This window comes from Chiloscyllium punctatum, chromosome 15, assembly GCF_047496795.1.
Source record: "Chiloscyllium punctatum isolate Juve2018m chromosome 15, sChiPun1.3, whole genome shotgun sequence".
NCBI classification, from domain to species: domain Eukaryota; kingdom Metazoa; phylum Chordata; class Chondrichthyes; order Orectolobiformes; family Hemiscylliidae; genus Chiloscyllium; species Chiloscyllium punctatum.
The window spans coordinates 45946659-47004267 of record NC_092753.1 but is presented as its reverse complement, the minus strand read 5'-3'; the positions used below and the strand labels follow the sequence as shown (position 1 = coordinate 47004267).

The 1057609-nt window shown below is 40.0% G+C and overlaps 1 protein-coding gene across 4 annotated transcripts; it reads right to left on the bottom strand.

Annotated features, from left to right (window-relative positions):
* Positions 1-96513: 96513 nt before the first annotated feature.
* LOC140486218 (limbic system-associated membrane protein-like) lies at positions 96514-981115 on the bottom strand. Of its 4 annotated transcripts, XM_072585049.1 has the most exons (9): positions 980769-981115; positions 591483-591715; positions 455164-455289; positions 241345-241479; positions 230509-230629; positions 228946-229097; positions 195528-195563; positions 160260-160295; positions 96514-107675 (listed from the first exon to the last, which is right to left on the bottom strand). In XM_072585049.1, exons 1-9 carry the CDS (start codon positions 980921-980923, stop codon positions 107575-107577), a joined length of 1095 nt encoding a protein of 364 aa, XP_072441150.1. In that variant the 5' UTR covers positions 980924-981115; the 3' UTR covers positions 96514-107574. The 4 variants fall into 4 exon arrangements, with proteins under 4 accessions (XP_072441150.1, XP_072441151.1, XP_072441152.1 ...); XM_072585050.1 differs by lacking the exon at positions 160260-160295; XM_072585051.1 differs by lacking the exon at positions 195528-195563.
* Between the last annotated feature and the right edge of the window lie 76494 nt (positions 981116-1057609).

Sequence of the window (1057609 nt, the reverse complement as noted above, 5' to 3'; positions counted from 1 at the left end):
TCTTTTTTAAGCACCTCATAACTCTATAGTTCTGGAGGGCCTCTCTGGTTTTCAATGCCCTGTACCTCAGAGATGCTTCCTTCTTCTTCTTTATCAAACTCTCAATATCCCTTGACATTCAGGGTTCCCTGGACTTGCTACCTTGGTCTTCACTCTTAGAAGGACAGGCTGGTCCTGAACTCTCACTATTTAAAGACTTTTTAAGGACTCCTACTCTTCAAATATAGATTTGCCTGCAAGTAGCTACACCGAGTCTATGTTTGCTAGATTCTGTTCAATGGTATTGAAATTTGCTTTCCCCCAAATTAGACATTTGACTTCTGCAATGTCCTTGTTCCTTTCAGTAATGGTTTTGAAACTTATAGTGTTACGGTCACTACCCTCAAAATATTCACTGACTGACGCTTCAACTATTTGACTGGCTTCATTCTCTTGGATCAAGTCTAGCACTTCCCCATCTCTACCCAAATGGCCACATTTGAAGAACCTTATAAGACTTTCTCCCTTATGAACTGCAGTGACTGTCTCCTTAATCAATAGTGAAATGCCCCAACTCTCTTATATCCTTCCCATCATGCTAGAAAGTTCTATACCCTAGAATGTTCAGCTGCCAGTATGGTCCTGCCTTCACCCATGTTTCATAAGAACAGAACAACAGGAAAATTAGGAGCAGGAATAGGCCATCTGGTTCCTCCAGCCTGCTACACCATTCAGTAAGATTACAGCGAATCTTTTCATGGACTCAGCACCACCTTCCCTAAACATAACCCTAAATTCCTTTACTGTTCAAAAATCTACTTTTCTTAAAAAAACATACAATGAGGTAGCCTCAACTGCTTCACAGGGCAGGGAATTCCACAGATTCACAACTCTTTGGGTGAAGAAGTTCCTCCTCAACTCAGTCTGAAATCTGCTCCCCTTTATTTTTGAGGCTACGCCCCCTAGTTTTAGTTTCACTCGCCAGTAGAAACAACTTCCCTGCTCCTACCTTGTTAATTCCCTTCATAATTTTATGTTTCAATAAGATCATCCCCCCTACTTCTAAGTTCCACTGAGTCTCGTCCCGGACTACTCAGTCTCTTCTCGTACGCCAACCTTCTCAGGTCTGGAATCAACCTAGTGAACCTCCTCAGCACCCTGTCCTTTATCAACAAAGGTGACCAAAGATGTACATAATACCCCAGGTATTGTCTCACCAGCACCCTGTCTAGCTGCAGCATAACCTCCCTTTAATCTTCAAATCCTCTAGTAATGAAGGACAATATTCCATTTGCCTTCTTGATTATCTGCTCCACATGAGAACCAACTTGTAATTCATGCACAAGGACACTCAGGTCCCTCTGCACAGTGGTATGCTGCAAATTTTCACAATTTAAATGACATTTCATTTTGCTGTTATTACTATCAAAATAGATTACCTCAAATTAACTAACATTGAACTCCATCTGCCAAACCATTTTTCATTCAACCTATATGTATCCCTCTTCACACTTTCGGTGTCCTCTGCACACTTTGCTCTACTAAACATCTTAGTGTCATCTGCAAACTTTGACACACAACACTTGGTCCCAAACTCTAAATCATCCTTGTAAATTGTAAAGAATTGTGGTCCCAACACTGATCTTTGAGGCACACCACTAGCCACTGATTGCCAAATACCAAAACACCCATTTATCCCTACTCTTTGCTTTCTGTTAGTTGATCAGTCTTGTATCTAGGCTAATACATTACCTATAATGGCATGCATCTTTATCTTATGCAGCATGGCACCTTGGGGACTACCTTCTAGAAATCTAGATATACCACATCCACCAGCTCCCCATTGTCCACTACCCTCGTAATGTCCTCAAACAATCCCAGTAAATTATTTAAATATGACCTACCCTTCACGAATCCTTGCTGCATCTTCCTGAATGGGACAACTACCCAGTTGTCTCATTATTTCTGCCTTGATGATAGATTAAAGCATTTTCTCCACATCAGAAGTTAAGCTAACAGACCAATAGTTATCCAACATTTGTCTATCTCCTTTCTTCAACTATCTCAGTGGTTACAACAATATCATAATCCCACATACTGATCAATGCTCTAAGCTCATCCACCACAATATGGATATGGTTTCTGACAATCTCTTTGTGCAATGCTGCCCGGAGTTATTTTCTCCTTGCAGGATCACCAGCTAGGTCAGGGAGGAGTTGCCAAATAAAGTTATCAATAGCAGGACAAGCAAAGGAAGATTGTAAATCTCACTGGCTACTCAAGTAGAATAAAGCTGCAGCAGAAAGGTGGTGCCAGCCATCATGGTTGGGCATATCAGTGCAATCTGATCGCCAATTCAACCAGATCATGCAGACAATGGCTATGCCCCAAGTCCCCATGTTAAATAAAGTCATGCAAAGGCTTTTACCAGAACCACAATGATAACTAGGTAGAAACTGATCAACTGGACACCAAATTTACTACTTCTAGTAGAGATAATTTAATACGTTCTAGCATCTTCTGGAGTTACAAATCCACAGGTTTAACTGTCAACTAAACCAAAAATTTGAAGTCAGTTTCTCCAACGCATTGTTGCAAATTTTGGCTAGGTAAGAAATAAACTGTACTTAATGTTAGTCTGTGACTGGTTCAGTTCTTATTTCAATTCGAGTGGTCAGATGTTTAAATGCAAAGCTCAAAGCCTGAGAAACACATTTTAGATTGCAGAAAAAAAAGCTGTTCCAATTGAACCATTTATTTGAAAATTCAAAAGGACAAGCCAACTTGTTCCATATTCAGAAAAAAAATTGGTCTGAATTCCAAGAAATTATATTGATTAATTAGGTTTCCATTCTGGTAAGTCATTCCAGGAAAAGTACGTGATGATTTAATAGGGGGCAGAAAGGATTAGCTTTATTCTTGGAATAGAATTTTGGATTTTTTGTTCACTTGAGCAGTGTATATCAAAGAATGCCTCATATAAATATAGAAATACTATGTTATTTATGGTTGCTTATTAAATGAGAAAGAGACTTTGTGAAACTCCATGCTGCACGAGAAGTTTGATGCGATGCTCAATCAATTTTGAGTTGGGGATTATATCTTGTAAAAGCAAAGATAATTTTGTAGCTAAATGTAATGGCCAGATAGTTTTTTTGCTGCCTGTTTCTTAACAGGGCAAGCTTAGGATACAAATTCTGAATAAGATGGAGAAGCTGAGAACTCCCTAAATGTAAATAATACAGGCTAGAAAAGTTAAAATAATGTTCAGTATCATTGATTCATTATGGCACAAAAAGAGCCCGGTTGACCTGAATATCAGCAGCTGTTTGTAGAGCAATCTCCTGTTATATCCCTGTTGCTCTTCAAATGCTGTAGCTCTCATTTTGTTAGATATCTCAGAAGGAATGATCCTTTATACCCACATTTCTACTCTCAGGAACCACACTATCTATGGCTAAGATATCAGAACAAAACACTCCTTTCATTCATCATGACTGAGCTGAAGGAAATTATTTTTTTTTGTTGCAATATTGACTACAGTAATTTAAAGGATAGCACCACTTTCTAGTAGGAAGTTAATAGAATCAAGAGCCTCAGTAACTGGAAGATGGCTGGATTTTTTCAGTGAATCCATGCCCCTCTGTCTCCTACTCATGCTTCCTGGGCTCAAGAGTATTCGAGGTTGTCTGTATGGATGTACAAATAATGCATTTACCTCAAGGTCTATCGGAAAATGCAGAAAAAGACTTACTCACCTCACAAAAGTTGTCAAGGTAACTCCAGACTGTGTTACCAACACAATTCTCAGGGAATATATAATACCGTCTCTCAGACAGGTTCACTCAATACTTTTCTATCATCAGGAATGTACTTTTGGCTCTAATCTCCAGCATCTGCACTCTTGACTCACTTTTGCCTACTTTTCTATCATCACTGGGGTTGAAGGAAATCTCATTCCTCCTGTTGACACCTCTCTAAACACAAACTACTGTACCTTAATGGTATAATAGACAGACAAATAGGAGAACAATGTTTGAACACGATCCAAAGTGAACTAAAAACCCAACTTAATAAAGGTTGGTAAAATCTCTACAATGTGAAAGGAGGGCCATTGCCCTTCCAAAGAGCAGTTCACCCAGACCGACCCCATATCCCATAATCCTGCAATTCCCATGGCTAATCCACCTATCTCTGGACAGTATGGATAATTTACCGTGGCTAATACACCTAATCTACACATCTTTGGACTGTTGGAGGAAACAGGAGCAACCAGAGGAAACACACAGAGATGTAGGGAAAACGTGCAAACTCCACACAGACATTCACCCAAAGGTGAAATAGAACCTGGGTCCCCGGCTCTGTGAGGCAGCAGTACTAACCACTGAGCCGCTGTGCTGTCTGCTCGTGATGTGTATTTCTCTGATTCTGAAGAGCAACACTTTTTCTTGAGATGAATTGGCGATATGCGGTCTGAGCAAGCTCTTCTTTCATATTATAGGGAAGTCTTGGAGGAAGAGGCTGGCCATTACAATGACTATATGGATTCTTTCAGGAAAACAGTTGTAGTATTTTTTACAGTAGTTCTGAGCTGGTATTTAACCTGCCAAATACCAACACAGAGAAATGAGTTGGATGGTTAGAAGTGTTGACACCACAGGAGATACGCGAACCTCAAAGCAAATACCTGCTCTTTGGCTAGTTTAAGATGAACAAATTATGAATTAAGTGTCTACAGAACAAAGGTAATGCATGATTAGCCTTACCTGAGAAGCAGTCTGGTCCAACTGTTTGCTGGATGCTTTTTATTACACACCAACCTTTCAATTCTAGTTGCTGGTGTGACATGCAAAGCAGGTCTGGACTTCCTTATAGTCACCTGAATATATCTTAGAGTGTTTGGATGTCACTGAAATCCATGCTCCATAAAAGATCTGTTAACCTGTTTTCAATGATATAAATGCATCAGTCATTACTTGTCTGATTTTGTCAGAGCCCTCTGCTGTTCTGTTTGAATTTGTATGAGGTAGATTGCTGCCACAGTTTGCTTTTAATGAAGTGGATCCCTATTGACATATTTGTTCAGTGAAACTACTACCAGTGATACATCTCCACTGTTTAATTCTAATCTGTTTAATTCCTGTCAGCTAAAGTTATTGTATACTTAATTCGACAAAGAATTTTTGAAATGTTTGTTTAAAGTTGGAGAAAAGTTTTAATCCTGTATCTACAATTTCTATAGTTTAGAGTTAAACGTATTAAATTAAATGTACCAAAACATTTCAAGCTTTTTGCTTATTTAAAATATCAAATGACGACTTGAACATTTATGAAAGAATTTATCATATCTTATTCAAATAATACTAATATCTCATGAACATTGCTGAGCTTCATTACTTTAAGAGATTATGAATTAGATAATATTTTTATCTTATAATGCAATGCAAAAAAATGACAATTTAGTAACACAGGACTAAGTCTTTTGTTTTTTTAGTTGAATATTATTCTTGCTGAGTTTCATGGAGGGTTTCTCACACTAAGGCCAAACAGAATATCTCACTGTATATTATCAACCACTCCCTCTCAACGTAAAATGTATGCAGTTAATGATACCCTGTAACTGGAGAATGCCAATTATGTTCCTGCATGGGCTGCAGCACTGAGCTCATCATCAGGAAACTAAATGAACTTGTACAGATGACACTGGTCACTGTTCCAACTGAGAGAATACACACTGGTGACCCATCACTTGCGAGAAAGAGCCAGTCACATAGATGTTGAAAGCAGCTGTTCAGTTGAAATGCAAACCAGATTCTGTTTTCCTTTTTCCAAGGACAGCAAGGAAGGAGACAAGGAAACAAGGGATACATTTGCTGGGGCTTTGACAGAGACCTTTGTATTCTTTTTAGCCACAGGCAAGTTTGCAGAAGACTAGAGAATAGCCAATGTCATTCCTTTGTTTAAGAGGGATAATAGGTGCAATCTAGGAAACTATAGGCCAGTATAGGGATCGATCTGGACTTATATTGGAGAAGATTCCTCGGGACAGGATTTACTTGCATTGGAAAAGAATGGACTTATTAGGGCCAGTCAGCATGGCTTTATGCAGGGAGATCGTATCTCACAAATTCTATTGAGTTTTTTGTGCAAGTGACAAAGATGACTGAGGAGGGTACGATAATGACTGCTGTCTACATGGATTTTATTAAAACATTTGACAAGTTCTCCAATGGTAGGCTGCTCCAGAAAATTAAATCATATGGGATCTGCGGTTAGTTGGTAAGTTGGATACAAAATTGGTTTAGTCATAGAAGACAGAAGGTAGCTGTGGAGGGGTGTTTTTTCTGACTGGATATCTACAACCAGTGGTGTTCCAAGCCCCTGGGCTGGATGTCAAGTGTGACCATGACTGATAGAACCAGGGCCTTTTGACTGACCACACTCCCTACTTCACTGGACTAGGGGGTAGACCCCGTCCACTTATGACATGGCCACTTGTTGAATAAATGTACAGTGTGTTTACCATACAGTAGTGAGCGTATACTTTTAGTGTGCTATGTAGAATGATATTCCACTTTCCTCAACCATCAGGGACAGATCTTTACTGATAAATAGGCTATCTTTGTGTATGCACAGAAGAGCACATCAATGCCACAGTACTGATAGTCTTTAAGATTTAGCTGAAGCACCAGTGCAGTAAAACGCAATGGCACAACATAAGGCAAGATAACAAGATAAGGCAAGGCATGGATATGTACAGGTTGATACAATGTAACTAAGTGCTAAAACAAAGTGAGCAGCCCTGAGAAGCAGTCTGGTCCAACTGTTTGCTGGATGCTTTTTATTACACACCAACCTTTCAATTCTAGTTGCTGGTGTGACATGCAAAGCAGGTCTGGACTTCCTGAGTGTCCTGCAAATGGATCAGAGAGAGATGCCATGAGGATACTGAGAAGCTGGCAATTATAGGAAGCTAATGTCCATGGAGTAGGGGGTGCATGTGGCTGGTGTCCATTGCCTGTGACCTGAGAAGCTGTTCTCTCATAAGCAACAGGGAAGTCTTTGTAGTCAACAGTGAGCTGACATTGCCAGGTAAACTCCACGTCTAAACTCCATGTCAAGAATTCTCAGCATTAAGTTTTCTTTTGGCAGGGGAGGTATGCATTTAATAAAGTTATTAAAAGCAATAGTCCCTCTTGTAGGTAATTTGCCATTGCCTAGAGAACATCCTGCCCCAATGACCAGAGCGAAATTAAAGGTTGCGGCAATTTGCACCCAACATTGAAATAGGCCTTGCTGTATGTCTCATGCAATTTTTGTCTCATTTATTCTCACATTGCTCAGACCTCAATAAAATCCACAGCTAAAATGTGCAGTGGACTGGCAGGTATTTCCCCAGACACATTGTGCATGCTTACAAAGAATTTGGAGGAATCCACCTCAAGGATGAGTGACCCGATATTGGCTGTGTAATGATCCATGGAAAGACTAACCAATAACACAACGTATCAAATATAGCAATCAAATAGGTTAATGCAGGTACTTGGAGAAAGTGAGGACTGCAGATGCTGGAGATCAGAGTAGAAAAATATGATGCTGGAAAAGCACAGCAGGTCAGACAGCATCTGAAGAGCAGGAGAATCGATGCTTCAGGCATAAGCGCTTCATTAGAAATTTGAATGTTGGTGGTGTGGTGGGAGTGGTGGTGGTGGTGGGGAGGGGGGGGGGGGGGGGGAAAGCAGGAGATGAGAAAACTGGTAAAATCGACATTGATGCCATGTGGTTGGAGGGTCCAAAGGCGGAAGGTGAGGTGTTCTCTCGATTCTGGAAAGGTTCCATCAGATTGTAAAGGAGTGAACATCAGTCTCATATTCCAGAAGAGAGGAAGACAGAAAACAGAAAACTACCGTCAATATTTACAGATGCAACATAGAAAATGTCCTATCTAGATGCATCACAGTGTAGTGTGTCAACTGCTATTCCCAAAACTGCAAGAAACTACAGCGAGTCATGAACACAGCCCAGTACATCATAGAAACCAGCCTTCCATCCATTGATTCCATCTACACTACCCACTGCCTCAGGAAAATAACCAACAAAATCAAAAACCCCTCCCATTCTGGTTATACATTTTCCCACCCTCTTCCCTTGGGCAGACAATATAAAAGTTTGAATACATGTACAAACAGATCCAAGAATAGCTTCTTCCTCTGCTGTTACCAGACTTTTGAATGGACTTCTCAAATGTTAACGTTGATCTTTTTCTCTGCCCCTTCTCTGCAGGTGTAACACTGTATTCTGCACTCTGTTCTGCTACCCTAATGCACATTGTATACAGAGGAACTTCGATTATCTGACATTCAGTTAACTGAACTTCAGATCATCCAAAGAAGATCGCAAGATCCCGATGCGTGGCTAACTATATTATCCAGCATCGATAATCCAGCATTCAATTAACCAAACAAAATACTCCCTGCTTGTGTCCTTCGGATAATCGAGGTTCCTCTGTAGTGTGATCTGCCTGTAAAAACAACACCTTTCACTGTATCTCGGTCCATGTGACAACAATGAATCAAACTCAAAGTCAAATAGTTTGATGTCTATTGGGGAAAGGTATTGGAATCAATCATTCAATGGTCATAACTGGGCACTTAGAGAAACTTAAGGCCATGAGGAACTGTCAACCCAGTTATATGATAGGGCTGTAATGTTTAACTAACTTATCAGACTTCTTTGAAGGTATAATATGTATTGTGGATAAAGGGGACCGTGTAGATGCATTTTACTTGGATAAAGGTGCCACAGCAAAAGTTATTGTGGAAAATAGAAGTTCACAATATGGGGACAATACATTAGCATGAATAGATTAATTTGCAGTCTAGCAGAAAACAGAGTGTATGTGTAAATAGGACCTTCTTTGGTCAGCAAGATGTAACATGTGGAACTGTATAGGGATCTGTGCTGGGCTTTCAACTTTTCAAAATTTACATTAAGTGCCGTTTTGAGGAGAGCAAAGGCACAGTAGATAAATTCATAGATGATACCAAGATAAGTAGGAAAGAATATTGTGAAGGAGGAGTTTGCACACAAATATACACAGTTCAACCTGGTGTTGTGTGATTTTTAACCAAGTGAGAAAAGGCAAGAATCTGGCATATGAATTATAAAATATGAACATATGAAGCTGTTTACTTTGGCAGGAAAAATGAAAAAGCAGGCGTTACTTCATTAGAGAATGACTGCAGAATTCTGATGTCAAGAGGGATCTAGATGTTCTAGAGCATGAATCACAAGTGTTAGTATCTAGTTATAGCACTTAATAAAGAAGATTAATTAGAATCACGTTAATTATACTTTATTGCAAGAGGTATCAAATACAAAAGTAAAGAAGCTATGTTTCAGCAGTACAAGGCATGGTGAGACCACATGTCAAATACAGCATGAAAGTTTGGTCTCTGCTGTCATGACTCAGTAGACAGTACACTGGAAGTCAAGCCCCACTGTTACCAAAGTCATCACAAAGATGAAAACTTGGCTAAATCACTGAATTGTTCAATTTTACCTCTGTCTCTAATTAAAGATTAAGTACACCAAGTGTTTACCAGGATGTTGCCGGGACTGGAGGGTTTGAGTTTTAGGGAGAGTCTGAATAAGCCGGGACTTTTTTCCCTGAAGCATTGGAGAATGAGGGGTGACCTTATAAAAGATTTATATAATCATGAGGGGCATGGATATGGTGAATAGACCAGGTTGTTTTCCTAGGATGGTGGAGTCCAAAACGAGAGGGCATAGTTTTAAGGTGAGAACGGAAAATTTTAAAAGGATCTGGGTTGAACCGAAGGGTCTGTTTCCATGCTGTTCATTTCTATGACTCTATGACTCTATGATTTGAGGGGTAATGTTTTCAAGCAGAAGGTGGTGCATGTCTGGAATGAGCTGCCAGACTGAGTGATAGAGGCAGGCTCCATTACAACATTTAAAACAAATCTTTATGGGTACATGAATAGGAAGGGTTGAGAGGAATATGGGCCAAATGCTGGCAAATGGGACTAGGTCAGACTGGGATGTCTGGTCTGGATGAGTTGGAATGAAGAGTCTGATATTGTGCTGAATGACTATGACTCTAACTTAATTATTGGCTGCAATTAAACTGTTTTTAACCAATGTCGATAAAAAAAATTAATTACTAACTTCTAACTCCATAACTTTAACTCTAATTTTAAAAAAATGGGGAGGAGTTTGATACACGAATCCAGACAACAGGAATCAATAAATTAAAGTCGCAGATAGTCAAGTCATATATTAAACAGACCCTTGGCGCAACTTGTCCAGGAGCCCTAAACTAAAGTCATTCCATTTTCCTGTGTTTTCTTAAACCTTTCCTATTGATGTCCAAATGTCCTTTAAATGTTGTAATTTTACCCATTTCTACCACTCCCTCTACCTCTTCCATACACGCACTACCCTCTGTGTGAAATGTTGCTCCCCGGGTCCCTTTTAAACTTTTCCCCTGTCATGCTAAAACTATGTCCTCTAGTTTTGGTTTTCTTTTGTTTCCATTTGAATCTTTGCTGATGAGCCAAGATTGTTTGCACACCAATGCTATCTTTCACTCACTTAGGGAAAATCTGCCTCTTTTAGTGTCTCTGGAGATGTTTTTGTTTCATCCTTTTTCCTTTCAATAAGCAGTTTGTACAGAACACAGATTACATGGAGTAGTAAGTAAGAACAGCTGCTAGGAGACTTTCTGTTGCTCTTCTACACGGGAGGGAAATATCGAGATTTAGGTATTAATTTCAGACAATTCAATAAATTCTATTGTAATCCATAGGATGTAAACTGAATTATTTTTTCACAAGTATATATAGCCAATTGCACTTGTCTCTCGATTACAACATATCTTATCTACATTTCTATCCATGCCCTGGATGCATTACATTCTATTGTCTGTTATCTGTAGTTTTGGATTTGAAACAGTACTGCCCTTTGTTCAGTTGAGGATCTATGTGTTGGTGATCCTGATCATAATAAGGTAGAATTTCTAATGAAATGAGCATTTGCTTTAGTTATTTTTTCTGAGGATTTCCTTGCCTTTTTTGTTGCAATACCATGCTCCATTCTGTCTGAGAAACTATCGCTTTTTTTTCATTTATCTGTGCAAGATTTAATACAAGTTTACTGATCTTGTTAACCAGCCCCATGAATGCTTGCAGTGATGGGAGTTATTTATTTATCCTAATCCAACAGTTTAATGGCAGATCGTAAGACAGACACATTTTATGTTTAACATTAATCCCCCTTCCTGTAATATTTACACAATTGCTTTTATCCTTCTATCAAGCTCAGTTGTTGTATAATCATAAAGTGGAACATCATCCATAAGACAGAGAACCCCTTTTATTCTGTTAGGAAGTTTGTAATTATTCCTTGGAGGATTTCAGGTGTAGCAATAAAGCTAAACGATAAACAATGAAAGCATCTTCTTCCAAATGGTGTGACGAGTGTCATTGATAGTTTAAATTATTCATCTGATGGCTGGAAACTGCTATTAGACTCATGTTTGGTGAAAATATTTTGTTTTTTTTTGTTAACTTTGCCAACCTTTTTCCACTAATACCATGAGATAGAATTCTGTCTCTATTGCTTTAGTTAGTTTTGTAAGATCCACCCAAATTCTTAATGAGCCACCTGGGACTGGCACCAATATCAGAACATCAATTCATTGGCTTGGTCATTGGTGAAAACACTTTTGGCTTTAGAATTGCGTCAATTTAATTTTCACTTTTTAATCCAGCCTGAAAGTACACGTGGAACTTTTCTACCTACAAATAGGCAAATTGGTTTTAAATGTTCTCAGTCTTATGTAGTGACTTGCCTTTAGATTCTTCAGCCTGCTGAACAACCTCAAAAATTCAACTCTGAATCCACTCTATTTTTTCCTGCTGTTCACTTTGTTGGTCTTCAAAATAAATCTGCATTCTGTACAAAGTTTTCTGCTCAGTAAAGAACATCCTGATTTGAAATAAGATATGAAATGTCAATGGTGTTTTGTCATTATATTGCAACCAGAGAGTCAACTGGCCTTTTACTTTTTGTTAGGTTCCTCCTGGTCCCTGGAGTTAAATAGTGAATGGCTGGAGTGCCTCTTGATTTTGCCATTTTACGCTATTTGAGGACAGGTATACCTGACCTAGTGACAAGTTTAACATTTGGTTTGTACCTATTTATTTTTATGCTAGTACATCAATACTTCTGATTCTTTTATTTTCTTCCAGGAATAATCTTTCAATTCTTTCTGGCTCTTCAATCTGTTGGACATCGCTTTTTGCTATTGGATTTTTCTTATATTTCGGGGCAAATATTTTTACTATGGTAAACTATTGTAAATACCCTGTGTTCCCCAGGAATGGCATTCTTCACTTTTGCTTGAACAATCTTTGTGTCAAAGCAGTTTCTTCCTTCCAAGATGAAAACATTATGAAATGGATCACTTCTCAATGCCTTCATCACCATGTCTTTAGTGCACTTTCACTGTTGTGCCTGACATGTTGCACTGTCTTGAACATTTTTTTCCATAAAAGCTCTCTACCACATCAAATAAAAACTTATGTTTCCTTACTTCAAATCGTTTTGCTGATTCAATCACTCTTGCTAATTCAAATCTTCCCTGGAGTGTAAGAAGTCCAGTAAGGTTTCTTTTAAACTCACTGTACTATCCAATTCCCAATAAGTTATTTTCTAAGGTCGTGTTTTCAGTTATCTGCTAAATGATATATGTAATTGATAAATGAATCATTGCTCTTTCCAGGCTTTTGCTTTCCTTGGTCAAATTTTGCTCATTCCATGATTAGATTTCACTGAAGACTGAAGTATATAACAGAAGTTCAGTTAACACTATCATAAGGTGATTTTTCTTCATTCACCCCTGCCTTGCTAAATCATCATCCACAATGCTGGCACTTGAATAGAGAAGAATACTGACCACCTACACAGTTTAATTGGCTGCAAATCCCATGGTACACCTGTATCCAGTAAATTGACACCTCAAGTTCTGCCAGTCAGTAACTTTCTGTGGGCTTTTCACCAGCTTGAAAGATTCTGGTTGCTGTCAAGACTAATTCATGGCTTTGAGGAGAAAGTGAGGACTGCAGATGCTGGAGATCAGAGCCGAAAATGTGTTGCTGGAAAAGCGCAGCAGGTCAGGCAGCATCCAAGGAAGAAGGGGTCGGGCCCGAAACGTCGATTCTCCTGCTCCTTGGATGCTGCCTGACCTGCTGCGCTTTTCCAGCAACACATTTTCAGCTCTAATTCATGGCTTTGCCTCATTGGAACTTCTTGTACTGATTCGTTTCCATAGTTGCTGTGGTTTCAGCTATATTTTAGTCACTGACTGTTCCTTTGATGCCTTTGTCACTGCCCTGTCCTGTTTGTGGATATATTGCTTACTATCACCAACTGTTATTCTGATGGTGAGTCTTGGAAGAGGTTACATCATTTGCAAGAAGTCTCTGAAGTTTAAGACATCTTTTTAAGGTGTCTTTTTAATCAACATTGTACAAATTAATTCCACTCAGACTTAATATGAAAATTAGTCATAGTAATAGTCATACAGATATACAGCATGGAAACATACAAGACGGTCCAACCTGTTCATGCTGACCAGATATCCCAACCCAATCTAGCTCCACCTGCCAGCGCCTTGCCTATATCCCCCCTAAACTCTTCCTATTCATATACCCATCCAAATGCCTCTTATATGTTGCAATTGTACTAGCCCCCACCACTTCCTCTGGCAGCTCCATCCATACACGTACCACCCACTGTGTGAAAAGGTTGTACAGTAGCTCTCTCACCTTAAACCTATGCCCTTGAGTTCTGGATGCCCCGAACCCAGGGAAAAGACTTTGTATATTTATCCTATCCATTCCCCTCATAATTTTGTACATCTCTGTAAGGTCGCTCCTCAGCGGTGGGGCTCCAGGGAAAACAGCCCCAGCCTGTTCAGCCTCTCCCTGTAGCTCAAATCCTCCAACCCTGGCAATATCCTTGTAAATCTTTTCTGAACCCTTTCAGGTTTCACAACATCTTTCCGATAAGAAGAAGACCAGAATTGCACGCAATATTCCAACAGTGACTTAACCAATATCCTGTACAGCCAGAACATGACCTCCCAACTCCTGTACTCAATACTCTGACCAATAAAGGAAAGCATACCAAACGCCGCCTTCGCTATCCTACCTACCTGTGACTCCACTTTCAAGGAGCTATGAACCTGCACTCCAAGGTCTCTTTGTTCAGGCACACTCTCAAGGACCTTACCATTAAGTGTATAAGTCCTGCTAAGATTTGCTTTCCCCAAATGCAGCACTTCGCATTTATCTGAATTAAACTCCATCTGCCACTCCTCAGCCCATTGGCCTATCTGGTCCAGATCCTGTTGTAATCTGAGGTAACCTTCTTCGCTGTCCACTACACCTCCAATTTTGGTGTCATCTGCAAACTTACTAACTGTACCTCTTATGCTCTCATCCATCCAAATCATTTATGTAAATAACAAAAAGTAGAGGACCCAGCACCGACCATTGTGGCACTCCACTGGTCGCAGGCCTCCAGTCTGAAAATCAACCCTCCACCACCACCCTGTGTCTTCTACCTTTGAGCCAGTCCTATATCCAAATGGCTAGTTCTCCCTGTATTCCATGAGATCTAACCTTGCTAATCTATCTCCCATGGGGAACATTGTCGAATAGAACATAGAACATAGAACAATACAGCACAGAACAGGCACTTCGGCCCACGATGTTGTGCCGAACTTTTAACCTAGATTAAGCACCCATCCATGTACCTATCCAAATGCCGCTTAAAGGTCGCCAATGATTCTGACTCTACCACTCCCACGGGCAGCGCATTCCATGCCCCCACCACTCTCTGGGTAAAGAACCCACCTCTGACATCTCCCCTATACCTTCCACCCTTCACCTTAAATTTATGTCCCCTTGTAACACTCTGTTGTACCCGGGGAAAAAGTTTCTGACTGTCTACTCTATCTATTCCTCTGATCATCTTATAAACCTCTATCAAGTCACCCCTCATCCTTCGCCGTTCTAACGAGAAAAGGCCGAGAACTCTCAACCTATCCTCGTACGACCTACTCTCCATTCCAGGCAACATCCTGGTAAATCTTCTCTGCACCCTCTCCAAAGCTTCCACATCTTTCCTAAAGTGAGGCGACCAGAACTGCACACAGTACTCTAACTGTGGCCTAACCAAAGTCCTGTACAGCTGCAACATCACCGGTTGGTGATGTGACATGGCTGTGACAAAGTAAGTCCTGCCTTCCACCTTTCTCAAAATATCTTTGACATTGTCATCCTCCAACACCACTTCACTGTCAATAAGCTGGGTAGTACTAGTCTCATGTGGTTCCATTATTTTCTAATAAATCATATTCAGTGAATCACTTACAATGATATTTCTTTCTGCTCTGAGTTGATATCTCTCATGTACCTCCAAGATCTATGCTTTGACTCCCCGTATTTTTCAGTTACATGCTTTGTTTCATGTAGACTCTATTGTTCCAATGCATTCCTGGTTTGCCATATTCAACCTTCCCTAAAACTGAGGTCATCCAAAACCCTGCTGCCTACATCTTGACTCTCAGTAAGTCTCAGTCCTCTATTACTGTGCTTCCTGTTCTGCTTTGGCTCAGAGTCAAGGCAATTCAGGGATATTCAATGAAGGGCTTTTGCCCAAAACGTCGATTTTACTGCTCCTCGGATGTTGCCTGAACTGCTGGGCTCTTCCACCACCACTAATCCAGAATCTGGTTTCCAGCATCTGCAGTCATTGTTTTTACCTAGATATTCAACTTATGTCTGTTTTCAATTGCTTCCTGGAAGGCTGTGGGGTGACCTTATAGAGGTTTACAAAATTATGGGGTAGGATAAATAAAGTCTTTTCCCTGGGGTGGAGGAGTCCAGAACTAGAGGGCAGAAATTTAGGGTGAGAGGGGAAAGATGGGAAAGATATAAAAGAGACCTAAGGGGCAACCTTTTCACACAGTGGGTGGTACGTGTATGTAATGAGCTGCCAGAGGAAGTGGTGGAGGCTGGTACAATTGCAACATTTAAAAGGCATTTGAATGGGTATATGAATAGGAAGGGTTTGGAGGGATATGGGCCGTAGGCTGGCAGGTGGGACTAGATTGGGTTGGGATATCTGGTCGCCATGGACAGGTTGGACCGAAGTGTATGTTTCCATGCTGTGCATCTCTATGACTCTATGACTCTATGACAATTTCCTTCCCAACAGGATATCAATGAACCAGGTATTTACAATAAACAATAATTATTATTTTGTCATCATTTAGCTAGTTTTGTATTCCATATTTTTATTGAACTCAATCTGCCATAGTGGATCTGGTTCTGGATTAGTGTTTCAGTGACATGACTACTATGCTACCATGTGGCATGGGACGGCACGGTGACCCAGTGGTTAGGACTGCTGCCTCACGGTGCCAGAGACCTAGGCTTGATTTCAGCCTTAGGCAACTGTCTGTTTGGAGTTTGTACATTCTCCCTGTGTCTGTATGTGTTTCCTCTGGGTGCTCTAGTCCAAAGATGTGCAGGTTATATGGATTAACTATACTAAATTGTCCAGGTACTGCAGGTTAGTTGGATTGACCATGGGAAATGTAGGGTTACAAGGATAGGATAGGGGATTGGAGCTGGGTCTGGGTCTGGGCGGGGTGCCTTTCGAAGGGTCAGTGTGGACTCAATTGCCAAGTGGTCTGTTTCTGCACTATGTCTGACATAAATGTTACCAAACAATTTGGTTAAGACAGTTGCCAGGGAGATATATAGAATCTGCATCCAATAGTCCCCATAAATAGAATACAATCCAATTTCAAGGATCTGCAACATTTCATTAAAAGTCCCACAAGGTGTTCCAATCCAGATAATGCAGCTGAAAAAATATTCTATAGATTTTTAAAAATGTCATATAATTTGTTGTAATTGATGGAATGTAGTGTGATTTTATCTATTTAAATACTTGTGCCAGAATAACATCTATACAAAAATGGATCTGTTTCTGCTTATTTTAAGATGCTGCAAAATAAGTTTTACAAAAATCTTTTCCGCCTCCACTCCTGAAGGCACCTTGGTGCTAACCTACTTTTACGCATCCACTCTTGCTCATGCTAATTTGTCCTTAAACTGTCTGGACAGCTGAACTGAAGACTTTGGAGGGTTCCAATGAGATTAAGTAAAATTATTATTCAGGAAATGTTAGATAATGAAATAGTCAACTCTCAATCTGAAACTATAGTTACCTCACACACCCTCAACTGTACCTTCCAGACACACCTTACACCCTACAGACCCCCCCTCCTACACCCCTTTGCCACTTCCCACCGCCCATTCAACTCTCCCCAGGACCCATCGTATTTGCTTCGGACTCCAATCAAATCTCCTCCAAACTGCCTAAAATGTTTATTTTCTGGGTTTCCAAAGATAAATCAGTTTTTGATTATCATCGAACAAAAACATGTGAATGGCCTTCAATGTTTACCCCCACCTCCTCTAAGTCACTAGAATCTTTCCATTTACATCCCAGGGGGTCCCTAGTCTATGACACATATTGAATTAGCTCACCATTCAAAACAAATTATCTGGCCTTGTATTTTTTAAACCATTCACAAATGTAACCAACCCCATATGCCATTATTTAATAATCTAATCAATATATAAACCTGACACCATTTATCACAATAGGAAAGTGAAATTGATCTACCATGATTTTTTCAAAGACAGAGTAGGCTTTGGGAAACATTTAGCTTACTCTTTCTCTTATTTCTTATGATCTTATGGCATTTTAAAATCTTTATTAAAGATAATCTTTAACAAAGATGCTCTTAACATTTAAACAAATTTATGTTGCAATATCAATGCTTGCTTCAAATTCAGAAGTCACCCACACTAGGTTATAGTCTGATTTTTAAATAAAACTGTTGGGACAATAACCTGGTTTTGTGTGACTTCTGACTTTGCCTACCCCAGTCCAACACCAGTATCTCCACAGCAATGTTTGCTTCAGTATTATTCTGTGACATCAGAGATGTGAGGCTCCAGAAGATTGTAATTTCCTTGATCTTACTGGCACTGCAAGGGCTTATACTATAAAAAATTAAATTAATCACCATTATGTTTTACTTGGCTGCTGAACATATAGGTCAGCACTTAAAGCAGATGTAGAATAATGCCCTTTATAATCCTTAGTGCCATTAATTTTTCCCAAAGTATCCCAAAAACTGCCAAAGTATCATTTCTGTACATTTCAATAAAGATAAATGTGAATAACACAGACAGTTAAACGCATTAGTCTCTTGCATATTAGTTTGAATCTGAAGCAATGTAAGTATAAATACAGATTCCAGTTAATTCCTCAGCATAGTATTGAAGAAACTCTGGGTAGAATCTTGTTGAATGTGCCAATGGTGAAACCAAAAGGGTGCAGGGATTTCTCTCAGGACAAGATGTCTAGTCACAGTGCAATCAAACACCTGCTAGCCAATGGGCGGCACGGTGGCACAGTGGTTAGCACTGCTGCCTCACAGTTCAGTTCCCGCCTCAGGCGAGTCTCTGTGTGGAGTTTGCACATTCTCCCCGTGTCTGCGTGGGTTTCCTCCGGGTGCTCCGTTTTCCTCCCACAATCCAAAAAAAAATGTACAGGTTAGGTGAATTGGCCATGCTAAATTGCCCGTAGTGTTAGGTGAAGGGGTAAATGTAGGAGTATGGGTTTGGGTGGTATACGCTTCGGTGGGTCGGTGTGGACTTGTTGGGCTGAAGGGCCTGTTTCCACACTGTAAGTGATCTAATTTAAAACTGGCAATGCATAATTAAAAGCCCAGCCAATCCTGTGGTAGGAATAGGCAAGAGATCAATAACCCTTCACTAACTGATGTGATCTGACTCCAGGCACCATATGTAGAGTCATAGAATCACACAGTATAAATGCAGGTCCTTTGACCCATCATGCCTATGCCAATTAACAAATACCAAATTATATTAATCCCATTTACCGCACTTGTCCACAGCTTACGAAGTTCTGACATTTTAAGTACTAATCCAGATGCTTCCCTCCACTACCCCCATGTTTTCCCCAGATCTCTAAACCACTTACTGCTCATGTTAAACTTATGTCCTCTGGTCTTAGAAATGTCTGCCATGGGGAAAGCTTTCTCACAATCTACCACATCTATGTCTCTCATAATTTTGTATACGTCAATCAGACCCCCCCCCCCCCCCCCATAACCTCCTCTCTTCCAGCAAAATCAAACCCAACTATCCAGCTTGTCCTCATAAATGAGACTTTTCATCCCAAAAAATATCCTGGTGAATGTCTTCTACACCCTCTCCAGTGTAATCATGTCCTTCTAATAGTGGGGGTGACAAGAACTGTATACAGTGTTCCATCTGTAGCCTAACCAATGCTTTATAAAGTTGTATAAGACTTCTTCATTTCTATATCCTATGTCCTGGCTAATGAAGACAAGCATCCCATGTGCCTTTTTCATTTCCCTGTTTACTTGCACTGACACCTTGAGGGATCAACGAACTTGTACACCAATGTCCCTGTGATACTCAGTACTCCTAGGGATCTAGCATTCTAGGGATCTACCATTCACTGTAAATTATTCCTTTATTACGCTTTCCAAAATGCATCAGCTCAGACTTATCAGGATTAAATTCCGTCTGGCATGGTTCTACCCAATTTATCAGATGATCAATTCAGACTTTAGCCTAAGACCACCCTCCTCATTATTAATGACACCACCATATTTCATGTCAAACTTATTAATTATACCTTCTACATAACAATCAGCAAGGGTCCCAGCACTGATCCGTGTGATACTCTGTGAGACACAGACTTCCTCTCACAGAAAAGAAACCTTCCCTCATTCCCATTTACCTACTGTTTGCAAGCCAATTTTGGATCCAATTTACCAACTGGCCTTGGATCCCATAGGCTCTTACCTTTTGAAACAACTTTCCATGTAAGCCCTTGACAAAGGCCAGATTGAAGTCAATATAAACCACATTAACTGCATAATCTTCATCAACATATTTAGTCACATTTCCAAATAACTTCACTTAATTTGTCATACAGGAGCTCCCTCCAACAAATCTGTGCTGATGATCCCTGATCCATTCCTGCATTTCCAAATGTTGATGAATGCAGTCATAGAGCCATAGAGATGTACAGCATGGAAACAGACCCTTCAGTCCAACACGTCCATGCTGACCAGATATCCTACATTAATCTAGTCTCGTTTGCCAGCATTTGAACCATATCCCTTTAAATTCTTCCTATTCATGTACCAATCTAGATGTATTTTAAATGTTGTAATCGTACTAGACTCCATCACTCCTCTGGCAGCACATTCTGTACACACTGTGTGAAAAGATTGCCCCTTTTAAACTTTTCCCCCTCACCTTAATCTTATGCCCTATAGTTTTGAACTTCCCTACCCTGAAGAAAAGACCTTTGCTATACACCCTAATCATACCTCATGATTTTATAAACACTATAAATTCTATAAAGTCACCCCTCAGGCTCCAATGCTCCAGGGAAAAATAGCCCCAGCCTATGAAGCCTCTCCCTATAGCTCAAACCCTCCAGCCCTGTCAACATCCTTGTCAATCTTTTCTGAACTCTTTCAAGTTTCACAACATCCTTCTTACAGCAGGGAAACCAGAATTGCGCAAATTATTCCAAAAGTTGCCTAACTAATGTGTACAGCCGCAACATGACCTCCGAACCCCTATACTCAATGCACTGACCAATGAAGACAAGTGTACCAATTGCCTTCTTCACTATCCTGTCTACCTGCAACTTCACTTTCAAGGAATTATGAACGTGTACTCCAAGATCTCTTGCTCAGAACACTCCTTAGGACCTTACTATTAAGTTTGTAAGTCCTGCCCGGATTTACCTTTCCAAAATGAAGCACTTCACATTTACTTAAATTAAACTCCATCTGCCACTCCTTGGCCCATTTGCCCATCTGATCAAAGTCCTGTTGAAGTAAATTTCTTTGCTGTCCATGACATCACCAATTTTGGTGTCATCTGCAAACTCACTAACCATAACTCCAATATTGAGCCCAATAGAATTTCTTCAAAACATTTCTCTAACGTTGACTTCTGACTGACTGGTCTGTAATTACCTGTCATGTCCCTGCTGCCAACTCAAACAATGGCAAAAGTCAGTTGACATGTACATATTCCTTGATTTTTACCAGCAACAAAGTGGACATTTTGATCATGCAATTATTGCTACAGACTGCTGACCTGATCCCTACAACCCAGTCAATGTTGTGACTACCACCTGCTGTGATTGAGTAACATTTTGGTGCAGAGAACGAGTGTGGCCACTGTTTAGTATGACTCACTGCAGGTTCCCCAGCGGACTATAGTGGAACAGTGCAAGATTCTGTTTCCTCCCCCTCCTGTCTGACCACAGCAGCCAGGATCGAGATTACAGTGGAGCCAAGCAATTGTGGGGTTCATATGTAAATTATAATTTAATCATTCATGAGACATGGGCATCACAGGCTGTGGCAGTATTAATTGCCCATCCTTATTGTCCTTGAGAAGGTGATATTGAGCTGCTTTCTTGAACTGCTGCAGTCCATTTGTAGGTACATTCCACAATGCTTTTAGGGACGGAATTTCAGGAAACTCATTCCAATGTTGCAAAAGGTTAATGCTTCTTATGCCTTGCAAGATGAGTGTCACTGTGTAGCAGTGATGGTACCAAATGATGGAAATGAATTTGTGGAGAAGAATGTAGGCTCCATACGTCACATGAAACATATAGGTGACACGGTGGCACAGTGGTTAGCACTGCTGCCTCACAGCGCCAGAGACCCGGGTTCAATTCCCACCTGAGGCGACTGACTGTGTGGAGTTTACACGTTCTCCCCGTGTCTGCGTGGGTTTCTTCCGGGTGCTCCGGTTTCCTCCCACAGTCCAAAGATGTGCAGGTCAGGTGAATTGCCCATGCTAAATTGCCCGTAGGGTTAGGTAAGGGGTAGATGTAGGGGTATGGGTGGGTTGCGCTTCGGCGGGGCAGTGTGGACTTGTTGGGCCGAAGGGCCTGTTTCCACACTGTAAGTAATCTAATCTAAATCTATATGAAAGCCAGTCATGTTGTAAAAGTTGTACTAGTTGCAGGACAGTGTATGTGTGAGGGAACATGACAGTAGCTGCTTTGACTTGCATGCTCTTAAAGGGTCTGTTGAGACAATACTCAATCTGATTACAGCACAAAACATCAGACCACATTCACAGACTGTTTCCCTGCCATTCAAATCTTGGGCTCTGCAGAGGAGGAAAGCAGATGCTCAGTTACAGACAATACAGCCAAAGTGCCGGCTTCTCAGAGTGAGGATGTCTCCAACCTGGTCTATAGAACTGGGCATATAGATTTGCAAGGGGTTTGTGCATGACCTCAAGCTAGTTCTTTGTGTTCTCTACACAGGCCTTCAGAGACAAGAGGCATGTTTCTCTCAGTCTGCATTAAATCAGTACTTGACCTCAGAGGATGGTGACATGGAACACTCAGAGGTTGTGTGATCATGTGATCAATGATCTCCAGGATTATTACAAAATATTGATATTTTTTCATGAGCATGGATAAAAAGTTGCAATGTGGAAAATGTACCAAGTTTAGAACTAGCCAGACTCTGCAATTTGCAAACTGCAGAGCTAGAACAGATAGTATTCATGTAGCCAGACCTTGGACAATCTACTTCCCATTGAAACCAGACAGGCCTGGAATTGCCCAGCTCACAGCCACATTGTTTCAGAATGAACTGTTGTTTATACCTCCAGTGAATCTGCTGTGTCAGAAGAATGTTATGCAGATTTGGTGGCACCCTGTTCAGTATGAGGCCAGAGGTAGACAAGCAGGAGTCTGGAAGAACACAGCAAGCCAGGCAGCATCAGGAGATGGAGAAGCCAATATTTCCGCTGTAACCCTTCTTCAGGACTGGGGCTGGATCTATGGGAAGCTGCAGATAAAGGGAGTGGTGGGGCAGGGTGGTGAGTTGGGAATAGGTGAAGTCAAGTAGAGAGTACAACCTGGTTGGTCGATGGAAGGAATGAATCTAGTTGGTAGCTGGAAGGAAGGGTTGGTCAGAGGAATGGAAGAGGGGGGAGGGGCTGGAAAGGGAGTCAGAGGATGGGAAGGGAAGTTATTTGAAATTGAAGAACTCCATGTTGAGTCCTCTGGGCTGTAGACCAGATGAGGTATTGTTTCTCCAATTTGGGGTGTGGTTCGTTGTGGCAATGGAGGAGGCCAAGGATGATCATGTCAGAAAGAGAATGGGAAGGGCAATTAAAATGGGCGGTGATTGGGAGGACCAGTCGGCCTCCTATGGGCCCAGCTGAGATGCTCGATGAACTGGTTGAGGTGAGGCGGGTGGTGTGCCAGCAGGTTGGCATCTTTTCTGGTTCAGGGGTAGGTAACTGGGATTTTGGGGGTTTGGTGGGGAGAGTGGTGCAAACCAAGGACTGTCTAAGGGAACAGTCCTTGCGGAAGGCAGAGAGGGGTGGGGAGGGGAAGATGTTCTTGGTGGTGGAGACTAGTTGGAGTTGGTGGAAGTGTTTAAGGATATGCTTTGGATGCGGAGACTGGTGGGGGGTAGGTGAGGACAAGGGGACTCTGTCTTTATTGGGTTTTGGAGTTTTTAAAGCAGTAAAGCAGGGAATTGGGGAGGTGCAGTGGAGGGCTGTCTGGGGCGACAGAGGAGAGGAAAGCACATGTTCAAATTAGGTGGATATCTGGGATGCTTGGGAGTGGAATGTCTTCTCATGCGAACAGATGCCGTGGAGGCGGAGGAATTGAGAGAATGGGATGGAGTTCTTTCAGGATTCTTCATGGAAGGAGGGGTAGTCCAGGTAGTTTTGAGAGTCTGTGTGTTTATATAAATCTCCATCTGGAGACTGTTACTGGAAATGGAAATGGAGAGGTCAGGAAAAGGGAGAGAGGTGTCCGAGATGGACCAAGTGAATTTGAGGACAGGGTGGAGTTGTGTGTGAAGTTGATGAACTGCTCCAATTCAGCCTGGGTGCAGGATGCTGCATCCATGTAGTCATTGATGTAATGGCAGAAGAGTTGGCGCACAGTGCCTGTGTAGGTGCTGAAGACAGGCTATTCGATATAGCAGAGAAAGAGGCAGGAATAGCGGAGGCCCTTCCGAGTGCCCATGGCCACCCCCTGAATTTGGAGGAAATAGGAGGAGTTAAAGGAAAAGTTTTTAAGGGTGAGGACCACATCGACAAGGCAGCAGACGGTATTGGTGGAGGGGGACTGGATGGATCTGTTGGAGAGGAAGAAGCGAGGGGCCTGGAGGCCATCCTTGTGGGGTATGGACATGTATAAGGACTGCACGTCCATAGTGAAGATAAAGTGCTGGGGGCTGGGGAACTGGAAGTTAATGTAAAGGTGGAGGGCATGGTTAGTGTCCCGGATGTAGATGGGAAGTACCTGAACCAAGGGGGAGAGGATGGAGTTGAGGTAGGGCCAAATGGGTGTGGCGAGGCAGGAGACAATGGATCAGCCAGGGTAGTTGGGCTTGTGGATCGTGGGGAGTAGGTAGAACTGGGCAGTGCAGGTCTGGGGGACTATGAGGTTGGAAGTAGTGGAGGGGAGATCACCAGAGACAATGAGGGCAGTGCAGGTGATTTTGGTCTGATGAGTCACAGTGGGGTCATGGTCAAGGGAGATGTAGGACACGGTGTCGGAGAGTTGGTGTTTGGACTCTGAAACATAGAGGTCAGTTCTCTAGAATACCACCTTTGTCAGCGGGTTTGATGGTGCACCAGGGGTGCACCCCCACTGCAGCCAGCCAGCACACCAGCTCTCTCATCTCACCCATCCACCCTCACAATGCATCCTACCCCTCCACCACTCCCTCATCACCTCATTCCTCCACACCCCTTCCCACACCCACATCCCACTCCCCAGTCCAGCCCCTCCCAGAGAGCTCTCAATGTGGTCTCCTCTCCATTGGGGAGACAGAATGCCAACTCACAGTGTTTCAGGGGACATCTCCAGGACACACGCATCAAACAACCCCACCACCCTGCGGCTGACCACTTCAACTCCCCCTCCCTTACACTCCTCCAAGGTCATGTGAATCCTGGATCTTCTCCACTGCCAAATCCAAGCCACCCAATGACTCATCTTCTGCCTTGGGACCCTTCAACCACATGGCATCAATATCGATTTCACCAGTTTCCTCATCTTCCCTCCTCCCCCACCTCATCCCAGATCCAACCATCCAACTCAGCATCACCCTCTTGATCTGTCCTTCCTGTTCATCTTCCTTCCCACTATCTGTTCCACCCTCCCCTCCGACCTATCACTATTATCCCCCCACCTGTCCATCTATTGCCTTCCCAGACACCTTCCCCCATTCCCATCTTCCTATTTATCTCTCAGCCCCATTCCCCCACACCACATTCCTCATAAAGGGCTTATGCCCGAAATGTCAACTTTCCTGCTCCTCGGATGCTGCCTGACCTGCTGTGCTTTTTCAGCACCACACTCTTGATTCTAATCTTCAGCATCTGCAGTCCTCACTTTCTCCTGGAGTAAGGAAGTCACTATCGCACACTGACAGGAGGAAGGAATGCTAACAATCCACCTCAGGAACATCACCTCAAGAACTTGAGTTGTTGCCCCAAGTCTCTCATCTGCCAGTAGCCAGTGCTGCCTGCCATCACCACTAAGTACTTTGGACCTGCATGTCCCTCCCTGTGGGTTTGGTGATAGATCAAGACATTGACTTTCAGTGCATAACACCTTAACCATTATCTGTGCCACCAATTTCCCCATAAATGGGGCAAAAGCAGCTCTGGCTTACTCACCCCGCATACAGATCATGCTGGTTTTCCATTTCAGAGACTAACCAACTTTCACCTCTTCCAGATGTTTGGGTAAGTCATAGATTGAGGCTATTAAATGACCATTATTTATTCATTTAAGGGCCTTAATAGCATGTCTAAATGTCATTGATGGGCCTTCTTGCCCACCACTTGTGAGGAGGTGAGAAAAGGGGAGTTTCATTCCAGTATCACCTGTTAATTCCCCTCATCCCTTTCTCAAGGGAGGGAATGGTGATGCCTGAAATTCTGTTCAATACACAGAAGAGAATTCATGTGCAAATGTAGATTTTAAGAAAAATGAGAACACATACATTGAAAAAGAACACAGTTCCATCTTTCAGAGCTAACATTTGACTCCTGAAATCCTTGCAAAATAGCAAAGTTTGATATAGCTGGATAATGTAACTTAATGTACTCACTCAGATTAGATAGTGGAGGGAGAAATTGTGATGATGTATTGCAGGCAATGAGGGCCTCGCTTCATTTCACTTTGCACATCATGCTTCATTAATGGGAGTGTCATTAATGACTGTTTTACATTGTGTCATTTCCACTCAGAATTTTGAAACCATCCTGCTGTATTGGTCTCTGGAGTAAATTAAGAAGAAACTTGTCTTGTACAGCATAAGCTGGCCTAGGTAATACACGCCTTCTCTGGCCACTTGGTGCACTGCCAACAGACATTTATCCTGATGCCATGAACTGAAAATATTTAGCGTACTAAATGATGTTTGCCAGTCCTCATAATGTGATATCGAACAGGGGAATGCCATTTAATGAATTTTCACTGAAATTCAGTAACATATATTCTATGCTTTGTGGAAATCCATTGGTTTCACAAAATCAGTTTTAAGTTTTTTTTAACTGTGCAACATATTTTTCAAATTAGGCAACACATAAACCACACCTTCATTGTTCAGGATTGATCAATAGATTATTTTTAAAAACCACAATTGATCTTCCAGGAAGCAAAAATTAATTTCCTTTTCAGTCTGACATTTCTGGAATAGGTTCAAGTCTAAAAGTCTGGCCTTGTGACTTCTGACTACAATGTCACCTTGCGTTTTAGTCAGCTCTGCACCACAATCCAATCAAAGTCCTGCTGGATCATTCATCACAGTTTCATTATTGGCCCTTGATAAATCCTACTTACTATTTTTGCTGCTTACACATTTATTTGTGTTGTTGAAGTTCAATCATTTCCACTTACCTTAGACCAATATCATTGATCTTCATCAGCTGTAGTAAAATGTCACTGTCAGGTCAATTGTAATCACTATTTTTTGCTTTGTTGCATTCCTGGCAATTTGGAGTTAATCCTTGACTGAAAGGCAGAGGTTACTAATTTGTCTTGGGTTTTATGCAATTTGTTTCAATTTTGAAGTATGCTTTTAAATCTACAGAACTTTTTCTATTCAATGCTTGAGAAAATGATTATTGTTAAGATCAATGTTTGTGTTTATATTAAAATTAAAATCAACTAAAACCAAATAATTAATGCATTGTTTGCTGCCATTTAAAACTCTTTTGTCTTGTCATTCCTATATGATGTTAGTTTCTTTTCCATACATAGATGCAAACAGCTGGAAGTCTTGTCAATCAGGAGAAGAGTGATTATTAGAAATTTTAAAAAATCATTGAGATAATGGTTAGCAAGATTAGATCTCATGGAATACAGGGAGAAGTAGCCATTTGGATACAGAACTGGCTCAAAGGTAGAAGACAGAGGGTGGTGGTGGAGGGTTGCTTTTCAGACTGGTGGCCACAAGAATCGGTGCTGGGTCCACTGCTTTTTGTCATTTATGTATGTGATTTGGAGGTGTGGTTAGAAAGTTTGCAGATGACACTAAAATTGGAGGTGTAGTGGACAACGAAGAAGATTACCTCAGATTACAACGGGATCTTGACCAGATGGGCCAATCGGCTGAGGCAGATGGAATTTAATTAAGATAAATACGAGGTGCTGCATTTTGGAAAAGCAAATCAGAGTAGGACTTATACACTTAATGGTAAGATCCTGGGAACTGTTGCTGAACAAAGAGCCCTTGGAGTTGCAGGTTCATAGTTCCTATCAATTAGGTAGATAGGATAGTGAAGAAGGTGTTTGGTGTAACTTTCCTTACTGCAGATCCTGGGTTTTCTCCATCACCAAACCCTTACCACCCGATGCCTGGAAGAAGAATTCTTATCTTCCACCTTGGGACACTGCAACTACATGGGATCAATATGGATTTCACCAATTTCCTCATTTCCCCTTCCCCACCTTATCCTAGTTCCAAGCCCCAACTTGCCACTGCCCCTTGAATGATCCTATCTGTCCGTCTTCCCCACCTATTCCCTCCACCCTCCCCTCTGACCTATCACTTCCATCCGCACCGTTATCTGCCTATCATATTCCCAGCTACCTTCCCCCCAGCCCATCCCAATCCCATTTATCTCTCAGCCCCCCAATCCACAAGTCTCATTTCTGATGAAGGGCTAATGCCCTAAATGTCCATTCTCCTGCTCCTCAGATGCTGCGTGACCTGCTGTGCTTTTGCAGCACCACACACTCTCGACTCTTTATTTGTCAGAGCATTGAGTACAGGAATTGGGAGGTCATGTTGCAGCTGTGCAGGACATTGGTTAGGCAACTTTTGGAATATTGTTTGCAATTCTGGTCTCCGTCCTAATGGAAGGATATTGTGAAACTTGAAAGGGTTCAGAAAAGATTTACAAGGATGTTGCCAGGGTTGGAGGATTTAAGCTGTAGGGACCGGCACAGTGGCTGTGTGGTTAGCACTGCTGTCTCACAGTGCCAGGAACCCGGATTTGATTCCAGCCGTGGGCAACTGTTCGTGTGTGGAGTTTGCACATTATCCCCATGTTTGCGTGGGTGTCCTCCGGGTGCTCCGGTTTCCTCCCACAATCCAATGATGTGCAGATCAGGTGAATTGGCTATGCTAAATTGCCTAGGCAAAAGTGAGGACTGCAGATGCTGGAGATCAGAGTCAAGATTAGAGTGGTGCTGGAAAAGCACAGCAGGTAAGGCAGCATTCAAGGAGCAGGGAAATTGATGTTCCGGGCAAAAGCCCTTCATCAGGAATGAGGCTGGGAGCCATCAGGGGTGGGCTGGGGGGAAGGTAGCTGAGAGTGCAATAGGTCGATGGAGCTGGGGGTAAAGGTGATAAGTTGGAGAGGAAGGTGGAGCGGATAGGTGGGAAGGAAGATGGACAGATAGAACAAGTCATTAGGACAGTGCTAAGCCGGAAGGTTGGAACTGGGGCATGAGAAAACTGGTGAAGTCCACATTGATGCCCAGGGGTTGAAGAGTCCCAAAGCAGAAGATGAGGCATTCTTCCTCCAGGCGTCGGGTGGTGAGAGAATGGTGATGGACGAGGCCCAAGACCTGCATGTCCTCAGCAGAGTGGGAGGGTGTGTTGAAATATTCGGCCATGGGGCGATGGGGTTGGTTGGTGCAGGTGTCCCGGAGATGTTCTCTGAAGCATTCTGCGAGTGGGCATCCTGTCTCCCCAGTGTAGAGGAGACCGCATCGGGAGCAATGGATACAATAAATGCCATGTGTGGAAGTGCAGGTGAAACTTTGATGGATGTGGAAGGCTCCTTTGGGTCCTTGGAAGGAGGTGAAAGGGGAGGTGTGGGCGCAGGTTTTGCAATTCCTGCAGTTGCAGGGAAAGGTGCCGGGAGGGCTCAATGGGTTGTTGGGGCGCGTAGACCTGACCAGGTAGTCGCAGATAGAACGGACTTTACTGAATGCAGATAGGGGTGGGGAGGGAAATATATCTCTGTTGGTGGTGTCCGTTTGTAGGTAGCAAACATGCGATGTATATGGAGATTGGTTGGTGGAAGGTGAGGGGTTCTGTCCTTGTTGCGGTTGGAGGGGTGGGGTTTGAGGGCGGAGGTGCGAGACGTGGATGAGATGCGCTGGAGGGCATCTTCAATTACATGGGAAGGGAAATTTCGGTCTTCATAGAAGGAGGCCATCTGGTGTGTTCTGTGGTGGAACTGATCCTCCTGGGAGTAGATGCGGTGGAGGCAGAGGAATTGGGAATAAAGGATAGCATTTTTGCAGGAGGCAGGGTGGGAGGAGGTGTAATCGAGGTAGCTGTGGGAGTTGGTGGGTTTGTAGAAAATGTCAGTGTTGAGTCGGTCACCATTAATGGAGATGGAGAGGTCCAGGAAGGGGAGAGAGGTGTCAGAGACATTCCAGATGAATTTAAGTTCGGGGTGGAATGTGTTAATGAAGTTGATGAACTGTTTAATCTCCTTGTGAGATCATGAGGTGGCAACAATGCAGTCATCAAGGTGGTGAATGGTTCCGGTATAACTCCGGAAGATGGACTATTCCATGTAGCCGACAAAAAGTCAGGCATAGTTGAGGCCCATGTGGGTGCCCATGTCTACCCCTTTTGTCTGGAGGGTGGGAGGATTCGTAGGAGAAATTATTGAGGGTGAGGACTAGTTTAGCCAAAAGAATAAGAGTGTCAGTGGAAGGGTACTGCTGGGGACATCAGGAAAGGAAGGAACGGACGGCTTGGATGCCCTGGTCATGGTGGATGGAGGTGTAAAGGGACTGGATGTCCATGGTGAAGATGAGGCGTTAGTGCCAGGGTACTGGAAGTCTTGGAGGAGGTAGAGGGTGTGGGTGGTGTCCTGAACGTATGTGGGGAATTCCTGGGCTGGGGGGGATAGACACTATCAAGGTAGGTGGAGATGAATTCGGTGGGCAGGAGCAGCAGAGACGATGTGTCTGCCGGGGTAATCAGGCTTGTGGATCTTAGGTAGGAGGTAGAATTTGGTGATGTGGGGTTCCTGAACTATGAGATTGGAAGCTGAGAGTGGGAGATCCCCTCAGGTAATGAGGTTCCGTACGGTCTAGGAGATGATGATTTGATGATGGGATATGAGGTCGTGGTCAAGGGGGCGGTAGGAGGAAGTGTCTTCAAGTTGGCGCCTGGCTTCAGCAGTGTAGAGGTCAGTGCGCCAAACTACTACTGCACCCCCACTTATCATGGTGAGATTGGGGTTGGAGCAGAGGGAGTGGAGGGCTGTGTGTTGTAAGGGTGAGAGGTTGGAGTGGGTGATGAGGGTGGATAGGTTGAGGCGGTCAATGTTATGGCAGCAGTTGGAAATAAAGAGGTTAAGGGCAAGTAATAGATTGATACAGGGTGTCCAGGTGGATGTGGCGTGTTGGAGGCTGGCGAAGGGGTCCTCAGAAGATGGGCAGGAGTCTTGATTGAAAAAGTAAGCTCGGAGACGAAGGCAGCGGAAGAAGTGTTCTACATCACGACGCATATTGAATTCATTGATGCGTGAACCGAGGGGGATGAAGGTAAGGCCTTTGGTGAGGAGTGATTGTTTGTCTTCAGTGAGGAGAGAAATGAGGGGATAATGAAAACTCAGCAGGGCTGGGAGTTAGGACCTGGTATAGGGCTGGTGCTGGGAGTGGGGGCAGCGACTGTAACGAGTGGGCGTGGTTGTGAGGGGAATGGGGGTGATGTCATTTGTGGAAGTGGTGGTCAACCTAGGATTTTGGGGGTGGGGGGGGTGGGAGTGGTGACAGTGGAATCCATGGAGGGAGTGTCAGTGGTGTGCAGGTGAGTGGCATAAGTGGGGGTAGAAGTAATCGCAATGACGGCATCTGTGGAAGCGGATGTGATGAAATGCGTAGGTGATGCCGTAGAATATAGCCGACAAAGAAACAGGCATAGTTTAACAAAGAGATATGCTAAATTACCCCATGGTGTTCAGGGATGTAGGTTAAGTGCATTAGTCAGGGTAAATGTAGAGTAATAGAGTAGAGGAATGGGTTTGGGTGGGTTATTCTTCAGAGGGTTGTTGTGGACTTGTTGGGCTGAAGGGCCTGTATCCACACTGTAAGGATTGTATAAAGAAAATTCTTCTATAAAGAGAGGCTGAATGGGCTGAGTCTGTTTTCCCTGGAGTGTCAGAACCTTATAGAGGTTGATAAAATCATGAGGGGTATGCATAGGATAAATAGACAAGGTCTTTTCCTTGGGATGGGGGATTCCAGAACTCGAGGGCATAAGTTTAGGGTGAGAAGGGAAAGATTTAAAAGGTATCTAAGGGGCAACTTTTTCACACAGAAGGTGGTGCAGGTATGGAATGAGCTGCCAGAGAAAGTGGTGGAAACTGGTACAATTACAGCATTTAAAAGGCATTTGGATGGGTTCATGAATAGGAAGGGTTTAGAGGGCTGTGGGCTAAATGCTGGCAAATGGGACTAGATTAGGTTAGGATATCTGGTCGGCATGGACGAGTTGGACTGAAAAGTCTGTTCCCGTGCTGTACATCTCTATGATAAGGACTCAGCCTCGCAAAAATCACCAGACAGTAAGGAAAACCAAATACTCACCCAACAAATCCAAATACATCCTACCGCAGTACTGGGCTCAAAGCAGACTGAAGGCCTCCACTGTCCGAATCTTCATCGAGGCACCAACTACATCAAGTGGGAATAGTCAGTTGTACTTCAAATTTGCAAATTTGCCCCAGACTCCCAACATCCCAAAGTTTCCGAGCTATCTAGCAGGGAGGGGAAGGTGGGTGGTTACAGTGAAGGGTAGAAAGCCTGATTAAAGTGTCTGTGATTAAAATTGTTGTTTAGCTCCTGATAGTGTTTAAAGTGTGATCAGTTCAACAGTGTATTTTATTACTGCCATCTGCATAGCTGATTGTGTTAATTTCACTGTTTATTATATATGCTTTTATTTCTTGCATTATACATGCCTTTTGTATTTGATAAATACAGAGATTCTTTTGCCCTGAAATACCTGTCCACTGCCTTCTTCATTTCATATTCCCTAAATAAGTCCAATATCAGAAACAGGGAGCTGTTGGTGGTTCGAACCAGCTCAAAATCAGCAAATTACTGACCACAAAGCAGAACCCTACAGCATACTGCCCCAAAGTGTGTGGAGAAGTTGGATTTTATTTTTAAAAATAACTATATCCCAAGCAGGAGCATGAACATCCAAAACAGGAAAAGATAGTTTAACTTTTGGATAGAGACATTTTCCAATAAGTTCCACAAACTATCTACTGATGTCTGCTTAAAGCTAAATATAAACTTTGGAGAAATAGTGTCAATAGCTCTTTATGCTGTGTTCCTGTAACTTTCCCCAAATGTCAACTAGGGGTCAGGAAACTCCTGGAAATATTCAACAGGATTGTCCAAAGGCTGAAGGGTCTCAATCTAAAATACTGAATATAATTTATTTTCAGATCCTATTCACTTGCTATAACTTCCCAGCACTTTTCTTTTAATTTTATGTTTTCCACACTGTCAGCCATGGCTCAGTGGACGTACTCTCACTTCTGAGCCAAAAATGTATATTTAAGTTCCTTTTCTCAGACTTGGAGCAGGATTTGTAGCTCCTACTGTTGCCAGGATCAAAGGTCGATGGGAGGTGAAAAGAGCCCCATCATTTCATGGTTTCTGGATTCCATATCACCTCCAGGTTATTTTTAGGAAAACAGGATTGTGGGCCAGTAGAGCTACCTTCCTGTTCAGAGCAGGAGCTAATTTATGTGCATCAGACCCAGGGGCCCAGGTCTCCAGACAGGTTGAGAAAGCCCCTCTGTCTGCCTAAGTGCAAGAACAGCCATAGGCTCCCCGTGAAGTTGTCCACTCCACAGTGGTAGCCCAGCAAATAAATTTATTTTCTAATTGCAGGCTTAAAAGAAACCACAGGAAGTGTTTTTTAATTCACTCAGGGGATGTGAGCATCACTGACCGGCTAGCATTTTACTGCATGACCTTTCAGAACAGAGATGAAGAGAAACCTCTTCAGCCAGAGAGTAGTGAATCTATGGAATTCACTGCCACAGAAGGCTTTGGAGGCCAGGTCATTGAGTATATTTAAGACAGAGATAGATAGGTTTTTGATTGTTAAGCAGATGAAAAGTTACAGAGAGAACGCAGTAGAATGGGGTTGAGAAACATATCAGCCATGATTGAATAGTGGAGCAGCTTTGATGGGCCGAATGGCTTACTTTCTGCTCCTATGTGTTATGGTCTTATGGTCTTATTCCTTTGAAAAGGAATTCCAGGATTTTGAGAAGATGGTGGTGAGCTGCCTTTTTGAACTGCTGTAAGTTGGCCCACAGTGGCAGATGAAATATAACGTGGAAAAGTGTGAGGTCATGCGCTTTGATAGGAAGAATAGAGGCATAGACTATTTTCTAAATGGGGAGAAAATTCAGAAATCTGAAGTGCAAAGGAACTTAGGAGCCATAGTCCAGGGTTCTCTGAAGGTTACCTTGCAGGTTGAGTCGATAGTTAGGAAAGCAAATACAGTGTTGCCATTTATTTTGAAAGGACTAGAAAATAAAAGCAGGGATGTACATTTGAGGCTTTATAAGGCTGTGGTGAGATCACATTTAAAATATTGTGTGCAGTTTTGGGTCCCATATCTCTAGAAGGATGTACTAGCCCTGGAGCAGATCCAGAGGAGATTCACGAGAATGACCTCAGGAATGAAAGGCTTAACATATGAGGAATGTTTGAGGACTCTGGGTCTATACTCGATGGAGCTTAGAAGGATGAGGAGGGATCTGATTGAAATTTACAGCATACTGAAAGACCTGGATAGAGTAGATGTTGAGAAGATGTTCCCATTGGTAGGAGAGACTAGGACCCAAGGACAAGTTTAGAGTGAAGGAAAGACCTTTCAGAACAGAGATGAGGAGAAACCTCTTCAGTCAGAGAGTAGTGAATCTATGGAATTCACTGCCACAGAAGGCTTTGGAGGCCAGGTCATTGAGTATATTTAAGACAGAGATAGAGAGGTTCTTGATTATTAAGCAGATGAAAAGTTACAGAGAGAACGCAGTAGAATGAGGTTGAGAAACATATCAGTCATGATTGAATAGTGGAGCAGCTTTGATGGGCCGAATGGCTTACTTTCTGCTCCTATGTGTTATGGTCTTATGGTCTTATTCCTTTGAAAAGGAATTCCAGGATTTTGATCCAGCAACAGTGAAGGAGCGGTAATATATTTCCAAGTCAGAAGTGTGAGTGGCTTGGAGGTGTCTTGCAAGTCATGATGTTCTCGTGTCTCTGCTGCTCTTGTCCTTCTAGATGGAAGCGGTTGTGGGTTTGGAAGGTGTTGTCTAAGAAGCTTGTTGAACTTCTCCAGTGCATTTTGTTGATAGCACACACTGAATATTGGTGGTGGAAGGGAGTCGATGTTTGTGAATTTGGTGCCAATCAAGTGGGCTGCTTTGTTCTGTCTGGTGTCAAGCTTCTTGAGTGTTGTTGGAACTGCACTCATCCAGGCAATTGGGGAGTATCACGTGTATCACAATCCTGACTTGTACCTTGTAGATATGGACAGACTTCAGGGAGTCAGGAGGTGAGTTGCTCGCCGCAGTATTCCTAGACTCTGACCTCCTCTTTATTGCCACTGCGTTTAGTGTGACTCCATTTCTCTTGATTTGGAGATGCTGGTGTTGGACTGGGGTATACAAAGTTAAAAATCACACAACACCAGGTTATAGTCCAACAGGTTTATTTGGAAGCACTCCGAAAGCTAGTACTTCCAAATAAACCTGTTGGACTATAACCTGGTGTTGTGTGATTTTTAACTCCATTTCTTTTCTTTGTGTTGCATTATAGTCTGCTGCTCCATCAAAACTTCAGGTTTTAGATCCCACCTGCCTATCATATTTGAATGACAGGCCTGTCCTCTGGCCAATAATTGACTGCCCTGGATTGTGGAGTTAATCAATCCCTGCCTTGCATCCTGAGAGGGAGGAGCTACCTTGACAGAAGATAATTGAAGCTAATAGATCAGTACAGTCATGAAAGGGTACTGCATTGTCAGCGATGTCATCTTTCAGTGTAATGTTAAACTGAAATCTCATTTGCCCAATAAGATAAAAGATTCAGTAGTAGTTTTGAAGAGCAGCAGGGATTCTCCTGGTGTCTCCTTGTCAATGTTTGTCCTTCAGACAATATTGATTCCATGGCCATGTATCCAGTATATGTTTGTTGGATTTTCCTGTGCATGAATGGGCTGCTGTTTACCATTACCTAACAACAGTAACTGCACTTAAAAGTAACTCATTAGTTGCAATGCACAGCAGGGCATTCTGTGGTTATGAAAGATATTTTATTGGTGAAAATGCTTTCCTTTCCTGATTTTATTTTCATATTTCAAAAGGGAGGAATGTCATTACAAAAGGAGAGAGTATTTCCTCCCACTGAGTTACAATTCCACATTCACTGTTACTCCCATCATTGATACTCATTTCAGAACATGGGCCCACAGACATGACCATGTTGCGAGAAATATATTATGAAGTGGTTTATCCAGCAGTGGTGAGCTCTCCACACTTGTAGGGCATTCCTCATGGACAGGGAGTTGAACTGATCACTCCATCATCCCCTCATAGTATAAATAAAGATGAGAGAGCGAGCTAGTGGTGCTAGTAATGCCAAAAGTGTAGCAATAAGGTATTCTGCAGGGTTACAAAGTCTAAATTAATATAAAATACACACAGAATGAGATTGGTCTACTCCAGATAGACAAGATGAACTAGCACTGAACAGATAGTGCTAGTCCATCTTGTACCAAAATATCCTGGTCCTCATAATTACCAAATTTGTAGCTGATAGCTACAATTGGAGGTATCCTCACGCATCCAAATTTTCATGGCATCAGCTTTTATATTCTATTGGAAAATATTGCCAAGATGTTTAATTTGAAACCAAGTAAACATAACTGCAAGACAAGAAAATGAGTCTCCAAAAAGTGCTTGAGTTATCACTTATGATCTTCAGTGAAAAAAGAAAATGTACACAATTCAGAATTGGCTGATGATTCATTATGAACCCAAGGCATGTGATGGTCAGAGACCAATTTTACCCACTTAGATTATATCATGGGAAAAAAATGTGAATTCATGGAGCTGAATTTTTGTTCATCTGAAACTCAGAAGTGGATGAGGCCCAGCCATATTCATGCTGCACAGTGTGCTGCCTTTCTGTACAGGGCCTACCTCCCTCTGGTATGGGAAAAAGTGAATTCTGCCCACTTTCCTGAATGTGGCAGGTAAACAATCAAGCTGCTTGAGAATTTAATGAAGAGTACTTCGCTGACCACAAATCTGAGGTAAAAGTTACCTCACAAGTCAGCAGACTGCCAGTGGCAGGCAAGCAAACATCAGAGCTGGGAGGGTGGAGGTGTCACTACTGCAAATACCCATTACTGTAGTGAGAAAAGGAGCTTTTCCCTTGATGACTAAAGTCCCAAAACATCCTAGCCCTCGTAATTACCAAATTTGTGGCTTATAGCTACAATCAGATGTGTCCTCACTTATCCACATCCGTTTCAGCAGCTTCCGCCTTTGACAGTGGAGCCAGCAAGTTGTTAGTGCTTTCACTTGGGCCTCTGAGCTTGCCACCCTTAATTGGGCAAGGCCACTTTCTTGACCACTCCTTCGAGATTTCCCATATTTCACAATATACATGATCCCCACAATTACTTGTAATTTTGGCTAGGCCAGTAAAGACATTAAATGTTTTCTATATGAGTCTGATGCCAACCGGTCATTGCACTAGGGTTCAGTTACTATTGTCCTGGGCTATGTGTGTTAAAATTAATGAGTGATGTTGAGCAGTTGCTTTAAAACTATGTTTTCAAGACACAGGTTGTACTGAGTTACTGAATAAAATGTTTTATGGTTGAACTAATGAGAGTAAATAACAATTCAGACAGATAGCATGCCACCTGGCAGATTGTTTGATTTGTCCTATAATTACATTAATGTTTCTGTAGATTAAAACAGGTATTATTGGTCTTTATGTGTGACCTATTTTAGATAGCCTGATGAATGTATTTCTTATTTAAGCACAGGAGTCTCCTTCATGAAAATGAGCAGGGTTCTGTTTTTTTCCCTTTAATATTCTGGCAATTTTAGACTATCCCCTGAAAGCGTTATGACTGATAAAGTAAACTAAAAATTGCATTATTGATGAAATCTTATTTACTTTGTGAATAAATTCCCATCAGCACAAGCTATGATTGTCCAGTGCTACTAATGATTAAATACACAGTAGGCCTCTAGCAAGTATCCTGCTGTCAAAACATAGGCCACAGCTCAAGAGAGAAATACCTCAATATTGCATGGTGTATTAGCTGTCACTGCAGGACCAGAAAAGACTCCTATTGAGATCCCAGCCAAATTCCTGGCCTTCAGCAAATCTAGAGTCAGAGAGCATGAAAACAGATCCTTCAGTCCAACTCATACATGCCAACCAGATAATCTAGTCCCAATTGTTAGCATTTGGCCCATATCCCTTTAAACCCTTCCTATTCATATACCCATCCAGGTACCTTTTAAATATTGTAATTGTACCAGCCTCCACCACTTCCTCTGGCAGTTCATTTCATACACACACCATGAAAAAGTTGCCCCTTAGATCCCTTTTAAATCACTCCCTTCTCACCCTAAAACCAGCTAGTTTTGAACTAGCCCACCAAGGGAAAAGACCTTAACCATTTACCCTTACCATGCCCCTCATGATTGTATAAGCCTCAATAAGGTAACTCATCACCGTCTAGGGAAAACAGCCCCATCCTATTTAGCCTTTCCCTCTAGCTCAAACCCTCCAATCTTGGCAACATCCTTGTAAATCTTTTTTGAACCTTTCAACTTTCACAACATCCTTCCCATAGCAGGGAGACCAGAATTGCACACAGTATTCCAATAGTGGCCTAACCAATGTTCTGTACAGCCTCAACATGACCTCCCAACTCCTATACTCAATGCCCTGACCAATAAAGGAAAGCATACTAAATGCCTTCTTCACTAATCTGTCTACCTATGACTCCACTTTCAAGGAACTATGAACCTGCACTCCAAGGTCTCTTTGCTCAGCAACACTCCCCAGGAGCTTACCATTAAATGTATAAGTCCTGCCTTGATTTGTCTTTCCAAAATGCAGTACCTCACATTTATCTAAATTAAACTCTACCTGCCACTCCTTGCCCCATTGGTCCATCTGATCAAGATCCCTTTATACTCTGAGGAGAAAGTGAGGACTGCAGATGATGGAGATCAGAGCTAAAAAGGTGTTGCTGGAAAAGCGCAGCAGGTCAGGCAGCATCCAATGAGCAGGAGAATCGACGTTTCGGGCATGAGCCTTCCTGAAGAAGGGCTCATGCCCGAAACGTCGATTCTCCTGCTCCTTGGATGCTGCCTGACCTACTGCGCTTTTCCAGCAACACATTTTCAGCCCTTTATATTCTGAGGTAACCTTCTTCATTGTCCACTGATTTTTGTGTCATCTGCAAACTTGCTAACCATACCTAATATGTTGAGATCCAAATCATTTATATAAATAATGATAAGCAGTGGACCCTTTGAGTGCTTCATCCAACTTAGAAAGGGAACACTTCATTCCAAGGCCTGCTCCTTCTATTGAAAGATTGCATATCCATTGCCATTTGCTTCACAGGCTTACCACCATCTGCCATATGGTGACCCCCAGAAGTGTCAGTAACAACATGATAGGAGATAAATTAGTTAATGGCCTCAGCCATGTCCCATGGTCTCCAGTATATGACGGGTGGTGATGGGACAGAAGAGACAATGAGGTGATAAGTAACAAAACAGCAATAGATCTCACCACCTGAGTTCATTCCAATATTTCCACCTCAATATTGTTTTTATTTAAGCATCAGTTCCCCCAGTATACTGCAAAGCACTTAAATGACCCAAGTAATGCTGCAGTTTTCTCTAATTGCATTGTGGTGTGGTCTTATTTTTTCTTTCTTTATCCATTTCATAGTAATTGTTTACTGATTTCTAAAATACTGCCAATACTCAGACTTTTTTTGGCAACATCATTCAATTCATCCTTTGATCTAACACAATGTTTATCTTTTCATACTTGCCGCAGTTGGATCACTTTTTTCTGTTACGTTGTTGGCCCTTAGAGGAATGTGAATTTGAGGTAAATCAGGTATTAATGTTTAAAATGCGAGCAATTTGCTGAATGCTGTCATAGTTCTAATCTAGTTTCACAATCTTATACAGACATCCTGCTCCTCACAGTTTCTTTGTTTAGACTTATACTCTGGTCACTTTTTGCTAAAGCCTCCTGTACAGCACTGTGGACATATCTACTCAAGTGTGAGGTGATGTACTTAGGCAGAACAAACAAGGCAAGGGAAGACATGATGAATAGTAGAACCCAGGGAAGCCTCAAGAATCAGAGGGACTTTGATGTGCATATCCACCAATCCCTTAAGATAGTGGGGTAGGTGAATAAATTGGTTAAGATAACATATGGAATACTTGCCTTTATTAGCCAAGGCATAAAGTTTAAAAACAGGATCCTGCAGCTGTATAAGCCGTTGGTTAGGCCACAGCTAAAGTATTATGTGCAGTTGTAGGAGAGATATGATGTGCAGGCGGGATTTATTAAGACGTGCTTGGGTTAGAGAGTTTTAGTCGTGAAAAGAGACAGAATAGACTATAGTTGGTTTGGAGCAGAGGAGACTGAGGGGTCATGACTGAGGTACATAACATTATGACAGGGTCAACAGGAAAAAAATCTTTCCTTTGGTGGAGGGATCAAATGACCAGGGGCATTTTCTCAAGGGCAATTAGGGATGGAAAACAAGCGCTGGCCTAGCTCACAGTGCACACAACTTGTGAATTATTTTTAAAGATTTTCACCTAATGACATTAATTGATTTATATCATACCTCCAGCCTAATTTTCTGTCCTTATAAATCTAAGCACACAACATTGTTAGAATTGTTAGAATTAATAGCTTTCAGAAAAGTGACCTTATTTTTGGTGCAGCATATAAGGAGGCTTAGGCTACTTTAACACATGACAAGAAGACCAACAAGAGATTAAGCAACTGCTTTTATAGTGCCTTTGGTATAGCTAAATTAAACATCCCAAAACACTCTGCACAATAATTATAAAACAAAGTATTGCCTTGATAAAGATTCACAGTTGAGCAAAACTCTTAAATTTCTAATTTTAAATTTCAAGTCTCTGTTACAGCATATTCTGTTTGTATTAAACTTAGTTTCTTCAGGCATATCTGGGTTAATGTCTGTAAATGTAATTCAGCATAGTATACAGGTCAGCCATGATTACATTGAAAGCTACAAAATGCTCAAGAAATTAAATAAATAACTTGTGTTCCTAAGTCGTTGCTGCTTCTATTTTCTTCTAAATGATCAGAGCAATTTTCTAAACATATTTTGGCCTAATTTACAAGTGCACTTCTGAAAGTGCTTCCAAAGGTTTGAAATACAATCTTTTTATTTCTACTCCACCAATAAATGTTAAATTTATAGCTAAAATTTACAGCTTAATTATAGCTTTACGTCCTTCACTACAATTTATGAGAAGTAGATTGAATTTTACATCACAATTTGGTATGTAATAGAAAAGATGTGAATTACTTTCACGTTACATAATGTAAGCAATATTCCTAGAAAGTGTATTGTCTATTTATTTCTGTCTTTCTAGACATGATGGTGCCCTTGCCCTTAAACCCACAAGTCGTATTATGGAAGGAACATATGCTGCCATCAAAATTAGCTCAAGCTGAATAAACGCCAAGGATGACCAACTGGCAGCACTGTTGCATTCATACTTTAACTATATGGCAATTTGCCTTGCTTAGACAGGCTAAAAGAAATGTCCAACAAAAGTTAATATGGATTGGTTCCACAAGCAATTAACATGCCCAATCCTGTCATGTTTAGTCTAGTCTGCCGAATTCTATAAGACTGTAAAAATAGGACAGAATGAATGAATAGCATCACAGATATTTGCAACAAGTTTCACGAGTTGCTAGGTTACACAATCACAATACAGCGATTACTTGGAACAGCAATGACACATTTCCAACATATGTACGTCAAAATTTCAATTTAATCTCTGCTTTCTCTGTGCACTTGAATTAATTTAGAAATAGAATTTTACTCAATGGGATACTGCAAATAAAAATCAATGAATAGACAAATGATCAAAGCATAACTCTGACAGTGCCAATCAAGGGAATGGTGTGCTGAAGCATTAGTGTGTGCTTCAGTGGACAAGAAATGGTAACAAATTATCAGGAGGACATTTTCTTCACTGCTCCAATGAACATTATTAGCTCTGTAACAGCTTGTGATCACTGATTTATTGCTGGCCCTCACTGGCCAGCTCAGGCTGCAGCAATGCACTTTGCTGTTTATTTGTTTTTTGTCGCAGGATCCTTTCATCAGAAGGTGGAGTAAAGAGATCAAGTCATTTCACAATTTTATGACCACAATGATCATAACTTGCATTGAAAGCATATTCTAATTTTTAAAAATTAAATATATATATTCACTGTGATCTATATTTATTTAAACGTTAGCTTACTTGCATTAGCAATTAGTATTTATGTTTAATCTCACTTTGGATTGCTACCTCAACCTAGTGGAGAGGTTAACCTTCTCTAATAATCTCCTAAGTAATGTTATCAGCAGCTCCTACCTCCTGTTAGATCCACCAGTGCAGCAAAGGTTGAAGGGGAGAGATGTGTGTGCAAAAGTGCAGTCAAAAACATCCTCAGCAGCATAACATGTGAAAGAGCGCTGAACCCATATTGCCAGCTGCATACTTGGAAGAAGGTTGCAGTACCTTAGTGTTTCCGGTCATCGTGATTTGCCATTTCAGCCAAATCTGACCAACAACCTATTAAAATCATGAGGTCAATGGCATCGCCCTGATACCAAAAGACAAACCTGGAAAATAAAAACAAATGATGAGTGGAGAATGCCCAAGAAATGTAATAGTATCTTTATCGTCATTACAGATACAGGCTTTTAGAAGCCAGCTAGGCCATCTAAAACCAAGGTGAAATGACCGATTCCACTTCACTCACAGGATGGTGTTTCTGTTTTTATGAAGGGCAATTCCCATTAGTCAACCCTGGAAAGAACATTCTTAACAATTCTGCAATGCTGAATCCACAGAGGAAGCTAAAACTCTCCAGAATGTCCTCCAATATCTTGTCGTTGAAGCACATGGATGGACCATCAGCAATGGGAAAACTAACAAAACAAAGACATCAAAGAGGTATAGTGGACAGCAAAGGGGGTTACCTCAGATTACAACAGGATCTGGACCAGATGGGCCAATAGGCTGAGTAGTGGCAGATGGAGTTTAGTTCAGATAAATGCGAGGTGCTGCATTTTGGGAAAGTAAAGCTTAGCAGGACTTATACACTTTAATTGTAAGGTCTTCGAGAGTGTTGCTGAACAAAGAGACCTTGGAGTGCAAGTTCATAGCTCCTTGAAAGTGGAGTCGCAGGTAGATAGGATAGTGAAGAAAGCGTTTTGTATGCTTTCCTTTATTGGTCAGAGTATTGAGTACAGGAGTTGGGAGGTCATGTTGCAGCTGTACAGGACATTGGTTAGGCAACTGTTGGAATATTGAGTGCAATTCTGGTCACCTTCCTATCAGAAAGATGTTGTGAAGCTTGAAAGGGTTCAGAAAAGATGTACAAGGGTGTTGCCAGGGTTGGAGGATCTGAGCTACAGGGAGAGGCTGAACAGGCTGAGACTGTTTTCCCTGGAGCGTCGGAGGCTGAGGGGTGACCTTATAGAGGTTTACAAAATTATGAGGGGCATGGTTAGGATAAATAGACAAAGTCTTTTCCCTGGGGTGGAAGAATTCAGAACTAGAGGGCATAGGTTTAGGGTGAGAGGAGAAAGATATAAAAGAGACCTAATGGGCAACATTTTCACGCAGAGGGTGGTACGTGTATGGAATGAGCTGGCAGAGGATGTGGTGGAGGCTGATATAATTGCAACATTTAAGAGGCATTTGGATGGGTATATGAATAGGAAGGGTTTGGAGGGATATGGGCCGGATGATGGCAGGTGGGACTAGATTGGGTTGGGATATCTGGTTGGCATGGATGGATTGGACCGAAGGGTCTGTTTCCATGCTGTACATCTTTATGACTCTATGACTCTATGACCATTACTGACAAGAAGATTCACCATGATCAGCTGCACCAGCTTAGTGAACTACAAAAAACAATGTTTGACAACAAAGACCTCCTCAAGTCAACAGCAATCCTAGTGCTCAGATCATTTGTCATCACCACGTTCCTGTACTGCAGTGAGATCTCAAGTGTCTAGCAATGACAGATGATAGCTCAAAAGAAATTCCAACAGGAATATTCTGCCAGTACATTCTTACAATGGAAGATTAAATGCTAATGTCCTTCATAAAAATGGTCTGCATGTATTCATGGAAAGCCCCTGCAAAATCAGCAACAGTCTACTGGACATTGTCCACATTACTGCCCACCCAATCGTTTCTTTCAATTCTCAAATGATCAGCACTCCAGAGGAAGACTAAGAAAACATTAAAAGATAGTCTCAATGTCTGCTTAAAGTGTAGCAGCATTGATAATAATGACTTGGAAGAGCTTTTAACCAAGTCATTCAAAATGGCAATTATTTGCCATCAAGCTGCATTATGTTTTGAGTCCAAAAACTCTGATTAGTTTTTGTCTTTGTTTGGGGGACAACCATTGCTGATGAGATGAGTTTTCTTGCATTTGCTGTTAATATTCATGTTCAATCTTATCTGATATTTTCAGAAGTGGGTGAGGGAGAAAGTACAGTGGTATTACTCACAAAACGAAACATGGCACTCGAAAGGACATTTTTCTAGACATGTTGTGGTGATTCATTCTTTTCAAATGCAGCACATATTCTCACAAGTTGAAGAAAAAAGCCTTGAAAGTTATGAGAGATATCTGCACATCCTATTAGCAGATTTTAAGTTTTCATCTATAGAGGGGACAAACTCATAAAATAAAAGGATTATTTATCTCTTTGTCTTCTGATGAATTTACAGTTTATGTCATAATCCCTCTCTATCTCTTATCCCTGTATGTTCATAGAATCATATATTGCAACCATAGAATGGTTACAACAGAGAGGAAGGCCATTTAGTTCCTCATATCTCTTTGCAAGAGCAATGCTTAGTCCATTTTCCTTTCCCTATAAACCAGCACTTTTATTTACTCACTTCAGGTGTTTATTGAATTCCCTTTTGAAAGGCCCAAGTGAAACATAGGTTGAATAACAGTGAGCATAGTGTCGCAAAGATTACTTTACTTGTAACGAGTAGCCAAGGGTAAAAATACTTAAATGGAGGTAGGTCAATTTCAGTGGGATGTGATTGGATCCATCAGAGGTAAACTGGAATCAAACATTGTGAAGCAAAACTGAAAAGGAATAAGGAATAAGAGAAGATTGTTCAGGCACAAATATGTCCCTGCAAGGGGATAGGAAGGGCAACCAAATTCAGTGCTCCCTTAGTGATGACTAAGAAAGATGTCAACATGAAGCAGAAAAAAGGTGGTGGGAGCAAGGGGATGCAAAATAACAGATCCCTTGTTGATGATACAAGTTTAAATCAAGCTGAACGTACAAAGTTCAGAGAATATGTGAGAAAAGAGAATAAGTGAGGCAAAAAGAGAATGAGAAGAGACTGACAGCCAAAATACAAGGGAATCCAGAAGTTTTCTTTTGAAATACAAACTGTAAAAAGGCAGAAAGAGAAGAGATTAGACTGATTAGGAATGCAAAATGGGTATTTATGCATGTGGTAGAGGGCACGGCTGTAGTATTAAATGAATACTTTGCTTTATTTTTCTCATGGAATCTATGGTTGGTACTTGGAGACCACAGAACTTCAAACATAACAACTTTGATTATAAAAAGGCTGAAAGGGTAAATTGGCCAATTCTAGGCCAGTCACTTTAACCTCAGCAATGGAGAAAAGTTTAGGAATGATAACTTAGGAAAAAAATTAACATTCATGCAAAAAAATATCGGTTGTTCTGATTCTTCTGTATCTTCTGATTGGGATGATGGAATGATGGGGACTGATTAGCCTTCAAATGACTCTATTACTGTCTGTGTTCATTTAGCATAAGGCTTTTAAGTACAAACTTTCTAATATACACAGATAGAATTCTACATAAGTTTAGAGAATCTTCCCCATGATATCTCTCTCCAGGCTTTCTATCTCTTTACTTACGTGATCTTATATCAACACAGCATCAGGATCTGTTAGACTCTTGCTCTTAACTCATGACTCCACATTAATTAATTACCAAATTTAGAAACCAATACCGCACACAATTAGATATGGCCACAGATTTGTTAATGGAAAAACATAAACAAATTACGATAAACAGGTATATAACTGGTGGTTCAGTGATTAGCATTTCTGCCTCACAGTGCCAGGGAACCAGGTTTGATTCCACTCTTGGGTAACTATTTAGATTACTTACAATGTGGAAACAGGCCCTTCGGCCCAACAAGTCTACACCGACCCGCCGAAGCGCAATCCACTCAGACCCATTCCCCTACATCTACCCCTTCCCCCAACACTCTGGGCAATTTAGCATGGCCAATTCACCTTACTTGCACATTTTTGGATTGTGGGAGTAAACCAGAGCACCCGGAGGAAACCCACGCAGACACGGGGAGAATGTGCAAACTCCACACAGACAGTCACCTGAGGCAGGAATTGAACCCAGGTCTCTGGTGCTGTGAGGCAGCAGTGCTAACCACTGTGCCACCGTGCTGCCCACTGTGCCACTGTGCTACCATGTGGAGTTTGCCAGTGTTCTGGTTTCTTCCCACAGTTCAAAGATGTCCAAAGAAGGGGGTGGGGGGTGGGGGGGGCGGCGTGGTAACAGTGACCCGTGTTTGATTTTAGCCTCGGGCAACTGTCAGTGTGGAGTTTGCACATTCTCCTTGTGTCTACATGGGTTTCCCCCGGGGACTCGGGTTTCCTCCCACAGTCTAAAGATATGCAGGTTAAGTGAATTGCCCATGCTAAAATGCCCATAGTGTTCAGGGATGTATAGGTTAGGTGAATTAGTCAGGGGCAAATATAGGGTAATAGGGAATTCAGTCTGGTTGGGTTACTCTTCAGAGGGTCAGTGTGGGCTTGTTGGGCTGAAGGGCCTGTTTCCACAATGTAGGGATTCTATTCTGTTCTATGTGCAGTTTAAGTGGATTGGCCATAAGAAATTGCTCCATAATTATCACTGCCCAGAGCACTACCATTCATTTTATAAGTCCTGCCCTGATTTGCCTTTCCAAAATGCAATCCCACATTTATCTAATTAAACTTTATCTCCAACCCCTTGGCTCATGAGCCTATCTGATCAATATCCCATTGTACTTTGAGATAATTTTCTTCACTGTCCACTACATCATTTATTTTGGTGTTATCTCAAACTTACTAGCAATATCTCTGATTTTAACATCCAAATAATTTATAGAAATGACAAGAAGCAGTAGACCCAGCATCAATCCTTATGGCATGCTGTTGGTCACAGGCCTCCAGGTGAAAAAGCAACCCTCCATTACCACCATCTGTCTCCTCCCTTCAAGCCAATTTTGTATCCAAATGGCTAGCTCCCCTGGATACCATGTCATCTAACCTTACTAACCAGGCTATCATTGATATTAGGCTCACTGGTCTATAGTTTCCTTGCTTTTCCTTATAGCCTTTCTTAAATAACGGCACCACAATAGCTGAGCTCCAGTCTTTCAGCACCTCACCTGAGGCTGTCAATGATACAAATATCTTAGCAAGGGCCCAACAATCTCTTCCCCAGCTTCCCATAAAGTTTGGGAGATATGTGACATGGTCCCTGGGAATTATTTAGTTTTATGTATTTTTAAGACCGCCAGCACCTCCACTCTGTAATGTGAACTCTTTTCAAGATATCACTATGCATTTCCCAAAGTTCCTGAGCTTCCATGTTCTTCTCCACTGTAAATACTTTTGCTAAATATTTCTTTAGTATATCACTTCTCACCTGTGGTTCAACACATAGATGGCTATGTTAATCTTTAAGGGGACCTATTCTCTCCCAAGTTAGTCTTTTGCCCTTAATGTACTCTTTAGATTCTCCTTAATTCTATTTGTCAAAGCTATCTCATGTTCCTTTTTTGCCCTCCTGATTTCCCTCTTGAGTACATTCCTACTGTCCTTGTACTCCTCTAGGGATTGGATTGATCCCAGCTGTCTATACCTGAAAAATGCCTCTTTTTTTTTGTGTGACCAGAACCTCAATTTCTCTCATCATCCAGCACTGCCTCATCCTTCACTTACAAGAACATATTGTATCTGAACTCTCATTCTCTCATTTTTAAAGGCCTCCCACTTCCCAAGTGTCCCTTTACCTGTGAATAACCTCCTCCAATCAGCTTTTGGAAGTGCCTGTCTAATACCATCAAAATTAGCGTTTAGCAATTCAGAACTTTAAATTTTTGATCAGTTCTATCCCTTTCCATCACTATTTTAAAATTAATAGAATTATGATCACTTGCCCCTAAGTTCTCACCCATTGAGACCTCAATCACTTGCCCTGCCTTATTTCCTAATAGAAGGTCAAATGTTACTCATTCTCTAGGTACATCCACATATTGAATAATAAAGTTTTCTGTATACACTTAACAAATTCCTCCCCATCCAAGCCCTTAACATTATGATAGTTCCAGTCAATGTTTGGAAAGTTAAAATCACTTACCATTCCAACCCTACTATTCTTAGATATCTGAGACACATTTGCTTCTTAATTTCCTAATGACTATAGGAGGGCCTAGAATACAATCCCAACAAGATGATCATCCCTTTCTTATTTCTTAGTTTCTCCCATATAGGGGGACAGTCTCCCAGGCATTTCCTCCCTAAGTACAGCCATAATGTCATCCCTAACCAAAATTCCAACCTCCCCACCCCCCCCCCCCCCACCCTCCCCCCCACCCCCTTTGTCTCTCTTTCTATACTTCCTCTAGCATCTATATCCTGGAACATTAAGCTGCTAGTCCTGAGCCTCTTTAAGGGGCCCTATTCAATCTCTGTAATAATTATGATATCTCAGTCCCATGTTCCCAACCAAGCCATAAGTCAGGCCAAGCTTACTTATCAGACCGCTTGTATTGAAGTAAATGCAGTTAAATTTATCAGTTTTACCTCATTCTCTTTCTTGCTCTTGTCTGCCTTGACTATTTGACTTGCTCCCCTTATCTGCTGTACCAGCCTCTACCTTTTCTCTTTTCTCACTGTTCCCCACCACCTTAATAGTTTAAATCATCCTGAGTAGCTCTGGCATATCTCCTCACAAGGATATTGATCCTTTTCCAATTCATGTGCAACCATCTTCCTTATACAGATCATTTCTACTTCCAAAGAGATTCCACTGATCCAAAAATGTGAATCTTTGTCCTAGGCACCAGCAGCACCTCAGCCACGCATTCATCTGCCGTTTCCTCCTAGCCCTACTGTCACTAGCACACAGCACCGGTCGTAAACCAGGTGTTATAACCCTTGATGACCTACTTTTTAGCCTCCTGCCTTGAGGTTCTATTCTGCACTGAAGAGAAGACTGCCTCTATCTTTTCTGGAAGTTTGTGGCCTGTAATGGGTTCACTTACTGCAAGGTGATTGCTGTCTGAATCGAGAAGTTTGGTCAAACTCTTCATCATACATAATACCGTTCTCTGTAAGTTCGTCTCCCAATGGTACTAATTATTTCATCTTTCATCACAGTTTCTAGATCATGATTGCCATCATAAAATAATGTCATCATCTGACTATCACATTCATTCACATTATACTACACTGTACATTGCTATGAGGCACATATCATGGTTGTAGCAGAGAACATACCTCAGTAACAGCTTCCCTTTGAAGGTGTCATAATTACTGCTTCCTAAATACCTGCTGTAATGCTGGCTTCTTTTACCTCTCCCTTATGATAGCTGCTCTCTTCTACTGGATCTTCTATGTTGCTCTCCTCTCCTTTCAGCTTTAAAGGGCAAGACCACCCTTACAAGACCACCCATGGCTACAGTCACATTATTTTTGTGGCAGCTAACAACAGACAAAGTGAAATTATGATGAGTCAAATCACAAGGAATCTGCCTAAAATTTGAGTTAAATGTAACATTACGTTAGTCCTAAAGGCACCCATGTAATTTAATTTGCTACAAAGATGTTCTATGTCAAACACAATCTCAAAGGAAAAAAAACAAAAACCTGTGAATACATATAAAGTATAACAAATTTTCAACTTGTTCAGACTTTACAGTGGCTTTACCTTGAACAGTAAAAGACATTGAAAATTAATGGGTGATAGCTTTGTTCAATAATCTTTTTCTGCTTAGTTTTCTATCTTCAGATGAGTGTAATATAGTCCACCATGTCATCAATGCAATCAAATTTCTTTCTCATGTTTTCGTGCTGCAGTGTGACATGCCAGAGCATCTCTACTATCTTTCAGTGAGGTAACTAGACAAATGATCAGCTGGGAATCCATCATAAGCTTTTGGATCATTGGCTTCTTCTATTTCTTTGGTTAAAGAGTGCACTGTATCTATGAATACCTCATTTTTACATTCCTCTGGGCAGCAACTGGTGCTATTCACTTCAGAGTAAGTTACCACGATTGCATCTGGTGAAATTCCTTTGCTAGTCTCCAATAGGTGAGTGAAAATAGCTTCATCATAGGGTGGTTGACCACACCTTGTCCTTTTCACCTTGCAGTGGTAGAGGCAGTTGGTGACTGTGGCTTCCACGACCATCTTCCACATCCTCTTCATCATGAACTTGGCCTTGAGTATAGTCGGCTCGGAGTTCTATCGGGAGCAACGGATACAATAAATGATATTGGTGGATGTGCAGGTAAAACCTTGATGGATCCTTGAGTATAGTTGGACTGTTCTCCTGCTTTTTGTTGATGCCTCAATGATATAAGGGATCAGTTTCTATCAGTCATTGGTTTCAGGTTCCTAATCACTCGCCAATTCATTGGTCAGAGCCAGGTCATGGTCTTGGGAGTAAGAACAACAGTGTGATGCTCTCAAGACTAGCGATATCAGGCAGCAGTCTGAAATGAAGATAATCTTCCTTTTCTTTAATTAAGATGTTTTTTTCCACTTCTCCAATCCATACCTGATAAATGATAGATGTCATTCAGATGTTTTTGTCTCATACTGTGTGGGTAACATCTTGGCATTCTCAAAGCCACATGTTTCTTGGGGTCTCCTATCAGGAGAAGCAATGCAATGCAATAATATTAATGCAGACCATACATAGACTTTCCACCATTACATAGTTCATCCTTAAGATCAAAAAACTTTGGAAAAATAGTTTCATCCATGTAAAAAATATCTCTTGATGCATATTCCTGCAGGATAGGAGCAAAACAATTTTCCAGTCAATCATGTATCATTCTCTCTATAACTGCTACATCTTCAGCACTTACCGTGTGGAAGATGATGTTGTGCCTCTTCTTGAATTAGTCTGGCTGTGAGTGAACTTCATGTGGCTCAGCCCTTCTGCCAGGGTTATTCCCCTCTCCTGCAAAGATGGGAACATTCTCTCCTTGAGCTGCCTTGAGCCACGTTATCAGAGTCTCTTCGATGTCAGCACAGGTAGCTGTTTCAAGTTGTTGGCTCAGTACTTCAGACAAGTTGACAAACCCAACGGTGGCATCTCATACTCCACAACAATGTTGCTTTTCATTTTGTGTCACAGTTTTCTACTTGTAGTATCAATTTCTTTTTTCTTCAATCAGCAGCATTTTTAACTTCTTCGCTGATTTAGTTTGGACATCCTTTCATACGAAGATTCCTATATCAAATGATAACTTGCACACAGCTGCATGATTTCCCACTCTAACGTGGCCTAACTCCAACTCGATTGATTGGTGTGCCTATGACAAGCTTGCTCTGGATTACTGGTGCTGGAAGAGCACAGCAGTTCAGGCAGCATCCAAGTAGCTTCGAAATCGACGTTTCGGGCAAAAGCCCTAGTTCAGCTCACCAGTCCAGAACTCCAGCTTATTATTGATGTTCTTCGATTGGATTTGCTATTCCGATCAAGGGAATGACTTACAACTTTGTCACAAATACATTTTTGCATTTTCCAAACTTGATTCATTGTGATTTCACCATGAATATCAACAAAGCCTTGCACTGAACACACAAGCTGCATTTTCAAACTGGAAGTTGGGTGAATGGAGAGGGGGGGGTGGTGGCGAGCAGAGTTGCAGTTGGTCATCATGGTGGCTCAGTGATTAGCTCTGCTGTATCACAACACCAGGGAACCAGATTTGATTCCAGCCTTGGGTGATTGTGTGGAGTTTGCACATTCTGCCAGCTTCTGCATGAGTTTTCGCTGTGTGCATCGGTTTCCCACCAGAGTTCAAAGATGTGCAGGTTAGGTGTATTGGCCATGCTAAATTGCCCATAGTGTCCAGGGATTTGCAGGGTAAGGTGGATTAGCCATGGGAAATGTAGGGTCACAGGGATAGGGTAGGGTGGAATGCTCTTCAGATGGTGAATGTGAATTCGAAGGGCTAAATGACCTTCTTCCAAACAATACGGAATCTGTGATTCTGAAAATCACAATAATAGCTCTGGTGAATGTTTCCTATTGATTGGCACAACAAGTTGCTATGAGTCCTCAACAAATGGTGAGTCAGTTGTCAACCATTTGGAATCCACAAGAAGCTGAAAATTCTAATTTAAATAAACCATTTGCAATCTGAAGATCTTTTCCTGTGCACATTTAATAACACCAGAGAGGTCCATTCCAATACAATGTTTTCTGGATTTCCAGCTCTTTCGTCTCACCTGCCAAACAAAATATTTAGATGTCATTTCGGGAACAAAAATAGAAGATTGCACAATCTAGTTTCTTGAGCCTGTGCTCTTTTCAACCATGTAGCATGTACTGATAATCTGTCAGCAAGTTGTTTGTATACTTTAATAAGAAGTGCACCACTGACATCTACTGACAATATTCTGCCATAATTCTTAAGCAAATGCAGATGTTGTAATGTAACAGCCACAAATGCACAGAACATGTAATTTATAAGGCTTGACAGCTAAATACAATTTTAGTTTTTTTACCACCTTGTATAATTTGCACATCTCTATAATATTTTTAGTGAATTAACTACAGCACTTTCTAATTTAATCCAATGCATTGAAATGCCATGAAAGACAAGTGTCCAATATATACTGAAGTATTTTTAACCAAATATGTGCATAACGTCTGGTTAAGATTTTGAGAGATATTTAGACCAATGTAACTCTGATCTTTTTATATTACATCACTAATAAGATTTGAAAATGGGGACAAGGATCTGTGTGCCCACTTTTGAAGGAACGTGTGCAGGACAATAGGATGGAAAATTAGATTGTGCAAGTGCACCTAACACCATTAGCAGCATACAGTAAAGGACAGTGTTAGTCTGAATTAGTGTACAAAATGGATTTGAAGCTGCTACCGCCATTTTGAAATTGTACATTCCAGGCCTGTTTCAACCTCATTCAGAAGGACACACATTTACTCTGGGCTTTGAGGATCTGGTTTTAGACAGCATAATCTCAGCATAACAAGTTTGCGCTGCTTGTTGTTTGCTATATAAAACATAGAGCTAACAAACATTGCTTCTGAATAAAGGTGGCTTGGTAGGGCTTCCTTTGGGATTTAATCCTGACTGGGATAATGAAGAGATGTCACACAGCGCACGATAAGTTGCACAGTGATGGGGAGAAAGGTACACAGCATGAGTTCTCATCTGAAGAAAACCATTTGCATCTTATCCTATCTTGACAAAGGTACAGAAGGAGGATGAGCTTGAAGTTCTTCATGGATTGGAGTCGTCCCCACTGCACAGAGAACTATTTGTTGACAAGCATTCATAACATGGCTCATGACTGTAGTGTGGAATCCAGACACATATGCACGCCAGGCCTACAACAGGATCCAGACTGTCTTATGGAATATTATAGAGCTCACCATTGATACTTCTGCCAGCAGGACTACATTGGAGGAATTCTGCAGTACTCAATTGAATTGGGGTTAGGATTTGTAGTTGTGTGTTGCATGCAGTGGCAAAATAGTTGTTAACATCACCAGTAGGCTGGAGATGAAGGAGAATGAAATGGAGGAAGAAGCGGAAGTGAAGGAAGAGAAAGAAATGACAAAACTAGCCATCTTCTGCCAAGATTCAACGTGATCAAATGATTTATGAGCTATATGAGAAATCTCAACCACACCTTCCATTCATCGATTGCCCCACAATATTTAGCTTTCCTCTATCATTGACCACTACCTTACTGTCTTTCCAGCAACACAAACGGAAAAACTACAAAAAAAGTCTATCCTCATCTTATCTAGTTACTTGTTAAACAATGCATTAAAATTAAATCAATAATCCATGAGTAATTCCTAAGTGCCTACTTTCGATGTGTCATTGCCTCTCCTAGTACTTGTGTGTGATGCTAACCTTATGCTTTCAGTATGGTCAGTGAATGGCAGCTGACTTTCAATTAAGCAGACCGGGTTTGGAGGTCCAGTTCAAACAGTTCTTGGCTTTGCCTAATCAGATTCAGACAACATAATCTCAGCATAGGTAGGAGTGGTCTGGGCTCATTTACTGACCGCCAGACAACAGTGAGGGCACTGACAGTGACAGGCATAGGAACAGGATAGTTGCTTAGTGGAGCCACAGACACCCTAACAATCCTTCTGATCTGTTGGACAACAGCTAATGGACTACTGTGATGTGTTAGAAGCCACTTTGAGGAGTAGTATCCAGAACAATGAAGGCAGTAGTTTGAACTTGGAAAGCAACAATTAACTACTGTAGCCATACATTTAATGAATGCTGTTCAGTTTTGTTATTAATGCTGCAAATGAAAGTGGAGACATCAGCCATCAAATATCGCACAGAGGTGATCAATGGCTCCATGTTGGAATAGAGGCTCTCTCATCTCAATGTAAGATGGTGCTGGAATCCTCTATGCTCCTTGACATTGAGTACTAGCTTTCTGGATGGCTTTCTGTTGCATCATCAATTTGTTTGGTCGATGTCCCTCAGGTTTCCTCAGAATGTGACCTTTCCTCTTCTATCTTCTCTGTATCAGAGTTAGTGTGTGAGCTTACCTTGTGAAAAACTCTTACTTTCATTTTTCTACAGCCCACTGACATATTCCAATTAGCCTATAATGCACCCTGAATGATCTTTATTCCCGTGAAAAATACTATCCAACTTTGAAGTTTCCAAAGTTTTCAGACGATGCTCCTTCTTGTTCATGTCTTGAATCAGTGACATTACTCTGGATTCCATGGAGTTACATGCAGTATTAGAACATAGAACATAGAACATTACAACGCAGTACAGGCCCTTTGGCCCTCGATGTTGCACCGATAATCTGATGCTCATGTAACCTACACCGTTCCATTATTATCCATATGTATGTCCAATGCCCTTAACTTTGGAAAGTCTACTACTGTTACAGGCAGGCCGTTCCACGCCCCTACTACTTTCTGATGAAGAAACTACCCCTAATATCTGGCCTAAAACTATCACCCCTCAATTTAAAGCTATGTCCCCTCGTGTTAGCCTTCACCATCTGAGGAAAGAGGCTCTCACTGTCTACCCTTTCTAACCCTCTGATTGTGATTAGATTAGATTAGATTACTTACAGTGTGAAAACAGGCCCTTCAGCCCAACCAGTCCACACCGACCCGCTGAAGTGTAACCCACCCAGACCCATTCTCCTACATTTACCCCTTCACTTAACACTACGGGCAATTTAGCATGGCCAATTCACCTAACTTGCACATTTTTGGACTGTGGGAGGAAACCGGAGCACCCGGAGGAAACCCATGCAGACACGGGGAGAATGTGCAAACTCCACACAGTCACCTGAGGCGGGAATTGAACCCGGGACTCTGGCGCTGTGAGGCAGCATTGCTAACCACTGTGCCACCGTGCCGAGATCTTATACATCTCGATTAAGTCACTTCTCAACCTCCTTCTCTCCAACAAAAACACCCTCAGTTACCTCAGCCTTTCCTCAGAAGACCTTCCTTCCATACCAGGCACCATCCTAGTAAATCTTCTCTGAACCCTTTCCAAAGCTTCCACATCCTTCCTATAATGCAGTGACCAGAAACTGCATGCAATACCTTAAGTGCGGCCTTATCAGTGTCTTGTACAGCTGAAGCATGACCTCACGGCTCCAAAACCCAAACCCCCTACCAATAAATGCCAAAAAACGATATGCTTTCTTAACAACCATATCAACCTGGCTGGCAACTTTCATGGTTTTATGCACCAGGACACCAAGATTTCTCTGTTCATCTACACTGCCTAATATTTTACCATTAGTCCAGTACTCTGCATTCCCGTTACTTCCTCTGAAGTGAACTACCTCAAACTTTTCAGCATTAAACTCCATTTGCCACTTTTCAGCCCAGCTCTGCATCTTAACTATGTCCCATTGTAACCCACAACATCCTTTGGCACTATGCACAACTCTACCTACCTTAGTGTCATCCGCAAATTTACTAACCCATTTACTATGCCAACCTCCAGATCATTTATAAAAATGACAAACAATAGCGGTCCCAAAACAGATCCTTATGGCACATGACTGGTAACTGAGCTCCAGGATGAACATTTCCTATCAACCACCACCCTCTGTCTTCTTTCAGCGAGCCTATTTCTGATCCAAACCACTAAGTCACCTTCGATTTTGAAACTCCATATTTTGTGCAATAGCCTCCCATGTGAAACCTTATCAAACGCCTTACTACAGTCCATATACACCACATCAACTGTTTTACCTTAATCCATCTGTTTTGTATTCTTCTCTAAGAACCGAATAAGGTTAGTGAGGCATAACCTACCCCTCGCAAAACTGTGTTGACTATCCCTAATCAAATCATTCCTTTCCAGTTGATTATAAATCCTATCTCTTATGACCTTTTCCAACTCCTTACCCACAACTGAAGTAGAGCTCACTGGCCTTTAATTATCAGGGTTGTCCCGATTCCCCTTCTTAAACAAGGGAACAACATGAACTATTCTCCAGTCTTCGGGCACTACTCCTGTCGACGATAATAATTTAAAAATCTAACACCTGGCCGGGTTCATTCACCAGTACCAAATCCAATATGGCATCTCTTCTTGTTGGCCTGTCTACATATTGTGTCAGAAAACTCTCTTTCACACATGGAACAAGAACTGACCCAACTATATAATTGAACTATAATAAATGTTGAATAAATTTCCTACAGTGATGTTGTAGATGGAATACCAAATTTGCAGTCTTCTTTCCTGTTGACTGTATAAATATGCCAGCCTAACTAAGCCCAATGGATTCCTTCTTTCTGGGGTTCTGCCATAAGTCAAAGAAACCCAAGAAAATCTTTCTACTCACTTTGCCTTTTGTCAAGAATACTGTTTCTGAAATAATTGTTCTTTTGCAACTAATTAGACTCCTTCTGCCACCACAAAAATGTTGAGGTCAAAACATATGGGTGGCACGGTGGCACAGTGGTTAGCACTGCTGCCTCACAGCGCCAGAGATCCGGGTTCATTTCCCGCCTCAGGCGAGTAACTGTGTGGAGTTTGCAGGTCCTCCCCGTGTTTGCGTGGGTTTCCTCCGGGTGCTCCGGTTTCCTCCTACAGTCCAAAGATGTGCAGGTCAGGTGAATTGGCCATGCTAAATTGCCCATAGTGTTAGGTAAGGGGTAAATGTAGGGGTATGGGTGGGTTGCGCTTCGGAGGGTCGGTGTGGACTTGTTGGGCCGAAGGGCCTGTTTCCATACTGTAAGTAATCTAATCTAATATGAGCAGGTTCAAAAGTGAGAAGTGTAATTGTAAATTACATACAAATTTTCATCTCTTTGCATCTTTGTGTTGCACTATTACTTGTACACTAAGGAATTTCTCCACCTGGATCTGTCGTTTCATCTCTGTAAGCTGTACCATCTGCTTCATGGTATTTGATCTAAAAGGATAGTGTTCACGTATTAAGGTTGGCATTAGTGAGATGTCTATTGACATAAACCAGCTCTGTCAAACTTGAACTAGTTAAATCATCAGTTTTCCCTCAGAAATGCTCTGTGTATTTTTCCTGATAGTTTTTGAGTGAGTAACCTTTTGGCTTTCTGTTGTTTTGAAAATGCATTCTACTTCCATATACCTCCCACTCTTAGCAGATTCTTACCAACTTTTGTTAGATTGCCAATTTAGGATTTTAAATTGTCTCTTTGCTGCCATAAACCTGTCTTTGAAATTTTATTTATCCTGTGACCTTTCCCTGCTCAGCTGTTACAGTACTGACTGGCTGAATGGGTAGTTCTTCAAGTCATAATGTCTTTAAACCTGTAAATATTTAGTACTAATGTTGGGTCTCTTGGAATTCTCACTATTCTTACTTTGCTGTATGGTACATCCAAACCAAAGGTCAAAACTCCCTGCTGATCATCAGGGGGCTGAGGTAAATCCGGACCAATAGCAGGGGAGCATCAGGTCACATGGCGGGAATCGCAGGGCTGGTGACAGCGTGCTGTCAGGTCCTGGGCAGGGGCTTGTGTCCCTGGGGGAATTTGGAGCATCAAGTCCCAGTGAGGGCGAAGGGATTTAAAACATTTTGGAGTTAGGCAGGCAGAGGGGAGAGGAGCTGGTGATCTGGCATATATGGCATTCTTTGGCAAATGGGGCTGTTGGGTTCAATTGCAGAACAATGCCAGCTCCTGGGGTGGGGAGCAAAATGGGGCTGTCAGGTTAAGTAGTAAGGCAGTGTTAAGTCCAACATTAGTATAGACTCTGATGTCAAGTGCAGATCGAAATGTGGAGGGTGAGAGAGAAAAGGTAACTAGGTCATAATCTGTTTGGTCACTGTCAGTAAAGGGAGTTCCAATGCTGACCTAAGATTTGGGACAACATCTAGATGTTGAGTAAGAAAACTTTAAATGATATACCTCCAGATGTTACCCTGAATTTAACTGGAAAAAACATAAGTTACTTAATTTATGATTTCAAGATGATTCCATTTAAGATATAAATTATATCTTGCATGCATATTAACAATTTATTGATATTTTCCTACATTAGATTAAATTCATAGAAAAAACTCAATAACTTGGAAGCAGAGAGGTATAAAAAGAATCAAAATTTCAAGCCCTCCTTACATGCACTGCTTATATAATTAGCAGTTTTGAAAAGTACATTTCTATAAACATTTTCCATGCTTGTAAAGAGGTGCGTGGGTGTTTCAAATGCCAACTATCTTTTCAAGCGCTATATTGTCGTATAAACTTATTCATTGACTGATTTCTCTATTATTCAAAATGAATAACAGCATTACTTTCATTGCTCATATTTCTTAGTTCAAGGTTGCACACCTGATACATAGGAGGTAGTTTGGTATTATCTTCTGGATGGATTAGAAATAATGAATGGGGGAATTCAAGGATGCTACATAAACTACAGGAATAATTATGTACATGGATGGTAAAACAAAACTGAGAACCAACTGTGCAGAAATATTATTCAAATGCATGCTTGATCTGTCATTTGACATGAATGCGTCAGACATCCCGGGACTAAAAAGTGAAGTATTACCTGGTTCATGTATTTATTTTTCTTTTGTGATCCATTTAAGAAGATATGTAATTTTTATGTAATTTGGCAAAAATAACACATGAATAACAAATTAAATGACAGTGTGTCATGTCATCACATGATTAGCAAGCTTCCAATAAATAGTTCTAAGTTTGAAACTGGACAGGAATGGTTGCTGTGTCATTTAGATTTCTTGCTAATACTTTTTTCTATTTGAAACAGAGAGACAACTCCCATATTCACAAAAATTGGAATTAATAGATTGCAATGCTATAAAGCAGTAATACAGGGAAAGTGTCAAAACTATCGTTAAAGAAATTATGACACTTGTTCAAAGTAACCAGGCAGAGTTAGCATGGTTTTGTGAAAGGAAAATATCCTTTGACCAATGTATTGATGTTATTTGAGGAGATTACAGCTGCTCTGTAGAAAGGAGAAACTGACGGGTGTATTCTATTTCAATCTACAGAAGTTACTTGACAAAGTGCCACAGCAAAGAAAATAAAAGCTCTTGGTTTAGGGGCATGTTTGCATGTGTTGAAAATTGATTAGCTCACAGGAGGCAGAAGGCTGAATGGTCATTTTAAAGTTGACATGATGTAACAAATGGTATGCCATCGGGATCGGTGCTGGGACTCAACTCTTTACAATTTATATAAGTTACTTAGATGTAGGGTTCAAGAGTATAGTTGCCAAACTTGCTGAAGTTATGGAGGTAGATAGAAAAGTAAGTTCTGAAAAGGAGACAAGGAGCTTACAAAATGATGTCATATCTCTGGACATCGGAGTTCATCCAACATAAATAAACAAACAGCGAAATTCATAGCTTTGAAAAACCTGTGTGAGGGAGCAGCTAAGTCACAAGATCAAAGTGTAACCTTACTGTTTCTTTTTTTTTGTAAATCAACAATCATGAGTGGAATGGAATCGTTTTTGATGATATGCTTTTACTGAGAACTGTCTCTTGAATAAACTTTTAAAATATAAAAGCTAAGGTACTAAGTTAGCCTGGAGCAGTGTTTTTAGAGCAGTAAGACTGCTATTTTCTGTAGATTGTTGATGGCCTTTAGTAGAGTAATATGCTGTTCCTGTTGGATGTGGGAGATTAGAGAAAGTTTCTATGTTACTGATGATTATGCCTGCAGTAAGTGTGCTTGGTTGTGAATCCTATTGGACTGCATGGATCAGTTGGAGCAACAGTTAGAGGCAATGAGGAATTTGCAGGAGTGAGAGAATGTGATGGGTGGCAGTTTTTGGAAGGGAGATAAATCTCAGGTACAGTCAGGTACATGGGTTACAATCAGGAAAGGGAGGCAGGTAGGGCAAGACTCTCCTGTGGCTATCCCTATTCCAAACAAGTATGCTGTTGTGGAAAATGTAGGAGGTGACGGATTCTCAGGGCTTTTCTCTCTACCTTTGTAACTTCAGCAAATTTGGTAACCATACGCACTGACAGCCGGGTTTCTGATACTGAGACTGGCTCGAATGTAATGAAAAGTATGTCAGGTTCCAAGCGATCGATTGTGATTGGGACTGTCTAGTCAGAGGCACAGACTGACATTTCTGCAGCCCACACTAGGAAATCAGAATGGTGTATTGCCTCCCTGGTGCAAGGATTAAGGATATCTTCGAAAGAGTGCAGAATGGATGTAGGTTTGCTCGCTGATTTGGAAGGGTAATTTCCAACCGTTTGTCACCCTACTAGATAAGGTCTTCAGTGGGATTCTGGGTGAAGCACTACTGATAATTCTTGCTTTCTATTTATATGTTTGAGTTTCTTTGGATTGGTGATGTTATTTTCTTTGGTGATGTCATTTCCTGTTCTTTTTCTCAGGGGGTGGTAGATGGCGTCTAACTTGATGTGTTTGTTGATAGAGTTTCGGTTTGAATGCCATGTTTCCAGGAATTCTTGTGCGTGTCTCTGTTTGGCTTGTCCTAGGATGGATGTGCTGTTCCAGTCAAAGTGGTGTCCTTCCTTATCTGTATGTAAGGATACTAGTGAGAGAGGGTCATGTCGTTTTGTGGCTAATTGGTGTTCATGTATCCTGATGGTTAGTTTTCTTCCTGTTTGTCCAATTTGGTGTTTGTTACAGTTCTTGCATGGTATTTTGTAAGTGACATTACTTTTGCTTGTTGTCTGTATAGCATCTTTCAAGTTTATTAGCTGCTGTTTTAATGTGTTGGTTGGAAACATCTCGGAAATGACTGCCTGACTACTCAGACACCTTGATATCATGTTAGCCCACAAACCCACCAAAACACTAAAGCAGCAGTTAATGAACTTGAAAGACCCTATACAAGCAAAACTAATGTCATTTACAAAATACAGTGCAAGAACTGTAACAAACACTACATTGGACAAACTGGCAGAAAACTAGCCACCAGAATACGTGAACATCAGCTAGCCACAAAACGACATGACCCTCTCTCACTAGTATCCTTACATACAGATAAGGAAGGACACCAATCCAATTGCAACAACACATCCATCCTAGAGACACTCATGAGAATTCCTAGAAGCATGGCATTTCAACTGGAACTCTATCAACAAGCACATTGAGTTAGACCCCATCTACCACCCCCTGAGAAAAAGAACCAGAAGTGACGTCACCACAGAAAATGACATCACCACAGGAAATGACATCACTGACCCAAAGAAACCCAAACATATAAATAGAAAGCAGGAATTATCAGCAGTGTTTCATCCGGATGCCCACTGAAGATGTTACCTCGTAGGGTGACAAAATGTCTAGAAATGAGCCTTCCAGCTCAGCAAGCAAACCTACATCCAGAACCTCAACCCGAGCTACAAATTGTCTCAAAACTCGCTAAGAGTGCAGAATTTTCTCAAAGGTGAGTGGGACCAGCAGGAGGCCATTTTATACATTGGAATTAATGACGTAGGAAGACAAAAGGGTGTGGTTCTGAGGAGAGAATACAGAAAGTTAGGCAAGAATTTAAAAAGATCCTTGAGGGTAGTATAATATCTGGATTACTCCCGCTGCCAAGAGTTAGTGACAGTAAGAATAGAAGGATACAGCAGATGAATGAGTGGCTGAGAAGCTGGTGAAGAGGAGATGGATTCACATTTGTGAATTATTGGAATCGATTCTGGAGTAGAAGTGACCTATATAAGAAGAATAGATTGCATCTGAATTGGAAGAGGATTAAGACACCGGCGGGGAAATTTGCTTGAGCTGCTCAGGAGGGTTTTAATTAATAAGGGCAGGGGAGATTGTAGAGAGATAGTGAGGAAAGAGAACAGTCTGAGACTGGTACAGTTGGGAAAAGGAGCAAGTCAAACAGTCAGGGCAGGTAGATTGTGGTGCTGGAAAAGTTCAGGAATGAGTTGAATAAGGGGGCATAGCCAGCTCTCTAGCTGTGCAGTTTAATTCAGTTCAGGAGTGAGTTGAGTAAGGGTCAGAGGGGAAATTGGAAGCCTTCTCTCTGTCCTGCTGAATTCAAACTGTAAGTTGCCTGTTGCCAGTTTTTACTGTTGGCGCTAGGGGATGTGTGTATTGGGACTGTTGCAAGTACTTTTGGAACAATGTCATTACATCTGGTTTGGAAAGGCTAAGTTATCCAGTATTTTGTTTTATGTTCTTTGTTTTTTATTCCGTAATTTTGTAAATAAATCTTGTCTGTTTAAAACTTGGCAGTCGACCCAGCTCATTCACATGGGGAAAATACACAATATACTTTGCTAAGCAAATAGCAAAGTTACAGTCTGGGCTACCTGGTGAAAAGTGTTCTGAGGGGTCTGGCCTAGTCCATAACAGACTGGGGGCTCTTTGTGGGATTTAAACAATGAGTGGTAGGTGTTACTGGTTTTTATTTCGGGTGTTGATTTGGTTAGTTTAAACAGTGCTCAGACAGCAATGGCTCTTTCAGTCACCAATGATGTTCTGGAGGTGGAAGAAGTGGCCTTAGGGGTTTTACAAAAGGTAAATAAGACCAAGCTGCAGAAATTAGCAGAGAAGCTGGAGTTGAAGTTGCCTCCTAATGTGAGGAAAGATGCGATGATTTCAGCAGTAGCGCAGTATTTAAATTTGCTGAAAACACCATTAGGATCTTCAGAGATGGCAAGAATTCAATTGCAAATGAAGCAGCTTGAATTAGAACAGAAATGAAACAGTTTGAGTTACAATTAAAATCGGAATAGTGTCAAAATAACGAAGGTCTCCAGCAGAAGAGAAAGAAAGAGAGAGAGAGAGAGAGAGAGAGTTTGAACTTCAGAAATTGACACTTAAAAAGAAAGTCAGCATAAAAGGTTGGAGCTGAAAGCTGAAGGTAGGCTTAGTGAGGAAGAGAGTGAGGATGAGCAAGCCCCTGGTACTCAAAACCTGGTGAGAAACTGTTTAAGTATGTTCACGCATTGCCTAAATTTGATGAGAAGAATGTGGAAGCCTTTTTCATCTCATTTCAAAAAGTGGCTAAACAAATCCAGTGGCCAGTGACCATGTGGATTTTGTTGATCCAAATCAAACTTGTGGGTAGAGCTAGTGAGGTATTCGCATCAGCATCAAAGGAGGTATCTGAGGTGTACGAGGAGGTGGAAAACATTTTTGAAGTGCATCTGAGCTTGTACTAGAAGCTGATAGACAACATTTCAGGAATCTAAAACGAGACCCTGGTCAATCCTATATTGAGTTTGAATGGATCAAACAGAGTAATTTTGATAAGTGGGCAAGACCTTTAAAAATAGAGCAAACTTACCATGAGAGACAATTATTTTGGAGGAATTCAAAAATTCACTGCCTGACGTAGTGCGAACTCATGTGGTTGAGCAGAGAGTTAAAACATCAAGGTTAGCAGCTAAAGTGGTGATAATTATGAGTTGGTTCATAAGGCTTCCAGTATTAATTTCAGTCCATGAGGAATAGAAACTGGGACAAAGAGAAATCCTCACGTGGAAAGGGAAAGGTAGATTGCAGTGAAGATCAAAAGGAGAACTTCCCACAGGGTAAAAAGGAAACTCTTGAAGGGGACAAAGAAGGTATAAAGCTTCAGTGTTTCATTGCAATAAAGTAAGCCACATGAAATCAGTGTTTGTGGGCTAGGAAAAGCACAGGAAAGCCAAATATGGGAAAGCAGGATAAGCCTGAAAGTTTTGTTGGAGCTGTAACAGAAAGCACAGTGGAAGCTAGAAAGCTGTATCAGAGTGCACAAGCTGATCAGAGTTTGGTTAAGGAGGAAGTGCTGGAAAAAATACACCTAAGGCCAGGAGCAGCAAGTAAAGAGGCTACAATACTAAGAGACACACGATCCTCTCAGTCTGTGATGCTGAAGGATGATGAGTTATATACTCCTGAAGGACTATTGCCAGAAAAGCTACGAGTAAAGTGAATTCATGCTGCGACAAAACACTCAATTATGTGGTGAGGATAAAGTGTCCAGAAAAGAGTGGAGAATTTTATGGTAGGAGTAGTGGACAAACTCCCAGCTCCAGGAATACAATTTGTCCTTGTGAATGATATAGCTGATTCACTGGTAGGCATGCTGCCTACTGTAGTTGAAAAGCCAGTAGAGAGTCAAGCAACTGAAGCAATGCAGGATTCTTATCTGGGAATCTTCCCTGATTGTGTAGTTATGAGGTCACAGAGTCACCAGTTGAAAGAGGAGGGATGAAAGGGTACAGATAAGGAAGCTGAAGTGGCATTAGCAGAGACTGTATTCGATCAGTTTTTTTTGAAATAAAACAGAAACAAATAAATAATCATGCAAGTATCTTTACCTCTGCAAAACTCATTGAGTTGCAACAGGAAGATGAAAATTTAAAACAGTTGTATCAAAAGGCGTATACAGAGAAGGACTCTGAATATATCTGTGTGTGTTATTACCTGAAAAATGATACCTTAATGAGGAAATGGAGACCATCACATATTCAGACAGATGGGAAATGGGCAGAGATTCATCAAATTGTATTGCCAATAGGGTATAGAAAGGATGTGTTGTGAGTGATGCATAACTCACATTTAGGAGTGAGGAAAACACTGGCAAAAATACAAAGACATTTTTACTGGCCTGGACTGCACATGGATGTATTTAAATTTTGCCACACATGTCATACATGTCAGGTAATTAGAAAACCACAGGTGGGAATAAAACCTGCATGTTTAATTGCAATTCCAGCATTTGAGGAACCTTTTACCAGAGTCTTAACTGATTGTGCAGGTCCCCTGCCTCAAACAAAGAGTGGTAATTAGTATTTCTTAACAATAATGGATGAATCAATGTGATTTTCAGAGGCCGTCCCTTTTCACAATAGCATTGCTAAAAGGATTGTAGAGGAATTACTCAATGTTTTTACTAGATACAGTCTACCAATAGAGATACAGTCAGATCAAGAGTCAAACTTCACATCCAAACTATTCAAGGAAGTTGCGGACAGCTTAGGCATAAAACAATTCTAATCTACTGCAAACCTTCCAGAAATATAGGGAATGCAAGAAAGATGGCATCAGACATTAACGACCATGTAGAAAGCTTATAGTCGGGATTATCCAGATGGTTGGGATAAGAGAATTATGCTACTGCTTTTTGCGATCAGAGATGTACCAAATGAGTCAACTAAATTCAGTCCATTTGAATTAGATTTTGTGCATGAAGTGAAAGGACAATTAAAATTGATTTAGAAGAAATTGCTAAGTCAGAATTCAGAAACCACACATATGGATTACGTGTCAAGTTTTAGAGAATGGAACTGGGGAGTTGGCTTGACAACATTTAAAAATATCACAGCATACAATGAAAGAGGAGTTGAATAAGAAATCAAAAATTCACAGATTTGCTATTGGGGCTAAGGTATTAGTGTTACTTCCAGTAATAAGTGAACTTTTAAAAACAAGATTTAGTGGACCTTATCAAATTTAAAGGAAATTAATTGAGATCAACTACTTGATAAGGAATGCAGACAGGAAGAAATCTCAGCACAGAAGTAAGAACCAAATTAAGAGGATTCTGAATTGGACATTCCTCCAAGTAAATTGTACTCTTGTGGAAATTGTCAAAAATTGGGATAGATTATTGAATTACCTTACTGAAAAAAAAACAAAATGACTTGAAAGATTTATTAATATCACGTGGGGAGATATGCAGAAATAAACCGGAAAGTACTATTTATGCAAGGTGTAGATATAGGAGATGCTACTCCGATTAAGCAACATCCTTAAAGACATAACCTTGTAAAGTTAGCACAAGTTCAAAACGAGATAGAACACATACTCCAAGATGGCATAATCAAAGTGAGTTACACCCATGGTAAAATGCCAAAGCCAGATGGTACCCAATGGTTATGTGTGGACTATTGCAAAGTCAATGCAGTTACAAAAACTGATGTATATCCAATTCCACAGTTGGAAGATTTTGTTGAAAAAGTGGGACAAGCAATTATTTTTCTAAGCTGGACTTGCTCAGAAGTTACTGGTAGGTACCTCTGTCAGAAAGAGCAAAGGCAATTTTGGCTTTCATAATGCCAAATGGACTGTGTCCTTTTAAAATCATGCCATTTGGTATGAAAAATGGTTCGGCCACATTTCAGAGATTAAACTGACAACTGTGTTGTATACATTGATGACCTGGTGATTTTTCGGCACTCATGGAAGGAACATTTACAGCATTTATCGGACTTGTTCAATTAATTTTGGAAGGCAGGCTTGGTGATAAACCTAGCTAAAAGTGAATTTGCCAAAGCCCAAGTCACCGTCCTGGGCCATGGTATTGGACATGGACAGGTGGCCCCACTGGATGTGAAAGCAAACATAATTGGGCAGTTTCCCAAACCATCGACAAAAAGAGCAGTACTATGGCTCCTGGGATTGAATGGATTTTACTGAAAGATTATACCAAATTTTAGCAGTATGGCTGCTCCACTCACGGAATTGCTGAAGAAAGACAAGAAATTTCAGTGTTCTTCGGATGCTGCCTGACCAGCTGTGCTTTTACAGCACCACACTCTTCAACTTCATTAAATGTTAGTCAGGCACCCTGATTCCTGATGAAGGGCTTTTGCACGACACATCGATTTTCCTGCTCCTCGGATGCTTCCTGACCTGCTGTGCTTTTCCAGCACCATTCTAATCTTGACTCTGATCTCCAGCATCTCCAGTCCTCACTTTCTTCCAAGAAGCTTCAGTGGACAGTCGACTGTCAGAAGGCATTTGACAGTCTGAAAGCTGTGTTAACCACTGCCCTGGTATTAGCCACACCAGATTGCACAAAGCCTTCCAAGGTGGCTATCAATGCCCGTGATGTGGATGCCAGTGTGGTGCTCCAACAGGAGCAAGACGAAGGGATCGAAAGACCTATCGGGTATTTCTCTAGGAAATTGAATGTTCATTAGCAAAAATATTCAACAGTAGAAAAAGAGATTTGAAGCTTAGCTTGGTGTTGGCATACTGGTAATGTAAACATTTCATTAACTTATCTGAGACAATTATATACACGGATCATAAGTTATTCAAGTTTGTGGAGAAATTTAAGGACAAAAATGCCAGATTTTATTTCAATTGGGCTTGTTGTTACAGCCGTTCAATTTGAAAATTGTGTCGGTAGCAGGTCGCAAAAATGTGATCACTGATGCACTGTCAAGATTCCAATGAGAAACAGACGCGATTGGTGGTGGCAGAACCACAGACTGAATATGAATGTAGTTGTGCATGTCTGCTTGTTGAAAGATAGTGAATGTATATGTGTGTTTAAAGCACGAACCAATTTTTTTTATTTTTTGTGGGTGGTTTGAAAAAGCCATCTTCAGATAAAGGGACAGCTGGAAAATGGGAAGCCTTCAGAAATGAGATAACGAGAGTCCAGAGACAATATATTCCCATCAGGGTGAAAGAAAGGGCTGGTAGGTATAGGGAATGCTGAATGACTAAAGAAATTGAGAGTTTGGTTAAGGAAAAGAAGGAAGCATATGTCAGATGTAGACAGGATAGATCGAGTGAATCCTTAGAGTATAAAGGCAGTAGGAGTATACTTAAGAGGGAAATCAGGAGGGCAAAAAGGGGACATGAGATAGCTTTGGCAAAAAGAATCCAAATGGTTTTTACAAATACATTAAGGACAAAAGGGTAACTCGGGAGCAAATAGGACCCTTCAAAACTTGGCAAGGTGGCCTTTGTGTGGAGCCGCAGAAATGATATGAGCCAAATGCTAGCAAATGGAACTTGATTAATTTTGGATATCTGGTCAACATGGATGAGTTGGACCAAAGAGTCTGTTTCTGCATTGTATCTGTCTATGACTCTAAATGAATGGGCAATGATACAGCAAATGGAGTATACTGTGAGAAAATGTGAAGTTGTCTATTTTGGTCAGAAAAATAACAAAGAAGCATGTTATGTAAATGGTGGGAGATGACCTAGCTCTGAGACACAGAGGGATCTGATATGAATCACAAAAGGTTAGTATGCAAATACTACGCATAATTAAGAAAGCATGCATTACTGCTCATATACCTTTCCCATCAGTGGCATGAGTTAAACTTTAAAGGAAAACATATATTGTCTGAAGTGCATAAAAGGTGGTTTCTCAAAACAGTCTGCATGCTCAGAATTTGTTTATAGTGATCTTTTAATTTTTTGTGAAAAATAGTCATAGAGTCATACTGCACAGAAACAGAACCTTCAGTCCAAATCGTCAACACTGACCAGGTTTCCCAAGCCACACTAGTCCCATTTGCCTATGATTGGTGCATATCCCTCTAAACCTTTCCTATTCAAGAAAAGTCACTTTATTCCAAAAATATTGCTGTAATTGTTCAACTATAAATAATAAAACTAAGACACAAAATACATGTACAACGATGAAAAGTAGGTAAAGGTAACATATACATTGAGCTATAAAAGATTAGGCCTTCAGATTGTTGTAGGTTTGCTGTTTCATGAAGTTTTTACTTCCACAGCAAAGTGGTTGAAACCTAAAGTTAAATTCAGCAGCTTTGTTGGATTCTGTCAGAGTTTGACTTAAAGGTGAACTCAATAGGTACCATAGCTTTGCGGATTGAATGATGCTCCTTTTACTTTACTGGTTCTGACAGAATAAATCTAGATTCTTTTTAGCAGAACAAGGATGATTTTTAGGTATGCATTGGAAAGGATTGGGGGTACACAGCAGGTCTGGCAGCATTTTTGGAGAGAAAACAGAATTAATGTCTGAAGTCCAGTGACTTTTATTTTCTCTTCACACATGCTGCCGAGCCCACTACATTTCTCTAATACTCTGATTTTTTTTCAGATTTCCAACATCCGCACTTCTTTGTATTTATGATTTTAAGATACCTTGCTCTATGACCCCTGGTGGCAGAAGGAAACCACAGATCTCACATACTGTTCACATGATTTGGAGGAGCTGGTGTTGGACTGGGGTGGACAAAGTTAAAAATCACACAACAGCGGGTTATAGTCTAACAGGTTATTTGGAAGCACCAGCTTTCCAAGCACTGCTCCTCTATCAGGTAACTGTGGAGCAGCTTCTTTTAGGAAGTTTGTTGTCTGACTTAAAAGAAGTTCTTGGGTTTACATATTAATGAACCGAAACCTGCAACCCACTTTAAAAGATGAAAGAATTAACAATAATCTAGGTTTATTCAATATATCATTTCAGTTGCATGACACTGCAATCTTTTGCTATAAATTCTGTGTCTCGTGGTCCTGTTCCACAGCTACCTGATGAAGGAGTAGCACTCTGAAAGCTGGTGCTTCCAAATAACTTGTTCAAGTATAACCCAGTGCTGTGTTTTTATTTTAATTTAATACTGTTCACAGATGGTTCTGCTGAGAGCTGTAATCTGCAACTGTCTTCCTGAGGTTCTCCTGAATAACCTGCACAAAGTGGTTGTTCCTAGTCAAACTTTATACAGTTCAAAACTGAAATTGGCAGCTGTGCTAATTTTCAAATAAGGGCAGTTAGATAACAATCTTTGAAGAGATTGTCCTGCTAACAGCAGTTAAGGTGTGAATTCTCACCCATTAGGATGATTCAATTGTATTGTCAATGGCTCAATGAATTCCAGAGGGGATCGTCCTTGGGCTAATCATATACAGGCTCATCTATCCGGCTGATAGAAGCTGAATACACAAAAAAAGTTATGATATTTGGAAGCCATTCTTTTTAAGTTTCTTGTGTCCATTTAAAGGATGTTTAGCTTTTTACGAAATCTATCATTACATATCATTAGCCCACATAACATATACAAAATATTAGGTTTTTGTGAGGCAGATGACTTGAAGTTTATTTCATCACTAACTATTTACTGGGCTGCATCTTCACAGACTTAACATATAGTCTGTGCATTCTGCCAACTAATGTTACTGTACAAAACATTCACAAAATGACTGAATAAAATGACTGCTTTACAAAGATATGTGACTGAAAGTGAGTTGGATACCTTTATACTGGAACATCATATGTTGGAATGTCATGTTAATATTGCAGGCCTGTTCGATCTGTAAGATATAACGTGGTATCTCCTTTTTTCTCTTTAAAGAGTGGGAACTCTTCTGATAATAAGTACAAGGATGAATAAATATAATTATCACTAAACATTTATATAATGCCTTGGGGTACATAAGACATTGCCAGATCTGAATTTATTCAGCAAACATGACTTAGTGTAGCTTCACTCTGAGTGTCATATCAGTCATTGCAGCTGGATGTGTATCATCTGTCGCAGATGTATGGTTTGTTGTCTGACATCCTAGTCTTCTGACTTTTCCACTGACAAGTGGTTAATGATGTGCAGTTCAATTTGACTCAGGCATTCCTGATGCCTTCCTAATTCCCAGTCTATCATAAATATGGCTGGTAAGACTCAGCCCTGCCCTTGATGAGAATCTTATTTCTTTTACCTCACATGATTTGATTCCTTATCTACTGATGGGGCCATACATCATGAAATGTTTTGTAAATTTATCGATAATCCAGAGTTATTCTCAATATTATAGAACTGCACAATGATACTGAATTGAAAGCTGTTGCTTGACCTATTGTGTTGTACTAGTCCTTCAACAGAACTGCTCAATTATTCCCATTCCCTAATTCTTTCTTCATAACTTTGAAAAAATTCCACTTCAATTATCTATCTTTGTTTGGGTTGTTTTCACATCTCCTTCTATCAACCTTTCAGGCAGTGCATTTCAGGTCAGAAGATAATATTGTGTAATTTCCCTTACGTCACTTCTGTTTCTTTTGACATTTTGTCTTTCTCTGTGTTCTCTTGCTACTGACACTTCTGCCATGGCAAACAGTTTCATTTTATTTTCTATATTAAAACTTGTCAGAGTTTTGAACATTTCCATCAAATCAGCCCTTAACCTTCTTTTCTCTCAGACGTTCCATTGTAATTTCTTCAGTCATATCAAATAACCGATGTATTTCAGACCTGGCATTTTTGAGTAAACTTATCTGCACCCTCTCCATTCTTCCAAATGTGGTTACATTTATTTTATATAGAATCCCTGCAGTGTGCAACAGGCCATTCAGCCCATCAAGTCACACCATCCCAACCCAGACTTACCCTGTCTCTATGACCCTGCATTTCCCATGACTAATCCACTTAGCCTGCAAATCCCTGGATACTATGGGCAATTTAGCTTGGTCAATCCACCTAACCTGCACACCTTTGGACTGTGACAGGAAACCAGAGTATCCGAAGGAAACCTACGCAGACACAGTGAGAACATACAAACTCCACACAGACAGTCACTTAATGGCGGAATTAAACCTGGGTCCCTGGTTTTGTGAGACAGCAGTGTTAACCACTGAGGCACAATGCTACCTTTAACAGATTGTCCAGTTCATCCTGCTACTCATAAGCCTGGTTTAAGACAACAAGGAGTAGGCCATTCAGCAACTGATAAGGGGCTCCAGCCGGAAACATCGATCTTCCTGCTCCTCAGATGCTGCTTGGCCTGCTGTGCTTTTCCAGCAACACACTCAACTCTGATCACCAGCATCTGCAGACCTCACTGTCTCTATTCAGCAACTTAAGCCTGCTCTGTCATTTAATAAGATTATGGCTGATCTGTGGCCTTAAATCTACTTTCCTGCCTTTCTCTGACCATCCTTGACACTGTTATCAATCAAATATCTGTCTAACTCAACTTTCATTTTATGCAATGACCCATAGGTACTGCTCACTGGGAAAAACCAATAACCCTCTGAGAAGGAATCATATCTCCATTAGAAATGGGAGGCTCTTCATGTTTAAATTGTTCCGTCTGGTTTAAGGTTTCTGCATTACAGGAAAATCGCACAGCATTTATCCTGTCAAGATCCCTCAGCATCTCAGATGTTTTGAAGATCACTTCTATTTCTTTTAAGCTTCAAAGAGCATGGGGCCAACCTGCTCAGCTCTAGCCATAAAACAGACCCCTCATCCCAATGTGCATCCTCCTGTAGGTGTAGTCTTACCTGTGGTATGATTGGAATAAAAATATGAACAATGATGATGGGCATGCTGATGTAACTGACATTACAGTCTCAATACCATGTGACTGGTAAGGAAGAAGATGCCTCCTACAAATAAGTGAATGTACTGGGAGAATGAAGGTTGAGGAGTAGGTCCTGGCAAGCCAGAAGAATCATCTCAGTGAACCCATTGGATTGGGACTACTGAACTGCTTTCACAGTCTTTCCCTCCAACTACAGCACTCATGTTTATTTTTTGGTCAGTCTGTCTCTGTGCACAGGGAAAGTTTTAAGGAGATTAGACTTTTAACTAGTGTTTTATGTCGATAGTTCATATTGTTTATATCAGAAGCAGGGATCAGTTTGTTTGTGATAAATAGTGATTTTTGTTAAACTCATAAACCAACCCTTGCTTTCTGTCAACTTGGGTGTAAGATACAGTTGGGGAATTATGCATATTTTACTAAAGTTTTTAACTTTCGCAATTATGCCAGTTATAGTGGGACTTAAGTTCCAATATGTTATCCCAGTAAGGCATAACAGGCACATTACTGAATGCCTTTTGCAAATTCAAATACACTGAATCCACTGTTAGGTTGTCACCTTTTAGATTTCTCATAAATTATTTCCTTTTTATGCACATATGTTGACTCTACCTGATGCTATTATAATTTTCCACGTATCCTATCACCACCTCCTCTTAAAAGGTTTTAACATTTTACCAATGACAAATGTTAGGCTAATCAACCTACGGTTTTCTTCTTTCTGCCAACCTTCTTTCTTGAATAAAGTTGTTATATTTGTGATTTTCCATTGCACTGGAATCGTTCCAAAATTTAGTGGATTTTAGAAAATCATGACCACTGAAATCATTGTTTTGAAAAGCCTAGCATGCAGGCCATCCATTGCAGGGCCTTCTCAGCCTTCAGAAGAATGAGAGGATTCCCATTGAAACCTATACATTTTTACAGGATTAGAAGGAGTAGATGTAGGTAGGATGTTTCTGATGACTGGGGAGTCCAGAACTGGGGAGGGTCACAGTCTAAGAATAGAGATCGGATCATTTAGGACTGAGATGAGGAGACATTGTTGAAAGACAAATTATGATCCTCTAGAATTTGCTACCACAGAAAGCAGCCAAGCCAAAACATTGTATGATTTCAAAAGGCACTTGAGGATAAAGGAATCAAAGGATATGGTGAGAAAACAGGAACACCGACTGGAGTTTGATGATGAACTATGATCAAAATGATTGCTGATGCAAGTTCAAAGGGCCAAATGGACATCTCCTACTCACATTTGCTATGCTTCTATGACAGGAAGCTCTGAGAGGGTGGAGGAGTGGTTCTGTTAATTAAAGATGATATGAGCACAAAAGACATACATGACTTCAGGAAAACAGGATGCAGAAGCATCTCTGAGTAGAGATAAGGAATGATAAAGGCAAGATATCATTTGTGGAAGTTGAGTGCAGACTCCCGCAAAATAACTGCATGGTACGACAGGGTAAAAAAGATAAACTATTGGGAGATTGTCCAGTGGGTAAAGCAATTATCATGGGGAATTTTAACCAAATATCCATGTGAAAAATCAGATGGGAAAATATTATGGAGAGTAGGAGCTAACTGAATGTTTCTGGGACAATTTCTTACACCAGTGTGTTATAATACAAAATGGAATGCAGGCTATGTTAAACGTGGCTATGGACAAATGAGATAGAATTAATTACTGACCTCATTCTGCAAGCTCTCCTGGGTATTAAAACCATAAAAGGGCTGAAGTTTGCATACATTTTGAGGAAAAGAAGTATGAGACCAAGCGTACAGTTTTACAGTTAAACAGGGGCAATAATGAGGGCATGAAAACAGAGGTAGTGACAGTGAGCTGGCAATTTAGATTAAAGGGTAGGTCAATAGAGATTCAGTGACAAATGTTTAAGGTGATGTTGAATTGAATTGAATTTATTGTCACAAATACCGAGGCACAGTGAAAAGCTTTGTCTTGTGAGCAGTACAGGCGGATCACGGAATTAAATAGCATAGATAAGTAAATAATAGGTAAACAGTGGCAAAACAAAAACACAAGTGAATGCGAAGAGTTTGTGAGTCCATTCAGTATTTTAACAACAGTAGGGTAGAAACTGTTACGAAACCGGCTGATGCATGTGTTCAGGCTTTTGTACCTTCTCCCCGATGGTGGAGGTTGTAGAAAAGCATTGCCAGGGTGGGATGGATCTTTGAGAATGCGGGCGGCCTTTCCTTGACAGCGGGCCTGGTAGATGGATTCTATAGATGAGAGTTTGGCCTTTGTGATTGTCTGGACCGACTTCACCACTCTCTGTAACCATCTCCGATCTTGAATGGTACAGTTGCCATACCAGGTAGTGATACATCCCAACAGAATCCTCTCAATGGTGCACCTATAACAGTTGGCAAGGGTATTCGCCATCACGCCAAATTTCGTCAGTTGCCTGAGGAAGAAGAGACATTGCTGGGCCTTTGTAACCAGTGTGACCACATGAAAATTCGAAGAAAATTTGTTGCTGATGACCACTCCCAGAAGCTTGACACTCTCCACAGATTCTACCTCTATGCTGTTAAGTGTAGGGGGGCATGAGTAACATCCTGCCGAAAGTCAATGATGAGTTCCTTGGTTTTGTTGGCATTGAGAGCTAGGTTTTCTTCAGTGCACCATGTCTTCTACCTCCTGTCTGTAGTCAGTTTCATCGCCATCTGAGATTCAACTGACTGTGGTGGTGTCATCAGCGAACTTGTAAATAGCATTAGTCAGGTATTTGACGAAGTAATCATGGGTATACAGTGAGTACAGTAGGGTGCTGAGTATGTACCCCTGGGGCACTCCAGTGTTGAGTGTAAGTGAGGATGAAGTATTGTCCCCATTCCTGTGGGTCAGGAAACTGCAGAGAATGGGGGTCTGATTTTCCAGAAAATGCAGAGTAGATACATTTCAATGAATAAGAAAAGTTCTAAAGGGATGCACCAACAATCTATGGTTAACTAAAAAAAGTCAAAAATAGTGTCAAATTTAAATAATTCCACAACAACAAATGACAAGTTCCTGAGTCCTGATAGTCTTCTACTAGATTATTAAAACAAGTAGGAGACAGTGAAATCTGCAGATGCTGGAGATCAGAATTGAAAGTGTGTTGCTGGAAAAGCACAGCGGGTCAGGCAGCATCCGAGGAGCAGGAAAATCAACGTTTTGGGTTGCAGCCCTTCATCAAAAAACAAGTAGCCAATGAAACAGTTGATGCATTGATATTAATTTTAAAAAGTACATTAATTCAGAAAAGGTTTGTTAAGATTGGAAAATAGTTAATGTAACTCCTTTACTCAAAAAGGGAGAAAAGCAGGAAACTATAGACCGGCTGGCCTATCATCTGTCAGGGAAAGTGTTAGAAAGGCAAAGCCAACATGACCTTATCAAAGGAAAGGACGAGGGTGAAGAGCCCGAGGTGGTGGTACACGTCGGCACAAATGATGTCGGGAAGAAGAGGAGGAACATACTACAGCGAGACTTCGCAGAACTAGGAAGAAGGCTAAAAAGCAGGACATCCAAGGTGGTTATCTCCAGTTTGCTTCCAGTTCCTCGGGCTAGTGTGGCCAGAAACCGGGAGATAATGGACTTGAACGTGTGGTTGGGGAACTGGTGCAGGAAGCAAGGTTTCAAGTTCTTGGATCACTGGGGTATATTTTATGGTAACCATAAATTCTACAAGAGAGATGGCTTGCACCTTAATAGAACAGGGATCGGCATTCTGGCAGGCAGATTTTCTGCTGCAACACCGCTACATTTAAACTAAGTAGCGGGGGGGAGGGGACAAGCTGGATGTTTAAAAAGGAAATTGAAGGGGTAGTTAGAACAAGAGAAGTCAAGAAAGACAACTGTATCAAGGAGGCAGAAAACTGGAAAAGGCATCATGCTGTAAAGTTGAGTGAAATAAGGGTTGAGGGGAAGGGTGAGAGCAGTAACAAATTAAAAATTCTATATATGAATGCACGAAGCATTAGACACAAGGTGGATGAGCTTGAGGCTCTTTTGGAAATTGGCAGATACGATATTGTGGGGATAACTGAGACGTGGCTTCATGGGGACAGGGCCTGGGAAATGAATATTCAAGGCTACATGTGTTATCGTAAGGATAGACTGACGGGCAGAGGGGGTGGGGTGGCCTTGTTGGTAAGGGAGGATATTCAGTCCCTTGCGCGGGCGGACCTAGAGTCAGGGAATGTAGAGTCAGTGTGGATAGAGCTTCGAAACACTAAGGGTAAAAAGACCCTCATGGGAGTCATCTACAGGCCCCCAAACAGTAGTCTGGATGTTGGAGGTAAGTTGAATCAGGAGCTGAAATTGGCTTGTCGCAAAGATGTTACTACAGTTGTTATGGGGGATTTTAACATGCAGGTAGACTGGGTGAATCAGGATGGTATCGGGCCTCAAGAAAGAGACTTTGTGGAGTGCCTCAGAGATGGATTTTTAGAGCAGTTGGTGCTGGAGCCGACCAGGGATAAGGCGATTCTGGATCTGGTATTGTGTAACGAACCAGAATTGGTCAGTGACCTCGAAGTGAAGGAGCCATTGGGAAGTAGTGACCATAATACAATAAGCTTCAATCTGCAATTTGAGAGGGAGTGGGTACAATCTGAAGTGACAATATTTCAGTTGAATAAAGGGAAATATGGAGCTATGAGGGAGCAACTGGCCAAAGTTCAATGGTTTAATACCTTAACAGGGAAGACCGTGGAGGAACAATGGCGGATATTTCTGTGTATAATGCAGAAGATGCAGGATCAGTTCATTCCTAAAAGGAAGAAAGATCCCAGGAGGAGACATGGGCGGCCGTGGCTGACAAGGGAAGTAAAGAAACATATAAGGTTAAAAGAGAAAAAGTATAACTTAGCAAAGATAAGCGGGAAAACGGAGGACTGGGAAGCTTTTAAAGAACAACAGAGGATTAGTAAGAAGGAAATACGCAGAGAAAAAATGAGGTACGAAGGTAAACTGGCCAAGAATATAAAGGAGGATAGTAAAAGCTTTTTTAGGTATGTCCAAGGCAAAAAATGGTTAGGACAAAAATTGGGCCCTTGAAGACAGAAGCAGGGGAATATATTACTGGGAACGAAGAAATGGCAGAGGAATTAAATGGGTACTTCAGATCTGTGTTCACTGGGGAAGACACAAGCAATCTCCCTGAGGTAACAGTGGCTGAAGGACCTGAACTTAAGGGAATTTCTATTTGCCAGGATTTGGTGTTGGAGAGACTGTTAGGTCTGAAGGTTGATAAGTCTCCGGGACCTGATGGCCTGCATCCCAGGGTACTGAAGGAGGTGGCTCGGGAAATCGTGGATGCGCTGGTGATTATTTTCCAGAGTTCAATAGAATCGGGGTCGGTTCCTGAGGATTGGAGGGCGGCTAATGTTGTGCCACTTTTTAAGGGTGGGCGGGAGAAAGCAGGAAATTATAGACCAGTTAGTCTGACCTCAGTGGTGGGAAAGATGCTGGAGTCTATTATAAAGGATGAAATTACGGCACATCTGGATAATAGTAACAGGATAGGACAGAGTTAGCATGGATTTATGAAGGGGAAATCATGCTTGACTAATCTTCTTGAATTTTTTGAGGATGTAACTCGGAAGATGGACAAGGGAGATCCAGTGGATGTACTGTACCTGGACTTTCAGAAAGCTTTTGATAAAGTCCCACACAAGAGGTTAGTGAGTAAAATTAGGGCGCACGGGATTGGGGGCAAAGTACTAGATTGGATAGAGAATTGGTTGGCTAATAGGAAACAAAGGGTAGTGATTAATGGCTCCATTTCGAAATGGCAGGCAGTGACCAGTAGGGTACCGCAGGGATCCGTGCTGGGACCGCAGCTTTTTACAATATATGTAAATGATATAGAAGATGGTATCATCAATAACATTAGCAAATTTGCTGATGACACAAAGCTAGGTGGTAGGGTGAAATGTGATGAGGATGTTAGGGGATTACAGGGTGACCTGGACAAGTTAGGTGAGTGGGCAGATGCATGGCAGATGCAGTTTAATGTGGATAAATGTCTGGTTATCCACTTTGGTGGCAAGAACAGGAAGGCAGATTACTACCTCAATGGTATCAAATTAGGTAAAGGGGCTGTTCAGAGAGATCTGGGTGTTCTTGTCCACCAGTCAATGAAGGCAAGCATGCAGGTACAGCAGGTCGTGAAGAAGGCTAATAGCATGCTGGCCTTCATAACAAGAGGGATTGAGTATAGAAGCAAAGAGGTGCTTCTGCAGCTGTACAGGGCCCTGGTGAGACCACACCTGGAGTACTGTGTACAGTTCTGGTCTCCAAATTTGAGGAAAGACATTCTGGCTATTGAGGGAGTGCAGCGTAGGTTCACGAGGTCAATTCCTGGAATGGCAGGATTACCTTACACGGAAAGACTGAAGCGACTGGGCTTGTATACCCTTGAGTTTAGAAGACTGAGAGGGGATCTGATTGAAACGTATAGGCTTATGAAAGGACTGGACACTCTGGCAGGAGGGAACATATTTCCGTTGATGGGGGAGTGCCGAACCAGAGGACACAACTTAAAAATACGGGGTAGACCATTTAGGACAGAGATGAGGAGAAACTACTTCACCCAGAGAGTGGTGGCTGTGTGGAATGCTCTGCCCCAGAGGGCAGTGGAGGCCCAGTCTCTGGATTCTTTTAAGAAAGAATTGGATAGAGCTCTTAAAGATAGTGGAGTCAAGGGGTATGGAGATAAGGCTGGAACAGGATACTGATTAGGAATGATCAGCCATGATCATATTGAATGGCGGTGCAGGCTCGAAGGGCAGAATGGCCTACTCCTGCATCTATTGTCTATTGAAAATCACATTAAACTAATTTATTCGATTTCTTTGAAGAAGTAACTTGTGCTAAGGAGAAAAGGGAACTGGAGCATGTATTTTGTTTAGATTTCCAGAAGGCATCTGAGAAGGTGCCCCACCAAAGTAGTGCAGAAAAAGCTCATGGGGATAAGATATTGGCATTGACAGAAAATTTGGTTCACCATTCATGAAGTAAATAATAGAAATAAGTGGGTCTTTATCAGGCTAGTGGAATATCATAAGTTGTGTGCCACAGAGTTAGTTTTAGAACCTCAACTCTTTATAATTTACAGCAATGATTCAGATGAAAGGATCAAAGGTACAGCATCTAAATTTGCTGTTGACACAGAGATAGGTAGGAAGGTAAATAGGACATAACCTGTCTATATGACTTTGTGACTTAAGTGACAGAAAATTGAAGAAACAACTCCTTAGCCTGCCAAAAAGGTTGACACCAGAGTTAAATCCCTCGGGTTATAATGGTGTTTATAAAAAGCAACATTCTTACACACATTATGCTTCCAGTTGAAGTAAATAATATGTAAGTAAGATTCCAGATTGAAACCTGATTGGAAAAATATTCACCTGAAAAGAATGGCCACATTCAAGAGAATGCAAGTATAGTTTTAAACAATTAATAAAATTTTCATTACATAGGATGGTTCATTTTTTTTCTTATGTTAAACAAAAAAAGCTAGCATGATTTGTTTTAGTTTCAAATACAAAGGAAAAACTCAAGCCTATTCCTTTTATCCCAGCAATACCCTTACAAACTAAAACTCAAAGACTACCTCCATACCGTGGCCTGTAGTTCAAGGTGGCACAGTTGCAACTGGCTTGCCTTCCTACAAATTTCTGTACATTCATTAGATATTTTTTATTCAGCTGGTATATCTCTCTGAGAAACTTACTTGTGAATGATGCAGGGCTTTTCAAGGGGCAATTGTGCAATCAGGCACTTTCGCAGTACAGTGTCTCGTGTTCCAAGAGTCAAACACAGTTTCTGTTTGTTTCTTTTTTATTTTTACTGTTGCTGAATAAAAATGAATGTTTTTAATCTTTTTGAAGGCTTTCTAGTATGTGTTGGTCCCACACTGAACAATGATAAGATTTTGGACTAGACTGGTCTGTGGTGAAAGAGGAATACTCCCTTACACATGGTTCGAAGACAGGATGAGGCTAAGAACAGGTAAGTTGTGTAGCTGTAACTCTGTAAACTGTGAATGTGTGCCTGCATTTGCAATAAAGTGTCAGCAGTTTAAGCTCCCACTAGATGCACAGTGTAGGGCATCTCCTGGCTGCCAGTTCTTAAATTGATGATTTAAAGGTGGTATTAGCACCAGTAATCCCAGGCGGTCCCAGAAGTAGCAACTACTTCTGTCTGTGGCAAGAAGGAAGTTACAATGAATGGGGTGACACAGAAACCATAACTAAGGAGGTGGGTTCTGTGAGAAATCTTGCTCAGGGCGCACAGAAAGTAACCCAGCATGAAATCTGAAAAAGATGCCCTGCAGATTTCTGGTAAAATTCAGCCTTCTATTTTTAATGGAAACAGCTCTAGTTTTTCATCTCTTTTCTTTCACATCCTTTCAACCATATCCATGCGATGGTGCCCATCTGAACATGAATTGTCTCCCTTTGGAAGGTCTCAAATTGCTCAATAACTTGTTTTGCCTGCCAATATTTTTTTACAATTCATCTTTTCAATTCACTGAAGTTAGTCAACTTGAAAACTTGAAAACATGTGTTTTCACATTTTACTTTCGCCCTCTTTTCTAAATCTAATGATATTGAAGTCATCATTTGTTTTCTAGATGTGAAAACCACTTTGTTGATGTTCCTTCTCTTTTCCATGTTTCTGTTCAGGTATGCAATTCAGTTAAGTTATCACTGTTGTGTAAGAAAGTTGGCTCAGAGGGTTAATTTGGAAGTCTTGAAATAGTTCGACCTCCTGATATCTAAATATCAGACTGGTAAATTCTTCAATTTGTTGTTAGCCACTTCTATAGCATACAGTGATGTAACATAGATCTAGTTACTTAATTTAGGAGATAATATCTCTTAACTAGTGGTCAGACAGTTAAGGAGTCTTCAGCTAAATAACCCAGTATTTTAGTATTACAGTATATAGCTAAGGGAGGAGTGTCTGTTCCCTAACTCTAACCCTATTGCAGATCAGGCAATCGCTTAAGCGAGTTGTCACATCAGGGTTGTATCCTGGGGATCGGGGAGGTATCATTGATATTTTAAGAAGGATATTGTTACTAAGTTCATGCCCCTCCTCCTGAACACTCAGTAGTATTAAGTAGTGAAGGATTAACCACTAATAAGCCCAATATACTAGCATTTGAAGAAGTTCAAATGGCAAAAAAATCTAGTCAAAGAATATCCCAGAAGCAGTATATGTCTGGTGGAAGTGTCCTTTAGAACGGTCAAAGTGATTTCAGTGGATTTAGTTTCTACAGTATATTTCAATTTTGAGTGCAATCTTGCACGAAGGCAAATGCTGCCATCCAGTCACTCACTGTTGATTTCTGTCATCAGCTAATGTTTGATCATTCATTATTCTTTTTCTTTGGTCTTATTAATGCAGAATATTATTAGGCAGTTAAGTTTTAAAGTTTCTCCTTTAATCTAAGATGAAATAAAGGTCTGGATTTTCAAATGGTCAGATATTTCTTTCTGAAGTCTAGATCAGAGTTGTGCATGGAGCCCCTGTGGAGTCCTAATCAAAACAGAATTGCTTGGGAAATTGAAGATTCCACTGAGCAATTCCCCATGTCTGGAATCTTTCAAAATAATCCATTTCAGTCAGAGAATTCGAAGGTTTCAAATACAGTTAAGTAAATAGTTATTCAAGAAAAGTTAAGGTATTATTGTTGTGGTTCTGTTCGCCGAGCTGGGAATTTGTCTTGCAAACGTTTCGTCCCCTGTCTAGGTGACATCCTCAGTGCTTGGGACCCTCCTGTGAAGCGCTTCTGTGATGTTTCCTCCGGCATTTATAGTGGCCTGTCTCTGCCGCTTCCAGTTGTCAGTTCCAGCTGTCCGCTGTAGTGGCCGGTATATTGGGTCCAGGTCGATGTGTTTGTTGATAGAGTCTGTGGATGAGTGCCATGCCTCTAGGAATTCCCTGGCTGTTCTCTGTTTGGCTTGCCGTATAATGGTAGTGTTGTCCCAGTCGAATTCATGTTGCCTGTCATCTGCGTGTGTGGCTACCAAGGATAGTTGGTCGTGTCATTTCGTGGCTAGTTGGTGTTCATGGATACGGATTGTTAGCTGCCTTCCTGTTTGTCCTATGTAGTGTTTTGTGCAGTCCTTGCATGGGATTTTGTACACGACATTGGTTTTGCTTATGTTGGGTATCGGGTCCTTTGTTCTGGTGAGTTGTTGTCTGAGAGTGGCTGTTGGTTTGTGTGCTGTTATGAGTCCTAGTGGTCGCAGTAGTCTGGCTGTCAGTTCGGAAATGCGCCTGATGTATGGTAGTGTGGCTAGTCCTTTGGGTTGCGGCATGTCCTCGTTCCATTGTCGACAACGGAAATCTTCTCCCAAACTTTGAGGTAAGGTATTAAATAAGTAGTCTAACTCCTGAATAATTATTCAACTGGCCACCCTATTTTAGATCACATCTCCACAATTGCACTAACACAGATTCAAAGTTTGGTAGAAGATTTGTAGCTCGGGTGCTCGTTGTTGTGGTTCTGTTCGCCGAGCTGGGAATTTGTCTTGCAAACGTTTCGTCCCCTGTCTAGGTGACATCCTCAGTGCTTGGAAGAGGAGGAAGGAAGACAAGGAAGAAACTATGGTCTCATTCGATGTAATGGCACTGTTCACCTCCATCGACAAAACACTAGCCAAAGAAACAATAGCCAACTTGCTGGACAGACATAACAGACAACAGGACGTTGAACCTATCAACAAAGACGGCATACTTAAACTACTGGACTTGTGCCTCACAACACACTTCACATTCAATAACCAAATATACGAACAAATCAACGGAACACCCATGGGCTCACCGATCTCTGGAATCATAGCAGAAGCAGTAATGCAAAGGTTAGAACAAACAGTCTTACCACAACTTCAACCCAAACTCTGGGTCAGATACGTGGATGACACCTTTGTAATAATTAAAAACACAGAAATAGAGAACACACACGAGATCATCAACGCCACACTCACAGGAATCCGATTCACCAGAGAGGAAGAAAAGGACAACCAACTCCCATTCCTAGACGTGATGGTACAGAGAACACCGAATGGAGAATTCACTACAAAGGTTTACAGGAAAGCCACACACACAGACCAAGTCCTAAACTATGAAAACAACCACCCCAACACACACAAACGAAGTTGCATCAGGACACTATTCAAAAGGGCCACAACACACTGCAGCACACCAGAACTACAAAAAGAGGAAGAGGAACACCTATACAAAGTATTCGCCAAAAACGGATACCCTCGCAATTTCATCAACAGATGCCTAAGGGAGAGACAACGGAACGAGGACATGCCGCAACCCAAAGGACTAGCCACACTACCATACATCAGGAGCATTTCTGAACTGACAGCCAGACTACTGCGACCACTAGGACTCATAACAGCACACAAACCAACAGCCACGCTCAGACAACAACTCACCAGAACAAAGGACCCGATACCCAACATGAGCAAAACCAATGTAGTGTAAAAAATTCCATGCAAGGACTGCAGAAAACACTACATCGGACAAACAGGAAGACAGTTAATGATCCGTATCCATGAACACCAACTAGCCACGAAATGACACGACCAGCTATCCTTAGTAGCCACACACACAGACGACAAGCAACATGAATTCGACTGGGACAACACTACCATTATAGGGCAAGCCAAACAGAGAACAGCCAGGGAATTCCTAGAGGCATGGCACTCATCCACAGACTCTATCAACAAACACATCGACCTGGACCCAATATACCGGCCACAACAGTGGACAGCTCGAACTGACAACTGGAAGCGACAGAGACAGGCCACTATAAATGCCGGAAGAAACAGCACCGAAGCGCTTCACAGGAGGGTCCCAAGCACTGAGGATATCACCTAGACAGGGGACGAAACGTTTGCAAGACAAATTCCCAGCTCGGCAAACAGAACCACAACAACTAACACAGATTCCTTACACCTTTCAGACCTGGGCCAATGCCTTCCTCTACCCCGATATCTGTTCTGATGTGACTACCCACCTTAACCCAGCTGCCTGTCTTGATTTCCCCCACTCTGGAATGGATATAGCCTTTCCCTGAGAACTGACACTCCTGCTTGCTGCTCACACTCATAGCCCTGGACCAGCCACCCAAAACATGATTTCCCTATTTCTCCAATTCCTCCATGATTCACCCCGGTGACCCAACATTTCTCCCAGCTCTGGATCCAACACCTGCCCTAATATCCTTTTGAATGAGGGGTGGCACAGTGGCTCAGTGGTTTGCAGTCCTGCCTCAGCACCAGGGACCCAGGTTTGATTCTGACCTTGGGTGACTCTGTGGAGTTTGCACCTTCTTCCCGAGTCTGTGTGTGTTTCTGTCGGGTGCTCTGGCTTCCTCCCACTGTCCAAAGATGAGCAGGATAGGTGGATTGGCCATGCTCCTGCCCCACTGAACTCATCTCTACCTACCTTGACACTATCCTATCCCCCCTAGTCCAGGAACTCCCCACATACGTTCGAGACACCACCCACGCCCTCCACCTCCTCCAAGACTTCCGTTTCCCCGGCCCCCAACGCCTCATCTTCACCATGGATATCCAATCCCTCTACACCTCCATTCGCCATGACCAGGGCCTCCAAGCCCTCCGTTTTTTCCTCTCCAGACGTCCCCAGCAGTACCCCTCCACCGACACACTCATTCGTTTGGCCGAACTGGTCCTCACCCTTAACAATTTCTCCTTTGAATCCTCCCACTTCCTCCAGACCAAAGGGGTAGCCATAGGCACACGTATGGGCCCCAGCTATGCCTGTCTCTTTGTTGGCTATGTAGAACAGTTGATCTTCCGTAATTACACCGGCACTACTCCCCACCTCTTCCTCCGCTACATTGATGACTGCATTGGCGCCACCTCATGCTCCCGCGAGGAGGTTGAGCAATTAATCAACTTCACCAACACATTCCACCCTGACCTTAAATTTACCTGGACTATCTCTGACACCTCGCTCCCCTTCCTGAACCTCTCCATCTCCATTAGTGATGACTGACTTGACACCGACATTTTTTACAAACCCACTGACTCCCATAGCTACCTGGATTACACCTCTTCCCACCCGATCTCTTGCAAAAATGCCATCCCATATTCCCAATTTCTCCGCCTCCTCCGTATCTGCTCCCAGGAGGACCAGTTCCACCATAGGACACACCAGATGGCCTCCTTCTTTAGAGACCGCAATTTCCCTTCCCACGTGGTTAAAGATGCCCTCCAATGCATCTCGTCCACATCCCGCACCTCCGCCCTCAGACCCCACCCGTCCAACCGTAACAAGGACAGAACGCCCCTGGTGCTCACCTTCCACCCTACAAACCTTCGCATCAACCAAATCATCCACCGACATTTCCGCCACCTCCAAAAAGACCCCACCACCAGGGATATATTTCCCTCCCCACCCCTTTCCGCCTTCCGCAAAGACCGTTCCCTCCATGACTACCTGGTCGGGTTCACACCCCCCTACGACCCACCCTCTCATTCTGGCACTTTCCCCTGCCACCGCAGGAACTGTAAAACCTGTGCCCACACCTCCTCCCTCACCTCTATCCAAGGCCCTAAAGGAGCCTTCCACATCCATCAAAGTTTCACCTGCACATCCACCAATATCATTTATTGTATCCGTTGCTCCCGATGTGGTCTCCTCTACATTGGGGAGACTGGGCGCCTCCTAGCAGAGCGCTTTAGGGAACATCTCCGAGACACCCGCACCAATCAACCAAACCGCCCCGTGGCCCAACATTTCAACTCCCCCTCCCACTCTGCCAAGGACATGGAGGTCCTGGGCCTCCTTCACCGCCGCTCCCTCACCACCAGACGCCTGGAGGAAGAACGCCTCATCTTCCGCCTCGGAACACTTCAACCCCAGGGCATCAATGTGGACTTCAACAGCTTCCTCATTTCCCCTTCCCCCACCTCATCCTAGTTTCAAACTTCCAGCTCAGTCACAGTCTCCTTGACTTGTCCGACCTGCCTATCTTCTTTTCCACCTATCCACTCCACCCTCTCCTCCTTGACCTATCACCTTTATCTCCTCCCCCACTCACCCATTGTACTCTATGCTACTCTCTCCCCACCCCCACCTTCCTCTAGCTTATCTCTCCATGCTTTAGGCTCACTGCCTTTATTCCTGATGAAGGGCTTTTGCCCGAAACGTCGATTTCGCTGCTCGTTGAATGCTGCCTGAACTGCTGTGCTCTTCCAGCACCACTAATCCAGTATTTGGTTTTCAGCATCTGCAGTCATTGTTTTTACCATGTTAAATTGTCAATGGTGTCCAGGAATGTGCAGGTGAGGTGAGTTAGCCATTGGGAATGCACTCTTACAGGAACGGGTCTGGGTGGGATGCTTCTGGAGGGTCGCTGTGAACTCGATTGGCCAAATGGCCTGCTTCCACACTCTAGGAATCGTATGAATCTGAGGCTTTCCCCACATTTTCCTCCCACTAGACCAAACACTTTCCAAACTGCTATTCCCTTCTTCCAAAATTGTACTTGATCACCCTGATTCCAAGACCCATCAACACCGCTCCAGCCCCTGTACACACCCACCTTGTTCTCCCGGGAGCTAATACCCCACCCCATTGGAAACTGATACCCTATCCCATCGGTGCCCAAACAACCCAATCCTCTTCCCTTCCACTGGATATACCCCCTCCTTTCACTGCCTGCTCTAGACTCAAAATTTCCCACCAACACTCGACCAAAAGACTGACACATCTGACTCCTTGTCACCTTACCTATGGCACCCTTACCCACTTGGCACTATGCTTTCTACACTGCCAGCACACTCTCCATCTGACACTTTAACCTCACACATATCTTATTTACTTACCATTTGACCATGAATTTTCAACTTGGATGTCTATAATGCTTGATCTTAAATTTTAGAATATGGCCACTGACTGCTGTGAAAAAGGGAGCATGACTAGCCTTTACTAACTATTACACAGAGTGAAGAACCTGCCGAAATGAGTCCACGTGTCTGAAGGAGCCCTGATTGAAATCTTCTGTCAGAATCATGCAATTTTCTAATTAAAAAATAAATATTTTTAAAATGAAACAGCCACTCTTGTAAATTCAGATCCAGAATGTCCTGAATGGAGAATGGTGATCATAATAGAACTCTTCCCTGGAGACGGAACTATGTGATTTGGTTATCACGGGTAAAGAAACCCAAACAAAACCTGACAGAAAATCAAGTGCCTGTTTTCATTACAGTAAGACAATCCTCTATCCAAAATTGTTGGAAAACCAGCTGTTTTTCGGAATTCGGAATTTTTCGAATTTCAGAATAAGTGACAGTTTGATGGTGAAATTTTTTTAAATCTTTCCGGAGGAGCAGACTCACTCAGTAAAACAGGCTGTGAGAAAAAAATCCAGGCCTGCTGGTCCTAGGCCATTCCCCCCCTACGTTGCATCTGAGTGACACGCATCGAGTTGGTGTCGAGTTAAGTTAAATATTTGCATGTCAAACAACCTTTTTAATGAAAAAAACTTCCCAAAAAACCTTCAGATTTCAGAGCTTTTCGGATTTTGGAACTTCAGATAAAGAATCGTCTACCTGTATCTGTCACAAAAAGAGGGACAGCTGCATTTTTGAACATGGTGACACAGAAAGAACTAAATGAATTACTGCTTAAGGAGCAGCAGCAGCTACTGCGATGCTGAGCAGATTAATATTTTTTATGTTAAAAATGCTTGTGAAATTTGATTTTCTGTTTTAGTAGAAGGGGATAGAACTGAAGGGACTTGTAGAGGGACATGAGTTTGGCTGTAGAAATGCTATACAGAAGAACCTCGATTATCTGAACGAGATGGGCGGGCACTATTTCATTCAGATAATTGATTAGTCAGTTAATTGATTCAATGCCTCTCCTCTGGGGTTCAGAGTTTTCTTATGTTTCCTTTTTCCTCACTCTGTCTGCCTTGCTCCTCTCTCTGTATCAGTGTTTGTTTCTGAGCAGACACACACTGATGTGTAAGGGACCTGTAGCACTGCTGAAACCTTCCGCAACCTTCCTGCCACTGCTCTCTCCCCCTCCCCCCACCCCCAGTTCATTGGGATTGACACAGGGAGCACTCACTAAGTCCACTCCCCGTTCAGGAAACTAGGCAGCAGGTACACCACAAGCGAGCCCTCTGCGCCCCCCTCCCCCCTTCCCCGGCCGCTCCCTACCTGCCCCCAACCCTGTCCAACCCTACCCGCAGCCTCACTGCCACCCAACACCCCGTGCACCCCTATCAGCTTCCCCCCCACCCCCCCCGGTCCCCCATCTGCCATCCCACCATTTCCTCCGGGGCAGCCAGATTGGATACCAACAGCAGGACTGCTGCTGCCTTTTGGGGGGGGAGGGGAGGGAGGGGGGGATTTCAGTTTCAAAATAGCGCACACACACACACACACACACAATTGCAACTGAAGATATTACTTGTAACGTAGATAATGGAGAACAGGAGGATGGGATGTATTTGGATTTTCATTAGGCTTGAAGCAGGAGGTTGAGAAACACACTTCGAGCAGCAGGGACTGGGAGAAAGGTCCTGTTGTGGGGGTTGGGAATTGGTTACCAGACAGAAAACAGAATTGGAATAAATGGGTCATTCTGAAGTTGGCAGCTTGTGTCCAGTGAGGTTCCACAAGGATCAGTGTTTGTATCACTGGTGTTCACAATCTAAACCAATGATGTGGATGTGGGGACCAAATGTAATGGGCAACATCGTATCGGGGTCTGAGCAGTGTGTGTTATGGTGAGCTGTGTGACAGAATTGGGTGACATGTGCAGTGAGACCCATCTCGACATCAGGAGTAACTCACACCACCTTTTCACAAGCAGCATGGCAAGTTTCTCACTAGGCAGCGGGGAGTTACCAACTGATGCTCAGTATTGATGGTTAAACACCAGGCTCATTACCCAGACCACCTCATTAACAGTCAGACTGCCATCTCACCAAACTCACCAACAATCCCGATGGCAGGGAAACTTGATTGGGGAACCAGAGTGAGCACAGTGTGAGTATGAGGTATTCGAGAGAAGATGGTGGGAATTATGCTGGCAGACTGGAGAAGGTCATTGTTTTCTTCCTATAGCACTGGGCATTCCACCAAATAGTTCAGACTGCTTTACACCAGTGACAACCTTAGAGCAGGATGGCATGGGGTGTCAGTGCCAGCCCCTGTGGGGGAGGGGTGTGGGGAGTGGAGTCAGCACTGGGCCGTGTGGGGGAGGGGGACAAGGAGTGGAGTCAGCACTATGCCCTGTGGGGGAGGGGCACATGGAGTGGAGTCAGCACTGGGCCCTTTGGGGGAGGGGGACAAGGAGTGGAGTCAGCACTGGGTCCTTTGGGGGAGGGGGACAAGGAGTGGAGTCAGCACTGGACCCTGTTGAGGAGGAGGAGGATGTTGTGGGGAGTCTGCACTGGACCCTGTGGGGGAGAGGCACGGGGAGTGGAGCCAACACTGGGCCCTGTGGGGGAGGGGCACAGGGAGTGGAGCCAACACTGGGCCCTGTGGGGAAGGGGCACTGGGATTGGAGCCAACACTGGGCCCTGTGGGGAAGGGGCACTGGGAGTGGAGCCAACACTGGGCCCTGTGCCTTTATCCCAGTGGCCAACATTTGTACTCACTGCTCCGTGCCCCTCCCCCACGGGGCCCAGTGCTGACTCCACTCCCAGTGTCCGTCCCCCACACAGTTCAGAGTGGCACAGTGGCTCAGTGGTTAGCACTGCTGCCTCACAGCGCCAGGGCCCCGGGTTCAATTCCAGCCTCGGGCAACTCTCTGTGTGGAGTTTGCACATTTGCCCCGTGTCTGTGTGGGTCCCCTCCAGGTGGTCTGGTTTCCTCCACAGTCCAAAGATATGCAGGCTTGGGGAATTGGCCATGCTAAAGTGTTCAGGGATGTGTTGGTTAGGTGCATTAGTGAGGAGTAAATGGAAACCAGTAGGGTAGGGGAATGGTCTGGCTGGGTTACTCTTCAGAGGGTCAGTGTGGACTTGTTGGGCAAAATGGCCTGTTTCCACACTGTCGAGTTTCTATGATTTGAGGATTTGGAGGTCTACCCACTGGAGGAAAATGAGCAGGGTTGTTGTCAGAGGTGATTCAGTAATAAGGGGAACAGATAGATGGTCCTGGGGCTGTAAACCAGACTCCAGGACGGTATGTTGCCTCCCAGTTGCTCGGGTGAAGGATGTCTCAGTGTGGCTACAAGACATTCTGAAGTGAGAGGCTGAACGGCCAGTGGCTGTGGTAGACATTGCTGCCAATGACATGGGTAAGGCAAGGGATGATGTCCTAAAAACGGAATACAGGGATTTAGGAAGCAAGTTATAAAGTAGAACCTCAAAAACAGTGATCTCAGGATTACTGCCGATGCTCTGTGCATATCAAAGTAGAAATAGCATGTTATATCAGACTGGAAAGATGGTACACGGGAGAGAGTTTCAGTTTGCTGCAGCATTGGGACCTTTTCTGGGGGAGGTGTCATAATGTGTAGTACCTGGACAGGACTGGAATGAGGAGATATATTGGTGAGTGCAGTCAGGAAGGTTTATACTAATACGCCAAGGGAGATGGATGACACTGAAATACGTAGTAAATCAGAAAAGAGAATGGGAGGTCACAGAATGATGCTGGACACAGATTACAAGGGCTAGAATTGAGCAGGGCCACAGCGAACAGAACTATGGAAGCCTTAAGGCCTTGTGCCTTAATGTGTAATCATTCTCAATAAAACAGATAAATTTATCACACAAATAGATCAGAGTGGATATGATATAGCGGGTATTACAGAAATGTGGCTGCAGGGTGACCAGGAATAGGACCTGAATTACCACAAGTTTTCAGATTTTATAAAGGACGGACACAAAGAAAAGGGACAGTAACACGGCTGATTAAAAGGGAAATTGTGATTGTGAAGAAAGATATTAGAATAGGCATGCAACAGTGCAAATAGAGGTCATTCAGCCCATCAAGTCTGGACCAACCTCGTGAAAAGCATCCCACCCTATCCCAGTCAGCTCACATTTGCCACGGCTAACCCACCTAGCCTGCCCATCCCTGGGCACTGTAAGGCAATGTTTTTAGCATGGCCAATCCACCTAACCTGCACATCCTTGGACTGTGGGAGGAAAGCATAGCGTCTGGCATAAACCCACACAGACACTGGGAGAACATCCAAACTCCACACAGACAGTCACCCAAAGGCTCGAATTGAAACCGGGTCCCTGACACTTTGAGGCAGCAGTGCTCCCCACTGTGTCACCGTGCTGCCCGAGAATAGCTCTTGTGAAGTAGAATCTGCATGGGTTTAGAAACACCAGGGGGCAGGGAATGATAGTGGGAGTTGGAATATCAACCCCCAAACTGTGGTAGTAATATTGGGCAAGGCATTAAAAAGGAAATTAGAGACACAACTAATACAGGTAATGCTGTAATTATGGGCTATTTCAATCTGCATATAGATTGGACAAATCAAATAATTAGTAACAGCAGAGAGGAGGAATTCTTGGTGGTGTACGGGTTAGTTTTATGAATCAATACTTTGAGGCACCAACTAGAGAAAAGGCCATCCTTGACTGGGTTTGTGTAATCAGGAAGGAATAATTGAAATTTAGTGATTCTGGGTAATCCAAGATGGAGAACAGGAAAAATATCTGGCTGTAACAGCTGCTCCTTTTTTGAGGTGTTTTAAGTATTAGAGGTGATTTCCTCGAATTCCAGGAGCAACAATTACTGTTTTAAATGCTGTTGCATTGTTTTGGAACTTGGCCGGGAAAAAAAGTCAAAACAACAGCACTTTAAAAAGGGAGAAAAACAGAGAAAGGAAGCACATGGTGAGGTCAGTGCAGGAGAGAGAGAGAGAGAAAGAGAGAGAGAAAGAGAGAGAGAAAGAGAGAGAGAGAAAGAGAGAGAGAGAAAGAGAGAGAGAAAGAGAGAGAGAGAGAAAGAGAGAGAGAGAGAAGAGAGAGAGAGAAAGAGAGAGAGAAAGAGAGAAAGAAAGAAAGAGAGAAAGAAAGAAAGAAAGAGAGAAAGAAAGAGAGAAAGAAAGAGAGAAAGAAAGAGAGAAAGAAAGAAAGAAAGAGAGAAAGAAAGAGAGAAAGAAAGAAAGAGAGAGAGAAAGAAAGAAAGAAAGAAAGAGAGAAAGAAAGAAAGAAAGAGAGAAAGAAAGAAAGAGAGAGAGAAAGAAAGAGAGAGAGAAAGAAAGAAAGAGAGAAAGAAAGAGAGAAAGAGAGAAAGAGAGAAAGAAAGAAAGTTAACTGACAGAGTTAGCAGTTACTGCCTTTGCTGATGAATTTATGTATCGTGGACAACAGAATGCGTCTGGGAAAATTAAAAAAAACAGTGAAATTCACAACTGATCTTGGAGAAACCTGTTGGGAGAGGTGACAGCACAAGGGATGTTTTAAGAGTGACCTTAAAAGAAGTCTGCAGTAATGAATAGAGTGGATTCTTTCTTGATTATATGTTTTATTGAGCTATGTCTCTTGATGAAACTTAACATATAAGCCATAAGTATGAATTTACTGCAACATTTTGGCCAGTTCCACCTTTGCCCTGTACAGAACAATGTTGGAGAGATTATCTGGGGAAGAGTGTACACCCTTGTGTAGAATTCCAGGGAAAATGTGGGGATAGAGATAGAGAGAGAGAGAGAGAGAGAGTTGGGGGGAGGGTGGTGGGTGGTGGTGGTGGTGGCGGCCGGTCAGTCATTTGGAGATGGTGCCTGGGCCCCACATCAATGTCCAGGATGGTTCTCGGCAGCATTTCGGTGAGTCAAGTTCACTTTTAATTGTAAACAAAAGACACAATCTATGTTAGAAAAGCCTCTTTGATATAATGTTTCTACTGGGACCGTGAGATCTTCTTCAGATAATCCAAAATTTGGATAATTGGTATTTGGATAATTGAAGTTCCTCTGTGCTGGAAAACTTGATCTAAGAGAAATGATTTTCAAAGGGGATTCAAATAATTAAAGTAATAAAACTGGGAAAAGTGAGTCAACTAGAAGATGGAAGCACTTTGGGATTTAAACATTTGTTGCTACCCACCTGGCAATAAGAAATTGCACAGCAAAAGATATTGAAAAAGAATCTAAATTTAGTTAGTTATCTAATACAGATTTACCTTTTCTTTAATTGATACATAAATTGCCTTAAATGAAAACTTGATCGATAACAAAAACAGAAATTGCTGGAAACACTCAGCAAGTCTGGCAGCATATGTGGAGAGAAATCAAAGTTAACATTTTGGGTCCAGTGACTCTTCCTCAGAAGTGATGGTAGTGATGAAAAGGAGTAATTGATAGATGGAGATGGAGCAAAAAAGAAAGAAGAACGGTTGGGTAGACAAAGGACTGGATAACGATCAGTCTAGAAAAATAAATAGCTATTAATGAGGACAATTAGTGGCTAATAAGGGGTGGTGTGTTATAGCAGATCATGGTTCTGGGGAAACTATAAGCATTAACACAGTTAGGCAATAGAGAAAAGAAAAGGGAAAAAAGAAGCAAAAAGAAAAATAAAGAAGAGTATGGACCATATATATATTGACTATGTATACACTCCCTTTTTGATACATTTTTTAAAAAGTAGCAGACCATGTGATAACAAAGCCTGGCGTGTGAAGGTTGGAGAAAGGTGCCTCAAGCCCTAAATTGTGGAATGCGATCCAGAAAGCTGTAGAATCCCCAAGCGGAAAATGAGATTCTGTTCTTCCAGCTCGCAGTGAGCTTCACTGGAGCAATGCAGCAAGCCTGGGACAGAGATGTTGCCAGTAAACAAGGTGGTGTGTTAAAGTGACAGGCAACTGGAAGCTTTTTTGCAGACAAAGCGTAGGTGTTCTCCATTGTGGTCACCTAATCTATTTTTCATTTCCAAACTTAGAGGAGACCACGTTGTAAGTGTTGAATGCAGCAGATGAGATTGAGAGAAGTGCAGGTAAAGGAGGGTGTGTTTTGTCCCTTGGATAATGGGGCAGGAGGAAATAAACTGGCAGGTTTTACATCTTCTGCAGTTGTAGGGAAAATTGTCAAGGGACTGTGGAAGGGTTGTGGGAGTGAAAGTGGAGTGTAACAAGGTGGAATGGAGGGAACGGTCCTTGAGAAAAGCTGACAGGGAGGGGAACTTTGATTTGCTGGTGGCATCCCACTGGCGTCAGAATGATCCTCTGAATGTGGATGCTGGTGGGATGGTAGAACACATATTTGCATTCTGCCTGCAAAAAAAGACCCTGAGTTTCCAGTTGCCTGCTACTTCAATACACCACCCTGTTCCCTGGCCAACACCAGGCTTGCTGCAGGGGTCCAGTGAAGTTCAGCCCAAGCTGGAAGAATAGCACCTCATTTTCCACTTGGGGACCCCACAGTTGAACTCCATATTGAGTTCAACAATTTTATGGATTGAGGCACCTTCTCCCATGTCTTGACCCCAAAGCCCCACACACCAGGCCTTGTTATCTCATGGTCTGCTGTAACACACCACCTATTATTAGCAACTAATTGTCCCCATTAGTAGCTATTCATTCTCCTGGGCTGATTATTATCCACTTCTTTGTGTGTCCAACTGTTTTTCTCTCACTTTGGGCTCTATTGTCCACTCCCCACACCCTCCTCCCACCCTAGCTTTTGCATAAAGAAAAACTTTTTCCTAGCTACCATCTGTTCTGATGAAGGGTTACTGGACCCATGTTGCTAACTTTTATTTTTCTTCACAGATGCTGCTAGCTATTTCTGTTTTTGTTTATGATTCCAGCATCTGCAAATATTTCACTCTTTTAGATATAAACAAATCTATATTGGTTTTTGTTTGTTTGGTGTAAGAAGATTTAAAACATTAAATTCTGCCTTTAGTAATTTCCACTGTTAACTGTGAAATTGTCTTTTGTTAAAATTTATCAGTCTTAATGGGGATTGCAATAATAAATATATCCCCTTTCTGTAAGTGGGGAAAAAATTCCTTTTAATATTAGGGCAGATTTATAAATCAACTAAAATACCTCTGTATTGTTGGCTATGGGTACTAGGATGCAGGAAGTTAGTATTTTAAATACATTTCTGTCTTGCAATTTTATATTTTTCACGCACAATGCTCATAAATGTGAAATATTGGTAAAGCTAATACATTGGAATGTGATTCATAAAAATATAAAACTGATATGGAAGTTACTTTTTGGAACCAAGTTACTATAATGCATATATCCAATTAATGCACTTTATTCTGATTATAATTGAATAAAATATGTCCCAATAAGTTTAGTTGAAAGACAGACATTTTCTGAGAATCAATTTCATATTTCACAAACCATTTATTTACAATTATATTTTGTATAACAAAACTGTTATATTTTGTATTTGCTTGTGCACAGACTATATGGCTTGAAGTGACTGACAATAGCTGCATGCAGGAATTTGCATGGTCTCGCTGTGCAATGCCAATCTGCAAAGCTCCAACAACTGTCTGACCATCAGAATGCCCATGCCAATGTGAAGTTTATTTAGTCACAACAAGTTGGTCATAGGAATAAAATGTGAGACAGCATCTTCACTTAAAACAGGTTTTATTCATGTTAGCAAATCCAAAGCAACACAAACTAGTGAAAAGCAGTAAAAATAGAAAAGGTCACTCACTGGAATATGTTTATAATCACACACAAAATATACATAGGATTCATCAACACAATTTTACAAGTGGTGCAGCAGTACAGAGTGGGTCACAGCAACATAGAGCTAGGAGTAAGCTTGGCAGGAATTGGGTAAAACACCAATAAGTTTGTTTTTCTCATTGTTTAGAATGAAAATTAAGCACATCATGAATCTGAACATGTCGCCAGAATTTACTTTAGCGTGTGTGTGTGTGTGTGTTCGTTCTTGCTGCTGCTGGAACTTGTTGGCCAACTTGTCAAAGGGTAAAGACAATCAATTAGGGATGGCACAACCCAATACATTTCAATTAATTTCATCCACAATAACTACTGATACATTGCTTCATCTGGCTACAATGGGAACAAGCAAAGCTTTCAGTTTCCAGATTAACCTCATCTACTTGATTGTCCTTTAAAATATTGGGGCAGTTAGAGAACATTCAACAACTTTCAGACTGACAAAAAATTGCCAATTTCATTCACATTCCCTTCAATTGTATATTATTTGAACATGAAAATTTTACCAGAATTTATTACAGTTTCAAATAATGAACAGTATATTAGGCGTGTCCCTAACAGTTTAGGGATCACAGTGTATTTACAATGTAAACGATTGTGTTTACAATATATTTCATGCTTTGACTTTAAGTCTAAAATTTGTATGTAAGTCTAAGGCTTGAATATAGCATTTAAGAACTTCAGCTAAGAGCCTTAATTATTTCAACACATTTCCTGCTTGCCTTCCCATTTTCTGCCCTTTTTAAATATGAGGTGATTCAAAATGCTACTGTTTAAATCTTAATTCTCACTAAGTCCTGTTCACCTATGACCTATCTGCTTGCTGATCTAAATTAGATCCCAGTTAAGCATACTTCAATTTAAAATTTCCCTTCACTGTTTATAAATTCCATGTCACTAACTCTGGGAACCTGTTTCAGTCCTACAACCTTGCAAACGTTCAATTCAGACACATTAAGCATTTTTGATTTCAATTGCCTCCACTTTATGCTATTTCATCAAGTGCCAAGCCCCTAAATAGTGAATTCTATTCCTGAATCTCACTGCCTTCCACCTTGTCTTTTTTTCCTTTAAATCATTCCTTTAAACCTCTGTCTTTGACCAAGCTTTTGGTCATTTGCCCAACTATCTCTATAAGTCATGCAATGTTGAGTTTCTTTTTGATAATCACCTTGTGACATGTTACTCTGTTACAGATGCTTTATAAATGCAAGTTGTTAAATGGAATTTTCAAAATTAGATTGATGTAATTAATGGTGAAAGATGTTGAATATTTATTTGATAACCACTATGTTTTAGAAGTGTCGAATATATTGCAAGTTGAAGCTGCACAGAAGATGGTAAATGTTGGGCTCACACTAAAACTTTGAACAACATTTTGTCCCCTGCACCCTCTTAATTTGAAAGCACTTTGCTTCATAGAAGTCCTCAACAGAAGGAAAATTATAGCGATTCAGACATTTTCCTAAAGAGGAGATCCTCTGCTTCAATGATACAGGGTCAATTGATTGTTGGTTGTTTGTGACTGACACACATCTGCTATTCATCTTTAAAACAGCATCTATTATCTTTGTGGTAAACTAATTATAGTGAATGCATAGAAATGCTTCCCTAAAAACAATGTCTCCAACAAATGCCACATAGTTTAGTTTTGCTTCAACTTTTAGGAGTAAAAGAAATTCATTTTTGCTTATAATTTTAATAAAATTTGGGGGAAATTGTGCATTAATCAACAAAAGACCAGAAAAAAAATGTTTAGAAATCATTGTGCAAATTACTTTTAAAAAAGGCTTGATTTGTGGAGCTATTCTCACTGCCACTGTGGACTGCATTGCAGGGCTGGCTTTGCATGTTGGGAACTAAATCCTACCTTAGTTTGCATCAGGAAATATATATTGCATGCTATAGGTTTACTAGCAATTCTGTTGTAAATGTGCTGTGATGGCATATATTTGCCTTGTTTCTTGCTGTCAGATTGAAGGCATGTAATTTTCAGCAAAATTGAATTGGCTACTAGGCCTTTTGTTCAATGGCTTTTGAATATTTAGGATTATTCCGAGGAGTTGAAGAGAAATTATATAAATAAATTAATTATTAACTTTATAAATATCCTCAGAATTTCTAGTTTAAGGAAACTAAAAATTGTTCCAAGGTATGGATTTACATTCTTTAATCCATTGAAATTGGTTCTCTTTTTAATTGGTATATTCAAAGTAAGCTCTTTACAAGTGTTTTTCTAAACTCAGAGATTTAGGTTGGAATTTGAATGAAGTCGTTTGGGATACATTTACAAATTGGATCCAGCTTTTTTGTTTTCTACATTTCATCAATTTACTTAATTTTGCTTAACATGAATTACAACATCAATGCACCCACAAAGTAACTGATACACTTGCTACTCTTCAGGTTTTCAAAAAAAATCAAATGACAAGAAATACATAATGTTGAAATGCAAGGTACAAAATTGGCAAATGTAGGATGGTTTCCACAAGAATTACTTTCAATAATGTTCAATGTCAGCTCTCCTTCTGCAGTTACCCTCTACCAATGTTTTAATTTGGAGATACATAACACTCAATATATTTTCACAGTGTTGATACTAGTCTTACAGTTCTGTCAAAAGTTAGTGAAGCAGATCTAATGAACGTGAAATTTAAAGTGATATGCATTACGGCATGTATTATTTATTCAAATGTTCATATTTTACAGACATTTCAACAGAATAGAGGTGGCATGGGGTTTACTTGTTGCATTTAATCTAATGGAAAGTTTCAAAGTTTCTTTTGTTTTACATTATGATGGGAAACAATCAAGTATTCTTTAAAATGGTTTGGCTTAACAGACAAGATATGTTTGCTATGAAGCCTATTACAAATGTTTCTTGGCAGTATCAGCACTGCTGTAACCATTTCTATCAAACTGTTATTTGATAAATTCAAAATAACAAAGTAAAAGTTTGTAGAAAATTTCTTTGACTTGTTTAAGGGGAAAACCACTGATAAATCTTAACACATATGTGCCAATAATATAACTTTGCACTTACATTTGTCACTTGCATCTTGGTAATAAATACAATGTAAATTAACTCTAAACTTTAAACTTTCCTTACAGAAACCAATGAGAGGTGATAGTGTATTTGAAATTGTATATCCCTTTCCCTCAAGCACACTTCATACATTAAAATTATATTAAATAAGTATTGGGCATTACAGTTAGGGTATGATAACATCTATCCAATTACAAATTCTTGGTCTCAAATGGACACTTATTTTTATAATCACAAAACCTGGCCATTGCTGTGCAAGCATCATAAAGGATACAGTAAATGTTGAAGGTAGAAAATCCCTGACTCCGATATATGTCAGAAGGAAATAAAGACAATGTGAAACAAAATAGGACGCCTTTCATTCTGAACTCAAAGCCTCCTCATAGTGAATTATTTTTGAAGTGTTGTGAATAATATTACATAAAATATTTGATTGCAGCAATGAAAACAATTTTCTATGAAGCTTTCGTTTTAGTAATTCAGGTTGAAGGATATGTGAAAGTGTCACAGTATGAAACATTATCATTTAAAATGGATGCAATACATTCAAATGTGTTTCACCATAATTATGCCATTCCTAATATCATGGATTAATTTCAATATAAAGAAAATAACTATTATAATTATTTAAATGTTAGCACAGTTGAATACAAGGCAGTTAAATATTTCTTTACATACCTGACTTTTTTGTTATATAGAATTCAACTGTTTAACACTGCAATGATCTATTTGATTTAAATAAATACTTTTGGAGAAATCTTGATATCTAAAATAATTTCCATATATTGCAATGTCTGAACTTTAAGTTTTTTTTTCAAAGCAGCAGCACGTTAATCCATGCATTACAAAATGTGTATTAATCTATTATTTGGTTACTTATAGAATGAAAAATAATATGGCAGTAGTATGAAGGCAATACATTTTACATAGTATGCTCAACTATTGAAACCTATAGAATCTTCCTTCAGGTGCCAAACAGTATGAATAGCAACGCTAACTGCTTACAATACTTTTATGCACAACACCTGTTTGCATTCCTGCAATAATGTAAGAGACATCAGTTCTAGTGCTGTAATTGATATTAATTGTGGCCCATGAGTCTAATATGCCAGTTTGTTTCCAAGTATATTTATTTTCTTTCAATGTAATTGGCTGACAATAATAAAGAATAAGTTATTTTCCACTTGCATCTGATAACAAGTGCTAAAGATTTTAGGTATACCATGTTCCAGTCAGTAAGTTACGCTTTCAAATTACTTTAACATCAACTTTGGATATCAGATCCACAGCTGCACTATGCACCCCAGTTAGGTCTTAATGCTTTAAACACATGTGATCTACAAATCAGGGAGGTAAACTCTGAAACACTCCTCAATGAGGGAGATAAAGACTTAAAAGGACATATCTAACAAAATGGGATAAATGGGGTAAAGAAAATCAAAATAAATCAACAAGAGAAAAGAGTAAGAATGTAAAAGAAAATGCTTTGATGTCTTTCTGGCATAGTAGAATAGTTTTAAAGTTTTTAACATGGAGAAAGGTTACACCTGCTACTTGTGAAGAGCCAATCTGATGATTGGTACAATAGTGAGTGCAAATGTCTTCAAATAGTAAGCAGTGCAAAGGTAGAAAATTATCAGCAAATTAATAGATTGTAGAATCTATCATTATGCAAAGATCCACATCACATGATTAACTCTCAATGTAGAAAGCAATTGTAATTTTCAGCATTCATTGCTTCAGATCTGTAGGCTTTGCTCTTATCTATTTGGACAGAGTGAGAAAATAGCTTTAGATTTTTCCCTTCCTAATAGAATTCTAAGTTGGATGTCCAGATTTGAAGTACTCATTGCAGAGGCAAATATCTTGATTGAGCTTTCTTATGCATAGACAGAAATAGTGTGTAGCTGTGTCTGCAAAATCATGCACTGTCAGTTCACAAAATATTTGGTAACTGTGAAAAGGAAAAAAAAATTATAACCAAAATTATGAGGGCACACTCAGCAAACCTTTCTCATAGATTCACATTGTAACATTGTTATCTGGTAAAGCATTGATTCTTCAAACTGTACTGATCACATACACATTGTTCATAAGGTATGACTGAATTTGTTTTTAAACAAAAGTGTTTGCAGATCTAATATAAACAGATCGTACTGCTTAAGCTATCAGTATTTCATAGTCAATGAGAGTTCACCTTCCTCTTCGTCTCTTGTTTATTATAAGTGCTGCTCACATAATTGATTTTGAAGTGGACTGAGTTACCGCAATCTCATCTTGAACCTATGTGGTCACTGACATGATGGTGGAAAGAGGATTGCTGTCTAGTGATTGCTGAGGATGCCCAACATTTATACTGGATTATTCAACAACTTTCTTGGGCATTTTTAATACTGTCATCAGATGCAAGAGAATTTTTCACTGTTAGCATTTATATTATGAGTAACTTCATACGAAGTAAACACACAAATTTAAGATGGCGTTGTCCTGATGGCAGAAAATAATTCCTGTGTTTAAATCTTTCATTGGTGAGAAAAAAGTTCCTTTTCCTTTTACTCCAAAATAAATTTCACAAATCATGCCCCATTTTGTATGTAAGTAGTTACAGCCCTATATTTTACATTTGCTTCAATTAACATATAGTGCAAAAATCTATTTTTGTCATATGAATATGTCACATAAATCAAACCAATATACAAGAATTTGACTGGCACCAAAATTCAATGAAATTTATTTGAGTTAAAAATTGTTCAGCATTTATCATCCTCAAACTTTTCAAGCAGCCGGAGAGTTGTGACAGCTGTGATAGTTGTTAAACTGAAGTAGTGACGTGGGTAATTGCTTAAAACTTTTGAGAAACTACCCATCCCTGCCAGCCTTACTTAATTCCTCAACATTAGCAGTATTCAATCAGCTATGGCATGCTTCAAACAACTTTCTGCATTTTACAGGCCTGCTTATCCTTGTTGCACAGAAATATTTACAATACAATCCTTCAATCACAATATTTTACAGAGACTCCACAGTTTAAGCAGAGAATCATGAGATTGCTGATCACCAGAAACATTGCCACAACTCCGTTGTTGAAAAAAAACATGATTTCAAGTTTTCAAATTTGATGAACCAAGTAATTTTTTTAAACTTCTTAATTCAATAACTTTTGTTATAGTCTTGTCCAGAGTCAGGGAGAAAAATTGGAAAACTAGATAATTAACAACCATGGGTGGGAGTGAAAATGAAATAGTTTCTGATTGCAATGTTCATAAACAATCAGACAAGGTTCATTAGTGACCCACAACACTGTCTGGTGGGTACTCATCGTTCATTGGAAAAGTCTTTCCCAATTGTAATTGATATAATAGATAAAACGAAGGAATTTAGTCCCTTGAAGATACTGGTGAGAGACTATTGCCATTAGCTTAAAGAAATGAAAGTAAAACCCTGAATCTTTGGGTTTAGCACATTGTTAAACTTTGAATCAAGCCTGCAATTGTGAACATTTTAGATCCAAACTGCAATGATTATAAGATCATTCCTGAGGTACTGCTACCAATTACATTCCATGTATTTCTTTTTCATTTTAACAAACTGTCAGCAGGATAAATTGATAAATGGGTGCTGGTATTTATTAAACATTTTTAAAATCTACTTTACTATGAACATGATAACCTTTTTTAGTATTATTAATCAGTTATTGGTTAGGACTATTTGGGCTTTATTTGCTAATACATCCTAAAACACATAATGATAGGGTCCTCGGGAGTGTTGGGGAACAGAGATAGTGGGGTGCAGCTTCATAGTTCCTTGAAAGTGGAGACACAGGTAGACAGGGTAGCAAAGAAGGCATTTGGTATGCTTGCCTTTAATTCTCAGTGAATGTAGGAATTGGAATATCATGTTGCAGCTGTACAAGACATTGGTCAGGCCACTTTTGGAATATTGTATTCAATTCTGTTCTCCCTGCTATAGAATGGATACTGTTAAACTTGAGAGGGTGCAGAAAAGATTTAGAAGAATGTTGCTGGGAATGGAGGGTTTGAGCTATAGGGCGAGACAGAATAGGCTGGGGTTACATTCCCTGGAGCATTGGAGGCTGAGGGGTGACCTTATAGAGGTTTATAAAATCATGAGGGGCATGGATAGGGTAAATAGACAAGGTTTTTTTCCAGGGAAGTTGAGTCCAAATCTGGAGGACAGAGGTTTAAATGAGTGGAGTGAGATACAAAATGGACTTAAGGGGCAACATTTTCACATATAACGTGGTGCATGTATGGAAGTATTGGAGGCTGGTACAATGACAGCATTTAAGAGGCATCTGGACAGGGATGTGAATGAAAAGTGTTTAAAAGGATATGGGCCAAATGGTGGCAAATGTGACTAGATTAATTTAGGGTATCTGGCTGGCATGGATGAGTTGGACCAAAGGGTCTGTTTCCATGCTGTACAACTCTGACTCTGTGATGTTACTTTATATAATATTTTAGGTAAGAGTGTCAAACTATTTTGTAGATGAAAGGCCATTATTGGCCTACAAATGGCCAAGCATTAAATCATGTACCATTTTACCATTTCTGGACAAAGAATTATTGTGGGTGAAATTGTGTCAATACCAGGAGAATGAAATGTTCCTTGTTTACAATATGATCAAAGAAAGTCAAACTACTGGTATTGCTCAATTTCACTGCCATTTTCTTCAGGAATAGAAAGTTTATCCTGTTTTCAATTATACCATTGTGATTTGGTGCAGTGGTGGAAATAGGTACCTAACTGGTGGTGTTATTAAATCTGAAGTTGTGGTAACAGTGGAAATCAAGTGGCAATTTCAGACAGTTGTGTAACTGACTCCCCACTATAGAGTCACCATAAGTACTTGCCCAAGGGCTCCCATAGTTTCAGGTTGTTTTCCTTCAGATATCATTTGTCAGTGGACCTTACATTTAGGAATAAGACATTTCATTTTGGAATGGATGGGAGAAACATTTGGCAGGTTCTGAGTCACTTTTCAAACAATGTCAGTCTGGCAATGAGAAAAGCTATAGCTCTGCAGCCTGCTTCTAATAGGAGCAAGAGGGCATGGATTCAAAGTGATCCGCAAAAGAAGCAAGGGTGAAGTGAGGAAAAATGTTTTCCACTCAGCGAGTAGTTAGGGCATGGGATGCACTGCCTGGAATTGTATGAAGATAGGTTCAATTGAGGCATTTATGAGATGATCAGTTGGTTAAAAATAACATGAAAGGGTATGGGGAGAAAGCAGGAGACTGGCACCTTGGTAATGATGGCCATTTAAAGCAAATACAGGCAGGATGGGCCAAATGGTCTCCTTCTGTACTGTAACCCTTTGATACTTCTGGGGTAATAAAGTCCTCCCGATTGCAAGAAAATGCCCACAGCAAGTGGTATCCGAGAAGCAGAATGAGGAAAAAGAAAAGCAACGTTAAAACAAAATAAAGCGACAGTCAAATTGCTTCTGTGGAGTTTCTGTGCTGATTCAATCTTAAATGAAAACTGTACAAAAGTCATTTTGCAAACTTGTCACATAATCAAGAAACTTGCAAAATATTAGATTTAGCTGACTACCACAGCATTAAAAGCAGGAAACACGTTGGAATTAAATCAAACTGTAGAACTCAAATTAAAGCCACACACCATTTTAATTTTTTTAAAGCTTTTTTTTTGTACAGTTATACCATATAAGTTATTTGCATCCAGTTTTGGGCAATCAATAAAGAAAAAAATGTTTCAAAATGCTTTTTCCATTTTCCATTGTGACATAAATCTGCTTCACAATAACAAATTGAACTGTGTGAGAAATGTAAATCTGTTGCTTGTTGTAGGTGGTGACTCCTATTTGGAGTGCTCCTTCTTAAATAGATTTATTATGGTGCTACAGCAGTAGGTTATTGATCCAAACTTTGTTAATACAGATTGTATGTGATCACCATGGTACATAATATTCATATTATTTCAAGAAAGTTAATCTATTCTTTTCCAAACCACCTTATTATTCCAGTAAAAACTGCTTCTGTTGAACACAGTAAATAATTGCTTTTGCACTTGCAATGTATACCATAATTTCGTTCAGCTTTTACTTCAGAAACATCCATCTATAGAATTGCAATGTTGAATATCAATAAGATAAATGCAAAAAAATAGTAACAGTGCACCACAGCATGTTATAGGACCATTGTTAACTGAAAAATCAGTTAGAGCTTGATAAAGTGGACCAAAGTCCTACTCCTGTTCCCAGGCTCTCTCTTCTGTATGTACACAGCACTTAACTGTCACAAGGATTTTTAGCATAGTCTAAAGCTAGCAACAAATGTAAATCCATTTATGGGCACTGGCCTCATATATACACCAACAGAAATGAGGAATACATTTTAGTGCCTGAAATGCAAACTTACTTTACAATTCTTATAAGATGAACAACTATCATGACCCCGAGAACTGGTGCCGCTTAGCTTTATTCTGAGAACTTGTTTTAAGTGTGTGAAGTTGAAGCGACATGACTCACTTGTGCCAGAGGCTGCAGTGGTTATTAGAAAGTCTGGAGTGTTAGTTATGATGTATAGCATCTCAGATATTATATTTTAAATTAGTATAGCAGACCAATAGCTTAATGAGCAGTGGTTTATGACCAATGACCTATCACTCCCTCATTGCACAAAGTTCAGGCCCAATGCTCATATAATACCCATTCAAATCTGATTTAATGCTTCTGCATTCTCTCATGAAAACTATCGTTTTCAGAGAGGATCCTCATGTTAGAACCCTATATATTTGAAGGACTTGACCAGTTCATCAGTAAGAACAGATTCTTAAAAATAAAGATTTTACAGGGGAAATCTTTAACTGTCAAATAATGGAAGATTTTTAATAAGTAAACAAGAAATGCCCATTGTCAGTACAACATATAATAAGAGAGCATTGTGGAACAAAACATTTAAAAATGACCCAGGCCATGCACTTTGTAATCTCCTGGAGTGACCATTATCAAAAATCACTGCAGTCTAATATATCTTGCATTTTGCTGTCAATCATCTCTTTAATTTAACTAGAACAGTATAACAGGCCAGATCAGCTAATTCCTTTAGAGATCCTTGGCGGGCAGAAAAAGACCAATTGGATGATGTACCTGCGATAAATGGAAATCAGAAGATTTTAAAAAGTTTTATTTTTTCCCCAATATTTTAGCCTCTTTATGAATTTAGACAGAGTATCATTAAGTTAGAGAGTAATGTTCAGATACATTTGTGATCTGATCAGGATATATTAGTATTTGTTACAGAATAGATATATTGATAATGGCATTTTCAGTGTGACTAATAAGATAAAAGAAAGTATTTTGAAGCTTTACAATTTTTTTTCTGAACTAGTTTATTGAAGAAGACAGTATCATCCAATTCACATTGATTTTGAGCAAATTGATTAAATTCATCAAGAATTTACCCTTTGATCCAGGCTGTTGTGCATCGATGCCTGTGCCTAAATATTGTGGGTGATTTATAATCAATACATTTAACACTGAGTTCCCATGTCATTCGTCACCCTCAATATTACTTCAGTGAATTATAATTTCTATATGGTGAATGGATCACTTGGCACTAACAAATACAGGGTTCTGCTTTGTGTTGATTAAATGTCATCATTCAGACCCAAAACAAAGGGTTAGACCTGCGAGAATGTAAACATTAGCAAATATGACAGGAGAAAGAATTTCTTTTTACACAATATTTGAAATTCATGAGCAAATGTTGATCATTTTGTACCTAATACACCCTCGACCTTTTGTTTCTATTCTAAAAGCTTTTCTAGCAATATTTTTTCTGTGCAGTAGAACGCACTGTGTTGAAATACAAATAGTCTCCTCTTTTCTTGCGGTCAGTTTTCATAATATTAACACTTGTAAATTAGACAGACTAGAGTTGCTGCTAGCAGCCACAGTGATATGGTGACGCCTGCTAATCCAGTGCCTGAGTCTCGCATGGAACCTGGCCCTAAACAAGTAAGAAAGAGAAACATTATTAATACTTTTAATCAAAAATTAAAGTTGAATATAAAAAGCTTTGGCTGTCACTTTCACAATTTTTGCTTTTTTTAATAAGTGGTTCAGGTTATTTTCTTAGAGCATTTGAATAAACTTAATTGAACAAAACCCATCTTCAATGATCTGAGCTGCAAGATTATCTCCCTTTTGCTTCTGCAATGCATCTGTGCAGCATGTGCCTTACTGCAAATTTCCCATTTAATGAAACATGCCTACAGAGCAAAGCAAAATTAATGTATGATCATGCACCAATTGCTTGAGTTAACCGTGTCAACTTCACAAAGTTTGCATTTTTTGAGGAGGTTCTGGTTACTGAAGATAAGGATTTTCACTTGCTTTATAAAATATATCAAGCAAGTACCATTTGAGTTGGAAATATAAAAAAAACACAAACCTGAATATAATATAGAATAATTCATGAACAGTACCCACACTGATTACATTGTCAAATGATCATTAGATAAATTCTGTTTTGCAAATAATTGACAAAGAAAATTTTAACGGTTAAATTACTGAAACAATATTTAAAATTACTTGATATAAAATGCCTACAAAATATAAAGCTAGAAAATGTATCATTTCAATAGTCCACATTCAATGCAAGGTTTGTTATTGAGACAAACAGATGATCTTAAACCATGTGATGTAAAATTATCTTGCTTGAAATAAATAATGATATCAATTTCTCTGCACCATTAACATGAGCACTAACATTTTTTGGGGAAACATTTTCCTCTGAGCTGTGGAAGGTTGGTTTCATGAATGCCTCACGAAGTAACAATGTGCCCAGTTTACTTTGCATATTACATATAACTATACGTCACATGTGAATTCAATGCAGCATTTTCAATGTGCTTTCTATAAAACAGGGAATGGAGTACGGATGGATTCAGATTATAGATTAAATGATTAGGCTATAATTTGAGGAGTGAATAAAAATTCTTCAATAGAACCACAGATTGCTTTCTACCCTTTTAACAATTGGAACAGCTTCTTGTAGACAGCACAAAGAGGAGTCATGATTAATTCAAGTAATGTCAATTTGAGTGTTATCACATCATATCAATTGAACTGCAGAGATTCTGTATTTTGTTTAATGCACTTTCAGTGAAAGTAGCATGAAACAGTTGAATTCAAAACCTGAGTCGAAAGAACGTAAAATCAATATAAGAGTGAAGTCAGAAAACTTTGTTTTGTTACAATTGGAGAACTCACAATGAGATGATTTGGAACTGCTTTTTCCTCAGCTGTTCAATGTACAAGTAAATTAATATAAATCAATTATATCAATTCTTGAGGGCTTTTCAGCATAAAAATGGGACATTTCAAAATTTCTTTATGAACTTAAACTATAATAGAGCTGCATTCCATGCAAAACATTCAGCATTTAAATTCACCAATACCAGATTTGGAGATGTTGTACAATAGAAAGTATGCACTGATTCTAAAGCTGTGAGATTAATTCAGTATTCAAGAAACTAACACCAAAATATTTCAACATTACATTGAGAAGACTCTACCTATTCCACTTCAGAAAACAGAAAATATTGAAGCTAAACATGGCTAATCATAAACTTCAAAAGCTGACCTGGCTTGGTCTGATATGTCCTTTATGCCACACAGATGTAAATCATTCTGGACATGAGCAAGAAAGACTGCAAGAATGAAAAGTTTCACTTTGTCTTAGGTGAATGAAAAATGAGCTTCTCCTATCCAGCTCTCAATCTGTTGCCACTTTAAGACTCTATGTTTTTATTTGTAAGCACGGAATCTCAATGTCTGCTCACTCAAACCTCCTGATAATGTCAAGGAGTGTCATCAGAGTCCTCAATTGATATAAGAAGCTATCTTTTTTATAATGTCCTGAAATATGTTTGGAATTGTCGACATCAGTGCCAAATGTAGGATCATAGGAACAGGAGTAGGCTATTCAGTTCCTTGAGCCTGCTTCACCATTCAATAAGATCATGATTAGATTAGATTAGATTCCCTACAGTGTGTAAACAGGCCCTTCGGTCAAACAAGTCCACACCGACCCTCTGAAGAGTAACCCACCCACTCCTATTTCCCTCTGACTATTGCATCTAACACTATGGACAATTTAGCATGGTCAATTCACCTGAATTGCACATCTTTGGACTGTGGGAAGAAACTAGAGCACCCGGAGGAAACCCACGCAGACACGGGGAGAATGTAAAAACTCCACACAGACAGTTGCCCAGGGCTGGAGTCGAACCTGGGACCTTGGTGCTGTGAGGCAGCAGTGCTAAATACTGAGTCACCATGCCGCCCCATCATGGCTGATCTGTGGCCTTACACCATATGTCTGGCTTGGGCTCATATCCCTTAATATCCTTGCTTAATAAAAATTTCTCTATTTCAGATTTAGATTTTAATAACTGAATTAGCATCGAATGGCGTTCACAAAACCTCCCTTACTCTTTGCTTGTAGGCGCGCTTTTTAACATCTCTCCTGAATGGCCTGGCCCTAAATCTTATTAAGCCCCCGATTCTAAATCTTTAACCAGTGTAAATAGTTTATCTTTATCTATACTGTCTTTTCCCATTAATACCCTGAAGATCTGGATTAGATCACCCCTTAACCATTAAATTTTAGAGAACAAAGGTCTAATTTGTCTGTTATCTTCTAATACCTAAGTCCAGATATCATTCTTGTAAGCCTGTATTGAACTTGCTCCAGACATCCTTCCTAAGTGTGGTGCCCGGATCTGCTCAGAATACTCTAAGTTTGGTCTAAATAGGGTTTTGTAAAACTGTAGCACAACTTCTGCATCTGTGTAGTCCAGCCCTTTAGATATGAAGGCCAATATTCTATTAGCTCTCTTGACTATTTTCTGTAGCTGTTTGTGGTATTTTAAAGCGCTATGCACCTAAACCCCCATATCTCATTTGATATCCACTGAATTTAAATTTGTGCCTTCTAAACAATATCCCAATCTATTTTTTTTCAGTCTGAAATGGATAACTTCACACTTACATACATTAAAATCGATGTACCACAGCTTAACCCATTCACCTAATCTCGTTAGTATCCTGTTGCAATTATATGTGATCGTCAACACTGTTCACAATACTGCCCAATTTTGTGACATCAGCATTTGACTTTTTATGCCATTATCCAAGTCACATGAATATTGCGAATAACTGAAGCCCCAACACATGTCCCTGTGAGACACCACTAATCACGTCTTGCCAATTTGAGTACTTGCCAATTATTTCAAATTTCTGTTTCCTGCCACTCAACCAATTTCTTATCCATGTCAGTAATTTGCTCTCAATTCTGTGGGCTTCCACCTCAGCTAACAATCTCTTGTGTGGGACTTTATCAAAAGCTTTCTGAAAGTCCATATAAACATCATCCCCTGAGTTACCGCTGTCCACCACCTTTGTCATCTCTTCCAAAACTCATGAGATTCATTAGACATGACTTACCCTTCATGAATCCATGCTGACTCTCCTTGATTAACTGAAAATTTGAGGTGATCAGTTACCTTACCTTTGATTATTAATTCCAACAATTTTTCCACCACAGATGTTAGGCTAATTGGTCTGTATTTTCCTGGTGTCCCTTTTGTTACCCTTCTTAAAGAATAAAGTGACCAATCTAAAGGTACAACGCCTGAATCTATGGAACTCTGAAGGATTGTGCTTACAGCACCAGTCATGTGCTCTCCTATCTCCTTTAACACATTCAATACTATCCCTGTATAACAATCGATCATGTCACTTATCATTGTGCTCTGAAATGAATTTTCATGACGTTGACAAAAAATACTGAAACAAACTTTGCAGAATACAAGACATTAAAAACCAAAGCTTATGGAACACAGACAAACTCCAATTTGACAGACATTTTGCAAATCTGCACATATAATAACCACATTCAAATGCTGCAAGAAAATATTATTTACACTCATTAAATTTGATCAGAATGCTAAGGATAGAAGGTGGAAACACATTGCACTTACTCATCTGGCAATAAACTTAATGTATTTGACTGAATTTTGCCAAAAATTGGTTAAGAGTCAATTCTAGGGAGTTTATTTTCAGGTTTCACTTCATGAAGCCTAATCAGTTATCTACTGCAATTCTCCATTAGCGACTTTATTATCTATGCATCATGCCTCTATAACATCCACTCGGCAATGGCAAAGTACATTCTACTACTGGGTCTCTGTAGAATTCTCTGCATGGGTCCATGTTTAAAGCCAAGTTGTGTACCAGGTCAAGTATTGCCAGCAGGATCTGTCCTTCACAATGTACAGAGTGGGAAGGGAATGAAAAAAAAACTTCTGAGGTCAAACGGGTAGCACTTTATTGCAAATAAAAGTTCACATTTATAAATGTATTGCTATTTTACATCATCACCTGACTACAGGAATCAGAGTACATAGGCTACAAGTCTTTAGTGCCATATTATCTTCGAAGACCACTTAAAAGGAGAGATTCTTTTTACCTAACACCCAGGATAAAACCTTGTCATGGTATAGTATGGGAACATTAACCATTGCAAAGCCTTCAAATGGTTGAAAATGTTGACTTGCATTCAACAAGAGAAAATTTGAAGAAAAACTACCAAAAAAAGCTATATTAGCTTTTGGGAATATCAGGCACTATTCACCTTTTGAACAATAACATCTTTCTCGTCAACAAAAAAATCACTGCACTCAGCTCCCATCTTTTGGAACCAGGCATCAATTTGTTCCTGTCTGACTTGTGATGCCTGATGCTGCACTATTACATATTGCTGTAAGTGATGTTCTTCCATCACATTCCCTTTTTATTTGCTCCAGTTTTGCAGATTCGCGCATGTCGAATTCTGTGACATGTTCTGGTTTTGACTATGCAGAAGACCCCTTCAGACTTACCAAATGTCAAAACCTCATCTTCAACAGGCCTACTGTCTGTTCTAAAATGACCTTGGCTGAAGAATGGGCTGCACTGGATCTACACTCAAGATCAGTCAGGGGTTTGCATAATGGAGACATCAGCTGTGGTTGCAGAGGATAGCCCTCATCTTCCAGTGTCAACTCTTGTGAGGCATCTGGATCTTGACACAAAACAAAATCATGAGTATTCTCAAAGGTTTAGGCATCATGGCAACTCCAGAAATCTTCCAGATGTAGAGATCCAATTGGCTAGGGAGATTGAGGAGTTGGAGGAAAGTAGCTTCAATAAGAAGATTGTACAGGAGAAATTAACGGGGCTGAAATTCAATAAATTCCCAGTGCCTGTGGTGTCTCAGAGTAGGAAAGGAAGTGGCTATAGAAAAAGTTGATGCAGTGGTAAATCTTCCAAAATTGTATAGTTTCTGTATATGATTCCTGCAACTTGGAAGATAGCAAATGTCATCTTCCCATTATTTCAAAAGGAAGTAAGCGAAAATGTGGAATTACAGATGTGTTAGCCTGACAGCAGCAGTAAGGAAATGCTCAAATCTATCATTGAGGAAGGAATATTTAAATGCTTTGTTGATCGTGATCCGATTGGCATAGTTAGGATGTATTTATGAATGGGAAATCATGTTTGATGGGTTGGAGGTTTTGAAGGTATCATGAAAAAAATTGGTAAAGAGAACCAATGGAGATAGTACACTTGGATTTTCAGAAGAGTAGTTTGAAAAATTGAAGCATGTGAGACAGCAGGTAACATACTGACATGGATAAAGGATTGGCGAACACAAAACAGAGAATAGGTCATTCTTATGTTGGCAAGCAGTAAACAGTGAGTACCACTAGGATCAGTACTTAAACCCCAGCTGTTCATAATATGCATCAATTATCTGCTGGTAGGATCAAAAATAATACTTCCAAATTTGTAGATGATACAAAACTACTGGAGGAAAATATAAAGCAGGTTCAGGAGAATTTTGTTAAACTGTCCAATAACAGACAATCCAACTGCCACACCATGACATTCAATGGTGTTACCATTACTGCATTCCGCACTATCAACATCTTGGGAGTTACCATTGATAAGAAACTCAGCTGGACCTTCCATGTAAATACAATGGCTACAATAGCAAGTCAGAGGCTAGGAATACAGAAATGAGTAACTCACTTCCTGACTCCCCAAAGTACAAATCAAGAGTGTGATTTGTACTTCTCACTCGCCAAAATGGGTACAGCTCCAATAACACTCAAGAAGCTTGACACCAACGAGGACAAAGCAGCTTGCTTGATTGACATCACATCCACAACCATCCACTCTCTCCACCTCCAATGCTCAGTAACAGTAGTGTGCATGATATCAAGATAGAGTCATAGAGATATAAAGCACGGAAACAGATCCTTTGGTCCAACATGTCCATGCCAACCAGATATCTTGAATTAATTTAGTCCCATTTGCCAGCTTTTGGCCCATATCCCTCTAAACCTTTTCTATTCATATACCCATCCAGATGCCTTTTAAATGTAGTAATTGTAACAGCCTCCACCACTTCCTCTGGTAGCTCATTCTATACATGCACCACACTTTACGTAAAAAACATTGCCCCTTAGGTCCTTTTTTAATCTTTAATTCTCATCCTAAACCTATGCCCTTGAGTTCTGAATTCCCCAACCCAGGAAAAAGATCTTATCGATTTACCCTATCCAGTCCCCCTCATGTTTTTGTAAGGTCACCCCCTCAACCTTCGGGACTCCATGGAAAATAGCCCCAGGACAAAGCAGCTTGCTTGATTGGCATCACATTCATAAGCATCCACTCTCTCTAGCTCCTATGCTCAGTAGCAGTAGTGTGCATGATATCAAGATAGAGTTATAGAGTCAGACAGATGCAAGCATGGAATATCTTGATACCATGTACTCTACTGCAACTGAGTATCAGAGGTGGATGTGATGCCGATCAAGCAAGCTGCAACACGTTGGCTCATGGTTAGCACTACTGCCTCACAGCGCCAGGGACACGTGTTCGATTCCAGCCTCAGGCAACTGTCTGTGTGGAGTTTGCACATTCTCACCGTGACCGTGTGGGTTTCCTCTGGGTGTTCTGGTTTGCTCTCGCAATCCAAAGATGTGCAGGTTAGGTGGATTGGCTATGCTAAATTGCCCCATAGTGTTCAGGGAAGTGTAGGTTAGATTCATTAGTGATGGGTAAATGTTGAATAATGGGGTTGGGGAATGGGTCTGGGTGGGTTACTATTCAGAGGGTCAGTGTGGATTTGTTGAGCCTAATAGACTGTTTCCACACTGTAAGGATTCTATGATGATTCAGCCTCTCCCTATAGCTCAAATTCCCCAACCATGGCAACCGTTCTGATCCCTTTCAAATTTCACAACATCTTTCCTATAGGAGGGAGACTAGAATTGCACACAATATTCCAAAAGTGGCCAAACCCAGTGTCCTATTCAGCCACAACATGACATCCCAACCAACTCCTGAACTCAATGCTCTGACCAATAAAAGAGCATACTAAATGTTTTCTTCTCTATCCGATCTACCTGATACTCCACTTTCAAGGAGCTATGAACATGCACTCCAGGATCTCTTTGTTCAGCAACATTCCCTAGGACCTTACCATTAAGTGTATAAGTCCTGCTAAGATTTGCTGTCCCAAAATGCAGCACCTCGCATTTTTCTAAATTAAACTCCATTTGCCACTCCTCAGCCCATTGGCTCATCTGGTCAAGATCTCTGAAGTAACTTTCTTCTCTGTCCACTACACCTCCAATTTTGGTGTCATCATATACTAACTATACCTCTTATGTTCACAGTCAAATCGTTTAAATAAATGACTAAAAGTAGTGGACCCAACACCAGACCCAGCACCAATCCTTGATGCACACTGCTGGTCACAGGTCTCCAGTCTGAAAAATAACCCTCTACCACCACCCTCTGTCTTCTACCTTCAAGCCAGTTCTGTATCCAAATGGCTAGACCATGTGGTCTAACCTTGCTAACCAGTTTACCATGTGGAACCAGCCAAACGCCTTACTGAAGTCCATATACATCATATGCACTGCTCTGCCCTCATCAACCCTCTTTGTTAATTCTTCAAAAAATTCAATCAAATTTGTGAGACATGATTTCCCATGCACAAAGCCATGTTGACTATCCCTAACCAGTCCTTGCCTATCCAAAATACACGTAAATTGTGTTCCTCAGGACTCTCTCCAACAACTTTCCCACCATCAATGTCAGGTTTACTGGTCTACAGTTCCCTGGCTTGTCCTTACCACCTTTCTTAAACAGCGGCACCACTTTAGCCAACCTCCAGTCTTCCAGCGCCTCACTTGTGACTATCAATGATATAAATATCTCAGCAAGAGGCCCAGCAATCACTTCCCTAACTTCCCACAGAGTTCTGGGTACACCTGATCAGGTTCTGGGGATTTATCCATTTTTATGCATTTTAAAACATCCAGCACCTCCTCTTGTGTAATATGGACATTTTTCAAGATGTCACCATCTATTTCCCCAAATTCTGTATCTTCTATATCCTTCTCCACACTGATGCAAGATACTCATTTAGTATCTCCCCCATCTTCTGCGGTTCCACACATAGGCTGCTTTGCTCAACTTTGAGGGGTCCTATTCTCTCCATAGTTAACCTTTTGTCATTAATGCATTTATAAATCCCTTCGTATTCTCTTTAATGCTATTTGCCAAGCTATAGAAAATCACCAAAGATCCTGAGATAGTATCTTACAAACTCATGGCTACTTCTACTTAGAAGGCCAAAGACTACAGATACCTAGGAATACAACCACCTGCACATTTCCCTCTAAATCCCTCATCATCCTGACTTGGAAATTTATTACATTCCTTCACAGTCATTGGGTCAAAATCTTGGATTCCCTGCCTAGTGGCACACCAACTACCTACAGGACTTGGCCTGTAGAGGTTCAGAAACGCAGCTCACTATCATCTTCTCAAGGCCAACTATGGATTGGCACTAAATGTTGGCCCAGCAATTGACACCCATGTCCCATGAGGAAATAAGAACAAACAGCCCCATGCTGGAAGTGCTTGGATAAAACCCTGAAGAGGTTACTTGAAGCTTAGTATATTAAGGTCAGGTACATAAAAACTCCAGAATAGGCTGTAAAATATAATAGATGGAGAGTAGAAGTCACAGTTAAATTAAGCCCATTGAAATGCTAAAAGAAGAGACATTTCCTGGTGTGTTTTGTACAAAGGATGCTATTGGGTATTATACAACAGTGTTTTTGGAATCTGCAAAGGAGTGTCTTTGTACTTATACAATATATTGTATCCCAAAATTATTATGTTTGTGTTAGAAGAAAGTAGTCTGGTTTGCTCTATTGGCTTAATTTTGTTGGTTTAGTAAGCTATTGTTTTGTATGAAAACCAAATCTGCAACACTGTGTGCCTGTATTTCAGTGAGAGACCACATCATTACAAACAAAACCAAAAAGAAGTATGATCTACCAAATTGACTTATTCAGTCATAACATCAGCTTAAATTATAATAACTGGGGTCTGTTGATGGGATTTTTGAATACACTAGATTTAAGAGAGGCTGATGTCTTTCTTGCTGAAATAACAGCTAAGGAGTGGTCCTGGGCATTAGGCACCTGTTTTGTGATGAAATTCGCTGCATGGGAATTTGAAAATAGTTTTTAATGCAGCTGACTATTTTCTGCAAATGCAAGATACAACAGCGGACTGTTTAAAATTAATGATTAGACTTAAACTAAGACCTTTAGCAGATTAATTTAATTTGAAATAACCTGGTAACATTCAAATGCTACAAATGACTAAACAACACTGAGAATTTGAAGAAAGGAAGCCTGAATTGGGAGTAGTTTAGATAGAGTTAAAAATGGAAAAACCGGATGGGGAGGTGAAATGAAGAGATCTGAAGTCAAAGAAAAATAACATAAAAATTGGAGGGTAATGGAACGGGAGGAAAAATGAAAAGCAAAATGAAATGGCATTAAAAAGGCTTGAAGTCCAAAGAGTTAGGGAATTAGAAGACATCAACTATCAAAGGAAGGTTTAGAATAAACAAAGAAGAAACATGGTAACTCAGATGATGATTTAGATTCCAATGATGGATTTAATTTAACTTTAACAACTTCATTTAAAGAATCTATACTTGGTATGTAAATTTAATGAAAATGGATTTCAAAGTTTTATGCCTCATTTGAGAAGGTAGCTGGGTGGATGAAGTGGCCAAAACAGGTTTGGATGTTAATGCTCAATGTGTGTTTAACATGTACATCTATAACCGTATATGTCAGCTTGTCAGAAGAACAATTTACAATGTATGAAACTGTCAATGAGGAAATGCTCAATAATAGTTAACTTGAGCCTGAAGTTTATCAATTGAAATTTAAGAGCATGAGGAATAAACCTAAAGAGACATTTCAAGAATTTGCAAGAGAGAAACAAATGCTCTGAGATCAGTTGTTTAGACTGCTGAAGCTAAAGAAAAAAAAAGAACATATGGGAAAGTATAATCATGGGAGAATTCAGAAATTGCATTACAACTCATTTAAATACTTGTTGGAGAAGTGTTAAGTTTTAAAGATCAGAAAGGTAGCAGTTATGACAGTTGAGTTGGTATCTTGTACAGACAAGCAACAAGTAAAATCCACAAGGAAATTTGGGGAATAGGAATTCTGTGGGTGGAAGAGGTACTATGTTTAGAGAACAGAGAGAAGGATGTCAAAGTAATGAAAGAGAAAGGCTGAAACCAAAAACTGATGGAAAGAAATGAACATCCTTTCACTGCAATAAGGTTAGACACATTGAAAGCTAAATGCCAGAAGTTAAATGGAAGACCAATTGCAGTAGAAGGATAATTAAGCATTCGTCAGAGGAGTAGGCATAAAAACTGTAGCACTTGAAACAAAGTGAACATGTTTCCTTATAATGATCTAAGAAGGCAGAGATGGCTCAGGACAACCATGAAAATTCGTACACAAATGTACAAGTTGATTCTGCAATTAAAAATAGGGTGTGCAGTGGGGCAGTAGCAATACAACAGATCCACAAGCTTGTCTAATGATCTTGTTCAAATCCCAGTATGGCAGCTGGTGTAATTTAAATTCAATTAATGTATTTGGCATCTAAAGCTAGTCCCCATAATAGCATCATAAAACTATCACTGATGATTGTAAAAAGTTATCTGGTTCACTAATATCCCCAAGGGACAGAAATCTGATGCCCTTCACTGGTCTCAACTACATCCCACATCAGGAGCAGGGCAGTGTAGTTGACTCTTAACTTCCCTCTGAAATGAAAAAAAAAAGTGTTCATTTCAAGTCCAAGGCTGGATGGATGCCAAAACATACAGACACCTCCATCTTGCCCGAGCACCAGTCCAATTGGTGCCAATATCAAAATATTCACGGATGTCACAAACATTAGTAGACTGGTAAATAATAAGAAGGATAGCCATAACTGACAGGAGGGTATCAACAGACTGGTCAGCTCGGCAAAGTAGTGGCCAATGGAAACCAACAGAGAAAATTAAGAGATATTGTACTTGGGAGTGCTTACAAGGCAAGGGGTTAGACTGTAAATGGAAGGAAAATACCTAAGGTCAGAGGGATACTGATGCTCAAATCAACAGATCCTTGATAATAGGGGGGCAGACAGATAAGATGGTTAAGAAGACATTTATGATGCTTGCCTTTATCAGCTAAGGCAAAAAAACAGAAGAGGAAGGGGGTTATGCTGGAACTGTATAAAACGCTTGTTAGGACAGAACAGTCAGAACAGTACTGCATGCACTTCTGGTCACAAAATATGGGAAGGAAGTGATTGCACTGAGGAGGGTACAGGTGAGATTTACCACGATGCTGCCTGGACTGGAGGGCCTGGGCTAAAGAAAAATTGACAGGTTGGGGTTGATTTTCTTGGAATACAAAAGATTGAAAGAGGACTGAAAGAGATGTAAAAGATTCTGAGGGGTATAGATAGGGCAGATAGAAAGTAATTTTTTTACTACTTGTAGAGGATCAGAAAAAAGGGCACATGGATAAAAGTGAGGACTGCAGATGCTGGAAATCAGAGTCTAGATTAGAGTGGTGCTGGAAAGGCACAGCAGGTCAGGCAGCATCCGAGGAGCAGGAAAAGTGACGTTTCGGGCAAAAGCCTTTCAACAGGACTGAAGGCAGGGAGCCTCCAGGGTGGAGAGATAAATGGGAGGGGGTAGGGATGGGGAGAAGGGAGCAAAGAGTACAATAAGTGGATGGGGATGGGGATGCAAGTGATAGGTCAGAGAGGAGGATGGGGGAAGGTAGCAAAGAATACAATGGGTGGATGGGGGTGGGGTAAAGGTGATAGGTCAGAGAGGAGGGTGGAGCGGATAGGTGGGAAGGAAAATTGGCAGATAGGACAGGTCATGACGACAGTGCTGAGCTGGAAGGTTGGAACTGGGATAAAGTGGGGGGAGGGGAAAGGAGGAAACTGGTGAAGTCCACATTGATGCCTTCTCCCCACCCCTACCCCTCCCTCCCATTTATCTCTTCACCCTGGAAGGTCCCTGCCTTCAGTCCTGATGAAGGGAGGATGGTGGTGGAGGATTGTTTTTCAGACTAGAGGCCTGTGACCAGTGGAGTGCCACAAGGATCGGTGCTGGGTCCTCTACTTTTTGTCATTTACATAAATGATTTGGATATGAGCATAAAAGGCACAGTTAGTAAGTTTGCAGATGACACCACAATTGGAGGTGTAGTGGACAGCGAAGAAGATTACCTCAGATTACAACAGGATGTTGACCAAATGGGCCAATGTGCTGAGAAGTGGCAGATAGAGTTTAATTCAGATAAATGCGAGATGCTGCATTTTGAGAAAACAAATCTTAGCAGGACTTTTCCACTTAATTGTAAGGTCCTCGGGAGTGTTGCTGAACAAAGAGATCTTGGAATGCAGGTTCATAGCTCCTTGAAAGTGGAGATAGGATAGTAAAGAAGGTGTTTGGTATGCTTTCTTTATTGGTCAGAATATTGAGTGCAGGAGTTGGGAGGTTATGTTGTGGCTGTACAGGAATTGGTTAGGCCACTGTTGGAATATTGCGTGCAATTCTGGTCTCTTTGCTATTGGAAAGATATTATGAAAGTTGAAAGTTTCAGCAAAGATTTACAAGGATGTTACCAGGGTTAGAGGATTTGAGCTATAGGGAGAGGCTGAACAGGCTAGGGCTGTTTTCCTGGAGCGTCGGAGGTTGAGAGATGACCTAATAGAGGTTTACAAAATCATGAGGGGCATGACTCCCCTGCGGTTGAGGAGTCCAGAACTAGAGGACATAGGTCTATTTTATATCTTTCCCCTCTCACCCTAAACCTAAGAGGCAACTTTTTCACACAGAGGGTGGTACGTGTATGGAATGAGCTGCCAGAGGAAGTGGTAGAGGCTGGTACAATTGCAACATTTAAAAGGCATTTGGTTGGGTATATGAATAGGAAGGATTTGGAGGGATATGGGCCGGGTGCTGGCAGGTGGGACTACATTGGGTTCGGATATCTGGTCGGCATGGACGGGTTGGATTGAAGGGTCTGCTTCCATGCTGTACACCTCTATGACTCTATGTAAAGTAAGAGTGAGAAGACTAGGAGGAGAGTTAAGGAAAATTTCTGTCACTCTGCCTCGAAGTAAATGTGATCACTCTATCTCAGCAATAAGGATTTAAGTAAAATAATGCCTCCAATTTTGATATATGAAAGATGCACAATCACAGTTTGGTTCATTTAAAAATAACCTATGGGATTCACTTAGTGGTTGTAATGGAATTATATTTCTGTATCATTATTTTCAATGAGATTCTTTGAAAAGAAATCATTAACTTTCATCTTCTTACATGAGAGAAATAACTTAAAATTAAATGTCACTAACTAATACATTTATTTTCTTCTTCTAAAATGGATGCCTTAAGACATCCATTATATGTCAGAGTTTTCAAGGACAAAACTCCAGTAATGAATGGTGTAAAGTTCTAGCAAGAGCTTAGATATACCCCAGGGAAATGCTACTAACTGATGCTTTGTTAAAAAAATGCCAAAGTTGCAGCAAAACTAGGAAATTGAGACACAATTATCATGCAGCAAATACATGGAGAGCCAAGTTCAACATTGAGAAGTATTTTTAAAAATTACCCATTAGTTTAGTGTGGTGAAAGAGATGGAGCCAATCTCAATCTCATATATTTCATTGTGATTGAACATCTGATCTACCACCATGAGTGAAAATGAAGAAAATAGATTAGAAATCTTAGAAAAGCTGTATAAATGACTCGACTAATGTTGTGATGGGAATTTGGGAGAGCCCTTATGAAAACTCCACCACTTATGCTTTGCGACTTTGGGCTACCTGACCTCACCAACAGTTTGAAGTACTAACTGTGAACCAGGAAACAACTGCAGCAAAATCCTGATGGAATGAAGTGGATTGCCTATATGAAAAGATATAAACAAAAAAGTTTACAGCTCCTAGATCATCAATTGTGAAGGAGAACCTCCAAAAAGAGACAGTTTGCAGTCTGATAACTGACATATTGATAAATACTTTAATTGGTCTAGTTGGTGACCTGTATTAAGATGAGCAGAAAGGCCTCACTATCAGTTAACTTCCTCCTCTCTACGTTCTGAAACAGTTGTCATGGAAAAATCCAGGTGATGAGAAAAAACTGACAGTTTGGCATACTGGCCGGTGGCAAGAAATTGCTGGCATTTACCTTACCAGAATCACCTCCTCAGTCCAATGAAAATTCAGTCTTTTGAGTCGGGTTGATTTCTTAAAATAAAATCAATTTGCAGTAGCCAGTGACAAGCAATTCTACCAATAACATCACATGGTTTCTCAGAGACAAAGTCTGTCATGTTCGATATTCTATGAGGGTTGATAATGATTTTATGTGACCATAATTGCAATGCAAAATGAAGACAGAGTGTGCTAAGTAATACAGCAATTCCTGGAGGGCATGTTCAGAAAGCACCTAGGGTTAATCAAATTATGGGAGCACAGGGTCAAGTCAATATTCCTGTCTCCAGTCACTGTTAGTTCAGCTTAGCATTTTATGATTTGTATACCCAAGTGGACTGCAGTACACTGCTTGTAATTACCATGAAATCAAAGTTGGCCTATTGCTCAAGTCAGTGAATCAGTTAGACCAAATCCAGCTAATCGAGACATTGATTAATCCATATACTGCTAGTGCCAGAATTCAGTTCACAAAAATATTTACATGAATGTTATAGTTACAATATGATTCAATATGGATTTTCATTTCCTGAGTGCTCTTCATCCTGAGACATCACTTCTATAAAAACACTTCCACAAGAACAAGGGGTGAAGACTGCAGCTGAATAAAAAGAAAGTCTTACACAATTATACTGTAAAATCTGGTGTCTCAGACAGAAAGTACTCCCCACCAACTAACAGAGCACATGAATGAAAGTTAGCTGGCTGAACAGACATGATAGGGATTACATAGGAAATTTCTTTGATCACCGCAAGGTAAGCTTACCATTGTGATTCTGTTACAGCTATAATAATGAAGGTAAGTATTTTATAACGCTTACATTCATCCCACTCCAAGATTTTCAGTTCTAATGAGGATATTCAGATCAGCTACCTTCATATAAAAAGTGAGCACATCATGGCACTACTCCCATTCAACACTGAGGTGAAGGGAGGGAAGATATCCTGCCCTTCTGTGTGTGCATACTAAAGTGCTTAATGACCTGTTACACTGATTTAATGCATGAGGTGTAACAGTGAAGTAAGTATATGTCTTCAAATAAATGTGTCAATAGCTGCTAAATTAATTGAAAAGTGAAGATTTCTAACCTGTAATAATGTTTTTTTTTCAATTTGGAGGGATTGTGGGCAGAGAGGTATTGTTGGAGAATTGTCCAATATACAAATTGAGGCCATAAACAGATCTTGTGAAATTGATGAATACTGGTTTATTTCTCATGATATTGTGGGGAGGAGGAATTGACTGCACTGATACAAAAGGGACACTTTGCACAGTTAGGTCAAGGATTCTCCTCACTTAGCTTCAGATACAGACAGTTCTTGGAGGGTTACAGTAGTGAAATGTTAATTACAAGACAATGCAGCTTTGATTACAGTTAATAGAAAACAATCGCTTGTCCAGCAGTATCCATCAGTTAATAATTGTAATAGGATGTTTAGCTAATTTGCAGAAACGGGTGCTGATGGCTTGCATCCTGGCTTCAATAGCTCCTTAGGGTGGCGTTCATCTTGTCAAGTATCTTGGTGCCACCTTGTCTGCATGGGCTTTGTGGGGATTGAGTACCTGGGGAGACAGGGAATGCCCTCAGGGTTTCAGGAGCAATGATAGCATTGTGAGGTAGAAAAACCAGTTGGCAGATCATCTTGGTAGTGTATTCCTTCAGAAATGAAAATGTGTTGCTGGAAAAGCGCAGCAGGTCAGGCAGCATCCAAGGAGCAGGAGAATCAACGTTTCGGGCTTGAGCCCTTCTTCAGGAATGAGGAAAGTGTGTCCAGCAGGCTAAGATAAAAGGTAGGGAGGAGGGACTTGGGGGAGGAGCGTTGGAAATACGATAGGTGGAAGGAGGTTAAGGTGAGGCTGATAGGCCGGAGTGGGGGTGGGGGCGGAGAGGTCAGGAAGAAGATTGCAGGTTAGGAAGGTGGTGCTGAGTTTGAGGGTTGGGACTGAGACAAGGTGGGGGAGGGGAAATGAGGAAACTGGAGAAGTCTGAGTTCATCCCTTGTGGTTGGAGGGTTCCTAGGCGGAAGATGAGGCGCTCTTCCTCCAGCCGTCGTGTTGCTATGGTCTGGTGATGGAGGAGTCCAAGTACCTGCATGTCCTTGGTGGAGTGGGAGGGGGAGTTGAAGTGTTGAGCCACGGGGTGGTTGGGTTGGTTGGTCCGGGTGTTCCAGAGGTGTTCTCTGAATCGTTCCACAAGTAGGCGGCCTGTCTCCCCAATATAGGGGAGGCAACATCGGGTGCAGCAGATGCAGTAAATGATGTGTGTGGAGGTGCAGGTGAATTTGTGGCAGATATGGAAGGATCCCTTTGGGCCTTGGAGGGAAGTGAGGGGGGAGGTGTGGGCGCAAGTTTTGCATTTCTTGCGGTTGCAGGGGAAGGTACCAGGAGTGGAGGTTGGGCTGGTAGGGGGTGTGGACCTGATGAGGGAGTCACGGAGAGAGTGGTCTTTTCGGAACGCTGATAGGGGAGGGGAGGGAAATATATCCTTGGTGGTGGGGTCCTTTTGGAGGTGGCAGAAATGGCAACGGATGATACGATGTATATGGAGGTTGGTGCGGTGGTAGGTGAGGATCAGTGGGGTTCTGTCCTGGTGGCGATTGCAGGGGTGGGGCTCACGGGCGGAGGAGTGGGAAGTGGAGGATATGCGGTGGAGAGCATCGTCAACCACGTCTGGGGGGAAATTGCGGTCTTTGAAGAAAGAGGCCATCTGGGCTGTTTGGTATTGGAACTGGTCCTCCTGGGAGCAGATGCGGCGGAGACGAAGGAATTGGGAATATGTGATAGCGTTTTTACAGGGGGCAGGGTAGGAGGAGGTGTAGTCTAGGTAGCTGTGGGAGTTGGTCAGTTTATAGTAAATGTCCGTGTTGATTTGGTTGGTATGGGTCCATGAAGGGGAGGGAGGAGTCTGAGACGGTCCAGATAAATTTGAGGTTGGGTGGAAGGTGGTAGTAGGTGTATTCGTTCAGTTGGGGAAACTGTATCGGTAATGTCTCAATTCACTGTTAGTTCCTGAGCTGAGTGCAGTCAAGTTGAGGACCTGGTGACGTTATGGGTAGGCTCTGTTTAGCCAAAAGCTGACATGTTTTCTGTGAACAAGTAGTCAGCAGCCAGAGTAGTTTGCTTTTCTCCCACAAGTATCATTGTGTGAGAGACCATGAAAGCAGCAAACAAAAAAGGTGGAACGAAATGGTAACCAGCCGATTCTGCATTTAACTGGATTGCTTTCTCGGCAACTGAGAAAATACTTTGGCATTAGAACGCCTGAGATTTCAATACACAAAGGTAAATCCAGTGAAGCCTTCACTGAGCTTTTCTGTACAACTGAAAGGCATTTGCTCAAGGCACTTATTCTGAGGGTGTGCTTTCACTTCTTCAGCAGTGATTTCCTAATTTTGAAGGTTATTTTACCTACTTTGATGTATTTTGCCTTTGAGCTTCACGGCCATTAGTCTTCTCAGTAACCCATGCAACTCTAATAAGGAGGATGATGAGCCACAACAGCAATAGCAGCAAAAAGATCCCAAAACCACAGGAGAACTTGGGTCCATTTAGGAGATAGAGGTTGTGGGTTTGGAAGGTGCTGCTGAAGGAGATGAACAAAGAGCTGTACCTCACAGAAGATGATTTGCCTTAGATAGGGTTTACAAGCAGAGGATCACTTTCTGCACATGACCGAGCAATAAAACCTTAGGAGGTTCAGAGCTCCACTGCGGACCATGCTGACATCTTTCACACATGTATAACACATCCTTCAAGTAGATCAGAAAAATATTTTTTCTGAATGATAGTCAAGATCATTACAGCATGAAAAGTTTTCACCTTTCACCTTTTAAAAAAAAGGGAAGTCTTGCCACATCGTGAATACAGTGAATAGTTTTTGTCCCATTATCAAAAAAAAGACTTTGAAGGCTGTCCAGAGAGGCATCACTAGATTGATCCTAAGATTGAGTAGGTTAGGGTGTACTCATTAGAGTTTAGAGGAGTAAGAAATAACCTTATTCTAAAATATAAGATTCTTAAGGTTGTTTCCCTTGTGGGGAATAATCTCAGAGTAAAGGGTGCCTTTGGTAATGTTCCTTTTATTCTCGTTTCCCATTGTTTTGGAAATGGATTTTCCCTTAATGTGTTCGATTTTGCACGGAACACTACCATGTTGTGAATGTTTAGCCTCTGCCACAAACCCTGTGACTCTTACACTAAAATAATGCCTCATCCTCGTTCTCTCCTGGAATACCTGAGGATATCTCTGGTCTGCCTGTAATTTTACCATGGAATTATATCTTAACCAGATCTCTGGACCTGGCCTCTCATTTTATTTTGTCACACTTTTTGATTTATTCTTGATTTGTTTTATGGCTTAGAGCTTAGAATCCCTACAGTGTGGAAGCAGGCCCTTTGGCCCAAGAAGTCCACACCAGCACTTCAAAGAGTAACCTACCCAGACCCATTCCCCTACCCTATTATCCTTTATTTACCCCAACGAATGCACCTAACTTATGCATCCCTGGGCAATTTGGTTTGGCCAATTAACCTAATCTGCACATCTTTGGATTGTGGGAGGAAACCGGAGCACCTAGAAAAAAACCACGCAGACATGGGGAGAATATACAAACTCCACATAGAAAGTCACCCAAGGCTGGAATCAAACCAGAGTCCCTGGCTGTGGGGCAGCAGTGCTAACCACTGCGCCACCAGGCCAACCCCTTTTTTGCACCGCACTTTTTGACTCAAAGTCATAGAGTCATGCTGCTGGCCTAACTCTGACTCTGACCCTTTCCAATACAATCTCAGCCCTACCTGATTCAACTAACTCTTCCTAAGTTACCGCAAAGCTCACAGGTTTTACTGCCTTCATGAGCCTTGTGAAACTTTCTCAGTTACAAGTGTCTACATCACTTCCTGTTAGTTTAATATCAGTGATCTCTTCGAAGCTTCGCAGACAAGGGCATAACCATTCAGGATATAGCCGTGACATCTATGAGAAGTGTTGTCACTGATGAACAGGACAGCTAAAACTGAAGCCACACGAGCACAAGATGAATCACCAAACAAGATGCTGGAGATGTGATTCAAGTTCTGAACATGATGGGGGTGGGGGTTTATCCTTCAGTGTGCAAGGATGTATAAAATGAAAACGGGTTGCTGTTCCTTGTAGACAACATAACTCTGCAAATGAGACTGAAGCCATAGAATGGGCCTGCTGAGGGTGGCTCAAAATCATCCAAAACAGGCAGGGGAAGGGCAAGAGGAAAGAGAAATAGGAATGAAAAGAGGAGCAGGGAAAAGAGAAGGGGCCTGATGTGGTCAGAGTCCTAAAACCACTCAGCTAGGTGCTAAAATGCCCAGAACAGAATTACATATAGCTAATCCCAAGCTGCACAATAAAGTTCAACACCCTACCAGGCCAGTGTGAAATTGAGTGACTGTCACATCTGAAGCTCCATGAGAGTCACCAATTTTTCCTTGAGGTTGACCTCAAGGAAAAAGACCTGAGATATATGGTAGTTGTGTTAGAGATGTAGCCTTCCAATATCTCTCTCTAATCACATGCAGTATGTTTGAAAAATATGACAGAATCTCACTCATATTCTGGCACTGATCTCCAAGGCCCAGCTGAGGTTTCAGCGGTCGATTGATCTCTCCGCCACCAATCTCATCTCACACCTACTTGTGATGTCCAGTTCACCATGTGACAACCCAAATAACTGCCTTGGAGGCCCTGCCTAGAGCTTATGTAGGGTGTGATGATTCATGTGATTGTGCTTCTTCAGAGGGAGTGATCTCCTCCGATGACTCTTCAGCCACCAGGTCCTGCATGATGCCTGAATGATCTGAGATCAAAAAGACATGTATTAGAATTGTGAAAGTGGAAATGTATAAAGTCATCATTGTGCAAATGATCATATTTCAGTGACTGCTGACATCAAGTCAACTTGAGTGATTGTTGTACACCATCATGCAATGTGCTATTTGATTTTGTCAATAAGTTTCTGGGAGATCTCCCATCTCTCTATCACCAATGGCCATGTGTTTGAATATTCCATTCATTTCCAGAATGCTGTCTTCTGCAGCTCACTGGTTGTCTGTGACAGGAAGGCTAGCCCGATTCTCGGCTTCTCCCTGATGTTCCACACTCTAATCCTGCAATGAGAGAGATTCAGCTATGAGTTTGAGAAAGGAAATGCGTTAAGAGGATAGAAAGACAAGATTTGTACTGGGGACTGAGTGAGAGCCAATGGTGACTGACTGCTTGGAGATATGAGGAGATGTCTCATGTAAGAGGTTAAGCGAAGTAGCTATTTCATTGGTCTGAGGAATGCTGTGCAGGAGACTGATAGCAAAGACAGAGAGATGGGTTGGTACTCGAACATGTCAAATCTCTGATAATCTTTGCTTTTATTTAGGCACTTGACTTCTAGTCATACTGTATCTATTTACATTGTTCAACTTTGCTAATTTTTGTAATCTCAACCTCTTCCTATCTTTCCTGCTTGATTTCAGAAGCTTACTTTGTCCTCCCATCTTCTAGGAATCATGTTTCTCTTTTTACCTGTTTACATGCAGCTGTGTTGCCTGCAAAGAACTAGGAAGTAATTAACTGGGAACTAATTGTATCTGAAAGTGTTCCAGGTGACCAAATTCATGGATGCAATGGTCTTTCAGATTACATGCTACAATACATCAGTCTAAAGCATCTGCTAAGTAGACAGATGAGATGAAAAATTAGAATGAGGGCAACAAGTTCTAATACTTCCAAGTCTAAAGTGTCAAAAGTGGAAATAACACCACCAAAACTGACTGAAAAAGATATGTCTCACCCACTAGCCTTAGAGGTAAGAGCAGCAAAGATGAACTGCTGTAGACTGTCTCTCTGCAAGTGATCAGGATAGCCTTATAAGATGCAACAAACACAGCCTATAATATGTTGTATTGGTCAATCAATATGACATCCCACTAGAAGATGGTGTTCAGCTTACCAGATCAAAAATGTTTAACAACGCAGGAAGAATATTTTCACATGTATTAAGACTACATTAGGATGGAGAAGTGTGAATTCAGAGAAGGATCATTCTCCTTCTCCTCCTCATTCTCTACACTTCTCCAGCCATTTAATGGCCTCACATTCCCCTTATGCCAACCATTGCTCCTGCATCCATACCCAAGAGCTCTCACAAACATTGCACCACTCTATGCTCATCCACCTACCCGTGAGGCCCCTCAAAATTCTTGTGCCACCCTATTTCCAACCTACATGTCTCACCCACTGACATTTGCACTTCAGTCTCTATTTCAACCAACTTATTAACCAGCTTTAGCATTAATCAGAAGGAATCATGGCACCACCAGCGTATTGTTTATGTCATTACCAAAAAAAATTTTGTTTTAAATAAAATAAATATCAAATGCATTAAAATAGTAAAAAATAGTTGTTTATGAAAACTAACAATTCAGTTAAATATTCATTCACTAATGGAAGCAAATATGTCACCAAAATTATTAAGCCTTTTATTCATACACATGTCACTGAAATCTTTAAAACATTATGTCAATAAACAATTCCATTCAGTAAGCAGGTGGAGCTGTCCATTAATAGACACTCCATTATCAAAATTATAATTTGGAAAATTAGCCATACAGCACAAATCTTTTATTATTTTAAATAACCAGGCTCTTTCAAATTCCAGACACCTTTTTGTTTAAGTGTACAGTTTTTGGACAGTTTCTTGACAACTTTGTAAGTTTCTATGCATTCATGCACATTTGAGGTATGTTTACATCTCCCAGCGGGTACCTTTCCTCAACAAAAAGCATCATGGGACCAAATTCAAAAGGATCCTTACCTCACCAAAAAGGAGAATTCTAAAACATTCCTCCAGTACTTATCTCTCACACAATTCCATTTTGCACACATTAAACCCAATTCCCTCTGCATTGATGCTCATACACCTCTGCCAATTTAATGTAAACTTCTATCCACCACTTATTCCATTCACCTTTAAGCTACCTTGCCACCTCATCAGGTATTATGGATGGGTGCAGTTCCAAAACACTCGAGAAACTTGAAACCATCCAGGATAAAGTACCCGCTTGATTGGCAACCAATCTAACGCCGTCAACATTCAGTTACTCCATCAATGCACAATAGCAGCAGTCTACAAAAACTCACCAAGATTTTTTACACAGCACCTTCCAACTTCATTACCCCTTAAAAGAACAAAAGCAGCACTTACGTGGGAACAACATTGTCTCTACATTCCATTCCAAGCCACACACCACCATAACTTGGAATTTCACTGGTGCTGTGTCAAAATCCTGAAAATCTTTTCCTAACAGCACTGTGATGTCCCTATAGCCTAACAATTCCTGCATTTCAAAAGGCAGCACATCACCAGCTTCTCAAGGGCAACTATGGATGGGCACAAATGACTACCAGTCCCAGTGATTTTGCCAGTACTGCTGTGTTGTCAGCATGCAACTGACCAAAAGCATATTTTTGGAGAAGCCTTGCCTTGTAACAATTTAAGACCCACTTTCACTTGACTGGATTAGTCTGTCCATACATGACTGGGCCCCCCGGGAGTTACAATTAGCATATATATCAGCCCCGTACTACATTTATTTTGATATGTTTTGCATATGCCCCTTCCTAAAAATAAATGGGCATACTTTATGCCTCTATGCCCATCTTTCAGAAAAAGGGGCATTAACAGTCAAGCTTATCACCAAGCTCTCCCTCCGAACATATTCTCCAGATCAACTAGAAAACTGTTGAGGGAAAATCTAAGATAGAATGTGTCAGTTAGTAGCCAACAGGTTATGAATCTACCACTAGCTTGTGGTATTCTTTTGCATCACTCTAAGCACAAAACATATTTTTGAGGGAGGCAAAATTTAAGCAGCATCAATTCAGAGCCAAGTGCGCTTTTTAGGTCCTTTATACTAGCAAATAGATCATCAGCCAATTTCAGGACAAATTCAGCTTCTGCATTATAATTAGTGGGATTTAATTTTTTTTTGTAACAGGAGATATTTTCAGAATGCATTACACTTAAATATTTTAGTGCTTTGAAAATTATATTTGCATTTCCTCTCTTCTTATAAAGAAGCTAGTTATTCTATAACTGGGAACCAGGGAAAAAAATTAAATGCAGCTAAAACATATAGAGTCTCAATCTATTATCAGGCTTCCTTTCCATTGGTAATGGAAATGGAGAGCTCTTTTAACAGTTTTGATATACAGCCTGAGCAAACTAACAAAGGAAAAAGATTCTCATCACTTTGGGTTTATTGAAATTCCAATCACTAAAATCTTTCCCTTACAATCCAGACACCACTTCCCTCTGGGATCATTAATCGTTACAATCAAATCAATAAAACACAAAACCAGTCACCATTCTGATCATTTGCTCAAGGGATTGAACTAATCATGTATTCTGTAATAGAGGCCCTTGATAGCTTGCCATTTAGTTAGCAAATCAGGAAATGTTTTCACATTGCAACATCTTTCAGTAGCAGAAAACAGCACCGAGGAGGCAGAAACTAAGCTCAATATAAACTAACACATCTACGTATATCATTTACATTCAATTCACCTTTTTAAAATAAACACTTGTAAATAAAGTTTCATTACAGATGGGCTTTTTTTTTGAAAATCAGAGCTTTAAATGATTAGTATGTTTTCTATGTGTATTTTAATAAACACACACTATTGTGCCAACTAATCCATGGTGGACATTCTCTATTCATGTAAAACGTCTTTTGTAAAGAATTGCTGAAGTGCCACTATAGCCCAGCTGGTTCTACTTTCAGACAAACAAAGATAAAATGTTGGTAGGATTGGAAGATACAGTGACTGATCGAAAATCTGTCAAAATCCAAAATGGCAGCCCTGCTAGTCAATCAGGCCAACCCTGATCAAAATTTTGCAAGACCAAAATATTCAGAATTCTTAAACTAATAATACTAAAATATCACTGTGATTAAATGCAAAGTAATAAAACCGCACTGAACTTGTAGAAAAAGCTAGCAAACAACAAACAAGCACAGAGTAAAAACAAGGACTGCAGATGCTGGAAACTAGATTCTAGATTAGTGTGGTGCTGGAAAAGCACAGTAGGTCAGGCAACATCCGAAGAGCAGGAAAATCGACATTTCGGGCAAAAGCCCTTCATCAGGAATACAGGCAGAGTGCCTGCAGGGTGGAGAGATAAATGAGAGGAGGATGAGGGTGGGGAGAAGGTAGCAAAGAGTACAATAGATGAATCAATGCTGCAATTTATTTCAAAACATACAAAATGGACTCCACTCCTATCATGTGATAATGTTCTATGGACAAAGCTTCAAAATAAAATCCAACTCAGGTTCCTGAACTGCTTCCCTGAGTGAAGAACAGCAAATACTGCCTCCTCTCTGCCACACTGATATATGGTCTATATGTTTCTGAGTGAGTAATGGAATGGGTTGTGTTTCTACCTCCAGAGCTGAGAGTCCTGAACCCTGGACTGAAACTTCAAGCTGAATTGAGCTGCAAGGTATGGGCAGTTAAGGGCCTTGACACATTTGGTTGGGAGATGAGTGATGGCATGGGAGGAACTTTATCAATGTGACAATCTCTTGAATGGAAACATAAGTTAAGATTATTTATGCCATGTCAATATTTTAAAAGTTATTGTAGCTTCATCAGCTCATATTTGGCAACATTTTAATTAAAGCACAATTAAATCTTCTTTCAACGTTTTTGACTTTGATCCCAAACATACACAATAAAGCAGGGAATTCATGTTGTCAGAACACAATGTGGATATCAGGCATGTCACTTGATAATATGCTGACATTTATGAATATTCAGTCAATTAATTCTCCATCTTAGAAGAAAGATTGGTATTTGTGTACATTGGTGTACATATATTTATAAATATTCTCTTTTTCACCAACTTGCTTTCACCCTTTACTTTGTCCTTTGTTCTCTTTCTTTTCCCTCTGCTTTTCCTTTCTGCTCTGTCAGTTTCTCTTGTTTCTGATTTCCCTGTTGCCTCTAATAGTTTTTCTACTTGGCTTCTGTACCTTTCCTTACCCTTCTTGATGAGCTGACTATTCTCATCTCACTGTAAGACTGATATTCTAAGGCAACCTTCAATTCCCTTTCCTTTTTCTAAACTCAAACATCTTCTCTTTGCTCTTTCTCCTCTTCATCACTGTGCTTCCTCCCTGGCCTTGAGCCCTTCTATACATGTTCCCAACCCATAGATTAGATTACTTACAGCGTGGAAACAGGCCCTTCGGCCCAACAAGTCCACACTGACCCACCACCAACCAGACCCATTCCCATACACCTAACACTATGGGCAATTTAGCATGGCCAATTCAGCTAACCTGCGCATTTTTGGACTGTGGGAGGAAACCGGAGCACCCGGAGGAAACCCACGCAGACACGGGGAGAATGTGCAAACTCCACACAGTCAGTCGCCTGAGGCGGGAATTGAACCCAGGTCTCTGGCGCTGTGAGGCAGCAGTGCTAACCACTGTGCTACCATGCCACCCCAACCTGACTTATAACCTGACTTTATTTTCCTCCTTTACCCAACTGCTAACTTTGGGTACTTTCTTCCTTTCCTTAACCTCCTATCTAGCTTCAACATTTCTTTAACCTTTTTCTTCCTTCAACCTTGAATACTTCTCAATTGAACCCTACTATAACTTCTGAAAAGGTCTCCTCTGTGCTATAATGGCTCTATGATGTGAACCTCATTTACTTGACTGTTCTTGGATATGAATCTCCAACAACTCTGACCAATCCCTTGCTAAAGTATCTGGATGACCTTGTTTTAAGTGAAATCTGTCCCCTGAGATTTGTTTTTTCCCACAAGTTTCGACATAGCAGTAGTTGCTGCAAGTAAAGGAAGAAGGCTTGGTTCAAGATAGATTGGCATAGCTTTTCTTTGGGAGCTGCCATATCTCGTGAGGAGGGAGTAGATGTCAGGGTAATTACCATTGGAACTATATTGTAATCTTCCATTAATTCAGTGTAACTTGTAACCAGAGAACAGTTACCTCTCCCTTATATTGATTAGAAGATTAGAATCATTACAGTATGGAAACAGGCCCTTCAGCCCAACATGTCCACACCGACCCTCCAAAGAGTAACCCACCCTACACTTATCCCTCACACTATGGGCAATTTAGCATGGCCAATTCACCTGGCCTGCACATCTTTGGTCCGTGGGAGGAAACCGGAGCACCTCGATGAAACCCACGCAGACATAGGGAGAATGTGCAAACTCCACACAAACAGTTGCCCAAGGCAGGAATTGAACCCAGGTCCCTGCCCTTGAAAAAGTAGTGCAGTCCAAGAAGTGTAGGTATACCCACAGTGTGTTATATCTCAGTCAAAATGTTACTATACCTTGAAGTGACATTCTCATGATACCACTGTGGTGTCATTGCTTGTACCATGTTGGCAGAAGGGTCTATTATTCCATCTTAACTTGGATCACTTGAATCATGTCATCATATCAGAAGCATGCTCCTCTGATGTAAACAAATAGCCTACTGTTGACATAGGCAGTCATGTGCTTCAGGAATGTAATATTTGTACACTGTTGCAAGTTGTAACAAATTTCTGCTTGATTCTTCAATACCATGATATCAATGCCTAGTTTCTTATATTACAGGTCATAACATAAACATTGCTGCATCATGCTGGTGGAGGTGATCTCACATCATAGCAGCAGCAATGGCTATCTGTAAAGTTTGGTGGCACATATTTGAAAACCAACCACATAACGGCATTGAACAAGTGAATTCAGATAAAGGGAGAGTTTCTCATTCTTAAGCAGTATCAGTTCTTGTGAGTACAGATAGCTATACAGATCTGTACACAGAAACATTGGCCACCAAGAAACATAGCTAACTTCAGTTTTTTAAAAGTCACTTGTCAGATATGGACATAGCACGCTGGCCAGCGATTATTGTCCATTCCTAGATACTCTTAAGAAGCTAGTAGTGAACTGCTTTCTTGAATCACTGCAGTCGGCGTGCTGTAATAGACCCACAATGTCATTCGGGAAAGAATTCTTGCAGAAAATATACATTGCTGTCGGTGGTGGAGGGAATCGATCTTTGTGGAGCCAATCAACTAGGCTGCTTTGTCCTGCAAGGTGGCAAGGTTTGTGAGTGTTCTTGGAGCTGCACTCATCCAGGCAAGTGGGGAGTATTCTATCACACTGCTGACTTGTACCTTGTGGATGGAGAATTGACTTTGGAGAGTCAGGAGGCGAGTTACTCACTGCAGTATTCATAGCATCTGAGCTGCTCTTGCAGCGAATCTATTTATATGGAGAGTTCAGTTGAGTTTCTGGTCAATGGCGATCCCTGGATAGTGGGGGATTCAGTGATGGTAATACCATTAAATGTCAAGGAGGGTGGTAATTAGATTGTCTCTTATTGGAAATTGCCTGGCATCTGCGTGATTTGACTGTTACTTGCCACTTTTCAGCACAAATCTTGTTGCAATTGAACATGAACTGCTTCATGAGTTGTAAATGATGCTGAACATTGTGCAATCATCAGTGAACATCCCCACATCTGACCTTATAATGGAGGAAAGGTCATTGATGAAGCAGCTGAAGATGGTTAGGCCTAAAACACTACCCTGAGGAACTCCTGCAGAGATTTCCTGGAGCTGAGATGACTGACTTCCAAAAATGACAAATATCTTCCTATGTGCCAGATATGACTCCAACCAGTAAAGAGTTTGCCCCTATTCCCATTGATTCCACCTTTATTTGGACATCTTGATGCCACACTCGGTCAAATGTAGCCTTGATGTCAAGAGCTGTCATTTTCTCCTCTGGAATTCAGTTATTTTGACCATATTTGAACCATGGCCAATGAGGTCAAGAGTTGAGCAGTCTTTGTGGAACCCAAAATGGGAATCTGTAGTGGGTTGTTACTAAGCAGATGCCACTTGATAACAGTTTTGATGACATCTTCCATCGCTTTACTGATAATTGACATTCGACTGACGGAGCAATAATTGGCTGGGTTGGATTTGTCCTATGTTTTGTGTTCACATCACAGCAGGGCAATTTTCCAATGCTACTGTTGTAGCTGCACTGGAAGAGCTTGTCAAGCCGCTGTCTTCTCGGGGTGCAGTAAATTTTTGATTAGAATGTAAGCTTTTCCAAGAAAAAAATTATCGGCCTGAAGTAATTTTTTAGCTTGAATATAAGCCAGTGCAGTGCAGATGGAAAACTCAAAGCCAAAGTAAAAGAAAGTTAGAAGGCTAGAACATTCTGTTCTTGACAGTTGATGCATAAGAATAGTTTCTCATAATAGCAACTGCAATGTCTTTATTATGACGGAAGGAGCAGTTTGAAACTTCAACTGACATACAGTTAGAGACACATGATTTAAGGCGATACCGTGCAGCATTTTAAATTTGGAATAGTAGAAACCTTACTGTGGATTGGCCAGCCAATAACATTCTTACTGAATTACAACTGTTCAAATAACTTTTACAGTTTGATCTATACACATTAAGTGATAGATGCTCCCAAGAAAAGGTCTCTAAAAATCTTGCTTGTCATTAGCAAGGAGGAGCTTTGTACAATTTGTTATGAAGTTGAAAGTGTGTGCTGTACCCTTAAGAGAGAGTGAATGCTGTTTTACACTACGAGCTTACAAGCACCTGCTATATGACTAACTAGCAGTCTCAGAGCATACTGTAAAATTGAAAATATGTAACATTTGACTGTGAAATAGATATTTGAGTTGGTTGCTGTTTTGACAACAATTCAAATTTAACCAATCAGTTTAAAGTATGCCCCAGGGTACTAAAACCCAATCGAGTTTGAATTTATTGTTTTGCCAACCTCAAACCATTGAGATGATCCAATGCTGGGGCAATAAAAAAGCAGGCATTTTGAAAGTCAGACACAGGAACTGACATTGAGAGTGTAACTGCCATTGAGAGAGTAACTGTCATTCAAAAACACTCTCCATCAATGGTACCTTTTTCAAAATGAAACATATTTGTAGTAAAAGACAGAAGACAATCCAGAGAGATCTTCAGCTGAAAGGAGAAAAACACCAAAGATGATAGCCACTGTGTGGTTTTGAAATTAAATTGATCTAATTTAGTAAGTGCTTTTATTAGAACAGTATATTATTATACAGCTGGAGGCAGGTAATAAGCATTTAAGAGAAAAGAGGTTTAAGAGTTTGAATGTTGTTGTTTAATGTTCTCTTTTAGAGTTAAAGAATAAATTGATATCACTTTTTTGCTAAATAGTGGAATTTGGGAGTTCACAGTCACTCATATGGAGTTTGCACGTTCTCCCTGTGTCTGCGTGGGTTTCCTCCGGGTGCTCCGGTTTCCTCCCACAGTCCAAAAATGTGCGGGTTAGGTGAATTGGCCACGCTAAATTGCCCATATTGTTAGATGAAGGGGTAAATGTTTGGGAATAGGTCTGAGTGGGTTGCTCTTTGGAGAGTCGGTGTGGACTTGTTGGGCCGAAGAGCCTGTTTCCACACTGTAAGTAAGTAATCTAATCTAAAAGTAATCTAATCATATAATTTAACAGATTATGAGGAAAGGTGAGCTTTTCTAGAGGTTTAATTTAATTATCAGGTGGGTTCACCGTTTGGGGGCTTGGGTCCATGACTTGGACAGAGATAGACAGATACAGTCTGAGATTTGGATAGATTTGAACAGATTTGGGGTACAAATGATCCCAGCAGATTTAAACACTTGTTGATTGGTGTCCTAGATCTTTAAGTAAAATGTAGGTGAGTCAATTTGTTTACTTTTGGTTACTTGTGGTTGGTTAAATTAAAAGTGAGAGAAATGGCTCTTATGATTGCTAAAGAGGTCCTGGGGTTTGAAAATGATTCCCAAATTTGCCAAGCAAGTTTAGAAAGACAGAGAAAGGCCACACATTTAGAATTAACAAATATGTTAGATTTGGGTTTAACCAGGGACAAAAGGAAAGCTGAAATTCTAAGAGAGTTAGTCAAGCACTTAGGTGTATCAGAAAAACAGACAAGTGCAGTAGATTTAGAAATACTTAAATTGTAATTGAGGCAAATGGAGTCAGAAGATAAAGAAAAGGAAAGAAGAGCTGTGTGAGAGGAAAAAGAAAGAGAGAGAAGGTTCTTAGCTGAGCGAAGAGAGAGAAAAAGAGAGAAACATGAAAGAGAAAGGGAGAGAGTATTTGAACTTCAGAAATGTGAACTAATCAGGAAAGTCACATTAACAGGTTGAAGATGAAGACAGAAGGTAGTGATATGTCCAAATATATTAAAACATTGCCACATTTTGATGAGAAAGATGTTGAAGCCTTCTTTATTTCATATGAGAAATTGGCTAGGCAAATGGAGTGGTCAGAGAACTTGTTGCTAATGTTAGTTCAGACTTAGCTACAGGTAGAAGTAGTGAGTTATTTGCAGTGCTGTCAGATGAGGGGTCAAGAGATTATGCAGATGTCAAACTGGCTTTTTGAATTGATACCAGAAAGATATAGACAGCAGTTCAAAAACACAAAGAAGGAACCAGGTCAGACTTATGTTGAGTTCAAAAGAATTAAACATAGTAATTTTAATCGATAGATGCAGACCTTAAAAATAGATAAAACCTATGAGGTTCTAAGAGAGATTATTCTGCTGGAGGAGTTTAAAAACTACCTTCCAGATATGGTAAGAACTCATGTGGATGAACAGGAAGTTCAAAAAGTGTGAAGAGCAGCCAAGATGATAGATGAATGTACATTGGTATATAATACGAAGTTTAGCTTCTGTCAAAAATTTCATCCTGTGAGGTATAGAAACTAGGAGAAGGGGGGATCCTACACTACAAAACAAAGGGTAGAGTACACTGGTAATTGTTTACCGCAGGTGAAAAAAGAAGCCCAAGAGGGTGGAAAGGAGGTGAAAGGCCTCAGGTATGACCACTTTGCTCAGGTGAGACACGTAAAGTCACAGTGCTGGTCTTTGAAGAAAGACACTGCAGGAAAAGATGTGGTAAAAGAGGCTAAGCCAGTGGCATTAGTGAAAGTAGTAAAGGAAACCCCAAGAAAAGTCGAGGAGCTGCAGGAGAGTGCACAGCCGAGGCAGGGGCTGGGTATGGAGTTAATGCCTAATGTCTATGAAGACTTCACCTCTGTGGGTAAAGTTTACTCAGAAAGAACAGGCGGAGAAGGGAAAGAAGTTATAATTTTGAGAAATGCAGGATATAAACAGTCTCTAGAAAGAGATGAATGTTTTTGCACTCTTTCTGACCTGTTACCTGAGAGAGTGGTAATTTGTGGGATAGATGGTCAGAAATGTAGCGTTCCCCAAGGTAAGATCAAGTTGGGAGTGTCATCTCAAGACTGGGGAAATAACAGTGGGAGTGATTGACAGAGTGTCAGTTCCAGGACTACAGTTTGTTCTTGGGAATGATTTAGCAGGACCCAAGATGGGAGCGACACCTCTTGATGTGTCGAAAGAAAGATCAGAGAATTGAGGAGTTAAATGAAAAATACCCTGCAATTTTTCCAGACAGTGTAGTAACAAGATCCCACTGTTATAAATCATAGCACAAAGCAAAAACTAAAGAGAATGACAAAGGAGTTGAGGTTCAGTTAGCAGATACCCTATTTGATGAAAAACCTGAACAGGCAGAGGGTCAGGTAGAAGTGTTTAGTCCTGAAAGGCTAATGGACTTACAATAGAAAGACAAGATAATAAAAGATATCAGAAAAGGAGTCTGATTGTATTCCTGAGGGTTATTATTTTAAAGATAGAGTCCTAAAACAAAAATGTAGACCACGGAAGTGAGTGCAGAGGAGAAATGGGCTGAAGTGCATCAGATTGTGTTGCTGGTAGCACATGGATTACCAGTAAGAGGTCACCTAGATGTAAGGAAGATTCAAGCTAAGGTCCAAAAGCCTGGACTGCACAAGGATATGGTTAATTTTTGCCATATTTGCTAAACATGCCAAATGGTAGGCAAGCCACAGGCAGGAATAAAACCAGCATCTTTGTTGCTAATTCCCACATTCGAAGAACCTTTCACGCAGGTTATGATTGATTGCTTTGGTCCCCTTCCTAAAACTGAAAGAGGGAACCAGTATTTGCTAACCATAATGGATGTGTCTACCAGATTTCTGGAGTCAATTCCATTATGGAGTATTAAGGCAAAAAGTGTGGTAGAGGAATTAGTAGCTTTCTTCTCACAGAATGAGCTATGCAGAGACATTCAATCAGACCAAGGGATTGATTTTACTTCTTGGCTGTTTAACTCAGTCATAAATACTTAGGCATTCAGCACTTTAAATCAAATGTGGACCATCTTGAATCCCAAGGAGCTTTCGAAAGACGGCATCAGACACTGAAGACCATGTTAAGAGCACACTGTCAGGATTATCTGAATGATTGGGATAAAGGTATCCCATTCGTATTGTTTGCCATTAGAGATGCCCCAAATGAATCTCCTTAGTTTGCTCCCTTTGAGTTAATATTGAGTTAATATTTGAGTTAATATGAAGTGAGAGGGCCTTTGAAATTTATCAAAGAGAAATTAACAGGACTGAAGTTGGACATCTCACACTTGGATTATGTGTCTGAGGTGAGGCAGAGATTAAATTGAGTAGGTGAGTAAGCTAAACAGCAGCTGAAGAGGTCACAGCATACAATAAAACTGATGGCAGCTAAAAACTCCAAAACTTGGATGTTTTCCCATGGGGATGACGTATTATTACTTCTATCAGAGGTAGGAGATGTATTCAAAGCCAGGTTTAGTGGTTCCTATCAAATTGAAAAAAAGTTAAATCAGATAAACTATCCGGTAAAGATACCGTATAGAAAAAGAACTGTATCGGGTATGTCATGTGAATATGTTTTATAATAGAGAAAGGGAACTGGAGAAACAGGTATTAGTTACTGCCCCGCAGAGTGATGAATCAAATGCAGATGTCATGGAGTTTGATGTGCCTCACAATATGTTCAACAATGAGGAAGTCCTTGAGCAGTGGATAGGTTAGTGAACTATCTGTCTCAGGAGCAAATAACCCAGTTGAAAGGCTTGTTGCAGCAGTATGAGGACATATGCAGGAATAAGATGGGGAGGACTAATACTATTGTGAATGAGGTGGAAGTAGGGAATGCTGTTCCAATAAAACAACACCCCTACAGACTTAATCCTTTCAAAGCCACACAGATCCAGAAGGAAGTTAATGCAATACCTAATGAAAATATCATTGAACTATGTCAGAGTGAGTGGAGTTTGCCTATCATGTTAGCTCCCACACCTGATAGGACTTCACAAATTTATGTGAACTATTGGAAGGTCAGTGCCATAACCAAATCAGACTCATATTCAATACCAAGCTGGAAGACTGAATAACAAAACTTGGACAAGCCAGTTAACATCACAAAGTTGGACTTACTGCATGGTTATTGTCAGGTACCTTTATCAGAGAGTGTGAAAGAAGTTTCTGCATTGGTAACCCCAAATGGGCTAAATAAATTCAAAGTGATGCCTTTTGGAATGAAGAATGCATCAGCCACATTCCAAAGACTTATAAATAGAATTGTGGCTGTGTTAATAAACTGTGCAGTCTATCTGGATGGTGTAATGATCACATGATACTGTTGGCAGAGCTCTTTGAACAATTACAAGCAGCAAAACTAGTAATAAACTTAAAGAAAACAGAATTCACGAAGGCAGAGGTGAATTTCTTGCGACATTAAATTAGTCATGGAGGGTTGATGTGAAGGAACGCAAAGATGAAGGCCATCGAGGAATTTCCACAGCTATCCTCAAAAAAAGAGGTATTTCGATTTTTGGGACTAAGCGGATTCTACCAGAAGTCTGTTCCAAACTTCAGCAGCATGGTGGCACCACAAACAGATTTACTGAAGAAGAACACAAAATTTTGGTGGACAGAACAATGCCAGGAGGAATTTGAAAATTTAAAAACAGTGTTAACCACAGCACCATTTAGTTACATCAATTTTTTTTTTAAACCCTTCAAACTTTCAATAAATGCTAACGATTTTGGAGTTGGAGTTGTACTGCTGCAGAAAAATGACGATGGAATTGAATTGCCAATGGGCAACTTTTCAAAAAACTCAACACCCACCAGAGAAAATACTATATGATTGAAAAGGAATTATTGAGATTGGTACTAGCCTCACAACATTTTAATGCTTATGTGACGAACAGTGTGCCAGACATAGTTGTGTACATGGATCACGTCATAACAAATTGACAAATCCTTCTTTCTGTAGACAATCAGAAAGATCCAGCAATGGCCTGAAAGGTTCTTGAAGGTCAGCTCAATACAAGAATTAACTTCAGAACTAATAGAGTTCAGCTCATTTCATACAGACATCAACCTGTCTATCCATTAGGCAAAGGTGAGGACTGCAGAGGCTGGAAACCAGAGTTTAGGTCAGAGTGGTGCTGGAAAAGTACAACAGGTCAGGCAGCATCCAAGGAGCATGAAAAACGACTTCATCAGGAATAGAGGCAGGGAGCCTCCAGAATGGAGAAATAAATAGGGGTGGGGGAGAGCTGGGGAGAAGGTAGCAAAGAGTACAATAGGTGAATGGGGGTGGGGATGGAGGTGATAGGTCAGAGAGGAGGGTGGAGTGGATAGGTGGGAAGGGAGATTGACAGGTAGGACAGGTCATGGGGATGGTGCTGAACTGGAAGGTTGGAACTGAGGTAATGTGGGGGGAGGGGAAATGAGGAAACTGGTAAAATCCACACTGATGCCCTGGGGTTGAAGTGTTCCGAGGCAGAAGATGAAGCGTTCTTCCTTCAGGCATTGGGTAGTGAGGAAGTGGCGGTGGAGGAGGCCCAGGATCAGCATGTTCTCGGCAGAGTGGGAGGGGGAATTGAAATGTTGGGCCACAGGGCAGTGGGATTGATTGGTGTATGTCCCAGAGATGTTCCCTGAAGCTCTCTGTGAGGAGGCGTCCAGTCTCCCCAGTGTAAGGGACCTTCTCCCAGCCCCGACCCCCCCCCCACCCCCAACCATTTACCTCTCCACCCTGGAGGCTTCCTGCCTCTATTCCTGATGAAGGGCTTTTGCCTTAAACGTTGATTTTCCTGCTCCTCAGATGCTGCCTGAGCTGCTGTGCTTTTCCAGCACCACTCTGATCTAAACCCTGTCTATCCATTGCCCAATTTGACAAAAGATGACTGTGACTTTTCTATAGAGGAAATGTAACAGAAACTCATTGAGTCAAATAATGTCTTAGCACCAATTAAAGCCTTTTGTTCAGAGCTTCTGAGCAAGAGAAAAGATTTTATATCATCGATACATTAAGGATGTAAGTATAAAACTACCAGTTCAATAATAATGACATGATTTAGAGTCAGCAAATCGAATGAAACCATCAAAATTTTTATCATGCAGTTTGTTATAATTATTCAAAAGCTATCCAAATTTATTGATATATGTAAAACATTTGGCTCAGAGGAACATTGGACTTGCAAAGGGAAGAAATCTAATTCCAAAGGCCAAGCCAGATCTCAGAATATATATAGGTGCCATGAAAGATGACACATCTCAATACTGGCAACAAGGAAAGTATTAAAAAGGTGCACAATTGCAAACAAATCAATGAGGTGCAGACATATTTCAGAAGGTGAATATGTTTGAACCAATGACATAGGAAGGGAAAAGGTGAGACTCTGAAGGGTGATTACAGAGAGTTAGGCAGGAATTAAAAAGGAGGTCCTCGAGAGTAATAATATCTGGAATACTCCCGGTGCTACGAGCTAGTGAGGGCAGGAATAGGAGGATAGAGCAGATGAATGCATGGCTGAGGAGCTGGTGTATGGGAGAAGGATTCACACTTTTCGATCATTGGAATCTCTTTTGGGGTAGAAGTTGACCTGGACAAGAAGGACAGATTGCACCTAAATTGGAAGGGGACTAATCTACTGGCAGGAAGATTTGCTAGAGCTGCTCGGGAGGATTTAAACTAGTAAGGTGAGGGGGGTGGTGGGGTTGGGACCCAGGGAGATAGTGAGGAAAGAGATCAATCTGAGACTGGTACAATTGAGAACTGAAGAGAGTCAAACAGTCAGGACAGGCAGGGACAAGGTAGGACTAATAAATTAAATTGCATTTATTTCAATGCAAGTGGCCGAACGGGAAAGGCAGATGAACTCAGGGCATGGTTAGGAACATGGGACTGGGATATCATAGCAATTACAGAAACATGGCTCAAGGATGGGCAGGTCTGGCAGCTTAATGTTCCAGGATACAACTGCTACGAGAAGGAAAGAAAGGGAGGCAAGAGAGGACGGGGAGTGGCATTTTTGATAAGGGATAGGATTACAGCTGTGCTGAGGGAGGATATTCCTGGAAATACATCCAGGGAAGTTATTTGGGTGGAACTGAGAAATAAGAAAGGGATGATCACCTTATTGGGATTGTATTATAGACCCCCTAATAGTCAGAGGGAAATTGAGAAACAAACTTGTAAGGAGATCTCAGATATCTGTAAGAATTATAGGGTGGTTACGTTAGGGATATTAAATTTCCAAACATAGACTGGACTGCCACAGTGTTAAGGGTTTAGATGGAGAGGAATTTGCTAAGTGTGTACAAGAAAATTTTCTGATTCAGTATACAGATGTGCCTTCTAGATAAGGTGCAAAACTTGACCTACTCTTGGGAAATAAGGTAGGGCAGATGACTGAGTTGTCAGTGGGGGAGCATTTTGGGGCCAGCGACCATAATTCCATTAGATTTAAAATAGTAATGGAAAAGGATAGACCAGTTCTAAAAGTTGAAGTTCTAAATTAGAGAAAGGCAATTTTGACTGTATTAGGCAAGAACTTTCAAAAGCTGATTGTGGGTAGATATTCACAGGTAAAGGGACAGCTGGAAAATGGGAAGCCTTCAGGAATGAGATAATGAGAATCCAGAGAAAGTATATTCCTGTTAGGGTAGAAGGAAAGGCTGGTAGGTATAGGGAATGCTGGATGACTACAGGAATCGAGGGTTTGGTGAAGCAAAAGAAGGAAGCATATGTCAGGTATAGACAGGATAGATCGGGTGAATCCTTAGAAGAGTATAAAGGAAGTAGGAGTATACTTAAGAGGGAAATCAGGAGGGCAAAAAGGGGACATGAGATAGCTTTGGCAAATAGAATTAAGGAGAATCCAAAGAGTTTTTACAAATACATTAAGGGCAAAAGGGCAACTAGGGAGAGAATAGGGCTCCTCAAAGATCAGCAAGGCAGCCTTTGTGTGGAGCCCCAGAAAATGGGGGAGATACTAAACGAGTATTATGCAACAGTATTTACTGTGGCAAAGGATATGGAAGATATAGACTGTCGGGAAATAAATGGTGACATCTTGCAAAATGTCCAGATTACAGAGGCGGAAGTGCTGGATGTTTTGAAATGCATAAAGGTGGATAAATCCCCAGCACCTGATCAGGTATACCCTAGAACTCTGTGGGAAGCTAGAGAAGTGATTGCTGGGCCCCTTGCTGAGATATTTGTATCATCGATAGTCACAGGTGAGGTGCCGGAAGACTGGGGGTTTGGCTAATGTGGTGCCACTGTTTAAGAAGGGTGGTAAGGACAAGCCAGGGAACTATAGACCAGTGAGCCTGATGTCAGTGGTGGGCAAGTTGTTGGAGGGAATCCTGAAGGAAAGGATGTACATGTATTTGGAAAGGCAAGGACTGATTCGGGATACTGGATTAGTGGTGCTGGAAGAGCACAGCAGTTCAGGCAGCATCCAACGAGCATAGTCAACATGGCTCTCTGTGTGGGAAATCATGTCTCACAAACTTGATTAAGTTTTTTGAAGGAGTAACAAAGAGGACTGATGAGGGCAGAGTGGTAGATGTGATCTATATGGACTTCAGTAAGGCATTCGACAAAGTTCCCCATGGGAGACTGGTTAGCAAGGTTAGATCTCATAGAATATATGGAGAACTAGCCATTTGGATACAGAACTGGCTCAAAGGAAGAAGACAGAGGGTGGTGGTGGAGGGTTGCTTTTCAAACTGGAGCCCTGTGACCAGTGGAGTGCCACAAGGATTGGTGCTGGGTCCTCTACTTTTTGTCATTTACATAAATGATTTGGATGCAAGCATAAGAGCATAACAGTTCGTAAGTTTGCAGATGTCACCAAAATTGGAGGTGTAGTGGACAGCGAAGAAGGTTACCTCAGATTACAACAAGATCTTGACCAAATGGGCCAATGGGCTGAGAAGTGGCAGATGGAATTTAATTCAGATAAATGCAAGGTGCTGCATTTTGGGAAAGCAAATCTTAGCAGGACTTATACACTTAATGGTAAGGTCCTAGGGAGTGTTGCTGAACAAAGAGACCTTGGAGTGCAGGTTCATAGCTCCTTGAAAACGGAGTCGCAGGTGGATAGAATAGTGAAGAAGGTGTTTGGCATGCTTTCCTTTATTGGTCAGAGTATTGAGTATAGGAGTTGGGAGGTCATGTTGCGGCTGTGCAGGACATTGGTTAGGCCACTGTTGGCATATTGCATGCAATTCTGGTCTCCTTCCTGTCGGAAAGATGTTGTGAAACTTGAAAGGGTTCAGAAAAGATTTACAAGGCTATTGCCAGGGTTGGAGGATCTGAGCTACAGGGAGAGGCTGAACAGGCTGGGGCTGTTTTCCCTGGAGCATCGGAAGTTGAGGGATGACATTATAGAGGTTTACAAAATTATGAGGGGCAAGGATAGGATAAATAGACAAAGTCTTTTCCCTGGTGTGGGGGAGTCCAGAACTAGAGGGCATAGGTTTAGGGTGAGAGGCAAAAGATATAAAAGAGACCTAAGGGGCAACTTTTTCACGCAGAGGGTGGTACGTGTATGGAATGAGCTGCCAGAGGAAGTGGTGGAGGCTGGTACTGTTGCAACATTTAAAAGGCATTTGGATGGGTATATGAATAGGAAGGGTTTGGAGGGATACAGGTCGGATGCTGACAGGTGGGACTAGATTGGGTTGGGATATCTGGTCAGCATGGACGGGTTGGACTGAAGGATCTTTTTCCATGTTGTACATCTCTATGACTCTATTAAACTTGCAGACCATTTCCATTATGGAAGATCATCTGGAGGTTTTATAACTATTAATGTTGTATCGTGCCAATATAGTAGCACTTATACGTTCTGAAGGACAAGTACCTCAGCAAATCGCACACCTTGGTACACCTTATAAGATACTGCCTCCCACACAATAACAGAATACCAATTCCATCTGTTGTTGGAATCACATAAACTCACCTTTGATGGCTGGAATCTTCCACTTGCTGACTCTCAGTATGTACAGATCTCGGTATGGCCATAATTGATGAGATTCAAACTGCACCCACAGTGGTGGAACATACCACACATGATGTAACCAAATCAGTAAACAAGTTCTGAGGTTAACACTTTGAAGTGAGATTTAAAATTTAAACCAGGGACTAAGATGATTACATCTGACACATTGAGCAAATTACTTACCTCGCCGATAATGCTGAGATACAGGAATTGATAAGAGACTGTTAGGTGGTTTTGTGAGTGGAGTTATACTAAGTTATTCTGGTCTGCTGAAAGCTAAGATTGCAGTAAATCACTAATTGCTTTCTCTACCATATAAAGATAAAACATTCATGCTTAGTCATGTGCACAGATAATCGCAAATAAAGTTAAAAATCATACAATACCACGTTATAATCCAACAGGTTTATTTGGAAGCACTAGCATTCAGAGCACTGCTCCTTTATCAGGTGATTGTGGAGAATAAGATTGTAAGACACAGAATTTATAGCAAACGTTTACAGTGTGATGTAACTGAAATTATATATTGAAAAAGACCCAGATTGTTTATTTAGTCTCTCATCTTTTAGAATGACCATGTAGGTTTCAGCTCTTTCATATGTAAATCGTAAAACTTTTTATTAAAAGTTATATTCTCAAGTGCACTTTAACAATTGGTGTCATGTCGGCCCAGAAGGTGTTAACTCCCTGTGAGGCTGTCTGTGCCACAATGGTCAGACTGGTTCTAATCTAAAAAAACGGATTCTGTACACCTCAACATGTCATCCCAACTCCTGTACTCAGAAGTCTGAGCAATGAAGGCAAGCATATGAAATGCCTTCTTAACCATGTTGTCTACATGCCTATTGAACTGTAACTTGACATTCTAAGCTACAAAGTTGAAGTCGTTCTCAAGGTTGATTTGGTAAACTGTTGAAGGTGAGCAACTACAGAGTTACAAAAGACCCTATTGTGGGGATGGCCTGACAGCCCCAAAGTAGTACATCAGAACATTGGTTCCTTTTGGAAAACACGTGTTATTAGAACAAATCATTTTCAAGGTTAAAACAAGTCCTCATACTAAAAACATTATGCTAGGATATCACATCCTTGTTATACCAGGGAATGTAAACCATCTAGACAGCTAAAACATAAATTTATGTCATGCTCAGGGATAATTCAAGGTATTCAATGACTTGTAAATGCATGTGAGGCATGTCTAATGTATCAACCACAGCAACACAGGCTCCCTGTTCCAGCAGCAGACCTTTTCACAGGGAAGATTGCATCCGATTTGATTAATTATGACCACATGTATCTAAGTATAGTGAAAAGTCTTGTTTTGCATGTAGCACAGGCAGATCATACCATACAAAGTGCATAAGGGTAACAGAAGAGAACTAGGAATATAATGTTAAGGCTGCAGAGAAGTTGTACAAAGAGTGAGGTCAACATTAAATTTGAAATTTTATAGGTCCACCAGAAGTCCAATAACAGCAGGGAAGAAGCTGTTTTGAACCTTTTGGTATGTGTGTTTAAGCTTTTGTATCATCTGCCTGAGTGAAGAGGTTGGAAGAGATTGTAACCGGGGTGGGAGGGGTCTTTGATGATGTTGGCTGCCTCTCCAACACAGTGAGAAGTATAGATGGAGTCAATGGATGGAAGATTGGCTTGCATGATGGACTGAGCTATATTATCCTTATAACAAATCTAAACTTGTCATTATTCAATAACTTACCAACACAATGACCATGACCGTCATTGAAATGATTAGCACTATTTTCAATTCATTCAGTGTCCCGGCTCAGATAATGTCTGAGAATGGACAGCAGTGAACTGGTAAACCATTTCAAGACATGTATTTTAATTGGAGAGTTACCCATACCACATTGTCATTCCACTCTGGTTTTAAGCTGTCTTGTGAAGTGTATGCTATGTTTTATCAGGTCAATGATCATTAAGTTCGCAGCAACAAAACTGCAAAATCAGCACTCACCATGGGGCTAAATTGCAAAGAATTGGAAGCCCACTCAAACCAATCATGCATAAATGCATTCAGGAAGAACTTCAATAGGGTTAACGCTAACTTTAACTCTGACTCTAACTCTAACTCTGATGATTGTGAGATGAAGTTAAGTGACAACAACTAACAGCAGGACAGCCAAGTTGTCAAATAAGTGAAACAGAAAACAGGACACACCTTTCCAGACAGGTACACAATCACCAGATGAGTTGTCAGATCGCCAAAACATTACAATAAAGTTCGAAAAGTTAGGTTTTTAAAACTCTGCTTTATCTGTTTGCATTATTATCAAATTGTTTATGTACAACTGTATTCATCAGCTTGATGTAAGTTTAGTCTTTGAAAAAGGTGTACGTCATGCTTGGTTTCAAGGTTAGCATGCCTTTAATAGATATATTTAAAGTAAAATCACTTATGATGATACATGAACTGAATATACAAAAGTCTCATACTCCAACTTACCTCAAATCACTTAAATCACTTTGAAGCTCAATATTTTACTGTTAGCATATTCCTTTGTTGTAAACTAATACCTTAATACAAGCTTAGACACTAGAGCTTGGGGAAGCTAATGGTTGAGCAAAATAGTTAATAGCATTCTGTTGAATTCTTCAATACCATAATGTCCGTACCTACTTTATTATGTTGCAGGATAAAACATTAGCATTGCTACATCAGGTAAAACAGGCTGTTGGAGGTAAATGTATGTCACTGGCTGCCACAGGGGTTAGATATCAAGCTGTTTCATTACTTCAATGCAATCTAATGTTTGTACACCTTCCATTTTCTTTAATGTACAGTTGAGCCGCTTTTGGGTTGGTAAAGGCTGCTAATGAAATCACCAAACTTCTGAATCATTTCTAAGGCTTTTGTGCAATTTTCCATTCCTTCTACCTCTGTGGTTCTGCGTGCTAATTCAAGTCTGCACCCAATATGATGTTAATCAGCTCATGTTCAGAACTGGGTGCAAATAATGCATTTTTATTTATGTTTGTCAAACACTCATTGCTAGGTCTAAACTATTTTTAAAAATCAGGCAGGTTAGTGTCCCGACATTTGTGAATGTAAGAGTGATCCCGCCAATATAATTTTTTAGCCAACATTATCATTGATTGTCATTTCTATTCGTGATCTTTTTTGAGCCTATGTTCCTTTGATATTGCTTTCTGAAGACAGGGTATACAAAGAGAAGATGACCACCATTTTAGATGAAATGAAAATTACCCAGACGGTATGATTGAACAAACCTGAAAGCACACTAAACTCCACAAATGATTTATCAAGCTCACTTGAGGCACATAACTCAATAAGATTAATGCCCTAGAATACAGGAAAATAATGGAACTGCTTAATGCTAAAGGTCATTTCATACAGAGACAGAATGGGTTACAGTTCAGTAATGGTTCTTATTTATCACAGGTGCTTAATCTGTTTAATAAATGCAACATAGTCTGTTTGAGTTTTACTGCAAGAGGATTTAGAGTCATAGAGATGTACAGCACAGAAACTGACCCCTCAGTCCAAATTGTCCATGCTGACCCGATATCCTAACCTAATCTAGTCCCATTTGCTAGCACTTGGCCCATATCCCTCCAAACCCTTCCTATTCATACACCCATCCAGATGCCTTTTAAATGTTGTCATTGTACCAGCCTCCACCACTTCCTCTAGCAGCTGATTCAATACACACAACACCCTCTGTATGAAAAGGTTGCCCAGTAGGTCCCTTTTAAATTTTTCCCCTCTCACCCTAAACCTATGCCCTCTAGTTCTGGACTCCCCCACCCCAGGGAAAGGACTTCATGCCCCTTGTGATTTTATAAACCTCTATAAGGTCACCCCTCAGCCTCAGACACTCCAGGGAAATCAGCCCCAGCCTATTCAGCCTCTCCCTACAGCTCATCTCCTCCAAACCTGGCAACATCCTTGTAAATCTTTTCTGAATCCTTTCAAGTTTCACAACATCTTTCCGATAGGAAGGAGACCAGAATTGCATGCAATATTCCAAAAGTGGCCTAACCAATGTCCTGTACAGCTGCAACATGACCTCCCAACTCCTATATTCAATGCTCTGACCAATAAAAGAAAGCATACCAAATGCCTTCTTCACTATCCTATCTACCTGTGACTCCATTTTCAAGGAACTATGAACCTTGGGGGGATTGGGGAGGCGGGGGGATTGGGGAGGCGGGGGGGTGGGGGGTGGCGGGGGCAGTTGCTATGATTTCTTAAGGTACCAATGGTATAGACAGGAAAAAGTTAAGGACTGATTATGCATAGTCAGCACGACTGTGCCAAGCAAATCATGATTCGCACACAGGATTGAGTCTTTTGAGGACATAACCAAAAATATTGATGAGGATAGAGTGGTAGACATTGTCTGCATGGACTTTAATTAAGCCTTTGACAAGGTTTCATACAGTAGACTAATTAATGAAGTGAGATCACATGGGATTTAGGGTGAGCTTGTCAATTGGATACAAAATTAGCTTGAGGGTAGGAGAAAGAGGATGGTGGTGGAGGGTTGTTTTTTGGACTGGAGGCCTGCGACCAGTGCTGTTTTGCAAGGATCGATACTGGGTCCAATTTTGTTTGTCACTTACATAAATTATTTGGATGAGCATTTAGGAGGCATGGTTAGTAAGTTTGTGGATGACACCAAAATTGGTGTGTAGTAGAGAGGGAAGAAGGCTATCTAAGACTCCAAATGGATCTTGATCAATTGGGTCAATGGTCTGGGGATGGCAGATGGAATTTAATTTGGATAAATGCAAGGTGTTGCATTTTGGTAAAATAAACAAGAGCAGGACTTATACAGCTGATGGTAGGGCTCTGGGAAGTGTTGTCGAAACAGAGAGACGTAAGGGTTCAGGTACACAGTTCTTTGAAATTTGTGTCACAGGTCGACAGGATGGTTAAGAAGGCATTTGCCATGCCTGCCTTCATTGCTCATAACACTGAGGTGAGGAGTTGGGTCATCGTGTTTATGGTTTTATAGGACATTGGTGAGGTCACTTCTGGAGTACTGTGCGCAGTTCTGGTTGCTTTGCAAGAGGAATGATTGTATTAAATTGGTAAGGGTTCAGAAAAGATATACAAGGACGTTGCCAGGACTGGAGGGGTTTGAGTTACAAGGGTAGGCCAGAGAGGCTTGGACGTTTTCACTGGAGCATAGGGGATTGAGGAGTGACATTATCGAGATTTATAAAATCAGGAGCAGCACAGATAAGGTGATGAGCAAAGATTGTTTCCCGAGGGTGGAGGAGTTCAAAACTAGGGGGCATAAGGAGGAGAAAGATTTAAAATAGACATGAGAAGCAACTTTTTCACACAGAGGGTGGTTCATATGTGGAATTAGCTACCAGAGGAATTGGTAGATAGGGGTACAATTACAACATTTAATAGACATTTGGCCAAGTACATGAATAGGAAGGGTTCAGTGGGATATGGGCCCAGCAAGGGGGACTAGTTTAGTTTTGGGAAACGCCCAGGTCAGCATGGAATGAGTTGGGCCTGTTTCTATACTGTATGACTCTATTAAGAAAGGAAAGAGAACATGTGTGATTACCTAAGCCATGTTTAAATTGCTGTTAGACAAATTAAAGAGATGAATGCATGGCTCAAAGACCTGTGTGGGAGAAATGGTTTCCAGTTAATGTGGCACTGGCACTTCCACTGGGGAAAGTCAAAATTGTACCACTTGAACTGTACTGATGCCATTACTCTTGCCAACGATATAGGGAATTAGACAGTACTTTCAACTTAAGAGTAGGAGAAAGGAATCAATTTTCAGAAGATGTGATAAATCAAAATGCAGAATCAAGACCAAAAGCACAGTCTAAATGCAGGAAATAATAAACAAATTGCTACAGTAAGGGATAGGGAGTACAAACTGCTTTTTCTTGGGCAACTTGGGATGGGCAATAAATGTTGGACCAACCAATGATGCCCACGTCCCTCAATGAGTTAATAAACAATAGAGCAAACTAACAGATAAGACTAGAAGTTATCGGAAGAATAAAAATATAAAACAAAAGTCATTTGTGAATGAATGTACACAGCATTTGGAATAGAAAGTTCTGAAGAAATGTTATACTGGACTCAAAACATTAACTGTGTTTCTTTCTCCACATATGCTGCCAAACTGGCTGAGCTTCTCAGCAGTTTCTCTGCCATAGATTTCCAGTTTCTGCTGTATTTTGTTTTTATTCAAGAAATATGGCCAGGGTTTTCTAGTTATCAATGATACAAGTAACGTTTCAGCAACAATAATAAATCAGGAGATAGATGAGAAGTAGGAACGCAGGAAAGCCCCAGTTACCAGAGAAGTGGTACTGAGTGAATAAGATGCTGAGTGCAGGCAGGTGCCCAGGTTATGATAGACACCAAATTAGGGTCCAGAGACAAGTGGTCAGTAAGATAGTTGATGTGTTGGTTTTAATTTTGCAAAACCTCCTCAGTTTGGAGAAGGTGCGATCAAACCGGAAGCTACAGGCCAGTTAGATTAACATCTGTCACAGTGAAATTATTAGGTGTATTATTGAAAATGTTTAAACAGGGACTGAGATAAGTTCAAGGTAATCAAACAATATCCTTTATTGCCACGTGTACTCAAGCACAGAATTACAGGGGTACAGTGAAAGATTTTACAATGTCGCTTCTTATGGCGCCATCTTAGGTACAAGTACCCAGGTGCAAATGTGTGATACAAAACAGGAATAGAAAAGAAAATTAGTTGCATTACTTTACAGTGATTCAGAATAGAAGTTAGAAATATGATATAGTCAAAAGTTTGGATATATATTACAGTCAGATAAACAAATTACAAATAAACATTAGCAGTAGCTGAGTGCAAGGGCTTCCACACGTAGTCTGACTACTTGTGCTAGAGCTGAAAATGTGTTGCTGGAAAAGCACAGCAGGTCAGGCAGCATCCAAGATGCTGCCTGACCTGCTGCGCTTTTCCAGCAACACATTTTCAGCTCTGATCTCCAGCATCTGCAGTCCTCACTTTCTCCTCCACTTGTGCTAGACCCCAGTCGAACACTGTCTTCGTTACATTTCAATCCTACATTCTGCTCCGCACCAGCTTTCAGCTGCTCCAAGGTACGTTTTCACTGGGACACGATTCCCCTCCCCGTCCCGGGACTCGATTCCCCTCCCCCTCCTCCACCCTGGGACACGATTCCCCTCCCCGTCCTCCGCCCTGGGACACGATTCCCCTCCCCGTCCTCCGCCCTGGGACTCGATTCCCCTCCCCGTCCTCCGCCCTGGGACTCGATTCACCTCCCCGTCCTCCGCCCTGGGACTCGATTCCCCTCCCCGTCCTCCGCCCTGGGACACGATTCCCCTCCCCGTCCTCCGCCCTGGGACACGATTCCCCTCCCCGTCCCGGGACTCGATTCCCCTCCCCCTCCTCTGCCCTGGGACTCGATTCCCCTCCCCCTCCTCCGCCCTGGGACTCGATTCCCCTCCCCCTCCTCCGCCCTGGGACTCGATTCCCCTCCCCGTCCTCCGCCCTGGGACTCGATTCCCCTCCCCGTCCTCCGCCCTGGGACTCGATTCCCCTCCCCGTCCTCCGCCCTGGGACACGATTCCCCTCCCCGTCCCGGGACTCGATTCCCCTCCCCCTCCTCCGCCCTGGGACTCGATTCCCCTCCCCGTCCTCCGCCCTGGGACTCGATTCCCCTCCCTGTCCTCCGCCCTGGGACTCGATTCCCCTCCCCGTCCTCCGCCCTGGGACTCGATTCCCCTCCCCGTCCTCCGCCCTGGGACACGATTCCCCTCCACCTCCTCCGCCCTGGGACTCGATTCCCCTCCCCGTCCTCCGCCCTGGGACTCGATTCCCCTCCCCGTCCTCCGCCCTGGGACTCGATTCCCCTCCCCGTCCTCCGTCCTGGGACTCGATTCCCCTCCCCGTCCTCCGTCCTGGGACTCGATTCCCCTCCCCGTCCTCCGCCCTGGGACTCGATTCCCCTCCCCCTCCTCCGCCCTGGGACACGATTCCCCTCCCCCTCCTCCGCCCTGGGACTCGATTCCCCTCCCCGTCCTCCACCCTGGGACATGATTCCCCTCCTTGTACATACCATGGGACTCGATTCCCCTCTCCTTCCTCCACCCTGGGACACGATTCCCCTCCCCGTCCTGGGACTCGATTCCCCTCCCCATCATCCACCCTGGGACATGATTCCCCTCCTTGTACATACCATGGGACTCGATTCCCCTCTCCTTCCTCCACCCTGGGACACGATTCCCCTCCCCGTCCTGGGACTCGATTCCCCTCCCCATCATCCACCCTGGGACATGATTCCCCTCCTTGTACATACCATGGGACTCGATTCCCCTCCCCGTCCTCAGCTCCCCCATTTTAGTTCAAGTCAAAATTGAAGAAGAAACTACAGAAAAGGAGGAAAAATGAGAAGGGTAAAAAAGAGAAAGAACGGACTTAGCAGAGGAGTGTCGACTGTAGTGTTTTACTCTGCCACCATCTTGCTTATCACCACAGGGGATTCTTTAAGGATGTAATATGTGTGTTTGATGAAGGTCTACTCTAATTTGATTTCTGTTTGACATTTGATAAAATGCCCAGACAAATGTCATTGAGAAAAGTAAAGCTCAGGTGTTGGGTGTCGGGTTGAACATTTTGCTCTGGACAGAATTTGAGCTGGCTGACAGGAAGTAGTGGCTGCTAAATGTGCTGGGAACACAAAGACAGCTGGGAAATTGAGAGGAATAAGGATACTACAGAGAGAAATAGATTAGGTATTTGGGCAAAGATCTGACAAATGGAGTACAGGTCGTTCTGCGATAAGGTACGTTTCGTTAACACGAATTCACTGTCATGGAATTGACAAATTGGGGACACTGTTTCTAAAGTGCAATGTTGGCCCCATTTGTTTAAATGGTGCTGCTATTACATGATTTTCTTATAACAGGGGATTACATGAGAGTGGAGCTACCACATTATAGTAGAACTAACTGTGTAATGTAGGAAATGTGACATTGTCCATTTTGACAGGAAGAATAAAAATAAAGGTGTTCTATCGAAATGGCATGAAATTATAAAGCTCGGAGTTGCAGAGGGATTTGAATGAGCTAATACATGAGTTGCTAAAAGCTAGTTTCTAGGTCCAACAAGTAATGAGGAAATCTAATACTATAACATCGCATATCACAAGAGGAATCAAACACAAAGGTAGGGAGGGTCTTTTTCACTTAAACAGAAGACTGGTGGGACCACATCTGGAGTTCTGTAGACAGTATTGGTCATATTATTTAAGGATATAAACGCATTGGAAGCAGTTCAGAGAAAGTTTACTGGATTAATATCTGGAATTATTGATAAATAATTATAATTTATTATCTTCATAGAGATGGTCTTGTGTAGAAAGATTGGAAATATAAAATCCTGAGCATTCTTGACAAGATCTTTCTTGTTGCAGAAGAATCAGCGTTTAACAATCAGAGATGGGGCTTTTCTTTTCTCTCAGAGGGTGGACATTCTTTCAAACTGTCTTCCTGAAATATTGGAAGTAGAATCTTTGAATATTTTAAGGTTGAAGTAGACAGACTTTTTTTTAAATCAAGGGAGTGAACGGTTATAGCTAGGTAAAAACAAGGACTGCAGATGCTGGAAACCAGAGTCTAGATTAGAGTGGTGCTGGAAAAGCACAGCAGGTCAGGCAGCATACGAGGAGCAGGAAAATTGACATTTTGGGCAAAAGTTAGGAATAGAGGCAGGGTGCCTGCAGATTGGAGAGATAAATGGTTATTAAATGCAGCCAAGAATGGGGCAGCACGATGGCTCAGTGGTGAGCATTGCTGCCTCAGAGCTCCAGGGACCCGGGTTTGATTCCCACCTCAGGCAGCTGTCTGTGTGGAGTTTGCACATTTGTTTCGGGTGCTCCGGTTTCCTCCCCCAGTCCAAAGATGTACAGGTCAGGTGAATTGGCCATGCTAAATTGCTTATAGTGTTAGGTGCATTTGTCAGGGGTAAATATAGGGTAGGGGAATGGGTCTGGGTGGGTTACTCTTCGGAGGGTCGAAGGGCCCGTTTCCATACTGTAGGGAATCTAATCTAAATGTCAAGATTTTAAGTAACAATCAGATCAGCCATGACGGTTTTGAATACCAAAGGAGACATGAGAGCATGAATGGTCAACTCCTGCTTCTTGATTGTTATCAAATGAGGTTTGTGTTAATCACCTCCACTAGCTCCTTTTTCTGAAGTGCCTTGTATTATCCAGCATTCCCAGACAGGTGAAAGGTTCTCATGTCTCTGCTTACCTTACACAGTAGTTACCTGTTATAAATACCCAAAAGGAGAATAATTTAATTCAATGTGTTTATTTGTCTTTGCTGCATTTGAATTAGATTAGCAGCTCGCTTCAAAGTTATTGGCAACAGGATCCTATCACTCCCCAGTGAAGTGCATTATCACATTGCCTGGTATGAAACCAAAAGAAAACAAAATATGATACATGAATATCAACTTACCACATGCCAAAACCATGACGATTTCATATTATTTTGAACTGCACCATATTATCTCAATTCTAGCTCCGGTTTAATTGGTCAATAATTGCAGAAGTTAGATTCCAAGAATGCACGAATGCAGGAGATCTATTTGGTGTTGCAGAAGCCAAATTGTATTTCCACCTGGCATTCTCCAACATTGCAATATAAATGAGACAACAACACTGCTCATTTTGAGGGCTGCTCCTTGCTCTCACTGAGCTGAAAAAAAATGCAAATCTCTGCCAACTTGGTCATAAGAGAGTTTCAACCTTTAGTGCATCCACACAAGCCAAAAGCTTCCAGCCAGCAGTTAAATTACAGAATTCAGAAATAAAAGGTACAATTCACACCTTCTAAACAAATGTACACAGATGAAACTGCTGGTGACTTGGAAACCCATGCAGCCTAGGTGATTGAATTGTGGAAGATCTATTTTGCAAATGGAATAAGGAGCTTCCTACTGTTTGAAGGGCTAGGAAAATCCAAAAAGTATTTTGAGTCTATATGCTTTGAGGTGTTCATTTTTGTCTGGTAATGCACTGGTTAACATACTGTAAGGTCATTTGTATTAAACATCGGTTCAATGGCTACATTCAAATGCCACAGTAATGTATTTTCCTTTAATGAAAACAGATATTATAGAATAAGTCACTTGCTATTTTTGAAAAGAAAACCATATGCTCCAAAAATTCAAGCAGATGCCTTTTCTCTCAATCAAAATTCTGTTTTATATTTTTCACATGAACAATCACATCATTCACGTGATTGGACTTTAAAAGCAAATTAAATACAGAACCTTGCAGTACAATGATAAATTAAATAACATGGACAGCATAGAAGCCCCAAATCCAATTAACAGGCCTAGTGGTCTGGCCTTTAGCCAATCTGCTGCTTTTTCTTATTGTAACATGAAGACGACACTGGTCTGCACATCCCCCTTTGTTTTCAGGATGCATAAACAATGAAAAAAATTGCAATATAGAACCCAATTTCAATAGGACCAACAATAAAACTTATGAAATGAAATCAAAATACCATTCAATGTGTTGATAAGACATTGTTTCTGGCTGTATCGATTAGTCACAATATTCCTGAAACATAATGAATGCACCAAATGCTCCTTCTCCACAGCCACCTACATCATGTAAATCCAGTGGAAGTGAAGCATTGATTTCTCTCACTCTCTGATGTGCTGGATTTGTAACTGGCATCTTGTCATGGCCTGGAGGCAGACCACAATTAAGGGGGCAATCGATTTGCACATCCCTTCCCTTACAGTGAGCTTAAACTCTCAATTTGGTCTGTTGAATATTTCAATCAGCCTTTCTGAAGCTTTATTTCATTGCAAAGAACATTTTAAGATGATTTACAAACACTTGAAAAAACAAATTTTTCTTGCTGCTGGCTCAATGATGCATGCGATTTAGTAACAATCAATGAAATGAAGTGCAGCCACAAAGGCTGTAATATCCACAGGAATCAGACACTGACCACCTTGTGTACAGAAGAATTTTAAATTATTCAGTTCAGAAGAAAATCTCAATGCTGGTAGATTCAATCCAACTGGAGTCAGCACAAGATGCCTAAGAGGACCAGTGCACTTTCACTGCTGCTCTCCACATGTCAGTGAACAGCATTCCCAACTTAACAAATGCATTTATGCTTCAAAGGCACAAGCCCTTTGATGCAGCTCAGTTGCTAATCTTTCCAACCAGTTTCACCAAATTTGAAACACTGCAGTTTCCATGGACACAGCACTACTTCCTGGGATTTTCAATCGATTTCTTTTTTCACTCCAGTCTGAAGTGAAGTGATTCAAACATTTCAGTGGGACATCCTGAAAGCAGCATTTTCCATTTCAAGTAGCGAGTTCATCCACACGGCTTATCATTTACATAAATAACATGACACCATGCAATCTGGACAGCCAGTACTCATTAAAATAGCATGAAGGACACTTGATTCTAAATATTCCCAAAAGGATATCTTGTTTTGCAGAGAAAAGTGCCCAGATACTGACCTCTTTTTTTTGAATGCACAGTGGTTTCTATTTGCTCTAAAGGAAGAAACATAAAGATTACATTTATATGGAAAAATTGTTTTCAGAATTAATACAAAGCTTGCGTTCAATGCTAAGTGATAGGGAAATACTGCCACCTGCTGGGAAAGAGGGATACTACCCAACAAAACAAAATTAAAATTGCAGTCAGTACAAATCTGTCTTTAGTCCCCTTGTCCAAAAAAATATAATATAAACAAGTCTAAAATCATGGAACCAACTTACAATTCCTGGTATATTCACTGATATACATATCTGCAAATGGAAAATCACAAAATAAAAATAACTTGACTTCAAGTATGATTACAAAAATAAACCAGCATACAGGAAAAGAAAATGTGGTGCTGACTTGCTCCATTATGACACTGACTTTTCTTGATCTATTAAAATGACTTTTTTCAACTCTTTCTACTTGTTCTCAATGGGTTTCCTCGATTGTTCATTTATTTCACTATTTTGCTTTTGTTCATTCTGGCTTTGAAGTACCGTTTCCATCACATGGTTCTCAATACAAGTTTTTTTCTGACATTCTTGGTCTTATTCCCACCTCCATTACACTTCCTCATCAACCTGAGAATATTATTTCCCACTTTCATTATTAATACCACTCTTGTTAATTATTGTGTTCTTTGCTTAACTCTTTTATATAACCAACCTCTCTCATTTACTTTTTATACTGTCATTTCTCTATATTCTTCAGTTATGTTAACCAGTATCTTTGAAATTTCTTATGCTTTGTCTTTCTTTGAACAGACAACCAAGCCTTGGAATTTCCTGTCTTATCTTCTTTATCTTTCACCTCTGTCTCTCTGAAATGGTCAATATATAAACTGTTATTATGACAGGAATATCACTTCCTAAAAGGAAGCATTCAGTAAATTGAATGAGATGATATAAAGCAGAGCAATGGAAAAGTCAGAAAGCCATAAAAATGAGGAAATGTTGGAGAAGGGAAAAAAATGTTATCACATTTAGTGACTGGAGAGAGAAGTCCTTGCACAGTTTTACCAGTGGATGCTGGCGATCCATTTAACAGCTCGTTCTGCAAGTGCAGCAAAATAATTAAAATAGAATAAGGGATCTGATTTACAAATACTGGAATAGGTAATGATACGGTGAATCCAAGGAAATGAATGTCCTTAACAAAGCCAGTCATTGGCTATATTCCAAATGCAGCTCAGGATTTACTGGTGAAAAACTCCTGTGGTGTACAGCACTGTACAAAGTTTAGAGATAAGCGGTAAGCAGTGAGAAGCAACAGCATGTGAAAAGAATGCAATAGCTGACTAGGTCGGATTATTAGTGTATATTAGGTCAGTGAAGTGACATTATCAACAATACCATTTATCAAAGCATGGAAAACAAAATACTCATTATTCCAACTTGCAATCGCTTAAGAGTATTTCACAGTGAGATTTGGAGGTCACATCAGTTCAGAGAAGAAGGAGAACTTCAACGATCATCTATTAGAGACCTATGTATCTCCCAGTGGTCAGATTCATAGTTAACTTGGAAGACAACAAGAAGCAGGTCCCTTGCCCAATTTCAGCAGAGACCTAGTAAGTCTTACAGAAGCCATTCGTCACAGTGGCAAAAGAAACAAAATTAAAACAAAACTTCAATTGTTCTAAATTCAACAGAAGTATATTGGCTAGTGATTAAACTCAGTTGAGCACTAAGGCAAAGTGTCATGTAATAGCAAGATAATCTTTTGACCTGTTGAGCTCCTAATCTGAGAGCCGCCCAGTTTGGAAATGCTTAGTGAAAATGGAACTGCTGTTTCAAGACAAGAGGAGTTTGGGAAATTGTCAAGGCAACCATCATGATTGTGCTTTCTTGCTTCTGGCAATCTATGAAAGTCTGGCTACAGGTCAGCAATTCAGCCTGTGTGCAGAGAGCACAAGACAAAAGAATGGAAAATAAAAACAAAAATGTGATGAAGGGAAGTAATGTACTAAAAGATAATCAATATGAAGAAGGCAATTCAGATTGTCTGACAGTGGGAAGCTAGTACAATGATGAAAAGTTTTAATCAATATTGCTTTTTAACACATCAAACCACAGTACTTGCTCACGTTTTGTTTTACTTAGATGGTTTCATAATGTGACACGCAAAGTCATAGTGTCATAGGGATTATAGCACAGAAACAGACCCTTTGGTCAAATTTGTCCATGCCTGATATCCTAAATTAATTCAGTCACATTTGCCACGCGTGGCCCATAGCTCTCTAAACTCTTCCTATTTATATACCCACCCAGGTGCCTTTTAAATCTTGTAATTGTCCAAGCCACCACCATTTCCCCTGGCAGTTCTTTCCGTACACGCATCACTCTCTGTGTGAAAAAGTTGTCCCCCAGGTCCCTTTTAAAATTTTCCCCATTCACCCTAAACCTATGCCTTTGGTTCTAGACTCCTCCACCCAGGGAAAAGACCTTGTCTATTTTCCCTATCAATGCCCCTCATGATTTTATAAACCTCTATAAGGTCACCCCTCATAGCTGGCAGCAGGATTTATGAGTCAAGAGGTGAATTACTCACCTCAGAATTACCAGTCTATGATTTAGCTACAGATTTAAATGGTTGATCCAGGTCAATCGCTGAGTAATGATGACACTCAGGATGTTGATTGTTCAGGAATCAGCAATGGAAATGTCATTGCATGGCAACGAGAGATGGTAAGATTTTCTTTGATTTGTTGCCTGGTAATTGTGTGACATGAAGGGTACTTGTGACTTATCAGCCGAAGGTTGGGTGTTATCCAGGTCTTGCTGCACGTGGACATGGACTGCTTCAGTATCTAAGGAGTTGCAAATGATACAGAACATTGCACAGTGAATATCCCCATTTTTAGCCACGTAACAGAAGCTATAATGAGGAAGAAGCTGAAAATAGCTGGGGCTTGAAATTTAATCTGAATAACCCTGTAATGTTGTCTTTGGATTAAGATGAGTTAAGGTTGTGATAAGTCACTTTTTGCTGGAAATGACTCTGACCAGTGGAGAATTTACCCCAATTTCTGTTGAGTCTAGTTTGGTTTGGGCTCTTTGATGGCTTACTTGGTGAAAAGCTGCCTAGACCTCAAGGGCAGTCACTCCTGGTCTTTGTCTTATAATGTCTGAATAAGCAGTGATTCCATTTCAGATGTAAAATAATCAACCGTTTGAATGAATTTGTGGCTCTACTTACTTGATTGGTCACACCGTAAGTTGACACATTCAAATTGTAAATGCCAAATTTCAATTATTGACCAAATTTAATAGTTGCAAAATGTTAGTATTTTAACCCACATCCCAATTTAATATCCATATCAGGAAGGCTCCAAAGTTAAACAATACTAAAATTTTGTGGAACACTTCTAGAAGTGAACCTGCACGTGTGAATATAGTTTTAACAACAAATACACCGTACTATTCTACAATGACAAGTGGGGCATGTCATTGTATTCGAGGTCACCATGTACTCGCAAACTCTTTGAAATGAGCTGAAATAACTCGGGATGTTTCCAGCATTGTCATGCTCTTTGTATGACCTTGTATAATGTTTTGTTTTCATAGTATAGCCTATAGATGCATGCTGCCAACTCTCCATATGCTCTAAATAGGAACATATTGCTCAGAAATAACAAGTCAGAACATAGCTTTCCTGCTTCAAGCAAGAAAAATGTGCTAAAACGAATCCTTTAAATGAAGTGAAGGCATAAAATAACTATCCAATCTGCATCTACTTTTCATAGCAATAAATTAGGAAAAGATCATCACTTACATTTTTATTCCATAATAACAGGATTAAAAACTATATGGTAGGATGTCAATGTGAGCTATTTTTACATATTTTGCTTTCTCTTTCAAGGAGCATACAGATCCCGAACTTTGGCTTTAACTGCACAATTACAGTTGGATAATAATCAGCAACACTCACCCAGATGTCAGAAATTCACTGCCTGTGGGTCTGCTTTATACCATTCAGAGTGGGACTGACTGCATAATTTGCAATTAATGTCATTGCAACATTTGTCATTGCACACTGTTAGTCATTTGAGACAAAGATTTCAGAGTTCAGCTAAAATGTTTGTAAGCATGAGTGGAATGTAATGCCTCATAGTGTTACATTTGATAGCAAAGGGTGTTTAATCTGGCAGAAGGGACATTGCCACCTTCCCACCTATTCCTGAGAAGGCTTTTGTGTAGCCTTCCCCCTGATGCTAACTGAGGACCTTTAATGGGCAATTAACCCATGGGTGATGCAGGCTTTCCACGGTTCTCCAAAGAGGATTTATCAACCCTCTTTTCCTGGCAAGCTGGGCAGTGAAGGACATTTCATGAGACAGAGCTGGGTTCGGACCCTGCTACCATACCACCCCTACCCTGATTAAGTCCATGAAGTCAAGGCTTATCAATGGCTTTCCCAACCTGGAACCAATTGAGGCTCTTAAGTGGGGCATTATTGTCTCCCTCTGTTGCACTTACTATTAGATCATGACAGACAGGCCATTACAGCACCAGAAGGATGAGAGAGCAGGTTTTATGTGATTTTTGTACTGGTTTGTATTACCATCTGAAATTCCTGTTGCTGAGATGATTTTAGTTCATGCTATTTGACTCTGTATCTTCCTACAGAGTTCTGTCCTGGCAGTGATTGAGGTCTGTGGATTACCTAGTCATTCAAATAGTTTTACATGATGGGCACACAATTTTCAGCCTGCTCCAGAAATGATTTATGCTTTGGTTTCCTATAAATTCCTGTGAGCTGTAGGTTCTGCTATCCACTCTCTGTTGTACTGTATTGGGATCAATTGCCCTTGTTTTTTTTACTTCAATCTGACAACTTGTCTTTCTCCTAGCAGTTTTTGTTTTGTATCATAGAGCTGGGTTTTTTTTAAAATGTATTTTCCCATTTGGATACAAAGTTCACTGAGGGACAAGATCATGGAGGTAAACCATTATTTTTCAGATTGGAGGATGTTAAACATTGATATTCCCCAGGATGTGGTACTGGGACAATTGAAGTTCCTTTTATATTGTCATTACATCACAATGCCCTTCTCTATTCTATTCCTTTATTTAAAGAAAAACAGGAAATCAATTTCAATCTCTCTGAAAATAATGCTAAATTTCACATGGCTTCAGAAAGTTGTGCCTTATCTTGTTTCTAAATTGTTGTGTTACAATTGCTTAATTTTGAGTATATGTCGATCCAAAATGCTCAGCTTGTAACCAGTGATGACATCTGGGAAGCATTTCCTCTGTCAACTCAATGTTCTTTACTGACAGTCGTAGCAAGTTAATACCTTTATCTGCTTCAGCGGTTTAGCTATTCCTCAGGTATAGGTAAGTATTCTAGTAAAAAGACAGTGTCTGTTATTTCCAATTTTCAGATGCATATTAATTGATAATGTTTACTAAGCTTTCTGCTTATGAGAGGTCGAAAATCTCTGCTTAATGCACAGCAAAAGTAAACACCGTGTATCTCATAATCAATATCAATTTTTTTCTCATATTTATGAAGAACGACATTCTAGAATTAAATCTTTATGTAAAACACTTTTTTTTTACTGGTGCTTCAAAAGTGATCTGAGTCAAGAGATGTGGCAGCCAGATTTATTTTTTAGTGGGTCATCAAGAGAAGCAGTCACATCTGATTCTTGCAGTGGAAGGATGCAAATAATCGTATTGCTGTACATCAGTGGAGATTGTTCCAATGAGATCATACAAAAGCTTTATCCATATAAAGATGACTATTTAAAACTCTGATGTGGAGCATATTAACATGTCTATATAAAGGTGTGGACATGATTAAAAACAAAAACATATTTTAAAAGTGGATTTTCTATTCTTTCATAGGACATGGATGTTGGATACTATGGTCCAAGTACAGTAAGATTAAAAAATGAGAAGTGGCTGTAACAAGTGGGTGATAAAAAATAAGTGCAATTTCTGTCACCTGATTAATCACTGCCATGCCAAAAGATGACCATGTGTCGAAGACAATGAGAAAATCTTCACTCATGTGAATCTCAATGTATGCAAACATGATCTGTCTTGCACAATGTGAAGGCAATTTTATTATTTAATTTAGAACATTTGTACAACAAGCTAAAATATACTCTGCCACAATAAAGATTAGCTCTGAATTTCCAACTATTTTAGGAAGGCTTCCGTGAATATTCCTCATAAGCTGAAGAATTACATAACCATCTGTGTCCCCTGAAAAATGGGAAAGCAGTCAAGCAATCGCTAAGAGTGGCAAGACAATTTTTTGCGTGACAAATATAAGCAGTTCCCCTTTACTGGCTCAGGAACAAAGTCATTCATGGTCCACAACAGTTTGTAATGAACATTAAAATTCAGTGGTTTTGTGTGATTCCCCTTTTATCAGAACCATCTCAAAATCAATCCACTGGGACTCTGGCCAGCCAACTCATCGATGTGTTTTTTTGCCAAATTGCTTTGAAACTAAGTTAATTTTCTTGCCAGCAACTATGTAACTAGAATCTTAGAATTCAGAATTTGTGATTTCTAAGTATCCCTTTTCTTCAAAGGCATTGTGGTGACAGTCTGGCTTTAAGAGGTGTATTTTGTCCTGGTTTTTTTTGAAGAGAGGTTTTGAATCATTAGTGGAAAGCTGTCTCTTTCAAGCCAATAATGTAAACAGCTTGTGAGGCCTTCGTTTTGTTTTAAAAAGTTGGAACAATAGAAGGAGCCTGCATGGGTGGAGTCAGGCAAACACAGAACCAGGGTTTTAGTTTAGCTTTCAGCAGTTGTCAGGGTTTTGAAGCTAGTTGGGGAAGCAGCTACATCTCTCCATGTTATAGCCAAACGTTTGGGTTGTCTCTCTGCTGCCAGGATCGAATGTGAGACTATTTGTTTTACTGACTTTACTTTTGCCAAGGGTCTATTTATAGGATGTTATGACATTGGAACAGTTGCTATTTAGTTGTTAAATAATCTATTACTCTGCTAAGTTTTCCAACAGATTTAAAGTTATGCCAATTATTCTTTCTTTTCTTTGCATTTTAACTGTAGGGTAGAATAGAGTGTTTTGCTTAAAGCCAAGTAATATAACCAATTGAAGTGTACCTGGACACAGTGTTTTACAATTGCCTTTAAATAAGATAAAAGTTAGGGTCTAGTTATTTCCTTGAAACATTCAGTTGGAGTTTAGTCTGGTTCATAAAACATCCTGATCACAGCATCTTGAAATGTCAGTTTTGACAGAACTTCCTTCTATGGTTAGCACTACTGCCTCACAATGCCAGGGACCAAGGTTCAATTCCAGCCTCTGGTAACTGTCTGAGTGGAGTTTGCATGTTCTCCCTGTGTCTGCATGACTTACCTCTGGATGTTCTGGTTTCCTCTCACAGTCCAAAGATGTGCAGGTTAGGTGAATTGGCTACGCTAAATTGTTCATAGTGTCTCGGGATGTGTAGCTTCGTCATGGGAAATGCAAGGTTACAGCGATGTGGTATGGGGTGTCTCTGGGTGGGATGCTTTTAAGAGGGTCAGTGTGGATTTGATGGGCAGAATGACCTGCTCCCACACTACAGGGATTCTATGATCTAAGTCCAAAAGCTTTTCCTCTAACATTGATCCTAGACTGTAGCACCATCATAAAGATTAACAGATTAAGACTCCTTACAAATAGACAGTACATTTTAATTCTGTTCACAAAATAAAGGAAAAATCAAAGTGTGTCATTAACATACATGCAGGGGACCTTGCCAGATTAGATCAATCTTTGAAATCAAGCCTATGATTTTTTAAGGAAAGATAGTGTCGGGAAACACCAGATTTGGGAAAATAAATAACTTTATAACTTTGGGGCAGCACAGTGGCGCAATAATTACCACTGCTGCCTCACATGTGCCAGGGACCTGTGTTGGATTCCACCCTCAGTGACTGTCTGTGCAGAGTTTGCACATTCTCCCCATGTCTGCATTGATTTCTGCTGGGTACTCTGGTTTACTTCCACAGTCCAAATATGTACAAGTTGGGTGGATTGCACATGCAAAATTACCCATGGTGTTCAGTGATGTGTAGGTTAGGCACATTAACCATGGGAAATGCAGGGTTACAAGGATGGGATGGGTCTGGATGGGATGCTTTTCAGAGGGTCAGTTTGGACTTGTTGGGCTGAATGGCCTATTTCCTCACTGAATGGATTCTATCTATTAATGTGATTTTTAAAAACGGGCTCTGTTCTTTTCAAGCTACACTTTAAGAAATAATTAAAACCACTGAGTTGTGAAAAATATTAATCCATCTAACGCAAACAGAAAAAGAAACGTTTCAAAGAAACTTTTGGGACCAATATTTTTGCCCAAAATCAGACTCAACACTGTCAGATAGCTAATTATTTTAAGGATTTTTTTGTTGAAAGGAACATACCAAACAGTAATTATCAGGTGTAATCTTTAGTACAGAAGGAGTGATGAAAGACAAAGAAAAAAGACAAAAATAACTGATGAAGAAATAACTAATCAATGACAGCTAACAGTGTGGCACAGGAAGATTACCACAGCAAAAATATTAATTTTAGGATGAAATTTACCAGTCTTAATGAGTTTCCTTAAAGGAAGCTGGTGTTGTCTATTTTTACTGATGTTAGATTAGGTATGTTAAATGTATTGATACAGTTGTTTGTAGAAGGCGAAGTCAGAAGTTATATTTTAGAATTAGATCTGAAAATAAACAGTATATTGATCTGTGTCAGTAAACATAAAATGTAAGTTAATAATTCAGAAACAAAAGTCTTTGTCAGAACTTGCTCTTTGCAAGCTTTAGAGTCTGCTGCATATTTTCAAGCATCTTCTGCTTCACTTTGCATGTTTAGGACTTGTATCTCTAGTGCCTAGTGTTCTCAGATTTACTAAGATTGCCAACCAACAATGTCACCTTGTCACAACATACTGTCTATCGTATTATTGGAAATTTGGAATTGCTGTAAACATTTCAATTTCCTATTTTAATTGGTGCAAGAAATCATCATCTTTAGCATCAACAAGTTAAACATCATTGGCTCTTCTCTGTGATGAGATCCTATATTGCCACTCATAACTGTGCCACAGAGTCTTTGAAGCAAACAGCTTATTTCCTGCTTCAACAGCTGAACAACTGTGCAATAGTAAATTGAGCACATTTGGAACAATAATTTTACTGGAGATGCAGTTATTTATTCTATCTATTGTATTTCCAATTCCTTAATGCAAACTCACATATCTCATGGGATTGGTCAATTCTAAGTCCGTTTGACTTATTTAAATACTCCAACTGACTTTAAATACTCATGACAGGAGGCCCAATAGATGAATCTACTTTAGGGATTCAGTAATCACTACTCACAGCACAGCAACAGCTCCAACACCAATACTATGAACTGGTTGCTGGTCACATACTGAGTTGCACCTTTGTTCATTGATCATTTACACTTTCTTTTAAAGTGGCACATATATATCTGCTTTTTTTAAGTTAAAGATTATATTGCATAAATTGAGTTAATAATATCTGCACATTAATGTGGTTGCAAAAACAATTTCTATAAAAGAGAGATTGTTTTAAGAGTCTGTCTAATGTATAAGAGGTTTACTAATACTCCAGTATTTGTGATGGTATTCTGCCCTGGAAATTTTAACTTATCACTTTGTTGTTCTTACTCCTGGGTGCCTTGGCATTATTTTTGTCATGGAGATGTTGACTGAAATTTTGGAAGACTGTTATGAAAATATATTTTGAGTTTATCCTGGGACATGTCTGGATATAATTGGAATGCTGGTTGTTTATATGATTGTACATTTTTTTAGCTGCCTTCTTCTTCTCCTTAAAATCCTTTTATTCAATATTGTGACCTCATAGGATCCAGACTCATGGCACACTTCAGATAATTCTGGGGATAAACAGATTCCCTGAGTAGAATGCATCATCTTTTGTCCTTTATCTACTTTAGGCTGTACAACATCTGCAGGTTGGTAGTATTCCATTTTTATTCTCCCTTGTTTTTTGAAAAGCTTCTTATGTATGTCTGAGAATTTGGGCAGGTGATGGCTTGACAAAGTTGTCAAACCTGTCTCCTGAATATAATTTCTGCTGCTCGTAATAAGTGCAATTCTAAAAATGGTTCCATAAATTGTAACATGGCAATACAAAGATGTTGTTCTGTTTGACCTCACTTCATGTCTATTGTGTTAACTGTGTGAACTCTCCACTCAGTAAGGCCGTTCTTTCTGGGATAGAGTGGAGAGGCTGTTATATGTGCCTCATTTGGCACACATTTCTAAAATGCTACCCTGGATATAATTGTCCAACAAAATCTCTTCAAATATATCAAACAAGTTGAATGCCACACTCACTGGACCCTTGAGAAATGCACTCAAATTTTCTATTAATTGTTCGATGATTGAAATTGAACAATTGACTAGAAAGTGGTTCCCTTGGGACTCTTGAGAGAGTGTACTGTTTCCTGGGGTTGATGTGGTTGATGGCTCTGACATGCCTCTTACATCGTCACTACCTTCTTGATCCTGTTGCCTACCTTGTTAGGCATCTTGAGAATTACAGAATCCCTATAGTGTGGAATCAGACCATTCAGTCCATCAAGTCCACACCAACTCTCCGAAAAGCATCCTACACAGAACCACCTTTACCCTATCCCTGAAACCCTGCCTTGCCCATTGTTAATCCACCTAACTTATATATCCCTGGACACTATGGACAATTTAATGTGGCCAATTCACCTCACCTGGACATCTTTGCACTGTGGGAGGAAAGCCACGAGCCACAGGAAGAATGTGCAAACTTCACATAGACAGTTGCCTAAGGCAACAGTGCTAACTACCATGCCATCCCTTGTTTACTCTTTGCCCATATGCCCTTGCATTACTGACAATATATTCTGGCAAAAGACAACAGTTTTAATTATCTACTTTCCTTTGAATGTTTTGTCTCCTGAAATACTTCTGTGTGACCAAACCATCTCCGTATGTCTGGTACTTGTACTATATCTGTCCAGTCTTCTAATAACTTTCCATAATGGATTCAGTTGTGAATCATATAGTAATTCCTCCTGAAGTAGGGCTGCATTTTTATTGAGCACTGCTGAACAGGTCAACATTGAGTACTGTTTTGCTGTGTGGTCAAGGTGTAGAAGATAAATTAGGGCTTGTCTCGTCTATTACAGTAATGCTGCTTGAGTCTTTCAGAAGAACTCTTTATTGACAACTGAAGAAATACACACATTGAACCTTCACATGTGGTTAAAATATTTGCCACTTTTCAGATCTCTCCAAATAGTCATGTGACACTGATCTAATTATTATATGCTCATGCTTGTTTCTGAAGTTACTGTGCATCTCCTCCCAAGTCTTTATCATGATTGTATTTACATATACATTTACATATTTCCCTCCCAAATCACAGACTTCTCTTGGTTAGTCTCTTTGTTGCCTTGAGCAATCATCCTGAGCTACTTTTGAGGTTGAGGACATTCTGTGCTCTCCATCTGTTGGTGTGAATTATTTTCTCCCGGACAGTTATAGTGTTTGTTGTAGACTTTTCTTCTTTGTTACCCTATTAGCAAACCTAAATTTCTAATGGCTTTCTATTTAACTAACTATGGTTTCTTCCTGTGACACTATGGCTTGCCTCAACCACAGATCACCTCACTGGTGAGACATTTTCAATGGCGGTGCTTCTTTTTGTTGGTCTGTAATCTACACTCTCCTTGAGCTTCAGCATTGGTAATTCAAGAGCTCAAAGTGTATGGATGAAGTTCAAAGCCTGGTTGTCCTTGTGTTCTTCTTTCTGCTGTTTGACCCGCTCATGGTCATTCTCTGGAAAAACAGCTGCATTCTTAATCTCTTACCCATCAGTAACTCAGGCAGTGATAAACCATGTTGTAGTGGTAAGGACCGATGACTCAGATTGAAACTGAGGTCTTTACTTTTCCTTAATAAAGCTTTGTTTGTTTGTATCCCCTTTTTCTCAGACTTCCTATATACTCAAAGATAGCAAGGTGAATTGTAACCTCGAAATAAAGTCATATTCATTTTCAAATATCTGGAATTGCTCATTTGAAAATTGTGGCTCATTTTCTGGCACTACAGTGTCCAGGACCAAATGTGTGGAATAAGTTCTCTTGAAGAGTTGATAATTGCTTTTGTTGTGATATCATGCAAATAATTCCCTTCAATCCATCTTGAATAATAATCAATAAGTGCAAAAATTTTACTTGAACTCAAAGAATTTATTTCTCAGGTACTGATGAAAGAGCTGTTAATGGCTCCTGTTATGCTTGGTTATTCACAACATAAGGAATGTGATTGGAACCATTCCTTCTGTAGAGTGAATGATACTTCAGCAACAGATTAATTGTTATGCCCTTGTTTGACACTTTGAAATGTACTTGTTGAACTCTGAAGAATATCAAGCCAAAGGGTTTGTGTGTATAATTAATATCTCATTGAAAACTACTAAGTCCTCAATGACGGAGAGGTCATCATTGTTCAATATTTTAGCATCATATCATATTGTCAGGTGTGTAGTCTGGTCATTTCTTGATTTGAAGACATTCTTCATCATGGTTTTGGGCTTACCTCATCTCTTGCAATTTCATTGTGGTAATTGATAAGTGCTACGATTTGAATGCTTCAACCAATTCAGTGAAGTTGAAGTTGTCTTGTTTATTTGCATTCGATGGTATGTTTGAGAGAGCATCCACTGAGGTTTGGTATCTTCCCTGTACATAATTAGCAACAGAATCATGCTTCATGAATTCCAATATGAACTATTATATTCTGGATGACACCTTGGCAATATTTTTCAAGTTCAGGTAGGGACAAATGGTATTAAACATAATATAATAAAACATAAAATAATCCTATGTTTTCATAAACTCATGTGCCTGCCAATGTTTATTTCTCTATCATAGTGTGGCACAATTCTATCTCACTTAGATTTCTACACTTGAAATGACATTGTCCCCAGTCCTATTCCAGCATTTACTGTGACTTTTGCCAGTAAATAAGAATAGCATGTGGGTTATAATTTGTTCATATTTTTGAAGAGATTATGAATTGTTTAATCTTTTTAGTAATGTTTTACTGATCCAAGTTCCAGCAAAATTGTTGATCCTGTCTCAAAAGCTATCTCAACCGCTTCTGCCAAATTCAGTAGAATGTTTCCATTTGACCCACATACCAAAGAATTTCTGAAGTTCTGAGATGTTCCAAGGTGATAGAAACATACTCATAAATTTCATTTTCTCGTGGTTCAACTGAAAATCCTGTGCTTGCACGATGAGGCCAATAAATGTAATTGTGTCTTTGGCAAACTCAGTTTTTTAAATTAAGTGTTAGACCTATGGTTTCTCAGACTCTTTATCATGTTTCTCTTTCAGAATCTAGTTGTAATATGTTGTCCAAGTGCATAATACAACATTGAATATTTTTAGTGTATTGGACATCACTCTCTCAAAGGTTTCTGGAGATGATGTGACTAAAACAATAGTTTCTAGAGGGTGCTATAATTGTGGTCAGAAGTCTGGATTCTTCAGCTAGTGGTAATTTCCAACATTCCAACTGTTTGGTAAGTAGATACTCTTGTCTCATTTTTGTTAGCTTTTGTCTACTGAGGCCTTTGGATGGACCAGGTGTTCCAATGCTTTGCTTAACTGAGTTTATCAAACACAGATCTTTGTATGACCGTTCAGCCTTGAATACATAACCTTTCATGAACATCATCCTGTTCACTTTTGACCAGTGAGATAACCCCCTGTTGAGGCAGCTTTTCTATATTAACTTTAACTTTGTCAAAGAATGATTAAATACATTTCTTCTTAACGAATAAACACATTGGTTTAGTCTCATACTTTAGTATCATCCTTGGTAGTTCAGTATTCCCAATTGTGAAAAAACTTTTGGGAATTCCATTTGAAATTCATTTGTGTTCTCAGCAGCCACCTCATCAACCTAACATGCTGCCTGGACCGGAAGGCATGTCTTATGAAGAAAGTTTGAGAGAGCTAAGACTTTTCTCATTGGAGCGAAGAAGGATGAGAAGTGACTTGATAGAGGTGTACAAGATGATGAGGCACAGACAGAGTGAATTGTCAGAGACTTTTTCCAAGGGCAGAAATGGCTGTCACATAATTTTAAGGTGATTGGAGGGAGGTTTAGAGTGATGTCAGAGATTAGGTTCTTTACACAAAGTTATGGGTGTGTGGAATCCACTGCTAGCCATGGTAGTTGAGTCAGATACATTAGGGACATTTAAGTAACTCTTGGACAGGCACATGGATGATAGTTAAATGAAGGGTTGTAGGTTAGTTTAACTTAGAGTAGGATAAAAGGTCGGGCCAACATGGAGAGCTGAAGGGCCTGTACTGTGCTGTACTGTTCTATGTTCTAACAGATTAATCTCAGACTTTGTGGAGAATCTTCTGAAGTTTCAATGATACAGAGAGGATCAAGGCTTTCTCAGCTTTTATCTTCAACTATGTCATGTTTTGGCATTTCACTTCTAACAAAATTCCTCTGCTACCTTTCTGTTGAACAGCCGAGGGTTGCAATGAATTTTGGTTAAAACTCTTCAGTTGGTTTTAGAGTCCCAAACTTTAATCCTGTACCGAACAAATTCTCTGGGTTGTCTCCCGCTTTTCATTTAATACCCAAAAATATACATTTTCAAAGTCATTTATTTCAACCAGGAAGGCTCTAGCCTGGTCTTGTGCTTCTTTAACTTGTTGTTATTTGTGATGCTTTATGAATTTCCAATTTTTTTCTTTGTAGGTTGACTGCGCTCTTGAACAACTGATAGGTTTTTTTTAGTGGTCTATTTTACCACTGTTATAACACTAGGCTGCACTGCTGGACACTCATTTGTGTGTAGCTTGTTCCTGCCACACCAGAGTCATTTTAAAACAGGGCTTGGTTGCTTTTTCCTACTTCAGCAGATATTCCTTGACTTTTGGTCCTACAAACTGAACTGCTTCATTCAATTTGTTCTACCCACATTTACCTTCCCCATACATGAATGCCTAATTCTGAATTCCATTTATCTTGCAATTTGAATCGAATTCTCCCGTATTCAATTCTCCCTCGCTTGGAAGAGGTTTTGGTCTACAACTCAGACAATTATCCAATTGTGGATAAACTTACCTTTTTAAAGTATCATTAACAGAGTTCTCTGCTGGCTTGTTGGGACCTTTGAGAAACAAATCCATGCCTTGCTGCAGGCCTTGGTTTTTGTCCGATAACCTTAATCTCCTTTTTAATTGAATACCGACAAACTCTGAAGCTTGAATCAAATGACTGTGTATTGCATCTTCTTCAGAACCTGCGATCTCCTCAATACCTTGCCTTGCTAATATGATGTTAAACATCCACAGCTTTTTTATTCCCAGATTTGCTAACCTGCTCAGTATGTCTAAAGTTCCCATTTTGCTACCTGGTTTGTAATGGAAATCAAATCATATACTTGTATTTGTATCAGAAGTTATTATGGTCAGAGGGTTAACTCCTCAATGGCTTACATCTAATCATTGCCAAAGGCAACTTCCACAATTAATTCTTTACTTGTAAAATCTTGTCATACCGAATACCAGAAAAAGATTCTTATTTTATGAATTTAAATAAGGCGATTGCATTTACAGTCTACTTTTGAAGCCAATTGACATTCATGTTCCATATTGTATAATTGCACTCCTAAACATTTTAGAGAAGTGTCAACTTCAAAGTGCGTCACTTTTCTTCGACCGTAATATTTTAAGACACAGGTTTTATTTGACAAAGCCTTTTCAAAAGAGTTGGATACATTTTGATGGTCTTACAGCCTTATATCTGGGATCTCCTTCCTTAACAACTCTAACTGATTCAATGGTAAATGATGAATATTTGTTTCAGAAATGCAAGTGAAGTATGGGTCCATTGAGAGGAAGGAACAATACTTTTTAACACTATTAGTAAAAAGTAGTGTGAGAGAAATTAATCAGACTGAAAGCTGATCAATCTTTGATGCTTGATATTCTCCACGCCAGGGCACTAAAGGATGTGGCAATGGAAATAATTAATGTGCTTGCTATCATCTTCCAAATTCTACACATTCTGGGACAGTGGCAGAAAATTGGAGGGTAGAAAATGTAACAATACTGTTATAATAATGAGTGTGGGACAAGAACAGGAAATATAGACTGTTTAGCCTAATATCAGTTGTAGAGAAAATGATGGACCGTATCATAAAGGACGTGATAACAAGATACAAAGAAAATACCAGCAAGATTAGACAAGATCACCATGGATCTATGATAGGAAAATTATGTTCAACAAAACTCTTGGAGATTTTTGAGAGGAAAACAAATAGAATTGTTGAGGGAGAACCAGTGGATGTAGTGTATTTAGATTTTCAAAAAACTTTTCAAGTCCCACATGAAACATCATTGTGCAAAATAAAAGCACCTAAGTATTAATGTTCTGGTATTGATTGAGGATTGGTTAGCAGCCAGGAAACAGACAATAGGAATACATAGAAAATGGGTCATTTTTGAAGTGGAAGGCAATGACAAGGAGGGTACCACAGGAATTAGTGTTTGGACCCTGGCTATTCAAAACATATATTGATGATTTGGATAAGGGAATTAAATGCAATATTTCCAAGTTTGCTGATGACGTAAGAAAACTAGTTGGAAGTGAGAGTCCTGAAGAGGCTTCAGGTTGATTTAAATAAATTGACTGAGCAGGCAAAAGCATGGAGAGATGTAAAATACTGTGACTAAGTGTGAAGCTGTCCACTTTGGCAGGGAAAAACAGAAAAGCAGAATATTATTTAAATTGTAACAGATTGGTAAATATTAATGCATAAAGAGACCTTTGTGTCTGAATAAACTGATCATTGAACGTAAAAGAAAACTCCTGTTTGGTTTTTCCATGTGTGATCACTGTAATATCATTGGTAAGACCTACTCATGCAGGAACACTTTCTGTAATTCTGTCTACATGCTGCTTGGACAAACCCTGATTCATGAATAAAACAAAGGCAATTTCTGGAATCAACATATTCTGAATGGGTTCCCTGGAGATGGTGATTTCTTAGGATCAATCTGTTAAATTAACCGATCAACATCCATGTTTGGCATTCAACTTGAGAAGATTCTTGCTGCTGTGAAGCTGGAATTCAATTTCTCTTACACTGGTATTTCTCTTGAGTGAAGTTTAGACAACATAGACCAAAGCACTCCTAAATTGAGTATTTTTTTGTCTTCAGTATGCGTGAGAGTGTTGCCCCATTTCTTTGTGCTGTCACACACAACAAATAATGCTTTCTCTTCTGCATCATCCAACTCACCTATATTTGCACACTACACTTTCTCAGAAGGCAGATTGGTAAACTTGTATATTTTCTGCTGTAAATTTGCATCTTTATAACTGAAATTTCCTGTAGCATCACAACTCATATTTTTTTTTCCTGCAGCTCATGGACTGACTCAATGTGTCTATCTTGGGCTTCTTTTGCTGCAATTAGCAATCTTATGTAGAGTCACAATGTTGAGTTCTGCACACACTGGTAACTCTGCTATTGCTGATCTGCTCATATCCACTGTAGAACACTTGTGGTTTCTATACATACTTGCCATAAATGAGTGACCCAGTATTTACGGTTTGACTGTCAATAATCCAGACACCGGTGCTTTCAGAGTTTGATTGTTAAGATTTCTTCATCTAATCTTCACCCTGGCATGTCCTGTTGTTAACCTTATATGTGATCTTCTGTTTATATTGTTTATGGAGCATGTCCTGTGGTCAGTGCTGGTGTGCTGCACCAATAAGATCCAACCAAACAAAGATAACTTAAGACTTCCTGTAATGGTGAGTCAAATGGTTTTTACTCTAATGCCTTTATAAAGGTTTAGGAACACAGGTTGGCTTCACAGTAGGTACACAAGGTCAAATTTCACACACTACTTGCTTGCTGCATCAAACACATTTCGGGGCTATTGCCCAGCAATATTCCTGCCATTTTTAGTAATATGTCAGTGTTGTGATATTTTTTTTTCTTTAAAAGATCTCTTTGCAAGACTTCTATCAATACTGATGTTATAACTAACTCCATTATCTGAACAGTCAGCTCATTGTCCAAAAAGTCAGAGTCACTGTCTTCATCACTGCACTGAATGACAAACTGATCAACTGATACATATGATTGTTGTCTGTTGGCCATAAGCTCCTGTTGGTGAATTTGCAATCTCCCTTTTACACAAAGTTGATCTTCCAGCATGTACCATAGCATAAGAAGGTCTTTCCAATTCTCCCCAGACAATTCTAACAACGAGTTGCATATACTGAACGCTTAATTTTATTCTCACTGTTTGTTTATCCAGTCTTATGACAAATAAATTTTTAAAAATCATAATTCCTTCCTTTGGTTGAACAGCCTAACTTCAGACATCTGCCAAATTATGCTGGGGAATTTGGTGATCACTTTCCAATGTTCTGTGCCTTTTACATACACACTTCTGACTTACAAGAGGCTGCAACAATCAGAGGGCAGAAATCTGCCATGCTGTCAGATTTTTAAAAAATTTAACTTATTTTCTAATCAACCTGTTCAGAGATGTTATCACACATCTCTGGGCAGGTAGGGCATGAACTCAGGCCTCCTGAACCGGGGCAGGGACACTACCACTGTGCCACAAAATGGCCCCAGTGCCATAGGATTGAATCTAATTTTCAATAATTTTCACCTATTCTGGTAAGTGAGGAATTGAATTATACCCTGTCTAGTCACGGTCAATAAGATAGGGATGTCACCATATTTGGCCTTTGTGCACTTCTGTTTTTTCTTTAAGTGGAAGAGGTGCAATTTACTCAGGTCAAATAAATTAATGCTGGCACTTGCTTATATGGTCCAAGGTAACAGCTATTCAGGCTAACAGCTTTTTGGTTTAAGGACACAACTAATATTTAAATTGGTTTAGTTTTGTAACTTAAGATATATAATATACATGTACATGTGACATACTTACATGGTGATCTAATTCTGTTAATGGTTTAATGTAATAATACCTTGAAACAATCCATGTTGGACACATTACATAAAGACACAATTCTTACTAATGTGTTTATTTTGTTTGCCTAAGAAAAGAAAACAATAGTCTTTTCAAAGTTACTTTCATTCGTTAACAAGAGTTCCTTGAACCAAAAGGTACTGAAAGACCTTCAAAATTTCCAGAATGGTTTGATGTATCAGTTGAGCATTTGGGATAATATTAATTATTAGGAGGTAACATTACATATGCAGACACACAAATTATTCTGATGCCTCTTTACCTTGGTAGAGAATTATAAAGTTAGATGAAGAAGAACAAACTGTAATGAAAGAGTTGATCTCATAAATGATTGATACTTAATGAGGTGATAGTGGAGATAGAAAGTGATATCAGTAAGATGGCGGTTCTTAAACCATTCCTAAATTGACACACACTGTCCAGCCAATCTGTTCATGCATTGACAAACTGATTGATTGGAGTTCAGGATGCCTGTGGTCACCTACAGTGGGTCAAGTGCTAGAAAGCCATAACTCTTAGCAACCCAAAATGCAGATAGTGCAAGGTGGCATTCAGATGTGATTCACCTAAAAACCATCATTTTCTTGTACTTATTATGATAAAAGGTCTCTGTGAAACTTATAAAACCTATTTACATTTGGAATGGACGGAAAGCTATTTGAGATGAATAGACTTACAGATTGGATCTTCCAAACATTGTCAATAATTTTATTGAGGATTCTTTTGGTGTTGTGGTAGTGTCTCTACCTCTGAGCCAGAATGCCTGGGTACAAGTACCATCTGCTCCAGAAATATGTAGTAATATCACTGAGCAGGTTGATCAAAAATTATCTACATCCTGGTTCTTTGAATGTTAGAATTCCCACAGTGTGGAAGGAGCCCATCAATTCCACACTCACCTTCTGAAAAGTATCCTATCCAGAGCCACATCCCCACTCTATCCCAGCTAATCCACCTAGTCTGCTCACCCATGGGCTCTGTGGCCAATTGAAATAAGCTGCATATTTTTGGATAGTGGGAGGAAACTGAAGCACCTGGAGGAAACCCATGCAGACACAGGGAGAATGTGCAAACTTCACACAGACAGTCGTCTAAAGCTGGAATCGAACCAGAGTCCCTGGTGCTGTGACACAGCAGTGCTAACCACTTAGCATTTGTGCCAACCATTTCAAAGATTTGCATATTCTCTTAAAGTGACATCCCAATACTAACTTACTGTTTGGATACACACTAAATATTAGTTAGGTGCACTCAACAATTCCAGAAAGTCGACGGTGTAAACAAAGGTAAGAATTCTTGAAAATACCATGTTTAACAATTAATCATTACTTAGCATAGACTATGGGATTAAGAATCCTTCTTTTCAAGTTCCCAGGTCTCCTTTGGTTTTGGAGCAAATTATTGTCAGTTCTCGAGTCACAGTTAACAGTACGATATTAGTCATCTTGGAAGGCAGGTGCTCAATGGCTACCTGACGAAGACTTTGCTTCATAATTAGATTAGATTACCTACAGGAAAGAAACAGGCTCTTCAGCCCAACAAGTCCACACCAACCCTCTGAAGAGTAACCCACCCAGATCCATTCCCCTACATTATTTTTACCCCTGACTAATGTATCTAACACAATGGGCAATTTATCATGGCCAATTTACCTGACCTGCACATCTTTGAATTGTGGGAGTAAACCGGAGCAGCCGGAGGAAACCCATGCAGACGTGGGGAGTATATGCAAACTCCACACAAACAGTTGCCCGAGGTGGAAATCAAACCCAGATCCCTGACTCTGTGAGGCAGCAGTGCTAACCACTGAGTCACCGTGCCATCCACTATCTTTCCTGTTGTAGACAGATAATTGATGTCCGCTTTATGCCTTTGCAGTGAAGTGAAACTGTCATCAGTGGAATCCAGCCAACATATTCCTCCATGATGTTCACGCTGATTTTAAATAATGCTACAGTTTGTTTTCCATCACAATGGTTGCCATGTTTTTCCTTTAAGATTCCTTATTAATTAACTAATTACCACATACCACCACTGTCCTACAGCATAGGGTACGACAGCAGTGCTCAGCCTTCTTGTTACAATGCTTCTTTTATTTAAATTTCAATTTTTAGGAAATGCTTGACAGTAGCAGCATAAGCAAAACTTGTGATTAATTTGCACATCCTGGAAACTGCAGAAGCTTCTCAAATATTAATACTTCATATGGGAAACATAAATAACTAGAAAGTTCTGTTTAATGTATAAACTTGAAAAACAAATGGCTGCAAATGATGGGACTTTTGAAACAGTGTGGGAAAAGCTGGAATGATACAAGAGATTTCCCTGCTGAATTTTTTCTTGTTCCTTGTGGTGCATGGACTGATCTCTGTTCAGTTCTATCCTTCCCACCTCCACATGAAGCAGTAATGATTGAGCACTCATGAGGGGAAAATTGCAGAGAAAAACAGGCACCTGCAGCACAGAGGATTACCAGCCGGTGTGAATAATTTTGTTCAATGTAACTTTGAAAGCTGCAATTGAATGTTAGGACATTGATTTCAATTATGTGCATGAAGGGACAAAATTACTGCACTCATTTACTTTTCAGCTACAGAGGAGGACTGATAAAAACTTGTGACATGAAAAAAATCCACCTTTTATTGTAAAATAAATATTGGTAAATTGAGTAATATAGGAAAAGACAACTTGAAAATTAAAAGGGATGATAGTTTTTAAATTTTCACACCTCACTAAAGTTAAGGTCAAATACCCCATGAGCATCTGCAAGAGTTAGAATATATGCACCTTCGTCATTATTTGTCAGGATATGAAAATATGTTAAAAAAGATGATTCTTGCTATAACAGAGCTTATAAAGTTTGGAACCAGTACCAATCAGGGATATTTATTTTCCATGACTTTATACACATGTACTGAATGCTGAAATTCCAAAACAAATTGGGTCAGATTTTCTGAGGACTGGCAATTATACACAGATTGTCACTTTTCTTTTTTTCAAAAGAGAGCCAGCTCCATACTTTGGACTGGACATTTTGATCAGCACTCCTTCAGAAATGCAGAGCTGTACCTAATTTCTGACAGGTCTCCTGCAATGCAGATCAGTCAGGGGAAGGGAAACAATGTGTCTGCCCCCAGGTCCAGCGCAGGGTAAAGGGGTGTGTTTGGGGCTGGACAGGACTGGTGTGTGTGCACACACGCAAGGGGTCCGATGGAGATGTCATTGAGGATGTGTATGCTAAGTTTGAGAGTGCTAAGTTGGGTGTCTGTTAAATAGCCATGTAAGAGTTACACCTGATACTAGTCTAACTTTCTCTGACTGACTATTTACTTATCTGGAGCAGAACACTCCAAATTCTCTTATTTAAATGGATTATTTGGGAGGGTTGAAGACCATTCAGGAGCAGAATCTACACTTTTGAGGTAATTCCTCTTGTGATAATGGAGATTCCACAGGGTCCCCATGTGCATCTCCCATCTACTTTTCAGAAACACCGATCTGGTCAATAGAAAATCCAAGCTATTTGTTCCATTTAACTTCCTATTGTTGGTAAATATTCTGCTAATGTTAGACTTTGTTTTCCATTTGTTTGGTTGCCGATTTGCTCATCTGTAAGCACTACTTTTGAATTGGAGTTAGTGCTCGTGTAATTAATGAGCCCACTCCTTCAACAGAGCCATGTAGAAAGTAATTATCATTTTCTTCATCAGTGAATCTTATTTTTTAATTCAGCTCCTTCTGGTGCTTGATGTTCCCGTTTTGCTTTGTTTACTGCCTACTGTGTGGAAAATGCCAGGGAAAAATGCAACCTACAGCAAACACAAGGCCACTTGCAGAGGATGTGTGGCCCAGTCTATCATCTGTGTATTATTGTTGTATTCTTGATGCACCTGTGACAGTTAACCCATAAATATTTCCTCTGTATCACCAATAAACTTGATTTTATTTTTAAACTTCTGTAATAAACTTGACCATTCTCTTACATATCCATTCCTTTGTGCCATATGATCAAGTACTGACTGCTCTATTGTGGTGCAAACATATGCTGTAGATACTAATATCAGACTAAGATACTACGAACACATAAAAAGTGAAAGGATAATTAAAGAAGGGTAAATTTATCTTGGACTCAGATGTAAGATTGCATTAGAGATAGTTAGTAGGTGTTTTGCTTCTGATATTACCCAAGGAGGTGAAAATGGGACTTTTGAGTATCTGGGAAAAATGTTGAAGAGTCCACTGTAAACTTAAAGGAATTTTAAATTAAATTTGTAATTAGACTCTAAATTCACTCCTTGCAGAGAGGAGACGATTGAACATCAAACAAGTTTTCCAAACAGTGAAATATCTCAGTGGACTAGACAGTGTCAGACATCCGTATTAGAAAAGGGATAATGGATAAGCCAGGAAATTATAAATCAATTAATTACTGTATTCTTAATATGGTTGCATGTGAACTTCTACATATGGCCTAACACATCACATGTATAAATATTCCTTGTAGTTTATACAGAAAATAAAAGAACACAGAACAATAATTATTCACGCCTTGATTACTATACAGAAGTTCTGCTGCTGCTTGTAGTTCCTCCTGTAGAAGAACTGCTATCATAGAATGAAACATTCATCTGTCTTGTATCGTCCACACACATCCACTTGAAGCTCATCTATAACCATTCTGTGACATCTTTCTTCCAACTATGAACTATTTGTGTTTTAAAAATCACATTCCCAGCTGGCTGTGTAACATTTGATCTCCTTGCCTAAAATGAATCTATCCACCAACTCCTTAAAGTTATTCAATTACTCCTCCTTCACCACTGTCTGAAGCATAACCCTCAAAGAGAAAACATTTCCCCTCAGCCATGTACTAAAAGGGAGGCCCTTAATTTTGAAATGGAATCCCCAGCTCTGGACTCATTGACAAGAGTAAACATTATTTCCACATCTACCTCATCAAGAACTTTCAGGATCTTGTATACATCCACCACTCAGGAGAAGGTGCTGTGGAAGCTGAAAGGTGTAAAGGTGGAAAAATCATCCAGACCAGATGGACTGAATCCCAGAGTTCTGAAGGAAATAACAGGAGATTGTAGAGGCACTGGTGGTGATCTTTCAGGAGTTACTGGTGTCAGGCAGGGTCCCAGGGGACTGGAAAATGGATAATGTAACATCCCTGTTTAAAAAGGGAGCAGGTAGAAGACAGGAAACTATAGGCCAGTTAGTCTAACCTCTGTCATTGATAAAAGTTTACTGTACATTACTAAAGAGATTGCACAGTGCTTGCAAGTGCATGATAAAATAAGGTTTTGTCAAGTGGGAGTCATGCCTGACAAATCTGCTACAATTCTTTGAAGTAACAAGCAAGTCAGACAAAGGAGAGCTAATGGATGTGATCTATTTGGATTTCTGGAAAACCTTTTTGCAAGGAGCTGCACAGGAGGCTGTTAAAAAAAAGATAAGAGTCCATGCTGTTAGGAGCAAGGTACTGGCCTACGTAAGGATTGGCTGACTGGCAGAAGGCAGAGAGTGAGGTTAAAAGGGTCTTTTTTAGGATAGCATCTGGTGACCAGTGGGCTCTCACAAGAGTTAGTGGTGGGAACACAATTATTCATGTTATACATTAATGAGCTGCACAAAGGAACTGAGGGCATCATTGAGAAGTTTGCAGATGAGACAAAGATAGATGGAGATATAGATAGTGTTGAGGTAGCCAGGAGGCTGCAGAAGGACTTTGATGGGCAAAAATAGGAAAAGAAGTGGCAGGCGTAATACACAATACAGGAAAGTGTGACGTTATGCATTTTGGTGGGAAAAATAGAAACACAGACTATTTTCTAAGTGGGGAAAGGCTTCAAAAATCTGAAGCACGAAATGCCACAGGAGTTTTATTTCAGGGTTCTCTTAAAGTTCACATGCAGGCTTATTTGGCAGTTAGGAAGGCAAATGCAACGTCAGCATTCATTTCGAGAGGGTGAGAAAACAAGAGCAGAGATGTGCTGCTGAGGCTGTACAAAGCTCTAATCAGACTGCACTTGGATTATTGTGAGCAGCTTGGGCCCTGTGCCTCAGAAAGGATATGCTGACCTTGGAGGGAGCTCAGAGGAGGTTTACAAGAACCATCCTGGGGGCTTCTCATATGAGAAGTGGTTAAGGAATCTGGGTCTGTATTCAATGTAGTTTAGAAGGCAGGATCTTATTAAAACCTAAAGAATATTGAGCATTCTAGATACAGTAAACATTCAGAAGGTGTTTCCATTAGAAGGAGAGAGTGGGACCCGAGGACACAGCCTCAGTGTGAAGGGAATTACCCTTTAGATTAGATTACATTACAGAGTGGAAACAGGCCCTTCGGCCCAAAAAGTCCACAGACCCGCTGAAGCGCAACCCACCCAGACCCATTCCCCCACATTTACCCCTTCACCTAACACTACAGGCAATTTACCATGGCCAATTCACCTAACCTGCATATTTTTGGATTGTGGGAGGAAACCAGAGCACCCGGAGGAAACCCACGGAGACACGGGGAGAACGTACAAACTACACACAGAGAGTCGCCTGAGGTGGGAATTGAACCCGGGTCCTCCGGCGCTGTGAGGCTGCAGTGCTAACCACTGTGCCACCGTGCCACCCATAAACTGAGATGAGGAGGAATTTCTTCAGCTAGAATGTGGTGAATCTGTGAAACTTATTGCTGCAGAAGGCTGCAGTGGCCAAGTTATTGAGTTCATTAAAGACAGGGTTAAATAAGTTCTCAATTGGTAAGGAGATCAAGAGTAATGGGGGAAGGCAGAAGAATGGGGTTAAGAAACATATCAGCTATGATCAAATACTAGAGATTTCTTGAAGGGCTGGATGGCCTAATTCCACTCCTAAATCTAATGGTCAACTTCAACCAAGTCACCCTCCACTCTTCTAAATTACCGTGAAAACAAGGCCAACCAGATCAAAGCAACCCTCTCACTTCAGGTATCAATCTAATAAACCTCCTCGGAACTGCTTCCAAAGCATTAACATCCTTCCTTATATACTGAAACTACACACTATTTAAGATGTTATCTCACTAATGCCCTCTCTAACCAGAGTGTAATAGCTTTACTTCGTAATAAAGAAAACAATTTTATAGCCTTCTGAATTACTTAGTTACCTTCATGCTAACTTTGGTGACTCACATGCACTAAGACATCTAGAGCCTCCTGAAACTTGAAATTCTGCAGTTGTTCTTCACTTAACTAACTTTTTTTTTTCATTAAACCAGCCAATGAAACCTTCACATTTTCCCACATTGTACTCCATCTGCCAGATTCTTGCCCATTCACCAATCTTTCAAATTCATCTGCAACCTCTTTAGGTATCCTTCACAACATGTTTTCCAACTTTTATTGACGTTACCTGCAAAGTTAGTTACCATGCCTTCTCTCCACTCAGGTAAGTCACTGGTATAAATTGTAAAAAGCTGACAACCTCAGCACACACCCTTGCAGGACTCAACACATCACATTCTGCCAATAAGAAAAAGACTACACATGCAGTTAGAGTAAATCGTCACAGCACCAATTACAGAACTAGCACTGGCACCAGGTTAATGAGTCTAACAGTCTTCTTCTTTATAATAATTTACTTCATATTATGCATGTGCTGTATACATGTTAGAAACTACCTTCGAATGCAATAAAATGGATCTTATCTGTCTCGGTGTCAGTGATTCTTAGACAAAATAGCATCCTCTCCTAATAAAAGTGTTTGGTAAATATTTTCAGTTTCTTTTAAAAAGGAGAAACAGTGATGCTGAACAGGTGACATGAAGATATTTTGGTGCAAATAACATTATTGCAATATGTGTTTGCAAACAAGCAAAATATATGTAAAATATGTGCTTGTCATGTTGGAAACAAGAACCACTGCAGCGATGTCTTTCGAAATGGAACAGTTTTTCAACACTCACTGCTTGTGATTACTAATGGATAATGAATAGGAATGTGACTAGAATCCATTAAACTATCATCTACAATTATCAGGATCTTCATGAAAGAGCCGCATAAGGATATAATATTGTAATACATCTTCCCCCCACTTTCAAAACAAGTCGGTACTGAATGCGAGCAGCAGATGGCACTATTTGCCATCACACAGCAAGTGAAAGGACCATCAAGGAAAACAGTATGAGGAGTTCAACCAGATATTCAAAAATTAAGACAAAGGGTGAAACAGCCCCAGATGTAGCAAGTGAGGTGGTGAGAAGAGGAGCAAATTGAGTGAGATTTCCTGGAAGAGAAACTCACCAACTCTGCCAACTCTGCAATTAAATGCTGTGAGTTGAGAAGGTCCATGTTCAACTGTCTCAACTCACACCAATTAATAACTTTAAGTAGTCAATCAATGGACTTGCTTTATCATTTCCCACATCACCTGCCTCCCTAGAGGTTGTCAAAGGTGGTAAGTTTCAAAACCAAGGAGACCCATCTGCTGAGTTCCAGTGTGGCAGGGCAGGAAGTGTAATTTTCTCAATCTGGGAGCAATCAGAGGCATTGATAGCAGATAAAGGGGTGTCCTCTGAATGTTAACATCTTGCCCTAGCCTTTGAACCTCTTTTTCCTCCTTTAAAATACTTATTTAAGCCTCCTTCTTTGACCAAGCTTTTAGTCCTCTGACCTAATAGTTCCTGATGTGGCTTTATGCCACACTTTGTTTCATTGTGTTCCAATAAATATTCCTGATGTTTCATTAGGTAAAAGTCTTTTATAAGTTGTTCTTTATTGCTATGAAGTATAATTTAACATAGGCAGTGCACTTGGAAAACTAACATGAGCAACGGTTTGTTTTATGTGATGGAATAGTAATGATCTGTGGATAGATTTTAATTTTGCTGTACCCACAAAAGAAAAATTTCTGTTTCTCTAGGTCTGCACTGCTGAGAAAACATATTATTGTCATATCACAGAGGTGCTACAGAACATGTTGTTCATTGATGTAACAACTGATAATTAACCTTTGTAAATGAGTTGAACCCACCTTTAGCAGGAATAGTCTCTGTTGGCAGCAAGTGTATGATGATCAAACAAATGTTCAGGTGACTCATTTTTTTCATCAGTGTCAGGAGGACTTTGTCAATTTACCTTATAACATGAACCCCAAAGTCACAGCTAAGGCAGCGGCATTGCTCAGGTTCAGCACCATGTTAGACTCAAAGATACTGGAATAAGTTAATGTTGAATTTGTGATTGAAAGGCTGTGACCTGTGATACTGCTTGGTTAGATGTACAACAGACCTTGTTACAACAAGGGAGCAATGGCCACATGGCTCCTCCCTAAATTACAGGTATTCTACAGGTATTCGCCGCGTGCCATCCAGCCTGTGAAACATGAAGACTCAAGTAGCTTTATAAAGATCTCCTTGATTTTGAGTAATTAAAACTTATTTTCTAATTACAGCCTTTGGAAGGTGTCATTACAAAAGTAAATTAGTCTTTCCTTAATGTATCAAAGAATGAAATAAAAATATTTATGATTTTTTTAAATGAAATATCATTTTGAATACTCTTTGGACTATTTTAGTTATTGACCAAGCTACTGATGTGGGTTTCCACCAAGGAACAGGCACCTCCCAAAACAGAGAGGTTAGCTTTTGTCTGAGCACTGGTACCTACATAATTCCATCTGCTGCTAAGCCTTGAATTTGAGAAAGCAGAAATGCTAACCTTGAACCATTTGAATTGAGAAACAACTCACAATTCAAGAACAACCTTAATTCTAGACCTTTGGCACATTAAGAAATAATTACATTGAAAGTGCAGTTTCTGTGAATGCAGATTCAATATTCCAGCATTTGTGTTATATGCAAAATAAAAAATTCAAAAGTGGGTTTGAGAATGGCGAACTGAAATAGATCAGCCTGGAATTTCCCCTCATCATAACGGCAACCGTCAATATCTCCAGTACTACTATGTAAAGCTGTTAGCAACTCGTTAGCCTTGGTTTTCAAATGGTTTTTGAATTCATTCTGTGAATGAGAAGGACTGTGGGAATGCTTTAGAAATAATGCTCCCAGATGATATGTCAATGTCAGGGACATCATGCTATTTACAAAGTGAGAACAGTTTGGAGTGGTTTTGAGGCTCATAGATGGACGATAGGGGTTTATTCAGGAACCTGGTTGTTCCCAGCTTGCTAATTTACTGTGGAGTTCTAGAAGGTGATTTTCAAATTGCAGGTTGGCAAAGCCAGATAGTCTGGCATCATGAGTACGCAGTTGCTGGGTGCAATGCAGGAGCAATTAAGTCATGTTTCTTTCAAAGAAAAAGTCAGGCATTGTAGTTGGTTGTCTCTGCATCATGAGGCTGTTGGCTCTCTGGTGTCATTGTGGCTGCCAATTGTCTTTGGGCACAACTATCAACTCCTGCCTCCTGACAATGTTTGGCAGGTTGATTGGACATTGAGTTTTGCTGCTGGCCCAACTTGGTTATTTAGCTTTGAATATAGCATCATGTGGGCAGTCTTGACATTGTGTCCAGTTCAGGAAATTATCTGGACATAGGACTCACAGGCCCCCCCACACTAAATCAAACTCCTTGTGTCTGTGCAGTCATATCTAGGTGAGGAAATCTAAAGTTTTTGTTAGAGATACTCCACAGAGTATACTGTTACAGGCAGTATACAAATGAAAATATTAACAGCCATTTATTTGTTGTAAACATAATATTCTGGCTGTAAAATCAATTAAAAGTTCAGTCATCTTCAATCAAAATTAAATAAGATTTTAAACCATGCACTGTGTATTGTTGCTGTTGACTAATGTCTTTGGCCCAGAAATTAAAACTAATTTTATAAGTGTGGAATCTCAGAACAATAATCCACAATTGTGATAAACCAATTTTCAAAAATATTTCTGTTCTGACATCTAAGCTTTTCCTTCAGTCCCGTGTGTGGACCCAAACTTTATTTCACTTTTGGACTAATACTTCAAATTTAATTTATAACCATTTCCTTTATTTCCCGTTGTGTTGGTCTGTGACATTTTTTTTTCCAATCTGATTAGCTGATCCAACTCACTGAACTGTTGCTGGCTACTACAGATCACTTGTTTAAGGCCACAAATTGAAAATGACATTGGAAAATAGGAAATTTTTGCTCCTGAGCCTGCTAAATGGTTATAAATAGCTTCTGCAAGGTTAGTGTTGAATGTTGTTCCTTTGCTTCTGAATACAAAATCTACTCCAAATATCTATTCCTGTGAAATTTTGCTTTATTTGATACTCTTCATACAGAGCATTTACCAATATGATCAATTCAATCAGGTTTAATGGATTGTTTTAATCACAAAAGCATCAGCTGCAGTCTGAACCCAATTTAATTTCCTACCCCATTTGCCCTCACTACCAATGACTCGTAAACAGTTGTTTCAGACAGCCTGTGGCTCAATAACAACAGTGCAGAGCAATGAGAAAACAGAAGCTTCTGTAATATCAGCAAAAAAAATAGGATGTTGGTTGTTCATGTTCATTTCCACTTGTCATGTGATCTAAGGACACTAGCCGTGTTAAATTTGAACGCATCTTTTGAGCATCTTTCTGTAGATTTCACCTTTTCCATCCATAAACATTGAGTATCTAAACATTTGAACACCCTCTGACTTTTGTATCTGCATTTGGTAGTCAAATGTACTTTAGAGTTTTCAAAAGTATAAAAATAAAACACTAAATGTTGATAAATAAGATTGATTGATTCCATTTTGGTATTTGTGCTCTCTGCCACTTTGTAGCTTTCTTCTCTCTCCCACTTATCCACTTCAGCTTAAATAATGATACATTGAAAGGGATTGTGCAGTATTATATATTTCAGTGGGTTGTGAGCAGATTTGTAGGTGTGGACCCAATAAAATTGGTTTAACAATGTACACAGTGGGTGGCACAGTGGTTAGCACTGCTGCCTCACAGCGCCAGAGACTCGGGTTCAATTCCCGCCTCAGGCGACTGACTGTGTGGAGTTTGCACATTCTCCTCGTGTCTGCGTGGGTTTTCTCCGGGTGCTCCGGTTTCCTCCCACAGTCCAAAAATGTGCAGGTTAGGTGAACTGGCCAAGCTAAATTGTCCATAGTGTTAGGGGCAGGGGTAAATGTAGGGCAATGGGTCTGGTTGGGTTGCACTTCGGCGGGTCGGTGTGGACTTGTTGGGCCGAAGGGCCTGTTTCCACTCTGTAAGTAATCTAATCTTAAAAAAAAATCAGTCTCCCGTACTCCTAATGAATTGAACACAGATGTTCCTTTTCCATGTAATGCAAGTAAGCATGATAATTTCATTTCTGCTTTCTCTCCAAGTGCTGATCCAACAACATGTGCCTTTGTGCGCAGTTGCTTTATTGTCATGAATGCCCTCAAACTGCCCTCACATCCCACACAATATCCTGACATGGGAGGGCATTACAACCCTCAAAAAGCAAGTATGTTTGGATCAAGTGGGCATTTAGTTTGGAAAATCTGAGTCTTGACCGCATTTAGCAAAGACAGGATGTAGAAGAGGACAAAACAACCTGTCCCTGTGAAATGGGTTAACAACTCAAATATTATCAGAAGGCTGCATGAGTTTTTTCAATATAATTCCAAGCAACCACATCTCACAAGCCTCAAGAAAATATGTAGCTGCCAGGAGGTAATGGCTGCTGGATCCAGGAGGTAAGTGCCTGTCCACCTGTGTGCTTGTCCCAAAGCAGTTGCCTTTCCAACAATTTCCACAACCCTCTCCAAGGGCACCATTTGCATCCCCTGTGATCTCCCCCCAATCCTGACCAACCCCATGAGGTCTATGACCTCTTCCCTTGCCCCAATCCCGAAATCCTGCTCCTGAGGAATCTGAGTCAGCCCCACAAGATATGAAATGCTCCCTGCCATCCCCAAATTCTGATTTCCTTTTCTTTGCAATGGGCAAGAATGTAAATAAACCACATACTTCATCAATGTTAGGTGACAGGCTGAATTCCATTGTTTAGCCATTTGCTTATACTGACTTGTTGTTATACTAAAAACTAGCATTAGACTGCAAATACACGCAATCCCTCATCAAGATGTGTTTTTCTCAAAGAATATAAGAAGCTAATAAATATCAAACATCATGTCAAGAATAATTGAAATAGAGAATGAAATGGAAATACTACAGTTGCAGCTACAAGCCAACACAGCCTAATTATTAAAAAAAAGAAAAGAAGAGGACAGCTTTGGTTCGACATTATCGTACCTGACAGCAGTAATACATCCTGTTATATTCAAATATGTGGAGAATTAGTGAGGCTGTTAACAGAGATGGACTTACATTGTCTTCTTTTTAAGCAAAAGCCCTTTAGAGTTTGTGCAAATACGTTGTATTTTCTTGCTATAATCAGCTGGCACCTTTGTGACTACTGTGTAGATTATTTCCACATATCCTAAGAAACCATAGAAATAAATCGTGCAACATGCCTTTTCACCACCTTCATCGTCAGCAAAAATGCACCACTTTTAAGTGGAAAATGGCTGGTGGGCAGTTTTGCATCTGATAAATGCTCAAGATTTGGAACTATAGTAAGTTAAGGCTGAGCTGAAAATATATCAGCAGGCAGAAGTAGTAGCATACTTAGCTTCTGTTCAGGGGCCAAAGCAGCCCAATCCACCTCAGTCTGGTGTAGTCTGAGGTTTGTAAAAAAAAAATCAGTCTGGTGCATTGGTAAGTTATTATCCAGACTTCATATTTGGAGCATCTAATGGAAATGAAACAATCTATTAAAAGTGGAAAGCAACAAATAACAACTGATAAGAAGCATTAACTTGTCTGTAGGGCAGTCAATGCCAGTTTCTTTATAAGAAGAGGTGATACTCTGAGAGTAGTTTGCGAGGAAAAGAAAAAAACAGAATAGCATAGAAAATGGGAAAAGCTTAGAGACAAGTAGAAGCTCTATCTCATGTTTTCATATCTGCTTCAGGTGCAAAGTGCTTTTCTGAGAGCCTAAAGACTGAACTTTGGGTGTGCTGGAATCTTACCTGACTTTCCTTCTTATTCTTGACCCTTGGAGATAAATCCTATAGAGTAAGTCTATGTTAGTTTATGCAGCTGACTCCTGCTATTATTTCCACTCTTTGATCTTATTCTCACCCTGTCAGCTCAAATTTGTTTTACAAACTTCACTAATTCGGGCAAAAAAATAAGACTGGTAAGTATTGCGGATAACCTCTGATAAGCAGTATTACAGCTTAGGGTGAAGAAATAAAAAAAAACAAAATGCTGAAAATACTCAGCTGGTTAGGCAGCACTCATGATCATGAATAGAGAAATAAAGCTACGGTTTCAAGTCAATAAGTGTTCATTATACCACATACTAAAACTATTCACCTCTATGTAAGAAATCATTCGAATGACTGTGGGATGCATGGATGTCTGATTTCATGTCCATCATATTATAGCAACATTTCATAATTATAGTATATATTGAATAATAGATAAAATCCAAGAACTAAATCGCATTCACTGGAACAAATAAATCTTATTGTAACTTTTTTCTGAGCTAAAGGGGTTATCTAAACAACAGACTGAAAGACATCCAAAGTAACCCACCTGTGAATGGACTACTAACAGTGGTTTCAGTGAACAGCCAAAGTCTTTATTACACCCTTGGGCTAGAATTTCAATGAAAAACTGACTAAGTCAATTGCTACTAAAGCTTTCACAAGTACCTGCTCCAGGCATCAATTTTGGCTCAGCAGGACTCACATGTTATAACAGCAAACTGTAACCATTCTACCATAATCTCTCCACTGACAGAGATCTGCAGCTAGGTTAGGAAAACATCATATGTGGTTCATGACTTTGAACTACAGAGACCTGTGATTGCTTTTTATAATAAATTTTCACACCTGTGTGTGAGGACATGAATAGACTGTACAAAACTCTTCATTTGAATGAAAGCATTCAGTCAAATGACTCATTCAACTTGAAAGATGGCATTCAACATGGTGCTCATTGCAGTCTTATATTTTAAGGAAGTACTTAGCAGAATTGACCCTACTTAATAGTATGCTTTCTATGTAAAGTTTTAAATACTTCATGAAACAAGATTTAGAACCTGCCATTACTTATTTCATCGGTAAGACCTACAAAAAGCCAAAATGTGATGCCACTTACTTTGATCTATAGATGTTCGATGCAGCAGAGATTAAAGTAAATTGTTGTGAATAGTAGTACCTTTGTAACACTTCTTTCTAATCTCCAGTACTGGAGACATAGGTGAGGGGTGATTCAAGTTTTAAAAATGTGTTCCAAATTAACACATTTGTTTTTACAAAAAAATCCTTCTAATGTTAAGGAAAGATGCAATGAGATTATAAATCATTATTTCTATTCTATATGCTTCTTATATTTCAAACAAGATATAAGATAGCTGGGTGGATTCTTTACTTCTTTTCCTGACCTTGATAATCTAATACCTGTCCAAGGATAAGGGGAGGAAGCTACCAACCATCATGTCAATGTACAGAAACATTGGCCAGCCATTAGTCCCAACTGCCCTCAGACTATGGCTATAGAAATCCCCAGAATGTTTTCATTGAGACACTTTCCAACAGGATCACCAATTCTATGAGCCAAAAGGCTACCTTATCTACTGAGCCTCACTGCAAAACTCCCAGGCCACATTATCCACAAGCAATATCACTAGAAACTAGTTAGTGCCTTATAATATTGGGGATAGAACAGATGGCATCATTATTGATAAAGCAAGGAACAGCTGTGGTGCACAGTAAGTAGTATCATAGTGTGGCTCATTGGGTTTATAAATGCAATAGTACATGATTTGTATGTACAAAACATCAAATTTGTACTCCACTGAAAATTTATTGGCAAATGTAAAATAGCAGTGGAGATTTTCAATAGACTGCCCTGGACTAACACTTCTTAATATACAAGTACTTAATTTTCACAGCCCAAGTGTATAATAAATCAAATATTGATTGCTGTTAAAGAAAACAAGGTTAACACCATGCCCTTTATTGTAAGGGCTCTGGATATTGTAAACTATCACAGTTGCTTCATTCTACCCAACAGCAATCAGTATTTACTAAAATACGTATTTGGTATGTTAATATTCTATGATAAAAGTCCTGCTAAAAATACTTCTAATTAGGCTAATAGTAATGACTAGAATCATCACTAATCCATACTGACCTTGAATAGGGTTTGGAATAGTTGGCAGGATACTTTCTATGGAAGGAAATGATAAAAGAAAAATGGAAAAAGGACATTTATAATTATATCATGCTGTCATAATACAACTTTGACACAAATGTACAATGAGGGCCTAATTTTATAGAATGATTTGAATAGAGTAATTTAAGATTTATTGTACTCAAGTTCCCTTGCTCCAGCTGCTAGTGTTTTGTTGCTTTATTATCCAAACTGGCACAAAGCATTCATGACAACTGAATGTTGGTGTCACTTCTGCTGGAGTTAAGTGCCAAAATCACATTTGGTATACCATACAGAATACATAGTCTCTGTCCTATGGAGATAATGAATGTCTGTCCACTTTTTGAATTGTCATTTTCCTTTAAATTTAAAATATCTTCATAGAAGGCAAATTAGATGACAAATTGGTGATGTTGAGCTTTAAATTACAAAGAGTCGAGAAAAACATTAATCAGAATAAAAAATTAAAACAAATGATACGATGCTGTAGATATATTGCACCTCATTCCCCAAAATAGCCAAAAACAAATGAAATCTGCCCTCAATTATTATCAAGATAGGTTTATTTTGTCAGTGTACTACCCTTGTACCTCAATCTGCCAACTAATGCAGCTTTAAACACCATAAAAAGTATAAAATCAGGCCCAGGTTGTTTTTTGGACGATAAATTAGACTCTTAGGCCAAGGTTTTCTTGGACTGTTAGTCAAATTACTGATACCATAAACATATGAAATCTCTCGTTGTTGTCTCACACAGGATGTCAAATATTATGTAAATGTCTGAATCAAATCACAGTTTTGTTTTTAATTGCTAAAAAAATCAACCACATTTCCAAAATTAATGAGTTGGCTAAGGAAGTCTGCAATGAGGCCATGAACAGTTTTCCAAGTAATCAATTCCTATTTGGGAAAATAGAAAATGCAACAATGCATCTCCAGCAATCAGATTACTACTGCAAAATGGATCTAAATATTTAAGCTTTCTGTATAGCCCCTCAGAAATACATCCAACTTGATTTGTGAAGTGTTAGAGATTGCCTTGTGCACAAGAGCTTTGGTATTTTCAGTCACCATAATCCAAATAGACCAGAGAGAGAGAGCACAAGAGCGAGAGCTGGTGGTGGATCAACCTGAGGGTCACCATACCTCAGGCAAGGGGAGTATTTGAGAAGGACGGTCCTTCATATTAACTTCAGCAGGAACTGAACTCACACTGTTGGCATCACTCTGAATTACAAATCAGCCATCCCTCCAACAGGGCTAACTGACTCCACATTACTATGTGAATGTTACGCTGCTTGTTTACAACCATGGAAGTTACTTATTCAGGACCACCATGATACTACTTAGTTCCCTTTTAGAATCAAAAGCACTTCTGTGTTTTTAAGCTAACTTGCAATATTTTTGTGTATTTTAAATTGTACAGTAAAAAAAAATGATCTTAATTCATTGTATGCCTTTAGCCAAAAGATGTTAGAAGTATGACCAGGACTAACATCAGATAATATGTTAATACATTGCAGAATGCCCAATAATGGAACAATCACCTATTAATTCAACTTAACAGATAATATAATATTAAAATATTAATTAAGTTATAAATGATTGTGAAGTCATCAGCACTGGCTGAATACAAGGTCAGCATATTTGTTCCTTATACGAGTGTTAATCGTCCTCCTGCATGGAGTTCAGGGTCATCGTTATGAACAGTCTGCAGATAGACAAGATGACAGTCAAGAATATTCTCATGTGGAACTGAGCACGCTGGAAAGGATTTTCATGCTAACGTGACTCAGCAACATCCAGACACAATTTTCTTTATAAAATGGCGCTCTCACGATACCATTATTCTGAAATATCAATAGTTACTTGAAGAAAATCCCGAAAGGTGATGTACAGTTAATTGCCAATTATCATTAATACTTTGCATTGACTGATTTCAGTTAACACCATTGATAAACTCTTCCATTTCTACAAAGCTTCTAATGATAAATCAAAAGAGCTTTATCACAGTTTAATTGTCTTAATGAGAGAGATTTTCACGAGAGAACTTATCTGGTATAAATGAATATTTGAGCTACACAAATTGAAATTGAGACTTCAAATACATTTTCTCTCATCAGCATTCTTGTTATCACTATAGCTCTAACTTACTCTAAGTGCTGATTAGACTTGATTAGATTCCCTACAGTGTGGAAACAGGCCCTTTGGCCCAACCAGTCCACACCGACCCTCCGACGAGTAACCCGTTTCTCTCTGACTAATGCACCTATCCCTATGGGCAATTTAGCATGGCCAATTCACCTGACCTGCACGTTTGTTTTGGATTGTGGGAGGAAACCAGAGCACCCGAAGGAAACCCACGCAGACACGGGGAGAATGTGCAAACTCCACACAGACAGTCGCCCGAGGCTGGAATCGAACCTGGGACCCTGTTGCTGTGAGGCAGCAATGCTAACCAGTGCCGCCCCAATCATTTCATTCAAAATACAAATTACAGCATGTTGACAGTTAAAATGATACACACAATTACATAGATGTGTACTTGTTGTGCAATTTCAAATATTTGTGCTGATTGGTAGAAAGTTAGATGCAATAATACATTTGGACAAATCCTAAATGACAATTAAAAGTATTCACAATGTCTCATTGATGCCTCAATTATTAAAAACAAACTTGTTCTGTTAGGTAAGTCATGATGGGATCATGATAGAAACTGTTACTTGTTTCTGGGCAGTCAGATTAAAAAGCAACCAGGGTTATAGTCCCTGCCTTATGTCTCAATAAGAAGACCATCACAGAATAATAAAACATAACATCTTATGGATAGCCCTCCAGCAGAAAGTGAGTGTGTATGCATACCTGGTGAATGTCGTATCAAGCTTTGCTGTGATGTTCCAACAGCTAAATAATTGCAATCATTCATGCTCTAAGATATCATTGAATATTAGACATTTGGGGAGGGTAAAGGATGAAAACCAATGCCAAGTGTGTTGTGCAAAACAACGTCTTAAATTATATTTGGTCAGTTGATAGCGTTAATTGAGAAAATATTGTTGGCCAGGATATCTTAATAACACTTTCTGTTTTTAGGGTAGTGAACTGGGACATTTTAATTGTTAAGGTCACTTTTGGAAAACTGTGTTCAATTCTGGTCTCCGTCCTGTAGGAAGGATGTTGTGAAACTTGAAAGGATTCAGAAAAGATTGACAAGGATGTTGGCCAGTTTGGAGGGTTCGAACTATAGGGTGAATAGGCTGGAGCTATTTTCCCTGGAGCATCAGAGACTGAGGGGTGACCATATAGAAATTTATAAAACCATTGAGGGGCATGGATAGGGTAAATAGACAAGGGGAGTTCAAAACTGAGGGCATAGGTTTAAGGTGAGAAGAGAAAGATTTAAATGAATCTAAGGGGCAATGTTTTCATGCAGATAGTGGTGTGTGTATTGAATGAGCTGCCAGAGGAAGCGGTGGAACCTGGTACAATTACAACACTTAAAAGTCATCTGGATGGGTACATAACAAGGAAGAGTTTAGAGGGATAGGGGCCAAATGCTGGCAAATGGAAACAGATTAATTTAGGAAATCTAGTTGGCATGAACGAATAAAACCGAAGGGTCTATTTCTATCATATACAACTTGATGACTTATAACTGAACCAGTAGTTGTAATTTTGGACTAACAGTTTATTTCAACTAGATGAATGGAATCTTGTGCTCTCTTATTCTTATGATCCATCGAAATCAGGTATCCATGTGTTGGATTGGGATTGAACCCACAATCTACTGACAAACTCCAAGCAAAGAGTGATACCAATTGAGGAAAGTTGGCATTTCAGTTACTTAACCATTCATAGTAATGTGAGAAAGTTTTGTGACAACCAAACTTACTCACTCATCCAGATTCAATTGGTCCATTGGGCAATTTCAAGGTTAATCTCTGGTACATTTTTATTAAAATGGCTTTTGAGCATTGTTAAGTGTAACTTGAGATACGATTTCTTTTATTCACTCATGGGTGACAGATGTTGCTAGCTAGGTCAGCTCCTTTGAGCAGGTGTTTGGGACCTACTTTCTTCAACTACTGCAGATCAAGGAAATGTACAGTAACAGTGAAATGACTTTGAATCACATCTTTATGCTGAGGAACAAAACAGTGCAATTAATATCATGCCTCAATAGTTTAAAATTTCAGGTCCCAAAGAGAGCTCCCTATGTCAAGTATGTGTGTATGTGTGCAGTAATGGTGGTGGTGAAAGTGGGGAGATGAGGGAAATTACAATATAGCAGGAATAATGCATTTCAATCTTCCTTAAACCAGCAATGAAGAATCAGAAAAAACTCATGTTCTTTGATTGTAGCAGGTTGTTTTTCAGATTGGAGATTGGAGGCCTGTGACCAGTGGAGTGCCATTAGGATCGGTGCTCGGTCCACTACTTTTCATCGTTTACATAAGTGATTTTGACGTGAGCTTAAGAGATATAGTTAGTAAGTTTGTAGATGACACCAAAATTGGAAGTGTAGTGGACAGTGGAGAAGGTTACCTCGGATTACAACAGGATCTTGATCAGATGAGCCAATGGGCTGAGGAGTGGCAGATGGAGTTTAATTCAGATAAATGTGAGGTGCTGCATTTTGGGAAAGCAAATCTTAGCAGGACTTATACACTTAATGGTAAGATCCTTGGGAGTGTTGCTGAACAAAGAGACCTTGGAGTGCAGGTTCATAGCTCCTTGAAAGTGGAGTCACAGGTAGATAAGATAATGAAGAAGGCGTTTGGTATGCTTTCCTTTGTTGGTCAGATTGAGCACAAGAGTTGGGAGGTCTTGTTGCAGCTGTACAGGACATTGGTTAGGCCAATTTTGGGATATTGCGTGCAATTCTGGTCTCCTTCCTATCAGAAGGATGTTGTGAAACTTGTAAGTGTTCAGAAAAGATTTGTAAGGATGTTGCCAGGATTGGAGGATTTGAGCTACAGAGATAGGTTGAATATGCTGGAGCATCGGAGGCTGAGGAGTGACCTGAGAGAAGTTTATATAATCATGAGGGGCATGGATAGGGTAAATAGACAAGGACTTTTCCCTGGGGTGGGGGAGTCTAGAACTAGAGGGCATAGGTTTAGGGTGAGAGGGGAAAGATATAAAAGAGACCTAAGGGGCAACTTTTTCACGCAGAGGGTGGTGCGTGTGTGGGATGAGCTGCCTGAGGAAGTGGTGGAGGTCAGTACAATTACGACATTTAAAAGGCATCTTGATCGGTATATGATTAAAAAGGGTTTGGAGGGATATGGTCCGGGTGCTGGCAGGTGGAACTAGATTGGGTTGGGATATCTGGTCGACATGGACAAGTTGGACCAAACAGTCTATTTCCATGCTGTACATCTCTGTCGTTCTATAACATACAACAGTGCAGGTCCTTCAGCTCTAGATGTTATGTCGACCTTTTATTCTTGTCTAAAATCAAACTAACCTCCATACTCTATATTTTACAATAATCTATTTGCATACTCAAGGGTCACTTACATGTCCCTAATTTATCTGACTCAACTATCACTGCTGGCAGTGCATTCCACGCACCTATCACTCTCTGTATCAAGAAAATACCTCTGATACCCCTACACCTCTTCCAATCACCTGAAAATTATGCCCCCTCATGACAGCCATTCCTGCCCTGGGAAAAAGCCTCTGGCTATCCACTCTATCCATGCCTCTCATCATCTTGTGCACCTCTGTCAAGTCACCTCTCATCATTCTTGACTCCAATGAGAAAAGCCCTAGCCCCCTCAACTTTTCTTCATAAGACATGCCTTCAGTCCAGGCAGTATCCTGGTAAATCTGCTCTACATCCTCTCTAGAGATTACACATCCTTCTTATAATGAGGCAACCAGAATTGAAAACAATGCTCCAAATGTGGTCTAACCAGGGCTCTATAGAAATGCAACATAACTTCACGGCTCTTAAACTGAATCCTCCTGCGAATGAAAGCCAAAACACCATATGCCTTCTTAACAACCTATCAAACTGGGTGGCAACATTGAGGGATCTATGGGTATGGAATCCTATGGAATCCTATGGAATTCCATACAGTTATCTCACACGTATGATTAACTGAGAAATCTAGGACAATATACCGATGCAATGAAACATCAAAAGCCATTTTCTGACTCTTGAAATTATAATATTTTATACTCGACAGTCACCGTTAACCATATTTTCATTAACATTGATGCACAACTAAGGAGACATGTTTTAACCTTAGTCAAGGACCAAAGTTCAATGCTCAGACTTTGAACCTAGAAAACTGTCGATTTTCCAGTTTCTAATTTTCAGCTCCCTTGATTGGAGACAATCAGCAGTCTAGCATGCAAGCTGTCACAAACTGCAAACATGAACAAAATCCAAAACTGCCATTCAATGAAAAAAAACATTTTCACGACTTCTATGTTAAATGAGTAGAGCCAATGGTTTACATCTGTTTTGTTTGATCTTGGCTTTTATAGGCACATCAAATATTAATTGAGCTAAAGCTGATTACAACTGGCTATTAGCTCCCTAAAAATCTCAAGTGTCAGCAGATTTTATTCCTTTCCAGCTCTGCCTGAAGGTGTGATATTAGAACAATGAAAACGATATTTCATGAACTGTCAAGGTCTAAACATTTCTCAAAAGCAATCAGGGAACCTACTTCATGATCCTTTTTCCTCCATTTTCAAGAGCTAACATAAGTGTAAATTATTTATACAAATCTCAACTTCAATTATCCTGGATCACTCTGCAGAATTGGTAAATCTGTGCAGTTTCATTGTAAGTTCCACCCATTGAATTCAGTTGGCAACTTGATTAGCATTTGAGTTATTTTCTGACAGTTAACTGAAGTTGCACTTCTAGCACATAACCAAATTAGAAGGCCTCAGGCTTACCAGAAAGTGGACATTAGCCTCCGTTTAATCATTCCAGTGAAGTGCCAAGGCTAATCACACTTCTCAAAGCTGGATGCCAATTTGCTACTCTCCAATTTGTGCTACTGCCTCACTGTCACTGATCTGGATTCAAGTCTGAGGGGCTTGAAGAACACTGGACCAGTGGAGACTCCATTAATGCAGAGGGATTCCCTGCAGTCCTTTTAAAGGCTCTGAAATTGAAAAGATAACCTAAACAGCATAACAGGATACAAAACAAAGCACAGCAAGATAGTGGATAAAGACACATCTCTCCCTGATACGCTTAATACTTTCTGTGCTCAGTTCGAGCAGAAAGCCAGTAGCCTGGTGTCACCCACCCTGACAGCCCTGAGTGCACCTGTTCCCTCTGTCACCGCTGCAGACATCAGATCGGTCTTCCTGGGAGTCAACTCAAGGAAAGTATTAGGCCCAGACAATGACCCAGCCGTGCACTTAGATCCTGTGTGGACCAGCTGATGGAGGCATTCACTGACATCTTCAACCTCTTCCTCCTATAAGCCGAAATCCCCACTTGCTTCAAGAAGACCACCATCAACCTAGTACCTAAGAAATCACATGCAATGTGCCATAATGAGTACCACTCGGTAGCTCTGAACTCCATAATCATGAAGTGATTCGAGAGGCTGGTCATGACCCACATCAACTCCAGTCTCCCCGCCTGCCTCAATCCGTGCAATTCACCTACAGGCATAACTGGTCTACAGCAGACGCTGTTTCCCTAGCCCTTCCCTCATCTCAGGAACATCTGGATAATAAGGACACCGACGTCAGACTCCTGCTCATCAACTACAGCTCCACCTTCAATGCCATAATCCCTTCCAGACTGATCACAAAACTCCAAGACCTTAGTTATGTCTCCACCTCCTGCATCTGAATCCTCAGCTTGCTGACCCACAGACTGTTACCAGTGAAGATCAACAGCAGCACCTCCTTCATGATAACACTCAACACTGGTACCCCCCACCCATTTTCAGCCCCCTACTGTACCCCCTGTATACCCATGACTGTGTTGCCAAATTCCAAATGAACACCATCTACAGGTTTGCCGACACCATCATGGTAGGACGGATATCAAACAAAGATGAGTCAGAATACAGGAAGGAGATAGATGTCTTGGTGTCATGGTGCAATGAGAACAACCTTTCTCTTAATATCAGCAAAACTAAAAAACTGATCACTGACTTCAGAAAAAGGAGGAGAACATGCCCCATTGCTCAGAAGGGAAGGGTGGAGAAGGGCAGAGCAATAGTTATTGGGGACTCGATAGTTCGGGGCACAGATAGGCGGTTTTGTGGGAACGAGAGAGACTCATGTTTGGTATGTTGCCTCCCAGGTGCAAGGGTATGTGACGTCTCTGATCGTGTTTTCCGGGTCCTTAAGGGGGAGGGGGAGCAGCCCGAAGTCATGGTCCTCATTGGCACCAATGAAATAGGTAGGAAGAGGGCTGAGGATGTTAGGCAGGCTTTCAGGGAGCTAGGTTGGAAGTTCAGAGTTAGAACAAACAGAGTTGTTGTCTCTGATTTGTTACCCATGCCACGTGATAGAGAGTCGAGGAATAGGAAGAGAGAACAGTTAAATGCGTGGCTACAGGGATGGTGCAAGAGGGAGGGATTCCGGTTTCTGGATAACTGGGGTTCTTTCTGGGGAAGGTGGGACCTCTAAAAAAACAGGATGGTCTACACCTGAACCTGAGGGGCACCAGTATCCTTGGGGGGAGGTTTGCTAGTGCTCTTTGGGGGATTTAAACTAACTCTGCAGGGGCATGGGAACCTAGACTGTAGCTTTAAGGTGCAGGACCTGGAGTGTAGGGAGGTTAGGAACATGGCATCAATCTCAAAGGAGGGTGCCTGTGAACAGGAAGGTGGCTTGAAGTGTGTATACTTCAATGCAAGAAGTATACGAAATAAGGTGGGTGAACTTGCAGCGTGGGTTGGTACCTGGGATTTCGATGTTGTGGCTATTACGGAGACATGGATAGAACAGGGACAGGATTGTCAGTTGCAGGTTCCAGGGTTTAAATGTTTTAGTAGGGTCAGAGGTGGGGGTAAAAGAGGGGGAGGTGTGGCATTGCTTGTCAAAGATAGTATTACAGTGGTGGAAAGCACGATGGATGAAGACTCGCCATCTGAGGTAGTTTGGGCTGAGGTTAAGAATAGGAAAGGTGAGGTCACCCTGTTAGAAGTTTTCTACAGGCCTCCTAATAGTCCTAGAGATGTAGAAGAAAGGATTGCGAGGATGATTCAGGAGAAGAGTGAAAGTAATAGGGTGGTTGTTATGGGGGACTTTAACTTTCCAGATATTGACTGGGAAAGCTATAGCTCGAGTTCGTTAGATGGGTCGGTGTTTCTGCCTCCTATTTTTGAATGAACGAGTTACTTTAGTTATTTTCCAGGCTGAAGGAAACTTCCTGAAATCTAATGAGTTTTGGAAAATTAAAGCTACTGCATTAACAATTTTACCAGCTACTTCTTTTAAGATCCTGGGATGAAATCCATTACGACATGGGGACTTGTCAACTTGCAGTTCAAACAATTTACTCACAGTTATTTCCCAGTTAATGGTAATTTTCTTGAATGCCTCCCTCCATTATAATTCCTGATTTGCAGCTTATTACAGGATGTTACTTGCATCCTCTCGAGTGAAGATGGACATAATCCATCTCGATCTTTTTATCCTCCATTACTAATTCCACATTCATTTTCTAGATGACCAGCACTTACTTTGTTAACTTGTCTTTTAATATTCAAAAGAAACTTTCCTGACTTATTTTCATTTTTTTTGGCAAACTTTGTCTTATACTTTACAGATGGAGAATGTTAATCCATCATTCAAAAAATGAAGAGAGACAGAAACCAAGAAAATACGGGCCAGTTAGTTTATAGTCTGTCATTGGGAAAATGCCAGAAGCTCTGCTTAAAGATTTTGTGACAGGTCACTTAGGTAGGTACAATCACATAATCAGGCAAAGTGATTATGACTTTGTGATCATTAGGCTGTATAGCAAAATAGGCTATTCAGCTCATTGAGTCGGGTTCACCATTCGATTAGATCATGGATGATGTAATAACCCATAACTCCACTTTATTACCCTTTCCCGATAACCCTTAATTCTTTTGGTGGTTAAAAATCTGTCTATCTCAGTGTTGAGTATACTGAACAACACAGCTTTGACACCTCTCTGTGGTAAAGAATTCCACAAATTCACTACTCTATGAGAGAAGGAATTCTTCCTTATCCTTGCTTTAAATGTGTGACCCCTTATTCTGAAATTACACTCTTTGGTCCTAGACTGTTCCACAATAGGAAGCAACCTTTCTGAATCTACACTGTGAAGTCCACTAAGAATCTTAGCCATTTTAATAAGGCCTCCAATTTTAAAAAAAATCAACGAGTACGGGACAATCCTACTCAGCTCTCCCAATGAGACATTCTCTTCATTCCTGGCATGAGCCCAGTGAGGTAAAAACAATGACTGCAGATGCTGAAAATCAAATACTGGATTAGTGGTGCTGGAAGAGCACAGCAGTTCAGGCAGCATCCAACGAGCAACGAGCCTAGTGAACCTTCACAGGACTGCCTTCAAAGTCAATTTGTCCTTCCTTAGACAAGAGACAGAAGTGTTCACAGTATTCCAGTTGTGGTCTAACTAGCACCTTGCATAGTTTGTGCAAAATTTCCATACTTATATACTCAATTTCCTTTGAAAAAATGTTCAACGTTTTATTTGCCTTCTCCATTACCCACTGAACTTCCATGCTTGCATTTTGTCATTCATGGATGAGAATTCCCAAATGCCTCATTTGTGTATATTTCTGCAGTCTTTTTTCCATGTAAGTAATGTTCAGCTGTTCTATCCTTCCAACCAAAGTGCATAACCTCACATTTTCTCACAATCTACCTGCCAAGTTCTTGCCCATTTGTTTAACTTGTCTGTATCCCTCTGCAGACTCTCCATGTCATTCTCACCACTTGTCTTCCTACCTATTTTTGTATCATCTGCAAACTTAACTAAAGTACATTCACTTCCCTTATCCAAGTCTTTAAATCATGTTGAAAATAATTGTGGCCCCAGCACAGATCCCGGTGACACTCCACAGGCTGCCATCCTGAGAATACCTTACTATCCCAACTCTGTCTTCTTCTGAGCTAGACAATCTTCTGCCCATGCTAATGTATGCTTCCCCCAACTCTATCACCTTGTATCTTTTTTTAGTCTTGTGTGTGTTATGTTATAGAATGCCTTCATATAATATAAGAACGTAAAATTCACTGAGTCCTCTTTATCTATCCAGCTTGTTATGTCCTCAACTCTAATAAATATTCCAAATATTTCCCCTTCATGAAGACATGCTAACTCTGATTGTTCATATTATGTGTTACTAATTAAAAATATACCTACTTTATGATGGACTATAACGTCTTCCTGATGACAGATGTTAGGGTAATTGATCCATAGATACCTAATTCTTTTGTCTCCCTTTTTTTAATAAGGGCACCATATTGGAAATTTTCAAATCATCTGTGACTTCTACAGAATTTTCCAGAATCTTGGCAGATTACAATCAATACATCTATTTTATCTGAAGCTACTCCTTTTAGATTTCCTAGGATACAAGCTATCAGGTCCAGAGTTTATTGGTTTTTAGCCACATTAGATTCAGTGATAGTTTTATCAAGTGATAGTTACTGTGTTCATTTCTTTCCTCACCTCCCTTGCCACTTATTTAGCTTTTTTGGAATTTTTAAAATTTTCTATAGTGAAGAATACAGTAAAGCATTTATTCAACTCCTCTGCCAACTCCTAGTTCCACATTATTCATTCCCCAGTGTCATTCTCTAAGGGGCCTATGGTCACATGATTCCTTTTTTCCTTATTTATATAAGCTCTTACTGTTCACTTTTATAGTTCTTGATAGTTTAATCAAGAGTTTGATGTTTCCATCCTTATTTATTTATGATCATCTTTTGTTGATTTTTGAAACTGTCCCAAATATCTGACTTCCTACTATTCCTTGCCACATGTATATTATTTTTCTTCCAATTTCAAATTATCCTGAGCTTCCATGGTTAACCATGCTTAGCCTTTACTTTTCCTGGAATATTTCTCCTTCACTGCAATTCAGTTTTATTGCAAATCATTCACTATATTTTTCAACATAACTACATTTTTAAAGGTCTGCCAATGTTCATCATTAGTCTTATCTGCTGAACTTCTTTCCCAGTCCATTTTAGCCAACTCCATTCTCATCACTACATTTGTAGTCTTATTTAAGTTTAGCATAATTATTTTTGACCCAAGGAAAACTGCCTCTAGCAAATGCGGAGTCATCAAGAATCAGGGGAAAACTCTCCACTGGTTGGAGTCATATGTGGCACAGGGGAAGATCATTGTTGTTAGTGAGTTTCGAGAAGATTTGTAGCTCAGTTCAAGGTTCTGGATGTAGGTTTGCTCACTGAGCTGGAAGGTATGTTTTCAGACATTTCGTCACCATACTAAATAACACCTTCAGTGAGCCTCTGGATGAAGCATTGGTAGTGTAGCCCACTTGCTACTTATGTTTGGGTTTCGTGGGTTGGTAATGTAATTCTTGTGGTGACATCATTTCCTATGGTGATGTCATTTCCTATTCTTTTTCTCAGGGGTGGTAAATGGAATCTAAGTCAATGTGTTTGCTGATAGAGTTCCAGTTGGAATGCCATGCTTCTTGGAATTCTCATGTATGTCTCTGTCTGGCTTGTCCTCGGATGGATGTATCATCCCAGTCAAAGTGGAGTCCTTTCTCATCTGTATGTAAGGATACTAGTGAGAGTGTGTCATGTCTTTTTGTGACTAGTTGGTGTTCATGTATCCTAGTGGCTAGTTTTCTGCCTGTTTGTCCAATGTCGTGTTTGTTACAATTTTTGCAAGGTATTTTGTAAATGACATTAGTTTTGCTTGTTGTCTGTATAGGATCTTTCAAGTTCATTAGCTACTGTTTTAGTGTGTTGGTGGGTATGATGCCAAGGGGTCTGAGTAGTGTGGCAGTCGTTTCAGAGATGTCTTTGATGTAGAGTGGCTAGGGTTTTGGAGTTGTTTTGTCTGCTTGTTTGGGTTTATTGTTGAAAAATCGGCAGACTGGGTTCATTGGGTACCCATTCTTTTTGAATATATTGTATAGTCGATTTTCCTCTGCTCTGCATAGTTACTCTGTGCTGCAATGTGCAGTGGTTCATTGAAATAATGTTCTTATTCAACTTCATTTATGGATGTTGGGATGATTGCTTCTTTAGTACAATATTTGGTCTGAATGTGTTGTTTTCCTGTAGACGCTGGTTTGAAGGTCCCCATTGGCTGTTCACTCTACTGTGACATCTAGGAATGGCAGTTTATTGTTGTTTTCCTTCTCTTTAGTGAATTTTATGCCAGTTAGGGGATTATTGATGGTCGAGATGTCACAGTACAGTAAACAGTCAATGGGGAACTTCAAATGAGCGTCTATGGGAAATCAACACATACGGACCAAATATTGAACTAAAGAAGCAATCATCCCAATACCCAGAAACAAAGCTGCATTATAACATTATTTCAATGAGCCACCACACACTGCAGCACAGAGAATCTACACAGAGCAGAGGAAAATCAAAAAGAATGGATACCCAATGAACATAGTCTGCCGATTTCTCAGCAACAAACCCAAACAAGCAGACAAAACACCTCCAGAAACTTTAGCCACTCTCCCTACATCAAAGGTATCTCAGAAATGACTGCTAGGCTACTCAGACCCCTCAGCATCACAGTGGCCCACAAACCCACCAACACACTAAACCAGCAGCGAATGAACTTGAAAGACCCTATACAGACAACAAACAAAACTAATGTTATTTACAAAATATCTTGCAAGAACTGTAACAAACACAGCATTGGACAAACAGGCAGAAAACTAGCCACCAGGATACATGAACATCAACTAGCCACAAAAAGACATGACCCACTCTTACATACAGATGAGAAAGGACACCACTTCGACTGGGACAACACATCCAACCTAGTAAAGCCAAACAGTGGCATACATGAGAATTCTTAGAAGCATGGCATTCCAACTGGAACTCTATCAACAAACATGTTGACTTTGATTCTATTTACCACCCCTGAGAAAAAGAATAGGAAATGACATCACCACAGGAAATGACATCACCAACTCAAGGAAAACTAAACATATAAATAGAAAGTGGGCTACACCACCAGTGCTTCACCTGGAGGCTCATTGAAAGATGTTACCCAGGATGGTGACAAAACATCTGAAAGTGAACCTTGCAGATCAGTGAGCAAACTACATCCTCACCATTGACATTATAGCAGGTCAGTCATCTCAGCTCCAGGACTTAATCAATGCTTCACCAATGATCTTCCCTCCATCATAAGGTCAGAGCTGGAGGTGTTTACTGATGATTGTACAATGTTGTGCATCATTCATTACTCCTCAGATACTGAAGCAGTCCACATCCAAATGCAACGAAACCCAGACAATGGTCAGGCTTTTGCTGAAAATTGGCAAGTCATATCTTTGCCATATAAATGTTAGGCAATGACCATCTCCAAAAGGAGAGAATCTAACCATGAGTGTTACTATCACTGCCTCACTAGTTTATCAATATCTAAGGGGGTTACCATTGACCAGAAACTAACTAGACTAGACATAAAAAAACTGTGGCTAAAAGGTGAAGAATCCTATAGTGACTAACTCCTCAAAAGCCTGTCTATATCTCTGAAGCATAATACTTGCTTGGATCGAAGCAGCTTCAACAACACTCAAGAAGCTTGACACCACCCAGAACAAAGCAGTCCAATTGTTTGGCACTACATCGGCAAACATTCACCATTTCCACCATTGACACTTAGTAGTAACAGTATCTACCATTTACAAAATGGTTAACTGGAACTCACCAAGACTTCTTAGTCAAGGCACCTTCCAAGACCATAACCATAACCACTAGAAGGATAAGGGCAGGAGATCCACAATAAAACACGACCTACAAGTTCCCCTCCGATCCCCTCACTATCCTTTCTTCGCAATATATTTCTGTTCCTTCAGTGTTGCTGGGTCAAAATTCTGAAACCACCTCCCAAACAGCATTGTCAGTCTACCGATAACACACAGATTGCAGTGCTTCAAAAAGGAAACTCACCAACAACTTCTCAAGGGCAACTGGGAATTGGCAACAAATGCTTGTCCAGCCAGCGATGCCTACATTCCACGAATGATTAAAAAAAAGGTTTCTCACAACAAAACTCAATTCTAAATTCTACTGTGGTATGTTCACTGTTTCCTAGGAGGTCTTGAGCTCTGAGATAATTCATAAAACCAGCTTTATTAAACATTTCCAGTCCAAAATAGCCTGGTTCCTGGCTGGATCTATAACTAACTGCTCTTGCAAACTGTCCTGAATAACCTCGTTGAATTTGCCCCGTAGCTACCTCTGCGAATTTGATTTTTCTAATCTACCTGAAGATTAAACTTACTCATAAATAATGTTCTGCCCAATTTTACATGCCAGTTTTATATCCTGATTTATGCTCTATCCTACAGAATACCTGCTGCTAGTGGGACTATAGACTACTTCCAATGGGGAACGTTCCTCTTATTTGTTACCTCCACCCTTATGGATTCTGTATCTTTTAATTCAAGATCATTGTTTGCTGTCAGGGCAGTACAGTGGCTCAATGACTAGCACTGCTGCCTCATGATGTCAGGGACCTGCATTTGATTCCAGCCTCAGGTGACTGTCTGTGTGGAGTTTGCATATTCTCCTCGTGGTCCTTCAATTTCCTCCCACAGTCCAAAGATATGCAGGGTAGGTGGATTTGCCATGCTAAATTGCACATAGTGTCCAGTTATGTGCAGGTTCTGTGGATTAGCCATGGGAAATGTCAAGTTACAGGAACAGGGGCGAGTCTGGGTGGGATTATCTATGGATAGTCAGTGTGGACTCAGTGGACGAGTGGTGTCCCGCAGGGTTCAGTGTTGGGGCCACAGCTGTTCGCATTATATATTAATGATCTGGATGAAGGGACTGGGGGAATTCTAGCAAAGTTTGCAGATGATACAAAGTTAGGTGGACAGGCAGGTAGTACTGAGGAAGTGAGGAGGCTGCAGAAGGATCTAGACAGTTTGGGAGAGTGGTCCAGGAAATGGCTGATGGAATTCAACATGAACAAATGCGAGGTCTTGCACTTTGGTAAAAAGAATAAAAGCACAGACTACTTTCTAAACGGTGAGAAAATTCGTAAAGCCAAAGTACAAAGGGATCTGGGAGTGCTAGTCGAGGATTCTCTAAAGGTCAACATGCAGGTTGAGTCTGTGATTAAGAAAGCGAATGCAATGTTGTCACTTATCTCAAGAGGGTTGGAATATAAAAGCACCATTGTGCTACTGAGACTTTATAAAGCTCTGGTTAGGCTCCATTTGGAGTACTGTGTCCAGTTTTGGTCCCCACACCTCAGGAAGAACATACTGGCACTGGAACGTGTCCAGCGGAGATTCACACAGATGATCCCTGGAATGGTAGGTCTAACATATGAGGAATGGCTGAGGATCCTGGGATTGTATTCATTGGAGTTTAGAAGATTAAGGGGAGACTTAATAGAGACATACAAGATAATAAATGGCTTGGAAAGGGTGGACGCTAGGAAATTGTTTCCGTTAGGTGAGGAGACTAGGACCCGTGGACACAGCCTTAGAATTAGAGGGGGTAAATTCAGAACAGAAATACGGAGACATTTCTTCAGCCACAGAGTGGTGGGCCTATGGAATTCATTGCCGCAGAGTGCAGTGGAGGCCGGGACGCTAAATGTCTTCAAGGCAGAGATTGATAGATTCTTGTTGTCTCGGGGAATTAAGGGCTACGGGGAGAATGCGGGTAAGTGGAGTTGAAGTGCCCATCAGCCATGATTGAATGGCGGAGTGGACTCGATGGGCTGAATGGCCTTACTTCCACTCCTATGTCTTATGGTCTTATGGTCTTATTTCAAGCTTGAGTTCTTGGATTCTGGGTTAGTGACAGACATGCATTTTTATGTGGGCCTAAAGTTAATAATTATCTTATAAGTATTGCTATAGTCATAGCAATCACTTTTAAACCTGTTTTTGAGAATCTAGTTTAGATTTCACTTTCCTTGGTGTACATTGATGAGTTTTATAACTAATCACAATGAACAAGCTCTGGTTCAGAAGGCCATGAGTGATTTTGTATAAGCTTAAACATAACTTAGACAGAGAACCATTTTTTAGTTTTGCATTGCTTTTGGGGCAATCCCAGGATGAAAGTGGCTTTACAGACTAGTTTTTCTGAGAAGGGAAATCTAATTGGGGCTTGGTTAGCTCAGTTGGCTGGTTTGCATTATTAAGAGGTGCCAACATCGTGGGTTCAATGCCTTCACCAGCTTAAATTACCATGAAGGATTCTCATTCTCAATCTGTCCCCTCACTTGAGGTGTGGTGACTGTCAGGTTAAACCACCATCAGTCACGTCTCTCCAAGAAGAGAGTTGCCGTCTAGTCCAGTAGGACTATAGAGACTTTATCTTTACCTCAATGGTAAAACTAGACTTATATTAGAGTAAAGAGTTAGTGTTAATCCTACAGTAGAAATGTTGGAGATTAAACATAAACTGAAGAGATGCTTGAAAGTGAGTACATTTGCGCTTATGAGCATAATAGTGTCAGGAAGAAATTTTCTGCAGTTACAGTTTATAAGTCACAGTGACTTATACCTATCAAAATGTTTGACATAGGGACTCAGGTGTGAGTACTGTACAGATGGTGGTTCTGGGTGCTGAATAGGTGTGTTTTGGGTACAAAAGAAAACCTGTCTTCTTTCTCTATAATTTATAAAGGAGTACTAGGGAACTAACTCGTAGGATTATATTTTTATTATGTGTTTAAAAGTGTTTGAAATTGAGCTATAATTAGAAAGTTTGATTTATTTTATTTTATCTATATTTCTTTTGAGATTAAACTTTTCTTTTATTGTTAAAAAAAATCTGCAGCAGCATATTTTTATGTTTCAGTGTGAGGCAACTTTGTTAAAAACTAAAATTATGCAAACTATGATCTATCAAGTCAGATTTCAGTCTGGATTCTGACTTGTCCAGTAATAATATCAGCTAGGATCATAACAGCTTGAAGAGTCACAACTCTTCCCACTTCGCTGTAACTTTATATCTCTTTGACAAAAGCATAAATCTTATACTAAACTGGCTATTTTTAAGAAAAAAAGGAAAAAAAATGGAGATCTAAATAAAACTAAACATCTTACTTCTACTTCAGTGTTTGGACATACTCATGAGTCAGTTGCTTCATTTCGGCAAAACCAAACAGAAATCTTTTTCTTGCCTCCTTGAGGCACTCAACTCCAGCAGTTTGTTCTAAGTTACATTCAAGTGCTAGGTCACACCAAGTCATCCATTTAGACATGACCTAACATCAAAATGCTCTTGCAATATTTGCCAACCTCTTTCCTAACTCCAACATTATTACAGGACAAGAGAAGAAAGGGGAAAAAAAATCCAAACCAAAGCTCCATATTAAAATTAATATTTGTGTTATGTTCATTAGAACTATGAGTATGTTCCCTTTTCATAAAATGCACAATACAGTTGTTCTAGTATCTGCTTGGATTACATGTCTAATATTTCAGCTCAAATCATATAAGCTGATTGTGAATCTTTCTGTTAGAATGACCATAATTGAATTTGAACAATTCAGTCATGAAATAATACATACTAGAATCTGACTGAAGGAAGGAACAAAATTGACATTCCATTGATGAAGTTTTTCTTTCAGTTCCTAACATTACTTCCCCCTTTAACATGGATATTGCCTGAAGCTCAGCCCCGGAAAAAGTGAGAACTGCAGATGCTGGAGATCAGAGCTGAAAATGTGTTGCTGGAAAAGCGCAGCAGGTCAGGCAGCATCCAAGCAGCAGGAGGATCGACGTTTCGGGCATGAGAAGAAGGGCCTGAAGAAGGGCTTATGCCCGAAACGTCGATTCTCCTGCTCCTTGGATGCTGCCTGAGTTGCTATGCTTTTCCAGCAGCACATTTTCAGCTCGAAACTCAGCTCTGCCAATGTCTACCATTCAAATGCAATAATGCTATGTGCTATGATTCCAGATCTATGATAGAGTTTGGAAAGAAGTCATGTAATTGTGAGCTAAACAACCAAATTTGAGACCAAAAGAAATGACACATTGTATAAAACATTAAAGATTGTTCTAAATTGATAATATTAAGTGGCATGCATTTCAATTTCCACTGCACCAAACCCTATCAACAACAGAAATCCACACCATAAAGTTTGAATCTCTTTCTCTCATATAATTAACTTTCTATGGTGTGTCTGTGCATCCATTTTAAATTAAGGCACATCAATAGTAGATATTGGAAGTCTTTTCCACTGCAAGTACTCAGTATCTCCTCCCAGCACTCAGTTTTTGAATGATCATACTTATTTCCCAGCTTCTTGCTCTCAACTCCAAGAACATGTGTAATCCAAACCTCCGGGGAATATCCTCTATTACACAAGTGTCAATTCACCATTTCCAACAATAGCTATCTTGTAGTCTCTATGACTGCAACTTCAAATTTAGTAATAAACTGTAGTGTACTGGGGCCTTTTTTTAAGGAATCATTCTTCCATCAGTCATGTTATACGGGTATAAAACTAATTTTTTTCCTTATTGTTTCCTGGAATACTAAATGTGTGTCAAAGAAGAGCTTAAGGTTTCAACTCCAATTTTCTAACTGGAGTAACATGATGTGTACACTCATATTAAGGAACATTAATTGGCTATTTACAAGGCATGATAAGAGAGGACATGTTACCACAGAATTACAGGCTCAGGCTCCAGTTCTATTTGTTCTGACAGCACTATGACATTGCTCCTTTGCGCACACTCTTGTTATCCTGGGGAGTAAAGATTTAATTTATCCGTTACTCTACACTGACTAATGCTCTCTGGTACAAAAAATTCCTCAAGGCCTGTAGACCCTTGTGAAATTACTCCATACAATCTATCAGTTTAAGAAAACATTGTAAAAAAAATGTCATCATTAGGCAGAGAATCTACTTCGAAAGAAACAGATGGTGTGATTTAGTTTGGGGTCTAATAAAATGTTTATGGCATAACTGCCAGATACTTATTGTATTATATGAAGGTGTTAGAACATTATTGATTTACTTACTTGAGCAGAACATCAGAAAAAAATAAAACTTTTAAAAAAAATTAAATAAATGCCTTATTTCTTAGCATACGGTCCAATAATGCTGCAGAATTAATGTTGCCAATAAATACAGAACATGTTTACATGACATTTTTTGGTGTTCTGGTTTAGCACAGGGTCAAATCATTTATATTTGACTGCCTAATAACCTCCATTGATGAAATAGGCAGAACACTATGAGCTTGTCTCTTCACATTGTCAACAGTAATTTCCGGGTTAGTGTCTCAGCTTCATAATTATTTCACTTGAAACAAGTAGGGCATTATTTCAAATGCAATTTATTCTATCTAGAGCTATTCTACAACCTCAATACACTTGTTTCTATATAGTACATTATTTAAGACATAATTAAGTGCATTAGTATTAAATCTCTGCCCAAACATGATAGCCAGTGCAAGAAATATGTGGATTAGCACATCCACTACATGAAGATGCACAGTGCAATGTTACTAACAAACACTTTCCATCCTTGGTCCAGTTATAATAAATTAATTATCTGATTTTCTTAAGTAATGGAAGAGAAACTTCACACAAATGGGTCTGAAGTCGGTGAATGAACTTTTACTTACCAGAGCTTAGTGAGTAGTAGTAAGTGAGCTGTGAAAATTTTAAATCAACCCAACCTCCCACCAATGTGCTCATTTCTGGAGGCAGAAGCTAATATTGCAACTTGTAACTTTAAGCTGTTAATATGTTAGACATGACAAATGTGAGAAGAATATTCTCAATGACTAGGAAGAACCAAGCGTCATTGTTTATGGATACATTGCAATTTAGGACTGAGATGAAGAGAAATTTCCTCATCCAGACAATAGTTAGCTTTTCAAATTCTCTGCCACAGAAAGTAGTTGAAACCAAAACACTAAAAGTTTTTAAGAATGAGTTAGATTTAGTTCTTCGGGCTAAAGGGATCAAAGGGAATGGGGAGAAAGCGAGAACAGAGTACTTGAGTTGGATGATCAATCATGATCATATTGAATGAAGCTTAAAAGACTGAATGGTCTACTCTGGCTCCTATTTTTTATTTTTCAATATTTAGTGATGAAACTTCTGATTCATAAACTCAGTAGATGAAGATGTTTCATGTGATTTCAACCAATTAAAATCTCACAATTTTCAATGACCCCATGACACCAAAAAAACTGAAGGAGACTAAACTTTACCGTGGCATTTATAATGTGCTGACTCATGAAAATGTTTTTCTTTCCACTACGATTAAACTAATCCTGAAGTCGCCTCCAGCTATTCCTCGTACTGTTCTTACTCAAGTCTATACAATTTAGCTTGATATCAATGATGTTAATAGACTTATCAATTATAGAAAATATTACATTCAAGTTTGTATCACTTACGAATCAAATGCACAGCTGTCCAATCTTTTGCAAGAAAATTTTCCAGTCATTTAAGAACGGTTCAACTATTATTAAAATATAAAGAAGATTTGATAAAAGACTGAAGTGAAAAGACAATGCAGTTTTTCAAAAGTATTTCCCATATCAACATTGAAAGAAATGGAAGTAACTTTGAACAAATTCAATTTTTCAAGCTGTAGTCCGTATGAGCTACCAAAGACTCCAAATAATGAATGCAGCAATTGCAACCTTTGTAAAGTGACCAGTAAATTTGTATTTCTTATGCATCAAATACAAAGCTGGACAGTTGTTTACTGTTTGAAAGATTTGATAATCTGGCATTACTGCATGATAGTGTCATTGTATTCAACTGAAGTCTATGTCACGAGTACTAAAACTGCTCAGTCAGGACATTGGTAGTCAGCAGCACATCAGTCAAAATAATACAAGAGGGACAAAAGTGCAAAGCAATTGAAAAAATAGTGGGAACATTAAAGTCACATTTACAGAAACTACTTTTAAAGTAAAACATGCTGTTTGTTTTAGAATATTAGTTCTTGTTGTACAAGACAGTTCCTATTTTCTATGTGTGGAATTGAGTGGCAAGCTGCTGGCAATCCAATCACTGAAAGGTATTCAGGTATGACCATTTCAAGCACCAGCACCTCAACATGTATTCACCAGAGAACTGTCTGTCACTGAGTGAGTGCATATGCTGATAAAATGCGAGATTAAAATGCAACAATTAATGGTCTGCGGCAGTTTAAAGCAACACACTCAAATGTGCCCTTTCCTGCTGCTGTATCACACTTACAAAATAGCCTTGGAGGGTGCAGCTGTAAAATAAAATCAGCTCTCAGTGTTGAGAGTCACATGAAAAGGAATTTGGCAATGTCAGCAAATCCAAAATGCAATCTGTTCCCAATGTAGCAACTGTGGGTCACATAAACAGGTGCAAAATGTGTGACAGGAAGTATATTATTATTGTGTCTTCACTTTTCATGAAAAGAAGGATTAAAGTACACATACGTAAACATTTTGAGTGACGACTGGCCTTAGTCCAGAGTAAGTGAGATCAGATGTAGAATCCTGAGCACGATTTTACTTAGAATGTGCAGACATAGCCACTTAGCTAAACTGGTCTGTGAGTGTGTTTATGTCCTTTACAGTCCTCCTCCAATCCTACTTCTTCCAACCCGAACTGCACATTAGACAAGGTGACTAAATCTCATCTGATCTACTTGTACCATAGCAAACAAAGACTGAACTTTATTTTAAGCTATTCCATTCTTGTCAGACAGGTCAAGTTAAAAATTGAAATGTAAGCTTCATTCCATGCAATGCTGAAATTGCAAAATTCAAGTGTAAAGAAACTCTGGTTTTCTGCCAAACCTTTTGCAGGTTGGGAAACATTTGGATGCATCTTGTGGTATGAACAGAAATTATTTCAGATATAGAAAACTAAGGAATAGAAGATTTGCACAGCATAGTTGACCAAGACTAGTGTACTTTTCAGGACTAAAACTGACCATCTCTAATGTAAACATATACCAATAGCAAAGGGAGTGAATGTTGAAAGGTGCTGCTTGCCTGCTAATCAAGTAGATTGTTTTGACACAAATAGTTTCAAGCTTCCTATGCATTGTTGCAGTCTCACCTTTCTGGAGAAGTGGAAAGTTTTCCATCACATGGCTCACTTGTGCCATGTTGGTGTGGATGGGCAGCACAGTGGCACATTGGTTAGCACTACTGCCTCATAGTACCAGGGTCCCAGGATTGATTCCATCATTAGGTGACTGTGTGGACTTTGCACATTCTCCCTCTGTCTACATGGGTTTCCTCAGGGTGCTCTGATTTCCTCTCACAGTCCAAAGATGTGCAGATTAGGTGGATTGGCCATACTAAATTGCCCAGTGTCCAAGGATGTGCAGGCTAGGTGGATTAGCCACGGAAAATGCAGGTTTTGGTCATCGGGTGTGTCTTGGCGGTATGCTCTTTCAAGGGTCAGTTGCACCTGATAGGCTGAATGGCCTGCTTCTGCACTGTTGGGATTCTATGGGTAGATTTCAGGGAATCGGGAGGTGAGCCAGTTTCTTTATTCTTTCATGAGACATGAATATCTCTGGTTAGACCAGCACGTAATACCCACCCCGAATTGCCCTTGAACGGATAGCTTGCTCGGCCATTTCAGAGAGTAGTTAAAATTCAAATCCATTGCTAGGGATCTGGATACTCAGGTAGGCTAGAGCTGATGGGGATGGCAGATTTTCTTTCCCTAAAGGACATTAGTAAAGCAGATGGGTTTGACATATTAACATTTTTTTCTCTCCACACAGATGCTGCCAGAGCTATTGAGTTTCTCCAGTAGTTTCTTTAATTTCAAATTTCTCCTGTTGCTCAGCCTACTCAATTTAAGCATCCCACAGAGGTTGTCACCCAATGGAAAAAGAACCTAAGAGCAACGATTATGAATGAATCTGTGTGAGGCAAGAGGAGGGAGGTAGGCAGGGTCCACTCTCCTCCAATACCGGTGGAGGTGGTACACCTTATTTTTTACTTCTTTCTACCATTTTGTGCTTCTCCATATGCTGAGAATGTGCAATCTCATGAAGTGTACCCTGAGTGCAGACCAAAATAGAGCAGTGGAATTCCTGTTGCACACATGAATCTTTAAGAAGATGTTTTGTTTGAAAGTTGCAGCTTTCGTGAATTCCTTGAATTCTTTTCATTGACCAGGAGGAGGCTGGGGACTCTCAGCTGAGAACTCATGCTCATTCCACAAGAACGTGCCAGATAACATCATCAAGTGGATGACTGAACTTCCAGGAGTGATCTCCAGGTCTGAAAAGCATGGGCATATTGAACATGTCAACCTGGAGTGCTATTGAGGAACAGCTAACTGAAATAATCATTTCAGCACTTGGCATTTATCAACTCAATGTTGAACATCTTTCTCGAGCAAAGTCTAAGGTATCGGCAAGTGAACGTACAATGCAAATGATCACCATGTGTGCTCGACTCAATACCCACCTTTGCGAGCCTAAAACTTTCTTTGGATACAAATGCTGCTAGTTCTGCTGAGCTTCGCCAGCACGTTGGGGTTTTCATTTCACATCTCCAGAATCCACAGTCCTTTGCTTACTTTCAAAAGTATTAATGTGACTTGCCAAACTCAACTCCAAATTCAATGACACTACAATAATACTAAAGTCTGGTGCCATTCCAAAGTTAAGGAAATCTTAAGAGTCAGGAAAACCAGCCAACAATTCCAAAAGCTACTGTTCCATTGGGTTTTGTCTACAGTCTACAAGATGGTCAAGTGGTTTGTCCTTAATTGGATAAAACTAACTTTTCTACTAAATAAGAATTCTAAAGAAAGAAGCTGCTTTGAACAGTCCTTGCACTCATAACTAACATTGGAGAATGATTTGCAAAGTAAATGAAGATTGGAGTTGCCTTTAAGACATGTTATCAGCTGACAGTGCTCTCTAGTATGAAAGCCTACTACTGAAACTTTCAGAAATCACTCAATGCCACAAAGGTCTCAGACTTATTGTAAGTGCACAATCATTCAGTGTTTTATTTGGTGCGATTGTTGTCTATTGTGTTTTTGTGATTAATTAAGCCTGTGTGTTGTTATAGAGGACAAATTAAACTGAAGTAAGCAATGGGAAGCATGAGCACAGACAATTTAAAGCATGGAATACAATTCCTGTTCCAGACATATAATTTTAAGTGTACTATCTTTGCATCTATCCAAGGACCCACTCATAACGCTTACCAAGATCATAATGAGCAACCATAAATTCTATATCTACCTGGCTAACAAAATCAAATGAACAGAGGCTAACAATGGTCCACCAATAGGGTTGGAGTTTGGTAGAGCTTGACCTTTTTCAATATATGTACAGTTGCTAATATTTAGGTACATTAATGTGAATTCGCTAAAATGTGTCTGGCTAATTGGCAGCAGTTTTCAAATGTGTGTTAGCTATGACGTAATTACATCAACACTTTAAGTGCTGTTTCTAAAGTGTAATTTTTCTATAACACAGTGTTGCAAACTAATGCAGCCATTGCATTGCATTCCAACCTGTAGCTGGAATCATTCACAGTACCCAAATGGATTGAATCACATGACTAATGCAGAATAAAGAATCAACACCCCATCAATAACCCAATAGCAGAAGTCCCTGGCTTTGACCTCCTGTAAAGATGGTGAACAGCATCCAATCAAGTTAACCTAATGCTCAAATTATGCAACCAATAAATGGATGATGAGAGAAAACCTAAAGAGCAATAGTGGCCCTGAATCTTAGGTACCAGAACATATCACAGCAATCATCCCCATAAGATCTGTTTGAAACCTCATTTCGACACCACATACCTCAGGAGATCATTTAATGGCTAGTCAAACTCAACATCTATTTTAAGCTTTCTTCATCATTGAAAACAATAGTATCTTATAAATGTTTAATTACCCTTAGTAATTAAGCCTAATTGGTATGGGGTTACAGTTTGTAACAAGTATTAATTGCCATTTAAATGAACCTGACTGACAAATTGGAGCTAGAAATAACTGAACTAAGGCTCACTATACTGGAAGAAAAAGTATGACATATAATAGTGCAACCACCTTAAATGGGCCATAGCACATATAGCAGGCAAATCACATTCATACAAATGTATCTGCTATAAGTAAGTGGTGAAGTCTGTGATGGAATCAGAAAAAGATCAGTACTTTTAAGTCAAATAATTGCATGATTTACACATGGATATTTTAAACAGTGGGGTATGTATCAGATTTAAGCCAAGCCTGGAGGGAACATGGGGAACAGGTTAAGCTTCAGTATTGTTCATCCTAATTCTTAGATGTCATGCAACTGAAAGGAATAAAAAAACTTCACTCCCTCTTTACTGTCATCTTTCACAGCCAAACAAATATGACTATTCACCACACTGGGAGAAAAATGCTGTGATTCTGGAATCATTTGACAGGAAAAAAAACCTCTCATTATTTCTGGTTCCCTTTCATTTTTTTTTTGCTGAAACTGTTTTAATTGCTGCTTTGAACTTAAAGCAATCCATCCAATTAAAAGCACTTACATCCCCATAAAGCCAGAGCTGGGAACCTGATTGACAGAAATGTATAAAATGTTTTTGCTTCACAACAGGAGATATGAAAGGGGAAAAAAGATGTGTAATTCTACAAAAAAATACATTTGTGCAAAATAGTTAAATTAAGAACATTTTATACAGTGAGTCATAATTTACATATCTTTAGATGACAACAGTCAGTCAAAGAGATTTTGAACTCAGTGTCAGATATATTATTATTAATGATGTTGCTGAGGTAACTGTTCACATCTGAAACCTGCACAACAGACTGAGCATCACAATGAAATGGAAAATTACTGTGCCAGAATATGAAGAGTGCAAATTGCACTGACTTTCTCTTTTAAATATTTAACCATCTGGCTTGCAGTTTTTGAGTTTTAGGGCTATTTTCTTTATTTTACAGATTTCTCCTCTTGTCTAACGTCAGACAGTAATATAACAGCTACCTCACTCAAATGATCAATCATTATGTGTGACTCTTTGAGAATATGTGATGAAGGCAGGAGGAGATGGAATGCGATCTGACACCCAATCTAAACCTGTTCTCACTCAAAAATGGAACAGAGCCTTAATTTTCTAGTTCAGGAGCATAAAGAAAATAAATATAGCACCCCAATTGCTGCACCCAATCAGTCACACTAGCAAAAGGTTTTGAGGCCTCCTGGCATTTCTTCAATTAGGCAGTTTAGAGTTGCTATGAATTGAGGTTCTTACCTTAGATATTCCTATGTGTGTAAAGTAATTCTAATCACTCCCATAATAAGTCTCTTCCAATTAGGACTGCACTTAAATATTCATTACCTTAACCACATGACAGCATAACCCAGGGAGGTAACCCTTATAATTTGAACATTTGTATGAAACATTCTTCAACCAGTCTGAAATAGTCATACTTATGTCAGAGAACAGCAATTTCTATTTTAAAAAAAGAGATGAGCTACATCATGAAACAAGCAGGTCCCTGGCTACCCAACAATAGACCACATCAGACCAACCATGAGAGTTTATATAGCAATAAGGCAATTGTGGAGGTGTTGCCACCCCTTTACCTCTTATTTCTGTTATAATTTAATGTCAAATCTGATCGAATCTGAAATTGATCAACTGCCCTTTTCCGTTAAATGACCTCTCAGACTTTCACTGGCCAGCTACAGCTTTTTTTGAGCTGACGAATCATTTCTTCATGATGGCTTCCTCGATTCTTTCTCAGTTGTTCAGACACTTCCAGTATATTTAAGCCCTTTGATCATTAATCTCGAGAACAGCAAGCTCTGTAACATTAGACTCAATTTCACAAACAGGATTGACGCAAAAGCAAATCTTTCAAGAGCTGTTTTTCATTAGTAAAGTTTTCAATTGGCAAGTGGTGTCTCGATTGTGGTCACCAGATAACAAGTCAAATGCTTGAGAGGATTTTCTTTTCAAATCGACCTGTTCAGATGTGTTATAGTAGGAGAGACTTAAATCCAGGCCTTCTGGCTCAGAGGCAGGGATTCTAGCACTGCACCACAAGAGCCCTCAAATGCCTGCATTAAACTGTCAATCTCATGTGCTTTAAAATTTGGAATTTGATTCAATAAAATGGTAGATATTTGACTTTTCAGAAGAAAAATATTTGTAAATGACACATACTGGTCAGATTTGATATGCATACTTCAAAATGGACATCTAGTACATTCATTTCTAAATCTTACTGTGTTTTAATTTTTTTTCCCTCTGGGTTTCATGAGTTCATGTATCAGACTTGTGGTTACTGCCCACTCTCTGCCAGTTCAACATCAAGGAAATGGTAATTTGCCTTCTCATGGGCCTCAGTATTCATGAGGTTATCTTTTCTCCCTTCTCCCTGCCTTAAGTTCTTCAAACTTGAATTGAAATTCTCGTCCTTTTCTCTTCGGTCAAGCTCAATTTTTGCCTCTCTTGAGATGGCTGAAACTTATTCCTCCTTGAGACACTTCTTTAAACCTACCCTTTTAACCAAGCCTCAGGTGTTCCGACTTAAATGATTCGGTGGCATACTTGATTTAATAATTCACTTCTGAAGCATCTCAGAATGTCTTAGTGCATTATAAGTGCAACATAAACACAATTTCTTGTTGTTGCTCAGCCATTGTTTCGCCCCCTAAAGAAGTTTGGTAAATGAATATCACTGTACCAGCAGAAACTGTATAATTAAGTGAGTTACATCCCTGAGCTGCAATTTTTACATTAAAGAAAATTGACTGCTTTGAATCTAACCAGCCCAAAAATCTTCTTACTAACTGTTAAAAGCTTACTAATATTTCAGAACTAACAGTACAAACTTTTTTTCAACTTATCTCCCACTTGCTGCTTACTGTCTCCAGCTAAAGTGTCTCCATCTTTACAGACACACTTCTCATCTTTTCCAATCATCATCTCCTCCAATCCTCCACTTTGCTACCCTCCACATCCATCTTAATTTCATTTTCCTCTCTAAAATCCTCACTCTGTGCAAAGGTGCAGGACAGGGGCAGTGTGAGGAACAAAGAGAAAGAAAAAGGTGTGACGGAACAAGAGGAACTACAAATGGAATGGAGGGAACAGGAGGATTGCCGAAGCAGAAGGAGGGCCAAGGAAGTGGCGAGCGGGCACGACAACAAGTTCTGAGAAACAGTAGGTGAGAACTTCAGGATTGGACAGTGAGATGCTGACTGGTGGGCGAAAAGAGGTGGTGAGTGAGAAAATAAGGGATGAGGTGGTTAATGAAAACTTGGCAGGGGGCGGTGGATGTGGTGACCTGCAGGCCAGGGGAGTGAACCAATGAGCAGGAGAGATGATGAGTGGTGAGCCAGGGGAGGGCAAGTTGTGAGTGGGAGATATGGCGAGCTGGATGGTCAATAACAAGGAGTCACAGTGAGTCAGAAAAGGTGACAATTCAGAAGAGGGACCAAGTGGGAGGGTTGGAGAGTAGAAACAATTTCGTGGGAGAGATGGTGAACAAACAGGTCACGAAGCAGAAGGGTCAACAATAAGGTGAGTGAATATTCAGCAGAAACAACAAACAAGAGGGTTCAGGAGCTATTGAAGCTGTGAATTAGGAGAATCAGGCAGGGAAGTGACGAAGCAACAACTCATATTTAAAAAAAGACTGAGCAAGCTCAGGAACTAAAGTACAGATGGCAGCAGTGTTTTTGGGGAACATCTTTAACTTTCTAACCACCACCCTAGGACAAAGGACTGTGTTTGTTATCTTAAAATTGAAGGGTGCACAAAACCACATATATAAATCTAATTATAACTCCATATATAATCCAAATATTATCCATATATAACTCCAAATTACACATAAATCCTGCCATTGAAAGATGATATTTCTGATTAAAATGCATGCTTTGTTCTCAGTTTCAATCAAACCTATAGAGACAGAACATAAAATGATCAGTTTGCTGATGTTGCCAAGAAAGGCTTCCCTTGATTGGGCGAGCAGGGCAGTAACATAAGTGGTGAGTAGGGTGGTAAAGGGTGAAGAATGGTGAGCAAAGGGTGCAGAGAATGGGGCATGGATTGGGGTGGCAAGGGGATAAGAGATTGTGCAAAAAAAGGAGTGTGGCAGTGAGGGGAGCGTTCATTCAAAACCTTACTTGTAGCCAATGTTTGAAGTCTAGAAAGGCCTGAAAACAAGAACGGCTGGTGGACACTCTCAATAGGCATTGATTTAATTAATTCTGGGGTTATGTAATCTTTTGTGAGTCGGGCCTAGGTAAAATGGGATGTTTTCAAAACCAGATGAAAGTTTACAGAAACCATAATGTGGAGGAGCCAGTGTTGGACTGGGGTGGACAAAGTTAAAAAATCACACAACACCAGGTTATAGTCCAACAGGTTTCTTTGGAAGCACTATCTTTTGGAGTGCCACTCCTTCATCAGGTAGCTGTGGAACAGGGATCATAAGACGCAGAATCTATAGCAAAAGATTACAGTGTCATGCAATTGAAATGATAAGTTAAGCAAATCGATTGCTGTTAAATCTTTCATCTTTTAGAATGAGTCGCAGGTTTCAGATCATTAATAGGTAAGTTCCAGAACTTCTTTTAAGTAACATTTTTGAGATAACTTAAGGTTTATAAAAAAAATCTCAGCTCAGACAATGCATTAAAGGTGTGAAGTTAGAGTCTGTATGTATCCCAATCTTGAGTCAGACTTGTTCTTTCCCCAAAGTAGGAATTTAGAAAATGTCACATGGATTGACTGCCTGCATTGATTGCCTGCAGATTCTGTGTTTTTTGAGCAAAATAGAATGTATCTGCAAATATAATTCTGCAAATGCCTTTGGGATACGCAACAACGCAGAGTGATAGCCAAGTTTGGTACCCATGAGGATGGCCTCAACCAGGACCTTAGGTTCATGTCACACTACAGGTGCCCTCACTGCACAATACACTCTCTTTTGCACACATAGACATACTCTTACATTATCACATACACACACAGACTCTCTCATATATACTTTCTCTCCTATATGCACACTCATACACCCCACACTCACACCCACACACATTCTCTCCCACTGGCTAATACTCCATTATACTCACACTTTAACACATCTGCACAAACGCAAATGCAAACTCCCTCATATGCACTCACGCACACAGACTCACATGCATGCACACACGCATAACATATAAGTCTATGGGATGAATTTGCATTTGCAGCATTATATTTGCAGATACATTCTATTTTGCTCAAAAAGCGCATACTCTGCAGGCAGTCAATGCAGGCAGTCAATTCATGTAATATTTTATAATTTCCACTTTAGAAATAGAACCAGTCTAACTCAAGATTGAGATACAGACAGACTCTGATCTCACATCTTTGATGCATTGTCTGAGCTGAGATGTCACTTTTTTTTTAATAAAACCATTAGTTATCTTGAGAATGTGACTTAAAAGAAGTTCTGGGATTTACATGTGAATGAACCGAAACCTGCAGCACATTCTAAACAATGAAAGACTTAACAGCAATCCAGGTTTGTTCAATATGTCATTTCAGTTGCATGACACTGTAATCTTTTGCTTTAAGTTCTGTGTCTTATGATCCTGCTCCACACTTACCTGATGAAGGAGCAGTGCCCTGAAAGCTAGTGCTTCCAAATAAACCTGTTTGACTATAACCTGGTGTTATGTGAATTTTAACTTTGTACAGAAACCCAATAAGCTCTGAATGCAAATTTGGGCTTAAAATTGTTCATTTCTTTGTGCCAGTTACCCTGATATCAGCTTAAGTACACTGTGAAATTGCAATGCAATTGAGCAGAAAATCCAGACCACAATTCTGAGTGGGTGTGCTCCTTTCACAGTAACCTTTCTACAGAAATGTTAAAATAATCAGCCAGCCAAATTTGAAGAGCTTGGTCAATCTGAAACCCTAAAGACGAAAACAAAATAGCCATATACAAAGCACAGATTATAGAATCATCTTGGATGGTAACATAATAAAGACAGTGTTCATTGGCTAGGTAAAAACAAGAACTGCAGTTGCTGGAAACCAGTGTTTAGATAAGAGTGGTGCTGGAAAAGTGCAGCAGGTCAGGCAGCGTCCGAGGAGCAGGAAAATCAACGTTTCGGGCAAAAACTCTTCATCAGGAATAGAGGCGGGGTGCCTGCAGAGTGGAGGGATAAATGAGAGGGGGGTGGGGGTGGTGAGAAAGTAGCATAGAGTACAATAGGTGAATGGGGGTGGGGATGGAGGTGATAGGTCAGAGAGGAGGGTGGAGTGGATATGTGGAAAGGAAGATAGGCAGGGAGGACAGGTCATGAGGGCGGTACTGAGCTGGAAGGTTGGAGCTAGGGTGAGGTGGGGGAAGGGGAAACGAGGAAACTGGTGAAATCTACATTGATGCCATTGGGTTGAAGTGTTCCGAGGCAGAAGATGATATGTTCTTCCTCCAGGTATCGGGTGGTGAGGGAGCAGCGGTGGAGGAGACCTGCAGTTGTATTCTCCTCTCGATATTCAATAGCACAAAGTGCTGCATGTCAATGGGTCATATAACTGGCAGCCAATACACTAAAACTAGCTTTCAGCGACAAGGTGAATTTTTATCCCCTTGTGAGGAGGCATCTACTCAGCTGATCATTCTTTAAAAACAATGTCTCAAATTAGATGTGATTGGACTTGACTCTATCAGCAGTTATTTACCCTTCCTTATGTTAAACTAAATTTCTGCTTTGATCATTCTTGATGAAAAAGAAATTTCCAAGTTCTAAACTACTGTACGTTACTTTAACCGCCAATGTCTCTGCAGGCCAATGCCATGCATGCTCAGAAGGATTGTTTGGGAAAAGTATTAAACTGTATGATGGTCTAACCAGAAAATATTAATTAAGAAAACTTGGTGCTCTTATTCACACCGAATTGTCCATCTCCCTGACCCAAATGTACATCAGATGATTTTCATTTCATGGGTGATGCTGCCTCCCTCAAGCAGCAAGCACACAGGCACACAGAATCAGCTACTTCCACAGCAACACAGTCAAAATGACTTTATTGATTGACCAATGACAAGGTGGGCTTGCTGCAAGGAAAATAAAGCAGGTAAAATGTTTTCCCTTCCGTCAGGTAGAGTAATCTGCAGGAAGAAAAGACTGCAGGAGATAAAGTATTGTTTCAAAATAGCATTTAAACTACACTAGCCAATAAAAGGAAATAAACATTTTCAGTTTCTGGTGATTCAGGAGGGGCCTTACTGTATAGAAATATGCTTGCATTGGCGATCCCCAGCTTGTTGCCTGCCACACATGTGTAGTTGCCATAGTGATCCTCAGTGGCATTAGTGACAATGAGACTGGAGCGACTGTCCAAGTTCTGGATCTGGATGCCTTGCGAGCTGTTATATATCCTGACACAAGTGGAAAAAATAAAAATAGGCACAAGTTACTCATCTAAGGATATTGTGAAAGGAACAGCTCTTCTTGACAGCTTAACCACTTTACATTCTGGGGTCCTTGTCAAGTTGTCTGAAATATTGAGAGTGCTACCATGTCTTCATACATAAATTGTGTGTGGAAACGGTACAAAATATATATTGTCTATGATTAAAAATCTGATGTGAATGGATAAATTAGTGCAGAGTGTCCAGCTTGCAACAATCCTATTTCTAAAGTAGGTTGGTTTTAACATATTCAAACAGCTCAGATCCTTTTTGGAGACTTAATTATTTTATAAAATACAATGACTTTTGCTGCGGGGTCAATGTTCTCATACTGAAATACTTATTATGTTAGGGTACAGCAGAGGAGCAAATACAGTTGATATGAAGTATAAAAACTGATAGAGGCAGGAAATGTGAGTAATCTAGACATTATAATAGACAGTAAGGGCTGGTAGATTACAGTTTGAGTGCCAGTCTAACGCAAAGGCAAATAATGAGAAAATAAACAAACTCATCAGTGTACGTAGTCAGGGAAGTAAACGCCTTAAGACTCAGCAACTAAACAGTTATGAATTAAGTTGAAGGCTTGGACATGCATGGTGGAGATTGACTATGATATCATAAGCATTGGTTCAATAATAGCATGGGCTGGTTCAATAATAGCAAGGGTTGGGCGGACAATGACAAACAAATTACTTTAGAGAGATAAATGCAAACTTAAGAATAGTTTATATTATGTATTGTTTATAATAGATATAGATCTATTTTGTACATGTTCAGACAAGGTGTAAATTATTTAAAAAGAAACGAGAGACATAAGAGATTTGAATAAAGGCACCTACAAATTGGGAGGAGAGACTGAACCATGAACATTACAGTCAAAGAAGGGAGCCACAATGCAATTGTTATGAATAATTTTGATGTATATCACAGATAGAATAAAAAATTTTCCAAAGATACAGTAGGAGAAAAACATGATCATGATTGGTGAAGAAAGGATGAGACTCAGTTCATCTAACCTGATGTGAAGTGAAAGCAAGGGAATAGTGGACTAAGTTTATGAAGTTACTTTTATTATGTATATGGCAAACTGCAAAACAATACACCCTTGCCATTTTCTTTTGAATAAGCTTTTGAATCAGAATAATTTTCTCATTGAAACATTCAGTTACTGAAGTCTGTCTCATTTCTTCAGCTTTCTCCTCGGCAGGTCCTCCAAGATAATTTCAAAGCACCGACAGACTTGCACTGCCTGGCCCAATATTTAACACGAGTGTAAAGTATACATGAGGTTATCTTTAATTCTTTAATTTTATGAATTCTTACCTAAAACTTCTTCAATCAATCTTTAGATGTTATATTTTGCTGAAACACTCACCGCTTATCTTCCTTGTACCACTCAAAGTCTGCTGGTGGCACAGCCGAAACCTCACAGTGCAGCATCCCAGTACGGCCCACTGCAACATCTGCACTCTGAGCATACTTAATAGTGGGAGCATCTGCAAAACAATATAAATCCACATCAGGAAACCAGCACTGTGAAAAATGATTACCACGCTAAAATGCAATTTTACCGTGCTTTGTGAAATAACGCAGTCATTTTAGTCACATGATCATATAAATTAGGTGCAGGAGTAGAACATTCAGTTCCTTGAGCCTCTGGAATTCAATAAGCCATTGACTGATCATGACAAGGTGCTAGAATTATAGAACATAGAACAACCCAGCGCAGAACAAACCCTTCGGCCCTCGATGTTGCGCCGACCTGTGAACTATTCTCAGCTCGTCCCCCTACACTATCCCATCATCATCCATGTGCTTATCTAAGGATTGTTTAAATCTCCCTAATGTGGCTGAGAATTGGTTGAGAACACTGCTGTCAGTGTTACCATTATCTTCTCAGCGCAACTAGGAATGACCAATAGATGTTTGCCTTGCCAACAATACCCACACAGTCAATTATAGTTTGCTAAAAGTTAATGTATTCAGAAGACTTCATACATTGTAATATTAGCCAACATTGTTTAAATGTATTACCATTTCCAATAAATTGGCAGATAAAAAGAATATCATATGATGTATGAAACCTTCATCGTTCACTTTGCCAGAAGAAATTTCTCAGTGCAAAAGGAAAGCTCTTTCTTCTAAATACATACTTATAAATTGGAAAACCCCAGCCATGAATTTCTAATGTTTCAGGCAATGCTGGCCTAGTGGTAAAGTCACTGGATTAATAATCCAGGGGCCCTGTCAATGGTAACCCAGTCACTCAATAGTTAGCATTGTTGCCTTACGGTGCCAGGGACCCAGGTTCAATTCTACCCTTTGGTAACTGTCTGTTTGGAGCTTGTATTTTCTCCCTGTGTCTGCATGGGTTTCCTCCCACAGCCCAGGCTAGGTGGATTGGCCACGCTAAACTGCCCATAGAGTCCAGGCATGTGCAGGTTAAGTGAATTAGCCAAGGTAAATATGGGATTATGGATATAGAGTGGGATGTGAGTTTGGGTGGGCTGCTCTTTGGAGGGTCAGTGTAGGTTGTATGGCCTGTTTCCACACTTTAGGAATTCTATTAAATGCTCTGGGAATTATGAATTCATATTCTACCGCACAGCTGTTGGGATGATTATGGTATGCAAAGCGAGTCTCAGCAATAGTGACCATGACAAATATCATCAACTATTGTAAAAATACACCTGATTCAGAAATGTCCTTCAGAGAAGAAAATCTGTCATTCTGGTCTTATCTGTATGTGACTGCAATCCGTAACAATGTGGCTGACACTTAACTTCCCTCCGAAATGGCCTAACAATCAAAACAGTTCATTTATAACTGAGGAGGGTCAAATCCTGCCAGCAAGCCCACATCCCATTAACAAACAAGAAAACCAAAAATCACTGACAATTTCCTGATGTACACTCTTTTGCTGATGCATGTTCTGTGGGGAATGCTGAACTTGATCTCTCACCTGAAAACCTGAAAAGGTACATCGAGAAATTTCTTGACAATTAGTCAACGTGCATCACTTATTCATTGAATTTAGACTGAGATAGACTTTTGATTTTATTGTCAAAATTCTGTAAGTACCCAAATTCTGGCACAGTCTCAGTATCAGTGATGCTTCGTTTTGAATATAGGTCCTCTACTTCCCACCTCTAATTTGTCAGGCAAGGAATAAGACTGAGTTAATTGTCAAGTAATTGATACTTGCGTTAATTGTTGATCCATGGTGTGTGTTCCCTCGACTTATCCTGTTCCATTGAAAATGTTTAATCTGTATCATTGTCCTCACGTACCTGGTTGTCTATTTAATGTTTGCATTAGTCAGCTGGCTCAATGAGTTACTCACCAGTCAGTGAAAGATATGGACTTGTCACAACAACAATTTTCAGCAATGCGGAAGCTTCTAGAAACAATTATTGTGAATTGAATTAGTAGTCAAGTGGAAGAGTAGTGCACTGATTAGGAAGAGTCAGCATGGGTTTATGAAGGGGAATTCATGCCTGACTAACTTGCTCAATTTTTTTAAGACGTAATTTGAGGAGAGTAATATTGTTGACATGATGTACACAGACTACCAGAAGATGTTTGATTCAGTGCCATCAAACAGACTTGTGAGGAAAATTATTGACCCCTGAAATAGAAAGGTCAGTTGTAACATGGATACAAAATTTACTGAATAATAAGAAACCAAGAATAACGGTCAATGGATACTTTTCAGGTTGGAGGAAGGTTGGAGTAGAGTTCCTCACAGGTCAGTATTCAGACCCTTGCTTTTCCTGATATGTAAATGATCAAGGTTTCGGTGCACTAGGGACAATTTCAAAGTTTGCATATGATACAAAACTTGCAGCAATTCTAAACTTTGATGTGGACAGAACTCCAAAACTATATAGATGAGTTGGTAGAATTGGTAGAAAGTTGGCAGATGAGGGACACAGCAGGAAAGTTTAAAATGTATTTTGGTAGGAAGAACATTGAAGGTCATTATGAAACAGGGCACACAAATCTAAAGGAGGTGCAGGAACAGAGGGACTTGGTTGTATACATGCACAGATCATTGAATGTGGAGGAACAGAGGGGGAAAGTAGATAATTAAGCGAATAGAATCCTTGACTTTATTAGTAGGGGATAGAGTACAAGAGAAGGTGATGTCAACCTTGTATAAGGCACTTGTTCAGTCTCATTGGAATTCTGTGTGCCGATCTGAGCACCATGTTATAGGAAGGATGTGGGCATGTTGGAGAGATCACAGAAGTGATTTACAAGAATGGTTCCAGGAATAAGGGACTTCAGTTCCGAGGATAGATTAAAGTAGTTGGAACTGTTCTCTTTGGAGACAGATGCTAAGAGGAGATCGAAGAGAGGTTTTCAAAATCATGACTGGGCTGGATACAATAGATAGGAGGTAGTCTCTGGCCATATATTTATTTTGTCACCTAATGAAATCGTATTTCCTCAACATAATGGGTTTGCAATCCCCACGTGTACAGATGTAAAATAAAGAACAAAAATAAATTGCAACAAAATATCCCATTTTATTGCGGACTTAAGTTTGGTTGTTAACAAGTTAACATTTGCTCTGTTGATAATTTCACTGAAAAATCTGATTTAAATACCGAATTGGAAATCCAGTTTTGTAGTTGTGAAACTTTGTTCAAATTTGATAAATGCTTGGCTCGCATACTGACATGAGAGATTTCACCTATTATAATGGGGCAATATTAAATCTTCAGAATGTCTAGGCACAGATACATTTTATACTGTGATGGGCAGACTATTATGACATTATAAACTGAATTTATCAAGGTGGTGCCTGGACTGGCAAGCCATAATTAAGAAAAGACATTTAAGTTCCTGGAGACATTTCAACTGGAGGTTCCCAAATTTATGAAGGCTATGTGAAAAGAATTAAAAAAATTACGGAGTCACTGATGTGGGTTATCAGTGTCAATGTGCAGTGAAGAGGTCACAAAAATATAAATCATATGCAGGTTTGTGGATTGTGGATTTGCTTCACTGATTGGAGCAGAGATAATGTATCTTTAAAGGGTTCGTGGACAAGATTCATATTCAGCATGTGGCGCTCACAGGTGTCTTTCATCATGTATGCATGATGCTATGGGCTGAAATGAAGGGTCTCAGATTGCTCAAAAGTTAAATGTCCTCCCTCGTGTTGCAAAATAATGAGTGAGCCACTCCAGGAGTGGTGGCAGTCATTTGTGAGCTGCAGCGCACTCTTGTTATTTGCATCACGGTGGAAGAGATAGTAGTCACGTTTTATGCAATGAGTCTCAGGCTCAGCCTCAGCCTCTTCCCATCAGTCAATCCCCAAATGCAGCTCTTCCTGTCAAGCTCCTCAGCTTTGCACTTCTCCATGAAGGTGCGTTGAGGCCAATATGTAGCAACATCTGTGATGGATGAAGTCACTATGTACCCTGCAATGACAGTGACTGCTGTTAATAATGTAAACCCAGAGGTAAAAGAAGCACTTCAGAGTCACCAGGTAACCACTTTATTTTTCATGTCGAGAATTGTCACCATTAAGTTTCTAACCAGTGTATGGGGTAATGGGAAATGCCATATAGCTAAAAATGAGATGAACCAAAAATGAGATGTTAATGCATGCAAAAGGTCACTCACTGCTCACTCGTGACAATCTCGTCTCATTATCCTACAATTGGTTGGAAATGGGATTAGTTTTTCTCTTGATTTAAGAAAGCTCCTCACCCATCTCACAAAATATTCACAACTTTCACACTAATGTCCCATCATTCCGTACCTAGAAATGTGTCACTCTCCTGAACTACTGAAGCATCCATTTTGAAAAGTGCAGCAAAATCTTTGAAATGTTATGGGTGTTGATTCTGTCCACGTTTTTGAAAACAGGCTTGCCAGCTTTGGATCAGTTGGTTCGTATGCTGAAGGTTCATAGTTTTCTTCATTAAAAGGTGCATGTGTCATTCGTATCAGTGAGGCATTGAATTTTCTGAGCTTCTATGTTCATCATTTGTTCTGAAAATCATGGATTTTTCATCAAATTTGAATCTTGGATGTCTGGTAGGAGAGCCTTTTTACTGGGACACTTAACAAACTTCAGGCCATGAACTCTGTTTTCCATTTTGACTAATCAGTACTTTGTTTGCAGTTGCTGTCAGTAGACTGAACTATCTTCTGTCACAAAAAGTGTCAGAAGTGGATGATCTGGTCAACTGAGTTAAAGGAGGTAGACAGATCGAGAAGCTTGAGGAGGGATACTTTACCTTTTGTCACAGTGACACAGATTGTATCTGTTAGTTTGATAAGATACACTTCCCTACTCGGGCTTGCTAGAACCTGACTGATGGAATTCAAAATGGAATTGCACATGATTGGGGTTTTATCATAGATTTATTATATTAATTTTTTTATAACTTTAGGATGTTGAAAAAGGGAATTTGAAGAACAATGGCAGTTTATGAAGGCAGTGTGGTGAAGTTTTTGTTTTGTTTTTGAGAAGAAGGCTGATGATTGCAGATTCAAAGAGGAGAGATACTGTACTAAAGTCTTCCTGACTATTCACTCTTGTTTTTTTTATTTAGTCATGTCGTTGGCTGGGTCAGCATTTATTGCCTGTCCTTAGTTGCGCTTGAGAAGGTGGTGGTGAGCTACCTTTTTGAACTGCTGCAGTTCCACTCTATTATTTAACATTTCCTATGACAATCAGTTCTGATACCTCTGCTTGTGCCTCCCAACACCATGTTTTATGATTTTTGTAGGGAATTGCTTTTCAGATGGTTAGCACTTTCCTGAAAGTAGGCCAGACATTGAAATCCAACAAATGACATAACCTGGGACAATATCTACTGTTCACTTCTCTTAGCAGTATATCTCACTTCGCTGGCCCTTGTACCACTGGTACATCTTTGTAACCTTAACAATGTTATATCAATATTCTACAGCCAGGAGTAAGCTGAAGGACTTCCCAGAATCCAAACTGAAGTTTGAAATATAATTGATAGGAACTATTTTTTGAAACACTCATTTTATTCAAGTGACAATGGTAATTTCCTTACTTACAAATGTTACTGTATAATTTCTTAGGGTTATCGATCTGAACTAGCAATGCAGCACAGTAAGGTCTGTTTATTCTCAGCATACTAAGTACAGGGCCTGCATATTCCAAGTGGTTGGAGAGAATGTGATAATCTTTCCAGTTCAAATGCAAAATTTTCAGTAGTTTCTAAAGCCTTTGGTCACTGACTGTATTTCTATAACAGTTAAAAGCTGAAGTAATGTGATGCTCATATCTGGAGGTTGATGGGAGCACGCCTGCCACTGGCATTACTTATCAATGACATTCTCCGCGAGGGAGAGAGAGCCTGCTGTGGACTGTCACTGTCTCTGCTGTGCTTCCACTCGGAGCTTGACTCACAGATTGACTCGGGAATGTCGGGCCTGCTAGGCCTTTTGAGTTCGCCTTTCGAAGCTGTGATGTATTTGACGATGTCTTGATATGGATGGGTGATGATCAATAGTCTCGCTAGGAGCTACTGTGTCAATGTCAAGGTTTCAGAGCTCACAGGCTGCTATCATTGTACATCTCTGAGGTCTTCCTGAGTTACCCCTTAAAGACCTGATGTTGCAAGAGCTCATTTTGATTTATTTGTGAGTTTTGATCACTGATGGACAATCAGGCTGGATGCAGCATTCCAACAGAGTTTTGAGCCGGACAAGTGTTTGAATACACTTTTTTCATCCTCTGCCTCATGGTTGAGCAGAGCTAATCCTAAAGAGGCATTCTCTCACAGCTACACCCACCTTTTTGCGTCAATTATGAATTAAATTATTAACCGAAAAATGCCAGCTTTGTACCAGGTTGTGAATAAAAGCTCCAACATATCACAATTCTGACCTTAGTATCACTTACTGGTTGCAAATTTCTGTCAAGTTGTTTGGCAAACAGTTGAAGTCTCTATGGGTGATATATTTTACAACAGAAGGACTGCAGGCCAGAACCCATTATGGCAGGGCATTGCCTGCTTTTAATGATGAAGTGAGCTTTATTGAGGACAAGGCCTTTTGGCTTTCTTGTAGCCCATGGGCATCCTGCTTATCCCAATATGCCAGAGAGCTGACAGCTTGAATGATTGCAGTAACCACAATAGTAGTTCTATTGGAAAGGAAACTTGAGGACTTTGACACAGTGACAGTAAGCAACACATGGTATAACTCCAAGTCAGGAAGGGGGTTTTGTGCCCATGCCTCTGCTGCCTTTGTTCTTCTTGATGGCTGAGGTTTCCGATTTGAGAGGTTGAAGGAACCTTCACGAGTTGCTGGAGTGCTCCTGTAGATTGTAACAGACTGCTGCCACTGTGCATCAGTGCAAGACAGAATGAATGTCGAAGATAGTGAACAGAGTGCTGATCAAGCAGCTACTTTGTTCGAGGTGGTGTTGAGTTTCTTGAGTATTCTTGGAGCTACAGACATCTGGCGAAATAGAAAGCATTGCATCCAACTTTGTGCCTTAGTAAATGGTGCACAGGCATTGGGAATACAGGACAGAAGTTAATTGTTAGAATTCTCAGGCTTTAATCTCTTGTAGCTACAATACTTATGTAGCTGTTTCAGTGTCTAGTCTGATTCAACAAAGGAAACGTCATTGACAGGGGAGATGATTAGGTAAGTTCTTCCTGCAAGTGATTACTTGTGGTATTAAAATTTTATTTAAAATTTTCAGACCAGACCTGAATGATATCAGCAACTTTAGCAATCATGTCTTTTGTCCTTATAGCTAAACAAACCATTTATATAAAGTTGTGAAAGAAAAGGATAAATCCAACTCAGCCAATTAGGGAGGGAGGGTCATTGTCGATGCAGCTGAAGATAGTTGGGTTGAGGATATTGCCCTGTGGAACTCATGCAGCAATGTTATAGAACTGAGATGATTACCTCCAATAACCAGAGCCATCTTCTTGTGTGCTAGGTCTGACTCTAACTACTTTTTTTTATCCCTGATTCCCACTGACTCCAGTTTTGCTTGGGTTCTTTGGTGCTACATTTAATCACATGCTCCACCATGTCAAAGCAGTCATTTCCATCTCACATCTTGAATTTACTTCTTTTTCTCCATGCTTGATCCAACAATGTATTGAGGTTAGGAGCCAAGGGATTCTATCAGAACCCAAACTGAAAATCAGTAAACGGGATATTGCTTTGTAAGTGCCACTTGACAATTCTACTGATTAGAGTTAAAAATTCTACTGATGAGCCCTTCCAATACTATACTGGAATTGGCAAATAGATTGAAGGAGTGGTAAATGGCTGAGTTGGGCTTATCCCTTTTTTTAAGCAATTTATATAAGTGACTTAGATGTAGGGACAGAAGGTATAGTTGCTAAACTTGATGATGACACAAAGATAGGTTAGAAAATAAATTGTGAAAAAGATACAAGGCTACAGGTCAAATGAACCATGAGGGAAGCTAATAGCATGTTATCATTTATTGCAAGTGGAATTGAACACAAAAGTATGGAGGTTGTGCTTCAGATATACAGAGCATAGGTGAGACCACATCTGGAGTACTGTGGTCATTTTATTTAAGGAAGGGTGCAGATGTATTGGAGATAGTTCAACGAATGCCTATAATGAGCACGTAGTCTTGTAAGGAAAGATTAGACAGCCCAGGCTTGTATCTAGTGGAGTTTACAAGAGTAAGAGGTGATTTGATTGAAATATATAAAATTCTGAGGAGTCTTACCGGTGTATATATGGAGATGATGTTTTATTTTTGGGAACATAAAGAACTTGCAGTACCTGTTAAAGGTCAGGGGTCACCTATTTAAAATAGATATTAGGCAATTTTTTTTCAGAAGTTTGAGGGTCTTTGGAATTCCTTCCCTGAAAGGACAGAGGAAGCAGAGTCCTTAAAGGTTTTGAGGACAGAGAGAGATGGATTCTTCTTAAAGAAGTGTTTCAAAAGTTATCAGGAACAGACAGGAATGTGAATTTAAGTTTACAATCAGATTAGCCATGATTCTATTGAAGGGGGGAGTAGGGCTCAATGCGTTAAATGGCCTATTTCTGTTCCTGATTCATAGAATCATTTGACATACCAGATCAATTTTCTGCCTTGTGTGTTTGAAGTCAGTGTTGAGGCCACCTTGAATAGTTTGGTCAGGGACACAGATAGTTCTGAAGCATAATTCTTTGATACTGTGGCTGAAGTTTTGTCAAGACCCATAACCCTTGCCGAATGCAATATTTTCAGATATTTTTTGATATCATACGGAGTGAATTAAGTTGATTCAAGACTGGATATTGGGAATCTCAGGAGGAAGCTAATTTGGGTCAATCACTCAATGACTTCCACAGCTATTGGTTGATCCATGTTGTCATAGGTCTTACTGAATAGCAGACCTTGCTCATCACATCGCAGGTTGCTGTAAAGTAGGCTCATGGAGGGATGTTGTGACCTTTACATTACTGCACCCTAAACACAATGCCAAAACAGTCAGCAATTGCCTATTTCTCAGGAGCAGCTCTGCTTATTTTTGCATCCAACTGCTCTGCTATCTGCCACCTGGTGGTGAACTTGGTAAAATGCAGCTCTCCCCAGCAACACACCACCAACAAACCTGGGTTGCAGTTTGGTTCAAAATGATTCTACGTTATCATTTGTGAGAATTATGAGGAGTAGAGATAGAGTCAACAGGAGAAACCTGTTTCTCTTGCCAGACAGTTCAAAAATCAAGGGTCATAGGTTAAAGTTAAGTGGAAGGAGGATTAGAGTGGATGTGAGGAAAAACGCTTTTAGAGGTGGTGGGTGTCTGGAATTCACTGCCTAACTTGGTGGTGGAAGTAGAGACCCTAAATTCTTTTAAAAACTCCCTGGATCTGGATTTTAAGTGCGGTAGGCTGCAGGGCAATGGGTCATATGCAGGAAGATGGGATTAGAAATGTGCATTGGGTGTCTTTGGGTCACGATGGACAATGGCGTGCACCCTGGGCAGAATGGCCTCTTCTGTGCTGTATCATTTCTCAGGTTCTATGTAGACCCAGCTAAATTGACAGCTGAGCCTTGAAGTCAAATGGAAAGAATCACAATAACATGTAAGTCCATGAAAGAATCGGGGGCGGGGGAGAGAGCAAATTGGTTTGAAGATAGGTTAACCAGGAGGGGACAGGGATCAGATAGAGGCATTATGGAATTTGGCATAACATAAGCTGTTGAGACTATGTTCTGAACAACAGGAATCTGTCCCTGGTAGAGTTTTGGGGCATTCAGAGCCTGGTGGTGGTGACAGTGTTAGTGATGGTGCAAAATCCAAATCTAACTGGGGGAAGAATAGGTAATGGAGGCCTCAGGAGACCCAAACAGCAGCAGGTAAATTTCAAAGGCTGCAAAAATGTGGGCCTGCAGTTAAGTCAGATTTAAAGTTCAAACACACTTAGCAACTTATTCATTCATTGACCTCTGTCCTCAATTAAAGCTAAAACGGGGAGTTTTGGAGTTGGGTTTGGGAAAACTGACTACTGACTCTTCAACCACACCAGACTTTCACTTAAAAATCAGGCAACTCTCATAATTTATATGAAATAACCCAAACACTTAAAAGATCAGAGATTTATGCATGATAGGTAAAGTACTATAAAAGATTACAGATATGTTGTGAAACAGGCAGAAGACTTATATTCACAAATGGACCCAGTTGTAAGGTAGATAAATATTTATCAAAGCACAGAAATAAATGGCAAACAAAGAGATCGTGGGTTTGAAGCAAATATTCATTCTTCTTACTTATAAAAATAAAAATGCACAATATCTTTAATTAACTAACGACATACTCAATGAAATTACCATACACTGTCTTAAGTAAATAACAATTATCTATATCCAATACAATGAAAAATTATGTACTGTGTCAATAAGACTGTAAAAACTAATATTACAAGATAAATAGCTTTAACTCATTTTAGGTTTTATCATTTTAACTTCAAATTTGTTTATCTTTTTAGTCAAAAATTCTATTTTGTCAATTGCTGCAATTGTCAATGTATTGAATATAAATTATTTAAAGCATCCTTGCAAAAATACCCTGTTAATTCTGATTAAGTAAGTTCTGGTCTAAAAAATGAAAAATATATGTTTTCAATGATATGGCTGAATCACTTGACACCTGTTTAAGTCCAGCACTTGGTCTTCTTCGGAATGAAAGGTGATTTGTGAGCAACTTACAGTTAACAGTGATATGGACTTTCTTCTCATCAGCAGAGGAAACCTCATTGGCGGCTTTGCACTGGTAAATGCCGGCTTGGTATTTGCTGATCATGAAGATTTCCAGGTATTCCTCTTCCTCTTCAAATTCCCTGGCTAAAATACAAGTCATAGTGGTGCTCATTAAAACAATTGTGTCTCACATTCATTCTTTCTCTTTCGAACAAAGCTGCAGTTGAGCCGAAGCACAGTTTAAATTTACAATTACAGTTTACATTTTAATATATGGTGACTACATTTGGCTCCAGAGGTGTTTTAATTTGTGCCAGCTCACTTTAAAAGATACTATGCGAGTTCAGGCATCAGCATCAGCAGGAGAACATTGCTTGCATACCATATAGCCTTAGCTCAATTTACAAGACATAAGGCCAAATCATATAACCCCTACAGTGCAGAAACAGGCCATTTGGCCCAAGAAGTCCACACCAATCCATTCCCATTCCTATTGCGCTGCAATTCCCCTGACTAATAAACCTAACCTACACATCTGAACACTATGGGCAATTTAGCATGGCCAATTCACTGAACCTGTACATCTTTGGACTGTGGGAGGAAACCCACGCGGACATAGGGGGAATGTGCAAACTCCACTCAGACAGTCGCCCGAGGCTGGAATCGAACCGGGTCCCTGGTGCTGTGAGGCAGCAATGCTAACCACTGGGCCACAAATGGACATATTATTAGCTTAACTACATTTAGTTTACTAGTTAGCAACATTATAAGCTGCTGGTTCAATGATTATAATTACCCGCATCAATAAGACAACCTGCATAATATTCCTCACCACAGAAAAGCAACTCAAAGAGGGTGAAATCCACAAGTTACAGAAATGCAAGATCTTGGTGGGATTAAGAATCTAATAAAAACTGGAACAATGGATAAATCGGCCTTGATGCAATTGAGCTTTTATATTATTTTTCGGGATGTTAATAGAATTGAGACCAGGGTTGTACAGCTGCTGAAAGAACCATAAAGGTTTACTTCCATTTGTTCATGTTGAGCTGGAGAAATTTAAAGACCATCAAACCTGTTCATGTCAAAACGAACAGAGAAAACGGAAGAATTGGAAGATGAATGCTTCCTATCTGAATGTCGATCTCATCTCAAGGAGTTTTACCAACAAGTAAAAGGTAAATAATGGTGGCAGGTAACAAGGATGGGGCTCTTCCACAAACTACAGGTGATTGCACCAGCATGAGAAGAGAATCTATTTGAAAAAAAAATACAATAATCTAAATGGTGACAGCATTACCACAGGGGCACTCTTAGTGGAGAAATGCTCTTAGATTATAACTCTATCAAAGTCAAGAGTAAATCTAAAAAGGTGAATGATATTTCAGATTTTCGATATTACATTAACATGCAGTATTATCAGAGCTAACTCAAAGGAGGATAACTGAATTACAATGTTTTAAACTTTGGACAGAACTTTAAAAATGTGACATCAAATAAAATCCTCAGAAAAGAAAATTCAGTGCACTGAAATGTATCTTTCTGGCCTAGTATGTAATTATATTCTGAATGGCCCTAATGTTGTGATAATATGGACAGGTTTTGGTTCTCTAGCTGTCAATTGCTGGCACAGATCAACCTTATATTAAAGGACACTAATTATAAGGTCCACTGATATCACTTCTCATCTCCTTGATACCACTTAAAACCAAAAAGGTTATGCCACAATCAAGAGTATGAAAGCTGCATAGAAAAATCCAGTTCAAAATATGAATCAGTCAAAAGGATGTATGTACATGTTATGAATTCTAATTTCAGGATTTGATAACAGTTCTCTGCCAATTAAAGGCTTGACTCATACATAGCAAAAGCAAGCAGAAGTCAAAATATATTACTTTACTATACCTCAGAAATCTATGTCAATAAGTAGAAAAGAAAATAGGAACAGAAAAGTATACTTAATTTCTGTTAGGACAATGCACCAGTGATTATTAACACAGTTCTGTAGCCATGAACCAAAGTCACTTTCTCCCTTTGAGAATAGATTTCATTGTCAGAATATGTACAAAGAACACAAATTTCAGCAACAATTTCCTTTAGTTTATTTGCTTGTGGCTATAACAGAAATATTAACTATCTTCTGAAATGTTTTCTGCTGTCAACAATTGAAGCAAATTTCAGGAGTTGACTTTTTCTATGATTGGAAATAGGAAACCATTTAGAAAATTATGAAATTAAATAGTGCACTGCATATTTTCACTTGCACATGGTACCTTAAGAGCTTCAGCACATTACACCAATACTTTTAGGATCTGATATGGTATCTTTAATTATAGCAGTCATTATGTATTGCACATGGTGTGATACCCTCAACCCTCTTTTCCACGGTTGAAAATATTAATATTGACAAAGTAGAATTGGGAATAGTTCAGCGTGGGATACATTTACTTGAAAAAAATTAAAAATGAAAAGGTGGATGAATCAACAAGGATTTCAAAGCTGTCCTCTTTGTATATTGTGGTCTAATTTCAACTAGTTTGCAGCCAAGTGACTACACCCATGTACACATAATTCACTCATTATACATCTACACTAAGTAATTAACATTTATGAAATAAGACAAAATCATGATGCTCCAAAATCAATGAGATGTGACAAAAGACAAATACTGACACTAGTATTTAAATCACTTCTGCTGATGTAATTTAACAGTGCCCTAATTTGCACATGATGAGTAAATTCCAAATATTTACTTTTCGTGTTATACAGTAAATACACCAGCATAAATCAGAGGCAGGAAATCTGTTGAGTGGATTCACTTTATGGATATCGAGCGTTCTTTTTCTTTTGTGTCTGGATTTCACTGGTAAGGCCAGCATTTGTTGCCCATCCCTAATAACCCTTAAAATTCAGGAGGCACTAAAGAGTCAACCACATTGGTATGGGTCTGGAGTCATGTATATGTTAGATCAGATATGGATGGCAAAGTTCCTTGCCAGAAGGACATTAGTGAACCAGATGTGATTTTACAGCAATTGTTGACCATCGTCGTGGTGACTACGACTAGCTTTACAATCCAGATTTAATCATCAAATATATGTTCCTCCAGCTGCTGTTGTGGTATTTGAACCCCTGATCCCAGAGCATGAGTCTGGATCCTCTGCATTACTAGTCCAGTGATATGTCACCACAATGCTACAATCTCTCTGTTAATTTGGTAGTGTTAGTAGAGTTTACAGTATTTATTGTTGCGATAAAGCATTATCAATCTGGTGACAATAACTCTCGTTATGACTCATATAAATTGACTAATTGCGTCTTCCGCCAATTGTACTTTACTTAATACAATCAGGTTCCCAGGCTCCCAGGCTCCAACTAACCTGAAAGTACATTCTGACACAAGAGATTGATCTAAACCTTGCCCTAGTCTCTTTGTTTCTGTCACGTTCGAACTAATTAATGCTCTGCCTTCAAAAAGAATCAGATTCTATTCTTACATCAAAACACAACTACAACCTGTGCTTCTGTATTAATCAAGTATAGTGATACAGAAAATAAAACAAATTACTGTGAATGTTGTGATTCTGAAACACAAACAGAAATTGCTGAGAACCTTAGCAGATCTGGCAGCATTTGTGGAGAGAAAGCAGAGATAATGTTTCACATCCAGTTACCCTTCTTCAGAACTGCAAATGATAATTCTTGAAGAAAGGTCACTGAATTCAAAATATTAGCTCTGTATGGTAGTCAGAGTTGGCATGTTTATCATAAGTTAAATTTTTAGGTGTTTATCCAGCTCCTAATCCTTTCAATCTTTACCCCTCTGCTAATAGCTTTCTTCCTTATAGTTACTGTCGAAACCCAAATTTTGATCTGTTATTGGTTTGTATGAAGTAGTTTGGTAGTTAGTCTTTTATCAGATTATAGACTTTTTTTCCGTTGTCTTGGACATTTTCATTCTGTTCCCTTACATTTCCAAACTGTCTGTTGTTTACATGCAGAGACAAGATTAGAATTTATTCTCATCCCATATTTGTTCCATCACCAAATATGCTATCTTAAAGCAATACTGGGAAATCACATCAAAACATTTTAACGGGATGTATTTTTAAATATGGAAAGATAAATTCTTTCTTTACCTAAACTAAGGATTCTTATTGTTACGGTCCACACTTCTATTGAATTAATACCGTCAGATCATGAAATCTCTGGCACATTACATAGGGTCCAAACATACTTTGATTTATATCACAGGACCCAAAAGAAGGTTGTCTGCATATCTGAATCTTTCTGTTCATATTCAATTGCAGGATTTTAAATGATGGAAACAAGCTTGTGCACAGTGGTCATAGTGAACCAAATGGTGAGTAAGTGTTAAAATGTGCCCGTATCCTGGCCAGCATTTCTCCCTTAAAAGCAAGATTAACTATGCAATCAATTTATTGTAGTAAATGAGATTCTGTTGGCACAAAATGGCTGCTATGACTGTGCTTCAAAGATTAATCTTTCTTCACCACAAAATGTATTGCAGTTTTTTAATATTGACACTAATTTTAGTTTGATTCACTCTGACCACCTTGCACAAGCCCGTTTTCCACCATTTAAAATCCCACTATTTATAAAATGAATGTATTCAGCAACGCTAAAATATACAGATTACATTCTTTTCGGTTCTATGATATACTCGGCCATCCTGCCTGCATCAGCTGGTAAGTAACCATGCAGCCTAAATCAATTAGGAATCATTGAACTTAGAACTGGCCATCTTCCACTAGTAAAATGGCTCATTTTCAGCAAGGCCATTCTACGTTGGTTTACAATGTCTTCTACAAAGTACAGTCCTCGCGATAGCAGGCTATATCCCACAATATAAATCTTAACTAGATTTTGTGGTCTGACACACAAGTATAAAGACTACTTACATTACATGGTTTCCCTGCTGATTTTTATTTATCTGAAATCTTTACAGAACTTTCTTTTTAGTTGTCTCTGATTGGATTTCAATTCTTCCATTTCTGTTTAATTGCAAATTTGTTTAATTGAATGACACCATTACATATTACCATTCTGATCAAAATGCACAGCCGACTTGTGGTTACTTAGTTTTCATTGCTGGATTACAGTAAGTCAAGCATCTAGACACTTTATATACCTAACACATTTAAATAATTTAAATAACACATAGTATGCAAAGTCGCATGTGGATGTGAGCATTCATTTCCCAGGTTTGGAGAATCCATCCTTTGAGAAAGATTAGCATGAATGTTATCCTAACATACAGTAGAATAGAATTTCCTGAACAATACAAGTCATTCAGTTGACAACAGTTGATATTACAGACTGATATTGCTGTCTCAGGCTTGCCGCCGTATTCTAGTAAAGCTCAGCACAAGCTGGAAGAACAACACCTAATTTTCCACTTGGGGACCCTGCAGCCCTCCAGACTGAATATCAAGTTCATTCATTTTAGGGCCTGAAGTCTCCCATGTCCTAGCCCCCTATCCCACACATAAGGCCTTGTTATCACATAGTCTGCCATTATACACTACCTATTATTAGCCACTATCAATCTCCATGAAGACCTTTTCACCCTCCCAGCCAGATCGTTATTGACTCCTTTGTCTGTCCAACTTTTCTTCAGTCTCTTTGGGCTCTATTCCCAACTATTGCTTACTTCTTATTCCCTACCCTCTCCTTACCTTCTGCATAATAAACTGACATTCTGCTAGTCACCATTAGTTCTGAGGAAGGGTCTCCAGACCTGAAACATTAACTCTGATTACTCTTCACAGATGCTGCCAAACCTGCTGAGTTCTTCCAGCTATTTCTGTTCTTGTTTCTGATTTAGAGCATCTGCAATTCTTTCGGTTTTTATTTGATAAGTGGGTAATTGGCTGAGTTATATTTTTCCTAGTTTTTGTGGGCAGCACATACCTGGACAATTTTCCATAAGGCTGGATAAATACCAGTGCTTCCGTATAGCTTTGAATTGCATGCCCTCAGTACTATTAGTGGAATGTTGTTAGAACCCATGGCCTCTGCAGTGTCTAATGCCTACAGCCATTTCTTGATATCATGTGCAGTGAATCACATGAGTTGAAGACTGGCATTTGTGATGCTGGAGACCTCCAGAGGAAGCAGAGATGGAATGGCACTTGAACCTGGAAATGGATGAGATTTATTACCTTTGCCTTTTGTCTTAATCTACCCCATCAGTGAGGATGAGAATAATTCTGGAATCACCTCCTACTCTTGTTTAATTGTCTACCACAATTTGCGATTGGTTGTGGCAGGATTGCAGAGTTTATGTCCAAAACGTTGATTGTGGGATTTCTGAATTTGGTTTACTGCATGCTGCTTCCACTGTTTGGCAACAATCCTTCATTGTAGCTTCACAAAATTGAAGTTTTTAAAGTATGCTCTCCTCCACTCTTCTTTGCGCTAGGGTTCATCTCACAAGTGATGCCAATGGTAGGGTGGGGATATGTCCAGCCATGGGATCAAGGTGGATTGTAGTTGAATATCATTCTGTTGCTGCTGATGGCCAAGAATTCCTGCTGGATATCCAATTTTGAGTTGCTAGCTCTGTTCCAAGTCTGTCCAATCAGCACACTCGTAGTGTCACGCTGGAGGGTCTCCTCAACGTGAAGGTGCGACTTCATCTCTATAAAGACTATGCAATGATCACTCTTGCCAATGTTGCCTTACTCAGCAGATTCCCTTCTCAAAAGGACATCAGTGAACAGGGTTTGTATGACAGTCAACAATGGTTAGAGAAAGTGAGGACTGCAGATGGTGGAGATCAGTATTGAGAGTGTGATGCTGGAAAACCAACAGACGAGCAGGAGAATCTACATTATGGGCAAGAGCCCATCATCAGGGACATTCATCATTTCTGACGCAGGGCTCTTGCCCGAAACATCGATTCTCCTGCTCCTCAGATGCTACCTGACCTGCCGTGTTTTTCCAGCATCCCACTCTTGAGTCAATAATGGTTATTGTGTTGTTGTGCGGCCAAGATAGTTTCTTAACTGAATTCAAATTTCACTTGTTTGACCAGGAAGTAATTTTCATTAATACGCCAGGTCAAGCAGGCCCTGTCATTACTTATATTAAAAGGGGATGGTGGCAGCAAGCTTCAATTTGAGAATGAGCTCATAAGGTTTAGTGAGCTGACATATCTATCCAAAAGCCAGAAAGTTCAGTTTTATAATTTTATAGAAGGAGATGTAATTTTCTGACAGTGATCTCCTAGAATGTACACTTACACAGTTAGGATTTGGCAATGCATACTCCTACCGCACAATTCTCGGCAAAGAAATGCATAGTGGGAGCTCAGAGAACAGAATTCAGTTCATCATCTTTAATTTTCTCCAGAAAAGAATTTGTAAAATCAACCCCACAGTTATCTCAGCACAGACAATTTCTCTTCAGGAACAATGGGAATTTGCAATGTGCAGGCAAAATGTGTAACCCAGTATTTTACATTGAAATATGTGAAAGACATACAATTTAATTTTTAGTTCGAAATGCCACCACATTCATTGCAGCAGAGTAAAGGGATTTGCAGAGGGGTTCCAAGGAACTGCTTCTAATGTCCAATATGATCACAATTTTGAAATTGATGCTCATATTTTGTCATAATTTAGTCCAGGCTGTAAAGTGAAGAAATAGCTTTTATATCCTGAACCAAAATAACTAGTTGACAATGCTACAATAGTGGCACACATACTGCTCAATATAAAAAAATCAGATAAACAACACATTCACAGCTGAATATTGACAAGGTGGATGGTGACTTTTGGCAATGGTACCCATCTAAAAGATTGGAGAGATTTATTGGGAAAGGCATTCTTGCTACAAATGATAAATTTCCATTTTCCTTACTTATATGCATACTGGAGTTTTCAGATTAAACTAAGCACAACAAACATTCCCTATCAGTACAGCAGAGTAGCTGACAGCAACTCTTGGCATTGCTACATGCACAATTATACATCAAAATCCAGAAGTTTTGAGAAGGAGAGGAGAGGATTAGGCAAAATGGGAGGATATTTAATTGGGGAAGAGGAAACTATGATGCGATTAGACATGAGTTAGGAAGCATGGATTGGGAGCAATTGTTCAATGGTAAAGGCACTATAGACATGTGGAGATTGTTTAAGGAACAGTTGTTGCAAGTGATGAATAAATATGTCCCTCTGAGACAGGCAAGAAGTGCTAAGAGAAAGGAACCTTGGATGACGAGAGCGGTGGAGCTTCTTGTCAAAAGGAAGATGGTAGCTTACATAAGGTGGAGGAAGCTAGGGTCAAGCTCAGTTCTAGAGGATCACAGGCAGGCGAGGAAGGAGCTCAAAAATGGTCTGAGGACAGCCAGGAGGGGGCATGAGGAAAGGCTTGGCAGAACGGATTAGGGAGAACACAAAGGCATTTTACACTTATGTGAGGAACAAGAGAATGGTCAAAAAAAGAGTAGGGCCGATCAGGGATAGCATAGGGAATTTGTGTGTGGAGACTGAGGAGGTAGGGGAAGCCCTAAATGAGTTTTTTGCTTCTGTCTTTATGAAAGAAATGAACTTTGTAGTGAATGAAACCTTTGAAGAGCAGGTGTGCATGCTGAAATGGATAGAGATAGAGGAAGCTGATGTGCTGAAAATTTTGTCAAACATTAAGATTGACAAGTCGCCAGGCCCGGACCAGATTTGTCCTCGGCTGCTTTGGGAAATGAGAAATGCAATTGCTTCGCCACTTACGAAGATCTTTTCATCCTCGCTCTCCACTGGAGTCGTACCTGAGGACTGGAGAGAGGCAAATGTAATTCCTCTCTTCAAGAAAGGAAATAGGGAAATCCCCGGCAATTACAGACCAGTAAGTCTCACGTCTGTCGTCTGCAAGGTGTTCGAAAGGATTCTGAGGGATAGGATTTATGACCATCTGGAAGAGCATGGCTTGATCAAATGCAGTCAACACGGCTTTGTGAGGGGCAGGTCATGCCTCACAAACCTTATCGAGTTCTTTGAGGATGTGACTAGAAAAGTTGATGAGAGTTGAGCTGTGGATATGGTGTATATGGACTTCAGCAAGGCATTTGATAAGGTTCCCCATGGTAGGCTTATTCAGAAGGTCAGGAGGAATGGGATTCAGGGGAACATAGCTGTCTGGATACAGAATTGGCTGGCCAACAGAAGATAGCGAGTGGTAGTAGAAGGAAAATATTCTGCCTGGAAGTCTTTGGTAAGTGGTGCTCGACAGGGGTCTGTCCTTGGGCCTCTATTGTTTGTAATTTTTATTAATGACTTGGATAAGGGGATTGAAGGATGGGTCAGCAACTTTGCAGATGACACAAAGGTTGGAGGTGTCGTTGACAGTATAGAGGGCTGTTGTAGGCTGCAGCGAGACATTGACATTGCAGAGATGGGCTGAGAGGTGGCAGATGGAGTTCAACCTGGATAAATGTGAGGTGATGCATTTTGGAAGGTCGAATTTGAAAGCTGAGTACAGGATTAAGGATAGGATTCTTGGCAGTGTGGAGGAACAGAGGGATCTTGGTGTGCAGGTACATAGATCCCTTAAAATGGTCACCCAAGTGGACAGGGTTGTTAAGACAGCATATGGTGTTTTGGCTTTCATTAACAGGGGGATTGAGTTTAAGAGTCGTGAGATCTTGTTGCAGCTCTATAAAACTTTGGTTAGACCGCACTTGGAATACTGTGTCCAGTTCTGGTCGCCCTATTTTAAGAAAAATGTGGATGCTTTGGAGAGGGTTCAGAGGAGGTTTACCAGGATGCTGCCTGGACTGGAGGGCTTATCTTATGAGGAGAGGTTGACTGAGCTCGGACATTTTTCATTGGAGAAAAGGAGGAGAAGAGGGGACCTAATACAAGATAATGAGAGGGATAGATAGAGTCGATAGCCAGAGACTATTTCCCAGGGCAGAAATGACTAACATGAGGGGTCATAGTTTTAAGCTGGTTGGAGGAAAGTATAGAGGGGATGTCAGAGGTGGGTTCTTTACACAGAGAGTTGTGAGAGCATGGAATGTGTTGCCAGCAGCAGTTGTGGAGGCAAGGTCATTGGGGACATTTACGAGACTCCTGGACATGCATATGGTCACAGAAATTTGAGGGTGCATACATGAGGATCAGTGGTCGGCACAACATCGTGGGCTGAAGGGCCTGTTCTGTGCTGTACTGTTCTATGTTCTATGTTCTAAGTTGCTGTCAGTGATTCATTTCTCCTTCATAGGATTTGATGTGCAAGCCTCCTCAGATGGAAATCTTCTGAAGTCACTTAAATTGATGTAAAGTTTCACTTATAAGCTACTAGTTTTACTGTTAAAACCCCTTGAGGAAGATAGAATCCCTACAGTGTGGAACCAGCCCCTTCAGCCCAAAATGTCCACACCAACCCTCCGAAGAGTAACCTATCCAGACCAATTCCCCCTACCCTATATTTACTCCTGACTAGTGCACCTAATCTACACATCCCTGAACACTATGGGCAACTTAGCATGGCCAATTCACCTAACCCTGAATATCCTTGGACTATGGGAGGAAACCCAAGCAGACACGTGCAAATTCCACACAGATAGTCGCCCAAGGCTGGAATCGAACCTGGGTCCCTGTCACTGTGAGGGAGCAGTGCTAACCACTGAGCCATCATACACTTGTTAGAAAGAGATGTGACATGTTCTTTAACAGCATGCCGAGTTTATAATTATTACTCAGCAGCCTCCCTGGAAAACTAAATACAGATTTTGTGGAATGTTGCATTCTTCTATTAAAAAAGAAGTTTGACATGTTTTAAATTTTTTTTTGCAAGTTTATATTATATCTTCCTCCATAATCTCATGTGCACATCTCAACCTTTATTTTACTTTCTGTAAAATGAAGGATATTAGTAAGTCTTACTTTCTGGTTTATTGGCTTTGGGAATTATAGAAACATAGAGTCATAGAAATATATAACACTGAAACAGACCCTTCAGTTCAACTCGTCTATGCTGACCAGATATCCCAACCCAATCTAGTTCCACCTGCCAGCACTTGGGCCATATGCCTCCAAACCCTTCCTATTCATATACCGATCCAGATGCCTTTTAAATGTTGCAATTGTACCAGTCTCTGCCACTTCCTCTGGCAGCTCATTCCATACATGTACCGCCCTCTGCATGAAAAAGTTACCCCTTAGGTCTCTTTTATATCTTTCCCCTCTCACTCTAAACCTATGCCCTCTAATACTGGACTCTCTCACCCCAGGGAAGAGACTTTGTCTATTTATCCTATCCATGCCCTTCATGATTTTATAGACCTCTACAAAGTCACCCCTCCGCCTCCGACACTCCAGGGAAAACAACCCCAGCTTGTTCAGCCTCTCCCTATAGCTCAAATCCTTCAACATTGGCAACATCCAATGTTGAAGGGCATGGATAGGACTCTTTCAAGTTTCTGAACTCTTTCAAGTTTCACAACATAAGCTTATTTAATGACAACCTAGCTGTTCCGCACCAGGTAGCCCCTATACTTGTTTGCAGAATCAAATAAATATCAGCCCTGGTAAAGTACATGCCACAGAGATGGCTAGATGTTATTGTGTAGCTTTCTTCAGATAAGTGGTAAGCATCATCACTTTGCCACTGACAAAAATCTGCACTAACATGCAAATAATATAGTTCATTGCTGAACCCCAGTCAGATAAGCACGACAGTTAATGGCCCTTAGTCAAAGGTAGTTCACTTACAAATGACGATTCAATGTCAAAGTCTAATTACTAGTGAAAAAAGCCATTGGTTAGTGACTTGGCCAATGTCTATCATGCGCAATCTTTTAAATTAAAACAGCAATTTGTATAATCTTGCTTCCTAGCAATATATCTTAAACCAGACCAGACTTCAGTAGGAAATTCAGCTCTTTATGAAAAGGCCTAATTGCAGAATTGCTTAACATCATGTCATCACATTGGACTTGAGAAAATGTTACTAGATCCTTTACGCTCCACAAGTAATTAGCACAATGAGATTCTGGACTAAAATATAGATAATTTTTACATATTTCAAAACAAAGCACTGAATTAATCTAATGCTCTATTGACCTCTACTTTTCCAGTATTCTGTCATGCAATATTCATCGATGCAAAATTGAAGGAACTTTTTTCTGTTAAATGTTGGAGAAAACATTTATACGGACTCATGGCTGGTAAAGTCATTGTATGGCAACAAGTTAACACAGAAATGTCAAGAAAAGGCATGATCTTCAGAGAGAACCTTGAAAAGAAACCTCAATGAATACTGATTGCAATTCTTATTCCCCCGAGGGTTAATCATCTTGTACACTTTTCCTCTCTAGACTGTAATTTTACACATGAGCTTTGCATTAAACAATATTTGTATTCACACTGTGCCTTTTTCACAGAAGCACACCTCAAATACCTGGTAATAAAATCATTGAGAAATGGTATCATCCCAAACAACCTCATTAACAATGCACCATGATCAATGGTACTCCAGTCATTCTATTCTCCCACTCACCACTAGGGGAAGCTCTTACCATGAGGTGAAATCCGGGGATCCCTGGCACTGGTACATCTTTGAACTAACCATGCACCATATCTAGCACTGACAGTCTGGAATTGACTTCACGATACACAAAGCAGGACAGCAACCATAAACCACTCCTTCTCAGGGCATAAAGGTGGCAGGGCTGACACAAAATTGCACATGCATCTGAACCGTCTTACATCTATCATTGTTTAAGCACCAAGCCACACTGATTACCTGTCTTTAGCCACATTGCATTTTACAAGAATGTCAAAGTCTTAGCCAGTGCCCAATGTAGCCCAGTATCTCATCATTGTTAAATGTGGGCCAACCGTGTGCAAAAATGAGGAGCAAACAAACACAGAAGGTGTATTTATTTTTCAGAACTGAAATGGACTGCAAGCCTGTCAAGTAACAACAAAATTACACTCAATGAATGATCATTACACCCATCTCACATCCAAAGAACAGGAAATTAATTGAGTCTTGCAGGGTGTGTAGTACGTGTTGGTACTCTATTCTGCAGAAGCCGATGCTCCTCTTGCTCTATATTCTCATTTTCCTCCACAGCAGACTCTCCTTCCCTCCCAGTTAAACAATTTCAATTACATACACTCTTTGCCAGCTCCTGCTGTGCAGAACATAGCATATTGGGATTATGTGATGCACTCTGTTTCAAGCATACATCATGACCACACCAGGCTGAACCAAGCAGCAGTACTCCATCATCAGCAGGCTATTCTCTGTTCTACCATGGCCCTGGTTGAAGAATAGGCAGTATTGTATCTCAGTTTGTAAAATAGACTCATCAGCATCAATCACAGTTCTTATTCTCCCCACAGCCCACGTGGCCTTTCAAGCATGGCAGGAACATGAGAGATCCCAAAGATATAGACATCACGGTATCATCCCAGGGTACCTGGCACCAATTTCTAAGATGTGGTACGGCTGATCACAGATGACATGGACATTTGTGACATTAATGGAACTTTATTCTGTTGATAAAGTAATTTGAAAGATGTTATGGCCCTGTCAACATGATTAATGTCCAGTCTTTAGCTCTCTGCACGTGGGGGAATGCCAACTTTGTTGGCAAAGTCTGCAGCATTGATATTGTCACAGGAACAAAGGTGAATCAGTGTGATCTGAGACAAATTGCATTGGTTACAGCCTTGGTACATTTGTGGATGGACAAGTGAGAGATCTCACATTGATCCCCAGTGGCTTCTTGGAAGGAACTAGTTACAAGAAGAACAATGCAGATGTTACCTTGCTGAACACTGGGATAGGATAGCCACCATTCCCTTCATGTCACAGGTCTTACTCCAGCAGTTGGTTCAGTTCTGTGATAGTTTCCATTGACATCTTCAGTTTGCGGTGACACTGCACCTTGCTCATCTGGAGGAAATAGCAAGGAGGATAATTGTCTTTGGCCTTCTTGTGGGGACCTTTAGCTGGAACGTCTTCATAGGGAGGCCATTCAGCATTCGCTGGATGATGCTGCTGGTCCTGGGCTTCCTGGACCATTTGATCTTCTTCCTTTTCTTTTTATCCATCATTGCTTTGCAGCAACAGCTGTGGTTGGATCCATCAATCACGTTTACAATGAATATGTGTGGAGAATATTTGGCCTTGTTAATTGTCATCTTTCCCATCATTAATTCCTGCTGGCCTTGATCTTCAAGGTGCTGTTGACCAAGTGCATTCACTTGCTGACAGTACAGTTTCATAACTCACGTTTCTGCAGATTCATTCATCATATGATGTATTTTTTTAACCAAAAATTGAAGGAATATGGTGAATTTGACATACCTTTTGTATTTAATGAAACAGTGAATCAGATAAATTCAACTGAAGTGAATATTTGCCATAAATTGTACCAACTAAATTATGTTGCATTGCATACTTTAGAAGTATTATTTAATTTAAATTTCAACAAAACATTAAGTTGAATACTTTTACCAAATATTCAAGGTTTGTAGACACTCAGCAATATAGCTTCCACAGTTCCATGGATTACCTTTTAGATTTGGGTTTGAAGCAAATAAATTTGAATAATGTAATAATAAGAACATTTTCTCTGCTGTTTCCTGCAGAGTGACATTATAAGTGACAGGTGGTGTCACAAATGGGAAGATGAACATGACTGAACTTTCACCAGGGCACTTTATGCTGTGGAGTACCAAGTAAAAATGCTTTTACTGTGATGCGCGATCAGAAAAGAAATATTTAAAAAATCAAATTAGGGAGAAGTGGTCCACAGCACAGGGCACCATGGGGTTAAATAGATAAAATGCAGAGTCAATAAAAAAGCGTGACTAGATTATGTTGTGTGGATTTTAACCAAACATTTTCAGAGGTCAAGTGAATTTTACAAAATAGCATTACTCAGCATAACTGGTGTGAATAGAGTTTATGTAAAAACTATGAGAGAAATTGTTTTCAATTCAGAGTATCAACTTTTTCTCATCTAATGCATTATTTTCTTTTGTAGAAGCATGCATAATAGAGCCTAGGAAGTTTCATTTTGATCCTGGGATCTTTGCCCATAAGATTCTAAAACTGTCGATTGGGTGCAAAAGTAACTTTTGATTATATTTTTCTGATTTTTGGTCACCCAGGCCCTCAGAATGCATCTCATTAAATAAACCTCATTAAACCCATTAACTCAGAACTCAGTAAAGTAAGAAGACATGATAGTTGGATCACCGTAGAGACAAGTCACTAGAAATACCCCCCACCCTGAGATATCAAAGGTTTCAACAACCCTCTGCCTTGGTGCACAGTTCCTGACAGATTCTCTTTCTATCTGTCACAAGATGGCAGCCAAGCTGACCGTTTATTTCTTTGAGAAATCAGAAAGCTAAATCCCAAAATTAAAAACAAATCTCCCTGCAATATTATTCTCATCGCACATGAGGTATAAATTTAATGTAATTAATTTAATCTTCAAAACATCTTTTTCATTCCGGGACCCACACAAATAAAGGCAATAATTGCAATCTTACTAGATATAGTAATTCAATAATGAAGCCAGAGATGACTAGTTGTTGTTTATTGTTTTCTTGCCTCTCACTCTAACACATATTGAACACCTTCCTTTGAGTTGTTACCGTCTTTATGTTTATTAGTTCTGTTAAAGCAGGGTGTTTTCCATTTAATTTGTATTTAAAAATTCAATTCACTAAACTAAGAGTTATATTTCCAGAACAGAATATTAGATATTTACAATGTGCACTACCTGTGTTCAGTACATGTATAAATGATTGAGACCAGAGGATCTGGCATCACCAGGTCATGACTGTGCTAGGAGAACTAGTATGAGATGTGATGAAAAAAGACGTTAGGGTTTGAAGAAAAACTGTAAAATGTACTCGGATGACATAGCAGTAGAATGGACAAAGAGATGAGAAATCTAATTTCAGACAGTTTGTTATTAAGACACTATGATTACAAGTTATGAAGAACAACATTCAAAAACAAGACACTGAAGAATGAGGATGATCAGCAAGAATATTGACTTCAAATGTATAATTCCTTCCCTGTACAATTCCTAATTGAGAAAGTAATTTAAGAAGTCCTTCAGCATTTTATGCATTATAAGGGACACAGGGTTGGATCTTTGCAGGCTTAGGGAGACTTAAAGCCATTAACATTAGCAGCATGGAACAAATTCCAGGATTCCTAGTTCCATCCATGGTGCCTGCAATTTCATCAAGGTAGGATGAGTGCAAGCTGGTGTGGATCAAGTTTCTAAACCTGGTACTCCCAAATAGTCAGCTCCATTGCATCTCTAGGCCTCCACAATTTGCATGGAGTTGGATGAATCATTGTTTAGATACTGAAACATTTTGAGAGTTAAGTGTCTTAGCCATGCCTCCTCAAACCATCCACGTGAACCTATGTGCCTCCACCTATTAGCTTACAGTGTCTCATCCATCCTTGGCAACCAAGTCACATGGGCTATTCTGTACAGAAGCAATGAACCCAATGGTAACAATGCATTTGTGAAAAAAGGTGTTTTCTTTAAAAAAACATTCATTTATAATTTTCAGAAAGAAAATTGCTTTTACAAAAGCTGTCGATCAGCCAGATCTTTAAAGTATCAATTAGAGAAGCTGCTTTATCATGTGTAAATAAACAATGAGTAATTGAGAAATTGATCGAAGAGAGAAATTGTCAATTAAGCATTGTTTTCCCTTGGACATTTTGTACTGGATTATTTTACTAAATAATCTCAGGTGCCTCAAGGTTCAATGAAGTTTACCGGGCCAACACTGGGAGAGTCCACCCAAGACAAGATTCCAAGTAATACTCTAACTCAATGAGGATTCATTGGATATTTATAGATGATAAATCATGTGGACAGAATATTATTAAAATTAGACAAACATCTTGTCTTTCACAAATTCAAAAATGTGCCTGTTATCCCAGGTCGCTCCACTACATATTTTCCCAGATGCTATCCGATCTCCTCTCCAAAGTCCTTGCTTTCTTCTCGTTCTTGAATTAATACTTCTGCTTTGTCTTTCTCTGCATGGTATGGGGTCTTTACATATTCTATTTCCAAATAATGCCTTTGAGTTATTGCTGTTTTAATCATGCTGCATTTTTACAGAAACTACCTGCCTGTTGCATCTGCATCTGAGTGTATTTGTGCAGTTTAAATTATTTTTTTGTCTACTTCACTACATTCTTGAATAGGAATAAATGGAAAATTATTCTTAAATGATTATGGTTAGGAGGTTAAGTAGAACTATCTACCTCATTTTAATCCCAGCTGAAATTTCATGTGAATATACAGGTTAACTCATGTCATAGCCAAACTGCCCCCGAGCAGATGCAACTGTTTCAATAGGCTAATGGATGTCTGTGGAATGAGCCAAGAATGCATAAATGAGACCAAGTAATGAAGGCTGACTGGGTTTTCCAATGTATTTACAGATCTCTGCAGATGGCAAGACCTTTTTAGTTGCTTGGATCAGCTGCATTGAGCATAACATTCGATGGAATATTTGCATATGTGCAGATCCAGTCAGTGAAGGTACAGTCAATAACTTTCTAGGCAACTGCTTGCAAAAAAAAAATGTTTCAGTCTTAACAGAGTCCTCCTAAACCAACACACAAGAGCTGAGAGGACTAACAGGACACCTCACAACATAGTCTTTGTGGTGGATTTACAGTGCTCCCACACAGCACCCATTGCTATATCATCCCTCTTGCCCCTCTCCCATCTCCTTATTGCCTGTTATGAATAATGAGGTGGCAAGAGATAAGGATGGGGTCAGGAATGAATGGTGATTGTTAGCACTGGGGCATGGCCTTGGATGAAGAAAAATGTTAGAAATTAGTTATTTGCACAAAGGGTTGCAGGGTCATGGCATTTATTGTTAAATCGGACAGAAGTAAAGAAGAATGGATTTCATAAAGGAAAGTTGAAATAATATTTAAAGCAGCTAATGTAAAGTAATTTGGAAAGTGTGCAGGCCACATGGGATGAATGGTATTTTCTATGCTGTAAATCTAGGGGAACGATTATAGTTTAATAACTTTCTGTATTCTGAACTTTTCTTTGTGTGAAGAGCAGTTTAAATATTATCAAAACATCATGATAAACAGACCATCCCTTTGCGCAGTTGATCCTATTTATTTCAAATCATATCATTTAAACTGCATTCATCTTCTGCGTGGTCAATTATCATCTCATATCCAAAGACGTTGTTCATAAAACAACATGTATTGGGTGATGATGCAAGGGAACAGTGAGACTCTGATTTGGCTGATTTCCCTGAGCTTGGTTCAAACCTTTCTGATTCCCATTCTTCTCTCAAATCAACAATGGAATTATTTTCCTTCAATTCTTATCAATCTTGCAATTTACATGGACCACAGAGAATTCGGAAAGGTGGATAAGTACAAACTGCTGTGCTAAGAACAGATGTTGACATTGCAACACATATCTCTCAGTGGTATATATCTGATATTAATTTAGAATATTTATAGCAATGCACAAATGTCATTTTTGTTTCTCGAAACTGTAAACATTTTTCAGACATGTGAACAATTGATTAACATTTGTTGAATAAACTAAATTTTTGTCAGTCATGGCTTCCATACTCACCTCTGAGTCAGAAAATTGCAGCTCCATTCTAAGCATAAGCACAAAGATCAAAGCTGATCCAGTACAAAGCCTATCTGTTCTCTTAATTAAATGCATAAACTTAAACAATAGAAGCAGATATAAGCTATGCAGTCCCCCTTGAGCCTGCTCCACCATTCAATAAGATCATACCCCAACTGTGGTCTTAACAAAACCCAACAATGAGATGCAAAAGGTATTTTTTATATATTTGTTCATGGTAAATGGCTGTTGCTGTTATTGGTAACTTCTAATTGCCTAAGCTACAGTTGAGGTGAGCTGCCTTTTTGAACACATCCTAGGGTATAGATGAATACACAGTACTGTAGGTGAGGGATGTTGGACCTAGGATTCTGGGTAATCCAAGATGGAGGATGGGAAAAATGTCTGGCTGTAACAGCTGCTCATTTATTGAGGTATTTTAGGTGTTGGAGGTGATTTCCAGGAGCAGTAAATATGGTTTTATATGCTGTTGCACTGTTTTGGAACTTTGGGGAAAAAAAACATCAAAACAACAGCAGTTTTAAAAGGGAGAAGAACAGACAAAGGAAGCACATGGTGAGGACAGTGCAGGAGAGAGATAGAAAGAAACTGACACAGCAATGAACCTGCAGAGTTACTGCCTTTACTGTTTGTATTCATGTATCGCTGAACATTGGAGTGCACCTGGGAAAATTAAAAAACAGTGAAATTCACAACTGATTTTGGAGGAACTGTTGGGCGAAGTTCACAGCACAGAAGCAGATAAGTGTATTGATTTTAAGTGGGAGCCACAGAAAGTCCGCAGTAGTGAGTAGAGTGGGTTCTTTCTTGATTATATGTTTTTTGAGATATGTCTCTTAATTAAACTTAAGATATAAGCCATAACTATTAATGTAACCTGGGGCAGTGTTTTGTAGAGGAATAAGATGGTGTTATTTTCTGGGTCTGTAGATTGTGAAGGAGCAAAAATGGCCTTTAGTAGAGTGATATGCGCTTCTTGTCAGATTCTTCCGTAATTACACCGGCACCACTCCCCACCTCTTCCTCCGCTACATTGATGACTGCATTGGCGCCACCTCGTGCTCCCGCGAGGAGGTTGAGCAATTCATCAACTTCACCAACACATTCCACCCTGACCTTAAATTTACCTGGACTATCTCTGACACCTCGCTCCCCTTCCTGGACCTCTCCATCTCCATTAGTGACGACCGACTTGACACTGACATTTTTTACAAACCCACCGACTCCCATAGCTACCTGGATTACACCTCTTCCCACCCTATCTCTTGCAAAAATGCCATCCTGTATTCCCAATTTCTCCGCCTCCGCCGTATCTGCTCCCAGGAGGACCAGTTCCACCACAGGACACACCAGATGGCCTCCTTCTTTAGAGACCGCAATTTCCCTTCCCACGTGGTTAAAGATGCCCTCCAACGCATCTCGTCCACATCCCGCACCTCCGCCCTCAGACCCCACCCCTCCAACCGTAACAAGGACAGAACGCCCCTGGTGCTCACCTTCCACCCTACAAACCTTCGCATCAACCAAATCATCCACCGACATTTCCGCCACCTCCAAAAAGACCCCACCACCAGGGATATATTTCCCTCCCCACCCCTTTCCGCCTTCCGCAAAGACCGTCCCCTCCGTGACTACCTGGTCAGGTCCACACCCCCCTACAACCCACCCTCCCATTCTGGCACTTTCCCCTGCCACCGCAGGAACTGTAAAACCGGTGCCCACACCTCCTCCCTCACCTCTATCCAATGCCCTAAAGGAGCCTTCCACATCCGTCAAAGTTTCACCTGCACATCCACCAATATCATTTATTGTATCCGTTGCTCCCGATGTGGTCTCCTCTACATTGGGGAGACTGGGCGCCTCCTAGCAGAGCGCTTTAGGGAACATCTCCGAGACACCCGCACCAATCAACCAAACCGCCCCGTGGCCCTACATTTCAACTCCCCCTCCCACTCTGCCGAGGACATGGAGGTCCTGGGCCTCCTTCACCGCCGCTCCCTCACCACCCGACGCCTGGAGGAAGAACGCCTCATCTTCCGCCTTGGAACACTTTAACCCCAGGGCATCAATGTGGACTTCAACAGCTTCCTCATTTCCCCTTCCCCCACCTCATCCTAGTTTCAAACTTCCAGCTCAGTAACTGTCTCCTTGACTTGTCCGGACTTGTCCGACCTGCCTATCTTCTTTTCCACCTATCCACTCCACCCTCTCCTCCTTGACCTATCACCTTCATCTCCTCCCCCACTCACCCATTGTACTCTATGGTACTCTCTCCCCACCCCAACCTCCTCTAGCTTATCTCTCCATGCTTCAGGCTCACTGCCTTTATTCCTGATGAAGGGCTTTTGCCAGAAACGTCGATTTCGCTGCTCGATGGATGCTGCCTGAACTGCTGTGCTCTTCCAGCACCACTAATCCAGCTTCTTGTCAGATGTTGGTGTTTAAAGAGAGTTTAAGGGTTACTGCGGATTATATCTGCAGTAAGTGCTGTTGGTTGCGAATCTTATCAAATCGAATGGATCGGTTGGAGAGACAATTAATGAGGAATTTGCAATAGCAACAGTATGTGATGGATGGCAGTTACAGGAAGAGGGGAAAGTCTCAGATACAGCCACATAGATGGGTTAACTCCAGGAAAGGTAAGAGAGGTAGGCAGCTAGTACAGGAGTCTTCTTTGGCTATACCCATTTCAAACAGGTATGCTGTTTTGGAAAATGTAGGGGGTGATGGATTCTTAGGGGAATGTAGCACAAACAGCCACGTTTCTGGTATTGAGACTGGCTCTAATGCAATGAGGGGTACCTTGGGTTCTAAGAGATCAATAGTGTTAGGGGACTCTCCAAGTCCGAGTGCAGACAGACGTTTCTGTGGCCAGCAGCAAGAAATCAGAATGGTGTGTTGATTTCCTGGTGCCAGGATTAAGGATGTCTCAGAGAGGGTGCAGAGTGTTCTCAAGGGAGGGAGGGGCCAGCAAAAGGTCATTGCCCATACTGGAACCAATGACATAGGAAGGGAAAAGGTTGAGATTCTGAAGGGAGATCACAGAGAGTTAGGCTGGAATTTAAAAAGGAGGTCCTCGAGAGTAATAATATCTGGATTACTCCTGGTGCTATGAGCTACTGACGGCAGGAATATAAGGATAGAGCAGATGAATGCATGGCTGAGGAGCTGGTGTATGGGAGAAGGATGGCTTGCACTTAAATTGGAAGGGGACTAATATACTGGCAGGGAGATTTGCGAGAGCACCTTGGGAGGATTTAAACTAGTAAGGTGGATGCGGGGAGGGGGGTGGGGAGCTACCCAGGTAGATAGTGAGGGAAGAGATCAATCTGAGATTGGTACAGTTGAGAACAGAAGCAAATCAAACAGTCAGGGCTGTTAAGGGATAGCATTACAGCTGTGCTGAAGGAGGATATTCCCAGAAATACAGTCCAGGAAAATTATTTGGGTGGAACTGAGAAATAAGAAAGGGATGATCACCTTATTGGGATTGTATTGTCGGCCCCCTAATAAGTCAAAGGGAAATTGAGAAACAAACTTGTAAGGAGATCTCAGCTATCTGTAAGAATAATAGGGTGGTTATGGTAGGGGATTTTATGTTAAGGGTTTAGATGGAGAGGAATTTGTTAAGTGTGTGGAAGAAAATTTTCTGATTCAGTGAGAGGATGTACCTACTAGAGAAGGTGCAAAACTTGACCTGCTCTTGGGAAATAAGGCAGGGCAGGTGACTGAAGGTGTCAGTGGGGGAGCACTTTGGGGCCAGTGACCATAATTCCATTAGATTTAAAATAGTAATGGAAAAGGATAGACTAGATCTAAAAGTTGAAGTTCTAAATTGGAGAAAGGCCAATTTTGACGGTATTAGGCAAGAACTTTCAAAAGCTGATTTGGGCAGATGTTCGCAGATAAAGGGACAGCTGGAAAATGGGAAGCCTTCAGAAATGAGACAACGAATCCAGAGAAAGTATATTCCTGTTAGGGTGAAAGGGAAGGCTGGTAGATATAGGGAATGCTGGATGACTAAAGAAATTGAGGGTTTGGTTAAGAAAAAGAAGGAAGCATATGTACAGGATAGATCGAGTGAATCCTTAGAAGAGTATAAAGGAAGTAGGAGTATACTTAAGAGGGAAATCAGGAGGGCAAAAAGGGGACATGAAATAGCTTTAGCAAATAGAGTTAAGGAGAATCCAAAGGGTTTTTACAAATACATTAAGGACAAAAGGATAACTAGGGAGAGAATAGGGCCCCTCAAAGATCAGCAAGGCGGCCTTTGTGTGGAGCAGCAAAAAATGGGGGAGATACTAAACAAGTATTTTGCATCAGTATTTACTGTGGAAAAGGATATAGAAGATATAGAAAGTAGTGAAATCGCTGGTGACACCTTGCAAAATGTCCATATTTTTGAGGAGGAAGTGTTAGATGTCTTGAAATGCACAAAGGTGAATAAATCCCCAGGACCTGATCATGTGTATGCTAGAATTCTGTGAGAAGCTAGAGAAGTGATTGCTGGGCTTCTTACTGAGATATTTGTATCAACGATAGTCACAGGTGAGGTGCTGGAGGTTGGCTAATGTGGTGCCATTCTTTAAGAAGGGTAGTAAGGACAAGCCAGGGAACTATAGACCAGTGAGCTTCATGTTGGTGGTGGGCAAGTTGTTGGAGGAAATCCTGAGGTTCAGGATATACATGTATTTAGAAAGGCAAGGACGGATTCGGGATAGTCAACATGGCTTTGTGCGTGGGAAATCATGCCTCACAAACTTGATGGAGTTTTTTGAAGAAGTAACAAAGAGGACTGATGAGGGCAGAGTGGTAGATGTGATCTATATGGACTTCAGTCAGGCATTCAACAAGGTTCCTCGTGGAAGACTGATTAGCAAAGTTCGATCTCATGGAATACAGGGAGAACTAGCCATTTGGATACAGAACTGGCTTAAAGGTAGAAGACAGAGGGTGATGGTGGAGGGTTGTTTTTCAGACTGGAGGCCTGTGACCAGTGGAATGCCACAAGGATCGGTCCTCTACTTTTTGTCATTTACATAAATGATTTGGATGCGAGCATAAGACGTGCAGTTAGTACGTTTGCAGATGTCACCAAAATTGGAGGTACAGTGGACAGTGAAGAAGGTTACCTCAGATTACAACAGAATCTGGACCAGATGGCTCAATTGGCCGAAACATGGCAGATGGAGTTTAATTCAAATAAATGTGAGGTGCTGCATTTTGGGAAAGCAAATCATAGCAGGACTTATACACTTAATGGTAAGGTCCCAGAGAATGTTGCTGAACAAAGAGACCTTGGAGTGCAGGTTCATAGCTCATTGAAAGTGGAGTCACAGGTGGATAGGATAGTGAAGAAGGCGTTTGGTATGCTTTCCTTTATTCGTCAAAGTATTGAATACAGGAGTTGGGATGTCATGTTGTGTCTGTACAGGACATTGTTAAGGCCACTGTTGGAATATTGTGTGCAATTCTGGTCTTCTGCCTATCGGAAAGATGTTGTGAAACCTGAAAGGGTTCAGAAAAGATTTACAAGGGTTGGAGGATTTGAGCTATTGGGAGAGGCTGAACAGGCTGTGGCTGTTTTCCCTGGAGCATCGGAGGCTGAGGGGGTGACCTTTACAGAGATTTACAAAATTATGAGGGGCATGGATAGGATAAATAGACAAAGTCTTTTCCCTGAGTGGGGGAGACCAGAACTAGAGGGCATAGGTTTAGGGTGAAAGTGGAACGATATAAAAGGGACCTAAAGGGCAACATTTTCACACAGAGGGTGGTATGTGTATGGAATGAGCTGCCAGAGGAAGGGTGGAGGCTGGTACAATAGCAACATTTAAAAGGCATTTGGATGGGTATATGAATAGGTAGGGTTTGGAGGGATATGGGCTGGGTGCTGGCAAGTTGGACTAGATTGGGTTGGGATATCTCGTTGGCATGGACGAGTTCGACTGAAGGGTCTGTTTCCATGCTGTACATGTCTATGACTCTATGACTCCATTTTGACACAGATGCAGTGAAGGAATAGCAATGGAGTTCTAAGTCACGTTGATGATGGCTTGGAGGGAATCTTAAGGGTGGTGGTTTTCCCATGATGTAAAGGTGCCGGTGTTGGACTAGGGTGGACAATATTGATCCCTTACCCATATATTACAACAGTGACTGGAGTTCAACAGGTATATTTCGAAATACAAGCTTTCAAAGCGTGCTCCAAATACTTGTCCTTCCAAATAAATCTTTTGGACTATAGCCTGGTGTTGTGTGATTTTTAACTTTGTCTACAATCCTTGTCAGTCTAGCTGTCAGAAGCCATGGGTTTGAGAGGTGCATAGAGGCATCGTGAGTCGCTGCAAAGCAGCATGTATAATCATGTAGCTGACACACTGCTCTAATCAGTGGTAAAAAGAGAAAATGTTGAAGGTCAAGCAGGCTGCTTTTTCCTGAATTGTGTCAAACTTGAGGATTATTGGAGCTAGACTCATCCAGGCAAGAATAGATTATTCCATCACACCCCTGATTTATGCCTTGCAGGTGGTGGATAGGTTTTGGGCTGTCAGGAGAGTGTGTTATTCCCTTCACCATTCCTAGCTTCTGGCTCTGGTAGCCAAAGTATTGTTATGGTTGGTACAGTTCAGCTTTGGTCAATACTAACCCTCAGAATATTGAGACTTAAACTTTATAGTCTGTATTTTGATTGCAGCTAAAATGGAAAAAGGACTGTTTTAAAAATTAAAGAAAGTGGAAGGAATTACTGCATTTTTAAAAAAATCCTGAAATTCATGATGCGTGTTGTTTACACTGCTGCTTTGTTCAAGCATCAGAAGGGGTTAGTCTGGCACAGGGATATATGTAGAGTGAGATTTGGCTAGCCACAAGTAGTTGATTGGTTTGTGCAATTGTGACCTCCTTATGGATGCCAAAGGCCATTAGCCTGGCTGTTGTAATATCACTGAATGTCAAAAATGATGGTTACGTTATCTTTGTTGATGGTGGTCATTGTCTGACATTTGATCTCATGGCAGTATTTCAACAAAAAGAACAGCACATTATCCCCAGTAGCTAAACAATATTGATTCCTGACCCATATATTACAACAATGACTACAGTTCAAAAGTATTTCATTTGCTTCAAAGTACTTTGAAAGACTGATGATTTTGAAGGAACTGTGTAAATGCAAGCCTTTTTGTTTCTTGTTGTGTCGACAGTTTTAAGAGCATTTTCTTTCTTTCCACTCTCAATCTTTTCAGGCTGTAGATTACTAGAACAGAATGTAAATAATATCACCTTTAACAATTTGCGAATCCTTCAGAACTTCCAAACCTCTTCACTTCACCCCTCAAAATAATTACTGAAATTTCAGTGGAACTTTGTGTATGATCACTGTGAAATTTAGTATCCAACATTCAAAACTTTGTGATGTTTACCTAAGTTTTTAAAAAAGTTTTAATTATAACATTTCAAATAAATATGATTTTACTTCCTTTGTAATATTGTTGTAGCTGCTTTTCCGACCAAACTTAAATTGAAACGAAATTCTGGCAGACATTCAGCGAGTTCCCATAGCTACAAATATCTGCAGGAACTCCTGTGGGATAAGATATCTCGAATAGACATAGCATTGCTTGTCAACAGAGACTTAACACTTTGATTGTGAAACACTCGATATTGATTAGGAAGTATGAAATGTCATAAAACAGTATGAAGATACATAATGAGAATGGCTTCTTTGGTCCTTCAGGTCTCTTCTTCAAGCTCACATATGTATCCTATTCTAATTTGGGCTCGAAAATACCTTTAAAACAATAAATTGAGTTTGAAGCTGAAGCTGTATAAATTATTCCCTGAAAAATAATCAAGACAATTTCCAGAATTTTCATCAATTATCATATTGGCATTTAATCATGCCTTTACATATTGTAGTCAATAGTTCTTCCTTCGTCCTCCCCTAGAATTCATTCACAAACTCTGAAGCATTTGTCTGTGGTAATAACACAAATAAATTTGAACATTCAGACCTCCACTATCCACAGTATGTATGTTTTGTATGTTTTCTTATTCTGTGTAGAAGAAGTCATTAATGGAAATAATGAAGCACTTGCAAATATTGATCAGAAAGGCAAAGTGCTCTGTTAACATAAGAACATTAATTTCTAAAGGGGTGTGCATGGATTAGACAAAATCTGAAGCAGCATGTTTGTACTTAAAATTAATATGGGAAATGTACTGCTGTCTTAATGCATCGGAAGTTAGACTAATGATTTTCTACCTAGAACCCATATGTAGCACTATAGGATGATCATGTGTTATGAAAGCAAGGTGAACTCGTCCAGTATGATATTGTGACACTTCAGGCATACAATGTGCTGGGAGTATGCTGATATTTGAGGAAGCATTCTCTGGAACCAACAACTCTTAAACGTATTATGGCCCAGATCTTCAGTCTCCTCATCTTCAGGGCCAGATGTTCAGACCCCACAGAAATCCAAGTCTGTGCCTTCTATAGGAATTCTCCAGGAAATTTGAACTGGCAATAGCCAATTTTCCTACTCCTTCCAAAAAAATCCAACAATGGGTTAAAGTCAAAGCCTTGGGATGATTGTCGAGAGTGTGGTGCTGGAAAAGCACAGCAGGTGAGGCAGCATCTGAAGAGCAGGAGAATCAAAGTTTCGAGCATCAGCCCTACATCAGGAATAGAATAGAATCCTTACAGTGCGGAAACAGGCCATTCAGCCCAATAGCATTTTACTCAGATCCACCTGCCTAACCAACCCCTGTAACCCTGCATTTTCCATGGCTTACACATCTAACCTACATGTACCTGAACACAATGGGTAACTTCACATAGCCAATTCACTTAACTTGCACATCTTTGGACTGTGGGAGGAAATGGAGCATCTGGCAGAAATCGTGCAAACTCCACACAGACAGTCATCCAAGGGTAAAATCAAACCCGGGTCCCTGGCACTGAGAGGCAGCAATGCTAACCACTGAGCCACCATGCCACTCGTGGTTGAATAAATTGTGAAATTGAGTAAAGTTAACCATGCAGAACTCATGTGAACCTTTATTATCTATAGATTTGATTATTTCAATGCACTATTGGTTGGCATTTCACCCTGCATAAAACTGGCTGACCCAAAACTCTGCTGCTTGTGTCTGAACTCATGCCAAACATATTCAATCACCAATTCAATGTTTGCTCACCTACACAGACTCGGGCTTTAAATTATGTCTCGATTATAAAGTTCTACTCCTTGTTTTCAACTCTATGGCCTCATTCAACCTTCTCTAGGCCCATAACCCTCCCAGACATGTGTTCATCAAATTCTGCCCTCTTGACCATCATAACTTATTCTCTGATTGGTAGTGCTGGTTTTAGCTCCCAAGCTATTAGGTCTGGAATTCCCTCTCGAAAACCTTCCCACTCTTTCCTTCTCCCAGAGTCATGTTTCTTAAAAGTGCCTTATTTGTTTAAGCTTTAGGTCATCTAACATGATCTTCCTTAGATGATTTTCTATCAGGTGTTGATTGACAAATCTGATAGGACATTTCAGACCACAAGATAGAGAAACAGACATAGGCCAATTAGTCTATTGAATGTTGCTCTGCCATTCAATTAGATCATGGCTGATCTGATCATCCTCAACTCAACATTCCCCCAAAACTGTCTTATCTCAGCCTTGAGTATTCTTAACAACCCAATACTTTCGGCTCTCGGCAGTAAGAATTTCTACAGATTCACTACTCTCAGAAGAAAGTCCTCCTCAATTGCCTCCTAACTTTGCAACTTCTTATTCTGAGACTATGCCTTCCGGTTCTCGAATATCAAATGGAAACAACTTCTCCATATCTACTCTGTCAAGCCTTCTAAGGATCTTGCATATTTCATTAAGGCAACCTCTGATTCTTTGAAATTCCAATGAACACAGGCCCAACCTATTCAACTTTCTACATACCAAAACCCTTCCATTCTTGGGATCAACTTTTTGAATCTTCCATGGAGTGCATCCATTGCCAGTTCATCTTTACTTAGATAAGGGAAATAAACCATTCATGGTATTCTAGCTGTGGTCTGACTGGCAACTTGTATAGCTTTAGCAAGACTTTTCCACTTATATTTCATTCCCTTTAAGTTAAAGAATTGATATTACCTGCTGAACCACGAAGCTAAATTTTTATGATTCATGCATGAAGACTACAAATTCCTCTGTGCTGCAGTCTTTCTCCATTTAAATAACATTCTGCTCCTCTATTCATCCTGCCAAATGATGACAACCTCACATCTTCCCACAATATATTCCATCTGTCAAATTTTTGTCCACTCACCTAAACTGTCCATATCCTTTTGTAGCTTGTGTCTATCTCACTAGGAGAACATGAGGACTGCAGATGCGGGAGATCAGAGTCGAGAGCATGGTGTTGGAAAAACAGCAGGTCAGGCAGCATTCGAGGAGCTGGAGGATTGACCTTTCGGGTATAAGCCCTTCATCAGGAATGCCTGATGAAGGGCTTATGCCAAAAATATCGATTCTCCTGCTCCTTGAATGCTGCCTGACCTGCTGTGCTTTTCCAGCACCATAATCCTGACTCTGATCTCCAGCATCTGCAGTCCTCACTTTCTCCTTGTGATGGTTCCCAATTATTTCTAGGCATAGTTACTCAGGAAATATTCAACAAAATGTCTTTGTCCAACTTTGCAAAAGGGTGCATACTTGACTTAGCTCGAATCACCAATACAGTGATGGATTTCTTTATGGGACTTATTATGAAGATGTGGGTGTACTGTACCTTTAAGAGAATTAAAAGCTAGCAGTGACCGCACCAAGTGTTCTCAATAGGATACAGTGTAGCATGTGGTCCAGCTACTGGGTAGCTAGGGTAGCTGGTTGCCCAGAGACAAAAACAAATTTGAATTAGGCCAATCAGTTTAAATATATCCAAAAAAAACAAACTCTAATCCAGCCCTTGCCAAGCTGTGCAATCTCCTCCAGTTCCTCAGCTCTTCTTGAGGTCTCTTTTACGACCTTCACTAATGTCACTGGCTTAGTTTCTTTTACCACATATTTTCCCACAGTGCCTTTCTTTAACAACCAGCATTGTGACTTTACATGTCCCACCTCTGGCACTTCTGAAACCACTGGCACTGTAATTTTCTGTATCCCACTCCATTGTAGTGGAAGCACCTCAGGCTTTTCACCTCCTTCTACCCTCTTGGGCTTCTTTAACATGTGACAAGTTTTTACCAGTGCTCTCTACTCTTGGTTTCATAGTTCTTCTCCCAACTTCTATCCCTCACAGGACAAAATTCTGGCTGGAAGCTTGTCTTATGCACCAACATGTATTTATCTGCTAATTCTGCTGCCCTTCTGATTCCTGAACTTTCTGTTCTTTTATGCGAATTCTTACCAGTTTTGGAAGTGAGTTTTTAAACTCCTCCAGCAGAATAATCCCTTTTAGAACCTCAAAGGTCTTATCTATTTTCAAAGCACACACCCATCGATCAAAATGACCATGTTTAATTCTCTTGAACTCAACATAAGTCTGACCTTATTCCTTCTTTGTGTTTCTGAACTGTTTTCTATATGTTAGATAAGATCTTTGAAGCTAGATGGGCGAAGGGGAGATCCTACACTACAAAACCGAGAGCACTGGTAAGAATTTACCACAGGTTAAAGAAACCCAAGATGGTGCAAGGACATGAAAGACCTCAGGTGCTTTCACTGTAATGGGGTGGGACACAGAAAATCACAGTGCTGATGGTTTCAGAAGGGCATTGGGAAAAGGTGTTTTCACTGCAAGAAAGTGGCACATGCAAAGTCACAGTGCTGGTCATTAAAGAAAGGTGCTGTGGGAAAAGATGTGGTAAAATAAGCTAACCCAGTGGCATTAGTGAAGGTAGTAAAGAAGACCCCAAAAAGAGCTGAGGAACTGCAAGAGAATGCACAGCCTTAGCAGGAGCTGGATTGGAGTTTGTTTTTTTTGTCTCCGGGCAATCAGCTACCCTAGCTACCCAGTAGCTGGACCACATGCTACTTTGATTGAGAACACTTGGTGCTGTCACTGCTAGTTTTTAACTCTCTTAAAGGTATAGTACACCCATATCTTCATAACCGATTATATGCTCTGCATTTTTGTTGAAGCCCTGGATTGGAAGACCCATAAGAAATGCAGAATAGTATCTAAACGTGAAAAAGTTCAAGCAAAGCAGTTATCTAACAGTGATTCTATCTAAAGAAGTTCTGGGCCTTTGATTTAATTTAAAACATTCGGAAACAGCAGAGAAGAAATGGTTAGAGTCAGTTGATGAAGCAGATGGTACTGTCCAAGATGCTATTTTGGAGGTTTTGCTGCATGAGATACTGCAAAGAAAGATCTTTTGGAGTTAAATGACATATCTCAATGAAAAGTTGCACAAAAAAACCCTAGACAAAGATAGTGCAAAGGTTTCTCATCCTTAAAGCTGCTCCTCAGTGAAACTGAGGAAGGAATTTGTTGGCCTCTGAAAGCTTGCTCATGTAAGTGCACTGTTTACCTGTTTCAATTGTACAATCTATAATGTATATTAATACTATTGAACTGCACTGTGAACTTTCTAGAGTATTACAGACGGAGAATGCACAGTGCTCCCAAATGTTTAACTCCATCACCAATACATATGTATATCTATGCTTTAGCAGGGTGTTTTGTATTGCCTCACATCACATAATATATGGCAACCAGCAAATGTCCAACAGACTGTCAATGCATAATATCCATGTGCTACACGTTTGGGCATTTGGGTGGCACATATCTTGTACATTATTAATTCCAATTTATTAATTTGAGATCCATATCAAGATACAGTAAACAACTTATGTGAAACCTTGCTTCATGATGCCCTAAGAGGTAATAAAGAAGGGAGATAGAATGTGATGAGCAATTTCCAGACTTGTGGCTAGTACCATCATCTCTACTTCCTTATAATCTTTTAGTCAAACATATTATTCATTCTATTGTACATCTGTGATAACAGATAATATTTTTGATAATTATATTTTCTTAGAAGTAGTACAGTAATATTTCATTAGATTGAGACATCGAGCAAGATTGCCTCAGCAGAGGAACAGTTTTCTATCTCCCTCTGGAAATGTATGAACAGTCACTGGAAATATCAGGGTGTATTTGTTCAGGTTTCCATTCCTAAGTTAGTCACATGGTGCCTTGTGTGTCCTTTTTATCTATAGATAAAGTGTGAAAAGTGTGGTGCTGGAAAAGTACTGCAGGTCAGGCAGCATCTGAGGAGCAGGAGAGTCGACATTTCAGGCATAAGCCCTTCGTCAGGGATGTGGAGGGGCAAGGGGGCTTAGAAATAAATCGGGTGGATGGGTTGGGGCTGGGAGGAAGGTAGCTGGGAAGGTGATAGGTGGATGCAGGTGGTGGGTAATTGTGACAGGTAGGTGGGGAGGGTGGAGGGGATAGGTGGGAATGAAATTGGACAGGTAGGATAGGCCAAGAGGGTGGTGCCACATTGGAGGGTTGCATCTGGGATAAGGTGGGGAGAGGGGACATTTGGAAACTAGCCAAGTTGATGTTGATGCTGTGTGGTTAAAGAGTCCCAAGGTGGAAGATGAGGCATTCTTCCTGCAAATGTTGGGTGGCTTGGATTCAGTGGTGGTGGAGGCCCAGGACTTGCATGTCTTTTGGGGTGTGGGAAGGGGTGTTGAAGCTGTTGGCCACAGGGCGGAAGGGTTGTTTGGTGCGTGTGTTCTAGAGATGTTCCCTGAAGCACTCTGCGAAGTGGCGTCCTGTCTCCCCTACGTATAGCAGACTACATCAAGAGCAACAGACACAGTAGTTGAGGTGAGTGGATGTTCAAGAAAATCTCTTCCAGATGTGAAAAGATCTTTTTGGGCCTTGGACAGAGGTGAGGGGATAAGTGTGGGTGTAGGCTTTATACCTCATGCAGCAGTAAGGGAAGGTGCTAGGTGTGGTGGATGGATTGGTGGTGGGCCTCTATACATGTCTGGTAAAGAATAGTAAATGACTTTCAGCATGACATGACCTAAAATGTCTCATTGAGCTGAGAGAGAGGGAAGTAACAATGCTTACAGCTTAGATATACCTGTCCTGTAATCATCGGTTAGAAAGTCTCCAATGAATCATCGATATATGGACAACTACCATCCCCTAGAAGGTATTACTGTGTAAGGTCTATCATCCTAATGCTGGCATGAAAAATATTTCCCTTTACTACTTTTTTAAGTGCCCAAGAAAAAAGATGGTGTATCTGCCTTCAACCAAGCATTTTTCAACATTTTGCATCATCACCCCTGCAATAACAGATACCATTGCAGATATAACGACTCGAGGGGTGGTTCATAAGTTCCAGGAGGAAATATTTGGTGAAGTACAGTCCACAGGTGAACAGCAGCTAATGCAAGTTAATTGGAGAAATTACTGGTAAGAAACTCCACTTGAGTCATCTGGGATTTGGTCCTTGTAGGCCTTCTGAGAAATCTTGGACAACACCATCAGTCTGTACAGTCGGTTGGGAGTATTCAAAGGAACATGCGCAGTTCAAAAAGCAGCCATAATGTGGCAGCTGTGTAGTGTTGCATGACCAAGTTTCAGCCCAATGTTGGTGTGGTAAGTGTTTAAATTCCCAATTGTTTACAAACTGACATCGTCATTTTTAGAGTTACATTACATGGGAAGTATCAAGCATAGACAGCCAAAAAGGGAAAATCAATCTCATCACAAGAGGATACTTTTGTAAATTACTTTGTGTAATCATGGAAGCATACAAATCTTACAAAAGCAAGGATCATTCATATTCTTCAGATGAGAATTGTACTTGGCACATGAAACTAAACAATATTGAACTTACACTTAATAATTGTGTCAATTAGAAGTGATTCTTTTCATCATATTGATTCCAGGTACCCTACCAGCAACAGTTTGGGTTTCAGAGTATGAAACCCTGCCATACATCAAAGACATCTCAAAGATGATGACCAGACTCCTCCAGCCCCTAGGCACCTACTACCACACTGAAACAGCTCCTGATGAATTTAAAGGACCCCGGACCAAAAACAAGCGGAACAAATGTCATATACAAATACCCTGCAAGGACTGCAACAACATTACAATGGACAGACAGGCAAGAAGCTAGCCACCAGGGTACATGAGCACCAACTAGCCAATAAAGGACATGACCAATTATTACTGGCATCCATACACACAGACAAAAAGAGACATCAGTTCAACTAGGAAAATACATCCATCCTGGGACAGGCTAAACAAAGACATGCACAGTAATTCCTTGAGGTCTGACATTCAAACCAGAACTCCATTAACAAACCCCATTTACTAACCTGTCAGAAACAGAACTGGAAATGATATCACCTACCACAACAAACCGAGACAGATAAATAGCAAAAGGGACAGAACACCAATGCTTCACTGGAAGCTCACTGATAATGTTACCTAGCACAGTGATGAAGCATCTAAGAACAAACCTACCAGTTCAGTGAGCAAGCTTACAACCAGAACCTCAACCTGAGCCACAAATCTTCTCCAAAATTGCAAATCTCTGCTCACATTTTGATTGTGATGACAAGTTTCAACCCACTGGAAGGACAATTCACACCATTCAAAATGATGTAAACCATATCATTCTAAAAGAAAATATGATCTTTTCCTATCTCCCAATTTTATCAGAAGGATCCTTTAAAACATTTCTAGGATCAAGACCTGCATGTTGGACAAAAAATAATAAACCCTTGGCTAAACCCTATTTATGTACCAAGCTTCCTAGAAATCTGTTCACTTGTATTTTGAGGCATATTATTTATTGTTAAACAGGAGTAGAAATAATATCTTTTCCCATCTTTAGTAGTGGAGGTAAAAACAATGAGCTGGAAAAGCTCATGCAAAATGCTATGAAAAAGCAGATATTCTACATCTTAATGCTGCTTGTCGCAATAAATTGATAGTGGAAGAGGTGCAGAGAGGTGGCTATGGTGATGGGTGTAACAAAGAACAGGGGTATAATAGAGGATCTAAGATGTAGAAGCAGAAGTAAGTCATTTGGTCCATCGTGTCTGCCCCACCAATCAATGAAATCATGGCTAATCTGATAATCCTCAACACCACTTTCCTGTAATATCCACATAACCTTTCATTTACTATTGATTAAAAATATGTTTATTTCAGCTTTGAACTTACACAACAACCCAGCCTCTACATCCCTCTGTGGGTAAAGAATTTCACAGTTTCATTACCTTCTGTGAAAAGAAGTAGCTTCTCGTTTCTGTCCTAATTGGGCTACCCTTTACACAGAAATGACGCCTGGATCTAGACTCTCCTACAAAGGAAAACAGCTTCTCAGCACTTATCCTGTCAATTCTCCTAAAAATCTTGCATATTTTGACAAGGTCATTTCTCATTCTTCTAAACTTCAATCTACACAACCTCTCCGAAGAAAATCCATCCCTTCCAAGAATAAACTACCTCTGGGCTGTCTTTGGAACCTGTACATCTTTCCTCAGATAAAGAGACTAAAACTACTCACAGTATTCTAGGTGCATTCTAGAATAATCTTAGCAAGACTTGCTTATTCTTATACTCAATTCACTTTAAAATGAAGACGAATCAATCATTTGCCTTCCCTATTTTTGCTGAATTTGCATTCTGACTTTTTTTTTGATTTATGCACAACGGCACCAAAATCTCTCTGTGTTGCAACTTTATACAATCTTTCTAGATTTCAAGAACAGTCAGCCCTCTATTAGAATCATAAATACAATTCATTGTTTTGAACAGACATCCTAATCTGACCAAGTCCCATTTGCCAACATTTAGCCCAGGATTGATTGTGGTTACAGCATTGGGTTAGACAAGAAGAAATTAACAGTTTACCACTTTAGATTAGATTAGATTACTTCCAGTGTGGAAGCAGGCCCTTTGGCCCAACAAGTCCACACCGACCTGCAACCCACCCAGACCCATTCACTTACCCCTTCACCTAACACTACGGGCAATTGAGCATGGCCATTTCACCTAACCTGCACATTTTTGGAGTGTGGGAGAAAACCAGAGCACCCAGAGGAAACCCACGCAGAAACGGGGAGAATGTGCAAACTCCACACAGAAAGTCGCTTCTGGAGTTAGTATCCGGTTATGTGGCAGGTATCTAACTCAATTCTTCAACCCCCAGCAAAGAGACATGTATGGAGAATTCTGGGCAAATACTTTACATGTTTAAACTTGTTGTGTCATTACAATTTGTGCACGCCTCTGATCTTTCTCAGAGTCACAGAGGTCTACAGCACAGAAAAAAAGCCCTTCTGGGGATCCAAGATGGCAGCGTCCTGTTAGGATTACGTTAGCTAGGCTCCGCGATGCAACACTGACCTGACAGAGCCAGAACCCATCTCAAACACTTTACTGTGAGTAAAAACACAGTAAAGGAGCTAGAAACCTGGAAACAAATCTACTCAGCTTTGTCCTTGTGGCTGGAGAATCCCGAAGAAAGGAGGAAGCTCACCCGGGGCTGGGCCCTCTGAAGCAGCAGGCTTGCTTACTCACCAGACACTTGTTGAGGAGCTGGCCAAATCTCGCGAGGTCCTGGGGAGGCAGATCCAGGCTGCGGGCATACTGGAGCACTGTGGTAGGCGAAATAGAGAAGGCTTGGGGACAGAGGTGGAGCTGGATCCAGTATCTCTTCTTCTTGGTTTTGTTAATTCTCTTTCATTAGATTCTCACAATAAAAGGCTTTTCAGTATCCGCACTTCTTGTGCCAGAAAGTAAATAGTGGGTTTGTTTTTTAATATTGGTTTGAATTGTTTGGTTTTATATTTGTTGTAATATTCAAAAGAAAAAAAATTTTCAATAAAAATATATTTTAATAAAAAAGGCCCTTCAGCCCACCAAAGCCCTTTGGCCCAACTGCGCCAGTCAAAAACAACCACCAAATTACTCTAGTCCTGAATCACATCAGCAATTTAAGTTTAGTGCATCACCAGTCCTGTAAGCAGATAATCCACTTGCCCAATAACATTTGGGGGATTTGGTGCTTAAAACAAGTGCAGCAGAGAATAAGCAAACCTAATTAGATTAGATTTGGTTCACAAATGTTTTTCAGAAGCTCCATTTACACACTTGCAAACATGTGAAATTGTAAGCTACTTTGTGATGTATCACTGAATCCAGTTGCCAGTTCTTCTGCAGCAGCAAAAGTGAGTTAAACATGTAGTTAGTAGAACAGGTTGTAAATATATGGCTTACACAAAAAACTGAAGGCTGGCTGTGACTGTGAATCTCTGCAGCAGTCAGAAGCCTGTGAAGACACCGTTTAACCCACACAGGAGGCGGTCACGTGACATTCCGTTTCGCGCCCGGAAGAGTGCGAGGCGGTCACGTGACGTTCCGTTTCGCGCCCAGAAGAGTGCGAGGCGGTCACGTGACATTCTGTTTCGCGCCCAGGAAGTGGGCCAAGGAGGTCACGTGATGATCTGTTTCGTGGGCAAAAGAAGCTCACGTGGGGTCGGACATCCGGGAATGCGAGGAGGCGGAGAATGGAGTCAGATCAACAGCCAATGAGAAGATAATTCTACCTCAGTGTGTGTATGACGTTTTTTATTGTATAAAAGACTGGGGCAGGCACAGAACGAGGTCTTACTTTTTGAACTGGCACATGTGGTAGTTGGTCAGGGAAAAAAGGGTTAGACCCAGATCTCTGAATGCTTTGTCCACTTACTGTTTAAAATAACTCAAGAGTGTGAGACTGAATATCTTCTCCTAGTGCTTCATTTAAAAGAGCACGCAGGACTAGGCTCACACATAGAAGAAAGTAAATTGGTAGATTGAGCCAAGGTCTTACAAGGTACAGTTTATACCTGAGTACAATGGCACAATCATCTATAAACGTAATCTTCAAACACTGTCCTTTCTCTGCAGAGATGGTAATTACATTGCAACCATCTGTAAGCATGAAAAGGAAGTGTTAAGAGCTAATTGAATTTTTTTAAAACTGTAGGTTTATTTATTGTGACTTTGGAGCAAAACACAAGTTCTGATGAGGTGTTAACAGTTTTTTTTAAATCCGAATTTAACATCGTATATTATTCATGAATGCAATCAAGTCTGAAACAAGTTAGAATTACACAACCATGTCGGTGACCTAGTTCTAGATTATCTCCTTCTCAAATCAATTCTGCAGCTCTTTCTCCTCTCATGGATTTGCACAGGACATTTATTCATTAGGATTGATATTCATTTTTGTTTACAAAATATAACTTGCTCTCGTAACATTTAATTCCGATTCAGCAAGCTTGCGATTTTATTTCAATAGATTCTGATGAATTTTCTTCACAGCCCCAATGCACCGCGCCATAAATCTGCCTGAATCGTCATCCTAAACCTTCTCTTGTTCTGTATCTCCAGTAGGGGATGGTAAAAATGCTTTCTCATGATATAAAGCAGTTAGTGGAAAGGTAAGGACATTTCAGAAAAAAAATTGTAAAAGTTATCGGTCTGCTATCATTTGGTAGTTCCCACTGGTTGAACTTCCCAAGGTATCAACTAATGAGAAAGGACATTTGTTCCACCTAGATCACCACGCAGAAAGATCTGACAATCCATCAATCATATGCTGCTCCTTAAGTGATTCCAACACCTTCACCGCTCTACTTGGAAATGTATTTCACATTTTTGATTATTCGTCATGTCAAGAAGAACTTGCTGCCATCATTGTGTCCTGAGGATTTTCTTTTACATTAAAGTGTCATGTCATTTCATTTGAGTGAAGGTAGAACAAGGTATTTGTGAGAAAGACTTTGCTGGTTTGTGGATATTGATGTAAAACCTGGGGCAATCGGTATAGTCCTTTGGTACAGATACTTTAATAAAGTTGAATTATCTTTTTCATTTCTTTCCGACTGTAATAGGAATAGCCATTTGTGGAGCCCTCCTCCATCAGGTTTGAATATTATTGTTTCCAGTATTTCCATGTCTAAATTCGTATGAACCTGTAGGTATTCCACATTAATTCCTGGTTGCATTAACAAAATATGACAAAACCGAATCCTATGTCAATGCAACCTTGGTTCAGTTTTTAATTCAGGTTCAGGAATTCAACACCTGCATCATTCCCATATCCGAATCTGTACAATGCCTGTGTTGGACAAGGTCAAAAATCACATGACACCAACTTATAGTCCAACAGGTTTATTTGAAAACACAATCTTTTGGAGCCTCACTCCTTCAGGTGCTACAAAAGCTCGTGTTTTCAGATAAACCTGCTGGACTATAACCTGGTGTTGTGTGACTTTTGACCTGGTCCAACCCAGTCCATCACTAGCACCTCCCGATCATATCTATGTTGCTTAACTTAACATTATTTTGCGTGCAATTTTTTTATGGGTCCAGAGGCTAATTTGTCAGCCAATTAGTGATGTTGAGTGCTGCCAAGAGATAAGGACTAACTGCTAAACACAATCCCAAAACATAAATTGCAACCATTACTGGGCTTGTCATTGTCTCACAGAATAGATCAGACAGAATATCAGACAGCTCACAGCCTCAGGGCACAGACAATCAATGAACAAGTATTAGATTTGCTCTGTATGAATTAACTCATTTTTTTTGCAAAATCTTTACTTCAGCAGCAACATAACATACTTCTGGAAACTGTAATCGTGTGCACCAGACTCTCTGCTTTTTCTGATCTGCAATTTGAAAGTCACCTTTTTGACTTCCCAGCTCATTAACAAGCTCTTCAAGGAGCTGAACAGGCAGATAATTGGAGGCAAGCAGGATGCTAGTTTCAAACCCTGACTCCCCAACCCACCTTGAAAAAAGCAGCATCAAAAGACTGACACGCATCTAGGATTGATATTTTCAAAGTGTGCCAACACCTAACTATGCCTCAGGGTGATTGTAAATCAAGCCCCAGTACAGCAAGAACAAACTTGAACTCACGATGTATAATGCCACAATTGGAAAAGGAAAGCAATCATAGGATCCCTACAGTGTGGAAACAGGCTATTTGGCCCATCAGGTCCATAGTGACTCCTCCGAACAGTGTCCCAACCAGATTTACTCCCCTTACCCAATCCCTGTCACCCTGCATTTCCCATTGCTAACCCACCTACCATGCACATCCCTGGGCACTTTATGTGCAACTTAACATGGCCAATCCACCAGAAATGCACATCCTTGGACTGTGGGAGAAAACTGGAGCACCCAAAGGAAATCCAGGTAGACATGGGGAGAATGTGCAAACTCCACACAGAGAGTCACTCAAGGATGAAATTGAACCTGGGGAAGTACTAATCACTAAGCCACTGCGTTGTTCCGGTGGGTTTTAAATAGAAATAGCAAGGGACTCGCCCACTGGCTGGAAACATCACCTTTTGAAGAAATCCAATGAAGACTGTGCCAATCAGACCCTTAACTAGACACTAGCCTGCCTATGTTGTGTTCACATTATATTAGTTCTTCCTCTGTAGATCCTAGCAATTGTGCTCACCAAATGTGGTTTTAATTATTACTTTTGTGCAATAGATCTTCCTTTTTTCTAGTAACAGTGTCACTTCTGTAGATACTGTGCAGTAATGTATAATCTATTCCTAATCAGATGAAGTAAAGACAAAGGAGAATTGATGACAGTGAACTACCATAAATATACCTTACCCAGCATCACATACTAGTAGGGGCTGGCAGGAAGGTCATGTGGGAGAAGACCACAGTTTCCGAGAGCAGATTGTTCTGCTTCCAGAAATGACAAACCTGGAGACAGGTTGAGCACATAATTAGATGGGATGATAGCGGAACCAAACTGCATTCCTCTCCTGACCTCCCAACCAGAATTAGGTTCTAAATAGAAAGGCACAATTTCGACCTTTCTGCCTGCCACCAATTTAGGCTCTTAAGGACAATTCAAGGACTTCAGCCTGCTGACACTGGGATTAACTATGCTGCCAAGTGGCCTCGTAATAGTTGAGCATGCAAACGTTCGTCACCTCAGGGAGCAGCCTTTCCTCGAGTGAAGGTAATCAGTAATTGTTCAAGTGACTGGACATCAAGCAGTTTGGTTCCCAATGGGTGCTCCACCATCCTGGGATGCTCTTCTGGTAGCAGCCATACACTTTTCTGTGATGTTCTCAGAACAAGTGCTGCAAGCCTTTTGATCTTTTATTGAAGGGTACTCCCACTCCAAGAGTCTTGATTCCAGATGAAGCTGGCCTCACTGCTGACAGATTGGCAAGCATTACCTGGAAGGGGCACAGTGGATTTTTCACTGGCTGCCCAGCCAGCATTCAGGAAGCCAATGTCTAAATCAAACCCTGCCCCACTGCTGCTTTTTCTTGGTTTGAAATGAAAAATCTGAGAATATTTTCAAGGCAATGGAAAATAAAAGCTGGCATATTGAAAATCAATTTTCACTTCACTCCAATTCTGAGAGAGGGTCACTGGACCTGCAATGTTAACTTTGATTTCTCTGCACAGATACAGACCTGCTGAGTTTTTCCAGAAACTTCTGTATTTTGTTTCACTTCACTGCAAACTTGTTCCACACCACTGGTCAATAGTAACCTTTACACTTTCCCATTGGTAAATGCTAATCTGGCCTGTTGGTAGAAATACGTTAATTTTTTTTTACAAACTGTTGAAATGATCTGCAACTGATCTGTAGTATTGGGAGACTTATGAACACACATGGAGTGAAATAATTGTGAGGAACTGATAAAAACAAACCAGTTTTCATTCAGTCTAAAAAAAAAGTCTTCAAATATATATCTAACTATTTTAATTGAAAAAGCTCATATTGGTCAAAATTAGACTGTGGGAGCACAACTACTGTTCTGCTAAATGTGTAGTGTCTGCTTTATCTAATGTCTGATGAATCTTATCATGAGATTACAATAAGTGGAAGCTGTATGGGCTCTATTTTTGTCAAGTGTTCGGTAACTTAAACATGAAAAGGATTGCTTCAACCAACAATAAGACAGATCAGCTAGTCAGTTAATTCATTGTTGCTGTGAGACCTTGCTGTGTTTAATTTGACAGCCTGTAAGCCCTACTCCAAATCAATCCTTGATTCTGAAGCACTTCTGAAATGTCATGAGGGTGTTAAAAGTATGCAACGAGAGTCATGGAAAATGAAACATTCCCTTGACTTATCTATTATTTTATTCCCTTTCATGTCAGTTCATCTGTGTCTCTACCACAAATGTTTAGACCTTTGTTAAACATAAATATCGGGATTGTTAATATAGTGGTAAATGGAGAAATTGGAAGTCTTGAGTGTCTCTATCCCTGAGCCAGAAAGCTTGAGTTCAAGTCCCACCTGCTCCAGAGGTGTATCATAACATATCTAAACAGATTTAATAAAATAGCTAAAATAGGAAGATGGTGGTATAGGAATAATGTCATTGACTAGTAATCCAAAGGCCCAGACAAATGTTCAGGAGTCATGGGTTCAAATCTCTCATGAATAACAGCTGGAATTTAAATTCAATTAACTAATAAATCTGAAATTGAATGCTGGTATTAATAATGGCACCATGATCATTAATTGTTGTAAGTATCTATCTGTTTCACTAATGTCTTACAGAAAGGGAAGTGTGTGCCATCACGAGTTGGTAACAAGCAAGTTGACTCACATTGATGTAGTTGCTGTGCCATTCATCTAAAACTAGACAAAAATACAGCTTGTGCAGTTTCCACTTATCATTATTATTTATATATATAAATAATAAAAGTGTCCATGTTCCATGAAAATAAGTCTTAGACTGAAAGCAAGGCTTGTTAAGATTGTGCAGGAAGTATGTCAACTTGGAGCTACTCAAGCCCCCTGCCTCTCACAACCTTAATGTGGCTGGTTTGCCTGTGCAGTCACAGGCTTGGTGTTTCTTTGTTGACTTCCTTATATATATATATACATATATGCTCGCACCTTAATCCTGCACCCCCACCTCCCCAAACGATATCATAAATCATTCATGCCAGAGAAATAATACACAAACTGGTCTCACATTCTGAGTTCCATTCAGCTCACTTATCCATTCCTAATGAAGGGCTTATGCCCGAAACATCGATTCTCCTGCTCCTTGGATGCTGCCTGACCTGCTGTGTTTTTCCAGCACCACATGTTTTGACTTTGATCTCCAACATCTACAGTTCTCACTTCTTCCTCACTTATGCATGTGTCCAATCAATACATAAGGGATTAATTCAGGACTGAGTCAGGAACTCATTATCAAACTTATTGTGATAGATTTATTACAATAAGTAGCCACACATTCTTCTGTGGTTTTATTCTTCCACTTTTAAAGACACTTAGATTCAAAGAATCAGAAAGCATGGAAAGAAGCCAAGTGACCTGTCATGGCAGCCAATTAGTCTCACTTCTCTGCCCTTTCCTCTTAAGTCTGACAATGTTTTCTTTCCAAGTAAACAGCCAATTCCCTTTGAAAGTTATTATTAATTGTTTCCACTCGTGTTTCAGTCAGTTCATTGCAGATCACAACTTTTTGCTCAAAGATTCCCTTATCTTGGCCCTGGTTCTTTCAATTATCTTAAATCTGATTCTTCTGGTTAACAATCCTTCCAACTATGGAAACAATATCTCTTATCTGTTCTGTCAAAACCCTTCTATTTTGAACACCTCAATTAAATCTTTCCTTATTCTTCTGAGCAATATAATTCCTTTCAAATTTTTAATATAGAAATTCCTATTGAACCTGAACAGTTTCTACCTTCATCTAACCATTTCAGAACATTTTAACACTGAAACCTATTTCTCATTTGGCACAGGAACTAGACTGAACTATGATACATCATTATACATTTCAAATTTGAATGATATAATTTGCAGGAGAAAGTGAGGACTGCAGATGCTGGAGATCAGAGTTTAAAAATGTGTTGCTGGAAAAGCGCAGCAGGTCAGGCAGCATCCAAGGAGCAGGAGAATCGACGTTTCGGGCATAAGGCCCTTCCTCATTCCTGAAGAAGGGCTTATGCCCAAAACGTCGATTCTCCAGCTCCTTGGATGCTGCCTGACCTGCTGCACTGATATAATTCGCAGAAGCACATAATTATTCAATATTGTTTTGATCTTTCACTTTTTGGAACCCAAATACATTTACATTTTAACCTGTGACTCAGTTTGCTGGCACTTTCACCTCTGAAACAAGGTTCTGGTTCAACTTCCACTCCAAGCATTGAGAACAAGAATGCATATTGACAATCCTGTGCAATACTGAGAACGCACTGCGTGTCAAAGGTGTTAGTTTTTGGTTGAGACATTCACCTGAGCAGCCATTGCCTGCTGAGTTGGAAGCAATAAATTGCATGACACTAATGGGAAAAGAATAAGGAAAATCCCTGGTGTCCTGATAAACATACATTCCTCAGTCAATATCACAAATATAATAGATTACCTGATCATTTCTGAGAGTTTTCAATGTGCAAAATAGGAGCTGCATTTCTTACATTACAGCTGTAATTCATTGGCTGAGAGTGCTTTGTGAGTTTGGTGGTCATGAGAAGATCTATAATTAAATCTTTCTTGCTCTTTTGACAAATTCAAACCTAGCCCAGACTGATAGGATGCAAATTTCCTCTGTCTGCCCACTGACATTAAACTTGCATACTTGGAACTGAATTCCCTGTTAGAATGAACTACAGAATGGATCATTTGAGTGAAGGAAGATGCCATATTAGTACATGGAAAAAAAGCTTGCGGATACTGGCACTTAAAAACAAAAATGGAAAATGCTGTTAAAACTCAGCAAGTCTAGTAGCATGTGAGGAGAGAAAGCAGAGTTAACTTTTCAGATCCAGTTCTGAAGAAGGATCCCTGGACATGAAAAGCTAACTTTGCTTTCTCTCCACAGGTGTTGTCCTACCTACTACGTTTTACCAACCATTTCTGTTTTAATATAATTGCATCAAGTTCTTCTGTGTGTGGGCACATATGCTGCCAAAACAGAGTATTTGAAATTCTCCTGAATTAATGCACTTGCCATGATGAATGCTAAATCCCACACATTTTCACTATATTATTCACATTGGATTACATGAACATGATTCCAAAGTGCAATGACTTCATACTGGAAATGGTCCAACTTGTATTTACTATAAAGGACGATGTAGATATTAAAAAGGATGATTTGAAGCACACCTCATTACAGATAATTGTTTCAGCAGTGTAACACTTAGACATGACTCTTAATCACTTTGAAAAAAATTCTCAAAGCATTAGAATTATGCAATAAATCAAATCAAGCATAGCAATTACCTGAAATTTTAGAAGAAATATATTCCGTTTAAATATTTCTTTCCTACATCATCTTTAAATATAATTTGAGATTCTAATGAAAAGGACAATTTCGCTGTACTACTACAATAGAATATCATCTCTTCAAAAAATATCTGTCAATCTTGGAAAAATCCAAATCAATGTTAACAGTGTGGATCTCCCATGAGGGCACAACGCATAACAGAGAATATCCAAGACAATACCATGGGAGTTCCAACTTTAATCCGTGGTATGTACTCCTTTAGTTGTTTGAAGTTGGAGAATTCCAAAATAAGCATTGATGTCCTTGGAGAAGAAAGAAATGAAAACACTTTATCATTTCCTGCATCTAAAATAGATTGAGGTTTATTGTCGCACATATTTATAAAAATATAGTAAGATGTGTGTTTTTGTGTTTTATACGCAAAGTGTCACCACTGTCTGGAAACATCTTGAAAACTGAATATAATGGAAGATTTTACTGTAAAAGAATTTATCTTTATCTCCTAACCAGAAAATTATGTTAAGTGCATTCAAGATGAGGAAAATGTTGATTTGAGCTGTGATACCTATGCTATTTAACGCCATTTTCACATTGTTATGCCTCACTCATGAAGAATTAGCACATTCACAAGCATCGAGATAGTTACCAAAGTAAAACCCAATGTGATGACATGATGGCTTTCAGGGCTGTATTTTGTCCTTTTTTTTAATGAATAAAGTTTGAGAAAGAAGTGATGAGCAGTCTGCTCATAGCCAATACAGTAAACAGCAAACAGCTTGAGGGGCCAATGCCACTTTTTTTTAAGTTATAACATTAGAAGCAGCCTGAATGGGTGGGGTGAAGCTCCCACAGAACCAGTATTTTTAGTGTAGCTTTCAATAGTAGCTCAGTAGGGTTCTTTAAATCTGGATGTGGAAGCTCTTATTCCTCTCTCTGTGACAGCTAAAAGCTGAGATTCCCTTCCTGCTGCTGGAATTGTATGTAAAACAATCTATTTTACTGAATTTGCATTTGCCAAGGCTGTGTTTATGGGATGTTACTATTTTCAAACAGTTCATTAGTAGCAGTTATGTATATATATTATATTGTTAGGAATTGTGAGAGTGTTACAGTTAAGCATTTTTTAAAAATTGTCTGTATTTTAACTGTAGTATAAAAATAAAGTGTGTTTTGCTTAAAGTTGAGTAGTTTGACTAATCGAATTGCAATGTCTCTCACTTACCTGTAAAATAAGAACAACTTAGGATCTCGGTTATCTTCTTAATGGATTTTGAGCAGTTTGGTCTGGTCCATAACACCAGCATCTTCGAGAAAGAGGGGCAGTCAAAAAATTGGCAAGCACAATTCATAGCTGAAGCAAGTTAGCTGCAAGCTAACACTGTTTTGCAAGATGCTTGAAACTCATAATTCTTCAAGTGACAGTTTGTGGTAATCTGGCAGGAAGGTGCCTTAAGCTGAATGTTGTAACATCCTGCAAGTTTACATTTTTGAGAGGTTGTGCCATGGTTCCATGTGCTTGTCACAAGTTAACATGCCTGAGGGTTTGAAAATAATCATAAGATAGTTGCATGGTTATGGGTGACCTAGATACAGTCGGCATCTTATAATAATTTCTGCCCATCAGTAACTGTTGTAACCCTGCGGTATGGTTCACGCAGCACTGTCAGTGGAGGGAAAAATCATTTCCCTTGTAGCCACTGTACTGTAGCAATCTTAAACTCAGGGGCAAAACTGTCTAATCATATATCTAAACGCTAGCAAGGGTAATTCTACATTTTGACAACCTATACTGACACCTCAGTGATGTGAGACTTTGTACATTCCAACTGTTAATGCAAGTTCCAGAGCGACATGAAAAATGTACAGGCACTTATTCTTTTTGGTTCACATTTTGCATTTCCTTCAGAAATGAAACAGGTTTTGTTTGTGTTTATTCAAATTGAATGTTTCATTTACATAATTTATTTCCAATATAGCAAAATTATATTTGCTTTCCTGATCTTAGCTCATACATAGCTCATTTTTAACTAACATTTCTTCTGATCATTATTATTCATAACTGTGATACAATGGTAATTCTGCTGAGAAAGACAAAATGTAGAACAAAGAAGGAGTGAGGACTGCAGATGCTGGAGATCACAGTCAAAGAGTGTGGTGCTGGAAAAGCACAGCAGGTCAGGCAGCATCCGAGGAACAGAAGAGTCAATGTTTCGAGCATAAGCTCGTCATCCGGAATGGGGGATGGCCCAAGGGCGCTGAGAGATAAATGGGAGGGGAGTGGGCTGGGAATGCAATAAGTAGATGAAGGCAAGGGTAAAGTGACAGGTTGAGAGAAGGGTGGAGTGGATAGATGGGAAGGATAGATGGACAGGTAGGATAGTGTCTAGTTGGAAGGTTGGATCTGAGATAAGATCACAGGAGGGGAAAGGGGGGAAATGGGGAAACTAGTGAATTCCATATTTATCCCCAGTGGTTGGAGGGTCCTAAGCCAGAAGAGGAGGTGTTCTTCCTCCAGGCATTGTGTGGCTAGGGTTTGGTGGTGGAGAATGCCCAGGACTTGCATGTCATTGATAGAGTTGAAGGGGGAGTTAAAGTGTTTGGCCACATGGCGATGGGGTTATTTAGTACGTGTGTCCCAGAGGTCTTCTCTGAAACTTTTCAAAAGTTGACATTCTGTCTCCCCAATGTAGGGGAGACCACATCAGGAGCACCAGATACAGTAGTTGACATGTGTGGAAGTACAGGTAAATCTCTGTTGCATGTGGAAATAACCTTTGGGTCCTTGGACGGAGATGAGGGGGGAGGTCTGGGTGTAGGTTTTGCACTTCTTGTAGTAGGAGAAGATGTTAGGAGTGGAGGGTGGGTTGGTGGGGAGGCGTGGACCTAACAAGGGAGTAGTGAAGGGAATGGTCTCTCCGGAAGGCAGAAGGGGTGGGGAAGGAAATATATCCCTAGTGGTACAATGGTAATTCCGCTGAGAAAGACAAAATGTAGAACAAAGAAGTGAGGACTGCAGATGCTGGAGATCACAGTCGAAGAGTGTGGTGCTGGAAAAGCACAGCAGGTCAGGCAGCATCCGAGGAACAGAAGGGTCAATGTTTCGAGCATAAGCTCTTCATCAGGAATGGGGGATGGCCCAAGGGCGCTGAGAGATAAATGGGAGGGGAGTGGGCTGGGAATGCAATAAGATCTGTTTATAGCTGGTGGAAATGGGGGCGGATGATGCAATGTATCTGGAGGTTGGGGGCCAAAGTGGAGGACTAGGGACTTCTGTCCTTGTTGCAATTATAGGGGTGGAATTTAAGGGCGGAGGCATGGGAAGTGGAGGAGATGTGTTAGACGGCATCGTTGACCACGTGAGAGTGGAAGTTGTGGTCTTTGAAGGAGGAGGCCATCTGGGATGTTCTATGGTGGAATTGGGCCTTGTGGGAGCAGATGCGGCAGAGGCAGAGGAATTGAAAATTACGGATAGCATTTTATAGGAGGAAGGGTGGGAGGAGTTGCAGTCCAGGTGGCTATGGGAGTTGGTGGGTTTGAAGTAAATGTCTGTGTTGAGTTGATTGTTGGAAATGGAGATGGAGAGGTCCAGGAAGGGAAGGAAGGTTGTCAAGATGTCCATGTGAACTTGAGGTCAGGTGGAAGGTGTTTGTGAAGTCGATGAACTGTTCAACCTTCTCATGGGAGCACGTGTTAGTGCTGATACAGTTGTCGGTGTAGCGGAGGTAAAGGTGAGGAATGGTGCAGGTGTAGCTGCGGATGATGGACTGTTCTATGCACCCAACGAAGAGGCAGGCATAGCGGGGCCCAGCCCATTGGTCTGGACGAAGTGGGACAATTTGAAGGAGAAATTGTTGAGGGTGAGCACCAGTGCAGCCAATTGAATGAGTGTGTCAGTGGAAGGGTACTGGTTGGGTTGGGAAAGAGGAAGAAAGGCCTTCGTCATGGCGGATGGATATGTACAGGGACTGGATGTTCATGGTAAAGATGAAGCAATGGGGGCCGGGGAAACAAAAGTCATGGAGGAGGTGGAAGGCGTGGGTGGTGTCCCAAATATATGTGGGGTGATCCTGGACCATGATGAACAGGGTGTCAAGGTAGGCAGGGATAAGTTCGTTGGGGCAGGAGCAAGCTGAGACGATGGGTCGACCAGGGCAATCAGGTTTGTGAATTTTGGTAGAATTACTTGTTTGCTGTAAAATGCAAAGAAGTCCCGGCCATAATTTCACTTCTTTTCAGTACAATTCAGATAAAATCAGGTACACATCGTAAACAATCAGAATATTTTAAGTACAATTTGCAACCAAATTGAATCTGACTCCGTTCACAAATCTGACCACACACACTCAGGATAGATTAGTCTGCACTGGGAGTTACACTTAATTCCATGTCTTCAGGGAGGTTTTAAAAATGATGCTGCTTCTTTGAGCTGCAATAACAGGAAAAGGTGCATTTTTAAAAATTTTAAATGTAATTTGTATTTTAATTTATTCATAAATTGACCTAACCATATCTAACCCTAACTACAATATTGTTTTAAATATTTGCAAAGAGTGAATATCAGTCATTTAACAACTGGGCACCCCGGGGATTGTGAATTGATGCCTTGATTAAAAATATTATGTTCAAACAATGAATTTATTTTCAGTTTTTTAAACAAACTTCACCCATTGATCAATTCTAACTCCACATGAATCAGTTTTACTTTTAAAATAACATTTCAAAAGAACTGTATGTTTTATAACTCAGGGAATATTTTGTATTTGGTGGTATGCACATGAGTAGAAACTCAGGGGAAAGAATCTTTTTCAAACCAATACTCTTCAGGACATGGCAACTGCATCTAAAACAGAAACTCTATCCCAGGAGTTTAACAATTAGTCATGCAGCTGCTCCTTTCAAGACTTGAAATGGCTCAAATTGCACTAAAAATATCATACGTATTGGTTCATATACAATTTTAATGTCTAATCAAATTGAACCAAATTCAAAAGTTGAACTGGACAAATTAAATTTGAAATTATCTTGACAGCAGTTTGAATAATGAAATGATAAACGGGTCAAAAATGTTTTCTTTATGAAAAAGCAGCTGCAATATTCCCTTTCGCAGTACAGCAGGCACAGTTCAAGGCACAGTGGTTTTCGTGCTCAACATACTGACTAAATAAGTCACATAATATGGACTGGTGTATTTCATTAGGATAAAGATTGCTGAGATCCTGAAAAACTAATTGGTTTATGCTTCTTTTCCCCTATTTATCCAACGTTTGTGTTATAAGTATTTTGCCTGTATAAAAACACAGATACAAAATGTCTGAGTTTCTGGACTTGTTAAATAGGAATCTCAACTTTCTAAACAAACAATTAGATGCAATTACATAAGTCTAGTAATCAATTCTGACATAAAATGTAGCCAAGTGCACATGGAGAAAAGCAGATCCATTGAGTGCTACCTGATACGAAGGTGGTGGAGTAGGACACTTCAGTCAGTGCTTGTCCACTCCATCCATTTCTTCCTCCTTTTTCTCTCCATTGTTTTCCCCTCTTATTGTTTCATTTCTTCACTCCCAGTCTCATCATGGACCTAGCCCAAGGCAGTCTCTCAGCGGTCCATGGTGTTCTCTTGGCCAAATCTCTTGGCAGAACATGGCAGTCTTTCATCCCAGCGTGGCAGTGTCTTGGCCCAGTCTCTTGACAACCTGTACCAGTCTCTTGGCCCAATGTGGTTGTGTCCCCATGTGTGAGTGGGTCCAGCCCAGTCATGTTCAGGAGGCAAGAAGGGGAGATCAGGGAAGTGGCAGCTTCAGCAGCAGCAGCAATTTCATTGCAGCCCAATGCAGGAAGAGTGAGCAGTGATGGAGGTGCCCCAAGATCTGCAGCGAAAACAGGCACCTGAGGTCTCCGGTGAGCGAGCTAAATGGAGGACTCATCAAAGACTGTTGAACTTGTAACTTTATTCATTAAGTTTTTCGTTTATATCAAGAAAGACTTTAATGTTAACTCCTACCTTATTTCTTTACTTTTCTACTTATTCTATGAAGGTAATTCTTAACTTTTTTACCTTTGTTTCTTTTACTACTGTATACCAAGTTTTCTGTAAATAGGTACATTCAAACCTCAGATGGAGCCGTGTGTGGCCATTTAACCTAAATCTAAAAAGTCCAGATCTATCTATCCATTAAGTAGCTGGAAGAATAAAATATTAAGACATTAAAGTTAAAATTCCACCTTTTGAAATTACTCGTCTCTACTTCAGTAGGAAAACAGCAACTTGGGTGAATAATACTGACATTCAGCTTTGCTTCTGAGAAGAATGAATAAACTAATCATTCCACTCCTCTGGTTTAGCTGCAATATCCTGTACTTAAACACCTGTGAGTCTTGATATCACAGCCAAATTTGCTCTCATGGCTTTGAGATATTGAGCTAAATGTTACTTGAAAACCATTATTATTGTACAAATTGGCCATCAGTTCAGGGGTCACTATGCCATTTAGTTGTTTGCATTGATGACACCAAATGGCATCTTGCCCTTAGTCTTCCTATTATTCTTCAAAATTTGATACTCTGCATCATAATTGTTGATATTTCAAGTACAGACTAAATATATTCCAGCAAGGGGGAAAGGCAGGTAAAACAAAGCCACAGATACATGGATAGCCAAAGAAGATAGAGAAACTGATCAAATTAATGAACAAGGTGCATGATGTGTGTCAAGTGAATTGTTCAAGCAATATAACCAGGTCAATACAGAAGGTCAAGGGGGGGAGTAATTAGGAAAATAAACTTGGTCAAGAGAGAATGTTAGAGGAGAACAGCTGATAATATAGCTGAATGTCTTCTGAAAGCATGTAAATAATAATGGGTAGTAAGAGGTTGGGTGAGCCTTATCAGAGACAAAGAAGATGGTATATGCTTAGAAGTATCAAGTAAGACTATAGTACTAAATACAAACTTTGCCGCTGTGGTTATAAATGAAGAAAATGCTGACAATATATCTGCCGAGGTAGAAATAGCAGAGGTAATGACTGCAATGAAAATTGATAGGCAGAATGTACTGGAAAGGCTGGCTATGCTGAGGGAGCAGAAGTTACCTGGTTTTGATCGCCTGTATCCAAGGTTGCTTAAGGAAGTAGGAGTGGCAACAACAAAAGGATTTTCCATAATCTTTCAAATTTCTAATTCAAAGATATAGAAGAGGCACTAATGAATTGCAATGTGGTATGTACAAAGCTCCTGCTGAAGAAAGTTTGTAGGGATATTCCTAGTAACTACAAGCCAATTCATTAACTATTAGTGCTGGGTAATGTTTTAGAAACAATAATCAGGGAAGAAAAGTAACTGGAACTTCAAGAGGATTTTCTCTTTATTAAAGAGAAGCAGCATGTATTTATAAATAATGATTATGTTTGATTAATCTACTTGGATTTCTTTGATGAAGTAAGACGTTTGATGTGGAAATGGAGTGGATCTTGTCTGTGAGGATTTTAAGAAAGTGTTTGACAAAATTGGATTTAACTTATTTATTGTCACACGTATTTATTACAAATACAGTTAGAAGTGTTGTTTACTTTCACCACTCTCTGACATCATCTTAAAACACAGAAAACAAAACAGAGTACAGAATGTAATGCCAGAATATTTTTTAAAAATTATAGTTCATCATAGAGTCTTATTTTAATAAAGTTAGGTCTTTGGAGCAGTTAGACTGTTTAACAACATTGAGGATTCTGGAATATTAGGATCAGTATCAGCTGATTTAAAAAGCTTCAGGACAAAAAAACACAGTAAGTTATGGTGAATGGTTAATTTTTAGACTGGGGAGTCATAGGCAGGATGTCCCCAAGGTTAAGTGCTAGAGTGATTTTTTTTGATATAAAGAAAAAAACTTGGATTTTAAAACAAAAGTTCAAAATTTGCTGATGGTAGCAAACTTGGCAAACACCAAGGATGAAACTGTAACTGGACATAGGCAGGCCATCAAGCTGAACATACAACTGGCTAATTGAATTTAATTAAAAAGTATGAGGAGATGCATGTTTTCAAATAGGGCTAGGGAGAGACAATTTTAATTGGTGGTAAAATTCTAAACAGTGTGGACAGGTAGTTCATGCACTGAAATCAGTGAAGATGGCAGGAAACATTGACCATGTAGTCACCAAAGCAGATTGGATCTTGTGTTTAATTTTTGAAGTGTTGAATAGAAAACCAGGAAATAAATGCTGAACCCTTATAAAACTGTAGGTAACAGGAGAGTATTGCTCCCAATTCTAGTTACCGTATATTAGAAAGGATCTTAACGTTCTTGAGAGGATGCAGAGGAAATTTAGCAGGATAGCTCCATTGATGAAAGACCTTAGTTGCAAGGTTAGTTTGGAAAAGCGAGAGGTGTTCTCCTTGGAGGAAACAATGCTATGAGGAAAATTGATCGAGGGACACAGGACTGACTTATGGTAGCTTTTCATCTTGAAAGGAATTTCTTCTGTCAGAGGGTTGAGTGCCTTTGGAATTCCCTGCCACAGAGAGATGTGGGGACAGAGTCCTTGCATATATAAGGCTGAAATAAATAGATTTTTGATCAATAGGCCGTCGAGGGTTATGAGGAGAGGGCAGGAAAGCGGATGTGAAGAATGTTGGATTAGCCATGATTTAATTGAATAAGGAGCAGGCTCAAGGAACCGAACATGTACACTTGTTCCTATTTCTTATGGTTTTATAAAGATTACATTGTGGTCAACACTGTGCCAAGCATTGTCTGGTTTGTCTCAGGAATTCCACTCTGGCATGGCATGGCAGACTCTGCCAAATTTACTATGAAGTATACAGTGGGTTGAAAAGGTATGTAATTTGCTGGCCTCTGTTCGCTGGGTCCTCCTCCTGCCAGATGAGCATTTCAATTCTCTGTTTCTCCACAAAAGGCTGTAAAAATGAAAATTCTACAAGTAGTCAGCAGGTCCAGTAGCATCAGTGGATTTAAGGTTTTGGGCAAAAGGTACAAAGCAGATGTGAGGTAGAACATTTTTATGTAGCATCTGATGGGAACTAGGGTCCAGTGCCATGTGTGTGGTGGATGTGAAGGTGATAAAATACTTCAAAAGGAATTTGATGAGTCACATGAGGAGAAAACATTTGCAGGTTTATGGGGGTACTAATTGAGTCCAGAGGGCTGCAGGGTCCCAAGTGGAAAATGAGGTCCTGTTTTTCCAGCTTGCTCCGAGCTTCGCTGGAGCACTGCAGCAAGCCTGAGACAGACATGATGGCCAGGGAAAAGGGTGGTGTGTTAAACTCAATACTGAGTTCAATAACTTTAGGGCTCAAACTTTCCCATGTTCTTATGCCAACCCCCACACATCAGGCTATAATATCGCCTAGCCTGTTATTACACGCATTAGCACTAGGAGCAGCAGCCATCTGGCCCTTTGAGCCCATTCTGCCTTTCAATACTGGCTGATCTTTTCGTGGCTTCAGGTCCACTTACCACCCTCTGACCATAACCTTTAATTTCTTTATTGTTCAAAAAATGATCAACCTTGTCTTTAACAACATTTACTGATGAAACCTCAACCACTTCACAACCCTCTGGGTGAAGAAGTTCCTTCTCAATTCAGTCCTAAGTCAGCTCCCTTAATTTTGAGGCTATGCCTTCTTGTTCTAGTTTCATCTGCGAGTGGAAACATCTTCTCACCTCTATCTTATCTATTCCTTTCATAATTTTATCTGTTTCTATAAGATCCCCCCTCATTCTTCTAAATTCCAAAATATATAATCCCAGTCTACTCAATTTCTCCTCATAAAATAACCCCCTCAACTCTGGAATCAACTGAGCGATCCTCCTCTACACTCCTTCGAGTGCCAGTACATCCTTTTTCAAGTAAGGAGACCAAAACTGCACGCAGTACTCCAGGCATAGCCTCACCAGGACCCCATACAGCTGTATCATAACCTCTCTGCTTTTAAACTCAATCCATTTAGCAATGAAGGATAAAATTCTACTTGCCTTTCTAATTACCTGTTGCACCTGCAGACTAACCTTCACATGCACAAGGACACCCAGGTCTGTCTGCACAGCAGCGTGCCACAATTTCTTGCCATTCAAGTAATAGACCTTTTTACTGTTATTCCAACTGAAATTGATGACTCTATATTTATTAACATTGTACTCCATCTGCCAGACCTTTGCCCACTCCCTTAAACTATGTGTGTCCCTTTGCAAAGTTTCACAGTCCTCTGTACATTTTGCTCCACCACTCTTCTTAGTGTCATTCGCAAACTTTGACATACTACATGTGGTCCCCAATTCCAAATCATCTATGTAAATTGTGAATAATTGCAGTCCAAACACTGATACCTAAGGCACACCACTAGTCAACCAGAATAGCACAAATTTGTTCCCACTCTTTGCTACTCTTTCCCATGAATTGTTAGTCACTGTCAATCTCCATTAACAATCATTCACCTTCCTAGCCAGATCATTAATCCACTCCTTTATCTGTCCAACTGCTCTTCTTTCTGTTTGGGTTCTATCCCGATCTATTGTTTACTCCTTGCTCCTTTCCCCCCTACCCTATCTTTTGTATATAAACCAACATTTTCCTAGCTGCCAGCAATTCTGAGGAAGGGTCACTCAACTCGAAATATTCACCCTGATTTCTCTCTATAGGTGCTGCCAGACCTGCTGAGCTTTTCCAACAACTTCTACTTTTGTCTCATAGACAATCAGGTGCAGTGGGCTTCTGGGCACATTACTGCCTATAACAATGGATCACACACTATGGTCAACAATTTAAACAAGTGATGAAAGATAGGTGCATGTGATCAAGGTGACCAAAGTACTCCGGTGCTCATGGTTAGTTGAAAAGAGACAGGAAGAATAGAGGGGATTTTTTTTTTAAATGGAGAAAGTCTACAGAAGCTATTGAACTGAGGGATCTGGAAGTCCTCATCCATGAACAACAGAAAGCGAGCATCCAAGTTCAGCAGATAATCAGAAAGGCAGCTCGTAGTTGTCCTTTATTTCAAAGGGAGTAGAGTATGAAAGTAGGAAAGTTTTGCTAAAACTATACAAGGCACTAGCCAGATCATAGTTAAAATACTGTGAACAGTTTTGGGCTCCTTCTCTAAGAAAAGCTACACTGCCATTGGAGGCAATCCAGAGAAGGTTCACTCTACTGATATGAAGTATGAAGACAGGTTGAGTAGACTGGTACTGCGTTAGTTGGAATATAGAAGAATGAGAGGCAGCCTTATTGAAACATACAAGATTCTTCAAGCACTTTACAGGATAGATGGAGAAAGGTTGTTTTCCTTTGTGGGAAAGTCTAGGACCAGAAGATATAATCTCAGAAAAAGAGGTTGCACATTTAATACAGAAATAATGAGAAATATTCACAATAAATATTAATGATTTGGATGAGGGAACAAAATGTAACATCTCAATGTTGGCAGATGATACCAAGATGTGTGGAAGGGTGAACTGTAACAAGGATGCAGAGATCCTTCAGTGTGGTCTGGACAGGTTGGATGAGTGAGCAAATCAATGGTAGGTACAGCATAACTTGGATAAATGTAAGGTTATTGACTTTGGAAGCAAAAACAGGAAGGCAGATTACTACCAGAATGGCTGTAAATTGGGAGATGGGAGTGTGCAGTAGGACCTGCGTGCCCTTGTGCACCAGTTGCTGAAGGTAAGCATGCAGGTGCAGCAGATGGTAAAGAAGGTAAATGGTGTGTAGGCCTTCATTGTGAGACATTTCAAACAGAGGAGTAGGGATGCTTTGTTGCAGTTCTGCAGGGTCTTGCTGGGGCCACACCTAAAATACTCTGTTAAGTTTTTGTCTCCTTTTCTAAGGAAGGATGCTCTTGCTCTTGAGGGAGTGAAGCAAAGGTTTACCAGGCTGATTCCGAGGATGGCAAGATTAATGTATGAGGAGAGACTGACTGTGTTAGGATTATTTTAGCTGGAGTTCAGACGAGTGAGGGGGGAGTGGGAGGTCTCTCATAGAGATTTATAAAATTCGAACAGGACTAGACAGGGTAGATGCAGGGAGGATGTTTCCAATGGTGGGTGTGTCAAGAACCAGAGGTCACAGTCTGAGGATTTGGGATAGATCATTTAGGAAGAAGATGAGGACAAATCTTTTCACCCAAAGACTGGTGAGCCTGGAGAATTCATTACCACAGGAAGTAGTTGATGCCAAAACATTGAACGTATTCACAAGGCAGCTTAGTATAGCACTTGGGTGAATGGGATCAAAGACTAAGGGAGAAAAGCAGGATTTGGCTCTTGAGTTGGACTACCGCCATGATCATAATGAATGGCAAAGCAGGCTCAAAGGGCCAAATGGTCTCATCCTGCTCCTTTCTGATATAGAGTCATAGAGATGTACAGAATGGAAACAGACCCTTCGGTCTAACCCATCCATACTGACCAGATGTCCCAACTCAATCTAGTCCCACCTACCAGCACCTGGCCCATATCCCTCCAAACCCTTCCTATTCATATACCCATCCAAATGCCTTTTAAATGTTGCAATTGTACCAGCCTCCACCACTTCCTCTGGCAGCTCATTCCATATACATACCACCCTCTGTGTGAAAAAAGTTGCCCCTTAGGTCCCTTTTATATCTTTCCCCTCTCACCCTAAACCTATGCCCTCTAGTTCTGGACTCCCCGACCCCAGGGGAAAGACTTTGTCTATTTATCCTATCCATGCCCCTCATAATTTTGTAAACCTCTATAAGGTCACCCGTCAGCCTCCGATACTCCAGGGAAAACAGCCCCAGCCTGTTCAGCCTCTCCCCATAGCTCAAATCCTCCAACCCTGGCAACATCCTTGTAAATCTTTTCTGAACCCATTCAAGTTTCACAACATCTTTCCGATAGGAAGGAGACCAGAATTGCATACAATATTCCAACAGTGGCCTAACCAATGTCCTGTACAGCTGCAACATGACCTCCCAACTCCTGTACTCAATATTCTGACCAATAAAAGAAAGCATACCAATCGCCTTCTTCACCATCCTATCTACCTACGACTCTACTTTCAAGGAGCTATGAACCTGCACTCCAAGGTATTTTTGTTCAGCACCACTCCCATGGACCTTACCATTAGATGTATAAGTCCTGCTAATATTTGCTTTCCCAAAATGCAGCACCTTGCATTTATCTGAAGTAAACCCTATCTGCCACTTCTTGGCCCATTGGCCCATCTGGTCAAGATCCTGTTGTAATCTTCTTCGCTGTGAATTTCTTCTCTCAGAGCATAGTGAATCTGTGGAATGCTTTAGCACAAAGCACTTTTGAGGCTGAGTTATTCAAGTATACACAAGGCTGAGATTTAAAAAAAGGAATTCAAGGGCTATGTGGAAATGGCAGGAAAGTGGAGTCAAGGATTATCAGATCAGCCATGATCTCCATGAATGGCAGAGCAGACTCGACAGACTGAATCGACTACTTCTGCTCCTGAGTCTCATTGTCTTATGGTCTCAGTGGAGTTGAGCCCAAAGAGGGAACATGGGGGAAAGGATTCATGGCACTGGGGACTTATCTCAAGGTACCTTCCCATCTTATTACTGTCCTATCAGAGATACAACCAGCTACCGAATATGTAGATGCCATATCACAGGTAAGCTTCACAGGTAAAAGAGTAAAATACTCTGAAGTGTGCTCTAAGGCAACTGCTCAAGAGTGCATAGAGTTGCTGTCTCAAACAAGATTAGTGATTTTAGGGTTGAAAAAAATGCTATTGACAGTGCAAATATTTCACTTCTGTTGACAAGAGACGTGGTTCATACTATTCATTTCAGATTGGTTTCACTTTCAGATGAGCTCCTGCAATGAACTCACCCTCTCCAACTTGGTGAGTTGAAGATTCAATGTTAAATTATGTTGGAAAAAAGGATTCCATTGTTTAAAAAGGCTGGTTATTGCCTTTTAAAATAACTCAGTACTTTCCTGCCAGCATCAGTGGAGTTCCCCACAGGACTGGCAATTTTTCTTTGGAAAAGCCGTGACCTCTCACTGATTCAGGAAAATCCCTCCCGAAGATTGAAAATATGAGTGCTACCCGTTTGATGCTTTTATCTTGCTTTGTTATAATTGTTCTCTAATAGTGTATAAATACCATTTTAAAAATGCAGAATATTTTATTCAATGGATGCAAAGGAATGTAATTATTTTTGCATAGTACTGATGCTGAAACAGAATTATCAGATGTGACTCATAGTAGATCTTGACAACGTTGCCAAAGCCAAAGAGATTCAGAATTTGCTGTACTCTTAGTGTTGGATGATGAAGACAATGAAACTGTTGGGTTTTTATGATCATTGATTGAGTTTGAAGGTATCCTTGTGAAATTAATTAATTAATTAAAACACATCACATCGATTTAATTCGAGTTATTAGTTTTACCTTTTTCACAAATATCAATGGCTCTGGATGTAAGTTTGCTGGCTGAGCTGGAAGGTTCATTTTCAGAAGTTTCATCACCATACTAGGTAACATCATCAGTGAGCCCTCTGGTGAAGGTCACTGATAATGTCATCTAGTATGGTGATGAAACGCCTGAAAACAAAGCTTCTAACTTAGTGAGCAAGCTTACACCCAGAACCCCAACCTGAGCTACAAAGCTTCTCAAAACACACGAATATCAATGGTTTCCACCTCAGGTGCCTCCCAGCTGGTAGGTCTTTAGTATCAGTAAAATATTAAATCAAATCAGCTAGCCATGTCTGATCCTGTCCATGTTCATTATTCTGCTTTCTTTAGTGCCTTTCTAGTTTCTTCCTGTAATCTACTTATTAAGAAATATGATCATACATCTCTGGAGCAGGTGGGAACTTGAACACTATCTCCATGCTAAAAGAGGCCTTTGGCCATTGATCTAGCAACTACATGTTTAAAATGGATTACCTGATGGCAATTAGGGGTTGAGCTATGAAATGTTTTTACATTTCCATACCCAAAGATTCTGAGGCAAATTAAAGTGACCACAAGCATGCGGGATTAGCCACACTGGCACAGATTAATAAAAAAATCTCTTATATTTTCATGATCTGTGTTGCTTGGCATCCAGGGCTTTGAACAGTCACACTATTCTGTACAAAAATGTACCATTTTAAATGTAATAAAACAGGAATAATATTGAGTTGCAGCTTGATGGAATGAATCCCAGGTGATAGCAAACTTTACACTTATGTCTACCATTTATATTTGCATGGAAATACATGTTGTTTTATTTCTTCACATCATGTTGATTACTATATTGAAATGAGTGTAACAGGGAAATTGATTTTTTTTTGCCAGAACTGTAAGTATTTTTCACACTAAATTTAACCTTCCTGCCTAATTTCAGGAATTTAATATCTAAAACATTGCTTTGTAATAATGGATTTCAAATTTTCCAAACTGGAAAATTAGATGTAACATTGGTTAAGTGGCAAACAAATAGGGGAAAATCAAGCATATGGTATAGAATTTAAACATGAGGATAATTTTGATTTGGTGCCTTACAGTAATGAGGAAATTCAAATCAGCCACACATCCAACATCCCTCATGATTTTTATTTACATTTGAAATCAGGAGAGGTATCTCACTGGTTATTGATTCAGTATCTCCAATTTCACACTGGCAAAATTACTCCCATTATGAGCCCACAGCCAAGGTTGGCAGTTATTAATTAACACATAGTTAAATATATCGACCTTCTAAAGCTGTTGCAACTACATAGCTTACAAGCGTAGAATTATAAAAATCATTGACTCAAACCATTAAATTGTCTTCTCTTTCAGTCACACTGTCTTTAATATTACACTTGTCTCCAATGGTGGTGCTAACTTGTGGAATAATGCATTCATCCTTGTATAATACGTAATGTTAAACAAACAAAATCCTAGTATTCCCCTTCAATGATCCTTTTGGATTATGGAATTGTGACTAAGATTTATAGACCTCAAAATATGTCATGTACTTTCTTGAATTATAGCATGAAGAAATGCAAGCATACTTGGTTAAAATGGCAGTACATTACTGAATAACCATTTAGCAAAGGTGAATAGAAGACCTCAGCAGTGAACTAAAATTTGTCATTGTGTTCATCATCAAGAAGAACCGTTTATTTTATTAGGAGTCTATGTCGCACTTTAACCTATTTGATGAGTAATCCTTTCTGCATGTGGTATGTAAAGTGAATATCTGTGTATTTCTTTTATTATGATTTCAGAATGTCAGAAAATAGTGTTCAACTTCTTTTTAAATTGACATGACATGCATAGCTTTGAATTCAGTTGACTGCTTCCTAGGGCTAGCTAATGATCTGATGAAGCGAACATGTTACTTTAGTGATAATTAGGCACTCACTTGCAGCAGTACTTTGTGAATTCTAACAGTCTGAAAGAAGTTTGAAACAGTTCTTGGCTTCTGGTTGGATTTGAATTTGTGCAATGGTGTGTAACATAAGAATAAACTTCATAAATCTTTCAAGACTTAAAATTTGTTCAGTAGTTCATGGACTACCACATAGGCAAGTGATTTGTGACAGCCAATGATTTGTCATCACTGAAACACATCCAGAGAGCAATAACTTCTCTCTCACCAGGAAATATTATACATAATTTCATGACTCCCTGCAGTAAATCACTGTATAGAAGCTTGCAGATGTCATGTCAAACTAAAGCACTTCTTTGAACAAACAAGCAATAATGTTAACTGATGGGCTGTGCCAGGCTTTTCGATGGTAATTGTGTTTGCTTAATTTATCCCTTTCATTTTAGGGTCTGTACAGCTTCATTGATCATTTTGGCTCTTTACCGTTTTAACCATCTCCTGATAGCCTTTGTTTTTCACTTATGGATGTATAGACGCTGGTAACTACCTGGTACTTCACCCTTGTCCACACTTGATATCAGCTGAGAAAGTTGGTGCTGCTACAAAATATATTCCTGAGTGGGTGGAAGGGGTATTGCATCAAAGCATGATTCAGTCACCACCCAATAGTTACTTATCATCATGGAGTGTCATGGGACATTGATCAGTACTCAGAATCCTGGGAGAGTTTCACCTTAGCAGCCCTTGAACATCGAGGCCTGTTATAATGTTGCACAAATGCAAAATCTAAGGTCTTCCAACTTAGAACTTGGACGGTGATTTTAAGCAGCTAAAGCCGATACGGTATAAAATACTTGGGTCTAACTGAGTCTACTGATCTGGAATTAGAAATTTTGGTAGAATCTTCAGTCAGTTCATACCAAGGGGGAATTGAACCTATACTGTTGGCAGCACACTGCATTGCAAACCAGCCATTCTGCCAAGAGAGCTAACCAATCCCTTGGTAGAGATCTATAAAATTAACAATCTAACAGGCACAAGCTGTGAGGAAAGGTTGATCCCATAATGACTATGTCTCAAAGAACCAATCAGGAAATAGTTAGAAGTAATTACAGTAAGGTGGCCTTCATCCTGAATAAACCAGTCAGGAACTTGATGCACACTGTCTAGCCGATCCAAACTGATAATGTGCTGTTCATTGATTGGAAAGCTAATTAAAGTTCAGGATACATCTGATCATGCACCTAGTCATGGCTAGCAAAATTAATAAGCTATAGCTCTTAGCAGTCTACTGCAAAATCATGAAATTCAGAAAGAGAACAGGAGATGTGTGCCCAGTCAGCCAGCTATTATAAGCTAGTCTCCTGAAATGGATTAACTGAAAACTACTGCTTTTAATGAGTATCATTATTTCATGCTTATTGTGATAAATCTAATGCATAGTTAATATTTGAGAAACTGGAGTGGCCGCAACCTTAATGTCACTGCCATTCCACTTCTACTGGGTTGGTAAAGAACAGGAACATTCCAGCAGACAGTTCATATCTGTGAGTGGATCTAAGCTGTGTTAATTCACTCGGCACTGACAAATATGTGGCCTTCAGAAAAATTATTGTGAACTTTATAGTAATTGAAGGCAGCTGGGGTTTGATACTGGTTGAATTCCGAGGCAAATCCTATTTCATCTCATACCAATTCTGTCATTAAATACATTGGATCATACCACAATTGAGTGCCTCCAAAATTAGACTCCCTATAGTGTGGAAACAGGCCCTTCGGCCCAACAAGTCCACACCTACCCTCCGAAGAGCAACCCACCCAGACCCATTCCCCCCTAACTAATGCACCGAACACTACGGCAAGTTAGCATGACCAATTCACCTGATCTACACATCTTTGGATTGTGGGAGGAAACCGGAGCACTCAGAGGAAACCCATGCAGACAATGTGCAAACTCCACACAGACAGTTGCCCGAGAGGGGAATTGAACCTGAGTCTCTGGTGCTGTGAAGCAGCCGTGCTAACCACTGAGCCACCATGCCACCCATAACCTAGAACCTCTATGAGTGCTACTTGCTGAGAACAGCACCAGAATCATTCCTGAATGTATTTGTCTAACTGCAACCTTATTTGGAACCTGACATGAAGACTACCTCAGCATTGCCAATTTAAATGTCTGGTCACTGACTGAAAAGCAATGGCTTTTCTCACTGTTAGAAGTGCTTAGTTGCGTGCCTCTGTTCTCTTAATCTCTTTCCATTTTCCCGAAATTTTGAAAATTATGCACTTATAAATATCTTTCTGGTGAAGTAGCAGATGATATTTGATGACTTCCATTTCACACAATTATTAGATACTACTGGGGAAAGAAAAAAAAACAGAATTCCAAAGGTACCTTTAAATTTGAAAATAAAAATTCAGCTGAAATGCCATGAAACTCTGTCTCTATCCATAAGACCATAAGACATAAGAGCAGAAACCAGCCATTCAGCCCATTCAGTCTACTCTATCCATGCCATTCACAATGTTACAAACTTTTATCCGGTTGTTCCTCAACCTTCTGTGTTCCTGTGAAAGCAAACCCAGTCTTTCCAATCTTACTTTATATCTAAAATCCCTCATACCAGGCAACATCCTGGTAAACCTTTTCTGCACTCTGTCCAAAACATCCACATCCTTCTTGTAGTGTGGTGTCCAAAACTGTACACATTAATTCAAGTGTGGCCTAACTAAATTCTATAAAGCTACAGTATAGCTTGCCTATCATTATACTCAATGCCCTTCCAATGAAGGCAAGCATGCCATAGGCCTTTTTTTCACTACCTTATCTACCTGCACTGCTGCCTTCAGTGATCTGTGGTCCTGTACACCCAGATCCCTCTGCATATCAATACACCTAAGGAATCTACCACTCCCTGTATGATTTTCACTGGTATTTGACCTTCTAAAATGCATCACCTCACATTTGGCTTATTGAACTCTGCAACCCTGCAGGGACAGCAAGAAAAGACAGTGCATCAGCAACAATCTCAGCATTCAGGCAACTTGGTGTACTACTTAATCTGACACATATATGTTTGAGAGAACGATCATTTTAATGAAAACATTCAGATATCCAAGGTCTTGGAAGTGCTCACTGTATCACAGCTACTTTAACGTTAACATCAGTCTAGGTCAAGGTTTAGGACATACTTTTGCTTTCAAGAGGTCAAGGCATCAGAATCACATTTGAAAATGAAAGATCAACATTTCATTGCAGGAATAACTTAAATAAGAAAACAAATAAATCCTTGACAAATGTGTATTGGAGAAAGTAAGGGTCTGATAACCAACGATGCAAAGGAAATGTTGTCAAGGATGTAGAAATTCTCAGCTCAGCACAGCCACCCTGGAAGGGTTTATAAGGGTCAATAAGATTTTGTTTTTATTTTCTGGACTGGTAGAATATTGTCTTTCTTTGCTGAGTTTTGTCTCTCTGATAGTTATTCTGACTCAGCTTCAGAATTTTCTCCTCCTACTCCTTGGAGATTTCTTCTCTCTCTCCTGCATCACCTGCTCAGCCAACATATACCCCCTTTGAAGACTGAGGTTGAGTGTATCTCACAATAATGATGCAGAAGACCCTGACTGGGCATGGCACCACGTGACTTGTCTAAGTATCAGAACCTCATATTCAGAAGGCCTACGGTGTGTTCTACCATGGCTCCAGTCGAAGTGCGGGTACTGTTGTATTTCTCCTCAATGGCAGTCTGAGGATTTTTGAGGTGAATTCTTAAGCAGGTGTGAAAAGGAACAGGTGTCACCCAGCAACAAACCTTGTACGGGCCAATGCTGTTGAAGGAGGCTCGCACGTATCATTGACACAGGACACAGGTTGCATCATTTGCCTGGATAGCTAGCACAGAATATCCTTCAAAATACTGCTGTGGTCACCACTAGCTTTAACATACAGAGAGTAGAAGCTTTTTTCTGTATACAATACTGCAGGTTAATGATAGGGCACTCTGATTGCTATATGGGTATAACTGATTTCACCTTGAACCTACACAAAACCAGTAATGGCTGAGATTCCTAATGCCCAGTTTATCTAACTCACCACAACAAGGTGGCTGTAAATGAATTAGTGGAGTCTGACAAAGGCAGCATCTGTGACATACTGGATGCCCTTATGAGTAGAGGACAGTGAAATGCTGCAGACGTCTCCAGCATCTCCCTAAAATGATCTACTGTTAACAAAATGAAAAGAGTGGTTACCTTTAGGGTTACCCAGTCTTTGTGACCACAAACCCATCCAGCAGCTAGCAGAGGTGTAATATATGGGCTTAAGAAATTCTGAGATGTCTTCCACACAGATTCTCATTAATTTACAAGATAGCAGCACTTAAGTCTCACAGACCAATCAGCAGTTTTTCTCGACTTCTAGGACTGAATGTGGTCTGATTGCTGAATTGAAACAGGTAATCTCCAGTCTTCCATTCAATGAACAATCTGATTGATACTGTAAAAGATTTCATCAAATGTGAAATATTGATGCTTCATTTATTCAGCTAATAACTTAAATCTGAATTTCACTTAAAGCCATCGTCGGTCTCTATGGAGATTGTAACAGGATCTATGACAGAAACTAGCAAGCCTAGTAAATGTCATCTTTGAACTGAGGGATACCTGACTGATTTGCATTTGCAGTTTCTTTATGCTAATTCTTGAATCATGAGATATTTAGAAAATTCAAACCAAAGAAATATACTTTCCTTAATTACCTACGTTAAAACCATGAGGGTGGAACTCATCAAGTTCTGGGTCTTCTCTATCTGAAGCCCCAATATTATCTCTATTGCTATTTTTATTGTTACTAATATCACTAATTTGCTTTCCTTTACTTATCTCCAGGTCTCCTTGTGCCATTGTTATTTAGTCCCTTTTCCTTTCTTACTCTTTCTCTTTCTCTAATAGATTTGCTGTTGGTTTTGATGTCATATTCAAGTCATGCATTTATCAGATTCTTATTTTGAACCTCCTTTTGCTTTTATGCAATCATTTTTTGACAGAATCTGCAGGCAGATATCTGATGAGGCAGCCAAACATGATCTCTGAACAAATCTAATTTACTCATTAAAAATACACAAATGGGAGAGAGGACACAGTTTTAAGGAATACATAATTTACACAGAGAATAAGAAAAAAAGCATAAGAAGCAATCAAAGCACTGAGTCAAGTAAAAAGTAAAAAGTGACTATTCTTTAAGACAACAAGCCTAGCAATGTTTTTGTTCAGCTTTACCATTCAGCACCAGTTACCAATGGTTGCTATGCAACTACAACGTTATTCAGACACAGAGACTTTTTTATGTGGTCTCATTACAAGGTTGAGGTATCGGTGACTCAATTGAATGTTTGATGTGCAGGCCTGCTGTTGGCATATCTGTAGTTCATTATGAGATGTTAACACAAAACATCCTCAAAAGGGCTCAGCTTCAGACCATTCTGGCTCAAAATCTAGGTGGGCTGCATCCACTAAACTTGAAGTAATTTAATGATCATTTCTATGACTGATGTGACATTTTACGTGTGCGAAGGAAAATGTTTATGATTGTTAAACAGCAATCATCTCAGCTCCAGGAAAATGCTGCAGTAGTTCCTCAGGGCAACATCCTTCATCTATTCCATCATACAGTCAAAAGTAGAAATAACAGCAGAGTATTAATCTCCATTTACAACTTCCTCGATAATAAAGCACTCTTTGACCACACAAAGCTTGACCTGAGCAACATTCATTAGTAAGTGTCAAGTGACAACCATTTCACACATGTAATAGGTACTGACCATCTCTAACAACAACAATTCCTTGAAAGTTTCTGGCTTCATTTATAGTTAAATCTTCAACAGCTTGGGGGCACCATTGACTATAACTTCAGGTGGACCAGCTATGTTAGTACTGTGGCTACATTAGCAGGACAGAAGTTGTGAATTCTGCAGTAAGTGACTCTTGTCCCCAAAGCCCTTACCATCCACAAGAAAGAAGTCAGAAGTGTGATGGAGTTTTCTCCACTTCTCTGGATGAGCTCAATACTAACAGCAGCAAAAAAGTTCAACTTCATCTACTTGGTATTCAACACATCCAGTGCCTTAAACATTCACTCTCTCTAGCATCAATACAATGTGAGTGCAATGTGTACAACCAATGAGGTGCAATATACAGAGGGACCTCAATTATCCGAATATCGATTATCCCAAATTTCGGATTATCCGAAGCATATTTCAGGGTCCCGCAAAAACATCAAAAAGATAAGTGTATTCAATTTACCTGTACTGAAGAACAAGTGAAAATGCTGGCAAAAACAAAGAAACACAAGCACCTCAAGCATTAGTGCCTGGATATTTTTTAGGTAAGAGTTCTTACACAGCCCTTTGCAAAAGTCAGTGTTTTATAGGGTACTCCCATCACTTTACTGGGCTGTTCATTAAAAAAAAGGCTGAGAGTGTAAGCACGTGCACAAGGCAGTGCTTCCCTCTTACTATCATGAGACTGAGTTCCCAGAAACTGACAAATGCTGTTGGGATTGTAGAAGCTGTTCGGGATCTTGTTTAATGCTGTCTTCACCACTCCTTGACAAATGGTAACTACTGCTATATTTTTAAACAGTTTTCTCGTGTTATCATTGCTTTATTTAGTTCATCATGTGTATTGTGTCCTCTTGTGCTCAATACATTAAAATTATAGATTTAAATAAATTCTCCTTTAGAGCACAGCATTAGATCAGCGTGGCTTCCCTTGTTTAAGGTAAAATTGACTATTCAAATAATCAATTATCCAAATAAAATAGTGACCACTCATCTCGTTCAGATAATCGAGGTTCCTCTGTAGTGAGATTCCAAGACTTGGTCAACAGTAGCTTGTCTAATGCCCGTAGCATTATACACCAAAAGGATAAGAATAACAGGCACATGAGAACAGCAACATTTTCAACTTCCTCACCAAATCACAAACCAGCCTCACTTGGAAATCAATTGCCAACCCTTCACTGTGTCAAAATCTTGGAACTCCTTCCCTAAGAGCTATGATAGTATCTTCAGATTGTAATGACTTCAGAAGGGGTTCACAAACAACTCTTCAAAGGTACTTACGAATGGGAAATAAATTGTCTTTGCCAGTGACAGCCACACACTATGTCTTAATTGTTTAATAATGCCCCTTTTTCCAGAATAAAGAGATCTTAATTAACCAGTAGAAGCCTAAAGTACACATCAAGTGAGCATCAAGAAAGAGGAACCCAGTTCCTTTGTGATGGGGGATGGAGGTGTACAGGGACTGGATGTCCATGGTAACCAACCAGTACCCTTCTACCGATACCCTCCTTTGACAGACTGAACTGGTCCTCACCCTGAACAACTTCTCCTTCCAATCCTCCCACTTCCTCCAAACCAAAGGAGTAGCCATGGGCACCCGCATGGGCCCCAGCTTTGTCTGCCTCTTCGTAGGATATGTGGAAGAGTCCATCTTCCGCAGCTACACTGGCCCCACCCCCCACCTTTTCCTCCGCTACATCGATGACTGTATTGGCGCTGCCTCGTGCTCCCACGAGGAGGTTAAACAGTTCATCCACTTTACCAACACTTTCCACCCCGACCTCAAATTCACCTGGACCGTCTCAGACTCCTCCCTCCCCTTCCTAGACCTTTCCATTTCTATCTCGGGTGACCGAATCAACATGGACATTTACTATAAACCGACCGACTCCCACAGCTACCTAGACTACACCTCCTCCCACCCTGCCCCCTATAAAAATGCCATCCCATATTCCCAATTCATTCGTCTCCGCTGCATCTGCTTCCAGGAGGACCAGTTCCAAAACAGTACCACCCAGATGGCCTCCTTCTTCAAGGACCGCAATTTCCCCCCAGACGCAGTTGACGATGCCCTCCACCGCATCTCTTCCACTTCCCGCTCCTCCGCCCTTGAGCCCCGCCCCTCCAACCGCCACCAGGACAGAACCCCACTGGTCCTCACCTACCACCCCACCAACCTCCATGTCCAGCGTATCATCCGCCATCATTTCTGCCACCTCCAAACGGACCCCACCACCAGGGACATATTTCCCTCCCCTCCCCTATCAGCGTTATGAAAAGACCACTCCCTCCATGACTCCCTCGTCAGGTCCACACCCCCCACCAACCCAACCTCCACTCCCGGCACCTTCCCCTGCAACTGCAAGAAATGCAAAACTTGCGCCCACACCTCCCCCCTTACTTCCCTCCAAGGCCCCAAGGGACACTTCCATATCCGCCACAAATTCACCTGCACCTCCACACACATCATCTATTGCATCCGCTGCACCCGATGTGGCCTCCTCTATATTGGGGGGAGACAGGCCGCCTACTTGCGGAACGTTTCAGAGAACACTTCTGGGACACCCGGACCAACCAACCCAACCACCCCGTAGCCCAACACTTCAACTCCCCCTCCCACTCCACCAAGGATATGCAGGTCCTTGGACTCCTCCATCGCCAGACCATGGCAACATGACGGTTGGAGGAAGAGCGCCTCATCTTCCGCCTGGGAACCCTCCAGCCACAAGGGATGAACTCAGATTTCTCCAGTTTCCTCATTTCCCCTCCCCCGCACCTTGTCTCAGTCAAATCCCTCGAACTCAGCACCGCCTTCCTAACGTGCAATCTTCTTCCTGACCTCTCCGCCCCCACCCCACTCCGGCCTATCACCTTCACCTTGACCTCCCTCCACCTATCGCATTCCCAATGCCCCTCCCCTAAGTCCCTCCTCCCTACCTTTTATCTTAGCCTGCTGGACACACTTTCCTCATTCCTGAAGAAGGGCTTATGCCCGAAACGTCGATTCTCCTGTTCCTTGGATGCTGCCTGACCTGCTGTGCTTTTCCAGCAACACATTTTCAGCTCTGACCATCAAGAAAATCAAGTATCTGAATGTGAGTCATTTGAGGGGCAGAGATGACCATAGTTTTGAAGAAAGTGGGGATGTTATCAGAGAGGAGGCATATTAATGTTGTCAATTGATATAAGGATTGTAAATTTGGATGATCACAAGCCTAGATGGCTAAATAACAATTTTTTTTTTAGAAGCTCATTCATAGAATATGGGTGTTCCAAGCTAGACCGGCATTTATTGTCCATCCCTAATTACCCAGAGGGCAGTTAAGAGTCACCCACATTGCTGTGGGTCTGGAGTCAAACATAGGTCAGACCATCAACCATCATGCTTTGCAAACAGCTATTTGTCCTGAAGATCCTCAACATAGCTCAGTCATAAATATTTGACGGACATGGGCCTTCACAATTCCCAACTGGTCTACCCAGCTCCAGCATACCTGTTGCATTGAATAATGCCTTGAAATCCTGCAGGAAAAGGAGAGGGTGGATCCTGTCAGCCTGATCCTGGCAGACTGCAAAAGACATTTGGCAGAATGCCTCATCACCAGAACTTTCCAACAAGCACCAGGATATTGCTTGGTGAGAAGGGCATTATCTGTGAGATCCTTCATGTATTCCTGGACTTTGTAAATCACTGCATGCTGCCCTCGAAGTGGCTGCAGAAGGATAGAGACTGGCACACATCGCCTGCTGGAGTGTGCTATTGGAGAGGAAGTCTGGAGAGAGAAGCAGTGGTTCTTGTCGAAGTTCGTCCTGAGCAGCTCCGTGATGCCAGACTCTGTGATCTGCCATCTGTTGCCCAGGATACACACTGAGACAAACATCAACTGCACCTGGAAAGCCATCAACTCAGTGAAATACACCCTTTGGTCTGCCTGAAACTTGTTGGTCTTCCAGAACAACGAGTGGACCTTGACCAAGTTTTGCACACTGGCACATCCCAAAGTTCAAGACTATGTGCTGATGGATGCACGAAAGCTGGGATTTGCAGCTGCCAAAGTACAGTGCAGACAGAGCACCATCTAAGGTATTTCTGGTGAAGTTAATTGGGGGTTCGTTCAGTTATTGGAACCTCCTGGTGCCTTAAATGTATGTGAATATAGTCTTGTACAAGTAAGAAATGCTTTGGTTTGTTTGATGGATTGAATCAAACTACAATGTTTGTTTCTACATATGCTACTGTACAGAATAGAACTGCTTTAGTGCCTATGTATATAAAGATTTTTTTCTGAATCAAGTATATTTTTGAAATGAAACAAGTGACAAGGAACACATAAGTCTCTTCTCTTTGATGTATTACAACCATTAACTTATTTTCTTATTGAGGATCATTTTATTTGCTTTTCTTTTACCCTGAAAGCAATATATTTCTGTTGTAAAATATACAATTATTCCTTAAATGCTCAGCAATTGCCTATTTAGCCATAACTTTTAACATAAACTATTACAGCAATATTCCCCTCTTACTGTCATCATATTCTTTGTTTTGACACAAGACCCAAGTTCTGGACTGAACTTGATTACTGTCAAACTTAATATAAAATGCCAACAAATTGTGACCAATTTTCCCTAAAGGTTCCATTACAACAATATCATGAATTGGGTTTTGTTGTGATAGCAGTAAACATGGACTGTTGGATTCTAATGTCCATCATGAGTTTTATACCTGAGACATTTCATGTACTCTTTTTTTTGAAAAAGAACAAATACAGAGCTAAAATAGTTTCTGTGATCACCTGGTGACAGATTGAGACAAGTCTGGGAGACTAACGTAGAATAAACTAAAGCTTTTGCCCTGAAATTACCCTTTTATCTGAAAAATATTGAATCCAGGCAATTGAGTTAAGTATCAACATACTCAGATCTGTATATCCTGTTTTAAATCACAATTGTATGATTTCATATACATGTAGATATAAGGCTCACCAGCAAGTTATCTAGCTGGGAAAAACAATTAAACCAGAGTCAGAGTCAGAAATACACAACCAACACCAATAGTTTTAAAATAATGCAAAGTGAACCATTTTATCTCTGTACAAGACCTTGGTTTGGTGCCAGAATACTGTGTTCCATTTTGACTATGTTACAGGCAATGAGTTATTGAGGCATTGTGAAGAGTGCAGAGAAGCATCAAAAGATGAGTTCTAATTCTAAATGGCAATTACCCAAATATCTGAAGAGATCATGTCTGCATACTTCAAAAAATGAACACTCAATTAATGAATGGATTACATTGTATTCATGTAGACCAAATCCTTTCAACTGGATAAATTCGAGGACCAAGCAGTCATGTTTACAAGTTAAATAAGGACAGAACATGTTCAATATCAGACAAATCTTCATTTCTGAGAAAATAGTGGGTATTGTCTCATTCACTAAATGCAGATTTGCAATTCTGATTCAAGATTGAGCTGACATAGTTTTGCATACATCTTCTTGTGTGCATTCGTTTCACATTTTCATAAATTAGAATCTCTTATCTAGCAATTCAAACATGCTTGTGCTCGCTTTTCTGCCATGTAAAGTAAGTCCAATATGAAAATAGTGCACGGTCTGCATTACCCAAGCTGGAGGTGCCACAGATACTATATTAGTACGAACAGATAAAGGATGTCTGTTGCATACCCATTTGCAGACAAATGTTACACAAGTTCCTTGTGCAAAACTAGAATTTCCTGAATTTGACAACTACAAGTCCAGCTATTTTCACAGAAAACCATATCATGAAACAAATGGTTACAGGCCACGTCAGAGAAGCTAAGTTCAGAAAAAAAGAGCATTTGAATGTAGGGCTGAATTATACTCAAGTATAATTCCAAACCCTATGTCAACAAAGTCTGCAACACTAGACCCCAACTGCAACCTAGAAACAACCCACACTCCGGTATCCAAAAGTGTTAATTGACCTTACTCCATCCTAATCACCTCCAATCCAAAATGTTTGAATGACTAATATCAACTGCATTTTGGACCTAACTGCATGCTACTGCCACAATCCTACATGAAAACAGATGAAATGGCCACCATAACACCCGATCTGAACATGCCACTTTACAAGTTATGAGAACATATTTCAATGTATGGAGTTAACAGAAAATAATTTCCATGCCATAAATTAGAGTGCACACTAATCAAGAACTTAATTAAGATTTTAACTTCTTAATTAGTCATATACAATATTGTAAAATGACAGTGTATGCAAAATTATTTTATTCAAGAACTTCTGATTGTTAAGCCATGCGAAGCATAATGTTCGAAATCTGTATGGAATTGTTCGATATTTATTACATTTGATTTATTCTTTCTGTAAATGTATCTGTCATTGGGTTCCAACAATACTTAACTTGCAAATCAGTCTTGACATTATTTTCAATCTATATATATATTGATGTGATGATGCAACTTTTTCTACTTTCGAAGGAGAAAGAAGAATGTGAAAGATGCCCTTTAAGTCTATCGTCTATATTGTTACAAAGCTGTTCTTTTTATCTAAAAGCTGTTCCTTTTCTCAAGGATGCTGTGTCCTTGATTTCTTTCCAGAGGAGTCATAAACCAGCTCCTGGTTCCAATTAGACTGGTTTGATACAGGGATTAAAAGATATTGAGAGGCCTTTTTGTTTATATGTAAATGGATGAGACTTTGGGCCAGAGTGGTCATGTTTTCAAAGTGGCCTATATAATGAAAAGGGAGAGGTCAGTCCAAAACTAGTTGGGAATTCAGCAGTGAATTGTGTGAACAGGCTCTCTCTCTTTCTGCCCTTCTAACTTCAACCTGTAAGCATCTGTTCCATTCTTTTTTACTGTGTTTTAAGGGGGTTTGTTTATTGGGACTGTTGTGTATATTCAGAACAGCATAATTAAGTCTAGTTTGGATGGACTGAGTTCTGTAGGGGTCCTTTATGTTTCATTATGTAATTTTATGAATAAATTTGTGTCTGTTTTAAAATCTGGTAGTCAACCTTGCTAACTTACTCCTGGTAATTTTCACTGTCCACTTACTGAAACAATTTGCAAAGTTATGATCTGGGCTGCCTGCTTAAGAATGTTTTGAGTGGTCTAGCATAGTTCATAACAGATTGGGGGCTCTTTGTGGGATTTTAAACAGTGAGTGGTAGGTGTTAGTATCTTTATTTGGTTTGGTTGAGTGCGAACTCATGGAGACATGCAGAGAGTTAAAACGGCAAGGTTAGCAGCTGAAGTGGCTGCTGATTATGAGCTGGTCCATCAAACTTGATTCGGTTTCCAAAATCAATTCCAGTCCATGAGGGATAGAAACTGGGGCAAAGAGAAATCCTCACATGGAAAGGGAAAGGCAGATCTCACTGAAGGTCATAAGGAGACTTTACCACAGGGTAAAAAAAGAAACCCTTGATGGGGATGAAGAATTTAAAAACCTCCAGTGTTTTCATTGTAGTAAAGAGGGCCACAGGAAATTGCAGCGTTGGTGAGCTCGGAGAAAGCCAGACATAGGAAAACCAGACAAGCCTGGAAGTTTTATTGGACTAGTAACAAAAAGCACAAGGGAAGTTAGACAACTGCCTCAGAGTGTACAAGATGATCAGAGGTTGATTAGAGTGGAAGTGCCAAATCTGCTTAAAAAAATATACATGCAAGGGTAAAATTTATTCACAAAGACCAGGTGTAGCAGGTGAAGAGGTCACAATATTAAGCGACACAGGATCCTCTCAGTCTATAATGCTGAAGGGTGAGGAGATATGTACTCCTGAGGGACTATTGCCAGAAAAGGTACTGGTAACAGTAATTCATGGTGACACAAAATGTGCTCAATTATGTAAAGTAAAGCTAGACAGTCCAGAGAAGAGTGGAAAATTTATGGAAGGTCTAGTGGACAGAGAGCTCCAAATTTGTCTCCAGCTCCAGCTCAGCTCCAAATTTGTCTTTGTAAATGATACAGCTGATTCACCAATAGGTGCACTGCCTAATCTAGTCAAAAGGCCAGTGGAGATGCAGGCAACTGAAGAAATGAAGGATGCTTTTCCAGGAATTTTTCCTGATTGTGTGATCACAAGATCACAGAGGCACAAGCTGAAGCAGGAGATATCAAAAGGCACAGATAAGGAAGGTAATGTAGCATTATCTGGAACTTCTTTGATCAGGTAACTGAGACAGAGCAGGAGCAAATAGGTAAACATACAAGTATCTTTAGCTATTTAGATCAAGTTACAGCAGAAAGATGAGGACTTAAAACAGTTATATCAAAAGGCATTTACAGGGAAGGAGAGTGAATGCATTCCTGCGTGTTATTACTTAAATGATGTCTTAATGAGGAAATGGAGACCATCACACAGTCAAGCTGATGAGAAATGGGCAGAGATTCATCAAATTGTTTTGCCAGGAGGGTAGTAGAAAGGAGGTGCTGCGAGTGGCACATGAGCTACCACTTGAGGTTATTTCGGGTGAGGAAAACACAGGTTAAAATACAAAGACATTTTTATTGGCCTAGACTAAACAAAGATGTATGTGAATTTTGCCAGATGTGTCACATATGTCGACTAATCGGAAAACCACAGGCAGTAATAAAACCTATACCTTCAATGCCTATTCCAGCATTTGAGGAACCTTTCACAACAGTCTTGATTGATTGCGTAGGTCCCCTACCTCAAACAAAAAGTGGGAGTAAGAATTTATTAACAATAAAGGCTGTGTTGACTAGATTTCCAGAGTTAATCCCATTGCACAACATCACAGTATAAAGGGTTGGAGAAGAATTACTTACATTTTTTACTAGACATGGACTACCAATTGAAATCCAGTCAGATCAAGGATCAAACTTCACATCCAAACTATTCAAAGAGGTTATGGATAACTTGGGAATAAAGCAATTCAAATCTACTGCATACCATCCAGAATCACAGAGAGCACCGAAAAGATGGCATCAAACATGAAAGACCATTTTGAGGGTTTATGGTCAGGATAATCCAGCTGATTTGGACAATGGAGTTCTGTTTGTACTTTTTGCAATCAGAGATGCACCAAATTCAGTCCGCTTGAACTAATTTTTGGACATGAAGTAAGAGGGACGTTAAAATTGATTAAAGAGAAGTTAAGAAGTCAGAATTTAAAGACCACCCATTTGGACTATGTGTCAAATTTTAGAGAACAATTAATTCAGCTGGAGAGTTGGCTGGATATCATTTAAAAGTATCACAGCAAACAATGAAACAGGAAGCAGATAAGAAATCACAAATTCACAATTTTGCAATTGGGGATAAAGTATTGATGTTACTTCCAATAACAGGTGAGCCTTTAAAGGCAAGGTTTAGCGGACTTTATCAATTCAAGAGGAAATTGAGTGAGATGAATTATTTGATGACGACTCCAGACAGAAGAAATCTCACAGAGTGTGTCATGTGAATATGCTCAAAAGGTATTTTGACAGGGAAGGAAGGCAAGAGGAGAAGGTGTTAATGATGACAGCACAGAAGGGAGAACCAAGTTCAGAGGATTCTGAATTGGACATTCCTCAAATCAAATTGGACAATGAGGAACTTGTCAAAAATTGGGATAAATTATTGAGTTACCATCCACAAGGAAATCGAAATGACCTGAAAGAGTTGTTACTATCACATGGGGAGAAATGCAGAAATAAACTGGGAAGTACTAACCTAATTGTGCTTGATGTAGAGGTAGAAGATGCTGTTCCGATTAAGCAACATCCTTATAGGCATAACTCTCTAAAGTTGGCACGGGTTCAAAAGGAGATAGAGTGCATTCTCCAAGATGGCATAATCAAAGTGATGATTTGGAGATGCCGGTGTTGGACTGGGGTGTACAAAGTTAAAAATCACACAACACCAGGTTATAATCCAACAGGTTTAATTGGAAGCACACTAGCTTTCGGAGCAACGCTCCTTCATCAGGTGATTCATCAGGACAATCACCTGATGAAGGAGCGACGCTCCGAAAGCTAGTGTGCTTCCAATTAAACCTGTTGGACTATAACCTGGTGTTGTGTGATTTTTAACTGAATCAAAGTGAGTTACAGTGACTGGAGCTTAACTATAGTCACGGTGCCATTGCCAGATGGTACCCAATGGTTATGTGTGGACTATCGCAAAGTCAATGCAGTTACAAAGACTGATGCATATCCAATTCCATGGTTGGAGGACTGTATCGAAAAAGTGGGACAAGCAACTTACATTTCCAAGTTGGACTTGCTTAGAGGCTACTGGCAAATATTTCTGTCAGTGAGAGCAAAGGCAATTTCGGCTTTCGTAATGCTAAATGTCAGTTCAAAGTCATACTATTTGGTATGAAAAATACTCCAGCCACATTTCAGAGACTGACAAATAAGTTCATTGCCAGATTACCCAACAATGTCGTGTTATATTGATAACCTGGTGATTTTTAGTCACTCATGGAAGAAACACTTACAGCATTTATCAGACTCGTTCGATCGACTTCGGAAGGCAAACTTGGTGGTAAACCTAGTTAAAAGTGAATTTGCCAAAGCCCAAGGCACCTTCCTGGGCCATGTTATTGGACACAGACAAATGGATGAAATGCAAAAACAAAAGTAATTGGGAAATTTCCCACACGGTCGATGGAAATAGCAGTTCTACAGTTCCTGGGATTGAGTGGAAATTTATGCCGAACTTTAGCAGTGTGGCTGCTCCACTCAGTGAATTATTATAAAAGGTCAAGACGTTTCAGTGGACAGCAGACTGTCAAAAAGCATTTGACAGCCTAAAAACTGTGTTTACCACTGCCCCAGTATTAACCACACGGGATTAACGAAGGCTTTCAAGGTGGCTATCGATGTCAGTGATGTAAATGTCGATGTAATGCTCCTGCAGGAGGATGATGAGGGAATAGAAAGACCTATCAGGTATTTTTCCAGGAAGTTGAACGTTCATCAACAGAAATACTCAGTGATGGAGAAAGAGACTTTAAGCTTGGTGTTGGCATTACAACTTTTCAGTGTTCTCTTCCCAGCAATGCATCTGAGACAATCATATAAACTGATCATAACCCATTGACGTTTGTGGAAAAATATAAGGACAAAAATGCCAGACATTTTAGATGGAACTTGTCATTTCAGCCATTCAATTTGACAATTGTGCATGTGGCAGGACACAAAAACGTGATTGCTGATGCGTTAGCGAGGCTCAATTGAGATATAGAGGCATTCAGTGGTGGAGGTACCATGGCCTGAATTCGCATGTAGTTGTACATGTTTGTATGCGTATTGTTAGTATAGTGTATGTGTGTGTTTTAGACTACTAATCAGCTTGTTTTTGAAGGGTTTAAAAAAATGAAGCCATCTTTTGATATGGATTTTTTTTAAGGGGGAGGTATCACAAAGCTGGTCCCTTTTTTCTCAAAGCTTTTCCTTTTCTCAAGGATACTGTGTCCTTGACTTTTTTTCCAGAGGGGTCATAAACCAGCTCCCAGTTCCAATTAGACTGGTTTGGTACAGAGATTAAAGAGTATTGAGAGGCCTTTTTGTTTACGTGTAAACAGATGAAACTTCAGGCCAAAGTTGTCATGTTTTAGAAGTGATCTGTATAATGAAAGGGAATTGGTCAGTTCCCTAGCTGAACAGTTCAGTCCAGAACTAGTTGGGAGTTCAGCAATGGACTGTGTGAACAGGCTCTCTCTCCTTCTGCCCTTCTAACTTCAACCTGTAAGCATCTGTCCCTGTTTTTTTTAAACTGTGGGCTGCCTGCTTAAGAATGTTTTTAGTGGTCTGGTCTGGCCTAGTCCATAACAATATGACAGTCTGCAATAATTGTTTTGCAAAACCTGTCTCATTCGTGTCAGGCTGTGGATCTCTAAGAGTGAACTCTTTCTTTATCATTGGCTTTAATCAATACCAAATAGTTTACTTATGTGGTGCATATGGAAATGTTATATTTAGAACCTTATAGGTACTGTACTGTCAGCTATTTTTTGTGCTTTTGTCTCTTGATGTTCCATTTTCCTGAACAAGAGCATAAAGAGGCACAACTAAGCTTAAGAACTAAAACAAAAACTAATTAATGCTTCTCACAGAAAATCAGAATTAGTCATCAGAGAGTTTAGGGTTGTAACTTAAATGTTGTGGGACCAAAACTTACTGCAAACTTTTGATCAATGATGTGCACAATCAATTTCAAATCCGCACATTTAAGATAATATTTTAATTTCATTCCACTCATTTATAGTCAAGAAAGAATTCCAATCTGTTAAGACATTAATCACAAGCACTTGTAAAATCTGATATTGATCATATAAATTAATGACCTGAGGGATAGAAAAGTTATTCTAGTAAAATGTTATTTTACAGTTTAACATTCAAACATAAGATTTACCTGACAACTTTATTGGCTCAAAAGATAATTTACAGTATGAACAAAACAAATGTCTATGCACTGGCTATATGTTAACATGTTCCATTTCAAATTAGTTGGTATTTTAATCTTGAAAGCTTGACATTAAAATCTTTTCTAGAGAATCTAACCAACCTTATTTGAACCAAGGTGCCAGTTTCAATTGTGAACAAGGATAAAAGCAAATTATTGCGGTTGCTGGAATCTGAAACCGAAAGAGAAAATGCTGGAAAATCTCAGCAGGTCTGGCAGCATCTGTAAGGAGAGAAAAGAGCTGACGTTTCGAGTCTAACTGACCCTTTGTCAAATTTAAAAAAAGGGAGAATAAATACCTCCCTATTTCCCCCTTTTTTTAGCTTTGACAAAGGGTCAGTTAGACTCAAAACGTCATCCCTTTTCTCTCCTTACAGATACTGCCAGACCTGCTGAGATTTTCCAGCATTTTCTCTTTTGGTTTCAATTGTGAACAAGATTGGGTTTAATGCTTTGATACTTTGGAAACATTTCTGAATAGTCTTATGTGATGAATCTGGAATCTTTTTTGCCAATAAAAATTTTACATTAGAAAGTTAGAAACTAGACTGAAACTACTTGAACCTGCATTCTGGGAGTAAAACAAGTACAATGTGGCCTTATTCCAGACACCAAACTATCTAGCCAAGAATGTCAAAAAGAGGTTGAACTTGAAAGAGGATCAAAATGTTCTCATGTGACCTGCAAATTGGGCTCCTATAGATATAAAATATTGACTTGACACTTTGGTTTAGAGTGCCACAAATAATTGGCAACGAAGGAAGCAAATCAGAGGCTTATTCTGCTCAGCTTCACTTGGTATGGGTGTGGCTTAGAAACCACACTTCATGGAAAGGTTCTGCCACAATTGGTCCTTTTTATATTGTTTTTCCCTTCCCCAGCACTGTGTTAAGGGATATTGAGTGAGGGTGGCAGCTCAAATCTGGCTAATCTGTGGATTTATAATCACTGCCTTCATCTTTTAACACCACGTTGTAGTACAACAGGTTTATTTGGAAGTACTAGCTTTCAGAGTGCTACTCCTTCATCAGGTAGCTAGTGGGGCATGATCATAAGACACAGAATTTATAGCACAAGATAATATTGTCATGCAACTGCCAGGAGATATTGAACAAAGCTAGATTGCTGTTAAATTTTTAATCTCTTAGAATGAATTGCAGGTTTCAGTTCATTAATACGTAAATCCTTGAATTTCTTTCAAAATTCCCAAAATAACTTAAGGTTTTATTAAAAAAAAAGACATCTCAGCTCAGACAATGCATTAAAGGTGTAAGATTAAAGTCTGTCTATATCCCAATCTTGAGCCAGACTGGTTCTATTCCCAAAGTAGGAATTTATAAAATGTCACATGGATTGACTGCCTGCAGGTTGTGCGTTTTTTGAACAAAATAGAATGTACCTACTAATATAATTCTGCAAATGCAAATTTATACCATAGACGTGTGTGTATATGTGCGCGTGCGTGTGTGTGTGTGTGTGAGAGAGAGAGAGAGTGTGAGTGTTAGTATTTCGTGCACTCCAGTGGTGATGGAGTTTACACCTGTGAGAGGGTGTGCGTTGGGGGGAATGGTGTATGTGTGTGTCTGAGAGAGAGTGTGCTATAAATTCTGTGTCTTATGATCCTGCCCACTAGCTATCTGATGAAGGAGCAGCCCTCCGAAAGCTAGTACTTCCAAATAAACTTATTGGATTATAACTTGGTGTTGTGTGATTTTTAACTTTGTCCACCCCAGTCAACACGGGCAAATCCTCATCATGCCTTCATCTCAGTAGATTTACTTAGATGAGGCTCAATCCCTAACTTGGACCTACTCAGCAATAGGAACTTATAGCATAATTTCCCAAGACTTCTGTGCTGTACAACAGATCTCGTATGATAGGAAATTCTAGAGTATGCTTTTCATCTTCTATCCAACTATTTTGCCTACTTCCTGGCAGGACCCTTAGGAGCATTTTTCTGTATGAGGGATCTTGGGATGCAAGTCCATAGCTTTCTGAAAGTGGCAACACAAGTGGATAAGGTGGGAAAGAATACAAACAGCATGTTTACCTTCATTGGTCAGGGCGATGAATATAAAGTTGGCAAGCCATGTTGCAACTGTATAAAGTTTCAGTTAGATCACATTTGGAGCATTATGTGCAGTTCTGATCATTGCACTGTTAGGATGATTTGGAGAGGGTGCAAAAGAGGTTTAGGAGGATGATGCTTGGATTGGACAAATGCAGAGTGTTTTCGCTAGAGTGTCAGAGGCTGAGGAGTGACCTGTTAGAAGTCTATAAGATTAAGAGAGCCATGGCTAGGGAGTATAGTCAGAGTCTTCCTTGGGTGGAAATGTCAAATACTAGGGAGGACAGCACGATGGCAGTGGTTAGTACTGCTGCCTTACTGTGCCAGGGATCCAGATTCGATTCTATTTTCGGGTGACTGTTTGCACCTTCTCTATGTGCCTGTGTGGGGTTCCACCACGTGTTCTGGTTTTCTCTCACAGTCCAAAGATGTGCAGATTATGTGGACTGGCCATGCTAAAATGCTGGATTACAGGGATAGGGTGGGGTTTGGGTCTGAATAGGATGCTCTTCGGACATTCAGCACCGACTTGATGGGTCAAATGGGCTCCCATTGCACTATAGGGATCCTATGATAATAGATTTAAGATGAGAGGGGAAAGTGTAAGGAGGTGTGCCGGCATGTTTTCTACACAGAGAGAATTAGATGCCTGAAATGCATTGCCAGGGGAAGTGGTAGAAACAGATATAATAGCAATGTTCAAAAGGCATTTAGACAGGCAGAGAGTAACGGGATAAGGGGACAAGTGCAGGTAGATGGGACTAGTTTAGAATGGCATCATGGTCAGCAATGACATAGTGGGCTAAACGTGCTGCGTTCTGTGAGCAATAAGTGCAAGATGAGAAGTTTCAACACAATGTGTCTTTTATCAGTGATATTTTAAAAAATCCAAAATGGTAGAGCTTGGGCTTTGGTGGGAGAGGACTGGTCAGTGTTATGTCTGACTTTCAATGTACTGCTGACATGAACAAGCCCCAGTTTATGAGAAAAGTATTGGTCTTCTCATTTGTCTGTCTTTACTGTCACTAGCATTCTTTCATTGAGTCATAGTACCCACAATTTCAGCATGAAATTGATGGCAGACACAGAAAATTGCACCCTAAGTATTGTTATGAACCTGGTGATTTGAATGTGCAGATAAAAAGTCACAGCGTAACAAACTTACATCTGTGTGGGAATATAAATGAAAAAAAAACTAAGAATTACTGAAGTAAAGTAATAATAGAAGAGAGGCTGCATTCCCAAAACTCTTCCTTATTTTTCAAAGTAAAATCAAATTCTCAGCTTGTATTTTACTTGTAAGCCCTAATTACAGAGCCAGATTGACAGCTGGTATATGAGCTGTTCACAAAGGTGACAGTTCTTTCACTCTGTGAACATCACTCGCACACCATGATCAAAGACATCCTTTAAGTTAAGTTGCTGATTCTTAATACATTTGTCATTTAAAACTGATGGAAAAATAATGCTGATTACAGTGTGTTTTCTTTTTAACTCATTCTAAAACCTTTATTTTCTTGGCTGTTTTAATTAATGCTATAGAATAGCATTTTATTTCTTCCAGAAGATGTTGAAAAAATGAAAAGGTTAACAATAAAACATGTGACAGGCTATATAAGGTATGAGTTTACAATTTGTAATGGGGATTTGTTTTAACCATAAATACTTCCTTGCCAGCTAAACAAATTGAACCCAGATCTGGTGTCATGCCAAGTGTATCTTTGTGGCTTGTGATGTGAAAGCACACAATACAACCCAGCAGCTTAAATAGTGCTGTTTGAAATTACTTCAACAATGCAGAGCAGAACTTCATACTGTGAATTACCAACAGGAAAGTATTATGTCACTAGACAATACAAACCCAAATCATATATATATAAAATACAACCAAAACATGTTTGAAAATTTGTTATTGTGCATTCTCAGAGCTTGAAAATGTCTTAAACTAACCACTGCTTCATGGAGGTGCAATGAATTTGTCACTATTATTGGCTCTTTGCACGGAATTGGTTCATCTCACGTAGCACACTGACTATTAGTCTACACAACTATAGATGGTGATGGCATAAAAAGAGACTCAAAACTTTATCCAATCACCACAAGTGGTCCATAATACACATTGTCATAATATATGTTGTTGTCAACTGATATTACTGACTTTTTGAGGAACTAAATACAAAACTTCCCTGCAATCTTGTCATGCATTGTTTTGTTTTAATTAAGTTAGGTATAGAAAATGCATAATTAGCATTCGCATCTGTGCCACCATCTTAGCACCTACTTCTATCATCCTGTCTACGCTGCTGAGACTTGTGTTTCAGATTTCCGGTACTTGCAGTTTTTTGTTTTGTATTTTCTCACGTTGTTCATAGCAAGTTCTCATAATCATTGACATGAACCTTTTCACCTCTATCATCAACCTAATCATCTCCCTTCACCACTCTTAAAACTGATAGTTTAAAACAAAATCTGTGCTTTATTACACTAAAAATAGTTTTCTGTTTAAGTCATTGCTGAAAAAAGTCACAAATACATTTTCTATTACTGTAGAACATGGAACATGTTTTACAGCAGTGCATGTACATTGTGTTTTGCAGTATGTACATGGATAGTATATATTTTGGTTGCTAGGTATGAGACACAACATTTCCCCAATTTACAGTCCCTATTCCTACCTTATTCCATTGTTTATTACAGGAGGAATTACCCTCATTTGAGTTGCATAGGCAACTTTAATGGTTTTACAGTCCCTATGACATCCACCATCCTGCATTTGCCCTATTTTTATGGGGAAAAAGAACCTCAACAGAGGTTGTTTTGATATAAGTTGCACTTTTTTGGCACATAACCCCATTCTGGCACATATCAAGGACCCCATTTTACAAAGTTTGTAGAACATAATTTTTTTTCGAAATTGTGTTTCTCCCATACATTAAAAAAACAGTCCAGATCTGATAACTAGACTGCGCCGGCCATGAGGGATTTTGACAGCACACAAACTGACAGCCACACTCAGACAGCGGCTCACTGGAATAAAGGACCCAATACCCACTATGTGCAGGACGAATGCAGTTTACAAAATCCCATGTAACGACTTCATTGAGCACTATGTAGAACAAACAGGCAGCCAGCTAGTGACCTGCATCCATGAACACCAACTAGCAACCAAGCGATATGACCAACTCTCCCTGGCATCTACAAGAACCATGAGTTTGATTGGGACAACACAACAATACGAGGGCAGGCTAAACAAATAACAGCTAGGAAATTCCTGGAAGCATGGTACTCATTCTCGGATTCCATCAACAAACATATGGATCTGGATATACAAATACAAATCACTGCTGTGGAAAACTGGAACTAGCTCAAACAGGAAACTTCTCAAACAGAACCACATCAATTCAAAGAGGAACACTACAGCAGTGCTTCACAAGAGGCCACACAGCATTGATGGTGTCACCCAGAAAGGGCACCAAACATCTGACAATAAACCTACCAGCTTCGCAAACAGTCCAACAATGAATCCAACCAGCTCCCGAGCTACACCTCTTCATGAAGACTTTAAAGAAGAATATAATGCAAAAATTTCAAAACGACAGAGCATGTTGATGGAATGGGCAGACAAGTAATAGAGAAATGTGATGTGGATCATTTTGGTTTGAAGAACACTGAGAACCATTATAAAATATAAGATGTAATGCTAAAGTGTATACAGAAACTGATCTGGATACATACATACAGAAATCATTGATAGCACGACAGTTTGACAACATGGTTAATACAGCTTCCTGTACTTTATTAGTAGTCAAATAGAGTATAGAACAAGGAAATTATTTTAAATCTGCATAAAATACTGATTTGGTGTCAATTGGAATGCTGCATCTAGATTTTAGGCATCACACTTCAGAAAGTACAATAAGACATTGAACAGCAAAAAGCTGAGTTTCACAAGAATGTCCTCAGGGATACAAAGAAAGATTGAAGAAGTTAGGTCTGTTCTCTTTCATGAAGATAATGTTAAGAAGAGATTTGATTGAGATATCCTAAATCACTAGAGATGTGTGTAGAATAGATAGGGACAGACTATTCCTATTGATGTTTTCTCATCATTTAAATACTTTTGAAATGCAGTCATTGTTGGAATATAGGGACATATAGGTATTGAAAAAATATTATACAGCTAGGAGTGAAATGGGGTTTATAGTCATTATTCAGGATCATAGTAGCAGTCTCAAACATATTCTGAATTGTTCAATTCAATTTTCTCCACATATTATTTCCTGATTTTAAAATGTAAAATGTAGAAAAGTTGACAGTGCAAGAGGTGGGAATTCACCACATCCTTTCTGTACTGGCCAAGAAAGAGTAATCCAACCTGATCCTATTTTGCAGCCTTTATTCAATTTTTCTGTTGGTTACAGGTTTTATCTTCCAGTGCATATCCAAGTATTTTAAATGTGATGAATTTTTCCTGTCTCTAACAAATTTTCAGGCAGTGAGTTTCAAAACCCCACAACCCTTTGGATAAAAGCATGATTCCTTGCCCACTATTGATATTTCTGCTAATTTCTTCGAAGCGTTGAGTTCTTCTTGAGTCTTTGAGGTAAAAGTGTTTCAGACCAACATTTGCCAGAACATTAACCTAACCATAATCAAGTAGAAAAATTCAAAAATGATATTGTTCGCAATGATACTCTCTTTACAAGAATGCAGGGAAAGGAAATATTGCCAAAGCTTATTGCATCACTTAAGTTGATCATCCAATTTGTATGCACTGCATTGACAGTGATCCGAGGTAAAAGCCAAATGTTATTGCTGGGGCATAGCATATGTGTACCTTGACTTTGAGAGAGTTCACCTCCAAGGATGTCATGTGCTGGGTACATGCAGTGTAGCAAGTCTGCCACACAGTTAATTTGTTGTGTGTCTCAGAGTTGTGCATACACAGAAATCAGTTGGTTTGACACATTGACTGCCTCAGAATAAACTGACCCTCAGAAACAATTGATCCCGAACATGATATGGTGAACATTGGTGGACAACATCAAAAGACAATAATCAAGTCATTTCACAAGTGAAATAGAAGAGACTGTTTTAAATCAGAAGTTTAGAAGACTGAGAGGGCATCTGATTGAGATATATAAAATTATTAAAGGATTGAACACTCTGGAGGCAGGAAACATGTTTCCGCTGATGGGTGAGTGCCGAACCAGAGGACACAGCTTAAAAATACGGGGTAGACCATTTAGGACAGAGATGAGGAGAAACTTCTTCACCCAGAGAGTGGTGGCTGTGTGGAATGCTCTGCCCCAGAGGGCAGTGAAGGCCCAGTCTCTGGATTCATTTAAGAAAGATTTGGATAGAGCTCTCAAGGATAGTGGAATCAAGGGTTATGGAGATAAGGCAGGAATAGGATACTGATTAACGATGATCAGCCATGATCATATTGAATGGTGGTGCAGGCTCGAAGGGCAGAATGGCCTTCTCCTGCACCTATTGTCTATTGTCTATCATGCGAAAGCACATGACAAGGCTCTTGATGTCTTTGTCCATTCTAGTGTCAAACAGTATTGAAAATACAGCTTGATGTTAAACAGATATATCCTTATCAAGAGGCCAGTTTAACTCATTTGAGAAGGGCAAGTGATCAGAGTGTGTGTTGGATTGATAACTGCAGGGAAGGTCAAAGATATATTTTCAGAATATCACAAATGACACAGTTCAAATTCACATGCTGCAGACCTCCCGACAGAAATGAAAATGTTTGAAAATGTTTAGAGCATTTTTTAAAATTACAGTTGTGTCTGATGCAGAAACACAAGCCATTAAGATTTGCTTAGCAATTGGAATGACTGTCTATACAGACTTGACACATCAGGATTATGAGTACAACAGCTAAAAGACTCCCCCACATTACAGACCAAATTTGAAGAACAATTCAGAGCAGAATTAAACTTCCATCATGTTGCTTAAATTGAAGCTTATGGAATTCATAAACCACTTTGTAAGCAGATGCAGAAAAATAGGCTCTTAATGTGATTTTTCTGATGGGAAATGTTGAGTTAGTGATTGCATCCACTCTCAAGGACGTTTTCCAGAAAGCTTTGTAAAACAAACCAAAGGATATAAATTTATAATTTGTAACGGGGATTGTTTTTTAAACCATAAATACTTCCTTGCCAGCTGAACTAATTGAAACCCAGAATTGGTGTCATGCCAAGTGTATCTTTGTGTCTTGTGATGTGAAGGTACACAATACAACCCAGCAGCTTAAATCGCGCTGGTTCAAATCACTTCAATAATGCAGAGCAGAAATTCATACTGTGAATTACCAACAGGAAAGATTTGTATCATTACACAATACTAATGCATCTTGTATATGTTTTACACAACCAAAACCTGCTTGAGAATTTGATATTGTGCATTCTTAGTGCTTGCAAATGTCATAAACTAATCACTGCCTCACGGAGATGCAGCAATCTTGTCATAATTATTGCCCATTTTCATGGAACAGTTGCATCAAGCAGCAAATACTGATTATTAGTCTGGACAACATTAGACACTGATGGCAAAAACAGTGACTCAAAACTGTATTCAGTCACTACAGGCAGTCAATGATACACATTATCGTGATATATGTTGTTTTCAACTCACATTGCTGACTTTTTGAGGAGCTGAATGTAAACTTTCCCCGCAGTCAAGTTGTAACATCATTTTGTCTTAATTTAGTTCAGTGTAGAAAACATACAACTCATAATTTGCATTGGCACCAATAATTTAACATCTACTTCGAAAATCGTGTCTGAAGCTTCTGTATCTTTTTTGGTTCAGATTTCCAGCATCTGCAGCTCTTTGTGTTTTTTTGTTTTGTGTTCACAGCAAGTTCTTGTCATAATTGACATGAACACTATCTCACATACTACATTTTTAAAATGAAATTATCATCGCTGTAGAAATACTTAGAAATTGCAAAATATATATAAATCACATACGTAACAGCAGGTGGTATGTCTCAGTCAATAACGTATCTTCCAAGGACAGATAGTATGATTCTTTCGAAACATTTCAGACCAATTGATAACATTGATGTTTTCCCCAAGCTTGATGGCTGACACAATCACTCGAACACCCAAACATAGCAAGAAATGTGAAAGGTGTAGCCCTGTGCGTGCACCAAGATAACAACTGGCTTTCCATTAATTTTGCAAGGCATATGGTAGAAAACGCCATTATCAGAGTACACTGCAGTAAAGTCCAATGTGCCTACAAACAGCCATGCAACAACCTACAGAGAAAGTGCATAAGAAGAACATTCAAGCTGGAATAAAGATCTGGTATCCTGCAGAAGTGGAAAAATCAAATTAGAAACAGACCAGAATCTGTCAATCTGCAGGAGGAAACAAAGAGCGTAAAACAAATGTTTCACACTGTCAAGCCTGTGGAAACATCAATGTTATCAAACAGTCTGAAATGTTTCAAAGGAATCAAATTATCTGTCCTCAGAAGATGCATTATTTAATTGAGACATACTGCCCCTATTGTTACACATGTGATTTTTATATATAATATATAGAAATTCTCAGGATTTCTATAGCCATGGTACTTCGTTCTTTAAAAAAAAAACAGGGTGAGAGGAATTGTTCTTGCAGGTAAAATATTTTATTTTACATTCAGAGAGGTTTCACAAGTGAAAAAGTAAACAGTGTGGCTAATTAGAAGAATCGGGAATTGTGTCTTTTTGGCTTCAGTGAACTCCTATAGCTTGAAGCAACTTTCAGGTTTTCTATTTTCAGAAGTCTTAGTTGACACTGGACATGTAAAACAGCTGTGCATGAAGCAAGGAGATAACTAACACGTAGTTTACTTTAGAAGCTTAGTTTGAAAGCTCTAGACCCAAAGAGTTTGGTTAAAACCTCAAAGAGGTTATTTGAAGCTAAGAAAATCTAAGCTAGCTGTCAGTGACTTGAATCTCAGTTGAAGACTGAAGGAAAAGACTAGTAGTATTTTATTCAGAATTAAGAATTGCTCCATCAGCTACTTAAGCCCCATTGATATTATAGATAAGGGAATTCTCTCTGGTAGTTTTTAAAACTGTAAAGAAGTTCTATTGGGGTTAATGGGATTGTGCTTTACCATTTATATAAATGATTTGGATATGAACAGGAAAGGTATGGTCAGTAAGTATGCAGATGACACCAAAATTAGAAGTGTATGGACAGCGAAGAAGGCTTCATCAGAGTACAATGGGATTTTGATCAAATGGCTCAGGAGTGGCAGATGGAGTTTCATTTAGATCAATGCAAGGTGCTGCAGTTTGGAGAGGCAAATCAGGGCAAATCTTACACACTTAATGGTAAAATCCGAGGGATTGTTGCTGAGCAAAGTGACCTTGGAGTGCAGGTTTATAGTTCCTTGAAAGAGGAGTCACAGGTAGATAGGATAGTGAAGAATGTGTTTGGTACTTTTGCCTTTATTGATTAAGTTGGGAGGTCATGTTATGGCTGTACAGGACATTGATTAGATTAGATTCCCTACAGTGTGGAAACAGGCCATTTGGCCCAACAAATCCACACCGGCCCTCCAAACAGCAGACCCATTCCCCCATCCCATATTTGCCCTGACTAATGCACCTAATACTATGGGCAATTTAGCATAGCCAATTCACAAGATTTGCACATCTTTGGATTATGGGAGGAAACTGGAGCATCCGGAGGAAACCCATGCAGACACGGGGAGAATGTGCAAACTCCACATAGACAGTCGCTCAAGGCAGGAATTGAACCCGGGTCCCTGGCGTTGTGAGGCAGCAGTGCTAACTACTGAGCCACCATGCCACCCACAAGCCACCATGCCACCTACTGGTTAGGCCACTTTTGGAATACAGAGTGCAACTCTGGTCTCCATGCTATAGGAAGGATGTTGTGAAACTTGAAAGGGTTTAGAAAAGATTTACAAATATGTTTCCAAGGGTTGAGGAGAGGCTGAATTGACTGGGGTTATTTTCTCTTGAGTATCAGAGACTGAATGGTGACCTTATCGACATTTATAAAATCATAGGGGGCATGTTTAGGGAGAATAAACAGGGTCTTTCCCAAGAGTGGTGGAATGCAAGACTAGAGGGCACAGGTTTAAGGTGAGAGAGGAAAGATTTAAAAGGGACCTAAGGGGCAACATTTTCATGCAGAGGGTGGTGCACGTATGGAATAGCTGCCAGAGGAACTGGTGGAGGCTGGTACAATTACAACATTTAAAAGGCATCTGAATGGATATATGAATAGGAAGGGTTTAGAGGGATATGGACCAAATGCTAGTAAATGTGACTAGATTTATTTAGGATATCTGGTTGGCATGGACAAGTTGGATTGAAGGATCCATTTCTGTGCTGTATATCTCTATTACTGTATGTGTCTCAAAAAATTTAAACTTGTGTAATATGTAAATAGTTTGTTTCATTGTATTTTTCTTCATTGCTGTTGTGTAGTAAACTTCTGTTTTGTTGATAAAACAAAATCTACAATATTGTGTGCTGGTGTTTCAGTGAAAGACCATCACAATAAAATAAAAATAAATAAATAATCTAGCAAGCCAGATTTCAATCTGAGATCTGACTTGTCGAGTAATAAAATCAGCTAGGTTCACAATAGTGGAAATTCTGAAGAACAAGTAATCAAAGATATAGGAAGCCATGACAAAACCTACAGTATACAATGGTTCACCAATTCCTTGAGCAGGATCAAGAGTACTGGAATGCAAGTAGAACCAATCCATCTGATTGCTGCAGATGTTCTCTATTATATATATATATATATATATATTGCTGGATGAGCAATTTCAGGTTTAACAGCATGCCATGACCTCGCACTAACCACAAACCATGGACCAGTCAAGCACCAGAGACACAACAGAAATAGCAGCATAATATTCAAAACACACTTGCAGAAGTGAATATGGAAAGAGAACAGAACACTGCTAAAGTTACATTTTTTTGTGATAGTGAGAAAAATTGAAATTCAAGAGAAAAAGGAGAGCTCAGGTTAAATCCAAACTTGAGAATAGCATCTATGAGATTATGAAATCTTTGGGGGATACCTTTACTGACCTGACAAATATGAATGAAGAGTTGAAAGATAAACAAAGAAGAATCAATGTCAAACTCTGTACAACAATCCAATCAGAAGATTGCCAGCTTGTAGGAAGATCTAGAGCAACTTGCACATGAAATAGATCAGGTTTAGCAGAACCAACTAATGAAACATCAGTTTGAGCTCAAAGCAATGCTAGACAAAATGATAGATATGCAAAGGCAGACAGAAATGCAGTATATACAACAAAGTGATGGAAAGACCGTCACAAGGCTTACTCAACAAGACAGTCCTTTCAGAATTAAATGGTGCAATGATGCTCAAGAGAAAGAACTCAAGCAGGATGTTGGGGAAACCAAAAGAAAACATAGAAGCAGCAAATAGAACATGTACAGCTTTCCAAGAAAAGAAGAAAAATAAGTTCAAATATGAACAGTTGTTGGAGCAGTTGGTGAACGAGAAAATATACTGAACCATCAGAAGGCTAAAATGTTGCTCCAATTGGAAGAACTCAGGTGTAAAATCATAAGGTTAAAAATGAGCTGAAAGCCCTTAAGGAACAAAGCAGTAAATATCAAGAAAACTTGAACCACTCAAAATAGCTTGAATAATAAGATTTGTCAGTGGCAAATCTTGAACAAAACCTGCCTGCCATATATCAGGACATGAGAATTCTGTAACTACAATTGTAATCCATGTCAGAAAACCCCACAATGCATTGCTCACACCTGACCATGATTCAGTCATACCCAATGCAGCTCACAGACTGGACTGGGCTGCATCTCTTAAGTTCTTTACTTAGCACTAGAGCACTCACCCACTCAAAGTCGACTGCAGACAGCATCCCAGCCTTGTATTACCTTTGTGTGCTTGCCTCCCCCTGAGCCAGAGCTAAAAGGCTCATTTGACTTCAGTGTTGATGAGCTGTTCAGTGCACACAAAAAGCAAGAAAGCTCATCTTGATAGTGAAACATCCTTTATCACATCAATGGAGATAGCCTTTGCTCAGGTGATCCAGGCAGAACAAGTCAAGGGCAGTATCTGATGTCAGTCCAGAGGCTTAGTATGGTCAGTCAATCACTCAGGGCAGTCAGAGTGAGGATGAGAAGCTGAAAATTTTGCAGTCCACCACATGTTTTGGCTCTTTCTGCTGTATTGGTGGCTGCTTTCCCCCTGGAATGAGAGAAACGTAGGTGAAAGTGGGTGGCACAGATATTACTTCTGTTGCAGGTGGGGAGGTGCTTTCAACAAGTGAGTAGGCAGTGCAGAGGGTATTCAGTGTTAGTGGTTTCAGGGATTGAGTGGGTGGAAGCAGGTGCTGCATGTAATTGTGAGAGTGGGAGAGAACTTGGAGCCTTGGAGGGAGGTGAGTACAGTAAAAGGGAAAGAGTGAGTGTGAGATTTCAGGGAGAAGATTGTAGCACTTATGCTGTTGACATGGAAAGGTTCATGTACAGTGTTGACTGAGCATTGTCTTCTGGGCATTCCTCCAAATGGCTAAGATTGCTCTAATTCAGATCAGACTGGCAAAGTTTGGTGTCATCATCTCCATTGCTGATTCTGGGGAAAAGGAAGTACCATCTGTATACCAGTCTGTGCAGCAGGACCTCCAGGTCTGTATCTGCAAGGCATAGTATTGACTTACCTCTGTCTGCCATTTCTGAGGCTCATGTCAAGAACCACTGAGGGGAGATCTGTATTGACACTGCACGATGACCTTTTAAAGATGCAAGGATGCAGGGTATGTCAATTAATTGTGGGATCTCCTGGAAATCACAAGTTGCTCAGAGAACAGCATGTGGTTAGATGGAGCTGGGATCAGCCCTTAGGACACCATTGAGCCAGAGTGTGTGGCTAATGAAGTGAATTTTGTCATCAAGAACATAAATTGCTGGAGAAACTCAGCAGGTTCTGGCATCATCTGTGTAGAGAAAGCAGAGTTAATGCTTCAGTTCCAGTGACCGTTCTTCAAATCCTTTTTCTGGAGTTGTTTTATTTTCGAGTTTTGTTGTATATGGTGAAAACGCTCAATAGGCTTTAATGGCAAAAAAACCCTCCAAAACCCTCAATGAAACTTGTACTTTACCAAAGGATTGCACAGGAATCAGACAGCTCTGTAATGTATGATGTATTATCTGTGTTGCAATAGTGGCAAAAATTAAAAAATGTCCCTATATTCTGGAGGGATGTGAGTAAATGAAATAATGAGCTGAATCTTTTCAAGTGAAGCTCAACCATTAAAAATGCTTCAGATTTCTCACTTTTGCACCCAGACAGGATTTCTCCATTCAATATCTGCCCAATAGCACTCTTGATGAAAAAAAAATTGGTCCCATCATCCTGCAGGGCAAAAGTGAGGACTGCAGATGCTGGAGGTTAGAATCGAGAGTGTGGTGCTGGAAAAGCACGGCATCATCCTGCAGCTCCTTTCCAGTTATATTGGTTATATTTCTTAAGTCTTAAAAAAACAGTTATAAGAAGAAATTATACAAATTGGGCCTGTTTTCTCTAGAATTTAGAAGGTCAAGGGTGATTTGATCAAAGTCTTCAAGCTATTAACTGGAAAAGACAAGATCAATAAAATAAACTATTTCCATTGGTTGGGGATTCTAGCGAGGGTGCATAGTCTAAGAATGAAAATTAGCAGAAATATTAAGAAGCACTTCGACACAGACAAAGGTGACAGATGTTTGGAGCTCCCTTCCACAAACCGCAATGGATGTTGGATCAGTTGATAAGTTTAAATTGGAGATAGATTTTTCTTTTGTTAAGCAAAAGTATTAAAGGGATATGAGCCAAGCACAAGTATACAGAGTTATGCTACAGATCAGCCATGATCTCTTTGAATGATGGAACAGTTTGAGAGACTGATGGCCTACTCCTGTACCGAAGTTTCTATATACAGGAGCAATTTTAATCCTAAAACCAGGTGATCCAGGATTTACAATCGGCCAAGTTTCTTATTTCATCTAGAGCAGTAAGGCACAGATTTTCACCTTTTCTGAAGTAGGCCAGAAAGATATCTACCCAAGAAACACTTATTTTTTTGCTTCAGTTTCTTTCTGTCGCCAGGAGCTACTCTTGCTGCCATTTTATTACTTCACTTGATAGCATCCAGGCCTTGTGATTTTGTGCGATGAGGTGCAGTCAGAAAATTTAATCACTGGTGTGGTATACCTGAAACCAGTTGACAGTTAACATCGCAGCCACATTGTCAATCAAGCAAGATTTATCATTTCCACACACTTCTCTCCTCTCTGGCAATTCATCTCTCATACAATTAAAAGCAACATCTTTCCATTGATGCTGACATTTCTAAGTTCTATATATCCTGGTGTTATTGTCTTTTGAAGCATAATTGGAAACTTAAATTCAAGCAATTACACTTCAGGAATTCTTTGCTCTACGAATCAACAGGTATCTGTCTTGACAAACATTAAGTATGAGAAATGTTCTAAGAATGCCGATCAATGAAATGAGGATAAAACAGAAATGTTTACACAGCAACCTTGATTATCCAAACGAGACGGGCGGACAGTATTTTGTTTGGATAACTGATCTAATTGTGAACAAAGGATGCCATACTGAACATTCAAAACTGAACCTTCTGTCCACTCAGGAACATCCTGTGTGTTTTTAGACAGAGTTCGTAACAATTTACGGGACTTTGAGATCTTATTCGGACAATTCAAAATTCATATAATTGATGTTTGGAAAACCGAGGTTGTTCTGTATTGAGTTTGTAACAACTTAATTGCAATGCTACTTACATGCCCTATGAATGTTAGTGAAAAGATTTTTTTTTAAAACAGACAAGATAGTGGGAGCAAAGGCATGAGATTGTAAATGTGAAAGCAAGGTAACATACAAGAAACAGCTGCAGTTTGCCTTGTTACTGTATTCCTTCTGTACTTGACCTCAATAAATGTTCTTACAAATCCCTTTCCTACAGTAGGCATTTCCCTACAGAACATACATCTTCCAGTCCCTTCATCTTTCTTTAATATAGGAATGATTATATGTCATGAATATTTTCTTTTATGAATACATGGTAAAACAAGTGTTTTCACTGTGCACCTTAAAATGTTTACTACATTTATATATTTCAATGTACAACTACTGCAATAATCTTTAAGCCTGGCTTTTTCATTTCAATTGCCTGCATCTCAAGCCTAATCAATGTTGAAGACTTCCATTATCTGATATCATCACAAAATATACATCAAATATCATAAATATGAAGAGATCAATATGGTTGATATCTTAGACAGTAGGACTTATCTATGCAATCCAGTGTAATATTGAGGACTGTGTAACTCGCTTGTATATGTATGCTGGATTAGTAAGAGGTGAACACGATACAAGAAATGCTGTGATATTATTCAAATCAGTATAAAATGTAGAGTTGTGCAATAAATAAAAGCCCAGGCAAAAAAAAATGTTTTACCCATTCTTATTTTATCTTTTTGCTGAGAATTCATTAACTCATTTTAGGGGTTGAATTGAGATTTTAAACAGAAAGATACTTGAAATAGAAGGAAGAATGAGCCATAATGCCACTTGAGCATGCTCCACGATTCATCAAGATCATAGTTGATCTGATCTTGAACAAATTTTACATTCTGGCCTGTTCCCCTATGATTCACCTGTATTTCAGAAACATTCTGTCACAACCTTAATATTCAATGGCTCAGCCTCCACCGTTCTTTGCCAGTCAAAGTCTCATTGAGCATGAACAGATAAGCCTGGAGGCAAAGATACGTGTTCGAAATTCTCATTACCTCAACTGAGTCATTTAGGGTAAACAGAATTGTTAGTTTTTGTGTTTCAAAACGATGGCTGTTGGCATTGTTTAATTGTGCTGTCAGCAATCTGAGATAAATGGGCCTTATGATCACTTACGGTTTTCTAAAGCCCACACGAGGGATTTGACTGCTCAAGAAAATTAATTAAGGGAAGGCTTTAAATGAATCAAGCCCCATTAGTTTCAGGAGCTTCCGCGTTTTCTGCATGAATTAAAGCTTCTCAAGTGCTGCTGATGCTGCACCCATTCCAGCAAGTGGCATGTTATTCTACCACAATACTGAGTAAGTGTTCAAGATGATAAGGGTGTTCTGAGGGGTCAAGGGATAATCCATTGACTGCAGAGCACTCAATTTCTGACTTGTTCTTGTCACTATGGTGCTGATGTGATCTCTTTAATGCTGATTACTGGTGACCTGCATGATGTTAAAGGTGAGGAATTCTGTATAGTGATGTCACAAAGTCAAAAGAAAGCAACTCGACGTCAATTTTTTTTAGGATAATAAATAATGTATATTGACTTGTGCATATGGTGGGTCACTAATACAGCCACGCCAGCTTGTTATCTGGATTGGTGAATTTGGTTTTGGGAAAGCACAATTTAATCTGACAGGAGATAATTAGGTGCAGATCCCATTGCCTTTCTGTTCAATTCCCACTTGAGGACCCCATCCATCACTGCTGATTTGCATCCAATGGCAAGTGGGAAATTTGCTAATCAGATAACTAATAAACCACACTTGCTGAAATTACTTGTGGGCTTCAGGGGATTGAATCTCATGTTGACAGGCACTAAGTGCCTAACTAAGGGATGCATTATCAGGCAGGAGGCCACTAAGAGCCAGCACCTGCCCTTGTTGTTGCCCCTGTCCCCCTGAGAACCCCACATGCCAACATTTAGTTGTTAGTTGGATCTCTCCACAGTCCTGAGGATTGCATTACTGGTAATTGCCACTGCCTCCTTAGTGGTGCTGCTGAACAATGAAAAACCACCAGCATGTGATTGGCTAGCAATCCTCAGCAGATGGGACATATGCTTCCTAATTATTTGAAATGCCCCAATTCTCATCATCTGACTGAGTAAAGGCCATTGATAAACCCCTGAAAACACTTCTGAGAGAATACGGCTCTGCCTTTTTCATGGAGGACTATTACATATGTAAAGGCAAAAATTAAATCCAATATTTCATTTTCACATGGTATGGTATCATAACTTGACTGGACTGCATATGAAATTTGTGTTAAGGCATTGTGTCAATGGTGTTGATAAAGATGTCAGAGTAAAGGGTGCAAGTGGCTTTCAAAATATTTGACAAAAAATAAGAAGTTTCACGATTGTTAGATTCAAATCTATTTGAGATAAACTCAAGAATTTGATGGTCCACAGAATTTTATTCATTTCTAAACTGAAATTCAAGCTTTATTTGTTTATCCCCAGCACCTATCAGTTCATTCAGTTGGCTAACACTTGGATCCGCAGCACAGGGTTTAATCTCCCTTCAAACTAAGATAAGGTCAGAGCTTGCCTCTTCTGACCACCATCTCACACTAACTCTCCTCTCCTTCTCTGGCCTGGAGCACAATTCCTCCTCTTTCCATCCCTCTCTTCCTCCTGGCCCTCAAGACTTCATGGCGTTGCTCAGTCCAGATGCCTGGCGCAATGGTTTCTCCCGTTTTAACATCTCTGAAATATGATGGCTGCTTGAGAACCAATGCTGACAGGCAGGAGGCTGGGTGAACACAACAAGGAAGGCAGCATCAGGAGGTGTACAGAGAACTTCTTCAGACTGGGCATCATTTCAAGAGATTTCACAGTGGACCAAGGCTGACAGCTTGCACTGTACTATTTCCATTACAACTAGTTCTGAAACACTTTATCTTAGAATCTTGAATCATGCATTCTGACATGGTCTATTTACAGTTCAAACCCACCACACCCTATGCTGCCATAAATTGATACTCCCAGATTTCTGGACCCACATTGCTTACAGACATCTTTCGTTTTGTTCTTTCATCATATAAAGGCATTGGTTCCTGCTCGTTTACTTGCTAATTTTTACCTTCTGTTACTCAGGGCTCATCCCTTGATTTAGCAGGAGCATTCTTGCTTCTGAATTAGATTAAGGGTTTGTGTTCCACTTCAGACAAGCCAGCGAGTGGAAGTTAAACTACTGTTTCTAGCTAGTGCATTGATATTCAGCATTCAGGCAAAGAGACCCCTGGTTCAGTGAATCAGAGTGTTTGGATCTCTTCCCAGATAGCCCCAGCTTGTTCTGAATACTGGGTAATATTGAACAAGATTACCCGTCATTATAATGCTTTTATTACAGCCCAAGGAAGGGCCAGTACTTGGAAGATAAAAGCTTTGAGGAAGATGACATAAAAGCACCTCAGATATGCTTCTTTTAATTGCCACATGGATCTTAATGATTTGTCTTGAGTTAGGACACAAGTCAGCAAATAGGATGCCATTACATGTCTTTTTGCCCCTTAGACCTGTCAATTAGATCTTTCATGACCATATTCCTTGATATCTTGACCCCAAAAAATCTATTGAACTTAATCTTGAAATTTCTAGTGAACATTCTCTTGGAACCATGTACCAGATTTCCACTTTGAGGTTTAGTGTCTAAAAATGACTTCAGTACTTCAGATGGCATTTGATCTAACTTCTGTACAGATACAGTATCATTTGTTCCTTTTAAAACTCATCTGTGAGTTAAAGGCTAGTACTTCACCCATTTTTTGGATTATATTTTGTACTTGTGCATTAGCCATTGCTCAGCTAGGAACCATCACCTCTAAGTTCTCCTCCAAGCCACTCACCATGCTTACTTGGAAATATATTGCTGTTCCTTCATTGCCGCTAGATCAAATTCCTGGAATTCTCTCCCTAACAGAATTGTGGGTCAACCGCAGCAGTTCAAGATGGCAGCTCACCACCACCTTCGCAAGGGACATTAGGAATGGGAAATAAATGCTGATCCAGACACCCATATTCCATAAGTAAATACAAAAAAAAGCCCAGATGGCCCATGGGTCACAATGTGGCACTCTACGTGGTTCAGTGTGGCCCATTGAGCCATTGTGTGAGCTGCACATAAGTGTAAATAAAAGATTTTGCAAGGAGCTACTCTTCCAATTACAAGCTGTTCCTCCCCTGGATATGCCTCTTATGAGAAATGAACAAGTCTGTTAGCAGAAAGTGCAGAAGGGAAATCATCCGCAGGAACAGCAAACAGCACCAGCTGAGTTCTTGACTCACCCTAGGCCAGTAGTCTGCAGGAATGGAGTTGCGAGACTTTCAGGAAGATACTGACTTGGGGAGGAGGATAGTGAAAGTTGGGATGCCATGGGCCAGGGTCTGGGCCAGGGATGTGGAATGAAAATTAGAGTTGGGCTACCACCTAGTGGGGAAGGAGAGTTGAACCAGACGAGGAAGGGACAGGGAGATGATGAGAAGTAGTGGTTGCAACAACAGCACTGTCTGGGAAAACTGGTTTGTTCTACTCCTTCATGACATTAACCAGTAAACTTTCCAAGCCTGTGTAAATTAAGTGCTGTTGTTAACCAAAAAAAGGTTAAAAGAAAAATTAACTGTTAGTTGTACTGCTTGGCACTTTTCAGACAGACACGTCTATTAATTATTGATTTAACTAATCAACTCACTCGTTTGTAATTTTTCTCTCTGAAATTCGTATTCGCAGTCATAGTAAAACTAATCTTTCTAAAGTCTGCATACCAGCCTGCTGAGTTGAGTGAAAGATCAAAATGTGGCCATTCCACACAACAAAAATTGGACAATACTCCTCCACAAGCTCATCTTTTAATGCAGGTCAGCAGATAATTATCAAGAACAAAGCAAGACTGATTTTTCCTTTTGGTTCCCTAATCAAAGGACCCTGAGACCAATTGGAATATTCCTAGCAATATTTGAGTTGAGTGCAACTATTTCAGAACACAAAGGAATTGAATTTGCATGGATACAATTGCAGGAGAAGGCCATTCAACCTTTTGAGATGGCTCCACCAAATCAACATGATTAGGACAGATTATACAACTCATTACCCTGTTCTCGCTTTCTCCACATATCCTTGTGTGGGATATAGGTAAATTAATGTTACTTCTGCAATTCTGCAATTCCATCTTACAAAGTAAAATGAACTCACACCGGTGTGTAATTGTTTTAGCCAAGAGCTGAGTCAACAAGAATGGAAACGATGTGGAGGAAATATGGAATTGTTTTTGTATTAGCTAAAACTGTATGTCAGAAGGTAGACATTTATGGGCAAGTAGATAAGATGTTGTGAGGGGATGAAGTTAAGCTAGATACGCCTGTACAAACAGTAGATATAAACATGTGCTTCCCACTTTTACAAAAACACAGGAACAAACCCCAATTAAAAGGGTCATAGGGATCAGAACAGCCTCGGGAAAGGCACAGATGAAGGGGGTAGATAATGATGAAGAAAAAAATATGCCTAACAATGACCTATAGCAGGATAAGGTCAAACAGCCTTGTGAGACCAGAAATAAGCATTTTATCACAGACAAGGCCGGATAAGGCAAGAGGTAAACAGGGGTAATGGGGGCCGGTCTTAGGGAAGTGGACGATGTAAGCAGGGGAGGGAGCAGTGTAAAACAATAGACATCAAATCATATAAATGTTATGTATGAATTGAACTTGGTGTGTGTATGTCCCTTGCCTTGTAGAAAGTGGACATCACACCCACTTGCAAGTGTAAAATAAATGGCACTACTGATTCAGATCTTGTCTCGGACTGAAATTATTGAAGTGAGTGGGCTTTGTTTCTCACACTTGGATCTCCTTAGCCTAAAGAACTATATCTAGCTCCTTCTTGAAAACATTGTATTTTAGCATCAATAATTTTTTGTGACAGAGAATTCTGTAGGCTTACATCTCTCTAGGTGAACAAATTTCCTCATTTCAGGCCTAAATAGCCTACTCCAAATCATTAAACTATGACCCTGGTTCTAGATACTTGGTCCTGAGTAGTCTGGACATCCTCTTTCATTTTTGTTAAATGCCAGTGAATATAGTCCTACCCAATCAGTCTCTCTTCATGCATCAATTATTACGGCAATCTATTATGAATATTTTTATTTTGTTCTCATTTCACACAATAGCTTCCAAACATAGATCCAATTTGAAACTTAACCTTATATATGTAATGGATGGGATAAAATATGTTCCAGGGCCAATAGTTCACTTGTATTGTGGCGGGCCTCTAATTAGGTATTTTTTAAATTCATTCTTAACACTTCAAAAGACTTCAAAACTCTTCAAAAGACTCCTTTCAGTTGCATTGATAATTTAATTTACTATCAATGATACTTAACATATTTGTGGAGACAAGCAAAGTAATACTATGTTGAAGGGAAGGCACGGGTGATGAACATTCAGGATGTAGATTCCAAGCGATCAAGTTGTGATAAATTGATTTCAACCTAGACCCAAAAAAGTGTACGTGAATGTATTTTCTACATGAATACTAAAAACAATGAAAAAAAGCTAGAAACAATCCTGAGACAGCATCTTCCCAGCTCACAACCACTTCTAGTTTGATAGACAAGGGCAACAGACGCATCAGAACACCACCACCTACAAGTTCCCTTTGAAGCTACTCACTATCCTGACTTAGAAAGTCATTCCTTTAGTGTCACTGGGACAAAATCCTAAAATTCCCTCTCTCACAGCATTCTGGGTTTACCTCCAGAACATGGACTGCAGCAGTTAAAGAAGATAGCTCACCACAAACCTTTCAAGGGCCACTTGGAACAGGCAGTAAATGTTGCCCCAGCCAATGACACTTATGTCTCATAAATCTCTACAAAAAAGGCAGTTCTAAGAGAATTGGGAGCTCACGTTTGGAGGCCTTTAAAATATCATGAACAGGTGCAAAAAATAATCAAAGATGCTCATGAAATAGTGGCCTATATCTGGAGAACTGCAATGCAAAGTGAAATGTTTCAGCTGTACAAAGTCTGAGTGGGACCACATTTGGAAGGCTGGGAGCAGGTCTGCCATCAATTCTGAGGAAGATCTGCTCGTCTTGGATCGAATATGGCAGAAGTTTACTAGCATGATACCTGGACTTGAAAGGTAAATTACAAGGAGAAATAACACTATTTTATTTCTGGAATTTAGAATGGCAAGGATAATTAGGACAATATATAAAGTTTTCAAACTTTTAAGGGATACAAACAGAGGGAGAGATTCTACTCCAATCTAAGATGAGGACATAGTCTAAAAGTCAGAGATTAACAACATTTCTGTTCAGTGAAAATATAATGGATTTAAGGCAATATCAGCTTGACCATACCTTATGGGCAGACTATGTATTAGCCATGATCACCTAAATGATGGAATAGGCTTGAAGTGTAAAATGGCCTATTCCTGTTGCTATGTTAATTGTCGATATAATTTTCAGGTATAAAGTAATCAATATTATTTTTCAGGATAGAATAAATGGTGGCCATTATTCAAGTTACATAAATCAAATTTTATAAATCCAAATTCACTCTCCTACTCTGTGTAAAGATAAACTATGGTTTATTTTATACTTATAATTTCCATTAAGAACCAATGCTTATTTGGCAAACTGATTGCACAATGCCACATATCTGAGTAAACTGTAGGTGCAAAGGATTATCAGTTGGGGTTACTGTTTTGAATAATGAAAAGTATATCACGTGAGTTCAAGCATTTCATACATATTCAAGCCACTTTACATGCCAGGCATTTCCCAGTTGTCCTTCGCATTAAACATGTCTTTTTGGTTTGTGGCTCATTAGCACTTAACAACATTTCAATTAAGACTCATGTCCAACATGTCATTTTTTTTTTGATTTTCATAGAAATGGAGTGACAATAAAAGATGCTTTGTAAATAGTTTATGACTGGATATTAATATAAGACTGTACAAACCACCCAGTTTTCATCCCAGTGAAATAAATTGGCTGAAAACTAGGCTGATTCTATAAAGAACAGATAATCAAGTCACTGCACAAGCATATTGCCATCCTAATCGTGGAAAATTACCCCCAACCATTGTTTCTGAGCAAACATGCTGCTTATAACGAGATGTAAACACCACTTTAAGTGCAGGACCAGCATTAACTAAAAACATCAAAACCCTTTTTTCCTAAATTAGCTTTCTTCGTAAGGCTGAGTTGCAAGTCATTTGGTACTTTAACAACTGCCCCTTCTGGAAAGCTAGGAAAAGAGCAAATCACATTTTACAATCTTCAGTGCTTGTGAATATGACTTTAATGAGCAGAAATTTTACCAGCTAATATGGCACTGTGTCAAACTTACACCAGACATGGAATTATGGATCAAGTTAGAAAGAATTTTATGAATAAACATGAATACATTATCTTTTAAATTATATATACTAATTGCAAGCACAATTTCATGTTCATTCAAGACACTTACTGAAGCTTGCTATTGGGGAATTGATTTGTGTGCTTGTTGTAGTTTTAAACTACAGTCTACCATAGGGATGCTCAATAAAAACACTACTGTCTGTTCCATGCAATTATTTATCGACAAGCATAATTGGTTCATTGAAATTCAAACCGGCAATGTTCCTGACCTGCTTATCATAAATTATGAGAAAGGATTAGAATAAATAAATTAATAGACTGCTTAGTTCTCAAAGGATTAAGATTTGCAGACTAATTGAATAAAATACAATAAACTACAGTCCATTTTTTCCTTTTGCAAAATGTAATAGGTTATCTTCTCTCTCATGAGCCTGGCCTTCATTATTTATGTAGTAACATCTCTCAAAGCCAGATGGACGAATTGATTTCATATTATCTGGAGCCATATTGTATCGCACTTAAAACATTCTGCAAATACCCGCTGGTTAAGTAAAATGTTAGAAGAACTTCTCTTAGGTATTTTCAAATTAATAAAGAGAGCATCACTCTTGTTTTGTTTATAAATTACAAAAGGGCACAGTGGGATTTGTCCAACAGACAAAATAGCTCACTATAATGCATTATTTGGACCATTTTAATCAATTGTCCAGTCTAGCTGCATTAGTTTTAAACATATCTCAATATCAGTCAGTTTGAATCTGCAGGGTATAATAAAAGTAACTCCATCTATCGAGTTACATTTAAAGTGACACTGTCAATTTCCTCAGGCATTCCAAAAGCCAAAGTACAGAATTTGGTTGCATAGGAAGTAAAGCACTTAATTTTCAGGTTTGTTGTACATTTTATAAAATGACAACAGAAACATAACAGATAATTGAGGCATTGGCTTCCTAGATTGTAAAACCAGAGAACTAATAATCTGTAACCAGGAAATGATAGAGAATTTGAACATAATTCTTTTTATTTGTTTTCACAACACAAGAAAACAACCAAGGAATAGTCGAATGACTGTGAATCAAAGGAAGGGCAGAATTTAAAATAAGGACAATCATGTAAAAATATACCAAACAATGGGACAAAAGGCTGTCAAGTCTCCTGGATATTATGGCTTGTATCAAGAGCACAAAAAGAAATGACTGCAGAGATAATGGGTGCATTGTTAGTTATCTAGAATTTCCTCAATTCTCACAAGAATCCAGCAGATTGGAAAACCACAGCTGTAACAACTTTGATCACGAACGAGAAAACAGGAAACAAAAGGCTATTCAGTCTGATATCTATGATGTGGAGCAATGCTCCGAAAGCTTGTACATCCAAATAAACCTGTTGGACTATAACTTGTTGTTGTGTGATTTTTAACTCAGTCTGGCAGCTGTCATTAGGAAAATGCTAGAATCTATTTGGAGATAGTGGCAAGATATTTAGAAAATCATGAGATTCTTGATGAAGAGATTGAATGCAGGTAAAAGGCCAGCAGACGGGGTCCAGGTGGAGGGACAGCATTGGCGACAGGTAAACATGAGGAATGCAGCAGGAAGAGGATTCACATCTAAAGAGTTGTGCATAGAGCTGAAGTCAACAGGAGAATTCAACAGCATGCCATTCTTTCTGGAAATTCATTGAGATGGGGGTGTAAGGGGATAAAACTGAGTCCTTCACTGAGCACAGATCATACAGCATCAGAGAGAGGAAGGTCAAAAGATAAATTTAATCCTTGCCAAGAGGTGGAATTAGGAAAAAACAAGGATGGATGAAGTCAGAGCATGGGAAAGGAGAAAGACCCAAAGGTGCATTGGTGCCTGTTGTCAATATTTGTGATCTTTAACAGGTGTAAAATGACATGAAATATGAATGATACTGGGGACTCGAAAAGCTTTGAGATCAAATGAGGCAGTTTTCATCTAGAGAGAGAGAAATTGACAAAGTGCACATGAGATTCTTGATGAAGAGATTGAATGCAGGTAAAAGGCATGGCATGGAATGTGGATCTCAGGATGTAATAAGGGCAGCTGTCGGAAGAACTTTGTGAATGAATGAATAATTTATTGTCACATATATTTAGGGAGATACAATGAAAAGAGTTCTGTCACCACAATCTGGCATGATTTTGAGATACAAAGAATGAAAAGAAAGTACTTCATCGGCCAGGGCCCCAAACACGTCTCCAGGACTTCTGCAAAGTCCCCGCTCTGGGCCTACTGCAGTGAGGAGTCCTTGCTCCAAGCACCGACACCATTACAATTGATGACTTATTGCTGCCCCTGATGTGTGGCTATCATTCTTGGACAAAGTGAGGACTGCAGATGCTGGAGATCAGAGCTGAAAAATGTGTTGCTGGAAAAGCACAGCAGGTCAGGCAGCATCAAAGGAGCAGGAGAATCGACGTTTCGGGCATAAGCCCTTCCTGCTCCTTTGATGCTGCCTGACCTGCTGCGCTTTTCTAGCAACATATTTATCATTCTTGGACTTCAGGAATTGGGCCTATGAAGCCAGAAGTTTCTGCTTTGCCATCCTCATAAGCAGACGGCTGGCCATCATCCCAGCAGTCCATGTATCAGGCCAACGAGCCAGGAGTCAATGCTGACACCGCTCCAGCCAAGTCGATTCCAGTGAAACATCCATGAAGAAAAGGGGAGCAGACTTCACAGAAAACTCCGAGCCCCAGAGGAAATCAATTATCCGAATGAAATAGTGCACGCCCATTTCATTTGGATAATCAATGTTCCTCTGTACATGGTCTTGAGTGTAACTCACTTACATTTAAAATTTCCCAATCTGTTTGGGACTGGTTTTGCCCAAATTGCACTGCTATTATTGAATACAGATACATAAATTTTATCCCCTATAAGATACTGAATATCTTTATTCGCGGATTCTTAGCAATGGGTAGAGGTACACAGGACCATTTCTAATTCTTTCAAACCATTTAGATCATTACATTTGGGCAAACACGGTAAAGTCTGAATGTTTTGAAGACTTTAAAATAGAACAGAATAGAAGCTTATTGATACATGTACTTTTACGTGAACATTGCAGTGAGAAGTTTTATAAGTAGCCCCAGCACGGTGCCTAATCAGTGACAGAAGTCATACATAATAATAAAAAAAGTAAATTTAAGATAGGGTTCATCACAGTTAGCTAATGGCTCCTGGGCTTGGGGAATGCCAATTAAGGAACAAAGGAAAACCCTGAAGACTCAGTCGGGATGAGACTGCCACGCCAGGCCACTGGAATACCTGGACACTGAAAAGGGAGAAGACTTCCATGCTGGAATTGCATCTCCATACAAGACCATTACAACGGGAGACCACCACACTGGGCCATGACTGCCTTTTTCCTCCTTCAGGTACCTGGGTCTAGCTGTGGACCTGGAACCCAGGCCTAGCTTGTGAGTCTGGGCCAGGGGAATCAGCCCCCAACTTGTTCCTCACTCGCCGCGAGACTCTGAGCTGGCATGCAGCGGTGTACTGATCATCCTGGCATTGCTGCCTCTGCAGTCACTGCTGGACGCCTCCTCCTTCACCCACCACTTCCCAGGCTTAAAAGAAAAGAAAATGAAGAGAAAAAGAAAGCAAAAGTAAAAAGAAGAAAACAAAGAGAAAAAAAGCTGACAGAAGCAAACACAGGCGCAGTCCCCCTACTCTGCTGCTATCTTGAAAAATATCAAACTCTGTACCATTTGAATGTGACCATGCAAATTATAAATTGAGACATGTCAAAAAACTAAAAGCCCTTAGAGAAGATGTAAATGAATTGCTATAATGACAAGAAAGAAAATCTGGTTTTCTGACTCTTCTACCCTCTGAAATAAAGGCCATTTGGCAAAATTATTAATTATTTGGATGGTGTTGCATCCTTGAGATATCATAAAGCCTTAAAGTTTTAAGTCCATTGAATATGTACATAGAATTGCAAATATCATTTTGCTAGATAAATGTCGAGAAACTTGAGAACAGGTGTTGACTTTAAATGCATATTTCAAAAAACAGGCCACAAATGATTCCATTCCAAGATTTTCATTTAACCATCGAAAAATAAGAAAAACACCTTCCTCCTGTACATTCAATTTAAAGCAAGGCTGTCACACTTGACTGAGATATTTGGGTTAAAAATCACACAACACCAGGTTATAGTCCAACAGGTTTAATTGGAAGCACAATAGCTTTCGGAGCGACGCTCCTTCATCAGGTGATTGTGGAGGGCTCGATCGTAACACAGAATTTATAGCAAAAATTTGCAGTGTGATGTAACTGAAATTATACATTGAAAAATTGATCGTCTGTTAAGCCTTTCATCTGTTAGAATACAGTGATAGTTTCACTTCTTTCATGTGTAAATCACAAAACCTTTTTATATAAAGTTGCATTCTCGGGTTAGCTGTTAACAATGGTGATAGCTAGACAATATGTTGAATGTGTTAGCCCCTGTGTTCTCTGTCTATGGCCTGATGTTTAGATTGATTCTAATCTAAAAAATGAGATAACAGAGTTTTACATAAATTCATTTTATCTCACTTTTTAGATTAGAATCAATCTAAACATCAGGCCATAGACAGAGAACACAGGGGGCTAACACCTTCAGCATATTGTCTAGCTATCACCATTGTTAACAGCTAACCCGAGAATGCAACTTTAAAACAAGGGCTTTGTGATTTACACATGAAAGAAGTGAAACTATCACTGTATTCTAACAGATGAAAGGCTTAACAGACGATCAATTTTTCAATGTATAATTTCAGTTACATCACACTGCAAATTTTTGCTACAAATACTGTGTTACGATCGAGCCCTCCACAATCACCTGATGAAGGAGCGTCGCTCCGAAAGCTAGTGTGCTTCCAATTAAACCTGTTGGACTATAACCTGGTGTTGTGTGAGTTTTAACTTTGTACACCCCAGTCCAACACCGGCATCTCCAAATCATATTTAGGTTGTTACTAACATGTCAGACTGCACCTCTACCTTGCTTCACCTGGTGTTCCACTCATTTCAGGAACTGGGTCTTCATTTATGGCAAAATCTGTTTTGTTTCAGAGTTGTTGATAGAAGGAAAACTCATTATTTCATTTTATAAATGAAGTGAATGGGAAAGTGCAACACTGGCATATGAAGCATTTTTTCTTCCTTACTGGTTGCCACTATAGTGTCACTTTTGCCAGATGGAAAGTGATTTTAAATGCATAACAACACAAAAAACATCAATCTAACTCAAGAGTGTGGGTTGTGATTGGTCTCCAAAGTTCAATGAAACTGAAAGGAGTGAAACTGGAAGGAGTGAAAGCATTTCAAATAGCTAGTCCCATGCCACTTAGTATTCACATCAAAGGTCAGTGCAGCTTTCTGGAACCATGACTGTAGAATGGATTGAAACTGTTAGTTCCCACAACTTTAAAACAGACACTGGTTGTGTCCAAGGTAACCTACTTACAATTGCAGCAGAAGGATGCAGTGATCCAGTAATGGAAGTGCTTCAGTGGTCCATTGAAAGCTGCTGACCAATTTATGAATGCAGTTAAATTAATTAATGCTGCAAATGTAACAGAACACTTCCTGGCTCTCTGAGTATAAATCGTTGTCTCAGGTGAAGCAAGGTAGAGGTGCAGTCTGACATGTTAGTAACAACCTAAATATGATTTGGACATTTAGTCAACCATAAAAGCACTGCTTTCCCAATAATGAGGCAAAGTAAGCTACAGTTCAAAACATAACTTGCATTTGCTGATTACATATTGCACTATACAGAAAGCAGTTTCCCACCTATATCTGCAGCAAAAGAGCAGCTAACACAATTAGCAGTCACAGTGTTCAATTAATCCAAAGCCAAAAGTAGCATCTTGTTTCAATTGCTATGAGAATCCCTTTGATCTACAACCTGTCATTGCATCGTCTCCATGCCTAGGCCCAGATATTCTGATGACCAGATAGTTGTGGTAGAAGTGCAGATTGAAACTGTACTTAGGGATAATGCAGAAAGTTTGGTGTACCCAACTGCAAGGGAGTTGCCCTCGGGATTGAAATTCTGATGGGCAATTGCCTGCATCTGGAACCCTCTAAAATAAAGCCCCTTAAAGTCAGAGTGTTTAGACTCACTTAAACTTAATCTCGTCCTTCTCTTAGAATCTGAGCCAACATATTTCCCAAGACCAGAACTGACACCCGTCCCCTGCCTCACCACCAGTTAGAGCTGACCAACCATTCCCCACCCACATCTGCCACTGGACCTGACACTGCCCCACAACCATCCCCCTACCACCCCAGCTACCCTCACCCTACCTGAAACCCCATGACACATGGCTTCCCTCACACACCTGCCACTCTCATCTTCACCTGCCTGGCATTTTAGCCCTCTCACTAATCTAGCAAGCCAATGCCATTGTCCACCTGGCACTCTAACCCACTAGGTACCCTAATCTCATCTACCTGCTACTTTATTCCCTCACCCACCTGTCATGCAAACTGCACTAAACCTCTCACCTACCTGATACCCAACCCCACCTTCCTGCCACCCTGTCCCAGTCCTTAAATTAAATTCCTACCCTCTGACAAATTGTCAGCTTTGTGCAGAACACTTAAGTAACAGAACACTGCACATTTATTATTCAAAAAGGGGGCAAGATTTTGATGCTTCCTTTCTGTGAATGGCTGTAAGGATTCTTGGACATGTCTCACATGTTAGTTACAGTGAACTCCTGTTGAAGAATTTTCAGAGTAGAATTCACCAAATTACAGGTCATTCGGCGATCTCGCAATTGTCATGTTCTTCTGCAACTTTGTGCTATAGGAAATCCTGCTCTGGAAAACCACTATAGAAAATTGTGCTATGGAAAACTGCTATAGAAAATCACCCTGTAGAAGATCGTTAATAGTAAATCACTATGCCCATTCGGCAGAAAGTTTGTGTTATACAAACAATGTCCACAATTGGTCAATCACATTATAGCCAATCTGTGCTTATGAAACCTGCGTAATAACAGAATAACCCTTATTTTTCTTTTGTTCAGGGTCACCAAGAGTTTCCAACTGGGCATGGAATTTCTGGGCCCTATGTGCACTCTGTCCAAGCTTGGCGAAAAGCTTGTTGGAATTCTCTTTTCCACCATCAAATTCCACACAAACACACAAAATAAGCATTTGTTTTTGTAAACTACATAATGTCATTCCTTCCCCATTTCACCTTCCTGTCAATCCCACATCACAACCATTCACAGGCCAAGACAGGAAAGACATGCAACTTACAGTGGACTTTTGCAATGCCTCGTAAAATCACAAAAAAGAAAGTACACAAGAGTCATGGTGCTATTCAGCCTTTCTATTGGGAAGTATCTGATTTCAACTCTTTCCAAATGCTTCCTGACACTACAGTTGAAGTCTGGGACTTGGTACTTGTTAGGAAATAGTAAGTATGCAAAATATTGGAAGTCCAAAAAGTGACCGTAAATCAACTGCAAGCAATGACCATTGTGATGGGTTATCCCTGAATTACTGTGATTGAAATGATCACGTAACTGAAATTTGGCGTGATATATAATACTTGTCAGCTAAATATTTCATTATAAACAAACTCAAATTAGAGCCTTTCAACAAGCCAGTAAATAAAGATGTTCTTGTTTTCCAATTGCTCTGATTTATACAGTACGAACAGTACAGATATTTATCATACTTCTCAGTTCTCAAGAAGTGTTCGATTTATAGGGGTTTTTGGGTTCAGGGAAGAAATTGAGAGACAGGTCTTTGGGGCCTTTGCAGCCATCCCTAGACACTCAAAAATGATCTGAAACAGAATCCTCTATCAATTTTAATATTGCTAAGTAGCAACAGCAATAGAAAATTTGTTTCCAGCAAGGAATCAGGAGGAGATTTACAAAAGAAAGGCATATGAAGAGCTAAAGTGACAAAACTAAAATGGACAGCTGAAATTGAATATCAAAATGCTAACTAGTTTCATATCCATGCATGACCTCTTTCCTATTGATTCATTCAGAAATTTCTCAAAAGCTATATTTATGTTGATGCATAAGACGTGTCAGACAAATATTTAAATTTGTACCTTCTCATGTTACCCTCTCCTTATACTATTCTGATTTATTCTGAAATCCTGGATAAACCATTTCAGTATTTTGTTTAAAGTGCATTTCTCTCTTTTAATAAACAGAAGACTTTTAATTCATTATTTAGTACACATGCATGTTTCCATCTTTCTACCCCATCACTGATATTCAGGCAACTTGCTTCACATGGAATGCAACTCAACTGCTTTATCATGACAATGGTAAAATATGTATTATCAATTTTTGGCTTCAATCATCTAATTTTAATACCTGGGTCCCTCTGTCCACAATTCTTTTAAAAAGGAAAAAATACTGACTTAAAATGATTGCAGAAATGAACTGATCACATATTAACCCTGCTTCTTTGAATCTATGTGAGACAAGCACAAATAATATGAGCTGAAATTAACATTTTCAAAAGCAATGAATCTCAGATCTTTGACTCATGTTTCATTTAAACTCTTATGGATACATTTCACACATTGGAGATAAAAGAAATCACCTGCAAACGATCCAGCTCAAAAAATGATGAGGCCGGGTAAGTGCACATCTGAATAGAATGTTTTCAAACTGTTTCTGTTAGCAGAGCAGAAAAGAGAAAGAACAGTCTTTAACTGGAGAAAATTTGCTTTCTCTCTCAGCTTTCTCTCAGTTTTTCTCAAAGAACACAAACTAGTGATAAAGCAAGTTGGAGGATCATCTATTTACTGAGAACTAAAAAGAAATGCTAAACTGTTGCTGCTGAGGATATAAGATATCAATTGAACAACCATAATCTCAAGTTGGAACCTAACAGCTCAGAAAGGACCTTTAAACTGACCATTTGTTTGTCTTTCTGGACTGGGCATTTTCCCTTTCTAAATGTTGTATGTGTTGTGTGTACATTTGATTTTGCATCTTGATTTTTTTTTCAGGGTTAGCAAGTAATAAAATTGTTCTTCCTTTCACTCAAGAATAACTCGTAGTTGTCATTTTATTCTAAACTACGTTTTTATTAAAGTGAGATACAGCCGCATGCTAAAAAGAGAAGTTAAACTCTTGTTCTGGCCAAATGAAGCAGTTACAAAGAAAGCCACCATTTCATCACAAAAAACAGAAATTGCTGGAAAAGCTCAGCAGGTCTGGCAGCATCAGAAGGGATTCTGAGTAAGGGTCACCAGACCAAAACATTAACTCTAATTTCTCTTCACAGATCCTGCCAGCCCTGCTGAGCTTTTCCAGTAATTTCTGTTTTTGTTGCTGATTTACAGCATCTTGCAGTTCTTTTGGTTTTTATTCACCATTTCATCACTCCTCATCTGACCACAAAAGCAGACAGCTGGAACTGACAACCGGAAGCAGCAGAGACAAACCACTATAAATGCCAGAGGGAACATCACAGAAGCACTTCACAGGAGGCTCCCAAGCACTGAGGATGTCACCTAGACAGGGGACGAAACATCTGCAACACAAATTCCCAGCTCGGCGAACAGAACCACAACAACGAGCACCTGAGCTACAAATCTTCTCCCAAACTTTGAACAAAAGCTTGCAGACAAAAAGTTAAATTTTTCAAATTTCTGTTTAGCCCTTTAATAAAGTGAAACCAATGTGTCCATCAACATTATTTTTTGACATTAGCTCAGCCATAGAGATAAATATGCTGGCATGGTTCATGGTTGACATACATTGACAGTTGCAGCATTATTTAAAAACATTTCTGACGTATTGCAAGAAACAATGAGGTATTATTGCACCCACTGTATGGCAAGTGCATGTCAGAGTCCAGTGTTGCACTCACCATTCTGTGAGCTATGGGTACAAGCTAAATTTGTAACCTCAACTGGTCCACTCTTCCAATGTACTGTGAGGGGCATTTTAAAAAGAAATCAGGAAATGTGGGTATTTCTGGCTGAGCCAGCATTTATTTCCCATCCCTAATTGTGCTTGAGAGAGTAGAACATAGAACATAGAACAGTACAGCACAGAACAGGCCCTTCAGCCCACGATGTTGTGCTGACCATTGATCCTCATGTAAGGTAAACCTAATTACGAACCCTCAAATTTCTGTGACCATATGCATGTCCATCAGTCTCTTAAATATCCCCAATGACTTCACTTCCACAACTGCTGCAGGCAACGCATTCCATGCTCTCACAACTCTCTGCGTAAAGAACCTGCCTGTGACAGAGTAGTTTTCTGCCTTCTTGAACTGTTGCCACCCATTTGGAGTAGGTATACCAATTGTGTCGTTTGGGAATATGATCCAGTGACATTGAAGGAATGACAATATATTTCCAAGTTTGGAAGAGCATGCAGAATCTAAGCAACTTGGTATATTTCTGTGGTGTAGTATGTAGGTAGTACACACTGTTGCTACAACTGCGTTGATGGTGGAGGGACTGGTTTTAATCTGCAAAACATCAAACAGAATGTGGTGCCTATTAATCAGGCTGCATTACCTTGGATGGTATCAAGTTTTTTGAAAGTTTTGGAGCTGCACTCAGTGAGGGGAAGTGGAGAATGTTTCATCACAATGCTGACTTGTGATTGTAGACGGCTGTCAGGCTTTGCTGAGTCAGGAGGTCAGTTACTCAATGCAAGATTTCCAGCTTCTGACCTGTACTCGTACTTAAAGTATTTATATGGCTAGTCCAATTAAGTGTCTCTTTAATGGTAGCATCCACGATGTTGTTGGTGGGGTACTTCCGTGATCATCAGGCGATTGAATATCAAAGATCAATGGTTAGATTCTATTTTGTTGGAGATGTTCACTGTAACCACACAAGTACCAGACAATGTAACTTGCTCTTTACTACCTTAAGTCTAGACACTATCCATGATGCATGTGGACACAAACTGCCTCAGTATCTGCGGAGTTGTGAACAATGCTGAACATTGTACAAACATCAGTGAACAATCAGACTTTTGATCTTATGATGGAGGAAAGTCGAATGAAGCAGCTGAAGATGATTGGGAGTGTGATGTTGGGAGTGGCACAGAGACATTTAGTCAAGTTTGTAAAAGGGTGGCAATCAGTACTATTTAAACATATGCCTATCTCACTACCTCTGGTAGAGTTCTAATTGAACTTTGAACCTGTCTGCAATGTTCCAGTAACCTCCACTGAGATTGCTCTTGGATAAACTCTGAAAGGTCCCTGGTGGCAGGGAGTTCAGAGGAATTCATGGGCACATGTGATGGAGTGGCAGTGTTCCTATCTCTGAGCCAGGAGTCTCAGATTCAAGTCCCACCTGCTCCAGAGATGTGTAAGAACATGTCTGAACAGGTTAGTTAGAAATGCTCTACCCTGAAGAACTCCTGCAGACATGCCCTGGAACCGAGATGACTGACCTCCAATTACCATAGCCGTCTTTCTTCATGCCAGGAATGACTCTAACTAAGCAGGATTTTTTCATTTGCTTCCCATTGACTTGATTTTTCATATGACTTTATGATGCCAAAGACAGTCCATCTCACCCCTCCTCTCTTCTGGAGTTCAGCTCTTTTGTCCATGCCTGAACCAAGGCTATAATGAGGTCAGGATCTGAGTGGCCCTGGAAGATCCCATGCTGAGTGTTATTAAGTAGGTTATTGCTGAGTAAGTGCCACTTGATTGTACTGTTGTTGAGCCCTTCCATCACTTTACTGAAGATGGACAGTGGACTGGTGGGGCGGTAATCAGTCAGGTTGGATTTGTTTAGCTTTTTGTGTACTGGATGTACCTGGTAATCTTCCACATTGTTGGGTAACTGGCAGCATTATAACTGTACTGAAAAGTTCAATTAATGGTACAACTCATTTGAGAGCACAAGTATTTACTCCTGGTGCTTTAATGTTGTCAGGCTCTACAGCTTTAGCAGTGCCTTCAGTCATTTCTCGATATCACATAGAGCAAATTGAATTGGCTTAAGACTGGCATCTGTGCCACCAGGGACCGCTTAGAGTTTATCCAAGAGCAATCTCAGTGCAGGTTATTGGAATATTGAAGACAGGTTCAAAGTTCAATTAGAACTCTGCTACAGATAATGAGATAGGCACATACTTAAATAATACTGATGCCATCCTTTTATTAATTTGACTAAATGTCTCTACGCCATCCCCAACATCACATGCTGACCACCAAGCTCTTCCCTTCTTCATGTCTGTCCTATCCATCTCTCTTCTCCATTTGTCTACTTCGATCCCTCTTCCACTCTTCTGTGTCCCCAATTTCACTCTACACCAGCCATCATCGTCCACCACAGATTCACCCATGCTGGCCCCAATGCTCAATGCAAGAGGCCAGTCTCTTGCACCCCCCCCCCCCCCACCTTGCGCTATAGAGTTTATGTAAAATGAATTATCACCACAACTGATCATTGTGTAAGGTTCATCTGGCAGATTTGCTGTCACCATTCACTTTCTGAGTAGGGATCTATACGGTCTGCTTAGTGTGGTAAAGGTTGACACTTGGCACTCTAACAACATGGGGCTATCAAGTTCCTGTTTACTATACGTTCACAACTAGGTAAAAGTTACAGTTGTATGACAGAGATTGTTACTGACTCTATCAGAGAGAGGTTGATGCTAGGTTTAAGATCTTTGAGCTGCAAAGCTTTTCAGCCTGTCCTCTATCCTTGCACAACAGAGTTAAACAAGAAAAACACCAAGCTTACACACAACTGCACAAAGCTGATAAGCGCACACCACCTTCAAATGATTGTGAATTAATGTCCAACATTCTCATGCATCATTGACCTTTTCTTGAGGGTAAGGTATAATTTTTGAAAAGTTTTATATGATTGCGTATTCATGACATGCAAAAATATTGCAATTAGGGAGCTGCCACTGGCCAACTTACTTGCCAATAGTCTGCAAACAAGCTGCTGACTTTGTCTCTGCCTCTCAGGCTGCCCCTGGATGAATCAAAATTTCATGTCCCACATTTCTGGCTGTTATGGGTTACATGACATTCATATTTTCAATTAGTGTTTGAATGTGGAAATTATGTTTCATTTCTGTGACAAAATTGAGAGTAGTCATCGTACCAATTCCTTTACTATTTCGATGGTCTTACAAGTAACCTCTTTTGTGGAACTAAAATCTTTCATTTTGAGAATTAGACTGATTTCATTTCTCCTGATACTTTGAAAGAACACAGATAGAAAATGAAAATTGGTGAAATTCACATGCTGTCATCTTATTACATCTCACAATTATCTCAAAGCACCTAACATACATCAATTAAACTTCTTAAACATTCTGTGATTTTGTTTTAAATAGGTAAATGTACACAATAGAATGTATGTTCAATTAATCATATCAAAATAACCCAAAGGACAGCACCACCAGCAAAGCAGAACTTTGTCAGTGCCATTCCACAATGTTAATTTGGGCTATTCGATCACCTTCTGGAGTATTTAAATGAAATAAAGAAACATTTGAATTTGTATAGTGTCAATTCAGAATGTGCCAAGTCTTTAGCATCCAATGAAGTATTTTTAAAGAAGTGTAGTCACTGTTGTAATATAAGAAGTGATGATTCAGAGTCAAGATTACTCCTGATTCATTTAACATGACCTTTGTGCTATACATTGACCCAGAAAGCATTGATATTACTTCTACACAATAAAAAGTCTGTTATAACAAATCATAACATTGTAAGACATATGATAAATGAATTAATTCGGCCCAACAAGTCCACACTGACCCACCGAAGGGCAACCCACCCTCCTATATTTACCCCTTCACCTAACACTACAGGCAATTTAGCATAGCTAATTCACCTAACCTGCACATTTTTGAACTGGGGGACGAAACCAGAGTATCCGGAGGAAACCCACACAGACACGGGGAGAATGTGCAAACACCACACAGGCAGTTGCCTGAGGCGGGAAGTGAACCTGGGTCTCTGGCATTGTGAGGCAGCAGTGCTAACCATTGTGCCACCATGCCGCCCATGATTAATCTCTGACTGCTTCTTAATTCATTAGCTTCCTACAATGAATTATCATTCATATTAATGGATAAATAATAGTTTGTCCACTCTGGTCGGGGGCAGGTCAGCTTTTTGCACATCTCAAAATCCTTACCTACCCATTCGATGCTCATGCATGATAGCACAGTGAATCTTGTGGTGGAGGGGGGCAGAAAGTTATTGACCTACCCCACTGGCACGACTTCAATTGGCCAAAAGACTTAGTACCATGTTAAATGAGATCTATAGAATCATTCATTCCTTGCAAGGCAGTAGCATTACCCTGCATCTTGTAGTTAGCACATGCAGTCTGATCTTCCTCCAAATCACCCCACCATATTTCCAAATTAAGGTCAACATTAGAAGCTATTTATTCCCTCCAAAGGTGGTGAATCTTTGCAACCTACTTCACTACAGATTATTGGAGGCATTATCATAAAATAGGCAAGAGATTCAATGCAGAGATAGGTAAATTCTTGTCGAAAGGTGTGGCACTGGAAAAGCACAGCAGGTCAGGGAGATTCTGAGGAGCAGGAAAGTCAAAGTTGTGGGCATAAACTCTTCATCACGAATGTGGGAGATGGAGAAGGGGGCTGACAGATAAATAGGAGAATGGGAGTGGGGGTCAGGTGAACTAGCTGGGAAGGCAATAGGTAGGTGAAGGTGGGGTGATAGTGATAGGTCAGAGCGGAGGGTGGAGCAGATAGGCGGGAAGGAAGATGGACAACGAGGACAATTCAAGAGGACGGTGCCAAGTTGGAAAGTTGAATCTGGGATAAGGTGGGGGGAGGGGAGATAAGGAAGCTGGTGAAGTTAAAGTTGATGCCGTGTGTTTGAAGGGTCCTAAGGTGCAAGATGAGGCATTCTTCCTCCAGGTATCGGGTGGCATGGATTTGGTGGTGGAGAAGGCCCTGGACTTGTGTGTCCTTGGCAGAGTTCCTGTGAGAACTGAAGTGGTTGGCCACAGGGTGGTGGGGTTGTTTGGCGCATGTGTCCCAGAGATGTTGCCTGAAACATTCCACAAGTTGACATGCTGTCTCCCCATTGGAGAGGAAACCACATCGAGAGCAATAGACACAGTAGATCAGGTATTTAGATGTGCAGGAAAATCTCTGCTGGATGTGGAAGAATTCTTTGGGGCCTTGGACAGAGGTGATGGGGAGGTGTGGGTGCACGTTTTACACCTCGTGCAGCAGCAAGGGAAGGTGCCGGAAGTGGAGGGTGGATTGGTGGGGGGTGTGGATGTAATGAGGGAGTCATGGAGGGAATGTTCTCTGTGGAACAATAAAGAAAGTCAGTGATTATTTAGGAGATGGAAGAATGTGGAGATGAGGCCAAATTCAGATCAGCATGACTCTTGCCGAATGGTGGAGCAGGATCAAGGAACCAAATGTTGCATGTGCCCCTAATTTTGCATGTTTGTAACCAATCCTGATAACTTCATATTCTGTGTGTTGCACTGAATAAACAAAGAGTGCCACCAGCAGTTGAAAAATACTTCACTGCAGATTTGCCTCCTGTTATCTGGGAAAGGAAACAAGCTCTGTTTTCTTGAGAGACCCTTAAAATATCCAAAACACCTTTTATAAGAATTAATTGACCAGATGTGTGCATTGCTGGCTGGGCAGCATGAATTGTCCATCCCTATTTGTCTTTGAAAAGGAGGTGAGTTGCTTTCTTAAAATACTGTAGTCCATCCGCTGGAGGTAGATCCACAATGCTATTGGAGAGACAGTTCCAGGATTTTGACCCAGGAATATTGAAGCGGTGGTTCCTATGTGTCTAATGGCATTATCCTTCTAAGTGGTGATGGTCCTAGATTTGGAAAGTACTATATAAAGAGTCTTGGTGAATTTCTGCAGTGCATCTTGTAGTTGGTACACACCACTTCGACTAAATGTCAGTAGTGCAGGAAGTGAATGGTTGTGAATGTGACACCAATCAAGCAGGGTACTTTGTTCTCAATGGCATTAAGCTTCCCATGTCTTCTTGTAGTTGTATTCATTTTGACAAGTGGAAAGTATTCCATCACATTCCAGATTTATGCTTTGTTACTTATGGACAGGCTTTGGAAAGTCAGGAGGTGAGTTACTTGACATGGGACTTCTAGCCTGAGCCTTGCTCTTGTAGCCATAGATATTTTATCATCCCCTGGGATAAAGGTATTGTTCACTGGACCAGAATTTATTGACCACCCTTAGCTGCCATTGGGAAGCTGGTGGTGAGGTTTTCTGTTGAACCTGCAGTCCATGTGTTGTAGGTTTACCTTGTCATTAGGGAGGGAATGCCAGGATACTGACCCTGCAACAGTGAAGAAATAGTGATATATTTCCAGATCAGGATGGTGAGTGCAGTGGAGGGAAAATTGCTCACACATAGAAAACTTAAGGGGGAAGGGGAACAAGACTTTGATGAGTGATGGTTTTTTAAGGAAGGAACCAACTTTTAAAAATCCGTTCTTGACAACTGGGCTTTGCTGAGCATCCATCTTTATTGCTCATCACTCAAAAGGGTGGTGATGAATTGCCTTCTTGGATTATTTGCAGTAATAAGGCGGTCCAAATTCATGCAAAAGGACTTCCTAATACTGACACCAGAAAGCACAACCCTCCTTTAAAGTTCAGATAATTTATTTGCAAATTTTCATCCTGCTGTTGGGCAATTGGTGGTATAGTGGACAGTGAAAGAAGTTACCTCAGAATACAACAGGACCTTGATCAGATGGGCAAATGGGCTGAAGAGTGGAAGATGGAGTTAATTTAGATAAATGTGAGATGCTGCATTTTGGCAAGGCAAATCAACGCAGGACTTATTTGCTTAATGGTAATGTCCTGGTGAGTGTTGCTGAACAAAGAGACATTGGGGTGTTGGTTCATAGTTCCCTGAAAGTAGAGCTTCAGGCAGACAGGGTAGTGAAAGTGATTGGTATGTTTGCCTTTATTAGTCAGGTCATTTAGTATAGGAGTTGGGAGGTCATGTTGCAGCTGTATTGAACATTGGTTCGGCCAGTTCTGGAATACTGCATTCAATTCTGGAATCCCTGCTATAGGAAAGATGTTGTGAATCTTGAAAATGTTCAGAAAAGATTTACAAGGATGCTCCCAGTGTTGGGCTATAGGGACAGGCTGAATAGGCTGAGGCTATTTTCCCTGAATCATGAAGGGCATGGAAAGGGTGAATAGCCAAGGTATTTTCCCCAGGGTAGGGGAGTCCGGCACTAGAGGGCATAGGTGAGACGGGAAAGATTTAAAAAGGACCTAAAGAGCAACTTTTTCATGCAGAGGGTGGTACATATATGGAATGAGTTGTCAGAGGAAGTGGTGGTGCTAGTACAATTACAGCACTTAAACGATATCTGAATTGGTATATGAATAGGAAGGTTTTAGAGGGATGTGGGCCAAGCACTGGCAAATGGTTCCAGATTAGTTTAAGATATCTGGTCGGCATGGACAAGTTTCACTGAAGGATCTGTTTCCATGCTATACATCTCTATGACTCTGTGACCTGAGTTTTGGTCTTCTTGCCAATTAAGTTCCTTCACATGCCCTGCTTCCTGGTGCCTCTACCCATCTTGCTTCCTGTTCCTGGCAGTGGCACAAAATTCCATCCAACCTGTGTGAATGACTTTCTTCTGTCTGCTATTTCTGGAGCAGAGCTAATTTAAATTACCTTTGAATGAAAATATTTGCATCTATTCAATTAGTGAAATTATAAAATCTCTAAAATTGATAAATGTCATTGCCTTGTATTATCAGCAACGTGTAAAGGTGATTACTCTTACGTCAAGCAGTGAAATAAGAGAAAAATCTATCCTTTGACATCAAACCAGTATTAATTTTGAAGGTCTCCAATCAAAGTACAGAGTGGTTTGATATTGCCTTTAGCTCTGTTCATAAACATAAAGAATTTTATCCAATTTTCTCATGCTATCACTGGAAGAGATTTTTCTGACAGTGGGCTTGATAAAAGCACTAAGCACACCTACAATAGGTGAATCACAGTGACATTCATTGCACTGTGCAATAATAGAGAAGTTTCAACCTTCGGTTGCTATAGGGAACGAACTTGCATCTCCTACTGTTCTCCACAATCTGGTGATTCTACTTGAGTCTCATGGGTCTTTAATACAAAAGAAGAGTAGTGAAATTTTCCACTCAACTTTACATGGAGAGAAAAATAAATGTGCAAGACATTTGTGCATTGATTTCAAGGAAACAAAACCTGATGAATATCAATTTTGAAGTTTATGATAATAATGTAGTATAATTGGCTGTAAACAAGTCAGCATTCATGCCTGTGCAGAGATGTGGGATAGCAATTTCCCTGCGGGCTTCTGAACACCACTGACGGGCTCAAATGATAGTCAGAAACCTGCATTGTTTGGAAAATATCACTTAATGATTTTTACCTGGAACCACCAAGTAATGTGAGTGAGTATGCTTACCATCTAATTATGGTCTGCTGGCAGCCTCTCAAAACTGAAGGGCAAGTAAACCTGAATGTGGGGCCAGGGTATTCAAGGGTATTAGACACTTTGGAAGGACAGTAAGAATGGAAAAGGGAGTTGAACATCTCTGTCAATCAGTTGAGATCAGTTTAATGTTAAGAAATATTTTTGTTTCCAAAGATTGAAATATAGGACTGGTTTAAGTGGTGATAGGAGATAATGAAGTAAAGTCACTGATCAGAATAGGTTGTAATGCCCCTGATTGTAGTTATATTGTAGAACAGAGTATAAACAAAAAAAATGCTTGTAAGATACCTACTGAAAAACATTGTGGAGTGTTTTAATCTTTTTATGAATTATATGACGTGAGACACATGTTTCTACACATTTATATATCTGTTATTTTAGATTGGTGAATTTTGCACAAGTGGCATATGGGTTTTCTGAATACCTGAAAGAGTTTAATGATTAACTTGCAAGTATATACATCGCCATGGAGATTTTTTTTGGAACACAGTATTAAAGGCAGTCTTCCTTCAAGGAGTTTACAAGCAATCAAGATAAATGGCATAGCACACAAAGTTTAGGTAGAAGATTCTGAAATTATTTTCTGAGGTTAAAATATGCATAAATTTCACATCCTACATCACAGGGGACGGAACCACTTAAGTTGAAGAGAAGATGATAAATCAAAACTTAGAAATTAGGCTTCCAACCTATGCTTTGAGTTTCAGAGAAAAATTAGCCAGAGCATATTAAGTTGACTGAAAAGAATTTGAAAGCTGCTCACCAAAAAATGAAAACTATATCAGATAAAAAACCAAACTTCAAAATTGTGTTAGGGGAGGCAATGTGTTAACTGGCTATGGGGATTATTATAAGCAAGGTTAATTGGATCTGATCAAATTGGAAAGAAAAAAAAACTCAATGATATGAATTCTAAAGTGATTACTCCAAACAGGAGAAATATGTTGCATTAATGTATTGAAGAGATGGACTTCATCAAAGTAAAGTCATATCACAGAGTCAGAGAGCTGTACAGCACGGAAACTGACCTTTCGGTCCAACTGGTCCGTGCCAACCAGATATCCCAGATGAATCTAATCCCATTTGTGAGCATTCAGCCAATATCCCTCTAAACCCTTCCTATTTTAATCCAGCTGCCTTTTAAGTGGTGTAATTGTACCACCCTCCACTACTTCATCTGGCAGCTCATTCCATACATACACCACGCTCTGCATGAAAGTGTTGCCTCTTAGGTGCCTTTTAAATCTTTACCCTTTCTCCTTAAATCTATGTCCTAAGTTCTGGTCTCCTCTATGCTGGGGAAAGGATCTTGTCTATTTACCCTATCCATGCCTCTCATGATTTTATAAACCCCTCAGCCCCTGACGCTCCAGGAAAATAACCCCAGTTTATTCAGCCTCTCTCTATAGCTCAAACCCTCCGGCCTTGGCAACATCTTTGTAACTGGAATAAAATTGCACTGGCAGCGTTTCAATGGATAACCAGCAAATGCACTTAAGGACTTCATAATTGTTTTGTTTCCACCAACATTTTACAACAAAGGACTGAGGAAGGAATTTCTAATCTCCTCCAGTGAATTGAATGGAATTGAATTTATTGTCACATGTACCGAAGCACAGTGAAAAGCTTTGTCTTGTGAGCAATACAGGCAGATAACATAGTTAAGTACAGAGATAAGTAAATAATAGGTAAACAGCAGCAAAAACAAAAACACAGGGACACTGAAAATACCTGAAGCTAAAGAAAGGCAGTTATTTATTCCATCAGTTTCTGTGAGGTGTTGCTTTAAATAGTAAGTTGGAGACTTTACAATTTACTAGAATCATAGAATCCTTACAGTGGTAAAGCAGGTCACTCAGGCGAAAGTGAGATGCTGGAGATCAGAGTCCAGATTAGAGTGATGCTGGAAAAGAACAGCAGGTCAGGCAGCAACTGAGGAACAGAAAATCAATGTTTTGGGCAAAGGCCCTTCATCAGGAATTCAGCCCATTGAGTCTGCACTGACCCTCTGAAGAACATCCCACCAGACACATGCCTTTACACTTTCTCTGTAACCCAACATTTCCTATGGCTAATCATCTTATTATGCACATTGCTGGACACTGTGGACAATTTAGCATGGCTAACCCACCTAATCTGCACATCTTTGGACTGCGAGAAAAAAACTGGAGCACTGGGAGGAAAACACACAAAAATGGGGAAAATGCACAAACTCCACACAGACAGTTGCCTGAGGGTGGAATCAAACCTAGGTTTCTGGCACTATCAGGCAGCAGTGCTAACCACTTAGGCACTGTGTTGTGCACAATGTGGTGAGTTTGTGAAAACAATTTATGAATCAGTTGCCTTGTGCATCCTGTGAATGATTGAAAGAACCTAAGATCAGAAAACAGAAGGTCTTCATGAATAAATGGATCACCTAATTGAATCCTAAGAACTGGCTCTTCCGTCGTGCTTTCTTTCCCTCCACTCATAACACTGATGTTTGTTCATCTGGGTCTTTCTGAATATGTACATATGGAGGTATTTAGAATGGGCTTAGAGCTTGAACTAGAAGAGTAATATGATGACAGTTCATAGTTACTTACCTGCTCCATAATGGTCTGTGTAACTTCCTAGCTTTCTCCACTCACCTGCTCTGTTCTCATGGTGAGACGGTGGTGGAAGGGTGTCAAAATCACATGCAATGGATGAAGCCTTTGTCCCTGAACAGCTAGTCTCTAGTTCTTAAGGTTCAAGGTGGTTTAGATTAGATTAGATTTCCTACAGTGTGGAAACAGGCCCTTCGGCCCAACAAGTCCAAACCGACCCTTCGAAGAGTAACCCACCCAGTCCCATTTCCCTCTGACTAATGCACCTAACACTGTGGGCAATTTAGCCATCTTTGGACTGTGGAAGGAAACCAGAGTACCCAGAGGAAACCCACATAGACACATGGAGAATGTGCAAAGTCCACACAGACAGTTGTCCAAGGCTGGAATCAAACCTGGGACCCTGGTGCCGTGAGGCAGCAGTGCTAACCACTGAACCACCATGCTGACCCATGATGACTGGGGCAGATTACTGCAGGATGAAGTATGTTGCTGACAAGGCAGTGGACATTTTCGGAGCTGAATTTGATGTGAGTGAATACCAGCTGAATGTTTTTACAGTGGAAGCCGCTACAGTTTCTCTAACAAGAGGATCCACACGCATGGGAACACTCAGCAATCAGAAGCCTACCATGTCAGTGAAGTCACATTCTCATTTTATTTTATTCTTGCCACCCGAGGAAGGGATTTGAAATCCACTCGCTCAGTGTAATGATGTTCATGGCTTTCTATATGTTACAATGAATTTCATATCGTGAAATATTCACAATGTCTTGTGTGCTCAGAGGGTGTATGTTTGGGGAAGAGGGGCAGACAGTGGAGTTAATGGAGATCTGGGATTTCTTGGCCTGCAGTGAGCCACCGGATCATACTGAAGGAGGCATTGCTCTATCCTCCTTCAATCATATGAATATTGAGCCTGGAATGTTTATGATGGGGAGGGCATTTATATACAGTCTATCATCTCCCTCCTCCTTGTAGGGCTTCCCCTGTCTGTCTGCAGTTCTTGAATATGTTGTACACCAGCACTGTTAAAATTGCCCATGTCTAGGTCCAGTGATGCTTTCTCATCCTTGAATTTTTTTCAAAAATATCCACAAAACAGCTTTAGGAAAAAGAAACACAATTCTATCACCAACTGTGAGCAAAACAGGGCAAAAAACATTTCACCTGCAGTTAAATGGCCCCAGTACAGGAACCAGTTTGTATCTCTGCACCTATTGCCTTCAACAGGGAAGCACAACTTCATTGGCAACTTTGAAATCCCAATAACATATGAGTTGGGTAGGGTGTTTGACATCTAAATAGCAGAAATACAAAGCTTTGCATTGCATAGAAGCAATGTATCTCTTGGTGAACTGCTCTTCTTGTGTGGATATACAGGAAGCACAAAAGCATGGCTTAGAGGCTGGATATGCAAGGCAATTTTGTGCACCTGCACAGACAGGGGAGTTTTCTTAGTCCCATGGTTAACATTTATCCCTCAACTAATATTATCAGATTGATTGATCATTTATCTCAATATGGCTCGTGGGAATTTTCTGTTTGCAAATTAATTGCTACATTTATTTATATGTTTCCTACTTAGCAACATCTTCAAAACTGAAGATTGATTAGGAAGCACTTTGGAACAATCTAAATGAAAATGCACATTGTTTATTCATGTTTAAGTACAGTTAGATTAGAGTACACAAATAAATACAAATAACAAAGGAGAAAACTGATTCGAATTATAAAAAGATGTAACAATGACACAGACCACTGAAGCAGGCCATTCAGCTCATCATGTCTGTACAGGCTCTCTGACTACGTTAATTCAATATCAACTTCCTGCCTTATCACTGTAACCCAGCATATTAGATGATTCTTTACAAGGAAGAAATGTCCTTTTGGGTGCCTCATTTGAGTGTGCACCATACATCCATAACGTGCATTACATGCCTGAACTGTGTGAAAAAGATTTTTCTCATCTTGCATTTCCTTCTTTTGAAAAATAATTTATTCTTATCCATTCCGTCCAGATCGTGCGTGATGATGCAAGCCCCTATCAATTCACCTCCCTAACTTTTTCTCACAACTGAAGTGTCTCATGTGTGGAGAATTTTGTCTCTTCTAGAACATGCTTGCCCAACCAGAGGTCCACAGACAGCAATTTGGCCCATTGAGGAGTCCTGTTTTGGTTGCCAATCTATTGTTCAAAATATATAATTAAGTGTGAAGATTGTGAAAGCAGCTGCTCCTGCAATTAGAGGTATTTCCCTCCTGCACTTGCTTCTGACGGGTTCACCAGTTAACCTAGCAGCATCAAATATTGTGAGGGGCACGGATAGGGTAAAACTAGTCCAAAACTGGAGGGCATATGTTTAAGGGGAAGAACATTGTGATTGGAGGAGCAGCACAATTTCAGCTGGAGATGTGGCGGCGCCATGTTAGATTGAGAAGTGTTCAGACGCACCACCCCCTGTGTGAGAAAATATTGCCTTTTCGGTATCTTTTAAATCTTTCCACTCACCTTAAACATATGCCCTCCAGTTTTGGACTAGTTTTACCCTATCCGTGCCCCTCACAATATTTTAAACCTCTATGGAGGCTGAATGAGCTATCAGAGGAACTGGTGAAGGCTGGTATAATTGCAACATTTAAAAGGCATCTGGATGGGTCTATGAATATGAAGGGTTTAGAGGGATATGGGCTGAGTGCTGGCAAATGGGATAGATTTATTTAGTTTACCTTGTTGGCATGGATTAGTTGGACTGAAGGGCATGTTTCTATGCTGTACATCTCTATGACCTCTAAGACACCATTGTGCGGGGGGACGATAATGATGGGCTGAAAATGTGTTGCTGGAAAAGCGCAGCAGGTCAGGCAGCATCCAAGGAGCAGGAGAGTCGACATTTCGGGCATGAGCCCTTCTTCAAGAAGAAGGGTCCTTCAGGGTCCTGAAGAAGGGCTGATGCCCGAAATATCGATTCTCCTGCTCCTTGGATGCTGCCTGATCTGCTGAGCTTTTCCAGCAACACATTTTCAGCTCTGATCTCCGGCATCTGCAGTCCTCACTTTCTCCTAGATGATAATGATGGTCAGACTGCTGAGGAGAAGGGTCATATGAGTGTATGACCGATCTGAGAGTATGAGTGAGTTACTGACTGTCAGGACCAAGTGAGTGATTGAATGATTGGGAGTGCATTAGAGTGAGTGAGTGAGTGAGTGACTGGAAAGATGAGTGACTGGTGAACTGACTGGCGGACTCGATAAATCACTGACTGACTGACAGGGCAATGACGGCTGAACTGAGTGAATACTGAAAAATATTTCTTGCAATACTAAAAAAAGCAATAAAAAAAGCTTTTATCAGTTAGCTCTGCAACGTGACACATTTGAATGGTCATTCTAGTAGTTGTTCACTTGAAAGATCATCAATTACTCAGCAGTTTTAAAAATAAATCATGTTTACTGTTGTGTCAAACTTTATCTTTTAGAAACAAAAACAGAAGTTGCTGGAAAAGCTCAGCAGGTCTGCCAGCATCTATGGAAAGAAGTCATGCTATCATTACGGGTCAAATGACCCTTCCTCAAAACTGATAGTAGCTAGGAAAATGTCAGTTTATATGCAGATGATATGGCCGGGGTGGGGGGGGGTGGGGAGGAGAGGTTGGGGGTAAAGGAGTAAATGATAGGTGGGGATTGAGCCCAAAGAGAGGGAAGAACAGTTGAACAGACAATGGAGTGGATAACAATCTGGCTCAGAGGGTGAATACCTGTTAATGGAGACTGTTAGTGGCTAATAATGGGTTGTGTGTAATTGCAAACAACGTGATAACAAGTCCTGGAGTGTAAGAGTTGGAGGAAGGACATGGGAAACCTCAAGCCTTAAAGTTATTGAACTCAATTTTGAGTCTGGAAGGATGCAGGGTCCCCAAGCAGAAAATCTCCATTAATAGCTATTCACCCTCTGAGCTAGATCATCCTTGCTACCACCAGTTCTGAGGGAAGGTCACTCAACCCAAAATGTTAACTCTGATTTCGCTACACAAATGCTGCCAGACATAATAAGATTTTCCAGCAGTTTGTGTTTTTGTTTCTGATTTAGAACATCCACGGTTCTTTCAGTTCTTATCTTTTAGAAATTTCCTCACCTCCCCCCTGAATGAGAGAAAAGCTGAATATCACTGCCCCAGGCCACGTGGAAAGTATGGACAACCCTGTCCAGGAGAACACTCATTAGAATTGCAGCAGTCAAACACAATACTGTAATCCCACAGAGCATGTCAGGATTGTTTGTCATGAGTCAATATAGTACTTTGTGTTCACTTTGTCACTCGGTTGAAAAGGGAGGAACAGGGCACAATGAATTTTATATCAATTATAAGCATTATAAGCTTTGAACTTTACAATTATAAGCATTATAAGAATGAACCTAGCAAGGTTTAAACAGACCAGTGGTCTCAATATCAGAGTTGGTTGGTGATTACCAAACAATTAAACTGACAAATCAAAATTCTACTTCAACCTAAGATTTTTAACAAGACAACTTCAACGTTATGGATAATGCTAAAAAATCCATTTTTCTCACGCTTGGATAGAGCTTCCTCTGTGATTAATGTAGATCAGTTTTATAGTTGCAGGCTAAGTAATTTATCAGTACATTAATCATTATTTAGAATCATCGACAAGAATAACTGTCTCAGTTAGTGGAGCAGGACATCTGGTTAAATTGAGCTCATGGGGTTGTAGGATGGTGAGGGTGATGAAGGGCCAATTACGCAGGGCATTTCATAATTCATATGCAGCACCTACACCATGCTGCACAGACTATATTTTTAACTAACCTGTTCAGATGTGTTAGAACACATGCCTAGAACACCTTGAGCATGCATTCAATCTCTTTTTGAACATTTTACCAACTTCAGAGGATTAAGTTTATAAGAATGTGGCTTAACGGGAGCAGCATTTCTTATACCTACACCATGCACAATCAGATTAGCACTTCTCAGTTTATTCCCACATATCTCCTGCCACAATTGTAACAATTCTTTCAGGTCATTTTGATTTTCCTCTAGAATGTAACTCAATAATTTATTCCAATTTTTGAGAACTTCCTCATTGTTCAATTTAATTTGATGATTGTCCAAAACAAAAATCATTTGAACTTGGTTCTTCATTCTGTGTTATAATCATGACTACATTCTCCTTTTGATTTCCTTTCCTATCAAAATACTTTTAGAACATATTCATACGAGATATTCTGTGAGAGTTTTTCAATCTGGCATTCTTATCAAATAAATCACCTCAGTTAATTTCCTTTCGATTTGATAAGGCCCACTAAGCTTTGCCTTTAAAGGTTCACCTCCACTGGGAATAACAGTAATGCTCTATCTCCAATCACAAAATTGTGAATTTTTGATTTATTGTCTCCTTCCTGTTTCATCACATGCTGACCTACTTTCAAATACTGTCTAGTCAACTCACATGCTCTATTTAATCTTGCCCTAAAATTTGATACATAGCCCAAATGTGTGACTTCTGAACTCTAATTTCTCCTTAATTAATTTCAATGGTCCTCTCACCACATGTCTAAACATTAAGCCGAATGGACTGAATGCAGTTGATTTATGAGATGCATCTGTAATTGCAATAGTACAAATAGAATTCCTTTATCCTATCTTCTTGATTATAGGCCTTTCACACAATATTTAACATTTGATGCAATTGTTCTAATGCTGTCTTCGATTGTGGATGGTACACAATGGATTGGAATTGTTTTATTTCTAAGCTATCCATAATTGAGTAGTTGTGGTGTAAAATTTGAGCTTTGATCTAGTTATATTTCTGTGGGTAGTCTGTATCTAGTAAAAATTTGGAGTAACTCTTCTGCAATCCTTTTATCCATGGCAGAATGGCCTCTGGAAATCTGGTAAACACATTCATTATGGTCAAAAAATAGTAACATCCCATGAACAAAGGCACATTCAGTAAAATAGATTGTATCATGCAATTTTAGCAATAAGAAGAAAAGTACAGATTTTATTTGTAACAGGGAGAAGAATAAAAACTTCCACATCCAGTTTCAAGAACCTAGAAACTGCTGATAGCTAAAACAAAAACTCCTGGTTCTGTCGGAGCTTGACCCCAACCCATTCAGGCTGCTTCTATTGTTCCAATTTTAAAGAAATCCCTAAGGCCTGACAAGCTATTTATTTTGTTGGTTTTGAGCAGACAGTTCAACATCTTGGTCTCAACCTTTCTTCGTAAAAAAAGCCAGGACAAAATATACCTGTTAAAGCCATAGTATTGTCACACCTGTTACCTTGAACTTTAAGAATTCCCCGACATCTATGGAATGTTACTTTTCTTGGGGGTATAGGACAAAGTAACAGTAATTGTACATCACTTACAATCTCCCACAGTATTTGCATGATGTTACTTGACAGAATAAAGGCCCTATATCTAGATTTTATAACAGGCAATATATTGGCTCTCCTTGTCAGAGTCCTCAATATGCCATTGCACAAGGAATTAAGCAAAATCAAGATTTGTGAGTGATGCATTTGCTGATTATGTGCATTAAGTAGGACTAAGATTTTTGGTATTCTTCACATGTTCTTTGGAATCGTGATCAATGGACCCAACCACAGCAGAGGTTATCTTCACTGTGGCCATGATGCTACAAAGGCACAAAGAAATTGTGGAGAAATAGATGCGCTAACAAGCCCAAGACCATAACAACCTCCAAAGTCTACTAAAAGCCTCCACATGAAAAGGTCACATTGAGTGTGAATGTGGAACAGGAGAACCCGAGTCGATCATCCTCCATGTCATTACCTACCATTGACTGAGGATATACTGGCCCACAGTCACAGTACAATGCCAGAGTTCCTAGGCGGATTTTTCTGTTTGAGGACGTGGCTGAAGAGCCTAGGAACCCTCCAAACACAAGAGATGAATGCAGATTTCTCCTCATTTCCCCTCCCCCCACCTTTTCTCAGTCCCAACCCTTGGACTCAGCACCGCCTTCTTGACCTGCAATCTTCTTCCCGACCTCTCCGCCCCCACCCCTTCTCCGGCCTATCACCCTCACCTTAATCTCCTTCCACCTATCGCATTCCCAATGCCCCTCCCTCAAGTCCCTCCTCCCTAGCTTTTATCTTAACCTGCTTGGCATTCCTTCCTCATTCCTGAAGAAGGGCTTATGCCCAAAACATTGATTCTCCTGCTCCTTGGATGCTGCCTGAACTGCTGCGCTTTTCCAGCAACACATTTTTCAGCTTTCAGATTGATCCTGGGAGACATGGACTACCCCCTGCAACCCGAGCTGATGACTCCATGGTGAAAACCCCATGACTAAAATTGACAATAAATACAACACAGCCAATACTTTAACCAGGGCCATTGTGGAGCAGGCAATGGGTTTGCTAATGATGAGGTTTTGATGCTTTCATCAGTCTGTATGAGCCTTGCTGTACAGTGCAGATTGAGTGTTGCCACATTATCACATGTTATGCTCTGTACAACTGTAGCATGGAAAGAAAGGATGTGATTGATGCTGAAGAAGTTGGAGAACAGCAGATGACTTCTAAGGAGGAAGGTGAGGGCACTGAACAGAAGGAACGTGATAAAGCACTGCAGTATCAGGCACAACAAGTCAGAAAAGCCTGAATAGATAAAAAAAATCATCCCTACTGTGTGGAAACAGGCCATTAGGCCCAATAAGTCCACACCGACCCTCTGAAGAGTAACCCACCCAGACCCATTTTCTTACCCCATTACTCTACACTTACCCCTGATGAATGCACCGAACCTCCACATCCCTGAACACCATGGATAATTTAGCATGGCCAATTCATCTAACCTGCACAGCTTTGGACTGTGGGACATGGGGAGAACATGCAAACTCCACACATACGGTTACCTAAGGCTGAATTGAACTTGGGTCCCTGTCGCTGTGAGGTGGCAGTACCAACCATTGAGTCACCATACTTTGTTGACACCCGGTTCCAAGAGGTATGAGTTTGGTGCAATGATCACTCATTGACTGTAAGCCTGTGCTGATGAAAGGCGAGAAATTCCAGACAATTCCCAAAAAATAAATGCAGCTTTTCTTTCTTTTTCTGCACTTTTGCTGCTGGTGATTCAATGTGACCAGTTTCAACAATTTGAAGGCTTTCTAGTACGTGATGCTTCCACATTTAGCAATGATAAGATGCTGGGCTATATTGGACATTAGGGAAGATTAGCGCATCCATAGACAGGGCTCAAGGATGAAATTGTGTTAAAGATGGGTAGTCCATGTAGTTTAGTTCTTGTAGTTGCAGTTACAATAACAGTGCATCAGACAGGTGATGACTTAAAATAGGAAGTACGCTTGTATTTGCAATTAAGTGTCAGACATGCCTCCTATGTGCCCTCAGGTAATTTCCTTTTTGCTCACCTCCTATTATTGTGAAAGGCAGCTCCTGACTGACAGCACTTGACCTGGTCCAAGTCTAGGCTTTAAAAGTGTCACCACCATCAGGATTCCCGGATGGTCTCAGTCGTGAGAAGCACTTCCACCATTTTTAAGCAAGAAATAGTGCGTGAGGCCCATATAATCATGGTGCTAACAAAGTGCTTTTTGGAGAATAGCATGACATAAAACAAACTTGGGGCCAAGGAGGGAAACCCTCTATAAAACTTGCAAAAATTGACACTTAGACAACTTCAACCATCACTCTCTCTGATGAACTATAGAAACATACTCGGTTTGACCCAGTTGAAGCATCAGTTTTAGATTTATCAAGAGAAATAGTAAGAACAATATGTAAATAAGTCCCCTTGCCTTCCTGCCAGTTTGACAGTGTATAAAAAAGTAACTATTTCATAAGAAGTCGTTGATAATAGGACTCGTTCTTCTATCCAGATTGGACCTGCTACATAAAGCAAAAAAAAAATCAATTGCAAATTCAATAGCAGAAAAACTAATATTTTGTTTTGATTGCAGTACTACCTAGGATGGTATAAATCACTTCAAACATTTAGGCCACACAACATTAGTTACTATCCAGCCAGCAATAACCTAACCATCTATTTCCTTCTGCAAAAAGACTAATAATCAGATCAGTGAACCACAAGTATGAAAACAAGTGAGAGAACTAACCCAGATGACCTCCAAAATGCTCAACAAATATATTCACTTTTTAATTAAATATATTAATGGCTCCTGCTGGAATCCGCAGCATTAAGTTTTTCAATCATTGTTGAACTAATGGCCTGGATATTACTGAGGTGACAATGACAAAACTGTTCGTGTTCAACATCACTACTTTAATGTAAGGAAGTTCAGATTTGTGAAGAATAATGTGGAAATTTAAAGGCTATTATAAAATATTCTTAAACTGTATTTCCATCATGTGTAACATATATCCCCAATATCGTACTATGGAGTTCAAAACTGTTGGACAATAGTCTAAAGTTTGACTGCAAAGGTTATATAACAAACACACACCGCTGCTGAATTATTTTGTTTCTGGGTTAGGTGCATAGAGGTAGGGATAATCCTGATTTAAGAATGGCCACCTACATTTCCAATTTTCAATCATAGGGAGGCAGTGGGCTGGGCAACTCGTGACAAGCCTAAGGGGATGCCCATTCCCATGAGCCTCAGGGCTCCAGCACTGTGGTCAAAGGTTAAAAATAAAGTTAAAAATCATATGACACCAGGTTATAGTCTAACAGGTTTATCTGGAAGCACGAGCCTTCCGACAGCCGGTCCTTCATCAGATGGTTGTGAAAATTAAAAAATAATTTTTATTTTGTTAATGTTCCTCATGCAACATATATGCCAGTCCACATCCCTCTATCCATTCCCTTAGCCCCTGATATCCTGTGATACCCTTCACTAATCTACCCATCCCCATAGTTCTCAAACATCTTTGTCCCACTCTAATCCTTCCATTCAGCCCCATAGCACTTTATAGCTCCTACGCAAGCTCACCATCTAAAACTAGCTTCAGCAGTTCCTTCGCCATGCCAACCTACCTAGTATCCTCCACAGCCAAAACTTATGGCATGCTTATATTGTCTATGACTCTCAACAATAATGGGAAAAGTCAAAATCAAAATGCTTACATGACTGATGGTCCATTGCAATCCCGATAGTTGGGAAATCAATCATGGAGCACAAATCCTATAACAGCTTTATATGTATAGACACTTTGAAATACAATCTACTTTTTAAAAATAGTTCCTTGCAAACATTGGCAATTCCAATGAGTTATGCACTTTCTATGCAGACACATGCATTTTCACGATCCCCAAGGTGCATTACCTCAAGCAAAGTGGTGCTGGGACAAGATTCAAAGGGGGAAACATAAGACTTTCCTACACCACTTCATAATGCCCCCACCCCTCCTATCCCCCATCAGACTCTATGCAAACACATGCAACCTAGTGCTGTCTACACATCTCCCATGACTCTCATGTGTCTATGCTGATTTAGTGTCTACTTCCATTAACCATCCTTGCTCCCATCACCTACCATCCAACTTATCAAGTATCCATGCACATTGGAAAAATGGTTCGATTGATTAAAAAATCTATGTTGCCGTATCTACTCTGCTGAAAATTGCACTCTGATTCATAAAACACATTTTGACACATTGACTTGGATCCCATTTACCACCCCCTAAGAAAAAGAACAGAAAATGACATCACCAGAGGAAATGATGTCACCACAGGAAATGACATCACCAATCAAAGGAAACCTAAACATATAATTAGAAAGCGGGCTACAGGACCGGTGGTTCATCTCGAGGCTCACTGAAGATGTTACCTAGTATGGCGATGAAACATCTGAAAACAAACCTTCCAGCTCAGCGAGCAAACCTACAGGCAGAATATTTTGACACTTTAATCCTTCTTCAGAGTTTTTGACTGACCTTGAGAGGTTGTAGTTGCAAGGGTTTTATGCACCTCCAGGGACCATATCCAAAGGGTTACCTCATTCTCTCAAGGTTTACCTAGTTATATACAGATAGTAGACTGTTTCTCATCTGGTTGAATCTTCACACTCTGCATTCTAGACGCTAGGGACTACAAACTTTCATTTCAGTGGAGGCAGTCTGGCATTTAAAATGGCCTGATTACCTCCAGGAATTGCACGCATGCAAAAATGAGAAATTCCAGTTTGAGACAAGACTAAGGATTCCCATAGTCTTCTGGCATTATCCCCATTGTGGATATACTGTCCATCATGACAAAAATCATGGCCTACTAAAGTGTTGCGATAAATTTTTCAGTAAGTTTTGTAAGGATACTTGCTCTTCAATTTGTTATTCGAAGTTTGATAATTTATTATTAGTACATATGAGCTATTGCTCATCAATCACTGCTTTTGAGATATACAGATAATTGTACCAAACCTACTTCTATAGAAACAAATTTAAGAAAATGTTGGAAATACTCAGCAGATGTAGTGGCATCAGTGAAAAGAGAAAGAGAATTACCTTCATGTCTGTGAAAAGTTCAAATAGATTTAAAGCAAGTACAAAAGCATAGAAAGTGCAGGGAAAATAACAAACTGAAACCTTGATATTGTGGGTCAGAAGGAGGAGCAAAGGATTTTTCCCTCTTTGAAGTGTTCAGCCTCCCCTATGTCATACATGGCCTTTGTGTGTTCCTCTCCTCATGTATTTTCCAGCCTCCCTCAAGTGTCAATCACACAAATCAAAATATGGTCCCAGGGCAGCAAAGTTGTATTACGTTTGCTTGTTTTAATTCTCTTTATCTCACTGAGGTTTTGATTATTAATATCTGAGCTATGAAATATTTTTTGTTTCAGATTAAGTAGTATAATTTCATAAAACTCAATTGTGGATTTACCTCTTTTCTTAATGTAACATCTGTAGCTGAAAAAATGTGAAATCACTGAAAAATAACCGAGCAGTAACTTTGGGTCCTCTTCAAGAAACATTTGGGGTATCAATTTTTCTTCTTTAGTACTGTCATAGATACAGGAAATAAAAGAATTGATTCATCTTTTGCAGAGGTCTGCACAAAGTTAATGAGCTAGGTACTGTTTCAGAAGGGCATGACTTAGAAGTAGTGCATCTGTGATGTTTCAATGCAAATCCATGAGGCACAAATGTCTTGGGGAAAAATGGTGCCATTTAATCCTTACTTGACAGTTCTATAAAATTCTGGCTCAGGATATCAGTGTCAATGACTGAACTGCTGCATCTCACTGTTCGGTTACCAGTTGCATTTCCATTTGGTTTAATATAATTGATCAGTTCACAGATATCCTTCAATTACCCTTTTATTTTAAGAACCAAGAATGATTGATTTTTCTGAAAATATCAGTAATTTTTTTGCTTCAACTCCAAAATATTTTGCAATTAGACCATCTCATAGCCTGTCACAACAGTTGATGCTACTGATTTAATGCTGATCTGTTTACTCTTGGGTATGGATTGTACAATAATTTTAAAATGCATGTTCCTTTCTACATTTGCTTTGAACATAATCCACATCTTTCTGTAGACAGGTGTCTTGGTAACAAAGAAATTAAATCAAAATTGTTGCTGCAACAGCACGTCATACATTAGTTTTACAGATATCTGTCTGCAGTGAAGATTAGGCTCTTCTTCACACTATCTAATATGTCACTAAGTTGTGCAGTTTGACCCATCCTAGCTTCCACTCCTTATCTGTAATAAGTTAGTTGATTCTTGCATGGAGCACTGGTTAAAAAAAATACTGCCAGCAATGGATTCTGTGCCCATAAGAGGAGAAGAAAACCAGTCATTTAGATATTTTTAATCAAGTCCATTCAGTCATTGTATTACGCAGTGCAGGGGTAGTTGGATCTTAAACTGAATCCTCCTGGCTCTGAGGCAGGGACATTATCACTGTGCGACAAGAACCCTATTCAGTCATGTTAGACATTCCAGATCAGTTTTCAGTATACCTATGGGAAAGTACATAATGGTGGGGCTTGTGAAGAAGGATGGCCAATCCAGCCTGTTATAAAACAAAATCAGTTAGTCTGTGAGCAATGATACAATCATATCCTAAAACTCTCGACTATTCTCAATTTTGCTCCACAATGACTGATAGATAACAAAACAATTTCCTCATGCATTGGTCATACTAACATAAGGCACTCAAATGGCAAAGGATTGAAATAGTTTTGTGAGAAAGTCATCCAATTAAAGCAATTTAAAAAATAGAAATGCAGGCACCCTTTTTAGATTGTTTTAATATTGTATTTGTTTACCCCAAGGAATGACAGTTTGAAAGGAGGAATGTAATATAACTGAGTTTATTTAAGAGGTGAAGAGGTTGCACTTAGAAAGACCATTTTCCTTGGCCATTCCCACCTCCCTAAAAATATCTAAGACAAAAGGTTACACTACACAATGGACACAGAGACAGGATTACATCATTTACTAGAATCTGAGCTTCAGATAAATTCCACTGTAAGACTGGCTCTGACTGCCATCAATACTGCTATTCTGCAATGGAAATTATTCAGAGGTCAGAACCTTGATACATTATGGTATAAAAAAGGACTGCAGATGCTGGAAACCAGAGTCTAGATTAGAGTGGTACTGGAAAAACACAGCAGGTCAGGCAGCATCCAAGGAGCAGGAAAATTGACATTTCAGGCAAAAGCCCTTCATCAGGAAGCCCTTCTATTCCTGATGAAGGGCTTTTGCCCGAAACTTCGATTTTCCTGCTCCTCAGATGATGCCTGACCTGTTGTGCTTTTCCAGCACCACTCTAATTTAGATCTTGATACGTCATGCTGTTTCAAAGCAAGCAAAGATCAGAGCAAGAGAAAAACACTTTTTTTGATTGCAAGTATAATGTACTTTAACACAGTTCCTTGGAAAACTTGGAAAATAACCTAGTAACATTTACACATTTTGGAAATTTTCTTATGTGGACGACATCTATGAGATCGGTTGCATTTGTTCACCCAAATTTGTTGGAAACTGAACTTCCTTTGTGCTGCTTCCACTCTGTCACCACACCTTTGGGGTAAGCTCAGTAAAATCTTGTGTTACTGTCTTTAAATGCAAATGTCTTTGTGACCAGTGGCTGTACACTGCCCTGTCCTTGGTAGCATTCGCCTTTCATTGGTGGTCTCAACATTAACAAGTTTTCCTTAATCAATTCCACAAAATAAGGCCATTGCAGCTCCTGTCAGAAAATTGTGACTCTTCTTTTCGATAAAACCTGCTTTATGATGTAACTTGTGAAACATAGAGGCATCCATGTCAGTGTGAAAGCACAATGGCATTGCTTACCTGCAAATAACACATAAGAAAATATCATGCTGTTCTTTTCCAAATATTCTTCTTTTGCCAAGATGATGATTACTTTTTTTAAACAAGGACTTTCCCCAGTGGCTCAGCATGAATTCTCAGAAGTGAATCGCCCTCATACAAGCTGGAACTCAATCTGTTCCTATAGTCATATTTTTCTCCTTTTTACATCCCAAACAGTCTGCTTGGCATGGGCTCTGTTATACTTCTGTGACAACAGTTGGCACTTGACAAATGATCCTCTGTATAATTCAAAGTTGCTTAGCCTGAATTGTTAACAATATTATAGATTTTTACATTCCAATGTTATTTGAGCTACATGCTTTTATTACCATAAAGCAATTCTGCTCTGTGGGCAAACTTGAAATGCTTTCTGTTTCAGAGCTGAAATATGAGTAGATTGGACTGTCAAAAATGAAAGCAAAATATATTTTAAGCTACATATATGTTTTATTTTCAATAAGTTGTCATTTTATTTATAATTTGGGGAGGTTTGGTTCTTGTCATGTGCAGTCTGAATAAATTGTTTTACACATGTATGAAAATGCACAAGAGACAAGGTGAAATGGAGTATTCTGAAATAAAATGTCTATTAACTGCTCTTTATTGCTGCCTTCTTCCAATTTCTTTCCTTCAACTGTACCCAATATTGGGACAGCATCAGTGATGCATTTGTATTTCCTCCAGCATTGGTAGATATTGTATAACCAGTACTAATGGGAATGAAGCAGTCTGGCCATCAAATACACCTTCATAGCATCATAAAAATGAGATAAATTTTGCAAATGAGAGAAAGGGCTTTTAGGGCTCATCAAACCTTCAATCTCATTGCTTCTCTGTATCAACTCTCTACAATTTGAAATGATTTCTGTAATTAAACATCACTGATGTTCCTGCCTGATTCAAGGTGTACAAAATATCAATCTTCAAGAATTTGCATTCAAACAGGCAGGCACGCTGCATTACATAATGCCTGAATAAACAGGAATAATTAATTTACCTTAATTAAACATAAGAATAGAAATTGAAAGAAAAGAATAAACTGCCATATTCACACAGCACCAATAATTACTGTTCCAAATAAATTTGTGTAGTTTGCATAAGGCAAATTAATTTGTACAATTTTTATGAGTATGTGTGATGTACTGGCCTGAATTTTGTGAGAATGAAAGAAATGATTTCAATCTTTGTCAAAATGGTGCTAGAATGCTAATTCAGGAAACCCAATCACTGAAACTGTTAAGGTATTACATGCAATCTTCATCAGTGGCACGCATGACTTGTAGGCTTTACACTTTTCAAGGGAAGGTGTAAACTTATTGGACGTGGGGTCCTATTATGGTTCAGTTTAGGGACATCTATGGGAGGGTTCAGGTGCCCTTTGGATTGTTAAAGCAAACATGAATGTGCATACAAAGTTGACAGATTCACTTTGGTTCTTCCCAGGCATGGGACATTGTGAGTATTGGTAAATAAGGTGGGAAATCATGTGAAATAGTCAGCAAATAGATTCTTGACAGTGAGAGCAGAAAGTCCCATTTTCCAAACAGATACTGACCTGCAAGGCGATATTTTCGCTGGTGAGTATGAAGAGGTCTATTTACATGAATCAACATCTCATTATTACATAAACTCACTTTGTTCATATGTAGCTTCCCATCTCGTACCAGTTGGATAGAGACCACACAGTGGTAAGACCCAATATGAAAGTCAGAGATGTAACCTGGCTACACCAACTTACCATTTGCTCCTCTAATGCCATAAAACTGAAATAAAACTGAATTGTCAAAAAAAAACATTTGAAGCATTGCTCAGTTAGGGAATATTGCAGGAAGCATTCCTCAAACAATCAACATTAAATCAGTAAGCTTCACACAGTCAGGAAAGAGAGATCACGTCTGGAGTGTGATACAGCCTGAGTGAGTTTATGGTTTAGGAAAATGAATTTGTGGAATGTCTACAAGGTGGCTTTTTTGAGTACTTGTGATAGAGCACCCTATGGAACAAGCAGTTCTGAATTTGGTGATGAGTAATGAGGCAGACTTGATTAGTGAGCTTAAGGTGAAGGAACTATTGGGTGCAGCACCATAACATGATAAAATTCACCCTGTAAATTGAGAGGGACAAGCTGGAATCAGATGTAACGGGAATACATGTATTGATCAATGATGTCCAATTTGGTTTCTGCCAAGGAGACTCAGTTCCTGGCCCTATTACAGTCTTTGTTTAAACATGAATAAAAGAGCTAACTTCCAGAGATGAGATGAGAGTTACAGCCCTTGACATTCAAGGCCGCATTCAACTGAGAATGGCACGAAGGAGCCCGAGCAAACTGGAATCATACCTGGCAAATAGGAAAATGGTTGTGGTTGTTAGGGGTCAGTTATCTCAGCTCCAGAACATCTCTGTGCTTGTGTCCTAGGCCCCGCCATCTTCACCTGCTTCATGAATGACCTGCCCTCCACTATAAGGTCAGTAGTGAGGTGTTCATTGATGATTACACAATGTTCAGCACCATTCACAGCTCCTTAATGCTGAAACAGTCCATGTTCAAATGCAACAAGATCTGGACAAAATGCAAGCTTGGGCTGACAAGTGACAAGTAACATTTTCCCTACATAAATGCCAGGCAATTCCCATAGGAGATAATCCAACCACTGTCCCTTGACATTCAACGGTATTCCCATCACTGAATTCCCCAATATCAATATCCTTCGGGTTGCCATTAACTAGAAACTCAATTGGAATCACACATAAACATGGTGGCTTACAGAAGCAACTCAGAGACTAAAAACACTGCAGTGAGTAAATCACCTCCTAAATCACCAAAGCCTGTCCATTATCTACAATGCACAAGTTAGGCTGTGATGGAATACTCGCTACTTGCCTGGTCAAGAAGCTTGGCACCATCCAGAACAAAGCAGTCCACTTGACTGGCACCACATTTACAAGCACTGCAAAAATTCACCAAAGATCCTTAGACAGTAATTTCCATGAGTTTTTTTTTTAGATATTTAAAAGGTAAGAGAGAAGCAAGTGTGGACATTGGACCACTGGAAAATGAGGCTGGAGGAGTGATCATGGGGAACAAAGAAATGGTGAAAGAACTGAACAGAAACTCTGCATCAGTTTTCACAGTGGAAGACACCAGTAGGATACCAGAACTACAAGAGCCAGATGAGAGTGTAGTGGCCATCATGAAGGAGAAGGAGAAGGGGATGGGGAAGCAGAAAGAGATGAAGGTGGATAAATTAACCCAGACCAGATGGACAACACTCCAGGGTTATGAAGGAGATAACTGAGGGCATTGTAGAGGTACTGGTGGAGATTTTTCAGGAATCTCTGGAATCAGGGATGGTCTTAAAGGACTGAAAAATGGTGAATATAACACCCCTATTTAACAAGGGAGGGAGGCAGAAGGCAGGAAACTATAGGCCGGTTATCCTGACCTCGGTCGGTGGTAAGGTCTTAAAGTCCATTACTAAGGATAAGATTGCAGACTACTTGGAAGTCCATGGTAAAATAGGGCAGAGTTAGCATAGCTTCATCAAGGGCATGTCAAACCTGCAATATCTCTTAAAATTAATTTTGGAGGTAATGAGCAAGTTAGACAAAGGAGAACCAGTTGATATAATCTTTTGGGATTTCCAGAAGGCCTTTGACAATGTGTTGTACAAGAGGCTGCTAAATAAGATAAGAGTCCATGTTGTTAGGGGCCAGGTACTGATATGGACAGAAGACTGGCTGACTGTAGAAGGCAGAGAGTGAGGATGAAAGAGTCTTTTTCTGAATGGCAGACAGTGACTCATGGAGTTCTACAGGGGTCCATGTTGGAATAGAAACTGTTCACATTATACTTTATCAATCTGAATAAACGAACTGAGAGCACTGCTGATAAGCTTGCAAATGACCAGGGCCTTTTGGGGTTGAAGAAGTGGCGAGGCTGCAGGAGGACTTGGACCGGCTGGAAGAATTGGCAAAAAGATGACAGATAGAATATAACGTGTCAAAATTGAGGTTATGTACTTGGGTAGAAAGAAGAGGCATAGACTCTCTTTTAAATGGGGAAAGGCTTCAGAAGTCTGAAGCACAAATGGACTTAGAAGTTCTAGTTCAGGAATCTCTTAAGGTTAACATGCAAGTTCAGTTCGCAGTCAGGAATGCAATGCTTGCATTCATTTGGAGAGGGTTAGAATACAATACCAGCAATGTAATGCTCAGGCTGTATAAGGCTCTGATCAGAATGTATTTGGAATATTGTGAATGGTTCTGGGCAGCAATGAGGGAGGGAGAAACAGCGTTAACAATTCAACTCCAATTGCCCTTGTTTGGAACTGAAAGCTTTCTGCAAATGATTTCAGTAGACATGTGATAGCAAGGCTCCTCAGCACATCGGGCTAAGAATAAGATTTTGGCTTGGAATCCTATTATGTGGAGTATTACTTCCTCGCCCACTCTTAATCTCAGACGTATCTCTGTTGATCATGAGCTCACTATATCTGCACTGGTTCTCCACAAAATAGCAGGGAAAATTTGAAGCCACTGATCCCAAGGCCATTGACTCATTTTATATAATAGACATTAGACAGACAATGAGGAGAAAGCGAGAACTGCAGATGCTGGAGATCAGAGCTGAAAATGTGTTGCTGGAAAAGCACAGCAGGTCAGGCAGCATCCAGGGAACAGGAGAATTGACATTTCGGGCATAAGCCCTGCTTCAGGAATCAGCATTAGACTGACAATAACAGTACAGGACTGGGGAATGGAGCAGCATGTCATGAAAAGGGATAAATTTAAGACAGGAGAGTAATTAAGGAAAATCTGCAAAAAAATAAAGTGAAACATTTGTATATCAGCAAACTATATTTGAGAAATTGAAATGATAGATTAGATCAATGAATGATTCAACTGACATAACATAAATAAGGGATTATTTCAAAACAATTCCCAGAGATGCCTTCAGAATTTATTTGTATTGATGTTAAAAAAAGTAAATGGCCGAAAAAAAATTACAACAGTTTGCAACTATGAACAGAATATGTAGTTAACTGTAGGAACACATAACACCATAGTGGTAAGCAGAGGGGTTGTCCATTCCATCAGATTATATACACTTAATTCATCAAATAATTCTGACATTGCAATTTCAGAAGAATATGTTATCACAGTAAACTTTTCTGGACAAGCATGTTTCATTGGTAAGGTTTCATTTCATGCATAATATTATGTCAACAACAAAACAAATTCTTTGAATGCTGGAGTTGCAGTTGTATTGTTTCTATCCTTAAAATTTTTTAAAAAGCTGAAAGTAGGAAAGTATATTCTGGAACATTCGTCCTATAGCAGAAACAATTCATGTGTTACAGAAAACTTGCAATTGTGACCAGCAGAGTTTTATCTTGCTTTGCAAGATACTAGGCCTGCCATTGAAGGTACTCAAACACAAAAACATTACATCTTTAACTCCTGCTGTGGTTTACCCTATCCTTGAGCAGGACTTCACCTTCACCTCATCCACCTCCACACATATTTGCTCCTACTGTCATGTTGAACTTGTATTGGACTAAAGATCAAACAATATAGTACATTAGTATCTTTTACTTGTAATTATCTGATAGAAGTTCCATTTTCTGTGGGAATGACAATCTACATAGAACTGAATTCATCACAGTTGTCATTGCCAATACTGAAAGTTGTACATATATTATTTCAACTTTCAAAGGCATGGCATATAATGAGCACTCAAATTGCCAGCTGCTTTGTTGGGTGTAATTGAGTATTTTTCCCTAAACTCTGCTTCTGTGCAGCTCACCCCATCACAACAGAATAAACCTAAAGGGAGCAGACAGCATTCCACGCATTCATAAAAGTAGATACGTTGCTGCTGTTTAAAATAGACCACTCTTATTCTTGATGTTGAGGGAAAGAACAAACTTGTGGCAGATGTTGCTGAAGATAATGTATGCACTCATTAAATACAGTAACTAGGAATGGACCATGAAAATAAATAATTTGAGCCACGCACATTTAATTTCCTGTCAATTATAAATAAATGACGTAAATAAGTGAAGTAGTTATCCATTGATTTTTTATTCTCAATGTGTGAAATGTGTGACAGACGCAAGTTTTACTGAAGTAAAGTTACCTTTGTAAGAAGTGACAGTCTGACTTACCTTTGTAAGAAGTGGCTTAAATTAGCTGAATTTGACCTGTGCAGGAAAAGAAACTGCCTGTACCTTGAATTGAATATGTTGTCTCTGACACAGTCATTTGTCAAGGAATAACTCAGCTTTATCAAACAAGACTGATTCATACAAGATTTGTTGTATTCCTGGCAAAGCAGTAGCTTGTTTTTTCTTCTTACAAGACACCAACATAAATTTACATCACTATCATTATGATAATTTATTCTGAACAATTTCAGTAACTATGCTTTGATGCTTATTTATTTATGAGCATCACTGTGTGACAGGCTGCTCAAAAAAGTCAATACTGTCACAGTTTCTAAGTGGACAGGGAGCACAGCTTTCTTTTGATGGTTGATTCTAGTTGAGAAGAAAATTCTAAGCTTGCCCAGCACACTGCATAATTAAAATATATCCTATTTCAACCAACTCAATGCAGAAAGAATTTATTAATAAATCTTGATACACTTTGGGAAGATTAACACTGTACTTTCCCTACTAGTGATAATTCCGCCACTATACATCATCATGGCTAAAACATTATCGAATACAAAACAGTGTACATGGTATATATATTGAATAAGTGCATACAAAATTCCAATTTGAGGAGGAAGTGAGGCATATGCAGAGGTTGGAGTTCTTATTTTCTGTTTGTAATTGATATTCTCTTTGTTTTTGTTTTGTCTATAGCAGAGCATCAGATTGTGAGAGTATTTGTAATTGCAGTAAGTTACACATGCAGTAAAACATGAACACAATACTGTTGGCGACAACTGATGGTCCACATTAATGTACGTTTGTTTGCCTATTAAAATCCTTTGTCAGAAAGTGTGGCACTGGTAAAGCACAGCAGGTCAGGCAGCATCCAAGAAGCAGGAGAGTTGACATTTCGGGCATAAGCCCTTATTCCTTTTTTAGCACCACACTTTTTGATTCTGATCTCCAGCATCGGCAGTCCTCACTTTCTTTCAGTTATTAAAATCCTTTGCAGTAATACCTTCAGCCTACTCGTCCATGCGACCAAGTTTCCTAAACTGCACTCGTCCTATTTGCTGATTTGCCTGATATATATGGTTTGGACGTGAGCATAAGAGGTGTAGTTAGTAAGTTTGCAGATGACACCAAAATTGGAGGTGTAGTGGACAGCAAAGAAGGTTATCTCAGATTACAACGGGATCTTGATCAGATGGGCTAATGGGCTGAGAAGTGGCAGATGGAGTTTAATTTAGATAAGTGTGAGGTGCTGCATTTTGGGAAAGCAAACCTTAGGACTTATCCACTTAATGGAAAAGTCCTGGGGAGTGTTGCTGAACAAAGAGACTTTGGAGTGCAGGTTCATTGCTCCTTGAAAGTGGAGTCACAGGTAGATAGGATAGTTAAACAGGTGTTTGGTATGCTTTCCTTTAGTGGTCAGAGTACTGAGTACAGGAATTGGGAGGTCATGTTGCGGCTGTACAGTACATTGGCTATGCCACTGTTGGCAAATTGCATGCAATTCTAGTCTCCTTCCTATCGGAAAGATGTTGTGAAATTTTGAAAGGGTTCAGAAAATATTCACAAGGATGTTGCCAGGGTTGGAGGATTTGAGCTATAGGGAGAGGTTGAATAGCCTGGTGTTGTTTTCCCTGGAGCATCGGAGGCTGAGGGATGGTATAGAGGTTTATAAAATCATGAGGGCCATGGATAGGATAAATAGATTAGGTTTTTTCCCCTGGGGTGGGGGAGTCCAGAACTAGAGGGTATAGGTTTAGGATGAGAGGGAAAAGATATAAAAGTGACCTAAGGGGCAACTTTTTTCACACAGAGGGTGGGTGCATGTATGGAATGAGCTGCCTGAGGAAGTGGTGGAGGCTAGTACAATTGCAAAATTTAAGAGGCATTTGGATGGGCAAATGAATTGGAAGGGTTTGGAGGGATATGGGCCGGGTGCTGGCAGGTGGGACTAGATTGAGTTGGGATATCTGGTCAGCATGGACGGGTTGGACCGAAGGATCTGTTTCCATGCTGTACATCTCTATGATTTCATGACCTCATAAGAACATTAAAAAAAAAGAAATTGACCATTTAACCCCCAGCCTGCCTGTCATTACACAAGATTATGGCTGATTTGATCTCTCATACCAGCTCAGCACATTTGTCAAATCCCTGATATCTGACCTCCAGAACTTTCAAAGAGGATTCTGGACATTCACTACTATATGGGAGAAGAAATTCTTTTACAGCTCAGGTTTAAATGAGTATCCACTTTTTAAAATAGAATCCCTACAGTGTGGAAGCAGGCCATTCAACCCATAGGGTCCATACCCTATATATCTGTAAAGCATACTACCCAGACCCCCACCCCTATCCCTATAACCCTAAGTTTCCCATGGTCAATCCACCTAACCTGCACATCACCTTGACAGTATGGGCAATTTAGCTTGGCCAATCCACCTTACATGCACATTCTCTCGACACAATGAGCAATTTAGCTAGGCCATTGCACCTAACCTGCACATTCCCTCGACACTATGGGCAATTTAGCTTGGCCAATCCACCTAACCTGCATATCCCCTTGACACTATGTGCAATCTAGCTTGGCCAATCCATCTAACCTGGATATATTTGGACTCTGGGAGGAAACCGGAGCAACCAGAGAAAACCCACACAGACAGAGGGAGAATGTGCAAACTCCGCACAGGCAATCACCCAAAGGTGTAATCAAACCTGGGTCCTGGGCACTGTGAAGCAGTAGTGCTAACCACTGAGCTACCATGCTGCCCCAAAGTTTGAAACTATATCCCCTATTAAACCACTATTCAAGGTTGCCCCATTTGTGGAAACATCTTTTCAACATCAGCTACCTGTCAAGCCTCCCCATATTCTTTTATATTTCAATAAGGTCACTGTTCATTCTTCTTAACACAAATAAATAAACATCTAACCTGTTTATCCATTCTTGATAGGCATTCCCTTTATTCCAGGAATCAGCCTAGTCAGTCTCCCTTCAACAGCTTCCAATGCGATTGCATCCATTTTAAATACAAGGATGAAAACTGTGCCCAGTACTCAAGATGCACATTCACCAACACCCTATATAGTTGCAATAAGACTCATCTGTTTTTAAGTTCCACTTGCCTTCTTAATTTCTTACTGCGCCTTCAAGAAATCATTTTGTGTTTCATGCATAAGAACACCTAGACCCCTCTGTGCTGCATCTTCATTGAATCTCTCACCATTTAAATAATAATCTGCCTTTTAATTATTTCTAACAAAGTAAGTATCTCGCAACTTCTTACATTTAACTCTAAATACCATTCACTTACCTATTTATATCTCTTCGCAAATTCTTAAGTCTGCATCACAACATGCTCTCCCATATTCTTTATATATCATCAAATATGGATATATTATAGTCTGACTATTCCACCAAGTTACCAATATAGATAGTAAATAATTGAGGCTCTAGGTCTGATTCTTGTTGCAGTCTACTTCGTTACTTGTTGAAAAAAGACCCATTCACCCAAACTCTCTGCCAAAGTATGTTAACCAATTCTCAATCCACGGTTGCACCCAAAACCATGAGCTTCTGTCTTATGCAATAGGTTTTGTTTATCTGGCACATTGTTGAACACCTTCTCAAAATCCAAATACATGAAATTTAATGGATCCTTTTTATCAACTCTGTCTGTTATACCCTCAAAGAACTTGAGCAAATTTGTCAAATATGATTTCCCTTTCACAAAACCATATTGATACTGTTTGATTGCATTATCTTCACAAAATACCTTGTTACTCCTTTCCTAATAAAGTTTCCTTGTAATATTTTCCCAATATCAGATGTTTTGCTAACTGGCTCTTAACAGAGGGCAATCCAAACACTTTTATTTCTATCAGTGGTGACAGCAATGTCAAATCAAAGTTTCATTTCAATCTTTTATGAGGCTGATTTATACTTCGCAAAGTAGTGTTACTAGCTAACTCAACCATTGTTTAAACATTACACTGAAACTATTGTATTGCAAAAGAAGTAGTGAATTCTGGAAATTCATTAACATAGAGATTGTATATTCTTCATTGTTTTAAGACACAACTTTATTCCAATGTAATTCCCATTATGTTAAAAATAAACAACTCTCCTGAAATATGACAAGCAAATAATCTATGGTGTAAGAAGCAAACTCAGTAGGATGAACGCATTAAAAAATATATAATTTGAAGAAGAGATGCTTAGACCTTTCCAGACAATCAGAGAAGGTTAAAAGGAAGAAAAAAAATGATTGCCCAAATGAGAATTCTTATGCTGAAGTGATAGATACAAAGCATTGATCAGGAAATAGCATGTAGATCATGGCTTTTAATATTTATTCATCTACTAAAAGATATTTTTAAGGTTGTGAATGGATTTAAGTGGGGGCAGACCAACTACCCTGAGATTAGGGAATCATTAACTTAACGTCAGCATTTGAAAGTGAGAGAAGTGGTTAGAAGAAGACTTCTTTATGCAGAGAGTTGTTGGAGTACCAAATATGTTTTTTTCTCCAGACTGATTGAGGCCAGGGTCATTTGTACCTTACAATTTAAGAATGAAGAAATACTTTGTGCAATATACGAGATTCAGAGAGACATTAAAAGGAATGTCTCTCTAAGGAATTGCAACATCAAACAGTGGACATAGGCTAGATGGGCCAAATTGTCTCCTTCTATTCTGTAACCATTTTTGTCCCTACTAACCTTGGATAAATGACCAAAACATTGAAACTTTTCTCTGACTATGTGAAAGGTTGAAAAGAAGCAAATGCATCACCAAGTCAAGGAATAGCAGCAATCTCTAGTGGATACAGAAGATGAAGATGTCACAAGAAAATGTCCCCTCAGGATGCAGTGAACTGGCAGGACCACAGCTGATTGTACTCTATGCCATTTCCTCCAAATTACTGAGGCACAGTCCTATCACAGATTAAGGATGTCCCAGGACCACAAAACTATTTCATCTGCTGGAGAAGGACTTGTCATCTGAATGGGCTGGTGGCCATCTAGCACAATGACCATCAAGGTGACAGCTGTATTGGATTTTAGACAACTGGCTACTTCAAAGCATCCACTGGAGATCGGTGTATGATCTTGCAACACTCAACTCAATTAAATGTATCAAGACTGTTACTGGAATATGCACTGATCACACCACTCTATCTCACTTCTCTGTAATAAGATTAGTTCTGCAACATGAGTAGTAGGCTTTGCCAAGATAGGCTTTCCCCCAGGGACATGACCTTGTGACAGTACACACATTGTGTTGAGAACATCATTTCATCATCTGGCTGACTTCATTAAGAGAAAAAGGATCAAAATGGTCAATGTACAAGTCATCTTTGATCAATGGCATCTCATCTTAAAGGTCAGGAATGGGTACTGTTATGAGGTTGAAGGTACTGTTCTTAATGCTGTTTTGTATTGAGATCTTACAAGCACCTATCATATGACTTACTTGAGTCCCAGAATGTATTGGAAAGTTGAAAATATGTAACATTTGGCTGTGAAATAGGTATGAGTTAGTTGCTATTTTGACAACAATTCAAATTTAACCAATCAGTTTAAATTATGCCCCATGATCTTAAAACCCAATCAAGTTTGAATTTATTGTTTTGCCAACATTGAACCAACGAGATGATCCTGAAGTTGTGGGTATAAACAAAGGCAGGCATTTCGAAAGTCAGACAGAGTAACTGCTATTTGAAATACTCTCTGTCAAAGGTACCTTTTCAATAAAACATTTTCACAGTCAAACGAAAGAAGACGACACAGGGAGATCCTCAGATTAAAAAAAAAAGATGCTGATAATGATAGCCACTGTATGGTTTGAAATTAAGTTGATGTAATTTTATAAGTGTTTTATTGGAACAGTATATTGTTACAAAGTAGAAGGCAGATAATAAGCAGTTAAGAGAAAGGGTGGCTTAGAGTTGTGAATAGGTGTTGTTTAATAATCGCTTTTAGAGTTAAAGAATAAATTGATATTATTTTCTTTAAATATTGGAATTTGGGAGTTCACTGTCACTCATATTTTAACAGATTACAAGATGATGTAAGCTTTTCTGTGTGTTGGTTTAATTAATAGAAGGGTTCACTGCCATGTCATAATAGTACTCTAGAAATTGCAGTGATGCCTATATCTTTAAGGACTCTCATGGCCCTGCTCCATTCCAAGGATCAGATGCCTTACAAGGATGGATACAAGGCTACCTTCTGCAACCATAGCTAGTAACTCCAAATAGAAACCTCTAGGGCAAAGCAGAGACAGGATGGAACCTATTGTTCCACTGGGACCTCCATGGAATAGATGTTAGCCCTCCTGAAGATGGGGTTCCAATACTTGGATCAGTTTTGAGGTCGGGATTCTCATTGTTGTAGAGCCCAAATAATGCATGCTGAATAATTCTTGCAAGCTGAGCCTTGAACAACCAGAGGAGTCAAAAAAGAACGATGTGATGGATGCTAAAAAAACAGTCTTCTACAGAAGACTTGAGCATAGACCATTTTCAGCATGATACAGTAGTGCAGCAAGGCACAATAACCTTGAATTGACATTATTTTCCAATGGCTCTGAATTGGTTGAAGCCTTCATTTCCAGACAGATTTGTTGTTGCTTGAAAGTAAGCAGTCTTTGTTTAAACCCAGAAGAAAATGCAAAAGTTTATTTTTTGTTTTTCCTCGCGTTGAGGAAAAGTTGAACATTTCTTCTGATTAAAGGTATTATAACATATAATTCTCCAAAATTCAACAGGTAAGATGTGATGGTGTGATAGATGTTAAGGTAGGAATAGCCGAGCTGAGGATAGGTTGCATCGGTAGCTTCATTCTTGCAGCTGCAGCTACAATGACAATCAATTGGACCAGGTGATGATTTTAAGTGCCAATATATTGTCAAAAGTGATGCTTTATTTGCATTGAAGTGACCCCCTTGTCACATATGTGCCCTCAGAAGCTTTTCTTTTTCTTTATTCCTTTCCTTGTTCTCCCGACCATCTACTCCACAGAGCTATTGATGGTTGCTAATGTTTATTTTGGACTGTAACTGAGTAATAAATGTGTTCCAGTCACTGCCGTAATGAGCAGTTTTGTTGCTAGTGAATGCAAGATACTGTAAGAATCCCCCTTTGCAAATGGGGGACATGCATCATGAGGTGAGCAGCAGAAATTTGAGTGAGATAACTCGCTGGAATTTACAAAGAGAAAACTTCCACCACACTCTCAAAAAATTGATGCTTTATTGATTTAGACCATAAGACTGTCCCTCCACCTACCTTTGTGAAAACTGAAAACCTAGCAACAATGCCCTCAGTTCCTTTGTTCAGATTGTTAATGTACAATGAGAATACTTGTGGTCCCAACACTGACCACTGGAGAACCCCATTAGACACCAGCTACCATCCTGAAAAAGACCTCTTATTCCCACTCCTTGCCTTCTGTCAGTCAGCCAATCCTTTATCCATGCCAATACCTTGCCCAGAACACCATGGGCTCTTATCTTGATTAGCAGCCTCCTGTGCAGCACTTCATTTAAGACTTTTTGGAAATCCAAATAGATCACATCGATCTGGCTTTTCTTTGTCGAACTTGCTTGTTACTTCCATAAAGAATTACAACAGGTATGTCAGGCATGACTTCCCCTTGATGAAACTGCTGAGTCCACCCTATGTTTGCCATGCACTTCAAACAAATCCAAAATCTCATCCGTGATAATGGACTTTAAAATCTTACCAACAACTGACGTCAGGCTGACTTGCCTTTAGTTTCCTGTTTTCTGCTGCCCTCTCTGTTTAAACAGAGGTGTTACATTATCCATTTTCCAGTCCTCTCGGACCCTCTCTGACTCCAGTGATTTCTGAAGGATCACTACCAATACCTCCACTATCTCCTCAGCTATCCCCTTCAGGACTCTGGGTTGTGGTCCATCTGGTCCAGGTGATGTACCTGCCTTCAGACCTTTCAGCTTCACCGACATCCTCTCCTTAGAGATGGGAAAATTTTCAGGAAAATTGAGCCCAGTTATACCAGAAAGAGATACAAAGGAAAGAATTTGCAAGAGATGATGAAGCAGTGTGACCAACAGCATTATAAAGCAAATCAATGTACAACTTCATAGGCAAGAAGGGAAATGATTGATTGATTAATACTTTTCTCTTTTTCTTATAATATTCTTTGTTCTTTCTCTAAGCAGTGGGTATCTGCTATTAGATGTTAAGATTAAGATAACAGAAATTAATAAGAGGAAAGCACATAAATCCAGAGGTTCTAACTAAATTAATAACCTTGTTACAATCTTGATATTCTTGCAAAAAAAAGTAGAAATTCCAATTATTTCTTAAAAGAAGGAAGACACAAGATTTCAATGTTTAAAACAAAAATTGGATTGATACATGAGAAAAAGAAAGCAAATGCTAAATGCTATCTTAGTTAATTACCTGTGCTACCAACCCTAAAGCCAAACCAAGTTAAACATGAATCAACAAGCCAACTGTGTTCTCATATTGACAATAAACTACATCTGAAATGACAGCTACAACTCAGACAGATCTTACAAATTGTCTCAGAGTCTAGTAAGCATTTTTAAGTTATCAACTTGATCTTCAGGTCTCTCTGCCTCAACAAGATTTCCTGCTTCTTTTCTTCTAAGAGTTAGTCTAGTCCCCAGCCAGCAGCAATATATAATCAAGCTGAGTTCAATGGGCATAGACTTCACGCATAATGACACATCTCTGCACCATGTCCTCAACTCAGTTTGGATGGTGCAGATCAACCAATGTTGGCTTCTGGACAGAGCCTTTGTTTTCTTCAGCTGACCTGTCAATGTGGAGTGCTGTTGGCTTTGTCTGTTCTTATATTTAGTTTCACTTATAAACTTTACTTTTGAATTCTCATATTCAGTCTTCAATTCCTTCTAGTGATATAATGCTAACTGGAAAACAACTGGAGATAATAGGCAAAATGCATTTTTACCCACCAAATCCCATCTCCAATCTGATATTATAATTACTTGGCAAATTTAAAAATATAAGCATCATTGGGTCAAATGATTTGTCAGTTGCAGATGGTAAACAATCTGTCAGACAAATCTAAGTTAATGCCAGGTGAATGTAACCCCTATGAGAACATAATCTATAAAACATTGCTGAACATTACAAATGAGAGATGTCACTGAACAGAGATGAAAGGTTACCAGTATCTGTGCAATTATGTCCCAGTGTGAAACATGGGACAAGTTTTCAAGAGAGCAGAGAAGAGAAGAGTTAGAGTTGGGGATGCTGAATATGATGATCTGTAAACCCACTTATTCAAAAAAGAAAAAGATGGTATTGTGTACAGCAACTGTCTCCTGCTATAACCAACATGTTGCCAGGGTCGGAGGATCTGAGCAGGGAGAGGCTGAACAGGCTGGGGCTATTTTCCCTGGAGCATCGGAGGCTCAGGAAATATTTTAATTTAGATCTGCAGTTCATGTATTCTAAAGAACTATATCACTTGTGATTCTCAGATATTCATCCAATACCAAAGTAACAAAAATTTGAATTCTTACTTCCAACTGGATAGTCCCATCACAATTTTTTTTGGCAGGAAGTTATGGAAAATTACATTTTATTTTGTCCAGGAGCAATAGCAACACAAATAATAACTATAAAATGATAATATACATCATCTTGGTCAAACTTAAGCAACTGAGCATGATTGCAATGTAGAAATCATATGAAAATAAACATCAAGCTGTGAAATAGTTATAGAAAAGGGAAAGTATGTGAGGCATAGAAAGGACTTATACATAATGAATGACTTATCTTTGATAAATGATGAGACTGTCAAAATACGCAATATTATTGAAAAGTATTGGATTGAAAAATATATCTACATAAACTAAAATTACATTCACAGAAATTACTCACCAAAGTGCATTACATATAATGATCTATGGTAAAGATAAAGCAGAAAAGAGGGTTATGCAGGCTTCCTTGATAATAATTGTGTATGGCATAAACTTATAAATAACTGTGGAATATACAACTGGTTCATCTGTTTTCAATGGAAATGGAAACTGGGGCTTTAGACTGCACCCTCTCCACCCCACTTTTCCTTAAATAAATATTAAAATCACTCAAGAGATTGATGGAACCTTAGCTAAAGTTGTATTAACATCACAGTTTTGTTTTTTTTATTGATTTTTCTCCAAAAAATAACAGCAAAATGAGGTGCAACTACAAGCAATAAATAACAGTAAACAAAGCACCAACCACCCTCCCCACGGGCACATACCTCCCCCAAAAATATAAAGAAAAAAAATGACAAGTAACCATATCACAGATAAACATTTACAAAGCACACAACAAAATAAATTAAGCCAGCAGTAAATTAACTGCATTATGAAAAGAAAAAAAGAAGAAAACAAAAAAAGAATTCACCACAACAGAAGATACCTCAGTCTGGAACAGTTAAAAAGACAACACCCTTAGCATATGAACGAAAAGGGTTCCAAATTTTTGCAAGTTTGTTTGGAGGAGTCAGATAAGGATAATCTAATATTTTCTAATTTAAGAAAGTATTTTCTAATTTAAGAAATTTAAGAAACCCAGTGTGTATGAGTAAGGATTAGGGATTTCCATTTTAACAATACCAATCTTCCAGCCAATAGGGTAGTGAATGCCATCATGTCTTTTTTAGAGGAAGTAAGATTAGGTAAAGAGGGTGACACCTCAAACAAAGCATTAATAGCATTAGGACTAAGATTTTTATCAGATACCTTAGATAAGGTGTCATGATATCAGTCGATATCTACTTAAAGAAGAGTAATGCCAGAACATGTGTATATAATTTGCGGGGGTTTGTTAACACCGATCACAGGACGGAGACACCTCCTCAAATATTTTTGCAAGTCCAGCTTTGGTGTAGTGGGCGTGGTGTAGAATCTTGCTTTGAGTAAAACAATATTTTGCACAGAGAGAAGATCTGTGCACCATTTGTAAAATCTCACTCCACATCACCCCGGAATTATTTCTTCCAGATCTGTCTCCCTGATAGCTTTAATAGAATCAAGAGAATCTGAGCATACTCTATGGATGTTTGAATAAATAGCTGAAATACTGCCCTTTAATGAAGAAAGTGATTCAAGAAAGATGTCAAAATCAGAATCATCAGAAAGTGTGGGCAAACTCTGAAATAAACTATGGACAAAACTGCAAACTTGGGGGTATCTAAAGAAGTGGCTTTTAGGAAGGGAAAACTTATCAACTAATTGGTGGAAAGATGCAAAAACGGCATCAACATATAAACCTTACAAAATTTCAACTGCATGCAATACAGTAGTCAACATTTTACCTTGTTTTTTTTGAAAAAACACAAGATACTTCAGATTAACATGAATTAATGTTAATTCCATTGTGGTCAGTTATCAATCTCAGCTGTTTCAAAAATTTAAATATGGAGAAGAAACCAGCCCCTTCCCACTCAGAAGAAATTAATTCTTCTAAACATTGCTGGCAAGTTTCCCAAGTCCACACTTCCAGAGCCACATCAAGAAAATCACTGGCAGAAGTAGCATAATCATGCTGCCAAATGTGTTGTGAAATAATGCATAATGTAGAATTACAGCAAAGAGAAATGTTGACAGAAATGAACTCTTTACAGTTTTCAGGGAACTAACTTGACTGTGTAACATTCAGCACAATTTTGGCACTACAAATCATTTTTTTGCTCAACAATTAGAAAAAAAAGCCTTGGGAGCTCTCCTGGTAACTTGCATTAGGAATCTGCATATACAAACCCTAATGGATTATTTGATGATGCACTTGCGTCACTTTGAATGGAATTTAATGTCATGTAGCTCCCCCTGAGGCTCCCTTCATGTCTCCTCTAAATTATGCATGCATTGATTTGAAAACATAGATTATGCAGGAATATTGATAACAAATAGTTCTATCTCACTACTAGCTCTCAACAACTCTACTCTCTTTGATATGTCACATCACTTATTTGGCATCCAGTTTTGGGTGAGCTAAATATTGAGAAGAATGAAGCAATTGACTGTGGAGCCCACCACAAATGCCATTTCCTGAAAATCATTTTCATTTTTCTACCTGGCAACTCTTTATAATTGAGTCAGCTTCCTCACAATCTTTTGTGCTGTGTTCGATCCTGAAATGAGCACCAAATGCATATCCACACCACCATCAAGACATCTCAGTTCCATAACATTTCTTGCCTCAATTCAACTGCTGCTCAAAAGCACATTTTACCTCCATTTACCTGTTTTCTGCATCTAGATTGAATTATTCCAATGTTTTCCTGGATAGTTTCCAATCTCTTGCCTGACATAAACTTGTGTTCAATCAAAACACCTGTGCCTGTGCATAATATTGGCCAAGTTCCAATCACTTATCACCCCTGTGTCTGCTGATGTACACTGATTCCCAATTCAACACACATCAATTTTAATATCCTCATTTTTGCTTATAAATCTGCCTATTACCTTTACCTATCCTACCTCTGTAATGTCTTCTATTTCTACTTGCTTTCAAAATCTCAGTGTAATTCTAAGCTGACCCCTTAACTCATAATAAATCTAATTTCTTCACTGTTGACATCTATGCTTTCAGCTTCCTTGACCCCAAGCTCTGAAATCCCTTCAACGTCTCTATCTCCCTGTCGTCTTTAGGATACTATTCTTTGACCAAATATTTTGATATCGGTCCTGACAGCTTCTTTTGTGGCTCGGTGTTTTGGCTTTTTTATTGATAATATTTCAAAAGGACCTTGGGCTTTTTTGTTACATTAACAGTGAAATGTAGAAGCCTGCTATTGTTGTGATAAAAATCCTTGATATATTGTATTCCTGAATTTTAAAGAATGTGTCGTCTGAATCTCAAGTTAAAGTCAGGTCGACATCCTCTTCTGCTTCAGGTAAGTAGCAACATAAGTGTATCGTACAAGTGCATTATACATGGAATACAAGAACAGCACCAAAACATGCGCTTAGGCATAATTTAAATCGTTGAAATATTTTAGGTATGCTGTAAGCCTAGATCAAAAAGAAATGGATACCTTTGTGTTCCTGAGCTCTTAGTTTATAACTGGCCATAATAAATGCAGGATAAATAGATATACATAAATGTGTTGAATATCCTGAAGGTAGATACTGGTGTGATTTTTTTTTAGTAATGGTTTTCAGTTAAACAAACTTTTAATTAGTAACAGCTCAACTGACATTTGAAGAAGATGAGTAATGATAAAGGACAGCTTCCTTTATGACAGCTAAGCAGCAGCAGAATTCAGTCAAAGAAAACCTTAGAGATCTGCATATCCATAGTCATTTAAAGAAATGAGAAAATGTATACATTTCACTGAGTAATGTCATTAACACAATTGCTCCATTGATGCTGGAAGATGGAATGTTTGGAACAGCTCTTTTGATCAATGCACTGTTGCTCAGATGCACCATATTTCCTTTTTTGCCTAACAAACCATAAAAAGACAGCCAGGCAGTTACATTTCCATTTCTCTGTCAATCTTGTGCAGTTTAGTATGCTCATCCTGCTGTATGAGGTTGGTTTGCAGGAGCATCCTTAAAAGGGATTCTGGATTGTCTTGTAGGTTGCCTTCAAAAAAACAATGAGAACAGCAACATGACGATAGGTAACATTGCAGCGCGACTGATGGCAATTAGTTTGGGTTTTTAAAATGATCACACTGCAGTAGGAAGGAGGTAGTAGTTGTATTTTTTTTATTTCAGATAATGTGGAGGAGGTCATTAGTTAGGGTAGGGTGTTACGCCTGCTCTGGGAAAGGGAAAATCCTCTTTACAGCTGGAAAGATCCAAGCGAATAGCTTCAGTAGTTGTGGTCGTTAACAAATAAACCAGAAACAATAAGTAGCACCTTGAAGATCCTAAATTTCTTATTGTTTTATCACAACAATAACAGGCTTCTACACTGCACCATTAATGTAACAAAAAAGCCCGAGGTCTTTTTGAAATATCTTATCAATAAAAAAGCCAAGATACTGAACCACAAAATAACTTGTCAGGACCAATATCAAAATGCTTGGTCAAATAGCAGTATCCTAAGGAGGACAGGGAGACAGAGGGATTTATGGGACAGGTATCAAATTGAAAATCTGACAGTGTACTGCAAAAGGAGATAGGCAAGCTTTCAAATTTGTGCATGGAACTTTGGTAGCTATCTCTGACTAGGCTTTCATTTTCACACATTCCTAATTATACCAGAAAGGTTAGCAGTTAGCTGTCTTCTTAAACAGCTGCAGTTCCTGGACCACGTGAGCATCCATAGTGTTGTTAGGTGGTGTGTTTTAGGATTCTGACCTAGTGACAATTAAGGAACTGCAATACATTTTCAAGTCAGGATGACTTGGAGGGTGGGCAAGTGGGAGGTGGGGTGGGGACCCAGGAGAGGTGCTTTAGGTCTGAGTGTTCCGCTGCATCTGCTGCTCTTGCCCTTCTAGATGATAGAGATCACAGGTTTGGAAGATTCTGTCAAATGAGCCTCAGTAAGGTTTTGTAAAATAGATAGGTTTAAGGAGTTTAAAGGATGAAACTACACAGAAGGAATCCAGAGCAAAGGGCCTAGAGAGGTTACGGAAGGTACTGACCACCAGTGAAAGAACAATTAAATTCAGGGATGCACAACAGGCCAGAATTAAATGAATGTAGAGGTTTCAATGTGTTATATCACTGCAGGCAGTTACAGAGATAAGGAGGGACGATGACTCAGAAGGATTTGAAAACAAGGATGAAAATATCAGAACTGAGGCACTGAGTAACGATGTTGGTTAACAAACACAGGGATGATTGATAAACAAGTCCACATGTAAGGTAAGCTATGGATACATTTTTGGATGAGGTTAGATGATGGAAGAGTGGAAGATAGGAGCCCAGGAAAAAGTGCATTGGGATAGTCACAGTGACAAAGATTCATATGTTTCTTTCAGCAAACACCATTGGAGCACTGCAAATGACTGTATCCACTCATGAATGGTGATGGACAATTAAACAACTGACAATAGCAGCAGACTCTGCAAGAATCATTATTCTCAATGATGGGAGATTTCAGCACTATAAAAGAGAAGACTAAAGAATGTGCAACATTCTCCAGGCAGAAATGCCAAGTAGTTTCCTTCAGCCAAATTAATTCATTCCATGTGATATCGAGAAACAGCTGAAGGCAGTGGATACTGCAAAATCTATTGGCCTTGACAATTTTTCACCAATATCTCTTAATATTCCACAACTAGATACACCTAGCCTTGCTGTCTTAGGACAGCTACAACACTGGCATCAAACTGATGATCATCAGACTGACACTGACACTCAGTTTTGGCTTTTCCAGGGCAACTCAGCTCCTGACCTCAGCACCTCAAACATCAACAAAAGAGCTAAACTCCCAAGGTTAAAGTGACTACTCTTGACCTTATGGCAGGAGTTAACTGAGTATAGCATCAAGGAGCCTGAGCAAAGAAGAGTCATTGGGAATTGGGCAGAGGGAAAGCTCTCCATTGGTTGGTGTCACACAAAGATAGATTACTGTGATTATTGCAGGTAGGTCATTTCAGTCCCAGGATAATACTGAAGATATACCTCAGGTTAGTCACAAAGGCCCAATCGTCAAACCCTCTAACATATTTTCCAATATTGAAGCATTCATAGCAATACCTGAACAACATCTACACCTTTGGTTTGGCATGTATCATTTCAATCACACAATGACCACCTCCAACAAGTGAGAATTTAAGTATGTCCCCTTGAAATTCAAAAGCAATATCATTACCATATGCCACATTATCAGCACAATGGATATTACCATTGACCAGAAACTGAACTGATCTAGCCATATAAATATTATGCTTGCAGAAGCAAGGAATTCTGCAGTTTAATTCATCTCCTGTCTCTGCAATTCCCATTTACTTGCCTCTATCACTCAAATATATCTGTAATGTTTTTGTACCATGGTACAGGTCGTTCTGCTATAATGTGCTTTTTGTTAGCACAAATTCACTATCACAAATTGAGGACACTGTTTCTAAACCGCAAACTTTTAAAATGCATGTTGGCATAACACGATTACATCGCCAACATGTTAAGCACTGTTTCTAAAGCATTTTTCTATAATGCGGCATTGCACATGAATGCAATCATGGCATTATAGAAGAACTAGCTGTAGTAGAATACGTTGCAGCCATCACAAGATCAGAGCACCTCATTGGAATATAGCACTTAAGGATAGACATAGGGCACATTGCTTTCTGAGCCTGCTTCATCATTCAATAAGCTCATGCCTGATATGGCTGTGGTCTTGACTCTATTTTCCTGTCTGCTCCTCACATTCTCTTTATCAGTCAAAAATTTACCTTGCTCAGCCTTGCTTAAATTTAAAAACATTATTTTCACCACTTTTTGGGAAAGAGCATTCCACATTGGTGATCCACTGAAAGAAAAACAAATTACCTCAGCTGTCTTAAAACAGCAACTCCTTATTATTAAACTAAATCCAATAGTTTTAATTTCGCCTTTAAGAGAAAATATCCTCTCAGAATCCAGCTGATCCAATTCCCTCAGGACATCAGGAAATCACAGTTTGTCCAATGTGTGCAGGATGGTTTCCTGACACAATATGTAGACAGGCCAACAAGAGGTGAGGCTATACTGGATTTGGTTCTAGGTATTGAACCAGGCCAGGTGTTAGACTTGGAGGTAGGTGAGCACTTCGGGGGCAGTGACCACAACTCGGTGACTTTTACTCTAGTGATGGAGAGGGATAAGTGTGCACTGCAGGGCAACAGTTATAGCTGAGGGCAGGGAAATTATGATGCGGTGAGGCATGACTTAGGATGTGCGGATTGGAAAAATAGGTTTCAAGGGAAGAACACACATGATATGTGGAGATTGTTCAAGGAACAGCTAATGGGTGTCCTTGATAAGTATGTACCAGTCAGGCAGGGAGTAAAGGGTCTTGCGAGGGAGCCGTGGTTTAATAAGGAATTGGAATCCCTTGTGAAAGGGAAGAGGGCGGCCTATGTAAAGATGAGGCATGAAGGTTCAGTTGGGGCGATTGAGAGTTAGAAGGTAGCCAGGAAGGATCTAAAGAGAGAGCTAAGAGGAGCGAGAAGGGGACATGAAAAGTCCTTAGTTGGTAGGATTAGGGAAAACCCAAAGGCTTTCTATAGGTATGTCAGGAATAAAAGGATGACTAGGGTAGGAATAGGTCCAGTCAAGGATAGTAGTGGGAAGTTGTGCGTGGAGGCGGAGGAGATTGGAGAGACACTAAATCAATACTTTTCGTCAGTATTCACTCAGGAACAGGACATTGTTGCTGATGTGAATATTGAGTCACAAGTGATTAGAATGGATGGCCTTGAGGTAGGTAGGGAAGAGGTCTGGGGAATACTGGAAAGGATGAAAATAGATAAGACCCCTGGGCCTGATGGCATTTATCCTAGGATCCTCTGGGAAGCTAGGGAGGAGATAGCGGAGCCATTGGCCTTGATTTTTATGTCGTCGTTGTCTACGGGAATATTGCCAGAAGACTGGAGGATAGCGAATGTGGTCCCCTTGTTCAAGAAGGGGAGCAGGGATAGCCCGAGTAACTATCGGCCAGTGAGTCTCACTTCTGTTGTGGACAAAGTCTTAGAGAGAATTGTAAGGGATAGGATTTATGAACATCTGGATAGGAATAATGTGATCAAGGATAGTCAGCATGGTTTTGTGAAGGGCAGGTCGTGCCTCACAAACCTTCTTGAGTTCTTTGAGAAGGTGACCAAGGAAGTGGACGAGGGTAAAGCAGTAGATGTGGTGTATATGGATTTTAGCAAGACGTTCGATAAGGTACCCCATGGCAGGCTAATGCAAAAACTACGGAGGTATGGCATTGTGGGTGCATTAGAGGTTTGGATTAGGAATTGGCTGGCTGGAAGGAGACAGAGGGTAGTAGTTGATGGTATAGGTTCATCTTGGAGTGCAGTTACTAGCGGTGTTCCACAAGGATCTGTTTTGGGACCATTGCTGTTTGTCATTTTTATAAATGACCTGGAGGAGGGGCTTGAAGGCTGGGTGAGCAAGTTTGCGAATGACACGAAAGTCGGTGGAGTTGTGGACAGTGAAGAAGGATGTGGCAGGTTACAGCGGGATATAGATAAGTTGCAGAGCTGGGCAGTAAGGTGGCAAATGGAATTCAATGTAGCTAAGTGTGAAGTCATTCACTTTGGTAGGAGTAACAAGAAGATGGATTACTGGGCTAATGGTAGACTACTTGGTAGTGTGGATGAGCAGAGGGATCTTGGTGTCCATGTACACAGATCTTTGAAAGTTGCCACCCAGGTAAATAGTGCTGTGAAGAAGGCATATGGTGTACTGGGCTTTATTGGTAGAGGAATTGAGTTCCGGAGTCCTGAGGTCATGTTGCAGTTGTATAAGACTCTGGTGCGGCCTCATCTGGAGTATTGTGTGCAGCTTTGGTCGCCATACTATAGGAAGGATGTGGAGGCATTGGAACGAGTGCAGAGGAGGTTTACCAGGATGTTGCCTGGCATGGTAGGAAGATCGTATGAGGAAAGACTGAGGCACTTGAGACTTTTCTCATTGGAGAAAAGAAGGTTTAGGGGAGATTTGATAGAGGTGTACAAGATGATTAGGGGTTTAGATAGGGTTGACAGTGCGAACCTTTTTCCGCTAATGAAGTCAGCTGTTACTAGGGGACACAGCTTTAAATTAAGGGGTGGTAGATCCAGGACAGATGTTAGGGGTAGATTTTTTATTCAGCGGGTTGTGAGTTCATGGAATGCCCTGCCAGTAGCAGTGGTGGACTCTCCCTCTTTATAGTCATTTAAGCGGGCATTGGACAAGCATATGGAGGTTATTGGGCTAGTGTAGGTTAGGTAGGCTTCGGTCGGCGCAACAGCAAGGGCCAAAGGGCCTGTACTGCGCTGTATTTTTCTATGTTCTATGTTCTATGTTCATATGGTTCAACTCTCATTCTTTTGAACGTCAATGGAAGAAGATCTATCCTATCTTCATGGGATAAGCCTTTCACGCCATGAATGAGTTGAGTGACCCTGTTTTAAATGCTTCAAAAGCAAAAAATAAGTAGACATTAATTATAAACAGGACTCCAGAAAGCAAAACTTTATCTCTCCTGAACAGTGAGGAGAAAACCTCCCTAAAGGAGAGAAGATCCTATTACTTTTGACTGAAAAAACTGGAGAAAGCTGAGAGATTTAAGTAGCTGAATATTTAACTTGACTCTCATCTGAACTCAAATCTGATTTGAAGATTTAATTGATTCTGCAACTGACAGCATTTTGATCTAATCGACAAGAAATCAACTGGGTCGTGAGAAATCTTCCTATTTTTATCTTATGAGTGTGATCTTCTTCCTTTTTAAAAACCTATATCTCTGCAGGATTGTTTTGTTTTGGCTGGAGTGTTAGTGAGTGTTTGGGAGTAAAGGGGTATTTAATTTTGAGATTCTGGACGAGAATACAAAAGAGAAACAAATTAACTATTTGGTGATTAAATAAATATGTTTGGTATAGTTTATGGAGTAATGGGGCTTGATGGCCAGTGCATTCCTCCTGCATATTATAACATGTACACAACTGGCACCAGTTCTACTTACTGACCATCGCACTCAATTCCATCACATAGTTAACAATTGAATGTATGAACATGAACAGACTACTAAGCCCCTCAATGTGATTCTAGATCACAGCCAATCATTTATGCCAACATCACTTTCATGTGATATCTCATCAAAGTCATTTGTTAATCTGCAAAGGCTGAAGGTGGATAGATTATCTTTGTCACAGTCACACTGGATGTCATGTGTGACTTTGATCAGAGTTTTGATTCAGTGTCTTTAAATTATCAAGCTCTATGTGGACACCAGTACTAAATTAGCAGAAATTTGCTCAAATTAAATATTTGAAAGACCAAAATCATTCCAGCAGACAAAATATATGATAGTGGACTACTTTCAGCTCCTTGAGCCTTCCTGGCATCCACTAAGATCATGGCAAATCTGCTCCAACCTCAACTTCTCTTTCATGTCAGCTCCTCATAGCCCACAGCTGCCTGATATTTCAAAGATCTACCTACCTCCTTAAGTATTTTCAGTGATTCAGTCTTCATGACTCTCTGGAGTAGAAAAGTATATATACCACTTCTCTCTGAGATAAAAACTGCTTTCACTTCTGAGTTTTAAATAAGTGTCCTCTTATTCTGTAATACTGTCCCCTTGTTCAAATTTTGACACTAATGAAAACACATTTGTAACAATTACTCTATCAAGGCTGCTCAGAATCTAATATGTTTAATGATAGAGTCTTCTAAAGTCTAAGTAATAAACCCTAACCTATTCCGCCATTTTTGATAAGTCTTGACAAGTTCTTGATAAACCTCCATATTTTTGGATTCATTCTTAGGATATGGGTGTCGCCGACTGTGCCAATATTTATTGTCCATCCTCAGTTGCCCTTCAGAATGTGATGACCAGCTTACCTTCTTGAAATGCTGCAGTCCATCAGGATTGTAAATTTTCTTTGTTCTTTGTTCTTTATAACTAATTCCTAGTTTGCATTCTCCAAGGGCCTTATTCTTATTTTAGCTACATTTTCTTTATATATACCGAAAGAAGCTTTTGATACTCATATTTATATTTCTTGAAAATTTACATTCATAATCAATCTTCTCCCTCTTCAGCAGTGTTTTGTCATTTGCTGCTGGTTCCTAAATAAGTTTCCAATTGTCTGGCCTACCATTGTTTTTTGCAGGTTTTTGTTTTTGTTTGGAAAGTCTCTTCGACCACCTTTCTTAGCCATGGGTAGTTCATCTTTCTCAGTGAGTCCTTCATTTTGACGAGGATAAAGTTTTGCAGAGCAGAATGAACACCTGCTTAATGTCTGCCATTGCTCACCACTGAATTTTCCCCTTGATGTATTTTCCCAACTCTTTCATCGTAACTCTGTAATTTCCCTGACTTAAATTGAAGATGTTGGTTTGAGACCCAAAATGCTCTCCCTCAAACTGATTTTGAAATCATTTTTGATCCCATTGACAAGCTCTTTTTCCGACCCACTTATCCCATGCCTTTTCTGGGAAGCAGATAGTTCAAAATCCAGACTATTATTTTGACCCCAGAGGTGAGCTTCTCTTCACATTCCATGCCATTATTAGGACCATTATTTCCACCTGCATAACATCGTCCATCTCCAAGCCTGCCTCAGCTCACCTACGGCTGAAACTTTCATTCATGCCTTCAATAGCTTCAGTCCAACTGTTTAACAGTATTCACAGCTGGCCTTTCCTTTGAAGCTCCATAAACTCGAAGTTATCCAAAACTCTGCTGTTCATGTCTTAACTTGCACCAAGCACACTCATCCATTACCCTTTGCTCACTGACCGATGTTGGTCAGTGCCTTATTTTTAGAACTCCCATCCTGGTTCAAAAATATTTACACGGCAACACATCTCTTCAGAAACGTAAAAACTTGCCTTATGACACTGCTGAGGAGGACCTTAGATGTTTTATTGTTTTGAAGGTGTTATATTATGCAATGTGTAGTTTTTACCTTTGACAAGGCCATAAAGAATGCAATACAAGAGTTTGTTTTTTTCTTCAAAAAATGCTTCTGTTGGACAATGCCAAGATTTATCAATTACCAAATATATCAAGACCAGAGTTTCACACCTTTTCTCATGGCTTTTGACAACAGACACAATTTAGCCTTCCATTATTCTCTATGACAAGTCAATCAGCCCCAGGCAGTCAGTACTTCCCTTCTGAGGCACAAGTCTCATTCAGTGAGGATAATGAAATAACAACTTTTTTAACCAAGCAAAGGGAGTTTTCATAGAAATGTAACTGTACTTTTGTGAGTTCTATACTTACTGACTGCAAAACAATAAAGGCTGATAAACTGGAGGGAAGTCAAAAAGAACGGAGGTGAAGGAGATCTTTTCTGGCAAGAAATATTGGCCCAGAAATTCTGAAGGGGAGATGGCTGGTGTCGCAGTCTAGATTGGAGTTTGTGTCAGGGCTATATGGAAACCCCAACTCAGCTGTGTCTGCAAGAATTATCAGGGAAACTGAAGTTTCCTTGGAGCAATTACCTGGCACCTGAAACTGCCCAACCAAGTCCAAGACATTAAGTTTGAATCAAATATTTTCGACTGTTCTCTCTCACTTTAGTAGTTAGTCATGGAAATTTAAGGGATTTAAAACCTGCTTTAACTCATGAACAATTAAACTGAGCCCTGACTCGCCATTGATCTACTCCCTCTGAACCATCAACTAAGACCACACTGAACCACCTCAGACAAAGGCTCCCTAACAACTTCTGAGTCTGGCACCCCACACAGTGACCTGAACGCAAAGGACTAAACATCCTCCACCAGTCTGACACCATTGCTCTCCTCCATCCTCACACCACCAGAGCTGACATTCATTACCAAGCTGACTTCTGAACTATCCTAAGCACTTGTTAACTTACTTGAGACCGTACACCCACCTTACATTGTATACTGCAACCCCTCCCCCCACTCAGCTTACATCGTACACTGCAAACTCCTCCCCTCATCCACCTGGCACTCTATCACTTCTTCCTGAGACCATACATCCATCTTACATTCTACACTACAGCCACCCCCCCCTCACCCAACTGGCACTCAATCACTTCCTCCTGAAACCATACGCACATCTTACATCATAAACTTCCACCCCCCTCCCCCACCCACCTGGCACTCTATCCCATCTTCCTGCAACCATACCCTCATCTTGCATTGTACACTACAAACCCTACCCCCACTCATGTTACATCGTACGCTGCAACCTCCTTCCCTATCCACCTGGCACTCTATCACTTCTTCTTGAGACCATACACCCACCTTACACTGTATACTGCAACCCTGTCCCCCAACCCATCTGTCAGTCTAACGCTTCTTCCCTCCTTCAGGGCATTGTGGGTCAACCCACAGCAGGTGAACTGCAGCAGTTCAAGAAGGCAGCTCACCAGCGCCTTCTCAAGGACAACTAGGGATGGGCAATAAATGCTGGCCAGCCAGCAATGCCAATATCCCACAAAAGAAATACATTTTTAAAATATACCTGTTCACCTAAACTGATTTCTCAGTCACCCGTCAGCCTAAAGCCATCACCTACCGGCAGCCAACTCAACATATTTTCCCTGCACCATACTTGCCCTACTTATCTGCAACCATACGCTCTGTAATGTTGTCTCCCAACTGCCATCCTAACTCTTCACCCAACTAGAACAAACAGTCCTCTCTCACCTGCCATCTTCACCCCACACTTGATCACCACACTTGCTTTTTATATTTAACATTCCTTAGTAGCTTTCAATGAGGTTATAAGGGGAGACAATGGCCTAGTGGTATGATTGCTAGATGGTTCATCCAGAAACTCAGTGAATGTTCTGAGCACCTGGGTTTGAATTCTGCCACAGGAATTTGAATTCAATTAAAAATATTTGGAATTAAGAATCTACTCTTGACCACAAAGCTATTATCAATTGTCAGAAGAACCTATCCAGCCACCAATGTCTTTCAGGGAAGAAAATCTGCTATCCTCACCTGGTCTGGCCTACATGTGACTCCAGACTCACAGTAACGTGGTTGATGCTTAACTGTCCTCTGAAATGGCTGAGCAAGCCGCTCAGTTGGATCAATATCTATGAAGTCTCTACAAAGAAATGAAAGCAGATGGACCACCTAACATCAATCAAGGCACTGGAAAAGGCAGTAGAAAAAACAGCACTATCAACTCTGCAAAATTCTCCTTACCAATAGTCGGATGTGTGACAAAATTGGGAGAGCTGTCTCCCAGATGTGTCAAGCAATGACCTGAATACTGATGAAATAAAATTTGACAGACAATGTTCTAGACACCACCAGGACTATCCCTGGAGGTGTTCTGCCCCATAGGGAGGACAGACCCAGCAGAGGTAGCAGCACAGTCAGGAGAGAGTTGCCCTGAGAGTTGTCAACATTAATTCCAGACCCCGTGAAGTGTCATGGCTGCAGGTTAGACATGGGGAAGGAAAACTCCTGCTGATTATTCTGTACTGCACTCATACATATTGAACAACATTTGAAGGAAGCACTGAGGATGGCAAAAGTGCAAAATGTACTCTGAGTGGACGATTTCAATGTCCACCACCAAAGATTGCTCATCAGCAGCACTATCGATTGAGCTGATCAGGTTCTGAAGGAGACATCTTCTAGACTGGGTCTGCGGCAGGTGGCGAGGGAACCAACCAAAGGGAAATAAATACATTTAACCTCATCCTTACTAATCCTCTGGCTGCAGATGCATCTGTCCATGACAGTATCAATAGGAGTGACAATGGCACAATCCTTGTGGAGATGAAGTCCCACCATCACACTGAGAATACCCTCCATCATGTTGTGTGGCACTCTCACCGTGAAAAATGGGACAGACTTTGAACAGACGTAGCGGCTAAAGACTGGGCAACCATGAGGTGTTGTTGGCCATCAAAAGCAGTTGAATTGTACTCCAAAACAACCTGTAACCTCATGGCCCAGCATATCCCCCACTAGACAATTACCAACAAGTCAGGGGATCAATCCTGGTTCAATGGAGAGGATATGCCAGGTGCAGCATCAGGTAAAACTGAAAGTGAGGTGTCAACCTAGTGAAGCTAGGAAACAAGACTACTTGCATGCCAGACAGCATAAGCAGAAAGTGATAAACACAGATAAGAGATCCTACGCCAATGGTCAGATATAAGTTCTGCAGTCCTGCCACATCCAGTCGTGAATGGTAATGGACAATTAAACAACTCACTCAGAGAGGTGGGTCTTCACAAATATCCCCATCTTCTCTCATGGAAGAACCCAACACATCAGTGTAAAAGATAAGGCTGAAGCATTCACAGCAATCTTCAGCTAAAGTGCCAAGTGGACAATCCATCTCAGCATCCCTCGATGGTTCCTAGCATTACAGGTCCCCATCTTCAGCCAATTTGACTCACTCCACGGACTAAACATAAACATTGAAGGCACTGGATACTGCAAAGGCTGTGGGGCCCTGACGCTATCCTAACAATAATACTGAAAACTTACGCTCCAGACCTTGCAACTCTACCAGCCAACCTCTTCCAGTACTGTGACAACACTGACAACTAACCAACAACAAGGAAAATTGCCCCAACATGTTCCATACATAAAAAGCAGTTATCAGTAAAGTGATGGAAGATGTCATCAACAGTGTAATCAAGCAGGATCTGCTCAGCCATAACCTGCTCACAAATGCCCATTTTGGTTTCTGCCAGGGCCACTCAGCTCCTGACCTTATTACAGCCTTACAAACACGGACAAAAGACCTAAATTTCAGAGGAGAAGGAGATTGACAGCCCTTGACATCAAGGTCGCATTCAACAGTGCCCTGCCATTCAGGAAGCAATAGGTATCGGGGATAAACTCACTACTGGTTGGAGTCATACCTGGCTCATAGAAAGATGGTTGTGCTTGTTGAAGGTCAGTCATCTCAGCTCCAGGACATCTCTGCAGGAGTTCCTCTTGGTAGTGTCCTATGCATTACCATCTTCAGCTGCTTCATCAATGACCTTCCTTCCATCTTAAGGTGAGAAATGGGGATGTCTGCCGATGACTGCACAATGTTCTGTAACATGTGCAACTCCTCAGGCACTCAAGCAGTCCATATTCAAATGCATCATAATCCAGCCAATATCCAGGCTTAGGCTGACAAGTGGCAAGTAACATTTGTGCCACACAATTGCCAGGCAATGACCATCTCCAATAAGAGACAATCCAAACTCTGCCCCTTGACATTCAATAGTATTACCGTTACTGAATCCCCCACTATCAACAGACTTGGGGTAACCAGCGACCAGAAACTCAACTGGAATTGCCACATAAACACAATGGCTACAAGAGCAGGTCAGAGGCTAGGAATATTGCGGCTAATAACTCAGTTCTTGACTCCCCAAAGCTTGTCCACCATCTAGAAAACAAAAGTTAGGAGCATGATAGAATACTCCGCACGTGATTGGGATGGGTGCATGCTGAACAACACTCAAGAAACCTGACACCATCTAGGACTAAACAGCTCCTCTTGACTGGCACCACATCCATAAACATCCACTCCATCTGTCATAGCAGTGTGTACCATCTACAAGATGCACTGCAGAAATTCAACAATGATCCTGAGACTGTACCTTCCAAACCCATGAGTACATCAATCTGGCAGGACAAGGGCAGCAGATACTTGGGAATGCCACCACCTACAAGAACCCCTCCAAGCCACTCATCATCCTGAAATGGAAATATATTGCTGAGTCAAAATGCTGGAATTCTCTCTCTCTTAGGGCATTGCGGGTCAACCTACTACATGTAGGTTGCAGCAGGTCAAGAAAACAGCTCAGCAACAGGGATGGGCAATAAAAATGTTGGCCAGCCAGTAATGTTTACATCCCACAAGTTAATGAAAAAGACCTTTAAATCAGAGTATTGGCACTTAAAAGGATAGAATTTTCATGTAGATTCACTCTGCTAATGTTTCTGTATGGAATCTATATGCTACTTTGGATGAGAATGCTACTGAATTGAAAATTCAGGGGAAGAACTGGTATAAAAACCAGTGTCTTTTTTTTTAATGTCCAATCAGAATTGTAAATAGGATTCCAAAGTGATCTTGACTGGAAAATCTGGGTCAACAACAAGAATTTGGGTGACTGTAAAATCTGAGTCTTTGTGCCTGACACCTTGGAGATGTACACAGATGACGCGCCAGTTCTATGTGTGAAGGTATTTTCATAGTCCTTATCAAATGTCACAGCACAAGCTTCCAACTTACTTTTAGTTTCTCTGGCTTGATAGCAACATGAAGACTTGATTAACTAGACATAGCACAGACAGCAGTTAACAGATTCACATAATCACAGCAGACACTTGAACTATTGAATTCAACAATAAACACCGTAAATTATTATATTTCCATTTTATATATTTTTTTAAAAGGCAGAATGCAGGCATCTTCCAAATAATCCATGTTCAGTGAGGAGCCCTTGACCACAAAATGAAATCCTGCACAAGCTAATCTTTCTCCTTTTGTGTTGTGGCAGTTGAATGCAGACTGCTATTAGCAAGCTCACGAGTGCTTAAAAATCGATATTGTATAATCTGTGGTGTCTTTTTGTTTGCTGAATAGGCTTGCTGAGCCACAAATTACCCTCAACACAAACAGTAGCTTGTCAAGATAAATGACTGATAACAGCACATTGTTGGCCTTGTACATTTTTCGATGTACTTTGTGAGTCTGGAAATCTGTTACATTGCACCTACTGTGTGTATAAAGAAAGGTGAATATGTCTCCACTGTCCACTCAGCTGTTCTCAACATCATTAAACACACTAGCAAGCTCAGGGTTAGCAATTACTCACAAAAGTGGACTGTTAACTGCAGAAATCAAATGAACATGGGCTTTTGAAAACAGTCCCAGATTTGACATCATAATTATTTGATAAAGCTCTGGTTTGGAAATAATTAGGAGGACCAATTAATAAATATTCAAAGGGAAGTCAGAACGAAGTACATTCTTCCTCGGTTCTTATCTATCGGAACAATAATGAAATAGCCAACATTTCTGCAGTTTTGAAGACAAGTCACTGGACCAAAAATGTTAACTCTGCTTTCTGTCCATAGATGCTGCCAGAACTGCTGCGTTTCTCCAGCGATTTTTGTTTTTGTGACTGCAGGTTTGGCAGTAGCAAGCCACATCAAGTGGTATTTATTATCTCAGGATGTTTTGGTTGAAATTCCACCAGAATTCTATGAAAATTAGCAGTGCTCATCCTTGGACTACAACTAATAACAATAGTTTTGCTGTTGGGCCCTTAGCATGTCAGTGTAAACAAATTAGAGCAAGGAATGAAAGGTTATCACTGACAATGCCCATCACCGAAATTATGAGGAGAAATGCAGGGAATCCGGTGGATCACTCTCAGAAGTCAGTTTGAGAAGGTCAATTTTCATAATCTGGACCTGAGGAACTGGTAGCAGTGCCACAAAGAGTGATCAAAGTCAGTAAATACATCCTCACAATATATCTCCTATGCATTACATTGTTTTAAGAGGTGCTGATGGCATATCTTAAACAGTCGATCATCATCATAAATACCTCAGGAGGACATGACTGGATGAGGCGGTGACGGCAGCATGGCAGAAACACAGCTCCAGGTTCAAACAGTGCCATGGCAGTTTGTGTAATGTATGAATATATTCAATCAATAAAATCTGGAGTTAAAAAGCCAACATAATGGCAACCATGAAACCAATGATGATTGTTATAAAAACCCATTTGGTTCACTCATATCCTTTAGCGAAAGACCTGTATTGTCCTCACCTGGGCTAGTTTACATGCAACTTCAAGCCCACAGCAATCGGACTGATGCTTTACTGCCCTCTGAAATGGCCCAATGTGCCAGTTAGCTCAAGGACAATTTGTGATGGGCAATAAATGTTATACTTCCCAGTGACTTCTATATTCTATATAAGGTTAATGAAATAAAAGTCTCACATCTTTTAAGGTAGTTTTAAGCAGCCATTGTATTGCTATTGGATATACTCTACTCGACTTGCCTGCATCTCTATCTCCAACTAGTTCTATATTCAAATAAAGAAGATTTGATATTGTTTCACAAATGCTTGGTTGTGTTTGATATGTTGAAAATAAGAATGTAACAACCAGAACATCAAGTTTCCAAGCTGCCCAAAGAATCACAAACCCATCATTCATTCAAAAGCAACATCTTGATACTCAGGACTCATACCTAACGTTTAGACACTTAAGCTCACTTTTACACAGTAACTAATGCTGCCCACTTCAGACCCACTTCTATTGTCTCTATGTATCTCCAGCAATCACCTGTGGCTGGTATGTTATCTAAAAACAGCGGGGGAAGGGTAACAGCACAAGGTCAGGCAAACCCAGCAAGTTAGAACAGTGTAGACAGTGGCACAGAGGAATTGGAGTGGAAAAGGAAAGAATCAGTTGTCTTGTCCCCATGTAGGTACCAACGATATAAGTAGAAAGTGGAAGGAGGTTCTGCTGAGGGAACATGAAAGCGATGGGCAGAATTGAAAAGCTGAATCAAAAATGTAATAATTTCCAAATTATTACTTGAGCCATGACCAACTTGGAATATGATCAACAGGTTTAAGAGGTAAATGTGTGGCAAAGAGATTGGTATGAGAGAAATGGGTTCCAATTCAAAGTAGATTGGCATGAGAAATGGGGAACGAGAAAGTTGTTCTGATGGAACAGGCTCCACCTGAATCAAACTGGGACAAGAGTCCTGGTGAATTGCATTAGGGCTATAGATGAGGCTTTAAATTAAATAGTGGCTGCAGGTGGTTAGATTTCATGGAAAATTATAAAGTCTAAGTTAAAGAAGAAGGTGGGATTGCAGGCTAGTAATGAGAATGGCCTTATGGTCACGTAAAATAAGAGGAAGGGACAGAATGTGAGAATGTCATATTGCACCAAGGAATCATAAGAGTGCAAGAAACATTAACAACATACAATCCGAAATGCTTGGTACTTGAATACACAAAACATTCAGAAATAAATTAATGAATCAACTGTGTAAATGGGTGTAATTTAGTGGCAGTTACTGAGATATGGTTGCAGGGGGACTAGGAGTTTGGGAATTGAATACAAAGTGTTTCAGAAAGAGAGGCAGTAAAGAAAAAGAGGTGGTGTAGCTTTGTTAGTGAGGGATAAAAATCAGTGTTTTGGTGAGAAATGATAATAAGTATTGGCGATTAAGACATAGAAATACATAATTGTAATGGAAATAAATGTTTGGTTGGAATAATCCATAGATCCCAAACAGTTATTCCACGGTGGAGCATAGTATAAACTACAAAATATTGCAGATTTGTAAGAAAGGCACAGCAATAATGATGGACAATTTAATATGCACATAGATGAATTAATAAAACTGGCAAGGCTAGCCTCAAGGAAGAGTACATTGAATGCATCAGAGATTGTTTCTTGGAGCAATATGTTGGGGAACCAACCAGGAAACAGGCTATTCTGTAATTCGCATTGTGCAATGAGGGGGATTAATTAATGATTTCATAGCAAAACTTCCTCTAAGGGAAGAGTGATCATTGCTGCTAGAATTTCAACTTCCGTTTCAGGGCGAAAAGCTGGAATCCCAGATCAGTGTCCTGGAGTTAAACAAAGATACAGTGTAGGTATAAGGATAGATGCGACTATTATGGTCTAGGCAGGAAGACTAAAAGGTAGGATAGTTGATGAGCAGTGGCTGATCTCCTTACCTGATCAACCAACATGTCAGTTTTCCGTGTCAGTTTTAAGGAGATATTTAGTTCATTCCAACTAAAATATATCCCAGAGAGGAAGAAGGATTGTAAGAGTGGAAAAAAATCCCTGGCTAAGCAAGGACGTTAAAGATAACATAAGCAGAAAAACTAAAGCATATCATGTTACAAGGGCCAGTGGTAGGCTGGAAGATTGGAAAATCTTTAAAGGTGAACAAAGGGTTACTAAAAATGTAATAAATAGAGTAAAGGTAAATGATGAAAAAAAAGACTAATGCAAAGTATAAAAATTTATTGCAAATGCTTCTATAAATATATAAAATGGAAGAGCAGTTGAACTGAACCTTGGTGTATTTGAGGATGAAGCTAGGGAGCTTATCATATGGAATGAAGAAATAGCAGAAAATTTAAATCAATATTTTTCTCCAGTTTCATGCTGGAAGACATTAGTACCATGCCAATAGTACAGGTCATGCAGAGATTATAGAAAAGACAATCATCATCATTAGGGAAAAAAAGCACTGAACAGCTATTGGGATTGAAAGAATACAAGTACTCAGTGCCTGATGGCCAATATCCTACGGTATTAAAGGAACTGGCAGCAGACATAGTGGATCCACTAGTTATAACATTCCAAAATTCCCTGAATGCAGGAGAGATTCCACTGGATTGGAAAAGTGCTGATGTCAATACCTTAATTCAAAAAGGGTGGGAGATAGAAAGTAGAAGACTATAAAGTAGTTAGTTTAACATCGGTTGTTGGAAAATTGTTAGAATCCATTATTAAGGAATTAATGACAGGATATTTGGAAAATCAAATGACAATCCATCAAAATCAGGATAATTTTAGGAAGGATAAATCATATTTGGCTAATCTGTTTGAGTTCTTTGAAGATCCAACAAGTGAAGAGGATAAATGGGATCCTGGAGATATAGAATATCTGGACTTCCAGAAGGCATTTGGTATGTGCAGTACAAATGTTAATACATGAGACAAGATCATATGGGGTTCAGGTAATTTATTAGCTTGTATTGGCTAACTAACAGAAAGGAGCGAGTCGGCATATCAGGTCTTTTTCTGGTTGGTAAGATGTAACCATCAGGCTGCCAAAGGGTTCAGTCCTCAGACTCCAACTATGCACAATCAATATTAATGACTTGGATGCAAGGACAAATTTCAGATGACATGAAAATAAGTGGGCAAGCAAATTGCAATAAAGAAATAAGAAACTTACAAATTGACATCGATAGGTTAGGTGAATGGACCAAAATTTATCAGACTAAGTTTAATGTAACTAAGTATAATTTTATAGATTTCAGTCAGATAGTTAGAAAGGCAACTTATGATCAAAAAGGAGAAAAGCATCGGAGTGCTTTAGAGCAGAGGGATTTGGGTGTCCTCATGCATGAGTCACGGAAAACTGACATGTTGGTTGATCAGGTAATAAGGAAGGCAAATTGAATTTTGACATTTATGGCTAAAGGAGTAGAGTAGACAAGTTGGCAAATGTTGCTGCATTTTACAAGGCATTAATGAAACTGCACCTGTGGTATTGGGTACAAGTTTGGTCACTCTTACTTGAGTAGGGATTTAGTTAGGTTGGAGGCAGTTCAGAGAAGTTTCACTCCATTGATTTGAGAAGTGAGGTGTTTGTCTTATGAATGGAGGTTTAGAAGTTTAGGGATATACTCTCTGGCATTCAGAAGAACAAGAGGAGATTTAACTGAGGTGTACAAGACGCAAAAGGGAATTGACAAAGTAGGCTTAGAGAGGATGTTTCCTCCTATGGAGAAATCTAGATCAAAAGACAGCAGTTTTAGAATAACAGATAGCAGCTTTGAAGCAGAGCTGAGGAGAAATTATTTCTTTCAAAAGGTCGTGAATCAATGGAATTCGCTACCCCAGGATGTGGTGGATGCCGGGGCATCGAGTAAAATTAAGGCAGAGATAGATTTTTAATTTTTAACTGGTTGAAGGGCTATGCAGAGTTGTAATTGACCAGACTAAAACACCTCAAATTATTCAGAAGACAGAATAGACCCTCATTTTTTCTTATTTTAAAGGAAGTGCCAAGTGTTGCATTCTGGATGCAATTTGATTGGTTAAACTATCAGATTTGAAGCAGAACATAATCTACACAAACACTATAATTAAAACACAGACAAAGCAAAAATAAAAGAAAACAATTGGCTTAACTGTAACTCTGTTGAAATATTTAACAAATTAATAGATATATTAACTATTCTAAATTAACTGTTCCAATATAATAACATCCCATAAACACACCCTTGGCAAAAGGCAAAATTCAGTAAAATAGACAATCCCACAGGCAATTCTCTCATCCAGGAAGAAAACCATCATGAGAAATGTGTAAAAAGAGAGAGAGAGTAGCAGGGAGACATGTACTATAGCTTTCAAATCCAGTTTCAACACCCCACACACAACTGCTAATGAAAAACTAAAACTAAAAGTCTTGGCTTCATGGGAGCATGACTCCATTCATTCAGGCTACTTCTGTTGTTCCAACCCAAGGCCTCACCTGTTTACTTTATAGGCTTTGAAGCAGACCAATCATTATTTCTGATCTCAACCTTTCTTCATTGAAAAATAAAACAAAGACAAAATACATCTCGTAAAGCCATAGTATCATCACAGGGAAGTGGAGTTGAGGCCAAAGTGAGATGCGTCGTGATTGTATTAAATTACGGAGCAGACTCAAGGGGCTGAATTGCCTACTTTTGTGTTCTAACACAGTAGTAGACATTGTCAGGACCTTCCTTCTTATCAACTGATTCACTGGTGTGATGTCAGGTAATCACCATTGCCATATGGTTGGCTCCAAATGTGGGATGCATTTGTATGTGCCCATATGGATGGATTCCACACAGTCTATGCAGTTAATGATCTATGCCTGCCCCAAAGGATGGAGGGACGACTGTGTTGTAAAACTTTAAGTTTTGCATTCTTTTTTTTTTTTTTTTTGATTGCGAGCAGCAGCTAAGGTAAGACTGTTTGTTTTAAAAGTACTTACCGGTAGCGGGCAGCGGTGTTTTTTTCACTCTCTTCACAGAAAGAGCGGGAGCAGCAGGGGGAAGTGACGACGACCAGAGAGGCAGCCGGGAAGGAAAGCAGTGAGTATAAATACTCCCCCTTCGACGCTAACGGTCATTTTGATTGCGAGCAGCAGCTAAGGTAAGACTGTTTGTTTTAAAAGTACTTACCGGTAGCGGGCAGCGGTGTTTTTTTCACTCTCTTCACAGAAAGAGCGGGAGCAGCAGGGGGAAGTGACGACGACCAGAGAGGCAGCCGGGAAGGAAAGCAGTGAGTATAAATACTCCCCCTTCGACGCTAACGGTCATTTTGATTGCGAGCAGCAGTTAAGGTAAGACTGTTTGTTTTAAAAGTACTTACCGGTAGCGGGCAGCGGTGTTTTTTTCACTCTCTTCACAGAAAGAGCGGGAGCAGCAGGGGGAAGTGACGACGACCAGAGAGGCAGCCGGGAAGGAAAGCAGTGAGTATAAATACTCCCCCTTCGACGCTAACGGTCATTTTGATTGCGAGCAGCAGCTAAGGTAAGACTGTTTGTTTTAAAAGTACTTACCGGTAGCGGGCAGCGGTGTTTTTTTCACTCTCTTCACAGAAAGAGCGGGAGCAGCAGGGGGAAGTGACGACGACCAGAGAGGCAGCCGGGAAGGAAAGCAGTGAGTATAAAGGGTTTGTTTCCCCTTTAAAAGCGCACAGCTGAAGAACCCGAGGCCTCCCACCCGCCCTCCTCCTCTAACCTAATAATAAGATCCGTTGTGGTAAGGAGGTAAGTGCAGAATTTTGCTTGTTGTATTCTTTAGACCCAGTTTTTTGTTTAAAATAAAGGTTAGCTTTAGAGGGATGGCAGTGAAGGCAGTGCAATGTTCCTCCTGCAACATGTATGAGGTGAGGGATGCCATGGACGTCCCTGCTGATTACACTTGCAGGAAGTGCACCCATCTCCAGCTCCTCCAAGACCGTGTTAGGGAACTGGAGCTGGAGTTGGATGAACTTCGGATCATTCGGGAGGCAGAGGGGGTCATAGATCGGAGCTATAGGGAAGTAGTAACTCCAAAGATGGCAGATAGATGGGTGACAGTGAGGGGGACTGGGAGGAAGCAGCCAGTGCAGGGACCCCCTGTGGTCGTTCCCCTCAAGAACAAGTATACCGTTTTGGATACTTGTGGGGGGGACGACTTACCAGGGGTAAGTAACGGGGCTCAGGCCTCTGGCACGGAGCCTGTCCCCGCTACTCAGAAGGGAAGGGTGGAGAAGAGCAGAGCAATAATAATTGGGGACTCGATAGTTCGGGGCACAGATAGGCGGTTTTGTGGGAACGAGAGAGACTCACGTTTGGTATGTTGCCTCCCAGGTGCAAGGGTACGTGATGTCTCTGATCGTGTTTTCCGGGTCCTTAAGGGGGAGGGGGAGCAGCCTGAAGTCGTGGTCCATATTGGCACCAATGACATAGGTAGGAGGAGTGCTGAGGATGTTAGACAGGCTTTTAGGGAGCTAGGTTGGAAGCTCAGAGTTAGAACGAACAGAGTTGTTGTCTCTGGTTTATTACCCGTGCCACGTGATAGAGAGTCGAGGAATAGGGAGAGAGAAGAGTTAAATGCGTGGCTACAGGGATGGTGCAGGAGGGAGGGATTTCGGTACTTGGATAACTGGGGTTCTTTCTGGGGAAGGTGGGACCTCTATAAACAGGATGGTCTGCACCTGAACCTGAGGGGCACCAGTATCCTTGGGGGGAGGTTTGCTAGTGCTCTTGGGGGGGGTTTAAACTAACTCTGCAGGGGCATGGGAACCCAGACTGTAGCTGTAGGGTGCAGGACCTGGAGTGTAGGGAGGTTAGGAATATGGCATCAATCTTAAAGGAGGGTGCCTGTAAACAGAAGAGTGGCTTGAAGTGTGTATACTTTAATGCCAGAAGTATACGAAATAAGGTAGGTGAACTCGCAGCGTGGGTTGGTACCTGGGACTTCGATGTTGTGGCTATTACGGAGACGTGGCTAGATCAGGGACAGGATTGGCTGTTGCAGGTTCCAGGGTTTAAATGTTTTAGTAGGGTCAGAGGTGGGGGCAAAAGAGGGGGGGGTGTGGCTTTGCTTGTCAAAGATAGTATTACAGCGGTGGAAAGGAAGATGGACGAAGATTTGCCATCTGAGGTAGTTTGGGTTGAGGTTAGGAATAGGAGAGGTGAGGTCACCCAGTTAGGAGTCTTTTACAGGCCTCCTAATAGTCCTAGAATCGTTGAAGAAAGGATTGCGAAGATGATTCAGGAGAAGAGTGACAGTAATAGGGTGATTGTTATGGGAGACTTTAACTTTCCTGATATTGATTGGGAAAGCTATAGCTCAAGTTCGTTAGATGGGTCAGTGTTTGTGCAATGTGTGCAGGAGAGTTTCCTGACACAATATGTAGATAAGCCAACAAGAGGTGAGGCCATACTGGATTTGGTTCTGGGTAACGAACCAGGCCAGGTATTAGAACTAGGGGTAGGTGAGCACTTTGGGGACAGTGACCACAATTCGGTGATTTTTACTCTAGTGATGGAGAGGGATAAGTGTGTACTACAGGGCAAGAGTTATAGCTGGGGGCAGGGAAATTATGATGCGTTGAGGCATGACTTAGGATGTGTGGATTGGAAAAGTAGATTCCAAGGCAAGAGCGTAATTGATATGTGGAACTTGTTCAAGGAGCAACTATTGAGTGTCGTTGATAAGTACGTACCTATCAGGCAGGGAGGAAAAGGTCGTGTGAGGGAGCCGTGGTTTAATAAGGAGTTGGAATCCCTTGTTAAATGGAAGAGGGCGGCCTTTGTAAAGATGAGGCGTGAAGGTTCAATAGGGGCAATTGAGAGTTATAAGGTAGCCCGGAAGGACCTGAAGAGAGAGCTAAGAGCAGCAAGGAGGGGACATGAAAGGTGCTTAGTTGGTAGGATTAGGGAAAACCCTAAGGCTTTCTATAGGTATGTTAGGAATAAAAGAATGACTAGGGAAGGAATAGGTCCAATCAAGGATAGTAATGGGAAGTTGCGTGTGGAGGCTGAAGAGATTGGGGAGGCGCTGAATGAATACTTTTCGTCAGTATTCACTCAGGAACAGGACATTGTTGTCGATATGAATACTGAGGCACGAATAAGTAGAATGGATGGCTTTGAGATATGTAGAGAAGAGGTGTTGGAAATTCTGGCAAGGGTGAAAATAGATAAGTCCCCTGGGCCTGATGGCATTTATCCCAGGATTCTCTGGGAAGCAAGGGAGGAGATTGCAGAGCCATTGGCCTTGATTTTTGTGTCCTCTTTGTCGACAGGAGTAGTGCCAGAGGACTGGAGGCTAGCAAACGTGGTTCCCTTGTTCAAGAAGGGGAGTAGGGATAATCCTAGTAACTATAGGCCAGTGAGTCTCACTTCTGTTGTGGGCAAAGTCTTAGAGAGAATTGTAAGGGATAGGATTTATGCACATCTGGATAAGAATGATGTGATCAAGGATAGTCAGCATGGTTTTGTGAAGGGCAGGTCGTGCCTCACAAACCTTATTGAATTCTTTGAGAAGGTGACTAAGGAGGTAGATGAGGGGAAAGCGGTAGATGTGGTATATATGGATTTTAGTAAGGCGTTTGATAAGGTCCCCCATGGTAGGCTACTGCAGAAAATACAGAGATATGGCATTGAGGGTGAGTTGGAGGTTTGGATTAGGAATTGGCTCTCTGGAAGAAGACAGAGGGTAGTAGTTGATGGCAAAGGTTCATCTTGGAGTGCCGTCACTAGCGGTGTTCCGCAAGGATCTGTTTTGGGACCATTGCTGTTTGTCATTTTTATAAATGACCTGGAGGAAGGGTTAGAAGGTTGGGTGAGCAAGTTTGCGGATGATACGAAAGTCGGAGGAGTTGTAGACAGTGAGGAAGGATATGGCAGGTTACAGCGGGATATAGAGAAGCTGCAGAGCTGGGCAGAAAGGTGGCAAATGGAGTTCAATGTAGCTAAGTGTGAAGTGATTCACTTTGGTAAGAGTAATAAAAAGATGGATTACTGTGCTAATGGTAGACTACTTGGTAGTGTGGAAGAGCAGAGGGATCTTGGTGTCCATGTACACAGATCTCTGAAAGTTGCCACCCAGGTAAATAGTGCAGTGAAGAAGGCATATGGCGTACTGGCTTTTATTGGTAGAGGAATTGAGTTCCGGAGTCCTGAGGTCATGCTGCAGTTGTATAAGACTCTGGTGCGGCCGCATCTGGAATATTGTGTGCAGTTTTGGTCGCCATACTATAGGAAGGATGTGGAGGCACTGGAACGGGTGCAGAGGAAGTTTACCAGGATGTTGCCTGGTATGGTAGGAAAATCCTATGAGGAAAGGCTGAGGCACTTGGGGTTGTTTTCATTGGAGAAAAGAAGGTTTAGGGGTGATTTGATAGAGGTGTACAAGATGATTAGGGGGTTAGATAGGGTTGACAGTGAGAACCTTTTTCCACGTATGGAGTCAGCTATTACAAGGGGGCATAGCTTTAAATTAAGGGGGGGTAGATATAGGACTGATGTTAGGGGTAGGTTCTTCACTCAGCGAGTCGTAAGTTCATGGAATGCCCTGCCAGTAGCAGTAGTGGACTCTCCCTCTTTATGGGTATTTAAGCGGGCATTGGATAGGTATATGGAGGATAGTGGGTTAGTGTAGGTTAGGTGGGCTTTGATCGGCGCAACATCGAGGGCTGAAGGGCCTGTACTGCGCTGTATTCTTCTATGTTCTATGTTCTATGTTCTAAATAGGTTTGCTTTTCAATTGCCCCAGCAAAAAGCAGACTGAATGATCAACTTCTATATAAAGTCCTTAGTCAAGACAATATCTGGAAGTATATCATAACTTTAGATTTGTGTTGAAGTAAGTCACAAATACGCAACATATTTCTCTGCAAAGGATTCTGAGAGAAGGTTTTGATGTCTTTTGCACTACTATCATAAATCATACTCTGGTGAAAGACATTTTGGCAATGCAGAATTGCACTTCAGTTTTAGACACACAGGGTTGACAAGTTTCATTTGGATCTAATGGCATTCCACTCCATTTGTTTTGACTTTAAAGGCAAAATAGTAGAAAATGAAAGATTGCAAACCTTACATATTTTCAAGAATGTCACGCCTGCTACTTCCTGAGAAAATATTTTTTGTTCTAAATGGTCAAATCCTCCTTCATTAATGCCTGAAATCTACTGTATAAATATAATGTTTCGTCCTTATCCACTTGTAATGTATGTGACAGATGAGACAATGGGCGTACATACATCTAAAATCATTACATGCTCATGTCTTGCCGCATTCTCATTTTAATGATTTTTCATCTGTTGAAGACAGGGCTCTTAGATTTCAGTTTTCATAGTGGAACAATCTAAACTGTGGCTTTTAATCCTAAATATGAACATGAATTATGAAATTCAATGCAATGGAGGTAAAGGAAGTTAAAATATGAGGAAACATTGGCATTGACCAAAAGTTTTATTTAGGACTGATTTTTCAGTTACATGTTTTAATAAACCTGTCACTTTTTAAAAAATGGTGGTTGGTGGGGCGGGGGGGGGGGGGGGGGTGGGAGTGGGGAGTAGGGGTGTGAAGGTTACTGTAATGTCAGTTTTTTTCAAAACATCATCAATTTTTCTGAATTTCATAAATTGGCAGCTTCCATGATATCATCAGCCCAGAATAATACTGATGCATTACTCAATGAGGATTAGGCTTCAGCATTGTGACATTTCTTATTGTGACAGACCATCAGCAAAAAGCAAGATTTATGAATTATTCTTGGCACCATCTGAAATGTGTTCCCTTTATTAAAGTCACCAGGTACAGAACTTTCTTCATGATCATTCACAGAGCCTAGTAAGGAAGGGAATATCTTGCAGAATTTTGTCTTGTTAAAGAAGCTCGATACCTTTACCACACAATCTGTTCACATGAATATCATAAAAAACATTCATATATTCAATAAGTTTGACCATTGTTTTACTGAATCAATAGCGTACCATATAGATCAAAGTAAAGAAAAGCTTCTATTTCTAAATCTGCGGAGATGAAAGCAAAGCTGACTTCAAAACAAATTAGATGAGACATCCTGAAAGGTCTTAAATTGAGGTAGGTGCAGAAGGGAGACAATTCAGATCTGCTTGCTCCTCATTAAGCTGACAGGGTTGCTGTTATTTACCTGAGGAAAAAAAATAGTATTTCTTGCTTCTTCTACTTTCAACTTGATTTTCTCTTCTCTGGCTTTTATTGAAATGAGAGTTTGTTATAGATTTCCATGATTTATCATTTTAAAAAAAGCCACACACTAAGTGTATTATGTAATTGGACCAATTGCAATGATTGTGAGCAAAATTATCACAAACCTCTCAAGGTGTTTGATTCAATTTTTCTCTCTGCTCCTTTAAGAATAATTTAATCACTTTGTCTTAAATAAGGTACATGTTTGTTACACTGTTGTTAGGATTTAATATGAACCCATTGAGAATTTCCTGATAACACTGCTGTGGAATCAATGAGGAATCAAATTTATATTGAATAAGCAAATCAAAATTTACCTGTGGGTTTCCTTGTATCATTATGGATCTTTAATTTTCAAGGCATTAGTAATTGATAGTTGTTGTTGCAAAATTTCTTTGAAATTTGAATGAAAGGCTAGTAATTAAATTATTTCCTAAACATAGGAATGAACATAGAGCGTGATAAGCTGTAATGACAATTGATCAGAACCCCAAAACACTACAGGTATTTTTAACCCTTGATTCCAAAATATTTTTTTAAAAAGAGAACTGTTACAGAGATAAAAAAAAGTCTGTATAAATTCAGTAGCAGGCTGACAACAATTCACAGTTGGGTGTAACATTTAAAGCTGTCAAAGAAACTTCAAAGAAATGGTGTAGTGTGATTTTTTAGTTCAAAGAAATGGAACTGTGATATCTGTTACTACAAAGATAACATGAGGCTCATCATCCCCTGTTCAACAATAAACCATCCGTTGCAAGTTATGTCTCAAACTGCAGACACAATTTGCGTTTTCCCCTTTGACGAATACAAAAGGACACGGTTTTAAAAGTCAGTTCAACTCTAGTGGAGCGTGTGAGTGGGATGGGACGTTCTCATGTGTACCAGAGTAGCTTGAAGCATTAGAATGCTGTGATGATCAAAGTTGAAGGACTATCCCTTAGTCACCATGATGTTTCAGGTATATTGCATCCTTCTCAGTCTGGAAGCTAGAGGTTAGCATGCTAGCAGTGAGCCAAAAGAACTCTCTCTCAACCTGAATATTGGAATTTAATCACAGTCAAAAAGAATCAGGATTACAGATTTTCAGCAAATCTAGGATCATAAAACTGACTGTTCAACTGTCAATGTTCACGCTACCTGAAACTCCACTGTAACAGCCATTACGTTAAACTGTTTGCTCTTCACAAATGGTTCACAGACTGATCTGGATACCTGTTGTTTCTTTTAACTTTTATCTTTTTGGATTCATCTCTTAAATCTAACATATGTGCATATGTATTGCAACTTCTTCATGTGTGTAGGAATAAACAAACTCAAATTTTCTGTTAATTCAAGAAAGCCTGTGTAAATTGGATCCTTTCGAAACTCCAGTTCATTTTCCTCCAAGAGAAAGGTATCCATAGGGGAGAGATCAGTTTAAATTAATCTTGTTGCAACCAAACATGACTGTTGTTAAACAAATAAAGGCGGCCAGCTCACCCCGCCTAACCTGGGAGTTTTGAGGTATCCTGACTGGAACCAAACCTTACCCGGGTTCTGGGTGTAATAATACATATGGCAAACTGAAAAATCTGATTTATAACCAATGACTGACATTTATGCATTTCTCTGAGTGTGGCTTCCTCTAAATCACAAAGCCTAAGTTGCTGGTGTTGGACTGGGGTGGACAAAGCTTGTACTTTCAAATAAACCTGTTGGACTACAGCCTGGTGATATGTGATTTTTAACTTTACTCTAAGTTCAACCATAAAATCACATTTTCACTTGTGAAAGGTGCAAGAAAGCAGTAGGAATTATTTGTAGAATTGCTCCCAATCACAAAAGATTGTCACAACAAACACAAAATGGTAAGAAATTGGGAACCAGGATTTCAAATGAAATTCCAATGGATAATAGGTTAGTCAGCATCTAATGGAGAAAAAATGGTTGGCATTTTATTTTAATAATTTCATTGATGCATTTTGGCAGGGGGTGGGGGGTGAGGGGAGAGGGGGGCATGTCTTTGAGAACTCTCAGAAATATAGATACCTCTGACTGACACTGATTAGATCAGGAGACCAAACAGGAGATGTAAATAAGCAGGTGCAATTCAATCCAAAGGCAGAATTTCATAAGCAAATGCACATTTTATGCAAGTCTATTTGATTAATTATGTTACTGTTGAAAGGGAAATGAGACAAAAATTAGAGACTTCATACTCTTCTGCAATTAAGCAAGTATACAATTGACTGCTGTAGAATTAAGTGGGAGGTTCTGTCCTGGAATAGCAATTTCATTACCAGTGGGTGCTGATATTGAAAACAGTGCTCCAGTTATTACAGGGTCATGTCATAGAAACAGAGGGAGCTAAGTTGATTAGGTGCAATGGAGAGTGGGAAAATCTAACTGTTATATTTACATTCAAATTGTGTTAACTTAGTGCACATGAGTGTCAAGAAACTTGTCCTGAACTGAATTGCACATAGTAATTTTTTGGCTTTAGTCAAAAACAAGACTGTGTTTACTCCCAATGCAACTGCAGGGCATGTACTTTCCTCATATACAGTTGCATTGCCTGTGACAAAACAGCATTCTGGCAGACACTTTGATTTAGAAACATCCAACTTAGGAATGCTTATAATTACAAACATGATCCCAAAAATGAGTGTACTTACGAACTGCTACTTTATATTGTCCTGTATTGTGTCCTGGTTTATGATCAGACTCAGGATCAGAACTCATTCACAACCCAGGGTCTGCCTGCAAAAATTGTAGGAGAATGCTACAACTGGTCATTTTCAAAAATTCCATTGCCACAGACAACGAGAAAATCAATTCACCCACGTTTTTGTTTTTCAATCTTTAAGTTATGCAGATACGTGGCAGTGTAAAGATCTTAGAATGGAGCAGAGATTTGGGAAAATGGAGCAACAACTGGCACACTGCATTTGGTTCAGTGGGAGTGCATGATGATGATATCAATGGCTCCAAATTCCTGTTCAACTTCATTGACAGAAGATACACCAAAAGAACAGGTAAAATTTATTTCATAAATGAGTGATTAAAATAGTTAACAATGAAACAAAATGCTAAATCAAGCCTACTCTTTTTATTGATCTGTTCAATAAGACACAGGAGGCTACTGAGTAAGATAAACGCCCATAATGTTCGAGGCAAGGTGCCAGCATGGACTGAAGCTTGGCTGTCTGGTAGAAAGCAGAGAGTGGGGATAAAATGGTCCTTCTCAGGATGACAGCCAATGACTAGTAGTGTTCCTCAAGGCTTAGTTTTGGGACCACAACTTTTCACTTTTTCCATTAATTATCTGGATGAAGGAACTGAGGGCTTTCTGACTAAGTTTGCAGATAATACAAAGATAGGTGGAGGGGCAGGTAGTACTGATGAGGCGGGGAGGCTGCAGAAGCATTTAGACAGGTTAGGAGAGTGGGCAAAGAAGTGACAGATGAAATACAATATGGGAAAGTGTGAAGTCATGCACTTTGGTAGGAAGAATGGAGGCATGGACTATTTTCTAAATGGGAAGAAAATACAGAAATCTGAAGTACAAAGGAACTTGGAAGTCCTCGCCCAGGATTCTCTTAAGGTAAACCTGCAGGGTGAGTTGGTAGTTAGGCAGGCAAATACAATGCTGTCATTCCTCTCAAGAGGACTAGAATATAAAGCAGGGATGTACTTCTGAGGTTTTATAAGGCTCTGGTCAAACCACATTTAGAATATAGTGTGTAATTTTGGGCCGCACATCTCAGGAAAGATATACTGGCCCTGGAGGGGGTGAGAGGAGGTTCATGAGAATGATCCCAGGAATGAAAGGCTTAACATATGAAGAACATTTCAGGACTCTGGGACTATACTCGATAGTGTTTAGAAGGATGCTGGGGGATCTAATTGAAAAATATAGAAGACTGAACGGTCAGAACAGTGTGGACATTGGGAATATATTTCCATAGGAAGGAGAGACGAGGACCTGGGGGCACATCCTGACAGTAAGGGGAAGACCTTTTAGAATATAGATACAACCAGAGAGTGGTGAATCTGTGGAATACATTGCCACAGAAGGCTGTGAAGGCCAGGTCATTGAGTGTAGTTAAAACAGAGATAGATAGGTTCTTTTCAAGGTGATAATTGGTTAAGGGGAAAAAGCGCAAAAATGCCGTTGGAAAACTTGTCAGCCATGATTGAATGGTGGAGCAGACTCAATGGGCCAAATGGCCTAATTTCTGTTCCTATGTCTCATGGTTATGTTCTTATGCTATTAAGGGCTATGGAATCAAAGCAGCAAAGTAAATTGAATTAAACTACAGATACATATAAGTTAAATGAATGGTGGAATAGGTTCAATGGGCTGCTCCCAAGTTCTACTCTCAAGCAGGAACTGAAATTCAGCATTATGGTTTGGAAAGAGGAGGCCTATTTCTCCTTATTGCCTTTTATTTATCTCAGTTGGATGAAAATGATTACAATGATTGTAATAGCAACATATTGATTTGTATCAAAAGATATGTTGCAAAGCAGCAACAGCTTCTCAATTGTGTACAAGCTGTAAACATGTTAGACCATAACCTGGCATTGTGTGATTTTTAACTTTTTCACTTCAGAATGTGCAGACATATGATTCAAGATATACATTCTGTAGTTGCTTCCTATTCGGAATATTGACCAGATGAATGGCATACAATTTGACACTGAATGGCACTATGGACAATCTGATTCTACCTTCTCCTGATGCGAACACACATACACATATAGCCATTGCCATGAAATAATGCAGGCCAATTGCAACAAACGTGATCCTTAAAATATGATAAAATTAGCATGGATATTATTGTCTTTTTCCTATCATATGATTCACTTATGAACGTAATGAATGCAAATTTGCAAAGCCAAGCAATAACCACCTCATTTAGTGAGCTTATGGTGCTTAGTCACCACTTACTTTGTAGAGAACACATTCCTCAGTAATGTGCAATCATTTTTGTCTCTTGCATATGAGGTTTGTACTCAGCCCCGAGTAGTGAACACTGATTGTTCATGGGACCATAACTCATCCTGAACGTGTTTAACAAGAGCCATTCTCAGCATGGTAGTTCAAATCCTATTTGACAAATTTGTGGGTTTTTTTCCACAAGGAAGTGGTTAATGACTTTTTATTTTCCCATTCTTTGAACCACTTGCTGGTTGACCTTGTTCAGGAAAATTGCTCTATTTGGAATGGTAAGGTGGAAGCTGGGCAATTGGTGTATTGAACAGGCCATCAGGAGTGGTAGGGGAGGGACAGCCTCAGGGTTTTTATTAGCTGGCAGATGTGTGAAGGAGTGACACTTTCAAAGGCAGAGAGCCAGGGAGTGCCTTTGGGTACAGGATTCCTGAAATAATTCCGAAAGACAATATCCCATTACCAAGTCACCCCTTATTTATGTGTGCATTGTACATGACACTGACCCAGCTAGCTTAGAGCTGACTCTTGGAGTGAACAGAACCCTGACACTCCTGTTTATGTCTGTCAGCCAGGGCTCCCTGATTTGTACCAGGTTAAGAGCCCCAATCAGGAAACTCGTATTCTATGAAGCCCACCTGGCTAATCTTGTTCCAATGACAACAGCTCTCCCTGTCTTAGTCCTGGGATGCAGGCCTGTTCTTTTTCCTGTAACTTTTCCTGGGGCATTTTCCTGGTTCCTCCGACTCTGCCTCGGATACTGGAGGTGTGTTCTGGACCATAGCCTACTGCTTGCATCCAAAGCATCTCAGCTGAAACCCAGCTTCTTCAGGTGGCTATGGTGTTGAGGCTATGACATTTGCTGTGTCCATCACATCCTCAGAGTTTTCTTCGATGCTAGGCAGAGAGGGAGAAGAAATGGAGTCTCAAAGCCTTGACAAATGCTCTGAGAGGCACTGTCCTATTTGCGAGGTCCACAAAATGTTCAGGACTGACTCTCCGACTTGAACTTTGTACTGACAGGGGTCCTGACCTCGCGTTTACCATGCCTTCTATCCAGGCAGGGCCATTCCCGTGATTTCCACACCAAACTTTGTTCCCCGAAGTTAGCTGTTTCTCTTGCTTCACGGAGTTTTGTGTCCAGCACTGGCATTCCTGATGCTGTTTCATCCACCCCCTCAACTCTGAGAAGGTCAGGTTTAATCTGGTACCGAGTCTTCTCCTCATTAGCAACTCTGCTGAAGCTATCCCTATAGTTGTGTGAGGAGTGGTCCAATAATCAAACAGGAAGTGGAAATTTGGTATCGAGTGAAGCTGTAGGTGTTTCTTTCAGCCAGCCTTCAAAGGCTGGACTGTTCTTTCCATCAGACCATTATATGCTGGATAGTACGGAGCTGTTCTTACATGCCAAATGCCATTCAACTTTAGGAAATACTCAAATTCCCTGCTGGTAAATGATGGTCCTTTGTCTGTGAGCAATACCTCTGAGAGCTCACTTATTGCAAGAAGATGTTGCAACTTTTCAATTATCATCCCCTATTTTGACTAATGAACTCTAAGCACTTTGAGTGAACGTCCATAATGACTAAAGACATACAGCCTGTGCAAGGACAAGCATAATGAATGTATGATGGACTCCAGCCACTCCCATGAACGTGAGAGGCTGGTGGTGGTAATTTTTGCTGCTGGCACTCTGGGCATTGTCCCACCATTGCAGTTACATTGTCAACCAATCCCAGGCCACTAGACATAAATTCTCACCAACACTTTCAAAGTTGGAAACTCCTTGATAACCCTGGTGGGGTCCAGCCTGTATCTGGTGGTGACCTTTGCTTGGGACAAGAATTCTTGCTCTTCATAATAATATGCCATCCTCTATGATGATCTGGGTCTGGTCTCACCAGTTCCAGAAAGATTTCAGTTCTGATTGTGATGGCCCTTTCACTTCCTCCATCACCACCAGCAGTTTTACTTTTGCCAGGATGGGATCATTTTGTATTCACAGTATGATATTTTTAGCAGTGACTGAAAGGGTGTCCAGAAAATTTAAAACCAGAACAGATGTGTCCATTGCGGATACCATTGGTGGCATATCTGCCAATGGAAGCAGGCTCAAAGTTCAAGGCTCATTTGCCACTTGGCTTCCCAGATGGTGTTCCATCTTGGGACTTGTACGCACTCAGAATAAGAACCCACTGCTGAATTCATGGGCGGCATAGCCATGTCCTCTTTAATTATCCCTAACAGGAGTTTATGGTGCATTACTACTACAAATTTACAATTGTAAAGGTATTACTGAAACTTTCTCACACCAAAGATGACCGCCATGGAAATAACTCCATGAAGGCCATCACCAAGTTACCCTTTATTTACATGTATATAGTATATAACATTGACCCAGCTAGCTCAGAGCCAGCCCTTGAAGTGAATAGAACCCTGACACTCCTGTTTATATCTGTCAACTAGGGCTCCCTGCTGGGACCAGATTAACAGCCCCTATCAGGGAACTCATATTCTATGAGGCCCACCTGGCTGACCTCACTTCATTCACTACTGATCCGATTATGATGTGACAGGATCAGTGAAATACAGTGGGAAAAAAGCTTATCTGGAGGGTAAACACTGCTACTGCCATTTGAACTGAATGCTTTGGTTCTGTAAATGTTGTTTGATTTTGGGGTTAATCATTTTCAACAATTGGCTCCTGAGCATTTTCTTAAGTGCAATTAGTTCTTTCACAGGCTGTGAGAACTAATATTTCTGTATTGGCCATTATTGTTGGAAATATTACAATATTTTTGTTGGTGTTTCTTTACTTTAGAGACCATGGGGTGACTTTTACTGACTTAATTCTGGCTTTGAACTCAAGGGGATTAAAATGATGAGTTAATCAATTCAATAATTGTGAATTCAATATCACCCTTAATTTTGATTGGAACAAAAATTTAGTTCCAAGGGCAGAGTCTGTGTATCACAGAATTGCACAAACTTAACAAAAAAAAAACACAAAATAATAGGGCAAGTATATTTACATTGCATCTTGTTCCTTTTTCAACCCAACTTGCACTTTATCACACGCAGTGCATTTGCTAAAAACATTCATGAAATAGTGAACAATCATACTTGTGGACAGAATTTAATGCAACAAAATATTCAATTAGCTCAATAGCTCAGTGATTAACAAAGTAGGAATGCTGCAGCACTGGAAACAGATTTTTTTTTTAAAGACAGGACATAAAGTAACAGAGTAAGACAATGTAAAGATGAAGTTCCAAGAAAGAGGTTGAAATTGCAGCAAAGTTTGTGACAATTGAAGAATGCTACGGGGCGTGCATACACTCAGGTCAGATTTTGAGGACTGAGAGGGGCAGCTGATTTCCAGTAAGGCAGGATTAAAGAGGAATATGGGGGTATGTACAATGTTTTTCATACAAAATTTCATGCAAGGACTGCCAGAAACACTACGTAGGACAAACAGGAAGAAAGTTAGCCACCAGGATACATGAACAACAGCTAGCCACAAAAAGACACGACCCTCTCTCCCTCGTAGCCCTACACACGGATGAAAAAAAAACACCATTTCGACTGGGACAACACATCTATCCTGGGATAGGCTAAGCAAAGACATGCTAGAGAAATCCTAGAGGCCTGGCACTCCAACTACAATGCCATAAACAAACACTTAGATCTAGATACCATCCATCAACCCCTCAAAAAACGAACAGGAAATGACATCACCACAAACCCCAGGAAACCCATCCGGGAGAAAGATAAAAATAGAAAGGCAGGAGACAACAGCTTCGCTTCACTTGGAGGTCGTCACTGATGATGTTACCTAGCCAGGTAATGAAACGTCTGGATATCAAACCTACAGCTCAGCGAGCAAACCTACACCCTAAACCTCAACCTGAGCTACAAACCTTCACAAACCTTGCAAAAACGTTTTTCAATTTCAGCTCATCAACAGAAAATTTGGAAATGATGAATGGAAGACAGTGTTTATGGATAAGCACAGATGAGTTGGGAAGTTTTGAGTAACTTGAATTTGAAGTCTTGGACTGCCAACAGGACTTTTGGGAACTCAAGAGTTAAGGAGAGGTCTTTCAGCGAGGGTGTAAATAAGGTACAGTTACCAAGTGGAACTTTAAGAACAGCTGCACTTTCTGCAGGATACAGAAATTGCACACTTATTCCAGTCTATAGTGCTCAATCCCCATGTTATTGTGAAATCCTGGGCTTCAGAGCTGCAATTCAACGCTGATTTCTCAGCTTTACGCTACTGTGGGGTTGCATCAGGATAGGTGCATATTTCCCTGAGTTGAAATCTACTCCAGTTGAATTCTAGGCTTTGCTGAAACTTCCCTAACATTTTTTGAATCTGAACTCCCTGTTGGACACCTTCTATTCTCAATCTGATTCTCCATCATTACTGCCCCCTCACCATTCTTGACTGAGAATCTTTCACTCTATTCCTTCCACTTCCACCCTGTTCTGTATTTTGTTCCTTCTCTCGGGATGGTCTCTGCTTTTGTTATTAGCCTGCTTCCTACATTTACAAACTCCAATTATCCTTCAAAACTCCATAATCATCTTACACTGGATTGCAGAGTTTGATCAAATTCCTTAATCTAGTATTTCTGCTCCAGATATTGCATACCGCACACTTTCCTCCAAATGTTCCATAGATCAACTGTATTTAGATTGACATTTCCCTGGCTGGTTAATTGAAATAAAACAAATAAGTGTGGTGTTTAGAAATCGGAAACAAAACTGAGGAACAAGAGGATGGCCAGAGTGAGGGTAGGGCCAATCAGGGATACTGGAGTGAACTTGTGCCTGGAGTCGGAGAAAGTAGGGGAGGTCCTTAATGAATACTTTGCTTCAGTTTTCACTACTGAAAAGGACCTTGTCATTTGTGAGGACAGTGTGAATCAAGCTGATGTGCTTGAACGGGTTGATGTTAAGAAGTAGGATGTGCTGAAAATTTTGAAAAACATAAGGATAGATAAATCTCCTGGGCCAGACAAGATATATCCAAGATTACTGCAGGAAGCAAGAAGAGATTGCTGCGCCTTTGGTGATTATCTTTGTGCCCTCACTCTCCACTGGAGTAGTACCAGATGATTAGAGAGTGGCAAATGTTATTCTTTTGTTCAAGAAAGGGAATAGGTATAATTCTAGGAATTACAGACCAGTCAGTCTTACGTCAGCAATGGCCAAAGTATTGGAGAGGATTCTGAGAGACAGGATTTATGATGACTTGGAAAACCATAGTTTGATTCGAAATAGCCAGCATGGCTTTGTGAGGGGCAGGTCATGCCTCACAAGTCTTATTGAATTATTTGAGGAAGTGACAAAACACATTGACGAAGGTAGAGCAGTGGATGCGGTGTACATGGATTTTAGCAAGTCGTTTGATAAGGTTCCCCATGGTAGGCTCATTCAGAAAGTAAGGAGGCATGGTATACAGGGAAATTTGGCTGTCTGGACATAGAATTGGCTGGCCCATAGAAAACTGAGGGTGGTAATAGGTGGAAAGTCTGGAGTTCAGTGACCAGTGGTGTTCCAAAGGGATCTGTTCAGGGATCTTTGCTCTTTGTGATTTTGATCAATTACTTAAATGAGGAAATGGAAGTTTGCTGATGACATGAAGATTGGTGGAATGGTGAATTGTGTGGAGGACTATTGTAGGTTGCAACAGAACATTGACAGGATGTAGGACTGGGCTGATAAGTGGCAGATTACATTCAACCTGGAAAAATGTGAAGTAATTCATTTTGGAAGGTTGAATTTGAATGCAGAATATAGGGTTAAAGGCAGGATTCTTGGTGGTGTGGAGGAATAGAGGGATCTTGGGTCCATGTCCATATACCTCCAAACATTGACACCCAAATTGATGGGGTTGTTAAGAAGGCGTATGGTGTGTTGGCTTTCACTAGCAGGGGGATTGAATTTAAGAGCCGTGAGGTTATGCTAGAGCTCTATACAGCTCTGGTTCGACCACACATGGAATACTTTGTTCTGTTCTGGTCCCCTTGTTTATAAGATGATCAGAGGAATAGATAGAGTAGACAGTCAGAAACTTTTTCCCCGGGTACAACAGAGTGTTACAAGGGGACATAAATTTAAGGTGAAGGGTGGAAGGTATAGGGGAGATGTCAGGGGTGGGTTCTTTACCCAGAGAGTGGTGGGGGCATGGAATGCGCTGCCCGTGGGAGTGGTAGAGTCAGATTCATTGGCGACCTTTAAGCAGCATTTGGATAGGTACATGGATGGGTGCTTAATCTAGGATAGAAGTTCGGCACAACATCGTGGGCCGAAGGGCCTGTTCTGTGCTGTATTGTTCTATGTTCTATGTTCTATGTTCATTATGGGAAGGATGGGGAATCATTAGAGAGGGTGCAGAGCAGGTTTACCATGACGTGACTAGAGGGCATGTCTTATGAAAAATGTTTGAGGGAGCTAAGGTTTTTCTCATTGGAGCAAAGAAGGGTGAGAGGTGACTAGATAGAGGTGTACAAGATGATGAAAGGCATAGATAGACTGAACAGTCGGAGACTTTTCCCCAGGGAAGAAATGGCTATCACAAGAGGACATAATTTTCAAGTAATTGGAAGAAGGCTTAGCGGAAATGTCTGAGGTTGGTTCTTTATACAGAGTGGTGGAATGCACTGCCAGCAGGTGGTAGTAGAGTCAGTTACATTAGCATCGAGAGTGCACAATATATGATGCACCCTACCTACTCAAGTCTGAAATGCCATTTGATTCTACTGAAGAACTTCCAACACCTAAAAATACTCATTAAATGGTGTTCACTATTACTCCATAATTAGTTCTTGAACTATGCATTATTTTATTATTGCCCCAGTTTGACTCTGCCCTATTTATAAAATCAACTTCATCTCACCACAGGGGATGACTTTCTTACCTTCTTCCTGTACTCTGTTTATGACTGGGATGCACTTCTCATAATCTTTGCCATACTCTTTTTCGAGAACACAAATGTGTACTTTATGAACTGACCTTCACATGTATACTTAGCAATGGAGCTTCTGAATGGCACAAGGATTACTGTAAATGCCAATACTCATTATAGAATCATGCTCACATATGTACTTACTTGCATGTACTCCCTTGATAGTTGCCACACTGCATGAATTACTTGCCATCGATTCGCAACATAATTTATGGACAAAGTTGTTTTCTTTCTTGAAACAAATGACAATCCTAGCCTTGAGTAGCCAGGTTCCAGTACAACACTAGCTTTAAGAATTTACAGTTTCATAGCAATAACTTGAGCATCACCTTTGTAATTTTACTTTTAATTGGTGACAAAATCATGGGAACATACATTTTTGAAACAGAATATTTTTCACAGTCTGATTCTGTTAGTGATTCAATGTTCCAGTCGACAATTACCAAAGTTCTGTGATGACGACCCTCTAACTTTTCCCAAACTGTGAATAGGCTATGCACAAATAAATGTACCGAAGTTGGCAAATGCAGCTGTGGATTCTGCAGTTCTTGTGGATAATGACTCTATGTCACTTGAGAAAAGCCTTGCTTAGCAACGAGGACTGCACATAAAAAGAAGTTCTGTAATGGAGCAAGGCAATCAAATGTTCAGTATTTTAGGATGACCCCAAGTACATGTCAATTTGACACTTGGAGAATAACTTCAAACCTGATGCTGAGAGCTAAGCCATGTGTTCACAATGACACAGCTGACAGGTACCATCGATGTTGGTATAATGAGTCTCCAGAAGCCTCCAGAAATGATTCCTATGATTGAGATCAACTTATATACTTATTGAGAAATGTGAACTGCCTGTGTGGATATGGGTGGTCATTGCTTTGGAAAGAGCAAAAAACTCACTGGTAATTCATGTTAAATGAATATGCCATAATTTATTAATTACATTAATTGCATAAATAAATATTTAACAACAAATGCATTTCAAAACCCCTAACATTAATGAAACATTATCCAACACAATGTTCCCCAAATTCATTCTGTCACGTGTGTTATTGGTATCATTACAAGAAACCCTCTCCGGATCAGGTGTGGCGCTTTCAATTTCAGAATCATCCTTTCACAACATATCATCTTCTTCTCCAAATTTTTATGTGGCATATTTCACATTCTTTCAATTATCTGTTGGCAGTTTGTATACTAAATGCATATGAAATCATAAAAATACCCAGATTTCTACGCTGTGAAATTTATTTTTCTCTGTCAACCATCCATCTGTTCCATGAGGAGTGACCATGATCATTCAATGGTTTGTTGTGATACACATCCAAAGATTAAACTATAGATGTTCACTGCTCCAAATTCAGTTTGTTTAAAACCATTATCAATTTTTCTGGGAAAAATCAATTGAGTTACACAAATCTTGTCCAAAATGTACACAGCCTTCATAGACCCATTGGCCGTTAGCAAAAGCTTTCATTTTGCCTAAGGCACATGGTAAGCTTCCTGAAAGCAAAGGTAGCATGTGAGGAAAGCACATAGACGGTGAGGTGCTGAGGGCAATGTGTTCCTCTGTTATTGGAAGAGGCAAATATGAGAGTTGTTCGGTTCTCAGTCTACATAGTCATCATCATGAAGGCAGCGGATTCCTCCATTTTCTGAAAAAAAATCATCCAAGCATTTTCTCTTTTTAGTATTGTTGATATTGTGGATTGTTGTATGATAAAAACATTATGGTTGTGTGAAATGATTTTTTTGTGATCAGCTCCTCACAAACATTAACTGGTTGCAACTATTAATTCTGATCTCTCGCTGCACTGTCTCTGCAGCTGTGACACTGTACTCTGCTCGCTGTTCTGATGCACTGATGCACTTTGTATGGCACGATTTGCCTGTATAGCACACAAAACAACACTTTCACTATATCTCAGACATGTGGCAATGATAAATCAATTAATTGATTCCTTACTCTTCGCAAAATGTACATTCTACATAAGAAAGTTAATTGGCCACATGGATACCATGCATTATGTTTTATGATTGAGAAACCTCGCATGACATTAGATTCCATACAGTGTGGAAACAAGCCCTTCGGCCCATCAAGTTCACACCAACCCTCCGAAGGGTAACCCACCCAGGCCCATTTCCCTCTGACTAATGCACCTCACACTATGGGCAATTTAGCATGGCCAATTCACCTGGTCTGCACATCTTTGGACTATGGGAGGAAACCCAGAGCACCCGGAGGAAACCCATGCAATCATGGGGAGAATGTGCAAACTCCACACAGATAGTCAACCAAGACTGGAATCAAACTTGGGTCCATGGTGCTGCGAGGCAGCAGTACTAACCACTGTGCCACCACGCCACCCCGCCATACCATTGTTGAATCTACCTACTCAATGGATGTTTCCTTCATGGGAAAGTAATGGGGGCCTTGTTCCTACAACTATAGGTTGACATTTGCTCAATTAACATGTGGATTACAGATTGGAAGGTGACTCCTTCATTCAAACAGATGGACCCAGCAGCACAACAAGACTCCAAGAAGAGCTGTCCTCATGTTAGTTCAGCAGTAAATGCCAGACTGTAGCAACTTGGTTCATAGACAAGAGACAACAAACAGAAGCCTCCTCTTACATGTGCAAGTACAAATGTAGAGGTCAATAAATACTGTATTAGGTTTTCAGTGATGACTGGGTGTTGCTAAAATGCCTCAGATATTAATATATCAAGCTTCAATATGAATATATCAATATATCAACTCCCCATCCTCATATAAATTATACAGAATGCTCAAAAATCCTAAAAGAGAATCATCATGATCTCATTATATAGATGTCAGCAACAAGCCAGGATTAATATAGATTACTTTTGCTCAAAAGAAGACCAAAGGAAGATGGTCACCCAGTAAAGGTCTTATGTGCAAAGGGCTATGTTCAATGATCAATTTATGTTGTGATCCATGACTATTGTTGTCAAGGCTAATAACACAAAGATGACTTTTGAGTTGGGAGCAGTTCAATTTAAAAAAAAAACTTTTAAGAAGTCTGTGGAATCTGTTATGATTTTTAAGAGTGTTTAAGGAGGAGGTTTAAGGGTTGGCATGCATTGTGAAAGATCTTTTTTAATTGTCTTGTATATGAAGGAAACTGATCTATGTAACCTGATGACCCCTGACCTGTAAGTAGAATCAACAGGAAATTAAGATACAAAAAGTATTATGGCCACTCACGGAGAAGAAACAATGGAGCGCTACAAATAAGACAGCTGTTGAATAAAGGAAATCAACATGTGTGCAGATAGAAAGACAAACACCAAATTTGTGAGAAGAAGCCAACAAAGTTCTATACAACATCTGATTAGAAGTTGGGAGAAAAAAACTCTTGAGTAAATGATAAAGGTGCAAGCTAAAAGGACTAAATGTTAAAAAGCCATGGAAATATCTCAGACATACAAAAGTGCTGTGTGCTTATATTAGCAGAATAGATTGTGAGCTAGTTATTGCTTGTTGGTCAGTTGAAAACTAATTGAGGAAAGGTATGCCATCAAAACTGGTATGACCTCAGTGAAGGAGTGTTTATAGATATACACCTGTTTCATTTTAAAGTATGTTTTGGGATATTGGTTGGAATATGCCTCCCAATAAATGTGAGTAGAGGGTCAAATGATTGAAGTTACATGTTGTACCATACTGAAGTAGCAGATGCTTGTGATGATATAAGATGTATCTATTTTGTCTCAATGTTTTCAAATGAAATTTACCTTTTTTGGTTGAGTTCACCAGCTTTGTTCATTAATTCATATTTAACTTACAACAGTCTTGATTCAAGTTAAAAGAAAAACTACATTAAGAAATTTGGCCATTCCTTAATTTTGGGCTCATTCGGTAAATTAGGTTATTTCAGGTTATGCTTCCCCTGTAGGAACTGTAAGAATGCCAGAAACACCTTCAAAAGGCCAGGGATCTGCCACGACATCTAGGAGAAGTTGCAATGATGTAAATAAAAACAGAATGATAAAATATGGATATCAATATGAACTGGCAGCACAGGATACAGATGAATAGAAAGGAAAGCAGCAGTTGGTAAAAAAGCATGCAAAAGAGAAACATGACAGGGATCAAATAAAAGTGAAAACAGCAGGATAATGGGAATGACATTCTACATGTCATGATGCACAAGAATTTACTCAGTGTAAAATATTTACTTTTTTTAAATGGAGGAAAGAAACCAAATTGTTCATTCTTTGGTCTCTGTGGAAAGTTATTTCTGATTAGAATATCAATCAGCTTTCATGTGATTATAGATTCATAGTCTGATTAGGCAGTCCCTGAAAACTCACTCCTTTCTTCTATGCTTCAACTGAAACTGCAGCCTTTGAGATAATCTTTTACATGAAACAATGGTCAAAGAAGCCTAAAACATGAAACTCACCCATTTGGGCAAATTAAGGCTCAACTCATGGAGCTACCTCTGAAAATTCTATTCAGTTTTAGAAAGCTTCAGTTATATCCATAAGATTTGTAATCATGAGCAAGACTTGTACCTCTGCATACATTTTATACATTGCAGATAAGTATTATGTATTACACGGTTTGATTTAGGGTACTGTTAATTTCCTAAGATATTTTGTTCTGTAAGAAATTGTTGCAGCATGAATGATGGTAGACAACACAATTCATGACAGATGCATGCAAATACTCATGAAGACATTTCCAATAATCCTGAAAACATTTTGAGCTACAAAGAATCCTTCATCCTATCACCACAAATTTGAACATCAGGACCAATTTTTGTTCCCTGGTCTGGAGAGCAGAGATGGTACATTTCCCAGTTGCACAACTTGACCCAGGAATAGTCAGCACTCCAGGAAGTAGGCTGAATGACCCTAGTAATGCATGAAGATACCGGCTATGTATCTGTCTTCTTGCAATGACACTATGTGGAAAATCAGTTTAAAAAAAGTATATGCAAAAACATTCCTCAAACTCTTATTCTTCAATCTCCCACCCCGAGCAAGAGCTCTCCATGATCCATACAATCCACGACATAGTACCTTCAAACTTTAGGCCCCTCTACAGATGTCCCATGGCTCTTCATACCAGTCATGCCCCTCTTTACATCCTCACTTCCTACACTCTGCATATAGTACCCTAGGCCTTTGTAGCCCTTCATTACTATTCCCATTTATCTAGCCAGGATATAAACAATCTTGCCCTAGATGTTGCTGGCTTTTCTATTATCAGTGTCTGTCCTACATTTTCTCCTTCCAAACTATTCTTAAAATGTCTTTATGAATATTGTCACCTATTTACACAGTAAGGACAAACTCTATACTTTGAGGCTCATAAGGTTCACTCCTTACACAGATTAAAAACTTTTACTTTTTGAATGGAATTAGTATTTAATCTCCAGAATTTAAAAATCTAAATTATTCTCCAACAGTCCCTGTGCTAATCTATGCCTGTGCATCTTGGCCCTATGTAAAATTAGTGCCAAGTGTTACGATCTATGACTTCACCCTGCACTCTTTCCCCTTCATCGGTCACACTATAACATCTACTATTCACCATGGCAGATTTGAGAACCCACACACAGAGACAAGAAATAAATTTATATTAAATATAAGGTTAAGAGCACCACTGCTGACTTCACTCTTGAAATAAATATTCTCATTAATAAAAAGCACTTAACTAATATAAATTCTAACATATCAATGAAGCCTTGCAAAAAGCATGCAGTTTATGGCAGTGGAAACGGCATTAAAATTCAGTTTTATAGAGAATTCAAAAACACTTGTGAGATTAAATTGTAATGGAAGGCACCCCAGTGAGATAATGGATCCTTGTGAAATCAGTCATGCAGCACTACTCCAGTAATAGAAAGTCTAAGGCTTGTAATAAATCCCTTGACAGTTTTACAGTTCCTTGACAACTTGACAGTTATTAAACTGTATGATAATTCCAATTGATTTCTGCACATGTTTTACACAGTCATATCTACTTGTAATGATACAAAATTTTACCTTACACACCCCAGGCCACCATAAGGCATCTGATGCCGCTCCCACTCCCAACCCATACATCTCCAAAATAAATTCATTGATTTGGACCTATTCTGAACATTCTTGGTTGCAGACAATAGAGATACCGAAGTGGGATTTTAATTGAGACAGATGATTATTTATATGATTAGATATGTCTGCAAATTAAGAATGTGTGAACCCAGGCTTTTGCTAAATTCATTGGGGGAATTTCAGCACCAACAGAAAGCCTCTCCATCATGGTGAAAATCTAGGCCAAAGTCTTAAAATCAGATGGAAAGCATTTTCAAAAGGTTGAGCACTTCTGTTCATGGGCTCATAGAAAAATATGCTGCAGTGAAGGAATATAATGTTTAGATTATCAAATGATAATCTAATTAAGGTGTTTAAAATGATTAAGGGATTTAATGGGAGGAAGAGAAATGATTTTGTCTGGCTTCAGTCCAGAACCAGAAGAATCATCTTCAAAGTAAAGTTTGGCGATTCAGGAGTAAAATTAGGATGCATTGCTTCATGTAATGGAAATCTAAACCAAATTCTCCAAAGAAGCTGTTGATGTTAACTCAACTAAAAATTTCAAAAGTGAAGACTTTTTTTATTACGCGAGGATATTAAGGAATATGGAATCAAGATGGGTAAATTAAGTTGATATACAGACTGTAATTGAATTTGTTGGAGCAGGGCCAAGAGGCTGAATGATATGGTCTTGCTCCATATGAGATTGAGATCCTCCAGATGGTTTATCAGCCTCTTCCATCAATGTTGATCAATATTTTGAGGAATTTCAGTCCCTATTAAGTAATTTCTTTTGTTAAAGCACACATTCTCCTTACAACACTTGTCTCATGATCAAATAAGCATGGATGTAGGTTTGCTCACTGAGGTAGAAGGTTCGTTTTCAGACGTTTCATCACCATACTTCTTAACATCATCAGTGAGCCTCTGGATGAAGCACTGGTGGCATGGCCCACTTTCCTGTGGTGATGTCACTTCCTGCTATTTTTCTCAAGGGGTGGTAAATGGGATCCAAGTCAATTTGTTTGTTGATAGAATTCCAGTTGGAATGCCATGTTTCTAGGAGTTCTCGTGCATGTCTTTATTTGGCTTGTCCAAGGATGGATGTGTAATCCAAGTCAAAGTGGTGTCCTTTTTCATCTGTATGTAAGGATACTAGTGAGAGTGGGTCGTGTCTTTTTGTGGCTAGTTGATGTTCATGTATTCTGGTGGCTAGTTTTCTGCCTGTTTATCCAATGTAGTGTTTGCTATAGTTCTTGCAAGGTATTTTATAAATGACATTAGTTTTGCTTGTTGTCTGTACTGGGTCTTTCAAGTTCATTAGCTGCTGTTTTAGTGTGTTGGTGGGTTTGTGGGCTACCATGATGCCAAGAGGTCTAAGTAGTCTGACATTCATTTCTGAGATGTATTTGATATAGGGGAGAGTGGCTAGCGTTTCTGGACATGAGTGTTAGTTTACATATCAACTAAATGCAAATATGTGTTGACTAACATACAGCCAGCAATGGAGTATGGACTGTTTGGACCATGCACAAATATTATATGTATAGCTACCAACTTCAACATTACTAGAATGGCTAAGTCAGAGAGCAAATACTGCTAAACAGAAGCTGTTATCAATTAAGTTATATTAAGGCAAATTTAGGATATGCTTGGCCTCAATTTCAAAACAACAGGCAATCTGCAATATCTGACCACTGTGATATTGTGAGATAATGGTCCACGTTATCTTAGTTTTGCAAAAAAAAAGTAAATCATTTTAGAAATACTGAAGAAGATTCACACACAATCACAGAATTACAGCAGGTAGTGCACATTTCTAGAATGTTAATTGAACATTCAGATAACACCCAACTCTTTGTGTATTCAGGAATGTAATTAATAAACACAACTGTGCAATGACCTATGCAAATCGGCAAAGCTAACAGTTTGAGTTCTGACCTCCTGACACTGAGGGGGCAATTTTATGCCTGTGAATACCATGGAATCAACTGATAAACTTTTATGACAGTAAGGCAAGTTTGGATAGTATTTAATGCTGGGAGCGTAACAGGTAAGACTACTGAGTTAATGGCATGGTTTGACACATGGAAGTATGATATTGTTGCTATCACAGAAACATGGTTGAGGGAAGAGTTGGACTGGCAACTCAATATTCCATGGCATAGGATCTTTAGGCAAGACAGAGGAGGGGGTCACACTATTAATTCAGGAGCCAATTACTGAAATAAGGAGAGATGATATCTTGGAAGGATCCTCAAATGAGACTTTGCGAGGAGAACTCAGGAATAAACAACAGTAGGCAGCTACTTTACTGGGAGTGTATTATAGGCCCCAAAGAAACAGCAGGAACGAGAGAAACAAATATGGCAACAGTTCACAGAGGTGTGTAAGAGTAATAATTTGGTAATTATATTAGTGGATTTCAACTTTCTCAACATAAATTTGGATAGACATAGTGTTAAAGGCTTAGAAAGAGTGGATTTCTTGAAAATATATCCAGAGAAGCTTCTTGTATCAATATATAGAAGGCCAAGCTAGGGATGGCGCACTGCTGGATCTGCTTCTGGGGAAAGAAGCCAAACAAGTGTTCGGTGTGGCAGTTGGCTAACATTTAGGCCACAATATGGTACAGTTCAAATTTGCTCTGGACAAGGAAAAAGGTGGCCTGCAAAAGCCAGCTTTGGATTGGGGAAGGCAGATTTTATGAGAATATGGCAGGATCTAAGTAGACCAAGATCAGCTCCTTGCGGATAAGTCTATAGTGGAGCAATGGTTGGGGGATGCGGGAGAGCAGAGGATGGGGACAATGTCATTCAAAAGGAACTGGGGAGAATGCAGCTGAATCAAGCCAGCACATTTTAGAGGAAAATGTAGGAACATGAAGTTCAGGAAACCTTGGATGCTGAGGAATTCAGGACTGGATAAAGAAGAGTATGGTTTTAAGCAAGTCCAAAGGGCGCAATTCAGCTGTGGCCGGAGAGGAATACATGAAGTGCAGGAGGGAAATTAATAAAGCAATTAGAAGAGCAAAAATAGGCATGAAAAACAACCTGCAAACAGGATTAGAGAGAATCCTAAAGCATTTTATATATACATTAAAGGGAGGAGGTTAACCAGGGAAAGCATAGGCCCCATTAGGGATCAAGGGAGCAACCTATGTGTTAAGCCACAGGATGTTGGAAAGGTGTAGAATGGTTACTTCTCTTCAGTCTTCACGCAGGAAAAGGAGAACGTAGGTAGATACTTCAGGAAAAGGGATTGTGAGGAACTTGCACAGTTGGACACAGGGAATGGGGAGGTTCTGTCAGGCTTAAAAACGGACATATAAATCCTCTGGTCCAGATGAATTGCATCCCAGGCTAATGTGGAAGGCATGGCAGGAAATTGCAGGGGCGTTGATATCAATTTTTAATTTCTCTTTGGCTACGGGGAGGTGTCAGAAAACTGCAGACTGGCTAATGTGGCACCATGTTTTAAGAGGGTGGTAGAGATTAACCAGCAAATTACAAAAAAAGTAAGTCTCGTGCCAGTGGTAAGGAAACTTGGAGAAAATTCTGAAGGACTGAATTAATACCCACTTGGAAAGACATGAATTAATTTGGGATAGCATGGTTTTGTCAGAGGGAGGTCCTGCCTAACAAATTGGTTAGAATTTTTTGAAAATGTAATCAAGTGTGTGGATGAGGGACTTTCAGTTGATTTAGTTTATATAGATTTCAGTGAAGCTTTTGACAAGTTCCCATATGGAAGACTCTTTGAGAAGGTTAAAACACATGGAATTGAGGGAAACTTGGCAAGATGGTTCATCAAGTGGCTTAGTAGTAGGACACAAAGGGTAGTGGAAGAAGGCTGTTTGAGTGACCAGATGCCTGTGTCCAGCAGTGTACCACAAGGATCAGAAATGATATAGATGAAAAGGCGGGGTGATGTCAAGCAAATTTGCAGATGACACCAAGATTGGTAGTTAATAGTGAATAGTGAAGAAGGTGGTTGTCGGTTACAGGAAGATACAGATGGGTTGGTCAGATGGGCAGACCAGTGACAAATGGTATTTAAAACTGGTAAGTGCGAGGTGGTGCACTTTGGAAGAAGAAACAAGATGAGTGTGTATTTAATGAACGTAGGACACTGGGTAGCTTGGGGAACATCGGTATCTTGGGATAATTATTTCCAGATACCTAAAGTCAGCAAAGAAAATGAATAGGATAATTAAGAAGGCATTTGGGACACGTGCTTTCATCAGTCATGGCAGAGAGTATAAGAGCAAAGAGAAAATGTTGGAGTTGTACAGAGTGTTGGTCAGACCACAACTGGAATACTGTGTGCACTTCTGGTCACCTCACTATTGGAAGGATGTGATAGCACTAGACAGAGTACAGAGAAAGTGCACCAGGATGAAGCCTGGGAGGGAGAAGCTGAGCTACAAGGAGAGACAAGATAGGTTTCGATTGTTTTCTTTAAAGCAGAGAAGATTGAGTGGGGAAATTATTGAGTTGTAAAAGATTATGAGGGGTCTGGACAGGATGAAGACGGAGCAGCTTTCCCCTTTGATCGAGGGGTCAGTCATGAGAGGGCATAGATTTAGCATGAGGGGCAGAAGATTCAGAGGGGATTTGGGGAAAAAAACCTTTCCTGTCAGTGGGCGATGAGAATCTGGAATGCACTGCTTATGAAGGTAGTAGAGGCTGGAAATCTTACAGCCTTTAAAAAATATTTGGATGAGTACTTCAAATATTATAACATTCAAGGATATGGGACAAGTCCAGGAAATTGGGATAAGTGCACTTTTAGTGGTAGTTATGTCTGTGCAGATTTGTTGGGCCGAAGGGCTTTTTCTGCGCTGTATGAATCTATGATCTATAATAATAACACAAGTTCAACACCACCTTCTTGAAAGCCTTGCCTGTAATACCCAAATCGCATGGACAGAAAGACAAGATTTGTTTCTTGATATGCTTGAATGTTAATGCAAAGTGTGTTTCCAGGAAAAGAATTAGAAACATTGCCATTCCTTGGCAAACTTCAAGGAAATGACAGACTAAGGATGTAGTTGTAACACCATTGAAGCAAATGTTACACATTTTTCCAATACTTTGTATGACATAGTCAAGGAATGTTTAAAAGCATTTTTGTACAGATGAACAGCAAGTACAGTATGAAAGGAGACAAGGGAACATAAATGTAAACTATTGTGAATGTACTGTTAGTACTTGAACACTTCCTTGTACATAACTACAAAGCTATTTAGAGAAGTGGTATATAAATAATTCACTCTTCTACTGAGATTTAGTTCAGCAAGTTACAGGATTGAATTTGTTTTCCAACAGTTTCTTTCAGTGTAACGATCAAGCAAGGTATTAATATATTCTGTTTAATTATAATCACTGTAAAACATTATAACATCATGCCTTTGTCCAAAACTTATGCTTTCAGGTGAGATTTACCATGCGCTCCCAAGCGAACACTGACAAAATGCTAGGGAGATCAACTTTTATGGTTTGTTTTATTACAGCATAAACATGTGGACAATTTTGAAATCACTTTAGATTTCAAAACACAGTTATGTTGCAGACAAGTATAGTATTTTGAAAGAAAATTGAAGTGCCTGAAAGAGAAAGAAGTTACTTAGGTATAGTGTATGCAACACCCACACTTCTTTGTTTCACAGTTAGGGACTGTAATAAGATTTGTAGTTATATAGTTATTTTGGTCTTTTTTGTGTATTAATTGAATTTGTATGCTTTATCTCAAACCTGTATCCTATAAACTAAAAAGAACAAAAGAGTACAACTAAAGTATCTTATTCTTGGCAGTCAACTTGAAGTCAAATTTAAATGATGGTTCCCTCATCTACAATATATTGATAAAACCTTGAACTTCCCAGAATGCATAGATGTATCAAAAATACATTTTGGATGATTTTTGTCATTAAGGCATAACATGACATATTCTCGAAGCAGACACAAAAAAATTGCCTTGTGGCATCTGATTATTTCAGCAGAGAGCAATAAAATGAACAAACTAATAGGGACAAGTTGTAATGTGTTATGGACCAGGCCAGATTCCCTTCAAACATTTCAAGAAAGTAGCCCAGACCCAAACTTTGTTAGTTTTTATAAGTAGGTGTACAGCAGATATTCTATGAGAGATGCAAATAGTCAAACCACTTAGTTTCAACAAAACAGAATTTATTTCCAAGATTACTGAATGAAACATAAACAAAAGAGAACAGAATACAGAATAACTTAATTGATCCAAAAACCTAACAGATTATCCCAACTTGTTCCCAATGTTTGCAACAATCCTCATAAAAAACCCTTGGAACAAAACTTAAAATCAAACCCATGATCTTGCAGGAGAAATCTCAGAGAGGACCAGCATGGACCTGGTTCTTTGGGTCCAGCAGCTTCAAAACTACCTGACTGTTTTCAGTGAATAGCCAGACTGCCAAAAAACAATCAAACCAGAGAAAAGCTGAGATGGGGAGAACAGGCCACTACCCTTGCATTGTACAAGTGTTTGTTTTACACTTGAAAGCCTTTTTAGAGGCAGTATCTGTTAGCTATAATCAAATTGGCCCTAAAACCTATCCAACTTAGACTTTTCAGAGTCTGTGACTTTTACAACCTCCCTGAAAAAAAAATGCTAAGGACACCATAACCTTATTAAAGGAACAGCATCATCACAAATGAGCAGGGTGCTCCCATAAATAATGATCATCTTAGAGAACCAAGAACGAGACAATACAAAGTGACTCAATGTAATGTCCATTAAATGCCACTTGCCAACCTGAGACTGATCATATTCCATTTAGGCTTTGGCAAGCCAATCAGAGCTTTGCGATGTCACTGACCATGCACAGAGATCGTGACTAGCAAGGGTACAAAAGCTGAAGCTCTTAGCAAGCAGGTCTACAGAAAGAAAAGACTGAAAAACAAAACAAAACCAAGTGTCCAGCAGCCAAAACTTGAGTTGGTCAAGTTAAAGTGACTGCCTTATTTAAGAGTACTGTAAGCATTACTGTTCTTTTTTATTGTGTTCAAAATTAATAAATTCTGTGAAATTGTGAAAATATTCTTGGAGAGTTCTTACAACTAATCAGGACTGAAAGACATTTTAAAACTTAAGTCTATAACTGTAATTGATTTAAGTCTTACAATTAAAGTTAAGTTGAACATTCCATATCTTATATAATATAATAACATAAATGACTAGCACACTAAGTCTGATTATAAATGACCATTAAACCTGTTGTGGCATTTTTCATGGTTGGCCTGTGCATGGGTACAATGATTAATTGCTAAGGCATCTATTATGGGAATCTGGTCACATAGGCATATCCAGCTAACTGCAGCTGACAGCAAGTTTTTCTTCGCATGGGGAACAGGGATTGGGTGAGAAAAGAGTAGTAACAAAGATCAACAAACATTTATCTATTGCATTTCCAAATATCACTGATTATTGTACAACAAAAGTCTTTTTAAAAGTTATAGCATTTAAAGCAATACATTGGGGAATGGCATTTCACCTGATTTCTCAGAACTAAAAATGGCCTGTTTTATGTTTGGATATCAGGAGTCAAATTCTCCATCATTAGCATTTTAATGTGCTACAGTGTTATTGTCATTGCTTCATGTCCAAAGGCATTACCATTATTGAATCCTCTGCTATCAATCTCCTGGGAGGTTACCATTGACCAGAAACCAAATTCAACAAGCCATGTAAATAGTTGAAGAGAAGCATCCAATGAGCAGGAGAGTCAATGTTTTTAGCATAAGCTCTTCATCAGCAATGAGGGAGTGGCCCAAGGGGGCTGAGAGATAAATAGGAGAGGGTGGTACAGTGGGGAAGGTAGCTGGGAATCCGATAGATAGATGAAGGTGGGGGTGAAGGTGATAGGTCAGACTTCTCCTGCTCCTTGGATGCTGCCTGACGTGCTGCGCTTTTCCAGTACCACAGTCTTCGACTCTGAACTCCAGCATCTGCAGTCCTCACTTTCTCCAAGACTCTGGAAAGAGGATAGGAATCCTGCAACAACTAACATGATGCTGATTCCACAAAACCTGGCTGCTATTTACAAGGCACAGGTCAGGAGAATGATAAAATGGTGTCCAGTTTCCTGGATTTGTGGAGATTCAACAACACTCAAGAACCTCATCACCGTCCAAGACAAAGTAGCCTGCCGAATTGGTCCATCCAGAGATCATCTTCAACATGTACTCCCTCCATTACTAATGCACAGATACCAACTACAAGATGCACTATATTATCTCACTGTGGCTCCTTTATCAGCATCTTCCAAACCCACAAGCTCTACCAGCTAGAAGGACAAGACAGATGGGAACACCACCACCTGCAGGTTTCCTTTCAAACCACATATCATAGCATCCTGACTTGGAACTAAGTCACTTTTTCTTCAGTGAGAATAGGTCAAAATCCTGGAACACTCTCCCTGACAGAACTATGGATGCACCTACACCACATGAGCTCTAGTGCTTCAAGAAGGCAGCTCACCATCATCTTCTCAAGAGCAATTAGGAAGAGTAATAAATACTGGCTGAGCCAGTGAAGACTCATTCAGTAAATGAACAAAGAAAATATAAAGCAACATAAAAAATTGGTTTGCATCTCAGAATTAATGTCATAATGGCAGGCAGCACTAAAATCATGTTCAGTAAAACAGTTTTAAGGGAGGAATACACCCAAGGACAAATAAAGGCAGGTTTAACATGAAAGGATCTTTCTTCATCAGTGCAAATCAATTGAAGCTGTTATTTTCAAACACCATTTATTTCGTACTACAAGTCAGCTCACATTGTTTCTTTCAACAAAATATTTGATAGCCTATTTTAATGATATGCCTTCAGTCTGAGGAGCAGACTGTTGCTTTCAACAAAGCAATGGTGATTGTAGATTCTTTGTGAATCTACCATACCTATCTTTACTTCAACTACCAAATTGTTACATCAGTTAAACCCAAGGAAACAAAATAGATAACATGCGGAAGCTTCAACACAACAACCAAAATTCTTTTCAAATGAAGTGTCATTTCCTCTCTTAAACAAAATAATTGTGACCTTGAAACTTTAAAAATCATACTTTCAAACAGACAATGATTAACTTACTTAAATTTTTGAGATCAAAATTTCTGAAATAATTCTGAGATAGTGACTCAACTCATTATTTTGTGAGTTTGCTCTGAGTGAAATGACATATTCAAGCATAACTAGTCATATGCATTCATTTATTGCTAATGTCTTCATTTGAAACAAAGTAGTCTTTTCCCTTTTGGAGTAGTTGAACACCTTCCAGATTTGAACCTGGTGGATAAAGCTGGAAAGTAAGAGAGAGCCATGTCAAAAGAGCTCCTCAACTCAGCTTGTTTTTAGGATAAGGACCCAATGGCAGGAGCAGCTGCTGCTTGATGAACAGGGAAAGGAAGCCAGACTGAATAATTATAGAGATATCTGGATTGATCTTAGAAGGTAGATGCTCGCCTTCTCAGTGAACAACAATCTTTAGGTTTACACCCTGTACCTAGGGGATGATGAGGGACCATACACTTGGATTCCTGTTCTTGTGTGATCTGATGTCACCATGACACAGCTGTTGATATACATCTTCAGTTTCTACCATTAGAGTAAAGGTACTATTAACACTTTATTTCACAAAAGTCTGAATTATGAGCAATTTTAGCAAGCTGCCAACATTTCGCTAACAATAGACAACCTAACTCTGTCTGCATCGAAGTAACCTCACTATGATTCACAGCATGACACAGAAATGACAGGCTGCATGTCTCAGGGACAGGGTGTTGACCACAGAGGCCAACATGCAGGCCTATTGCTGCTGAACAAGTTTCTGCTCCACTTGCAGAGTCCTGTCTGCATGGCTCATCCAAAAAAAAAATCAGGCCATGCTTCTCTCGCCAAGGGATCCTCCATCTCTAGGTGGCATGTTTGAGGCTTCAGAGCAACTGACCCTTTAATTGAACCAGCAGCATGGAAGATCTGCCTATCATCGTCTATAGGTGTCTTCCCCAACTACTGGCTCCTAATTGCCTACTCCAGGTAAAGTTGCTGCTGAATCTTGTTTTGTACCCCTCAGACCTCTGACCTCCAAATAACATGATCTCCAGTATAGCAAAAATGTTGCCTCAGTCGCAAAAGAAAATGTAAATTTGGCCCTCCACACTTTCTGAGACCTATTTTTGCAATTTCAATCTGCATTCACAAATTTATCAGTGCATTTGAATTTTAACAGTGAATGCTACATTTGAAAATGTTCAGAAGATGGCTTAATCTGGTTTACAGATATTCAGGGAATTTAGTCATCACTGACAATTTTGCTCTGAATGAAACAATACATTAAACCATAACTAGTCACATGAATCCACTTATTGCTGATTTCTTCACTTGATGTTTTTTTTTAAATTTTAACATTTTATAGCAAAAGTATCAATCGGGTTACAGATACAATTCCAATAACAAACATTTTCCAGTTCAGTGTCTAGTGTGATTTAATGTTGTTCTTTTGTGCTGAATAGCTCTTTTTTTCCTGGAGTTCAATAGCATAATGGGATATTTACTCTTTAAAGTTAGCAAATATGAAATGAGAGCCTCATGCTAATTTCTGTCCAAAATCACATAATCAAATGGATCAGTACAACAGCAGTTTTATGTACATAAGCTGGTATATGTGACAAAAGGGCCTGGAATTAGTTCAAAATTATCAATATTGCTCTTACCTGAAGGAGAAATGTGTCTCCAATTTATGACAGGTTCTGGTCTTCCATTAGCCAAACACACAAGAGTCACATTGCTGCCTTCATTCACTGTAATGTTAGATGAGATGTTGTAGATCTTTGGTGGAACTGTTGAGAAAATGTATATTTTAATCATAAAACAGGTTTAGATGCCTCTTATTTCCACATATTAGTTTTACTGTCAGTCAGTATTCAATGATAATTTAAGAATCAATAGCAAATAGGTTATCTGATTATTTCCAAACCTAATTTTAATATTAATCAAATCCATGTCTTGCAAGCCATATTATGAATGTACGATATGTAAATTGTGCTAAAATCTCATTGTGTGATCTATATTAAATTCCACCATCCATTTGAAATTTTGAGGCATAATTAGACTGTGGAATGTCCAATTATTTCAGCAGCACACATGAGCCATTTTCTTCAGTTCTCCAGAACTTGTGTATCAGATACATGGGCAAATCAATAAGAACAAAGAGTAAATCAATCCAAATTGAAACAGATCTGAAGTAGTTTGTAGTTTGAATAAGTCCAGATCATAGAATTATCTGAAGGTGCATATTTATTTTCGCTGTGGTAAGACAGAGTCACAGAGATAAAGAAAATTAATTTGGCGTAGTAGAGTTATTGAGAAGTTTCGGTAAATATAGGTAACCAGGGCCATGAACAGCAAACTAATAGAACCAATGAAGTTATTGTTTGCATGTACTGAAATAAAATTCCTGCATAAGTAAGGGCTATGACATTGTGCAATTAAAATGGTCTGATGAGAGTATTCAGTGGATTATAAACAGTTTTGATTATTTTGCAATTAACTATTTTGTTTTGTAATTCTACAGTGGTGTACCAAATGTACTAACTGTCCTCATACCTTGTAAATTGCACAAAATAAATAATTTTGCAAAGGTTCATAACATTCAACAGATTTGATTCAAATTGGAAAAGAATAATGAATGATTGCAAAATATATCCTTTTTCATGTCATGTAAAGCATGTTGTCTTCTCAAAAAATTAACAAGGAGCGGCACAGTGGCTCAGCCATTAGCACTGCTGCCTCACAACAGCAGCGATCCAGGTTCAGTTCCGCATTGGGTGACTGTGTGGAGTTTGCACATTCTCCACGTGTCTGTGTGGGTTTCCTCCAGGTGCTCTGGTTTCCTCCCACAATCCAAAGATGTGCTGGTCAGGTGAATTGGCCATGCTAAACTGCCCATATTGTTAGGTGCATTAGTCAGGGGTAAATATAGGATAGGGGAATGGGTCTGGGTGGGTTACTCTTCGGAGGATCAGTGTGGACTTGTTGGGCCAAAGGGCCTGTTTCCATACTGTAGGGAATCTAACCAGTCAATGCATTCACACTTTTCTTCAGGCAACAGTACTACTTTATCACGATTCTATGTCCCTCAATTCTGAACAACTCACTTTGTCTATACTGTCCAACATGTCTGGCTGGCACAAATGAGCTGTAGCTTGTCACAAACTGCCTATGTAGGGCACAGAAATGAACTAAAAGTAGATCGCTAAGTGTCAATTTTTCTTTTTTTTTATGTTGTGTGTTATAAAAATTGAACAGCAAAGATTCACACTGCATGGACAAATGCGAAAAAAATCCTTTTGAAAGAATTATCACTTTTATAGTCTCCCTACAAACAACATGGAAGAGCACATTTAAAAGACATAGAAAGATAGAAACTAGGAGCAGAAGTAGGCCATTCAACCCTTTGAGCCTACTCTGCCGTTCAATGCCATAGAATTCCACAAGTTCACTACATTTGAGTGAAGGAACCTTTCGTTATCTCCATCCTAAATGGTCTATCTTGCATTCTGAGACTGTATCTCTTGTTTCTAGATTCCCCAACTAATAGATGTGGATTATCTACATTTTTGCCTTGTTTACTGAACTCTCTCATCCATGACAATGCCACATAACTGAAAGTGATCTGGTCTTTGAAGAATTTTAGCTGTACATTCCTGCTCAGTTGTCTCAGACAGCTTTATAACATCCACCCTGTTTAAAATACAGTATAAATCAACAAAAAATGGATTCTAAGCTGATAACAAGGTTCTGCAAGACCTAAAAGTTTCCCTGAAACCAAGTTCAAGGTCGTTGCATCTGCCTCAACGGTTCTCAAGACACCAACACCATCTTGCTGCATCAATCCCACCTTCAAGGAATTCTGCAATACCATGCTTAGAGCTATCGAGATGTTGGTCAACTTTAATTCCTGATTGAAGGAATTATCATTGGTCCTTAAATCACATGATTGCTGTTATGACCAGTCTCTGGGCAAGCTATCAGAGGTAATGAGTAATGAAATGGGTTCCTTTCATTATTCACCAATCCCTCGGTTGGTTATAACGAAAGTTCATTTAAAAATGTTCTCTTCCATTGTGGATGGCTTTCTCCCAGACCCAAGTTAACTTATGTTTGAAAAGGAGTAAATCCAACTAAGATTGCATGAATTAACAAAAAATAGTGAGTTTATTAATTACAAAACACAAGAAGAAATAGAAATGTGACACATTTAGAAACATATTAGACATCAGAGGTTAGTCCAAATGATTGAATGTTTAGAAAATCAATCACTCTTTGTTTGATTTATTGAGGAAAAGCAGATAATTGAATTTTATGGCTGCCACAGTGAAAGTTGAGTAGTCAATTTCAAGGTTCCTGGCTTTCATAAGTTTATACAAAGGTTTGTTCCCAGATTCTGTTTGGCAGTGGTTGATTCAAAGCACTCAGTATGAGGGGATCTTTTCCCTGGTTTTACCTGAAATTTTTAGGCTGTTCTCTAAGCTATTCATAGTACACTATTCCATACATGACGATACCAGGCCACTAGCACACACAAACTAATAGTGCAGACTATTTTTAAACCCTTTTAAACCCTTTCTTTCTGTGTTCCTGAAGGTCAAAGCACAAAAATTCAGCAAGTAGCTTTCTCTTCCTGTTCCATCTTATTATCTTTGTTTGGAATTTTCCACAGGTGAATACTCCACAGGTGTCACATTCTATTGATCCCAAACAAGACTGTGCCAGTCAGTGAGTGAACTTACATCTGCAGTAATTTTTTTGGCTGCAGCAGAATCCTTTTAAAAAACACATTCTGGAGTATAAGGTTAATAATGTCAATGGTACATTGGGATCATGATCCTTTGTCATCACACCTAATAGCTACACTTCTGGTTTTAATTTATTCTTAGTTATAAAATCATATTATTTCCCTTTTATTTTTTGTGTGCTTATGAGAAAAATCCTAAACACTACCTTGGGTTTGAATATGTAAATAAATTTCACTTTGAAGAGTTAGCTGTGATTCTGCCTTAAAGTTCATTTACATAGAAAGTGCTTGAAATAAAAAAAACATAGCATTTTCATAACTAAACTATTCTGTTTACAGCTACAATACAAGGAGAAGGAAAGACTCTATCTCTAAAACATTACAGCAAAACATAAAGCATTTTCCAAAACTCCTCAGTCAGAAGTGCTGAGGTCCCCAGCATCACAGATGCCAGACTTCAGTCAATTTGATTTATTCCACATGAAATCAAGAAATAGCTGGAGGCACTGGATATTGCAAAATCTGTGTACACTGACAATCTTTTGACAACATACTGGTAATAGCATTGCAGAATTGTGCTCTAGATCTTGCCACACCTCTAGCCAAGGTGTTTCAATATGAGACAAGCCTCCATCTACCCAACCAGTTGCCCTGGTATGTCCGGTATACAAAATGCAGGACAAGTCCAAAGTAGAGAATTATTGCCCAATAGTCTACTCTTGTTCATCAGGGAAGAAACAAAAAGTGTGAAAAACAGTGCTATCAAGCAACATATAGTTGGTAATAAACTGCTCACTGATGCTCAGTTTGTGTTCTGCCAGGGTCAACTAGTTCTTAACCTCATCACAGCCTTGGTTTCAACATGGGCAAAAGAGCTGAATTCCAGAATGAGGCGAGAGTGATTACCCTTGGCACCAATGCTACCTGAGATTCAGTGTGGCATCAAGGAGCCTGAAAAAAACTTGTCAATTGGAAAAAAGGGGGAAACTCTCCATTGGTTAGAATCACAGCTAGCACAAAAGAAGATTGTCGTGGTTGTTGGGAAGTCAATCAGCCCAACCCCATGACCATTTTTGCATGAGTTTCTCTAGGTAGTGTCCTGGGCCCAACCATCTTCAACTGCTTAGCTAGTGACATTCCCTTGATTAAAGTCAGAAGTGGGGACATTTGCTGATGATTGCACAATGTTTAGCACTATTTGTGACTCCTCAAATACTGAAGTAGTCCATGTCCAAATGCAGCAAGATAAGTAATCTAATCTAAAAAAAAATTGGGATAAGATTCAACTTTGTCCTGGGAGTTGAGATGAATGCCTGTAAAAATCTTTGTGACAGGTATTTCAAAGAGAAATGATGGGACTAGGGCATCATTTTAGGGAAGGTTAGATTTTTTTTTACTATACTGTATTTGCAGAATTAGATACTTAATGACATGTTCATACATCTACACAACAACACTTGGTCCCTAACAAGGAGGAGATAACATAATGGGTGTCAGGTGAAACTTGGACATATTTCCCTCTCCAAAAGTAAAACACAATTCATTTTTACAGTAAAATCGCAACAGACATAAAACTGCAACAACAACAGAACAAGCTAAAGGAATATGAAAGAAAACAGAGACCCCGTTAGCAATCTATTATCGCTTTTCTACTGTTTGTTGCCTTTTATTCTGTCAGGAAAAAATATCATTTGGCCTTTACCTTATTCTCTCACCCCCATCCACTTCTTCAATCCATCAATTTAATGAGCACTGCTGACTTTAAAGGTGACAATACAAATTCAATGATCATATATCTCAAATTTGGGTATGAGGAATGGGTTCATTTTCAGAAGAAATACAAGCAACATTTCAGATTCTACATGAGCTAGAATAATCACTACATAAGTTGAACTTGCCTATATTTTAATTTCAGGTTGCTGCCCTACATCCTGCATTCCCTGAAGGCAGGCATACCTCTAAAGGGACAGGACTGCAGCAGTGGCAATGATTACTAGCTGAAAGGATACCTAAAAAAGAAAAAGACTCTTCACTCTAAAAGCCTGAGATGCATAACAAAGGGAACCACTGATTTTTGTTTTAAGTGAACCTGATTTCAGGGACAAACAGCATAATATATTTATGTGGTGGCTTAAATATCAAATAATCCTCAAAGTTACTTTACAGTTATGTAATCTGACAAAAATTGACACAGAGCTGGTACCATTTCTGGGTAGCATCATGCCCCTTTAGTTAGCACCGCTATCTCACAGCGCAAGGATCTTGGTTCAATTCTACCTTCAAGTGACTATCTGTGTGGGGTTTGCATATTCTTGTATCCTGGTAGAAATGGAAAGATATATATATAAGCAAATACGAAGATGCTTTTTTTTGAATGAAAAAAGATTTGCTTGTCACATAATTCCTTGACACTGTTCTCAATATGAAACAGTAGAATGAGATTGATTCAGTCTGATACCATACTGAAAAAGAAAGAACTGCAGATGCTGGAAATATGAACACAAACAGAAATTGCCGGAGCAACTCAGCAGGTCTAACAGCATCTGTGAACAGAGTTAACGTTTCAGGTCCAGTGACCCTTCTTCAGAACATTATTTTGACTTTTTCTTCAAAAGTTTTCAACAGGAAACCATCTAGAGAAATAGTGCAGCATTATGTGCAGCAGTTTGCAACATGACGGTTAGCTTTAAAACACTCAAGAAAATATTTTGTCTGCATTTATTGCTGGGAAATGCTCATATTTCAGAAGCCTACAGGAAGAGTTTGATTGTGGTCAGAGATATAGTTCATCTCTGAAACATCAACAAGTTACAAAAAGATATGAGAAATCATCATTTAAAACACCATCAAACAGACTTGATTGAGAAATCTGCTGGAGATAGTTTCTCAGAGAAACTAATCTGGATTGAGGAACAAATGACTGGGAATAGTTACAAAAGTCATTAAAGAAAGTCAGACAAGTACTCACGGTCGTCAATTGTAGGTTTATCCAATCAATAATTTATTACTTTTCAGTCATTTGTAGATTACACTAAAATCTGGTACAGAAACTGCATTCTACAACAGTGTTACATACAAAAATTGACAATATTTGCAGACATAATGTGTATTTTATTTTCTTAATTTTTTCACAGGATGTTGGCATTGCTGGATTGGCAACCATTCATCATCCATCCCCATCTGTCCTTTAAAGGATTAGCTTTTTAGGCCAATTTATGGGTAGTTGAGCATTAACCATATTGCTAAGAGTCTGGAGTCACATGTAGGCCTGTCCTGGTAAGAATGGCTGATATCCATCCCGAAAAGGCATCGGAGAACCAGATGAAAGCTTGTATCAACAAACAATGGGTTGATGATTCTGAATAAAATGTTAGAAGTCCCTTTAAGGCTTAATCAGAAAATCTCCAGAGTTGACCGAGAACAGATGATACTCATTGGAGTTTGTGGAACAGTAGTCACATCTCTACATCTGGACAAAGAGAGCCTGGGAGCAACATCTCTGAAAAGGTTGATGAGTAATTGTAAAACAATTGGGTTGGTTAGATTGCTGTGTTTCATTTAAAAATATAAACCTTGGTTCTTGCATCCACAAACATTGATTTGACTTTGTCCCTCTTGTTTCCTCTCCTCTTTTGTTACTGCTACATTGCTCTGTTCAGCAATGTTTTGCTGTATTTTGTTAATTGGATGCTTTGGTGGCATGTCTTACCTTTTAAAAAGAGCTGGTTTATCGAGGCTGATTTGCATTATTTCCCTCTTCCATGATATTGTGATTTAGTTTCTCCTCTTTTGAGTTTTGCATTCTTGGTTAAGTTATAGTGACCCTGGTGGACAGTTTTAGCTATTGTTTTATTTTTTGGCAATGGGGCTGTGTTCTGCCCCAGTTGGGAGTTTGTCTTCTGCACAGCAAATGTTTAGGAAGGAAGAAGTGGAAGCTAATGTTTATGTCAAACTGTAAAAGTATGATAAAACCTTTGTAAATCTCTGAAAGTCTTTTGCTGCTTAATTCAATGTATGGGGTAGTGGTATACAAAACATGCAAGTGAAGGATTAACCTTGATTTATTTGGGTGGGTGGATAAAGAAAGCTCAAGTTAATCCCTGTTTCTGACAGATGCAAAACTCTCAGCGACATTTTACAGTCACGCTGTTGAATCATAAATTATGATTATCCACTGATGTTTTTGGAATTGGAGCCATATAAGCAGTTGAAGGAGATGGTGAAGATATGTATTCAGATCACTTCTCTAAGAAATGAAAAACAAAGTATAGCTCTGGCTTTATCCTTGCCAGAAATGAGTAAAATGGCAAATAAAATATTTTCAGAACTGATTGTAACTGACCTGGATAAAGTGAAGAATTTTCAGATACTACTCTGAATTATGGATGAAGTTTACAAAAAGGATAACTTGTTACAAGTCTATGAGATATTTTCAAGAGCTGATGCATGTAAAAAGACGGCCCCATTCCATAGAGTTTGACAATTATACAAAAGACAAAAGAAATTCAATCGAGAATTTCTGGAATGTATGTTGACATTTAAAAAATCAGATTGTGCACAAATTTAACACGTACACAGGCTTCTGATTTTGACAGATGTTCAGTTTCACGGAAGTGACTCTCTTTTTGAAAAGATGACTGCCCTTCCAAAAAGAACTTTTAAGAGGGTTATTATTAGCATTTACTTTTGCAGGACATATTGGGAGTTTTACAGTGATGCAGAGAACAAAAATTGATCATTTCTGACTCTCAAAGGAGTCTAGTTGCAGTCATCCAAATGAGGATGTAATTTGTAAATTCTTTTTGGGGGGGAATGGATCATACTCATAAATAGGTTTCTGAATGAAGAAAAAATGCAGGATTGGGATGTTAGCAATAATGAATGAATCCCAGAAATCCAAAAGGAATAATCAATAGATATTTCTAGCACCACACTAAACACAACTGTAAGGAGTTGTCCAAGGATAAGGAATCAGGTGTTTGAAGCAATTTAATTAAAAATAGAAACTGCTGGAAAACCTCAGCAATTCTAGCAGCACCGGTGGAGAGAATCAGAGTTAACATTTTGGTTCCAGTGAGAGTGTGGTGTTAAAAAAGCATAGCAGGTCAGGCAATATCTGAGGAGCAGGAGAATCCCTGAATGTAGCCTGGATTCCATGTGGGATTAGTCAGTTGCATAGGCAGGCACTGAGGAAGGAGATATGGCTGTGGTAGTGAGTCTGCTTCAGGATGTGGCTGAAGAGCTTCAGGGTAGAGGAGATGACCTACAGGTTGCAGTGAGAGAGAGAGACTCACTAAAATCCTTTTAGAGAGAGAAGGGGAACTTCTTCAAGGTAGGCATCCTTGGAAGAAGCTTCGCAGTTGGGTTGAAATCAATGAGGAGAAAATGAGGACTGCAGATTCTGGAGATCAGATTTGAGTGAGGGGCACTAAAAAAGCACAGCAGGTCAGGCATTATCCAAGAAGCAGGAGAATCTGATGCTTTTCCAGCAACACACTCTCGACTCTGATCTCCAGCATCTGCAGTCGTCACTTTCTCCCATTTTGGATCCAGTGACTCTTCTTCAGAACTGGACCTGAAACATTAATTTGGATTTATCTTCACAGATACTGCAATACCTGCTGACATTTTCCAGCAATTTCTATTTTTTTTTCGGATTGCCAGTATTTGCAGTTCTTATGGATTTTTAACTCAAGAAAGAGTTGGTTCTGAGAGTCAATGTGGTAAAGACCAATATCAAGAAAATTTTGTGTTCAAAGTTGCAATTCACTGCATCAAGATATTATTCTATTGGATTGAGGAAATTGTGGATTTCTTGTCAAAAGGTCCAAGAAATGATATTGACCTCCACTGATATAGGTGATTAAAACAAACCTACGTGGAAACTATGATACAAATTTGTTCATCCCTTCTCTTCGAAAAACAAGATACTTTTAAAGGATGCTTGATATACAGACTAAAGATATATATCCATTATACAACAGAATGCATTACAGTGCATCTCTTGGTTAAATGTCATAAGACACACCATGCCCGATTTTAAGTATTCTTTTAGTCCAGGAATTTAATGAGGTAGCAGCCATGAACATGAAGACATGGGACAAAAACTGAAAAGTCTGTCTATTGTATGTTGTAGATATGATGGTGACTACATTTACTTAAAATAATTATCAGTAAGGACAGAAGGACTAGAATGGACAAGTTATGAAAATGAGAGTCAGCACAGGTTTTGAGTCAACAACAAAATTCTTAATGGACAATAGCAGTGAGTTTGTGAATGCCAAATTTCAGGACAGTGGTTAAAAACTTAAACAGAAAACTCATTCTGCATTAGCTTGTGTGAAAGAAATAATGCAATAATTGATGAAATGTTGCACAAGAACTTCAACTCGCACTGACATCGGTAGTGCATATAAAAACGAATTCCGATGTTGTTGGGGGTGTGTGGTATAGCTCATATTGATTAGGAAAAGTCAGAACCACAATTGCCTTCAATACTGCATGACAATGCTACAGCACTAGAAGGAACAAGGATCAACTCGATTTTTTTTTGCACCCATCTATATGTGTTATACATGCTGGAAGAGTACTAATTAAATCCACATACTGTACTGGCACCTCACCCATCATATTCTATCATGCAAACTCCTCAAGAGCCACTGAGGTGAAATAAAATTAAGTTTCATACCAGAGATATGAAATAAAATTTCTGTGACAAAAGCTCATTTAATACATTTATATCTTATGAAGTATTTATTATTTAATGAAAACAAACATCTGTATTCATAGCCCCACGTGAAATAAAGTTCCATTTTTATACACTTCAAAATGTGAATTCAACTATGAGCTAACTGCCTTCCCCCATACCTCATCCTACTGTGATCATCTAATCCCATAACAATAGTCCTTAAATTTATGTCTACTGAAATTGAATTTTTACGGATTTTTTTCAACTGCTCATCATTGCAGGTTTTTTCCTTCATGATCTAAAGGTCAGGGGATTTAAATGATTTGCCAGCTTCACAATTCCATGAAGCTTACCCCACCTTATATGCAACATTAATCAATAGACAATAGACAATAGACAATAGACAATAGATGCAGGAGTAGGCCATTCTGCCCTTCGAGCCTGCACCGCCATTCAATATGATCATGGCTGATCATTCCTAATTAGTATCCTGTTCCAGCCTTATCTCCATACCCCTTGACTCCACTATCTTTAAGAGCTCTATCCAATTCTTTCTTAAAAGAATCCAGAGACTGGGCCTCCACTGCCCTCTGGGGCAGAGCATTCCACACAGCCACCACTCTCTGTGTGAAGTAGTTTCTCCTCATCTCTGTCCTAAATGGTCTACCCCGTATTTTTAAGTTGTGTCCTCTGGTTCGGCACTCCCCCATCAACGGAAATATGTTCCCTCCTGCCAGAGTGTCCAGTCCTTTCATAAGCCTATACGTTTCAATCAATCCCAAAAATGTCCCTGACCTCTCCAAAAAGGTACCAGACCTCTTCAAAGTACTTCAGAAAATCACATTTTTCTCATGTGCCTAAAGCCTAAGAGTCAGGTTTCAGAAAAATGAGTGACGCAAATTTGTTCAGAGTGTGAAATACTTCCTATCCTATTATCCTGAGCCACAAGAAAATGATGGGGGCCAGATTGGGAGTGTTACTTCTGCAATCAATGCAATGGCACCATTTTATGTAAGTTGAAGAAATGTCAGCGGAAGGCTTCATGACACACTTACGTTTGCAACATTTCACCTGGACAATTATTGCTCTAGTTTAAATATTGAAAGTGCTTAGATTTTCATAGATGATATTTACAATATCATCTTAAAAGGAGCAAGCTTCTCCTGTAAGCTTAACTTGAATGCTGAAATGTTTATTTTCAAATATGTCCTGTTTAAGCTTCATATATTAATAACTTAGTGTTACCTTTATCATCTACTCAAAACTGTGTTCTCATTTTGAAACTAACTCTTCAATGAAATTTTCAAAATCTTTGCTTGTATTTTAACAGTCATTGCATGCTTTCAGGAAGAAAGCTCCAAATGACTGTCAATTTGTCAAATGGCACTTTATTGTGCCAAATGTTCTTTTCTCTGTAATTTGGTGCCACCAGCAGAAGTGTAAATCCAACACACTTTTACCTCTAGCAAACCAAGGAAGTGAGTATTCACAGTTTATTCAGTAGTAGGGAAGTACTACTCATGCTTGACATTCACAGAATTACACATGTAAATAGTATCATTGGACGGCAGTGAACAGGATGGCTATGGATAATTTTTAACCCCCTTCCAAACAGAGATATGGAGTTGCTCTTGGCTTTTGAACAAACAGCCAGGGGAACATGTACCAACTGCACAGATCTTACTGTTTCTGATCCTTGCCTCTTTAGAATTTGGCAAGCAAACTCTGGATGCCAAACATATGTACAACTCATCATCCAATGGAACATTGGCTCTGTGGAATTCTACTTAAAGGCTGAATTGTGTGTGAGTTTGAATGGTGATGTAGCTTTGGATGATGAGGTGAAAATGAGGCGAGGTTAACATGAGCCCATACTACACTGATAGAACTAGAAGGAGTATTCCTGCAATTTACAATTGACTGTGAGTCACAGATTCTCTGCGTGTGCATTACAAATGCAGTTGTGATCCTAAGAATATCGTTTGGTCATTTTGCTGTTCAGGAGAGATGCACAGTATTCCAGCTGTAGTCTGACTCGCGTCTTTGGAAACTTTAGCAAGACCTCCCTATTTTTATACTCCTGTCCCTTTGAAATAAAGGCCAATAATATTGCCTTCTCTATCACCTGCAGAACTTGGAAGCATTTTGCCTAGCATTTTGAGATTTATGCACAAAGATTTGCAAATCCTCGCAAGTGCATTATAGTATTTAACTCCTGTATTCTTTCTGCCAAAGTGCTTAATCTCACATATTCCCACATTATATTGCCTCTGCCACATTTTTGCCCAGTTGCTTAACCTGTATAGACTTTTTGTGTCATCTTCACCACTTGCCATTAATATATGTTGTAAATAATTGTGGTCCTAGCACTGATCTCTGAAAATGCCCCTTATTCTCTGTCTTCTATTTGTTAGATAATCCCATCTGCATGCTCATATAATATCGACATTTATGTCTTTATATTGGACAAAGACCATCTCCAGCAATACTACTCCCCATTAATAAAATTACCATCATTCAATCTTTCAATATCAACTTTATTAATCACCACAAACCTAACTAGACCAGCAACATATGTTTTGTGAGTACAAGAACAGGTCGAGAGACTGATATTTTACAGCATGCAACTTGCGTCCATACCTCTGAAAGACTGTTCACCACCAAAAGGCACAAACTGATGTGTGATAGAATACCCTCTGCTTGCTTATATGAGTAATGTTTCAACAAATTTCAAGATATATGCCACTATACAGCCTGTTAGACTGACAATCCACCCATCAACTTAAATATTCACTCCCGCAACTGATTAGCACACAAAGCCAGTAGTGTGCACCATATAAAATAAGTACTGCTACTCATCAAGGCTTTTTCAGCTGCACCTCCATCACTTTAAAGGACAATGATTGCAGACATATGGTGATTCACCATTCCAACGTCAAACTACACTGCTGTTCCCTCACTGTCACTGGTTCAAAATCTTGGCAGTCCCTTCCAACACTGTTGTTATTGCTATTGTTATGACCATGTGAGTAGAGAAAAATCAACTGTCCACGTCTTAACTCCTATTGGTTGGTTACAACAAACATCTTTATTTCCTTTTTTAAAATCACGCTTCAGTGAAAACCTAATTTGCTAGAAAATGAGGATGCCAATTGTCAAGGCTTTCTTGAGTAAAAGAAAGGAATTTTATTACTTACTACCCTGCAAAAAAGTGACAAACTCAAGTAATTCACTTCAAAAGAAAAATGGAGTGAAGGTGTTTGCTACGAACAGGAAGATAAAAGCAGGCAGCTTCACCTCCATAAAAGATAAGAGTTGTTTGAAAGATCTTAAAGGCCTAGTGTTGGTAAAGTAAAACCATAACTCACAGCTGTTTAGCTGTTGGCTTGTTTCCTGAGTGGTAGTGAAATTTGTAGAATTCTGGAGATTATTTTGTGCATGGTGTTTTTTAGATTACTTACAGTGTGGAAACAGGCCCTTTGGCCCAATAAGTCCACACCGACCCTCCGAAGAGCAACCCACCTAGACCCATTCCCCTACATTTACACCTTTACCTAACACTACGGGCAATTTAGCATGGCCAATTCACCTGACCTGCACATTTTTGAACTGTAGGAGGAAACCGGAGCACCTGGAGGAAACCCACGCAGACACGGGGAGAATGTGCATGTTACACACTGTGAGCTCCGCAAAACCTAAGCCTTGGATGAAATAGTCTGCTAGATTAAGATGAAGGCAGCAGGAGCATGTGAAGAAGCTGTGGCATTCAAGCATGGAGGCACAGAGCATCCTGTGCAGCTACATGCCCCTGTGTGCCTTATGTGGAGGGAGAAGAGTATCTCGAGAGCTCCCAGATGCCTCAGTTGTGAGTATCTTCAAAAAACGGAACATGTCAGACAATGAGGGGCTGTCCCTGATGTCAACTGTTGGTAAAGTCATTGGCATGGTCCTCAATTGTCTACTCCCTGTGGTTGAGGAACTTCTCCTGGAGTCTCAGCGTGGCTTTCAGTCAGAGAGGAGCACAGTGGACATAAGTTTCACTGCGTATAAGCTGCAGAAATGCAGAGAAAAGATCCTACCCCTCCAGATGGCCTTCTTGGACTTTACAAAGGCCTTTGATTCCATTGGGAAGCATTTGTGGAGCATTCTTCTCCACTTTAGTTGCACCATGATCTTTATCACCATCCTTCGCCTGGTCCTCAATGACATGTAAGTCATGGTAACAAATAGCTTCACCACCGACTTATTCCTCCTTCACCCTGGTGTCAAGCAGCACTATGTCATCACCTCAACACTATTCTTAATTGGGCAGCACGGTGGCTCAATGATTAGCACTGCTGCCTCACAGCGCCAGGAAGCTGGGTTCAATTCCTGCCTTGGCTGACTGCCTGTGTTTAGTTTGCACATTCTCCCTGTGTCTGTGTGGGTTTCCTCCGAATGCTCTGGTTTCCTCCCACAATCCAAAGATGTGCAGGTCAGGTGAATTGGCCATGCTAAATTGCCCATGGTGTAAGGTGCATTAGTCAGGGGTAAATATAAGGTAGGAGAATGGGTGGGTTACTCTTCGGAGGGTCGGTGTGGACTTGTTGGGCTGAAGGGCCTGATTCTATACTCTTGGGAATCTAGTCATCTAGTCATCAATGTGCAAACCCCACACAGACAGTTGCCTGAACCTGGGTCTCTGGTGCTGTGAGGCAGCAGTGCTAACCACTGTGCCACCGTGCCACCCACCGACCACCGGTTGTTTTCCTATTCTGCTTTTGACAGATAATAAGAAAGGTTGGAAAGAAAATGAGACACAAACAGGCAGACAGAGAGAGAGTGAGGCAGACAGTTTGTTTAGATATTTTCAAGTCTAAATCAATCGTCTTTCCAAGCTGAATACTTATTGAGTCATAGAGATGTACAGCATGGAAACAGACCCTTCGGTCCAACCCATCCATGCCAAACAGATATCCCAACCCAATCTAGTCCCACCTGCCAGCACCCGGCCCATAGTCCTCCAAACCCTTCTTATTCATATACCCATTCAAATGTCTCTTAAATGTTGCAATTGTACCAGCTTCCACCACTTCCTCTGGCAGCTCATTCCATACATGTACCACCCTCTACGTGAAATAGTTGCCCCATAGGTCTCTTTTATATCTTTCCCGTCTCACCCTAAACCTATGCCCTCGAGTTCTGGACTCACCCACCACAGGGAAAAGACTTTGTCTATTTATCCTATCCATGCCCCTCATAATTTTGTAGACCTCTATAATGTCACCCCTCAGCCTCCGACGCTCCAGGGAAAACAGCATCAGCCTGTTCAACCTCTCCTTATAGCTCAAATCCTCCAACCCTGGCAACATCTTTGTAAATCTTTTCTGAACCCTTTCAAGTTTCAAAACATCTTTCCGATAAGAAGGAGTCCAGAATTGCATGCAATATTCCAACAGTGGCCTAACCAATGCCCTGTCCAGCCGCAACATGACCTCCCAGCTCCTGTACTCAATACTCTGACCAATAAAGGAACGCATACCAAACGCCTTCTTCACAATCCTATCTACTTGCGACTCCACTTTCAAGGACTATGAACCTGCATTCCAAGGTCTCTTTGTTCAGCAACACTCCCTAGGACCTTACCATTTAGTGTATACGTCCTGCTAAGATTTGCTTTCCCAAAATGCAGCATCTCAGTCTTCAAAGACAACCTTTCATGCTCCAGTGTGTGTGTTGAATAAGCAAGTGTGAATTTAACAGAATTAAATTTCCTTGACACTGATTAGATGGCTCATTTTATTGCCTTCAGATGAAGTGGCAATGTAAGTTCAGATGGTATATAGTATTCCACTTGAGTTCCCTGGATTTGCCTCAATTTGGGATTACTACAGCCATTTGAGTAAGTATTTGCAGTCTTTAAAAATCATTTTAGTGCATGAAGTTGTCTGGTACTAAAATACGATAATGGAGGCTACTCCATGTTTACCATTATCATAACAACAATAACACAGTAGTTTAAGAGCTACTTCAAGAGCAACTGGGGATGAGCAACAGATGGCAGGCTCATCAATGACACTTATCTTCTGAACCAATATAAAAAATCTCAGAAGGAGGTCACTTGTCCCATTGTGCCCGCACCATCTCTTGGAAAGAGCAACCCAATTAGTCCCATTCCTCTGCCCTTTCCTTACAGCAATCGAAATGTCGCAAGTTTAATTATTCATCCAACTGCTTTTGAAAGTTTTTAGATCTGTTTCTGCCACATTTTCAGGCAGCACATTCCAGATCATAGCTGGTTGTGCAAAATCATTTCTCTTCTCACCCCTTGGTTCTTTTGCCAACTATCTGAAATGTTTGTAATGAGCACATGCTCTTTTGTCACTGGAAACAATTTATCCTTATTTAATATAGAAAAAAGCTGCAGACATGATGTTGAATGCCACTATTAAGCATCCATGAATCTTCTCAAATGTAATCATAGTAACCTCCCTCTCAAGTCTCTAGTCACCATTCCAAAAAAATTTCCTCTGTAATTTCTCTAAACCCTTCACATCCTCCAACCCTATTCAAAGAACAACATTACTATGGGAACACCATAACCCTCTAAAGTCATAAACACTGATTAACTATAGTTTGATAATAAACTTTGTAATCTCTGTCTGTTTATAAACCTAAGGATCACTTATGTATTTTTAATAGCCTTAGAACAATGGCTTTCCACACCAAAAATTTGCATACAAATTTATCTTAAAGTTATTTAATTTATATTGCTTCAGTTCATCCTTCCAACAAAAAAAGTCACACATTTTTCTACATTAACTTGCATGTGCCAAGACTCCCTTTCACCAGTCTGTCTATGACCTTCTAAAGTCTGTCACAATCTTCACTCTTGAGTACACATCGAAGACTCATTAAGTATTTGAATATTTGTGGACTCATGCATTCCAATTATCAGAAAGCAAATGGTAAAATATTCAGAATTCATTATTTTGTATAAAACTATAATCTGTCCATTAAATGTTCCATTAATTGGATTTTTATTCCAACATTTCAATACCCATTGTCTTGCTTTTAGCCTTCCTGAAAAGAGAGACATGTCATTGAGTTTCACATTTTGCACACATCAGCAAATAATGTAAGAATACCTAATTTCAATCAATTACAACAAAATATACAACAAGCAAAAATATGCTGATTGGTTGCCAAGTTCACTCTGATTAACAGAGACATTGCATAAAGAAAAAAATTACATCCTCTCTAAAATTCCAGAGCAATTCCAAAAATGTGCAAGGTGAATGTATTTTGTTTGTGGAGAATGTGATCCTCCGTATGAACATACATCACTTTTAGCAAGCATAAATGAGCTGTATGTCTCTACTCAACCTGCCTGTGCTTACAAAATCAAAACAGATTGTTTATTGTTGAATGTAATTCTGTGATAGATCATCACTTGCTGAGTGTGCTAATAGCTGCTTTGGGGAAGCATGGTGGTTAGCACTGCTATCTCACAGGGATCCAGGTTCAATTCCACCTTCGGGTGATGGTCTGTGTGGACTTTGCATGCTCTCCCCTTGTCTGCATGGGTCTCCTCCAGGTGTTTTGGTTTCCTCCCACAGTTGAAACATGTATAGATTAGGTGAACTTGGTGCCTAGGGATGTGCAAGCTAGTTGGATTAGCCATGGAAAATGTAGAGTCACAAGGATAGGATAGTGGGTGTGGTTCTGGGTGGGATTCTCTTCAGAGCATTGGTGTGGACTCAATGGGTCAAATAGCCTGCTTTCACGCATACTTTAGAGTATTGTGTTTGACAGCTGCAATTCGTATGAGCTTTCTCCTGCACAGGGTTGTGCAAACTTTCCACATGGCCTGGGGCGGTGATGTTCAGCTTTTCTCACATTCAGGGGGGAGGTGAGGAAATTTCTAAAAGATAAAATCCGAAAGAACTGCGGATGCTGTAAATCAGAAACAAAAACACAAATTGCTGGAAAACCTCAGCAAGTCTGGGAACATCTGTGGGAAAAATCAGAGTTAACATTTCAGTTAACTCTTTTCCAGAACAGTAATTGGTCACCTCAATTTCTCTGCACAACCTCCCCCCAACCCCCCCCCCCCCCACCCCCCACCCCACCAACTCAACTTCACCCATTCCAACCTAACTTCCAAACCTGCTTGCAAGAGTACTCCTGTTGTTGTCTGGCAGACATACCTCTGCATTGTAAAGGCTGAGCTGCACCTCTCCTCCTATCTCCCCCTAGATAATGATCACACTGCGGAACATCAGACTACCATGTTCACAACAGCCATTAATCTCATTTCATCTAGTGATTTCTCCCCCACTGCCTCTAAGCTCACAGTCCCCAACTCACTTCCACCACCTTCCCAAAACAAAACAAAAAAACTATGGATGTTGGAAATCAAAAACGAAAGCAGAAATTGTTGGAAAATAAATAATTAAGTTTTGAAGAAGGGTTTCTAGACCCAAAATGTTAACTTTGATTTCTCTCCATAGATGCTGCCAGAGATTTTCTAGCAATTTTAGTTTTTGTTTCTCCTTCTAATGATTGGAAAGAACAGAATTTCCAAAAAAATGGTGATGGATTTCAGACAAGAGATAATGTTGTTCTGCTGTTCAAGAAGAGAAATAGCGATAATCCAGGAAACTACAGACAAGCGAGTCTCACACTGGTGTTTGGGAAGCTATTTGAGAAAATTCTTAGGGTTATGATTTTCACACATTTGGAAAAGGAAGACTTAATTTGGGACAGTCAGCATAATTTTGTGCAGGGCAGATCATGTCTTACTAACTTGGTTGAATTTTTCAAGGAGGTGATAAACATGATCAATGAGAGTAGAGCAGTGGATGTTGTCAACATGGATTTTACTAAGGCTTTTGATAAGTTCCTCATGGTAGGCTCATCCAGAAAATTAAAATGCATGGGATCCATGGTGACTTGGATTCAGGATTGGCTTGTCCATAGCAGGCAGAGGGTAGTGGTGGAAGGTGTTTTTCAGGCTGGAGTTCTGTGACTAGTGGTATTTTGCAGGAATCCATACTGAGACCTCTGCTGTTTGTGATACATATATAAATGACTTGGATAAAATGTAGATTGGTGAGTTCGTAAGTTAGCAGATGATACAAAGATTGGCGAAGTTGTGGATAGTGTAGAAAATTGTCAAAGAATACAGCAGGATATAGATCAGTTGCAAATATGGGCTGAGAAATGGCAGATGAAGTTTAATCTGGGTAAGTGTGAGGTGATGCACTTTGGGAGATCAAATGTTAAGGAAAAGTATTCAGTTGATGGCAGGACCCTGAATAGCATTGACATACAGAAGGACCTTGGGGTTCAAGTCAATAGCTCCCAGCAAGTGGCCATACAAGTAGATAGGGTGGTAAAGAAGGCATATGGCATGCTTGACTTTATTGGTCAGGGAACTGAGTACAAGAGTCAAGATGTCATGTTGCAACTTTATAAGACTCTGGCTAGGTCACACTTCGAGTTTTGTGTTCATTTTCCAGTCATCACACTACAGGAAGCATGTGGAAGGTTTGGAGAGGGCACAGGAGAGGTTTACCAGGATACTGACTGGATTATAGGGTATGAGTTTTAAGAAAAGGCTAGAAAAACACAGGTTATTTTCTCTTGAATGGTAGAGGCTGAGGGGAAGTCTAGATAGAAGTCTATAAAATTTGAGATGCATAGATAGGGTTGATGGTCAGAATCGTTTTCCCAGAGTTGAAATGTCGAAAACTAGGAGAGATGTATTTAAGTTTGGGCGGGGGGGGGGGGAGGTTCAAAGGAGATGTGAGGGGCAAGTGTATTACACAGTGAGTGGCAGGAGTCTGAAACATGCTGGTGGTGGTGGAGGCAAATATGGTAAGGGCATTTAAGGGACTTTTAGGTAAGCACATGAATATGCAAGGAATGGAGAGATATGAATCAAAGGCAAGCAGAAGGGGATAGTTTCATTTGGCGTCATTTTTGGCACAATATCATGGGCCAAAGGGCCCGTTCCTGTGCTATATTGTTCTATGTTTCATGTTCTAAGAAAGATAAATGAATCATTTCACAGTAAATATAACTTGTTGTATTTTTCTATAACACATCAAATAACATTCAAATTTCCTATCAATGAATTTGCAAGACCTGAGGCTCTGTTTACAAAGAAAAATCTGTGCAGTTAAATTGTCTCATTAGTCCCACTAACTGACCTGAAACCTTTAGGTTCAGGGAGTATGATAACAGTTAGTTCTGAACAAATATCCAACATGTCACAGATATAGTTCAAATTCACAGTATGGAGCACTCTTTATAAGATATGACTTATGAGCTAAATTAAACATCCAAAAGCTTGACTTGATACAAAATATTGCCTATATTTCAGTATCCTGCTTGTGTAAAGTCTTAAAGTGACAACTAAACAATTAGCATATGTCAGTCAATTATATTTTTCCATAACTATCATATAACACCAGCAGAGGGCTTCTCATCACTTTTGTACACCCACATTAGAATCAAGAGTAGGGCGTTCAACTGCTCAAACCTTCTCTGCTATTCAATAAGATCATGATTGATGTGATTAATCCACATTCCTGAATAACCTCAATCAGTGTTCACTCTTTCCTTGTCAAGAATCTATTTACCACTGCTTCAACACTTCATGAGAAAAAGAGTTCCAAAGGCACCCGACCTTCTTTCAGAAACGATTTCTCCTCTGCCTTGTGAAGACCCCTCAGATTCATGTGTGTTTTAATCAGGTAGCCTCTTACTTTTGTAAATTCCAGCAGCTCAAACTTGAATCTATCCAACCTTTACTCATAAGACAACCTGCTCATTTCAGGTCAATCTGGTGAACCATCTCCGAACAACTTCTGGCACATTTAAAAAATGTAGTCTTATCAATGTTTGACATAACTGAAGAACAACTTTCCTAGCCTTCTACTCAATTTGCCTTAGTATAAAAATGACATTCTATTAGCAGTTGTAATTACTTACTCTACCTGTATACTAACCTTTTGTGACTCATAAGAAGAAATATATTTTAAAAATCATGCATCAGCACCACAAGATCTACCTGTACCTGAGCTCTGCACTTTCCTCACCATTTAGAAAATGCTTGTTTTTATTCAGTCTGCTAGCATGAACAATTTTACATTTTTCCACATTATATATTCCATTCACCACATCTTTTCCGACTCAACCTATTTATATAGATTTAGAGCTTCTTTATGCATTATTCACAACTTACTTTTTGACTTATCTTTGTCTCATTAGCAAATTTAGCAACAGCACCTTTGGTCCCTTCATCCAATTTATATATTTTTTTCATATAGCTAAGGACTCAGCACTCATCCCTGTGACACACCATTTATTGTTACATCTTGCTGACCACAAAATTAGATTAGATTCCCTATAGTAATGAAACAGGCCCTTTGGCCCAACAAGTCCACACCGACCCTCCGAAGGAGTAACCCACCCAGACCCATACCCCCACCCTATATTTACCCCTAACTAGTGCACCAAATACTATGGGCAATTTAGCATGGCCAATTCACCTGACCTGCACATCTTTGGATCGTGGGAGGAAACCAGAGCACCCAGAGGAAACCTACGCAGGCACAAGGAGAATGTGCAAACTCCTCACGGACAGTCACTCGAGGCAGGGATCGAACCTGGGTCCCTGGCACCATGAGGCAGCAGTGCTAACCACTGAGCCATGCATTTATACCTAATCTCTGCTCCCCGGTATTGCGGCCACTATACTATGAGCTTTCATTTTCCAAAATAACCTGTGAACTGGCTTGCCAGCAAAAGTCTTCTGGAAAACTAAGCACAATACAATGACCAGCTCCCCTTTGACCACTATGCTGAGGCTCCTGTAGCAGACTCTTGGCTGTTAAAATACAAATTGCTAACTTAGCCAAACAGCAAGGGATGCTAGGTACACTAGCCAAGTAAAACTCAAAATCCAGACGCAGTGCAAACACAGCAGCCAGGTGCTAATAATATTATCATAATGTAAAAGGCAACAGTTAACTCCAAACAACTTATCCACTAAAAGAAGCGGGCGGCTAAGACAGGAAGCACCAGGACTTGTGACACAAAGACTCCAACAGGAGCATATCATCTAAATGATTGACAATGTTTCAAACAACTAATTGGCCAGAACCATATAAAATTCTAAAAAACATCCAAAAAGGTAGAAGAACGGGGTTTTCCTGCAGACTAATATCTTGAACCTTCTGGAGACTCTCCGAGGACATTGACATGGTAAAAGGCGGAGACCAGCTGACCGTCCAGAAAGAGAAGAAGAGAGAAAGCAGTTTTGCATTCCCACAAAAGAAAGAGACAGGAACTGCATAAATCTACAAGAGACTCAGGATGTATTATATGCTTAAGCAACGGAATAGGATGAGGGATAGTATTGCTTAGCATTAAAGATGATTGTAATTTGTTTCCTAATAAAGTTCTGACTGTTTCGCATTAGCACTAGCTTGTGTTCATAGTGATTTAACAGCTTCAGTTTTGTGGGACACCTGAGCAAATTCATTCATAACATTCTGTTTGGAGTTGTTTAACTTATTTTAAGGAGAAACTAGACAACACTCCCCTTGCATAACATAAAAATTGTCTAAACTATTACAACAGAACATATGTATTTATTCTGCCTTGAAGTTAGTTGTATAATTAAACAGATATAATTATTATTGTTTAACATAACTAGTTTTGAAACTAGGTTCTGATGTTGAGTAATGGTTTTCAATTATAGTGATAACATTGAAACTTAATATCATATGGCTTATGCCCTCAAAGTATATTTTGTTCAATGCTTTAATTTAATACTGCAAATAGTGCAGTAATGTTTCATGTTCTCACTAAAATTTTCCCAATCAAATATATTGAATTAATTCCCCTATAATGAGAGATTTCTTTCTCACACGGAGGTAGGTCCAGGAAACTGTTAGATGATTGAGAACCTCGTAGCCAGCACTTTCATTTCCTTCAGTCGTGGCTGATAGCACTCTCTTTCCAGCTAAAATCATGCTCAGGCATAAACATTTCTAAAAGTATGAAACAGCTTCTCATGTAGACAAAATGTTTGAAAACACACCTTCAGAATGCAGTGATTTTATTTAGTTAGCCAAAGTTATTCAGACAAACGTGCTTAATTCTTCCTCAAAATAAGTAGCTAATTTATGAGTTCAGGGAGTATTGAAATTGTACATCTTCTATGGTTATTTTGATAACTATTCAAAAATTCTCCAGGACATCTTGAAGGCCACAGATGACAGGTTGAACACTCCTGCATTTAATGGTAGTAGGCATGGAGAAGCTTTAAAATAGGCACAAAGTAAATCAATTTCCATTTTTAGTCTGAAACTAGCCTAAAATAAATTTTGGATCATAATGTGTTGTCAAAACTTTCAAAAATGCGAAAAGCCTTCACCATTACTTAAACACAAAAGGTGCAGCAACTTCAGGCATGGGCAGACACACAGTTAAATATATATATCTGGAGTTTCAGTTCGAGATATTGTATAAGATAATGGTTTTGAACACGTTAATACTCATGTTACATTAAGCTCATTCTTTTCTTTTTCAGTCATTGTAGTCTGAAGGTGGAAATAGTGCCATATGATCCTTTATCGGGAACAGGTGTATTCTGTATTGTTCCTGAGATTTCTAATTATTACCACTGAATAATAATATGGTTCTACATTTTGCCACTAAATAACAATTTAGCTTGTTAACTAAGAAATGCGCATTTTCTGTAAAGACTGTCTGGTGATGCATCCTCTTATTCCTTCAGTTACAAATGATTGGTGGAAATTTTACAACATACATTTTTAAAAACGTTTCCTTTCCATTATTTTTGCAACATTCTTTTGAATGGAACCTTTTGTTTCCTACCTTTATTTCTTCTTGCATATAAAGTGAAAAATAAAACTTGACAATGGATGTTCAGTAGGAGTCAGCTATATTTCTGAACCTATGGACAAAAATCTCTGGAGTTGTGCATTACAAATAATACAGGGTGAGTGTTCCATTTGCGTAGACCATCTTGGAAGACCTCAGTAAAATCCAATACCACCATTCATATGGTTATTGGAGAAGGGATCAGTACGATCAACATTACGAGGCGCAAGTGATGATAGAAGTGTCATCTACATTCCCACTCTTCCAAGCATTTATCTTCATCCACTATAACATCAGTCAGCTTGCAAAGAGCTTGCCAAAAGTCTGCATAAACAGATTTATCAGAGTGCACATATTTTCAAATGGAGTGATTTAAATACTATTAGAATAAATACAGATGAGTTGGGATGACTCAAACATGTCCAAGCAGCTGGACAAACAATTCAACTTCAGAGATTTGGAGATGCTGGTGTTGGACTGGGGTGTACAAAGTTAAAAATCACACAACACCAGGTTATAGTCCAACAGGTTTAATTGGAAGCACACTAGCTTTTAGAGCAACGCTCCTTCATCAGATGATAGTGGAGGGCTCGATCGTAACACAGAATTTATAGCAAAAATTTGCAGTGAGATGCAACTGAAATTATACATTGAAGAATTGATTGTCTGTTAAGTCTTTCATCTGTTAGAATACAGTGATAGTTGCAGTTCTTTCATGTGTAAATCACAAAACCCTTTTTTTAAAAGTTGCATTCTCGGGTTAGCTGTTAACAATGGTGATAGCTAGACAATATGTTGAGGGTGTAAGCCCCCGTGTTCTCTGTCTATGACCTGATGTTTAGATTGATTCCAATCTAAAAAGTGAGATAACAGAGTTTTACATCAATTCATGCAGTTTTTGAGCTCAGAGTTCTACATGAATGTATGTAGGTTTTGAGCAAAGTGCAATGTAACTGTGCAAGTACAAAAAAGTTCACCACACAAAATATATGTGCGCATGTGGGTCTTTGTCTGTGTGTGTGTCTGTCTGTCTGTCTGGGGTGTGGGTTATGAGTGTAAGAATAAGAAAGTATGTGTGTGTGTAGTGAGTGCAGAGTGTCTTAAGTCTGTGAGGGGGTGCATGTGTGAGTGTGGGAATGTGTGTATCTATAAGGGTGTGTGTGGGTGTCGGTGTGCGCGTCTGTGTGTACCTGTGTCCGTGTGTATGTGAGAGTGTGTGTGTGTAGAAATATCTGTGTATGTGTGTCGTGCAATGGTGATCACCTGTAATGTGACATGAACCGAACATTCAGCCTCGGACCTTCGGGTGACCATCCTCCAAGGTGGACTTTGGGCCAGGCAGCAGAGGAAAGTGGCCGAGTAGAGGCTGATAGCTAAGTTCGGTACCCAGAGGGAGGGCCTCAACCGGGACCTTGGGTTCATGTCACATTACAGGGTGATCACCATTGCACTACACACACACACAGATATAACTACACACACACACTCTCACATACATACGGACACAGGTACACACAGACGCGCACACAGACACCCACACACACCCTTATAGACACACACATTCCCACACTCACACATGCACCCCCTCACAGACTTCAGACACTCTGCACTCACTACACACACACACACTTTCTCACACTCTCAACCCCCACCCCAGATAGACACACACACACACCCAGACAGACAAAGACCCACATGCGCACATATATTTTGTGGGGTGAATTTGTACTTGCAGAGTTACATTGCACTTTGCTCAAAAACTGCATACATTCATGTAGAACTCTGAGCTCAAAAACTGCATGAATTTATGTGTAACTCTGTTATCTCACTTGTTAGATTAGAATCAATCTAAACATCAGGTCATAGACAGAGAAGACAGGGGGCTAACACCTTCAACATATTGTCTAGCTATCACCACTGTTAACAGCTAACCCGAAAATGCAACTTTTAAAAAAAGGCTTTTATGATTTACACATGAAAGAAGTGAAACTATCACTGTATTCTAACAGATGAAAGGCTTAACATACAATCAATTTTTCAATGTATAATTTCAGTTACATCACACTGTAAATTTTTGCAATAAATTCTGTGTTACGATCGAGCCCTCCACAATCACCTGATGAAGGAGCATCGCTCCGAAAGCTAGTGTGCTTCCAATTAAACCTGTTGGACTATAACCTGGTGTTGTGTGATATCCAACTTCAGAGAATATCCCATTAAATACCAAACATAAATTCAGCTGAGTTTCATCAAGCATCTGTTCACAACTTATATTTTCGCTAACGTCCAGTGCTGGTGCTGCAGTGTCAAATCCCTGAAGTGTCTGGGCTGAGGTTGGAATCCTACATTTATGATTTAGCTGGAATGCTACTGTGAGAGGCTATACGCTTTAGATGGAATAATCCCACTACATTTCATGTTGAGGTTATGGTCCTTTGAACAACTTGGATTTGTTGGAGAACTGATAATGTAGTCAAGTTGCCTGGGAGTTAAAAACAGAAAAAAGTTTTTGGGGTGTGTGTAATATGGAGATGCCTCTGGTCTTGAACAGAACGTTAGTTTTCATTTAAAATAAGCTTTTCCAATGGTCATATCTCTCAGGCAGGGTTCAGTTGTGGGCTGACTTTAAAAATTTAAACCTTTTATTTACTGAAGAACTCCGAAGAGTGAGTTGAACGTCTGAGATAAAGAAGCTGAGAAGACGGGGAGAACTTTCGATATATGACCCCGAGTTAAGTAATATTACAGCAGGAGAGTTCTGACCTGAGATGTCTATGCTTATGAGCTCTGAACACCCATGTTGAACAGGAAGCTAATAACTGTGGAACATTTGGAAAATATTTGTAAGGATGACCTTTATATAAATCTTTGAGCCTGTACTCAGGACTAGTTGTTGATCTTCCAATTTCTGATAAGTATCTGACTGGCATATATTTGGGGGTATAAGTCAGCTAGGCTTAGAAGGAAAGATGAGTTAGTAAGTTTTATTTAAAGTAACTGTGTACATTGTGCTTTTAATATCTTTAATAATAACTTACTATTCATAATACCTAATTAATATTCAAGTGATGTGATTTGCATATCTTAGTTTTTAAAATTTAAACTATGAAGCTTCTAAATTCATTCTTATCACAAGTGTCTTTTATTTGGGATTCTAATAAAAAAGCAGTCTTTTATAAGGTTTTATCACAACCATTAAGTGAAAGTGATTTGGAGATGCCGGTGTTGGACTGGGGTGTACAAAGTTAAAAAATTACTCAACACCAGGTTATAGTCCAACAGATTTAATTGGAAGCACTAGCTTTCTTAGCGTTGCTCCTTCATCAGGTGGTTGTGACAATTACCTGATGAAGGAGCGACGCTCCAAAAGCTAGTGTGCTTCCAATTAAATCTGTTGGACTATAACCTGGTGTTGTGTGATGTTTAACTTAATTCAGTGAAAGGGTCACATTACAAACAAACTATTGATATTCATATTAAAGGAACATAATTAGACTAACATACACACAGAAAAGGACAATATAGATTAAACACCAGGAGAGAAGACAAAATAAATTTCAAATGTGTAATTCATAAAAGAAGATCTAATAATTTGCTTAATGATGCAATTTGACATGATTATAAATTGATCTGTAATCATCAAGGTTCTCCTATTTAGCACAGTATATTTCAGAATCATTCTTTATACTTCAATGAGTACTTCATTACATGGCAAATATTGTAAACTTGCAAGGAAAACACAGCAGAAATGCAACTGTATATACTTTCAAGCAAGGAAAAACAATGTACAATTTTAGCCACTCATTAACAATTTTCCAATTATTTCTACCAGAAACAACTTAAGAATTCATCTGGTTGTCACTTGAGTCTTCGAATACACAAAAGAGATATTTAAGATTGAAAGTGATTGGGGGATTTGCAAAAATACCATGGTGCATTTTTTTTCTGGATTTAAGCATATTAAACTTATACTTCCTTACCAGATTCAATGAGTGTTTCTCAAAGTTTAAGCAATGCATCTTGTACAATGTTCTTTCTTCACATTCTTTCCTCTTGATTTGTTTAAATTGAATATCCAAGTATCATTTCTGTTTCACTGGAAATCTAAGGGGCCACGTATCTGAGGTACAAAGCTGGATTTACACAGTTGATGTAAGGGTTATCACTTGAGTAAAAGCAGGAGGTGTGCCCACTATTGCCAGTGGTGGGTAACCTATGGCAGCTGTGTCTGTTAAGGACTGTGTTAGCTGTGGTCAATACAGAGGCTGCAGTCAAGAGGTCAGGTCAACTCAATGGCCAAAGACCTCAAAGACGGATAGGCAGGGTTGGAAGTGAAGATGCTAGGCAAGCAGGTCACTGTGTTCAACACAGTGGGGTAGTTATGAAGTGCAGGCATTATTGTTGTTGCAAAGGTAGTCATCGCTACCAGAGCCACTCTGTACACCTTGGATTAACCAAAATAGACCCAAGTGCCAGATCTACTCAGACTCTGACAGCTTTCATTATTATCCCCATTGACACTGGTAAAACTACTCAGTTGTGTGAAAACATTGGGCAGGCCTCCCCGATTCCTTTCCATTTGGCTTTGCCAGGTTTCTGACTTCAAGCCCATTACCAATGAGCCACTTATTCTCATGGTGATATGAACCTACTACCCCTGACCTCGACAAGCAGCCTCCCCATACGATTGCATCCATACAGAGACAGCTGAATACATTTTTAAAGACATAACTTTAAATGAAAGCCTCTGTTTACAAAGTCATAACTTCATTTGAACTCTCTATATCCATATCCCAGATGGTCTAATGGCACTATTTAAGTGAATGATTAAAGAGGTTATTGCTACAACCAACCACCACCAATACTTGAAGAAAATTTCTCTACATTCTTGCGACCATAACACAAAAACTTTCACTTTAAACTTTAACTTAACTTACTTAATTCCCAACCATGACACAAGCAAAGATTGGAAAATCGATTAATATCACATCACTTGACACAACAAGTGTTTTAGTCTCCTGTCCCACTGACCAGCAATGGAAGCATTGCAGAGTTGTCCAATTTCTTCATGCTGCAGGTTTTTATCTGGGTGAAATTGCTGAAATTATAAAGACTTTAAAACACCAATTATAGACTATCCATTACAGGTTGTAATGTTCTAACTTTCAAATGTGAATGGGGAATTTGTACAGTTGATCTACTATTACTGATTATATCTAAATAGCCTTTTTGCATAATAACCTGAAGGGGCTTTTATTACACAACCACAAAGTTGCCAGCAGTTAGCATGTATTATACAAGTAATTACTTATTTCCCAGACAAAAGTCACTTTTTGTAAACATTAAAACCATCACCTGCAAGTTCCTGTTTGAAAATAATTCCATGAATATTTTCACCTAACCTAAATACAGTTACAGTTGTATTGTAATAGAAGCACTAGGTGAGAAATCTCCCATTTTCTTGCATGTATAGTTTTTATATTGACTCCCAAAGTCCTATTCTCTTTTAAGCACAGGATATTCTACTTACATAAGCTACAAAATCACCTTCCCAGACTTTTGATAAAAGCACCAACTCCAGTGATAGAATCATCGAGACAAGTTTTGAGGAAGCAGACATTAAATTTTGAGAGTCCATATCCAAGGCATAGACTAACAGAATGCAATAACCAATTTGCGATGGAATATACTAATTGAATTTTACAAATGCAAGTCTGTTCATTGGCCCTGGCCATGTGAGATTATGGTTGCTTTTCTACCTGCTACTGTTTGGTGTTTTGTAGTCTTAATGTTCCTTATCAATTTGACATGCAGAATATTAAATACTTTTGTATTTTATTTTAGTGGGGGATTACAATCATGTCAAATAATTTGATTATTTATTACAATATACATAAATGGTGTAAATAACATAATTTTTCAAGTTTATTTCACCTTCAGCTCTCTCACAGTTTGAGGATAATGGCCACTCAGAGTCATGAGTTTCTGCCTTGGATTTTCATTTAAATAGGTATATTCTCATGTAAGTATAGGGTATGGGTTTGCTCGCTGAGCTGTAGGTTTGATATCCAGACATTTCATTACCTGGCTAGGTAACATCATCAGTGGCGACCTCCAAGTGAAGCAAAGCTATTGTCTCCTGCTTTCTATTTATATCTTTCTCCTGGATGGGGTTCCTGGGGTTTGTGGTGATGTCATTTCCTGTTCATTTTCTGAGGGGTTGATAGATGGCATCCAGATCTATGTGTTTGTTTATGGCATTGTGGTTGGAGTGCCAGGCCTCTAGGAATTCTCTGGCATGTCTTTGCTTAGCCTGTCCCAGGATAGATGTGTTGTCCCAGTCGAAATGGTGGTTTTTTTCATCCGTGTGTAGGGCTACAAGGGAGAGAGGGTCGTGTCTTTTTGTGGCTAGCTGGTGTTCGTGTGTCCTGGTGGCTAACTTTCTTCCTGTTTGTCCTACGTAGTGTTTGTGGCAGTCCTTGCATGGAATTTTGTAGATGACCTTGGTTTTGTCCATAGGATGTATTGGGTCTTTTAAGTTTGTTAGTTTTTGTTTGAGAGTATTGGTGGGTTTGTGTGCTACTAGGATTCCAAGGGGTCTTAGTAGTCTGGCTGTCATTTCTGAGAATTTTTTGATGTATGGTAAGGTGGTTAGGGTTTCTGGCTGTGTTTGGTCTGCTTGTCGTGGTTTGTTCCTGAGGAATCTGTAGACTGTATTTTCGAGTATCTGTTCTTCTTGAATACGTTGTATAGGTGGTTCTCCTCTGTTTTCCGAAGTTCGTCTGTGCTGCAGTGTGTGGTGGCTCGTTGGAATAGTGTTCTGATACAGCTTTGTTTGTGTGTGTTGGGATGGTTGCTGGTGTAGTTAAGTATTTGGTCAGTGTTTGTCGGTTTTCTGTATACACAGGTTTGTAGTTCTCCGTTATCCGTTCTTTCGACTGTGACGTCCAGGAATGCGAGTTTGTTGTCGGTTTCTTCCTCCTTGGTGAACTTTATGTCTGTGAGGGTGTTGCTGAAAATGTTAAATGTCTCTTCTATCTTGTTTCATTTTGTGATGACAAAGGTGTCATCTACGTAGCGGACCCAGATTTTTGGTTTGATGGTCGGTAGGGCTGTTTGTTATGGTCTTTGCATTACTGCTTCTGTTATGAATCCTGATAGTGGAGATCCCATGGGTGTGCCATTGGTTTGTTTGTAGACTATGTTGTTGAAGGTGAAGTTGGTGGTGAGGCACAGGTCCACTAGCTTCATGATGTTTTCGTTGGTAACGTGATTGATGGTGGTTGGGGTGTGTGTGATGGTCTCTTCTAAAAAATATGGTAAGTGTTTCCTTTGCCAGGTCGATGTTGATGGAGGTGAACAGTGCTGTTACGTCGAATGAGATCATTGTTTCATCTTCCTCTATTTTGGTGTTTTTGATGACTTTTAGGAATTCCTGGTTGGAGTAGATGGAGTGCTGTGACTCTTCTACTAGGTATTTCAGTCTTGCGTATAGTTCTTTGGCCAGTCTGTAAGTTGGTGTTCCGGATAGTGAGACTATGGGTCTGAGGGGGGCTCCTGGTTTATGGATTTTTGGTAGTCTGTAGAATCGTGGGGTGTTGGTCCCGTCTGGTTGCATTTTCTGGAATTCCGTCTTGTTTAATTGTCTGGAACTGTGTAATTTTCTTAGGAGATATGTAATTTTGTTTCCTAGTTGCTGGGTTGGGTCATGTAAGTATGTACATCTTTAGGCAAATGTGACATGACATCTCATGAGGGAATGCAATTGGAATGGAAGCTTTTTTCTTCCCTGTCACTAATCTGCCATTATGATCGTGAGATTCAAAACATGATGCTGTTTTATGGATAAATTGTAGCCATTTAGAATGGCTGGTAGCAAGCTCGTCCTAGTCATTAATGCCAAAGTTATTGGTTTCAAAGAAAGTCTCAGAGTGTATTTGAAATGTTTTCTTTACCTTCCCTTGGAAAACTGATCATTTGAGAGTTGAAAAAGCAGGGCCTTGTCGGGGAGATGCTTTACAGCTACCTGGCCACAGTATCCAATCCACTGATCTTAATTTTACAAGGGTTTTGCCTGAAAGCTTGTGAAGATGGCTTCAAGAAGGATACTAACATTTAGTCACAGGTTGCCCCACTGAATCTGGAAGATGTGGCAAATATTTTGTTCATGGAATTTCCCTAGCACCCCAAAGTATTGTTGATACAAAATCCTCGTCTTCCTGCTGTACAGAAATGTGAAGGCATCAAATACTCTGTATACCAGAAATCTTATTTACTTTTGGAAGTCTTCTTTTCAAAAACTCAAAGCTGTAGTTTATAGAACCTGAACTAGAATAGCTGACCCAGAGTTGGACTTCCAGTCAATGTCTTTTGTTATACCAGGCAATATTTGTACATTTAGACAAACACCATATTTAACATAGAATCTTCTCAATCAGATTCTTTTAATTAGAAAATATATTAATATGTTGCATTAGATGGTTGCCAACAATCAGGTGACGTGTTTAATTCTGTATTCAGAAGTATTATAAAGCTTCTGAAAGGTCCTAATTGAATAGGTTGTAATAGCTCCCTTGAATGGATATGCTGACCTGAAATTATTTGTAGAATTCATGCTTCCTGGCTTCTGTGGACTTAGCTCACTCATCTGAACTCAATGCCCCTTGCTAGCTAACACACACAAACATGCTTAGAGAAAATATGGAAAAATGATGCCCTAACTCAAGTGTTTTTTTAAAATGCATTGCTTATGGAATCTATAGGTGCGCCTGCTGCAGAAAAAGACATAGAAATTACCAACCAAATATTCCAGGCTTATAATCTCTTAATGAAATCTGAACTCAAGCTCCCTTTCTGCTTTGGGGAAAATAAAAAACATTTTGCTTTTATTGCATAATTCATTTAAGAGACACTAAGTGGTGAAGATGGTAATTTTTAATTTCCTAATCCAAAGACAGTATTCTACTCATCAACATACATTAGTGTGATTTAAAGTGGTTCATACAACCTCCACTTTTAATTTAAATTGCAGTCTTGTCAGTTTACTGTTATGTGATGTCTATAAGGTTAGAATGCTGCATATCTCAAAAAGTATTCAAGGGGGTGCGTACTTAAACAAATACTTAATACAGTTCAGTGAGGTTTATACTTTGCATGTTGCTAATCATTATTATTTCACAAATATCACCAACATGCTTTTTTTTCTCCATCTTCGATATGTTGTTAATTTTAGTTAGGGCTTTTACATTCAGTTGGCTTTGACAATTGAATCATTCATATGGGGGCAAGTTGTACTCTTGGGAACATGAACTGTAACTGAGATGGAAGAACAACAAAGGCTCATTTTCAAGTATTGGGATACAAAGAAGGAATCACAAAGTCCTCAGTGAAACAATCCAGTGATCTATCAACAAAGTAAATACACAAAAGTCATAATGGAAAACAATGGATTTATTTGTTAAGTATTAAGTAATTAAGAGCGTATGCTCGAAACGTCGACACGCCTGCTCCTCGGATGCTGCCTGGCCAGCTGTGCTTTTCCAGCACCACACATTTGGACATGAAACAATCATTATCAATCTGACAAACAATTTGCTTTCATGCTTGTGCGATATTAGACATTTGGTTTACAGTTTATTTGAAAGAAGATAATGTGAACCTGCCATGGGATTAAGTGGTAAAATTTATACGAATGTGCTGCGCAGCAAATGCTGAATGAGATTTGGCAACTGGTGTTAAAAAGTCCATCAAATGTTAATCAACCCTACCCCAGCCAGTTGACTCTTTTGCGAGTTTATTAACTATCATAAAATGTCTATAACAAAAAAATGAGAATATGACTATAAAGAAATTATGTTTATCTTAAATCTAACATTTTAGAAACTAACACTTTAGTGTACAACAGAAATAATTTGGACTATAATTTTGTCTGATCCAAATACTTAATTGAATATCAGTTATCAGAACTATCTAAAAGTAAAATACAAATAATGATGTTTTCATTTTTTCAACCTCATGGAGACTCCATAATGATTTTGTTAAGACAGTTCTTAAGTTCACCAACATAAACTGTTCTTGGAGCTTTGTGCTGTAAAGAACATTTATTTTAATGACACTTATAGTATATACAGCTGTGAAACATCATACTTTTGCAGCATCATACTGTAATAAATTACTATGTGCTGAACAACACAGCTAAATTATTTTGTAGCAATCTCTAAATGCCAAACTTCTTTCACTGATGATTATATACAATAGGTAGAATAAGAAAATAACATCTGCAGAAAAAAAAGCCTAATGTGAAAAACAAATTCTTCTAAGTTGCATATTTAGGAATCATCTCCATGGGAATGATGCAAAAACATCCATCTCTTCTGACAAACATTTATTGTGCGATTTGTATTGCTTTCTTGCTGTAGTATCGCTTATCCTTTTACAAATCCCACACTTTTCCTCACATACTCAAAGAAAAGTGATTTTAAATGTATCCGCACTTGAAAATAATTGATGTGATTTCTCCTAGCAATTACGTGTCTTTGAAAAATGAAGGTATGTGATGATGCTGGCACTTTAAAAAGGTTATTTTGTTCTTTTTTTTTGAAGAGAGGTCATAAAAGCAGAGGGAGTTTACCAGTTTGACAATGGATGGGGAGCGGCTAGTTCTCCCAGTTCAGGATTTTTCTCGTGTTCTTTTGCTGTAGCAGTCACAAGATGTGTGAGTCCAGAAGAGTTGCAAGCTTCAGTGAAGGATTCCTTTGACCTTCTCTGAAATCTCTCTTAGGATGTTGCTCCCTCCTGCCTGTAAGAATCTGTATTTGAATTTACCTTTTTGCCAAGGGGTATGTTTATGGGATGTTACTATATTGGAACAGTTAATTAGGTAAATTGCTGTATCGGCTGGTTACGTTTTCCAATTGTTAAGGTGTTCTAAGTTCTGCTTTCTTTTGTTTGTGTTTCAGTTGTACTGTTTAAATACATTTGTCTTGCTTAAAGCCATGTGGTTTGACCAATTGCATCACACCTAGAATACCCACTTCACATCCGCTTTTAAAATAAGAAAAAGTTTGGGTCTAGTCTACTTTATTAAAATATTTTGAGGGGGTCTGGTCCATAAGAGGAGTTATATAGCTGGGTGAATAGTTATCTACCATGGACATATTTCTCACATCCTTGGAGCACTTATGTGTTATCTTTAATAAAAACTTTTACACATTGTAAAAAGACACAATTAAACATTACCGTTTTTATTCATACTCAACTATGATCAACCAACCACACTGGGGAAAACAAAATTAATAGATTATAATTCTGTTGAATCACTTTCTCTGCTCATGAGTTGATTGATTAAAAAAAGGGAAACTTTCCAATTTCCACAACAAATTAAAGTTTGAGATTGTATTTCAAAAGGCACTCTTGTCAAAGCTGAAGCTTACAAGGATAGTTTCCTGAGCACTGGAATTACAGACCTCAGTTTTGTATCAGTGTGACAGGCAAATCACTCAATAATTCAAACATGTACACTCAGTCTGGGGCTTAGGATTCATTTTATTAGCAGAGTTTTAAGAAATGATATGCCTCCATTTTTTTCAAGGTCAGTCTGCCTGATTGTTCCTTATTCAGAAAGATTTGATTGTGTCTGCATGCTCTCCAGTGAGTGAGAGCAGTATTCTATCATATAAATGAGTTTAGAGTACCCGACAGTAAGGTTTTGTATTATTTACTAATGTGAATCATATCAGGGTTTTCTATAGTAAACAGAAATAATATTTTCTCCACTAAGTATTTCTTGAAATATCATTGTCTTTGGCTATAATAAGTGGCACCTATCCTCCATGCATCACTTTGATCTGACATCACGTGTGATGCTTGCCATCATATTCCAAAGAGTACATACTTGCTTATTCCTTAATATCCTTTAATATCCTTGGATATTCCTTTAATAAATTTGAATTGACATCCTTTGGAATATTTCAAATTAATTAGGCTTGCAGTAAATGATTTTGGTTTTTCATCTCGTAAGGAATTCCTGTGAAAGCAATGTTCATATTTATTGTTATAGTGATCTCCATATTCTCTGTGGAATGTGGTATTATTATTATTATTTACTGTGATGGGAATCTCACTATTCCCCAGGGTAAGTGGTATCGACATTTACTATGATAAGAATTTAAATATTCCCCAAGATAAAAGATATTAGTATTTAACCATTAATACAGATTTTCATATTCCCTATGATAAGTTAGAAGAGTCTTTACCATGATGACGAGTCACATTTTCGAAGGTGTTTGGCATTAATATTTATTATAAAAGTTATCTGAACATTTCTTATGGTAAGCACTTCTGTATTTAATGAAGAAATGGCCTCAAAACACTCTGCTGTATGTCAGCATGGCTTAAAGAGCAATTTAATTCCCTTTCAACAAACTTGAAAAAGTTACTTGAGTTATGAAGATAACAGACAAACTCAACTTAACAGATTTGAATCATGTTCATCTGAATGTTCTTGCCATAACAAAAATAGTCTATGCAGCACAATGTTTCTCTTCAACAAAGAATAATTTGCTCCTTGTACAACTCTAATCTCATTCTAAGTACTGGTCACAGTATTCCCACAGAATCTAAATAATCATTGTTGGGCTGATATTCTATGTTTCAATTGATAAATTAATGTTCAGTGTGCCTTGGTAATTGCTTTTTGACATCTCAAAAATTTCATGATTGTTAAAATTATAGTCCTCATTTACTGTTGTATGAATTTACTCTGCAGTATTTGCTCTTATTCATGCATTTCCTCACATATTAATATGCCAACTACAGCATTGCATTGCACCTTATCCTGTCATAAACCAACATTGCACAAGTTCAAGTCGTGTAACAGGCTTATCAGTTTGCTTTTCATCAAACGTTAACATTATACTTTCCAGGTTATAGTGAAGTGGAACTTCTGCCTGCTATCATGACTCTGAGCCAGTTTCCAGGGTTAGGGCATAACACATTCCAGGTGGAACTTCTATTACATTTGAAAAGGGTAATTTTGCCTACACTCTGGTGGGACCCTGTGTCAGACAAGAAAATAATTCATTACTGGGTAGTGAATGTCTAAAGGAAATTACTCTTTTTATAGCTTGAGGAGGCAGTGAGATAGTAGAATCACCATGAGTTGGTGAGTGGACTTCGAATTTTAAGGGAAACTTTGTTGCATAAATGTAGGACCATTTGCTGCAATTGACATCTGACTTAGGTATACTGCTTCTAAGTTTGAAGTGTTTTTTTTTCCAATCTTGGGTGGGGCAAATCAAGCTTTCCACTGTACAGGAGGCAAATTCAATTGGATCAAGTGCCAGTTGGGGAATACTTAGAGGATAGTAATCATTCCATTTGGGCACCTTTGGAGCAAATCATTCCATTATCGTAGTTAGGAGGGAGATGAAGGGAGAGAGGGAGGGGGCTAAATCAAGATGAATTTCTTAATTAACTGTGGGCCTATCATCTTAAAAGGAAATGTCCAGGTGGTGCAGCAGTAATGTCCCTATCTCTGAACCAGGAGGCCCACATTCAAGTCCCACTGGCTGTAGAGGTGTGTAATAAAAAGTCTGAACCGATCGATTAGAAAATTAGACTGATTGGGGTAGCACGGTGGCTCAGTGGTTAGCACTGGTGCCTCACAGCACCAGTGACCTGAGTTCAATTCCCGTCTTGGGCAACTGTCTATGTGGAGTTTGCACATTCTCCCTGTGTCTGCGTGGTTTTTCTCCAGTTTCCTTCCACAGTCCAAAGATGTGCAGGTTAGGTGAATTGGCCACGCTAAATTGCTCATAGTATTAGGTGCATTAGTCAGGGGGAAATACAGGGTGCGGGTAGGTCACTCTTCAGGGGGTCGGTGTGGACTTGTTGGGCTGAAGGGCCTGTTTCCATACTGTAGAGAATCTAATCTAAAATAATGGATTCTGGGTAATCCAGGATGGAAGGTAGGAAACATTTCTGCCTGTAACAGCTGCTCCTTTTTTTGAGGTATTTTAGATGCTGGGGGTGATTTCCTCAGATTCCAGGAGCAGCAATTACTGTTTTATATGCTGTTGCATTGTTTTGGAACTTTGGAAAACAAATTCAAAACAACAGCAGTTTTAAAAAGGAGAAGTACAGACAAAGGAAGCACATGGTGAGGTCAGTGCAGGAGAGGGAGAGAGAAAGAAACTGACACCAGAGAGAAGCTGTACTGTACTACCTTTGCTGTTTGAATTCATGTATCACTGGACATCCGAGTGCACCTAGGAAAATTAATAAACAGTGAAATTCACAACTGATCTTGGAAGGACTGTTTGGGTGAAGTTCACAGCACAGAATCAGATAAGTTAATTGTTTTAAGTGGCCGACAGAAAGTTTGCAGCAGTAAGTAGAGTGGGTTCTTTTTGATTATATGTTTTTTGAGATATGTCTCTTAATTAAACTTAAAATATAAGCTGTAAGTTTTTTTTTAACCTGGAGCAGTGTTTTGTAGAGGAATAAGACGGTGTTATTTTCTGGGTCTTGTAGATTGTGAAGGAGCAAAAATGGCCTTTAAGAGAATGACATGCGCTTCTTGTCAGATGTGGGAGTTTAAAGAGAGTTTAAGGGTTACTGCAGATTGTATCTGCAATAAATGCTGTTGGTTGCAAATCTTATCATGTTGAATGGATCGATTGGAGAGACAGTTAGAAGCAATGAGGAATTTGCAACAGCAACATTATGTGATGGATGGCACTTATAAGAAGAGTGAAAAGTCGCAGAGACAGTCACAAAGATGGGTTAACTCCAGGAAAGGTAAGAGAGGTAGGCAGCTAGTGCAGGTGTGTTCTGTGGCTATACTCTTTTCAAACAAGTATGCTGTACTGGAAAATGTAGGGAGTGATGGATTCTCAGGGGAATGTAGCGTGAACAGCCAAGTTTCTGGTATTGACACTGGCTCTAATGCAACGAGGGGTACGTCAGGTTCCAAGAGATCAATTGTGTGAGGGGATTCTCTAGTCCGAGGTACAGCCAGCAACGAAAATTCAAAATGGTGTGTTGCTTCCCTGGTGCCAGGATCAAGGATGTCTCAGAGAGAGTGCAGATTGTTCTCAAGGGGGAGAGGGGCTAGCAAGAGGCCATTGTCCACATTGGAACCAATGTCATAGGAAGGGAAAAGGTTGAGATTCTGAAGGGAGATTATAGAGAGTTAGGCAGGAATTTAAAAAGGAGGTCCTCGAGAGTAGTAATATCCGGAATACTCCAGGTGCTACGGGCTAGTGAGGACAGGAATAGGAGGATAGAGCAGATGCATGCATGGCTGAGGAGCTGGTGTACGGGAGAAGAATTCACATTTTTGGATCATTGGAATCTCTTTTGGGGTAGAAGTAACCTATACAAGAAGGACGGATTGCACCTAAATTAGAAGAGGACTAATATATTGGCAGGGAAATTTGTTCGAGCTCCTTGGGAGGATTCAAACTAGTAAGGTTGTCAGGGGTGGGGGCAGTGGGGGTGGGACCCAGGGAGATAGTGAGGAAAGAGATTGATCTGAGACTGGTATAGTTGAGAACAGAAGAGAGTCAAACAGTCAGGGTAGGACTCATAAATTAAATTGCATTTATTTCAATGCAAGGGGCTGAATGGGGAAGGCAGATGAACTCAGGGCATGGTTAGGAACATGGGAATGGGATATCATAGCAATTACAGAAACATGGCTCAGGGATGGGCAGGACTGGCAGCTTAATGTTCCAGGATACAAATGCTACAGGAAGGATAGAAAGGGAGGCAAGAGAGGAGGGGGAGTGGCATTTTTGATAAGGGATAGCATTACAGCTATGCTGAGGGAGGATATTCCTGGAAATACATCCAGGGAAGTTATTTGGGTGGAACTGAGAAATAAGAAAGGGATGATCACCTTATTGGGATTGTATTATAGACCCCCCCAATAGTCAGAGGGAAATTGAGAAAAAAACTTGTAAGGAGATCTCAGCTATCTGTAAGAATAATATAGTGGTGATGGTAAGAGATTTTAACTTTCCAAACATAGACTGGGACTGCCATAGTGTTAAGGGTTTAGAAGGAGAGGAAGTTCTTAAGTGTGTACAAGAAAGTTTTCTGATTCAGTATGTGGATGTACCTATTAGAGAAGGTGCAAAACTTGACCTTATTTCTTGAGAAATAAGGCAGGGCAGGTGACTGAGCTGTCACTGGGGAAGCACTTTGGGGCTAGCAACCATAATTCCATTAGATTTAAAATAGTGATGGAAAAGAATAGACCAGATCTAAAAGTTGAAGTTCTAAATTGGAAAAAGGCTAATTTTGATGGTATTAGGCAAGAAGTTTCGAAAGCTGATTGGGGGCAGATGTTCGCAGGTAAAGGGATGGCTGGAAAATGGGAATCTTCAGAAATGAGAAAACAAGAATCCAGAGAAAGTATATTCCTGTTGGGGTGAAAGGAAAGGCTAGTAGGTATAGGGAATGCTGGATGACTAAAGAAATTGATGGTTTGGTTAAGAAAAAGAAGAAAGCATATGTAAGATATAGACAGGATAGATAGAGTGAATCCTTAGAAAAGTTTAAAGGAAGTAGGAGTATAATTAAGAGGGGAGTCAGGAGGGCAAAAAGAGGACATGAGATAGCTTTGGCAAATAGAATTAAGGAGAATCCAAAGGGTTTTTACAAATACATTAAGGACAAAAGGGTAACTAGGGTGAGAATAGGGCCCCTCAAAGATCAGCAAGGCGGCCTTCTTGTGGAGCCACAGAAAATGGGGGAGATACTAATTGAGTATTTTGCATCAGTATTTACTGTGGAAAAGGATATGGAAGATATAGAAGATATAGGGAAATAGATGGTGACACCTTGCAAAATGTTCATATTACAGAGGAGGAAGTGTTGGATGTCTTGAAATGCACAAAGGTGGATAAATCCCCAGGACCTGATCAGGTGTACCCTCAAACACTGTGGGAAGCTAGAGAAGTGATTACTGGGCCTCTTGCTGAAATATTTGAATCATCGATAGTCACAGGTGAGCTGCCAGAAGACTGGAGTGGTGCCACTGTTCAAGAAGGGTGGTAAAGACAAGCCAGGGAACTATAGACCAGTGAGCCTGAAATCAGTGGTGGGCAAGTTGATGGAGGGAATCCTGAGGGACAGGCTGTATTTGGAAAGATAAGGACTGATTAGGAATAGTGAACATGGCTTTTGCGTCGGACAACATGTCTCACAAACTTGATTGAGTTTTTTGAAGAAGTAACAAAGAGCATTGATGAGGTCAGAGTGGTAGATGTGATGTACATGGACTTCAGTAAGGTGTTAGACAAGGTTTCCCATTGGAGACTGGTTAGCAAGGTTAGATCTCACAGAATACAGGGAGAACTAGCGATTTGGGTACAGAACTGGCTCAAAGGTAGAAGACACAGGGTTGTAGTGGAGGGTTGATTTTCAGACTGGAGGCCTGTGACCACAACGTGCCACAAGACTCGGTGCTGGGTCCTCTACATTTTGTCATTCACATAAATGATTTGGATGCAAGCATAGGAGGTACAGTTAGTAAGTTTGCAGATGACACCAAAATTGGAAGTGTAGTAGACAGCTAAGAAGGTTACCTCAGTTTACAACAGGATATTGACCAGATGGACCAATGGGCTGAGAAGTGGCAGATGGAGTTTAATTCAGATAAATGGAAGGTGCTGCATTTTGGGAAAGCAAATCTTAGTAGGACTTATATATTTAATGGTAACTTTCTCCCCACCCCCACCCTCCTCTCATTTATCTCTCCACCCTTCAGGCTCTCTGCCTGTATTCCTGATGAAGGGCTTTTGCCTGAAACATTGATTTTATTGCTCTTCGGATGCTGCCTGAACTGCTGTGCTTTTCCAGCACTGCTCTAAGCTAGACATGGGCCAATGGGCTGAGAAGTGGCAGATGGAGTTTAATTCAGATAATTGCGAGATGCTTCATTTTGGCAAAGCAAATCTTAGCAGGACTTATACACTTAATGGTAAGGTCCTAGGGAGTGTTGCTGAACAAAGAGACCTTGGAGTGCAGGTTCATAGCTCCTTAAAAGTGGAGTCGAGGGTAGATAGGATAGTGAAGAAGGCCTTTACTATGCTTTTCTTTGTAGGTCAGAGTATTGAGTACAAGAGTTGGGAGGTCATGTTGTGGCTGTACAGGACATTGGTTAGGCCACTGTTGGAATATTGCATGCAATTCTGGTCTCCTTCCTTTTGGAAAGATGTTGTGAAACTTGAAATGGTTCAGAAAAGAGTTACAAGGATGTTGCCAGAGTTGGAGGATTTGAGCTGTCAGGAGAGGCTGAACTGGCTGGGGCTGTTTTCCCTGGAGCGTCGGAGGTTTAGGGGTAACCTTATGGATGTCTACAAAATCATGAGGGACATGGATAGGATAAACAGACAAAGTATTTTCCCTGCGGTTGGGGAGTCGAGAAGTGGAGGGCATAGGTTTAGGATGAAAGGGGAAAGATATAAAACAGACTTAACGGGCAACCTTTTCACACAGAGGGTGGTACGTATATAGAATGAGCTGCCACAGGAAGTGGTAGAGTCTGGTACAATTGCAACATTTAAGATGCAGTTGGATGGGTATATCAATGGGATGGGTTTGGAGGAATATGGGCTGGACGCTGGCAGGTCGGACTAGATTGGGTTGGACGGAAGGGTCTGTTTCCATGGCTGTACATCTCTATGACTCTAAGAAAAAAAAAACTGTGAATTTTGGAAATCAAAACAGAAACAGGAATTACTGGAAAATCTCAGCAGATCTGGCTGCATTTGTAGAGAGAAATCAGAATTATCATTGCATGGCTGGTGACCCTTCTTCAAAACTAGTGTTCCAAAGAAGGGTCTCTGGACCTGGTACATTAATGCTGATTAGAAAATATCTTGCCTTGGTTCTTCCCCTCCAACTCCATTTTAATTTAGCTCCCTCTCTATAAAACTACCCTTCCATTTTGCTGTTGTTGCACCATGGTGGGTGGTTCTTGTTCATTGTTTTGTCCGTTCGTAATAAGGGTGATTTGGTGGTGGTTTCCAAAGAAAAGAGCGGTGTTGTCTGCTGCCCCTAGAGGGCAGTGCAAGAGAATTGCTTAAATCAGTGACTCATGAAAATAAGGGCTCTTGCGGCAAAGTAGTAGCATTCCAACTTCTGGGACCAAAGTTCCAGGTTTAATTCCCTACTGGTCCAGACATGTGTTGGAACCTATCTAAGTAGGCTGTTTTTAAAAAAAATAAAAGCAAGGTTTTTCCTAGTTTGCTTCAGAAGGGTGCACACAATGTCCACCTTTGGAGATAGGTGGGTACTGCTGGGATTGTGATGCATTATCTTCTCCAGCACCGCCCCATTTTGATTTAGTTACCTTTCTTGTTTGACCCCCTTTTATTCTTTTTTTGTTGCCTCTGCTGGACTTTGGTTGTTCCATGTTAACTGATGGATTTTTAAATTTGGTGGACGGCTTATTTATGTTTAAAAAAGTTGGATTCTTTCCCAGTGGAAAGTTCACTTCTGTACAGGCATAGGAAGCTAAAGGGAAAGGTGGAAACTAGTATTTGGGCTGAACTATAGATTTACAATGAACCCCTTTGTAAATTATCTGACTGTCTATTATCTTGACATTGGTCTCTTAAATAAAAGGAAGGGAAATCAAAGTCAGACTGCAAAACTCACCAGACAGTTTTATTTTATTTCCCCGCTATTGGGTTCGATAATGGAACAAAAGCCAAACCACATGTTAACAAAAGTAAAATGGGGCACACACTGAATATTTCCATGGGTGGAACCCTCCCAATCTTTGAATGATATGGTAAAACATGGCAAAAACAATAAGTGTGATTCTTGAGAGGTTCAAACTTCAAACTGTTGTAATAACACAGGGTGAACTCTCCTGCTTAATTTAAAATCAGTAATACAGAAAAGATTTATCCCGTGCAGTCAACTGTAAACATTCGAGTGGCGAAGAATGATGTAAAATAAAAATTAACAACTTTATTTCTTAAAGTATAACAGAGAATAATTAACTAACAATTATTTACCATTCCTTATTCTAACCTATCTGTTACCTTCCCTTCTATAACACTCGTCCGATAAAACTCCCAATTAAGATTTACAAACCAACACTTCTTATCTCAAAACCAGGCAGCTGTAGGTTCTTGTCTTTGGATCTTCCTGTGTCTTATTTTCTCCTTGTTTGGAATTTCTGTGTTACAGGTTACTGATCTCAAAGTTACTTTTTAAGAGAGCCTATTTTCAGGCAGTCTGTTTACATGCTAGGTTGTGGCAGTTCTCCTTTCAACTGTTCAATTTTCCTCAGTATTATACTCCAGAGCATTGGATTGTATCAATATAATCAATTCAGTCTTGACTATGTTTAGGGTATAATTTAAACTGACTAAATGAATTGTTCAACCCAGTGTTACATTTTTACCTTTTTGAATACATTTGGTGCTGTATCCAGTAATTCTGCAGCTTTTAATTCTCTTAAAGGTAGACCCACATCTTCATAACACTGTGGTCATTATCACTATACGTTTCATAGATGACTACATCTTCAAGTAACTTGGAAAACTGTGACGATGTGTGTTGCGAAGTTGGGTAGAGTAGTTGTAGATTGGGAGACAGATAGTTGGAATTTGGTGGTGTGTGTAAAATTGTAAAATGGGGAAAGCATTGCATAGTCCCTTGAAAAGATAGCATTTTTATTGTGCTTAGATTTAAAAATGGATGTCTGTGAACAGCAGCTTTAAAGTTTACAGGTGCACAGACAGCACTCAAACTGAAACATTTGTATCAAAAGGCAAGTTAGCAGGCCAAGCAGCAGTTTTTGATAAAACAACAGGTTTGGATTGAGTCAATAAATTTAAGCCAGTCCCTTAGATACTAAAAACCTATTATATTTACATCTAATGATTTTTGACAATATTGGACTAATCCTTTTATAAGAAATAGTGATATGTCATCAAAGTATAAAAAACGTGAGCAGTTGGACAAACACTACAGAGCTAACTGCCATCCACCAGAGCTGACATCTCTCAGCTCTCAAGAGAGAAATTGGCTCTCACAGTCATCTATGTGTTAGAGAAAGTACCATCTAAAAAATAATGGTTCCAACAATGAAAAAAGGCATTCCTGACAGAAGAATTGGAGGAAGCATTCCTGACAGAAAACTCAGCAGAAGAAGGCACAGAACATTCCACAAGACACGTAACCTGGCTCTAACTCTGAGAGACTATAATCTATATTTTTGTATTATGACTGGGACTTGTATGTAGTGGAACAGCATACCATTCGAATTTTGTTTTATTCAGGAATAGTTAGTAGTTAGAAGGGATTTATCTGGTTTGTTAATAGTTTAGTTAATTCGTTCACTGTTAAGAGTTAGCTAAATAAATTGTTGCTTTTCAATTTTAAAGTGAGTGTCAGGGATTTATTTTGTTTAACCATTAGCGGTTGCTGAAAAGCAGGTTGCACCACTTTTCACATTTTTTTTTACAGATTATAGGATGCTTAGCTTTGGTGTTTCAGTTTTATTTCTCAGAGGGGGGGAGTCAACCTCTGCTTTATAACATATGTAAGGAAAGAATGGTTCAAAAGTGGGGTTTTGAGGAAGATTGAAGACAGCAGGTTTGAGGAAGAGGAAACAATAAATTTCAAATATGAACAATAGACTATTGTGCACTAAGACAACAAAAGAACATTGTACTTCATGACAGATATTGACAATAATACCTAGGCCAGGTCACAATGGTGCAGACTAGGCGATAACCATGATGAGAATATTCCTGGCTTCCATGATATGGTTTCAAGTTGTTCAGTTGTCTACCAGATCAGTCCAGAGAATCTCAGCCTCAATAAAATGCTTTTCAGTGCTGGAACTTTTATCCATTGACATTGTGGTGTCATACTTAAAACCCAGCTGCAGCCTGTATCAAATGCTGCCAGTGTGGTTTTAAGTAGCCAGGTCAGTCCACAGCCTGGAGAAACATAAAGCAATGCTGCAAAAATGGTTAATGACCTTCTGTGCTCTGCAATGGCAAAGTTCATCATCTTCTCACTGCTATCTCACACAGGCCCTAACTCTGCTTTAAAGATCGCCTTTTAAGATTAATGTCTGCTTTTAAGATTTATGGTTGACCACTCTTAACATTGCATTCTGCATCTTCCCTCAATGGCTTTCATCCACACCATCCTTAAACTACCTGCACTCTGTGCTTCCTACTCACTGAGGACTAGCTGACAAAGCACCAACCCCCTTATTGACCAAAATCTCCCTTAATGATCCACTGTTGTCGAACATGTAAAGTTGCCTGACTGTCTGTCTGTGCTGAAAGGCAAGACAGAGATGCTGTGAGCATTCAAGTAAGCACGAAGTATATAAGCACTAAGAAAGCAGGCTGAAAGTCTTGTGGTGAACCCTGTTTCTGTGGTCAAAGTGATCTGGTGGCAGAATTTCAATCAAAGATGTAGGTGATCTATTGTGTAGTTTTGAAATTCTCACCTGCACTATAAATGAGTTGGAGATATGCCACAATGATATGATGAGTCTGGTGTTTTCCCAACGCCAAAGTCTCTGTCAATGGAGTGTACTCAGTGGTCTTGAGAAATGTTGGCCCATGTAAATACCCTGAGAAGTTGTATCGATGTTGAAAATTCTCACTGTCTAGTTTATCTCCACTCCTTCAAAAATAGAAAACTGCACAAAATTGAGGTGAGATTAGCTAATAAACATATTTTAAAACATGCACACCAGCAAGATCTCAGCTCAATGATAGAACCTGGGGGAAAATCAGACTTTTCTCCATATCATTGAGAATCTGAGTTTTCAGGTCCTGCCGTATTTTATTAACTGACTCAACATTGCCTACCTTATTCAGGGCTTAGGACAATTCCACAATTCCCCAAGTGTTACATTAAAATTCTCAAACTGACATTTTTGCCTTGTAGCCTTCTCAAATTTCATGCAAAAATGTAAACAACAAAACTCACTTAATATCAGTGTTTCAGATACATTGACAAAACTATAAACTGTTTATATTAATTTCTACATTATATCATACTTGACTATGATGAAGGCAATTTTATTCTGAACATCTCTGGAGATTAGAAAGCCATATTAGCCTCTGCTGTCCAAACTTTATAAAATAACAAACATAAAAAAAACTCATCTTCAGTCGAACTTAAGAGTAATAATCAAACAAAAAAGGCTCTTGCCTCAGATAATACATATCGCATGTTAGCAGAATGATGAGCTGGTTTTGTAGGAGTTGAGGGGACAATTCATGAAGACTGTTGTATTTAACGGTGATATTAAAAGAACCAGCATAAAAGTGTGACCTTTCAACCCTGAGAGGAATAGAGTAGAAATGTGTACATGGAAGTACAAAATGGAGGTGGTGTTGTGTTGGAATTACTTTGATGGTGAGCTTAGAGGATGGTATGTGAGGAACGCAAGATAGATTTTCGAAATTTCAAATCACTTGTCTCTCTTTTTATCAGAAGATACAAGTATACCAAGCTTGGTAGAATGATGAGTTAGATTAAATTCTGTCAAACTATCTGTGCAGGATAAGCTATAGGCTCAATAGTGGTGTCCTCATCAATCACTGATACCGCATTGAAGTTTTAAGTTAACTATAAATATATTTTCAGCAGATGGTAAAACTCTGTCCACATGATGAAGAGAAATCTCTTGTGGTTGCTCTCAGTCATTGATAGGTAGCTGTGCCAAGATCAAATCAATAAAGTCCATGACCCACTGATTTCCTGAACAAATTTAATTTAATCATTTAACACTTCGTATATTTAAGGGACCTCACAAAAATATTACTTTTAGGAGTAAAAACTTGTCCTTGAAAGATATTTTTAAACAGCTCTTAAAGGTTAGAACCTGTGGAAAAAATTGTGTTGTAAAGTAAATACTAAAGAGTGCTGGAGCAGGACAAAGTAAGGAAGAAAAAAAGCCATCTTCCTTCCAGCTAGAAACATCTAAATTTACATAAAAATCACAGACATTACATGTTTTAAAAGATAAATTTATGAGTGTGCCAATTTGAGATTGCATTCACTAATTTTCTGTTCAAACCACAATGTTTACAGGTTAAGTCATGAATATACATTGTAACATTTGCAGTCAAAGAACTGACTTCTAATCGGAGAGTCATAGAGTTATGCAGCACAGAAACAGACCATTCGGGCCAACTCGTTTATGCTGACCAGATATCTAAAATTAATCTAGTCTCATTTGCAAGCATTTGGCCCATATCCCTCTAATCACTTCCTATTCATGCACTCATCCAGATGCCTTTCAAATGTTGTAATTGTACCAGCTTCCACCACTTCCTCTGGTAGTTCATTCCATACATGCATCACCCTCTTTGTGAAAAAGTTGCTCCTTACCTCCCTTTTGATTCTTTCTGCTTTCACTTTAAACCTAAGCCCTCCAATTCTGGACTTCCCTACCCTGGAAAAAAAGATCTTGGCTATTCACCTTGTCCATGTCCCTTATGATTTTATAAACTTCTATAAGGTCACTCCTCAGCCTCTGAAGCTCCAGGGAAAGCAGCTTCAGCCTATTCAGCCTATCCCTAGAGGATAAACCCTCCACTCCCTGCAACATCATTATAAATCTTTTCTGAAAACAGCAAATCCAAAGTTTGAATCACTGTCTGATTATTTAATTAGTTTTGCATAAGAATAAATAAACATTGTCTTCATGTTTACATGGTTGCCTTCACACCTCTGACCACCATAGATCTACCTTTTCTTTCTTTGTTTCATGCTTATGTTTTACAAATAGCCACCAACATTATCCCCTCCATGTCCACACCCTGAAATCATCAAATTGTTTTCTTAGTGTTTGAAATATGCTGAAAACACACCAGGAAAATGCAAACAAGGCCCAACTATCAAAATTATTCCAACTCTTTCTAGTTTGATCCTTGCACCATTCACCCAGTATTCACTGGAGGTGTATTAAATTTGATCTTTTCATGACTAATTCCTTATTTAATCTCATATACAGACTTTCAAGGCATCTAAGTTTACATAAAAATCTCAGACCTTTTGTACACAATAGAGTCATAGGGATGCACAGCACAGAAACAGATCCTTTGATCCAACTATTCCATATTGATCAGATATCCTAAATTAATCTAGTCCTATTTGCCAGCATTTGTTCCATATTTGATTTAAAAGATAACTTTATGAGTGTGCCAATTTGAGATCCCAGTCACTAATTTTCTGATCAAACCACAATGTATACAGATCAAGTCATGTATATATGTTGGAAACAGTTGCGGTTCCACACACTGATCTCTATGGAATCCCATTGTTTCAGGTTGCCAACCTGAAACATAATTCCTGATTTCCACTCACCATTTTCTGCTCATTAGCCAAATCTCTATCTAACACCATGGGCTCTTATCTTAGGACTTAACCTTTGTGAGGTACCTCACTGAATACTTTCTGGCAGTCCAAATATAATGTATCTACCAGTTCCCCTCCATTCACTCTGGTTGAGACTTCCTTGAAAAACTCGATTAATGGTCAGCCACACTTTCCCTTTCATTAAGCCATGCTGGCTCTGATTGATTAGAATGATTTTCCAAAAGTGCTGCTATTACTTCCTTTATGATTGATTCCAAAAATTGGTACTGGGCGAATTGACCTGTGGTTATTCATTTTTAGCCTCCCTCACTTTTTAAATTAGGGGTGTTACTTTGGCAGTTTTCCAATTCTCCAATATTTCTGCAGAGTCTAAGGATTTTAGAAAATTTCTAGAAAACATATCTACTATCTCTGTGCCTACCTCTTTTAGGATCCAAGGTTGCAAGCAATCAGGCTGGAGAGATTTATCTACCTTTATCCCATTAATTTGTCTGTTCAAAGTATCTTTCACCATAAAGCCTGATGCAAAGTATCTATTTAATCCCTTTGCCTTTCCATGATGCTCATAACTTTCTTTAGGGTTTATGTTCACTTTGACCTCTCTTTTTCACATAATTAAAGAAGCTCTAATTGTCAGTATTTTTATTTTCCTCACTAGTTTGCCCTCAGTTCATTTTCTATTATCTTTATAGTTCTCCTTTGCTGGATTCTGAATTTATCTGAGTCTTTGGGACTATCACTGACTTTGCCTCCTGATATGCATGTTCATCTGATATAACACTTTCTTTAACTACCTTGGTTAGCCATGTTGGTTTATCCCTCTCATTAAATCTCTCCTCCTGACTTGGATAATTTTTTGGTGAGAACCATGATTTATGCCTTTAATTGCTTGCCACAGTTAGCTTACTATTTCTCCTGTTAACCTATTGGCCCAGTCCACTTGAATTAATTCTATCCTCATTTCATAACAGTTCCTTCTTTTAATTTAGACACAGTTGTTTCTGACTCAAGTTTCTCACTCTTAAAGTGAACATTAACATCTCCAGCTTGGAGGTCATTTATTAAACCTAAGGAAGTGCTGAAGAAGGGTCACTCAATCCAAAACATTAACTCTGATTTCTCTCCACAGATGCTAACAGACCTGTTGAGCTTTTCCAACAATATCTGTTTTTGTCATATCCATTTACAATGACTTGCACCATCAGTTCATTAATCTTATCCCAAATGTTTCATGTGTTAAGATGCAAAGACTTCAAGTTTGTCTTTTTGTCAATTTTAATGATCCCGGCTTTTCTTTGTACTGTGGTCCTATTTACCTCTGATCCTTGTATATTCTGTCTACCGTTTTTATATTTTACTATTTGTTGTTTTAGTACTCTCTTGATTATCTTCCCTGTCACCCTGTTTTGGTTCCCATCCCCTGCCACTCTAGTCTAATGTCACTCCAACCACACAAGCAAACAGAACCTCTAGGATATCAATCCCAGTCCTGCCTGAATATAAACCATTCAGGTTGTACTGGCCCCACCTCCTCCAGAATAAGCAATAATATCCCAGGAATCTTAAATCCTGCCCTTACACCATCTTTCCAGCCATGTATACATTTGATATATCTGCTGTATCTATTTTGACAAGCACATGGTTGTGGGTTCACTACCTTTTAAGGTCCTAATTTTCAACTTACTTGTGAACTCCTTCAATCAGCTGTTAGGACCTTATTGCTTTTTTATTAACCTATGTCATTAGTACCAGTCTATACCTGACCATTGGCTGTTCATATTCCACTTCCAGAACCTCCTGTAGTTGTTCTGACCCATCCTTGACCCCAGCATCAGAGAGGCAACTTAACATCTTAAATCTCATCTGTGCCACAGAAACACCATCTATTCCCCTTCCAATTGAATCCCCCAATAACTATTGCATGCCACACATTCTCCTCCTCTCCAATGCAGTACAGCTAACTATGTGCAACAAACTTAGCTGTTGCTGCTTTATTTCCCTCCAGAGGCCATTCCCTCCAATATATCCAATGCAGTATATCTATTTTGCAGCCAAATAACCACAGGGGATTCTTGCACTGTCTGCCTCGTCCTCTTAATCTGCCTAGTGATTACTTATTCCCTCTGTGCCAGTGGAATCTCAGCTTGTGGTGTGAACACCACTCTACATGTGCTAACCATGATACTCTCAGCTGAGTGGGTGCTCCATAGTGTCCCCAAACAAAGCCCCAGTGTTTCCACAAATTGCAACTTGAGACACTTTCTGCTCACATGCTGGTCCCTGACACTAGAAATGTCTATGGCTTCCTGAATAGAGTAGGAACAACAAATCACAGCTTTGAGCTCTCCTGCCATGATTTATCACTTTGTATTAAACCTTTAAGGGACTCTTAAAATCAAGTAGACTCAATTAAAAGACCAAAGAAACTACCGCAGTTGCAAGTACTATTACAAGTCGAAAACATATTTGTTCACATTAAAATAGGAAATGTTTTCTGAATTTGGAAGTAAACTTAAAGTGCAGGCTCAGCTGCCCAAAAGGAAAGGCTGGGAGACAAGCCACTCCATAATAGATACATGTAGCAAATGGCTGTTAAATGGATACCTCAGTTTTGGCTGCTGTTCTGACAACAATTCAAATTTCGTTCAAATTATGCCCAGGATACTAAAACCCAATCGAGTTCGAACTTATTGTTTTGACAACATTGAACCAATGAGATACTGCAATGCTGGAAGCATTTTGAAAGTTGGCCAGAGAGTAACTTCCATCAATCAGCTGAGCAACTGTTGGAGAGCTAACTGCCCATCTAACATCATGCTCACAAAGAAATTAGAAAACACTCTCTATCAAAGGTACCTTTCCATGTAAAACATACTTGCAGTAAAAAAAGAAAGAAGATGACCCAGAGAGATCATCAGCCAGAACACTGAAGACAGGAGAGAAGGGTGTGTAGTCTTGACATTAAGTTAATGTGATGTTTAATAAGTGTGTAATTGGAATAGAGTTGAGGTCAGATTGTGAGTAGTTAAGACAAAGGAGGCTTGGATTTATGAATAGTTTTTATTTAATGTCACTGTTAGAGTTAGGAAAATAAATTGTTAATTCCCATTAATTAGTGGAATTTAGGAGTTCTCTGTCACTCACATTTTCACAGATTATGAGATGAGGCAAGCCTTTCTAGGTCTTTAGCTTTAATTAATCGAGGGGTTTGACCTCAGCGTCGTAACACTACTGGCCAGTAAGTGCAAGAGTTACCTCTCCACAATCATGGTCAGGCAGCTGTGATGTTTTTTAAAATTAATTTTCTCATCTGCTTTTCAGAGGGTGTCTCCTCCGTGGAGAAACTCACAAGGCTGGACAATGTAAGGAACAACAATACTTTTAAAGGACAGATCCCTATGATAAAACAATGAATTAAAAATACATCATCATTACAATACAATACCTAATAATTTCATTTGAAAGTGTGAAAACTCTTCACACTTACCATTCCAGACTCCCTGACAAGTTTGCCATTTTCTTCATAAACTCTCAAACCTAATAGGTTTTTAATAGACTAACAAATGCTCACACCAGAATTAAAACAACTTGCACCAAGAAATCTAATTTTATCCCCATTTAAGTAATGGAATCTGACCTGAGTGGGGGTTGGGTGTGCATTCTGAACACAAGACATTTCTGATACACAAAAGAAAGTAGAAGAAAATTGCATGAGTTGAGGAATGCTGAGGAAAATCATAATTTCACCCTTCCCCCAGAAAAATAGCTGAGACTGGCCAAAAATTACCTTTTGTATACAGAGAAAGAAAATGGCATGTATGTCCTAAATAGTAATGTAATAGACAAGCTGATGGATTAAAAGTCAAATTAAACTGAAGTCCTGTGGATACTGGAGATTTGAAATTAAAAAGAAATAGAAAGTGCTGGAGAAACTCAGCATTTATGGCAACATACGTGGAAAAAGAAACAAAGTTATATTCGACTATGCTGGAGGTACAGCACTTCACCTTCTGCTTCGCCACTTTATCGACTTCAGGACTCAACACTGCATTTAACAATGTCAGACCATCTCCACTTCGTTATTTTGATTGCGACCCATTCCCCTCCTGCACCCCCCCCCCCCCTCCAATCCAACCCCATTTCCAGTTCTGAACTCAGGCCACTGGACCTGAAACGTTAGCACTGCTTTCTCTCCACAGATGCTGCCAGACCTGCTGAGTTTTTCCAGCAATTTCTGTTCTTGTTTCCCTTACTTCAGTATCTTGCTTACACAGTTTTCTCTCAGTGAAGCTGACTTGTTTTTTGCTGTTACCACATATCCTTATTTTATCAATTGCTCAAAAACCATCATTTTCTCCCTCCCATTTCACAGATGAGTCTTTTTTATAACATCCATTTTTTTTTTCTTAACAGATGCTGCCCGACCTGCTGAACTTCTCCAGTATTTTCCGTCAATTAGAAGTCAACTATTCAGATCCACTCTGAAATTAATCAGTTTTTATGGAGAAAGCAGCCGATGCTCAACAGAAAGTTGCTCTAAACTTCAATAAATCTGAATTGCTTTTATCGTTCAATGCTAAATTGTTAGGAATACCACTGAGAATATAAAAACAATACACACCTCACCATCAGACTGTGACACAGAGACACTCTTACAGAAACATTTACATTTCAAGGGTTGAGAGGAATGAAAAAAATTCTTCAATTTTTGAGACTTAAATGGTCCTCTGGACTCCAGTCAAACAACTATTCATGATCATTTATGACAAGCTCTCGAGCTTTCCTTTATTAACTCTAAAATACAGAGGAGAAAATATTAAATGCATCACTGTCACAAAAAAAATAATTTGAGTCTGCAAATTATGAGTGAATGTTAACTTACATCGTACTTGGAGTGAAATTTCAGCTGCGTTTCTAGCTGCACTAAATATCATGTATTAAGAATTCAGTCATTATACATGGTTCCATAAAGTGCCAAGCTATTGGAAATGCATTTCAAGTCAATTCCCTTGTTTTCATAATGAATAAAACAGAACACAGTTTTACCATATGACTAATTAACATTTCTTTGCTTCATTCACTGGGATGTTAATATCCATGGCACCTATGACTATTGGATTAAAACTATCTTGGGAAATGTAAATTAACATTTCACCAATTAGTTACATACCAGAGACAATTGAATGAATTTTCAAATAGGGTTTGGGTGCCCAGTGCCTGGCTAATTATGAGTCCTGAATCCGCATCAAAATCAGTCATGGAGTGTGATCATGAAATATAAATCCCCTAATTGAGCCAGCAATGAGTGTGATCCCAATTACAGGCATTGTTCATTTCTCATGGCACTGAGTTCATTCCCCATGGCATTTCTTTGACCATAAGCAATATCAATCTGCCTGGTTTAAAATGTAAAAGAAGCTTGGCAGTTAATTGTCAATCATAATTAAAAAGCGCATTTACCATGGAAACCTCTCTATGAATCAAAGCCCACCTGCCAATAAATCAGCATTCTCCTTTCATTCAGGACATTTTTTTTTTACTTTGAACAATTTGAAGATATACCAAAGAGCAAGATAGAAATCTAAAAAAAAGTCTTTTTTCCAGAAATATTTAAGTTTTTTTACTACTAAACAACTACTTAATCTACTTCATGAAATTATTAATTAAAGATTAGAGTAAATCTCTTGTTTTTATGGTGCATTGATTTTCTTTTGCCATGCTACATTATAATGCCTATACACAATAAATGAAGTATAGCCTCACCAGTGCTTAGTAAATGTCATCACTATGTCAGTGGACATACACCTTATGATTATTTTCTGACTTTACATTCCTGAATGGAGCATCACTCTGAGAAAAAAAATGTCAGAACTTCTATTGCATGTATTCTAACTGTACCTTTAAAAAAATTGACAGTGAGCATCAGTAACCCATTAATTTAAGGGCTGCATTCCAGCCAAGTTCAATGCTAGTCTCAACTGATGCCTACATTTGTTCATTTCAGGTAGAGTTCATGGATAATCAAACAGAAGTAAGCTACACTGGCTGCTTTTTGTCCGTGGTAATCCACAAGTGTCAATGCCAAATATTCTTTTCCGAACACTGCCTTGGATGAGGTTATTAGTTACCTCAGAAGGAACACAGGATCAAACCTGGCACTCGCCTATTTTGAATGGTTCATCTGCTTGCTGCATAAATTCTCAGAATCTTTCAAAGATAAAATATGACATCAGTTGAATTCTTAAATCCAAAATCCTTTCTCGACAGAAAATGAACTGATTATACACACTTCTGTTAGCAATTTTACTTCTTATTCTCAGTACTGATTTATATAACCTTATATTTATTTGTATTAAATGTCATTTTTGTAAGTTGCAAGATATTTGTCGATCTTTATAGATCTCTACAAGGGTGTGCTGCTTTTCATTACATTATAATGGCATTCAGAGACATAAAATTCTGCTTCTAATACTTTTCCTAAGGTCATTAGCAAATATTATGAACATCCAGGTCCAAGAACCATTTCCTTTGTGACTTCACTGACCAGAGGTGCCCAATTAATTCTCGTATGATTGACAACTACCTTGAGCTTCCTTAGATCTAGCCAATTAATAATCCTATTTACATTTTTAGCTTGAATCTCATGAGGTTTTATGTTAGCCATTAGTCTCCTAAGAATGACCTTATCAAATGCTTAACAAAAGTCAAAGAATATAACATCCTCTGCTGTACCCTTTACTATCAATGTTATATACATAGAGATTTGCAACAAATTTGTTAAGCTTGACCTTCCTTTTTGAAATCCATGTTGCTGTGAATTTCTTGTCATTGTTCTCATTACATGCAGCACATAAGTTGTAACATTAGCCCTTATTCCAGTTCGACTGAAGTTTTCACATTGAATAAGTATCTGTAAATGCTTTGAAATGATATACTTAAATAGTTCTGAAACATACCACCATCATCAGAAAAGGGTGGTAAACTTTAAATCCTTGACCTATTAGCTAACTCCATAATGACATTTATATATACTATTCTGGTCCATGTCAGAACCGCCTTGAAACATTTTAAGGAGGTAGCCTAGACACTACCTTTTTCTTATTTTAAAGACAGATGAGAAGTAGGTGTTCCAGGTGTGAAGCAACTGGTCAAACCACTCGGCTTTAAGCAAAACATTGTCTATTTAAACACCACAGTTGAAACACGAACAAAATAAAGCAACATTTAGAATAACTTAACTTTTGGAAAACTTAACCAACCTGATACAGTAAGTATTACTAATTAACTGTTCCAATGCAGTAACATCCCATAAACACACCCTTTGGCAAGACGATAAATTCAAACACAGATTCTTACAGGCAGGATGGAACAACATCCAGAGAGAGATTTCAGAGAAAGCTTGCAACTCCTCTGGACTCACACATCTTGTGACCTCCTCAGCAAAAAAAGACTGGAAAAGAAACTGAACGGGGAGAATTGGCCACTCCCCTACCATCGTTTAGCTGTTAAACACACTAGACTCTTCGGCGCCTCTGCCTTTACAACCTTTCTTCAAAAAAACCAAGGACAAAATAACTGTTTTAAAGTGGCAGCATTGTTAGAATACCAAATTTTAAAGATAAAACTGATGTTTTATGTTTGTTCTGAATAACATGGTCATAATTTGATTTTATTAATTTCTTTGAGTATCTAGAATTTTATGTTCCTTTTTTAGTTGCTGAATTTTTCAATATTAATCAAACAGTATAAATGTTCCACAAAATGAATTCTTGACAATCATATGGAAACAACAAAGATATCAGCTCCAAATGCAAAGTGGCAAAATTATTCTCCCATACTGCTTTCACAATTCCTTATCCAGCCAGATGCACACATTGCCAAAATACCAGAATTTAAAACTTGAAACACAACAAAAAACTAGGAAAATTGGTAAACCAATCTAACTCCACAACAACTATATGGCCCAACATAATCCCTTGCACCTGGCCTCATGAACATCCATGATCACATACAGAATGGATACGTAATTTGCTCTTGGACAAACGTGATGATGCTTCACTTTCGAAGACAATCTAACATTTAAAGGAATGTTGATTCAGCATCACCTATTCTCCAATGAGATTATGTCATACACATAACCTGGCTATACAATAGGGTTCAAGGACATAAAGTAATCTCCCAAAAAGTGTCTTCAATGGGAATTGATATATTATTGCAAGATATAGATGAGATGTGTAAGGACCATAAATTTTTATTTTGTGGGCTTTTTAAAGAAAAAAAAATCTGTTGACTGAAATGAGAAAGAACAGTTTTAAAACCAGCATTTGAAAGATTGACTATCCTTGAAAGCAAGTAGCCTGACAGTCATGATAAGGATCATGTAAAAACTTATTTGAATATGCCTTCTTTTATTGGTCAGCATATTGAGTATAGGAGTTGGGAGGTCCTGTTGCGGCTGTACAAGAGATTGATTAGCCACGTTTGGAATATTGTGCAATTCTAGTCTCCTTCCTATCAGAAGGATGTTGTGAAACTTGAAAGGGTTCAGAAAAGATTTACAAGGATGTTGCCAGGATTGGAGGTTTTGAGCAATAGGGAGATGTTGAATAGGTTGAGGCTGTTTTCCCTGGAGCGTCGGAGGCTGAGGGGTGACTTTATAGAGGTTTATAAAATCATGAGGCGCATGGATAGGATAAATAGACAAAGTCTCTTCCCTGGGGTTGAGGAGTCCAGAACTAGAGGGCATCATTATAGGGTGAGAGGGGAAAGATATAAAAAAGACCTAAGCCACAATCTTTTCACACAGAGGGTGGTATGTGTATGGAATGAGCAGTCGGAGGAAGTAGTGGAGGCTAGTACAATTGCAACATTTAAAAGGCATCTGAATAGGAAGGGTTTGGAGGGATATGGGCCACGTGCTGGCAGGTGGGAATAGATTGGGTTGGGATATCTGGTCGGCATGGACGAGTTGGACTGAAGGGTCTGTTTCCGTGCCATACATCTCTATGACTGTGTAACTCTAAATAGCAGTTGCAGGTGATTTGAAGCCAAAAGGGTTTTGCTGCTATCAAGAAGTTTATTGGTTGTCTGTTGACTAGTGACCAGTTATCAATGACAAATATGCTTTATCGGCCTGCCAATAGCTGTGTGATTGGTTCTCGGGTAAAAGAACCATTTGGAGCTGGAACTGGCAGCTCAGTGGCATGGCTCAGTGGTTAGCACTGCTGCCTCAACAGTGCTGGGAAACCAAGCTCAATTCCAGCCTGGAAGACTGTCTGTGTGGAGTTTGCATGTCCTCCCCATGTCTCTGTAGGTTTCCTCCAGGTGCTCTGGTTTCCTTCCACAGTCCAAAGAGGTACAGACTAGGTGGATTGGCCATGCTAAAATATCCATAGTGTCCAAGGATGTGCAGTCTAGGTAAATTAGCCATGGGAAATATCGGATTATAGGATAGGGTGGGGACTGGGTCTGGATGGGAAATGTATGCAAAAAAATCAACGAAGATATATGAGAGATGTTCTGCTTGGAGAAGCCTACTTCCAACATTCACCATTACCTATTCAGTTGAGTTTACAAACCCAGGCTTACTACCTGAGATTGTCGGAGGAGAATTAATTGAGTATTCTCAGCCTCACCAGATAATTCATCAAAGAGTCTGCCATAAACCACAATCCTGCAAAAATGGTTAAATTTATAATCACAATGGCCCTATCACTGTTGTATATCTTCAGGCAAAGGCCTCTTCTAAGGCAGCACACTGGATATTTGCAATTTCAGACCGATTGTGGCACACAGAGACACAGAAATACAGAAAATAGAAGAAGTTAGCAATGTGGCCCATTGAGTACACTCCACCAGACAATGTGATTCAATGTCTTATCTCCTACACCAACTGTCTGCCTATACCCCTTGACACCTCTGGCACCCAGAAACCTGACTATTTCTCTTTAAAATATGTCCAATGACATTCTCCACAACCTTCTGAGGTGGAGATTTCCATAGATTCATCGCCGTCTGAGTGACAAAATTTCTCTTCATCTCAGTCTGTAATGGCCTACTCCCATCCTGATGTCATGGCCTTTAGTTTTAGATCTCTGTGGCCAGTGGAGACATCCCTACATCCAAGCTGTCCAGCCCAGTCAGAGTTTTATATGTTTCAATGAAACCCCCCCTCATTCTTCTGAACTCCAGTGAATACAGGCCAGGTCGAGACAATTTCTCCTCATATAACAAACCTATTATTCCAGTAATCGATCTGGAATCAAACTTAACTTCACTCCCTCTGTAACAAGAATATATTTTGTTTGGTAAGGAGACTAAAACTGCACACAATAATCCAGGGTATGGTCCCATCAAGGCTGCAGTAAGAATTTCTCGCTCTTGCACTCAAATCCTCTTATGATACAAACTGACCTGCCAATTGTCTTCCTCACGGCTTGCTCAACCTGAAACATGCTTTAAGTGACCATTATAAAATGACACCCAAAGGCTCTTATGGAGCAGTGATAATGTCCTTACCTTTGAACCAGGAGTTGCAGGTTCAAGTTCTATACACCTCAGACATGTGCTATGACACATCTGAACAGGCTGATTAAAAATATCTACAAGGTCACCCAGGTCCTTTTATACATCAACATTTCCCAAACTATCGTCATTTACATTATACTTAGCCATTCTGTTTTCCCAACTGTAGTGGGTACCTTCACATATATCCACATTATATTGATTACCAATCTGAGCCTGCAAGTCACTGTGGTAAGCATGATCTGTGTTTTCTTCCATACTCACGTGATTCAAATGTGCACTGGAAATGAAGAATGACTATAATCCAGAGTGGGTGGAGTAAGTGTTTCTTCTGCTGTCTGGACACAAAGACTCTACTTGTGGGCAACGTGAGGCCCTTCAGGCAGCAACTGCACTAATCAGGTTGAAGTCATCTGCAATCATCGCACCCTGCAGGTGATATGCATGTAGTGTCCATCTATGTGGGATACAAATCTTGGTTATAAGCAATCTTGCCCAAGTCATTGGTTATTGCAGTTTGAATGCAGTCATCTCTGTGAAGCAGTAAAAGCAAGATCTGGCTGTCAGTGCTTGACTGGATACATCAGGCTGTATACACGGCGTCGGTTTCAGGAATCCCCATGGTTTCAGCAGTGATCATGACCTCTGCCTCTTCCTGAAGAAGGGCTTATGCCCGAAACATCGATTCTCCTGTTCCTTGGATGCTGCCTGACCTACTGCGCTTTTCCAGCAACACATTTTCAGCTCTGATCTCCAGCATCTGCAGTCCTCACTTTCTCCTCTGGCCAGAGGGAACTAGGACAAGTGAGGTGCAGCATGGCACATTGAATATGAGGTGAGTTTTGGAAAACAGAATGAAAATTTCGCTCGGGACTCTAGAAATAAATCCTCCATGATACTCAACAAAATTGAGACTTAAATCTGTTAAGATTCAGCCCCCCATACTTTCTGCACCACTATTGCACTGGCTTTAGTTTTCACTGACAACCTTCAAGTCATAGCACCTCCTTTTCCTTTTTGGCTGTCCTTATTCAAGATGAATGCCCTTGGATGTTCAGTCCCTGCCTTAATCATTCTGCAGCTACGTCTCTGAAATTGCCTTACAATTTACAATGATCTGCACTGTTAAATTATCGAAATTATTGTGAATGCTCTGTCCATTTTTTTACATTTTTTGTACTACTGCCCTATTAACTCTTCTTTCCTCTGCCTTCTACTTTTACTTTTTACTTTTTCTATCTCTCATTTCATTTTTTATTTCCCAGATTCAGTGTTGGTTGTACAGCTTCAGTTGTGTGGGTAGATTGAAGAAGTTGCACTGTCTTCCTTTTGGAAGTTGTTTGAGAGGAGATTTGATTGAGATATTCAAAATTTTGAGGGCTCTGTAAAGAATAAATAGGGAACAACTAATCCAAATGGATCAAGGACCAAAGAACATCAATTTAAGGTAATTGGCAGAAGAAACTATGGGGACATGGCTAAAAACATCTTTGCACATTAAGTAGTTAAGATCTTGAATATATTGCCTGAGGAAATAGTGGAAGCAGATTCAATTGTAGCTTTCAAGAGTGAATCGGATAATTATCTAAAGAGAAAAAATTGCAGGGCAACAGGTAAAAGGTGGAGGAACAGTACTCAGTGAGTTGTTCTTGCACTTAAGTGGCACATACAAGACAGGCTGAATACTTCCCTTTATGCTGTAACCATTTGATGACTTGATAATACTGTGCTCCCCTAGGGGCTTAGGAGAAGGTGGATTCATGAGATACACATGAAATGGGGATGTACTGCATGAAAATAGATTTGAAGAAGCTTTGTTTCAGTTCTTCAGAGCAAGTAAAGCAGGCAGATTAATTTTACAAAATACTTAGTTTAATTTATATTTGTGGCTGAGCTGGAAATTTGCAAATGAACCTGTTTACCAAGCACTTTCTGAAAAAAAGACAGTCATTTTGTTTCTGTCCCTGGGGTATTTTACCACTGTATAAAAGGAATAACTACAAAAAAAATCTAATTCATTATATTTTATGACAGAAAGGGGAAAAAAATCAATGAGGTAGTGTAATTCAGAGCTGAATTACCCATGACTGTACTTTATAGACTTTAGATCAACTGATATTTCAACATGCATTTTATTGTGTTGTATGATGCATGTTACTTTATATTATGCCATTAAACGGAATGCCTTCATTGTTACTGTTCAGCGTACTTGAACCCTGGTCTTAATGAGATAAACAAGTTGTCCAATGCATTTCTCCAAGGACAGAAGAAATTTAATGGTTACCATGTATAATTTATAGTTAAATTCCCATTATGTCATAATTTATAATAATAAGTTGGATATGAATAAATCAGTTTAAGTCATGCTCAGACTAATGGAGCAGTTTTTGTACCCATGAAGACTTGCTACATTGCTTTTCTCATGCCTGTCACCTCGGGTTAGTTACAACATTTATCAAAATTGCTCTGCTGTCTTTTACAGTGGATGCAATTGAGAGAATCAAGCTTTGACTGGTGCTTTCAAATTACTTTGTAAGACTAATTCGTAAAGATTTAACATATTGTTAAGAATCAAACATATTTTTATTGCAACAGAGATTTATTCAGTATGTTGCAATTTGAGCCCATATACTTACCTTAAAAACAAATTAGCTTCACAAGGTATATATGCCAACCAAACTAACAACATTATCTAAATTTCGCAAAGTTGCAGTTTGTTTGTATGGTCAATTGAGGTGGTAACAATAGAGCAGGCAATGGATGTTCTGCTTCCACATTCTGGCTGCATTCCTTCATTTCATTCTTCAGTAATAGAATATATTCAGTATGTTCTTGCTCCTATAGTAAAGGAACCACCTTGGGTCCAGATTACAGGGAATGGACTGTCTTGGAAGAATTAAGAGAATTCCATAAAAATGTTATGTGATGAGATAGATCAATTATTTCTTTGAATCTACAGCACCTAGTGATTCACAGACTTTCTCTAAGAGTTTTTGTTATCGATAAAATAAAATCTGTTCAGTATAGTGGAATAAACTTTAACCTCACTTTCTAAAACAGCAATTTCATATCTTGGATCTTCAAAGCATTTTTTTATTATCAAGATCTTTTCACAGGAAATAATGGATGTTGATAACAGTGTTATTTTGACTTTCTCTGTAGAAATCTCTATAATGTTAGGTTAAAAATCAAGAGATAATGCCAGCCCCAAAGCTGCATTTGAAAACTTTCAAAGTTGTTGAAGTGCAGTATCCTAGACTGAATGGTTCCTTCACCTTCTTGAAAACATTGAGACATAGGATCCCAAATAAGTTTGTCACATTTAAGATTTCCTTGCTGTTTGTATCTAATAAAGATGTACACCACTTATCTCGTATGTTTTACATTGCAATGCACTATGGGAACCATGGAACTATCTCACATTTTTATTACAATTTACAAATTTCCTCAAGCCCATGGCTAAACTAGATAGGCTATCATTATATTAAGACAAATCTTGTGGAAGAAAACAGCAGTTGAAGGACAAGGTACCTTGAAACTCAAAAAGCAAACAGAACATTTCCATTTTGGCTTAGTGGGCAAATCAGTTACTCATCACCTTAACATTTGTACAAAGGCAGTTATTTTGTTGATGAGCTTCTGATTTATTCTTATGTAGGTTTAGTGTAGGTGGTCCATATTACACATTCAGATTGCTTTTAATCTTGGCCCATCTCTTGTACAATGTGCCTTGTCAAAATCTAATAATTAATTGCATAAATTGACAATATAATGTCTAACTATGGAAAAATGAAGAAAAGTTTTCTGATAGATTCACAACTTTGAAGTAACCATGATTGCAATATTAATGCTAATAGTGTGAGTCAAAAACAAGTGAAAATACAGATCTCAATCCATATTCTTTTTGTTTGATGATCAAAATGAAAGACTATCAATATTGAATTTTCATAAATTAACTTTAATACCCAAGACTTTCATGGACTAAAAAATAATTTTAAAAAACACACCACTGATCTAAATAGGTTGGTGTGATCATCTGACAAGGCAATTCACATAGACGATACAAAACCAGCCGCATTAAATTACCACTTTAATCAACAGGGTCTGAATTTCAGTGAAGCATCAATAAATTCACATCTCTTATTTTACACACACTTGCATGACAAATTCAGTGAATGACAGATGAAGGTTTGCCAATAGCTATCTAGCTTGGAATGAAGTAATAACACAGAAACAAGAATCCATATTGGAACTTCATAATCACAGCAACAAAGAAGAGGGAAAGCAATATAGACTGATAACAGCAAGGTAATGAAAGATCTTCTATCTTTCTCAATTTCAGAAACTAGCACCAACAACCAACTTGGAAAAAAACACTGGTCAGTCAGAAATCAGAATTGTTTGTCAGCCTAACTGTTCCTGCATAGGAAGGACAAGAGATAAATTGGAAGAAATGAAGCTTCACTCTTGCAACTTAAAGGCTACAAAACTTAAATCTGCAACTGTCTTCATTTCCTGTCTGACTAGATACACTCACACCTTATTTTTAAGCTTACAACCTGTGTTTGCTTAATATTGTGTATCTATTTTAAGAAGTGATTTAAAAAAAAAATCCACTCAAAATATGCTGGGAATTAGCTCCTTCATTTGCTAGCTGAGTCAAAATCCTGGAACTCCCTCCCTTATCAGCATTGTGAGTCTACCTCAACCAAATAAACTTCAGTGATTCCAAAATGCAGCTCACCAAGTTTTGGCATTTATGGATAAACAGTAAATGCTGGCTCAGGCAGCAACACGATGTCCTTTGATTGAATATTTTTAAAAACTCAAGATTTAATTGATAGCTGCCAGAGACATGAACGGATCATCCTCCTCACTTCAATGTAACAATTTTGTGCAATTTGGTCAATAACCTTCTCACAGACCAATGTCAAAATTGGAGTGGGGGAAATAAATTGCCCCTTCAAAAGCTTTTAAAAGAAAGGAACCATGATATGTTTTAGCAATTTTCTTAACATTAAAAATGTGAAGCCATCCAAATTTCTGTTAGAACTTTCATTAAACAGGATGAAATAACATGTGAAAAACTAAAAGCTTTGGCTTTGGAGGAATTAAAAGGGACAGAAAAGCAATTAAGAGGTGTGTTTCCGTTCAGAAAGTGCAAAATGGGCGGAAAAGCACCTTGAATGGAAAGTGAAGATAATGAAACAGATAAATTCAAATTAGGACATCAAAAATTTGAACTGGAACTTCATCGAAAGAAAAACAAATAGAATTTCACGGGAAAAAAGGAGAAGGAAAAACAGACATGCTGAAATGGAGAGAGGAAAGGGAATTCTAAGGAAGAAAAACAAATGAGAAACAGACTTTAAATTTGGAACACTCAAACGGTGAAGGAAGACGGAAAGCAATTCTGGTAAGGTAACATTACTTAACTAAAACTTCCGATCGAAATATTTCAAGTTTGTCTATTTAATCCTTAAATTTGATGAGAAGGTGGTGGACACTTCCTTTACCTCTTTCATAAGATTAGAAAGGTACTAAAATTGGGCTGTCTGTTACTGCAGATCAGTCTGACAAGGAAAGTTCACAAAATATATCCCTCTAACCTTAAGAAAGTGTCACTGATTATGAGGCAGTAAGAGAAATTAGTTTAAGTGGGTACCAGGTTGTGTGAGAAGCATAGAAATAAAAATTCTGGAGACTCAAGAAACAGCCTGGTTAATTGTTGCGGACACTCAAAATTGAAGTCACCCACAAAAATCTTTAAGACATAACTCTCAAGTTTATTTACAGAATGGCCTTCTTATGGATCTGCTAACAATGTGAGTTGTATCATATTATGCCTCTTGCTGAGATATTTGTATCATTGAGAGTCACAGGTGAGATGCCAGAAGACTGGAGGTTGGCAAATGTGGTTCCACTGTTTTAGAAGGGCGGTAAAGACAAGCCAGGGAACTATAGACTGGTGATCTTGAACTCAGTGGTGGGCAAGTTGTTGGAGGGAATCCTGAGGGATAGAATGTACATGTATTTGGAAAGGCAAGGACTAATTAGGGATAGTCAACATGGCTTTGTGTGTGGGAAATCATGTCTCACAAACTTGATTGAGTTTTTTGAAGAAGGAACAAAGTAGATTATGAGGGCAGAGCAGTAGATGTGATCTATATGGACTTCAGTAAGGCGTTCGACAAGATTCCCCATGGGAGACTGATTAACAAGGTTAGATCTCATGGAATACAGGGAGAACTAGCCATTTGGATACAGAACTAGCTCAAAGGTAGAAGACAGAGGGTTGTGGTGGAGGGTTGTTTTTCAGACTAGAGGCCTGTGACCGGTGGAGTGCCACAAGGATCGGTGCTGAGTCCTCTACTTTTTGTCATTTACATAAATGATTTGGATCCAAGCATAAGAGGTACAGTTAGTAAGTTTGCAGATGATACCAAAATTGGAGGTGTAGTGGACAGCAAAGAGGATTACCTTAGATTACAACAGGATCTGGACCAGATGGGCCAATGGGCTAAGAAGTGGCAGATGGAGTTTAATTCAGATAATTGCGAGGTGCTTCATTTTGGGAAAGCAAATCTTAGCAGGACTTACACATTTAATGGTCAGGGCCTAGGGAGTATTGCTGAACAAAGAGATCTTGGAGTGCAGGTTCATAGCTCCTTGAAAGCGGAGTTGCAGGTAGATAGGATTGTGAAGAAGGCGTTTGGTATACTTTCCTTTATTGGTCAGAGTATTGAGTACAGGAGTTGGGAGGTCATGTTGCAGCTGTACAGGACATTGGTTAGGCCACTGTTTGAATATTGCGTGCAATTCTGGTCTCCTTCGTATCGGAAAGATGTTGTGAAATTTGAAAGAGTTCAGAAAAGATTTACAAGGATGTTGCCAGGGTTGGTGGATTTGAGCTATAGGGAGGGGCTGAATAGGCTGGGGCTGTTTTCCCTGGAGCATCGGAGGCTGAGGGGTGACCTTATAGAGGTTTACAAGATTATGAGGGGCATGGATAGAATAAATAGATAAAGTCTTTTCCCTGGGGTCAGAGAGTCCAGTACTAGAGGGCATAGGTTTAGAGTGAGAGGGGAAAGATATAAAAGAGACCTAAGGGGCAACCTTTTCACGCAGAGGGTGGTTCGTGTATGGAATGAGCTACCAGAGGATGTGGTGAAGGCTGGTACAATTGCAACATGAAAGAGGAATTTGTATGGGTATATGAATAGGAAGGGTTTGGAGGAATATGGGCCGGGTACTGGTAGGTGGGACTAGATTGGGTTGGGATATCTGGTCGGCATGGACAGGTTGGACTGAAGCGTCTGTTTCCATGCGGTAGATCTCTATGACTCTTTGACTCTATATTAGCCAATGCCAGAGGTAGACATTTTAGTGGAGAATAACCTGGTTGTCACAAAGTACACCCCTCAAATGGAAAAGAACATTCCTGAGGCTAGAAACAAGCAGCAAGAAAGTCAGAATGTGGGAACTGAAGAAATTTTGTATACCCCACAGGGACAGCAAAACTCATGAGTGTTTGAATGTCTGAAGAAGGATCACTCAAATTCAACAAGGGGAAGCAGCAAAGAAGCCAACAATGGAGAGTGGTTGAAAAGGGTAAAGACATACTCAAAAGGAGTTAGCAGAGTACAAGCTGGAAAGATAGTCATAAAGGATAGCAAATAAAGCAAGGAAAAAGTGATGGTGAAGCTCTACTTGGTGGAAGAACCACATGATTGTGCAGCAAATGTGAAAGCTCCACCTGATAGCAGTGGTGTCCAAAGAAAGAGGAACAGGATTGAATGATCTCAGAAACGAATGTAAGTGAAAATTTGTAAATGGTACTTAAGAAGTGTCACTGGACTCAGAATATCAACATTGTTTTCTCTTTACAGGTGCCACTAGACCTGCTGAGTTTCTCCAGCATATTTCTGTTTCTGGTTATTACTCATAGATCCTCACCTTGTCTCCCCACCTCCCCCAGGAAAAGACAGTGCACAAATCACTTGCATTGTCTCAGCCACCAGCAGGTTGAGGCTGAAATAACTCCACAGATGCTGGTATCCGCTCACCAAGTCACTCTTTATTTACATGTGCTTAGTACTTGACACTGGTCTGGCTTCCTCAGAGCCAGCTCTCAGACTGAACAGAACCTCTGACATGCCTGTTCTTATCAGTCAGCCAGGGTTCCCTGATATTGAACCAGATCAACAGCCCTGATCAAGGAACTCATATTCTATGAGGTCTACTTGGCTGACCTTATCACAATCACCACAGTGTCACTTGATATGCATATTGTTTGAAATGAATTGAGGGTTTCTGCCTCTATTACACGTGGTAAGTTCAAGACCCTTACCACTTCTGCGTAAAAAGAAGTTTGAATCTCCTTTGAAAACTCTGACCTCATTTTAAATCTATGCGCCATCTATGGATGTGATTTTATTTTAGTTATTGCCTTGTGGTTGACTTCTGTGTACCATGAATAAGATTGCTATCCCCATCCCTCATTCCCCTGCTAATTTCCATTTTCTGAAATTGTCTATTTAATCATAAAATTATACACATGAAATTAAATTTATCTCTGTCAATCAACATAAGAATGACCAATGCAAGTAACCTGAATCACTCCATGCCTCAGGTTCTCTATGGAGACAGACAATATGAAAAATCAGAAGTGGGACAAGATGGCGAGGTATGGCGACATGGCCATGAAATGATTGAAAACATTTTCAAGTCAAGACATGAACTGAAGAGTTTTAGATTAAAATTTTTCACTCTGTAAAAAGTAGCACGTTTCTCAGTGGAGTCAGACAAAGCTCTGAGAATATGATTTGTTTTTAAGCTTGACCTTGTAATTAGCACTTCAACATACACTTAAAACTCCTTACATATTCCAAAAGCAGAAGTGCCATTCCAAACAGCATTAAATGTGCTGCACTTTCTTGGAATCACAAATGTTTGCACTGTTGATGTACTGGAAGACATGTGTGAAAGTGTCTTTTCTGGTTTCTGCTCTCAGTTGTCAGAAACATTATGTACTTTTCGATAGATCTATAACTGCAATAATTACTTGCAGGAAAGTCTCTTTTTAAAATATAATACTGACATAACTGTATCACTACATTCAAAAGGTACTCTTAGATTAATTGGAATATGTACTGTATTAAAACTACACACTGAGAATAAAGATAACAAAGAGTTTTAAGATGTGCAAGGTAGGTGAACTTGCTATGCTAAATTGCCCATTGTGTCCAGGGATGTACCAGCTGAGTGGATTAGCTACAGGAAATGCAGAATTACAGGGTTAGGGTAGACAGGTGGGTTTAGGGGGATGCTCGTGGGAGGGGCGTTGTGGACTTGATGGGGTCAAATGGCCTGCTTCCAAATTGCAGGGATTCTATGATTCTATTCTAATATAAGCATCTATGAACATTTTAATAATTGAAAATAATTTTGTACTTTTGTTGTGATTATTATACTTTAATTTTGTTATAGATTTCACAATAATGGTCAGGATGATGAGATCACAAAGGCAATTGACAGGATGTTCCTACTCTGCTTTATACACTGAAATCCTGATCATGGGAGGTGAGTATTTCACTTGATGATCTAGACTTTTTTTATGCCGATAAATGACGTTTTTAACAATCAATATCACTTAAAGAGTGCAATTAAGAATTTCTCCACTGATTTAGAATGATATCTTTATTACTTTATCACATGCAACTAAATCATTATTGAAATCAGACAGAGCTGGAATTTTCCATTTTGGAGTTAAAGCTTGGTATCTTAGAGGTTGCAAAGTCTGCCACCACACAGAACAAGTTTTCTCACATAACTGCACTTTTACAACTTCTTAACAGATGCAATAGATTTGCAGTCCAAGTTAAATGAAGAGTCATGTGGGAAAGGCACCCAGGCCGTTCTTGACCTTGCCAGGACTTTTCAGGGCTAAAGGTTCCAACACCATTGCTAAGGCCACCTCTTCATTCTCTGCAAGTCAGGCACATCAGAGGGCTGTATATAGATCACCACTGTCCCATAAGGAGATGTGTCAGAGCAGATTACTATTGGCCCAAATTTTAGTGACTATATGTTATACTCCAAGCCATTCAGCAAAGTAGGGAAGTGCTGTTGCCAAGGTATGGCATCACAACCCAGATGGCGTGGGCAGCAATCATACAGCAGGTCAGTGACAGTGGTTCATCTACAAAGCTGGACTCAATGCAGGAATTGGATGAGCAATCTTCTCTTTTCCCAAAGAGTAAACAACATAAACCTCTCACTGTAGGTTTACACTCAGGCATTCAGTGTTAATTGTGCCAATGCATAGCCAAGTCACATCAGCCCTGCAAATGTCAGCATCACGTGAATGATACACACTGAAGGGGTCTTCCCTCCTAATGCTTCCAACGCTCTAACACTTCCCACACACAGCACTTCCCAGACATGCGCTCACCACCTGGCATGGCTTTGCATGTTCATAAAGTGTTAGCGCACCAGTGCCATCATTCTCAATCCTTCTCACTCTCTCTCTCTCACTGTTGAACAGTGCACCCACAACAGGAAGGAGAAGACGCATACTGCTGGCTATCTCAAGTCCTCACCTACAATGAGGAACATACGGTCGAGCTGGTAGATGATGAGATGACTAGTCCTGCACTGATTGGGGAGATAGCCAAGTCAGGAGAAGACAGTGAGGAAAATTGCAATCTGTTTCTCTTGGACACTGTCTGACATTTGTACAATAAGAGACAGAACATCACCTTCAACTATATTTTTTCTCCTTAACAGGGACTTAGGGTCAATACCACAAAACCAAGACAGACACAACAACATCTTTCCAACACCATCATTTGAGGATGATGTTTTGAAAACTCAAATGATGCACTAGCATGACATTCACCTATATCCTCCAGTTCAGTCAGTTCATTAGCTACAGATGGGGATACAAATCTGTGAACACATCACTGACTTGGGTCTGTGGTGGTGCAGGAAGCAATGCCAGTTGTCACTGACATGGTGGGGACTGTCAGAGACTAGGAATCTGCTGAGTTTGGCAGAAGATGTGCTTCTGGAGTCAAACATAAGTGACACTGTTAACCTGCAGAGACAAGCAGAGGGACATCAGGCTAATATGCTATATGCCCATGGATTAGAGCAGAAAATGGAGGAGTTTCTTCAGCTTCTGTCTCCCGTGATGGTTCAAGCATGCAGTATTGGGCAAGAAAGGAGCTGTCCCGATAGGGGCTCCACCTGAATCATGATGGGACCAGATCCTAATGAATTTCTTAACTAGGGCTGTGGATAGTGGGGCAGTGGGTTCAGTTGCATGGAAAATTATGGGAAAAGTGAAAGGAGGGAAGGGCTCAGCAGAGATTATTAAAATTTCACAAACAAGTAATAGATCAGAGAGTGTGGAAAGGCTCAGGTATCTAATTTCAGGCACAATAGATAAGAGGACAACTACGAGAAAGTGAAGAGTTAACACAGAACTGAGAGTGTTGTATTTCATTACATGCGGTATATGAAAACAAGTATATGGGCATGTAGCACAGACCAAAATTGGCAGGCACTGTGTTGTGGGTCTCTCAGAGACTTGGCTGCAAGAGGATCAGGGTTAGGAACTAACTGTCCAATCAAAATAACAGGAGGTGGGTAGGGGTGAGTGGGGTAGCAAGAATTGACAGCAAGAAATGAAATAGAGTCAGAAGGTGTAATATCTGTGTGTACAGAGTTGAGAAACCGTAAAGGTAAAAAAGACCCTGAGGGGAATTGTGTATAGGCTTTATAGCAATGGTCAGGATGTGGAACATAAAATAAATCAGGACATGTAAGAAGACACTAGCACAGTAATAATGAGAGACTTCAATATGCAGGTGTGCCAGGAAAATCAGGTTGGTAGCGGATCCCAAGGAAGGTGTCATAAAGCCAGTCCCTTTTTTTTTCCTAAAAGCTGTTCCTTGGTTCAAGAATATTCTGTCCTTGATATTTTTTTCAGAGGGGTAATAAACCAGGCCAGGTTCCGATCAGTCTGCTTTGGTATAGAGATCAAAAGGATTTTGAGAGGCCTTTTGTTAATATGTAAACAGATGAGACTTAAGGCCAATCTTGTTATATTTTAGAAGTGACCTGTATAATGAAAGGGGAGTGGTCAGCTCTCTAGCTGAGCAGTTTAGTTCAGTCTTGAACTGGTTGGGAGTTCAACAAGGAGCTGTGTGGAAACTCTCTCTCTCTCTTTCTGCCCTTCAATGTCGACCTGTAAGCATGTGTTCCATTTATACTGGTTATAAAAGGGAGTTTGCTTATTGGGACTGTTGCATGTATTCAGAGCACTTAAGTCTAGTTTGGTTAGACTGAGTTCTACAGGGGCTCTTTATTCTGTTCTTTGTGTTCCATTGTGTAACGTTGTGAAAAAAGTTTTGTCTGTTTTAAACCTGGTAGGCAACCTCACTAACTTAATCTGGATAACTTTCACTGTACACTTACCAAAGCAAATTGCAAAGTTATGGTCTGGGCTGCCTGCTTAAGAATGTTTTGAGTGGTCTGGCCTAGTCCATAACATAAAGAAGCCATGGAATGGTATGGAGGTGTTTTTTTGGAGCAGCTTGTCTGAGAGCCCACTTGGGAACTGAGAATTCCGGATTTGGTGATCTGTATTGAGGCAGACTTGATTAGGGAGCTGAAGCTGAAGGAACCTCTGGGGGAAGTGACCACACAATGTTTAAGAAGGTAGGGAGGCAAAAGACAGGAAATTATAGGCTGATTAGATTTTAGAGTCCATTATTAAAGCTGAGAATGTGGAGTACTATCACATTACATAGAGTAAGTAGCACACTTCCAGCTAGCCGATCAACAACATACATAATGTTAAATGTAATGAAGCATGTCCACATTGCTCTGGAGGTAGTTGGCTGTAAGGTTATGATAATATTCTATGGCTCATCAGACCCTGGTCCTGCCTGCTTGCTGTCTGTGAATGACACTCTAACCCACCTCAGGATCATCACCTTCACTTTCTTTGTCAGAAGACTCTTCTCGCTCCTGTATCACAAGATAATCCGAGAACCTGACACCTTCAGTCATAGATAGTTGCACTAAAGCCTGGAAATGCAATTGAGTCAATGTTTGGCATTGACTTTGCCCCTGTTGCCCTTGATGTTGCACCTCAACAGGACTTTGGCAGTTTCTGATGCTTGCATAGCAATTTTGTTTCCAGTTCCTCTTGATCTATAAAATGCCCAGAAAAATAGGACTGATCTGTGCTATTGTGCTGCAGGAGATTTGTGAAGGCAGTAGCTTAATGTGTATAATTGTCTTTCTCTTAGACTTTTACTTGGCAATATTCCACGTGTAGCCTTTTCCCCAATCATCATACACACCATTAAAACTACACCCTGTGTGGTTTCAATGGACAGCTCCTTGCAAACAAGCATGTGTTGAGGCAGCGTGCACCTTCTTGTCACCCATGATGGGTGACCTGTGTCAATGGGGTAGTTTGTGGAGCGAATGCATTTCCCTTGCTCCATTCCTTCATACCAAACTCAGATATTACAAGATGGCAATCGGACTACAATGTACTTTGACTTAATGACGTATTGAGATTATGGTGGAATGCGATGCCATGAGTTCTGCTGATATGCTCATGTAAGTTCAAAAGGAGGTCAGCTAACCTGGATTCTCCATCCACTGGACTCATGATTCATGGTGGAGGGGGGAAGGGGGGCACCTTCAATCAACAGAAAATCTACGCTCCAACTTTATTCCCCCAAAAGATTCCTCTTATTTTATGTCTAGTCTTATTAAGATTGAAAGAGAATTGTGCAGTTGTTTTCCAGACAAAATTCAGGTTTACTATTTCTCTGTGATTTTGCAGTTCCAGTTTCCCCCTGTCATTTACCAAATCCTCCTCAGTCTCCATCTTCCTCACTGGTTTGCCCTTGCAATTCTAATTCCATTTTCTGTTGATTCCCTCCAGTGACATCTCCATTTTGCCTCACAAGCTGCTCAGCATCTCAGACCCAAAGTCCCTACTGACCCACTCCTCTCCCTTTATTCAGGCCAAATGCACCTTAGCATTCCTTGACCTTCAACACCTGTCATGCAACAGTACATACAAAATAACACCAGACAAATCCCTAGGCATGAATTAGCTGCAGGAGGAATGCCTTGGTCAGACCCTGCACCATCTCAGAGCTGGCTGTGGCCTACCCCTGCACCCTAACCCTTCCTCCCCTTCAGTTATGCAGTTACATGCCCTTTAACCACATACAATTCCCTGATGCTATGTGAGCACTGTTCTGCACTTCAGCATCAAGCTCACCCCTTTGCTATTTGCACATTATTATTTCCCTCAGTCAGAATCTTCCTCTCTGTCAGCTGTGCATTATCATGTTTTTCAATCACAAACTCCATTTTTGCCATTAGACTGTTAAATATTAAGGTGGCACAGCAACAGACTTCAACTATATTCAAGAGTTTAGAACCCAAATGAATGGAAACATCATTTCAAGCCAGAAAACTATAAGGTACGTATAGCAAGTCCATGCAAAAATCTGAATTAGGATTTGGTCCATCAAACCTGCTTAACCATTCTATAAGATTATGGATAATCTGTGTCTTGAATTCCGCATTCCTGTATACTTCTAATAACCTTTAATTCTCTTGCCGAACAAAAACCTATCTTCACCTTGAAAATATGTAATGACCCACCTCCACTGCTAGTGAGACAGAGAGTTCCAAAGTCGCACATTCCACAAAACAAAACAAAACTTCTCCTCATCACCTTCCTGAAAGGACATCCCTTAGTGTTATGACAGTGCCTCTTGGTTCTTGACCAACCCTATAGAGGAAACATTTTTTCCAAGTCCACCTTATCAAGACTATTCAGGATGTCATACATTTCAATCAAGTCACCCCTCACTCTTCCAAATTCCAGTGGAAACAAGTCCAGCCCACACAATATAGCCTCAGAATGACAAAAAAAATTCATTCCAAATATCAACCTGCTAAACTTCATCTGAATCACTTCTCTGCACTCGCATTCTTCCTTAAGTAAAGGGACCAACATTGCACACTGTATTCAGGATTCAAGGAAGTGTCTGTCACGAGACCTAAGCCTGTCCTGTGATTAAGTACTTGGAGAAATGAGTTCTCCTACTGGACAGGAATTATTTAGGAAGGTTAACTGAATTGTACCAAATTGAGCTTTTAGTGGAATGCAAATACATTCAGTTATCTGCTGGTGAGAAGGTCAATTTGTCCTTTGAGTTGGAAGGATTTAATGCCTCAGATTTATCTTGACAAAGAGAATCTAATTTTTGTGTGTCTGGCACAATGGAGTTGGATCCAGAACTGGCTCAAAGGTAGAAGACAGAGGGTGGTGGTGGAGGGTTGTTTTTCAGACTGGAGGCCTGTGACCAGTGGAGTGCCACAAGGATCGGTGCTGGGTCCTCTACTTTTTGTCATTTACATAAATGATTTGGATGCGAGCATAAGAGGTACAGTTAGTACGTTTGCAGATGACACCAAAATTGGAGGTGTAGTGGACAGCAAAGAGGGTTACCTCAGATTACAACAGGATCTGGACCAGATGGGCCAATGGACTGACAAGTGGCAGATGGAGTTTAATTCAGATAATTGCGAGGTGCTTCATTTTGGGAAAGCAAATCTTAGCAGGACTTATACCCTTAATGGTAAGGTCCTAGGGAGTGTTGCTGAACAAAGAGACCTGGGAGTGCAGGTTCATAGCTCCTTGAAAGTGGAGTTACAGGTAGATAGGATAGTGAAGAAGGCGTTTGGTATACTTTCCTTTATTGGTCAGAGTATTGAGTACAGGAGTTGGGAGGTCATGTTGCAGCTGTACAGGACATTGGTTAGGCCACTGTTTGAATATTGCGTGCAATTCTGGTCTCCTTCGTATCGGAAAGATGTTGTGAAACTTGAAAGGGTTCAGAAAAGATTTACAAGGATGTTGCCAGGGTTGGTGGATTTGAGCTATAGGGAGGGGCTGAATAGGCTGGGGCTGTTTTCCCTGGAGCATCAGAGGCTGAGGGGTGACCTTATAGAGGTTTACAAGATTATGAGGGGCATGGATAGAATAAATAGATAAAGTCTTTTCCCTGGGGTCAGAGAGTCCAGAACTAGAGGGCATAGGTTTAGAGTGAGAGGGGAAAGATATAAAAGAGACCTAAGGGGCAACCTTTTCACGCAGAGGGTGGTACGTGTATGGAATGAGCTGCCAGAGGATGTGGTGGAGGCTGGTACAATTGCAACATTAAAGAGGAATTTGGATGGGTATATGAATAGGAAGGGTTTGGAGGGATATGGGCTGGGTGCTGGTAGGTGGGACTAGATTGGGTTGGGATATCTGGTCGGCATGGAGGTGTTGGACCGAAGGGTCTGTTTCCATGCTGTACATCTCTATGACTCTATGACCCATTTGCACTTCTTCTGTCCTCTTCCACAACTGAAAAATTCCACCCATTGTTTGTGCCTGCATCTGAATCATAGAATCCCTATGGTGTGGAAGCAGGCCATTCAGCCTATCAAGTTCACACTGACCCTCCAAAGGGCAGACCATCCAGACCCATCCCCTTTCCCTATCCCTGTAACCCTGAAAACCCCACATTCCTGGACATTATGTGCAATTTAGCATGGCCAATCTACCTAACCTGCATATCTTTGGACTGTGAGAGGAAACCGGAGCACCTGAAAGAAATTCACGCAGACACAGGGAGGATTTGCAAACTCCACACAGACAGCTTGAGGCTGGCATTGACAACGGGTCCCTGGAGTTGTGACACAGCTGTGCTAACCACTGAGTCACTGTGCGACCATGCTGAAAGAAAATAAGGACTTTTACAGTGATGTTCCTGATGTGTAGTTACCTCCAGTACAACACCTTCCTCACAAATTCATTTTGTATAAAACAATTTGATTAGTTCAGTGGGCTGTAAAAGTGAAGCTTCCTTACCACTCATTCCACCACCAAATGATGCCAAGTAAATGAACCATCGTCAGGCTATTATTTTATACTAACCTTTTCTCAATCATCTTCGAAAAAATTATTGAATAGATTGCTTGTTCAGTTTATTTTTGTTTCATCTATTTATTATACTTAGTTTGCTTTCACTGGTGCAGTAATATTAAACATGCTTTTCCTAAGAATACAAGGCTGCAAATGAAATATATTTTCTAATTCTGCCTTGATATCTGTTATATGATGGATCAGTACAATGTAATGAATTTGCCATATTCCATATGGCTCATTAATTTCTCTTCTTCCCGTAATAATGACAATGCAAGCTTTTGCAGTTTTGTTCATGTTTGTTCATTCTGAAACACAAAGCTCAGTCCCTGGAAACTAAAATTCTAGCTCTGAAACATTTTCATGTTACAAATTAATTTGAACATACGGACCACTGAATGGGAACTCATATATAATGGAAACCAACCACACAAAAAAATCCCATAATATCAGTTTTTGATTAGATTTATTTAGATCAGCCAACTTCCCATTTTCTGTCTTACATCTAATGGAAATTGTGAAGAAAATATGGCATAGTCTAGTTTTTTTTCAGTTCACTGCATTTCTCTTTACTCCCTCTGACATTAGGGGTTTGTTACATCCTACTATGAATCATTGGTTAATAGCAAATAATACAGAAATCTTTTCAGTTTTCCTTGCCCAAATTTAGGAAAGCATATTCTGGAAACAGCAAAATTTATTGACCCTGAAAATACCTCAACTCCAGCATTGAGGACTCATTGCCCCATAACTATACATGCCCATACACTGTTCCTAATCCATGACAACACCAGTATCCAGTTGAAAATGCAATAAATTGTCTGGGTATTCCTTGTGGACAACAAATATGGGGAAAATCTAATTTGACAATTTAGCACCAGTCTACTTTCAATCATCAGCAATGTGATGGAAAGTAACTTTGACTGTGCTACCAAGATGCACTCGCAACAAAACCTGTTCCCAAGGACCACTTTGTCCCAGACCTCATTACAACCTTGATCCAAACATAGCTAAAAGATCTGAATTCCAGAAGTGAAATAGGATTAATTGCTTTGCCATTATGCCAGTATTTGACTGAGTATGCATCAAGAGACTTTAACAAAACTTAAATTGTGGGAATCAGGATGAAGGGATCTTTCCACTGTCATACCTAGGAATCATATCTAGCACAAAGTAAGATGTTTCTCCTTGCGAGAGGTAAGTCATCTAAGTTACAGCATTGTATTGCACAGGTTCATCAAAGTAATGTCCTAAGACAAATCATCTTCAACTGCCTTATCAAAGACCTTCCCTCCAATACTATGTCAGCAACAGGGATTTTCAGTGACGATGGGACAATTTCCAATGCCATTCAAGATTTTCAGGACACTGACAAAGTCCATGCTTCATGCAGAAGAACTGGACCATGGTTCCGACTTTGATTCATGTTGAAAGTAAAAAATGCCTCACCAAAATTAAACACCATGACAATGTCGAAGAAGAGTATGTTGAAAATACTTCCTCTTTGCATTATCATTATTGAATCCCCAACTATCGCCATCCTGACAGTCACCATGAATGAGAAATTGAACTGGAAATGCTGTTTAAATACTGCAAGGACTACAGGAATAGATCTAGGCTGGGAATTCTGAGGCAAATACCGCCCAAAGATATCCATCATCGACAAAGTGTAAATCAATAATGTGATGGAACATTCTTTACTTGCCTGGACAGATGTAACTTTAACAATGCTCAAGGTCCCTTCAATACAGCATTGTCTCTATTGATACTAGATGGATTGGTGTGATTCAAGAATATGACTCAGCACCAGCTTCTCAAGGGAAATTAAGGATAGGAACCAAATGCAGGCATTTGAAATTCACATTCCACAGAAAACGTAAAATAAAATCATCCAAATGGACTTCCGTCAATACAATTTTATAAGGCATTTACCAGGTCATTATGACTCAAGACCAAATTAGCCAACGTTTCTATTCACACAACCATTACTTTGCTAATTCTCACATCAAAGTAATGATTTAGATTTTAGATTTAGATTTTTATTGTCACGCGTACTCAAGTACAGGAGTAAAGTGAAAAGTGGATAACATCACCACACACAGCACCATTTAAAGTACAAAAACTGAATGAATGATTATCTTGTTCAGCAGCCACACCAAAAGACTATAGAAACAGTTCTTCCCAAACAGACAGTTAAACTAAGAAATGTTCAAGTACATTGCTCAACAACAATGTCACAATGTGATTGGTTTCTCCAAGTTGTTACCCATCAGATGACTGTTATGATGTTATCATGATTTCAGCTATGTAAAACATACTTATCCATAATTACAGACTGCCGCATTTCAGGGATTATAAGAGAATTCAAGTTATGAACTGTGTCATATATCATTTATTTTTCCCTCCGCAGAGATGAATACTTATTTTGGCTCACAGGTACAATTCTTAATCAAAAGCAGACAGATGATGTCTTCCCAGGCAGCTACGAATGAGGTTTAGTGATGTGCCTTTGAATGGTGCATTAGAACAATGGAAGGTTATTGGCCCTCTGATTTTCTCCGCTGGGAAATCAGTGTCTCGGTTTTATTCTTCACCATCTAAAAGACTCAAAAGCAAATGTATAAAGACACTTACAATCATGAACATGGAAAATAAAATAAGTAAATGCTAAAATGACTTACACAAATAACATTGTTGAGATGTTTATGGCTAGTTCATTATGGGTAGATTTGCAGTATATTTCCAAAACATTTAAAAATAATCTAACAGCAATGCCATAACATAACTGTTTTCTCTAAGTTGACATTTACTAGAATCTGGTTTATAGTATAGGAGCAAATTACTGTAGATGTTGGAATCTGTACTGAAATACCAAATCCTGGCAATCACTGCAGGTCAGGCAGCATCCGTGGAGAAGGAGCAAGCTAATGCGAAGTTAGATGGCTCTTCATCAGAGTTGACGTTAAGTGTGGAGGGGGCAGCATTTATGCAATAGTTGTGGGGGATGGAAGGGGGAGTGGAGCGTAGAGTGCTGTGGGAGAAAGGATGTTCTGATCACTTAATCTGAACTATCAACATCCTTTCTCACCTTGCACTCAACACTCCAACTAGACCCCCACAACCACCGCATAAATGCTGCCCCTCCACATTTCACGGAGAAAGTGAGGACTGCAGATGCTAGAGAGTCGGATTTGAAGAGTGAGATGCTGGAAAAGCACAGCAGGCCAGGCAGTACCCAAGGAGCAGGAGAGTTGATGTTTCGGGCATAAGCCCTTCATCAGGAAGCACTTATGCCTGAAGGCTTCCTGATGAAGGGCTTATGCCCGAAACGTTGACTCTCCTGCTCCTTGGATGCTGCCTGACATGCTTTGCTTTTCCAGCGCCATACGTTTCGACTCCTCCACACTTCACGTCAGCTCTGATGAAGAGTCATCTTGACTTGAAACATTAGCTTGCTCTTGTTCATGGATGCTGCCTAACCCATTGTGATCTCCAGCATTAACTACACCAGACAAGTCCATTTGGAACTATTTGTTTTCCATAATCTTTTAACTCATAAGCTAACTTCATTTTCTTTTGTTGTGAATAACTCACCTACGTTGCAGAATTTCCAGGAAGAACAAAGGAAATAAGTTTTAGTGTAAACAATCCATTTAAGTAATTTTCTGTATTCAGAAATAGGTTGCTGAAATCCAGTAGATTTTTTTTTACTTTAGTATAAACAAATCAAAATATAACACATTTACATTGAGTGCATTAATTCATTTGTGGAAACAAATGAATATTAGCCTTAAAATTCCAATTCTCCAACAATAATCCAATTTAAAATGCTTAATAGTAACTTCATTGCTGAAAGCTGACAGGCCAACCTGTAAGCTAGAGTACACAATGGGAATTATGCTTCAACCAAAGATTCATTGGTGTTTGCAGAAAAATATTTGATGATCTAGGCAATGCCACGTTAGCAAGAAATGCTGCTAATTTCTGTCGAGCATTGATCATTAGCCTTGGATTATCAAAACAGAGACATTTACTGAGGAGGTCTTTTTGAAATATAATAAAAGGCATACAATACTTTCATAGTTTCACAACTGCAAAAACATAAGACAACATTTTCAGAATAAATTGTAAAGACTCAAGAAAAAGATTAGGTTGGTTATCAGTATTTCACTTATAGAAGATCAATAGAGATGAGGTTTAATCAGAACATAGATGAAACTCTGATTTTTGCTGAGTTATAACTGTGACCTTAGGGTATTGAAACTGAGTGATAAATTTGGGACAAATACTTTTTAGAGATGGAAATTGCCATTGGTGGGCGACACGGTGGCACAGTGGTTAGCACTGCTGCCTCACAGCGCCAGAGACCCGGGTTCAATTCCCGCCTCAGGCGACTGACTGTGTGGAGTTTGCACGTTCTCCCCGTGTCTGCGTGGGTTTCCTCCGGGTGCTCCGGTTTCCTCCCACAGTCCAAAGATGTGCAGGTCAGGTGAATTGGCCATGCTAAATTGCCCGTAGTGTTAGGTAAGGGGTAGATGTAGATGTAGGGGTATGGGTGGGTTACGCTTCGGCGGGGCGGTGTGGACTTGTTGGGCCGAAGGGCCTGTTTCCACACTGTAAGTAATCTAATCTAATCTAACCTAATCTTAAGCTTACTTGGCCTCTGTATGTCTCCAGACCCACAGCAATGTGGTTGACTCAAGTTGACGACAGCAAGGTGATCCTCAAGGCAATTAGGAATGGGCATTAAAAGCTGGATCAACCAGTGATGCCCACATCCTGTGAATGAATTAAAAAAACACAAGAGCAGCTCCAGGCTGACAGGTCGCTGTGAAATCATCATGCATATCATGTTAATAATTGCTGTTTAAACGAACACCTTGATGTATGGTCTGAGTTTATCTAAAGAACAGATAACCCCATGCTAAAATAAAAATGATATATGATAGTGATTCATTGTTCCAGCTGACCATCTTAAACTGCTGTTTGGATAAACTCAGCCAATCTAGGAGTATCTGTGGAGAGAGAAACAGATCATATTTTGAGTCTAACTTGGCTCTTCAGAATCCAGTTCCAAAAAACATTAGACTCAAAAAGGTTACAGCTTTTGCAAACATTTTTTCCACAGAAGTGCTGAATAGATGGTATCCTAGCATCCTTCTGATGACCCCAACATGATGGAAATTAGTCTTCACATAATATGAAAAAAAATAGCTGAGCTCAATGGATTTGGCAGGGGCCATGAGCCCTGATAACATTAGAGGTGCTTGCTGTATAACACTGGCATCTAACCAACAAAATAGAAAATTGTCTTGGTATGTCCTGTCCACTAATTATAGGACAAATCAGATCCAGCTAATTATTGCCGCACCAGTCTATTCTCACTCATCACCAAAGTGACGGAAAGCCTCGTCAACAAGTCAACCTACACAATGGCTTTTTGGAGCAGCTTGTAGTGGAGCCCACTAGGGAACAGGAAATACTGGATTTAGTATTGCACAATCAGACAGTCTTGAAAAGGGATCTTAAGATGAAGGAACCCTCAGGAGGCAGTGATCATAATATGATTGATTTAACTCTGCAATTTAAGAGGGAGAAGATAGAATGAGAGGAAATGGTATTATAGCTGAGTAAAGGCAACTACAGAGGCATGAGGGAGGAGCTGGATAGAATTGGTGGGGGTGGGGGATGCCAAACAGGAAAGACAGTTGAACAGCAATGGAAGGAGTTTCTGGGAGTAATTCAGGAGACACAGCAGAGATTCATCTCGAGGAAAAGGAAGCATAGTACAGGAAGGATGAGGCAACCATAGCAACTAGGGAAGTCAATGATAGCATAGAATCAAAGGAGAAAGCATATAATGTGGTGAAGGGCAGTGGGAAACCAAGGACTGAGAAGATTACAAAGACCAATGGAGGGTAACAAAAAAGAAATAAGGAGGGAGAAGATTAAATCTGAGGGTAAGCTAGACAGTAATATAAAGGAAGACTGTAAGAGTTTCTTTAGATATGTAAAGGGAAAAAGAGGGGACAAAGTGGACATTGGACCACTGGAAAATGACACTGGAGAGTTCATAATGGGGAACAAGGAAACGGCTGAGGAACTGAATAATTACTTCGCATCAGTCTTCATGCTAGTAGACAACTGAGTACTATCCCAAAAATTCAAGCTAGTGAGGGGACAGAGCTGAGAATGGTGGCCATTACCAAGGAGAAGTTGCTCAAAAAACTGAATGGCCTGAAGGTGGATAAATCACTTAGACCAGATGGACTACACCCCAGAGTTCTGAGAGATAGCTGAAGAGTTAGTGGAAGCATTAGTGGTGATCTTTCAGCAATCGCTAGAATCGGGGAGGGTGCCAGAGGACTGGAAAATTGCTAATATGATACCCCTGTTTTAAAAGGGAGTAAGGCAACGATGGAAAATTACAGACCAATTAGCCTAACCTTGGTCATGGGTAAGATCCTGGAATCCATTGTGAAGGATGAGATTTCTGAATATGTGGACATATATGGTAAAATAAGGCAAAGTCAGCATGGTTTCATCAAGGGGATGTCATGCCTACTACAAATCTCCCAGAATTCTTTGAGGAATTAATGGGCAGGTTAGACCAAGGAGAGCCTATGGATGTTATCAACCTGGACTTCAAGAAGGTCTTGGACAAGGTGCCACACAGACTACTGAGTAAGGTAAGGGTCAATGGTGTTAAAGACCATGTACTTGCATGGATAGAAGCTTATCTGTCTGGCAGAAAGCAGAGAGGGGGGCTAAAAGGGTCCTTCACAGGATGGCAGCTGATGGCAAATGTTGGGACCAAAACTTTTCACTTTGTACATTAATGTCCTAGATGAAAGAATTGAGGGCATTCTGGCTAAGTTTGCAGACAATACAAAGATAAATAGAGAGACAGGTAACACTGAGGAGGCGGGGAGGCTGCTGAAGGATTTGGACAGGTTAGGAGAGTGGGCAAAGTAGTAGCAGACGGAGTACCAAGTGTGAGGTCATGCTGTTTGGTAAGAAGAGTAGAGGCATGGACTATTTTCTAAATGGGGAGAAAATTCAGAAGTCTGAAGTGTAAAGAGACTTGGGAGTTCTAACCCAGGATTCTCTCAAGGTAAACTTGCAGGTTGAGTCAGTAATTAGGAAGGCAAATGCAACGAAGGCATTTATTTTGAAAGGACTTGAATATAAAAACAGGGATGTACTTCTGAGGCTCTATAAGGTTCTGATCAGACCACATTTGAAGTATTGTGTGCAGTTTTGAGTGCCATATCTCAGGAAGGATGTACTGGCCTTGGAATCTGTTCAGAGGATGTTCAAAAGAATGGTCTCAGGAATGAAAAGCTTAACATATGAGGAACATTTGAGGACTCTGGGTGCACTTGATGGAGTTTAGAAGGATGAGGGGGGATCTAATTGAAACATACATAATATTCAATGGCCTAGACAGTGTAGATGTTGGGAAGTTGTTTCCATTGGTAGCAGAGTCCAGGACCCAAGGGCACACCTTATACAATGGAGATCAGGAGAAACTTCTTCAGCAAAGAGAGATGAATCTATTAATTCATTGCCACAGAAAGCTGTGAGGTCAGGTCATTAAGTATATTTAAAATTGAGATCTATAAGTTCTTGAATATCAAAGGAATCAAGTGTTACAGGGAGAAAGCGGAAGAATGAGATTGAGAAACTTAATAGCTGTGATTGAATGGTGGAACAGACTTGATGGACTGAATGGCCTAATTTCTGCTCCTATACCTTACGGTCTAACCTTCCTTTGGATGGCAAAGTGACTCAGTGGTTAGCACTGCTACCTTAGAGCATCAGGGACCCAGGTTCCTGTTGGGGGAATTGCTCTTCAGAGGGTCAGTGTGGACCTGCTTCGCTGAATGGCCTGCTTCAACACTGTAGGGAGTTTTTAATTCTATGATAACAATGCTATCAAAAAGTATTTACTTAGAAGCTACCTGCTGACTAAAACCCAACTGTATTCTACCAAGAACACAAAGTTCTGCATTTTATTACAGCCTTGGTCTAAACATTTACTGATGAGGTGAATTTCGGAGATGTGGTGGAAGTGACACCAATGGCACCAAGGCAACCATTAACCAGTGTGACATCAAATATTCAAAGTGAAATTGAAGTTTATGGAACTCAAGTGGAAAATCTTCCACTGTCTGCACTTATACTAAACAAAACAGTACACTGTTGTAGATGTTTCAGGTTAATCCTGCCAGATTCTGCACAGTCATGTGGGTATTCTACAATGTGGTGCCCTAGGACTAACCAAGTTGCTTCATCAATAAACTTCCTTCTATCGACAGGTCAGATGTCCAGTGGTCTGTTGATGATTGTTTAGAAGTAAATTATTTGAAAAGTGTTCAAAGGCAAAAAATATGAATTTTCAGCCAGAAGTTCTGAGGAGGTGATCTATCTCAGGCTCCTCTCGTCATCCCGAGCATTAGAGATACTGTATTCAACCAATTTGATTCACTCCACATGCTATCAAGAAATAGTTGAAGGCATTGGATACTGCCAAGGCGATGGGTCCTGACAACATTCTGGTAATAGAACTGAACACTTGTGCTCCAGAACTTGCCACTCCCTTAACCAAGGTCTTCCAGTACAGTTACAACACTGGCGTCTATGTGACAATGTGTAAAATTGCCAAATGCTCTATTGACAAAGCAGATCAAATCCAGCCCAGCCAATTGCCACCCCATCAGTCTACTCTTGATCATCAGTAAAAGTAACTGAAGTTGTCATCAACAGTGCTATCAAGCAGCACCTTCTCAGCATTAACCTGCTCAGTTTGGGTTCAGCCAGGACCACTCAGCTCTTGATCACATGATAGCCGTGGTACAAATATGGACAAAAGAGCTAAATTACAGAGTGATAGCCCTTGATATCAAGGCTGTGTTTGATTGAGTGTAGCATAACTGGAATCAATGGGAATTAGAAAACAAACTCTCCAGTCACTTAAGTCATACCTGACACCTCAGAAGATGGTTGTGGTTATTGGAGTCACCTCAGATCAGGGATATCTGCAGGAGCTCCTCTTGGTAGTGTTGACGAAGCCCAATCATCTTCAGCTGCTCCATCATAAGGTGAGAAGTGGGCATGTTTGTCGATGATTGCACATATTCAGCACCATTCATATCTTCTCAGATACTAAAGCAGTCCATGTTCAAATGCCAGAAAATCTGGAAAATATCTGGATTTGGGCTGATGAGTGGCAAGTAACATTTGTGCCACACAAATGAGATGCAATGACCATCTCCAATAAGGACAATTTAATCATCGCTTTTTGACATTGAATGGTGCTATCTTCACTTAATTTTCTACTATCAAAATTCTAGAGGTTACCATTGTTCAGAAACTCAACTGGGTTCACCATAATAACACAGTGGCTACAGGAGCAAGTCAGAAGCTAGGAATATTGCAGAGAATAACTCACTTCCTGACTCACCAAAACCTGTCCATCATCAAAGTCAGGAGTGTGATGCAATACTTCTCACATGCCTGGATGGATGTCACTATGATACACTCAAGAAACTTGACAGCAGCCCACTTGATTGGTCCCACATTCAAAGCATCCACTTTCTCCATCAGTGACACTCAGTATGAGCAATGTGTACCATCTAAAAGATGCACTGCACATATTCACCAAAGATCCTTATACTGCATCTTCCAAACCCATACCACTTTCATCTGAAAGGACAAGGACAGCAGATAGCTGGGAACACCACCACCTGCAAGTTCCCCTCCAAGTCACTCACCATCTTGACTTGGAAATACATCGGTGTTCCTTCACTGTAACTGGATCAAAATCCTGGAATTCCCTTCCTCAGGTCAATGTTGGTCAACCTATAGTATGTGGACAGCAGCAGCTCACCACCACCTTCTCAATGGCAACTAGAGACAAGCAATAAATTTTGGCCAGCCAGCAATGCCCACATCCCAGGAGTGAATTAAAAAGTAAAACAAAACTGACAAGGATCACTCAGTTGAGCTAGGGCCATAGGAAGTGGCCAGATATCAGATCAAGTGTTTCTTATGAACCATGAAATTGTTCAAAAAAAAACCAAGCAGGAATCTGAAGACAAATTGAATATGCTATGATAGTAGTTATGTTAATGGACTAATAATCCATGAGCCTGTTGTATTTGGGTCTGAAAGGGCCAACACTGAGGAATGCCATAAGCACCACCCACTATGATGAAGATCATATGAAGCAGAACAGCTTAGGATCTTGAAGGAGTGAGACCTGGTATCTTGTCCTCTTCAAACTCTTTGAAGCCAACATAACATGTAACTAGCTAGTAACGTGGTAGAAACAAAATAATTTTAACCATAGAGACGTTCCAAGTTATACCACAAAGTGGTTTTCCTCTACCTCACTAGACAGGCAATGTAGTTTCCTCCATTTGAAGACAGTAGCAGCTGGAACCTTCATCATGTGCAGTAGCTCAGACAAGTGTCGTGGTCTAACATGCCTACCCAATGGAGATCAAAGTTCAAATTCTGCCGTGCTCGTTGGTGAACATGAAGTAAATTAACTTATGTAAGTATGAAATAAAGACTATCATCAGCAATGGCAACCACAAAGCGACAACTTTAAAGTAAAATCCAATTTGTTCCACTTACTTAAGGAAAGCAAATCTGTTATCCTCATCTAATCTGGTCAATTTCTGACACCAAAAATATATAACTAATTTTTATTTAATTCTTCTGCACTGACCCAGCAAACCACTCAGTTATATCAAACTGCTACTAGAAAGCAAAATATGCATAAAAAATAAACAAGTCTCTCAACTGTGGCCTGATGATTAAAGCTGAATGTGATACCCAGTCCATTTCACCTTCCTCATAATCATGCAGACATGTAACAATATTGGGGAGCAACCCCACAGCTTAGTTCAGTACCATCTTAGTATAATCGTATAAATAGAATCATATTTTTAAGCTGCAGCACCTTCATAGATATGTTCTTTCCTACCAGCTCTACAGAGATGGAGCCTGTGATATTGCAACATGCAGTCCTGATAGAGAAACATTGAGAGTCCTCAACTTTGTCTCTAGAACGCTAAAGCCAGCTCACGGCATTAGATTAAACATTGATAAGGAAACCACCTGTTGATTACTATTGAACACTCTCCCTCAGCTGATGAATTAATACTCGATGATGAACACTATTTGAAAAAAATCATGAAGGATAAAAAAAAGGCACAGAATGTTATCTGGGTAGGGAATTGTAATATTCATCACTGAGAGTAGCTCAGTAGCATATCCATTAACTAAGCGTGCCAAATACAAAAGGCTGTCAGACTCAGCTTGCAGAGCATCATTATGATAAAGAAACCTCCTTGACATTGCCCTCACCAGTCTACCTATCAAACATGCATCTGTCCATGACAGTAATGAGCAGATTAACCATCAGCGTAGAATCCTTTAAGTACCCATAAATGCTGGGACCTAACGCATTGGTTTTAATGATAGATATACGATTGCATGTCCACAGGTGGATTGTGTTCGAATGTGAATCTAGGGACAGTTATGGAACCAGACAGCTTTCTATATTTTATGTCATTTACACATGTATTGAAATTGTCTGTACACTGTTATATTAATCAAAGAAATACATCTGATTGACTTTTTAGGTAGTACTAAATTATGACTTTGTTGTTTAAACACTTGCTGGTCACAAAGACAATGTTGTCAAGTATTGATCTTTGGTACATTTTAGTTGAGATGAACAGGGCTTGCATCTTTCAGGAAAGGCAAGTGCTGCACAAATGTTTTGTACTCCTTAAAGCTCATATAAGACAAAAACCCTCAATTACTGTCCAAGCACAGAAGGGCAAGCTATGTGTCCCAGATGTATAGTTCAAGCTCTCTCAACTCTTGATGCATCTGTTTCTCCATTTGTCTAATAGAAGCTATTACTCCATGGCTTTCTATTCTTCCTCACTTAAGCCTATGATAATGCATCATTCAAGTTCATGGCAATGTTGAACAGCGTGAAACATATGGTCATATTATTCACTATTAATTCTGGAACAGTACTCAAATACACCAAACATCTGTCCATTGAATATCCTTGTTTGCACATGCATGTTGTTTTATTTGTTATTTGGCATTGGCAGGAGTTCGAATACAAGTACTTCAAATCTTGTTTGGTCAATATTTCCAAAGAACCATCCATCCTTAGAATTTTTCATTAATGTTCTCAAAAATAGTTGGCTGCTTTAAAGTGTAACCAGTGTGTTTATTTCCCAGGAAATGATACAGGGTACTTGCATTCTAAGGTATGATTTTTGCTAATAGACAACAAAATCAATTATTGGTGTGGAAAATTTCATTAATGTTGAGAAGCCTTTATCATTGTTCATACTATCATTCAAACTTATTGTCAAATGTTAAATCTGTCATGAACTTCTGCCATTGGACAATGTTTTCACTTTCATTGAAAAAAAACTGAAAGAAATATTCCAATGCTATGTTTAAGATTCATAATTTAATAATGTGGTGTAGTTTAACCAGCATCACATATAAAATTTGGATTAGCACAGGTCAGTGGTTAACACTGCTGCCTCACAGCATCAGGGACCCAGGTCTGATTCCAGCCTTGGGCATATGTCTGTTTGGAGTTTGCACATTCTCCCCGGGTCTGTGTGAATTTCCTCTGGGTGCTCCGGTTTTCTTCCATAGTCCAAAGATATGCGGGTTTGGTGGATTGGTCATGCAAAATGCAGGGTTGCAGGAATGGAGTGGGTCTGGGTGGGATGTTCTTCGGAGGGACAGTGTGAATTCAATGGGCCAAATGGCCTGCTTCCACACTGTTGGGATTCTATGAAAATGAATTTCTACAAAATTACCATTTTGTATCACAATGTTAATCCATCATTTGTTGTTGACTTGATTTAAAATTAATGAAAAGATACTTAAAAAGGGCAAATAATTTGTTACTCATAGCAACATACTTCATAGTAAATTAGATGCAAATGTCAAAAAAAACTTTGGAAAACATGTTTTCAACAGAAAATACTTTTTGAAATAAACAACAATAAAATACTGTGGACACTGGAAATCACAAATAAAAACACAATGTGCTGGAAGTGCTCAGCAAGTCTGACAGCATTTATTTGGAGAGAAAGAGAATTGATATTTCACATCTGTGGCTTTTCATTACAACAGGGTATTTCCAGAATTTTGTCTTGTTAACTTTTGCAGCCTCCTCAACAGTTTGCAAATGGACAAAATTAGTGTGAACTCCCACTAGTGATTAATGCAGTGTGGCATGCAGTCAGTTTTGTAGGGCCAACTACAGTGCAATTTTTATTTTTAAAAAATCCATAACTCTTCATGCTGGTTTGGCTCATTTTGGGGGAATTGTGCTGAAAACAACTGTGAGAACACCAAACCATGACATTTGCTCATCAATAAAGAGTGCAGTCTTTCTTTCCCAGTTTATCATAGCATGATTGATAATCAGGGAAATGGTCCTGTTTGTGGCCAAGGCCACGCTTTCAGAAAGCTAGCAAGTTTATAAACAGATTATGCTGCCTAAAGAGTGAACAATTTTCATCACTGGTAAAGTTGATGTATTTGTACATGGGAAAACAATGTACCAATGTTATCCTCAACAGCCGATAACTTGAGATTTTTTGTGAGACCGTGTGATGTGCAAATTGCAGACAGTGATAGCTTTCACTGACACAGAAAGTTTATCTCACTCGAGAAGTACGGATGCACTCACAGAGCTTAAACATAGCCACCATTGTGAACTGGAAGTACAAAAATAAGATTGTTCCTTTCTTTTAAATTTAAGTGTGCTCAAAAAAGATAAAAGGCAAATGAAACAAAAAAATGGATTCTGAATGACACAATGAAGACTCTAACTCTGCAAATCCCGAAGCCTTCTAAGTTACTCCTGAAAGCATCCACTTTTGAAGGCAATTGGGAAGTTTCTTGTGGACTTTGTGGAGATTAATTTTATAGCTTGGCAAATGGTCAGATTTGATTGGTGGTTCTTCTGATCAACTCCAGACAGGGTGATGAAATTGTGTGCTAAATTTTTCAAACCTTATGGAGATGGGCTGAGTGACAAAGAGTAAGGAAAGACTATAATCAGATGACTTCACATATGGAGTCCCACCTCAGGGACTTTACCAAAGTTGATGTGGGAATTGGACTTATTATCTACTTCAAAGGGATGGGCAGCCACATTGAGGTCCCATTCAGGAGTCAACTGCAACACAAGTGGTGTAGGTCACCACTATATGTAGAGGCCAGCTGCTCAATTGAGGCACTTCCACACTGGCAGACCAAGGGGCCTATTGGAACCAAAGGATTCTTAACCCAATTAAGAAGTCACCTGGATGAAATTTGCAGCCCCATCTGTGGACAGGCCTGGGTGTATCTTTAGTTGCTACGGAGGCAGCCAAAGAAAGTTACATGTTCGGGTGCCCTCACCTTTACCTGCCTGCCTCACCAGCCTATAGACAAATATTGCTGCAGATCCTCTTTCTGGGCTTATAACCTCAAAACTAAGGATACAATCTTTAACAGGATGGAAGGTGGAGGTGGCACATTCTAAGACTGCCTCCCTACTTTTGTACTTCAATGTTTGCATTAGATGATGCCCTGACAGATTTAGTCTTTTATTCCAGATTTATTTCATTTACAGATATAAGGTGAAATTATATCTGTAAAATATATCTGTATAAGCTGATAAGGAGGTGATGGCTTAATGGCATTTTCACTGGACTGTTAATTCAGATACCCAGGTAATGTTCTCGGTAATGGGTTTAAATCCTGCCATGGCAGATGGCAGAATTTGAATTCAATGAAAATTTGGAATTAAGAGTCTAATGATTATCATGAATCCATTGTCATTTGTTGGCAAAACTCATCTGACTCACTAATGTTCTTTAGGGAAGGAAACTGGCATCTTTATCTGGTTTGACCCACATATGACTCCAGACCCACAGCAATATGGTTGATTCTCAAATGCCCTCTGGGCAATAAATGCTGGCCAGTGACACCCTCATCCAGTAAATGAATAAATAAATGTAATAAGGATTTGAATAATGCAGCTCAAGAGAAGAACATTGGACTCAAGAACTGCTTTAAGCCATAACTTTGAGACAAAGGTGTCTGGAACACTGATTTCCGAAGAGGCTCAGCCCCACACTCCCATATTTACACAACATAATGCAGCACAGGAACAGGCTCTTCAGCCCACCAAGCCTGTCCCAATTCCTAATTCTTATTTAGACCGCCTACTTAAGACCATACTTGGATTCTATCACTCTGTTTGCCTCCTGTTCATGTATTTATCAAGATACATCTTAAACATTGCTAAGAAGGCTGTTTCCATCATCTCCACTAGCAGTGAGTTCCAGGCACCCACACCCTCTGTGTGAAACATTTTCCCTCACTTCTCCCCTAATCGTTCTCTGTTTCATCTTAAACCTGTGCCTTCTTGTAATTGACCTTTCTAGTAAACACAGTTTACACGAGTAAAGAGAATTAAACAGTGCAAAACTGTATAAACTAGCAGATATTCTAAGGGACGTTCCCTGGAATATCGAGACAATTACTATGTATCCCTTGAAATGTCATTGGTGTAGGTGCAGATATTTGCAGTTCTGAATTCTTATCAATGTACACACCTTCAAGTGCAAAAGGAAACACAATTAATATCAGGCAGAATCAATATCTCAAGAGAAAAATATGTCACATAATCAAAAAATTGTCTGGGAAAGCTTAAAACAGATAAACGAGACAGGAGCAGTGTTTTAGAAGACATTGATGTGGGAGGATGAAAAATGAGACAAGGAAGTGGTGGGCAGAGCCAACAGAATTGATTTCTTGCAGAGAAAAGCAACTAGAAAGTTTTGTGAATGATTTATTTAAACACAGGAAGGGAGAAGCTAAATAATAATGGATTTTTAGCATATTGAAACTATTATAGATATGTGCTTTCACGATATTTTTAAATTGTAAAAGGCAGCAGTAAGTCACATGTCATAAAATGGTTCTTTCCTAGACAATAATGGATTTTGGAAGTGACTTGAATAAAAAAAACAAAATTCTGCAGATGCTGCAAATCTAAAATAAGTTCTGAGAGTGATGGAAAAACTCAACAGATCTGGCACCATCTCGAGAGAGAGAGAAATAGAGTATACATTTCAATTCCAGTATGATTTTTCCTCAGAACTGAAAGGTGTTAAAAACTTTTTTTTTTGGTTTTATTTTTGACAGAGGCAGAGGAAGAGCAAGAGAACAAATGGTGGAGAGCAGAAGACAATTGGGTTGTTAATGGTGGTGAAAGAGAAAATAACATGTAAAATGGGTGCAAATTAAAGTGTGAAAGGGAGAGAATGGATCCTCTCCACTAACAGCAAAGTAATTAAGACAGAAACTGCATAAGGCTGTTGCATCATGTCAAGACAGTCTTTTTTCTGTTGCTGAAACTAAACACATATTGGGTGACTGCTTTGTGGAACACCTCTACTGTGTCTGTTGGGATGACCCTGACCTCCCTATAGCTTGCCTTTTCAATAAGCCATCCAACTTCCTTATTAACATTTATGTCCTGGCCCTGGGGCCATGTGCTAATGAAGCACAACAGAAGCTCAAGGAACAGCATCCCAAGTTATGCTCATGTATATTATGGGACTTGAGGTCTCAGCATTTAATTTTGTAACTGAGAAGCTTTATCACATTATGTCTGTTCTCCAGTTTCATAGAATTTCTACACTGTAGAAGCACCCATTGAGTCCACACCGACCCTCCGAAAAGCATCCCACTCAGATCTACCCCATGACCCTGTAATTTCTCATGGCTAACCCACCTCGCCTGCATATACCTGCACTTTATGGGCAATTTAGCATGGCTAATCCATTTAACCTGCTCATCTTCAGATTGTGGGAGGAAGCCAGAGCACCCAGAGGAACCCCATGCAGACACAGGGAGAATGTGCAAACTCCACACAGACAGTCACCCAAGGCTGGAATCAAACCTGGGTCCCTGGCGCTGTGAGGCAACAGTACAAACCACTGAGCCACCACGCTCCCCCTTTTTTTTAAGATTCACATCTGATCATGCAATTATCACATCAGGTGAAGAGTATATGCATTGCGAGACTTAAGTAATCACAATTATGGCCCAGATCAGACCCCCTTAAAATATTTTAGGGAGGTATACCAGACTCTAACCTTTCCTTATTTTACAGGTAGGTATGAAGTGCGTATTCCGGATGTGATGTAACTGGTCAAATCACTCAGTATTACACTAAACAATTTATTTAAATTCTATTGTTAAAATACAAACAAAAGAAAGAGGAATTTAGAATAACTTAACTATGGGAAAATTTAACCGAATAATAGACACAGTACCAATACATACCAATACCAACTGTTCCAATATAGTAACATCCATAAACACACCTCTTGACAAAAGGCAAATTCAGACACAGATTCCTACATAGAATTCTCCAATCCAGGAGAAACAACATCGAGAGAGATTTCAGAGAAAGTAGTAGCTTGGAATCATTCACTGAGGTATACAACCCTTCTGGCACCCAAAGCAGCTTCTGTCTGCTGAAAAAAAAACAAAACCCAGATATCCAGACCTGTGAGAGCCAGCCACATCATTCAGGCTGTAAAGAAAACCGAAGGCCTCATAAGCTCTTTACTTACTTGTCTTCAGTAGTCAGTTCAGTATCTTTGCCTTTACAACCTCTTTTCAAAAAACCCAGAACAACACAACCTTTTAAACTGACAGTATCATCACATGTGGAACAAATTGATGCTGCAGTGGGTCTTTTCCTGTCCACCATTGTTATAGGAGAAAGTGAGGACTGCAGATGCTGGAGACCAGAGTTGAAAAATGTGGTGCTGGAAAAGCGCAGCAGACCAGGCAGCATCCGAGGGACAAGGAGAATCGACGTTTCAGGCATAAGCCCTTCTTCAGGAATGAGGCTGGTGTGCCAAACAGGCTGAGATAAAAGATGGGGGCAGGGGGGCAATTTGTGGGAGGGGCGCTGGGAATACGATAGGTGGAAGGAGGTGAGGGTGAGGGTGATAGGCCGGAGAGGGGGTGGGGGCAGAGAGGTCAGGAAGAAGATTGCAGGTCAAGAGGGCGGTGCTGAATCCGGGGGTTGGAACTGAGATAAGGTGGGGGGAGGGGAAATGAGGAAGCTGGAGAAATCTACATTCATCCCATGTGGTTGGAGAGTTCCTAGGCAGAAGATGAGGTGCTCTTCCTCCAGGCGTCGTGTGGCCAGGGTCTGGCGATGAAGGATGCTAAGGACCTGCATGTCCTTGGCGGAGTGGGAGGGGGAGTTAAAGTGTTCAGCCACAGGGCGGTTGGGTTGGTTGGTGCGGGTGTCCCATAGGTGTTCCCTGAAACATTACACAAGTAGGCGGCCTGTCTCCCCAATGTAGAGGAGACCACATCGGTGCAGCGGATACAGTAAATGATGTGTGTGGAAGTGCAGGTGAATTTACAGGGGGCAGGGTGGGAGGAGGTGTAATCTAGGTAGCTAGGAACCCCACTGGTCCTCACCTTCCACCCCACCAACCTCCAGATACATCGTATCATCCTCCGTCATTTCCGCCACCTCCAAACAGACCCCACCACCAGGGATATATTTCCCTCCCCACCCTATCAGCGTTTCGGACAGACCACTCCCTCTGCGACTCCCTCATCAGGTCCACACCCCCCATCAACCCAACCTCCACTCCTGGCACCTTCCCCTGCAACTGCAAGAAGTGCAAAACTTGCGCCCACATGTCCGCCCTCACCTCCCTCCAAGGCCCCAATGGATCCTTCCATATCCATCACAAATTCACCTGCACCTCCACACACATTATTTACTGTATCCGCTGCACCCGATGTGGTCTCCTCTACATTGGGAAGACAGGCTACCTACTTGCGTAATGTTTCAGGGAACACCTATGGTACACCCGCTCCAACTAACCCAACCGCCCTGTGGCTGAACACTTTAATTCCCCCTCCCACTCCACCAAGGACATGCAGGTCCTTGGCCTGCTTCATCACCAGACCCTGGCCACATGACGCCTGGAGGAAGAGCACCTCATCTTCCGCCTAGGAACTCTCCAACCACACGGGATGAACGTAGATTTCTCCAGCTTCCTCATTTCCCCTCCCCCCACCTTATCTTAGTTCCAAACCCCGGTTTCAACACCACCCTTTTGACCTGCAATCTTCTTCCCGACCTCTCTGCCCCCACCCCCTCTCCGGCCGACCACCCTCACCTCCTTCTACCTATCGTATTCCCAGCGCCCCTCCCCCAAATTGCACCACCCCCCCCCCATCTTTTATATCAGCCTGTTTGGCACACCAGCCTCATTCCTGAAGAAGGGCTTATGCCCAAAACGTCGATTCTCCTCGCCCCTGGATGCTGCCTGGCCTGCTGCGCTTTTCCAGCAACACACTTTTCAACACCATTCTTATACATCACTTTGTACCTTGACATGTGCATTAGAAGGGATAGTTTCAGATCCTGAAACAATTGGATAAACTCTGAAATATTGTTGGTGTTTTACTCAGTTTGAACCTCTTTTGGTAATTTGGGGTGGGGGGGGGATGATCATAGATCATAGAATCCCTATGGTGTTGAAGGATGCATCCCATCCAGACCCAACCCCTACTCTATCTCCCGAACTCCACTTTTCCCTTTGGCTAATCCACTTAGGCTGCACATCCCTGGACATTGTGTGCAATTTCGCATAATCAATCCACCTTACCTGCACATCTTTTGACTGTTGGAGGAAACCAGAGCACCCAGAGGAAATCCACACAGACATGGGGAGAATGTGCAAACTCCAGACACACAGTCATCTGAGTCTGGAATCAAACCCTGTCCCTAGCAGTATGAGGCAGCAATTCTAACCAATGAGCCACCGTGCTGCCCCTCATAGTGATGTTGAGTGTTCTACAAATGCAAGTTAGATGCAAGCTATACAAAGGAAGGTAGGAGACTGCAGGATGGTGTAGATGATTGAGAAGAATGGGCAGATGGGTAACAGATATATTTCAATGCAGGGAAATGTGAAGTAATGGACTTAAGGAAACAGAACAGTGATAACAAAATTAAAACTTATGATGATGATCTCACAAAACTGGATTTTCAGTTTATTTTGACCCAAAAAGATTTGACAGAGTCAACTGATAAACACTTTCATGATTCAGAAAGATTTTGAAAGGATAAGTAAGATTGTTTCTACTTGTTGAGTAGCTAGTCATAAAGGAGCACAGGCCATGGATTCTCACTGAATGAGCAAAGTACAAAATTGAAACATTTTTTGCACAAGGGTTATTCGAGAACACAGTAGCTTACCATACATGCCTTTCGTTACGTAGGAACTGAAATTCTAAGGGGATTTCCATTTGTGTCCGATTATAATTGGAGGTTGGCGAATCCCTGTGCAAGTTCAGCCATAGACCACAGCATAATTATAAAAGAAACACAGTAGGTGCTCATAAAATAATGCAAAGAAGAGCAATCTTCAGTACAGGCCTGGTTTACCATATTGTTTCCAACTGAGCTGCTATTTCTCAAATTGGATGAATATTATGAACAGGATGGCCAGTCAAATCTGCATTTTCTCTGATCTTAGTGATGGCAGATTTCTTCAAGCAATTGATCTGGCAAAAGTTCCAACTTATTGTGGTTCAATCTTGTAGCTTAAATGAAGTAATCAGTCTCACACTTCAATATAGCCGCTCAAAAGAATATGCCTTTATTAACTATAAAATCTCACCTTCTTTCTAAAAAAAAGCATTCTCTGATTTAACTGTGAGTAACAATGTGGTACATCCACAAGTATTACAGTAAACATTAGCCTGAGTAAATTGACCAACGACTGAAAATTAGAAAGACATAAATTAATAATCATCTCTCATAACACAGCTTGCACTAAAGCAAGAGACACCACAAAACATTATACACTGTATATAAATCTGCAACAATTCCATTCTTCATCAAAATAATCCAAATCACCTAAATTGTTTCAAAATTACAAGAAATTAAGAATAAGGTACAAAATGGTAAATGCAAATTTACTTGGAATTTAAACAAAACCTTTTTGTCCACTTCAACATTGCACAACTGAAAATAAAAACAATTATTCCATGAAATTCCAAATTGTTGTTTCTTTTAATTGGATTTTAAGAAAAAACATTTTTTTTCAAAATAAACAGCCACTCAAAGTTAGCAACTTGGAAATCATGTCTGACCAGAAAGCTTACTGTCAGCAAAAGAAAAATGAGCATTATTTTGGCTTTTCCAGCATAATTCTGAGTGCATTTATCAAGCTAAAGTCTCCCAGAAGCACCTAAAAGCAACATTATGATTGATAAGGTTTTATAGTGCATTTACCACAGGAGTAAAACATTGAGCTTAGGTCATGCAGAAGATTAAGAGTAAAACAAGTTAGCAACTACCTGAGCTCAAATGGTCATGCATTTATTTGTTTAGGAATAGAGAAAATAAATCTGTAGTGATATGTTTCATTTTTTAACAGTGTAGGTCAGAAATGCAATTGTTTATGTCAATACTTTGATGGGGAATGAGCTTTCAATTTTTTTTTCAGGTGTTTAAATAGAACAGCACATCTTAAAATGATATTTTATTAAAATTGGTTCCAGTTGTCAAAATGACAGCTAGCTTTTTCTTTTATGTACTATAAAAATGCACTTAACAGTGAAATTGCACTATGTTCCCAATCATACAATAAATCATCTGATGTCACTGTATTCACTTATGCTTTCCTAACGTAAAAGTAACCAGTCTTTCTACAGGCCGTAGTTTCCACTGACTCTTTTCTGTCAGTTCCTTTTAAATGGAGGTGTACAGTACTGAAGTATTAGAAATTAATTATCTGTATGCTTTTTAATTATTCAAAGTCAGTATTACTTCATACCCTAAGACTGTTGGTGATTGTGTGAGACAGTGCTGATCATATAGTTATTTTCCCCAGAGTTAATGTCAATGGAACCTTGGAACATTTTATCGAAGGAGTTATAGGTAGAACAGTTACTGCCAAGCTACCTTGAACACTCCTGTGACTAAATAGCTTGCCTGATATCACTTGGCATTATATGGTTGTTTAAAAATTAACTAAAAACATTGTCAAATCTTTGAAGACAAGACGTGAATTTGCTGTGAGAAGAGTTAATATAATTTCTGTTGACTTGATAGAGGGTAGTTTCAAATAAACCTTGAGGCTTAGTATCAAGATAAAAGATAAAGCTGTTACCGGTCTGCTTAGCTTTAATCCTGTTAAGGAGATTAAGTAAGCCTCATCATACAATAGAAATATGGCATGATCTTTCAGTGACCATAAGAATGGGACAAGTAAGACCAACTCATCGACATTTGACTAAAACACACAATGATCACTGCTCCAGTTAAGACGACTGAGCTGTGATTGGGTGATACTTGCAACTTGAAATAGAGAAGGTAATGGGGTCAATCAAAAAAATAGTTAATTGAGCTTCTTGTGACAAAACTGAAGTATGAACATGAGATTCTTGTTGCAATTGAGCAGGGCCTTGATGAAACCATGCCTGTGCAGTTTTGGTCTCCTTATCTGAAAGGATGTTCAAGCAATTGAGGAATTATGACAAAAGTTTACCAGACTGATTACTGGGATAGCTGGACTGATGTATGAAGAGAGACCGGATTGGCTAGGACGATATTCACTGAAGTTTAGGAGATGAGGAGGATAACTCATAGAAACCTAGAGAATTCTAACAGGGCAGATGCAGGAAGTATGTTCCTGACAACTAGTGAGTCCAGAACTAGGGAGCACAAACTAAGGATAGAGAGTAGGCTATTCAAGACTGAGATTAGGAGAAAATTCTTGACCCAGAGAGTGGCGATCCTGTGGTTGAGGCCAAAACATTGAATGTTTTCAAGAAGGATTTAGATGATAGTTCTTATGGCTAAAGGGATCAAAGAGTATGGTAAGAAAGTAGGAACAAGGCAGTGAATTAGATGATCAGCCATTATCATATTGAAGGTGGAGGAGGTTTGAAGAGCCAAACAGTCAATTCCAGCTCTCATTTTCTGTCTGGCTTTGAAATTCCAGTCTAACCCAAGATAGAGTTTTCCCAGTTAACAATTATATGTCACGGGAAGGCATTCCGGTTTTAAATGTTTTGTGCAAATTCTCCACCATCAAATCATAAATATATACTTTTTTGAAAAGCTATGACCTATATTGCACAGAATGAAAAGCAAATGGAAACCTACTTCAAGACAGAAGAAATATTGGTTCTAGAATCTTCAAAGAGGTGGCACAGTGGGAGTACTTCTACATCCGGGTGAAAAGCTCGGTTTTGAGACCAATACTAGGTCTATTGGCTACGGAAGATCAATTTGGTCATTATTCCCTCTAAACCCTTTTAACATATCTGATGGCAGGCAGTAACAATTTGAGTGTTCCCTGGTTAGCCATCCTGCAGAACGCAATGAGAGACAACTACAGTACTTTTCGATAAATGTGAACTAATCCAATAAAAGTCCATGACACGTTACTAAATGAGTAAAAATAGCATCAAAAATCTGGAATGGCTACATTTGGAAAAGTCTATATTTTATAACTGAGCAGAGTCATATTTAAAGGTGGCATTCATGATGTCAACTTGTGATGCAGGGTTCAAATTTACAACGTGTGCTGATAATACAAAGTTTCAAAGAAGATTCAACATTGAGGATGATTCTATTAGACTTCAGGAGAAGGTAGAATTGACAGAATTGTTGGATGTCTGGCAGGTGAAATTCCATGCAAAAAAGTGTACCTAGATATTTTAGTGGGAAGCAGGAGGAAGGACAACACAAGCTTCATTTAAAATGTGGTGTAAGAAAAGGTATAGTCTGGGTTTCTTGTGCCTAAGTCATTGTACATGGTAGGATAGGCTGACAAAGTGGTTCATGATGTATTTGGGCTTTAGAAACAGAGGTAAAGCATCAGTTAAATCATGGGCTTTTCACTAATTCTTCTGCTAAAATTATGTTGGTCTAATGGAGAGGGTTGCAAAGAGAATGCTTTTTAGTATGGTCTGTTGGTAATTTGAACTAGATACACAACTCTGAATAAAACTTAATATTCAAGGTGAAGTTCACACCTATAGTTGGCATCCAAAATAAACAATTTCAAGTGGCGCAACATAATTTCCAAAGAAGTCAGTAGTATTAAAAAATGGACTCAAAATACCTGGGAATAAGATCTCTCCACCCATTCTCCCATTCCTCATTCCCCATCTCCTCCCCACCCCAAACCCCCCACAAACATATGTACTACATGGTCTTCTCATGAGCGAGGTTCCTATAGAATTCCAGCCCATCCATTCAAATGATTGTCCCCTTCACCACTACTGAAGGAGATGGAGAATAAAATTCCATTCACTATGTGTGAACAGAAATTCTAATACTGACTACAACCTTCTTGATCTGAAAGCATACCTGAATTATAAATTCCATAATTTAAATCACTTGTATGCTGTCAATTATTAGTTTAGCAAACTGCCCAGAAAATATCTTAAGATGTTTAATTGTCTGATAGTTTCTGTAGTCCTTCACTCTTTTCCAGGTTTAGTTACAGCAGGTTGCTTTGTGTCACATCTCCAGCATTTTACTCAAATTCATCTAAAATTCAGAACTATGAGTATTAGCAAGAAATATCTTCACCCTGAGAAGTGTTATTAATTCACATACATAAATACCTCTTAGTAATCAATCCTGCTCACAGTTTGTGTAGTCAGTTACCATTTTCAAAATCCAAAACTTTGGCCAAGTGGAAGTTCAAAGCACTGTAGATGCGATGCTAAATATGCAATGAAATAAATGAGAAGCTAACTCCAATTAAGAGCAAATCCAGAAACAGTTTTCATCCTTTCAAGCCATTACTTAAGAATAAAATTCTCTATAAATGGCAGGCAGACACACATTAAATCTCAACTGAGTGTACATAGTAAATTATCATATTATTGCTACTTATGGGGAAAATGTAATTTTCCAGTATTACTATTCATTATCAGTGTAAATACAATGATTCATCACAAGTTACAGGTGAAATCAAAGTTCCCTCCACCTCTATCTCCATTTGCGAATCACTCTCTCATCTTTAGATTTTGCTCCTCCTTCAGTTTTCCATCTTCCTCATTCCAGTTACACTTCATTCTCACAATTTGTTTCCTCCATTCCACTGTCCCTAGATTTCACTTGTCTCACAGCCCTCAGTTTCACTCCCTCTCTTGATTTTCCTCCCTCCCAGTTTCCACTCTTCTTTTCCCCGTCTCTGTTTTCCTTTTTCAGTCAGCCTCAGTTTCCCTCTGTCTTACCCACTGTTTCTCCCTTTCCCCTTCCATTGGTGTCCATGTCCCATTGCCCTTTACACCTGCTCACCAAATGGCTCTTGGTTGTTGAGAGCACTCCCACAACAGTTGCTGGCTTGATAAGTCAAAGCAGACAATGCAAACTGTAGGATGCAAGTGTAATAACTTTGTGGAAGTCATGTAATCAGATGCTATCAGAATAGGCATCACATGGTCTGATGTCTTATGGGGCAAATATCATGTGATCACATCTACACATATCCCTGTCACCCAAATACATGCTTTATTCTGTCAACATTTGCTCACGTTTGCCCTCAAATATTTGCAAACAACAGCACAAATTTGCAGAAGAAACTCACTCATGTGCATATTTATGTTTTTGAAAAATTATATTTTGCTGTGTTACTATTGCTTTGCTTAAGGCATTTATGACAAGCGTTCTCACAGAAATGATCAAAATTGAAAACTTATTTTTTCAATTATGTTTTTATTTTCAGTGGAAAGTTACACTACGATCATATTGAATGTGTTGTTTGAATCCACTGGCACTGAAACAAAAATGTAACGTAGGGGGCATTGAAGCCATATTGCCTCATATAAATCTTGAATCTACTTTTATTGTAAATGGATTTCTTCTAAGTGCATTTCTTCTATATATATAAAGTAATGGAAAATCAGGTGAAAATTTAAAGGAAGTGCTCTGCACAGGCTGTATGATTGCACTGCATTCAATGCAATGAAAGCTTTTACTTTCTGTGTAACCATAGTGATTTCCAGTAGTTTTAATGTACAGCTATTCCATTGTGCAAATTACAATAGAAAATGGATGCTGACCAATTTGTGGTTCAAAGGAGCCAAGAAGAATGCTTATGCTTTCAGAGAATACTTCATTCCTATTTTTAACATCAAATCCATAATGCATTATAAATGGCTCATAGCATGTGCTAAAGTTGTTCAGTGACTTAAATCTATCGACAGCAGCATGCTACAGACACTACGCAATCTCACAAACAATGGATCAGATCAGAGTTCAGAAGCCCTGCTACATCCTGTCATGAATGGTGACAGATGATTACCCTGGATCATGGTGTATAACCTATTAAGCCAAACACCTTGCTTTTGCTGCTGAAATTCATCTTCAGGCTGATATTCAATGTAAAACTAGAAACCCCCTATACCTTCTAAAAGAACACTATGCCTCTATTTAGAGTCGGCCTCAATTATTCACCTCAGAAATGCATGTTTTATTCAGCTTATAAGTAGACGCAAGGAATCAAGCAGGTGATATGGGCCATGTTAACAAGGTGAAGTGCAGGATTTTAAGACAACCACCTTCTCAAGAGGAATTAGCGATGAGCAATAAATGCTGGCCTTACCAGACATCCCCACATCTCAATGAATAAAAAGAATATGGTTCTGACAACAGCCAAAAATGTGAATATGATCCATGTGCACATTAACTGGCAGAGAGCTGTATTACAGACTTTAATTAAATTCCAATCCATTTAAATATATACAAGCTGCCTTTGCCTTAATTGGAATAATCAGATCAATGTTCTTACTTTAGTTTTATTCTGAAGTTTCAATTAGCAGGATTCAAATGTTCACAGCTATGTACATTGGGATCAGCTTGAATGTTTTAAAATAAGCTGATAAAGAGTTAAAAGTAAACAGGAACGCAATGTTTATGTTCTCAAAATGAAACAAAATGTGATGTTATGTAGACAAATTACCACAGTATCTGCAGAGATCTGCAGATTTGCTGCCTCAAGCAGCAAGCTCATTGTGTATGTCAGAGCAAGTCATGCATTCTCCGCCTGGAGGAAGGGAATAAACTTTCTGTGAAGGGATGTGAAACATAATAAGCGGAAAGCTTAAGAATCAAAGTGCACTTATAATCTCCTAAATTTTGCATATTCATTTTAACAGTGTATTCTGTTTATTTTATTGAAATCATATACTTTGAAATGGGTGCCTTTAATTTTGGGAGTTGAATTTAATTTCAGAATTCAAGAATACCTTTTTCTTATGCATATGTGTGGATGCAAACACAATGGTCTCCTGTTTCCACTGCTCATAAGCCCTCAGCACAGGATTGCTTGTAAAATGCACATAAAACAGAAGTAACTAATTACTTCTGTGCATTTGGATAGAATTGTCACAAAATGTTGAAAAATGGCACAACTGATTAAGATAGAGAAACAGTGCTGATTTGCAGATTTTAGTTAATATAGTTTAAAGTTCAGTATAAATAACAATGTGGCAGATTTCATGCTGGCAATGTACTTAACAGCCCACGAACAGGAAGCAACCACCTGTACATCACTTCCTGCAGGGCATAAATGCAGCTTAATGATCCTTTGGACATTTCATAAATTAGGTATAGCATGACAATTATAGCATGACCACCCACTCCTGATTCCCAACATTAATTCAGGATACAAGATTAAAGCTAAATCTAAATTGATTTTATTCCTTGTCTTAATACATAAAGATATATATTTATTAACAGGATACATAAAAGAAATCACAGCTGGAATCCATTTCTATCTTCATGATGTTTGGCTATTATATTCTTATCACGGCAAGGATTTTAAAAATTCTTTGAGAGGATGTGGGAAAAGCCAATATTTATTGCCCGTCCGTAATTGTCCTTGAATCAAATGACTTGCTCATCCATCTAAGAGTGCAGTTAAGAGTCAACCGTGTTGCTTTGGATCTGAAGTCCCATATGGGACAGACCAGGCAAACTTGGCAGATTCCATTCCTTAAAGTATATAAGTGAACCCAGATGGATTTTTACAACAATCAATAATAGGTTCTTGACCGTCATTACTGAGATTAGTTCTCAGTTCCAGATTTATTAATTGTCTTTAAGCTCCGTTAGCCGCCATAATAAAATTTGAACCTGTGTCTCCAGAGTCTCCAGAACAACACCCACATTTTCCATCATAAATGTGCTGACTTAAATTTGATCTTTAAAAGCAATATCTTTGAATCTTCCCAGCATAATTCAATATATTGAATTAAATGATCATACTGACAAGCAATAAAGAATCAGTCAAAGGGAATTGGAGCACATCCGAGTTGGGGTTATGTGCGGAACAAAGGAATATGGTTGCAGTTGTTAGAAGCCTGGACATCAGTGTCAAGTCCTAAGCTCAACAGCTTTAGTTACTTCATCAATGATCTTATGTTAGTCACATGGTCAGCAGTGGAAGTGTTCACTGACACTGCATTCAATATCATTCAAAACCCTTTAGATACTGAAGCAATCTGTAACAACATGAATATGGACAAGGACTGAAAAGAAGCGAGTAATATTCATGCCACACAAGAGTTAAGTAATGACCATCACCAATAAGAGAGAATCTAACCATATCCCTTTGACATTCAACTTAATTCTGTACCATCAACATCCTGGGATTACTGCTGAGCAGAAATTTAACTGGGTCAGACATTTAAATATTGTAGCTCAACAAAAGGATCAGAGGTTGCAAGATTTGAAGCAAGCAATCCACCTCATGACTCTCTAAATCATGTCCAGTATCTACAAGGCAAAATTTACCAGTATGATGGTACGTGTATAGCTTTGGCAAGTCTCAGAAGCTCAACACCATGCAGGATAATGCACCCAGAAGAATCAGAGCATAAGTAAACCAATGGTCCCTCCTTCCTTCTCTGCCCTTCAACAGGTTCATGGCTGTTGACCAAACCTCTATCCACACTAATATATTACCTCCAACACTGTGGGGTCTTACCTTATTAAATAACACATGGTCCTTCTTAAAATGTCTTCTGGAAATTCAAACATTTTAAATCCACAGTTTTTTCTTTTATTGTTTTGGCTTGTTTTCTCAAGGATTCCAATAAATATGTGGACATGTATCCTCTTTAAGAGATCATGCTAATTCTTCTTGATCATAGATTAGATTACTACAGTGTACACATTACTTACAGTGTGGAAACAGGCCCTTCGGCCCAACAAGTCCACACCAACCCGCCAAAGCATTTCCAGATGTTCTGCCATTACATCTATTATAATAAACTTCAGCATTTCCCCAACAACAGAAAAAAGCTAACTGGAAAATACTTACCTGTTTTGTCTCCTTCATCTTTAAAGTACAATTGTTACATTTTCCAATTCTCTTGGACTCTTCCAGAAGCTAAGTACTCTTGGAAGAATGCTATTAGTGCATCTTCAATCCCAGTATCACTTCTTTTAATAGCCTAGGGTGTTTTTTAGGATCAGAGGACTTATTGGTGTTAAGCCCCCTTTTTTTTATTTCCTCTCTGCCTTTTACCACTTGATTATTTAACATTTTGGGGATGCTATTAATGTTTCCATACTGTGAAGACTCATGCAAAGTATTGATTCAACTCCTCTGCCATTTCCTAATTACCTATTGTCATTTCGCCAACCTCCCATTCTCTTAGGGACTGTGTTAATTTTGGCTTCTCTCCCTCTCTTTTCTCACATATAAAACAGCTCCTGAGATCTGTCTTGATACTACTTGCAAGTTTACCCTGAAATATTTTCTCCCCTTCTTTTTCTTGGTCACCTTTTGATGGATTTTATTTTTTTTTCCAATCCTCTAACTTACCACTAATACTTGTCACATTGTAAGTTTTTTTTTTCCCTTTCAATCTGATGGTACACTTAATTTCACTGGGTAATCACAGTTGGCTTACCACCTTCTTGGAATCCAATTTTTCACTAGGATATATCTTTGTTGTGAGCCATGAACTAGTTTCTTAGATTTATTGTCATGTTCCTCACTGTCTTTGCGGATTCTGTAGATCAGACACAAAAACCGAAGTTGCTGGAAAAGCTCAGCAGATCTGGTAGGTCCTGTGAAGAGAAATGAGAGTTAACATTTCAGGTCACTGGACCTGAAACATTATCTGATTTCTCTTCACAGATGCTGCCAGACCTGTTGAGCTTTTCCAGCAACTTCTGTTTTTGTTTCTGATCTACAGATTCTGCAGTTCTTTTGATTGTCATTTGTTGACAAATTCCATTCCTAGTCCTTTCCAGTTAGCTCTGTCCTCATTCCTTTGTAATTAGCCTGATTTACATTTAGCAAAGTTGTTTCCAAACCAGGTTTTTCCCTCTCAAACTGAATACTGAATTCTGACATGACATGGTTACCTCCCAATTATCTTTGATTTCTTTTTTGATCAGTTCTCTATTTAATTTAGCCTGGAGTTCATTCAAAGATCCAACCTCCACTCTCTCGGGTAACAACCCACTGAGTGAAAATTAAAGACTTTCTTTTGTCTTAAATGATGGGCAGCTTTATTTAAAAAAACTGAGTCCACTCACTTACAAAAGGAAAACACCTCTCTGCATTCACCTTAGTGAACCAGGACCTTTACACGTCTTATCTCTTTCAATAATGTAACGCCTCATTGGTTAAATTTGTAAATGTCCAAACTGCTCGACTTTTCTTCAAAAATAATCTCTTCAATTGAGGAATAAATTGAGCAAACCTTCTTTGAACGGCTTCTAATGTAATGTTATCCCTTTTTAAGTGAGGGGTATAGTCCTCAAGATACAGTCTAATTAATGGTCTGTAAAGAATTTATGAAAACCCATCCAGTTGATTAATGTCCTTTGGAGAAGGAAATCTGCCATCCCTTTTTTATCATGGCCTATATGTGACTCCAGATCCACAGCAATGTAGTTCACTCTGTACTTTTCTTGAAATGGCAGTCAATTCAAGGGTACTTTGAGATGAACAATAATTGTTGATGTTCCTACAGACAACAAATCTCATGAAATAAATGTTGAGCTCTGTTATTTCTCTCTAAATGTACAATATTCTACTTTTCTATTCTTCCTGCCAAAGTGGACACTTTCATATTTTTCCACAATATATTCCATTTGTCAGATTTTAGGCCACTTACTTAATATATCTAAATCCCAATGTAGCCTCTTAGATCCTCTTAGCAATTCACACTACTATCAATGTCATCAGCAGACTTTATTATTATTTATTTAATCCCTTCTCAAAGTCATTGATAACGATGGCAAATTGCTGATGGTACACCACTCATCCTTATGGCTTTCCACTAATACCAGGATGCCAACATGAAATTGATCCATTTATCCCCATGACTACAGTAGGACTTTCTTATAAACCCCCATTATTTCTCCCCTGTTGGCCAATCAAACCTCTATGAAACCATGTTACCCACTTCATTGTGAGGTCTTATTTGTGTGGTAACCTTGGAGTGATACCCTACTAAATAACTTTTACAATCCATGGGTACTCTTTGTACTTCTCATTTACCACATTCTAGGACTCTGATAAGTTCGTCAGAAATGATTTTCCTTTCATCAAACACTGTTGACTCTGCCTGATTGCATTGGTAATTGTATCGATGTTCTACTCAATAAGTAGCAACTCATTCCTTAACTACTAATTATAATATTTTTACTTTCATATATGTTAGACTAATTAGGCTATAGTTTCTGCCTTCCTTTTTTCTCACATAAAGGTACTGCACTGGCTTTTTTCAGTCCTTTGGGGTGTTTCAAGAATTTAGGTACTATCAGAAGATCACAATCATTGCATCAATTATCTCTACAATCACTTTTATTAAGACACTATGATAACATTTGTCAGGTCCAGCGGAATTCTCAGTCTCTAATATAAACAAATTTCTTAGTACTGCTAGAAAAAGGCCGTCCTGAAATAATAATATTAACTCAAGTTCCAGGTTATGTTTTCCATTCTTATTCATCCAATCTAGTTATAATCACCCATGATTACTGAATTATGGACCTCCATTATTTATTCTTGTATGCTCAATTCTACAGTGTCACACCCATAACTATGATACCATCCTTTAGTAACAAGAGCTAACATAACTTCTTCTGAAATTTCCTTTAAAAGATCAAATATCCTTGAAATATTTAGGGCACAACCTTGGTCACCTTGCAGCCACACCTCCTAAACAACATTCACAGCATACATATTTATTTCTATTCATGCTACCAATTCATCTGTTTGATTATGAATACTGCTTATATTCAAACACAAAGCTATTATTTCTGTCTTTTTCTAAAAAGAAAGCATTGCTACAAATGCATTCTGTTACCTGCTGATGAATTCCTAAGTTTATACATGGTCTTTTCTTGCCACATCTGATTATCATCACCCACATCACTATCTCACTGCATTTCTCCATTTTTGCTTCTTTCTACTTATTTTATCACCTCTCCCTTCATATGATACCCTGCACTAACTTCCTAGCCATATACTTCTGTTTTACCTCCAGATACTCAGTTTCAAACTTTTGCTCTTTCTCCAGTAAAATTACTCACCAAACACTGGTTCCAGCATGATTCAGGTGAAAACTGAAACATTGGCTCATCTTCCATTACTCCACATGCTGGTGCTAGCCCTCCCTGAGATTGTCCAATCTCTGAACCACACATTTGTCTTTCTTAGCTTATTTATCCTACACCAATTTAATTATGGCTCAGGTCATAATCCAGAAAGTATAACCTTTGTGATTTTACTTTTTGAACTTAGTCTCAACTGCTCATAATCACCAAGTAGAACATCTTTCCTAATCTTATCAATATTATTCATACCAAATGGATCACTGATAATAGAACGATTCTCTTCCAGTAGTCAATACAGCCTGTCAATTCAAAAGAACTGTGCTGATCCCCTTACTGTACTGTTCCATACTATCAGTATATTTTGATTTACTGTCGCAATTGAATGGCCTCTTGGATCCCAGTATCATGATCATATCACACCGATAAGGGAGCATAATGTGAAGAAGAAGTGATCATAATATGATTGAATTTACTCTGCAATTTGGGAGGGAGAAGATAGAATCAGAGGTAACGGTATTACAGCTGAATAAAGGCAACTACAGAGGCATGAGGGAAGAGCTGGGTAGAGTTGACTGGGAGAGGGTCCTAACAGGAAAGACAGTGGACCAGCAATGGCAGGAGTTTCTGCGAGTAATTCAGGAGACAAAGCAGAGATTCATCCGAAGAAAAAGAAGCATGGTAGAGGGGGGATGAGGCAACCATGGTGGACAAGGGAAGTCAAGAATAGCATAAAATCAAAAGAGAAAGCATACAGTGTGGTGAAAGGCAGTGGAAAACCAGAGGATTGGGAAGCTTACGAAGGGCAACAGAAGACAACAAAAAAAAATAAGGAGGGATAAGATTAAATATGAATGTAACCTAGCCAGTAATATAAAGGAAAACTGTAAGAGCTTCTTTAAATATACAAAGGGCAAAAGAGAGGCAACAGTGGACATTTGGCCACTGGAAAATAATGCTGGAGATGTAGTAGTGGGGAGCAACGAAATGGCTAAGGAACTGAATAATTACTTTGCCTTCACGGTGGAAGACAAATGAGTACTATCCCAAAAGTCCGAGTGAGTGAGGGGACAGTGCTAAGTATGGTGACCATCACCAAGAATAAATAGCTAGAAATGGCCTAAAGGTAGATAAATCACCTGGACCAGATGGACGACACCCAGAGTTCTAAGGGAGATAGCTGAAGGGATACTAGAGGTGTTAGTGATGATCTTTCAGGAATTGCTAGAATTAGGGAGGGTCACAGAGGACTGGAAAATCACTGACATGATATCCCTGTTTAAAAAAGGAAGTAAGGCAAAAAATGGAAAATTATAGACCTATTAGCCTAACCTCGGTCATGGGTAAGATCATTGAATCCATTGTGAAGGATGAGATTTCTAAATACTTGGAAATATATGGTAAAATCAGCATGGTTTCATCAAGGGGAGGTAATGCCTTAAAAATCTGCTAGAATTCTGTGAGGAAGTAATGAGCAGGTTAGACCAAGGAGAGCCAATGAATGTTATTTATCTGCACTTGAAGAAGGCCTTTGACAAGATGCCGTACAAGAGGCTATTGAGTAAGATAAGGGCCCATAGTGTTCGAAGCAAGGTGCCAGCATGGATTGAAGCTTGGCTGTCTGGGAGAAAGGAGTTGAAAAGTGTGGTGTTGGAAAAGCGCAAGCAGGCCAGGCAGCATCTGAGGAGCAGGAGAATCAACATTTCGGGCACAAGCCCTTCTTCAGGAATCTGGTAGAAAGCAGAGAGTGGGGATAAAGGGTCCTTCTCAGGATGACAGCCAGTGACAAGTGGTATTCCACAAGGCTCAGTGTTGGGAACGACAACTTTTCACCTTCTACATTAATGATCGAGATGAAGGAACTGAGGGCATTCTGGCTAGGTTTGCAGATGTTAGAAAGCTAGGTAGAGGGACAGGTAGCATGAGGAGATAGAGTGGCTGCAGAAGGATTTTGGACAGGTTAGGAGAGTGGGCAAAGAAGTGGGAGATGGAATACAACACGGGAAAGTGTGAGTTTGATAAAAAGAATAGAGGGATGGACTATTTTCTAAATGGGGAGAAAATTCATAACTCTGAAGTTCAAAGAGACTTAAGAGTTCTAATCCAGGATTCCCTCAAGGAAAACTTACAGGTTGAGTTAGTAGTTAGAAAGGAAAATGCAATGATGGCATTTATTTTGAGTGGAATTGAATACAAAAGCAGGGATGTACTTCTGAGTCTCTATTAGGCTCTGATCAGACCATATTTAGAGTATTGTATGCAGTTTTGGGCCCCATTTCTCAGGAAGGATGTGTTCAGAGGAGGTTCATGAGAATGGTCCCAGGAATGAAAAGTTTAACATATGAGGAACATTTCTGCACTCTGGGTTTATAATCGATGAAGTTTAGAAAGATGTTGGGGGGGGGGGGGGGAATCTAATTGAAACAAACTGAATACTGATTAGCCTGGATAGAGTAGATGTTGAGAAGATGTTTCCATTGGTAGGAGAGACTAGGACCCAAGGGCATAGCCTTAAAGTGAAGGGAAGATATTTTAGAACAGGAATAAAGAGAAACTTCTTCATCTAGAAAATGGTGAATCTATGGAGTTCACTGTCACAGAAGGCTGTGGAGGTCAGGTCATCCAGTATATTTAAGACTGATATAGACAGGTTCTTGAGTATCAAGCGGATCGGGGTTTACTGGGAGAAAGTGGGAGAATGGGGTTGGGAAACTTATCAGCCATGATTGAATGGTGGAGCAGACTCAATAAGTTGATTGGCCTAATTTCTACTCTGCTCCCCCCTGCTCTCATCCATAAAAGCTGCAAGAGCCTTCAATCTTTTGGACAATTGTAATTGTAGCTGTTCCTCCACTTTTATTTTCTCACACACATACCTACCACCCACCATGATGCAATCATGTCCTCCTGTCCCCAATCATAGGTCAGATTAGAAAATCCTAACCTCAGGGATATCGCTATATTCTGGAACAACAGGCCCAGGTTTATTGCCCCTTCCCTACTGCACCCCACTTGAACAGCAAGAATATTGAGTCGTCAGGAGAAAGAGGTTAAAGCATCAAGATAACAGCAAAATACCAAGTTGATACAAATCTGATATAAAATAAGAAATTAAAATAGTAAATGCTGGAGAAACTTGGCAGGTCTGGCAGCATCTATGGAGAAAGAAAGAGAATTGACATTTTGAATCTAATCATCCTTCTGCAGAATTGAAGTAGAAAACTGTCCTAAAAGTAAATCATTGGGCTTGAAACATCAATTCTGCCTCTCACTCCACAGATGTTGCCAGACCTGCTGAGTTTCTCCAGCAATTTATTTTTATTTTAAAATTGTGATATTTTAGGAGAGAGATGTTGAAACACCTAGACTTCAGAAGACAGTGACTTCAGCAAGGAGCAATTTGAAGAGAGCGAGACTTTAGGGGGCAGTACTTTAAACAATGAAACTTTGAAAGAGAACAATTAAAACAGTGAGTTTTTGGAGTCAAAGCTTGAAATAGTGAGATCTCAGAAGAGACAGGCTTGAACAGCAAGAGATCAGGAGAGGGATTTATATTGTAAGATTTCAGAAGAGAGGTTTATACATTAACAGGGGACCATGGTTGAAACAGTGAGATCTCAGGATGGAGCAGTTAAGACAGTTAGAGTTTTGCAGAGATGGAGTGTTTAAAATGGGGAGACTGAGGGAAATAGTGGTTAAAACAACAAGGCAGTTATTTGGAGAGATGCATTTGTACAGTGTGTAGATTGGCTTGTCACTGTCATGTAACGTCCATTACTGCTAAGGGGGGTTTCATTTTAGTTTGTGGCAGCTATTAGGCATATTACATGAAACATGTATCAGAGGTGTGCTCATTCTCAAGCCCTACTACTCCCTGGGTCACCTTGAGACTGAGTTAATGATTTAATAAGCAAAGCATGAAAAGATTCCAATTAAATGATCTGATGGAATCAAGTATTAACAGAAATCATTGACCAGATTCCTGTACTTAATAAGAATTACAACTTATTACAAATGCATAGATTCTAATCACAGGTAAACAGCTCCAGCTATCAATACTGAAAACAAAAAATACTGGAGATCTCAGTGGTTCAGGCAGCATCCATGGAGAAAAAGCAAGCTAACATTTTGAGTCTAGATGACTCTTCATCAGAGCTGAAATGAAGCTTGCTCTCTCTGCATGGATACTTCTTGACCTGCTGTGATCTCCAGCAATCTTTCAGTCCAGATTCCAATATCTGCAATAGTTTGCTGCAGCCTCAGTTTCAGACCTCTTTTCATGATGTTTGACAATAAGCACAACTTAGGCTTCCATTATTCTCTATGACAAGTCAATCATCCCCAAGCAGCCAATAGCTCCCTTCTGGGGCAAACATTCATATGGGTCTTCTGGTTACAAATGTTGCTCTGGTCTAAAATCCCTAAACGCACATGAACAGAGGGGGACAAACAAAATGATTTTTTTAGATGTAAGGCAAAAAACAAACTTGGAAACACAGTTCAATAGCACCAGTATGCAGAATTTGTTGAGATGATCCTCTTCCTTGCAAGGACTTTTTGTTCTTCAATCTATTTTCACTTCTTTGCAGTTGGCAAGGGGCAATTGGCACAGTAATTCCAAATTCTCTTCATTACTGGTTAGAAGCAACATGTTATAGCAATTAGTGGAAGAAATTAAATTACTTCTTTCAGACTTCAAGTACTTCAAGCAAAGCAAGAGACATATCATTTACCTTTCCAAAGGTTCAAAGACTTCTTACTGTATCATTCACTTCCATAAGCCATTCAACTTCCCAAGAATCAGTAAGGTATCATCAGGCTGATGACCTTAAGCATTTGTCACTGGTCATGAGTGTGTAAGACCACATTTGGAAAATTGTAAGCAGTTTTGTGCCCTGTATCTAAGGAAGGATGTGAAGGCCTTGGAAGGGGTCTGGAGGATGTTTAGCAGGATGATCCCAGGGATGAAGAACTTGTCTTATGAGGAGCAATTGTAGACTCTGGATCTGCACTAAGTTTCAATGAGATCCTTCCTCATTCTTCTAAATTTAGAAGAATGAGGAAGGATCTCATTGAAACTTAAACAATGCTGAGAGGCCAGAATAGAGTGAATGTGGAGATGATGTTTCTACTCGTATGAGAGACTAGGACACAAGAACACAGCCTTAGAGTGAAGGGATGTCATCTTAGAACTGAAATGAGTCAAAATTCCCTCAGCCAGATGATGGTGAATTTGTAGAACTTATTGCCGCAGAAGGCTATGGAGGTGAAGTCACTGAATACATTTAAGACAGAGACAAACAAATTCTTGATTGGTAAGGGCATAAAGGTTTATGGGGAGAAGGCAGGAGAATGGGATTCAGAAACGATTTAACGATACCAGCTATGATTTAATAGTGGAACAGACTCGATTGACCAAATGGCCTAATTTTCCAATGAAATGTGAAGGTTTTATTGTATGCAATCAACATCTAAGCTGAAGTCGAGAGAGAGTATTGATTAGTATGTGATGGCACTAAAGCAACTGCTTGAACAACTGAAAGATTATCTCATCATGCTGTCTAGACATGGGAGACACTGCAGTGAGAACATACACTGACAGGAGAAAAATCTGTCAAGAAAGTTATCATCATAAAAGCTTTGAGGAAGTCTATCATCAAATAGATGGCATTAATGGGAGAATGGATGAGGCTTTGCATCATGTTGAGTGAGATTTCAGACTTAATGAGACCAATATATTGAAAGAAAGGAAGAAATATTTGTAGAAGGGTCAATAGAAAGATAAAGGCCAAAGGACAGGATGTAACAATTGCACTGGATATCACAAAAAAAAAGTATGTCTAGCACTGGGAAAACTATAACCTTAACCACAAGAATTGCTTAGCTAGAAAGAAGCAAATTAACTTTACAAAGGTGGCTTATGGAGAGATATCAGCCAAAAATTCCAACAAAACACAACATCACATAATAGTTTGACATCATGAGGTCCAACAGTGATAAATGGTTTGTTACTGTTAGAATAATGACTGCAGAGGGAAAGCAGGCACCAGAGTTTCATACAACATCATGAGCTTTTCAGGTCTCTGCAAATTTACTCAAAATGGTGTCTTAAAAATAAACAAAAATATTTTGAAACAGAGTAGTCAAAACTGTCAACATTTTGGAGACAGAGACCAAGGCAGCAAGAGATAACAGGCAAAAACATGACAGAATTGAAGAACAACTAGTCAACAGCCCTGAACTTCAAAGATGTCAAACACTTTCTATGAACAGTTTCTATGAGTACAGAAGCCAGCTTTAGTTTCATTATGATTAAAGCTGAATTTCTTTCAAGCTGTAAGAAATACTTAACAATGAAATTTATTTCTGTATTTGTTTGTGGCATTAGTGCATCAAAGGCTCAGCTAGCTATATTGCCTATTGAGTATCCCAAAGGGCTGTGGCCTGGAGTCATAGGTCAGACCTGGTAAAGTGAGCAGATTTCATTCTGAAAGGACATGAGTGAACCAACTGGATTTTTATGACAATCATCAGGTCGTATTTTCATTGAATTCAAATTTCACCATCTGCCATGCTGAAATTCAAATTCATCTCCTCAGAACACTAGACAAGGGTTTTAGCTTATTAGTTGAATTACTTTTTTATAAAATGGCAGTTTAATGCTCCTCCCAAAACCTTCCTGAAAGGAAGTACAACAAAGTTTTCTACACTAACAAGCCTTCCTTGTGACCAGAGGTTGATCGATTTTGCAATTTTATTTCTGAATCAATATGAACCTTGAAGAAATTCCTCATTTCATCATTTTTTCCTTTTTGTTAAGATTGTTATCATGATCTCCTCTCCCTCCATTCCAGTTACTGTCCTTTCAAATTTGGCAGGAGACACACCATTGCTTTGCAATTCTCACATTCCAATCACTGAACCTGAGCTATCAGCATCTTTTCTTCACCAGTACCCTACACCCACCAGCCCCCTCCAAAATAACTACAGCATAGATGATGTCTCATCTGCATTTCACTTCAGCTCTTATGTAATGTCACCTAGACTCAAAACGTTAGGTTGCTGTCTCCCCACAGATGCTGTCTGACCCACTATGATCTCTAGCCTTTGTTGTTTTCAGTACAGATTCCCGCATCTGCAGTAATTTGTTCCTACATCATAATTTCTTACTTGGTGCAAATGCCCTCTTATGACAGAAAGCTGCAACTGCAAGCTTACATTTTTTGACCTACAAGCCCATGGCCATCAAAACAGCACTGTAAAAGGGACTAAGGCCCAGAAAGAAGCATTAAAGAAAAGTAGGTTCAGAAATTGGGGAAAAAAAAGTAGAGAGAAGCAAAAAACAAACACTATACTGCACGCTCCATTTTTTCTTAAGAAAGAAAACAACTTCAACAAAAAATGGAAGACAAACAATTAATTATGGGCTCAACGTCAAGAGCCATAGAGTCAGAGAGATGTACATCATGGAAAAAGACTCTTCGGTTCAACTCGTCCATGCCAACCAGATATCCCAACCCAATCTAGTCCCACCTGCCAGCACCCGGCCCTCCGTAGCCCTCCAAACCCTTCCTATTCATATACCCATCCAAATGCCTTTTAAATGTTGCAATTGTACCAGCCTCCACCACTTCCTCTGGCAGCTCATTCCACACACGTACCACCCTCTGCGTGAAAGAGTTGCCCCTTAGGTCTCTTTTACATCTTTCCCCTCTCACCCTAAACCTATGCCCTCTAGTTCTGGACTCACTCACCCTAGGGAAAAGACATTGTCTATTTATCCTATCCATGTCCCTTATGATTTTATAAACCTCTATAAAGTCACCCCTCAGCCTCTGACGCTCCAGGGAAAAAGCCCCAGCCTGTTCAGCCTCTCCCTATAGCTCAAATCCTCCAATCTTGGCAACATCCTTGTAAATCGTTTCTGAACCCTTTCAAGTTTCACAACATCTTTCCGATAGGAAGGAGACCAGAATTGCATGCAATATTCCAACAGTGGCCTAACCAATGTCCTGCACAGCCATAACATGACCTCCCAACTCCTGTACTCAAGAGACATATTTTGCAGATCTAGCAATAGATGATTCCAAGAAGAGATCTCTGAGAATCTTGCTCACCACTGACAAGAAGAGGCTTTGCAGAATTAGAACATCTGACTTGTCCATGCATGATCAAAAAAATGCATTAAAAATTCCAGACAGTTTTCAAACATAACTTCAAACTTAGAATTATCTTCCGGATTAGCATTCTTTAACTCATGTCATGCACAGAGCAACGCCAATAGTCCATTGACCAGTTTGTCAGCAGACGCTGTAGCAAGAGGCATGCATGTGACTTTTCCAGAGAAAACTCTCACAGTTAATAATTACTTTGACACCAATTCAAGTGTTCAGAAAGATTCTTCTGAGGAAGAAGAAATGTTACAGCTTTGAGGTATTACTTGAGGATTGGCATAAGTATAAAGCCATAATGAGAGCCCAACTCACCAAATTTCCCATTGTTCGATGACTTACCAATACAAATGACTGTAACCAATGATGACACAATGATTGCTAATTTTAGTCTATTCAGTATACCAGAATGAACAGTCTCTATTCGTTCACTGGCAAACTGTTTAAAGACGAAGTTGTAAGTGACCCATACCTTATCATCTGTCCACCACATGGTGTTCCTGACAAAGTTGCCTTCATATATGGGACATATTTTTAAATGATTGCTCCACACTTCAGATATCTGCGGGTTTACACATCTTGCATGCTCATGAGGTATCCCCAATCGAATGGCAGAAGTGATAGGGATATCTGTTTTCAAACATTTTACATTTTCTGACTGCACTCATCAATCATGGGTTGACTTCATCACAATGCAAGCTGGTGCCATCAGAACTGTTGATGGTCAAAAGCACTGAATATGGCTTTCCATCGAAACCAACAATTGCTTTCAGACTAACAATCTAGGATTATCAAAGCATGCCATAGTCTCAGAACAGTGTTACTTAAGTAAAGAGGTTTGCAACTACTGTATAACCAAAGGTGCTCTATCATAAATCTACGCAGGTTAATTAAAGGAGAAAAGGAACTAAGGAAGAGGAGGAGTAAAAGTCCAGAAAGATTTACTTCAGAAGATATTTCTTACACCAGAAATGAATAAAGAATTAAATACTACAAATCTCAATGCTTCTCCTTCGTACTTCATATCATACTGAGCTATTAGAATTGAGTTAAAAATCACACAACACCATGTTTATGGAGAATAAGCACTTAATTCTCCACAACCACCTGATGAAGGAGCGGTGCTCCAAAAGCACGTGCTTCCAAATAAACCTATTGGACTATAACCTGGTGTTGTATGATCTCTAACCTTGTCCACCCTAGCCCAACACTGGCACCTCCAAGTTATGGCTATTAGAATTGAGATAGTTTCAGACCCTAGCTGTGAGATCTTCTATTTTTGTATACAAGAAACTCTGGAAGATGTGAAAATAGTTGGACCTTAACAAATTACTGCAGATGCTGGAGTCAGAACTGGAAACAAAAAATGCTGGAGAACACAGAGGATCAGGCAGCATCCATGGAGAGAAAACAAGTTAACATGTTGCGTCTAAACTTGACTCAACTAAACAAGTGTAAATTAGACTCAAAATATTAACCTGTTTTCTCTCTATAGATGCTGCATGACCCACTGTGATCTCAAGCATTGTTTGTTTTCAGTCTGAACTTTAATTAGAATTACTGCAGCAAGTTCTGAACCCACAATGAAGCATTCCTGACATTTCGGAAAACAAATTCTGAAGGTGGTGAATATGAATCAAGGTAAGATGAATGAAAAAGTGGCTTGCATTCACTCTCAGACCATTTGCAAGCTGTATCAAATATGATTTACAGTCACTCTGCAGTAAGGTTTGGCAGATTCAAAGACAGCCTACAGATGAAGCAAATTAGTATTAATATTATGACTGGGTTAGTCCCTCCTTCATGGTTAAATTGATTGTTTTCTATCACGAGGGAGTGCCTAAGCAGAGCTCTAACACTGTAATGCCAGGATACAATTTACAGGATACAATTTGGCTATTCAAGATTTAAGATGCACAGGGATTATCAATGCTGTGTTACTGGAGTGATGAATATAACTCCAGATCATTACTGATGTTAAATGGGCACTTTTCCTAATGATGCAAATTGATCTTCAATGTATCAAATTTATTCAAGATATTTGCTGCTTGTATTATACAAGTATTTAATTATCCTGCAATTATGGAATTTATCTTTTGCAGATTTAGCTTTTGTAATGCAAACAATGTTTAGTAAGGAATAATTAAATAGATTAATTAGCCTTTGCCAAGCATACCATTGTGCTCAAGAGTGGAAAAAGACCTCCCAATCCAAACATACATGATTTCTTCATTTTTCTCTCTGACTGCTTGGTCATATTTTTAATATCTTCTCTCTGCATGATGCTCAACTATCTGCACAAAAGGTTCCACATGTTGGGATTTTTCCTAATTTTTAAAAGAATATTTTATTACACAGAGCTATTCTAGAGTTCATTATCCTGATCACAGTACCCGATGCAGCACTTGTGGGGGGCATTTAGATAATTGGTGATCTTAATGCCCACTGTCCAAAGAAAGATGGCGGTCGGGTTTGTGGGTTGCAGGTCCAATCAGCCTCACTAGGAAAAATGAATAGCTGTTGTTTGCCTTTTGACTCTTAAAACTTTGCTAAAATATTTCAAGAAAGTTATGTTTTGCATTGAGCCATGACAGTTTTACATTTCTAGATTTAATTTACATTTTTGAATGTTATAAGAAGTATTACTTTTGGATTGCAAGATAATAATTTTTAGAACAGTAGCCTCAGTGATTAAATTGGTTGTTTCACTCTTTGATGTTGCTAGCACATAAGGTTAAACAGAATTTTTTACAAGTATGAAATCTGCATTCCTTCTGAAATAGTGGTAAAATTATTAGCAGGCTCACTTGAGTCTGCAATAAACCCTAAGTTTAAACCCAAGGTAAAATCTGTGTTTTGATTGTCCTTTCTTGTTTTTTTTTTCATTCATTTTTTAATTCATGAATGAATTGGCTAGATTATTGCCCAGAGCCAGACCAGGTGAGCACGGCAACTTCCTTCCCTGGAGGACATTAATGAACCAGATGTGTTTTCCTAACAATTGACAATGGATTCACGGCCATCATTAGACTCTTAATTTCAGATTTTATAAAAATTCAAATTCCACCATTAGCTGTGGCACAATTTGAACTGGGTCCCCAGACTTCACCTCGGTCCCCTGGACTTCACCTAGGTCTCTTGGATTAATGGTCTTGTGATAATACCACTAGGCCATTGTCTTCCCATTTCTGTTAATTGGTGCTACCTTGATTGGAAACTTTGTTTAATGACAAACATGGATAGAAATAATGCCTCATAACAGTATAGGCCTTTCAGTTAATTTTGTGCAAACTGGCACTAGTCCAGCAGGCCATTCTGCCTGTGAAATATTGTGTCAGACAAAACAGAGTCACATTTTACTGTGCACCTTTGAATGAGTCCTGTATACATTTGAAGCAGAAACTATTTCTGTTGATGTATTACGATAAAATAAAACACTTACTATGGCCATGTTAATGTATTTCAAGATTGAGAATCAATATATTGTCTGCAAGAAAAGCCTAAATTGGTAAAAGTGGAAACTTTCAGATTTGAAGGAATACATCCCTGGAGCTGAAACCAGAGGACAGGAGCGAACTGCTAACAATCAGATTTTAACTCAAGTCTGCTGAGTTGCCTATAGATGAGGGATCAAAAAGTTCTTTATCAAGAGGTGTGAATGGGTAGGGCTATACTTCTCATGCAGTAACTTTTCAAATGCTAGACATACATCGGCCAATTGTAGTAGATGGGTAAGTTTCATGCACACATTGGGAAGTATGAAAATGTTAAATGTTGGTTCAAAGTGGAAGTAAAGGTGTGCATATATGTGGGTGTGGGACTGAAGAAAGATTATCTTTATCTCTGATGATGATTGGATGTCAGATTAAATTTGTTCTCATTGGAGATGAGATTCTCACGTGATCTCCTTGACCTCTTTGAAATGGATGGTTTGGTTTTATCATAAGATCCTTACAGTGCAGATACAGTCCATTCAGAACATCCTATATTGTCACATATATTCAGTACAGAAGTATAGGAGTACACTGAAAAGTTTACAATGCTGCTCCACAGGTGCCATCTTAGGTGCAAAGTACCCAGGTACAGGTCATAGATTCAAAATAGAAAAAAAGGGAGAAGAAGAAGTTGCACTAATTAGTTATTCATAAGTTAGAAAAAATGAGAACTAATGTTAAAAAGATAAGCATTATAGCCTTTCCATAAAGGGCCTCCAGTAGATCAGTGCAGGGAGCTTCTACACATGATTTGACCAGGTTCACAAACTGATGACCACCTGCACCAGTCCACAGGTCAACAACTGTCCCCAATGCACTCAGGGCTTCCAGCCCACTAGCCATCCCCACTCCCCTCCAGCCCACTAGCCGTCCCCTGTCCTCTCCAGCCCACTGGCCGTATCCACTCCCCTCGAGCCTCCAGCCCACTTGACATTCCCACTCCCCTTGAAGCCTCCAGCCCACTGACTGTCCCCACTCCCCTTGAGGTCTCCAGTCCACTGACTGTCCCCACTCTGCATGGGCCTCCTGCCCACTGACTGTCCCCGCTCTGCACTGGCCATCCAGACCACTGGCCATTCCCCACCCTGCTCACGACATGCTGGCTGTCTCCGCCCCACTTGGTCCTCCAGCCCACTCCACTCTACACCTCAAGAGAAATCCCCAAAAAGGGTAAAAAAGGGGAAAAAGAGAAGAAACCGGGAAATAAACAGAACAAGTGGAGGAGCTCTGGTTGGAGTGTCTTACTCTGCTGAAATCTTGACCGGAACAGTTTTTGGTTCATCAAGCTGGCACTGATCCTCTGAAGAACGTCCCATCTAATTCCAACTTTATTCCTGTAACCCCATATTTACCATGACTAATGTTCACCTAACCTGCACATTTTTTGGACAGTGGGAGGAAATCAGAGCAATCAGCAGAAACTCACACAGAGATGGGGAGAACTGTGTAAGCTCCACACAGTCACTCAAGGCTGGAATCTAACCCAGGCTCTCTGGTACTGTCAGGCAACAATGCTAACCACTGAGCCACCTTGTCACCCAACAACTGGGGATACTCACCACTATACGAACATGGAGCTGCTAACTGATTTTCTGTTAATTGAGAGAGTGACTCCTATATAACTCTTCTTCAGTGGGTTGGATGAAAAGCACATGTCAAGTTTTTCTTTGGAGCTTGTTTATCTATTGATATTTATTTAGCTCTAATGTTGTAATTTAAGCTCAGCAGCTCTGGGCACCATCAACAAGATCTGATATGCAACTGTAAAGAAGAACCCCACTGGATTTGGCCAGATGTGCTTGTTGTAGATAACAATCAAATTCACAGTCCTGGCGAGCAACTGTGGATATCTTAACTCCTTATCCATCTGTCTTTTATGCCAGGTTTGAAAGAAAAGAACAACAATTATTTTGTTTCTTTCAAGCTATTATGGTATCCAAAAGCACTTTACAGCTGATGAATTTTTAAAAGCAGAGTTAGTATTATAAATTAACAGCAGCTAATGTGCACAATTCTAAGCCCAAAGAACGATGAATAACAAGATAATAATCTGCTTTAATCTATAAATGTCAACTAGGATATTGGGTATTGGCTATGGTAATTTGTGTTGTGAGATCTTTCATATTCATCTGAGAGGGCAAAAATGTCCTCAGTTTAACAACTCATCCAAACAATGGCAACTCTGACAGTTCAGCACTCTGTCCAAACTAGACTGGAGTGTCATCATAGATTTTATGCTCACGTTCCTACATTACTTTAACTGTCCACTTCAGGTTGTTTTATTTCGCCAGTCCTGTAACCTTCATGCCCAGCTTTGACAGTCATTACAGAGATTGCTTTCTCACACTTGACATACACTGAATGCCTGTCAGACTCTTTAGGGTTGTCATTTAATACAGAAAGCTCTGTGTTCGCTACACTGCAATTGTGAATGGATTTGTTACACTCAATTACACTTATCAAGGCAGTGGCAACATTGGTTTATCCAGAAGGGAATGATTTTACTTTTGTGAAGGTTCAATGAGATATGTGAAATAAAATTAGGTAGTACAACCTATGCAATTAATTTGTCTGATAACATTCCATTTAAACTGGAAAAAAATCTTTCCATCTTCTTCTACCATGGCATAAACCCACAAGGCAGATATCACTTTCGTTATCATTTCCAAGTACTTTTGATGAAAACGGTTATATGCCAGGTTCCAACTGAAAATTGGGGAGCGGGAACTTGAAATAAACCCCATCCAGATCTGCTTCCATTGCATAGCAACTTCTTCAGAGGCATTTATTTTTCATTAGTTCAACTCAAGTTTAGATAACATGAAATCAGGGAGAGTTATCCAATTTGGATAGAAATTGGCTTGAAGGTAGGCGACAAGGGATACTCATGTTCCTATATTACTTTAACTGTCCACTTCAGGTTGTTTTATTTCATTGGTCCTGTAATCTTCATGCCCAGCTTTGACAGTCATTATAGAGACCTCCTCATGCAGAGGTCTGTAACCAATGGTGTGCTGCAAGGATCAGTGCTGGATCCATTGCTTTCTGTCATTTATACAAGTGATTTTGATATGAATGTTGGAGGAATGGTCAGTACATTTGCAGATTGCACCACAATTGTTGGCGTAGTGGAAAGTGAAGAAGGTGGACAGGAGTGGCAGATGGAGTTTAATTTAGATAATTATGAGGTGTTACATTTTGGAAGGGTAAATCAGGGCAAGACTTATATACTTAATGATAAGGTCCTGGGGAATGTTGCCAAACATAGAGACCTTGGGTGCAGGTTCATAGTTCCTTAAAGTCACAGGTAGATAGGGTCGTGAAGGTGGTGTTTGGTGCACTTGCCTTTATTGGTCAGTGCATTGAGTATAGGAGTAGGGAGATAATGTTGTAGTTATAAGACATTGGTTAGGCAATTTTTGGAATACTGCATTCAATTCCCTGCTATAGGGAAGATATCGTGAAACTTGAAATGGTGCAGAAAAAAATTACAAGTATATTGCTTGGGTTGGAGGATTTGAGCTATAGGAGAGGCTGAACAGGCTGGGTGTATTGTCCCTGGAGCATTGGAGGTTAAGAGGTGACTTTATAGAGATTTATAAACTCATAAGGGGCATGGATAGGTTGAAAAGCTAAGGTTTTTCTTTTGCTAGGGTAGGGGAGTTCAATACGAGAAGGCATAGGTTTAAGGTAAGAGGGGACATAAGAGTCAATGTTTTCAAGCAGAGGATAGTGTGTCTATGGACTGAGATGCCAGAGGTGGTGATGGAGGCTGGTACAATTAAAACATTTAAAAGGCATCTGAATGGGTACATGAATATGAAGGGTTTGGAGGGATATGTGCCAAATGCAGACAAATGGGATTAGATTAATTTAGGAATGTCTGATCAGCATGGATGAGTTGGACCGAAGGGTCTGTTTCTATGCTACACAATTCTAAGACTCTAACTCAGGTCTGACAGTTCTATGACAATAATATAAAACTTTGTGAAAACAAAGACAAAGTATTTATTTAGTTTGTTTGCAACACCTTAATTTTTATTGGTGAGCTTATTTTCAACATTTTGCAGTGACCTTCACCTTGTCAATCTTCCTATAGCTATATTGTGCATTTCCTATTTTATATTCATTTTCTTCCATCTTAGCTTTCCCAATTACTGCAGGGTCCTTATCTGCATTCTGCTTTCATTTCCAGCGTCTGCCATCTAAGTGCCAATCTCATCATCCACAGAATTTTAGCTTTCAAGAAGCTCCCCAAGTATATATTCCATTTGTACGCTTTCTATTTCCTGTTTCAATATTTTTCTTCTGGTTAAACACAGAAATCAAAAGAAGTAAAAGGACTCAAAAGCTTTAATCAACATCAGCTGAGAAGAAATTACATAAATACTGTTTGTATTGATTTATTTCCATAGTATTCCAGTAATTGTCCACAATTGTTAATATAATTCATCTCAAGGCTAGCTCGCGGAAGCAGAAACATTTATTAAAACAAACAGAAAATGATGTGCTGACTTCATTTTGTTTAAAACAGTGCCTCATTGGACTTGACATTATTTAATATCTAAAAATGAATGATCCTGGTCTGACAACATCTCAACAGCTTGATAATTGACCAAACTCAATAAATGGTTATGCATTCCTTAGTGAAGTTTATTGAAGATATGTTCAAAATTCAAAGGATGGTAAAACAATTGGGTGTGATAAACTACATCTTTTAAAAAAAAATGTTGTGTGTGAACTCCTTTGGAATTTCCAAGTAAATTGATAAATCAACTTTGTACCAAAAACAACAAATACTGGAGATCACAGTGGATCAGACAGCATCCATGAATAAAGAGCAAGCTTAAGCTTAATGACAGAATCTTTTCTCCCTCAACACTCTACACCCCACCACCGCCATACACCCACCGAGCCTCCCCACAACTATTGCATAAATGCTGCCCCCTCCACACTTCACTTCAGCTCTGCTACAGAGTTATCCAGACTCAAAACATTAGCTTGCTCTCTCTCCATGGATGCTGCCTGACCTGCTGTGATCTCCAGCATTTGTTGTTTTCAGAACAGATTCCAGTATGTGTAGCACTTTGCTCTTAAATCTACTTTGTATATTGATTCATAGAAAGTGTGGCTTATACTATTCACCTTGCTCAAGTTGCCATGAAGTTGTCATGGTTAAGTTCATTGCTAAACTCCATCAGTCAGACACAATGTCTCTATTGTCTACAAAGATAATACAGTATCATCCACCAATGATTAAAAAGTTGGTTCTTAAAGCCTTGTGCCATCTCTGAACCATTTTCCTTAGCTATTTCTCTCTTAAGAATTTGTACTCTAGGTAATAGTGTTTGATGTAATCTTTTGATTTCTCTGCCCATTGATCTCTCTGCCTATAAATTCTGTGCCTGTATGCTTTTCTTCACTTCACCTGACAAAGGGGCAATGGTTCGAAAGCTTGTGATTTCAATTAACCTGTTGGACTATAACTTGGTGTCACTTGACTTCTGAACTAGTACATTAGTGATGGGAGGAACTTTTGTTTGCCTAACATAAGCAATGTAGCCACTGGTAAATATTCTCAGATCAGCTCTAAGGAACAATTCCATTTCTACCTGCGAGTTGTCCTTACAGCTAGCCAAGATTTGAACAGTCGTAGCATCTTGAAAGGCTAAGCAAGACAAGCCAAAAATGTTGCTGCATTTGCATTTACAGCTGAGAGATACAGGAAAGTTCAAGTAGAGTGAATCATTGTGACAAATTTTCAAGAAGTTACAATTGAAATGCTACTGTCATAAACCTAGTCAGAAGTTATATGACACCCAGTTATAGTCCAACAGGTTTATTTGAAATCACAAACTTTCTAAGCACTGCTCTTTCATCAGGTGAAGTCTGGATCATGTGACTTCTGACTGTGTCCATCCTCGTCCAACAGCTGCACTGCCACATCATAAACCTAGATACACAAAGAAGCATGCAGGAGGTCAAGTCAACAAAGGTACTATTATTGCTCCTTTGTAATGTCCTCTTGCTGAACATCTATCATCTTCCTCCAATAGGCCTTCTGTGAGGAGACTGATGTGTGAGGCAAAACCTTGCATACAAGGAACACACCAACACCATCCTTTCAAATTTAAGTGGACTGTACTGAAATGCACCTAAAATGCATCCTACATTTGAAGTGTGCCTTCAAAATTACCATAGCATGCTCTCTGATGATTCTGATTTCTTAATGGAACGCTTGATGGAAATGTTCAACTTCTACTGCAGAAAGCATTAAAATGCCATTAGCTATGATTGCACAAGTTTCCCTGATTTTCCATTATCCACCTTGACAGTTTGTGAAAGAATTCATGGACTTGAGATCCCTGAAAATGAAGACTGCAGCCAGCAAAGCAAGCAATTACTTCCATGACATGGTGCTGCTGGTCACAAACAACATGGATAGGAATGAGTGGGACACTTTTACATTGACATAGGTGGTAGGATTAATTAATGCAGTATGCATTACCATGCAGATTCAGCTGACAACCCCCCTGTACTTAACAAAGTATTGTCACTGATCAATCCTATTTGGATGTGGGTGGAAGCAGAGTCAATTGAAGCATACAAGAGGGCATTGAATGGTTATTTGAATGGGAACAATGTGAAAGTGTATGGGGGAAAGCTGCTGCGATACATGGGGAAGCTGATAAACTAGTTTCTCCAGAAGACATTTGTTAATGTTTCAATGCACTTCAACAATGTTACTGATATCCTGTCCCCTGAAGTAGGGTACAATGACCCAATAGAATAAGGCTACTGGGTAGCAGCCAGCTACGACTTGGTTAGGCTGGCTGTGATGTATTGGTTGTATGAGGATAAAGCATGTTTCATAACTCACTGTTGACTTATTCTTTAATTGAGGAAAAGCTCCCATGAGCACTACTGCTTATGTGTTCTATAAATGTAATATTACTTGGTAATAGGTTTGTCTTGGGTCTCCTCTGGTGTCTAATATGCCTGTTCTCTTTTATTCCTCCTTCTCTTCTGCTTTCAAGAAATACAGATGCAAGGGTATGTCCAATATAACTCAGATTGAGGTCACTTTAGATTTGGAAAATGGGCAAAAGTAGAAAACTACATCAATCGGGTCGACAATAAAACAGTAGCTAACAGCAAAAGCAGCTAAAAATCTTAGCAAAGCAACGTGACGGTAGAATTTTGACAACATTTGTGAAGTTATGCTTGAAAATAGCTCTTATTCTCAACCATACCTGCTTCATGCCTATGTAATGCAATCATTAGACACATTCTGTAAAATTGGACAATGTTGAGGCACACATAGGTTTGACATTGATGTGATGCTACAAAGTCAGAACCGAGACAAAAATAAGTTCCAGATAAAATTCCAGTGTGATAGATCATTGTTGTGTTTTATAAATTTAGACGAGAACATTTGGTAAATCTTTCTAATGGAGCTAAAACATAAAACAACATTGCACAAAGCAAAGGAGCTGGAAAAACAATAGGCTCACCTACATATCTCTTCATACTCAAAATGCAAGGAAAGCTTGAACTGTCAGCAACTGAAAGACTTCAAGCATACTCCTTAGAGGCATTCCTCTTTGACTCACTAAATAAGGAACAAGTTTAAGTCATCTGGCCACACTGTGGTCAGATTTCTTTGGGTAGTCAGGGGTTGGAATGTTTGACACCTGCTCTGTTGAAGAAAAGTTTGTTGGACAGCTAAACTGGTCAAATTGAACCTGATCCTGCAGACATAACATGTTACTTTTGGATTCAGTAAAGGGATGACCCACCCTCCTGGAGCTGCCAGCCAATCTGATTAGTCAGCAATTCCAGCTTTCCTGGCTGTGCCAAGATCTTAGGAATGGGCACTGCCAGATGGCACAAGGGAGCAAGAAGGTGGCCTAATGGATCCCAGACGTGGGTAAATCAATGTTTGACCAGGTCAGGGAGTGGATAAATGGGATAATTTTGAATCAGAATCACAGAATTGTTACTGTGCATAGACGGCCATTTGGCCCACTGCATCTGTACCGGCTCTCCAAAGGGAATTATGAAACAGTGCCATTCTCTTCCAGCTTTGCCCTCTACCCTTGAAAACTTTTTCTATTCAAATAACCACTCAACACTGTCTTGTCTCTGCCTTCACCAAACATCCAGGCAGCACATTCTAAATACAAACCAAAGTCTAAAAAAGCATTTTTCTAACATTACTGCCTCTGCAAATCACTTTAAATCAAAACCCTCTCATTCTCAATCTTTTCATGAGTGAGAACAGTTTCTTCTTGTCTCCGCTATCTCGAATGCTCATGAATTTAATAGCACTTATTCTCTCTCATGGGAAGAGTATCAAATTCTCCGATCTTTGCTCGTAACTGAAATTTCTATTGTTAGAACCATTTTTGTGAATCTCTTCTGCACACTCTCCAGTGAGTTCACATCCTTTCTGCAGCGTGACATGTAGAACTGTTCACAATATACCAGCTTAGCTCCAACAAGTGTCATGTATAAGTTCTGCATAACCTCTTTGCTCTTGTATTTGGTGCTCCTATTAATATAGACAAGGAAATGGTGTGCTTTTATTACCTACTCTCTCTGCCTGACCCACCACCTTCAATGATCTATAAATATATTCACTCAGGTTCTTTTGCTGCTACAACTCCTTAATCTTGTACCCTTATTTTGTCCATCCTTGCCCTTCTAACCAAAACACTTAATCTCACACTTCATTATAATGGCCTTTATGTGCCACCTCTCAGCCACTCCACCAATTTGTCTATGTCCTTTTGGAGCTCTGCACTGTTCTCCTCCACTGTTTATAATGCTTCCAAGTCTGTTATACCCATAATCTTTGAAATTGTGCCCTGCACACCAAAATCTAGAACCTCACCTGGTTCACTAATGTCCGTCAGGGAAGGAAACTGCTGTCTTTACCTAATCTGTCCTCTATGTGACTCTAGACCCACAGCAATGTGGTTGACTCTCAACTGCTTTGGGGGCAAATAGAACTGGGTGCTAAATGCTAGTCTGGACATTGATACTCATATCTCATGAATGAATAAAAAAAGGATATGGCATCATTACAAAGTAGCTGTTTGGGTTGTGATACTCAGAGTGGGACATGAACAGATAGTGCCCATGCATAGTAAAACAGCAGGAAATAGGGGGAAAAAATGGCAAAAAGACAAAATTAATCGCTGTTGAATCCTTGCAAATTTTGGAACAAAATGCAAGCATCATCTCATCTCTGTTTTGGTCACCTGTTCTTTCCTCACCTGTTCCTGTAGATATCTAGTATGAGACAGCAAGTGGCTTCATGCTTCAGTGCTAGATGTTCTCCTTCAGACTATTGAGAAAAGAATGTACTGTTCCTGCAGAACAGCAAGAGGAACCACTCCAATAATGCAGCCTCATCCAAGTTTGCCCTGGGGTCAGTGTCCACGAAGGTTCAAGGGAATATGAATCTCTGCCATAAGAACATTAATGACCTGCTGCGCTCGGCCAGAGGAAGTGTCACTTTTTTCTTAGTACTCCATGCTCCTGTGAGCACAAGTTCACATTATACATTTGTCTCTGCTGAGGACATTTCGATCAGAAGCTTCAACTGCACTAAATACGTCTCAAATAACTACAGAAACCAATGCAGCACTGCTTACACCACAGTGGTACTGCTTTCACATGTCTGTGATGGTTCATAGTTAAAGCATAAAAGGGAGCTACAACTCAGCAGCTCCTGCACTACCAAGTCACTAAACGTTTTTCTCAACTGATATGCTTTCATCAAAGGGTTACATACCAATAGACTCTAGCACAAAAAATGGCTTCGGTCAGAACACCTCAGAGGTATCTCAGACACGTGTCATAAAATGCTTTTTTGAGTTTCACTCACTCTAACTCTTGGCAAACAGAAGCACCATTCATTCAAAACCCTTCATTCCTCAGATGTCACAAATCCCATTCTCCTTACCAGTAACAGGAAAACAGACTTCCATAGCTCTGGGGACTGAAATCACAATCTGTGTCTAGAATGCAGAGAAAGTAGTCATGTACCCATGCTAATTCCTATTAATGATTTTTTTCCTTCTGCAAGAGAATAATATGCACAATAAATATGAATGTGCCATGTCAGCCACTCAGACATTGTTGCACTGGGATACGTCCCTGTGCCTCCCATGTGCCAGCAACACAAGTAACTCCATCAGATCAGAGTGTAAAGGTTGCAACTGTATCCATCCAGGAGATCCCCATCAGGCTGCAGCCCACCAGGTAAAGGAGAGTAGAGTAGATTTTATTTGTCATTTCTATCACATACAATTGATACAGTAAAAAATGAGAGCGTTCCTCCAGGACCAAAGTGCTACATGCCTACACCACAAAAACTGAGACAAGCCGACAAAGCTTTTAGCACGATTTCTCAAGCTGTGCTGCAGCTGTCAAGGAAGCACCCAAATGTAGCAGTAGAGAAAGAAAGAATGAAGGACCTTAAAATCACTTAGGGGGCACAATGTGATAAAGAAGCAAACACTGTTCAAAAATATGGCACTTTGTACAATATCTGTGTAGTCACTTTCAATCTATTAAGGCATATGATTGGTTCTGCTTATTTAATAGCCAACACAGAAGGGCACTGAGCATCATAAATATCACACAAATATCATGTGGAGCTGTGACCAAGGCACAGAAACTGACAATCTCTGCTGCCGTCCAGAAGGAACAGGATCATGGGTAACTGCAACCCCAACCAAGATGTATGGCTTTGGAAAATCAATCAGTATTATTATGTAGGCTCTCTATATCAGTACAGAGATGAATGTCCTTTGCTTGCAGACATTTGCACAGTGCCTATGTTTTTCGGCATAGCTCCATCTTGATGTTTAGAAACCAAGTATGAGGTAATTACAGCAAACACCAGTGAAATAACTTTTATCGAATATCAAACAAAGGAACCTAAAGTCTAAGTGTGAGAAATCAAACATTTTCTTCACAGCAAAAATGTCTGTCAGCCACAATTGGCTTCTAGCTCTAAGTGTCCACATACATTAGTCCAAAGTCAGTTGGTCGCAAATCTGGTAGCTATTAGATTCTTTCAAACCAGTTTGCCGTTTCTTATTACTGTCCTAGCTTCTCCCGCAGCAGCATTATGAGCTTCACCACCCTCAGCAGCACATTTAGACTCCCATTCCTTGTCTGTAGACACATGTGCTTACCTATACCTCCGTGTCCCCTAACCTGTCACCTCATTGTTCAGCTAGGTTGTGCAGAACACAACAATCACTATCCTGGAGATATGGTCCAATAAGTACTGGTGGCAAATGTAAGTGGTGGCATTTCCAATCATATGAAGACACCTTCATTCCTGATGAAAGGCTTATGCCTGAAATATTAATTCTCCTGCTCCTCGGATGCTGCCTGACCTGCTGTGCTTTTCCAGCACCACACTCTCGATTCTGATCTCTAGCATCTGCAGTCCTCACTTTCTCCTAGAACATTAATGTGTACCAATGCAAAAGAGGGCTCAGAGATTGTAATATGAGAATTTTAACCTCACACTGAGAATGTGAATTTTGGTACACTGCCCAATTATGCTCCCATTCATAACGTTTTATTTTAAATTCAAGGTTGTCCCAAAACATTCCATCTCAACTATTCGCTCCAATTTTTCACCCTATTGACTTCACTTCTTTTCAGAAGTTGCAGTAGAAAAACTTGTTAATATAAAATCCTGCAGTAAATGGCATCATGTTCAATAAAATTATGCCCTCAGAAGAAAAGATAATGTTGTTTTGCTGCCTTTCAGTTGCTAAGTAATCACAGGAGACTGTTAGTGCAAAATGGTTGAATACTCAACTTTCAGACAGACAATAGTAATTCCACATCAAAGGCTGCTTGTCACTTGAATTTAATTCCTTCTACTGGGTAATTTCCATCCATCTTCAGCCAGGTTGTGGATAGGGTACTGTGTGGAAACAAAATTTTCTATTTTCTGAAATTAAATATCTTCTGGCTTGGCTCGCTTGATTATCATCTGTCAGTCACTGTAAAGCACCTTGGATTTTGGTATCAGTAAGCCTTATGAGTCAGACAATTCTGTCATCCGTTTATTTGTGTTGCAATACAATATTTATCTTCATACAATTCACTTTTGTTAACTTCTTGCAATTGTATTAATTTTTCTCATTTATCCATTTGTGGTCTGTAGGCTATCAACTTGTAATATTTTAGTACATAAGACTGAGTTTATTTAATTCTGCCTCAGTACAAGGACAAGGCTTGTTGTAATGTTTTTAATTGATAATTCAAATCGGTTCAAAAGGTTGGTGGCCAACATTTAAAGGATCAGTTATTTTTCCCATGAGAGTCAGTGAGAGTGATTCCACGTTGTTGAACATAGGAACAGGAGTAAGGCATTCAGCCCCTAACTTTTTTTCATCATTCAATGAGATCACGCCTCATCTGTGGCTTAACACCATATCAGGCCCATTTCCCTTTATACTTTTGCTTAACAAAAATTTGTCTCTCTCAGTTAAGTGTTGCTGTTAGCTGGCTCCATGCAGTTGGGATCAAGGATAACTTGTAGCAGTAAGGTTCTGCTCAGTGTAGCTAGAGAGCTAGAATTATATCAGTAATTAGATGGCAGAATGCATCTTTTGCAGCACAGTGGGGTGCAGTCTTGGGAAAAAAAACGAGTTGCTGGGAGTTGAGTTATGGTTGATCACAGTGCATTTGAAATGCTTGTACCATGTCTGTATTTAAACAATGGCCTTTAGCCTGACCATTACAGTGGCATACATTCTGAAAGGTTAGTCCAGTTGGCGTGGAATAAAGAAAAAGTCTCAAAGATTGGTCCTAGGAGCAGTTGAAAGTGAGCAGTTCAAACCCGCTAAACTTGGATGAATTAGAGTAGTTGTCAACTGGGGATCAAACTAGCTTGCTGAAAGAGAGAAGCTAATATTCCTCATGAGGGAGGCAGATTTTAAATATTTTTTGTGACACACATAATTAGTCTCATTTGGCTAAATTGTTGAGAAATTTGTGGGATACCTCTTGGTTATGTCTGCAATTTTGTGTTCACTTTGGGATGATCAACCACAGTTTGCTTGTTAACCCATATTTACCACGGTTACTTTGATAGTTACAGTATCAATTGTATATCCATTATAGGTGGTTTTAGGTTAAGTTTATTTTGTTTGTTCAAAACCATAGAATATTCTGACTTTGTTCACTTAGTAAGTAACAGGGACTTCAAACTTGATGTGCAATAAGCAAAAAGAAATGAATGGTCCAGAACCAGACTGTAAATAAATTTGGTGGACTTGCCTAGGATTACAACACATTATAAAATCATACTACCTACATTTAAAATGGAATTTAGAAAAACAAACATATCAAAGTAAAATTATATCCTTTATCAGGAGAGGTACCTGTAGTAGAAGCGCTGGATAGGTTGGTGTAGAAATCATTTTAGTTACAATATGACTACCTACATATGAAGTTTTTATAATAAATTTAAAGATCAATAACTTATAACTTCAAAATGTATAGGGAAGATTTTAACCCAACTTTCAGGTGGGAACAAGGACAAAGGTCAGCAACATTGAATTGTAAGATCCTGTTGCATATCCAGAGTTTGTAATTTTAACCTACCCCCTTGAGCAGACCTCAAGGAGAAATGTTTAAAGCTAGTGAGGGCTTCCTTTCAATCTACTGTGGATGCACAGGCAAAGCTCGGATCATATAATTGATAATGCCCAACTACAAATTTAACCAGTGAATTGAACAGAGATATCATTCACTCCAGGTTATGCCAAAGCTTTTTGCACAGTATAAGGACCATTCTGTCCAACAGTGCATGAGTGGCCAATGCTTCACACAGCCCAAAGCTGCTCATCCACCACAGCCATCAGAAGTATTCTCAATGGATGTTCAGCAACCTTGAACAAGGAGATTTACACAGGATCATGGAATCATAACTGCTGCCAGGACACCAAACACAGATTTGCATGTGGTGCAGTCTGTGGTTGCAAAAAAGTGAAACATTTTGAGAGTGGAACCCAATTTATCCAGAAAGATGGCAGAATGGTGACATAGATATCTTGGACCTTAATGAATTTGGTATTTCACACAAAGGCTTGTGTTGTTTGATCCTATCCAAGGGAAGAGAAATGTAGGTAATTCTCGTCATGTAGAGCTTTTCCCTTATGGAGCAACATGACTAGGCCAGCCTTGAATATTGTGTAATCTCTGAGAATGCAGTCAGAAATAGTTAAACACTAGCACAATTATTTTCTCCACAGTCTGCATTATGCTTCATGGTTCTAAAACATCCAAAAATTGCTCACAGCTTAACATAATAAACCAGCAATTAACCACTACATAAGAAATTAGTTTTTGAAAAATGTTGGTGAGGGTGTTTCCAGCCTATTAGCACATGTTGCTGAGCAAATTAGCTGTTGGGCAGAACAAAATCTCAAAACTTTCAGCACACACCCGCAGGACTTTATTTCCGTAGTTGTCAGTAATTTTAATAATTCAGGGAAGCATCCTGGATGCACACAGACCACCCTGATCCCCTCTTGCCTAAAATCTGCTTGGACAGAAGACCTAGAAGGTTAATCATTTTCCTTTCATCTGAAAAATAGCTGTGATCTATAGAACATGTGTTTACCCTGAATGTTCAGGCACTAGATCGTTCCTTTGCAGAAATGCTACACATATATATGGAATAAAAATTAGTCCTCAACACTACTGAACATGAAACTGAAAGGAGTGGTGCTCTCCATTAAAATCAGCACACTGTCAGCTTCTGTTCACATCATCATGACTGCCTCCGTTCTCCCAGAGAGCATCCCAGCCAGTTCTGCTAGTGCTGTTACCTGGCTTTCCCTGAAGGCTGTACTTCACAATTGCTACCCTAACGAGGGTATAGCGGTCAGTTTGATGTGGTCCTACTGCCAACTTTAAAGATGTCCATTGCATCGATAGATTGTGCCCCAAACCAGTTGGGGCGTTTCAGAAGAAACATGATCCAGTTTCTTTGTGAACAGTTTATCTTCAGATTTGTAGTCTTACCTCTTTACTTTCTCATCTGACATTCTTGTCATTTGTGGTGTATGAAACTTGATAATAAACACAGAAACTAAGCCTCAAAAAATAACTTTCTCTGAAGACAATTAAATCAATAACCATTCACCAAACTCAGCACTTTGTCTTTATGACTAGCTGTTAAACATTGGGATAATGTTGCTACTGCCTCAAGGGACATTTAAAAATTTTATTTTCAAACATATGTACAAATAAGTGATAGAACACCTTACCTTGCACTATCAAATGCACTTGATAGGTCTTAGGATGGTGCTGGGTCTGCACTGAACATGTATAAGGACCTTCATCAGATATATCCACCTGTTGAATCTGAAGGCTATACTCTAAGCGAGCGCTGGTCAACAGAGTGACTCGAGGGTCCAGGGACCATTTGTCATTTCCAGCAAAAATGATATTAGATCGGTTCAGCCAAGCAACCTTTGAGATTCTGTCATCAACATAGCACCTTCAAAAAAAAACAAGATTTCCAATCAATTGTCATAAACCAGTATCTATAAAAAACAGACAAAATAGAGACAAGTTAAGAATCAATTCAAATATCTTAATAAGTTTTTATCCTTTTCATTCTAAAGACTAATATGCAGGAGCATACTGTGATTACATTATCTGTACAGAAGCTAATGGATGGTTACATGAAATGTGCATAGGATATTCATAGAGAGAAGTGCCTTTCAAATATTTAGCACAAACTGAGCGAACAGACATTTGTCAGTCAAAATCTTTGACTGGAATAATGGCAAAAATCCTTTACCAGATACCCTTTTTATTATGTATTTTATTGTATGCAGAACATTTGATACAAGGCTAATGGTGACTTTTATCATTGTAGACCAGTTAGAACCATTCGAAGTGACGCCAAGCCACCCTGATTATTCAGCTATGAACTCTGAATCAACAAAATACCATCAACAAAAATGTTATGTTACATTTCAGAGGATTCACAATCTTTATTTAAGATAAATGTATTGTATATTTGCTCGGAAACTGGTTTTGTACAAACTTGCTCCAACTCAGCAAAAAACATTGCTTGCAGTATTAATGAAAGCAAAATACTGTAGATGCTGGAAATATGAAACAAACACAGAAAGTGCTGGAGTAGTCCAGCAGAAGTGGCACTATCTCTGGACAGAGAAACCAAGTTAACGTTTTAATTCCATAATGACTTTTCTTCAGAAATTAACCCAGTTTGAAGAAAAGTGACAGTAGACTTGAAACTTTCTCTCTCCACATATGCTACCAGAACTGCTGAATTTCTCCAACATTTTCTGTTTCTTGCAAATGTTAAATAGTTTGAACTTTCTTATTTCCTTCCTGAAAACAATTCTTAATACATACAGTCCAAACAGATCAGAAATCCAAAATCATATACACAATGAATGCCAAAATATGCAAAATAAATATCATATTTTGGAATCACCACAGCATATGAAGCATTTAAAATATATTTAAGTGAACTACACAAGTTTGCTTTACAGTTGGAATTTAACTACAGGAATATTGGATATGATTTCTCTGCAATTGATAGCTATGTACTATAAAGTGCATTATGTAAGAGAATGCTACAATGAAGAACTACTATATCATAGAGTTTTTAAACAACTTGCTTCTATAATATAATAATATAATGTGAGTCTGCAAAAGAAATTCATGGTATAATAATTAATAATACATTATTTTTTTCATCATTGAATATCTAGTGCCATGCTCACAGATCTACTCTGGAAGACATTATTCATGTTTGTTGCTGAGCACATGGCTGTAGCTGTTATTAGTGCAAGTTGAATATAAAAGTCATTATGAAAAACATATTGCAAGGCAGCACCAGAATTAAGAAAATATTTGTTTCAGTCACAATTATTTAAATGTATTTTATAAGTATATATTATATATAAAATATACAATACATATATAGCTTCTGAGCCTTGAAAAAAATGTCATGTTTTCTGAGGATGCATCAATAAATGTCTGTTATATCCTTTTGTGGTGGGTTGGCACAGGGAGTATACATTTTTAACATAGCCTCCAAAATACTGTTCGTGAAATGCTGTCATTTCATAAATGGCTACAGGCTGCTTCAAGGCACTGTGTAATAACAAATAATGAAGCATGCACCATGCAGAGATGAATAATGTACCTCAGAATCTGATTTAAGACAGTGATTTTGACTACCTCACCAAATGAATTTTGATACAGCCTCCCAAAGCAGTTTTTCCAATACATTCTTTCATGGTTTTATCATTTTTCAATTTAGCAATAGAACTGCATACTTTGCCTCTTCTAATAATAGTGTAACTGAGGTTACACAGGATTAATTTTGGTGACCTTGAAGAGCAAGGAATTCAATAAAACACATTAAACCTTTTCATACATTTATAACAGACTGCTCCTCAAACATTAATAAAGGAAGCCCAGAATTAATGTGCAACAATTTAAATCACTGAGAGTGACTTTGTGAAATATGCCATCAGAATTTCTCTCACACTGTCTTTGCTTATGCAAGGGAACACAGTTTTGAGATTTAGGAAACATTTCAAAAATATGAAAGACAGAATACAAAAATATAATGTCTCATCATATTTTAAATGACAAAAATGTGGAAGCAATTCTATGCATGTCTGTCTGCTTGTGGGTAATTTTGATTTATGGTGATAAATAAGACAGGTGATTTCCATTTGGGCATCTGTTATATGTATCTGAAACTGAAATTAGCAAGAAACTGGCAAGATGAACACTCGGCAGCTGAACTGAATGTGCTTGTTCTACACTATTTCAAAAGTCAAAACTACAATTTTTTTTCGACAATTTGTTTGCTTTCTCTGCTCCTGTCTTTCCCGCTTTTCAATTTGCCTTTAATTCTTTTGCTACATACGTTTTTCCGTCTCTCTGGAGGATGGTGCAATGGTAAGGCATCTTCTTCCCAGTGGACCTGCAAAGAAGGCCATTCCACTAGATCATGCTGGCTTGGTCTGGGGACACAAATCAAGTCAGTGCTGTCTCCAGGTTGCCTAGAAATGGGCAACAATGTAGAAGGAAAATCAACGACCTTCTCCACCAGAGTAAGTACCACATTTTTCTCTCTGCCAACTCACACTCAATCTATCAGCACTACTGCACATACATCCTACCAAGCCTCGGCCACCACCACCCTCATTGTTGTTTGAAACATATTCTCTCAGCCGTTCTTCACCTCAGCCTCTCACACCACTAACCATGCATGCTCTCCACTCTGCCGTCTCACCACCCTTCCCCAAAATGCACTCAGACTAATGTTTGTGTCACAAACTGTCATGTCACTCACCTCCCCCCTTTTTCCAATTGCAACAGAAGGCAGCCCATAACAGAGAGACCGGATGAGTGGAGTTACAGCCAACATTATGTTCCACACCCACCATAAGGGGAACGGCCTAGGCCCTCCTAGAAGACAACCAGGGCCACACCTGCTGGGATGTCGAGTCATCCACTTTTCACAAATTGAGCAAGTACCCCTTTGCATGCCACTTCTGCCTTTTCATTAACCCAACTATTAGTCTCAAATGTTGGACACCACTTGCAACCATTAGCAATGACTCACTTTCTTTTGTCTTGCAAGCTCCTGATGACTTCTGTGAGAAGCAGCTGGCTGCAGAAGAACTACCTTCCTGAGGATGACAGTATTAAGCCCTCAGAAGAGACATCGTCTAGGATGCATCTGCACCCACAAGGAGACCAGATACTGTTACCTCAGTGGGATCCACAGGTACCTATCTATGACAGCTCCACAGCTGGCTAAGGAACAAACTGCACAGGCAGCTGGCATTTCAGAGGACTGCGCCAACAAGTTGCACATTCGCAGGGAGGAGATGATCATGTGGTGCTAGCAATCAATGACCTCATCTTATCCAAATGCACATGGAGAAGCAGCAGTGACAGGTAGACATATGGGACACAATGGCCCTCATTTCCTAGAAGCTGCAACATTGTAATAAATCATGCAGCCACCTGGTATGGAGGCTATTCAGAGCAAATAGTATGCTGAATCAATGCACTATAGCTTCCATATCAAATTTTTATACATCTCGCTTGGTTGGCGAATTTGGGGAGATGGAAGGTTGAATATTAATAAGGTGAATTGTCACAGTAACAAAGTTAAACAGGAAACAACAACCATCAATTGACATCCCACCACTGCCAAGTTAAAATCTTGCCTAGCTGCTTGTGAAAAGCAGTAAAAGATGGAGTGAGATGATCACAACGTCAAGTTCGGCCTCGTCACACATTTCACCGAGATCAAGTTGCTCAGACAATTCGAAGATTTCACCCTTTGCTTTTTATCGGCAAAGTTAAACAACATGTATGAAAGGGCAGTACCTAGGTGGATACAAGATTAGCTAAAGAACAAGTAACACACGGAATCAGAGTTATGTAGCACGGAAACAGACCTCTTGCTTCAACTCGTCCATGGCGACCAGATATCCTAACCTAATTTCGTCCCAGGTGCCATCACTTGGCCCATATCCCTCCAAACCCTTCCTATTCATATACCCATCCGAATGCCTCTTAAATGTTATAATTGTTCCAGCCTCCACCACTTCCTCTGGCAGCTCATTCCACACATGCACCACCCTCTGTGTGAAAATGTTGCCCCATAGGTCCCCTTTATATCTTTCTCCTCTCACCTTACACCTATGCCCTCTAGTTCTGGACTCCCCGGCCCCAGGGAAACACCCTATCTATTTATCCTATCCATGCCCCTCATGATTTTATACACCTCTGTTGGTCACCCCTCAGCCTCTGACACTCTAGGGAAAACAGCCCCACCCTATTCAGCCTCTCCCTATAGCTCAAATCCTCTAACCCTGGCAACATCCTTATAAATCTTTGCAGAAACCTTTCAAGGTTCACAACATGCTTCTGATAGGAAGGAGTCTAGAATTGCACGCAATATTCCAATAGCGGCCTAACCATCGTCCTGTACATGACCTCCCAACTCCTGTACTCAATGCACTGACCAATAAAATAAAGCATACCAAACACCTTCTTCACTATCCTATCTACCTGTGACTCTAATTACAAGGATCTATGTATCTGCACTCCAAGGTCTCTTTGTTCAGCAACACTCCCCAGGATTTCACTATTAAGTGTAAACGTCCTGCCCCGATTTGCTTTTCCAAAATGCAGCACCTCACATTTATCGAAACTAAACTCCATCTACTGCTCCTCAGCCCATTGGCCCATCCGATCAAAATTCCATTGTACTCTAAGGTAACCTTCTTCGCTGTCCACTACATTTCCTATTTTGGTGTCATATTTGGTGGAATATTGCGTGCAATTCTGGTCTTCTTCCTATCGGAAGGATGGTGTGAAACTTTAAACGGTTCAGAAAAGACTTACAAGGATGTTCCAGGGTTGGAGGATTTGAGCGATAGGGAGAGGCTGAATAGGCTGTAGCTGTTTTCCCTAGAGCATCAGAGGCTGTGGGGTAACTTATTAGAGTTTATAAAATCATGAGGGGCATGGATAGGATAAATAGGCAAGGTGTTTTCCTTGAGGTGGGGGAGTCCAGAATTAGATGGCATAGGTATAAGATGAGAGGGAAAAGATATAAAAGGGACCCAAGGAGCAATATTTTCACACACAGGCTGGTGCGTGTGTGGAGTGAGAGCATAGAGGAAGTAGTGGAGGCTGGTACAATGCAGCTTTTAAAAGGCACCTGGATGGGTATATGAATAGGAAGGGTTTAGAGGGATATGGACCAAGTGCTCGCAAATGTGACTAGATTAGCTTGGGATATCTGGACGAGTTGGACTGAAGGGTCTGTTTCCATGCTGTACATCTTTCTGACTCTACGATTCCATATAAAGCAATATGCAATATAGGATGCTCCTTATTCCATATTCTTGACTAATTTCATGTTTCTACACATCAAGTTAAAGCAAACCAAAAGAAAATTGTCCTTTGAAATTTAATCCATTGATAACTACAACATCATATCATGACTTTGTTTTTCCAGACAATTAATGTTTATTGACAGTGACAGTGAGTCACTGTCAGTTTATTTTTGTGACAATGTACCACATCATACAAATCTAATTATAACTCATGGAAGTAGCATAAGATGCACCTCATTCAATATATTCTGGTTGCCATTCATTTGTCAGAGCTGAGTTCAAATAGCCAATACTAATTCCACCCTATTTCCCTGACACCCTAATACTTTTGAGGAGTATCATTAAACTAACGATTGAAAGCTACTATGTGATTTCCCAGATAAAACCCAAGGGAGCTGAGTGTTCCAAGGGTAAACAGTCAACATCATTATCCGGCCTAGGGTTGAATTTGATTTTCTACCAGTGGACAATGTGTATTGCTCTGAATGACAATTTTCTTTTCGATACTGTAAGAACCCTATTCCCTTATACTGGTTGATAGTAATATATGACTGAAACAAGTCACATTCAAAACTACATTTCATTTCCAAAGTGTACTTTTCAGTGATAAACATTTCAAAAATTCAATATGAAGAAGCATTCTAATGACTCATTGATTCCTGCTGCATAGCTTTCTCTTTATGATTAAACTAAACAGTGACATAGTGCAGGAAAGCACTGAGAAAGGGTAATTGTCTGAAAAGGTTTCATACATTTTATTCTTTTTAAGCACATGCTCATTTTCTCTGCTTCCCACGCTTCTCTATGGCTGTCATATTTTTCCTTTTCCCAGTCTGTTTGATGAATGCATTGTGGCAGATTCTGCAAGGACTTGCCTAGGGATAGGCTTATGTGGCCTACCCAGCTTCATTTAGAGGATAATGACAAGGCGAAGGGTTTGGACATGCTGCTGTGCATCTATTTTGAATGTCATTCACTGTTTAAACTTTAGTCATGGAGTGACATGTTATCACGTAAAGCCGATATCCCCCAAACAGCAATATGAAACTAACAATGTAACTCTCCATCAAAAACAGCACATAAAACAATACCAACACAAAGCTTGGGGATGTATGTACATATGAGAACAAATATATATGTACCAGTCAGGTTGAAACAAAAGTCACTCTCTAACTTTGCTTCCAATCTTTCCTGCTCACAAACAAGGCAAGAGAAACATTACTAAAAATGTGCATCGATATACTGTTCAATTGTGCATGATATACATCTATCAGTTCATGCCTGCATGGATATTGCACTGGAAATAACATTGACCTTCAAGAAATGACTTAAAATATACCACAAAAATAACTAATTACTGATGGACCAATACAAATGTACCTGATTAAAGAACTTCACAGGACCAAATTTCTCAAGGTCTACAGAAATTATGAGGTCCCTCCTCACCATCTACTCAAGAGCATGAAGTTCCCAGAAAGTCAATCTTTCCTCATAAAGGAGTCCTCTTAAATCCAATCAGTCTCAGCTATCTTTGAAAACAAATTAATAAATGATATCTTCTGCTGTATTGAATAGAGAACTTCAAATATGATGTTAAGTTCAAAAATTATTTCTTTCCTTTACAGTTCAGGATCCTAGGTATACATCCAATAAGTCAATGCTTCAGTAAAATAGCAACTTGATAATGTCTGCCACACATATTATTTTCCTCTGTTTTGGTATGCAAAGCATCTATGGTGGAGCATGAACATTTGAAATGAACACCCGGAATGATTAGGTGGTAGAGTTATGTTTACGTAAGCGACTTCATAAGGTTTTGCTTTGTCTAATCCTCTGACCACATATTGAGTCCTCTGGCCACATATTTCATTTATTTTTCACCTCATGTGTTATTACTCATGTTTATAAGACCTCCCAGTATGACAGGAATACAGGAAGAAAAGAGCTACAGAAAGATAATGTCCAAGTCAAACTGCACAGGAGATGCTATATTCTAACCCACCTGTACAAAGACTTCAGAGATATACATTCCTCATTCTTTAGTGAATTATTTGTGCGCATGGAATGGCATTTGTCAGAGCACCCAAATCACAGCATTTCAAGTTTTCAATGATTTGAAAGCAAGGGTCACCAGAATGATCAAGAACTAATATATCCCTCAAGTCTGGTAATACCTGTATAACAAGAAAACCAAAGGGCGATGTTTCAGGTTGGTAGCCTTTCACGTTCCATTTTATCCATTTTGTTTCCTGCTTTTATAAGCAGATGTGCTAAGACAGCTTTTATTACTCTTTTAGCCTGTCTAAAACCCTTCCATAATACCTTACCCAATACTGTGATCATTTTAAAATCTGGTTATCATCGAGTTCTCTATTTTTTTGTCAACAAAGAATGTCGCATTTGACACATAAAGCTCAAAGAAATGTTTGCACAATGGCTCTTTTTAAAGGCAGTAGACATCTGATCTACCTGGGCTTTCTTCTCCAGGATCTGAACCAATTTCCTGTCCCTGAGGTATCTGAGCATTATCCAGTAAGCGAATATCTAACTAGCAGTCCCCAAATGGAATTCCATCAAGTTCTTTAGATAAAATGTTCAAAGTCCGTGATGTCTTCTTTCATGGAATGATCACATGCTTTTTCTTTTAAAACCTATTAAATTCTGACTAGGTCTCTCTGATGCTTAACTGGTCGTCTGTCTTGAAGATTTAATTCTTCCACTTCTTGACTTCTGTGCCTGAAAATGAGCCTAGCTCACACCAGCACAATCTCTATCGTGGGTAGGACAAGGAGGCTGGTCCCAAATCCACGTCAGGTAGAATAACAACTGATACCTATGCTATTAATACCAATCCAACCCACACCAGGTGTCAAGTCAACTGAGCCACACTACTCCCCAAGAAGCACATGCACATGTTTTCAGTTGAGTGATAGGAAAATCATAGAGTCATAGAGATATACAGGACAGAAACAGACCCTTTGGTCTAACTCATCCATGCTGACCAGATATCCTAAATTAATCTAATATCCCTTTGAACTATTCCTATTCATATACCCATCCAGGTGCCTTTTAAATGTTGTAATTGGACCAGCCTCCATCACTTCCTCTGGCAGCTCATTCCATACATGCACCACCCTCTGTTTGAAAAAGTTGCCCTCAAGATCACTTTTAAATTTTTCCCCTCTCACTCGAAACCTATAGCTACTAGTTCTGGACTCCTCCACCCCAGGGAAAAGACCTTGTCTATTTAGGAGAAAGTGAGGACTGCAGATGCAGGAGTTCAGAGTCAAAATTGTGGTGCTGGAAAAGCACAGCAGGTCAGGCAACATCCGAGGAACAAGAGAGTTGACTGTCATTCCTGACTATCTTTCTTCCCACCTTCTACCCGCTCCGACCTACCCCCCACCTTCATCTCCCTATCGCATTCCCAGCTACCATCCTCCTAGCCCCATTCCCCTCCCATTTATCTTTCTGCCCCATTAGGGTTAGGGTTAGGGTTAGGGTTGGGGGGGGAGGGGGGGAGGGTTAGGGTTAGGGTTAGGGTTAGGGTTAGGGTTAGGGTTAGGTGTTAGGGCTTATGCTTGAAACATCGACTCCTCGGACACCTTGTCTATTCACCTAATTCATACCCCTCATGCTTTTATAAATCTGTATAAGGTCAGCCCTCAGCTTTTGACCCTCCAGGGAAAAAAGCCCCAGTCTGTTCAGCCTCTCCCCATAGCTCAAACCTTCTAACCCTAGCAACTTTCTTGTAAATCTTTTCTGAATCCTTTCAAGTTTCACAACATCCTTCCAATAGCAGGGAGGCCAGAATCGAATGCAGTATTCCAAAAGAGGCCGAGCCCAATGTCCCGTACAGCCACAATATGACCTCCCAACTCCTCTACTCAATGCACTGACCAATAAAGGCAAGCATTCTCAACACATTCTTCACTATCTTATCTGCTGTGATTCCACTTTGAAGGAACAATGAACCTACTCTTCAAAGTCTTGTTGTTCAGCAACACTCCCCAGAGGTTCTAACTTCTTTCCATAATGTGGTTGACAAGGAATCCCTCTTGCTCTTACCCAGCTGCCATTCGTTGGCAGGATGTACAAATTGATACCCAATTTATTTTGGCTTCTTTATAAATGTATCTGCCTTGGACACCAAGTCTTGGAGTGGGACTTGAAAGTATGAGTTCCAGCTCAGATGTAGTGATCGTCCCACTGCATCCAAAGGCATACTATTTCTAGAAGCACAAAGGAATCATCAGTAAATGTCCATTACCTGCAAGAAAAAGTACAATCACCAACATGTTTCCAACACTCATCCACTCCCAAAGCTGCAGCATGATATTCCATTGACCTTGGGAAATTTGTTGTCAAGACTGTACTCACATTTGAATCTGTCTAAAAGTCTGCCAGTAGCAATGCAGATGTAAACTTCACTCATCATGGAAAATCTCAGCTAATGTGTTATGTCATATGACTTTTACAATACCATTACTGCCAGAAACTTAAATCTCTTTTCAGAAAGCAGATTCATTCATTTCCTTTACTGTCATTTCTAGTACAGGTACGGTACCTGCAGAAATCAAATTACCGCTTGAAGAATGTGCTCTTGCAGTTTGGCTTCAAAGTCAAAGTTTGACATCTGTTTCTTAAGACACAAGTTGTTTATATTACAAAGAATAAGGTCAGATCTTAACACAACATTGGTAATAAATACCACCCAAAATAATTCAGAATTTGAGCATTTTTAGTGGAAAAGAAGTTATCTGCGAAAGTTCTCCTCTTGAGACAAACAGTCTGTCCAGCAGAAGGCAAAATTGTAGAACTCAGAGAAAGTGAGGACTGCAGATGCTGGAAAGTCAGAGTTGATAAAGCGTGGCGCTGGAGAAAGCAGAGCAGGTCAGACAGTATCCAAGGAGCAAGAGAGTGATGTTTTGGGCAGGATCCTTCTTCAGGACCTGCTGTGCTTTTTCCAGCACCACACTTTATCAATATTGTAGGAGAATGTAAAGAGGCTTAGCTCCAATAATTACAAATGACAATTAATCTATATGATATTCTGAACTAATTTTGATCATCTGAAGGGAATGGAGGGCAATATTCTGAGCACTGTATTCAATCCCATAATGGGCCTGGATTTTTGTCAACTTTGGTCTCTTCCAGGAAATCATGTGACCAAATAAAGGGCAAAAGGGAAGGAAATATATCATTATGATACTCAGTTCACCTTGAGAATGGAAGCAGGCTTGGTGGGCCTCATAAACATTTACAGCACAGAAGGAGACAACCAAACCCATTGCCAGTCAAAAGTCTGATGACATTCATCCCATTTCCAGTTCTTGGCTCATAGCTCTCGGGGCTATGGCAACACAAGTGAAATTCTAAATACTACTTAAATTTAAACGAGTTTTTGACTCAATCACCATTTCAGACTCCCATCATTTTCCCAGTGAAAAGACTTCTCAGTTCGCCTTTTAGCCTTCTACCTCTACCTTGCTCCCTGGTGGTTGGCTCTTCTATTCACTCTTCTATCCTAATGAGAAAGTGCCTTCCTATCTGCCCATGCCTCTCAAACACTTCTATCAGGTCTCCTCTCTACATTTGCTGCTCCAAGGAAAACAACCCCAGCCTAGCCCTAACTCAATCTTTACACACAGTTCAGATCCTCTGACCCAGGCAGCATCCTGGTAAATCTCCTCTTCACCATCTCTCACACATTCACAGCTCCCCATCGGGCGATGATTGAACACTATATGCAGTATTCGAGTTGTGGCCTAACAATCATTTTATACCTTTCCAGTATAATCTCCCCACTCTTTTATTTTATGTCTTGGCCAGTAAAAACAAGTATCCCATATGACTTCTTTGCTACGTTATATGCTTGCCATGTTATCTGAAGACCAACCCCTCTAATCTTCCATCTTTCCAGGGTTGTACCATTCAGAGTGTCATCCTATCCCTTGTTCGCCCTCGCCAAGTGCATGATTTCATGTATGTCTGGACTGAATTACATTTGTCACTGCTTTGCCCACTTAATCAGCCTCTTGGTATCCCGAAGTCATTTACAGCTGTCCTCCTTACCTTACCAATTTTCTGCTCTGCCAACTTCTTGATCACGCTCCCCATATTCATGGTCGACCCATTAATGCACATCACAAATAGCAAGGACCAACTGAACTCCATTGAAAAGAAACTTCCAGTCAGGGAAACAGCCCTCTAACACCACACCCTCTGCATCCTGGCTGTTAGCCAATTTTGGATCCAATTTGCTATTTTGCCTTGGATTTCATGAGCTGTTACTTTCTTGACCAGTCTGTCAGGAGGAGCTTTATCAAAAGCCTCGTGAAATTTCATGGAGACTACATCAAACGTATTACACAAATCAATACTCCTGTTTACGTCTTTTAAAAATTCAGTTTAGTTTGTCAAAAATAACCTTCCCTTTATAAATCCAGGCTCACTATCCTTGATTAATTTATTTTTCTCCAATGCAGATATATTCTGTCCCTCAGAATTCTCTCTGTTCACTTCCCCACCACAATGGTTAGATTGACTGACGAGTAATTTCCTATTCTTTTGGCTATAGCAGAGCAAAACGGCCACAGAATGCTGAGAGAAATAATGTCCTATTCTATCCATTTCCTTCTTACAATGGGATAACTGGTCTTTTACTGTTTTTCAATTTTGTACATATGTATGTTTGAAACTCGTCAGGAAATGGTCTATGAAACAAAGGGTATGCATTCAGGAACAAATTCTGCAGAAATACCAATTATGATGTGTCCTTATTAGGATAAATTTACCAGTTTTGTGCTGAAACTGAGAAGCTCAAAAGGTTAAATGATCACAGATAAAATTGCAAGTATTCTGACAGAAATTCTTCAATGCAGACTGCTTCCAAACACAGCATTTGTTTTAGAATGCAGAATTCCCACAATCCCTTTTGATGAAACCTCAACACATTACCCACATTTGTGGAATGAATGCATTTTATGAAAACTTTAACTTATGGTGTTTCCCTCAGCCACAATAAGATGAACAATTAAGTCAATGAACTTTAGAACTGATGCACACTGTAAACATTGCAACATATAATATTTAGAAACTTGACGTTTTCTGTTGCTGCTACTATCACTCAACAATATGCATCACAAATTCACTTGAAATCGTATCATCATTTAGTAATCCCTTGCAAGGTGAACTATCCATTTATTAACATGAAATACTCAATTTTATCACATTTCAACATATTCTTATATTTTGAAGCATAGATCAAGACTGTTGCATGTTTAAACAACAGTGCAAAGTAATCCAGGGAACAGTAAAATGGCAACTCTAAAGTCAGACCAATCAGGAACTGTACAAAGTAGACAGAGTGTCTTTAAGGAAAAATAGGTCAAGATAGCTCAATCCATCAAACGCTTTTGTGCAACATCATCAGTGAAACGATTCATTTAACTTCCTGTGGCTCTCATTTCTCATTTTCTGGTACTCATGGGAACCATCCTTGTAGAATATATAACTCAATTAGATATGCCTGAGATATCAAAAGACACAAAAACTAATACAGCATTGTTATGCAAGAATACTGCATGATGAGAAGGAAAAAAATCATGTTTCATCTCATGTGCTGTTGAACATACATGCAGCAAATGTACACAAAAATGTTTCAAATATAAAAGCTTGCAAATCATTTAAATTTTAGTCTCTCATAAAGCAAGAATAAGATCACTTTCCAGGAATTTTTTGCATTCAATGGATATAAACATTGCTGGAAAGACCAGCATGCGTTGTTTACGCATTCTTTTTCTACAGGAGTTGATGGTGAGTTTCGATCTGCAAGATCTGTAGTCTGTGCCAAGTTGGCACAGCTCACAGTGATGTTAGAAAAGAACTTCCAGGATTTTGATCCAACGATGATGATGGAATGGCTATATATTTCAAATCAGATCCTTAACCTTCCAAGCCGACTACTTTTGTCTTTCTAGGTAGCAGAGGTTACAGGTTTGTGATGTGCTTTCTGTTACAGGTTCATGGGAAAACACAGCTTTCACAGCATCTTAACTGAACTGTGTGTGAGATAGATGGGTGCAGATCATCCACTGTAGCTTGCTATGATTACTAACTATTTCATGCTGTCGACATTGATACTCCTCTTGAGCTGTAGAGATCCAAAAAGCATATGCAACCATCTGATTCTGTGGAATCACAGAACCTTTACAATGTGGAAGGCAGCAATTTGACCCATTGGATCCACACCGACCTCCGATGAGCATCCTACCCAGATACATCCTATTACCCTATCCTTGTATTTCTGCATTTTTTATGGATAATATACCTGTCCTGAACATCCCTGGACACAATGGGCAATTTAGCATGACCAATCCATCTAACCTACACACCTTTGGACAATGGAAGTAAACCAGGGCACCTGGAGGAAACCCACAGAGAGTGAGGGAGAATGTGCAAACTCCATATATACAGTTGCCCAAGCCTGGAATCAAAGCTGGAACCCTGGTGCTGTGAGACAGCAATACTAATTACTGAGCCATCCTGCCACTTACAATAATGGAATGGAAGCCACAGATAGTTAAAAGGCTGCTGCTGTCATCCAGATTCACTAACGTGTAACCATCCAATGAATCGAGGGTAGTCAAGATTTTTACCTTCGCACACTATAGCAAAAGCTCTTTTTGTGGTTGTTATGGAGCAGTGAGATCTCTTCAGTGTTTACTGTATTCTCAGCTTTCCAGCTTGTTTCATTGCTATCATGTTGCTAATCCATTCTGCAACAGTTGTGACTTACAGAGGTGCCTAGGATTTACTTTTAAGGGTTTCATTTTTGGATCACCACACTAAACCACTTCACTAAAATCTGTGCAATTTGAGATGTTTTTTGATGCACCAATATCTGTCTCACACTTCAAGTTGACTTCATGTTCTCCTTCTAAAGTCTTTATTCCAACAGTCACAAATCACGTATCATTGATCGGCCTGAACAAACCAATTATTTATGTGGTGTGGAGGGATTGATCAGAATCTGCAGCTGGAATGTCTCCAGTGGTCATCTGCACTTGGTTCGTGCGCTTCATTTTCGTCAAACATTTGAATGCAATGTGATTGGTGGAAAACAAAACTTACCTCAATCTGGACACACCTTCTTTTCCACTGTGTGGTGCTCTCCACAGTATTTGCATCCTGCCCTTTTGACCTGGAATCTATAATCAGCATATTGCAAGGATGTTCTGTCTGTTATGCTCTAGAATATGCTCTAGCTGCTAATTTACAACCTCAGGACTTTTACACATGTTGATCACTTTCCTGTCCATTTCTTCTCTCTCAACAGTTATGTTCACATTTTTGAGTGTTGAATGACAAAAATAATCTTATCTTTGATTGCATTATCATTTCATTGCATAATTTCACTGGACTCTGTATACTGTGATAATGCAGTAACATAATGATCTGTTTTTTTAATCTTTGACCCAAATATTGAATGCATACCATTCATCAACTATGTTCACCAGAATTTTGAGTTGTGTCTTGAAAGATTGCAAATTTCTGCCATTACTTTTGTCCTTCAGAGAGATTTAGGGTGGAATATATTTTACAATAATCTGCCCCCAACAATGATAGAAGTGTAATCATTCTTCTATTTGTTTAATTTGTTTATAAATTTGTCAAAATTTCTAATTGTGCCACTGAGAGTGGGGAAGATGCTGTTAGTTCTAATTCATACTACCTTTGGTTTGGGCCGGAGCTATTAGAATTTTCAGAATTGTGTATTTTAGCTGTATATTTGTTCCTTTTCTGTAGCATTCAGTTTCCCTTTGTAGTTTCATAGGAAGTTTCCTGTGTTCCTCTTTCAGTAATTGTCCTTCTATACAGCTCTTCTCTACTTAAAATCAGCTCGACTTTGATGTCACATTATGCACTCACAGGTCATACAATCATAGAGTCATAGAGATGTACAGCATGGAAACAGACCCTTCGGTCCAACTCATCAATACCGACCAGATATCCCAACCCAATCGAGTCCCATCTGCCAGCATCTGGCCCATATCCCTCCAAACCCTTCCTATTCATATACCCATCCAAATGCCTTTTAAGTGTTGCAATTCTACCAGCATCCACCACTTCCTCCGACAGCTCATTCCAAACACGTACATGTGTGAAAAAGTTGTCCCTTAGATCCCTCTTATATCTTTCCCCTCTCACCCTAAACCTATGCCCTCTAGTTCTGGACTCCCCCACCCCAGGAAAAATACTTTGTCTATTTATCCTATCTATGATTTTATAAACCTCTATAAGGTCACCCCTCAGCCTGCGATGCTCCAGGTTCAGTTTGTAGTGTGTCTTCTTTGAACAAGCTATGAGATGGATGCCTGCAATGAGTGCAAATTAATACAGTTTTGCATTTCAATTCCAAACTTCAATTCTGAAGAAGGCTTGGCAAGTTCCAACAGTTTTTCTTGCGGATAGTACATAGTAAAGACACCTTACATTGACAGTGGAGGGATGCAGATCAATTGGATTTCTTTGTCCTGGATAGTGATTCTTGAAGCTTCTTGGAGTCAGCAAAGAGGAAAAAATTCCATCACACTTCCAACTTATGCTTTTTAGATATTAATAAAACTTTCATGAGGCAGGAGGTGAGCCACCAGCTGCGGAGTACTGTATGTGTAGCTGGTCCAATTAGCTGGTTTTAATTAAAATTCTGCTTTATGACAGCCCCGAATTGTTAATTGTTGGAAATTTGAGAATAATAATGCCTTTGGACATCATATTGAATTCATTGAACTCTGTTTTTGGAGATGATTATTGCCTGTAGTTGTTTGGCAAATCTAACTAGTTGGTAATATTATTTTGAGAGTTTGGCATTTCAAACTCGATGTATATGGATGTTGATCTATTTTGTATGAAGGGATTTAATAATTACTAATCTTTCTGGAACTATGATTTTAATCAGCATGTACTTCTTGGAGTGTTAATGAAAATTTGTTTATATCATGGAATTTTACGACAGCAAATGGAAAACATTGAAAAACATGAAAATAAAGCAAAAAATCTAATTAAAAAGGAAATTCTGAAGAAACTCAGCAGGTCTGTAAGCATCTGTGAAGAGAAAGTGGAGTTAATAATTTGAGTCCTGTGACCCCTGGCACTCCAGATGTTAATTCTGCTTCCCTCTACAGATGCTGCCAGACCTGCTGAGTTTCTCCAGCAATTTCTATTTTTGTTGTTGTACAACATTAGCTGCATTTGGATTTTGCATAATTAAAAGGCCCAGAGGTAGAAATGTTTTGGGCAGTTCAAAGGAGATCTGATGGAAATTAAATGCAACTTTAGGCTTGCTTAGAGTAAAGGAAATTGTTCAGAGTAGGTAAGGAAGTAAGTTACCTTACTGAAAAAGTGCAGTTTGTGGAATCTTCAGGCCCAGAGTGTTTGGTAAGAAAGCTATATTTTTTCAAATAGTAAACTGAGAATGTCTAAGATTTCAGTTGCATGACGATTCAAAGATAAGGCTTCACAGTGCACAGGTGGGAAACTGAGGACAAAATAGTTAAGCCAAATCCTAGATTTGATAGGGAAGGAAAATAACTCTGGATTTTGATTAATTGCAATATAACAGTGCTTGGAAATATAGTGGACTTTGTTTGCCATGTGTTTTGAAACTTTCCAAACTGTGACACATATAAACAGCTTGGTTGTTTTTATTTTCACTTCTTTTGTTCAATAAACTTTAATTTTATTATGAAAATCAAATCTGCAACCTTGAGCGCTTATGTTTCAATGAAAGAACACCACATTAAATTAAAAGAGGAAAATAAACCTGATCTATTAAGCTAAATTTCATTCGAGGATCCAATATGTCCAGTAGTAAAATCAGCTGAGATCATAACACAATAAAAACATAGCTCACTCTTCAGTCAAGTAGTGAAGAAAATTGACCCTGCACTATTACCACCACCTCATATTGTGAAATGCTTCTGTTATTTTTGCGGCAATTTTGCTGCAAGTAACAGCTCACATCTCCAGTCTCATGAAACAGAAAAAGATTAGTTCTCATCACTTTTCAAAACTTGTTTTGAAATTAAAATGTCACTCCCTTAAAAGACAGTATCCATACATTTATTTACATATCTAACAGCAGCTTGAAAATGTCACAGCATAACGAAGCATACAAAGCAGATTTCAGCAGATTGGTTTAACATGCAGCAAAAGCTGCAGTACCTGCTAGCTGTTAATTGCTACAACTGTGGACAAAAATGACTTTTCTTTTGCAACAGCATCTTTCCACAAGCTTTTTTAATCTGGCATTTGCCTGAAGTAAACATATATTGTCGAATTGCCTGAAAAATAATTAGCTCCTGACAACCAGATTATACTAGAATGGCTTGTTTGATGGATAGTTACACAACAGTCCTCAACTAATTGACCATCAAGTACAACGTCAGTCAATTCAGATTATGATCAATCAAATTAAATTAATTAGCAATAGAAACATGGTTTAAACTGTCATGAGTGATTGTTCCATGTGCAAGCTTTAATGGCTTCTCTCCTCTAAATTGAAAATACCTAGACTAGAATTTAGATGACTATGGCAAGTCATAGTACACAGTATACAAATGCAGGTCTCCAATCATCCTATTTTCATAAATAAACCAAAGAAAAATATCGCAACTTATCTGTGCATAGGCAAGTTATCCAATATGCAGTCTATAAAGACCATTGTTATTCGGAAACAAAACTGCTTCATCATTCCACTCTATCCAATTTTCTTCTGTCTGCACACACACAGTATACATAACCTTTAAAGTATTTAGGTCTTCTGCATATGAATGCATTCAGGTACATTGCTGTATTGACTGTTCATTTGCTATCTACTCATTCCTGGGGTGATGCAAAGGAGACACAGTTGAGAAGCATTAATGTCACTGGGCAAGTATTCCAGAAGCCCAGGTGAATTATCTTGGATAGTGGGCTCGATTCCCACTACGGCAGATAGAAAGATTTGAATTCAGTAAAAGTCTGCAATAAAAAGCTAGCTCAATGGTGGCCAGTATTCCCGAATGACTTTCAAGGAAGGAAAACTCTGTCTTTACCTCGTCTGGCCATATGTGACTCCATACCTGCAGCATATGGTTGACTGTTAATTGCCTTCTGAACAATTAAGGATAGGTAATTAATGCTGGCCAAGTCAAAAACACTCAAATCCATAGAATGAGGAAAATATTTCTTCTTCAGGGAATACCATTTCCACCTCCAGTTTGTTATTGCTGATTGCCCAAGTTGGGGACCTCTGATGGTTGGTGAAATTACATTTTCTTCTTCATCTATTTTCAGATGAACAGAATCTCTAGTTATGCATAAACAACTGTGAGTTTTCACATTCACTCTGTATGATCGAGGTCACAACTTCTTTCCACAGGTTGCTAGTTGTTCAGTGGGTTGACTTTTGTTGATAGCATTGAAAGATTTCACTCTGACTGACAGTTCTAATAATGATTTGATGGCTTTATTAAAATGAAATTTGGCTGTCATTTCACTTTGTTTTTTTTCCCACTCACTTCTGTTACTACTTTTTAGAAATTGAAAGAGTTGTTTGGTTGTGGAGTGACATCAATCGCTTCACTGAACAAGTTTCCATGCATTTTGTTAACAGATGTGCTGCTGCAATTTACATTTGCCTTGTATATATCTGTATTGATATTTTTTGAACTTTTCAACAATGTTCCTTCCTATCTCAGCCTTGGAACTTAACTGAAGATTTAACTGGAGAAGACATGGTATGGAAATCTCCTGATCACTGACAAAGCACTTGAATTCTTCATGTGAATTCAGAGCCATAGTTGCTCACCACTATGTGTGGAATGTTGCAATAAATGAAGTGCACTTTCAGATATTTTACAATCTCACTGGTAGTCATTGACATCAGCTTGTATAACTATCAGTGGTCAGAATAGTAGTCAACTGTAAAGAAATCATTAATTCCTGCGAGAGTCGTGACGTCTACTCCAAGCCTTAATAATTGTCTGGGATACCATGAGTCATGCGTGGCAACATAGCTTGCTTGTCTTGGTATTCCTGATGAAAACTGAACTCGATGACATGATCCTTAATCTGATTGCTATTATTTAGCCAGTACAGAATTCTTCCTGTCTTTGATCATTCACTTTATAACCTGTGTAAATATACCTCAGCATCTACTTTCTCATTTCCTTTGGGACAATCCAGTGCAATCCTTTTATCTATCTATTCCCAATACTCTGTAAGGAAAACAGGTTGTTCCAGGTTCCAGAAATTGATGGTTTCAGGCCATCCTTTCATCACTGCTTTTTGTAACATTTGGAGAGTTGCACCTCATTACATAGCTTGCTTAATCCGAACAAGGGATTTGTTTTTCCAAGCTAAAAATGTGTTGCTGGAAAAGCGCCGCAGATCAGGCAGCATCCAAGGAGCAGGAGAATCGATGTTTCGGGCATGAGCCCTTCTTCAGGCTCATGCCCGAAACGTCAATTCTCCTGCTCCTTGGATGCTGCCTGGCCTACTGCGCTTTTCCAGCAACATATTTTCAGCTCTGATCTCCAGCATCTGCAGTCCTTACTTTCTCCTCGAAGATTTGTTTTTCCAATTCTATGTCTCTACTTTTGAACATCTTCTTCCACTGTTTCTGTTTGAATTGGGTATATTTCATATTCTGTACTGATATACTCAAATTCCTTCATAGTGAGTGGAGTTCTTAAACAGCACCTTGGTAATCTGCATCTGTTTCCTTTCCTTGTATATCATTTTCAAATGTTATCTTTGGAAGTAAGTAACAGTTCTTGCAAACATTTTGGAACAAAATGACAATGTTTCAGACAGATGCTTTGAAGTGGTTTGTGGTCAGATTGTATCATCAATATGCACACAGACAAAGAAGAATAGCCAACCACTTTTCCTCAGCTTTCGCAGAGCATCATTTAATTTGCATTAATTCCTTGAGTGGAAACACAACTTGGTGTGCTTGCAACATAATAGTTGGTTCAAGTTCAATGCTCTCGCATCATGCTAAGGGGTAACTTCATTGGTATCACAGTAATTCATACTGGTATTGTTATTAACAGTCATTTGTTGCAAACAAAGTGACTTCTTGTTTTATGCCCTAATACCACTGCACATTCTTTGCAGTGAGTTTGGATGTAAATGTTCACACAGATGATGACAAATTAGATGGAAAGTTTGTTCAGTGGTCCACACAATTGCAATATTTTAACTTTGGTTACTACAGCTTATCAAGATCAGGCAGTTGTTTCACTATCAGTACTTTATTTCAGAGATCTTAAATTGCATTTTTTCTTAGTCAGCTTTATAGTCATTTGGTGAGTTCTGTTTAGCAGTCTCACTTGATTCTGAATATGGTCTGTGATTTGTTGATCACAATAGTCAGCAGGAAATTGAGAAACAAATTTGTAAGGAGATTTCAGTTATCTGTAAGAATAATAGGGTGGTTATGGTAGGGGATTTTAACTTTCCAAACATAGACTGGGACTGCCACAGTATTAAGGGTTTAGATGGAGAAGAATTTGTTAAGTGTGTACAAGAACATTTTCTGATTCAGTCTGTGGATATATCTACGAGAGAAAGTGCAAAACTTGACTTACTCTTGGGAAATAAGGCAGACTGAGGTGTCAGTGAGGGAGCACTTTGGGACCAGCGACTATAATTCTATTAGCTTTAAAATAGCGATGGAAAAGGTTAGACCAGATCTAAAAGGTGAAGTTCGAAATTGGAGGAAGAGTAATTTTGGGCAAGAACTATCAGGTAGAGGAACAACTGGAAAATGGACACCTGAGATAACAAGAGTTCAGAGACAGTATTTTCCTGTTAGGGTGAAAAGAAAGGCTGGCAGGTGTAGGGAATGCTCGATGACGAGAGAAATGCAGGTTTTGAGTAGGAAAAAGAAAGAAGCATGTGACAAGAATATATAGGAGAGATTGAGTGAATACTTAGAAGATTATAAAGGCAGTAGGAGGATACTTAGGAGGGAAATCAGGAGAGCAAAAAGGGGACATGAGACAGCTTTAGCAAATAGAGTTAAGGAGAATCCAAAGGATTTTTATAAATACATTAAGAACAAAAGGGTAACTTGGGAGAGAATAGGGCCCCTCAAAGATCAGCAAGGCGTCCTTTGTGCGGAGCTGCAGGAGATGGGGGAGATACTGTTTATTGTGGAGAAGGATATGAAAGATATAGAATGTAGGGAAAGAAATGGTTACATCTTGAAAAATTACAGAGGAGGCAGTGCTGGATGTCTTGAAATATAAAAGTGAATAAATGCCCAGGACCGGATCATGTGTACCCCAGAACTCTGTGGGAAGATAGGGAAGTGATTGCTGGGCTCCTTGCTGAGATATTTGTATCATCGATAGTCACAAGTGAGGTGCCAGAAGACTGGAGGTTGACTGGATGGTGCCACTGTTTAAGAAGGGTGGTAAGGAAAAGCCAGAGAACTATAGGTCAGTGAGCCTGACATCAGTGGTGGTGGGCAAGTTTTTTTTTACATTAGATTCCCTACAGTGTGGAAACAGGCCCTTTGGCCCAACCAGTCCACAACAGCCCTCAGAAGAGTAACCCACCCAGGCCTATTTTCCTCTGACTAATGCACCTAACACTATGGGCAATTTAGCATGGCCAATTCACCTAACCTGCACATCTTTGGACTGTGGGAGGAAACCGGAGAACCCAGAGGAAACCCATGCAAACACAGTTATCAGAGATAGGGATAGGATGCATATATATTTGGAGAGGCAAGGACTGATCAGAGATAGTCAGCATGGCTTTGTGCATGCAAAATCATGCCTCACAAACTTGATTGAGTTTTTTGAAGAAGAGGGTTGATGAGGGCAGAGCGGTAGATGTGATCTATATGGACTTCAATCAGGCATTCAACAAGGTTCCTCATGGGAGAGTGGTTAGCAGGGTTCATTCTTATGGTATACAGGGAGAATTAGCTATTTGGATACAGTACTGGCTCAAAGGTAGAAGACAGAGGGTGATGGTGGAGAGTTGCTTTTCAGACTGGAGGCCTGTGACCAGTGGTGTGCCACAAGGTGATAGCTCCACTAATTTTCATCATTTACATAAATGACTTGGATGTGAATATCGGAGATCTAGTTAGTAAGTTTGAAGATGACTCCACAATTGGAGATGTAGTGGACAGCGAAGAAAGTTACCTCAGAGTACAACGGGATCTTGATCAGATGGGCCAATGGGTTGAGGAGCGGCAGATGGAGTTTAATTTAGATAAATGTGGGGTGCTGCATTTTGGAAAAGCAAATCAGGGCAGGACTTATACACTTAATGGTAAGATCCTAGGGAGTGTGGCTGAACAAAGAGACCTTGGAGTGTCGATTCATAGTTCCTTGAAAGTAGAGTCACAGGTTGATAGGATAGTGAAGAAGGCAATTGGTATGCTTTCCTTTATTGGTGAGTGCCTAGAACATAGAACATAGAAAAATACAGCGCAGTACAGGCCCTTCGGCCCTCGATGTTGCGCTGACCGAAGCCTACCTAACCTACACTAGCCCAATAACCTCCATATGCTTGTCCAATGCCCACTTAAATGACCATAAAGAGGGAGAGTCCACCACTGCTACTGGCAGGGCATTCCATGAACTCACAACCCTCTGAGTAAAAAATCTACCCCTAACATCTGTCTTATACCTACCACCCCTTAACTTAAAGCTGTGTCCCCTGGTAATAGCTGACTTCATTAGCGGAAAAAGGTTCTCACTGTCAACCCTATCTAAACCCCTAATCATCTTGTACACCTCTATCAAATCTCCCCTAAACCTTCTTTTCTCCAATGAGAAAAGCCCCAAGTGCCTCAGCCTTTCCTCATACGATCTTCCTACCATGCCAGGCAACATCCTGGTAAACCTCCTCTGCACTCGTTCCAATGCCTCCACATCCTTCCTATAATATGGCGACCAAAACTGCACACAATACTCCAGATGAGGCCGCACCAGAGTCTTATACAACTGCAACATGACCTCAGGACTCTGGAACTCAATTCCTCTACCAATAAAGCCCAGTACACCATATGCCTTCTTCACAGCACTATTTACCTGGGTGGCAACTTTCAAAGATCTGTGTACATGGACACCAAGATCCCTCTGCTCATCCACACTACCAAGTAGTCTACCATTAGCCCAGTAATCCATCTTCTTGTTACTCCTACCAAAGTGAATGACTTCACACTTAGCTACATTGAATTCCATTTGCCACCTTACTGCCCAGCTCTGCAACTTATCTATATCCCGCTGTAACCTGCCACATCCTTCTTCGCTGTCCACAACTCCACCGACTTTCGTGTCATCCGCAAACTTGCTCACCCAGCCTTCAAGCCCCTCCTCCAGGTCATTTATAAAAATGACAAACAGCAATGGTCCCAAAACAGATCCTTGTGGAACACCGCTAGTAACTGCGCTCCAAGATGAACCTATACCATCAACTACTACGCTCTGTCTCCTTCCAGCCAGCCAATTCCTAATCCAAACCTCTAATGCACCCTCAATGCCATACCTCCATAGTTTTTGCATTAGCCTGCCATGGGGTACCTTATTGAACACCTTGCTAAAATCCATATACACCACATCTACTGCTTTACCCTCGTCCACTTCCTTGGTCACCTTCTCAAAGAATTCAATAAGATTTGTGAGGCACGACCTGCCCTTCACAAAACCATGCTGACTATCCTTGATCACATTATTCCGATCCAGATGTTCATAAATCCTATCCCTTGCGTTGAGTATCAGACTTGGGAAGTCATGTTGCAGCTGTACAGAAAATTGGTTAGGTCACGTTTGGAATGTTGTGAAACTTGAAAGGGTTCAGAAAAGATTTACAAGGATGTTGCCAGACGTGGAGGATTTGAGTAATAGGGAGAGGCTGAATAGGCAGGGGCTGTTTTCCCTGGAGCGTCGGAGGCTGAAGTGTGACCTTACAGAGATTGATACAATCATGAGGGCCATGGATAGGATAAACAGACAATATCTTTTCCCCAGGGTGGGTGAGTCCAGACTGCATAGGTTTAGGGAGAGAGGGAAAAGATATAAAAGGGACCTAAGGGGCAACGTTTTCACAGAGAGTGGTGAGTGTATGAAATGAGCTGCCAGAGGAAGTGGTGGAGGCTGCTACAATTACAGCATTAAAAAGGCATCTGGTTGGTGTATGAATAGAAAGGGTTTTGAGAGATATGGACCAAGTGCTGGCAAATGGGACTAGATGAGGTTAGGATATGCGGGCAGCACGGACGAGTTGAACCAAAGGGTCTGTTTCCATGCTGTACATCTCTATGACTCTATGACTGTGCATCTTCACACTCACAGATGCGCGGCAGGTTCCCAAGTGACTCGGCCAATGTTGTCTGTCTCATACGCTGCAGGGAGAAAGTGAGGACTGCAGATGCTGGAGATCAGAGCTGAAAATGTGTTGCTGGAAAAGCGCAGCAGGTCAGGCAGCATCCAAGGAGCAGGAGAATCGATGTTTCAGGCATGAGCCCTTCTTCAGGAATGAGGAAAGTGTGCCAAGCAGGCTAAGATAAAAGGTAGGGAGGAGGGACTGGGGGGAGGGGTGTTGGAAATGCGATAGGTGGAAGGAGGTTAAGGTGAGGGTGATAGGCCAGAGTGGGGGTGGGGGCGGAGAGGTCAGGAAGAAGATTGCAAGTTAGGAAGGTGGTGCTGAGTTCGAGGATTAGGACTGAGACAAGGTGGGGGGAGGGGAAACAGGCCGCCTACTTGCGGAACGTTTCAGAGAACACCTCTCGGACACCCGGACCAACCAACCCAACCACCCCATGGCTCAACTCCCCCTCCTACTCCACCAAGGACATGCAGGTCCTTGAACTCCTCCATTGCCAGACCATAGCAACACGACGGCTGGAGGAAGAGCACCTCATCTTCCGACTAGGAACCCTCCAACCACAAGGGATGAACTCAGATTTCTCCAGTTTCCTCATTTCTTCTCACCCCACCTTGTCTCAGTCCCAACCCTCGAACTTAGCACTACCTTCCTAACCTGCAATCTTCTTCCTGACCTCTCTGCCCCCACCCCCACTCCGGCCTATCACCTATAAACCATTACACGATGCACACTATTACACATGATCACACTCACGTACACCCACTCTCATGCATATGCTATTTCACTGACACACTTACACGCACACCCTCTCACAGGCATATATTCCATCGTACTCATACTCACACTCTCTCTCATACACACATGCATATGTCGATGAGGTGAATTTGCAGATTTGTATTTGCAGATACATTCTATTTTCTTCAAAAAACACACAATCTGCAGACAGTCAGTCCATGTGACATTTTATAAATTCCTACTTTGGAAACAGACTCAAAGTTGGGATACAGACAGACTCTAACCTCACACCTTTAATGCATTGTCTGAGCTGAGATGTCACCTTTTTTTTGAAACCTTAAAATATCTCAGGAACGTGACTTGAAAGCAGTTCTTGGATTTACATCTTAATAAATTGAAACCTTCAACCCATTCAAAACAATTAAAGACTTAACAGCAATCTAGGCTTGTTCAATACATCACATCAGTTGTGTGACACTTTGATCTGTGACTATAAATTCTAACTCCTATGATCCTGCCCCACTAGCTACCTGTCGTAGGAGCAGCGCTCTGAAAGCTAGTGCTTCCAATTAAACCTGTTGGACTATAACCTGGTGTTGTGTGATTTTTAACTTTGTCTACCCCAGTCCAACACTGGCCCTTCCACATCATACTCACAGATGAGCAGATCAACTACAATTCCTTCCACTCTGAAAAGATCATTGACTGTTTGTCTTGTTACTCCTCCAGAGCGGTAGAAATGCTGAACAAGCATATGCAATTAATTGTATCTCCCAAATGGAATCCAGAATGTCGTTAGAAATCTGCTGGTTTCATCCAACTTCACTTGGTTGTGTCTCATCTTTTCATCAAGGGTAGTCAAAGACTTTGGCGTGGCAAGCTGCAGCAAACTTTCTTCAGTGGGTTGGCATCGGGTAGTGAGATCTTATCAAAGCAGTTATCTTGTGCTGCTGAGATAAATATCAATCCATCATGTAGCCTCAACTTTATTTTCCATGGCTTCACTCTTGGATCACCATCTTGAGTCATTTTTGTACAAGTTTGCAAAACTAGTACCATTTCACATAGCAGTGCTATCTAGCTGACACTTTACATTCACTTGATGTCTTCCTTCTGCAGTCATCATTCTATCAGTCACAAGTTACTTATCACCTCGAGATCAGGCAGTGGCAATCTGTTCTATGGTGCAGTGTGATTAATCAGAATCATCATCTGACATCTCTAGCAGTCTTCATTACAGGCTTGTATTGTTTTATTCAGCAAAACATTTGCATTCAAATTGATTCAGTTAGAGCACTGTTTCCTTTCCTTTTTCATAGTATTTGCACTGCAATATTTATTTCCCGTACGTCTGTATTTTACTTTGTTCTCTCCAATGGCACCTCTGCAACTTTTTTTGTCTTCTTTCCTGAACATGAATGTCACCACAGTCCCAAAGAAACATTGGCAATTCACTCATTAGAGACAGAGACAATTGTTGCTAAGATCACCATGCCTTAGGTGTGGGGTGAGATTGCAAAGATGGAATTTTCATGGTGACTTCAACTGGTGTGGAATTGAAGCTGTACTGAAGTCCAGGGTAAAATAAATGCTTCTGACATTCTTTCTCCATTACTGTGTTATTATTCTTACAATTCAGAATTTCTTCTTTATTCTGTGGCTATCTCATAATTTTGCCTTTGAGATTGTAAATTAGAATTCTGTGTCACATTGCTTTTCATCTCCAAAGAACATGGGAGTGAAAATTTTACAGCAATACTGACTCTGTCAGTGGTATCAAGTTGTAGTCTGAAGTTTTTTTTTCCAATCCTTCTCTGATGTTTCTTCGAGCAGCTGGCTCTTATGACCTGCAAAATCCACGCAATTTCCAATGAACACTGACAAGATGCTCCATGTGCAGGCTTTAATGACTTCAACATTCGAAACTGAAAGCAACATTAAAGGTCACATGACAATGGCAGGTCAGAGTGTACAGTATGCAAATACATTTTCCAAATAGTGATTGGTTACTGAAGCAAGTACTGCTCCTCTCCGAGTATTTGTTTCAACTACTTCCTTTTTAGGACCAGCGAAGAATTGTCCATAGCATTCATTGCATTTTGTTACATTTTTACTGACTATCATTTCCAAAAATGCTCAGAGGCAGAGGCAATACTTTTGGATGTTCCATGTTCATAATATCAAAATAAATTATCAATTTTCACAATGTATTCAGTAAGTCTTTTGAGGAGGCAATTGAACAAGAACTGTCAGGACCAACAATTTGGCCAGTGTGCCTGAGCAGAAGTGAGTTCAATTGATTTGGTAATAAGAAGAAGTCAATCCACTTACATTGCTTCCTGGTACTCTTCGTAAATCTTTCATGGTATGCCAGAAGCACGATATCAGCATTGTTTGAGAAGAGCAGGAGACACGAGGGACTCTCGTCAGGAGTACAACAAAAAGTAGAGATTCAAAAAAAAATCTATGCTCCCTTCAGTTCCTAATCAGCAGCTGTGCTGCTCTAGAATAGTTTGCTGTTGCACTGAAACTGTTCACCTGTTCGCACACAGCCTTCCAAATCCTGTATTTTCCCTGGATTCAGGCATTCTTACCATACTGTATGTTGTAGGACTCATGGGTGTCGGTCTGATATAATGCAGTGGGCAAGTTCTTAATTTTCAAGCAAGTGTTGCTCGACTCATTGGATATTTCCAATATTTTCTGCTTTTATGTCTGAAATATTTACTTATATACTTTACTTTTTCAAATTATTTCATTTCCACTTTAATTTTCCCAGATCACCATTCATAGTACCTTGTGATATTTACAACTTCTCCCAGTATATGGTACTGTGTAAGGGAAACATTGACATCGCCAGCTAAAGGAGCAACCTCCTGGCAAGCCAATAGTGTTGGATGGTCACATTTCCCAAAGGGATGACAATCAGCGGTACAAGACCACACTCTGTACTGATAGCTGACAAATCCTGCAGCGATAGTGTAAAAGAGTCATACAGCACAGAAAAGATTCTTGGGCCCATTAAGTCTGCACAGACAATAACTACCTCAAATGTGCACTATTCCTAATTTCTTGCACTTGTCCTATATCCTTGAATGGTAAATAGGACATTGCACACCTAACAAACCTTTCAAGGATTGGCAGAAGAATCACATCACTGTGTGCCACATTGACTATCAACAGTAGGAAGTACAGGCTATCGGAAATGTTACATTGGGGTACCTTTGAGACTGAACAAAGAAAGAACAGTATGAAATAGAAAAATTATCCCCAGCAGCAACTGTACCTTCATCTGGATCTGTTGTGGGAAAATCTCACAGTCAACATTATACGTTACTCATGTTATAGCCCTCATTAATTTTTCATGATTTGTTTTTTATTCCTTTCTCAATTTTGGTTTGGAGCTGTAAACTGAGATCTGTGAGCTGAAGGAGACTTGTGTGGATAGTAGTTCGTGTTAAAACGGAAAGGAATGAAATAAGCTTTTATTTACTCATAAGGCCTAGTGAAATGTTAATGAAAGTTAAATGCAGGTTGGTTGCTTATCAAAAGTTTCTGCAAACACTTCCTCATCAGGGAAGAGCATTGTGGGTGTTTGGCTGATGAAGTAAATTGTTTCAGAATGTTAGTTATGTTAGTGAAGATTGCTGCTGTCTGAGCACTCTGTCATTGTCATAGAGTCATAGAGATGTACAGCATGGAAACAGACCCTTTGGTCCAACTTGTCCATGCCAACCAGATATCCCAACCCAATCTTGTCCCACCTGCTAGCACCTGGCCCATATCCATCCAAACCCTTCCTATTCATTTACCCATCCAAATGCCTCTTAAATGTTGCAATTGTACCAGCCTCCACCACTTCCTCTGGCAACTCATTCCATACACATACCACCCTCTGTATAAAAAAGTTGCCCCGTAGGTCTCTTTTATATGTTTCCCCTCTCACCCTAAACCTATGCTCTCTAGTTCTGGACTCCCTGACCCCAAGGAAAAGACTTTGCCTATTTAATCTATCCATGCCTCACATAATTTTGTAAACCTCTATAAGGTCACCCCTCAGCCTCCGACGCTTCAGGGAAAATAGTCACAGCCTGCACAGCCTCTCCCTATAGCTCAAATCCTCCAACCCTGGCAACATCCTTGTAAATCTTTTCTGAAATCTTTCAAGTTTCACATCTTTCCCAAAGGAAGGAGACCAGAATTGCACACAATATTCCAACAGTGGCCTAACCAATGTCCTGTACAGCTGCAATATGACCTCCCAACTCCTGTACTCAATACTCTGACCAATAAATGAGAGCATACCAAACACCTTCTTCACTATCCTGCGACTCCACTTTCAAAGAGCTATGAACCTGCACTCCAAGGTCTCTTTGATCAGCAACATTCCCCAGGACTTTCCCATTAAGTGCATATGCCCTGCTAAGATTTGCTTTCCCAAAATGCAGCACCTCACATTTATCTGCACTAAACTCCATCTGCTACTTCTCAGCCCATTGGCCCATCTGGTCATGATCCTGTTGTAATCTGAGGTAGCCCTCTTCGCTGTCCACTACATCTTCAATTTTAGTGTCATCTGCAAACTTACTAACTGTACCTCTTATGCTCGCATCCAAATCATTTATGTAAATGACAAAAAGTAGAGGACCCAGCACCGATCCTTGTGGCACTCCACTGGTCACAGGCCTCCTGTCTGAAAAACAACACTGCACCACCACCCTCTGTCTTCTACCTTCGAGCCAGTTCTATATCCAAATGGCTAGTTCTCCCTGTATTCCGTGAGATCTAACCTTGCTAATCAGTCTCCCATGGGAAACCTCGTTGAACGCGGTACTGAAGTCCATATAGATCACATCTACCGCTCTGCCCTCATCAATCCTCTTTGTTACTTCTTCAAAAATCTCAATCAAGTTTGTGAGACATGATTTCCCATGCACAAAGCCATGTTGGCTATCCCTAATCAATCCTTGCCTTTCCAAATACATGTACATCCTTTTCCTCTGGATTCCTCCCAACAACTTGCCCCCCCACCGAGGTCAGGCCCAGTGGTCTATAGTTCCCTGGCTTATCCTTACTACCCTTCTTAAACAGTGGCACCATGTTAGCCAACCTCCAGCCTTCCGGCACCTCACCTGTGACTATCGATGATACAAATATCTCAGCAAGAGGCCCAGCAATCACTTCTCTAGCTTCCCACAGAGTTCTGGGGTACACCTGATCAGGTCCTGGAGTTTATCCATCTTTATGCATTTCAAGACATCCAGCACTTCCTCCTCTGTAATCTGGACATTTTGCAAGATGTCACCATCTATTTCCCTACAGTCTATATCTTCCATATCCTTTTCCACAGTAAATACTGATACAAAATACTCGATTAGTATCTCCCCCATTTTCTGCGGCTCCATACAAAGGCCGCCTTGCTGATCTTTGATGGGCCCTATTCTCTCCCTAGTTACCCTTTTGTCCTTAACGTATTTGTAAAAACCCTTTGAATTCTCAATTTTATTTGTCAAAGCTACCTCATGACCCCTTTTTGCCCTCCTGATTTCCCTCTTAATTATACTCCTACTGCCTTGATACACTTCTAAGGATTCACTCGATCTATCCTGTCTGCACCTTACATATGCTTCCTTCTTTTTCTTAAGTAAACCCTCAATTTCTTTAGCCATCCAGCATTCCCTATACATACCAGCCTTTCCTTTCAACTGAACAGGAATATACCATTGACTGCTCTGCTTTAGAAGGCAGAGGCTTGAACATTTCCAACAGTCCTGTGAACTCCATGACTTTCTGTTTGTTGACAATGTGAAAAGGGTGTATTCTGCCATCATAAGTGATTTCATTTAGTTGTTTCTTCTGTTGGGGTTCTGCAATGCATCTGGGAAATAGAAGAGAGTCTTCTTCTGGTTGTCTCTTGTCCATAATAGTTTGATCATAGACAAGTATTGGACAACAATTTTCTTCTGAACCCATTGTTCCCTTGGAGATTGTTGATCTCCTCCAACCTTCCTGATTGTCAAGGCTGTGTGCAGGCCCAAAAGGGAACTTGTTTGATTTTGAACAATGTGCATATTTCAACTCTTTGATGTGAGTTGCACTATCATGTGACTTGTACCATTCCTGTGCTTCCGACAGTTATTACATCGACATTATGCTGTCCTACTGTAGGCTGTACCTTCTGCTTCTTCAACCTTGGTAACTAGTTTGTTAAGATAGTGAACTCAGCACTTCTGTCCATTGACATCAACAAGTCCTGTGAAGTCACAAATGTACTCAATGAATTTTTTTTTTGTTTGGAAAACTTATGTTTCATGTTAGGCTCATTGCATTTGTTACCTCTCCCTTTACAATGGCTCTATACATATGGCCTACGTCTATGTTTAATGTTTCCTTTTGATGCAGCACTGTCTTAAACTCTGTTTCCTCCACAATATCCAAATTTGTACTCTGTGTTGCCTGAGCTTAAATCTGCTAGGGTATATTATAGCTTTTATTTCCATTTCTTCTTGATGTGTTGATTAATCTTATTGCTAAAAAGGTACTTTAAATCTGTACTATTTCAATAATCGCTTAAATCTGCTGATCTTCAAGGTTGTATTTTTGTGTTCAGCATTGCAGATTTATTGGAATGACTGTTGAGCTTGCTAAATTGGAACAAAGGTTTTGTTTGTAGTTTGAGTGGCTGATTGAAATTTGATTCAGTGAGCTCTCTTACCAGTGTGGTGAAAAGTCAACATTGCTCCATAACTGCACACTGCTCCCACCACAAGCTCCATTAACTATCACTGGTAGTTGTCTGCCCCTCAGTTTATGCATAGCATACTAAGTCTCAACCAGAATTAAGTTTTCAGGCAGAAGGCACTCCAAAGGGCCTGGAAACGGTTGGAGACATGATTCTTAAATATAGAGATAGAAAGTGAGATGGGGCAAGGTGGAAAGCAGAAGTAATTAAATGGTACATGGGATGATTTGTGCAAGATGAAAGGGATGGTAAATGGGACAAGTCAAGCCACAAAAGATGATCTGGAGAAGAAATACTATAAATGCAATAGCACAACTAACATTAGTACTTGCTGCCTGTAAAGTTCAAGTGGAAGTCGTGATCTAAAACCCATAAGAAATGCTAAATAACAAGAAAATATAGTGTTAGCAGGATCACAGAGGGAAGGATAAGATATTGCATCTATGAAAGAGGACTGACATCCTTCCCATGGTATGCAATTACACATGAAGTGCATAGACACTCAATTACACATATGCAATACTGATGGTGCAACATTACTTTTGACATAGAAGAGATTACATTTTTAAAGTGAGAAGCAATTAAATCTTCATTTATACATTTCAATTTAATTATATTCAGTTTCCTCCAGGAATGGTAATTAACTGCAATAAAATAGAATGTCTACAAAAGAATGGTAGACAATTTTTCCTCGATAACAGTTTCATTCCAAACGAATGCAGCTAAGTTTACAGCCATGTTCTGTCAAAAGAACTATTCATTGAAGAATTCACCAGCTTCAGTGATGAAAAGCTGAATTTCAGTCGATCTATTTCTTGAGATTGCAAAATACTGAACACAAAATGCTAAGAGCAAGCAACACAGTAATTGAAATGCATTGTCGTCATTTTTTAATAAATATACAATGAAATGCCTGAGCAATGAGATTCTTTTTTCTTCATTACATCTCACATTTCACCACACATTTTGAGATAGCTGTCATTTACAAGATTATTTATGTGAGATATGACATTGAGCTTCTGATAACTGCAGTTTTTAGTGGTAGGGCAATGGCATAACCATACAAATAAATTGATGGCTGGAGGGTTTAGGGGCTTATCAGTGGTACTACTGACAGGATCACTCAGAGAATCACAGTTTTCTAGTATGAATAACACACTATCTGCCTGGTTAAATCACTTGGTTAAATGTTTGATTTGTGTAAGGGTACAAGTTGATTTGGCCCAGGGCACTGCAGCAAACAGCTTCCTCCAGTGGCAGCATTATTTCAGCAGTGGACTAATTAGTAGAAAGCATGTCAGCCAGCTTTCACCTGGGACTGCAAATTTCATGGAGAAACACAACTTCTTTGGTAAATATATAGGTCAATTATTAGATTTGACCAGTGTGAACAAACAAAATAAAACATGCTTTATTCCTGTAGTAGATCTGCTTTATTCTCCTTGCAAATCAACAGTGTAAATACTTCCCTGGCTCCCATGTATAGGCAACACAGTAATAGGTGAAGTCGTGACAATTTATGTTTATGATGAGCAGCACTAAAGGGGAAATATCACTCATTCTCTCCTTTGTAAATGTACCATAAAAGTACAATATTTACATTTTACTTACACCAGGTTAACAGGTGACAAAATAGTGGGAAACGTTTTACCAATTGTGCATTCCTGTTATTTTCAACAAACATGCTGACTTGCACACAGACATGATTTAGATATCTAATTTCTGCAATAAAAGTGCAGGTATTTTTTGGGCTGTTCTGAGGGGCATGATCGCCCTGATCATTTGCTTTCGCAGGTGCATGACTACGTTAGCATATAAAGGAGTACAAGATGGATGAACCTATGGCATATCACGCCACATGTTGCATCACTATTCCAAATTATTTATCAATATAAACTTTCAATAAAGGTTATGAAATGTCAAAAATACAGTCAATTTCACTGCTGCATCTAAAGCGACATTAGTTAGCACCACCTGCACAAAATGTTCTTATATTGTCCATTATGGTTAATGTAAAATACAAAAAAGAGCATACATTAAAATAATTGGACAGAGCCAACACAACTTAAGGAGGGAAAATCATATTTGACAAGCTTGAAGTTTTTTTTGAAGATGTTAGTAACAGGATTGTAAATAGGACCCAGTGAGATGTGGTACAATTGGATTTTCAGTCGGTTTTTAGAAGTCCCATGCAGAAGGTAATTAGCTAAAATAAATTGGGAGTTATATACTCACATTAATTCAGGATTGGTGAACCAGCAGAAAGTAGAGGGTAGAAATTAATGGGTCATCTTAGATTGACGCTGTGACCATGGAGTACCATAAGGGTCAATGCTTGGACAGTAGCATTGACAATGGATATTGTATGTGGGATCCAATTGCAATATATCCAAGTTTGCGTTTGACACAAAGCTTAGTAGATATTTGAGTTAAGAGGCAGATGTAAAGATGTCTCATGGGTATTTGGACAGGTTGAATAAGTGGGCAAAAGCACAATTAATGAAGTATAATGTGGATAAGTATGACATTATCTACTTTGGTAGGTGGGTTGAAGTTGCAGATCATTTTGTAAATGATGAGAGACTGGAAAGTTTTTAAATTCAAATAAATCCAGGTGCCCTTGTTCATAGTCACTAAAAGCTATTCCGCACATACAGCAGGTAATTCAGAAGAGAAGTGTTGTGTTAGCCTTTTTTGGAAAAGAGTTTTGAGTATAAGAGCAAAATATGCTTCAATTGTACAGAACACTGGTGAAACCACATCTGGAATATAGTGTGACATTCTGGTCTCCTTGCCTAAGGGAGACTGTACTTGCCATTGAGAGATTGCAAGATTGATTCCCAAAGAAGGGCTCATGCCCGAAATGTCGATTTTCCTGCCCCTTGGATGCTGCCTGACCTGCTGCGCTTTTCCAGCAACACATTTTCAGCATAGAGAGATTGCAGCAGAGGTTCACCAGACTGATTCTTGGGACAGTGGGATCAGCTATGATCTAGAATGTTGGAGCAGGCTCAATGGGCTGAATAGCCTTTTCTGATGTTACTATGTTCCTAATTCCCTTTTAAACAGCAGAACTCATAGTTAACTGTGAGATTACTGGCTGTAATGAAGTCAGTGGGACATATAAAATCCTAGATCATTTCAGCAGAGAAACAGACTAGTTAATTCATTAAGATCATGTCTGTGATCTTCACCATATGAACCACATCCTCAAATTCTTATGCCCTGCTCATTTTTATTTTGCACATTTCTGTGTTTTTCAAGTAATAATTCCCTTTAAAAACTGAAATTCACTTCATCACTGATTTCACATCTGACCATAAACTGTGTATAAAACCCTTTGTAAAATACACGAAGAGCTACCTGGCTTAATATTCCAGAGTACACAAATTCAAATCCCAGCAATGATACCTCACAGACTTTGAATTCCAGTTTTGAATATCTGAAAATAGCTGACTGCCTGCTGGATTGCAAAGCATCTTGAGGGAAGATGGATGTCTGATAATTAATCAATTATTTGAAGCCGGGTAGGGAAGAATGCGTGATTGTGAGGTATCTCATACATAGGAAGAAGGAAGAAAGCAGTCAAAAGGTCTGGGGGATTTAGCAAGTTCTACATCACTGGAGAATAGGGGATTTGGAGATCGGGTGGGAAGTGGGGAGACAGAGTTCATCAAGAAGTTGGTATTTCACTTACTGAAGGGGAGTTATCAGTTTGACTACACGAGAGACCATAAGACATAGGAGCAGAATTAGGCTATTTAGCCAATTGAGTCTGTTCCATGATTTTATCATGGCTGTTATGTTTCTCAACCTCATTCTCTTGTCTTCTCCCTATAATCCTTGATCCCCTTATTAATCAAGAACCTATCTATCTCTGTCTTAAATACACTCAACTGCCTCTACTGCCTTCCGTAGCAAGGAGTTACACAGATTCACCACCCTCTGGCTGAAAAAACGTCATCATCTCAATAACAGATGCATGGAGTCATGTAGTATGGAAACAGACCATTTACACTCTGAGATTATGTCCTCAGGTCATAGCCTCTCCTACGAATGGAAACATCTTCCCCAAGTCAATTCTATCTGGGCTTCACAGTATTCTGTAAGTTACAATGAGATCGCTTTCATCCTTCAAAGCTCCCTTGATTTCAGACCAGAGGATGACAAGCTCTTTATTTCTCAGATCATTGTTGTGAATTTCCTCTGCATCCCATCCATTGCCAGCACATTCTCCCTTAGATACTTGTCCAAAGCTGCTGAAAATATACTAAATGCAGTCTGCCAGAATCTTAAATAGCCTCAATAGTACAGACCTGCACTTATATTCTAGCCCCCTTGAAATGAATGCTATCATCTTATTTGCTTTCCTATGTGCTAACTGAAAAGGCATGTTAACTATGAGTCCCAAGACTACCAAAATGCATAACCTCACAATTCCCCACATCAGATATCATCTGCTACTTCTTCGCACACTCTCCTTGTCTGTGCAAGTCCTTCTGCAGCCTCCCCACTTCCTCAATACTACCTGTCCCTCCACCTACCTTTGTACAATCAGCAAACTTAGCAACAATGCCTGTTGTTTCTTCATCCAGATTATTAATGAAAAATGTGAATAGTTGTGGTGCCAATACTGAGTCCTGTGGGACTTCGCTAATCACCAGTTGTCATCCTGAAAATGACCCTTTCATCCCCACTCGCTCCATCCTACCAGTCAGCCAACCCTCTATCCATGCCATACCTTGACCCTAATACCATGGAGCTCTTCTCCTATTTATCAGCCTCCTGTGTGGAACCTGGATAAAGGCCTTCTGGAAATCCAAATACATCATGCCCACTGGCTCTCCTTTGTTTAACTTGATCATTAGCTCCTCCAAAACTTCTAACAGATACGACCTCCCCTTGATTTAGCTGTGCTGACTCAGCAATATTTTACACTTACATGCACTGATAAGTACTCTGCAATCTCATCCTTAATAATGGACTCTAAAATCTTACCAATGACTGAGGTCAAGTAAATCAGCCTTTAATTTCCAGTCTTCTTCCTTCTTCCCTTCTGATTCAGGGTTGTTACTTTAGCCATTTTCTAATTCTCTGGGACCCTACCTGATTCCAGTGATTCCTGAAAGAGACCTCTATTGTCTCCTCAGCCAACTCCTTCAGAAACCCAGAGTACAGTCCTGGTAAGCTAGCCACTTTCAGACCTTCCAACTTCCCTCGCATTGTTTCCTTCAGGACGGTCACGACACTCACCTTTGCCCCTATGGGCGGCACGGTGGCACAGTGGTTAGCACTGCTGCCTCACAGCACCGGAGACCCGGGTTCAATTCCCGCCTCAGGCGACTGACTGTGTGGAGTTTGCACGTTCTCCCCGTGTCTGCGTGGGTTTCCTCCGGGTGCTCCGGTTTCCTCCCACACTCCAAAGATGTGCAGGTCAGGTGAATTGACCATGCTAAATTGTCCGTAGTGTTAGGTAAGGGGTAGATGTAGATGTAGGGGTATGGGTGGGTTACGCTTCGGCGGGGCGGTGTGGACTTGTTGGGCCGAAGGGCCTGTTTCCACACTGTAAGTAATCTAATCTAATCTTGACTGTCTTGAATTTCTGGTGTGCTCCAGGTGCCTTCGACTGTAAAAACTGATGTAAAGCACGTATTCAGTTCATTCATCATTTCTTCATTTCCCATTATTACTTCTCCAGTCTCATTTTCCAGCAGTTCAACATCCACTCTTGTCTCTGTCTTTGCTTATATATATCTAAAGATGTTAGGAGTTGGAGTTTGCGGGGTTGGGGTAGATGGACATCATAGATGACAAAAATGCAGTTGAATGTAAGTTAATTTTGGAAGCTGAAGGAATGCTCTGTTTCTTCTGGCTCACAGCTGTGCTAGAAATATACTTACCTTATGGATTTAGTTCTTTTCTCATTTTGCCTTCCTGAACATGAAGGGGTTGAATTATCATAAAGCTCAATCAATTCACCTGCCATATTGATCTTATATGGTTGAAATGTGATGCCAGTCCAACACCAAGGCAACTCTTAACTGCCTTCTGTAACCATGCAGACTACTCAAATGAAATGCAAGTTGATTTTATGCAGACACTATTATCGTGTCCCTTTGCTAATATAATGGAAAGCATCTTGCCTAATTCTTACTGTTTCTGCACGTTATAGGTCTCCCAGATTTCCACTTCTTTATGTTGGATTAAAACATCTTCGTTATCATCAGGAGATGACTAAAACAATTATGTTATTAATTACTGATCAACTATGCATGACTAAAATTAATTAAGATGTACAGAATTAATATCTTTCCTCCATCAAAAGCTTTCACCCTTACTTATTCTATATTCATATGAGTTACTTTCCATGTCTCATGGTAGAAATGAAGAATATGAAAAGCTGACAAGCAAGATTTTGCCATTTGAATCAAGTCTTGATACCAGGTCACATGAGACTTAAAAATGGGAACCTGTCAATTGGCAGTGATTTTTCAAGACTTGGCCAGCTAGTGGCCAAAGGGAAATCTCCTCATCTCATTAAGGGGAGCAGATGGATTCTCAAAGCTACAAAAACAATAGGAAGCTGGCAAGGGGATAACACCTGCAGCTCAGTCAGGGAGAGATTGAGAGAGAGAGAGAGAGAGAGACCCTCTACTATAGTGCACTTTTTAACATTCAAATTGAGAAAGTACTTTAGTCACCAGGATGCCACTGTGGAGGGAAATCCCTTCCACAACGTGATGTGTAGAGATCAGGCCAGGGAGGAGAGCCTGCCTGAAGCACTGATTGTAATAACCAAACAGTTTATTACCTCTGTCTCGCTATCTGTTGGGAGGGATAAATAAAGTTGCTTTAATAATGACAATCTGCAGCTGAGTCTGTGCTGGTCTTAACACAGTGGAATACAGAACAGAAAAAGGACAATTAAGTAATATCAAATTTTATTTTACACTTCTTTTGAGAAATTGACGTCTGGATAACATTGTGTCACATTTTTGAATCTCCCAAATTTCATTTTGAGGATGTCTGAGGGATTTGAAAATTAGTTTTGCTCTCATTTGTTCAGTAACACATTAAGTTAACATGGCACATAATTGGAAAAACTAGCATGAAAGGTATGTTTGGAAGTAATGGGAAAATGTCACCCAAAGAAATCAACCTAATATAATAGCCAATAAATGTTTCACATTTGGTTGAAAGCAAATAAAATAGGAAATAAGGATAAAATACAAGTTTTCCGCACAATAATGAGGTCTGATATTTTTGGTAAAATTTTAAACTACTGTTACCCATGAGACCTCTGTACTATGGGCTATTCTGAAATTAATGAGCTTCTCAATTCATATAAGAATGAAATTGGACCGAGAGTTGCATTTGATGAAAGAACACAGTTGTTAAATGAAACTATTGGAAATTACATTCTCAAATTTAAAAGGAACTCTCAGGAGTCTGGTAATTCTCAAATGTGCAAATGATGTTGGGGGAAATAACAGTAATGTTATTAAGCAGGAAAGAAAGAGGTGTTCACAGCTAGTGAAATAGGAAAACAGCACAGAAAAATGAGAGTAACAGGGATGAAGATAAAATTCCAACCCTCCAGGTATAAATGAAAATTGATGATTCACAACTTAAAGCCATTCTTGTTACAACTAATGCCAAGTTAGTTACCACAGAGGAGAATACGGGGGAATCTCACTGAGCCATATCCCTTCATTCAAAATTGTCATAAAAGTGACTTTTCCAACAGTGTTCCAATGTTCAGCCAAATTAGTGTTCAGGTGGAACATAATCATAGAACTCCTACAGTGTGGAAACAGGCCCTTTGGCCCAACAAGTCCACACTGACACGCTGAAGAGTAACCCACCCAGATCTAGTTCCCTACCCTATTAATCTACATTTATGCTGATCAATGCACCTAACCGACACATCCCTGGATACTTTGGGCAATTTAGCATGGCCAATTCAACTAACCTACACATCTTTGGACTGTGGGAGGAAGCTGGAGCATCAAGTCAAAACCCGTGCAACCACGGGGCGAATGTACAAAGTCCACACAGACAGTCACCCAAGGCTGGAATCAAACCCAGGTGCCTGTCACTGTAAAGCAGCAGTGCTAACAACTGAGCCACCATGCTACCCCAGAATATAGCCCCTTGTTTGGTACTGCTAATAGTAGGATAGAACATTTTCTTGATGTGAATCAATTGACTTAAGCAAACAGAGTTTAATTAGGTCATTCAATTTATAATCAGGCTCAGTAAGAATATGTTTGTCATTAAAGAAATGCTGACAAAATATGAAGTGATATTTGAGCTACAAGCCTAAATTATAAAATTAGATATCACAAGGTTGAAGTCAACATAAAGGATAACGTAAAGCTGACATTTTGTAAGATTTGATCAGTACCGTGCGCACAGTTAGAAGCAGCCAGTAAAAAGCTGACTAGGCCAACACTTGGCCAAAAACAACAAACCTATGAGAACTCAAACACACATATAAATCCATCAAAGGAGTGATGTCAGATTCTTTGAGTTAGATAAATCAGATGATGCCACAGCCCAGGCCCACTGGTGGCACGGTAGCAGTGCCCCTACTCCTGGAGAAAGAGTGCTGAGTTCAAGTCCCACCTGTGTCATAACATCTCTGAGCAGATTGATTCAAATACATCTCTGTGCCACAGACCTGACCACGAAGTGGAGGTAATAATCCAAGTTCAGGATTGACACAGTCAGAATATTGAAAGTAAAAAAATCAAGCCAATCAATGTGAAGAGAGGTACCCAGACAGGAAAGAATAAGGAGTCAGATAAGTCAATTGAAAGCATGAAAGAAAAGAAATTTCATTAATTCCTGTCAAATGATAAGATTTTTGATTAAAAAGATACATTATTTAGTGAAGGAAAAGAAAACCTGAAAATTAGTCTACCACTACTGGTGTTCTGGTTGCGATTACAGTAAAAACTAAGCAACACAGCCATTAAATTTCGTGATGTTGATTAAGTCATTTTGGAGGTTAGGAGAATATTTGCATGTACTCCTTCCCACATGTCAACCAGAAAGGTCATTGTTTTATAATGTGTTATGCTGCAAGATCTGGACCTTTTGTTTACTGCCTCCATGCAGAAGTGCAGTAACTAAATTTAACTTTGCTATACCTTGTGGAGGCAATGGCCATGTGATATTGTAGGTAGACTGTTAATCCAGAGACCCAAGTAATGTTCTGGGGAACCAGGTTCAAATTGTGCTCTGGCCAATGGTCAAATTTCAATTCACTTAAAAAAAAGTTAAAAAGAATCTGGAATTAAGAGTCTAATAATGATGATCATGAAACCATTATTGATTGCTGGGGAATAAAAAACCATCTGGTTCATTAACGTCCTTGAGGGAGAGAAACTGCCGTCCTGACCTGGTCTAGCCTACATGTGACTCAGACCCATGGCAATGTGGTTGACTCTTACCTGACCTCTGGGCAATTAGGGAAGGGCAATAAACATTGGCCTTGACAGTGGAATCCTCATTCAATAAATGCATTTTTTAAAAATCAGAAATCACTGGAAAAACTTGCTTCAAAAGGGTCACTGGAGCCTTAGCAGATGCTTAGATAACTCTGCTTTCTCTCCACAGATGCTGTGAGACCTGCTGAGTGTTTCCAGCAATTTTTGATTTTGTTTCTGATTTCCAGCATCTGTAGTTCTTTGGTTTCTTTTGTTTAATGCAATGATGGCTGCCTGAAGTTGAACATATGCTTATGTTTTTGTGTTATCTGTACACTGATTCTCCTGTCCAGCATCTTCAGAAAATTTGCCTATTACTTGACACCTTGGTGTCCTTCCAAGTGACAACTGATAATTCAACTCAGCCATCGATAATAGGCCTCAACTGGCTGCCTGTGGATATAGAGCCCTTCAGCATCCAGGAAAGGGGCTCTGTAGTATAGAAAGGTGGCTGCCATCCTCCACTCTCACCACTGTTTGACAGCAAAAATCATTTTAGTTATTCTGAAGTGGGGACAACAAGCATTTTACAACCAATTAAAAATATCTTCTACAAATAATTTAACAAAGTCAAAATGTTTAAATACATATATGACAAACATGCAGAAAATTAAAGTTTACAAAATCTGCCTAAAAGCTCAATTGGCACGTGCAGTGAAGTACAGAGACTCCAAGGTTTCTGTTTCGATCCCTTATCTAACGTGGTACCACTGTTTAAAAAAAGGTGGTAAGGACAAGCCAGGGAACTACAGACCAGTGAGCCTGATGTCAGTGATGGACATGTTGTTGGAGGGAATCCTGAGGGACAGGATGTACCTGTATTAGCAAAGGCAAGGACTGATTAGGGATAATCAACATGGTTTTGTGCATGGGAAATCAGGTCTCAAAAACTTGATTGAGTTTTTTGAAGAAGTAGCAAAAAGGATCGATGAGGGCAGAGAGGTAGATGTGATCTATATGGGCTTCAGTAAGGCATTCCACAAGATTGCCAATGGGAAATTGGTTAGCAAGGTTAGATCTCACAGAATACAGGGAGAACTAGCCATTTGGATACAGAACTGGCTCAAAGGTAGAAGACAGAGAGTCATGGTGGAGAGTTGTTTTTCAGACTAGAGGTCTGTGACCAGTGGAGTTCCACAAGGATCAGTGCTGGGTCCACTACTTTTCAACATTTATGTAAATAATTTGGATGCAAGCATAAGAGGTATAGTTAGTAAGTTTGCAGATGACACCAAAATTGGAAGTGTAGTAGACAGGAAAGAAGGTTACCTCAGATTACAACAGGATCTTGATCAGATGGGCCAATGGACTGAGAAGTGGTAGATGGAGTTTAATTCAGATAAATGTGAGGTGCTGCATTTTGGGAGAGCAAATCTTAGCAGGACTTATAGACTTAATGGTAAGGTCCTAGGGAGGATTGCTGAACAAAGAGACCTTGGAGTGCAGGTTCATAGTTCCTTCAAAGGGAAATCGCAGGTAGATAGGATAGTGAAGAAGGCATTTGGTTTGCTTTCCTTTATTGGTCAGTATTGAGGACAGGAGTTGGAAGGTCTGTGTTGCAGCTGTACAGGACATTGGTTGGGCCACTGTTGGAATGTTGCATGCAATTCTGATCTTTTTCCTATTGAAAAGATGTGAAACTTGAAAGGGTTCAGAAAAGATTTGCATGGGTGTTGCCAGGGTTGGAGGATCTGAGCTCCAGGGAGAGGCTGAACAGGTTTAGGCTGTTTTCCCTGGAATGTCGGAGGCTGAATGGTGACCTTTTAGAGGTTTACAAAATTATGAGGGGCATGGATAGGATAAATAGACATAGTCTTTTCCCTGGGGTGAGGAAGTCCAGAACTAGAGGGCATAGGTTTAGGGTGAGAGGGGCAAGATATAAAAGAGATGTAAGAGGCAACTTTTTCATGCAGAGGGTGGTACATGTCTGGAATGAACTGCCAGATGAAGTGGTGAAGGCTGGTACAATTGCAACAGTGAAAAGGCATTTGGATGGGTATATGAATAGGAAGGGTTTGGAGGGATATGGGCCGGGTGCTGGCAGGTGGGACTAGTTTGGTTAGGATATCTGGTCAGCATGGACGGGTTGGACCGAAGGGTCTGTTTCTGTGCTGTACATCTCTATGACTCTGTGGCTCAATGCTAAATTAGCAAACCTCAAACAGAGTAAGACTTGAAACATAATCCTATACGAAGCAGGGAGAAAGTCAGTTAAAAATAGCTCCAGCTTCTAACTGAGATCTAACACTGCATGTTGCAAAGCACACTGCCATAGTTATCAGGTAAAAATGAGACTTAGCAATTATGTTTCCTTTAGATAAATTCTCTTTATGCAGTCACTCAATGGAATGTTCCCATTTTCACTTAGTATTTAGTCGAGTGAGATTCACGGCACTTGATCTTGTATGCCTCGCAGCAACTGTTAACACACCACATTCCACTTTTCACCTCATTAATTATACAATTAGGCAGGCTTTTGAAACTCTATATCAGGGAATTGCATAGCCAGAGAGGAGGAAGTGTTGACCACTCCTGGAGCATTTATGCCACTGCAGCCACATTTAAAACTCAACTGTAACATCTCTTCTGATGCTGCAAGCCACCAACCACACTTTACACCAAGGCTCTCGACAATTAGCACCAAATTCAGGGCCAAGGAAGCATTGCTCCCCACTTGTCAGACCGGGATTAGGAGATCCTGATGGATGGGATGGTGAAGAGGAGGCATCAGACCACCTGGACACAAACTGCAGCCAGAATCACTGCCTTACCCCAGGATGCCCAACAATTCCAGCAGGCATCAAGCTCTTCACCACCACCATGATGAGAAAATGCTCCATTTGGCTGGAGAGGAGCATAACTGCTCTTGTGGAAACGGGCAGAACTCAACAGTCAGCAACTGTGCTGCTCTCCCATTCCCACCTGCATTAGTTTCTTTTAAATCCACATAAGCCTTTCCCGCTTTGACATATTATTCCTTTTTCTTCCTCTCTGTAGGCATGAGCCGCAACTAGCAACCCTCTGCCAGTAAATCCCTCAGCTCCATCTTGAATACTCAGAAGGAAGGCACTAAACCATCAGAGATTGCCCCAGCAAAGCTCCTTGTACTCTCAATGAAACTCAGAAGCTCAATATAATGAGCAAATCAAATGAATCTCTGAATCAAGTGGAGAAAACAATACTCTAATTTTAGTCTCAAAGAAGACCAGTGTCCTACTCAGCCTCAGGCAGAAGATGATTCCACAGTCTTGACCATTATTGATTTTGCCAAAATGTGTATACAGATACAGGAGCAGCAGGCAAATTTGTTTGAGACAGTCAGCGAGCTCGACTGAGTGACGGAGGAGTCCAATGTTATCATTCTACTGGTTCTGGTGTGCAATGTGGCTATCTGTCTCCATGGAGACATCCTCTACAAGAATACTTAGCATCTTCTGACTGCAGGTGTTCAACAGCAATGGCCTGTGCTGCCAAAACTCACTCTAGTTTAAACCAAGGAGGATAAGCCTGCATCTGGGCAAAAGACTCTCACAAAACCATTGAATGACCACCCAAGTATTCCAAGTTAGCAGGGCTAACCACAGAACATATTCCATTTTCCCAAGGTGTTGAAGTTGAGACAATACCTAGACATAATGGAAGATATAGAATAGAATAGAATATAGAATATAATTACCATGTGTATTTTTACATGAAAAACACAGTGAAAAGTTTTATAAGTCACCCCACCACGGTGACTTCATCAATAGAAGTAAAAAAAAAAACACTGGAAGAAGAAACCTTGCTGAGGACAAAGGTGGCATAGGTGAAATATTATAAATAACATGTCACTGTTTTAAATATATACTCACTTGCAATATAAAAATGTCCACTCTTATATAATTTTCACTGTTGCATTGACTGTTTCATCTATGTGAGAGATGAGTAGCCTTTCAGTCATCCCAATCCATGAAACATAATGTTTAAGACTGTAGATGTAAAAACAATGACTGCAGATGCTGGAAACCAGATTCTGGATTAGTGGTGCTGGAAGAGCACAGCAGTTCAGGCAGCATCCAAGTAGCTTCGAAATTGACATTTCGGGCAAAAGCCCTTCATCAGGAATGTAGCTGTAGCTGAAAGCATTCGCCTTAAGTGGACCACAATTACACAAATCACAATATACATGGATTATGCTTGAACCTCGTCTGCTCACATCTTTTTACTTTTACCCAACTTGTGACTAAGAATAACAAATGAACAATGATTCCATATGTGGTTGCAGGGAATGGTTCATCATTTGTATAAGTTTTCCAAGGAACCACACAGCCATTCAAGGCTGGGAGACATACAATGGGCACTCTCCCTCAGAACTGAGGAAAGCCTTCAAATTTAATGCTATTCTGGGGGATACAGAAGCATTTGGACAACTTCGCATACTCTGAAACATTGAAGAGTTTCCGATGTTGAAAAAGAGATTCTACAGGATTCCTCTCAATCTGCTGCTTATCACTGCATAACACTTGAATGCCACATGCTGATGGAGCCTCCGAACCTCATTGCCATATAATGTCACATTTCCTTGATGGTCAGTAGACATGTAATGTGTAGCTACTTGAAAATGGGATGACACAAAGATGTTAAACATGCAATCAGATAGATAAAAAAAATCTATTTACAACAAAACAGCAAGGAGTTCAAAAATAACAAGTTCCATCTGTCAGTTATAGCAAGAATAGGATGCCTGCCTGTTTACAAGCAGAATTTTAAACAATTAAACAAAATCTAAACACAACTCATTCACCCTGTTGTAGCATATTTCTCTAGCTTTCTCTAGTGGCTCAGGTTCAATGATGTTTTGTGCTGTCCTACTTTCTTGCATGGTCCTCTGGTCAATGTCCTGATCCACAACCTCATTTTCATCCTGAGAAGATTTTCCACCATTCACCCATTTCCTCTGCACCCAGGACATCTTCCCTTTGTCTTTTTCAGTTGTGAAGGGCACAGTATGCCACACTGATACAGATACTTTTTCTGGACAGTACTACAAGACACTGTCAGAATGATCTCAGCATCAAAAGTTTATCTTAAATAGGATTAAGGGCCTGATGGAAGTATGAGAAGCATTACATTTCCATTCTGTGTCAGTCTAAGTGTTTGGAGGGGTTAGATATCGTCTCTTGGCAGCCATCTCTGTATGCCCAAGGACCTTAGAAGGAGGCAGGAACCTGTGGGTTCTGTACAATGTAAGTGTCAGTTCCCAGGATCTCTGGCACAGTCATCCAGAATTTGCCATTTAGAGTTATAGAGTCATAGAGATGTACAGCATGGTAACAGACCCTTCAGTCCAACCCGTCCATGCTGACCAGATATCCCAACCCAATCTAGTCCCACCTGCCAGCACCTGGCCCATATCCCTCCAAACCCTTCCTATTCATTTACCCATCCAAATGCCTTTTAAATGTTGCAATTGTACCAGCCTCCACTACTTCCTCTGGCAGCTCATTCCATACACATACCACCCTCTGTGTGGAAAAGTTGCCCCATAGGTCTCTTTTATATCTTTCTCCTCTCAGCCTAAACCTATACCCTCTAACTCTGGACTCCCTGATGCCAGGGAAAAGACTTTACCGATTTACCCTATCCATGCACCTCACAATTTTTTAAACCTCTATAAGGTCACCCCTCAGCCTCCCACACTCCAGGGAAAACAGCCCCAGCCTGTTCAGCCTCTCCCTACAGCTCAAATCCACCAACCCTGGCAATATCCATTCAATTTGAACAAGCCTTTCTGTTGACAAATTCTGTGGCTTAGTGACTGAGTGTTCTCAAAGTATCATGGGTGTAATTGATTGAAGTTGGTATCAGTGGCTAGCCAGCAATGGGGGAGAATCGCACTACCTGACTTGCTTGAATCCCTTCATCACAGGGGAAGGATATGAACATCTGGGATTTGGAAAAAGTTGCATCATGGTGGCTCAGTGGTTAGCACTGCTGCCTCACAGCACCAGGGACTCAGCTTTGATTCCAGCTTTGGGCGACTGTGTGGAGTTTGCACCTTCTCATGTCTGTACGGGTTTCCTCCGGGTGCTCCGGTTTCCTCCATAGTCCAAATATGTACAGGCTAGGTGGATTAACCATGGGAAAACTAGGGTTACAGGGATGGGGTAAGGTGGGTCTGGACAGGATGCTCTTTGGAGGGTTAGTGTGGACACGATGGGATGAATGGCCAGTTTCTACACCGTAGACAGCCCAGATGCATTTATGAGTTGAGGTATGAGAGATGCCACATGTGTCCCCAGTTGCTTCTTGAAACAAACTGATATAAAGATTCAGGGCAACTGTAATATTGGTGACTACTGGGAAGGGACTAGCATATAGATCTTCTGAGCATGAGTCTGATCCTGGAAATGACATGACTCGGTTATGTTGGTGTCCTTAATTGGTGCTTGGACTATTTTTCAAAGAGTTGAAGACAATGACAACAAGACCTATGGAGATGGAGTCTCATTGTGGATCATCTTCTACTGCTTTTCCCTCTAAAGGCTGAACACGAGAGGTTAGTCCTTCCAGGTAAGCCAAAGGTTCACCTGCCTCTCTTCCAAACTAGATTACTGCATCAAGTGCTCCAGAAGTGGTCTTCTCTACATTGGGGAGATCAAACGTAAGCTTAGGGAACAGTTCACCAAGCATCTCAGCCGGGCCCACAGGGGTCGACTGGACATCCCAGTCACTGCCCATTTTTATTCCCCTTCCCACTCCCTTTCCTACATGACCATCCTTGGCCTCCTCCATTGCCACAACAAACCATACTGCAAACTGAAGGAAAAACACCTCATTTTCCGCCTGGGCAGCCTACAGCCAGGAAGACTCAGCATTGAGTTCTCGAATTTCAAATAACCTCCCTTCCCATCCCCCCATTACCCTTCCCAGCCCCTCCCCCTCCCTTCCACTGCTCCCTGCCATGGACCGAATCATTCCTCCCATTGACCAACCAGGTCGTAATGTCTACCTGTCTTCACCTATTCTCACTTCACTACCCTGCCCCCACATCTCCTTTTATCTGGAGCTGCCCCCAGACCCCACCCCAGTCCTGAAGAAGGTTTACACACGAAATGTCAACTTCTCCAAGTTCTGATGCTGCCTGGCTTCCTGTGTTCTTTCAGCCTCCTGCCTGTCCACTTTGGATTCCAGCATCTGTAGTTTTTTTTTGTCTCTTACACTGGAGGTTGTCATCCTTGTTAATGAAGTGATGATGACTTTCTTCTTTTATGTGTTTTTAATTGGACTAGGGCCACACATCTCCAGCCATGATGGTCACCAAGTGATATCCATGAGCAAGGAAAATATCAGAATGTCAGAAAGATAATACAATTCTATTTATGAGTCCCCCATCCATCAGAATAAAGCCTCACATAATGCCCTCACACAGTGAGGCATAAAGGCTTCCCAAGAGATCATTGTGATGCCTTTGTAAGGAATGCTGAGCTGTGTGATTCATTTACTGTACATGCTGCATAATCAATTCTTCCATGCTGCACTGGGGTAATAGAATCTGCCAGTAAGCCATGATGATAGCAATACTCACACCATCCCTCCCCTGAAAATGTCAGTGTTGAGTCGGTCACTGTTGATGGAGATGGAGAGGTCCAGGAAGGGGAGGGAGGTGTCAGAGATGGTCCAGGTGAATTTAAGGTCAGGGTGGAAGGTGTTGGTGAATTTGACCAGTTAAAGCAGACCGTACACAACCTCATCACCTCAGGGGATCTCCCACCCACAGCTTCCAACCTCATAGTTGAGGAACCCCGCACCTCCCAGTTCTACCTCCTACCTAAGATCCACAAGCCTGATTACCCCGGTTGATCCATCATCCTAGCCTGCTCCTGCCCGACCAAATTCATCGCCACATACCTCGATACTGTCCTATTCCTCCGGTGTAGCAACTCCCCACCCACACCCTCCACCCCATCCAAGACTTCCATTTCCCTGGCCCCCCAATGCTTCATCCTTACTATGGGCATCCAGTCCCTATACATCTTCATCTGCCATGACCAGGGCTTCCAAGCCCTCAGTTTCTTCCTCTCTGAAGTCCACACCAGTACCCTTCCACTGACACCCTTATTTGTTTGGCTGAACTGGTTCTCACCCTCAAAAATTTCTCCTTTGAATCCTCTCACTTCCTCCACACGAAAGGGGTAGCCATAGGCACCTGCATGGGCCCCAGCTATGCCTGTCCCAGCTACATGGAACAGTATATCTTCTGCAGTTACACGGGCACCACTCCCGCCTTTTCCTCCACTACATTAATGACTGCGTCGGCGCCACCTCGTGCTCTCATGAGAAGGTTAAACAGTTCATCAACTTCACCAACACATTCCACCCTGATCTTAAACTTACCTGGACCATCTCTGACACCTCTTTCCCCTTCCTGGACCTCTCCATCTCCATCAATAGTGACCAGATTAACGCTGACATTTTCTACAAACCCACCAATTCCCACAGCTACCTGGATTACAACTCCTCCTACCCTGTCTCCTGCAAAAATGCTATCCCTTATTCCCAAATCCTCCACCTCCGCTGCATCTGCTCCCAGGAGGACCAGTTTCACGACACAATACACCAGATGGTTTCCTTCTTTAAAGACTGCAATTTCCCCTCCTAGCATCTGCAGTTTTATTTTGTCTCTTACACTGGAGGTTGTCATCCTTGTTAATAAAGTGATGATCACGTATGAAGCATAAACTTCACCCCAACCTTGGTTGATGATGCCCTCCAGTGCATTTCATCTAGGTCCTGCACCTCCACCCTCTAACCCCTCCAACCGCAACAAGGACAGAAACCCCCCGGTCCTCACCTTCCACCCCACCAACCTCCATACACATTGCATCATCCTCCACCATTTCCACCACCTACAAACGGATCCCACCACCAGAGATATATTTCCCTCCCCACACTCTCCATTTTCTGTAAAGACTGTTCCTTCTGTGACTACTTCGTCAGGACCACGCTCCCTAACAAACCACACTGCCCTCCCTGCTCCTTCCTCTGCCTCTGCAGGAATTGCAAAACCTGCACCCACATTTCCCCCCTCACCTCCGTCCAATGCCCCAAAGGAGCCTTACACATCCATCAAAGTTTATCCTGCACTTCCACACATGTCATTTACTGTCTCCATTGCTCCTGATGCGATGTCCTCTACATTGGGGAGACAGGACACCTACTCACAGAATGCTTCAGAGAACATCTCTGGGATACACGCACCAACCAACCCCACTGCTCCTTGGCTGAACACTCCTCCTCCCACTCCGTCAAGGACATGCAGATCCTGGGCCTCCTCAATCACCACTCCCTTACCACCAGACGCCTGAAGGAAGAACGCCTCAGCTTCCGCCTTGGGACCCTCCAACCCCATGGCATCAATGTGGATTTCACCAGTTTCCTCATTTCCCCTATCCCCAGTTTCAAACTTCCACCTCAGCACCATCCTCATGACCTGTCCCATCTGTCAATCTTCCTTCCCACCTATCCGCACTACCCTTCTCTCTGATCTATCATCTTTACCCCCACCTCGATCCACCTATTGCAATCTCAGCTACCTTCCCCCCAGCCCCACACCCCTCCCATTTACTTCTCTATCCCTGAGGCTCCCTCATTCCTGATGAAGGGCTTTTGCCCGAAACGTCGATTTTCCTGCTTCTCAGATGCTGCCTGACCTGCTGTGCTCTTCCAGCAACACCTTCCTGTCCCTAATCTCCAGCATCTATAGTACTCACTTTTGCCTGCAATGCTAAGACTCCCATCACTGACCAAAACCTAGCATACTTACAGTTCAATGTGAATATGTGGCAGCTGCAAAGTGTTTCTTTCCAGTGCTAGCTATTGTGAAACAGAAACCTCAGGGGCCACTTTTAAGTGCTTTGTTCAGTCTACATAGCTCAGCCATCATAAGGACACAATTAGTGTATTCAACGTAATGGTCATGATTGAGATGTTAATTTTCAATGTGCATTCAAAGATAATGAATGAGCCACAGAAATCCAAATTGAAGCGAAATGGGTATCATTACTGACAATGAATACTGCAATTTCCTCCATGTTATGCCTCAAATTCAACAAGTATTATTCTGTCTCTGAAGATAGTAACTTATTTTGCACAATCCTCATGCAATTTCAGGCATTTTGTGCAGCTATCACACAGTTTCCTTTCAATTCAACATACGGTAAAGTTCCAACCTAATTTCCCAAACATGCACTGGTTCACCTATGAAGCACAAACTTCACCCCATCCTTTATGTTCTCTTGTGTTGCTGTTCTTGTGGCCCCTACAAGCTTTCAGGCTCTTTCAGGCTTTCTGCCCCTTCATATAACTATAATGTTCCAAGTAGATGTCAGACATTACTGAGAACAGTTTGAGACTCTCCTTCTGGATTTCCCGATCCCCTCCTGCCTACACTGCTATAATCTCAAAGTGCTCCCTTTCATCATCACCATTGTCTCAGCAACCCAGTATGTTGAAGCTCATCTGTTGACTTAAATTGTCCAGTTTTCCCAAAACTCCATGATCCAACGTGATAAGCAACTTGATGTCAATTGAGCGAACACCCAAACTGACCACGGCCCATTCCCAAATTGACTTAGCACGACAGCCCCAAGTGATCAGAGCCCAGTACTCCCAGTCTAATGATGCCACAGCACACCAACTGAATCATCTGAAATCCCCCGCTGGTTGCACTTGACCTGTCATATTGACCATGTTCTAATTATGTATCCTTTGTAAATGCATCGGGTTGAGTCCTTGAGTTCGAAAATAACTTGCAAATTCTTCCTCAGCATCAAAACAAGTATTGGAGGGCTAATGCATCTGAGAGTTGGTCTGAGAGCAGGCATGGGTGATGTGGTGAGGCTGGTGAATTACTGATGCCGACTTGTGTAGATTAAAGGTTAAATGGGTTGGTAATGATGGAGTGAAACGGATATTGCTGTGAATAACCAGTTGGTTGATGGCCAAGACAAGTGTTCAGTAAGGTGTAGCCAGCAGGCATATATTCTGATTTATATGTTGAGAATTTGTGTTGTCTGGTTTCTCAGAGGACAGCAGGGAAGATTTGCAAGTGCTACATAAACAAATAGGGTTGCACCCTGAGTAAGATGCAAATACATGGAAATTAATCGAATAGCATTCAATAGTGAATTCTGAAGTCGGCATTTAAAGCTTGAGGGAAGAAAAAGTCACGAAAAAATTTCTGACATTGTGATTCTGATATTTTCATTCTCTCTGTATTTTCCTGCCATTGCTCACTTCACAATGAGGAAGGAGGATTCTGTACACTATGCAGACTCTCATTAAGAAGCATACAACTGGTTGAGGTACTGAAGAGCAGCTACATTTACACTGACAAAAACCATATCCAAACATAATTGACAATGTTTTGGTTAGATAAGATAATTGTCAGGTTTGATGGGCAATGGTGACAAGATGAATAAGTTAAGCAGAAAAGGTGTGTATCATTAGCTGCACCATTTAGAATTTTTGTGAGCTAATTTGTTTCTTCAAAATTTGTTGAAAAACTCATTCTTTTATTTAAACATATGTTTTAAAATGGCATAGTTGCCTTGACATGTCCTCTAAGGTCATTTTCAGGTTAATAAATATCATTTATTGTGCAATAAAGTGAGAACATTGTAATATTTACCTCAAAAATATTCTTAAATTTAAAAGATTCAAAAATACACGAAAAAGTAAAGAAGCAGCCTGACACTTAGTACTGAGGTGGCACAAATTTCTCAGCTAGCCAGAAATAACAATTAGGTGTTTTTCCCCAACAAAACCTCTTTCCGATTCTTTTTTAAACTTGATACATTGCAGAGTGGAAGTTGTTCTCGCAATGTTCAGGTCTCTCACAAAATTGACTATAATGGCAACCATAAAGAAAACATTTTCTGCTGAAGAACTATCATGCCACTCGCAGATGCTCTGTAACTGAATGCACACATGATGTTCAGCCCTGTTTAAAATTTTCCACGTTCTTGACAACATCATCATGAATAGACCCTGCAGGCACGAAGAAACAAATCATGAAGCTTTGATGCTGGTAATGCAGGTGGGAAGCTTCCATCAATATAGCCACAGCAATACTTGTATTCTTGACATAAGTCAGGATATTTATCTTAACTCTCAGCAACTTCTATTGCATTGATTTCGTCATAATCCTGCAAAAATTTAATGGATTAGTCACTTTAACACTCTCAAGCTCAAATTCTGCCAAGAGGTAAGCTGTAAAGATACAAGTAGGGCACCATGATAGTTGCACTGTAAGATAGAATCCAAAGGTTTTGAGTTCAAATCAAACTCTCAAAATTGTGAAAATGAATTCACCTAATTAATTACTTAATACAAAGATGTGTGATCGCTGGAATTTGTGAAAGACCATGTGCAAAGCTTACCTTCTTATGGGTCTGATCTGGAGACAACAAAACTTTTATATGTTTGTAATTTGTGAAGGAAAATTTTCCAATGTAGTTTACAGAAGTCTAATTAGACAGAGGTTGACAGTAAGCTAAAGGAGATAACAAGAGGCAGAGTAATCTAAAACCTGATCAGGGAGATAGCTTCTGAGCAGAGCCTTAATAGAGCAGAGAGAAGAGAATAAGGTAAGGAGAGAATTTCATGGCTTAGCTAAAAGCAAAGCTGATAAAAACACACAATGATAAAAAATGCACAAAAGGTATGAATTGGAGGAATACAAAGAACTCAAATGATGTCGGGTCAGTTAAGTTTACAGTATTTGAGAGGAATGAGACCTTGAATGGATTTGAAACTGAGACTGAGAATGCTAATTTGGTGATTTTTGAGAACTGGAAGCCAATGTAGGTCAGTAGCACAGGGGTGAACATAACTTGGTGATGGTGGTGGTTAAAATTTACACAGTTTGGGATCCATTGTCATTTACAGACATCCAGCTTATAGTCAAGTAAGCCACAAGGATGCAAATAGTCTGGTTCAGGTCGAATATGTCATAAAACTAGATAACACATAGTGGGAGAGCGAAGGAGCATTGCCCAGTTTCCCAGAAAATTATGTTCATTCAGAACAGGATTTCTGACAAGTAGGTTAAAACACAAAGGCAAAGGCTTTATTAGGACATAACCATGCCCAAGATAATTACCCACTGCAATGCTAAGCCACAAAAGAAAATTGCTGGAACAGTGCACAACTCATAATATCCTCCCTCTATTTTCACTGTCCTATTAAAAAGTTCGTCAGCATTCATTAGACATCTGTTCATGGATTCCTTGAGTTGAGATTGATGCATACTTCTGAGATTTCATAAAATTACCATTTAAAACATATCCTTCAACTTTTATTTATAAAGAAATTAAGTAGACAATGCCCAATGTATAATATGAAAATGTACTTTGTTTAACAAGGTAAATTTAAATTGAAGTTTCTGCACAACTCAAAATTATGCATGAAAGCAGAAACCCCTACCCTGCAGTCCTTAGGTTTCAAAAAACCCAAAGGGAATTCTAAGACGTTTTATTAAACTCTCACCACAAATGATAAACCTGTTGAAAAGGCTACAGTGGCAAGATAACTGATGGGTCAATTTGTTTGTGAAAACAGCTGTGGAATAAATAGAGCAATTTTTGAAAAGAGATCAAACTCAAGAGAATGGCCCTGAAGCTGTGGTGAATTGCTAAGAATTCCTGTGAGTTATGAATTGGCCAAATGTCTGCCTTTCATCAAGGTACTTGAAATCTGTCTATCAATTTCTGACACTTGCTTTTTCAAGCACAGGATAATTGAATAGGATTTAAGCTGTTTCAAAAGAGTTTAATGCATCTTCTTGAAAGAACAAAATCTAAAGCTGAGGGTCATAAATATATGATAGTCACTAATAAAACCAGTAAGGAATTAGCAAAAATTTATTGATCCAGAGCTTGGCTGGAACATAGAAACTGTCATTACATGGAGTGCCCAGATAATGCTAGATATCATGCAGCAATAATGAACTGAAAGTGCATAGATTCCAGCAGAAGAGTTTGGATAGTACATGTAGGAATGAGAAGGAGCAGCCTCATTAAAGCTTTATTAATCATTGTTAAAAAGTTACATTTGTGACAGTGGGTCTCATTCTTTGAAATGTAACTTTGGTAAAGAGGAACAACACAGAAGACTATTCTAGGGATAAATAGAGATTTCACAAATTGATTCATGGTATTTACTGAAGCTGATATGTTTACCATCTGGAATATTAAGCTATTTAAACTGACAGGTAAACAGTCAATGGCAAGCATGACTGGAGGTATCTGAAACATACACTAACAGTTGTAGTTAGTTTTTGAATGAATCTACAGTTGTGCAGAAAGTACAGCAACAGGCTTTATTGCTATTCAAAGCGGGTGCTTCAGTGAGAGAGACTTTCAGGACATTCCTCACATGAGAGAAAAGATATTATGAATGTGTAATTAAATCTATGAGGGACCATGATGTGATAACAAATTCCACACTCTGAAAATAATATTTCTATGAGGTGAGACACAAAGAATTAGCTCAATTTCTGATTTGTTTGAGGTAAGTGGTGAATGAATGCCATAATTATGCTGTGACTTATCTGAACAACTAAATAATTGATCAAATGGTCCAACATTCTCAGATGGGAGAGTTGATACTTGCATTGCTGAAAAGAGAAGATCACTTTACGCTGGATGATACTTTGAAAATTGCAGCAGCATTAAAAACAGTCTGCAATTTGGATCCACCTCTGACTTCAGCATAACAAAAGCTGTGGTTAATTAAGTGACACAAAAGAATTCAGGCATATATAATTGCTTGCAGAAATCTGACACAGAGAGTTTCAGAGTGGCTACGTAGGACATTACGAAAGAAATAATGCTGCCCTTTCAAAGGAAAAATATAGATAAGTGTGGGATGGAGAAAGAGAACTCATGGTCAAATGTGGGGGTAAAATGACATTTTCCCAAGAAGCACAGAAGCAAAGTGAACAGAGATAGAAGCTTGGTAAACTACGTATTAGAATGAGAGATGAAAGTGATACAACTATAGGAAGATTTAATGAAATCCCAGAGAGTGATGTCATCACAGAGATCATGGATACATGATTTCCATCAATAGGAACAATCACACATAAGTGCCTGTGATAGATGGTGGGGCTGAAGTGACTCCTAATCAAGATTGAGACAGCGACAGTAGTGTTATCCAAAGAGTTTTGTGGGTAGAACTAAAACAAAGAGAATAACAGCACGTCTCAAAAATTTGTCAAAATGTTCTCTCCTTACATTTCTAATACTGTTAACAATCACACAACACCAGGAATAATCCATCAGGTTTATTTGGAAATACTAGATTTTGGAGTGTCACTCCTTCATCAGTTAACTGTGAAGCAGGACCATAAGACACAGAATTTATAGCAAAAGATTGACATTGTTCAAAAGCTAGTGCTTCCAAAAAAACCATTTGGACTGGTGTTGTGTGATTTTTAACAAAATCCACAAAGTAATACAAGGGATTTCAGGAGCTGCTAAAATTGCAGATAATATTGTTATTCATGGAGCCAAATGAGAGCAGCATGATGAGAGGCTGACATTAATTTTACTAGCTGGCAGTCAGCAGGACTTAGACTAATTGTGGACAAGTACTGGCTGGGTTGAAACAACTGACATTCACGGGGCATAAATTCATGAATGGTAGAATCCAGTCAAAAGACAGGATCAAAGAAATAACAGAAGCAAGTGAACCATAAAATTCCAGCAAAAAAGGGGAGGATAAAATAAAACTTATCCTCATTAGAGAAATAACCTGAATCAATCATACAGTTTGTGGCTCCTCATGCTCCACCTACATCAATGACAATGATAAATCCTGGAAAAGAATCAAATAAAAACTTAGGTAACCTCTAACAGAGAATCTGCTGTGTCAGGGCTTCAGGCCCATCGTGCAAGCTTCGCAATTCTGTCAAAGTTCCCTCAGCTCATTGAGTCTGCTCCAGCAATAAGGTCATGGTCATCCAATAATCTTCAACTCCTCTTTCCTGCCTCACCTCTTAACCACAGATTTTTAAATCAGTAAGAAAATCAATCTTTGACTTGAACATGGTTAATGAGCCAGTCTTGACAGCCCTCTACTTCACAGGTTCGCAACTCTTTGACAAAAGGAATCTCACATCCCTTTCTTAAATAGGTGACCCCTTACTCTGAAACTATGACCTCTTGTCTGAGACTCTGTCACTAGGAGAAATATTTCTGCATCTACCTTGTCAAGCCCCAAAGAATTTTCTATGTTTCAATGAGGTACTCTCTCTTTCTCCTAAACTCCAATGGGTACAAGCTCAACCTACTCAGCACTCCCTCATTAAAAAAATCCCTCCATACTCACAAGCAACATAGTGAAAATTCTCTGAACTGCCTCTAATGTCAATACATCTTTCCTGAGATAAGGGGAGCAAAACTGGTCATAGTCTTCCAGCTGCTCTGGCTAGTACCTTGTCTTGTTTTTGCAAGATCTCCCTATTTTATTCTTCGTTCTTTTGAAATAAAACATGAAAGCTAGTTTTTTGTGAATCATACATGAGGACTCCCAAGACGCCTTTGTGCTCCAGCTTTTTGCAGTGTTTCTACACTTAAATAATATTAATTTCTTCTATTCTTCCTGTCTCAGTGTATAATCTGACATTTTTGTACATTATATTCCATCTGTCAAGTTTTCATTAACTCATTCAATCTGTTATTATCCTTGGGTGGGCTTTGTGTCATCCTCACAACTTGCCTTCCCACCTGTGTTATTTCCAAATTTGGCCACAGTAGTTTTACTTCTGTCATCCAAGTAATTATACATATGGGAAACAACTGCGACCAAAGTAAGCTGTGTGGCCACTCTGACGTTCAGCATCAGCACACCATACATGGCATTGAATTGCAATTCTGGAAGTCGTTGCCAATGCATAGACTACACAAGCCCTCACAGCTGGTCAGAAAATTAGAGGGAACAATGATTGTGACTCAGTGTTAATCAGGAGATTCAATGTCATTATGCAGAGAGAAAAGAAGTGTTACGAAGTGTGATGCAGACCTCAGAAGGAGAGTTAGATAGTCTTCTGTGATGTCAGGTAAAGAAATATGGTTGAGATGACAGAATCCAAGTAAGATGGATGCACCATTTTATCCCTTGACCTTTGAGCCATCATCAAGAAGGAATGTAGCCACCAGAAAAAGTATTGCATGAAAGAAACTCTTCGCGTGTCAAGAAGTATCATGATGACAAAAATACAGTAGCAGAAAATGTCCTTGCAGGAGCCGATGGGAAGCTGACAACCCGCCATTCAGAAAACCATCGGGGCAGAATATAGGAGCAGAATAAGGCCATTTAGTCCATCAGATTTGTTCTGCCATTTAATCATGATTGATATGTTTCTCAACCCAATTCTCCTGCCTTCTCCCCATATCTGTTGATCCCTTTACCAATCAAGAACTTATGTGTCTCTGTCTTGGAGACACTCAATGACTTGGCCTCCACAGTCTTCTGCCGGAATGAGTTCCACAGATTCACCACCTTCTGACTGATGTAATCCCTCTTCATCTTAGAGCTAAACAGTCATCCCTTCACTCTGGCACTGTGCCCTCCAGTCTCAGTCTCTCCTAGTATCGGAAACAGTTTCCTGACATCCACTCTATCGAGATCTCTCAGTATTCTGCATGTTTTCATTAGAATTCTCCATCATCCTTTTAAGCTCCATCAAGTACAGACCAGAACCTTCAACAGCTCCTCATATGACAAGCCCTTTAACACCAAGATTATTCCTATGAAACTTAAAGCAGCAAGGGTAATAGCTTAAAAAATAAATTCAAATTAAAAATCATTCAAGATGAACTTGATTGAGCTAATTCATAGGGTGCATTGCTGCATATTCCAAATAATGTGAGTTTGAGAAAAACTCAGCAGGTATAGCAATATCTGAGGAGAGAAAGACTGAATTAATATTTTGAGTCCGGTATGACTTCTTCAGGACTGAGTTTGCATTTCATGCAATATGGGAGCACTTATAAACCAGCACTTGGTGTTCATCCCTAATCACTCTTAACTTGAGTGACTTGATCAGTAATTTCAGCGAACACGTCAAAGTCATAAATTCTGCTGTGGTTTAAAATCACATGTAGACCAGATAATGATTTCAAATTTTCTTCTTAGTTGTTTTTTTTCTGTCAGTGACAATTTCATTACCTGAATTAGCTTTCAATTCCAGAATTTGGTTACTGAATTCTAATTCTAATTGCATGGACAGATTTGAACCCCCTCTCTCCATTGCTCAATGGTCAGTGACATAACCCTTGTGCCACCAGCTCCCTCCCTGGGTTCAAAAGGTGTATTTCCCATAGAAGAAAATCAAGTGATTAGTCAACCAGATTATATACACAGTATGTTATTTGTTGATAGTGCAAAAATAGCATGAGGGAGAATTAGAAGCATTCCTTTCTCCCATCAAACCTGTGATTGCACTGCTCCTTGCCCAAGGAAACTGACAGTGATTTCCATTATGAAAGGGAGCTGGAAATTTGAGTAGCCGAGGGCTGGTGATGAGACAGGCATTTGCATGAGCATGCAAAAGTATTCTTTACTTGCTGCAGTCCAACTCCCTGCAATGCTCAATGAAGTACCATGCTTCATACATCCGTTCCCAAAAATTGATGCAGCATTCTCTGATTCCTCAGCAAATTATAGTGCACAGTCTTTCATGGACCTATTTTAACCAATTGGGACCAAGAAACATACATAGTTCTTGCCCCATTTTAGCTTAGGGCCATTCCTCTATCACTCAGATTTTCTTATAGTCAGGAATAATGTCTGCCTTGGTAATAAAGTGATCAAGGTATTGTGCTTTTGTCTGGAAATGTTGGCACTTCTCTGGTTTGACTTCTAACTGAAACAGTGACAAATGAGGTAAATGAATGTCTCATCTTCCCAGAAATTTCTTGAATATTGATCCAAAAATATGTATGCCATTCTGATATACAAAGCAAACCTGGAAATCAAGGTCATCAAAAGCTTTATCCATCATATGCATTAAGGTGGCAGGGGTGTTACTGAGCCCAAACAGCATTCCTGGGTATTGTGTAGCCCCATGGTGCTTGTTCAGAAGGTTGTCTTTTCAATATCTTATTCAGTGAAGAGTAGCTAGTTCTAACCTTGGGCCCAATTGAGACCACAGAAATACTTTGGATCTTTGAAGACTTGCAATGTTTTCTCAAGCCAAAGTTGATGACATGCATCCTTATGTATCTGCAACAAGTGCTCAATAATCAACATGTATCCTCAGTGTTCCATCTTTCTTTTGTTCTCATGTGGACTATGCAGGAGGCTCATGGGCTTGATGACTCTTGGATGACACCTTGCTTCAAAGACTTCTGCTGATGGTCTTGGACAGTGATGAAGTGAGATCCAGCAGTAAGGAATCTCTCCTGGACAGTCATCTTTAACCAGATTCCTGTGGCTCACCACACCACAGCAGTCTTTTTTCAAACTAGTAGCCATGAACCTTTTACAATCAAGAGGGTAAAACAGACACTTACTGTTTGACCTTCTTCCAGAACCACATTCTAATGAGACACAGATAGATGTACAGTCAGACTTTGGGCGACTGTCTCTCATTTTATCCCTGCTGTGTAGAGCTTCCTGATTAATGTTTACCATTTACCAATGCAGGATCAAAACCTTAATTCTATGGAATCGTGCATTACTTAGTAGGTTTAACTGAATTCAGCAGGTAAGGTAATCCACGGATATTTGGCATTCTAAAATTCAGGCTATTCATGCGAGGATATAACAAGTCCATGAAACTCACCGATAATATTTAATCCTGAACATATTATAACAGAAATAACAGCTTTCATTAAGTACAACAAAACAAGAAAGAGCATTTCAAAGATGATACATGAGGGCAATTCAGTGAGAACTATCAATGATGATCGCCTCTTTCCGAGGAGCCCACTCTGGATGATTTAGTTCCATGCTTCAAAGAAAGTTTGTCACCATTAAGCCTGCCTCAATTCCACCTGGATTTACCTATCCTTCATTGCTTCTTCTGACTGGCCCTTCAGATGCTCATCCCTGGTTGATTTGAAGTTTTAAGATTTGTCATGGGATTGGTTAATAAAGGAATACTCCTGGAACAGTTGATTTGATGTTCGAACTTGGGAAGTTGACAATATCAGTATTTAAGAAATTAAAGTAGGAGGTGATAATAACATGTACAACACTTTTGTAGCAGAAGACATAACATCAGGGGAAACATAAATGTGTAATGATGTGAGAAGAAAAAAGGCAGTCTTGGTAATAGGGTGAATGTGGATTTGAATTGAATTTAATTGAATTTATTGTCACGTGCACTGAGGCACAGTAAAAAGTTTTGTCTTGCGAGCAATAAAGCATATCACATAGTTAAGTAGCATAGATAGTAAATAATAGCTAAACGGTGGCAAAAACAAAAAACATGGGTACAGGCGAATGTTAAAAGTCCAAGAAAGCTTGTTGTGGATGACCACCCCCAAGAGCATGACACTCTCCACTCGTTCCGCCTCTGTGCTGTTAATGCGTTGGGGGGCATGAGTAACATCCTGCCGAAAGTCAATAATGAGTTCCTTGGTTTTGCTGGCATTGAGAGCTAGGTTATTCTCAGTGCGCCATTTTTCCAGGTCTTCCACCTTGCGTCTGCAGTCTGTTTCATCGCCATATGAGATTCAACTGACTATGGTGGGGTCATCAATGAACTTGTAAATGGCATTAATCTGGTATTTGGCGATGCAGTCATGGGTATAGAGTGAGAACAGTGGAGGGCTGAGTACGCAACCCTGAGGGGCTCCAGTGTTGAGTGCTAATGAGGACGAAATATTGTCCCCAACCTTGACTGATTGTGAAACCAAAAGGAGAAAATGCTGGAAAATCTCAGCAGGTCTGGCAGCATCTGTAAGGAGAGAAAAGAGCTGACGTTTCGAGTCTAACTGACCCTTTGTCAAAGCTTTGACAAAGCTGAGATTTTCTAGCATTTTCTCTTTTGGTTTCAGATTCCAGCATCCGCAGTAATTTGCTTTTACTTGACTGATTGTGGTCTGTAGGTCAGGAAACTGAAGATCCAGTTGCAGAGCATGGGGCTTAGTCCAAGGATGTTGCCAGGGTTGAAGGATTTGAGCTATAGGGAGAGGCTGAACAGGCTGGGGCTGTTTTCCCTGGAGCATCGGAGGCTGAGGGGTGACCTTATAAAGGTTTACAAGATCACGAGGAGCATGGATAGGATAAATTGACAAAGTCTTTTCCCTGGGGTGGGGGAGTCCAGAACTGAAGGGCATAGGTTTAGGGTGAGAGGGGAAAGATATAAAAGAGACCTGGGAGCAACTTTTTCATGCAGAGGGTGGTACGTGTATGGAATGAGCTGTCAGAGGAAGTGGTGGAGGCTGGTACAGATGGGTACATGAAAAGAAGGGGTTTGGAGGGATATGGATCAGGTGCTGGTAGGGGGGACTAGATTGGGTTGGGACATCTAGTCGGCATGGACAAGTTGAACCGACGGGTCTGTTTATGTGCTGTACATTTCTATGGCTCTATCACTAAGTTTAGTAATCAGTGTTGAGGGGATAATAATGTTGAAGGCTGAACTGTAGTCAATAAGTAGGATTCTTACGTAGCTGTTCTTGCTGTCAAGATGTTCTCAGGAGGAGTGAAGGGCAAGTGATATGGCATCAAACGTGGATCTGTTGGTCTGATAGGCAAATTGGAGTGGGTCAAGAGTAGTGGGGAGGCTCAAGTTGATTAATACCATGACCAGCCTTTCAAAGCACTTCATGACCACTGAAGTTAGGGCCACTGGGCGGTAGTCATTGAAACATGTTGCATGAGCCTTCTTATGCACAGGGATGATGTTGACCATCTTGAAACAGGTAGGGACAGTGGCCTGCTACAGGGGGAGATTAAAGATGTCCAAGAAGATGTCCAAGAAGACGGCACGGTGGCACAGTGGTTAGCACTGTTGCCTCACAGCGCCACAGACCGGGTTCAATTCCTGCCTCAGGCGACTGACTGTGTGGAGTTTGCACATTCTTCCCGTGTCTGCGTGGGTTTCCTCTGGATGCTCCGGTTTCCTCCCACAGTCTAAAGATGTGCAGGTTAGGTGAATTGGCCAAGTTAAATTGCCTGTAGTGTTAGGTGAAGGGGTAAATGTATGGGTGGGATGCGCTTCGGCGGGTCGGTGTGGACTTGTTGGGCCGAAGGGCCTATTTCCACACTGTAAGTAATCTAAGAAGACCTCTTCCAAACATCTGTGCATGCTCTGAGTGCATGGCTTGGTACTCCATCTGGTCCCATCACTTTCCTTGGATTCACACAAAGGAAAACTGATCTGACCTCTGATGCAGTGACTGTTGGGATAAGTTCATCAGGACTTGTCGGAATAGGTATTACCTCTGCTGAAATTCTGCTCAAAGTGAGCATAGAAGGCTTGAGACGATCGGGGGGTGTGTGTCATCATCTGCTATCTTGCACTGTCTCTTTTTAGAACCTGTGATTTCATTCAGTCCTTGCCATAGTTGCCGGGTGTCTGTCTGGGTTTTTAGTTTGGATCGGTATTGGTCCTTGGCTGTCTTAATGGCTCTGTGAAAGTCATACTTGGAATTCTTATATTTGAGTGGATCTCCTGATCTGAAGGCCTCATGCCTGGTTTTAGCAGGTTCTATATGTCCTGATTTATCCAGGGTTTCCTGTTGGGGAAAACTCGGATCGACTTCCTCGGTATGCAGTCCTCCACACACTTGCTGATAAAGTCTGTGACGGTGATGGTGTACTTGTCCAAGGTACCTGCGGACTGTTTGAACATGGCCCAATCAGCCAATTCCAGGAGTTGATCCACTGCCACCTCCCACCAGCACTGGACCTGTCTCCACGAGGGGGTCTCCTGCTTTGAGCTTTTGCCTGTAAGCCGGAAGAAGAAATACAGCATTGTAGTCAGAGTCCCCGAAATGAGGGCAGGGGATGGAGCGGCAGGCATCTTTCACAGTGGTGCAGCAGTGTTCTAAAATGTTCAGGGCCCTGGTGGGGAAAGTAATTTTCTGGTGGTACTTGGGCAATACCTTCCTTAGATCGGCTTGATTGAAGCCGGTCACAATAAACAGGGTCTCAGGATGTTCTGTCTCCAGGGTGTTAGAGGTCGAGTATAGCATATCCAGAGCTTCCCCACTCTTTGTTTGTGACGGTATATATACAGCAGTTAGTATAGCAGCAGTAAATTCTGGTGGGAGAGAGAAGGGGCGGCATTTGACGGTGAGGAGTTCAAGGTTTGGGGAGCAATGGCTGCCCAGGGTTGCATTGTCCATGCATCACAGGTTATTGATTAAAAAACAAACCCCCTCCACCTTGTGCCTTACTCAAGGATGCTGTACGGTCCATATGATGGATGGAAAAACCATCAGCCTGAAGTGCGCAGTCAGGAATGGATGGGTTGAGCCAGGTTTCTGTGAATTAAAGTGCACACCAGTCCCACAGTTCACACTGGAAGCTCAGCCGTGATCTGAGTTTGATATTTGGCTTAAAGGTAAACAGGATAATTAGGTTTGTACCTCGACGTATAGCCTGAGGATGTAGTCAGAAGTACAAACCAGCAGGGATAAATTGAATGTGTTCTGCCTTTCCTGATATGGAGCTGGAGAACACTCTGAACCATTCAGGAATGACCGAGAGAAAGGACCATGGAGTTGCAAAGCAAAACTTCCACTAATGATTGATGTAAATGTACATTCATAATGTCCAAACAAAAGCTACCAGGAAAACCACTTTGCTCCAAAGTCAACTGATGTCAGGAAATGATGAGCTCAAAAATACTGATGTAAAAGAATCTCTGACAAAATTGAAATGAAAGGAACTGTTTTATTTGTATTCTTTCAGACAGATTATTTTGAAGAGGTTTGAACTTTTGTTTAATTCTTAATTTACTGTAATTCAGATATATTAACAGTGACGTGTAACAGCTGGAACTAAAATTAGTTCAATATATGAGTGGTGCCCAGCTCTCCATGTATTATCCATTAAATTGAACAATCTGGAACAGTCTGGATAGACAAGGCCAAACACAACTGCAGCTTCACCAAATGTATTCTACAACTCTTAGATCAATAATTAATTGTGATATCAGAAGCAAATTAAGAATCAATCATTTTGCAATGACTATTTAAAAATAAAACAGAACATTTTGTCTTTGAAATTCTTCATAAGGCATCATTTGCTAATCTTTAATTCTCTGTCTGCTAAGTAATGTGTTTGGTAACATTCAACTATACTTTTCACATACATTTATTATGGTGTTTGATTCCTGGTAATCGCACAGACAAAACAAATTATAAGTCAAAAGAATCCACAATGTTAAACCATCAATTATATATTCCCAAGTAATCGTGGTCTATATGTGTTGCTAAATTAATGGTGATGCCAACAGTACTCACTATTATACCTGCATGAATGCTACAATACTTTTAGACAAATATCCATGGTTGAATTTATCTTCTACATTCGGAGAGTAGATCTAGGGTGGCTCAGTGGTTGACATTGATGCCTCACTCCGCCAAGGACCAGGAATCAGTCCCTCCCTTGGGCGACTGTCTCTGTGGAGTTTTCACATCCTTCTTGTGTCTGCATGGGTTTCCTTCGGGTGCTTCAGTTTCCTCCCAAAGTTCAAAGATGTGAGTGGTACGTGCATTGGCCATGCTAAATTTCTGATATTATCCAGGGATATGCAGGCTCGGTGGGAAATGCAGGGTGGCAGAAATAGGGTGGCAGGGTAAGTCTGGGATGCTTTTCAGAGGGTCGGTGAAGATTTGATGGGCTGAATCGCCTGCTTTCACACGATATCACGGTATCATTTGATATGAATTAAACTTGCTATAGCAAGTTAGAGCTATTGTTAAGTGACACAAGGAGTTAGTCTTGGAGCAAGTTCAGGTTGCTATACAATTGATTAAGCCTGGTTTACTACTTAGAGATCCTTGGATTGATGTGCGATGTGTAGTTTATTACCATCAAATCTGTGACATTGAAACTTAACCACTAACGTTCAAGTCAGGTTTTCATAATTGTTGGATATTTTACAAATGAAAAATTGTAAATTACTTAAATTTCTTATTTATGGTTCTCTCTTTCATAATCAAGTATGTTTTTCCTTCTGTATTTTTCTTTATGTACCAGATTTACACTTTCCAGTGTCAACCTTGCACAGCTTATTTTCCAGTCCCTCAGTTTGACTGGTTAACGAAATATTCAGATCCTTGTCTTCTTTACTCATGTTTTAGGATAACAAATTTCCTTGCTGGAATATTATCATTCTATACGTCATTGAGATGAAATGTGCAAGGAAAAGTCCAATTAATGTTCCCTTACTATTGTCTGGGCATACCAGCTCACAGTTGTGTGAGCTATTGTTCAAATAAAGGTTGCTGATACCAGCAGGAAAATACAGGGCCTGTTTGGCCGAGTGTGGTAGAGGAAAATCACATACTGGTCTAATTAGAACAGACTCCGTCGTTAACAAGATACGGTTTAGTGTATTTCAGCAACTCGTCCAGGTTAAATTGACATGACACACATGGTTACATAGATTTTGAGGGAATACTTGATGTTAGATCTCACTGTTTCATAATCTTAAACTTCCACTGCACACAACCCCACATAGTAACATCAGTGGGTGATGCTGATGACACTCTTCAGTATTTACCATTTCAGATCTATATATGACTTATTACAAAAAATACGGCACACTCATGTCCCTGTTTCATCTGGCACATTCTCAGCAGCCTCTTTCATCTTACATAAATCAAACTTTCAACCGTGGTCTGCTGTGTTCTGGATTAGTGGTGCTGGAAGAGCACAGCAGTTCAGGCAGCATCCAAGTAGCTTCGAAATCGACGTTTCAGGCAAAAGCCCTTCATCAGGAATAAAGGCAGTGAGCCTGAAGCATGGAGAGACAAACCAGAGGAGAGTGGGGGTGGGGAGAAAGTAGCGTAGAGTACAATGGGTGAGTGGGGGAGGGGATGAAGGTGACAGGCCAGGGAGGAGAGGGTGGAGTGGATAGGTGGAAAAGGTGATAGGCAGATAGGACAAGTCATGGGGACAGTGCTGAGCTGGATGTTTAGAACTAGGGTGAGGTGGGGGAAGGGGAAATGAGGAAACTGTTGAAGTCCACATTGATGCCCTGGGGTTGAAGTGTTCCGAGGTGGAAGATGAGGCATGGAAGGCTTCTTTAGGGCCTTGGATAGAGGTGAGGGAGGAGGTGTGGGCGCAGGTTTTACAGTTCCTGCGGTGGCAGGGGAAAGTGCCAGGATTGGAGGATGGGTTGTAGGGGGGCGTGGACCTGACCATGCAGTCACGGAGGGAACGGTCTTTGCGGAAGGCGGAAAGGGGCGGGGAGGGAAATATATCCCTGGTGGTGGGGTCTGTTTGGAGGTGGCGGAAATGTCGGCGGATGATTTGGTTTATGCGAAGGTTGGTAGGGTGAAAGGTGAGCACCAGGGCCGTTCTCTCCTTGTTATGGTTGGAGGGGTGGGGTCTGAGGGAGGAGGTGCGGGATGTAGACGAGATGCTTTGGAGGGCATCTTTAACCACGTGGGAAGGGAAATTGCGGTCTCTAAAGAAGCAGGCCATCTGGGGTGTTCTGTGGTGGAACTGGTCCTCCTGGGAGCAGATCCGGCGGAGGCGGAGGAATTGGGAATACGGGATGGCATTTTTGCAAGAGGTAAGGTGGGAAGAGGTGTAATCCAGGAAGCTGTGGGAGTCGGTGGGTTTGTAAAAAATGTCAGTGTCAAGTCGGTCGTCATTAATGGAGATGGAGAGGTCCAGGAAGGGGAGGGAGGTGTCAGAGATGGTCCAGGTAAATTTAAGGTCAAGGTGGAATATGTTGGTGAAGTTGATGAATTGCTCAACCTCCTCGCGGGAGCACGAGGTGGCGCCAATGCAGTCATCAATGTAGCGGAGGAAGAGGTGGGGAGTGGTGCCGGTTTAATTACGGAAGATCAACTGCTCACGCTTGCAGCAATGCGCCGGCACCTAACCTCTCTGCACTCAGCCCTGCCTCAGCTGAGGGCCACACTCTCTCAGAATTGCAAAGGACCCACTCTGTACAACATCCTCAGGAGAATTCATACTCTCAACAAACAGTATTTCCAATCCATCTCAACCATCAAAAATCGTTAGTACAACAAACTTTTATCCACCCACCTCCATAACCAGCGCTCCTCAAACATTCCAGAAGATTCCCCTGGCCTCGGGAACCTATTCCACCATTAGCCATGCGGCTGATGCAGCTACTACCCCCACGCTGATTGATGATGTCACTTCTGCCCCCATCATGGCCACTCCCATAACTACTTCCACCCCTCACAATTCCTCATGCATCACACCTGACATCACTTCTGCCCTTCACATCATCGCTGATGCCACATGCTCAGTGACTTCCGCCACCCCTACTGCCGTGGTCGCCACCACTTCTGCCCCCACCAGCGCCCCTCACCTGCATTCTGCTGACATGCCCCCCACAGACCCCACTGTCACTATCCCACCCCCCAGAACCCCGAGGTGAACACTACCCCTGCTCATGACTCCACCCCCATTCCCTCCACCATCACACCCACTCCAGTTACAGGTTCCGCTCCCACTCCCAGCTCTACACCCACACCAGATCCCAGCTCCCAGCCCTGCCGAGTTTTCACCATCCGCCCAGACGTCCCCCTCACTGAGGACAAACGATCAGTCCTCAGCAAAGGACTCACCTTCATCCCCCTCCGTCCACACATCAATGAATTTAATACATGCCATGACGTCGAACAATTCTTCCGTCGCCTCCGCCTCCGAGCTTACTTTCACAATCAGGACTCCCGCCCACCTACCAAGGACACCTTCGCCCACCTCCAACACACTGCATTCACCTGGACACCCTGCGCTGGCCTATTACCTGCCATCGACGTCTTCATTTCCAACTGCCGCCGGGACATTAATCGCCTCAAGCTGTCTACCTCCCTCCTCCACTCCAACCTCTCACCCTCACAACACGCAGCCCTCCAATCCCTCTGCTCCAATCCAAACCTCACCATTAAGCCAGCAGATAAAGGGGGCGCAGTGGTAGTCTGGCGCACTAACCTCTGCACCGCTGAAGCCAAACGTCAACTTGAGGACACCTCTTCCTACTGCCCCTCAACCATGACCCCACCCCCTATCACCAAACCATCATCTCCCAGACCATACAGAACCTCATCACCTCAGGAGGTCTCCCACCCACAGCTTCCAACCTCATAGTCCGGGAACCCCACACTGCCCGGTTCTACTTCCTTCCCAAGATCCACAAGCCTGACCACCCTGGCCGACCCATTGTCTCAGCATGCTCCTGCCCCACTGAACTCATCTCTACCTACCTCGACACTGTCCTATCCCCCCAAGTCCAGGAACTCCCCACATACGTTCGAGACACCACCCACGCCCTCCACCTCCTCCAAGACTTCCATTTCCCTGGCCCCCAACGCCTCATCTTCACCATGGATATCCAATCCCTCTACACCTCCATCCGCCATGACTAGGGCCTCCAAGCCCTCCATTTTTTCCTCTCCAGACGTCCCCAACAGTACCCTTCCAACGACACTCTCATTCGTTTGGCCGAACTGGTCCTCACCCTTAACAATTTCTCCTTTGAATCCTCCCACTTCCTCCAGACCAAAGGGGTAGCCATGGGCACAAGTATGGGCCCCAGCTATGCCTGTCTCTTTGTTGGCTACGTAGAGCAGTTGATCTTCCGTAATTACACTGGCACCAATCCCCAACTCTTCCTCCGCTACATTGATGACTGCATTGGCGCCACCTCGTGCTCCCGCGAGGAGGTTGAGCAATTCATCAACTTCACCAACACATTCCACCCTGACCTTAAATTTACCTGGACCATCTCTGACACCTCCCTCCCCTTCCTGGACCTCTCCATCTCCATTAATGACGACCGACTTGACACTGACATTTTTTATAAACCCACTGACTCCCACAGCTACCTGGATTACACCTCTTCCCACCCTACCTCTTGCAAAAATGCCATCCCGTATTCCCAATTCCTCCGCCTCCGCCGGATCTGCTCCCAGGAGGACCAGTTCCACCACAAAACACACAGATGGCCTCCTTCTTTAGAGACCACAATTTCCCTTCCAACGTGGTTAAAGATACCCTCCAACGCATCTCGTCTACATCCCGCACCTCCGCCCTCAGACCCCACCCCTTCAACCGTAACAAGGACAGAACACCTCTGGTGCTCACCTTCCACCCTACCAACCTTCGCATAAACCAAATCATCCGCCGACATTTCCGCCACCTCCAAACAGACCCCACCACCAGGGATATATTTCCCTCCCCACCCCTTTCTGCCTTCCGCAAAGACTGTTCCCTCCGTGACTACCTGGTCAGGTCCACGCCCCCCCTACAACCCATCCTCCAATCCTGGCACTTTCCCCTGCCACCGCAGGAACTGTAAAACCTGCGCCCACACCTCCTCCCTCACCTCTATCCAAGGCCCTAAAGGAGCCTTCCACATCCATCAAAGTTTTACTTGCACATCCACTAATATCATTTATTGTATCCGTTGCTCCCGATGCGGTCTCCTCTACATTGGGGAGACTGGGCGCCTCCTAGCAGAACGCTTTAGGGAACATCTCCGGGACACCAGCACCAATCAACCACACCGCCCCATGGCCCAACATTTCAACTCTGCCGAGGACATGGAGGTCCTGGGCCTCCTTCACCGCCGCTCCCTCACCACCAGACGCCTGGAGGAAGAACGCCTCATCTTCCGCCTCGGAACACTTCAACCCCAGGGCATCAATGTGGACTTCAACAGTTTCCTCATTTCCCCTTCCCCCACCTCACCCTAGTTCTAAACTTCTAGCTCAGCACTGTCCCCTTGACTTGTCCTACCTGCCTATCTCCTTTTCCACCTATCCACTCCACCCTCTCCTCCCTGACCTATCACCTTCATCCCCTCCCCCACTCACCCATTGTACTCTATGCTACTCTCTCCCCACCCCCACCCTCCTCTAGCTTATCTCTCCATGCTTCAGGCTCACTGCCTTTATTCCTGATGAAGGGCTTTTGCCCGAAACGTCGATTTCGAAGCTACTTGGGTGCTGCCTGAAGTGCTGTGCTCTTCCAGCACCACTAATCCAGAATCTGGTTTTCAGTATCTGCAGTCATTGTTTTTACCTCGTGTGGTCTGCTGTGATCCACCTTTCCTCCATTCGCTAATCTAGAGGGGTGACAAGTTGTTTCACCTTCCATCCATAAATCATGTCCCCATTAAACAATATTATATAACGATATCAAAAAACAATGAGGTAGGTTACAGAAAGGAGATGGGGCTTGGTGTCATGGTGCAATGATAACAACCTCTCTCTCAATGTCAACAAAACTAAAAAACTGATCATTGCCTTGAGAAAGGAAGGAGGAGAACACACCCACATCTCCATCAAGGTAGCTGAGGTTGAAAGCATCAGATTCCTAGGAATGATGATAATCAACAACTTGTCCTGGATTTCCCACATAGATTTGATGGTCAAGAAGGCAGAATCACACCTTTCCTTTCTCAGGCAGCTCAGGACCCTCAGCAACTTTTACAGATGCACCAATGAGAGCATACTGTCCAGATGCATAACAGCCTGGTACAGCAACTGCTCTGCCCAGGATGTTTAGAAATTACAGAACATCATCAAAGATCCATCCCACCCCAGTAATGCTCTCATACAACCTCTTCCATCAGGCAGAAGATACAGAAGCTTAACACACGCACCAGCTGATGCAAGAACAGGTTCTTCCCTGCCGTTATCAAACTGATGAATGGACTTTTCTAACTTCAAATAATGCTGATCTTGCTGATGCTAATCTTGCCTAGCACATGCCCTGTGTGCTCTAACCTGTATACCTGTTGTCTAAGTATTTGTTCACCCTATGATCTGTGTGCTCTAGCTCTCAATGATCTGCCTGTACTACGTGTAAACAAAGCTCTTCACTGTACGTAAGTACGCATGACAATGCATCAAATCAAATCAAATCTTCAAAAACATCTTTAGAATCTACTTCTTTATAAACCCCTAAATCCATTTCAGTATCTGGATCTTTTTCTGAAGTACCTTGACACATTTCACAAAATTGACTGTGGCCTATGAGTAGATGCTGTTATGTATTAAACTTTAAATCCCATCTTCTGAAGAACAAATACGTGAGAAATGGTTTGAAGTCATTTAAACCCAGAATTCTACAAACGTTCATGAATTATTTGTTACTTTTTCTCATCGTGTAAATATCCTTGTTTCTTTTTTTTAACATGTCCCTGTCAGTGAAACTACATTAGAACTAGCAACGTGTAGATTCTGAGACAATCTTAAGTTATCTAGGTTGCTATGGAGATGAAGCCAAGGATAAATTGGAAATTAATTAGATATCAGATTTTAGCCAGTTTCAGAGCCCTAAAAGATAGATTCTGCAATTGAGGATTCCAGAGGAGACACTTTTAAGGAACTATGTGAGCAATATGGTTAAAAAAGGACAGTAAGCTAAAGCAGGGACAGCTGGCACTATGGACTGGGTAAGGGAACTGCTGTTTGGTCAGTTCTGTCAAAGTCATTCATCCCATTTAAAACATCACAGAAAGGAGGCTCTCAGCATTCTGTAACATGAAGTCTGTTTGAACCTTGTTAAGGAGATTTAGCAGGAGAAAGCTGCTTTGATGTTGACTGTATCCAGGAAATTTGGATGGAATACGATTGCCAGTGCAAGTAACTCGAGGGCAAAATAGATTGAGTTGGAAATGAAAAAGAGAAAATTTTGAGTCAAAGGAAAGTACTGTAGACATTGGAGATCTGAAAAATACGTGCTACAGAAATTCAGCAGATCTGGAAACATCTGTGGAGAGAGAAACAATAACAATTCAAATCCAACATGATTCTTCTTTGGATAGGAGAATATTAAGCAACATGCTGTGAAACTGCATGTGGTGCAACATATATGTGGGGAGTGATGTTCATGCTTGTGTACTCTGTAAGATTTTTCAGTGTTGTATTAAGCAACTTATGGTTAAAAATACTACATTTTCTTAAATACCATTGGGCTCTTAACATAAATTTGAATTATGTTTATTTTGGTTTGTTTGCCTCAGTAAACAGTTTAAAAGTAAAATCACATCCTTTAGTTCATTCAATTTATGGTGAAACAACTAGAAGTCTCTATGGTGATTGTAATAATATTTATGACAAACTATTCAACTTTGCCCACAACTGTTTGCCTCACCTTTAATACATTTAGCATTTTGCCTGATTTACAACATCTGTTGGTAAGTTTCACCCTCAAGTCTCTTCCACCCACTATTACACAACATAATTAGGAGAAATTACATTGCCCTGTTTTGTAAATCAATAATGGGACTTGAGTAGTTTTATATAATCACGAGAACTTGCTGACATGAAAGTAATATTCCATTAGCCAGGAATTCATATGTGTGAGCTTTTCTGTCACATGTTACAACAGGAATAGACCATTAGTTTTTTTCGTAATGAAGCAGTATTGAGAATTATTTCATTTTTTAGAAGTGTGAATATCTGCACGATCTATTGCTTCTGTAGAGATGGTTCAAAGTCTCCTTTTTTTTAAGCGTTTATTTGTCATTATCATTGCTTGCAGTAATACTTGCCATAAGAATCATTGCAAACTCAAAAACGTTGATTAGACAGTAAATATTAGTATTATATAACTTACCCCAATAACAGTGGTTCAAAAATAAAGCTTCACCCAGAGATCACTACTAGATTCAGTCAAAAAAAATTTCACAGGTATCTATTGTATCACATCCATGTTATAATGCCACTGAATTAATGGAATTTACCTTTAAAAACAAAATGAAGAACTGACAATCTGTATTATAAAATAAATGATTCAAATAGAGACAAAACTGCCCAAAGCTAGAAGTTGTTTATTTGTCTGGGCAGTACATTAAAATATAAATGGCCTTGTTGGGACATTCCATTGAAGAGACATCACAAATCTTAGCTGTGGAATTATCGCCCTAGTACCAGAGGACCACATGTCTCCACACCCCAGACGAGGGGAGAGGTTAAGAAGGACAGCCCTTCATGGTAACCTCAGCCAGTGCAGGAATTGAGCTCATGTTATTGGCATCACTCTGAATTGCAAACTAGCCATCCAGTCAAATGAGCTTACTAAACCACAAGTTCCTATTGCCAAATGGCTATAGACATTGATGTGTAAAGGTTATCCAGATGTAGAAATCTGGTTGAATGCTCTGGAAACACAGATTCAAATACTGTACCAACATGGCAACTGGTGGAATGCAATTCAACCAATGAAGCTGAAAACTTGTCTCAGAAATGGTGACCATGAAATTATTATTGAGTATCAGAAATAAAAAAAAAGTGGATATTTTAAAGCTGTTTAGACAGAAATCTGTCTACGCTAAGTCTGGCTGACATGTAATTCCAGAACCATATCAATGAGGTTCACCCTTAATCTTTTCTTGGGTTTCTCTGTCTTGTGTTTCTCTGTCTTGTGTAAATGAATGAATTGATGCTGCTGTGATTACATTGTGAGTGTTGAGAAATAAACATTTATTCTTTCTTTACAGAACCACTATTGCATTTTTTCAGAGTCACACCACTCAAGGAGTTAAAACATTTAAAAAAAAACACAGATGGGTGCAACCAATCAAGAGGTGGATAAAAGGGGCACCATCCTACTATCTCACTCCTATCTGTAATAAGTGTTCAACGTTTAAATTCTCATTAGTTTGATGGTTTGTCTTTGGATGGAAATATATGATAATCACAGTCTGGTCTACCAGTAGATTTTGATTAATTATTTCCCACCTAGCCATTTGATTGCACTTGAAAAGTATATAATTGGATGTGAAGTGCTGTACATATGCTGTGGACATTGAAACAGGTTTTCAGAATGCCTTTCATTCTTTAGAAAAAAAAGCTATTCTGTCTATAGTGAGGTTGTGCTTTTTTTAATTGCAAAGAACTTGTAACATGGAAATAAGACAAAAAGATTACTTTCATGACTGGACATACTCAATCACAAGTGAAAAATTTACAAATTATTTTAGATCAATCCACGAATGATACTATTTTAGACAAGACGCATAATTCTACATGAAAATGTTGGCCAACAGCAATCTGATGACATGAGGTTGTAGAGGAACATGATCATATATTACTGCATGGCAACACACAGTGATCTGAATAGTGAGTGGTTTTCATCTTTGTGTGACAGCACATTTACTTTCTCAAGCAAAAATATCTCGGTTAACTAACATTTTCCTCTTCAATTAAAATAAATTTCAATTTATTGACTACCTTTTTTTTAGAAAAAGTTTTCACTTTGAGCTTGACACTGCATTATGAGGTATTCGTGCACTAAAAGCTTCATTTCACATGCAAAGTGAATGCCCCTTTCCATGACAACATGAGGGGCAAAGTTAATTATGACATGATAACATTAGAACTCTTTAAGATCCACAGCAGGGTCAACCAGGGTTGCATTCTGCCACTGACACTCGTATGAGCATTCTACTTTTTTGTGTGTTGTATGCCTTCAGATCATTATAGAGGGTGCCCACTTACATACCAGAACTGACAAAACTTTGTTCAGTCTTGCTGACATGAGATCTTGTGTATATTTGTTTAAATACTCATCAAATTGTGGGGTTGCAATGAGAAGATTGCATTAGCATTTCATACCAAGGAACAACATTGCACCAAATGGACAGATCATTTTGTGCTTGCAGAATTTTACTTGACCAATAATATCAGGACAACAAATGTCAGGATCCAGAATGCTGCCATGCCACAAATATGCATTGGCAATCTAATGCTGGAAATACTCGATATCTCCACTTAGGCTCTAAATCACCAGTTTGTCTGAAACCTGTTGGTCTGAAATCAATATGTGCTTTACAGAATTGCAGTTGTTATGTTCACATCAAGTAAGAGAATGACAAACTGACTGAGAACACCAAAACTTCACTGTGCACTCTCAGTGTATTCATCTCAAGCAATGCTAAGCAGTAGCAAAGGCTGCATAGCTTCATCGATTCAAATATATCCTTGTGACAAACTCAGAGTCTTGGAGCATGCTAGTTTGATCAGAAGATCTGTGATCAAATCGCACTTAATCAAGACAGTGTCAAAAAATATCTGAGCTGCCTGATTAAAATAATTACTCTCATTGCTAATGCAACAACACCTCAGCTGATTTGACCATCTCCATCAGATGGATAGTATGAAAGCAAAGACTCAATGGTGAACTGCCGCTAGATCATGACTTTCTGAGCAAATGTACTACAAGGATGGCCAAGCAACACAGGTATAGGAGTCAGCCAGTCAGTCTCTATTGAGCCTGCTCGATAAGATCAAGGTTGATCTGTGGTATAAGTCCATTTGCCTATCTTGGGCCCATATCCCTTGATATCTGAGGAAAGGATTTCCAAACTTCTCTGCATTTTGCATGCAGAAGTGCTTTCTAACATCTCACCTGAATAGCTTGGCCCTAATTCCTATGCTATAATCTTCAATGAATACAAATAGCTTATCTTTACCTACCCTGTCTTTCCCTGATAATATCCTGAAGATCTCAATTGAATCACCGTTCAATCTGTATTATGAAGTCAAAGGCTTGTACTGTACCTTTAAGAGAGAGTGAATGCTGTTTTGCACTGAGACCTTTCAAGCACCTGTCATATGACTAACTAGCAGTCTTAGAGTGTACTGGAATATTAAACATATGTCACAATTAGCTGTAAAATAGATACCTGAATTAGTTACTGTTTCAACAACAATTCAAATTTAACTAGTTTAAATTGTGCCCCAGGATACTGAAACTCAATCAAGTTTGAACTTATTGTTTTTGCTAACATTGAACCAATGAGACAACCTGATATTGGGGGGATAGAAAAGTAGGCATTTTGAAAGTCAGATAGAATAACTGCCATCAACCGAGTAACTTCCATTAACAGAATAACTGCCATCAAAATAGTCTCTATCAAATGTACCTTTCCATATGAAACATCTTCACAATAAAAAGTAAGACAACGACCCAGAGAGACCTTCAGCCGAAAAAATGAAAGAGACCAATGACGACAATTGCTGTATGGTTTTGAAATTAAGTTAATGCAATTTTAGTCAGTGTTTTATTGGAATAGTATATAATAGTATATATAAGAGTTGGAGACAGATAATAAGCAATTAAGAGAAAGGGGGGCTAAGAGTTGTGAATAGTTGTTAAATGTTCACTTTTAGAATTAAGAAATAAGTTGATATTATTTTCATTAAATAGTGGGATTTGAGAGTTTTCTGTCACTCATATTTTAACAGATTACAAGGCGAGGTGAGCTTTTCTGGGTGTTTAGTTTAATTAACAGAGGGTTCATTGTCATATTGTAACATTTTGGGGGCTCTCCAAGGACTTGGTCAGGATTAGACAGATCCAATCTGGGATTTGGACAGATTTGAACAGATTTAGGGTACAAAAAATCTGTACTAATTTAGTGTCCTAGATCTTTAAGTAAAACGTAGATGAGACAATTTATTTAATTTTGGTTACTTGTAGTTGGTTAAATTAAATTAAAATTAAGAGAAATGGCTCTTAAAATTGCTAAAGAGGTTCTGGGGTTTGAAGATGATTCACACATTTGTCAAGAAAGTTTAGAAAGACAGGAGAAGGACATACTTTCAGAATTAGCAAATAGGTTAGAATTTGTTCAAACCTGAGATAAAAAGAAAGCTGAAATTGTAAAGGGGTTAGTCAAGAACTTAGGTGTGTCAGAGATACAGACAAGTACAGTAGAGTTAGAAGAACATAAATTATATTTAAGGCAAATGGCATTAAAAGATAAAGAAAGGGAGAGAAGGTTCTTAGCTAAGTAAAGAGAATGAGAAAAAAGAGAAAGAGAGAGACAAGAGAAAGAAATAGGGAGAGAACAAAGAGAAAGTGAGAGAGAATTTGAATTTCAGAAGTTGTGAATTAGTCAGGAAAGTCAAGTTAACAGGTTGGAGATGAAGAGAGAAAGTAACAATATGTATACAAATATGTGAAAACACTACCACATTTTGATGAGAAAGATGTCGAAGCCTTCTTTATTTCATTTGAGAAATTGGCTGTACAGATGGAGTGGTCAGAGAACTTGTGGGTAATGTTAGTTCAGACTAAGCTGGTAGGCAGAACTAGTGAAGTATTTGCAGTGCTGTCAGATGAGCCGTCTTGAAATTATGCAGATGTAAAACTGGCTATTTTGAGTGCTTATGAAATGGTACCATAAGTATATAGACACAGTTCAGAAAAATAAAGAAGGAACCAAGTCAAACCTATGTTGAATTCGAAAGAATTGAACATAGTAATTTTGATAGATGGGTGCAGGCCTTAAAAATAGCTAAGACCTATGAGGTTGTTATTCTGCTGGATGAGTTTAAAAACTCATTTCCAGAGATGATAAGAATTCATATGGATGAACAGAAATTTTGGTGAGAAGAGCAGCAGAGATTGCAGATAGATATGTATTGGCGCATCATGCAAAATTTAGCTTCCAGCAAGCATTTCATCCTGTGAGGGACAGAAACTGGGAGAAGGGGAGATCCTAAAGAAAGAGTACAGAACACTGGTAATTGTTTACAACAGGTGGAAAAAGAAGCCCAAGAGGGTGGAAAGGAGGTGAAAGGCCTCCAGTGTTTCCACTGTAATGGAGTGGATCACAGAATATTACAGCACTGGTGGTTTCAGAAGGGCACTGGGAAAAGGAGTTTTCACTTTCAGAAGGTGGGACACGTAATGTCTGGTCGTTGAAGAAAGGCACTGTGAGAAAAGGTGTGGCAAAAGAGGCTAAGCCAGTGGCATTAGGGAAAGTAGCAAAGGAAACCCCAAGAAAAGTCGAGGAGCTGCAGGAGAATGCACAGCCGAGGCAGGGGCTGGGTATGGAGTTAATGCCTGATGTCTATGAAGACTTCACCTCTGTGGGTAAAGTTTACTCAGAAAGAACAGGCGGAGAAGGGAAAGAAGTTATAATTTTGAGATATGGGATTTTATCAGTCTCTCACAAGAAGAGATGAATGCATTTGCACTCTTTCTGACCTGTTACCCAAGAAAGTGGTAATTTGTGGGATAGATGGACAGAAATTTAGCATTCCGCAAGGTAAGATTAGGTTGGAGTACCAGTGGGAGTGATTGACAAAGTGTCAGTTCCAGAAATACAATTTGTTCTTGGGAATGATTTAACAGGATCCAAAGTGGGAGTGACACCCCTTGTTGTGGAGAAGCCAAAAGAAGATCAGGGAATGTAGGAGTTAAAAGAAAAATACCCTAGAATTTTTCCAGACTATGCAGTAACAAGATCCCACTATCATAAGTCACAGCACAAAGTAACAACTAAAGAGAAAGACGAAGGAGTTGAGGTTCAGTTAGTAGATTCATTGCTCGATGTAACGGTGCAGGAAAAACCTGAACAGGCAGATGGTCAGGCAGAAGATTTTAGTCCTGAATGGCAAATGGCCTTACAACGGAAAGACGGGATAATAAAAGATATATATATATATATATATAGATGGATACTCAAAAAAAGAGTCTGAATGTATTCTTGAAGGTTATTATCTTAAAGATAGAATCCTAAGATGAAAATGGAGACCACAACAGGTTAGTGCAGAGGAGAAATGGGCAGAAGTGCATCAGATTGTGAAGCTGGTAGCACATGGATTACCAGGAGCAAGTCACCTAGGTGTAAGGAAGACTCAGGCTAAGGTCCAAAAACATTTCTATTGGACTGGACTGCACAAGGATGTGGTTAAATTTTGTCATACCTGTTATATATGCCAAATGGTAAGTAAGCCAAAGGTGGTAATAAAACCAGCACCTTTGTTGCCAATTCCCATATTTGAAGAACCTTTCATGTAGGCTATGATTAATGGTTTGGGTCCCCACCCAAGAACTAAAAGTAGGAACCAGTACTTTTTAACTATAATGGATATGTCTACCAGATTTTTCAAAGGAAATTCCATGACGGAGTATCAGAGCAAAAAGGGTGGTAGAAAAGTTAGTAGATTTCTTTACGTCGTATGGCCTACCCAGAGAGAATCAATCAGACCAAGGGTCTAATTTTACTGCTACACTGCTTAAGGAAGTCATGGATAGCTTAGACATACGGCATTTTAAATCAAGTGCGTATCATCCTGATTCCCAGGGAGCTTTGGAATGGTGGCATCAGACCCTGAAGACCATGTTAAGACCGTATTGTCAGGATTACCCAAATAATTGAGATAAAGGTATCCCATTCATTTTGTTTGCCATTAGAGATGCGCCAAATGAATCTCCTCAGTTTATTCCCTTTGAGTTAATATTCAGACTTGAACTGAAAGGGCCGTTGAAATTAATTAAAGAGAAATTGACAGGACTGAAGTTGGAGATCTTACACTTGTATAATGTATCTGTGGTGAGGGAGAGATTAAATCTGGTAGGTAAGTTAGCTAAACAGCACCTGAAGAGAGCACAGCATAGAACGAAGCAGGTGGCAGATTAAAAAACTCTGAAATTTGGACATTTTCCCATGGGGATGATGTACTGGTATTGTAACCAATGGTAGTAGATCCCTTCAAAGCCCGGTTAGCAGCCCTTATCAAACTGAGAAAAAGTTAATTCAGGTAAACTTTCTGGTAAAAATGCTGGATAGGAAAAATCTGTATCAGGTTTATCATGTGAATATTTTGAAACCTTATTATAGTAAAACCAGGGAACTAGAGAAACAAGTGTTAGTTACTGACCCGCAGAGTGAGGAATCAAATCCAAACGTCATGGAGTTTGATATACCTCAAAATACGTCAAACAATGAGGAAGGCTTTGAGGAGTGGGATAGGTTAGTGCACTCTGTGTCTCAGGAGCAAAGAACCCAAAGGTTTGTTGCAGCAGTATGAGGACATATGCAGGAATAAGATGGGGAGGACTAATACTACTGTACATGAGGTGGAAGTAGGAAATGCTGTTCTGATAAAACAATACCTCTACAGGCTCAGAAGGAAGTGGATGTGATGCTCAACAAAGAAATCATTGAACTGGGTCAGAATGAGTGGAGTATGCTGATCATGTTAGTTCCCAACCCTGACAGGACTCAATGATTTTGAATGGACAATGGGAAGGTCAACGGAGTAACAAAATATGAGCCTACTTCATTGGAATTTTACATAACAGACTTCTAATTGACAACTTGTACATGTTGCAGATCATAAAAATGTGATAGCAGATGCATTATCATGGATATAAAGGATTAAATATATCTTTAAAGGATAAAGTATAACAAAGATTGAACAGATTCCAATCTTAATTGGAACTGGAATTGTGCAGATATGAATATGAACTTAGATTAATGTCCTACATATTTTGTTGTAATGGGATTAGGAATCAGAAAAAAAAGCCATCTTTTCATTATGATAGTTCATTTTTTCTTAAGGGGGGGGTGTTATGAAGTTGAAGGCATGTACTGCACCTTTAAGAAAGAGTGAATGCTGTTTTGCACTGAGAGCTTATAAGCACCTGTCATATGACTAGCTAGCAGTCCCAGAGTATACTGGAAAATTGAAAATATGTGACATTTGACTGTGAAATAGATAGAAGAAAATGAGGAATGCAGATGCTTGAGTCGAAAAGTGTGGTGCTGGAAAAGCATATAAGACAGGAAACACCTGAGGAGCAGGAGAGTCAATGTTGCAAGCATGAGATCTTCATCCTGATGTCGACTCTCCTGTGAAAGAGATAACTGAGTTGGTTGCTGTTTTGACAACAATTCAAATTTAATCAATCAGTTTAAATTATGCCCCAGGATACTAAAACCAAATCGCGCTTGAATTTATTGTTTTTTCAACATTGAACCAATGAGAAAATCTGATGTTGGGGGTATAAAAAAGCAGGCATTTTGAAACTGAGACAGAATAACTACCATTGACAGAGTAACTGCCATTTGAAACACTCTCTATCAAAGGTGCCTTTTCATATGAAACATCTTCATAGTAAAAAGAAAGACGAGGTCCCAGGGAGATCATTAGCTGAAAGAAGACAGACACCAACAATGATAGTCGCTGTATGGTTTTGAAATTAAGTTGATGCAATTTTATAAGTGTTTTATTGGAACAGTACATTGTCATAGAGTTGGAGACAAACAATAAGCAGTTAAGAGAAAGGGGTCTTAGAGTTGTGAGTAGTTGTTGTTAAATGTTCATTTTTGGAGTTAAAGAATAAACTGATATTATATTTGTTAAATAGTGGAATTTGGGAGTTCTCTGTCACTCATATATTTGAATAGATTACAAGACGAAGTGAGCTTTTCTGGGTGTTTTGGTTAATTAACAGTGGGGTTCACTGCTGTGTTGTAACACTTGTTTGTGGCATTTTAAAGAGCTGTGCACCTTTATACCATATCATGCTGGACATCAATTGTATTTTACTCTGTGCCTTCTAAAACATAGCCTGATCTTTCCTTGCTTGGTCGTAAATGGATAACCTCGCACTTGCTGATAACAAAATATATCTGCTACAGCTTTTCCCATTCAATTAATCTAACAATATCCTGTTGTAATTCTATATCTGCAAGAATGATCTCTAGATAGCAGAATCTGAAAGTGACTGATGGCAAGAAGTTCTTGATGCTTATTGCCCAGTAAAACATCGGAAGAGACAAACAGAACAAAGAGCTCAGTGGACTAAGAAAAGACTCAAGGTTAAAAGGCCAGTGAATTATGCACTTTCTCAACCCATTTCCTTCTTGAGCAATAAATGTCGCAGAAAATGCCATCCCAGAGTTGGGCTGCTGATTTACGCCAAGTGATGGTTAACAAGAGTTGACCATCTCAGCATAAGACCTCATCTTACAAGACAGAAGGCTACCACCACTACACTTTAGTTAGCTGCTTCAAGATTTAAAAAAATACTGTGCATGAAACAAAACGATTTCATGCAGAGACTTTTGCTTATGCCACAGGCATTTCATACTTTTCATATCCTTAATTATTGGTCTGAAATAGTAATGATATCATAATTAACCTGAGTCACCATTACCACTGCCCTGAAACTGGCTACAACTACTGGACATGTACAGTTTAACTCAGAAGCTCTTGTAAGCCTTGCCACACATCTCCATTAGGTGCCATGTGGCTTTCCCCAATGAAGAAGAATTACTGAATGTGAATAAAATTTAACTGTGCTTTTAACTTTGCTCTAATTTCATAATTACTGGTGAACAGCCATGCTACCATTGAAAAGGAAGTTTTATATTTATGGAATATCAAATTTCTCAATTTAAAATATATATATATATATATATATATATATATATAAATACGGTTATTAATTTTATTTATAATACTTCCACATCTATGTATCGAAGCACTCCTAAAGGTGTACCATTTTGTTGAATTATTTTATGGCTTCATTGCATACATAGAACTCATGAAAATAAGATATTACTGAAGGAATTTAACTACTAAAGTTTATTTGTGAAATTTTAGCTTCAAACTTTATATCACTTTGGTGCTTCAATAATTATTATTCTCTACCATCATCATTTTTAATTAAAGTTATAATGAAAACCCAGCTTCCTAGTTTGCTGTCCATGAGAATATTTCAATGTTCTTGGCGGTTCACTTGCTAACTGTGCTGGAAGCCTGAAGTTTCCCTAAACTTAGTGGTAGATTCAAACTGACATTGGGCAAAAGGGGAAATCCACATCAGAGACAATTCTTAAGCTAAATTTGCCAGATATAAGTTGCCACAGTAATCTCTTTCATATATACTTTCTCTACCAAAAAATGTAAATGGCTTCTATTCTTTTACAATGTAGTTTTTAAATGAATTGATTATTATTTCCCAAGTACAGAGTACAAACAATAATTAACATGCAAAATTTTCTCAACTTGAATAAACCTCAATAGTTAATTGTATATTTCTTAAACATGACTGAAATGAGTTTAACACATTGAGGAAACAGGCTCAAAGAAAGACCAGGTTTCAAGATTCCAATATTTGTGCAATCTGCAATGTAATGTATACTGCGTCTGTCATGGTATGATCTCTACATCTTACAGTTGTAATCGTGGCTTCATATTGGAGTTATTTTGAAACCACATGAAACATTAGGTCATCATCAGTTGGAGTACTGCGTCCAGTTCTCAGCATGACACTTGAGGATAGATGTGATGACACTGGAGAAAATGCCGAAGAGGTTTATGAGAATGTTTCAGCATGCAGATAGATTGGCGAAGGTTAAATACTGTTCTCCTGGGAGAAAATCAAGCTTATAGGAGATTTGATAGAATTATTCAAATCATGAGGGGTCTGGAAACAGCAGACAGGAGAGACACTTACCCACTCATGAAAGGATTAAGAATGGGAAGACACAGATTTAAAGTAATTAATAAAAGAAGCAAAAGTGAATTTTTAGAGTCATCAAGCTGTATCGCATAGAAACAGACTTTTGGTTCAACTCGTCCATGCTGACCAGATATTCTAAATTAATCTAGTCCCATTTGTCAGCACTTGGTCCATATCCCCCTGAACTCTTCTTATTCATATATCCATGTTAAATGTTTTAAATGTTATAATTGTACCAGCCTTCACCACTTCCTCTGGCAAAACTTAGTACCTAAGTTTTATATTTTAAAAGTTTAGTCAAGAGACACATCTCACTAAAACATATAAATAAGAGATTCTACTCACTAACAGTAATGTTACATTTTTTTTTTAAAAAGGCCACTTAGCTAGGTGCTGCAAGTTCCCCCACAGAGGTTATTCCAAGGTCAGCTATGAATTTCACAATTTGTTCATTTTTCTTAGAACTAACTCTGATGTCCAGAAACACTTGAAACTAACCAGCAGACACAGTCAGCTGTGAAGGTTCACTGGCTGGTCAGACAACTGCGCAGGTTCACTGATCCTTCTTTTTTCACCTCCCACATGGTCTCTGCTCATCTCTTCCACCATTCTTGAAGCGCCATTGCTTTTATTTCTTAAAGTTCCAAAACAATGCAACAATTTATAAAACAGTAGTTATTGCTCTGAGACTTCGGCATGATCATCCCAGACACAGAGGGGCATGATTGAAATGTTATGGAAATTTACATATAGAGTCATAGAGATGTGCAGCATGGAAACAGACTCTTCTATCCAACTTGTCCATGCCGACCAGATATCCCAACCCAATCTAGTCCCATCTGCCAGCACCCGGCCCATATCCCTCCAAATCCTTCTTATTCATATACCCATCCAAATGCCTCTTAAATGTTGCAATTGTACCAGCCTCCACTACTTCCTCTGGCAGATCATTCCATACACGTACCACCTTCTGCGTGAAAAAGTTGCCCCGTAGGTCTCTTTTATATCTTTCTCCTCTCACCCTAAACCTATGCCCTCTTGTTCTGGACTCCCCGACCCCAGGGAAAAGACTTTGCCTATTTACCCTATCCATGTCCCTCATAATTTTGTAAACCTCTATAAGGTCACCCCTCAGCCTCCGACGCTCCAGGGAAAACAGTCCCAGCCTGTTCAGCCTCTCCCTATAGCTCAAATCCTCCAACCCTGGCAACATCCTTGTAAATCTTTTCTGAACCCTTTCAAATTTCACAACATCTTTCCGATAGGAAGGAGACCAGAATTGCACGCAATATTCCAACAGTGGCCTAACCAATGTCCTGTACAGCCGCAACATGACCTCCCAACTCCTGTTCTCAATACTCTGACCAATAAAGTTGAGATCGACAATGAGGTAATTCTCCACATTAACATCAAAAATTCAAAAAGGTTGAACAGCAAAATGAGATTCTTGCTAATGAGTGACAAAAGGCCTATTTGTATGCATTAACATTTAATTATTACTTAAACTCACCTCATTTATATACAATTTCTCATTCGCCAACTCGCCAGTTGAAACTAGACAACAATTTCCGATGTTTTCTGGTATTTCCAGCTCACCATTTGCTCTGTTTTCCATTTTGATTACTTGTTACCAACATCTCAGGATATGCTTTATTGGCACCTCCATTTCACAGGCCTTGGCATTGATAGCGTAACAGGCTCACAACACCCTCATGCCACACCTCTGATTCACATATGGTCCTGCACTTCAATGCTGCACTTTGGAGCATGCTGGTATTTTTCATTGTCATGCTGGTACCAAGACACTTTGCACATAGGGAGAGATACTCATCTCATGATTTTGATCCAGGTGCATTTCAGGGCTCCTTGCTTCCTTTCCTTGCACTCACTCACTTGGCACTTATTTAAATGTTCACATCGGTGTCTTGCCTTTTTGCACTTTATCCACTCAACCAAAGCTTACGGGCTCACAGTTCTTCATTCTTGCATTATTTTGCAGTACAGACATAAAGCTAGGCATCTTGCCATGATTGTACATAATTATTTTCATGAGGCTGGACATGTTGATGCGCATCATCATGCTTCATCAATCTTATACCTGCACTATGTTCCAACAATTCCAGCAAACACAATGCATATGCATTATCCCAAATAGCCATGCCTCAAAGTCTCAGAGGAACAGCTCACAGTCAAGTAAAGGGAGACCACCTTCAGTCAGGAGTGCCAGAGCAGTCAGTGAAGGGCAATCTCTGATTACAGTCCAGGGGCTTGCATACTGTTACTTGGACAGGCCGGCTAATGGTCCTCTCCTCCGGAGAGTCAGGAACCGGATGTCAGGCAATCACCCATCACCAGTCTTGGCTCCTTCTACCCTGTTATGGACCTTTTTGTTTCTGAAATGGAGAAAGGGAGGGATTGAGTGAGATGAAAGTGGCTTTCACAGCTGTTAGTGCAGTTTTAGGTGGGGAAAGGGCAGTGAAGGATCCCAAGTGGGTGAGTAGGCAACACAGACACCGTGTTCAGGGCTAGTGGTGTGGCTACTTGGGATGGGTGGGAGTCAGTGAGTGGAGATCTTACATGTGATAGTGAGAATGATAGATCAGGAGCCTTGTTGGGAGATGGGGCAGTAGAAGACACACAGAGGTAGCAGAGAGAAGATTGTGGCACTTGCCCGAGCAAAGCACAAGGTATCAGTAGCCTTCTGCCTGCATTGCTGGGTGCTCCTTCTGGATCATGTAAACAGCACTGATCCAGATGGCAACCTCATATCAGACAAGCAGAATCTGGTGTTGTTATCTCCTCTGCTGGTCATGAAGGAAAAAGATAGTCTGCCTCTGCATCATCTTGTCTACCATAGCTTCCAAGTCTTTAGCAGCTGGATACCAATTTCCCTTCATCTGATAAGTCTGGGGCAGTTGACAGGGACTAGGCAGATTAGCATCAGACTGACAGTGACTGACCTGGTGCATAGCTGGGCTTTAAGAATGTCAACAGGACAAGGAATCCCAGAAGTTCCTGACAGCAATAAGCACTTCTGTATGCAGCGACAGGTTGAGACAGGCACCACAGCAATGTCACACATAGATAATAAGGCAAGTTTGGGAAGGAAGCATGCAAAGATTTGCTCAACCTCATGGAGAGAAAGCCTCCATGAAAATCCCCAAAATTTGACACTTTGCCAATTTCCAGTTAAACGCAGCTTGAGGTAAAACATTTTCAAACAATGGATGGCAAGGGTCTGGAACACACTGCCAAAGAATAATCTGAAGGCTGACTCAATTGAGGCATTCTAAAGAGAATTAGATGGTTAACTGAAAAGGAACAATGTGCAAGGTTAAGGGAGTAGACAGGAGAATGACACTAACAGAGATGTGCCTTTGGAGAGCTAGTTTACAATGCGTGGATTGGCATCTCCTTTCTGCACTGTAACAATTCTGTGATTCTGACTGCATAAATCAACTCTTTCACACGCTTCAGCTGAAGCAGTTGACCCCTCCTGACTGCTTAATCACTTGTGAAGTGAAAACATTAAATGCTACAGAGAAATTGTTTACTTTGTCTTTCATATCAAACCAGAGAGTCCAGGATGTGGACAGTATCCAGAAGAAAAGGCAACAAAAGAGAATCCAAGTGGCTCTGACTGAACCATTAGTAGCTGACTGCAACTGAACCACTCACCTTCTCCACTCTCCAACTGCATTGGTGTTACAAACCTCAATATGACAATGATAGGGTTGTTTCATTTTTATTTGGATTTTGCTTCCGATTTTTCTTTGCAGTGTGCCAGGAATGCTATACCTTCAGTGTGTTTGAAAAGAAAATTATTTTGTGGTACTGGTGTCTGTTCATTTTTAGTTAACATTGTCACCTAACACAAAATGCATCATATTATGATGAAAACTGGATAACTATAAACATCTTTTATTAGAACAAACCACGTTGTGCTTCAAATCATCATAGTAAAATAATACTGAATTGTCCTTTACACCTCAATAGCTTGGGCTTATGTATTTCCAGGCGCAACCACAAGGCGAATAAAATAGTATTAAATACTACATTTAAATTGGTTTAAAAATAGCATTGAAACTTATTTTCTTTCAAAATACATACAATGTTTTCAGGTTGCTCAAAATGTTCTCAACATCTTCATGTCATTTCAGTCGCATCCTGAACATTACATAGTCACTAAATAGAATGTTTTTTAACAAGGTGCACTGTGATGCTTCCATTTCCTGTAGGAATCAACAGACTTCCTGGTGACTTGCAGACCAAAGTCTACTAGATTTTCGGCAGGCATTTTGCTGATGAATAGTAGATTTTGAAACAAATTAAACAGAAGCTCAACTTTTAAGGTCACTGAAAGGACTACATGTGTATTTTAACAAACATCATGCTTCTCTTCATTTGTTCTTTCTGCATAACTTTACCCATAAATACAAATTTGGCTACTGACAATGCATTACCTTTCTTATTGAAGATAATAGCATTACTAGGAATAAAAACAAGGTTGCATTTGACAATCATGTTTATAACTGCATCTACGTGGAAAGGATTGTTTTAAGTAACTGCTGATTCCTCTACCCTGGGAACTCGTGTGGCATTTAGCAAATTAGGAATGTTTGACATTTCACTTATTTGCTTAAAAAATGAGGGACCTTATTATGGGAAAATGAATGCCTTTATAAATTTCCACACCATAGTGACTAGTGAAGGTGTCATGCTTCAGTAAAGCGCACAGAAATGAAGAGAGATTAATAAAAAACTGAGAGTACAGAGAATATAATATATGGAAGAGAAAAAAGTCATGTATGCCATCAGTTCTGCTCATTTCACATGTCATCATTCTTTAACTGGTATGGACATGGTGGGCCAAATGGTCTTTGTCAGTGTCATTATCATTTAATGATTACATCTAACTTAGAGATTTTGCATGACTGGGTCCTTGTATGCCACAGACGTCATTTACTTGTTCAAATATTGTGCCCCATGGAGTAGTCAATGATCTCTGCCAGCAATTATTTCTAAAATTTCAATTCTAATCAGTTGCTTATCAAGGTCTTTTGCATGAATAAATGAATGGACAATTTAATTAATTAATCAATACAACGTTAACTGCTTTTGCTGAGTGCATATTGCACAAAGCAGTGCACAAGGCAAGAGAGCTTCTTTTTATTTGTACAGTCACTTGAGATTTGCTAATTTTGTACTCATGTCCTCTGATTCTGCACATTGTATAGCCATATTATCTCTGTCTCTCATTATCTGTTTCCTCTCAACCTTATCTCCACAATGAAAATACGTTCTTTAGAATACAAGAATAGAATCCCTACAGCACAAGAACAGGCTATTCGGCCCATTGGGTCTGCACTGACCCTCCAAAAAGTACTTCTCCCAGTTCTCCTAATCCTGCCACATCCCTGGTCACCACAGGACAATTTCACATGGCCAATCTACATAACCTGCAAAACTTTGGGTTGTGGGAGGAAAGCGGAACACCCAGAGGAAACCCACACAGACATGGAGAGAATGTGCAAACTCCACACAGACAATGGCCCAAAGCTGGAATCAAACCCTGGTCTCTGGTACTCTGAGGCAGCAGTGCTGACCACTGAGTCACCATACCACCCTAATTCTGTGGGTCACTCTTGATAACCAAGCCCTAAATTCTTGTAATATCCCAAACCCAGATCATAGGATTAATGAGTGTAATTGTCAAGAAACAAATTCAGTTGATAATCATGCATACATCATTCTGCTAATATATTATAATTTATTAAAATATTTTTAACTGGATTAAGGACAATACAATTCTTTTGTCCCCATTAACACAAAAAGAACCCAATGATTGCCATTATCAGGAAAGCTGTATCTCAAAAACAAAGAAAATATGCAAACTACAAACAGATTGTCCCCTTGACATAAATGCAAAAGAGGACACTGGAGCCTTCAGTATGCTAAAGATCAACAGATTTTCGAAAAAACTAAAAATGCTGGAAATGAGAATGAACAATAGAAAATATTACAAATAGACTGTAGGTCAGTATCTGAATAAAAATGCATATATTGCATGGAAATTGTTCATTTGTAACTGTTCTAATATTTATGCCCTCTCATACCACTGACCCTATGGGCTGGTGATGTCATCAGTTTTCCAAGATGTGCTCCTCAGAATTACATGCCTGCCAAACACCATGCGATAGATGAAGTTAAGTCGTGAATGGCGATGGTCAATTCAACAACTCACTGGTGGAAGAGGTTCCACAAATATCCCCTTCCTCAATAATGGAAGAATAACAATCTTTAGCCCCAAGTGTCAAATGGATTATCCATCTTGGCCTATTCCAGTGGCCCCAGCATTACAGATACTAGTCTTGAGTCAATTTGATTCACTCCATGTGATATCAAGAAATGGTTGAAGGCACAGGATATTGCAAAGGCTATGGGCCCTAACAACAATCTGGCAATAGTACTGAAGACTTGTGCTCCAGAATGTGCCACTCCCCAAGCCAAGTTGTTTCAATACATCTACAACACTGGCATCTACCCAACAATGTGGAAAATTGCCCAGGAATGTACTGCACACAAAACGCAGGGTAAATCCAATCCAGTCAGTGTCTGTCCCATCAGACTCCTCCAGATCATCAGTAAGGTGATGGAAGGTGTCATCAACAGTGCTATCAAGGTGTATCTGCTTAGCAAAAACCTGCTCAATTTGGGTTCCACTAGGACCCCCAGTCATGACCTCATTATAGCCTGGGTTCAAACATAGACAGAAGAGCTGAATTCCAGAGCTGAGGTGAGAATGACAGCCCTTGACATTAAGATGGCATGTGACAAAATGTTGAGACCATGGGATCATCTTCTGCCTGGGACTGATGAGGAGACTAGCTTATTTTGAGTGCTTGAGACTTGGAGCATTATTTCCTTCTGATGCAGAGAAGTGTCTGATTTGCTTATCACAGAGAGATCCCGAATTTCATTGAGCTGATAGGTTGAGCAGGTGAAAGCTTTGCTGGGGCAATGTCTGATGTTTCAGTGGCTTCCGCTTCAGGTTTGAAGATAGAGCTGAGGGTGTCTAACTCTAGCCTTTACTTGGCAGAAGTTTGTAACATATACACCAGCAGCAAGCAAGAGAATTGAGGGAATTAGCTCCCTTGGTGCAATGTGCATTAATAATAGATTAGATTACATTACATTACAGTGTGGAAACAGGCCCTTTGGCCCAACAAGTCCACACCGAGCCGCCGAAGTGCAACCCACCCATACCCTTACATTTACCCCTTACCTAACACTACGGGCAATTTAGCATGGCCAATTCACATCTTTGGACTGTGGGAGGAAACCAGAGCACCTGGAGGAAACCCACACAGACACGGGGAGAATGTGCAAACTCCACAGTCAGTCGCCTGAGGCGGGAATTGAAAGGAATTGAGTATGATGAAAGTGGAGGTATGTGCAGTTAATGGTCATGCATGAGCAAGGGAGATAGTGAGGTATCCCAGTAAGTGAGTAGAAAGCACTGAGGATCGGAAGGATTTGTCATTTAGGAAGATTAGTGGATGAATGCAGTTGAGTAGATACAGTTGTATAAATTGGAATCCATAAATCTTTGTGAGATACATGTACAGTGGCAGAGTTAGATTGGGTTATGGCCCTGCATGTGGAAGCAGAGAGAAGATAGTGACACTTACCCTTGCTGAGCACAGAGGACTATTGACCTTTGTGCCACACTGTCCTTATAACTCAGGACACAGCATTAACCTGGTCTACTATCTAGATCCAAGCTGGTGTGTTCTGGTAACACATCCTCCCTTGACACGCCGCAAGAAAAACAATGGCCTTTCTCCCCACTAACCTATCTTTAAGTTCTTCTCCACAAAGTGGAAGCAAGCTTTCCTTTTTGGACATGAAAGACCAAGCACTGTGGTGGAAGGGCCAGTTTCTGGCTTACAGCTTCCAAAATGGTCTTCAGATGCTTTTTAAAAATGGCTCCCATGAAGTCAACACCTCAAGGTCCTGGATGTGATGTGCAATTCTGCCTCTTCTTTTATGCAATTCCACAAGAAGTGTAGCAAAGAACTCAGATGTATAACCAGTGAGCTGAAGAGTGGATGATTGTGTGAGAAAAAAAATCACTCCAACCCATGGCACATCATGAATCTGATTTCAACCGCAAATGGGCAAGTTCTGCCCATTGCTTTCAATATTGGATATCACAGTTTAGGAAATTTGGCAATGCATTGCAGAGAATGAAGTAGAGATTTACTAAAATGCTGACAAAGATGATGGCCTTCAATTATGTGGGAAGACTAGCAAAAAGTGTTCCTACTTTCCTGAGAGGAAGGTGATTATGGAGAGCTTTATGTCAAAACTCCTGAGGTCTTTACAAAAAAAGAAAGCTCATGGCAAGATGTATCAGTAACCATAATTAAGGTAATTAATTGAGGAACTAAAGGGGAGATGAGGTTTTTGTTTTAGTTCGGAGGTTTGTCATGACCTGGAATGCAGTATGTAATAGGTGCTGGAAGACAATTAAATAAGTCTTCAAAAGGGCCTTTTGCTAGAAACTAAAATGTTAGGGATAAGATTTCTCCTGTCAATAATTTTAATTTAAAATAATGTAACTGTGAACACAATGGAGAATTATTTTGTTTGCGCTCATTCATGAGTAAAATTGTCAGAGGGACAAATTTCACGAGTATCTCAGTTTGAAAACAAAAATCTCCCTGCAATCTTTCCTGCAAATATTATGCTTTTCAACTTTGTTATCATGTGGGGACCTGTAAAATAAACAAATATGTTTTGATGAGTATTGTTCCCTCTTAAACTATGACATTGTTGGCACTTCAGCTCAGTACATAATTTCCATATAAAAGAGAAGCTGAGAACAGGAAAACTTTATCTTGGTATGGACAAATACTAATACAATACTCTCATGAATACAATTAGTTTGTGTACCATCATCAAACCACTGCCTGCTCCCATTCTGCTTTTCTATTTAAAAATCATGCAATTCAATTATATATATTGTTGCTCCCTCATCACTCCTTAAAACCCAGACACAGCCCAACAGAGCAATCTCTCATTCACAGGAGGTAATGGAAATAATGGCAATTGCATGGAAAGGTGTTTTTCAAATCATCAAACAGGAATGAAATCTCTTGCAAGATAGAAGATTAGAAATTGTGCAATGATACATGAACAAACCACCCCACTGGGAATTCCAAAGTTGTAAAATGATAATCTATCTTTAGTTTCCATTAAATCATTCTCACTGAAATTCCTAATCAGTTCTCTATTGAATGCCCTAACACAATGTTTTTGACAGTGTATGTCATGTATTTCTGTTTAAACCTGAATTTCTTATTTTGCTTGTTCAACTTTCTGACATTCATCATAAATTTGGCCTGGATTTAACAGTAATGACAAGGGCTCGTTTGCTAGTCCTGAAAGCATGAGGACAAAGCAGTCTTCAGGGGTTTGGAGAATCCAGGATCACAGATTGTCAGCAGCATCCAATTAAATGGCTGCCTTTGACTCAAAACTTCCTGGAAAGGACGACCACCCATTCACAAGAGCTGATGATCAATCAGAGGGCTCAGAGTGGCAGCCACTGATGGTGCTGCACTTGGAGTTGGAGGGCACACTGATAAACATGTGCCCTCACATTATTTTAAGAGGTTTCAGGGATGACAATCATGCAAGCTCCAATGAAAGTGAGTTTTACCGCTGGGATCAGGTGTCATTAATGTAGTGGGGTAGAAAGTGCTCCTGTGAAGGCCTTCAATGGATCAAAAAGTGCCTGAAATCAAGACTTCCACCTAACTCAGGTGGCACCTGAGGTTACCTTGCAGTTTGCCACACCATAGAGCACCTCCTCCCCACTGGACAAAAATCAACAGTGATGGCAAGATGCCTTCGACTGGTTACTTAATTTTTTTTTATTCTTACATGGCTATGGGCATTACTGGTTCATATAATCCCTACAGTATCAAAACAGGCTATTTACCCCATTGAGTCCTCACCGATCCTCTGAAGAGCATTCCATCCCTACCATATCCCTGTAACCCTGAATACTCCATGGTTAATCAACGTGGCCTCCACCCTCCTGTACTCTATGGGCAATTTAGCATGGCCACATCCTTGGACTATGGAAGGAAACCGGAGCACCCAGAGGAAACCCATGCAGATACGGGGAGACTGTGCAAACTCCACAATGACAGTCACCTGAGGGTGGAATTGAACCAGGGTTTCTGTCTCTGTGAGGCAGCAGGCCTAACCATTGAGCCACCATGCTGCCCAGTGGCTAGCAATTTCTATTGTCCATCACTTCTGTGGCATGGATGTTACTTGTCATTCATGAGCCCAAACCTGATTGTTGATAAGGACTTGCTGCTTATGGACATGGATTGCTTCAGTTTCTGATACATCGTGCAATATGATCCAACTATTATGCAGTAGTCAGCAAAAATTCACATTTCTGAATCTATAATGGAAGAAAGGTGAAGCAGCTAAAGTAGATGGGTTGAGAACATTACCCTGAGTAATTCCTGCAGCGATGTCCTGGGATTGAGATGATTGCATTCCCACAATCAGAACCATCTTCTTTTGTGTTGAAAATTCTGGCCGAGAATAAGTGGTTCCTGATTTATCCTATATAGCTCTCATTGTGGTGTTGGATATATAAAAGTGAGTCTACATTCAGTTGTACACTTTGCTTGATTGATCTCAGTGGGAAAATGTGCAGAATGTAAAAGGTACTGCCGATTTATTGATGTCCATTTTACTCTGTAGCTAAAATTGAATTTATAAAATTGAATTTGTACATGATTATGAATCACTTAAGTGTTCGACTTCCTTTTTAAATTAAGTGATTATTATTGACATAGTCATGTAGGGACACACAGCATAATCTGGGATAGGATTTTTGAAAGATTGGACCTTCATTTGAAAGTGAGAAATGAAGAAATAAGGCATAGTGTCAAAGTTAATTTGTATTAAATAGAACTGAAAACTTCAATCATCAGTTATGGAAATACAATGAGAATTGCATGTAATTTGACAGGGTTTTAAGATGAATTCAAAAGATGCCTGCAAGTATCGCATCGTATTACAGTAGGATCAGATTTCACATCTGTAAATGTCAAAGAAAATGAAATGACTTAGGTGCCAAAATTTAATTTCGATTAGCTTGGAATGAAAATGAAAAATCCATCCTCTGAACATTTCAACTGTGTTGATTGGTACCTCTTCAGTGCTGTCAACTTATTGCCTGTATAAAATTGCTGTTAGATTATTTAAGTGGTTTATTAACACATTTTAAAATTATAGTCAATGGAAATGAAATAAGCATCACTAACCTCAAACACAGTGAATTATCATTTATATTTGAAGTACTCAACTACTTATTCTTGTCAGAATTTCCTGATCTTGTTCCAGCAGGCTTGCAGCATGGTTTTCACCTTTTGGCCCTGCACTGTGATGATCCCAGCATGTCTGCTGAGTCCAGAATCATGGGGTAATTATTGCCAGCTCTTGCCAAATCCATTCAAACTCCAATTCACCAACAGGTTGATATGTTTTAACAAACAAATGGTATGGATTTCAAAAGAGAAAGTCTTTCTTGACCAACCTGCATTTTTAAAAAAATATCAGGGATGGTAAACAAGGGTAGCACAGTTGATGTCACTTATCTAGATTTCAAACAGGTACCACAGAATTGACTAATGAATTATTGCCAGCTCTTCAATATCCCACCACCATAGGCACCATCAGGAATGTGGTAAAAACAATAACTGCAGATGCTGGAAAGCAAATACCGGATTTGTGGTTCTGGAAGAGCACAGCAGTTCAGGCAGCATCCAACGAATGATTTCGCTGCTCGTTGGATGCTGCCTGAACTGCTCTTCCAGCACCACTAATCCACCATGAGGAATGTGTCAGGGAAACTGAATGTTGAGGCTTCACTAGGTCTCATTGCCCAATTTTTGCTCTTTTTTTATTCTATGTTTTGGTCAATTTTGACAAATCTATTCCAACAATGTACACGTTGTAAGTTTCCTTAATTTACAATTATGTTGCTTAGTTCTATTGTTCAAAACAAGAAACTTTTCCACATATAATTTCATGATTCCTTTAATGATGTTATTTTCTTCAAATTTGCTTCTATTACCTACCTAAACTTTCTTGATTAAAGATTAGTACCAATGATTTTTGTCTTCTAAGTATGATGCCAAATCCTAAATGCTACATTCCCGTTCTTGTTCACCTTCTGATGCTACAGTTCACTGACTACAAATGAAAATGCAACATCTAATTTGTAGGTTAATGATGCAGTCTTTTTACTAATGTTCCAACAAACACAAAAATTCCTGAGGGCAAGGCAAGTTAGTGTATATCAAATATTAATAACTGTAACCTTAAAGACCTGATTACCTTGCAAGTTAATGAACACTGCTATAGACCAAAAACTGCAGTTCTTATGAGACTGGATAATCCATATGAAGCAATTCTCTTAAGCTACTGCAGCTTCTCAAATCTGGACATTATTGACCACAAAATGGCATAAGGTAACTATGAAGCATTCACCAAAACTCAATGCCTTGACTTTTATTTTCAAATGCTTCTGTTAAATTGTTTTTAGATTATTCTTAAACTGATACAAAATGTATCCTTTTCCAAAATTAGGAAACTTACTTTCTACACAGTTATAACCAATAATTCCAGTTTTTGTTTTAAAAGTCTCAAAGTGCTACTTATGCAACAGCTAACTTGTATAAATCCATTCAAACTCCAATTAACCAACAGGTTGATAATGTTTTAACAAACAAATGGTATGGATTTCAAAAGAGAAAGTCTTTCTTGACCAACCTGCATTTTTCAAAAAATATCAGAGATGGTAAACAAGGGTAGCACAGTTGATGTCACTTATCTAGATTTCAAACAGGTACCACAGAATTGACTAATGAATGGTCAGAGAAAGTGGTGCATGGAACAGATAGCAGAATCTGACTTTAAGAAAGAGGCAAGCATAAAGGATAGTGATTCAAAATGCTGGGGCCACTGCTGTTCACAATCTGTTTTATAATGTAGGCTATGGAATCAAAAGCAACATTTCTAAGTTAGTAGATGATGCCAATTTGGAAATAGTCAATAGACGACAAATTATTGGAGAACATTGATAAAGTTGCAGAACAGTAAAATTAAATTCAATATGGATTAATGTTCGGTAGTACATTTTGATCTGTAGAATAAGGTCAACACTTATTATTTGGTAAGTTGAAGTCTAGGTGACATAGAGGACTAAATGGATAATTTTTAATTCATTCATGGGACATGAGTATTGCTGCTTGAGCCAGCATCTATTGCCTGTCCCTAGTTGTCCTTGAGAAGGTGGCGAGGAGATGTTTTCTTGAACTGCTTCAGTTCATTAAGTAGGTAAGGCCACAGAAAGACCAAAAAAAAAGTTTTTTTTTCTAATTTGATAGAATTGAAAATCTGATAAGTTATGAACCATGGCCAGATCACTAAGTACAACTTTGGTCATTGTATTATGAAAAACATATCAAAAGATGACAAATTGCATGAAAAAATGATTTTCAAGGTATTATTGGAAATGTGGAGATGTACATTTGAAAACCTTTCTTAATTTTAACTATCTTGGGTCACACCTCAACTTTAGGGGTCTCAGTTTGTTTATCCACTCTTGAAAAGACAGGACACAGACAGACTGTTCCCAGTTGTGGGAGATGACAATACTAAAGGCATCAGCATAAGATAGATACTAATAATTTAAATAGGCAATGTAAAGGAAACCTTGTTGTCCATGACCAGAACCATAATCTCAAATCTTCCAGTTTGTAGATCATTAGAGATGAGAGATGTAACAGATGACGTATGTCAGGACCCTGTGGAATTTGTGATGATTAATTCCCTGATGCCCAAGAGCCTGAAGGAGACTTATGACAGATCTGTGCAACTGACTGAGTTGCACAGGAAGTATTCAACAAATTAAAGTCTGTCTAACACCTGAATGCCTCCTCAACAAACTCCCACAGCATCTAATTGCCCTTTCCCCACCCTCCCAACTATTCTCTCCACACCCCCCATCATGACCCAAGTATCTATTCTGAAACCACGTACATCTTGATAACCTGGCTACCCCTCAACCTGACTCAGTAAACTCCACCCCAACCTGACTGTCCTGATCAACCACTGCCATCATCCAACACCCCAATTATCCCAATTGCCCAGTCTGACCCATATTTCCCACCATGATCAAGTGGTCACAAGCTCCCCACACACCCAACTATAATCTGACTGATATACCCTCTACAGCCTGATCTGACCCATCTATTCCCCAACTGCTTGACCAACCTGATTTCACCCAACCCAACAACCCGCTCCTCATCCCTCTAATTTGCTCTCCAGGATATCCTCTCTTCTCCCAACTCTAATCCATTCCAATAGAATTCTCTTGAAGTTAGTGCACCATGTATTTCAGTCGCAACTGAGATCAAAAGATCCTGAATGCAATGTAGCATCAAGTCAGGGGAATCTCAGGACAAATTGTAATAATCATTCACTAGACAATTTCAGACCAACTGTTTTTCTCTCTATGGATTCTGCCAAACCTACTGAATAATTTCAAAAATCTTTGCTTTTTTCAGATTTCTAGAATTCACGTTACTTTGTTTTTATAGTCAACTAAGAACAACTGAATCATATTGGGAAAAATAACTTTGTAGCTATGTAAGAGAAAGTGTAATGGTAATTAAGTCAAAGGGGTACAATGAATTTATGGATTTAACCCCAGAAATACAAAGAAAATAAAATCACAAGTTGTTCTACTTTGCTTTGGAGCACTCACTGATCATTTTTTTTTAATATGCATCTGCTTTATGACTCTCCGTTTTCATTTTTTGTGAAAGGTTGTAGGCCAATTATATGTTACAACAAGATTTTCACAAGGTGATCATAAAAGAAAATGCTTGGCAAACCTATTCCAGGACTGTTGAAGCTGCTGAAGGTGATTAGGTCATAGGCAATGCCCTCAGGAATGAGTACAATGACACCCTGTGACTAAGTTATTTGATTGCCAACCATCACACCCATTCTCCTCTGTGTTAGGTATGACTACAATCAGTGGAACATTTGCTCCCGGTTTCCACTTACTTCAATTTTGTTGGGACTACATTTTTCATTTGTTAATCGGAAAACAGTGTCAATGGCTAAGCCAACACTGATTGCCCATCTGTTATTGACTTTGAGAAGGCTCATCCCTTATTGTCCTCAATGTCACGTTCTACCACATACTGTCTTGATTTCAAGAGTAGGTTTGCCAATCTCAACTCAAGTTCAGTTCTTCGTCCATATTTGAATGAAGGCTATAATGTGCGCAGAAGCCAAGAGGTCCTGATGGAAGACAAAGTGAGGAGCAGTGAACAGATTATTGCGAAGTAACTATTGATCACGAGAACTGTTGACAATATTACATCAAATTGACAATGACCAAGTGTAAATTGATTGGACAATAATTGATCATGTTGGATTGGTCCCTTTTTTTGTGGGAGAGACATACCTCCACAATTTTCCACATTGCTTTGTAAATATCAGCCAGTGTTGTCACTGCAGGGAAACCTTGGTTAAGCATACACCCAGCTCCGGAGTATAAATCTTCAGTTTGGCAGTTGAAAAGCTGTCAAGGCCAACAGCCATCCCAATAGTCAATGCCTTTAGCTGATCTTTGATATCACATGAAATGAATTAATTGCAATGGTTGCAGACAAGTCACAATGGATGTGAGAACGGTGCATGACAGTTAAGCATGAATACCACCTCTGTTAATTTGGGTAGCAATGTGACAGAAATAGTCATGTTGTTGTCTCACACAATGGATGGAAACTTATTTTTAAAATGTATTTATTTATTGGATGTGGGGATCACTGGCTATACTGGCACTGACCATTTGTCCTTAACTGCATTCATGTTGATGAGCTACCTTTTCAAATTGCTGCTACAATGCTATTAAGGAGGGTGTTTTAAAATTTTGACAGAGCAACAAATAAGAAACAGTGATAATTGTTCCAAGCCAAGCTAGTGTGTGGTCGTGTGAAATTGCTGCAGTGTATCTTGTGGATGGCACACATGGCTGCCACTGTGTATCACTGGTGGAGGGAATGAATATTTAAGATCAGGCAAGCGCTGGCATACATCAGGTATCATAGGGCATAAACTTAGATTTTCTCCTTTAAATGGCTTTTAATAAGTTCCATTTGGTGCTATGACTGAGTAAATTGGAGAGTGGTGAAACTACTGGAAACTGAGTGGCTACGGATTGTTTTCTGTAAGGACAACAATTCTGTAGAAAGCATTTGTACAGGTCATTCTATTTTGTCGATGCAAATTTGCCATGACAGGATTGTCGAATTGGGGACACTGTTTCTATTGCACAAATTTTTAAAGCATGTATTGGTTCTAACACAATTCCAGCCCCCTTAGTTTAAATGGTACTGCTATTACGCGATTTTTGTATAACATGGAGTTGCACGAGAATGGAACTACTGAGTTATGGCAGAACTAACTGTAATGTATATTATGTGGCATGGGATTATCAATTGAATCAATGCATGAATAAGAGATAACTTTTCAAAGTTAACTGTTCTGAAGAAAGGTCAGAGGATCTGAAAAGTTAACTCTGCTTTCTCACCACAGATTCTAGCAGAGCTACTAAGATTTTCCAGCAGTTTTTGTATTTGTTTCTGATTTCTAGCATTGCAATTCCTTTGGCTTTTTAAAAACTTTCCAGGGGTTTAGGGTATTACCTTCCTTGGGACTGTTCAATCAATATTGTTTTTCGTTGATTGTTACAGTTACATTCTTAAAGCCAAAATCTTGTCATGCAATTCCTTTAAGCTGGTCACTGAGAATTTAAATCTCTTCTTTAAAAGTAGGGATTTTGAAACTTTCCCTACAGGACGTTTGTGAATCAAATGGTTTTTAATGACAATTCAGTAGTTTCATTATCACCATTTTGTTTTTAATTGCAGATTTATTGCAGTTGAATTCAAAATCCATCCATTTCCACAGTGAAATTTCAACTCATGCTCCCAGAGCATTTGCTTTCACGTCTAGAATATTCGTGCAGTGCCTTTATCATTATACTATCAGCTCTTTTTTTTAAATTAGCAGGTCCAGAAATTATGAGCGCAATTGTTCTGATGTTCTAGTAGTCATTAAGTTTCAGAATTAACACCTTGGATTGGAAAACAGCAAGTTTCACTATCCGATTAAAGAAGGAGGGAGCTGGAAAGCAGGAAACTATGGGCGAATTATACAGGTCGTTCTGCTATAATGAGTGTTTTATTGACATGAATTCGCTATAATGCGTATGATGAATTGGGGACACTGTTTCTAAAATGAGAACTTTTAAAACGTGTGCTAGCTGTAACTCGATTACATCGGCAACATTTGACAGTCATGAAATACTTAGAAAACCATAATAAAATTGGTTAGATTCAATGCATATTTTTAAATGGACATATCAGTCTGTTTGTTTTGTGATTGTAATCTGTAGGACTTAAAAGGTGGAACAAACGGATGTAGTATATTTAGATTTTCCAAAAGCATTTGATAAATTCCACATACATTTTTACAATAAATTAAAACATTTGGGGTTAAGATCCAAACTGCAAATCAGTTTACAAATCAGGAAAACAGTTTGGAGTAAACAGTTCATTTTTGGATTGGCAGACTATGAATAGCAGGATAGCTCAATAATCAGTGCTTGGGCTGCAGCTACTCACAATCTATTCCAATGATTTAGGTGAGGGAATCAAGAATAATATATTGAGGCTTACTGACAGTATGAAATTCATTGAGAAAGTGAGCTATGTTGAGATTATTAAGAGGCTGCAAAGGGATATAAACAGATTTGTTTATGTGAATGTAAAAGAACATGACAGATGGAGTATATTTTGGAGAAGATATGACATGATGCAATTTGAAAAGAAAAACAGATTTTTCTTTTCAAATGTGAAGAGAAAATATTCATATTCAGAGAGGGTCCTAATACAGTTGAGTTACAGCAACGTATGAAGACAACAAATCATATGTCAACTATTTCCTACAAAAAGATTGGAATAAGAAAATAAAGATATCTGACTGGAATTATGTAAGGTCTTGATGACATCACAACTGAAGTACTATTGACAGTTTTGAACCCTCCTTATTTAAGGACAGTAATATATCCATTGGGGGAATGGAAACACAGAGTCATAAAGTCAAGAGGATGTCCTGTGAGGTAAAGTTGTGTTGACTAGTTCTTTATTCCCAGAATTTAAAGGATTAAAAAGGTGATCTCATTAAACAATATTAAACCATTCTAAGCAGCTTGGCAGATGTGATGTGGGAATTTCTGTTTGTCGTTTGGTTGCCTGGAATACAGAGTCATGGTCACAATAAGGAGTTATTACTTCGGACAGAAATTAGGAAGCATTTCTTCACTTGAAGGGTTGTGAGTCTTAGAAATCTTTTACCCCAGAGAGTGGTGAATGCTCAGTCAGTGTATACAAGACAAAGATTGAAACACTTTTGAGTACTAAGGGAATCAAGGGATTCAAGGATAGGTGGAGTTAAAGTAAGAGATCAAATATGATCTTACTGAGTAGTAAAGCAAGTTAAAAAGGTCAAATGGCATATACCAACTTTCATTTCTTAAATACTTACGAATTCATTGAAAAAATATTATTTTTAACTTGACAGAGATATGTTGAAATTATGCTGCCACTAGAAGAATTTGATGCCCACCTCAATGGATAATAACAATTCTGTTGCAAAGTCTCCATTTCTACATTTTCTCTTAATTTCCTGCTGATAAGATGACGGAAAAGGAGGCTTCTCCAACCAGAGCTCCTTTGTACCACTCTTGATTTCTCTTCTTTTTAGAGTCATAGATTCATAGAGATGTACAGCACAGAAACAGACCCTTCCATCCAACCCGTCCATGCCGACCAGATATCCCAACCCAATCTAGTCCCACCTGCCAGCACCTGGCCCATATCTTTCCAAACCATTTCTATTTATATACCCATCCAAATGCTTTTAAAATGTTGCAATTGACCTAGCCTCCACCACATTCTCTGGCAGCTCAGTCCATGCACAGGCCACCCTCTGCATGAAAAAAGTTGCCCCATAGGTCTCTTGTACGCACTCCAATGTCCAGCGATACATGAATTCAAACAGCAAAGGCAGTAACTGTGTAGGTTCAGGATAGTGTCAGTATCCTCTCTCTCTCTCTCTCTCTCTCTCTCGACTGCACTGACCTCACCATGTGCTACCTTTATCTGTTCCTCTCCCTTTTAAAACTGCTGTTGTTTTGATTTTTTTTCCTCCAAAGTTCCAAAACAGTGCAGCCACATATAAAACAATAATTGCTGCTCCTGGAATTCGAGGAGCGCCTCCAGCACCTAAAATACCTCAAAAAGGAGCAGATGTTACAGCCAGATGTTTTTCCCATCCTCCATCTTGGATTACCCAGAATCCTTCCTTCCTTTCTTTCTTCCTCTCTCCTCCGTTCTCTCCCCTGTCTTGGCTTTGGACAAACACCCAGCCTCGGAGACACCAGCAGCTGAAGTGGAGATGCCAGCAACCAACAGCTTAGTGTGGAGTGGGGGTAGCAGCTGGTGGTCAGATCACATTGTAATCTCCTGTGCTTCTCTGCTGCAGACAGCCCTTGAAGAGAGACTGTGATGTTTGTCTTTTTAACTTTGCTTCCTGTTTTTCTGACCGATGGTTATTCTACGTATAGCTGAAACGTAATTTTTTCCCTTTGTTTCTCTATTTTATAACTAAGGATTGCACCTTGGTACTCTGTACCTAAGATGGCACTGTAAGTGACTTATCAATTTTTCACTGCAATCATCTGAGTACATGTGACAATCAAGCTAATTCAAGTCAATAATTCAATTCAATTTTTAAGTGGCCAATTATCAAAAGTTTTTTCCATTAATATAATTAATACTGTTTGACTATGATTACTTAGGGAATTAAACAAAACAATACTAATAATCCTTAATGCAAATACAGAAAATTATAACACTCGAATTAACAGTTACCAAGAACTAACAAACTGTATTTATGTCACACCTTTCACAAAATTAGGTGGTCCAAATGTTTTATACTCAATAGATACTTTTGAAGCCTAGACACTGTCATAATGTCAGACTCAAAGTTTGTGAGAAGATTTGTAGCTTGGGTGCTCGTTGTTGTGGTTCTGTTCGCCGAGCTGGGAATTTTAGATTAGATTAGATTACTTACAGTGTGGAAACAGGCCCTTCGGCCCAACAAGTCCACACCGCTCCGCTGAAGCGCAACCCACCCATACCCCTACATTTACCCCTTACCTAACACTATGGGCAATTTAGCATGGCCAATTCACCTGACCTGCACATCTTTGGACTGTGGGAGGAAACCGGAGCACCCGGAGGAAACCCACGCAGACACGGGGAGAACGTGCAAACTCCACACAGTCAGTCGCCTGAGGCAGGAATTGAACCCGGGTCTCTGGCACTGTGAGGCAGCAGTGCTAACCACTGTGCCACCGTGCCGCCCACTAATTTGTGTTGCAGATGTTTCGTCCCCTGTCTATGTGACATCCTCAGTGCTTGGGAGCCTCCTGTGAAGCGCTTCTGTGATGTTTCCTCCAGCATTTATAATGGTTTGTCTCTGCCGCTTCCAGTTGTCAGTTCCAGCTGTCCGTTGCAGTGGTTGGTGTATTGGGTCCAGGTCGATGTGCTTATTTATTGAATCTGTGGATGAGTGCCATGCCTCTAGGAATTCCCTGGCTGTTCTCTGTTTGGCTTGTCCTATAATTGTAGTGTTGAGCCTGTCGAACTCATGTTGCTTGCCATCTGCATGTGTGGCTACTAAGGCTAGCTGGTCATGTTGTTTTGTGGCTAGTTGGTGTTCATGGATGCAGATCGTTAGCTGTCTTCCTGTTTGTCCTATGTGGTGTTTTGTGCAGTCCTTGCATGGGATTTTGTACACTACATTGGCTTTGCTCATGCAGATGGTACAGAGAACACCTAATGGAGAATTCACCACAAAGGTATACAGGAAAGCCACACACACAGACTAAGTCCTGAACTATGAAAGCAACCACCCCAACGCACACAAGAAGTTGCATCAAGACACTGTTCAAAAGGGCTACAACACACTGCAGTACACCAGAACTGCAAAAAGAGGAAGAAGAACACCTATACAATATATTCGCCAAAAACAGATACCCGCGCAATAAGTACAAGTGAAGTACAAGTACAAGTAAAAAGCTTTGACAGCATGTTTCTTTCTTGGTTATACTCAAATGAATACTGATTTACATTATACCTCTACTTAGATTATCTTCTGTGGGAGCAACACTGCTCTAGTGTAGATCCTTGCAGATCTTTAGATTAAAATCACATTTGCCTGTTTGAAACACACTGATGATGATTTAAAATAAGTTTTGGCTTTCCATTGATTGGAAACCTTTAATTACTGAACAGCTGGTTAGATTCAATGCACTTTTAAATGATTTTGTTAGATCTAAATCAAGCAAACAAAATTAAATTAAGCACATTAAATTTAATACAATTAAAAGGAGCCATATTTGGAACAACTGCTTGATTAATTATCAAAAGTTGACCAATCTTTTTGGTTCAACGATAAGTAAATGTTTCTGAACAAATGATGCAATTTTTTTACAGGGATGATATTGCCAATGCACTTGATATGGATTGCATCAAAGTACACAAAGGTTTAAATGTTACTGCATTCTATGATCAAGATGACAGGGCAGTTAATGAGCCATAAAATTGCTTTCTTTAGTGTGTAAAATGATCTTGGTGACAGAGGCACCTTTAAAGCTGCAATATATTAAAATGACATGTTTCTGAAAAATGTGGTGCAAAAGGAGGATGAAAAAGTAAAAATAATGATCCTAACATTTACAGTTCTGATAACTTTATATATGTGGTCTCTTAGTTTAATGTTGTGATACCTTTCATTAACAAATTGTTTCAAAATTGCTTGCTTTTTTTCACCACAAACCCATATTGCATAAGCTGTTCCAATTGAAGTAAATAAAACATTTCTTATCTTAAAAAAAGTATTGAAATATATCATTTACTGGAATGTTTACTCTGTACCAAATAAACTCTCACAGTAAATGTCCCTCATCTTCTGGAGAAAAATAGCAAAAGAATGGAAATGGTATGACATTCTTTTGCCATTTTTCTCCAGAAAATCAATCTTTACGACATAATTCAGAATATATTTTAAGACAGTGCATAGTCAAACGTCATGATGCTTGCCATTAGAAAAAGTAGATGTTATGCTTATGCATGGGCTTCACTAAGAAATAACATCGCATTCACAAGTAAGGATACAGAGTAGGGATGAACCTATTTTTTGGTTTAATATAATGTATGAGTTACTACCACAAATAAAACATGGGAACTTTTACTATTTGTTTTATTTCCTTCCATTTTTTATGTAAATTAAAGTCACTTCTTCAAATAAAGTTGATGTGGAGATGCTGGTGTTGAACTGTGGTGGACAAAGTCAAAAATCACACTATACCAGGTTATTTGAAACCACTAGTTTTCAGTTTCAAACAAACCGTTGGGCTATAACTGAGTGTTGTGTGATTTTTGACTCAAATAAACTTAGAATTTGTTCAAGATTTTGGCAACGTTGCCTTTTTTCTGAAATATATTGAATATAACCAGGTGAGGAGGGTGAATCGGCTGTCCCCTTTTTAATAACCCCATGGTCAGTCACAGTAAATATTTTCCAATTCTTTTAATACATGGATATTACACCTGAAACATTAAAATTTATAAAACTAACTGGATCAAAATGAGGGAGCCAAATTACAAAGTCTGCTTGAAATGGAAGAAAGAAGACTTTCATTATCCAGTACCCTGATAAAATAATAAAAAAATTAACATTAAACATACACAATTAGACTGAAAAAAGATTCGTGGAGGCTGCTTCGCACAGACAGAAAGATAAAAACAGCTGGAGTTATAAGTTCTTAAGACTTCTCAAAGTGTGAACATCACCAGAGTCCTCACTATTTAGCTGTTACTCCGTTATTAGAAATATTTGCAGATATCCTTGAGTTACCAAACGTTGTCTGAAATCACATTCTCACAGGGCCCTGACTTTGAGGTTGACAGAGACAGGGAGAGAAAGGCTACCAGCTTCTTGTTTTTTTCAACTCATATCTTTTCCTCTTAGTTTTCCTGCTCAAAAACTGTTTGCCAGAAATACCATTTCTTTGTGGATTTTGCTGTCAAGTGTCATTGATTTTTTTTTCAGGCTTTTTCAGGCAGGTGACTTTAGTCCCAAAGCACATTTTCCAGAAATTTGTAAATCAACCAGGAGCTACAAATCTGATTTGCAGTGCTTTCTATAATGAAGTTAATTTCAGCTCAGATTGATCCTTGTTTATTGATGCTGTCATGAGTTTGGTTAGGTGATCATAGAAGCCATTTTAGGTCACCATTTGTCCATTTTAATAACAACTTTTAGTCCTTTAAATGTGTTAGGTTTGACAATCAAATGATGGAGGTTGAATATTGACAGTCCATGATTGCCATTACAATAATACATTTAAAATACTACAAATAATGTGTGTTTTAGGCTGTGCGTGACTTGTAATAAATATACACCATGGTGAGTGCACAGAGTAACTGATGCCAAACTGAAAAAGTAATGTCACAGGGGAAACTGTGACCTGATTGGCTGAAAATAAACACTGCAAAACTAATTAATAAATTATCTAACTAGGAATTAACTAACTAATAAATAAATTAACTATATAGAGTTAGCTTGGTAGGATGTGATGTAGCTGTATGATGTGGGAGCTGACTGATCCCATTGCGAGCTGTGATTATCACATCTGCAGCAAGTGTTGGTTGCTGGAGGAATTTCAGCTCTGGGTTGACAAGCTCGTGTCCGAGCTTCAGACACTGACATATCTGGGAGGAGGAAGTGTTACCTGGATGCTTTGTTTCAGGACGTGGTCACACCTGGTAGATTAAGTGCCACAAATTTGGTCAGTGGTCAGGGACAACAGGGTATGACTGGACTTGAGGCAGGTAGAAGGATTCTGCATTCAGGAATAGAGCAGCCTTAGCTCTTGACCTTATCCAGCATGTAGAAGGTACTTGATCCCTGTGTAGATGAGGAACAGGGCTGGAGGGAGGATGAGCTAGCTGACCACAGCACCACGGTGCAGGAAGCCATTCAAGAGGGGGGAGCAAAAAGACAAGTGTCAGTTGTAGAGGATTTTATAATTAAGGGAATAAATAGCATCTTTTGTAGGCAAGATCAAGAGTCCCACATGGTATGTTGCCTGCCCGGTGCCAGGATGCAGGACATCTCTGACCTTGAAGGGATATTGGAGAGGGATTTGTGGTCCACATCAGGACAAATAACATAGGCAAAATGAGGGAAGAGGACCTGTTGGAAGTAGGAACTAAATTAAAGAACAGGTCCTCAAGGGTTATAATGTCTGGATTATTACCCAAGCCATATGCAAATTAGCTTAGGAACCTGAGAAGTAAGGGAGGTAAACATACAACAAAAGGAGGTGCAGGAAAGGCAGGTCAATTTCATGGGGCATTGGCATCAGTTTTGCAACAGGAGGGATCTGTACCATTGGGACTGTCTCCATCTGAACTGAGCTAGGATCAATGTTCTCGCAAAAAGGGGAAACAAGGTGGTCAGCAGAACTTTAAACTAGGAAGTTGGTGGGGGGGAGCAGGGGCAGTGTGGAAGGAAAACAAAGCAGCAGGTTAGCTTGTTGGTGGGGTGGATTCAACTGCATGGAAACATATGAAAATAATGAAAAGAAAGGCGAACTCAGGAGCAGTTATTAAAGTTTCCAGAGTATAAAATTGGACTAAATCTAACTTCAAGCCCACTGAATAAAGGGTTGACAATGAGAAGAGGGACAGTATACACAGGACTGAAGATTTGTATCTGAATGCATGCAGTATCTGAAATAAGGTAACAGTGCTTGTGGCAGAGATCAAATTTGGAAGGTAAGAGATGGGCATCACAGAGATGTGACTGCAAGGGGATCAGGACTGGAAACTAAATATCCAAGAACATAGATTCAATCAAAAAGACAAGCAAGTGGGCAGAGAGGATGTGGTTGCCTTATTAGTAAGAAATGAAATTTAATCAATAGCAAGAAGTGACGTAGGGTCAAATTATGTAGAATCTGCATGGGTAAAGTTGAGGAACCACAAAGGTTAAAAAAAAATAATGGGAGTTATGTACAGGCCTCCAAACAGTTGTCAGGATGTGGGGCACAAGCCACAACAGGAGATAGAAAAGGCATGTAAGCAAGGCAAGGTTACAATGATCATGGAGGATTTCAATAGACAGGTGGACTCGGAATATCTGGCTGCTAGTGGATCATAAGAAAAGGAATTTGTGGAATGTCTACAAGATGGCTTTTTGAGCAGCTTGTGGTGGACCCCACGAGGAAACAGGCAATTCTGGATTGAAGTGTTGTGCAATGAGGCAGACTTGATAAAGGAGCTTAAGATGAAGAAACCCTTAGGAGGCAGTGACCATCATATGAATGAATTTACTCTGTAACTTGAGAGGGAGAAGGTAGAATCAGATTTAACTGTACTACCTTTTGAATAAAGTCAAGTACAGAGGCATGAGGGAGGAGCTGGCCAGAATTGACTGGGAGAGGAGCCCAGCAGTAAAGACAGTGAAACAGCAATGGCAGGAGTTTCTGGGAGTAATTCAGGAGACACAGCAGAGGTTCATCCCTACAAAAAGGAAACACGGTACAGGGAGGACGAGGCAACCATGGCTGATCAGGGGAGTCAGGGACAGCATAAAAGCAAAAGAGAAAGCATTTAATAGTGTCAAAGGGCAGGTTGAAGCCAGGGGATTAGAAAGCCGACAAAGGCCAACAGAGAAGAATGGAAAAAAAGGAGGGAGAAGATTAAATAATAGGGTAAGCTAGCCAATAACATAAAAGAAGATTGCAAGAGTTTCTTTAGATATATGAAGGGAAAAAGTGTGGGGAATGGGCAAAAATGAACATTGGGCCACTGAGAAATGACATGGAAAAGTAGTCATGGGGAACAAAGAATTGGTGGAGGATTTGAACAAGCACTTTGCATCAATCTTGACAGTGGAAGCCATGAGTAACGATCCAAAAATTCAAGAGAGTCCGGTGGTTGGGGGGGAAGGGGGTGGTGCAGAAGTGAGTATGGTGCCCATCACCAAGGAGAAGGTGCTAGAAGAACTGAATGGCCTGCAGGTGGATAAATAACCTGAACCAGATGGTCTACACCCCAGAGTTCTGAAGGAGATACTTGAAGAGATAGTGGAGGAGCAAGTGATGATCTTTCATGAATCACTGGAGTCAAGGTGGGTCCCAGATGACTGTTTAAGAAGGGAGTGAGGCAAAAGATGGGAAAACACAAGTTGATTAGCCTATTCTTGGTCGTTGGTAAGGTTTTTTGGAGTCCTTTGTAAAGCATGAGATTGCTGAATACTCAAAAGTGCATGGCAAAACAGTGCAAAGTCAGTATGGTTTCATCAAGGGGAAGTCATGCCTGACAAATCTGCTAGAATTCTTTGAGGTGGTAACGAATAGGTTGGACCAAGGAGAGCCAATTAATGTTATCAACTAGACTTCCAAAAGACCTTTGATAAGGTACTGCACAGGAGGCTGCTGAGTAAGGAATGGGTCCATGGTGTTACAGGCAAGGTGCTAACATGGATTGAACCTTGATTGTCTGGCAGAAAGCAGAGAGTGGGGATGAAAGGGTCCTTCTCAGGATGGTAGCCATAGACTAGTGGTGTTTCACAAGTGTCAGTATTGGTACCACAACATTTGACTTCACAAATTAATGATCCTGATAAAGCAATTGATAAAGGACTGTCTTAAGGTTAATTTGCAGGTTGGGTCAGTAGTTAGGAAAGTAAATGCAATGTTTGCATTTATTTTAAGAGGACGAGAATGAAAAAGCAGGGATGTACTTTTGAGGATTAATATGGCTCTGGTCAGACCACATTTACAATATTGTGAGCAATTTTGTGCCCCATACCTCAGAAAGGAGGTCCTGGCCCTGGGGCAGGCCCAGAGCAGGTTCACGAGAATGATCCCAGGAATGAAAAGCTTAACATATCAGGAACATTTGAGGACTTTGGGTCTATACTTGATGGAGTTTAGAAGGATGAAGGAGGATTTAATTGAAACTTACAGAACACTGAAAGGCCTGGATACAATGGATATTGAGAAGATGTTACCATGACCAGGAGAGATTAGGACCTGAGGGCACAGCCTTAGAGTAAATGGATTAGAATGAGATGAGGAAAAACTTCTTTAGCCAGAGATTGGCGAATCTATAGAATTCATTGCGACAGAAGGCTGTGGAAACCAGTTCATTGAGTATATTGAAGATAGGGATAGATACGTTATTGATTGTCAAGGGGATCAAAGGTTATGGGGAGAAGATGGGAGAATGGGGTTAAGAAACTTATCAGTCATGATTGAATGATTGAGCAGACTCAATAGGCTGAATGGCCTAATTTTTGCTCCAATGTCTTATGGTCTTATTGTTATTGGGAGGTTTAAGATCAGAAGTCCATCATGACACTGTAGATTGAGTTTTTGCTGGGTCAAACAACTCACTATTCATGATGTTTGCAATGAGAAAATTGTTTACAACTGAGAATACAGATCATTTTCCCAAACACTAACAAGTGCACAAATTTAACATTCACTGATATGTTCACTGTCATAATCTGGTCAAAATTTTACTATTGTTTTCAAAGCCTTACTGAGTGGAATTTGGCTGCCAATACTCCTTACACTGTAACAAACACTCACATCAAAATATATTTTATTGCAACTTTGGAGCATGCTAAGGCTATGAAGGTGCTCGATCAATGCAAGTTATTTCTTTATATGTACTGACGAAATAAGTAAAATTTGCAGTCTGAGCATGGAGTGAGAGAAATATTGTAAAATAATAGTTGTACGTTTCCACGTCATGCATGGTTGACCCTATAAATGTTTCAGCATCAGGCTTCATTAGGCATCGAGAGCTAGCTTCCAGCATTTAATCTGCTAGAGAATGGGAGATCATAATTTCAGAGTTAAGATATCAGATTCTGCTGTAGGCTATTAAAATCTGCAACGCCTATCTGAAGGGGAGATTAATTATGTAGAAAAAGATGCTTATCAACATAAATTTGGTGCTATAAAATTCAATAATGAATCATCAAAAAATGACAGAATGACAAAGTTCCCTGAGTCAGTACTGAGGATCCTGTAAGCAAGATTGACCAAAAGGAACATTATTCTGTTTGACACTCCCAAGTTCCTGGATATTGGGATCGAAGATCATTTTGCTTATAACAGTTTTCCTCTTTGGCATTTTGCAAAAGCCTATCATTTTAACATATTGTAACTTTAAAAGGTTTCACCATCACAAAAGTCCTTTTACACTTCAAAGAAAATAATTTTCTGGCTCACTTTAAACACTGACAGCGGTTGCATGCAAAACACTCAAGTTATCTAACAATAGTTTGAACATGCATGAATGTGTAGTGGTTCTACGCAAACTGTAGAATGAAATCAATGGCACATGGATGTCTTAATGAAAAACAAAAATAAATATCAATAAGTCTGTCTCCCTTTTACAGTGGAGAAGAGAAGCATTTTCTCTTTCTCTCTCTCTGAGCAGGTCATTAGTCTGCAGAATTGACTTTCCCAGGAAGTTCTAGAAGCTCAATCACTGAAGTCATTAATGACAGAATCAGGTAGATTCTTGAGAGACAAGGAAGTTATGCAATTCATCATGTGCTGTAGGAGACACTGATCAGCCTCGCTCTTATTAAATGGAAGAATAAGCTCAAACAGCTTATTCCGGTCCTAAGTTTTAAATTCCTTAATCTAGTTGTTTTATACATATACATATGCTCACCAACTCCCAATGTAAAGCAGGTTCTTGAGTATCACTTCATCTATTACTGGAATTTCTAATATTTCAAAGCCACCTCAAATGCATAAGACAAGGAAGCATAAAATTGATGAGAAAGCCTAAAACAGAAGTTGTCGAATTTGCTGAAAAGAAGCCATATCAGAAATTCCTAGATTGAGTGCAAGCAGATTAAAATTGAAAGCTTCACTAGCAATTTCTCATTTTCTATGGTTACATGGATGCAAAATTGGACAGAGGGTGCATTGGGGAGAGGATATAACCAGTGAGGGCCTAACATTTTTCGATATAACTGAGACGAAGCCCCATAGCTCTAAAGCAGACCTTTTAAGCAGCGCACCTATGCACTCAATTGTCTCTGTGCCTAATTCTAAGCTTTTTTTCCAGGCAGCAGGCCTGATTACAGTCCACATTTGCCTAGTCACTTCTCCTTGTACCATCCCCCAATGTGGGCAGATTGAGCCAGGAATTTTCCCTGACTTCTGCTCTCCACCTCAAAGCTGAAGATTCAGGACAGAGCTCCATGTAGTGTAGTACATGAAGAGGGGCATACATGTGGTAATGTTTCCAAAATATCTTTAAAGTAATAGAAAAGCTTCAAATCAATCTAAATCATTAAACAGCCAAATCAAGGTCATAATAAGGCAGTTGTGAAAAAGCTTTGTCAATGAGATGGGTTTTAAGAAGATTATAATTGAAGAGTGAAAGGTGGAGTAGTTTAAGAATAGAATTTCAAAGCTAATAATCAATGTACAGATTCCAGTGTTGGAACAGAGGATTGAGGGATACAAGGGAAGCCTGAATTGGAAGAACACAATTTGTCAAAAATCTTCAGAGTTAGAGGAGGTCACACAGATCAGGAGGGTGAGGAATGAAGAAATTTCAACTTCAGTGTGAGAATTTTAACATTGAAGTGTTGATGGACCAAAAGCCTTCACTTATTAACAATGATTGGTAATGGGTGAAAAGAACTTGATACAAGTTGGATGTGAGCAGCAGATATTTCAGATGATCTTTTGGACGATGAAACTACAGAGACTGAACAAAGGAGTCAAGTCTAGACCCAGCATTTTGAATGTCACCAATAACTCAGTTGAACTGGAGCAAGTAAAAACTGCAGCTAATAGAACATATGGGACCAGAAATTTTGATTGGAAGAAAGTCTATGCAGCAAAGTTTTCCTTGGGCAATTAACCAGCATTTGGAACTCTCAGAAAAAAGGTCTCCAACTCTGATCAAGCGTTCGAGGATTTGGAAGATTCCAAAGCATTTACTTAGGTAATTATAAAGCGAGAGGGATAAAAATATTTTCAAACGTCTTCATATTAATTGAATCAACTGCACTACCTTTCCCGCTCTTTCTCACTCAGCCACAGATTCAGGGGGACAGCTATTGCATTTAAGGTTGAAAATATTGGAACAAGTTCTGCTCGCAATTGCTATTTGCTAGCATTATGTCCAAAATTATTGCAAGTTCACAGTCAGTACAGGATTTTGTTTTAATTTTTAAGGTTTACACAGCTATTTAGTTCACAGCAAAAGCCAATCAGAGGTTACTGTTTGTGGTTTATGTGGTTTTCCTTTGTGTTTGGAATATTGACAGCAAACACGTAATGTTGTGTTGTTTTTATTTAAAATTTATTTTCTCGTTAGAACATTATTGACAAGGTCGAAATTTTAGAGTTTATAAATGATCCTGCGTGATGGCTGTTTTGTGAAACTGGGAACTGATATGGAAAAGTTTCATGCTCTGTCACAACAAACCAGATGGCAAAAAACAGGATGTGAAACAGCCTGTGTATAGGGACTAGCTAAACTTACCAAAGACAACAGGTCTAAAAGGAGGTTGGCCAAACTTTCCGTCAGGGCCCTTCTTGCCTCGGATGTGTTGCATAGGGTAAAAGTGAATCAATCATGGACTGCAGCTGTGAGAAAGTTGAGCCAATAAGAAAGTACATATAGGGAGATTGGTTGGCCAGTCATCAAAGAAGAGAAAGTGGATTGAACATCCAACTGTTTGCCGGTATCTCGGGGAAACGAAACAATTCAGAATGGGGTGAGTGTCAAATCCTGTGGAAAACATATTACTGGTCTGTGTGCACATAATTAGCAGTCAACAAATGTATAATTGTTTGGGTATCTTCCAAGTTTTTTTGTTTGAGACAGTGCCAAGAGAAAATCTTGGTGATTTGTGATTTCCATTGAGGGCCTAACAAACAGACCCATGAATAAAGACTTTCATGTAGGTATACAACAGAAGGGCTAAAGGTACATCGTAATCCACCCAATTCCGCCAACAACTTTCCAGAATTTTAAAGAAAAACTTGCATTTATATGCATTACTGATGTAGAAACACAATTCAAGAAGTGTAAAGGTAGATGAAAAAATGCTCATACAAGTAAAGGTTAGGTACACATTACTGATCACACCACCAAAGATTAACATGCGATATGGAGAAACAATATCATGAATATACAGCCTGCAATGAACTATGTCACTGTAGAGTGTTTAACATCATGGGAAATAAAGGTTGATCACTTATTTAAAGTACACCCATTCTTAAGTGACACTGCAACTTACTGCCAAAAAGCAGTTCCTGCAGCTAGCAATAGTCACAGATTCATAATTATTTGGATGTGCAATTTCCTTATTCTGTGAGTTGCTGAAACCAGAATCAAGTGGTAAAACTGCAGTTAATCTTGCTCTTGTTATCTGCATTCTGGATAGAAGCTGTGAACAAACTACTTGGAACAAACTACATCCAATCTGTAAACAATATACATTTACATCTGTATTACTACTGATCTGTACCGATTCTTCAAAATTTGATTTGGATCTCGATAAATGAAAAGCTAAATGCACAACAAAGATTTAGATGCTATGCAAATAAAAAGCTACATTATCAGATCTTTAAGCTTCTAAGTCACAAATTGATTTTTGTATTCATACAAGTGGGAAAATTTTGCTTTCTGTTTTGTTTCCCTCTCGTCCTCTATAAGAGTGAAGTTAGAATAACTATCTGATCCTTGGAGCTCCATTTTGAAGCAAAGGTGATTCTTTCAATATACAGAACTTCAATAATACCAACAGCATATTGGCCCATATTTTCCAGACTCCAGATGGTTGAACATCAAATGTACCCTGAAAGATATTCAGCAGGATCACTTGGATTTCCTGCTGTGCAGTGAGAAAGGTCTCATTTATAATTTGCAGTGAAATAGTGACCATAAAATGATAAAATATTACATAATGTACTAATGCGATAGTTCATTCTGAAATTAGCATCTTAAATCTGAGCAAAGGAAACGATGATGAAATGAGGGGCAAGTTGAATTGAGAAAATATATTAAATGATGTGATGGCTGACAGTTAATGTTTAGTACTTGAAGAAATATAGCAAGGTCTACAACACTGATACATTCTTTAAAGGCACAAATATCAAAAGTGAAAGGTAAATCAACCATGGTTATTGAAAAAAGTTTAAAAGAGTGCACAAAATCAAAGGAATCGACTTATAAAACTGCCAGAAGTAGGGGTGAACATGAGGATTGGGAACAATTTAGGACCCAGCATAGAAAAATCAAAGAACTAATTGGGAAAGGAAACTGAGAATGTGAATGCCAGTAATCAAGGAGTATCAAAGCAGACAGCACAAGTTTCTATAAATATGCAAAAGGATAATAATTAGCAAAGACAAATGTCAGTCCATAACAGGAGTTAATGGGAGAATTTATCGCAGGTAACAAGGACAGAGAAACAAAATAGTTAATTTATATCTATCTTCACAGAAAATCATACAGAAAATCTCTCATATATACGAGGTAACTGAGGAACTGAAAAAAAGTGCTCCTAAAAAGATGCTTCGTTGAAAAATTAAGTAGATTGAAGGTTGATGATCCATTAGACGAGAGGAGCCTCATTGGAGAATCTAGAGGTGATCTCATTGAAATGTACAGAATTTTACAGAGAGCTTCAGAATGGACATAGAGAGGATGTTTTCCCTGGCAGGTAACTCAAGAATCAAGAGACATAACTTCAGCATAAGGGATGGGCCATTTAAGACTGAGATAAGAAGGATTTTTTATTCACTTAAAGAGTGATGAATCTATGAATTTCTCTCCCTCAGAGGTCTATGAAGCTCAAAGACCGAAACGTTTCAGGATAGAGATTAATAGGTTTCTACAGATGAATGATATTCTATCTGGATGCATCACATCTTGCTATGGCAACTGCTCTGCTCAAGACCACAAGAAACACAAAGTTGTGCGCACAGCCCAAAGCATCACGCAAGCAAACTTTCCATCCATCAAGTCTATCGACACTTCTGGTTACCATGGAAAGGCAGCCAAAGGCCCTCCCACCCCAGTTATAATCTCTTTCAACCTCTTTTGTCAGGCAGAAGATACAAAAACTTAAACACAGGTACCAACAGGTTCAATAATGGATTCTTCTTTGCTGTTATTAGACATTTGAATGGACCTCTCAAATTTCAAATCTAGTAATGATTTTTGTGTATCTTCTTTGCAGACAGAACTTTGTACTCCTTGTTCTGCTCAATCGCCCTTTAACCTTTGTCTGTTATGATCTGTCTATACTTCATGCAAAACAAAACTTTTTACTGTACTTGGATATATGTGACAATAATAAATCAAATCAAATTAAGATAATGTATATGGGGATTGTCACTGTGGAAAAGATCAGTCACAATCGAGTTAAATAGTGGGGCAGTTTCAATGGACTGTATGGTATATTCCTATTTATTAGGCTTATCTGTTCACTCTTAACTCAATCACAATATCTGACCTGACCCCACTGCTGACATCTTACTCAACTTACTCCCTCAACCACTTTACTGCAACTATAGCCCTCGTCCACCTGCCACCATTTCATTGTCCCATTTGCAATACCACCACCTCACTCACCTGCATCTTGACACCTTCCCCTTCACCCACCCATCTTCCTTCCTACCCCTTCACCCATCTGTCACCCATGCCACTTCACTCCCTTATTTGAAACATTTAGATTTCCTCTGTAGCTATCAGAGGCTTTGAAGTGTTCATCACATTCCTGATGAAGGGCTTATGCTCAAAATGTCGAATCTCCTGCTTCTCAGATGCTGTTTGACCTGCTGTAATTTTCCAGCACCACACTTTTTGACTTTGATGTCTTTACATGTATTTATGGTAATTATTGGTCCTTGCAAAGATTCAGTCAGTGTCAGTGTACATGGTTTGTTGCATCTGTTGGGATGGATCCTGAATGGGGAAGTTAGATCTGAAAAATCCTGAAAAGGCAGGTATGCAATTTCCTTTTCTGATCTGGGTCAGAAATGGAATCCTAACTCATCAGAACATCAGAGATTTTGCACTCTTCAAAAGATCTAATCACTTTTGTTGAAGTGACTTCCTGTAATATTCTGTCCCCATTTAATCATTATGTGTCTAGCTCCTTTCAAAGCGTTAATCAGCATAGCATACCGATCATCAGAATACTGAAAAAAGTTCAAATATAAAGTCTTTAAAACAAGCAAATGAAACATGATCTGATTCAAGCATCGTCCTCAGATCACTAAACCTCCACAACTGTCCTGGAGTGTCCAAAAATTGAAAATTAATTTTGTGGACCTTATTATAATTAGCACAGGAGATAAATCATAGGGAGATTAAAGAGAGTATGGACCATTACTTTCCGATATTGTTTTAAAGTGTCTTTGGTGGCTACACACACACACTGTCCCTCCTGAAGAATTAGCTCACCAGATCACCCATTAGTCAGCTCATTTCAAACTCATGGATGAACTGACTGAGTATCTCACCCTATCACAAGCTTAGGTTGTGGCAACCTGAATCACCAAATGCTGTTGGCTTGTCAGATGCCAGCAGTTTCTGCATCCTAAAGTCCACCAATCAAGGCCTGTTAGAGGATCCAGTGGCAAGAGGCAAATACATTTTTCTTCATCTCATGGGGTGAAGCCACTAAGAGAATGATATTGGGGGAGGGCTGGAGACAAAGGTAGGCAAGTGGTTGTCAGAGGCCTCCTCCTCAGCTGTCAAACATTCTTCTAACTATCCCTACATTTCTCCCTACTCTGTGACCCTCATCCAGGAACAAAAATTTGCAAAGAGTCGTAGAGAACTCTTGGTTTTCAGAGTGTGGAACTGTTCTCCAGTACCTCTACCAATGTCATCTATTGTATCCATTGCACTCGATGTGGTCTCCTCTACATTGGGGAGACAGGACACCAACTTGTGAATCATTTCAGAGAACATCTCTGGGATACCCGCACCAACTAATCCCACCGACCTGTGGCTGAACACTTCAACGCTCCCTCCCACTCCACCAAGGACATGCAGGTCCTGGGTCTCCTCCATTGCCAAACCGTAACCACCAGACACCTGGAGGAAGAAAGCCTCATATTCCGCCTTGGGTGTTAGGATAGATTTCTGGTAAAGGATCATCACATAAAATGTTCGTTGTCCAAATACTGTCTTGCCTGCAAAGTATTTCTGGCATTAAATGTTATTGTTTCAATTTCCACTGCAGTACTGCTTTTGTGTGATGCTGATGTTGGGTTCTCTGCTATTTATTTTATGTATTATAAACCTTTACTTTGATGTACAGGTTACATTTTCAAATTTATGGAAGCTGTAAAGCCTGTATGTACAGGTCCACTTACTGCAACCCCATAAAACAGGGCCACTTATTGCAAACCCAAAAAAGTTGGCATATTGGCTTTGCTGACCAAACAATAAGGTCTCAATTCATTTTCATCTTTGTCTTTGCAATTTGTATCCTGCTTTCTTGACATTGAAAATGAGGATTACCTGATGAGTCCAACTAGACATAGTTGTTTTTACCACAATTCCATATTTGAAATAACATTTGACATCTTCAGAATTTAATGCTTCAAATAAAAAAGATAATAATAAAATAGAATTAAGCCTTTTTAAGACCAATGCAGAAGCTATAGTTTTAGGAAGCATGTGTTTTGGTTATTATTGAATTTTATGGCTAACCATTGAAGGCATCCCATGCAGGAAAAACACTGAAAGACATTCAAGCTAAATGCAATGTTAAACATGGAGATATGCTGGATAAAGAATACTGTAAAAGTTCAAGACAATGAAAGTGGAGAATAAAATACTGACACTAAAAAGATACAGTCAAAATATCTTGGACTGGAGGAGCCACCCTTGGTATGACAGCAAAGCTAAAGCCGATCCAAGCATAGCATTAACAAAAGAAGATTTTGTGGAGAAAGCTGTAAGTTTTACAAAGAAAATGGATGTTGACAATATTGCGCCAGTCAACAGTTGCTTTTCTCAGTTTAAATAGTGACATAATCTCATCTACAATTGTTCAGTTTGACTCATTGTGCAAATGTTTTCAACAGGTCACCAAAGCAAACAAAAAAAGAATGAGTTTCTGAACCAGCATTTCAGTTTTGTAGAGAAGGAACAATTGTTAAGACATGAAGCAACTGTCACTGAAATTTATTTTCAAACTAAGTGATGATTATATATAGCTAGCAGTGTTTGAGACTATATGTTCTGTTGCTGTTCTACTATGAAAGTTTGGTTATGGGCAGGCCACCAAATGAAAGCAAGTTTTAGAATACTGTGATTCTTATTTGCTTTTTATAAACTGGCAGTGATATACACAGGCATAAAAAAGGACAAACAAAGATCTTTGGGGGTCTTGGATAAAGGTTGAGGGAGATGTGGGCACAGGTGATGGTGTGGGTGTGTACTGGTTGGGGGATGAGAGATTGCGGATGGAGTGGTTTCTCTGGAGCGCTAATCGGAATGGGGAGGGAAATATATCTTTGGTGGTAGGGTCCGTTTGTAGGTGGCGGAAGTGGTGGAGGATGATGTGGTGTATACAGAGGTTGGTGGGGTGGAAGGTGAGAACTAGGGGGTTCTGCCTTATTGCATTGGGAGGGGTCGGGTTCGAGGGAGGAGGTGCAGGAAATGGAGGAGAGGCACTGGAGGGCATTGTTAACTACATGCGAGTGGAAATTGTGATCTTTGAAGAAGAAATCCATCTGGGATATTCTATGGTGGAACTCCTCACCTACATTTGGGACACCACCCAAGCCTTTCACCTCCTCCAAAATATTTGTTTCCCCGGCCCCCAATGCCTTATCTTCACCATGGACATCTAGTTCCTGTACACATCCACTCCGTGGTTGTGTTTCTTTCTCTCATGCCAACCCAACCAGTACCCTTCCACTGACACCCTCATTCACCTGGCTGAACTGGTACTCACCTTTAACAACTTCTCCTTCCAATCCTCCCATTTCCTCCACACCAAAGGGGTAGCCATGGACACCTGCACAGAACCCAGCTATGCCTGCCACTTTGTCGGGTACGTGGAACAGTCATCTTCTGCAGCTATGCCAGCACCCCCTACCTGTTCCTCCACTACCATGATGACTGTATCGGCACTATCATGTGCTCCCATGAGGAGGTTGAACAGTTCATAAACTTCACTAATACCTTTCACCCCAACCTCAAATTCACCTGGACTTCCTCCCCTTCCTGGACCTCTCCATCTCCATCTCCGGTGATCAACTAACCACAGACATCTACAATAATCCCACTGACTCCCACAGCTACTTAGACTACACCTGCTCTCATCCTGCCTCCTGTAAAAATGCCATCCCTTATTCCCAATTCCTCCATCTCTGCCGCATCTGTTCCTAGGATGACAAATTCCACTTTAGAAAATCCCAGATGGCCTCCTTCTTCAAAGATTGCAATTTCCCCTCTCACAGATTTGATGATGCCCTCCAGCACATCTCTTCCACGTTCCACACTTCTGCCCTTGAACTGCACCCCTCCCAGTGCAACAAGGACAGAAACCCCCGTCCTCACCTTGCACCCCACCAAACTCCATATACATTGCATCACCATCCACCATATCCGCCACCTACAAACGGACCCCACCACCAGAGACATATTTCCTTCCCCATCGCTATCAGTGTTCCAGAGAGATGACTCCCACCCTTAGCCAGAAACATTCCCCCCCAACCCCACCAGCCAACACCCCACTCCCGGCATCTTCCCTTGCCACTGCAGGAAGTGCAAAACCTGCATCCACACTTTCCCCCTCATGTCCGTCCAAGACCCTCAAGGATCCTTCCACATCCAACCCAAATTTACTCGTACCTCCACCAATGTCAACTACTGTGTCCGTTGCACCCAATGTGGTCTCCTCTACATTGGGGAGATAGAATACCAACTTGGATCACTTCAAAGAATATCTCTGGGACACCCACACCAACCAAACCCACTGCGCCCTTCCCAGACACTTCAACTCCCCCTCCCACTCCACCAACGACATGCAAGTCCTGGGCCTCTATCGCTAAACACTTACCAGCCGAGGCCTAGTGGAAGAACACCTCATATTCCGCCTTGGGTTCCTGCAACCACACGGGGTCGATGTGGCTTTCATCAGTTTCCTCATTTCCCCTCCCCCACATTATCCCAGTCCCAAATCTCCAACTCAGCACCGCTCTCTTGTCCATCACCTTTCCCATCTATCCACCCCATCCTCCTCTCCGACCTATCACCTTCTCCCTCACCCTCATCTACCTATTGTTTTCTCAGCTACCTTGCCCCCCAACCCCACCCCCATCTCATTTATCTCTCAGCCCCCCCTAGCCCACAAGCCTCATTCCTGATGAAGGGCTTATGTCCGAAATATCGATTCTCCTGCTCTTTGGATGCTGCCTGACCGGCTGTGCTTTTCCAGCACTACATACTCGAAAGGGAATGTAAAACAAGGATACAATGTTGAATGAGGTGCTTGAGCAGATGAATCTTTGAATATATGTGCACATAGCAATAACGGTGGCAGAGTAGCTTAAGGGAGGAGTTAAAAAAACCCACAAGATCCTTGGCTTTATAAACAGAAGAATAGAGACAAAAGCAAGAAAGTCATCTTAACCCACATATGATGCTGACTCACAAGAATTAAGTCGTACATTCCTGACAATTAGTTACGTAGATAGATGGGAGAAATTAGGGTTATTCTCCTTGAAGGCACAAGTTGAGAGAAGATTTGATGGAACAACTAAAATTATCAGGGGTCTGGACAGAAAAGATGATGAGAAACATCCCCTGTGATGGAGGATTGAAAACTAGAGCATATTGATTTAACATGATTGGTAAACAAAGTAATGGTGACATTAGGAAAACACTTTATATTTGATTATGATCTGGAAGACACATTCCGAAAGTTTTGAATGAAACAGATTCAACTGTGGCTTTGAAAAGAAAAGTATTTTGAGAGCAACAGGGAAAAGGCAGAGATGTGGCACAAAGTAAATTGCTGTGGCAGAGATCCAGCACAGACAGTGGCAAGCCAAATGTGCTACTCTCAGGTTTACATTCAGTTGACATGAAGGGAAATATTTGGACTACTTGAAGGAGAGAGCAAGGGAATGACACTAATTGGACAAACACTCAAGCAGGTAGCCAAATAACCTCAAACAGTAACTGTGGAGAATCTCAACATGTCTAGCAGTATGTGTGAAGAAATAAAACCTTTTCCTTTGGTTTGACGTTTCTAGTGCCTCTCAATTAGTGCTTGATAAATGCTAATTTTTATTTGTTACATGAAAGGATACCTCTTAATTAGCAACTCACCACTGCCTAGCTAGGATCTCATCATACCATTTGTGAAAAGTATAAAAAAATGGAGAGAGATGCTTCTGACATCTTAACTCACCCTGTAAAACCTCTCAATTAATTCTAAAACAGATCCCATTGTAGCCCAGGTCACTCACACCCTTAAAAAGTTCCATTCTTGAAAATGGTGCCAATTTTTTTTTCCACAAGACTGCTATCAACCAAAATTTGATGCTGTGCCATGCTAGCAAGCTATAGCACCAACAATCAAAAATATCACCAAGTGGTAGGTTTTTAAAAAACTTAAATGTGAAGGGACAGAAAGAGAATGAGAGGTTTATGGAGTGCATTCCAGAGCTTAGTTTAATGCATAGCCCTGGATGGTGGACTTGGTAAAATCAGAAATGCTCAACAGATCAAAATTGGAAGAGCTCAGTGGTTTTGGGGGGCTTTGGCACTAGAGTAGATTGCAGAGGTAGAGAGGTGAGGCCATGTGTGGATTTGACAAAAGATTGAATGTTTTAAGGTTGAAGCATTGTTTAACAAGAAGACAATGCAGATAAGCAGGAATATGTTTGAAGGGTGAATTGAACTGCTGGCATGTTAGAGGATGGCAGCAGAGTTTTGGAGGAAACAATTTTACAGCGGGTAGAATGACACAAGGCAAAGTTGTGTTCTGGAAGCACAAGGTGAAACCTAACATTGCTTTAAATAACAGATACAAGTGAGATTCCATACTAGTGAGATGAGAAGCAGTGAATTCCCTCAACAGCTTTTTTTTAACAATATTGTACTACATGAAATGGCAGGTATTTTCAGAATGACACCAGCCCTGTTCTTTGAACAATGGGTCTAGACAATATGCTGATTGAGCCTAATTAAAAACAATTGCTTTTTATTTGTTTTTTTAAATACTAGTTCACAGTAAAAAAAATACAGAACTGGAGTACAACACACAACAATTGCAATGATGTATGGTGTTTATTCTATGTATATCAAACTATGTGTACTATCATCACATTGATTTAAACCAAATGTAATGAGAACACTTGTGCTTTATCATGCTCTATACAGTCACTGCTTTTGAAATATGTAAAACTAAAATTGCCAGGATTGTCAAAATAAAAGACAAAAAAGATGAGATTGATTTAACCATAGAATATTTGTTAAATTATCTTATTTTAAAAGTTCATACTTGAAGGCTAATACAAGAGGTCATGAACTAAAAATGATGTTTGAAATTTCCATCTGTATCTCTTAAAAAGCAATGCTTGTCATTCGACAGATTACCTTAACACAAGAAAATAGAGAGTCATTACAGTTGACCCAATACTAATATCTCCCAGAAGTCCAAAATAGGTGTTTCATTTCATCAATGCACAATTACACCTGGAATGAATAAGTGGTGACTTTAGCATAATCACTTCAATTTAATTTCAGATGATACAATTTATGTTTTCTTTATTGCTCAATTTAGGCTTCAGCGGATGGATGTGAAAAACCCTTTCAGGCGGCAAAGGACACTATATTTAGCTGCAGAAAGGTCCATGCACTTTTCTTTATTGACTTTCAATTGGCTATCTTTTAATTTGCTTAATTCACTATCCATGTTATTTCACTACTACCGATTGCTGACAGCATCACAGCACAGTATTCCCATATTTGGGATCTTCAAATGTGTCAGCTGAGAGGATGATTTTATTAACTTTACACATGGGACCATTAAAGAAATAATGTAGCATCTCCTTCTCTTTAACAGAAACGACACCACTTACAAATGTTCAATTGAGTTGCTGCTATGGTTTTTAAGGAGTACTTAAAACCTAAAGGTCTTAAACAAATTTCAGTTGTCCATTCACCAAGGTAAAACAATTTAGTAAGTAACTATCTCAAAACATAATGAACATCTATTCCAAGCTTTGTTCATGATAGTATATAACATTTTCTGGTTCACAATAAAGAGATAGAACATCAGGAATCAAGAATTATTTCTCTAATGGAGGCTGGTCACTGTGTTCAGTCAAGGCTTAGTTAGGTGGATATTTGACAGGCGAGAGAGCCAAGAGTTATGAGCGGCAAACAGGAAAGTGGAGTTGAGGCCAAAACCTGCACAGCCATAATCCTATTGAATGGTAGAGCAGGTAGAAAGATCCTGAGTCATATGCTCCGAACAAAATCAAACAGATGTTACATGTGATCAAGCAATAGTTCCAATAGTGGACTGCATTAGAATTCAGCAAAAAGAATGAACTGTAGTACCCATCACATCTTCAGACAAAACAGCACTTCACAACCAAGGGGTTAAAGTGCAGTCACGACAACCAATTTGTGAAAGGCAACGTTTTACCAAAAGTAAAGGAATCAATTATCACCTAATCGGCTATTACTGATGGTGTAACTAAAGAAGGGATGTTAGCACGGAAACTTCTATATCCACCTAAGTAGGCAGACAGGGGCTTGGTTAATGTCTCATTTGACAGATAATACAAGCCCTCTTCATATTTCACCGAAGTGGCAGCTTACACCTCATGTTCAAGGCAGTAGTGAAACTTTCTGTCCTCACCTTCAGAATCAGAGACAAAGTCCACCTAACTTCCAGTTCATATCTTATATATGTTCCAAAGAGAGGCCACTGGACTCAAAATGTCAACTCTTGTTTCTCTCCCAACAGATGCTGCTAGAGTTGCTGAGTTTCTCCAGCAACTTCCATTTTACTTTGTCATATTTATTGCTTTGGTTCTGTCTTTTGAAGGTAAGAAAAGCAAACATAGGCAAAAAATAAACTATTGATCAAATTGCATCGTTTGTCATCTTTACCATCACTTCTAACATATATTCACAACAGCCACCACAGCTTTTTCACAAATCAAACAGACTCACTGCAAGAGGAATGAATTCAACTGCAAAACAATTTATTCCTACTTCCTGACCTGTCGCTTGCATGATCTATTCGAGGTCAAAAGTATTTTTCCACAGAAAACAATGGCCAATACAAGCTGCTTCAGACACCAGTGTTCTATAGACCTGGAATTTTCCAGTCCTCAATTATTGTGGGTGTGCTTCTGCAAGCATATGCTGTTCCATCTCTGTCCCAGACCTACAGCTGTCCAGATTCTGACAGCAAATTCAATTAGAATGACACCATGGAGTTCAGTAGCACAACAATCAGGCTGTGAGAAGGTATATCTCACCAAAGTGGACTCTGTTGAAGAGAATCCTGACCCTATGGAATATAAAACTTTTAGCTGTAGCAGAGCCTGAAACAAACAAAAACATGGAAAAACAAGATTAAGGAAAACCAGATTAAGAAACTGGACAGGAGAGCTCATGCAGAATGAAATGCAACTCAAAGCAAAAACATAAAAGTGCATTTTGTAACCTCAGAATAACTCACCTGTTACAGTGGACATGAAAATCAGTCCAAGGTGTAGCCACTATTTTAATGCAGACAAGCAGCCATTTTCTGTGTAACAAATAGGAATTAGATTATTGCTCATTTAATTTGTTTGTTGAGAGATGATATTAGCCATAACCTAAGACAGTAGGGGCAGAATCTTCTCAGCACTTGAATGACATAAGCCATGGAAAGATGAGATGTCCAGTGCAGCCTTCCCAACAATGAAATCAAAGCATCCAATTTTTCAAACAAAGAAATAAAATATGATTCCCTCCAGTGAACAGAAAAAGGACTAAATGCATGGATTATCATTTATTGTCACCTGAATCGCGACCAAATTTTACGTCAATATGGAGTTTCACATTGTCGTAATTATTAGAAAGAAATGAGATGTCACTTAGCGAATCCAACTTGTCACTTGCTGCTCTGGACCTCCATCTTGGACACGAGCCACAGTATCTCATAGCACACTCCAATCTGTAGTAATAGTTCGCACCCCACATTTAGAAACCTTGAGAAGTTCCACAACCACAAGTGATCCAAACCAGCCTTGGCACATCTCTGGTTCACTTCGTGTTCACTGCTACATTTCGGTATTGTACTTTGAAGTGCAGCTTTCATTGTAATTTTGCTGTCAGGCCACCCTACTTGCAAAGACAGGCATCCGGTTCATTACTTGGATTAGGGTGCAACTCAGGATTCCTCATCCAATGTTTAGCATTCATTCACTTTGCACCTAATCAATATTCACAGCATCCTGTCTTGCCCATCCTTTTAATACAGGCACAAAGCTAGCCAATGTGTGATGGCTGTCAGTAGTCAGCACTGAAGGGATGGACATGCTGTTGCACAGCACTATCCTACATCAACCTCACATCTGCAGCACATGCCAAACAGAGTGCATGTGCTTCAATCAGATGGTTGAAGGGGAGTAGACCTCATTTATGTCACTCTTCAGGGTGGGGTGTGTCGCTCAGAAGGTCAACGACGATCTTCATTATCAGTCCAGAAGCTTGAACATGGTCAGTCAACCACTCAGGGTGGTCACGGTCACGATCCTCTCCTCATAGTGGGTAAAGCACCAAAGGTCAGGATGTACCACCTGTCTTAGACCTTTCTGCCCCTTTGTGGGCCATTTCTCCTGGAATGAGACAATAGGAGGGACTGACTGAGATAAAAATGGCTGGAACAGTTGCTAGTGACAGAGTAGTTAGAATAGAGATAGTGAGGTGTCCAGGGTGTGACAGTAGGAGGTGTAGAGACAATGCAGGTGGAAATTAGGTGGGTCTGAGTAAATGAGGACAAATGTAGTGGGGAGAATGATAGAGCATGACCATGATGAAAGTGGGCAGAGTGAGTGTAAGCATCCAAGAGAAAATATAGCTCTTGCCATTGGACCAGTTAGAAAGGTAATTGTTAATTTTAAAAAAACAAAACAAACTGTGGATGCAGGAAATCTGGAAAAAAACAGAAATTGTTGCAAAAAGAATTCCTGAAGCAGAATTAACTCTGTTTATCTTCAAAGATGTTGCCAGACCTGCTGCTTTTCTCCAGCAATTTCTGTTTTTGTAATTGATGTTCTTGTACATTGCAAAGCATTCTTTTGTGCAGTTGAGACTTTACTGATCCAGTGATATGGCCTCTTCTGTCGATCCTTTAGGAAGTAATTGGCTCTCCTCTGTGCTACTCTATTTGCCAAGACTTGCAAGTCGCTGTCCACAAAGCAGGCACCAATTTCCACTTTACCCTATCCATGCCCCTTATAATTTTGTAAACCTCTATAAGGTCACCCCTCAGCCTCTGAAGCTCCAGGGAAAACAGCCCCAGCCTGTTCAGCCTCTCCCTGTAGCTCATATCCTCCAAACCTGGCAACATCCTTGTAAGTCTTTTCTGAACCCTTTCAAGTTTCACAACATCTTTCCCATAGGAAGGAGACCAGAATTGCATGCAATATTCTAACAATGGCCTAACCAATGTCCTGTACAGCCGCAACATGACTTCCCAACTCCTGTCCTCAATACTCTGACCAATAAACGAAAGCATACCAAATGCCTTCCTCACTATCCTATCTACCTGCGACTCCACTTTCAAGGAGCTATGAACCTGCACTCCAAGGTCTCTTTGTTCAGCAACACTCCCTAGGACCTTACCATTGTGTACAAGTCCTGCTAAGATTTGCTTTCCCAAAATGCAGCACCTCACATTTATCTGAATTAAACTCCATCTGCCATTTCTCAGCCCATTGGCCCATCTGGTCCAGATACTGTTGTGATCTGAGGTAACCCTCTTCGCTGTCCACTACACCTCCAATTTTGATGTCATCTGCAAAACTGTACCTCCTATGCTCGCATCCAAATCATTTATGTAAATGACAAAAAGTAGAAGACCCAGCACCGATCCTTGTGACACTCCACTGATCACAGGCCTCCAATCTGAAAAACAACCCTCCACCACCACCCTCTGTTTTCTACCTTTGAGCCAGTTCTGTATCCAAGTGGCTAGTTCTCCCTTTATTCCATGAGATCTAACCTTGCTAATCAGTCTCCCATGGGGAACCTTGTCAAACGCCTTACTGAAGTCCATATGGATCACATCTACTGCTCTGTCCTCATCAATCTTCTTTGTCACTTCTTCAAAAAACTCAATCAAGTTTGTGAGACATGATTTCCCATGCACAAAGCCATGTTGACTATCCCTAATCAGTCCTTGCCTTTCCAATACAAGTACATCCTGTGCCTCAGGATTCCCTCCAACAACTTGCCTACCACTGAGGTCAGGCTCACCGGTCTATTGTTCCCTGGCTTGTCTTTACTGCCCTTTTTAAACAGTGGCACCACGTTTGCCAACCTCTAGTCTTCCAGCACCTCACCTGTGACTATCGATGATACAAGTATCTCAGCTGGAGGCCTAGCAATCATTTCTCTAGCTTCCCACAGAGTTCTTGGGTACACCTGATCAAGTCCTGGGGATTTATCCACCTTTGTGCATTTCAAGACATCCAGCACTTCCTCCTCTGTAATATGGACATTTTGAAAGATGTCACCATCTATTTCCCTACAGTCTATATCTTCCATATCCTTTTCCACAGTAAATACTGATGCAAAATATTCATTTAGTATCTCCCCCATTTTCTGTGGCTCCACACAAAGGCTGCCTTGCTGATCTTTGAGGGGCCCTATTCTCTCCCTAGTTACCCTTTTGTCCTTAATATATTTGTAAAAACCCTTTGGATTCTCCTCAATTCTATTTGCTAAAACTATCTTTTTGCCCTCCTGATTTCCCTTTTAAATATACTCCTACTTCCTTTATATTCTTCTAAGGATTCACTTGATCTATCCTGTCTATACCTGACATATGTTTCCTTCTTTTTCTGAACCAAACCCTCAATTTCTTTCGTCATCCAGCATTCCCTATACCTACCAGCCTTCCCTTTCACCCTAACAGGAATACACTTTCTCTGGATTCTTGTTATCTCATTTCTGAAGGCTTCCCATTTTCCAGCTGTCCCTTTACCTGCGAACATCTGCCTCCAATCAGCTTTTGAAAGTTCTTGCCTAATACCGTCAAAATTCACCTTTTTCCAATTTAGAACTTCAACTGTTAGATCTGGTCTATCCTTTTCCATCACGATTTTAAAACGAATAGAATTATGGTCGCTGGCCCCAAAGTGCTCCCCCACTGACACCTGCCCTGCCTTATTTCCCAAGAGTAGGTCAAGATTTGCCCCTCCTCTAGTAGGTACATCCACATACTGAATCAGAAAATTGTCTTGTATGCACTTAAGAAATTCCTTTCCATCTAAACCTTTAACACTGGGGCAGTCCCAGTTGATGTTTGGAAAGTTAAAATCCTAACCATAACTATCCGATTATTATTCCAGATAGCTGAGATCTCCTGACAAGTTTGTTTCTCAATTTCCCTCTGACTATTAGGGGGTCTATAATACAATCCCAATAAGATGATCATCCCTTTCTTATTTCTCAGTTCCACCCAAATCACTTCCCTGGATGTATTTCCAGGAATATCCTCCCTCAGCACAGCTATAATGCTATCCCTTATCAAAAGTCCCACTCCCCCTCCTCTTTTGCCTCCCTTTCTATCCTTCTTGTAGCATTTGTATCCTGGAACATTAAGCTGCCAGTCCTGTCCATCCCTGAGCCATGTTTCTGTTTTTTGCTATGATTAGATTAGATTAGATTAGATTAGATTACTTATAGTGTGGAAACAGGCCCTTCGGCCCAACAAGTCCACACCGCACCGCCGAAGCGTAACCCACCCATACCCCTACATCTACATTTACCCCTTACCTAACACTATGGGCAATTTAGCATGGCCAATTCACCTGGCCTGCACATCTTTGGACTGTGGGAGGAAACCGGAGCACCCGGAGGAAACCCACGCAGACACAGGGAGAACGTGCAAACTCCACACAGTCAGTCGCCTGAGGCGGGAATTGAACCCGGGTCTCAGGCGCTGTGAGGCAGCAGTGCTAACCACTGTGCCATCGTGCCGCCCAGTCCCATGTTCTTAACCATGCCCTGAGTTCATCTGCCTTCCCTGTTAGGCCCCTTGCATTGAAATAAATGCAGTTTAATTTATCCATCCTACCTTGTCCCTGCCTGCCCTGACAGTTTGATTCACTCCTGTTCTCAACTGTACCAGTCTCAGATTGATCTCTTTCCTCATTATCTCCCTGCTCCCAGCCCCCCACCTTACTAGTTTAAATCCTCCCAAGCAGTTCTAGCAAATTTCCCTGCCCGTATATTAGTCCCCTTCCAATTTAGGTGCAATCTGTCCTTCTTGTACAGGTCATTTCTACCCCAAATGAGATTCCAATGATCCAAAAATCTGAATCCTTCTTCCATGCACCCGCTCCTCAGCCATGTATTCATCTGTTCTATCCTTCTATTCCTGTCCTCACTAGCTCGTAGCACTGGGAGTAATCCAAATATTACTACCCTTCAGGACCTCCATTTTAAAGTTCTGCCTAAATCTCTGTAATCTCCCTTCAGAATCCCAACCATTTCCCTTCCTATATCGTTGGTTCCAATGTGGACAATGACCTCCTGCTGGCCCCTCTCCCCCGTGAGAACATTTTGCACTCTCTCTGAGACATCCTTGATCCTGGCACCAGGGAAACAACAACCATTCTGCTTTTTCTCTGCTGGCCACAGAAACGTCTGCCTGTACCTCAGACTTCAGAATCCCCTAACACAATTGATCTCTTGGAAGCTGACATACCCCTCGTTGCATTAGAGCCAGTCTCAATACCAGAAAATTAGCTGTTCGTGCTATATTCCCCTACGTTCATTCGACGTAACAGCACTGTTCACCTCCATCAACATCGACCTGGCAAAGGAAACACTTACCACACTTTTAGAAGAGACCATCACACACACCCCAACCACCATCAATCACATTACCAACGAAAACATCATGAAGCTAGTGGACCTGTGCCTCACCACCCACTTCACTTTCAACAACATAGTCTACAAACAAACCAACGGCACACCCATGGGATCTCCACTATCAGGATTCATAGCAGAAGCAGTAATGCAAAGACTAGAACAAACAGCCTTACCTACCATTAAACCAAATATCTGGGTCCGCTACATAGATGACACCTTTGTCATCACAAAACGAAACAAGATAGAAGAGACATTTAACATTATCAACAACACCCTCACAGGCATAAAGTTCACCAAGGAGGAAGAAACTGACAACAAACTCGCATTCCTGGACATCATAGTCGAAAGAAAGGACAACAGAGAACTACAAACCTACATATACAGAAAACCGACAAACACTGACCAAATACTTAACCACACCAGCAACCATCCCAACACACACAAACAAAGCTGTATCAGAACACTATTCCAATGAGCCACCACACACTGCAGCACAGACGAACTTCAGAAAACAGAGGAGAACCACCTATACAACATATTCAAGAAGAACGGATACTCAAAAAATACAGTCTGCAGATTCCTCAGGAACAAACCACGACAAGCAGACCAAACACAGCCAGAAACCCTAACCATCTTACCATACATCAAAGAAGTTTCAGAAACGACAGCCAGACTACTAAGACCCCTCGGAATCCTAGTAGCACACAAACCCACCAACACTCTCAAACAAAAACTAACAAACTTAAAAGACCCAGTACAACCCATGGACAAAACCAACGTCATCTACAAAATTCCATGCAAGGACTGCCACAAACACTACGTAGGACAAACAGGAAGAAAGTTAGCCACCAGGATACATGAACACTAGCTAGCCACAAAAAGACACAAGCCTCTCTCCCTCGTAGCCCTGCACACAGATGAAAAAAAACCATTTTGACTGGGACAACACATCTATCCTGGGACAGGCCAAGCAAAGACATGCCAGAGAATTCCTAGAGGCCTGGCACTCCAACCACAATGCCATAAACAAACACATAGATCTGGATGCCATCTATCAACCCCTCAGAAAACAAACAGGACATGACATCACCACAAACTCCAGGAACCCCATCCAGGACAAACATATAAATAGAAAGCAGGAGACAACAGCTTTGCTTCACTTGGAGGCCGCCACTGATGATGTTACCTAGCCAGGTAATGAAACATCTGGATATCAAACCTACAGCTCAGCGAGCAAGCCTACACCCTAAAGAAGTACATATCACTGCAAAGGCCATTTTTGCTCCTTCACAATCTACAGACCCAGAAAATAACACCGTCTTATTTCTCTACAAAACACTGCACCAGGTTAAATTAATAGCTATGGCTTATATTTTAAGTTTAATCAAGAGACCTATCTCCTCCATCTTGGATTAGGTGTTACAGTGAGCTCCTAGGTGTAACAGAGAGCATGTCCAGTGCAAACATCACAAACCATGTAGAGCAGTCATAATCTGTCAGAGTTGGACCGGGTGCATAAAGGCCTCTTAAATATGGCACCAACTCAAAGAATCCAGGGTGCACTGGCTGTGGTGAGAATTGGGTTAGAATCAGACAAGTGGAGAGTGTAGGAGAGTAGTGCCTAGCTCATAAGGTGAATTTGGGATGATGGAGTGAGAAAATACATTTGCCCTCATGGAGAGAAATCCTCCATGAAACTTAACGGAAATGACATTTGCCGGAGTTCTGATGGATTCAGAGGAAAGCCTCCTTCTTCTAAAATACTATTTTATGATCTTTTTAGCTCAACACTTCATTCAAAAGGTAAGACGTCCAACACTGTAATGCTGCTTTAGTATTCCATGCAAATGCTAATCTCAATGTTGTGCTCAAGACTCTGAGCAGACCTTGACTGCAGATTGTTTTGGCTTCAAAGTGAATATTTTACTACTGAACCAAATTTACCATGTCAAAAATATTCACAGGATATCACTGAAGAGTTAAATAGTGCAGCAAAATCCTCAAGTTAACAAGATAAAAAATAATCAAAGGATACCAAATACATTAAATCGCTTGGTCTTTTCTGTATTCATGAAGGAAATGGGTCTAATTGTAGAAGAGAAATGGAATTCTGCCAGGAGCAGCATGAAGTTGCAGGAAATGGCAAACAACTGGATAAAAGAAAGAAATTTCAGACAGGGTGATTACTGATAGCCTGAAAACTGGAGTCTATGAGTACAGGAGCATTAACATCATGGTGACAAAATGCAGTAAGATACAACGTACAAATTAGGAGATGGAGACCCCTCAGCTCTGTAAGCATGCTCTGCCATTCAATACAGTCATGGCTGATTTGATTAATCCACATTTCCGCCACACCTGACAACCCTTAATACCTTGCTTATCAAGAATCTATCTACCTCTTCCTCGAAGATGTTCAAAGGGTCTCCACTTGCACTGCCTTTGGAATAGTATTCTAAACTTCCACAATCCTCCGTGACAAAAAACTCTCATTTCTGTCTCCAAACAGTTTTGAAACAATGAACAGTTTGAGATTCTCCAACAGAAGAAAACAATATTTCCACACATACCCTGCCAAGACTCTTCAGGATACTGTATGTTTCAATCAAGTGAACACTCCAGTACATTCAAGCATAACCTGCACAATCTTTTCTTCTAAGAAAACCACTCCTCACAGGTATTATACTGTTTAACCTTTCAGGAACTGATTCCACCATATTTACATTCTTTCTTAAATAAAGAAACCAGTCGGCCAAATGTGGTCTCTCCAATGCCCTCTACAACTAAAACATAACCTTACAAAATTGTTACAATGCAGGAGGCCATTTGGTCATTTATGTCTCCAATGAGCATTGGATTTAAGTTGATTTGTTTGCCTTTTCTTTATATCCTAGTTACTTTTCAAATAATCATCAAATGTGCTCTTTAATGTTTCAACTGATTGTGCCTCCACCACAATTCCAGGCAGTGCATTCCAGACCTAAACCATTCATGCAAAAAATATTTTTCTTAACACCACATTTACTACATTTATGTATCATTTGACATTTGTATGCTCCCATTCTGGACACATTTACAACCAGGAACAGTTTCTTCCTATGTACTCTATCCAGACAGATAATGTTTTGAAAATTTCTGTCAGGTCTCCTTTCAGCCTTGTTCTCTCTATGGAGAACTGTCCCAATCTCTCCAATATATTCTCATACCTGACATTTCTGATTTGTGGAACCATTTCTGTAAATCTCTCCTGCACTTTCTCAGTGTGTTCTTCCAATCGTGTGGCACCCAGAACAGTACACAATATTACAACTTATACATTTAAGGAACCTGCTTTAACTTGTACTCTTTGACTCTATTCATAAAGACAAGGACACCGTATTCTTTATTAACTGATCTCTCTACCTGACCTACCAACTTCAGTAAAACAAACACATACACTTAGGTTGCACTGCTCCTGTAACCCCTTATGTATTGTGATACCCCTATTTTTAGTGCTTGTCCATGTTCTTCTGACCACAATGCATTACTGTATACTTCTCCATATTTAACTTCATCTGTCTATAAATTCAAAAACATCATATTGTTATGTGAATTACTCTATGCCCTTTTAGAGTTCCAAACCATCCTCTTCACATTTTATGCCTTCAAGCTTTTCATCATTGACAAACTTTAAAATTGTCCCCAGAACAAAAAAAAGTAGATAATTTATGCATACTTAAAAAAAGGGTTCTAACATTGACTTGTGGAGAATTTAACTATAAACTTTCCTCCCAGCCCAAAAATTAACAATTGACCACTACTGTTCCCTTTAACTCAGGCAATTTTGATTCCATATTGCTCCTGTCCATCTTACATCATGACAAATATTGTTTTTCACAAATCTATTGTCTAGTATTATACAATTACTTTTTGAAAGTCCATGTACATGACAGTGACAGCATTACCCTCATCAGACTGTGAACTCTTCAAATAACTCCAAGTTAGTCAAACATAAATGTCTCTCTAGAAATCCACCATCTTCAATGTGACTACTAGTTCTATCTCAAATAATTGTTTTCTGAAGCTTCACCCACTACAACCGAAGTCTCAAAAAATACACTAACTGGTAGTTGATTGACAGGGCCCACCTCATTTCAAAGAACCAGGTCCAATGATGTATTCTTTCTAGTTGGGATGGGACACTAAAATCTTGTGTCAAATCATGCCTACTGTCCAAGCCTACATTCAAGTCAAGCCCCAAATTATATCCTTTGTAATATTAGCATGTCTCTGTAATTTGTTCCTCTAAATCCTTCCAACTAATTGTAGACCTATAGATTATACCAAGCAATGTGCCTGAACCCTTTTTCATCCTGAGCTCTGGTCAGATTATGTCCTTGAATTTTCGGAAACCTGCCCTTTCTCCAGTGCTACAATGCCCTTCTTAACCAATATCATTATCCTTCCTCTGTTCCTATATTTTCTGAATAGCCTGTGTGCATGAATATTTAACATCTACTCCTACTCCTCCTTCAGCCAAGTGCCAGTTATTATCACAATAGCATATTTCCACATGGCCTTCTGTGCATGTAGCTCCCGATCCTATGTGCTGTACTGTGTGTAGACATATAAATCCTCAGTAATTTTGATTTAGCCTTCACTGCTTTCTTTGATTCTGACTTCATCGATTGACTTTCTAATCTCTGCATAGTGCAATTTCTCTCTCCAAATCTTTTGTGCATGCCGCTACTCTTCTCTAATATTCCCTTTTGGTTAGCACACCTGTACAGAGTTAGCTTTAAACTCCTCCCAACAGCACAAATAAAATATCCACAAGGAACTCAGTCTCAGCTCTGTTCAGGTGCAACCCCTCTGGCTTGTCCAGCTGCTATCTTCCCTAGAGCCAGTTCTAGTCTCTCAAGAACCTAACGTCCTGCCTCCTGCAGAATCCTTCCAGCTATACATACACCTACCTTATGCTTCCACGGTTGTACTCATTTGCACCTACCTTTATCTATTTTCTATCATCTCCCAAAGTTCTGAATGCAGTACCACAAGGCCTTTCTGATCCAAGTCATTACTCCCAGTGTGGACCACAACTTTCTGGCTGTTCACCCTTCCCCAGTAGAATGCCTTGACAGCTGTTCTATGACATCATTGACCCTGGAACCTGGCAGGTAACATATCATGCTGTTGTCACACCTATGGCCACAGAACCACCTGACCATTCCCTCATGAATGAATCCTGGAAAACTTTTGTTTCTCCTTTCTTCAACAGCTCCTCCTCTACTGCCAGGCTACTCATGCTGCCGTCAACCCTTTGGGCACTCCCTTGAGAAAACAGTGCCGTCATCAGGTTCCAAAATGGAAAAACCAGCAATGCAGGGTGTCTGCACCATCTATTTGTTTCTTGGATTGCCTAGTGGTCACCTGTCACCTTTCTGCCTCCACACCATCTGTTCCATTTACTCTATTTTGGATTGCTTATCTGACTTTATGATATTGCACTGACTTTCTATTATTCCTGACGTTTCATAGTGAAATCAGAGTATAGCTACTTCACATAACAACATGATGTTTTTGAATTTATAGCAATTTAAACGCAGCCCACAAAACCAGTTTATTTTCCAGAAATAAATGTTTTTCCCAGATTTTCTAAGATGTTGCCATTGTTCTTATCACTCTGTTTATAAATTCAACATAGACCAGTTCCAAGCAGTTGAATGACTTGCCTCTCTGACTCCCGGATAAGTGAATAACTTCACTAACTATGAATAACATCCTTACCTTAGTATTCAAATCTCTTCATTATAAATTATATTATTGTATTAAGTTTCCAACATGGAAAATCGAATAGGAGTAGGCCCTTCAAGCCTGATCCACCTTTCAATGTAATCATTGGCAAGCATGCAATTTCTACCCACTTCCTTCCCATACTCTTTTAACCCTTTAGACTCAAGAACTATATCTCAATCCTTCTTGAAAAGAGTCTCTGCTTTGGCCTTAATCACCTGTGGTAGAGAATTCCAGAGGCTCACCAGTTTCTGAAAACAATTCTCCTTATCTCTGTCCTAAATGTCCTACCCTGCATCCTTTGATTGTGACCTCTGGTTCTGGACTCCCACCCTGGGAACAGCCTTCTTGAAATTATCCTGTCTAATTTTGTTTGTATTTTATAGGCTTCAAAGAGATACCATGCATTCTTCTAAATTCCAATGAATATACTGAACCACTATCTCTTCATACATCAGTCCTGCCATCCCATGAACAGGTCTATTAAACCTGGGTTATGCCCCCTGTCTAGCCAGTACATTCTTCCTCAGACAGACGAGACCAAAACTGTACACAATACTCCATGGGTGGGTCTACCCAAGGCCCCGTACAATTGCAGCAAGACATCCCTGCCCCTGCAGTCAAATCCTCTTGTTAAGAAGGTCAACTTAACATTTACCTTCAAATAAAACAAAGAACAGCAGGTGGTTGAAATCTGAAACAGATACAGAAATTGCTGGAGAAACTCAACATATCTGGAAGCATCTGTGGAGGTATAATTTATCTTCTTCATCACCTATTATGTCTGCATTCTTAGTTCCAATGCCTGGTGTTTAAGCACAGCCAGATCTCATGACACATTCCTCTTTCCCAATCCATCATCATTGAGATAGCAATCTGTCATCATGTTTTTGTGATCAAAGTGGATAACCTCACATTAATCTATACTATACTTTATCTACCAAGCATTTGCCCACTCAGTCATCTAGTCCAAATCACAATGAAAAATCTCTGCATCTGAACATCCTCAGTTCAACCTCCCATCCAGCTTTGCGTGATCTGCAAGCCTGGAGATATTACAGTTAGTTCCCTCATTTAAATTATCAATATATAGGGCAGCACGGTGGCTCAGTGGTTAGCACTGTTGCCTCACAGCGCCCGGGACCGAAGTTCGATTCCAGCCTTGGGTGACTGTCTGTGTGGAGTTTCCAAATTCTCACCGTGACCGTGTGGGTTTCCTCCGGGTGCTCAGGTTTCCTCCCACAGTCCAAAGATGTGTAGGCTAGGTAAATTGCTCATCGTGTTACATGCATTAGTCAGAAGGGAAAAGGACTGGGTGGGCTACTCTTCGGAGGGTCGGTGTGGACTGGTTGGGCCAAAGGGCCTGTTTCCAGAATCTAATCTAATCTAAAATATACAATGGATAATTGGGGTCCTAGCACTAATCCATACGGTACCCAATTAGTCATTGCCTGCCGCTTGAAAAAGATTGTTTATTCTGAGAGTTCATTTCCTATCTGCCAACAGTTCTCTATTCATGCCTGCAGACTTCCCCCAATCCCATGTGCTTTACTTTTACATGCTAATCTCTAATGTGGGACCTTATTGAAAAGTCTTCTTGAAGTCTATGTAAACCATATTCACTGACTTCTCTTGATCAACATTATTGAAGCTACATCCTCAAAAAAATTCCAATAGATTTAACAAGGATGATTTCCTTTTCATAAATCCATGCAGATTCTGTCTATCCAACTGTCGTCCAAGCACTCTGCTCCTCAGTCTTTTCTAATGGACTGGAGACTGTTCCTCACTGCTGATGTCAGGTTAGTCATTAGTTCTCATTTTCTCTCCAGCTATTTTTAAAATTGTGGGGTGACAGTAACTATCTTCCAATCCAAAGGAACTGTTCTAGAATTGAAAAAATCTTAAAAGGTGACAACTAATACATTCACAATTTCAAGGGACACCTTTAACTGGTCTGGCACATAGATTATTGGGTGCTGGAGATGTCCAAATTATTGGCTATACCTCCGTACAAACTGTTTGCAGGTACATGCAAGAATCCCAGATACCTCTGTACCTCAGAGCTCTATAAACATGTTTTTAATGCTTCCTGCTGAAATAGGCAATGTAACATTTTTACACATTATACTCCATTATCCAGATCTTTTCCTCTTTACGTAGTTATCAATATCGTCTCTGGTCTCTCTCTCTCCTCTGTACAACTTACTTTCCTACTTATCCTTGTGTCATCAGCAAATTCAGCAAACACAGCTTTGGTCCCTTCATTTAAATAACTTTTATAAACGGAAGAAGTAGAGTCACCAGTATTGCTCCCAGTGGCACGTCCATGTTTTTTGCCAACAAGTTAGCCAATCTTCTAATTATATAAATACATTACTTTCTGCATAATGAGGTTTGATTTTACACAAGCTTTGATATGGCTCCTTATAATGTATGTTATAGAAATCAAAGTACAGTATATTCACCAGTTTCTCTTTACCCACAGGCATGTTAGTTATTCAAAGATTATTAGACACATTAAATTGACAGCAATTTCTGACCCATCTAACATTTGAGCTAATTAAAGCAGGTTGCTCTGAAAATTGTTGGCATTGCAGGATAAGACCCTGGATCCTGGGACTTCATTCTAGATTCTTAAAAGAAGTAGCTAATGAGATAATTTGTGCATTTATTTTAATTTTCAAAAATTCCCTAGATTGAGGGAAGTTTCCATTTGGTTGGTAAATAGCAAATTGTAACTCTATTATTCAAAAAGGGAGATGAAAAGCAGGAAAGCTAGCTCCACATCTGTCTAAGGAAACATTTTCAAAGGTGTTATTAAAGATGTTATAGCGGAAAACTTCATAAAACATCAAGGTAATTAGCCAGAATCAACACTGTTTTACTAAAGATAACAAGTTTTACTGATTTAGTTACACACAAATAATATGGCACCTCCTGTGATGTTGAAAATGTACAGATAGATGTTAAGATATAAAGTTTTTTCCAAGTTGTTAGATTTGTGAAAAGGCAATGGGCAGTCTGCTTATCATCGTAATGCAGTGAACATTATGAAGTTCTTGTGTTTATCTGGTAGATAGAAACTAAGCCAACTGTTGTTAAAAAGGATCTAGTTAACAGGAGTTTAAGTATTGATGTATTAGCTGTTAATTATTGTTAAGCAGCATCTAAGGTACCAACAATGAATTATTAAATAACAAGCATGGCGCTCCATTCCTTCAATATTAAAAAAATCAGGAAGATTTTTAAAATGTAACATTTAAAATGCAATTTTCTTTCCTACATTTTTCAATTAATCACTATCTTCATTAGCTCCCTTTACCCAATTTTTCTTTTTTCTTCCTCACTGTCTCTGATCTGACATTGAAATCACCCTCTCAGTCTATTTCCTAATACCCGTATTTTACTGGTTAAGAGAAACTCTGTCCAGTCAAGTCCGTGGTGCCTTGTTTTTCATTGCATTGCTAGCAGCTGAGATACCTAGCAATTTAGGGCAACAAAATTAGTTTGAGCTGAATGGGTAATAATGACAAATTTACCAGGATGCTGTCAGGGATGGAGGATTTGAGCTATAAGGAAAGGTTGAATAGGCTAGGGCTGTTTTCCCTGGAGTGTCGGAGGTTGAAGGGTGCCCTTATAGAGGTTTATAAAATCATGAGGAGCAGGAATGGGATAAATAGAAAAAGTGTTTTCCCTGGGGTGGCGGAGTCCAGAACTAGAGGGCATATGTTTAGGGTGAGAGAGGAAAGATATAAAAGAGACGTAAGGGGCAACCTTTCCACGTAGAGGGTTGTATGTATATGAAATGAGCTGCCAGAGGAAGTGGTGGAGGCTAGTACAATTGCAATATCGAAAAGGCATTTGGATGGGTATCTGGATAGGAAGGGTTCGGAGGGATATGGATCAGGTGCTGGCAGGTGGGACTAGATTGGATGGGGCTACCTGTTTGGCATGGGTGAGTTGGGCTGAAGGGTCTGTTTCCGTGCTAAACATCTCTGTGACTCTATGACTCTAAGAAACAATAACTGGAGTGGAGGGGTTATTTGATGATGTTGGCTGCCTTTCTGAAGCAGTGAGAAGTGTAAGTGGAGTCAATGGATGGAATGTTGGCTTGCACGAGTCTGTGTTCACAACTCCTTCTAGTTTCTTAGGTCCTGGCAGAACAGTTGCTGTACCAAGCTGTAATGCATCTAGATAGAATGTCTTCTATGGTGTACCGATAAAAGTTGGTGAGAGTTTTGAAAGATATGCTGAATTTTCTTAACCTCCTGAGGAAAAGGAGGCAATATTTTGCCTTCTTGACCATCGCATAAATGTTGGTGGCCCATGACAGATTTTGGTGATCGTCATGGCTCAGTGGTTAGCACTGCTGCCTCACAGCACCAGGGTCCAGGTTCGATTCCAGCCCTGGGTGACTGTCTGTGTGGAGTTTGAATATTCTCCCTGTGTCTGCATGGTTTATTCTGGGTGCTCCGGTTTCCTCCCACAGTCCAAAGATGTGCAGGTCAGGTGAATTGGCCATGCTAAATTGCCTCATAGTGTTAGGTGTATTAGTCAGAGGGAAAGGGGTCTTTGTGGGTTACTGTTTGGAGAGTCGGTGTGAACTTGTTGGGCCGAAGGGCCTGTTTCCACACTGTAGGGAATCTAATCGAATCTAGTCACTCCTAGGAACATGACAATCTTGACCATCTCCACCTCAGTCCATTGATGGAGCCAGAGCTGTGCCCTCCACCTTGCTGCCTGAAGTCGATAACCAGCTCTTACATTCAGCTAATATTAGTGGACATATTGTTACACTCTATCGCTTCCTGTATTCTGCCTCATCATTGTTGATATCCAGCCCATATTGATGTTGTCATTTGCAAGCTTGTAGATGGAGTTCAGGCAAAATTTGGCCATGCAGTCATGACCACACAGGTAGTACACTAAAGGGCTGAGTATGCATTCTTGCGAGATGCCAGTATTGAGGATTGTCGTGGAAGTGGTGTTGTGGCCTATTGTCATTCATTGCAGTCAATGGATCAGGAAAACGAGAATCCAGTTGCAGAGGGCACATCAGAGACCTAGGTCTGAGTTTGGAGGTGAGTTTGGTTGGAGGTGGAGCTGTAATCAATAAGTAGAAGCCTGACGTTGGTATCCTTATTGTCCAGATGTTCCAGGAATGACTGAAGGGCCATGGAAATAGTGCCTGCCATAGACCAGTTGCGCCAGTAGACAAACTGCAGGGGATTGAGGCAAGCTGGCAGGTGATAGCTGATGTGAGCTATGACTAACCTCTCAAAACACTTTATAATTATGGAGGTCAGAACCACCAGGCAGTAGTCATTAAGGCACGTTGCCAGTGTTTTCTTTGGTACTGGGATGATGGTAGTCTTCTTGAAACATAAAAGCATAAGAACTAGGAGCAGGAGTAGGCCTTCTGGCCCTTCGAGCCTGCTCTACCACTCATTACGTTCATGGCTGATCTTTTCATGGACTCAGCTCCACTTACCTGCACTTTCACCATATCCCTTCATTCCTTTATTGTTGAAAAAAGTATCTACCTAAACTTTTACTGAAGTAGCGTCAACTACTTCCCTGGGCAAGGAATTCCACAGATTAACAACCCTCTGGGTGAAAAAGTACCTTCTCAGTCAGTTCTAAACCTGCTTCCTCTAATCTTGAGGCCATGCCCTCTTGTCCTAGTTTCACCGACCAGTGGAAACATCCTCTCTCCTTCTATTTTATTGATTCCCTTCAAAATGTTATATGTTTCTATAAGATACCCCCTCATTCTTCTGAATTCCAATGAATATAATCCCAATCTAGTCAGCCTCTCCTCATAAACTAACCCTCTCAACACTAGAGTCAACCTAGTGAACCTCCTCTGCATCACCTCCAGTGCCAGTACATTCTTTCTTAAGTAAGGAGAACAAATCTGCATGCAGTACTCCACATGTTGCCTCACCAGCATCTTGTACAGCTGTAACATTACCTCTGTGTTTTTAAGCTCTGCTTAGCAAAGAAGGACAAAATTCCATTTGCCTTCCGAAATACGTGTTGTACCTGCAGACCAACCTTTTATGATTCATGCACAAGGACACCTGGGTCCCTCTGGAAATCAGCATGCTGCAACTTTTTACAATTCAAGTACTAATCTATTTTACTGTTACTCTGATCAAAATGTATGACAATTACATTTACTAATATTATATTCCATCTGTCAGACCTTTGCCCATTCACTCACTTTGTTCCATCACTCATCATAGCATTATCAGCAAATTTTGACACACCACACGTGGTCCCCAACTGCAAATCATCTATATAAATTGTAAATAATCGTGGTCCTAACACTGATCCCTGAGGCACACCACCAGTCATTGATTGCCAGCCAAAATAGCATTCATTTATCCCTACTCTTTTCTTCCTGTCAGTCAACTAATCCTCTATCCATGCTAATACCCCATTCTCAAACAGGTGGATACTTCATATTGTAGCAAGGAGGGGTTAAACCTGTCAACAAACATTCATGCCAGCTGGACCGCACAGGATCTGAGTGCACGGCCAGGGATTCCAACTGGGCCTGTCGCTTTCTGAGGGTTCACTCTCAAGGAGGCCGATCTGATGTCTGTCGAAGTGACTGAGGGAACAGATGCATCTGGGACTGTTGGGGCAGATGACACCGTTTCACTGACCTTCTGTTCAAACCAAGTGTAAATGCATTGAGCCCATCAGGGAGGGATGTAACAATGTCCACCATTCTGTTTCATTTTGTAGCATTATGTCGCATAGGCCTTGCTACAGATGGTGGAGGTCCATGTTGTTAGTTTGGTCTCTGACTTAGGTAAAAACAATGACTGCAGATGCTGGAAACCAGATTCTGGATTAGTGGTGCTGGAAGAGCACAGCAGTTCAGGCAGCATCCAAGGAGTTTCGAAATCGACATTTCGGGCAAAAAGCCCTTCATCAGGAATCATCCAATATTGCCTCTTGAGATCTCTAGTGGCCTTTCTACCACTGCATCACAAGAGCCCCTAAAAACAAAAGCCTTCCTGGGCCGGTAGATCTTTTTATTCAATCTGTTCAGATATGTTATAATACAAGGTGAACCTTGGACCAAAACATCTGACTCAGAAGTTGGGACATTACCACTGTGCCACAAGAGGTCCTTCCTGGGCTTGTATTGTTCTCTCAAGTTATTCCACTTGCATATATTAAATATTCATGCTGTTTGTGAGGCTTTCTTTCTACATAGATGTGCTGTTATTATGACTATACTTTTAGCCACTGGATAACATTTTAGAGACATTCCTGAAGAAGGGTTATACTTGAAATATCGAACTTCTCCACCTCTTGATGCTGCCTGGCTTACTGTGCTCTTCCAGCCTCCTGCTTGAGTACACTGGACAACATTTTAGCAGTAATCAGTTTATTTTGAGGAGTTCAGAGAAATGAATAGTGCTTTTTAAATGAAAGTGTTTATTTTGCCTCCTGGCTAAAGATTAGTTTAAAATTGTAGAAACATTTCCCATGTTCAAAGTTGAAGGGTCTTACTAATGCCAATTTATAATCTACTTAGCTTATCATTTACATTTAATTTGCATATTTTATCATGTCAAGGCTCAGGATGAAATATCAATCAGCTTTAAGACAATTATTAGTCAATCGTATACATGTAGCTGATGTACTGTTGTACTTTAATCCCTGAGAGGGGGCGGATCATCTTTAAATTCTCCTCTTAAATTCATTGCAAATATTAATATCATTGAGAAAATATTCAAATGAATTATGAGGTGTTTTGGAGCTCAAAGCACTACAAATACAGCTGCAGTTTCTATTTTATCAATCTTCCCATTCTGTTATGTACATATGTTCTCTAAATGGAAACAAGCCAACAAGAGAATTCTAGTCAGGAATTCACATCATAGGGAGAACTAAATAGACAAGGGAACATCAAAGCCTCTGTTAACTCAAGTTACTCAATCTTGGAGCTCCTCTGGCGAGGTTCATGATGCATTTGCAACAACTACTTGGTCAATCTCCCAAATCCTCAAACTGTCTTAATGGCAGAAAGTCTGTATCTCAACACTTCAGAGTTAGATGAAGAGGCTTGTGTAGTGCGTAATCTCTGTTTGGACTAGTAAACTGTCTGTTGGTGCACTATGTCATTCTACTCCATGCATAAAAAAATCTTGAAAAGTTGTGATGTTCATTCACAATTGCACAAAATCCAATCAGATAAATTATTACTCTCCAAAAATATTTTAGATTGTTGAAAAATGCATGGATTAGCAACTTCAAAGCTCATTATTTTCTGTCTCCCAGAGGCTTATTATGGCAGATGGTTCTTGTGGTACTTTTGGTTTCATTGATATCACACAGATGAAAATACACAAAATAAATTTCCCTTGCTGTGATCTATCAGCTGTCATATGTGGGCTAGCTTTGCTATTAGTTTGACTTTGGATTCTCCCACGCGTATAGCTTGACAGGCACAGATTGGGTCAGAAAATGTAGTAGCACAGTTGATATTATGTCCCATGTCGTAACAAATTGGCCAAGGTGAGCAACAATGCATCATAATGTAAGAGAGCCAAAGGGGCAAATAAATAGGGCTTGCTTCGAGACTGATCCATCTCTGACATCAGTCCACATTTCAGTTCAACAAATTGCTTCAAAAAAGTTAAGATACAAACTGAAACTTAACATATTTACTCTTAGCTCTTGATCCCTGATTATTTAGATAACTCTGTTAACACTGGTCTACAGAAAAATCAAGGTGAACACAATGTTCCAAAATCAAGATAAAACAAAAAGCTGAGGTTCTTCACAATCCAAAACAGCATCAAATGCTGGAAAAAAAGAGGTATGTTTCAACACCTTATTGGATATGAATTAAGAAAAAGGTGTGATCTGGCTTCAGTATCCTTTGAAGATTGGAGAGTGTTCATTTTCTAACCTTTCTTGTTTTGTGCGGAAAAAAAATATCTCTTTGCAAAGATGCACCACTTATGTCTCTCTATAAAATATCTTGTGATTGGCATGTCTGCATCTAATCTGCAAAAACAAATCAGCAAAAAAATTCAACAGGAAGCAGTTCTGTCAGAATTTTAAATGTTGTGATTTACTGAAGACCACATTGTAACATGCCATTATGTGTTTATTCTTTATAGAATGAGAATTAAATAAAATTAAGAAGCTAAGTATGGCTAAATCGAGTCAAAATTTAAACAACAAAAAATAGACATGGTAGAACAGCTTCATTTTTAAACAACTGACTTTTATTACTGAGTATATCACAAACAATAGAATTCAGCTAAATCAGGAGAACTCTGCTTGCTGTTTGTTTCATGAGGTGTAATTGAAAATCAGAACCCATATCTTACAAATTGTATGTGAATGTTGAACATTAATTATAATGAGTATGTTCACCTTTATCCACTTTGTGTGGGAACAACAATTACATTCAAATTAGCAGTGATTATAAAGTGAGCGTGTGTATATATATAATATATATATATATATATATATAAAATGTCATAACTCTTATCAGATTAGCTGAAGCACAAGCTGCAGTTTTGCACTTAATATGGAGCCATCTGAAAGTGAAGTATGAAGTCAACTTTATTTGCAATTTAAATATTACGCTTGAACTGATTTGGGTGTACCCAAGAACTAACGCCACATCTGTAGAAATAGAAGTTAAGCAATTTGTAGTTCCTGAATTTCCTGTAAATCTTGCTCTTGAAGCATTGAAGTCTGACTTCCTCTATCAGATATTGACAATGACAATTAGAAATTATGATCAATTATTTTCACAATCAAGTAGCTTAATAGGGCACAAAGTGACATTAGAAAAGCACAGCAGGTCAGGCAGCATCTGAGGAAGGGCTTATGCCTACAACCTTGACTCTCCTGCTTGTCGGATGCTACCTGACCTGCTGTGCTTTTCCAAAGTCTAATTAGAATCATGTCAGGGCAGCATGGTGGCTCACATCACCAGGGACCTGGGTTCAGACTCAATTCCAGACTCGAATGACTGCCTGTGTGGAGTTTGTACATTCTCCCCGTATCTGTATGGGGTTCCTGCAGGTGTTCTGGTTTCCTTCGACAGCTCAAAGGTGTGCAGGGAAGGTGGATTGGCCATATTAAATTGCCCATGCTATCCAGGGATGTGCAGGTTAGGTGGATTAATCATGGCACATGCAGGGTTACATAGATGAGTAACAGGTGGGTCTGGGAGGGATGCACTTTGGAGGATTGGTGTTGACTTGAATGGCTGAATGGTCTGCTTTCACTGTGGAGGGATTCCATAATTCTATAAGAGACAGGCCAGAAAGATGGTAGCTCACCCACCCATCAGCCAAACAGTTTGCGTTTTTCTGACAATACAGTAACTTATACAATCAGTCAAAAAGTGTGACACTAGAAAGGCACAGCAGGTCAGGCAGCATCTGAGGAAGGGCTTATGCCTACAACCTCGACTCTCCTGCTTGTCGGATGCTACCTGACCTGCTGTGCTTTTCCAGCACCACACTTTTCGACTCTGACTCTCCAGCATCTGCTGTCCTCACTTTCACCGAGTAACTTATACAATAGCAATCCTGAACTTGTTGCATTTATCTGATTCATGGCGAACTACCTGGGATTTGAACTCAACTGCTGAGTAGCTAGCAGTGTTGGATGGTTTCATCGCAACCTTGAAATCCTTCATCACAAATTAAACCCTCACTGATTTTTTTTGTAGCAGCAGTTCACGGACTTCTCCTTTAACCTAACAAAAAGAGCATTGGCCAGTTTTATGAATTCATGGTATTTGTTGGGGAGTTTTATCAATGCTAAATGTTCAGAGTACATTTTGGAAAAGATTGGGCATACTTCCTGCATCAGTATAAATGCGGCTTTGACATCTTTAACTTATCATCATAAACAAAAAGATTCCCAAAGCATGTTTAATAATTCAATTCATTCTGAATGTTCATGAAAGGGATAAGACACTCAAGATATTTGTTTGCCATGTCTTGCTAGAAATACTACTGAATCAATAATTTACCCAGTTTTATCAATTTCCCGTGCCATTTCTCTTCAAAAGAGCACTCCAAATTGTCCAAGCAAAATAGTTACAGAAAAGTCTGAATATAATTAATAACTTAGCAACTCAGGAGACTCAGTGAGCAAACTCACTTTCGATATGACCTCCTGACTCCTTCTCACAAGATAAACATGCTCAGTTAATACCTTGGAGTTTTAAATCTATGGAAAGACATTCTTGCAATAAAGTTCAGACAAAGAGCAATCTGCAATACGGATGATAAGCATTTCAAAAGAAACAATGGGAAAATAAACCTTGTTGACAGCAAGCTGTTTATTTTTATCCACCATTTTAGTATGCATACAAACTTATCTAGATTCTTCCATAGGCAATAACTAATACAAAATTAATTGATATTTCCCAGGCAGATGGGAAAATAAAAAATTCTCAGTGTGTGCTTTGGCAAGTAGATTTTTCTTGTTTCTTTCAAAATGAGCAATGACTACAAAGCAGCATCCCAGCAACAGTTTACTGAGATGTTAAATGCAATACTAACTTATAGAAACATATAGAATGAGGAGTATTTTTTAAATTCTATCTGAAGTGAGATCTTTAAATCACACTGAACAATTAAGCGAAGAACAATAGAGGGTCAATATAAGTCTTAAAGCACATTGTAATAGCCACCCAGAGACAATAAGGAGTAAGGCAAGTATACAGAGTGTGACTGTTGTTCTAACTGAATGCAGTCATACAGATAAGGCGGAATGCACCTTGCCTGTGCAATGAAGGAAACTCAATACCTTGAGATAATAGTTAAATGAGATAAAACAATCACCCAGAAATTGGACCAGTTATTGTTAACACAGTAAATGAGAGGAACCATTTTCCAGGTTATTCATGGTGCACACAAACTCTATTTATCGGCTAGCTACCTGTATGCATGAAATAATGACAAAGTGTAACAAGTGAGTCAACTGGGATGAGTAAAGGTACATAAACCTTGAATCCATCACTGTTTGGAGAGACTGAGTTGAGAGAGCTCAGCAAGAGCTGCCTGGAGTCTTGGACTCTCCTTTGCACCTGAAATTGAAACTCAAGAGAGTCAAGGTCTTTATTTTATCTCTTCTACACCAAGAATTCATAGACAATCATAGAAAAACATTATTTATTGGTTTAGAAGCTGTAATACCCTAGTAAAGTTTGAAGGAATTCATTTTGAATGCTTTGCCGTTTTTCTTCTTTAACAGTGCAGGACAATTATATTATCAAAGTTATTACATGCAAGTAAATGCATTTCAATTACCATACTTTGAACTTGATATCATAGGAAAAGCATGATATCAAATAAACCTCTTTGGGTATAGAACGTCCTTTGTGATATACTAAATCTAACTTCTATTACAATATCAATAGAAATAATTCCTTGCATATTTCAATCCTGGTTTAATTTAAATTGGACTTGGCCAAAAAGCACAATAGCAAGCAACAATATCTGTGAATTCATTGCATTTTCAAATTGAAAGTATATCTCCTTTTCTGGGACATTATGGAAGTAGGAGTTACTGTTTAAAAATAAGGATCACCCATTTAAGACAGAGGTGAAGAATTTGTCATTGTCAAACTCAGTATCTCAATCAGTGATGGGAGTTGAGTTTCAATATATTTAAGGCAGAAGCTGGTGGATATTTGATAAGGAAGGGCATGAAAGGTTATTGGAAGTAAAAAGGAGTGCAGTGTAGTCAGACCAGCCACAGCTGCATGGAATAGCAGAGGAGGCTCAAGGCTGAACAGCCTACTCCTTTTCTTAATTTGTAAATTTGTATGAGTTCCTGGTCTAAGCCGGCCAAACTCTGTCGTGTCCAGAAAGCTGCAATCTCCCAATCAGTCCATGTGACGTTTCCTTGGGATTCCTTTGAGCTTCACTGGAATACCACAGCAAGCTCAGGAATGAAACATGTGCATAACAGCAAAGCTGTCAATGAAAATAGCAAGTAGTTAACTACATGTTCAACAAGGAGAAAGCGAGGACTGCAGATGCTGGAAATCAAAGTCGAAGTGTGTGGTGCTGGAAAAGCACAGCTGGTCAGGCAGCATCTGAGGAGCAGGAGACTAAACATTTCAGGCACAAGCCCTTCATCAGGAAAGGGCATCTGATAAAGGGCTTATGCTTGAAATGTCAATTCTCCTGCTCCTCCGATGCTGCCTGACCGGCTGTGCTTTACCAGCATCACCCTCTTCAACTACATGTTCAAGTCAAGCTTATAGTTCAAGTGGAGGTGTGTTGCAAAGTAATCATCCAATCTTAAATTGAACTCTCCAAAAGAGAAGATTCTGTACTGAGAGCAGTATGGAGTATACTGAATTGATAAAAGTACATGTTAAGTTGATGCTTCTGCTGAAAGGAGCGTTTCAGGCCTTCAATAGTCAAGAACAGCAAGATACAAGGGCAAGTGTTAGACCTCCTGCAATTTCATGCAAAGGTCGCAGATCTTACATTTTTAAGCCATCTGGTCTCAACGTTGCATCGAGACCATAAACATAATCCCCATTTCCTTTTTTATTATGGTCATGGACTATTTTGAATCCTATTGTTCATATTTTTGCTTTTGGACAGTTGTTTGTTTCTGTAATTTACATTCTGGTCTTTTTTTTTTGACTTTCCCAAAACCACTATCATTCTCATTGCCTTTTCTTCCACAACATTTTTATCATTTAAGTTCTCCCACTCACTAAGCATCCCTTGAATTTCATAATAAACATTATGGAAGTAGGAGTTACTGTTTAAAAATAAGGATCACTCATTTAAGACAGAGATGAAGAATTTGTCATTGTCAAACTCAGTATCTCAATCAGTGATGGAAGTTGAGTTTCAATATATTTAAGGCAGAAGCTGGTGGATTTTTGATAAGGAAGGGCATGAAAGGTTATTGGAAGTAAACAGGAGTGCAGTGTAATCAGACCAACCACCAGCTCCCTGCACCCACCATACCTGTTTCAATGGTGTAGGATGATCACGTTTCTACCTTTGTCTAGTTCTGAAGGTTTTTGTATCCAAATTGTTAACTCAGTTTATCTTCAGAAAGAGGCTGCAGAATTGGTCAATATTTCCAACACTTTGCAAAGTTATTGCCGGTCTCCAACATGCATTTTTTTTTAGTTCTATAGCTGCAATTTTCTGACTTGCAACTTCAGTGTGGGGACATGTGAGTGCAGTGGCAGCTAGCTTGCTATCCCCAAAACCAAAGAAGCTCATTGAATTGCAAGCCAATTAATTTGTTTGCTGCTGATTGGCCAACTGCTCACAGTATCATAGACCACCCCCCCCAAAAAAAGTGGAATCCCAAGCCAATCAGGAACTAGAAGCCTCTGGGTCCTAATGCCAATCAAGGGAATCCTGGTCTTTGGAGTTTAATGCTGGTAAATAGGTTATGTGGTCTACCTGTCCTTTTTCATGGAGTATGGGGTTAGGGGAGGGTAGGAAGATGGTCAGAGGGAAGAGCAAGGGGTAGTTTCAGAGGACACCCCCTTGTCCCCCATCTGTGCTTCCAGTTATGATGGACAGGCAGGAGGCTGGATGAATACAGGAAACAAGGCAGCATCAGGATGTGGAGAAGTCGCTGTTTCAGGTGTAACACTTTTTCAGGACTGGGCATGGATGTGGGAGGAGCTGCAGATAAAGGGGGTGGCGGGGGCAGGGTGGTGAAGTGTGATTAGATGAAGACAGGTAGAGGGCACAGCCTGTTTAGTCAATGGGAGGAATGAATTCAGTTGGGGGCAGGACGTACTGGAAGGGATGGGGAGGAGATGGGAGGGGAGTCGGGGAAAGGGAAGGGAGGTTATTTGAACTTGGAGAACTTAATGTTGAGTCCTCCGGGCTGTAGGCTGTCCAGGCAGGAAATGAGGTGTTGTTCTTCCAATTTGGAGTGTGGTTCATTGTGGAAGTGGAGGAGGCCAAGGATGGTCATGTCAGAAAGGTTGTAAGAAGGGAAATTGAAATGGGCGAGGACTGGGAGGCCCGGTTAACCCCTGCGGGCCCAGCTGCGATGCTTGGTGACCCATTTCTTAAGCTTACGTTTGATCTCCCTGATGTAGACAAGACCACATCGGGAGTACCTGATGCAGGAAATTAGGTTGGAAGAGAGGCAGGTAAGCCTTTGTCTCACCTGGAAGGACCCAGACAGAGGTGAGGGGGTGATATACTGGCAGGTTCTGCATCTCTTCTGGTGCAGGGGAAGGTACCTGGGGGTTCAGTGGGGTCAATGGGGAGAGTGGCACAAACCAAGGACTGTTAATGGGCAGAAGGCAGAGAGGATTGGGGAGGGGAGGATGTTTTTGGTGGTTAGGTCTAGTTGGAGTGGGCTGAAGTGTCTAAGGATGATGCATTGGATATGGAGACTGGAGGGATGGTAGGTGAAGACAAGGGGTCTTTATTATGTTGGGGGGGGTTTAGAGCAGTGGAACAGGGCATGGAGGTGATGCGGCAGAGGGCTGGCTGGATGACAGAGAGAGGAAAAGCACATGTTCAAAATAGGTGGACATTTAAAACTGCTTTGTGGCGGCATGGTAGCACAGTGGTTAGCACTGCTGCCTCACAGCGCCAGAGACCCGAGTTCAATTCCCACCTCAAGCGAATGACTGTATGGAGTTTGCACATTCTCCCCGTGTCTGCATGGGTTTCCCCCGGGTGCTCCGGTTTCCTACCACAGTCCAAAAATGTGCAGGTTAGGTGAATCGGCCACGCTAAATTGCCCGTAGTGTAAGGTGCAGGGGTAAATGTAGGGGAATGGGTCTGGGTGGGTGCACTTCGGCAGGTCGGTGTGGACTTGTTGGGCCGAAGGGCCTGTTTCCACACTGTAAGTAATCTAATCTGGGATGCTCATGATTGGAATGTCTCATTGTCTGAGCAGATGTGGTGGAGGCGGAGGAATCGGGAGAATGGGATGGAGTTCTTGAAGGATACTGGGTAGGAGGAGTTGTAGTCCAGGTAGTTATGGGGTCTGTAGGTTTGTAGTAAATGTTTGTCTGGTGACTGTCACCGGAAATGGAAATGGTGAAGTCAAGAAAGGGGAGGGAAGTGACCAAGATGGACCAAGTAAATTTGAGGGTGGGGTGGAAGTTGTGTGTGAAGTCGATGAACTGCTCCTGCGTCCATGCAGTCATTGATGTAATGGCAGAAGAGTTGGGGCACAGTGCCTATGTAGGTATTGAATTGAGACTGTTCGAGATAGCAGATGAAAAGGCAGGCATAACTGGGGCCCATCTGTGTACCCATGGCCACCCCCTTGATGTGGAGGAAATGGGAGGTGTTAAAGGAAAATTTATGAAGGGTGAGGACTAGTTCAGCAAGGCAGAGGAGGGTATTGGCGGAGGGGGACTACATGGGTCCATGAGGTAAAAACAATGACTGCAGATGCTGGAAACCAGATTCTGGATTAGTGGTGCTGGAAGAGCACAGTAGTTCAGGCAGCATCCGAGGAGCAGTAAAAAGGACGTTTTGGGCAAAAGCCCTTCATCAGGAATAATGGCAGAGAGCCTGAAGCGTGGAGAGATAAGCTAGAGGAGGGTGGGGTGGGGGTGGGGAGAGAGTAGGATAGAGTACAATAGGTGAGTGGGGAAGGGGATGAAGGTGATAGGTCGGGGGCGGGGGGAGGGTGGAGTGGATAGGTGGAAAAGAAGATAGGCAGGTAGGACAAGTCATGGGGACAGTGCTGAGCTGGAAGTTTGGAACGAGGGTGAGGTGGGGGAAGGGGAAATGAGGAAACTGTTGAAGTCCACATTGATGCCCTGGGCTTGAAATGTTCCGAGGCGGAAGATGAGGCGTTCTTCCTCCAGGCGTCTGGTGGTGAGGGAGCGGCGGTGAAGGAGGCTGAGGAGCTCCATGTCCTCAGCAGAGTGGGAGGGGGAGTTGAAATGTTGGGCCATAGGGCTACCACAGGAACTGCAAAACCTGCGCCCACACCTCCTCCCTCACTTCCATCCAAAGCCCTAAAGGAGCCTTCCACATCATCAAAGTTTTACCTGCACATCCACTAATATCATTTATTGTATCGGTTGCTCCCGATGTGGTCTCCTCTACATTGGGGAGACTGGGCGCCTCCTAGCAGAGCGCTTTAGGAAACATCTCCGGGACACCCGCACCAATCAACTACACCGCCCTGTGGTCGAACACTTCAACTCCCCCTCCCACTCAGCTGAGGACGTGGAGGTCTGGGCCTCCTTCACCACCGCTCCCTCACCACCAGACGCCTGGAGGAAGAATGCCTCATCTTCCACCTCGGAACACTTGAACCCCAGGGCATCAATGTGGACTTCTCGGAGAAAGTGAGGACTGCAGATGCTGCAGATCAGAGCTGAAAATGTGTTGCTGGAAAAGTGCTGCTGGTCAGACAGCATCCAAGGAGCAGGAGAATCGATGTTTCGGGCATGAGCCCATCTGCTATCTCGAACAGTCTCTCTTCAATACCTACACAGGCACTATGCCCCAACTCTTCTGCCATTACATCAATGACTGCATGGACGCAGCGTCTTGCACCCAGGCTGAACTGGAGCAGTTCATCGACTTCACACACAACTTCCACTCCACCCTCAAATTTACTTGGTCCATCTTGGTCACTTCCCTCCACTTTCTTGACTTCCTGAAGAAGGGCTCATGCCCGAAACGTCGATTCTCCTGCTCCTTGGATGCTGCCTGACCTGCTGCGCTTTTCCAGCAACACATTTTCAGCTCATCAATGTGGACTTCACCAGTTTCCTCATTTCCCCTTCCCCCACCTCACCGCAGTTCCAAACTTCCAGCTCAGCACTGTCCCCATGACTTTTCCTACCTGCCTATCTTCTTTTCCACCTATCCACTCCACCCTCCCCCCACCCCCGACCTATCACCTTCATCCCCTCCCCCACTCACCCATTGTACTCTATGCTACTTTCTCCCCACCCCCACCCTCCTCTAGCTTATCTCTCCACGCTTCAGGCTCACTGCCTTTATTCATGATGAAGGGCTTTTGCCCGAAACATCGATTTTACTGCTCCACGGATGCTGCCTGAACTACATGGGTCCATTGGAGAGGAGATAGGGGAGGGCCTGGAGGCCATCCTTGTGAGGTGTGGATGTGCATAAGGACTGCATATCCATTGTGAAGACAAAGCGCTGGGGGCCAGCGAACTGGAAGTTCCTGAAGAGATGGAGGGCACGGTTGGTGTTGCCGAGGTAGGATGTGGTGTTGGAGAGTTGGCGTTTTGCCTCTGCGACATAGATGTCCATTCTCCAGACTACCACCGCCCCATCTTTGTCAGTGGGTTTGATGGTGAATCACGCATTGTTGCAGTGCAAGTGGAGAGTTGCACATTCAGAGGGAGTAAGGTTGGAGTGGGTGGGGGTGGGGTGGAGAAATTGAGGCAGCCGATGTCACATCAGCAGTCTACAATGAAGAGGGGTGAGGCGGGTACAAGGCCGACGGGGGTTGGGGGGTGAACAAGTGGAGAAGGAAAGTTGGAGATGAGAGAAGGGGTCCTCAGAGAGAGGTTGGGAGCTTTTGTAAAAGAAGAAGAAGGGACAGAGGTGGAGACGCAGAAGAACGTCGTGGCAGATCCAGAATTTGTTGAGGTGGGGGAAAAAGGGTATGTACGTGAGCCCTTTCCTGAGAACAGACCTTTCAGTTGTTCAGCCCAGCATGTTGGCTATTCTGGGAAATGTAGTTCAAGTCTTGCTTGCAGAGTGGACGGAGCCAGAGGTGGAGGTGAAAGCTGGAGGGAAGTTGAGGCCGGTCCGAATGTTATTGTTGGCAGAATCCAGGGCAGCGTTGCCGGAGATGTCTCAAGCAGAGACACCGGAGGTTATGTGTCAGTATTTAGGGGTCCCAGTCAGTTGTCAGGATGGCCCAGGTACTGACCCAGAACCAGAAGAAGCGTCCAACCCAGAAGTTACTTTGGACTGAAGAGGCCCAGTGCTGGAGGGAGTCTCCATGTGGGTAATGGCGGCAGCAGCAGCAGCAGCGTGGGGTATGGCCTGCTGGCGACAGGAACTAGGGGACTCATTTTTAACAGCAAGTGAGTTCTCTGACTGGAAGTGAGTGGAGCTGTGTTTTGCAAATTTCTGATTTTTATGTTGGATGTGAAATTGAAAAAAAATATTTGTGAACTGGTATAGAACATTGGATGTAAAACAGTAGCAGTCGTCCACACTTTAGGGAAAGGGAGGCCTTGAGCTGGGAGAGGGTGGAGGAAAGGGAAAGGAGGTGCCTCCGCATAGCTGAGAGGGTGGAGCGGAGAATCCGGAGAGAGAATTGTTGGTGATAGTGTTGAAGGTATTGCACGTATGGAGCATCAAAGGTGGGTCCAAATTTGGAGGGTTTAAAACACGCCCTAGACCTCTTCATCACAGACTGCCAACATGACATCTCCCAAGCCAACAAACTCCAGGTCTGCCATGACTTGGAGCTCTTCTTCCGCTGCCTCCACCTCTGTGCTTTCTTGTTTGACAAAAACTCCCAACCTCCCTCGGAGGAACCCTTCTTCCCTCTCCAACCTTCTCCCTCCACTTGGTTAACCCCACCAGCCTTGTTCCCACCCTGGACCTCTGCATTGCTCCCTGCTGACAAGACATCTTTAAACCCTCTAATTATGATGGGGCAAATATAGCATCCTACCACCCGAGCATGCAGTTCACTTCATTTTCAAAATCTGGAAACCAACTAATTTTTCCAAGGTCAAGAAAGCAGGGATGCGAGCCAAGCGAGGCCCTTAAATGCTTGTTAATTGACCATTTCATTTTATTGATTGTTGGTGAACCTTCTTAACTAGTTTACTGGGTGTTGTGATGCAGTGGTAGTCACACTATCTCTGGGCCAGAGGATCCAATTTAAAGACCCCACCTGCTCTGGTGGTGTGTCACAGCATGGTGGAACAGATTGATTGTAATAACGACACAGCACCTTACCGGTGAGGTGGCAAGAGCTAAACAAGTACTTCTCCAAGGCCAGCTTGCTCAATTATTTCCTCTTTCTCCCTTCTCACTCCACATTTTCAGGGAGGGAAATATTCAACTCTACGTTGGTTTCTGAATTATCAGTTTTTATGCATTGAGTCAGATTTCTTTTTTAAGTTTTGGTAGTTGTTGAATGGGATGAAGTGCCTGGATTGATGGTTCATACTCATGAGCACAATATTAAAAAGCAAACTGCCAACATTGCAAGATTATCACAAATAACCTGCCAAGTTTAATCTCGCTAATTTCAGAGTTACCAGCTGGTATTGTGGAAACGGTATGCTTTGTTCCAGCAATACGTTTGTTTTTTGTATCCTCCCACTAATACCATCACTAAATTAGTTAATACTTACAGCAGATCAGCCTTGAAGGAATGCTGTACCAAAAAGCAAGAACTTTCAATTATGTATTGAATTGAATTGAATTTATTGTCACGTGTACCAAGGCACAGTGAAAAGCTTTGTCTTATGAGCAATACAGGCAGATCACAGAGTTAAGTAGCATAGATAAGTAAACAATAGGTAAACAGTGGCAAAAACAAAAACACAGGTACAGGTGAATGTTAAGAGTTTGTGAGTCCATTCAGTATTCTAACAGTAGGGTAGAAACTGTTTCAAAACTGACTGGTGCGTGTGTTCAGGCTTCTGTACCTCCGCCCCGATGGTGGAGATTGTAGAAAAATATTGCCAGGATGGGATGGATCTTTGAGAATGCTGGTTGCCTTTCCTTGACAGCAAGCCTGGCAGATGGATTCTATAGATAGGTTGGCCTTTGTGATTGTCCGGGCTGAGTTCACCACTCTCTGTAACCGTCTCCGATCTTGAATGGTACAGATGCCATATCAGGTAGTGAGGCAAAAGTGGGTACTACAGATGCTGGAGATTAGAGTCAAGATTACAGTGGTGCCATACCAAGAAGTGATACTGCTATAAAAATTGGCAAGGGTATTCGTCATCATGCCAAATTTCCTCAGCTGCTTGAGGAAGAAGAGACATTGTTGGGTCTTTGTAACCAGTATATCCACATAAAGATGCCAAGAAAGCTTGTTGTGGATGACCACTCCCAGGAGCTTGACACTCTCCATTCATTCCACCTCTGTGCTGTTAATGCGTAGGGGGGCATGAGTAGCATCCCGCCGAAAGTCAATAATGCGTTCCTTGGTTTTGCCGGCATGGACAAACCAGCCATGATCAAATGACAAAGCAGACTTGATGGGCCAAATAGCCTAACTCTACTCCGACAGCTTCTTATAGTGTCATAAAATAGTCGCAAATGTATGTGTGAAATGTAGTAAAGCAGGAAAACACAGGAATCCACAAACAGCAATGAGATAAACCTCAGATAATCTTCTTATTTGCTGTGTTGAATAAGGGATGCATGTTGGCCAGGACTCTAGGAGAATCCTCCTGCTCTTTCTGAAGACATTTTGTATTTATCCAAGAGAAAAGAGAAGGTAAGCCCTCCAACAGTGTCGCCCTCCATCAATACACCGTATTGAAGTGTTAGCCTAGATTCCGTCGCCAATTCTCTAGAGAGAGACTTCAACCCACAAGTTTCTGAATCAGTGTCGAGAGAACGATCCCCGAGCTACCCACAGCTAACACCTGAAATACTCACGTGCACTTATTATTTAAATTAACTAGAGCTCAGCAGGCTTGACAATTTTAATCTGATTATTTGATTTCCCATAGTGAAAGTCTGCTGCCTTTCATTTTGAATGCTCATTAAAAGACTTAATTGATCTCAGCGAAAAATAACAGGGTTTTCACAAAAAGGGCACAAAGTTTTTGACTTCTCTTTCATTTCTTTTGAGGAGCTCACAATGAACTACAGTAAAAAATTAGAAGAGAAAGGTTCATTCAGCATAACTTCTACTTTTCATACCCACTGCTGCAATCAAAGCATTAATTGTCCTTAGCTGCAAGTATACCTCCAAATGAAACAAACCAACATAACGTGAGACTTCTCAAATTTAGATTTCTGGGGTTTTGCAGATAAGTATGGAAGAAAAGTTTTTAAGCTTTGAAAATGACATTAGATCCAATTTCTTAATCACACAGACTTGTTTATTTTTCTCCCTGATTACAGCATGACAGTCAAATTCTTCCCCTTTTATGTTTCAAGTCCATTGTTCTCTGAAGGGCATACTTTACAGCAGTGTCATGAAAAATAATTGGATACAGAACAACCTTGAGTATCTGAACGAGCCAGGCAGGGAGTATTTTGCTCGGACAACTGATCTGATCATAAACAAAGGAAGCATTTACAGGAACTTGAGATCTTGTTCGGATAATCCAAAACTTGGAAAACCAAAATTGTTCTCTAACTATCAGGAAATATGACCAAAAGTTTAGACGATGATGTGGATTTTGAAGGAGGGCAGCAAGGCTTCCTGGGCTGTAAATTTTCTTTGTATATATGAGCTTAGAATTAGAGGAATGGAGAGTTGCAGGCAGTAGAAGGTGTGAAGCCAAAGGATGTTAAATAGAAACAATTATACCAAGTTGTGAAGGCACTGAAACATATGGATGGCTATTTTAGATCTGAGTGTGTATGAATTGGAAGCCAATATAAATCAGTGAAGAAAGAAAAGGGAACTGTGCCTAATCTTTCAGCTGAACATCATTACCTCCCCATAAGTCATCCTTAGAAATGAGAAAAGTGATCACCAATTCTATCAATCATATGAATATCAATAAATGGAAACAAACCCATATTAAGCAGTTTTGGTCCCTGTACAAAAACTTTACATGGGTCTCATGCTATTATAACTGATCCAAGAAAGATTGATAGCAAGAAGACTGTTTCGGGCCAATGTTAAAGGTCAAATATCTACATGTTGAGACTTACACCAGACCAAATGATGCTCCTATTGTTGCTCTAAAATCCTGGTGACTCAGCTAGACGGATGCCTCAACAGCACAGTGCCCATGGCATGGGCATTAGTACCTATTATTCAACACTATTTCATCTCTTCTGGTGTTGAAAAGTGCCATTTCCTGTCTGCCACAGAGGTTGTGTGGGAGTGATGATGAATATCACAGAAAATGACGAATGACAAAGCTGGAACTACTGGTGTATTGAGGTCATGACTAGAGGTTATGGTAGGAATGAGGTGAGTGTTAGGTGGTGGGGAAACTTCAACTGTGGAAAGTCAACAGTGGATTTGGAACATGAGACTTCAGAACAGGAGTTGGCAATTTGGCCCTTTGAGCCTGTAAATGATTCACCCAGCTGTGATAGTTTCTGTGGTCAAATCATTGGAGGTACCTTCCATTGGTGGATTAAATGGAAAGATTTGGGAATGAGTGAAAGTTACTTTTTTTGACTTTACAACACCATGGGTTTTGGCTCTTTGTAGCTTGACCCAGAGCAACAGTTCCATAACTGGTTTATCCTGAAGGCCTTGGAATATCGATGGGTTATGAGCAATTTCTGTTTCAAGGTGTCTCTCTTTTAGTGTTCAGATTATTCTCCTCTAAATAAATATCCTCTAACTCCCTATCTCAAAAAACCACAAGGTTTATTATAAACGAAAAATTGTTAACTTTTGTGTGCCACTGTTCCATAACACAAGATTATTCACGCGAGAATTCCTTGTGATGACCTTTTTCTGGTTTCCTCTCTGATGTTGCAGAAGCAACCCTTTTTGAGGGTTAACTGGGCTATTCTGGAATTCTTAGATGGTTTAATTATCCTTTTTGATTGATTCTTATGAGAATACAGTCTGATTGCCTGTTTAGGTTGCAGCTGAATCCACAAAAGAGGTCATGCAGCTAATGAGAGACACTTTTGGAGGGATACTTTGGAAGACTACTTGTGTCTATTTTAAAGATGTCAGCTTTCTTCAGAAAATATCATGATATGCATTCTTAATCTTTATCTACATCAAAATTCTTACTTTTGTCGTCTATGTCTCTCTTTATAAAGATCAGAATCCCATGTGCCTCATTAATCACTGACTGAATATGTACTGCCACCTTCAATAAATTCTGCACAAATACTCCATGTTCCTTTGTTTCTACATGCCCTTTATAAGGATCCCCTTCAAGAACAACACCAGGCAACTCATAGGCATTCTTCTAAATCCCTTCCTGAATCTTCCCATCCCTTTTCTCTGTTTCCTTAACTTTAAAGACATAATCTTCACGCATTCTTATCTTTTGTGAGGAGATGATGCCATACTGATAATGCCACTGGACTCAAAATCCAGAGGTTAATGCTCTTGGAACACAGGCTCCATGCCAGTTGGTAGGATTTAATCTTATGAATATACTCAAGTTAAAATGTAAGACTTATTGATTTTGATCATAAAATTATTGTTGATTCTCACAAAAGCCCTTCTGCTTATTAATTTCCCTCAGGAAAATAAGTCTGCTGACTTTTTATGGTCTAGCCGACATGTGACTCTAGATCCATAACAATGTAGTTCACACTTACCTGGTGGCTCAGTGCAAGATTCATTAGATTTGGGCAACAAATGCTGTCCTTACGTGATGGATGGCAGTTATGGGAAGTGGGGAAAGTCTCAGATACAGTCACATAGATGGGTTAACTCCAGGAAAGGTAAGAGAGGTAGGTAGCTAGTGCAAGAGTCTTTTGTGGCTATACCCATTTCAAACAAATATGTTGTTTTGGAAAATGTAGGTGGGGATGGATTCTCAGGGGACGATAGCATGAACAGCCAAGTTTCTGGTGTTGAGACTGGCTCTAATGCAACGAGGGGTACCTCAGGTTCCAATAGATCAATTGTGTTCGGGGATTCTCTAGTCCGAGGTATAGACAGACGTCTGTATGGCCAGCAGCAAAAAATCAGAATGGTGTGTTGCTTCCCTGGTGCCAGAATCAAGATGTCTCAGAGAGGGAGCAGAATGTTCTCACAGGGGAAAGGGGCCAGCAAGAGGTCATTGTCCACATCGGAACCAACGACATAGGAAAGGAAAAGATTGAGAGTCTGAAGGGAGATTACAGAGAGTTAGGCAGGAATTTAAAAAGGAGGTTCTCGAGAGTAGTAATATCTGAATTATTCCCGGTGCTACGAGCTAGTGAGGGCAGGGTTAGGAGGATACAGCAGATGAATGCATGGCTGAGGAGCTGGTGTATGGGAGAAGAATTCACATTTTTGGATCATTGGAATCTCTTTCGGGGTAGAAGTGATCTGTACAAGAAGGACGGATTGCACCTGAATTGGAGAGTGATGAATATACTGGCAGGGAGATTTGCTGGAGCTGCTCGGGAGAATTTAAACGAGTAAAGTGAGGGGGGTGGGATCCAGGGAGATAGTGAAGAAATGATTTGGATGTGAGCATAAGAGGTCGAGTTAGGAAGTTTGCCGATGACACCAAAATTGGAGGTGTCATGGACAGCGAAGAAGGTTACCTTAGATTGCAACAGGAGCTTGATCAGATGGGCCAATGGGCTGAGAAGTTGCAGATGGAGTTTAATTCAGATAAATGTGAGGTGCTGCATTTTGGGAAAGAAAATCTTAGGCAGGACTTATACACTTAATGGTAAGATCCTAGGGAGTGTTCCTGAACAAAGAGACCTTGGAGTGCAGGTTCATAGCTCCTTGAAAGTGGAGTCGCAGGCAGATAGGATAGTGAAGAAGATGTTTGGTATACTTTCCTTTATCAGTCAGAGTATTGAGTACAGGGGTTGGGAAGTCATGTTGCAACTGTCCAGGACATTGGTTAGGCCACTGTTGGCATATTGCATGCAATTCTGGTCTCCTTCCTATTGGAAAGATGTTGAGAAACTTGAAAGGGTTCAGAAAAAATTTATAAGGATATTGCCAGGGTTGGAGGATTTGAGCTATAGGAAGAGAGGCTGAACAGGCTGGGACTGTTTTTCCTGTAGCGTCGGAGGCAGAGGGGTGACCTTATAGAGGTTTACAAAATTATGACGGGCATGGATAGAATAAATAGACAAAGTCTTTTTTTCTGTGGTCGGGGAGTCCAGAACTAGAGGGCATAGGTTTAGGATGAGAGGGGAAAGATATAAAAGAGACCTAAGGGGCAACTTTTTCATGCAGAAGGGGTATGTGTAAGGAATGAGCTGCCAGGGGAAGTGGTGGCGGCTGATACAATTGCAACATTTAAAAGGTTTTTGGATGGGTATATGAATAGGAAGGATTTGGAGGGATATGGGCCGGGTGCTGGCAGGTGGGATAAGATTGGGTTGGGATAACTGGTCAGCATGGACGGGTTGGACCGAAGGGTCTGTTTCCATGCTGTACATCTCTATGACTCTATGATTCAGCCTCCTACAGTGGTCCTGACACTATTCTGGCAATTGTATTGAAGCCTTGCACTCCAGAGCTTTCCATTCCACTGCCCAAACTCTTCCAGTTTAACATTAACATCTACCTGACGTGGAAAATTGTCCAGGTGCACTCTGTGTACAAAATGCAGGTCAAATCCAACCCGGCCAATTGATTCCCCATCAATATATTCTTAATATCAGTCAACTGAAGGAAGGTGTCATCAGCAATGCTATCAAGCAACATTTGCTCAATAGTAACCCAGTGAGGCCCACTTTGGATTCAGAAGAGCTGAATTCCAGAGGTGAGGTGAGAGTGACAGCACTTGACATCAAGGTTGCATTTGACTGAATGTGGTATCAAGGAGTCCTAGCAAAACTGGAATCAGTAGGTATCACGGCAAACTCCCCAGTGGCATGGGACTCCTGCCAGTTCTTCAGTCATTCAATGACATCTCTGTCATAAAATTAAACTTTGTCCCCAAATTCTGAGCCTTTCTCTTGATTTCCTGGTCTGGATAGTTCAAAGTTATAACTCGTGTCAAAAATGTAAGGATATATAAGTGTTCATAGTGTCAGTTAAGATCACATAATTTGTCTTAAACTGTAGAGTCTATTCTTTCAGTGGAATATTTTCAATAGTGCTGTAGAAACCTGCAGCAAAATTTTGCCTGTCAACCAAATGCGATCTGATGAAGGTCAAACAACTATATACCACCTTGATGTTTGAAGCTTAAAGCTGTGATCCTTGTTAGTTGCTTGCAGCAAAAACTGAAAACAGACCCTGGACTATTTAATTGCTAGTCATGGAAAATATTGCATTGAATATCAACTTAAAAAAATACAAAATGGAAAAAAAATTTAAATGCAAATTAAATGCAAAAAACAACTCGATAAATCTTTACAACTAACTCAGAATCGTTTAAGGGTCTTTATCCAAATCTGGAAGCACTCAGAAGTACAAATACAGTTAGAGGTGGAATTCTAGGAAAAGATGAAAATATTAAAGGTTTTTTTTGTGCTCACCAGGCACTCAAAACAAAAAGCTGTACAGTCCTCATCTCTCTGATATACTGGGGAATGCCCTGCTGTAGAACAGAAGCTTTTGATGATCACTGTAACAAAAATGAGAGAATTGTGTATTAGGTTCTTTTATTCTTTGAACCATGATGTGAAGGTATAAGGGATCAAAGAGATGTGACATCTTCTATGCCTTTTTTTATGGCCAGTAGAAAAAATCGAGAGAGAGAGAGCAGATATAAAGGCTACAGCCAACTCACCTGCCAAAAGGATTCAAAACAACCTTAAACTATTGCTTCAACAAAGACATTCAGGAAGAGCAAAATACAATTTTCTTCTTCTCATTGTCTTTAATTGTTTGTTGTTTGAAGATGTTACTCAACAGACGTTCCATATATTATGAAAGTGTAATGAGGCCAGGTGGACCTTATGTTTGCCAAACTCTCTCTCTGGGAAGACATGCTTGAGCTTGGGCAGCACGGTGGCACAGTGGTTAGCACTGCTGCCTCACAGTGCAGGAGACCCGGGTTCAATTCCCGCCTCAGGCGACTGACTGTGTGGAGTTTGCATGTTCTCCCCGTGTCTACGTGGGTTTCCTTCGGGTGCTCCGGTTTCCTCCCACAGTCCAAAAATGTGCAGGTCAGGTGAATTGGCCATGCTAAATTGCCCGTAGTGTTAGGTAAGGGGTAGATGTAGATGTAGATGTAGATGGAAGGGTATGGGTGGGTTATGCTTCGGCGGGGCGGTGTGGACTTGTTGGGCCGAAGGGCCTGTTTCCACACTGTAAGTAATCTATGCAAAACAGTAGTGATTCAATTGTGGTACAGTTTACCCTCCATATTATTAGGAAATTCCTTGGAGTTGAGGATGATTTATTTTCACTCTTGTTGAATGGGTTCTTAGGTAGCTGATAAGTCTGATGTGCAATTTGTAGACTCATGTAAAGGGCCAATGATACTTGTGAGTCAGGTAAATTAGTTGTTTTTACTTTGCCTCTGCACATTTCTGATCAATTCTCAATTTATTTGATGCCTTCTTAAAAGAACTGTCTCCATTTTGGTCAGTCACAAGTCAGGGTCTCTCACAGATCAGTGAGGGTGTTTAACCTTTGCAGAGAAACTTTTTAAAAGATAAATGAATCATTTTCACTGCCCTCTTGGGAGATGGATTTATTATACTTACTGTGCATTCCATTGTTTAAAATGAGGCAAGTCAAGAGATTCACAGTTACATTCAACACGATCTCTCATTCCTTCTATGGCTATTTTTCATTATACTTTCTAGTAAACAAATTAAGAAAACATTCCCTTGTTAAACATCCTCCTCTGCCTCTTTATCTTCATACTTTTCCTGCTCCCTCATTACACATGTGGATTTGATAGGACAGGGAGTTTTTAAAAAAATGTCTTTCATGGCAGTTGATGTCATTGAGTCACAGAGCCACAGAGATGTACAGAATGGAAACAGACCCTTCGGTCCAACCTGTCCATGCCGACCAGATATCCCAAACCAATTTAGTCCCACCTGCCAGTACCCGGCCCCATATCCTCCAAACCTCATCAATTCATATACCCATCCAAATGCCTCTCAAATGTTGCAATTGTACCAGCCTCCATCACTTCCTCTGGCAACTCATTCTATACACGTAACACTCTCTGTGTGAAAACGTTGCCCCTGAGAAGGTGTAGAAAGAGATCAACATTAAAGCGATCCATTCAGAAGTCTGTTAACAGCAGGGAAGAAGCTGTTTTTGAATCCATATACAAGCATGTATACACATTTATATATCTTCTGCTTGATGGAAGAGGATAGAAGAGAGTATAACCAGGGCTGTGAGGGGTCTTGGATTATGTTGGTTGCTTTCCCGAGATAGTCGAAGTATCAATGACATCAATGGCTGGCAGGCTGATTTGCATGATGGACTGTGCTATGTTCACAACTCTCTGTAGTTTCTTTCAGTCATGGGAAGAACAGTTGTCATTATTGAAGATAACTGTGAATGCTTCAGCCTTATACAGTTATTGAGAAGTACAGTAAGGAAACAGACCGTTCGATCCAACTCCTCCATGCCGACCAGATATCCTAAATTAATCTTGTCCCATTTGCCAGCATTTTGGCTCATATCCCTGTAAACCCTTCTTATTCAGACACCAATCCAGATGACTTTTAAATATTGTAATTGTCCCATCGGTTGAGAGCTTGCTTACTTCTGTCTATCACATGCTGCTTATGCTGTTTGGCATGCAAGTAGTCCTGTCGGGTAACTTCATCATGTTGCCATCTCATTTTTAGTTTGACAATAATGGTCAAGTGTAACCATGCCAGACCCTCAGGTTGCAGGTTGTGTTAGAGTACAGTTCTGTGGCTGTTGATGGCTCACAGCACCTCATTGATGCCCAGTCGTGTATAGACAGATCTTTTCAAAGCCTGTGCCATTGAGCATGCTGACACTGCCACATAACATGATGCAGGGTGTCTCTGTTTATGAAGGCGGGTCTCGGTTTCCACAAGGACTGTGTGGTGGTCACTCTTTCCAATACGGTCATGGACAGATGGATCTGCAGCAGGCTGATTGATAACAGGGAGGTCAATTATGTTTGTCGCTCTTGTTGGTTCTCTCTGCACTTGTCACAGACCCACTCGAGCAGCTATACACATGAGGACTCAACAAGCTCAAGTTTTGATGCTGCCCAGGTAGATATTGAAATCCCTCACCCAGAGCACATTTTGTGTTTTTGTCACCCTCAGTGCTTCCTCCAAGAATCTTCAACATGGAGGAGTACTGATTCATTACCAGAGACAGGTCACTACGTGTCAATCAGCAGTATATTTCCTTCCCATGCTTAACTTGAAGCCGTGAAACTCCATGGGGTCTAGAATCAATGTTAAGTATTCCCAGGGCAACCCTCCGTCATATGTTTCCCACTGTGCTGCCAGCTTTGTTTCTTCTGTCCTGTCATTGGGACAGGACTTATCCAGGGATAGTGATGATAGTGTCTGGGACAATTTATATGAGACATGATTCCATGAGTATGAGTATGTCAAGCTGTTGCTTGACTAGACTGTGAGCTCTTCCAATTTTGGCATTCGCCTCCAGATGTTAGTGGGGAGGACTGGCAGGATGAACAGGGCTGTTTTCATTCTTTTCAATTTGTAGTGATTGATACCAGTGAGTAGCTTGTAAGGCCATTTCAGAGAGTAGTTGAGACTCAACCACATTACTCTGGGTCTGGAGTCATATGTAAACCAAATGAGGGGAGGATGGCAGATTTCCTTCCCTGAAAGATATTAGTGATCCAGATAGGCTTTTTCTGACAATTAACAATGGTTTCATGCTCTTCAGTAAATTATTCATTTCAGATATTTTTTGTTGAGTTCAAATTCCACCATCTACTGTGGCAGGATTTGAACACATGCCCCTTGAAAGTTAGTTAAGTTTCTGGATTAATTCTTCAAAAATAGCACTAAGCTATTGTCACACAAAGTTAACAATCTGGAAGCTTGATCATCTGAAATTTGCCATCGCTTTGTTGACTCTGAATCTCTTGCCTATGTTTATGTTTGTGCATCTTCTTCACATTTTCCTTGGTGCCAATGTTATCATGTGGTACAATCTGTTTTACATCTATGTTTTGTTCTTGGGTCTGACTTGGTCTTTGGAACCAGATTCCCTGCACATAGAATCATAGAGATGTACAGCATGGAAACAGACCCTTCCATCCAATTCGAGCATGCCAACCAAATATCCCAACCTAATCTAGTCTAATTTGCCAGCACTTGACACATATCCCTCTTAACCCTTTCTATTCATAAACCAATCCAGATAAATTTTAAATATTGTAATTGTACCAGCCTCAACCACTTCATCTGGCAGCTCATTCCATACATGCACCACTCTCTGCATGAAAAAGCTACTCTTTAGGTCCCTTTTAAATTTGTCCCCTGTCATTCTTTAGTTCTGGACTCCCCCACCCAAGGGAAAAAACTTTGTCTATTTATCCTATCCATGCCGTTCATGATTTTATAAACCTCTATAAAGGTCACCCTTCAGCTCTGTCACTCCAGGGAAAACAGCCCCAGCCTAATCAGCCTCTCCCTCCAGTTCAGACCCTCCAATCCTGCCAACATCCTTGTAAATATTTTCTGAACACTTGCAAGTTTCACAACATCCTTCTGATATGAGGGAGAACAGAACTGCACACAATATTCCAAAAGTGGCCTAACCACTGTCCTGTACAGCTGCAACCTGACCTCCCAACTCCTACACTCAGTGTTCTCTCCAATAAAGGAAAGCATACCCAATGCCTTCTTCACTATCCTATCAACTCCACTTATAAGGAACTATGAACCTGCACTCCAAGGTTTCTTTGTTTAGCAACACTCCCCAGGACTGTTCCATTAAGTGTATAAATTCTGCTCTGATTTTCCTTTCTAAAATGTATGCCTGGAACCTCTTAACACCACATGTTTCGAAATGTGAAGAAAAGTTGGTCAGCTTTTGGACAGGTGTGAAAAAAACATATCTATTACATGTGACTACAATAAATCAAATCAAATCCCCGAGTAATGTGCCAAAGATATGGTTATTGGTCTTGTCCACATGAGCTTCAATTGCTCTTTAATAATTTAAAAAGCCACCCCAAGAGTTCTTCAGAAAAGTCATACTTATGCCTTTTGTTTTGGAATATTCTGGCAAACTGGTCACGAGACTCTAGGGCTGCTGTCTTGATCACATCAGTTGGAGTCTGTTAATCCTGAATTTCCTTCTCTGAGCAATTCTTTAAATACCTTCCAGATCTTTCTGACCATCCACAGAATGACTAAAGATATTCATTCTGCAAAGCCCCCTTGCAAATGTCAAGCATGATTTTAGGAGCTGTTTTCTTTGGAGCATTTATTGCTTGATCTGAAAAATGTAACTGAGTTTTTTTGAACAGTTGTAATTCACTCTGAATATAATTGGCAGCCCAGTTCCCAAGTAATTAGTTATCTTCAATTTCTCTTTGGAGATTTTTTATAAATAGAGTGCAGTGTTATTTATTCCTTCTATTGATTTGGCAGCTCTCTCCTTTAGTCTTTTCATTTCTTTGATTCTGTTTTCCTTTAAGTTAAGGTGGAGTATGAGATGATTATACTGACCCTCAGGTCATATGCTCTGATACAGAGATTAAATCATGATCATGTCTCTTAAACGTATACTGACATCTTAATTAGAATACAACACAATATGCTGTTACCATGAAATATGTAGTTCATATCCAGCATCACTTTAAGACAACAGTATCAGCAGAACACTCTAGATCTTCAGTACTGGGCCTGAAGGCAGAAAATGAACTTAATTCAGTGAGATGGAGGCAGACCAGAACCTGCCACCTTCCTACCTCTGCCCAAATTAAGTTCTTGACCAATCTATACCTTGCAGCCCTGCCATCAAATTAGATCCTTAAGTGATCAATTAATGATTACTTCAAAGCTTAATCCCATGCAATTCAATCAGACAGAGACAAGAATGAATCAAGACAATTCAGTGGTTAACTGGCAGGTTGACAGCTGGGATGAGTGTTCCTGATGTGATTAATCTGCAGTGCTCTCCATGAATGGTGGACCAAATCAAGGGCAGAGGAGAGCTTCCATTCCATTCTTGCTTTTGAACATTTTATCCCCTATGTACATAAACGTCAGCACTGGAAACCACTCCCAGACAATACATTTGTATTATTGTAGGTGACACTGTATCCTGGAAGTCCATGGGCATTGTCTCAGTAGCATCCACGACCTGTGCTGTGGAGTTGAAATGTTCAAATGCCAGCAGCCTTTGATTGGATGACAGAATATATAGTTGGAACTTCCTGGGCTGGACTTTATCAGAACCTTGCTGGTAACCAGTCAGCTAACAGCCAGAAGTTTCAGTTGGCTTTAAGTTCCTCGATGGCCACAGATTTCTCTCTTGGAAACTCTCTTCTATTGAAATTAGTTCAAAAATGGCAAGATCCCAACTTTTCTCTTTTCATCCCTAGTTTCAATGTAAAGGATTTCATCTCAAATAAAGTCCAAATGAACAACTCAGGTGAGTGCTTCCTCTTGGTATCATGCTTGACCGGGGTGGTCCATTGGAAATCAAGCCCACTACTTTGAGAGTTAGAGTCATCGAGATGTACAGCATGGAAAAAGACCCTTCTGTCCAACTCATCCATACTGACCAGATATCCCAACCCAATCTAGTCCCACCTGCCAACATCTGGGTCATATCCCTCCAAACCCTTCCTATTCATATACCCATCCAGATGCCTTTTAAATTTGCAATTGTACCAGCCCAACACCACTTCCTCTGGCAGCTCATTCCATACTCATACCACCCTCTGTGTGAAAAAGTTGCCTCTTGGGTCTCTTTTATATCTTTCCCCTCTCACCCTAAACCTATGCCCTCTAGTTCTGGACTCCCTGACCCCAGGGAAAAGACTTTGTCTATTTATCTTATCCATGCCCCTCATAATTTTGTAAACCTCTATAAGGTCACCCCTCAGCCTCCGATGTTCCAGGGAAAACAGCCCCAGCCTGTTCAGCCTCTCTCTCTACCTCAAATCCTCCAACCCTGGCAACATCCTTGTAAATCTTTTCTGAACCCTTTCAAGATTCACAGCATCTTTCAGGTAGGAAGGAGATCAAAATTGCATGCAATATTCCATCGGTGGCCTAACCAATGTCCTGTACAGCCGCAACATGACCACCCATCTCCTGTATTCAATACTCTGACCAACAAAATAAAGCATACCAAACGCCTTCTTCACTATCCTATCTACCTGCGACTCCACTTTGCAGCGAATGTTAAAAATTCTAACAAAGTATTCACAGTGCCCAAACTTCCTGTTGATTAAAACTTGGCACAGAAAATATGGACCAAGTTTTTGTACTTAATAAGAATTATTATTTATTTCAAATAGATTGCAAATACACTTAAACAATTATGAACTGTCAACAGTTATTTCTCCTCATTAAAACTCAAACCTCTTTTTAAAACCCCCACACATGCACACGTACAGACAGACACTGACAGATGAAGACAATGTTAAGGAAGAATGGAAAATAAACTGCCAAAGCAGTTCAATGACCCAGATCAAACGTTGCACTGAGATGTTCCTTTTGCTCACCAGGATTTTCTGCTTTTCAATCTTTTTGCAACAGGTACTTTTCACTCCCTTGCAAGAGGTACAGGCAATTGATACATCACCAGCAAAGTCTCTGAGCTACTAGTTAAGGGCCACAGCTCATAGAAATTAGTGATGTAAAAAGAATTGGTTTTCTTCAGGCTTTGCGTCTTCAATTGTTGACAAAGATGTATTATCCTTCTCCCGAACAGTCCAAAGACTTCTGCCAGTATTGTTCACACCCACAAGCTGTGAAGCTACCAGCTGCCAATCAGATAGTTGTCATCAGGCTAATGACCTTTATCAACACAATAGACCAAAATTCCACAAAGCAATCAAGAACCCGTTGCTGGTCGAATCGCATGTTGACATAGTGCACCCTTGTTGACAGCTGCTTTACAACCAGCCTCACTGACAACATATACAAACTAGCTGAGTAAGCATGGCTCACAATGAATACAATAATTTTCTTTAAGTATAGCAATTCCTTCCTCAAGGTTTTGTTTTGAAACAGTGTATTTTTCCACTTCAGTCCACCATTGAACATACAGAAAAATATGATACCTCGAATGGTTGAAAGATTTTTAAGTGAAAGAAATCATGTAATTTCAGTCTGATTCTAAAAGGCCAGAGTTTGACCACACAAAATCTTCTTTATTTAACAACTTTTAGGAAACTCAATCACAGAATTATTCTGGTGCAGAAGGAGGTAATTTGGCCCGTTGTGCCTGAACCAGCTCAATGAAGAGAGAGCTAAGAGCAGCGAGAAGGGGACATGAAAAGTCCTTAGTTGGTAGGATTAGGGAAAACACAAAGACTTTCTATAGGTATGTCAGGAATAAAAGGATGACTAGGGTAGGTATCGGTCCAGTCAAGGATAGTAGTGGGAAGTTGTGCATGGAGGCGGAGGAGATTGGTGAGACACTAAATCAATACTTTTCATCAGTATTCACTCAGGAACAGGACACTGTCGCTGTTGTGAATATTGAGTCACAAGTGATTAGAATGGATGGCCTTGAGGTACGTAGGGAAGAGGTCTGGGGAATACTGGAAAGGATGAAAATAGATAAGTCCCCTGGGCCTGATGGCATTTATCCTAGGATCCTCTGGGAAGCTAAGGAGGAGATAGTGGAGCTATTGGCCTTGATTTTTATGTCATCGTTGTCTATGGGAATAGTGCCAGAAGACTGGAGGATAGCGAATGTGGTCCCCTTGTTCAAGAAGGGGAGCAGGGATAGCCCGAGTAACTATAGGCCAGTGAGTCTCATTTCTGTGTGGGCAAAGTCTTAGAGAGAATTGTAAGGGATAGGATTTATGAATATCTGGATAGGAAAAATGTGATCAAGGATAGTCAGCATGGTTTTGTGAAGGGCAGGTCGTGCCTCACAAACCTTATTGAGTTCTTTGGGAAGGTAACCAAGGAAGTGGACGAGGGTAAAGCAGTAGATGTGGTGTATATGGATTTTAGCAAGGCGTTTCGATAAGGTACCCCATGGCAGGCTAAAGCAAAAACTACGGAGGTATGGCATTGAGGGTGCATTAGAAGTTTGGATTAGGAATTGGCTGGCTGGAAGGAGACAGAGGGTAGTAGTTGATGGTATAGGTTCATCTTGGAGTGCAGTTACTAGCAGTGTTCCACAAGGATCTGTTTTGGGACCATTGCTGTTTGTCATTTTTATAAATGACCTCGAGGAGGGGCTTGAAGGCTGGGTGAGCAAGTTTGCGGATGACATGAAAGTCGGTGGAGTTGTGGACAGCGAAGAAGGATGTGGCAGGTTACAGCGGGATATAGATAAGTTGCAGAGCTGGGCAGAAAGGTGGCAAATGGAATTCAATGTAGCTAAGTGTGAAGTTATTCACTTTGGTAGGAGTAACAAGAAGATGGATTACTGGGCTAATGGTAGACTACTTGGTAGTGTGGATGAGCAGAGGGATCTTGGTGTCCATGTACACAGATCTTTGAAAGTTGCCACCCAAGTAAATAGTGCTGTGAAGAAGGCATATGGTGTACTGGTCTTTATTGGTAGAGGAATTGAGTTCCGGAGTCCTGAGGTCATGTTGCAGTTGTATAAGACTCTGGTGCGGCATCATCTGGAGTATTGTGTGCAGTTTTGGTCGCCATACTATAGGAAGGATGTGGAGGCATTGGAACGAGTGCAGAGGAGGTTTACCAGGATGTTGCCTGGCATGGTAGGAAGATTGTATGAGGAAAGGCTGAGGCACTTGGGGCTTTTCTCATTGGAGAAAAGAAGGTTTAGGGGAGATTTGATAGAGGTGTACAAGATGATTAGGGGTTTAGATAGGGTTGACAGTGAGAACCTTTTTCCGCGTATGGAGTCAGCTGTTACTAGGGGACACAGCTTTAAATTAAGGGGTGGTAGGTATAGGACAGATGTTAGGGGTAGATGTTTTACTCAGCGGGTTGTGAGTTCATGGAATGCCCTGCCAGTAGCAGTGGTGGACTTTCCCTCTTTATGGTCATTTAAGCGGGCATTGGACAAGCATATGGAGGTTATTGGGCTAGTGTAGGTTAGGTAGGCTTCAGTCGGCGCAACATCGAGGGCCGAAGGGCCTGTACTGCGCTGTATATTTCTATGTTCTATGTTCTATAACTCATAGAGCTGTGGTCTGGAGCCAAGCTCCTGTTTCTTCCCCACATCCCTGCACACAAACTACTATCCAATATCCTTGAGGGCCTCAATTGAACTTGCTTCCATCACATTTTGCAGCAGTGCATTTTATACTCTAACAATTTGTGTGAGAAAAGTTTTTTTCACATCATCGCTGTCATGTTTGCAAATACCTGTAAGTTTAAGTCTATTTAACTGAGTGACCACCCGTAAGTACCCTTCCAAATCACATGCTATCCTGACTTGAAGTTATACTGTTTGTTTTTATAATTTCACTGGATCAAAATCCTGGTACTCCATGAACTGCACAGTTAGTATGACTACACCAAATAAACCCACCACCATCTTCTCAGGGAAAATAGGGGTGGACAATAAATGTTGACAGTAACATTGAATCTCTACAATGAAAAAGGGAAATAAAACAGTGAGTATTTGATTAAAAATTGGGAAATACCCTCAACTTATTACATTGAATTTCCTCAACTTAATCCACTAACATCCTTCAAATGATGGAGTACAAAATTCAAATGAAGCAGTATACCTTTCTAAACCACAATTAGTTTATCTTTTCATGTTCATGATTTGAGTCAAATATAGTAATGCTATTTTCTTAATGCACATTTACATTTTTTTGTAAATCAAACTCATTTTTAACTTTTTTTTTCCCAAAATGTTCTCTTTGGTTCCTATATCAATAAGACAAGAAAGTATCTTCACTATGGTAATTTGTGAATAGCTTTCATTTGTATTGCTGATAGCTATGTGGAAAGAGACAATTTAAAGTATTTTACCTCTTTGTTTTATAATGTCGCCTTACTTACAAAACAAATTAATACAAACAATTCATTAGCCTTGTAAGGCTGATATGTAATATGTGTCCCACTGTTTGATCTTTGTTGGTTCTGTCAGCTATTAAGCAATATTTGTTATCCCGAAGAGACCTAACTGATATATTGTTATTTGCGGAAAAAAGTGTCAGAATAATGGGCGGCACGGTGGCACAGTGGTTAGCACTGCTGCCTCACAGCGCCAGAGACCCGGGTTCATTTCCCGCCTCAGGTGACTGACTGTGTGGAGTTTGCACGTTCTCCCCGTGTCTGCATGGGTTTCCTCCCACAGTCCAAAGATGTGCAGGTCAGGTGAATTGGCCATGCTAAATTGCCCGTAGTGTTAGGTAAGGGGTAGATGCAGGGGTATGGGTGGGTTGCGCTTTGGCGGGGCGGTGTGGACTTGTTGGGCCGAAGGGCCTGTTTCCACACTGTAAGTAATCTAATTCAATAGAATCACTTCCTATTAATCTATTTTGGAAATCAATGCTTTTGACTCATTTATAAATTATTTTAAACAAATTCAGTATGCTTAAGATTGAAGATTATTTTAAAAGGTAAATATTTGCCATAAAATAAAAACAAATATTCAAAGCATTGTTTGTCTTTCTGGATGAAAGATTGACAAAAAGTTGCATGTGTTTTACATACAAAACTGACCTCTGGTCTTTGTTACTGACAATCAAAGAATCAACAATTTTAAGCAGAGGATTGAAGATCACTTGCCCAGATATTCCAACAGGAAGAAAATTGTATCTGCAACACGGATGACAGCTGCACACTGGGATAGCATGGAAATCCCCAAAATAGCTGGCTCTGAGTGAATAGTCCAGGACATTGATATTTTCAATTGGCATTTGCCCTGCTCTTGTAGCTGTCTGAAAAAAACCCTCAAAATCAGAGAATTCAGAAGCTTCCAACTTACCTTATCTTAATAGCTATGTTAGAAAAGATAGCAGACTAAAAGCCTACTCAAATTCCTGCGTATTGAAACTCTGATTCAGTGCTGATCCCTCCTCCCGACCAACTTAATCCACTCTTTTCCCCATGCATGACACTTTCTCAGACCAAAAATGTGAAAGTACCACATTCTGAAGCACCAACACCAACCTCAAAACCCCCAACCTGACCCAAACCAATCAGAATTCACAATACAGAAGCTTGGCCCTCACCCTGATCTGACACCCCTGGATGCAAGACCCCCTCATCTGCCACAACCCAAGACATCCCTTGATCACATCCCCTTCCTACCCAGCCCAGCACTCATTTGTACGCCTAGCTCATGACATATGATGAACGCTCATCCATTTACCTAGAACCCTGCTTCTCGACTCACCTGGTAAATCTAATTCCTCACCTGCCTGGCACCCTATCGAAGTCATCCACCTGCCACATTAACCTCTCATGCACTTGTGCTCCAACCACCCCCACCAACCTCTCAACCTTCCCCTTCAACTATACTGTAAATATATCATTCCACAGACACTTTCAAAGTGCCTCACAGCCATTTAAAATTCAGAACATGGCACTCAGTGCTGTAAGAAATGGACATGGTGTTCCTGTCAACTCTCTATGCTGCAGGATGCGAAGATTCCTGGAAAGGCCATAAAGGGAGTTCCACATTCCTATGCAGAAGTCGTCAATAGGAAATTGCTTTTATTTCAGTCAGGGTGGGAAACAGCACTTTGGAATTTTTGAGCCACTAACACAGGAACTGGGTACATTAATTTGCTTGTACTCCCATAAAAATAATTTTCAAAAGTATTGTATGAAACATTTGATTTTCTTTTCATTGCTGCAATTTTTTTAATGCAGAGTAAATATTATGAACATGTGCCCTAACTTGTTTCGATTCAGATAAATACTTGCTGTAAAATTCAGTATACTAATCAGATCTGAAGAGATTCCTGGACAGATGTTGTGTTTTTCTTATTGTTTTGCAGGTAAAAGATATGTTGCTTTAATACACTCAGTGTGATTGCAACAGTTTAAATAATTTCACCATCCAGTTTAAAATAAGGAAATTTACTTATTATCCTCCATTTTACCATGGCTAATCCACCTAACCCACACATCCCTGCACACAACAGTGCAATTCAGCATGGACCATCCACTTAACCTTTAACACGTCTTTGGACTATGAGCAAAAATTGGAGCATTTGGCAGAAATCCATGCAGATATTGGGAGAATATGCAAGCTCCGTACAGTCACTTAAGGCTGGAATGAAACCTAGGTCCCTGGTGCTGTGAAGCAGCAATACTAACCACTGAGCAACCGTGCCACATGCCACCTGCCCAAGATTTAAAAATGTGATGAGTCGCTCACTCAACTCACACACACCTTTCATAAAACAATTAAATACAGATGAAGAGATAAGTACAATGACACTATATAGTCATCTCAGTCTTTCTTTTGTTTGTAGCCAAGCAGTTTCTTAGATGAATTGATGCCTTTGCAAGAGTGAAGGTCTTGAAAAACAAAGGATTCATAATAGGTTGCAAGGCTTTAATAGCTGAATTACCAGAGGATTGGTTTACAGTTGAACTTCTATTTAAATAGTTTGGGGAGGGGGGAGGGGAAGGGGCTCATGCTTTTGATATGTAACTGTTTATGATCCGGGTACATACTTGGTTGGCCACATTTTTGCAGTTTTGTGATTAGCTTTTAAGAAATACGAATATTAGCGAGAAGTTGACAAAATAATAGGGCAGAACAGAACAAAACCATGAGACTATGTCTTGTCTGAAGGAAATGCACATTGCATTTTATTATGTGGAATTGTTTATTTAATTATCAATGCAGTTATATTAAAAACTTTTAAGTCAATAGCAGTTGAATTTACATAGCACTGTATTACAATATTGGATATGCCTAAATTGTCTTACTCATTGGATTTCTTTTTGGGCAGGAAAATCGATTTCCTCATGTTACTTCCTCAAATTCAGCAACATTTCTCTCAAAATTCTTCATTCAATTGATACACTAATCTCATAGCCAAAAAATTCTGAATGCCTTTTCCATATGTAATTGATAACCAATCTAGATTTTTATCAGATTTTCCTGAAATATATGCTTCTTACTAACAACAATCCTAAAGTACATTTGGAATTGATTTTGTATTGAAATTTGAACATCTTTAGGGTTAGAGCAACACTGGATCACAAATCCATCTACACACCATCCTTCACATCTCCAGATCAAGTACAGTGATGGCTATAATATTGAGCCTACCACGTATTTCCAGTCAGAAATACTCCAAAGTCCAGGCTTTAGGTTGTTGAGAGGAGAGAGTGAATATCTGAATTGGAGACAAGTATCTGTAGAGAGCCAGGACTGGTTCTAACAGCTTGATACCTGTGTGATTCAAGCAAGACAGGGAGTTGCTGCATAAGAAGGAGTGAGACTGAGGGGCTGAGACACTTGAGGTTGAGAGAGTAGGGAAAGGGGTGAAAGAGTTTGGCAGCGACAAAACAGCAGAGAGAGACCATGAGCTGGTTAGGAGACTGTATGAGAGTGAGAGAGAAAGGGTGTGGATAGGGTGAGAATGTGCAAGAAATGTTTCGGAGAGACAGTGGCAGGCAGACTGCGGTGAAACAAGTGGCCATGGGGGCAAAAGTGAAAGGGCAGCTGTTGGAGACAATGAGCAAGGTAGGGTGTAGAAATTGTACATGTGATTATCATTGGAGTACAGTTTCCAGAAACCAGACAAGCATAGTCTTCTTTGGGAGAGTAAGCTAATAGAACATTAGTAATTATTGAGAATAACTGTTGCTTTTAAAGGGAGTTCCAGGGCTGTGGCTTCATGTGCTCCATATGGTGCATTTCCCCAACCTTTGAATAACATGAACAATAGGGAGTCAGTCAGGAAAACGAGAGATCGTAAAAATTAGACTCTTGATATTGAGAAAAAGAAGTCAGATTTTGCACCTAATGTTTGAAATGTGAGAAGAGAATCTTATTATTGAGTGATGAGAGAAATATTTACGTGCATTTGCATCTCATTTATACCTAATCTAACCCCATTGATATGCAAGTTCACATTCTCCCATAAGTTGAAGAGAAACAGTGACATCTCCCATCATGAAAGAGTGAGCAGGTATTTGGTGACATCAATTCATTTTGTGCTCCTTTGAACCGCCATTTTGGACATCAGTCCCGAACATGGACTCCGTAGGCCTCCATGGGCAGCGACCATATGCACTTCCCATCTATGGAAGACATACCCGCCTCACCACATCATCATGGCACATTTCAGTCCAACTGGAAATGCAGTTTACCACTTCATTGTTACACTTTGGAGTGCACCAGCACCTTTCATTGTAATACACCTCAGGGTCCCTTGCTTGTTTTCTTGGCACATAGAGCATCTCTGCCAGTCATGTCTTGCCTTTTTATACATTGCTATCTTATTTAGAACTTACATCCTCATAGTACATCTGTCTTGCCTTGCCTCCTACTGCAGAAATGAAGCCAGGCAGCTTGGCATGTTTATCAGCAGTGATCAGTCCAGGGGGTCTGATGTGATGCTTTACATCACTCTGCTACATTAATGTCATACCTGCAGCATAAGGCAGAGCTTATGTGGAAAATGTACTGAATGTGCTTCAACTAAATGGTCATGTCCCAAAGGCTATGGGGTGTAGTCTTCAGTCAGGTCATGGGGGACTGCTATCAGTCAGAGGTGGAAATTGTGTGCATCAGCAGAATCATCCATTATCAGTGCTGGAATTTGTACAAGATTGCTCTGGTATTGAGGGCGGTAAGGGTTGATGATTCAGTATCATTATAGTTAAAGAAGTGAGCTACAACAGTCCTGCAGATCCACTACAACTAGTCACATTATTAATGCTAAGTAATCAGGAGCTCTGTAGTTATTGATCTGGGCTCTTTCTCCAAGTTGGTCAATAGGGATAGGTCATGGTCTGTTGTGCTATGTTTCCCATTAGGGAAAGTGTAATACTCCATTCGACAGCATTCGAACATGGTATAGCACTAAGGACTATGATCCTGTGCAGCTTGATTCTTGTAGCTGCAGTTGCAATCAGTATTCCCTCCAATCCATGCACAGTCACTCCGAGGGTCCATGTATGCTTTGCAGCACTGACCTGGTTCCAGAAGCCACTGCTGCATGCAGACCATGAAACTCTGCCCAGAATAAAAATAGCAGAAATACTAGTGACAGTGACAATCAATCAGACAAGGGACAATGTAAAGTGGCAATACATTTATGAATGTGAGCTTCTATTTGTAATGACATGTAACCAGTGTGCCCTCAGAAGCTTTTCAATTTCATTTCCCTCCTACTATATGGACTGTGAATGTACATTTGTGGCTGGCTGCAATTACACTTGGTGTAGAGTTGGGCTTTAAATATGGTGCCAGCAATGGAAATCCTGGCAGTGGTGAGTATTTCTGCCAATGGCAAATGCATGATAGCTGAGTTTTGACAAATTTCAGCACACTGTGTCAAATAGCATACATATCTCGGGTTAATTCCAACTGGATTTTAGAATATATATTGCATGTATAATGTACAATGTTTAATTGTTTAATTTTGTTGCTTGTTCAAACCCATCAAATCTTGATGTTTCATTCTTCCACTAAGTACCTGGTATGTTACACATTGACTATTTTGAAAAAGCTAAGCTCCACACCAGGTGTGGTCCTTAGCCAGATCATAGAGGTCCCTACATTGTGGAAACAGGGCCTTCAGCCCAACAACTCCACACCGACCCTCTGAAGAGTAACCCACCCAGACCCATTCACCTATATTCACCCCTGACTAATATACCTAACCCACACATCCCTGAACACTATGGGTAATTTAGCATGACCATTTCACCTAGCCTGTACATCTTTGGACTGTGGGAGGAAACCGGAGCAGCCGGAGGAAACCCGCACAGACACGGGGAGAATGTGCAAACGCCACATAGGCAGTCACCCGTGGTTGGAATCAAACACGGGTCCCTGGCGCTGTGAGGCAGCAGTGCTAACCATTGAGCCACCCCTAGAAAATAATGGAAATTTGACAGTCTGGATCATAACATAAAACAGATAGTATTGACTGTTTACTTTATTCTCACTTGTGTAGCTATTTTATTTTCTGCTTATCTGGAATCAGAGGATCCCTTGGCTTTTTTCTCATACCAAATAACTAGGATTTCAAATTTTATCTGTTCTACAACAAAAATATTTGGTCCCGAACAGGATTGTAACAAATCCAGACTGAGAAGTTACAGAGTCCATAACAGTATTAACAACCTTGTCTTTTTCAGTTTGTTGGAGAAGTGCATCCATTATCAGGGTCATTTGCATTTTAATAATTTCAGAAAAAACATGTCTGGACATGAAAATTATTTGTGTTCTTACGGTACAGTTGATGCAGTCTCAATAAGAAATACGTCACCTTAATTCTCAACTCCACTTTCTATTACAGCAAAGTGCCCATTTTGAGTTTATAGTTCATAAGTTGGTATTTGTATTTCCTAAGCAGGTAATGTCAATGTGTCACAATGGACAGATTTGCGAGGGAGGAATAGAATGTGTGGTGGTGGGAACAGCAGACAGCAGGGTGAATATTTGGGGATTGGAGAGAATGTGGGTGTGTTGGAGATGGGAATGTGCTTCTGTGGGCAATATTGCATGTGGGACATTTTTATCTGATGCAATTTCATTGCACGTTTTCAATTTTCCATTGTTCAGTGGAAATTTTCTTTAGCACTCCCATTACCAGTATGATATTTTGCACAATTCTTCCAAAAGCACACAAAAAAAATTAAAGTTGCTGCATTCAGAAAATTAGGTTAATGGTGCCCTTCAACATAACGTATAACACCTACAAGGATATCACCTGATTTGAATGGAACTTCTAATTTTCTTTGTGCCTCATGTCTACGTACTTTAACTGCCGTTCATCATGGACTGCCTGATTAATTTCTCAAAAAACAATGTTGATCTCAGTAATTTGTCAAGCAGAAACACAAATAGGATGATGCTTGCATCTAAGAAGAGAAATTTAATTACAGAACTACAAGTCATTTTGGTGCTCTGCCAGAGCTATTTGAAAGTCCAATTTTCTAGAACAATGAATAGTAATTTTGCTTTTATTTAACTTCATTCAAAGCAGTTTGCACTCTTAATTTTTGGGAAACTATAATCAGGCAGTGGTGATGCAATGGTTAGTCATTCAATCGACCATCATTTGTCTACAGCTGTAGTTCATTAAAATGTGTACAGTTGAATGCCTGATAAAATGGACTTCATTCCTTCTTTTAAATCTTTGAATCTGCAAGGTATTTTGTAGCTTGTGCAATCCGAGGCTAATGATACTCATTACATAATGTCTAGAATGTACATGGTTACAATTTTCAAGGTGAACGGGGAAACTCAGTCCCAATTAACACACAGTGGGGGAATTTGTGGAAGCATTAATATTATGGTCAGGTCTCGTTTCCTTCTATCCCTCCAGCTCTGTCGATACCAAATGCTGCACAAGCTGTTTAGTTTTGTTCTGTTAACTAAAGGACTGAGCACTATAGTGTGTGGGCAGATGTATGTTTATAAGTAAGATTTATAATTAGGGAGAAACAAAAACAGCATATGTACAAGTTGAGAAGAGTTTTTTTCAGCCTACCTGGCTAGTCTAAAACTTAGATTGGGAATCCTCCAGGCCTGAAGGTGGTGGGATCAAAGATAGGAATGAGTTTTATTTCAGTGGGATGGTGGCATAACAAAACCCCAACACTCCATTTGATTTAAGTTGCAAACTTCAACTCCCATCTTGCCACCAAAGGAGTCTTTAAAAGTAGTCAGTGAGTGATCACTGAAATACATTATACCATCTCAACTGCAATATTTCAGATTCAGGTGCGATGTATCAGATTCAACCTATCCAACTGGTTAACCAGTGCTGACAAGCTGACAGTTAGCATTCAGGTTGGGGTTGATGTTGGGACTTCCTTAATGCGCACTAATCTGTGCATGGTCAAGGCACTGGACAAAAAGCAGGGGGTGGCCACCAATAGTCTTACCCCGGCCTATGCTTCTGATTCTCATAGCCACAACCAGTGAGATCCCCACCAAAAAGCACTTTTGACTTTCATGGTCAATATCCACCCTAGGAGTCTGAGGGGTTATTGCATCAACTAAAGTCACTGTCTCTTATGTGGTGTTACAAGTTCTGCAGCACCCAGTTTTTGAATCTGATCACAGATCGGTACCTGTTAGCTGGAAAATCCAGCAGGCTTCTCCATTCTGATAGGCCTCAGGTTTCTCTGTTCTAATATGTCGCACTTCAGAACTTAGTCTGAAAACAGTACAGTGTAGCTCTCATGTTCTCGAACAACTATTCAGTTCTCCCCACAACGTTTCACTTATCTGTTTCCAGTGGTTCATCTGTATGCTCCAGAAAACAGTATTTCCTTTTTCTGACTCATTGACTTGCCCCTATGCTCTGGATTATCTAAGCACAAAGTATATTTTGGGGGTCAATTCATGGGATCTGGACAAGTCTTCCTCTGTCCTGCTCCCCTCATTTCCAGTATATTCCTGGTAATATGATCTAAAACACACAGACTGGTAGCTTCCAAGTCGAGTCCAATGGCACTCTTGTTTCACTATCCCTCTGCAAATCTCTCTCTCTTTCCAATGCTGTTTTCAGTTACTTCAACTGATTGTCCATCATTTGCTTCTGGATAAACTGTAATCATCCCTAGCTTCACATCTATGAAAAAGAAAGAACTGTGGATGCTAGAAATCTGAAACAAAACCAGAAGATGCTGGAATATCTCAGCAGGTCTGAAGAAGAGTCACTGGACTCGAGATGTTTACTTTGTTTTCTCTCCACAGATGCTGCCAGACTGCTGAGATTTTACCACAATTTCTGTTCACATATCTAAAAAGTCACTTCGACTCCTTGGAGCTCCTGTAATTCAAATTATTTCTTTGGCAGCCACCTTAAATCGCTGGACTCTGTGGCAGTTCCAGCAGACTGGAAAACAGCAAATGTGATGCCACTGTTTAAAAAGGGAGTTAAGCAAACGATTAGAAATTATAGACTGGTCAGCTTAACCTCCGTAGTGGGGAAGATGCTTGAGTCTATTATCAAGGAAGAAATAGCAAGGTGTCTAGATAGAAATTGTCCCATTGGGCAAACACAGCATGGGTTTATGAAGGGCAGGTCATGCTTAACAAAACTTTTGGAATTCTATGAAGACATTACGAGCAAGGTGGACAATGGGGACCCAGTGAATGTAGTGTGTCTAGATTTCCCAAAGGTCTTTGACAAGGTGCCACACAAGAGGCTGCTGCATAAGATATAGAAGCATGGCATTATGGGTAAAGTATTAGCATGGACAAAGGATTGGTTGACTAACAGGAAGCAAAGAGTGGGGATAAATGAATGCTATTCTGGTTGGCAATCAGTAAGTAGTAGTGTGCTTCAGGATCAGTGTTGGGGCCACAATTATTCACAATTTATATAGATGATTTGGAGTTGGGACATGTGTCGTGTGTCAAAGTTTGCAGATGAAGCATAGATGAGTGGCAAAGCAAAGTGTGTAGAAGATGTGAAACTTTGCAGAGGAACATAGGTACTTGAAGTGAGTGGGTAAGGGTCTGGCAGATGGAATACAATATTAATAAATGTGAAATCATCAATTTTGGTAAAATAAAAAGGACTATTCTTAAATGGTAAAAATTTGCAGCATGCTGCTACGCAGAAGGACCTAGATGTCCTTGTGCATGAATCACAGAGCGTTGGTCTGCAGATACAACAAGTGATTAGGAAGGCAAAAGGAATTTTGGCCTTCATTGTAAAGGGATTGAGTTTAAAAGCAGAGAGGATATTTTATAGCTATACAAGGTGCTGGTGAGGCCACACCTGGAGTACTGTGTGCAGGTTTGGTCTCCTTACTTGAGAAAGGATGCAGAGGAGGTTCACTAGGTTGATTCTGGAGTTGAGAGGGTTGGCTTATGAGGAGAGACTGAGTAGACTGGGATTATATTCATTGGAATTCAGAAGAATGAGGGGAATCTTACAGATACATATAAAATTATGAAGGGAATAGATAAGATAGAAGTAGAGAGGATGTTTCCACTGGTCAGTGAAACTAGGACACGTACTTGATGGAGTGGGAGGGGGAGTTGAAGTGGTCGGCCACACTTTTTGACTCAGATAAAAATCAATCAGGATTTAAACGTCTTACACCTCTTTTAGCACAGAAACCATGTAGTTGTGTTATGGGACAGATTATAGGTCAATAGGTGAAGAGGGAGCAAACCAGCTGATCAATTGGACTGAAGTTTTTTGTGGGTAAATCACTGAATTGTCATTAATTGCATTATATTGCAAAAGGTCCTGCCCCAACTACAAGCCAGCTGGCATCTCTACCTATGACTTATAATCTGTTCCACCTCATCAGAAACCATGTAGATTAGCACCAGCTGCTTTTGTTGCTACACTGAAATACCATTTGAGATTATGGGCTGGATTTACTGATATCAGTGGTTCCCACCAGTAGATCTGAAAAAGCAGGGGCAACCTACTGCAGTCGACAGTAAACTACATTAAGAATGCTATAGAGATGTACAGCACAGAAAAAGGCCCTTCGGTCCAACTCATCCATGCCAATCAGATATCCTATCCTAATCTCGTCCCATTTGCCAGCACTTAGTTCCAACTACAGGGATCAATGTGGATTTCACCAAGCCAGATCTAGCCTTCCAACTCAACCCTACCCTCTTGACCTGTCTGACTTTTCCATCTTCCTTCACATCTATCTGCTCCATCCTCCTCTCCGACCAATCACCATCACCCCACCGACATTTACCTATCGCATTCCCAGCTACCTTCCCCCCCAGTCCCACACCTGTCCCATTTATCTCTCAGCCCCCTTGGCCCATAAGCATCATTCCTGATGAAGGGTTTATGCTTGAAACATCAATTCTGCTGCTTCTCGGATGCTGCCTGACCGGCTGCGCTTTTCCAGCAACACACCCTCAACTCTGACCTCAAGCAACTGCAGTCCTCCCCTTCTCCCATATCCCTCTAAACCCTTCCTATTCGTATACCCATCCAGAAGCTTTTTAAATATTGTAATTGTACCTGCCTCCACCACTTCCTCTGGCAGCTCATTCCTTACACGCACCATCCATTATATGGAAAAAGTTGCCCCTTAGGTTCCTTTTAAACTTTTCCCGTCTCACCCTTAACCAATGCCCTCTAGTTCTGGATTCGCCCACCTCAGGGAAAAGACTTTGTCTATTTATCTTATCCATGCCTCTCATGATTTTATTAACTTTTATAAGGTCACCCCTTAGCCTCTGACGCTCCCGGGAAATCAGCCCAGCCTGTACAGTCTCTCCGTTTAGCTCAAATTTGCCAACCCTGGCAGCATCCTTGTAAATCTTTTCTGAATCCTTTCAAGTTTCACAACATCCTTCCGACAGGCGGGAGACCAGAATTGCACACAATATTCCAAAAGTGGCCTCACCCAATGTCCTGACCAGTCGCAACATGACCTCCCAATTCCGATACTCAATGCTCTGGCCAATAAAGAAAAAATTACCGAACGCCTTCTTCACTATTGATTGTTGATTGGTCTTGAAGGGATTGGGAGGTGTTAGCAAAGTTATCTGTGCTCATTGCATCATCCCTCACTGGGTTAGTGCATTAGAAATCAAGCCCACTATTCCAGAAGTTGTCACAGAAGAAAAATAAATAGACCAGTTTTCTGGAACCAACTTGACAGACTATTCTGTACTTAACAAAAACTGCTATTTATTACAGGTAAACAGATTCTAGCTACAGGTAAACGTTTATGAACCATTGGTATGAAACTGTACTAATTAAAACTTTAATCCCTTCAAACTCCCTTTACGTGCAGACAGTCATTGACATAAAGAAATTGGTGCTGTGGGTGGAGGGAAAGCAGGGAAAACAGTTGACTTTTTGACAAAGTCCAATGCCAATGTCCATGAAAAGCTACTTGTGAAAAGCACAAAAGATGCAGCAAGCTGCTCCTGACATTGTGATGGGCCTCAACAGGGTTCTGGGCTTATTCAAAACCCCAGTACATTTTTCCAACACCATTGTTCTGATCACACAGATCCCAGTTGCCCTGCAGCAAATGATAGGCAGTATCCGAGGAGCAGGAGAATCAATGTTTTGGGCATAAGCCCTTCCTCAGGCATGAGCCCAAAATGTTCATTCTCCTGCTCCTCGGATGCTCCTTGGATGTATCGCTTCTTTTCAGCTTTTCACAGCACATTATCTCACATGGTGGAGCATTCCATGAAGGTATGAAAACTGATGTAGCGACTTTTATTTTGCCAGCAATTAAAAATACATCCTTTATCTGCCAAGCACTGAATATTATTTATAGTTATCGTAGAGTACTGTGTGCTGACAAAAAGGACACTCAAAACAGAGTTCTGTGCAGAACACTGTTCTGATAAGTTGCCTGGTAGATTTCCTCCAGCCAAACCACAAGGGAAGCTAAAAAGCTGCAAATCCCCTTATTAAAAGATAGCTAATGCAGCTATCTGGTATTTCTTTTAAATGGAGATTGAGTGACAGATGAGAAAACCCATGAAAATGGATGTCTCTGACGGTGTCAGGTTTCCATAGTTTTTCTCTTTATGCTGCAGCGCTAGTGACTGGAAATGCATGTCTAAAGTTGCCATGACTTATCAAATAGAACAATGCCTAAAATCTCATCTCACTGCCTGCTGAAGTGCTGTCTTCCTTAATAGATACAAGAGCCTGAGATTATTGGTGAACAAAGGTGTATCAAGGGTGTTATTGTTCATGCATATGTTAGGATGGAAACAACTAGTCTGAGAAAAAAAATGTTAAAACACATACTGAGAACAAAAATATGTTTTATGTTTTATCTTGATGAGAACTAAATTAATTTTGTAAAAATCCAAACCCCTGATGGTTGCACTTACAATAGCCTGCTCATGCCCAACATACTGAAGAGCTGTTGGCAACTACAACATTTTCTGTGGCTAAAACAGCACTGTAAAAAGTAAATTTAGGCACAGGATTGTTGGAAATATGACCAGAAAAGATCAAGGACGACTGCTTAAAAGGTTATTAAAATAATGCTACCATTTTAAAAACATATATTGAATAGCCACCTACCAGAAATACTTCATCATATCCAAAGAGGAGCTAAGTGTCCAGTGTAGTTAGCCAAATGTCCACCTAAAAAGAAATGCCTAATTGGACCAGCCTGACTTCGGTATCAAACCACATTGACATCTACTGGCCTATACTGGTGTAATTTGATTTTGATCTGGTCAGATGTGGATTTGTACTGAAAGTAACTGCTGGGATGGTTATTCTATTGGCATCATCAGAGCCGGCACCAACTGATTTCATTTTCATTGCTTCAGCAATCTCATTGTACTGATTCCATACCCAACAGACAGTTTGCATAATTCCCTGCTGCTACACAATGCCTAATGCAGCTATTCCCACTAACGAAACTGTAGGATACCTCCCCATCCCTGACTGTTACTTGCAGCTCCTGCCCATCTGACTCCTTATCCTCAGAGCATCCTGGCAGCATCAATCTTCTACCTTCCTATCTCATGCTTCCCTGACTCTCCACCCTTCTATTCCTGATCTCTGTCTCTCCAAATCCCATCTTCATAGCTCCAACCTACCTTCACAATTCCTGGCCCCATCCTGCATTCTCAATGCTCATACCTGTTTCCCCTGCTTCCCCACTCTCATAGGTCCTGACAGCACTCCTTGCATAAACCCCAATCTCTAGTCTCTCTTTACTGTGAATACAGTGTTCAATACTAAATGAAAACACATTAGAGCCATATGTTCATGTTTTTTCATTTTATTTCGTAATGTTTATTTGAAAGCTTATATACAAGTGAAAAGTCACACTTCCATGTCAATGTATATTCATATTATGAGAAAGTGAGGACTGTAGATACTGGAGATCAGAGTCGAGAGTGTGGTGCTGGAAAAGCCTGATGAAGGGTTTATGCCCGAAACATCGATTCTCCTGCACCTCGGATGCTGCCTGACCTGCTGTGCTTTTCCAGCATCACACTCTCGACTACGTTCATATTATGTTTATATTTGTGTATAACTTTCAATATTAATACACAAATGGTACTTATGTGCACTGAACTGATACTTTCTTTGCTGGGTTCTATCATTAATCAAAAATGAGGTATTATATATTCATGACCTTGATTTAATCTCAGATCTGATTTGCACCTCAGGGATTTGCATTTACCCTCAAACCAATCAACATTCAATGGTTATCACTAGATATTGGGGGTCCTGTTTTCACAATGGTAAATCACTTTAAAAGATTTTTCTCCCTTATTTACAAAGGTGGATGACTGGCAAGTTCAATTTAAAGAAGTTGGCTTGGGGAGGTATAATTCTACTGAGACACATATCTAGTTTTGAGCCATATAAGTCAATAGGCATTGTAGTATATACCTGTGTTCCACTCTGACACAGATTGCCACTGCCTCTTCAGTGGGCATTGCCTGGATATTTGGAAAGAATTCCTGTGCAGACTCTTCAATGAAAAACAATCCATCATGTTTCAGAATTCTTATATGGGGAGCTTCCTCAAATCAGCAGTTCCTGACAATGGGCAGGATCAAATTACTGCAGATGCAGGAATCTGCACTGAAATCAAAAATGATGGAAATCACAGTAGGTCAGGCAGCATCCATGGAGAGAGAGCAAGCTAATGTTTCGAGACTTGATGAAACGTCATGTTAACCCGAAACATTAGCTTACACTCTCTCCATGGATGTTGCCTGACCCATTGTGATCTCCAGCACTTTTTTTTTCTTTTCAGTCCTGATGTTGGGCACATAGCTACCTTGAAATGTCAATTGAGATACAGTGTAAAATGTCTGTAAGATTGATGATAAAAATCCTTCCAAGAAATTTAAATGTGGCCACAGAAATATATGATCCTTTCACATATCATTACCTCCAGAGTGCCTTAGGAATATTGCTAGCTTCTTCCTCATCCATGCGCCTTGCTGATTTCATTTAAAGATACAGATCAATTTCCATGTGATGCTAGCTAGATTTAACTCCCAACCCAAATGTTGCCTCGCTGCCAGATTGTTTGATGTTTGGTTCTTATTAAGCAACAATTAAAATATATATCCACATCATTAAGGAATATCCCTGTACTAATTGTATCCTATCAACACCAGTGCCCCAGGCTGTTTCCAATGTCACCATCTATTTAACCTCCAAAAAGAACCTCTGACTGTCTAATATGGGGATCAAGGGCGGAAGGTTGGACAGAACTGTCTTTGTCAAAACACATCCACCTCAGTAACATCAGTTGTCCCCATGTCTGCTTATTTTCTAGTGGAATTCTCCTAATGTTCTCAGCTGGCCTTCTGTACAATAGAATCACAGAATCTCTACTGTGCGGAGAGAGGTTATTTGGCCCGAGTCAGCACCGACCCTCCAAAAAGTAGACCACCCTGAGCCACTCCCAATCCTATCCCCATAATCCCACATTTACCATGGTGAATCCACTTCATCAGCAGACTACACACTGTCCAATGATCCCTGGATACTACCAGGCAATTTACCATAGCCAATACATCTAACTTGCACATCTTTGGATTGTGGGAGGAAACCCACACTGAAAGTCACCCAAGCCTGGAACTGAACCCAGGTCCCTCATGCTGTGAGACAGCAGTTCCATCCACATTGGAAACCTCAATTCATATGGCTGACTATATTCTGTTTCCAACTAAATTCTGCAGAACAATCACCATTCACCTTGTGAACGAACACTTACTCCTCCAATGTCTGTAATTTACACTAATTAATTTCATTTTTCTATACTTGTTTCCCTTCTAACATTGGAGCTTCCAGCAACCTGTTCATAATATCCATTTCTCATACTCTGACATTCTGTTCAACCTTCAGCCCTTGATCCCCAAATTAGGAGCTGTGCCTTCAAGTGCTCACATGTCATAGACTTTGAAATCTCTCCACTCCTTTTTTGCCTGAGTGTACAACTCTTCAGAGTACTTTAAAAAATACTCATAATATCCCCTTCTTTGGCTCAATGTTCAATTTCAGCTGAATACGCTGTTCACACCAGCAAGTGCTGCAAATGCTCGAGTTAATATTTTTCCTTCAACACCATGCAAACAAAATCATGATTTTGTTATTTGTGAACTCTTACTGTGTGCAAAATGGTCATACTGTTTTCTTAGTTATCAGCATTAATTCCAATATGTGAAGCACTATGGGATGCTATGCCCTTATATAAAAGCATTTCCTTACTTTCCCATATTAATATTTGACAGCACAATTGTGGAACAAAAAGTTATTGATTTTAACCAATTAAAATATATCCATGATTTGGAGATGCTGGTGTTGGACTGGGGTGTACAAAGTTAAAAATCACACAACACCAGGTTATAGTTCAACAGGTTTAATTGGAAGCACTAGCTTCCTGAGCGCTGCTCCTTCATCAGGTGGTTGTTGTCTATTGTTGCCAAATAGGAAACTATGTAACTATAACATAATACTGCCTTATCACCTGAATTTTAATTGAATAGATTTTCAGACTTTTTTTTCACAATTCCAGACTATGATCCTTAATGCAGCTTTATTAAAAAATGGAGTCTAACAGAGTTGATTCCACAGTTAGCTGTGTGCATTCTCTCTGTTTTCTTTACAGCAAAGTCACCCTATTCCCTAAGTTTCATTTTCATTTCTGGGAATAAGTGTTTGAGTGAGTTTAGGATATATAACTGTTACATTAGAAGTCCTACACTAATATCAATGCAATATATTAGTGCAACTCTGTCAACATGACAGAATTGTTAAAAGAAGAAGAAATACTGTAAAACCAGTTAACCACAAAGGCAGCTTAAAAATGTGTATGTAAACCTTTATCTGTAGCATCCTCTGCATATACCATTTTAAAATCACATTAAAAAACCCTAAAGTGCTTCAAAAAAATTGAAGTATTTTCAAACATTTAACTGATTAAAAAAAGACTCCCGGTTCAGATGGATCAAAGTCAACAATGTGCAGGCATATGTACAATCATTAAATGTGTTAACTGAAATGAGGCAGTTTTGCAGTATGACTAGGTCAAAAATGAGTAAACATAATTGAAATAGAATGAACATTTCTATTTACCTAATGAATTCACCTATTGACTCTCCATACAATACTTTTCTTCTGTGCGGGTGTGATCAGCGTGCCAGAAATATCAATTTTTAATGAAAATGTTGGGATTGGATCAGGTCAGAACACAAGAAAGTGGATGAAATATATTTCTGTAATGATGCACCAATATACAGCTACATTTTGCTCTGTGTAATAATGTGTGCTGTGGAACTTGGAGGTTATAAATGTTTCTTTGTGCAATAGCTCATAAAATAGACAGCATTAGAGTCAGTGCCTGTACCATTCACAGGAATGGTTTCAGCAACAATGAACTTCAGTTACAGAGAAAGATAAGAAGATTTAGGACTGTTTTCATTGGAGAACAGAAAGTTGAGATGAGATTTGATAGATGTATTTAAAAGGTAGTGCTTCCTGACACCCACAAATCCACGTGCTCCCTCATGCGGAAATGCACATGCACATTCCTGACCAGGTCATCATGTAATTACATCATTACGCAAAGACCTGTGCCTACTTAAGTGGCACACAGCACATATGCCTCCGAGGCTCAGCAGGCATTGTTAATGTAAACGTTATGCAGTACATGTACTACGTAGATTGGGAGAAACTGTCCCCACTGGTCAAAGGATCAAAAACAAGACATAGATTTAAGATAATTGTCAAAAGACAGAACGGAGCCACAAGAAAATATTTCACATGCAACAAGTGGTTAGGATCTGGAATACACTACCTTAACAGTATGGTGAAGACAGGATAAGGTGGATTAGAAATGAAAATGAAGAACCTGAAGGGTTCTGGAAAAACAATAGATGGAATGGCATGAGGTGAATGCCTTTTTGAGAGTCAGAGACAAAAAAACTGCAGATGCTGGAAGTGGAGAAGTCGATGTACGGCAGACAACTTCTTCAAAGTAGGCATCCATGGACTCCTGAAGAAGTGTTACACCCGAAACGTCGTCTTCCTACACCTCCTGATGCTGCCTGGCTAGCAGTGTTCTTCCAGCCTCCTGCCTGTCTGTTTGAGAGTCAGCACAGAAGTAACATGCCAAATGACCTCCTACTTTGTTATAACATATGTATGGTTCTGTTGTGAGAACAAGATTTCTGAAAATAATACTAATGCACTATTGTACTTGCATATACAATCATTTTGCACTAATTACATTATTTTCGATGTTGTAATATATATGATACTTGCTTATTGTTAGGAAAAAGTAATTTCTACAGAGGGCTATTTTATCAGGTGACCATGGCACTAGAGTTAAAATGAAAAAGAGAGGAAACAGTAGAGCAGAGGAAAACTAGTATTTTCTTGGGTCTTTCACTGAAATACAATTTGCTAAAACCCAGTACAATGACAACTCAAATCTACATTTGTGCCGGTGTAACATTATAAAATTTATTTTAGTTTCCCGTGATCTGGGCTTTTGAATTACAAAATAAAAACATTCAAAATTCTGAAAACATGTTTGAGTTAACAACACTGCTCTCTCTTGACTAGTGTTTGAAGAGATTCAACATATTTTAATTTTGCAGTTATGAGTTTGTAGTCTAGAAAGATCATCATTTGGAAATAATCATCCGATCTTGCTTGGATGACAATATCATTTAACAGATTGTCATGGTAATGTGAAATATGAATTATTAATTTGAGAATTCCATCAGCCAATTTAACAGCTTGGACTTTCACGGACTGAAATGGTTTTTAAAAAAAGATTTAAGAATGCTTACTTAAATTAGCAATGTGCACCACTAATGACAATTAGATAAGGAACAGCTGGGCTGAAATTGACATTTTATCCAAAGGCATCGAAGCCAGCTAACATGCCACCCTAGGAGGTGTGAATAGACCCTCATTATCAATATTTATTTTACACCTGGATGAGAATGTTCACATGTTGGAGATGAAAACATGACTTGCATTGAGGTTTTTATCAAGTTTGGAGAGAAAGATCTCAGGTAAAAATACAGAAAAACAATTATTTCAAGAAGCAGCTTTTGGCAGGGAATAGGAAGGAACTAATGACACAGAACACAAAGGTTAGGAAGCTCTGTCTCTTTTACCCTCAGGAAGAAAAACAAGTATCCAGTGACAATATAGATTAAAAAGTAATATCAGAAAACCAAGAATTTGACAGTAAAATGAAATAATGCTGGCTGCTAATGTCTAAATGTTAACTCAACAACGGAGGTCTCCAAGTTAAAATGTTTATCTTCAAAAACACTTTAATGATATCAAATCATACATTCCTTTCAAGTTTCTTTTTAGTGCAGATTTTCCCATTTTTATTATGTAATGGTGTGTGAATCTATTTGATATAATATTTTTATTAATCTTTTCTTGGGATTAGCAAGTTGCTTTCCTTTCAGTCAAGAAAACCTTGCAATTGACTCTTTACTGCTACAATAGAAATTAGTGAATTGCATTTTAATTGGAGTTTCATGATAAAAAGGACATAAATCTTTGTTGCAGCTGGGTGAGGAGGTTGATAAAGGTAGATGGAGAGGGGAGGGGGTTGGGGTGGCTGATTCACTTCTCCTGATCTGGTCAGAACAACAACAGATTTTCTTGTCAAATTACACAGTGATGCGCAATTTGAAACAGAACAGCCCAGGAAGAACGAATCACATGACAACACATTGGAGCAAGTTGTTGCAACGCAGATGACGAAGAAAAGAAAGACACTCAGAATTAAATTCCAGCTCTCAACTGTGCCACACATCCAAGATACTCATGTCCATACTTTGTCACATGAATAATAAGAAAAATAGACACATAATTAATAATACAGAAAAATAGAAATAGGAATGTAGAAACTCGGAACAGCAGTAAGCCATTTAGCTCTTCGAGCCTGCTCTGCTTTTCAGTATGATCATAGTTGATTGTTGAATTCAGTCTCCTGTTCCTGCTTTCTCCCACCATACCTTTTAATTCCCTTAGCCCTGGAAACTATGTCTAACTCTTCCTTGAAAACATTCAATGTTTTGGCCTCAACCACTTTCTGTGACAGAGAATTCCACAGGTTCACCACTCCCTGGGTGAAGAAATGTCTCCTCATCTCACTCCTACCTGGCCTATCCCGTATCCTTAGACCATAATCCCTGGTTCTAGACTCCCTGGTCATCAGGAATATCCCTCATTTGTTTACCCATTCAATCCTTTTAGTTTTATATACTTCTGAGAAATCTCCCACCTTGTTCTTCTGAAAGCCATAAATCAATATTTTCTGCCCTTTACCATGTACTTTGATAAGCCTGGTGAACAAACTCAGTGGGGGAGTTGATGGGAAGCATGTAGAAAGGTGGAGAAGGGAAAGGAGAATGTGGCCGAATGCAGGAGAATGTGGGAGCAATTAAATAAACAGACTATAAGGTAACAACAATATTTACATTTTCATCTTAATACTCTTATTTAAGAACACTGAAATGAGGACTCTCACTTCTCAATTGGAATAACTGTTTTCAACCTGGAATGCTTTGAATGTTGGTTTCACATCCCACTTAATTTTGCTGGCTGTGCTTGATTTTAGTTGATGCTAATATGTAGAGTCATAGGGATGTACAACAGGGAAACAGGCCCTTTGGTGCAATTCTTTCATGCCAACCAGATATTCGAAACAAATCTAGTCCCATTTGCCAGCATTTGGCTCATTTCTCTCCAAACACTTCCTATTCATATTCCCATCTAGATGCCTTTTAAATGTTGCAAATGTACCAGCCTCCACTGTTTCCTCCAGCACCTCATTCCATACATCGCCATCGTATCATGAAAAAGTTGCCCCTTAGGTCCCTTTCATATCTTTCGCCTCTCACCCTAAACCGATGCCCTCTCATTCTGGACTCCCCTACCCCAGGGAAAAGATCTTGGCTACACCCTATCCATGCCCCTCATGATTTAATGGGTATCTTAATGGACAACCTCTATAAAGGTCACCCCTTAGCCTCCAACTCTCCAGGGAAAACAGCCCCAGCCTATTCAAGCTCTCCCTATAGCTCAAATCCTCCAACCCTGGCAACATCCTTGGAAATCTTTTCTGAACCTTTTCAAGTTTCACAACATCTTTCTGATAGGAAGGAGACCAGAATTGCATACAATATTCCAAGAGTGGCCTAACCAATGTCCTGTACAGAGTCAGCATGCCCTCCCAACTTCTGTACTCAACACATTGACCAATAAAGAGAAGCACACCAAAGGCCTTCTTCACTATCCTGTCGACCTGTGAGTCCACTTTCAAGGAGCTATGAACCTGCACTCCAAGGTCTCTTTGTTCAGCAACACTCCTCAGGATCTTACCACTAAACATTTGATCCTACCCTGTATGTATGACGCTGGTTTTTAGATTCATGTCAAGTGAGTTGGATCATAGCTGCCTGATAGATATGGTATGCATAATGAAAATCAATTTTAATTATTCATCAGTAACAAAGGACCATTCTGGGACAGTGGTAACATCTCTGTCTCTGAACAAGGAGGTACGGCTTCAAGTACCACTTACTCCAGAGGTGTGTAGTCAGAGGTTGATTATACAATTCATATAAAAGGACTATATGAATGAGCTGAACAGTGCCTGGACACAGTATTGAGCTCTATTGTAACTGCAAAGAGCTAAAGGAAGAAGGGTGATGGTGACAGGAGAGAGGAGGACTGCAGATGCTGGAGAGTCAGCATAGAGTGTGGAGCTGGAAAAAGTACAGTCGATCAGGCAGAATCTGAGGAGCAGGAAAGTCGACGTTTCAGGCAGGACCCTTCGGACTGGAGGAAAGGTAGGTAGGAAGCGATAGGTGGATGCCTGTAGGTGATTAGGTTGGTGGGAAAGGGGGAGTGGATTGGTGGGAAGGAAGATGGACAAGTAGGTCAGGCCAAGAGGGAGGTGCCAAGTTGGAGGGTTGAATCTGGGATGGGATGGGATTGGGGAGATTTGGAAACTGGTGAATTCAATGTTGAGATTAACAAGAGACAGGTAGATCCAAGGATTTTAAAGAAAGGATTGGACAGCCAAGGATAGAGGTAAGAGGGGGGTATGGTGCCGGGTGAAACAAAGGGGAGAAAAAGTGACATCCTAGGGAAACAATGAGTTCCTGAAGTGCAAAGTGTTACCTTGATTGATACGAGACTCCTCCTTCTCACCTATTCAAAGAAGCCCTTTCAAAAATGCTTTCATGCCTGGCTTGCCAGCAATTATCTAGCTTTTTATGACAGTGGTGGTGGATTGAGGCTAATAACTGACATCTAACAGGAGAGTTAAGGACTATCAAGCAGTTAAGGGCCTCAATAAGTCAGACGGTGGGTGTCTTAATGGACAACTAGACCACCCTCTGTATTATGGGGAGCAGTTTGGTGTAGGTGGAATGAGGAGGGATGGATAGCCAACATATTTCACGTGCAGACCTACTGACAACTGCTTGGCAGTCACCAAACAATTCCAGGCCCATCACAAGAATAGCTCAGAATGGGCAAGAAATTCTGGTCTTGTCTGTCACACTTAAGCTGACACAGAAGTTGTATGTATTTCAGGAGGAGGAACTCAATTTATAAGTCCTCTTCCAATGAAGTATGAACGACACTGTCAATACAAAAGGAAAGTTTGAAGTGTTTGCAACCATCAACAGCCACCAGCATCTTTGGACTCCTACTGAGGTCTGCACCATTATACAATTCCTCAAACAATTCAATTCATACTGTACCATATCAGAAGAAATGGCAGAAGACAACTGGATACACTGATGTCAAGTATGATGACCACAGGTTCAGAACATGAACGCATTGGTTCATGCATGAAAAACACTAACAGAAGTGAAGTGAAAGAGACTGCACTTGGTGTCAGAGTAGCATTTGAACAAGTGTGGCATCAAAGGGTCTTAGCAAATTTGAAGTCAATTTGAATCAGAGGAAAACTGTCCACCAATTGGAGTCATAACTCGCACAAAAAATGGTTCTTAGAGGCTAATCCTCTTCAGCAATTGCTCTGAATGATTTCTTGGGTCCAACCAGTTTCAAGCTGCTTCATCAATGCTTTTCCTTCAATGTAAGTTTAGAAGTGGGATGTTCAGTGAGAATTGAACTATATTCAATACCATTTACAAATCCTCTTATGGTGAAACAATTCTGCCCACAACAATATTCAGGCTTTCACTAATAAGTAGCAAGTGACATTTGTGCCACATAACTCTTCAACAAAAGAATCTGTCTCCCCTCGACATTTAAGTAGGAAAATGGAAGCTAATATTTTACTAGATTTATTAACAGAATGCTAAATTAGAAATATTGTCCCTTTCCATAACCAACTGCCAGTGAGTCCAACATATTTTTTTAAATATATACTCAATATATTAATCAGTGTCCTTGACCAAATGTCACTATCCTTAATGCTACAATTAATACATGATTACACATCAGCATCCTGAGAGTCACCACTGACAAGAAACTGAACCTGACCATACACAGGCCACAGGAACAGGTCAGAGACTGGGAATTCAGTGGTAAGTAACTTAATTCTTGATTCTCAAAAGTCAAAAACATAACCTATACTTCAGAAACTTGATGGAATTTGTCTGGATCAGGTCACCTTCAACAATGGACAGAATGCTTGACCTTATCGAAGACAAAGCAATCCATTCATTATGGAATAATCATCCATTTCACTGATGCAAATTGGCAGCAGTGTATTGTTTCCAAATACGCTGTAGAAACTTGATGATCCTTCAACAGCACCTCTCAAACTGGGGAACTTAACCACCTAGAACAGCACAGGCAGAAAATGAACGGGGATCCTACCATCTGGAAATCCCTCTTGAAGTCACCAGCCTCACTTGCAACCACTGATACTAGTTCAAACTCCTACAGCTCCATCTGTGACCAGTGTTATAATGTACCTTTCCTACATGTACTACAGTTATTCAAGAAAGCAGCTCACCACACCTTATAAGAGAAATTAGAAATGAGGAATTAATGCTACCCTTGGAAAAAATGCTCAGGTGCCAGGAATGAATATTTTAAAATCCCTGAATTTACCACCAACTGAACATGCAATTCACTAATTGCTCTTTTTTCAAGGTGATAAGGTCATTTACACAAAACGCTTTTCTTTTCAGATGTTGACTTTCCTGCTGTGCATTTCAAACAGATTGCTAACAGTTTAGATTTTTCTCATTATGCATCTGAATGTGAATAGGGAAGCACAGCTCAATCATTAACCAGTTTTGCTACATGTTGAGAGGTTACCTAATAACCATATTGTGCTTTAAAATTTGAGTGCTCTTTATCAAAAGTCCTAGATAAGCTTCCAAGCCCATGCTGTGCTCAGGGGAGCAGGAATCCCATAGAATCATATATCATTTTCAAAGAGAAGAACTGGCATCCTGCCAAAAGAAAAAGCAAGAATCAAGATAATTACCACTCCTATCCTATTAAAGGACTTACTGAGACCTTTTCATGTTTTGGGATATATCAGCAAAAAGGAGCTAATAATTTATACAGTTGGTATAGAGGAATTGTGGACCTGTTAGGAAAACTTGGAGGTGAATAATTATGGCAACAACTTCGAGCAGTTTCATCGGTTCCCAAGAGTGACTACATCATTGACTATGGGGCCTTAATAAGGGTCAACAGCACAGGTCTGTAAAATTTCATAAATTAAATTCTGTATTCTTTTTATAAACCAATACTGATAGATGTAAAATCACTTGACATAGCCTTCAGTTGGCCTTAGAGGTTCAAAATGGGGTCCATGGCATGCACAGAGCAAGAGAAAATGTTTCAGTGAAGATGTACAGTGAACATTTACTAAAAAGAATACAGAATAGACAGATCATGTTATTGTTCATTCTAAATTGGCAGCAGTGCTACATTTGAGCTCAATGCTCCAGCTAGCACAATCTGTTATTCAAATAGAGTTGAATACAAGTTCAACAGCAGGTTAGATCCCATATATTGGTATTTAAAGTGATCATCAACTCTTCTTAGGTTAGTTATTGATTGACTTCTATTGGCTGATGCTGCAATTGTGGAAGCACTTAGTGGTTTCTAACCTTCTTTAAAGATTTTTAAAGTTAACAGAAAATGGTGTGTCATATGCTGATTAACATTAAGCTAACTTCAAGGATTCGGCAATTGTACAATGTTGCAATAGTGTGCACTGTCATTGAACTGCACTATGGCAGTGGAAATACAGAGGGGGACAAGCTACTCAAAGAAGCAGGAGGAAGACAGGATGAGGAGTCTCAGCAGGAGGTTAGAGTGTCCAAATAGATATCCATGATTCATCAGGATGTCCTCGGTGAAATCAAAATTGCAACTTCTGACTAGAGAGATGTCATTGCCATTGGCTGTGAAGGTGACTATGGCTCTTTCCAGGCTCAAATAGGGGATATTTGTGATTTCTTTCAGATTACCATTCACCATTTATGAAATGAAGGTCACTGAAGCTCTGTCTTCCAGAAGAGGCGAATAAATTCTTTTCTACCTGAGAACAGTCAGGGTGTTGACCATGCAGCTTTGAAGGGTGATGATTTTCTCCATGACATATAGTGCTGTTGACTGCACAAACATTGTTCTGCAAAGACCAATATCAATACCACCACTAGTATGAATTCCATTTCCTCAACATCTGTTTATTTGTAACCACAAGCACCATATCATGCAGATCAATAATTTGTATCCCACTAGCAGTCTTGATGCTTTTGTTCTGCAGCAGTCCACTGCTCCAGCTGCATTTGAACCACAATGACAAACCAAATAGGGGCAATGGCCAATAATATCTTTCCTGTGATGACATAGTTCAAGTTCAGTGCACATCTTAAAACTCCCTTCCTAATAGCACTGCTTCATCAGATGAACTGCAGGGATTCAAACAGACAACTCACTCCCAGGCTCTGAAAAAGCAATTAAGGATGCTATTTTTGCCAGTGTTGCTCACAATCCATTAACAAGATTTTTAAAAAAAACTTGATAGGCAAAGACTGTGTGCAGCAAAAACCATGAGACCAGGTGTGAGAATGGACACATTCAACAGACTCCTTTTCAAATTCCCTTTTCTGTCCTTGATAAACTTCTGATCTAAAGCTCTGCTGCTCACGTCCTTACTTGCATCAAATCCATTGACCAAGCACCTGTACTGCTGACCTACATTGTCTTATGTTTCAGTTTTCAAATCCACATCGCTGTTTTCAAGCTGCTCCATTGACCTGAATCATCCCTGTTTCCGTAACCTTCGCCCCACGATCTTCTTGAGGTATTGTGCACATCTAATTCTGATCAGCTTTTGATCAGCTGTTCTAACTTTACCATAAGTATCCCTCTCGCGAAAGTAACTTAAGACTTTTTGTCAAATGCTGCAAAATACAAGTTGTAATTGTACAAATGTAAAAACATATTATTTGTATGTTAAAATAACCACTGCTGCATGGATGATTTTGGAGGAGCACTCCAACAACAAAGTAGACATCAAGATTGTGACATTCTGCTTCACGCTACAGGCTATATGTTGTGCAACTAAGGAAGATAAGGAAAAGATGTGAAGGAAGTGGCATATTGGGGAGGGAGAAGAACCAACAAACATCATTCATTTTTGGCCAGGCTGTTCATAAATGTCTCATTCAATCGGGATACCAGTTTGTGCTCCAGAAAACTAGCTGGTGAAAGATAGAATTGAGGCCCTTTTTTGCACATGCTTATGTATACTCACTGAGTTACACATTATAGTCATGCACCTCCTAAACAATCTACAGCTGTGACTATTTACATTAGGTTTAAATAAATGTCAACCATTAAACATAGCTAATGTACAAATAAAAAACAGTGAATTGAGTCCTTATTTCCTATTCACCAAAAGACCCACACCTGTCTTCTTGCCTTCCCTGCTCCTCGGATGCTGCCTGACCTGCTGTGCTTTTCCAACACCACTCTAATCTAAACTCTGGTTTCCACCATCTGCAGTCCTCACGAGTTGATTTTTTCCCTCTGTTACTGACCATCACAAAGTCTGCTTTGTCACAATACAAGACAAAAGATCAAAATAAACATTTGAAAACAAATTGATAAATCAATCATTCTGTATTTCATCCAGATTGTGACTGTTTTCCATGTGCCTTTCGTTGTCCTGCTGCTCTGTACGCTGTGACTGCAGCATAGCTGGTGAAGACTGCTGGCTTTCAAATAAAAACAGCTCCAGCCACAAAAGGCCCAGTTACCTTGCACTTTCTCAGCATGGTGCAAACAAGCCAGGCTAGCTGACTGACAGGCAACAGCAAGGATACTGCTGGAAATTATGGAAAAAATGAAGGTTCCAATCATGAGAGACAGCAGCTTATTCATGCTCCACTGAGAAACCACCACTCTTTGTGATGTGCGCATCAGTAGCTATAGTACAGTATCAGCAGATAGATGTGAATCCCTACAAGTCATTTGAACACTGGTTTCCTAAGTCATGATGGCTGAAGTATGAGCTTGTATGGTAGCAAGCTGACATCGCAACATTCCCAGTGTGAGTTTCCACTGCAGCCCTCGGAGATTGAGCAATTCCTGATTGTGTTGCAATAAGAAGCTAAGACATTGGCCATCATATTTTGCATTATGTCTAGATCCACAAAATACAGCGATGCTCACCATTTCCATGGTGGAAAAAATGTAACCCCTGAGCTTTGAACAGAGCACTGTGCAATGTTGTAGCTGGTTTCCCTCATGTTCCTTGATATTGTGCAAAGAGCAGGCATCCCAATGCATTGAACATTTCATATTCATACTTAATTGTTTGGTAGCTCATCCTCTCAAAGCATTCAGTTGAATTTTCTGCAGCAGAATGACAGTGTGACTTTCCCTTCTGGCAGGTTGCCATCTGTGCTAATATTTTCCACTGCTCTAACTGCACGTCACTTGTGATTGGTGTCTTGTCCCATGCAGATCTCATGTCACCATCATCTGTTAAACTAAATAACAAACAAATCCTGAGGTGGTGGCTACCACAGTGAGAGCAAGTGATGGTATTTCTTGAATGGCACTATCCTTTTGGTCCTCCACCACTTTGAGCATCTCTTGGACATGTGAAAAGAGAAAGCTAAACAGATAGTGTTATATAATGAGGGCTGTGGGTTTGGAAGGAAAGCAAGATGTACAGGCTGCTCTGTATACAATGTGGAAATCAGAAGATTATTGGATGAGTTAAAATGAGATGGGAGAAAATAGATTAGGGAGTTGTTCATGATTTTGTGCCCCTGATGAGACATGCAGCCACTCTTTTCTGCATTGAACAACAGTTGCACCCTGCAATCATATGCATTAGAACCCAACCCAAAGTTTCTGTGCTATATCAAAAGCAACAACCACAGGGTCAACCTGTATTGTGATTCCACCACCCGGTCCAAATTCCCTGCACCATTTTCAGGCTCTGTTCGATGCCCCCTTTCTGAAGCACCTGTGACAGGCTGTGCTCAGCTGCAATTTTTAAATATATATATATATATATATTTGCAACATTAGCTTTTGATTTAAATTCAATGAATCACATCAAAGTAACTGACAAACCATGATAACAGACCCCCATGGATTGGCACTACTGTAGCACAGCTGAGACATGGAATTGCGTGTTTATCATAACATTTCTATCTAAAAGTTTTCTGCATTTGACAGCACCTTAAAGGCAAAATGACAAATAAAAATTCAGCAATTCCCAAAGGAAAACAGGGGGCAAAAAATGAACTTCAGCTGTTCAGCCACATCAAGGTCAGAAATGGATAAATAAGAAAGTTTCTATTACCATTTTTGCATGTGATATGATGACAATTACAGTATTTGTGTAATATCACAATACTTGTCATCTTGCATCACCAGAAGAAATGTAAAAATGTGATAAAGGGCTGAGAGTTATTGCAGACTTGAAGAACTCACTCATATATTACATAGTTATTGCTGTGTGATGGAGAATTACTGCAGATGCTGGAGTCTGTTTTGAAAACAACAAATGCTGGAGATCACAGCAGGTCAGGCAGCATCCGCAGAGAGACAAGCAACCTAATGTTTCAAGTATGGATGACTTCATCAGAACTGAAGTAAACTGTGGAGGGGACTGCATTTATGTTATAGTGGGGGTAGGGGTGTGGTTGGGGTGCAGAGTACTGAGGTAGAAAAGATGCTGAGAGTTCAGATTAAGTGATGAGAATGTGAGAATGGAAGAACAATGGTGTGTCCAACTGCTAGACTTGAAATAACAGACAGTCCCACTGGGGTGGGGGGAGGAGAGCGAGGACATGATGACAAAGAATATAACATGCAAAGCTAAAAGAAAGGGAAAGAATGGAAGTTATTTCACAGTTTAAAGGTGTTGAATTTAATATTGAATCCAGAAGGTTGTAAAGTGCCTAGATGTTGTTCCTCCAGTTTGTTTTGTGATTCACTGGAACACTGCAGCGTGCTGAGGACAGACTTGTGGGCATGCAAGCATAATGCTTGTTAAAAAGACCAGCTATGGAAAGGTCAGGATCACGCTTGAGCACAGACTGGAAATGTTCTGCAAAGTGGTCACCCAGTCTGTATTTGTTTCTCCAACATAGAGTAGGCACATTGGGTGCAGTGGGTAGAGTGTCCGGGAGGGAACAATCCCTGTGAAATGCAGACGGGGGAATGAGGGGAAGATATATTGGACGATCACATTCTGGTGGAGTTGTCTGAAATGGCAAGAATGATCTTTTGAACGCAGAGGCTGATGGGATGAAATGTGAGCACCTGGGAAATCCAATCACACTGTTGAGAGATGGAAAGGGCAAGGGTGGAAGCATGGGGGATTGGTTGGGATGGTGTTGAATTTTTCCCACAGAAACTAAATCTGTAAATTTAAATCTTATTGATTTTCAATTTCTCCACAAGGATCCAAAACATATGACTTGATAGATTTGTGAGATCATGGAATCAGTGAGATAATGAAAGAAGAAAGTGGGATTGCAGAAAAATAATGCATTTGTATTTCAATGAGCTCTAACATTTTGATATTTGTTGCAGCCACATTATTAATAGAATCATAGAATCCCTACAGCATGGAAGCAGGCCATTTGATCCATTGAGTCCACAGGGCCCTCTGAAGAACAACCAGCCAGACCCACCCCTTTCCCTATCCCTGTACCCTGCATTTCCCATGCCTAATCCACCTAGTAGCCACAACCATGGACACTATGGGGCAATCTGGCATAGCTGGTCAACCTAACTTACACATTTAGGGTGGCACGATGGCACAGTGGTTAGCACTGCTGCCTCACAGCGCCAGGGTTTCAGGTTCAATTCCAGCTTTGGGCAAATGTCGATGTGGAGTTTGCACATTCTCAAGTCTGTGTGGGTTTCCTCCCACAGTCCAAAGGTGTGCAGGTCAGGTGAATTGGCCATGTTAAATTGCCGATTGTGTGAGGTGCATTAGTCAGAGGAAAATGGGTCTTGTTGGGTTACTCTTCAGAGAATTGGTGTGGACTGGTTGGGCTGAAGGGCCTGTTTGCACACTGTAGGTAATCTAATTTAATCTAAATCTAATTTTTGCACTGTGAAAGGAAACTGGAGCACCCACAGCAAACCCACACAGACATGGGGAGATAATTCTACATAGACAGTTGGCTGAGGCTGGGTTCAAGTCTGGGTTCTTGGCATTCTGAGGCGACAGTGCTAACCACTGAGCAACTGTGCTGACCTACTAATCCAACTCTAACTCTGCTCTGATCTGTCCAGCTGTTGCTGAAGTGTTTGTCCATGCCCTAGTTACCTCCAAACTGCATGGTTGCAATGTTCTCCTGGTGACCCTTCCATTCTCCAACCTAGAGGTTCCAATTAATGCTCCTGCCCAATGTGGCACCAAATTCCCCTGACCTAACACCCCGGTCCTTGCTGACACTACACTGGCTCTTAATCCCTAAAAAATTTCAATTTTTGAATTCTGGTGTTTCTGTTTAAATTGCTTTATGTATGATATATCCTTGTTTATTCTTCTACTCCAGGCCTGCAGACCCCACTTTCTCTTTTAGGCATCCTGAAACTTTTCCTTCAACTTTAGCTTTTTGTAATCTCTTATTTTACCTTCAGCTGATCACTGGGATTCTTTTACAAGATCTCCCTTTTTCTCTATTTCACAATTCTCTTTTTAGCCCTCCTCAAAATTCATCTCCTTGTCCAAACTTTTGGTCACCTGTTTTGTCTGGCTACTATTTTTCTTGATTTTGTCTCAATAAATTCTTTGTGTATGGTTTATACACTGTAGCATGCCTCAAGATAACAATGGGTAATGTCAGCCTCACTTCCCGTTTCTTCCTTTTCACATCATAATGTGTTCAAGCATGCTTTCTTGCTCTCTCATGAAGCCAACAATTGCCACTCATAAGCTTTGTTTAACCAAAGACATCGATACAAACTTAAATTGACAAATGAAAAGTCTAAAATAATGCTGAAACATTACATATTAAAGTACTTACATTTTAAAGCTACAACCAATTCTCAGTTTACTAATCACACTGCAACCCATGAAAACAAAACAAAGAATTGTGTATGCTCGAGATCTGAAACAAAAATAATTGCTGGTAAAACTCAGCAGGTCTGGCAACATCCAGGAAAACAAATAAAGTTTACATGTGGACTCTTCATCAGAGCTGATAGCAGCAAGGAAAAGGTGGTATTTCTATGGAAGACAAGCTTGAGGGCATGGCAAGGAGAAGAGGTGAGTAGATAGGGGGTACAGAGCTCAGAGAGAAAGAGTATGAAAAGGGTTGGCAGGTGAAGGGTTTGTTGATAGTAGACCAGGACAGAAGAGAAGCTGAATAAGTGATGATAATACCTGACAGTAGGAGAGAATTGATAGGCTGTGCTGAAAGCACCCTCACGTAATGAGCTAATAGGACTAAGAGTCAGTGAGAACAGGTAGGCTGTGCCGAAAACAACCCATGTGATGACAAGACCAGAGTGTGGGGGTGGTTAAAAATCATGGAAAGATAGAAGCAGGCTCCAAAATTATCGAACTCAATGTTAACTTAGAGGCTACAGTGTCCCCAAGTGGAAATTGTGATGGTGCTCTTCAAGGTTGTGCTAAGGTTCACTGGAACAATACAGCAGGCCTGACACAGAAATTTTGGTGTGGGAACACGGTCTTGTATTGAAGTGATAGGTAGCTGGAAGCTCAGGGTCATTGTTTTCAACAGAACATGGTCTTTCTGCCAAGTGGTCACCAGTCTGATTTTTGTTTCCTCAGCATAAAGGGGACCACGCTGCCAACAATGAGTGCAGTAGACCAGATTGCATGGAGTACATGTGAATCTCTACTTCACCTGGAAGGTATGACTACAGACTTGGTTCGTGAAGAGGGAACAGGTAAACAGGCAAGTGTTGCATACTCTGCAATAACTTTCTAGGTGTTGTAGGGTCATATTGGGAGTGAAAGAGGAGTGGACGAGGATGTCCCTGTAGAATGTTGACTGGGAAGGGGAGGGGAATGTGCGTCTGGTTCTGATATCCCACTAGAGGTGACAGAAATGATGATTTATCATCCTTTGAATGCAGATGTGGGTGGAGTTGTGAGTGAGGATCAGGGGCACAATTGCTGTTGTGAGAGGGAAGAGAACGAGTGAGGGCAGAAGTGCAGGATTTCGTTCAGAATGGCTAAGGGCTCTGTCAACCATGGGAGTGTGAATCCTCGGTTCAGAAAAAACAAAGAATACTTGAGGCCCCCTCTGTGGAAGTTGACCTAATCAGAACAAATGCAACAGTGATGAAGAAATTGGGAGATTGGGATGGATTCCTTGCAGGAAACAGTGTGTGAGGATGGAAAGTGGAGGTAACAGCAGGAGTTGCTGCATTTGCAATGAATATCAGTGGCCAGCCTATCCCCAGAAATGGAAACAGAGATGTCACAGAAGGAAAGGGAGGAGTCAGAGATAGTTTAGGTGAAGGCGAGAGCAAATTGAAAATTGGAAGAAATGTAACTGGATTGATAACCTTTTCCAAATCCAAGCAAAAGAGGGAAACAGTACTAATGATGTCATTGATATACCAAAGAAAAGAGTTGTGAGTGGGGCCCAAGTAGGATTGAAACAGGGAATATTGCACACATCCCACAGAATCAGGCAGGTACCCACAGCCACACCTTTGATCTGAAGGATGTGATAGGAGTTAAAGGAGAAAGTGTTCAAAGTGAGGGTGATTTCAGCTGTGCGGGGAAGGGTGGTGGTGGATGGAGAAAGTTCAGGCCTTTTTTTCCAGGAAGCAGAGAGCCCTAAGACCGTACTGATGGGTGATATATGCATAAAGGAATCGCATATCCATGGTGAACAGAAGCCGGCTGGAGCACCTCAACAGGAAAGTTTGAAACCAATGGAAAGTGTTAGAAGAATGACAGATATGACTGGAAAGGAATGAAAGAAAGAAAAGATCAAGTTGATGTTGTAAATCACTCCAGATTTCACTCTGATTGCGTTATCGGGTTGTATTCCCCACTTTCAGCCACATGGATGAAAAGTGTAGAGCTAACATACTTGGCACATCCCACCTTCATATGCAGCAGAAGCAAAGTAACACTCAATTTGGATCAAATAATTCCTGTGTAAACCTACTTCAAACAAATTACTTGTTTCAGTGTCTTACTCTGTGACCTGACAGATGGTTTAATGGCTCGAATCGTGACCAGTCAGCCAATGTAGCATCACAAAGGCTGTCAGAAATGGACCTAATCACACTATTCCTCATTGCTGCCACATATGCCACATAATGTCATTTTTTAAATGTCATTCAAATTAATAAAGAACAGTGTTGACAGGATTATACTTCATCTCAGTTGTATTCAGTATTAAAAAGCAATAAAAATGAGGCTTTTTAAAAATGAATTGATTCTCTTAAAAAAAAGGCTTAACAGATTTTCTTTTACTTTTCTTCTATTTTCTTTTGATTCTTTCATTCTTCCAGACTGCTTGTTGCTGGCTATTGGGATTGGAAGAGGAGACCAAATGAGGCAGAATTAAATCCACATGATGGGGCCTCAGATGTCAACAAGTGAGCAGTTGAGAGCTGCATCACCTACTTTGCAGGAGGTCAGTGGGATGAAGTGCCCCCTCCTTTCCAATGCCAGGTCCCTCAATCGGGCAATGGGTGCCTCACAACCAGGGATCTGACTACCGGCTGCAGAAGCCTGCAAATAAACACCTCTTTATGCACCCTCTTCAAACATTAATTTCTCACTTTATTACTTAAAACTGGCTTCTAGCAAGAATGCCTTCCACAAATCTCCTTTCTCTGAAATCATCTGGGGTTGATTTAGGATTGTGAGATGATTTACACCTGACAACCATCTGCCTGGTTAAATGCCCCATCTCCAAATCATGGGAGAAGATTAAGATCTGCTCACCAAGTCCAGTGGTGTTGTTAATGTCACTCATTGTCTGGCAAACATGAGGAATGGCTTCAACAGATAAGATACAAGTTCTCTGCTCTGCACTGCACAGATAATAGAAGATTACTTCATGAAACAATCAGGTAGCTACAGTATAATGAATTTGACTGCAACTGTTTGTCACACACTTTATCACAAAGATGGTGTAAAGCAAAATTCCTGAATGTACAGGAACAACAACATAATGGCTGTCTTAGTAATATTGAGTTCTAGATTTTCCTTCGATTCACAATGGGTTATTAGTCAGTTAAAATGAAATGGCAATGGTCAGAAACTGCAAAAGAACGATCCTCTAGAGAAGTCATTGTAATTCGTGAAAAATCATTCTGAGCCCATTTGATTGTAATTAAAGGGGATACAGTTGGTGACAATGCCATGATTAAAATCTTTCTTTAATGATAACTATGCATCAAACTCCAAGTTTGAAGCTTGGAGACCATTTTGTTTGCTGGAGTTCAAAGTTTGTGATAGTTTGTAAGAACAAAATTCACTGGTTTTAATGTTTCAGAAACTTTGACTGTCCTCTTCAAAGTCATGTCACTGGAAATATCATTGTGGACTGGGAATAATACATGTATTTCTATGTTTAGATGAGGAGATGGAAGATGTTAAATTGAAAATACTTGGAATGAGACATTTTCTCTTTATATGGACTGATACTCTAATTGGTTGGATCTTCTGCTTAACTTTCTTTCCAATGGAATTAGTGAAAGTACAAGCTTTTTTTTGAGAAAACAAATGCTATAAATAATCTTTAAATTTGATAAGACTTAGTTCTGTGATCAGAGAATCCCTACCATGTGGAAGCAGGTCATTCAGCCTATTGAGTCCATACTGACATTCTGAAGAGCATCCTACCCAAACCTATACCATTCCTGTACCCAGCATTTCCTGTGGTTAACCCACCTAAGCTGCACATCTTTGGACTGTGAGAGGAAACCGGAGCACCCGGAGGAAACTCACGCAGACATGGTGAGAATGTGCAAACTCCAGAGAGACAGTCACTCAAGGGGGGGATCAAACCCAGGGTAGAAAATTCCAGGCATTTATTACCTTCTGAGAGAAGAAATTCTTTTGCATCTCAGTCTTAAATGAGTGTCCCCTTATTCTGTAATGATGATCCATAGATCAAGACTCCCCCACTAATGGAAACATCAACCCTGTCAAGTCCCCTTAGAATTGTACATGTTTCAATAACGTCATCCGTTACTCTCCAAAACAGTAATGAATAAAAGCCTAATCTGTTTAGCCATTTTTGACAAGTCAATCCCTTCACCTCAGGAAACAGTCTAGTGAATCTCATTTGATCTTCCTTTAATGTCAGTGTATCTTTTTCTTAAACACTGGGACTAAACAGTACCCCAGGTGCAGTCTCTTATCAACATTCTGTGCATTGTCCTATTTAGGACCAATCTTTCCTATTTTTAACTCCAACCCCTTGGTAATAAAAGCCACATAACCATTTGCCTTCATCATTACTTTCTACATACTTTTTTGTATGTTTCATGAACACGGATCCCTCTGTGCTGTACTATTTTGGACTCTCTCTTCATCTTAACCATAGTCTACCTTTTGATTCTCCCTACTAAAGTGCCAAACCTCATACTTTCCTCTGTTAAACTGTATCTGCCAAGTTTTTACCCACTCATTCAACCTACTTATATCGCATTGCAGAATCCTTATGTCATCATCACAACATGCCCTCCCACATATTTTTCTATCAGCAGCAAATTTGGATACATTACACACTGCCCCCTCCTCTAGGTCAATAGCGTAGATAATAAATAATTGAGGGCCTTAGACTGATCTTTGAGTCACTCCTCAAGGTATAAGGTATGTCTTTCAACCTAAAAAAGACACATTATCCCAACAGTCTGTCTTTTTGTCTGTTAGCCAATCCTCAATCGAAGCCGATGAACAGATTAATGTTAAGAAGGAGGATGTGCTGAAAACTCTGAAAAACATGAGGATAGATAAGTCCCCAGGCCAGACAGGATATACCCAAGGTTACTACAGGATGTGAGGGAAGAGATTGCTGCACCTTTGGTGATTATCTTTGCATCGTCACTGTACACTGGAGTAGTGCCAGATATTTGAAGGGTGGCAAATATTATTCCTTTGTTCAAGAAAGGGAATAGAGATAATTGTGGGAATTACAGACCAGTCAGTCTCATGTCAGTGGTGGACATATTATTGGAGAGGATTCTGAGAGAAAGGATTTATGATTATTTGGAAAATCATAGTTGATTAGAGATAGTCAGCATGGCTTTGAGAGGGGCAGGTCGTCCTCGCAAGCCTTATTGAATTCTTTGAAGATGTGACAAAACACATTGATGAAGGTAGAACAGTGGATGTGGTCTATATGGATTTTGTTTAATAAGGTTCCTCACCGTAAGCTCATTCAGAAAGTAAGGAGGCATGGAATACTGGGAAATTTGGCTGTCTGGATATAGAATTAGCTGGACCACAGAAAACAAAGGTTGCAGTAGATGGAAAGTATTCAGCCTGGAGTTTGGTGACCAGTGGTGTTCCGCAGGGATCTATTCTGGGACCTCTGCTCTTTGTGATTTTTATAAATGACTTGGATGAGGAAGTAGAAGGGTGTGTTAGTAAGTTTGCTGATGATACAAAGGTTGGTGGAGTTGTGAATAGTATTGAAGGTTGTTGTAGGTTGCTACAAGACATTAACAGGATGCAGAACTGGGCTGATAGGTGGCAGATGGAGTTCATCCTGGAAAAGTGTGAAGTGATTCATTTTGGAAGGTCAAATTTGAATGCAGAATACAGGGTTAAAGGCAGGATTCATGGTAGTGTGGAGGAACGGAGGGATCTTGGGGTCCATACCTCTAGATTTCTGAATCTGCCACCCAAGCTGATCGAATCGTTAAGAAGTTGTATGGTGTGTTGGCTTTCATTAGCAGTGGAATTGGGCTTAACAGCCACAAGGTTATGCTGCAGCTCTATACAGCCCTAGTTAGACCACACTTGGAATATTGTGTTCAGTTCTGGCCGCCTCATTGTAGGAAGGATGTAGAAGCTCTAGAGAGTCTACAGAGCAGATTTACTAGGATGATTGCCTGATCTGGAGGACATGTCTTATGAAGAAAGTTTGAAGGAGCTAAGGCTTTTGTCATTGGAGTGAAAAGGGGTGAGAAGCATTTTCATAGATGATGAGAGGCATAAATCGAGTGAATAGTCAGAGACCTTTTTTTTACCAGGGCAGAAATGGCTATCACAAGGGGGCAGAATATTCAGGTGATTGGAGGAAGGTTTTGGGGAGATGTCAGAGGTTGGTTCTTTACGCAGAGAGTGGTGGATGCATGGAATGCACTGGCAGCAGTTGTAGTAGAGTTGGATACATTATGGACATTCAAGCGACTCTTGGATAGGCACATACAGTCATAGATTCTGGATTAGTGGTGCTGGAAGAGCATAGCAGTTCAGGCAGCATCCGAGGAGCAGTAATATCGACGTTTCGGCAAAAGCCTTTCATCAGGAATAAAGGCAGAAAGCCTGAAACGTGGAGAGATAAGCTAGAGGAGGGTGGGGGTGGGGAGAAAGTAGCATAGAGAACAATAGGTGAGTGGGTGAGGGGATGAAGGTGATAGGTCGGGGGCGGGGGGAGGGTGGAGTGAATAGGTGGAAAAGAAGATAGGCAGGTAGGACAAGTCATGGGGACAGTGCTGAGCTGGAAGTTTGGAACTAGGGTGAGGTGGGGGAAGGGGAAATGAGGAAACTGTTGAAGTCCATCTGGGGTTGAGGTGTTCTGAGGCGGAAAATTAGGCATTCTTCCTCCAGGCGTCTGGTGGTGAGGGAGCGGCGGTGAAGGAGGCCCAGGACCTCCATGTCCTCGGCAGACTGGGAGGGGTAGTTGAAATGTTGGGCCACGGGGCGGTTTGGTTGATTGGTGCGGGTGTCTCGGAGATGTTCCCTAAAGCGCTCTGCTTGGAGGCGCCCAGTCTCCCCAATGTACAGGGGACCGCATCGGGAACAACGGATACAATAAATGATATTAGTGGATGTGCAGGTAAAACTTTGATGGATGTGGAAGGCTCCTTTCGGGCCTTGGATAGAGGTGAGGGAGGAGATGTGGGCGCAAGTTTTGCAGTTCCAGCGGTGGCAGGGGAAGGTGCCAGGATTGGAGGGTGGGTTGTACGGGGGCATGCACCTGACCAGGTATTCATGGAGGGAACGGTCTTGGTGGAAGGCGGAAAGGGGTGGGGAGGGAAATATATCCCTGGTGGTGGGGTCTTTTTGGAGGTGGCGGAAATGTCAGTGGATGATTTCGTTTATGCGAAGGTTGGTAGGGTGGAAGGTGAGCACCAGGGGCATTCTGTCCTTGTTACAGTTGGAGGGGTGGGGTCTGAGGGCAGAGGTGCAGTATGTGGACGAGATGTGTTGGAGGACATCTTAACCACGTGGGAAGGGAAATTGTGGTCTCTAAAGAAACAGGCCACCTGGTGTGTTCTGTAGTGGAACTGGTCCTCCTGGGAGCAGATCCGGCGGAGACGGAGGAATTGGGAATATGGGATGGCATTTTTGCAAGAGATAGGGTGGGAAGAGGTGTAATCCAGGTAGCTGTGGGAGTCGGTGGGTTTGTAAAAAACGTCAGTGTCAAGTTGGTCGTCATTAATGGAGATGGAGAGGTCCAGGAAGGGGAGGGAGGTGTCAGAGATGGTCCAGGTAAATTTAAGGTCAGGGTGGAATGCGTTGGTGAAGTTGATGAATTGCTCAACCTCCTCGCGGGAGCATGAGATGGTGCCAATGCAGTCATCAATGTAGCGGAGGAAGAGGTGGGGAGTGGTGCCGTTGTCATTACGGAAGATCAATTGCTCTACGTAGGCAACAAAGAGACAGGCATAGCTGGGGCCCATACGTGTGCCTATAGCTACCCCTTTGGTCTGGAGGAAGTCGGAGGATTCGAAGGAGAAATTGTTAAGGGTGAGGACCAGTTTGGCCAAACGAATGAGAGTGCCGGTGGAAGGGTACTGCTGAGGATGTCGGGAGAGGAAAAAAATGGAGGGCTTGGATGCCCTCGTCATGGCGGATGGAGGTGTAGAGGGATTGGATATCCATGGTGAAGACGAGGCATTGGGGGCCGGGGAAATGGAAGTCTTGGAGGAGGTGGAGGGCGTGGGTGGTGTCTCGAACGTATGTGGGGAGTTCCTGGACTAGGGGGGTTAGGACAGTGTTGAGGTAGGTAGAGATGAGTTCAGTGGGGCAGGAGCATGCTGAGACAATGGGTCGGCCAGGGTGGTCAGGCTTGTGGATCTTGGAAAGGAGGTAGAACCGGGCAGTGCGGAGTTCCCGGACTATGAGGTTGGAAGCTGTGGGTGGGAGATCTCCTGAGGTGATGAGGTTCTGTATGGTCTGGGAGATGATGGTTTGGTGATGGGGGGTGGGGTCATGGTCAAGGGAGCAGTAGGAAGAGGTGTCCTTGAGTTGGCATTTGGCTTCAGCGGTGTAGCGGTCTGTGCGCCAGACTACCACTGTGCCCCCTTTATTTGCTGGCTTGTTCTTTCTACATACATTCGAGACACCACCCATGCCCTCCACCTCCTCCAAGACTTCTGTTCCCCCACCTCACCCTAGTTCCAAACTTCCAGCTCAACACTGTCCCCATGACATGTCCTACCTGCCTATCTTCTTTTCCACCTATCCACTCCACCCTCCCCCCACCCCCGACCTATCACCTTCATCCCTTCCCCACTCATCTATTATACTCTATGCTACTTTCTCCCCATCCCCACCCTCCTCTAGTTTATCTTTCCATGCTTCAGGCACTCTGCCCTTATTCCTGATGAAAGGCTTTTGCCTGAAATGTCAATTTTACTGCTCCTCGGATGCTGCCTGAACTGTTATGCTCTTCCAGCACCACTAATCCAAAATCTGATCCAGCATCTTCAGTCATTGTTTTTACCACATAGGGTCATAGAAGTGTACAGCATGGAAACAGACCCTTCGGTCCAACCCGTTCATGCCGAACAGATATTCCAACCCAATCTAGTCCCACCTGCCAGCACCTGGCCCATATCCCTCCAAACCCTTCCTATTCACATACCTATCCAAATGCCTCTTAAATGTTGCAATTGTACTAGCATCCACCACTTCCTCTGGCAGCTCATTCCTTACATGTACCACCTTCAGTGTGAAAAAAGTTTTCCCTTCGGTCTCTTTTATATCTTTCCCCTCTCACCCTAAATTTATGCCCTCTAGTTCTGGACTCCCCGACCCCAGGGAAAAGACTTTGTCTATTTACCCTATCCATGCCCTTCATAATTTTGTAAACTCTATAAGGTCACTTTTCAGCCTCCAACGCTCCAAGGAAGACAGCCCCAAACTGTTCAGCCTCTCTCTGTAGCTCAAATCCTCCAACCCTGGCAACATCCTTGTAAATCTTTTCTGAACCCTTTCAAGTTTCACAACATCTTTCCGATGGGAAGGAAACCAGAATTACATGAAGGATATGTATGTTAGTTTGATTTTAGAGTTGGATAAAAGGTCAGCACAACATCAAAGGCCAAAGGGCCTTTACTATGTTGTACTGTTCTATGTTCTATTATTCCTTGTAACATGAGTTCCTATCTTGTGCAATAACCAGTAACCATGTGCTTCAACCAAATGACCATATCTCAAAATATAAAGGGAATAATTCTCAGTCACGGGAGACAGCCTTCTTGGATGGTTCAAGCATAGTAAGGGTAGTATCCAATATTAGTCCAGGGTATTCAGTCAGCCACTTGGGATAGCCAGAGTCAGGGCTTGCATATCCTTACCACCCAGAGAATGGGTCACCATACATCCTGCAGGTCTTATACGACCAATTTGGGGATTCACGGTATATCTTTGGAGAGTTGCACAGAAATCAGTCAGTGTCCTGGTTACCCAGCAGCTTTGGCTGTCTGTAGATCAGAGTGATGAGGGGTTGTGGGGATGTGTATGTGCATTGTATGTCATGGCCTGATAAGACAGGGGTAACAATAGTACAGTGGACGATATATGGCATCATTAAGGGTTATAACCATCTGAGCTTTGAAGGGGGACAATTCAACACAATGGATGGCATGACTAAGTTTTGGAGCTGTCTTTCAGGGTAGTGTTGGAAGGTGAAGTTGCAATTGCAAGATGTTTGTGGGAATGTGTGGAAGCTCAGTACTGATAAGCTTGACATGGAGTGCAAAGAAGAAAGGAACATGGAGGTTTGTTTGGGGGTCCTGATTACCAGAATGAGACAGCAATTCATCGTCGAAAAGTGTGGCACTGCAAAGGCACAACAGGTCAGGCAGCATCCGAGGAGCAGGAGAGGCAACCCATTGTGCCAAGCATAATCTGCAATACCGTCCATCCATCCTTATGAGAACTGTAAAAGCACAATGGAAGTGGACAGTGGCTGTGACCATGAGCAAGTGGAGTAAGTATTTTGTTTCTGTCTGAGCATGCAGTCTCTACTTGAGAATGATGCAAAGCCCTTCAAAGGCAATTGCATTGAATCAGGTATTTTCTGGGACTGTGTCCATATGAAAACAACCATTGTACTTGAATGTGAAGGATACGCTCCTTTTGGTCTTGCTCAAAACTCAATTTATCCCTTCAAAATCCCTTCATCCTTCTTGAATGAGTCAAAGTGTGGGCTTGCTTTTGCCCTTGTTTCCATGCCTGTCCTCAAATATCCAGCGATTCCCATCCCATTTTCCAGTACTTGGTCCATAGCCTTGTATCGCATGGGAATTCAAGTGCTCACCTAAGTAATTTGTAAATGTCTTGAGGGTTTCTGCCTTTACCACTCTTTTCTCCCTACAGGGAGTAATGGGGTGATATCTCTCCCTATCCACCCTGTCTATGCCCCTCAGAACTTTTGTATGCCATCTCAATCAGATAACCCCCTTGGCCTTCTCTGCTCTAAGGAAAACAACTCCCGGTTGTCCAGTCTCTCTTCATACCTGAATCATTCCAGCACAGGCAAAGTTCATCTTGTCTCATGAAATCAAATCTTTCCTATAGTATGGCCACAAGAAGTGCACTCTTTACTCCAGCTGGGTCTCACTTATGTAATATATAACCCCATCACAACCTTTATGCTCTTTTATTCAATGTATTGACCAATAAAGGCAAATATCCCACATGCTTTCGTAATCCTACATGTAATTATCCTACTGCCTTCAAGGATCTACAGACATGCACACCAATGTCCCACTGATCTCCTGTACTTGCTAAGATATTACCATTCAACATGTACTTCCTTACCTTGTTAGTCCTCCTAAAATGCATTATCTTGCACTGTTCAGGACAGAATTCCATTTGCCAGTGTTCAGACTAGCTGACCAACCTGTTACTATCCTGGTGTGGTCTGGAGATTACCTCCTATGGACTTACCACAACACTAATTTTTTGTCATCTGTAAACTTACTGGTCATACTTCGACCTCCTCCTCACTTGAAACTGACACTTTGAATATTTTAATGTTAACTTGTGAATTAAAATAATAAGTGAAGTTTCTGAGCATGATTTATGTATGATATTTGACTGATTCCATGGATTATGAATAGTAATAGGCCAAAGTAATCTGGTAGAGCTGCAGTTGTGAGAACATGACTCCATCTCTGTGGGCACTTTCTTTTTAATTCACAGTGGTATTACAGTAATCCCAAACTGTGTCTTAGCTAATAAGCGATAGTGTTCTAAAGACAATGACTTGGATTTTTGCAAACACTTCAGACAGTGAACTTTTATTGCACTCTCTGTATGGCAACAACATCTTTTCTGATATGGGGAGATGAAAACTGCACAAAGTACTTTAAATGCAATCAAACCAAGTTTTTACATAATTGAAACAAAATTTAACTACTCTTGTACTTAAGGTGATTAAATTCATAATACTTTAACAGGACAGCCTTTATATCATTCATATTCAATGATTTTTCTGCAGTAAAGTTCATTTGATTAAACCGTGTACTTATTGTCGCTTCATTCTTTCACTAAACAGTTGGCTTTTAGGTTTCTTAAGAAAAATGAAAGTGTTACTGGTCCCTATTGACAGCTGGGAGCAATTTGGGGTGTTTTGAGTCTTGCAAAGAATAATTTGAGTCCTCATTTTTGCAGCATCCAATTTTTCAGAACCATTTTGAGATGGCATTCAAAGTCATTCATCTCCGGGACACACGTACTAAACAATCCCACTGCTCTGTGGCCGAACGCTTCAACTCCCCCTCCCACACTGCCAAGCACATGCAAGTCCTGGGCCTCTTCCAGTGCCAAATTCAAGCCACCCAACGATTGGAGGAAGAACACCTCATCATCTGCCTCGCGACTCTCCAACCACACGGAATCAATGTCGATTTCACCAGTTTCCTCATCTTCCCTCCCCCCCAGCTTCTCCCATATCCAAACCTCCAACTCAGCACTGCCCTCTTGAACTGTCCTGCTTGTCCATCTCCCTCCCCACCTATCCACTCCACCCTCCACTCCAACCTACCACCTTCACCTCCAACTTTATCTACCTATCGCCTTCCAAACTACCTTCCCCCCAGCCCCACTGCTCTCCCATTGGTCTCTCAGCTCCCTTGGGCCGCATCTCCCCCCCCACCCAACCCCCCCACCCTCCTGCCCCCCACCACCACCGCACATTCCTGATAAGGAACGTATGCTTGAAACGTCAATTCTCCTGCTCCTCAGATGCTGCCTGACCTGCTATGCTTTTCCAGTGCCACACTCTCAACTCTGATCTCCAGCATCTGCAGTCCTCATTTTCTCAAAGTTAGTCATTTCTCAATTAAATGGTAGTGCAGTTGTTTTATTTTAAATTCATATCAGAAACTGATATTTTGATGTCTATATTGCCAGTTTGCACATTGCACCAATGGCAATTAAAGAATCAAAATTTCCTCTTCATAGCTAGTCTCTCAGGATTAAGATGATTTTCTTCCATGCCAGTGCTCTGGGTGACTACATAGTTCAACACTGTTTGTGCACATCCTACTGCTTGAAGTAGAGAGCTGGTTTAAAAAAAATCTTGCAACAGGTATACAGATGATGTCGCCGGCCCAATCTTGTGGAATGACTGTACACAGTTGTTTGATACTGGAGATGTTGGCTGAAGAGAAGACTTGGGGCAACTCTCCTGCCAGTGGATTTGCAGGATTTTGCAGAGACAACACTGATGATATTTCTTAAAGGGCAGTTTACATTGCTCATGCCTTGAAGTAGTTGAACATAGGTGGGCTGGTTACACTGCTACCCTGTCAGCCATGAACTTGCTGTTGAGCTTGAGGTCTTTGTCATTAAACATTCTGTTCTTCAGATGGCCAAAGGCTGTGCATGTGCAGTGGAGGTCATGTTGAATTTTATTCTTGATGACTGCTGGTTGGAAAAGGAAGATTCCAAGGAGTCAAAATATACAAGTATTAACAGTCCATATTAACAGATATAAGTGGGATGCTTCCTGAAGTTTCCTATGAGAATATTTTAGTGGATAAGTTTACAAGCTTATTTCTTGTATACATCACTCAATAGGAATGATGATTCCATTCCATGATAAAATTAGCCCACTATTTCAGGATTTAAGGAAAAGTCAAGGAACTAAAGACAGGTGAGCCTGACATTAATGGTGGGCAGGTTGTTGGAGGGGATCCTGAGAGACACGACTTACATGTATTTGGAAAGGGGAAAGTGAGGACTGCAGATGCTGGAGATCAGAGTTGAGAGTGTAGCACTGGAAAAGCACAGCAAGTCGGGCAGCATCCGAGGAGCAGGAGAATTGATGTTTTGGGCATAAGCCCTTCATCAGGAAATAGGCTTCAGGGCCGGGGGGTGCCGGAGGGGGAGGGGGCTGCTGAGACATTATTGGAAGGGGATGAGGTTAGGGGCAAGGTTGCTGGGAATGTAATAGGTAGATAAAGGTGAGGGGGGAGGTGATAGGTCAGAGAGGAGGGTGGAGTGGATAAGTGGAAAGGAAGATGGACAGGTCAAGAAAGTGGTGCCAAGTTGGAGGCTTGGGACTGGGATAAAGTGGGGGTTGGGAAAATGAGGAAGCTTCCACAGCCAACGGAAATTTACCTGTACTTCCCCACATGTCATCTACTGTATCCATTGCACCTGATGTGGTCTCCTCTTCATCGGGAAAACAGGATGCCAAGTTGCGGATCATTTCAGAGAACATCTCTGGAAAACTTGCACCATCAGCCCCACCACCCTGTGGCCAAACACTTTAACTCCCCCTCCCACTCCACCAAGGACATGCATGTCCTGGGCCTCCTCCATTGTCAAACCCTAACCACCCGATGCCTGGAGGAAGAATGGCTCATCTTCAACCATGCGATCCTGCAACTACATGGGCTCAATGTGGATTTCGCCAATTTCCTCATTTTCCCTCCCTGCAACTTATCCCAGTCCCAAGCCTTCAACTTGGCATCACCCTCTTAATCTGTCCATTTTCCTACCCACCTATCCGCTCCATCCTCCTCTTCGACCTATCACTTCTCCCACCCCTCACCACCCCCTACCTTTATCTACCTTTCACATTCCCAGCTACCTTCCCCCCAAACCTACCCCACCTCCCATTTATCTCTCAGCCCCACAAGCTCACAAGCCACATTCCTGATGAAGAACCCAAAACGTCAATTCTCCTGCTCCTTGGATGCTGCCTGATCTGCTATGCTTTTCCAGCACCATACTCTTGACATGTATTTGGAAAGGAAAGGAAATGATTAGCGATATTCAGCATGGTTTTGTCCATGGGAAATCACGTCTCACTGACTTGATTGAGTTTTTGAAGAAGTAACAAAGAGGATTGATGAAGGCAGAGCATTGGACATGATATAGATGGATTTCAGCAAGGTGTTCAACAAGGCTCCTCATGGCAGACTGGTTAGATCACAAGGAAAACAAAGAAAACTAGCTATTTAGATACAAAACTGGCTCGAAGTCAGCAGACAGGGGTAATGGTGGAGGATTGCTTTTCAGACTGGAAGTCTGTGACCAGTGGTGTGCCAAAAGGATCGGTGATAGGTCCGGTCCACTGTTTTTCATCATTTATATAAATGATTTGTATGCAAACATAGGAGGTATGGTTAGTAAGTTTGCAGATGATACCAAAAGTGGGGGTGTAGTGGATAGCAAAGAAGATTACCTCAGAGTACAGTGGAACCTTGATCAGATGGGGCAATGGGCTGAGGAGTGGCAGATGGAGTTTAATTTAGATAAATACGAGGTGCTGCATTTTGGAAGGCAAATCAGGGCAGGACTGATGCAATTAATGGTAAGGTCCTGGGAACTATTGCTGAACTAAAAGACTTTGGAGTACAGGTTCATAGTTCCTTTAAAATTGAGTCACTCGTATGCAGGATAGTGAAGAAGGCATTGGGTATGCTTGCCTTTATGGTCAGTGCATTGAGTATAGGAGTTGGGAGGTCATGTTGCCTTCCAGCAATTCTGGCTTCAGTCAAATCCTTGAATTGTCAGCTTACTGATGAAGTATTATTCTATTATTCTCAAGAAGGTAGTACTGGTAATCCTGAAATTTTGACTGTTACCTAACCTCTGCTCTAGCTTTTCATTGGATACTCACCTCAATGAATTGTTGGCAATATGAATACATTTTGTGAATTATGGTTTGCTCTGTAATAATTAATACTGCACCTAATTTTTAGATTAAAATGTAACAACAATTGAAGTGAATCAACTCTTATTTTTTCAACAGTGATGTGAAAATTACATTTTCTCAGAAAATTGTATTCAGGAGTTGTGTTCTCTACAACATTCCAGCCTGTACTTCACCTGAAGCCTGGATTCTGAGTTCCTTTAACTAGTCACAGTGTGGCCCACTTCATGTGAAACAAAAAAAACTGAATAGTACTGAGGCTGAATTCCAATATTTCCCACCAGCACTGGATAAAGGCTTGGTCATGAACATAATTACAAAACCATAGCAAGTCCCTTCACATACTGACCTAAAAAATGTTACCACTGATGCTCTTTTTCTATATCCTTGTCATTAACACTGTTTCAGTTTTGTAATTAACCTAATCTATGTATGTAAATGATATTACAATCAATGATTTCCCAGTGAGGCAATGACTATAGCTTTCAAATTTAATGAAACAAATAAGATTTTGATTTATAGTGGGAAATCTATTTTCTAATTAACCTAATTTCCATATGTAAATATGACCTAATTACCATAATTAATGTTTTGTCATTAATAGCATAAAGAATACAGCATTGTATTTCATAAAGAAAGAACTTTTCTGAGTTTTGGGAAAAGTCTATTTGTAATTACACCTAATTTACATATATGCACTAGATTAATTATCATACTTTGCAATGGTCTCTTTCGCGTTTGCAATATTTTTACTCGGTTCATTGGCATTCAATTCACACAGGTAAAAATCTAATAAATATAAATTTCACCAGTTCCCTTATTTCCATAATTCTTTACATTCAGGAAGCCTCATCTTGCTGCACAGAACTGCAACATGGATAAATCTGATTGAGTGAATCAAAGCTGATGTGCGTCAGCCATGTTGGTTGAGGGCTTTGCTTCTCATTTAAATGCTGCCAACAAGTGACAGCCTTATAATAGGTGTTCCAGGTGCTACTCATCAGTGGAAATGTAAGAAAATAGGTTGGCTCCAACACTGAGGAGTTTGAAAGGTTGAGTCAGAGTTGTTGGGAAGGAGGCGATCTGAGGAAATCACAGGAAGATTCCAACACGCTGACAGTGAGCTCAAGATAAGCAAGTGTGCTTCCTTTGACTCAGAGAGAAAAAAGCAAAAACACTGGACTATTTGGTCTTTTTAAAAGCACTGGTCAGACTGCTGAATGCAGTGTATAACTGTACAGAGCATATATGGTGCAATCTAACATGGAAATTAAATCCTTTTAAGATGGATTAAAAATAATACCTTCATTCTTCCTCTATTCCACCTACTTCTCCTTTCAAATGGCAATCAGATTAGATTGACAATAGCATAGAATCGAGACTCTATTTCAGAATGAGAATTAATCAAAATACGTGCAACCATATAGCATGTTCTGGCAATGTTGGCCAAGACCAAATGAGACTGGAGAATAGGTGATGGTCCTGTCTTAATTTAGGGATAATTATGGTAATCAAGTGAAAAATGGATCTATACATATGACAAGTAATCAATGTACCAGAGTTTAGAAGCTGCGGTCAGTTGAAATAAATCTCTAACCAGAAAAGTATAAGCCATCCAACCAACTGCTGGTGTTCAACAGAAATGTGTGTTTAATTTCATCTTCTTTTCTTCTCTCCCCAAAAACAAGTCCAAACAGAGCTGTGTAATCTTTCTCCATAGATACGGCAGAATGCAGGTCACAAATCCACCAGTCAGACCAGAGATCGAACCCCACGTTGTTTGTATCAGCCATCAAACCAATTGAGATTACCTGCTATCCCTCACTTGCAGCCAAGGAATCTAAATAGTCATGACAAAATGTATTTTAACACTCACGATGCAGCCTGGAGCTATGGATAGTGATGATAGAGGTTTCAATTTTCTTTCCATCTTATTGTTGACCAGGAATTTCTCTAGATCTTACCACTTGCCATGTGTTAGAAAGACTTAAAGTTGATGTTCAATTTGTTTGGTCAAGTAACAAGCTCACCTTTCCTTGGTATCACTTGAGACTTCAATTTGGAACTTCTGATTCAGAAGCTGTGAAGTTATTCAGAGTGCCACAAAATCTCCAAACACCAAATTTCTGATGAGTTAAATAATCAGTGTTTAAATTTACATTGATACTGGTTGATAACTGGCTGTTATGAACTCACCAACTAATGACTCAACATCAGTTTACTACACCCACCCTCTCTGATATGGCCACAGTACAAATAATGTGGATCAGCCAAACAAACTTTGAAAAATTAACAAAAAACTGGAACAAACTGTGAAATAATTAATTGCTTAGAATATCCAAATGGTATGGCAAGATTTTAAAAAGTGCATCAAAATTGTACTTGATATTTTTAAAAAATGAAAATGTGTTTGCAAGGGAAAACTCCTGCGGATATTTTCTAATAAACCTGTTCAGAGAGGTTATTACAACCCTGGAGCATGTAGGAATCAAATCCAGGACTCCTGGGTGAGAATAAGGACACGACCACTGCACCACATGAGTTCTGACAAGGCAACTATCCTGTTGGCCCTACGTTTTCAGTCAGAGATTTTCAGGATCAAACAGCACATTCCAGGCCATCAGCTACATCTTAACATTCATTTGGGGTGTGGGTGGTGTGGGGGTGTGTGGGGATGGGGAGGTACAGGAAGTGGGTGGGACATGCGGCACTTCACTTTGTGAACCTGCACACTCTCTGGTTTAGAGATGAAGTGGGGTCCATGTAACAGCACTTTAACAACCTCTAGAGGATGGTGCTTGCAGGACTTATTCTATCACTTGCAGTCTCACTGGAGAAGGAAGCATGAGGCTCTGGTGGAATGTGGGCAAGACTTACCCTCATTTCTTCCGTTATCTGTACATGAAAGAATTGTCAAAGAAGCAGAAATCCAGGATTGAGAATTGGGGAAGGAGGTGCTTGATTTGGAGTCATGTCACAGTCAGGCCACCAAGAATCTGGCCCTGTGGGAGGTATACCAAGAGAAAAAAAGTAATTTTTGCTTTCTTAAAAACTGATGCTCAACCTCGTTCCTCAGCATAGTCTGTAAAATCTTTGCCACGGCAATGTCTTTCCACATTGGGTTGGTGCTAGACCACATGGTGCTGGGCCAGATCATTGACAATAACACACACTTTGTCCGAGACCTGATCCATTTTTCCCAGAGGAGTAATGTGCAGTCCTTGATTTGGATAAGGCATTTGAGTGTGGATCACAAACATTTATTCCAGATGCTATGAGCATTCGTGTTCAGGATGCAGTGTGTGTCATATAGAGCTAACTTTGAAATACTGACTTTGAAATTAAGGTTAACAGATGCTTGATGGTGTCCCTTCATTTGAGGGGTGTTGTAGGACAGGGCTGGACCTTGTCCGATCAACAGCATTCAATTTGTGTGGAACCATTCCTGATTTTCCTATATAAGAGGTTGTTAGGTTTATGCCTGCTTGGTGTGACGGTATTCCTTTTAGCTTTTGTTGTTGACATATTCCCCATGCTCACAACTTAGCTGACCTGCAGAAGTTGCAAGTGTACCAAGAGACAGACTCAGCTCTTGGACCTGGCCAAGGTGCCCATTGACAAGGTCAGGAAGCAAGCCGCAGAAGGGGTCATTGCACTTGACAGCTGCTCTCTTCCATAAATGTATGAGTGTTCTTGGATAAAATGTCCATGGTGCTTTTTGGTATGCTTTAGGCCTTTCAAGATCAATAATCACAGTGAGGGTTGGGATACATCATCACCTTTCAAAATGATATTTAAATTTAAATTCATAAATTTTGCTTACAAATTTGATTTTTGTTACAGTGCCCCTTAGCAACTGTTGTTCTAACTTTATTTGATTTGTTTAATTTACTTTAAGAAAGGAAGATTGGTGACAGTATTCTACCCCAACCACATGCCACTAGTGTTGTAATATAGGATAGGCACGTTTTGCTTCATCTTGAAAATCAGCTCCTTTCTTCCTGCTTTTGGTCACATCTTGTAATCTCACAATTCAGAGAATGGAGTTATTTCAAAAGGACAAAAAGCACATGAAGAGAAGAAGAACAATTCTGCCAAGGAAATGCGCAGTGGTTTAATTGTACATTTGATAACAGACTCAAATCATTTCAAAACTTCTTCCAGATCAGCTTCATCAGCAGTGATAAAGGACAAGAAAAAAATGCAAGACATTTGCAGTGAAATTAAATAGGGAATTAAAAATTAGTTCTGTGTTTTCTCCACGCCAAGACTTCTACTGATCAAAGAACATAGCAGCTGACATAGTTACATTTTTAATTCACTCTAGCAATGAGGTGATGAGGACATTACATCTCAAACCAGTAACCATCGAAAATTAAAAGGGACAGCATGGGTTTAACCCTGCTGGGAGTGACCTTCGATCTGCTGCTGGCTTTGCAGGGCTGTTGCTCTTGTACATTTCAGCACATTTTCACTCCAGGATGATTCAATGTACAGAAGGAAAGCCACCACATAAAATGTCATGCTTCAGCAGCAATTAAAATTATTGTTGTAATTAAAGAAAAATTAAAAATCATGTTTGGGATAATGAACAGAAGCAGTAATCCAATGAAGGAGAGAAGATCTGATTCTCTATCCGAAACACTAACATCCATCACTTTATGTAATACAATTACCATAACTCAAAAACTGTTACCACAATGCTATATTCTACAGTCATATAACATATACTGGAGTAACAGAGCCCCATATTTCTTCTGGTAAAAGGATTAGCATCAACAGGGAGTATGAGTGCCATTGTAATTGACAACAAGAAATATGATGCATGATCTTCCAGGATGTAGCAGCAAGTATATAGCATATTCCATACCTAAACCAAATATTGGCATGACCACTTTGCCCACGGACCATTACCATTTAATATTTGAAATAATTTAAGAATTTAACGGCTCACCACCCCTAACCTGCCACCACAAACATAAGCTGCAAAGTGATGAGAGACTTGAGCAGACATCAAATATGATCAAAAAAGTCAGATTTAGGAGAAGAGTGAGAGAATATAGATTTTGTTCAGATATCAATATCAAATAACATGGCTGAGAACCTCAATTTAAGACTTTTTCAATGGAGAGCAGCTTAGAAAAATGCCTGATAAATGTTTAAATACGGAACATCAAGACACAAAAATAGGATTAACCATAAATTTGCTAAATTTGGTAAAAGGCTTCACAGAACCAAATAAATTTCCAACAAACAATGAAATTACTAATTCTGCCAATTAGTGACATCTGTAGATATTTTCCATTATGTTTAATAAACAGCATTAAGATCATGTTATCTGAGTTTTATTCCTAAAATAACACATTATTTATCTTACTTCAACTTTATTAATCGATCAGAAATAAACCAATTCATCAATTCAAGACTGATTTGTGCGATTGTCAATGCAATTTGAACTGACGAATCTCAGACTGTTTTGCAAGTTGAAGGTTAGTTATGTAATAATCCCTGGAGACAGGCAATAAGCAATTAAATAATGTTCACTGAGAAATTAGATAGAAGTTTATTCTGGTGTCTCCTAATTAATGTTCTTTTCAGCATATGTTAAACTATTGATCTCTCACACTAAGTATAAAGAATACAAAAATAGGTTTTAAACAATATTTAAAATGATTAGATTAATTTAGTTTTGGAAACCTGATTTATTGTAACAGCATGCTACCTAAACTCTGAATAGCCATTGTTTGTCTTTCGTTCCATCATGAGTTTAATTTTGTGCAAATTTGATTTATGAGGAAAGACAGCACTACAAACAATTTGATAAGTTAACATTAACTTATCAAATTCTCTAATAACTTTCAAAATGTCCACTTTGGGGCAGAAGCTACCACTGTTTCGAATTTTGACCAAGAAGCCAATGGTACTCAAATACCCCCAGCCCCCCAACCCCCCTCCCCCACCCCCCAAACAAAAGCTGGAAGGGCTATTGCACACATTTCTTTTTTTTAATGAGGCAGGTGACTGCAATGAATGGCAAATACCTGAGAAGGTGCCCTCTCTTAGTTGAGAATAAAAACAAGAAAAAAAGCAGCCAGGCCACTATTAGTTGGCAGAAGGACGGCCTATGGGTGATTTTGGGCTGCACCTGCTCCTAAGCCAGCAAGAAGGTCGGTGTCCTTAGAGCACTGGTGTCACAGCCTGCCAATGAGTTCTCACCTCTATCATGTCAGTGAACGCTGACAATTCTCTTAATGAGGATAACTTGCTGCCAGACTCCTAGTGGGACCATTTCTGCCTTGGCCAAAATGCCTAATGTCAGGAGTAGAGTCAGGACACCAACTTATTACCTTATGTCAGTATTTTGGGGAATTGTCTGATGTATTCCTGGCCTTGTTGTGTTGGAAAATCCTGCCTATTAGAATGCATAGTTGCAGATGACATTAGCAAGCACTTGGAAATGTGTGGGTTAAGTAAGAAGAGTCATTATGGATTTGTTCATGGTAAATTTTGAAACATTTTACCCTCCAGCTGTTTTTCTGTTGTTCTGCTGTCCTAATAAATGTAATCAATCTGAGAAATTGATTGATGCTAGGATCTGACTTCCCGTGGCCTATTTACCAGGAATCTGAGAAAGTGAGGACTTCAGATGCTGGAGAGTCAGAGTCGAAAAGTGTGGTGCTGGAAAAGCACAGCAGGTCAGGTAGCATCTGAGGAGCAGGAGAGATGAAGGGCTTATGCCTTAAACGTCAATTCTCCTGCTCCTCAGAAGGTGCCTGGCCTGCTGTGCTTTTCCAGTGCCACACTATTCGACTATTTACTAGGATTGTATAGCGATTATGCTAATTATCCGAATTATTTATGTCTGTGGAGTGTTTGCACATTCACCCCATGTCCGCGTGGGGTTCCTCCCACAATCACAAAAGATGTGCAGGTCAGGTGAATTGGCCATGCTAAATTGGCCATAGTATTAGGAGCATTAGTCAGGGGTAAATATAGGGTAGGGGAACAGGTCTGGGTGGGTTACTCACCGGAGGATCACTGTGGACTGATTAGATTACTGGAGGTAATCTAATCTAAAACTCTACATATGACAAGCTCATAAAATGCATTAAAAACAGGTCAGTTAATTGGAACAAAATTCTTAATGTTTATTAATTAAAATAACATGCAGCACAATATTAAAAAGGAGCATGATTTTAAATAGCAATATATTCATGAACTAAATTGACATCTGACAAAAGCTTCAGTACATTAGACTTGCATATCATTAGAAAAGCATCTATAAAAATGACCCATGACAGTGGTTTATTCTGGTGTTAATAATGGAAATCAGATCTAAAGATTAAACAAAGAATGAGGCCTCACGTCTTCTTGTAAATTTTAGCAGAATTCTGCTATGTCACTGTAAGGACTCCTCAAACATAGGCAGAGACAAGGAAATAAAAGACTACGAGAGTTACCAATTTTTTTTGCAAAGGACATCCACATGCTTCTTACAAGTTCAAAACAGTCAACAAGGCAGAATCACCGCTGAAGCAATGCCTACTTCACTGCTTATATGTGATCCAGGTAGAAGCCTGGTTTGTTCATGTGGTTAAGACATGAAAACAGAAAAACATGGAAATATTCAGCGGATCTGGCAGTATTTTTGGAAAGTTACTGGATGGATATTGGCATCACAAAATGGAAGGCAGAACACAGATGTGGAAAACCCCCCGCCATTTTGAGCAATCCAATATTATACCAATAGAAGGAAGAGGCAGGGCATGATTTACATAGAAGAGAAACCTGAATTCAGCAGGGCCATTAGTTAGTACTGAGTTCAAATAAATCAAATTGCTCCAACAGCAGTGCGAGGTGCACAAATAATTGGAATAAGTATGAAAACTTATTTAGAGTGAATAAGGCCTGTTTCAAGTGTCATGATCTGATGTTTCTTACATACCCACCTCTTCAAATGAGTAAATAAAATGATCAGGCTTAAGCTGTAAGTGTGAGGTTTGAAAAATACATGGCTCTTCATTTGAATGTGTGTGGCATTCAGAATGAGAAAAAAATGAATTAATGGTATAAATAGAGGTTAATAGATACACCCTTAAGCCATTTCAGCAAATCAACAATGGAAAGGTTAGCTGGAATAGACTGGGAAAGGAGTTTAGCAGCAAAGACAATGAGGAATAATAGCAGGTGTTTAAGAAAATAGTTCTCACAGTTCACAATAAAGATATAGCCCAGTGAGAAACATTGATTCTAGTAAGGAGATATGCCAGTCACACTTCATCAGGAAAGTTAAGGATGTCATCAAATTGACAGACAAAACATACTGTGGCAATGATTAGTGTTGAACCAGAGGATTGGGAAGTTGTAAAAGTTAAAGGAAATCAAAGCTGGTAATTAAATATTAAAGGGCATGTGACATTTCAAAAGGACAGACAGAAAAGGAAGTGTGATGGAACAGCTTTGTTAATATGGGATGGAATAAGTTCAAAGCAAAGAAATTATAGAGTCATAGAGATGTACAGCAAGGAAACAGACCCTTCAGTCCAACTTATACATGCCAACTGGATGTCCTGAGTTAATCTCATCTCATTTGCCAGCACTTGGCCCCTATCCATCTGAACCCTTCTTATTCATACACCCATCCAGAAGTCTTTTAAATGTTGTAATTATACCAGCCTCCACCACTTTCTCTGGCAGCTCATTCCATACACACATTACCATTTGCGTGAAAAGGTTGCCCCTTAGATTCCTTTGAAATCTTTTCCCTCTCACCTTAAACCTATGCCCTCTAGTTCTGGACTCCCCTACCCCAGGGAAAACACTTTGTCAATTTATCCTATCCATGTCCCTCATGATTTTATAAATTTCTAAAAGGTTACCTTCAGCCTCTGACACTCCAGGGAAAACAGCCCCAGCCTATTCAGCCTCTGCCGATAGCTCAAACCCTCCAACACTGTGCTTTGCGTACTAAGGAGAACTGTTCAAACTGTGACTCTTTTTTTTCTCTGGCAGAAAATCATGGAATCTTCAGTCCATATCTGACTATGCTCTTTAATTAGTAATGTGTGAAAGGTTACGGGGAGGCAAGAAAGTAGAGTTAAGGCCAAGGTGAGATTGGCCATGATTGTGTTAAATGGTGGAACAGGTTTGAGGAGCTAAGTTGTCTGCTCCTGCTCTTGGTTCTTAAGACCATAAAACATAGGAGCAGAGATTAGGCCAATCGGTCCATCTAGTCTGCTCCGCCATTCAGTCATGGCTAATAGGTTTCTCAACAGCATCTACCAGCTTTCTCCCCGTAACCTTTGATTCCCTTGGGAGTCACTAACTTATTTATCTCTGTTTTAAATATCCTCTTCTGCTCATATCTCCCCATGCTAGCCATGCAGAGCAAATGGGATGGTTAACTCCAGTTGAAGAGGAGGCACTTCTTCTGTATATGAGTTAGAATGAGAAGTTCGTCCACAAATGATACAGTGTTCAATAGAAAGAGTGTGTTGCTGTCATGACTGAAGACAAAATGTTCTTTGATGGCCTGGACATATAATGACTGATCTTGATATTGTGGAAGTGAGAAATGCAGATGAGGTGTGGATAGAATAGCTTTGAAAAGAGACAGGGGATGGAGATCTTTTGGCATGGTTGAATGTTCCTGTTTCGAAGTCAGAAGCTCTGTGTTCAAGGATTTGATGGGAAAGGGTTGATCAGGTGACATTGTCACAGGACGACAAATGCAGTGATCCAGACTAATGCTCTGGGGTCTTGAGTTTGAGTCCCACCATTGCCCCATTAAATTGAGTGTAACAATAGTATCAGTGATGATGACAGTTAAACAATTATCAGTTGTTGTAAAAGCCCTTCTGATTCAGTGAGGTCTTTTCGAGAAGTAAATGTGGCAAAAACATCTGGTCTGGTCTACTTATGACTCCAGATGCTCAGGAGTGTGGTTGACTATTAACTACCGACTGAGGTAGTGGCAAAGTAATAATGTAACTAAATGAGTAATCCTGAGAAAAAGACTAACGTTCTGAGGAAATAGGTTTGAATCCCTATAAAAACGCCATCCCATATTCCCAATTTCTTCATCTCTGCCGCATCTGCTCCCAGGAGGACCAGTTCCAATACCATACAACCCAGATGGCCTCCATCTTCAAAGACCGTAATTTCCCCCCAGACGTGATCGATGATGCCCTCCACTGCATCTCCTCCACTTCCGCTCCTCCGCCCTTGAGCCCCACCCCTCCAACCGCCACCAGGACAGAACTCCTCACCTACCACCCCACCAATCTCCATATACAGCATATCATCCGCCATCATTTCCACTACCTCCAAACGGATCCCACCACCAGGGATATATTTCCCTCCCCTCCGCTATCAGCATTCCGAAAAGACCACTCCCTCCGTGACTCCCTCGTCAGGTCCACACCCACCACCAACCCAACCTCCACTCCCGGCACCTTCCCCTGCAACCGCAAGAAATGCAAAACTTGCGCCCACACGTCCCCCCTTACTTCCCTCCAAGGCCCCAAGGGATCCTTCTAAATCCACCACAAATTCACCTGCACCTCATTTATTGCATCCGCTGCACCCGATGTGGCCTCCTTTATATTGGGGAGACAGGCCGCCTACTTGCGGAACGTTTCAGAGAACACCTCTGGGACACCCGGATCAACCAACCCAACCACCCCGTGGCTCAACACTTCAACTCCCCCTCCCATTCCACCAAGGACATGCAGGTCCTTGGACTCCTCAATCACCAGACCATAGCAACATGACGGTTGGAGGAAGAACGCATCATCTTCCGCCTAGGAACCCTCCAACCACAAGGGATGAACTCAGATTTCTCCAGTTTCTTCATTTCCCCTCCCCCCACCTTGTCTCAGTCAAATCCCTTGAATTCAGCACCACCTTCCTAACCTGCAATCTTCTTCCTGACCTCTCCACCCCACCCCCACTCCGGCCTATCACCCTCACCTTGACCTCCTTCCATCTATCGCATTTCCAACGCCCCTCCCGCAAGTCCCTCCTCCCTACCTTTTATCTTAGCCTGCTGGACACACTTTCCTCATTCCTGAAGAAGGGCTCAAGCCCGAAATGTCGATTCTCCTGCTCCTTGGATGCTGCCTGACCTGCTGCGCTTTTCCAGCAACACATCTTCAGCTCTGATCTCCAGCATCTGCAGTCCTCACTTTCTCCTTGAATCCCACCACTGCAAATAGTGAAATGTGGTACACCACTTGGAGGATCCTCTGAGAGTGTGGAAAGAGCAGAGAAAGCAGTCTACTGGAGAGAACATCAGTGTCCATCACTGTGAGTGGTTTTGTAGTGCTACTACTGAATAGACTGGTTGAGTCCAAAAACACATAGCTGCTGGTCTGGATATACAGCTGGTGGTGGGGAAACCAGTAAAAAAGAAAATTCTAGTTGATCTCATCATCATCACCAGATATGTGTGACCTCGAATCTATTGTTTGGTGTGACCACAGCATAAAATCATGTGGAGATTAAGTTTGATCTTCATATTGAAGATGTATGTTGTGTGGCACTGCCACAGTGTTACGTTGTTCAAACAGATCGAGTAATTCAAAATTGGTCATTCATAATGAGCTCTGTGTTATCATCAGCAGCAGAATTCTGTTCAACCACAATCTGTAACTTCGGTTGTGGCATATCCTACAATGCACCATTACCACCAGGCATGTTAGCTCAGTTATTAGATTAGATTACTTACAGTGTGGAAACAGGCCCTTCGGCCCAACAAGTCCACACTGATCCGCCGAAGTACAACCCACCCAGACCCACTCCCCTACATTTACCCCTTCACCTAACACTACAGGCAATTTAGCATGGCCAATTCACCTAACCTGCACATTTTTGGATTGTGGGAGGAAACCCAGAGGAAACCCATGAAGACATGGGGAGAATGTGCAAACTCCACACAGAGAGTTGCCTGAGACGGGAATTGAACCCAGGTCTCTGGCACTGTGAGGCACCAGTGCTAACCACTGTGCCACTGTGCCGTGGACAGTTGGTCTGCGATGCAAAGTAATGCCAACAGCATACATTCAATTCACACAACAGCTGAGCTTATAATGAAGGACAGTCCTTTTCAACCTCTCCCCTCACCTGAGGTGTGGTTCATCTCGTTATGATTTGGAGGTGCAGGTGTTGGACTGGGGTGTACAAAGTTACAAATCGCATAGCACCAGGTTATAGTCCAACAGGTTTATTTGGAAGCACTAGCTTTCAGAGCACTGCTCCTCCATCAGGTGGTTGTGGAGTATAAGATCATAAGACACAAAATTTATAGCAAACATTTACAGTGTGACGCAACTGAAATTATATATTGAAAAAGACCTGGATTATTTATTAAGTCTTTCTATTTGATGAACGTAACAATTAACCAAAGTTTGAAGCATAAATTGACCATATTTATATCTGAGGTATACATTTACTTTACTGAAGTGCTTGCCTTTATTTGATTGTAATACAATTTCACTTCGGGAGGTTCAGCGCTTTTCTGTCAATGTTCAAACCTTTAGTCATTGTTTGCTGGCAATCTTGTCCATTTTTACTCTATAACTTATATTTTCAATAAGGGTGAAATGGGTCACAGTGGTGTATAATGTCCTAAGACTCTTGAAAATTCAACTCAAAATGTAGTTACACTTTTATTTTCATTTCCCACATTATGATGACTCTCATTTATAATGAAACTCAAGAGGATGTCGGAACACAAGTAAACTATTTGCCCCATTTAGCCTGTTCTGCCACTCAGTAGGTCACAGCTGATCTGTATCCTACCTCCATTCACTCTGCTTGGTTCAATAATCATTAGTACCATTGCCAAACCAAGCCCTGTTAACCTGTTTTAAAATTTTTAGTCAGTTTGCAACAACCTTTTGGAAGTGAGTGTTTCAGATCCAATAGGTTGCTTTCTGATATTGCCACTGAACGTCCCAGCTCTCACTTTTGAGTTTACCTCTCATTCAGCAGTCCCCAAGAAAAAGAAATCATTTCTCAACGTCTACCATATCAAATCATATAATTATCTTAAAAAGCTCAGTTCGATCAATTTCTTAATATTTCGGAAAAAATGTGCCTAAGATTCAGATCATGTTTTATTTTCTGAAATTAACACCTTTGCAGTCTTTTTTTAAAAATGTATCAATTTTGCATAATATTACCTCACTACCCAACACCAAAAGCAGTCTAAATTAATAATCATACTGCTCAGAAATGAGGTAAATAAAAATTGTTTTCAAAATGTTATACTCTGATGTAATTTTAAGGCTACATACCATAAGAATACTCTCCATGGAGATGTGGTTGAGTATCTATGTTTTTGTGTGTGGAGTTCAAAAAAGATAAGAAATGGCACTAGCAATGCACAGAAATAAATTGATCATCCTCCAACTGAGTGGCATTTATTAGAACATTTGTTTTGACATAAATGGCTTGTTTTTATTGCCTTTTCCTGGTTGTGTTATTGAAAGGCCATTTATTTAACTCTTCTGCTTAGTGCCACCTACTCAGTGGCAAATATTTCTTTGACTTTGGACAGAGAATTTGATTTCTTTTCTATTACTGAATGTCTTGGCTTCTGGCTTATATGCAGTCCACAACAAAATAAGATAATGTTTTCTGTTCTGTTGGGCTTCTACACTGATTTTTATCATGAATTAATTAAATATGAGAGGTAAACAATCTATGGTTTTATTTTCAATCATGCTCCTCATCCAGTCTTTGTGCAAGATTTCCAGTGTGTCCGCAAGTGCAGCTGGTGAGTTTGGGTCCAAGATCTTGGATGATTTACGTGGCACTGCATGACATCTAAGATTTTGATTTTATGATGGTGGACTTTGAGTCTTGCTGTGATCCCACAATTTGTCCAAAATAACACAAACATCTAGATTCTGAGGATATTGATTCTACAGTGTGCAACTTGACTGCAGTGTTTCCCACATGACATCTGGGCGGCACGGTGGCACGGTGGTTAGCACTGCTGCCTCACAGCGCCAGAGACCTGGGTTCAATTCCCGCCTCAGGTGACTGACTGTGTGGAGTCTGCACATTCTCCCCGTGTCTGCGTGGGTTTCCTCCGGGTGCTCTGGTTTCCTCCCACAATCAAAAAGATGTGCAGGTCAGGTGAACTGGCCATGCTAAATTGCCCGTAGTGTTAGGTAAGGGGTACATGTATGGGTGGGTTGCGCTTCGGTGGGGCGGTGTGGACTTGTTGGGCCGAAGGGCCTGTTTCCACACTGTAAGTAATCTAATCTAATCAGCTGCAATACTTGCAAAATACTTCATTGGTTATATGATTGGGGATGTGTCGTGGTCTTGAAAGGCACTGTAGAAATGCAAACATTTCTTTTTTGAGTTTGAAACCTTGACAATTAAATGCATTGCAATTAATATTGACAATGTTTAAGGACTCAGAACTGGTTAGAATATGGGAGGTCAGGTGGAAGTGCTCTGGAGTTGTCAAATCGAGAGATAACAGAAGCCAGATTTCAGTAGCAGTTGAGCTGAGACAGGCGTCAAGTTAGCAACATCACAAAGGTGGTAGCATGTAGTTTTCAGGATGGTAGTGATATGCTTTTGGAAACTCAGTTCAGCCATTGGAAATTGGCATTATTTCAGTTCATGTCATTGACTGGCAGCATACAGATGATAACCAGAAAGGTGGCAAGGACAGATCATTGGATGACATCAGAGTAATTGTAAGGGAGGTGGAAAAGAAGCTCTTGTAGCTGATGCTCAAGTTAATTGAGTACGTCAAAGTGTAATGAGGTGACTGTAATTCCAGTAGCTGGACAACATTGGAGAGGCATTGGAAGAGGGTGGTGTGGTCAACTGTGGCCAAAGGTTAGTAATAAATTTATCAACAAGAATCTTGGTGTAGGATTTTAAAAGAGAGTTTATTTTTCTGTCCCTCCAGCCACCACCACCATTCCTTCCACCCTTCTGTCACACACATACTCTCCCACATCTCTCAAAACCTGCACTATTTCCATGCTGCATTCATTTCTCAGATAAATGGATAGGCGCCACATTCCCTGGCTTTCATCAACATTGCTGTTGACAAACCACCAGGAGATGCATGATGAATGGGCTGGCATGATCTATATTTCTGTTATCTTTCTCTTAGACTCAAGTCAACGGCTACTGCAATATCTCCCCTCGACCATTCAGGAACTGATTAGGTAGCAGTCACATATTGAAGCAAAGGCAAATTTTGACTTGTTATTTTAATCAGACAAGTGAGATAATAAACAAGTGAGCACATGCAAAATATCTTGCCTGCTTCACCAAATTTTCTGCTGTCTGGCGGACTCAATTGCTAACTCTGTGAGATAGCTGACCTGGCATCATGTTATAATCTGACTAATAGTATGCATGTTTGATCGAAACCAACTGGCATTTTCTTTTTCTATTTTGATTGGTTTTATTTCTTATTCTGTATCTCATTTTCTCTAATCAGATTACATTAATATTCTCTTAAAGTATGCTACTGAAAAAGCAATATCTATCACAGCTTGGTTCACTAATTGGGACCATGTCTTTTCTTCTTGTTTACTTTCAAATTCATCATCTTAATAGGGCAGTGATATCAAATATTGGAGAGACTTGAGAGAAGTTTATAAAATGATGAGATGCATAGATAGGGGTGATGGTCAGAATTGTTTTTCCCAGAGTTGAAATGTTTAAAACATCACAACCACTTGATGAAGGAGCAGCGCTCTGAAAGCTAGTGTTTCCAAATAAACCTGTTGGACTATAACCTGGTGTTGTGTGATTTGTAACTTAAAACTAGGGGGCATGTATTTTAGATGAGAGGATGAAAGTTCAAAGGAGATGTGAGCGTCAAGTGTTTTTACACAGACGGTGGTGGGAGTCTGGAACACAGTGCCGGGTTAGTGATGGCAGATATGATAAAAACGTTTAAGAGACATGAGCACATGGAATGGAAGGATATGGACCAAGAACAGGCAGAAGGGATTAGTTTAATTTGGTGTCAACATCATGGTCCGAAAGGCCTTTTCCTGTACTATACTGTTCTATGTTCTAAATGAGAGAATGTACAATCCAACTGAATTATTTGGACCACAAAGACATGGGAGAGGCAAACAATTGAGTGGGAGCCTCGCAAAAGGACTGAAAATGAAAAGACAGGATAATTGTAGAATTTAACATGAATTCAGGAGATAAAAATTCACTTGACAAATCAAGAACCATTTTGAATATTGTACTTGCCATTTATACACTGGCAGATAGAGTAAAAATCAATATTGTTCTTAAAACGACAGATTCAGCACCCAATTATCATCAAGAACTGGTCCAGGCAATTTTGGAGCTGGTCGGGTGACTTTCTTTCCCTTCAGTGCTGTCCTACAATAAACTACCTTAAAAATTGTTACAAGTCCCTGTACCTTCCAGAACAATTACCAATGAAGTTGTATGCCTGAAAATTGTTTTTAAATGCTGACTTTGCATGATTATTTTATGTATTTTTAAAAATTGCTCTGCTGTTAGCTTCCAACATTTTCCCAACAACAGGTGTTCAACTGACCAGACAGCAGTTTTCAATTGTCTGGTGCTTTTCCAGAGTGTAAGGATACCATGAGTGCAAACATAATCTCTGCAGCTACTTCCTTTAAGATCCTGGGATGCATCCTATTAGCTGCAGGTGTTTTATAGGTCTTTATCTTCATTAGTTTCCCTAGAGCTTTTTCTCTCATGGTAGTTACTGTATTTAATTCTTTTCCCCACTTTCACTTGATCACCTCATGATTTTGGACTGCTTTTTGTGTTTTTGACCAGACAGACTGTTACAAGGTATTTATGATGTGGAGGTGACAGTGTTGGACTGGGATGGACAAAATCAGAAGTCACACAATGCCAGGTTATAGTCCAACACGTTTATTTGAAATCACAAGCTTTCAGAGCACTGCACCTACATCAGGTGACAAATGTCTTGCGCTCCAATGAAAAACGTCCCAGCCATTTCTTTTAACTCAAAGCTTCCGTACCCGGCAACATCCTGGTAAATCTCTTCTGAACCTCCCCAGCTTAAAAGTGTCTTTCCTATAACTGGGTGACCAGAACTGGATACAGTGTTGCAAAAGAAGTCTCTCCAATGTTCTGTACAACCTCAACATGATTTTTCAATTCCTACACTCAAAGGATGAGCAATGAAGGCAAGCATGTCAATTGCCTTTTTAATCACCCTGTCTATATGTGATGCAACCTTCAAAGAATTATATTAATTGCGCCCTAGGTTCCTCTGCTTTACCACACCACTCAAGGCCCTACCATTAATTGCATAAGCCCTAACTTGTTTGTTGCACCAAAATGCAATACTTGTATTGATTCAGATTGAAGTCCTTCTGGCATTTTTCAGCCCATTGATCCATCTGATCAAGATCCCTTTGTAATTTTAGAAAACCTTCACTCTCTAACATGCCACAATTTTGGTGTTGTGTGCAAACTTACGAACCATACCTTCCATATTCTTATTCAAATAATTTATAGAAATGACAAACAAAAAAAGGACCCTAACCGATCCCTGTGGAGCACCGCTAGTAACAGGCCTCCAGTCCAAAAAGCAACCCTCCACCACCACTCCATGTGTCCTGTTATTAAGCCAATTATGTGTCCAATTGGCAAGCTCACCCCATGTGACCTAACTTTACTAATTAGGCTACCATGCAGAGACTTGTTGAAGGCTTTACTAAAGTCTAAATAAACAATGTCCACTGCTCTGCCATCGTCAATCTTTTCAGGATCTTCCTAAAAAAGCTCATTCAAGTTTGTGAGACATAATTTTCTTTGCACAAAACCATGCTGACTATCTCTAACCAATTTTTGCCTCTCTAAATATCCATAAATCCTATCTTTTATAATTGCCTGCAACAAATTACCCATAACTGAAGTCAGATTCACATGTCTACAGTTCCCCAGTTTCTCCTTACAACCTTTCTTAAACAAAGATACAGCATTAGCCATCCTCCAGTCATCAGGCACCTCATCCATAATTATAGATGATGCAAATATTTCTGCAATGGGTTTCACAATTTCCTTCCTTACTTCCCACAATGTTTTGGGATATATTAGATCAGGTCCCAGAGTTTTATCTTGTTTGATATTCACTAAGACCTCCCAAACCTCCTCTTCTGTAATGTGAACTGTTTTAAAAACATCAGAGTTTATTTCTCTGCATTCTCTAGACTCCATTCCTTTCTCCACAGTAAAAACTGACATGAAATATTCAGTCAGTATATCCCACATTTGCTGGGCTTCAACGCAATACGACCTCCTTGATCCTTCAGAGGCCCACCCCTCTCTCGCTTGTTACCCTATTGCTCTTAACGTATGTGTAGAGTCTTCTTTGATAATTTTTAACCTTATTTGTCAATGCTATCTCATAACCCCTCTTTGCCTTTCTAATTTCTTTCTTAAGAATGCCCCTACGCTCCCTATGTTGATTAAGACATTCAATTCAAGTTGTCTATATCTAAAATAAGGTTCTGTTTTATTCTTGACTAGAATCTCAATATCTTTATTCAACCATTGTTCTTTAATCTTACCACTTGTCCTTCATTCTAGTGGTACATAACAGCTCTGAACTCTCCCACATGTCAGATGTCCTTTTACCTGTGAACAGTCTACTCCAACTAACTCTTGAAAGTTCTTGTCTCATACCATTAAAATTTGCCTTACTCCAATTAAAACTAACTTTTATGGAAGGGTTATCCTTTTCCGTAAGTACTTTGAAACTAGTAGAATTATGACCATTAGACCCAAAGTGCTTTCCCACTTTGACTTCACCTGCCCTGCTTTATTGGCCAAAAGAAGGTCTAGTTTTGCTCCTTCTCTCGGAGGAGCATCCACACATTAATAAAGAAAGTTTTCTTGAACACATTTGACATATTCTTCATCATCCAAACTTTTAACACTATGGTAGTCCCAGTCAATGTTTGGAAAATTAAAATTCCCCTCCCCTTTTTCCTGTATTGAAAGAATCTCTTGCTGTACCTCTTCATATCATTTGTAAGTTTACCCTCTGGTTTCTCCCATTTTTTTGCTCATGCTTTATTAATTTTTACAAATTCCCCAATCCTCTGGTTCAACACTAATCATTGCCACAGTATGTTTTTGTGTTTCAATTTGATGACATCCTTAACTTTCCTGATGAAGTGTGACTGGCATATCTCCTTACTAGAATCAATGTTTCTCACTGAGCTATATCTTTATTGTGAACTGTAAGAACTATTTTCTTAAACACCTGCTATTATTCCTCATTGCCTTTGCTGCTAAACTCCTTTCCCAGTCTATTCCAGCTAACCTTTCCATTGTTGATTTGCAATTATTTAAGTTAAGCACATTTAATTCTGATTCATGATTTTCTATTTCAGACTGATTTCTAAATTCTACCATGGTCAAATCGCTGTGTTCTCAGGGATATTATCTTCTGGGATCATTTATCAAACATGTCTCATTATACATAATCAGATCCAATATAGTATGATTCCTCATTGGATCCACAACATATTGTTCTGAACAACTATACTGAAAGCACTCAGTGAATTCTTCCTTGTGGCTAGCTCTGTTAATTGTACTTTCCCAATTGACATGAAGACCAAATCATCCATGATTAATGAACTACCTTTTTTATATGCCTTCATTATCTCATGATTTATTCTCTGTCTTACCATACAGCTACTGTTCAGGAATGTATACATACTCTTACCAGTGTTTTCTCACCTTCACCCATTTGGATTGTACGTCTTCTGATCTAAGATACTGCAGAAAGGATGCTGTGAAATTTGAAAGGGTTCAAAAAAGATTTACAAGGATGTTGCCAGGATGTTACAAATATCCATCCCAGTCATAATCCTCACCATGAGGTGCACACATTGAAATTAACGATTTTACAGGCTCTTATGAGTCACTGTTGTCTGGTTAACACAGAACACGTATTACTTTAATTATGTTAACATTCTTTCATATACCCTTTTAAGCCTATTAATTTTACTTTTTGCCTCCCCTCATTAAATTAACTTCCACATTCCCGATAATTTCCTTCTAATTAGCTCTATGTTTATCATATATCTCTGTTTTAAATTTTAGCTGAATACGAATTCACTTATTCCAAGGAAATCAATTTTTAAATGCATGTTTTTTTTTGCCTGATCGGAACTCATTAACTTTGTCTATCAATCCCATATTTGAAGCTATCTTTCTGTTGCTATATTCATCTTTCCATTAGCTTTTCAACCCAGTTCTGAGCCAGATTCCTTCTTATTTCATAAAGCATTTGCCCTTTTTTATCCCAGCACCCTGGGTAAGAATTTGAAAGCAAATGTGAGTGCAGTACCTGCCTTATTCCAATACTGACATTTCCATTCCAAAACATCTTAATTTATTTTTACATTTCTTAGGTACTCTCCTTTACTCCCCAGCTACTTCCTCTGTTTAATCCATTCTGCTGCTCCTTATTATTAACAGTCAATTCATATTTTCTCTCTTGGTGCTCAACTGTCAGGACATCAAAGAAAAAAGACATGTGACTGAAATTGAAAATATGAAATATGGGTTCATTCTATGCTTAAAAGTCAAATGCTGCATATGCAATCATGCAGAACTATATCCAGGTTTGGTAATTTCATATTTGGATACATTTGCATCATTCTAACATTAAAGGTCGGAAACGTAAAATTAGCTTTGAAAAGTTTCACGTTTACTTTGAACGTTATAGCTATTCTAATACTTTTGAGAGCTTAGTATTAATGCATGTTTGATTTTCATATCTCATCCATACATAACATCCAAATAGAATGAAAAAAAAAAGGTTTCAAAATAGGAATCTCTTGGTTCCTTCACAGTTGTGGCATGATCTCAAGACTTTCACTTGGACACTGCCCCAGGAACTTTAATTGAGAAAGAATTCTTGGAACACTGCCGGAAGGGTGAAATTGATTGTACTGGACATCTGCAAGGCTGAAAGCAGTTGACTTGAAGACAAAGTGAATCATGAAGTAACCACAGCAATAGTGCCTTTTTAAATATAAACTAGGGACTTTAAGATAAAGGGAAAACTCTGTGAAGTTTAAAAAAAATTCCCAATGTTCATGGTTAGGTCTGAATCAGTGGACATTCTTAGAAAAAGGAAGTGAAGGGTCAACAAAACACATTCCATTAAGCCAATTGCCAGGAGCATGAGGCATCTGGGGACTACACGCTTGAAGAGATTAAAGGCAATTCTGAGTACTTTGCATGTATATTTATTTTTCAAAAATATACTTTATTCATAGCTATCTACTTTTGAAGTCTGCACAAACAAGTAGTATAGAATCGAGTAACAGTATCCTCACAGTGCACTGACCTTCCATAGAAATCCCTGTAACCCCACAATTAACATAGGTAATCAACCTAGCCTGTACATCTCTGGAGACGTCAGCACAATTTAGCATGGCCAATCTGCCTAACAGTCAAATCTTTCGACTGTGGCAGGAAACCACAGCACCAGGCAGAATCCCATGCAGACACAGGGAGAACATGTAAACTCCATACAAATAGATAACCAAGACTGGAATCTATTTTTTTATTTTAAATATATACTTTATTCACAAAAATCTTTATATACATAGTCACAAAAGCAGTTCGATTTTGCACAGTTTAAATATGTTGAGAACAAACAAACATTGGAGTTGGACTCCACTGACAGTTTCAACATCTTAAAGCATTTCTTATTTATGCAATGTATTATTTACATTTTTTGAGGCACCTGTTAATTGAACAGACGCCTCATTGTGCTTTGGCAGAAAGACCTTAGGTTGTGCTTTTTCCCCGTGACAACATGGCAGTAGCTGCCCCAAACTCTCATGCATCCCTCAGCACGTAGTCCTGGACCTTGGAATTTGCCAGTTTGCAACACTCAGTCGAGGTCAACTCCTTGCTCTGGAAGATCAATCCAAGGCTAGAATCAAATCTGGATCTCTGGTACTGTGAGACAGCAGTGCTAACTCACTGTGGCCATCATGAAGTTATTTTTACAACATTGACTGTATAAGGTCAGGGTGACCACGCATAGCACAAATCAGAATTAATTTTAGGTTTCATTGCTTTTTGCAATTGATGACATTTTCTTTCACTGGTTGCTTTTTAAGGTCTCACTTCAGGGCAGGGGAATTCCGATGCTTTGATTGTGCCCCTCCTCTATCTCTGTCACCATCCCATGACCACTCTCTTGATCAGGCCATGATTGCTTTTAACCAATCCCCTCCATCACATCTAGGTGACAAGCAACCTGCATCATTTAACCTGTTGTGCATACTGTACAGCAGCAGGTTCACTTGCAGCTGGATTAATCTAGCAGTAGCAGATGAGGCCCTTCAGGAACTCCTGCACTTATGGGCCTCAATTGACAGTGAGGCAAAAGGTTCAACCATGCGCTTCTCCACCAAGAAATTAATTCAAGTTGAGATGAGAAGGTGGTAGATTTCTAGTACGACCACTTCACCTTAATAAATGGCATTCCCATCTCCAAACCTGCTTGCATCAAAGCAGATTTTGGTCCCAATCCCAAATCATACTGAGCAGTGAGAGTTAGAACTGATCAATTTATATTCTGAACTTTTCAGCATTTTAGTACTGTATTCATTTTCGGCATTTTGTTCACTTACATACAGGACTTTTAAAAATAGCCTTGCACTCAGAGGCCATTTAATGTGCATCAAACAATATATTCTTTTTAATCGTTTAGTTGTACAGAATATGAGCATTGCTGAAAAGAAGACACATTTTGTTGAAACTTATTGTCTCGCATTTATCTGAATATCAATTCAAGGAGAAAACCAACATTTACACTGCATGGGTGGAACTGCTAATTGGTTGGCAAGTGGGGTAGTTTAAAATTTTAAAATTTTAAAAAGCCTGGTTATTAGACATCATTAATGGGTGCACTCTCCATGGCAACTTCTCTAGCAATTGGAGCCATCTTATGAAACTGGCTGATTCCAGAGGTTCGGTGTGAGTGACTGCCCTTGACATCAAGGTTGAGTAAGGCATGACGGGGCAGAGAAAATGATATCAATGGAAAACTGGAGAAAACAGGATGGAGTCATAACTAGCTCAAAAGAAAATTATTACAATCATTGAAAATCAATCATCTCAGTCCCAAGACATTGCTGCATGAACTGAAGGTAGTATCACAAGTCCAACCAGCTCCAGCTATTCCATTAGTGGCTTTACCTCCATTATAAACTATGTTTTCTCCAGTTCTGTTTACTTTTCTGTGTGTAACTTCTCCAGAAGTTAATGCTGGGAACTGTGTCAACATGTGCAGACCCTTGGAGCAGCTGCACAACAGTGCAGTCAAACAATTTAGAGGGAACGTTAATAAGAATTGGGCATGGTCACTGATGATTGCACAATATTCAGCACAATTTCTAATTCTTGAGATACTGAGACAATTCACTCCAGCATGGAGCAAGTTTTAGACATTAACTGGCTTGTTTAATAAGCACCAACCATACAAGGCAACAGCTATAATTTGAATCTCCCCTTGACGTTCAATGACATTACCATTGCTGAATCCACAAGCATTGATATCCTGAGGGTTAAGATTAACCAGAAGTTTAAATGGACTGACAAAATGAATACTGTTGCTACAGAGGAGGTCAGAAGCTGGGAATTCTGATACAAATAAACAAAACTCCAGACACCCAAAGTCTGTCTACCATTTACAAGCACAAATTAGGAGTGTGACTGAATACTGCTCATTTGCCTAGATGAGTGCAAATTCAAAAACCCTCAAGCAGCTTGACAGCATCCAGGACAAAACAGCCTACTTTGTTGGCATCCAGTCCACCATCTTAAATATTCCCCATGTCCTATCAATAAGATGCATTGCAGCAACTTGCCAAACCTCCTTTAATACTATCTCAATATCCAAGACGTCTATTACTAAGAGGGACCAGAGTAGCAGATGCATGGGAAAACCACCACCTGCAAGTTCCCTCGAAATCATATACCATAAAAACTTTTATCTCTGTTCTTTCACTGTCACTGGAACAGAAACCTGGAAGACTCTTCCTAAGGGTTCAAGAAAGCAGCTCACAGCCACCTATTCAATGGCAATCAGTGATGACAACAAATACCGGCTTTGTCAGCAACACTAATCGCAGTAAAGAATATATTGAAGTTGCACTTTCCAATCCACCTTTACTACAAGGTGACATTTAAAGAGAAATTCAGGAAAAGACAGTGTCTAACATATCGATATTTTGTTACAAATTTCCTCTAAAAACAGCTAAGTCTTATTCATGCACCCATCAAAACTGCATCCTCCAGTCCCCAACCGTTGGACTGCAGAATTCAACAAGGAAAACCATTAAATTTACACACAATTGCAGAAAGCCAAATGCTGCACACCAGTTTTAATCAAGGTGAACCAGGTGCCATAAGCTTCTTGTGTGCTGCTGACTTTATCATGAAGGTAGGATGCATTTACAGGAAGTTTTAAAATAATGACAATTCATGTCATGCCAATTCATTACAAATAGGAAACCGTCATGAGCTAGTGTGACACCAGTCCTGCCATAGAGTCACAGAGTCATAGAGATGTACAGCATGGAAACAGACCCTTCGGTCCAACCCGTCCATGCCAACCAGATATCCCAACCCAATCTAGTCCCACCTGCCAGCACCCAGCCCATATCCCTCCAAACCCTTCCTATTCATATACCCATCCAAATGCCTCTTAAATGTTGCAATTGTACCAGCCTCCATGACATCCTCTGGCAGCTCATTCCATACATGTACCACCCTCTGCATGAAGAGGTTGCCCCTTAGGTCTCTTTTATATGTTTCCCCTCTCACCCTAAACCTATGCCCTCTCGTTCTGGACTCCCCGACCCTGTTTATCCTGTTTGCCTGTTTATCCTATCGATGCCCCTCATAATTTTGTAAAACTCTATAAGGTCATCCCTCAGTCTCTGACACTCCAGGGAAAACAGCCCCAGCCTGTTCAGCCTCTCTCTGTAGCTCAGATCCTCCAACCCTGACAATATCCTTATAAATCTTTTCAGAACCCTTTCAAGTTTCACAACATCTTTCCGATAGGAAAGAGACCAGAATTGCACGCATTATTCCAACAGTGACCTAACCAATGTCCTGTACAGCCACAGTCACAACAAGATAAGCTCAAAATTGTAAGCCACCATTAGGAATGTAAAATCTCGCAACTAATTAAGTCAGCCTGCTGTCAATTTCTGATCCTTTCCAGCTCCATAAAATCTTTCCTCAACTCCTCCACCCTCTCCACCAAATTGTGATTTTTTTTTTTCAGTGAATGATCTGCTTTTGAGTGTGAAATTTTATTTCAGTACATACTTGGCCACAATTTTATTGGTATGTATTTTTAAACCTATGCCCAACTAATCAAAATTAAAGTTCCCACTCCGTTGAATTTAGCAGCCTTTGAACAAATTAATGTACTGTTCCCACAGTTCCAAATAACTATAGCAAAAAAATGTGGACTCATTTGCATAAAATTGGAAGTTTCATTCACACAGTCTCAATTATCTTTGCTGTGATTAATGAAAATGTCATACTGGTGCAGTAGGAAGAGTATTTGTAAAACCAGAATTTGTTGCAACAAAGAAAAGAAAGCATTGATTTAATCTGTAAATACAGGAAGGACATGCTTCCTTTGTGCAGTCTTGCTTGCACTGAGAGCATTTTGTCCAAAAAATGCACCTCCTGCTCTCTTGACCCTGTTCCTCCGAAACTGCAGATGATGTGGATTTCTTTTCAAGCTCCCATGCTAACTGATAAATGTTTCTCTCTCCTCTGGTACTGAGCTGTTCTCCTTTAAATGTCTCATTAGCAATCACTCTTAAAAATAAGCAGTCTTTAACCCAACTGAAATTGCTTATTTGAATCCTTCCAGTTTCCACCATATTGCAGTATGAAAACTGTTCAAAAAATAGTACCGAAGAAATGAAAGCAGTGCATTTTTAGAAAGGATTTTGGCATCGAAAATCTGGATGTAGAATCAGTCTAGATGGAGCTATGAAGCAATCAGGATGGGAAACATTAGTGATTCAGATTTAGATCTTATTGTCATGTGTACCCAAATACAGAAATACCGCTGCACATTGAAAAGTGTACGAAGTCACCATTCTCCGGCATCATAAATGTTTACAAAAGACAGGATTAAAAACAGAAGTACAAATAAAAGAAACAGCCAAATGAAAAGGAAATGTCCAGATCACTCCCCTGTTTCCTTCCTGAGTCCTTGCCAACAGAGTAACAAAGCCATAAAGTCCAGCCCTCAGCCTGCAATTACTCAGGCGCCCTGAGTCCCCGCACATGGCAACAGCCCGAATGCCACCTCCTTCGCCGTCAGACACTGGGCCCAGTGATAGCCTGTAGCCATGTTGCTGATACTTGTCTATGAGGCACCAAACAGTAGCTTTTCTGAATTCAGACATGGGATATGGGCATAGCTGGGTGGCCAGTATTTATTGCTCATCCCTGGATGTCCTTGAGAAGGTGGTGATGAGCTGCCTTCTTGAATGGCTACAGTCCACATGCTGCAGGTTAACCCACAGTGTCCTTCGAGAGGAACTTCCAGGATTTTGATCCACTGACAGTGAAAGAATGATGATATATATCTAAGTTGAAACTCATACAACACCAGGTTATAGCCCAACAAATTTATTTGGAAGTACTAGCTTTCAGAGCACTGCTCCTTCATCAGGTAACAAGTGGGGCAGGATCATAACACACAGCATTTATAGCAAAAGATCACAGTGTCATGCAATTAAAATGATATATTGAACATGACACGGTGATCATTTACTATAAATTCCATGTCTTATGATTCTGCTCCACTAGTTACCTAATGAAGGAGCAGTGCTCCGAAAGTTAGTACTTCCCAATAAACCTGTTGGAACATAATCTGGTGTTGTGTGATTTTTAACTTTGTCCACCCCAGTTCAACCCTGGCACCTATATTTCTAAATCAGGTGGTGGTTTTCTCATATATCTTCTGCCCTTGTTGTTCTCGATGGAAATGGTCTTGGGTTTGGAAGGTATTGTTTAAGGAGTTTTAGTAAATTTCTGTAGTGCATCTTGTGGATAGAATACACAGCTGCTCTTGAACATCGATGGTGGAGGGACTAGATGCTTGTGGATGAGTGGACAGGCTTTGGAGAGCCAAGAGATAAGTTATTTGCTGCCATATTCCTAGTTCTATGACTTGGTCTTGTCAGCACTGTATTTATACGGCCATTCTAGTTGAGTTTCTGGTCAATGGTAACCCCAAGAATTATGATCATGGGGAAAATCAAGTGGTGGTGCTTAGATTCTCTCTTATTGGAGATAGTAGTCGCCTGGCATTTGTGTGGCATGAATGTAATTTGCCACTTGTCACCTCAAGTCTGTATCTTGTCCATCATATCTTGTTGCATTTGAACATGGATTACTTCAGTATTTGAGGAGTCATGTACGGTCCTGAATACAGTGTAATCAATACTAATCAATACAGTGTAATCAATAGTGAACATCTCCACTTCTCACCTCATGGTGGAGGGAAGCTAATTGATGAAGCAGTTGAAAATGTTAGGACCTCAGACATTACCCTGAAGATCTACTGCTGAGATGACTGACTCCAACAACCACAATCATCTTCCTATCTGACAGGTATGACTCCAACCACTGGAGAGTTTGCCTCTGATACCCATTAATTCATCTCAGCAGTAGATCTTCAGGGTAATGTCTGAGGTCCTAACATTTTCAACTGCTTCATCAATTAGCTTCCCTCCACCATGAGGTGGGAAGTGGAGATGTTCACTATTGATTACACTGTATTGATTACTATTGATTACACTGTATTCAGGACTGTACATGACTCCTCAAATACTGAAGTAGTCCATGTTCAAATGCAACAAGATATGGACAAGATACAGGCTTGAGGTGACAAGTGGCAAATTACATTCATGCCAGGTATGACTCCAACCACTGGAGAGTTTGCCTCTGATACCCATTAATTCCAATTTTGCTGGGGTTCCTTGATACCACACATGATTGAATGTTGCCTTGATGTTAAGGGATTTCACTCTCACCTCTCCTCTGGAAATCAGGTCTTATGTCCATGTTTGAACCAAAGCTATAATGAAGTCAGCAGCTGAGTGGTCCTGAGTGGTCCCAAACTGGGTGTCACTGAACAGCTTATTGCTGAGCAGATGCTGCTGATGACACCTTCCATAACTTCATGGCTGACCAAGAGTATACTGATAAGGCAGTAATGGATTTGTTCTGCTTTTTATGTGCAGGACATACCTTTTGAATAGATTCCCATGTTGAAACTATATTAAAATGCTTGGCAATGGAAGCAGCAAGTTCTGGAGCACAAGTCTCTAAGACTATTGCAGGAACATTGTCAAGGCCGATAGTCTTTGCAGTATCCAATGCCTCCAACAGTTTCTTGGTACCCTGTTGAGTGAATCAAATTGGCTGAAGACTGGTATCTTTAATGCTGGGGACCACTGCAGGAGACTAAGATGGAACATCTACTTGGCACTTGTGGCTATAGACTGTTGCGCACACTTCAGCTTCATCTTTTCTATTGAGCTGTTAGGGTCTTTCATCATTGAGGGTGGGGATATTTGTGGAATGTTCTCTTCCGGTGAGTTGTTTCGTTGATCACCACCAATCATGACTGGATATGGCAAGACTGCAGAGCTTAGATCTGATCCCTTAATTGTGAAATTGGTTAGCTCTATCTCTTGCTGCTAATGTTTGGTTGCAAGTACTCTTGTTTTTAGCTTCACTGGGTTGATGCTTCATTTTTGGGTGTGCCTGGTGCTGCTCTTGGCATGTCCTCTTGCACTCTCTGTTGAACCAGGGTTGATTCCCTAGCTTGATGATAATGGTTGAGTGAACGATACACAGGGCCAAGGGGTTGCAGATTGCGAAGTATAATTCTGCTGCTGTTGATCATACACAGTGCCTCAAGGATGCCCAGTCATGAGCGGCTCCATCTGTTCAAAGTCTGCCCCATTTAACACCATTATACTGCTACACAACACAGTAGAGGATATTTATAATGTGAAGGCATTTCCACAAGGTGGTCACTCTTACCAATGCTGTCATAGACAGACACTTTTCTCTCTTGTTTATTCACTCATCACCTGCTACAGACCCAGTCTAGCAGCAGTACCCTTTAGGACCCAACCGGCTCAATCAGTACTGCTCCTGTGAAACTGCTCTTGATGTAGGCATTAAAACCTCTTATCCAGAGTATAACTTGCACCTTTGCCACCCACAGTTTTTCCTGCAAGTATTCAACATTAACCAAGGAAGGGTGGTTTGTGGTAATCAGCAGGTTGTTTCCTAGTCCATGTTCAACCTGAAGCCACCAGACTTCATAGAGTCTCGAGTCAATGTTGAGATATCCCGGGGTAATTCCCTCCTTACTGTATACCACAGTGCTGCCACTTTTGATGGTTCTGTCTTGCCAGTGGAAAAGAACGTGTCTAGCAGTGGTGATGGTCATGTCTAGGTAACTGTCTGTCAGGAATGATTCCTTGAGTATTACAGTGTCAGGTTGCTGCTTGACTAGTTTGTAAGACAGCTCTCCCAATTTTGAGACAATTTCACAGATGTTAATAAGGAGGACTTTATAGTGTTAATAGGGATGTTTCTGCCATTGGTATTTCCAGTGCCTAGGTCAATGGTAGGTAGTTTGCCTGGCTTCATTTCATTCTTAAGACTTCTTAGTGATTATAGCAACTGAGTGGCGTGTCAGTCCATTTCAGAGGGCAGTTGAAAGTCAACCACATTGCTGTGGTCTAGATGATACATAGGAGATGGCATTGAACATGAAGTTAGTGATTTAAAGAACAAAAGTGAATTAATAAATATGGATGACTGAAATTAGACCTTCAAGAGGTTCATAAAATCATATGGGGTGTGGATAGGATGAATAGCCAAGGTCTTTTTCCCAGGGTAGGGGAGACCAAAACTAGAAGGTATAGCTTTAAGATGAAAGGGGAATAATTTAAAACAGACCTAAGAGACAACTTTTGCGCGCACAGGGTAGTGTATGCATGGAACGAGTTGCCAGAGGATGTAGTAGAGGTGAGTACAATTACAACACTTAAAAGGCATCTGGAAGGGTATATGAATAGGAAGGGTTTAGAGGAACAATGGGCCAAATGCTGGCAAATGGGACTAGGTCAGTTTAGGACATCTGGCCAGTGCAGGCAAGTTGGACTGATGAGTCTGTTCTGTACCGTATAACTCTATGACTCTATATAGACTAGGCAAACTACACATAGCAATGATGACAATAATTGTGAATGAATTCCTAGAATGAGTATAAGATTTTTCAACCCATACACTGATGAAACAAATTATCATAGACTTGCTTTTATGCAATGGGATGGGGTTAATTAATAATCTCACATGCACAATCACGTATAATTTGAGTTATCTAAGTTGTGCAATATACACTGACTATCCTCATGCATTAGTACTTTAATTTTCATATCAGTCTCTGCATATTCATTGCATACATCATCTTTAAATTGTGCCGGTCTCTGAATAGCATGTATGTGCTGTCATTATTTGTTAATCTAAGTGATATTACTTTCCCAGCGATGTTGCCTGTGTGCAAATTGTTATTGCAACTCTCATTGTCCCTTTTCTGTTGTTGGGGTGCTGTTGATCTTTGGGTGTGATGGTTGATTTGTGAATTGTGCACATAGTGAGTTCACATCTTCCTGATCAAATGCCTGCAGTAAAGAAATAGCTTCTCCAGATGTACTTACGTGGCAGTTAGGATGGTATTTCTGGTCATTCACTTCTATTGTGTATGGACTAGGTGCCATGTTGCAACTTTATCTGATTCTTATTCAGTACACGAAAGCTTCATACCCTCATTGGTCTCCCATGCTGAACTCTGACAATAGTTTATCAATTTTGTCAAAATGAGAGACAAAAATAGAATTTGCTTGGAAAGCTCAGCAGGTCTGGCACAATCTATGGAGAGAAATCAGAGTTAACATTTGGGTCATGTGACCCTTCCTCCAGTTTAGATTAGATTAGATTACTTTAGATTAGATTACTTACAGTGTGGAAACAGGCCCTTCGGCCCAACAAGTCCACACCGCCCCGCCAAAGCGCAACCCACCCATACCCCTACATCTACTCCTTACCTAACACTACGTGCAATTTAGCATGGCCAATTCACCTGACCTGCACATCTTTGGACTGTGGGAGGAAACCGGAGCACCCGGAGGAAACCCACGCAGACACGGGGAGAATGTGCAAACTCCACACAGTCAGTCGCCTGAGGCGGGAATTGAACCCGGGTCTCTGGCGCTGTGAGGCAGCAGTGCTAACCACTGTGCCACCGTGCCGCCCTGAGGAAGGGTCACTCAACCTGAAAGGTTAACCCTGATTTCTCTCCACAGATGCTCCCAGACCTTTCCCAGCGATTTCTATGTTTTTGTCTTTGATTTACAGCATCTACAGTTCCTTCAGTTTTTGTCAAAATGAGATTTGGCTTCCCACTTGCACCAGTTACAATTTCTGGCTTCTGTCATTTTTCATATTGGAAAGAGAGCTTGGGTGCAGCATGACATCAGTCTTCGTACTACACAACCCCTCATGCTTCAGAGGATGTATTTCTCCATTGAAGCTTTACCTCATACATCTGTGCTGAATATGTTTGATTTCTTGATGATTCAATTAGCAATTTTGCATTGCTTTTCCATTTGACTGAAGTTAGTGTAGAGCTGAAATATTGTGTTGACTATCCCAATCATTTATCAAGCATTTAAGTTCTTCACTTGTAAACTGTGGGCCATTATTGCTCATCAATGTGTTCGGAATGAACTAACAACTGATGTGTTCTTACAGCCACTTGACAATTTCATCAATAGTCTTTGAAGTCAGCTGGTCCAACTCTCAGGGGTCAGAACTGCTGTCTCTAGTTAAAATATAATTAAATCCTTTGGCAGTGAAAAGGTTGACTCCCAATGTTTTCCATAGTCTGAGTGAGATACCATGTGGCATCACTGGGTGTCTAGCTTTCGTAGCTTGACACTCATTGCAAACAGTGCACCAGCTGATGTGGCTCTTGATTGTGTTGTTCATATTTGGCCAGTAGATCACAACTCTTGCTATAGGACAATAAGACAAAGGAGTAAAATTGGCCATTTGGCTCATTTAATCTGTTACATGCCCTGGAATCATTCAATCATGGCTGATGTGGTTCTCACATCCATTCTCCTGCCTTATCCCTGTAATCCTACACAAGCCAGGGAATCTACCTTCCTCAGACTTGACTCAATTCATTCCGTTTTTCCTGCTTTTCTCCCTTGTCTTTCAGGTAGGCTTGGTTGACTTGATGGAAGATGGAGCTCTCTGCAGAAAATGTCAAATTGGTCCGACATACTCCTCAACTTCAAGATTCTTTTTCCAGGAAGACATAATAACTCTGTGAAGACATGGCTGTGCTCTGCAAGGATCTGTTCTGTGCTCAATAGTTGCAAATATTTGGAATTCACTTTGATTAGATTAGATTAGATTACTTACAGTGTGGAAACAGGTCCTTCGGCCCAATAAGTCCACACCGCCCCGCCAAAGCGTAACCCACCCATACCCCTACCCCTACATCTACATCTATATCTACATCTACCCCTTACCTAACACTACGGGCAATTTAGCATGGCCAATTCACCTGACATGCACATCTTTGGACTGTGGGAGGAAACTGCAGCACCCGGAGGAAACCCACGCAGACACGGGGAGAACGTGCAAACTCCACACAGTCAGTCGCCTGAGGCGGGAGTTGAACCCGGGTCTCTGGCGCTGTGAGGCAGCAGTGCTAACCACTGTGCCACCGTGCCGCCCACTTCTGGTACATCGAGGAGTATCCAGCCTTTGCTTGCCATCCATGATCTGGAACTTCACAACTCCATTCTTCTCTTTGCATTGGAGTAATTTGTTTGCTCAGCATGAGCGTGGCCTGAACACATAGCATCAATCTTATTATTGAATGCTTCATTTTTGAATCATCATGTTGCGCCAATTCCCAGAAGTCTGTGAAGGGCATGATGCTACACAATGCATCAGTGTCTATCTGACACTTTATATTGACCTTGCAAGAGATCACATATTTTCCATTTATTTGAAATGGGAGTTGGTCTTCTTTCACTGAAAGACAGACAGGAGAGTATCACAATGTGAAAATTTAAGTGATGTATATTTTTGAGCTGTGCAAAAGAATATTGCTTTTCAGAAGCAGTGAGAGGGAGAATTTGAAGCTGAATAACACTAAGCACCTTTTGAGATCCTGTCTCGAAGTCTCAAGTCACATCAATTACGCCTCCTTTCTTTTCAGTGCTCTTGTTAAAGATATTTATCTCTTTACACAACTGAAAAAAACTGGTGCAAATTGCTGTTGTTCTGAGTTGCAGTCAGGCAAATAAGTCTGTCATTCTGATGGTCTCATTGGGATTTGTGAAGGTTTGTGCAACAGTGAGACGTGATTATTGGTGCATTCTTCCTTGTTAAGTCATGAAAACCTGATGTCCTTCTTCAGAAATTATCATTCCAACAGTCAAACCACTTCTCACCTTTTGACCTGATTAAACCAACATGTTGTGTGGTGCCGAGTCAGTCATCAGAATCACAATCTACTATCTCTCCACCATCATCTGTACTTGCTTGCTGTACTTCCATACTATTGTGTGCAAAACGATTTTGCTTCTTGTCGGGCTAATACTGTTTTTACACAAGCTGGACATGTGTTCTTCGTGTTTTGTATTATGATCTCCACAGCGGATAAATGCTGGCTTTGAGTCAGTGAATGTTTTGCCCTTTGGACCAAAAGTAGCTTCACATATTGCAGTCCTGGTCTGTCCTACTGTGAATATGCTTTCACTGCCTATTTTCTAACCTCAGCATTTATGCTGAGTTAAGTGATGAAAGGTGTCGTCAACAGTGCTATCAAATAGCATCTGCTCAGCAATAACCTGCTCAGTGACACCTAGTTTGGGCTCCACCACTCAGCTCCTGGCCTCATTACAGCTTTTGTTCAAACATGGACAAAAGAGCTGAATTCCAGACTTAAGGTGAGAATGACAACCCTTGATATCAATCTGCATCTGACTGAGTGTGGCATCAAGAAGACAGAATAAACCTAGAATTAATGGGAATTGGAGAAATTCTCCACTGTTTAGAGTCATACTTGGCACATTGGAAGCACATGGTTGAGGGAGCTGGAAATCAGTCATCTCAGCTGCAGCTCATCTCCACAGGAGTTCCTTAGGTTTTTGTCTTAGGCCCAAGCATCTTCACCTCCTGACTCCTCAAAGCCTGTCAACCATCTACAAGGCACAAGTCCAGGGTTTTGATGAGACAATCCCAACTTGCCTGATTGGAGCAGCTCCAACAACATTCCAGAGGCTTTACACCATCCAGGACAAAGCAGCCCACTTGATTGGAACCACACCCACAAGCATCCATTCCCTCCACCACCAACAGTCAGTAGCAGCAGTGCGTACTATCTGCAAAAAATCACCAACAATCCTTAGACTCGCACCTTCCAAACCCACGGCTCCTTCCATCCAGAAGGACAAGAGGACCAGATACATGGGAACATCATCCATGTGCAAGTTCTCTTTCAAACCACTTATCATCCTGACTTGGAAATATAGCACCATTCCTTCACTGTCACTGGGACAAATTCCTGGAATTTCCTATTAAAAGTATTGTGGGTTTATGTACAGCACATGGGTTGCATCAGCTCAAGCAGGCAGCTCATCACCATCTTATGGGCAACTCGGGAAATGGAATAAATGTTGTCCACACCCAACGAGTGAATAAAAATAAAATGGAATTGAAGGAATGCCTTATATACATAAAGCCTTAAGTTTATTTAAACAGACCAATTAGATATCAAAAGGCCAAAAAACTTTGATGACATAGGTCAGAGTGAAGTTAGAGGTTTTTCCAATGTTTGAGGTCAGTTGTGCACCCCACCCCCCCCACCCCCACTCCCCGCAGTGATTCCTTCTCCCTTTATCTACTCACATATAGTCTAGTGTACAACCATGACAGACAAGTTCATGCACACAATTGTGAGAACACTTTGGATTGATGGAATATGTGCTGCACATCACAGGCAGGGAATCCAGCATTATTAAATCTGTACACTCTCCCAATCTTTTCTCATTCACACTGCCCATCTTACAAAAATCTATTAACGTATTTCATATTTCATCAGCCTTCGAGAGGAATCTTCACGGCAATTTAAATTAAATCAAAAATTGCACCAATCAAGATACAGGCACCAAGCTTCACTCGCCCTCAGCCCAAACTCCCCAGTTTCGTAGTTGAGTACAGGGAATTGTAAGTGGCAAGATAAGGACAGAAATAGCAAAGCTAGTGAAACATCAATGTACAGGGGAGGCATTATGAATAAAGATATAATTGTTAGCACAGGGAGAGAAATGTCATCCGAGAACAACAGAGGCAGAAACAGTGGCAAAATAAGTGTCAACAAAAAGAAAGTGAAATATCAAAACAGAAATGGACAAAGAAAATTTTACAGAAATAGAGAAAATGCAAACAAAAAAATGTTCCCCTGTCAAACAGTTCTCTCCACTCAAAATCCGATCCAAAGCCAATCTTGCCTTGCGAGTAATTTCTCACTTGCTTCACAAAGGTTTTCTTACATGGCGATCAGATAGAATGCTGACTTATTTCTCTCTTTTCAGGCCTGGAAGCATTAAGGACAGTGATTCCGCTGTTATTGTTTCCTGACATCAGCTAACATAGTACCGATCAGACCTTCAATTTATGAAAGAGGGGCATCAAATATTCCAAGTAACCTGGGCAAGTGTACCCCATGGAACGCATTGATTAAAAGTTTTCAGGTTTTATTCTTTGTTTTTCTCATGTCAGCTAATTTTATTCGTGCAGCCACTGGGGTGATACAATTGGTTTCAAAACAGCTGGGGATAGTGAGGGCAGGAAAATATCCCTGGAGTGGTACAGTGCAGAAAGAAGCCATTCAGCTAATGGTATTTGCACCAACTACCTCTAATCGGCCGAGGTTCCTGCTCCTAATTCCTATGTAATGATATTTTTAACTGGTAAGTGCTCATGTGTGGACAAGAATCAGTTAAGATCAAGAGGAGGCTTAACTGGAATGCTCTTGCAGTTGAGTATTGTGTAGATTCATAGATTTAGAGGCATATTTCGCCATCCATCAGATCTTCAGGGAAAGAAATTTTTAATATAAATTTCACCCAGTACAAATGTAACAGATACCATGCGCATTATGAGTATGTAATACCTCATATGTTAAATGTCAGCTACATTGAGGCCTGTAATTACAGGAAGTCAACAGAGTATGGTAAAATAAAATATATTTCTGATTCAGCATCTAAGATTAGTGAATAATACCCATGACATATGGGACAATGTTGCTAAAAATTAAAACTTAACATGGCTTGTTTATGTCAGATCAGTAATCATTTGAAAATAATGCTGCTTCCAAGTGCTCAAAGCATCTCTCAATATTTTGTAGTTAAATTCAAAAACGTGCAATGTAAACTTTGACACAATTATTCATTTTACACCTTGTGATTTTGAATGAGATCACCATGTACCCAGATCCCAGTTCAGGACAGCATCACAATGTTCTGTTTTATGTGAAGATTATTCTCAGTACATAAATCTTCATATTCTGAAAGAGTTCAGATAAAGTTAAATTAAGTTCCATTCAATTTGCTGATGTCACACAAGTCCTTAGGTGTGGAATTGGGTGGACGAATAGAGAAAGACATGTCTTCTCAGTCTCTTAGTAGTCTGAAGTGCTTACATTTAAGTAGTCAATGTAACTTGTAATTATTGTTCCCTTGCAATAGACTGCCTCTCATTATGGAAGTTAAGTGCCTCATCATGTTAAGATTCACAAATGGTCTATCCTCTACCACTAATAACTAGACAGGTCCTTAAATTCAGCATAGAAAGGAGGAGACCCTCAACCACAAGCTGCCAGTTGCTGGAAATACAGAGCACAATTTCACATATAAATGCTCAGAATTCACACAGCACTCCCTTCACTTCACTATTGGTGGTTATGTTATCAGCCATCACATCCCTGAATCCTTGAATTTTCTTCCTGAAATCACTTTACCTTCCATTTCACTCTCTCCCTCCCTTCATCAAACCTACATTGCTGACTGTGTTTTAGTCAACTGTCATGATAGCTACTTCTTAAACACTGTCTGATCATATTCCTGACAAAATTCTTGTGTTACTAAACGTCAATACAAATCTAAGTTGCTGTTATTACCACAGTGCAAATCGTTCTGAACTTTCTTCTAAATATCAGTCCGCCATTTCACTTTAAATTTTCTGTTACCATCACACTTAGCCAGGCGACTCTCTGTGTGGAGTCCAAAGACATGCAGTGTAGGTGGATTAGCTGTGCTAAATTACCCATAGTGTCCAGAGATGTGCAGGCTAGGTGGGATAGCCATGGGAAATGTGAAGTTACAGTGATAGAATAGTGGGGTGGGTCTGGGAAGGATGCTTTCAGAGGGTTGATGTGGACTCGATGGGCTGAATGGCCTGCTTGCATAGTGTAGGCATTCTCTGAAAATCACATTTACCTTAGAATTCTTAGCTTCATTCCAAAATTATCAAAGCTTCATATAATTTTATGGCAGAGACATAGCATTTAGCTCATCGTCTTTACAAATAAAAGCAAGCGGTACAGTTTATTATGTCAATACTGTTAACCATTTTATAATCAGGTGGCAAAGAACTTCAGGATTCTAACCATACCCTGATGCAATTAAATAAAATAATACTTCAACCATGGAGGTGAAAGAAAAGAAGAATTGGTGTCAAAAATCTGAAATACAACAAACATACAGCTACTGAGTTTGAAATGTTATCAATTACATGTAGATCTGCTCCTGGTTCTAAAATCATTGAACATATGAAACAAATGAGACTGAGTTACAAGTTATGACATTCAAAATAAATGTGATTGTAAAGTGCTGGGATGCCATCAAATTTCAGGAGAAATTAGAAGGCATGTTGCATCCTTAAGTTGAAGTACTTAAGTCATTTCAAGATAAAAAGCAACTTAATTATTAAACTAGCTCAGCAGGGGTATGGGAACCAGAGGTGTAGCTCCAGTGCTAAGGAGGATGAGAATAGGAAGGACAGGGACAGGATTTCAGGGTCACAGGAATATGCTGGCAGACAGCGGAGTGGTTTGAAGTGTGTCTACTTCAACACCAGAAGTATCTGAAATAAGGCAGGTGAACTTGCAGCATGGATAGGTACCTGGGACTTCAATGTTTTGGCCATTTCAGAGACATGGATAGAGCAGGGTGAGGAATGGATGTTGCAGGTTCCAGGGTTTAAATCTTTAATTAAAAACAGGCAAGGCGGTAAAAGGGGGGGGGGGGGTGTGGCTTTGTTCGTCAAAGATAGTATAACAGTGGCTGACAGAACTTTTGACAAGGACTCGTCTATTGAGGTAGTGTGGGCTGAGGTTAGAAACAGGAGAGGAGAGGTCACATTTCTTGGAGTTTTTTTATAGGCCTCCGCAGAGTTCCAAAGAGGTGGAAGAGAGGATTAGCAACATTATCCTAGGTAGGAGTGAAAGGAACAGGTTGGTCATTTATAGGGGCTTTAAGTTCCCCAACATTGATTGGAAATGTTATAGCTCTAGTACATTGGATGGATCAGTTTTTGTCCAAGGTGTACAGGAGGGTTTCCTGACACAGTATGTCAAAGGGCCGACAAGAGGGGAGGCCACACTGGTTCTCGTGCTTGGTAATGAACCAGGTCAGGTGTTTGATTTAGTTGTAGGTGAGCACTTTGGAGAGAGTGACCATAATTCAGTTATGTTTAGTTGAGTAATGGAAAGGGATCGGTACATGCTCCATGTCAAGAGTTATTGATGGGGCAAGGGCAATTATAATGCGATTAGGCAAGAATTAGGATGCATAGAATGGGGGAGCAAAATGCAGGGGATGCAGACAATCAAAATGTGGAGCTGGTTTAAGGAACAGATATTGCATGTCCTTGATAGGTATGTCCCTGTCAGGCAGGGAGGAAGTGATAAGGTAAGGGAACCATGGTTTACTACAGAAATTGTATCTATTGTTAAGAAGAAGAAAGAGGCAAATGTGTTGATGAGGCAAGATGGTACAGATGAGGCAATGGAGAGTTACAGCTCAGCTATGAAGAATTTAAAGAGAGAGTTAAGAAGAGCAAAGAGAGGACACGAGCAGTCTGTAGCAAATAGAATAAAGGAGAACCCTAAAGCTTTCTCTAGGTATGTGAGGAATAAAAGGTTGATTAGGGTAGGAATGGGGCCAGTCAAAGACAGAAGTGGGAAGTTGAGTGTGGACCCTGCAGAGATTGGAGAGGTACTAAATGAACATTTCTCATCGGTTTTCACTCAGGAAAAGGAGAATATTGTGGAGGAGAAAAATGAGGTACAAAATATTAGACTAGAAATTATTGAGGTTAGTTACGCACAGGTGTTATCAATTCTAGAAGGAGTGAAAGTAGACAAGTCCCCTGGGCCGGATGGGATTTATCTGAGGATTCTCTGGGAAGGTAGGGAGGAGATAGCAGAGCCTTTGGCTTTGATATTTGAGTCATCATTGTCTACAGGTTTAGTATCTGAGGACTGGAGGATTGCAAATGTTGTGCCCTTGTTCAAGAAGTGCAGCAGAGATGACACAGGTAATTATAGACCAGTGAGCCTTATTTCTGTTGTAGGAAAGGTTTTGGAAAGGATTATAAATGATAAGATTTATAATCATCCAGCAAGCTACATTTTGATTTCAGATAGTCAACATGGTTTCGTCAAGGGCAAGTCATGTCTCACAAATCTCACTGAGTTTTTTTGAGAAGGTGACCAAGCATGTAGTTGAGGGTAGGGCAGTTGACGTGGTATACTTGGACTTCAGTAAAGCCTTTGATAAGGTTCCACATGGTAGGCTGATGGACAAAATGCAGAGGAATGGAATTGAGGGTGATTTAGCAGTTTGGATTAGAAACTGGCTTCCTGGAAGAAGGCAGTGAGTGGTAGTTGATGAAAAATATTCAGCCTGCAGTCCAGTTACTAGTGGCGTTCCACAAGGATCTGTTTTGGGACCACTGCTGTTTGTCATTTTTATAAATGACTTAGACACAGGCAGAGGTGGATGGATAAGTAAATTTGCAGATGACACTAAAGTCGGTGGAGTAGTGGACAGTTTGGAAGAATGTTACAGGTTGCAGTGGGATTTGGATAAACTGCAGAATTGGGCTGAGAGGTGGCAAATGGAGTTCATGCAGCTAAACGTGAGGTGATGCACTTTGGGAAGAATAACAGGATGGCAGAGTACTTGGTCAACGGAAAGATTCTTGGTAGTGTTGATGTGCAGAGGGATCTTGGAGTCCATGTGCATAGATCCCTGAAAGTTGCCACCCAGGTGGATAGTGCTGTTAAGAAGGCATATGGTGTGTTAGGTTTCATTGGTCGAGGGATTGAGTTCCGGAACCGCAATATCATGCTGCAACTATACAAAATGCTGGTGCGGCCACACTTGGAATATTGTGTACAGTTCTGGTGGCCCCATTACAAAAAGGATGTGGAAGCATTGGAAAAGGTGCAAAGGAGATTTACCAGGATGTTACCTGGTCTGGAGGGAAGATCTTATCAGGAAAGGCTGAGAGACTTGGGTCTTTTCTCATTAGAAAGAAGAAGGCTATGGGGGGATTTGATAGAGACATACAAGATCATCAGAGGATTAGATAGGGTAGACAGAGAAAGACTTTTTCCTAGGATGATGACGTCAGCTTGTACGAGGGGGCATAACTACAAATTGAGGGGTGATAGATTTAAGACTAACGTCAGAGGCAAGTTCTTTACACAGAGTGGTAAGGGCGTGGAATGCCCTACCTGCTAAGGTAGTCAACTCAGCCACATTAGGGAGATTGAAACAATCCTTAGATAAGCCCATAGATGCTTTTGGGATAGTGTAGGCGGATGAGCTGAGAAAAGTCCACAGGTTGGCACAACATTGAGAGCCAAATGGCCTGTTCTGTGCTGTACTGTTCTATGTTCTATGTTCTATTATTAGCAAACAAACACAAAAGACCCCTGGGGAGGGAGAACATCTGAGAAATTCTGTTGTATGTTCTACAATTCTGATATATTTGTCATAAATTTACCACCAAAAAGACAAAAAAAAACTCAAATCCAAGATGAAACAAAAGAAAAATAATGTAATTTTTCATTATGTAGCACACAAAATGCCATAAGGCAAAAATCCTACCAATGTCGGAAATAAAGACATAAATTTTAAGAAATATTGAGTAGGTCAGGAAAAGATTTTTCTTCTGAAACATTATCTTGGTTTCTCTCTACATGGATGTTCCTAACTGACTGAGTTTTGTTTTAAAACATTATTTGTTTTTATTTCCAACATGTGCAGGAATTTGCTTTTCTCTTTTTATTAGCCAAGACAAAGTGTGTTTTGTGTATCATATTATATCAGTTGAAGTTGTATCATAGGTGGCCATTGGTGGTCAGAATGTCCAGACACATCAGATGGTTTGACACACCAACTCTTGTGAATAAGTAGATGCAAATGCAAATAGAAAAATATTTTTTAAGAATAATTCCTGTGGATATTGAAATGGATACTACTCCAAATGCATTAATCACGTTCTTGATTATACTTCATTAATAAGTATCAATAATAATTACACTAATACAGTGATAATAACTAGTATAAATGTATAATATTGGAAATTGTGAATGACTCACACTTGTATTAGCCAATAAGGCTGGTAGAATGACATTGTGTAATGACAAGGCTAATTCATGAGGAGACAGATTTGATAGTCTACAAAGATAGACCCTAACTTTCAATCTAGAAATGATCATGACCAACATTTGACCAACAAGATTGGGTGGGTGACTATTTGGAACCACCCTACATTTAATTGGTGGATTTTAATATTGTTCATTTTTTAACCATAGTTGGAAGATAAATGACCTTGCGTAAACATATTGACCCTTTGGCTGGGCCACAGCTGTTTGAAAATGTGAGCTGTGAAGTGCCAGATATCAGGAGAGATGCACTGACATTTGCTACGAGTATCAAACAGCACATTTGATCAAGCTGCCAATTTGTTAATAAATAAAGCAAGGAAATTATCACTGTTTGTACAAAAACAGGAGATCAGCAATGTCATGCGTTGATCAAGACAGCCTACATCAAATAGTAAAGCAGAGACTAATGTTTTGCAAAGCACCTTCAGAAAAAAAAATACACTCGGAACTTTACCTTCCTATTCTTAGTTGGAATGATACCCTTCCTAAATAAAGTAATCAACAGCAATATTAATTGTGACTGAGCAATGATTGCATGCTTATACACTCTCGGATGCTTGGCAACCTCATCTTGAGAATGGTTTTCATGAGTTTTTATCCAAGGGAAACAATAACACAAATATAGAATCCTATGCTTTTCAAAATCCTGTACAACTGTCTCTTTAGTGTCACATGCTGCATGTTATTTCAGCATACTTAAAGTTTAATGTGTATATATGATGAGTAGGTGATTGGCAGAGGCTGACCAATCCTTTGTACAAATCAATTATTGCTTCTTGTCTCTCGTACTTTATTCCTTCACTGATCTCTTGCAACTCAAGTAGAATTTCACTTGGGCAATCAACTTCAAACTGTGCACTTGGTGGCAAACATGCATTTGGCAAGACAATGGCTTGCGCCAAGGTTCTCAACTCTGTTAAGTATCACCTGCTGTGGCTCAAAATCTCCACTCTAGTATGACAGTCTCTGCTACATTTGCTGCAGAGAGTTTGTTGTGTTGAATTCTATTCACTGGTTTAGCAGAGCCTCTAAACCTCACCCAGTGAAGTCGATGGAACATGATGGGTCAGCATTTTACTACGAATCTTCCCAGATGGCTGCTCCCATAGCCAAAGACAGACTTACACAACACAAACACAAACCAAGATCGACTTATCCCTCATGACTGCTGATTTGTTAATATCCGGCATTAAAACTGGAGTGTACTCTCCAGGGAAGAAGTTTGGTCAACATTTACGCTGAATCTTGGCTGTCCAAATGTCAGGGGGGGGGGGGCTTTTGCAACCTCCCTTAAGAAACGCAAAGCACTATGTTGACAATTACTTTTTTATAGGAGTCACCCGAAACACAATCAAGTTAGACAGCAATCCACCTTTGGACTCCACTCCAGATTCTTTTATCAAGAGTTACTTCTTTAACCTTCCAGTCTAGTATGTGCCTAACTTTTTGGTAGGCCTGGATGTCTGTGGGTCAAATGTCTTTCACATTCCTGTGAAGTTTTAGCCTGGCTTGTGAGGGACTGAGCTTCCATGCATCGACAGGAGGTGACACTGCTGGGGACTTATATTGATGGAAGAACATGCACATTTTTCACTTTTTCAGATTGCTGTTAATGAGTAGTATCAGGTTGAATGTTAGAAGCACACGAGCACACAAAACCAGAAACTGCTTGCTCTCTCTGGAAGTATCAAAAGATCTATTATGCACACTCTTCAACACAATTAACACAAACACAGCTTTAATAAAAACTACTTCCAAACGAGTAGTAATTGCACTTAAATTGTGGACACCTAACTTTATCAAGGGCATGAAAGCTCTTGTAAAGGAGATTTAGAAGAACACTTCCATGGATGATGGATTGCAGTTGTGTACATAGACTGTAGAAGGTGGCGCTGTGTTTCTTACAGCATAGAATTCTCAGAGGAAATTTGACTGTGGTGTTCAAAATAATGAAGTGCTGAGATAAAGTAAATAAAGAGAACAGTTTCTAATGGCTGAAGCATAGTGAAACAGATTTGAGCTAATTGACAGAAGATCAAGGGTGACATGAGGAAAATCTTTTCACACAACAAAACTTATGATTTGGAATACTCATCCTGATAGGTTCAACAGTAGCTTTCAAAAGGTAACTGGACAAATACTTAAAGAAGAAGATTGCAGGGCTATGGAGAAAGATGTCACTGGATTGCTTTTCAGAGGAAGTGGCACAGATAGGCTCATCTCCTTCTGTATGACGTCATTCTAGCTTTTCAGTTGTACTACCAAAAATGGACATGCAAATTTAAAAATATAATAATCCATTAAATTTCTTCCAGTCAGTTAATTAGCAGATAACTGGCCAATAGATAGTATTCACCAGATTCACTCCAGTTTAGACCAAACCTCTAAAAATTCAATTCTGAACATTTATGGTTATAATGTCATTTGTTGTGAAACCTGCAAATTTCATAGATGTAATGGAGTATATTCAGTGTTTTTTTTTTTCCTTTTGACCGTGTCAGCTTTAGATTAACAAGAGACTACATTTTAAGAGTTTCCATTCTCTCCTTCCAGCTATTCTTGCCTTGTCCTCCACGAGAGCTGTCAGCTTCATACCGGATTACTTCCAGTTACCTTTCCTTGATCTAGATCTCAGTTTAATTCAGCCACTTGGGATTTCACCTTATTGTAGATGGTTCAGCTGCTCGCTTTTTTTACCATTCTGTTCTAGTAGCTGAGTCCTGCAGTTAGCTCCTTAGGATGCTTCAGCTGACAGTGATGCTTTTGGAAAGAAGACATGTGTAGCAAGCTTATATTTCAACAACATTAAAGAGTTTTCTTGCCGAAAACACACCTTAAATTTAAAGTGGCATTACACTGACAATCATAAATTACCTAATTAATTTATAAAATGGTGGCTTTTTCTTTGAAAGTTTTGATTGATCTGAGGTGCATAACAAACATTTTCTGTTTTTTTTTGGTTTGAAGTTGTATCATGAGGAGTTAATACTTAAAATGGCAGTCATGGTAAGCCTCAACATTTATCTATAATACCAAAAGTAAATAGGGTTATAACTATAGCTTTTGTAAATAATACTCTGGAATTTTTCATGCAGACTTCTGACCTGAATGCATACAATACCAGTTTCAAAGCAATTAGTGCAAAATTCTGAACCCAAACTCTCTCTTCCTGTCTCCCTTGCAGCCTGACTGTTGTAACTTCCCCTTCTCTCCAAAGACCATTTGCAACTTTCCCTGATCCTCACACCCACCTTGCGACTTCCCCCTTTCTCACCATGCTGCTTGCACTCTCTGTTTTTTTTCACACACCCTTGTAGTCTCACTCCAAACCATGACAATGCAAACCTTCACTCACTCCACTCCACCTCTCCAATCTCTCCAGAGGTGTGCAAGACATGGCTCCTTGACCATAACTTCTTAGCTTCTCCAGCAAAAGGTCTCATGGCCTCAAACTTACCCACCTTCCTAAATCCTTCCCCCACTTGAAAGGTGGGAAGCATGAATCACAGAGAACAGGACAGCACGAGAGAAATTTAAGTCAGAAAAAAAATTGCTATACATTAACATGAGTTTATCATAGAATCCCTACAGTGTGGAAAAGGCCATTCAGCCCAACAAGTTCACACCAACCCTCCAAAGAGCAACCCAACCAGACCCATTCCTCTAACCTATTACTCTTCATTTTCCCCTGACTAATGCACCAAACCTACACATCCCTGAACACTATGGGCAATTTAGCATGGCCAATTCACCTAACCTGCACATCTCTGGATTGTGGGAGGAAATTGGAGCACCTTGGGTAAATCCACACAGATACAGAGAGAATATGCAAACTCCACACAGACAGTAGCCCGAGGTGGGAATCAAACCCGGGTCCTTGGTGCTGTGAGGCAGCAGTGATAACCACTAAGCCACCGTGCCGCCCGACCATTGAGCCACCATGCCATTTAGTCAAAGAATCATAAAATAACATCCAAATATACAAGCAATATCCAATACTAATAAGGTTTAATAAAGTATGATTTTAAAGTGCATTGCTGTGGTGTTGGGAGGGAGGGTAGATAGATGGATGAGTCAATCTAATGAGTTGAAATAGTTGAAAAGATCACCATCAGCAATAATGTTTTTTGGCTGATTCTAAGGGAGCAATATCCAAAAGGTCTCCTGCAATCTTCAACAATGGATTTAAGAAGATTAATCAGTGAAAGCCAAAAAGATATTTTCCAAAGGTACACAGATTAAATTAGTTAATTCCAGCACTATTGACAGAGTAAAACAGATACAAAATACTACAGAAATGGAAAATCAAAGAAGAAGAAGAAAATCCTTCAAACATTTAGTAAATCAGCCACTTTATCAATAACATACTCTCCTAGACATGGGCATACTTAATTGATTCTTGACTACATATATACATAACTACATAATATACATATGAACCATTAAAATGTTTATGTATACATCCAATACAGTAGAATACAAGTTGAAAGTGCTCTGTTGAGAACATGCCTGAAGCTCTGCATCTAGTTTTAGTTAATGATACACATGGGAAATATTCAAACCCGAGAGGCACTGCACTAAAACCAGCAAATGGATACTATACATCAGGAAAAATGAGATTCAGACAACTTATTTCAAAGAACTTTCTGGTACAGAGGCCTCAAAGGCACTTAAGAGAGTAAATTGCATAAAACACTGAGTCTGAAATATTGCATCCACTTTATGCTCGTTCTCATAGTAGAACAGAAGGGTGTGAATCCCAGCAGTCACAATAAAGACCTCAGAATCATTTAAGAAACATCTGCAAACTGTGTTGAAGAAATATAAGTTGTTTCTGGACGTTTGATTGAGTATCAGAAAAACGGCATTGTTCATTCATTCATTTATTCATCATCTTCTAACCTTGTAATGTTGCACCGTTGATAATAATAATGCATGTGCAGTATTCTTCTCAAAAGAGGATAAAATCAACAATGCAATTAAATGTCAATAAAATGCATGACATTCATTGTACCACAGGGTAGAGGGAGATTTACACACTGACCTCCTGTCAGCAACATTCCCACCCCACCTCTGCCAACATGAAAACCCTTACAATCTTGGGTAAAATTCCCCCCTATTTTTGCCAATGGAGAATTACTGCTTACCTTAGTTTCATTCTGGATTTTGAATTGGCCATCCACTTGATTTTAAAATTCAAAATATCTGCCAAAGGCACAGTTTAAAAAATAAAATTTTAGATGTGATCTTTCTCTTTCAGAGCAAGCAATGCCAAAGATCACAGTATGGTCCAAGTATCTTAAGTGCTGCTCTCATTTCTCTCCTTGACATAAGATTTCAGGCCGACTCATGTTAAGCTATTAGACCTCAATGCAACATCATAGCTGTTTAAAAGAAAACAAAACTTATTAGCACTAATATTTATAATACTTGGGATTCTTTAAATTAGACAAAACAATATTGCAACTAAATCAAAAAGTGTGGCATTGGAAAAGCACAGCAGTCAGGCAGCATCCGAGGAGCAGGAGAGTCAATGTTTCAGGCAGAGGCCCTTCAACAGGAATGATGCAACTGAGATGAATGAGCTGAGTAGTTATCCTATGTTATCTCTTATAGTTCATAAAGTCTATAGTTTGGGTTGATATGTTGTGAGGTCAAGAGTGCAGAGGTCAAGAGAACAAGCATCGAAGAGTAATTAATATTATTTATTTTCAAGGGCATTCTAAAGGTTTAATTTGAAAGGGCAAGGTGATAGAAGGAGAGCTCAAGACCATGATGGGACTCTCTGCCGTATTTGAGAAGTTGAGCATACTTCCTGCCCAGGACTAAAATGTACGCAGCAAGTCTCTCCAGCTGCAGTTCCTGGAAGCCCAATTTCAGAACTAGAACAGCTGGAAACACTGTTAAGCATCTGCAAGGGTGAGAGTATCATGGATAGCACATAGAGAGAGATGGTCACTCCATATGCTCAGATTCCACCGGTATGGATTGGGTGACCACCAGGCAGAGAAAGAGAACTAAGCAGGCATTGTAGGAGTATCTGATGGCATTCCCTTGCAACACAAATAAAATAGTCTTGGGGAGAATGGTCTTGCAAAGTGAGGTAGTAAATGCCAAATACATCACACCATGGTTGGCTCTGCTTCACGGGAAAGGAGGAGTAAGTGTGGGAAGGCTACAGGAACTGAGAATTTAATTTTTAAGGGAACGGCCAGATGTTCCTGTGGCTGCAAATGAGACTCCAGGATGGTATGTTGCCTGCCAGGTTCCAGGGTTAAGGAAATCTCAAAGTGGCTACAGAACATTGTGGAGTGGGAGGGTGAATAGCCAGTGGTCATGGGACACATCAGTACCAACAACACAGATTTTAAAAAATGAGGGCCTAAAGGCAGAATCCCAGAAATTACAGAGCAAGTTAAAAGTACGAACTCAAATATCAAGACTGCTACCAGTGCAACATGCTTGTCAGAGAAGAAATAGCACAATGTATCAGATGAATGTATGACTTGAAAGATGATGGAAGGGGAAAGGTTTCAGAGTCCCGGGATATTTGGGACTGGCTCTGGAGGACGTGGAACCAGTTCAAGCTAGAAGGGTTGCAATAAGGCAGGATCAGAACTGATATCCGAGCGAGATTATTTTCTCATGCGTTTGGGGAAATTTTAAACTAAAATGACAGGCAGATGAGAACCCATACAGGGAGACAGAAGAGCTGGAAACAAGGACAAAATCAAAAGACAGAGTCAGAAATAAGAGAAGTGCTGATTAGAGAATTCAAGGGCAATAATCAAACATGGTCACATGCAAAATAATACGTAGGACTAAAAATGTTAAAAAGAAAAGCCTTAAACCTTGTAACTTAATGTGTGTAACATTCCTTTGGACCATAAGATCATTAAGGTAAAGGAGTACACTTAGGACAGTTGGCCCATCAAGTCTGTTCTGCCATTCTAACATGTCTAACATGTTTCTCAACCATTATCCTGCCTTCTCCTTGTAATCTTTGATCCCTTTACTAATCTAGAACCTATCTGACTCTGTCTTAAATACACTCAATGACTTGGCCTCCACAGCCTTCTGCAGCAATTAATTCCACAGATTCAAAACCCTCTAGCTAAAGAAATTCCAAATCTCAATTCTAAAAGGTCATCCCTTCCCTCTGAGACTGTGGCCTCAAGTGCTAGTCTTCTCCACGTCTGCTCTATTCAGTTCTCCCAGTATTCTGTAAGTTTTAATGAGATCCTCCCTCATCATTTTCAACTCCATCAAATATGGACCCAGAGTCCTCAACCACTCCTTTCATGGTGAGTTCTTTGTCCCGGGGATCATTCTTGTGAAAAACCCTGTGCTCTGCCAAGTGCAGTCTTCCTTTAGATATAGGGCCCAAAACTGCTCACAATAATCCAAATGCATCTGACCAGAGCTTTAAACAGCCTCAACAGTATATCTCTGCTCTTGCATTTTAGCCCTCTTAAAATGGAGGCTAACATTGCATTTGCCTTCTTAACTGCCAACTAACTCCTGCATGTTAATTTTAAGAGAATCCTGAACTTGGACTGCTAAGTTGATTTGTGTTTCAGATTTTTGAAGCCTTTCCCCAGATGGAAGGTAGTGTGTGTCTTTATTCTTCTGACCAAAGTGTCATACATGACCTCCCCTTGACGAAGCCATGTTGACTCTGCCCGATTTTACCACAGACTTCTAAGTACTCAACAGTCTCATCCTTGATAATGGACTCTGAAATCTTACTAATGACTGAAGTCTGGCTGACTGGCCTATAATATTGTGTCTTCTGCCTCCCTCCCTTCTTAAACAAGAGTGCTTTAAATGCTCAAAGTGAGGGCGTTTTTCAATGGTATAGCAACAATCTGTCATCTGTTGTTGGCACTGTATGCACACAGATTGACTGTGGTTTAAGACTGGCAAGTAGGATCAGTTGTCCACATGGAGGATAGAGACCAGTGAGATCTGCCTCAGTACTCAGAGTCCAGTCAATATTCATAGTTGGAATGTAATTTTGTTGCTGGTCATTCATGGAGTTGAGGACATCTTTATAAAGTTCTCACAGAGACTGGCCCATTTTCCAGTTCTTGAGTGATTACTGAAAGATCACCATGAATGCCTCTGCTCTCCCAAGAGCTAGCTTCTTCAGAATCCTGGGGTGTAGTTCATCTGGCCTGGGTTAATTATCCACCATCAAACCTTTCAGCTTCCTCAGTACCTTCTCCTCACTGGTGGCCACTCTTTCACCTCTGTCCCTGACTCTTTTGAGGTTTTTGAGCACTTATTACTTCTCCAGCCTCATTTCTAATGATCAATGTGCAGTCTTGTCTCTCTCTTACCTTTTAGAAATGTAAAAAAAAACTCTTGCAATCTTCTTTTACTAGCTAGTTTAATCTCATATTTCACCCACATTTCATCCCCATCTTCTTTAGGTGTTCTCTGCTGGTATATAAAGGCTTCCCAATCCTCTGGCATCTTACTAATCTTCACCACATTGTTTGTTATTCTTTTCACATTTATGCCGTCTCTGACTTCCCCCGTGAGCCATGGTTGCCTCATCCTCCTCTTAGTATGTTTCTTCCTCAGAAGAATTTCTGCTGTGCCTTCCAAAGTATTCCCAGAAACTCCTGCCATTGCTGCTCTACCATCTTCGTTGTTCAGTTCTGCTACCAATCAACTGTGACCAGATCCTGCCTCATATCTTTGCCATTACCATTTCTCAATTATAAGATCATTACATCTAATTTATATACAAGTTCCCGTTGATTATTGTAATCATTCCTCTCTTACATGCCTTATCTATCTCCTGATTTATTTTCTGTTCCACATCCTGACTACTACTCGGGGGCCTGTATATAACTCCAATCATGGTCTTCTTTCCTTTGTGGTTCCTCAACTCCATCCACACAATTTCTATGCCTTCCCATGTATATCACTTCTATTAATTCCACTCCCATCCCAACCTAAACTGGTTCAAAGTCATCATGACCACCCTATTCATCATAAAGTTGATGAATTAATCATGCAAATAGATAGCAGTGGGTATGATTGGGTTGAGATTATGGAGGCCTGGTGGCAGAGTGACAAAGGATGTGAATTGCATTATCAGGGGTATTCCGACTTTTGGAATGAAAATCAAAAAGGAAAAGGAGATGGGATAGAATTGCTGGTTAAAGACCTTAAAGGAAGAATCATAGGACTCAAAACATTAACTCTATTTTCTTTCTGCAGATACAGTTTGACCCGTTGAGTTTCTCAAACACTTCCTGTTTTATTTCAGATTTTCAGCATCCGCAGCTTTTTCTTTTATTTTAGGAATAATGGAAATTTAGTGTGTGAGACTCCTTGCAGAAAGGTCACCAGAATTTGATACAATTCCTTATTACAAAGGAAAGTGATGCAGTTGATTCTGAGACGAGGCTCCTGAATCTAAAAAAGCAAACTAATGGTTTGTTATGTGAGCTGACTATGATAAATTGAAGAATTTTACTTTTAGGAATGACAGTAGATAGGTAATAGCAAACATTTGAAGTGCATGTGGAGGAATAGCAACAATTGTTCATTCTTGTGTGACATAAAAAAAATGGGAAATATGGCCCAATCGTGGCTAACAATTCAAATTAGGGTCAATATTAGGTCCAAAGAAGTAACATATCCCCAAAAAAATGAAAGCAGCAGATTTGAGGATTGGGAATAGTTTAGATTTGAGGACAGTAGGACAAAAGGATTGAATAAGACAGGGAAGAGTACAAGAGTAGATTTGCAGGGAACAGACAAACTGATTGTAAAAGTTTCAATAGGAATGTTAAGAGAAATAGGTTAAGTCAAAAGGAATTCCATTGTAGTCAGAAACAATGGAAGGTATAATAGAAACAAAGAGATGGCAGATCAATTTAATACATATGTTGGTTCTATTTTCACAAATGAGGACACAGACAACATTCCAAAAATGCGAAAGAACAAAGAATCTAGTAAGAGGGAGGAACTGAAGAAAATCAATAACAGTCGGGAAATGGTCTTGGAGAAATTGATGGTTATAAAGACCAATGATTACCCAGGATCTGATAATCTACATCCCAGAATACTTTGATAGTGTTCCTAAAAATAGTCTATGCATTGAATCTTTTAATATTCTATGAACTCTGGAACAGCTCCCATGGTTTGGAGGATATCTAATGTAACACACGACCTAAAAAAAGAGGTTAGAGAGAAAATAGGAAATTATAGGCTGGACAGCATGACATTAATAGTGGGGTAAAATGCTAGAGTCCATTGTAAAAGATTTACTGGCAGAACACTTGCACAGAGCTATTCACAATATATATGAATGCTTTAGATAAGGAATCTAAATATAGTACCTCCACTTCTACAGATGGCACAAAATTGGGTGGGAGAATGAACTGTGAGGAGGATGCAGAGATGCTTCAGTATGATTTGTATCAAAGGATGAAGTGAGCAATAAATTGGCAGATAAAATGTAATGTTGATATGGGTGAGGTCAAACACTTTGGTCAGAAAAAACAGGAAGGCAGATTACTATCTGAATGGTAATAGATTGGGTAAGACGAATGTGCCATGAGACCTGGGTGTCATTGTATACCAGTCACTGAAAGTAAGTAGGCAGCAGGCAGTGAAGGCGGCAAATCGTATGTTGTCCTTCATAGTGACAGGATTTAAGTATAGAGCAGGAATGTCTTGCTGTAATTGTGAAGGGTCTTGGTGAGACCACACCTGGAGTATTGCGCACGATTTTGGCCTCCGTGTCTGAGGAAGGATGTTCTGGCTATGAAGAAATTACAACAAAGATTTACTAGATTGACTCTTGGGAAGACAAGGTTTATGTATGCCGAAAGATTAGAACAATAAGAATGATACCAGAGTTTAGATAAACAAGGGGCAAATCTGATAGAACCCATAACATTCTGACAGGGTCAAACAGGGTAAACACTAGAATGATATCCCTGTTAACTGGGCAGTCCAGAAATAGGGTTCACAATTTCAGGATCTCGGCATGGCCATTTAGGATCTTAGATATTTTCTTCTCCCAGACAAAGGTGAGCCTGTGGAATTCTTTCCCACGGAAAGCAGTTGAGGCCAAGACACTGAATATTCACAAGAAAATGTTAGACACATATTCGCGGGGCTATAAGGATCAAGAGTAAGGGGAAAAAGGGGGAAATAGTACTGAATCAGATTATCAGCCATGATTATGTGAATAGCCAAGCAGATTTAACTCACCCATGCTTACTCCTATCTTCTATGCTTTTATGTCAGTAATTATTAAGCATTGAGAAATGTGGGTACTACTTCAGTAAGGAAATGAACAAACACAACTCCGCCCTCTCCTTCCTCACTTGTCCAACTTCATGCCTGGTTGGGTTTTTTTGATGTGACATCACAGTGGCAGGTACTCTGAAAAAATGTCACAGTTCATGTAATCAACAACTATTGCCATGCCTGTTCAACTTCAGCTGCATTGAAAACCTGTCGACTCTCATACAATGCCTATTGTGCGTCCTCACATTACTACACATCACATCCAAAGCTAGATGTCTACCAAATGTCAAAGTAAGTTAATGTCACAGAATGAGAGACATTTCAGCCTGCATTACGCATTTTAATTCTCATTTTCTAAAAATAACTGCCTTGAATGAAGTAATTTCTGCAGACTAACTCAAAACTAATTTTCCACTCTGCAAATATTTTGTTCAGAAATGAGTAGAATTGTTCAATTCAAGTAGCTCAGAATCGTAGTCACAAAATCAGACTTATGACAGGGCTTCAATGCTCTGGTTATCACCAGATATGTTCATGAACGAATGAGGAAAACAGAATTCGAAACTGTGCAGCCTTATCCGCTCTTTCAGAAACATCCCAAGACATTTCTCATACAACTAATTATTTGATGTTCAGTCACTGTTATTATGTAGTCTAACACAACAGTAGGATGTACATGTATTTGGAAAGGCAAGGACTGATTAGGGATAGTCAACATGGCTTTGTACGTGGGAAATCATGTCTCACAAACTTGATTGAGTTTTTTGAGGAAATAACAAAGAGGATTGATGAGGGCAGAGCGGTAGATGTGATCTATATGGACTTCAGTCAGGCATTCGAAAAACTTCCTCATGGGAGACTGATTAGCAAGGTTAGATCTCACTGAATACAGGGAGAACTCGCCATTTGGATACAGAACTTGCTCAAAGTAGAAGACAGAGGGTGGTGGTGGAGGGTAGTTTTTCAGACTAGAGACCTGTGACCAATGGAGTGCCACAAGGATCGGTGCTGGGTCCTCTACTTTTTGTCATTTACATAAATGATTTAGATGCGAGCATAAGAGGTACAGTTAGTAAGTTTGCAGATGACACCAAAATTGGAGGTGTAGTGGACAGCGAAGAGAGTTACCTCAGATTACAACAGGATCTTGACCAGATGGACCAATGGGCAGAGAAGTGGCAGATGGAATTTAATTCCGATAAATGTGAGGTGCTGAATTTTGGGAAAGCAAGTCTTAACAGGATTGAGACACTCAAGGGGATGGTCCTAAGGAGTGTTGCTGAACAAAGAGACCTTGGAGTGCAGGTTCATAGCTGCTTGAAAGTGGAGTCACAGGTAGATAAGATAGTGAAGAAGGCGTTTGGTATGCTTTCCTTTATTGGTCAGAGTATTGAGTACAGGAGTTGGGAGGTCATATTGCGGCTGTACAAGACATTAGTTAGGCCATTGTTAGAATATTTCATGCAATACTGGTCTCCTTCCTATTGGAAAGATGTTGTGAAGCTTGAAAGGGTTCAGAAAAGATTTACAAGGATGTTGCCAGGGTTGGAGGATATGAGCTATAGGAGAGGCTGAACAGGCTGGGGCTGTTTTCCCTGGAGCATTGGAGGCTGAGGGATGACCTCATAGAGTTTTACAAAATTATGAGGGGCATGGATAGGATAAATAGACAAAGTCTTTTCCCTGGGGTTGGGGACTCCAGAACTAGGAGGCATAGGTTTAGGGTGAGAGGGGAAAGATATAAAAGGGGCAACATTTTTACACAGATGGTGGTTCGTATATGGAATGAGCTGCCAGACGAAGTGGTGGAGGCTGGTACAATTGCAACATTTAAGAGGCATGTGGATGGGTATATGAATAGGAAATGTTTGGAGGGAAATGGGCTAGGTGCTAGCAAATGGGACTAGATTGGTTTGGGATATCTAATCAGCATGGACGGGTTGGATCGAAGGGTCTGTTTCCATGCTGTACATCTCTATGACTCTATGACCTCCTAGAAATCAATGGTCAGGTTAACAAGCTTTTTTAGAACGAAATAATTTCTCAAATGTTGCAATGGTACTGTGTCACATTTCAGGCAAACACCACCTTAACTATCAAAATAGTTATCAATAAAAAAACCAGAAAAAGATAAATTCATGCATCACATGCTACTATTGAGCAGCTTCACACAAAGGAGCTTTGAATCAGCATGACGATATTGTAGCCCTGTCTCTATTTCACTCTTGGTTCAATTAACTATCACTAGATGATTGTATGTAATTTTTGAACAAAATCTAACTATTAGGAAACACTTCTTTAAAAGGAGCTTGGAAATCTATTTCTAAAAATTGCAATTTATGCCAGATTCATTGTTAATTAAGTCAAGGTTTGACAGATCTCGTCATTTGTTAATACAGCATATGAGCACATTAAGGCATTCAAGAAACTGCAGATTCAAATTCAGTAAACATATCAACATTGCAGAAATTTGCAAGGGTTAGGAGGTTAGCATCATTCAATGAAAAACAGTTGTCAAGTAATCCAATAAAGATATCCAACAATCAGAGCTGTGCATAAATCAGAATTCCATGACAACACACTCAATTTGGGCACATTTGACGTCACTGAAACTGTGAGTTGCCGAGTTCATCGAGTCATAGAAACAGACTCTTAAGTCAAAGTCTTCCATGCCAACCAGATATCCTAAATTAATCTCGTCCCATTTGCAGGCATTTGGCCCAGATTCCTCTTAACCCTTCCTCATCATATACCCATCCAGATGCCTTTTAAGTGTTGTAATTGTACCAGCCTCCGCTGCCTCCGCTGGCAGTTCATTCCATAAATGTACCATCCCTCTGCATGAAAATGTTGCCCCTTACGCCCCTTTTAAATCTTTCCCTTCTCACCTTAAAGCTATGCCTCCAGTTTTGAACTCCATTATCCTGTGAAAAAGACCTTGTCTATTTATCTTGTCTATTATGTCCCTCATGATTTTATAAACCTCTATAAGGTCAACTCCTCAGCCTCCGACGCTCCAGGGAAAACAGCCCCAGCCTATTCAGCCTCACCCGATAGCTCAAATCTTCCAACCCTGGAAACATCCTTGTCAATCTTTTCTGAACCCTTTCAACTTTCACAGCATCCTTCCCATAGTAGGGAGGTGAGAATTGTATGCAATATTCCAAAAGTGACCCAACCAATGTCCTGTATAGCCACACGATATCCTAACTCCTGTATTCAATGCATTGACCAACAAAAACAAATGTACCAAACTCCTTTATCACTCCCCTGTCTACCTGTAACTCCACCTTCAAGGAACTATGAACCTGCATCCCAAGCTCTCTGTTCGGCAACACTCCCCGGGTCCCTATCATTAACTGTACAAGTCCTGCCCTGATTTGCCCAACCATAATGCAGCAACCCACATTGATCAAAAAAGTACTCTTATCTGCCACTCCTCAGCCATCTGATCAAGGTCCTACTGTACTCTGAGATAATCTTATTCACTGTCCACTACACCACCAAATTTGTGTCATCTGCAAACTTACTGACCATTGCTCCTACACTCACATCCTAATCACTTATATAAATGACTAAAAGCAGCAGACCCACCACCAATCCTTGCAGCACCAATCCTTACACTGCTGGTCACATGTCTCCAATCCAAAAAACAACCCTCTATAACCACCCTCTGTTTCTACCTTTATAGGTAGGTCTCTCTGGATGCCATATGATGTGACTTTGCTAACCAGTTTACCATGCAGAACTTTGTTGAACACCTTGTTGAATTCCAAATAGACCATATCGACTGATCTGCCTGCATGAATCTGCTTTATCACTTCTTCAAAAAAACTCAAGCACGTGAGGGAGACACAATTTCCCACACAAGCCCATGTTGACTATCTCTAATTAGTCCTTGCTTTTCAAAGTACATGGAGACCCTGTCACTCAGAATCCCCTCCAATAATTTATCCACTACTGACGTCAGGCTCACCAGTCCATAATTGGCCTTGCCTTACCACCTTTCTGAAATAATGGTACCACGTTAGTTACCCTCCAGTCTTCCAGCACCTCACCCAATACAACTATCTTAGCAAGGGTCTCAGCAAATACTCCCTAGCTTCCCACAAAGTTTGGGGATAAACCTGATCAGATCCTCAGGATTTATCCACCTTTGTGTATTTTAAGACAGCCAGCACCTCCTCCTCTGTAATATGGACACTTTTCAACATATCACTATGTTCTCTAGCTTCTATTTTTATTGCTTACAATAAATACTGACACGGAATACTCACTTACTATCTCACCCATCTTCTACAGTTCCATATATACATGGCCATGTTGATCTTGAAGGGCTTTGTCCTATCCCTCGTTACTCTTTCGATCTTAATGTATTTGTAGAACCTCTTTGAATTCTCCTTCACTCTGTTTGCCAAAGGCAACTCATGTCTCCTCTTTGTCCTCCTGATTGTCCTCTGAGTATACTCCAAATGCCCTTATAATCCTCAAGGATTCATTCGAACCCAGCTGTCTGTACTGCCATATGTCTCCTCCTTTTTCTTGACCAGAATGTCAATTTCTCTAGTCATCCAGCATTCCCTACACCTACTGGTCTTGTCCTTAACATTAATAGGAGCATATTATCTCTGTACTCTCACTTCATCTTTGAAGATCTCCCACTTTCCAAGCACTCGTTTACCTGTGAATAGGTAAATCAACTTTTGAAGGTTCTTGCCTAATACTGTCAAAATCTGCCTCACTCCAATTTAGAACTTTAACTTTTAGATTCAGTCTAACCTTTTCCACAACTATTTTAAAACTAATGTAATTATGATCACTGACCCCAAAGTGCTATTCCACTGAAATCTCAGTCACTTACCCTACCTCATTTCCCAAGAAAAGGTCAAGTTTTGTTCCTTCTCTCGTAGGTCCAGTCACATACTGAATAAGAAAACTTTCTTGTACATATTTATTGAATTCCTCTCCATCCACACTCTTAACACTATGGCGGTCCCAGACTATGTTTGAAAAGTTAAAATCTCCTATCATTACAACTCTATCATGCTCACGGATATCTGAGATCTCCTTACAAATTTGCTTCACAATTTCCCACTGACTACTGGGAGCCTATAGTACAATCTTAATGAGCTGATCATCCCTTTCTTTTTTCTCAGTTCCAAATAACTGTACTGGACACACTCCCAGGAATATCCACCCTAGGTATAACTGTAATGTTATCCATAATCAAAAGCACCCCAAATACCACCTCCACCACACTCCCCTTTCTATTCTTCCTATAGCATTTATACGCTGGAACATTATGTTGCCAGTCCTGTCCACCCCTGAGCCATATCTCTGTAATCACTATGATATCCCAGTCCCTTGTACCCAACCATGCCCTGAGTTCATCTGCCTTACCTATGAGGCCTCTTACATTGAAATAAATGCAATTTAATTTATCAGTCCTACCTCATTCTCTGCCTTGCTTGTGCCTGCCTTGACAATTTGATATGTTCCTCATCTCAACTAGCCTCAGAATGATCTCTTTTCTCATTATTTCTTTGAATCTCACCCCACCTTACCAGTTTAAAGCCTCCTGAGAACTGTGAGTAAATCTCCCCACCAGGATATTGGTCCCCTTCTAATTCAGATGCAAAGCATCCTTCTTATACAGGTCACTTCTGCCCAAGATGAAATCCCAATGACCCAAAAATGCAAATCCCTGCCCCCTCCACCAGCTCTCCAGCCACACATTCATCTGTTCTAATTGCCTTTCCTATTCTCACTCGCATGTAGCACCGGGAGTAATCCAGAAATTACTACCATTGAGGATCTACTTTTTAACCTCCTGCAAAATTCCTTATATTCTCTCTTCAAAACCTTCTCCTGTCCCTACGCCATTAGTATCAACATGTACAATGACCTCCTGTTGGTCACTTTCTGTTTTGAGAATATTCTGCACCCTCTCAGGGACATCCTTGATCCTGGCATGAGGGAGACAACACACCATTCTGATGTCTCGTTGTCAGCTGGAGAAACATCCATCTGTATGCCAGACTAGAGAATCCCCTATCACAACTGATCGCTTAGAACTTGACATGCAGGGGTCATTACAGTAGAGCCAGTTTCAGTACCAGAAACCTGCTGTCAATGTTACATTGCCCTGAGCCAATCACTCCTGGCATTTTCCAAATCAACATAGGTTCAATGAATATTGATTCACACAATGGTGGCAGATCTTGATATTGTGCTGTGATGCAGTACTTTGGGCTTCTTTGGGAGGTACATTGGTGTATGTGCTCACAATGCCAAGTAAGCAAATGGACACTGCCTTGTTATCAATATGCAAGTCCTGTTGGGTTTTCGCAAAAGTGAAGGAAACTTTCATCATCTAAGTGGAAATCTGGATCAAAATCAGTTGGAGCAATTCATCCAATTATTTGACTAGCTGTCGACAAAATAGGATGTAGAAGTATGTCTTGTATGCCTTAGGCAACCTCTATGTAGATGTAGTAAGCCGTGAGGCCAACTCTTATCATGAGACCCAGCAGCTCAAGTCCCCACACAAGAGAAGGAAACATTTGAGCAACAGTTCAAACTGGTTGTGCTATGCTGTGACTATGTTGTAGCAACATGAGTGGTGTTCACCATTAACAAGATGCTTCCAAGATGACAATCATAAGCAATGTACTGAATTTAGCCAACTAACCTGCACTTGCAAAATTCACAAGAGTACAATATTTGATTGATTTTTTTTTTCTTTGCCATTGGACAGTTGCTGGATAATCCCAATTTAAAACAAATTAAATGTTGCCAGTAAGGCTCACGTGCAATGTCTAATCATATACTGGAAGCTATGGACATAGAGAGCCCTGTTCTTGCATACAGAAACAACAAGTACATGGACTTGACCTGTTTCAACTCAACAAAATAAGTACAAAGGAAGAGTCGTATCAGACTTGAAATGTTAACTTTGATTGACTTCAACATTAACTCAAATGTTGAGACCATACCTCCTGAATTTCTTCAGCATTTTCTGTGTTTGTCGTGAGACTTCCGGCATCCACAGTGTTTTTCTTTTATTAAAATAGGTGACATAGCTGGGTTGTTTGTCAGGGCAATGACTCTGATTGGTCAGGGCAACGTATTATTTTAACTTTTACACATAGCTTGTCATGAACGGTCAGTCAGCATTAATGGGTCCATTTTCCATAGCAAAGCCTCTGCAATCACAGTCCACTCACCAACCAGTCAGCACTTTCCTCTCATGCAGTATAAATTTTAGTTTCCCTTTTGAACTGGTATTTCTTGCAAATTGTCCTGGTGAGTGCAAGACAAAAAGCTTTGAAAAAAAAGTGTATTTTCTTCATAAATTGATAAATTCTTTTCAAGTAAAGGTATTAAAAGATATACAACAGTATGAACTTAAGTCACACATCAGCAAGTTCATAAACTGCAGCAATTCAGGCAGGTAACTCATCTTCACCTTCTCAAGGGAAACTAGGGATGGACTATAAAACACCCACATGCCCTGAGTGAATAACAAAAAAAAAGCCATGATATAAACAAATAGTAGAATAGACAGGAGGTGTTATGTGGCCTACTCCTGTACCTATATTCCTAATTCATCCCAAAATGGCTACAGCTAACACTTTGAGACCTCTCTTTGTCATCAAACTAATGTTGCAAAATTGCAGCATAAATTTTTCAATATTGCTGGTGCTCATTATACTAGTCATGAGAGGTTTCTGATACTTGCTAGAGCTCAGATCTACAGTTGCCAGGCTTCTATCATCCCTTGTGGTAAGGAAGTTAAGCAGAATTTCTGGAGTCAAACGTGGCTTTAAGGTCAGCAATCAAATAATTATTGTCCATTCTTCCCCCAAAACTAAATATGAGGGGTTTAATTCATAAATGTTATCTTTAAATAACTTTGCAGTGCACGTGAGTCCCAGATCACCACAGTACACTCTACTTTTTCCAATACTGAGACTGAACATGTCTATCCTCTAGGCTTAAACATGTGTTGCTGGAAAAGCACAGCAGGTCAGGCAGCATCAAAGGAAAAGGAGAATCGACGTTTCGGGCATAAGCTCTTCTTCAGGAATGAGGAGGGTGTGCCAAACAGGCTAAGATAAAAGGTAGGGAGGAGGGACTTGGGGGAGGGGCGTTGGGAATGCGATAGGTGGAAGGAGGTTAAGGTGAGGGTGATAGGCCGGAGAGAAGGTGGGGACGGAGAGGTCAGGAAGAAGATTGCAATCTTCTTCCCGACCTCTCCGCCCCCAACCCCTCTCTGGCCTATCACCCTCACCTTAACGTCCTTCCACCCATCACATTCCCAATGCCCTTCCCCCTAGTCCCTCCTCCCTACCTTTTATCTTAGCCTGTTTGGCACACCCTCCTCATTCCTAAAGAAGGGCTTATGCCTGAAACGTCGATTCTCCTGCTCCATGGATGCTGCCTGACCTGCTGCGCTTTTCCAGCAACACATTCTTCAGCTCTGATCCCCAGCATCTGCAGTCCTCACTTTCTCCTATCCTCTAGGCTTGTCACCTTCAAAGATAAGGAGACAATTTCACAAGAACTCATATTGCAGTCATTGGTCAGACAGATCCTGCCTATGGTCTGGTCCAGTTCATATGACAAGTCTTCCTCAGGAAATGATGAAATTTTGTCTTTATTCAGCCATTCTAAAAATTCCCTGCATTGTGCAAACTCAGAGTGTGCAATAACCCCAGAACAAAGAATGTAACTTATTAGTGATCAAGGATTGACCGCAAAACACGAAGAGTATATGAATTGAATGTAACACAAATAGAAACACAATCATAAACCTTTCAGAATGTGGTTCTTCTATAATTTTAAACACAGTGATAATTTTTGCATGATGGTCAGCTGACAAAGAAAAATAATGGATGGAATTTGGTAAATTGCAGATTGGAAAATAATGTTTATAAAGTACAAACGACTAATACAACAATATCATTGTCAGAAGACAGGGCTAATTCATTGACTGAACTGAGTCCATTGAAACTGATTAACAGCAGGGGCTCTACCAAATTAAAGACAAAACATATTCAGGCACATAATGCACCGTTTAAATACTTCAACTGAAAACAAAGTTTTGAGGCTTGTTTTTAATTGATGTTATGAATAGAAATGCATTTTGATGATGAAATTCAAAATCAAATCTCATGCATCTGTTTTACAAAGTCACCTAATTTTTCAATACATAAATTGGACACTAAAAATTAGTACAGTACACAATGCATGAAGCAGTTTATCCCCAGCTGAAGTCTATGAATCACCCTCAACTGGAGATGCCACTGCTGATTGAAGACTTGTATTTGCCACCTGCACATCACAAGAGTGGTTTCCATGGAGCTGAATCACCTCTTGCAGCATAACCTGAACACAAATTGGGGATGGCTAACCCAATAAGAGATAAATTTATTATAGCACAAAGTGTCTTGCTCATGCATGCCTCTTCCATATCCATTATATGGGACACCTGCCACATCAAGTGTGAACGATGGCAATTCCAAGGAGTTTTCCAGATTATTAACTGGAAGTGCTGTAGAAATATGGAAAAGGAGTGCAGCTTTTCCGGGGTTTTCACAATACCTCTATTGATGTTCTGGTAAATCAATTGGAGAGATCTGCTAAAAAAATGCACTCCAAGTAGCTCTTCTCCAGAATGTTTTCAGAAGGTGTCTGTTGTATTTAGAAGGTTGTAGAATACACACTCATGTGAGCTTCAGAGCCCTTCACATAAACCACACAACCTAATTAAATAGAAAGATTATTCCCTGGGTAAAGGCATTAATTCAGTGAGTAAGCTTTGTCTATGTTACTTGCAGGTGCACTTTTCTCATGGCGAGGTCATCAGCCTTAAACCGAATAATTTTTCTTTGATGCATTCTCTTGCAGCAGTATATCTAACTCTTAAGCATAAAATATACCTACTATACCATTTCAAGTATTTAGTCAACTTTTATGCAATACTACAGTTTTAGTATTTTAAGTGTTAATTATTACCATTGGCACAAGGATACAATTCCTCCAGACCAGTTGAATTAGTCAGTGACCATTAAAAAGTATGAATTTATAATGGAAGTGTTGACACTGATAAGCATAAACCTTCACTAACTCAGTTATTGTGCATTTTTGAAACTTAATATCTATTAAGAAAATTCATGGTTGACTTCATTTTCAAAAAAACACTGACATAAGTTTGTGTAGTCTGTATTTTTCTGTTGCAATCAGTAAAGAAAACAATAATTATATGTCTTCCAGAGACAGGAAAAAGGACTCTTTTACTGTCTCTGGTCAAAATTCTTACTTACTAGAAGCTTCATTTCTAACATTCTACCATGAAAACAAATAACCCATTTACTCAAGTACACATCTCCTCCTGATCCTGCTCCTTGGTCACAAGTTATGCTGAAATAAGTTATTATATATGTCAAAAGCAGATTGCTGCTGCTGCTTGAGAGCAAGTTCATGTTTAATTAAATTGTATCTGCCTAGATATCTCTACAATTATCCTGGCACAGGAAATCCTTAATGCTGGCTGGTTTGCTTGTTTTCGAAAATAGCAACAAATTACACAGCAACGTTTAACGCTATGTCGCGGAGTGTTATAAACTTTGTTGAAATGCTGCTATACACCTAAAATAAAGGAAATCAAAGCTCTAAGCTTAGATAGGGTATTGTCCTAAGATGTCAGCAACATTTTCAAGCTTATTATGAAGCCAGAAGCCAGCAGATATACAATAACCATTCAGGTTTTCTTGCATTTTCTCAAATACCTTTTCGTGGAAACATCAGCCCCCATCTAAAACAGTCTTCTCATGTGTGGTACAATTAAAACTTTAAATTAAGTTGTGTTGTTTTTTAATAACGGTAAGAAATAGTTGTCACTTTTAGAGTTTCATTTTTGAACTTGGGGGTCTGGCGTCGACACATTTAGTGGTCTGTTTATTACATGCATTTTAATGAGGTTTTAAACCATTACAGTGAATTGTTCAGTACCTTAAAAAGAGAATAAAATAAAACTGTTGTCACCTAACAATAAGGTCCATACATACAGAGAAAGCCAGGGCAATTGAAAAAGTATCAGTCTGAGTGTAGATATGCCTAACCATAGAAGCAAGGTGGCTGCGCAGTTGAGTTTGGGAAAGTCATGTATTTGTTCAGAAATTGTCATGATCACAAATCATAACCCTCAATCAGCTACAGACATGTTAAAGTTTAATTACAACTTTTTTTTTAAAGACAAGGATATGCCGCTAAAGAGTGACTGTGGATGTAAAGTCAATGGATGTCTGATAGAAAGAAAAAGAGAGATTCTGGAAGGTCAACTGATGTGGTGTCAAGGAAGCTTCAAAGGTGATGAATTTTAAAAGGAGAAATGCACTACAAATTGACTTGTAATCAGCTGGGACCAATCTCAGATTGTGAACGTAATAGGAGAAAGTGCAGCAATCTGTTTGTGTGTGACACATTGTGGTTTCCCCTTTCAAGAACACACAAGAACAGGGGTTCAAATCTAGTTTAAATCTGGTATTTTCCTGTTTGTGAAAGAGTTTGTGCTAGTGATCTGAAGTATACAGCACAGAAATAGACCCTTCGATCCAACACATCTATGACAACCAGATATCCTAAATTAATCTCGTCCAATTTGCCAACATTTGGCCTATATCCCTCTAAAACCTTCCTATTAAATGCCCATCCAGATGCCGTTTAAATGTTTTAATTGTACCTACCTCTTCATCTGGCAGCTCATTCTATACAAGCACCAACCTCTGCATGAAAAAGTTGCCCCTTCGGTCCATTTAAAATCTTTTCCCTCTCACCTTCAACCTACGTTTATGGATTCCACCACCCCAGGGAAAAGATCTTGTCTATTCACCCTATTCATGCCCCTCATGACTTTATAAATCTCTACAAGGTCATCTCTCGGCCTCCAATGCTCCAGGGAAACAGCCTCTCCTTGTAGCTCAAACCTTCAAACCCTGGCAATATCCTTGTAAATCTTTTCTGAACTCTTACGTGTGTTAAAACCTTTGGTCAAGCACAAGTGTGCTGTGAATACTCCAGTCAAAGAACCACCCAGATATCACTCTTGCACTGCAGATAAAGGACTCCCTTGCTCTGAGTGTTAAGGCCTATTAGCCAGCAAATTAGTCAAAAGGAAACAAGGGAAAAGAAATTCAATCAACTCACAAAGCCAACAATCTCAAAATCACTCCTCAACTATTACTGTTATTTAATTAACTTCACTAACTATCCTTTAAATTGACATTATTGTGAGCATCTGAGAAAGCAGATGAATAAAGAAGGGGAGCCTATTCATCTTTCATTACCTGGGAGCTTAACAGTTTTGGCTATTCATCCGAAACCTTAATAATCTCACCAGGGAACCCCACCAGAGCTTGATTGTAACAAAGACAAAAGTAACAGTGAGTCTGATTTTCAATTTGTTTCAGCTCTCTCAGAGAGATAGATCCATTAATGGGAAAAAGCATGAAGTGACTGTACAGAAGTTGCCATAAAGAAACTTATCCCCAGCTATTCGCTATTTGCACCGGAGTCTGAACACTGTGGTTTTAAGGTTTGAGCGTTTATAATTATATTGTTGGGATATACAGGACAGTGTGAGTGTGAACCTTTTCCTGATGAATGCAAAACCAACTTTCCAACCTTTCATCTAATGCAATATATTGTGTGATTTTTCCTTGCTTAGTACAAGTTTTAATCTTTGTGCAAAAGTACACTGACAACCTCTTATGAACCAATTCAGTTGCTGACCTTTCCAGTTACAGAGAAACAAAGTTGGGATGGGGGGGGGTTAGTGTGGGTGGGATGCTCTTCAGAGGGTGGATGCACTTCCACACTGTCGGGATTCTGTGATCCTAAGATTCTACTACAGGTCATTCTGTTATAACGCATGTCTCATTAATGCAAATCTGCTACAATGCGATTGACGAACTGGAGACACTGTTTCTAAAGCGCAAACTTTTAAAGCATGAATTGGTTATAATGTGATCCCAGCCCCATTAGTTTAAATGGTGCTGCCGCTATGCTATTTTCTGATAACATGGGATGAACCTATGGTTAAGCACTAGTGTGCTGTGAATGCCATAGTCAAAGAACCACCCAGAAATCACTCTTGCATTGCAAATAACTATCACATTGTAGCAGAACTGACTATATGTGTGTTACTGGTATTGGTCTAGGGGTATGATCCTTGCTCAGGAACTTGTATTGAACTGGCATGCAAGAGATCCCAGTTTCAAATCTTGGATGAACCCTCATTGTTTGCTCTAATTTTTAAGGGGTCTTGTGGTGTAGTGGGTAGTATCTCTACCTCTGAGCTAGGAAGCCCAAGTTCAAGTCCCACCTATTCCAGAGGTGTGCAATTACATTCCTGAACAGGTTGACTAAAAAAGTAGTTTTTAACTACTATGTCTCATCTCAGCTATATTTAAAAGAGAGCCTATTGAAAGTGTACATCGAGTAAGCTTCGCACAGTTAGGAAATTAGCATATCCAGGGGAATAGATACTGTTCTCCAATGCCAGGATTGAGACCCTTGAAGACTGTGTTGCCTGCCTGGTGTCCAGGTACAGGATATCTCATCTGGGCTGTAATGGAACTTGAGTGGGAGGGGAAAGATCCAGTTGTCATGATCCACTTAGGTACCAACAATATTGGTAGGAAAAGGAAAGGTTCTGTTGAGGGAACATGAGCAGCTCGGGGCTAAGATAAAAAAGCAAACCAAAATGGTAATAATCTCCAAATTACTATCTGAGTCACGAGCTAACTCATCCAGGGTCAACAAGATTAAAGAGGTAAATGAGTGGCTCAAAGGTTGATGTGGGAGGAGTAGATTTGAATTCATGAGCCATTGCCACCAATATTAGGGAAGCAGGGAGATTTTCTGATGGGATGGGCTGTACCTGAATCATTGCTGGGATCAGAGTCCGAGTGAATTGCACAACTAGGTCTGTAGATAGCGCTTTAAACGAAATAGTGGTAAGGTGGGTTCAGTTGTATAGAAAATTCCAGAAAAAGCTAAAGCAGGGAAGAGCTCCACAGAGGTTATTAATGTTTCCAGAACAAGTAATAGGGCAGAATGTTTAGAGAGGGTCAGGAATCTAACTTCAGGCACAGCTGGTAAGGGAACACGTATGAGAAGGGGTGAGTCAACACAGGACTGAGGCTGATGTACTTAAACACACTATCTGTGAAACAAGCTAAATTAATTTGGAGCTGAAAATGTGTTGCTGGAAAAGTGCAGCAGGTCAGGCAGCATCCAAGGAGCAGGAGAATCAACATTTTGGGCATGAGCCCATCTTCAGAAATGAGGAAAGTAAGAAGGACTCAGGCCCGAAACATCAATTCTCCTGCTCCTTGGATACTGCCTGACCTGCTGCGCTTTTCCAGCAACACATTTTCAGCTCTGATCTCCAGCAGCTGCAGTCCTCACTTTCTCCTAAATTAATTTGGAGCACAGATTGAAAATGGCAGGCACAATGTTGTGGATATCGCAGTGACTACCTCGTGGAAGCAAGGGGATCAGGGTTGGAACTAAATATCCAAAGGTCCTACCAAAAGTACAGGCTGATGGACAGAGGGCAAAGTGTTGACCTCGTAAGAATCAACATAGATTTGGAAGGTATAGAATCTGTGTGGGTTGAGTTTAAGAACCATTAAGGATAAATATTCTGATGGGAGTCAGATAAAGAACTTCAAGCACTCATCGGTATATAATGCCGAAAATAAATCAGAAAGAAAAGGCACATCCTAAACATTGAAAGTGTACATCACAGCCTATTGCAGTTCAATATGCAAATGGACTGAAAAAGTCAGGTTGGTTTTGGATCTCAAGAATATCAATGAGATTTTTTTTGGATTAGCTTGTGTTATATCCCACTAGAGAACAGGCAATTCTGCATAATGAGGCAGACTTGATGAGGGAGCTGAAGATGAAAGAATACCTAAAGGGCAGGGACCATAAGATGATTCCATTCAACTTGGGAGAGAAGCTGGAATTAGATGTAACTGTATTACAATTGAGTCAAGGTAACGATAAATAAATGAACAAGGGGCTGCCTAGAATTGATTGGAAGGGGACTCTGGCAAGTAAGTCAGTGCAAAGCAATGGCATGTGTTTCTGGGGCTAATTCAGGAGGCATGGCAGAAATCATGCCAACAAAGAAAAAACATAATAAGGGAAGGGTGAGGCAACCATGGATGACAAGGGAAGTCAGGGACGGGATAAAAGCAAAAGAAAAAAACTTACAATGTGGTGAAGATTAGTGGAAAGCTAAAAGATTGGGAACTCTTTAAAAGCCAGCAGAGGAAAACCAAAACATATCAATTGGGGGGGGGGGGGGGGGGGTGGTGGTGGTCTTGTTTGGGAGAGAAGATAAAATATGAGTGAAAATCAGCCAGTAATATAAAAGAAGACTGAAAGGGTTCATTTTTAGATTTCTAAAAGGTAAGAGAGAGATGTAAGTGGACACTGGACCACTGGAAAATGAGGCTGCAGAAGGACTAATGAGGAACAAATAAATGGTGGAAGAACTGAAGAGGTAGTTTGCATCCGTTTTCACAGTGGAAGACACCAGCAACATATACCTTACGAGAATCAAGTAGCAGAGGTGAGTACAGTGGCCATCGCTAAGGAGGAGGTGCTGGCGAAATTCAAAGGTCTGAAGTTAGATAAGCCACCAGGACCAGACTGACTACACCCTAGGGTTCTAAAGGAAATAGCTGAGGAGATTGTGGAAGCATTGGTGATGATCTTTCAAGAATCACTGAAGCAGGAAGAATACCAGAGGACTGGAAAATGGCTACTGTAACAATGCTGTTTCAGAAGGGAGGGAGGCAGAAAACAGAAGTCTATTGGCCAGTTTGCCGAGCCTCTGTCGTTGGTAAGATTTTAGTATCCATTATTAAGGATGAGATTGTGGAGTACTTGGAAGTATACCGTATAACAAGGATAAGTCAGCACAGCTTTGTCTAGGAGAGGTCAAGCCTGACAAATCTATTTTCAAATCTGTGGTGTTAAGGGCAAGGTAATGGCATGGATAGAGGATTGGCTGATTGGCAGAAAGCAGAGAGTAGGGATGTCGGGATCTTTTTTCAGGATGGCAGTTGGTGACTGCACAGTTGGAGTTCTGCATGGGCCAGTGTTGGGACCACAATTATTCACAACTGTACAATAACAATCTGGTCAAAGGAACTGAGGGCATTGTTTGTTTTCAATGTTTCCACTCACACTTTCTTTCAAGAGTCTTAAAGAGTTAAAGTGAGCTAACACTCAGACATTCGCCCACAATATTAAACTGAATTAACTGATGACATCAGTATTTGAATAGGATTGGTGCAGCAGTTGTAAGTACAATTTCAGGACAGTTTTGACAGTAAATCCACCATAAAGTCTTAACTGTAATGTCTTATCCAAATTTCACATAGATGCATACATCTTAGACAGTTCCTATCAAAAGTACTTAGTGACTCAAGTCCCCAGCATATATGTTTGTAAATTACAATGTAACGTTAAATATTATCAAATAGATGTTTCTAAAATAACATTCATGTTATCAAATTAAATCTAAAGATAGCTGCACAAATAGCAACATATCTTCAATGATCAGAGGAATAGGGCAGAAACCATCATGCAAAAAGCTATGGGAAAGTGTCAGCCAAACAATTACAAAATCCAGGGTATTTATCGAGGATTGTGAAGGTAGAAAGATCTTCGATATAACGGTGTGAAATGGAATGAATATAATGAGACATCAATGATAGGCATACAGCAGACAGAAGGAGTGACAATAAGAATAGATCAGACCCAGGAGGTGGTAATGAACGTGAGGGGGAAAAAGCTTCAAGATATTCAACAAAGCTGAGTATCCCACCCCACCACTATCATTAAAAAGCTCTACATTCCCAAAAGTCATTGAAATGCAGAGGGAAGCTGCCCCAATTCAGAGTGATTCAGCAGGAACTGGAACGTGAACAGACTCAATTTTTGAAGACTCCCACAATGGGAACAATTTACCTTGCACTCAAACTGTTGGAAATCAGCAAAAATGTCTGAGATATATGACTATTCACCGAAATCTTTGTTATTGAATCTGACTATTGTCACAAATGCACAGTTATGATTTTGTAGGTTTTTAAGGATAACATTTTTTAGTACACTTTGCTAGTTGATCTTTGAATCGCTTACTGACTTAAAAGCCCTTGGTCTCGGAGACCATGTTTTTAAAAAAAAGTTCAGCCAACATAGAGAGCTGTCTCTATCATGGATATTTAGCTAAAGCTTGTCAGACTCTGTTACATCTTGAGGTGACTATGAAGTGTCATTGAAATGCAAAAGACATCTCAAGGGATATACATTTAATCTCCCAAAAGGGGTGAGGATTCTTTGGGTTCAGAGAAATAAAACAGGAGACAGGAAGATTCTTCAAAGGAAACCTAGCAATGACTTCCTTGCCAAGAGGAACAATGGATCATTTGAAATTAAGATCACGGCCGCTTTGCTTTTGGTCATGACAAAGACTGTTTGCAAAAGCCATTATTTGCAGAATTACAGAGATATCATCTTAGCTAAGGGAGCACATAAGGCAGAAGGCAATCAGTTATTTCCAACTGTCGATGAAAGAGTCCAGGCAATCTCCAAATGCTATAAAAACAGAATAAGGGATGAAGAAGAAAACTTTTCTTTCATTCACAAAACCTGATGAGTCCACCTATATATTTGGTCACAAGAGCCATTGCAGTTATTTCATAGAAAGCCTGTAGTTGAGAACAGGCTTGGCCCGTTGAGTCCACACAGACCCACCTATTCCTGGCACCCTGCATTTTCCATGGCCAACTCACCTAGCCTGGATACTACAGGCAATTTAGCACAGCCTGATGTGCATGTCTTTGGAATCCCAAGCAGACACAGGGAGAATGTGGAAACTCCAAACAGTCACTCAAGGCTGGAATCATCTCTGGGACCCTGATGCTGTAAGGCAGAATTGCTAACCACTGAACCATCATGCCACCCTATGGTACTGAATCTGACTTTTTGACTAAGTCTGAGTTACAGCAAGTTTTTTTTTCTGGCCATGAGGCCTGGTGAGTTTTCTCACTTTTACTTCCCAAACTTGCATAATTACTTGAGTACCATGCCCCTATGGTGACTATGAGGTCTGATTTCATCCCATCTAACAATGCACTATTCCTGGAACAATTTACCACTCAATGGATATCTGGAATTCATCAGCATCCCTTGTTCCTACATCATCTACTCTGCACCAGAAAAGTGCAGAATTGTTCCAAATGATTGCTCACATTTGCCTCAGAAATAATAGGGTGAATATGGTGCTGTGCCTTCTGGCAGGATCCTGGAGGTTTTATTGGTTGGGGTGATGTGAATGCAAGATGTCTTGCCCTAAGTGTCAGCAATGGAAGCAAAGATACCCAACTGCCCTGTCTAAAGCTGCTACCAGCTAAATGTTCTCTCAGCAGACTGGAAAATGCAGTATAAATGTCATTGTCACAGAGTTATACATTACAGAAGAGGTCCTTTGACCCATCCAGTCCACACCAACAAACCACAATCACCTTAAATCTACACTAGTCCCACTTTACAGCCCACAGCTTGAATGCCATGACATTTCAAGTGCTCACCCAAACCCTTTTTAAAAGTTGTAAGGTTTTTGATCTAAGCAGTGGATTCCAAATTTCCACCATGCTCTGGGTGAAAACATTATTTTTTTCAAATCGTCTTTGAGTCTCTTTCCTTTCAAATGACAAGTCTGTCCCCTTGTTACTGCCTTTTCAACAAAGGGGAACAGCTGCTCTCTATACCCTGTCTGTGTCCCTCATAATCTGAAACACCTCAATCCAGTTCGCTCTCAACCTCCGCTGTCTCAAAGAAAACTTACTTTTGATGAACAGTCACCCTGAATCAAAATGTTAGCTTGCTTTTCTCCATTGATACTGCCCGACCCGCTGTGATCTCCAGCATTTGTTGTTTTCAGTATAGATTCCAGCGTTTGTAGTAATTAGCTCCGACACTGAGCTTATTCAGCTTCTTTTCAAAGCTAAACTGCTCTAAACCAGGTAACATTCTGCTGATGAGTGTGATGCCAGAAAAGCATAGCTGGCCTGATAGTGCTGCCTGATCGGCTGTGCTTTTCCAGCATTGCACTCTTCAATTCTGATCTCCAGCATCTGCAGTCCTCACTTTCTCCTAGCATCTACTGATGTGGAGCTGGAGAAGCACAGCAGGTCTGACAGCATCAGAGGAGCAGGAAAATCAATGTTTCAGTCCGGGACCCTTCATCAGAACTGGGAAGGGTCCTGGACCAAAACATTGACTTTCCTGCTCCTCCAATGCTGTCCGACCTGCTGTGTGTCTCCAGCTTCACATCTACTGACACTGGCTTTCGGTATCTGCTGTCCTTACTGTCTCCACTGACCCTAACATCCTGCTGAATCTCTTCTACAACACTTCTAGTCCAATCCCACTCTTCCTGTAGATGACCTGAACTGGACACAGCACTCCAACTGTGGCCTAACTAAAGTTTTGGACATGTCCAACATAACTTCCTGCTCATACAATCTATGTCACAACTGATAAATGCAAGTCGTGAGTGTGGTGCTGGAAAAGCACAGCAGGTCAGGCAACTTCCGAGAAGCAGGAGAATCGATGTTTCAGGCATAAGCCCTTCATCAGGAATTCCTGCTGAAGGGCTCATGCCCAATACATCGATTCTCCTGCTCCTCGGATACGGCCTGACCTGCTGTGCTTTTGCAGCACCATACTCTTGGCTCTGATCTCCAGCATCTGCAGTCTTCATTTTCTACTGCCTGATAAATGCAAGTGTCTTGTATGCTTTCTTAAGTCTCCTATTAACCCATTCTGCAGCATTCACAGATCTGTGGACAAGCACCTAAATATCCCTCAATTCCTCTGAGCTTCCTCCTGCCCTGTCAATATTCCTTATCTTGATACTTCTTCCAATGTGCAACATCTCACACTAATCAAGCTAAATTCCATCTGCCACTGATTCTTATGACCAGTTTGTCTGTATCCTCCTATAACCTAAGACTTTCTTCCTCACTGTCAACCACCTGGCCAATCTTCATATCATCTGCAAACCTGCCTATCATCTCCTCACATTTTGTTCTATATTTTTATACATATCACAAAAATAAGGGACTCACCACTGATCCCTGTGACATGCTGCTGGACACCAGCCTCCAGACACACAAACAGGCTTCTACCACCACCCTCTGTCTCCCACCATTAAGCCATTTGTGTATCCAATTTGCCAAGTTTCACTGGATCCTATATGCTTTGACCATTTTTATTAGTCTCCCAAGTGGGACTTTGTTAAATGCTTTGCTGAAATCTACATCAAGTAGATTTCACACTTCACACTTTGTTTCTCTGTAAAATTCAATCAAATTTGTTAGGTATGACCTCTCTTTGACAAAGCTGTCTATCCCTGACCAAACTTTACCTCTCCAAGTGAAGATTAATTCTATCCTTCCAAATTTTCTCCAGTAGTTTCTCTACTACTGATGTTAGACTCACTGATCTGTAAGTCCCTGGTTTATCTCTGTCATCCTTCTTGAAAAGTGGAACCACATTAACTGTGCTCCAGTCCTCTGGTACCTCCCTTGTGGTCAGAGAGGAATTAAAAATTTGGATCAGTATCCCTGTAATTTCTCCTCTCATCTTACACAGCGACCTGGTTTACAACTCATCTGTGCCTGGGGATATGTCCATTTTAAGCCTGCTGAAACCTCCAATATCTCCTCACTCCCTAAGCTAAACTGCTTAAGAACCCCATAGTTCTCCCTTCCTGAATCCTATATCTATATTCTACCTCTCCAATGTGAAGCAAGTTTAACACACTACCAATGTTCTCCAGCTCCAGGCACAGATTCCGCCTGTTACTCTTTCCGTAGTTAGCCTCCTCCCCTTGGTACACTTACAGAATATCTTGGGATTATCCCTAATATTACGCACCCATGTTTCTTCATGCTCCTTCTTAACTCTCCTAATTGGTTTGTTATGATATTCCTGCACTTTCTTAATTCTACCAGGACCTCTGTGGATTTTTTTCCTTTGTATCTTTTCCATTCAGCTAGTATATGTGCCACCACCTTCACTCCAATACCTGACACTCACTCTATCTCTTATCCTGAACCCACCTCCCACCAATTATCATGCTCTATCCTCTACCACTTTTACTACAGTATGCCATATCCTCCCTCGCCCAAACCATCCCTGACACTACTAACCAGCATGCCTTCTGCACTGCCTACTCATTCACTTGTGACACCATCCCACATGCAGCAACAATAATACTGCGCTACCCACTTTCATCTTCTATTCTCAATTTAGGAAAACAGTCCACAATAGGGCAAAAAGACATGGGGTGAGTCTTGTGCTGCCTGTCATTTGGTTTCTCACTTTAATGAGGAGATACCTTGACTGTGACTACCGTAGGCATGGCCTGGATTGGTATCAGAGACTGCCCTTAATTTACAGTATCAGGAATCCCAATAGAATGCCTGCTAAAATCCGTGAATTTGCATGTGCTATTGTTCCCATGTATCAGCTGCCCTTGTCCTTTGAAATAGTAGTAGTCCTGGTTTTAGAAGGTCCTCTCTGATGAATCGTTGTAAAGTTTTGCAGTGTAACCTCCAGATGGTATACAATATCTCTACTGAGCGTCCATGCTCGATAGACTCAATATTTATGGATATGATGCCAACCAATTGTGTCAAGCATGTTGAGTGCTGTTGGAACTGCACTCATCCAGACAAGTGGGGAGTATTCCATCACACTCCTGACTTGAGCTTTGTACATGGTAGCTAGTCATTTAGAAGTCATAAAGTTGGTTTTCCTAGCCTCAGACTTGTTCTTGTAGATACAGTATTTATAATTCTTGGTAGTGTAGATGAGCAGAGAGATCTCGGTGTCCAGGTACACAGATATTTTAAAGTTGCCACCCAGGTTGACAGGGTTTTAAGAAGGCATACAGTGTTTTAGCTTTTATTAATAGAGGGATTGAGTTCCGGAACCATGAGGTTATGCTACAGATGTACAAAACTCTGGTGCAGCCACACTTGGAGTATTATGTACAGTTCTGGTCACCGCATTATAAGAAGGATGTGGAAGCTTTGGAAAGGGTGCAGAGGAGATTTACTAGGATGTTGCCTGGTATAGAGGGAAGGTCTTACGAGGAAAGGCTGAGGGACTTGAGCTGTTTTGGTTAGAGAGAAGGTTGAGAGATATAAGATAAGAGATATAAGAGACATATAAGATAATCAGAGGGTTAGGTAAGGTGGACAGTGAGAGCCTTTTTCCAAGTATGGTGACGGCGAGCACGAGGGGGCATAGCTTTAAATTTAGGGGTGATAGATATAGGACAGATGTCAGAGGTAGTTTCTTTACTCAGACAGTAGTAAGGGTATGGAATGCTTTGCCTCCAACGGTAGTAGATTCACCAACTTTAAGTACATTTAAGTCGTCATTGGATAAGCATATGGATGTACATGGAATAGTGTAGGTTAGATGGGCTTCAGATTGATATGACAGGTCGGTGCAATATCGAGGGCCGGAGGGCCTGTACTGCACTGTAATGGTCTATGTAATGCAAGTTCAGTTTAGTTTCTGACCAATGGTAACTTTCAGGATGTTGATAGTGGGATTTTGGTGATATTAATGCCATTGAATGTCAAAGATTGTGGTTTGATTTTCTCTTGTTGGAGCTGGTTATGACCTGGCAGTTGTGTGGTACAAACATGACTTTCAACTTGTCAGGCCAAGCCTAGACTGTCCTACATTTGGACAAGGATTGCTTCAGTATATGAGGCATTAAAAATGATATTGATGCAATTAATTACATATGTGGAAAATTGGTGGCTTGTATTTGCCAGAAAGCATATTTCCATTTTGTGTTTATATGATTTTCAGTTGTGCACTTCCCACAAATGAAGCTCTGCACGTACAATATGAAAAGCAAATATTTTCCCTCTGAGAAAGTAGATATTCTTGGACAGTAATTGCTTATGTTCCCCCAAAATACTCCTAAGAATACAACCAAATTTGAAAAAACCTGCAAAATTCCAGGTTTTTTATATAGTTCTTAAAAAGAAACTCAATATATAGAGCTACAACTATTCCTGCAGGTGTTTTTGAAACGGTTACATACAAATTTGTGTATCAGCACAAAGGTCCACAAATTGTCTTTTAAAGGTTGGATTACAGTTAGCCTGCTTACAAAAAAAATGCAACCTGCTTTTTTTAATTTGGAAATTAAATTTGCTCTATTGCTTAAAAATGAGAAATGTAGCAGTACATTTGCTCCATGATACATTGAATATTAATGTTTGTCTGATCTGCTTGTACTGACAAAAATCCTGAGGAAAATTGCTTCTTGTTCCAGAAGTTAGCTGGAGGTCATCCCGAAACAGCACTGAGTTACAATAATAGTCACCAGAACATGAAATGGTCTCATTAGAACCAGTTTCTAGGGATATTCTGCAGCTGGAAAAGGAAGAAACAAGGTCACTAGGAAGGTTGCTGCGATTAAAAGCAATAAAAATCAGCACTTGATGGCTCTATAAAACAAACATGCTTCCAATCAGACACATATGGGAGGAGTCAATGGATTATGTACCCTGCAATGAATGCTTCATATTCATTTAACTGTTTACTAGAAATACACTTATTCCAAATCAATAATACATATTATGTTTGTAACAGAGTTTGCCAATTTTTTTGTTATTCATTACAACATAAAATATTGTTCCATTCATTTCCAACTTATTCAAATAAAATCATTTTTCTTGTAACATTTTCTCAGGAGATAAAAAGAAAATTTAAATATAACTATTTCGTGGATCAATTATGTTATCACTTTTATTCTAAAGTAGCTTTAGATGCATATGAGCACAAAAGAAGGGGTTATTGGCAAGGATTCAGTTTGGTAATTGGACAAGGGACATACTAAAGAGCAGGCATGTGAAACCAACTCCTGAAATCTATACACCCTTTGGCTATGTCTCCACTCTGCTGCAAAGCAAATTTTGAAATATTGTTATTCAGTTCTACATAAACAGCTTGGAAGCTTATAAATTTAATTTTCAGTGTTTTGGTATCTGACAGCTGGTGCTTGCACTGGGATATTTTCTTATGACAGTAAAACGTCAAGTTGCATTTGGAAATGTAACTAGATCTTTACAGTCACTGATGAAAGACAGCCACTGAAGACCAGCTCCCACTTATTCCACTGTTGCCCAACAGCCTCATATTGTGAACACACTGCATTTGTCTCTACACTATGTGACAGTTTACTGTTTTCCACATTCACTACCCAGTGACTGAGATTCTTTATTTATTGTACTGCAGTGTGGTGCTGTATGTACTAAAGCAAAGTGCTGGCACTGATAAAGGAGCAATGATTTTGTCTTTTCTCTGTTCAGCCATTGAAGGACCTGAATGAATTGCATAAAATAAAACTGAAACAAATAAAAGTTAATGCAGATACATGTGAGTTGCTACATGTCAATCAAAAAAAAATCCAAACCACATGAAAATACCTTCGAATTTTGTTAAACTCAATAAAGTAGAGCATTATGTAAAATCTGCAAATAGGGGTCAAATTGACATAAAGTTCCCTCAATGAAATTATTGATCAGGATTCTGTCCAAGGTCATTGATATCATATTAAATTCTTCCCTAAACTTGTACATTCATTTCAGAAGCTTTTGCTTAGTACATCTCTTGCATTAGAATATTTTTTTTTGTTTTGGGGAGAGATAATTAAGTGCCTTTTTATCCATAGCTGAAATTGGGTTCATCAGAAGAACAACTTTTCAATCATTCTATCAAATCTGCACTCCTATATCACTTAATATTAATTACAAATGATTTCAAAATCATTGACTGGCCTCAGTGAAGTACAGTTGTCAATTTCTTCAAAAATTGCCTTTCTACCTAAAAAAATCTTAATTCAAAGATCTCCCTTGAAGGTCAGCAAACAGGTGCAGTTGGAGGAAAATTGCCCTATTCATTAATTTGATCTGTGGATGTGACTACGACTGCAGGAGAAACTGATTTCCAGCATGCTGTTTGTTTAAATCAAGTAAATACTTGTTGAAACTCCATTTGCACTGGACATTATTTACCTTTGAATTTTTATACTTTTTTTTAGTAAAATTAGATTGACATTAGTTTCTGATTTTTTCACCAATCAATTTAGACTGACAATCAGCAAAACCAGTAGAAAATTGAACAACGCAGTCAAAGCAGGAGATACCAAGTCAAAGTTACGACCAATACAGAGATGAATAATGATGAACCCCAAGGCCTGACAAACAGAAAGATGAGAGAAAATTGAGTTTTTAAGGGTAGAAGTGAAGTGCCTAAGAAACAAACTTATAGGCATGCTAAAACCAGTGAAAAGAATGGGAAGAATTAAGTTACGAAAGAAGAAGGGGATTGTGTATGAAATGGGCTTCCAACTAGAGTACTGGAGACAAAAGAATTAAGTGGATGCTGCAACAGGGAGATTATATTCTAATATGTGCCAAATTATCTTCTTTACCTCTAACTATCTTATGATGTGAGTGATTGCTCCATTTTTGGGGTTTACTTCAGAATTCCATCATTTGTAGTTCTTCTGTTTACCAATGCCCAATTAGTGGCTGTCATCTGTTGTGACTCCATGCCCACTATGGAATGCATGAGCACTGTCCAAACTTATTTCCCATCGCAGCCTTATTATCAGTAGAATTTTGAGAGCTTCATCCCATCAGTTTCTCCTGCATTTGAGCACAACTCCTAAAGCTATAGCATGCTATTTAATGCAGTCATTCTTAATTGAAGCAGTTTTTGCTGACACCAAATCTGCAGGGAAACTGTGCCTGCATGCTCACTTGGAAATACACATACACCATTCCAGACCTTTGATGTGTTGCATCAATAAGCAAACTGCGTCCGGCACCTGTATGTGGAATGGGTGTGATATTGAAACAGTGTTCAGCTGAGAAAACACTTCCAGGACTTGTCAAGGTTGGGAGAGGAATGACCGGATGACATGATGGGTGAGGGCAGGGTGCCTCTCCCATTCCTTCAGTTCTCTCCAGGTTTCCAATGTGTATCCCCCTCCACATCAGTCTTGATTTCCCCCATACCTATCCTTGGTCTAGATCTCTTTCCAGCGTAACCCCCTTCCCCTGGCTTCTTCAGGCTCCTAATTTCTAGCTAAACCAGCACACCCAGGGAAAATAAATGTGCAATTGAAACACTGCAAAAAATCTCGTTCACTAGCTCATGCACAATTGTCTCTCTGGAGGAGACTCTGCATGCTCCTGGTTACAACAATCACCTCCAGCAGTTAATATCTGTTTGGGTTATAAACAATCCTACACTTGTGACATATATAATCTGCTTTCATAGTTGCAGCTAGGAAAGGAGCTCACTCGTTAGCTGGTAAAAGCTGTGCATCCTTTGTATGTTCTGCCATCAACAATCAAAATGGTAGGTTTTATTGAGGCATAATTATATATTTTTAAATATACATTTTTTAAAATCTTAAGTGAACAATGAAGATGCTGCTCACGCATTTATTTCCTAAATGTGACATGCTGATGACACATCAGGTGACTGGGCTTTCTAAATCAGGGTTGCACCAAATCGAAAACCTTATCTTGGCACAATGCAACGTGGACATTGCTGGAAGCAGCCAATGCCATGTGATGCTGGAGTACAGGTACAGCAACACCAGGCATCATTGCAAATGGCTTAGCACCAAGTTAGGACTCTATCTGCTGCACACATTTTGATGAATACTTTTTTAAGGACGAGAATCCATCAAATTTTAATTCATGCCTACACAGCATCCACGATAGCAGCATTACTACTGATGCCTGGACAGATGATCTTGGAAATTAAAGCACCCATGTGCACACACAGGTTCACAGACGCACTTGATTTCTTCGGTGATCCCTCAGCTAAACACATTTCTTCCACAAATTTATTTTTATTTTCATATATTTTTAAAGAAAGTCAATTTTCAAAGGTTTGATGTTCTTGAAAATAAGCTTTGTTCAAGAGTTTCTTGATGATTCGAGGAAGGAGAAGCACAAGAATATCTGTCAAATGACCAAATATGAGTAACTCAATGATGCATTTTAATATAATGCAAATCTGCCTCTGCAAGTTCAGCGATAAACAGAGGCTCATACAAGCAAATTCCATTTTATTGTCAGTGAAATGATCGAGAGGAAATATGACCCATTTATTTTAAAATACTGCTGAGAGGAATGGATAATATGGCATTCAGCACATGATTTAGTTGAATGAGAAGGACCAAACTGGAAGGAAAAGACATAAAATTAATGAAACCCAAGCAGCATTATTTTTCTAGTAAGTACTGGATATGGGGAAAAGGCTCTCTTTCGGCAAGTGGAGATTTATAATATACAATTCTGAAGGGATTGAGCCAGATTGTGATATAATCCATGATCACTGCCCCACACATGGAGAACAGAACAAAAGAGTACAGAAAGATGCTCTGTGCTAGTGTAGGTCTGTCAAACATCAGACTCTTCTTTCTCCCCATGTCTTGTCACCTTTCCTTTCCTTTCCAAGGATACGTACAATCTCCTTCTGAAAATGATGATTGAATCTACTTCCACCATCTTTAGGCAATGCTTCCCAGATCATAACAATTCACTGGTGTGTATTTATATATCCTTTGTGTTGAGAGACATCTGCATCTGGCACCTGGGATACATCAGAATCTTCTTGCTGAGATTTGTCACCAGCTACCTTTCTTGTAATACCAGTCTACAGGATTTTACTGAGAGGAAGTAAGGACTGCAGATGCTGGATATTAGAGTTGAGAGTGTGGTGCTGGAAAAGCATTCAAGGAGCCAGAGAATGGACATTTCGAGCATAAGCTCTTCATCAGGAGTGACTCTTGATTTTACTGGTATCAAGTGTTAAATAATTGACCACAAATAGTTATTTAGCAGAAGAAACATGACTTAAGGAAAAAAAAAGTGTATTACATAACAGCAATATAGCAGATTACATCAGGTTAAGATTATATATTAACATTAACGTGAGGTAAGAGACATTGTTATTTGCTCACAGGCAATAACTAGGAGTTGAATTTTCAAGACCTCTGAACAATATGAGAAATGACAAGTTTGTTTGGAAAATATGGCAAGATCAGAAAAAATGGGATTCTCGATGTCAAGAAAAAAGTCAAATTTGTCCAAGGTTTTAATAACAAGACAAGAATCTCACTTGTGAATACAAGCAGCTTATTTATCTGCATTAACATCTTATTATTAGGTACTCTCATCTCAGGTATATGCAGTTTGTTACTTTCTCACATGAGACAGAGAAAGTAGGTTGGCAATAATTCCCATCGTGAGTATCAGATCTGGTACATGGTATATAGAACATAGAACATAGAAAATACAGCGCAGTACAGGCCCTTCGGCCCTCAATGTTGCACCGATTGAAGTCTATCTAACCTACACTAGCCCAATAACCTCCATATGCTTATCCAATGCCCGCCTGAATGACCATAAAGAGGGAGAGTCCACCACTGATACTGGCAGGGCATTCCATGAACTCACAACCCGCTGAGTAAAGAATCTACCCCTAACATCTATCCTATACCAACCTCCCCTTAATTTAAAGCTGTGTCCCCTAGTAACAGCTGACTCCATACGCGGAAAAAGGTTCTCACTGTCAACCCTATCTAATCCCCTAATCATCTTGTACACCTCTATCAAATCTCCCCTAAACCTTCTTTTCTGCAACGAGAACAGCCCCAAGTGCCTCAGCCTTTCCTTATACGATCTTCCTACCATGCCAGGCAACATCCTGGTAAACCTCCTCTGCACCCGTTCCAGTGCCTCCACATCCTTCCTATAGTAATGGCAACCAAAACTGCACACAATACTCCAGATAAGGCCGCACCAGAGTCTTATACAACTGCAACATGACCTCAGGACTCCGGAACTCAATTCCTCTACCAATAAAGCCCAGTACGCCATATGCCTTCTTCACAGCACTATTTACCTGGGTGGCAACTTTCAGAGATCTGTGTGCATGGACACCAAGATCCCTCTGCTCATCCACACTACCAAGTAGCCTACCATTAGCCCAGTAATCCATCTTCTTGTTACTCCTACCAAAGTGAATGACTTCACACTTAGCTACATTGAACTCCATTTGCCACCTTACTGCCCAGCTCTGCAGCTTATCTATATCCCACTGTAACCTGACACATCCCTCCTCACTGTCAACAACTCCACCGACTTTCGTATCATCCGCAAACTTGGCTCACCCAACCTTCTAGCCCCTCCTCCAGGTCATTTATAAAAATGACAAACAGCAATGGTCCCAAAACAGATCCTTGCGGAACACTGCTAGTAACTGCACTCCAAGATGAACCTTTACCATCAACTCCTACCCTCTGTCTCCTTCCAGCCAGCCAATTCCTAATCCAAACCTCTAATGCACCCTCAATGCCATACCTCCGTAATTTTTGCAGTAGCCTGCCATGGGGTACCTTATCGAACGCCTTGCTAAAATCCATATACACCACATCTACTGCTTTACCCTCGTCCACTTCCTTGGTCACCTTCTCAAAGAACTCAAGAAGGTTTGTGAGGCACGACCTGCCCTTCACAAAACCATGCTGACTATCCTTGATCACATTATTCCTATCCAGATGTTCATAAATCCTATCCCTTACAATTCTCTCTAAGACTTTGCCCACAACAGAAGTGAGACTCACTGGCCTATAGTTACTAGGGCTGTCCCTACTCCCCTTCTTGAACAAGGGCACAACATTTGCAATCCTCCAGTCCTCAGATACTAAACCTGTAGACAATGACGACCAAATATCCAAGCCAACGGCTCCGCTATCTCCTCCCTAGCTTCCCAGAGGATCCTAGGATAAATGCCATCAGGCCAAGGGGACTTATCTATTTTCACCCTTTCCAGTATTCCCCGGACCTCTTCCCTACATACCTCAAAGCCATCCATTCTAATCACTTGTGACTCAATATTCACATCAGCAACAATGTCCTGTTCCTGAGTGAGTACTGACGAAAAGTATTGATTTAGTGTCTCTCCAATCTCCTCTGCCTCCACACGCAACTTCCCACTACTATCCTTGACTGGACCTATTCCTACCCTAGTCATCCTTTTATTCCTGACATACCTATAGAAAGCCTTAGAGTTTTCCCTAATCCTACCAACCAAGGACTTCTCATGTCTCCTTCTCGCTGCTCTTAGCTCTCTCTTTAGATCCTTCCTGGCTACCTTATAACTCTCAATCGCCCCAACTGAACCTTCACGCCCCATCTTTACATAGGCCGCCCTCTTCCCTTTCACAAGGGATTCCAATTCCTTATTAAACCACGGGTCCCTCACAAGACCCTTTCCTCCCTGCCTGACTGGTACATACTTATCAAGGACACCCAATAACTGCTCCTTGAACAAGCTCCACATATCATTTGTGTCCTTCCCTTGAAGCCTATTTTTCCAATCCACACATCCTAAGTCATGCCTCACCGCATCATAATTTCCCTGCCCCCAGTTATAATTCCTGCCCTGTAGTGCACACTTATCCCTCTCCATCACTAGAGTAAAAGTCACCGAGTTGTGGTCACTGTCCCCGAAGTGCTCACCTACCTCCAAGTCTAACACCTGGCCTGGTTCATTACCTAGAACCAAATCCAGTATGGCCTCATCTCTTGTTGGCTTGTCTACATATTGTGTCAGGAAACCCTTCTGCACACATTGGACAAACACCGACCCATCTAACGAACTCGAGCTATCGCTTTCCCAGTCAATATCTCGGAAGTTAAAGTCCCCCATAACAACCACCCTACTACTTTCACTCTTCTCCTGAATCATCCTTGCAATACTTTCCTCTACGTCTCTCGGACTATTAGGAGGCCTGTAGAAAACTCCTAACAGGGTGACCTCACCTTTCCTATTTCTAACCTCAAGTAGTCTCAGTTCACTGCTTGCTTCACCCAGATCCCCAACTTGGCCATAAGTTCTTACTATATCAGGGCTTGCTCCATGGACGTGAATGTCGATACCCTCCTGCTTGTACAATTAACATTGAAAACTAATGAGTTTAGAACTGACTGGCTCCTCTCAAAGGCAGTAATTTATGTATGAGTAGGTGATTTTGAGTTAACTCTTTGAGGCCAACTGCTCAGTACAGCAAATAACATAGTCTAGGAGCCTGGGAGGACAAGATTGGACACAATACTAGTGGAAAAAAAATTATAAAACATAAGACTATATATATAGTACCGGAGCAGAGCTTTACTAGTGTCTTCTCCCATCAAATATCAGTCGCATGTGATCAGACATTATGTCATAGTTTCTTAGATGTAAGCTCAGTAACCATTGTTACTGCATCGATAAATTATCCCTTTACTCTCCATTAATTTAAAACTCATTCTTTTTGCTTCATCACTTCTTATTTTGCCAGTCACCTCTCAACTGTGTTGCATTGTTCTCAAACTCCCGCCAGTGGAAATAGATTTCTCCATCAAAAATCCTCAGTTATTCAATAGGTTTTGACATACATTTGAAACTGAACTACTCAACAAAGGGGTAAGAAAAAGAGGAAACTAAAAAGAGTTAGTGTTTTACTTCAAGTGACTCCTTTTTAAGTTCTCCAAACAGGAGTTTGGAGGTCATGTTGCGGCTTTACAGGACATTGATTCGGCCTCTGTTGGAATACTGCGTGCAATTCTGGTCTCCTTCCTATCGAAAGGATGTTGTGAAACTTGAAAGGGTGCAGAAAAGATTTACAAGGATGTTGCCAGGGTTGGAGGATTTGAGCTACAGGGAGAGGCTGAACAGGCTGGGATGTTTTTCCTAGAGTATCGGTGGCTAAGGGGTGACCTTTATAGAGGTTTACAAAAACATGACGGGCATGGATAGGGTAAACAGGCAAGGTCTTTTCCCTGGGGTGGGGGAGTCCAGAACTAGCGTGCATAGGTTTAGGGTGAAAGGGCAAAGATATAAAAAGGACGTAAGGGGCACTTTTTCACGCAGAGTGTGGTACGTGTATGGAATGAGCTGCCAGAGGAAGTGGTGGAGGCTGGTACAATTGCAACATTTAAAAGGCATTTGGATAGATAGGAAGGGTTTGGAGGGATATGGGTCAGGTGCTGGCAGGTTGGGACTAGATTGGGTTGGGATATCTGGTCAGCATGGATGGGTTGGACTGAAGAGTCTATTTCCATGCTTTACATCTCTATGACTCTATGACTCTAATGTTAACGAGTGAATAAACTCGCTGAACGCTGCACAATGCAGGGGAGGGGTGGTCAATTGAAACAAAAAATACACTCAGTACAGTGAATTTAGAATTTTTTTAGAGGAAAAGACTGAATGGAATTTTGTAGGGGCTGAAACAACATGGGCGCGGATGATAAATCAGAGTGAGTCATATGTGAATGCTTTTCTTGGTGCAGGGAGCAACTAAAAGCATTTTTCAACAGAGTTCCAGGTGTTGAGGTGAGATTCTCGCTAAGGATCAGTCAAATACCTAATACAGTGGATTATTGATTATTGTTAGCCTCATTAATTGCATATCTCACTTTATTAAAATATAAGCATATCTCCAATCCATTTGAACCATCTCAGGGTGCACCAGAAGCTACCAATGCAGTAAAGCTGCAAGGACAGGCACCCCGTTCACAAACTTGACCAGGCCACATCTCAGGTTTGCTCTCTTGATCTCTGAGCATTACTTAAATCTGAGTCTTCCTGGATGCTCACAGCACTTCTGCTTTGCTTTACATTGCCTTACTATTTGGTACAATGCCTCCTCAGTCATAGTTACTGGGCAAAGTTATTCTGTACTTAACTTTTTTCAAAAAAAAGGAAAAAGGTTAAACCTGTCAATTACATGCCAGGCAGGTTCACACGGGTTTGGGAATCTTTTAAAGACACAATGATTCAGTGGAATATTAATAGGCACTGATGTGACCATGGACCTGTGAAGGAGATTCAGCAAGCTTGGCAGTATTTGTGCAGAGAAAGCAGAGTTAATGTTTTAAGGCAAAGTGCTTACTCCGTTTTCTCTCTACAGATGTGGCCAGACCTGTTGAGTGTTTCCAGCAATTTCTGTTTTTGTTTCAGGTTTCCAGCACTTGTATCTTTTTGTTTTTTAAAAGTAGATTTAACATGGATCTGATTGAGTCTTCTGATAAAGTCACAGAGAGAGTAGATGATAACAATGGATCTGGTGTTGTATACCTAGACTTGTAAATATATTTGATAAGCAATGCCATATCAGTCTTGTTTGGAAAAATGACGATAAAAGGAGGAATAGCTGCATGGATACTAAATTGGCTATAAGATAGTAAACTGAGAGTTGTTGTAAATAATTGTTTATTAGATGGAGCAAATTATATAGTTGCACTCCAATTACCTTTTCATTCTGACAAGGGACCACTGTTGTTGATTTTAACTTGGGGGGGCTACAAGAAAATAGATGGTTCGTGAAATTAGCTAGAGACGTGGCAAAATAAGTTTAAGGCAAGAATGTATGAAATTATAGATTTTGGTGTGGAGAATGAAGAAAAATAACAAGCACAAAAAAGTACAATTTCAAAGGGAATTGAAGAACAGAGGAGCCTGCTGCACATATTGTTGAAGGTTGCAAGAAAACAATTAATAGAGAATGTGGCATCCTTGGAATAAAAACAAAGGCCTAGCTTGAATTTTCAGTGAGTCTGCAAGCTGCCTCCCAAAAGCAAAACATAGCTGTGGTATGAAAACAACCTCCTGGTGGCACTCAATTTCCTGCCTTCTCCAACATTGGTTCCCACTGCTGTCATCTTTAGGCTCCTGATTTAGAATTCATCATATGTTAGGATCTGGATGCTCAAACAAAAATCTAGCCCAGAGAATACCAAGTCAAGAAGTTATTCTAAATCTATATAAAACATTAGGACAGCCACGGGGTAAACAAAAGAGTACAGGTTGAAGAAAATTGACAAAAAAAAAGTAATAGTCGGATAACTTTTTTTTGTGCAGCAAGTGGCTATAAGCTGGAATGTTCTTTATGTAGGATGGTGGATAAAGATTCAATAGTCCCCTTCAAGACAGAAAATCCATCAAGCGAAGAATACCACTGATATGAGGAGAGAGACAGCAATGAAACAAATTGCATTGCTTTCTGAAAGAACCATCACAAACTCAAAAGGTTGAAAGGTGTTCTGTGTTGTACTTTTCTATAATTATGTCAAAGAGGTTTCCCCTTTGTGCCCACGCTAAAGTTACAGTGAAAATGAACCCTTAAGTTCCCATCCTAAGTTCTGAGTTCCCACACCTACAACTTGCAAGCCATTAAATCATTACAGGCATCTGTGTTACTGAGGAGCTATTCAAGTCTGATCAAGCAATCAAATTCTGACATCAAGAACTATTTACAGAAATATCTCCCTAAGCATGAAGTGGCCACAATTCTCAATATCTGTAGCTTTTTTTCTCCATTGGGACCTTCTGTCTGACTGCCTGATTCTCCATCCAGACGGTATAATGTCATCAGATTGGAGGGAGCCCCACTTAACTTCAAAATTTACACTTTCAGAACCATGTTATTATACAACAATGGTCTGAGTTCTATCACTTTGAATTTATAGAATTCATAGAATTCCTACAGTGTGGAAACAGGCAATTTGGCCCACCGTGTCCACACCGACCCTCTGAAGAATAACCCAACCAGACCCATTCCTCTACCTTATTACTCTGCATTTCCCCTGACTAATACACCTAACCTACAATCCTTGAACACTACAGGCAATTCAGCATGCAAAATTCACCTAACCCGCACATCTTTGGACTGTGGGCGGAAACCAGAGCACCCGGAGGAAACCCACGCACACATGGCAGAACGTGCAAACTCCGCACGGACTGTAGTCCAAGATGGGAATCAAACCCATGTCCCTGGAGCTGTGAGGCAGCAGTGCTAATGACTGAGCCACCGTGCTGTCCTTGCCAAAATTAAAAAAAAACTATGTCTTATACTGTGGATTTTCAGATTTCCTTTTTTCAAACTCAGTCATGTGCTGTGGCTGTTGTTTGGAAGGACAAGAGATTTCTCTTTTCTATTTGATCTGGGATAACAATGGCAGGCATTCTACTTGAACTACCTTTTACTGATATGGTTTGTTATAAGTGAATGACTTGCTTGGGCACATAGGAAGGCAGTTAATAGTCAGCATGAATGATGCAGGACTGGAGCTATCCACAGGTCCGATTAGAAAGTCCAGCAGGTTTCCTTCTAAAAAGGACATTACTGAACCAACCAAGTTTTCATGATAATCTTTGACTTGACAGACACCAATACATAATATTGATCTGAAAAGAGTGATTGTGATATGCATCCCATAAATCCTGTACCATCACAGCTCAATTTTATGAAGAGACACTCATTAGATTCCCATCTACCTCCACCAACGGCCTGCTCTCCTGACTTTTGGAGACAATAAGCTGCAAGCCTATTTCGGCAATGTACCTTGGATGACGAGAGAACTGTCAATCTGATGCTGACGGCAGTGCTCATCTGATGCTGACTGCACATGCATACTTCAGAGTCCATTACTTGTCCAAAAATAGATGGTGACACCTTGCAAAATGTCCATATTACAGAGGAGGAAGGCCTGGATGCCTTGAAATGCATAAAGGTGGATAAATCCCCAGGACCTGAACAGGTGTACCCTAGAACTCTGTGGGAAGCTAGAGAAGTGATTGCTGGGCCTCTTGCTTAGATATTTGTATTATCGATAGTCACAGGTGAGGTGCCGGTAGACTGGAGGTTGGCTAACATGGTGCCACTGTTTAAGAAGGGTGGCAAGGACAAGGCAGGGAACTATAGACCTGTGAGCCTGATGTCGATGGTGGGCAAGCTGTTGGAGGGAACCCTGAGGGACAGGATGTACATGTATTTGGAAAGGCAAGGACTTTTTAGGGATTGTCAACATGGCTTTGTGCATGGGAAATCATGTCTCACAAATTTAATTGAGTTTTTTGAAGAAGTAACAAAGAGGATTGATGAGGGCAGAGCGGTAGATGTAAGATGTTCGACAAGGTCCCCATGGGAGACTGGTTAGCAAGGTTAGATCTCATGGATACAGGGAGAACTAGCCATTTGGATACAGAACTGGCTCAAAGGTAGAAGACAGAGGATGGTGGTGGAGGGTTGTTTTTCAGACTGGAGGCCTGTGACCAGTGGAGTGCCACAAGGACCGGTGCTGGGTCATCTACTTTTTGTCATTTACATCAATGATTTGGATGCGAGCATAAGAGGTACAGTTAGTAAGTTTGCAGATGACACCAAAATTGGAGGTGTAGAGGACAGCAAAGAGGGTTACCTCAGATTACAACAGGATCATGGCCAGATGGGCCAATGGGCTGAGAAGTGGCAGATGGAATTTAATTCAGATAAATGCGAGGTGCTGCATTTTGGGAAAGCAATTCTTAGCAGGATTTATGCACTTAATGGTAAGGTCCTAGGAAGTGTTGCTGAACAAAAAGACCTTGGAGTGCAGGTTCATAACTCCTTGAAAGTGGAGTCACAGGTAGATAGGATAGTGAAGAAGGCGTTTTGTATGCTTTCTTTTATTGGGCAGAGTATTGAGTACAGGAATTGGGAGGTCATGTGGCGGCCGTACAGGACATTAGTTAGGCCACTGTTGGAATGTTGCGTGCAATTCTGGTCTCCTTCCTATGGGAAAGATGTTGTGAAACTTGAAAGGGTTCAGAAAAGATTTACAAGGATGTTGCCAGGGTTGGAGGATTTGAGCTATAGGGAGAGGCTGAACAAGCTGGGGCTGTTTTTCCTGGAGCGTCGGAGGCTGAAGGGTGACCTTACAGAGATTTACAAAATTATGAGGGACATGGATAGGATAAATAGACAAAGTCTTTTCCCTGGGATGGGGGAGTTCAGAACTAGAGGGCATAGATTTAGGGTGAGAGGGGAAAGATAAAAAAGAGACCTAAGGGGCAATGTTTTCACACAGAGGGTGGTACATGAATGGAATGAACTGCCAGAGGAAATGGTGGAGGCTGGTACAATTGCAATATTTAAAAGGCATTTGTATGGGTATATGAATAGGAAGGGTTTGGAGGGACATGGGTCAGATGCTGGCAGGTGGGACTAGATTGGGTTGGGATATCTGGTCGGCATGGATGGGTTAGACCGAACGGTCTGTTTCCATTCTGTACATCGCTATAACTCTATAACTCTAAGTGTGAAATTGAATTTCCATGTCAATCACACGCATACATATGTGTACATATGTTGGATGATTATACCATAAGGCATTAAACATAAAGCAAAAAAGAAATCATAAATGCTAAGAAATGCCGTATATATTGTATTTTTTAATTAGTAGGAAATGATCAATTCCCAATTATAAAGCGCAAGAAAGAACCTGGTCATAACTTTGTTTACCTCTGCTTTGCCACATACAGTACTGCAGTGGACTTCAATTAGGTTATGGATTAGTGGTGCTGGAAGAACACAGCAGTTCAGGCAGCATCCAAGTAGCTTCGACATCGACGTTTCTGCAGTCATTGTTTTTACCCCTTCAATTCGGTTAGTCCACTTTTGGAATATTGTGTTTTCTTCTGGTCTCGCTGCTATAGGAAGTATGTTGTGAAACTTGAAAGGGTTCAGAAAAGATTTACAAGGCTGCTGCCAGGTTTGGAGGGTTTGAACTCTAGGGAGAGGCTGAATCGGCTGGGGCTTTTTTCCCTGAGGTGTTGCAGGTTTAGGGGTGACCTTATATCATTTTATAAAATCATTAGAGTGAAAGTCAAGGTCTTTTTCCCCAGGCTAGATGAGTCCAAAACTAGAAGGCACAGGTTTAAAGTAAAAGGGAACTAAGGGGCAACTTTTTCACACAGAGAGTTGTGCATGTATGGAATGAGCTGCCAGAGGAAGTGGTGGAGGCTGGTACAATTACAACATTTAAAAGGCATCTGGATGTGCACGTGAATCAGAAGGTTTTAGTGGTATATGGGCCAAATGCTGGCAAATGCGTCCAGATTAATTTAGGATATGTGGTCGGCATGGTCGAGTTAGTCCAAAAAGTCTGTTTCCGTGCCATACAGCTCTATGAGTCTGTGATACCCCGAAAGATTATCAAGATTAGTTTATCAAAGATCCCTTACTCTTGGCCCTGTGTGGCCAATTAATTGAGGAAGGACACCATGTACAAAGGGAGATTAAATAAAAGTAAGAAGCTGTGTATGAGGTAATGTCAAACATGAAGATTTCCTATTAAGTTTCTGGTGAACAATTGAGGTGGAACTGAAGGATCATTGGTTTCAGTACTTTCTCTCTCTGCTCATGCACAGGTTGTTTGTTTTTACTGATTCTGGAAATATCAGTAGGATCACCACGTGCCATACCTAATATAAATTCAGCACCACTCACATGTGTCAATTAAATATATGATGGCTTTGTATTGTTATTCAATGGATACCTGACATTAAATCCCTCACTGCTTTCCTCAACCTCTCATGACATTTAAGAAAAGATTAATTTTGTCCACCCTAATGCTTCATGTATCCACTTATAACTCTCATGACAGACAGCTTCTTGAATGAAATGACCTTCTGTACTCAAATTTCATCTGGCAACCAAACACCAAGTGTTGATGTGGAGTGATATCAACAGATGAGAATATGAAATGGGTCATTAGAGAAGTGTTGCTTGGTGGTAAACCAGGGAAATTTTTCTTGAAGTTAAAGATGAATGACACACTATATGTTAAAAAAACAGTTTTTATTTTCTGATTTGGACCGGCCGTTAGATCATATTTATTTACAATGGCATCTGTGATGCACTGCTTTTATTTATTGGCCACATTCCATCGTTAGTACAGCTGTCATCAGAACAGGAGACTATTTCAAATTTATAGCATTTAGTTGGGCCTTTCAAAAGGCATCTTTATGACAGGCCAGAATTCAGAAAATCTTTATGAAATAAAAGATCCCTATTCTTCTGCCAGATAGATTGTGCATATAATTGTCAACTTTCCACCTCTAAAAATGTGTGAATAGGAGTAAACTGATTGATCATCTTGTCATTGCACATGCTTTAGGCATTCTTGCTGGCTGAAATAGATTGAGAGAATTGTGTAGTTTGGGATGTGTTGTAATCAGTGCTTTTATTGTTGATAGCTTTCAGGTTTCCTCATACTATGGAAAAAAGCTCCTCTCGCCATCCCATCTACTCTGTTTGTTGAGATTTTTGTGAAATCAAATTGACCCTTAATGCATATGTACATGAAATTCCACCCACATTTTAAGTTATTATTTTCTCATAAAAGTAATAAAACAAATATATTTTCTGTACATTGTTGAGGAGTTAAAATGATGATTATCCCAAGTATCAGCTTATTTCTGTCTGAGAATACAGCATTATGTTTGTCAAATTCCGCTTTGTCTTGGAGTTTCTCTATTAAACAAATTTGCCAGATACTCATGATGGATTTTTATGAGGATTTTACTCCAATTCAGTCATTACAAGCAAATAAGCAGGATTCCACGTGCATCACTTTACAGGGATATTATCTTTTCAAAAAAAAGTGTTGGCCTAATTCTTTGTTAGTAGGTTGCAGCAAGAGACAGAACTGTCAAAAGAATCAGTCGATAATCTTTAATGTGATTGTTTACTTGGCTGGCAACATGACTTCAGTCATGATTATCATTTGCAGCAGGGTGAGCATGGTGAGTTGGGTGCATTAGGTATTTGAGGCAAGTGAGACAAACAGGGCAAATGGTATGAGCAGGATGACAGGGGTCAATGGAGTGAACAGAGTGAACAGGTTAAGTAGGATGAGTGAGCAGGAAGGTGAGTATAGTGAATTGGGTGAGCAAACAGTGAGGACAATGGGCTGTGAAGGATGAACAAGTTAAGTAAAGCAAATAGAGTGAGCAGAGTGAACTGAGTCCATGGAGTAGAAAAGGAGCAAGCACCTTGCCAAAATGAGGCCTTGACACTTTTAAGTCTCAGGCCTCATTGCAATACGTTTGAGTGGTTTATCATCCAATTATTTTTCACAATTTTAAAATTTTGAAGGAAAAGTTGTTTTTCTTGTGGCCAGATTCACATAACAGTGAATTATGGGCCTGTCTCCAGATTTTCAGATGGATCACTGGATGTCCTTGTGGACGTTGATTGGGTAAGAAGGATGATCTCCAACATCAGAACGTCATCTCCAAGGTCACTTGCCAATAAGGCTGAACAAAGATGAGTGACAAGATTTGCAAGAGTTAACACATTCTTTCAACATTACAAAGTCAACATGCCTACTCCCTTCCACCCCACCAATTTCAAAAGTTCCCTCCCCTCCTTCATATTTTTTAATATAACATTGCACTGTAACACTTCTATTTCTCATTCCAAATTTGTTCACCTCTTGCCTTCAATCTTTTCACACCTTACGTTAACAACATTCTCTTCTCATATCCTAGCATTTACAAAGTCAGCAACACCACCCACCACTTTTTTCTCACTTTATATGCACACTTGGCTTTGTATTCATCACCTTTCCATCCTCATTCCATCTTGCTTCTTCTGCAGCTTACCACACATGTAATACTTAACTCCTCCATTTTTCATTCTACATGACAAGACAACATACACCACTGGAGGGAAGTTTAAGACCAGAGGAAGATTCCCCAATAGAAGCAGGGAATGACAACCTCTGACCTACTCTCATCGCCACTTTATTTATTTATAGGGTCTAATTCAGTTTGTGTTGATTGTGGTGGAGTCAGAGGTCATAATTCATTAAATATAATTGAGAAATGGTTAGATTCTCCTTTGTGGAAGAGGTTCATGACCTGTTACTTGCCACATATGAACAGCACATCAATGTTGTCGTGATCTTACTAGATATTAGCATGGACTGCTTCCGTATCTGAGGAGCTGCAATTGGTACCATCATTGTGCAGCCAACATCAAAAATCACCATTTGTGACCTTATGAAAGCCATTGATGATGAAGAAAAGTTAATTGACAAAGCCGTTTAAGATGGCTAGACTGAGGATACTTCCTGTGGTAAAGTCCTTGAAATTAGATGATCATTTCCAACAACCAGAATAATCTTCCTAAGCTTAGTATGATTCTAACTGAGGAGAGGCTTTCACATTGATTCTAATTTTTCCTTTGGATCTTTGATGCCATGCTTGGTCAAATATTGCCTTGATGTCATGGGCAATCACTCTCAACTGATCTGGAAATCTCTGAACTTGCATGTTGATGGTTGTTGTCACTTTTGGGTAGGGTGGAGTATTTTTAGATCTGGCAGGGAGATATTCTTGAGGGAGCTTTGCACTCCAGATGGGCAGATTCAGGTTTTGTTCCTTGTTACATATTTGAAGGAGCCAGTGGTATTGAGGTAAAGGACAGTAATGACCTTCCCAGCTTGTTGAAGAATGAGCCCACTTGGCAGTAGGAGATTGCAACTGATCCTGGAGAAGCATAACTTCTTGATGGACCTTCCAAAGGATTGTAAGCTTAAAAATGGCCCACACATCCCAAGTGTTCAGATGACTTCCTGCATGTTTCTCCCCACCTGCTATCTAATAGGTTTAATTGCTGAAAATAACAATTACCGAGACTGCTGCTCTTAGAAAGTAAGATGTTGTAAACCTAGTCAATGCTAAAAATATAAAACTACAAGCAAGCAATGTAAAAAACAGAATGTACATGCTCTTTCTATTGGCATCCGACATGATTCAATGTGTTGTTCTTTGTAAACTGAAGAAAAAATGTTTTTTTTAATGAACCCATTTGAGAAGTCACGGATGTATAGGCTATTTGTAAGTTTCTCATTACCAATAGAATATTAAATCAGTAAGACAAAAGAAAATAAATTTGCACCTGTTTCAACTTAAACAAAGATATTGTTTGTAACTCAGTATGGGGAACATGATGATTCCAGTTTGTGCCTTACAACTCTAAGTGAATAAATCAGGCAGTTACTTCTCAAAGTCTCACATGTGTCGTTAACACAAGATAGGTCAGAATGGATCAAAGTACTACACAATTCAAATGCATTCAGTCACGTAGAAGGGCCACACTGCAATTGCTTTCTACTGAGGTTGCCCTGAGGTTAAAGTTTGCAACTTCTAAAGGGAATATTTTGTACGCATTCTATGACAATGTCAAAAAAGTGATTTAGAATTCTGAAGAAAGAGAAGAAATAAAAGATGTAGTCTCAAGTGTCAGTAGGATAACAGCACAATGGAAAGAGCCAGAAGGTAAAGCAAAAGCCCCTCAAGAAGAAATATTACAACACATAAAATGAAGTTACAAGAACATCAATGATGAGAGAGTTGAAACAAATTGTTTTTGAGGGGTATATACCTTGAGCAACATTGTGTTTGGTAGTATAACTAATACTCTAAAATATTATCTCAGCAAAAAAGAAATTGCTTTATGATGGACTAAATAGTAATCATAATGTGGAATTACCCATTAATTGTTTCCTCATGACTTAGTCTTGAGTCTACTGTCCACGTTCATGTTTATTACTCAGACACAGAAATACAGTTTTTATTATAGTTACAAAATAAATTTAGATCATCTTGTCTTCTGCGCATCCTAGGTGATTAGGCTTCTAAGTGTTAGGTGCAAGTATTTTACAACCAATTGCCCGAAAATTCTTTGTCATTGGGAAACATTACTTATGCCTTCCAGAAGTCCACAACCTTCTTCATTGTGTCTAATTTATGTCATCTGATGCTCAGCAAAAAAAAATAAATTCCTCCCTACAAACCTATAAGCTATGATATAATGACCTTTCAATAAGTTAATGGAACAGGACACATACTAGCCACTTCTTAATCAAAATTCCTTCTGTACCCTTGTTCCTATCCTATCACAAACACTGTTACAGGCAACCTTCATTGCTCATGGTTAATCTGCATGAATTAGAATTAAAATCCCAACAGTGTGGAAACAGGCCCTTTGGCCCAACAAGTTCACACCGATCCTCCGAAGAGTAACCCACCCAGAACCCTTCCCCTACCTTATACTTACCTCTAACTAACGCACCTAGCCTACACATCTCTGAACACTATGGGCAATTTAGCATGGCCAGTTCATCTATTCTGCACATCTTTGAACTGTGGGAGGAATCCGGAGCACCCAGAGAAAACCCACGCAGACAAGGGGAGAATGTGCAAACTCCACACACACAGTCACCCGAGGCTACAATCGAACCCAGGTCCCTGGCACTGTGAAGCAGCAGTGCTAACCACTGAACCAGTTTGACATGGCTCAAGGACTTGGACGACTTACCGTGGAGAATTTTTTTTATTTATTCATGGACATGGATATCCCTGGCTGGTCAGCATTTTATTGCCCGTCCCCAGATGCTCTTGAGTGACAATCACATTGTTGAGGATCTGGAGTCTCATGTAGACCAGACCAGGTAAGAATGGAAGATTTCCTTCCCTGAAGGACATTAATGAGCCAGTTGGATTTTTCCAAAAAAAAATGACAGTGGTTTCATGCTCTTCAGTAGATATTAATTCAAATTAAATTGAATTCAAATTCTACAAGCTGCCATGGTGGGATTCAAACCTGAGTCCCGAGAACATTAGCTGAGTTTCTGGATGAATAGTGATTACACCACTAGACCGTTGCCTCCCCTTCTTAACTTGAATAAAAAGAATTAGAAATCACATTCATTTTCTACTCATACATCACAGTATGTCATTGATCTCACAAATGAAAGGAGTCATTGGTCAATTAACACTTCGTTGATTTTTTTTTTAGATTATATTACCTACAGGGTGGAAGCAGGCCCTTCAGCCCAACAAGTCCACACCGACCCTCGGAAGAGAAACCCACCCCCCTATATTTACCCATGATTAATCCACCTAACACTACAGGCAATTTAGCATGGACAATTCACCTAACCTGAACACCTTTGGACTTACGCTGTAAGGCAACAGTGCTAACCACCGAGCCACAGTGCCGCCCAAGTTTCTAATAAGTATATCACTGCAATAACTATACTGCAAAACTGGTACTTGCAAACAAAGAAGAAAGTAATGTGATCAACCATCAGGCTAACTGTTTATTCGTTGCTTTAGTATATACTAATCTTACTGGGCATTTCAGATGCAGTAAAATAGGTGCACTGCAGCAATTGCTTCTTGGTATAACAATACTGATGGAACTAAAAATAAATTGGAAAGTTTGGACATCAATCTCATATGAATTCCAATTCAGTGACTAGATGTCTTACTTATCTATTCTCAACAACTGCATATTATGCAACACATTACTCTGAAAATTCTTATTGCCCACCACGGCCCTTGCAACTTTTCCTAGTCTCATCTTCCAGATCAAATCCTCCATTGTTCTGAATCTAGATATTTGTTCACTAGTTCAAAGACATATTCATCATTATAAAATAAACTGATTAAAATCTCCTCTGAGATATTGGCAAAGGGTCAAGGGAGCTACAGAGATCACAACATAATAGGAACATGAATCATGGCTTTTAATCATAGCCTGAAAATCACTGCTAGGGATGAAGTATGCCATCTGCAAGACATAGACTCCCCTGATATGTAGACTGGTAAGAAGATTCTGGTGTACAAACTCCTGGTTACGAGCAAGAAATCTAATTTTAAATTGGATACACATCATGAGATGTTTCTTTTTCAGATGTTTCACTGTGGTTAAGACAAAAAGAACTCAGCCTTCCTTGCATTTAAGTTTGGGACACAGGACTTATTAAAATCAGAGTTAGAGGGTAGTTAAAGGTTACACTTCACAACATATAGGAGAAATCATGTATCTCCTTCCTCACCTTACACCTGTTTATGAAATGGGAATGCCTTCATTGTTCTCTGTCTTCTTTGTTTTGCAAATGTTGACCTTCAGTCAATGAGCCCTGAAGCAAATCCTCCAACCTAGGACAATTGGAATATAGCATAGATCTTTCATTTCCTGTCAAACAGGAAATTAACAGACAAACCATTAATGATGAGGGAAATAAGAAGATCAAATAAAAAGGTGCTCAACCACAAAGTGGATGTTCTAGATTTTAGCTTGCTCCTTCAAGATGCTCAGAGAGGAGAAACCTACTACGAGTATTGTTCATTTAGTGGATGCAGAGACCTTTTAAATTCCTGTACTCATAGACTCATGCAGCTCTGTTCATGAAGTTTCTGTTTTCTTTTGAGGAGAGTGGTACCTTTGATAAAGAAGTGAATAAAGTTATCTATTTCCTTCGAAAAAGATGCCAAGAACACACAGAAACAGTAACTGAAATTCTTTCCTGAAACAAAGGACCACTACAGGGAAGCAAGAAGCAAATCTTTTTGGAGTTCAATCAAAAATGAAAAGATGTGTTGCTTCTAAACTTCCAAAAGCCAGCAAAATAATCATAAGATGAGAGATGTTTCAGGTTATGGAGGTAGAAATGAATCTTCAGTCAGTACACTGCAGGAGTCACAACTCCAGCACAGAGTTATGGACTTCGAACTTCAGACAGGAGAGACCAGGCCCGAACTGATTTGGAAAAGATCAAATCAACATAAAATTGATACATTTAGGGAAAAATGGTAAACCTCAGAATTAGTCCAAAATGGAGATCAACAACCGCAAGCAGTTAATAAGTAGTTTTACAAAGAAAAAGCATTAATGATGCCAATATTAAATATTCAGAGATTATTAAGCTGAATAAATAACAGCTGGATATTGCAGCAGAATCCCATCAGCAAGCCGTACAAACACTTAAGAGCTTTTTTCAATCAACAACTACATGATTCAATCTAAAGTGGGGGTTTCTGGAGAGGAAGAACCATCTGGTAAAGTTTAAATTCAAGCATTAAAAGGAGGACAATTAGATCAAAGTTAAGCAAGAATTAGAACAGTTTAACTACCTCAAACAGATTGCTGACTTTAAAGTCCAGCTAATTGCAACCACATATGACAAAAAACTCTGGAGACTGAAAAAGGAAAGATTTACAATACTTCTCTGCAGAGGCAGCTGTTGTTCTGATGTAAGTGACAAACAAAAAGACAGACTGAAGGCAGGGGAAGTCTCTCCTTGCTTACATATTCAACTCTTCAGGGTCAAATGTTCAGCAAAGATCATCTACAACAATTTTTTTTGTACTTTCATAGGATATGGACAATACTGGATAGGCCAGCATTTATTTCCCATCTTGAATTGCCCTGGAACTGAGTGGGTTGTTAGCTCACTTCTGAGGGAAGTTAAAACTCAACCACATTGCTTTAGGTATAGAATCACAAGCAGGCTAGATGAAGCAAGGACGCCAGCTTTCCATCCCTAAAGAGCATTATTGTGCCAGGTGGGTTTTAATAACAATCAATTGTGGTTATGTCGTCACCGTGAGGCTAGTTTTTATTTCTAGACCTGACTTTTAATTAATCTAAATTTCACCATTGGCCATGAATAATTAGAAACCATATCCCCAGACCTTTGGAACATGGGGGTCTGGATTATTAAATGAGTGACATTACCACTATGCCATGACCTCCTGTTCCAATGAGTGATGATCTTGTATTCTATGAAAAAGCCAGCGTTGGTTGCTGGAAGAACTCCGGCTCAGAGTTGATGATCTGGAATCTGAGCTTCAAACAATGCGGCACATCCGGGAGGGGGACAGTTACCTGGACACTTTGTTTCAGGAGGCAGTCACACCTGGGAGATTAAGTAATTCACATTCAGTTAGTGATCAGGGACATCAGAGTGTGACTGTAAGTGAGGCAGGTAGGGAGAACCTGAGTTCAGGAGTGCAGGAGCCTCAGCCCTTGACCTTGTCAAACAGGTATGAGATTCTTGCTCCCTATACGGATGAGGAAAAGGGCTCTGGATAGGATGAGCCAGCTGACCACGGCACCATGGTGCAGAAGGCCATTCAAGAGAGGGGAGCAAAAAGACAAGTAGTTGTTATAGGGGATTCTGTAATTAGGGGACAGATGCAAGCCAGATCGGGAGTCTCGCATGGTGTGTTGCCTGCCCGGTGCCAGGGTGCGGGACATTTCCGACTGGCTTGAAAGGATATTCGAGCAGGAGGGGGAGGATCCAGTAGTTGTGGTCCACATTGGGACTAACAACATAGGCAAAGCTAGGGTGGAGGACCTGTTTGGGGATTATCAAGCACTAGGAAGGAAATTGAAGTACAGGTCCTCAAGGGTCGTAATCTCCGGATTACTCCCTGAGCCACGTGCCAATTGGTATAGGGATAAGAAAATTAGGGAAGTAAACACGTGGCTAAGGGATTGGTGTAGGAAAGAGGGATTCCATTTCATGGGGCATTGGCATCAGTTTTGGAACTGGGGGGATCTGTACCGTTGGGATGGTCTCCACCTGAACCGATCTGGTGCCAATGTTCTAGCAAAGAGGATAAATAGGGTGATCAGTAGGACTTTAAACTTCTGAGTTGGGGGGAAGGGAAAGTGAAAGTGACAGGGAGTATAGAGTTAAATGGAAAGATAAGCAGCAGGATAGCATGTGTGCAGGTGGATGTAAGCTTGAGGCAGATTAGGAATGCAACAAAAAGGAAGGATAACTTGGGACATCTTATGACTTCCAATATCTCTAATGATAAGAAAGTTAGCATTAAGGCACTTTTCCTGAATGCTTGTAGCATTCGTAACAAAGTAAATGATCTAACAGCACAGATCATCGTGAATGATTATGATGTGGTAGGCATCACAGAGATGTGGTTGCAGGGGGTTCAGGACTGGCAGTTAAACATCCAAGGATTTACAACTTATTGAAAAGACAGGGAGGTGGGCAGAGGGGGCGGGGCTGCCTTGTTAGTTAAGAACAAAATTAAATCTATGGCACTGAATGACATAGGGTCGGATGATGTGGAGTGTGTGTGGGTGGAATTGAGGAACCACAAAGGCAAAAAAACCATAATGGGAGTTATGTACAGACCTCCTAACAGTGTCAGGACCAGAGGCGCAAGATGTACTGGGAAATAGAGAAGGCATGTCACGGTGATCATGGGGGACTTCAATATGCAGGTGGACTGGGTAAATAATGTTGCCAGTGGATCCAAAGAAAGGGAATTCATGGAATGCTTACAGGATGGCTTTTTGGAACAGCTTGTCATGGAGCCCACAAGGGAGCAGGCTATTCTGGACCTAGTGCTATGTAATGAACCAGACTTTACAAAAGATCTTAAAGTAAGGGAACACTTAGGAAGCAGCGATCATAACATGGTAGAGTTCAGTCTGCAGTTTGAAAGAGAGAAGGCAGAATCGGATGTAATGGCGTTACAGTTAAACAAAGGTAATTATGAGGGCATGAGAGAGGAACTGACGAAAATCGACTGGAAGCAGAGTCTAGTGGGGAAGACAGTAGAGCAAAAATGGCAGGAGTTTGTGGGTATAATTGAGAACACAGTACAGAGGTTCATCTCCAAGAAAAAAAGATTATCCGGGGAGGGATTAGACAGCCATGGCTGACAAAGGAAGTCAGGAAATGTATTAAAGAAAAAGAGAAATCCTATAAACTGGGAAATCAGAAGATTGGGAAGGCTACAAAAACAAACAGAGGATAACAAAGAGAGAAATAAGGAAGGAGAGGATCAAATATGAAGGTAGGCTAGCCAGTAATATTAGAAATGATAGTAAAAGTTTTTTTCAATACATAAGAAACAAACGACAGGAAAAAGTAGACATTGGGCCACTTCAAACTGATGCTGGAAGGCTCGTGATGGGAGATAAGGAAATAGCTAGAGAACTTTATAAGTACTTTGCGTCAGTTTTCACAGTGGAAGACATGAGTAATATCCCAACAATTAAAGGGAGTCAGGGGTCTGAGTTGAGTATGGTTGCCATTACAAAAGAGAAAGTGCTAGAAAAGCTAAAAGGTCTTAAAATTGATAAATCTCCTGGCCCCAATGGGCGACATCCTAGAGTTCTGAAGGAGGTGGCTGAGGAAATAGCGGAGGCGTTGGTTGAGATCTTTCAAAAGTCACTGGAGTCAGGGAAAGTCCTGGATGATTGGAAGATCACTGTTGTAACCCCCTTGTTCAAGAAAGGATCAAGACAAAAGATGGAAAATTATAGGCCAATTAGCCTAACCTCGGTTGTTGGTAAAATTCTAGAGTCCATCGTTAAGGATGAGGTTTCTAAATTCTTGGAAGAGCAGGGTCAGATTAGAACAAGTCAACATGGATTTAGTAAGAGGACATTGTGCCTGACAAACTTGTCAGAATTCTTTGAAGAGGTGACAAGTGGGTTACATCAGGGAAACCCAGTGGATGTGGTCTATCTAGACTTCCAAAAGGCCTTTGATAAGGTGCCACATGGGAGGCTGCTGAGTAAGGTGAGGGCCCATGGTGTTTGAGGTGAGCTACCGGGATGGAGTGAGGATTGGCTGTCTGACAGAAGGCAGAGAGTTGGGATAAGAGGTTCTTTTTCAGAATGGCAGCCGGTGACAAGCGGTGTCCCACAGGGTTCAGTGTTGGGGCCGCAGCTGTTCACGTTATATATTAATGATCTGGATGAAGGGACTGGGGTATTCTAGCGAAGTTTGCCGATGATACGAAGTTAGGTAGACAGGCAGGTAGTACTGACGAAGTGGGGAGGCTGCAGAAGGATCTGGACAGTTTGGAAGAGTGGATTAGTGGTGCTGGACGAGCACAGCAGTTCAGGCAGCATCCAACGAGCAGCAAAATCAACGTTTCGGGCAAAAGCCCTTCATCAGGAATAAAGGCAGTGAGCCTGAAGCATGGAGAGATAAGCTAGAGGAGGGTGGGGGTGGGGAGAGAGTAGCATAGAGTACAATGGGTGAGTGGGGGAGGAGATGAAGGTGATAGGTCAAGGAGGAGAGGTTGGAGTGGATAGGTGGAAAAGAAGATAGGTAGGTCGGACAAGTAGAGGAGACAGTAACTGAGCTGGAAGTTTGAAACTAGGATGAGGTGGGGGAAGGGGAAATGAGGAAGCTGTTGAAGTCCATATTGATGCCCTGGGGTTGAAGTGTTCCGAGGCGGAAGATGAGGCGTTCTTCCTCCAGGCGTCTGGTGGTGAGGGAGCGGCGGTGAAGGAGGCCCAGGACCTCCATGTCCTCGGCAGAATGGGAGGGGGAGTTGAAATGTTGGGCCACGGGGCGGTTTGGTTGATTGGTGCGGGTGTCTCGAAGATGTTCCCTAAAGCGCTCTGCTAGGAGGCGCCCAGTCTCCCCAATGTCACCGCCGCTCCCTCACCACCAGACGCCTGGAGGAAGAACGCCTCATCTTCCACCTCAGAACACTTCAACCCCAGGGCATCAATGTGGACTTCAACAGCTTCCTCATTTCCCCTTCCCCCACCTCATCCTAGTTTCAAACTTCCAGCTCAGTTACTGTCTCCTTGACTTGTCCGACCTGCCTATCTTTTTTCCACCTATCCACTCCACCCTCTCCTCCTTGACCTATCACCTTCATCTCCTCCCCCACTCACCCATTGTACTCTATGCTACTCTCGCCCCACCCCCACCCTCCTCTAGCTTATCTCTCCATGCTTCAGGCTCACTGCCTTTATTCCTGATGAAGGGCTTTTGCCCGAAACGTTGATTTTGCTGCTCGTTGGATGCTGCCTGAACTGCTGTGCTCGTCCAGCACCACTAATCCAGTATTTGATTTTCAGCATCTGCAGTCATTGTTTTTACCCAGTTTGGAAGAGTGGTCCAGGAAATGACTGATGGAATTCAATGTGAGCAAATGCGAGGTCTTGCACTTTGGAAAAAAGAATACAAGCACGGACTACTTTCTAAACTCTGAGAAAATTCATAAAGTCAAAGTACAAAGGGATCTGGGAGTGCTAGTCGAGGATTCTCTAAAGGTAAACATGCAGGTTGAATCCGTGATTAAGAAAGCAAATGCAATGTTGAAATTTATCTCAAGAGGGTTGGAATATAAAAGCAGCGATGTGCTACTGAGACTTTATCAAGCTCTGGTTAGGCCCCATTTGGAGTACTGTGTCCAGCTTTGGTCCTCACACCTCAGGAAGGACATACTGGCACTGGAGCGTTTCCAGCAGAGATTCACACGGATGATCCCTGGAATGGTAGGTCTAACATACGAGAAATGGCTGAGGATCCTGGGATTGTATTCATTGGAGTTTAGAAGGTTAAGGGGAGATCTAATAGAAACTTACAAGATAATACATGGCTTGGAAAGGGTGGACGCTAGGAAATTGTTTCCATTAGGCGAGGAGTCTAGGACCTGTGGGCACAGGCTTAGAATTAGAGGGAGTCAATTCAGAACAGAAATGCGGAGACATTTCTTCAGCCAAAGAGTGGTGGGCCTGTGGAATTCGTTGCTACGGAGTGCAGTGGAGGCCGGGACGCTAAATGGCTTCAAGGCAGAGATTGATAAATTCTTGATGTCACAAGGAATTAAGGGCTACGGGGAGAATGCGGGTAAGTGGAGTTGAAATGCCCATCAGCCATGATTGAATGGCGGAGTGGATTCGATGGGCCGAATGGCCTTACTTTCACTCCTATGTCTTATGGTCTTAAGAGTGGGAGAACAATCTCATTGTTTGGAGAGGCTATCATAGAGATGATATTTTAATGATGAGTTCATCTGAAGAATGAAGATGACCTTTTGAAAAAAGATGAGAAGTACATGAAACATAAATAAATTTGTCACCCTGGTTAAGACCTCAAAACTATGCAGGAACCTCTTCCAGTAGCTGGTTCAGAAGTTTATTGTCTCCTCAATGATAGCATATCTCTATTTTTTGATGATGTTTCAGAACTGTTCTTTTCTGCAGAGAACCTGTCATCCCACATCACCCAATTAACTCACAGACCACTTTAAGGGCTGCATACACCTTGTCTATCTGCCAAGTGCAGAATGCACTATTAGTAATTCATGTCTTCAGTGAATGAGACTCATTGGAGGGTGGGGGAGTTTGAAGGTGGAAAGGAAAATGATGCGGTGAGTTAAATCGTAATGGTTAAAAAGGAATATTGCAGAAGAACAGGAGGACAGTGTGGAATGGAGGGTTACTCCAGAATCAGCAAGTAACCATGTGTTAAAAGAGATACAGGTAGTTCTTCTATAACGCGATGATTGCATTCTTGTGCAACTCCATGTAATAGAAAAATTGTGCTTTGGAACAGCCCTTGAAGTGTTGGCGATGCAATCACCATTACAACTAACACACACTTTAAAATGTGCTTTTGAGACTGTGCCCCCAATTTGGCAATTGAGTTATTGCAAATTTCCATTAATGAAATGTGCCATTGCAGAAGCACCTGTACACCACAATGACATCAGATTACATGAAGCTGGAAATTAGTTTGATAGGTTTCCAGAAGATGTTCTCTCTTGACATCATTTTATGCATTATCTTTCAGAAAGCTTGTTAACATTCATTCACAAGAACATGGACTTCATCTTACAACATTATCCACAAGAGGAAAAATCATACTGAGTAGTAAAAGCATTTGTAGGAGACATTTTTTTGGGAATGTGTTGAAGGTTAAACGAGACTTAGCATGGCACAGAGTTTTATGAGCATATACTTTGGAAGGGCATTATGGATTCAAACTTCTGATCATGACAAGATTAACTGTGTTTCACAAAAGACTTGCAAGAATTTACAATATCGATGTTCTTTGAAACAAAGGTGAAAGAAGATCTGAACTTGTTAACTTCAATAACAAGTTAAAGATACCAAATAAATACTAATAAGATTTTTATAGATATCGTTCACTCTAACACTAGTGCTCATTACCACCTTAACATTGCTTTATTTATACATCAATTCTCACTGATGCAGTCAAAGACTAGAAACATTTGCCATTTGTCAGCTTATGCAATTTGATATGTGGAATGAAATAAAGCTGTAAATATTGTCATTTGCAGAAATATGGATCAGGAATAAAAAATATACTTTGCTTTGTGTTCCTTTCTGAAATATGATCACTTATTCTGGTGGGGTGACTTCTAATGATAGCTTTTTGAAATAACGCTCCTTTAGCTTCATGCATCAATCACAATAAATCCTTGAGTTTCAAATAAATAGCAGAGTGTATCACTACAGTCCTGTTCGAAACATGTTGGAATTTTTAGCCCTTCCCATGGCAAATTTAGTGTTGAGGGGCATTTAATCAGGTAGGAGGGTGGCAGGTAGGGACCTGATACTTGCCTACCTCTAACTCAATTGAGCTGTGCAGGTGCCAGTGTTAGACTAGGGTGGACAAAGTTTAAAAAATCACACAACACCAGATTAGAGTCAAACAGGCTTACTTGGAAGCACTAGCTTTCAGAGCACTGCTCCGTCATCAGATAACTAGATGAAGGAGCAATGCTTCGAAAGCTAATACTTCCAAATCTCAATTAAGTTCATGTCAGAAAGGCCCACTGATGAGCTAAACTGCTTCACCAAGACTTGAAGCCTTTAATGAAGGAATTGGTGCCGAATGAAAAAAATCTCATCCTGCTGCTGCTGTTATCCCTAATTATAAACAGGAGGCCTTACCACACAAACAGCAAGACAAGCAGATGTAAAGTTGGGTTTCCATCAGCTTGTAGGTGGCATCTCTTATCCAGCAGCACTCATTGGCTGGTCAAGGCGCACATCGCTGTACTTGCTGCCAACCCCAATTGCCTGTGATACCCACTCAGTTATCACTACCTCTGGCTGAGGATCCAACAAATGCCTGAGGCTTTACTGGTGATCATAAAGGCAGCAGCCACCACCTCCACTGTGACATTGCCATTCACTCGAGTTACAAAACTCTTATTAGCAGACCAGACTAAATATTACAATGTCACTTTCTTGGTCACTGGGGGGGTGGACAGGTGGTGGGACTGCTGCTGGCTTATCAAGTATTGAGCAAAACGAGATGTGGTGAATATTTCTCTAAACACAGCACACCATCCAGTGGCTGAGACTTTCTCATTACCTGAACAATGTGCTACCACAGGGTGAGAAATTAACAAAGATTCAGTTATGCAAAAATATGTATTCATTCACAGGATGTGGTAATTGCTGGCCAGTCCCATATTTATCGCCCATTCCTGATGACCCAGAGAGCAGCTGAGAGTAAACTACATTACTGTGGGTCTATAGTCATATGTAGGCCAGACTAGGTAATGATGGCAAATTTCTTACTATAAAGGATATTAGAGAACCGGATGGGATTTTCTGACAATCAACAATGATTTCATGGCCATCATTAGGTTCTTAATCGCAAACTTTTATTGAATTCAAATTCCAACATCTGCCATGGCAGGATTTAAACCTCAGTCCCCAGATATTACCTGAGTCACTGAATTAATAATCAAGTGGTAATATCACTAGGCAATGGCCTCCCTCTCATACCCAATAAAATGCATTAGACCAAATAAATTAGAAATAAACAGACAAGCGCCCAATAAAATAAATGACACTAACGAAGTAATTTGAATTAATGTACGTGTATTTTTAAAAACTTAGTGTTGTATTTCTGTAGATTCACAGAAAGCAGATGCAATTCAACAATTTCTTGAGGAACAGATTCACAATTTTACTTCTCCTTTCAAGTATTTCATTCCAGAAAGGTAGGAAAAAACAACAAATAAGCTCTCTCCATAAACCTCTCTAACATTCCTCCTTGCGCTGACTATAAGTGTCAACAGGGAGTGATGTTTCATACAGTAGAATTTAAAGATGATTTGAGAGCTTAAACAAGACATCAACCACTATATGTTTTCAAAATTTGTAGTTTTGTCAAAAATGCATTTGTATGTACACATTCTTAGGCAGAATAAAATCTAAACAAAAGAAAAATATTGCATAAATGTAAGACTGAAGGTTTACTGCCAGTTTAATAATACATTTCAATTGTGCCATCAACCCAAAAAAATACTTTTTATGGGAATGCTTTGGATCTATAATGAATGATCTTCATATTAGTTATAAAATAATACTTGCCATATCACATAAATGGCCAGAAGATTCATTGGTACTCTTGACAAGGTGCCAAATTAATTCTTGATTTTACTTTGTGAGAAAACAGATATTCATGCCTAGTTTTGCCAAGTTGGAAAGAGTCCAGAACTCTGTAAAATGGATGGGCAAGTTCCACTCTCTCCAAATTCTTAGCACCTCTAATTTTCACTGATATGAGATAAGGATGTCTGTAGCACAACGAAGTTCAGTTTAGAAAGTCATGAGTCAATCTATCTGCCTTCATAATGAAAAATCTGAGCCTCATTCTCAAAAAAACCCAGAAAAGAAACAAAGTTCAGACCAAGGTGCAACTTAGGTGGATTGGTCATGCTTAATTGACCATAGCGCCCAAGGACGTGCAGGCTAAGTGCATTGGCATTGGAAATTCAGAGCTACAGGGGTGGGTAAAGGGTTTAGTCTGGGTGGGATGCTCTTCAAAGGATTGGTATGGTCTCAATGGGCCAAATAGCCTACTTCCGCACCGTAAAGGTTCTATGATTCTGTGAAGATGTCAACAGCAACATAATTCAGTAGATGTTATCTGGAAGGGAGCAGCAGGTCAGACAGCATCCAAGGAGCAGGAAAGGCAATGTTTCATATCAAAATCCTTTGTCAGGACTAGGGAGGTTGGCGGGGAGCCCAGGGGTACGTAGAGGGAGGGGGTTGGGGCTGGGAGTAGGGAACAGCCTCTGAATCTAATACGTCATCCTCCGACATTTCTGCCACCCACAAGCAGACCCCACCACCAAAAATATATTTCCTTCCCCACCCTATCCACTTTCCGCATAGACTGCTCACTCCACAACTCCCTCATCAACTCTACACTCACCACCAACTTACCCACTACAGCCTTTCCATGCAACTGCAAGAGGTGCAACACCTGCCCCTACACCTCCCCTCTCACCTCCATCCAAGACCCGAAACAATCCTTCCAGATCCAACTGAGATTCATCTGCATGTCATCTAACCTCATCTATTGCATCAGTTGCTTCCACTGATTTTCATGCTCTTCGGATGCTGGCTGACCTGCTGTGCTTTTCCAGCTTCATATCTATTGACTCTGGCTTCCAGCATCTCCAGTCCATACTGGCTCTAATTCAGGCTGCTTGTACATTGACAACACCACTACCCAACTCTACTCCGAACCTGCCACCAGATCTGTGTCATGGTATAAATATATGTTATCAGCTATTAGTGTATATGTCTAGCATCAAATATCCCATTAACACTGCCACATTTCTTTATATCTTGATGAAAGCATAGTTCTCAGAAAAAGAGCATTCTTTTTTAAAAAAAAAATGCCTCTCAGAATATACTGTTTCATTAGCCTTGGACATGCTGAACTACCATATCTGGTGTTAAATGTGAAATGAAATGAAGTGCAAATACTTTTCGCACATTAAAATGAAAGATAATGGAATTTATGCGAATGCATTTTTTAATGAATATGAAATATAGCCAGTAGCTTATATTCATTTTAAATCCATTTTTTGTATGTGCTCATTAATAGGAATCCCTGAGCAAGTGGTTAAAAACTGCTCCCTCTTTTATTTTTACAACTAATGGCTTTCTTTTAAGGATCATCAAGCACTGTGGGTGTCTTAATATTGTCTTGAACCAAGCCCAGTCAAGCCTGTTAAATCAGAGCACAACCCAATCCTCGGCTAGATAGCAGGATTATTATTAGATTAGATTAGATTAGATTACTTACAGTGTGGAAACAGGCCCTTCAGCCCAACAAGCCCACACCACCCCGCCGAAGCGCAACCCACCCATACCCCTACATCTACCCCTTACCTAACACTACGGGCAATTTAGCATGGCCAATTCACCTGACCTGGACATATTTGGATTGTGGGAGGAAACCGGAGGAAACCCACGCAGACATGGGGAGAATGTGCAAACTCCACACAGAGAGTCACCTGAGGCGGGAATTGAACCCGGGTCTCTGGCGCTGTGAGGCGCCTGTATTACTACTCCTGACAAAGCTCCTTCAATGTTAGGGTGACAATTCCATAAATAATTAAAGAAATTACTGCATGGAACATCATGGAGTCACACCAATTTCAAATGTGGACTATTTGCGCCATGGAAGGAGGAATAGGAAAGTAAACATGGTATTCACAGAGCCATAATTTTTCATTCATTTACTCACTCATTCACACACATTCATTTGGACAGTCTATTGAGCAGAAATTTGGGACATCGGTGAAGGTGTAAAGACGTGCTTCCTGACTCTGCCCTAACTGAGCTATCCTGGGTTGTTGCATGCCTGTTACTGCAACTTGGCTATCACATGTGATACAAATTTACTTGAAAACCACCCTCTCTGGAAATTCAATGACAAGAGATTTACTAAGAACATTCTGCTTATAAAACCTTTAATTCTGGTAAAAGCATGAACTTATCTCCGAAACTATAGGCCTGCTATGAAAGACAGACTGAGACAAGTAAAATTAAATAGAATAGCAACTTATTAAAATGTGCATTGTTACAAAACTAGATGCAAATTTTCATAAGTCACCATACCATAGACAGTGTAATTGTATTATTTTCTTTGCTTCATCCATACTAGAGACAATGTAATCATATTATTTTCTTTTCTTCATGATTCATTAATGCTTGAGCTTTGCAAATACTTGTGTTTTAAGGAAACATTGTGGGCTTTTTCATGTTCTTTTGCCAAGTCTGAGTTGCTTTGAGTTTTTTGCAGAGATTTCTGTCATGAGGCCTCAGATTTCTTCATCTGTATTTAAGCTTGTGCAAGAGACAGCATGTAAGTTGAGTAAATGAGACACATTTTAAACCTCCAAGGCAAGTGTAGAATAATAAATAATCTTTATCTCTAAAGTTAAAGAAAACTGTTAGGATTATCGCAGTTGAAGTACCACTCTAAAAGTAAGAAAATACTCAACCTCACATATAAAAGGCATTGATTACAGTTGGTAAGAAAGCACAAATTCTGTTCATAACATCTGTCTCCTATGACAGTTCGCTCTCCTTTGACAGTTTATTATGCTTTTTTCTTTGGATTATTCCATCCAATATTTTTCTCTCTCTCTATTATCATCACGACAATCAAATTTCCTGGTCTTTATGAGATTTGTGACATTGCTTAAAACTTGCTATTTTGACTAAATGCTTGACTTCCTGTTTGAATGTCTTTTTCTTGAGCTGTGGAATGTAGATCTGATTGCAATTTCCTTTAATTCCTTACAACATAAAATTCTGTAAAGGTGCCATGTACATGCACGCTTTTCATGTTGCTTTCCTTCTCAGCCATTCATCTTTATTACTTTTCAGGATGAAGGGTTATACCTGTTACATTGATCATGAGAGAGAGAAGAAGTAAGTAATTTAGTCTGTCAAGCTTGCTCTGTCCTTCAATGGCTGATGTTGTTGCAGCCTTAACTCCATTTTCCTGTATGCTTCTCATAGCCTTTGATTCTCTTATCAAGGTAACATCTCACCATTCACGACAGAAGCTGCCTGATGTCCTTAATTTTTTAACATTTTCTGCTTTCTTTTCCTCTACCTAAATCTGTCTATTTCTTTCCTTGGACCCCTTTAAGATTGACTTGCTTCAAATGTTGTTATTTTAGATTCATGTTAAGCTGTCTGACAATTAATGCAGACAAGTTTTGTCATGTGACTAACAAATGTTAGCAAAAAACACTGGTGCCAAGTACCATTAAAATGAAAATTCAGTGATAAATGCTGAGCTTTGCAAATACAAATTTTTTGAGAAAAAACACTGCTTTCTCATGTTCTTTTGCGACATTTGAAATACGTTGAGTTTTTTTTAACAGGGATTTCTGCCATGAGGCCTCATGAGATTTCTTACCGTATATCATCAAACCTATCTCATTCAATATCTACCCACCCTTCACTTTACCAGGCACCATTCCCAGAGCAACCTGCTACTTAGTGTGTATTCTAGAACTTAACCAGCATTCTTTGTGTCTGTGCAATCTTTAAAAGGATGCTGTATACCTGGACAAGCCCTGTCAGTCTGGTACTGTCCTGCACAGTTCCTGACATTTGCTCCAGATGTATCTGAGAGAGAGAAACTGCTGTCTCACTTTGGTGGGCAAGGATGGGTCCTGCTAAATGAAGCGATTCAGACACAGGACTTACTATTTCCTCAAGACTGCAACTGGAGGTCACAACATTAAACAATTCTGGCTTGATCTGAGGTTGCCACCCTGATTAAATTAGTCTCAGTCATTTGGAGGAATACACATCACTGTTGGAAGAAGGCCCAAGTCATTTTCAGTCTGTCACCACCTTCCCTCTGATAATTCTTATTTCCATTATTTCTTCTACACCACCTGCCTCCCACCAAGGTTCATTCTCTCCCATTCTCACTACTGTATGCAACATCTGCCTCCACTTGCTGTCATTCTGCAGACCCCAACACTATGAACCCCGCATGACCCCTGTGCTGTGTGTCTCTGTGTCCCAGATGACAACAGCCCTAAGATTCAAGATGGATGGTGGGATAAAACTGAGGATACTGTAAATCAGAGACAAAAACAAAAACTATTGGAAAAGCTCAGCAGATTTGGCAGCGTCTGTGGAGAGAAATGAGAGTTAAGGTTTCGGGTTGAGTGACCCTTCCTCAGAACCCCGAGGTGGTGGGGTGCCTGACATTTAGCCCCTCATCTCATATTTGGAGAAGATTCTCACTGTGACTAACCCAATTAGCTTACTGACTGTTTCCAAGCCCCTAGTATGGTAGTGAAGGCTGCCTGCACTCATTGTGTAAGGATCTTTTGAGCAAAGGCTACTCCCTTGACTTGACTGAGGCTTGCTGACAACTATTGATTTGAAAAATGTGGTGCTGAAAAAAACACAGCAGGTCAGGCAGCATCTGAGAAGCAGGACAACTATGACAAGCTTATTTATTTTCTTTCTCTGCTAACAGCAAGGCAAGGCAAAAATGAGTTTGGGTGCAGCTCCAACACACCGCAATTCACAACTTCAATATTCACTCCTTCAGCTCATTGGGAGCTTATCCAAGGTGGTGGCAGAGAAGGGCTCCTGAGGCAAAGTTCATCCTCTCTGACCACTTTGCTTTCTTCTCTTCTCACTTTTTTCTTTCTTCTTGTTACTTTTTTTTTCTCTACTTACCTTCTGGATGGGGCTCGGTCATGGAGACAGCTGCAGAGCTGGCAGCAACTGGGGGGCTCAGAGCAGGGACACGATTGGTTACCTAGAGGTGGCTGGTGTGTGCCCAGGCAGAATTTTGGCAGTGTCGCAGAAGTGTCTGTGGGCCCAGAGTGGTACCACAGTGGGATTCTGGCAGCCTGTGGTAAGACGCCTGGTGAGTCTGGATGATAGTCAGCAGTGAAACTGCAGCACAGAGGTTTAGGGATTCAGAAATCAAACTCAACATGGGAGAGATGAAGCCCTGATGTTGAAAGCCCAGCATGGAGCTACGACAGTATGTGGCCCATGACTAAAGACAGACCATAATTCGTTGCTTTTAGCTTTATTTTGTATTGAGTACTTCATACTGAGAAGAACTGTAATGTTGAACTTTTAACTGAAGATTTTGCACCTGGGTACCTTGTACCTAAGACAGCATTGTGAATTGCGGCTTTCCACACTTTTCACTGTACTCCTGTATCCTTCTACTTAAGTACACATCACAGTAAAACCTGATGATAATTCTGGTTCTCCTATCAGCACACATTGGCAGCAGTGTGTACCGCCTATAAGATGCACTATAACAACTCACTCAGGCTCATTTGATAGCACCTTCCAAATCCCTAAGATCAACTGTTACGACACGGGGTAAACCCCTTGCAAATTTAAACCTGCAACACAGAAATTATTGAACCCATGTTGTAATCTGTTAAAATTTGAGAGGCAAGGAACTATTCCAAAAAATTGTTATTTATAGGAAAAATTAACAACTTTTTTTAATAGTCTAACAGAGAATAACTAGTTAACAACTATTTATAACTCCTTTCTCTAACCTATATTTTACCTTCTCCTCTACAATACCAGTCCGATAAAACCCCTAATTAATATTTACAGAAAAAATCAAATTTCAAAACCATCCAGCTGTCAAATCTTCTTTGGGTATCTTCCTCTGAAGATTTGCTCTCCAGGTCTGTGTCAATCTTTTCTTTCTGTGCAAACTTCTTCTGTAGACAGGTAACTTTCACACAGTTCTTATTAGCAGCCTATATCTATGGTCTTTTGGCAGTTCTCTCCCAACGGTTCCAATATTCCCGGTCTTACACCCCAAAGCATTAGATCATTTCATTGGTTTTAGTATTGTCAAAATACTAAATTCAAACTTGATTGGAGTTTAGTATCTTGGGGCATAATTTAAACTGATTGGCCAAATTTGAATTTGTTTTTTGTCTCATAGGTATTGCTCGTTGCTGGACCAAATATCACACTGCAAATTCTCCAGCACTCTGTGTGCTTGCTAAATTCTTCAACTCTCTTAAAGGTATAGTATCCTAACACCTTCATAACACTACAACTAGAAAGACAAAGGGTAGCAGAGAATCACTGCCATCCTGACTTGGAATTATACTGCCAATCCTTCACTCTTGCTGGAACAAAGTCCTGAAATTCCATTCCTAACAGGACTGCAGTTGTAACTGCATCCAAAGGAGGACAGCATTTCAAAAAGGCAGTTAACTATTATCTTCTCATGGACATTTAGGGATGAGCAATAAATGCTGGCCTAAATAGCAACACACAGAGATCATGAAAAAAAATCCCTGGTGAAAAACATTTCTCAAATTGATTTTTGCAACAAAACTGTAAACATATTCTTTACACATACAGTCATAGAGTCAGATCAATGTACAGCATGGAAACAAACCCTTCGGTCCAACCTATCCATGCCGACCAGATATCCCAACCCAATCTAGTCCCACCTGCCAGCAACCGGCCCATATCACTTTAAACCCTTCCTATTCATATACCCATCCAAATGCCTCTTAAGTTGCAATTGTACCAGCCTCCACCACATCCTCCAGCAGCTCATTCCATACATGTACCACCCTCTGTGTGAAAAAGGTACCCCTTATGTCTCTTTTATATCTTTCCCTTCACCCTAAACCTATGCCCTCTAGTTCTAGACACCCTGACCCCAGGGAAAAGACTTTGTCTATTTATCCTAACCATGCCCCTCATAATTTTGTAAACCTCTATAAGGTCACACCTCAGCCTCCAATGTTCCAGGGAAAACAGCCCCAGCCTGTTCAGCCTTTCCCTATAGCTCAAATCCTCCAACCCTGGCAACATCCTTGGAAATCTTTTCTGAACCCTTTCAAGTTTCACAACATCTTTCCGATAGGGCCTAACCAATGTCCTGTACAGTCGCAATATGACCTCCCGACTCCTGTACTCAATACTCTGACCAATAAAAAAAAGCATACCAAACGCCTTCTTCACTATCCTATCTACCTGCGACTCCACTTTCAAGCAGCTACGAATCTGCACTCCAAGGTCTCTTTGTTCAGCAACACTCCCAAGGACCTTACCATTAAATGTATAAGTCCTACTAAGATTTGTTTTCCCTCGCATTTATCTGAATTAAACTCCACCTGCCACTTCTCAGCCCATTGGCCCATCTGGTCCAGATCCTGTTGTAATCTGAGGTAACCCTCTTCGCTGTCCACTATACCTCCAATTTTGGTGTCATCTGCAAACTTACTACCTATACCTCTTATGCTCGCATCCAAATATTTATGTACATGACAAAAAATAGAGGACTCAGCACTGATCCTTGTGGCACTCCACTGGTCACAGGCTTCCAGTCTGAAAAACAACCCTCCACCAACACCCTCTATCTTCTACCTTTGAGCCAGCTCTGTATCCAAATGGCTAGTTCTCCCTGTATTCCATGAGATCTAACCTTGCTAATCAGTCTCCCATGGGGAACCTTGTCGAATGCCTTACTGAAGTCCATATAGATCACATCTACTGCTTTGCCCTCATCAATCCTCTTTGTTACTTCTTCAAAAAACTCAATCAATTTTGTGAGACATGATTTCCCATGCACAAAGTCATGTTGACTATCCCTAATCAGTCCTTGCCTTTCCAAATACATGTACATCCTGTCCCTCAGGATTCCCTCCAACAACTTGCCCATCACCGAGGTCAGGCTCACTGGTCTATAGTTCCCTGCCTGTCCTTACCACCCTTCTTAAACAGTGGCACCACACTTGCCAACCTCCAGTCTTCCGGCACCTCACCTGTGACTATCGATGAAACAAATATCTCAGCAAGAGGCCGAACAATCACTTCTCTAGCTTCCCATAGAGTTCTCAGGTACACCTGATCAGGTCCTGGGGATTTATCCAACTTTACCCACTTCAAAACATCCAGCACTTCCTCCTCTGTAATCTGGACAGTTAGCAAGATGTTACCATCTATTTCCCTACAGTCTATATCTTGCATATCCTTTTGCACAGTAAATACTGATGCAAAATACTAATTTCGTACTTCTCCCATTTTCTGTGGCTCCACACAAAGGCCGTATTGTTGATTTTTGAGGAGCCCTATTCTCTCTCTAGTTATCCTTTTGTCCTTTATGTATTTGTAAAAACCCTTTGGATTCTCCTATTCGCCAAAGCTATTTCATGTCCCCTTTTTGCCCTCCTGATTTCCCTCTTAAGTATACGCCTACTTCCTTTATACTCTTCGAAGAATTCACTCGAACTATCCTGTCTGTACCTTACATATGATTCCTTCTTTTTCTTAACCAAACCTTCAATTTCTTTAGTCATCCAGCATTCCCTATACCTACCAGCCTTTCCTTTCACCTGACAGGAATATACTTTCTCTGGATTCTCATTCCCTAATTTCTGAAGTCTTCCCATTTTCCAGCCGTCCCTCTACCTGCAATGATCTGCCTCCAATCAGCTTTTGAAAGTTCTTGCCTAATACCGTCAAAATTGGCCTTTCTCCAATCCTTTTCCATCATTATTTTAAAACTAATAGAATTATGGTCGCTGGCCCCAAAGTGCTCCCCAACTCACACCTCAGTCACCTGCCGTGCCTTATTTCCCAAGAGTAGGTCAAGTTTTGCCCCTTCTCTCGTAGGTACATCCACATACTGAATCAGAAAATTGTCTTGTGTGCACTAAACAAATTCCTCTCCAGCTAAACCTTTAACACTATGGCAGTCCCAGTCTATTTTTGGGAAGTTAAAATCTCCTACCATAACCACCATATTATTATTCCAGATAGCTGAGATCTCCGAACAAGTTTGTTTCTCAATTTCCCTCTGACTATTGGGGGGTCTATAATACAATCCCAATAAGGTGATCATCCCTTTCTTATTTCTCAGTTCCACCCAAATAACTTCCCTGGATGTATTTCTGGGAATATCCTCCCTCGGTACAGTTGTAATGCTATCCCTTATCAAAAATGCCACTCCCCCTCCTCTCCTGTCTCCCTTTCTGTCCTTCCTGTCGCATTTGTATCCTGGAACATTAAGCTGTCACTCCTCCCCATCCCTGGGCCATGTTTCTGTAATTGCTATGATATCCCAGTCCCATGTTCCTAACCATGCCCTGAGTTCATCTGCCTTCACTGTTAGAACATAGAACATAGAACAATACAGCACAGAACAGGCCCTTCGGCCCACGATGTTGTGCCGAACTTCTATCCTAGATTAAGTATCCATCCATGTACCTATCCAAATGTCGCTTAAAGGTCGCCAATGATTCTGACTCTACCACTCCCACAGGCAGCGCATTCCATGCCCCCACCACTCTCTGGGTAAAGAACCCACCCCTGACATCTCCCCTATACCTTCCACCCTTCACCTTAAATTTATGTCCCCTTGTAACACTCTGTTGTACCCGGGGAAAAAGTTTCTGACTGTCTACTCTATCTATTCCTCTGATCATCTTATAAACCTCTATCAAGTCACCCCTCATCCTTCGCCATTCCAATGAGAAAAGGCCGAGAACTCTCAACCTATCCTCGTACGACCTATTCTCCATTCCAGGCAACATCCTGGTAAATCTTCTCTGCACCCTCTCCAAAGCTTCCACATCTTTCCTAAAGTGAGGTGACCAGAACTGCACACAGTACTTCAAATGTGGCCTAACCAAAGTCCTGTACAGCTGCAACATCACTTCACGACTCTTGAATTCAATCCCTCTGCTAATGAATGATAATACACCATAGGCCTTCTTACAAACTCTATCCACCTGAGTGGCAACTTTCAAAGATCTATGTACACAGACCCCAAGATCCCTCTGTTCCTCCACCTGACTAAGAACCCTACCATTAACCCTGTATTCCGCATTCTTATTTGTTCTTCCAAAATGGACAACCTCACACTTGGCAGGGTTGAACTCCATCTGCCACTCCTCAGCCCAGCTCTGCATCATATCTAAGTCCCTTTGCAAACGACAAATGCCCTCCTCACTGTCCACAACTCCACCTATCTTCGTATCATCTGCAAATTTACTGACCCACCCTTTGACTCCCTCATCCAAGTCATTAATAAAATGCCCCTTGCATTGAAATAAATGCAGTTTAATTTATTAGTCCGACCCTGTCCCTGCCTGCCCTGACTGTTTGACTCACTTCTGTTCTCAGCTGTACCCATCTCAGATCGATCTCTTTAATCACTATCTCCCTGAGTCCCACCCCCCTCCCCCCCACCTTACCAGTTTAAATCCTCCCTAGCAGTTCTAGCAATTTTCCCTGCCAGTATATTAGTCCCCTTCCAACTTAGATGCAATTTGTCCTTCTTGTACAGGTCACTTCTACCCCAAAAGAGATTCCAATGATCCAAAAATGTGAATCATTCTCCCATACACCAGCTCCTCAGCCATGCATTCATCTGCTCTATGCCCTCACTAGCTTGTAGCACTGGGAGTAATCCAGATATTACTACCTTTGAGGACCTCCTTTTCAAATTTCTGCCTAGCTCTCTGTAATCTCCCTTCAGAATCTCAACTTTTCCCTTCCTATAATCGTTGGTTCCAATGTGGACAATGAACCCTTCCTGGACCCTCTCCCCCAAGAGAACATTCTGCACCCTCTCTGAGACATCCTTGACCCTAGCACCAGGGAAACAACACACCATTCTGCTTTTTCACTGCTAGCCACAGAAACGTCTGTCTGTACCTCGGACTACAGAATTCCCTAACACAATTGATCTCTTGGAAGCCGACGTACCCTTCGTTGCACTAGAGCCACTCTCAATACCAGAAACTTGGCTGTCTGTGCTACGTTCCCCTGAGAATCCATCACCCCGTACATTTTCCAATTCCCTGTTTGAAATGGGTATATCCACAAAAGGGTCCTGCCCCAGGTGCCAACCTCTCTTACCCTTCCTGGAGTTAACCCATCTATGTAACTGTAACTGAGACTTCCCCCCCCTTTCCTATAGCTGCCATTCATCACATACTGTTGCTGTTGCAAATTCCTCATCGCTTCTATCTGTCTCTCCAACCAATCCATTCGTATTTTTGCTTTTATTTCAAAGTAATACAAGAAGAAATATCTCCTCATATTTGTTTTTCAGACATTATAGGGACTTTTGTTCAATTTTCCTCTTTACGTTTGGAGCACAGCATACTGTTGTCAGAGTTATTCAGTGTAGTGTCCCATGTCCAATCAACTTGAGCTGCTTCATCCATGACTTTTGCTCCACCTTACATTGATTTTTGATTTTTCAATGATTTTTGCAGTGTTCAGTGTCATTCATAGCTTCTTACGCAGTCCACATGTGCAAGACTTGGACAACATTCTCTTTGGGAAGATAAATATTAAGAACCTTCTCACCACACAAGTGTCAAGCAATAAGTATTTCCAAAAAGGGGACATGTACTATTCTCCCCTCGACATTCAATGGGCATCACCATTGCTGAATCCTCCACTATCAATATCCTAGAAGTTAATATTGACAAGAAACTGAATATAAATAAAATGGTTGCAAGAAAAGGTCAGAGACTAAGAATTCTCTGGTGAGTAACTCACATATTGAGTTTTCAATATTTGTCCACTATCTAGAAAACATAGCTCTGAAATCTTATAGGATACTTTCCACTTGTCTGCAACTCCAACAGCATTCAAGAAACTTTAAATATCTCGAGGCCTGATACACTGGCACCCATCCACAGCCTTAAACATTCATACTCTCCACCACTGCTGCAAAGTGGCATCTAAAATATCAGCTGCAAGATGCACTGCAGCAATTTGCTAAATCTCTTTCAACAGAATCTTCTACACTCATTGCCAATCTGTTAGAACATGGACTGCAAACACATGGGAATGTGATTTCAAGTCCTTCTCCAAGTTGTGTACTAATCCTTTTCCATTACACAATGCAACTCCTTTCCTTGCAGCGTTATCGGTATTCCTGCATTGTTTCAAGATGGCAGCTTACCACCACCTTCTGAACAGTAATCAGTAATAGGTAGTAAATGGTGGGCCTGCCAATGATGCTCACATCCCATGACTAAATTTTTAAAAAATTAACTTATTAGTGTTGATGTATAACTTACATCCCACCAACCATAGTTCCCATTCTCTTTTCATTTAATTTGTCCAACAAAAGTCTGCAGAATACAAAACCCTGCTGTTCTTAGAGTAAGTCAGCTGCAGAAATGAATGCTAATGTGATAAAATATTGGCAAGTTAAAACAAATCCCAATATTTCTCTGGTCTCATCCCACAACAGATGGTCAACTGTGAATGACCCCATTGTGGTGCATAGGTTTCTTTGTATTTAGAAGCGAAACTCCTGAAGGAAAATGGTGTATAATTTATATTTCCACTATTTGTTAAAGTGAAGTCTGGCTCCTGAAGACTGCCTCTTGCAAACTATCCATAAGTATTCAAACTCTACCTGAATAGATACACTCTATAACTTCAGTCAAAATTGCCTCAATATTGCAACAGCTAAAATTCAAACAAGAACGACACAAAAAACCTAGAGATTTTATAGTGGGAATGTTAAGACTATCTCTTTCTTATAAATGTAACTCAGTATTGGGTTCTGCTTTATTCATTGAATTTACAATCCATCTAAAAGCATTTAAAATAATTATCTGTCTTGCTACTCATGCCACTTACCACCTTTAGAACAATTCAATGGGTGAAAATCAATGTCTTTTTTTCAACTAAAAAGACTGACAATGATTCATAAGATAAGCTTAAATACATACTGAACATTAGCAATAATGATCAAAGGAATTAAAGACCATGTCATACTACATTGACTTCTGAGTGCTGAAATGGGCCATTGGATCCAACTAACTTATAATTGTGATTATACATCATAGAACTTCCTCCCAGCTTTCTTCATTGAAATTTTTCAGTATAATCTACTATTCTTTTGTGCCTCATGTATTTATCTAGCTTCTCCTTCATGCATCGGGTATACTCAGCTCAACTACTAATTGTGATAGCAAGTCCCATGTCCAAAGCCATCCCTGTGTTAATAATTTTCTCTTCAATCCTCTGTAATATTTATGGTCAATTGCTTTTGTCTTCCTCACAAGTAAAAATATTTACATTTCGTAAACTATTTTATAACCTCTAATGACTCACACAACTTACCCTTCCCTTTGAGGTTAATGAGCCAAGGCTAATTAACCTTGCGAGAAAAGGTACAAATCCCTCGGTTCTGGCATTATTGTTGTTCGTTTTGCTTATTACTATGCATGAGGCTTCTGGGGTTTTTGTTATACACCAAGATTTCAAAATCAAATAAATTTTTAAGTTATTACTTCATTTTCTAAATCCAATAATGTTCAATATTGACTAATGTATGGGAATAGATCAAGATTTTCAACTGATAATACTAAGCAGGCTTGTCTTGCAACTGACCAACTTGCAGAGTAAAGAAAAAGAATTGTAGATTATTTTGTGATATGTAAATTCAGCTTGTCTGTAAATGTTGGACTGATTATCAAAGCATTCATGATTTTGTTCAGTTATCAATTTTCATTGTCTGGTGTTCAAATCCTTTCGAACATTTTCTAAAACTATAAAAGGTTATGGACCGTTTAGGGTTAATGAAGATTGATCTGCTTGCAATTTCAGGTTAGCTCACTCACCCTCAAATCATAAGGCTGTTTACAATTTATTACTGCTTAATTAGTTTGAATTCTAACCTGTAACAGATCAATTATGACTCACGGGCAGAAATCTGGTGCCAGTCAAGAAAAGTATTCCACTATAGACAATGAACTACATTTCACCTTTTGACAAGTACTTACCTCTTACATTTTTCCAGCAATATTTTATGCAGGCATAAATGAAAACAATCTAAGAAATTGAATTTTACATGTGGAGTATGGAAACAATTGGCAATTGTGTCATTTCCAATTTTCATACAGAAACTGAATATAATGTGATGCCAATATTTCAAAACTTCAACAGTTTTTATATGTTCATCATTGTCTGTTTGATCTCAGTGGCATTGCTCACAGACAGGAATGAGGAATCAGGCTGGAGATGGAAAGAAAGAGAAAGAAATAAACCACTAGAAACTGGGCAAAAATTGATATGACATCCAAAATTTAGGTTATTTATTTCACATACAGTGACAATGTTTTTATTTTTATTATGATTGAGCAATTGGAATTTAAAACCTTAGCTTTTCAACAACTGAATAAATATGTTTCAAACAAATCACGATCAAGAAACTCACACAAATAAATCATTCAATTATTGCAAATCAAGGTTGGGGTAAAAACGAATTTCTACTGTCAAAGGTGAGTGAATCTGTGGAATTCATTGCACAGACAGCTATAGAATACATTTAAGGCTGAGACAGACAAATTTTAATCAGTAAGGGAATCGAGCATTTGAAGGAAAAGCAGGGAAGTGGAATTGAGGATTATCAGATCAGCCATGATCTCATTGAATGGTAGAACAGACTCCATGTACCAAAAACCCACTTACTATAGTTTTATAGAATGTTGTTTCACTAAAGCAGTGGACAGAATCTTTGATTTGTGTCAAAACAAGCATGGGCACTGGAAAATTGACACTGGAGGATAATTTGCTGGTTTGCTGGCATGTTCTGACTATAGACATTTTTAACTGTATGGTTGGTTCTAATCCACAAGTGGATAAACAGTGGAGCTGGAAAAGGCACAGCAGTAAGTAACACGAAGAAATAACAGGAATGCAGATTATTGGGCTCATGGTAAGATTCTTGGTAGTGGAGATGAGCAGAGAGATCTCAATGTCCAGGTACATTGATCCTTGAAAGTTGCAACCCAGGTTGATAGGGTTGTTAAGAAGGTGTACAATGTGTTAGCTTTTATTGGTAGAAGGATTGAGTTTCGGAACCATGAGATCATGCTGCTGCTGTACAGAACTCTGGTGTGGTCATGTGTGGAGTATTGCGTACAGTTATGGTCACTGCATTACAGGAAGGATGTGGAAGCGTTGGAAAAGGTTTGGAGGAGATTTACGAGGATGTTGCCTGGTACGGAGGGAAGGTCTTACGAGGAAAGGTTGAGGGACTTGAAGCTGTTCACATCAGAGAGAAGAAGGTTGAAAGGCGACTTAATTGAGACATTTTTTTAGATTAGATTAGATCTAATCTAATCTTAATTGAGACATATCTGATGATCAGAGGGTTAGACTGGTTGGACAGTGAGAGCCTTTTTCCTCGGATGGCGATTGCTTGCACGAGTGGACATAGCTTTAATTTGAGGGGTGATCGATATATATAGGACACAGACAGTAGTAAGAACGTGGAACGTACTGCCTGCATCAGGAGTAGACTCGCCAACCATAAGGGCACTTAAATGGTCATTGATAGGCAGATGGAAGAGACAAGAATAATTCACTAGAAGAGAATTCACCACAAAGGTATACAGGAAAGTCACTCACACAGACCAATCCTAAACTACGAAAGCAACCACCCCAACATACACAAAAGAAATTTCAGCAAGACACTGTTCAAAAGGGCCACAACACACTGCAGTACACCAGAACTGCAAAAAGAGGAAGAAGAACACCTCTACAATGTATTCGCCAAAAACGGATGCCCCCACAATTTCATCAACAGATGCCTAAGGGAAAGACAACGGAACGAGGACATGCCACAACCCAAAGGACTAGCCACACTACCATACATCAAAAACATTTCTGAACTGACAGCCAGACTACTGCGACCACTAGGACTCATAACAGCACACAAACCAACAGCCACTCTCAGACAACAACTAACCAGGACGAAGGACCCGATACCCAGCATGAGCAAAACCAATGTAGTGTACAAAATCCCATGCAAGGACTGCACAAAACACTACATAGGACAAACAGGAAGACAACTAACAATCCGCATCCATGAACACGAACTAGCCATGAAACGACATGACCAGCCATCCCTAGTAGCCACACACTCAGATGACAAGAAACATGAGTTTGACTGGGACAACACTGGGGCAAGCCAAACAGAGAACAGCCAAACAGAGGCATGGCACTCATCCACAGATTCAATCAACAAACACATCGACCTGGACCCAATATACCAGCCACTGCAGCGGACAGCTGGAACTGACAACCGGAAGCGGCAGATACAAATCACTATAAATGCCAGAGGAAACATCACAGAAGCGCTTCACAGGAGGCTCCCAAGCATTGAGGATGTCACCGAGACAGGGGACGAAACGTCTGCAACACAAATTCCCAGCTCAGCGAACAGAACCACAACAAACTAGAATAATGTAGTTTAGATGGGCTTCAGACTGGTTCCACAGCTTGGCGCAACATCAAGGGCCCATTTACTCAATTAAAAATCTCCAATGCTATTTTGCTCAAATTATTTACTTCAAACTTCTGAATAAACTTATTTATTTGAAAGCAGAAGATACATTTTGCTAAATGAAACTCGACTGTAGCAAAGTTGGAAATTTAGCTTCTCTTCCATTTGATGGTAATATTTGCTTTTGAAGGCAACTAAATTGCAGAGATTCAGTTTGCCAAATGCTGTTTTATGCTGTACTGTGCTGTCATGTTCTATGTTCCATGTTCTAGGTCAAGCAACATCAGAGGAGAAGGGAAGTTGACATTTCAGCTCCGAACCTTTCATCAGGACCAGGGGTGGAGAAGGGGGCAGTGAAATATATACAGGGAGGTTATCTCCATGGTCTATTAAGGGTACTGAGAAGACACTGACTGAAAAGTTCTGTTTCTAGTTTGGCCCTTGTCGGAGCTGTACCCCAGCTGATATACTGGGATCGCTTCTTGGCAACAGACAAAACAATCACACTGCAGCTCCCTCCAAAGAGAGTGGAGTATGAATACATCAAGGATATATTCTAGGAATCATTGATAGGCCTTAAGTCATCTTCCCTGCACTCAGTGTCCATAACTGAATGATAAGTACTCTTTCCATTGCTTGGGGAGCTTTTCAAATACAGCATCAAAACATTAATCCTGCCCATTGTGTTCCTACCTCTCAGTGTGTGCCAATTTTTCCACATTTTAAATAAGGTCTTACAATCCTTCACTCCTCCCCACAAAACAAATGACAGTTCTCGTGAAAAATTATCAGCATGCTAAGTAAATTCTGTTTCTCTCTTCACAGATACTAGATACTAAGGTGCTGAATCTTTCTCGATTTAGAGTCATAGAGTCATAGAGATGTACAGCATGGAAACAGACCCTTCGATCCAACCCGTCCATACCGACCAGATATCCCAACCCAATCTAGTCCCACCTGCCAGCATCCGGCCCATATCCCTCCAAACCCTTCCTATTCATATACCCATCCGAATGCCTCTTAAATGTTGCAATTGTACCAGCCTCCACCACATCCTTTGGCAGCTTATTCCATACACGTACCACCTTCTGCGTGAAAAAGTTGCCCCTTAGGTCTCTTTTATATCTTTCCCCTCTCACCCTAAACCTATGCCCTCTAGTTCTGGACTCCCCAACCCCAGGGAAAAGACCTTGCCTATTTATCCTATCCATGCCCCTCATAATTGTGTAAACCTCTATAAGGTCACCCAAAGCCGTGTTGACTATCCCTAATCAGTCCTTGCCTTTCCAAATACATGTACATCCTGTCCCTCAGGATTCCCTCCAACAACTTGCCCCACCACCGAGGTCAGGCTCACTGGTCTATAGTTCCCTGGCTTGTCCTTACTATCCATCTTAAACAGTGGCACCACGTTTGCCAACGTCCAGTCTTCCGGCACCTCACCTGTGACTATTGATGATACAAATATCTCAGCAAGAGGCCCAACAATCACTTCTCTAGCTTCCCACAGAGTTCTCAGGTACACCTGATCAGGTCCTGGGGATTTATCCACCTTTAACCGTTTCAAGACATCCAGCACTTCCTCCTCTGTAACCCGGACATTTAGCAAGATGTCACCATCTATTTCCTTACAGTCTATATCTTCCATATCCTTTTCCACAGTAAATACTGATGCAAAATATATGTTTAGTATCTCCCCCATTTTCTGTGGCTCCACATAAAGGCCGCCTTGCTGATCTTTGAGGGGCCCTATTCTCTCCCTAGTTACCCTTTTGTCCTTAATGTATTTGTAAAAACCCTTTGGATTCTCCTTAATTCTATTTGCCAAAGCTATCTCATGTCCCCGTTTTGCCCTCCTGCTTTCCCTCTTAAGTATACTCCTACTTTCTTTATACTCTTCTAAGGATTCACTCGATCTATCCTGTCTGTACCTGACATATGCTTCCTTCTTTTTCTTAATCAAACCATCAATTTTTTTAGTCATCCAGCATTCCCTATACCTACCAGCCTTCCCTTTCACCTTGATAGGAATATATTTTCTCTGGATTCTTGTTATCTCATTTCTGAAGGCTTCCCATTTTCCAGCCGTCGCTTTACCTGCGAACATCTGCCACCAATCAACTTTTGAAAGTTCTTGCCTAATACCGTCAAAATTGGCCTCTCTCCAATTTAGAACTTCAACTTTTAGATCTGGTCTATCCTTTTCCATCACTATTTTAAAACGAATAGAATTATGGTCACTGGCCCCAAAGTGCTCCCCCACTGACACCTCAGTCACCTGCCCTGCCTTATTTCCCAAGATTAGGTCAAGTTTTGCACCTTCTCTAGTAGGTACATCCACGTACTGAATAAGAAAATTGTCTTGTACACACTTAAGAAATTCCTCTCCATCTAAACCTTTAACACTATGGCAGTACCAGTCTATGTTTGGGAAGTTAAAATCCCCTGCCATAACCACCCTATTATTCTTACAGATAGCTGAGATCTCCAAACAAGTTTGTTTCTCAATTTCCCTCTGACTATTGGGGGGTCTATAATACAATCCCAATAAGGTGATCATCCCTTTCTTATTTCTCAGTTCCACCCAAATAACTTCCCTGGATGTATTTTGGGAATATCCTCCCTCAGTACAGCTGTAATGCTATCCCTTATCAAAAATGTCACTCCTCCTCCTCTCTTGCCTCCCTTTCTATCCTTCCTGTAACATCCTTCCTGGAACATTCAGCTGCCGATTTCATTTGCTGGTTTCATTTTAGGACCAGAGATTTAAATCTTTAGCATACAATTTACTGCCATTTGTCTTCCAAAAATAACCAACTTGATGATGTTTTACATATTTCTTTTATGATATTTGCTATTGATCATGCACTTCCTAAAACTCGCTTTCACAGGCACATCTCTTTTCTCATAAACTCACTGCAATTCTGACTGATTTGATGTGACTTAATGTGATACAATTTGAAACTCCTAATTTTCAGATCTACCCCTGGAGAAAAGAAATTTGATGCACAGTTTAAGGAAATAAACTTGCTGGGCTCTGTGAAAGAGGAGGAGATGAGACTAAACCACATTGCTTTTCAGAGAGCCAACACAAACAGGATGGACCGAATGACCTCATTACATTACATAATGACTACATTCACAAATCACCTTGTTCAATGTTCCTTGAAGCATTGTTTTCACCACATGTAGAGATTCACACTTAACTTCACACATTGCCATATGTATGCCCTTAACCATTCTTATTTTTAGCACCAACTGACTTTAATTAAAAACTGACCTGATTGAAATTTGTACCCCACCTCAACAACTGACTTCACATCCTTTTGGGTGACAATCTCAGTTACCTCAATATCTCTGCGATATCAAGGCCTCACACCATTCCATTTCCTTGACTTTTTTTGAATCACATTGCTCCCTTAAGTCTTAGTTTTTGTTATGTCTTCATTTACCTACACCCATCACTTTCCCCACTTTGATTTTGAGAGTTCAATTGCAACATAGGGTATCAATATAACCTAAGTATTTTGTTTGTCTCTCCACAGATGCTGCCTCCCCAGATTGGTGTACAAATTATTCTATGAGGTGCATGGCTGTCCTGGTCCAAAATCCAACACTGTGGTCTATCTACACCACATATACGGCCTACCATCACCAATTAACAATGGACAATAAATGCTGGTCTAGCCAGCTATGCTCACATCCCACAGCAAAATTTGTAAACCAGTCAAAGAAAGCAGCATCTGTTGCATTTGGACAGCGACTGCTACAGGATCTGATGAGTCACAAATGGTGCTGAATATTGCACAAATGGAAGATGCTGCTGTGCATTAGTGGTGGAGATAGCAAATGTTGAGAGCAAGTGGAGAGTATTCCATCACATCCTTGACTTATATCTTGTAAAGGTGTTGGGGTTCAGCAAGTTCCTAATGCAGGGTCCCCAATTTCAACCTGATCAGGTACATTATTAATATGAGTGGTCCAGTTCAGTTTCTGGTCAAGATAATGCCCAGGACATTTATAGTTGGGCTATCAATAATGTCCTCACACTTTCGATCAAGGTCCACTTCAACACCACTGCCCCATTCCACCCAATATTCTGTGAGGCTATTGGTATTGAGAAATCTGTTGATCTCTGTTTGGAGTGTCGACCTGTGTTCCTACCATCCTCTCGAGAAGAGAATTTGAAATAATTTGGACTTTAAGTGAAGAAATTCTTCTTCATCTCAGTTTTGAATGGTTCTTCCCTAAGTCTGACACTGTGTCTTATGATTCTCGACCAGCTCGGCCACAGACGACATCTTTTTTGCACCAACCCATTTTTGCCCTTTGAGAATTTCGTACATTTCAGTGACAATGTCTTTCATTCTTTTGAACGATAAATAATACAGGTCCAGTCTGCTCAATTTCTTCCCAAAGGACAGTCCTACATCCCAAGAGTTATGTTTTCACTTTTTCATTCATTTTTGTAGGATGTGGGCATTGCTGGCTGGCAAGCATTTATTGCCCATCCCTAGTTGCCCTTGAGAAGGTGGTGGTGATTTGCCTTCTTGAACCACTGCTGTGGGTTGACCACCCATTAGGGAGGGAATTCCAGGATTTTAATCCAGCAACAGTGGAAAAACGCCAATATATTTCCAAGTCAAGATGGTGAGGGGCTTGGAGGCAAACTTGAAGGTGTTGAATTTCCCATATATCTGCTGCTCTTTTCCTTCTGTATGACAGCAGTTGTGGGTTTGGGAGGTGTTGTCTGAGGATCTTGAGTGAATTTCTGCAGTTGCATCTTGTAGATGGTCACATTGCTGCAAATAACTGTTGGCGGTAGAGGGAGTGGATGCTTGTGAATCCAGTGCTAATCAAATGGGCTGTTTTGCCCTGGATGGTGTCAAGCTTCTTGAGTGTTGTTGGGGCTGCACTCATCCAGGCAAGTGAGGAACATTCCATCACACTCTTGACTTGAGCCTTGCAGATGGTGGGCAGGCTTTCAGGAGTCAGGAGGTGAGTTACTTGCCGCAGTATTCCTAGCTTCTGACCTGCCCTTGTAGCCATTGTGTTTATGTGGTAACTCCAGTTGAACTTATAGTCAACAACAACCACAAGGATGTTGATATTGGGGGGGGGGGGTTGAGTGATGGTAACACCATTGAAAACCAAGGGCCGGTGATTAGATTGTCTCTTACTGGTGATGGGCATAACCTGGCATTTGTGATGGGCGTAACCTGGCTACTTGCCACTTTTCAGCCCAAGCCTGGATATTGTCCAGATCTTGTTGCATTTGAACATGGACTGTTTCAGTCTCTGCGGAATCATGAATGGTGCTGAACATTGTGCAATCATCAGAAAACACTCCATTTTAGATCTTATGATCGAGGGCAGGCCATTGATGAAGCAGCTGAAGGTGGTTGGGCCTAGGACACTACACAGAGGAACTCCTGCAGAGATGTCCTGGAGCTGAGATGACTGACCTCCAACAACCACAACCATCTTCCTATGTGTCTGGTATGCCCTCTAGCCACCAGAGTTTGACCCCTGACACCCATTGATTCCAGTTTTGCCAGGCTCCTTGATGCCACACTCGGTTGAATACAGCCTTGATGTCAAGGGCTGTGATTCTCACCTCACCTCTGGAAGTCAGCTCTTCTGTCCATGTTTGGACCAAGGCTGCAATGAGTCAGGAGTTCTGGCCCTGGCGGAACCCAAACTGGGCATCACTGAACAGGTTATTGCTGAGCATGCTGCTTGATAACACTGTTGGTGACACCTTCCATCACTTTACTGATATTGATAGTGGACTGCTAGGGCATTAATTGGCCAGGTTGGACTTATTCTGCTTTTTATGTATAGGACATACTCGGGCAATTTTCCACATTTTTGGGTAGATGCCAGTGTTATAATTATACTGGAACAGCTTGACGAGGGAAGTGACAAGTCCTGGAGCACAAGTCTTCAGTACTATTGTCCAAATGTTGTCAGGGCCTGTAGCCTTTGCATTATCCAGTGTCTCCAACCGTTTCTTGATATAAAATGGAGTGAATCAAATTGGCTAAAGATTGCTACCAGTAATACTGAGGATTGCTGGAGGATGCCAAGGTGGATCATCCACTTGTCACTTCTGGCTGAAGATTGCTGCAAATGCTTCATCATTATCATTTGTATTGATATGCTGGGCTCTTCAATCATTGAAGATGATATTTGTGAAGCCTCCTCCTCCAGTGAGTTGTTTAATCATCCACCATCATTCATGATTGGATGTAACAAGACTACAGAACTTAGATCTGATCTGTTGGTTGTCAGATCACTTATTGCCATCTATCACTTGCTGCTTATGCTGTTTGGCACTCAAGTAGTCCTGTTTGGCGGCTTCACCATTTTTGACACCTCATCTTAAGATATGCCTGCTGTTGCTTCTGGCATGCCCTCCTGCACTCTCCATTGAATCAAGGTTAACCTCCTGGCTTGATGACAATGGCTGAGAGGATGATATGCTGGGCCAGGTTACAGATTGTGCTGGAGTACAATTCTGCAGCTGTTCTGTTGAAGTGACACACAACTGGAATCTTGGGGTCATTTTTATGGACAGAAGGTGGGTGTTCTGCAAAAGGATCATCCAGTCTGCCACTGTCAGTTTTTTTTAAGAACATCTTAGTGTCAAACTGGCGAAAGGCTGCCTTAATGCTATTGTATTGTGACATAGATCCTAGACCAGATAGGCTTGCACCTTTAAGACAGTTACATGACATCACAATATGTGATGTTCTGGTCTGAAGGTACTTCTCTCATTTGCAAGCACTCTCTCTGTGTAGTGGAGTGAATGTCTTGATTCAGTTATATTTATATAATGTGCACTAACAGTTATAGTGTGTTATTGTCACCTTGTAAATATACTTCAACGTATTTCTTTCAACCATAACCCGACTTTGGTACATGTTATATACACTAACATATGATAATCTACAAGTGGCATAATGGCATCAACAAGTGGGTATTGAAAGCTGGATAAAATGGCATAGTTAGTGGATGTAGGTTTGCTCACTGAGCTGGAAGGTTCATTTTCAGATGTTTCATCATCATACTAGGTAACATCTTCAGTGAGCCTCTAGACGAAGCACTGTTGATGATTCCTGCTTTCTATTTATATGTTTGAGTTTCCTTGGGTTGGGGATTTCACTAGAAAGCATGAGAATTCCTATAAGCATGGCATTCCAACCTGAACTCTATCAACAAACACATTGACTTGGAACCGATTTACCACTCCCTGAGAAAAAGAACAGGAAATTATATCACGATAGGAAATGACATCATCACAGGAAATTACATCTTCTTCTGAATGTTCTTCTTTTACAAGAATCTATTGTAATACCAACATGTGCTTATCAGCTACTAACTAGCACTGTCCAGGCAGCTACATGACTGGGGCTAGTGACTGGGCAAAGTGCATACTTACTCATTATACCGCAATTAACAGTTTGCTAACTGTAAAATGATTATAACCTATATAATCACCCACCTCTCCGTATCTGTTTGAAGTGACTTGTGACCATTAGGTCCTTTTGTCTCTCCCCGTGAGCTCACAAATAAACAGTTAATAACTCAAGGTTTGTGTGGCGCGATTCATTATTCCTCTACATTAGACAGCTATGAGCGAGTCACCCACTGCATAATTTATCTCATCCCCAACACTGTCCAACAAGTTATCCAAGTTCAGAGCTGATGTTACAGCTACATCTAAAATGCTATAGCCAGAACTAAAGTGTTTAAAACTTTATTGAAGCTCTCTCTCTTTAATGACAATGGCAGATTGCAAGATGTCCAGGATGCTTTTGATTTAAAAAGGAGTTAAATGTGCTGAAAGACATCTGCAATGTGAGCAAGCTCCAAGAGCTAAGTACTAAAAAGCAACAACAAAAATATTTAATCATTAAACCATCCTTACCTGTGTCCAGACATGTTAGTTCTGCCAAGGGCACAAAAAACTTCAGAAAAAAAAGTGATATCATTACTTCTTTTGGCACAAATGCCATAAACATTCAAGAAACCCACTGCCTGCAACTTATAAAGGTTCGGCAAGAGAAGAAAGAGATAAGCCAAAAGCAAGGGAAGAGATTGCTGAGCCTTTGGTGATGATTTTGCATCCTCTGGAATAGTACCAGATGATTGGATGATGGCAAATGTTATTCCCTTGTTCAAGAAAAGGAATAGGGATAACCTAGGAATTACAGAACAGTCAGTCTTGCATTGGTGGTAGGCAAATTCTTGGAGAGGATTCTGAGAGACAGGATTTATGATTATTTGGGAAAGCATAGTTTGATTAGAGTTAGTCAATATGGCTTTTAGAGGGGCAAGTCATGCCTTACAAGCCTTATTGAATTCTTTGAGATGTGACAAAACACATTGATGAAGGCAGAGCAGTCGATGTGATGTGTATGGATTTTAGCAAGGCATTTGCTAAGGTTCCCCATGATTGGCTCATTCAGAAAGTAAGGAAGCATGGGATACAGGGAAATTTGACTATCTGAATACAGAATTGGCTGGCCCAAAGCCAACAGAGGGTGATAGCAGATGGAAAGTATTTAATCTGGGGCTCGGTGACCAGTGGTATTCTGCAGGCATCTGTTCTGGGACGTACCTCTGCTCTTTATGATTTTTATAAATGACTTGGATGAGCAAATGGAAGGGTGGGTTAGTAAGTTTGTCAATGACACAAAGGTTGGTGGAGTTGTGGATACTGTGGAAGGCTGTTGTAGGTTGCCACGGGACACAGACAGGATACAGAGCTGGGCTGAGAAGTGGCAGGTGGAGTCCAACCTGGAAAAGTGTGAAGTGATTCATTTTGGAAAGTCAAATATGAATGCAGAATACAGAGTTAAAGGCAGTATTCTTGGCAATGTGGAGGAACAGAAGGATCTTATGGTCCACGTCCATAGATCCCTCAAAGTTGCCACCCAAATTAATTAGGTTATTACGAAGGCCTTTGGTGTGTTGGCTTTCATTAGCAGTGGGACTGTGTTTAAGAGTTGTGAGGTTATGCTGGAGATCTATAAAGCCCTGGTTAGACCACACTTGGAATATTGTGTTCAGTTCTGGCCGTCTCATTATAGGAAGGATGTAGAAGCTTTAGAGACTGCAGAGCAGATTTACTAGGATATTGCCTGGTCTGGACAGCATGTTTTATGAAGAACGTTTGAAGGAGCTAAGGCTTTTCTCATTGGAGTGAAGATGGGTGAGAAGCGTTTTCATAGAGCTGTAAAAAATGATGAGAGGAATAAATCGAGTGAATAGTCATGGAGACTTTTTTTACCAGGGCAGAAATGGCTATCACAAGGGGACATAATTTTAAGGTGATTGGAGGAAGGTTTGGGGGAGATGTCAGAGGTAGGTTCTTTACACAGGGAGTGGTGGTTGCATGGAATGTACTGCCAACAGTGATTGTAGAGTCAGATACATTAGGGACATTTAAGCGACTCTTAGATAGGCAAATGAATGATAGTAAAGTGAAGGGTATGTTGTTAGTTTAATCTGAGAGTAGGATAAAAGGTCAGCACAACATCAAGGGCCGAAGCGCCTTTACTGTTCTATGTTCTGTGTACAATTAAAGCAACAACAAAATAATGAACAGCCAATAACTACTTTTAAAGCTACAGCAACACATGAACGAGAAGGAAACACTGTTAAATATGACAAGAAACTTTGAAAAAAGAGGAAAAGAAATCTCTTTTGATCACAAAAAACAACAATGGATTGACATTCGTTTGACGTTCTGTCAGAGCTTGTTATTTCGAGAAAGAATCAAGCTTTATCACAGAAGTGTCACCATGTAAAAATAAGCCATTCACCCATGCTCACTGAACTGGTTCTTGGCATGAGTATCATGACGAACCACAGATCTCTGCTTTTCCCCATACCCTGGCATGTTAATCCCATCTAAATAATCATCCAATATCCTCCTCAATGCCTCACCTGGACATAATTAAGGGTTGGCATGGAAACCAGTAATGTGGCTAATACAGGCCAACATGCTGAAACCAATCTTTATTTTTTCTGTGTGGTCAGATTGTCAGCAGGAGAAATGTTTACAAGACATGTTTAAGAGCTACAATCAAGCACACTGGGAATTTTGGTCAAGCTGATTTAAACTCTCAACTCAATTAAAACTGAAGCTAGGATGTTGTGATCTGTCCTCTGAGCTGTGACCTGCAGTTTCCTGTGTTGACCAAAGAAGGTAGGTTCTGTGGTGGTCTTCTGGACATACTGCCACCACTTACGTTATATGGAGCCTGGAATGTATCTGTTTATGACTTAGTACAAACATTTGAGAGTTGTTGACCAGTGAACTTCATTGTCTGGCATTGAACATTGTGATCAGGTCTGGTCAATTCATTGGCTGAATGCCAAGGAAATTTCTAGAAGGATAAAAGTGAGCAGAATAAAGGATTATTAGAAATGAGCTCTTGAGCTTAACATTCACAAAATATGTGCTCTGAAGTTATCTTCTGAAAAGGCAAAGAACCACAAAGGAAGATATACACCGAGAGCAAAGTTGGCCACTTCATTCGAATCAGGGTTTAGACAAGATTCCTTACAGCATGGAAACAGCCCATTTGGCCCAACAAATCCGCACCTACCCTCCGAACAGTAACCCACCCAGACCTATTCCCCTACCCTATATTTACCCCTGACTAATGTACCTAACACTATGGGCAATTTAGCATGGCCAAATCACCTGACCTGCACATGTTTGGATTGTGGGATGAAACCGGACCACCCGGAGGAAGCCCATGCAGACACTACTTTGGAAATAGAACCAGTCTGGTTCAAGATTAGGATACAGACAGACTCTAACCTCACATTTTTAATGCATTGTCTGAGCTGAGATGTTACCTATTTTTATAAAACCTTGAGTTATCTCGAGAATGTGATTGGAAAGAATTTCTGGGATTTACATAATAATGAAACGAAACCTGCAACCCATTCTAAAAGATGAAAGACAACAGCAATCCAGGTTTGTTCAATATATCATGTCAGTTGCATGACACTGAGATCTTTTGCTATAAGTTCTGTGTCTTATGATCCTGCTCCACAGCTAACTGACGAAGGAGCAGTGCTCCAAATAATCCTGGTTGGACAATAACCTGGTGCTGTGTGATTTTTAACTTACTCCTTTCAGGTAACACCTTTTTTATGCTTAAACTGAAACTGACAAAGGATAAGAGGAGGGTAATTTTTTTCTTGCTTTGGACATTCAAGGATTAAGACGAATAAAATCTTTCAGTAATTCTGATGATCACCATAAAGGTCCTTAAAAAAAGATCATCTTGTAGAAGATCAACTTAAAGTTTGAGTCAATTTCAGGATACATTAGATGGAGATCATGTCATACCAATTAAACATTAAACAATTGACCAGTTCATCCTGAGATGTTCACACGAAGATATGGAATGAGATTTCACCGAAGCTAACTTACTTAAAAGGCTAACAGAACTGATCACTGCCAGTACAACAATACAATTCCTTCAGATGAACCTAAAAAAAAGCCACTGTGCTAGAAGAAAGATGCAAGTCCAAGGTAATTGTAGCAACTAAGTAGGATCTGCAAATGATTGACTCTGGAACATCCATTGCAATCATATCAGCAGGTTTAGTGGCACACTGAAATCTTGTCAGAGGTGTTGCCTGTCTCACCTGTCAAAACTGCATTTAAGATATATGCAAGTTATGTTCCACAATCAAACTTTACCTCGATATATTAAGGAAATCCAATTGTCCAGTGAAACCAAACAAATTACTACACAGCAGCATGTGAAAAAGAGCCAACCTAGGAACAATGCCAAAAGAAGCCTCCAAATTTATATCCGTGGAACAAAAGCATGTCAACATAGTTCAAGAGGTGTCCACAATGTTATTGCTTGCAGACTCCAGTCGAACAGTATATATTGTATTAAAAACAGAAATTGCTGGATAAACTTAGCAGGTCTGGCAGCATCTGTGTAGAGAAATCAGAGTTAACATTTTGGGTTGAATGACCTTTCCTCAGAACTGGGAAGGATCACTTGACCTGAAAATTTAAGTCTGATTTCTTTCCACAGATCCTGCCAGGCCTGCTGAGTCTATTCAGCAATTTCTGGGGTTTTTTTGTTTCTGGTTTACAACATCTGTAGTCCTTTCAGTTTTTATTTAGTATATATGGCAAACTTGACATACCTTAAAGATGACATCTGAAATATTAAAGCCTTTACTTTCACTCAAGAGATATACCACAAAAGTCATAGACAATATGCACTTTCTACCAAGATCAATCTCATCTCTGCACATCTTACATGAGATGTACTCAGGAAACTGGCTCAGTTTGGCACATTCCACAGAAGATAAACTAATAGTTTACAATGGGTCATAGTTTTGAACATTGCCATGACGAGCAGATGAATATTGAACAGAGGCAATGAACATTGCCAGGGGTGCTGAAGTGCTTGGAAATGCCAGCTGGCTTTCTATCTGCTTTGCAAAGATCTAAGTAAATTGGTGCAAATAAAAACAAGGTAAATAGAACACAAAGAACCCAAGTTTCCACAGCTCATGCTGTCTGATCCCACTGCTACTGGAATGACGGAGTAATCTAGGTAGGTTAGGGCAAAAACTAACAACTGGAACTGTGACCTACCCATGTCATTACATCAGAATAAAATACATTAGAATTTTTTTCTGTCTTGCTACACACATCGATCCTTTAGGTTCAGTTAGTGACCTATGCCCTATCAGAAAATTTGGGATAAAGGTTTGATGACCAAAAGCTTCATTAAATAAATAATTTTCAAGAATTGTTTGAAAGGATGCAATTTAAGAGGAGATCAGAGAATTGTAAGGAGGAAATTCTAGACTAAATGGCTTGTGTAAATCGAAACAGAGCCATTAGTGATGCAGTAATAAAAATTAGAGATGTTCCAGAGACCTGAATTAGATGAGCACTGATGTCTTACAGAGTTATGAGACTGGAGTACAATTCACGGATAGGGAGGGATGAGGCCATGTAGTGATTTGAAAACAGTGTTGAAAATTTAATAGTTTGGAGAAGTGGATTGTCTTTCTCTCTCTGTCAAGTCTCAATTCTCCATTGGTCACAGCATAAATTTTAATGCTTAAATCAGTTACCGATATGACCAAATAATTACTTTATTTATACAAGATTAGAATAAAATGAGCCATCGATCAGGCATTTTTGATAAACAACACAATTATCAATTCATGATAAGATATTATTTAGAAGATTTATTGTAAACAAAACTTGTTCAACAGAAATGCAAGGGTGAGTAACACAGAGTTCAAAATGTGCAAGTATAAATATTTACACTTCTAAATAACCAAACTACACTCCCGCCCGAGAGACACATATTCAAATTAATTTTGGAACAAAAACACATCAGCTGACGGTTAATTTTTGAAGGATAAAAGGATAATGTTGAAGATGACTTATACCTAATATGCTGGCTAATGTGGATTGGTATCAACACGTTTCACATAAATTGTTCAAGAAACATCAAGTACCACCATTTCAAAGGTTTTCAGGAGAACCTCTGAATTAGTGTTTTATTCTCACCCTCAACAGGGTTTTCTCAGAAAGACAAAAAAAGAACTCATTTATCTCAGCAGGCTGAACTCCAAACAATATTCAAAATTTTAAAAAGCAACATCCGACAACCAAAAACCAAAAATCAATCTTAAGACATGCAACTTTCAAGGGTAGCATGGTGGTCAGCACTGCTGCTTCACAGCACCAGAGACCTAGGTTCAATTCCCATCTCAGGCAACTGTCTGTGTGGAGTTTGCACATTCTCCCCGTGTCTGCATGGGTTTCCTCCAGGTGCTCTGGTTTCCTCCCACAGTTCAAAAATGTGCAGGTTAGGTGAATTGGCCTTATTAAATTGCCCGCAGTGTTAGGTGTCGGGGAATGGGTCTGGGTGGGTTGCCCTTCAGAGGGTGGACTTGTTGGGCCAAAGGGCCTGTTTCCACACTGTAAGCAATCTAATCTAATCAAAAAAAGTGTGTATCTTTCAAAAATAAAGTCCCAACATATCCTTTACATGATCCTTTCAAAAATAAACAGGGAGAAAAATCTTTTCAGATAAAACACTATCCAAAATCCTTTAAAATAAAACCTGAAAAGAAATATTCATTATAATGTGTTTTCATAATCTTTGCCAGAACAAGGACAAAATAGGTTAGTAAACAAAGGAGTGATATGAGAGTGAGCTTGCTGTGAATTAAGGGTATAGGCAATAGTACCTAGATAGTCTTATGTTTGCAGAGATCAGTTTGAATTTTGTGAATAAAGCCATAAATAAAGATGTTAACAGCTAATGAGTTGAAGAAAGGGTGAAGATGGGCACTCTTGTGGATACAGAAATAGTCAGTGTTAGTCGAGGCTTTGTCATGGAGTTTGATGTTCTTCTCTGCATTAAATACAAAGCTTACAAACAACTCTCCAATCTGAATGAGGTGCCATGTAGTTTATCATACAATTTGAATGTCTAATGTCAAGTGTAAAACGGGAAAATAAATGAAGTTAAATAGGAAAGGGCCAATTTAACAATTAATTTGCTGGTTACAGTGAAATGTGACCCTCTATCTAGATAGACGGAAGCTGATTTCATGTGATAATTGTTTGAAGTCTTATAGCAACATCTGGGGTGGATGCCTGAAATTTAATGGCACTCAGCAAATTTTGTAAAACCAGTGGACAAATAAGCTTTGACAAAAAACAGCACAACAATATAAGGTCATTTGCTAAAGTTGTACTGAACATCAGCAAAATGGTAACAGCAGAAAACTTACTGTCCACAATATAAATTACCACAGATGTTAGCATGTAAATTGACCTTTGAAACCTCAAATAAAAACACAGGAACTGAAGAAAGCTATTCAATTCCTTGAGCATGTTCTGCCAGTCATTGAGATCATGGCTGAACAGTGGCCTAACTCAATATACCTGCCTATGGCCCTTATCTCTTAACACCTTTGCTTAATAAAACAAAAATTGTACCTCAGATATAAAATTAAGAACTTATCCAGCATCCGAAGCCATTTGTGGAAGAGAGTTCCAAACATTTACCACTCTTAGCATGTAAAAGTACTCTCTAGCATCACTCCTGAATAGTTTGGCCTTGATTCTCAGATTATGCTCCCCAGTTCTGGAATCCCTAACTAGTGGAAAGAGTTTATTCTCATCTACCATAATTTTTGTTCGCGACTTTTACTTTCAGATTTTTACTGCTAAGTATTTGTGAGCTAACCTACAAATTCCATGTTACATTGAAGATTCTCATTGCTTGCTTTCTCCTTTTTTAACTTCATTTTGAAGTTAATATTCAGTTAATATTTCATTTGCTATGCTATTAACTTTATAAGCTTTGAATGCCACTGACTCTAGATTTATAGTTGGTGTCAACTCCAAGGTAATTTTGCTGTAAACATGAATATCTGGGAAGGCTTGTCTTCAGCAAATGTGGTAAGTTCACTCTTGGGCCATTCAGACTAACAGGACGGAAATCAGCAGTGTTAGCCTATCACCATCCTAATATAGAAGCTTGAGGGCTTGTTGTGAATAAATTGGCTATGGTGATTCCTAAATTACAATCTTCAAACCTTCACTCTTGTCTCCACAGCATGATCTTAGATCGTGAAAGGTATCAATGTTGTTTCAGTTAGTAGCACACTTACTTCTGTGTCACAAGGCTGTGGGTTCATAGTTCATTACAGGTCCCAAACTCAAACATCTGAGCTGATACTCCAGTGTAGAAGTGAGAGATTGTTGAATTGCTGCTCGCATATTCAAGATGAGATGATAAACTGAAGTCCATAGTGAATGTACATGTTTCAATATTGCTATTTTAAGGAAGAGCAATAGAGTTGTCCACCTGGTCTGGCTACTATGTAATCCTTAATCAACAATCACAGAGAATACATTTTTTGATCATGGTTGCTCATTGTTGTGGTTCTGTTTGCCGAGCTAGGAATTTGTGTTGCAGACGTTTCGTCCCCTATCTAGGTGACATCCTCAGTGCTTGGGAGCCTCCTGTGAAGCGCTTCTGTGATCTTTCCTCCGGCATTTATAATGGTTTGTCTCTTCCGGTTGTCAGTTCCAGCTGTTCGCTGCAGTGGCCGGTATATTGGGTCCGGGTCAATGTGTTTGTTGATTGAATCTGTGGATGAATGACATGCCTCTAGGAATTCCCTGGCTGTTCTCTGTTTGGCTTGTCCTATAATAGTAGTGTTGTCCCAGTCGAACTCATGTTGCTTGTCATCTGTGTGTTTAGCTACTAAGGATAGCTGGTCGTGTCGTTTCGTGGCTAGTTGGTGTTCATGGATGCGGATCGTTAGCTGTCTTCCTGTTTGTCCTATGTAGTGTTTTGTGCAGTCCTTGCATGGGATTTTGTACACAGCCAACAGCGACTCTCAGACAACAACTCACCAGGACGAAGGACCTGATACCCAGCATGAGCAAAACCAATGTAGTGTACAAAATCCCTTGACCGGCCACTGCAGCAGACAACTGGAACTGACAACCGGAAGCGGCAGAGACAAACCACTATAAATGCCGGAGGAAACATCACAGAAGCACTTCACAGGAGGCTCCAAGCACTGAGAATGTCACCTAGACAGGAGACAAAATGTCTGCAACACAATTCCCAGCTCGGCGAACAGAACCACAACAACGAGCACCCGAGCTACAAATCTTCTCACAAACTTTGAATGGTTGCTCATGGAGTCATAGAGTCATATATCACAGAAACAGACCCTTTGGTCCAACTCATCCATTGTGACCAGGTTTCTCAAAGTAAACTAGTTCAATTTGACTGTGTTTGGCCCATATTCATCTAAACTTTTTTTATTTGTGTACCTGCCCAAACGTCTTATAAATGTTGTAACTGTATCTGCAACTACCACTTCCTCTGGGAGTTCATTCCACATACGTACTACCTTCACTGCCTTGTCCCTTAGATCCCTTCTAAATCATCCCCCTCTCTTCTTAAACCTTGCCCTCTAGTTTTTAACTCACCTACCCGAGGGGAAAATAACTTTGTTATTCACCTTATCTATGCCCCTCTTGGGAACTTATGCATGTAAATTGCCTGTTGTGTTTCCTCAACTACAATGGTAACTATAATTCAGAAGTATTTAGTTGGTTGTAAGAGCTTTCAAACATTTTGATATCAAAATGAAATGGAGTTGAAAGATCCAATACAAATGTCAATCTTCCTTTAAAAAATGCAAGCACTTACTTTTGTTCCCCTCCAGAGAATGATACCAGGAATCCTGCTACAACACCGCCTGCACTTGCACTTCAAGCGAGTCCCTGTCTCCCTTTCCTTCATCAGTAAGAATGTTTTCCATTTTTTTTGCTCAGATTGTCCTCGAGGCAAAGTGAAGAAAATAAATCTCTTGCGAAGGATTTTAAGTTAGTTTGATGTTTTCAATCTTTTTGAATCTTGATGGTAAGATTATGAATAGATACTTGCCCTTATCTCCACTGAGCATTTCAATGAACTTGGTGCTTAACACAACTGAAAACACTCACTGAAAAATAAATATTCATGTATGAAATAATTCCCTAATTTCTCCACGCAATCCTTTTCCTTCATTCAGAGAATGTAGCCATCACAGACCAGACCAGCATTTATTGTGCACGCCTTAAGAGTCAAAGGCATGTAGTGGATTTGGAAGCCCACACCAAGCAATGGCAGCAGCTTCCTTCCTAAAGAAGTGAACCATATGGATTTTTCCTGATAAAAGTTGCATGGTCATCATAAGACTCTAAATTCCAGATTTTCATTGAATTCAAATTCCATCTGCATTGGTGGAATTCAAACATGAATCCCCAGAATATTAGTGATAATACCACTCGGCTGCTGCCTCCCCTAATCCTAAACAGTCAAATTTGTAAGAAAGCATATTGTCATCAGCTCTGTCAATTCTATTCTCAGATTTTAAGGTCTCAGCTGAAACATGGTGATATTGAAGCAAACTAATAATTCAATTTGCATGGCTGACAGGGTTGGATTTATCACAGTCTTGACGAAAGACTTAAAATGTCTCGAAATAAAATATTTTAAAAATATTGCTCTGCTCTCCTTTCTTCTGTCCTTATTTCAAAATTAATGCTGCTTTCCATGAGCAACACATTTACTGGCCTTCCTCTGTCCCTGGGAATTGCACTGTTAATTCTAGAACTAGGTTTCTACACTATTAATTTCATCCTTTTATTTGTTGAAAACTGTCTTTCAAGTTTGGTTTGTCAGGTAATCACGACGCAGAACATGGTAATTTGACTTGACTGTGTAATCAAAGTGATGTGTTTTGAATAAAGTATTGTGTAGAGGAACAACTCAACAAATGTCTCATTTACACCCCAGTACTAGAGAAATAAGGTATCTTGAGGTAGCCTTGGGGTTAAAAAACATTGCACTTTTACTCCAATCTACTTCTAACTTGAATTCCTTTGGCCTAATGCTGGTTTGGAACTTCATTGGTTCTGATTACAGCAGCAAGCTAAGAACCAGTCTGGGACAAATCCAACCTTATTTTGTAATTATAAAGAAGGTATTAAGGTCCTTTAGCAACCATCCGATGCCCTGTTTACACTGAATGCTTTATTTTGAGATAACGCTGGCACAGATTCAGCTCTGCAGTACCATTTGCTGTATAAACAGTCATCAATGTAAAAGCATCATTGAATACAGACTTCAAAGTTATAGATTGAATCCCTGATGCACTGCAGAATGAATAATTTAAATTTCAGGCTGATATTAGAGCAGAACGACTATCCTATCAGATCTTGACAACTAGATACTAACTAGGTGATGTTGGCAAATTGGATCACAATATAAAATCCCAGCATCTGAGTTGTTATTTCTGTGCTGTGAAGTTGCTGCTGATTGGAGCTGCATCAATGCAACTGTGGTGTAAATAGGACAGCTCTGTTCTCTTACTTGGCAGAACACAACAGCTAGTGCAAGTTATACCAATTACTCTGGATACCTGATTTCTGCCACAGTCAAAAGGACAGTGTTACTCAGAACAGTATCTCCCAGTGCCACCAGGCTGTTCAAAAGTTGGAAATAAAGTATTGACTCCTGATGGATGAAGTAAAAACATTTATATTTTCTACATGCAAATTTAAACAAGCAGTTTCATTGCATGGTCTGAAAACATGAGATATATTTTCACCATTCTATAAAAAATGTTGTACCATGATAACTGACTGTTTTTCATCAAGCAAGTATTATGGATTTCCTGTTAAATGAAATCATTCTGCATTGGATAATGGAAAGTAACTGAACATTAAGAAAAAAAATTGACTTGCTCATTGCAGCGTGAAGATAAATCCAGAATTGAAGCAGGAATGTAGAACTGGGATGAATTTTCCTCTTTTCTGGAAGCAGAATTAAATGTCCTTTCCTACATGTTTGAACAAACTGCAATCAAAGAATAATGTTGTTACAACTGATTTTGCTTTGGTCAATTTTATGGAATACAATTCTGCTCACAGGAATAATAGAAATCTGCTCAGTTACAATTCATCCTGCACTAATGATCTTTTAACATTTCTAAGGTGAAACACCACTTAGCGGTATAATTGATGAGAACTCTAGGAATCCAGCTGTGGAGCATGCAAAACATTTAAGAAATAGCTCAGAGGCTCTTGTAGAGAGCAGATTGGAGAATTGGGTGACCTTTCAGTTCAGCAAGACAGCTCAACAAGTCACATTGGAGGCAGCGTGTGTGGCGATACATAATGAATCAAGTGAACTCAATGTTGACTACTGAAAGAGATTACAGGGGGCTTTAGAAGAAACTTGATTATTTTAAAAACATAGAATGATAAGGTACAATCCAAAATCCATTGCTGATTCACCAATGAACAGAGTAGGTTTTAGCTGTATGCAAAAATGGCTCGACTCAAATTGAACAATGTAAAAAGTGAAGCAGTATTAGCTAAAAATAAGATGCTACTGAAAAGACAGCTATCAAATTTACCCTTCCAAACAGGTACACTATGTAGTTAACATACACTGTCAATTTGTTACTGGTTGTATTAGTTGAAATAAGCATTAATCGGTGTAAAGTGAAGTGAAGTGAAATGAAACTTCAGCTATATTTCTTTTTGGGTTGATGACCCCAATCTTTAGCCTGAGGTCCTATTTAAATGTCATGAAATGTTAACTCTTTCTGTCTGCACAGACTGCTAAAAGGTTCCAGCATTTTCTCTCACAGCAATAAACATGCACTCAGCAACTCCAATCTGTTCATTGGTGAATCAGCAATGGATTTTGGATTGCAGCATATGTATCGGGCAAGGATAGAAATGATCAGAAATGAACAAACATCAGAAGGAAGTGGAGTGTCATCAAGAGTTCAAGGAAGAAGGAGAGATGCCACTCAGGTTATTGGGAATAAGCAACAGTGTCGTCTGGAAGAGTGATTCTTAAAAAAAAAACATACCTTCCTTTGAAGACCAACCATTAGTTAGACCACAAATTTCCATAAGTTTTGCAAAGTGGTTGGCCAAGCATTTGGAACATTCAGATCATGCCAGTTTTGTAAACAGAGCAGCAAATGGGCCTCCTAAGTGTTATCTGCATCTGAAAAGCATCAAACAACTTTTTGTCTGCCATTAGGCATTTGATGAACTCCTAGAACTGAATGACTGTACACACCAACTGGCATATTCAGTGCTTTGACATCAGAAAAATAGGTACAGAGCCAACATATTTGAAAGCTAGATTTCCAATACCCTCGGCATTTGCAAGTCATGCTTCTGTCAAGCTGCTGTCAGTTAAAAGGTACATGCCAATGACTAAAACAATCTGCTTGAAAAATTATTTCAGCTAACAATTAATACCTCGACTATGCCCTTGCTTAATTTCTTAAGCACTATATCTTGAGCCTAAAGTTTTGAATACAAGCATTCAAAGTAATGTAAAACATTGTGGTTCTCGGTATGCTATTTACAAATTTCTTCTCAAACACTCTTCATGTTGGGGTAGAAGGAGGAGCGGGAAGTGGAGGAGATGCGGCGGAGAGCATCGTCGATCACGTATGGGGGGAAATTGCGGTCTTTGAAGAAGGAGGCCATCTGGGTTGTTCGGTATTGGAACTGGTCCTCCTGGGAGCATATGTGGCAGAGACGAAGGAATTGGGAATATGGGATGGCGTTTTTACAGGGTGCAAAGTGGGAGGAGGTGTAATCTAGGTAGCTGTGGGAGTCGGTTGGTCATTTCAGAGAACACTTCTGGGACACCCGGACCAACAAACCCAACCACCCCGTGGCTCAACAGTTCAACTCCCCCTCCCACTCCACCAAGGACATGCAGATCCTTGGACTCCTCCATCGCCAGACCATAGCAACACGATGGCTAGAGGAAGAGCACCTCATCTTCCGCCTAGGAACCCTCCAACCACAAGGGCAGAACTCAGATTTCTCCAGTTTCCTCATTTCCCCTCCCCCCACCTTGTTTCAGTCCCAACCCTCGAACTCAGCACCACCTTCCTAACCTGCAATCTTCTTCCTGACCTCTCCGCCCCCACCCCCACTCAGGCCTATCACCCTCACCTTAACCTCCTTCCACCTATCACATTTCCAACATCCCTCCCCCAAATCCCTCCTCCCTACCTTTTATCTTAGCCTGCTGGGCACACTTTCCTCATTCCTGAAGAAGGCCTCATGCCCGAAATGTCGATTCTCCTGCTCCTTGGATGCTGCCTGACCTGCTGCGCTTTTCCAGCAACACATTTTCAGCTCTGATCTCCAGCATCTGCAGTCCTCACTTTCTCATCGTTCTAGATTATTAGTCCCATTACATTACCACTGTTCCTACATTACCATGACAGTTTACATCAAACTCGTAATCAATCTTATGGTGTTTACAACTAAACATCTGTAAATAATACAGTGAATGTTTTATACAGAATATGGGATTTATTTGTCTACTATTTATTATAAGATTTTACGAATATTCACATGATATTATTTTATGATCTTAGTCTCTTCATTACAGTTCCATATTTACTGCCACAAAATTAGCTAGGATTACTTTATTTCCAAAGTATTTATCTTGAAATACATCCTCGAATGATTATCAGCCAATAGACAGGAAGGATGAAAGAATATTACTTTATTTATCTCTTGATTGATTGATGCTACCACCACTGAAGAAGTTTTATTAGGTTTAGACTGTTTTATAGGCTGTAAATGGTCAAACTGTCAAAAGCAACAATACAGCAAAGTGAAAGTGGATGTGTTACATCTGGATGAGGGAGGATGAAGTCCTATCACAGTACTAATCTACTTGTGTACTGATTGACAGTCCTGTCATGCATGCAACAACATAATCCTGGAACTTCTGAAGCCTATTTCCCATCCACATATATAACCTGTGACCTGGTCTGGTTCGATTGAACGGCCTATTTATGTGTTGCATACCTATCTGGTTTGACATTCCTCAGTCTTGAAACTAAGAATCATGGGCTTAGATTTCACTGCTGGGGGACATGGCTCTATTTGTTTGTTCACTCTTACCTGCCACCTCCAAGAAGAAAGCTTAGTTTCAAAACCCATAGACTTTTTAAAAACTGTACTACAGTGATAGCATGGATGAATGGCATAATCAAGCTGAGGATCAGGCGTGCACATGTCGTTTTACTGTAATCCACAGCTTTGATATTGGTCAGCAGCTCCTACAGTATCAGGAGTGTCAGATGTTGAGAGTGGAGACTGCAGGGACTGCAAGGAGATCTTCTTTCGGGTCCAAACTCCAGTAAAACACAAGCTTTTAGTGCAGACAGGGATCAGGTCTGGGGCGGAGCGGTGGTGATTGGGAGAGGGTTGTGTTGGGGAGTCATAGGGCAGTAGGCAAGTCTTGGAGACCAAGTGAGAAAAACAAAGGGTTTTACATCTTGGGAGAGATGCACAGAGCACTCCTCAAAATGAAGAACAGTGGTGATCCTGCCAAAGTTGTCAGAAAATGCCTGTCCTATGTCACCTGCCTGCCACTGTTGAGTGTTTATAGCATTTGAGGCAAACTGAGGGCTTTCACTGAGCAGTCATTTACAATTCAAGGCCCTCAATGGGTCCAGAGGCAGACTGGTGGGCACCTACCATCTTAAGCGAAATGGGTCAGAGAAATGTAAAATTTTCAAGAAAAAACAGAAATTACAAAAGGAATTCAGCAGGTCCAGCAGCATCTGTGGGAAGAAAGCAGAGTTAATGTTTTGAGTCCTGTAACTCTTCATGAGAGCACATTTTCAAACATTTCATGGTGCTCTGCTGAGGCAAACAGAATCCTTTCAATGACAGATGAGACTCATCTTTACAATTCAATTTAAGCATTTATGAAGAAATGATAAATCTTGGATGTAAGTTGCAAGTTCCCAAAATTAAATGCAATTAAAAGAAAATAAGTAAATCAAGAGATGCAAAGGATTATTTTAAACAATACGACTTCAAATTACAGGTCTAGGAACAATACAAACAGAAATCTGCTGATCCTTCCTTTTCAAACTAATGGTTCAGATTTGTAATCCCAAGGAGAACCTCAAATACCAAAACAAATTATTACATTTATAAAACACTTTATTAGTTTATCAGAAACATCTTGCAGATTTTAAAATTAAATGATTTTTTTTTCAAAGTAAGTTGCAGAAACTATAATGTACAGATTGAGAAATGAAATAGGAAATAATAAAGAAGACAGGTAGAGGCTGGTGGGTCATAACCGGTACAGGAGAAAATTAAATTTGGGAGAAATAATTCAGAGTTCTTATAAAAAGCATACATATGTCAAAGCTGAAACTTGAAAGATAGATGATAAAGAGAAATGGTCCAAGTTTTAATCGCAGATTTTCAAGAAAAGAGGTGTTAGCAAAAGGAGGTAAACAAGCAGCTGTCAGAACAGTGTGAATTTGCAAGACAGTCAACTGCTAGCCCCTTTTCATCTGGATTAAACCAGTTCTTGAAACTGGTGAGGCAGTGTATTAAAAAAAAAGGCGTCTGCGCAATCAGAATGGAGTGGAACCCGCAGAGTGTAGAATGTCGTCGTTTGCTAAGTGTGAGAGTTTGCTGAAGCAAGGGAGAGAAGTTTTTTTTTCTTGCTGTCTTGATTTCCTAACTATTTTCACAGATCAGTAGGGGCTGGAACAAAACAAGGTCCAAACACTGGGAGATTATTCAGAGACTAACTGAGAAGCACAAGGGTGAAGTGAAAGTCAGAGAATAAGGGAAGGACACAAAAGTTAAGGGAAAGGGAGTATCTTTAAGATTAAACGGTTCGAAATATTAGCAAGTAAGAGTCAGTAATTTCACATTCAAGTTTTGCAAGGTCAGCCAAGTGAATTGTGTGCCCTGTCACATCTGCAAAGTCAGGGATCCTACCAGTACCATGAGTGTACTGACACCACTGTCAGTATAATGTGAATTTGTAAGTAACTACAAATTTAATCAGGATAAGAAGGACCTCCTAGAGCACGCATGGAAAAAACTTAAATAAATTAGGGACAAAAAATATGAGGAATATTGAGGCCGAAATAGAAAATAATTAAACTATGAGGTGCAACATGCAGAGAATGGAATCTGACAGTTTGTTAAGTGTGGGAGGCAAGTGATTAAACTTCCATACATATGAAATACCAGTGCTCCCAACAGCAGAAACATGAGCTGCATGTTTTGGAGCTCGAGAGATGGCTGGAGACACTGGCATTTTCATGATGCTGAGAGTTACACTGACTGCCTGTTGAGAGAGCTGTTCATACTGTAGATCAAGGGACTGGAGGAAAGAAGAGAATGGGTAACCATCAAGCAGTCAAAAAGAGTCAAGCAGGTGGTGCAGCAGTTCCCTAGGTCCTGCTCAAAAATTAATTTGGCATGAATTTGCCCTCAAGGGAGTACAGACAGAGCCAAGCTTCTGCAACCTCCAGTGGCCTGACTGTACAGGAGGGGAGGAAGAAAAATGTGTAAGTGAGAATAACTCATTAGTTCAGGAAACAGACAGATATTTCTGCAACTGCAGATGTGACTACTCGATGGTGTGTTGCATTGCAGGTGCCAGGATCAGGGGGGATGTCACTGAGTAGCTGCAGGGCATGGTGAAGTGGGAAGTTGAGAAAACAGAGGTTGCTGTATACATCGGTACCAATGATACAGGTAGAATGAACGCCTTGCATCAATTATTTAGGGAGCTACGTGGTAGACTAAAGAGCAGGACCTGAAAAGTGGCAATCTCTGGATTACTCATGTTCCATGTGCTAGCAAATTCAGTGACAGGAGAATATGACTGACGAATGTATTGCTCAAGAGTTGATATAGGAAGGAGTCTTATTTTCTTGCATCACTGGGACGATTTCTGGGAAAGCTGGGACCTGTACAAGTGAGGCAATCACACCGAAACCAGAATGGGATCAACATCTTTATGGGTTTGCTCATATTGTTGGGAAGAATTTAAATGAGTTTGGCACTAAGGTGGGGTACAGAGCATTAGCTCAGTTGGCTGGCCAGCTGGTTTGCGATGCAGAGTGATAACAGCAGAGTGGGTTCATTTCCCACATGAGCTGAGGTTACCATGAAGGTTTCTCCTTTTCAGCCTCTCCCTTTGCTTGAGCTAAGACAACCTTTAGCTTGAAACACCACCAGTTCTCTCTTTTTAACGAGAATGCAGCCCATAGTCCATTAGGACTACAGCAACTTTACCTTTACCATTTTACAGGCCCAACATGGTTCCTTTCAGATGAAATTTAAAAGCAACAGCCCAGAGAACCTGAGATGTTTAGAAATATTCAAGCCTGGATAAAAAGGAAAACAAAGGTTTTCAAAAAGTACAAAAGGAGAAAATCTTTGGAGGCACAAGTAGATTATAGAAAGAGGTGAACTTAAGAAAACAATTAGGAGACCAAATTGGGAGCATGAAAAAGCACTGGCAGATAAGACTAGGGAGAATCCTAAGATATTCATTCACTATATTAATAGCAAGAGGAGAACCAAGGAGAGAGTCAGGCCCATTAGGAATCAAAGAGCATTCTGTGCATGGAGTTGGAGGAAATTGATAGGGCATGAAATGAGTACCACACAGCTGTATTCTCTTTGGGGAAGGACGGTGGAGATATGCAATCTGGGAAGAGATACATAATCCACAAGGTTCTTGAGCAGATTGACATAGAGGGTGAGGAGATATTGGAGTAATATAAATCAAAGACTTTTGATGCTAGAAATCTGAAACAAAAGCAGAAATCGATGGAGAAACTCAGAAGGTCTGGCAGTATCTGTGGAGAAAAAGTAGAGTTAATGTTTCAAGCCCAGTGACCCTTTCTCAGGACTAGAAGTGTTTAGGAAAGGGTTGTACATATGCTGAAGACAGGGGTAGGGGGTTAAAGAAGTAACTGATAGGTTGAGATGGAGTCCAGTGGGACAGAATGACAGTTAGGCAAAGATATGGATAATGATAAGCAAGGGAGACAGAAATGCAGCTAATGGGATCCTTAAGACGGTGAAAATGTGTTAATTGTGCTGAAAACAGCCGATGTAACGGGACCTGGCTTGTGGGGTGGGGTAAAAGATGTAGAAGAAAGCGTTGAAACCCTAAGTTTATTGAACTTGATACTAAGTCCTGACGGTTGCAGGATCCCTGAATCTCTTCAGCAATTTCTGTTTTTGCAAGGGATATTAAAGATATTTGTCAGCTTAAAAATGAACAAATACCCAGGCCTAGATGAGTTACATGCTAGGCTGCTGTGAAGTGATACACTTTGGATAAAGTAACAATACAAGTGAGTACTCAATGAAAGGCAGGACACTAGGAAGCTCAGAGAAACAGAGGGATATTGAGGTGCTTATCCACAGATCCCTCAAAGCAGCAGGACAGCTTTATAGTAAAGAAAGCATATGGGACACTTGCCTTTATCAGTTGTGGCTCAGATTTAAAGAGCAGGAAGTGCATATTGGAGTTGTACAAAACTGAACAGGCTCCTGAAGAAGGGCTCATGCCCGAAATGTCGATTCTCCTGCTCCTTGGATGCTGCCTGACCTGCTGCGCTTTTCCAGCAACACATTTTCAGATCTGATCTCCAGCATCTGCAGCCCTCACTTTCTTCCAGGAGTTGTACAAAATCTTTGATTAGGCTGCAGCACTTTGTGCAGTTCTGGTCTCTGGTGTACAAGAAAGATGTGGGTGCACAGAAGATTCACTGGGATATTGTCTAGGATTTAGCGGTTTAGCTAAGAAGAGAGGTTGCATTAGCTCAGGTTTTTTCTTTAGCCAAAAGATGGCTGAAAAGGGACCTGAAAGAGGTGTATAAGATTATGAGAAGCATGGACAGGGTGAGTAGAAAGCAGTTGATCCCAGAAGGTGAAAGGTCAATAACAGGGGGGCATAATTTTGAAGTGATTGGCAGAAGATTTAGAGGGGATTTGAGGCCAAACCTTCTCACTCAGAGCATGGTGCAAATGTGGAATGCACTGTCTGGCAGGATGGTTGAGGTGGGAAACTTCAAAACCTTCAAAAAGTACTTGGGGCACTTGAAATATTGTAACATTCAAGGTTATGAGCCAAGTGTTGGAAAGTGAGTCTGAGGGAGATTTAGAGCAGTGTTTGTCAGTTCCGACTCAAAGGGCTGAAGGGCCTCTACCATACTGGATGATTTTATGAGACAAAGGAAGACGGCAGGCACAAAACAGACTTGCAGACACGACAGATTAGATTAGATTAGATTAGATTACTTACAATGTCGAAACAGGCCCTTCGGCCCAACAAGTCCACACCGATCCGCCAAAGCTCAACCCACCCTGACCTATTCCCCTACATTTACACCTTCACCTAACACTACGGGCAATTTAGCATGGCCAATTCACCTAACCTGCACATTTTTGGACTGTGGGAGGAAACCGGAGCACCCAGAGGAGACCCACGCAGACATGGGGAGAATGTGCAAACTCCACACAGACAGTCGCCTGAGTTCTGACACTAACATCTTCCATATCAGTGGTTTCACCATCCTTCTCTCTTTGCTCTCTATCATGTTTAAAAAAGGCCTTTTACTAAGTCCATGTCTGCATGTCTGTTGTCAGTCCTTCATCTCCTTCTGAGAAGTTTTCCCTTACCATCTAACAACCAACCTCCACATTTAACAGAGCATCTTCAGCCACTTCCGACAACTCAATCTGATACTAACACCAAACACAATTTTCCCTGCCCTTCAACATTCTAAAATGAGCATTCCTTCCACTTTACTCTGATCCATATTCATTTCCCAATACACCATTTCCATCATTTAACACCTTTCTGTGCAAGTCCACGAGATACAACATCTGCTCTTTTACATCCTTCTTTCATAAGGCTTAAACAGCCTTTCCAACTGAAACAGGAAAATATATTTTATTCACTGGTCATGAAGCAGTCTCTACTACACTGGGGACACCAAGCACAAATTGGTTGACTGTGCTGCTGAACACTTCTGTTCAGAGCCCAAGTATGATCTTAAGCTTCTCGTCACTTACCGGTTCAATTTTTTGCCACAACTCCTACACCCTGTCTGACTTTGTCCTCTACAATGTCCACATAAAATTCAAAGAACACCTTTTGATTTGACAGTTTTATAATGTTCTCAACTCAACAGTGAGTTGAGTGATTTCATATCATTAACTCTGTACCAATTGTTTTAAAATACCAGGTACTGGTAAGGATTTTGATGTCGCTATTTAAATCACACTGAATCCATCATTTATTTATTTACTTGCCCAACTGTTGTCCCTTTTTGCCTTTCATTGCATTTAATTTTATTTATTAACATTTAATAATTTGAGTATTCCACCATGTCATGTTTTGTTATTTCCCCTCCTACCCTTCCCTGTCAGCCTCTGTTCTTTCTTCAACTCCCCTGCCCTTTCCCCCCATGATTACTGGCACCAGAAACAAACCCCCTTCCCATAAATCACTTACCCTCCTCTGCAATCCTGGATGTTGTCCCAACCATAGCCATGGCTTCGGATAGGCTGGCAACTCTAACTGGGTGAAACCTAGCTTAAGGTCTTTTGAATGCTGACTGGCATTAAATTTGGTGGAACTTCACTGGAATAAGCAACACGGGGCTTTTGCTCAATCTCCAGTGGCCTGATGAAACACTGGCTCTACAATAACATTCTTACATTTATACTGCTTCTCTTTCCAGAAAAGACACTTGGATAAGTACACGAAGAGGAAAGATTTGGAGGGATATAGCCCAGGAGCAGGCAGGTGGGACTAGTTTAGTTTGGGGTTATGTTTAGCATGGACTGGTTGGACTGAACAATCTGTTTCTGTGCTGTGTCACACTATGACCCCATGTTACCAGACCTGCTAAGTATTTCGAGCTTTTTAAGTTTTAACGATAAAATTAAATACATTATCATTATAATCATAGAGGTAGGTTATAGATCATCATGCCATCATAGAGAATACAATTTATTTTGTGATGTGATTCAGAAGTATGTCAGAATACATGCATGGCTTTGAATGAAGAATTAATACAGGGTAAATTCAGGTTACTTTGAATCAGAGTTGATAGATAATGTTTGTGATCCAATGTGCAAAGAAGTCTCGACAGACAATACTCATCTTGTTCTAGTATTCATATTTAATGACCAAGAAAAGGTACAAAAGATGTTGCCAGTGGGGACAACAATTACAGAATTAGAATAATTCACACAGTCTGGCAATCAGAAATATCTATGACCAGGAGCCAACACATATTTTTTAAAATGGTTAAATACAAGGAAATAGGGAGCAGCTATAACAAATACATCGAAGAAATCTCTCGAATAAGCTTCAGTTGTTTTAAGTGGATTACATTTAAACGCGAAGTGCTACAAATGTAGAAGATATGCTGGCATATCTTCATACCAGCAAATTCAAATTAAACAAATGCTGTACAAAATTAATCAGGAAACAAAAGTTAAACTTGTTGAGCTAGGAAATATACAGTAAAACAAAGAGAAGCGATCCATTGGGAATGGGTACAAGAATTTAGGTATAGGTTTAAGAAAAGAGGGGAAAGATTTTAAAAAGGACCTGAGGGGTAACTTTTCATGCAGAGGACAGGATATGTATGGAATGAGCTGCCAGAGGAAGTTGAGGTGGTGGAAACAATTACAACATTTAAAAGGCATCTTGGTGGGTATACAAATAGGAAAGCTTTATGGGGATTTGGGCCAAATTGTGGCAAATGGAATTAGGTCAGGTAATCCCATTGGTGTGGACAAGTTGGATTGAATAGTCTGTTTCCATTTTGTACATTGTATGACTCCACATCAAATTGTAATCTAAGAGGTATGACTTGGGTAAAAGTACAGCAGATGAGGCTAAGTATTAACATAAAAACATGACGCAGTACCATAAGGTAATGAGACTGTGGTGACAGGAGAGGTGAAAAATGAAAGAAAATGCATTAAGGTTTGAATCTGTGGATGAACATAAATATCAAATTATTCTGGATGACTAATTCCACCAACTTTTATAAAGAAAGGCATGATCAACATGCTCTCTCAAATTAAAATCAATGCTAGGCAGGATCTGGACAGATAAATTGGTTTCAAAACACATAAAACATCAGGGATAAATAATGAAAAAAGCAACTGTCATTCAGAGGGTACCATTTTTAAATGTGCATCAGGTTGCTGCGACATTTGATTTATTCCAGAGCATTGTGGAGATAACTCTAATTCTAAATCCAAACAGTTTAGACACAGACTTTTAAACAGCTGAGAACTTCACACATTTTTAACACATGTTCACATCTCAGAGCAAGATTCCTTCCAAAACTTTGGTGGATTTTCTTAATGTTCTCATTTCACCCAAAGTCCAAGCTATTAAATGTACAGGAAGCAGTTACTAAATTAGCAGAACCAAACACAGAACAATTAAAATATTCAACTTCAAATCATTGATCCAAGGGGAAGTAGAACAAGAATGGAACTGATATGTTACTCAAATTCAAAAGGGTGGAAAAACAAAGGCATCATATTCCATGTCGAGGAAAATAATTTATAAAATTATCAGGATGAAGCTAGAGGAACAACTGAACAATATCAATTCTGTAAACAGCAATCGACTTGCATACAAAAACGACTCTGCCAATCTGAATTCCTTGATTTATTTGAGGAAATGACAAATGAATTGGGATTAATGGAACCTAAAATGAGACAAGAAAACACTATTCTTTCAACACAAAGCCAAGAGGATTCAGGGTATACCTTGGAAGTATATATGAAACTAGCTAATGAGTAAGACACAACAAATACAAAAATGTGTGGGCAATATTGACTGTGGTATATCAGGACAAAATTCTTACAGCACTGCTGTGTCTCAACTGAATTAAGAAAATGGATTGAGAATGGATGGAAAGTGGACAAATTGGCAAAAGATACACTACCAGGATGGACAATAATTTGCTTACTCCCAAATTAAAGGATGAGTTGATCAAGATTTGCAGGTCAGGAGGACAATGGAAAACTAAACTAAATACAGACAAATAACAAAGTGCCATACAGAGGAAGGGGAGAAAAAGTGAATGGTACATTTATTCTATCCACAGTATTCAGTTATTGAACAGTGAAGCTGAACATGTCTTGGAAGATTTGATACTAAATATCCAAATGACATAGAATAGCAACAAGCAAAGTCAAATGGTTGTTGAATTATATCATGAGATTAATTTCGTATTGCTCTACTTAGTGTTATAGACCAGGGCAAGCCTCCTTGTTAAGAAGGTAGCCTGAACACTTTTTTTCTTATTTTAAAGATGAGTGTAAGGCATTGTATTCAGGATGCAATTCAATTTGTCAAACTATTTAATGTAAGCAAAACATGCTTTAGTTTTACACTATACTTAAAATACAGACAAATTAAAAACAAGTGAAAAAAATGTATTAACTGTAACTCAAAAGACATAACAAAATTATATATTAACCACTAGGAATTAACTGTTCCAAGACAGTAACATCCCATAAACACAGCTTTGGCAAAGGTAAAATCAATAAAATAGATTGTCTCACATGTAATTTTAGAAACAGGAAGAGAATCCCAATCTTTAACTGTAACAGAGAGAGGAAAAGAGCTTCTGCATCCGGGTTTAAGACCCTAGCAGCTGCAGAAAGCTAAAACTAAAAATCTTGGTTCTGCAGGAGATTGACTCCACTCTTTCAGGCTGCTTCTATTGTTCCAACTTAAAAAAAAGCCTCACAAGCCATTTACTTTATTGGCTTTGAAGAGATTGCTCTGCACCTCAGTCTCAACCTTTCTTCACAAAAAGAAGTTCAAAAAAGGGTTAAAACCATAGTATCATCACATCAGAACAAACCCTGAATGAGTAGACAAGCAGGAGGCTGGAAAAGCACAGCAAACCAGGCAGCATCAGGAGATGGAGATGTCGATGTTTTGTGTATATTTCTTCAGGAATGGGGTTGGGAGTTGGGTGATCAGCAGATAAAGAGAGGAGGGGGTTATGGGTGGGGAGAGGACTGGAGTGATGAGGTAGTGATAAATGAATACAGGTGGTGGGTATGACCTGGTTGGTACCCATCACCTGTATTCACCTATTGATACCTCACCACTTCCCCCCATTCCCACCCAGAACCTTCTCCCCACACTTTATCTGCAGCTCCCCCTACCCCCAACCCCATTCTTGAAGAGGGGCTATACCCAAAACATCGACTTCTCCACCTTCTGATGCTGCTTGACTTGCTGTGTTCTTCCAACCTCCTGCTTGTCTACTTTGGATTGAAGCATCTGAGTTTTCTTTTCTCTCAAATCCTGAATGAGGCAGCCAATTCTGACCATCAAGTCAGAAAGTAAAGAGATAGGAGAAAGTGAGGACTGCAGATGCTGGAGATCAGAGATTAAAAATGTGTTGCTGGAAAAGCACAGCAGGTCAGGCAGCATCAAAGGAGCAGGAGAATCGACGTTTCGGGCATAAGCCTGAAGAAGGGCTTATTCTCCTGCTCCTTTGATGCTGCCTGACCTGCTGCGCTTTTCCAGCAACACATTTTTAAGAAAGTAAAGAGATAGTCAAGCACAGGAGTCAAAACAGAGAAGCAAATATTAGGAGTATAAATTGTGAGGAAAAAACTGTAAACAATTGTGATGAACTGTTGTTTCCATCAGCAGGACAATCAAATCAGCTGTAATTTTTATATTTTATTGATTTCAAATCTGGCAATTTACCTTGAATGACAATATGGCAAAAAGTGCATTTAAACCTTGATTACATTTCCCATATTTTAATCTTTTTGAGGGGAATAAACAGTGGTCATTGCAGCAGCGATACAAATGACATATAATGCCAAATAACCTCAAGTTCAACAGCGTTAAATTATAATTCCAAACAATGATCAATTCATGATATTATCTCAGAAACTCACAGCTACAAATGTGCAAAGATAATATCACTCTATCATACACTAAAATATCCTGTGTGGATAAAAGTTAATAGAAAAATTCACAAAGATTAGTTACACTGATTTATTCAACATCTGCATTCCATCAATGTAGTACAGGAATGCATCTGCAGACTTTTATGTTTTTCAGTCTGTTGTGGTTGCTTTGCTGTGTTACTAGTCCGAGGCCTGGCTGTGCAATTAGCTTTATTGTCACATGTACTCACATGAGTACAGTGAAAAATTCACAAGGCATCACTTATGGTGTCATTTTAGGTACGGAGATACCTAGGTACAGATTCTTAAGGGAAAAAATGGAAAAATAAAGAAATAAGATGTCCAGCAATAATTTAAAAAATAGAGAAATAAGAGTTCAGAAGAACAGTCCTTCCATCCCTCTGTGGCGGGCTTCAATTCAAGGCTGCATGTCCGAGTCCAAGCTGAGGCCAGAATCTGCACTGGCTTTCATCCCAGACCATAGCCTGTGCTGCCCAAAGATGGGAGGTAAAAAGAAAAAGTGAAAGAAACACAAAGAAAGAGACAAAAAGAAAATAAATGGACAGAGTAGGTGATCTCTCACTCAGGAGTCCTACTCCACCACCATCTTCTACGGAAACTGAAGTAGCATGTTCAGGACACAATTTGGAAGACAAAAGCATGGACTGTTTTATTGTGGGAAATGTTAACGGTGAGGTGAAGTGTCACATTTTTATTGTTTTTATTCTGTTAAATGTGTTATATAAATGCACACTTTTTGTTGCTGTTGTCTGCAGGCAGTGCTCCTTTTACTAGTATGAACTGAAGCCCAGCATTCTCTACTGTCAATGCTCGTAGCAGACATTTGCATTAATCATCAGAATATATGACAACATAGCACTTCACTGCAGCATCTTGGTGAACAGAGAGTACTGCATATACTTGCAAATTCTGTGAGCAACATGGTACTGCTACTACATTGTTAGCATATACTTGCAAAATTCCCAAACAAATATTAAGAGGCTATCAAAAAGTTAAATACACCAAACTGAAATGATTTGGAGATGCCGTTGTTGGACTGGGGTATAAAAATTAAAAATCACACAACATCAGGCTATAGTCCAACAGGTTTATTTGGATGTACTAGCTTTCGGAGCGCTGCTCCTTCATCAGGTGGTTGTCAAGGAGCAGCACTCTGAAAGCTAGCGCTTCCAAATAAACCTGTTGGACTATAGCCTGGTGTTATGTGATTTTTAACCAAATTGAAATGTTTTATAAGTACAGCAGTTATGCACTATTCGGCAATACCTGCATTCCAGCTCTGCTGTCACTCGACTCCCCTTATGATTTTTCATTTATGAAGACAATGTTCAAAAGACCTCAATTTATGCTGACTTAACTGACCTAGCTGTAATGGCAGTTGTGACATACATAGTTAGCAATACTGACCCAAGGTTAGGACAGATAAACTGGTCAGAGTTTCTGATTGTGATCACTCTTCTCACAATTCAAGAGAGGACAAAACTTGATTTAACATTTGATCCCTGTCCACAGTCATTCAGGGTTTAGATGAAATACCAAAGGATGCCAGGCAACCCTGCAGCCATTTTAGAACCAGTCAGGAGTAAAATTGAGAGATATTACAACAGGCACAGGAATATGGGGCTGGGGGGAAGGATCTGATTCAATCTATGCTCCATATTTCACCTTTGGGTAAAATTTGTTACTTAATTATTAACTTAAAACTAGACAATTACGTTTTCATTTCTGTTTACTACTTCTTCCTTTCATTGACATTTACTGAGTGGAAATAGTTTCAAAAAGTTACATTTTCACAGTTGAATGATAGGGGTTGTCATGGCATTTAGCAACACAGCCCAACTTCACCTTAATATCCTTGGGTCCAGGCGATAGCTTTTATTTCATTTTTTTGCAAAGTAAATCTTTTACCTGGTTTCTTAATCTACTTAAATGAGGGTTTACTATTTTATTAAATGTGTAAAATTTGGCAAATAAATCCAAGGTTAGCATATAACATTAATATTCAATATAAAAATATACACTTAATACTTTAATGGATTTCAGTATTAGATTAGATTCCCTACAATGTGGAAACAGGCCCTTCGGCCCAACAAGTCCACACCTACCCTCCAAAGAGTAACCCACCCATAACCCATTCCCCTACTAATGCACCTATCACTATGGCCAATTTGGCATGGCCAATTCACCTGACCTGCACATCTTTGGATTGTGGGAGGAAACCGGAGCACCTGGAGGAAACCCACGCAGACACGGGGAGAATGTGCAAACTCCACACAGATAGTCGCCAGAGGCTGGATTCGAACCCGGGTCCCTGGCGCTGCGAGACAGCAGTACTAACCACTGAGCCTTTTATTGGCCATCATGCATCAACGTTATAATCAATGAACTAACTGTCATAAACCAGTTTTACTAATTTCAGGACAAGAAAATCACATGTATAACAGTACAGTTCATGTTAAACTGTGCCTAATGGGCTTCGATTTTTGATCTGAGAGCTTTGCTTGACCAAGCAAAATTTTGCTGAGTCACTGAGTTGTCACTGCCTTTTATGCACAAGCAAGCTGACAAACAGTGTCTCTCTGCTGGAGGCATCAAACTGACAACAATCCTCACGTACTTGCGGCCAGATTAGGATCATGTTTATTTTAACCATTATTCATAGGTTTCTTAAATATAACCAGATGAAACCTACATTTTTCTTTCATGCCTATCTATCCTTCATGACCAATTTCTGTTGTAGGGGGTGTGTGCCTAGATCGATTTTCACCTAGTTCCTGCTTGCTTTTGCACAGAAGGAAACTGCCAGGAGAGCAAGCAGACAGCAAGCAACCTACAGCAATCAGTTGCTGCCACCACTTCACCATCTTCACACCACTTGTCCAAAAAGAGTTCAAGTAGTACATGTTGTATAAGGGCCTGAAAGGGTTAACATCTGGTCAAGTGTGATCAGCACCACCCATTGTGATGATGTCAAATATACAGTCACATGGACAGTCTCACATAGAGAGACAGAGACTGTGAAGGGAGAGATATGAACGTACTTGTGTGAACTGTAACTTGTGCTAGATCAAGTAAACATTTTCTTGTTAACTTTACCAGACTGTCAGCATCACCAGTAGCTAGACTAAATAGATCAATGGCCTCCATCTGCCACAGATTATTACAGGCAGCCAGCAGTGGTCACAGGAGTACAGAAATCCTCGCTAGAGTACAACTACGGTGCATTTTCTATCAGTGTGATTAAGAGTGACATTGGGACATGCAGAACCTAGTATCATATCGAATGATATATTTTCAAATTTCAAATGAAGAAAGCTGAAGAGAAATCACAAATATGCATATCTTTGGCGATGTGCTTATTTTATTGCTGATTACCAACATCTGAGATTTTCAAATGAATAATAGCCTAGCTTTAAGAACCTGTCACCTCTCCTGAATGGAGGCCACATAATATGATCTTAAATATTACCCTGCCATTCTTTACTTTACCCTTGAAGGCTGTAATTCAAGTTGATGTACATGTGGTTTAGATTAGCTCGCTTTTCAGCCACTCCGCACAGTAAGTGTTTGTTGATTATGGAAGAACCCAGCTGATTACCAATGGTAGGCTGTTTCAAAATGAAGTTATCTAGCCAAGCCCTCTTCTGACTTTGCATCCGTTCTGTACAATAGCAATTAATGATAATGAACAGAATCAGATATTCAAGGTGATTGCCTTCCCAGCTCCACAAACAATCCAATGAAGAGGCTGGTTATAGTCTCACTGCACTCTCTCTGACTGAATCAGCTAACCACAGCTAAGTTAATTTACCATGGCTCAGGATCAAACCTAAGATATGGCTGATATGCCTTTGTGTCACAAAATACTGAGTGATTGAGGTGGGGAGGTGTTGAGACGGCTCACCTGTTCTTTCAAAATGCAGCTTGGTTTTCTGAAGCAACATGCAATCTTTTCAAGTTGTGATTAAAGCTGCACTTTCACTTCACATAGAACTTCCCAGCAGAGTCAATAACAGCTTGTTCTAAAATTCATTTAGGTCCCAGTGTAACAGCCAGGAAATGCTTGAGTCACAGCAAGCACTAAATTTTCTGAAACATAATTTTTTTTCCAGTTTCTATTTTTATTTCGATATTAAATACAATGCACACATAAAATGTAGAGGCTGCCATACAGTAGACACACGTCTGTACAGAAAACCTTCTCAACTAAAGTTTACCTGTCTATAAGTCACAAAAGAAGCTCCAATCATTTCCTGCCTCCCATTTTGTTGTTTTAGCCAAGAAAGCTGTTTTTGAAAATATTGTTTTTATGTTATAAGAATGCTGACTGAATACAAATATAAACATAAACACAAATATATGATGCACGTACTGTATACAACTAATGAATATAGAAGAAACAAACAGGTTTACACCATGGTCTGTTCTGAGCTATAACTTTAAGATGGAAGTGGTGACCCTCTGTCCTTCAGTTCAAGACAGAACAAAACACATCAAATAGAGTTCTCACGTTTGATGAGAAACTGTGAACTTCTCCAGGACATGTGCATCTATGGATAGGTGTGACTGCAATGCACCACAGAGCTGAATGGCTAACACTCAAAACAGGCTTATATATAAAGGATGGGCCTTTGCACATTGCAATGGAGCAGTATCAACAGCCATATAAAACCTGCAACTTACTATGAATTGAAGGGAAGGGAGAAAATGTGGCATGATCTATGCACTGAGTGCTTGAAGCTTTAAGTGCCACTCAGGTATCAGATAAATGAGTTTGCAGCATATTGCCACAGCTATTAAAATATCCCGATTCCGTTTGGAAACTTCAGCTCTTAAATCTAATATCCTATAAAATTATCTATAGGAATCCTCCAATGTAACCAATGCAAATTTGAACAACAGAGAAGAATAAATCAGCAAGCAAGAAAAGGGGAAAAATGAAATTCAAAGTAATTACAGGAAGAATGCCCAACCAAATATTAAAGAACATGGGATGAAAGGGTTAATTACCTAATAGAAACTTTGTATAGACTCTCTCCTCCCCCTCAACACCTGCTCAGTGGCAAGACAGTGCCATGATAGTACATTCAATCCTCCCCCTCAGTATCTTGTTTTAGATTTATGATAACTTCAACAATGCATTTTGTTCAATCTTTAATAGTAGACTGGGCAGAGACGAATAAACCAATAAATAGACATTTGGTGCACAAGTATATAAAGGTACATTCGCACTCAAATATGATTACTATACATGCACATTTTTAAACTAGCTCGATTGTTGTTAGGCGAGGGAAATCATGCTTAAAATCATTCATTTCGTTACCTAATTCAATAAAAAGAATCCTCATGATTTGCTTCCTCCTCTCTGTTTCTGCCATAACACACAGACTGTGTCACACATGCAATATGTGTTGACATTGTAATAGTCTCAGTGTATAAGTTATCATTTTAAATGAGACGTGCTGCAAGAATAGCTGTATTTTTGAAGCTGCTACTTCAGCAGTTAAATGCAAAACCTATTGCTGCCAAGAAGTGCAAGAACCAAGGAATTAGCCTTTATTTGAAAAATACTTGGATTAGAAAGAGTTACTTTTATCTCATTATTTATCCTTCTGGTTATCTCAATGTTTTCGTGGAAGAGCAAGTTCAAAATCACTTCTGTTAAGAACATATTATCGAAACAATTTCCTAATGTTTCCTCTGAAGCATTCAGTTTTGTGCTGTGTATTGTATGTTTCCAGGCTGTCTGTAAGCAAATATATAACCCTTTGAATAGCTGAGAGTGTATGCTCATAGATCCACTTTGCATTTTTTTATTTATTAAAGGATACTGTTCACACCAGCATTTTAAAACAAGGCTGTAAAGAAGCTGCAGAACAGAAAAAAATGACCTGCATAACACTAGAGACGATTGGAAATCTCTCAGATCCTTAGCCTATGATTATCATTTTAAAAACAAACCATAGAAATGAATTCCCTCAAAGCGTTCGAAACAGCAACAGGATATCAATGAGTCTGTTTGTACTTCATTCCACGTAATTAACTTGTGGTTCCTACCTGAGGATAGCCGTGTCTCCCTGCCTGATGGTGATGTTGTCCGACTCCCTGGAGAAGTTCACGCTTCTAACCGGCAGTCCTGTTGGAAGAAGGCAGAGAAATCTCAGAAGGATTACGGGTAGTGGGCGCTGATAAAAAGGACCCCGAGATACCATTGTCAGAACAGGATGAACGGGTCGGACTAAGAGAGAAAGCTCTCCCAAACACTGTAGCAACACTAAAGCTGTCTTCACTAATCGCAAGCTTTGCAATTCCAAGCCCCAGCTGAGTTCCCACTAATCTGACAGCAGAGGCATCACTTGTAAGAGATATGTGAAGCGATGCTCTGAGCGTGAATTGACTGCTTTCCCTCCTCACGCTTTTTAAAAAATTCACCTCCCCCCTCCACCATACGCACTCCCCCTCCTCCCCACACCCTCCCACCACCACAGCCACCCCTTTGGCAGCAAGCTTGATGAAGGTCTGATACCACTCCATCACCATGGCAACAGCTCCATCTGAGGCGACTCAACCCAGAGAACAGAATTGTGCTTTGAGGCAGAAACTTACCAAGCTGTTAAAGTGAGGAATAAAGTTAAATCCTGTTTTTTGGCAAAGTAATATTTTTTGTGAATTGAGCTTGCAAAACACGGAGTGTTCAGTGGTGAATGACTGATGCAGACAAAATCCAGCAGTAATTATCTGTGACACCAGTTTCGCTGCAAGAAGCCCAACTATAACAGCTGATAATATTGCTATATGGACTGAATGCAATCATTTTGATTTGAGCAGTAGAAAACAGAGAACAAATTAAATGCGAAATCATTGGTGAACATTTTAATCAACTTTTAATCCCTGTTTTAGACCAGTGCATGTACTTTCAAACACTGTATGAATTAGCAAACAGTTGCATCAGAGTTCCTTGAGCAAGCACAGCCTGTTAGAAAAACATCTGCAGGAGTTAGAACCCATGATCAATGACATCACTAGATTTTATTCAGTTACCCACTGAAATGTTAACAATTACATAAAAGAATAGAATCTACTTCTGTCCTATTTTCCAGGACAATAAGTGACAATGCACATAAAACTGTGAAGTAACCAGAAGGCCTGATAATGACCCACATTTGGGCCTCAGACCTTATTCTAATAATATAAACAAACAGTAGTACCAGTTGTGTCTACAAAGGCAAATTGCCCACCTCAGTCAGTTAAATTTTGGGCAGCTTGCCTTGAGAAGAGATGCACACAGGTTACGTTCCTGAGGGACAGAAGGGTAATGTTGACCTATGAGTTTTCATTCAATTGGTTCTCTGTTTTCCATTGCTCAGTGCAAAATGACAGCATCAGTCCATATAGCAATATTATCAGATGTTATAGTTGGGCTTCCCATAGCAAGACTGGTATCACAGGTAATTCAGCATTGAGGAGATGGATGAGGTGTAGATGAAACAAGGAGGTTGGGATAATTAGAGATCAGCTGCAAACTGAAGAGATCTGGGAGCTGAGAACTTTCATGTTGATAATAACGGTCTGACAATCAACCAGTCATCAGGGCTTGATCAATTTAGTGGGCGAGTTTATTTAAAACAGTAAAACACATTATAAGCTATGAAGCAAGTGTTGCAGTAAACAACTGATTTGTGTGAGTACAGCTTGCAGACCCATAGTAGACTAACAGCCAGAGTCACTGTTAACATTGCATAGACACAGCACATGAAGTCATGAGAGGTGAACTCCCTGAAAGCCAAGGTATGCATACAACATCCACTGCCTTTGTTAGGTGAACTATTTACCATGGCAAGTAAGCTTATATATTTCTATGAAGTATCAGTAATTTGCTAATACATATAGATCTTGTGACAGTGAGTTTGTCTGGAGATGCCATTGATTAGCCATAGTTGTCAGTGACATTGTCAATCACTCCTGTTTGTGTTCATGATCTTGGACACCTTGCAACAGACACTGGGAAATGGGAACAAGTTCAGTTTGTCCTTTGTTCCATTTCACCACTGCTTTGTTATGTGTATGGACCTAACAGAATGCCTGTTCTCGGTAGATTATCACCTCAGCTGCTTGCCATGTAATTTCTATGGATTCTCAAATGCATACTTATTGCCTTACTTGTACTTTTTACAATTGTGTATCCATATTTTCATCATGCTTATATTGGTTGTCTTCATTTGCAGCTTTACAGCTCCAAAGTGTTAAAGAGAGAACTTTGGGTATGAGCCAATAAATTGGTATACACTGGTCTGCCAAACATGAGCTCCACCAGTGACAGAGAGATTGCACTCAAGATGTAGCTCTCAAATGGAAAACTGCAATGAACAAATCTCACTTGGCCTGTCTACATTCAAGGATTAGATGTTTGACTGTGTGAATCATGCATTCAGTTGGACCTGTGGAGTAGTGGTAAGAGTGTGATCGATATTCCATTTCTCACATATTTCTTGAATGGATGACCAATATATTTCAGATCAGTGTCGACAACGATTGTTTCAGGGACGCTAATTTAACTAAAGTTGAGCTTTGAACGTGCGGGACAGTTGTACTTGACATATTTTGCAATTTATGAATAATTGTGGACTTGGTAAAGTAGTCAACAATGGCAATGTCATCATTTTCCATGGATTTGAAAGAGATTGGATGTAATTTTGGTCAAAGATGGATGAGGACTTAATATAGTGTCGATGGTTCTTTGCATTGACATGGCATATGTTCTTGATGTTTGTGCAGTTCTTAACAATGATGCTGCTGATAACTGTTCAGCATACCAAGCCTTTTTATCCAATATGTCAGGAATGAAGTTATTGAAGAATATCAGGTCATAAAGACTCTGGTATGATGTCCAGCCTTCTTTAAAAAAATGATCTCTCAGGAGATGTCTGACAAAAAAAAAGTCAAACTGGTCTCACATGTTTGTGGACACTTTTAATTGAATCAGGCAATTTTTCAGTGATGCCTTTCCAAAATTATGTATGATGGAATAAATTTCCGGTATCTTTACTGTAGCTATTAGCATCTGAGTGCAAAATATACCCAATCGGTTTGGAGAACATCTTTAAGTTTGATAGCAAGGAAGTCAACTTATGGATGCTGAAGCTATATCTTCTGTTTCCATTGGGCACATAGCCTGCAAAGTGTATCCATTGTGACCATTAACTTGCCCAGGTTGTATATAATTTCTCAGGCTTAACTACAGACCTTTGTCAGGTGGTGCTATAATTTTAGGGTTGCACTGGTCAATGGTCTTTGCTTAATCATCTCCACTGACTTGTTATAATCTCTATCAAAAATCTTTTCCAAAGATAGGAGTGAAAACATATGAACCTAAAGCCTAAAACTAATATTTATCATTCAATGTTTGAGTAACTGGACTGTGTAATGGACAGAAATCTTTAAACAAATTCAATTAATTTGCCTTTATGCAAAACAGATTCAAATGTGGTTACTTCCTTAATGCATACAGAAAACAATACCTTCCAAATGCTGTGCTATATTTGGACATTCTCATAGCTGTGTCAATTGATGAACTTGTACTTAGGACCTGGATGCTTTGTTCACATGCAAGGATCGCTGCATACATACATCGAGCCTTTTGTGGTAATTTCCTGTTACAAATCTTCTATTTCTTAAACAAGTCATTCTGAAAAGTTCTCATTGGGGTAGATATGATTATCAATTCAACAATTTTATTTGCTAACTTCCAATCTGAAAAATTACATAATGAGTCTTTTTCTCCACAGTTAATAATGAACTATCTACGGATTGTCAGGTTCGATCAAAATGACATCACAGAATCACAAAATTGTCACAGCACATAAAACCCATCGTGCCTGCATCAGTTTTATTACCTAGTGCCAATCTCCTGACTTTTCCCCCTATTTTTGTATCCCACTTCTTTCCAAATAATCATCCAATGCTTCCTTGAATGACACAATTGAACCTGCCTTCACCACATTTCCAAGCAGTGCATCTGCTAACCACTCGCGATATGAAAATGTTTTTATTTGACATCACCCTTGCTTCATTTGCACATTACATTAAATCTATACCTTCTCGTTCTTGTTCCTTTTATGAATGTGAACAGTTCTTCCCTTCTATTCTGGCCTGTCTGCTCATGATTTTGCTCATGCAGCAAGGCAGTATGGGTAGAATAGGAAAGGTGAAATCATAATTCTTGGGGTATACTTTTGGCCTCCCTTCAGCCAATGGGAGATAGAAGAGAGAGTATGTAGTCAGATTTCAGAAAGATGTAAATGAAAACAGCAAAGTTGTTGTGGTGGGTGATTTTAACTTCCCCTGTATTGACTGAGACTCACTTCATGCTAGCACCTTGGATGGAGCACAATTTGTAAGGACCATTCAGGACAGTTTCTTGACACAATACATAATCAGTCCAACCAGGGATGGGGTTATACTGAATCTAGTTTTGGGAAAAGAGCCCAGCCAGGTGAGTGAAGTTTCATAGGGGAACATTAAGGAGAACTAAGGAGATTAAGGAGAATCTCAAGGCTTTTTGTACATACATAAAAAGCAAGAAGTAGCCAGAGAAAGGGTTGGTCCACTCAAGGACAAAAGAGGGAATCTATGTGTGGAGCCAGAAGAGGTGGGTGAGATCCTAAATGAATTTGATTCAGGATGATCTCAGGGAAGCAAGTGTCAAATTTCTAAGCCAAGGTGCTATTAAAAAAAGGTGCTGTGCATCTTAAAGAGTACAAAGATAGAGAAGTCCTCGAGTCCTCATGGGATCTATCCCAGAATCATGAGGGAGGCAAGATAACAAATTGGCAGACATCTTTGTATCCTCTTTGGCCACAGGGGAGGTCGCAGAGGACTGGAGAATAGCTAATGTTGTTCCATTGTTTAAAAAGGGTAACAGGGATAATCCAAGAAATTACAGGCCTGTGAGCCTCACATTAATGGTCAAATCTTTTCCAATAATTTCTCTAAGGGACAATATCTGTAAGCATTTAGAAGCGAGTGTACTAATTACTGATAAACAGTAAGGTTTTGTGCATGGGGGGAGGGGTGACGTGTTCATGCTCCTGATTGTAACTAACCTGATTGCAATTTTTGAGGAGATGACTGATGAAGGAAAAGCAGTTGATGTTGTCTACTTAGACTTCAGTAATGCCTTTGACAAAGTCCCTCATGGCAGACTGGTGCAAAAATGAATTCACATGGTATCAGGGGTAAGCTGGCCAGATGGATACAGAGCTGGCTTAGTCACAGGAGACAGAGTTTAGTAATAGAAGAATGCTTTTCAGAATGAGGGATTGTGAGTAGTGATGTCCCACAAGGATCAGCGTTGGTATCTCTGCTATTTGTAATCTATATAAATGAATTGGAGGAAATGTTACTGGTCTAATTAATACATTTGCAGATGGTACAAAGATTGGAGGAGTTGTGGATTTTGAAAAAGATTGTCAAAGGACACAACAGGATATGGATCAGTTGGAGGCATGGGCAGAAAATCAGCAGAAAAAAATTAATCCAGACGAATGTGAGGTGATGCATTTTGGAAGGTCAAATACAAGTGAAAATTTCACAGTGAATAGCAGAGTCTTGATAGGCAGAGGGATTTGGGTGTGCAGGTCCACAGATCATTGAAGGTGGCAGTGCAGGTAGATAAGGTAGTAAAAAATGCCTATGGCATGCTTGCCTTCATTGGAAAAACCATTGAGTATAAGGAGAGACAAGTTATGCTGCAGCTTTATTGAATTTTAGTAAGGATGCACTTGGAATATTGCATACATTTCCAGTCTCCATACTCGGATGTGGATGCTTTGGAGAGGGTACAGACAACGTTTACCAGTATATTGCCTGGTTTGTGAGATTTTAGCTATGGAGAATGATTGGATAGACTGCATTTGTTTTCACTGGAATGCAGGAGGTTGAGGGGCAGCGTGATAGAAGTTTATAAGATTATGAATGGCCATGATTACTAGGGGACACAGGTTCAATTTGCGGGGCAGTAGGAGTTTAAGAGAGATGTGTGAGGCATATTTTTTACATTCTGAATGCCTGGAATGTGCTGCCAGAGGAGGCAGTGGAAGCAGACACAATAGCAGCACTCAAGAAGCACCTAGACAAATACATGAATAAAAGTGAAATGGGGATATGGATCATATAAGTGAAGACAGTTTTAATATGGAAGGGCAAAATGTGTTTGTGCAGACTTGGAGGGACAAAAAGGCTGTGCCTGTGCTGTATTGTTCTTTCTTCTTTGAAATCAAATCCCCTCTCAGCCTTTTTTCCTGCAAGAACAGTCCCAATTCTTCAGTCATCATCATAACTGAATTTTCTCATTCCTTGAACCAATCTTGTAAATTACTCCTACATCTCTCTGACACATTCACATCTTTCCTTTAATATGGTACTTACAACTGTACACGTTACACAAGATGAGGTTTAACAAGTACTTTTTTCAAGTTCAACATCACGTTCTTGTTCTTGTACTCTACATTAGTCAAGAACACTATAGACTTTATTAACTGCTCTATCTCCCCATTCTGCTACCTTTGATGATCTGCACAAATATACATCCATGTCCCTCCTGTCTTGCAATCCCCCCCCCCCTAGAATTGGACCCCCACTTCTCTGCATTGAACCACATCTGCCATGAAATGAATTCTAATGAATGAATATGAAAGTTTATTCTCTCTCTGAATTGATATTCTAATATATTTCAAACATTTGGCTGTAAGTTAAATTTGTATAAACCTGCACTTTTGATTGCTGAGCAAATTTTAATGTTTTGATTTTTCTGCATTGGCAACATTTGAACTCAGTAACCTTAGCTCTGGATTAAATACTTTGTTATGTTAGGAGGTCTGCTGGGTTCCAATTTGAATGATGGAACTTTTTGGACATCCTGACAATATGCTTTTGACCCTTCTTTGCTTGCTATTGATCTGCACACATCCTGATCATTTGCTTTTTTCAAGTGAGTTAAACTGACCCCTCAAAGGAGGTATTTTCTGCTTCCAGCAAGCTGTGTGTTCAACTCTCTTTGACACTGTAACAAACAAAGACATCCAGGTTGTATTACTCCCCTTAGCAAAATGGAAGACTGTAAAATAAAGTGCTGGGAAAACTCAGGAGGTCATGCAGTATCAGGGAGGAGAAAAGCAGGGATAACATTCCAAGTCCACTGACCCTTCATCAGAAATGAAACTGGGAAAAAGCTGAATTTTTGCTGATGGTGGCAATAGGGATGCATTGTGGGGAAAAGGAGAAGTAAGATGAATAGATGAAGATGGTTTCAAAGAGAGAGAGAAAAAATAAGGGAAACAGACAAAGGAATTGCTGAACATAAATTGGGGATGAGGTTAGTACTGAATAGGTGATAATGGAACTGTGAATGTTTGAGAATAGATTGGCTGTGCTGGGAGCAACCCCCACAACATGGGGATGGGTAAGAAACATGGAGGGAAATGTTCACACTCTGAAATTGTTGAACTAAATGTTGAGTCCTGAGGGCTAACAGGTACCGAAGTGGAAGATAAGGTCTTGTTCCTTATGCTTAGCTAGAACACTGTGAGGCTTGAGACAGAAATGTTGACATCGGAATACTATGCTGGATACCACAGAATGCTAGGAATTCTATTAACTGACTGGAAACAAACAGTATTGTGCTGTCTGTAACATAGATCTCCCATAAATACTATTATTTAAAAATAAATTAACCAGAATGTTAATGATCAAAGAAATGGTTCAAAGAGCTTCTTGGAGCAATTTCTAACCATTTAATACATTGTTTATTGCTCGCAATAAAAAAAAACTTTCAATTCTCAGGAATACTTGCACTTTTCCAAAGGTATTTGCTTGGATTTGTTGCCTTGGTTTTTTTAATGTGGAGATGCTGGTGTTGAAGAGGGTTGGGCAAGGTCAAAAATTACACGACACCAGGTTATAGCCCAATGGGTTTATTGGGAAACTCTGGCTTTCGGAGCTCTGCTCCATCATCAGATGCTAGTTTTAGAGGTGGAGGAATACTGAAATTCTAAGAAAAATCTGAAGTCCTGCATGAAAACCCTATAATTGCAGAATCATTCATGTCACAAATCACTTCCCCAACAATAGCACTGACTGCATGGCAGTGTGGCTTAGCATGTCATCCATTCAATTGTGTAATCACATGAGATAGATAAACTTGCGACTGTACTAGTAAAGACAATCTGACCATCTGTAGTTGCATCAAGGTCAATGTCCAGATTCTGACATGGCTAACAATGCAGACAGTACAGAGTGATCAGTGCAGAAAGGGAAGCTTCCACCACAGACATGCAAAAGTTGGATGAGGTGCAATGCTGTCCATTCTCCAATTGGATATTTGTGTTCAATTTCTAACAATGGGCCTGGCACATAAGCAATAGATTCTTTGTTTCCTTTAATGTAGCGAGAATATAACACAATTCACATTACCTAATACATTTGTTGCAACATACATTTTCACATGGCGGATGGAAATTTGCAGAAATTTACAAGCATATATGCTATGTTTGCCTTTAGCGTACCAAATTCTTTTTGTTCTGCTATCATCGATACTTATTGTGCAGTCGCTTTTGAAGAGGCTATACAACCTCTGTACACTTGGGGAGAATTTGCAATAAAAGTTCATGGCTCTGAGATCATCAAAAAGTGGATACCTATCAAGAAATATTGCTTTTTGTATTACCTTAAGGTTGTGCACAGACTCGGTTCATCATTTTTGCATTGCACAATGATTCAGTTCAATATCCATAGCCTTGAGTTTCTTTTTTTCAATTATACCAATTGCTTCAAGTTATTTCAGCTCCTCTGACACTTCTGCATGGAATGTAAATGACAATCATCTCAACTTTTGCCAAGCTGGTAGAATCAATGTGTCAATTCAAGTAAGAAAACCATATCCCCTAATCTTCCACATCGGGTAAATTAACAAGAATGCTGTTATGTCTGTATTATGCAATTGGTCATACGATTTGTGGTCCAGGAGGGTCTTCAGACTTTGAGGAATCAAAAATGAGGGAGTCCATAGGGATAAGGTAGGTTATTACAGTCGCACATTTAGTAAGATACAGTGAGAGAACCCTCCAAAACCACTACTTGGACTTATTCAAAAAACCTAAGTTTTATTCGAGTGTGGAATGTACCTCAATTCATCATCACACTTTTCTTGGGTTGAAAGCACTTTTTGAGACCACTTTCTACTATATTAAATGTAAACACTTCTACTGCCTATAGCCCAATTACTTGATGCCTTCTGGTCTGTGACAGTTATACAGTAATGACTTTCTTACGGGTCACTGTCAAATCTGGATGTTCATCCTCTTAGCAAGCAAATTGTTATTAGATCCTAAAATCTATTGATCTCAAGACATGATAGGATCTTCAAGCACAGAAAGTAAAGGTGCATCTGTAACTTTAAACAGTTTCCCATCTTGTGGCCTAATGCTATGATTTATGTATCAGCGAGCGATATGATGAGATTACACATCAGATTTTACCTCTGTAACGTTTTATTGACAATGCCCTAAAATGTCTTTTGTCACAAGCTAATACGTTAGGATTAATTTATGTTTCTTTAACTTGACTAACAGATCCATATAATCAAATATAGAATAATTGAATATAAACCACTTGGGATATTGTGTGGCATGGTAGCAAGTAGAGATAAATGAAAACACAAATATATAATTTTAGGGAAGATACAATTATCTTTTATAAAAAGACTTTGTAACATTGCAGGTAGGACATAAACCAGAGGTTCAAGTGCTGACCCTCTTGGATAGAAGAAGAGTTAGCAGTTTTTGTTGGTCTGCTCCAGTAAAGTGCAACATCTCATTAAGACAAAGCAACCATCCAAGAAAGGAGAAGCCAATTCCATCCATCACATCGTATAACAAAGCTGCTTTTTTGAGCAGAGAATGAAGCTCAGTGGCAGCTGTCCAGGGATCAATGGCCTTCACTATTTCCCCTTTTAGCTAAAGGAACAAGAGGCATCATTGGAGACTGGGGGAGGAGTGTCAGGCTGTTGGGGGAGGGGGGAGGGGAGGGGAGGGGATAAGATGGGAGTGGGGGAGGGGGTGCACATCAGAACTAAAGTGCAAAAATTGTTTTATTGAAAAACCCCCTTTTGTCAAGAGCTTTGTTTTAACTAGTTAAACATTGAGATGGCTTCTATTAGTACTTGCATAAACTGTATTTGCACAGTGCACTGGCAACCGATTCCAGTGTATTTTCAAATTACATATGAAAACCTCCATGTTATAGCTTCTTAAAGAAGGATTGTAACCAAAATTTTCTAGCTTGCATAGAAGAGGATTCTTGTTTAAATGAGCTGGTAATCTGCAGTACTTGATATGGCAGCCGTCTTAAAATATACCATGAAATGCTTTCAATTAATAGAACAATGAGAAACCTCAGTAATTTCTGAATGCTTCAAAAATAGCATTCATGGAAGATTGTGCTATTAAATGTCATGTTGGATAGTGTTATTGACATTCACGTATTTTTGTTAAAAATGCTCCAGAGTATTTTCCTTCTCCCATTGAAGACCATTAACTTAGATTCGAAAAAATTCCTCAAACACTTGGCAGTAATCTGGTATCTTACCCAACTTCATGTACATGCCTGCAATGCATTTCAACAATCTGTTTCACAATATGGAAGTCACAAATGAATCCAGTCCTTTCTCAGCCAATGGTCACACATACATATTTTCCAGCAGATGCCAAAGAATAGCAAAATCTAGAGTTTTAAAGATGTATTTCTCCATGCCTTGGATACTGACAACTATTCTAGCATCTCTGCTGACATGTAAATTGTGATGACATAAATCTAGGACCTGCCTGCTCAATGTAACTGAGGACTGTCTTACATAAAGCATTGGTATTAGCACCACTTACAAACCACAAGCTACTGTGAATCTAATCTCTCTCAACTAGCCCTAAAATCCAATTAATACCTGTTTTCTGTTCTGTTGAAAGTTCAGCAACATATATTGTAAACTTTGCTTCTCTCTCCACAAATGATGTCTGACCGACTAAGAATTTCCACCATTTTGTTTTTAAAGATATAAATTTTAGGTCAGTTCAAACAAACTGATCAAATAGTAGTCATGACTGAGATTGTAGCAGGACAACTTCTCTGGTAGATGATAATACCATTAATCCATTTCATAAAATAATTTAACTTTATGTTCTACTCTTATTGTAACTGCTGTGTTAACAAAACCTAAATGCAGAATGTAAGCTAATGCTATCCTGAGCATTGTCTGTTCAAAACAATCCAGTAAACAGTATATGGCAGCAATGCAAGAATGCTAATGCAGCAAAATAATGACAGATGGTTTTCAGACTCTAACTGAGTTTGCTTCCAGTTCATAAGTCATATTATCATGCAATGAATCACTGATTGTGTTTTTAATGACAAAACTAAAGTGATCACAATTATTTTTATTGTGCAGTTACATAAAATTTACTTCAGATCTCCACCATAAAAAGTGTTACATAAAAAGTTATATTCCATTAAGTCAGCCAGTAAATCAGACGTATGACGACTTTATAAACTTTATTATATATAACAGATTTAAAGAGAAAAGGGGAAAAAATTAGATTTTACTGACTCCACTCACTTGTGACCCCTACAGGCAACTAACAAAGTGTCTTAAGCTGAAAATATCAAATGCTGGAGATCACAGTGGGTCAGTACAGATTCCAGCAACAGTAGTAATTTGCTCCCACAAAGTGACTTAATCTGCTGCTTTGTTCACAGCTATTCTGTAAAAGACAAGTATTAACAAGCCTAAATCATACCTTCAAAACTCTGAGGAACAATCAAGAAAATAACCTGAAGTAAATGACCAAAATCAGTGTCACTTGTCTTGCATTGTGCGCAATACCTTACATCTCCAGCTTCAAGTTGTGTAGCACTCTTGGGTCAATTCTAAAATCCAAAGCTTCTCCAAAGGATCTGATTAACACATTACATCCAATCTTACACTGTATTTTCAGTCTTAGTGTGGCACCTTAGCAACTCATCTCACACAAATGCAGGATGAATTGAATAAATGCACTTTACTCAATTGATTGTGAAAATATTCCAGTTAAGTCTCTAAGACCACAAAAGAAAGTTGAGCAACCTGAAGTGGGGTAACATGAGGTTTATGCTGTGAATGCCTAGCCAGGAAATCTAAATCTGAAATGAAATCTAATGGCTAGCTGTATCACAGTACACATTTAATGATGAAAGAGAAATATTTTCAGCTCTCTTACTTCATTTCTGATCAATAGAAATAAGCAGTATGCATTTACGTGGCATGCATTTTTGCTTTTATTTTAACTAGACATGAAGTTGAAAAATGTGGTGCTAGAAAAACACAGCGTGCCAGGCAGCATCCGAGGAGCAGGAGAATCGATGTTTCAGGCATAAGCCCTTCTTCAGGAATGAGGCTAGTGTGCCAAGTGGGCTGAGATAAAAGGTATGGGGAGGGAATTTGGGGGAGGGAATTTGGGGGAGGGATGCTGGGAATACAATAGGTGGAAGGAGGTGAGGGTGAGGGTGATAGGCCGGAGAGGGGGTGGGGGTGGAGAGGTCGGGAAGAAGATTGCAGGTCAAGAGGGCGGTGCTGAATCCGGGGATTGGGACTGAGATAAGGTGGGGGGAGGGGAAATGAGGAAGCTGGAGAAATCTACATTCATCCCGTGTGGTTGGAGGGTTCCTAGGCGGAAGACAGACAATGAAAACATATTCTCCAAGCATCCTGTCTATGAGTCTACTCAAGAGTTCCCTCATGATCTCTAAGCTCATGATCACAATTGCAATCTCCAAATCATCTATATTCTGATTTTTATTTTGAGTGGATCCTTCATTTTCTTTGTAGCATTTCAATAGGTTGGGAAAAATTTAGCATGTGGCTAATTTACAAATTGTACATTTTTGAGCAGAAGGATTAACACCATATTTTCTAGGCATTGTTTTTAAATTTAGGCACTCCACCAAACCCATATTAAAATGTAGATAACAAAATATGTAAGACCATAAGATATTGGAGCAGAATTATGCCATTCCACCCTTCAAGACTGCTCTACTGTTCGATCTTGGCTGATATATTTCTCAACTGCACTCTACTGCCTGCCCTCCATTACACTTGATCTCCTCATTGATCAAGAATCTACCTTTTGTCTTAAAGACACTCAATGACTTGGGCTCTACAGCATTCTGCAGCAATGAATTCCACAGATTCACCACCCTCTGGCTGAAGAAATTCCTCCTTATATCAGTGCCAAAGTGTCTTCCCTTCCCTTCCCTCTGAGATAGTGCTTTCAGGTCCGAGTATCTCCTACTAATGGAAACATCTTCTCCATACCCAGGTTTTCTCAGTATTCTTTAAGTTTCAATCAGATTTCCCCCTTCATTGTTTTAAACTCCATCAAGAGTGCTCAACCACTCTCCACATCACAAAACCTTCATCCCCAGGATCATTCTTCTGAACCACCTCTGGAGCCCCTCCAATGTCAGCACATCTGTCCTTAGATACCAAAACTGATCACAACATTCCAAATGTGGTCTGATCAAAGCCTTTTACAGTCTCAGCAGTACATTCCTGCTCTTGTATTTTAGCCCTCCCAAAATAAATGCATAAGTTACATTTGTCTTCCTAACTGCCAAATGAACCTGTGCATTAACCTTAAAAGAATCATGAGCTAGGACTCTCTAGTCCCTTTGTGCTTCAGATTTCTAAAGTCTTTCCCCATTTAAAAAATAGTCTACTCCTCTATTCTTCCTACCAAAGCACATAATCTCATAATTGCATTCTGTCTGCAACTTCTTTGCTCACTCTCGTCGCCTATCCAAGTTCTTTTGCAGCACCCCCTCTTGCTCAAATCTATCCCTCCATCAGTCTTTGTGTTATCTATAAACCTATCAACAATGCCCTCAGTTTCTTTGTCCAGATTGTGAATGTATAATGTGAATAGTTGTGGTCCCAACACTAATCCCTGCACTAGTCACTGGCTGCCATCCTGAAAATGAACCCTTTATCCTCACTCTCTGTCTTGTGCCAGTCGCCCAAACCTCTATCTATACCACAGTACCTTGTCCCTTATACTATGGGCTTTTGTCTTATTTAGCAGCATCCTGTGCAACCCCTTGTCAAGATCTCATGTCAACTGGCTCTCCTTCATCCAATTTTCTTACCTCCTCAAAGAATTCTAACAGATTTGTCATGCTCAACCTCCTCTTCATGAAGCCATGTTGGCTCAGCTCTATTTTACCCCATCTACTTGAAAGGACTCCGCACTCTCATCCTTTATTGTGGACTCTAAAATCTTACCAATAACTGGGGTCAGGATAACCAGCCTAGAATTTCCCATCTTCTGCCTTTTCTTGAACATTAGACTTGCCATTTTCCAGTCCTCGAGGAGCCTCCATGACTCCGGTGATTTCTGAAAGATCACCACCAATGCCACCACAATCTCCTCAGCTATCTCCTTCACAACATGGACTGTAGTCCATCTGGTCTGGACAATTTATTTACCTTCAGACATTTCAGCTTCTGCAGCACCCTCTCCTTTGTGATGCATCTACACACCTCTACCTCCATGTCTCTTCAAGTTCTGGTATGCTGCTGGTACCTTCCACTGTGAAAACTGATGCAAAGTACTATTCAGATCCCCAATCATTTCTTTGTTCCCCATTGCGACTTCTCCAGCCTCATTTTTCAGTGGTTCAATATCCATTCTTGCCCCTCTCTTGATTTGTCAATATCTAAAAAGCTTTGCAAACTTCTTTTCTATTACTAGCTAGATTACCCACATATTTCAACTTTTCTGTGCACCCTTGAAGGTTTTTCAGTTTTCTCTACTGGTTTTTGAAGGCTTCCTAATCCTTTGGCTTCCCACTAATCTTCACCACATTGTCTGATTTTCCTTTTGCTCTTATGCTGTCCCTGACTTCCCTTGTCAGCCATAATTTCCTTGTCTTCCACGTAATATATTTCTTCTTCCGAGGGATGAATTTCAGCTTTGCCTCTGAAACTACCCATTGAAACTCTTGTCACTGCTGCTGTATCATCTTCCCTGCTAGGCTCCCCCTTCCAACCAACTCTGGCCAGCTCCTCCCTCGTGTCTTTGTAATCACCTTTACTCTATTGTAATACATTGTAAACATATATCCATAAAATCATAAAGAAAAGATTGAAATGAACTTTGCGCTGTGGTAAGAACTTTATATTTATGAAATTCTCCTTAAATCCTGAACTAAACTAAATTCCCAGAAAGGAATTAATGGCCTGAAATTATAAGCTCAGAATCATTTCTGCTAAATGTAGATGTGACAAAAAAATGTTGCAGAACAAAGGTAAATGGACAAGGGATTGAGTTTTGTGTCCTTGGATCCTGATGGATTTCAACATGTGGTCTTAAAAAAACTGTGGCTGGTAACACAATTGACACTCTTCTACTGATTTGGGAAAAATTCCTTTTGATTGGAAGATATGAACCAAATTTTCAAATCTCACGCAGATGGCCACTATGACTTTTCATTTTTCACTTAAATGCTCCACATTTCTGAGAGGAGATTCTGCTCAAGGCTCCCTCAAAAATGAGTTGCTGTTCTTCCATTCTGACAGTTTGTCCACAGTACAGAACTGTTAGAGGGATGCAAACCATGCCCTCTTTTCACAACAGGCATACTCTGAATTGTAAAGGTCTCGACAGCCATTTTCACAACTGCTTCCAAACCATCAGTACATAATGCAAGTGTAATGCTTGGGTTCTGGAAAGAAGGGTGCCAGATGTGGGTATTGGGGGAATGGTGTGCCAGGTAAGTAGGGTGCTAGGTAGTTAAGTAGACATGTTGCTATGTTTGTCTTATGCTAACTGGGAAGGATGCAAGCAGTGGAGGTATTAGGGTCCCAGGTAGAGGATAACGTCTTAAGCTCCCAATAAAGTAGGGTGCCAGTTGGGGAGGGGGTAGGATGAAGTGCTCAGAGTAGGTGGGAGTGGGTAGTAGAAATAGGGTCTAGCAGGGAGCAAAGGAGGATTGTGTTGATTCAGATCCAGTATTGGGTTGTGGCCAAGTCAGGTCCAGGAGGTTGGGTTGAGTTCAATGGCTTGGGGACAGGATGGCAGAAGGGTTACTGAGAGGGTCAGCAGCTGTATCAGGTCAGATCCAGCAGGTTCAGGATGAGTCAGGGTTGGGGGAGTGGTGTGAGGCTGGGTTCAGTGGAGCAAAGGTGGTGGTATTTGTTCTGGTGGGAGTTGTCATGCTGGGTTGAGGGGGTGGATTAGTGCTGGATAAGGATCTGGGAATTATAAGTGGGTTGTGCAAGGTGCATTTGAGCATGTGAGGAAAATGAAGGACCTGTTGAATGGCTACTCAGGAGTTAGCCAATTTATTTAATAACTTAATTTTTTTCAAAGTTCCTAACTCACTTAAATTTATTAAGAAGGCTCCGATTCAAATGGAGACTTTTACAGGACTCTAGGCATAGAGGAATTGCCCCAGGGTAAATTCAATTTCCCAGGCATTTCTTTCCCAGAATTCCCTGCTACAAAGGGAATTCTGTGGGGTACCATGCACAACTCTTATTTACATTGGCATAATGACAATTCGGCCAGCAGAAACTGAATGCAATGTATTATCCAAAAAGAGAAGACAAAAAGGTGGAAACTGTAGGCTACTTAGATCAACATCTGTCATGGGAAAAAGATTAGAAATTATTATTAAAGACATTACAGCAGTGCATTTACATTAATTGAAGATAAAACTATGTGGAATCCAGCTAATTGTGAAATGCATGACTCAGTCAAATTATGAGTGCCCTTTGAACATGTTATGTGGAAAAGGGGATGCACTGTACTTAGATTTCTGGAAGGCACAGTAAAAGTTGCTACATATAATGTATTAGACAATAGACAATAGGTGCAGGAGTAGACCATTCTGCCCTTCGAGCCTGCACCACCATTCATTATGATCATGGCTGATAATCCTCAATCAGTATCCTGTTCCTGCCTTCTCTCCATAACCCTTGATTCCACTATCATTGAGAGCTCTATCCAACTCTTTCTTAAACGAATCCAGAGACTGGGCCTCCACTGCCTTCTGGGGCAGAGCATTCCATACACCCACTACTCTCTGGGTGAAGAAGTTTCTCCTCATCTCTGTCCTAAATGGCCTACCCCTTATTTTTAAGCTGTATCCTCTGGTTCGGGACTCACCCATCAGCGGAAACATGTTTCCTGCCTCCAGAGTGTCCAATCCTTTAATAATCTTATACGTCTCATTCAGATCCCCTCTCAGTCATCTAAACTCAAGGGTATACAAGCCCAGTCGCTCCAATCTTTCAACATAAGTTAGTCCCACCATTCCGGGAATTGACCTCGTGAACCTACACGGCACTCCCTCAATAGCCAGAATGTCTTTCCTCAAGTTTGGAGACCAGAACTTCACACAATATTCCATGTGGGGTCTCACCAGGGCCCTGTACAGCTGCAGAAGAACCTCTTTGCTTCTATACTCAATCCCTCTTGTTGTGAAGGCCAGCATGCTATTAGCTTTCTTCCCTACCTGCTGTACCTGCATGTTTGCCTTCATTGAATGGTGTACAAGAACACCCAGATATCTTTGTACTGCCCCTTTACCTAACTTGACTCTATTTAGGTAGTAATCTGCCTTCCTGTTCTTGCCACCAAAGTGGATAACCATACATTTATCCACATTAAACTGCATCTGCCATGCATCTGTCCACTCACCTAACCTGTCCGGGTCACCCTGTAATCTCCTAACATCCTCCTCACATTTCACCCTGCCACCCAGCTTTGTATCATCAGCAAATTTGCTAATGTTACTTTTAATACCATCATCCATATCGTTAATATATTTTGTAAAAAGCTGCAGTCCCAGCAAGATCCCGGCGGTACCCCACTGGTCACTGCCTGCCATTCCGAAAGGGACCCGTTTATCACTACTCTTTGTTTCCTGTCAGGCAACCAATTTTCAAAAATAAAAGCTCAGTGTAGGGGTTAACATATTGGCATGGATAGAGGATTAGTTTGCTGACAGAAATCAGACAATAGGTATAAATTAGATCTTTTTCTGCTTGGCAAAATGCAATGAATGGTGTACTACAGGGTTCCAGTGCTGGAGCCTCAAATCTTGACAACTTTTAAAATGATTTTGATGAAGGTACTGAAGGTATGGTTATTCAACTTTCTGACAACACACAAAAAGAGGAATGTAAATCATGAAGAGAGCATAAGTAGGCTACCAAGAATATAAATAAGTATGTGGGTAAGGGTCTGGAAAATTGGTGTCACATTGGTAAATATTTTAGGGAAGAATGAACAAGAAGCACATTATTTAAATGGTGTAAATGTAAAAGCAGAGATTTCTGTGTGTCCAAGTGCAGGAATTCCAAATGTTTAGAATACAGGTACACCAAGTAATTTATGAAAGCTAACAGAATTCATTGAGAGGTTAATTGAATACAAAAGTGGGAATGATGTTGGACTGGGGTGGACAAAACTAAAAATCACACTACACCAGGTTGTCGTTCAACAGATTTATTTGAAATCACACGCTTCTGGAGTAATGCTCCTTCATCTGGTGCAGTGAGAGAGGGCACACCAACAGAGTTTATAGGCAGACAGATCAAAGGATTATACAGTTGGTGTAAGTGGAGTGAACTAAAATGGCTGACGGAGAACTGTATTAGAAAGGGGATCCAAGTTTCGATTGGTTAAGATGCAAATTCAGGATCTGTTTCAAGTCACTGTCCTGAGATAATTAAAGGTTTTAGCAGTGTCTGCCTAACTTTTCAAATTTTCCAAACTTTAATCAGGCAGAGATACAAAAATGACATCTCAGGTCAGATACTGAATTGTAGGTGTGAGACCTCTTTCAGAATCTGTCTCCGAGTTTTAAATTAGGATGGTCTTGTTCCGAAAGCAGCGATTTATAAAATGCCACATTGACTGACTGTGACTACAAATTGTGTATTTTTTGAACAAAATAGAATGTATCTGCAAATAAACAAACATCTAGTGTGAAATAATTCACCGCATAGATTTATTTGCATGTGTGTTCGCGATCACTTGAGAGAGTGTGTGTGCGAGTGTGAGAGGGTGTGTGAGAGAGGGTGTGTGAGAGAGAGAGTGTAATAAGTAATCCAAAACTGTGCAAACTAATTAAGGTGGAGAGGTTGTAACAATTTATTAAGGTGGTGCCGTCAAAGCAGGACAGTAATGAAGAGTTTACAGAAACAGAAGTGTGGTGGGTTCACATGTAGCATGACGTGAACCCAAGATCATGGTTGAGGTAGTCTTCATGGATATGGAATTTGGCTATTAGTCTTTGCTCGGGAGGTTTTGCTTCATTTACGCAGGCCACTGGTGAAACAACATCTGTAGTACAGAGTACAATACTGGTCTTCTTATTTAACAAAGGATATAAGTTCATTGGAAACACTTCAGAGATTAATTAAAACTAATATGTGAAATTGACACAGTGCCTTATGAGGAACGACTGAACAAGCTAGGCTTATATCAGCTGGAGTTTCAAAGTCTAAGAGGCAACTTGATTGAAATGTGTCTTGACACAGTGCGTGTACAAGGGATATATTCAAGGATCACTATTTAAAAATCAGGCATTGTCAATTTGAAATAAAGATGATTTTTTTTCTTTGAGATGATCATGAGTCTTTGGAACTCTCCTCCTTAGAAGGCAATGGATGCAGTGTCTTTGAATATTTTTAAGCCAGATAGAGAAAGAGTTTTGATCAGCAAGGACAGCAAAGGTTTTAAAGGTTACAGGAAATGTGATATAATCACATTAGCCAAGATTCTATTCAATTGTGGTGCAGATTTAAATTGACAAGTGATGTACTCCTAATCTGTGCATCCATACTTTCATATCTAAATCCTGTTCAATAATTCTTCAATTTGCTTGTTTCAGAAGCCAATTTTTCACGTTACCAATTTCTACAGGAATTGCATAACATTAAGTACACATCAGAAGTAGATCCCAAAGACTTGAAAGCAGGTAAAAGGAAATATTACAAAAATTACAAGATTTCCCATTTAGCTTTGTTATTATTCAGTGGGAAGCCAATATGATTATTTTTCATGTTCAACTCTTAATAGAAGGAAACAACTTATCCATTATTTCTTTATAAGTGTGAACAATGGACAATTTGAGTTATTTGAATTGTTTCACAGTAATCACAGTTGACGTAAAATCAAGAGGTAGAAGGCAGAAATCATCACTGAATTAGAACGTAACTTGAACCTCAAAGAGGAAAATGATTTTCTTGATAGTGTTCTGATCTTATCTGCCCCACATTGAAGTTAATTTTCTCCCAATAAATAACCCTTATTTTGGATTGTTCCTTGTCCTTTTCCATAAATAACCTAAACTTCCTAATACAATGATCATCATCCCAAAATGTTTCCTTTCTAACCCTTGATCCACTGAGAACATTAGAACTGATAGCCTGCTTTCCATGCTTCCTTTAAAGGAATTGCAATTTTTAAAGAACAGCAGTTTCTCCTCACTGGGGGGATTGTACAGACTTCTGTTGGCATGAAGACTAGATAATATTTAAAATCCTGAGCTTTGTTTTCAAACCCCCCCCATTTCTATTTTTGTGATCTATTCTAATCCCACAATGCAGCCTTCTGTTGCAGACTTCTTGAGTATCTGTTGGCTATCTCTCTCCAGCATTTGTAACTGACCCTACTTAAGCCTTTTAGCCCTGGAATTCCCTAAGTCACTCTCTGTCTCTACACTTCTCTTAGCTCCATTGTGATGCTACTTAAATCTACTTCTTTGACGAAGCTTCTGATCATTTGTCCAAATATCTCTGTAATTATCTGTGTCAATTCTTTTTTGATAATTAATGTTTCTGTGAAGCACCATTGATATTTGTGTTGCATAACTACAAACTGTGTTGTATTTAAACATTATAAAATAGGAAAAATAAGAATAGTAAATAAAATATATTAATTAATATTTTTATACCAACTTTAAGCACACAAATAAAGCCTACTATAGAGTTAATGCTACTTCTTAGTTCAATATATTTCAATGAATGAAGAATTGAGAAAGTGATTTCTCAGAATGTGTAATCTCCTGGCCTGGCCTCTTGCCAACAGTTAAAGATCAAAATTGCCGTGTCAATATTCAGTTATATCTGTTCACTTTGAAAGAATGAAATAAATGATGGTCATTTTAGAAAAGAAATGAAACCATTTTGCTGATGGACCTAGTAAACCCCTGCGTTATCATGACACTGAATCCTTATGATACTTTTTGCTGCAGATATGCTCAGGGGCATGTGGTAGTCACCTGTAGCTCAAAGGCCTTATGAAAATTAGGCCCAAGATCCAATGTCAATTGGGCCTCAAATTAACTGTTCCAATTGAAGAATCACGCCCTCTAGTTCTTGTCAGCTTGTTGGCTGAAATCAATATCTATACCAAATCTGCTAAGAAAGGTACAATGATAAATGACAAAAGACTTTATTATTCCAGAACAAATAAGTGATTGCTTATTTTCTGAATCCTTAACTTTTGATGCCACATGAAATATTGGTGGGGTGAAATCCGTGAAAAGATAATCCAATAGGGTATAATATTTCTGCAGATCCACTTTCAGTGCACATTGTAACTTCAGTATTTACCATTCTGACTTTCCAAATCTTTAACTCATCACATAACAGTCCCCAGTTAAGGTACAGAATTCAGGATTTTGGGTGTGCAGCTCTGTGAAGTATATAACTTGATGCAATACATGAACCAAATCAAACATATTGCACAAAGCTTCAGAGCCATAAAATTTTGACAGTTTGACAGTACTTATCAAGCTTGTCCTCCCAGCTAAAGGAAGAGGCAGCTGACATGTGCAATGGGCATTTCAGATCTCTCATGCCAATCTTTCAAGTTCATTTCTGCGTTTGTACAACTGACCATCAGTTGAAAGTGCGTTCTATTTTTTGTAATTGCTTAAATGTTTTAGTAGCAATTTTTGTAAATGATAATTTATATTCCAGTTGAAAAAATTGAATTCAGAAGTGTTGGTTCATAAATTGTGTAGTCAATAGAAATGTTAGACCTGATTGTGTATTGAACATCAAGAGAGGAGCCTTGATAATTGGAGAAAGCAGCACAAGGATTTGTTCAGAATGGAAACAAAACCTGCCAGACATTGTTTTGTTGCATAGTTTGAATGTGCTATTTGAATTTTGAATAATTATTTAATCTTTCATTTTGCAGCTTACTCTGTGAATTATTGAAGCATGGCTTAAAGATACATGGGGAAGATTTTAAGGAGAAAAGGCATCACTGCATGGATAGTAAGTGAGGGAAACAGAAGCATACAAAACTGAATTTTAGTATGAGATAAATTGAAAACTTCAAACACTCCAAATCATTTAATTATTTTCAAGGGTGAAGTTCAAATCAGCCATTTGAACTTGACCCCTTGAAATAATTAAAGGAATGATTTTAAGCTTTGTGAGACAATACATTTTGTTCAGGTAAACTTCTCATTCATCTTGCCTCATCTAAACTATGATCTTACACACCGTCAGAGAAAAAAGGACTCTAAAATCCAATCGACCAAATATTTCATCAAAGGTCTGCTAGAATTTTAATATGTAAAGGATATAAGGGGTGGGGTGTTGGAGATTGGGGTTAAGGTTCACCTGTGGATGATAATACAAAATTAATGAAAATAAATCAGTAACCAGTTGTTTTGCACTTCTACTTTTTCAAATTTGGGCAAATCATTAAACCAGTTGTGAGTTCAAGATGGCCAATTTTGAGCTATAGCACAAGATGCATTCTTCTTCATGAATTGTATTACTTGAGATAAATGATGTTTACATCCGGCATGACTCAATAGCGAGTGGAAAATAACTTTCCTACACATATAGATGTTATTTGTGCATCATTTTCTCATTTCTATTCAAAAGTGCCATGGAAACAATCCACGAGTAGACTATTTTGATTAGGTTTTCTTTCACCAGTGCATTATGTTATTCAAACATACAATGTGAGGCTACCAAGTTTGGCCTAAATAGATACTCATCAATTTTCTTTACTTATGACTAATTCTTTAAGATTCATCATTGGCTTGTTCCACAATTACAGATCATACAAAGAATGGAATGACATTTATTTAAATTTTATAATGGAGATTTGCAGTGCAGCCTTAGCACACTGCCCTTTTACCTTGAGGGCTGTCATGAATTCAGCCCAGACTGTTAATATTAAAGTATCCTTGTTTGCAATGTAGCATATAAAATTTGGCCTGTCTCAAAGTAGCAAGTATAAGTTCACAGAGCTAAACTGATTGCACTTTTGCATTAAAATTAAAAACATCACTCAAAAATTAAAGATGTCACAATTTGGATACTCTTCAGAAATTAGACTGTTGTAATTGAGTAGAGTACATTTTTCAGTGCCTGCCTAGGCATAACCTGACCCTGAAATGCTCAATTTTATGTTGGGTCTGTGAAATCGGAAAAAAAGTCTGCTTGTCCTCTGGCTGAGCATTACAATTTATCCAAATAATTTATTTTAAAGCAGGTGAGAATATTCTCTTAACTTTATTTGAATTTTATACAGGATCTTAAAATATAGTGATGTGATAGCACAAGTTAATAAAAGTTAATTCATAAGTGCAGATAATGGTATGAGATGTGGCATTGTAAATGCTCATCTGATATCACACATTGCCAGTCAGCATATTTGACGTAATATGCAGATACTAAAATGTTAGTCATGGTGCAAGAATGCTGTACCCATTTTCACCCGTTGTTACTTTAACATACCCAACTTAACACATGGCTCCTGATTTCCCCTTGTTTTTGAAGTAGTTGATGTAACCTATTATTGCCAATTCTTGATGAGTTAATTTGAGGGAAAATCTCAGTACATGCGTATATCTTTTGGACATTCCATGTCAACTCAGATTGTTGCCAGCTTCATTATATGAATTGAAACTTCCAACAAGACTTCTTTTTTCACTGAGACATTGAGAATCATCATACAAGGGATCTGGAATTTCATGGCTCTCAACCATTCATAATTTCTGAGGAAAGGAATTGCACTATTTGTGTGTGAAACATTTGATGCACATGTGAACATTTTCTCTTTGCTTTCAAACTGTAACACTCTCAGCAGCAGAATCTTTCTCAATACACACCACATATATTCAGCATTAAGTTTCTTGCATTATCATGGCTCAAGAATCAGCACTCACTTTCACACTTGTTACAGCAAAAGTACTTGTCATAAATATTAAAGCAAAGCTACCATACAATATTGATAAAAGAATCCAGTAAAATATAAATACTGATTTCAAGACTCCAAACTAATTCAGTGAGTTGCATGCTTGGAATAAAATTCTTATGCATTGATTTTACAGTCTATAATTTTACCTTAACTCTTGGGTAAGGCCACTGTCACAAAAGAATCCCCAGCTATGTGTAATAACATTATTAACATGTTAAAATCCACAAGACCTTTTGCGGGCAACTAAAATTTATCATTCAAAATAAATGGTCAGTAAAATTGGAGTATAGATACTTAAATGAGCATCTTAGTTAAAAAAAAATCAATACCTCAGTTCCTACAACAAACAGGAGTAGCTCTAGATAGATATCTGAGGCAAGGTTGAACTGTAATAGTACTGTACTTTTATAGCTCGAAATTCTACTTTAATTTACCCTTTACATATTTCACCAAGCTTTGTCTGCACAGGATTCCTCTACCTCAGTCATGTCAATTTTGTTTTCTGTTTCAATCCACTTTTTCTATACTCTTAAAAATCTATTACTTTAATATCTCTGATTCTCAAAGTTGTTATCACCTCCCTGATAGGATATTGTTGCACATTCCAAATTTGACTCCTTTCTATGCAATTCATTACTGCTGACTCCTTGTGACAATGTCAAAGGTACTCTTGTTGTTTCCACATGTGCAACACCTTGGGAAATCCATTAGTTACTTTAAAAATAAATCACTGGGAAAGTTAATTTAATTTAATTTAAATTGTACTAGTGAGCTGACCCTATGACGACTTCCTCTGACGTTATTTTTTTTAGTTCTGAAAATGTACTTGTTTCCTTAACATTCTACCCTTTCTTCTCATTGTTTGCTGGTTCTTCCCCTGGCATACAATCCTGAGCAAATATTTATGAGATTTGAACAATGACAATGAATGTTGAGTGAAGTTGAACTTTAATGAAGGTAACAATCATAGTTGTCTACAATTCTGTTTTCACATCTCTCACACACACACACACACACACACACACACACACACACACACACACACACACACACACACACACACACACACACACACACACACACACACACACACGCTATTTTGCCCTAATCTAATCCAGTGGCAATGACATGCGGCAACAACATTATTGCCATCCTATCAAAATCTAAAACAATACCAAACGGACATCAATTTAGGACTCACTTGAGTCTTTATGACTCACCTGTTGACTGGATAAAATGCAAGCCATTAGGGGGTAATCATGATTTTAAAAAATAGAAATTGATTTAAAAGTGTACTTGCACATGACTGACATCCTGATGTGATGTACAATTTTTACTTGCACATGACTGACATCCTGATGTGATGTACAATTTTTATGTTACTGATAAAGCTCGAGATTGAGGAGAGATTTGCAGTGTCCACCTACTCTAAATGATCATGAGAAATAGTCAGATAGCACATCCTTTGAACTTGCTTTAAGAGCCACTCCTTAAAGGCACCTTAAAAATGCCTCTACAATTAGAAATATTTTAAAAATACATTTTGTTGAGTTTACTGTATAAAATGAAAATCAGCAGGTTGAAAGGAATCGTGGATAGAAAATCAATCTGTTTAGCCAAATTATAAAATGACCTTCTTTGGCCATCAAGTCATGGAATTAGACTCAAACTTAGAGCTTCTGATTAAGAGGCAGGGATGCCACTCATTGTGCCACAACACCTCTGTTTTGCTTACTTTGCTCAGCAGAATGGAAACTAGAATAATATTTAAATGGAGAGATACTGGAGAGTTTTGTGGTGCAGAAGAATCTGAGTGTCTTTGTACATGAATCCTAGTAAGTAACTACTTAGGCAGCAAATAACTGGAAAGGCAAATGCAAGGGCAATAGAAGGAGAGAAGTTTTGTTATGACAGTACAGGGCACTATGCTATTTAAACCACATCTGGGATATGTCGTGCATTTTAGACTTTTTTTTAAAAGGAGGTACATACATGCATTGAATACAGTTTAGAGGATGTTCACTAGATTGATTCCTGGGACTGTCTTGTCAAGAAAGATTGGACAAGTTGTGCAAATACAACTGAAGCTTAACATAACGAGAAAGTCTTACTGAAACAAGTGAATTTCTGAGGGACTTGACATGGAAGATTCTAAGGATGCTACTCATCAAGTGCATTATTGAAATCAAAGACACAATTTTAAGATGAAGATGTGGAAGAAGATATTCTCACAGAGGATCAATCACCTTTGGAACTAGCTACTCTTAACAGCAGTAGAGAAAGGGTTACTGAGTGGAGCCAAGGTTGAAGCAGATAGGTTGTTGATTGAAAGAAAGCCAAGGGTTTTGGAGGCCAGCAGGGAAGTGAATTTAAAATCACATGACCTTATTGAATCATGGAGCAAGGTCAAGGGGCCAAATATATTTTTAATGTTCCTACAGTAAATAAAGAACAAAGAGCTACCTATCAGAGGGTGCACACTCAGACTTTATGTTTACGTTTCAGCTTTGAATCATTCAAGTAACAGCTGTAAGTTGTGAACCTTTAACTAAACTTTGTGAAACACAGTACTATCTTCACATGAGACTATTTACAAAAGTCTGTAAGATATGATTTGATTAGCTTTCAAAATAATACTTTTCACTATCTATGTACATGTGACAATATCAAATCAAAATCAAAAGTAATTTACTGTCAAGCAACTCTAACCCTTCTACTGATTTGAGTCTAATTCTACTGATGATGTCAATGACATATCAAGTTCTTGTATATTCAGTAAAGAACGTAATAATGACCAAATCTGGAATGATGTTTTGATGTAGGATTTGTGGCAGACTGTGTGATTGGAGTATATTTTGCTGCTATGTTCAGCAATAATTTGCAGCAGTTTCTAACTTGACAATATAATAAAAAGACCTGAAAACCTCTAACAGTCATTACTAAAAAAATTATAAGCTACTTACTTTAGAACAATTTTACTGCAAAATTACTTACTCTGGAGATCTCCCTCAAGGAAAACCATCATACTAAAAGGAAGTTGGCTCCTTGTCAATTTCTGCTTATTTTCATTTTTATAGCTGATAAATCAAAAGTGACAGCAAAAGAACTTTAGCATTATAATACTGTTCATAACTATTACTCAATAACATTGTGTTGACAAGGTTAATACCAGAGATTGAATGAACAATGAAAACGAACAAAGAAATGCAGATATTGGAAATCTGAAACAAAAACAAAAATTGCTGGAGAAACTCAGCAGATCTGACAGTACCTGAAGAGAGAATTCAGAGTCAATGTTCTGGGTCCAGTGACCCTTCTTCAGAACAATGATTAAAACAATGTTTAGAAAGATCTAGGTCATGTTATTTGGCCCATGCAGGTAGGGAGTGAAGGAGCATAACTTGTGCATTATTATTGACTCCAGCTTTTGGGCTATTTTTGCTTATTAGTAATAATTGACCCCATACACTTCTTCGAATTCAAAGATCTCAAAATCATAAAACATTTTATAACAAAAAGCCCCAAACAACTTGATAAAAAATTGTTTTCTTCATCTTGCTTTCCTTCTCTGACAGATACTGGAAGGACCATGCTCCAGGCCCCCAAAACTACAATGGGGGATTGTAATTTCACTGGGTGAAATTTTAATTAGGGCCTGAATGACCAATTGGACATAGGCTTATGGCAAGAATTGGGGCAGAATCATGAGAAAATTCAAGTCATACAGTCATAGAGTCATAGAGATGTACAGCATGGAAACAGAGGAGAAAGTGAGGACTGCAGATGTTGGAGATCAGAGCTGAAAATGTGTTGCTGGAAAAGCGCAGCAGGTCAGGCAGCATCCAAGGAACAGGAGAATTGACGTTTCGGGCATAAGCCCTTCTTCAGGAATTCCTGAAGAAGGGCTTATGCCTGAAACGTCGATTCTCCTGTTCCTTGGATGCTGCCTGATCTGCTGCGCTTTTCCAGCAACACATTTTCAGCATGGAAACAGAACCTTCAGTTCAACCCATCCATGCCATCCAGATATCCCACCTGCCAACACCCGGCCCATATCCCTCCAAACCCTTCCTATTCATATATCCATCCAAATGCCTTTTAAATGTTGCAATTGTACCAGCCTCCACCACTTCCTCTAGCAGCTCATTCCATACACGTACCACCCTCTGTGTGAAAAAGTTGCCCCTTAGGTCTCTTTTATATCTTTCCCCTCTCATCCTAAACCTAAGGCCTCTAGTTCTGGACTCCCCAACCACAGGGAAAGGACTTTGTCTATTTATCCTATCCATGCCCCTCATAATTTTGTAAACCTCTATAAGGTCACCCCTCAGCTTCTGACGCTCCAGGGAAAATAGCCCCAGCCTGTTCAGCCTCTCCCTGTAGCTCAAATCCTCCAACCCTGGCAGCATCCTTGTAAATCTTTTCTGAACCCTTTCAAGTTTCACAACATCTTTCCGATAGGAAGGAGACCAGAATTCCATGCAATATTCCAACAGTGGCCTAACCAATGTCCTGTAAAGCCGCAATATGACCTCCCAACTCCTGTACTCAGTACTCTGATCAATAAAAGAAAGCATACCAAACACCTTCTTCACTATCCTATCCACCGACGACTCCACTTTCAAGGAGCTATGAACCTGCACTCCAAGGTCTCTTTGTTCAGCAACACTCTCTGGGACCTTACCATTAAGTGTATAAGTCCTGCTAAGAATTGCTTTCCCAAAATGCAGCACCACGCATTTATCTGAGTTAAAATCCATCTGCCACTTCTCGGCCCATTGGCCCATCTGAACAAGATCCTGTTGTATTCTGAGGTAACCTTCTTCGCTGTCCACTACACCTTCAATTTTGGTGTCATCTGCAAAAACTCAATCATCTTTTAATTAAGTTCCAGGTGTCAAGATAAGATTTTTGATTAGCAGAGAAGTGTGACTGATTGACAGGGATTATGACTCATTAGCAGCCTTGACTACAGATCACACCTCATTAATATGCAGCTTCCTATTCTACCACTTACTGTCAGCAAACTAGATGCCCATAATTCTCAAAATGCAAATCAGAGCAGGGCCCAATTATTTCAATTTGCCACTCTGTGGTATGAGCTTCCATGTTGGTCAACACACAGACACTGGCATCAATAATTGCCAACTCCTCTGCATCATCAGTGCATCGCTCAATTGAATTGCAGAATGCTTAATTACAGACCTACGTCACAGGATGCACTGGCAACTAGCATTGAAAGGCTGCAGCAAGGAGACTGTGTACAGAAAGAGGGCTCAGCTAACAGATGGACCTGACTCCATCTCAAGGATACTCGATTACTCTCTCTGTGCTCATTCTCTTTGCACCCACTTCCATGCTTGCAGCATCGATGCATTACCATGCCATGCCTGTTAATGCTTTGGTGCCTCAGCTGAGCCTAAAGGCTACCAGTACTGCATTTTGACAATATCTTTTGCACTGACACAAACAGGATGCCTCTTGCTCATCAGCAGGAATATGTCCAGAGAAATCACATCTTGGTGACTGGCACAGCAATATGCCAATCTAATATCTACAACATGTGCTAGCTGCCTGCACAGCAAACACACTGCACGTTTATGCAACTAAATAGCTGCATTGGAAAGCAATTAGTCCTCAGTTCATTCAAGGAGATTGTCAGCGTTGGTCAGTTGTCCTGGCAACATCAGTGCAGGGGTTTGGACAGAGTCAATCATTTGCTTGGGCAGATCATGGTCAGGGGATACATCTGACTACGTCCAGGGAGTGGACAACAATCAGTGCTGCAGGTTTAGCACATGCAGCCAGGGTAACCGCTGCAGGAATGGGAGGCCCTCCTTCTTCCAGTGGCTCTAAAGGTGATAACTGCTTTGAACTTCAATATGACTGGCTCTTTCCAGTGACTGAAGAGTGATATGTTTGCAGTCTCTCAGTTATGCACCTACACAGTCATCAGAAGATGACCAATGCTAACGTCATGAGCTTGCATAGTTTAGTTTGTTTCTCCATGTTATTAGTACTGCAGCCTGAGCACTAGCATTTGGGAACATAACTAAATCTGCCAGGTGCAAGGTGCCACCAGCTGTAACCACATGGCACCAAGAGGAATGTGTCACAATGCTGTACAATTCATCAACAAGAAGGGGTTCCATTCCAAGAATGTGCAGATGATCTATGATCACCATTCTTATTTCCTGGAGGCGTGCGCCACTATCTTGGCAGTGGCCATAACTTCGACATCATCTTGCACGTTTTGGATCTGGTACATGTGTGGATCCAGGTGCCTCACAAGGCAGTTTTCTGGAAGACAAGGACTACAACCATGACTGCTGGCACCATTGCACAATCCCTCATTGATGCAGCGTGTTAACATAATGCTGCCCAGGTTTTACCAAAGTAATTGTGACATTGTTCTGGTAGCTGCAATTGCATCAGATGGGTGCTGATGTAAAGAGGCAATATTTTTATGATTGACAGCTTGTATTCAGACCATACAAATGGCAAGATGGCAGTAGCAGAGAAGGCAGCTTCCAGGCTCTTGAGCAAACTGAGAAGCCTGTTGGCGGTGAGGAACTCAAAACAGCATGGGGGACAGCATGCCTGAGGGGGGAGTGTGGGCACAGTGCAGAGGAGAGCATACCTGCATGGGTGATTGCAGGCCCGAGGCTAGAAATTGTGCTATAAGTTCTGTGTCTTTTGATCTTGCCCCATTATCTCCAAACAAAGGAGCAGCACTCCGAAAACTAGTACTTCCAAGTACTAGCTGTTGGACTGTAACCTGGTGTTGTGTGATTTTTAACTAGAGGAGAACTGGAATGGTGAACTTTTAACTTATTTATTTGTCTATTTTGGACCTGGGTACCTTTGTGCCTGCATACCTTTTTACCTAAGATGAGGCTGGGAATGGTGACTGCATGCACTTTCCATGGCAGTCCTGTCTCCCTGCACTTGTGTAAATGACAATAAACCTAATTCTAATGAATGAATGAATGATTCTATTGTCACATTTTTTTTACAGTAAAATACAAAGAAAAGCTTCCACTGTCACCATAATCTGGCGCCATTTTGAATAATTTAAGAATTATAAAAGAAAGATATAACTTAAAGAGAGTCCATGAACCCTCTGCCACAGCTTCACTGCAGCCAGACCCAACCAATGTCAAAGTCGCCGTTCCTCAGGCAGCATATGTTGCTGCTGGGCTTAGCTTGCCTACATCATCTCTGCCAATATAGCAGCTGATGTTGGGTCCCATGCTCGACCCTCTGCCAGCCGCCTCCTTGCCACCATCTGCCAGGGTGCTGCTCCCAGCTCACCAACAGTCGCCATGCTGTGGCTAACAAGCCACCTTCTGCCTTCATCAACAACGCCATCACGGCCACCACTGAGCCCTCCCCAGAAGGTAAGTGAAAACCATAAAAAAACACAGAAAAGAAGAAAAATAAATGGGTGGAGTGAACAAGCCCTTGGCTTAGGAGCCAGGACACTGCCTACGTCACAGCTGCCATCATGATTGCAGACATTTGAAGAGGGTTAGAATACATGAGCAGGGGTCGACAGCTGAAACTGCACAAACCTTTGGTCAGACCACATTTGGAATAGTGTGAACAGTTTTGAACACAGTATCTAAGGAATAATACATTGTTCTTGGATGGGGTCCAGGCCCATGATATAAAGAACAGTTGAGAACTTGGGGTATCTATTGGATGGAGTTTAGAAAGACATGTGGATTTCCTTGGAACTTAAATTATTCTGAAGGATTGGATAGAGTGGACATAGAGATGATGTTTTCACGAGTAGGAGCGATAGAAGCAGAATTAGGCCATTTGGCAGATCTGTTCCATGATCTCCTTATGACTAATATGGTACTCAATGTCATTCTCCTGCCTTCTCCCCACAACCATGATCCTGTATAAAAACATTTATACATCAAGAACCTATCTTTGTCTCAAAAACAATCAAAGACTTGGCCTCCACAGCTTTCTGCAGCAACGAGTTCCACAGGTTCACCACGCTCTGGCTGAAGAAATTGCTTCTCATCTCAATTCTAAAGGGTCATCCTTTCATTTTAAGGCTGTGCCCTTGGGTCCTAATGTCTCCTGCCAGGACCCATCCAAGGCCAACTCATCCTTCCTTTGAGACTAGGCTCAAAACAGTGCACAATATTCCAAATGCGGCCTGACCAAAACCTTACACAGTTTCAGCAGTAGATCCCTGCTCTTGTATTCCAGTTGTCTTGAAACAAATGCTAACACACTCCACTCTCTGCTTTCTGCCAGTCATCACATCCCATTCAAAAAGCCATGCTGACTCAGCCTTATTTTAGCATGTATTTCCAAATAATCTAAAATTTCACCTTTAATAACGGATTCTAAAATCTTACTCATGACCGAGGTCAGGCTAACCAGCCAACAATTTCCTGTCTTCTGCCTCCCTCCCTTTTTAAACAGAGATATTACATTTGCCATTTTTCATCCTCTGGGATCCTCCATGACTCCAGTGATCCCTGAAAGATTGCTATCACTGCCTCCACAACTCAGGTATCTCCCTCAGAAGCATGGTGTACAGTCCATCCAGTCTGGGTGATTTATTCATCTTCAGATCTTTCAGCTTCCTCAAGACCTTCTCCTTAGTTTTGGCCACTACACTCACCTCTGCCTCCAACTGACAATAGTCTGGTAAGTTGCTGGTGTTCCACTATGAAAACAGATGCAAGATATCTATTCAGATCCTCTGCCATTACTAATTCTCCAGCCTCGTGTTCCAGGTGTTCAATATCCCCTCTTGCTACTCTCTTACCCTTTCTGCATCTAAAATAAATTATTAAAATCTTACAATACTAGACAGCTTACCCTCATATTTCACCTCCCCCTTAATTTTTTTTTTTGGTTATCTCTTGCTGGTTTCTAAAGATTTCCCAGTCCTCTGGCATCCCACTAATCTTCACTAGGCTTTTTCCTTTTGCTTTTATGCTGTCTGTAACTTCCTTTGTCTTCCCCTTAGTATGTTTCTTCCTTCTAGGGATGAATTTGTGTCTCTTAAATTACCCCTAGAATCACCAGCCATTGGTGTTCTACCTTCTGCTCAGCTACCCTTCAATCAACTCTGGTCAACTTCTCCCTCATGCCTCTCCCTTTTTACTGCAGGGTGAATTCTAGCATGTTGTGGACAATTTCCCACCCCACCCCACCCCTCTTCCCCCCATCCCCTCCCCGCCCCACAGCTGGGGTTCTTTCACCTTAAGTTCCCCAATCTGCAAAGCTCCTGGCAGCAGCAACTATGTTCTCCCTAAGTCTGTCGGTTTCTGTTGGGTGTTCTGGTTTCCCTTCAACAGTCCAAAGGTGTGCAGGTTAGGTGGATTGGCCAAGTTAAATTGCCCATAATGTCCATGGGTATGCAGGCTAGCTGGGTGAGGCATGGGAAGTGCAGGGTGACAGGGACAACAGAAAAGTCTGGGTGGAATGCTATCTGGAAGGGCAGTGCTGATGGGCTGAATGGTCCCTTTCTGTATTAAAAGGATTCTCTGATTCTATGTAATAGAGTTGTGCCACTAAAGACAGGAAATGAAGCATTTAAAAAATAAGGGTTCATGTTGAAAAGCAAATAATTCCTTTTGACCAACACAAAAGAATCAATGATCATTGCTTAGCACATTTTGCAAATCATAGAACGTGCATCACTTTTCAAAGCACTGGAAACACCACTGTCAAACATTGAATCCGATTTAGACAGCAGCAGTTCTGATGAATGGCATGAGAGAAATGAAACAAAACACGATGTCAAATAATATCCTTCTCATGAGGGAAGCTTACTTAAATGATAATGTAATTATGTTACAAAGTAAACCTGTTTCAGTTGTTGAACAAATCTTCCATTTAATCAAAAAAATGACTGAGTGCATTGCTAAATCAATGCAATGTATTTGTTTATATACGACTGTTACTGGTGAAGTTTAATATTCAAGTGCTCAAGTTGTGCTTAAGTGTATTGTTTAAATGTTTGGAACTAAACCACTGAAATGTACCTTGCCTCACATTACTTAAAATGGGGATGTCATGAATTGAAAACTGCATTTCTCAATTGGCCCTCTTAAGGCTTGGGGTAGATGCCTTGCACTACCTAGGTATTTAACATGGGAATGCTGCTGCACGTCAACAGACACACAGATGAGGCCTCTACATTGATGTACAAGTAAAAGGAGGCCAGAAGGAGAATCAAGAAATGTATATTTTTAACAGCACATGTTGTGTGATTTTAAATGTTCCTTACTGAAATTGAAAGATTCTTACCAAGAATTCTTACCAAGATTAGTTTTCTTTCCCAATAAAATCAGAATTGTTAATAATTTAGCATTTTTGAGGGGAAAAATTTCCTTCCCACAAATAAATGTCTGATTCTACAACAACTTAAACTTTTCTTGTATAGTATTGTCATTAACAGTATACTTAATTCTATTGGCAAAAGCCCATAAAAATCTGGTATCGGTTCATATTTGAGCTGCATCTCCTTCAGCTTGGTAAAATTGAAATTGTACAATCACTTCAATCAAAAACATTTACATGGACATGCTCAGAGCTGTCACGAGATGCAAAATGAAAACAAAAATATCCATTCTCTTGAACTGTTATCACACTCAAAGATGAGTGCAGAAAAGGAAAAAAAAAATTAAATTTGTTCATTGTCTATCACAGTATGTCTAAACTATCACTTGCTGCTTGTAACTGCGTTTTGGCAGTAAAAACTAGCCCAATTTTGCTCTCCTCCAACTATCTGTCATTCATTCAGCTCTAGTTCTATTCCATCAAATTCCCTATTTGGTCTAATTCCTTTAAATGTATCATATAAATTTTTGATTCAACATAGCAGGAATAGCAGAAAATCATCACAAATCCCCTAACAGGAGGAACCAAACTAGTAAACAACAATGTCAATCATTATTAAAGATTCCAAGACTTTCCCTTAAGCCCTTGGATTTAAGTGTGCTTAGAAATCAAAGCAGCAGGGCATTTTTCAAAGAGTTACATAAACTTGTTTCTTGTAAGAATGGTTGTCCTCTGTATAAATGTAGCCTATGTGGTGACATACATAAATGAATCGTAAAAGCAGCACTTCCTTGACTGAGCATTGAGAATCTAAAAAAAAACCCTGTTTTCCAGTTGAAGCTTTTTATTGGTTCAATGACTGGACTAAAATGAAATCATACTGCAGTATGATCTATTCCCACTTTGAAGTTTTGTTTTGGAAGCTGTTGCAACAACTACTTCTACTGTTGCCATAAAATTCCACAAAAGGACAAAGTTAAATGTCCAAGGTACGAGTTCAGTTGACAGAACATTCCTTTTCCACCTGTAGGAGTATGATACACAAGTCCAGATTAATGAGATTCTTTCCGCTTTCATTGTGCTAGGGTCTCTTGGACAAAACTGCTTACAAAACACACTAATTGACAGTCTCAGCTAGAACGTTGAACGGGATGGCTGTTATGTGAACTGTAAATGTCATATTGTTACTGTGAAAGACACACTTCTGAGGATGTAATTAAATGCATTGTTAAAACCATTAAATGTATCTTCAAGTGTTCTTCCCTTGCCCTTTTATCCATTTATTTTTCTCTTTCCATTCCAAAAATGGCAGCCTCTCATCTCCTTTCACAGTTAAAAGTAAATTACTGCGGATGCTGGAATCTGAAACCAAAAGAGAAAATGCTGGAAAATCTCAGCAGGTCTGACAGCATCTGTAAGGAGAGAAAAGAGCTGACGTTTCAAGTCTAACTGAGCTTTGACAAAGGGTCAGTTAGACTCAAAACATTAGCTCTTTTCTCTCCTTACTGATGCTGCCAGACCTGCTGAGACTTTCCAGCATTTTCTCCTTTCACAGTATATTTATGTTCAGATGTCACACAACACCAGGTTATAGCCCACCAAGTTTATGTGAAATCACAAACTTTCAGAGCTCTGCTCCTTCATCAGGTGAATTCACAGTTTTTCAAAATTATGCATGATCTATTCTCCTTATTAAGACTAGTTTCTTATTATTATGTATTATTACTCCTTGTGATTTAAAGGAACCTCTTGCCTCTTTAAAGATATAGTCAGTACACAACTATTCAACTAGAATACTTCACATTAATTGGTGCTTTTCAATTTATTTATACATAAGTCGACTCTTTGTATGTAAAATAATTATTCAGTCTTCCATTTCTGGTACTATTCCCTTCCACTTCACTGAGAACAACATTTACTGACTTATCTAAGACTTTGAATACTTTACCATGTTCACAAATCATGTTATTTTGGAAACCCTTTTATTTAAGCACTATATAAAACCAACCATTATTTATTTTTCATGGAGAATGCATTAGGATGCTCGACATTCTTATTGTTCCATTTTTAAAGGCAACCTAAAAATACAGCTCTATCACTTACATAAGCTACAAAATTTATGTAAAATACAAATACAGAATTAAGCTTGTTTTTCAGGACAGTAAAAATATGAAGCACAGACTTGAAGCTGTCTTTATTGTTGTGAGCAGAAAGGATGATATTGAGGTAAAGTGATTATTTAAGTTAGATGGGGATAGCAGAACTGCAGGATCTGAATACACAATTATAACAAGCTTATTCCATTTTCTTTCTTTCTTTTCACCCTTCAGGCTGTGATGCTGTACTTCTCTAAGCATTCCACAATACAGCATCGGCATGATCCAACTAAATTTGACACAGGTAATGTTTGAGAGGTTAGTTTAGATGCAAGCTAACAAGCCTGGAACTCAGGCCAGACCAACAGTCATAGCAGTGGGAGGTTTGGCACCTCAATCATTGCATCCACCTGGTTAAATAATTGGATGTCATGAAGTTAAAAAAAAAGCATTTGGAAAGTGAATTTTCATACATGTCAGAAATTGTATTCAGTAAGCCAAACTATATGCTGCACATTAATTTTGAGTGACATAATTGCCTATGTAACACAAAATGAAAGTCCTGCCCTTTGAAATTTTATTCTGCTATGTTGAGGCTTCATATAAACATAACACACAGCACTGCAAATGGGTTTTACCTGATCAAACTGAGACCATCTTTCAGTGAAAATGATTATGTGCCCTTCTTGAGCAAAGCATCTTAACAATCCTTTATCAGTCATGTACCAGAGAGATTGGTTCACCAGGCTGTTGTATATTTTAAAGAAAAATTAAATAATCAGAGTTCTACCTCATCCATAGCTATTTCAAAAGTCTATAACTGTAAGATTTATACAACAGTTAGCAGAAACCTTTTCATAAATTTTAGAATAACAATTAATTCCCTTTATAGCCATCTAAATATGTAGAGATTTCAAACAAGTAGGGTATTCAATTCTATTTGATTTCCTCATTAAGTCCTGTTTCAAGCCAATGTACATATTTGTAATATGTTTTCACTGCATAAGATTTGAAGAAGGATAATATCTTAAAGTCAACTGAGGTACATTTAACATGTCAACAGATAATTCCAAATTAATCTTTTTTTAAACTGTTCTGTTGCTCAAGGTTTATCCCTGAGCAGATAAATGGTAGCAAGGTTTCTCTGGATATTTAGAGATGGTAAGAAGATTATTTCAACAGTAATCAATGTTTATGTTTGGAAGCCAGGGATTAGAAATTACTTTGCTCTAAAGCCTATCCCTGTTTATGGTGCTAGAAATCCATCTGGTGTCAGTCCCAGAATCACAAACTGTTAAAGGGGTTACGTTATCTTCCTGCTGAAGATTTTACTTGCTTTAGTGAACTGATGCTACTCAACATAACTTCTTATGCACAAGAAACGGTGAAACTGTCCTCCTCCGATAGGTCTGTATAGGTAGATAATCATCAAATTCTATTTTGGAATCAGCTTCATGAGTTTATTGCTTACCCCCCATTTTCACTGAACAGTTGGCAACCAGTTTACTGTTGTTCTGACCTCATCATCTCCCCCCACACAAATGGGAACCAGCTCATTCATATTCTTGCACCAATTATTATTTTCTCTCGAGGGTGCTGTTATCCTGAAATACAGTTCTACATTTGTTTGCATTTTGTAATGGAGCCCAACAAACACTATGCTAAACATTTCATAGCATTTCTCAAAAATTATTCAATTTGTCACACAGTTGGTTGATTTTGTTTCTAAAATAAGCTATTTCAAACTTCCATGCCTTGACAAAGCAGCTATTAATAATGTAAGGCCAAACAGTCAGTGCAAGCCTATGCAGAGCATCAAATCTTTCCAGTGTTAACATGTACAGTTAAGATTGCAAGGCAATTGGGAGTAAAAATCTTAGTGTTCCTTCTCAGAGCCTGTTTGAAGGAGGCTGATATCATGGTTAAAATGAATTGCTTAGTACAGAGCACAGATCAAAACTGGAGCCATCCATATCTGCACATCTCTTTACAACAGCAACAGATTTGTTTACAGCACAAAACTTAAAATATACAGGTTGAGACAATCACTAAGTTAAATACGCAGCATTAATTTGCATTTAAACTCTGCCTTGTATTCATGAAGACAATCTTGATCCATTACCAGACAAGTCAAGATTTAATCATTTTACATTGAGATAGTTCAAGTGTTATCAAGAAAAACTGGACACCGCCCCAAGAACTTATTAAAATGGCTCACTAGCAACACCTGCTGTTAACATTTGATTATTACAGCAGTGTTTTCCAGCTGTATTTTCTCCATCATTCCCTATTTGTTCAAAGGGAGTAATGGTCAGAGATAGGATAACATTTTCTTAATTCTCTAACCAACAAGGCTCTGTAAGAAATGCCATGAGAAACTTCTGTATTCTTGCTCGGGTGTTTCTTTGAACCTCAGAGCCAACAGAGTAAGACCTTTACAAACTTTGCTTCTAATGTTTGATTATTTTTATTTATTAAATAGTAAATGAGGAGTCTAAAGTGGTTGCTAAGGAACTATCACCAGAGGGAATATCACTTATTTTGCACAAGTAGAGTGAATTGATTCTTTAACTGGTGGCCTAGCGAGTCTTTTGTCAATGAAGATCCATGAAATGCAAACTAAAGTCAACACATTCTGTCTTGGAAATTAATAATAATCCACACGAATACTTTGACTCCTTATTCTCAATATCAGTTTTTAAATTGTCACAACTCCAGTGAGACTATTGTAAACGATCATTGTTCACCTCCAGCACTATGAGAAATTAGTCTGACCCTTCACTCATTTTAAACATCCACTCCCACAGTCTTTCAGACTCAGAGCCTTTCAGTTGTACTTCTGAGTTTAGGCATTATTTTCCACAGTGTAGTGGTCTACAGAGAAATCTCAATAAAAACAGATCCTGTGCAATGGAATCTGTAGTTTCACAGCCTGTATGTTTTGAGACAGATCCTAACCAAAAAGGGAAAGCATAAAGGGAAAATGAGAAACGAAATGACTTTCCCAATTTCTAATAAAGCTGAGACAAGAGACCAAAACGTACAGGGGGACAAAACAGAGTGAATTGTATCAAAGGGCAAGAAATGAAGTAAAGGCAAGTTGAAGAAAATGGGGTCTTGAACCAGGAGGTGCAAATAAGCAAAGTCAAAGTTTCAATAGCTGTTCCTATAACTTGAACATAAAATTGACAAATTTAAATCATCAGACTGCACTGGATTCTGTAGACATAGAGTCATAGAGATATACAACATTGAAACAGACCCTTTGTTCCATCTCGTCCATGCTGACCAGATATCCTAAATTAATCTTGTCCTATGTGTAACATTTGGCCCATATCCCTCCAAACTCTTCCTATTCATACACCCATCCAGATGCCTTTTAAATGTTGTAATTGTACCAGCCTCCAGCACTTCCTCTGGCAGCTCATTGCATATATGCACCAGACTCTGCATGAAAATGTTGCCCCTTAGGTCCCTTCCACATCTTTCCCCTCTCGCTTTAAACCTATGCCCTCCAGTTTTGGATTCTGCCACTCTGGGGAAAAGACCCTGGCTATTCACTCTATCCATTCCCCTCATGATTTTACAAACCTCTCGAAGGCCACCCATCAGCCTCTAATGCTCCAGGGAAAATAGCCCCAGCATATTCAGCCTCCCTATAGCTCAAGCCTCCTAACCCTGGAAACATCCTTGTAAATCTTTTCTGAACCCTTTCAAGTTTCATAACATCCTTCCTATAAACAGGGAGATCAGGATTGAACAAAATTTTCCAAAAGTGGCCTAATCAATGTTCTGTACAGCCTCACCATGATCTCCCAAGTTCTCTATTCAATGCAGTGACCAATAAAGGCAAGCACACCAAACACCTTCCTCACTATCCTGTCTACCTGCAACTCCACTTTCAAGGAATTATGAACCTGCACTCCAAGGTGTCTTTGTTCAGCAACTCTCCCCAGGACCTTACTATTAAGTGTACACATCCTGTCCTAATTTGCCTTTCCAAAATGCAGTACCTCACATTTATTTAAATTGAACTCCATCTGCCACTCCTCAACCCATTAGCCCAACTGATCAAGTTCCCATTGCACGCTGAGATAACCTTCTTCGCTGTCCACTACACCACCAACTTTGGTGTCATCCGCGAACTTGCTAACCATACCTCCTATATTTAGATCCAAATCATTTATATAAATGACAAAAAGCAGTGGACCCAGCACTGATCCTTGTGGCACACCCCTGGTCACTCATTTGACATTTTTACTGAAGACCAGAGGTAAGTTGTGTGTTGTTGTCAGTTGGGGATCAGACAACATGCTGGAAAAAGAAGAGCTGAAATTGTGAAGAAGATAGAGTTTTGAAGAACTTTGTGACTGAAATTGATAATATCTATGTTATATGTAAAAAATATATCTATATCAGCTAAGCAGATTGCCAAATCAACTTGGAAGATCTGTATCAGTTGGATATCCTATTTAAAGCTAAACTTGTAGTTTAGAAATGACCAGAATTTTCTTGTTCATTCACTTTTACTGTACATTGTTTCTGGGTTTTAGAATATAAATGGTTATCTCAGAAAATATTTAATGCTTGTTGCTTTGTTTTAAGGGAAAAGCAAATGACCAAGTTTGATAGAGATATTTCAGAAAAGTATTTGGGGAAAATTGCAGAATTTTGCTTGATTACAAAAACAGATTGGATATTCAATTATTCCTTGTTAAACACATTGAATGCTCGAACTCAAAGCAAGCTAAACAAAAAGAGTGTTCTTACTGGAAACGGAATGCTTCAGACAGGAGCTGCTGGAAGTTAGCCTTCACCTGATCTAAGAGTATGTCTGTGAATTTACAAGGCTAACATTTGGTTGTTATCTGGCTTGCACTGGGAGCTGGTGATGGGCACTGACCAGGAACTAAGCAATCTGCACTTGGCTCCTTCTTACTGTCGCCAATTTCATCCAGTTTGACAGCTCATGCAGCTTGCACCAATGTTTCCTCCAACCTTTCTTTTTAAGGAGTGTGCAGTCAATTTGTTTAAATGTATGACTTCTTTAATTTCTTTTGCTCTGCTGTGTTTTCACAAGACTCTAGTCATTGTTGCATATCCAACATGGTAAAATGGTCTGTTCTTGCAAAGAGATTAATGAAACAAATGAACTCTCTTATTTAACTTTTTAATTTTCTGTCCAATATTCTTTCTTAGCCTTTACCTTTCTATACCTTTACCATAATTAGTGTGTCAACCTTCAGCATGAGTAGATAATAGAATCACCAGCCTGCAAACAAGACCACTGTGCTTGTGGTTTCAAATTGGAATATCCAAAATCAGTAAGCAACATGAACACTATTATGAAATGATGCAGGTTGTTAATTATGAGGACATTTTAATAACCAGTTATGTTAATGACAATGATTGTATAAGTGTCAAAGAGACGTAGAATACATTTTCCTTTGGGTTTTCCACATCCCTCATTAACTTTGGTGAAAACTCTACAAAGTCTATGCAAACAGTACCTCTCCCATTCTTCTAAGATTTCTGCTGAAGGTATAGTTTGAAGTTGGATACCCTTGCGACAATTCCAGCCTGTGGTTTTATACTTGGCCAGTCAAGCAGTTGTTTTGTGGTCCCTCCAAAATGCCTGTGGGATAGGAATACAAGTGCACAAAACAGAGAAGGCTGGCACATAAATGCAGTAGGAAATCATGAAGGCTAAAATAATGTTGGCCCTTATTTCAAGGAAGTTGGAGCACAAGAGCAGGGAAGTCTTACTACAACTGTACAAGGTGCTGGTGAGACCATATTAGGGATATTGTGAGCAATTTTGGTCCCTATATTTAAGATATTATTTCACTGGAGGTAGGTCACAGAAGATTTATTGTGATGATCACTAGTATGGAGAGATTACCTTGTGAGCAAAGGTAAAGGAAGTTGGGACTCTACGCACTTCAGTTTAGAAGGATGAGAGGTGATCTTATTGAAAGGTATCAGATTCTTAAGGGTCCTGACAAGCTAAATGCTGAGAGAATATTTCCCCTCATGGCAGAGTCTAGGACTAGAGGGCATAGTTTCAGAATAAAAGGTCACCAATTTAAGATTGAAATGGAGAGGAATTTCTTTTCTCAGAAGATTGAGAGGAACCCCTTGCTGCTGACAGCTGTAGTGGGCAGAGTCCTTGTGTACATTTAAAGTTGAGATAGATGGATTCTTGATCAGTCGGGGAATAAAGGTTTATTGTGAAAGAGTGTCATGAGGAATGTCTGATCAGCCATGATCCTATTGAATGATGGTGGTGGCTCGGGGTGTTGAACAGCATACTATTGCTCCTGTTTTTTATGACTTTAAGTCAAATAGTAGAGCATATAGCATTAAGCAGTGTAAGTCTGAGGTTAAGATTCCCTCTCCACTCCTGAGTAGTAGTACAGTAGTGTTAGTAACGAACAGAATTAAGATCATTTCAGTCAACTGTTCACTTTCGTCCTTCCATTTATAATCTACCTCCTTCCCCTTTACAAAACTGGATCTAAGTATAATCCAGACCCTAAACATGACAGTTCTCAGTCCATTAGCTGCACGTGTTTCAAGATTTAAGTAAATCATAATTCAACATACTATCATCAGATTTGGCTGCCATTAAAATATAGAGGCAAAGGACACAGCAACCAGAAACCAGAAAACAGAGAATACTATCTTTATTTCGCAATGGAAAATTTGTTTTAAACACAAAAAAAAACTGGTTCTATGTAGAGAATACAAAAAGAACAACGAACAGAAATGAACATTGAATCTTCGAAGAATGTACTATTTGCCTCCTTCAAGCATAAATAAATATGAAGGCTCCTTTCTAATCAAGCATGGATTCATGAATACTTCATCTATTTACGATTAATTCAGCTGTTTTTGAATTTTTCAGAGATGTTGTGTGGCTGTGCTTTTGCAAAGGAAGTCTCGGTTCTCAGTGATATAATTAACTTTTCCTGTATAATCACTGCCACAGTACTCCAAAAGTAATTTGTGTGTGAAGTACTTCAAGAAATTTTGACATGATAAGATGCCATATAAATGAAGTATTATAATCAGAATGAAAAACATAACAGGACAAGGCAAGCCAAGTGATCTAAATCACTGAAATCAGAGGTAACAAAATAACAGTGAAGACAACTATGTCAGAATAAAGTGATAAGTTGAGTAACACACTTCAAATTATTTCAGCAATTGGGTTTCTTGAAATATGAATGCACATTTTAAAAAGCCAAAAGAAAACCATCAGCTCCATCAGTGCTGCACTTGATGGTGCAACCTCATTTATGACTTTCTGAAGAAAAATGAAACAATGAATTAACCTAGAACTAATTTCAACAAACTGTTCATCTACAATGCCTTCTAGCTCACAGGCATATAATGATAGTTGTACTTGTACTTCACTTCAGACGCTGCCTAACTTGCTGAAGGTTTCAGCATGTTCAGCAATTAGACAGCATGAGGAAGTGACATCAGGTGACTCAAAATGGGTGAGGATTGGATGGAAACATGTCACCTTTCTCCAAAAAAAAAACTGAAGGAAATGCTGCCTATGGTTTTGGCTCACAAAATAATAACCTGACCTACAAATATTAATGAAGAGGCACTGAGGTCAGTTTTCAAAGATTTGCACTAATTGGCAAGATATGATCCTGAGTATTACTATGTGCGTTCATACCAATATGTGTGAATCTTTCTTTTTATAGTAAATATCAATTGGACATGTGGCAGCTTCATTGGGTCATTGTTAATTGAATTGTTTTGCAACTTTAAACATCTTTATTTGATTATCCTTCTAAATTTCCAAAGTCATGGAGCACAAATCAAGGTTTTGCAACTTGTGCCCATACTATAACCTTTTTATCTGCAGTGCTGGTTTTAAGTAATATACATCTTGTCCAAAGTCAATAGCCTTTCCTTTATCCTATAAGGATTTGAACCAAAGCTCTGCACTGCCAAAGCATCAGTTCCACAGTATTGTTTTTAAATGCCTTTAAGATGGGCCAAACATAGGCAAATGGGGCTAGTTCAATTTTGGGAACTTGGTTAATACATATGAGTTGGACTGAATGGTCTGTTTCCGTGCTTTATGACCCTATGAAGTGTAACAGTCTAAGTTGGATTTTGTTGCCCTATATGTGCATGAACTTTTAACAATATGTGCACATAGTGAAATATCTTTACACATCCACAGCTCTCCCCTATCACCATTAAGAAAATATTCCATTTGTCTTCCTCAACATCAAGATAAACAGTCTCCACTTTCTTACATTGAACTCCTTGTACCACAGTTTGACCCACTTAGTTTAGATCCCTTGCAACTTAATATTCTAAACTACATTATAGATGATGTTTCCAAATTTACTAAGTGACAAATTTGTGGTTTCACCACTTCTATTGGCAAGAGTGCTAGACAAATTTATTTTAAACCGTTGACACATTTCTTCTTAGCAGCTTTTAGCTGGGATATGCAACACTCTATTCCTTCACCCAAGATATGGTGCAATACTAAAGCCCCAGCATAGTTCCCTTAAAAAACACCATTCTCCACATCTTATTATTATGCAGAACTCTGGCATACTCCATCATTATTGTCAGATTTCTTGCATTGGCAAGCCCAGAACCTTTTTGCACAGTATGACTTTTAAAGATCTTGGGATGCAGGGCAGCTTCATGGCAAATGCAAAAGATCCATTTCCCATACAGCTTACTTGTTTTCTGCCTCCTGACGACTGCATCATTACTGGACACTGCACTTAATGTTTGCAATTGCTATTTTCTGTTTACAATAACTTCATATTTTCTGTCACCTTTAATCAGTATATCAATGTAATAACCTTTCATTTTCACCAAGACATCTTTTTTTAAAGTATTTTGATAAATATAAAAGCTACAGCCTCTCTATTATCCATGCAGAAAACTCAACTTCTGAGAAATCAACGTACTCCACTTGTCATGGTACTTGATGATAAACTGATCAATAGGTTTTTGATTGCTACCTGCAAAACATCAGCTCCAGAGGGTGAATTTTGAAATTTGCTTCAACATGAAGCTCACTTCTAATATTCCCCATAGCTTAGCAAGATCTCTCTGATCCTCTTGAAACAGGCTCAAATATTGTTTCCAAGCAATCCCTCATTTCCAAAGATATCTTTGTTTTCACCATTTGCTTATCTGAATCTTCAACTGCTAATTCTAAAAAGCCTTGTACCACCATTTGTTTTAAAAGCCTAAATTTTGATTGGGCATCTGTGGACTTGCAATTCATGCTTTGGGAATTTGGTATTCATCTGTCTAATGTTCACTGTGTTTTGCAAATGTTATTGATGCCTTAGGAATATATAATAGTATTGCCACTGTAAGGTTACTTAGCGTGAAGATTCAGAAATGTGGCACCGTCCTATATCTATTTTGCTTAAAAAATTGCTTTACAGCATTTTCCACTGCAGCTAAGACAGCTTAAAATTTTGTCTCTTTTTAAAATATATTTCATTTTTATTCACCTAATTTGGAACTAACACAAGTTCATTAATCAAATATTCAATGTTCCTGTTTTTGTTTTCTGGGTCCTCAATGTAAATGTAATTTCGTCAAGACTTATCAGGGGTCCTTTCCTGTGGTTTTGAAAGCTGCATCATTGTGGTGGATGGTATGATGATCTAAAAATGATTTTGCCTGCTAACACACCAGATTCAGTGTTGATAAGACTATTGAATATCAAGGGGAGATGGTGAGATTTGTTCTTGCATTAGAAGGTCATGACCTGGTATTTGTTCAACACAAATGTTAGTTGCAAATTATTAGCATAAGCCTGAATGTTGTCTAGGTCTTCATGCATGCAATTTCATGATCAGATCGGGAAGGGTGAATTGCCTTCTTTCAATTTTTAATTCCATCTTGGTTGATCATAATTTTCAAAAAAAATATTTTAACTGACAGTTATCACACTGAAAAGCAAAACACGAGTCAAAGTTGAAGAGTCAATCACAAGGTTTTCTTGAATAACCAGAAAATTTTAGGGAACTATAGACCGGTGAGCCTGACATTGGTGGTGGGCAAGTTGTTGAACAGAGTCTTGATGGACAGGATTTACATGGATTTGGAAAGGCAAGGACTGATTAGAGATAGGTATCATAGCTTTGTGCATGGAAAATCATGTCTCACGAACTTGATTGAGTTTTTTTGAAGATGCAACGAAGAGAGTTGATGAGGGCTGATCAGTGGATGTGATGTTTCTGGACTTCAGTAAGGTGTTCGATGAGGTTCCTTATGGTAGACTGGTTGGCAATGTTAGATTTCATGGAATACATGGAGAACTAGCCATTTGGATACAGAACTAACTCAAAGGTGGTGGAAGGTTGCTTTTCAGACTGGAGGCCTGTGACCAGTGCCACAAGGATCGATGCTGGGTCCACTGCTTTTCATCATTTATATAAATGATTTGGATGTTAGCAAAGGAGGAATGACTAGTAGTTTTGCAGATTACACCAAAATTGGAGGTGTTGTGACAAGCGAAGAAGGTTACCTCAGAGTATAACAGGATCTTCATCAGATGAGCCAACGGGCTGAGGAGCAGCAGATGGAGTTTAGTTTAGATAAATGTGAGGTGCTGTATTTTGGAAAGGCAAATCAAAGCAGGACTTAGACACTTAATGGTAAGGTCCTGGGAGTGTTGCTGATAAAAAAGACCTTGGAGTGCAGGTTCATTATTCCTTGAAAGTGGAGTCGCAGATAGATAGGATAGTGAAGGTGGCATTTGGAATGCTTGCCGTTCTTGGTCATAGCAATGAGTACAGGAGTTGGGAGGTCATGTTGCAGCTGTGCAGGGCATTGGTTCAGCCACTTTTGGAATATTGTGTGCAATTCTGGTCTCCTTCTTATTGGAAAGATGTTGTGAATCTTGAAAGGGTTCAGAAAAGATTTACAAGGATGTTGCCAGGGTTGGAGGGTTTGATTTATAGGGAGAGGCTGAACAGGCTGGGGCTGTCTTCACTGGAATGTCGGATGCTGAGGGATGACCTTACACAGGTTTATAAGATCATGAGAGTCATGGATAGGGTAAATAGTCAAGGTGTTTTCCCTGGGGTGGGGGAGTCCAGAACTGAGGGCATTGGTTTAGGGTGAGAGGGGAAAATTTAAAAGGGATGTAAGGAGCAACTTTTTCACACAGAGGGTGGTGTGTTTATGGAATGAGTGGTCAGAGGAAGCTGTGGAGGCTGGTACAATTACAACATTTAAAAGGCATCTGGATGGATATATGAATAGGAAGGGTTTAGAGGGATATTGGCCATGTGCTGACAAATGGGATTAGATTAGGTTAGGATATCTGGTCAGCATGGACGAGTTGGACCAAAGTGTCTGTTGCTGTGCTGTACATTATATTAGATTAGATTCCCTACAGTGTGGAAACAGACCCTTCAGCCCAACAAGTCCACACAAATCCTCCAAAGAGTAACCCACCCAGACCCATTTCCCTCTGAATGATGCACCAAACACTATGGGCAATTGAGAATGGCCAATTCACCTGATCTGCAAATCTTTGGACTGTGGGAGGAAACTGGAGCACCCAGAGGATACCCATGCAGACATGGAGAGAATGTGCAAACTCCACACAAACAGTCGTCGAAGGTTGGAATTCAACCTGGGTCCCTGGTGCTGTGAGGCAGCAGTGCTGACCACTGAGCCACCATGCCATCCATGACATCTCACTGACTCTATGACTCTAAACAGAGAAATCTGTAGTTTTCTTTGAATTCTCAGTTGATGGTTGTTTTTCCAATTTGCTTTTTGATTGGCAATGGTTTCAAGATGATATGTGAATAGGGACAGAGACAGACTTTCAGTCTTTACTATTACTAATTCACGTTTGTCTTCAACTGTCTGTGTTCTGCCAAGCGTCTACTGAAATATTATTTATTTCTGGGCTTAAGTCTGGCATCATTGTTTTATTTTTCAAGTTGAAAAGTTGTCGGCAGCATTTGCATGTCTATTACGTGCATTTTTCATACGAGTGTAAACTAATAGGAGATGTAAGTTTCTTAATTGACTCCAGTATCTTTATATAAAATGATAATTTCGGTTCTGGCATTTTGTTTAATCCACATTAGAATCATAGTATCAGAGAATTCCTACAGTGTGGAAACAGACCTTCCACCCAACAAGCCCAACCAACCCTCCGAAGAGTAACCCATCCTGACCCATTCCCCTATCCTATTACTCTACAAAGTTTGTGAGAAGATTTGTAGCTCGGGTGCTCGTTGTTGTGGTTCTGTTCGCCGAGCTGGGAATTTGTGTTGCAGACGTTTCATTCCCTATCTAGGTGACATCCTCAGTGCTTAGGAGCCTCCTGTGAAGCGCTTCTGTGTTGTTTCCTCCGGCATTTATAGTGGTTTGTCTCTGCCGCTTCCAGTTGTCAGTTCCAGCTGTCCGCTGCTGTGGCCGGTATATTGGGTCCAGGTCAATGTATTTGTTGATAGAATCTGTGGATGAGTGCCATTCCTCTAGGAATTCCCTGGCTGTTCTCTGTTTGGCTTGTCCTATAATAGTAGTGTTGTCCCAGTCGAACTCATGTTGCTTGTTGTCATCTGTATGTGTGGCTACAAAGGATAGCTGGTCGTGCCGTTTCGTGGCTAGTTGGTGTTCATGGATGTCTTCCTGTTTGTCCTATGTAGTGTTTTGTGCAGTCCTTGCATGGGATTTTGTACACTACATTGGTTTTGCTCATGGTGGGTATCGAGTCCTTTGTCCTGGTGAGTTGTTGTCTGAGAGTGGCTGTTGGTTTGTGTTCCATTATGAGTCCTAGTGGTCGTAGTAGTCTGGCTGTCAGTTCAGAAATGTTCTTGATGTATGGTAATGTGGCTTGTCCTTTAGGTTGATGCATGTCCTCATTCCATTGTCTTTCCCTTAGGCATCTGTTGATGAAATTGTGGGGGCATCTGTTTTTGGCGAATACATTGTAGAGGTGTTCTTCTTTCTCATTTTGCAGTTCTGGTGTGCTGCAGTGTCTTCTGGCCCTTTTGAACATTGTCTTGATGCAACTTCTTTTGTGTGTGCTGGGGTGGTATTACTCTCATTTAACCTAACTAATGCACCTAACCTACACATCTCTGAACACTATGGGCATTTGAGCAATTCACCTAACCTGCACATTTTTGGATTATGGAAGGGAACCGGAGCACCCAGAGGAAATGCACGTAGACACAGGGAGAACGTACAAACTCCACACAGACAGTCATCCAAGGCTGGATTTGAACACGGATCCCTGGCACTGTGAGACTGCGGTGCTAACAACTCTGACAAAGAGGCACGTGACAAGTGTTTCGTGCTAAGTTTTTGAATATATATTGTACAATAAAAAACAATTATGAGGAATTTGGGAGATGAAATATTCTCTATGAATTCTGAAAATGTTTCTCAAGCATCTGATCACGTTTGGATTTTTTTTAAAGCCTGATTTTGATTTCATCTGTGTTGAGGTGATTGCTCAGCCATTTTAGGTAATTACATGACCTTCTAGAAGCAGGTTAGTCCATGAAATGTCTCAGGTATTACACTCAGCTCATGGAAATTGAAAATTACTGGTTCATATTCTTCTGCTATTAAGAGAATAGGCACAGGCTGTCCCAGTGCAGAGCAATTACAAACAATACTGAACATTGTGCAATTATCAGTGAGACATTATTAAATTTATTCAGCTTTGCAATTCTTTTGATGATTTAAAAGAATCAGAAATGATTGTTCATTTGATAATGGACCCAGCAGAGTCCAGATAGCTACATGAAGTAAATGTGCAATTTATTCACATTTCCCTATCAGAAGGGTAATTGACATTTTTATAGAGAAAGGATAAAAAAATCTTTTTATTTGGAGTGATTGAAAGATGAGTTTTGGCTTCGGGTTTCCCATATATAAATAGCATGTGAATAAAGATTTATGTGGCAACCAAATAGTAACAAATTAATGGCTTTTTTATTCCATTCTTAATCAAATTGAGAGATGAATTGATCCTTCAGTATATGTTCTCATTTAATACATTTTGTACCGATGTATTTGTATGATAGTTGAGGTAAAACAAAAGTTATTTTTCTGAACTGTGCCAACCTGCGCATTCCACCTGCCACCTTTGAATAATTGCAATTTGAACAGAAAACTAATATTTTGTTTTTCATTTTGAGATGTGCCAAAATACAGACTTCATTTTGTTAGTGATGCGAATTTAAATTCTGTATGAACACTTTCTGACTCCACTGCTAAAGGAATTTGCATCAATTGACAAATACTTTTGAGCATTTTCCTCACAAAAAGAAAGAAAAAAAACATAAAGCAAGGGAAACAGTGAAAAAGATTTGCACTATTACACGGAGAAGGCACTAATGTAATTGTAATAGCAATATTAACATCCAGCAGCTTACAGAAATTTAATACAGCCGCTCAAAAAATCTAAACATGATCAGATGCTTAAGAAACATTTTCAGAATTTCTAGATAATATTTCATCTCCCAAATAACTGGTTTTTATTGTACAATATACATTCAAAAACATAGCATCAAACAGTTGTCACTTGCCTTTGTCACAGTTGCATTGTAGATCTCCAAAAACATAACTTTCTCTACTATGCTATTTGTAACAAATAGAAAGTAGAGGCAGCTGGAACTGAAGTCTTGCTCTGAATTCACAAATCCAACTGTAACTGTTTGGGGTACATAAAAGATCATACAACTCCCACATACCAATTTGCAAACAAAGTAATTTATATTTATTAAATTTCAAAAGTAAACAGGCAGTGAACTGAGATTTAAATCTTGATTGTCATTCTGGAATCAGATGTGCAAAGGTGGGACAAATCGCCATTTCATAAATCAAAACTTTAAAAGTGAGGCAGGGCGAGACTGGATATCTAGACAGATGACCCACGAACAGCCTAAGGGACTTTTAGTTAGTGGGGCTGTGTAGAGAAAAGCCTGTCTCAGGATTCCTGCACTTGGGTCAAAGCCTAAAAATTAATATTACAACATAAAACATTCTGCTCATTTCTCCTCACCCCAGCAAAATCATATGACATCCTTTGTTTGTCAATCAGTCTCCATAGCCATTCATACTCCTGAGCCATCCTACGCATATGTGTACATCCACAGTAGTCCTTATTAGACACTGCGGCATTCTTTGCCCATTAACCCATCTTACAATGTGCTCTACAGCCCTGTGCCATCATGTTCTCATCTATACAAAACAATGACCCTTTCGGGCCCCTATGCCACCCTATGCCTATCTACCCACCTCCATATACTATCACTCCTCCTTTTACTCTCTATATCCCACATCATCCATAAAATCCTTATAGCCCCTAAACCAACTCACACCCTCTACTCATTGTCCTTCCATCTCCATGTCAACTCACCTATTATTAATGCTTTCACTGTTGAAAAAGGAACGCTTATTGATGACAAAAATAATTTGTGAAATTACTACAATTAATCCCTTAGGGAAATAAATATTTCACAAGTGCTTAATTAATTAAGTGCCTCCTAATTAGTAGCATATCTATAACCTTAAACATTTACTCCCTCCATCTCTTGTGCAACATGGCTCGAGTGTTTACCATCTATTAGCATCTGTGTAAACTCAGTTCAACAACAATTCCTAAACCCATGACCTCTTCCACCCAAATGGATAAGGGGAGCAGGAAAATATGAACACCACTATCTGCAACTTTTGTTTCAAGTCTCATACCATTCTGACTTAGAAATATCACACCATTCCCTAATCACTTTGTCAAAACCCTACAGCTCCCTGCCTACAATGGAAGTAATTTTGTGACAGATTTCACAGTTCAAGCAGGTTCCTTACTGACATAGTCTCAAAAACCATTAATGATGAGCAATAGCTGCTATCTGATATCTTCCACAAATGATTAAATAACAAAGTAGAGATGTTGCAAGAAAATAATGCTTCAACAGAGAAGCAATCTATGCAGACTAATATGCTTCATTTCATTTCGGTATGGGAAAACTGCTGTGGTGATAATAGAACTAAACTCTTAAAGTGTTACAAATATTGAACAAAATGATTAGGATTTGGAAAAAAAATAATTTATTTGCAGATAAAATGTCCTGCAAGAGCAATTATGAGGGTATGAAAGCAGAATCGAATAAAGTGATTTGGCAAATGAGGCTGAAGGATTGGTCAATCAGGTTGCAGTGACAGACATTTAAAGGGATATTTTAGAATATAGACAATAGATACTTTCAAACAAATAAGAAAAAAAATTCACAGACTTGACCCAGCACTAAAAGATTGAACAGAAAATTTCAAATTGTAAGTAAAAGCACAGAAAAATGGCAAGTCACAAGATCAGACTGAATATATTTAAAAAGGCAAAGAATTATCCCCTTTTTTTGAAAAAAGCAAAAATACTGCATAATGGAAAATGAATTAAAGATAAAAAAAACCATTTGTAAGAGATTCGACAAATATTTAAAGAAAATAATTTTTTTAAAGTGCTTATTGGTCCCATAAAAATTCACACAGGAGAATTAATAATGAAAATGAATGAATAACAGATGAATTGAATCGATTTTCACTATAAATTCCCAGAAGGCATGAGGAATCAAGAAATGAAAGTGAGGGAGAAACTCAGGAAAATCACACCAAAGAAATAGTACTGAGTAAGTTGTTCAAGGTGGTGTTGACTGACAAGTGCCTCGGTCCTAACGGACGTCAACCTCGGGTTTTTTTTAAAGAAGTGGCTAATGAAATCATTAATGAAAACTGAAAGAACTGTGGATACTGTAAATCAGAAACAAAAACAGAAGTTGCTGGAAAAGCTCAGCAAGTCTGGCAGCATCTGTGAAGAGAAATCAGAGTTAATGTTTCAGGTCCAATGACCCTTCCTCGGAACTCCCTCAGAAGAGTTTTGAGGAAGGGTCATCGGAGTTGAAACGTTAACTCTGATTTTTATTCATCAATGCTGCCAGACTTGCTGAGCTTTTGCAGCAACTTCTGTTTTTGAAATAGTTCATGAATTAGTTTTGATTCTCCAAAATACCCTTGATTCAGGTTTAGATTGGGAAATAGGGAATGCAACTCTTTCACTCAAAAGGGAGAGAAATTGAAAGCAGGAAACAACATGCCGGTTGGCACAACATCTGTCATAGAAAAGTATTAGCAGCTATTAATAAAGAAGTTATAGCTAGATACTGGAATAAGTTTAAGCTAATCAGGCAGAGTCCACATGGTTTTCTGAAAGAGACATCACATTTGCCCAAGATATTAGAGTGCTTTGAATAGATAACATATGTTGTGGATAAATGGGCATGGATGGATGGTACTATTTATTTTGTGGAAAACTAAATACAAAAGTAGAGAGGTTATACTTTAGATACAGAGGACACTGGCAAAACCACATATGGAGTAGTATGCATACTACTGGTCAACTTATTTGAGGGAGGATGTAAATACATTGAAGGCAGCTTAGAGAAGATTTCCAAGACTAACACCTGGAATGAGTGAGTTGCCTTACAAAGAAAGGTAGGACCAGCTAGGCTTGGGTCCACTTCAGTTTAGAAGAGTAAGAAATTACTTGACTGTAACATATAAAATGAGGGTCTTGACAGGGAGATGTGAAGAGGAAGCTTTCTGTTATGGGAGAATCTATAAGTCAGATCACTGTTTAGAAATCAGGGATCGCTCATTCAAAACAGAGATCGGGCCTGACTTTGTCTGCCAGAGCATTGAGAGTCTTTAGAACTCTCTTCCTGAAAACGGTGGTGGAAACAGAGTCCTTGAATATTTTTGAGGTAGAGATAGAAAGATTCTTGTTCAGTAAGTACTTGAGTGGTTCTCGGGGGAGGCAGAAGTGTGAATGAGATTACGACGAGAAGAGACATTATTGTTTTGAATTCCATTGCAAGCTTGAGGAGGTTAATAGTCTCCTTCTGCTGGAATCCGATTGTTTGAATATTCATATATAAGATTTTTAAAAGTCCTTTGTTAGTTCACTGTGTAAGAGACTTAGCATAAAGAGTTAGGTGAAAATGATGATGGATGTGGCCAATCATTGCAACCCCAGGATATCAGCAAAGGAGCTCTCTAGCACAGTATCTTAGTCAAACATCCTTAGCTACCTCATTAATGCCTTGTCCCTCTCAAAGTCAAAAATGCAATCAAAAATGCACTGTTGATTTGAAAGTGTCCTTTTCCATTTACTACTCCAGCAATAATGGAGTAGCATATGATAATCTACAGCTCAATCTGCAATATTCAAGATTGTTGTAACAAGCGACAGATAACATGGGTACAACATAACTGCCAGACAATGACCATCTATAACAGAAGGCCCAACTCTATACATCTGACATTCAAAAGCAGCATCATTGATAGGACCACTACCATCAGCTTTTGATCATCATAAGTGAGCAGTCTCTCAACTGGATCAGCTTCATCATGTGGATACATGAGCAGATGAAAGGGCAGACAGTCTTGAGATGAATAACTCACTTGCTGACCTCTCATGCCATCTCATCACATGCAAGGCTCAAGACAGGAACATTAAGAAATAATCACCACTTCCTTGAGTAGCCACAAGCATACCAGCACCACCTGGGACAACATGTATACTTTTTTGGTGTGCCTGCCACTGGAAACAATACTCATCACTTCCATACCATCACCACCTATGCTATCCCCTGCATTGTGTACTTTCTAGGGATATATTGCAGCAACAAACAGTTTATTTCTCAGAATCTTTGTCTACAATACGAAGTATTTACATGGAAAAATCTGCTGCTGAACTTTATCCCCACAAGTGATATACACTTATGAATTATTGAAAATAAAAAAAAGAAACATTTCAGCATACTAATGAAAATTTAAAGGGATAGCAATGACTTTATCCATCAACAATTCCTGCTATCGCTAAAATTAAACACATATATAATATTTATGTTGCAACAATCAAAGCAATAATCATGTAGTTGACACAGGTATCTGCTTGTTACATTAGTTGAAAATCATATGGCACCAGGTTATAGTCCAGCAGGTTTATTTGAAAATATAAGCTTTCAGAGCGCTGCTCTTTTGTCAGGTGGCTGGTGGGTAAGGATACATAGGACACAAAATTTATAAGAACTTTGATCTTTTATTATAAATTCTGTACCATGTGTCTTTGTCGGTCTAGCTGACAAAACAGCAGCACTCTGAAAGCTTGTATTTTCAAAACAAAACCTTTAGGATTATAACCTGTTGTTGTGTGATTTTCAAAGTTGTCAACCCCAGTCCAACACCAGCAGCTCCACATTAATTTAACCTCCGTGTTACATTAAATAGATCCAATGACTGCTGATTACAAAAGGTGAACTGGGAAATACAGAACAATATAAAGATCATGAAAAACAATGGAGAAAGGAGATAAAGCTAATGATCTATCTTCACTAAAGGAAATAGTTCATGAGAGCAAAAAAATTAAAACATGCAACACCAATAAATGACAATCATTCTAAATATTTATTTTAAATCAATGAACTTTATTAATCAAAGTAAGTAAATGCTATCTGTAGGGTAGCACTAATTTTTCTTAAGATAATTCTACAGTTCTAATTGTTCATTTAACTATCCATCAGAAAAATAATTAATCAACATACTTGTTTGTTAAAAAGTATGGCATAGTTATTGAAAATACTGTACAATTTTCCAGACAACTGACCATGAAAAAATGTATTATCCCACTCAGTAAAAACAGACCTTCGCTTGCCTCTCAGTTCATCCTCATTTGTGTGGTGATGGAGTTTGTAAAATAATTGCTGTGGCTCACAATTTAAAAAAAAATTTAGGATGACAATTAATAACTTGAGCATCAAATGTCAGATAAAAGGCAAGTTCCTGCTAAGTTTGAAAGAATTTTAAAAGTCTGCACCCAAGGTTTTTTAATGATGTCCACTGGTGAATGTCTTTCTGCAATTCACACACAGAAGTTAATCACCTATGGATTTGTGCACTGCTAATGGTAGAAAATAGTCAAATTTAGAAGGCAGCCTGCATATTGTAAAAGAAAAACTGACAGCATGGCCACAGTGGACCCAAAAAACAAATAAATATACAACAACTGAGACTTATCATCATCACTAACACTCAACACTGTAGCCCCCGAGGGGTGCTTACTCAGCCCCCTACTGTACTCACTGTATACCCATGACTGCATCACCAAATACCAGATTAATGGCATTTACAAGTTCACTAATGACACCACTATAGTTGGTCGAATCTCAGATGGCGACAAAACAGACTACAGACGGAAAGTGGAAGACCTGGAAAAATGGTGCACTGAGAACAAACTAGCTCTCAATGCCAGCAAAACCAAGGAACTCATTATTGACTTTCAGCGGGATGTTATTCATGCCCCCCTACACATTAACAGTAGAGAGGTGGAACAAGTGGAGAGTGTCAAACCCCTGGGAGTGGTCATCAACAACAAGCTTTCTTGGACTCTTCATGTGGATGCACTAGTTAGAAAGGCCCAACAACGTCTCTTCTTCCTCAGGCAGCTGAGGAAATTTGGCATGACAACGAATACCCTTGCCAACTTTTACAAGTGCGCCACTGAGAACATTCTGTCTGGATGTATCACTACCTGGTACAGCAACTGTACCATTCAAGATCGGAGATGGTTACAGAGAGTGGTGAACTTAGCCTGGATAATTGCAAAGACCAACCTCCCATCTATAGAATCTACCTACCATGCCCACTGTCAAGGAAAGGCCGCCAGCATTCCTAAAAATCCTTTCCACCCTGGCAACGTTTTTCTACAACCTCCACCATCAGGGAGGAAGTACAGAAGCCTGAACACATGCACCAGCCAGTTTCGCAAAAGTTTCTACCCTTATGCTGTTAGAATACTGAATGGACTCACAAACTCTTAACATTCACCTGTACCTGTGTTTTTGTTTTTGCCACTGTTTACCTATTATTTACTATCTATGCTACATAACTATGTGATCTACCTGATCTACCTGTATTGCTCGCAAGACAAAGCTTTTCACTGTGCCTTGGTACATGTGACATTAAAATCAATTCAATTCAATTCACTTAGAGGGAATAACCAAATAAAGAAATGGAACCTGAAGTGCTCAAGTGGGAAAAAAACAAGTAAATGTATGTCACGAATGAAAGCATCGAAGTTTCAGGAGAGAAAAATAAATGTAAAAGTACCTGCAGAGACATAGAAGGACTAAGAAAACAAATAAAATGAAGCAACAAAGGAAGAGCACAGTAAGTAAATAGCAGCAAGTGAGGTACAGAAGAATGGAACAAATAAATAAAAGCAAATGATAGAAACATCAAAACAGAAAATCCCTGCGTGAAGGCATGCACACAAAGAGGACAAAAAAAAGTTTGAAGGGGCAACAGCAGGAAACTAAAGAACAGTCATCATAATTGTCAGTTTCCTGAAATTGGAATGAATCTGTCAAGCATGATAAATTTTGTGTTTCTGGTGACTCAGCAGGCCAACCCGAAGGTAAAAGATTTTGGTCAGAAAGGCCAGCAGTTGCCATAAGGAGTAGTTGAGGTGGGAGTGGTCACTGAGAAACAGTCAGGTATCACTTGCTCACAGGACATAAAAAAGGACAATAACCAGCTGGGTGATCCAAATTCAACAAAGTCAGTTGGCAAAAAGATTCCTGAAAGTTGGAATGCCAGGAGAGAATAACATTTTGAGCTTTGGAAGATAGATTGGGTAAATGTATTGATTTCTCTTGAAGTTCTGAATTATTAATACATTTGTCAGGTAATATACTTCATTTCTAATGAATGAATTGACAAATCAATTTCGCTGTTCAAATCACTTAGGAACAAAATTGAGCAATCTGATTGGATCATTTTTATTGTTTTATTTATGAATATGAAAGAAGTATTCTAAATGTGATTTTATTTGACTTTTAAGTTATTGAGAGATTTAAGTTGACCAGTATGTTCAATGGAGATTAGATACTTCACATAAAGAATACAAAGTTAGATTGATGGTTAAACAGGAATCAGAGAATTGCAACTCCACTTTCCAGCATTTTTGTTTTACTGCTCATTACAAAATTGCATAAAGTTAAAATCTCACTTAACTTGAGAGGGGTAAAGAAAGATAACTTTGAAATGAATTACCATACATTAAAAAAATTAAACATCTAAAGGCTGTCAATTCACTGTTCAATTGCTTCCACCTATCGCATTTCCAACACCCCTCCCCCAAGTCCCTCCTCCATACCTTTTATCTGAGCCTGCTTGGCACCTTTCCTCATTCCTGAAGAAGGGCTCATGCCCGAAACGTCGATTCTCCTGCTCCTTGGATGCTGCCTGACCTGCTGCGCTTTTCCAGCAACACATTTTCAGCTCTGATCTCCAGCATCTGCAGTCCTCACTTATTCCTGTTATGATACCAAGTTTCTCAACTCTGTTGAGGATGAATGGCTGTTTGTGACATGGCAGACAGAAACAAATGGCTGTCGGCTTGGAGATCCTGCATTATAAGTAGCATTGGGAAAGAAGCAAATGAACAGGAAAGAAAAATAATGAATATAGACTTGATGCTTTGTTACGGGGACACTAAATTGGTTAGTGCCATTCTTTGATTTGGATATAAATGTTGGAAAAGTTAGATGAGCAGAATATAATTTTATTGGATCTGTCTGTCTAACTTTACAGAGTTTAATATCACTGCCAGCAATTGAAAATATTTGCTTACTACACTGTACAAGGTATGTCATTTTGGCATAAAATTCTGCCAAGTTACATTGGTAAACATTTAGAAAATCGAAATATTTTGAAGGTACATGTAAGCTTCTTTGGTTTTTTTCCCCACTGATGTTCTCCACTAAATCCTTGTAACTGTCTACCCCTCCCTATAAAGATATTTTTGATTACCTTTCTTTCATTGATTATACCCTGAACTTTGCTTCCTCACTTTCCTCCCTTTTCTGAGGCCATCAGAAAGAACCATCTGTTTGACACATCTTTGTTTTCCCCATATATTACCTTGTCTTCGATTTAATATTAGTTTCTGCCTGATCACAGTATGTGTAGTATCTTGTGACATGCATTTCTCTGTCAATGCAAGTTGTTTTACTACTATTGTTTCCAAATTCACACATGGATTTCCATTACAGTTTATGGAGGAAATTAATACATTTCAACTCATGTCCTCAACATGTTCTTCTCAGGCATATGTGGTTAGATATTGTCCTTTGTTCTAAAACAACCTTCACAGTAGGTGAGGGTGATAGGCTGGAGTGGGGGTGGGGGCGGAGAGGTCAAGAAGAAGATTGCAGGTTAGGAAGGTGGTGCTGAGTTCGAGGGTTGGGACTGAGACAAGGTGGGGGAGGAGGGGAAATGAGGAAACTGGAGAAGTCTGAGTTCATCCGTTGTGGTTGGAGGGTTCCTAGGCGGAAAATGAGGCGCTCTTCCTCCAGCCGTCGTGTTGCTATGGTCTGGCGATGGAGGAGTCCAAGGACCTGCATGTCCTTGGTGGAGTGGGATGGGGTGTGCTCTAATTCAGTGCTTATTACCCAGATTACATTTGATGCAATAATGGGGGAGCTGAATGTAAACAATTGCAAATACACATGAATCAAATGTGATCCTTGGTCACTTCATCTTTTAATCATATTCCTTCATTAGCTTGGGCTGAATTTATTTATTCCACAGATCAGTTCATTTCTATCAGAGTTTTGCCAAATGAATTGCTAATCCTTCTCCTCTTTCCATTGACTTTAGTTTTCAAATGAATTCTGAGAGTTCCATATCTTTGATAATAGATCAAAACTTGATAAAACACACTGGTATAATTTCACCCGTTCATTGCTGAATATTCATGACATTTTCTTGGAGTTACATTCATTTTATATGAAATAAAGAAAAAATATTGGAGCAAGTCAGCAAGTCAGTTAGAATCTCCATTTAACATTAACAATTCTATTACTTCCAGCATTTTCTCTTTTTAGTTTGGATTCTCAGGATCCTCATAGTTTAATCTCAATTTCATGTGAAGTGAAATGGATTATTAAAGGAAAACCTAAACATTTTCAATATTATAGTAACCAAATAAGGTTTTTGAGGAGAAAGATCCCACAAGTATGTTCCATTTCTTTGAGAAGTAACCGACTAAGTCAAGTGTAATATTTCCTGTTCTGGTTGATAAGTTCCATCTGAATACTTTTGAGTTATGCTTACAAGTATGAAGAGTTACTGCAAACTTGGGTGTGAACAAGAAATTAGCTGAGGAGTAGACCAACTAGTTGTGGTCCATGGTGTTGTATCAGTTCTAAAACGGTTTAGTGTTGGGAATGAGATTAAGTACCCCTTGATGCCTTTAAAAACTAAAAAAAACTAAAAGGTTTAATGTTTTAAAGGAAGACTGTTACAGCCAAACAAATATTACTGGATGTAAATTCAGTAGCTGTCATGAGAGAGAGATCCTGAAATGTTACATCTGAAAAAGTGACAAGGAAGCTTCAAATGGATGACTTAAAAGGGGTGAAATGCACACCAAACTTGACTGCAATCTCCTGAGAGTTATCTTAGACTGTGAAGAAGGAAGAAAAGACAGCAGTCTGGATGACAGACATATTTGTGAATTCTCCTTTCAGGAATATCCAAGAACACGGGTTTAAATTCAGCTCAATCTCGGTCTGTGTGTGGTATGGAAGAAAGCATGATGATGAACTGAGGTTCAAGTACTCATGTCCTGTGGAAGTTACAGTCGAGGAACCACCCACAAGTTACCCCTACATTGCAGGTAAAAGGTTCTCTCGCTCAGTGTTAGAAACCAGCTAGCCAGCAAGCACAATCAAAAAGAAACAGGACAAAATAATTTCAATCGACTTGCAAACACAAGAATATTGAAATGGATTGCTCAGCATTCCATTGTCTACTGTTGATAAATGACAGAGTAAACAATGTATCTGCTACCTTTTAACATTTTTTGCACTCATTTCTCATTCCTTGTGTGTGCGTGTCATTATTATTTCTTCTTGCTTTTAAAGACTAGTCAACTCACTCTTCTGATAACTCCAGAAATCCTGATTGAATATGCGCCTTTTAAAGCATGAATCATTTGGTCAGAGAGAAAAGTCTGTAAGTTAACAGTGCTGCAACTGACTGAAGGAGCAGGTGAATAAAGAAAGAGGAGACAGTTCACCCCTACTCATCCGGAACCTTGACAATTTGGGATATGGCACCATGAACTGTAATAACTTGGGAGCTTCATCTAAGGTCTGGTCATAATAGCTTTCAGGCAGTAAACCCTGAATAATTAAAAGAAACAATTCGGTCGCAGGAATTAAATAAGAATTAGTCAGGAAATTTTGGTTCATTTGGCTGGCTAAATTAAGATTGATTTTGTCATCCATATATATCGTGTGACCAATATTTATCTCTAAATCTCCAGCACTACTTGTTTTGGAAACTACACCCATGCCCTCGAACAAAACTTTCATCTGTTTAATTGAAATGCTTCCTCAAACAAAATCGATGTGCTATAACTCCAATTGCTATTGTAACACAGTATCGTTTCAAGTGAAGGCATTCTATGCACACCTTTTGTCAAGGTCATTAATGAACATTTTGAATACCTTGAGTTGCAAAACTGTTCCCTGGAGAGTTCCACTAGTCACAGCTGCTTAATAGGAACTATCATCATTGATAACTACATTATGCTTTCTATTATCTAGCCAATTAATAATCTAATTTACAATTTTATCTTGAATCTTCACTTTAGCCATGAATCCCTGTTGAGAATAGTAAGTTATATAATAACCGTAACCTTACACTCATCCACGAGGTCTATTATACCCACAAAGAACTCTGATAGATTTGTTCAGCATGAACTGCATTTCACGTTAGCTTAGATTTATTGGTTTCAGTTTCCTGCACTGCCTCTTTCAGAAGATCTTCCAACATTTTCTGTTTCAGATCTTTCCATAAACAACAATTAGTTAATGTATCTTTTGCGCCAGTATTCATATGTAATAAACAAAATATCTGCCAAAGCATCCCTTACTTTGTATGTGCTTCTTATGAACATTCCATTTGGGCCCAGTGTTTTATGAGTCTTCGAATGCCATGGTACCTAACTGACTATTTTAATGCCAACTACTTGGCTTAGTTTCTTGGGAATACTGTTAATTTCTTGTGTGGTGAAACTAGTTGTGAAACATAATTGAATCTATAGTCTCTTTCATTTCTGCCATGTATTTAAAAAATGGATTTCCAGCAGCTGGAAGATAACAATGTTTCTGTGCCTTAGTAACATTTCTGTGATCTCATCTATCATCCTTAAGTGACACCAATTGCTTATTTTGTAATTTTATATAGATATATGCCCAAATGATCTGGTTTCTCTTTCCTTTAACATTCATACATTTCCATATTCTCTATTTATTTCTCCAATTCCCTCCACTGCAGTATAACTGAAACTCCAAGCAACATCTTTGTCATTTCCAGAATTAGTTTAATCAATGGAGACCTTGCCACCTTCCAAAGCTCTCTGCCGTATTTAATAATCCTCAAATTATTACAAAGTATGCCATTTGTGAAACTTGAAAGGGTTCAGAAAAGATTTACAAGGGTGTTGTCAGGTTTGGAGGTTTGAGCTACAGGGAGAGGTTGAATAGGCTGGGGCTGTTTTCCCTGGAGCATCGGAGGCTGAGGGGTCACCTTACAGAGGTTGATTAAATCTGAGGGGCATCTATAGGGTAAATAGACAAGGTCTTTTCTGTCGTTGGGGGAGTCCAGGACTAGAGATTATAGATTTAGGGTGAGAGAGGAAAGATTTAAAAGGGATTTAAGGGGCAACTTTTTCACACACAGGGTGATGTGTGTATGGAATAAGCTGCCAGAGGAAGTGGTGGAGGCTGGTACAATTACAACATTTAAAAGCATCTGGATGGCCATATGAATAGCAAGGGTTTCAAGTTATTTGGGCCAAGTGCTGGCAAATGAGGCTAGATTTATTTAGGATATCTGGTCAGCATGGATGAGTTGGACCGAAGGGTCTGTTTCCATGCTGTATATCTCTATGACAGTATCTGACCTCATTTCACACTTGTCCATCAGGTCTGGTCTACACTTGTACCTGTGCTTTAATTGCAATATCCATATACCACTTCCTGACCTCATTTGCCTTCTCCAATTCTTCTAGTCCACTGTCAATGATGAAGCTCATTGTCTGTGCCTACAATACTTGGAGAAACTCTGTTCTGATCAAAACTTTTCATGTGTTTTTAAGATCACAAAAAGTCTAATTATTCAATTTGTTTTTGATTATCTCTCCTAACTCTTCCAATTACAACCAGTGTCAATTCTTATTGCCCTGTGAAGTATTATCAAACATTTTCTAAAACATTTCGACAGTGCACCTTTGTTGTGAAGATTTCAATTTCAAGAATAAAACAATTGTATTGTAGTTATTGTGCTGACTATCAAATTCAGAGATTGAGAGTTCAAATTCCATCATGACACATAGTACGACTGAAATCAATAACTTTGCAGTTACTAAGCTGGAGGCCATAAAGTAAGTGCGAGACCAATGGACTTATACTAGTCTTCAGAAGATGGATCCTGATACTGTTAACACATTTGGATTGCATTCTATAATTGCCTGTTAATGATCTCCAAAGCCAGGTTCCATTTAGATAAAGAATTCCTCTTTAATACTGGAGACCAGTGCTCGGAAGAGTTTTCCTCGACAAGTTAAGCAATTGGAGCATTGTCATCCTTACAGGTTCCTCCATTACCTTCTCTAAGAATAGGATTAGGGTTAGGGTTTTAATCAATCTTTTTCAGACATGTTATGAAACCTCTCGAATAGGTAATCACCTGAACCCAGCCATTCTATCCCAGAGGTAAGGCAAATAACACTGCACCACCTGAATCCTCAAAATGGGATTAGAACCCCCAAAAGCAGAACATGTGCATTAACCCTTGGCCATCTCATCTTACTTTTTAAAGCCTTTTGCACCCAACATTGTCAGGCGGTCTCACTTCTAAGTGCTAACCAGGCCTGAATCTGCTTGGTTTCCAAAATCAAATGAGATAGGGTGTTTTCAGATTGATATGGCCATAGACCAGGATTGAACCAGGGCTAATTATATTTCAGATGAATGCTCTCCCAGCTGAGCTACTTCAGTTGACCTTTCCCTGGGTGTACCCTGTTCAGCAGGATTGAGTTAATGGATGCTGGACCAGAATGATTTACAACACTCAGAAATTACTACATTAATTTCAGACTTCATCTATCTGATTGTTTCAACCATGAAAGGTCAGGGAAAATTAATCCTCATAACAACCTACTATCCCACATCATCAGACAAACCAGTACACCATCATGCCAAAGATCATTTGATGGATTTTAATGTTTACATCAGCGCTGCCTCAATTGTTGTGAAGGACACAATCATCAGGCAGCTGAGGAGCTATTTAGCCTGGCCTTCACCAATCTGTCTTTGCTGACACTTTTCCACAGCATTTCTAGAAGTGGCCTGTGTAGTTCTTCCAATGAAAAGGTTTGGATAAATGCATAACTCCAAAAACACAAAAGAACAAATGCTGGACCTCCTGATATTGTCATGGATCAAACGTAACATTATTTCCTGCAATCAAATATGGCATTTGTATGACATTTTCTGTTGCACCTGCATACTAAATTAGTGACAAGAATTAAAATTGAAAATGATCCTGATTAATTCAAGGCAGCCACAAATCTTCTTTCATAAATAACCTTAAAAAAATCAACCAGCATTTTGTTTACTAACTATAACAGTCAACATTGGCTGAGCCAATTGTAGGAACAAAATTTTAGCAGATCAATGGAAATTTGTGGCTCAGACATTTTCGACACAGATGCCAGTACAGAAAGTTTGATAAATATAGGAGGAGCAAGTTTCACAAGTGACCTTAATAATCTGATATTCACACAAAGACATTTTCAGTAGAGGCTCTGAACAGTTAACATGAAGGGGAGATATGGACACTCTTTCTCCCCTCACTTAGCCCAGGGAAGTCAATTGCTGTTTCCTCACTTGGACAGTTAAATTAACGTTGCATTGACCAAAGATAATTTTTCCATATCCACATTTACAAATGTAAATGTATTGCCATTTCTCAATATCTCTACCTATAGCTCATCTGCATTACCTTGGGCAATAAATTAAATTCCAGCAATAAGAAAAAAAAATAGCCTAATTCAGATAAATATGAAAGCATTTCTGCGGTCAGTCAATGACTGCAAATTTTTCTTAGAAGTGCTCATTCCAAGACAAGAACTAAAATTGATCATTTCAAAATCACAGCATAAGGAAATTTCACCTCAGGCTCCTCGCAAAGAAGAAGACAATGCAGCACACATTTATGTTAACAAATTATGAAATTAACACTGCCACAATTTTGAATAGTGCTGATTATTTACTCTCACAGAGCTTTAATGTTCTGCTTTCTCTCTTTAATTAAGCAGTCAAAATTAATTTTGTCAAGGCATTGCAGTTAAGCAGCTAACAAAGCAAATAGCTGTACTGTCAAACCAGGAAAATAAATGTATAAAACATCAATGTTTTTCGGCGCAACAGATCTTGAATATATTTCTAATACATACCATGGAATATACTTGTGTTCTGAAGTAAAGTTAAAAGTAAAACAGTGTGCATTGGAAGGTGTAAGATTAAGGTGCTAGATTGATCCATAGTGTCAAAGGACTTAGCTTTAAAAATAATTTAGAAAGGCTGGGATCCTTCAGTCTTCAACAAAATGATTGTGAAGGTGCTTTACAGAGAGAGGTGCATGACAAAATGAGATAGAAAGGATCAGTCTCCAGCAATATTTCATGTTCAACCATAATTGCAGGAGAATGGAACACTGGTGCAAACAGGAAACTGATAATGAGGAAAGTCCAGATTAATGTCAGGAAGAAACTGTTTCACCTAACAAGTAATGTGCATATAATGTGCTTTTGGATGGGATCACAGAGACATTAATTCTGGAGTCATTTATAAGACAGACATTGTGATAGGCGAGTGAGTTATTCGAAATAAATGGAATCTCTTACCCACATTTATCTTTGTGAACAGATGAACTCACTATGAAACGAAATTGTGACAAAGGGGCCAATATTTTACTATCTTCTTTGCTTATTAACAACCTTATAAACTACAGGTCTCATCTCATTAATGTGCAGCTTTCTATTCTACCAACATCAAGAGGATTCCCAACATGGAAATCAATGTGATTACCCAGCAACTTCAGCTCAATGTTTTCTCCATGCAGCCTCCATCTTGAATACCGGCACCTAGGTTTCAAGGCAAGCTCCATGGGCAACAGCCACACGAACCCCATGTCCACTGACATTGACATCCAATATGGGGCAGCCTTTAATAACCCTCATGGCACATCCCTGATCCATGGATGAACCAGAAAATCCACTCCCTACTAAAGTCCAGGTCTAAGGTGTTCACGGAGAAAGTGAGGACTACAGCTGCTGGAGATTCCTGAAGAAGGGCTTATGCCCGAAATGTCAATTCTCCTGTTCCTTGGATGCTGCCTGACCTGCTGCGCTTTTCCAGCAACACATTTTCAGCTAAGGTGTTCACGTCTGGCAACCTTAACCTATACAGGAAATCCAGGTACAACTTTTGCAAGTCCATCAGAGACAGTAAGAGGCAATACCAAACTAAGCTTGAGACCCAGATCAACCACCATTTATGGCAAGGCTTACCTGACATTATGGGCTATAAAACAAAGTCAAACGAAATTGTGGGCAACAATACATTCCTTCCATTTGTGCTCAATGCATTTTGTGTTGGCTTTGAACAGGAGGTCAGGAAAATGATGTCACCTGTCCCAACAGCCTCTGATGCTCCTGTACCCATGGTCACCAGCGCAGACATTAAATTGACCTTCTTGAGATTGAACCTGTGGAAAGCGACTGGCCTAGATGGAGTCACCAGCTGAGCACTCAGATCTTGTGCAGCCCAGGAATATTTACTGACATCTTTAACCTCTCCTTACTATGATCTTAAGTCCCCACCTGCTTCAAAAAGACCACCATCATCCCAGTGCCAAAGAAAAATTATGCAGCATGCCTCAACCGCCCAGTGGCTCTGACCTCCATAACTAGGAATACAAGAGTTAGTCATGGCTCACATCAATTCCAGCCTACCAGATTCCCTTTATCCTAAGTAATTTTCCTACCGTCCATGGCAGAACACATCTCCATGGCCTGACACTCATCCCTGGAACATCTGGATAACAAGGATACCTATGTCAGGCTACATTGACTACAGATCCACTGTCAAAACAATGATGCCAAACAAACTCATCTCTGAACTCCAAGACCTCAGTCTCAGTTCCCCATTACTGGATGGTTGACATCCTGACCCATAGACTACAATTGGTAAGTGTAGGTGACAACACTTCTTCTGAGATAATCCCCAACAACAGTGCCCCACAAGGCTCTGTACTCAGCCCCTTACCATACTCCTTATGCACTCTCAACTGTCTAGCCAAAGTCCACCCCAACTCCCTTTACAAGTTTGCTGATGACATCACCATTATAGCTTGGATCTCAAACAATGAAGAGACAAAATACAGGAAAAAGATAAACAGCTTAGTGACATGGTGTAAAGACAACCAATCTCTCCATCTTGTCATCATAATGAAGCAGCTGGTCAGTGACTTCAGGAAACAGACTGGAGGGCACACCATTCTCTGCAATGGTGCTGAGGTGGAGATAGTTGACAGCATCAAGTTCTTGGCTGTGATGATCACCAACAATCTGTCCTCGTCCACCCACATTGCTGCAATGGTCAAGAAAGCACAACAAAAAGCATCTTCTTCTTCAGGAGGCTAAGAAAATTTGGTATGTCCATAAAGACTTTTACCAACTTTTATAAATGCATCAGAGAAAACATATCTGGATGCATCACAGTGTGATAATGGCCACAAATAAGAGAGTCGTGAACACAGCTGGGTCCATCAGGCAAACGAGCCTTCAATCCATTGACTCCACCTACACTTCAGAAAAGCAACCAATATAATCAAAGAAGCCTTCCACCCTGGTTATACTATCTTCCACCCGAAACCCTGCCTCCTTCTGCAGCTGTAACATTGTATTCTGCACTCTGTTTTGTACCCTAATATACTTAGCATGGTACGGTCTTCCTATACAGCATGCAAAACATCACTTTTCACTTTATCTCAGTACACGTGGCAACAATAAATCAAACTCAAACTTATAGGATTCATCTGCATTTAAACTTACACTACTAAGGGCAACAACAATGATCATTGTAATGCTGCTGCAAGTACACTTTGTACTTAGGGACATAGAGATCCAGCTTTTGGGCTGGACTATTCTATGTATCCAGAAAGTTGGCTTGCTCTCTTAGCACTCATTTGCTTTCAGCCTTCCTGGATGCTCACAGCATTTCTTCTTTGACTTGCATTTTTGTGCTTTGCCCAATAGCCAGAAATACCAAGCTCATAGTACTGCTGCAATACTGTGTCATCTAGCATAGGCACAAAGCTAGGAAGCTTACCATAGTTGTCAGTAGTCCACATTCAAATGAAGGAAAATAACCTTTGGTCAGAGGGCCCCAGTACACTAAGTCCAGGGCAGCCTCTAATACCAGTCCAGAGGCTTTGATATGGTCAGTCAGCTGCTGAGGGTAGTCATACTCTCCTCTTTAGGGGTGACCAGGAGAATGTCATACAACACACTAACTGTGCTGACTTGTTCTGTCATATTCAGGCTGTTTTCCTCCAGGAATGACAGAAAAGCAAATGTTAAAGGAACTAAAATTGATTGGCACCTGGTTCCTTTTGGTTCAGGTTGTCAGATGTCCTGAGTGCTTAGGCAGTGCACAGACCATGAATGTTGAGTGGTGACTGTGGTGGAGAGAATGAGAACAAGTCAGGGAAGATATTGCAAGTGACAGTGAGCATGGTGGGATATTGGTGTAGTAGCAGAGATAAAGTGAGCTTGAAGTCTTGGAGAGCAATACTGTCACTTTTAAAAATAGAATGAAAGAGGCCATTATCCTTCTTCCTGCAGTGCTGTGTATTTCTCCGCACCAGATGAGACTGCACAGATCAGGGTGGGGCGATTTCAGATCATGCTGTCATGGCTTGCCCTCCTTTGCTGGTCCTGGAAGAATTGGACAGTCCTGACTGTGCTCCATCTGATGACCTCCACATTCCTACCGAGGGTGTCAATTTCCCCTTGTCTAGGGCAAATGTCAGGATCCTTGCAGGGCAGCTGTGGACCAACTGTGTTTGTCTGGGTGCATAATAGGCTTTTAAAATGATGGTGGAGCCAGGGGTGGTCCTATTTCAAGACACCTGTTAAGACTAGTGGTGAGTTATTATAGCAAGATCTACTGGTATAATAGATTTGAATTAGATGGTGGAGGCACCATAGGGATGGAGTAGGTAATTAACAGGGTGGGATTGATAATGTAGTGGGGAAACATGCTAGGCCTCATGGAGAGAAATCCTCCATAAAACAGGCAATACTGACAGCCAATAAAAAGGATTCAGCCCTGAAACTTCATTTCATGTCACCTTATTGCCTTAAACTACTCGGCATTTAATGTCCCTAACAGAACCTATGAAATTGTGGCATCTCTCCCTCCCCTCCCTAACACTGACTCTCTCACACCTTTCTCTCCATCACACATATTCTCTCTCTCTCTCTCTCACATCCACAGCCACACATATCTGGGAGCTTGACCCAGCATCTTTGATTATAGTCCTTCAGGGAAATCTATCTGCATGTAAAGAAAAGAATCTTGTCTCTTGCTCAATTTGCTCCTTGATTCGGAAACTCTTTTCCCAGCATTGACACAGCAATCCATCCTCACTCCACAGACTTGATGCTTGCACTCCTGGTGTGCAGGCTTCAGGCCAGTCAGCAAATAGAGGAGAGAACCACATCTGATTAGAGGAGCATCTGTTTACAGAATCTTTTAATTGTACCTCCGACATTTGGACAACCAGCCATGGCTAAATAGGATGTCTTAGATGGTGTAGACATGAAAGCAATCTAATGTGACAATAGTGAAATACAGAAAAGTTTCCAACCATCATTTTTCAAGCCCCAAGCAATGACAGGAAGAAATCATTGTTGGATGGCTCCAACTAAAATTTGAAATTACAATAACAGATCATTTCAAAAAGCCTGCATTCAACAAAACACAAAGCAACTGCTGTTAAGTCCTCCTGGTGATCACTTTTCTGGGAAAAAATCGCACAGAACTGATTTCAATACTGGAGTGCCAACATCAAAGGCAATAAACAATGCACACCCTTTAAATTAAACACAGCACCTGGAATTCTGGCAGATAGCTTTAAATGGCCATAGAAATAAATGCCCTACAGCCTTCAGCTATAAAATTTTAATATAAAAACTTTAAAGGCAGTGAAATCAGTCTTAATGTCCAAGGTCAGCTTCAGACAACCTTAAGACATAAACACAAAGAAATGTTCAAAACACTGTATATTATCCATTAACATCCAGGTTCACTGATAAGCAAGAAAACTTGCTCAGCTTCAAACACATTTTTAAAATGGAAGAAGTCAACAAACAGATACCAACAAATCAATGTAAAAGACAATGTTGAGAACTCTTCATGAGGCCTGGGAAAACAGAACATTGTGTACTTCACACTGAAAGCAGACACTATGGTCAATCGACTGTTCACATCTAGGAAAGGCCCTAAACTTCTAAAAAGGGTATGAACAAAGGTTAAGGCAATGCTTCATCAGGGGTTATTTTTCCTGCCATAGTGCTGTAACTTTGTATCAGTTCCCAAATCAAATGGATTCTTAAAATTTGCACTAATTCAACACAATTGAATGAGTTAATACAAGAGGTACATTTAATGGAAACCTCTCAGAAACAGTCCAGTTATTCTTACAAATACCACAATCTTCAACAAGTGGCTGTGGACAGTGGATTCTGGCAGACCTCCCTGAAATGAGGGGTATGAACTGATAAACACCTCCTGGACATTACTACTGCTGGACTGAAGATCAATGAGAATCTTTTGATCAATTCAAAACCATGCTCATGTCATAGACATTCCTGTACGTATGATCCCTAACTTTCAACTATTATAGCAGCGGGTGCATCATTCACAGGCCTGAGAGTAGACTTATTCCAGAGTCAACATGATGGAATGTGACAACCTGTCTATTATGGTTCAAGAGCTCTGGTTTGTATACATCTGCATCAAATGACTCTATTGCTTTCTTAAAGAAACTTGGATCTCTGCGAGCATGGCAGTTTAGTGGTTAGAAGTGCTGCCTCACAATGCCAAGGACCTGGTTCGATTTCACCCTCAAGCAACAATCTATGTGGAGTTTGCACATTCTCTCCATGTCTGTTTTTGTTTCCTCTGGATGCTTTGGTTTGCTTGCAGTCCAAAGATGTACAGGCTAGGTGGATTAGCCATACAAAATATATCATTCCCATTAGTCATGCGAAATGCAGGGTGATAGGTTAGGGGAGGAGTCCATATGGGATGCTTTTCAGAAGGTCAGTGTGGACTCGATGTGCCAAATGTCCTGTTTCCACACTGTAGGGATTATACGATTCTTGTGCCCTGACGATATAAGATTACATTTGGAGTGATTTCCAGGAATTGACTGAAGGCAAAATGTATTTCAATCTTCAGAAATACAGAACATGCTTATCTCCATGACCTTGTGTTTTATGTTCAGGCCAAATTCCATTCAACAAACATTTAGCATTGGTTCCAAATTCCAATCAAACAACTCGGTAACTACCATGAGATAGGTTTTCTCTGTATGAGACAGAGGGAGCAAGCATGGGTCAATTGAGCATTGCTTGTGTTGCATTTCAGTGTTTTGGCTTACTTTGACTGAACAGTTACGTAAGGTTTTGCAAAAGTTGAAGAAATAAAATGAAAGTACAGTTTGGCAGAATGACCATTAACTGATGTTTTCTGAATCTAGATTAAGTTTTCAACTGATGCCAGTTTATGAAATCACATTTCTGGTATTTTGCTGATGATTATTTTTACCCTGAACAACATAATCTCATTGTCAGAGCTTCAAGTACTCAGGGTATCACTTAAAAGTCATCATGGGAAAATTTGATTCATTGAATATATTTTGGAGTCAAACAAACTGTTGCCAGGTGGTCAACATTTAAGTTTAAGTGGTTGCAGATGATAACTGGCTGCAAGGCAAGAAATTGGCAAACATTATTGATGTTAGCAGGGTACGTGAAAAAAATAATCTGGGCCTCGTGAGGATTAACAGAACTGTCGCATGGATGTACCAAGGAAATATATTGTGGTAGAATTAAAGATATCAATTGCTTACTCCATAATTTCCTTTTTCTTTTGAACTATAAGAAATGTTTGTCATTGTTGTAGTGTTAGAATAGTGCAAGTGTTGCAAAAAAGATGAGCTGCCACTAAACCGAAGGACCAAATAATTCAACCTTGTTCATATTGCAATACATAAATGTTGTGCTAGGTAATGGGCAGATTACCTGAGAATCTTTGATGTTTACAGGTAAATGGGCAGGGGTTTGTTTCAACATTTCATCCTTTGGGCTGACGAGCTTCCTAAGTACTGCAGAGTGACTAAGCATTACTTAGTATTATGTACACAAAGCTTGATTCAACATAGATCATTCAATTCAGGAGAAAGTATTCACAACTGAGGCAAATTACAAGTTATGTAGCAAAGGTTGATACTGGAAAATAATTATACTTTTGACAACAATATAATTATTCCTATTCTCTACTGCCAGATTGTACCATCTTACACTATTTAGTTCATTATTTATTCACAAAAGTACTATGTCGTTTTCACGAGTTCTTCATGGTCTATCTTTATGGAACCAATGAACAATAATTTCTACTGACGACTTGCAAAGGTTTTACTGTCTTGTTGCAGCTACCTTGAATAGTGTAGAGGTGAAGCTTCTCTTCTTGATAATATTACCAAAAAGAGTCAGCATTGTGTTCACACTGACATTTTCCCAGAAAGTTAAATGAGCAATTCACCCCAAAAGGTTTAAATGTTTCAAAGCAGTTTAAAAATTCATCATCTCATGAGCAATTGAGATATGAATATTACAAGAACTTTTGGTAATTTAAAAGTCTATTGCAATCACAGCAATATGCATAAATATTACAAGAGGTCTGGTGATGTAAAAGGTACAGTTTTTAAACAGCTGGTCAGACCAATTAGTGTAACCAATTACAAAAAAGTTATTTCAGTTCTTCAGCTATGCTGTACTATTTCAAATTAGTAACAAAATATGACACCACAGGCACCCTGCAAACATGGTTGATTATGTAAGGCAAACCGTGAATTGTGGGATACTGCAGCAAATTGAACTGCACTGAGCTTGAAGAAGTTGTGCATTTCAGGGATCCTGGTTCCTGTAAGTGGAAGTGGAGGACTGGATTTAAGTAACTACAATTTGAATGCTGAATTAATTTATCAAAGAGAAACAATTTAAAAATTGAATGTTTTGCCCAAGTACTCCCTCTCTTTGTGCCAGCCCTCAATCATCAGTTCACAAGAAATAAGAGCAGGAAGGATCCATTCATCCATTAATGTGCTCCACACCAGTGACAGCAATAGTATTCAAACTAGCAGAGGTACAGCTTGACATAACCTTGTGGCAACTACTGATATGTACATCTGTCCTCAATTTATAAATCTAAAACAATCACAATAATGTTGTAACCAGTTCATGGGTGAAGCTCACCAATTCCCCATTGGATACCCGCAAATCCTTAAGCTCCCAAATGTGGAGGATACACTGGCTCCCCTATGGTATTCATCTATTGCTTTGGTGGATGCAACAAGGCCAATTTAGGCTTAATCCAACTTGTCTACTTGATGAAATGAATTTGTTTTTAAAGGAACCAACCAAACCAGAATTTAGAGTTTAAAAAAAGAGTTTATTACATGCTAGAAACAAGAAAAATATACCACAACTCACACACACACGCAGATTAGAAATAACAAGAATCGAACAGAAGTTAAGTTAAAAAAAAACACAGGTGTACGGATCAGTTTCTGAATTGCTCACTAAGAGTGTATAGTAAACATAGTTGCAGCTATTATGCTGGATAGTAATTCTGTTGGTAACTGAACATTCAATTTGAAGATTCTTGGCTTTGCATGTGGATTGAAATGGTTTTGTTCTAGTTCTTTTCATTGTGGCTAACCAGCAGCACTCAGAGTTAGAGGGTGTATTTCCCTTCCTTTATTTGTTGTGTAGGCATGTATAATGTCTGTTCCGAAGTTGTGACCTTTGCAACATATTAGATCACACACTAGCACCACAAAAACTAGTGGCTGCTGTCAGCTTTTAATTCCCTTTTTGTGAAAACCTGGAAGGCTATGCTAATGGTAGGTTCATTCAGAAAGTAAGGAGGCATGGGATACAGAGAAATTTGGCTGTCTGGATATAGAATTGGCTGGCCTGTAGAAGACAGAGAGTGGAAGGAAATGGAAAGTATTCAGCCTGGAGCTCAATGACCAGTGGTGTTCCGTAGGGATCTGTTCTGGGCCCTCTGCTCTTTATGATTTTTATAAATGACTTGGATGAGGAAGTGGAAAGGTGGGTTAGTAAGTTTGCCAATGACATGAAGGTTGGTGAAGTTGTGAATAGTGTGGAGGGCTGTTGTATGTTGCAAAGGGACAGGATACAGATCTGGGATGAGAAATGGCAGATGGAGTTCAATCTGAAAAGCGTAAAGTGATTCATTTGGAAGGTCGAATTTGAATGCAGATTACAGGGTTAAAGGCAGGAATCCACATCCATAGATCCCTCAAAGTTGCCACCTAAGTTGATGGTGTTGTTAAGAAGGCATATGGTGTGTTGGCTTTCATGAGCAGGGGGATTCAGTTTAAGAGCCGTGAGGTTATGCTACAGCTCTATAAAGCCCTGGTTAGACCACACTTGGAATACTGTGTTCAGTTCTGGTCACCCTCATTTAGGAAGGATGTGGAAGCTTTAGGGAAAGTGCAGAGGAAATTTACCAGTATGCTGCCTAGACTGGGGGGTATGTCTTATGAAGAACATTTGAGGGAGCTGAGGTGTTTCTCACTAGAGTGATGAAGGATGATAGGTGACTTAATAGAGGTGTCCAAGATGATGAGAGGCACTGATAGAGTGGACAGGCTAGATTCCCTACAGAGTGGAAACAGGCCCTTTGGCCAAACCAGTCCACACTAACCCTCCGAAGAGTAGCCCACCCAGACCCATTCCCATACATTTACCCCTTCACCTAACACTACGGGCAATTTAGCATGGACAATTCACCTAACCTGCACATTTTTGGACTGTGGGAGGAAACCAGAGCACCCGGAGAAAACCCACGCAGACATGGGGAGAATGTGCAAACTCCACACAGGCAGTTGCCTGAGGTGGGAATTGAAGCCGGGTCTCTGGCTCTGAGAGGCAGCAGTGCCTCCATGCTGCCCATAGTCAGAGACTTTTTCCCAAGGCAGAAATGGCTATCATGAGAGGACATAAGATTGGAAGAAGATTTCAGGGAGATGTCAGAGGTAGGTACTTTACACAGAGTGTGGTGGGTACATGGAATGTACTGCCAGCAGAGGTAGTAGACAGGTAGGACGCTGGAAGAACATAGCAAGCCAGGCAGCATCAAGAGGTGGAGAAGTCAATGTTTCAGGTTAAACCCTACGTTAGGACTGGGGGTGGGTGTAGGGGGAACTGCAGAGAAAGGGGGTGGTGGGGGCAGGGTGGTGAAGTGGGGATAGAATTACACAGGTAGAAGGTACGACCTGGTTGGTCAATGGGGGGAATGAAACCAGTAGGTGGCAGGGAGGACTGGAAATGTGGGGAAGGGGCTGGGAAGGGAGTACTCAATGTTGAGTCCTCCGGGCTGCAGCCTGCCCAAGCAGAAGATGAGGTGTTATTCCTCCAATTTGTGGTTTGGTTCATTGTGGCAATGGAGGAGGTCAAGGATGGTCATGTTGGAAAGGGAATGGGAAGGGGAATTGAAATGGGCAGTGATTGGGAGGTCTGGTCAGCCCCTGAAGGCCCAGCTGAGATGATCTACAAACCGTTCCCTAAGTTCACATTTTTTCTCCC

Bases quoted from the DNA above. Each gene is read 5' to 3' on its own strand.
- LOC140486218 (XM_072585049.1), bottom strand. From the start codon at position 980,923: ATGGTATCTCGGGGTCCTTTTTATCAGCGCCCACTACCCGTAATCCTT. The intron at 230,630-241,344 runs GTAAGTTGCTCA...ATTGTTTTGCAG, and splicing joins AGTCCATATCACTGTTAACT to ATGCTCCCACTATTAAGTAT. The intron at 160,296-195,527 runs GTCAGTATGGAT...TTCTTCCTTTAG, and splicing joins TATTCCAAACCCTATTCAAG to AGCAAATAGAAACCACTGTG.